Source organism: Mobula hypostoma, chromosome 9, assembly GCF_963921235.1.
Source record: "Mobula hypostoma chromosome 9, sMobHyp1.1, whole genome shotgun sequence".
Classification (NCBI taxonomy): Eukaryota; Metazoa; Chordata; class Chondrichthyes; order Myliobatiformes; family Myliobatidae; genus Mobula; species Mobula hypostoma.
The window spans coordinates 56,950,053-58,103,485 of NC_086105.1; the positions used below are offsets into that span (position 1 = coordinate 56,950,053).

The window sequence follows — 1,153,433 nt, forward strand, 5'->3', positions numbered from 1 at the left end:
GCAGGATAACCAAAACTGTACACAATACTCCAAGTATGGCTTTGCCAATGTCTTAGAAAACTGCAAAATAATTTCCCATCTCCTAGACTCGGTGGCCTGACAGATGAAGGCCTGTGTGCCAGTCACCTTTTTTACCATGGGTAGGTGGTAACTGCTATTATCAGACTCTTGAATGGAGCTCTTGTACAATAAGATGGGCCTTTGTCTCACAATCTACCTCATTATGATCTTGCACTGTATCATTACCTGCACTGCACTTTCTCTGTAGCTTTGAACTTCATTTTGCATTGTTATTGCTTTAACTTTGTTTTCCTCAATGTTACAATCTGTGATCTGATCTTTCAGAGGAAATTTCTCCTCAACCTGTGCCCTGAACTCAAAATTCAAAGTCCAATGTAAATTTATTATCAAAGTACATGTATGTTAGCACATACTACCGTGGGATTCACTTTCTTGTGGGCGTAGACAGGAAAACAGTGATACAATTGAATTAACAAAACAATCACACATAAACAGACAAAGGCTGATAAACAACTAGTGTACAAAAGAAACAAACTGTGCAGGTGACGAATAATACTGAGAACATGAGTCCTAAAGAGTCCCTGAAGTTGAGTGTGTAGGTCATAAAATCAGTTGAGAGAGTTGAAGTTATTCAGGTGAGTGAAGTTATCCACGTCGAATCGGGAGCCTGGTTGTAGGCTAATAGCTGTTCTTTGAACCTGTTGCAGTGGGATCTAAGGCTCCTGTGCCTCCTATTCAATGGTAGTAGAGAGAAGAGAGCGTGGCCTGGATGGAGGGGGTCTTTGACGCTGAATGCTGTTTCCTTGTGGCAGAGCTCCATGTAAATGTACTCAGTGGTCGGGGGGGGCTTTGCCGGGGATGGATTGGGCTGTGTCCATCACTTTCTGTAGACGTTTCCATCCTGGGTATAGGCGTTTCCATGCCAGGCTGGAATAAACAGCTGGGATACTTTCACTGTGTAACTTTCGAAGTTTGTCAAAGTTTTAGTTGGCATGTCAAATCTACTTAAACTTCTAAGAAAGTAGAGACACTGCTGTGCCTTCTTTGTGATGATGCGTAAGTGCTGATATGTGTGCCAAGGAGATTAAAGCCGTTGACTATCTCCAGGAGGGGAGGAGAAGATGGCGACGCGATGCAGCCACTCCAAAATGATATCGTATTTGTTAAGTAGGTACTGTGCACAATCCTGATTTGATGGAGACAGATGTGAGAAGCACGGAGGAACATCTGGAGAAACTTCTGAAATGCCCGGTTCACTGCCGCTGCTACTGTTTGATCGAGAATCTCTGGAGGGGAAGGCCCCAAATCCTCGGCTTTGCCTATTGCCTGTTGCCGGGGCTGGGGTCGAAGCGCTCGGCAGAGATGGCGCTCGGTGTTGGAGGGCTGGTCGGAGGCTCGAAGTTTTCGGACGGACTCAAGAGTCGGCTGTGGATGGGTGCTTCCAGGATGCTGCATCGGCAAGTTTGCGGCACTGGAGGTTCATGGCAGGAAGAGAGTTTTTTTCTTTCTTCTACCGTCTGCGTGAGATGATGGGACTTTTGAGAGACTTTGAGACTTTTTTTTACTGTGCCCATGCTCAGTTCTTTATCAAATTACGGTATTGCTTTGCACTGTTATAACTATATGTTATAATTTTGTGGTTTTTGTCAGTTTTTTTAGTCTTGGTTTGTCTTGTGTTTCTGTGATATCATTCTGGAGGAACATTGTATCATTTCTTAATGCATGCATTACTAAATGACAATAAAAGAGGACTGAGTGTCCTCGTAATCTAATCTAATCTCTGTTCTCCTGTTGTATTTATTTAGAGACACAGCATGGATTAGGGCCTTCTGGACTAACGAGCCACACTGCCCAGCAACTCACTTATTTTACCCTGTCCACACGACAAATCCATTTACAACGAACAATTCTGGGACCCCTTCTCTTTGTGATTTTTATAAATGACCTGGATGAAGAAGTGGAGGGATGGGTTAGTAAGTTTGCCGATGACACAAAGGTTGGAGGTGTTGTGGATAGTGTGGAGGGCTGTCACAGGTTACAACAGGACATTGATAGGATGCAAAACTGGGCTGAGAAGTAGCAGATGGAGTTCAACCCAGATAAGTGTGAGGTGGTCCATTTTGGTAGGTCAAATATGATGGCAGAATATGGTATTAATGGTAAGACTCTTGGCAGTGTGGAGGATCAGAGGGATCTTGGGGTCTGAGTCCACAGGACACTCAAAGCTGCTGCGCTGATTGACTCTGTGGTTAAGAAGGCATATGGTGTATTGGCCTTCATCAACTGTGGGATTGAGTTTAAGAGTTGAGAGGTAATGTTACAGTTATATAGGACCCTGGTCAGACCCCACTTGGAGTACTGTGCTCAGTTCTGGTCACCTCACTACAGGAAGGATATCAAAACTATAGAAAGGGTGCAGAGGAGATTTACAAGGATGTTGCCTGATTGGGGAGTATGCCTTATGAGAATAGGTTGAGTGAACTCAGCTTTTTCTCCTTGAAGCGTCAGAGGATGAGAGGTGACCTGATGGAGGTACATAAGATGATGAGAGGCATTGATCGTGTGGGTAGTCAGAGGCTTTTTCCCAGGGCTGAAATGGCTAACATGAGGGGCACACTTTTAAGGTGCTTGGAAGTAGGTACAGAGGAGATGTCAGGGGTAAGTTTTTTACACAGAGTGGTGAGTGCATGGAATGGGCTGCCAGTGACGGTAGTGGAGGTGGATACGATAGGGTCTTTTAAGAGATTCCTGGACAGGTACATAGAGTTCAGAAAAATAAAAGGCTATGGGTGATCCTAGGTAATTTCTAAAGTAAGTACATGCTCGACACAGCATTGTGGGCCGAAAGGACTGTATTGTGCTGTAGGTTTTTTACGTTTCTATAGTTCTAATTAACCTACTAACTGGTACATCTTTGGATTGCGGTGGAATCCGAAGTGCCTGGAGGTTTCCCCACACATGCACAGGGAGAATGTACAAGCTTCTTACTGATGACACTGGAATTGAACTCTGAACTCCAGAACGGCCCGACCTGTAACACCATGACGCTAACCACTATGCTACCGTGGCTCTCCAAGGAGGACTGGCTCATGGGCCTCCGGCTTCTTCCTCCTGTGGACTATAATCAGCTCTTCAGCTTTGCTGATGTTGAGTCAGAGGTTACCGCTGTGGCATCGCTCAACCAGATTTTCAATCTCCCTCCTCGACCAACGACAGTGATGGAGCTGGCTGAGCCCCACAACCCTCTGTAGCCTCTTGCGACACTGCACGCTGGAGCCTCCGTGCCAGGTGGAGATGCAGTACAGGAGTTCTGTGGTTGTAATCTTGAGTTACTCTCTGTGGTGGGCGTTAGTGAGACCAGAGATAGAAAGCTCATGGGTTGAAATCGTGGCTAAAGAGCTGGTGCAGGAAGGAGAGCTTCAGTTATCAAGAGCACTGGGCCCTTTTCAAAGGCAAGTGGACATGAAAGGGAAGAACAGATTGCACATTAAATGGAGAGACACAATATTTCTTGGAGAGAGTTTCTGTGCTGCTACTCTGGAGGAGTTAAACTAGTTTGGTAGCGGTTACGGGAACCAGAGTGCCAGGTCAGAAGCAGAGGGAATGAGAGGAAGGTAGTTTAAAGCTAAGTATGTTGGAAATGAAGATGTACAGGGCCTGATTGATGAATGTGGTGGGACTGAAGAGCTGAAATTTGTTTTAATGCAATGAGGGTTAGAGGCAGGGCAGGTGAACTTAGACCCTGGATCACTACATGGAACTATGATGTTGCGGCCGTTACAGAGACTTGGTTGAGAGAGGGATGGGACTGGTGGCTCAATATTCCAGGGATTTAGATTATGAGAACACGCAGTCCCCTTTTATTGTCATTTAGTAATGCATGCATTAAGAAATGATACAATATTCCTCCAGTGTGATATCACAGAAACACAGTACAGACCAACACTGAAAAACTGACAAAAACCACATAATTATAACATATAGTTACAACAGTGCAAGCAATACAGTAACTTGATGAAGAACAGGCCATGGGCACGGTAAAAAAAAAGTTCAAGGTCTCTCAAAAGTCCCATCATCTCACGCAGATGGGAGAAGGAAGAAAACTCTCTCTGTCATGAACTTCCAGCACCGCAAACTTGCCGATGCAGCATCCTGGAAGCACCTGACCACAGTCCGACTCTGAGTCGTCCGTAAACTTCCAGCCTCCGACCAGCCCTCTGACACCGAGCACCGAGCACCATCTCTGCCGAGTGCTTCGACCCCAGCCCCGGCCGCCAGCAACAGGAAAAGCCGAGGATTTGGGGCCTTCCCTCCGGAGATTCTCGATCGCACAGTAGCAGCGGCAGCAAACCGGGCATTTCAGAAGTTTCTCCAGATGTTCCTCCATGCTTCTGACGTCTGTCTCCATCTAATCAAAATTGTGCATAGCCCCTACTTAACAAATACGATATCATTTCACTGGAGAGGCCGCGCGCTGCGTCGCGCCGCCATCTTCTCCTCCAGCCAATTTCATGCTTCAGATATGATAGAGAAGGGATAAAAGAGCAGAAAGGTGGTATTACTGGTTAGGTAGAATGTCACATGTTTCTTAGCGAGGTCATCCTGGAGACCAAGGCTGTACGGGCAGAAATCAGGAATAAGAGAAGTGCAGTTGTGGGGTTATGGTATAGGCCTCCCAATAGCCTGCAGGAGACAGAGGAACAGATGTATAGGAAGATTATGGAAAATATAAAACCACGAGGTTTGTGGAGTGGGAGAATTTTAACTATCCATGTGATGTCTAGGACTTCCTTGGTGCAGGAGGCTTAGATGAGGCAAAATTTGTTAGGTGCATCCGAGAAAATTTCTTGAAGCACTGAATTGGTTTTGATTTATTATTGTCACATGTGCCAAGATGTAGTGAAAAACTTGTGTTGCCTATTGTTCATACAGATCAGATCATTACAAGGTGCACTGAGGCAGGACGAAGTAAAACAGTATCAATGCAGAATAAAATGGGCAACCTACAGGGAAAGTGCAGTGTTATCACTAACATATGTTGAGAAATACTAGTGGTAACAACAATAATAATAATAATAAGTACGTTATTGATTCTGAGTGTGAAATTCTTTTGTTACAGCAGCAAGGATAAGAAATGTCAAATAGTAGAGAGCATTAGTTTGAGGTGAGAAAGGGAAACTTTAAAGGCGGTTTACAAGGCAACACAGAGACCTGAAGGACAAATTGTTCACATGAAAGATGGTTTGTAGTTGGAATGAGCTGCCAGAGGAAGTGGTGGAGGCAGATACAATAGTGACACTCAAGAGGTATTTAGGCAAGTACAGGAAGAGGCAGGGAATGGAGAGATATGGACCAACTGCCGACAGATGCGATTAGTTAGATTAGCATCATGGATGGCACAGATACGATGGGCCGAAGGGACTGTTCTTGTGCTTTTCTATGTTCTACATTGATGAGCTATGGTGTGCTTTATATTACATGCAGCAATGTACAAAGTATTAAATAACCCTGTTTTGCATCATACAGTTTGTACTCCTAGTGTCAAAATATTATACTTGATATTTTAATTTACAACCAAGAAGTATTTACTTAAATTTACCATCAGGATCCCTTGGCACTATGTAATGATGCTAACAGTTTCATACTCGTTGCAATGAATTCAGTGTTGTACTTTCTACACTGTGGCTGTTCGTATTTGCCCTGTGTTTTGTGTTAAGGTATTCACACGTTGAAGGGATATTTTGCACAATGTACAATGCTGTAACGTGTGCTTAATTAAATCTTCTGTATGTGTTTATACCACTTAGTGTTCGCTTTGTATAAGATCAGATGTAAAGTTTCACATCAGTGCTGCAGTGTGAAATATACTGCGTTTTAATGGCTGCAAATGAACTATTTACAGAAGCATTGCAATTAAATACTCATGGTGTGTGGCATAATTTGAACATACTGATTGGGAGTAGGTTTCTATGTTCGTGTCTTCAGACTGCCACGCTGCTAAGCACAGACTTGAAACAAGTCCCACAGTTATTATGCCAGGCAGGGTCACAGGTAGGGAGAGGTAAGAATTTGGATTTGTTTCAGTTCCTTTTCAAACCCACGGTAAACACACTTCCATTCAGAAAAAGATTCCCTGATGCAGTTAAGAGTTTAAAACAAAACATGACCAGGGAAGGGATAATTAAATTCAAAGCAGTTAACGTAAAATTGTCATGGTGCTAGAGTCCCGGGTTCAAACCCACTGCCCTTTGTAAGGAGTTTGCTCATTCCCCCATGACCACATGAGTTTCCTCCGTGTGCTCTGGTTACCTCCCACGTTCCTGACATGTATGGGTTAGTAGCTTAATTGCTCGCACGGGCGTACTTGGGCAGTGTGGGCTCTTGAGAAAGAAGGGCATGTATCTCTAAATAATATAACGTAAAGTCTTCAAAGAAATTAACTCAACAGTGAATGAGTCATTAGTCCAACATTTTCTTGGAGAAACTATAATAAGGAAGATAATAGACATCCGGAAACCAGACTGATGCTGTGGGGTAGAATGAATAGTGATACCACTGTCACTCTAGCAGCATAAGTTTTAGAATCAGCGTCCATGCCAGGTTTCCTAGGTGCTGACAGGGAGTCAGGTTAAGGTTACAGTTGTTGCCATATAGGCTTTCTGTATGTGGAGCATGGCGTCCTGGGCAATCAGAAGACACCGGTTTGCCCCCTGAGGTGAAGAAGATCAGGGACAAATGCTCCCCGGCATCAAGTGCAGAACCTGGCCAGACCAGGGGAGGCAGCTAACGCAGCAAGTCAGAACGTGCTGCACTCTGACACAGTCCTCATGCAGTTTGCTGATTGCATGTAATAATGTGTGTTTGTGTGTTCCTAGATGTCATTTATCAAGACCCAGGACCAGGCCAAAGTGAGAAATGCGTCCACTTGATGAGCACTGAGGGATGTGTGGAGTGATACATTCTCAAAGGCTGAATCGGACTGAGAGTTCAGCTCCATCGTGGCCACTAGGCTCGCCATTGAGGACATCTTCAAAAAGTGAGAGCATCCATCGTGGAGACTCATCACTGGGGACATGCTCTTTTCTCAGTATTACCACCAGGGAGGAGGTGCAGGAGCCCAAAGATGCACACTGAACATTTTAGGAACAGTTTCTTCCCTCTACCATCAGATTTCTGAACAGTCCATGAACCCATCAACACTACCTCACTATCTTGTTCTCTTTTTGCATTATTTGTTTATTTTTAAACTCTTGTTGTAACATATAGTAATTCTAATGTATTGCACTGTACTGCTACCATAAAACAACAGATCTCTCAACATGCAACATGTCAGTGATAAGAAACCTGATTCTTGGTTTTGATTCTCTACCTCCTCCCTGATGGTAGTGATGAGAAAAGGGCAGGTCCCGGGTGCTGAGGATCCATTTTTATAGATGACACTGTCTTGATCTCAGTGCCTCAAGAGGGTGGCTTCCATCATTAAGGACCTTTACCATATGGGACATGTTCTCTTCTCGCTATTACAACCAGGGAGCAGGCGCAGGAAGCTGAAGACTCACACCCACTCTTTCAGAGGATCAGTTTCTTCCCCTCTGCTGTCAGACGTCAGAATGCTCTACAAACCCATGAACCTCATTATTCCTCATTTACACTACTATACTTACTTATTTGGTTTTAAGTTGTAACTTACAGCAACTTGTTATGCCTTGCCGCCACAAAACAACAAATTTCATGACTTATCGCAGTGACAGTAAGCCTGATTCTGATTAATTCAGAAAGGGCCAAGACTCTCGAACAGATGAGGATGATAATGGGTTGATTAAAATTACACGATGAAGATTACAGATTCAAAGTATATTAAGCCCCTTGCACTTTATCTATCTGCACTGCAGACTATAACGACCCTGAATTCTGTTTCTCCATTTGGGTCACCTCAAAGTCCTTATTTATGTAAAAATGTGTCTGGATGACATGCAGACAATAAGTTTTACTCTATATCTTGGCTCATGTGACAACAATAAGCCAATCACCAGTCACGTCACAGAATGAATGAGGTGAGGGGGAAATGAGGGGGAAACTTGGTCAAATAGTCAGGAAGGAATATTTATGGAAAGGAAGGAGGGGAGCAGGGGAAACTTTGAATGTGGTAGAGAGGCATAATTTCCTTGAGCACAGTGGCTGAAATTATGGCGGCGGGTGGAACAGGATGAGTGGGGTGGAAGAAGGAAGTCAGAGCTGGAGAGTGTGTGCAGAGTGATAGCAGAGGACAAGAAATGTACACAGAACATGCTGGGTATTCTCTAAAGGACAGGCAGTGTTTGCAGAGAAGGAAACAGTTTATGTCTCAGGTTGAAGACCTTTCCTCTTAGCTGAAAGGTGGGTGGCCAAGGCTTTACAGAGGATTTTGAAGGAGGAGAAGAGGAAACACAAGCAAGGAAATTCCACAGCTTGGTGGAGTGACCCATGAGGTAAGTGATGGCTATAACGGAGTGGCCAGTGGCCAATTATAAGCAAGCACTCACAAAACTGCATGATGCTGTCTGTAAGCAAGAAACAGCCCATCACAACGCATTTCATATTATAGTCGGTGACTTTAACCAGGCCTGTCTGAAGAAAACCCAGCCCAACACGTACCCAGCACGTACTCTGTTGCACCAGTGGTCCCAGCACACTAGACTGCTGCTCCACTATGATAAGGAATACATATAATTCTTTCCCGAGACCGCATTCTGGTAAGTCAGATCATTTGGCTGTACTCCTGCTACCTTCATACGAAGTGAAGGTTCCGCATTAGAGTGGAATCAACGAGGGATGTTTGACAGCTGTGGCGAGGGTTTGAATGCCACAGCCTCCTACAAACTAAACTTGCATCATAGGGGACAGCAGAGCTTTGCATCCAGGTGAGCTTAATGCCTTCTATGCTTATTTTGACCACCAGAACAGGGAGGAACTATCATGCATCCATGTGTCTTCTGATGATCCTTTGGTCTCAGTATCTGAAGATGACGTGCAGGCTGCCTTCAAGAAAGCGAATCCAAGGAAAGCATGCGGCCCGGGGGCATACCAGGCCCAGTACTGAAGAGCTGTGCTAACCAGCTGGCTGGTGTATTCACGGATATCTTCAATCTCTCACTCCAGCAGTGTGTGGTACTACCTGCTTCAAGCAGGCTTCAATGGTGCCGGTGCCCAAAAAGTGCGTGGTAACCTGCCTAAATGACTTCCGCCCAGTGGCACTTACATCCACAGTGATGAAGTGTTTTGAGAGGCTGGTATTAAAGTATATCAGCTCCTGTCTGAATGGTGACCTGTATCCACTCCAATTCACCTCCCGAAGCAACAGGGATGCCCTTTATTCATTACAGCTCTGCATTTAATACCATCATCCCCTCAAAACTAATCAGTAAACTCCAAGATCTGAGCCTCAATACCTCCTTTTGCAGTTGGATACTGGATTTCCTCACTTATAGACCCCAGTCAGTTCAGATTGATGAAAACACCTCCTCCACAATCTCCATCAGCACAGGAGCTCCACAGGGTTGTGTATTAGCCCCCTGTTCTACTCGCTTTATGCCTATGGCTGTGTGGCCAAGTACAGTTCCAACACCATACGCAAGTGATGCTGACAAAACCACTGTTCCGGGCCATATCAAAAGGAGTGGTGAATCAGCTTACGGGAAGGAGACTGAAAACTTGGCTAGGATGTGTAGTAACAACAACCTCTCACTCAAGGTCAATTAGACCTGGGAACTGATTGTTGACTTCCGGGGAGGGAAACTAGAGGTCTATGAGCTAGTAATCATCAGAGGATCAGAGGTGGAGAAGGTCTTTAAATTACAATATGCCACTATCTCAGAGGACTTGTCCTGGACCCATCATATAAGTATTATTGCGAAGAAAGCATGACAGTGCCTCTATTTCCTCAGGAGTCAGCGGACATTTGGCATGTATTGAAAACCTTGTCCGACTTCCACAGATGTCTGGTGGAAAGTGTGCTGACTGGCTGCATTACGGCCTGGTATGGGAACACCAATGCTTTTGAGTGGAATATCCTGCAAAAGGTAACGGATTTGGCCCAGTACATTGTGGGTAAAACCCTCTCAACCATTAAGCACATCTACATGAAACATTGCTGTAGAAAAGCAGCATCTATCATCAAAGGTCCTCACCACCCAGTCCATGCTCTTTTCCCACTGCTGCCATCAGGTAGAAGGTACAGGTGCCTCAGGACTCACACCAGCAGGTTCAAGAACAGTTACTACCCCTCAACCATCAGGCTTTTGAACAACAAGGGATAGTTACACTCATTTAAGGACTGTGCTATATTGTTATATTGATGGATGTTAAATTGTTATTTCATGCTCATTATTTATTGCTATTTATTTATAACTGCATTTGCAGTTTGTTTACAGTGAACAGTTCCTGATGTTTACCGTTTGCAGTTACTATTCTATAGACTTGCCAAGTATGCCCACGGATGAAAGAACATCGGGGTTGTATGTGGTGACATGTTTGTACACTGATAATAAATTTTACTTTGAACCTTGAACTTTGAGTATGAGGTTTTGAATTGAGCATACCATGGAGAAACAGGCTGGCGTTTCCCGTTAGTCACTTCATATATACAGCCTAGTGTCACTTTATGGGCATACAATCAATCAATGTATATAAGCTACCTTATGTATTTATATTTATGTTATGTGTTTTAGTATAGTGTTCTTTACCTTTTGTGTTTTTTTGTGTGGATACAGAGAAACAATTATTTTGTTCTCCTTATGCTTGTGTATGGGAAACGACATGAAACAATCATGAATCTTGAAATCTGGCAGCATCTGCGGAGAGAAAAGAGGGTTAATGTTTCAGTGAGATAGCAGTTTATCAGATTGAGGCAAAAATGGAAAATAGGCATGCTTTAATCGGTAATGGCATGGCTTTGGTTTTTTATCATCACTTGAGCCGAGATACACTGAAAAGCTTGTTTTGTATACTGTTACACAGAACAAATCATGTCATAGTGCATTGAAGCAGAGCAATAACAATGCAGTATAAAGTGGTCACTTTGGCCTTCACAATATCTAACTGGAGGAACCTTTTGTTTCTTAAGACTACAGTGGACTAATAGTGCACCATAGAAAGCATCCTATCTGGATTAATCACGGCTTTTTATGACAACTGCTCTGCCCAAGACAGCAAAAAACTGTAAAGAGTTTTGCAGAGAATCACAGAAACCTGTGGGCTCTGTCTACACTTCTCTTTGCATCAGTAAAGCAGCCAGCATGATCAAAGTCCCTAGTCATCCTGGGCATTCTCTCTTCTCCCTTCTCCCATTGGGCAGAAGATACAAAGCACATCCCATCAGGATCAAGGTCAGCTTCTATCCCGCTGTTATCAGACCCTCGAACAGACCTCCTGTACAATAAGATGGACTCTTCACCTCATCACCTACCACCTCATACTTTTACACCTTATTGTCTAGCTGCACTGCACTTGCTGTGTAACTGTCACACTTCATTTTGCACTCTGTTATTGCTTTTCCCTTAAACTACATCAATGTATTGATGTGGTGAAATTACCTTTACGAATGGCTTAAGGGAAAAAGCTTGTCACCATACTTTGGCACACGTGAAAATGATAAATCAATTTACTACTTTAGTGTAACACTTTTCAGGTAGAAGAGAGGTTTGCCAATGTCCTGCCGAAGGGTCTCGGCCCAAAGCGTCAACTGTACTTTTTCCATCGAAGCTGCCTGGCCTGCTGAGTTCTTTCAACATTTTGTGTGTGTTGCTTGTGTAACGGAGGTCACAAGGAATCAGGAGACCACCGGATAGGCTGGCTCATGTATCACTGGGGGAACAGAGTGTGGCCCCTACCATTTTGGGGAGCTATATCACTGCCTTTTACACCTGGGTTGGACTTGGTGCTTTTCATAAAGGGTTGGCAAATTAACTGAGTGTCATGAGGACATGACTAAATTTAGTGGGGGGAGAGTGCAACAACTTGGGAAAGGTTTCGCTGCTAATGTAATGGCTTTTCTGCAGAAGCAGTGTTTGGTTTCCGGCTAGAGATAACGGGGGCTTTGGAATATGCACTGTCCAATGAGGGGGAGTGTTTTTTCTTGTGTGTCTGAGACCGAGGTGATCTGGGTCTTTTGTTGGGTGGAAGATGAAGAGACAAAATGCCAGAAAGGAGAGGTCATAGACACCAGGATGGAGTGGACTTGGAGTAGGGCCATGAGTCAACGAAGCCTGGGGAAATCGATGGAGGACCAATGGGAGGGAAACCGTGAGCTCCAATGTGCACATTAGACTGTTTCATTAAAATGGCCCTTTTTGTTTCTTTTTACTTTACTAACCCTTTAGTCAAATTAAGAGTTATAAAGCTAAATCATTTAATTGTATATAGTCTACTGTTATTTCGTGGTGCTGATTTGTAACAGGGTAGCACATCATGCAGGATCCACACAAACAGGAGGCTTTGCACCTAAATCTCATACGTTTGGTGGGGCCAGAGACTGTTTTCGCTAGACTTACGCCGCCGGCCAAACCTGAGGGTTACAATTGTGGGGGCTCGTCCGGGATTGATTTCATTGAATGCTGTGTGATTGCCCTGATCATTGAACCATTAGGTTGTGCGTTTAAGTCTGTGCTAGTACGGATGCTGCTGGGGTAGAGCAGTGGTGGGCTGTCCGTACTTTCCGGGAGGAAGGGAGTGTAGCAGAGCAGGCCAAATTGCAAGTCAAGTATCCCGTAGCTGGGGGACGGCAGAGAGCTGCTGGTGGCCAAGGTTCCAGAAGAAGGGGAGCGGCCGGCAGTGTCTGTTATAACTGTGGTGAAGAGGGGCAATTCAGGTGGGAGTGTGAACGATGGAACACGCCTCAGAGGGTGAGCCCCCAGGTACCTAAACAGAGAGAGACATTGGGAAACTTAAGAGGAGACCCAGTGAGGGAACGGTCTTCGGGGGAACACATTCCCAGCAATATACCAAGGAACCCTTGAAAGTGAAAGACCCTATTCCTGAAAGCTTAGTGGGGCCAAGCTCTAGTGTTTTGCTATGGCTAGAGGGTGTTTATGCTAAAGCCATACTCAGCACAGGGTTGCAGGTCACTTTACTGTACCATTAATTTTACAACCAGTATCTGATGCATTTATCATTGATGCCACTCAGTGCACTAGAGATCTGGGGTCTTAGCACAGGTGAGTATCTGTATGATGGTTATTTGTCAGTGAGTCTGGAGTTTTTGGAGGCCGATGTGGGAGTGGCTGAGGTCTTTGGTACATTAATGCTGGTTTGTCTGTACCCCGTTGAGAAGGGCGGCGTTTCAATTCTGGTGGGGACCAACACCCCTCTTGTGAGGAGGCTGATGGGGGCCTGCGAGGAGAAGGCTGGCGAGAGCTTTCTGAGAACATTGTTCATTCACCCGGTGTTTTGTGCTGCTTTCGAGGAAGTGTGTGGCTGCATTAGGCTGGATGCCGAGTTTAGACGAAGGACTGTGTAGTTCACCCAATCAAAGCCAATTGCGTTACGTCCTGGGGAAATAGCAAGAGTGATGGGGACCCCCAATTTCCCAGAATGCCTGAGGGTGAGGCCCTTTTGTGGATGCACTGGAAGACCACAAGGAGGAGTTGGGATTACCTGTTGGGGTATTGGTGAGGCCCGAACTGCAGAAGCTCTCGGTTGTATAGGAGCACAGGATGGCAGTGAGTGAACACAGTGAAGAGGGAGGGCACCTTCAAGCTGGGGATGCCTCTGGTGCATCTTTTCCTGGTGACGGTAACGTCCAGTGTCCCTGTGAGACAAACCGGGGAGAAGCCCTCTGCAAAGGGGAGAAGTTGAGCGCTGAATCATTCAACTTCAGGGACTCCCCGATACCTGTGGGTTGGAAGAGGAGGTTGATAGAGAAGACGTTGAAATTGGAAGGTGTCTTTTCCACTGATGAGTTTGATGTGGGTTGTACCATGAGCACTTGTCACACTATCCGGGTGACCGAGGACACCCCGTTTAGAGAAAGGTCGCAGCGACTGGCTCCTGCAGGGGTGGAAGATGTTCGGCAGCATTTGTGTAAGTTGAAGGAAGCTGGGATCATCACCGAGTCCTGAAGCCCCTATGCATTCCCCAATGGTAGTGGCCAGGAAGAAGAATGGGAAGGTATGGATGTGTGTGGACTATCGGACCCTGAACAGGCGTTCCGTCCCCAACCAGTATATGGTCTGGAGGATCGAAGATGGGCTGGCCTGTCTGAGTGGTGTGAAGTGGTTCAGTGTGCTGGATTTGAGGAGTGGATATTACCAGATCCCCACGAGTGAGGCTGACAGAGAGAAGATGGAATTTATATATCCACTAAGATTCTACCAATTCGAAAGGACGCCCCAGGGCATATTGGGAGCCCCTGCAACCTTCCAGCAGGTCATGGAGAAAACAGTGGGGGATAGGAACTTGCTTGAGGTATTGCTGTATCTGGATGACCTCACAGTGTTTGGGTCCACCTTGGAGGAACATGAAGCGAGACTACTGAAGGTATTGGGTCGCCTGAAAGCTGAAGGGTTAAAACTTTCCCCAGAAAAGTGCCAGTTCTGCAAGACATCTGCCAGCTATTTTGGGCACATAAGTCTCAAGGGATGAAGCGGGGCTCAGCCAAGGGACAGAGGGGTCCGAGTTGCAGGAGGCCATGAGTGGTAGACCGGGGGAGGCCTCACCAGGTAGGCCAGAGGTATCCCCAGTAGTGTCGGAACATGAAGAATTAGATAGGCTGGCTTATGTATCACTGGGGGAACAGAGTGTGGCCCCTACCATTCTGGGGAGCTATGTCACTGCCTTTTACACCTGGGTTGGACTTGATGCTTTGTATGAAGGGTTGGCAAATTATCTGAATGTCATGAGGACATGACTAAATTTGGTGGGGGGAGAGTGCAACACCTTGGGAAAGGTTTCACTGCTAGTGTAATGGTTTTTCTGTAGAAGCAGTGTTTGGGTTCTGGCTAGAGATAACGGGGGCTTTGGAATGTGTGCTGTCCAATGAGGGGAATTTTTTTTGTGTGACTGAGACCGAGCTGATCTGGGTCTTTTGCTCGGCGAGAGATGGAGAGAGAAGGGGCTAGAAAGGAGTGGACTTGGAATGGGGCCGAGGGTTGACGAAGCCCGGGGAAATCGATGGAGGACCAGCGGAAGGGAAACCGTGAGCTCCAACTTGTGCACATCAGACTGTTTCATTAAATGGGTCCTTTTCGTTTTGTTTTACTATACTGACCCTTTAGTCAAATTAAGAATTATAAAGCTAAATCATTTAATTACATATGGTCTATTGTCTGTTATTTCATGGTCCTGATTTGAAACGGGGTAACACATCACGAAGGATCCACCTCAATCTCATACGTTCGGTGGGGCCAGAGACTGTCTTCCCTAAACTTATGCAGGTGGCAGAACCGAAGGGTCACACTTAGATTTCCAGAATCTGCAGATTCTCTCTTGTTTGTCAATGTTGCCTTGGTTATCAGTGCACCTATGGGAGACAATGGGATTTTGGGTGATGTTGCAAGGAGACAGGGTTTTGGTAACCAGTGGGAAGTTTCTGGGAAATGTCTATAAATGTGTCAGCAACTGCTATGATGCTGTCAGGATGAATAAGATGTATTCAAAAACAGTGCATTCTAGTTATCTTTCATTTAAATAATTTAAGTAAATTAATTCAGCTTTTAAAGTAGAAGGTGGAAAATCAGATTTACTAATACAAGGTGACAGGATGCAGAGCAGGACTGAGATGTGGCAGAGGGGGTTTAACTCAGAGAAGTGAGAAATGATTCACTTTGGAAGGTCGAACTTGAAAGCAGAATACAGGATTAGTGGCAAGATTCTTAGCAGTGTGGAAGAGCAGAGGGATCTCAGGGTCCACACCCATAGATTCCTCAAAGTTGCCTCATAATTTGGTAGGGTTGATAAGAAGGCGTATGGTGTGTTAGCCTTCCTTAGTCAGTGGATTGAGTTCAGGACCCACAAGGTAATATTGCAGTTCTATAAAACCCTGGTTAGACCACACTTGGAATATTGTGTTCAGTTCATTAAAGGAAGGATGTGAAAGTCTTAGAGAGAGTGCAGAGCAGAATTACCAGGATGCTGCATGGGTTGGAAAGCATGTCTTATGAAGAAAGTTTAAGTGAGCTAGGGCTTTTCTCTTTGGAGTGATGGAGGATGAGGCGTTACCGGAAAGAGGTGTACAGGATGATAAGAGGCATAGATCAAGTGTATAGCAGACACTTTTTCCCAAGGGGGAAATTTCTGATAGGAGGGGGCATAATTTTAAGGTGATTGGCGGAAAGTATAGGGAGAATGTCAGAGCGATGTTTTTTACACAGAGAGTGCTGAGTGTGTGGAACTCCCTGTCAGGGGTGCTAATAGAGGTGGATGCATCAGGGGCACTTAAGGAACTCATAGAAAGGGGCATGGACGATAGAAAAATGAAGTGTTATGTAGGAGGGAAGGGTTAGATTAATCTTAGTGTAGGTAAAAGCTCGGCACAACATTGTGGGTCGAGCGGTCTGAACTGTGTTGCTATGTTTATGTTCTGTGTTTTAATAGGTAAAGTTTACCACTATTATTTAAGTTACAGCCACCAAGTAGTTTTAAGATGGATGATGATTACTTGTGACACCTCTGACATTGAACGTAAAGGCCAGGAAGTCTGGTTTTATCATTTCTGTATCTCAGGTGCATTTTCCTCATTTCACATTAACTTTCCTTTGTCATTACCCCTAAGCCTGAGGTAGCAAATTCCAGATCGGAAAGCAGGAAGGTTGGAGGGAGTTAACATTCATAGTTTCCACATGACAACAGGAAAGCAGCTTTCACAGACTGATCCGAGCAGATGTTTCACTATAAATTACCCTGATTCTGTGTCTGGTCTTTTTGAAGCAGGCGGATATTGGGAAAATGGCTTCTGCATGTGACATCAAATGATTAACCACAATGATGCATACCTTAACTATAGCCTCTGATTTATCTTTTCAAGAGCATAAATCTGATTCTGAGTAGTGCTCATTTTGTTGTCTCTCATACAGCTGTGGCCAGAAATGTTTTAAATTCTGATCCCACCTGCACTGCTGAAAAGTGCCGCTGTGTTATCTGAATTCCTGGAATAGAAGTGTGGTCACAGTACGACCAACAAGGCACAGCTGGAGGATAGGATCTGCAGAGGGGTTACCTCCAGCAAAAGTCCTTCGCTACTTGTTTCCAGGGGTTGGCTGAGGGAAAGATTCAGCTAGGTGACAATTGCAAAAGTTAACCTGCATATTTTAATATGAATGTACTCTCAGTGACCAGTTTATTAGGTACGCCTGGGCCGTACTTCTTGTTAGATTATGAGGACACACAGTCCTCTTTTATTGTCATTTAGTAATGCATGCATTAAGAAATGATACAATATTTCCTATGGTGTGATATCACAAAACACAGGACAGACCAAGATTGAAAAAACTGACAAAACCACATAATTATAACATATAGTTACAACAGTGCAACAATACCATAACTTGATGAAGAACAGACCACAGTAAAAAAGTTCAAAGTCTCTCGAAAGTCCCACATCTCACACAGACGGGAGAAGGAAGAAAACTCTCCCTGCCATGCCCGACCACAGTCTGACTCTGAGTCGTCCGAAAACTTCGAGCTCCGATCAGCCTTCCGACAGCGAGTACCGAGCGCCATCTCTGTCCGATCGACTCGGCCTCAATCTTGGTCACCAACAGCAGGCAAAGCCGGGGATTTTGAGGCCTTCCCTCCAGAAGATTCCCAACTGCGCAGTAACGACAGCAGCGAACGAACGTTTCAGAAATTTCTCTAGCTGTTCCTTTGTGCTTTCACGTCCGTCTCCATCAAATCAGAATATCTAAGCAGCCAATCATGTGGCAACAACTAGTTGTATAAAAGCATGCAGACATGGTCAAGGATTCATTTTTCGTTCAGGCCAAACATCAGACTGGGGATGAAATGTGATCTAAGTGACTTTGACTGTGGAATTATTGTTGGTGCCAGAAAGGGTGGTTAGAGTATCTCAGAAACTGCTGATCTCCTGGATTTTCATGCACAACTGTCCAGAGTTTGCAGAAAATTTTGCAAAAATCCCCAAAAAACATCCAGTGAGCAGCAGTTCTGTGGGCAAAGACACCTTGTTGCTGAGAGAGGTGAGAGGAGACTGCTTCAAGCTGACAGGAAGGAAGCAGTAACTCAAATACCCACAAGTTACAACAGTGGTGTGCAGAAGAACATCTCTGAATGCACCACATGCTAAGCCTTGAAGTGGATGGGCTTTTACAGCAGAAGACCTAGAGCCACTGTATGAGGTAGAGGAGTGATACAGCACGGTCACAGGCCCCCCCTGGCCCAACACATTAACGTTCAAACAACAAGGACAAGATCTTCCTTCATTTTAAGAACTTTACTTTCTCCATTCATGTTTGGTACACAACACTGCCATTTCCTTACCCAACATCCCTCCCCACCAGCCTTGTGCGCATGCCCGTAACAGAGAAATTGTGCATCCCAACTAAATGCTTACATAACCCAAATGAACAGAACACAACAACCTCCCAATCTTTTTATGTGTGTAAAGAAAAAATGTCCATTGGTTTAAGCAACACACATCAAAGTTGCTGGTGAATGCAGCAGGCCAGGCAGCATCTCTAGGAAGAGGTACAGAAGACGTTTCAGGCCGAGACCCTTCGTCAGGACTAACTGAAGGAAGAGTTAGTAAGAGATTTGAAAGTTGGAGGGGGAGGGGGAGATACAAAATGATAGGAGAAGACAGGAGGGGGAGGGATAGAGCCAAGAGCTGGACAGGTGATTGGCAAAGGGTATAGGAGAGGATCATGGGACAGGAGGTCCGGGGAGAAAGAAAAGGGGGAGGGGGGAAAAAGCCCAGAGGATGGGCAAGGGGTATAGTCAGAGGGACAGAGGGAGAAAAAGGAGAGTGAGAGAAAGAATGTGTGTATAAAAATAAATAATGGATGGGGTATGAGGGGGAGGTGGGGCATTAGCGGAAGTTAGAGAAGTCGATGTTCATGCCATCAGGTTGGAGGCTACCCAGACGGAATATAAGGTGTTGTTCCTCCAACCTGAGTGTAGCTTCATCTTTACAGTAGAGGAGGCCGTGGATAGACATGTCAGAATGGGAATGGGACGTGGAATTAAAATGTGTGGCCACTGGGAAATCCTGCTTCCTCTGGCGGACAGAGCGTAGGTGTTCAGCAAAGCGGTCTCCCAGTCTGCGTCGGGTCTCGCCAATATATTGGTTTAGAGGTATTTCTTTTACCTATAGTTGTTAGGCCTAATAAATATTGTAAAATACCCTATACCCTCACTTATTGCCTTTAAAATACTAAAAATAAATTAAAATATATATATTAACTCAAATGTCCTTTCGGAATTGGGAATTAATTCCATCACGTGAATGCCCTTTAGCATATGGGGATTAGTTCTAACTCTTGATGTTGATATAGTTCTTAAGGTACCAAATGCCTTCACTTAATGCCTTCTGCAGACAGAGCTGGTGCTCCGTTCATTGTGAGACAGTCAGCTAGTTGTTCCTTTGCAGTTGATCATAACACGTGATGAATTTTCTATGTTTGGATGAGTTCCTTGATGCTGCTTATCTCTAGATGAAGCCTCTTCTTTGTAACTGACTTGGCGGCTTTGATGGCATCAGCTGAAGAGTAGTTGTCTGTGACACAAGTTACTTGTAGAGCGTTCTTCTTTGGGTCACCATGGACAAGCTCAGAATAGAGTGTGACCAAATAAATGGTATTGTCAACACCATCGGACATTGCAAGAACTTGTCTTGCCTGTGTCCTACGTACAGCTCTTCCGATCCTTTTTGATTGTCACAGAGACATGAATAATCAGTACAATAAAATGTCCCACTTGAGTACCTCCATCAGGGAAACTTCCAAGTGAGGTATCTCACTGAAGACAATGTGCCTCGGTGAGCATCCTTTCCCAAGCTGCTGAAACTTTAATTCTGTGCACTATCTTGTCTGCCTCATATAAAGTTCGTGCTGTGGCATGTTTTTGTGCTGGATGCCTAGTTGCAGGCATCAGGTCTTGGCACCCATAGAATCTGACCGATCTTTGACCTGAGTACCTCAGCTTCAGCTTCACTGAGGGGTGCATCCCGTTGTGCGGCACAGTAGGATTCCATGCGGATTGTCTGACGATTCCTGATGTAGCTTTCCTGGTGCGGTTGTACTGTTCTGTCAACAGCAAGGATGTCTATCCCTGCACAGCAGAATCTGTCCTATTCCTCCTGTCCAAGCAGAAAGACTGACTTTAGCTGAGGGGCAGCTGTTGGGGCAAAGTTTTGTGAGCTTCACCCTACGAAGTCATCTACATGACAGGCAAGTACTCCAATCGCATGACGTTCTGAATCTTGCTGGTAAAAAAATAGCTGGATCCACTTGTGACATCTTTCCACCTGCCTTCAACATCATTTCCTTGACTCTTTTATACCAGTAGAGTGATGCATCTGCCAGACCATACACACACTGAGTTTCCACAGTGTTCCTTCATCAGGCAGCATGGGGGGGGGGGCACAGGAATGTAAATGCCATGTGACAGCTCCATCCCCTGTAAGAATGTGGATTTTATGTCCATGGAATGGGGTTGCCAATGCTTTTGACATACAGCATCACTGTGAGAAGTAGTGAGAAACTTTGATGCACATGTTTGTGAGTCTTTTTGCAGTTCTTTTATGTTCAGTTTCTCAAAACCTCTAGCCACCAGATGTGCTTTTGGTGTAATTCCTGTTGGGGTTTCTTTCAGAGTACATACCCATCTTGCAGACACTATCTTTGACCAATGTCCCTGACTCCTTCAAGCACTTCATTATATCTCCAACTACTGATTTCATTCTGCCTTGCAGATTCAAATGATACCTCCTTAGTTACTAGGACATCTTCATCTTGACATCGCTGAGATGATCCAGCCTGACCTGTACTTAATTCAATGTGATGTCTATCTACATGTGTCACGTTGATTGACCCTGCAGTGCCAGTGACTGTGACTAGTTCTAGGTAATTCAAGTTGTACCAACTTCTATTTTTCCCAGTGGCTTTGCTTACTCATCCTAAGACTTCAGTTTTGTATGAGATGCCAGTGTCTTGGTCTACAAATCTCACAGTTTGTCCTGTTTTAAGACTGAAAGTTCCACATTGTCTTTGTACGTAGTAATTTCTGTTCAGACTAATCTGTTGAGTCCCTATTCTCACTCTCAATATCACAGTCTGTGCCACTGTTCAGCAACCCCGTTGGGTTCCCAGCTGCACGCACCTCATCCCCGTCTGTGTTATGTGGCACTGTATCAGGTAAGTGCTTTTCATTTTTTGTGTCATTCTCCACAGGGCCTTTCATAGATAAGTGGCCAAAACTGCTCACAATATTCCATGTGAAACCTCACCAGTGCTTTATAAAGCCTCAACATTATATCCTTACTTTTATATTCCAGTCCTCTTGAAATGAATGCTAACATTGCATTTGCCTTCCTCACCACTGATCAACCTGCAAGTTAACCTTTAGGGAATTCTGAATGAGGACTCCCAAGTTCCTTTACACCTCGGATTTTTGAATTTTCTTCCCATTCACAATATAGTCTACACTTTTATTTCTTCTACCAAGGTGCATGGCTGTACACTTCCTGACCTAAATTCCATCTACCACCTATTTGCCCATTCTCCAAATCTATCTAAGTCCTTCTGCTTCCTCAACACTGCCTGCCCCTCCATCTATTTCCATATTGTCCGCAAGCTTGGCCAAATAGCCATCCATTTTATCATCCAAATCATTGACATACAAAGCAAAGAAGTGGTCCCAAAACTGACCCCTGTGGAACACCACTAGTCACCGGCAACCTATCAGAAAAGGCTCCTTTTATTTCCACTCTTTGCCTCCTGCCAATCAGCCAGTGCTCTATCCATGCTAGTATCTTTCCTGTAATAGCATGAGGCCTTATCTTGTTAAGCAGCCTCATGTGCAGAACCTTGTCAAAGGCCTTCTGAAAATCCAAGAACACAACATCCACTGATTTTCCTTTGTCTATCCTGCTTGTTATTTCTTCAAAGAATTCCAACAGAATTGTTCGGCAAGATTTTCCTTAAGCAAGCCATACTGACCTTGTCTTATTTTATCATCTGCCTCCAAGTATCCCGAAACCCCATTCTTAATAATCGATTCCAATATCTTCCCAGCCACTGAGGTCAGGCTAACTGGCTTATCATTTCCTTTCTTCTGCACCCCCACCTCACTTATTGAAGAGTGGAGTGACATCTGCAATTTTTCATTTCTCTGGAACCATGCCAGAATCTATTGATTCTTGAAAGATCATTACTAATACCTCCACAATCTCTTTAGCTACCTCTTTCAGAACACTGGGGTGTGGTCTATCTGGTCCAGGTGACTTACCTACATTCAGATATTTTAGCTTCCCAAGCATCTTCTCCCTAGTAATAGCATGCATTCACTTCTTCCTCCTGACACTCCCAAACTTCTGGCATTCATGCTCGTGTCTTCTACAGTGAAGACTGATGCAAAATACTTATTTGGTTCATCCACATTTCATTGTCCCTATTACTACCTCTCCAGCATCATTTCCCAGTGGTCCGATAACTACTCTTGCCTCTCTTTTACACTTTAAATATCTGAAATATCTTTTGGTAATCTCTTTAATGTTATTGCCTAACTTAGCTTCATATTTCATCTTTTGCCTCTTCGTGGCTTTTTAGTTACATTCTGTTTGTTTTTAAAAGCTTTCCAATCCTCTTAACTTCCCACAATTATTTGCTCTATTATATGCCTTTTCTTTTGCTTTTTTATTAATCTTTTTATTGATTTAAAAGGAATATAAATACAAACAAGAGGAGAATTATCTCAAATATATATACATCAATAACAATACAGAGATTGAAATAGACATTATCAAAATCATTCATAGTGTTAAACTAGTGTATAATATATAATAAAAAAGAAAACAGCATTTCTCCTCTTATCAGTTCATGAAAAGGAAAGAAAAAACTTTGAATTTTAAATGAAGGAAAAAAACCCACTACACTATACAAAATAAAGGAGAGAAAAAGGGACTGGGGAGTCCATTCTGAGGATATGACCAGAAAAAAAAGACTTTCTGATCAAATCTAAAACTTCGAAAAAAAAATTGGAAGAGTAATAAATCAAATTAAATGAAAATATTGAATGAAAAGTCGTCAAATTTACTCAAATTTAAAGGATGTATCAAATGTCCGACTTCTTATTTTCTCTAAACTTAAACAGGACGTAATGGAGGAGAGCCAATGAGAGACAGTAGGTGGATTAAAATCCTTCCACTTCAGTAAAATGGCTCTCCTAGCCAATAAAGTTGAAAAGGCTATCATATATTGATCAGAAACAGGGATATTTCCTGGCTTCAATGGAGTAATCCCAAATATTCCCGTAAGTGAATTAGGTTGTAGGTCCAGATCCAAGACTTTTGATAATGTTTTAAAAACATCTCTCCAAAAATTGTCTAGCTTTATACAAGACCAAAACATATGAGTTAAAGTGGCCACCTCACTATTACATCTGTCACAGATAGGATTGATGTTGGAAACAATACGTGCTAGTTTATTCTTTGACATATGGGCCCGACGCACTACCTTGAACTGTATCAAGGAATGATGGGCACAAATAGATGAGTTATTAACCAAATGAAGAATTTTACTCCATTGATTATCTGAAAATGACTCTTGAACTTCCAATTCCCAAGCACGTTTAATTTTATCGTTAGATATCATTCGCAAATTCAATATCCATTTATAAATTATAGCTATCAACCCTTTTTGAAGTGGTTTAAGCTGAAAAAGATTCTTTTGCTTTCATGTTGGCTTTGCTTTCCTTTGCCAGCCACTGTTGCATCATCTTGCCACTAGAATACTTCCTCTTTGGGATGCATTTATCCTGTGCCTTTCAGATTTCTCCCAGAAACTCCAACCATTGCTGCTCTGCCGTTATCCCTGCTAATGTCCCCTTTCAATAAACTTTGGTCATCTCCTCACTGTAGTTCCCTTTATTCTGGTAAAATACTGATACATCTGATTTTAGCTTCTCCCTCTCAAACTGCAGGGTGAATTCTATCATATTATGATCATTGCCTCCTTAGGGTTCTTTTACCTGACGCTCGCTAAATAAATCTGGTTCATTACACAACACTCAATCTAGGATAGCTGATCCCCTAGAGCACTCCATCACAAGCTGCTCTAGAAAGCAATCTCATAGGCTTTACAAATTCTCTATCTTGGGATCCAGCGCCAACTTGATTTTCCCAACCTTACAGCATATTGAAATCCCTCATGATTATCACAACATTGCCCTTTTGACATGCCTTTTCTGTGTCTTATTGTAATTTGTAGCCTACATCCTGGCTACTGTTCAGGGACCTGTATATAACTCCCATTGGTCTTTTTATCCTTGCAGTTTCTTAACTCTACCCACTAGGAGTCTACATCTTCTGATCCTATCTCACCTCTTTCTGAGGATTTGATTTCACCCTTTTGCTAACAGTGCCAAGTAACCCTCTCCGCCTACCCACTTGTCCTTTCGACACAAAGATGTTAAGTTGCCAACTATAATCTTCTTTCAGCCACAACTCAATGATGCTCACAACATCATACTTGCAGTACAAGATCATCTATTATTCCGTATACTACATGCATTCAAATATAACACCTTCAGTCCTGTATTCATCAGCCTTTTCAGTTTCTTCCTGCTGTTACATTGCAATTCAACGCACAGGTCTTTACAATGTTGGTGGAAACTGGAGCAGCTGAGGACATCTATATGGTCACGGGGAGTTTGCACAAATACCTGACAGAAAGTGGCGGAATTGAACCGAGGTTGCTCACACTGCAAGAGGTTTACGCTACCTGCTATGCCATGTTGTTACCCCATGGATGGGTTTCATGAGATTCATGGGGAAAAAAACAGGCGCTTCTTCCCGTTACGTCATTAAATACTCATTTTTACCTCTTAATCAACACACATCCCCATCAACTGCTCCCAGATTCTACCACTCAGCTACACTCAAGAGGCAATTTGAACAATGAACCACCGACTGGCACAACTTTGGGGATGGGGATGAGCAGGTGCACCTGGGGAGATCCATGTAGTTACAGGAAGAAAATGCAAACTGCACACAGAGCTCAGCACTGAACACAAGTGTAATGAGCACTTCGGGCCTGTTCGGGGACCCAGAGAGCTTCGGGCTCGAAGTTATCGGAACACCTGCTACTATGTCGACTCAGGCCTAGGGGGCCAGCGTCGGGCGCGAAGACGGGCTCTCCACTTCTCCCTCTCCCTCATCAGTGTGTTCAGTTCATCTACATTAGCCGCGTCGCTGTCTTCTAGGAGCGTGTTGACCATAGTCTTGAGAGGGCGCCCAACGTACATCCTCCTGTGCTTGGGCTCCCATACGATGACTAGGCTGGCAGGTAGCTCGGGGTGGCGTAGACAGTGCCCCGCTAGTTGTAGTCTTCTCGCGATTTTAGTGGTGAGCATCAGTAGGTCGTTATAGAGCTCGATGTTCGTTATGTGCTGTTGCCAACTCAGGTCAAGAGCCATCCAGAGCAATCGTGTATAACAACCATCCAGAGACTTTCGCATCGTCTTGGTGAGTGTCCACGTCTCACATCCGTACCCGAGAATGGACTCTATGACTGCTACGAAGATCCTCTTTTTAAGCCCTCTGGTCAGGTTCGACTTCCAGATTTCCTTCATGTCGTCCATAGCCCTCCACGCCAGCGCCTTCCGTATCTTTATGGCCTTCTCTGAACTCATCATTCTTGACCCGAGGTACTTGTAGTCAAAGACTTTCTTAATGGTATCATTCTTTATGGTCTTGAGAGTACCTTCGTCGCAGTTAAACACCACGTACTCTGTCTTTTTAGCATTTAGGTGAAGTCCAACTTTATTGCACTTAATTTCCACTTTTGTCAGTAGCTGCTGTGCTTCCTCCATCTGGTCAGAGAGCAGGACTATGTCATCTGCAAAATTGAGATCTGTGAGTGTAACTGGTCTGACCCTTTTGGTTCGCCCTGGTTGTGTGGTAAAACCAAGCTTGTCATGCTTGGTAGCTTGACGCAGAGCGTAATCAAGGACGATTATAAAGATGTAGGGTGCCAGAGTGTCTCCTTGCAGCACACCAGCTAGGAGCTTGAACACTGCTGTTTCTCCGTCTGATGATACAACTTCCGCCACGGTTTTGTATAGCTGGACTCTATTGCTCTCAGTAGATGGTCTGGCACTCCGTAAGTTTTCAGGATCTTCAGCATTTTACCTCGGTGAATGGAGTCAAAAGCTCTGCGAAAATCGATGTAAGTAAGCACGGCTGGTAGGTTGCTCTTCTTGACTTCCTCGATGATCCTACGGAGAGCAAGTATTTGCATTACTGTTGTGCGCTTCTACTGAAAACCATTCTGATTGAATCTTAGCTTAGGGTCAATGGCGGTGCGAATCCTGTTCAAGATCATCCGATTGTATAACTTTGCTAAGATGCAGGTCAAGCTGATACCGCGGTAGTTACCTGTCTTCATGAGGGATCCAGACTTGGGGACTGGGATAATGTTTGAGAGTGACCATTGTTCAGGAACACCTGAAATGGTTAATACCTGTTTAATGGGAGTCATTAATCATTTAAATTTCCTTGTGTATTGCTTGAGCGACTAGCTCTTTGTAATGCGGCTTCCTGGTGCTCTCTGTTTATTTTGCTAGGCTCGGGGATTCCGTGAAACTTGTATTATTTAAGCGGACACCCAATTAGTGCTAATTCTAGTTTTGAGAATGTTACGCTTCGCGATGTCGCTCGGCCGAGACACTGATGTTCTGTTGGAATTCTTATGAATAAACTCTGGTTGCCATGTCTACATCAGAGTCTGTCTTTGGTTCAACATTGCCAATGCACATCGTGACAGTGGCTCTCTGGTGTTCTGAGTCAGGGTTGCTGCTGGTTGTGCTGTGCAGTTCTTAATAAACCAGGCAAATAATTGTAATCAGAATCGGAATCAGGTTTATTATCACAGGCATATGTCATAAAACTTGTAGTTTAGTGGCTGAAATCCAGAGCAAAATTATAAATGACAATAAAATTAAAATAAATATGTAGTGCAAAGGAGGACTAGCAAGGTTGTGTTCAGAGACCATTCAGAAATCTGATGGCAGAGGGGAAGAAGCTATCCCTGAAAGATTGAGTGTGGGTCTTCAAGCTCCTGTACCACTCCTCTGGTGGTGAAGGCATGTCCTGCATGATGGAAGCTCTTAATGATCGATGCTGCCTTCTTGAGGCCTTGCTTTTCGGAGATGTTCTCCATGGTGGGGTGTCCTGTGCCCGTGATGGCTTGTGGCTTGTTCTAGAAGCCTCTGCAGCCTCTTCTGATGCTGCACATGGGCTGAGTGCAGGTCGATGGGACGAGGTGAGAGTAAGAGTTCGGCACGGACTAGAAGGGCGAAGATGGCCTGTTTCCGTGCTGTAATTGTTATATGGTTATACGTTTGGTAACTCTATACCAGGCAGTGAAGCAACCAGTCATAATGCTCTCCACAGTAGATCTGTAGAAATTTGCTTTGTCTTTGATGACATACCAGACAATACCAAATACCAAAAGTTGCTGGTTAAACTGCAAAGGCATGATGCGCGGGCAGGAAGCTTCACTTGACAGATGGAACTGAGGAGGTGTAGACCTATGCCAAGTTTTAAAACTGTCATGTCTATGTTCTGTACAGCATCTCAGATTGCAGTATGGAATAAGAAAACATTTGCCCTGGTGGTAGTGGCCACACAGACAGAATTAACACGCAGGAAACATGTGGCAAGCCTTCACCATCCACCGTGGCAGACCTAGGGGTGAGTCAGTAGATTAAGGCAAACATCCAGACAAACCTTTTCTGCTCTCTCTGAGACAGAAACTGAATTCAGCCACAGTGACTGCAGACTCAGTTAGGATGGGATGTGGACAGCTTTGCCTATGGGTGTCAAGGTTGTCTTGGCTTGCAGTGCAGGAGAGAGAAGCAAGATTTGATGGCAGGAATTTCTCAGACTCAATGGTGGACTTGTCTTCCATCAGTGGAACTTTCCATGAGGTAGGGAAGGTACAGGGATGAGATGAAGCATGGATAACTTCCCCCAGAACTTCCTTTGTGCTGACTGTCTTCCAGAGACACTCACTATCCGGGATATGCTCTCTTCTCATTACACTGCAGTGTATTCAATATTTCAGTAATAATTAAGTAATATTGCAAATATATTGTTTGATTAAGCATTCTTTATTTACATAATTCATTGTGTTATATGAAAAAGTAAATAGATGGCATTCGTTATTACGCCACCACATAGTATGTGAGCGCTTCACTAAGGAAGAGGAAACAAAGTACACAAATATTCCTGTGTTTTTCTTTCAATTAGTTTCTGGGTTACCAAACATAACAGTGGTGACGAGGAAGTCTTAAAACAAAACCGAGATGACTACATACCTGTTGAAGTGCAGCGTGTTTCTTTTCTTCAGAAGGGGCGAGACGGGAAATACAAGTTTTCAAAAAAGCAAAGCACGTGTTCCTTCAGAAGGGGAGTGAGGCATTCAAGTTTAAAAAAAAGGCAGAAAACAGACAAAATTCATGGGTTCATAAACAGTGAATAATGGACAATAATAATATTAAATAAAGCAAAAGCAGACTGGCTACATCAGAATGATAGACATGTTCAGTTGCACAACAGATAACTGGATGATGTATACTGAACAAACTAAAGAGTATTTTGAAGCAAATAAAATAGCCAGTAAAAGGAGAGCACCTGTGTTACTCAGAGCATTAGGAGGAACAGACCATAATCTCATAGGCCAATTGGCCCATTGAGTATGCTCTGCTACTTCATTTTGGCTGATCCTTTTCTCTTTCAGCCCCACTCCTGCCTTCCCCCCATATCCGATCATGCCCTGACTAATTAAAAATTTATCCATCACTGCCTTAATTTCCTCTCAATCTCAGTTCTAAGTGGATGCCCTTCTATTCTGAGGTTGTGTTCTCTGATCTTGGACTCTCCCACCATAGGGAACATCCTCTATCGAGGCCCTTCACCATTTGTTCGGTTTCAATGAGGTCACCCCTCATTCTTCTGAGTTCCAGTGAGTACCATCCCAGAGCCATCAAACACTCCTCATATGATAAGCCTTTCAATCCCAGAATCATTTTCGTGATCCTCCTTTGAACCCTCACCAATGTCAACACATCCTTTCTTAGATAAGGGGCCCAAAACTGCTCTCAATACTCCAAGTGAGAGCTCACCAGCGCCTCATAAAGATTTAACATTACATACTTGCTTTTCTATTCTAATCCTCTTGAAATGAATGCTAACAATGGGGTTGCCTTCTTCACCACAGACTCAACCTGAAAATCAACCTTTAGGGAATCCTGCATGAAGACTCCCAAGTCTCTTTGCAACTCAGATTTTTCAATTTTCTCTCCATTTAAAAAATAGTCTATGCTTTTATTTCCTTTACCAAAGTACAACATTTGTACATGGTTTTACACTTCCCATTCGGTATTCCATCCGCCACTTCTTTGCCCATTCTCCTAATCTGTTTAAGTCCTTCTGTAGCCTCTCTGTTTCTTCAATACTTCCTGCCCTTCAACCATCATCCATAAATTTGGCCACAAAGCCATTAATTCTAAATAATTAACATATAATGTAAAAGGAAGTGGTCCTAACACAGACCCCTGTGGAACTGTGCAACAAGTTCATCTCTCTTATTCCGTCTACTCCGTGCATTCAAATATAAAACCTTTAGTCCTGTGTTCATCACCCTTTTCAATTTGTCCCTCTTTTACATTGCAATTCATCCCATTGACTGGAATTTTGCCCTATCAGCAGCCCGTCCTTGCCAGCAGTTGCATTGTTCACTGCCTCTGTTTGTAAACTAACTGCTTCATCCTCAGCCCTATCACTCCAGTTCCATCCCCTGACCAAATTAGTGCAACCCCTCCCAAACAGCTCTAGCAAACCTTCCTGCAAGATCACCCTTGGGTTCCGGTGCCCCCCGTCCCTTTTGTACAGGTCGTACCTTCCCCAGAAGAGATCCCAGTGATCCATAAATCTGATACTCTGCCCTTGCACCAGTTCCTTAGCCATGCATTCATCTACCAAATCATCCTGTTCCTACCCTCACCGGTGCATGATATGGGCAACAATTCAGAGATTACTACCTTGGAGGTCCTGCTTTTCAGCTTTCTACCTAGCTCTCCAAAATCTCTCTTCAGAACATCCTCACCTTTGCTACCCATGTCATTGTACCAAAACTTCTCACTGCTCACCTTTCCCCTTTAGAATGCCATGGACCTGATCTGAGACATCCTTGAGCTTGACACCTCAGAGGCAATGTACCTTCAAGATGCCTCCATCACACATAGAATCACGTCTCTATTCCTCTGACTATGGAATCTCCCATCACCCCTGCAGTCCTTTTCACCCCTTTCCTCCTCTGAGCCACAGCACCAGGCACAGTGCCAGAGACCCAGTCACTGTGGCTCCCCCCTGTAGGTTATCCCCCTCAACAGTATCCAAAATAGCCTACTTATTATTGAGGGAAACAGCCACAGGGTACTTTGTACTGGCTGCCCACTTCCCTTCCTTCTCTGACAGTCATCCAGTTAGCTGCTTCCTGCAACCTAGGTGTGACTACATCCCTTTAGCTCCTATCTATCACTTCCTCAGTCTCCTGAAAGAGCCTTAAGTCATCGAGGTGCAGCTTCAGTTCCTTAATATGTCTGAGGAGCTGTAGCTCGATGCACCTGGTGCAGATGCGGTTGTCCGGGTTGCTGGCGGTCTCCCAGAATTCCCGCATCTCACACACAGAACAAAACACTGCCCCTGGAGCCATTCTTACTGCACCAACTGCACTAACAGATGAATGAAGAATACAGAAGAAGAAAAAGAAAGAAACTTACCAAATATTTACCACACCCAAGCCTGATGAGCCAAAGCCACTCCAATACTCGCCCACTCACACAATAACCGCTTTTGCTTGCCCCTGCCTTATTTTTATTCACCCTTTCTAAAGATTCCTGTTCACTGGTTGGGTGCAGTCCAACTCTGAAAAACAGCCATGAAGCACTCCATTTTTAATGTTGAGCCACAAAGCTAAGTGAAAACCTGGTTTCTTCTCATGCTCATGCTCACTGATTGGGCCCAGTCCAACTCTAAGCACACAGTTTGCTTGGAGGTTTAACTGCTCCAACCTAAGCTGCAGAAATGAGCTTTACTGGTATTCTGTATGTAATGCAGGAACATTTAGAACCAAAACTATTTCTATTTGTAGAATGATTTAGGTTCCAGAAGTGGAATGAAAAAAGGGGTGCTCACTTAAGCTTATGTGCCTGAAGTGAAGAAATTGTCAGAGGATTGTCAGATCAGTGTTGGGCTTAATGATGCATGAAGACATTTTTCAGTTTCTGGGATCTTACAAGAAAGCATTCAAAAAGGGATCCAAACTGAAGTACAAGTCACCTTTAAAAGGGCAGTTGAAATTGTTGTATCAATGGAAACAGCAGTCGGAGATGCAATTCAGTTGCAGTCAGGAATGGAAGTGAGCATGAACAAAGTTGCAAGCAAAAGAAAATCTGCAGATGCTGGAAATCCAAGCAACACACACAAAATGCTGGAGGAACTCAACAGCCCAGGCAGCATCTATGGAAAATAAAACTGCAACATCTAAACAGAAATCTGCCGAGCCGAACAAATAGTGTTCCTGTTGTGGCAGGGGCTCACATACAGCAGACCAATTCAGGTTGAAAGTCGAAACTTGACGAACGTGCAACAAAGTAGGACAAATACTAAGAGCAGGTTGCACAAACAAAAATAAATGGGCAGCGCAGGAAAGGGAACAAGAGAAAAACCCAGGCTGCAGTTTCAACAAGAGCACTAATCTGCATGCTGTTGATGAAAAATCTGATAATGATATGAGGGGCATGGAACTGGGTAGCCTTGAGATTTATAATGTGAAAACTAACAGGAGACAAGCAATATGGCTTACACTAGAAGTAAATGTTAAATTAATTAAAATGGAATGGGACAATGTCTCGGCTGTTCCGGTCATTCCGCAAAATGAGTTTGAACAGCATCTTAGAGATACTGAACTGAAGCTGGCAGACACCAATTAAGAACTTATACTGGAGAAGAGATAATCCCTGTGAAATATAACAACGAAGAAGCCACATTGGGCTTCTATGTGGTAAAAGCAGGAGGGCCAGTGTTGTGAGGCCATGATTGGCTGAGACATCTACAAATTGATTGGAGATCCACCACCATTTGCATGCCACATCCCCTGCAATAGAGCCGACTGAAAACGAATGAACAAAGGCACTGAATGGTGCCACAGCAGTGTTCAATGATGGCATTGGAAAACTCAAAAATATCAAAGATGAAATAGTGTTAAATGAAAATGCCACACCCAATTTTTACAATGCCCTTCTAGTTCCTTATAGAATCTGTGGTAAAGTAGCCAGTGAACTAGATTGCATGGATGCTGAAGGAATTCTTTCCAAGGTTGAGTAGAGCCCATGGACAATGCCAGTAGTCCTATCAGCCAAAAGGATGGGTCTGTCAGGATCTGTGGTGATTTTAAGGTCATCATCAATCCAGTACTGAAAGTAGATTAATACCCTCTGCCTAGGATAGAGAATATCTTTTCAAATCTTTCTGGAAGAAACACTTGAGCAAAGTGGACTTAGCTGAGGCCTACTTACAGATGGAGATGGAAGAGCCCAAAGTGTTTCTCACCAGATGTTGGTTGTCTGTCATTTCCAATGATGTTGTTTTTTCTGGGCAGCTCATCAATTGTGCATTCTGAGGTGTCTCTGCAGTTCAATTCTACCACAAACATTCAGAAAGGGCTGTACTGCTAAGATAGGCCTATTTTTAGAGTAGAATCTGCTCCTGCACTCTGGCAGAAAGCCATGGACCAGGTGCTGTAAGGCTGCCCAGGCACGCAGTGTTATCAGGATGACATCATTGAGACTAGTGTGGTTGACAAGGAACACCTCCAAAATCTCAGTAGGGACCACGCACTGCAAAGCTGCCCAGGCACTCAGTGTTACCTGAATTATATCATTGTTACTGGTGAGGTTGACAAGAAACATCTTCAAAATCTCAATACAGTGTTAAAAAGATAAGAAAATTGTGGGCTCAGAGCATGACACAAGTGTGAATTCTTTAAACCAAGAGTCACTTACTGTGGTCACACCATTGATGCACAAGGCTTGCACAAGTGCACAGAAATTTCAAGCAGTGGTGGATGCCCCAAGGCCAAACGACGTGTCACAGTTGTGGTTCTTTTTAGGATTTGTCAATGACTATACAGGTTCCTGACAAATCTGGTACTGTGCCCTACGCCTTGAACTCATTACTACAGATCAGCAAGAAATGGCAATGGGCAAAGTAGTGTGAAGTGGCTTTCAAAAGGCAAAGAAAATGATGACATCAGACACAGTACTCACACACTTTGATCCACGTTGTCCGGTGAAGCTTGCCTGTGACGTTTGCCGTATAGTGTAGGTGCAGTCATGTCACATGTTATAAGTGATGCAAGTGAACACTCGATAGCCTTTACATCATGTTCCCTGATCAGTGCAGAGAACAGCTGTGTGTATTGACAGGAAGGCCTTATGTCTGATCCGGGATGTAGAACGTTCCAGCCAGTACTTGCATGTGAGAAAGTTTACCCTCATCACTGATCACCAACCGCTAATGTCCATTTTCAATCCACTGTAGGGTGTTCCACTAATACCAGCAACACAAATGCAGAGATGGGCTCTGTGTCTCAGAGGACACAATTACAAGATTGAACTTAAGAGGACAAATAATCTTGGAAGTGCTGATGGATTGTCCCATTTACCATTGGGAGAAGCAATACTTGAAAAATTTATGAAAGAGGACACTCCTCTTGACATATTTTCCACAGGGAAACCAGGAAAGACCCCACACTGTCTCAGGTCTACATGATCACTGAAAATGGCTAGAATGTGCAGCAGGACTTCCAGTTCCCTAAACTTTTACCAGCAGCTGGATGAATTTTCCTTGACGGAGATTGGCTTATGTAGGGATTGAGAGCTGTCGTACCATCCAAGCTGGGAACTGAGGTGTTGGAGAATGGCTTGCATTGCCCTGGCAGAGAATTCATGTGGATACTGCTGGAACATTTGTGGCACAAACTGCTTTGTAGTGTTGGATGTAGCTACAAAATGGCCATCAAAAGAGGTGGGAGGAGAAGATGGCGGCACGACGCAGCGCACGCAGCTGTCCGGTGAAATGATATCATATTTGTAAGTAGAATGCTGTGCACAATTCTGATCTGATGGAGGCAGACGTGAGAAGCAGAGGAACGTCTGGAGAAATTTCTGAAATGCCTGGTTCACTGCCGCTGCTACTGTGCGATCGAGAACCTCTGAAGGGAAGGCCCCAAAGTCCCCGGCTTTGCCTGCTGCTGGCGACCGAGGCTGAGGTCGAAGCGTTCGGCAGAGATGGTGCTTAGTACTCGGTGTCGGAGGGCTGGTCGGAGTTTCGAAGTTTTCAGACGACTCAGAGTCGGACTGTGGTCAGGCATGGCAGGGAGAGTTTTCTTCCTTCTCCTGTCTGTGTGAGATGTGGGACTTTCGAGAGACTTTGAACTTTTTTACTGTGCCATGGCCTGTTCTTCATCAAGTTATGGTATTGTTGCACTGTTGTAACTATATGTTATAATTATGTGGTTTTTGTTAGTTTTTCAGTCTTGGTCTGTCCTGTGCTGTGTTTCCATAATATAATACCGGAGGAATATTGTATCATTTCTTAATGCATGCATTACTAAATGACAATAAAAGAGGACTGCGTGTCCTCATAATCTAAAATGTTCCCAATAGCCCCCGCTATAGCCTTGATCACTGTTGATGTGTTCTTCTCAAGAACTGTGTTCCAGAACACTTAATTCAGTGACAATGGACCACAGTTTGTTGCAGAACAGCTTCAGTCATTCCTGAAAATGAATTGAAGAAGACATGTTACATTTGCACTTTACTACCCAGCTACAAATGACTTGGTGGAAAGGCTTGTACAGAGTCTAAAGAACGCACAGTGAGCAATGTTAGTAGAACACACTACACTAACACCGAATCAGAAGCTTGCCAATTCCTTCCTTGCTTATCACAATGCCGCACTCTCCACAAACCAACTGATCAGCTATGTTGTTCTTGGGCCGCTTGTTGTGCTCAGGCTGGTATCTCCTCAAACCCAGTCTCAGAATGAGTATGCAGGACCAACAGCTGAGACAAACTGAGGGTTCCTCAAACAAGAAGGTTTGATAGTTCACTCCTGGACAAGCAGTCCTGGCAAGGGATACAGGGGTGATCAGAAGTGGAGCGATTAAGGACAGAACTGGACCACTCTCCTACACAGTAGAGGTTGTGTCTGATATCATCCGGAGATGACACACCCATCAGTTGAGGAGAACAGATAGAGAGGAAAAATGTCCAGAACCATGAGGACCACTCCTGCAGTCCCAGAGTCAACTCCTACAACCACCACAGAGGAGGCCTCAAATCTGAGATAGTTTCACAGCCCAAGTCAACCAGAGTGATCCCTCTTGTCAGGAAGGACGTTATCCCCCAAGAGTAAGAAATCCCCCAGAGCGATTAAATCTTTAAGCTTGAATGGGACAACTTAAAATTTACTATGCTGTGAATGTCTATATATTGGTTGCATTAAGTAGTACACTGTGTACATCAGCAGTCTCCAACCACCGGGCCGCAAAGCACGTGATACCAGGCCGCGAGAAAACGATATGAGTCAGCTGCACCTTTCCTCATTCCGTGTCACGCACTGTTGAACTTGAACATAGGGTTACCTACTGTCCTGTGTTTGCCAGGACATCCCATATATTGGGCTAAATTGGTTTGCCCCATATGGGACCGTCCTTGTCCCATATTTCCCCCGCTAAGATAGAGAGTTCCTATGAAACCTTTCATGCCAAAATGGCATAAAACGAAGAAGCACTTACCATTAATTTATATGGGAAATATTTCTGAGCGTTCCCAGACCCAAAAAATAACCTACCAAAGCATACCAAATAACACAGAAAACCTAAAATAACACTAACATACAGTAAAAGCAGAAATGATATGATAAATACACAGCCTATATAAAGCAGAAATAATGTACGTACAGTATAGTTGGGAAGATGAAGGCAAAACCGATTTGTGGGGAAAAAAATCAGCACGTATGCGTATCACATACGCACACGTCACTCATGCGCACACAGGTGCCCGCGCAAGGCTTCATGGTCATGGTAGTCTTTCCTGGGGTAAAGTGTCCCGGGATTTGACTGCTACTTTTGTCCCTTATTTGGGAGTGAGAAAGTTGGCAACCCTAACTGTAAAAGACATGTTGAGGTGAGTTTAACCCTACTTGAACATCCCCCCCGCCCCCCCGGTCGGCCGGTCTGCAAGAATATTATTAATATTAAACCGGTCCGCGGTGTGAAAAAGGTTGGGGACCCCTGGTGTACATAGCTAAGGTGTATTTTATATTGAGTTGGAGTTTAATGCCAAGAAGGGAGGAGTGTTGTACATTCAATATTTTAGTAATATTTGAGTAATATTGTAAACACATTGTTTGATTGAGCATACACAATCCATTGTGGGTAAGAAGCTATGAACAGCATACACCATTATGCCATCAGTCATGCATGAGCACCTCACTAAAGAAATGAAACTAAGTACACAAGGATCCCCTGCTCCTGTGTTTTCCTTTTGATTAGTTTCTGGAGTTACCAAACATAACAACTACCATCAGGAGGTATGTACAGGAGCCTGAAGGCACACACTCAATGTCTTCCCCTCCTCCATCAAATTTCTGAATGGTTCATGTACCCAGGAACACTACTTCATTATTCCTCTTTTGCAATATTTATTTATTTATTTACGTTTGTATTTTGTAACCAATACAGTAGTAATGTTTCTGTCTTGCATTGTACTGCTAGCACAAAACAACAAATGTAACGGCAGTGATACTAAAGCAACACACATCAAAGTTGCTGGTGAACGCAGCAGGCCAGGCAGCATCTCTAGGAAGAGATACAGTTGACGTTTCAGGCCGAGACCCTTCGTCAGGACTAACTGAAGGAGGAACTAGTAAGAGATTTGAAAGTTGGAGGTGGAGGGGATGATCCAAAATGATAGGAGAAGACAGGAAGGGGAGGGATGGAGCCAAGAGCTGGACAGGTGATTGGCAAAAGGGATATGAGAGGATCATGGGACAGGAGGCCCAGAGAGAAGGAAAAGGGGGAGGGGGGGAAAGCCCAGAGGATGGGCAAGGGGTATAGTCAGAGGGACAGAGGGAGAAAAAGGAGAGAGAGAAAAAGAATGTGTGTATATAAATAAATAACGGATGGGGTACGAGGGGTTGGTGGGGCATTAGCGGAAGTTTGAGAAGTCAATGTTCATGCCATCCGGTTGGAGGCTACCCAGACAGAATATAAGGTGTTGTTCCTCCAGCCTGAGTGTGGCTTCATCTTTACAGTAGAGGAGGCCGTGGATAGACATATCAGAATGGGAATGCTACTAAACTTGATTTTGATTCTAATATGCTCCTTTCTTCCTAACTTCTCTTTCCTGGACCTCATCAATTTTCCTGTCTTGGTAACAATATGGCCCATGTCTTCAGGCTACCTTCCCTCTCAGAAAGCTTGGCTCATCTTTCCTGCAGGTTTGAATTCTCTGCAGGTCCTATAAATGGCTCAAGGTGCCACAGGCCGTGTTCCCTCATAGCCTACAGAGGCTGTGATGACCGAGCAGTCACTGTTGTAGTCTCCCACTCACTTTTTACAGGGTGGTACTGCCTACCAGTATGGGCTGGGTTTTTTTTGGTTCTGTGGTTTGAGGAGTCTGTGGGTGCAGGGGTCTCAGTAACATCGTCCATGATCCAGTGCTCTGAAAACCCTCTGATGTTACTCCTGTCTCATGCAGCAACAGGGCAGGAGGAGCAAACCGAGATCATTTCTTGCTGATAGACTTGGACAGATTAGGAGAACAGGTACAGAAGTGGCAGATGGAATACGGTGTAGGATTGTGCATGGTCATACACTTTGCAGAAGGAATAAAGGTACAGACTATTTTCTAAACTGGGAGCAAATTCAGAAATTAGAGGTGCAAAGGGATATGTGAGTCCCAGTTCTGGATCCCTTAAAGGTTAACTTGCAGGTTGAGTCGGTGGTGAGGAAGGCAAATTCAATGTTAGCACTCATTTCAAGGGGACTAGAATATAAAAGTAAGTATGTAATGCTGACATTTTATAAGGAATTGGTTAGACCACATTTCAAAATCAGAATCAGAATCAGGTTTATTATCACCGGCATGCGGCGTGAAATTTGTTAACTTAGCAGCAGCAGTTCAATGCAATACATAATCTAGCAGAGAGAGAAACATAAATGTAATAATAATAATAAATAAAATAAAACATAATAATAAATAAGCAAGTAAATCAATTACGTATATTGAATAGGTTATTAAAAAATGTGCAAAAACAGAAATACTATATATTTTAAAAGGTGAAGTCGTGTCCAAAGCTTCAATGTCCATTTAGGAATCGGATGGCAGAGGGGAAGAAGCTGTTCCTGAATCACTGAATGTGTGCCTCAGGCTTCTGTATCTCCCACCTGATGGTAACAGTGAGAAAAGGGCATGCCCTGCGTGCTGGAGGTCTTTAATAATGGACGCTGCCTTTCTGAGACACCGCTCCCTAAAGATGTCCTGGATACTTTGTAGGTCGTGCCCAAGATGAAGCTGACTAGATTTACAACCTTCTGCAGTTTCTTTTGGTCCCGTGCGGCAGCCCTTCCATACCAGACAGTGATGCAGCCTGTCAGAATGCTCTCCATGGTACAACTATAGAAGTTTTTGAGAGTATTTGTTGACATGCCAAATCTCTTCGAACTCCTAATAAAGTATAGCCGCTGTTTTGCTTCTTTATAACTACATCAATATGTTGGGACCAGGTTAGATCCTCAGAGATCTTGACACCCAGGAACTTGAAGCTGCTCACTCTCTCCACTTCTGATCCCTCTATGAGGATTGGCATGTGCTCCTTCGTCTTACCCTTCCTGAAGTTCACAATCAGCTCTTTCGTCTTACTGACGTTGAGTGCCAGGTTGTTGCTGTGGCACCACTCCACTAGCTGACATATCTCACTCCTGTACGCCCTCTCGTCACCACCTGAGAGTCTACCAACAATGGTTGTATCGTCAGCAAATTTGTAGATGGTATTTGAGCTATGCCTAGACACACAGTCATGTATATACAGAGAGTAGAGCAGTGGACTGAACACCCCCCACCTCCCCCGAGGTGCAACAGTGTTGATTGTCAGGAAGAGGATATGTTATCACCAATCGGCACAGACTGTGGTCTTCCGGTTAGTACTGTGAGCAGTTTTTGCAGCCCCCCGCCCCCATCTAAAACAAGGATGCGCTCGTGTTGGAGAGAGTCCAGAGGAGGTTCATGAGAATGATCCCACAGTTGCAAGGGTTAAAGTATGAGGAACTTTTAATGACTCTGGGCCTGTACTCGCTGGAATTTTGAAGATTGAGGGGGGATCTAATTGAAATCTACTAAATTTAAAGTGCCAAATAGTGTGGATGTGGAGAGGATATTTCATATAACCATATAACCATATAACAATGACAGCACGGAAACAGGCCATCTCGGCCCTTCTAGTCCGTGCCGAACTCTTACTCTCACCTAGTCCCACCGACCTGCACTCAGCCCATAACCCTCCATTCCTTTCCTGTCCATATATCTAAACAATTTAACTTTAAATGAGAACATCGAACCTGCTTCAACCACTTCTGCTGGAAGCTCATTCCACACAGCTACCACTCTCTGAGTAAAGAAGCTCCCCGTCATGTTACCCCTAAACTTTTGCACTTTAACTATCAACTCACATCCTCTTGTTTGAATCTCCCCCACTCTCAATGGAAAAAGCCTATCCATGTCAACTCCATCTATCCCCCTCATAATTTTAAATACCTCTATCAAGCCCCCCCCCCCAACCTTCTACGCTCCAAAGAATAAAGACCCAACTTGTTCAACCTTTCTCTGTAACTTAGGAGATGAAACCCAGGTAACATTCTAGTAAATCTTCTCCGTACTCTCTCAATTTTGTTGACATCCCATTTCCAGTAGTGGGAGAGTCTAGCACCAGACAGATGGAAGTGTGTCCTATTAGAACAGAGATGAGGAATTGCTTTAGCCAGAGGGTGATGAATCTGCGGAATTCATTACCACAGACGGCTGTACAATCAAGTCATTGGGTATATTCAAAGTGGCGGTTGATAAGTTCTTGATTAGTCAGGGCATCAAAGGTTATAAGGAGAAGGCAGGAGAATGGGGCTGAGAGGGATAACAGATCAGAGATGATCAATTGGAAGAGCAGACTCCACGGGCCAGATGATCCAATTCTGCTGTTATGTTTTATGGTCTTACTGTCTTATCTTGAGACCCACAGGCAATGCTGTCCATACCTTCTCTAATCATGACTGCAAGACTTGGCTGATGCCTTCCCCAAGTTAGGGCAGTCTAAAACTAGAGGGCATTGGTTTCGGATGAGAGGGAAAGACTTTAAGACAACCTGAAAATGACTCTTTCACACAGAGGGTGGAACAAGTTACCAGGGAAGTGGGTACAATTACAATATTTGAAATACATTTGGGTACGTACGTGGATAGGGAGGGCTTAGAGGAATATGGGCTAAATATAAGCAAATAAAATTAGCTTGGGAAGGTACAATGGTTGGCATGGATGAGTTGGGCCAAAGGGTCTGTTTGCGCACTGTATAATTCTGACTCTGTGACTCTAATAGTTGATATAATGAAGGATACAACACCTCCCCCCCCATACTGACAGCTTCCTGTTCACAAGCACAAATTGTCTCTGTAATCCCTACTTTTTCCAAAGTCATCAGGGGATGCCAATAGGCCTGTGTGAGAGAGAAAATGAGAGTGGTTGTTGGACATATAGGATCACTCGCTTGGGGGCCAGCATGGACCTGATGGGTTGATTGGCCTCTCTCTGTGCCATGGTAAGATTACTGCAACAATCCTACTAGTGACTCTAATAGAGTGTGGGGAAAAACACAATAAATGTAAATCTTTCAGTTATAAGGCAACACTTACTTTACCAAAACACAGATATTAGATGGACAATCTGTAAGGAGAAGATACTTGCAAACAAGCACTCTCCCCTCAGAAACAGTGCTCTGCTGAAGGACTTCCCTTCGTGTTGTTTAGATTGAATAAATGAATGAATGGTCAATGTGCTGAGGCAACAAAATTTACATCCTAGCTATTAATGGACTCGTTAATAAAATTTCCGTATGCTGGCATAAACATTCTTTCAAATTAGTGAACACAGGGCTCAGCGGGAACCCTGCTACAATCTGCACCCCCTTCGACCTGAAAAAGAATGTCATGCAGCTGTATGAGAAAGAGCCTTTGATAAATGACTGAGTAAAACCGACTGGATCTGGGAAATATCTGGCTTATCACTTAATCACAAGAAGCCAAGACAGACTCCCGGCACAGACCCAGTCACTTCGAACGATTCAGACAGCTTGTACAAGGTTAGCTTTCTTGAGACCAGCAATTCACTAATGAATTCCTACACATTAGAACCAGGATCAGGTTTGTTATTATTGACATATGTCATGATATATTTTTTGAGGCAGCAGTACAGTGCGAGATGTAAAAATTGCTGTGAGTTACAAAAAAAAAGATAAATAGCGCAAAAGAGGAAAAGTGAGGTAGTGTTCATGGGTTGATGAAATCTGATGGCAGAGGGGGTAGGAGCCGGTCCTAAAATGTGGAGTGTGTGTTCTGGCTTGTGTTCCTACTCCCTGTAGTAACGAGACGAGGGCTTATCTTGGATGGTGAAGTTCCTTAATAATGCTTAATGATGGATGACACCTTTTTTTGCTTGGAGATGCCCTCAGTGTTGGGGAGGCTTGTGCCAATAATGGAGGTAGCCTCTTGACAGAATCCTCAGCCTTCTTTGCTCCTGCACATTGGATGCTCCATTCCAGGTAGTGATGCAGGCACTGAGGGATGTTGCTCATCACACACCTGCAGAAATTTAGCACATAGAACAGTGCAGCACGGTATAGGCCCTTCGGCCCCATGTACAGTGCTGTGCAAAAGTCTTAAGCAGATGTATATAGCTCAGACTTTTGCATAGTACTTTAGTAATTTTATGTATTGCTGCAAAATAATGCATATTTTATGACATATGTGAGTGATAATAAACCTGATTCTGATAGGGGTCTGTGCTGTGGACTGGGGGTAGGAAGGGGACAGGGACAGGGAGAAGGGAATTATGATTGGGAAGAGAAGGATGGAGAGGGAAGGGAGCTTGAAGCACCAGAGAGGCATTCTAGTAATGATTAAAAACCAAGTGTTTGGAATCAAATGTCCTTCCCTGGTGTCTCAGGGCTGGATCCAGGTCACTCCCTGGTCCTGGCACAACTTCTCTGTCACCTGCCCTACACCCCTCCCGTGGCACTCCACCCTCGTCATTCCCAATCTCCATTGCTCCTGCCAAATTAACAAACTCACTCTCCACTTCACCTTAACAAATACAGTACTAGGCAAGAGTCTTCGGCACCCTAGCTATATATATGTGCCTAAGACTTTTGCACAGTACTGTACCTATGCTGACCCCTCCACCTTACCACACCAATCCTACTTGACCCCATTAGGACTATATCCTCACTTACCTTTCCTGTCCATCGGCTTTAGACTGGCTCAAATCATTCTTGAATGTCTATCTTGCATGGCTGGTGTTAGTGCTGTTTCTGTGCTGAGTTCACTTTGCTAGCGGGCCCTAATTTGTGTAATAGCACTGGCTATCAATGCTGGACATGTCAGCTGGTACACTGAGATCATGTCAGCATGCAGTGAAGGCTCCGTTATCCAGTTCATGTCATAGGAGACAAGAGGTGACGCATCAAGTGCAGCAGTTGCTCAGGAGATGTTGGGAGCACCCAGACACCTGATCCATTACTATCCCAGGGAACCCCCAACTAGACACACTCTGTCGGGAGTCCACCACAGGCCTTTTCCAGTGATGATCTGGGAGCTCCCAATCAGCTGTCCCATTAACTCTTAGGTACCGATCCCAGACCTGTCCAAATGTTGAGTCAGGAGCTTCCCCCACCTCCCCACCTTCACTCAATCCTTTCCCAGTATTGATCCAGAAACTCCTCCCGATCCTTTCTCAGTGCTGATCCAGAAACTCCCTTCAGTCCTTTCCGAGTGTTCATTTAGAAACTCTCCCCAATCCTTTCCCAGTGTTGATCCAGAAACTCCCCTCAGTCTTTTCCCTGTGTTGATCCAGAAACTCCCCCCAATCCTTTCCCTGTGTTGATCTGGAAACATTTCTCAATCTTTCCCAGTGTTGATCCAGAAACTTCCCCCAATCCTTTCCCAGTGTTGATCCAGAAACTCCCCCCAGTCCTTTCCCACTGTTGATCTGGAAACTTCTCTCAATCTTTCCCAGTGTTGATCCAGAAACTCTCCTCAGTCTTTTCTCAGTGTTGATCTGGAAACTCCCCCCAATCCTTTCCCAGTGTTGATCTGGAAACTCCCCCCGATCCTTTCCCAGTGTTGATCTGGAAACTCCTCCCGATTCTTTCCCAGTGTTGATCCAGAAACTTCTCTCAATCTTTCCCAGTGTTGATCCAGAAACTCCCCTCAGTCTTTTCCCAGTGTTGATCCAGAAACTCCCCCCAAACCTTTCCCAGTGTTGATCCAGAAACTCCCCTCAGTCTTTTCCCGGTGTTGATCCAGAAACTCCCCCAATCCTTTCCCTGTGTTGGTCCAGAAACTCCCCCCAAATCCTTTCCCAGTGTTGATCCAGAAGCTCCCCCCAATCCTTTCCTAATGTTGATCTGGAAACTTCTCTCAACCTTTCCCAGTGTTGATCCAGAAACTCCCCCCAATCCTTTCCCAGTATTGATCTGGAAACTTCTCTCAACCTTTCCCAGTGTTGATCCAGAAACTCCCCCCAATCCTTTCCCAGTGTTGATCCAGAAACTCCCCCCAATCCTTTCCCAGTGTTGATCTGGAAACTCCCCCCGATCCTTTCCCAGTGTTGATCTGGAAACTCCTCCCGATTCTTTCCCAGTGTTGATCTGGAAACTTCTCTCAATCTTTCCCAGTGTTGATCCAGAAACTCCTCCCAATCCTTTCCCAGTATTGATCTGGAAACTTCTCTCAATCTTTCCCAGTGTTGATCCAGAAACTCCCCTCAATTCTTTCCCAGTGTTGATCCAGAAACTCCCCCCAATCCTTTCCCAGTGTTGATCCAGAAACTCCCCCCAATCCTTTCCCAGTATTGATCTGGAAACTTCTCTCAACCTTTCCCAGTGTTGATCCAGAAACTCCCCCCAATCCTTTCCCAGTGTTGATCTGGAAACTCCCCCCGATCCTTTCCCAGTGTTGATCTGGAAACTCCCCCCGATCCTTTCCCAGTGTTGATCTGGAAACTTCTCTCAATCTTTCCCAGTGTTGATCCAGAAACTCCTCCCAATCCTTTCCCAGTATTGATCTGGAAACTTCTCTCAATCTTTCCCAGTGTTGATCCAGAAACTCCCCTCAATTCTTTCCCAGTGTTGATCCAGAAACTCCCCCCAATCCTTTCCCAGTGTTGATCCAGAAACTCCCCCCAATCCTTTCCCAGTATTGATCTGGAAACTTCTCTCAACCTTTCCCAGTGTTGATCCAGAAACTCCCCCCAATCCTTTCCCAGTGTTGATCTGGAAACTCCCCCCGATCCTTTCCCAGTGTTGATCTGGAAACTCCCCCCGATCCTTTCCCAGTGTTGATCTGGAAACTCCCCCCGATCCTTTCCCAGTGTTGATCTGGAAACTTCTCTCAATCTTTCCCAGTGTTGATCCAGAAACTCCTCCCAATCCTTTCCCAGTATTGATCTGGAAACTTCTCTCAATCTTTCCCAGTGTTGATCCAGAAACTCCCCTCAATTCTTTCCCAGTGTTGATCCAGAAACTCCCCCCAATCCTTTCCCAGTGTTGATCCAGAAACTCCCCCCAATCCTTTCCCAGTATTGATCTGGAAACTTCTCTCAACCTTTCCCAGTGTTGATCCAGAAACTCCCCCCAATCCTTTCCCAGTGTTGATCTGGAAACTCCCCCCGATCCTTTCCCAGTGTTGATCTGGAAACTCCCCCCGATCCTTTCCCAGTGTTGATCTGGAAACTTCTCTCAATCTTTCCCAGTGTTGATCCAGAAACTCCTCCCAATCCTTTCCCAGTATTGATCTGGAAACTTCTCTCAATCTTTCCCAGTGTTGATCCAGAAACTCCCCTCAATTCTTTCCCAGTGTTGATCCAGAAACTCCCCCCAATCCTTTCCCAGTGTTGATCCAGAAACTCCCCCCAATCCTTTCCCAGTATTGATCTGGAAACTTCTCTCAACCTTTCCCAGTGTTGATCCAGAAACTCCCCCCAATCCTTTCCCAGTGTTGATCTGGAAACTCCCCCCGATCCTTTCCCAGTGTTGATCTGGAAACTCCCCCCGATCCTTTCCCAGTGTTGATCTGGAAACTCCCCCCGATCCTTTCCCAGTGTTGATCTGGAAACTTCTCTCAATCTTTCCCAGTGTTGATCCAGAAACTCCTCCCAATCCTTTCCCAGTATTGATCTGGAAACTTCTCTCAATCTTTCCCAGTGTTGATCCAGAAACTCCCCTCAATTCTTTCCCAGTGTTGATCCAGAAACTCCCCCCAATCCTTTCCCAGTGTTGATCCAGACTTTTCTCTCAATTGTTTCCCAGTGTTGATCTGGTTCAGGGATCTCCCTGTGTCCCTTCCCAACATCAGCCTGGGTACCACTCACTTCAGTCCAGTGACTCCCTCTAAAACATTGCTGACTGGAGACAGATTGGAATGTGTCAGGTAGAGTGAGTTTCATTGCATTAGATGCTGCATAAAATACTAAACCCTTTAATACTGGTAGAAAGCTGGCTGCAGTGGGAGCTCTGTATGACCTCATTACTGGCTGACAATGACCCATTTTGGGTTTTTGTAAGAACTGATTTGAGGATTGGATTTGATGCAAAAATATTAGAGAATGACAATGTGTTGAACATAGAACACGGCCTAGCACAGCTCAGGAGCAAACCCTTCAGCCTATAGTGTCTCTGCTGACCACGATACTAATTTAAACAGCATATGGCCTACATCCCTCCACTTTCTGCCTTTCCTTAAACCTTTCTAAATGCATCTAAATCTCTGCTATTGTAACTGCTTCCAGCAACTCTCCTGGCAATGCATTCCAGGCATCTACTCTCTGTGTGAAAAAACTTCCCACATGAATCTCCTTTAAGTTTTTCCCCTCTCACCTTAAACCTCTTTTTTGCCTGGAGGCAACTGAAGTAAAGTGGTAGGCGCAACCCAAAGATTTCAGCAAAATATTCCAGACAAATTTTATTCCCTCTCCAGCTCAATAAGTTTCCTGTTGTTTCTTTTTCCCTCACTTCTGCACTCAAGGCTCACAGGCTGTAGCTCGAACTCCATAACCATGATGCGATATGTTTTTCCCTGACAACTAACAACTCCCTACATCTGGTTTTGAGGAGGTCCTCTCCCCACCCACAACTAGGAGTCCCACAGAGAACCTCACCAGGAGATTTTGACAGCTACCACACATGGTGGTTTCTAGTGCAACAGTAGGTCTCAGGCGAACACCCACAGCTTTCCTGGCCCCGCACCAGTTGGACAACTCTCTGCAGTCAGTTCCCTGACTTGGCTACACTGTCCAAAACAAACTTCCACCAAAGCAAAACAATGTCTGGAGCAAGATAGAGCTGTTATTTGGTATCCACCAAATGGTTTCTCTAACCCTTTCTTGTCCCAAAAGATCTTGTTGCTCCATCTTCACTGTTGTCCACCAGAGTATAACCCAGGCCACTCTTTCCAATCTCAAATACTAACCTTACAGAGATAGGTAGTAGAAGGTCCTCTAGTTTGACCCACAGAATCACAATTTTACACACTTAACACCCCGTCTAAAAGCCAATACAACACCCGGGGGAAGATGAACTGACAGGGAGTACAATATGGTAATTCCCTCTATAGCCAGCATTCCGGTTCCTAGACATTATTATTTCACAGTACGTCATGTGGGAGAACCATATCTCCTTCATTGACAAAAAGGCAATATATTTCTTGTGGCAGATGGTAAAATTCCCTCTTCTCCAGAACATACTGGTGCAATTCTACACTGCCATCATAGGGAGCATCCTCACGTCAGCCAGTATTGCCTGATTTGGAGTAGCAGCCTCTCACAGTATGCAAAAACTACAGTGAACAGTCAGGTCAGCAGATCAGCTCACTGGCTGCAGTCTACCATCAATGCAGGGCTTGCATGCATCCAGGACAAAGGAGTGAGCAAGGAAAATTATCGTGGACTCTACCCACCCTGCAAGCTGCCTTTTCCAAAAGCTCCCTCCTGGAAAGTTTTATAGAGCTATTAAAACAAACAAAAGAACATTTCACGCTATCTTAAACGTTTCTTCCCCCAGACAGTTATTCTGATCAACCACTCTAGTTACACTCCCAACCCTTCTATCACCCCAGTCACTACGCTGCACTGTAAACACTCTAAACCACTTTTTTCATGGTGTTTACTTTGCAGATACACACTAGTATTTATGTGTTTATACACATTTATTCCACATCCGTACTTTAACCTCTAACTTTAAGTTTATATCATTCTTTATTCTTATAATTGTTGAATGTTGTTGCTTTGTGTTGCATGAAATGCCTTGACCACTACTCCACTGCAAATTTGTGATGCATGCGGAGGCGAGGCAGGGTCGAGGCAGCAGGGCCAAGGTCCGGTTCCAAGAGCAAGGATTAGCCTGAGATTTGGCAGATTTAAGCACCAGGCCAGATTGGAATGGACGTGTTTTAAGGCTGGAGGTGAGGGACTGGCCGGTGTTCAGCTCTATGCCCAGCGAGATTTACTCATCTCTGCACGGAACTGAGGCCCTGGCCGGCAACTAACAGGCTCCTGGGTCAGCTGTGACTTGCTTCCTGGCTGGACTCACTTTCGTGAGCTTTAGTTCTGAATGTTATTTGCTTACCTTCATTGTTTGCACAATTTTTTTTCCTGCGCACTGGGTGTTTGACGGTCTTCTTATTTTCAATTGGTTCTAGTGGATTTCTTTGTTTCGTGGCTGCCTGTAAGGAGACGAATCTCAAGGTTGTATAACGTATACATACATGGATAATAAATGTACAAAGAAGAACTTTGAACATGCAAATGTACTGTATATGATGAATAAATTTGATCCTTAATCCCTGTAAGAAGCAGTTGGCCAGTAAGGCCTTTGTCCTGCTTCACCGCCCAATGAAACCGTGGCTGATCCAACTGTGCCTGTGGCAACACCACCCTATACTCTCCCCAGAACCTTTAATAGTTCATAGGCACATCAAAGCCTCTAGGTAATTAAAAACTAAACCAGGAGACCATCCCTCCTTAATCTGTATGCAATGGAGACAGGTCAATTATCTCCACCTTCAACAATTTCTAATCTGTCTCTCATCCCTGGTAAAGCCTTTTTTGCTATTAAGTTGTGATGTGTGGTGGTGATGGTTACTGCTGTGATCTCTAATTCTAGGTCATTGAGTGTATTTAAGGCAGAGGTCGATAGATTCGTGATAGGCCAGGGTGTGAAATGTTACAGGGTGAAGGCAGGAGAACAGGGTTAAGAGGGAAATGGGTCAGTCATGATCAAGTGGCAGAGCAGACTCAATGGGCCGAATGGCCCAGTTCTGCTTCAGTGTCCACAAGACCACATGACCATAAGACATAGGAGCAGAATTAGTCCATTCAGACTATCAAGTTCACACTGCCATTACGTCATGCCTGACCCAGCATCCCATTCAACCCCATACAACTGCCCACTCACTATATTCCTGATTAGGAACCTATCAGCTTCTGCTTTAAATGTATCCAAGGACTTGGCCTCCACCACAGTCTGTGGCAGAGCATTCCACAGATTCACCACTCTTCAGCTAAAAAGTTCCTCCTTACATCTGTTCTGAAAGGTCGCCCCTCAATCTTGACGGTGTGCCCTCTAGTTCTGGATACCCCCACCAGAGAAAACATCATCTCCATATCTACCTTATCTGGTGCTTTCAACGTTAAGTAGGTTTCATATTCTTCTAAATTCCAGTGAGTACAGGCCCAAAGTTGCCAAACACTCCTCATACATTAACCCCCTCATTCCTGGAATCATCCTTGTGAACCTCCTCTGGACTCTGTCCAATGAAAATGTATCATTTCTGAGATAAGAAGCCCAAAACTGTTGATAATCCTACAGCATTATCTCTTTGTTTTTATATTCTATTCTCCTGAAATAAATGGTGAAATTACATTTGCCTTATTTACTACAGACTCAACCTATGAATTAAACTTCTGGGAGTCTTGCACGGGGCCCCTTTGCACCTCTGATGTTTGAATTTTCTCCCCATTTAGATAATAGTCTGCACTATTATTCCTTTTATGAAAATGCATTATCATACATTTCCCAGCACTGTATTCCATCTGCCACTTTTTTGCCCAATCTTCCAATTTGTCTATGTCCAGCTGTAATCCCATTGCTTCCTGAGCTCAACCTACCCCTCCACCTATCTTCGTATCATCCGCAAAGTTTGCCATAAAGCCATTAATTTCACTATTTAAATCATTGATAAGCAATGTGAAAAGTAGCGGTCCCAATACTGACCCCTGAGGAACACCACTAGTTACTGGCAGCCAACCAGAAAAGGCCCCCTTTCTTCCCATTCGCCTCTTGCCTGCCAGCCATTCCTCTATCCATGCCAGTATATTTCCTGAAACATCATAGGATTTTATCTTTTCAAGCAGCCTCATGTGTGGTACCTTATCAATTGCTTCTGAAAATCTAAGTAAATGACATCCATAGCCTCTCCTTCGTCCATCCTGCTTGTTACTTCCATCGAAGAATTCTAATAGATTTGTCAGGCAAGATTTCCCTTTACAGAAACCATGCTGACTTTGACTTATTTTGTCATTAGTCTCCAAGTACCCCAAAACCTCGTCCTTAATAATGGATTCCAACACTTTCCCAACCACTGAGGTTAGGCTAACTGGCCTATAATTTTCTCTCTTTTGTCTTCCTCCCTTCTTAAAGAGTAGAATGACATTTCCAATATTCCAGTTCACCAAGACCATGCCAAAATCAAGTGATTCTTGAAAGATCATGACCAATGCATCTGCTTTCTCTTCAGCAACCTCTGTCAGGACTCTGGGATGTAGTCCATCTGACCCAGATGACTTATCCACCTTAAGACCTTTGAGTTTGCCTGGCACTTTTGCCTTTGTATTAACAATGGCCCTCACTCCTGTTCCCTGACACTCATAGACATCTGGCATACACCTAGTGTCTTCCATAGTAAAGACTGAAGCAAAGTACTTATTAAGTTCATCTGCCATTTCTTTGTCCCCCATTACTACCTCACCAACATCACTTTCCAGTGGTCCAATATTAATTCTCACCTCTCTTTTATTCTTTATATAACTAAAAAACTTTTAGTATCCTGCTTTATATTATCGGCTAGTTGCCCTTATATTTCATCTTTACCCTTCTTACAGTTTTTTTTTAGCTGCCTTTTATTGGATTTTAAAAGCTTCCGAATCATCCAACTTCCCACTCACTTTTGCTACCTTATATGCCCTTTCCTTAGCTTTTATGCAGTTACTTAACTTCGCTTGTTAGGCACAGTTGCCCTTCCCTGCCATTTGAGAACATCTTCTTCGGTGGACATATCTATACTGCGCCTCATGAACTATCCCCCAAAACTTCAGCCACCTCTGCTCTGCCATCATCCCCGCCAGTGCCCTCCTCAAATCCACCTGGGCAAGCTCCTCTCCCATGCCTCTGTAATTCCCTTTATTCCATTGGGATACTGATACATGTGACTTATGCTGCTCCCTCTCAAATTGCAGTATGAATTCAATCATATTACGATCACTGCCTCCTTAGGTTCCTTCACGTTAAGCTGACTAATAAAATCTGGGTTGTTACACAACACCCAATCTAAGACACCTTTCTCTCTAGTAGACGCAGGCACAAGCTGCTCTAAATAGCCAGCTTGTAGGAGCTCAACAAATTCCCTCTCTTCCGATCCAACACCAATCTGATTTTCCCAGTACCCGTGTATATTGAAGTCCCCATTACAATTGTGATATTACCCCTATTACATGCCTTTTCCAGCTTCCTTTTCAATCTCAACCCTACATCTTGGCTACTATTTGGAGGTTTGTATATGATTCCCATAATGGATTTTTCACCTTTGCAGTTTCTTAACTTCACCCACAAAGATTCAGCATTCTTTGACCCAATGTCACCTCTTCCTACAGATGTAATTCCATCTCTTACCAATAGACCCACACCACTGCCTATACCTTCCTGCATGTTCGTTCAATACAAAGTGTATCCTTTGACGTTAAGCTCCCAACTATGGCCTTCCTTCAGCCACGACTCAGTGATGCCCATGATGTCATACTGATCAATCTCTAATTGTGCCAAGAATACCAGTACAGGTCACATATGTCTGATGGTGTTATGGTCTTATGCATAGTACAATCAAGCAATTTTCTGTTAAAATGTTTAAAATGTTCTGTTTTCATCAAATAAACTGCAAATAATGTTGCATTTTCAGGAAGTGTCTCCCCCTTCTGACCCCAAACTCTGAACCGTTCACTCTTGTCTGAAGATCTTTCAGTGACTCTATCCCACCCCATATCCTCCTCTTTATAAATGGCCAAACTATACTTTCATTAACACTGATGATTTAAGTTGTTTTTTCCCCTTGACCATCACAGCAACAGGGCCAAGATTCAAAAGTGTAACTTGGTGGCTTGATTTTCCTGTCGGTGGAAGTGGTGGGTGCTTGGAATGTCCTGCCGGGGGTGTTGGTCGAGGCTGATACAATGGCCACATTGAAGAGACTCTCAGATAGGAACATGGATGTAAACAGAAAATGGAGGATTATGGGTTGTGTGGAAGGGAGGGGTTAGATTGATTAAGGAGTACCTTTATATAGGTTGGGACAACATCATGGGCCAAAGGGCCTTTATTGTGCTATATGGTTACACAGGGCATAGAAAAATAGAAGAATACTATCATAGTACAGGCCACTTGGCCCATTATGTTGTGCCAAACTTTTAACCTACTCCAAGATCAATCTAACCCTTCCCTCCTACTTAGCCCTCCATTTTTCTTTCATCTACGTACCAATCCGAGAATCTCTGAAATGTCCCTAAGGTGTCTGCCTCTATCACCATCCCTTGCAGACCATTCCTCACATCCACCACCATCTGTGTAAAATGAACTACCTCTGTCATCCCACCATACATTCTTCCAATCAGCTTAAAATTCTGCCCTCTCATATTAGGCATTGCTGCTTTGGGAAAAAGGTGTTGGCTGTCCACTCTTATCATTTTTTACACCTCTATCAAGTCACTTCTCATCTTCCTTCCTTCCACAGAGAAAGACCCTGGCTTACTAAACCTTTCCTCATAAGACTGGTTCTCTATTCCAGGCAGCTTCCTGGAAAATCTCCATGGCATACTCTATAAAGCTTTCATATCCTTCCTATAATGAAGTGACCAGAAATTAAAACAATACTCCAAAGTATGGTCTAATCAGGGTTTTACAGAACTGTAACATTATCTTGTGGCTCTTGAGCTCTATCCCCCAACACTGAAGACCTACACTAAAGTCCTTTTTAACCACTCGATTAAATTGTGCAACAACTTTGAATGATCTATGGACACGGATCCCAAGGTCCCTCTATTTCTCCACATTGCTGAGACTCCTGTCATTATTCCTGTACTCTGCCTTCAGGTTCAACCATCTAAAGTATATCACTTCACACTTTACTGAAGTGAACTTTTCCAAAGTGTATCACTGTGATATGTTCCATATTCTATGTATTCTGATTTAGATTATGAAGACGTGCAGTCCTCTTTTATTGTCATTTAGTAATGCATGCATTAAGAAATGATACATTATTTCCTCCGGCGTGATATCACAAAACACAGGACAGACCAAGACTGAAAAAACTGACAAAACCACATAATTATGACATATAGTTACAACAGTGCAACAATACCATAACTTGAAGAAGAAGTCCATGAGCACAGTACAGTGCAAAGTTTCTCAAATGTCCCACATCTCACGCAGACGGGAGAAGGAAGAAAAACTCTCCCTGCCATGCCGACCACAATCTGACTCTGAGTCATCCGAAAACTTCGAGCTCTGATCAGCTCTCCGAACACTGAGTACTGAGTGCCATCTGTGTCCGAATGATTCGACCTCCTACTCGGTCGCCAAAGCAGGCAAGGCCGGGGTATCTAAACCAAAGTTACAAATGAGATGCCGAACAGCTTTAAGTTCCTGGGCATACACATCACCGAGAGTCTCACGTGGTCTGTACATACTGGCTGTGTGGTGAAAAACCACAACAGCACCTCTTTCACCTCAGGTGGTTGAAGAGGTTTGACATGAGCCCCCAAATCCTAAGGACTTTCTACAGGGACACAATTGAGAGCATCCTGACTGGCTGCATCACTGCCTGGTATGGGAACTGTACCTCCCTCAATCGCAGGACTCTGCAGAGAGTGGTGCGGACAGCCCAGCGCATCTGTAGATGTGAACTTCCCACTATTCAGGACATTTACAGAGACAGGTGTGTAAAAAGGGCCTGAAGGATCTTTGGGAAGCTGAGTCACCCCAACCACAAACTGTTCCAGCTGCTATCATCCGAGAAATGGTACCGCAGCATAAAAGCCAGGACCAACAGGCTCCAGGACAGCTTCTTCCACCAGGCCATCAGACTGATTAATTCATGCTGACACAATTGTATTTCTATGCTATATTGACTGTCTTGTTGTACATGCTATTTATTACAAATGACTATAAATTGCACCTTGCACATTTAGATAGAGACGTAATGTAAAGACTTTTACTCCTCATGCATATGAAGGATGTAAGAAATAAAGTCAATTTAATTTAATTGATAGTTTGTCCTGAAGGTGATTCTGTATGGAATTCTATGTTACGATTTTATTACTTCCTGATCAGTCATTCCAAAGTTCTTACACTCTTTGTAGATCTGTGCTCATCCAAAGCCTTGAGGGTCATTCCTTAACTTGTGCCTCGCTCTGTGCTTGCTGATGCGTATTGACTCCTGATCCATTCTGTTAATTAGAAAATGCTCATCCTTGTGTTTAATTTCTTCCACAACTTCGTCCTTGCTGGAGATAACCTCCATATGACCCTTCGGGAATTTAGTGTGTCTCCAACTCTTGCCTCCCACTTTCCTTATCCTCGGGCATCATGTCTTCTTAGAGTCCTACGGCACAGAAATAGACCACCTGGTCCATGCCGACCAAGTTGCTCATCTAATCTAGTCCTATTGGTCTCTGTTTGGTCCATATCCCACTAACCCAGGGGCTCCCAAACTTTCTTATGCCATGGACCCCGAGCATAAAGCGGGGGATCTGTGGGTCCCAGGTTGGAAAACCCTGCTCTAAACCACCTTTCCTATCCATATACTTTTTAAATGTTTTGTCACTCATCCAAGTGTCTTTTATATGTTGCTACTGAACCTGCCTCAACCACTTCTTCTGGCAGCTCATTCCATATACTGTGCCTACCTCCCATTTGTGAAGAAGTTGTCCCTCAGCTCCTCTTTAAATCTTTCCCTTCTCACCTTAAACCTCTGACACCAGTTTTAGACTCCACAGCCTGTATAAAATCCTGGAACCATAACCTGAGCTACACCCCTCACCTACAGTCCCCATGCACCCCTCACCTGATCTACATCCCTCATCTACACCCCCCATGCACCCATCACCTGATCTACACCCCTCACCTACACCCCCCATGCACCCATCACCTGATCTACACCCCTCACCTACACCCCCCATACATCCCTCAACTGATCTACACCCGTCACCTACACCCCCCATACACCCCTCACCTGATCTACACCCCTCACCTACACCCCCCCATACACCCATCACCTGATCTACATCCCTCACCTGATCTACACCCCTCATCTACACCCCCACACACCCCTCACCTGATCTACACCCCTCACCTACACACCCCATACACCCTTCACCTACAGCCCCCATGTACCCCTCACCTGATCTACACCCCTCACCTACACCCCCATGCACCCCTCACCTGATCTACACCCCTCACCTACACCCCCCATACATCCCTCAACTGATCTACACCCGTCACCTACACCCCCCATATACCCCTCACCTGATCTACACCCCTCACCTACACCCCCCATACACCCATCACCTGATCTACATCCCTCACCTGATCTACACCCCTCATCTACACCCCCCATGCACCCATCACCTGATCTACACCCCTCATCTACACCCCCACACACCCCTCACCTGATCTACACCCCTCACCTACACCCCCCATGCACCCCCCACTGATCTACACCCCTCACCTACACCCCCCATACACCCATCACCTGATCTACATCCCTCACCTGATCTACACCCCTCATCTACACCCCCATGCACCCATCACCTGATCTACACCCCTCATCTACACCCCCCATGCACTCCACACCTGATCTACACCCCTCACCTACAGCCCCCATACACCCCACACTGATCTAAACCCCTCATCTACACCCCCATACACCCCTCACCTGATCTACACCCCTCACCTACAGCCCCCATACACCCCTCACCTACAGCCCCCATGCACCCCTCACCTACACCCCTACACACCCCTCACCTGATCTACACCCCTCACCTACACCCCCCATACACCCCACACCTGATCTACACCCCTCATGATTTGAGTTGAAGAGAGTTGTGGACACATCTCAGCACATGTTGGGAACATGCATGGTGTCTGTCTATACTTCATGCTGCTTAGGTAAAGAAGCTGGCATTATCAAAGACCTCACCCACACCGGACATTCTCTCTTCTCTCCTGTCTCATCAGACAGAAGGTACAAAAGCCTGAAAGAATACACCAGCCGGCCCAAGGAAAGCTTTGGCCCTGCTGTTATCAGACTCCTGAACAGACCTCTTGTATGATAAGATGAGCTCTTGACCTCACAATCTACCTTGTTATGTTCTTGCACTTCATTATTTACCTGCACTCCACTCTTTTGGTACCTTTTGCACATTATTCTGTATTGTTATTGCTTTACCTTGCTCTACTTCAATGCACTGTGTAAAGATGTGAGCTGTATGAAGAGTGAGCAAGGCAAGCTTTTCACTATATTACTTTACTTTATTGTCGCCAAACAATTGATACTAGAGCATATAATCATCACAGAGATACTTGATGCTGTGCTTCGTGCTTCCTGGATCACAAATCGATCGTAAATATTAAAAGTTTAAATTATAAATCATAAATAGAAAATAGAAAAGGGAAAGTAAGGTATTGCAAGAAAAAAAACAAAACCGAGAGGCAGGTCCGGATATTTGGAGGGTACGGCCCAGATCCGGGTCAGGATCCGTTCAGCAGTCTTATCACAGTTGGAAAGAAGCTGTTCCCAAATCTGGCCGTATGAGTCTTTAAGCTCCTGAGCCTTCTCCCAGAGGGAAGAGGGATGAAAAGTGTGTTGGCTGGGTGGGTCGTGTCCTTGCTTATCCTGGCAGCACTGTTCCGACAGCGTGCGGTGTAAAGTGAGTCCAAGGACGGAAGATTTTGGTACATGTGACATTAATAAACCAATATCAATACCAAACTTGTAGAAGGTCACCTCTATGCTTCCTACACTCCAGGGAAAAAAAATTCCCCAGTCCATCCAGCCTCTCCGTACAAACCTTTCAGACCCAATAACATTCTCCTGAATTTTTTTGCACCCTCTTCTGCTTAAAGATAGGATGACCAGAAGTGTACACAATACTCCAAAGGCCACTTTACCAGCTGTAACAGTTGTTAGATCTAGAGATGACGTTGTCCAGAAGGTTCTTCAGAAGTCTAGAATGAGGTGTAAATCTTGTGGTCACAGCCATTTTATCAGATGTTCATAACAAAGAAGTAATAGTAACCACACACTCTGTATCAGTAAAGACCAAAGGAAAAAGACAAAGAAAGAAGTTGTCATTGTCTGATACCGAAAACTAGCTCAAACCAGTCAGATTAGGAAATCCCTGACAGGAGCAGCCTACGAGACAGCTCAATTTATGGTGTGAAGTTGGCTGCAGACAAAGAAATTACAAAAATACAAAACCAGCTATACCACAAATTACTAAAAATCCATCGAATGTTTACAGACAAACAGGTAATTATTCAAACAAATAAGCAAGCAGAAGAAAGGTTAAGCTATAAGAAAAACGATAATTTAGGCCCTCATCTAACACATAACATAGTCACTCCTGTAATTGAAGTCAAGAATGCCAAACACCTTTTTCCCCACCCTGTCTCCCTACTTCACTACTTTGAAGAATAATGTGCCTATATTCCTTGGTCTTTCTACCTTACAACCTTCCCCATCATTTATATGTACCAGAGTTTTTACTTTCTGAGAAAGTTAAGGATACTCAGCTTGCTACCAAAAACTCCAACAAGCTTCCTTGGATTTACTGTTGAACCTGTCTTGACTGGTCCAAAGAGATTTTACAGGTATATTAAGAGTAAAAGGATCGCAAGAGATAAAATTGGTCCTCTTGAAGATCAGAGTGGTCGGCTCTGTACGGAACAAAAAGAAATGGGGGAGATTTTAATTGGGTTTTTTCGTCTGTATTTACTAAGGAAACTGGCATGAAGTCTATGGAATTAAGGGAAACAAGTAGTGAGATCATGGAAACTGTACAGATTGAAAAGGAGGAGGTGCTTGCTATCTTGAGGCAGATTAAAGTGGATAATTCCCCAGGACCTGACAGGGTATTCCCTCGGACCTTGAAGGAGACTAGTGTTGAAATTGCAGGGGCCCTGGCAGATATATTTAAAATGTCGCTGTCTACGGGTGAGGTGCCGGAGGATTGGAGAGTGGCTCATGTTGTTCCGTTGTTTAAAAAAGGATCGAAAAGTAATCCGGGAAATTATAGGCCAGCAAGTTTGACGTCGGTAGTGGGTAAGTTATTGGAGAGAGTACTAAGAGACAGAATCTACAAGCATTTAGATAGACAGAGACTTATTAGGGAGAGTCAACATGGCTTTGTGCATGGTAGGTCATGTTTGACCAATCTATTGGAGTTTTTCAAGGAGGTTACCAGGAAAGTGAATGAAGGGAAGGCAGAGGATGTTGTCTACATGGATTTCAGTAAGGCCTTTGACAAGGTCCCACATGGGATGTTAGTTAGGAAAATTCAGTCGCTAGGTATACATGGAGAGGTGGTAAATTGGATTAGACATTGGCTCAATGGAAGAAGCCAAAGAGTGGTAGTAGAGAATTGCTTGTCAGAGTGGAGGCCTGTGACTAGTGGTGTGCCACAGGGATCAGTGCTGGGTCCATTGTTATTTGTCATCTATATCAATGATCTGGATGATAATGTGGTAAATTGGATCAGCAAATTTGCTGATGATACAAAGATTGGAGGTGTAGTGGACAGTGAGGAAGGTTTTTCAGAGCCTGCAGAGGGACTTGGACCAGCTGGAAAAATGGGCTGAAAAATGGCAGATGGAGTTTAATACAGACAAGTGCGAGGTATTGCACTTTGGAAGGACAAACCAAGGTAGAACATACAGGGTAATTGGTAAGGCACTGAGGAGTGCAGTAGAACAGAGGGATCTGGGAATACAGATACAAAATTCCCTAAAAGTGGCGTCACAGGTAGATAGGGTCGTAAAGAGAGCTTTTGGTACATTGGCCTTTATTAATCAAAGTATTGAGTATAAGAGCTGGAATGTTATGATGAGGTTGTATAGGGCATTGGGGAGGCCAAATCTGCAGTATTGTGTTCAGTTTTGGTCACCAAATTACAGGAAGGATATAAATAAGGTTGAAAGAGTGCAGAGAAGGTTTACAAGGATGTTGCCAGGACTTGAGAAACTTAGTTACAGAGAAAGGTTGAATAGGTTAGGACTTTATTCTCTGGAGCGTAGAAGAATGAGGGAAGATTTGATAGAGGTATATAAAATTATGATGGGTATAGATAGAGTGAATGCAAGCAGACTTTTTCCACTGAGGCAAGGGGAGAAAAAAACCAGAGGACATGGGTTAAGGGTGAGGGGGGAAAGTTTAAAGGGAACATTGGGGGGGCTTCTTCACGCAGAGAGTGGTAGGAGTATGGAATGAGCTGCCAGATGAGGTGGTAAATGTGGGTTCTTTTTTAACATTTAAGAATAAATTGGACAGATACATGGATGAGAGGTGTATGGAGGGATATGGTCCGTGTGCAGGTCAGTGGGACTAGGCAGAAAATAGATTGGCACAGCCAAGAAGGGCCAAAGGGCCTGTTTCTGTGCTGTAGTTTCCCTATGGTTTCTATGGTGTATCGTTGGCTGGTATGGAAACTCAAAGGCACAGGAATGTAGACAGTTGCAGACAGTAGTGGGTTCAGGCCAATGCATCATTAGCACATCCCTCCCCACCACAGGAAATACCTCCAGGAGATACTGCCTCAAGAAAACAGCATTATCACCAAAGAACCCCACTGCGAGGCCATGCCATATTTTCACAGCTCCCACCAGGCAGGAGGTACAGAAACCTGAATTTCCACATCAGTAGGATCAGAAACAGCTACTTCCCTTCAGCTATTCAGTTCTTTAAGCAACCTGCACAATCGTAATCGCAGCCTCAGTATAGCAACACTATATTGTGATCTTTGATTTTGTTGCTCCGGTTGTGTTCTTCCTTGTACAATTTAGGCTCAGTTTGTGTTTTTCTTCTGAATGTTGTTTATCTGATGCAATGTGCCTGCTCTGCTGCTGCAAGTATGTTTTTCATAACACCTGTGCATATTCTGCCCTGGTTTGTCTTAAAAAAATGCAATCCCTTGTGTTAATCTGAATTAAACTCCACCTGCCATTTCTTGGCCCATTGACGCAGCAGATCAAGGTCCCATTGTAACCTTCAACAGCCTTCTTCAGTGTCTACTATACCACCAATTTTATCATCATCTACAAACTTAGTAATGATGCAACTACACTTGCATCTGTGTTTGGCCAAGTGTGTGAAATTAAAAGGCCAGTGAAGACAATATACTATGGATCTCCCCCCCCCCCCCCCATCATCTGATGCAGGACAAATTATAATTGGGAACATTGAAATAACAGAACAATTGAACACAAACTTCGACTCTTTCTTCATACTACAACACATTGTTCACATTGTTGACAGTAAAGGTTATCATGAATTAATGTGGGATCATGACCAGCTGGGTAACTGGGCAAATGGAGTTTAACTCAGGTAAGTGTGAGGTGTTTCATTTTGGGAAGTCAAACCAAGGTAGAGCTTTCACAGAAGACAGTGGGCCCTGGGATATGTTGTAGAACAGAGGAACCTTGGAGTACAAGCACATGGTTCTCTGAAGGTAGAGAGGGTGGATGAAGAAAACTCTTGAGACACTAATCCTGGTCAGTCAGGGCTGGAAGGTTATGTTGCAAATATACAGGATGCTGGCGAGGCTGCACTTGAGAGCATTATGTTCAGTTTTGATCACCTTGCAAAAGGAAAGATGTTACTAAACTGGAAACAATAAAGTAATGATTTATAAGGATCTTGTCAGAATTTGAGGGACTGAGTTATAGGGAGAGGTTGGAGAGGATAGGATTTTTTTCCTTGGATCTTTTATGGATGTATCAAATCATAGAGGTCTTAGACAGAAGGAATGCATGCAATCTTTTTCCCACTGTTGGGGCATAAAGAACAAAAGGTCATACAGTAGGTTTATGGTTAGAGGGGAGAGATTTGATAGGAACTTGAAAGGCAATTTTTTTCTGCCTAGAGCATGGAATACACACTCAGTGGCCACTTTATTAGGTACACCTGTACACCTGCTCTTTACTGCAAGTATCTAATCATCCGACCAGTTCAATGTACAAAAGCATGTAGACATGGTCAAGAGGTTACGTTGTTGTTCAGTCCAAACATCAGAATGAGGAAGAATTGAGACTTCAGTGACTTTGACAGTGTATCAGTAAAGCAGAAGTTAAGTGTGTAATCTGGGGGAAAAAATCAACCAAATGTGGCAAGAAAGATGGGACAGGGAGGGGAAAGGGAGGCATTTATATCAAATACAAAAGAGTGTTGCAGTTACTAGGGTAGGTAGTGGATACAGAAGAGAGGAGACTGTGTGGACTAGGTTAAGGCTGGGACACTGTGCATTAAACAAAACATTGAAAATGATAGGGAAACACCAGACAGAATTGTGTGAGGAATGTCAGGAAGAGGAGTCAGTAGAACGTGTGGTTCTGAGTTGCAGGAAGTAAGGGATACAGAGAGAGATGATGAGAATTAAACTAAGGGAATTGGGGGTGCAGGAATTCACATTAAAAGGGTTGCTGGGCATGGGTGAGAGAGCACAGGTCAGGGTGTTTTTTTTTAGCTTTCTTGAGGGATAAAGGGCTTTTTTATAGGATATGATGAATAAGCAGGAATAGATGGGAGGATAAAATGCAGGTTAAGGTATATATGTGTGTATGATTGGGTGAAGGAATTTGGAATGTAAGTCTATTGCACACTCTGGAGCAGAAGGAGGTGGTAATGCACCATTAAGCTGGGTGCCAACCACTGTAGAACAAGAAGAAGAAGAAGACTTTGACTGTGGGATCATTGGTGCCAGACAGGGTTTTTGCGTATCTCAGAAACTACTGATCTCCTGGGATTTTCATGCATAAGACTCTATAGAGTTTACAGAGAATGGTACAAAAAGCAAAAATAAAACTCCAGTGAGTGGCAGTTCTGTGGGAAAAAATGCCTTGCAAATGAGAGGTCGGAGGAGAGTGGCCAGCCTGGTTCAAGCTGACAGGAAGGTGGCAGTAACTCAAGTAACCATGCATTACAAAGATCAGTGTGTAGAAGAGCATCTCTGAATGCACAAGACACCGAATGTTGAAATGGATAGGCTACAGTAGCAGAAGACCATGAACATGTACTTAATAAAATGGCCACTGAGTGTAGATGGAATTAGCTGCCAGAGGAGATGGTTGACAGGGGTACATTGACAACATCTAGAGGACCGTTGGATCGGTACGTGGGTAGGACAGGTTTATGTTATGGGTCAAATGCAGGCAATGGGATGCATGTGGATGGGCTCCTTGGTTAGCAGTGGGTGGAAGGGCCTACTTCTGGGCTTAACCCTCTTTCACTCTACGACACAGATAATCTTCCAGGTACATTTGGGAACTCAGTCATATAATAGGGGGGTTGCTGTGCTGTGTTTGTGATCAAAGTCACTGGTGAGACACTGGAGTTATGGATATGAAAGTCTTTATTCAACACAATGAGCAGGCATCCTCGTGGAGACATGTGGTAGAATCCCACAAACTCATCATATTCTTATACCCTTAAGATCAAAGGCAACAGTATTTGATACAATTTGAGTAGTTACAATGACATTGTTTATTTCAATATTTTGCATTATTCTTTTGAGGTACATGTTTAGAGTGGAAGCACCTTATAATTGAAAAGGCACCTCTGAAGGTTCAAACACTTTTTCTGGGAGAAAACATTTTCACAGATATTCTAAAAACTTCTGATGATAGAGATCCAGACGCACAACTATTGATAGAGCTAAGTGATGGTATCAGCCTGGTCTGAAAGCTTTCTTGGACTTGCTTACAATGGTGCAAATTACTTAAGTCATAGTTGCCTACCTGGATTGATACGGACCAATTGACACAATGCCATTGCTTTAATGTTTGGCTGATGCATATGCAAACATCTCATGCTCACTATTTTGCCAACAATACCTTTTAATCTGTGCTTCACAGACAGTATTGTTTATTTGCAAAGTTGTGCTTCTAACTTCAAATTACTGATTGCAATCTAAAATTTACTTTAAGAACTAAAGACTGGTTTTGTTTGAATTAATATCTGCTATATTCACGTACTGTAACTCCAGAATACTCCCTAACACTGGGGGTAAGGTCTGAACAATCTCATGGATTTCATAACCTATACCCCAGAACATCATTGAAAGTGACCCTTGGCCCAGAAATAGTTAATACACTGTGGTCAACTTCCTAAACTCTTTGTTCTCTTGAACTATTCCTGTACACTGGGGTGCGGGATTACCAGGATGATTTCCAAGCACTTTAAACCATTGGTTTTGGTTGGTGTGTCATCGAGTCTGGTCAGAATTGGTCATGTCTATGCGAACTATTAATTTGTAGAACAGATGTGGATATGTACAGTGTGTCTTTTCCTGAAAAGAATGCTTGGCGAGTGCCTGAGGGAACTCCTGTATAAATCCTGAAAGACGTCTCCCAGAGCAACATAGAGGAAAAACAATCATACACTTCATGTGAAGACTGTCGCTCCTGCCTCTTTTGAACCAATTCCAATATAAAGTATTTGGGACGAGACTTCAAAATAGCTGGAACTATTCCATTGTGCAAATACTGGATTAGGTAAGTAGCTTTGGCATTAATTTCCCTCTGTTTGAAACCTCGAATAAAATCAGTAGCACATTCTGTTAATTGCCTTCTAGGGGGCCTTCCTGAACTCCCCCCTCCACTCAGCTGGAACCAAAATAGTAATGAAGTAGCAGCCCTGAGCTACTTCCAAGATTAAAGATTCAAGCTTGAAGATTAGATTTATCAGAGACATGTACATTGAGACATAGAGTAAAATGAGTTGTTTGCATTAACAACCAACACAATCTGAAGATGTTCTGCAGCAGCCAGCAAGTGTTGCCATGTCTCCCGTACTAACATAGCATGCCCGCAGTGTTCTTGCTGGATTAAGTCTAGCTTTGCTTGGTTGGTACAACAATGCAGGTCTGAAGGTGTCGTACATAGTCTGGGGTCCTTTGTAGATGGTTTACCGACGCAAAAGCATGCCTCCCTTCTTGGGCTGACAAGACAGATTCAATGTCATCGTTTGGAAATGCAAGGAATTGTTCCCCGTGTTCTAGTCTGTCTTTAACCTTCAACCAGCATTCACTGAAAATTGCCTGGTTATTAAGTCCATTGTTTTCAAAGAGCTCTTGCTGTTTGTAACTTGTGCTTCCTGCAGTGCATTCATTTGCTATGAAGCACTCTTGGACATTCTGAGACCCAAAGAATTCTTCTCATGTGAGCTCTCTTTATCTGTCAGTAGTATCTTCAGCTGAAATTGTAACTCAAGTATTTGATGCCTCTGAAACCCAATCTATTATATCTCACAGCTACCTAGACTACACCTGGCCCCACCCTACTACTTGGAAAAACGACATCCCCTATTCTCAATTCCTCTGTCTCCACTGCATCTGCTCTCAGGATGAGGCTTTTCATTGTAGAACAAAGGAGATGTCCTCTTTTTTCAAAGGAAGGGACTTCCCTTCCTCCACTATCAACACTGCCCTCAACCACATCTCTTCCATTTCATGCATGGCTGCTTTTACCCAATCTACCTGCCACCCTACCAGGGATAGGGTTCCTTTTATCCTCATCTACCACCCCACCAGCCTCTGCGTCCAACACATAATTCTTTAAAACTTCCGCCATCTCCAACGTGATCCCACCACCAAACACATCTTTCCCTCCCTACCCCCCACTTTCTGCTTTCTGCAGGGATCTCCCCCTACTCGACTTCCTTGTTCATTTGTCCCTCTCCACTGATCTTCCTCCTGGCACTTATCGTTACAAATGGAACAAGTGCTACACCTGCTCCTACACCTCCTCCCTCTCTACCATTCAGGGCCTAAACTGTACTTCCAGGTGAGACGACACTTCACCTTTGAGTCTGTTGGGAATCACATACTGTGTTCGGTGCTCCCGGCATGGCCTCCTGTATATCGGTGAGCCATGACATAGATAGGGAGACCTCTTCACCAAGCATCTACACTCCATCCACCAGAACAAGCGGGATCCCCCAGTGGCCACCCATTTTAATTCCACCTCCCATTCCCATTCCAATATGTCCATCCACGGCCTCTTCCATTGTTGTGATGAGGCTACACTTAGGTTGGAGGAACAACACCTAATATTCCATTTGGGTATCTTCCAACCTGATGGCGTGAACATTGATTTCTCAAACTTCCAATAATGCACCCAGCCTCCACCCCCCCTTCATTTCCCTCTCTCACCTCATCTCCCTGCCTGCCCATCGCCTCCCTCTGGCGCTTCTTCCCTCCTTTTTCTTTCTTCCACGGCCTTCTGTCTCTTTCACCAATTTATTTCCCAGATCTTACCTTCATCTCTCTCCCTTCAGGTTTCACCTATCACCTCATGGTTCTCTCTCCCCTCCCCCCACCTTTCAAATCTATTCCTCAGCTTTTCCTCCCCGGTCCTGCTGAAGGGTTTCGGCCCAAAACGTCGACTGTACTCTTTTCCATAGGTGCTGCCTGGCCTGCTGAGCTCCTCCAGCATTTTGTGTGTGTTGCTTGGATTTCCAGAATCTGTAGATTTTCTCTTGTTTGCTATTGTATCACATGGCAGTATCTTAAGTTAAGGTCATTGTCTGCAGTTTTCTATCACTGGAGGACAAAGAAGCAGGCAAGAAAAATTATTGTTGACACTACCCAGCCTGCAGTCTTTTCTTACAGCTATACATGAATGCTCCACATGGCTCTTGATGTGAGCTGGCAACAGCACATGACGAATGTCGAGCTCTATAACAACCTACCGATGCTCACCACTAAAATCGAGGCGAGAAGACTGCAACTAGCGGGGCACTGTCTATGCCACCCCGAGCTACCTGCCAGCCTAGTCATCATATGGGAGCCCAAGCACGGGAGGGTGAACCCTGGGCGCCCTCCCAAGACTATGGTCAACACGCTCCTAGAAGACAGCGGCCCGGCTAATGTAGATGAACTGAACACACTGATGAGGGAGAGGGAGAAGTGGAGAGTCCGTCATCGTGCCCGACGCCGGCCCCCTAGGCCTGAGTCGACGCAGTTGTAGTAACCGTTCTAGTTAGTTCCCCTCCTCAGCCTCCTCTATCTATTACTCCCATCACTGCACTGCACTGTAAACACTTTAAACCATTTTTATTATGCTGTTTACATTGTAAATACATGCTGGCATTGATGTATTTATGCACATTTTTTACATATCAATAACACTGGGGACACAGGAGACAGATAAGTGGTCACAGTCAGGAGGGGGAAGGGCAAGAGTCGGATACTAGAGAGTACCCCTGTGGCTGTCCCTCTTAACAATAAGTACTCCTGTTTGAGTACTGTTGGCAGGGACAGCCTATCTGGGGAAAGCAACAGTGGCCTTGCCTCTGGCACAGAGTCTGGCCTTGTGGCTCAGAAGGATCAGGAAAGGAAGAAGGCAGCAGTGATAGGGGACTCTATAGTTAGGGGGTCAAACAGGCAATTCTGTGGATGCAGGAAAGAAACACGGATGGTAGTTTGCCTCCCAGGTGCCAGGGTCCGGGATGTTTCTGATCGTGTCCACGATATCCTGAAGTGGGAAGGTGAACAGCCAGAGGTCTTGGTACATATTGGTACCAATGACAAAGGTAGGAAAAGGAAGGAGGTTGCTAAAACTGAGTATAGAGAATTAGGAAGGAAGCTGAGAAGCAGGACTTCAAAGGTAGCAATCTTGGGATTGCTGCCTGTGCAACGCGACAGTGAGTATAGGAATAACATGAGGTAGAAGATTAATGCATGGCTGAGGGGGCAGGCATTCAGATCTCTGGATCATTGGGACCTCTTTTGGGGCAGGCATGACCTGTACAAAAAGGACGGGTTGCACTTGAATCCGAGGGGGACCAATATCCTGGCAGGAAGGTTTGCTAGGCTAAAGCTACTGGGAAGAGTTTAAACTAGAATTGCTAGGGAGCGGGAACCGAACTGAAGAGACGGAGGAAGGGGTGGTTGGCTCACAAATAGAGAAAGCTTGGAGACAGTGCGAGAGGGAGGATAGGCAGGTGATAGAGAAAGGATACGCTCAGACCGATGGCTTGAGATGTGTCTATTTCAATGCAAGAAGCATCATGAACCAAGCAGATGAGCTTAGAGCATGGTTCAGTACTTGGAGCTATGATGTTGTGGCCATTACAGAGAACTGGTTGGCTCAGGGGCAGGAATGGTTACTTTGAGCACCAGGCTTTAGATGTTTCAGAAAGGATAGGAAGGGAGGCAAAAGAGGTGGGGGCATGGCACTATCGATCAGGGATAGTGTCATGGCTGCAGAAAAGGAGGAAGTCATGGAGGGGTTGTTCACTGAGTCTCTGCGGGTGGCAGTTAGGAACAGGAAGGGGTCAATAACTCTACTGGGTATTTTTTATAGACCACCCAATAGTAACAAGGACATTGATGAGCAGATAAGGAGACAGATTCTGAAAAGGTGTATTAATAACAGGGTTGTTGAGGTGGGAGGTGTTAGTTTCCCAAATATTGATTGGCATCTCTCTAGAGCAAGGGGTTTAGATGGGGTGGAGTTTGTTAGGTGTGTTCAGGAAGGTTTCCTGACACAATATGTAGATAAGCCTACAAGAGGAGAGGCTGTACTTGATCTGGTATTGGGAAATGAACCTGGTCAGATGTCAGGTCTCTCAGTGGGAGAGCATTTTGGAGATAATGATCACAATTCTATCCCCTTTACTGTAGCATTGGAAAGGGATAGGAACAGACAAGTTGGGAAAGCGTTTAATTGGAGTAAGGGGAAATATGAGGCTATCAGGCAGAAACTTGAAAGCATAAACTGAGAACAGATGTTCTCAGGGAAATGTGCAGCAGAAATGTGGCAAATGTTCAGGGGATACTTGAGTGGAGTTCCAATGACACAGGGAAAGGATGGTAGTGTACAGGAACCATGGTGTACAAAGACTGTTGTAAATCTAGTCAAGAAGAAAAGAAGAGCTCACGAAAGGTTCAAAAAAACTAGGTAATGATAGAGATCTAGAAGATTATAAGGCTAGCAGGAAGGAGCTTAAGAATGAAATTAGGAGAGCCAGAAGGGGCCATGAGAAGGCCTTGGTGAGCAGGATTAAGGAAAACTCCAAGGCATTCTACTGGTATGTGACGAGCAAGAGGATAAGATGCGAAAGAATAGAACCAATCAAGTGTGACAGTGGACAAGTGTGTATGGAACCGGAGGAAATAGCAGAGGTACTTAATGAATACTTTGCTTCAGTATTCACTATGGAAAAGGATATTGGCAATTGTAGGGATGAATTACAGCAGATTGAAAAGTTTGAGCATGTGGATATTAAGAAAGAGGATGTGCTGCAGCTTTTCAAAAGCATCAAGTTGGATAAGTCTCCAGGACTGGACGAGATGTACCCCAGGCCACTGTGGGAGGCGAGGGAGGAGATTGCTGAGCCTCTGGCAATGATCTTTGCATCATCAATGGGGATGGGAGAGGTTCCAGGGGATTGGAGGGTTGCGGATGTTGTTCCCTTATTCAAGAAAGGGAGTAGATATAACCCAGGAAATTATAGACCAGTGTGTCTTACTTCAGTGGTTGGTAAGTTGATGGAAAAGATCCTGAGAGGCAGGATTTATGAACATTTGGAGAGGCATAATATGATTAGGAATAGTCAATATAGTTTTGCCAAAGGCAGGTCATACCTTACAAGCCTGATTGAATTTTTTGAGGATGCAACTAAACACATTGGTGAAGGTAGAGCAGTAGATGTAGTGTATATGGATTTCAGCAAGGCATTTGATAAGGTACCCCATGCAAGGCTTATTGAGAAAGTAAGGAGGCATGGGATCCAAGGGGACATTGCTTTGTGGATCCAGAACTGGCTTGCCCACAGAAGACAAAGAGTGTTTGTAGATGGGTCATATCTTGCATGGAGGTCGGTCACCAGTGCTGTGCCTTAGGGATCTGTTCTGGGACCCCTACTCTTCATGATTTTTATAAATGACCTGGATGAGGAAGTGGAGGGTTGGGTTAGTAAATTTGCTGATGACCCAAAGGTTGGGGGTGTTGTGGACAGTGTGGAGGGCTGTCAGAGGCTACAGTGGGACATCAATAGGATACAAAACTGGAGTGAGAAGTGGCAGATGGAGTTCAACCCAGGTAAGTGTGAAGTGGTTCATTTTGGTAGGTCAAATATGATGGCAGAATATAGTATTAATGGTAAGACTCTTGGCAGTGTGGAGGGTCAAAGGGATCTTGGGGTCTGAGTCCATAGGCTCAAGGCTGCTGCACAGTTTGACTGTGCAGTTAAGAAGGCATACGGTGCATTGGCCTTCATCAACTGTGGGATTGCGTTTAAGATCCGAGAGGTAATGTTGCAGCTATATAGGACCCTGGTCAGACCCCACTTGGAGTACTGTGCTCAGCTTTGGTCGCCTCGCTACAGGAAGGACATGGAAACCGTAGAAAGGGTGCAGGGGAGATTTACAAGGATGTTGCCTGATTGGGGAGCATGCTTTATGAGAATAGGATGAGTGAACTCGGCCTCATTTCCTTGGAGCGATGGAGGATGAGAGGTGACCTGATAGAGGTGTATAAGATGATGAGAGGCATTGATCATGTGGATAGTCAGAAGCTTTTTCCCAGGGCTGAAATGGCTAGCACGTTAGAGCACAGTTTTAAGGTGCTTGGAAGCAGGTACAGAGGAGATGTCAGGGGTAAGCTTTTTACACAGAGACTGGTGAGTGCGTGGAATGGGCTGCCTGCAACAGTTGTGGAAGCAGGTACAATAGGATGTTTTAAGAGACTCCTGGATAGGTACATGGAGCTTAGAAAAATAGAGGGCTATGGGTAACTCTAGGTAATTTCTAAAGTAAGTACATATTCAGCACAGTATTGTGGGCCAATGGGCCTGTACTGTGCTGTAGGTTTTCTATGTTTCTATGTTTTAACCTGTGACTTTATATTTATATAACTCTTTATATTTTTAGAATTGTTGAATATTTGAGTTTTCGTTCCATGTTGCACACTGACCAACATACCACAGCACATTCCTAATAAAAGTAAATGTTTCTGGCCGATAAGTTTGATCTGTGATCCTTCAAGAGACAGTGTTTTTGTGAACCAAACTCATCCTGCCTAAACAAAGGTGCCCAGAGCCAAACACAGTGTACATTACAAGACTTTGGGTAATGGATATCCACCCCTATGTAATTCACAGATCATGAACAAAAAGTATGAGATACAGAATAAAAGACTGTCCTTATATATGAGGAAAAGTAAGCAAAATAAACATAAAATGCAAATGAAACAAACCGTGTCAATTTTTGTCAATTGTTTCTGCAATTAATAGTTATGATAAAGTGGGATTTCCAGGAATTGAACCCCTCTGTGGTGTGCTGATGTACTGTAAACTGCTGCACATTCGATCTAACCAGAATGCTTCTGCCATCCACCCTGAGGTAAAGACCAACATTCCATGAGACACTTAATCACTGCTTGAAATTTTCCACCAGTTTTTAGTGATCTCTGTGCTTGGATCCCTCAAACAGCTGAGAATGAAAAAATATGCTCTAGTTTTCTTGGTTCAAAGTGGACAATCTCACGTTTTCTTTCCTTCACAAGGTTTGGATGCTCATTTATTTTTCAGCTTCTCTTTACAACTTCCTATTCGTTGAAAACTGGTCTAGCACCAGTCCTAGTGAGTGGACAATGTGGTGATCATTCACTTGGTGCCCAAGAAAAGAACATCAGAATAGAGACTGGGAACCAATAGACAACACATATAAAAATTGCTGGTGAATGCAGCAGGCCAATGCATCTATAGGAAGAGGTACAGTCGACGTTTCGGGCCAAGACCCTTCATCAGGACACACATTAGCATGAAAACAATTGGAAAATTTGTCATTTTATCGATGAAGTGAAGTGAGGGACTATTTGGGGTCTTACGCCATTAGTCTGGGCAAGGCTTCTCCGCTTGAAGGTGGAACTTCAGGTTCAACAGTATGGAACTGAGGGATGACATAGTGAGGTCAGCCTGCAGCACCCTCCCTCCTGCTCTCTTGGTGCTGATCTATTCCCTCACCCTTAGCCTGATCAGCCTGCCCATCATTTTCACACTCCTTCCTCTGGTTCTCCACCTCCTTCCCTTCCTTCCATGGTCCACTGTCCTCTGCTATCAGATACCCTCTTCTCCAGCCCTTTGCTGAATCTGGTATGGAGGCACCACTGCAAAGGATAAGAAAAAAAATCTGCAGAAGGTTGTAAACTCTGCCAACACCACCATGGGCACAGCTCTCCCCACGATCAAAGTCATCTTCAAAAGGTGATGACTCAAAAGCAGCATCAGCATCATTAAGGACCTCCACCACCCAGCACATACCTTCTGCTTATTACCATCAGGGAGGCACTTTAGAACAGGTTTCCTCATGTTGCCATCAGAGTTATGAACAGACAATGAACCCATGAACTCTACCTCATTATTTTTGCTCTTTTGGCACGACCTATTTAATTTACACACACACACACACACACACACACACACACACGTGCGCGCATGCATATTTTTTATATACATAAAAAATATGTATATATAGGTTAATATAGGTTATATAGGTTAATTGGTCATTGTAAATTGTCCTGTGATCAGGTTTGAGTTCATTGGGTTTGTTGGGGATTGCTCGGGCAACATGGCTCTAGGGCCATAAGGGCCTATTCTGTGCTATATCGCCGAATAAATGACATATGTATATTTCCCATTGTGATTTATGGTATATTTTATGTACTAATCCTGAAAACTAACAAATTTATGTCAGTGATAATGATCCTGATTCTGATTTTCCCTCTGCCCCCTTCCCCACCTCCCAGCCTTCTGTCTCGTACTTGGTCATCCTCGCCCATTGGCTGGTGATCGTCCCTTCCCCGTACTCTCCTGTATGGGCTTTCTCCCCCTCCCCTTACTCTCCAGTCCAGATGAGGGGTCTCAGCCCGAAGCACTGACTGCCAATGCCAAGATGCTGCCTGACCTGCTGAGTTCCTCCAGCATTTTGTGCATGTTGATTCTTTTCAAATGTTTTGACATGAGAAAGGGCTTGGTGAATAGAAGGAAATTATGTCTTCTTGTCATGGGATTTCAAAGAGAAAGCAAGGCCATTTTAGAGTAAAATCAGAATAAATACATTTTTTCCAGACTGTTGCACAAGAGCCTGTGGGAGCTGAAACAATTGAAAAATTCAATACTAAAATAATCAGTATTTTTGCCAAATGAATGTATCATGGGAGATAAAGCAACTGTGCTTGGATGGAGTACAAGTCAGTCAAAGTGGGGCACTGTGCTCAGGGGCTGGATTGTCTGCTCGTTATTTCAGTGGTGGGGCTGTTGTAGCACGGAGTGAGTATAGAGACCCCACTGGTTAAGCAAATAAAAGATTAAACTATCCATCAAAGCTCACCAAGTGTGTTGAGGATGCCACACTAAGATGGCACAATGCTCTTGCATTGCCCATCAAAACTCCCAAGACTATCCCAATGGATGGTGGCTCTAGAAAGCAGAATTGCACAGAAGGGAAGGAGTAACATGTACTTTCCAGTCTTTGGTAGGCTTTTGCAGAGGTGCATAAAATGCCAAATTATAGCCTACATTATAAAACATTTGAACTTTTGGATGTCATTCCTCCTATATCCTATGCACAATAAATTAATATACTGATAAATTGTGCGGTAAATCATCTTCAAATTATTATAATTAGAAAATCAGTTTGTTACTGTAATGAGGAAATTAAATTCTGTTTCTTAACACTGAACAAATGCTGGAGGAACTCAACAGGTCAGGCAGCATCTTCGGATGAAAATGAACATGAAAAGACAACATTTCGAGCCAAGACGCTTTTTCAAGACTGCAGGGGAAGTGGGTGGAAGCCAGAGAAGGAAGTTGGGGGGAGGGAGGGGAAAGAGTAGAAACTTGCCGGTGACAGATGAGGGGGAAGGTGGATGGGTGGGGAGGAGGGATGTTGCAAGAAGTTGGGAGGTAATAGGCAGAAGAGTTTCAAGAAGGGATCTGACAAGAGAGGACAGTAGACCATGGAAGAAGAAACGGAAGGAGGAGGGGGCTAGAGGAAAGTGATGGATAATTATAAGTGCAGAGGAAAAGAGAAGAAGTGAGAAGAAAACCAGGGTCAGGAATGGAAAAAGAGAGAAGGGATAGGGAAAAAATAGGAGAGTGATTAAAGGAAGTTAGAGAAATCGATGGTCATGCCATTAGATTTAAGACTATCCAGATGAAGTATAAGGTATTGTCCCTCCAACATGAGCTTGGCCTGATTGTAGCAGTAGAGAAAGCCATGGATAGACATGTCAATATGGGAACAGGAAGCCAAATTGGAATGGGTAGCCACTGGAAGATCCTGCCTTTTGCTGAAGACAGTAAAGGTGTTTGATAAAGCGGTCCCCTCAATCTGCGTTAGGTCTCATCAATGTGGATTAATGCACCAGGAGCACATGACAGTGCCACCAGACCTAGAAGGACTGTTTGTGACTGGAAATGTCGGCTGTTCCACTTTCCCTCACTAGATGCTGCCTGACCTGCTGAAGTCTTCCAGCATTTAGTTGTGCTGTTCAAGACGAGTCTGAATGAATATGCCACTGTTGTCACCAGCTTCATCAAGATCTGTGTGAGTGAGTGTGTGCCTTTGAGAACATAGCAGACCTATCCAAACCAAAAGCCATGGATGACCCATGAGATTCATAGACTGCTGAGGACTAGGTCAATGGCATTTAAGACCGGTGATGAAGAGCAATACATAAAGTTCAGGTATGATCTACTAAGGGTGAGAAAGCAATTGCAATTAAGTTTAGGGATGGAATCGGAGGCACGTCAAATCTGGCAGGGTTTACAGCCCATTACTGCCTACAAAGTGAAACCTAACATTATGAATAGCAGAGATGCTTCACTCCCAGAGGAGCTCAATGCATTTTATGCACACTTTGAAAGGGAGAATAAAACTACACGTGCGTAAATAAATCACTGCAACATCTGGTGACCCTGTGATCTGGCCTGGAGGTCAACATCAGAACATCCTTCAAGAGGGTTAAACCTCATAAAGTGGCAGGCCCCCATGGTGTACCTGGAGAGGCTCTAAAAGGCTGTGCCAATCAGCTTTTGGAAGTGCTCAAGGACGTCTTCTATCTGTCACTGCTGCAGTTGGAGGTTCTCACCTGCCTTTAAAGGGCAATGATCATACCAGTGCCCAAGAGGAGCGGGATGAGCTGCCTGAATGACTGTCACCCAGTGGCACTCACATCCATTGCGATGAAGTGCTTTGAGAGGGTGGTCCTGGCAAGAATCAACTCCTGCCTAAGCAAGGACCTGGACTTGCTGCAATTTGCCTATCTCGACAATAGGTCTACATCAGGTGTGATCTCACTGCACTCCACTCGGCCTTAGATAACCTGGATTGTAGTAATACTTAGATAAAACTATTGTTTTTTGATGAGACAGCTCAGCGCTCAACACAATCATACTCTCGGTTCTAATCAACAAGCTCCAAAACCTGGGCCTCTGCAACTGGATCCTTGACTTCCTCACCAGGAGGCCACAGTCTGTGCAGATTGGAAATAACATCTCCTCCTAACTCACGGTCAATACCAGCACACCTACAGGATATGTGCTTAGCCCACTGCTCTACTCTCTCTACACCCATGACTGTGTGCCTAGGAACAGCTCAAACACCATCTAAAAGTTTGCTGATTTTACCAAATTACAGGAAGGATATAAATAAGGTTGAAAGAGTGCAGAGAAGGTTTACAAGGATGTTGCCGGGACTTGAGAAACTCAGTTACAGAGAAAGGTTGAATAGGTTAGGACTTTACTCCCTGAAGCGTAGAAGAATGAGGGGAGATTTGATAGAGGTATATAAAATTATGATGGGTATAGATAGAGTGAATGCAAGCAGGTTTTTTCCACTGAGGCAAGGGGAGAAAAAAAACAGAGGACATAGGTTAAGGGTGAGGGGGGAAAAGTTTAAAGGGAACATTAGGGGGGGGGCTTCTTCACACAGAGAGTGGTGGGAGTATGGAATGAGCTGCCAGACGAGGTGGTAAATGCGGGTTCTTTTTTAACATTTAAGAATAAATTGGACAGATACATGGATGGGAGGTGTATGGAGGGATACGGTCCATGTGCAGGTCAGTGGGACTAGGCAGAAAATGGTTCGGCACAGCCAAGAAGGGCCAAAAGGCCTGTTTCTGTGCTGTAGTTTTTCTATGGTTTCTTTTTCCTATGACTGTTGTCGGCAGGATTTCAGATGTGATGAGGAGGTGTACAAGAATGAGATAGATCAGCTAGCTGTGTGGTGTCACAGCAACAAGCTTGCAGCCAAAATCAGTAAGACCAAGGGATTGATTGTGGACTTCAGGAGGGGGAAGTCAAGGAAACATACATCAGTCCTCACCGAGGAAGCAGAAGTGGAAAGGATGAGCAGTTTCAAATTCCTGGGTGTCAACATCTCTGAAGGTCAAGCCTAGGCCCAAAATGTTGTTGCAATTGCAAGGGGGGCACAATGGTAGCTATATTTCACTAGGAATTTGAGGAGAATTGGTATGTCACCAACGTCACCCGCAAATTTCTACAGATCTACTGTGGGCAGCATTCTAACTGGTTGCATCACCAATGGGCCACTGCACAAGATCGGAAAAGTTGCAGAAAGTTGTAAACTCAGCCAGCTCCATCACGGGCACTAGCCTCCCCAGCATCCAGAATACCATCAAGACCTGCTGAGTTTTGTGTGTGGTCATCCAGTAGTGGGTATGATTTCCACGCAGGCACACAGCCAGTCCTCTATGGTCTGCCAGAGGATAAGTTACAAATCTTTATCTTCACAGGTCGAAGTTGCTTCACTCTCCTTGAATGTGCTCCAGCTCATACACTTCACGGAGATTTCGCTTCTGGAGCCCCACTTTAAGTTCAAAGTAAATTTATAATCACAGTATATAACTATATAACCATATAACCATTACAGCACAGAAACAGGCCATCTCGGCCCTTCTAGTCCATGCTGAACTCTTACTCTCACCTAGTCCCACTGACCCGCACTCAGCCCATAACCCTCCGCTCCTTTCCTGTCCATACAGCTGTCCAATTTAACTTTAAACGACAACATCGAACCTACCTCAACCACTTCTGCTGGAAGCTCGATCCACACAGCTACCACTCTCTGAGTAACGAAGTTCCCCCTCATGTTAACCCTAAACTTTTGCCCTTTAACTCTCAACTCATGTCCTCTTGTTTGAATCTCCCCCACTCTCAATGGAAAAAGCCTATCCCCCACGTCAACTCTATCTATCCCCCTCATAATTTTAAAAACCTCTATCAAGTCCCCCCTCAACCTTCTACATTCCAAAGAATAAAGACCATGGACATATATGTTACCATGGACTATCTTGAGATTCAATTCTTGCATTTATTTATTGAACAAGAGAAGTTTATGAAAAACTATACATAAATAAACAAAGTCTGACAAACAACCAGTGTGCAAAAGAAGACAAACTGTGCAATTAAAAATCATTCTAAGGATATGACTTGTAAAGAGTCCTTGTCAGTGAGTCTGTAGTCATAGAGTCAGTTCAGAGTCGTGGTGCTTGAAGTTATCCATGTTAGTTCAAGAGCCTGATGGTTGTAGGGTAATTAACTGTTCCTGAATCTGGTGGTGTGGGGTCCTTCCCAATGTCAGCAGCAAGAACAAGGCATGGACTCAATGGTTGGTGTATTTGATGAGGATGTTGCTTTCTTGTACCAGTGCACTTGTAAGTGTGCTCAATGGAGGGATGGGCTTTGCTTGTGATGCACTGGGTTGTATCCATCACTTGCTGGAGCTTTTTCAACTGTTTCCATTGTACAGTGTACACTACACACTGAACACTTACTCCCAGCTGGTGTCAGCTTCCAGTCTAATAAAGGGTTGTCTATAAATACGAGGAGCAGGACCAAATATTATCATCACTTGAAGAGTTCTGTTCTGTCCAGTCTGATCTCACACTCCTTGCAAAGCTGAGTACGGTCAGAATAGCCATGCCTTGTCACGTTCATTTTACGGTAATTATGAGTGACGAGTTGAAGAAATCTTGCCTCACGCATTGAACTGTATGTGAAAACAATTCGGTTGCATAAAATAATCTCTTGAGACATTGCTGACAAAGAGTTTGAGATTTGGACCATGAATCGTTGTGTCCAGCTGCTAAGATACAGCTGCCTCTAAACTGGTTTGTCACTTAACAGCCACAGGTCAGGTCTATCAAGATGATGTCTAAATTGGCACATCTTGAGGTTAGGTACTATGTGAATATCACAGCTGCTCATAGCTCCCAGACCAGGAAAAAATAGACTCATCTAATTTTTAAAAAGATTGCTTTCAGGATTATTGTAACAACTAAATGTTTCAAAGTTTACAGTGCACCAGAAGTAATTCCTGGAATGAGAGGATGTCCCGTGAGAGAAGTTTGAGCTGATTGTCAGATATTGCCTGGAGATGGAAAAGTGACGGTGCTCCTTTTGAAATGTGAGATCCAGGGTAAGGTTTAACAGGGCTGATGCTGTGAGAATGTTCCCTTCCTTTGATGTGACGATAAGCCTCTCATTGCAGGATGAAGGGGCACTTATATCAGGAGGGATTTCTTCTCTGATGGTTGGGAATCTGGGGAATCGTCTTCTCTAGAATACTGAGAAGGCAGAATTACTGAGTGCATTCAGGTGGGGGCAGGCATAGGAAACCAGAGGTGATAGGGTTCATGGTGGAAAGTGGAGCTGAGGTCAAGATCAGATCAGCTGTGCTCTTATAGTATGACAGAACAGACTTGAAGTGCTGAATGGCCTATTCCTGCTTGCTTTCTTTACGTCGTTACATTCTTTGCAAATGATGCAATGCCAAATGAAAGTGGTGTTAAATGGAGACGAATGATACTGCTGTCAACAATGGAAGTGGATCTGGAATTGGAATGGATTTATTATTGTCAATTGTACTGAGAAAGAGTGCAAAGGTTGCCTTGAATACTTTTCGTACAGATCAAATCATTATGCAGACCATTCAGGTAGAATAAAGTAAAACAATAACATTGCAGAATATAGTGTAACAGTTAGAGAGAAAGTGCAGAGCAGGTGAGTGATAAGAACGAAGACCATTACAGTAGAGATCGCTTGGAGACTTTCTGCATGTGAGGAAGGGCAGGAGGACAGCCTGGCATGTTGCTTGCTGGAGAAAGGCACAGAGACACTTCCAAATACAGAAGGGGATTTGTAGTCAGAGTGCAAGGGCTTTAGCTGCCAATGAGTGTCAGCAGAGATAGGGCTGGTGGATCAGCACAGCTGCCCATGCAATGGGCACGACCACAGCCATAGTTGAGCTGGTGGCTCGTGTTTCTGAAGGTTTACCTGATGGGTTGGTAACAGTTGGATGTCCTGATGAAAGGTCTTGGCCTGAAACGTTGGTTGTTTATTCCCTTCCAGCGATATAGCCCAACTTGCTAAGCTCCTCCAGCATTTTGTGTGTGCTGCTCACGTCTCCCAGCATCTGCAGAATCTCTGCTGTTTATGGTAACGATTGGAGAAGCTTGGCTAGAGGAGATGATTGCTTCAGTCCACTTGACAAGGGAATTACATTAAACAGTGACATTAATCTCAAACTTTCTGATTGCTCTAGCTCCTAGTTTGTTTCTACAGAACAAAGCTCTTCTCACATTCCTTATTGTGCTTTGTGCAGCTGCCGAACATCATAAACACAAGAGATTCTGCAGATGCTGGAAATTCAGAGTAACACAGACAAAATGCTCCAGGAACTCAGCAGGTCAGGCAGCGTCTATGGAAATGAATAACCAGTTTTGGGCGGACAGCTTCTTCAGAACTGGAATGGAAGCCAAAATGAGCTGGGGGAGAAGGTGAACAAGCTTGAATGTGATAGGTGAAGTCAGGTGAGGGGGAATCCCACACATCTACCTTCCCTCTCACCTGGCTTCACCTATCATCTTCTTGTTTGTAATCCTCCCCATCCCTCCACCTTCTTATTCTGGTTTCTTCCTCTTTCCTTTCTAGTGCTGATGAAGGGTCTCAACCTGAAGCAATTCTTCATTCCTCTCCGTAGATGCTGCCTGACCTGCTGAGTTCCTCCAGCATTTTGTGCATGAAGCCAAACTTGGGAATAGCCAAGTGAGTTTATGTTGAGGGCATTTTGCAGGTCTCTTTTTCCCTTTGTGAAAGTGATCAAAATGTCCAGACAGGCAGCAGTGTCCAGTTCTCTGGCATTACACATGAGAGTATTGGGAGTACATTGAAGACCAGCACTTCAGATCCCACACAGGTTTTACTAAACTTGCCTGAACACAAACATATTGTTGTCAGAGTTATACTGATGAAATATTTCAGCATGCAGCCTGATTCCAAAGCAATTTATCTTGTAAAGTGAAACCAGCAATTGCTTTTCCCCCAGCCTGGATGAAACACAATTAGTTGCAGTGTAACAGTGGTTCCAGTGCTGAGGCTGGTGTCTGATTTGTGCTTTTCAGGTTCAAGTGTTCCTTATTACCTCCAAGGGGGAAAATTCCAGGGAGGAACAGGATAGGTATTTTTGTTGGCAATATAATGCTGGCTACCATCAGAGTTAATTTCAATACCATATGATGCATCAAAGGCATACACAGGGTAGATGGTCAGACTCTTGCTCCTATGCGAGGGGTATCTAAAAAGCAGATTTAAGGTGAAAGGTAAGAGTTTTAAAGGGGATGTAATGGGTAAGCGTTTTTACACAGAGTGGTTAATGTGCTGCCAGGTATGTTGGAATCAAATACAATAACTATGTTTAAAGGCATTTAGAATTGTAATTAGGTCAGCAAGATACAGAGGGATATATTTAAGATGCAGGCGAACAGGATCAGTGTCGAGCAAAGGTGTCAGACTGAGCGTGGTGGGCCGAACGGCCTTTGGAAGTCACTGGCCAACAGTGAGGAATGGGAATCCCAGCTGGGTAGCCATCAAACCAATGGCATGAACATTGATTTCTCCTATTTTCAGTAATTACTCTCCTCTATCTACCTACCCCTAGGCCTTCTCTGTTTCTCCACACCCTCATTTGGGGCCCTCTCACCCATTCTCTTCTCCTCCCCACTTCTCATAACCTGCCCATCACTTCCCTCCGGTTCCTCACCCCCTCCCCGTTATTCTATGGTTCACTGTCTTCTCCTATCGGATTCCTTCTTCTTCAGCCCTTTACTTCCTCCCCACTCACCCATCTTCTCCCTCGCCTGGTCTCACCTATCACCTGATAATGTGCTCCACCCCTCCTCCCACCTTGCTATTTTGGCTTCTGTCCCCTTCCTTCCCAGTCCTGATGAAGGAGGATCTTGGCCCAAAACAGGGACTGTTTATTCCTTTCCACAGATGCTACCTCATTTGCTGAGATCCTCCAGCATTTTTGAGTGAGTTCTTCAAGATTTCCAGCATTTGCAGAATCTCCTGTGTCTCTGATTTTTACTCTCTCTCCAGGGTGTGTCCTGTGACTCAGCTATTGCCATCAATCCCATTCTATTCTCCCCACATTCCTGTCAGCTGCCCCAGATTCTCCCACTCACCCACACACAGAGCAATAGGCAGCAAACAATTAACCTCCTAAACCTTTGCGATGTGGGGAACCCAGAGAAACTGTGCGGTCGCAGGCAGAACATTTGCACTCCACACAGAGAGTACCGGAATGAGCGGAAGTCGAACTAACTCAACTCACTTTCTCCATGACAAGGATATGATTGGGATATACAACATTAAGATGGATATAAGCATCACAGACTGCAGGAAATCTCTTTCCTTAAGAGGGGGCAGAAACCTCTTCTCATCTTCATTAACTGTCAATAGAGGTGCAGCTCAGGGCTGCATGTTTAAACCCCTGCTCTACCCACTCCATACCTGTGGCTGTGTGACTGAGCATTTATCCAATGCTATCTACAAATTCGCAGATAACACCGTTGCTGGTGGCAGAATCACGGATGGTGATGAGTAGCTGTTCAGGAGTATGATGGGTCAGATAGTTGAGTAGTATTGTAATAACAACCTTGTGCTTAATATCAGCGAGACCAAGGAACTGATTTTGGACTTCAGGAAAGTGGGGCTTAGAAGAACACACACCAGCCTTCATTGAAGAGTCAATGGAGGAAAGGGTGAGCAGCTTCAACTTCCTGGATGGCAACATCTCAAGGATCTATCCCGGGTCTAATACATTGATATAGTTACAAAGAAGGCACGCCAGTAGCTATACTTCATTATGCGATTGAGGAGACAGAGTATGTCACCAAAGACTCCAGCAAATTTCTATGGGAGCAGAGCATTCTGACTGGTTGCATGATTGCCTAGTAAAGTTGCTCCAATGCACAGGATCAAAAGAAACTACAGAGGGTTGCAGACACAGACAGCTCCATCATGGGCGCATGGACACCATCTTCAACAAGCTTCAGGAAGTCGTCATCCATCATGAGGCCCCTCAACAGCTAGGATGTGCCCTCCTCATTATTACTATCACTGAGGAGGTACAGGAGCCTGAAGACACACATTCAACATTTTAAGAACAGCTTCTTCCACTCTGCCAGCAGCTTTCTGGAAGGTCCATGTACCCAGGAATATTACCTCACCATTCCTCCATTGCAATATATATTTATTTATGTGACTTGTTGGCATTGAGTGCTGTTGAGTCATCGTTGACTCATGGCCACCCTGTGGATAGCGTGGTTGTCCACAGGGTTTACATGGCAAGATATGGAAGGAGATTGCCTGGCCTTTCTTCTACACAGATAAATACTCTGGATAGATAGGCCAGATTTAAACTCAGGACCATCTGCCTCGAAGTCCAGTGCTGGTGCCACTACACCACCAGCTGGAACCTATGTAACTTAGAGTATATGTTATGTATTTCACTGTACCATTGCCACTAAGCAGCAATTTTCTCAAAATATATCTGTTTCAATGAACCAGATTCTGATTCTGATCATTTTGTATTTCCTTGTTTGAAAGTAATTACCACACAGAGGAAGACTACAGATCTGATAACTATATTTGCGTATCTTTGACAATGCTGTGCTACTCTCAACTTATGGAGACCAGAGGCACCGTACCAGCTGGGATAACTTCGACATGAAACTTAAATAGAGGTGGTGAAATACAAAGGTATTTGTACATGGATGAGAGAAATAATTTGGAAAATACAAAGGTGCAAGATCGCCATCTGTTGCTTGTGTCTGGAAGCGGCGATGGCTGGTTCCTCGCTGGTCTTCCCTGAACTCACCATTCCACAGCAGGGATGCAGAATCCTCTTCCTCGTTGATAAAAAAGCAGTGGATCATATGAAAAATGAGAGTGGTGACAGAAAGTATCAGTAACAGAACAAAAACTGCAAACATCAGCAGGAAATAGAGAGCAGCCTCTTCTGCGTTCCGTTTATTCTCTCCTCCGTATACTCAAGGGCTTTAGCATCCTGTTGATCCAGAAGTTGAGGGAGTTAACAGTTCTCTTTAAGGGAACATTACTGTTCACAAATCCCTTTGCCACCTGAGCAAATAAAGGGAAAGATGTGATGTTAATTACCTTTCAGAATGAAACTCTGTAAGGGTTGGGAGCTTCAACTTCCCAGGTGTGAACATTACCTGTCCTGGTCCAACCACGCTGATGTCATGGTCAAGAAAGATCACCAGCACCTCTACTTCTTCAGGAAGCTATAGAAATTCAACAAGACCCTGCCAACTCTTACCAATTTTTATCGACACACCATGGAAAGTATCCTGCCTCGATGTGTAACGACTTGGTGTGGCAACTGCTCTGCACGTGACTACAAGAAACTGCAGAGAGTTATGAACACAGCTCAGCACATCACGGTAACTAGCCTCCCCTCTGTGGACTTCTTGCTGACTCAGTGAAGCAACCAGCATATTCAAGGACCCCACTAACCCTGGATATTCTCTCTCCACTCCTCTCCCATCAGGAAGTAGATACAGAAGTCTGAAGCATGTACGCTGGGCTCAAGGCAGCTTCTATCCCATTGTTATCAGACCCTTGAATAGACCTCTTTTACGATAAGACGGACTCTTAGCTTCACAATCAACCTCGTTATGATCTTACCCTTTATTGTTTACTGGCAACGCACCTTATTCAGTAACTTTCACAGTTTATTCTGCATTGCTATAGTTTTATCTTATTCCAGCTCAATGCACTGTGTAATGATTTGACCTGTATGAACAGCGTGCAAGACAAGCTCTTCATTGTATTTTGGCCCATGTGACAATAGTAAATCAATACCAATGTCAATGCTAATAATGGTTTCTGCCTCTCCCAATTGACCATCAGGAGTGTGCGAGATTTAATCTTGTGTGTTGCTGGACCGTACAGCCGGCCACAGGTAGTTGATCATATACTCAGCTGATGCTTTCCAAGTGGGCCACTGCTCAGACTTACACTTCAGACAAGATGAGGTTCTTCTGCATATCTGCTGGAAATTCAGCATAAGACCATAAGACATAGGAGCAGAATTAGGCCAATCGACCCACCGTGTCTGCTCCAATGGTCATCCCGCCTGTTCGCTGTGGATCTTGAGTCATCAAGAGATATGCCACACAAACAGGCCCCTCAGTCTATCGATGGATCAGTAGATATCTGTTTACACCAGTCTCTACCAGCTCATCGTATTCTCCCCACATTCCCATTAAATCCTCTCAGTCACTCAACACTCCCCTCAGTGCTATGAAATCACTTCAGGGACTCTGCAGTGCATGTTCTGTGCATTATTTGTTTACCATTTTTTACTGTTTGTGTGATTTACTCTTTGCACATTGGATTTTTGATGGTCCTTGGTGTAGGGTTTTACATCGGTTCTATTGTGCTTCTTTGTTTGTGGCTGGCATCAATTCCGAAGGTGAAACTTGTAGAAAATGCAACGAAGTAGGACACATAAGAGGAGCATGTCAGGTAGACAAAAAAATTGGTCAAGTTACAGTTTCAAAAAGAGCTCTGATTCACAAGGCATCAATGAAAATTCTGATAATCGTGAGAAAGGCACTGGAGTGGGTAGCCTTGAGATTTACAATGTGAAACTAACAAAAGACCAGCAATATGGTTTATGCCAGAAGTGAACGGCAAATTAATTACAATGGAATAGGACACTGGTTCAGCTGTTTCAGTCATTCCACAAAATGAGTTTGAATGGCATTTCAAAGAGACTGAACTGAAGACTGTAGATATCCAGCTAGGAACTTATACTGGAGAAAAGATAACTCCTGTGGGAATGACATTCGTAACAGTAAAATACAACAACCAACAGCCCTAATTGTGCATGTATCTGGTATGAACAGGAGGACCAGCATGTGGGGATGTGAATGGATAAGACAAGTACAACTCGATTGGAGATCCATCCACCAGCTGCGTGCTGCATCCCTGCGACAGAGTCAACTGAGACCAAATTAAGAAAGGTACTGGATGATGCCACAGCAGTGTTCAAAGATAGCATTGGAAAACTCAAACATCTCAAGGGTAAAATAGTGTTGAAGGAAAATGCTGCACGCAAGTTTTACAAAGCCTGTCCAGTCCCTTATAGATTGCATGGAGGCTGAAGGATTTCTTCCCAAGGTTAAGTGGAGTCCATAGGCAATGCCAGTCACCCCAGTAGCCAAGAAGAATAGGTCTTTTAGGATCTGTGATGATTTTAACGTTATCATCAACCCAGTATTGAACGGAGATCAATGCCCTCTGCCAAGGATAGAGGATATCTTTGCAGACCTTTCTGGAGGAAAACACTGCAGCAAAGTGGACTTAGCTGATGCCAACCTACAGATGGAGGTAGAAAAAGAGTCTGAAGTGTTTCTCACCATAAACATTCACAAAAGACTTTATCGCTATAATAGGCTTATTTTTGGAGTGGCATCTGGACCTGCACTCTGGCAGAAAGCTATGAACCAGGTGCTGCAAGACTGTCCAGGCACTCTGCGTTACCTGGGTGACATCTTTGCTACCGGTAAAGATGACAAGAAATGTCTCCAAAGTCTGAAGACAGTGTTAAGAAGGTTGGAAAATTGTGGTTTCAGAGCATGATGAAACGAGTATGAATTCTTCAAACCACACATCACTTACTGCGGTCACAACCACTGACGCATGAGGATTACCTAAGCGAGCAGAGAAAATTCAAGCAGTGGTAGATGCCCAAGTCCAAGGGATGGGTCACAGTTGTGGTCCTTTTAAGGATCTGTCAATTACTAAAACAGCTTCCTGCCAAACCTGACTGCTGTTCTTCACCCGTCGAGCACATTACTATATATCGGGAAGTAATGGCAATGGACAAAGCAGTGTGAGGTGGCTTTCCAAAAGGTAAAGGAAATGGTGATGTCAGACACCATATTCACACATTATGATGTATATGATCCAGTGAAGCTTTCCTGTGACATCTTGCCTTGTGCAATAAGTGCAGTCATGTTATGAGTGATGGAAGTGAACACACAGCCTTTGCATCACTTTCCCTTACTGTGGCAGAGAAAAACTACGCACAGATTGACAGAGAGGCCTTGAGTCTGGTTTGGGGTGTAACACATTTCAACTAGAACTTGTATGAGAGAGAGTTTACCCTCAATACTGATCACCTGGTGAATATTTTCAATGCACAGAAGGGCGTTCCACAGACAGCAGCAGCATGAAAGCAGAGACGGGCTCTGTTTCTTAGAGGACACAAGTATAGGATTGAATTCAAAAGGATGACTAATGATGGAAATACTGATCAATTGCCCCTTTTACCATTGGAAAAGGAAATACCTGAAAAGTGTACAAAAGAGAACACTCCTCTTGCCATATTCTCCCTAATAAAAATGGAAAGTCATCCTATTATGCACGAGATGGTCTGCAGGGAAACCAGAAAAGATCACACACTGTCTCAAGTCTACATGGCAGCAAAAAATGGTTGGAATGTGCGTACAAATCCCAGTTCCCCCAGTGCCTGGATGAACTTGCCCTTGATGGAGATTGCTTTATGTGGGGATTGAGAGTTGTTCTATCCAAGCGGAGAGCCAAAGTATTGGAGGAGCTTCATGCCAGTCATCTAGATGTGGTCAAAATGAAAACATTGGCTTAAAGCCATGGGGTATATCAGCAGAGCAGGCAGCTTGCCGTGCACTGTTTTGGATGTCAACATGTCCAGAAGATGCAAAGAGCAGTGCCTTGCCGTCCCTAGGAATGGCCTGCATTGCCCTGGCTGAGTCAATTGTTAGAGAAGAAAGGTGTCCACAGCTGTCCTGCAGTCCCAGAGTCAACTGCTACAACCTCCATGGAGGAGGCCCCAGGACCAGGACCTGAGAGAGTTCTCACAACCACGAGTCTCACCTGCCAAGGAGAGTGATACCCCCGCCCCCCGGTCAGGAAAGACGTTATCCCCCAAGAGTAAGAAATCCTCCACAGCGACTAAATCTTTAGGCCTGATTGGCACAATTTAAAATTTACTATGCTGTGGAAGTCTATATATTAGTTGCATTATATAGTATAATGTAAATAATTTGAAATTAATTCTATATTGATTTGGAGTTTAATGCTGAAAAGCAGCACCTTTACAGTAGTAATCTCTGGATTTCTCACCACATAATGCACTTTGCTTGCATACCATCTCTCCATTCTCAGCCCTATCACTCCGGTTCCCATCTCCCTGCAAAATTAGTTTAAACCTTCCCCAGCTCGTCTTGGACAAGGTGTTGCACATGAAGTTGCTTAATAAGATAAGAGCCCCAGGTATTCCAGGAAAGATACTAACATGGATAGACGATTGGCTGATTGGCAGGAGGCAAAGTGTGAGTGTAAAGGAGGGCTGCCAACGACAACGTAACTGAAGGCTAGGAGCAGCTGGTTGAGGCTGGCTGGTTCGATTGGTGAACAAGGTTTGTGGATGAGAGCTGTGTTTGAATAGGCTGCAGGTGATGAGTTGTAAATGAGAGGCAGGTGACCCCTGTTAGCTGGGTGGAGACTGGGAGTTATGTGCCTGAACAGGTCTGCAAGGACACCTCCCGTCCCCACCCCCATGGCCAGCACCCGACAGCCCAGGATGATCCAGATGGGTCTGGTGGAACTCCTTGATGAATGATAGATCCAAGATGATACTGGGCAGTACTGAAGACCTCCCCTTCCCAGTCAACCAGGCACTGCAAACCCCGTCCACAACAATAAGCATCCATCAACAGCGACCCTTGTCCACTGGTCCAGCTTCCACCAACCTAGGTTCCAGAGATTCAGGCTCCTGAGCAGCGGACTTGAGGCAGGACATCTCATCTTCTTGATATTTATTGCTTATTTATTTATTACTATTATTTATTTTTTGTTTTGTATTTGCACAGCTTGTTGCCTTTTGCATGTTGGTTGTTTTCCTGCTCTGTTGGGCCTGGTCTCTCACTGAATCTGTTATGGTTCTTGGGTTCACTGGGTATGCCGCAAGAAAATGAGTCTCAGGGTTGTACATGGAACATATATGCACTTTGATAATAAATTTACATTGAACTTTGACATGTGGAAGGTAGCTGTGATCCTGACGGACAGTGGTAACTGCAGACAGTAAGTGACTGGATTGAAACAACAGGTGATAATTGAAGGAACTGATGAACCGGGGCAAGGTGTTCAGGGGTAGATCTCAGCTGGACAGCTGGACAAGGTCCCCAGTCTGGAGTCGTCTGGCTGGCCGGCACTGGCGGTTGGCCTAGTAGCAGTAGGCATGGTTGGCACCCAGAATGGCCATCCATGCAACACACTCAAGATGCTGATGGAACGCAGCAGGCCAGACAGCATCCATAGGAAGAAGCACAGTTGACGTTTCGGGCTGAGACCCTTCGTCAGAACTAACTAAAAGAAGAGATTGTAAGAGATTTGAAAGTGGGAGGGGGAGGGGGAGATCCGAAATGATAGGGGAAGACAGGAGGGGGAGGGATGGAGCTAAGAGCTGGAAAGTTGATTGGCAAAAGGGATGCAAAGCTGGAGAAGATCATGGGACAGGAGGACTAGGGAGCACCAGAGGAAGAGGGAGAGCAAGCAAGGTGTTATTGTGAGAGGGATAGAGAGAGAAAAAAGAGAGAGAGAAAAAAAGGAGGGGGGGAGGATAAATAAAAATAAATAAATAGATAGATAAATAAATAAATAAGGGATGTAGTAAGAACGGGAGGAGGGGCATTAACAGAAGTTAGAGAAGTCAATTTTCATGCCATCAGGTTGGAAGCTACCCAGATGGAATATAAGGTGTTATTCCTCCAACCTGAGTGTGGCTTCATCTTGACAGTAGAGGAGGCCATGTGTAGACATATCAGAATGGGAATGGGATGTGGAATTAAAATGTGTGGCCACTGAGAGATCCTGGCCATGCCTCTTCCAAGCATTCCAGCATTGGTGAACCGGGGCCATGATGGATGGGACCTCCAATGTTGGCTCCTCAATGGGGAACAATGGGGGTTGGTAGCCATGAAGCACTTCAAGGATGACATACATGTGGCAGAGAAGCTCTGTAGATTGTGGTACAGCTTGGCCCAAAGCAGACACTTCTTCAATGTGGAAGGGTTAGAGGCAGTGAAGTATCACAGAAACTTCTCCACTTGCTGATTGGCTCTCTATGACTGACCATTGGTCTGATAATGATAGCCGAAGTACAAACTCACTGAGGTGCAGGTAAGGGAGCAGAAGGCTCACCAATGTCCTGAAGGAAACTGTGGAGGTGAACTATATGTTGAAAAGCCAGGTCCACCTTGGAGAACCTCATGATCACCATGGCCCCATCAAAAGCTGTCAAACCCATGATGAAATCCGTGGTGATGTGGGACCATAGTTGTTGAGGGACCAGTAGGGGCTGCAGGAGCCCAGAGGGCCACTGGTTGGAGGAATTGGACTGGGCACATTGCGAGCAGACAATGATGAACAGATATACATCTGTGATCATGCTGGGCCACCAGAACTGGTGTCATAGAAAAGTTGTGCACCTAGATGACTGGAGAGGGGTGAGGAGTGGGCTTACTGGAATGCCTCAGAAGACACGGCCATTGGCGTGCCAATGCGGTTGCCAAATGGAGCAGCTCGTGTTGTAGGGCCTGGAAAACCTGTTTTTCAAGATTCCAGATGATCAAGGTGAGGATTTGCAAGGATGGAATGATAGGCTGAGGCTGAGTCTCCATTTCGGTTGGGCTTAAATGTTGTGAAAGGGCATCCACCTTAATGTCCTTGGGGCCAGCTCGGTAGGAGATGTTGAAGTTGAATTACTTGAAGATGAAGACCCTGCGAGCCAGACTTGGGTTGAGTTAGCGGGTCTGCTGAATAGATATGAAGTCATAATAGTCAGTCCAAATCAGGAAGGGCTTGGTATTTTCCAGTAGCAAGTAGCTCACTGTCTCCTTCTCCAAAACAGCATGGTGTAAAGTTGAACTTGTGTGAGAGGGAGGCAAGAGGGTGAGTCTTTCCATCCACTCCTTGCTGGGAGAGGATAGCCCCAGCACCCACATCAGATGGTAATGAACCACCAAGGCTTCTACATTCCAGCCATACTCTGTCGCAATGGTCCTGAATTCCATGGTGTAATCCAGCACCGACCATGAGCGGTGAAGTATCTAATTCACTGCATTCCTTCCACTTCCTGGATCGTCAAAACCCAGTGCATTTCAGCGGTGAATTCCTCCTGTTTATTGAAGATGGTGGTTTTATTGTCCCAGTTAGCAGCAGCCCAGGTCAGAGCTTGCCTAGTCAAGAGAGGGATATGACGAAGACAATCTTGGCTCAGTCAATAGAATACAGAAATGGCTGCAGCTCCAAGTTCAAGGTGCACTGGAACAGGAAGATGAGGCATCACGTTGGAGATCTGTCAATCCGGAATCCGGGGCCCCAAGTGAGGAGATTGTCTGACACTTGGTGGCTGTAATGAGATGGAGAGTTGGCTGAGAGTGCCGAGCAGATGGTCAATGATTTCCTGCTGTTTCTGGATCGTGTGTAGTACTCATGTCAGCGAATTACTTCCTTTAGGCAAGCAAACTCTGCTGGTTCAATCGCTGGTTCACCCATCCTGTCAGCAAATGTAACAGAGGCTTTACCCATGTGCAGAGCAGTGTAGACGTTTTAGCAATAAATAATGACTTTATTAATAAACTGCAAATAACAAACCATCAGGGGCCACAAAGCAAGAGAGAGTGGATACTTAACACAAGTCAACAAGAAAACTTGAAGTCTAGGAGCAACTGCTTGAGGCTGGCTGCTTCGATAGGTGAACAAGGACTATGAATGAGAACTGGGTTTAAATAGGCTGCAGGTGATGTGTTAGAAACAACTGTCAGGTGTCTCCTTTTAGCTGGGTGGGGAATGAGAGGGGCTTTGCTGTGCAGGCTTGACAGCTGGTGGTGTTGCACAAGAGTTGGTCTTGGGACCACCTCCTTTCATGTTCTACATCAATAATTTGGATGATGGAATTAGTGGTTTTGTGGCCAAATTTGCAGATGATGTGAACACAGGTGGAGAGTCAGATAACATTGAGCAAGCAGGGACTCTACAAAAGGACTGAGACATATTGGAAGAATGGAAAATTAAGCGGTAGATAGAATATAGTGCAGGGAAATAATTCGTCACGTACTTTGATAGAAGGAAAAATGTGTAGACTATTTTCTAAAAGGGAAGTAAATTCAAAAATAAGAGGTGCAAAGGGACCTGGGAGTCTAACACATGTGCTAGATTGGAGAAGGTCCAAAGGAGGTTCATGAGAATGATTTATGGAACGAAAGGGCTATTGTATGAGGAGCTCTTGGTCACTATGTGCCTGTACTCGATGGAGTTTAGAAGAACGAGGGTGGACCTTATTGAAATATATCAAATATTGAAAGATTTAGATGCAGTGGATTGTAGAGGATGTTTCCTATAGTGGGTGAGTCTATGACCAAATAACACAGCCTCAGCTTAGAGGGACATCTATTTAGAACAGAGATGAGAAGGAATTTCTTTAGCAAGAGGGTAGTGAATCTATGGAATTCATTGCCACAAATGGCTGTGGAGGACAAGTCACTGAGTATATTTAAAGTGGGGATTAATTAGCCAGGGCATCAAAAGTTATAGGGGGAAGGCAGGAAAATGGACTTTAGAGGAATAATAAATTAGCAATGATGGAATGGTGAGGCTGACTCGATGGGCCGAATGGCCTATTCCTTGGTGTTCACATTTCCGAGGATCTCACCTGGTCTCTGATCTCCTCCATCCTGATCAAAAAGGTGTAACAGCGCCTTTATTTCCTGCGGAGCATCAAGAAAGCTCACCTCTGTCCCAGGATACTGACGGACTTTTACCGCTGTACCATTGAGAGCATACTCACCAACTGCATCTCAGTGTGGTATGGCAATTGTCCCGTATCGGACCGCAAAGCACTCCAGCATGTGGTGAAAACTGCCCAGCAGATTATCGGCACCCAGTTGCCCACCATTGAGAACATCTACCATAAACGCTGTCTGGGTAGGGCGAAAAGCATTATCAAGGATGCATCTAACCCTAACCACGGACTTTTTACTCACCTCCCATCTGCTAGGCGCTACAGGAGCCTCCGCTCCCACACCAGCAGGCACAGGAAGAGCTTCTTCCCTGAGGCTGTGACCCTGCTGAACCTCACATCACAGTGCTAAGCAGTATTGCACCCATATTGTACTGTCTCAGTACTTTTATATTTGTGTGCTGTAGCACTTACTTTTTATTCACAGTTATTTTGCAAATAACACTATTCTTTGCGTTTCTGGTCAGATGCTAACTGCATTTCATTGGCTTTGTATCTGTACTCGGCACAATGACAATAAAGTTGAATCTAATCTAATCTAATCTAATTCTGATCCTAGAGTATGTGCTATGGTCTGTGTACTTAAAAGCATTAGTTATTTTTCTAAAGGAAAGCAAAAATGACTTTTAACAAAATAATCTTTATTCGCAATAAAAATTATGTACTACAATAAACCATGCAAAGCCTTTTCATTCCTGAAAATGTATTGAGTCAAGTTAGCATATTATTTCAAGCTGATAACACCATTGCTGCACATGGGGCACCCTGGGGTGGTATACCAATACAGTATTTTTGGGCCCTCCCCACCTGACTCAGCCCCTCGAGGAGCAAAGGACCCCTGGATTGTGGTCCTACCCCACCGAGTCCTCGCGGTGGTTGCACCGAGTTTCAGTGTGTCCCTCAGTACGTAGTCCTACAGCCTGGAATGTGCCCATTGGCAGCACTCCCTTACAAACTCCTCGATGTGCTTGGACACCAACAAGTTTCAGCCTGGAGTGCCAATTCCCCCTTGTCTCTAAGTTGGCAATGGCTGGAGTTAACATCACTCTGATGCAGGGTTTCAATCCTGAGAAGGTTGGAGCTGTGGATTCCTTGTTGATGCAATCTGTCTTAAAACAAAGCCATCATTCTCTCCGTCACGTACCCCATGACGAGTTAAAGAACCAGCAGAATTAGAAAACAGTTTGGAGTCTGGTATTGCCATTAACTAATGATATTTATTAGTAACTATGCAATACAGTAATATAAATGCAGATAAGTCAGACAGGTTAGCAATGATTCTATATAAGTAAGTGTAGAATATATATGAAAACCAAGCTTCTTCAAGTCTAGGGGTAAATAGATAGTCTTATGATAATGAGTAAAGTTCAGTTCAGTTCGTGGTATTGAATTAAGTAGTGATGGAGAGAGAGAGAGGGAGAGATTTGAGTCTTTAGGTGAGCTGACGCTGTCGATCTTCCTGTTGTCCGAAATCCTTTAAAAAAGTCACCGACTGTGACCACAACAAAGGGGATCGTTCCTCCGTGGTGGAGCTATCAACCCAGGTGAGGGTTGGACACACAAATAATTCCCCACCGGTCACACCCTGTTCACACTGCAAGAGCCACTGATCGATCCTCCAAAAACCCACTTTTTCTGTGGGCACATCAAATCTCATTCGGTGTCCAAAATCATGTGTCTCAGGTCTATCATCTGACCTTCTATTTATCTCACCGTACTGAGTACCAACTGTCATTCAAACAGCTCCTCCTTTCGCTGGCTGTGTAAGAATGTACAAGCAGGCCATGTCCTTGGGAAAGTATAAACAACTGTGAGCATTCTTCGTCTCTCTGCCTCTCTCTTTAAAACAAGATGTCGGTGTTAAATAACTCTGTCTTTCTCTTTTCAAAAGCACAGTTCATTGGGGTAATCGAGCACATTTATAGAGGTAATTCAGGACCCCGTCACATCTCTAATGGTAACAAGTAATTAATATAGCTGGAGCTACGTACCAGCAGGGCCAGATACGGCATTCTGCTGGAAGCCACAACCTTGGGATAGCTGCACTTTCCAAGTCCATACCTTGCATTATTTTTTATCTTCACTTCACACCTAAACACTTCTACCACTCCTGAATTTTGTTTATATTTATGGAGACCTTGCGTGGCCTGAAAAGATTTCATTCATTATTGTTTTGTTTCCTTTGGAATTGCTTTGCAGTTTTCATTAATTTAATTCAAATTCAGGTCTCTTACTTCAGATGGGAAGGGTGGGGCTTGAGACAAGCCTGGACAATGAACACAAGGAGATGCTTCAGCCTCACCAGCTCTCTCTCAGCACCCGAAGACTGTTCCAAGTTGTCCTCCTTGGATGTTAAAAATTAGGTGGCTGAAATCAGGGGTTCAAGTTTTAATGCTCAATGTTTTAGCAACAGCATCTTCACTTCTGCCATCAGATTTCTGACAGTCCATGAACTGATGAACACTACCTCACTGTTCCTCTTCGTTTTATTTATTTATTTTAGTTTTTTTTATTATAACTTGTAATTTTTTTAATGTATTGCATTGTACTGTTTCCACAAAACAACAAATTTCACAACATACAATACTGTGGAAAAGTCTTAAGGCTGATTTATACTTCTGCGTCAAATCAACGCCGTAGGTACGGCATAGCCGTGAACCCTATGCAGAGCCTACACAGATCCCTACGCTGTAGCCTGACACGCACCTCTCCCAAAATGTAACTACACATCGCGGCAACGCAGACCACAACAACTGTGAATGGTCGGCTTGGCGGCATCGTATTTCCTCCTACGCTGCAGTAGCTTCCCATTGAGTTACTGAAGGGCAAGGAAGGAACTCTGGCTGCAATGCTTTCCATAAAGCTTTACAGACCTCCGAAATTATGGAGGACACATTTCGCTTTTACGAAAAAAGGTGCTCGCTTTAAACTTGTTTACCCCAAGAAAGACTACCATGACCATGAAGCCTTGCACGGGCAGGTGTGTGCGCATGCACAACATGCCCGAATTGCAGAGTGACGCAGACATACCAATGCACAAGTATAAGTGCTCACAACATGCGCAGGCCACTTGCGTAGGCTACAGCTTCCATTGAACGCAGAAGTATAAATCAGCCTTTAGGCACAGGCATATGCGTGCACACACATACACACATATATATAGAGCTCAGATGTCTAAGACTTTTGCACAGTACTACAGTACTGTAGTAATTTTATATATTGCACTATACTGTTGCTCCAAATAAAACAAATTTCATGACGTGAGTGACGATAAACCTGCTTCTGATACGGGTCTCTATTGTGGACTGAGAATGAGAAGGAGACAGGAAGAGGGGAATCATGGTTGGGAAAAGGGGAGTCAGCAGGAAGCACCAGAGAGACATTCTGTAATGTATCAATAAACCAATTGTTTGCGATCAAATGACCTTGCCTTGTGTCTCAGGGCTGGGTGTGTCTGCATCCTCGTCACCCCCCTCCCCTGGCACTCCTTCTCTGCCACCTGTCCCACACCCCTCCCACAGCACTCCATCCTACACTACTCCCAACATCCTTTGCTCCCACCAGATTTACAAACGTGCTCTCTGCTCCATGTTGACAAATACAGTACTGTGCCAAAGTCTTAGTCACCCAAACTATATATATGTACCTAAGAATTTTGCATAGTACTGTATGTCAGTGACAATACGTCTGATTCTGATTCCGATTCTGAACTGGGATGGCTTGCGAACGTCCAGTCATTGGCTTCACAATTAGACTCAATGGAAGTGAATTAGGGGCCACTATGATGGATAAAAATATGTGGGTCGGTGGGGGAGGGAGTCGAGCATCTTTGATCTGTCACCCCCAAGCTTCTTACCTCATCCACCCTCCCCCACCCACCTCCCTTCCCCCTCACCTGTTCCCTGTCCGCTTGTAGTGCTCTCCATCCTCCTCCTCCCAACTTCTCATTCTGGCTTCTGCCCCCTTCCTTTCCAGTCTTAATGAGTGGCCTGGGCTCAAAATGTCAACTGTTTATTCTCCTCCATAGATGCTGCCTGACCTGCGAAGTTCCTCCAGCATGTTGTGTGTATTGGCACATTCAAATGCAGTCATGCACATGCTCATATGTGAGCCCCCATGCATGCATTCACATATTTGTACTTATGCATGGCCATGCGAATTGTGACTCATTTTTAAAACTATTCTGGGAAGTGAAGGATATGGGTTTAGCGCGGTAAGTGGAACTAAGGTAGATCGATCCACTACCTTTCTCTTCACATCTTAAAACAAGATTTGTCGGGTGGGGGGGAGTGAAAGATTCTCTCCTTTTCCTTTAATCTCTGTCAGGTGAGCAAGTTGCCTCACCCACAATTCAATTCAATTCAAATTTAATTGTCATTCAACCACACATGAGTACAGCCATGAGTACAGCCAAACGAGATAGCATTTCTCCAGGGCCAAGGCGCAAAACAGTAACAGTCACATATAACACATACAAGATAACAAACACATAAAAGGTACCAGTAAAATACAGCCATGCAAAAAAAAAAAATCCAGATACTGAGTCCATGAATGCAGCAGAAATCTGCAGTCGACACAATACAGCTTGTCTTCTGCTATGCAGATAGTGGGAAGGCAGTGGGGGCAGTACCAACTCCAACCTGGATGCCGGGCCACACCACCCCCGGTGGAGTGTACCAGCTTCGATGCCTCTCTCTTGACAGCTGTAAACAGGCGCACTGTGGCCTGAGGCCTGGTCCTCGCCATGGCTAAGGCCACACAGCTTCCACGCCATTCATCACTGAATTGAGCTTGCAGCATTCTACATTAACATGTGCAAAAGAGTCTTACGATCATGAGAAAAGCAACTTAGATGGAATGTTCCAACATATCCACACTCAATGATTCAGGGACCAATTCACCTTCAGATTACTGAATAGTCCGTGAACACCCACCTTGTAATTCCTTTTGCTTAGTGCCATATACTTATTTTTAAATTTATAATAACTTTATACCTTTGCACTAATCTGCTGCCACAATCCAAATTTGACATCATTTAATCCGGTGATAATAAATCTGATTCCGATCACCCTGATTCTGAGCTTTAGTTGGTTGGCTGGGACCTTTGGACGTGAGTTTACATGTTGCCAGTCTGTGGCAGTGTAGTTGTACTAACAGGCAGAACATTTACATTCACCAGGCATTCTCAGAGCAATCCAATTAGCAGGGATATTTTAGTTCATGCACAATTATACCCTGGGCTTATTTTTCTTCAATTACCAGGTAATGATTAATGGATCAGAGTTTTTCCATATTGGGGTGATTGCTTTAAGCACAATAAGGGCCATTTTGGCAAAAGGCAATACAGAGTGTCACACTGACTTTGAGATATTCCAACCTAAGCAAACACACTCTCAGCTTTGTGGACTGCCGCTCAGCATTGGGTAATCTGTCTTCAGTTTTAATAACCTTTCAAACTCGTGTGTGGAAATGATCAGAAGTCAAAAGAGTGTTTGAAACGTTTCCTGGTGCTGATGCCTGTGTCAGGCCTGAACGAGCCCATTCATTCTTTATCTTTCATCTTCAATGGTTACACACACCACCCTCCATTAGACTGGTGGTCATCAGAGCCAGGCTACAGCAGCAAAGGCTCACAGGCACACAGAGGAAACACCCTAACTACCTTGGAGACAAGGGGGCGATGGGACGCCAGCTCGCACAAGGAGACATGGGAAGTTTGTATTGGAGGGTAAGTGTGGAAAAAGGCATGGAGCAACTGGGAATTACTACAGAAATTCTGGTGGGACCCATCCTCCCTCACCTCCTTCCCTCTTTTCTCTTCTCTCATCCCTCCTGTATATTTTTCCATGGCCCTGCTCCCTCCTGTCAAGCAGGTCCCACGATCTTATTGTGCAGTTTGAAGTTTGCTGAGGTGCACGCTGCGTGTCTCTCATTGGTACATCATGGGCAACTGCAACTCCCACATGCTTCCCCCATACTAACTGGACAGTAGAAAGCCTCGAGCAGGTCAGGACAGTGGAGCAGAACCCAGAGTTACTCCCACTCACTACTGTCCTCTCTGTGCTGAGAGAGCTTGGAAAGCAGAAAGCAAACAGGTGTATCTGACACTAGCTGTCACTGTGTTTGTCCAATTCACTTTGTATCTCTATGTGTCTCTAATTGTGTGTGTCTGACTCTATATGTGCATCTATGTATATATCTAAATGTGTGTATCTGACTCTGTGTGCCTCTAACTGTATGTGTCCAAACCTCTGCGTGTGTCTAACTCTGAGTGTGTCCTACTTTGTGTGTGTGTGTGTGCGTCTGACTATGGGTGTGTCTAACTGTGTGTGTGTGTGTGTGTGTGTGTGTGTGTGTGTGTGTCTGACACATGGGCTGGTAGGTTAATTGACTGTAAATTGCCCCTAGTGTATAGGTGAGTGGGGAAATTCTGAGAACTGGGGGTTCATGAAGAGTTCTTCGTTATGTGGGGAGAGTAAAATATGACCGAAGTAGGACTGTAGATGGGAGGGTTGGTGAGGACTCAGTGGGCCAATAGGTCCACTCTGAGCTGGACGATTCCCTGGCTGTCACACCTCTGGGCCTGTACTCACTAGAATTCTGAAGAATGATTAGATTAGATTAGATTATGAAGACGCTCAGTCCTCGTTTATTGTCATTTAGAAATGCATGCATTAAAAATGATACAACATTCCTCCAGAAAGATATCACAGAAACACAGGACAAACCAAGACTAAAACTGACAAAACCACATAATTATAATATATAGTTACAACAGTGCAAAGCAATACCGTAATTTGATAAAGAGCAGACCATGGGCACAGTAAAAAAAAAAAATTCTCAAAGTCCCGATAGCCTCATCATCTCATGCAGGCAGCAGAAGGGAGGAACTCTTCCTGCCATGAACCTCCAAGCGCCGCTAACTCGCCGACGCAGCACCATTGGAAGCACCCGACCGCAGCAGACTCTGGGTCCATCCGAAAACTTCGAGCCTCCAACCAGCCCCTCCGACACAGCCTCTCCGAGCACCATCCTCAGCCGAGTGCTTCGACCCCGCCCCGGCCGCCGAGGACTCAGGGCCTTCTCCTCTGGAGATTCTGGACCACACAGTAGCAGCGGCAGTGAAGCAGGCATTTCAGGGGTTTTACTCGGTGTTCCTCCGTGCTCTCACGTCCGTCTCCATCAAATCAGGATTGTGCACGGCACCCTACTTGACAAATAACAGACATCACCATCGGAGTGGCCACTGCGAGCTGCGTCACGCCGCCATCTTCTCCTTCCGCCGAAGGGAGATCACATTGAAATCTATCGAACTTTGAAAGGCCTCGATAGAGTGGATATGGAGAGGATGCTTCCGATGGTGAAGGAGTCAAAGACCAGAAAACACAGACTCTGAATAGAAGGACGTCCATTTAGAACAGTGATGAGGAGGAATTTCCTTAGCCAGATAGTGGTGGATCTGTGGAATTCATTGCCACAGGCTTCTGGGAGGCCAAGTCATTGGGTTTATTTAAGGCAGAGGTTGTTCGATTCTTGATTAGTCAGGACATGAAGGGATATGGGGAGCTGGAGACTGGGGCTGAGGGAAATGGATCAGCCATGATGAAATGGTGGAGCAGACTCGATGGGCTAAATGGCCTAATTCTGCTCCTATATCTTATAGATAACAGCTACCAAGGTTCTCCCGGCCTGTGCAAGCGAGCTAGCTGGAGTGTTTGCTGACATCTTCAACTGCTCCTTGCTTCAGTCTAAGATCCCCTCATGTTTTAAGAAGGCAACGATAATCCCGGTGCCGAAGAAGAGCAAGGTGGCATGCCTGAATGACTATCGACCTGTGGCTCTGACATCAGTTGCTATGAAGTGCTTCGAGAGATTGGTTATGGCACACATCAACCACAGCCAACCGGTCAACCTCGACACTTTGCAATTCACCTACCAGAGCAACAAGTCAATGGCAGATGCCATCTCTCTGGCCCTACATTCCTCCTTAGAACACCTGGAGAATAAAGACGCATCCGTAAGGTTCTTTTTCATTGACTACAGCTCTGCCGTTAATACCATCATTCCAAATAAACTGATTCCTAAGCTCCGGAACCTGGGCCTTCCTTAGCACTCAGATCTGCAGCTGGATCTTCAACTTCCTCACAGACAGGACCCAGGCTGTAAAAATAGGGGACAAGCTCTCCTCTACAATCACTCTGAGCACTGGTGCCCCACAAGGCTGTGTACTCAGCCCCCTGCTGTACTCACTGTACACCCATGATTGTGTAGCAAAGTTTCCATCAAACTCAATATATAAGTTTGCTGATGACACAACAATTGTAGGCCGTATCTCGGGTAATGATGAGTTTGAGTACAGAGAGGAAATTAAGAACCTGGTGGCATGGTGCGAAGACAATAACCTATCCCTCAACGTCAGCAAGACGAAGGAATTGGTTGTTGACTTCAGAAGGAGTAGCGGACCACACGACCCAATTTACATCAGTGGTGCGCAAGTGGAACAGGTCAAAAGCTTTAAGTTCCTCAGGGTCAATATCACAAATGACCTGACTTGGTCCAACCGAGCAGAGTTCACTGCCAAGGAGGCCCACCAGCGCCTTTACTGTCATGGTCCGGATCAGGGTCCCTTTAAATTTACCTTGTTTATGTTACGATCCGGACCGTTGATTCCCTGTTTTCCCGTGTCCTTCGACTTTGGTGATTAGAGGCAATTAACGCTCGGCTGAACCGGTAGTTTATAGACTCCGGCTTTCAGCCATTCGGCGCAGGAGCATCTGCAAAGTCATCCAAGGTACGGTGTGCCGATGTCATCTGGCCGGAGCAAGCCTAGTCTCTGCCGAAGCGAGTGCCGGTAATTCGCCCTTCCTCACTGGAGCAACCCTGTCCAGTTACCTCGCCAAAGCGAGCCTGCAAAGTTTCCTCACCGAGGTGGGTCTGTCAGTTAACCCGCCGGAGGGAATCAAGAACCGTTGTCTACTGTTCCCGGGCCAAGTTGAGAGCTCGCCATTACCCGAAGGCTCCAAGTCAAGTCCTGGCTCCGGGGGCATTCAAGCACCAAGTCAAGTCCTGGCCCTGGCGGCATTCAAGCACCTAGTCAAGTCCTGGCTCTGGCAGCATTCAAGCACCAAGTCAAGTCCTGTCCCTGGCAGCAATCAAGCACCAAGTCAAGGCTCTGGCGGCTTCCCAGTTCTGAGTCAAGTTCTGGCCCTGGCGGTCTGTGATTCTTGTCCTACCCCCTTGTCTGAATCTCTTCTCTGCCCCTCTCGCCTCTAGCCCTCGTCTGCAGCCCCCGGCTGCACTTCGGTCTAGTTCCATCACCTGAGCTAGATAGGTACTGTCTGGTGTTCATTTGTGTTGGTCTTGTCTTGTCTGGTCCTCACCTCTGTGGGGGTAAGTCTGGCCGTCTTGCCGTTGCCCCACGGGGGCGGGAGGGGTCATGTTCTGTCTTGTCTTGTCCTTGCCTCCGTGGGGTAAGTCAGACCATCTTGCCATTGCCCCACGGAGGGTCATGAGTCCCAGCCCTATGTCCTGTACCCAAGGAGGGGTCCTGGCTCTCTGTTCTGTGTGTGAGTCCCGGCCCTATGTTCTGTACCCAAGGAGGGGTCCTGACTCTGTGTTCTGTGTATGTGTCCATGGTTCCAAGTACCTGCTCCCTGGACCTGGACCGAGGCTCTGTGTTCCCATGTTCCTCCTCTCCCTAGCCCATGTCATGTCCATGCCTGGTTCTGGGGTCCGAACCCGAGGCAAGACCCAGGTACTAGGTCCTTGCCCAGTCTCTGGCTCGGAGTCTATACCCAAGCCTTTTCACGTCTCCTCTAGTTCTGGGATCCAATTCCGAGTCCAAGCCCAGACCCTTGGTCCCAGCCTGGTCGTAGTCCTGAGTCCTTGTCCAGTTGGCTACTCCTACTCCTGCCTTGCTCTCCTGGTATCGAACAATAAACTAAATCTAAGTAACTTCACAAGATGTGTCTTGCATTTGTGTCCACCCTTGCTCCCTATGCCCCGCCTTTGTGATACTTACTTCCTGAGAAAACTAAAGAAATTTGGCCTGTCCCCTAAAACCGTCACTAATTTTTATAGATGCACCGTAGAAAGCATTCTTCTGGGGTGCATCACAACCTGGTATGGAATTTGTCCTGTCCAAGACCGAAAGAAGCTGCAGAAGATCGTGAACACAGCGCAGCACATCACACAAACCAATCTCCCGTCCGTCGACTCACTTTACACCGCACACTGTCGGAGCAGTGCTGCCAGGATAATCAAGGACACGACCCACCCAGCCAACACACTTTTCACCCCTCCGGGAGAAGGCTCAGGGGCTTGAAGACTCATACGGCCAGATTTGGGAACAGCTTCTTTCCAACTGTGATCAGACTGCTGAACGGATCCTGACCCGAATCTGGACCGTACACTCCAAATATCCGGACCTGCCTCTCGGTTTTTATGCACTACCTCACTTTCCATTTTTCTATTTTCTGTTTATGATTTATAATTTAAATGTTTAATATTTACTAATTTTACCATTTTTAATATATTTAATATTTAATATTTGTACTCCAGGGAGTGGGAAGCGCAGAATCAAATATCGCTGTGATGATTGTACATTCTAGTACCAATTGTTTGGCGACAATAAAGTATAAAGTACCAAGAAATTGTAGTGCAGGTAAACAATAAATTGCAAGATCATATTGAGATAGATTGTGATGTCAAGAGTCCCTGATTTCGTGCACAGGGCTGTTCAGGCCTCCAGTAACAGTGAGATAGAAGCTGCTATTGAGAGAGGTGGGATGTACTTTCAGACTTTTGTATCTTCTGCCCAATGGAGGAAGAGAGAACATTTGGGGTGGGTGGGGTCTTTCATTATGTTGGCTGCTTATTGAGGCAGTGAGATGCATAGACAGAGTGCGTGGAGGAGAGACTGGTTCTCATGATGTGTTGAGCTGTGTTCACAACTCTGCAGTTCCTTGGGGCCGTGTGCAGAGCAGTTGTCATGTCAAGTTGTCATGCATCCGGACCCGAATGCTTTCTATGGTGCATCGATAAAAATTGGTGAGGATTGACAGACTCATGCCAATTTCTTCAGACTCTTGTGGAGTCGAGGTGTTGGTGAGCTTCCTTTGCCATATCAGTATGGTTGGACCAGGTCAGGCTACTGTTGAAGTTGACTCCTAAGAACTTGTAGCTCTCAATCCTCTGAACCTCAACACCGCTAGTGTAGACAGGGCATATTCGCCAGCCCTCCTTCCTGTTGTCAGCGTCTGTCTCTTTTGGATTGAATAGTAGTGTTGGCGTGTGGCCAAGTGGTTAAGGTGTTCATCTAGTGACTTGAAGGTCGCTAGTTCGAGCCTTGGCTGAGGCAGCGTGTGTGTTCTTGAGCAAGGCACATAACCACACATTGCTCTGTGACGACACTGGTGCCAAACTGTATGAGTCCTAATGCCCTTCCCTTGGACAACATCGGTGGCATGGAGAGGGGAGACTTGCAGCATGGACAGCTGCTGGTCTTCCATACAACCTTGCCCAGGCCTGCGCCCTGGAAACCTTCCAAGGCGCAAAATCCATGGTCTCATGAGATTAATGGATGCCTAAAAAAAAAGTGGTGTTAGGTGTGATGTGGTAATTGCGGGGCTGGCAATTTGCCTCTTTCACCTGCGGCCGTAGTTGTCTGACCCAGCATAGCTGGGCAGCAGTTGGTTCCCACCTCACCCAGTTAAGGCCTGTCGATGAGGAGCCTCCTCAGCAAACTCGGCAATCCCTGGACCCTGTGTGCTGGAGAACCAGGGTGTCCTGCCAACTCGGGCAGTGGGATGCAAACGCGGCAGCAGGAGGGGTGTGTGGGCTCGGACACTTACCTCCCATGTGTGCGGTAGGGAAAGCCCAAGCATCAAGCAGCAGGGGCCGCTTGGTGGCTGTATCCCCCGTGGTTTTCATACGACAAAGAGTGGACTGGTTCTTCACAAATCCTTGTGCAAGTATCCTCACGAATTAACTGGATTCTTCAACTTGTACCCGTTTCCCAATCACACATTATTTACTTGTGCACAGGAGAACAGTTCAGCCCCTGTAACCCAGCTGTTCTGAATTTTCTGAAAGCTGCTCGGTTTTCCAAGTGTATATAAACATTGAGACAATTGAAACTTTTTGCCCTTTCTAATTCCATTATTTTTGTATATAAGTACCAATTGCACATATGTCTCAGCTGTTAATAACCAATACAATCCACGCGATAATGGACTATAATACTTTAGATTACGTAAAGATATTGTCCAATGGCTAGTGAGTGCCCTACAATCCATCAGAACCAGGTTTATTTCATGACACTTGTCATGCAATTTGTTATTTTGCAGCAACAGTGCAGAGCAGGCATAATAAATTACTATAAGTTACAATAAAAAAGTTAAATAATGCAAAAGAGAAAAAGCAAGTTCATGAATTTGTGGACTGTTCAGAAGTCTGATGGCAGTGGAGGACAAACTGTTTTAAAACATCGAGTGTGCATCTTTCGGCTCTTGTGCCTCTTCCCTGATGGTAGTGATGAGAAGAAGGCATGTCCTGAATAGTTAGAGCCCTTCATGATGGCTGCTGCCTTCTTGAAGCACCGATGTTTGAAGATATCCTCGATGGTGGGAAGGGTTGTGCCTGTAATAGATCGGTTTGAGACTATAGCCCTCTGAATCCTCTTACAATCCTGTATATTGGCACCTCCATAAGCAGGTGGCGATGCAACCAGTCAGAATGCAAATCACCGTACGTCTGTAAAAATTTGCTAGAGTCTTTGGTGACATAATAAGTCTCCTCAAACTCCTGATGAGGCATAGCTGCTGGTGTGCCTTTGTTAAGATTAGATTGCATCAATGTGCTGATATCTTTCATATGCTTTCTTATCTTGTCTCGGTACGCTTGGTGAACTTGGGGCCCAGGCTTGAACAAAGAGGCTGTGCAAATATTTTGTGTTAGATTCCCAAGGGCTACGTTCAGCCCAGGTGACTGTACAATGTCTACACACTGTCTCTGTCAGAATATCATATTAACCCTTGCCTTACTGAACTGTCCACTCAAGGCTTCCTTACGCTGACTGACCAGCTAATGCCAGAGAATCCACTACTCCCCTTCAGCAGTTTGCCCTTGGTCTGGCAAACAGATGTAAAAGTAAATTTATTTTTAAAGTAAGTACACAGTATATCACAATATACAACCTTTAGATTAATTTTCTTGCAGGCATTTACAGGAAAATAAAGAAATACAATAGAATTTGAAAAATATACATGCACACAAAGACTTAAAAAAAACAACCAATGTGTAAGAGAAGACAAACTGTGCCAGGTAAATAAAATATATAAATAAATACTGAGACTATGAGTTGCAGAAAGTGAGCCTGAGTCAGAATCAGTTCAGAGTAGTGGTGAGTGCTAGCATTGCAAGGTAATAACTGTGCCTGAGCCTGGTGGTGTGGGAGCAAAGGTGACTGTACCTCCTACCCGATGTATGAGCAAAAAGAGAGCACGGCCTGGATGGTGGATGCTGCTTCCCTGTGGCAGCACTCCTTGTGAGATGGGTCAGTGGTGGAGACAGCTTTGCCTGTGATGGACTGAGCCACATCCACCCGCTTTCTGTAAATGTTTCCATTCATGTGCCCTGGTGTTTCTATACCAACCCACGACATCATAGTGATGTCACAGTCGCCTTTCTCATTCACTACACTGAGCATTGACTAAGGGGTAACTCCACTTTCCCCAAAGCTCTGAACGTCCCCAATCAGAGCCTCATCACCAGTTGCAGTTTAGAGTCATACCCAGGACAAAACATATCCAGGTGCAGACTATAATAGTGACCATAACCCAGTAGTATGTCATGTAAAAGTAAAACTTAAAAAACTAAAGAAGCAAAAACCTGAACAATCCCTTGACTACTTGCAATTAATTAAAGAAGAAAACTTAAGACAAAAATTTACAATTGAAGTTAGGTATAGATTTCAAAGTCTAGAAATAGAATCTGTTGAAGATGATAGCAATAATATAGAAATGAAATTTAACTCTCTAAAGGATGCCTTGGTAGAATCAGCAAAGTCAGTGATTCCTAAAAAAGAAAAAAAGCACAAAGAATAACTGGATGACAGATGAATCAAAAATCCAATGGAAGAAAGGAGACGGAAGAAAGCAAATCCTATAGAATATAAGTCCTTAGATAAAAAAGTTAACAGCTTATGTCAAAAAGCCAAAGAAGAATAGTTAAACCAGGAATGTGAGCAAATAGAAAGAATCCCTATTACTGATCCAAAAAAGGTTACATCAACAAATCAAGAATATCACAGGTAAAAAGCTCCTCTGTTCTTCAGATGGATGTTTGAAAGCAAAGGACGATACCATTATCATGGAAAAAGATGAGATTATGAACAGATGGACTGAGTATATTCAGGAATTGTTTGAAGACGATCGAGGGGAAAAACCAGAAATTAAGAAACAATATTACAAAAAATAAGAGACGTCTTGGGAATCAAAGTTGGCGGTGAAACCATAAATAATTTCAGATATGCAGATAACACTGTGTTAATTGCAAGTACGGAGGAAGAACTACAAAACAATTGACATAATTGTTGAAGAAAGTTCAAAAATGGGTCTATCTATCAATTGCAAAAAGACAGAATGTATGGTGATATCCAAAAAGAAAGAGAATCCTATCTGCAGGCTGAGAATAAACGGGGAAGACATAAAACAAGTACAGAACTTTTGCTACTTAGGAAGCTGGATGACATCAGAGGGCAGGTGTGACATGGACATCAAAAGAAGAATAGAGATGGCAAAAGACACCTTTACAAAAACGAAGAGTGTACTGACCAATACTAAATTAGGCATGACAACCTGCCGCAGAGTACTGAAATGTTACGTTTATCCAGTTACGTTATATGGCTCAGAATGTTGGACAATATCTAGTAACATGAGGTAACAAATTGTAGCAGCAGAGATGTGGTTTTTGAGGAGGATGCAAAGAATATCATGGACAAAACGAATATCTAATGAGGATGTCATGAACAGAGCAAACACAAAAAGAGAAATAATGTATGAGATCATGAAAAGGCAACGTAACGTCATTGGACATGTGATTAGGAAAGAGGAGTTAGAATGCACAGTAATTATGGGAAAGATTGAAGGGAAGAAAGCAAAAGGAAGACAAAGACAAATGATGATGGAGACAGCAGCCAGAGAACTGGAAATGAATACCAATGAATTGATCCACTTGACCCAAAACAGGAGTGTGTGGGTGATGGCAGTCAAAGCTCAAACTGGGCATGGCACCTGATGATGATCATGATGATGATGACACTGAGCATTGGGTAGCAGTTAGAGCAATCGCTTTACGTGGAGATAGAAGCCTGGAATTTGCTGCCAGTGGCAAAAGTGGAGGCAGATTGGACAGTGCATTTTGAGGCTTTTTGAGAGGCACATGAATATGCAGGTAATGAAGGGGTACAGATCATGTGTACGGCACAGGGATCAGTTTAATTTTATATCCTGCTCAGCATAGACATGGTGGGCTGAAGAGCCTGCTCCTGTTCTGAACTGTTCTATGTCACACTGGCAAATCCTGACCTGTAGTCCGCCCTCTGAAGTAGGCAGTGGAAGCAGCGTGAGGCTGCTGGTGTGGGTGAGTGGTGATGTGCCCTCATCTCTGCTGCCTTGCTGCTGAGCCATCTTGATGTTCTATAGGAAAGGACCAGTGTTCAGAGGAGAGGAGGCTGCACAGTGAGAGATAGAACATAGAATATTACAGCACAGTACAGGCCCTTTGGCCCACAATGCTGTGCCAACCCTTAAACCCTGCCTCCCATATAACACCCACCTTAAATTTCTCCATATACCTGTCTAGTAGTCTCTTAAATTTCACTAGTGTATCTGTCTCCACCACTGACTCAGGCCATGCATTCCATGCACCAACCACTCTCTGAGTAAAAATCCTTCCTCTAATATCCCCCTTGAACTTCCCACCCCTTACCTCAAAGCCATGTCCTCTTGTATTGAGCAGTGGTGCCCTGGGGAAGAGGCGTTGGCTGTCCACTCTATCTATTCCTCTTAATATCTTGTATACCTCTATCATGTCTCCTCTCATCCTCCTTCTCTCCAAAGAGTAAAGCCCTAGCTCCCTCAATCTCTGATCATAATCCATACTCTCTAAACCAGGCAGCATCCTAGTAAATCTCCTCTGTACCCTTTCCAATGCTTCCACATCCTTCCTATAGTGAGGCGACCAGAACTGGACACAGTACTCCAAGTGTGGCCTAACCAGAGTTTTATAGAGCTGCATCATTACATTGCAACTCTTAAACTCTATCCGTCGACTTATGAAAGCTAACACTCCATAAGCTTTCTTAACTACCCTATCTACCTGTGAGGCAACTTTCAGGGCCCTGTGGACATGTACCCCCAGATCCCTCTGCTCCTCCACACTAGCAAGATGTTGGCGGACATTGTCAGCAGTCTGTGGCACAGAACGGATGTTGGGATGGGGGTGGGGTGCAAGGCGAATATGGAATCAAAGGGTTAATTTTTTATAACTCTGAGTCTGCACTCACTGGAGCTTAGAAGAATGAAGGGGATATCATTGAAACATATAGAATGGTGAAAGGTCTAGAGAGTATGGACATGGAGAGGACATTTCCTTTAGTTGGGGAGTCTAGGTCCAGAGGGCACAGCCTCAGAACACAAAGATGTCCCTTTATAGCAGAGATGTGAAGAACTTTCTTCAGCCAGAGGGTGGTGAATCTGTGGAATTCACTGCCACAGACAGCTGTGGAGAGCAAGTCATTGGGTATATTTAAAGTGAAGGCCAATAGACATCAAAGATAATGGGGAGAAGGCAGGAGAATGGGGTTGAGTTGGATAATAAATCAGCCATGATGGAATGGTGGAGCAGACTCGATGTGTCAAGTGGCTGGCCTAATTCTGATCCTATGTCTTATGAAAAGGAAAGGTAGGCTGCAACACATCATTGCCAGACTGAGCCCAACCACAACACACCTAGTCTCAAATAAGACACAGAAACTTCAGCAAACTATCAGTAAGTCAGGTAGAAAGAGAAACAGAGCTAATGTGTCTGGCCAGAGATTCTTCATCAGACTTTCAAGTGTCAACTTCAGTTATGTTCTGCATCTTCCCGCTGTGGGTCAGAATTTGCAGCTGCTGCACCCGTGGGTGTTCCCTGCCCGTCAGCTGCGAGTATGTTCCCATGGGTGTGGGTTATATAGCATGGAAATGGGGCCCTTTGGCCCAACTGGTCCATGTTGACCAAGCTGTCAACCCGAGCTGCTCCTACTTGCCCACATTGGCTTATATCTTTTTAACCCTTTCCTACCTATGTACTGCACCTGTCCAAATGCCTTTCAGACATTGTAACTGTAACCACCTCGGCCAGTTCGCTACATATTCATACCACCCTCTGTATGAAAAATTTGCCCCTCATACCCCCTTCAAATCGTTCCCCTCTCATCTTAAACTCATGTCCTCTAGGTTTAGAGTCTCCTACCTGGGGGGGGGTAGTCTGAAACCACTCACCTTATCCATACCCCTCATGATCTAGGAATTTGAATTAGTTTATTGCCACATGTATTGAGGTAATGAAAAGCTTATCTCGCATACCCTTCATACCGATCAAATCATCACACAGTGCCTTGAGGTAGTAGAAGGTAAAATGATAACAGAGTGCGGAATAAAGTGTAACAGCTTACAGAGAAAGTGCAGTGTCGGTAAACAATAAGGTGTAAGATCATAACAAGATAGACCGTGAAGTCAAGAGTTCATCTTATCATAAAAGAGCTTCTTTTAAGGCTCTGATAACATCAGGGTAGAAACTGTCATTCAGACTGGCCGTACGTGCTTTCAGGCTTTTGTATCTTCTGCCCAACGGAAGAGTGGTGAAGAAAGTCTGGGGTGGTTGGTGTATATGTTTTGTAACTTCAAAACATTAAACTAATTCAAAGAAGACACCAGAGTCTGAAATGTGGGTGTATCTCTGTCTCTACTTTAAGCCCCTGTATCACCTGGTAGTGGGATGACGTATGTAATTCATGGTATGTATACATATAACCCGTAATGAATTATTTAACCAAACAAGAATGCTTAATCAAACAATATACTGTATGTACTCAAATATTATTGAAATAATAAATACACAACATTCCTCCCTGCTTAACTATAAACTCTAACTCAATAGACTATGCATCTCAACTATATATACAGTATATTATACAATACAACTACTATATACAGACATCCATAGGAAAGTTAATGTTAAGTTGTCTCATTTAGGTTAAAGATGTAATTGCTATAAAGGATTCCTTACTCTTGTGGGATAATGTCTTTCCTGACAAGGGGGTCACTCGGTTTGGCAGGTGGGACTTATGGCTGTGAAACAATTTCAGGTTCTGGGACCTCCTCCATGATGGTTTTAGGAGTAGACTCTGAGACCTCAGGAAGTGGTTCTATAATGGTAGCCAACTTTCTTCTCTTTCAATTGACTCTGGTCTCCTCAACTGATCGATGTGTCATTTCCAGATGATATCAGACTCAATCTCCACTGTGTCGGAGAGTGGTCCAGTTCTGTCCTTAATCATTCCGAGTATCCACTTTTGATCATCTCTGTAATCCCTCATGAGGACAGTGTGTCCAGGAGTGAAACATTGAACCTCCTTGTTTGAGGAGCCTTCAATTTGTCTCAGCTGTTTGTCCTACATCCTCCTTCTGAGTGAGATTGGGTTTGAGGAGATCCAAGCGTGAACATAAGGGACGACCCAGGAACAGCATAGTTGGAGAATTGTTGGTTGTGGAGTGTACTGCATTTCGAAATGCAAGGAGGAAATTGGCGAGCTTTTGGTTCGGTGTTAGAGTAGTGTGTTCTGCTGACATTGCTCACAGTGCATTTTTTTAGACTTTGGGCAACCGTTTCTGCCAAGTCACTTACAGTTGCATGGCATGGTGCAGATGTAATATGTCTTATTCCATTCATTTTTAGGAATGATTAAACCTGTTCTGCCGCAAACTGTGGTCCATTGTCACTGACTATATGTTCTGGAACACCAGTCCCTGTGAAGAGGCTTCTCAATAGACCAACAATGTGCAAGCCTGAAGTGGAGGCTATTGGGAACACTCCTGGCTTCTTCGTAGCTGCACCCACTACCACCAAGAAATTTATGCCTATGAGTTGTCTGACAAAATCCACATGAATGCACTGCCAGGGCAATATCGGCCATTGCCAAGGATGAAGAGGCGCTGCTCTTGGCATGTTCTGAACATGTTGGCATCCTCTACAGTGCATAACAAGTTGCTTGATCTGCTGATCTACCCCAGGGCCCTAGACAAAGCTTTGAGTCAATGATTTTGTTTCAACCACAGCTACATGATTGGCATATTGCTCCTCCAACACTTTAACTCTCAGCTTGGATGGTACAACAACTCACAATCCCCACATAAGTCAAGCCCCATCAAGGGCAAGTTCATCCTGGCGCTGGTAAAAATGGGGGAAGTGGGATTTCTGTTGCACTTTCCAGCCATTTTGCGTGGCCATATAGACCTGAGACTGTGTGGTGTCTTTTCTGGTTTCCCGTTGGATAATTTCTGGCATAATAGGAAGACTTGAGATTTGCATTAGGGAGAATATGTCAAGAGGAGTGCCTTGGTTCCTTACGTTTGTTATAGCCAGGGTGGTAATGAGGATAAGCTCCCACTACATATTAAATGCTCCCAATGGCGTGCATCTCAAATAGCCTCTGACAACCAAGTCCAGCTCCTGGCCTTCAAGTGTGGCTTTGCTGCTATGCCCAGTGGAACTGTTTCTACTGACAGGAGTAGGGGCAAAGGCAGGTCACTGTTTCAGTCTCTGCCATTCCTTTGGATTCATCAGATGTGTGGAGAGGGGGAGCTTGCTACATGGGTAAAGACTGATTTATACTTCTGTGTCAACTTGACGCCGTAGGTACTGCATCACCACGAACCCTGCACAGAGCCTACGCGGATCCCTACGCTGTAGCCTGACACGCACCTCTCCCGAAATGTAACTGCGAGTCGCGGCAACGCAGACCGCAACAGCTGTGATTGGTCCGCTTGGTGGCATCGCTTTTTCTCCTAAGCTGCAATGGCTTCCCATTGGGTGACTGAAGGGCAGGGAAGGAACTCTGGCTGCAATGCTTTCTATAAAGCTTTACAGACCTCCGAGATTATGGAGGACACATTTCGCTTTTACAAAAAAAGACACTCGCTCCTTGTTTACCCCGAGAAAGACTACCATGACCGTGAAGCCTTGCGCGGGCAGGTGTGTGCACATGCGCGACATGCCCGAATTGCAGAGCGACGCAGACACACCAACGCACAAGTATAAATGCTCACAACGTGCGTAGGCCATTTGCGTAGGTTACGGTGTCAAGTTGACACAGAAGTATAAATCAGCCTTAACAGTACGCTCTTCATTTCGTAGGGCTCTGGCTTGCATATCTAAACAGCTAGAGCATAACATCTGAGGTCGACCCTGGATGATGGAGGCCTCATTGTCAGTGTCTTTTTCAGTAGATTTTTCTGGTTCTTCCTTTTCTAAGGGTAAACAGGACAATCCATCAGCATTTCCATGATTAGTTGTCCTCTTGAATTCAGTCTTGTAATTGTGTCCTCCAAGAAACAGAGCCCATCTCTGCATTTGTGCTGCTGCTGTTAGTGGAACACACCTCTGTGGACTGAAAATGAATATTTGTAGTTGCTGATCAATAATGAGGGTGAACTCTTTCCCATATAAGTACTGGTTGAAATGCTTTACACCCCAAACCAGACTCAAGGCCTCTCTGTCAATCTGTGCATAATTTTTCTCTGCAGCAGTAAGGGAACATGATGCAAATGCTATGGGATGTTCACTTCCATCACTCATAACATGTGACAACACTGCACCTGTACCATTAGACGGGACATCACAGGCAAGCTTCACTGGATGATGTGGATCATAATGTGTCAGTACAGTGTCTAACATCCTCATTTCCTTTATCTTTTTTTGAAAGCCTTCTCACACTGCTTTGTCCACTGCCATTTCTTCATGATCTGCTGTGATGAGTTCAAGGGGTGGAGCACAGTAGCCAGGGTTGGTAGGAACCTGTTCTAGTAGTTGACAAATTCTCAAAGGACCACAATTGTGACACATCCTTTGGCCTTGGCTATCCACCACTGCTTGAATCCTCTCAGTACACTTGTGTAATCCTTGTGACTCAATTGTGTGACCACAGTAAGTGTTGCTTGGTTTAAGTACTTCACATTTGTTGCATCGTGCTTTGAATGCATAATCTTCTAATCTTTTTAAAACTGTCTTGAGTTTTGGAGGTGTTTCTTGTCATCCTTACCAGTAACAATGATGTTATCCAGGTAACTCTGAGTACGTAGGCAGCCTTGGCAGCACCTGGTTCATAGCTTTTTGCCAGAGTGCAGGTGCAGATGCCACTCCAAAAATAAGCCTATTGTAGTGATAAAACCCTTGTGAGTGCTTATGGTGTGAAACACTTTGGACTCTTCTTCCACCTCCATTCGCAAGTAGGCCTCAGCTAGGTCCACTCTGAAATATTTTTCTACAGAAGGGTTTGCAAAGATATCCTCTTTCCTTGGTAGGGGGCTTTGATCTGCTTTCAGTACTAGGTTGATGATGACCTTAAAATTGCCACCGATCTCGACAGATCTATTCTTCTTGGCTACTGGGATGACTGGCATTGCCCAAGGACTCCACTCAACCTTGGAAAGAATTCCTTCAGCCTCCATGCTGATTTTGGCCTAATTTACCATGTGCCTTCAAGTACCAATAGACAATAGACAATAGGTGCAGGAGTAGGCCATTCGCCCTTCGAGCCAGCACCGCCATTCACTGTGATCATGGCTGATCATCCACAATCAGTATCCAGTTCCTGCCTTATCCCCATAGCCTTTGATTCCATTATCTTTAAGGGCTCTATCCATCTCTTCCTTGAAAGCATCCAGAGACTTGGCCTCCACAGCCTTCTGGGGCAGAGCATTCAATATATCCACCACTCTCTGAAACCTCATCTGTAATAATGGACTCCAACATCTTCCCAACCACTGAGGACTGGCTAATTGGCCTATAATTTCCTTTCTTCTTCCTCCCTCCCTTCTGGACACTTGCAATTTTCCAGTCCACTGGAACCATTCCAGATTCTCATAGACTCTGTAGACACTGAGGAAAGGAGTGAGGTTTTGATGTGGTTGATGAGGCAATGATAGCAACATTAACTGTCTGAGGGGGCGAGGAGCTGTATCTGCATCATAGTTGTGGAGGATGGCATCAAAAAATCTATTCATTGGCCTCAACCACATGTGAGGTCACTGATTGTTGATGTGTTGCCTGCAGATTACTGAAGGTGCTTACCTAGAACTGGCCTAGAGAGCTGTCTCTTTCATTCATTCAAAAATGAATGAATGCCAGTGTTTATTGTCCATGTCAAAAGGCCTGTTCTTGTGCTTTACTGTTCTACGTTCTGTAAGAAATTGTCAGATTATTTTATCATAAGGGTTCCAAAATGTGCTTGACACTACTTTCAAGTTCTAGACAAAATCAAAAACATAAAAACATAAACCTCTGAAATTTGAAGCTTGCACAAATTTTTACCAATATCTCCATATCAGAATTAGCTTTATGATCATTGCTATATGTTGTGAAATTCATTGTCCTATAGCAGTAGTACAATGCAAGACATAAAAATTGTATTAAGTTACAAAAATAGCGTAAATCATTTTAAAAAGTGTTCCAAACATACTGATTGTGCCAAAATTCCTGCACACATCAGAGGAGAGAACTTGGTTCACAAAGGGTGCAGAAATCAACTAAGACTTCTTTCAATATGATCAGTTCTGCTCAGGTGAACATTTTGTGTTCTGTAAAACTTCAGAGTGCTTTGAACTAGTCAAGTCCAAAGGAGTAAAGTCTATTTTGGTTGCACATATTATCATGAGAGTATAAATGGAGCAGTTAATTGGATACTTGTTTCAGACACTGCACTGATGTTACATAGAATATCATGGTGACCGAAGTTTGTGTAGGGAACACTTTGGATCTGACGATCATAATGCAGTTAGTTTCAAGATAATTATGGAAAAAGATAGGTCTGGTCCCCAGGATTCTAAATTGGACAAAGACCAATTTTGGTGGTATCTGAAAGGATCTGACAAGTGTGATTTGGGACAGGTTGTTTTCTGACAAAGGTGTGCTTGGTACGTGGGAGGCCTTCAAAAGTAAAATTTTAAGAGTACAGAGTTTGTATGTTCCTGTCAGAATGGAAGGCAAGGATGACAGATTTAGAGAACTTTGGTTTTTAGTAGATATTGAGGTCCTGATTAAGAAGATGCATAGCAGATACAGGCTGGAAGGAACAAATAAGGTATTTGAGGAGAATAAGAAATACAAGAGACTACTTAAGCAGGAAATGAGGAAGACTAAAAGCAGACACATGACGTTGCTCAAGCAGACAGGATGAAGGAGAATACCAAGGGCTTCTCTAGATATATTAAGCAAAAAGACAGCAATACCAAAATTGGTCCTCTGGTAGATCAGAGTGGTCATGTATGCATGGAGCCAAAAGAGATCAGAGAAATTTTAAACAGATTTTTGCATCTGTATTTATTTGGGAGATGGACACAGAATCAAAAGAAATGCAGCAAAACAGCAGTCAGGTCATAGACCGTATACAGGTTACAGAGAAAGAGGTGTTCGCTGTCTTGAGGCAAATTCGCTCCAGCTGGCGGACACTTTCCCTCCACGCCGCTCTGACATACTGGGAAATTATGTACTCGGCAGGATACAGCAGTGGTTTGCCTTTGCCTACTTCTGGGTGAGTTTAAAGAGATCACCACCTCTTGCAGTGGATGACCAGGTCGTCTAAGTGTCTTGTCGTGCTCAGCGCTCCACCAACACCTGCTGGCCTGCCTTCTTGACCGTTGGACCATTAATTGGCTTCTTCCGCTCAATCTGCCAGGGCCAGACTTCACACGCTGGGACAGGCAAATCCCCTACCTCACTGAGGGTGGAAGACCCGTCGGGTACCCTCACCTGGTTTGGCCCGTCTGCCGAGACGGTTTACCGGGGTGTGGCTGCTGTGTGTGCTACAGCTACTTGGAGCCACAGGTGAGAGCTGAGCGCCAGGTGGGGACCAAAGGTGGACAAGATGTCCTGAAAAAGGGCACGGCAGGCCCCCCACCAGAGGCAAATTAGGGTGGATAAATCTCCAACAGCCTGACAAGATGCTCCTTTGAACCTTGTGAGAGGTTAGTGCAGAAATTGCAGGGGCCCTAGAAGAGATGTTTAATATGTCCTTAGCAATGGGTGAGGTACCAGAGACTGGATGATAGCTCAAACACGAGGAAATCTGCAGATGATGGAATTTCAAGCAACACAAATAAAAGTTGCTGATGAACGCAGCAGGCCAAGCAGCATCTCTAGGAAGAGGTACAGTTGATGTTTTGGGCCGAGACCCTTCGTCAGGACTAACTGAAAGAAGACTATCTCTTCTTTCAGTTAGTCCTGACGAAGGGTCTCGGCCCGAAATGTCGACTGCACCTCTTCCTAGAGATGCCACTTGGCCTGCTGCATTCACCAGCAACTTTTATGTGTGTTGGATGATAGCTAATTTGTTCTATTGTTTAAAAAAGGCTCTAAGAATAAGCCAGAAAGTTACAGGTTGGTGCGCCTGATGTCAGTAGTGGGTAAGCTAAGGGATCAGATATGTAAGTATTTGGACAGACAGGGACTGATTAGGGGAAGTCAACATGGCTTTGTGTAAAGTTGGTTTGGTCTAACCAATCTTATAGTTTTTCGAGGAAGCTACCAGGAAAGTGAATGAAGGCAAGGTGGTGGATATTGTCTACATGGACCTCAGGAAGGCTTCTGATAAGGTCCCACATAGGAGGTTGGTCAAGAAGGTTCAGTCGCTTGACATTCAGGATGAGATAAAAAATTGGATTAGACATTAGCTTCACGGGAGAAGCCAGAGAGTGATAGTAAATGGTTACCTTTCTGACTGAAGGACAGTAATTAGTAGTGTGCCACAGGGATCGGGGCTAGGTTTGTTATTGTTTCTCTGTCATCTGCATCAATGATCTGGATGATAATGTAGTAAACGGAATCAGCAAACTTGAGAACGGGAGTTGGGATGTTATGTTGAAGTTGCACAAGGTATTGGTGAGGTCTAATTTGGAGTATTGTGCGCAGTACTGGTCGTGTATCTACAGGAAAGATATCAATAAGATTGAAAGAGTACAGAGGAAGTCTACAAGGAAGTTGATAGGGACTTGATGATCTGAGTTATAGGGAAAGGTTGAATAGGTTAGGACTTTGTTGCCTACAGTGTAGGAAAATCAGGGGAGATTTGATAGAGGAATACAAAATTATGAGGGGCATAGAAAGGGTAAATGCAAGCAACCTTTTTTCAATGAGGTTGGGTGAGATGAGAATTAGAGGTCATAGGTTAAGGGTGAAAGGTGAAAGGTAAAATGTTTAAAGAGAACTTAAGAGGGAACTTCTTCACTCCGAGGGTGGTGAGAGTGTGGAATGGGCTGTCAGCGGAAGTGGTAGATGCAGTTTGATTTCATCATTTAAGAGAAATTTAGGAAGGTACATGGATGGGAGGTGAATAGAGGACTATGGTCTGGGTGCAGGCTGATGGGAGTAGACAGAATAATAGTTTGGCATGGACTAGATGGGCTGAAGGACCTGTTTCCGTGCTGCAATACTCTGACTCTAGAAGTATGTGGAATATATTAAAATTAAAATATAGCAATCACTAAAATTAAAATATGCAACACCATCACTGTCAAGCCACGGACTGGAGTAATATTTGCCACCTTGCAGCTGTGAAATTATTTGCATAAGGTTTCTTTGCGGAGTTGTAGAGCACAGAAACAGGCCGTTTGGCCTACCACGTCCATGCTAACCTCTTTATCCATCTACTCTGATGCCAATTGCCTGCAATAGGATGGTGTACATCTCTGCCTTACCTGTGGAAGTGTCAACCATTAATACACGAACTAGAGAGCTCCGTAAAGTGTACGTATTCCTAACAAGGGAATTGGTTTGCTACATAATCATTGTATAAATGGTTGTAACTATACGTGGCAAAGACATCAACATTTGATTCAACCTATTGATTAAAATATCCCAAGGTGTCTGGGTGAGGCTGCTCTGGCAGCGGGTGGAATTATGCTCAGGGTGGGGGTGAGGAGGGAGATGGAGGGTGCTTGGATCGGGATGAGGAGGATTCCATGGAGCATTGGGAGGTATTGAGGGGGTCCCGGGGAGGGTATTGAGGAGAGTCTCAGGGAGTGTCAGCGGTACTGAAGAGTCACAGGGAGTGTCCAGCGAATTAAAGGGGGGGGTCTCTGGGTGTGTCAGATGTGGGGTGTTGAGGTGGGTCTTGCGGAGTGTCAGGGGAATTGAGGAGGCTTCTTTCTTCTTAAATTGCTCTTCATTGACTGTTGATGGGCCAACTAAAAAGGTGCATTACTGCCACCTACTGAACCAGAGTGTGAAGAGGATTCAGAAGAGTGATCCTAACACCTACCACCACCACTCCCAAGACGAAATAATACTAATAAGGATAATAAATAAATACATAAATATATAAACACATTTCAATAATTTAAATACTTGTTTATGCTTCCCTTGTGCTTCTTGCCCATACTCCACCAAACTACCCGAAGTATCAATATTGCTTCCTAGGGTCTACTTTCTCTCCCACTCAGCTGCCCTACATTCCCATGACTCGAGTGAAACTGTCTCTGGAATTTCACACTGTCCACATTCACCTGAAGTATGTTCACCCAGTCTGAACAATGCGGCATTTAAACCTGTACGGCCAAGTCTAAGATGAGTAATTGCAACTTCCTCCCTTCTGGGCCCTCCTGTCCTCCAGAGTGAAATAACCTTTTTTCTGAATTCCATATAATGTCTTCCCTTCAATTGCGTGTCCCACAGTCCCTGCCAGTTCGAGAGAACGTGGTCCTTAACTAAAACCTTTGCCTCCCCCTTACCTAGCAAGAATATCAACAGCACTGACCTTCATAGATTGTTCAGCCAGCTTACCGGCTACTTAATTTCCTTCCACCCCTACATGAGCTGGGATCCACAAAAAGCAGACATACTCTCCGAAATACTGCAGCCGTAATAACGTTTGTCTAACTTCCAACAAAACGTTTGGAGAACTGTTGGACACACCCACCTTAAGATGACACAATGGAGAAGGAATCAGGACAGACAACAATTAGGCTGTACATGCTCTATCCACTGCAATGCAAGAAGGGTTGCCACCATTTCAAGAGTATAAAATGAAGACTTATTAGATAACCTTTTCTAATTGACTCCGGAGATTCTGGGATAGAGACTGCTGCACCAGTGTTATGAAACACTTGGGTCTTTAGAATCTTCTGTAAACATTGGAACCATTGCATAATATTGATGATGCATATAGAGTTACCTCTTCAGATACACACTGGGCACGTTTGACAGCCTCTCCAAAAGAGTCAAATTTACCCTAGGAATAGGTGATAGCCAGGGAGGAATAATGTTTAAAGCCAAACTAGTAGCAAGGAGCTTAGGCCATATCAGAAAGAGCCACGTTCCCTGCTTCATCACTGCCTTCCCACCCAAAACTGCAAGTCTTGCGATCTTGATGTTCCCAATAATCTTTCAAAATATTCTTAGTTGGATGATTACCCTCATGACCACTGAGGTGTACCCCATAATTCATAGCCATCTGCAGTCTTCACAAATACAATGGTATCGGACCCATTTCCAGCTAGAGAGCAGAAACAAGAGACCCAACAGCCCCACAGCACAGACATAAAGCCTGGGCTTGATAACATCCAGTGATTTCAAAAGCAGACTCATATGCAACACAACCATTACCTAAGACGGCTCTGTTCAATGCATAGTACAAAGTAATCATAGACAGTCCTATTAGCCCCCCAGTCATATACCACTGAACACCGAAGCACATTAAGGACAGCCTTCCATCTCCCAAGTATTTTACTGACATGATGCTTCCACTTAAGATTCACATCCATCCACATACGGAGAAACCTGATCAGTGACACTTGTACCAACATCTGTCTGTGTAGTCTAAGGTCAACAGTGGGACTATTGATCCTGATGAAGGGTCTCGGACTGAAACATCAACAGTTTACTCTTTTCCATAGATGCTGCCTGACCTCCCGAGTTTCTCCAGCGCGTTGTGTGTGCTGGATTTTCCAGCTTCTGCAGATTTTCTCATGTTGGGGTCCATTGATCCGTTTAGTAAAACAAATTACCTGAGTTTTTGCTACTGAAACCACCCCCCCCCCACTGTTCAACAAATTTTTCCACTTCCTGAAGCTTCTTAATTACAAATTTAGGTTCCTGCCCCTTTTCTATACAGCCCATTATCAGCATACAAAGACTTAGGAATGCCAGGATCAACTTTCTAAAAAGAAAGTTCATTCATCTTAATATTGAACAAGAAAGGACTACAAACTGTCCTGGTGGAGTACAATTAGGATAAGCCTTAGTATGCTCCTTCCCCACCATGACCTGTATGGTCCTACGAAACTAAAAATCTTTAACCCAATTATACATTTGCTGTCAATCATAAGACTTTCCAGTTTTAACAGACCCTCCTTCGATATCAAAGAAGACTGCCACCACAAGCTGGGCCCTTCTAGTATCAGATTCCAAGCACAACACAGAGACTCGAGTTGAGTAGGATCTTGGAGAACTTTAGGAGGGTTCAGGGTTTGGTAGTAGTGAGGAGAGTCTGGGGATTTGAGGAGGAGGACTCGGGTAGGGTGGTATTGAGAAGAGCCCGGGGAGAGTCGGGGGATTTGAGGGAAAACTTGGGGTGAGGTGGTATTGAGAAGAGCCCGGGGAGAGTCGGGGGATTTGAGGGAGGACTCAGGGTGGGGTGGTATTGAGAAGAGCCCGGGGAGAGTCGGGGGATTTGAGGGAGGACTCAGGGTGGTGTGGTATGGATGGAAATTACAATGGACATTTATGAAATGGAGAAATAAAAGCATTTGTTAATCATAAGTTGGAACAGTTTGATTCATACTGGGGAAAATGGTTTAACTACATAACACCTCATAAGCCTGATTTTATTCTCACAAGTCAATATGTTGTAACAAAAAGATCACTCCCTACTCTGTACATAGCTTTCTTCTTTTGATTGTTCTTTCTTTCCTCGCCTTTCTATAAGTGTATACCTCAGATAAATATTATGTGGAGATTTGAGACAAATATGACTATATGATATATATGTACAGTATCTGACATACATCTTATGGAAAGTTTTGTTTGATGATGAACTCTAATAAAAAATAAATTACAAAAAAGAGAGAAGAGCCCGGGGAGAGTCGGGGGATTTGAGGGAAGACTCGGGGTGAACCCGTGGGGTGGGGTGGTACAGAGGAAAGTGCCACAGGGTGATGGGGGAGTCATTACGAGGACGGACCGGCGTCGGTGAACTGTGTGCACCGCCGCCGGAAATGAGGCAGACGGGGTCAGAGTTGAGCCGAGTGGCGCCGTGCCGGTGCGGTCCGATCGAGGTGGGGATAGTCGGTAGACAGACCGGGTCCGGGAGGGCCAGATCCTGGGTTTGGGGGAGCAGCGGGGCAGCTCCGGCTCCGCCTCCGCCTCCGCCTCCGGGATGAGCAGCGATGACGCCAACGCCGAGTTTTACGAGCAGCTTCGCCTGCAGCAGCTGCACGAAGGCGGCGGGGAGCATACGGCGGGCGGCGGCACGTATGTGGACGAGGACGGAACCGAGTTCGAATGGGACGAGGAGAGGAGGGCCTGGTTTCCCAAGGTGCGGAGACGGATGAGAACCGGGGCTGGCGAAGAGAGAGAACCGATGGCAGCTCCAGGGGGAGGGCGAGGGAGAGAACCGGGTGGAGCTCACTAGGGAGAGGGTTAGGGAGACTGGGGCGGGCGGGGGTAGGAAGTGTGGACCTGGGGCTGCTCACTGGGGTGGACGGGGAGAGAATCGGACCACTTCTTGGGGAGGAGAGTGGGGGACAGAACATGGGGGGGTAGCTCCCTGCGGGAGGGTTGGGGTGAGAACATGGGGTCAGCTCTCTGGGGAGGAGGAGGGTTGGGGAGAGAACCGGGGGGGGGGGGGTCGTGGCAGCTTTCTGGAGAGGGTGTGGAAGAACAGCTTGCAGCTCCCGGCGGAGGTGGGGAGCATAAGGCATTCTGCACACAAGCAGAGACTAAAGAACGTTTCCAGAGATAAGGGCGACAAAGAGGTGATTGCGGGAGGCAGAAGAACAGGCTTCAAATTTGTGGACAGAGTCGTGTTCAAGGACTCAGCGAAGAATCTGAATACACCAGGATTGTCACAGACTTTATAAAAACAGTCGTAGATGAGTGTGTCATTCAGTATCTTCCCCAGCCCTTGATGAAATGTGAGATGTACAATGTGCCGAGGGTCAGATCAGTGACATTCAGGCCCGGTGACCAATATGATACAAGAGGGCCACACTCGATCTCCAGAAAGCCATGTGAAATGGTAATGCTGAACCAAACTTGAATCACTGAAGGATGCTGCACAGCTGCGGCAGGAAATGAATGGAATCATCTCTTATAAACTGAGACCAAGGTGACAACAAGGCTTCACTCCCAGATGAGCTGAATGCCTTTTATGCTGCCTTTGACTGTCAAAACATGGAAGAACCTTCACAAATTCCCATAGCCCCTGATGAACCTGGGATTTCAGTCTTTGTGGGAGCATCCAGGGGGAGGGGTGGTGGTGGTGGTGAACTCATGGACAGCATCTGCCAGATGGGGTACCTGGCCAAGTACAGGTTTCCCCCGCCATCCGAAGGTAGAGCGTTCTTATGAAACGGTTCATGAGCTGGAATGTTGTAAAGTGAAGAAGCAATATAGGAAAAATTTGTGAGTGTTCACAGACCCAAAAATTGACCTACCAAATAACACATAAAACTTAAAATAACAGTAACATATAGTAAAAGCAGGAATGATATGATAAATACACAGCCTGTATAAAGTAAAAATACTTTTCTACTGCCGCACTGTCCACCGTAGCGAAAATCTCGCGCAAGCGCTCTCGACAGACACACTCTCTCCAGTAGCCTTTAAGCTATGAAGCTGCCAAATCATACCAAATAACACATAAAAATACACAGCCGATATAAAGTAGAAATAATGTATGTGCAGTGTAGTATCACTTACTGGAATCGGGAAGACAGCGCCGAGCACACTGATGATGGTGTGTTAGGCTGAGTCGTCGGAAGTTGGGGTGATGCAGTGTCCCCAACCTCCGGGCCATGGACTGATACCGATCCGCGAAGCATGCAGTGGTGCAGCAGTAGCTGGGACGCACCCAGCACATCTTTAAGAAAAAAGCGGAAATAAACAAGCTAATTAATTAGGTGCTGCCCGGCACGTAAATGTCAGTCCAGATCAGAGGCGATGCAGTTGGCAATCAGAGGTTGAAAGAGTGGAAATTTCTCAGTGTTATCAATTCGAAGGTTCTGCCCTGTGTCCTGCATTTACGTGTCAATACGAAGAAAGCATGGAAGTTCACAACGATTCAGCATGATATGTCAATTTTTGACAAACTTCTATAGATGTGTGGTGGAGATTATGTTGAGTGGTATGCCTCTGGTATGGAAACACCAATATCCTTGAATGAAAATTTCTGCTAAAAGTAGTGGATACGGCCCAGTCCATTATGGAGGGCTGTCACAAGCAAGCAGTATCCATCATCAAGGACCCACCACGACCTAGGCCTTGCTCTCTTATTGCTGAAGAAAGTGCAGGAACCTCACGACTCATATCACCAGGTTCAGGAACAATTATTACCCCTCAATCAACAGGCTCTTGAACCAAAGGGGGCTGGGTGTCTGGGACTAGCAGTGGGGTGGGGGGGGGTGGTCTTAGACTAATGGGAGATGTGTCTGGGACTGGCTAGGGGAGAGAGATCCGTTAGGTTGGGCTGGGGGTAGTTGTGAGGTACAGTGCGTCAGCCGGCACTCTGCCTGGGTGCTGCCTATGACACAACAGTTTTATTCTGTATTCCTGTGTAGTTGTAAGTGGTAAACTTCCCTGTCATTGCCATGTGTAGATCTCGCACAACTATTCAACTTCACCATTCAGTAGTGCCACGGTCATTCCGAAGTTTCTCAAGTCTGCCCGCTTATAGGAGGAACCGTTGTCTGAGTATTACTTTTGTAGTGCATGGCTCCATTGTAACCCTATCCTCGACCATGCTGTAAATAAATGCATTTCTATACATGTCTTAATACTTTAGATAACCGAAGACTTCCTGGCAACCTACCATGCAAGCTATGGATTTGTTGAAGAAACCTCTGCGAATTCTGGAGGTGACAACACTAACGCTAAGAAGACTGGAGTGGCAGAGAAGAATTCCGGAGTCAGTACATCGCAGAAAGATGCTAAAGGGGAAAAGAGGAAAGCTGATGCGGGTAACTTAGTTTTTCACTTGTCTTTATTTTTGACACATTTTCAATGCAGTTCTTTGAGATCACAATTATCTGCAGGATGTGAATTTTGCTCTTAAAGATGCACTGAGTGAAATGGCCATGGGGTGGGGGTAGATTTATGTTTTCTGTTCATAAACTAAATTGTGTACCTATCGTATGGCTGAAGCTTGCTCTGGGAAGTTTGCACACGAGCTTCAAATGTTTATTTTCTTCTGAAGTATGCTGAGTTTTCTTCCCTGGCTTGTCACTTTTCCTGCCTAATGATTCAAGTTGAAGTTTAATTGTCATTCAACCATAAATGAATGCCCATGAATACAGCCAAATGAAACAGCGTTACTCCAGGGCCAAGGTCAAAACACAGCACAGGGCACATACGGTGGGAGGGTGGGGGGAGATATCAGTGCTTCTGCTGCTTGTGCGTGGGAGGGGCGTTTGAGGTTCTGATGTTACTGTCATTCATTCTTGTGGATTTCTTGTTTTGTGGATGTCTCTGAAGAGTAAAAGTTTCAGGTTGTATACATTCTCTGATATTAAATTGAACCATTTAAACCATAAGATATCAGTTATATACAGTCACACAAAACAATATAGTCCAAGTCCCTCAGTCCATGAATGTTGCAGCAGTTTGTCTTGTGCCGATCAAACGCTGGAGAGCAGCACCAACTCCAGCTTGGACGCTGTGCCGTACCGCCCCGGCACTCTGTGGAGCTCGCTGGATCAACGCCTCTCTCCTGGACGGTGTGATGTAGGTTTAATAAGAAGTTGTTGGTGGTGTTTGATTGAAACGTCGAGACATGGCCTCCACTATTCAGTGACATCACTAGGATAGTTTTGGGGACATATAGGGGTCAGGTTAGGTTTAGAGTCAGTGATGTGGAGGAGCTAGTGGTCAGAATAGGGTTTAGAGACAATGAGGTGGAGGGGTTAGATGTCGTATCTTCGCTCTGCATTCGAAAGTCAGCAATGTGGACGTGGGATAAAGGACATCTGGAGTCTGTGCCTCCATTCTGTGCTGTAGATCAGTGACATGGATGGGTGACAAAGATTGTCAGGCTGTCCCGGGTTTGGTTGGGTCCCTGTGAGCTGGAGAGACAAAGGCCAGTCATTCGGCGTGCTCGGAGTTTGGGACCCTTGTTATCGGCTACTCTGGAGATTGTAAACAGATCGGAGTTCGAAGCCCGTTGGCTGGCGACTGGAGTTGGAGGAAGGAAAGGGGCTTGTCTTGCTGTTGTTACTTTGTTGCTTGTTCTGTTTTGTTGTGTTTGGTAACATTTGTGGGCTGCCCCCAACGCACACAAATGTGTATTTCATTGTATGTTTCCATGTACCTTTGATTAAAAACCGAACCTACTTGCCCAGAGTCCATTTCTCCACCTTGATTTCCTCAGTGTCCTTGAAACCCTGAACATAATTGGTCACTGAGCACTCACCAGACTCTGAGACAGAAAATTTTCCTGAGTCCGTACACTGGATGCTTCCACTAAAGGGTGCATCCTTTTGTCATCTGCAATGTCAAGCTCTGCTCAGAATAGCTAATTGATGTTTATAGTGTGTGATACACAAGTTGCACCTTCAGATCCCCAAGAGGCATCGCGGACTGAAAATGATAGGTCAACAATTCCTTTACTGTTTTGGTTTGTGACGATGATAAAACACCATCTAAGGAATAAATTTCCTTCTGACTTGCATTTGGAGGAAAAAGTCATCTTTGTAACGACATACTATAGATAATTGAATTCTTCTCAACAGCAAATATGGTGCCTGTATCAATGGCAATACTCCTACTGTAGGTTTAACTAAACACAATAAAATCTAGGCTAAGGAAGAGCTGCATTATTGGGGCATACTTCCTTTCAGATTAAGGTTCTGCCTGTGTGTGTAGACAGATGTGAGAGATACAATGTGTTACTTCAAAACAAAAGAAGGGAATTTTACTCCGTTTGCTGCCCAGTGTATGTTCCCCAACAAGAATTTCTGGTTATTACTGTGCTTGTCGAGGCGTCTTCTGGGTAAGTTGGCTCCCAGGCTTTCTACATTGCACTTGTAAGATAAATTAATCGAAGACAGTCCACCATCCAGGTCATGGTCTCTTCTTGCTGCTGCCGTCAGGAAGGAGGTACAGGAGCTTTAGGTTTCCACACCACCCGGTTCAGGAACAGTTATTACCTTTCAACCATCAGGCTGCTGAACCAGCGTGGATAACTTCACTCAGCTCAACACTGAACTGATTCCACAGCCTATAGACTCACTTTCAGGGACCCTGCAGCTTGCGTTCTCAGTATTATTTATTTATTTGTAGTTGCATAGTTGGTCATCTTTTGTGCATTGGTTGCTATGCAGTCTTCATCTGTAGTTTTCAGTGACTATTGAACAATTTGTTCTACTGTGAATATCTGCAAGAAAATGAATCTCGGGTGCATATGGTGACATATGATAATAAATTTACTTTGAACTTAGGTAGTCAGTGCGAGATTATTAGGGGAAGACATCTGACAAATTCAGATTGTTTGAAGAGGGACAGGGTGTATTGGTGAAGATTATGTAGTTGCTGCTGCCTATGTGGGTTTAAGTAGGGCACGTGGGGTCTATGAATGTTGGCAAAATTGGATCCAAACTTGGTTTTGTGATAGGGTGGTGGTGGAGGGTGTATTTGTGATTGTTTCCCTGTAATCCATGGTCTATCACAGACTTAACTGCTTTGTATAAATGTGAGTGAGTGAATATGTAGGACACACACTTATTAAGTTTGCAGATGACACCAGAACTGGTGATGGTGGTGTGGCGAGGGCCATCTTGGGCTCCAGGATGATACTGATGGATTGGTAGGATAAGCATGACAGTGACAGTGGAAGTTGCTCCCAGCACAGTGGGGCTTTTCTGTCCGTTTATAAGAACATAGAACAGTGTAGCACAGTACAGGCCCGTCATCCCACAGTGTTGTGGCAACCTACTCCATAATCAATCTAACCCTTCCCTCCTACACAGCCCATGACCCTGCATTTTTTTCTGACGTCCATGTACCTATCTAAGCTTCTTTAATGTCCCTAATCTGTCGACCTCCACCACTAATCCTGGCAGTGCGTTCTAGGCACCTGCCACTCTCTGCACTTAAAAAAAAAACTACCTTTGACATCTACTCTAAACTTTCATCCACTTAAAGAGATGTGCATTTGGTCAGAAGTCCTAGTGGTTTGGCATCTGGTGTGCCAGATGATAAATCCCAAGTTCCTTTTAAACTAATTGGGGTGTCAGGGGCATTTTAATTTCCACATATTTTAATTTTAATGGGTGTAATTTCCTGTTTTCTCCTTAAACTCACCTTGTTCACTGAAAAGAAATGTATTGCTGTGTCACTTCTAAAGAAACCTGAATTAAGAATTGTTTAGGGTATTAAGAAGTCATTCCAATAGTCCTGAAAATCTGTCAGTCTAGATTATCAGAATTATACTGTAAGTAAGGTGATGCTCTTAGGGAAGACTAGAAAGGTGTAAGGAGTTTTAAGGAATTCTTCATATTAGTCCAGAACAAATAGATAAGGTAGAAAATAAGACATATAGCAGGGGTGGTGAACTTATGGGACATGTTCTCAAAATGGCACACAGCAATTTTAGCATGCAGCATACAGTGCTGCCTCTCGATTCTTTAAACCCCTCCTATAATAAAAAGACATAATGATTATATTTACTGTGAAATGAAGTGCTGTATGAATTTTTTGCACCCGAGACCAGTGAAGTGTTTTCTGCCAGCTCAGCACTAGCGAGACCGTTGCGAGGTGATTGATATGTTTTGAAATCCTCGCTAATTTGGTTTACACATCAGAATCTGGATAGTAAGAGGTTGGGCCTGTTGGCATTGGCTTCGCTCTGCTTCCTTTCTTGTTGTTTCAGATTGAACCGTATTCAGTGATAGGAATGGTAAATACTCGATGTAGTTTTGCGTCTCTCGTGAATGTTCATGTGACTCATTGTTTTCACTGGTGAAGTGAACTTGGTCAAATCTAACTGTAGTAGACTCACTGGTGGAACCAGTGCTGCGTGCATAGCCCTCAAATCAACGAAAAACAAGGCAGGTGTAAAATATTTGTCATTATGCAGCAACAGCAGTCTCACTGAGAATGAAATGTGTTCATTTTCTTTTCCTTGATCTTTTATGAGTATATATTGAAGCTTAAAAGTTTACATCATATTCCTTGTGTTATAAGGTACAATAACAGTACTAGTTATTGCACAATTGTCTTTTTAAAAGATTAACATCAATAACTTTTCTAATGTGCTTCATTTATCTCAATCTGTCTTTGTACTTTCATTAACAGTAAGACAGTGAGTACATATATGCAAGCAATGGCACTTTAGAAGGATAACTTTTTCCTTGGTCCATAATTACTGCTACTAATTCATTAATTAATGATATTCTCAAAATTGCCAGGGCGCGCACAAGAATTTTTTGGTAGATTATTGCCAATTTGTGCCAACTCTCTCAAAAATGTTCACCATCCTTAGCATATAAGATGTCTTCATTAGCTGGGACAGAAAGCAGGGAGGATACGATCAAATATTTTTGGTAGGGTGCAGAGGGGATTCATCTAGATGTTGCAGGAGAGGGAGCAATTCAGTTAGGAGGGAAGCCTGGATGTCTTTTTACTCCCCTTAGAGGAGGCTGCGGGCAGGAACTGGCTGTGGTTTACGAAGTTTTGAGGGCAGTGACAAGATAGATAGTATGAAACTTCTCTGTGGCAGGCGTGTCTGAAGGTGCAGTAACGCTACCTCACTTTATGCTCCCTTTTGGCACTAATTTATTTTTTATGTATTTCTTATGGCAACATACAGTAATCTTTGTTTTGCACTGTACTATTGCCGCGAAGCAACACATTTCACTACATATGTCAGTGGTAGTAAACCTGATTTTGATTCAGAAGAGCAAAGGATTTTGTCTTCAGGTAGGGGATGTAAAACTAGGTGGGATCTGAAGAGGAATTTTGTCAATCAAGAGGCGGTTGGCCCGGAGAGGTGGGAAGGATGTGGTGGACTCGGTGCTTCCATAAGTAGGAAGGGAGTGGGGGAGATGTATAGCTGTCATTTATAGTCATTGCCTCTAATTATTTGATCTGCTAAACATATTAATTACCACATTACTTGGATTTTTTTCCCACACAGAGGATCTCTTTTTTTTTACCTTTTCCATTTTTTTTATATGTATGAAACTACAATTATTTATACATTCTTAAGTACACATTGAGATGATATAAAAGCAAAATAAACATTTAAATAGATAATTATGTACTGTGGTAAATCTAACCTATTAGGCTAAGTAATGAAATTAGTTGTTAAGAAAAATGGTAATAATAGTTTCCATACAACCCTTCTGGACCATTTCCACTGGTCCAAAATGTTGCATACAAGCCTATATACCAACCATTGTAGGTGTTTATATCCCAATTTGTTCGTGCTTGTTCCTGCCTGCAGACATAATTATCCAATCCCTATGTACTTATTTACTTAATTTTTTCATTTTTTTTTATCCCTTTCCCAAATCTTTCCCTTTACTTGTGTTAATTCTCTATTTTCCAAAAAAAAACAACAAACATTTAGACTAGGGGTGCTTACGTTAGCAATATTACTGTGTTGATGAGAAGAGCAATATAAATCATTAGGAGAGTCATCTAAAGTCTGCTCGCATTGGGGTTATATATTCAATCCATTTATTCCAGATTTGATAAAATGTTTCTTTTTGAGTTCTCAGGGAGTAGGTCAACTTTTCCATTTTAAATATTTCCAAGATAATTTCGTACCAATCTTCTAATGTAGGTGGTATTGGATTTAGCCATTTTCTAGTGATTGATTTCTTACTTGCCGCTAAGAGGGCCTGCAGCAACTTTATATCTTCCTTCTGTTCAAGGAACAATACATGCCCCAAATAGCTCGTCTCAAAGTTCAGAGGTATCTGGGACCTAAGTACCTTAACTAATGTTCTATGAATACCTTCCCAAAATAGACTTAATTTAGGGCAATCCCAGAAAATATGAAAATGATTTGCCTCCTTAGAGCCGCACCTTCTCCAACACATCACATTTGTATCTTTATATTTTTCCTGATATGGGGTCTTGAAGTATCTTATAATGTTTTTCCAACAATGTTCTCTCCAAGTCAAAGAATTAGTCGAGGACCATTGAAAGCTGCAGATTTTCCCCCAAGCCTCCTCTGAAAGTACCAACCCCGCTTCTTTCTCCCACTTCTCTTTAATATACAGTGTATTTACATTTTTAGCATGGGAGAGTGCATTATATAGGCGAGAAACTGATTTACTAGGTATTGAACTGCAAGCCGAATTCAGAATCTTGAAAAATTCTAATTCTACTGTTGATAGGTCTGTATATCTACAACTCTGGTTAACATAGTTTCGTATTTGAAGGTACCTAAAAAAGTCATTATGTTCCAGGCCATGTTTGTCCTGCAGGATTTGGAAACTTTGTAATACTCTTTTATCTATAAATGAGAGGTAGGTTGTAAGACCTTTCTTTATCCATAGCTCAAATCTTTTATCTCCTCTGTTGGGAAGGAATTCGGTATCATATGCACACCATCTAAAGATTTTTAGCATGTTATTAATTCCACATGAATTAACCACCTTCTGCCATACTTTTAATGTAAGATTTATCCAAGCATTATTAAATTTTTCCAACTGGGCCATCAATCCTTTGTCAGCTATTGAGGCCTGAAGAGGAAAACTGTCAACTAATCCAAATTCTATTTCCTTCCATCTAGCCTTATATTCCCTATTACACCAATATAACAGAGGGGTTATCTGTGAGGCATAAAAATAATTTCTCAGGCAAGGAAGAACCATACCTCCTCCTTCCTTCCCTAACTGTAAGGTGTTATATCGAATTCTAGGTTTCCTTCCTTGCCAAATGAAGCGGGAAATCCATTTGTCCCATTCCCTGAATTGATTATCATCCACCTCCACTGGTAAAGTACAGAAAAGATATAATAACCGAGGAAGAATATTCATTTTTATAGTATTTATCCTTGAATTTAAACTTAAAAAGGGGATAAGATTCCATCTATGCATATCTGCTTTTATCTCTGAGATTAATGACCCATAATTTACCTGTGACAGTGTTGAAAGATCCTTCGGCAGGGTTATTCCTAAATATTTTAATGATTTAGCTTCCCACTTAAGATCGTATGTATCCTGCAATTTTTTGGATGGTGTATAATTTAGGGACATAACCTGCGTTTTCTTTACATTTATTTTATAACCTGATATTTTCCCAAAGTCATCCAACAGTGTAAACAATCCTACAAATGATTTTTCTGGTTCACTCAGATAGACCAAAACATCATCTGCGAATAACGCCACTTTCTGTTCAATCCCTGCCACCTTGATACCTTTTACGATTTCGCTCTGTCTTATTAGTTGGGCAAGTGGTTCAATATATAGCGCAAAAAGGAGAGGAGAAATTGGGCATCCCTGTCTAGTGCCTCTCTCTAAAATGAAGGAGTCAGAGAGGTCCCCATTTATCTTAATTCGGGCTGTTGGGCTGTCATACAGAGTCTGAATTACTTTAATAAACCTTTCTTGAAAGCCGAATCTTCCTAACACTCTGTATAGGAATGCCCAACTAACCAAATCAAAAGCTTTCTCAGCATCCAATCCTACTACCATTGTCTCTGTCTCATTCTTATTAACCTGTTCTAATATGTGCAGAGTTCTCCTTATGTTGTCCTGTGTTTGTCTTTGTTGAATAAATCCAGTCTGGTCTAAATGGATTAGGCCAGGTAAAAGCTTTTCCAATCTGCGCGCTAATATAGATGTAAATAGTTTGTAATCTAAATTAAGAACACTAATTGGCCGATAATTGCCACATTCTAGTTTATCTTTACCCTCTTTAGGAATAACTGAAATAATCGCTTCTCTCCAGGAAGGTGGAGTTTCTCCTCTCTGCAAGATCCAATTAAAGGTGTTAAGTAGTAATGGGGCTAACTGTGTCTTCAGGGACTTGTACCACTCTGAGGTAAACCCATCAGAACCCGGGGACTTTCCAGCCTTTAACCTAGAGATGGCCACGTTCAGTTCTTTGACAGTTACTGGTTCTAATAAACTTTCATTTTGTAAATCTGTAAGTTTAGGTAGATCTAAAAAATTCAATACACTGTCTATATAGGGCTCATTGGGGGCCCGGGGTTGGGAGTACAGCTCTCGATAATACGTTTCAAAACTCTCTTGAATTTTCCCTATTGTACTCTCCACAAGCTTTGTCTTTGGATTCTTTATTTTATGAATTGTATTGTCTGCTTGTTGTTTTCGTAATTTATATGCTAATAATCTAGCTGATTTACCTCCTACTTCATAATTCTTTTGTCTCAGGTAAAGAAAATTTCTTTGAGTTTCCAATGTATAAATATCATCAATTTCACTTTGCAATTTCCTAATTTCCTGTTTTCGATTTGAATTACTTTTGCTGCTATCTCCAACTTGAAGTTGTTTTAATTTTCCTTGAAGGTCTGCTAATTTTTGTGCATTGATTTTTTTCATGTGAGTAGTAATGGAAGTAATTTTCCCTCTCAGTACAGCTTTCAATGTATCCCATAAAATCACTGGTGATGTTTCTCCCGTGTCATTAAGGTCTAGATATTCTTTGATTTCTCCCCTTAATCTCTCCATTACTTTTGGGTTATTAAGTATATGTGAGTTTAGCCTCCATAGTGTTTTCCTCATTTTCCTTTCCAGGATTAGAGACATAGAGACTGGGCTATGATCCGACAGATCAATTGTTGCAATATTACAGTTTTTTATCCTGAGTCTATCTGTATTAAAGATAAAGAAATAGTCTATCCTTGAATAGGCTGAATGAGGGAAAGAGTAATATGTATAATCTTTACTAGTAGGGTGTAATTCCCTCCAGACATCTATAATTCCCAACTCCTCCATCAATGAATTCACTTTCCGATTCAGAGGTTTATTCTGAGTAACTATTCTTGAAGAATCTAATATAGGATTTAATCTAATATTAAAATCCCCTCCACAAATTACTATCCCTCAAGAACTGACCATTAGGTCAAAAATGTGTCTATAAAATGACCATTCACTACCTGGAGGAGCATAAACATTCAGCAATGTTATTTCTGTACCTTCTATTCTTCCTGTGATTTTTACAAACCGTCCTTCTTTGTCTCTAGTCTCTGAAATATGTTCATAATTAAGAGTACTTGATATTAAAGTAGCTACCCCTCTTTTGTGACTCAATTTATATGATGAATAAAATACATGCTTAAAGCCCATTCTTTTTAATTTTCCATGTTCAGATTGGCTTATATGTGTTTCCTGGAGGAAAGCTATTTGTGCCCTCTCTTTTTTCAATTTAGACATAATCTTATTTCTTTTAATTGGATTCAAAACCCCATTAACATTATAGGAAATTATTTTTACCAATTCAGTTTGCATTTTTCTCTAGTAGAAAAAAAGCACTTTCCTTTTCTAACCAAACAGTAAGCAATCCCTTCTCAACAGTAAACCAAGACATATAACCACACCCTAGACATTTCTGAACGTATAACATTTGAAAATTTTCCCCGACTTCCCACAGTGAGGCCTGAGCACCGACCCGCCTCAGTTCAGAGGGATAACCTCTATCTTCACCCTGTGTTAGAGGGCCCTCAGCAGTTTGAATAATCATAGAGAATTTTCTCCTATTTATGTCTCGACCATATTGCTATCATTCAAGTTATTCCGCCTAGATTATTTTCAATTACCAGTTTTCATTTTACTTTTAAGTCCGATTTACTCTTTTCAGTCATTTCTCTTAATTAATCTGTATTCTCTGTACATTCGCGTCTGAATATTTGCAGCTTTTCCTTGTAGTTTGACACTCTGTTTCGAGTGGAGCGTCCTCGCCCCACTAACTGCCACGACTTCTGCCGAATCCTCTCCAGTAGCGACTCCGGTTGGGTGATAACTTTAATAGGTAGTCCCCGGTCCGCCAGGTCCGACGTTGCCTCCTCCACCGTAGCGTAAGTTTTTGTCCCTTCGTCGTAAAAGACTCTCAGCCGAGCTGGATACAGGGTCTAGAATCTGATGTTGTTTTCCTTCAGGACTCTCCGTGTTTCCGTATATTCCTTCCGTCTGGCAAGAATCCCCGGTGCGTAGTCGTGGTCTAAACTGATTTTACAGTTGTTCCACATGAAACCTTTCTTTTGCCATGCCCGTTTAAGCACCTCTTCCTTCGTTCTGTAACTGAGAAATCTGATCAGAATCGATCTGGGCTGGGCGCCTGTCGGAGGCTGTGGTGCCAACGCGCGGTGAGCCCTTTCTATCTGTAGGTCTTTTGCGGCCGGTATATCAAGGTTCTCTCTAAGCAGCTTCTCCACGAAGGGAATCATCAATCCGGATTTACCTTCGGTTCCTTCGGGAACTCCGTAGATCCTCACATTTTCCCTTCTCGAGCGGCCGCCTTGATCTATTAGTTTCCACTGGAGCTGGTCTTGTAGCTTCAGCATTTCTGCTATCACCTCCTCTGCATTTTGTAGCTTCTCTTCAATTCCAACAATCCTCGCTTCGGCTTCATCTATCCGCGAGTTAGTTTTTACTATTTCTCCTTTAATATCTTCCAGCTGTTTGCTGTTATCTTGTCGGAACTCGCGAATCTCTCCGAGAATCAAAGACAGAGTCACCGATTCCCCCTCATTATCTCCGTCCTGGCTTGCCGTGGGGGAGCTAGGCCCGTCGCCTTGCTGCATCTCTTTATGTTTATCAGCCTTCGAAGCGGACTTTTTATTCTTGTTCTTAGACATCATCCTTGCCCCTTTTATTAGTATAGTTATGCAATATTAAGTATTTGTCTAAATTCGATTTTGGGGCAGTTTACCTTCTTTCTTGTCGAGAGACCTTTTCCTTACGCCGCCATTCCCTTGATGTCCCGGAAGTCCCCCCAGAGGATCTCTTTTAAAGACAGTATAATGTGGCATCATTATGTTCACATGGATAAGTGAACACTATTGTCGTTCGGCACAGAGCCAAATCATGCTGATCTGTTTTTCTGGAAGTTTGTACTGTAGATCTATATTCATACTTAATATTGGTAAATATTTCTTTTACAGGCTGGATTGATGTTGAAGAACAGAAGAATACAAGTGTGTATGTCACTGGTAAGTACCAGATTGCAGAATTTACTAACAAAGTGAATTGTGCTGAGATTTTTGTGTCTGGCTTATTGTAGCTCAAATGCCTATCCATGCACAGTCAATGCTCTGTTCTTGTGAACTGGAGTATAGCCCAATATACTGGGCAGCAGACGTGTGTGTTCATATAACTGGATAGTCAGCTGAAATTTGATAGAGTAATACAACACAAAAGTAGGCCCTTCAGTCCAACTGGTCCAGGCCCACCACAGCAACCTCCCGGCTAGGCCCACTTGCCCATATTCGGCCCGTAACCCTGCAAGCCCCTCCCTTCCATGTGCTTATCTAAATGCCTCTTAAATGTTACATTTGTACCAGGTAGCAGCTCATTACAAGTACTCAATACCTTCTGTATAGAATAATTTACCTATCAGGTCTCTTAAATCTATCCCCTTTTACCTCATATCTGTGCCCTCTAGTTTTTGACTCCCAACCCTAGAGGGAAAATGATGATGGCTGCCTACCTTATCTATTCCATCATGATTTTATAAGCCTGTCACCCCTCACTCTGCTGCACTCCAGGGAATAAAGATGCAGTCTGACCAACCTCTCCCAGAACCCATGCCCTCTAGTCCAGACAGCATCCCCATAAATCTTTTCTGCACCCTCTAGCTTGACACTGTCTTTCCTAAAGCAGTGACCAGAACTGTACACAATACTCCCAAGTGCGGCATTAACAATGGCTTACATAAGTGCAAATGCTAAACGCCATGTCTGACTGTTGACAGCTTGCATGCTAAGCACCACCTTCGCCACCCTGTCTACTTGTGTGGCTACTTTCAGTAAACTGTGTTCTTGTACTTGCAGGTCCACAACACTCGTCAGTGCCCTCAACTCACTGCATAGGTCCTATTCTGGTTTGACTGATCAAAATCTGTCACCTCACAGTTACCCAAGTTGAAGTCCATTTGCCATTCCCCAGCCCATCTCTAACTGATCAAGGTCTCTTTGCAAGTCATTGTGACCTGCTTCACTGTCAACACGAGACCCTAATTTAGTGTCATCTGCAAACCTGGTAATTTTGTCATGTACGTTCACATCCAAATCATTTATATCAATAATGAATAACAGAAGTCCCAATGATAACCCCACTCGTCACAAACCTCCAGTCATGGAATCAACCTTCAGCCATCACCATCTGCCTCCCATCATCAAGCCAATTCTGAATCCTCCTCACTTGCTGTCCCTGAATCCCATGTGATCTAATCTTCCAGACCACCCTGCGTGGGGAACCTTGTCAGTGGCCTTACCAAAGTCCTTGTAGAAAATGTTCACTGCCCGACCTTCATTTGTCCCCTTGGTTACCTCTTCAAAAAATCTCTAAAATATTCATCAGACATGACCTCCCATGCACAAAACTGTACCTACTATTCCTGATCAGGTCTTGACTATCCAAGTGGCAGTAGATATCGTCTGACTAGTCTATAGTTCCCCAGTCTCTCCTTGTTACTCTTCTAAATGGTGGAAAGGTTCAAATTAGAGCTGCAGGAGAGTTGGGAACCAGTGCCTGGCTAGATCATGGAGAGGTTGTTGGGAAAGTAGATGTTAAGCCTACATATAAAGACAGGAACTGAAAGGTTGGGGTATGATGGGACTAATGTTCTGAGGTGCATGTGTTTCAGTGCAAGGGGTATTGCAAGTGTGGCAGATGAGCTCAGAACATGGACAGCACATGGCATTATGATATTGTAGCCGTTACTAAGGCTTGGTTACAGCTCACTTCTGTGTTTTAGGCATGATAGAGGATGGCATTACTAGTCAAGGAAAATGTCACAGCAGTGCTTAGACAGGACACACTGGTGAGCTCACCTACTGAGGTTGTATGGGGGGAACTGAGGAATAAGAAAGGGATGACCTCATTAATGGGATTATATTATATCCCAGCAAATAGTCAGTGGGATTAAGAAGAGCAAATTTATTGGGAGGTAGCAGGTGGTGATAGATGATTCCACATATTGGTTGGCACTCTCGTACTGTAAAAGGGCTGGATGGAATAGAGTTTGTCAAATTGTTCAGGAGTGTTTCCTTAATATATAGTAGTTCCAACTAGAGTGAGTGTGATTCTGGACTTCCTGTTAAGGAATGAGACAGGGCAGGTGATAGAAGTGTGTGCAGGGGAACACTTCGGATCTCGTGATCATAATTCCATTAGTTTCAAGATAATTATGAAGGATAGGACTGGTCCTGTGGTTGAGATTCTAAATTGGAGTGAGGCCAATTCTGATGGCATCAGAAAGAATCTGGCAGGTGAAGATTGGGACAAGTTGTTTTCTGACAAAGGGATGCTTGGTAAGGGAGAGGCCTTCTACACTGAAATACTGAGTATAGAGTTTGTATGTTCCTGTTAGAACAAGAGGCAAGGCTCACAGGTTTTGGGATACTTGGTTTTCGGGGGATATTGACGCCCTGTTTAGGAAGAAGTAGGAAGTGCAGAGCAGGTTGCCTTTGCCAGTGTACAGATAAAAGTTTGCAAAAAGCTTCAATGAAATTTGAGAAATTTTCAAAGACTCTTACAATTTTATAACAAATGTGTTAAAACTGTTGAATGGAAAGTTACAATGGCTTCTAGATAAACCAGTGACTTGCATCTGAAATATTACTCTGTGTACAGACAACTTGGATCAGATAGCCCCCTATTTTCTGTGCATACAACCCCCATTTCCAAATGAATAAACGCAAACAATGCAAGTGGCCCGGCTGGTATAGCTGCTGCCTCACAGTGCCAAGGACCCGGGTTCAATCCTGACCTTGGGTTCTGCCTCTGTGTGGAGCGTGCATGTTCTCCCTGTGACCCTGCGTGGGATTCCTCAGAATGCTCCCGTTTCCTCCCAACTTCCAAGGACGTGGGAGATGGTGGTTTAATTGTCCCAGTGCGTGGGTGAGTGGTAGAATTTGGGGAATTGAGCAGAATGTGGAAAGAATAAAAACAAGCGCAATTACTGTAGGATTGGGTGACTGATGTGTGCACTCTGTGCTGATGGATTTGTTCCTAGCATTTTTCCTGGTTTTTTTTGGCAACCTTTATAATGTTCAAGGACTGGAAATTTTAAAGTGGCATCCAGTGTTGTGTTACTCTAGTCTGATTGTCACTTCACAGGCTTTCCTGGCATTTAACTAACTCGTGTTTTCTGCTGCTCCTGTATGATTTAAAAGCCATCTTGTTGGAACTCTCGTGGGATCTAGCACCAAACTAATTTTCTCAATCTACCTGCACAGTGAAATCCCCCATGACTTATCACATTACCCTTTTACATGGCTTTTCTATATCCTGTTGAAATTTGTAGCCCACATCCTGGCTTCTGTTTATGTGCCTATATACAACTCCCATCAGGGTCTTTTTACCCTTGCAATATTTTTAACCCGACTCACAAGGATTCTACACGTTCTGATCCTATGTCACCTCTTTCTAATGAATTGATTTTTGTTTTACCACTTCTGCCTACCTGTCTATCGTTTCGATACAACGTGTATTCTTAGATATTAAGCTCCCAGCTATTATCTTCTTCCAGCCTCAACTCAGCGATGCCCACAACATCGTACCTACCAACTCTAACTGCACTACAAGAACAGCAACCTTATTCTGCATACTGAGTGCACTCAAATATAATACTTTCATTACCCCTTGTTACACTTTAACTCATCCTGCTAACTACAGTTTCATCTTCTCCGTCATTACACACTGCAGTTAGTTGTATACCAATTACTACATCCTCAACCCTATCAACCGTGATGGAATGGCAGAGGAGACTCAATGTACTGAATGACCTAACTCTGTTCCTACGTCTTACTGTTTTATAACCCAGTGATCCAGACTTTATGGAGTTTGATAGTAGTTCGGGGAAAACTGTATTATTGTAATTTTAAGCCCTCGTGCTGGATTTGCGATGGAGAACAGCAGCTGAGCAGGGGCTCGCTGAGTTTCTCGGCCTTTAAAGCTGCAAATCTGCTTTTGGATCTTCTGTTAGGTTGAGCCTGTGAGAAAACTCCTAATTTGTCTGAATGACATTAAACAGCTGTGCTCCTGAATCTGCTATAAATAGTATTTAAGTGCTGTCGAGTATGGTAGTTATTTCTCAGATAGCTGTAGCACATTCCTTAAGGTAATATGCCTATGAAATACTATGAAAAGTTAACTTGTAACTTGTAGGATATTGGGGTTATTTGCAAACTCCCATGATGTGACCAATGAGAAGCCTTTTACTTGTGCAGTGGATTTGGAAGATAGAATCCAATGCTTTCTCTAAGCAGTTTGTTTTTAAGATCCCCTGCTCAGCTCCAGAGTTGGTTTCTATCCTGATCCCCAGCACGTTCAGTGTGGAGTTTACAAGCACTCCTGGTGGCAGAGTGGGGTTTCCCTCATATCTTAGAGACCTGCTGACAGGTTCATTGGATCGGTAAATTGTTCTCATCGTAGAGCAGCAGCAAGAGGATTGTTGTGGGGAGTGGCTGGAGATGGGAAAACAGGATTGATTGCTGAGAGAGCCCATAGACATCAGAATCAGGTTTATCATAATGTGTTGTGAAATGTGTTTTCTGCAGTAGTACAGTGCAGACATAACAAAATTATGAGTCACAATGAAAGATAAATAGTGCAAAAGTGGTTTAAAGATGGATTGTTCTGAAATCTGATGGCAGAAGGAAAGAAGCTGTTGAGTGAGGGCATATATTTTCTGTATCTTCTCCCTGTTATTAGTAATGAGAAGAGGGCATGTCCAAGATGGTAAGGGTTCTTAATGATGGATGCCACCTTCTTGAGGCATCATGTTTGGAACATATGTGACAGAACTGGCTGAGGCTACAACTCTGAAGCGTGTCATTGGAGCTTTCATACTAGATTGTGATACAACCAGTCAAAAGGCTCTACATGGTGTAAATGTAGGAATTTGCTAGTCTTTGGTGACATAATGAAATATAGCTGCTGGTATGCCTTCATAATTACATCAATATGTTGTGCCCAAGTTAGATCTTCATAGATACCCAGGAGCTTGAATCTGCTCACCCTTTTCACTGCTGACCCCCTCGATGAGGACTGGTGATGTCTGTTCCCCAACCTCTCCTTCCCAAAGTACACAATTAATACTTTGGTCTTTCTGACATTGAGTACAAAGTTGGTGCTGTGACATCACTCAACCAGCCGACCTATCTCCTGTTTGCCTCCTTGTCGCTATCTGAGATTCTGTCAGAATCTTCGGCAAATTGATAGATGCCATTTGAGCTGTGCCTGACCACAGTCATGAATGTGGGTCTAATAGCTCCTGGAACTATGAATCTAATAAGAAACTGTGAGACTATCTTATTAACTCAAGGAATATGATGACGCTGTGATGAACCACAAGGCACTTGTTAGTGCTCATAATCATTTTATTTTTAATACAACTCAAAGATTTATATTCCTTGACTTAAAAGATGTTTTCCACTACTTTCATCCCTTTCTTGGGAATACCTACAAGGCGATTGAAATTTGCTATTGATGACTAATCATTAATAGAGGTGAAACAGACAGGAATACTTCTTAGAATTTTTAGTTAGTCACAATGATGCTGGATTGATAATTGCTTTGTTATTATACAGCTATGTTTTGAATGGGAAATGTTCAAATATGCTCAGTGGGTGACCACAGTAGTGTAGCAGTTAGATGCTGTTAAAGCTCGGAGCATGGGAGTTCAATTCCGATCTGTAAGGAGTCTATACATTCACCCCTTGCAATGTGCGGGTTTTCTCTCAGCGCTTTGATTTCCTCCCATGGTCTAAATATGTACCGGTCAGCAGATTAACTGGTCTTTGTAAATTGTTCTGTGATTAGATGTGGGTTAAGTCGGGAGTTGCTGGGCGACTTGGCTCAAAGGGCTAGAGGGGAATATTCCACACTGTGTCTCTAAATAAATAAATGTGTTATTTTCACTTTGTAGGATTACCTCCAGACATTACACCTGATGAATTCGTGGAGCTCATGTCAAAGTTTGGGATCATCATGCAAAACCCTGAAAGCCAAGAGTATAAAATTAAATTGTACAAGGACAAAGAAGGAAATCTCAAGGGAGATGGACTCTGTTCATACTTAAAGGTACACAACCAGTTCCTCATTACCTGCAAATTTGATTTATTGCCGCATTACAAGTTTTATTTAGCGAATTAATAGCAAGATTGATCAGGTTAATGTGTAGATTGGATAGATATTTAAGAACGTAAGAGATTGGAATAGGAGAAGGCCACCTGGCCCGTTGTGCCTGCTCTGTGTTCAATAAGGCCATAGTTGATCTGATCGTTGATTCAGCTGCACCCGCCTTCTTTTCCCCCAGAATTCTCAATTCCCCTGCTATACTGAGGTAGCCTCTGCTGCTTCCCTGAGTAAAGAGTTCCACAGATTCACTGTTATTAGTGTTCAGAAAGATTATGCTTGGTGGTGGCTTGTTGGACGTGAGAAGTGATCGACTGTAGTCCCCACTGTTCAAACTGCAGAAAACTGCTGAGCCCAAGCATCAGGTAGATAGGAAAAAGGTAAGACATTCCTGAAGCTTTTGACTGAAACTTGGTCAGCCGATAGATGTAGAGAAAGTGGGAAAGAAAGGAGTGTTCTGTTCCGAGAATAGAAGATGCCATTGCAGTGTCAGTGAAGATGTCCACTGGGTCTGCTTGCTGTAAAGCTGACAATATGCCCTCTTCTCATTGCCATAATGAGGCAGGAGCCACAGGACCCTCACTCTCACCCACATCCACACATGTTTCAGGAACACCTTCCACCTTCCCCTCTTCCATCAGATTTCTGAATGGTCCATGAACTATTCTTCTTTTGCATTATTTGTTTTGTTTTTACTGTAGCTTTATTGTCTTACACTGTACAGCTGCCACAAAACAACAAATTTCACAACATTTGTCGTTGATAAGAAACCTGACCCTGATTTGAAAATCTCAACTTATAAAGATAAATGGTGATGCCCAGATCCCTAAAAGTGAATGAGGAAGAAATCAAATAAGATTTTGTTAAAATTCTGCCAGGGTTTCAATAGCAAAGCTACCACTGACAACTCCTGTATCAAACTATGCTAAGTTGAATGATAGCTATCCTAAAACTACTCACCTGTTATAATATTTCCCTTATGAGATTTAATGTCATATTTTGTTTCTGGCTATACTGGCCAGTGTTAAATTCAGTAACGAATTTAATGTAGGTAATTATGAGGTCACATAAAAAGGAATTAAAAGTCAGATTGCCATTGAGGGAAGTTCAGAGGGATCATATTATTTTGGTGTATGAGACACAACATTTTAGGCAGATCCAACAGGCATGTTGGCTTTTACTGTGAAGGGTTTGGATTTTTAAAGTAGGTAGTTTTCTTTCACTTGTACAGGGTGATAGAACATACAGTACCGAGCAAAGCGACACACACAAGTTGCTAGAGGAACTCAGCAGGCCAGACAGAATCTGTGGAGAAGAGTAAACAGTTAACGTTTTGGGCCAAGACCCTTCTTCAGGACTGTGTAAAAGTCTTGGGTGGGTGTGTCTGTGTATATATATTTACTACAGTACTATGCAAACATCTTGGGCACCTTAGATACACTCACACGTGTGTGTCTATCTAGCCTAAGATGTTTGCATAGTACTGTAGTAATTTTATGTATTGCACTGTACTGATACTGCAAAAAAAAACATTTTCGTAGCATATGTGAGTGATAAGCCTGATTCTGATATGGTTCCCTATTGTGGACTGAGAGTGGGAATGGGGTAGAGAAAGGGGAAATAATGGTTAGGGGAAGGGAGAGGGGAGGGAGTGGGAAGCACCAGAGAGACATTCTGTAATGATCAGTAAAATAATTGTTTGGAATCAAATGATCTTGCCTGCTGTCTCAGGGCTGGGTGTGTCTGCACCTCTGCCACCGGTCCCACACCCCTCCGCAGTGCTTCCCCCTCACCATTCCCAATATCCTTTGCTCCTACCTGAATTTACAAGCTCGCTGTCCGCTCCAAGCAGACAAATACAGTACTGTGCAAAAGTCTTAGGCATTCTAGTTATATATATATGTGCCTAAGACTTTTTGCACAGTACTGTAGAAGATAGAACATTACGGCACAGTACAGGGCATTTGTGCGATATTAACCTTTTAACCTTTAAAACTGTGGTTTGTTTCAGCCAAAATCTTCTCTCATAGGGTACTATGGAAAATCTAACCCTTCCTTCCTGTATAGCCCTCCATGTTTCTATTATCTGTTAACTTGTCTAAGAATTTCTTAAATGTCCCTAATGTATTTGCCTCTACCTCCACCCCGGCAAGGTGTTCCACACACCCACCACTCTCTGTATAAAGGGCTTGGCTCTGACATCTCCCCTATATGTTCCTAGTGTGATTATGAGGCCACACCTGGAATAGTTTTCATCCTTTGGGTCTCCTGACCTCAGAAAGGGTGTAGTAGCATTGGATGCAGTCCCAACGAGATTCACGAAGTTCATCCCTGGGACAAGGCAGCTTGGGTCCGCATTCCTGGGAATGTAGTTTGTTAAAGATTTCCATATTCAAGCATATAACCTTGGTGGGAGCGTCGCAGACAAGGAGCATTGCTGCATTTAATACTGTCGTTTAAAACAGTGGTCTGTTTCAAACCATAATCTTTTATCATAAGGTAGTTAATCTCAGGAAATCTCTGCCCCGGGATGTGATGGAAGTGGAGATAATATTTGGAGGAATTGGCAGGTCGTGAGGATCCGGCACAGAAGAGTTGAGACTAAAATCAATCAGCCAGGATCATATTGATAGGCAGGGCTGCCTTGCAGAGCCAGGTAGCCCATTCTTGCTCCTATTTTCTTGTATCTTGTGTCCTACCTACCCTTTCATTATAAAAGTGATTTTCTGTTTGTGTTCCAGAAAGAATCCATCGACCTTGCAGTCAAATTTCTGGATGAAACTGAAGTGAGGGGATATAAGCTGCATGTAGAAGTTGCCAAGTTTGAAATGAAAGGGGAATTCGATGCCAGCAAAAAGAAGAAAAAAAGCAGAGATTATAAGAAGAAATTGCTCCTGCAAAAAAAGTATCCTAAAATTAAGTTCTGTTGATCCTTAATTTCATGTAATTGGCTTATTATTATTTTCATGTACTGAGATGCATTGAAAAACTTTGTTTTGCATGCCATCCGTACAGATGATTTCAAGACACAAGTACATCACTGTAGTACTGAGGGAAAAGCAATAATAATAGAATGCAGAATAAGGTGTTACAGTTACAAAAAAACTAGCAGGTAGACAATAATGTACAAGAGCTATGACAAGGTAGATTGTGAGGTCAAGATTTCATCTTTATCACTTTTTGAAGCAAATGACCATCTCTTTTCTTTTGCTGATGTTGAAGAAAAGGCTATTCTCCTGACACCACAAAGCTCTCTATCTTTTTCCTGTACTCTGCCTTGTAAGTATTTGAGCTCCAACCCACTGAACTGGGTATCTGCAAACTTTCAGATGGAGTGGACTTCAGCCAGACCATTGTGAGTGTATAGGGAGTAGAGCAGGGAGCTGAGGACTCAGATTTGAGGGACACCAATGTTGAGACAATCGTGGCGGAAGTGTTGCTGCCTGTCCTTACGGTTAATCGGGAATCAAGGAGCTGCTTGCAGAGGGATTTACAGAACTACAGTAAACACCTAGGCTTCAGGAGAAGCACCATCTGATGCTATTTTATGGCTAAGTGGAACATTATCCTAACATATATTCAATAACTAACTTGGATTAGTTTGAAGTAGAATTGTAATTGCATGTTGCCAATTCCACCAATAGTCTTCTGACTAACTTCACCAAATGCTGTTTCATGCAGTTAAAAACAGAAAATGTGGTAAGCACTCAACAGGACAGACAACATCTACGGAAGGGGAAAGAGGGTTAACTTTTTAGGTTTGAGACCTCATCAGTTCCACCCAAAATGTTATTTGATTCCCTTTCCACAGATGTTGCCTGATATTCTGAATACCTCCAGCATTTTCTATTTCAGATTTTTACTTGAGATCTGAAAAGGTTAATGACTCTTCACTCTTAACAGTGAAGAAATAAATAAAATGCTCCTGTTCTTAGAGATCATTACCCTTTAGTTTGCAATGGGCTGAACCTTGGGAGATACAGTAGCTTATTCATTGTCTTGACCTGCCTATGGATATAGAACTGTTGTGAGTTTTCAAATTAAGTTAAAACTTCATTTACAAAACTATTATTTTTTAACTTATTTTTGTAAGGCAGCTGGATTGGAGACCAGAGAAGAAATCTGGTGAATCTCGATTACGTTATGAAAGAGTTGTGATTCTTAAGCACATGTTTCATCCAAAGGATTTTGAGGTGGGTTGGAGTTCAAAGGTACAATTTAATATCAGAAAAATGTATGCAATATACATCCTGAAATGCTTTTTCTTTGTATCCATGCACGAAAACAGAGGAGTGCCTCAAAGAATGAATGACAGTTAAGTGTTAGAACCCCAGAGTCTCCCCCCCCCAGCTTCCCCCCTCTGCGTGTAAGCGGCAGTGAGTAGCAATCCCCCTCCCCCCACTGGCAAAAAAAAAAGCAAGAATCGGCAGTGCCGATGCACATGCAGGTTACTTTTTAATTCCCATTTGTTTTTGACCCGAAGAAAGTTTTTTTTCCTCTCAAACACTTCCTGTGATTATTTGTTTTGAACACTTGTATTTCCATTCAACCAACTCTGACTCAAGGAGCACAACCCTGGATCTTCAACTCTGCTCACGTTACTAATCCCTCATCCCAGAATTATTCCAGTAAATATTTCTCGCACCCTGTCTCAAGTTCTTGTTAAAGTTAGGGAGGGATGTGACAGGCAAATGGAGGAGCAAGGAGTGGAACTAGTGACAGAGGCTGCAATGCGATAGGTGGAGACAGCAAAAGTGCAGATGGTGGGCTCTGATAGAAGAGGAAAGTACAGCATAGAACCAGATAAAGGGCGATGAGGTGCCAAGGGGAACTGGTGTGTGGGTGACAGGCAGATGGACTGAGTGGAGGGAGAGAAAGTAAAGGAGGTGATCAGGGGCTGGTCGGGTGTATGTATAAGGAAATGAGCAATTCAGGTGGAGAGAGAAAAGAGACACGGGGTAGTGACGAGGGAAGTAATGGGTTACTTGAAGTCAAAGTAAACTTATTATCAAAATAGTTATGTCACATATACTGCCTTGAAATTCATTTTCTCGCAGACATTTATAGGAAAGTAAAGAAATACAATAGAATTTATGAAAAACTACATAACAGAGACTGACAAACAACCGATGTGCAAAAGAAGACGAATTATGTAAATAAAAGTATAATACTGAGAACATAATTGTAAAGTGACCCTCAGTCTGTAAGTTGTGGAGTTGGTTCAGAGTTGAAGAGAGTGAAGTTATCTATGCTGGTTCAGAAGCCTGATGGTGGATTCAGTGTTCATGTTGTTGAGTTGCAGGCCACCCAAGTGGGGTATGTGGTTCTGTTCCTCAAGTTTACATTTAGCCTCTCCTTGACAATAGAGGAGGTCCAGGGCAGACAGGTCTGTTTAAGAATGGGGAGGAAATCAAAATGGCTGGTAGCCAGAAACTCCAGGTGGCCAGTCGACAGAGCTCTCATCAGGTTGTCTAACTGTGCTGTGATATTTGCACGGGGATGGGATGGGAGAAGTGTCCAGCTCTATTCCAAGATGTTTCATGTTCCATATAAAAGCACTGCCTACCTGGCATAAAATGCTAAACATATTTAATACTTAAACTTTTTATAGGTTGATCCAATGATTTTGAATGAGATCCGGGATGACCTTCGACTGGAATGTGAAAAATTTGGCCAGGTCAAGAAAGTGCTTCTATTTGATGTGAGTATTCTTGCTGTTCAACGGTAAGAATTACTTGTGTAGTTTAATGGAAGTGCAACAGAGTTTTAACCCTGGGCCTGTACTTTCAGAGACACCCCGATGGAGTGGCCTCCGTGGCATTTAAAGAGCCAGAACAAGCTGATGAGTGTAAACTGGTCCTTAACGGAAGGTGGTTTGGTGGGCGCCAGATAACTGCTGAGACGTGGGATGGCGTCACTGATTACCAGGTATGAAAGGAAGTACAGGACAAAGTGACGTTACACATGTACTTTATCATCTTCGTATAATGGTGGGTTTAAAAAAAAAATTGGGGGCAGCTCAGCTAGTTGCTTAACTCGGTGAGTTCAGACGCGTCAGGCTGACTTTTCCATTCACACATTTCCCATAATCTTTTTGATTGAGCAATTACAAAGGTTAAAACCAAGATTCTGTAGATGATGGAAGTTTTGAGCAACACACACAAATGCTGGAGGAACGTAGCAAGCCAGCCAACACCCATGGAGGGAATAAACAGTCGGCATTTTGGGCCAAGACTCGTCATGGAGACTGAATTAAATTGTGTTACATTCTGCTGTACAAGATGAGCTCGTTTTCCAGGACTGCTTGAACTTGCTGGCCTGTAGTCTGAGCTGTACCTCTTCATGCATCCTCGCAGTCCCCCTCCCCTCTCATAGTTTGCTGTTGAGTTGCTGTTAGTCTACATGATCTGGTAAAGGTCAGGATTAGAGAGCTTCTTGTGGGCAGAGCTGTGCAGCATTCAGAATGTTGCTCCCCCCAGCCCACTCCATTACAAACATCTCTGCCCAGTCTTGAGATTAGAAGCTCTCTTCACCTTTCCCATGGGACAGGTGTTCAAGAGAACATGGTGTCCTGGTCCTTTCCTTTTTACCCTGCTGGCCTTTGCATCCAGCATCTCTCTCTTTGTCACTTCTGCCAGTTTCACCAGTCACCACTCCCTGCTCTTCGCAGGGACCACTCTCTTCATGAGTCATAGTCAACAAGCACTACAGCTCAGAAGCAGACCCTTTGCCCCATCTAGTTTGTGCTGAACCATTATTGCGCCCAGTGCCATGAATTTGCACCTGGACCATAGCCCTCCACACCCCTCCCATCCATGTACTTGTCCATATTTTTCTTAAATGTTGCAGTTGAACCTGCATCCACCATTTCCACTGACAACTTGTTCCAAACTCGCAACACCCTCTGAGCGAGGAAGTTTCCCCTAATGTTCCCCTTAAATATTTCACCTTTCACCTTTAACCCATGACCTCTACCAGCCCAACCTCAATGGAAAAGGCCTGCTTGAATTTACCTATCTATAACCCTCATTTTGTATCCCTCTTTCAAATCTCCCATTATTCTCCTATGCTTCAGAGAATAAAGTATGAACTCTATTCAATCTTTCCCTATAATTCAGGTCCTCATCCCGGCAACATCCTTGTAGATTTTCTCTGGTCTCTTTCAATCTTATTGATATTTTTCCTGTAGTTGGGTGACCAGAACTGCAGACAGTATTCCAAGTTTAGTGTCTCCAGTGTCTTGTACAAGTTCAATATAATATCCTCAACTCCTGTACTCAGTACTTTGATTTATGGAGGTCAATGTGCCAAATGCTCTCTTTATGATCCTAGCTACCTGTAACACCACTTTCAAGGAATTATGGATCTTACTCCTGAAGTTGCTCATCCCTCCCTGCTGCCTGCTGCTTTTCTCTGTAACAGTCAGGTGTATCACCTGCTCCAGCACCACCTCCCTCGCCATCATCCATTAACCTAAACAGACATTCCGAGTGAGGTGGAGATTGACTTGCACCCCCTCCACCCTTACCTTTTGCACTCTGAGCTCTCGCTGTGGCTTCCTGTATTGACAAGGCCATCATGAGCTCCTGTTTCCAAACCATTTGAACATCTGCGCCCCTTCCCCCGCCCCCAACCATCACACCCTTACCCACACTGGTCTGCCTGTCCTTGGCGCCGTGGCGCAGCGGAAGAGACGAGCTGAAACTGGAGGAGCAGCACCTCATATTCGGCCGGTTAATTACACCCAGTGGCATGAGCATTGAATTCTCCAGTTTCTGGTGAGCCACTCCCCCGCTGCTCCTTTCACCCTCTGGATTGAGCCAGGTTTTTCCACCAGTCCCTGCTTCCCCTCTTAACAATGCGCTCAGGCCCCAGTCCCAGTAACACTTTCTTCTCCTCCCCCCATTGGTTCTGTGCATCCATCATCCTTCCCCATTTCATTCCTTGCTAATTTATTACCTTTCTTTCTTATCAGATTCTGGAATCTGCTGCTCTTTGTTATTTCTGCTTGTCACCTTCTGGCCTCTTCCTCTACCACCCCTCTGCCGTGGCTTTATCTGCCTATCCTCCTCACCTGGCTTCTGTGGCCTGCCAGACCCACCTCTCCCCTGCCCCTCACCTCTTTATACCCTCAATTTTCCCCTTACACTTCGTCCCAATATCGAGTCTCTGCCTGAATCATGAGACCATACAAGAACAGGATTAGGCCATTTGTCCCATAGCATTCGCTCCACCACTTTATTATGTCTGATCCAAATTTCCTCTCTGCTCCAATCTCCTGCCTTCTCCCCATATCCCTTCGTGCCCTGACCAGTCAAGAATATATCAATCTTTGCCTTAAATATACATAAAGACTTGGTCTCCACAGCTGCTTGTTGCAAAGAATGCCACAGATTCACCTCTCTCTGGCTAAAGAAATTCCTCCTCATCTCTGTTCTAAAAAGGCACCCCTGTATTGTGAGGCTATGTCATCTGGTCTCAGACTCTTCCACCATAGGAGGCATCCTTTCCACATCCACTCTATCAAGGTCTTTTGACATATGATGGATTTCAGAGGTCAACCTTTATTCTTCTGAACTGTAGTGAAGATAGGCCCAGAGCCATCAAACGCTCTTCATATGATAAACCATTCTATCCTGGAATCATTTATGTGAACCTCCTTTGAACCCTGTCCAGTTTCAGTCCATGCTTTCTAAGATAAGTGGCCCAAACCTGGTCTGGGTACTCCAGTGAGGCCTCACCAGTGCTTTATAAAGTCTCAACATTATATCCTTGTTTTCATATTCTGGTCTCTTGAAATGAAATGAATGCTAACATCGTACTTGCCACTCAAACCTGCAAATTAATCTTTAGAGAATCCTGCATCAGGACTCCCAAGTCCCTCTGCACCCCATTTTTTTGTATTTTTTCTCCACGTAGAAAGTAGGCAAGATTTTCATTTCTACCAAAGTGCATGACCATACACTTCCCAACACTTTCTATCTGCCATTTCTTTGCCCATTCTCCTAATCTGTCTGACTCCAGTTGTAGCCTCTCTACTTCCTGACCCTCCACCTATCTTCATATCGTCTGCAAACTTTGCAACAAGGCCATTAATTCCATCGTCCAAATCATTGACATATAACATAAAAAGAATTAGTCCCAACACAGACCCCTGTGGAACCCCACTATCACTGGCAGCCAGTCAGAGAAGGCTCCCTTCATTCCCACTCTTTGCCTCCTGCCAGTCAGCTACTATTTTATCCATGCTAGAATCTTTCCTGTAATACCATGGGCTCGTAGCTTGGTTTAGGCAGAGGAGTCATCAACCACCACTCTGCCTGCACCAGGGCTGCTTGACCTGCTGAGTTCCTCCAGCTGTTTGTTTTATCATAAACCCTGTGTCTTGTATTATTATTACAAGGAAGAGTTTCAACCTGCAAGCGGTAAATCTGATCACTTGTCTGAGTGCTCTGGTACCATGTAACCCAGTGCTACCTGTCGCATGGTTGGGTGGCCGGCGACTAAACCGGCTCCCCCACCAGGCCTGCCTGGTGATGAGGGTGGCTAGACACCCTGCAGGGTGAAGAACAAGACCTGTCAAAGGGCGGATGTACCCTCTCGTAGGGTCAACGGCCATCTAGCAAACATGTGCCGTGAAGCACGGAAAGGGCATCCCTTGCACCGAAGCTTGGTCTGGCCATTCACTGCAACAGAACTTCCCCCAGCTGTCTCCGACCCCACCATGCCGCTGGATCCGGGAGGGGATGTCGAGAGGGTGGGTCTGGACCTGTGCAACCCCCTACTCACCTAAAATCCATTCACGCACACGCTGCCCACTAACTGACTGAAAGGAACCATCATCATCCTGTGGGATGGATAGCCGGAGAAATCTGATCAGCCATTCTAGTTAGCCACCTTTACCCTCTCTTGTCACTGCTGCACTGCACTTCAGAACACTTATTGTAAATACATGCTGGTATTTATGCACATTTTATTACATATCTGTACTTTTAAGTTTTCTTTTGATATAATTCTTATGATTGTCAAGCCTTGTTAATTTTGTTGCATGTCACAGCAAAAAATTCCAAATACCTGTAAATGTACATGGTGAATACAGTTGATCCTTAACTGTTTTGTAACAGCATCATAAAGCCACTGGACATAGTGCTTTGAAATGAGCATGTTTTATATAGTTTATGCAGGGCAAGTTAGCTTGTGTTCTGGGGTACTATCAACCAGATAGTGATTGTATTGTGGAATCAGTTGCTTAAACTGCCTGGAATGCGCTGCCTGGGATGGTGGTAGAGGCAAATACATTGGAGGCTTTTAAGAGATGTTTGGATAAGGACATGGAAATAAGGAAGATGGAGGGATATGAACATGGTGTAGGTAGGCCGGATTAATGCTTGGGTGGTTTTGATTTGCTTTTTAGCTGGTTCGGCACACATTGCAGGCTGAGTGGCCTCTTCCTGTTCTGTACTGTTATATGTTCTATGTTAACTTTGTTAATTTTCCCAGCCTGAGAGCTAAGGCCGTTAACTGGAGCAGAAGACAGCGACCCTTCACTTGTGACCCTTGATTACAATGGCAGTGTGGTAGCGTAGCGGTTAGCACAATGCTTTACAGTACCAGTGACCTGGGTTCAATTCCTGCCACTGTCTGTCTGGGTTTCCTCCAGGTGCTCTGATTTCCTCCCACAGCCCAAAGACGTACCGGTTGGTGGGTTAGTTGGTCATTGTCATTTCTCCTGTGATTAGGCTAGGGTTAAGTCGGGGGTTGCTGGGTGGTGCAGCTTGTAGGGCTGAACGGGCCTATACCCCACCATTTCTCAATAAATAAATATTTTCAGTCAGTTAAGTGTTCAACAAGCTGGCACTTCTCTGTGGATCTCCACAGTGGAAGATCCATCTGAATAAGTGTGGGACTGTCATATTTAACCAGTCAGCAAAAGTTTGATAAATATTGCTTTAAATTCTAGATTGAAGAGACTGTGAAGGAAAGAGAGTATCGACTTAAAACCTGGGAGACATTTTTGGAAGACAACCCATCTGCAGTTAAGTCTGATGACCAGAGGACAGCGCAGGCTCCTGTTGGATCGTCTGCTCCACAGGAGGATAGGACAACTTCAGGAGATGCCGAGGCTCCGTCAGTAGACTCTTCAGCACCTGGACAGGACTCTGGAGCTCCTTTAGTGGCCAGTTCGGCACCCTTGAAGGACTCCACGGCTCTGTCAGCAGACTGTTCACCACCATCAGAGAGCAGTAATCAGCAAGGTGTGATCACTCCTGAGGAGGCAGAAGAAAACCAGAATGAGGAGACCTTATCAACAGACAGCAGCATTGATGGAAGTGATAATGCGGATGAGGAGCCATGAATACTAAAAGGATTTTGCTTTCTGGCTGAAATTATTTGTAATTGGAAAATTATGAAAAACGAGGTCCCATTGTTCCAAGCATATGGTAATAACGGGCCATAAAAAATCACTAGTCCATCCAGACTGCTTCATGTGGTCATGGTGTTTTGCTGGTGACAAAATATATATACATACATCCAGTCACAAAACCTTCTGAAAGAGAGCACAACAAGACACTCATTTAAAACTCAGGCTGGTTAAAGAATGCTGTGGGGTAGAGATAAGGAATAGGCGAAAGGGGCTGCTTAATTAAAGTGAAATGACCATTGTTTCTAACCTGGAGATAGAATGTACAAAATATTTCTGAGGGGATGTTTTGGGATGTAGTTGATCTACAGTGGACACACTTTTCATTAGTTCCTTTGCAAGGTTTTATCTGGTAATATTTTTGTTAAGATAGGTGAACACCAAGAGAATTTTCTTCCTCGTTTTAACAAGGTTTTTAAAACAAACTATATACAACTGATTTCACAGCGCATCAGTTTCAACAGCAGTTGACTCCTGTTGCTCACTGGTCAGATCTACAGTCAGCTCCAGAAAGAAAAAAACTTGGCCCGTTCTCGATTTGATTACAGCTCCATACACATTAATACTGTTAAGTGTGCATCTTTGTGTTGAAATTGGAGAAGTATTAAGATCCAGGTTCTTTTTTTTTTGCATCCTTGGAAATTGCAGATATTTGCTTATTAGAGAGGTGTCAGCTTCAGTCACCTGAAAGGTGAGGTAAGCCCTATTCTGATAATTGTCTTCATGTTTTCATTAACAAAATGGTTTTGAAAGAGAAACAATCACTGCTCTGTGCGGCTAAATTATCCAATATTCCTGTTTGAGTGGGTACATATTTTGGAATAGTTTCCTACAGCTCCTCTGGAATTTGTAAGTGGTTGTTTATGTCCATGTAACATCTGTTTTATTCTGATTTTAAATTTCCACCCCATGTTTTGTTCTGCAGTGTATTTAATTTGTGTGTGATTTAATTCAAAGTGGTCTTCATAAACACTTGCATCAGCCTGTTGTGACGTGTTGTTAGGGACGTTAATGTGTTTCTGTTTTTAACTATGCTATTCGAGATGACAGGTGGAAGCAATTTGGTGTGCCTGTTACCACCCAGCCTCCATAAATTTCTTCAGAGATTCAGATATTGTTATGTGTGAATTTTAAAATGTTTTGATACAAAAGGAAATTTGAAAAGCAATTGAAAACTTTTAGAAATAAAAGTATTGGATGTCAATGCCAAATAATTATTGGTGATCTTTTGAATTTCTAAATGAAAGCTAAATATCAGGTATTCTGGTTCATTTTCAATGTGTTTCAGTCCAGACTCTTGGTAGATCATTATAAATCTGGAATGGTTGCATCACTGGCACCATGTTCCTACCAGAATGTTTGTGGTGTAGCACCTGGTGAGTATCTAGTACTGGCAACATATCTGAAACCCAACCTGTTGTGTTCTAATGCTGCAATGTAAATGGCTATTCTACCATAAAATAAATAAACAATAACCGTTGACTTTCAGGAACTGACTAACTAGAAAATTGACTGGCTGTTTTACTGATTGCTAGTTGCTCCACTAAAGTTTTCCTGTAATCCCACCTAATTTCTCCTATCCTACATCACTCCTCTTCCAAATAGCGCACCCCCCCCCAATCTTGCAGAAACAAGCGAGTTCAGCCCAGTTCATCACAGGCAAAGCCCCCTACCATTGAGTACACCTACAAGGACTACTGCCACAAGAAGGCAGCATCCATTATCAAAGACGCCCAGCATCAAGGCCATGCTTTCTTCTCGCTGCTGCCATTGGGAAGGAGGTATAGGAGCCTTAGGTTCCACACCACCAGGTTCAGGAACAGTTACAACCTTTAACCATCAGGCTTCTGAATTGCGTGGATAATTTCAGTCACCTCAACCCTGAACTGATACCGTATCCTATGGGCTCATTTTCAAGGACTCTGCAACTCATGTTCTTGGTATTTATATATTTATTTTGTGTTTTGTATTTTTGCAGATTTGTCATCTTTGGTTGTTTGTCAGTTTTTGTTTCTGTGTAGTTTTTCCTTGGTTCTATTCTTTGTTCTACTGTGAATGCCTGTAAGAAAATGAATTTCAGGGTAGTGTATGGTGACTCTGATATAACTTTACTTTCAACTTTGATTTAGGCATATTGGTTTAATCTAGTGATTTATTCTTTCCCTGGTCCTGAATGGCAAAACTTACTAACTTTCTATTTGTTTTTAATACTTTTAATCTTTAAACTTGTAAATCCTGGGATGAGCTGCAATCTTCACAGTGACTGCATTGGCGCTCAGTATTAGTAATCTCCGAAGTGTCCTCAGTAGCACTATGGCACCATAATTTCGATATTTTAAATAAATTTCTTGCTTCATCTCCTCCACAATCTCCAGCAGCACAGATGTATACCACAAGGCTGTGTGCTTAGCCCTCTGCTCTACTTGCGTTATACTTGCGGCTGTGAGGCTAACTGCAGTTCCAATTCCATAGTTAAGTTTGCTGACGACACCACTGTTGCTGGCCGAATAAATGGTGGCAGTGAATCAGCATATAGGAGGGAGATTGGAAATCTGGCTGAGTGGTGCCACAATAACAACCTCTCACTCAATGTTTGCAAGACCAAGGAGCTGATCAGGAGGAGGAAACTGGAAGTCCATGAGACAGTCCTCATCAGGAAATCAGAGGTGCAGAAACTTTAAATACAGCATGTCGTCTAAAACTTGGAAAAACTTCTATAGCTGTGTGGCAGAGAGTTTATTGACTGGTTGCATCATGACCTGCTATGGACAATACTCTTGAACAGGAAATCCTACAAAAAGTAGTGGATGCAGCCCAGTTCTTCACAGATAAAGCCCTCCTCACCATTGAACACATCGTCATGTAGTTCTGTCACAGAAAAGCAGCATCCATCATCAAGAACCCACACTGCTAGGGTCAGGAACAGTTACTACCCTTCAACCATCAAGCTCTTGAACTGGGGTGGGATAACTTCACTCGCCCCGTCTGTCTGTATCTTGTTTTACGGCGGTTGGCATCCAGCTTAATGGTGCATTACCGCCACCCTCTGCTCCAGAATATGCACTAGACATACATTCTAAATCCCTTCACCCAATCGCGCGTGCACACACACACACACACACACACACACACACACACACAAACCTACACTTCACCCTCCCATCTTTGACCATCCTAGTATCCTATTCCTGTTTATTCGTCATATTCTATAAAAAACCCCTGTGCCCCTTAAAAACGCTAAAAATACTCGGACTTGTGCTCTCTCACCCATGCCCAGCAACCCTTTTAATGTGAATTCCTGCATCCCCAACTCCCTTAATTTATTTCTCATCATCTCTCTCTGTATCCCATACTTCCTGCAACACAAAACTACATGTTCTACTGACTCCTCTTCCTGACATTCCTCACACAATCCTGTCTGGTGTTTCCCTATCATTTTCAATGTTTTGTTTAATGCACAATGCCCCAGCCTTAACCTAGTCCACACAGTTTCCTCTCTTCTGTTTCCATTACCTACCCTCGTAACTGCAACACTCTTTTGTATTTGATATAAATGCCTCCCTTTCCCCTCCCTGTCCCATCCTTCTTGCCACATTTGGTTGACTTTTTCCCAGATTACACACTTAACCTCTGCTTTACTGATACTAATGTGCACTTCCACGTTTTCTTTCTTTAACACCCTCTTTGCCAACTCATCCACCCTCTCATTCCCCTTCACCCCTACATGTGCTGGAACCCATAGAAATTTTACCTGACCTCCCTGATTTGCAATTCTTGTAACTAACTGAAGGACTTCATAAAGTACATCTTGCCGACTGTTTGTGTGAAAAGACCTTAAACTTGCTAGAACTGAGGATGAATCTGAACATATCAATGCTTTGGCTTGTCTGGCTTTCTGCACCCATTGCAACGCAACCAACACTGCCAGCATCTCCACTGTAAACACCCCTAACTTATTAGATGTTCTTCTGCTGATTCCAATTTCTTTTGCTGGTATTACCACCCCAAACCCTGTCACTCCTGTTTCAGGTTCCTTCTCACTATCTGTATAAATGTGAGTATAATCACTATACTTCTCCATCACATGACAGTTAAATGCATTTACCAAATCTGTTTTATATCTTTCTTTCCTTTTTACCTCTAACAAATGCCAGTCTATGTCAGGCCATACAAGCTTCCATGGAGCTACAACTGGATAAACTACTGAAGGACTTATCTTCAGATCAAACACTCCACATTCTTTCGCGATATCATTCCCTACCCGACTAAAGGTATCCCTCTGAAACCTCCCATTTTCCCAGCACTCCTGCAACACTCCTTTAGTAGGGTGAGAATCATCGTGCCCCTGCAAGTTAGCCCAGTAGTTTGCCATCAGTTGCATCCTTCTCAGTTCCAAAGGCATTATTCCCATTTCTACCTGTAGGGCTGACACTGGTGACGTTTTAAAAGCCCCACTGCACACTCTCAAGGCCTGAGCCTGGATCACATCCAGTTTCCTTATAAGAGACCTAGCTGCTGATCCATATACTATATTTCCATAATCCAATACAGATCTCACTAAAGCCACATACATTCTCTTCAAAGCTGAACAACTTGCTCCCCATTCCCTACCAGTCAAACATCTCATCACATTTATTACTTTTTTACATTTCTCCTCAACTTTCCTGATATGGTCTGCCCATGTTAATCGTGAATCAAATATAACTCCCAGAAATTTAAATGATGCAACCCTTTCTAATTCAACCCCATACATCCTTAACTTCTTCTCTACCTCAACCCTTTTCCTGGTAAACAAATACAGTTTGAGTTTTATCTACTGAAAATCTACATCCCCAATCATAACCCCACTCCACCACTTCATCAATTGCTTCTTGTAGTTTCCTGATTATATGCTCCATGTTCCTGCCTCTTTTCCACAAGGCCCCATCATCTGCAAACAGTGACCTACCTATATCCACTGGTACCTTTGTGAAGACATCATTGATCATAATGATGAAAAGTAACGGGCTAATCACACTACCTTGAGGTGTGCCATTTTCCACTATGTACTGTTTTGATAATTCTGATCCAATCCGAACTTGAATTTTTCTACCAAACAAAAAATCTTTAATCCAATTAAAAACTTGCCCACCAACCCCCATCTTGTGCAGTTTAATTAATAATCCTCCTTCCACATCATATCATAGGCTTTTTCAATGTCAAAGAACACTGCCACTACTGACTCTCCATTTGCCTGGGCCTTCCTTATTTTAGTCTCTAACATTATCACTCACCCCTATAACTGAACAGTATCCACAGCCTATTGACTCGCTCTCAAGGACTCTTCATCTCATGTTCTTGATATTAATTGCTTATTTTGTTTATTTTTGTATTTGCAAGGACTATAGATACTGTAGATCTGGCATCCTTAGTAAGGTTCATGAGGTAAAGCAATTTTAATGATTGTAGACCAATCTATCCAACAAATGTACCCATGTTCTCCCTCCTGATCTGGTGAATGGGGGGGGGGGGGACGGTGGGGGTAATATGGTGAGTGATGGTCCCCTCACCAGTGAGTGTAGCTCTTAAAATATGTGTTTTGTTTTCCAGTCTTCGGCCATTGTGAAGGTTCCCAGGATTATTCCTGGATCCCAGAGCCATTTCCTCTGGAGCATGCCTCCTTTTGCACACATTTCTGCACCTCTAAAGAACATCTAGGATCCCACTTTCTCAAAACTAATATTGGCCAGGTAGTATTTTGCCGCAATATTCGCTTCCCATGCATATGAAAAAGTGACAATGCAAAAAAACCCAAATAGGTAGAATCAGCATCGCTGCCTGGTGTGGAGGCTCCAATGCACAAGATCAAAACAGGCTTCAGAGGCTTGTAGACTCAGCCAGATCAATCAGGGACACAACACTCCCCGCTACTGAGGACATCATCTAAAGGCAGTGACTCAAGAGGTGGGGTCCTTCATCAAGGACCCTTGCCACCTGGGACATGTCCTATTTTCATTGCTACCATCGGGGAGGAGGTACAAGAGCCTGAAGATCCACAGTCAATGTTTTAAGAACAGCACCTTCCCTTCTGCCATCTGCATGGTCCATTCACACTGTCTCAGTGTTACTGTTTTGCACTATTTACTCTTTATTCTAACAGCAACTTTTTGTCTTGCACGGTACTGCTGCCACGAAGCAACATATTTGCTGACATATGTCTGTGATAGTAAACCTGATTCTTATTACATGAGAGTCTTAGACTTAGACCCCCACACTGTGTGTTATGTATGAGATAGTCACTCTGCACCACAGATTGTACATCGAAGCTGAGGTTCTCGTCATCATTCTGAGGATTTGTAAGGCACTTGAATGCATGCAGTGCATGAACTAAGGTAGATGAACTTGTAGCATGTATGATGTGGGCATCATTTAGTTGTGGCTGAAAGAAGATTATAGCTGGGAGCTAATGTCCAAGGATAGATATTGTATCAAAAGGACACACAGGTAGCCAAAGGGGGTAGCATGGCTCTTTTGGTTAAAAAAATGAATTCAAACCATTAGACATAGGATCAGAAGGTGTAGAATTGTTGTAGGTCGAGCTAAGAAACTAAAGGTAAAAAGACCCTGATGGAAGTTACATACATTCCTCCAAACAGTAGCAAAGATATGGTTTACAAATTACAAAAGGAGATAGAAAATGCATGTCAAAAGGACAGTGTTGTGATATGTCACAGGGGATTTCAATATGCAGGTAGATTGGGAAAATCAAGATGGTGCTGGATCTCAAGAGGCAGTTTGTATTCTGCCTATGAGATTTTTTTTTTTAGAGCAACTTGTACGGCCCAAGAGAGGGTCAGCTATTCTGGATTGGGTGTTGTACAACGAACCAGAATTGATTAGAGAGCTTTAAGGTGAAGGAACCCTTAGGAGTCATTGAACTCACCCTGCAATTTGAGAAAGAGAAGCTGAAGTCAGATATATCAGTATTACAGTGGAGTTGCACACAACATGCTGGAGGAACTCAGCAGGCCAGGCAGCATCTATGGAAAAGAGTAAAGGGCTGATGTTTCTGGCCGAGAGCCTTCATCAGGACTGGGGAAAAAAAGATGAAAAGTTAGAGCAAGAAGGGTAGTCGGGATAGGTAAAACTGGGAGAGGGGTGAAGTAAAGAGCTGGGAAGTTGATAGGTGAATGAGATAAAGGGCTGGAGAAAGGGGAATCTGATAGGAGAGGGTAGAAGACCATGGAAGAAAGGGAAGGGAGGAGTATCAAAGGGAGTGATGGGCAGGAAAGGAGGTGAGCTTAGAGAGGGGAATGGAAATGGTGGGGGTGGGAAAGGAATTAAGTTTGAGAAATCAGTGTTCATACCATTAGACTGGGGGCTACCCAGACAGAACATAGGGCAAAATTGCAGTCAACAGGATGAGTTGCTTTGTAAAAGGCAGACAAAATCGCAAAGGGTGAATACAGGACTGAAGGGGCTATATTTGAAAGTGCACAGTATACGGAATAAGGTAGATGAACTTGTAGCACAGTTGCAGATTGGCATGTATGATGTAGGCATCACTAAATAATGGCGGAAAGAAGATGATAGCTGCGAGCTTAATGTCCAAGGATACACATTGTATCAAAAGAGCAGGGAGGAAGGCAGTGGGGGTGATGTTGCTCTGGGATGAGAGAGGAGTTGGCCAAATGGATTGGATAAGAACACTAGCAGAGATGACAGCAGAGCAGCAATGGCTGGAATTTCTGGAACCAATTCAGAAGGCACAGGATATATACATCCCAACAAGGAAGAAGTACAGTGGTGCGAGAAAGTTTGTGAACCTCAGAATTGTCTGTATTTCTGCATAAATATGACCTAAAGTGTGATCAGATCTTGACGCATTTGCTAAAACTAGATATAGAGAAGCCAATTAAATAAATAACACAAAAGCGTTATACTTGTTCATTTATTTATTGAGAAAAATGATCCAGTATTGCATGTATTTGTTGGAAAATATATGTGAACCTCTGGGGAAATGCCTTCTAAGAAGCTATTTGGAGACAGGTGTTCCAATCAGTGAGATGAGATTGGAGGTGTGGGTTGTAGAGGTACCCTGCCCTATAACAAACACACACAAAGTCAGGTTACTGGCAGAGCCTACTCTTCTCAAGAAATAATCTGTTTACCTGCACCATGCCTCGATCAAAACAACTTTCAGAGGACCTCAGAGGAAGAATTGTAGAAATGCATGAGGTTGGAAAAGGCTACAAAAGCGTTTCTAAAGACTTGAGTGTTCATCAGTCCACAGGAAAAGAAATAGTTTATGAATGGAGGAAACTCAGTACTGTTGCTACTCTCCTGAGGAGTAAGCATCTTGCAAGTATCAGACCAAGAGCACAACGTGTGAAATACTGAAGGAGGTGAAAAAGAACCCAAGAGAAACAGGCGAGGGTGGATATCGGACCGGTGGAAAATGATGCTGGAGAGCTAGTAATGGGGGATGAACAGAATAAGAATTTTGCAGCCATCTTCACTGTGGAAGACACTTGCAGTGTGGTGGAAGTTCCAGGTGTCATGAAGTATGTGAAGTTACCATAACTAGTGAGAAGGTTCTATGGAAATTGAAAGGTCTGAAGGTAGATAAGTCACTTGGACCAGATGGTGTACACCCCGGGGTTTTGAAAGAGGTTGCTGAAGAGATCGTGGAGGAATTAGGCCTTTGACAAGCTGCTCAACAAGCCATGAGCACAGGGTATTACAGAAAAAGTTCTAGCGTGGATAAAACAGTGGCTGATTGGCCGGAGGCAAAGGGTGGAAATAAAGAGACCCTTTTTTGGTTGGCTGTCAGTGACTAATGGTGTTTCACAGGGGTCTGAGTTCAGACCGATTCTTTTTAAGTTTTATGTCAATGATTTGGATGATGGAATTACTGGCTTTGTTGCAAAGTTTGCAGATGATATGAATATAGGTGGAGGGGCAGGTAGTTTTGAGGAAGTAGAGAAGCTACAGAAGGACTTGGACAGATTAGGAGAATGGACAAAGGAGTGGCAGATGGAATTGCGTCAGGAAGAGTATGGTCATGCACTTTGTTAGAAGAAATGAAAGGCTTTTCTATTTTCTAAATGGAGTGAAAATACAAAAAGCTGAGGCACAAAGGGATGTGGGAGTCCTTGTGCAGAATTCCCTAAAGGTTATTTTGCAGGTTGAGTCTGTGGTAAGGAAGGCAAATGTGATGTTAGCATTCATTTCAAGAGGACTGGAACATAAAAGCAAGGATGTAATGCTAAGTCCTTACAAAACACTGGTGAGACCTCATTTGGAGTGTTATGAGCATTTTGGGCCTTTTAGAAAGAATAGGCTGAAACTGGAGAGGATTGAAAGGAGGTTCACAAAAAATATCCCAGGCTTGAATGGCATTTCAGATGAAGAGCGTTTGATGGCTCCGGGCCTGTTTTCACTGGAATTCAGAAGAATGAGGGGAAACCTATCGAATAGTGAAAGGCCTTGCTAGTATCTACGGGAAAGATACGAGCATGGATAAAGCAGTGGCTGATAGGCAGGAGACAACAAATGGGAATAAAGGGAGCCTTTTCTGGTTGGCTGCCGGTGACTAGTGGTGTTCCACAGGGGTCTGTGTTGGGACCACTTCATTTTACATTATATGTCAATGACTTGGATGAAGGAATTGATGGCTTTGTGGCCAAGTTTGCAGATGGGCAAAGATAGGCACAGGGGCATGTACTGTTGAGGAAGGAGAGAGGCTACAGAGGGACTTAGACAGATTTGGTGAATGGGCAAAGAAGTGAGATACAGTGATGGGAAGTGTATGGTCATGTACTTTGGCAGGAAGACCAAAGTGTTGAAGAATTTTAAGGCTTTATAAGCTCTGGTGAGGCCTCATCTGGGGTATTGTGAGCAGTTTTGGGCCACTTATGTAACAAAGGATGTGCTAACATTGGAGACGGTTCAAAGAAGGTATACAAAAATGATTCTGGGATTGAAAGGCTTATCATATGAGGAGTGTGTGGTGGCTCTAGGCCTGTACTCACTGGAATTCAGAAGAATGAGGGGGGATCACATTGAAACCTATTAAGTATTGAAAGGCCTCAATAGAGTAGATTTGGAAAGGATGTTTCTTATGGTGGGGGAGTCTAAGACCAGAGGGCACTGCTTCGGAATAGAGGGACGTCCATTTAGAACAGAGATAAGAAGGAATTTCTTTAACCAGAGAGTGGGGAATCTGTGGAATTCGTTGCCACAAGCGGCTGTGGTGGCCAAGTCATTGGGTGTATAGGTTCTTGATTAGTCAGGGCAGGAGGGAGTACAAGGAGAAATCAAGATACTAGGGTTGAGAAGGAGATGAATGAGTCATGACAAAATGGGGGACAGACTAGATTGGCCAAATGGCCTAATTCTGCTCCTATATCTTATGGTCAGACCACACTTGGAGTATTGTGAGCAGTTTTGGGCCCCTTAGCTAAGAAAAATGTGCTGGCATTGGAGGGGCTCCAAGGGATGTCAGGGGAATGTACCCGTGAATGACAAGTTTAGCACGATGCTATTACAGCTTGCAGCATCGAATTTCAGAGTTCAGCACCGCTTGCAAGTCTTCTGTGACCTCCAGGTACTCTGGTTTCCTCACTCAGTCCAAAGACTTACTGGTTAGTATGTTAACAGATCAATGTAAGTTGCGCTGTGATTAGGTGGGTTGCTGTGTGGTGTGGTTCATTGGGCCAGGAGGGCCTGTTTTGTACAGTGTCTCTAAATAAAATAAATGAAAATGAGTGTTTGCTGGCTCTGGGCTTGTACTGACTAGAGTTTAGAAGAATGAGGGGGGATCTCATTGAAGCCTATTGAATATTGAAAGGCCTAGATAGAGTGGATGTGGAGAGAATGCTTCCTATAGTAGATGAGTCTAGGATCAGCAGGCACAGCCTCAGAACAGTGTTTGTAGCCAGACAGAGGAAGGTGAATCTATAGAATTCATTGCCACAGAAAGCTGTGGAGGCTAAGTCATTGGGTATATGGTGGATTCTGTTAATTGTGGCATCGGTTAATCAGGGCAGCCACTTATATGGGATAACTCCTAAAGAACAAAAGCTAATTGAGAAAATAGCCAGGATTCCTTACATTTATTTGAGAAACTATGCTGCTTAACTGGAGCAGGAGCCTGTTGCTGAACAGTTTCTAACTAGCTTCAGACGCATGCATTTGTGTGGCTGTTAGACACTACAATGCACTTAGAGCGAGCACTTTTTAAATAGTGTCAGTTGCATACACTTGTGTTCAAAAAGCAGTGATTGCTGTCACTGATAGTTGGCGAAAAATAAGCAGGAAGACAATTAGGGACTATTTTGCTCATTGCAGTTTCAGGCATTCAGGCTTGGAGATGCCAAAAGTGGTCAGAAGTGAACATGAAATGATGTCGCAAAGAATTTGAAGGTATCAACGATCATCTTGAATGTTACAAATCTTCATGAAAATGAAGATTTGGAGAATGCAATCGTTGATAGCATTGTATAAAGGCTGTCCACTATATACACTAGGTGCAGCTGATTTTGTTCCTTTATAGTCAGTCAAAACAACACAGCAGCTTGCAGGTACACTGGATGAATTCCTTCATTGATAACAATTAGGAATTAATATGCAGTTTTATGGTACTGCAGTATCATTGAAGTTCTGATCTGTTCTGTACTTCATTTAAATATTTAATGATTACTCAGTTAAATGGTAGTTTGTTTTTTTTATACCTTCTTAGCTATATTCATAAAACTTCAGCTAATTGGAGCTTAATTGGGCCAAAACCCCATTCCTCTGCCTTCTCCCCATAAGCCTTTACACCCTTACATCAAGAACCTATCACCCTCTGAGTTAAGTACAGTGGATTACAGTTAATTGAGACAAATCAGGACCAAATAACTGTAATCCACTGTGCTTGACACAGAGGGTGATAGGTTCTTGTTTTAAAGGTGTAAGGGTTTATGGGGAGAAGGCAGGAGAATGGGGTTGAGAGAGATAATGGCCTAATTCTGCTCCTATGTCTTAGGGACATTCATCTGTTCTTTGTAGAGAACAGTTTGGTACCGATGTTGTGAAGGAAGTGTTGGCTGCACCAACACAGTGAGTCCACATGATGGTGCTCTTAGCACACGCAAATGGGGCATCCTTGCTAAATTTGGTGCCAAAGAACATGACTGCAAGCATTAAAGGCATCTCATGTGATTTATGATTTCTTCACAAGAATATCACAAAGTATAAGTGGTTCAAGAAAACTTTTAGGAAGCTTAGAAAATAGGAGTATACCTGTTCAGCCCTGAGAACTTGCTTTTTCACCATTTGCTTTCAACTGCATCCAATGGGAGACAATTCTTGTTTCACTACTCCCCAGAGCCTCTCTTCCCCTCTCCCATCTGACTTTTGAACAGTCCCTGAACACTATCTCACCAATAATTTTTGCATTACTTATATTTTTATTGTAAAAATATTAGAATGTTCTTTTTATATATCTTGTACTGTGCTGCTACCACAACACAACAAATTTCACGAAACGTGTAAGTTATAATAAACCTGATTCTGATTCTCTGAGAGAAGAAATTTCTCCTAATAGAGTCAGAGAGTCTTGGAGCACTACAGCATGGGAACAGTCCCTTTGTTCCATCTACTCCATGCTGAACTGTTATAGTGCCTGGTCCCATTGACTCTGATCTGGACCATAACCCTCCATCCCCTCCAAACTTCTCTTAAATATTGAGATCAATCCCCATCCACCACTTCTTCAGGCAGCTTATTCCACACTTTCACCATCCTCTGAATGAAGAAGTTCCCCCACATATTCCTCTTAAATATTTCACCTTTCACCCTCAATTTATGACCTCTAGTTCTCATTTCACCATTGTGGAAAAGGCCTGCTTGTATTTACCTTAACTACACCCCTCATAATTTTGTACACTTCTATCAAGTCTCCCTGCATTCTCCAATATTCTGGGGAATAATGTCCTAACCTATTCAACCATTCACTAAATCTCAGATCTTCAAGTCCCAGTAACATCTTGTAAATGTTCTCTGCAATCTTTCCATCTTATTGATATCTTTCCTGCAGGTAGGTAACCAGAATTGCACATGATATTCCAAGTTTGGTGTGTTACGAACACACAGGTTTTGTTTACTGTGGACTGTTACTTTAAGAGCGCCTAAGTGAGCCTGGGCTATGATGTCAGTCACAGGCTGCTGCGAACTTAAATTCATATACAGAGAGCGACCTTCAGTCGAGAGAGAGAGAGACTGGCGAAGCTGGTAGCTTCAGCTTGTCACAGCTGGGGCTTGGAACACTCTTATGCCCACATCAGCACGGAGTGCATAAAGAACATGTGTCTGTCACTTCGTATAATCCAAAGGAGTGGATTTTTCAGGATATCCTGTGGAGACCACTTATGTGTTAACTCTTACCTGGGTATGTTGTGTGGCAACCACTTGAAGATGATATCCCTGTGACAGGTCACTTTCGGTGATATGTCTTGTGGATTTGGAATAACACGATGGGCAAGATCTTCGACAACAATAGTTTCATTTACCTGTGGAATGTGACGTAACCACCTTTTCTCTATGTTTCACCCTGGTTTACAAATATCTCTCTCCTATCATTTATTCCGTGGATGACTGCACTTTCCCACTTTACCATTTCAAGACTCTGAGCCTTGTTTCCCAAAGCTCAACATAGTTTGGGAGCTATATTTACACACATATATACACATAACACTGTTAACATCTGTTTATCTTGGTTAAGTTATGATATTATAAGTAGATACTAATAAAGATAGTGGTTTTAACATTAAAACTCGACTGTGTGAAATCTCTTGCTGCTGGTTTATTTCTAAAACGTTACAGTTTGTAACAAATTGGGGGCTCATCCGGGATATGAACAAATTTTGGAGCTTATTGATTGATTATCGATCTCATTGGTTACTTCTCTTTTGATTTACTTGTGTGTGTGGAAATCAGCAGCAATGGATATTGATAAATTTCTGGAAGTGCCAGACCTTGGGGAATTTGGGGATGACAGAAAGGATGAATTGTTGGCCATTGCTAAGGAGCCGAAACTTACTGAGGTAAAACGGTCTATGAAAAAAGTTCAGATTCAGAGGATAATAGCTGAGCACTACATAGACAAGGAGGAATTTAAGAGGTGTGTCCCTAATGACATAAAGGTATATTTAGACAAAAAGGTTGCTGCCACTTTGCAGGAGTCTGCTAGATTAGCAGATGAATTTGCTTTAACCCACAAGGTTAAGTTTACCCCGAGTAAGAGCTTCTAAAAGAGTAGCATGTATAGTCGGGGTATACCAGAAATTAAATCTGGGACTAGTGACAAAAATAAGGATGAAGGGAAGCAAGTGAAGGAGAAAAATTCTGGTCTTACTTGTCACTATTATAAAACTGTAAGAAAACTGGTCACATTATAGCTAATTGTTCTATTCTAAAGAAGAAGAAGGAAAAAGAGGTGGTCCCAAATGCTTGTATTTGGTGTTGTGAAACACCAATAAACCCTTAGGGTTCTGCACATTCTGGTGAGGTCCAGTTAAGGACTGAGATGTCTGACTGAGTTAAGAAGGGATTTGATCATTTTATGTCAGATGGGTTTGCGTCAGTGAATGAAGGGTCAAACCCAGTAACAGTGAAAATTCTTGGAGATACTGGGGCTTCTCCGTCACTTATGTTGGACAGTTTTCTAAAGTTTAGTGAGGAGACTGACATTGGTGAGGTAAATCTTATTAAAGGCGTCAGAGGCAGCATTGTTTCTGTGCCACTGCACAAGGTAACTTTAGAGTCATCTTTAGGGACCTGTTAAGATAGGACTATGCTCCAGTTTACCGGTGGAAGATGTTTCTTTGTTGTTAGGGAGTGACCTAGCAGATGGTAAAGTTGTTCCTGCAGTGGAGCTGACAACTAAGCCAATCACTGATGATTCAAAGATGGATTCTACCATTTATCTCTCCTGTGCAGTAACTCGAAGTATGGCTAAGAAGGCAGCCAATGCAGATAGTTCTGTGCAGTATGATTCTGCTACCCATGATAGTCAAAATTGGGATTCAAGTATTGATGACTTGACAGGGACTTTTCTGCCTTCATTGTTTCACCAGGATCCAGGTATTAAATCTGATGAGAAGGACTTATCTCTGTCCAGGAAGGAGTTTATAGCAGAACAGAACAGAGACCCTGAGATTGAAGCTTTAAAAGAACAAGCTCTCTCAGATGATGAGATTAAGAAAGTGGCAGTTGGATATTATATTAAAGATGGAAGTGGAGACCACCTGCTATACCTGCAAGTGAGAAATGGGCAATTGTTCACCAAGTTGTGGTTCCTAAAGTCTATAGGAATGAGATTTTAACTTTGGCCCACAGTGTGCCCTTAGGTGGCCACCTTGGTGTAAATAAAACTGTAAACAAGGTTATGAAAGAATTTTTCTGGCCTAGTCTGAGGAAAGATGTTGTGACCTTTTGTTGGACTTGTTACACTTGTCAAGTTGTGGGTAAACCTAATCAGGTCACTCCAGTAGCCCCACTGCAGCCTATACCTACATTCAGTGAACCCTTTTCCAAAGTTATTGTGGGTTGTGTTGGCCCGTTGCCAAAGACTAAAGCTAGCCGTCAGTATTTGCTAACTTTCTTTTCCAATCTTTTTATTAATATCAAAATGTTAAACATAATATAGTATTAATACAAAGCTATATGGATTACATTGTTAATGATTAGTATATGTAAATATAAACTCAGTTATCACACAGATATTAAACCTCCCAAAATCTTACAAAATACGAATATAATATTTTTAAAAATGCTGAAGTAGCATGGAAAAAGAAAAAAAAAACCCCAAAAAAAGACTAATCTAAACAATACTAATCAACTAAACTAAAAAAAAAAAAGAAAAACACAAGGGCTGTTGTGTTACGTCAAATAGGACCATTGATGTTATTAACTCTGCTCCTCCCTCCATATATTTAAAAGTAATAGAATAGGTTTGGAAAAGGTCAAATTACATCATATGAAAGTGTTGTAAAAATGGCCTCTAAGTCTTTGTGAATTTAATAGAAGGATTATAAATAACACTTCCATTTTTTTCTAAATTTAAACACAACATAGTCTGAGAGAACCAATGAAATGTAGTGGGAGGATTAATCTCTTTCCAGTGTGGCAAAATGGATCTTCTAGCTATTAATGTAACAAATGCAATCATCCAACGAGCTGAAGAGGTTAAATGATTTGGTTCTATCATTGGTAAACCAAAAATTGCAGTAATAGGGTGAGGTTGTAAATCAATACTCAAAACAGTTGAAATGATATCAAAGATATCTTTCCAGTAATTTTTCAGAAAAGGACATGACCAAAACATATGAGTTAAAGAAGCTATCTGAGAGTGACATCTATCACATACAGGATTTATATGAGAATAATAATGAACTAATTTATCCTTAGACATATTGACCCTATGTACTACTTTAAACTGTATCAGCGTATGTTTAGCACATATAGAGGAAGAATTAACTAATTGAAGAATTTTTTTCCCATGTTTCAATAGGTAAAGGAAGCTTAAATCCCCTTTCCCAATCATTCTTAATTTTATTAGGTGAGTCTGGATGTATTTTCATAATTATATTATAAATAGTTGCTATTACACCTTTCTGAAAAGGATTTAAATCTAAATTTTTTCCAAAATATCTGTTGGATATAGGTTCAGAAATGTAGGAAGAACAGTATTTTAAAAGTTTCTAATCTGTAAAAATCTAAAGAAATGAGATCTAGGCAAATTATATTTATTAGATAATTGTTCAAAGGAAATGAAACAGCAATTGCTATTAGAAATTCACCTAATATTCTTGGTATTACCCGTGGGAATGAGATACTTAAGTTATCACTATATACAGATGATTTGTTATTATATATTTCCAATCCTGAGAAATCCATTCCTGCAATTTTATCCTTGTTGGCTCAGTTTAGTAATTTTTCTGCTTATAAATTGAACCTTAATAAGAGTGAGCACTTTCCGTTAAATATGCAGGTTCCAATTTATGGATGTTTACCATTCAAATTGGTTACCGACTCTTTTACTTATTTAGGGGTTAAAATAACTAAAAGCACAAGGATTTATTTAAGGCTTTTTTTTTTACCTTTAATTGATCAGATGAAACATCTGTTTACTAAATGGTCACCAATGTCTTTCTCATTGATAGGTCGGATCAATACTATCAAAGTGATTATTTTACCTAAATTCTTATATTTATTTCAAGCAGTGCCAATTTTTATTCTGAAATCCTTTTTTGATAATGTTGCTTCTAAAATTTCTTCACATATATGGCAGAATGAAAATCTTAGGTTAGGTAAAAGGTATTTACAGAAGTCTAAAAAGGGGGGTGGTCTGGCATTGCTGAACTTTAGATTCTATTATTGGGCAATTAATATTTGATATTTATAATTTTGCACATGGGAGTTGGACATAATTTCAAGTCCACATCGGGTAAATCTTGAATGTAAATCTGTACAAGGGTTTTCACTGGGTTCTATTTTAGGGACTTCGCTTCCCTTTACTCTTTCAAAGCTGCATAAACAAATGGATAATCCAATTGTTAAATATACTTTACGAATATGGTTTCAATTTTGAAAATTTTTTGGGTTGAATCAACTTATTCTGGCAAGCCCTATTATATCTAATTTTTTTTCAACCCTCTATTATGGATCAAGCCTACTTGGTTTGGAAAACCAAAGGTATATTACGATTTTGTGATGTATTTTTGGATAATTGTTTCATGTCCTTTGAACAGTATTTGCTAACTATTAGGTGCACAGCATCCAGATTTCCCTAGGCAATACCTCTCGGAAATATTAAGGCTAAAGCTGTGGCAAAGGCTCTTATAAAGTTTTTTTTTACTTTGTTTGGTTTGTCTAAAGAAATCCAGTCTGATCAAGGAAATAATTTTACATCTGGATTATTCCAGCAGGTAGTTTATGAATTGGGAGCTAAGCAGATTTTGTCATCTCCGTACCATCCAGAATCACTTCATTTCATTTTTAAATTTTTTATTGATATATAATCTTCTACAGCCATAAAATACAGAAATTCAACAAATTAGTATATATATATATATATATATATATATAAAATTAATAAAGCTGAATAAAAAAAATTCTGAGAAACCAGAACCCCAGCTAACTAAAAAAAAAACACCACTAACTATAAAAAAAAGAGGAAAACCCATTAGGAACCAACTCCCAGAGCAATACGTCTTACGATTATATATATATATACAAACCCCATTTCCAGAAAAGTTGGGATATTTTCCAAAATGCAATAAAAACAAAAATCTGTGATATGTTAATTCACGTGAACCTTTATTTAACTGGCAAAAGTACAAAGAAAAGATTTTCAGTAGTTTTACTGACCAACTTAATTGTATTTTGTAAATATGCACAAGTTTAGAATTTGATGGCTGCAACACACTCAACAAAAGTTGGGACAGAGGCATGTTTACCATTGTGTTACATCACCTTTCCTTTTAATAACACTTTTTAATTGATTTGGAACTGAGGATACTAATTGTAGTAGATTTGCAATTGGAAATTTTGTCCATTCTTGCTTGATATAAGACTTCAGCTGCTCAACAGTCCGTGGTCTCCGTTGTCTGATTCTCCTCTTCATGATGCGCCATACATTTTCAATAGGAGATAGATCTGGACTGGCAGCACGCCAGTCAAGCACACGCACTCTGTGTCTACAAAGCCACGCTGTTGTAGCCCGTGCAGAATGTGGTCTGGCATTGTCCTGCTGAAACAAGCATGGATGTCCCGGGAAGAGACGTCGCCTTGATGGCAACATATGTCTCTCTAAAATCCTAATATACGCCTCAGAGTCAATGGTACCTTCACATACATGCAACTCACCCATGTCGTGGGCACTGATGCACCCCCATATCATCACAGATGCTGGCTTTTGCACCTTTCGCTGATAACAATCTAGATGGTCGTTTTCATCTTTGGCACAGAGAACTCAACGCCCGTTTTTTCCGAAAACTAGCTGAAATGTGGACGCATCTGACCAGAGCACATGGTTCCACAGTCTTTCGGTCCATCTGAGATGAGCTCGGGCCCAGAGAACTCGCCAGTGTTTCTGCATAGAGTTGATGTATGGCTTCCTCCTTGCATAATACAGTTTCAAGTTGCATTTCTGGATGCAGCGACGGACTGTGTTGAGTGACAATGGTTTTCTGAAGTACTCCCGAGCCCAGGTGGCTATAATTGTCACAGTAGCATGACGGTTTCTTAGGCAGTGCCGCCTGAGGGCTCGAAGATCACGCGCATTCAACAGTGGTTTCCGACCTTGCCCTTTACGCACTGAGATATCTCTGAATTCTCTGAATCTTTTCACAATATTATGTACTGTAGATGTTGAAAGACCCAAATTCTCTGCAATCTTGTATGGAGAAATGTTCCTTTTGAACTGACTAACAATTCTCTCATGAATTTTGGCACAAAGGGGTGAGCCACTATCCACCCTTGCTTGCAAAGACTGAGCCTTTGATGGACGCTACTTTTATACCCAGTCATGATACCTCACCTGCCACCAATTAGCCTGCTTAATGTGGAGTCTTCCAAACCGGTGTTACTTGAATATTCTGTGCACTTTTCAATCTTATTTTAACTCTGTCCCAGCTTTTGTTGAGTGTGTTGCAGCCATCAAATTCTAAATTTGTGTATATTTACAAAATACGATTAAGTTGGTCAGTAAAACTGTTGAAAATCTTTTCTTTGTACTTTTGTCAGTTAAATAAAGGTTCACGTGAATTAACATATCACAGATTTTTGTTTTTATTGCATTTTGGAAAATATCCCAACTTTTCTGGAAATGGGGTTTGTGTGTGTATATATGTATGTATGTGTATATATGTATATACATACATACACATACACACACACAAACACACGCAAGAAGAAAAAGAACACAACATCCACCAACTCACATTTATATAACATAAATATTGAATGAAACCATGTAAATTAATTCAAAGTAAATGATAACATTTAGCAAAAGAGCCCCACCTTCTCTCAAAATCAAACTGGGGATCAAAAGTTCTACTTCTAATTTTTTCCAAACTACGACATAACATTACTTGGGAAAGCTATTGAATTAGTGTAGGAGCAGAGGTATCTTTCCACTTCAATAAAATAGCTCTTCTTGCCAACAATGTAACGAATGCAATTACATGTTGGTTTGAAAATGAAATACCCTGCATATGATGCGGAACTATTCCAAATAGAACAGTCAATGTATTAGGTTGTAAATTGATTTTCAAAGCTTTAGAAATTGTAGAAAGTAAAGATTTCCAAAAAGATTTCAATGAGGGACATGACCAGAACATATGTGACAAAGTAGCTATTTCGTTTTTGCACCTATCACAATAATTACCTATATTAGGAAATATTTTGGTTATCCTCTCCTTTGTTAAATTATAACGGTGAACAATTTTAAACTGAATTAAACAATGATTGGCACATATCGAAGAAGAATTAACCATTTTCAGAACTCGCAACCAATCTTCATTAACAAAAGTTGGATTAAGTTCTCTCTCCCAATTTTGTTTAATTGTTAGTGAGAGGTTATCTTTTTGTAGTAAAAATAAATTATAAATTCTACCAGTGGAGCCTCTCACTAAGGGACTCATATTGAAAATAATGTCCAACAAATCAGATTCTTGCATATATGGAAACATAGAAACATATTTTTGTAAAAAATGTCTAACCTGTAAATATTGCAAGAAATGTGTATGAGAGAGAGAATATTTGCTAGTTAACTCTTCAAAAGACATCAATCGACCATCACTAAATAAATCTGCAAAAGAACAAATCCCCTTATTTCTCCATAAAAGAAAGATGGGATCAGTAATTGAAGGTTTAAATAGCAAATTTTGAAATACAGAACTAGACGATTTAAATTGTTTGAAATTAAAGGAGTTGCAAAACTGAAACCAAATCCGTAAGGACTGCTTAATAACACGGTAGAAATTTAAATTGGAAATTTTAGAACGTTGTAAAGGTAATGGAGCTCCTAGTAGTGAAGTTAAATAAAATTGATTAATAGATTTAAATTCCAAATCAATCCAAGCTGGTCTTTGGTTCTTATCGGGCCAATATAACCAAAAACATAATTGTCGAATATTAACAGCCCAATAATAGTCTTAAATTAGGTAGTGCAAGTCCGCCATCTTTTTTTTAGATTTTTGTAAATGAAGCTTATTAACTCTTGGTTTTTTATTGTTCCAAATAAAGGACAAAACAGTAGAATCAATTTGATCAAAAATTTTTTGGTTAGAAAGATGGGTATATTTTGAAAAATATATAAACATCTAGGTAAAATCATCATTTTCATGGCATGAATACGACCTATTAAAGAAAGTCTAAGAGGATTCCATCTAGAAAATAATTTTTTCATAGAGCCCAATAAAGGAACTACATTACCTTTATAAAGATCCTTATTTTTTTTGTAATGATAATACCCAAATATTTAAAAGAATTCAGAATTCTAAAAGGAATATCCTTATATATAAAAACAGGAACATTTAAAGGGAACAATTCACTTTTATTTAAATTAAGTTTATATCCTGAAAATTTTCCAAAATCATTTAATAATTCCAAAAGATTAGGAATAGATTCTTCAGGATATGAGATATAAACCAAAAGATCATCTGCATAAAGAGAAATCTTATGTATGGTCCCATTTATAGAAATACCATGAATATTTTTAGCTTCGCGAATTGTTATAGCCAAAGGCTCCAATGCGAGATTAAATAATAAAGGATTTAATGGACACCCTTGTCGAGTACCATGTGAAAGTGAAAAAAGGGAGACTTAAGATTATTAATAATAATGGTAGCGATAGGGTTCTTATAGATCATTTGAATCCACTTATTAAAAATATAACCAAAGCCAAATTTCTCTAATACATTAAACAAATGTCCATTCAACTCTATCAAATGCCTTTTCTGCATCCAGAGAAATAACACATTGGGGTGTTTTGGATAACGGTGAATATATAATATTCATCAATCTCCGAACATTAGAAAAAGAGTAACGGCCTCTAATAAAGCCTGTTTGATCCATAGAGATAATTTTATCTAAAATGTTTTCCAAACAGTTAGCCATTATCTTGGAAATAATTTTAGCATCCACACTTAATAGCGAAATAGGTCTATAAGATGAGCATTCAGTAGGATCTTTATCTTTAAGGATTAAAGAAACAGAAGCTTCATAAAAAGAAGAGGGTAAATTACCTTTCTCAAAAGATTCATGAACTATTTCCAAAAGGTATGGAGAAAGTAATTTTTCAGATGTTTTGTAAAATCCTACCAAATAACCATCGAGTCCAGGAGCTTTACCTGATTGCATTGACCATACAGCTTTCTGAATTTCATGCTCAACAATTGGAGCATCAAGGGTCTGTTGATCTTCAGCAGTAATTTGAGGAAATTTAATCTCATAGAAAAAAGCTTTCATTTGAGAGGGAGCTGCTGGAAACTGAGATTTATAAAGATCAGAATAAAAACCCTGAAAGATATTATTCTTATCTTCATAATTACTTACTATATCTCCATTATCTTTACGAATCTTTAAAATTTGTCTTTTAGCTTTAGCAACCCTTAACTGGGAAGCTAATAGCCTATTATTTTTATCCCCAAAAATATAAAACTGACTTTTTAATTTAAGCAAATTTCCTTCAATAGGATAAGTTACTAATAAATTATATGGTGATTGTAGTTCCACTCTTCTTTTAAACAAATCAACGTTTGGAAAGATGGTGTTGATATTATCTAATTCTTTAATTTGTTTAGCAATTTTATCTAATTCTATTCTTGTCTGTTTCTTCAATTTAGCTAAATAAGAAATAATCTGACCTTGTAAATAAACTTTCAACGTATCCCAAATTACTAACTTTGAGACGTTTCCTATATTATTAAAGAGAAAAAAACTCTTTTATCTGAGTTTCAATAAACTCAACAAAATCTGAACTTTGTAACAAATGTTTTGGAAAATACCAAGGTGGTCTTGTAGAAACAACATCTTTCAAATCAAATATTAAATTTAAAGGAGCATGATCAGAAATAACAATTGCATTATATTCACATTTCTGAACATTAAATAAAAGTCGAGGGTCGGCTATGAAATAGTCGATTCTCGAATATTTATTATGAAAATGTGAAAGAAAGGAATATTCTCTATCAGTAGGATGTATATGTCTCCAGACTTCAATTAAACCATAATCAATTAAAAAGGAATTAGTAAGTGATGCAAAATGATTAGAGAGTTGATGTCTAGATGATGATTTATCTAACAAGGGATTTAAGCAAATATTAAAATCTCCACCCATTAATAACATATATTCATTTAAATCAGGTAATAGAGCAAAAATATCTTTAAAAATGAAGGATCATCAATATTTGGTCCATATATATTAACCAAAACCATTTTCTTATTGTAAATTGTTTCTTTAACAATCAAAAATCTACCATTAATATCAGATATAATATCCTCCTGATTAAAGGGAATATTGGAATCAATAAAAATGGAAACACCCCTAATTTTACTTTGAGAGTTTGCTGAGTCTGAGAGCCCTTCCAAAATTTAAAAAAAAAATGATTTTTATCACAAAACCTGACATGTGTCTCTTGTGCAAAGATTATAACAGGTTGGAATTGATTAATAATTTTAAATCTTTTCTTATGCTTAATAGGATGATTCCAACCACGGACATTCCAACTTAAAACATTTAACTGTTTAACTAACATCATGAAACTTTATATCTAAAGAAAACAATTAAACACATGTCAGGATAGTGAAATTTTGAATGGCGGTGATAAATAACAATGATAGCAATTTGTATATGCTCCAGAATTCCATAATGGGAATAAAAAACAGAAATAAAAAAAAGAAAAAACCCACCCAACCTACAAAGCCGAGAAATAAGTCGATATTAATCAATGCAAGCCCTAAGAAATGCATAGAAGCAATTCTGAACTCCACCTGCCTAAGTAAAAGGTACAAATAAATAAAGTAATCTGTCTCCCTCTCCCGGGTATACGACTCATTACAGTCGACATACAACCCCATTTCAATTAAATTAGAAAAAACAGTTAACAGAGACAGGCTTCAATTTAGAAAGTAACCTTCATAACATTAGATAAGAAAAAAAAACACTTCCAAAACAAATTCTTGAAATATTTGCACAGACGAGAAAACATCGCTATCTTTAAATTTTTACAACTATCTATAAAACGTAAAAAAAAAACGAATAGTAGTTAAAAGTTCCTAACAAAAACATACAAAACGAAAAGAAACAATTCATATATATAGCAAACAAAGAAATTCTAAATGGTTTAAAATTTCTACAGTCTTCCAATAGATCCCATAAAATATCTTCTAAAGTTAAAACCGTCCAGACCAGTCTATTTCAAAGATAAAGGTACTTTTTAATAGCAAGACTTTCTGTACTTGGTAATTCTTCCGATCTCATCATCCCTTATATCGCAAAACGATCGAATAATTGTAAGTCTTTTAAACTTCAGGCTTCGGACTCATCCAGGAAAGAATTAATAAAACGCAGTGCATCGGCTGGATCTTCAAAGACACGAACCCCCGAGTCTTAGCGAAAAGCCTTAATTTAGCTGCATAAAGGAGGAAGGGATGTATCTATTTTTGAAAGGCCATTCGCATTACGGTCGCGAATCCAGAACGTTGCTGAACAACTTTACGTGGAAAATCTTGAAAGGAACGAATCTCAGAGCCTTGAAATGTAAACAGTCTTTGTTTTCTTGTCAGTTTAATAATACGCTCTTTGTCTCGAATACAGAGGAAACTCATAATAACATGTGTTTTTACCTTGTCTTGGAGTTCCAACCCTCTGGGCTATTTCGATGTCGGGCGATTGTGAAAATGCCTCAGGAAATAGAGATTGAAACATTTTAGCGAAATAATCCAGTATGTCAGCAGATTCTGATTTCTCTTTCAACCTAACAATTCGAATATTATAACGATGAAAACGAGCTTCCAAATCAACAATCTGACGTTGTGCTTTTTCCAAACGAGAGGAAATATCAGCTGCATTACGAGTTACTTCTTTAAGATCCAAGCTCAAAGAATCAATTTTTTCCTCCAAAGGAAGAAGGCTTTCTTTTAGTTCAGTTAATTCAGTGACGATAGAGCTCATTTGAGTCTCTAATCTATTAACCCAGGCTGGCTCTTCAGAAGCTTCGTCAGTTTTTTTAGATTTACCATTACCTGTATCGGGATTTTTTTTAGTGCTTCTCAAGGTAGCCATAGTTATGTCACAATGGGGCGCTGGGAACGGACCCAAATGCGAGACACGGACACTGAAGTACAAGGAACAGGACTTGACTAGAGTAGGGACGTGACAGGATTCAGACCAGGAGCAGGGACAAGAACGCAGACCTGGGCTAGGGAAAGCGGGACCAGGACTAGGAACCATGGACTAGGAGACAAGGCTCAGACTCTGAGCCCAAGACTGGACAAGGACCCAGAACCTGGGTCTTGCCTCAGGCTCAGACTCCAGAACCAAGCAAGGACATGACATGGCTTCAGGTCACGACGTGGCTGAGGTCTAGATGCCTGAGCCTGGAGACAGGCTGGGGTCTCTGCTCTCGAGGCTTGAGGCTGGGGGCTTGGGTCTTGAGCTTGACTGTGGGTTCGTTGAGGCTTGGGTTCTTGGAGCTCAGAGACAGACTGGGAACTGAACATCAAGAAAGAGCCGGGACTTATCCTTCGACAAGCTGGGACTCATCTTTAACATGACACAAACATGAGACAGGACAGAACATAGACATAGAGCCGGGACTTATCCTAAGACAAGCCGGGACTCAACTTCATCTCCACACCAAGGTGGGACAGATCCCTCCGTCAGGTAATGGCAGAATGGCCGGACTTACCCAACAGAGGCGAGGACAAGACAAGACAGGTCCCCCCACAGGACAACAGCAAAACAGACTGCTTACCCCACGGAGGTGAGGACAAGACAAGACAGATCCCCCCACAGGGCAACAGCAAAATGGCCTGACTTACCCCACAGAGGCGAGGACAAGAAGAAACAAATACCAAAGAACAACAGACAGTTTCATTTCTGCTCCGGGGAAGCTCCAAGTCTCAGTTCAGCCCCCAACCTCAGCTGGCTATGGAAACAGCCAGATCCCTACCTAGCTCAGAGTAGCTGGCAGCCTCTCAGCTGGCCCAGGAAACAGCCGAATCCATACCGCAAAGACAGCTCCGACTACCAACAGCAAGGCTCCATGAAGCAATGGTTCTTCAACACAGCCTGAAGATGACAAGTGGCCGTTCTCGCCTTCCACCGGCAGGTTGCTCCCAGGGGAACTGACAAGACAAACCAACAGCCCACATTCAACCCCAAGGCTACCTATATTCCAAGCCCCAAGATGGGAATCAGGTGCCAATGCTTAACTCAATCAAATGACGGACAGCTGGAAGACCTGGAGTCCTACATCTGGAATGCAGACTTCATGGACCAGACCATGACAAGTTATAATTATCATTTTGAAAGATCCGACTGAATAAAGTTAAAATTTCAAAGTTTAAGTCAGGAAAGGGAGAAATTAAAGGCAGACAGAAAGACATTGTGTCTTACATGTCCACAGGCGGAAGGCGGAGTCCCCACCATCCAGAGTCACAAGGGACTTTAGAAAGATTCCATTCTACCCTCAAAATGATGATGAAGACATACTGTGTTGAAAATAAGAAGGATTGGGATGAGGGAGTTCCTTTGCTTTTATCCACAGTATAAGAATCAGACACATAAGTGGTCTCCACAGGATATCCCATAAAATCCACTCCTTTGGATTATATGAAGAGACAGACACACGTTCCTTATGCACTCCGTGCCGATGTTTAACCCATCCTTGTGGGTATAAAAGAGTTCCAAGCCCCAGCTGTGACAAGCTGAAGCTACTGGCTTCCCCAGTCAGTCTCAGTCTCTCTCTCTCTCTCTGTCTCAGTCTCTCTCTCTCTCTCCCCCTCTCTCTCTCTCCCCCTCTCTCTCTCTCCCCCTCTCCCCCTCTCCCCCTCTCCCCCTCTCCCCCTCTCCCCCTCTCCCCCTCCCCCTCTCCCTCCCCCTCTCCCTCCCCCTCTCCCTCCCCCTCTCCCTCCCCCTCTCCCTCTCCCTCTCCCTCTCCCTCTCCCTCTCCCTCTCCCTCCCTCTCCCCCTCTCTCCCTCTCCCCCTCTCTCCCTCTCCCCCTCTCCCCCTCTCCCCCTCCCTCCTGAAGGTTGCTCTGTATATGAGTTTAAGTTCGCAGCAGTCTGTGACTGATGTCGTAGTCCCGCCTCACTTAGGCACCCTTAAACTAACAATCCACAGTAAGCAAAACCTGTGTGTTCGTAAAAGGTGTCGCCAATGTCTTATACAACTTCAACATAATATCCCACCTCCTGTACCTATTACTTTGTTTTGTAAAGATAAATGTACCAAAAGGTCTCTTTATGACCATACCTACCTATGACATCACTTTCAGGGAATTATGGATCTGTATTCCCACATCTTTCTGTTCTACTGCATTCCTCAGTGTCCTACTGCTCATCCTACCCTGGTGTGTCCTCCCAAAGGGCAAGACCTCACACTTGTCTCCATGACATACCACCTGCCCTTTTCCAGCCCATTTTCCAGCTGTTCCAGATCCCGCTGCAAACTTTGATGGCCATAATCTCTGTCCACTTCGCCCCCAATCTCGGTGTCATCTGCAAATTTGCTGATCCAGTTTACTACATTATCTGGCTCAGCCTGCATAGTAAAGCGCCTCAAGGCATTTCCAGCAGCAAACATTCCCACAACACTGAGCCTGATCCGCAGTGGGACTTATCAGATGAGAACCAAGAGAATATAGAACTTAGAACAACAGGCCCTTCAGCCCACCATGGGATAGCTGGTGTGCTAGAATGACTGCTGGATGTTCTGGGGTTTAGATGTTGCAAAAGAGACAGGGACAGAGGTAAAAGAGGTGGGGGAGTGGCTTTGCAATCCAGAGATAGTATCACAGCTGCAGAAAGGGGGGACATCATGGAGGAGTTGTCTACTGAGTCAATCTGGGTTGAAGTCAGAAACAGGAAGGGAACAATCACTTTATCAGGAGTATTCTATACATGCCTTCAATAGACACCAAGGAGCAGATCAGGAACCAGATATTGGAAAGGTACAAAGATAACAGTGTTGTAGTCTTGGGGTCTTTAACTTCACCAGTATTGATTGGCAGTGTAAAAGGTTTAGACAGGGTGGAATTTGTTAGATGTGTTCTGACGAAATATGTATGCAGTCAGGCTGACTAGAGAAGTGGCTTTGATTTGGTGCTAGGCAATTAGATTATGAGGACACACAGTCCTCTTTTATTGTGATTTAGTAACGCATGCATTAAGAAATTATACAATATTCCTACGGTGTCATATCACAGAAACACAGGACAGACCAAGACTGAAAAACTAACAAAAACCACATAATTATAACATATAGGTACAACAGTGCAACAATACCATAACTTGATGAAGAACAGGCCATGGGCACAGTAAAAAAGTTCAAAGTCTCTCGAAAGTCCCACATCTCACGCAGACGGGAGAAGGAAGAAAACTCTCCCTGCTGTTCCCAACCACAGTCCGACTCTGAGTCGTCTGAAAACTTTGAGCCTCCAACCAGCCCTCCGACACCGAGTACTGAGCACCATCTCTGCTGAACGCTTCGACCCCAGCCTCGGCCGCCAGCAGCAGGCAAAGCCTGGGATTTTGGGGCCTTCCCTCCGGAGATTCTCGATCACACAATAGCAGCAGCAGCGAACCAGGCATTCCAGAAGTTTCTCCAGATGTTCCTCTGTGCTTCTCATGTCTGTCTCCATCAAATCAGAATTGTGCACGGCATCCTACTTACAAATACGATATAATTTCACCGGAGAGCTGCACGCGCTGTGTCGCGCCGCCATCTTCTCCTCCTGCCTCAGTGAACCAGATATTTCAGTGGAGAGCATTTCAGAAAAACTGTTATCACAACTCCCTGACATTCACTATAGTCTTGGAGAGGGATAGGAGCAGACAGCATGGAAAGTACTTAATTGTGGAAGGGGAAATGATGATGCTATTAGGCAGGAACTGGCAAACATAAATTGGAAACGGATATATTCAGAGAAATGCACAACAGAAATGTGAAGGTTAATTAGTGAGCACTTGGATGGGGTACTGGAGAGGTTTGTCCAATTGAGGCAGTGTCATAAGGAGGTGGCTAGGAACGGACCCCAGTGCAAGACACAGACATTGATGTACTAGGGACAGGACTAGGATACAGGGCAATGGCAAGGACATGGACAGGAAAACCAGGAACCTGGAACAGGACTGGACAAGAGAGCTAGGAGCCTGGGCTTGGACTCTGAGCCAGAGACTGGACAAGGACCCAGTACCTGGGTCTTGCCTCTGGCTCGGACCCCAGAACTTGGCAAGGATGAGGCTTGGCTGGCAGGCAGAATGAGGCTGTAGTCTTAGAGACTTAAGGCGAGGCTTGGCAGGAGGCAGGAGACTTGAGGCGAGGCAGGAGGCTAGAGACTAGGTAGGAGGCTGGAGTCTTCAGGCTTGTGGCTAGGCAGGAGGCTGGAGTCCTCAGGCTTGAGGCTAGGCAGGCTCCTCCTGCGCAGGGTGCAGTTCACCTGGGCAGGGCGCAGATCACCTGGGCTGGGTGTGGTACTCCTGGACAGGGCACGGTACTCCTGGGCAGGGCACGGATCACCACCTGACAGAGGCAAGGGACAGGAAGGGACAGAACGAACCACACGTAACGGTAAGATGGCCTGGCTTACCTGGGCGGAGGCAAGGGACAGGAAGGGAGCTAGGTACAGGGTGGCTCCAGGACAAGACTGCAGATGAGACGAGGCGAGTGTTACCAGCAAGACAAGACAAGACTTCAGGCAATGCAAGGCAAGACGAGAACTTCAGGCGAGGCAAGGGTTACCGGCAATACAAGGCAGGGCTTCAGGCGAGGAAACAGAAGGCAGGGGAAGGGATACAAGGAGTAAGGACAAGAACAATCCAGCATCCACGCCCTGGTCTCTGAAGGTATTTACGCAGCCAGCCCCAATGAGCATCAGCTGCCTCAATTAGAGTTCAACAAGAACAGAAACAGGGTAGACAGGAAAACCTGGATCAAGGGTTGATGGACCGGACCGTGAACTGGAATACAGACTTCACGGACCAGACCATGACAGGCAAGGAAATGCTGGCAGGGTGAATCAACCATAGTTGAAAAGAGAGGTGGAACATCTAGTCAAGAGGAAGAAGAAAATGTATTTGAGGTTTAGGAAGCAAGAATTAGGGTTCTAGCCAGGAAGGAAGTTAGAAGGGGGCATGAGTATTCCTTGGAGAGTATGATTAAGGAAAACCCCAAGGTATTCTACATATATCTGAATGACAGGAGGGTGGCCAGATTGAGGGCAGGACCAATTAGTGATAGTAGAGGATATATGTGCCTCGAGTCAGAGGAGGTAAGGTAAGTTCTTAATACTTTACTTCAGTATTCATCAGTGAATGGGACTGTCTGTGAGGAGAGCACAAAGTAGGCTGACATGCTTGGACATGTGGAGTTTAAGAAAGAGGATGAGCTGGAACTTTTGTAAAACATTAGGATAGAAATGTTCGTATGGACGGATGGGCTATCCTCCAGATTACTGCAGGGATCAAGGCAAGAGGTAGCAGTGTCTTTGATGACCTTTGAGTCCTCAATGGCCACAGGGGTAGTACCAGATGATTGGAGGATGGCAAATGTTATTCCTTTGGTCAAGAAGAAGAGTAGGGATAACTCTGGGAATTATAGGTCAATAGCCCTACTTCAGTGGAGAAGATTCTTAGAGTCAGGATTTACGAGCATTTCAATTTCAAGTTTAATTGTCATTCAACCTTGGACGTGAATACTGTCAAACAGCATTTGGAGAAGCATAGTCTGATTTGGGATAGTCAGCTTGGCTTTGTGAGTTGTATTGAATTCTTTGAGGATGTGACAAAGCACATTGATTCAGGTAGAGCAATAGATGTGGTGTATATAGATTTCAGTAAGGCATTTGATAAGATTCCCCATGGGATGCTCACTCAGAAAGTCAGGAGTCCTGGGATCCCGGTAAAGTTGGCTGTGTGGATACAGAGTTGGCAGTAGGTGGTAGTCGATGGAGTGTATTCTGCCGGGAGGTCAGTGACCTGTGGTGCACTGTAAGGATCAAGCCTGAGACTCCTGCTCTTTGTGGTTTTGATTGGATGAGGAAGGGTACGGGTGGGTTAGTAAGTTTGCAGATGACATGAAAGTTGGTGGATTTGTGGGTCCTGTGGAGGGTTGTTGTAGATTGTAGTGGGACATGGCTAGAATGCACAGCTGGGCTAAGAAGTAGCAAATGGAGTTCAACCTGGAAATGTGTGAAGTGATTGAATTTGAAAGCAGAATGCAGGGTTCTTGGCAGTGTGAAAGGACAGAGGCATCTTGGGATTCACGCTAATATGGTGGTTAAGAAGATGGACGGTGTGTTGGCTTTTATTAGTCAGGGGATTGAGTTCAAGAGCTGTGAGGTAATGTTGCAGTTTTATATAGATATATTTATATATATATAAAACCTGGGTTCAACCGCACTTGAAGTATAGTGTTGAGTTCTGGTTGCCTCATTATAGGAAAGATGTAGAGGCTTTGAAGAGGGTGAAGAAATTTACCAGAATGTGGTCTCAACTAGAGAGCATGTCTAATGAAGATAGTTTGTGTGAGCTAGAACTTTTCCCTTTGGAGCAAAGGAGGATGAGAGCAAAACAAGGTAAGAAGTATAAATTGAGTAGATAGTCAGATACTTTTTCCCAGATCGGAAATGGCTAATGTAAGGGGGCATAATTTTAAGGTCTTTGGAGGGATGTATTGGATGGATGACGGAGGTAAGTTCTATGCGTAGAGTAATGGGTGCATGGAATGCCCTGTCACTGAATGGTGCTCAAAGCATTAGGAATATTTAAGAAGCTCTTTGCTAGACACATGGATAATAGAAAAATGGAGGATGATGCAGGAAGGAAGCATTAGATTGGTCTTAGAGTAGGTTAAAAGTTCGGCACAGCATCGCAGGGCAAAAGGCCTGTACTGTGCTGTAATGTTCTATGTTCTATATTCTTCTGTACCTTCTATGTTGTGCCAAATTTGTAACCAAGATCTTATAACTGGCACCAAGATCTTATAACCTGCCCCAAGATCAATCTAACCCTTCCGTAAAGCCTTCTATTTTTCTTCCATCTATGTGCCTGTTTAAGTCTATTAAATGCTCCTGATACATCTGCACCTACCAGCACTCATGAAAGTGTTCCAAGAGCTCACCATTCTCTGTGGGGAGAAAAATTCTACCTTTGACGTCCTCCCTATAATTTCTTCCAATCACTTTAAAAGCCATTTCCGCCCTGGGAGAAAGGCACAGACTGTCCACTCTGTATGTGTATGCCTCCTATGCCACTGAGGGAATGGTCATAGTTTTCTGCTGCAGTATCCCATCCAGTTCACGGTTCGATGCATTGTGCACTCAGAAATGCTCTTCTGCACACCATTGTAGTATCTCGTGGTTACGTGAGTTACTGTCGCCTTCCCGTCAGCTTGGCCATTCTCCTTTCACCCTTCTGATTAATAAGGTAATTTTGCCCACAGAACTGCCGCACACTGGATTAAAAAAAAAAATTCACTCCATTCTCTGTAAACTCTAGAGACTGTCATGCATGAAAATTTTCAGGGTTCAGCAATTTCTGAGATACTCAAACCATGCCCTCCTCCCCGTCTGGCAACAACTATCATTCCAGGATCAAAGTCACATCGATCACATTTCTTTCCCATGCTGATGTTTGGTCTGAACAACTGAACCTCTTGGCCATGACTGCATGCTTTTATGCATTAAGTTGCTACCACATGATTGGCTGATTGGATATTTGCATGAACGAGCGGGCGTACCTAATAATTCATCTTACATGCCTCTATCGTTGCCTTTCACTACCAAAGAGAAAACCTGGTCAGACCTCAGCTGGAGTACTGTATGCAGTTCTGATCGCCACTCTACAGGAAGGATGTGTTAGCCCTGGAGAAGGTGCAGAAGAGATTCCCCAGGATGTTGCCTAGGATGAAGATGTTTAGTTGTGATGGGACAGGAGAGGATTCTACTGTTCTTCCTGGAGTGGAGAGGTTAAAAGGGTACATGATTGAGGATATAGATAACTATGAAGGGTATAGATAGGGTAGACTACAGGGAAACCTTTCCCTAGTGGAGGTAGATGTAACTAGGAGGACTCAGCTTTGGAGTAGGAGGAAGAGATATTGAGGGGATATGAGGATGATCTTTACATTGAGATCGTGAGTATCTGGAACACGTTGCCTGAGAAAGCAGATGAAGCAGGGTAACTGACAACATTTAAGAACTGTCTCTATGAACACACTAATCACTTTGTCACAGAGTTCTGAACACTGAGGGATGGATGTGATTATTACAGAAGGACCCCCCACTAGTTAGCATAGATGAGTTGGGCTGAATGGCCTGTTTTCACGCTGTACTATTGTAGGATTCTATGATTGCAGAGGCCATGTAGTCAGAGCATTGTGCTTTGGTTGAGAGTCGGATGAAATTCTGTTCTGAGAGCCTCATCTTTTCACACAGAGGGTGGTGAGTGTGTGGAATGCACTGCCGGTGATGGTGTCAGAGGTGGATACAATAGGGACTTTTAAGAGATCTTCTCAGATAGATGCATGGAGCTTAGAAAAATTGAGGGCTGTGCGGTAGGGAAGTTCTAGTTTCTAGAGTAGGTTACATGGTCGGCACAACACTGTGGGCCTGTAATGTGCTGTAGATTTCTACGTTCCATGTTCACATACTCATCCTCAGAAAACCAACTATTCCCTTGCACATAATGACAATGGCTGTGTGCGTCTGCATGCTGAATCTTTAAGCAAGGAAGAGAGAGAGATGTGGTAAGTATAGGGGCACTCTGACATTGAAGAGTGACAGGTTATTGGCAAGTGTCATTGGGGACGGACAACACCAGAAGAGTACCTGCTAACTGGACACTATCGCAGTCAGAGCAGTTGATGGTTTTCAATAGGATCTTGGAAAAACTGCAGAGGGGAAGATCCTACACAATATACCACTGTTGATTCATGACTCCCTCTGTAGGTATAGGCAGATCTTGGCCTCAATCTGCCTCACCATAACCTTGCACCTTATTGCTGACCTGTGCTCCATTTTCTATAGCTTCTACAAATTATTCTGTATACTTCAACTCCATTCTACCCCACGCCTTAATTCAGTCCCTTACCACCTTACACCTCTCATGCTCTCGATCTCCTCATTAACCTTCAACTCTTAGACCCTGACTGCCTCCTTTTCACCATGGATGTCCAGTCACTATAACTTCTCACCCCCATCAAGAAGGTACTTAAAGCTCTCTGCTTCTTCCTCAGTAAGTGCCCTTCCAACAACACCCTCCTCCATCTGGCAGAATTGGTCCTCACCCTCAACAATTTCTACTTCAGCTGCTCCCAGTTTCTCCAGACTTTGGGGGTAGCCATGGGCACCCAGATGGGCCCCAGATAAGCCTGCCTTTTCATTGACTACATAGAACAGGCCATGTTCCAAGCCTTACCGGTAATGCTCCCTGCTACGTTGATGACTGCATTGGTGCTGCTTCATGCACCCTTGCTGAGCTCGTCAATTTCATCAACTTTGCCTCCAACTTCCACCCTGCCCTTAAATTCACTTGGTCGATTTCTGACACCTTCCTCCCCTTTCTGATCTCTGTCTCCAGCTTTGGAGAGAACTTATCGACCGACATCTTTTATAAACCTACCGATTCGCACTGCTACCTTGACTAAACTGCATCCCACCCTGTCTCCTGTAAAAAATGCTATTCCCTTTTCACAATTCCTTCATCTCTGCCACAGCTGTTCCTAGGAGGAGGAACATCAGGGATGCCCTCTACCTTCAAAGAATGACCTTTCCCTTCCTCTACCATTGATGCTGCCCTCATTCGCATCTCCTTAATTTCCTGGACATCCACACTCAGCCCATCTTCCTGCTGCCTTTGCATTGATAGAGTTCCTCTTGTCCTTAGCTTCCACCCTGTCAGCCTCCACATCCAACGCATCACTCTCCACAACTTTCACCATCTCCAACAGGATCCTACCACTTCTTCATGCCCCCCTCTTCCTCAAACTTTCTGCTTTCCGCAAGAGATCTTTTCCTCTGTGATTCCCTTGACTATTTGTTCCTCTCCACTAATCTCCTTCCTAACACTTATCCCAGCGAGCGGCCAAAGTGCTACATCTACCCATTCACCCCCTTCCTTGGCTCTGTTCGGGGTCCCATACTATCCTTCCTGGTGAGGCAACACTTTACCTGTGTATCTGCTAGTGTCATCTCTTGTGTCCAGTGCCCCCGATGCAGTCTGCTCCACATTGGTGAGACCCTTCATAAATTGGAAGACCACTTTGTCCAGCACCTCTGCTCCATCCGCCTAAAGTGGAACTTCCTGGTGGCCAAACATTTTAACTCCCATTCCCATTCCCGTTCTGGCATGTCAGATCACGGCCCCCTCTTGTGTCCTGATGAGGCCACCCTCAAAGTGGGGGGCCAGAACCTGATATTCCGTCTGGGTGGCATGAATATCAAATTCTCGTCCATTAAAAAACAATTTCCTTCCCTGTACCCTCTTCTTCTGTTCACCACTCTGTCCTCTTACCTATTCTCACCTGCCTATCACCTCCCACTGGAGCCCCTCCTCCTTCCCTTTCTCCTATGGTCCACTCTCCTCTCCTTTCAGATTCCTTCCTCTCCATCCCTTTACCTTTCCCACCTCTGTGGCTTCACCTAACACCTTCCAGCTAGCCTCCCCCTCCGTCCAGCTTTTTATTCCGGTGCCTTCCTCCTCCCTTTCCAGTCCTGAAGAAGGATCTCGAACTGAAGTGTTGACTGATGGTTCATTTTCATAGATGCTGCTTGACCTGCTGAGTTCCTCCAGCATTTTGTGTGTGTTATTCCGCATTTTCCCTTGTTCTGCTTCAGTGCACTGTGTAATCATTTGATGTGTATAAACAGTATACAAGACAAGTTTTTCAATGTATCTCAGTACATGTGATAACAATAAACCATTTTTGCCACTTTAAACTTCCTTGTTTGGAGCAAGGGGGGGTGAAGAATTCAGGACTTATCAGGATCTAAGACTCTATCCATTTTGTTCTCATTGTTTAATTAGGAGGAGATGTGCTGGTTACTTGCTCCAGTCTGTGATGAATATGCAGACATTGTTAGCTGTTATTTAAACAGAGTTTGGGTCCGTAACCTAGGGCTGCTGAGACATCATAACGAGAAGAAGATGGTTTTCCTGGTGCACATTGGGATTTACGTAAGTTGGATTATTGATGGCTAGTTCGGACGTGGTCGTGTGTCTCCTTCTAGCTCTATGATTTGTATAGCAATAAATCATCATCCTCACGTGTAATCTTAGACAGAAGAGATTCTGCAGATGCTTTAAATCCAGAGCAACACACAGAAAATGCTGGAGGAGCTCAGCAGGCCAGGCAGTATCTATGGAGAGGAGTAAACAACATGTTTCAGAGTGAGGTCCTTCATCAGGACTGGAAAGGAAGGGAGCAAAATGGGATTTTGGGAGAAGGGAAAGGAGTTCAAGCTGGCAGCTGAGGCAAGTTCAGGGGGAAGATGTGCAGATAGGGGAGGGCAGCGATGATGTAAGAAGCTGGGAAGTGAAAGGTGGAAGAGGTAAAAAGCTGATAAAATGTATCTGATTGCAGAGGATTGTGGGCCGTGGAAGAAGTTTATGGGAAGGAGAAGAGAAGAGATGGGGTCGGGGGAGTAATTGCCACATATAAACATTTCTGATTTTAGGTTTTGGTCTCCATTCTTTAAACTCCAATGATTTCGGTCAAGCTGCCACTTCCTTCCATAACCTCAGAACTATGGGGCATGAAGAACAGTTGTCCCTGTTGATCTGTGGCCTTTAGAACTCCATTCAATAACCTCAGAACTAAATTACTTTACTGTCTCGTGTTTTCATCAACATTATGTTTCACCTCCTTGTCTACTTCACCAAAACTAGTATGTCCTTACAGTTCTGAACAGGAAGAAATTAAGGGAACTTACTGATGATAAAATGCAATTTACTTTAACAATTAAAAAAAACTTATGTGTTTTATCTAATGTAAAAAAATGTTATTGAAATACTGTCACTTTCGCTGGGTTGCCAACAAATTCAAATTTGGGTCTCAATGAACAATATATAACTTAAAGTATATTGGAATCCTGCAGACTGTTTTTGCCCAGCATCAGGTAATACTTATTCAATCATCATTCTGCTCATGTGAAATGTTGTAGCTGCGCTCTGAAATGATCAGTAGCATGCCTAATCCTACAGCGACCCAAACTGAGTCAGCTATTTGAGGTGGGATCTTCCTCAAATGCCCATTAAAAATGCTAGGTTTCAAGTGTTGGTGAATAGCAAGCAGCACACAAAATATGCTGGAGAAACTCAGCAGGTCAGGCAGCTTCTGTGGAGGGGAATAAACAGTCAATGTTTTGGACAGAGACTCTTCATCAGGACTGTAAAGGTAGGGGTAGAACACTGGGTAGCCCCAACCTGATGGCACAAACATCGATTTATCTAACTTCTGGAAATCATTCCCTCCCACTCTCCTTATCCATTCCCCTTTCAGGTTACCATTTCTCCCCTTCTCTTTTTACCTGTCCATCACCCCTCTCTGGTTGTCCTCTTCCTTCCCTTTCTTCCATAGTCCATTGTCCTCTACTATCCTTCTTCAGCACTTCCCCCTTTTCATCTATCATATTACATCTTCTAACACATATTACATAGTGTTGGTGCGTGGCCAAGTGGTTAAGGCGTTCGCCTAGTGATTTGAAGGTTGCTAGTTGGAGCCTTGGCTGAGGCAGCGTGTGTGTCCTTGAGCAAGGCACTTAACCACACATTGTTCTGCGATGACACTGGTACCAAGCTGTATGGGTCCTAATGCCCTTCCCTTGGACAACATCGGTGGCATGGAGAGGGGAGACTTGCAGCATGGGAGCTGCAGGTCTTCCATACAACCTTGCCCAGGCCTGCACCCTGGAAACCTTCCAAGGCACAAATCCATGGTCTCATGAGACTAATGGATGCCTATTAATTACATCTTCTTACTTCATCACCCCACCCCCATATAGACCCACCTGGTCTCATCTATAGCTCTCTTGTAGTTCTTCCCTCCACCCTCCTTATTCTGGCTTCTGGCCCATTCTTTTCCAGTTCTGGTGAAGGGACTTGGCCCAAAACTGTCCATTCCTCTATCTGTCCTCCAGCATTTTGTGTGTGTTGCTCAACATTTCCAGAAACTACAGAATCTCTTGTGTTTCTAGTGAACAGTGATTTGGGTAAACTCTGGCTGAAGTCTTCAGTTGATTTACAGAGATCTTTTAGTAGCCAGTCAGCTATTTTTCTTCAATTCATTTTTAATCAGAAAGTACGAGTTAGCAGTCCAATTTTTGGAAGTATCAAAGAAGGCACATTTTAAATTATCCACCTCAAGAGCAAAGGCCTTTTGAATTATTAACAAAGCATTAACATATTCACCTGTATGACCTGTTCAAAAATTGGCCCATCTACTCAGCCCAAAAGTTAACTCTTTGTAGGTACTGCGTGACCCATTGAGTTCCTCTGGCACTTTGTGTGTGTTGTTCAACATTTCCAACATCTATGAAATCTCGTGTTTTTTGGCCCAGATCTGCTCCAATCCTGCTGGCGAGAATGTGCAGGGGGATTTTGGCCAACTGGATACTGTTATATCATGTGATCAATGCCAAAGATCAGCTTCATTCACCATATACATTTTCACGTGTATTGCCACAACTTGCAACATGAATGCGACATAATGTAACATTCATCAACGATAATTTGTGAAGAATTATGTAGTAAATTATGTTAGAGATTAAAAAGATGGATATAGAATAAAATATGCATAAATACATATACACAAGCATGTATTTACAATGTAAGAAACAATATAAAAAGTGTTTTTTAATGTGTTTACAGTGCAGTGCATTGACTGAGGTAATAGATAGAGGTGGTGAGGGCTAACTAGAATGGTTGAACAGAGTAACTGCTGGGAGAAGAAATATTTGACATGGCATGACGTTTTTTTGTTTTAATAATCTAAAACCTCTTTCCAGAAGGGAGCTTTTAGAAAAGGCAGTCAAGCCAGGGACTCAACTTAAGTTGGCCCAGGAGAACCATATTTTATTGTACAAGAATGAATATCATTACAATTATATAGAGAGTCTGCTGCACCTTAGCATCAAAGCTCTGGGCTTCTAGCCTTGCAGATGCTGATGTACTGAGAGCAAAACCATAGTTTCCAACAAAGGACTGCCCAAAAGCTACAGCAACTATAGAGCAGTGTGGTTCTTAACATTAACATTGATAAATTCCACATGTAATTAGACAACACCTGGAATTTGTGTTCGGCCCTGGTCACCTCATTATAGGAAGGATGTAGAAGCTTTAGAGAAGATGCAGATGCAGCCTGGATTAGAGAGCATATCTCATGAGGATAGGCTGATGGAGCTGAGACTTTTCTCCTTGGAGGGAAGGAGGATAAGAGGTGACTGGGTGACTGATAGAGGTGTACCAGATGATAAGAGGCTTAGATCGACTGGATAGAAAGAGAGCATAGTGAGTGACCTTCATGATTGTCTTTTCTGTGCTGCGAGACTTTATGACTCTATTTATATAAATTGTCTTTTTGCGACTATTTTACACTTAGTGTCATAGGGTTGTTGGGAAATGGAGAGTAACTTCTAAGAAAGCAGCTTCATCATGAGCACTTGCGTCCCTGCCAATTAACACATCTTCAAAATGTAATGCTTCAAGAAGGCAGCAACCATCATTAATGACTCTCTCCACCCAGAGCATGCTGTCTTGTCATTGCTACCATTGGGGAAAAGGTATGGGACCCCAAAGACTCATACTCAATGTTTTAGAAACAGCTTCTTGCCCGCTCCCATCAGATTTCTGAATGGTCCCTGAACCCATGAACACTACCTCACTATTTTTGCACTCATTTGCACTATTTATTTACTTTATTTTATATGCTATATATACATGCACACCGCTCAGTGACCACTTTACAGTATTTGATACCTCCTGTACCTAATAAAGTGGCCACTGAGCGGATGTTCATGGTCTTCTGCTGCTGTGGCCAATCCATACAAAGTTCAACATGTTCTGGATTCAGAGATGCTCTTCTGCACACCTCTGTTGTAACGCATGTTTATTTGAGTTACTATCGCCTTCCTGTCAGCTTGAACTAGTCTGGCCATTCTCCTCTGACCTTTCACATTAACAAGGCATTTTCACTCACAGAATTGCCTTGTATTGGATGTTTTCTGTTCTCTGTAATCTCTACAGTCTGTTGTGTGTGAAAATCCCAGGAGATGGGCAGTTTCTGAGATGAACAACCACTGCGTCTGGCACCAACAATCATTCCAAGGTAAAAGTCACTTAGATCGCATTTCTATCTCATTCTGATATTTGGTCAAAACAGCAACTGAATCTCTTAACCATGTCCTATGCATTGAGTTGCTACCAGATGAATGGCTGATTAGCTAATTGTATTAACAAACAAATGTACTTAATAACATAGCCACTGAGTGGATTTTTCCCATTGTAACTTATAGTGTGTTTTATGTCTTGACTTCATGACGTATGATAACTTCTGTGATAATAAACCGGATCCTGATTCTGTGGACAGGGAATGGTGAAGGGAATGATTCCTTTGAACACTGGAATGAAGACCACAACACTGAATTGTACAAAGGTTGTTCTATAGGCACATCTGAGACTCTGGGGCAGCCTTTACACGCTCCGTAGTTTCAAGGAGACTTTAACAACAAAATGCACAATTTAGATTCTTAGATCGTTGCTGATAATTTGCTGAAATCAATTGCTATATTTTGGGCATAGATGATTTAAATCAAAGTGTTTCATTGACTGCACTGATTGATGTTTCTGTCCCAATCAAGGGTGGACTTTGTTGTTTCTGCTTTGAGGGAGGTTCTTGAACCAGATCCATCAGGAGTCATGTGTGAATTTTGATTGTTTTTTTGTTGTAATTTTGTTGGTCTGTTTAGAAATGTAAGACCCTGCTAAACAAAAACATATATAACATGAAACAAAGTTCATGATTTCTCCAGGAAGTAAAACAGCTGAAAATATTTCTGCAAGCCAAATACAATTCACGTGCATCATTGAATTTTAATTTTGCTTGTTAATTTGGACCAGATGCTAGGTCGTGAACATATTTCCCTTGGGCACAATGGATTTGTGCATGGCACATTAAGAATAAAATTTAATAAATGTCTCAAATGGCTAAGGCTACAGATGAAGTGCGGGTAAATAGGGTTAGTATAGCTGGACGTTCCCGGACATTTGGTGTTTCTATAGCAGGCTGTGATGCAACAGTTAGGATATTCTCCACCGTGCATCTGTAGAAGTTTGCTAAAGTTTTTGGTGATATGCTGAATTTATGCAAACTTCTAAGAAACTAGAGGCACTGTCATCTCTTCTTTGTGCTAACACTTATGTACCAGTTCCACACCAAGGAATTTAAACCAACGAGTTTTTTTCCCTGTAACTGCCTCCAAAAAGACGAATCTCAAGTTAGTATGTGGGGTAACATTGTGTATGTACTTTGAGAATAAACGTACAGTGATTTTGACTCTGACTTTGAAACATACATTGAACTACTACTACTACTACGTCGACTCAGGCCTAGGGGGCCAGTGTCGGGCACGATGACGGACTCTCCGCTTCTCCCTCTCCCTCATCAGTGTGTTCAGTTCATCCACATTAGCCGTACCACTGTCTTCTAGGAGCGTGTTGACCATAGTCTTGGGGGGGCGGGCGCCCAGGGTTCATCCTCCCGTGCTTGGGCTCCCATATGATGACTAGGCTGGCAGGTAGCTCGGGGTGGCATAGACAGAGCCCCGGTAGTTGCAGTCTTCTCGCCTTGATTTTAATGGTGAGCATCGGTAAGTTGTTATAGAGCTCAACGTTCGTCATGTGCAGTTGCCAACTCACGTCAAGAGCCATCCGGAGCAATTGTGTATAGCAACCATCTAGAAACTTCCGCATCGTCTTGGTGAGTGTCCACATCTCGCATCCGTATGTGAGAATGGACTCTATGACTGCTATGAAAATCCTCTTTTTAAGCCCTCTAGTCAGGTTCGACTTCCAGATTTCCTTCATGTCATTCATAGCCCTCCACGCCAGTGCCTTCCGTATCTTTATGTCCTCTGAACTCATCATTCTTGACCTGAGGTACTTGTAGTCAAAGACTTTCTTAATGGTATCATTCTCTACGGTGTTGAGAGTACCTTCGTCGCAGTGAAAGTAAACACAATTTCATCATTACCTGCTTTTATATTTGTATTACCCATTGGGCTGTATGGGTGTAGGGTTTACCCAGAGCACCTCTGATGAAGGGGGTTGTTGTGTCCATTCTGGAACAGCTCACCACTGGAAACTCAGCTCTCAGCTATGGCTCCAAGTGGCTGCTTGCAAGGGACAGTGGCCACACCCTGTTGCACTGTTTCAGCAGGAGGGCTAAACCAGGGGAGGGTAGCCGGAGGGCCTCAGACCCCGATGAGCCTCTCTCTCTGCAAAGTCAGCTCTGGAGGACTGGGTGAGGGAGGTCAACCTCTCTGCAACGTCAGCTTTGGAGGACTGGGTGAGGGAGGTCAACAACCAGGAAGGTGGTTCTGCAACACTTGGTGCAGAGCGAAGGGCATGATAAGGCACCGAAGGAATCATGCTCATCCAGAAGCCCCCAGTTTGTGTCAAGAAGGCCACTTGTAGCAGCGCTGGACCCAGACTTCCAATGTCAAGCCAGCGCAACAGCTTTTCCACTTCTACATTTTTGCTGCACAGATTTCACTGTGCAGTTCACATCATCTGAAGAACTGTTCAAACCCAACAGGCATTGTTGGATGCAGCAGACAGCCAGTCATTCGCCCACATTCTTTAAAGGCCAGGCTTTTAAATCCTTCCACACCATCAGGTCTTTGAACAGGCCTGCACAATCTTATCCCAGCCTCAGGAACAAAAGACTATGACTGCCTCTTGCACTACCATGAACTGGTATCTGATTGTGTTTTTTATTTTGCATAAACGTGTTGTTTTTTGTACAGTCTCGTTTTTCTCCCTCTTTACTGTTTTGTGTAATTGATGTATAATTTATGTTTTTTTTGTATGTAGTCTCTACCTAAGTGTGTGTGATGCTGCTGCAAATCTTTTCTATACCTATACCTAGAAGTAAACAAGATAGGAGACCATGATATTGCAGGAAAGACGCTGGCATGGATAGAAGATGTATTGACTGGTAGGAGAGATGAAGTGGGAATAAAGGGGATATTTTCTGGTTGGCTGCTTCAGTCTAGTGGTTTTCCAGCAGAGGTCAGTGCAGGACCACTTCTTTTCACATTATATAGCAATGATTTGGATGATGGATCTGCTGGCTTTGTGGCCACAGTTGTGGATGATACGAAGTAAGCAGAGGGGCAAGTAGTGCTGAGGCAGAGAGTCTGCAGAATGACTTAGATCAGAGAATGGGCAAAAAAATTGGCAGGCGGAATGTAGTGTGGGCAAGTAGATGGTCATGCATTTTGGTAAAAGGAATAAAGGTGTAGAATATTTTCCAAATGGGGAGCAAACTCAGAGATCTGAGGTGCAAAGAGACTTGGGAATCCTTGTACAGGATTCCCTGAAGATAGGTGGAAAAGGAGGCAAATGTAATGTTGGCATTCATTTTGAAGGGACTGGAATATGAAAGCAAGGATCCAATGCTGAGGCTTTATGAGGGATTGTTAGGCTGCATCTGTGAACAGTTTTGGGCCCCTTAGCTAAGAAAGAGTGTGCTGGCTTTGGAAAGAGTTCTGAAGAGCTTCACAAGAATGACTCTGGGAACGAAAGGGTTAATGTATGAGATGCATTTCATAGTTCTGGGTCTGTACTTGCTGAAGTTTCAATATATTGTGGCGGGGGGGGAGGTGGATCTCAGGGGATCTCCTTGAAGTCCCGATAGCCTCATCATCTCATGCAGACAGCAGAAGGGAGAAACTCTCCCTGCCATGAACCTCCAAGCACCGCAAACTTGCTGATGCATTGGAAGCACCCGACCCCAGCCGACTCTGAGTCTGTCCGAAAACTTCGAGCCTCCGACCAGCCCCCCGACACCGAGCACCGAGTGCCATCTCTGCCGAGTGCTTCGACCCCAGCCCGGCCGCCGAGCAACAAGCAAAGCCGAGGACTCGTGGCCTTCCCTTCCGGAGATTCTGGATCACACAGTAGCAGCGGCAGATGTTCCTCCGTGCTCTCCAGTCTGCCTCCATCAAATCAGGATTGTGTACAGCACCCTACTTGACAAATAACAGATATTCATCACCAGAGTGGCCGCTGCGCGCTGTGTCGCGACGCCATCTTCTCCTCTCCTCTTATTTTGGAAATGCAGAAAAATTCCTTGTGAATTCTACTGAGAACGGGCAGCTTTCCTCTGCAATTACTGGACTATGTACTGGGTTTGTTGATGCAAAGCTTCTAGCAGCTGACCTGTCCATCTCCACAAGCTGTGATTCCAATTGTAGTGCTCATGGCCTTTCCCATTATTGCTGTCTAAGGTCTAAAAGTGGAGTTTGCAAAGACTACAGATCCGTTGGAAGTGACTTTCCAAAATTTCCTTGATTCTGGACCAGTGCCAACAGATCTGGTGGGAGCAGAAAAATATGAAAAAGAACTGAAGGGCAATTGGTCTTACGGAGATAGTATTGGAACATCGGAAATTGTGACTTCACAAGGCAGAGCCAACGTGGCTCTGGAAGGGGGAACTTGGAATCAGCAAGATTAATATTAAGAATATGTTTAACAGGTTAGAGAGGTTGGGAGACAGTGGTGTAACATAATACTATGGTTAGAGAACCAGTTTCATCACTTTCAAGGACTCTACAACTTCATTTCTCAGTATTATTTATTTACTTTTTCTTATTATTTGAACGATTTATTTTCTTTTGCATATTACTTGTTTACCAGTCTTTGTTTATACAGTGGATTCCAGTTAATTAGGACACATCGGGACCAGTACATGTCGGCCAATTAAGCAGCTGCTCCAATTAGCTGAAGTTTCATGGAACTAGTTAAAAAGGTATAAAAAAGACAAAGTATCATTTAACTGAGTAACGAATTATGTACTTAAATGAAATACAGTACAAACTAGAACACTACCAGTGGTTGTCCGTCGTATCTGACGATCACAGGAAACCTGTGCGGGAGAGTTTTCAAAGTGGGAAAGCCATTGACTGCACAGGAGCAGTTCCATTCTCTCAACCTTGGAAGTCCGTGCCCAGTTGTACGAGTTTACGTCACGTCTGGGGTCTTCCTGGTTGCAGTGGGTGACCATGATTTCCTCTGTGCCTCGTCATGCCCTTCGCTCTCCACGTAGCTTTGCAGAACTGTCTTCCTGGTTGTTGAATCTCACTGTAGACCTCATCTACCCAGACCACCAGATCTGATTTTGCATGCTAGGATGGGCATGTTGCTGTCCTGAATTGAATTGACTTTATTACTTACATCCTTCATATACATGAGGAGTAAAAATCTTTACATTACATCTCCATCTAAACGTTCAATGTGTAGTAACTTATAATAAATAGTACGTACAGTAGTGTATCTTTTACCAGGGTGTGAGACTGATTTAGCCCAATTGTTGAAGTACAGTACCAGGGTGTGGCTACTCTCACATGTAAACAGCTACTTGAAGCCACAAGTGAGGGCTGAGTGTCCGGTGGGTACCAAAGTTTAATATTCAAGGTGATTGTTGATACCTTCAAATTCCTTGTAGTCCCTAACTTGTTGAAGTAGTGAAATGGTTTCATTTTCACTCCCGGCTATTTCTGGCATTTCCAAGTCTGAATGCTTAAAACCACATTGAGCAAAACATTTCTGAATTGTCTCAGTGCTTATCTGTCGCCAACTATCAGTGATAAAAATTGCTGCTTCTTGAACACAGGCACACACAACTGACACTATTTAAAAACTGTTCACACTAAGCACAGTGTAATGTCTAACAGCCAGACAAGCACACGTGACTGACACAAGTTAGAATCTGTTCGGAAACATTCCCCTGTTCCAATTAAGCAGTGTAGTGTCCCAAATAAATGAAGTGAATCCTGTCTATTTTCTCAATTAGTTTTGGTTCTTTATGAGTTGGCCCAAATAATTAACCACTGGCCCAATTAATCAGAATCCAATGTATATAGTTTTCATAAATTTTATTATATTTTTTCCTATAAATGCTTGCAAGGTCAAATAATTTCCAAGTAGAAAATAGTGATGTATAAATACTTTAATCATAAATTTATTTTGACTTTTACTCTGATGCACCATCCTCTCACAATATGCGAAAATACAGTGACTGTCGGGTCAAGTAAAGGTCAATGGATGCAGTGTATGATCAATGCAGGACTTGTGTGTGTCCGGGACAAAAAAGCAGGCAAGAAAAATTATTGTAGGCACTTTCCATCCTGCAAGTTGCCTTTTCCAAAAGCTCCCTTCTGTAAAGGGCATTCAGAAGAAAAACTTCATTGCTGTCTCAAAAGTGTCTTCCCCCAGCCAGTGAATCTGATCACCCATCTTAATTAGCCCCCATCCCCCTCTGTCCATTACCCCGTCACTGCTCAGCACTGTAAACCACTAGTTATAATGCTGTTTATATTGTAAATACATGCTCATATTTATGTATATTTTATTCCATATCCATACTTCAACCTCTAAGTTAATGTCTTATATTATTCTTTATTCTTATAGCTGTTGAAATTTGTTTTTGTTGCATGTCACGCCAACATACCATACCAAATTCCTGATACATGTAAATGTACATTCAGTGACCACTTTAGTACAGGAGTGGAACCCAGTGTATCCCTCTCCTACTGTAGCCCATCCACTTCAAAATTCTACATGTTGCGCATTCAGAGATGCTCTTCTGCACACCACAGTGTAATGTGTGGTTGCTCGAGTTACTGTCTCCTTCCTGTCAGCTTGAACCCATCTGACCATTCTCCTCTGACCTCTTTCATTATATTAATAATTTCACCCACAGAACTGCCGCTCACTGGATGCTTTTTTGTTTTGACACCATTCTCTGTAAACGCTAGAGAACGTTGTGCTTGAAAATCCCAGGAAATCAGCAGTTTCTGAGATACTCAAACCACCCCATCTGGCACCAACAATCATTCCATGGTCAACATCACTTAGATCACATTTCTTCCCCATTCTGATGTTTGGTCTGAACAGCTACAGAACCACTTGAAGATGTCTGCATGCTGTTATGTATTAAAGTTGCTGCACATGACAGGCTGATTAGATATTTGCATTAAAGTGGCCACTGAATGCGTATGGTGAACAAAGCTGATCCTTGATCCTAATTCATAACAGCATCCTAAATTCAATGGTGCTTTGAAATTAGCATCTTTTAAATAGTTCATGCAGGACATGTTTGCCTGTGCTCAGGACTGTGTTCACCAGTTTGGTTACAGTCAGATATGAATGTTGTTTTGAAATCAGTTGTTTGAACTTCATTAAGTAAATGCAGTGTATATATATGGTGAATCAGGTCAAATAGAAGTTGCAAACAGAGAAGCAGAAATAAATACAGAATGCAGGATTAATGGGAGAAATACTCATCTGTCAGGCAGCACCTGAGCTGGGAGAAGCAGTCGATATTTTAGATCGATTGCCTTTTGAAGGTGGAGTGAAAAGAAACAAATGGGTTTCATGTTGCAAGCAGGGAGTCAAGAGAGTTGGGAAAAAGCTGTGATGTATTCAGACCAGCGTTGTCACAGCAACCAATGATCATGACCTCCAGGAGCAAAATAAGTAGCCCGTTGGAAATCTGGAACAAAAGCAGAATGTCCAGCAGATCAGACAGCTTCTGTGGAGAGAGGAATGTGAGGCTATGTTGTGGGTGCTGCATCAAAACTGGCCGGATGTGGCACAATCTGGTTATCTGAAGTTGCTGAACTCAATGTTGAGTAAAAGTTCAAAGTAAATTTATTATTGAAGTATGTATATGTTACCGTATACTACCTTGAAATTCAATGTTTTGCAGGCATTTATACAAGGGGTGATTGATAAGTTCATAGCCTAAGGTAGAAGGAGTCAATTTTAGAAAACCTAGCACATTTATATTTCCTACATGTACACACTTAGACCAGCGGTCGTGGAGCATACGGATCCCTTCTTTGTAGAAGTCGGCATCTTGGACCTCCAGAAGTGGTACACAGCAGGTGTGGTTGATAAATTCGTGGCCTAAGGTAGAAGGAGATGAGTTATTAACTTCAAACTTCCTGCATTTTCACTCAAAGAGTTGAACTGCACGTGCATGTAACGAGAGCTGTATAACTCATCTCCTTCTACCTTAGGCCACAAACTTATCAATCACCCCTGCTGTGGACCACTTCTGGAGGTCCAAGATGCCGACTTCTACAAAGAAGGGATCCGTATGCTCCACGACTGCTGGACTAAGTGTATACATGTAGGAGGAGACTATGTCAAAAAATAAATGTGCTAGGTTTTCTAAAATTGGCTCCTTCTTCCTTAGGCCACGTACTTATCCATCACTCCTTGTAGAAAAAAATGAAATACAATAGAATTTCACGGAAAACTGTACATAAACAGTTCTGGTCATCTACCTAGAGGAAAGATATCAGTAAACTTAAATGAATGCAGAGAAGACTTACAAGGGTTTTGCCAGAATTAGAGGACCTGAGTTAAAGGGAAAGGCTGAACAGGTTACAGCTTTATTCACTAGAGCCCAGGAGAAATAAGTGAAGTCCTTATGGAGGTATACAAAATTATGTGGGTTATAGATACGGTGAATGCCTGCAAGCTTTTCCCCCTCGGGTTGGATGAGACTAGAACTAGAGGCCATAGGTGTAGGGAGAAAGATGAAATATTTAAAGGGAACGTGAAGGGGAAGCTTCACTCGGAGTGGTGTGAATATGGAGCAAGCTGCAAACGGAAGTAATAGATGCAACATCAATTGTAACATTGAAGAGGTTTGGATTGGTACCTGGATGAGGAGTCTATGGAGGGCTATGCTCCAAATGCAGGTATTAGGTCTAGGCAGATGACTAGGCTGGTATGGACTAGATGGGCTGAAAGGCTTGTTTGTGTGGTGTAGTGCTCTATCACAAGGGCACAACCGATGAAGCAAAATGTGGGAGTATCTGCGGTTGCACACGTCGTTGAAAAAACTAGAAAAGCATTTTACCGGCCAGCTGTTGAGGGTTTCTATTGTATTCAGTGTTCCTGGTACAGCCTCCTCTGCATTGGTGAAAAGCAATGTAAAATGCAGGACTGCTTTGTCAAGTGCCTTTGCTCAGACGCAAAAAGTGGAATCTCCTGGTGGCCAACCCCAACCATTGTAATTTCTGACATGTTAGTCCATGTCTTTCTCCTCTGCCACAATGAGGCCTCTCTCAGGGTGGAGGAGCAACACCTCATATTCTGTCTAGGTAGTCTCCAACAGCAGTTTCTCCTTCTGTTAATTTGTTTTCCTTTCCCCTTCCCCCTTCCCTCTTCTTCTATTCCCCATTCTAGCTTCCTAACCTCTTCTCTTCACCTGTTTATCACCCGCCCTGGTGCCCCTCCTTCTTCCCTTTCTCCCATGGTCCACTCTCCTCACCTATCAGATTCCTTTCTCTCCAGTCCTTTACCTCTCGCACCCACTTATCATCTTCCAGCTTGTCCTCCTTCCCCTACCCCCACTTTTTACTCTGGTGCCTTCCCCCTTCCTTTGCGGTCTTGAAGAAGGGTCTCAGCCTGAAACATCGACGGCTTATTCATTTTCATAGCTGCTTCCTGACCGGCTGAGTTCCTCCAGCATTTTGTGTGAGTTGCTCTAGAAACACTATAATTAAGCAGTAGGCAGCTGGTGACTTTCGGTTGTGTCATGTGTGAAGCGAATGAAGAGCAAAGGTTGAACTGCGGTGAGCCTTTTCTGTGACTCCAGTCTCGTGAGAAGGATCTACCTGCCCCAGGACGCTGTGACTGAGCATTGTGGACGGGAATTGGCTGATGTTGAGTGGACGGAGTGTATGTGTGGGTCTGCAGGATAGACAGTGTGATCCCTTCTCGCCTAGATCACTCAACTCCCACTCTGGAATCTACACTGGCCACTACCTTCTCTGGATTGTCACCCAGTCGGCCATCTGCAAGGCAAAGGTTTAATATGAGCTATTGAAGTCAAAGTTTGTGTATTAATTGACAACATTAAAAAAAACAAAGTTATGAGAAACATGTTAATTAAAACAGTTTTATTTGGGAATATTGCCATTTAAAGCCATTATTTTGACTTGAATCAGTACATTAGAGCATAATCATTGAAGTACAAGAGGAGATGCACAGTTATAGCACCAAACTCATTACAAGTGTTTCTTTCATGAGTAGCCGTAGAGCCGACACAATGCTACATGTCTCTTTGAAAGAGCTGCATGACCCACGATCAGGGTTTACCAATCCTTCTGTGCTCCATGCAGCCACGGCCAGCTGCTGAGTGACCCTTGTAAACACACTATGATAAAGTTGTCACAAACAAGAGAAAACCTGCAGATACCCTTTTCCATAGATGATGCCCGGGCTGCTGAGTTCCTCCAGCATTTTGTGTCTGATGATTAAGCTGTCATTATTTTCCTTTTATGTAGAGTATTAGCCCCCCAAAGTAGAATGAAGCACAGTGTAGCAGTTTTTTTTCAGAATGGAAGTTGTGACTTTAAGTGAGTCCTGGGATGTTTAAAAAAAAGGGCTGATATCTCATATTTTTTAAGTAGTCCCTGCACCAAGGTTGGAGAACTTATCATTATTTGGTAATGTGGGTAAATCATTAAAAACATTCAAAACTACTGAAATAAATGTTTACACTTATTTTTCTTCCTATGTGTATATAAAATATGTCTTCCTGAATATAGACAGTAAAGGCACTTACTGCATATCAAGAGCTCTGTCTGGCCTGTGGTGACTTATGTTTCCAAACATACTTCTCTTAGTGCCTGTGCCTTCGTTCTATCTTGTGTAGAGAGGCAGGTCAGCTGCTTTTAACCTTTGAATGGGTTTAACCTCATTGTGTGTTCCAATAGAACAGTGGGTAGCAATGGAAGATTGACAAGAGTTGTTGCAACAAAGATGTTAGACAAGTGACATCCGAGACTTTAAGGCAGGGTGAAGGGTCTCACTCTGAAATCTCAACTGTTCATTTCCCTCTATGGATGCTGCCCAACCTGCTGAGTTCCTGCAGCATTTTGTGTGTGTTGCAGCATCTGTAGAAACTGTTGTGTCAGCATTATTTTTGAACAGCCCAAGTTCCAGTACAATGATGGCAGCAGATTATTACAAGTACATTTCAAGAAGTTCTGAAATTATAAATAGGAACATATAATTTCAGAAATTCAGAGTTGCTCAGTTCTTTGCACGAACCCCCAACACCCTTCCAGCTGGGGCAGAACTGATGAACGGGACTGTTCCAGCCTCAGTCGCACGCAAAGGTTTCACATTGGCTGCTTGATGGCTGGTTTGCAGGTCATCAGCTTATTTACTGACAGGCGACAGGGTTGGTTTTGAACTGGACAATCACTAAGCCAATCCTGGCGCCCGTCAGTCTGATTTGCTCACAACATGCCATGGCTGCACCCAGTACGAATGGCTGGCAACAAGGATCTGGAAGGTGTGAACCACTTTTCTTTGCTGAAACCATCCCCTGCCCCCCACCCAAGGACAGACATCCTTGCTGAAACTCAGTACACCACCGCAGCCTTTAGGCACTCGAGTCATAGAGCACTACAGCATAGAAACAGGCCTTTCAGCCCATCTAGTCCATGCCAAACTATTATTCTGCCTTGTCACATAGAACTGCACCTGGACCATACCCTACCCAGCCATGTATTTATCCAAACTTCTCTTAAACGTTGAAATAGAACCCACAACCACTACTTCCACTGGAAGTTCGTTCCACACTCTCACCACCCTCTGAATGAATAAGTTCTCCCACACGTTCCCTTTAAATATTTCACCTTTCACTGTTAAACTATCACCTCTAGTTCTTGCCTCGAGGAAGGAGCATTCACAGATTTTCCCCTCAAACACTGAGTAAAACCTATTGTCCAGTGGACCATCCTCCTGTATGCATCAGAGACCTGGTCCACCTTCAAAGCCTGGAGTGATACCACTAACAATCCCTCAGGTTCGCTGGCAGATCGAGAAGCCCGTACTGGCTAACGACAATCAGTCAGTTACGAAAGGTGGGTCACATCTTCCACACCAATCCTGGATTCCCAAGCCAAACACTCTGCTTCAATCTACTTCACTGCAGAAGATTGAGAGGTAGGCAGAATAAATGGTTTAAAGTTATCCTGACAGATTCTTCACAGATATCTGATATCCAGAATGTCTGCTGGGAGTCCCTGGCCCATGAGTACTGCATGTGGGTTGGAGCTTGGGTGACTGGACTGAGAACGGAGGCCTAGCAGCACTGAGAGCACCAGCTCATGAATGATGCAAAACCCCACTTTCCCCACCCCCCATCACCCCTGGTCTACTGGTCCCATACTGACAAGGGTCACCTCAGATCCCACAGATTCAGAGTGGAAACAAGTCGCCCTCAACCTGCAGAGGCCTACCAAAGAGGAAACAACTGCAGCATGCCTGGCCATGCAAGGCGACAGGTCCACAACTTTTCCTGAGGCCAACGCCACTGAGGGAGCCGTTGAATTAAGGACTCACAGTGCATTGGTTTTGATTACAGTTGGAAAGGCACAACGTGACTTTCAGTTAAATTGCTCTCACGGCATCTGAATCTATACGGCTCAATGCTTTTCCAGTATGCATTTAAAAATAAGGTCGTGTTCAGTTGTATTTGGTGTTTAAAAATATACTCCAAATTACTGGACACAAAAACAGCCAAATGATTCATATTTGTACTGCTCTCCTTAGAGGCAAGTATGAGCCCAATTAAATAAATAATACCATAATTAAAATAACTGACTGAGATTGTCATGCAAAGATTAGATTCATTAGTTAATTGCCAAGCTATATCATAATTGCTGAAGAAATGCTGAATATGTTTTGCATGCCTGCGTCCTGAGCACTGTAACGAAGGTATAGCCAGACTACTACCTGATTCTATTCTGGGTATAACGTGCCAGGAGCCTTGCGAGAAGCAGCTTGTAATCAACAGCTCGTGTTTGCAGAAGTTTCACTTTCTCCAGGGCTTACAACACAGCCGGTGAATATCTGACATCTGGAATCGGTTTGATGAATAGCTGTCTGCCCTTTGCAGGGATGGGCTACGTACATGAGAGGTTGTAGATTATTAGTAGCCGTCAGCTCATCACAAGATACAGACCAGCAAAACAAATCCCCAGCACCTTCTGTCAGCCTAAGGAGCTCCAAAGCGAAACCCCTTTCTGCTAAGCAGACCTCGGGTGCTCAGCGCTCCGGCATTGGTCTAAGCCACGTACTGCTCGGGAGCTGTCAAATTGTCACGTGGGAGGCTGCAGATCAGCTGCACTTGAGGTAGGCTCGGCTCCAGTTGGTGTGGCCTTTGCTGAAGTACGGTCAATGAGGAGATGCTCAGATCTGGCTCTCTGGTGTTGCCTGTTTAAATAACCCGGACATATTAGCTGTCTTAATGTCCACTGGCTCTTAAGGTGTCTGTATCCCTCAAGGGATGGAACAACTAGGGCTTGAGTTTGTCTGTTGATTACGCAAACAATAGATAACAGTCGGTGTTTCAGAAGGCCACACAGAGAAGATATAAATCTGACTCCGTTTCATTTCTGACAAACAAACCCAGGGTCAGGCTGCATCTGTTGAGGCAGAGCGTTATGTGACATTTGATAGCACCTGATGCAGGGTCTTAACCCAAAACGTTGACCACCCCTTTCCCTCCACAGATGTCTCATGGTTCTTTCATGGTCCTCCACAAGAATGCCGGTGCCCCAGATTCCAGCATGGGCAGTGTCTTGACTTCAATTCCAGTTCAAGTTCACAAGCTGCTTCTTGAGGTGACAACCTACACACTGAAAGAATTTCCATGTACCTCCAGTCCCATAGTAAGATGGTCCACTGCCAATTTTACTCTGGTATAAAAATAGGCGGTCAGAATAGTGACAAAGGATGTAGTAAGTTCCAGCACAAAAATCCCAATAGAATCTCTCCATGTAAACAGGGAGGATACGCTGCTCTTTACAGGTTCAGTTTTGTCCTCACTGAGTGGTATCAATTAGAGGCTGTTTTTTTTCAGGTGTTTCTACAGTCGATTCCTATAGCTGATATAATCTCGGACCACTACATACCCATGTGAAAACAACTGCAGTGGTCACTAGCTAGCAGTAACAACAGGTACGTTGATATTCTGACCAGTTCAGCTTGTGTGTGTGAGAGAGTGTGTGTGTGTGTGTGCATTTCACGTTAGTCTGTGAAACTTACCTTGATGTAAAGAGGAGACACAGTATGTTGTCTCACCTAACGTTTGCAGAATGCATAGTAGTAAGTGTGATATACTGTGGTGTTCAGTTACAAAGCAGTGATGATCAGCGGAGGCAGCGAACCTGTGGTATATGTACCCAAGATGGCACATGCAAAATTATGTTGGCACAATGCATGCAATGCTGCCCGTCAATTCTTTAAACCCCACATTAATGCACCAAAGTTTATAATATCACATTCATGTTTCTTGTGTCATATATGAGGGACAATAACAATACTATTTAGAAATTACGTTATTTTACAATTGTATTTTTAAAATGTTAATATTAATAACTTTGAACAATTCTGAACATGCTTCAATTATTTAAATCTGTCTTTTATATTTTATGAATAATAAAACAATGAATACACATAAATAAGCAAAAGGATCCATCCTTTCTCCTTAAAAAAGTCCATAATTATTGCTATTAATTAATTAATCAAAGATAACTCTGCTCAAAACTATCATGATACATGCATGAATTGTTTAGAAGATTATCACCAGTTTGGGCACACACTCTGAAAAAGGTTCGCCACCCCTGTGATAAGGCATCCCTTCCTTTTCAACGCTGTGTTCACAAAATTCCATAATAACTATGTGGTGGGAGGACAGTAGTCCTTATCTGAGACTATTTCAGTAGTTAGAAGTGTACATACAAGATATCAAGTAATAAATACAACAGTGCATAAATATTTTACAACATAATAAAATATATCTCTTTTATACATCTTATGCTGAGAGGTAGCCAGTGTTCACTGTAGACTCTTGACAGCTTTGACATTCTCCTGGCAACTGCTTCACTGCAGGAGTTAAATGTTACTTTAGTGAAATAAAAACTTTAGACTGTTCCCAGGAGAGCATCGTCAGGTATTTAGTTTAAAACACAGGAGGTGATGTAACCCAGCAACTTCCAATATAATTAGTGTTTAAACTCTAAAGAAGTCACTTCCAACTAAATATGGAAAGGGTTTAGAGTGTGTGAATTTTCTGACAAAGAATATCTCAGTGTGTGTTTTTTTTAAATCCTTGAATCCTTCTGACTCTTCTCTGATGAAATAATGAAGAAATGTGGAGCCTTTGACAGGTCCCAACATCAGAAACATTGACCAGAGCCCCAAGTCTGTGAATCTCTGAAAATCTGCTGGGAAGTCAAAGCTCGGTGTCTGTGAGCCAAGTCCAAGCCCAAGTATACCGCAGGCTCGAGGCTGAGGAAGTCCTGGGGTTCGAGAACTGTGTATACCCTTAGGTGGGAGGGAAGTAAAGAAAGTTTTTTTTTGTTGTTTGTTGTGTTCTGTGCTGCTCTGCCAAGCATTGAAATATATTATGAACTTGCGGCTGCCCCCAGGTGTAAACGCAGATGCACACGTGATAAGTAAACTTGAATCTTGATCTGTAAACTGAACTGCAGAGGGAACCCAACAGATGTATCAACAGTGTACCAGCTAATGTCCTGCTGGTGTAGTGCACCCCAATTCCATTGCTTTCTCCCTCCAACTACAGGGCTTGTTTCCATCACAGGGAAAGGCAAATGTGAATTCAAATTCCCCTCTGAAGGGAATGAATGTCTTGTGCGGTGCAGAGTGGGTGGATGAAGAGATCTGGGAGAAGTGCAGCATTGACCACAGCCATCTCTTGTATTGTGAAAAGTTTGGATGTAAATACCTGGACCGCTTTAACCAAGTGTGAGCGTGTGTCTTCATAAACAGCGTGGCAGTCTTGGTCTGGTACACTGAGTGGCCAACAGTCCATAGATTCTGTGCATGCAAAGGCCTCTGGTAGGGATGATTTGCAAAGTGACAGGAATTGGGAAAAGCAAGTGTTACACATGTGCACTGGGTTTCCACTCCAAACATGCTGCAAAGTAATTATCCATTGGTATTGCTGCTGTGCCAGGCCACAATGGATGACCACTGGAAGGGAAGGAGATAATGTTACTGCTGGCTGATCTCAGACATGTTACAGATCTTTGCTGCACCTGACAATGCTGACATTTGGACACGCTGTCCACCCCATCATGGAGTCTGACTTCCACTGACAGCATCGGTCTTCTTGGTGTCGCTGCTGTCTCCTCTCGGCGCCTGGGCCTCACTGTACTTGCAGCCGAAGACCGGTGCTGGTTTGGGGGACACATTTTCCACAGTAACCTCCGCACTTCCCGGATATCTTAGTGCCGTCCTTTCAAAAAGAGAGAAAGATTGCCCATGTATGTCGTGTTCCTCACTCTCCCCAAAGACTCTTGTGAAGCACAGACATGGTTATATAAAGGGTGTGGATTCAGGAGAGGCTGTCCGAGGCAGGCCCTTCAACCCATTATGACCATGGTGAGCATCAAGAATCCATTCCTCTCACTTGCTCATCAAGACCCCACCTCAACCCTAATTCTTGAACTAACTCTACGAGGGGAAACTGAAGAATATCGTGTCGGGATGTTGCAGGAAACTGGGGAATCACGATAAGAGCTGACTGGGACTGGAGCTAACACCCAAGATTCTTTCCAGGTGGTGCCTCGCAATAGTTAGAACCAGCCATGAGCTGACAATGTGGAATGGAGGAGAATAAGGGGAAATCTTACACAGGGTATAAAATAAAGGTGGAACATAGATAAGCTGAATGATTTCTCCCCCTCACGTTGGGTGAGACTAGAACATAGGGTGAAAGGTGAAATATTTAAGGGGAATCTGAGGGGGAACTTCTTCGCTCAGAGGGTGGTTCGAGTGTGGAACATTGGATGGATGGATCTTCAAGAGTTGAGGTATCTTGCTGCAGTTATCCCTGGCTGGGGTGGTTTGGGGGGGGGGGGAGGATCAAGAATGAGGAACCACACTCAAAATGAGAAGTTAACTGAGACACAGAGAGTTCTTCACCCGGAGTTGTTCCTGAATTTGAGACTGGTGAAAGCTGTGGAGACTTAGTCACTGAGTGCACTCAAGATAGAGATCAGTAGATTCTTGGATATGAAGAATATCCAGGGATACAGGGTCAGTGGTGCTGGGGTAAAATATCACTCACAATCTCACTGAATGCCCCTTCACCTTATGATCCATTGACTCTTCCACCGACCTCTTGTCACTGTAGTGTGGTGGTTGGTATAATGCTCTTACAGTGCCAGTGACCCACGTTTGGTTCCACCACTGTCTCTAGGGAGTTTGACTCCCCTTGACCGAATGAGTTTCCTCAAGTGCTCCAGTTCCCTCCCACATTTCAAAAGCATATGGGTTAGTAGGTTAATTGGTCATAATTAACCAATTATGACCAAAGAGCTGCTCCAAAGAGCGCTTTATGAGGTCATTGTTACCCTCAGCCATTAGGGTTTATAATGAGTCAACTTACAGCCAGGGAAGTGATGATCTCCGACTGTTAGACTGTTTGCAGAAACTTACTTTTCATTCTTTCTACTTCTCTCCTAATATTTATATCTGTGTGCTTGTGATGCTACTGTGACAGTGTAATTTCCTTTCGGGATCAATAAAGTATCTAGCGATCTATCTATATGGGTGAACTTTGGTGGCATTAGCTCATTGCACTGGGAGGACATGCTACTGTGCTGAATCTCTAAATAAAATTAAATGGGATGGACTCTGGACCTCACATTCCAACCATGTTATAACTTGCACTTCATCTTTCATCTGTACTTTCACACTTTATCCTGCTTTGCTATTGTTTTACCTTGTTCTACCCCAATGCATTGTGTAATGACTTGATCTGGAGTAAATCTGTCCCATAGCTGCAGAGAGGAGGCCGTGGACAAAGCAATGCTTCTTCAACAGGAGGACATCTGACAATTCAGATGGTGTAGCTGGACTGCAGAGTCTGGTAAACACCTCTGTATTTTGGAAGGGTCAGTGAGGTTAGGACCTGCACCATGAATGGTAGGTTTCTTGGGAGTACTGAGGAACAGAGGGACCTTGGAATATCCAAAGATCCTTGAGGCGGCAGTGCTGGGCGATAAAGTGGTTAAGAATGCACATGAAATTCCATACTTCATTTGTCATCATTTTGAATACAAGGGCAAGGTTGGTAAGTTGAATGTTATAAGATGAAGGTTAAGACCACCGCTTGGAGTACTGCATGCAGTTCTGCACGGCATCTAGCAGGGATGTGATAACACTGGTGAGGGTGTAGAGGAGGTTCATCAGCAAGTTGCCTGGGTGGAGCATTTCAGTTATGAAGAGAGACTGTTGTCCCTGAACTGCAGGAGGACATGATGGAGGTATATGAAATTTTGAGGGGGTTAGAAAGGGTGGACTGCAGGAAACTTTACCACATATCAGAGGGAGAACAACTGAAGGGTATATATACAGGGTAAAGGGATAAGTAACTTAGAGGTGAACAGAAGGGATGAATTGTTTTTACCTAGAGTCTGGTGAATACTGAAATATATTGCTGGACTTATGAAAGCACAGGTGTTGACAGTGTCTAGTGAGCATTGGAAATGTCTAATCATAGAAGGCCATGGTCAAAGCAATGGAAGACGGGATTCGTAAGTTCACCTAGGTGGTATATTTTCGAGCCAACATGCTGTGTGATCCAGGATCATGGAAAACTGCCAGAGTAACTGAAAGGAGCTGCTGAGGTCAGAATCAGGGTTATTATCACTGATATACTGTATGTCATAAAGTACATTGTTTTGTGGCAGCAGACATAATGTTACAAAGTAAACGGTGCAAAACGGAAAGAGCAAGGTAGGATCCATGGGTTCACGGTCCTTTCAGAAATCTGGTGACAAAGGGGAAGAAGTTGTTTCTAAAATGTTGAGTGTGAGCCTTCAGACACCTGTACCCACTCCCTGATGGTAGGAATGAGAAGAGGGCATGTCCCAGATGGTGAGGCTCCTTAATGATACATGCTGCCTGCCTTCCTGAGGCTCCTCCTTTTGAAGATGTCCATGATGGAGCTTGCTGAGACTGTAATCCTCTGCAGATGTACCTCCTCTATAATCTGATTCCCCTTCCTGTCACTATATACAAACTGCACTCCAAGGACCATGGGTTCAGCCAATAAGTAGCAGAATCCATTGATCATGAAATCTGTAATTTCAGCTCTTTGTTGCCTCCACTCATGACCTCACAGTTAATGTCTCTATCTCCACTCTCCCTTCTCCCACTGGGCTCCACCTGATTATCAAACCCCTCCCCACACCTGCATCCACCTATCAGTTCCCAGCTCTTAGCCCATCCTTCCCTCTCATCTCTTTATTCTATCTATATCCCCTCTACTTCTCAGTCCAGATGAAGGGTCTCGACCTGGAATGTTGACTGTCCATTTCCTTCCGCAGATACTGCCTGACTCCTGAGTTCCTCCAGTACATCCTTTGCTGCAGATTCCTGCATCTGCAGTTTCTTGTGTCTCTGCATTAATCTTAACCGGTTTCCTCAAGAGATTAGAAGTGGCTTCAGCATTTCAAATTCAGATTTTCTGGCTTCTTATCCACTTCCTAATTATTTAATAAAATCTCAATGCACATCAAAAAGAAACAACTATCTCCACTCTGCTTTCGATTAAGTATAAAATATCCAGCTATTTCCAGTGCTTACCTGTGACCTCTGCACGTTGACTGTTGCGTAGTTTCCCTGTGCAATCCATTTTGAAGCTTCTGCTGCCTTCAGCCCGGTCCCACTTAAGTTAATGCTAAATCGGCCCTGAAAAACAATTCCTTAAGCTCAGTAACATGTTGGATGCACTGTACCTTTAACTAAGCATCTTATCGATAAACTTCAAAGGTCTATCAACTTAAAATTCCATCATCATTTTTCCAGGCAGTTCCATCACAATGAGGTGTCCTAAATATAGTCTATATTTCGGAGTAATTCCTTGGATATATGCCTCATTGTATCCTAGTTAGGAGCTTGTTTTCTGATGGGTTTCTTCTGATGAATTGTTCAGAATGGTCCTGAATGCCCAGCCGACAGACCAGTGTAGACGAAGACTGGTGGCTGCCCAGGGTCAGTGAGCTGTCGATCGGTTCCAGAGTTGTAGTTCCATGCAGACAGGCAGGAGGAATACAATCCGTGGTCCCGCTGGGTTTGAAAACCTGTCAGCCCAGGTTCAAGGCCTAGTGCTCAGAGTCCCGTCATCTGTGAGTCTAGGTGTTGAGGACCGGTGTTTGGTGATCGGTAAGCCTATGGTCGATGGCAAGAGCTGAGGTCTGAGGGTTGAACTGGAATTCCAAAAGTTGAGGCCCATGTCTGCGAATCTCTGCAAGTCCACTGAGGTGATGTCTGTGAGTCCATATCCGAATCCGAGTCTGAATCCGGGTCTACTGGGGGCTGAAGAATGCGGACTGCCTTAGGGGTTAGAGGGCTGCGAATGTGTGTAGGTGGGAGAGAGGAACTGGGTTTGTTTTGTTGTTGTTTCATTGCTTATAGTGTTCTGTGTTGTTCTGCGGAGCATTGTGCACATGCTACGTTGGCACCTGATGTGTGGCGGCATTTGCGGGCTGCCCGGGGCACATCCTCAGGTGTGGAGGTTGTTTACGCGAACAATGCATTTCCCTGTACGTGTTGATGTATACGTGATAAATAGATGTAAATCTTGATCTGGAATCTTGAGCCAGAACAAATAGCAGTAGCTCTGTATTTCCTCCTGTCTGAGTATACTAGAACTAATATGGTCTGAGAGAATTTTGGCATTAGGCAAGGCAGGTGAGTTTTATGGTTGGTCATTTTCATTCTTTTTGCCTGTTTTTTCATTGCTGAGTTATTGAATTTTGCGACTTTTCTGCACCAATAGATTTTCCTATTTAGATCTTCCCAACTTCATTGAATCTCACTTTGCAGATTTTGCTTTTCAAACATCTGTGATTTACAACAGGAAGTTGTTCTCCTGCTGACCGACCAACCTAGTGCTTTCTCCTATTTACCCATTTCTCAATTTCAGGGATGGTATTAACCATCCTCGTCAGAGAGGGAAGGCTGAAAGAAAACCAAATAAATATAAAATACATTTTAATTAAGGTTGTAATAGCCGGGGGTGGTAATGGGAACAAGCTCCCACTACTTACTAAATGTTCCCAATGGCATGCACCTCAAATAGCCTCTGACTAACCAAATCCAGCTCCTGGCCTTCACGTGTCACTTAGCTACTAAGCCCAGGGGAACCGTTTCTACTGACAGGAGAAGGGGCAAAGGTGGGTTACTGGCACCTTAAAACCAGTTGCTTCGGGCAGATGGGGCTTGTCAGCCATGGTTGGCAGCTCATCTAGGAGAAGGAAAGCTCTGATCTCAAACCTCCACTGCCTTGCGGCTATACCCACTCATGGGGAAGGCTTCGGGAGTAAATCCCGAGGGAAAAACCTGGAGCTGGAGCCCCTAAGGCAGTTCTACAGTGAGCTCAATGCTGACTGGCAACTCCTGCGATGCTGTATTAGCCTCTGCCGTTCCTTTGGGTTCATTAGATGCATAGAGAGGGGGAGGTTGCTACATGGGCAACAGCTTGCTCTCCCCACGCTTGCGTATCTAGACAGCTAGGACGCAGCACCCATGGTTGACTCTGACCGACGGAGGCCTCAGACTCAGAAGGATAAATCAGCATTGGACACACAGAGCCCAGAAACAGGCCCTTCAGCCTGTTCATGCTGACCTATCCCATTCAACAGATAACAGGACATGTCACTGAGACAGATCTCAATATTCATCCGTTTGAATGCCACTATGTCTTGGATTTCAGACACATGCCAAGTTCCACACTCACTGTGCGACCTGAAGCACAAGATCCAGGAGACCACTGATTGATGCAAAATGTCGACCCACCCTTTGCCTTCACAGATGCCACTGGACTCGTGAGGGACTTCAGAAGATTGATCTTTGTTCCTTTCCCAGTTATTTAGCTCTAGTCCAACAGTTTTAGTAGTGGGCTTTAAGGTAAATATTTTAATTTTAAATTTTCAATTGTATTATTTTTCTGGGTGACCTTGAATGTGAGTGAAGCATGGGTAAGGAGTCAGTGGGGGAACGATGGAGTCAGCTGGCATCACAGACTGTGTTCTGACAATGTGAGACAAATCCATGCGATGGGAGACTGCGGTTCCCAATTCGCACTGTCCAGTAAACCTCTCACCCACGATGTTCGTACTAGTGTCTGCTCCCCTCCCTCGCCACTGTTACAGAAACTGAGACCCTGGTCTTTGATTTCACACCCCCCCCCACTGTCACTGACTCTGGGACCCTGGTGTCTGAATCCCCGCCCCCCCCAACGGTCACTGACACTGAGACTCTGGTGTGTGTCCACTCCCCCCCCCCCCCCCACTGTTACTGACTCTGGGACCCTGGTGTCTGAATCCCCCCCGGTCACTGTCACTGGGACCTTGTTGTGTGACCCCCCCCCACACTGTCATTGATACTGGAACCGTGGTGTGACACCCCCCCCCCCCACTGTCACTGACTCTGGGGGGACCCTGGTGTGTGACCCCGCCCTCACTGTCGCTGACAGTGTGACCCTGGTCCGACCACCTGATAACCTTCCTGTTGTGGATGGGAAGAGGCCTTTGCAACACCACTTGGTTCAGAGTGGGTCACAAAGACAATATAGTGGTATGAGCGATGAGGTTTGGGGTGATAACTGGGGACTGAAGTGTGGGGCTCGAGACCAGCTCGGTGAGTGTGAATCACCATTGGTCCCTGTGTCGACAGATCACTAGGGTCTGTCTGGCTGACAGTCATGGACACCACTCAGCACATCACAGAACCAGCCTCCCCTTCATGGATCCAGATTACTTTTCTCGATGCCTTGGTAAAGCAGACAGAATAGTCAAAGACCTCATCTACCCCAGACATTTTCTCTACTTCTCCTCTCAATAGACAATAGGTGCAGGAGTAGGCCATTCAGCCCTTCGAGCCAGCACCGCCATTCACTGTGATCATGGCTGATCATCCACAATCTGTACCCTTTTCCTGCCTTCTCCCCATATCCCTTCACTCTGCTATCTTTAAGAGCTCTATCTAACTTTTTTTTTGAAAGAATCCAGAGAATTGGCCTCTACTGCCTTCTGAGGCAGAGCATTCCACAGAACCACAACCCTCTGTGTGAAAAAGTTTCTCCTCAACTCCGTTCTAAATTGTCTACCCCTTATTCTTAAACTGTGGCCTCTGGTTCTGGACTCCCCCAACATTGGGAACATGTTTCCTGCCTCTAGCGTGTCCAATCCCTTAATAATCTTATATGTTTCAATCAGAAAATCAAATCTCTCATTGGGCAGAAAATAGAATAGCCTGAAAGCACGTACCACCAGGCCCAAGGACAGCTTCTACAACTATTGAATGGTTCCCTAGTACAATAAGATAGATTCTTAACCTCACAATCTACTTCATTATGGCCTTGTACCTTATGTTTACCTACACTGCACTTTCTCTGTTGTGTTACACCTTATTCTGCATTGTTATTGTTTTACCATATTCCAGTTCAATGCACTGTGTAATGATTTGATCTGTGTGAACAGCATGCAAAACGAGCTTTTCACTGTATCTCCTTACATCTATCAATAATAAACTAGTTCCAGTCCCAGCTCCACATTTCTCCACATTGGGTGTGATGGAAGCTGCTGTCTGTTGCACTTTGCCCCACAGCTCTGATCTACAGGGTGGCAACTTGACCTGTGGGGATGGCCAACCACTGACTTCCCCAGTCTGGGATTGCTGTACAATTAGGCGTCAGCTTCTATTTGCCCAGTCCTGCTACAGTTTAAACTTTACTAATATGACAGAAAAACGTCTGATATCAAAAAGCAATAAAAAAGGTAGATGCTGAAACCTGCAATAAAAACAGATAATGCGAGATGTCCTCGTAAGACCAGTCAGCATCTGTGGTGCGAGATGCATGTTTCAAATTGATGATCTCTCATTAGAATTGTTGTTCCCATTTATTTGAATCACTTTTAAAACTGATACAATGATTCTTCATTGTCTGCTTTTCCGAGGTGTGAATCAGATGATGTGAATTTAGCTAGGGAGACTGCTACGCATGTACTGCTCAATAAAGCAGCACTCATCATGAAAGATCCCCACCATCTTGGCCGTGCCATCTTCTCACAGCTGCCAGCAGGCAGGAGCTACAGAACTCTGAAGTCCCACACCACCAGGTTCAGGAAATGTTACTTCTTTTCAATCATTCAGTTCTTGAACTGACTGGCACAAGGCTAATTACTATGACCATTTTTCTCTAAAACAGACATTTTTTTTGTCATTGTGTTCTTTCCTGTAAAAAAAATGGATATAATTGATGTTTAATTTATAATTTCTTCTGAACGCTGCCTATATGATGTATGTGCCTGTGATGATGCTGCAGGTCAGTTTTCATTGCACTTTCACACTCGTAGAGTCAGGGAATCATAGAGCTATAGAGCACCACAGCACAGAAACAGGCCCTTCAGCCCACCTAGTTCATGCCAAACTGTTATTCTGCCTAGTCCCATCGACAACAACCCTCCATACCTCTCCTGTTGTTATACTCATCCAAGCATCTCTTAAATGTTGAAATCAAACCCAAATCTATCACTTCCTCTGGCAGCTCGTTCAACACTTGGACCACCCTCTGAGTGAAGAAGTTCCTCCTTGGATTCCTTTAAGATATTTCACCTTTCACCCCTAAACCTGTGACCCCTGGTTCTAGTTTCTTGGATGTGTACTTGGACAAATGACAATAAACTCGACTTTTATAATTTATGGAAATGACAATCTGCCAACTGTAGATTTGTCTCACAGTGTCCAAGGGCTGTCAGGCATAAATGATTCCCTCTATTTGTGGACACTGCACACATGTGGATTCAGGAAATGGGCTTCCCAGCAATTAATTACCTCAAATTAAAAGCATAAGTCGCAGAATGGATGCAGTGGTACAAAGCCTCAATAATCATCATGAGGGATTAGGTATTTCAACTGGGGAGAGCGAATCAAATCCAGAAAATAAAACTCCCACATTAGGAGGAGGTAATTTGTAATATGCAATCATAAATTATTCCAGTATCTTGAGATAATTTCAGTTTGAAAGGGCTAGAATATAAAATTAAGGGTGTAATGCTCAGGCGTTGTAGGGCATCAGTCAGACTGCATTATAAGGATCAAGATCAACTTTAATTGCCGTAAACATTTGCAAGCATTAGGAATTTGATGTAGTGTATTGATAAGTGCAACCGAAAAAAAGTCAAGAATTATTAAAAAACTAGATAAAATATAAAGTTGGAGGTTGAAGTATTTCAGGTCATTTGGGGTATGTTGTGCAGTTTTGGGCCCCTTATCTAAGAAAAGATATGCTGGCATTGAAGAGGATCAGGATGAGATTATGAGAATATTCCTGGGAACGAAAGGGTTAACATATGAGGAGCATTGGATAGTTCTGCTCCTGTACTCGCTGGAGTTTATAAGAATGATGGGTAGGGGGATCTCATTCAAACCTGGCGAATATTGAAAGAGCTAGGTAGAGTGGACATTGAGAGTATTTTTCCAAAAGTGGGGAAGTCGAGCATAGACTCTGAATACAAGGATGTCCCTTTAGAACAGAAATAAGGAGGAATTTCTTTAGCCAGAGGGTGGTGAATCTGTGGAATTCATTGCCACAGATGGCTGTGAAGATGAAGTCATTGGGTATACTTATATATATTTAAATATTTAAAATGTCGCTGCCTACGGCTGAAGTGCCGGAGGATTGGAGAGTGGCTCATGTTGTTCCGTTGTTTAAAAAAGGATCGAAAAGTAATCCGGGAAATTATAGGCCGGTGAGTTTAACGTCAGTAGTAGGTAAGTTATTGGAGGGAGTACTAAGAGACAGAATCTACAAGCATTTGGATAGACAGGGGTTTATTAGGGAGAGTCAACATGGCTTTGTGCGTGGTAGGTCATGTTTGACCAATCTGTTGGAGTTTTTCGAGGAGGTTACCAGGAAAGTGGATGAAGGGAAGGCAGTGGATATTGTCTACATGGACTTCAGTAAGGCCTTTGACAAGGTCCCGCATGGGAGGTTAGTTAGGAAAATTCAGTCGCTAGGTATACATGGAGAGGTGGTAAATTGGATTAGACATTGGCTCGATGGAAGAAGCCAGAGTGGTGGTAGAGAATTGCTTCTCTGAGTGGAGGCTTGTGACTATTGGTGTGCCACAGGGATCAGTGCTGGGTCCATTGTTATTTGTCATCTATATCAATGATCTGGATGATAATGTGGTAAATTGGATCAGCAAGTTTGCTGATGATACAAAGATTGGAGGTGTAGTAGACAGTGAGGAAGGTTTTCAGAGCCTGCAGAGGGACTTGGACCAGCTGGAAAAATGGGCTGAAAAATGGCAGATGGAGTTTAATACTGACAAGTGTGAGGTATTGCACGTTGGAAGGACAAACCGACGTAGAACATACAGGGTTAATGGTAAGGCACCGAGGAGTGCAGTGGAACAGAGGGATCTGGGAATACAGATACAAAATTCCCTAAAAGTGTCGTCACAGGTAGATAGGGTCGTAAAGAGAGCTTTTGGTACATTGGCCTTTATTAATCAAAGTATTGAGTATAAGAGCTGGAATGTTATGATGAGGTTGTATAAGGCATTGATGAGGCCGAATCTGGAGTATTGTATTCAGTTTTGGTCACCAAATTACAGGAAGGATATAAATAAGGTTGAAAGAGTGCAGAGAAGGTTTACAAGGATGTTGCCGGGACTTGAGAAACTCAGTTACAGAGAAAGGTTGAATAGGTTAGGACTTTATTCCCTGGAGCGTAGAAGAATGAGGGGAGATTTGATAGAGGTATATAAAATTATGATGGGTATAGATAGAGTGAATGCAAGCAGGCTTTTTCCACTGAGGCAAAGGGAGAAAAAAACCAGAGGACATGGGTTAAGGGTGAGGGGAGAAAAGTTTAAAGGGAACATTAGGGGGTGATTCTTCACACAGAGAGTGGTGGGAGTATGGAATGAGCTGCCAAGATGAGGTGGTAAATGCAGGTTCTTTTTTAACATTTTAGAATAAATTGGACAGATACATGAATGGGAGGTGTATGGAGGGATATGGTCCGCATGCAGGTCAGTGGGACTAGGCAGAAAATGGTTCGGCACAGCCAAGAAGGGCCAAAGGGCCTGTTTCTGTGCTGTAGTTTCTATGGTTCTATGGTTCTATATTTAAAGCTGTGGTTCTTGATTAGCAGGGGCATGAAAGGTTACAGGGCGAGAACAAGAGAATGGGGTTGAGAGGGACAATAGATCAGCCATGATGGAATGGCAGAGCAGACTCGATGGGCCAAATGGCCCAATTCTGCTCCTATGTCACATGGTCTTATGGTACCAATACAGTGAGTAAGCCAGATAAGACACAGCATTTTTTCAGTATTCTTTACCAAACTGCCTGCCAGTAGTTAGTGTGGATACCTAAATGATTGTTTTGTTTTGCTGCTGTCCAGATCTGACAGTAGATATAATGTGGCCTGATCACCTGTACCACTGTGAAATGTTATGATTGGGAAAGGTGAGGAGTTAACTGGACAAAACCCATCGCTACAGAGATCCACAGCATTTTTACAGAAACCAGTGTTTATGTTTTCATTACCAAATCCAAGTTGCCTGCTGCGGTCAGGGTGAATATTCTGGGCTGTTTCAAGTATCTTTGTTAAATTAACTAACCCAGAACCAGCATCTGAAAAGATGACATTTAAAATCATTTCCTTCAGATTTCCACAAAAAAACTTCACATTTTTTTTTCACTTTTGTTCATTGAAAACTTCCTGCTCCCAACAATCATTAGTTGACCTTAGTTTGGCGGCGAGCGTTGTAACTGTTTATACTAAGCAGCTGCGTGATTTTATGCAACTATGATGAGAAAATGGTTAGAAATTCATTACTAGTACCTGTAACAAACTCTGCTTTTAACAGGGAGATTAAAACGCTCCCAAAGGTCTGGGTGTGAAGTCGTTAGTGAGGTGGGGGTATTTGTGATTGTCTGGGAAAATGCTCTGGAACGGAATTTCCCAGCAGTTTCCAGCTGGGGTCCTCAGACTAAAATCTAATTGCATTAGCAGAGATGGTTCATTCATCCCATTCAGAGCCAAGTCACTTTATTTTCAGGCTAGAAAATCCACAGCAGATTGTAAAACAAGATGACCAGTTAATAAATGTGTCACCAAGCCCCTTTGTCCCACGCCGTGCTAAATGCTGTACACCACCATCTTCCTAAAATGTGGAACTGGTACACATCCTCAGACGGGGGCCTAGAACAAATAAACTTCTAAAATATTATATTCTTCATTTCTTTTTGACTAGTGCTATCACAATAAGGGTATTTGCACAGCATTGCAGTTGTATTGTTTCTGGGAGCTGTATTTAATTGATGGGGATGTGAGTTCGCTGTGGGGGCTTTCAGCTGCTGACCTGGCATTACTTTAAAACCTCCTGCAGGTCAACCCCCGCAGGGAGTAAACTGGTCACCTCTAAAAGCTTTCCATTCATTAGAGCCTCAGCGGGTGTCTTCTCGCAAAGATAAAGACCAATTCCACCAGGCACCTCTTTTGTTATCTGTTTTATCAAATAAATAGCATTGTGGTTTGTGCTCCCTGCCGACTGCAACCACACTGCCCTCTGACATCTAATTCCATCATGCTGGGAACAGTCCTGAGTAAACTTTTAAAACCTAAGAGCGGATTCTCGTTTCCACGTACAGCATCCGGCAATTCACTGCTTCTGTTTTTGAACTGAATCGTAACCTAAGTGCCACCCTGCCTTAGAAGTGAGACCCACGCTCACATCTAAAACTTTACAGGATGATCCCATAATCCATTCCTGTTTGAACTACTCCCAATATAAATTGCACTAAAGTACAATGAATTAAAATTCATGGGTATTCCAGTAAACCCCAATTTATACTTCATTTGATTGTCTGAAAACCCACACTCAATGTTTTAGGAAAAGCTTCTTCCCGTCCACCAGCAGTTTTCTGAATGTTCCATAAACCCATGAACTATTCCTCATTATTTGTCCATCTTCTTTATCTATCTTTCTATTTATTTATAGTTTTCTTTTACATATTGCACTGGACTGCTGCCACAAAACAACAAGTTTGATGCCGTACCATATGTCAGTGACAATGAACTTGATTCTGATTATGATCTGGCTATTCTGCATTAAGGTTTTTCGACAAAGGAATGAAAGCAAAGCGTCAAGGCAGAAACAGGGAAATCTGCAGATGCTGGAATTTCAAGCAACACACACAAAAGTTGCTGGTGAACGCAGCAGGCCAGGCAGCATCGCCAGGAAGAGGTACAGTCGACGTTTCAGGCCGAGACCCTTCATCAGGACTAACTGAAAGAAGATTAACTGAAATCTCTTACTAGCTCTTCTTTCAGTTAGTCCTGACGAAGGGTCTCGGTCCAAAATATCATCTGTACCTCTTCCTAGAGATGCTGCCTGGCCTGCTGCGTTCACCAGCAACTTTTATGTGTGTTGCATCAAGGCAGAAGTAGGCCATTCTGCCCCCTTTGCCTGTTCTATCATTCACAAAGTTCACAGCAGATCTTCTACCTCAGCAATATTTTTCCACACCAACTTCATATTCCTGGATTCCCATAATACCCCAACATCGATTGTTCCCTGGAATATATTCAGTGAAAGAGCTTCTGCATCACCAGCCTGTGAGTGAAGACATTTATTCTATCCTCTTTAATGCATCTTGCGGCTCGGTGTGGGTCGGACAAGTGAAAAGAGGCCTGCTCGCTGACGGTCGCCCAGCCTGACTGTTGGCCACCATCCCCACAGATGGACTGGCCCTGGAGTTCATCAGGGAATAGGAATGACCAGACCTGATCTTGCAAGACTGTGACTGCACTTCTCCCTTGGTTTACATTTGTTCTTGAACCTTCAGCTGAGTACTCTAACCCCAGAAAGCCAATGATCAGTGGGTTGCTGACCTGAGGACACTTGGCTGCACTGTAACAGTCTCCCGCTGTTGCAAAAGGTACTGCTCTTCCGTGGACCGTCCGTGCGAACTGCAGGTCTGTAACTGGAGAAACAGAACGTTTCAGAAGCACATTTCACAGCTCAGGAATTAAAACCAAAGACGCTGCAAAAAATTAAAATCAGAAATCAGAATCAGGTTTATTGTCACTGATATATGCCATGATATTTGTTGTTTTGTGGCAGTACAGTGCAAGACATAAAAATGACTATAAGTTACAATAAGAAATATAAAAAATAAACAGAGCAAAAAGAGAACAAGATAGTAGGAAGTGTTCATGGATTCATGGACCATTCTGAACCTGATGATGGAGGGGAAAAAGCTGTTCTTAAAACACTGAGTCTGGGTTTTCAAACTCCAGTCCCTCCTCCCCAATGGTAGTAATAAGAAGAGAGCGTTTCCGGGGTGGGTGAGGTTCCTTAATGATGGATGCTGCCTTCTTGAGGCGACACCATCTGAAGATGTCCTCAATGGTGGGGAGGAAAGTGCCCATGAGGGAACGGGCTGAGTCTACAAGCCTCTGCAGATCTCTCTGATCCTGTGCTTCTGGGCCTCCACACCAGACAGAGATGCAGCCAGTCAGAATGCTCTCCACCGTACATCTGCAGAAATTTACTGAAACCTTTAATGACGTGCTAAGTCTCAATATCTTGGGCCCAGGATAGATCTTCTGAGATGTAGACACCCAGGAACTTGAAATCACTCTTCCCTCGATGATGACTGGTGTGTGTTCTCAGCAGTTCCTGGACTTCAGACAACATACATCTTTTCCCACAGATGCTGCCTGACCTGCTGAGTCTTCCCAACATTTCCTGTTTTTATTTTGAATTTCCAGCATCTGTAGATATTTATATTTCCGCAATGTATCTTTTTCTATTTCTTCACTGTGACTCTGGGAAGTTCTATCATGTTAGCCATAGAATCATAGAGTCTTCGAGTCATAGAGCATTGCAGCACAGAAACTTTGGTACCAAACTATTATTCTGCCTAGTCCCATCAACCTGCAACAAAACCATAACCTTCCATACCCCTCCCATTCATATACTTATCCAAACTTCTCTTAAATGTTGCAATTGAAACCACATCTACCATTTCCACTGGCAACTTGTTCCACACTTGCACCATCCTGTGAATGGAAAGGTTCTGCCTCTGGTTCCCCTTAAATGTTACAACGTTCTCCCTTAACTCAGGATCTTTAGATCCAGTCTCACCCAGCCTCAGTGAAGAGAGCCTGCTTGCACTCACTCTATCTGTGAACACAATTGGGTGCCCAGGTGGAGATACGTCTCTAACTCAGGAGGTAAGGTGCTCCTTGCTTCCGCTAGTCTTCAGGACACCCTTGGGAAAGGCGTAACACCTACCTAGCTCCCCCCACCCAACCCTGAGCACGATCACATGAAGCCATGGGAAGAGGTGGTGGATGGTTGTATGAGCAGCTGCTGCATATCTCAAGTCCTGGTTATGTGACCACTGATGCCAGGCAGACAATTTCTGAAGAGTACTGGTAACAGCTGGGGCCATTTGTCTTGAAAAGGCACTGCGCAGAATAGGGCAATGGCAAACCAATTCTGTAGAAATACTTGTCAAGAACAATCATGGGCATGAGACCATGATCACTCACCTCATATGTCATGGCACATAACGAATGAATGAATGAATGCACCCCATAATTTTGTACACTTCTATCAAATCTCCCCTCAATCTTCCATGTAATGGAATAAAGTCCTAACCTATTCAACCATTCCTTATAACTCCGATCCTCAAGTCCTGTCAACAACAATGTAAATTTTCTCTGAACTCTTTCAAGCACATTGATGTCTTGCCTGGAGAGAGATCAACAGAATTGCACACAATACTCCAAATTAGGCATCACAAACATCTTATACAACTTCAACATAACGTCCCAGCTCCTGTACTCAATGCTCTGATTATTGAAGGCCAATGTGCCAAAAGCTCTCTTTACAGCCCTATTTTTCTGCAATGCCACTTTACAGGAATTAGGAATTGGTGTTCACAGATCACTCTGTTCTACCACTTACTGTGTAAAATATTTTTTCTATTAGAACATACTTGGAGCACCGGTTATTGCTAAGGGGTGGGAGACAGCCAGGGTTAGCTCCTGGGTGGTGAATCTTATCTCTAGCCTTTCATTTCCAAACATGCCAAGAGGAGGAGGCCATTTTACTTGCTAGATCATTCAATTTGATCAGCGTTGATCATCCTTTCCTGCACCATTCACTATTTCTTCCTCAATCCATTGATCCCTTTGGCAAGAGGAAATATGTAGAACATAGAACATTACGGCACAGTACAGACCCTTTGGTCCATGATGTTATGTCAAACTTCTAACCTACTCTAAGATCAATCTAACCCCTCCTTCCTACATATCTCTCCATTTCCCTATCATCCCTGAGCCTATCTAAGAGTTTCTTAAATACCTCAAATGTACCATCCCTGGCAGGGCTTTCCATGAACTCACTACTCTCTAAGACTGCACAAGCACGTGGATGATAATAATACTCCTGCTTGATTACTGTTGAGGGGGATAGCCTACCTGGGGGAAGCAACAGTGGCCGAGCCTCTGGCACAGAGTCTGGCCCTGTGGCTCAGAAGGGTAGGGAAAGGAAGAGGATGGCAGCAGTGATAGGGGATTCTATAGTTAGAGGGCCAGAGAGGCAATTCTGTGGATATAGGAAAGAAATGCGGTTGCCTCCCAGGTGCCAGGGTCCAGGATATTTCTGATCGAGTCCACAATATCCTGAAGTGGGAAGGAGAACAGCCAGAGGTCGTGTTACATATTGGCACCAACGACATAGGCAGGAAAAGGGAGGAGGTCCTGAAAGCAGACTACAGGGAGTTAGGAAGGAAGTTGAGAAGCAGGACCACAAAGGTAGTAATCTCTGCATTACTGCCTGTGCCACATGACAGTGAGAATAGGAATAGAATGAGGTGGAGGATAAATGCGTGGCTGAGGGATTGCAGCAGGGAGCAGGGATTCAGATTTCTGGATCATTGGGACCTCTTTTGGGGCAGGTGTGACCTGTACAAAAAGGGAAGGTTGCACTTAAATCTGAGGGGGACCAATATCCTGGCAGGGAGGTTTGCTAGGGCTATTGGGGAAAGTTTAAACTAGAATTGCTGGGGGGTGGGAACCAAACTGAAGAGACAGAGGAAGAGGTGGTTTGCTCACAAATAGAGAAAGCTTGGAAATAATGCGAGAGGGAGGATAGGCAGAAGATAAAGAAGGGACACCCTCTCACATGAAGCCATGATGGTTTGAGATGTGTGTATTTTAATGCAAGGAGTATTATGAACAAAGCGGATGAGCTTAGAGCATGGATCAGTACTTGGAGCTACGATGTTGTGGTCATTACAGAGACTTGGATGGCTCAGAGGTAGGAATGGTTACTTGGAGTGCCAGGCTTTAGATGTTTCAGAAAGAACATGGAGGGAGGCAAAAGAGGTGGGGGCATGGCACTATTGATTAGGGATAGTGTCATGGCTGCAGAGAAGGAGGAAGACATGGAGGGATTGTCTATGGAGTTTCTGTGTTAGGAACAGGAAGGGGGTCAATAACTCTACTGGGTGTTTATATAGACCACCCAATAGTAACAGGGATATCAAGGAGCAGATAGGGAGACAGATTCTGGAAAGGTGTAATAATAGCAGGGTTGTTGTGGTGGGAGATTTTAATTTCCCAAATATCGATTGGCATGTCCCTAGAGCGAGGGGTTTAGATGGGGTGGAGTTTGTTAGGTGTGTTCAAGAAGGTTTCTTGACACAATATGTAGATAAGCCTACAAGAGGAGAGGCTGTTCTTGATCTGGTGTTGGGAAATGAACCTGGTCAGGTGTCAGGTCTCTCAGTTAGAGAGCGTTTTGGAGATAGTGATCACAATTCTAACTCCTTCACCATAGCATTGGAGAGGGATAGGAACAGACAAGTTAGGAAAACATATAATTGGAGTAAGGGGAAATATGAGGCTATCAGGCAAGAACTTGGAAGCATAAATTGGGAACAGATGTTCTCAGGGAAATGTACAGAAGAAATGTGGCAAATGTTCAGGGGATCTTTGCATGGAGTTCTGCATAGGTACATTCCAATGAGACAGGAAAAGGATGGTGGGGTACAGGAACTGTGGTGTACAAAAGCTGTTGTTAATCTAGTGAAGAAGAAAAGAAGAGCTTATGAAAGGTTCAAAAAACTAGGTAATGACAGAGATCTAGAAGATTTTAAGGCTAGCATGAAGGAGCTTAAGAAAGAAATTAGGAGAGCTAGAAGGGCCATGAGAAGGCCTTGGCGGACAGGATTAAGGAAAACCCCAAGGCATTCTATAAGTATGTGAAGAACAAAAGGATAAGACATGAGAGAATAGGACCAATCAAGTGTGACAGTAGAAAAGTGTGTATGGAACAGGAGAAGATAGCAGAGACACTTGATGAGTACTTTGCTTCAGTATTCACTATGGAAAAGGATCTTGGTAATTGTAGGGATGACTTACAGCGAACTGAAAAGCTTGAGCATGTAGATATTAAGAAAGAGGATGTGCTGGAGCTTTTGGAAAGCATCAAGGTGGGTAAGTCACCGGGACCGGATGAGATGTACTCCAGGCTACTGTGGGAGGTGAGGGAGGAGATTGCTGAGCCTCTTGTGATGATCTCTGCATCATCAATGGGGATGGGAGAGGTTCTGGAGGATTGGAGGTTTGCAGATGTTGTTCCATTATTTAAGAAAGGGAGTAGAGATAGCACAGGAAATTATAGACCAGTGAGTCTTACTTCAGTGGTTGGCAAGTTGGTGGAGAATATCCTGAGAGGCAGGACTTATGAACATTTGGAGAGGCATAATTTGATTAGGAATAGTCAGCATAGCTTTGTGAAAGGCAGGTCGTGCCTTACGAGTCTGATTCAATTTTTTGAGGATGTGACTAAACACATTGATGAAGGTAGAGCTGTAGATGTAGTTTGCATGGATTTTTAAGGCATTCAGAAGAACAATGGGTGACCTAATTGAAACCTAAATGCAAGGCATTTTTACAAGGCACCCCATGCAAGGCTTATTGAGAAAGTAAGGAAGCATGGGATCCAAGGGGACATTGCTTTGTGGATCCAGAACTGGCTTGCCCACAGAAGGCAAAGAGTGGTTGTAGACGGGTCACATTCTGTATGGAGGTTGGTGTGCCTCAGGGATCTGTTCTATGACCCCTACTCTTTGTGATTTTTATAAATGACTTGGATGAGGAAGTGGAGGGAAGGGTTAGAAAATTTGCTGATGACACAAAGGTTGGGGATGTTGTGGATAGTGTGGAGGGCTGTCAGAGGTTACAGTGTGACATTGATAGGATGCAAAACTGAGCTAAGAAGTGGCAGATGGAGTTCAACCCAGATAAGTGTGAGGTCGTTCATTTTGGTAGGTCAAAAATGATGGCAGAATATAGTATAAGACTCTTGGCAGTGTGGAGGATCAGAGGGATCTTGGAGTCCGAGTCCATAGGACACTCAAAACTGCTATGCAGGTTGACTCTGTAGTTAAGAAAGCATACGATGCATTGGCCTTCATCAATCGTGGGATTGAGTTTAGGAGCCGAGAGGTAATGTTGCAGCTATATAGGACCCTGGTCAGACCCCACTTGGAGAACTGTGCTCAATTCTGGTTGCCTCACTATAGGAAGAATGTGGAAACTATAGAAAGGGTGCAGAGGAGATTTACAAGGATGTTGCCTGGATTGGGATGCATGCCTTATGAGAATAGGATGAGTGAACTCAGCCTTTTCTCCTTGGAGCGACGGAGAATGAGAGGTGACCTGATAGAGATGTATAAGATGATGAGAGGAATTGATCATGTGGATAGTCAGAGGCTCTTTCCCGGGGCTGGAATGGCTAGCACGAGATGGCACAATTTTAAGGTGCTTGGAAGTAGGTAAAGAGGAGATGTCAGGGGTAAGTTTTTTACGCAGAGAGTGGTGAGTGCTTGGAACAGGCTGCCGATGATGGTGGTGGAGATGGATATGATAGGGCCTTTTAAGAGACTCCTGGACAGGTAGATGGAGCTCAGAAAAATAGAGGGCTATGGGTAACCCTAGGTAACCCTAGGATGTGGTTTCCGATGCCTCCGATGGCAAGCATTCCATATCTTCACCACCTTCTTCAGTTCTAAACAGCATATCCCCTTATCCTGACACTTTCAACCCAGCATCTGGACTCAATGGGTGTCAGGAACATCTCCCTGTAGGTTGCCTATCCAGTCCTGAAGGAACTTTCTGGGTTTTAGTGTTATCCCATAAGACCATAAGTTATAGGAGCAGAATTAAGCCATTTAACTCTTCGTCTGCTCTACCATTTCATCATGGCTGATCCATTTTTCGTCTCAGCCGCAATCTCCTGCCTACCCCCCTGTATCCCTCTTGCCCTGACCAATCAAAAATCTGTCAAACTCTGCCTTGCCTTAAATATACATAAAGACTTGACCTCCACAGCTGCCTGTGGCAACAAATTTCACAGATTCACCACTCTCTGGCTAAAGAAATGCCCCCCCATCACTGTTCTAAAAGGACGCCCCTCTATTTTGAGGCTGTGTCCTCTGGTCTTAGACACTCCCACCATAGGAAACATTCTCCCCACATCCATCCTATCAGGGCCTTTCACCATTCAATAGGTTTCAATTAGGTCACCCATTGTTCTTCTGAATTCCAGTGAATAAAGGGCCAGAGCCGTCAAACGCTTTTCATATGACAATCCATTCAATCCTGCAGTCGTTTTCGTGAACCCTCTCCAGTGTCAGCACAACCTTTCTAAGATAAGGGGCCAAAACTGCTCACAACACTCCAAGTGAGGCCTCACCAGTGCTTTATAATGTCTCAACACTACATCCTTGCTTTTATACTCTAGGCCTCTTGAAATGAGTGCTAACATCGCATTTGCCTCCCTTAACACAGACTCAACTTGCAAATTAACCTTTACGGAATCCTGCACAAAGACACTCAAATCCCTTTGTGCCTCAGATTTTTGTATTTTCTCTCCATTTAGAAAATAATCATTTCTTCTACCAAGTGCATGACCATACACTTCCCCTACACTCTATTCCATCTGTCACTTCTATGCCCATTCTCCTAATCTGTCTAAGTCCTTGTAGCCTCCCTATTTCCTCCAAAACTACCTGCCCCTCCATCCATCTTCGTATCATCTGCAAACTGTGCAACAAAGCCATCGATTCCATCATCCAAATCATTGACATATGATAAAAAGAATCGATCCCAAAACAATCTCCTGTGGAACACCACCAATCACTGGCAGCCAACCAGATAAAGCTCCACACAGAAAAGTTGCTGGTGAACGCAGCAGGCCAGGCAGCATCTCTAGGAAGAGGTACAGTCGACGTTTCGGGCCGAGAGCCTTCGTCAGGATAAAGCTCTCTTTATTCCCATTCTTTGCCTCCTGCCAATCGGCCTCTGCTTTACCCATGCTAGAATCTCTCCTGTAACACAATGGGTTTGTAGCTTGTTAAGTAGCCTCATGTGTGGCACCTTGTCAAAGGCCTCCTGAAAATCCAACAATACAACATCAACCCATTCTCCTTTGTCTATCCTGCTTGTTATTTCTTCAAAGAATTCCACCAGTTGTCAGGGCCAGATTTCCCTTGAAGAAACAATGCTGATTACAGTCTATTTTTTTCATATGCCTCCAAGTACTTCGAGACCACATCCTTAACATCTTCCCAACCACTGAGGTCCCACTAACTCTCCTATAATTTCCCTTCTTAAAGAATGGAGTGACATTTGCAATTTCCCAGTCTTCCAGAACCATTCCAGAATCTAATGATTCTTGAAAGATCATTAGTAATGCCGCCACGATCTCTTCAGCCACCTCTTTCAGAACTCTAGGGTGTACACCATCTGTTTCAGGCGACGTGTTTGACAGAGTTGGTATCATTGTCGAAGACGGAGTGAGCGATTTGGAAAGGAGTCGATGCAGAAGAGTTTTGATGCCTGTTCACCTGACCCGGGTGCGAGGTTGGATCACTCCAAGTACCGAGCCAATTTGGCGAGATCAAGAGTGGCTTTGTGCTAGGAAGCTCAAGCATATCGTGGCACCGGGTTCCAGGTCCTAGATCGAGGCATTACCTGGCGCTTGGATAATTTAAACACTAGCACAGATAGACTGGAAGCTCGATTGTCGGGTCTGGAGGCGAGAGCCGGGGTGATTTCACTCACTCTTCCACAAATGTTCATTTCTTTCTCCATGGTGCTAAGACTGTGAACTGATCCGGCTGTTGCATGCTTTTGCCCTGGAAATGAGGCTTGGGCCATCTCTAGCTGCTCCAGGAGGAGATCTGGCACTTGGTCTGCTTCAGAACGCTGTTGCCTTGCTTCTACTGTCTGCATGACCTACGTTTGTCCTCGCTTTGTGCAATGGTTTTTGCTCTTTGATTTTTTTAAAACTGGGTTATTCGGGTTTCTTGCAGGCAAATCTTAAGCTGTATAATTTATTTATTCTTTGATAATAAATGTCTTTTAAATGTTTGAATCTGTAATCTTCTGCGGAAATCCCACCTGTCATTGTCTCTGTTATTCCCATCCCTGCCCCATTTCTCACCCTGTCCCCATTTGTCCTCCTTACTGAAATTAGGAGAGTAGCAGTAGTACAGTCACTCAAGGCGAGTATGATGTTCTCCAAAGCAGTTGTCTACATGTCTGTTGGTTGTTTATTCTGGTGATATGACAGTGTGTTTGATCACAGCATCTTCTATGGGGTGAACCGGAGGTGTTATTTTCTTTTATAAATGTATTTGTTATAATCGCAAGACCATGCTGGATATCAAGAACTAAAGCACTGCAGATCTACCCCATCAGCAAGTTGCTTGTTGGTGGAGAGACTGAAGAAGATGGATCATACTGCTGCCTGCACCAGAGAGGTGTCAGAAAAGTCAGGGCGCAAAGGTGGTGTGCAGCAAGTGATCGTCTTAGTCGCTTTTCTTGTGATCGCAAGACCCTGTTGGACATTGTTAATGCAGAGCGCTGCAAGTCCGACCCACTGATTTACTGGCGGACAGAACAATGGACGGTGGGGGAGCTGTGTGGCCTCGGTCATAGTGAGGACTAGATCTCAAGCCACAGTGTTGCCTGTTTGCATCCACCCTGGAGAGAGGCGTCAGAGTTGGTGCACTCCACTAGAGGGGGGTGTGATGCAGCATGCATTGGTGCTTGCTTTGCAGAAGACAAACTGCAATGTATTCGACTGTAGACTGCTCCAACATTCACAGACTCAGGGACTTGGATGACTTTTTTTGTGTGACTGATGTCTTATATATGCTGCATGTGCCTTATGCTGTGTGTGACTGTTGGTGCTGTGTTTTGTACCTTGACCCCAAAGTAACACTGTTTCATTTGGCTGTATTCATGAGCATTCATGTATGCTTGATTGACAATTAAACTTGAACTTAAACTATTGGCAGATCCTCAAAAGGCTGTAAAGGCAAAGGCAGGATCTACATATTCTGGTGCTTTTGGGTGGATTTCCCTGATGGCGGACAGCTATGCATGACTTTGTTTAATGTGGGGATGCTGATTCATGGGCAGCCACTACATGGACCTTGACAGATTCAGGGTCAGCATCCAGTGGCAACTTAATGCAAGATGATTGGGGACCCTTCCCTGTTGCACCCTTCCTCCACCTTCAACTGCCATTGTGAAGGGTCATCACATTCCACCAGCTCTTTGTCTAGAGCCTCCCTCTTGACCTTACCACCATGGGTCACCCTACTAGGAGCTAGGCACCAGATGGCTAAACTGCAGGCGGTATCATTCTTAGGATCTCAGGAACTCACAAGCCTCTCCACTACGACAAGGGTGAAGATCCCCAGAAAAAGTTAGTAGAGACTCTCACATGGTCCTCAGCACTGGTTAACATTTTGTGTCTTTATCCCGGATGGACCTTTCAATTGACTACCTAGTTTGCTGTCACCAAACCAAAGTATCTTGGTTTTCACTGCACCCCTCTGCAGCTGTGTCCTGCACTGTTAACACCAGCCCTACTCCATTACTGATGCACTAACAAATACACTGATACTCCTAACTCTGAAAGAGTGAAGGGGGATTTCATGCAAACCTACTGAACACTGATAGGCCTGGATAGAGTGGATATAGAAAAGACGTTTCCATTATTGGGACAGTCTGAGGGCACAAACTCAGAATAAAGTAATGTCCCTTTGAAACTGAAGTGAGGAGGAACTTCTTCAGCGAGAGGGTGGACTTCATTGCTTCAGAGCCAGTTGGGTGTACTTAAGGCAAAGATTGACAGGTTCTTGATTGATTAATGGAGTTGAAGGTTACAGAGTGAAGGTGGGAGGAGGAGGTTAAAAAGAAGGATCAGCTATGATTGATTGGCGGTGTGGACCCGATGGGCCAAATAGCTTCATTCTGCTCCTATATCTGAAAGTTAATATATATCATTGACAAGGTGTCTGCTCACCTCTGTGTGTTTGCTACATTCCACATGCACCATTACACAGTCTCAGAGCAGAGTTCAGCACATGCATTTCCTCCCCAGCCTCTCACTAAGTGGAGAGGTTGTTTCTCTGTTTCTTAGTCTTTATTTGTGCATATTTTTCATGAATTCTATTGCATTTCTTTATATTCCTGTAAATGCCTGCAAGAAATGGAATGGTAACATACACTGTGAAAATAAATTTACTTTGACTTTCCTGCCAAGAACACTTACTTCATCACTCTGTTTTACGCTTTTTCAAAGTTTATCCATTTTCTGCTCTTGTGACATTATGTCTATGGAATCTCGTGAGGTATTCCACGTACTGACAGCTCTTAGTGTTTAAAACCAAATCCTCACGTCTCGCAGGACCTCACTGATCAGGGACCGCAAAGGAGAACCTGACACTAACCCAGTGGGACAGCTAAATGGAAGTAAGGACTTCAATATGTGAAAAAAGTTAGCTGTAGCTAATGTGAGTTCCTTACAGCCTTGAGGCAGGGGAAATGATACGCGGGAAGAAGGAGGAAATATCTTATGTTGATGCAGAAACCTCTACCATGTACAGTTCTGTATTGTTCGAGGAGCTGAAAATAAGTAGCATTCATAAAACAAGAGCGGTGCAAGAGATTATTAATGGTGATGCGCTGCGAGCTTTATAAAGAGCTTGGGTGCCTTTGGTTTCTTTCAGCGGGCTGCAATCAGCGCGGAACCAATAAAAGGAAGAGAGGTGTAAGCTGAGTGGCTCTTTTCTGAATGAACAGTGGTCAGGTTTTGGCTCAACAGACTTAGGTGAGAACAGGCTTGGGCAAGTGTAAGTGGAGGTCCTAAGTAAATTTCGAGAGAGATTTTTTCTGTAAGTGCGTAGCTAGTGCACATATGGGAAAATGAGGAGGTGACAGATAGGAGCTACAGGGAGGTAGTTGCAGGTGGAAGATCCCTGTCAGGAGAGAGAACGGGAAGAGGCAGGCAGTGCAGAGTAACCCTGTGGCCATTCCACTCAATAATAATATACTTATTATTGCTGCTTTGGATAATGTTGGGGGGGTGGGGAGAGGATATAATCTACCGGGGGAAGCTGTAGTAACCTCTCTGGCACTGAGACTGGCTCTGTGAATCAGAAGTGAAGGGGACAAGTGGAGTGCAGTAGTGATAGGGGATTCCATAATAAGAGGAGCAGACAGCAGATTCTGTGGACGAGAAGGAGACAACAAGATGGTATGTTGCCTCCCAGGTGCCAGAGTCAGGGATGTCTCGGATCAGGTCCGCGGCATTCTAAAGAGGGAGGATAAACAGCTGGAAGAAATGATACATATTGCTACCAACAACATAGATAGGAAAAGGAAAGAGGTCCTGAAGAGAGAATATAGGGAGTTAGGCAGAAAGCTGAAAAGCAAGGTCACCAGGGTAATAATGTCTGGATTGCTGCTTGTGCCACATGCCAGTGAAGGCAAGAATAGGATATTTGGCACATGAATATGTGGCTGGAGAGTTGGTGTAGGAGGCGGGCTTTCTGGTTTGGTTGTTATGTAATCACCCAGATATGATTGGGGAGCTTAAGGTAAAGAAACCTTTAGGAGATCATGATCATAATATGACAGAATTCATCCTGCAGTTTGAGAGGCAGAAACTAAAATCAGATGCATCAGTATTACAGTGGAATAAAGGGAATTTCAGAGGCATGAGAGAGAAGCTGTCCAAAGTTGATTGTAAGGGGACACTAGCAGGAGTTTCTGGGGAAATTTGGAAGGCACAGGAAAGATACATCCCAAAGATGAAGAAGCATTCTAAAGGGAGAATGAGGCAACAGTGGCAGACAAGGGAAGTCAAAGATCACATAAAAGCAAAAGAGAGGGCATATAATATAGCAAAAATTAGTGGGAAGGTAGGGCATTGTTTTTAAAAACTAACAGAAGGCAACTAAAATGCCATAAGCAGAGAAAAGATGAAATATCAAGGTAAACTAACCAATAATATAAAAGAGGACGGTAAAAGAATCTTTTAGATATATAAAGCGTAAAAGAGAGGTGAGTGGATATGGAACAGCTGGAAAATGATGCTGCGGAGGTAGTAATGGGAGACAAAGAAATGACAGACGAACTTAATAAGTATTTTGTGTCAGTTTTCACTGTGGAAGACACCAGCGGAATTACAGAAATGTGAGAGTGTCTGGGGACAGAAAAGATTGTTACTACTAATAAGGAGAAGAAGCTTAGGAAACGGAAAGGTCTGAAGGTAAATAAGTCACCTGGACCAGAACAGATACTGAAAGGTGTGAAGATAAATTAATCACCTGGACCAGAAAGGCTATACCCAGGATTCTAAAAGAGGTAGTTGAAGAGATTGTGGAGGCATTAGTAATGATATTTCAAACATCACTATATTCTGGGATGGTTTCAGAGAATGGAAAATTGCAAATGTCACTCCACTCTTTAAGAATGGAGACAGGCAGAAGAAAAGAAATTCTTGGCCAGTTAGCCTAACTTGAGTGGTTGTAAAGATGTTGGAGTATATTATTAAGGACGAGGCTTTGGGGTACTTGGAGGCATGTGGTAGAATTCGCCAAAGTCTGCATGGTTTCCTTAAGGGGAAATCTTGCCCAACAAATCTGTTGGAATTCTTTGAGGCAGGAAAAACATGGGAGAGTCAGTGGAAGCTGTTTATTGGAATTTTCAGAAGGCCTTTGACAAGGTGCCAACATGAGGCTGCTTAACAAGATAAGAGCCCATGGTATTACAGGAAAGGTGCTGGCATGGATAGAAGATTGGCTGATTGGCAGGAGGCAAAGAATAAGAATAAAAGAGGCTTTTCCTGGTTGGCTGTTGGTGACTAGTGGTGACTAGGGGTCACTGTCGGGACCTTTTCTTTTCATCTTATTTGTCAATGATCTGGACGAAGGGATTGACAGCTTTTTGGCCGGGTTTGCGGATGATACGAAGATAGGTGGAGGAGCAGCTACTGTTGAGGAAGCAGGGTGTCTGCACAAGGACTTATGCAGTTTGGGGAAATCACAAAGAAGTGATAGATGGAATATAGTGTAAGGAAGTGTAGAGGAACTTGGTAGGTTATCTCGCAGGTTGAGTCAGTGGTAAGGAAGGCAAATGCATTGTTCGCATTCATTTCAAGAGGACTAGAATACAAGAGCAAGGATGTAATGCTGAGGCTTTATAAGGCATTGGTCAGACCACATGGAGTATTGTGAGCAGTTTTGGGCCCCTTATCTAATAAAGGATGTGCTGGCATTGGAGAGGGTCCCAAGGAAGCTCAGGAGAATGATTCTGGGAAGGAAAGAGTTGATGTATGAAGAAGCGTATGATGACCCTGGGCCTGTGCTCACTGGAGTTCAGAACAATGAGCGGGGATCTCATTAAAACCTATCAAACATTGAAAGAACTAGATAGAGTTGTTGTGGAGCGTATGTTTCCTATAGTGGGGAAGACTAAAACCAAAAAGCACAGCCTTGGCGTAGAGGGATATCCATTTAGAACAGAAATGAGAGGAAATTTCTTTAGCCAGAGGGAGGTGAATCTGTGGAATTCATGGACCGTTGTGAAGGCCAAGTCACTGAGTATATTTAAAATGGAGTTTGATAAGTTCTTGATTAGTAAGGGTGGCAGGAAGTTTACAGGGAGAAGGCAGGAGAATGTGGTGTAGAGGGATAGTACATCAGCCATGGTGGAATGGTGAGCAGACTTGATGGGCTGAATGGCTTAATTCTCCTCCATGTTTTATGGTCGTTCTGTCCTTGATGGTGGGTAGACTAGTGCTGGTGAAGCTGTGGGCAGTTTTAACTAGTGGTTGGAATGCCCTCCTGTCCGTCACAGTGGGGTCACTGTTCATGGAGTCTATGATATTATATGGAAGTAATTAAAGATGGATAGAAGATTGGCTGACTGGCAGCATGCAACAAGTGGGAATAAAGTGAGTCTTTTCTGATCGGCTGCTGGTGACTAGTTGTGTTCTGCAGGGTTGTACTTGGGACCACTTCTTTTCATGTTATTTGTTAATGATTAGGATGATGGATTTGATGGCTTTGTGGCTAACTTTGCAGACAATATGAAGATAGATGAAAGGGAAGGTAGTGTTGAGGAAGCAAGGAGTCTGCAGGAGGAATTCAATAGACTAGGAGAATGGGCAAAGAAGTGGCAGATGGAGAACATTCAGAGAAATGTACAGTTAGTAACATCACGAAAGATAATACCCACCCTGTTCTGGACTGTTTGTCCCACTCAAATCATAGAAGAGGCTATGCAGCATCCACACCAGGACCACCAGAACTCAAACATCAGGTACTTTCCCCAAGCAGTAAGGCTGATCATCGCCTCCACCCATTAACGCATCTCACCACACCCTCTCCACCACCACTATTTTATCATTTCCTGTCAATCACCTTATGTATAGACACCCTTTTTTTGTGGAGGCCAAACCATTGGGTATGTTTTAAGTGGAGGTTAATAGATTCTTTATTGGTGTTTGATTAATATTTTATGCCCTATCAAATGTTACTTGGAGGGGAGAGGAGAATGGGGCCATAAATCAGCCATGAACAAATGGTGGAGTAGACTCAATGGGCCAAATGGCCTAAATCTAATTCTATTTTTTATGGTTTTATGACCTGATGGAATCGGATTTGGTTTGTTGGTGCCACATGTACCGAGATGCAGTGAAAAGTTTGTCTTGCAAACTGTCCAATCAGATCAATTCATTACCCAGTGCACTGAGGCAGAGCAAGGTAAAACAATAACGATGCAGAATAAAGTGTCACAGCTACAGAGAAAGTGCAGTGCAGGTAACAGTAAGGTGCAAGATCATAATGCTGTAGACAGTGAGGTCAAGGGTCCATCTGATCATACTCGGGAACCATTCAATAGTTTTATAACAGTGGGATAGAAGCTGTCCTTGAGCCCGGTGACACGTGATTACAGACTTTTGTAACTTCTACCTGATGGGAGAAGGGTAGAGAGAGTATACAGAGCGAGTGGGATCTTTTGTTACGCTGGCTGCTTGACTGAAATGCGGACAGAATCCATAGAGAGTAGGCTGGTTTCTGTGGTGTGCTGAGCTGTGTCCACAACTCTCTGCAGTTTCATGCCAACAGCAGCAAATGGGCCCCAAACACTGCTTCCAGGTGAGGTAAGTCTTCACCTGCAAATCGTTTGGGGTTGCCTACTGGATCTGGTGCTCCTGCTCCAGCCTCCTCTATATTGGTGAGAGCTGACGTAGACTGGGGGGGGGGGGAACCACTTTGTTGAGCACAATCCATCTGCCGCAAATTTCCCATTGGCCAACCATTTTAATTCCATCCCCACTCCCATTCTGAGCTGTCGGTCCGTGGCTTCCTCTACTGTCACGAGGAGCCCGCTTTCAGCTTAGAGGAACAACTCCTCATCTTCTGGTCTGGGTAGCCTTCAACCTGATTAACATTGATCTTTCTAACTTCCTATAATTTTCCCCCTCCCCCTCCCCTCTTCTATTCTCCACTCTGGTTCCCCTCTTACCTCCAATTCTCCTTATCTGCCCATCAGTTCCCCACAGTGCCACTCCTCATTCCCTTTCTCCCATGGTCCACTTCCTCTCCTATCAGATTCCTTCTTCTTCTTGTGCCCTTTACCTTTTCCACCTATCACCTCCCAGCTTCTCACTTCATCCCCCCCTCCGACCACCTATCTGACTTCACCTTTTACCTTCTAGTTTGTATTTCTTCCCCTCCCCCCCCCATCTTCTTGTTCTGCCTTCTTCTCCTTTCTTTTCCAGTCCTGATGAAAGGTCTTGCACCAAAACGTCAACTGTTTATTCCTTGACCTGTTGAGTTCCTCGAGCATTTTGTGTGTACTGCTGTAGATTTCCAGCGTCTGCAGTATCCCTTGTGTATATTATCCTATAATCATTCTGCAAGCTTATAGAGCTGCATGAATCTATAAGATTTTTTTGCCCTTTTTGAGGGAAATGCTTAATCTTTATTCTGCGAATTTAATTTGGTCAGATGAATGCCTCCTAATTAACAAAAAAAGCTGCTTTGGCTGGAAAATTACAGCGCAGTGCAGTTCTGAGCATCTGCGTAATCCCCGGACCATCTTGAAGCCATTATGTTGCAGAAGGGGCTGTAACACGTGAGCAGCATATTTTTTGCCGTGCTCCTGGACGCCGAGTGCTGGCAGACAAACACCGCGGCTACGACAGGAATGTCTGACAAGGGGCTGGTGTGAGCTGCTGCAAGGTCAGACCAACCAGTTGCCAGGCTTCCCCGAGGGAAGTTCGAATCCCGCGGCTCCAATAAAACAGAGTCAAAAAGCCCAGCCGAGAGAAATAGCGCAGGGTCTGAGCACTGCTGTGAACTCGAGTTTAACACAGCTAAAGATCTGCGCTTGTAGTAAACGGATTTATTCCCTGTGAACCTCCTCTATCATAAGTACACTGTTCCTCGGTATTGGGCTCAGTCTTACTGGTAACCCTGGCTTACACTCTCTCCCACCATACAGGAAACAGATGGAAGAATTAGCCCCACTAACCAGGGACATCCAGTCATGGATTCATAACACTACAGCACAGGAACTGGCCCTTCAGCCCATCTAGTCTGTGCTGAACTGCCTAACCCCCTCAACCTGCACTTGGACCATAGACGTCCATATCTCTCAGGTCCATGTACTTAAACTTCTCTTAAATGTTGACATCCTGGGCTTCCTCCATCCATGACAGTACCTCCAGGGGCACTCAGCAAGACTTCACCCCAATTCCCATACCCCCTGACTGACTCTGAGAAGTCAAATCTCCTACCATGAGCTTTTCCAGCTATAAAAGCCAAGAGGGGTCGCTGAGAGCAATTGGGGACATGAGAGACTCCTGATGCAGAAATCCGAAGCATGGTACAAACTGCTGAAGGGACAGCGGGCCAGGCATCATCTGTGATCGACCTTCCATGTAGGCCCTGCATCATCTGATCATCCTGCATTCAAAGTGTATTCAAATTATCTGCTTTCTTTTCAATTATTTAAAATTTTAAATTATTGAGGCTTGATTATGGCAATTGCTCTGCAGGTGACCACAAAAAACTGCAGAGGGTTGTGGACACAGCTCAGCACGCCACAGAAACCAACCTCTCCTCTATGGATTTTGTCTACACTTCCCACGGCCTCAGTAAAGCAGCCAATATAATCAAAGACCACACCCAGAAACATTCTTTAATCCCCCCTCTCCCATCGTGCAGAGGATTCAAACACCTGAAAGCACATACCACCAGGCTCAACGACAACTTCTATCCCACTGTTGTCAGACTCTTGATGGACTTGTACAAAGTAGACTCTTGGCCTCACAATCTATCCCGTTATGATCTTGCACTTCGTTTACCCGCACGGCACTTACTCTGTAGTTTTTGCATTTTACTCTGAGTTTACTGTTTTACCTTCCTCTGCCTCAATGCACTGTCTAATGATTTGATCTGTATGAACAGTAGTATGCAAGACAAGCTTTTCACGGTAAACACATACTAAATTGCTGGAGAATCTCAGACTGTTTATTCCTTTCCATGGATGATGTCCAACCTGCTGAGTTCCTTCAGCATTTTGTGTTTTCTTTTTCTGGATTTCCAGCACCTGCAGCATCTCCAGTGTTTTCACTGTACATGTGACAATAATAAAGCAAAACCAAAACCAAACTTAAAGAAGCAAAGTCAGAAATAATTGATAATATTTGCTTAATTCCAAATAGTTCCACAAAAGGAATTTGCACAGCCTGTTCTGTGCCTACAGCCCTCACCATCCCCAGTGACAAAGGTAGATTCTTGTATCCTCTGGGACCAAGCCCTAGGGTTAATTCCCCAGAGTTGACCCTCAGCAACATCCAGTCACACTGTAATTCTCACATAATTAGTGGTGGTGGTGGGTGGGATGCTTTCACAGCTGACAATATTAGACTCCTTCGATATTGGACTTGCTCTTTGGGGTGTCGATTTGCACAAGTACAAATTAATGTATTAATAGGCAATCTAAGTTTTAAATGTGGTTACTGCCAATGCAGCCTCCCTTCTCCCACTGGGGTTCTCTAAACCCAAAGGATGGCTAGATAGCTGTTTTGACCAACACCCAGGGAAAGGCTGGGATGGGCGATGACTTTAGTCCTGGTAACAGAAATGTTGGAAATCTCTCCTTCTTTCCCCTTCTTCAGTTCTCTCCGCCCATCGCCTTCATCTTAATCAACGAATAGTAAACAACACAATAGATAGATAAGCGGAGCGTTATTTATTTATTTTTTAATTGTGCGATGTGTCTTCTTTTGCACATTGCTTGTCAGTCTTTGATTATGTATAGTTTTGCATAAATTGAATTATATTTCTTTATTTCACTGTGAATGCCTCAAGAAAATGAATCTCAGGGATTTATTTGGTGACGTACATGTACCTTGATAATAAATTTGCTTTGACTTTGTCTCCCTCACTTCCTCTTCCTCCTCCAGCTTGCTGCTACCCTCCTCTCCCTTCTTGCCTCCTTACCCACTCTTTCACCTTCTGCTCTTGTACTCTCTCTCACTCTTTCCCTCGCCATTGTCCCTCATCCACCTCCCCACTCCCCCTCCCCAGCTCCATCGTGTAAACCAGGAACATCTGGGACAATATTCTAATGGCTACAAGAGATTACCCCAGAGCCCTGTTAAGTCAAATCACGTTTGCTGGCATTTTTCTATATACGTGTATACTGCCAAAGAAGACAATGTTTCCCTGAACCAGGATGTACAGCACAGTAGTAAACATAACACATAATAACGTAGGAAGGTAAGGGGGTAAGTGGGGGGGGGAGCCTCGCTTTCCTCAATCTCCTCAGGAAATTGAGGCACCAGTTGCCTTCTTTCTCAGGGAGGTGATATTGAGGGACCAGGCGAGGTTGTCTGTGAAGTGAACTCCCAGGAGCTTGGCACACTTAACTCTCTCTACGGAGGAGCCATGTATGCGCAAAAGGGGATGATTCATCCCATGTATGAACAAAAGGGGATGATTCATCTGCACTGTCCTGAAGTCCACAGTGATTCCTTAGTCTTTTCCACATTCAGGCTTAGGTTGTTCTTCTCACACCAGTCCACCAGCCACTCCACTTCCTCTCTGTACTCCGGCTCACCATCATTGTTGATGAGGCCAACCACCGTTGTGTCATCCGTAAGCCTGATGACACGGTTTGAGCTGGATCCTGTGACGCAGTCATGCTTCAACAGCGTGACAGCGGCGGGCTGAGCACGCAGCCCTGGAGAGTGCTACTGCTCAGAGCAATGGACTACAGATGTTGATGCCACGTGAACAGACCAGAAAGTATGGACCAGAAGGAGGTGAAAAGATGTGACATAGATGGTCAGGATGAATAAGCTGGAGGAGGTGATGAAAGACGGTACTTTATGGGGCACATGTGAAGTTTGGGAAAGGAATATGCGAGGGGGTCCCTAAACTGTTGGGATTTGATAGCTGTAGGTTCCGTTTGCAATCCTAGAATATGGATTGAACATGGAATTTTATTTTAATTTTCTCAGCCTCAGCACCGTTGTCAGCTGGAATGTGTTCTGTGTGGTGATACCACTTTTGTCTCAGTCTGTCCGTGCATTCTGGAGTCCTAAACGCACATCTGAGGTTCACTTGCCTGTGTGAAGCTGAGGAAGCATTGCAGATCCTTTCATGAATGGGACTGTTAACAATGAAATTGTGACATCCAGCAGCTGTGGCTCAACTGAGGGGAGATGAGACTCCAGTGAGATGTGAATTCTGGCTGTGGAACACCCTGTCCAGCTCCCCAAAAACTCCTCTTCCTTCTCGTAAGGGACTTTACGTCAAACATTAGAACATTAAAAAATGGAGCAGGAGGAGGCCATCTGAGCCATTGAGATTATTCCTCTATTCAAAGCATGTTGGCTGATCCAATCTTGGCCAAAACACCTCCCTCCTGATCTACCCCTCCTCCCTCCCCACCAAACCCGCAACTCCCTTGTATTTCAAATGTCCCTCGACCTCTATACGGAATAAGTTTAATGTTGCAGGCGCCACAGCTCTTTGGGGTACATGATTTGAACGATTCACCATCTGCTGAGAGAAGACATTCCTCTTCATCTCCGTTTAACATAGGTACCCATTATACTGACACCATGTTGCCCCTGTACCCCCCATTAGGATAAAAAAAACATCAGAATTCACCCTGTTATTCCCCCTCTGAATCTCATGTTTTGATAAGATGACCTCTTCTTCTTCTAATCTCCATCAGAGTCTGCATTACCTGGTCCACTTCTCTTCACACGTCAGTGCAGTGCAGGTAGGGGTCACCTGACTGATCCTGGGCCTAAGGAGTTGACGTGTGAGGCGGTTGAGCAGGTAATGGTGATTCGAAAATCTTCATCAAATATGAAATAAGAATATCAACCTGTCCCCAGTACTCCCAAGTGCAGTCTCACCTGCGTTAAAATTCTCCACTTTTACACTCCATTGTGTTTGAATCAATTCTAATGTTTCATTCCTCTTCCCAATGACCTGCATCTGAGTGCTGACCCATTGTGCTTCAGGTATGGAGACCTCTAGATCCTCTTGTACTGCAGCTTTTGCAGTCTTACTCTGCTTAATAATTTTTTTTTTGCTTTTTTTATTCTTCCTTCTGAATTTGATAACCACACGCCTTCCCACATCTGTCAACTTCTTGTCCTCCCACTCAGCCCATCTAGATCCCACTGCAGACTCTTTGCACCTTCTTCTCAGCTCTCTTAACTCTTTCCATCAACAGCAAAACTGGTTACTAAGCTGAGGAAGCTGGAGAGCATGGAGAGTCAAACCTTTTGAACAGCATATCAACTCTACCGTCAATTTGTTTGTTTTCAACTTCTGGGCAGGCCAACACAAAAGGCAGAAGCAATGGAAGAACATGGCTCTGCGTATCCTCAACATTTACTGACGCCAGTCACATTCAGACAAAGAAAAAGAGCTATTGACTACTGCTTTCCACCTTCCCTTGTCGAAGGAGCTGCCACTATTCCATCTTGACCGGAAATATCCATGAGAGCATGCCCCATAACACCTTGACCAGGTCCAAAGGTAACGTCCAGGTGTTGCGAAAAGACATGTGATGGCAAACCCAATGAGACCGTCTGTAGGGATATATGTAGCACTTGAAGACTAGCGACACATTCCCCAAGTCAATGTAGGTTCTATCAGTGAGAGCTCTTGTTCTCGCTGGTTCAAACACCTACCAAAGAGCTGAATTTCACAGGTACAGTAAGCTTGTAGGTGCCCACCCCTGTCAAGAGTTGGTACAAGGACAGCTTTCTCAGTTTTGTAGCAGAGAAACTGGGGTAACTCAACGTGTCAAGGAGCACCTATGGAGGCCGAGAGATGGTCAACATTTCGGGTCAAGACCTTGTCTCAGGGCTGTGTCTCCACTTTCCAGGTCTGCTGATGACAGAGGATGAGTGGTGAGGAGAACACAGAGAGCCTGCAGAGGGTGAATGAATGGGCAAGAAGTATTCCTGAAAAACCAACTAACTCAAAGTCAGAGGAAAAAGTTACCACTGGCTGGAGGGAAACTTGGAATGTATTCTAATCCTTCAGCTTCTAGAGGCTAATCCTCTCTGGCACAGTACACTGCCTTCAGGAGGGTGTCCAGCAATGACTTTCTTCCAAGATGGTAAAATTCCATCTTCCTCAGAATATACTTGGTGCAGTTCTACACTGCCATCTTAGAGCGCATCCTCACATCAGACATTACTGTCTGGTTTGGTTAAGCATCCTCTCACAATATGCAAAAAACTGCAGCGAACCGTCAGGGCAGCAGAACAGGTCTTTGTCTTTGCAGTCTACCAACTCTGCAGGACTTGTAAGTGTCCAGCACAAAGAAGTGAGCGAGAAAAATCATTGCAGACACTACCCACCCTGCAAGATGCCTTTTTCAAAAGCTCTCTTCTGGAACACACTATAAGGTTATAAAAGCAAACACTTAATACCAATTTCAAAGATTCTTCCCCCAGACTGTTATTCTGAGCAACCATTCTAGTTGGACCCTACCACCCTTTCTCTATCGCCCCATCACTGCACCGTGCTGTAAATACTTTAAATCATACTTTAGAATGCTGTTTACCTTGTAGATAATGTACATGCTGGCATTTATGTACAGTATTTATGCATATTTTATTCCACATCCATACTGTAACCTCTGACTTTATACTTCATGTGCTTTATGAATGTTGTTGTTTTATGTTGCCAGTCACGCCCTGACCAATACACCACAGCAAGTTCCTGATACGTGTAAGTGTATACAGCATATAAAGCTGATCCTCGATCCTTCCATTGGGAGCGAAGTTTGCTCATAATTTCACATTGTTTGGCTCCTCAGAGAAGGCCGCAGTTCTCTTCGGCACCCTATGACAGCTATGGTGGATGGATGGTGAGAAACAACTGGCTACACAAGTGGCAGGCACTGATCACCGATAACAATAGACAGGCAGAGAGTCTAACCACTTTGCTTGGCCAAGGTTAGAGAACCGAATGTCAAATTTCTGGGAGAAACCAACCCTGAGAAACAATCCAAGCTAGCAGGTATGCAGAGCCATTCAAAGAATGTGTGCTTCTCTTCTCCTCATTCCACAGAACGTTACCACCATCTATAAGTCAGGAGTATGACTGATTAACCTCCACTTGCTTGGACAAATGTAGCTTAAAAAAAACTCTAAAAGCCATACGACATTCAGACCCAAGGCAATCCCATTCTCCACTTGGATAATTCCGGTTATCAAACCTGAGGTAAGGTCTTTCAACTGAAATATTAGCTCTCTTTCTCTTCTCACTGGTCTGACCTACTGATTATTTCCAAGGTTGGTGAGGCCATATTAGGAGTTTTGTGTACAGTTCTAGTCACCTACCTACAAGAAAGATATCAATAAGCTTGAAAGAAAGCTGAGAAAATTGACACAGATCTTGCCAGGATGTGAGTACTTGAGTTGTAGGGAAAGACTGAATATGTTCGGACCTTTTTCCTTGTAGTGCAGGAGAATGAGTGGCGATCTTATTGAGACACACACACACACACACACACACACACACACACACACGCACGCACGCACGCACGCACACACACACACACACACACACACACACACACACACACACACACGCACGCACACACACACACACACACACTCACACACACACACACACACACACACACACACACACACACACACACACACACAATTATGAGGGGTATAGATAGGGTGAATGTATGCAGGCATTTTCTCCCCGGGTTGGCTGAGACTACAGTTAGAGGTTATAGACTTAGGGTGAAAATGGAGTATTCAAGGGAACACGAGGGAGAACATCTTCACTCAGAGGGCAGGATAGCTGTAGAACAAGCTGCCAGCATAAGTGGTGGATATGGATTTGAGTGTAACATTTGAGAGAAGTTTGGATAAGTACATGGATGCAAGGGTTATGGAGGGCAATGATCCAAGTGCAGGTAGGTTTATGCTGAAGACCAGGCTGGCACAGACTAGATGGGCTGAGGCTTTCTGTTCTATTGTGCTTTGTGATTCTATGAAAGAAATGTTAGGATAACACCTTCTTAATATCACGGAACTTCATTATTCCTTCATCATCTGTTGGTTTAGGTACTCGGCAAGATCTGCACCCTGGCGCTGTTCCCCACCTCCAACAACAACCACAGACTATGAGCAATTTCTTTAAACACTGAAACATGTTCTTATCATGTTGTGGTCTCCAGGATATGACCCAAATTGACAACATTATGTAAAGCAATGACTATATTATATGAGTTTATTGGCTGTAAAACATATTTGGTGTCACAAGGTCGTGTAATACACTTCCTAATTTCTGGTTGAAAGCAGCTGTAATCCTCGCAGCACCCACCACCTTTTACAGTACTCACACCGTTTTACCTCTCATTAACTCAGCAGAGGTGGCAAGCCATGTTTGTTATTAAAAACACTTCTACTAGATCTGTGACTATCAAAATGGCCACTCAGTCCCTCATGTTCATGTCAGCAGGACGAAACCATTCAGACTAATCCCACTCCCCAGCTCTCCATTTCTTCTCCCATTGCTTCCACAATATACAAATGACTTCCCTCACTCTTTAGCCGCTGAGTTACAAGGGGAGGCAATTATTTTTTGCACCACTACACCACCAATTATAGCACATAACGGAGAAGAATACAGGCCTTTCAGTCCACAACGTGGTGCTGCACTGATTAAACTGGTAACTAAATCCCATCTGCCTGCTGACGTCCACAATTCCTCTATCCTCTGCACATTGACAGCCAGAAACCTTTTCTCAGGGTGGAAGTGGATAATATGCGGGTATAATTTTAAGATGAATGGAGGAAAGTATAGAGGGGATGTCAGGGGTATATATTTTTAACACAGAGAGCGGTGTGTGTGTGTGGAATGCACTATTAGAGGCAGATACCTTAGGGATGTTTAAGAAACTCTCAGGTAGGTACATGGATGATGGAAAAATGGAGAACTATGTGAAAAGGAAAGGTCTGATTGATTTTAGGGATTGAAAGATCAGCACAACATTGTGGGCCAAAGAGCCTGAGCTGTGCTGTACCGTTCTATGTTCTGCCTTCTATTTATGTGCCGATTTCAGATCCTCTCGAACGCATTTACCGCATCTGCCTTCATCAACTCCTCCAGCAGCATATTTCAAGCATCCACCAGTCTCTGTGTAAAATGCCAATCTCCTTTGAACCTATCCCCATCTCAGCTGGTTATATTTTACACCATTTAATCAAATCTCCCTTCATGAAAAATAACATCTGCCTGTCATTTCAGAAATTATTTCTAATCCATTGCTTTCTGCTTGGTCTTTCCTCCACCCTGTAAAACATTAGATTTTCCAGCAAAATGTTTGATGAGCAAAGTACTTACTTATGACACGCATTGAGCTGATGTCAACCCGTATTCTGCGAAACACTGTGTATCCCGCTGCCAGGTAATCATTTCTGCAGGAGCAGTCCTCTCTTCTGTGTCCATTATAAGGACATTCATAAGGGTTTCTCAGCCTGAAGTAGAAACAACTGTTAGCAATCTTTCTCCCGCCCCACTGATGTCCTGGCCATCAGCTGACCTTTGCATTTGGAATTATTCAGGGCTTTTATAAATGACATAATCTGCCTCATGAGACAGCAGTAATGTGAGATATTCTTCAGATGCTCGATGTCTTGAGCAGCACAACAAAATGCTAGAGGAACTCAGCAGCTCAGGCAGCATCTATGGAAAGGAATAAACAGTCGATATTTCAGTCGGCTGTTAATTCCACTCCTTTTTTCTCAAAGTAAACTTTATTCATAATAACAATTATTTACAAGTATAAGCCATGTAATGCCTTTTCATTCTTTACATTGTTAGTCAATGCTTTCCGTACAGTTCTGTTACATTCCTACACCTCAATCACACTGCTGCCTCTCGTATGGCCCTCTGGGATGGTATACTATTACAATGACTAAGGCTCTTCCTCACCCACCCAGGCCATTTCACTCATGGTGAAGGGTCTTGACCTGGAACACTGTTTATTCCCCTCCATTGATGCTGCCCGACTTGCTAAGTTCCTCTAGCAATTCAGACTCAGTGCTTGCACACACACACACAGGTTTGTGCTCTCGAGCAATGATGGCGTGATAATGGCTCAGGCCAAACTCCCGATTATAATCTGTTAGATGAAAACAGTCACGCATGCCAATAGTATTATAGTAGGGTTACCAACGTCAAATGAAAGAAGAGCAGGTTCTTAACAATGAAGTTCTTTGGATGCCTGAGCCACCAACTTGCACACAACGACCACATGGTGTAGCAGTTAGCGCAACAGCGATACATCACTGGCAATCACCAGTCGAAGCTTGATTCCTGCCACTGTCTGTAAGGAGTTTTTGATTGTTTTCTCTGTGACTGCTCCAGTTTCCCTCCACGTTCCAAACACGTACTGTTAGTTAATAAGTTGTGGGCATGCTATGTTGGCGCCGGAATTGTGGTGGAAGGGAAGAAACTGTGCCAAAAGTGTTCAGTGTGTATCTTTGAGTTCCTGCACCTCTCCCCTGATGGCAGTAAAGCGAAGAGGGCATGGCCTGGGCAGTGAGAGTCCTTCAAGATGGATGCCGCCTTCCTGAGGCACTGCCTTTAGAAGATGCTTTTGATCGTGGGGAGGTCTGCGCCCGTGATGGATCTGGCTGAGTCTACAACCCTCCTCAGCCTCTTTCGATCCTGTGCAGTGGTGCCTCTGTACCAGGCACAAGATTCCAGGTTCAAAATCGAGATTCAAGTTTGTTTATCGCGTGTACATCGAAACATACAGTGAAATGTATTGTTTGCTTTAACTGGTTGTGATGCAACCAGTCAGAATGCTCTCCACAGAACATGTGTATTAATTTGCTGGAGTCTTTGGTGGCATAATAAATCTCCTCACACCCCTAATGAAGTATAGTTGTTGGTGTGCGTTCTTTGTGGTTGTCTCGATACCTTGGGCCCCAGATAGATGCACTTCGGTTTGTCTAAAACTTGTTGGTCTTGCAGTGTGAGGAGATGTTGGTCTTGCAGTGTGAGGAGAAGTCCACAAATGAATGCTGCCACCACATATTCCAGAGTTCAGCCACAGCAAAGGCTCCATCATCAGTATGTGGAATAGGGTCTTGCTGCCACAGAGCTCTGTGAGAGGGGCTGGGCCCTGTGTAACAGCTTCTCGGACCCTTCCCGGGGCAGTTGTTTAGGGAGTAAATATGAGTGGCATGGATACATTGTAGGAGAATGCATCAGACTGATGGACCGATGACAGCAGAGAAAGGATTTACTAATTCTATTACCTGTATACACTTGGAGGCCACTTTATTAGGTACACCTGCTTGTTACTGCAAGTATCTAATCAGCCAGTCATGTGGCAGCAGCTCCATGCAAAAAAGCATGCAGACATGGTCAAGAGGTTCAGTTGTTGTTCAGAATGGGGAGGAAATGTTACTCAGTGATGTTGACCGTGGAATGACTGTTGTAAGTGGATGGGATGGTTTGAGTATCTCAGAAATTGCTGATCTCCTGGGATTTTCATGCACAACAGACTCTACAGAGAATGGTGTGAAAAACAAACAAAAAAAAATCCACAGAGCAGCAGTTCTGTGGGCAAAAGTGCCTTGTTAATGAGAGAGGTCAGAGAAGAATGGTCAGACTGGTTCAGCAGACAGGAAGGTGACAGTAACTCAGATAACTACACTTTATAACAGAGTTGTGCAGAAGAGCATCTCTGAATGCACAACACATCATACCTTGAAGTGGAAGACCAGCAACAGAAGGCCGTGGACATGCACAAGAGCTACCTAATACGGTGGCCATTGAGGGTACTTCTCTATGACCCTAACCCCAAATATTTGGTGGCTACTGCCACACCATTAGATGACTGGAAGTCAGCAAACATAGATGTGATTTAAAGGCTTTTACAGATCTGGGCCTGTATTGATGGCTCTGGGTCCGTACTCGCCAGAGTCTAGAAGAATGAGGGGGATCTTATTAAAGCCTAACAAATATTGAAAGGCCTGGGTAGAGTAGAATTGAAGAGGATGCTTACAATGAAACCAGCGGTTACAACCTCAGAAAAGAAGTATCTCCCTTTAGAACAGAGATGAGGAGGAATTTCCTTAGCTGGAAGATGCTGAATGTGTGGAATTCATTGACACAGACGGCTGTGGATGTTGATAGATTCTTGATTAGCAAGGGAGTCAAAGGTTTTGGGGAGAAACTCGGAGAATGGAGATGAGAGGGAAAATAAACCAGTCATGATTAAACAGTGGAGCAGATGGCATAATTCTGCTCCTGTGTCTTACAGTTGTTTGTTTATAAAAGTTTGCAGAAATAATCCAGGTGATTACAAGCATGGATCAGTCAAAAATAGTTGGCATGGATATTTTAGGGGGACGTCCTATCTGGCCAATATAATGGAATGTTTCAAAGAAGTAAGGAAACGGTGTTTCTTGTCTACATGGACGTCTGTGAGACCCTGGTCATGACTGGAAAGTTAGAATCCAGGGTATCCAGGGCAGGCTGGAAAAAGGTACCCAAAGTTGGATTGTTGATAAAAGGCCAAGGGTGATGTTAGATAGTTATCTCTGTGATTGGAAACCTGTGACATAGGGATTGGTACTGGAGGAGACACAAGGGTCACAAGATATTGGAAATCCACGTCAACAGACACAAAAAGCTGGAGGAACTCAGCGGGTGTAGCAGCATCTATGGAGGGAAATGAACAGTCCATGTTTCAGGCTGAGACCCTTCAGCAGGACCAGAAACGAATAGAACAGAAGCCAGAATAAAAGGGTGGGAGGGAAACGGAAGACTGGCCAATCCTGGTGAAGCGTGTTGGCCCAAAATATCAACTATTCATTTTTCTCTATAGATGCATGCTGACCTTCTGAGTTCTTCCAATGTTTTGTATCTGTTGGTACTGGAGGAGATATGATTGTTAAGTATGCCATGACACAGTACTTGGCAGTATTTACAGTCAGCAAGTTCAAGGTGGGTTTCAAGTGAGATGGAAGGATCTGCAGAAGGAAGATGAAATCATGTGGCATACAAGTTAAAGGCTTGGCTCCTGATGGGGGAAACATTGACTTTCAAAGTGAGCAAAGAGCAGAGTTGATGCAGACACCTTATAAGAGACAAATCACAGAGGTGGGAACCCCTGGGACACTAGTGCAATTTGTAAATAAGCAAGGGGACTTTAAAATCAAAGGAATAACTAATGCTAGGACCTCAAAGAACTTTACACACACACACACACACACACACACACACACACACACAGGAGTGATGGGTGAAACATGATTAGAATGAGAATTATAGAATTGAAGACAAAGGAAGCAGGCCTTTCGGCCCATCTTGTCTATGCTAACCAGTGGGCACTATGTATTAAACTGAATTAAGCATAAGTTAGGATGATGGGGGCAGCAGTTCAGGTTGATCTGCACTTCCTGTGCTGTAGAATGAAGGAGGCTGCCACAGTGAACTCTGGAGACAGTAAAGTTATGGACAAGGGGATGTTGTGCTGTAGGAAGGCTGGCTTCCAGCTGACAGGCTGAAGGGAGGCCAGCACCACCTACGAGATGGTGCTCAGGACCAAACTCTGCAATTCAGTTCTCATATACAAACACACTGCTGGATTGCCGAACATGCATTCCTCAACAACGTCATTTATATCGTCTGGTGTCTGTTCTTGCTGTGGTCAAACAATGACATTAATATCAGATAATCAGAATTAGAATCAGAGTCAGCTTTACGATCACTGAAGCATGTCATAAAATCTGTTATTTCGTGGCAGCAGTACAATGAACTACAATAAGAAATGTATATACTGTGAGTTCTAGACACAGCAGACCAGCACATTTTGACCCAATTAAGAGAACATCCCAATTAACTCAATTTTCATGAGAATAGTTTAAAAGGTATAAAAAAAAGACAAGCTGAGTAACAAATTATGTATTTAAGGGAAACATGGAACAAATTAGAACACTACAAATAGTACTACAGAACTACATATAAAACTGTGTATTAGTTACTATTTGTTATTGATGGAGGAATTCATTCAGTGTATGCTGCCATGTTCTTTTGACTTACCATATATGAACAAAATCAGCAGCACCTAGTGCAGATAATGGACTGCCTTCATAAAATGCTATCGACAATTGCATCCTCCAAATCTTCATTTTCGTTGTAACATTCAAGGTGATTGTCGATACCTTCAAATTCTTCATAGTTCCTAACTTACTGAAGTAGTGGAATTGTTTCATTTTCACTTCAAGCCGTTTCTGGCATCTCCAAACGTGACTGCTTGAAACCGCAGCCAGCAAAACAGCTCTGAATTGCTTTACTGCCTATTTTCCTCCAACTGCCAGTGACAAAAATCATTGCTTTTGAAAGCAAAGACATGCTATTTCAAAACTGTTCACTTTAAGTACAGTGTAGTGTCTAATACAAGTGCGCGCAAATGACACTAGTTAGAAACTGTTCAGCAAGGCTGATGCCCCAATTGAGCGGCATATTATCCCAAATAAACAAAGGGAATCTTGGCAATTTTCTCAATTAGTTTTTGTTCTTTAAGAGTTGTCCCAAATGAGCAGCTGCACAATTAACTGGAATCTATTGTATTTAAATTAAAGAAATAGTGCATTAGGGTGCACTATGATCTCTTTAATGCACCGTTTCATTTTCTCTGTAAGTGTAACACTTTATTCTGCACTCTTGTCGTTTTTCTGTATTACGTTAATACAGTGTTTCAATGATTGGATCAGTATGAACACAATGCAGGACAATATTTTCACTGTACTTTGGTACATGTCTCAATAACTTGCATTTGTCTGTGATGCAAGAGGTGTATTTTAATGTTAGTTGGTAGTAAAGGGTTTGCATCATCCTACATAAGTGAAAGAAAGTACTGCAAATGCCTGTTTGCTTTTCCTTTGTCCCGACTGGGATGATATCCAAAACACTCAGATTACATGAACACAGAGTGAGGTGACATTTTGCCAGTAAATCAGTCAAAAACTTACCTGTATCCATAAACTTCAGAATAATTATCTGCCTCTCCGCTGGATAGTGTTACATATTCCCGAGGATAATCAGAATGCATTCCTGCACAGTATACCTGGAAGTCAAGGCATTAATATAATGACATTACAGTCCTGATTCTGAGTGAACAGTGATCAGTTTGTAGAGACTCATAAAGCATGGTAACAGGACATTCAGCCCTATTGGTCTCTGCCAGCCACAAAGCCCAACTATCTGGTCTCATCTACCAGTGTTTGGCCCACAGCCTTCTAAACACTTACTATCCACGTGCCCATCCGACTGTTATTATACTTGCCTCAACCATTTCTTCTGACACCTCATTCTATATATGACAACCCTCTGCGTGAGAATGTTGCCCCTCAAGATTCTATTTAAACTTTCCTGTCTCACCTTTAAACCTGTGCCTTCTAGCTCTGAAACACAAGATATTCTGCAGATGCTGGAAATATTGAGCAACACACACAAGATGCTGGAGGAACTCAGCAGATCGGACAGCATCTTTGAAGGAGAGTAAACAGTCGACACTTTGGGCTGTGGCTCTTCCTCAGAGCTCCTTCTAATTCTTGATACCCCAACCCTAGGAAAAAGACTGTGTGCATTCACACTATCTATGCTTCACATTCTGTACCCATCCAAGGAATGAAGTCTTAGCCTGTCCAACTTTTCCCTATAATTCAGTCCCTCATATCTTTGTAAGTCTTTTCTACATTGTTTCCAGTTTGATATCACCTTGCCTAGGGTGGGCAAAGAAAACCGAACACAACACTCTGAGTGTGGTCTCACTAATGTCATGTGCAACTGCACCATGACCTCCCAATCTTTATTCTGTACTCACTGCCTTGAATTGCAAAGGCCAGTGAGCTAAGAGGCTCTTCACCACCCTGTCTATCTCTGATGCTTCTTTCAGGGAACCATGCACTTTCACTCCATCCCTCTGTCCCACAACTCTCCCTCTCCCCAGGGCCCTGCCATTCACTAGAAGACACATTACCTTGATGAGTTTGCCTTCGATGTTTAGCAGGTACTCTCCATCCCTTTGCACTTCCTTTGTCTTCTGGATTTCACTGCAACTTGCTGAAACGCTGCCTTTAAAACATTAAAGTTTATACGTGTCATCCACAGGAACACTAGATCCAAGACCCAAGTTTATTTATCTCATGTACACCAAAACACACAGTGAAATGCATTGTTTGTGTTAACACCCAAAATACTTGAGTGTGCAGCATCAGGCATGGGACAATGTGTATCCACCTGGATGGGAGAAAAGGATGGTACTGGCACCTAAAGAAGGTGTTCTCAATGGTGGGGACTGGAGGCTAGTGCCCATGATGGAGCTGGCTGAGTTTACATCATCACCATGGTGTGTGTTGCAGGACATAATGACTAGCATACTCTTCTAATATATGGGAAAGTATTGCCAACAACTTATGGAGAAAGCCAAGCAGCTAAGAATTCCTGTCACACTCCCCTGTAATACGTAAGGACCTCTGGTATTTTTGTTTTCTGTGGGATTTAAGGAGAGTTCAAACTTTACACCCGAGACACATTTGTTATGTTTCTGTTCCGACATGAATTTTACGAAGTAAACATAGATGCCACTGCCTATAAAACTCACTACTGCTGTACCCTCCTTAGGATTTGTATACCTCTGTCAACCCTCACTAATTTTTATTGATTCTCCATGGAAAGCATCCTATCTGGATGCATAATGATTTGGTATGGCAACTGCTCTATATGTGACCACAAGAGACTGCGGAAAGTTGTAGGCACAGCTCAGCACATCACAGAAAACACATATCACCGAGCTCAAGGATAGCTTCTACACTGCTGTTAAAATAATATCAAATGATTCCCTGGTAAGTTATGACAGACTCTTGATCTCACAATCTAACTCATTATGATCTTGCACCTTATTGTTCATCTGCACTGCACTTTCTCTGTAGCTTTTACACATCATTCTGCGTTGTTACTGATTTACCTTTTCTACCTCAATACACTGTGTGATGATTTGATCTGTATGAATAGAATACAACATAAGATTTTCACTGTATCTTGGTACATGTGACAATAATAAACCAATTCCAGTTCCTTTCCTAATAATTTTATTAACAAAAGGTCTGTTGGTACACATTTCCTCATGAATAATATGTTCAGGGAGGCTGCCGGCTGTGGGAATTCATAAGCAGTGCATAGTTTATTGAACAATGAACTTGGTTTGAGCAGCCGTGTGGTCCTCATGTTTAGGACTTGTTCCAGCTCCGCTGCCTGTGAACCGAGACCACCAGCAGTCATTCTCTTATGGTATGGGCTATAGAGCAGCGAGAGGCTGCGACTGGCAGGGCTCCGATTGGACGGTCATTACCTCATCCTGCTGTGGTCACTGGCCGGCAGGTCAGTCCACTGCCCTCGCATTATGTATCGAGTTGGTTCTTTTGGCCAAGTACTTGTGTGGCAGGGAATCCGTGCTGGTGTTCTGTTCGAACACTGGAGGAGAGGGTGGGGGCAGGGACTGAATCAAACTCTTGCTCCCCCTCAAGCACAGCTTTGTGCAAAGCCCTCCCACAATGTGCGATTCAGTGACACGAAAACCTATAGCTTAGATGACTTCCTCGCAATTTAAAGGGTGGAATAAGAAACTTTCCAATTAGGTGGTGTACAAGCAATAAAAGTAATTAAAGACACGTATATAGCAACCATGCAGCAGCCAGATTTGGAACCAAACTACAGTAGAAAAGCATCCAGATTGCTGCTTCTTATTGTGCTTTTATTTCCTTCTAGTTTTAGCTTTCTTCATGCTTGCTTGTATGTTTAGTAACTTGTTGATTTGCTTCTAGCCCTAAATAATAGGTACTGCAGGAAACATACCAGCATAGATAGAAAATTAACTGACTGGCAGGAGGCAAAGAGTGGCAATAAAGGAGGCCTTTTCTGGTTGGCTGCCCATGACTAGTGGGGTTCTGCAAGAGGAGGTGTTGGGGTCACTTCTTTCATGTTATATGTTAATGACTTGGATGATAGAATTGATTGCGTTGTCCCCAAGTTTGTGGATGATAGGAAGGTTAGTGAAAGCCAGGTTATAGAGAGCCTGTAGAAGCACTCAGACAGATTCGAAGAATGAGCAAAGAAGTGGCGGATGAAATAGAGTGTGGGGAATTGTATGATCGTGCACTTTTGTAGGAGGAGTAAAGGTGCAGACTGTTTTCTAAGCTGGAAGAAGATTCAGATATCAGAGGTGCAAAAGGATTTGGAAGTCTTTGTGCAAGATTTCCCTAAAGATTAACTTACAGGTTGAGTCGATGGTACAGAAGGCAAATGCAATGTTAGCATTCATTTCAAGAAAACTAGATTATAAAAGCAAGGATATAATACTGAGGCTTTTTAAAGCATTGGTCAGACTGCACTTGGAATCATTGTGAGCAGCTTTAGGCCACTTATCGAAGAAAGGATGTACTGGTGTAGGTAAAGTGATTGGTGGAAATGTACACAATTAACAACCACCGATATTGAGCTGGGGTTCCTTTTAAGAGACTGGTCTAACATGACAATGTAATTACATAAAGTACTTTCACCACACTTTGTGTTCAGTGATGGAGTATAAAATTGAGTTGTTATGGTTTTTCTTAAACATAAAGTGTCTCACATTATTAAACCCGCTGATAAGGGGGGTGCTGTTGTAGTCTGGCGTACTGACCTCTACCTTGCCGAGGCACAGCGACAACTCGCGGATACCTCCTCTTATTTACCCCTCGATCGTGACCCCACTAAGGAGCACCAGGCCATTGTCTCCCACACTATCAACGACTTTATCCGCTCAGGGGATCTCCCATCCACTGCTACCAACCTTATAGTTCCCACACCCCGCACTTCCCGTTTCTACCTCCTACCCAAGATCCACAAACCTGCCTGTCCTGGCCGACCTATTGTCTCAGCTTGCTCCTGCCCCACCGAACTCGTTTCTGCATACCTCGACACTGTTTTATCACCCCTTGTTCAATCCCTTCCGACCTATGTTCGTGACACTTCTCACGCTCTTAAACTTTTCGATGATTTTAAGTTCCCTGGCCCCCACCGCTTTATTTTCACCTTGGATGTCCAGTCCTTATATACTTCCATCCCCCATCAGGAAGGTCTCAAAGCTCTACGCTTCTTTTTGGATTCCAGACCTAATCAGTTCCCCTCTACCACCACTCTGCTCCGTCTAGCAGAATTAGTCCTTACTCTTAATAATTTCTCCTTTTGCTCCTCCCATTTCCTCCAAACTAAAGGTGTAGCTATGGGCACCCGTATGGGTCCTAGCTATGCCTGCCTTTTTGTTGGGTTTGTGGAACAATCTATGTTCCGTGCCTATTCTGGTATCTGTCCCCCACTTTTCCTTCGCTACATCGACGACTGCATTGGCGCTGCTTCCTGCACGCATGCAGAACTCGTTGACTTTATTAACTTTGCCTCCAACTTTCACCCTGCCCTCAAGTTTACCTGGTCCATTTCTGACACCTCCCTCCCCTTTCTAGATCTTTCTGTCTCTGTCTCTGGAGACAGCTTATCCACTGATGTCTACTATAAGCCTACTGACTCTCACAACTATCTGGACTATTCCTCTTCTCACCCTGTCTCTTGCAAAAACGCCATCCCCTTCTCGCAATTCCTCCGTCTCCGCCGCATCTGCTCTCAGGATGAGGCTTTTCATTCTAGGACGAGGGAGATGTCTTCATTTTTTAAAGAAAGGGGCCTTCCTCCACTATCAACTCTGCTCTTAAACGCATCTCCCCCATTTCACGTACATCTGCTCTCACTCCATCCTCCCACCACCCCACTAGGAATAGGGTTCCCCTGGTCCTCACCTACCACCCCACCAGCCTCCGGGTCCAACATATTATTCTCCGTAACTTCCGCCACCTCCAACGGGATCCCACCACTAAGCATATCTTTCCCTCCTCGCCTCTCTCTGCATTCCGCAGGGATCGCTCCCTACACAACTCCCTTGTCCATTCGTCCCCCCCATCCCTCCCTACTGATCTCCCTCCTGGCACTTATCCGTGTAAGCGGAACAAGTGCTACACATGCCCTTACACTTCCTCCCTTACCACCATTCAGGGCCCCAAACAGTCCTTCCAGGTGAGGCATCACTTCACCTGTGAGTCGACTGGGGTGATATACTGCGTCCGGTGCTCCCGATGTGGCCTTTTATATATTGGTGAGACCCGACGCAGACTGGGAGACCGCTTTGCTGAACATCTACGCTCTGTCCGCCAGAGAAAGCAGGATCTCCCAGTGGCCACACATTTTAATTCCACATCCCATTCCCATTCTGACATGTCTATCCACGGCCTCCTCTACTGTAAAGATGAAGCCACACTCAGGTTGGAGGAACAACACCTTATATTCCGTCTGGGTAGCCTCCAACCTGATGGCATGAACATTGACTTCTCTAACTTCCGCTAGGCCCCACCTCCCCCTCGTACCCCATCTGTTACTCTTTTTAATGCACACATTCTTTCTCTCACTCTCCTTTTTCTCCCTCTGTCCCTCTGAATATACCTCTTGCCCATCCTCTGGGTCACCCCCCCCCCCGTCTTTCTTCCCGGACCTCCTGTCCCATGATCCTCTCGTATCCCCTTCTGCCTATCACCTGTCCAGCTCTCGGCTCCATCCCTCCCCCTCCTGTCTTCTCCTATCATTTTGCATCTCCCCCTCCCCCTCCAGCTTTCAAATCCCTTATTCACTCTTCCTTCAGTTAGTCCTGACGAAGGGTCTCGGCCTGAAACGTCGACTGCGCCTCTTCCTATAGATGCTGCCTGGCCTGCTGCGTTCACCAGCAACTCTGATGTATGTTGCTTGAATTTCCAGCATCTGCAGAATTCCTGTTGTTTTTGTCTCACATTGTTTTATTTATGAAAACCTACATTGGTGACCCTGAACACAAGCAAATCTGCAGATGCTACCTGGACTATTCCTCTTCCCACTCTGTCTCTTGCAAGAATGCCATCCCCTTCTCGCAATTCCTCCGTCTCCGCCGCATCTGCTCTCAGGATGAGGCTTTTCATTCCAAGACGAAGGAGATGTCCTCCGTTTTTAAAGAAAGGGGCTTCCCTTCCTCCACTATCAACTCTGCTCTCAAATGCATCTCTCCCATTTCACGCACATCTGTTCTCACCCCATCCTCCCGCCACCCCACTAGGAATAGGGTTCCCCTTGTCCTCACCTACCAGCCCACCAGCCTCCGGGTCCAACATATAATTCTCCGTAATTTCCACCACCTCCAACGGGATCCCACCACTAAGCATGTCTTTCCCTCCCCCCTCCCACTTTCCGCAAGGATCGCTCCCTACGCGATTCCCTTGTCCATTCGTCCCCCCATCCCTCCCCACTGATCTCCCTCCTGGCACTTATCCTTGTAAGTGGAACAAGTGCTGCACATGCCCTTACACTTCCTCCCTTACCACCATTCAGGGCCCCAGACAGTCCTTCCAGGTGAGGTGACACTTCACCTGTGAGTCGGCTGGGGTGATATACTGCGTCCGGTGCTCCCGATGTGGCCTTCTATATATTGGCGAGACCTGACGCAGACTGGGAGACCATTCCGCTGAAAACCTACGCTCTGTCTGCCAGAGAAAACAGGATCTCCCAGTGGCCACACGTTTTAATTCAAAGTCCCATTCCCATTCTGATATGTCTATCCACGGCCTCCTCTACTGTCAAGATGAAGCTGCACTCAGGTTGGAGGAACATCACCTTATATTCTGTCTGGATAGCCTCCAACCTGATGGCATGAATATTGACTTCTTCTAACTTCCATTAATGCCCCACCTCCCCCTCGTACCCCATCCGTTATTTATTTTTATACACACATTCTTTCTCTCTCTCTCCTTTTTCTCCCTCTGTCCCTCTGACTATACCCCTTGCCCATCCTCTGGGCTTCCCCTCTCCTCCTTTCTTTCCCTGGGCCTCCTGTCCCATGATCCTCTTATATCCTTTTTGCCAATTACCTGTCCAGCTTTTGGCTCCATCCCTCCCCCTCCTGTCTTCTCCTGTCATTTTCGATCTCCCCCTCCCCCTCCCACTTTCAAATCTCTTACTATCTCTTCTTTCAGTTAGTCCTGACGAAGGGTCTCGGCCCGAAACGTCAACTGTACCACTTCCTAGAGATGCTGCCTGGCCTGCTGCATTCATCAGCAATTTTTGTGTGTGTTGGTGACCCTGAAGCTCTAGGACGATTTCGGAGTTGTTCAACACGTTGGACAAAGCAGTCACTTTGAAACTGCCAGAGTTTTGGAGAAAAATGCCGTTGCTTGGTTTGTCCAAGCCGAGGCCCAATTCACACTATGAGAAATTATCGCCAACGACACCAGATTCTACTATGTGGTAGCATCACTAGAAACTCAACAGCTGCAAGAGTGGTGAGCCTACTGGAACACCCTCCTGAACACGATGAATACTGATCGCTGAAACCTCACCTTTTACAAGGAACTTGCTAAATTGGCTGGTAGTCTACACTCAGCGAGGCAGTGGTGCCTCATTCCTCTTCCTTTCTCTACCTCAATAAGCCCTGTCAGCAAATCCCCCAACATAAGGATGCCTGCAGCTGCAAAGCAGACAATGCCAGGTCTGTGTTTTTTCCATGCTTGCTTTGGTACAAGTGCTAGTAAGTGCTGACCACCTTGCAGCTTCAACAGCGCCAGTGGACTGGGACATCAGAGGTCTATGGGGACCATGGGTTCCAGCTGCCTGAGTCGTCTACTGTTGTTTAAAGACACCCTTTCTGGGCAACACTTCCTTTGTGACACGGGTCCTGCCAGCAACACCTATTGATGACAAGACAAAGAGCAACGAAACCTCACTGGAGGCTGTCAGTGGCAGCAGGAGCCAGATTTATGGGACAGAATGGGTGATGTCTGCTTTGGTGGGCAATGTTACACATGGCACTTTGTCCTGGCTAAAGTGGCTATACCTCTGCTCAGTGCAGATTTCCTGTGTGCCCAGGGACTATTAGTCTACCTTAAGAACTGTTGGCTTATGGCTGTCAAGGAGCTTGGGTTGTTACCCTGCTCCCCCAGTAAGTTCCCACAATGACTCTGTGTGTTTGTGAGTGTGTGAGAGAGTCTGTGTGAGTGTGTGAGAAAGTATGCATGTGAGTTTACTCGATTGCTGGGCGAATTTCCAGACCTTACCAAGTCCACGTTCTCCACTACAGTCATAAAACACCGGGTCGAGCGCCACATTTCTACAACTGGCCCATCAGCCCACACCCGTGTGTATAGACTAGACCCAGAAAAGCTGGCAACCTCAAAAACTGAGATTGCCAACAGGGCAAGACTTACCATTGTAGGCTGGTTGAATAGCCCCTGGGCTTCCCCCTCCGTATGGTCCCCAAGTCCGATGCTGGTCGCTGCCCCTGTGGCGATTACTGACACCTTAATGAAGTCACCACCCCTGGTTGTTACCCAGTCCCACACATCGAGACTTTTCCGCACGCTTAGCCAGAAAGTTAATTTTTTCCAAAGTCGATCTCGTTAGCGGTCACCATTAGGAGTCTGTGTGCTTGGAGGACTTTCCTGAAACAGCTGTGTAACCCGGTTTGGCCTTTTTGAGTTTCTGCGCATTCTGGCTGAACAATGCAGTACAGACTTTCCAACGGCTGATGGACTCTGTATCAAAAGACTTAGATTTTCTTTTCGTTATCTGGATGACATCCTTGTTGCCAATGTCTTGAAATCCGAACATGTATCTCGTCTCTGCACACTTTACGAGTGCTTAAGCCAACACTGGTTGATTATTAACCCTGCTAAAGGCCAGTTTGGGTTGTTAACCATTGACTTTCTCGGCTATTGCATCTCCACAGAAGGTTTGAAACCCCTCCTATCGAAGGTACCTATTATTATGGACTTCACTCTGCTCTACACTACTAAAAACTATAGGAGTTTTTAGGCATGGTGAATTTCTATCACCACTTCATTCCATGAGCTGCTGAACTTATGCTCCCCCTGTGTAGTGCCTTAAAGGCAATATCTCTAATCAAATGCTTGACCAGTCAGCGGACATGACCAGAGCATTTGACGATACCATACGAGCTCTTTCTAACGCAACCCTACTGGTGCATCCACTCCGCAACGCACCCATAGCTATTACTACTGATGCTTCAGACCATGCTGTGGGTGCTGTGCACAAGTAGTTGGGTTGAAGGTGTGTGGCAGCCCTCTTGACTTCTTCAGTGGCAGCTCCATTCCCACCCCCCGGAAGAAAAAGACAGCACGTTTGACTGTGAGCTTCTTGGTCTCTGTCTGGCTGTCCACCATTTTCATGTTCTTCTAGAGGGGTGCCATTTCACAGCTTCCGTTGACTACAAACCCCTTGTGCATGCAATATCCAAAATATCAGACCCTTGGTCTGCATGGCAGCAATGCCAACTGGCCTACATATCAGAATTCACAACTGATTTACGACATATTAAGGGGGAAAAATAATCCCGTGTCTGATTGCCTCTCACGGCCAGCCGTTGAAGCCATACACATAGGGGTTGACTACGGCTGAGCTGGCATACGGGCAGCCGTTACAAGTGCCAGGTGATTTTATTCCTGACCACGTACCCTTCTGGTTGGCCTCTCAGCAGCATTACACCCTCCTCAGTAAATTCAATTTCTTTGCACCTATTCCGACCCCCCATTACGGCGTGCAATGTTCTTGGGTTCCTGCTGACCTACATTCCACCTCCATGATGCACACTGACAGCCTCTTAGGCCCCCTTATGATAGCTCATTCCGCGTTATTGGAGCAGAGAGAAAAAAACTTTTAAGCAGAGATAAGTTGGGGCAGGGATCAACCTGAAAGTATTTCAGTAGATTGCCTTAAACTGGCCCATCGAGACTGGAGGACTCTGCTACCATGGCCCTGCCATCAAGACATGACCATGAGTATGTTAACACACCTTTGGACGAGCCAGAGGCCGCTGCTGTTCCTCGACCCCTGAAGCATAGAACCCGAGTGAGGCGGCTCGTTCAAGCTCTGGGCAGGCTCACAATGCCAGTTTTAGTAAATTCTGGGGATGCCTGTAATGGTGATGCAATTGATTGAAATGGACATAATTCAGAACCACCGACATTGAGTTGGGGTTTGCTTTAAGAGGCTGGTCTGACGTGGTTGTGATGTAATTATGTAGAGTACTTCTACCATGCATTGTGTTCAGTTTTGGAGTACAATAAATGAGCTGTTATGGTTTTTCTTAAACATAAAACACCTCACATCATATTATTTGTGGAAACCTGCACTGATATTGCAGAGGGTTCAAAGCAGGTTCATGAGAATGATCATGGAAATGAAAGGATCATCGCATGAGAGGCATTTAATGGCTCTGGGCCTGTACTCAGTAGGGTTTTCAGTGCGGGGGGGGGTATCTCATTGAAACCATTGAATATTAAAAAGTCCTGGAAAGAGTGGATGTGAAGGGGATGTTCTTTATGGTAGGTGAACTGGGACCAGAGGGCAGAGACTCAGACGAGAAGGGCAAATATGAGGAGGAATTTCTTTAGCCAGGCAGTAGTGAAACCATGGAATTCATCGACATGAACAGCTGTGGAGGTTGATAGGTTTGACAGATCATTGACCTGCACTTCTCTTTTTCGGCAGCTTTTACAATTTATTCAGCATTGTTATTGTTTTACCATGTTCTACCTCAGCGCGTTGTGTGATGATCAGATCTGTGTGAATAGTGTATAAGAGAGGCTTTTCCCCGTACCATGGCACCAATACCAGTCTCCAGATTCAACAACTACTTACAAGTGTCGGTGAAGCAGGGGGTGTGAAGCCGTGGCTTTTGGCTGAGTTTGCACAGTTCACTGGGCAGACCATCGTCAGTAAGGCATTGCACCTCCCTCTCCATTGTACCCACACCACAGGTCACAGTGCACTGAAATCATTTCAAAACAATTCAGTATGTGAGATAGACAAGTCACTGTTAAGTACCATGCCCAAAAAATATTATTTCATGTTGAGTCTTTTGATGCAATACATTATTGACTAATAATTCAAATTGTTCATTGGTAGGTAGCTACCAAGTAATCTTACAACTCTATGTTGTTAGTTTATCAGCTGTTAGCTTTCAGTACTGCTAGACTTGATTATAATATAAGGCATGAATATTAACACAAATTGAAGAGAAGAGTGTTTCCTTGCTGACTGAAGGATGTTATTAAATTAAATGTGGTCAGTTCCCGGATTGTGTTCCTGTGTCAGAGATGAGTGACAGCAAGTGTTGGGGAGAAGTTCACATGAACAGCAGAGATGGAGCAGCCTCAAATGAGTGAGGGAGTGCATCTGCTCGGTGGCTCCCGGCTCTGCTAGGCTTCACTCAGCCCCCCCCCCCCCCCCCCTGTTGTGGCTCCTTTGGGGGAGTTTATGGGAGAGAGGGAAGGTGGAAATGTTCCATTCACACCTGGCAGAAGATGCCTGGAGCTCCAGTGCGGCCGGCAATCCCACTCCCATCAACTGCATGGTTTCCGAAACGCTAGGTTATATGTATCTACGGGGTGTGCATAGATCAGCCGTTTCTAACTCAGGGGTTGGGGGTGGTGTGGGGGCTATAGTTGAAACATGAAAGGTCTGCCAGGTTAATGAGTTAACTTCAGGACCAGTTCACAATCTGAACGTCTATGAAGGCTCTCAGTCATCCAGGTATTGTGTATCAAGCAGCAGTAAATCAAGGACTTGCTGCGTTGTGTAGAAGACGTTTCGCCACTCCTCCGAGAGGCTTCTTCAGTTCTGATCCATGCCAAGGTAGAGATGTTAGGACTGCAATGTAAGTAGCTGATAGATGGTGTCATACCTCACCTATTTAACAAAGATGGTGTCATACCTCACCTATCGGACAAAGATGGTGTCATACCCCACCTATTTAACAAAGATGTTGTCATACCCCACCTATCAGACAAAGATGGTGTCATACCTCACCTATTTGACAAAGATGGTGTCATACCTCACCTATCGGACAAAGATGGTGTCATACTCCACCTATTTAACAAAGATGTTGTCATACCCCACCTATCGGACAAAGATGGTGTCATACCTCAGCTATTTGACAAAGCTGGTGTCATACCTCAGCTATTTGACAAAGATGGTGTCATACCTCACCTATCGGACAAAGATGGTGTCATACCCCACCTATCGGACAAAGATGGTGTCATACCTCAGCTATTTGACAAAGATGGTGTCGTACCCCACCTATTTGACAAAGATGTTGTCATACCCCACCTATCGGACAAAGATGGTGTCATACCTCAGCTATTTGACAAAGATGGTGTCATACCCCACCTATTTGACAAAGATGGTGTCATACCCCACCTATTTAACAAAGATGTTGTCATACCCCATCTATCGGACAAAGATGGTGTCATACCTCAGCTATTTGACAAAGATGGTGTCATACCCCCCTATTTGACAAAGATGGCTTCTTTAACCCCTCTTTCAAACCAACTGCCCTCCTGTCCAAAACAGAGGGGGTGGGGTATAACACCAGCTATCAGCTACTTACAGTGCAATCTTAACATCTCTACCCCGGCGTCTCCACAATAGTTCACACCTCCATTCATGCAAAGTTAAGTCTAATGTCTCTTTCATTACCTCGACGACTCCTAATGACCCTCCTGTGATTGCTTTTCCTTTAAGCAACTCACAGAGTTGATAAACTGGAAAAGCTACCCACCATGGATCAGAACTGAAGAAGCCCCTCGAATGAGTGGCGAAACGTCTTCTAGACAACACAGCAAGTCCAATTGCCTTGCTTTACTGCTCCTTAATAAACTAAATGGTCCTTACGGTATCATTCTGTAACAGGAATCTACTCGTTCTGGTCACCTCCCCACAGAAAAGATATCAATAAGCTTGAAAGTGTGCAAATATAATTTGCAAGGACGTTGCTAGAAAATGAGGACCTGAGTTATAAGGGAAAGGATGAACAGGTTTGGATTTTACTACCTGGAATGTAGGAGAATAAGGGGAGATTTGATAGAGGTATACAAAATTATGAGCGTATAGATAGGGTGAATGCATGCAGGCATTTCCCCCTCAGGTTGGATGCAACAAGAACTGGAGGTCAAAGGTTTAGGCTGAAAGGAAAAATATTTAAGGGAGAACTCAGAGGGTGATGTGAGTGTGGAACGAGCTGCCAGCAGAACTGGTGGATGCAGTTTGAATTGTGACATTTACAAGAAGTTTGGATAGGTTCATGGATGGGAAGGGTATGAAAGGCTATAGTCCGGATGTAGATAAATGGGACTAGGTACAAAACTAGGCTGTCATGGACTACGTGGGCCGAAGACCCTGCTTTTCTTTTTTTGTGCCATTGTGCTCCATGATTCCTGACTCAAATGGAGCAAGAGCACTGACTGTATGGTGGAAAGCAGAACTGAATCATTACAAACCAATGGTAACACAGTAGCACAGCATCATCTCCAAACACCCAGGTGTGTTCCTGACCTCCGCTGCTGCCTGAGTAGAGTTTGCATGCCACTGTGTGGGTTCACCACCTCGTCCCCGGACACTCCCGTTTCCTCCCACGTCCCAAGCATGTGCCTGCGTTTGGCTAACTGCAGGTGCTGAGTTGTTACTTCACAGCCCCAGCTGTGATGGGTGGTGGAGAATTGGGGTGACGGGGTTGTTTACAGGCATCTGTGGGAGAGCAGTTTAATAAGCTGGTACATATAATTGCTCTGGGAGCTGGCATACACTCAATGGGCTGAATAGCCTCCTTCTGCGTCATTGGTTTATGAATCTTGATTTTGCTCTGTGTCTACTTCTAAAATGTTTGACTTGGTCTCTGTCCAATTTCTATCCTTTCACTTCTCCTGAATACAATGACTCTTTGACAAATTCAGCTCCAGCTGTGGTCACAATGAATGACATTACCAATTTTTATCAATGCACCATAGAAAACGCTCTGCCTGTGTGTATCATTTATTTTTTATTTATTTATTGAGATGCAGCATGGAACAGGCCCTTCCGGCTCTTTGAGCCACACCGGCCAGCAATCCCCAGGTTTAATCCTAGCCTAATCATGGGACAAGTTACAATGACCAACTAACCTACCGACCCGTACGTCTTTGGACTCTGGGAGGAAACTGGAGCACCCAGAGGAAACCCATGCTGTTACAGGGAGAATGTACGAACTCCAGATAGTGGCGGGAATCGAACCTGGGTTGCTGGCACTGTAAAGTGCTGTGTAACCGCGACGCTGCCACGCTGCTCTGTATAATGTCTTGGTGTAGCAACTGCTCTGCATGCGACCACGAGAAACTGCAGAGAGTTATGGAAGAACTCAGCATATCACAGTGACCAGCTTCCCTTCTAAGGAATCTGTCGATACTTCTCACTGCCTCAGTAAAATCGAAAACCCAACTAACCCCAGACATTCTCTCTTCTCCTTTCCCTATCGAACAGAAGATGCAAAGGCCTGAAAGAGCAAACCGTCAGGCTCAAGCAGGACATCTCCTACCCCAGTGTTCTAAGACTCTTGAATGGGCCTCTTGTCTGATAAATTTAAGTCCTGGCCTCACAATCCACCTCATAATCATTGTGCAATTTATCGTTTACCTGCTCTGCACTTTCTCTTTGGCTTTTACACTTCATTCTGCATTTTCATTGTTTTACCTTACTCTAGCTCAATGCACTAGGTAGTGATTTGATCTGCATGAAACAATTTTCACTGTATCTTGGTGGTGACAATTATAAACAAGTATCTATTCCAATGAATGTCAGAAGCAGATTTGATCAGTGGGGGTGTGATTCTGACTTCTTCCTCTGAAAGGAGTCTTTCTAGCCTGGACCACTCGATAAGCAGCCAGCATAACCAAAAACCCCATATACCCTGGACGTTCTCTTTTCTCCCTTCCCTCGGGGATGTTGTCCAAGCCACCGGCGTGTCACCACAGAGTTGTTAAAAGTTTTCATGCAAACTTTGTCAGAATAATCACCTGACTAAATACAGTCATCTTCGCCATTTTACTGTACTGGAGAACTGAACAGCAAATGCCGAATGGATATTTGCATGGAAAATACCTTGCTCCAGGCTCCCAGCCTCCAGCTGGCTGAGGCATGACACTGCTGGACGTTGCACTCGTGAACACTGGGGGGCGGCGGCATTGGACAGCGGCTCGTTGAGGTTGTTGGCAGGCCGTATGAATAAAGATCTCGCCCAGAGTGGACCTCACTGCAGAAAACTATCCGACGTTGATACCCTGGCCCGCAGCTTGCCGAACACTGTGTGGTTAAATATCAAACACATCTTTAGTTTATAACACATGAATTATGAACACAAAAGAATCTTGAGCAACACAAACAAAATGCTGGAGGAACTCAGCAGGTCAGGCAGCACCTATGGAAGGAAATGGACAATTGACCATTCCTCAGGACTGAAAAGGAAGGGGGAAGAAGCCAGAATAAGACTTGGATTCGTCTATCACCCACCAGCTTGCACTGCGTCCCTCCCATCACCTTCTTTTCTTGGCTCCTTTGCCCTTCCGTTCCTGTCCTAGTGAAGGGTCTCAGCCTGAAACATCAACTGCTCATTACCCTCCATAGATGCTGCCTGAATTGTCGAGTTCCTCCATCACTTTGTGAGTAATACACAAAGTGGAATTCATTTTTGGACTTGGTTTTGTTAGCAGGCTAAAATAGAAAAATAAACTGAATAAAAACTGAAAAGCAAAATGCTACAGATGCTGGAAATCTGAAATAAAAATAGAAGATATGAGGCCAACTGTTGATCAGGCTCCATATCCACGATATGGGTGTAGAATAGTCCCATACTTTGCAATGCTCATCATTCAAAGGACCAAAGGAGGATAGTGTAAATGGTTATAGACCCGGTCAGCTATCCCAACATTCAATTGTCAACTGGCCAACTATCATCCTTTGCCACGATAACATCAATTTTTTCTAAACTCTTTCAAACCCAAAACGTATAACAGGTCCTGTGCCACAAAATGGTGGCATCAAAGGTGGCAGAACAACCCAGAGTAGGACTTACACAAAGAATGATAGGGTACTGGCACGTGCGGTAGAGCAAAGGAATCTGGGAATTCCCTTGAATGTGGCCTCATGGGCAGACAGGGTCATGAAGAGAGCATTTGGCATGTTGGCTTTCATAAATCAATGCATTAAGTACAGGAGTTGACATGTTGAAGTTGTAAAAGGTGTTGTTAAGGCCAGATTTGCAGTATTGTATGCAGTTCTGGCTACCTACCTACAGGAAAGATATCAATAGGATTGAAAGAGTGCAGAGACATTTTTCACAGATATTTCTGGGACTTGAGACATAGGGAAAGGTTGAATAAGTTCGGACTTTATTCCCAGAAGCACAGGAGAATGAGAGGAAGTCTTCTAGAGGTGTATGCAATTGTGAGGAGTACAGAAAGGATGTATGCATGCAAGCTTTTTCCGCTCAGGTTGGGCGAGACTAGAGCGAGGGCACACGGATTCAGGGTGAAAGGCAAAATATTGAAGGAGACTCTGAGGAGGGAGTTCTTCACTCAGAGGGTGGAGCGAGTGTGGAAGAGGTAGATATGAATTCAATTGTAAAATTTCAGAGAAATTTGGGTAGATACATGGGTGGGAGAGTGATGGAGGGAGGTTGCAGGTAGATAGGACTAGGCTGGCATGGACAGTTGGCCTGAAGGGACCTTCTTCTATGTTGTAGTGCTCGATGACTCTGTGTAGTGTGACCCACCAGGGTCACTGTCATGGGAACTTGGAGAACCTGACTGCCCGCACAGTGTTACAGACATCTGCAGCCTTACCTGTGACCATTCCCCTGCAATCCAGATGTGTTCACAAGGTGCAGCGGAGCAGCTTTGTATGGCAGGGGGCTTGGACATGCGGTCACAGTACTCGTCCTCCATCTGCCCGTGGGTGCGGCTGACACATTGAACGCGCCGCTTTCGCACCCCTTCGCCGCACGACACAGAGCACTTGGAACAAGCAGAAGCACAGTCTTAGTGGTGTGCGCAAACGGCCAAGGAAGCGCCAGGCCAGCCACAGATAGAACGAGATTGGGAATCTAAATGCCAACTCTACTGATCACCCGCCTGCCCGATTCAGTCACAGAACTACCTCACTGAATGGATGGTGATACTGTAGATGCAACACCAGTCTAGTTGCTGGATGTACATTTCGCCAGAAAAAGAGTGTTTGCTGTATGGTCTAACATCTGACATGGATGCTGTCACAAGAAAGCAGCATCCATGATCAAAGACTCTCACCATCCAGGCCATGTCTTCTTCCTGCTACTACCATGGGGCAGAGATACAGAAGCCTTAGGTCCAACACCTCCAGGCTCAGGGACAGTTATTACAGCTATTACCTTACAACCACCATACTCCTGACCAGCTTGGATATATTCCATCACCACTACTCTCAACTGATTGCACAACCTCCAGACTCATTACAATTCTTATTCTCAGTATTATTTTTATTTGCCCAGCTTGTCTAATTTGCACATTGTTTTTTGTCAGTCTTGGTCTGCTAATGTAAAGCCTTTTTTTGTAAAATTCTATTGTATTTCTTTTTTCCTTGTAAATGCCTGCAAGGAAATTAATCTCAAAGTAGTATATAGACAAATATAGATACTTTGATAATAAATTTACTTTGAACTTGAACTTTGAACATCTTTTCTTCAGGCTAAATTCACATTGGCCATTGCTGCCTCAGAAAATTACGTCTGACACAGATTTGCATTGGCCAAGGTCACTATGACTTTGCTATAAACTATCTTCAGTTTTGTTTACCATTATATACCCTCTTTGGGCCCTCTATGTGCAATAATATGTCCACTTACTTCAAAGACAATAAACTGTGCGAAGAATGTGTGTTGTGACAGAAAAAGTTGTGACTTGATGCAAGGGGTATTTATGATTTCTGCTGGAGGTCAGATGACAAATGTAAACTGTGTCAAGAAACGAGCTGAGCAGAGATGGATAAATCTGACAAGCCATATTCTTCACCAAAGCTTTCCTCATCCAACTAGAAGCAAATTAGTTTTACTTACATTAACTAGTTCTCAAGACCAATACTTTACTCAAAGAGACCTTGAGCAGATGTGCTGGTAATTTCCTTCAATTATTCTTGGCTAAATCATTGTGGTTCTTTCTGTATTCATCTTCTCTGGACCATTCCTTCACAGAAACCTTTCTGACCAAACCTTTATTGTTTGTGCTCACACCTCCTCAAAATGTGGAATTGGATATGGTACCATAATGTTCCTATGACTAGTCCTGAGATGAGTCATTGCATTCAGGATGCTTTGTAAAGTTAGAACACAGAACAGTACAACACAGAAACAGGCTCCTCAGCCCACAGTGTTGTGCTGACCAAATAAATTAGTGATTTAGTGATCAGTTAGCCAACTAAACAAATCACTGATGCCTACACATGTCAATATCCCCCCCCCCCATTTTTCTCACATTTGTATGCCTATCTAAACATCTGTTAAGGGTCCTTAATGTACCTGCCTCTACCGCTACCTGAGGCAGTGCATTCCAGGCACCTTCCAGTCTTTGTTTAAAAACTTGCAGCCCTGACATCTCCTTTGAAATTACCAAATGCATGTCCTCTGGTATTAGACATTTCAACCCTGAGGAAAAGATACTGTCTGTCTACTCTGTATGCCTCTCATTATCTTATAACGCTCTATCAGGTCTCCTCTCAGCCTCCGCTGCTCCAGAGAAAACAACCCAAGTTTGCCCAACCTCTCGTTATAGCACATGCCCTCTAATCCAGGCAGCATCCTAGTAAACTTCTCCTGCACCATGTCAAAATTCTCGACATCATTCCTAGAATGGGGTGATCAGAATGGTATGCAATATTCCAGATGCAGCCTAAGTGGAGTTTTATAAAGCTGAAACATAATTTCCTGACTTTGAACTCAGTGCCTCAACTAATAAATGCAAGCATGCCATATGCCTTCTGAACCATCCTATCAACCTGTGTAGCCACTTTCAGAGAACTATGAACCTGCACCCCAAGATCCCTCTGCTCATCAACACTGCTTGAATCAATAAGGATACTTGACAGTTGTATCAGGTCTTGATACTATCACCTCTTATAAAGTAAAATCAAGCGACATAGATCTTTGCTTCCAGGTGAGCTCAATGCCCTTGATGCTTGCTTTGACCTTCAACTGAGGGAACAATCATAAATTCTCACAGACACCGATAATCCTGTAAATTCTGACTCTGAGGCTGATATGCAACATCTTTCAGGAGGGTGAACCCACAGAAATCATATAACCCAGGTGAGGTACCTGGCCAAGTACTAAAGTCCTGTGCCAATCGACTGGCTGGAGTGTTCACTGACATCTTTAGCCTTTCACTTCAGCAGTCTGAGGTGCCCGCCTGCTTCAAGCAGTTTCACATATCCCGGTGCCTATGAAGAACATAGTAACCTGCCCCAATGACTATTATCCAGTAACACTTACATCCACAGTGATGAAATGTTTTGACAGACTGGTGATGAAACATATCAACTCCTGCCTGAGAAGTGACTCGGTAATTTGCCTACCGAAGCAACAGGTGTCCGCAGCAGATGCCAACGCACCAGCTCTTCACTCAACCCTGGAACATCTGAACAGCAAAGATGCATACATCAGGATGCTCCTTATCAACTACAGATTGGCATTTAATACTATCAAACCTAATTAATAATCTTCAAGACTTTGGCCACAATACCTCCTTGCACAATTGGATCCTTGATATCCTCTCGTGCACACCACAGTCAGTTCAGATTGACGACATCTCCTCCTCAATTTTAATTAGTACGGGTGCACCACAAGGCTGTGTGCTTAGCTCCCTGCTCTACTCACTTTATGCTTATGATAGTGAAGCTAAGCACAGCTCCAATGCCATATTCCATTTTGCCAATGATACCACAATAGTAGGTTGAATTAAAAGTGGTGTTGAATTAGCAAATAGGAGGGAAATTAAAAATTTGGCTGAGTGGTGCCATAACAATAACCTATTACTCAATATCGGAAAGACCAAGAAGCTATTATTGACTTCAAGAGGAGGAAACTAGAGATCCATGAGCTAGTCCTCATCGGTGAATCAGAGATGGAGAGGATCAGCAGTTTTAAATTCCTTGGTATAATCATTTCAGGGGACCTGTACTGGACCCAACACATAAATGCAATTATGAAGAAAGCACGTCAGTGCCTCTACTTCCTTAGGAGATTGTGAAGATTCAGCAGGACGTCTTAAACTTTGACAAACTTCTATAAATGTGGAGTGGGGAGTATATTGACTGGCTGTATCACAGCCTGGCATGGAAACACCAATGCCCTTGATTGGAAAATTCTACAAAAATTAATGGATACAACCCAGTCCACCACAGGTAAAGCCCTCCTAACTATTGAGCATATATACATGAAATGCTGTCACAGGAAAGCGGCATCCAACATCAGGGACCCCCACCACACAGGACATGCTTTATCCTCGCTGCTGTCATTAGGACGAAGGTACAGGAGCCTCAGGACTCACACCACTAGGTTCAAGAACGGTTATTACTCCTCAACCATCAGGTTCATGAACCAAAGGGGATAACTTCACTCAACTTCACTTGCCCCATCATTGAGATGTTCCCACAACATATGGCCTCACTTTCAAGGACTCTTCGTCTCACGTCCTCGCTATTTATTGCTTATACGTTTATTATTATTATTTACTTCTTTCTGTATTTGTCCAGTTTGTTGTCTTCTGCACTCAGGTTGAAAGCCTCATTTGCTCAACTTTTCCCCATGCTCTCTTATCCAGGCAGCATCCTGGTAAATCTTCTCTGCACCCTCTTTAGAGATTCCACACCCTAATGAGGCAATCAGAACTGAACACAATATTCCGAGCGTGGTCCAACCAGAATTTTCTCGCGGCTCTTTAAACCAATTTCCTGACTAATGATGCCCAATATACCATAGGTCTTCTTAACAACCCTATCAACCTGTGCATGGATCTATGGGATCTATGGATGTAAGCACCCAATCCTTATTGGCTTTCATTGATTCCCTTAATTTCCAAAAAGTCTATGCCCCAAATGTGCTCAACACTGAGTCCCTTGAAGGTTGAGAATTCTGAAGATTCAGCAACCTCTGTTGACTGAAGTTCCCCTCTCAGTTCTGAGAGGGTGACTGCTGACTTGTGGCAATGCAAATATCACCATCAGGGCTCATGAGAGTCTTGAATAATTCAATGAGTCTGAAATCAAGAGATTATGATAGTGCAGCAGTCAGTGCAATTCTTTACAGCGCTACCCGTATACAATTGGGGTTCAATTCCCACCGGTGTCTGTGAGGATTTTGTACATTCGCCCTGTGACTCTGTGGGTTTACTGCAGGTGCTGAGGGGACAAGGGAAGGTGCCGTTGGAAGGAGAATCCCCATTGCAAGAAGTGCTTTGTGCAGATGAATGGCTCCATGGAGGAAGGGCCAATACTCATGAGACAGAGCCAGTTTGTTCGAGATGGACTTCAAGGGAAGTTCGGAATGTGGCGGGTGCTTTCATGCAGACTGTGGGTCCAGCGTGTGAGAAAGAGATACATCCCCTGAATACTCCAGTGTGAGCTCCAATGGTTATGTCACTTTGGACTGGTTTAACTCTAATGGCCCTTTTATGTTTTTTTTTCTTTTCTTTTTCCTATTAACTGTTTGATAAAGCTGAAGTTGGCAAATATACTTCCTTTATAATTTTATGCTGGTGTATGATCTATTATTTCTTGCCACTGACAATCGTGTATGGGTGGCAGTTACACAACACTTGCTCAAATCGAGGTTTCTTTAATTGGAACAACACGACGTTCCTGTTTGGTTGAACCCCAAATCATACTGACCCTAGATGTATATTGCTTATGAAAGGTGGCCGTCTCACCATTGAGTCACATGGCTGTTAGCAGAGTTAGCTAAGGAGCTGAGTTTGTAAACATGCCCCGGTGAGAGGGCTTCACCTGAAACAATGTACATGTAACAAATAAAGCTCATCTTTGTATCTTCACAACTCCAATCTTCTTAGTCTCTGCTCACAGTACAAACCTCCATTCCAAGGATCAGTCAGGTGAACTCTCACAGTACGATCAATAACGAGGCCAAATGGCTGCCCCTTTGAGCTCATCTGTGACAACTAAAATTCCTTCCTTTAACGTCTCTTTCCCCCTTTTCAAGGTGGCTGGGGTTTTATGGAGGTCCCTGATCTGCAACAGCACTCAAACTGCAGTTCCCATTCTTGGAGCTCACTGTCTGACCGGCCGTTTTCCGACATTCTCCAGGCGTGGCATAGAAGGCGCCAGGGTGCAGACTGATTCTGGGCCAGTGCTGCCAACTGAGGCATTCCGAGAGAAGGAAGATCGGGATTTCATGGCGACACAAGCTGCTGACGGAGGTCTCAGTCGGCAAGCGACGGCTCCCTCTCTCTCTCCCTCTCTCACTTTCCCTGGACAGTAGGGAGAGTTTACTGCCGATTCTCGAGTTGAAGGATCTCAGAATAGAAGGCGACATGGCAGTCTGTAACACCATAGCAGTGACTGTTTGGTGGTCTCCCCTTTTGCTGTGAAATGGGTGACATCTCTCTGTTCCTTGTTAGTGAGAGAGAGCCTGCGGAATGCTGAATCTTCGGGTAAACAATTGTTTTTGTTGATTGCAGATCATGGGCTCTCTTTGGGGGCTTTGCTGTTGCTTGGCGGGTGGTGGGCACTGACACTTTCAGCTGAAATGGGTGTGGGATGTGGGAGGTTGATGCTTTGCTGCTGCTTGTGCGTGGGAAGGGGGATGGGACCTTGGGGTTCTAACGTTCTTCTGTTGTTCACTCTTTTGGGGTTCTTTTGTTTTATTGTGGAGAGTAAGAGTTTCAGGTTGTATGCTATTACATTCCCTGACATTAAATGGAACCATTGAACCATTTGAACATTTAGGGTGGAGCAGCAACACCTCATATCCCCTCTCGGTAGCCTCCAGCCTGCCAGCATGGACATTGATTTCTCTACTTCCAGTAATAACTCTCCCTCCCTCTTCTCTCTTTACTATTCCCCATCCCGGCCTCCCCCTTACCCCTTCTCTTCTCCTCACCTGCCTGTTACCTCCTTACGATGCCCCACCTCCTTCCCTTTCTTCCACGGTCCATTCTGCTCTCCTATCAGATTCCTTCTTATTCAGTCCTTTACCTTTTCCACCTATCAGCTTCCAGCTTCTCGCTTCATCCTCCTTCCCTCCTCACTTTTTACCTGCGAGCTTAGCTCCGTCTATTCTCCCACATTCTGGCTTCCGCCTCTTCCTTTCCAGTTCTGATTAAGGGTTTCGGCCCAAAACATCGACTGTTTATTCATCTCCATGGAGGAATAATGGTCTGACCTGCTGAGTTCCTTCAGCATTTTTTGTGTATTACATACAATCACTGATTTCCTGATCGCTGGTATTGACATTAGTTTTAATCTCTGGATGTATCTCATTATTTAAATTTAAGTTGCCCAGTTTCTGTGAAAGGAATTGGGATTATTATAAACTGATACCCTATCAGAATTGGTGTTTATTATTCAGTGCACAATGTTTATGAAAGCATGTCACATTGTCTAATATCCTCCCGCATCTGCAGCAGATTAACCCTGTCTGTGTAAAATGGTGTGGAAATGTACTAATAGCTTAAACTCAGATTGTGTACTGGTATTCTTTCCACCAAATCTTACTGTACCCAGCAATACTCCATCACAGTTTGACATCTGAGCCTGTAACATGGTAATTAATGTTAAGAGTGTTCGGGGATTGAATGAGTACAGTGAATGTGCCTACAATGGCCCATAAATACATGACTACTTTATACAGCAGGGGATCTGTCTTCAGCTCTAATTGCATGCATTAAATCATCTGGGATATGCATAAGATTTCCAATCTGGGTTTAAGAAGTTCCAGTAACACTAGACATCTGAAAAAAAAAACCTTTGCGAAGATTTCTAAGAGTATTGAAAAGAGAAATTGAATCACTAGTACATTCATGATGCTAATACACACTTATAGAGTCTGATGCACAAAACACTTTAAAATAACTGGTCTCCAGAAACTGAACAGCTTAAATGGCCTTTCTTTCATTTAAAAACGAGAGCTTGAACAGTGGTAAATTAGAGTCCATGCCGAACTCCTGTGTGGAATTGCTGGCTAAATAAAGAAAGGTGTATTGTGTTCTGCATGGGATTGAATTCTCCTGTGATACAGAAGCATTCGGCACATCATCCAGGCGTCGCTGGGTGGCTGGGACACGGAATCATCAGGAAGACTTTATGGAGATGGAAGAGCCTGGCCTGGAGTGTGCACACACCATAAACCTTGAGGGAAACTTCCCACAGTGGTTTTATAATCTCTGTGGTGTAGATTTCTTCCCTTCTCTGATGTCATTCATCAATTTAAAGGGATCTCTGATGAGCAGAAACTGCACTGACATGAAACAGTCAGCCACACAGAAAAATTATCATGGACACCCAGCCAGGAGGAAAAATGCGCACTTCTTAACCATTTCAGACATATTACAAACAGAATATAGAAAATAGAATATATACATAAGATTAAGGTGGGGATATTTAAAATTTTAAAAAATGTTTTAAAATCCGGTGGTTTTTCAAAAATTTTTCTGGAGAAATCATAATCCACATATTTAACCACACTGGGCCCAGTGTTTTTGAAGAGTAGCAATTATGGCTTCTCTTGCAACAAAGCAAAACATTTTCTGGGAAAATTACATGGATGTTGCTTCATATTTACCTGAGGCATTTTGTTACTTCAAAGATTTTCTTTTTTTGCACTGAGTTTTCAAACCAGTGCAGTTGAGATACTGACAGAATCTTTGCCTGTGGAGAGACCTCAGAGCTGCTGTCATTTTCAGTCATAGAGTCATTGAGTCATAAAATGCTACAGCACAAAAACAGGTCCTGCAGTCCATCTGGACTGTGTCGTCTTGATCTTCTGCCTAGTCCCATCTACTTGCACCCGCACCATAGTCCTCCACACCCCTCCATAAGACCATAAGATGTAGGAGCAGAATTAGGCCATTTGACCTAACGAGTCTGTTTCACCATTTTTCATGACTGCTCCATTTTCCCTCTCAGCCCCAGTCTCCTGCCTTCTCCCCGTATCTCTTCATGTATCTCTCCAATGACTTGGCCTCCATAGCTGCCTGTGGCAACAAATTCTAAGATTCTGTAGTTAAAGAAATCCCTCCTCATCTCCATTCTAAAAGGACACCCCTCAATTCTGAAGCTGTTTCCTCTGATGTTAGACTCCCCCACCATAGGAAACACCCTCTTCACATTCAATTTACTGAGGCCTTTCAACATTCAATAGGTTTCAATGAGGTCACCCCTCATTCTTCTGAATTCCAGTGAGTAGAGGCTCAGAGCCCTCAAACACTCCTCATATGACAATCCTTTCAATTCTGGAATCATATTTCTGAACCTCCTCTGAACCCTCTCCAATATCAGCACATCCTTTCTTATATAAGGGGCCCAAAACTGCTCACAATACTCCAAGTGAGGTTTCAGCAGCATTTTATAAAGACTCAACATTACATTCTTTCTTTCATATTCTTGTCTTCCAGAAATGAATGCTAACATTACATTTGCCTTCTTCACCTCTGACTCAACCTACAAATTAACCTTTAGCGAATCCTGCAAGGAAATCTCCAAGTCTCTGCATCTCAGATTTTTGAAGTTTCTCTCCATTTAAAATATAGTCTATGCTTTTATTTCTTCTACCAAAGTGCATAACCATACACTTCTGGACACTGTATTCCATCTGCCACATCTTTGTCCATCCTTTCCGTCTAAGTCCTTCTGTAGTCGCTCTACTTCCTCAAAACTAACTGGCCCACTACCTATTTTCATATCATCTGCAAACTTGGCCACAAAGCCATCAATTTCATTATCCATGTTACTGACATATAATGTAAAAGGAAGCAGACCCAGCACAGACCCCTGTGGAGCACCACTAGTCACTGGCAGCCAATCAGAAAAGACTCCTTTTATTCCCACTCTTCATCACCTGCTAATCAGCCAATGCTTTATCCATGCTAGTACCTTTCCTGTAATACCATGGGCTCTTAACTTGTTAAGCAGCCTCATATGTCGCACCCTTCTCAAAGGCTTTTTGAAAATCCAAATACACAACATCCAACGATTCTACTTTGTCTATCCTGTTTGTTAGTTCTTCAAAGAATTCCAGCAGATTTGTCAGACAAGATTTTCCCATAAGGAAGTCACACTGACTATGGCCTATTTTATTGTGTACCTCCAGTACCCCAAAACTACGTCCTTAACAATCGACTAACATCTTCCCAACCATTGAGGTCAGACTAACGGGCCTATGATTTCCTTTCTTCTACCTCTTTCCCTTCTTGAAGAGTGGAGTGACATTTGCAATTTTCCATTCCTCTAGAACCATGCCCGAATCCATTGATTCTTGAATTACTAATGCCTCCACAATCTCTTCAGCCACCTCTTTCAGAACCCTTGGGTTACACCATCTGGTCCAGGTGAATTATTTACCTTCAGACCTGTCAGTTTCCCAAGAAACTGGTAATGGCAGTTCTCTCTAGTTATGGCAACTTCACACACCTCTGCCCCTGACACTCTCGATCTCGTGGCATAATACTCGTGTCTTCCACAGTGAAGACCGATGCAAAATATTTATTCTGTTCATCGACTATTGCTTTGTCCCCCAATCTGGCATCATTTTCCAGCGGTCCGATATCTACTCTCACCTCTTTTTTTACACTTTATATATCTGAAGCATCCTCTTTAATATTATTGGCTGGCTTACCTTCATGTTGCAATTTTATGACTTTTTAGTTGCCTTCTGTTGGTTTTTAAAAGCTTCCCAATCCTCTAACTTCCCATTAATTTTTACTCTATTATATACCCTCTCCTTGGCTTTTATGTTGGCTTTGATTCCCTTGTCAGCCACTGTTGTTTCATCCTGCTTTTAGAATACTTCTTTCTCTTTGGGATATTTATATCCTGCACCTTCCAAACTGGTCCCAGAAATTCCAGCTGTTGCTGCTCTACCATCATCCCTGCCAGTGAGTTTATCCAAACCTCTCTGAAAGGGTACACTTCCACTGCCAGCTTGTTCCATACTCACATCACCCTCTGAATGAAGAAGTTCCGCATAAACATAACACCTTCCACCCCAGCCCATCGTTCTAGTCCCATCAATACTGGAGAAAACGCCTGTGTGCATTCACCCTATCAATTCCCCACATCATTTTGCATGCCTCTGTAAGATCTCTCCTCATTTTCTGGTGTTTCTCACCTATTCAACTTTTTCCTATAGCACATGCCAAATCTACATCCTTGCAAACTTTCTATAGTTCTGATACACTGTGCGGTAAAATTCCAACAATCCACTTCGATATCCTGATGGTTCACGTGGAATGGTTGTCGCATTCCCTTCCTTCTCACTGGGGAGCAGTTCCACACAACCTTTCCACACATCAGGGTGGCTGTACTGCACCTTCCGCTGACCTACTGTGCCCTGGTTTCGGCACTCGCGTTCACTCCTATCTGAGAGGTGGTGAGGGTGGGGGTTGTGGAGTCACAAAGGGTAGGTCATACACCATAAATGGTAGTGGTAAATGAAGTTATTCACACCGGTTGGAGCCTAATGGTTGTACGGTAGTAACTATTTCTGGATCTGGTGGTGTGGGGTCTAAGGCTCCTGTACTTCCTGCCCAATGGAAGCAGCGAGAAGAGGGCATGACCTGGATGGCAGCAGTCTATGATGGATCAAGCCCTGCTACCATCACGTTCCTGAATTGAGTAACTTCATTCACCACTACGAACTGATTCCGCAACCATCAGACTCACTCTACGAATTTCGTTCTCAGTTCTCAGCTGTTGTTCTCAATACTTTTTTATTTGCTTAGTTTGTCTTCTTTTGAACAATGTTTTTTTTGTCAGTCTTTGTTTATGTATCACTTTGTGAAAAATTATTTTTCCCTGTAAATGCCTGGAAGGACATGAATTTCAGTTAGTATATGGCAACATACACATACTTTGATAATAAATTTACCTTGACCTTTGGTAATGTCCGTGAGAGCACTGAGGAACAGAGGGACTTTGGTGCACAATCCATATGCGCCTGGAGGTGGCAGCGGAGGGGAAACTGGAGATGGAGGCAGGTGAGAGGCGGTGAAATGAGAGATGGCAGAGGCTGGAACCTGGAGCAGCATTACCCACTCTCAAAATTTTAGGAACAGCTTCTTCCCCTCCACATCAGATCTCTGAACAATCCATGAACCCACGACTATTCTCCATCTGTAGTATTTATTTTATTTATGTGTAACTGACAGCAGTTTTTTTATGTTTTGCACTGTACTGCTGCCACAGAACAATGAATTTCACAATATATGTCTGTCATAATAATTGTGATTCTGATACTCAGCACACAAAGGAGCTCAGTGGTCAGACAGCACCTACAACAGCTTCTATCCCACTCTAATCAGACTCCTAAAGGGACCTCTTGCACAAAAGGACGTATCTCACAATTTACCTTGTTTGATCTTGCACTTTATCATTTACCTGCACTGCACTCTCTCTGCAGCCTCTACACATCGTTCTGCATTGGTTTTGTTTTTCCTTGTTCTATCTGTAATAATCTGTATGAAGAATACGCAGGACAAGCGCTTTACTGTATCTTGGTCCGAGTGACAATAGTAAACAAAGACCAATGCATACGGAGGGAGATGGACAGCTGACGGGTTGGATAGGGACACTTTGTCTAGGCTGGAAAGGAAGACGGGAGTCAGCTGGTATCAAAAGGTGGGGGGGAGGGGGGAGCAAGAGCTTGTGGGATCGAGGCGAGCGGGTTGATAATGGGGAGGAGGAGGTGAAAGTGGCAATGCTGTCAGAGGCTGAGAGGTTATGGATTCAAGCAGCAAAGGGCTGAAGGAGGGGACAGTTGACCATGGAATAAAGGGATGAGGGTGGGGAGGGAGATGCTGGGAAGAGTGTGGTCATGATGGGCAGAAGGAGAGTGTGGAGAAGGGTCTGAGAAGGAGCAGTGGGGGCTGGTGGAATCAGGAGGGTAAAAAGATGTTGCAGAGAGGGAAGGGACAGAGGGCAGTAGTTACCATAAGTTAAAGAAATAGATGCTGGTGCTATCAGGTTGCAGGCTATTAAGGTGGAATACGAGCTGCTGTTCCTCTAATTTGTATCTCGCATTATCTAGCTAGTGGAGGAGGCTGTGGATAGTCCCGTCAGCATGGGAATTCAATAACACATGAGATTGTACAGGTGATGGAAATCTTGAGCAACATACACAAAATTCCTGAGGAACTCAGCAAATCTGACAGCATCTATGGAGGGGAATAAACAGTCGATGTCTCAGGAAAAAGCCAGAAGAAGCTCCCCACTCCCTCATTCTGATTACCCTCTCACCACTTCTCTTCTCCATGCCTGCCCATCAACTCCCTCTGGTTCCCTTCCCCTTTTCTGTTGTGCCATACGCCACTATCCTCTCCTATTAGATTCCTATTCTACCTCTTCCACCTATCACCTCCCAGCTTCCTACATCATTTTCACCTCTGCCCACTCTCAGCCATACCATCCCTTCACCTGGTTTCGCCTATCACCTACAACTTAGTACTCCTCTCCCTCCCCTACCTTCTTATTCTGGCTTCTTTTCCCTTCCTCTGCAGTACTGACGAAGGTCTCAGCCCAGAACTTCAATGTTTATTCTTCTCCCCACAGACGCTGGCTGACCTGCTGGCTCCCCCAGAGTTTTACGTGTGCATGTCAGTTTGGAAAGAGATGCGCAATTACAATGGCCAGCCTCTGGGAGAACCCTCTTGGTGGGTAGATGAGTAAAGGTGTTGAGTGAAGTTGTCCCCCAATCTGCATTTGTGTATCACCAACACAGAAGAAGTTGGAACAGGAGCACAAGAGGCAAAAAATAATGCCAATGAATTCAATTGTGGGGGACTGACTTACCTGGAAGAACTGTTCAGAGCTACCTTCATTAGCCCAAACATAGAATATATGGACAAGAAGGTCTTGATGCAATGTTATAAAACGGTGGCAAGACCACAGCTGAAGTGCTGTGTGCAGCTCACGTTGTTGCATGCTAGGAAGTATTGTAGAAGGTCTGGAAGAGATGCCTCTGATTGTTGCCTGGTTGGGATATTTCAGTTGTGAGGAGATGCTGCAAAGGCTGGGTTTGTTAGTGGAAAGATTGAAGAATGCTTTGAAAGATCTGTACAGTTTATGAGGGGGCATATAGAGTGAATAGTGAGAAACACATCCTCATTACAGCGTTGTTTAAAATGAGAGGGCACAGGATCAAGGTGAGGAGAAGGTAGTGAGAGGAAATCTAAAGGAACCTCTATGTTTGTGAGTCTCTGTCTCCACCACCCACTCAGGCAGCGCATTCCAGATTCTAACCTTCTAACCACCCCCTGGGTCACCAAACTCCTCCACAGGTTCCCTCTGAATCTCCTCCCCCTTATCTTGAACCTGTATCCTCTGGCTGTATAGTACTGGGCAAATGTCTTAGGCACTTTCACTACATATATGTGCCAAAGACTTTCGCACAGTGCTGTAGGTGTCACTGCCACAGGGAAATATTTATGACTACCCACCCTACCTATTGCTCTTATAATATTGTATACCTTTATCAGCTCTCCTCACTGCCTCTTTTGTTCCAATAAACCCAGCCTATTAAGACTCTCCACAAAGCTGGAATTCTCTATCCCTAGCTACGTCCTGGCAAATCTCCTCTGAACCCCGCTTCTCCCGTGAATTCACATTGTTCCTCCTACAAACAATGCCCCAGCTGTGGCCTAACTAGTCTTACTATATCCCCTATGCTCTCATTCTCCAATGAAGGGTCTTGGCCAGAAACATTGACTGTTTACTCTTTTCCATCGATGTTGCCTGTCCTGCTGAGTTTCTCCAGCACTTGTGTGTTGCTTCTCATACTCTATACCCAGGTAAATGAAAGCAAGTACCTTAATCATTTTATCCTTCAAAGATCCTTAGACAGGCAAGGCATGATCTCCCTGTTCCTCGGAAATTCGTATGAAGCTACCATTCATTATGTATGCAACACACATCAAAGTTGCTGGTGAACGCAGCAGGCCAGGCAGCATCTCTAGGAAGAGGTACAGTCGACGTTTCAGGCCGAGACCCTTCATCAGGACTAACTGAAGGAAGGGAAGAGAGGATTTACACACATCAAAGTTGCTGGTGGTCCTGACGAAGGGTCTCGGCCTGAAACGTCGACTGTACCTCTTCCTAGAGATGCTGCCTGGCCTGCTGCGTTCACCAGCAACTTTGATGTGCGTTGCTTGAATTTCCAGCATCTGCAGAATTCCTGTTGTTTGCATTTTTAAATTCATTATGTATGCCTTTTTTTCCCTAGTTAATCCTTCCTAAATGAATCATTTTTTGACTGAATACCATCTACTGTCTCTCCTCTTTTCATTTCACATTTCCAGCATGTGCACTATTTTGCTTTGGTATATTTAGGAGCTTTACAGAGAAAAGTAAATGTGAGGGGTAGGGAGGTGGTTTGAAAGAATCAGGGGCTGGATTTGGTGAGGCACTGATGTATCTTACCCAGGACAATGGGGTGACAGTGAAATTGTATGTCATTATTAAGAAAGTATTAAATGTGATTAAATGACCAGGGCTTAAAATGTTAGTCCTGACGAAGGGTCTTGGCCTGAAACGTCGACTGCACCTCTTCCTACAGATGCTGCCTGGCCTGCTGCGTTCACCAGCAACTTTGATGTGTGTTGCTTGAATTTCCAGCATCTGCAGAATTCCTGTTGTTAGGGTTTAAAGGGAGATGTCTTTGGATGCTTCAAGAGGCAAGGGGGTACATAACCTGGGCTTGACAAAGATTCTCGGGCACTGGTGAGTTGCTAGGTGACTGGCGGGAAACAAATGAATCAGAATGAGAATCTGAAACAGGTTTACTGTTACAGACATGTATGTTGTGAAGAGGGTTCCCCTTGTCCTTACCTAACACCTCACGAGCGTATCCAGTACATCTTTCTCCATAACTTGGTCACCTACAACTGGATTCTGCCATTAAGGGTACCTTTTCCAGACCTCCCACTCCCCACCCCATCTGTTTTCTGTAGGGGTTGCTTTCTGCATGACTGCCTTGACCATCCATCCTTTCCCACTGTTCTTATAATGAACTCTTTGGGTTTGTGCAGGGAGCCAGAGAGCACTGGGCTCCAAGGTTTTTAACAGCACCTGAATTGGTTAATAGTTGATTAACAGGAGTCGTTAATCGTTTAGAGTTCCTTGTGTTTTCTCTCAACGGACTCACTTTTTGTCATGTGGTCTCCTGGTGCTTTCTGCTGAAACTTGTTAAGTTTATTTTGATAGGCTTGGGGATTCTGTGTTACTTGTATTATTTCAGTGGACGCCTGATTAGTGCTAGTCATGGGGTCCTAGTTTTGGGAATGTTACGTCTCGTGGTGTCATTCTGCCGAGCCACCGACATTCTGTTGGAACTCTTATAATTAAACTCTGGTCACTGTCTCGACATTAGAATCTGTCTTTCCTCTGCACTTGGGCTCTGACATTGCCAGCGCACATTGTGACAGTCCTCCCTCCTGGCACTCATCCCTACAAGCGGGACAAGTCCTACACTTGCTCCTATACTTCCCCCCTTATCGCTATTCAGGGCCCCGAACTGATCTTCCAGGTGAGGTGACACTTCACCCATGAGTCTACTAGGATCATCTACTGTGCCTGGTGCTCCCTCTACATCATGAGACTAGTGTAGCATGGCTTTGTTAAGGGAGGAGGACCTGTTGAACCAATTTGACTGAATTTTTCAGTAAGATAACAAAATGGATAGAAAATGATAGCATGGTTGGAGTAAGGAAATGGGCAGAATGTTAAAGCTTATTGGGTCTAGAGCAATTGGCAAATTGGTCCTAAATGTAGGGAGGGAGAGGGAAAGTGTGGAGGGTGTTTTTTGTGACTGGAAGCCTGAGACCAACAGTACACAAACAAGAGAAAATCTACGGATGTTGTAAATGCAAGCAAAGCACACAAAATGCTGGAGGAACTCAGCAGGCCAGGCAGCGTCTATGGAAAAAGAGTACAGTCAATGTTTTGAGCCGAAACCCTTTGGAAGGATAGTGACCAATAGTACACCACAGGTATCAGGCACTTACTGTTTCACATAAACATTGACAATTTTGATATGAATATAGAGGATATAATTAGTAATTTTGCACATGACATGGAAAAAAGATGGGGTAGCTGATAGTAAGAAGGCTTCTCTAATGGTATAGGATGATACTGACCAGCTGGTAAACTGACCATGGCAATAGCAGATGGAATTTAATCCTGAAAAGTGTGAGGCGTTGTGCTTTGGGGGACTTATAAAGGTAAGATGTAAATTATGTCCTTGCAAGTATGAAGGAGCAAAGGTACATTGGTGAACAGAAGAGATTTTGCAGATGCTGGAAATCCAGAGCAACACACACAAAATGCTGGAGGAACTCAGCAGGCTAGGCACCATCTAAGAAAAAGAAAAAAACAGTTGATGTTTTGGGCCAAGTCCCTTCACCCAGGGCTGGAAAGAAAAGGGGAAGAAGCTAGAATAATAAGGTGAAGAGGGGGGAAGTACAAGCTGGCGGGTGATCGGTGAAGGGGACAGTGGATGGGTGGGGGGGGTGGCAATGAAGTGAGAAGTTGGTAGGTGATAAGTGGGAAAGGTAAATGGTTGAAGAAGGAATCTGATAGGAGAAGACTGTGGACCATGAGGGGGAGGGTATCAGAGGGAGATGATAGGTAGGTGAGGAGAAGGGAAAGGGTAAAATGGGAGCCAGAATGGGGAATGACAAAAAGAGAGAAGAAGGAGGGGGGAGGCATTACCAGAAGTTTTTACACATTCAAAGACTCCTGAAGGTGGCAGCACAGGTAAACAAGGCAGTGAAGGAGATTTCAGGATGCTTGCCTTCAGTAATAGGGTATTGAATATAAGACAGGTTTGGTGCGACTTTTACAAGTGTTGGCTAGGTGACAGTTGGAATATTGTGACGGCTCTGGTCTCCAAGTGGTAGGAAGGATGTGGTTACACTAGAGGGGGTGCAGAGGGGATTCATTGGGATCCTGGCCACAAAACCTCATGGCACTCTGTTGTTGCAATGAGGTGTTTCTGTAATGTTAATGCTGCCGTATCTCAGATATACCATTACACCAGTATCCTGCTAGTTGTGGGCAAACTATATCAACGCTGGAGATATGCCAGGTTCACAATTTATAAAAGAATTTCTTCTTCCACATACAAGCAATGTTTTCACTTCTCAGCCACAATTGGTTTTCACCTGATTATTCCATTGAATTTTGGAGTCTGTGCCTTTTACTGTTGGTCTGTCATCAACTGCAGTAGAAGCTTCTCTGAGTAATTTTTGATATGATGCGCAGTGTGTGCCTTTTGTGGAGAAATGAAGCAATCTGAGCTTAGACTTTCCTGAGATTGGAAGAACGAGGACTGATATCATTGAAACATATTAAAAGCTTCAGTTGTCTTGAAAAATAGACAATGGCAGATTACTGGCTGTGCTGGGATGTTTCATTTAGGAAGAGAGGCTAAAGAGGCTGGGCTTGATTTGTTTGGTGTAGAGGAAGCAGGGTCTCAGTGTAGGGTGTGGGGGTGGGGGTACTGGGTAAGAGTCTTAGGCACATTTATATAGCTGGGGTGCCTAAGACTTTGTATTGTATTTGTCAACATGGAGCAGAGAGTGAGTCTGTAAATCTGGAGGGAGCAAAGGAAGTTGGCAATAGTGATGATGGAGCAGCAGGGGAGGGGTGTGGGGCAGGTGGCAGAGAAGGAGTGCTAGGGGGTGGCATGGATGCAGATACCCCCAGCCTGAGATATTTGATTTCAATCAATTGGTTTATTGATTACAGAATATCTCTTCGGTGCTTCCTGCTCCCTCCCCTCCCCTTTCCCCTTTTCCCAACCGTGATTCCCTTCTCCCTGGCCCCTTCCCACTCTCAATCCACAACAGAAACCCGTATCAGAATCAGGTTTATCATCACTCACGTATGTCATGAAATCTGTTTTGTCCTGTGGCAGCGGTACAGTGCAATGCATAAAATTACTACAGTACTGTGCTAAAGCCTTAAGCACCTAGCTACATATATGTGCCTAAGACTTTTGCATAGTACTGCACAAAATTATTAGAGCTATAAAGGGCAGATAATAAGAACATAAAACATTACCACACAGAACAGACCCGTCAGTTTACAATGTTGACCCAGCTTTTTAATCTACTCTAAGATCAATCTAATCCTTCCCCCCTATATAGTCAGCATTTTTCATTTATCCCTGTGCTTATCTTAGAGTTTCTTAAAGACCCCTAATATATCTGCCTCTGCCACGGCCTCTGGCAGGATATTTCACTCTCTGTATAAAAAACTTATCTCTAACACCCCTCCCCCCACCATACTTTCCTCCATGTCCTCAAAATATTGTCCTCTTGATTTAAACATTTCTGCCCTGGGAGAGAGTCTTAGGCTATCCACTCGACCTATGCCTCTTATACACCGCTTTCTACCTCCACAAGAAACTCACCTCCATGGCAAAAGTGTCTATGACTAAGCGCATGTTTGCAGAGAAGAGTGAAACATGTAGATGGGATCCGAGAAAGATAATTTCCCTCATGGGAAGAGCTTAATCCAGACTGGTAGGGGGATGGGAAGCTGAGAATAGCTTCAGAAAAGATAAAGAATAAAACTACAATAGTAAATGAGTTCAAGCATTTGGAAGGCAGGAAAAATAAAGGCTGGACTAGATACAGTAAATAAACTATCAGTCTGGCTGTACTCAATGGCAGGTGATGAAACGCAAGGAGCATCATAAATTGACGATAGAGATAATGGCACCTCAGTTCCTACTGGAACCTGGCTTAAAGTGGGGTAAGTCTGGCAGGTGGTGATTGGTTTCTCAGAAGAGCTCGAGAAGGAACATAAAGGAAGCTGCTGATTTTAGTTACAGAATCAATTACAGGTGTGTGCAATGACATCAAAGATTAAAGATTAAAGATTAGCTTTGTTTGTCACATGTACATCAAAACATACAGTGAAATACAATCTTTGCATCAAATCAGTGATGATTGTGCTAGGCAGCCTGTGAGTGCTGCCACAGTTCCCTTGCCAACATAGTATACCCACAACTCACTAACCCTATCCAATCACATTTGGTAAGTGGGAGGAAACCGAGGACCCCGGGGGAAACCCGTGCGTGCGTGGGGAGAATGTACAAACTCCTCACACACAGTGGTGGGAAGCAAACTCTGATGCAGACTAATGAAGGGTCTCAGCCCGAAATGTCGACTCTTTATTTCTCTCCATAGATGTTGTCAGACCTGCTGAGTTTCTCCAGCATTTTGTGTGTGTGACTTGGAAATACTGGCTTTTGCGCTGTCGGTGCCATGCCTCAGTATAGGGGCTGTGGCTTTGGTTTGTGAGGTTCGAGAGGAGGTTTAGCAGAGGAATGGATAAGAGCAAATTAGGGTTTCCTCAGAATGACTTTCCCTTTTAGGGTAGCTGGGAAGGCAGCTCATGCAGTGGTGTATTGCCTCTGCCGGATGTATGCGATCAGGGATATTGCCAGTATCGAAAATGACTTCATCTGGAGGAAGTGCTCCCAGCTGAAGCTCCGGACTGACTCCATGAAGGAATTGGAGCTGGAGATGGAGGGATTTGGGAATATCTGGGATGCTAACAGCAACACAGACAAGAGCTTTAATGGGGCTGTTACTCCCAATGTACAGATCGTTGGGAGTTGACTGACCATCAGGAATAACAAAGAGAGCAAAAGTTCAAAGCCTTTCTTCTCCTTTCATTTCCTGTCCTGATGAAGGTTTTCTGTCTGAAATGTCGACTGTATATTCCTCTCCATAGCTGCTGCCTGATTGCTGAGTTACTCCAGCATTTTGTGTGTGTTTCTTGGATAACAAAGGGCAAACTTATTTCAGAAACCAAGTGTTGTAAACCTATAGTTACAGCTACAAACACAAATGGATTGAAAATGCAGGAGTGAAATAAAACTCAAATTATACAAACAATGTGAGGAGTTGAAAAAATAATGACAAGTAAAACCAAAGAACATCCAAAGATGTTTTTTTTCTGCATAATGAGCAAGAGAGACTAAGTAAGACTAAGGGCAGGGCCTATTGAGGACCAAAAGGGGAGTCTGTGTGTGTAGGCAGAGGAAAGGGCAAATAAGAACTATGTCAGTTGTATTAAAAAGGATCAAGGATCAGCTTTATTCACCATATACATTTACATTAGGAATTTGCTGTGGTGTGTTGGTGCAACATGCAACAAAAGACAACACCTTTCAACAATTATAAAGCATAGAATTTAGTGTCATAAGGAGCGGACCCAAATGCAAGACACAGACACTGAAGTACTAGGAACAGGACCAGGACGAGAGTTAGGGATATGACTGGATGCAGACTAGGAGCTGGGACAAGAACATAGACTTAGGCTCGGACTATGGCAAGAAAAGCGGGACCAGGACAAGGAACTGGGAACTAGAAGCCTGGGATAGGACTCCGAGCCAGAGACTGGGCAAGGACCCAGAACCCAGGTCTTGACTCAGGCTCAGACTCCAGAACTTGGTGAAGACATGACGTGGTCTTGGGAGACAGGAACCTTGGAGCCTTGGATGAGGACTGGATGCTCGGAGCCTTGGACTTGAGAGACAGGAATGCAGAACAGAGCCTTGGTCTAGAGCACGGGTACACAGGGACATGGAACACAGAGCCGGGAGCCCTCCTTGGGAACAGGACTTGGGGCCGGGGCTCTAACAGAATGCTGAACACGTCAAGACTGTTCCCAACACTAGGTAGCAGCAAACAGCCAGACCTACTTAGTGAAGGCATGGACACAGAGACAGTTCCCAACACTAGGTAGCGGCAAACAGCCAGACCTACCTAACGAAGGCATGGACACAGAGACGGTTCCCAACACTAGGTAGCGGCAAACGGCCGGACCTACCTAGCAAAGGCATGGACACAGAGACAGTTCCAGCTCAACAATAGACAGTTCCTTATCTTGACGGAGCAAGGCTCCGGTCTCACTCCAGTGGTAGAACTTGACACAATTTGCAGGGCAAGGCTCCGGGCACAAGTTACAGGCAAAGGCTTCAAGCAGAAGGGGAAAGGAAGGGAACAGTCTAGCAACTGAAGCTCAACCCAGGAGCTGTTTATGTAGCCAGCCCAAAATCAGAATCATGTGCCTCAACTAAGGCGCACAACAGGACAAGAGAAAAACGGTAAACCTGGAATACGGATCGATGGACCGGACTGTGAACTGGAATGCGGACTTCACAGACCGGACCATGACATTTAGAGGTTAAAGTACTGATATGTATTAAGATGTGCATAAATACAGAATACCAGCATGTGTTTACTGTGTATGCAGCATTATAAAAAGTTTCAAGTGTTTACAGTGCAGTGTAGTGAATGGGATGATAGACAGAAGGGGTGAGATGAGTCTAACTAGAATGGATGAACAGATTAATTTTCTAGGGGGAGAAACTTTTAAGATGGTGTAAAGTTTTTTGAATAGCCCTATAGCACTTTCAGAAGGGAGACTTTGGAAAAGGCTGTTTGCAGGGTGGGTAGTGTCCATAACGCCCATACCTGTTTCTTTGTCCTGGTGATGGTAAACTGCAGCTAATGACTTTTTCTGCTGACCTGAGATTTCACTCTAGTTTCTGTATATTGTGAGCTGAGGCTGCACCAATGGTAAATATAATGTGGGTATAAATATGGTAAGAGAGGAAATTCTAAGAGGTTTAGCTTCTTTGGAAGTAGATAAATAGTCTGAGTCAGATAAAATATTCCCCAGCTGTAAAGGGGGCAAAAAAGATAACAGTGCGGGTCCAACATTTTTCTTGTCTCCCTGGTGAAAGGGGACTCTTCACGCTGTCAAGTAAAGGACTGAATGGACAATTCAAGAAAATACATGCCCATAAATTGCAGGATTCAATTCTGAAACACTTGCATTTAGAAAGGTCCTGTTTGACTGAGGAACTTTTATTTTGAGGAGGTAACACAAAGATTTATTCTACTTTGAGGGTGAGTTAAATGCATTTGATGTAATGTACAGGGATAGTAGGATAGACTGGTGAAAAATGATTTGCCCCATGGAATCCGGAAAAATGCGGCAAAATGCATTGAAAGTAGGCCCAGTGACAGGAAGTAGAGTGTAGTGATTGACTGGTGTTTCTTCAACCAGACAGCATTTACCATAGGATTCATTTCGACCCAGTATTCAGTCTGTTGTTTTCAGTGACACCCATGAACACAGGTGTCCCCTGCTTTTCGAACGTTCGCTTTACGAAACCTCACTGTTACGAAATACCTACATTAGTACCCTGTTTTCGCTTTCAGAAGGTGTTTTCACTGTTACGAAAAAAATTCAGCGCGCGATAAAAAATTCAGCGCGCGATAAAAAATTCAACGCGCGAAAAAAATCAGCGCGCGATTAAAAGCAGCGCGCGCCCCGATCAGCTGTTCTCCCCGGATTCGGAACAGCATTCTCGCCAGCATTGTTTTAACACGAGCCTGTGAGCAGTCATTTGCAAGATGAGTTCTATGGTGTCGGAAAAGCCTGAAAGAGCTCGTAAGGGTGTTACACTAAGCGTAAAACTAGACATAACTAAGCATTTCGATCGTGGTGAACGAAGCAAGGACAAAATGAGTTTGGCTTGTGGAAGCTGATGAAGATGATGTTGAAGAGGTTTTGGCATCCCATGACCAAGAACTGATAGATGAAGAGCTGATGCAATTGGAAGAGGAAAGGATAACAATCAAAACCGAATGAGTAATGATAAAGTACGACTTTAATTTTGAAAGGGTACGTAGGTTTGGGGGATGTTTGCAGAATGGTTTGAGTCCTTACAAAGAACTGTATGATAGATAAATGCGCGAGGCTCAGCAGTCAAGCAAGCCTTCCACATCAGCCACAGCAGACGACGAACCTCGACCTTCGACATCGAGGCGGGCAGTCATAGGAGAAGATGAGCTACCTGCCCTGATCGATGATGAGATGACACCCCCGTGTCCCACCACCCCAACACCTGGGCCCCGGACAGATACTGTACCGATTCGCGGAGAATGCAGCAGTAGCCGGGAGGCACACAGCACATCTTTAAGAAAAAAGCTAAAATAAACATGCTAATTAATTAGGTGCCACCCCACACGTAATTAATTAGCATGTTTTTTTCGGCTTTTTTCTTAAAGATGCGCTGGGTGTGTCCCGGCTACCGCTGGACCCCTGCGTGCTTCATGGCAATGTATTGGTTGGTGGCTCAGAGGGTGGGGGCCACTGCACCACCCAGCCTGCGATGACTCAGCCTAACACACCATCATCAGTGTGCTCTGTGCTGTCCCGATTCCAGTAAGTGATATTACACTGTACATACATTATTTCTACTTTATATCGGCTCTGTATTTTTACGTGTTATTTGGTATGATTTGGCAGCTTCATAGTTTAAAGGTTACTGGAGAGAGTGTTTTTGCCAACAGCACTTGCGTGAGATTTTCTGCCGACGGCGCTTGCGTGAGATTTTCGCTACGGAGATCTGTGCCGGCAATGATTGTGGAAAAGTATTTCTACTTTATATAGGCTGTGTATTTATCATATCACTCCTGCTTTTACTATATGTTACTGTTATTTTAGGTTTTATGTATTATTTGGCATGATTTGGTAGGTTATTTTTGGGTCTGTGAACGCTCACAAAATTTTCCCAGATAAATAAATGGTAATTGCTTCTTCGCTTTAAGACATTTCGGCTTACGAACTGTTTCATAGGAACGCTCTACCTTCGGATGGCGGGGGAAACCTGTAATCTGAAAATATATGTCTGAGTGTATAATAGGGGCATCTACAGCTGATATAAAAACGTGTTCGGCAGTGAAGAGGTGGGCTTCACACTACAGGAAGATACAGGTAGTCAGTTGGTCAGAGAAATGGCAAAAGGAGGACTTGGGGACATCAAGGCAACAGAACGTACTGTACAACAGTAGGAGAAATGGAGGTCAAAAGGATTTTGCACCTACACTCGAGTGAACTACAGGTGAAAAGAAATTCAATCAGATTGGTGAGGTTGCACTTGGAGTACTGAGAATAATTTTGGTCAACCTGCTATAGGAAAGACATGGTTAAACTGGAAAGAGCGTAGGGAAGAATTATAATGATGTTTCAAGGACCAGAGGTTCAGAGTTATAGTGAGAGGTTGGCCAGGTTAGGCCTTTATTAACTGGAATGTAAGAGAATCAAGAACATTCTTTCCAGACTGTTTAAAATTATAAGGCATATAGACAAAGTAGATAGTAATGTTTATAGAGTCACGAGCACTACAGCCCAGAAGAAGGTCCTTTGGCCCATCTAGTTCACGCCAACCTGTTTTATTGCCTAGTCAATGGTTCAATTGTTCCATTTAATATCAGAGAATGCATACAATATACAAACTGAAATTCTTACTCTTCACAGACATCCTCAAAACAGAAGAAAAACCCCAAAGGATGAATGACAGAAAAACGTTAGAAGCCCAAAGCCCCCCTCCCCCTCCCACACACAAGTAGCAGCAAGGCAGGAACACACACCCCCTCCCCCTCCTCCCGCCTGCTTCAGGAAAAGCATCAGCAACCCCCCCACGACCCGCCATACAATCAATGTCAAAACCCCCAAAGAGGCCATGATCTAGAGTCCATCAAAAACACACTCTTCATCCTAACACTTCGACATCCACAGGCTCTCTCACGAACGAGGGAGAGAGCGGTATTTCTCCTGTCACAGCGAAAGGGAGACCAACGACTCGCAGTTTCGATGTGACAATCTGCAGCATTGACAGCAGCGTACACTGCTGTCTTGATGTTCTGATCTCCTGCAATGCTTCATTCGGTGACACCGGCGAGCAGTCGGGTCATCGTCGAGATCCAATCTACCTGCACCCAGTTCATAGCCCTTCATACCCCGTGCACACCTGTACCTTTCCAAACTCCTCGTAGCTGCATTTATTTATTTATTTCATGTTAACAGTAGACCCTTCAAGCCACACCACCCAAGCAAGCCCTGACAAACCTGATTAACCCTAAGCTAATCACAGGGCAATTTACGATGACCAGTTAATCTACCTGGTATGTCTTTGGACAATGGGAAGAAACCAGAGGACCCTGAGGAAACCCACGCATTCCATGGGGAGTACGTACACAGACCCCTTACGGACAGCATCCAAACTGAACTCTGATCTCTGGGGTGTCCCGAGCTATGATAGTGTCACACTAACCACTACGCTGCCCTGGTGCCCAGTGTTACAGCTGAACAAATGTTACCATTGATCCCTTATCTACTACTTACATTGGCAGCTCATTCCACACACATCACATTCTCAGTGAAATAGTTTCCCTTAATATTTCACCTTTCACCCTTAACCTCTACACTCTAGTTCTAGTCTCACCCAATGTGCAGGGAAAACGCCTACTTGCATTTACCCTATCTATACCCCTCATAATGTTGGATACCTTGATGACATCTCCCCTCATCCTAATCTCCAGGGAATAAGTCCTAACTTTTCCCTATCTCCTTATATCCTTTACCCCAGGGTATGGGAGTGCAAACTAGGGGTGCATGTTTAGGGTAAGAGGAGAAAAGACTTAAAAGGGATCTAAGGGTAACTTTAGAGGGTGGTGAATATATGAAATCAGCTGCCAGAGGAAGTGGCAATAGTATCATTTAAGAAGCACTTGGATAGGTACATGGAGTGGATGGACTTGTGCTGGGAATGTGGGTTGAACGTAACAAATTGTGGCTGGCTGTGTGAGCACCGTGGTTGGCAGGACTAGTTGGGCCGAAGGGCCTGTAGCTGTGCTGTAATCCTCTTTCAACATTAGCTTGATTTGTCACGTGTGTACGGAAACATGAAACATTTGCAATGAGTCCAATCATCAAGGATTGTGCTGGGCAGCCCACAAACGTTGCCACACTTCTGGCATCAACACTGAACTGTAGGAGGAAACCAGAATGCCTGGAGGTAAACCATGCAGTTACAGGGAGAACGTACAAACACCTAATAGATAGCAACAGGAATCGAACCCCGATCAGTGATCGCTGGCTGGTGCTGTAAAGTGATTTGCTAACCGCGACACTGAACGTGAAGGGGCCACGACTCTTCCATGACTCCAGTTTAGAGTGAAGTAGTAGTCTGTATACTCCTCTTTGGTGCACAAACCCAGAAGTACCAAGGAGCTTCCAGCACTGATTCCAAGATGCTCCATCCAATGTGGCTTTGATGAGCCTCACTGACTGGACACTATGCTGTTGATCTTTCATGTACTGTATAATTTCTGATTTAACCACCACTGAAACTATTGTGCCTTGTTGAATGAGATGGAATGGCTCACCATTAGAAATTGCACTGAAGAATCTTATTGATTCTGTAAAACAAAGTGTGGAGTTGAGTTCCCCCTCGAAAGAGAAATCAGAATTCCATGGATTTAAAATTTCATAGCAGTTCTGATTATTCAGCTTCCACCTGTACGTCCCAGCTCTTATTTCTCAGCAAGTTATTCTGAGTGGCTGTAAAAGTCTGGAGTTCATTAACCAAGTTCTTCAGATGTATGATGATGCCCAGGAAATCAATCCACCATTACAAGCAAGTATGATGTGCCTTTGACTTGGTATTGTCATACAGAAATAGAGTGTACTGTACTGATTCAACAATGTATTTGATCAGCATGCTTATGAAACACTGACACCCAGCAAGGTGCTCCTCACTGAACAATTTCCACCATGAAGAGTGAGGTGAAAAGTGGTCATGTCCAAATCAAATTACAATGGAATGACCTAATCTCATATCTAAACGGAGCTGGTGAACCTGTGGCACCTGCAAAAATTTTGTTGGCACGCGGCATGCAGTGCTGCCCCTCGATTCTTTAAATCTCACCCAAATTAAAAAATATACACAGTGGTTATCTCCACTGCCACATGAAGCAATGAATAACATTTTTCAACCTGAGAGCAGTGAAATGCTTTCACAGGAAACGTCTCATGCCAGCTTGGCACCAGCTAGATGGTTGCGGGAACAAATGACTTCGGATGATGCATTTTGAAATCCTCACAGGCCTGATGTACACATCAGTGTTTTGATATTAAATGGTTAAAACAGCAATTATAATTAGAAATTATGTTATTTTTCAATTGTTTTTTTTCAAATATTATTATTAATCATTTTAAACAGGTTTTCTAAAATGCTTCATTCATTTCAGTCTGTTTCTGTTATACTTTAAATAATAGTAAAATAATGAATAACCAGAAATAAGCACCAGGCTTCATCCTTTTGCCATTAAAAATCCATAATTATTGTTACTAATTTATTAGTTGGTGATAATCTCTGCTCAAAATTACCACATCATATGAAAGATTTTTTTTTAGATTATTTCCAATTTGGGCACGTGTTCTCGAAACGATTCACCAGCCCTGTTGTAGAAGATTTCCTTTAGATATTAAATATTGTTAATCAAATTAATACTGTTAAATTGATCACCTGAAATGTAAAAGAGGATGATATCTACATTCTGTAACAGGGGCATTTATAGCAGCTACTATATAGATTGATTGCTGTCCAAACCATTTCTCTCTCCAAGTGGTTAATGGTCAGAACAGATTTTAATTGATTAACAAGATTATTGGAAGTATTTGTGATGCTAATTTGGAGCTGACTGAAATATAAAGCTTGGAGCATGGCACCAGTGGGACTCTCAGAATGGAACACAAAGGGCCACATTACGGGGTTAAAATTCTGTGACCAAAATGAAAGGCATATTTAACAATACTGTCTGGAGTTTTGGAGACACAGTTTGCAGCTTCCTTTTGAGTGCATATCTGGTTTGGAACCTGGTCAAATAACTTTAGGCACTATTTATGCCAGAACATGCAAACATTTATATGAACTCCCTACTAAGGAGGAAACACCACAAAAGAAATCCGTCTGTCTTTTCTGACGTTAACTTTTTCATCTTATCAGGCTATACTCACTTCTTGCCATTCCTGCGCGAGCCATTCATAGTGCAGGCAGTCGGGAAGTCTGCATTGCTGAGTGGCGGCTGGGCGAGAGGATGGATAGCACACTTCTTCGCTGACCCGACCGAAACCCTTCAACCTGCAGTAGACATCCCTTCGCTGAAACCCAGCTCCACAGGTCACTGAGCACTGGCACCAAGAAAAGGCCAGAGAAAGACAGGTAAAAACTGAATTAGCAACTAACGTCAAAAAATTATTCACGTACGCTCCAATATCATGTACAGGTTTCTTTAAATGCTTTTTAAGGCTTCTTTGTGTTTAAAGTAATGATCGTCTCATTCTGCTGTGTATATTTGAAATACCTGTGTGGATTTGTAGATTTGAGAACATTTACAAAGATGTCGCCCAGACCCGAGGCAAATGAGTAACAGACAAAGAATGAGTAGGTTAGGACTTAATTCCCTGGAGTGCATGAGAATGAGGAGAGTCTTAAAGAGGTATACACATTTATGGGGAGGTATAAATAGGGTAAGTATGTGCAGGCTTTTCCCCTCAGGTTAGGTGAGACTAAAACTGGAGATTGTAGGTGAAGAGTGAAAATCTCCCTCTTTCTTTCCAATCCCGATGAAGGGTTTCAGCCCAAAATGTTGACGGTCTATTTCCCTCCATAGGTGCTGCCTGACCTGCTGAGTTCCTCCAGAGAAGAGCCAATTGCCAGAGACCCTCAGTGTTAGCATGTTCTCCATGACCTGTGCGTTGAGGAATTTTTCAGGAAGGCTATCATTAAGTATTGTTTGGATATTCCGCTGAATTTGCGGAGTCTGATGCCGTTCCCCCCCACCCCCCGGGTCAGTGGCTCCTTGTATCAGCACCTTAATGTTGATTTCACTGCCAATGTTCCACTAATGTTGGTGATAAGATCAGTTACCTCTCACATTCCAAAAGACATATAGGTTTGCGGATGGAGATAGGGGGACTGTGGGGAAGCAGGCAAAGACACTCTTGATGTGGAATGAACAGGCATGTGATGCATCAGGGGAAGAGGCACATTTTCTGTTGAGTAGTTCAAAAATCTAGCAAACTTTTACTACAGCGTACACCTCACCCATCAAAAGTCCGCTGTCTTGGGTCAGTTACACTTTCAGTCACTTTTAAGAACGGTGAAACAACTCACATCTTTAAAATGACCCAGTCAACCTTCTCAGGTAGGTGACCATTAGCAAATATTCCTAACGTTCCCCACTGTTTGCCTTTCAAGAGCAATAAAACTTTCAAAGGACCAACGTTGATCTTTCAAGCAGATGGACCTGATGGACATTACTGAGACCTACTGAAAGTTATTGGAAATGGATTGAATCAGGGAAATCATTATTGAGATTGGCAGGCCTATAAAGCACAATCCCTTCCTTAGGACTGTTTTTACAAGTGCCGGTTTCATGAATAGCTCAACTAAAGAAAAGCTTTCAGGAAAATTAGAAAATCATGCACAACTTAGAAACTCAATTGATTTAAGCAGCTCATAAAAAGTGGATTAACTTGACTATATGTAACAAAGGAAGATCCCCAATATATCAGACATTGATCCGTAAGGTTTAGGAACATATAACACCCCATCATTGAAGTGTATCTATCCAGTTCAAAATGAAAAACGTCCCAAGAGTCCAAGATTGAACAGTAGGCAAGAACAAATTAATCAATACTTAGTACAAGACATACCTTGTGGGAAAGCTGGCAGTGAGACAGATTTAATGTATCTTTCCGCACTAATTCAGGTTAACATCTATCTGCAGGCCAGGCAGCATCCATAGAAAAAAGTACAGTCGACGTTTTGGGCCGAAACTAAAAGAACTACTGCAGTAAATGTACTTTACAACTCTACAGTCAATCAATCCAGGCCATGCTACCACCATCGATCAGGAGGTAGAGAAGTGTTTGGTCCCACACCATCAGGTTTAGGAACAGTTATTACCATTCAACCGTCAGGTACTGAACTGACATGGATAACTTTACTCACCTCAACAGTAAACTGGTTCCACAACTTAGTGTACAGACTCACATTCAAGGACTTTACAACTCATATACTCAGTATTATTTATATATACTATGTATTATTCACAAAATTTGTCTCCTGTTGCATATTGGCTGTTTGTCAGTCTTTATTTATGTATGTTTTTCATAAATTCCATTCTATTTCTTTATTTTCCTGTAAATGCCCGCAAAGAAATGAATCTCAAGGTAGTATACGTTTGAGGCCTGAAATGTTTCGGCCCAAAACGTCGACTGTACTTTTTTCTATGGATGCTGCCTGGCCTGCAGAGTTCCTCCAGCATTTTGTGTGTGTTGCTGGGATTTCCAGCATTTGGCAATTTTCTCTTGTTCCAGGTAGTATATGGTGACGTTTATGTACTTTGACATTAAATTCAATGTGACTTTGAATTTACTTCGACTCAATTATGAACTGATTTTGTTTTGGAACCATTTTCCAAGCAGTTACCCAAGGGTGATGTCAGACACATGCAGATGATAATCTATTGATGAACTTGGTGAATATTGATTATTTCCGGGAGTAACAGCAGACTATTTATACTCTCCTCTTCAGTGTTGTTTTTAGGACCAGTTATCCAGCAATTTGCCAAACTAATCTTGGCACGTCTTAAAACTGAACACCCCATTTGACAGTAAATTATTCGGATACTATCCTGGATATAACTTATTCCATTGGGAAATATCCCACACTACACTCTGCACTGATCAACTTGATCAGTTGACAAAAATTGAGAGGTACTTTAGTTAACACACATAAAATGCTGAAGGGATTCAGCATGTCAGGCAGTATCTATGGAAGGGAGTAAACAGGTGAAATTTTGAGCTGAGATGATTTGTCAGGACTGGAAGGGAAGGGGGCTCAGGTCAGAATCAGAATGTGGGTGGAAGTGGGAGGTGTACAAGCTGGCAGGTGATAGGTGAGACCAGGTAAGGGGGAAGGTGTGTGGGGGAGCGTCAGGGGAAATGAAGTAAGAAGCTGGCAGGTGATAGATGGAGGAGGTAAAGGACAGAGAAGAAGGAATCTAATGGAAGAAGACAGTGTGCCATGGAACAAAGGGAAGGAGGTGAGGAACCAGAGAAAGATGATGGACAGGTGTGGAGAAGAAGGGGTGAGAGCACAGCCAAAATAGTGAATGGAGTAAGAAGGGGGAGTGGGGAGTAATTAACCAGAAGTTACAGAAAACGATATTCATGCCATAGGGTTATCCGGAGAGGATATGAGGTTCTCTTCTTTCAACGTGAACGTGGTCTCATTGTGGCAGTAGAGTTGGTCATGAAGTAACATGTCGGAACGGGAATGAGAAGTCAAATTGAAGTGAGTAGATCCTGCCATTTGCAGCAGGCAGAGCAAAGGTGCTTGACAAAGTGTTCCCCCCGTTTACTTTATTCATACCACATTTTCCCAGCTAAACCTTTAGATCAGTGTTTCCTTTACACAGTGTTCCAAAGTTCATAAAACATCATGCCTCTCCCCTATGAGGTTAGCTGACAGGTCATACAAATGTCAGCGTTGCACTGTACGAACGCCAGCATCCCGATTTAATGAAATTAGGAATGGTAGCTTTCCAAAGGTTGAGGAAACAGGTAATTTTAGATCAGAAGGAGAATCACTTTGAATTCATTAAATGGATTAAAGTACATCCAGGTAGCCAAATGGATTCAAATTCTGCTTATTGAAAATGGATGGATGTTAATTCTATATCATCTTTGTAATATATCAGCTATTAAATTAATTTTAGATTCATTTCTTCATGTTTCAGTTGGCAACCATTGCAGTTAAAATCCCAAACACATGGAATGGATTCCCAGAATCACAGAACAGCACAGCATGGGAGGCCTTTCAGTCCATCGTGTCTCTGCAAGCTCTCTACCACAAAACTCCCTAGTTACATGCGTTACTCTTTCGCTGTAAACTTCCAAACTTTTCTTCACCACATATTCACCCAGTTCCCCCTTGAAGACCACAGTGAAACCTCCAAACAAACAAAGGATTTCAGATTCTGACCACATTATGTAACAAAGTATTTGCTAAATCATTTTCTTAATTTTCTGGCCCTTCATTTTTATGCTGTGACGTTTAGACCTGAAACCTGCCATCAACATAACTAATCTCCCATTGCCTGTTCTGTCTACAGCCTTTATCATGTTATGCCCTGCTATCATATCTTCCCACAGCCTACTGTAAGGAAAGCAATCACAACCCTTCAAAAGACTAAATGATTAAAGATTTGCTTTATTGTCGCATGTACTTTGAAACTTGCAGTAACATGTGTTACTTTTGCTTTAGTGACCAACACTGTCTGAAGATTGAGCTGGGGCAGCCCGTAAGTGTTGCCATGTTTCTAGCACCAACGTATCATGCCCACAACTCACTAACCCTAATCCTAACCGTAGGTTTTTGTAATGTAGGAGGAAACGCACATGGTCACGCGGTGAGCGTGCAAACTCCTTGCACTGTCAGCCTGTATATATCCTGCTGCAATTCATCCCTGTTCTCAGTTTACAGCAGTACCAAATGCTGTGTTAGCAACTGTGAATGGCACCCCCAAACCTCAGTCTCACTATAGGTCGAAAAAGCAACTGACCCCAACTCTGGTCTCTGGGTGCGTCACTATTCATCTTCGCCCAGTTTGAAAACAGTGCTTGGTAACCTGCTAAAATGTTCCTTTGATCCTCTATCGGCTGGTAATCCTTTATGGAGCACCTGATCAAAGGTTTTAGAATCATAGAGCACTACAGCATATCTTAAGCGCCCCTAGTTGGTGCTGGCCGAGTCCCAACTAGACCATAGCCCTCTCATCCATGTACCTACCCAAACTTCTCATTAATGTTACAATTGACCTTGCATCTACCACTTTTGCTGGCAGCTTGTTCCACATTCACACTACCCTCTGAGCGAAAGAGGGTAAGTTTAAGTTAAGTTTTCCCCTTAAGTTTTCTTACTTTGACCCTAAACATATGACCTCTAATACTAGTCTCACCTAATCTCAGTGGAAAAACCTGATTGAAATTATCCTATCTATAGCCTTCATAATTTCGTTTACCTCTGTCAAATCACTCGTCTCTTACACTCCAGGGAGTAAAGCCCTAACCTATTCAATCTTTCCCTATAACTCAGGTCCTCCAGTCCTGCCAATGTCCTTGTAATTTTTTTTTCTGTACTCTTTCAATCACTTGGTATTTGAATCTTCTAGGTTCCATTTTACCACACAACATTCCAATGGGCAGAACAGTGGCATACTTGGTAGAGCCACTGATTTTTTTTTACCCCTTTTCTTATTGTTAATATGTGCGATTTTGGTTGGGTCAGACTGGTTCTGCAGTCTGCAGTTAGTGAATGGCACAGTGCTAAAATGAACTGAACTGAACTGAACTAAACTGAACGTTCCTAAACTGTTTCTATTAGTCCCTGGTTTGATGCTTTATATTCTGTTTATTTGGTCTTTTTTTTGCTGTTTGCACAATTTGTTCTTTTTTTTGTGCGTTGGGTGATAATGCTTTTATTGAACAGGTTCCATGGAGTTTCTTTGTTTTGTGGCTGTCTGTGGGAAGGCAAATCTCAGGGTTGAAAACTGCATGCATACTTTGATAGTAAACGTACTTTGAATCTTTGAATCTTCTGCCTCACAGCTTCAGAGACGTGGGTTCACTCCTGACCCCGGGTACTGTCTGTGTGATGTTTGTCTGTTCTCTCTGTTACAATGTGGCCTCCACTGGGTGCTCCAGTTTCCTCCCCCATCACAAAGACGTGAGGGATGTTAGGTCACCTGACCACTGTAAATCACCCAATGGATAGTGAGAGGTAGAATCTGGGGGATGGGGGGCGCGCGAGGGATGGGTGAGTTGATGGGAATAAGGTGAGAATAGCATGCGAGTAACACAGGATTAATGAAGGTTTGGTGTAAATGGGTGGTTGATGGACAGCACGGACTCAATGCGCTGAAGGACCTGTTTCTGTGCTGGATCTCTCTGTGTTTCTCTATGACTGTCCCAATGCTGGGCAGTTCAAGAGATTAATTGGCTCCATAGCGTGTAAGTACATGGTAGAATCTGGGGGAGTTAAGGCAAACTAGCGTCTATACTTCATTTGGAGTTTGAGGTGATTTGTATGCCTCCAAAGACCCTATCAAATTTCTACAGATGTACTGTGGACAGCGTGCTGACTGGTTGCTTTGCCGTCTATAATGGGGGCACCAATGCACAGGATCAAAGAAAGCTGCAGACAGTTGCAGACTCAACCAGCTCCATCACGGGCTCAGCCCTCCCCAGTATCAAAGACATCTTCAAAAGGCAATGCCTCAAAGACCAGGCACCCAGCGTTAAGGATCCTTCACCCAGGACATGCCCTCCTCTCATTACTACCATCGGGGACGAGGCACAGGAGCCTGGAGCTCCACACTCAACATTTCTGGAACAGCTTCTTCCCCTCTGCCATCAGATTCCTGACCGGTTCATGAACTCATGAACACCAGCTCACTATTTCTCCTTTGGATTATTTATTTATTTTATATTTTGTTGTAACTTCTCGTATTTATTTTATTCCTGGCTGTGTATATCACTGATTGTGATTCCAATTCTGATTCTGAGTCAGAGAACATGGGAAGTGTCTGCCACTGGAAAACAATTGGGAAGGTGATGTTGTGGAAGGGCTGAAATAGACCCCGTTATCTTAAGGAAATATGGCACATGGCAACATAAGAAAACTGAGATGCAGGCTTGAAAAGTACAGGAGGGACAAGCAGAGCGGCCATTGCCAGGAGTAGGTCAGTGACGAGAGTAGAAGCGTCAGGCTTTGGCGTTGGCTCTGGGTAGGCCTCTGTTAAGGTTTTCTTTTTGTTTTTCTCTTACTCTGCCTGGTATAGCAAATGGCGGTTGTGTGTTCTTCGTGCCGGATGTTGGAGTCCTGGGAGAACCAGAGTCTCCCAGGGAACTACATCTGCATGAAGTGCATTCGGCTGCCGCTCCTGTTCGGGATCTGGAGCAGCAGATGGATGATCTTCAGCTTGTATGGGAGAGTGAGGAGATAGTTCACCAGAGTTACAGGGAAGCAGTCACCCTGAAGCTGCATGAGGTGAGTAGCTGGGTGACTGTCAGGAGGAATGGAAATATAAATAGGCAATTGGAGCAGAGCATACCTGTGGCCAGTCTCCTCAAAATTCAGTATACGGCTTTGGATAATTTTGTGGGGGATGACCTCCTGGGAAAATGCCATGGTGTTCGGGTTACAGACACTGAGCATGCATCCGTGGTGCAGAAGGGAAAGAGGGAGAAGAAGGGAGCAGTAGTGAGAGGGGACTCAATAGTGAGGGGAACAGACAGGAGATTCTGCGGACATGAACAGGACACCCGGATGATATGTTGCCTCCCAGGTGCCAGGGTCAGGGACATCTCAGATCACGTCCACAACATTTTGCAGGGGGAGGGAGAGCAGCCAGATGTCTTGGTACGTATTGCTACCAATGACATAGGAGGGAAAAACAAAGAGATCCTGTAAAGAGATTTTAGATAGCCAAGTAGAAAGCTGAGAAGCAGGACCTCCAGGGTAGTACTTTCTGGATTGCTACCTGTGTCACACGCCAGTGAGGGTAGAAACAGGATAATTTGGCAGATAAATGCGTGGCAGAGAAGCTGGTGCAGGGGGCAGGGTTTTCAGATCCTTAGATCATTGGGATCTCTTCTGGGGGAGGTATGACCTGTTCAAAAGTGACGGGTTACACCTGAACCCGAGGGGAACCGATACTCTCACAGGCAGGTTTATTAGAACTGTTGGGGAGGATTTAAACTAATTTGGTTGCGGGGTGGGGGGGGGGGGGAAACCGGAGTGATGGGACTCAGGATATGATGGATGGTAAGAAAGAAAAGATAGCGTGCAGTCAGGCTATCAGGAAGGACAGGCAGGTGATGGGGCATAGTTGCAGCCAACAGAGTGAATATTAGTACATTAGGGATGCAAAATCAAAAAGGGTGGCAAACACGGTACTCAAAGTGTTGCATCTCAATGCACGGAGTATAAGAAATAACTAGTTGATTATGTTGCACTATTACAAATTGCCAGGTATGATGTTGTGGCCATCACTAAATCGTGACTGAAGGATGGTTGTAGTTGGGAGCTGAATGTCCAAGGTTACATGTTATATCAGAGGGATGGGAAGGTAGGCAGAGGGTGTGGCGTGGCTCTACTGGTAAAGAATGGCATCAAATCAGTGGAAAGGTGTGACATAGGATCGGAAGATGTTGAACCCTTGTGGGTTGAGTTAGAAATTGAAAGGGTGAAAGGACCCTGATGGCAGTTATATACAGGCCTCTCAACAGTTGCTGGGAGGTGGACCACAGATTACAATAGGAAACAGAAAAGGCATGTCAAAAGGACAATGTTATGATAGTTATGGGAGATTTTAACATGCAGGTTGATTGGGAAAATCAGATTGGTAATGGATCTCAAGAGAGTGAGTTTGTTGAATGCCTATGAGATGGCTTTTTAGAGCAGTTTGTCATTGATCCTACTAGGGGATCAGCTATACCGGATTGGATATTATGTAATGAACTGGAGGCGATTAGGGAGCTTAAGGTCAAAGAACCCTTAGGAACCAATGATCACAATATCATTGAGTTCAACTTAAAATCTGATAGAGAGAAAGTGAAGTCTGACGTCACTGTATTTCAGTGGAGTAAGGGAAATTACAGTGGTATGAGAGAGGAGTTGGCCAAAGTAAATTGGAAGGAGCTGCTGGCAGGGATGTCAGCAGAGCAGCAGTGGTGTGAGTTTCTGGGGAAAATGAGGAAGGTGCAAGACATATGTATTCCAAAACAAGGAATGCTCAAATGAAAAAAATAGTACAACCATGGCTGACAAGGGAAGTTAAAGCTAATGTAAAATCAATAGAAAGGGCATACCAACAAAGCAAAAATTAGTGGGAAGATAGAGGATTGGGAACGTTTTAAAAACCTACAGAAAGCAACTAATAGAAGCATTAGAAGGGAAAAGATGAAATATGAAAGCAAGCTAGCAAATAATATCAAAGTGGATAGTAAAAGCTTTTTCAAGTATGTAAAAAATAAGAGAGATGAGAGTAGATATAGGACCACGAGAAAATGAGGCAGGAGAAATAATAACGGGGGACAAGAAGATGGCAGATGAACTAAATGAGTATATTGCATCAGTCCTCACTGTGGAAGACACTAGCAGTGTGCCAGGTGTTGAAGGGTGTGAGGGAAGAGAAGTGGGTGCAGTTACTTTTACAAGGGAGAAGGTGCTCAAAAAGCTGAAAGACCTAAAGGTACATAAGTTACCCAGGTACTGAACGAGGTAGCATTATAGATTGTGGCGGCATTAGCAATGATCAAAAATCATTGGACTCTGGCATGGTGCCAGAGGACTGGAAAATTGCAAATGTCACTCCACTCTTTAAGAAAGGAGAAAGGCAGCAGAAAGGAAGCTATAGACCAGTTAGCCTGCCCTCAATGGTTGGGAAGATATTAAAGTCAAATGTTAAGGATGGAGTACTTGGCGACACAGGACAAGATAGGACAAAGTCAGCATGCTTTCCTTAAGGGAACATCCTCCTGACGAACACGTTGGAATTCTTTGAGGAGATTACAAGTAGGATAGATAAAGGGTAGCAGTGGATGGTATATATTTGGACTTTTAGAAGGCTTTTGACAAGGTGCCACACATGAGGCTGCTTACCAAGTTAGGATCCCGTGGTATTACAGGAAAGTTACTAAGATGATTAGAGCATTGGCTGATTGGAAGGAGGCAGCGAGTGGGAATAAAAGAATCATTGTCTCGTTGGCTATCAGTGACTAGTGGTGTTCCGCAGGGGTCGGTGTCGGGACCACTTCGTTTTCTGTTGTATGTAAATGATTTAGATGATAAGACAGATGGCTTTGTTGTCAAGTTTGCAGATGATACAAAGATTGCTGGAGGGGCAGGTAGCGTTGAGGAAGCAGGTGGGATGCAGGATTTAGATTAGGAGAAAGGGCAAGAAATTGGCAAATGAAATGTAATGTTGGGAAATGCATGGTTATGTACTTTGGTAGTAGAAATAAATGTGGACTTTTTTCTAAATGGGGAGAGAAAATCCAAAAATGTGAAATGCAAAGGGACTTGGGAGTCCTTGTGCAGAACACCCTAACGGTTAACTTGGAGGTTGAGTAGGTAGTGAGGAAGGCAAATGCAATGTTAACATTCATTTCAAGAGGTCTAGAATACAAGAGCAGGGATGTAATGCTGAGGCTTTATAAGGCACTGGAGACTCACCTTGTGTACAGTTTTGGGCTCCTCATATTAGAAGAGATGTGCTGGTATTGGAGACGGTTCAGAGGAGGTTCACAAGGATGATTCCAGAATTGAAGGTGTTATCATACAAGGAACGTTTGATGGCTCTGGGTCTGTTCCCATTGGAATTTAAAAGGATGAGGGGAATCTCATTGAAACCTTTCGAATTTTGAAAGGACTAGACAGAGTAGATGTGGAAAGGATGTTTGCCATGGTGGGAGAGTCTAGGACAAGAGGGCACAGCCTCAGGATAGAGGGGCACCCTTTCAAAACAGAGATGCGGAGAAATTTCTTTCACCAGAAGGTGGTGAATTTATGGAATATGTTGCCACATGCAGCTGTGGAGGCCAGGTTGTTGGGTGTATTTAAGACAGAGATTGATATGTTCTTGATTGGACATGGCATCAAAGGTTACGAGGAGAAGGCAGGGAAATGGGGTTGAGGAGGAGGAAAAAAAAGGATCAGCCATGATTGAATGGCGGAGCAGACATGATGGGCCAAATAGCCTAATTCTGCTCCTATGTCTTATGGTCTTATGAATTAAACCTAAAAGCTCCTTGTTTTTCAGTACAATAAAGAACCACATCAGGTCTTACCTCCCTCCACGGGGTGGCCCTCCAGCTGGGGCAACGACCTGCTCGGCACCGCTTGTAAACTCGAGGCTTCTTCAGATGCTCACAGTGCTTGTGGTCCACGGCTACCTGCTCCATGTCAATGCAGGCAACTTCCCGGCGCTTGGTCCCTTTCCCACAGGACACAGAACACTAGGAGCAAAGCACAGGAGCTGAAGGTGAACCATTCATTGCAACTCACTCCGTCAGGGAGATCTCGGTAAATTCTGTTTTAAATGGAGGATATTTAGCAAAATGTCAACAGACAGGAGGCCAGAAACAATAACCAATATACTGATACTCTGGATATTTGTAGCAAAGGCACAAAATACAGAAAGAAACTCCATTAATCCAGCATACTTGGAGATTTAGTGGCAGTAAATGAGAAGATCATACAAACAACCAAATGTTATTCAACACTTTTAGTTCACAGTTCGTTGATAGAACATACAACAGTGCAGTAAAGGTCCTTCAGCCGACAATGTTCTGCCAACATTTTAACATACTCCAAGATCAATCTAACCCTTCCCTCACACATAGACTTCCATTTTTTCTTCCATCCATTTGCCTATCTAGAATTCTCTTAAATGTCCATAAAGCATCTGCCTTTACCACCACTGCTAGTAGTGTGCTCCATGCACCAACCATTCTCAGTGTAAACAAAAACCTACCCCTGTCATCTCCCCCTATGTTTTTCTCCACTCAGATTGAAAGGATGTCCTCTGCTGTTAGCCACTGCCACCTTAGGAAAGTGATGCCAACTGTCCGCTCTATCTATGCCTCTTGTCATCTTATACAGTAAAAAAGTAGAATTTCCAGTGAACCCAAAACCTTCAGTGGGGGTGTGGGTAATTGAATCTGGCAATTTCCAGGGAAACTTGGCAACAGAGGCAGGTGGAGTTGAAGGGAGTGAGGGAAACATGAGTTTAACGCGAGTGAAGGAACTGTGAGGCTAAGGAGATGTGGGGGCATGTGTTTAAAGGGTAAAGGAACTGTGAGGGTAAAGGGATGTGGGGGCCATGTATACAAAGGGACTGAAGGAACTGTGAGGGTAAAGGGATGTGGGGTCATGTGTTCAAAGGGACTGAAGGAACTGTGATGGTAAAGGGTTGTGGGGGCCATGTGTTTAAAGAGTGAAGGAACTGTGAGGGTAAAGGGATGTGGGGGCCATGTGTTCAAAGGGTAAAGGAACTGTGAGGGTAAAGGGATGTGGGGTCATGTCTTTAAAGGGACTGAAGGAACTGTGAGGGTAAAGGGATGTGGGGGTCATGTGGGAATTATAGGCCGGTTAGCCTAACGTCGGTGGTGGGGAAACTGCTGGAGTCAGTTATCAAGGATGTGATAACAGCACATTTGGAAAGCGGTGAAATGATCGGACAAAGTCAGCATGGATTTGCGAAAGGAAAATCATGTCTGACGAATCTCATAGAATTTTGAGAGGGTGTAACTAGTAGAGTGGATAGGGGAGAACCAGTGGATGTGGTATATTTGGATTTTCAAAAGGCTTTTGACAAGGTCCCACACAGGAGATTAGTGTGCAAACTTAAAGCACACGGTATTGGGGGTAAGGTATTGGTGTGGGTGGAGAATTGGTTAGCAGACAGGAAGCAAAGAGTGGGAATAAACGGGACCTTTTCAGAATGGCAGGCGGTGACTAGTGGGGTACCGCAAGGCTCAGTGCTGGGACCCCAGTTGTTTACAATATATATTAATGACTTGGATGAGGGAATTAAATGCAGCATCTCCAAGTTTGCGGATGACACGAAGCTGGGTGGCAGTGTTAGCAGTGAGGAGGATGCTAAGAGGATGCAGGGTGACTTGGATAGATTGGGTGAGTGGGCAAATTCATGGCAGATGCAATTTAATGTGGATAAATGTGAAATTATCCACTTTGGTGGCAAAAATAGGAAAACAGATTATTATCTGAATGGTGGCCGATTAGGAAAAGGGGAGGTGCAACGAGACCTGGGTGTCATTATACACCAGTCATTGAAAGTGGGCATGCAGGTACAGCAGGCGGTGAAAAAGGCGAATGGTATGCTGGCATTTATAGCGAGAGGATTCGAGTACAGGAGCAGGGACGTACTACTGCAGTTGTACAAGGCCTTGGTGAGACCACACCTGGAGTATTGTGTGCAGTTTTGGTCCCCTAATCTGAGGAAAGACATCTTTGCCATAGAGGGAGTACAAAGAAGGTTCACCAGATTGATTCCTGGGATGGCAGGACTTTCATATGAAGAAAGACTGGATGAACTGGGCTTGTACTCGTTGGAATTTAGAAGATTGAGGGGGGATCTGATTGAAACGTATAAGATCCTAAAGGGATTGGACAGGCTAGATGCAGGAAGATTGCTCCCGATGTTGGGGAAGTCCAGAACGAGGGGTCACAGTTTGAGGATAGAGGGGAAGCCTTTTAGGACCGAGATTAGGAAAAATTTCTTCACACAGAGAGTGGTGAATCTGTGGAATTCTCTGCCACAGGAAACAGTTGAGGCCAGTTCATTGGCTATATTTAAGAGGGAGTTAGATATGGCCCTTGTGGCTACGGGGGTCAGGGGGTATGGAGGGAAGGCTGGGGCGGGGTTCTGAGTTGGATGATCAGCCATGATCATAATAAATGGCGGTGCAGGCTCGAAGGGCCGAATGGCCTACTCCTGCACCTATTTTCTATGTTTCTATGTTTAAAGGGACTGAAGGAACTGTGAGGGTAAAGGGATGTGAGGGTCATGGGTTTAAAGGGTGAAGGAACTGTGCAGATAAAGGGATGTGTGGGTCATGTGTTTAAAGGGACTGAAGGAACTGTGAGGGTAAAGGGATGTGGGGTCATGTGTTTAAAGGGACTGAAGGAACTGTGAGGGTAAAGGGATGTGGGGCCATGTGTTTAAAGGGACTGAAGGAACTGTGAGGGTAAAGGGATGTGGGGCCATGTGTTTAAAGGGTGAAGGAACTGTGAGGGTAAAGGGATGTGGGGGTCATGTGTTTAAAGGGACTGAAGGAACTGTGGGGGTAAAGGGATGTGGAGGTCATGTGTTTAAAGGGACTGAAGGAACTGTGAGGGTAAAGGGATATGTGGGTCATGTGTTCAAAGGGACTGAAGGAACTGTGAGGGTAAAGGGATGTGGGGTCATGTGTTTAAAGGGACTGAAGGAACTGTGAGGGTAAAGGGATGTGGGGTCATGTGTTTAAAGGGACTGAAGGAACTGTGAGGGTAAAGGAATGTGGGGTCGTGTTTAAAGGGACTGAAGGAACTGTGAGGGTAAAGGGATGTGGGGTCATGTGTTTAAAGGGACTGAAGGAACTGTGAGGGTAAAGGGATGTGGGGGTCATGTGTTTAAAGGGACTGAAGGAACTATGGGGGTAAAGTGATGTGGAGGTCATGTGTTTAAAGGGACTGCAGGAACTGTGAGGGTAAAGGGTGTATGTGGGTCATGTGTTCAAAGGGACTGAAGGAACTGTGAGGCTAAGGAGATGTGGGGGTCATGTGTTTAAAGGGTGAAGGAACTGTGAGGGTAAAGGGATGTGGGGGTCATGTGTTTAAAGGGACTGAAGGGACTGTGAGGTTAATGGGATATGTGGGTCATGTGTTTAAAGGGACTGAAGGAACTGTGAGGGTAAAGGGATGTGGGGGTCATGTGTGTAAAGGGACTGAAGGAACTGTGAGGGTAAAGGGATGTGGGGGTCATGTGTTTAAAGGGACTGAAGGAACTGTGGGGGTAAAGGGATGTGGAGGTCATGTGTTTAAAGGGACTGAAGGAACTGTGAGGGTAAAGGGATGTGGGGTCATGTTTTTAAAGGGACTGAAGGAACTGTGAGGGTAAAGGGATGTGGGGTCATGTGTTTAAAGGGACTGAAGGAACTGTGAGGGTAAAGGGATGTGGGGCCATGTGTTTAAAGGGACTGAAGGAACTGTGAGGGTAAAGGGATGTGGGGCCATGTGTTTAAAGGGACTGAAGGAACTGTGAGGGTAAAGGGATGTGAGGGCCATGTGATCAAAGGAAATATTGGAACTGGGGTTCAAACGAGTGATGATGAACACTGGAACGTCGGCTGCTGAGCCAGATGCAGAAACATCTGGGACTTCGAATAGTTGGATCATGGCTTGTTGGAGTCTATTGTATTTAGTGTTGAGTTGTATATACCCATCTGCCGGCACTTTATAATGTTAGTACACACATTGTCAATTGCAAGTCTCTAACGAGTGATACATACAAATCTCTTGTGTTTATGAAAATCTATCACTGTCTGTCAGTATGTGACTAGGAAGGAGTGTGGAAGAAAAGGCTACAACCATTCTGCTCAACACATGTAAAAAACCCAGAGGAGCTTAGCAGGTCAAGCTGGTACATCTGACTACACATAGTCAGTATTTCCCAATTCCCTCCCTATTTGTGCACCTATCTAAACACCTTTTTGATGTTGCTCTTTCATCTGGAACAACCGATTGGATTGGCTGAAGCTTAATGGCCTGGGTAGAATAAACAGTCAGCATGTCAGGCCAGGACCCTTTATCTAGGCCTGAAACGTCAACTGTTCTTTCTTCTCCATAGATGCAGCCCGACATGCTGAGTTCCTCCGGCATTATGTGCATGTAGCTCCAGATTTCCCGTATCCCACAGAACCTCTTGTGTTTATAACCATCTCTGCCAAAAGTAATAAGTGCATCAGTCATTAGCTACTCCACCTAATCCAATCTGATCGGTAGAAAGCAGATGTAAAAGCAAAATCTAGCAGGCGTTTGGATAGTTTCACAAATAGGGAGAGAATAAGGGTGTGGACCACGTGCAGACAGATGAACAGTTTAAAATGCATTGTGTTTGACACAGATGTCATGGGCTGTTCCTGTACTCTAATGTTCTATGCGTTATTATTCTCTGATTCAGGAGCTGAGTCTTCTTAATATAGAACATAGAACATAGAAATCTACAGCACATTACAGGCCCTTCAGCCCACAATGTTGTGCTAACCATGTAACCTACCCTAGAAACTGCCTAGAATTTCCCTACTGCATAGCTCCTTATTTTTCTAAGCTCCATGTACCTATCTAAGAGTATCTTAAAAGACCCTATTGTATGGTGGAATTGTCCTCGCAACACTCCAGTGGAAAATGTAAACTCAAACCATTTTTGTACACACTGGTAAAAAAAACCTGACCAAGAGGGAAGTTATTAATGGACAATCCCAGGAGCTAGCATGAGCCCAATGGTTTGAATAGCCTCCATTGTAATGGTTTCCCAGATCCTTCCCTATATTTCATGGTTCACTGTCCTCTCCTGTCAGATTCCTTCTTCTTTAGCACTTTACCTCCTCTACCTATCACCTTGCAGCTTCTTATTTCATCCCCCTTTCCCCACCCACCTATCCACTTTCCCCCTCACCTGGCTTCACCTATCACCTGCCAGCTTGTACTCATATAACCGTATAACAATTACAGCACGGAAACAGGCCATCTCGGCGCCTCTAGTCCGTGCCGAACTCCTTCCCCTCTCTCCATCTTCTTACTCTGGTGTCTTCCTTCCCAGTCCTGATGGAGGCTCTTGGACTGAAATGTTGACTATTAATTCCCTTCCATGGATGCTGCGTTCATCTAGCATTTTGTTGGTGTTTCTCTGCATTTCCATAATCTACTGAATCTCTTATTCTATAAGTTGTGGGACATTTTCTAGTATATGTGCAGCATTCAATTCCATTTGCAGTTTGTCATATAATGAAGCCGTGCTGTCAACAACAGGACATGCAGGATACCCAGTAGTATAAATGACAAGGAATCTTGCATGTGTTCCCAGAACAAGAAGTCAGGAGAACACACATCAATCCTGACTGAAGGGCCAGCAGTGGAAAGAATGAACAATTTCAAGTTCCTCTGCAGCTCGGAGGATCTATTCTGGACCCAATATATTGATGCAATCATGGCTAAGGTATGCCTATGACTATACTTCATCGGGAATTTGGGGAGATTTGGTTGTGGTATGCCACCAAAGGCTAGCAAATTTCTACAGATGTCCAGTGGAGAACAACATCCTGGTAACTCTCCTCTGCACTCTCTCTAAAGTTTCCACCTCCTTCCTATAATGAGGCAAGCAGAGCTGAGCATAGCATTTTATATTTTTCTGTCCAAAAAGAAAATAAACACCACAAACTGACACAAGCAAGTGCTCGCATACAAAGGCAGGTAGCTTCTTTCTCAGAACCAGTGTAGATTTTTAACAGAAAATCTATGAATCGGTGGTTTTAAATTCCATATTAATGCAGTTGTGATCTTTGTGAAATCGGATAGCGGACAAGAAGAAGCCATTACAAGATTAGCAGCCAATGGTTTAAAATGTAGAGGGTACAGGAACTTGTAGCGGAGAGTGGTGAATTGCTGGAACTCTTTACCCCAGAGGGTTGCTAGATCATTGTGGGGTAGAGGGGTGGGGATGGATAAAGAATAAGTAGGTAACGTGTTTGAAAGATTGGAGAACAGGCACAGAAAGAAATATGAGGCAGATCAGCCATGGTCATATTGACTGCAGGACAGGTTTGAGGGGCTGAATGGCCTACTCTTGTTCCTATTTCCTTAGGCTGTTAATTAACCAAACTTAAATTCTCCAGGTTTGATCTGAGCTTACAAGATTGCTTGGACCACTGGGTTACTGGTTCAGTAACATAACCGCTTTGTAGTACATTGATAGATGATTCAGGCTTGACTAATTCTACAGCCAGTGGATGTTAGTAGATCATTCTGCTATTTACAGATCCCTTTGTTCTGCTAATAATCTACCAATAATGTCACTGAGACATGTTCCACAATCCAAAACTCTTAACGACTGATTTGTCAAAGCACAGTTTCATTTTGGCATCTACTATCATCCCTTTCAATATGCTGCTGACACTAATGTGTAACTGACGAATGTGCATTTTAACTCTCTTGTGTAGCTGACTAATAGAATCACAGGACGTTACTGCACAGAAGCAGTATCCATTTGCTCCATCTGTTCTGTGCTGGCCTGCTCTTCTGCCTGTTCTCAACTACCTGTAGCCCTCTGTGCCCTCACCCATCCATATACCTATTCAAATCTCTTAAACGTTACATCTGAACCTACATCTCTACTACATTTATTGGCAATTTGTGCCACACTTGCACCAGACTCTGAAGTTCCCCTTCAGGGGACATAGCCTCAAGATTTGGGGGAGTAGATTTAGGATGGAGATGAGGAGGAACTGTTTTTCCCAGAGAGTAGTGAATCAGTGGAATTCTCTGCCCAATGAAGCAGTGGAGGTTACCTCAGCAAATATATTTAAGACAAGGTAGGATGGATTTTTGCATTGTAGGAGAACGAAGGGTTATGGGGAAAAGGCAGGTAGGTGGAGATGAGTCCATGGCCAGATCAGCCATGATCTTATTGAATGGTGGAGCAGGCTTGAAGGGCCAGATGGCCAACTCCTGCTCCTATTTCTTATGTTCTAGGTACCCCTTAAATATTTCGCTTTCCACCATCATTGTGATATTCTGAAGTTGCTCTACTGAAGCAAGTGTTCTTTACTGAAAGTCACTAAAGGTTGGTCAATGATTCACTACACCATGTGGATTTTAAAGAGCCCACAATACTTTTTAAACAGAAGTAATTTTGGGTTTCTGATCAATACCTGAAGAAAAAGAGAATGCCATGTATCTTGAGATCACAATGTGGTCGTACTTCTGAATTACTTCCCAAGTAGAGTCAGAGACTGATATAGAATGCAATCAGGCCCTTCAGCACAACTGGTCCATACTGACCACAGCATCCTCCCTGCTACTCACATTTACCCACATTTGACCCAAAACCCTCCAAGCCCTTCCCCTCTATATACCTATCCAAATGCCCCTTCAATGTTGCAGTTCTACCTGCCCTGACCACTTGCTTTAGCAACTCATTCCAGGTACTCGTCACCCTCTATGCAAAGGAGTTACTGTTCCTCTCAGATTTAGCTAAAGAAGCAAACTCTTTCCTACCTCTGACCTCTATAGTTTTGGACTCTCCAACCCTGGGGAATATACTACGGCTGTCTCTCTTATCCACACCTCACAATTTTATAAATTTCTTTGAGGTCACCTTGCATTATTCTATGCTCCAAGGAATAAAGATCCAGTGTGGCCAAACTCTCCCCATATAACAACACACACAGAATGCTGGAGGAACTGAGCTGCCAGGCAGCATTTATGGGAAAGAGAAAACAGTCGACGTTTCGGGCCAAGACCCTTCTTTCAGCCCAAAATGTCAACTGTTTATTCTTTTCCATAAATGCTGTTTAGCCTGCTGAGTTCCTTCAGCATTTTGTGTGTGTTGCTTTGGATTTCCAGCATCAAATGGTCAAATGGTGCATGCTGAATCATCTGCAGCTCAACATCAGTAAGACAAAGGAGATGGTGATGGACTTTAGGAAGGCTAAGCCTGCACAGCTCCCTGTTACTGTTGATGGTGAGGAATGGATCCGGTGAGGGACTACAAGTACCTATGGTTGCACTTGGATGACAGACTTGAGTAGAGCACCAACACAAGAGGCTGTGTAGAAGAAGGACTAGAGTCGTCTTTACTTCATGAGGAGACTGAGGTTCTTTGGAGTATGCAGGTCTCCCCTTCACATGTTCTACCAGTCTGTTGTCACCAGTACAATCTTCTAAGCAGTGGTGATCTGGGGCAATGGCATCAATACAGGCAATGCCAACAGGCTCTGAAAGGCTGGCTCTGTTATAGCTGTCAAATTGGCCACACAGGAGGCTGTGGTAGGACAAAGGATCCTACGGAAAATTCTGGCAATTTCGGACAAAGTTTCTCACCCTCTGCATGCCACCTTGGCTGAATAGAGAAGCACTTTTGTAATAGGCTAAGACAACTGTGCTGCTCCAAAGACTGTTATATGAGGTCATTCTTACCCTCTGCCACTAGGCTCTATAATGAGTCAACCTATAGCCGGGGAAGTGATGACCCCCCCCCCCACCACGTTAGACTGTTTGAGGTAACTTATTTTTTATTCTTTCTTACTTCTCTTCTAATATTTGTGTAATTGTATATCTGTGCACTTGTAATGCTACTGTGACACTGTAATTTCCTTTGGGATCAATAAAGTATCTACCTATCTATCTGCAGATTTTAAAATATAGAACATAGAAAATCTACAGCACATTACAGGCCCTGCGGCCCACAATGTTGTACTGACCATGCAACCCACTCTAGAAGCTGCCTATAATTTCCCTACCACATAACCATCTATTTTTCTAAGCTCCATGTACCCATCTAAGAGTCTCTTAAAAGACCCTATTGTATCCGCCTCTACCACCTTCGCTGGCAGCCCATTCCACATTCCCACCACTCTCGTGTTTGTGGTTCTCCTCATATAAAAAGATCCTTGGAGATTATCCAGGGTCATGAAAGGCAATGCACTGGACAACGATAAATTAAAATAAATGTGACATTTCCCTTGCTGATTACTTAAATATAAGGGTAAGGAATATCAATGGATGTGAAAGCTTCTTATCTGGAGTCATTGCGTTACGGGGTGTTTGAACTGGTGCAATCTGAGCTAATGCATGCAAAGGTGCACTCCGCAGAATCAAAAACTTTCCCCAAGCAGTAACATTGGCTTAACGCCTCTACCATTACTTTATTATTTCCTGTCAGTCATCTTACGTACAGCCTAGCATCATTTCCGGTCATAGAATCAATTTATAAACTATCTCATGTATTATATTCATTGTGTTTTTATTATTATTGCGTTCTTTATCTTTTGTATTTCTTTTTGTGCTGCGTCAGATCAGGAATAACAATTATTTCATTCTCCTTTACACTTGTGTCATGGAAGTGACATTAAGCAAACTTGAATCTTGAATCTGATGCCAGATGATTACTTGTGTTGAGTCCAAGATATTGAAAGAAAATTCCGCTCAAACCATTTACGTGCAGAGAAACTGAAAAACCCAGTGATTAGGTTAACAGCATCAAAGCCCAATTCTTTGTCACATCTGAGCTCAATTTGTCTTTATAAAGCATTTTTTTTTGCAGAATTATTCAAGCTGGAATTGAAGTTTTGAACGGTTCATTAGAAGGCCACTGCTTTGATCACAGCATTTCGCAGATCATATAATCTGTTCTGAAATATCATATACATACAAACTATCTATTAACTTCAAAATAAGTAATTCCACACTATAAGAATGTTAATTATGGAGGGATAGGGAGGCCAAAGATTCTGAGGTATCCATGACAAAGTTCCAGCCACATCATTTGTCAGTGGCAGTCATAGATCACCTTTACTCAGTTTCTCTTCAGCATGGTGTAAACTAGCTGTGTCTGCTCATTTACAAACGTACAATAAGATTCAATAGATTCTTAGTTCTCATCATTGAAGGAGGAATTCCTATATCTCAGGAAGTTTTAAAACTAGCCTAGTGTTCTAAAGTTACATTGAGTCAATTGGAAACTCTGGAGTGGCCCTCAACAAAACACTGTTCACTAGTACACTGCCGTGATTACTGTCCTGTATTTGCAAGCTAAAGCTTCCATAAACACAGTAATTACATAGGCATTTCAAAGGCAGGGTGAGCTGTCAGCAGACAAGGAGTTCAAAGCATTCTGAGAAAATCTTTGCTGGAACGGTCCACTATCTCAATGTCTGCTCAGTCATAATGAGTGTTTTGGTTTGAAGAGCTTTTATGTACTTTGAAGGTAGACTTTGCAGCAGAAAACCCTAAATATGTAAGAAAGTGATTTCTTATCTCAGTAAATTGTTTCTTCGGTCCAGCTAACCATGCCTCCTACATTACGTCATCAACCACAGCATATGTTACATAACAGTGTGGTATATCACATCCATATGGAAGCATACTGCTCCCGTCCACAGAGTCCATCCACTGGGAAAGAGTTAATCAACGTTGTTAATCCTTCCAGGGAAAGAGCAGCTCTCTGTCTGTCTGTCTGTCTGTCTCTCTCTCTCTCTGTCTGTCTGTCTCTCTCTCTCTCTCTCTCTCTCTCACACACACACACACACACACTTCCTCTGCATTCCTCTCTCTGATGTATTTACAGTATCACAAGACCGTCAAAGAGCTGTACTGTTTGCCTTCACACTGCGAATACTCCATGCGTCACCACAGAGGAAAAAAACATCAGGTAGGTTCAAGTTTCTTTGTTGATTTTCTGTACTCTAGTATTACAGTAAATGTAAAAGGGTGTGTTTATAAGCAGAGGGAAACAAAAGCTATAACTTTCTGTTTCCTAACTTATGGCTGAAAGTTATTGAACATTGTCATTAATCTGAAAATGAATTTTAGAAATGGAAAATGACTGTAAGTTTTAAAATGCTCTGAGAAATACACCCTAAATTGAACACTCCTCAAAAATGGTAATTGCATAAATCTAGTTCATGGCAGTAATCATGCTTTCACCATAACAAATTGCACGGAAAGTAACATTTGTTAGGATTTCACTAACAACCATCTATGAGCTTTCAACTAGCACACCAGCAAAACGTACAGGAAGAGAAACATTCAGAATGTCAAATCTTGTTCCTAGGAGTTTGAGAAAAAATAATCTTAATCTGATCTCCATTCTGAAAACGCTTTTGGCAATTTCCCTTTTTCGAATGTCCTCAGCTTTTGAAGCTTAACAGATACACCTGGGAGGCCGTAATGTGTAATTCTGGATGACCTCAGGTGACATGATGAACAGCGTGAACTTAATCTCATGCAATCTGCCATTATCTGGCTTTAGATCAAGTTACAATCTAGTCATTCTCAGGTAATCATTATCACGTTTGCTATTTGATTTTCCGCATTGTAGCATTCTTTCAAGCGCGTGGCGGTAAATTGAAATAGTGTAGAAATGGAGCTAAGCAGTTTATCTCAGTGAAAGTTGAAGGATAATCATTGCACGTGGGGGGACCTTTGACAAACGTCTTGCCTCTGCAATATGCACTGTTCCGTATCAGAATCAGAATCAGCTTTATTATTACCAACATATGTGGTCTTACACCAAGTGAAATTTAATCTAATTATAGTGAAATTACTCTAGGAATAGAATCTCTCCTTCTCATTACTATCATCAGGAAGGAGATACAGGAGCTTGAAGACACACACAGAATGTCTTAGAAACAGCTTCTTCCCTCCTTCAATCATATTTCTGAACAGTCTGTGAACCCAAGAACACTACCTCATTATTTTGCTCTTTTAGTTCTACATATTTAATTTTTCTTGCTTATTGAAATTTATAGTATATTTTATGTACTGCCCTGGACCGCTGCCACAAAACAACAAATTTCACGACATATCTCAGTGATAATGAACATGATTCTGATTCTGGTTCATAGGTGCAGTGTGATCACTTGAGTCAAGCACTGTGTTCTCCTCAGGGATTGTCTTTTGGTGGGTCCTTAGATGGCTGTGGAGGCTGATATGAGATCCACATATTCTGCTGCAGTATGGACAACATTAAATGGTGGGTGTGTTCAGTGGTTTGGACTTTTAGTTATTTGGTCTCTCCTTTCACAGAGGTCACTCACTTATTGTGGCACAGTGGAGATCATTCTCACATGGAGCTCCCTCTCGGAAAGATCTCCTCCAGGTTCACCTCCTGAGTGAAATGCCTTCCCAGATTTCAGATGTAATGTTGACTTTCTTCAGGCTAATTTTGATGTTATCTGTGAAGGATTTCCTTTGTCCAGCAGGGCCTCACTGACCTGGGAGTAAAGGGTCTGTCTGGGGGGATGTGAGTTACGCATATGGATGACATGACCTCTCTATTGGAGCTGACTTTGCTTTATCATGGCGGAGAAGCTGTAAATGTTGGCCCGCTCCCATAGGCTAGTGTTTGTGCATTTGTCCTTCCAGCTGATCCTCAAAAACTTTGGTAAGACTCATTGGTGGTATGGTTCCAGGGATTTCAGATGCCTGCTGTAGGCAGTCCATGATGCAGCTCCACACAATAGTGTAGGAAGGATGCCTGCTCAATAGACCCAAAAGTTTTGTTTGGACCTGTAGGTACTCAAGAGACACTTTTCCTTAATGATGGGGAGGCTCTTCAAGTACTACTCAGCAGTGGTTAATCTCTGAGTCATGGCAATGCGAGTACTGACCTTGTTCTTGGCCTTGAACTTGTTCAGGTTGAAAAGCTTGCTGTCCACTATATCACAATTGGGATTCTGTGTGGCAGGTCTTGGCCATTGAGGTGGAAGGATGGGGGCAATAAAGATGGGAAATGATATAGGTGCAATGACACAGCCTTGTTTGAAGGGTTTTGATTCGGTGCTGCGATTTCCATGACTGACATGCCATCAAGCAGTAGCCTCTGTATTCATAAGTACTTGTCAGGACAGCCATGGCCTGATAGTATATGCCAGAGAGCCTGGTGCTCTACTGTATCAAGTACATTTGTCAATCTAGGAAAGCCAAGTGAAAAGGTTGCCTTTGTCGTTGGCATTTTCTTGTACTTGCCATGCTGTGAAGATCAGGTCTGTGGTACCTCTAAGTGGATGGAAACCACACTGTGGTTCAGGAAGTATTTCTTCAGATAGCAGAATGAGTAGGTTGGCAAGGATAGTAGCAGGCTCTTTGCCTGTTGTTGACAGGGGGAGGGAGATGCTTCTATAATTGCCACAAACTGCAATGTCTCCCATCATGAATATGGTCACTATTAGAGCATCCCTGAGCTCTGAGGGCAGTCATTCCTTTCCCCAGTCCTTCAGCAGCAGAGTGTGTATGTGGTGTAGGAGCACTGGTCCACCTTCCTCGTGGATCTCTGCTGAGATTCCGTCAGAACAAGTGGCTTTGTGACTTTTCAGACCCCTGATGGTATCATGGGCCTCTTTCATACTGGGAGGTTCCCCAGTGTCCTCTCTCGCAGGTTTCTGGAGGATTTGGTTCGTGATCTCTGGTTCAGCAATGCTGTCGGTGTTACGAAGTTCTTTGAAACGCTCTCTGCATCAATTGTTAATATCTTTCTGATCTTTTAGCAAGTTCTTCTTGCCGTTTGGGTGCAGGGGGTTTAATCTACAGTAGCTTGGACCATAGACTTCTTTGGTGGCATTGAAGAAGCCTCTCATATCACCAGAGTCTGCCAGTTTCTGGATTTCCAGGGCTTTTCCAGTCTGCTAAGATTTCTTTAGCTCCCTCACCCTGCCCTGGTTGTTTGCTTTGGCTCTGGAGTAGATATTCATAAGTACACAGACATAGACATTTTGACATAGAGATTAGAATGATAGCACAAAAATAGGCACATTTCGTTTACCTGCACTGCATTTTCTCTGCAGCTGTTACACTTTATTCTGCATTCTGTTACTGTTTTACCTTGTACTACTTCAATGGATTGTATAATGATTTGATCTGCATGAACAGTAAGCAAGACAAACTTTCCATTTGTCACAATCATAAACCAAACCAAACAGGCCCGTTGTCCCAGCAACCATCTCAAGCATCAAGCACCAACCTTACATCAATCCTATACTGATCATATTTCATTCCCTCAATTCCAACAGTCTACAGTACCCAATCAACCCACCGGCCTACATCTCATTGGGATGTGGGAGGTAGCAGCAGACCCGGGGGCAACCTATGCAGACACAGGGAGAACATGCAAACTCCACACAGACAGTACCCGAAGTCGGGATTGATAAAAATAAGATAAGCTTTATTTGTTACAAGTACAGTACATTGATTGAACCTGCGTCTCTGGAGCTTTGAGGCAGTGGCTAAGCCACTGTGTTCCCCATTAGTTAGCATTGCTAAACAAAGTTCACAGAAATCAAAAAGTACTATGTATTACAATAGAGTGTAACTCTTGACAAAATCTTAAACATAAGACTGATTTCTTGCAATAGAGGTATAGCAGCTTTCTCAGTTTACAAAGTCTCGCAAGAACAGAAAATACAGAGGCAATTTGGATTGGTTGAGGAAGCTAGAGTTTTTCCCTTTGGAGCAATGGAAGATGAGAGGCGACTTGATAAGATCAGTAAAATGGCAGCACATTCGGCCACATTGGCTTCTACGGGGCCAACCAAAGGTGTATTGTCTTCTTTAGAAGTATCTTTTACAATCGCAAGACTGGTCAGGGAGCTCCTGAATTAATGCTACATTTTCCCACAGGCCAACTCAGTGATGTGAAAGGCTTTGTACAATCGGGTCTAAGGCACTTATTCACAAGCCAGAGTAGGTGACGGTTAAACTCAGCGGTTAGCCCTGAACAACAGGAATTCTGCAGATGCTGGAAATTCAAGCAACACACATCAAAGTTGCTGGTGAATGCAGCAGGCCAGGCAGCATCTCTAGTAAGAGGTGCAGTCGACGTTTCAGGCTGAGACCCTTCGTCAGGACTAACTGAAGGAAGAGTGAGTAAGGGATTTGAAAGTTGGAGGGGGAGGGGGAGATCCAAAATGATAGGAGAAGACAGGAGGGGGAGGGATGGAGCCAAGAGCTGGACAGGTGATTGGCAAAAGGGATACGAGAGGATCATGGGACAGGAGGTCCGGGAAGAAAGACAAGGAGGGGTGGGGAACCCAGAGGATGGGCAAGGGGTATATTCAAAGGGACAGAGGGAGAAAAAGGAGAGTGAGAGAAAAAATGTGTGTATAAAAATAAGTAACAGATGGGGTACGAGGGGGAGGTGGGGCATTAGCGGAAGTTAGAGAAGTCGATGTTCATGCCATCAGGTTGGAGGCTACCCAGACGGAATAGCCCTGAGCCCCTAGATGAAGGCTCCATGCATGATGATTGCTCAATGTTCCCCTCTGGGGGATGGCTGGAGCATAGATGACCCTGCTGAGATGTTTCAGTGACAATAAAAGAGGACTGTGTATCCTCATAAGCTATAATCTAGCTATACCTTACACCTGATGCCCTCTTCCGGATGCTAATGCCATGGAAGTATGAGGGAAGGACAGACTCTGGAAGGCAGCAGGGTTGGCTCTGATACAAGAAATTCTGCAGACTCTGGAAACCTTGAGCAACGCACACAAAATGCTGGAGGAAGTCAGCATGTCAGGCAGCATCTATGACCGGCAATAAACAGGCATTGTTTAGGGCAGAAGCATGTCATCAGTACCTACAAAGTTCTGATGAAGGCTGTCAATCTGAAATGTCAGCTATTCAGAGCCCTTCACAGAGCTACCTGAACTTTAGCATCTTGCACGTATTGTTCATGATTTGTAACATTTGCAGAACCTCTTGAGACAATGTAGGTGATAGGTGAGTCGAGGTGAGGGGAGAGGTGGGGGTTGGGGAGAGGGGATGAAAGTGAATGATGTGAAACGCTGGCTCCAAGTTAGAAAATGCTAGGGCCAGCAGCAACATCTCAATGATGAATAGGTTTGCAATTGGATATGGGAAACCATGACGACAAAGTGCCAGGGAGATACTGGTTCAAAGAAGTTAATGTCCCACATGCTGGTTATATCTGTTTTGAGGAAAGTTAACAAAGTATAATCGACCTCAGGAAATATCAACTTCCAATTCACACAGGGGATAGAGAATTGTGGTAGTGTGATGATGTGATGGTGATGTGGTGATCAGGGGGCAGTTATGTGTTTCTCAGAGTTGGTGTTGTGATGATTTGGTCACTGTCTTCCTACCCTGTTCCTCACAAATTCCATTCACTCTCTTTACCACTCTTCCGTGACCTCCTCCCTATCACAACCGCTGCCATTACAGTTTTCCGGACACACATTCCCCTCTGTCTCCCTGCCCCTCACACAGCACCCTCCTCCTCAATGCCTCTCCTCCTCATAGACTCCCTTCTCACACCCTGACCCTCAGATATTCTCTCCACATTGCCTGGTGACCTCATATAATTCTGATGTAACCAGCCCCTGAAGCTGTGTTCCACTCTCGCTGCTGTGTAACATGGAAAAGACAAATTACTTTGCCCCCTGGGGAAATCGGTCCAGTCCAAAATGCAATCAGCCACAAATACTTCTGCGTATCTGGACATGCTTTTGCAACTTCTCTCAATAAACCCCCTCCAAACACTGCCTCTGAATGGGAGTCGGGCTCAGAGAGATACCAGAGAAGTCAGAACACTCTTTCCACATCTGCTTTCCTTTATTCAGTCTGTACTATCTTAAGTTTTTGCAAGGTGAGCCGGCTTTGTAATTCCATCTAGAGACTGGACCGAGCCAGTGATTGTTTGTTGTCTCATGATATAGCAATGCTGATTTTGTTCTGAAGCTCAAGAGTCAATTATCAGATATAAAATTACAGGACGGGTAGATAGGGGAACCAGCCAATTGTGTTAACTCCTTCACTCCATCTTCCTCTGCACTCCCCTGTGTGGGTATGGCCCATGTCCAGGCAGTAGGGATGAGGTGCCATTTGTTTCTTGAGTTTGGCACAATATTGTGATTGTCACCACTTTCTGAATCAAGTTTTCCCTAAATTCCCTGTTGCATTTCTTGTCTACTATATGTTTGTAACCCTTATTTCATCCCTCTGTGGAAACATGCTCCCCTCGTCCATCCCGTTTTGAAAGTCATCTCCTCAGCCTTCTCCTTTCTCCAACTTTCTATTACTTGCTCAGCTTGGCATCGTAGACAGAAGTCATTCTGCAGATGCTGTTCATCCTGAACAAAATCAGGGCCTTGGCCTGAAACATGGACCATTTATTCCCCTCCATAGATGCTGCCTGGTCTGCTGAGTGAGTTCTTCCAGGTGTGTGTGTGTGTGTGTGTGTGTGTGTGTGTGTGTGTTGGGGGTAATCACTGAGTCTGCTTTATTTGCTTTTCACTCGTTTCCTCCTTGTCTCTCCAGTGGTCATTCTCTATCAGCACCCCCTCCAGCGGTGCCACCGTGTGATATGACTCAATGCTCCAGAATTCCTTCCCTCAGCATCCCCACCAGATTTCCCGATCTCTTCCCGCCTCTCTCCTGCAGTGGCTAGACGTTTGAGAGTGCTGTGTGGGAGCCTCCAGCTCGCTAGAAGCTGTGTGAGTGTAGGTTGCCGATGGTATAGCTGGAGCTGCCGGCTATGGAAGTGCTGGGGGGTGGGGGGGGGGCAGCAGGGTGCAGAAGTTGCCAGGCTGAGTGACACTGGAAGGCCACCTATACTTGTCTCTGTGAAATCCCCCAAATCTACTAGCAGGATGAGAGAACTGTTTGCCAGAGTCCTGTCCCATCCAACATCCCAGCACTGCTGATTGTATTCCCCTTGGATGGACAGACTACGTTGGGAACACACTTCTGTAAGCTCGGCTGCGGGAATTCCAGGATGACAGAGCTGTAGACTCATTCGGCTCCATCACGGGCACACCCCTCCCCATCATCTTGGACATGTTCAAATAGCAGTGCCTCAAGAAGGAGGCGTTCATCATGAAGGATCCTCACCATCCAGAACGTGCCCCCTTCTCTTTCCTACCACTAGGGAGGAGGCACTAGACCCCGAGGACAGACACTCAAAGTTTTAGGAACAGCTTTTTCCCCTCCAACGTCAGAGTTCTGAATGACCCATAAGCCAATGGACACAACCTCACTATTCCTCTTTTGCACTATTTATTAATTTATTTGTATTGTGACTCATAGCATCTTTTTAAATGTCCTGCACTGCAGTCTTGCCACAAAACAACAAATTTCATGACTAATGTCAGCGACTGTAAGCCTGATTTGGATTCTGAAAGTTCTGGCACACGTTTCACCTTGCCAGTGGTGAGTGGCTGAGGGCACGTGTTGGGGATTCTCTCAGCTGTCCTATCAATCGATCTGCCCTCTGTGAGGGCTCATTGCATCTTTAGTGCTCTGAACGGGAAAGCCGGGCTTCGGCCAAACACTACGGCTTCGAGTGCTCCCTGCTAAAAGGCTGTAGTTGAGAATAATGACCAAAAAGGAATGACTGCAGATGTGTTTGAGGAATCTCATCACCATGATTAAAACCAATAAAAATAACAAGCTATAAGACCCTGGAAGCTAAGGGTGATGCAGGTTCCACACAGATTGATTAGCTTCTCTCGGGAAGCTTATCTGCAGGGAATCCGGACTTGTTAAAGTAATTCACCGAGATACTTCCAGTTATTAATTCCACATCATCCGGCTGAGCACAAAGGAGTGAAAAAACGTTTTGTTCAGTCAAGTACCAGTCTGATGAGTAACGAGTTACCAGCTCCATTGATTGGAGCAGAAAAGCGGTATAGTTCCTATAAAGATGAAATGCACCAACAAGAAGATGAGTTGTCAGAAGGAAAAGGTCCACTGAGATCTCCATAAGACCATAAGACATAGGATCAGAATTAGACTACTTGGCTCATCGACTTTGCTTCACCATTCCATCATGGCTCATTTATTGTCCATTTCAACCCCCATTCTCCTGCCTTCTCCCTGTAACCTTTGATGCCCTGACTAATCAAGAATCTATCAACCTCCACTTTAAATATACTTAATAACCTGGCACCCATAGCCATCTGTGGCAATGAATTCTGCAGATTTACCACCTTCCAACTGAAGTAATTCCTCCTCATCTCCCTTCAAAAGGAAAGCCCTAATGTTCTGAGGCTCTACCCTCTGGTCATATACTCCCCTACTATAGGAGATATCCTCTCCATGCCAGTCTCTCTAGGCCTTTCAATATTCTGCCAAGGCCCAGAGCCATCAAACGCTCCTCGCATAAACCCTTTCATTCCCAGAATCATTCTCGTGGACATCCTTTGGACTCTCCTCAATGCCAACACATCATTTCTGAGATAAGGGACACAAAACTGCTCACAATCCTCCAAGTGCAGTCTGACAAATGCCTTACAAAGTCTCAGCATTACATCCTTGCTTTTATATTCTGTTCCTCTTGAAATCAATGCTAACATTGCATTTGCCTCCTTACCGCTGACTCAACCTGCAAGTGAACCTTCAGGGAATCCTGCACGAGGACCTCCAAAGTCTCCAGAGTTCACCTCCCACCATCAGGTAGCTGCAGGGTACAACAATCATCAAGTTGGGCCAGAAGGCCCTGTTACTGTGCTGTATCTCTAAATAAAAATAAAAATAAATAAAAGCCCCTACTGGCCTCCCTGTCTCAGGAACTCAGATGTCCAGTTAACTTTTCTAACTGTGTTCCCTCTCCTCCCTCCTGTGACGACCTACCTCTGGGTACTGCAATTAAATATGCATCCGCTCGTCAAATTAGCACAAGTTGGCACCCACGACTCATTCGAAGGGGCACCGGAGACCATGCAATATCGCACGGGCTCACGTTTAGGTACAGTACTGTGCAAAGGTTTCAAGGCACGTATGTATGTATAGCTAGGGTACCTAAGACTTTTGCACAGCACTGGGTTTGTCAACATGGAGCAGAGAGCAAGTTTGTAAATCTAGTGGAAGCAAAGAATGGCGAGGGTGAAGTGCCATGGGAGAAGTGTGTGACAGGTGGCAGAGGAGTGCCAAGGGCGGGGAGTGGCACAGGTACAGACACAGCCAGCCCTGAGACACCAGGCAAAGTCATTTGGTTCCAAACAATTGGTTTATTGATTATTAGAGAATGCCTCTCTGGTGCTTTCTGATCCTTCCCCTTTTCCCAACCATGATTCACATCTCCTGGCCCGTTCCTACTCTCAGTCCACAATAGAGACCCATATCAGAATCGGTGCAGTTTGTAAAATTACTACAGTACTCTGCAAACACGAGGAAATCTGCAGCTGCTGGAATTTCAAGCAACACACATAAAAGTCACTGGTGAATGTCCTGACGAAGGGTCTCGGCCCGAAACGTCGACTGTACCTCTTCCTAGAGATGCTGCCTGGCCTGCTGTGTTCACCAGCAACTTTTATGGGTGTTACAGTACTGTGCAAATGTCTTAGGCACCCTAGCTCTATATACATGTGCCTAAGACTTCTGCATTCTGTTCAGAGATAAAACTTATCAAGAGAGGAGAAATGTTAATAAATTCCCTTCACTCAGACACATATTTAACAGGTGCTTAAGTAAATAGAGTCCTTGGTCTGATTAAAGATGAAAGATTTGCTTTATTTGTGAAACATACAATGAAATGTGCCATTAGTATTAAAGACCGACACAGTACGAGGATGTGTTAGGGGAAGCTCACAAGCACCGCATGCTAACCCTAACCCGAATGTCTTTGAAATGCGGGAGGAATCTGGAGCTCCCAGAGGAAACCCACGCTGTCACAGGGAGAACATACAATCTTCTTATGGACAGCAATGGGAATTGAAACACAAACTTCTGATCATTGGCGTTGTAGAGCATTTTGCTAACCGTTATGTTACCATGCCACCTCTAAAATGTTCAGTTGTGTTTGGGATGGGGTACGTTCAGGGTTGCTCTGGGAGTCGCTGGGCAAGTACCGATTCACACCTGGCTCCCAACAGTCCACCTCTAATCTAATTATAACCTCTACTTGATTGTGAGACTCAGTTATTAGTTATTAATGACATATGTACTGAGATACAGTGACCCAAGAGATTTTGCAAGTGCTGGAAATCTAGAGCAACACATACAGAGTGCAGAAGGAACTCAGCGTACGAAACAGTTGCCGTTTCGGGCCGAGGCCCTTCATCAGCACTGGAAAGAAAGGGGGCAGAGGACCAGAATAAGGAGGTGAAGGGAGGGGTAAGGGTACAAGCTGGCAGGTGATACGAGGGACCAGGTGAGGGGGAAGGTAGGTTGGTGGGGGATATGGAATGAGTTGAGAAGATGGGAGGGAATAGATAGTAAGGGTAAAGTGCTGAAGAAGAAGGAATCTAACAAGAGAAGACTATGGATCATGGATGAAAGGGAAGGAAGAGGGGCACCAGGGAAGGTGATGGACAGTGTGGATAAGAGAAGGGGTGAGAGGGGTACCAGAATGGGAGATGGAAAAAGTGGGGAATTATGGAGGAGGGAGTAATTACCAGATGCTAGAGAAGTTGATGTTGATGCTGTCATTTCAGAGAATGCCAAGGCGAGATATGAGGTGTTCGCTCCACCAGTCTACGATTGGACAGACATGTCAGAATAAGATTGGGAAGTCAAATTGAAAAGGGTGACCACTAGAGATCTTGCCTTTTGTGGCAGACAAAGGAAAAGTGCTTGATGAAGCACAAGGTACAGTGAAAAGTTCTTGTTTCTGTGTCATTTGGTCATTTGGTGCCACTGTGCACATCTTACAATTGGAGAGCTGGTTGCTTTTCCAGTAGACTTCCATTGTCACCAGCAGGTCAGGAAACACAAATCCATCAATGTGTCTACTTAGGCCATCCTGGGGTAGAGAAAAATAAACATGCTGCCACTGTGACCACAGTGGTACATTTGAAAGTTGAGCTCCCCAAAGGAACTTGCTTTGAGTGTCGAGTAATACTTCAAGCTGAGAACCAGGCGCAATCCTTGGCTTTTAGTAGCAGCACTCTTGCCTGTGCATCTCAAACTCAGAACCTGAGGGTCTGGGGCACCTTCTGGATGGGACAGTGAACCAGAGCCCGGCTTTCCCTAAGGATCCAAAGGACCACTCCAAAGAAGAATAGAGGAGATCTCGCCCTGTGTCCTGGTCACCCTTTAGCCATCAAGCACCATCAGTAAATCAAATTACCCAGCAATATCCTTGTGATCTTGTACTGTTTTAAGGGAAGTTCTGGCAGTACTCTGCATTTTTCACATCTCTGATACAAACACACTGTTCCTTACTGCACAACAGTCAGCCCTTATAACTTTGTTCTCATCCAGTCTGCTGAACGGCTAATTGATATTGATATATACTGTACAATTCAGGCTTCTTTATGAATCTTTTTATTATCGTAAAGAATTGTAAAAACTTTATGAACAAAGTTCAAAAGAAATTATTGCAAAAGATTGCAACATAAAGTATAACCAAGGATAAGTTTAAACCTGAACTTGGAACTCCATGTTAGGGAAAATCGTAAAATGGCACTTCCTGCAGGATATTTGAGTGATAAAAATGTGTTTCACTTTGACTGGATTATCACTGGTCTTTATGAGCAGAATCTGTGCCATTGTTATGTACTGTTACCAGAACAATCCAGCTCTCTAATATGTAGACATTAGAACATCTGCGGACTTCTGACAACACAAGTACTGCCTTTCCTACTGTGACACTGTGAACTGCAGTTGGCATTTTTTTTATTGTCACATGTACTGGGTGAAAATTTGTCTTGCATACTATTCAGCCAAATTAAATCACTACTAAGTACATTGAGTAGGAATAACATAATAAAATAATAATGCAGAATTAAGTGTAACAGCTGCAAAGAAAGTGCAGATAATCAATAATGCGCAAGATTATAACAAAGTAGATTATGAGATCAAAACCCTGACTTATATATGACACTAAGACCATAAAACATAGAAGCAGAGTTAGGCAATTCGGCTCATCGAGTCTGCTCTACCATTCCATCATGGCTGATTTATTTTCCCTCTCAACTTTGTTCTCCTGCCTTCTCCGCAAAACCTTTGACACCCTTATTAATCAAGGACCTCTCAACCTCTGCTTTAAATATGCCGAATGACTTGGCCTCCACAGATATCTGTGGCAATGGATCCTTCTGGTCCTAGACTCTTCCACTATTGAAACATCTTCTCCACATCCACTCTGTCTAGGGCTTTCAGTATTCAGTAAGTTTCAATGAAGTCTACCACCCCCCCCCCACCCCGATTCTTCTTAGCTCCACTATCGTACTAGGCATCAACTTCATTATTCTATGGCAGTGATATACCTGTCCTTGAGCTTGTGGTATGTGCTTTCAGGCTTTTGAAGGTTCTGCCTTAAGGAAGAGGGCAGAAGGCAGAATGTGAGGGGTGGCTGGGGTCTTTGATTATGCTGGCTGCTATAACTGGAACTGTAGACAGAGTCAATAGATGGAAGGTTGGTTTTCCTGAGATGCTGAGCACCATTCACAACTCTCTGCACCTTCTTGCATTCATGTGCCATGGCAAGTTATTATACATCCAGGTAGGATGCATTTCATGGTGCCTTGATAAAACTTGGGAAGGGTCAGTGGAGAAATGCCATTCATAAGCAATCTGTTCAAGAACTAAATCTTCCACAACGTCCAGCCACCTGAATTTGTATTGAGGGAGAGCTTGACACCAGCATGACCATGAGGGTGAATGGAATTACTCCGAGGAATATTTGTGGGAAAAAATCTGACACTTTATTGTGATATTCCATGTGCTCTACATCAAACAAAGGCTTCAATGATTTTATAACTTTTTGTGTTTCTTCATATACAAACGTACATGGATTATATAACAGAGGGTTTTATAATGGTTTTCACTGAGGATTTGTGGTTATCATAATATCCTTACCAGATTAACTCTTTAGAAAAACGACCACTTCATCCAAAGCATGCAGCAGGTTGCAGAGAAATCTCTCTCAGTCTCGGACAAAAAAAGTATATACAGTATATCCTGAGTTGCCTAAACAAAGGATCAGTTGTTATTTGTACCAGATGTTTGACTTCTGAACACAGAAGAACAAAATAAACTGCTGTGAATAACCTGGAATTCATTAGTTTTCTTTGGGATTCAGTTGTTGCTATGGCAACTGGGCTCATCCGATTACCTTGGTAAGCGGGTTAAGATGGTGAGCTCTTTACATTACCATCCTTTGAAGACTATTGATGTTTAAGCAACTGACAGAACCTCTTGGGGTCTGAGTATTGAATAAACGGTTTCTTGTTACATAAGGTCTGGACATTCTGAAGATGTCACCCAAAGACCTTCGACAAAAGCCTTGCATTTCTCATTGACATCAGTCATAGAGTCAATTGTCTGAGATTGTTATCAGATTAATCTAAAGTTTAAGGCCCAGTAAAAAGTGGTTCAGCAGGAAAATAACAGTGTCTTAACTATACCTAGGCTGGGGGAAAGAAATCTGCTTCTGCTTTATTGTTCACTCCAGCTGTAAATGCAAGCGTTGTAAGTGACAAATTACTGGTGACATTCCAATGCAGCCTCTACTGACAATGACCATCACTGAACTACATCTCCTGCCGACAAGAATGAATCTTCTTATACATTGGAATCGAAAACAGAGCCATAAAGATGGATAATCATACAGCACAGGAACACATTCCTAGGCCCACCATATACATATCTTAAATGCAACATCATCAGCTTCAGGGACAGTTATAACCCTTCAACCAACGGGCTCCTGAAGCAGTGTGGATATCTTCAACACTGAACTGATTCCACAACTTGTACACACACTTTCAAGGACACTATAACTCATGGTTTCAAATCAATTAGGCAATCACTCAATCAAATAAATAAATGCATTTATGTATTTATTTATGAATCTTTCTATCCCTATGTCTATTTATTTATCTATCTCTTTATTTGTTCATTATTTATTTATTATTGTATTTGCTCAGTTTGTCTTCTTTTGCAGATTGGTTGTTTGTCAGTCTTTGAGTGAATTTTTCATTGACTCTATTGTATTTCTTTGTTCTACATTGAATGCCTGCAAAAAGCGAATTTCAAGTTTGTATCTGGTGACAAGTACGTACTTTGATAATAAATTTATTTTGAAGTTTGAACCAACCATCTCATATCTATCTCCACTAATCCCATTCCCTGTCACTTCGCCCATAGACTCTTGTACTTTGAGTGATGCAAGTTCTTGTACAGATACTTTGTAAATATCATGATTGACTCTTATCCACCACCCCCTCGGGCAGTGTGTTCCAGAGGGCAGCCATGCTCTGGGAGAAAAAAAAATCCTAATTTCCCCTCTAATCTTTGTAATCTTACCTGAAACCTACGTGCACTGTTTCTACTTACCTCTGTTTTGTGCATCCATTCTATCATGCTCGTCATAATTTTGAATTAGAATTGGTTTACTATTGTCACCTGTAGCAAGATACAGTGAAAAGCTTGTCTTGCCTACTGTTCATGCAGATCAAGAATTACACGGAGCATTGCGGTAGAACAAGGTAGATAATGACAATGGAGAAGGAAGTGTAAAAGCTGTGGAGAAACTGCAGTGCCTGTGAACAATGAGGCGTAAGATCATAATGAGGTAGACTGTGACATCACAGTGACTGTCCATATGATCATACTAGGAAATTATCTGATAGTCTCACAGTACTGTACAAAGTCTTGGGCACATATACAGCTAGGATGCCTATGACTTTCACACATACTCTATTTGTCACCATGGCATGGGGAGTGAGTTTGTAAATCTGGCGGAAATAAAGGGTGTTCGGCATTGCCAGAGGCCAGGGCCGTTGGTGGGGGTTGGGGAGATGTAGGTGCAGGCACCCCCAGCCCTGAGACACCAGGCAAGGCCACTTGATTGCAAACAACTGGCTTACTTATCATTACAAAATGTCTCTCTGGTGTTTCCTGTTCCTCCCTTCTCCCTTCCCCTTTTCCCAACCGTGATTCCCATCTCACTGCACCACTCCCACTCTCAGTCCGCAATAGAGACCCATATCAGAATCAGGTTTATCATCACTCACATATGTCATGAAATTTGTTTTTTTTTGTGGCAGTAGTACAGTGCAATACATAAAATTATTACAGTACTGTGGAGATGTCTTAGGCACCCTAGCTATATACTTACGTGCCTAGGGCTTTTGCACAGTTCTGTATGACAGTGGGGTAGAAGCTGACTTTGAGCACAGTGGCACGTGCTTTTGGGGCTTTGTATCTTCTGACCGATGGAAGAGGTGGAAGAGAGATTGCTCGAGGTTTGTCGGGTATTTGATAATGCTGGCTGCTTCACTGAAGTGGTGAACAATACAGACAGAGTCCAAGAGGGGAGGTTGGTTTAGGAGATGTTCTGAGCTGTGTCCGTTACTCTCTGCAGTTCCTTACAGTCACGTGCAGAGCAACTGCCATGCCAATCTGCAATGCATCTGCACAGGATGCTTTTTATGGTGTATTGACAAAGGTAAAGGATGGCAGGGACATGCCAAATTTTTTAGCCTCCCGAGGAAGTAGAAGCATTGGTGAGTTTTCTTGGACATGGTGTTTATGTGTTTGGACCAGGACAGGCTTTTGATGGTGTTTACTTCTTGGAACCTGAAGCTCTGAATTCTGTAAACCACAGCCTGATTGATGCACGTGCACCACCCCTCTTCCTGAAATCAATGACCATATATTTTGTTTTGTTGACATAGAACGTCAGCCAGCACAGAATCAGGTCCTCCTCAGTAAAATATAACAGCTGTGAATGTGAAACTGAGACCGTTGTGTATTATAATGTGTAATCATTATGTGTAATGAGTGCTGTTCCAAAATCATTCTGTGTATGTTGCAATCCTTTTCTATTTAAAGACTGTTTATTTTTAGGACTGTGAGATAAACTCATTCCTGGCTAATTCAATCCTTGATTTAATTAACCTTCTACCTATCTTTTTGCTCTTGATTTCAACATCTACCACCCCATGTGCCATCTGATCTGAATTATCTTCATAACCCGTGGGAGTAAATGGAATATACATTAACAAGTTAAGGAATTGACTAATTTCCCCAAAGTTCTCTTCCTGTTCCTTCCTCAGACATAGAACAGTACAGCACAGCACTGGCCCTTTGGTCCACGATGTAGTGCTGACCTTTTAACCTACTCCAAGATCAATCTATCACTTTCATCCCAATAACCCTCCATTGTTCTGTCATCCATCTGCCTATCTAAGGGTCTCTTAAGTGGCTCTAATGTATTTGCCTCTAGCATTACTCCAGCTGTTCACTCTTGATCCCCATACAATCTGACAGAGCTTGAGCAGTTTTGTAAAGAAGAATGGGGGAAATTGCAGTGTCCAGATGTGCAAAGCTGATAGAGGCCTACCCACACAGACTTAAGGCTGTAATTGCTGCCAAAGGTGCATCTACTAAATACTGACTTGAAGGGGGTGAGTAATTACGTAATCAATATTTTTGTATTTAATAATTATATTACATTTAGACCGTTTTGTCAAAAATTGTTTTCACTTTGACATGAATGAGTCTTTTCTGTTGATCAGTGTCAAGAAAGCCAAATTAAATCCATTGTGAATCAATGTTGTAAAACAATAAAACATGAAAACTTTCAAGGGGGTGAATACTTCTTATGGCACTGTATATTTCAACATAACATCCTGACTCTGTACTGAATACGTGGCTGTTGAAGGTTAATGTGCCAAAAGCTCTGTTCAATAGTTTAATAGTTCCACTTAATATCAAATAGATGTTACGACCCTATCTACCTATGATGCCACTTTCAAGGAATTATGGATCTGTATTTCCATGTCCCATTGTTCTACCACACTTCCCAGTGCCCTACCATTCACTGTGTATGTTCTACTGTGGTTTGTCTTCCCAAAGTGCAGCACCTCACACTTACTTGCATTAAGTTTCACCTGCTATTTTTCAGCCCACTTCTCCAGCCGGTCAAGATCCTGCTGCAAGTTTTGATAGGCTTCCTTGTTGTTCACTATGCCCCCAATCTTAGGTGATCCACAAATTTTCTGATCCAGTTCACCACATTATCACCCAGATGACAAACAGCAATGGACCTAGCACTGACCCCTGTGGCACACCATTAGTCACAGACCTCCAGTCAGAGAGGCAACCATCTACTACCACTCTGTGATTTCCCATGCGAAGCCTCTGTCAAGCCAGTTAACTAATTCATCCTGAATGGCAAGTGACCTGACCTTCTGGACCAGCCTTCCAGCAGGACTTTGGCAAAGTCTTTGCTAAAATCCATGTAGACAACATCCACTGCCTTTCCGTCAGCAGTTTTCCTGGTAACCACTCTGAAACACTCTACACGATTGGTAAGACATGACCTACCACACACAAAGCAATATTGACTGCCCCTAATTAGGCCCTGTCAATCCAAATATTTATATATCCTATCCCTTAGAATACTTTCCAGTAATTTAGTCACTACTGATGTCAGGCTCACCAGCCTATAATTTCCTGTCTTATTCTTAGAGTCTTTCTTAAACAATGGAACAATCCCCCAGCACCTCACCCATGGATAAGGACATTGTAAATACCCCTATTAGGGCCTCTGTAATTTCTGCCCTAGACTCCCACAAGGACTGAGGGGATACCTTGCCAGGACCTTGGGACTTATTCACCCGAATCTGTCACAAGACAACAAGCACCTCATCTTCTGTTATCCAGATATGGTCCATCACCTCACTGCTGTTTTGCCTCAGTCTATAACCTATGTGCCCATCTCCCAAGTCATCAGAGATGCAAAAAATCCATTTAAGATTTCTCCATCTCTTTCAGCTCCATGAATACTGTAGATATGGACTAATTTTTGTCACTTGCTATCCTTTTGCTCTTAATATATCTCTAGAAGCCCTTAGGATTCTCCTTCACATTTTCTGCTAGAGGAACCTCCAAGGCTATGCTAACTGTCAGGGGGTTGTGGTCACCCACCAAGAGATCTGACACTTGCCCTGATTCCTTGCCTTGTACTTGATTCAGTGTGGCCTCTCTGCCAGTCAGCCTGTCCACATATATTGTCAGGAATCCATCCTTGACATACCTAACAACTGCTGCTTCATCTAAAACCTTGGCACGAAGGAGGTGCCCATCAATGTTCAGAAAATTAAAATCACTCATGACAACAACACTGTTATTTTTGCATCTTTTCAACATCTGCATCCTGATCTACTCCTCATTGTTTCTGTTGCTATTGGGGCGGGGTGGGGATGCATCTGTGGAATACTCCCAAGCGAGAGATTGTTCCCTTCCTGTTTATGACTTCCACCCACATTGACTCAGTAGACAACCCCTCCACAATGTCTTTCCTTTCTGCAGTTGTGATACTATTATCGCTGATTGGCAATGCCACTCCCTCACTTCATATGCCTGCAATTCTGTCCCTTTTGAGACATCTAAACCCTATAACATCCAGCAGCCATTCTTGTCCTTGTGACAGGCAAGCCTCTGTCATGGTCACAATGTCACAGCTCCAAGTACTTTGTACTTCTTGTGTTAAAGTAAACTTATTTCATCCATCCAACTGACTGTATTTAAGCCCTACCCTCACAGTCTCTCTATGTGCTGCATCTACCTCTACTCAATTTTCCATCCTCTGACCAATCTTTCTGATTCCCATTCCCCTGCAAAATCAGTATAAATCCTCTCCAATAGCTCTGGCAAACCTTCCCACAAGGACATTTGTCTTTTTGAGTTTAGATGCAACCTTTTCTTTTTGTACAGGTCATACCTTCCCCCAAGGAGATCCCAATGACTCACAAACCTGAATCCCTGCTCCCTACACCAGTTTCATAGGCATCCATTCACCTGCCAGATCATCCTGTTCTTACCCTCACTGGTGTGTGGCACAGGTATCAATCCCAAGATTGCTACCCTTGACCTCCTGCCTTTCAGCTTCCTACCTAGCTTCTTATATTCCCTCTTCCGGACCTCATCCGTTTTTTATATGTGTCATTGGCACCAAAATGTATCAAGACTTCTGGCTGCTCACCCTTCCCCTTTAGAATTCTGTGGACCAATCTGAGATGTCCCTGACAGTGGCACCTAGGAAGCAACATACCAACTGGGAGTGTTTTGAATCCCCTAACACCACTGCCTTTGCCGTCTCCCCACTTCCCTTCTGAGCCACAAAGCCAGACTAAGTGCCAGGGACCTGGTCACTGCAGCTTTCTCGTGGTAGGTCACCCCCACCCCCCAACAGTATCCAAAGCAACATACTTGTTATTGAGGGGAACAGCCACAGGGGTACTCTGTACTGTCTGGCTATCCCCTTTCCTTCTCCCGACATGCAAGAGGAACCTGCCTCCTCCTGTAGGTGCGACTTCCTCCCTGTTCCTCCAATCAATCAGCCCCTCAGTCTTACGAATGTACCGCAGCTCATCCAGCTCCAGTGATCTAACGTGGTCTGTAAGGAACAATTCTTGCTGGTGTAATCTTGAGGGACACTGGATATCTCGCTGACTTCCCACATTGAGGGAGAGGAGCAGCCTGCTACCCTGGGATTCATCCCATTGAGCTGCCTGAGTGTGGGTTTCCTCTGGGTGCTCTAGTTTCCTCCCACATTCCAAAGACGTATGGGTTAGGGTTAATGAGTTCTGGGCATTTCATATTGGTATTGGAACCATGATGAGATCTGTGGGCTGCCCAGTATAATTCTCACTGATTTGATTTGACACAGATGATGCACTTCACTATATGTTTCAACGTACCTGTGACAAACGTATGTGTGAGCACGTGGCCAAGTGGTTAAGGCATTGGACTAGCGATCTGAAGTTCGTGAGTTCGATCACCAGCCGAGGCAGCATGTTGTGTCTTTGAGCAAGGCACTTAAACACACAGTGCTCTGCGACGACACTGGTGCCAAGCTGCATTGGCTCTTGCCCTTCCCTTGGAGAAGGGAGACTTGCAGCTTGGGCAACTGCCAGTCTTCCATACAATAAGGCCTGTGCCCTGGAGAGTGAAGACTTTCCAGGCGCAGATCCATGGTCTCGCAAGGCTAACAGATGTCTTAAAAAACATGTGACAAATTAAGCTAATCTTTATCATTCTTGCTGCTTTACATATGTAATATTAAGGATAGAGAGAAATACTTGACAGAGCCTCTGTCTCTTCTTCTCACACCCCTGTGCACACAAAGGCATTTTTCTGTGAAGATTCCATACTCTAGGCCAGAGACTGGATCTCCCACGAACACCCACAGAATTCCTCCCTTAATGTTGATCAATTCAGCAGCAGCCAGAGGTTGCAAGTTACAAAACAATCACATGTAGTCATAATTCTCTCAACATTGTAGGAACAGTTTCTTCCACTCCACCATCAGATTCCTGAACATATGAACCTTTATTCAGGGTTTATTATCTCTGCCATATGTCATAAAATTTGTTGTTTTGCAGCAGCGGTATAGTGCAATACATAAATATACTATACATTTAAAAATACATTGATAAAACGGGTGGTGGGATGGAGATATGCCTCTAACAAAGGAGGTGTAAGGTTCTCCTTTCCTCTGCTAGCTTGCAGGTCACCTTTGGGCAAGATGTAGCATTTGCTTAGACCTCCTAGTGATCAGGGTCATGTGAGCAGGTGGTGGATGGTCAGATGAGCAGTTGGTCGATGGTCACATGAGCAGTTGGTCCTGGTTATGTGACCTCTGACACCAGGCAGACAATCTCTGAAGAGCATTGATAATGGCTGGGGTCGCCCATCTCGTAAAGAGACTGCCCAGAAGAAGGCAATGGCAAATCACTTCTTTAGGGACATTTCCCAAGACAAACATGTCATTGATAGAGAAAAGAATAAGAACAACAGGGTGAAGGGGATGGGGAATAGAGAAGGATGGGGTGGGGGGCATTAAAGGAAGCTTGAGAAATCGATATTCTTGCTGTCAGGCTGGAGGCTACCCAAACGGAACAAAAGGTGTTACTCCTCCACCTGAGTGTGGCCTCATCCTGACAGTGGAGGAGGCCATGGATGGACCTGTTGGAATGGGAATAGGAAGTGGAATTAAGATGGGTGCCATCTTAAGTGGATCCCGCTTTTTCTGCAGACGGGGTGTAGGTACTCGGCAAAGTGGTCTCTCAAACTACGTCGGGTCTCACCGATATACAGGAGGCCACACCGGGAGCACCAGATACAATAGATGACCCTAACGGACTCACAGGCGAAGTGTTGCCTCATCTGGAAGGAGTGTTTAGGGCTATGAATTGTAGTGAGGGAGGAGGTGTAGGGGCAGGTGTAGCGCTTGTTCCACTTGCAAGGATAAGTGCCAGGAGGGAGATCAGTGGCAAGGGGTCGCATAGGGAGTGATCCCTGCTGAAAGCAGAAAGTGGGGGGGGGTGGGGGGTGGAGGGAAAGATGTGCATGGTGGTGGGATTCCGTTGGAGATAGCAAGTTCTCCCAACCCCTATCCTGAAACATTGACTGTGTGTCTTCAGGCTCCTGTGCCTCCCCCTGGATGGTAGTGCCGAGAAGAGGGCATGTCCTGGGTGGTGAGGGTGCTTAATGATGGATGCCAATTTATTGAGTCATCACCTTTCAAAGATTACCCCGATCTTCCTTTTTTGCATTATTTATTTATTTTGTACCTTATAATAACTTTTACGCCTTGCACTATATTGCTGCCTCATAACAAATTCCACAATATATATCAGTGATAAGAAATCAGATTCTGAATTACAATGTAAAACAGTTATGGTTGCTGACTGTAGCATTACGATTCATTTATTTAAGTTTGAGAAACTGGTAGAAATGCCAGAAACGTGTGCTCTAGAAGCCAGAGCATCCTCTGATTAAAACTAGTCATCAGAATTCAGGAGCAATATTAAATCTGTTCAAGCAAGATGATAATCAGTTAAATAACAACTTTCACCAGGAGCCTGAAGGGAGTAAAACGCCTGACTGTGTGCTTATAACACTTACTCAACCCACACACGGACCTTGGAGGGAAATGTAAAAGGGTAATGCATTTCACACCTAAGGGTGTAAATCTCACTGTCGTCTGGGAACTAAACCTTACTCACTATAGTTGCGGCTGTCAGCATTAGATCTGGAAATGTTGATAATTATTTTTGTTAAGCACAGCCCAGAAGTGAGTCCAGCTTTCAAATCCCTTACTCACTCTTCCTTCAGTTAGTCCTGACGAAGGGTCTCGGCCTGAAACGTCGACTGCGCCTCTTCCTATAGATGCTGCTTGGCCTGCTGCATTCACCAGCAACTTTGATGTATGTTGCTTGAATTTCCAGCATCTGCAGAATTCCTGTTGTTTGCGTTTAAATTCACTACTGCGAAGCCTCTTCCGGTGATGCCTACACCGAAGAAGTTTAGATCCTCTCTTCGACGGGAGTTCAGTGAAACCATCTCTCACTGCTCCCCATCTGTGATTTCTTCGGCTCTTCAACTTTTCGACCAGACTTTGACTCAAACTCGCTATCACAGCCATGTATCCTTTCTTGGAACGTGCCTCCGTCGCCAACTTACTCCAGTTGGCTTTAGGATTCGTTTCCAAGCCTCTCAATTTGGACCTTCTGAGGATCCCAGGTACTCACATTTCATTGACTCTGCCTCTCGCCGCTTCTCCCGTCAAGCTCTGAAGGCGACGCTCTCCGCCATGAGGAGGTACTTGGTGTCCCTATCCCAGACCCTTCCACACCTTCGGGACACTTTCTTCGCCGTCTGTAATGGTCCTACCCGCTATTTCATCCTCCGTCGGATCCACGCCTGCAATCGCCGTTTTTTTGACTTTGTCATGTTAGGCAAAGATCGCAAGATCTTACATCTACGGACTCCAGAGCCTGCCGGCCCCGACGCTAGCAGGCATGAACTTTCAATTGCGGCCCCTGCCATTGATCTCGGCGGCTCCAACACCTCAGGACATATTCAAAACCCGGACTCCAGCAACGGCCATGGAGACATTCAAAGCGATCGCACAACCACCAACTGCGACTCCAGCCTTGAACTCCAGGCCGGGTCTTTATGTGCTGCTGTTGTGACTCCCGTCTCCCCTTCCCCCACCACCACTCCGCAGCCCCGTCTTCCTCAGATCCCACCGTCAACTCCTGGGCCCTCAGAGGCTCCATCTTCCTCTCACCCCAACCCTCCCCTCTCCACTGACACCACCAGCCTCCCCCCTCCTGCCTCTGATCCCAGCTCTTATCCGTGCCGGGTCTTCACCATCCCCTCCGACCTTCAACTGTCGGAGGCAGAACGCTCTGTTCTCAGTAAGGGCCTCACGTTTGTCCCCCTTCGCCCACACCTCAGCGAGTTCCGTGTTCGCCACGATGCGGAACTTTTCTTCCGCCATCTCCGTCTCCGAGCCTACTTCTTCGGCAAGGACTCTTCCACCCCCACCGATGACCCCTTCTCCCGTCTTCAACCCTCGTCTTCTTCATGGACACCCCGCTCTGGTCTTCTGCCTGCTCTGGATCTCTTTATTGCCAACTGCCGACGGGACATCAACCGTCTCGACTTCACCGCACCTTGTCCCCATTCCAACCTCACTCCTTCGGAACGCTCTGCTCTCCACTCCCTCCGCACTAATCCTAACATTATTATTAAACCCGCTGATAAAGGGGGTGCTGTTGTAGTCTGGCGTACTGACCTCTACCTTGCCGAGGCACAGCGACAACTCGCGGATACCTCCTCTTATTTACCCCTCGATCGTGACCCCACTAAGGAGCACCAGGCCATTGTCTCCCACACTATCAACGACTTTATCCGCTCAGGGGATCTCCCATCCACTGCTACCAACCTTATAGTTCCCACACCCCGCACTTCCCGTTTCTACCTCCTACCCAAGATCCACAAACCTGCCTGTCCTGGCCGACCTATTGTCTCAGCTTGCTCCTGCCCCACCGAACTCGTTTCTGCATACCTTGACACTGTTTTATCACCCCTTGTTCAATCCCTTCCGACCTATGTTCGTGACACTTCTCACGCTCTTAAACTTTTCGATGATTTTAAGTTCCCTGGCCCCCACCGCTTTATTTTCACCATGGATGTCCAGTCCCTATATACTTCCATCCCCCATCAGGAAGGTCTCAAAGCTCTACGCTTCTTTTTGGATTCCAGACCTAATCCGTTCCCCTCTACCACCACTCTGCTCCGTCTAGCAGAATTAGTCCTTACTCTTAATAATTTCTCCTTTTGCTCCTCCCATTTCCTCCAAACTAAAGGTGTAGCTATGGGCACCCGTATGGGTCCTAGCTATGCCTGCCTTTTTGTTGGGTTTGTGGAACAATCTATGTTCCGTGCCTATTCTGGTATCTGTCCCCCACTTTTCCTTCGCTACATTGACGACTGCATTGGCGCTGCTTCCTGCACGCATGCAGAGCTCGTTGACTTTATTAACTTTGCCTCCAACTTTCACCCTGCCCTCAAGTTTACCTGGTCCATTTCCGACACCTCCCTCCCCTTTCTAGATCTTTCTTTCTCTGTCTCTGGAGACAGCTTATCCACTGATGTCTACTATAAGCCTACTGACTCTCACAGCTATCTGGACTATTCCTCTTCTCACCCTGTCTCTTGCAAAAACGCCATCCCCTTCTCGCAATTCCTCCGTCTCCACCGCATCTGCTCTCAGGATGAGGCTTTTCATTCTAGGAGGGAGATGTCTTCATTTTTTAAAGAAAGGGGCTTCCCTTCCTCCACTATCAACTCTGCTCTTAAACGCATCTCCCCCATTTCACGTACATCTGCTCTCACTCCATCCTCCCACCACCCCACTAGGAATAGGGTTCCCCTGGTCCTCACCTACCACCCCACCAGCCTCCGGGTCCAACATATTATTCTCCGTAACTTCCGCCACCTCCAACGGGATCCCACCACCAAGCATATCTTTCCCTCCCCCCTTCTCTCTGCATTCCGCAGGGATCGCTCCCTACACAACTCCCTTGTCCATTCGTCCCCCCATCCCTCCCCACTGATCTCCCTCCTGGCACTTATCCGTGTAAGCGGAACAAGTGCTACACATGCCCTTACACTTCCTCCCTTACCACCATTCAGGGCCCCAAACAGTCCTTCCAGGTGAGGCATCACTTCACCTGTGAGTCGACTGGGGTGATATACTGCGTCCGGTGCTCCCGATGTGGCCTTTTATATATTGGTGAGACCCGACGCAGACTGGGAGACCGCTTTGCTGAACATCTACGCTCTGTCCGCCAGAGAAAGCAGGATCTCCCAGTGGCCACACATTTTAATTCCACATCCCATTCCCATTCTGACATGTCTATCCACGGCCTCCTCTACTGTAAAGATGAAGCCACACTCAGGTTGGTGGAACAACACCTTATATTCCGTATGGGTAGCCTCCAACCTGATGGCATGAACATTGACTTCTCTAACTTCCGCTAGGCCCCACCTCCCCCTCGTACCCCATCTGTTACTCTTTTTAATGCACACATTCTTTCTCTCACTCTCCTTTTTCTCCCTCTGTCCCTCTGAATATACCTCTTGCCCATCCTCTGGGTCACCCCCCCCCCTTTTCTTTCTCCCCGGACCTCCTGTCCCATGATCCTCTCGTATCCCTTTTGCCTATCACCTGTCCAGCTCTTGGCTCCATCCCTCCCCCTCCTGTCTTCTCCTATCATTTTGGATCTCCCCCTCCCCCTCCAACTTTCAAATCCCTTACTCACTCTTCCTTCAGTTAGTCCTGACGAAGGGTCTCGGCCTGAAACGTCGACTGCGCCTCTTCCTATAGATGCTGCTTGGCCTGCTGCGTTCACCAGCAACTTTGATGTATGTTGCAGATCTTTTGAAGTTTTTCTTAATTTCACGTGTAATGTTGTGCTCTGTAGCTCATCTTAGCCTGGGAGAATTTGATGGGCAGGCATTGTCTGCCTTCAAGCAGCTGTTAGCAGCTTGGCTCACATCTCTGTGGACAAGCAGCCCAAGCAGCAACTCACCTTCTGAATTCCACCTCCCACTCTGTGGGCAAAAAAAACTCGTCCTTTACTCGGCAGATCTCACTTGTGACAAACGCAACCCCCAGCCTCCTCTTCCCAATGCACATACTTGCTCCCACCTGCACGCACAGTCTCATATACACGCAAGCACCCACTCGCACACATGTACACTCTTCCAAGCACACGTGTGGACCCTCGCACATGTACTCTCTCACACGCACATACAAACACAAGCACAAGAGATTCTGCAGATGCTGGAAATCCAGAGCAGCCCACACAAGCTGCTGGAGAAAGTCAGCAGGTCAGACAGCATTGATGCAGAGTTGCCATTCCAGACCAAGACCCTCCATCAGGACTGCGAAGGATGGGAGAAGAAGTCAGAATAACGAGGTAGGAACTGCATGTGCTGAACTCTGCTCTGAAGCTGTACAATGACACACGGGGAAAGCAGTGTACACACGCAGGCAAACGGACGCAAAATGAATGGTCCCATGAAGACCATAATATATAGGAGCAGAATGAGGCTATTTGGCCCATTAAGTCTTCTCTGGCACTGAATCACGCCTGATCTTTTTATAGCTAACTTCTCCCACCTTCTTCCTGTAACCCTCCACCTGCTTAACCAAGTGTAGCCAAGTGTTCTAAGGTGCTGCAATTATCCTTCAGTCTCCACGGAGGCATGGGTCTGAACTGGGGTGGTACAGTGGCGTAGTGGTTAGCTATTGCTAGCATAGTGCCAGCGGCCTGGGTTCAATTCTGCCACTGTCTGTAAGGGATTTTTATGTTCTCCCCATGTCTCCAGGTGCTCTGGTTTTCTCCCGCATTTCAAAGACGTATGGGTTAGGTGGTTAATTGGTCACCCTGATGTAGATGAGCAGCTCGGACTCATTGGGCTGAAGGGCTTGTTACCATGCTGTATCTCTAAATATGAATAGTAAAGGATCTGTCAATCTCTGCTTTAAATACAAACACACACACACACACACACACACACACACACACATACACTCACTCTCACATTGATAGATACACACCATTATACAAGCATATAATCTCTCTCTCTCTCTCCCACACACACAAACACTCTCATAGGGGAGATTCTTATCTGTTTCAATAAATGCACAAATCACTGCTTAAGCCTCTGGTAGTAGGCCATCAATTTATGACAGGAAGCTCTATGCAATCTGCAATCAATAATGTTTCTGAAATTGTCTGAATTTGGCTGGAACAAACAATGTGCAAAAACCCCCCACATTGTTCTCAAACGTCCCAAGTGGCAGAATGTATGCTGAGCCTGGCAAGAGTTGGACAGATGCACTGAGAGGTTGTAAACCACTCTACCTGTTGACAATTAATTTACAATACAAAATTAAAAACATCTCACTATTTTGAAAAGAAAATAATCAGCTGCAGGGAAAATGCAGGCACTGACCAGCTAAAGTAGCTCGCAAGGTAAGCAGCGTACTTTCAATCAACACTTTTAATCTTCTCATGGGAGCACGACCTTTCCTCCAGATGTGTTCTATTTAGTCTGTATCCAAGGCCAAGTATTTGCTGGCATAATCAGCTGAGCACAATACTAGGGAAATGTTGATGAAGTGTGGAGGGGAGCACTCCTTCCACCTCCTTGTAGTGGTACTGGAAACCCAGCGGCCTCTCTCCTGTGCACGGTTAATCGCATTTCAGCACCGTAACCAAATGATTCCTGAACTCATACCCACACTTTCTCAGCAAGACTGAGCCGCGCCTGCTGCTGTAAAAGATGCTTTTTACAGACTACCTCCAAAGGCAAAGAAGTGATTGTGTAATGCGTTTTCGCGGTGAAGACAATGCTTCATCCAGGTAAGCCGAACACAGCCGACCATTATCACCCTTTTTAACTCTATCATGCATTCATAGAAATAATGATTATTGTTGTGGCTCGACAAAAACCTCAGGACGATGATTTTATGTAAAAAACATAGAACAGCACAGCACAGCACAGGCTCCTCAGTTCACAATATTGGGCCAACCTTTTAGTCAATCTAATTCTTCCCTCCCACTGTTGTGAGAAACATCAGAGTCTACCCTATTGTTTCCCTGACATATTTTTTCCTTATCTGAAGATCAATTGGTTGTCACCACCCTCAAGAAGAGAAATGTGCAGCTGTGTCTCTCAAAACTTGGAGAAGGCCTTTCAGTTTGAGTGACTTTTTTAAAAAAAGTGGATCAAAATATTGCACAACTGCAGGAAATCTTTCTCCTTGAAAAGGGGCTTCAGTCATTCATTGCAATCAGTACACCCTGTGCAAATGAAGTTGTGCCCAAGAAACCATACAGGAGATAATGGTCAGCCCGCAGTGAGATTCAAAGTGATAATTCAGTGGAATTATCCAATGAAGTCAAACAGGGAGACTGTAGAAGGACTCACAGCAAGGACTGGTCTCTAAGTGACTGCAATAATGTTCACAGCCTGCAGCAGTGTTTTCTTTTCATATCATTTGTTCCCAACTTTAGTTGTTTTAGAGTGTGAGCTAGGTTCGTGGGTAAATGCCATGGTTGATAACAGTGTGAAAAAATCTACCTCCAATATCCACCCTACACTTTCCTCAAATCACCTCAGAATTATGCTCCCAGTATGAGCAATTTCCACCTTGGGAAAAAGTCTCTGGCTGTCCACTCTACCTATGCCTCTTATCATCTTCTACACCTCTATCAAGTCATCTCTCATCCTTCTTTGGTCTAAAGAGAAAAGCCCCAGCTCACTCAAACTTTCCTCATAAGACATGCTCTCTAATCCAGGCAGCATCCTGGTAAATCTCCTCTGCACCCTCTCTAAAGCCTCCCTTTAATGAAGCGATCAGAACTACATAATATGCAAAGTGTAGTAGATGTAATTTTTTAAATTAGTTCATTAAACGATATGGGGATGGCTGGACAGCTGATGTGTTACAATTGTAATGTATGGCAACTGACACACCCCACTCCAGTTCATGAGTCCACATTTGCAGAAAGAGGTGGCTAATTGAGAAGCTTAATCTGAGTTTTGATGAGCTGGAGTCTTAGTTTCAAACTCAGAGGAAAGTGTACCCAGGCCTTGTTTGACGAGGCAGCCCACATCTCATAGGTCATTCTCCTCAAGTTTGATCAGTAGTTAGAGTCGGGAGGGTGTGACTCCAAAAGAGGCAGGTAAGGACCCTGCACTTCCCTTTGTCAATGAGAAATCTTGCTCCCTGTTCGAATGGGGCTGCAGACTCTTGGGAGGACGCCCAATCTGTCCATAGCACCAGGACAGAGTCATTCCATAACAGCATACGACACTGCAGCAGAATTCGGCCATTTGTACAAGTTTAAGTTTATTGTCATCTGATTAAACATGTTTACAACCAAACGAAACAACGTTCCTCCGGACCAGGGAGCAGCCACAAAACATATTACACACGGCACATAAAACAAAATATTACCACAAATAAGTTAATAAAATATAATTCAAAGTGCATGTGGTGCACAGCCCAAGCAAACAGTAAAGAGTTCATTGTCTTGGTGATGAGATGCTGGTGGTGGCAGGGTATTCATTAGTTCACAGCCTGAGGGAAGCAGGTTTTATCCAGTCTGGCAGCCCTAATCCTGATGCTCCTACACGTCCTTTTACGTGCTAGTGGGTCAAAGAGATTGTGTGATGGGAGCTGGGGAGGGGGGTGGAGGTATGTGGTCACTGATGATCCTCTTGGTGGTCTTTATTATCCCCTGTCGGGTCTTGCAGTCCGATGCCTTGCAGCTTCTGTACTACACCATGATGTAGCCAGACAGGACACTCTCAATGGTGCTCCTGTGGAAAGTTGATCGAACGGTTAGGGAAGCCTCAGTCTTCTCAGAAAGTGTAGACGCTGCTGTGCCTTCTTGACCAATGAGGAGGTGTTGTGGGTCCAGATTAGATCATTTGTTTTGTGCTCTTCACTCTCTTCTCGGCAGAGCCATTGATGTGTAACAGCGAGTGTTTGACCCGAAGTCCACAGTCATCTCTTTTGTATTGTCCACGTTGAGACTCAAGTTGTTGTCCTCACACTATTTGATAGGACTCCCTACCTCCTCTCTGGATGCAAATTCATCAATGATGCTGATGAGGCCAACCACTGTTGTACCATCAGCAAACTTGCTGATGTGATTTAAGCTGGATCTGGTGGTGCAGTTGTGAGTTAGCAGCGTGAACAGCAGCGGGCTGAGCGCACAGCCCTGGGGTGGGTGGTGGGGGGGGGCACCACTGCTCACTTGATAGAGTTTGAGATGCTGCTGTCAACTTGCACTGACTGGGGTCTTTCCTTCAAGAAGCCCAAGATCTAGTTACTGAGAGAGGTATTGAGTTCCAACGAGGACAGTACACCCACCAGCCTCTGAGGGATGATCATGTTAGGTGACGAGCTGAAGTCAATGAACAACAACCTGTTGAATAAGGCATCATTTTCTAGATGGGACAGGACAGAGTGCAGGGCTGAGGATAAGGCATCATCAGTGCACTGGGTTTTAGTGGTAGGAGAACTGGAAAGGGTACAATGTCCAATGGAAGGTGGGATTTTATACAATCCATTACCGGCCACTCAAAGCACCTCATGCTTGTTGTGGTCAGTACTACAAGGGCGTAATCACTAAGTCCGGTTACCATTGCTCTCTTGTGATCAGAACAAAGGTGGCTGTATTGAAGCCTGCCGGTATAGTGGACAATTTCAGAGAGATACTAAAGATGTCCGTTAAGACCTTTGTTAGCTGGGCCACACAGTCCTTTAGCACCTGACCAGTTGTTGTCCAGTCCCACAGCTTTGAACAATTTTATCTTGACTGTGGCCAGAAAGGGCGCCTGTTCCCCGGGGGAGAGGGGGCCTTTCCTTGGTGTCACGCTGTTTCTTACATCAGATCATGCAAAGAAGGCATTCAGTCTATCAGGAAGGGAGCCATCGCTGTCATTGATGCAAACTGACACTTGCAACTTTCCAGTCCTCTGGAACCATTCCAGAATATAGTAATTCTTGAATCATCACTACTAAGGTCCCCGCAGTCTCTTCAGCTACAGAATCCTTTCAGAATTCCCTAGTGTTGTCCATCTGGTCCAGGTGACTTATCTACCCTGTACCTTAGAAGCTTTCAGCTTCCCGTGTACTTTCTCCATAGTAATGTCATCAAACTCACTTCTACTCCTTGACAGTCTTGAATCTCTAGAACATCGCTGGTGTCTTCCACAGTGAAAGGTGATACAAATACTTATTGAGTTCATCTGCTATTTCTTTGTCTCCTGCATCATTTTCCAGCAGTTTGATATCCATTCTCACCCCTCTTTTACTTCTTATATATCTAAAAAAAAAATTCCAGTATCCTCTTGTATATTATAGAAAACATAGAAAACCTATACCACAATACAGGCCCTTTGGCCCACGAAGCTGTGCCAAACAAGTCCTTAACTTAGAACTACCTAGGCTTACCCATAGCCCTCTATTTTCCTAAGTTCCATGTATCCATCCAGGAGATTCTTAAAAGACCCTATCATTTCCACCTCCACCCCGGCAGCCCATTTCACGCACTCACCACTCTCCGCTTAAAAAACTTACCCCTGATACCTCCTCTGTGCCTACGTCCAAGCACCTTAAAACTATGCCCTCTCATGCTAGCCATTTCAGCCCTGGGAAAAAGCCTCTGACTATCCACACGATCAATGCCTCTCATTATCTTGTACACCTCTATCAGGTCACCTCTCATCTTCTGTCGCTTCAAGGAGAAAAGGCTGAGTTCACTGTATCTATTCTCATAAAGCATGCTCCCCAATCCAGGCAACGTCCTTGTAAATCTCCTCTGCACCCTTTCTATAGTTTCCCTGTCCTTCCTCTAGTGAGGCGACCAGAACTGAGCACAGTACTCCAAGTGGGGTCATTATGGGTGATTATTAGCTAGTGTCAGAGAAGAAAAGTAATGTAGTGGTCACAGGGGATAGATAGAGGATCCATAGAGGTGCAAAAAACAAAGGAAGGGGCAAGGTCAGAAGCTCTGCTGTGGAATTATGAGCATTTTGAGACAAAGTTGAAAAGCATGGTGACAAGAAGGATAATATTTTGATTATTTCTGAGCCATGTACAAATTGGCTGAGGGAAAATAAGATCAGAGGGAAAAATGTGGCTCATAGACTGCTATGGGAGACTTAGTTCCAATAGTGGGGCACTGTACCAGTAATGGGGGAAGAGGAAGAGCTTGACTTGAACCAGGCTGAGATCAGTGCCCTGGTCAGTATGGAATCAGAGATTAACATTGTCTGGGGACGGGGGTTCTATTGATGGAAAGTTGAAGTAAGAGGAAGGCAATATGGAACAGTGATGGGGAAAATGAAAATCAATGACACAAAGTCAAAGGTGTGTAAGAGGATGTAAATTCAGAGCAAAGTTAACAACTCTTTAAGGTCTTTTCTCTGAGTACACGGAGCCGCCTAAATGAATTTCTGTTTCTGTATCTTGCTAACCTGATGAAGGTGCTGAAGGAGATCAATAATAGTAGAGTGATGGATGCTCTCTGCATGGATATTAGTAAGGTGTTCGACAAGGTCCCTCATGGCAGCATCATCTGGAAGATTAAGCTGCATCAGATCCACAGTAACTTGGTAGTTTGCATTCAAACTAGCTTGGCCACAGAAGACAGATGGTAGTGATTGAATGGACTTATACTGGCTGGAGGTCTGTGACTGCAGGTGATCTGAAGGGTACCATACTGGGACCTCCGCTGTTTGTAACATAAACAAATTACTCATGAAAAACCAGATGACTGCGGTTAGTAAATTTGCAGATGGCACGAGGATTGGTGGCATTATCAAAAGTAAAGGGATTGTTAACAGCATGACCTTTGTAGAGCTGATGCACAGATGGACCTTTGGGTCTAAGTCCATATTCCCCTTTTGCTAGGGTTGACAGGGTGGTAAATAATACATATGGAATGCTCGCCTTTATTAGTCGAGGAACTGAGTTCAAGTGTCAGGAAGTTATGTCGCAACTACTGTATATAAAACTCTGGTTAGGCCATATTGTGAACATAGTATTCATTTCTGGTTGCCACATTATAGGAAGGAACTGGATCATTATGGGTGATTAAAGAAGAAATTGATACATTCTTAAAAGATCATTGACTTGAGGGATGTGGGAAATCAGCAGAGATGAGGAAAGGAGGCTAAAGACAGATCAGCAATGATCTTATAAAAGGGCGTAACAGGATTGAGGGGCCAAGTGGCCTACTGTTGCCCCTGTTTTCTTGTGCACCTAGTAAATGCCAAGCTACCTTTCATGGATTCATTTTGGGTAGGGAAATGCTTTAACAATGAGGAAGTAAGGTATTGACGTAACAAGATCGCTGGATAACAATGGAAAGCCAAATGACTCGTGTTTGTCATTAATTCATCCTTTCCATAGCTTGTTTGACTTTCCTTCTGATAAGCTTTTTCTTTCAGCCTTCACAATATCATTTTATACAGCTTAGTGTTCATGTAAAATACTTCCAGTGGGAACCTGTGTTTGGTAGAATTCTTCAATGAAATACTCTGATTTTACAAGGAAGTTAAGATTCAGAAACAAATGCTACCAACTATGTAACTTTACATTTATATCACTAGCTAACACATTAATATATCAATAGGCCTTGGATGCAATGTGTTATGACTGAAGTGTAGAGTTGGTTATGTACACAGATTTGGCAGCCACTGAGAACAGCAGGCATAAGACTAAAAGACCATATAACATAGGAACAGAATTAGTTCATTTGAGTTTACTCCCCTCTTTCATCATGGCTTATTTATTATCCTTCTCACCCTATTCTCATGCCTTCTCTCCATAACATTTGATGTGCTTACTAATTAAGAAGCTGTCAATCTCCACTTTAAATATACCCAATGGCTTGACATCCACAGTAGTCTGTGACAATGAATTCTACAGATTCACCACACTCTGGCTAAAGAAATTCCTCCTCATTTCTCTTCTAAAGGGTGCCTCACTATTCTGAGGCTGTTCCCTCCAGTCCTAAACTCCCTCACTTTAGGAAACATCCTCTTCACATCCACTCTATCTAGGCTTTTCAATATTTCATAGCTTTCAATGAGACCACCCCACCCTTATTCTTTTAAACCCCAGAAAGTACAGGCCCAGAGTAATCAGACTCTCCTCATACGCTAACCCTTTCATCTAATGAACAGCACAGAAATGAGCGACTAATCTCTGCTGATCTTGTTTACAGGAATATATCATGCATTCCCAACAAATCCTGAAGTGCATCAGAGCCAAGGAAGTACCTCAGGCTTTCTGATATGCAGCAAACGTGGGACTCAACATTCTGCCTGGGAAAGTCAGGAACAACAAGGTAAATGATCAGAGATTTGGCTTAAGTAATATTTGGTGAGGGATTAGTGTTATCTATGGGGAATTTGCTGCCTGTCTCCCAAAACATATGCTTATCCTTTCAGAAATTCTGAAGCAGGACATAAACGGCACTGATCTCTGCTCTTGGGTATCCCCTCTTACCTTCCATTGGGTCATGAAACTACCAATGATCATTAGACTGCTGTCTCCTGGATTGTTACCAATCTCAGCACATCAGGAGATCTCCCCTCCATAGCTTCCCATTGGATGGAGCTCCAAACTTGTACTGCTCCTTCTTTCTCTCCACCCCCCCCCTCCCCATCGGGACCCTCCACTTCCTTAAGGACTAAAGACCCAATGTGTTCCCCTCTACTACCTCTCTTGTCCACCTGGCAGAACTTGGCTTTACCCTCCATGACCTTTCTTTAAATTCCTCCCATTTTCCTCAAGTCAAAGGTGCAGCCATGGGCATCGACCTGGTCCTCAGCTGCACGGCTCTTTTTGCTGGCAAAATGGAGCAGTCCTTGTTCCAAGCCTACTCTGGAACATCTCCCCCTACAATAGTTTCTTGACTACACAACGACTACATCAGACTGCTTCTGGCAATTGTGTAGAACTCATAGGTTTTGTCACCTTAGCCACCAGCCTTGATCCTGCTCTCAAATTCATGCACTGTTTTTGACATTCTCTTCCTTTTCTAGTCTCTGCAGCTAATCAGGCACACCTTCTCCTAAGTAATACACTCACTACTGCCCCCTGACACTCTCAGAAATTTCTGGCAAACCGCTAGTGTCTTCCACAGTGAAGACTGATGAAAAATGCTTATTAAGTTCATCTGCCATTCATTGTCCCCCATTACTAACTCTCCAGCATCATTTTCCAGTGGTCCAATGTCTACTCTCGCATCTTTTACTCTTTATATATCTGAAAAAAACTTTTGGTATCCTCTTTTATATTATTGGCTAGCTCAGCTTCATATTTAATCTTTTCTCTCCTTATGGCTTTTTCAGTTGCCTTCTGCTGGCTTTAAAAAGCTTTCCAATCCTCTAACAAATAGGTTGAGTGAACTCAGCCTTTTTTCCTTGGAGTGACGGAGGATGATAGGTGACCTGATAGAGGTGTATAAGTTGATGAGAGGCATTGATAGTCAAAGGCTTTTTCCCAGGGCTGAAATGGCTAGCACGAGAGGGCACAGTTTTAAGGTGCTTGGAAGTAGGTACAGAGGAGATGTCAGGGGTAAGTTTTTTAACGTAGAGGGTGGTGAGTGCTTGGAATGGGCTGCTGGTGATGGTGGTGAAGGCGGATACAATAGGGTCTTTTAAAATACTCCTGGACAGGCATATAGAGCTCAGAAAAATAGGGGGCTATGGGTAACCCTGGGTAATTTCTAAGGTAAGGACATATTCCGCACAGTTTTGTGGGCCGAAGGCCTGTATTGTGCTGTAGGTTTTCTATGTTTCTAACCCACAAATTTTTGCTATATTATTTGCCCTCTCTTTTATTCACCCTTCTCAACTTTGCTCACATGTTGCACTTCAACTTATCACCCTGACTGCAATCTTGCCGTCATTTGTCCGTCCTTCCCCACAGTTTCACTATACACTGTATCTACTAGTACACCAAACAGCCCCACTCTCTGTCCTATCGCTCCAGTTCCCATCCCCCTGTCCATTTAGTTTAAACCCTCCCCATAGTGTCACATGGAACAGACAGCAATCCAGGGAATACTACCCTGGGGGTCCCCTTTGCAGCTTTCTCCCTGACTCCCTATATCCTGTCTTCAGGACCTCATCCATTTTCTTACCTATGTTGTTGGTACTAATGTACCGTATACTGTGCCACGACTTACGGCTGCTCACTCTCCCCCTTTAGAATGCTGCGTACCTCCGAAACCTCCCTGACCCTGGCTCCTGGGAGGAAACATACCATCTATGTATCTTTTTCATCTCCACAGAACTGCCTGCCTGCTCCTCTGACTATGGAATCCCCTATCACTCCTGCATTTCTCTTCTTCCCACTCTGCCCTGAAGCACACAGCCAGACTTAGTGCCAGAGACCTGACTGCTGCAGCTTTCCTCCGCTTGGTCATCCTCCAGCAGAATCCAAAGCGGTATACCTGCTGTTGATGGGAATGTCCACAGGGCTACTCTGCACTGATTGCCTATCCCCTTTCCCGCTCTTGATCCGCTCACCCAGTGACCAGTATCCCTCACCTTGTCCCTCACATCATCCAGTTCCAGCTCCAACTCCTTAACGTGGTCTGAAAGAAGCTGCAGCTGGATACACTTCTTGCAGGTGTAGTCATCAGGAACACTGGCGTTCTCCCTGCCTTCCCACATCCTGCAATAATAGTATTCCACTATCCTGCCTGGCATCCCCACTGCTCTAACTGTGCAATAAAAAAGAAAGAAAGAAAAATTTAAACAAAGAAAATCTACCTTCTGCTTTTATTTCTCCTTGCTGAAGTATGTATGAGGTAAAGTCAGAGCTCCCCACTCTAACGTAGACAATAGCCGCTCCCACAATGGCCACTTAAAGCTAACTGCTTTTTATTAGCCCTTGCCAAGCGCCTAGTTATGCACAATCCAACATCTCCTCGGGAAAGTGGTGTGCAGAATTTCCCAACTGCCCACTTGCTTCTTTCAAACTGCCTCTCCTGCTATACAGTCCAATGTCTCCTTGGGGACTGTGGCATGCAGAATAAAGATATGTCCAACACCACATTTAACAATTGATGCAAATTAATTTAGTTCAAGGACTTGCAAAGATAGCTTATCGAGAAATCCAAATCCAACTTCAGTTCTATGCAATCACATAATGGCTGCGGGAATTTCTAATTAGAAGTTTGTCAGATCATAAGCCAACAACCGTGCACTATCCAACTTATTTGCTGAGTTACAAGTGACAGCTGAGGTTTCTCAGTTTACACAAGGAGAGGACATTCTGCCCATTGCCAATGTCAGCTGCCAGAGTATTCCCCTCAAGCCCATTCCATTGCCTATGGTTCACCAGCTTCCTCATGATCTTGCCATCAAAATCAGAATCAGGTGGATTATCACTGACATGTCATGAAAGTTGTTGGTTTGTGGAAGCAGTACAGTGCAAGACATTAAAAATTCACTTTGAGCTGCAATAAAAAATAAAATAAATAAATAGTGCAAAAGAAATATAGCGAGGTAGTGTTCATGGGTTCATTGGCCATTCAGAGATCTGATGGCAGATGGAAAGAAGCTGTTCCTGAATCACTGAGTGTGGGTCTTTAGTTTCCTGTACCTCCTCGCTGATGAGAAGAGGGGATATCCCAGTCGGTGAAGTCCTTTAGTAATGGATCTGCTTTCTCGAGGCATTGCCTTTTGAGGATGCCTTTTGAGGGTGGGGAGGCTTGTGCCTGTGATGGGGCTGGCTGAGTTTACAATGCTTTGCAGCCTCTTTTGACCCTGTGCATTGCAGCCCCCATGCCAGAGGGCGATGCATCCAGTCAGAATGTTCTCCACTGTACATCTGTGTAAATCTGCTACGAGTTGCTCATCTGCTTAGGCAAGGGCACTTACAGTGGGAAATTGAACTACTACGGGGCATTTAGGAGAACTGCGACCATTTCAGTTACTACTAACCAACATATGGCGTCATTTTGAAAAATCTTAATTTTCTAACAATTAATTTGAACAGTCATAGAAACAGAACACTAGATGTCCTTCAGCCCACTACTGTATGTATATGCTGTCTCTTAAGTACTTTTCAATATTAATTCCACTTCTCAGCACGTCGCCTGCAAGTACTTGTCCAGGTACTTTGTAATGTGGAGGGTGTCAGTCGCTTCACCTTCTCAGGCAGTGCATTCCAAACTACAACCACCTTCTTGGAGAAAAGAAATCCCTCCTCAGATCTCCACTCAGCCTTTCCCTTTCCACTTTAATCCAGTAACCTCTGGTCTTTCACATACTCGTTATGGGGGGGGGAGAAGCCCCACACCAATTCACTCCACTTATGCCCCCACCGATCAAATTAGTTCAACAAAATTTCTAAGTGCAGATTACTCCTGTGCTTTAGATATATTTTTCCAGTAGCTCGCCTACTATTGAGTTAGACATCTTCCTGCTGTCAGTCTTGAATAAAGGAGCCAACACATTTTCTCTCCTTCAGCCGTCTGGCACCTCACCAATGGCCAGTGAAGATTTAAGTATCTTTACCAGGTCTCCAGCAGTCTCTTGCCTTGGTTCCCATAGCAACTGGGGTTACATCTCATGGGGATTTATCCATCTTTATCCCTACCATGTATGCTAGTTGTAGTCCCACACGAAATACGTCTGGCTTCCATTTTTAGATAAACGTCTTCTCGAATTTCACTGCCTGCCTGGAATTCTCCGACTGTTTAGTGAAGTTTAAAGCTCATCCACATCCTCTGGCTCCCACATGGATTGCCTTCTTGGTCCCTAATGGGCCCCACATTTTCCCTGATTACCCTTTACCTCTTATCATTGATAAATAATGCCCTGGGATTTTCTTTAATCTCGTCTGTCAGTGATATTTCGTGGCCCGTCTTTGCCATCCTAATTTCTTTAGTAAGTACCATCCCCACACATTCGACATTCCTGAAAGACTTCACCTGCTTGCAGTTATACCTGTCATATATTACCTTCTTGTCTTTATCAAGCCCTTGATGACTCTTGACATTCAGGGTGACCTTTTGCCAGGTTCTGTCTGGAAGAATATAGAACACAGAACAGTACAACACAGGAACAGTCTCTTGGGCCAACCATTGTACTAATGTAAATGAATCCCACCTGCCTGCACAGGGCCTCTGTCCCTCCATTCCCTGCCTGTTCAAGTGTCTGTATAACTACCTCGAAAATGTTCCCATCAGATCTGCTTCCACTACCTATGTTCCAGGCTCCTCTCCATGCGCAACTCTCCATGCAAAAATCTTCTTTGAGCTTCCCCTTCTCACTTTAAACATTTAATATATAACATTTCCACCTTGGGAACGAGACCCGGACTATCTACCTTATCTTATGTACAAAAGTATTTCTCTCATAATTTTAGGAAACTCTCAGATCTCTCCTCAGCCTCTGACACTCCAGGCAAAACAATCCCAGTTTGTACAACTTTTCCTTATAGACAATACTCGGTAATCCAGACAACATCCTGGTGAACCTCTTAGAATCATAGTTATAGCATTGCAGCCCTTTGGCCCATCTTGTCCATGCTGACCTGTTTTTTTTCCTGCTTAGTCTCCTCTACTCAAACCCAGACAACAGCACAATATGCATCTGCCACCCACTTAACTATCCAAACTTCTCTGAAATGTTGCAATTGAAACTGCATCCACCTTCTCTGCTGGTGCTTGTTCAACACTCGCACCACCCTGTGAGTAAAGAGTAAAGAAACCCTCTTTGGTTTCCCCTTAAATACAAGTGGGGAGCTGGGGATGGGGGCTTTGGGGTTCTAACATTTAACTGTCATTCATTCTTTGGGGCACTCTTCTGTTTTTGTGGATGTTTGCAAAGAAAAACAATTTCAGAATGTAATTGTATGCATTTCTCTGACATCAAGTGCACCTATTGACTGAATATTTCACCCTTCACCCTAAACCTATGACCTATAGTTCTAGTCTTACCCAACCTCAGGAGAAAAAACCTGTCTGTGTTTACCCTATCTATTTCCCTCATAATTCTGTATCCATCTACATGGTATTCTCCTCTTCATCCTCTCCAAAGTCTTCAGATATTTCTGTAATGGGGTGAACAGAACTTCACACAAATCTCCAGAAAAGGCCTAAATAAAGATTTGTACAGCTGCAACCATCCTATCTAAATGTGTTGCCACTTCTATGGAGTTATGAACTTGCATCCCTAAAGACATCAGTTCTCCTAAGGGCTCTGCCATGTAATGTAGATTTTCCAATTATATTTGACCTCCATAAAGCAGTGCCTGATACTTGTATGGATAACATTGTGAGGAAAAGGGACTAGCTTAGATGAGTATCTTGTTGGCAATGGCCAGTTGTGCTGAAGGTCCTGTTTCTATGCTATATCACTCTATGATTTTTAACAGATTTACTACTTCTCCACCCATATTTCCAGCTGCATCCTTTGACAACCTTCATCATTATCCGCAATTTCATTAATTTTTTTGTATCTTCTGTAAACTTCCAAGTCAGCCCACCTACAACTTTGCCCAAAGCAGTTACATATAAACAACATAAGTTCCAGCACTGTTTTTTTTATGGAACACAATGTTCAACTCATTTCTTTCACAAACAACGCATGTCACAGCACTGATCCTTGTGAAACATCACTAGTCACAGACCTCCAGTCAGGATAACACCCCTCCACCGCTCTGTCTTCAATGGCCACGCCAATTTTGATTTTGATCTACTGTGTCTCTGAGGATCCCATGTGTTTTAATCTACTGGATCATCCTAACATGAAGGAACCTTGTCAAATTCCATGTAGACAACATTCTCTGCCCTACCCCATTAGTCATTTTTGTCACCTCCTCAAAAATCTCAAATGTTTGTTATTGACATCAGTCTTTTCCCAATTTAGGAGCTTAATTTCTGGACCATTCCTTATCTTTTCCATAATTATCTTTGACCTTACAAAGTTATGGTCGCGATCCCACTGACATTTCAATGACTTGCCCATGTCAGATGATTTCCAGCACTAACCCTTCTCTACCTATCTTCTGGCCCAAAGCACTCTGTGCACACTTTAAAAATTCCATTATTCCAGCCGTTTCCTCACTACTATGATCATATTCCTCTTGCAACTCTCTCCAGCTTGACAACATATCTCCTCCCTTCATCTCCCACTGACTGCAAGAAAGCCTATAGTACACCCCAGAAAACTGATCGACCTTTTCTGATTAATAAACTCTATTTACTGTACATGACCTCATTGGAAGAACCTTATGTGAATGCTCTTCTATTACTACAGTCTCCTTCATCAATACTGAATGCACCTTCATTTTATATCACCCTCATCATGCTAAAAACGCTAAAAAGACAGAGTACATGGTGTTTAACTGCGACGAAGGTACTCTCACGACCATAGAGAATGATACCATTAAGAAAGTCTTTGACTACAAGTACCTTGGGTCAAGAATGATGAGTTCGGAGAAGGACATAAAGATACGGAAGGCGCTGGCGTGGAGGGCTATGAACGACATGAAGGAAATTTGGAAGTCGAACCTGACCAGAGGGCTTAAAAAGAGGATTTTCATAGCTGTCATAGACTCCATTCTTACGTACAGATGCGCAACGTGGACACTCACCAAGACGATGCGAAAGTCTCTAGATGGTTGCTATACACGAATGCTCCGGATGGCTCTTGACGTGAGTTGGCAACAGCACATGACGAACGTTGAGCTCTATAACAACCTACCGATGCTCTCTACTAAAATCAAGGCGAGAAGACTGCAACTAGCGGGGCACTGTCTACGCCACCCCGAGCTACCTGCCAGCCTAGTCATCATATGGGAGACCAAGCACGGGAGGATGAACCCTGGGCGCCCCCCCAAGACTATGGTCAACACACTCCTAGAAGACAGTGGTACGGCTAATGTGGATGAACTGAACACACTGATGAGGGAGAGGGAGAAGCGGAGAGTCCGTCATCGTGCCTGACGCTGCCCCCCTAGGCCTGAGTCGACGTAGTAGTAGTACTCCTTATCATGCCTGAAACTTCAACACCCAAGGACAATGTGTTGTCAGTCCTGCCTTTCTTTCAACCTTGCAGCAATCTCATACTTCCACACACTGACCCATTCTCTGTTCTTTTGCCTACTTGACTCTATGATCATTCAAAGCAGACACCACGACACACATCTGTAATAACACACACACAACGCTGGAGGAACTCAGTAGGTCTGGCAGCATCTATGGAGAGGAATAAACATTCAACGTTTCAGGACAAGATCCTTCGTCGAGGCTAATCCCTTTTACTGTCCATACCCCTCATCAGGCTCAGTTTTCCTCTGCTCAATAGGGGTCTGAATAATTTATTAACTATCTCTTCCTCATGTTAACTATCTCCTGATGCTTCTGGTCACACCTACCACTTACAAACCTGAAGACTCATCACTCCAGCAGCCGAAACTGTGACAAACCTAATTATGTTCTGTGCAAGGAAAGGAAAGAACAGGGGAACACATACAGAATGCTGGAGGAAATCAGCAGGTCAGGTAGCAGCCATGGAGGGAATAAATAGTCGATATTTCGAGCCGAGATACTTCATCATGACTGGAAAGGAAGGGGAATAAAGAATAAGAAGATGGGGGAGAGGAGAAGGAGTACAAACTGGATTATGTAGGTGAGACTAGGTGAAAGGGAAGGTAGGGGGTGAAGAAATGAACACACGAGGAGGTAACAACATAGTTACAGAAGGAAGCATTGTCAGGAAGGACAGGTATGAGCAAATATGCGAGGCTGGGGTAGTAAAACGTTTTACTGCATTATTCTGAACAGGTTGTAATCACAAAAAGGCAATGCTCCAAATCACTGTATACTTCACTTGGCACCACATAACTTGCTATAGAACACAAATATTAACACTAATCAACAATGTAACACAAAGGATTGAAATCAAAAAGTGTGGTTATACAGTAATTACAAGTAATTAAATATTACTTTTGAATATTCATGAGATTGGATATTCAAGCTCTTTACTGCTGTGATGTTGTCTGAAGTAAATTTATTATCAAAATTATATATAGTACATTTCAACCTTGAGATATACAACCCTGAGACTCACTTGAGGGCACCATACAAGAAGCAGCATAAAATCAATGAATGGCTACAAAAAAATCCCAAACTGTGCAAATACAAAATGAAGAAGAAGAAAAAAGAAATAATAATAATGATGATGATGATAATATTAATAATAATAATAAAACAAATAAGCAATAAATATATTGAACATGAGATGAAGAGAGTCCATATGTTGAGGGAACAGTTCAGTGATGGATCAAGTGAAGCTACCACTCTACTGAAGAGCCTGTTAGTTGAGGGATAACAACTATTCCTGAACCTGCTCATGTGAATCCTGAGGCTCCTGTGCCTTCTTCTTGATGGCAGCAGAGAGAGCTCATGGCCTGGATGGTGGGTGACCTCGATGATGGATGCTACTCTCCTACAATAATGCTCCGTATAGATGTGCTCATTGGTAAGGAGGGCTTTACCCTTGATAGCCTGGGCCATATCCACTACTTTTTGTTGGTTTTTGCTTATGCGAGCATTGGTGTTTCCATACCAGGCCATGGTGCAAACAATCAATATAATCTCCCCCACACACCTATAGAAGTTTATCAAAGACTTAGATGACACATTTCACAAACTTCACTAACTTTCTAAGAAAATAGAGGCACTGCTGTGATTTCTTCATAATAGCACATATGTGTTGGACCCAGGCCAACTCCCCTTGCAACTCAGATTTTTGAATTCTCTCTCCATTTAGAAAACACTCTACACTTTATTCCTTCTAGCAAAGTGCATGACCATATACTTCCTGACACTGTATTCCATCTGCCACTTCTTTTCTCCTAATCTGTCCTTCTGCAGTCACCCTGCTTCCTCAACACTACCTGCCCTCCACTTATCTTCTAATCATCCCCATACCTGGCCACAAAACCATCAATTCCACCATCCAACTCATTGACATACAATGTAAAAAGAATCGGTCCCAACACTGATCCCTACAGAACACCACTAGTCTCCAAATGCAAATCAGAAAAGACTCCTTTTATTTCCGCTCTTTGTCTCCTGCCATTCAGCCGATGCTCTATTCATGCTAGTATCTTTCCTGTAATACCATGTGCTTTTATCTCGTTAAGCAGCCTCATGTGTGGCACCTTGTCAAAGGCCTTCTGAAAATCCATGTAGACAACATCCACTGATTCTCCTTTGCCTATCCTGCTTGTTTATTTCCTCAAAGATTTGCAACAGATTTGTCAGGCAAGATTTCCCCTTAAAGAAACCATGCTGACTTTGGCCTACTTTATCATGTGTTTCTGAGTAAGGTGGTGCAGGCTGGAAGGGCCGAATGGCCTACTCCTGCACCTATTTTCTATGTTTCTATGTTTCTATGAATACCTCAAAACCTTATCCTTAACACTCGGCTCCAACATCTTCCCAGCCACCATGGTCAGGCTAAATGGCCTATAATTTCCTTTCTTCCGCCTCCCTTTTTGAAGAGTGGAATGACATTTGTAATTTTCCATTCCTCCAGAACCGTTCCAGAATATAGTGATTTTTGATAGATCATTACTGATGTCTCCACAACCTCTTCAGCAACCTCTTTCAGAGTGCTCAGTTGTAGTCTATCAGGTGCAAGTGACTTGTCTGTTCAGTTTCCTGAACACTTTCTCCCTAGCATTAGCAGCTGCATCTTTAAGTTCCTGTCGGTATCTCAGAGCATCTATCCTGGGCCCGACACATGGATGAAATCATGAAGAAGGCATGCCAGCAGCTGTACTTCATTAGGTGCTTGAGGAGATTTGGCATGTCACTAAGGGCTCCAGGAAATTTCTAACGATGTAATGTGGAGAGCATTTTGAATGGTTGCGTCATCACCTTGTGTGCACAGGATTGAAAGAGGCTTCAGATTGTGCTAGACAACAAGCTGCATTATGGTCACAGGCCTCCCCACCATCAAGGACATCTTCAAAAGCTGGTTCCTCTAGAAGGCAGCATCCAACTTTAAAGATACTCACCTCCTAGAACATGTCCTCTTCTTGTTACTACCATCAGGGAGGAGGCAGGGGAGCATGTAGAACCACAGTCAAAACTTTAGAAATAGCTTCTTCCCCTCCAGCTTCTGAATGGTATATGAACCCATGAACACTACCTCACTATACAGGTTTTGCACTTTTTATTTCTTTCATTGTAACAGAGTAATTGTTTAATATCTCAAACTGCACTGCTATGGTAAACAGCAGATCTCACGGCAATAAGCCTGATTCAGACTCATCACATTTTCTTCATTAGCCCTTTCCAGCTGAATGACCTCCACATTGAGAAGGCCAAGGTACCTGTGTACTACCATTGTTGGGTTTGAATACTGGAATTCCCGAGCACTATAGCTACAAGGCGATCAGTTGTTCAATGGCAATACTTCACCACCGTCTAAATATAAAACTGTGGACAACAAACACATTTGTACCTGAAATGGTTTCAGAGTGAACACAAAGTCAGAACAGTTTAATGCATGTACTGTATGTTAATGATCTCCAGGTCTGCAATTACATTGACTACATACAAAACAACTTAAGCAGACAACACTTTAATGGAAATACATAACACTTCAATACAAATATATCATTTGTTAATTGTTAAACACCCACGAGGCAGATTATTAGACCAGCACATTTACATCTGACTGAACTGTGATGAGGTGTTTCTAAGGCAAGGCTTATCTCCTGGATATTGCCGTAGGAACTTAGTGCTCAGTTCCTAACTTCTGGAGTTAATCTTTGACAATGGAAGTTGCTGGCAAGCGCGCTTACTATCTATTCTCTCAACATCTGCAAAGATATACCCTTCAGTCAGTCTTTGATGAACGGCATTATTGCTGGGTCAGAGCAGAGGGCAGTTACAGGTTAACAATCTGGTGTAATGTGAGTTCTAGATTAGCTCCAGATGCAGGCTTCCTTGCCTTATGAAATGTGTAAAGGATTCTCATGAGATAGGCCATTCAACTCACTGGATCTGCCAGTAATCTGTTCAATCCCATGTAGTCACTGAATTCTTTTTCTGCAGCATATACAGTCTCATATGCCCATCTACCGTTGCCCCACCACACCACCCCTCCCTCCTGATTCTCCCACTGCTCTCCTACACACTACAACCAATTAACCCACCAACACATGTCTTTGGGACTTGGGAGGAAAGCAAAACACACAGAGGAAACGCCTAGGGTCACAGGCAGAGTGTGCACACTCCACACAGATAGTGCCTGAGGCCAAGACTGAACCCAGGTCAATGATGCTGTGAGACAGAGGCTTCAGCTCTGTACCACCTAAACGTTGGTTGTTCAAGGTCAAGTGTATTCAAATTCAACTTTATTGTCATGGGTGGACATGCCCAGGATGTAAGTGCCATGAAAATGAGCATTTTGCAGCAGTAACACAATACACTGCAGATGTGACTAACATACATACATAAACTTAAAGTAACATAAATTATACAAAACTCACATGCTGCAATAAGCAAAAAGAACAAACTTTAGGAGAGGTTCAGAGAAAAATATTCTGATGTTGAATTAGCGTTTTTCATGCGAGTTCAGGAACCTATTGGTAGTGAGAAGGATGCTGTGGTTGAATGGTTGAGATTGCAGCTTCAGGCTCCTGTACTTCCTGTCTGATGGTAACAAAGAGAAGAGGCAGTGGCCCAGATGGTAGGGGGACCCAGATGATGGATTTTGCCTTTCTTGTAGATGGAGAGAGCTGTCCTCGTGATGAGTCCACTACTCTGTAGCCTCTCACTTTCCCGTGCATTACAGCCTCCATACCAACCAGGCAGAATGCTTTCCATTGTACTTCTGAAGAAGTTTGTCGGAGTCTTCATTCATAACAAAATCACAGGCTTCTCGGCTGTTTTTACAGGTGCGGCTTTTTAATTTCCTGATTAGAAATAGTAAATTTAAATTTCAACTGTTCTCTGGTGGGGTTTGCTGTTCACTGGCCTTCAAAAGTAAATTCGGTTCAGTTACATCTGATAACAAACAAACTATCTAGGAAACCAGGACTCGGCATGTAATGTACGAAGTCCGATGAACAGCAAGACTTCTTGTTTTGAACATGTGACTGACATGTAGAATAATTTGCCTATAATGAATAAAGTGTATAGACCTGGCACTATTGATATTAGAGGGGAAGAGGAAGAGGAATGGTACTCAGAACATTGTGTTAATCTTCATTGCAGAGTTAGGAATTGCAGAAATATGTTACATTCTTGAATTTGGATGTGCCAACCAGAGGCTGAGAAATGGCATCCCTTCAGCACTTGATTCTCCAACTGTCCTTTGCAGGGGATCTCACTGAAACCAGACAAACATTGGAAGTCCTAGATAGAGCGGCTGTGGAGAGGATGATTCCAATTAGATTATTAGATTAGATTAGATTATGAGGACATTAGATAATGGGGGAGTCTAGGATCAGAGGGCACAGGCTCAGAATAGAAGGACATCCCTTTAGAACAGAAACAAGGAAGAGTTTCTTCAGCCACAGGGTGGTGAATCTGTGGAATTCGTTGGTACCGATGGCTGTGTAGGATCATTTTGTATATTTAAACTGGAAGTTGATAGCTTCTTGATTAGTAAAAGATTTAAAGGTTACGGGAAGAAGGCAGGAGAATGGGATTGAGAGGGATAATAAATCAGCCATGATGGAATGGCAGAGCAGACTCAATGAGCCAAATGGCTTAATCCTGCACCTACATCTTATAGGAGCAGCGGACGGAAGTCCGTCGGCTTGTACAGGAGATGAGGAGATCATCGATCGGAGTTACAGGGAAGTTGCAGGAGGTGGGTAGCAGGTGACTGTCAGGAGAAGGAATGGGATGGTGTATATGCAGTTAGCACAGAGCACCATTCCCTTCAATAATGTACACTGTTTTGGATACTATTGTGGGGGTGACCTCCCAGGAGAATGCTACGGAGACCAGGTTACTGACACCGAGCATGGATCTGTGGTGCATGAGGGAAAGAGGGAGAAGAGGGGAGTTGTAGTGATAGGGAACTCAATAGTCAAGAGAATTGGCAGGAGATTTTGTGGACGTGAACATGACACCCGAATGGTATGTTGCCTCCCAGGTGCCAGGGTCAGGTACAAAAGGGACATGTTGCACTTGAACCAAAGGGGGACCAATATTCTCATGAGCAGGTTTGTTAGAACTGTTGGGGAGGGTTTAAACTAATATGGCAGGGACATGGGAACTGGAGTGAAGGGACTCAGGATGGGATGGATGGTAAAAAAGCAAAGATAGTGTGCAGTCAGACTGTCAGGAAGGGCAGACAGATGACAGGACAAAATTGCAGCCAGCAGAGTGAGTATCAGGGTATTAGGGATGCAGAGTCAAAAAGAGTGGCAAATACGGTACTCAGAGTGTTATATCTCAATGCATAGAGTATAAGAAATAAGGTGGATGATCTTGATGCACTTTTACAGAGTGTCGGGCATGATGCTGTGGCCATCACTGAATCATGGCTGAAGGATGGTTGCAGTTGGGAGCTGAATGTCCAAGGTTACACATTGTTTTGAAGGGATAGGAAGGTAGGCAGAGGGGTTGGTGTGGCTCTGCTGGTAAAGAATGACATCAAATTGTTACAAAGATGTGATATAGGGTTGGAAGGTGTTGAATCCTTGTGGGTTGATTTGAGAAACTGCGAGGGTAAAAGGACCCTGTTGGCAGTCATATACAGGCCTCCCAACAGTAGCTGGGATAAGGACCACATATTGCAACAGGAAATAGAAAAAGCATGTCAAAAGTCAATGCTATGATAGTCATGGGAGATTTCAGCATACGGGTAGATTGGGAAAATCAGGTTGGTAATGGATCTCAAGACAGTGAATTTGTTGACTGCCTAAGAGATGGTTTTTTAGAGCAGTTTGTCATTGAGCCTATTATGGGATCAACTATACCGGATTGAGTGCTATGTTATGAACCAGAGGCGATTAGGGAGCTTAGTAAAGTAACCCTTAGGAGGCAGTGATCACAATATGATTGAGTTCAACTTGAAATTTGATAGGGAGAAAGTAAAGTTGGATGTAGCAGTATTTTAGTGGAGTAAAGGAAATTACAGTGGTATGAGAGAGGAGTTGACCAAAGTAAATTGGAAGGAGATGCCTGGCAGAGATGACAACAGAGCAGCAAGGGCTTGAGTTTCTGGGAAAAATGAGGAAGGTGCAGGATGGAAGTATTCCAAAAACAAAGAAATACTAAAAAGGCAAAAATAGTACAACTGTGGCTGACAAGGGAAGTCAGAGCGAATGTAAAAGTAAAAGAGAGGACATTCAACAAAGCAAAAATTAGCAGGAAGATAGAGGATTGGGAAGCTTTTAAAATGTACAGAAAATAACTAAACGAATCATTAGGAGGGAAAAGATGAAATAGGAAAGCAAACTAGCAAACCATATCAAGGTGGACAGAAAAAACTTTTTCAAGTATATAAAAAAAAGAGAGATAAGGATAGGTATAGGACTACTGGAAAATGAGGCCAGAGAAATAATAAAAGGGGACAAGGAGATGGAGGATGAACTAAATGAGTATTTTGCGTCAGTCTTCACTGTGGAAGACACTAGCAGTGTGCCAGGTGTTGAAGGGTGTGAGGGAAGAGAAATGAGTGCAGTTGTTATTACAAGGGAGAAGTTGCTCTAAAAGCTGAAAGACCTAAAGGTACATAAGTCATCCAGACCAAATGAACTGCAATCTAGTGTTCTGAAAGAGGTAGCGGTACAGATTATGAAGGGATTAGTAATGATTTTTCAAGAACCATTGGACTCTGGCATGGTTCCGGAAGACTGGAAAATTGCAAGTGCCACTTCACTCTTTAAGAAAGGAGGAAGGCAGCAGAAAGGAAATTATAGAGCAGGTAGCCTGACCTCAGTGGGTGGGAAGATGTTGGAGTCAATTGTTACGGATGACGTAATGAAGTACTTGGTGACACAGGACAAGATAGGACAAAGTCAGAATGGTTTCCTTAAGGGAAAATCTTGCCTGACGAACCTGATGGAATTCTTTGAGGAGATTTACAAGTAGGATAGATAAATGGGATGCAGTGGATGTTGTATATTTGGATTTTCAGAAGGCCTTTGACAAGGTGCCACACATCAGGCTATGTATCAAGTTACAATCCCATCGTATTATAGGGAAGTTACTAGCATAGTTAGAACATTGGCCGATTAGTAGGAGGCAGCGAGCGAGAATAAAAGGATTCTTTTCTGGTTGGCTGCCAGTACCTAGTGGTGTTCCACAGGGGCCGCTTTGGGACTGTTTCTTTTTTTGTTGTATATAAATGATTTGGATGATGATACAGATGTCTTTGTTGCCAAGTTTGCAGATGGTGGAGGGGCAGGTACTGTTGAGGAAAGAGGAAGGTTGCAGAGAGCTTAGACAGATTAGGAGAATGGGCAAGAAAGTGGCAAGTAAAATAGATGTGCAGATTAGTTTCTAAATGGGGAAAATCAAAAAATCTGAGACGCAAAGGGAATTGAGAGTCCTTGTGCAAAACACCCTAAAAGTTAACTTGCAGGTTGAGCCGTTGGTGAGGAAGACAAATGCAATGCTAGCATTCATTTCAGGAGGTCTAGTATATAAGAATAGGAATGTAATGCTGAGGCTTTATAAGGCACTGGTGAGGCCACACCTTGAGTACTCTGAACAGTTTTGGGTTCCTTATCTAAGGAAAGATGTGCTGGCATTGGAGGGGGTTCAGAGCAGGTTTACAAAGATGATTCCGGATATGAAAGGGTTATCATATGAGGAATGTTTGATGACTCTGGCTCTGTACTCACTGGAGTTTAAAAGGCATAGACGAGTAGATGTGGAAAGGATGTTTCCCATGGTGAGAGAGTCTAGGACAAGCGGGCACAGCCTCAGGATAGAGGGGCGCCCTTTCAAAACAAAGATGCGGAGAAAGTTCTTTAGCCAAAGGGTGGTGAATTTGTGGAATTTGTTACCACAGGCAGCTGTGGAGGCCAAGTCATTGGGTTTATTTAAGGCAGAGATTTATAGGTTCTTGATTGGACATGGCATCCAAGGTTACGGGGAAAAGGCCAGGGAGTGGGCTTGAGGAGGAGAAAAAAAAATGATCAGCCATGATAGAATGGCAGAGCAGACTCGATGGACCAAATGACCTAATTCTGCTCCTATGTCTTATAGTCTTAATGTCTTAAGGTGTTTATTCATATGTTTTAGTAGCAGCTTCCTGCTTTGTGATTTTAGGCACTTGGTAACTTAGCACTGACTGTGCTGAAGAGCGAGGGTGGAGAACAAACTTCTGAGAGGAAAACCAATTTCAGAAAATGCAACATGGCCCCACACTGCTGAACAACTTGGTATAGGCTGAGATTGACAAACATGGTAAATTGGTTTATTACTGCTATATGTACTGAGGCACAGTAAAAAACTTTATTTGCATGCCATCCATACAGATCATTTCATCACTTCAGTGCATCGAGGTAGTACAAGAGAAATCAATAACAGAATGCAGAATAAAACCATAAACCACAGGAGCTGGATTAGGCCATTTGGCCTACTGAGTTTGCCCCAGCATTCTATCACGGCTGATTTATTATCTCTCTCAACCCCTTACTAATCAAGAACCTATCTACTCCTGCTTTAAATATATCCAATGACTCGGCCTCCACAGCTGTATGTGGTAATGAATTCCAGAGGTTCACCACAGTCTGTCTGAAGTAATTCCTGCTCATTGTTGTTTTAAAACAGGGGTTCCCACCCTTTTTTATGCCATGGTCCCCTACCACTAACCAAGGGGTCTGTGGGCCCCAAGGTGGGAACCCCTGCTATAGGAGCTGTCCTTGTATTCTGAGGCTGTGCCTTCTGGTCCTACACTAGGAAATGTCCTCTCCGTGTCTACTCTTTCTAGGCCATTCAATATTCGATAGTTTTCAACGACTTACTTGTCATTGTTCTATTACAGTGTTAAGGTTATAGACAGATAATAATATGTAAACTTGTCTATCAAAATTGTTCTGGTTTTTAATTCCTTCCTGGTCATCCCTTCAGTATATGGAGCCTTTTGGAAATACCTCACCTACCAACAGCCTAATGACTTGGATGAAGAAATGTGTGATTGATTATTGTTTGCAGATGGCACAAAATTGGAGGTGTTGGGGATATCGAAAAAGCTTGGCTAAATCTATAGATCAAATGAGTGATGGACAGAGAACATGCAGATGGAATTTTATCCTGGTAAGTGCAAAATGTTGGACCTTCAGAAGTCAAGCAGCCAGCATAATCAAAGATACCACAAACCTCAGACATAATCATTTCAAAGTTGCTGCGCAAGTTCAGAATCAGAATCAGAAACAGGTTTATTATCATCAGCATGTGACGTGAAATTTGTTAACTTAGCAGCAACAGTTCAATGCAATTCATAATCTAGCAGAGACAGAAAAAAAAAAATAAATAAACAAGTAAATCAATTACGTATATTGAAAAGATTTTTTTTAAATGTACAAAAACAAAAATACTGTATATTAAAAAAAGTGAGGTAGTGTCTAAAGCTTCAATGTCCATTTAGGAATCAGATGGCAGAGGGGAAGAAGCTGTTCCTGAATCGCTGAGTGTGTGCCTTCAGGCTTCTGTACCTTCTACTTGATGGTAACAGTGAGAAAAGGGCATGCCCTGGGTGCTGGAGGTCCTTAATAATGGACGCTGCCTTTCTGAGACACCGCTCCCTAAAGATGTCCTGGGTACTTTGTAGGCTAGTACCCAAGATGGAGCTGACTAGATTTACAACTTTCTGCAGCTTCTTTTGGTCCTGTGCAGTAGCCCCTCCATACCAGACAGTGATGCAGCCTGTCAGAATGCTCTCCACAGTACAATTATAGAAGTATTTGAGTGTATTTGTTGACATGCCAAATCTCTTCAAACTCCTAATAAAGTACAGCAGCTCTCTTGTTGATAGTGTTTTTAAGAAGGTGCAAGGTGTGTTGGTCTTCATTAGTTAGGAGGTTAAGTTCAAGAGCCATGGGATAATGGTGTAGCTCTATCAAACCCTGGTTAGACCACATTTGGTGTATTGCATTCAGTTCTGGCTGCCTTATTATGGGAATGATGTGGAATTTTTAGAGGGAGTTCAGAGGAGATTTATTACTATGCTGCCTGGATTAGATAGCTTGTCTCATGAGGGAAGGGTGAGCAAGCTAAAGCTTTTCTCTTTTGAGTGAGGGGGAATAAGAGGTGATTTAATAAAAATGTGTATAAAATTATGAGAGAGTGTGGATAACTAATACCTTCCTCCCAAAGTTGCAATGGCCACTACCAGAGGAGATACTTTCTAAAGTGAGTGGAGGAAAGTTTCATAGGGGGCTATCAGAGGTAGTTTTGTTCATTCAGGGGGTCGTAAGTGCATAGAACACACTGCTAGGATGGAGTTGGAGGCATATATATATTAGGGACATTTAAGAGACATTTGTATAGTCACATAAAAAGAAAGAAAAATGCAGGGCTATGTGGGGGGAATGGTTAAGATTAACCTTGCAGTAGGTTAAAAGGTCAGCACAACATCATGGGCCAAAAGTCTGTTAGCAGTACAACAGTCTGGTGTACTGTTCTATTTTTCATTTTCTATGTTCTACGTTTGATTCTGCATACGTCTTTGGCCATAGAGTTGGCATGACCACACTGGAGAAAGTGTGGAGGAACCTCACAGCGACTCTGTCAGATGGATTACCTCAGAGTGAGCAGAGACTGGGTAGACTGACTTTCTTTTGTCTGAAACCGAGAAGACTGAGGAGGACTTGGAGTTATATAATATTATAAAGAACAGAGAGGCAGAAGACCAGTGAACTTTTGTCTGAAGCAGAGAAATCTCAGTCAAGCAGAAGTAGGTTCCATAAAGAAGACGTGGTTGAGACATAAAATCACTGCTAAATGGAGCTGAATTAGACATGGATTTATACTTTGTGGATGTTCAGGTACAAACTACTTTCATGTTTGTAAAGGATGTGAAGAGAAGTAGTTTTATGTCCTACCAGGAGACATGGACGTGAGTTATCTTAATGATCCATTTCAATATTACAGCTAGTCTAGATATTAGAAACACTGATTACCCACTTAAAGAACTAAACACAAGAGATTCTGCAGATGCTGGAACTCCAGAGCAACACGCACAAAATGCTAGAGGAGCTCAGCAAATCAGGCTGATTCTGAGACCTTTCATCTCGGTCCAAAACAATGACTGTTTATTCCTAGAGGTTGCCTGACCTGCTGAGTTCCTCCAGTATTTTGAGCGTCACTTAAAGAATTAATGTGCACAGTTAGTAAAAATTCATATTATCTTATTCTGTATGCAGCACAACCTTATTGAGGCTTACAGCTTGCTTGAATTCTGCACATTTGGTTCTTGGGATCAACATATTTATCTGAGGTATCAGTTCCCTGTAATTTGGGCTGTCTCTTAAGTATCAGAACCAATACAAGATCTTTATGCGAGTGTTTCGACAATCTGTCTGCAACGATTTAAAGATACAATGCGATTGGCCATTGCAGTCATCCATAATGAAATATAATGGGCATATTGTGGAGGGGAGAATTATCACCAGAGCTGGAAACAGTCCATTTCTTCCTTTTCTCTGGAAGCCGTGGCAACAGATCCCACATGAAATAAATGCCCACACATGTGCGGTTTGGCAACAGTGTCAGAACTCTAATCAAGAACAGGGAAACTGTCGCTTTCCACCCATCTCCACTTCTTCTGGCCCAGGGGTGTTGAAGGTCACCGCTGCATACGTGCCAAGTCATGAAGCCATCCAGCATACAAAACAGGCCCTTCAGCCCCACTGGTTTACACGGACCATCGATGTCCCAATCTATACTTACCCAAACTTCCAAGTCATGGCAATCCAAGTGCCCTTTGGCATGTCGGGAGTTCAGGGGCCACCATCCGAAGGTCAGAGGCCTGGAGGCCGCCTGTCCTCGGGTTGGAGGCCCTTATGTGTGCGTGTGTGGGTGCAGGAAAGGGATTTGTTTTGCTGTTGCTTGTTGTATGTTGGCTGCGTGTTGTTCTGACGAACCTTGCCTGCTTGCAATGTTGTCGCCTGAATATGCAGTGACATCTGTGGCTGCCCTCAGCCCATCCTTGGATTAGGTTAGCACAAATGATGCATTTCGTGTATGCCCTTGATACACATGTGACCAATAAATAAATCTAATCTAATCCCATTATTTCTTCAACATCTATGCCTCCTCAGCTAGGGTGTTCCAGATTATTACCATCCTCTGGGTGGAAAAGAAGTATTTTTTAGATTCCCTCTGGACCTCCTACCCCTTACCCTAAACACATGCCCTCTTGTTTCAGATACCTCTGCTCTGGGGTAAGATTTCTCACCATCCGCCCTTTCTATACCTCTCATAACTGTGTATCAGGTTCACTCCTCCAGGCTCCTCCAAGGAAAACAAACCCTGCCCTTTCCATCTTTCCTGGTAAATGAAGCATTCATCCCAGGCAAAATAAACACAGGATATGCTGGAAAGAACCCAGCAGATCAGGCAGTGTCTGTGAAAGGGGAAACAATAAACATTTTCAGTCTGTGACCCTTTCCTTTAGGAAACTACCAGTATGTGTCAGAAACATGACAGAAACATTATGGAGAGCTGTAAAACCTTCCCTCGTAGCAAGTTCTGAAAGTTATCAGGACTAATAACTGGAGGATATATCCCAGTCCATCAGAGGAAAATCCCTCCCCACCACTGAGCACACCTACAGGGAGTACTGCCACAAGAAAGCTACATCCACCATCAAGGACCCCATCATCCAAACCATGCTGTCTTCTGTACAGAAGCCCTAGGTCCTAGACCTATTACCCTTCAATCGTCAAGCTCCAGAATCAAAGTGGGTAACTTCACTCACCATAACCAACAGACTCACTTTCGAGGACTCTACAACTCATATTCTCAGCATTATTTTTAAAATTTTAAATTACACAATTTGTCTTTTTTTTACACATTGGATATTTGTCAGTCTTAGCATTTTTTAACGTTGGGTGAGTGGGCAAATTCATGGCAGATGCAATTTAATGTGGATAAATGTGAAGTTATCCACTTTGGTGGCAAAAATAGGAAAACAGATTATTATCTGAATGGTGGCCGATTAGGAAAAGGGGAGGTGCAACGAGACCTGGGTGTCATTATAGACCAGTCATTGAAAGTGGGCGTGCAGGTACAGCAGGTGGTGAAAAAGGCGAATGGTATGCTGGCATTTATAGCGAGAGGATTCGAGTACAGGAGCAGGGAGGTACTACTGCAGTTGTACAAGGCCTTGGTGAGACCACACCTGGAGTATTGTGTGCAGTTTTGGTCCCCTAATCTGAGGAAAGACATCCTTGCCATAGAGGGAGTACAAAGAAGGTTCACCCAATCTGGATCAATCTATTCCTGGGATGGCAGGACTTTCATATGAAGAAAGACTGGATGAACTGGGCTTGTACTCGTTGGAATTTAGAAGATTGAGGGGTGATCTGATTGAAACGTATAAAATCCTAAAGGGATTGGACAGGCTGGATGCAGGAAGATTGTTCCCGATGTTGGGGAAGTCCAGAACGAGGGGTCACAGTTTGAGAATAAAGGGGAAGCCTTTTAGGACCGAGATTAGGAAAAACTTCTTCACACAGAGAGTGGTGAATCTGTGGAATTCTCTGCCACAGGAAACAGTTGAGGCCAGTTCATTGACTATATTTAAGAGGGAGTTAGATATGGCCCTTGTGGCTACGGGGATCAGGGGGTATGGAGGGAAGGCTGGGGCGGGGTTCTGAGTTGGATGATCAGCCATGATCATGATAAATGGCGGTGCAGGCTCGAAGGGCCGAATGGCCTACTCCTGCACCTATTTTCTATGTTTCTATGTTTCTATATATGTGCCTTGATAATAAATTTGATTTGACTGTGATGTTTTGGTCACTAACTCAGCAAGTAGGCCCGGCAGCGATGATCACACCACAGCTGCCAGTGCTGTGGGTTGCACTCGGGTCAGAGGATGACAGGACACTGGAGCACTAGCTTGCCATAATTAGCAGCTCTGAGGAGGCTCTTGGCTCTTCCACGAAGAAGTTTCAAGGAGCGGTTTGAGGGGCGGCAAGGTAGGGCAGTGGTTAGTGCAATGCTGCAAGGCAGCCAGGGGATCAATTCCCACCACTGCCAGTAAAGAGTTTGTACATTCTGTCTGTGACGGTGTGGGTTTCCTTCCACATTCCAAAGACATGCGTGAGTGAGTTGTGGGCATGCTATATAGGCTCCAGAAGTGTGGCAACACTCGCGGGCTACGCCCAGCACAATCCTCACCGATTTGATTTGACACCAGGAACATGTGCTTCGAAGTTGTGACAAATAAAACTAACCTTTATTTTTTATCTTTAGAATGACAAGGAGACTGACGGCAGGAAACGTAAGGTGCCTGATGAGCTGAAAGCTCTGCCTTTCCTCATGGGAAAAGAACAGCTTTATTGGCATCAGATGTCTGAGGCCCCCACAGAAATCCTGGGGTGTAAAGAAAGAACGGTGGGGTGGGGAGGGTGCAGCACACTCGGTTCAGCCCAGCAGAAGCCATCTAACACCCAAACACTGACTGCCCACTGGGAGCAAGGACAGGGTAACCTCACCAGTGATGGAGCACTGTCAGCTCCCACTGGAAGGGGCATAAAGAAGCCTCCACCAGCGCAGCTCTGCATCTGGGCGTGAGAGCCTATGACGCTGTCCCATAGAATCCTGCTCAGTCCAACCTCATCCCCGCTCCCGAACAACATAAAAGGCCATAAGCCAGGTAGAAGACTGCAGGCAGCAAACCCAGCCAAAGCTCAGTGAGGAGGAGCTTCAGTCACTGTCCACACACGCTGTCATGGTGAAACAATCTGACTGTTGAACTCAATTGCCGCGGCGTTGCATCACACTTTCAGCAAACTTCCCGCAAGGGTGGAGCTGATCCCCCCCGTGCTGAGGGAACAGCCGGTGTCTGCAGAGAGGACAGTGTGTGCACTCAGCATCTGCTCAACCCACACTGAACAACGTGGCCCCCAACAATAAAGCGGATGCTGAAATTCTCTATAGCAGGGGCTTCCAACCTTTTTTATGCCATGGATCCTTCCCAATAACCGAGAGGTCCATGGACCCCAGTCTGGGAAGCCCTGCTCTAGAGTGAGGACAATATTCTCTGTCTCAGAGACCACCTCTCAGTAAAGACAGACCGTGCTTGGTGAGATCCATCAGCCATTTCAGTGTACCATATTCAGTCGATTGAGGAAAATGGTATCTGAATATCAAGGCTCAGAACAAGTGCCTACAGAGGGTGGGGGTAGGGGGAGGAGGTGGGTGCGGCAGCAGTGGACATAGAACGTACAATAATACAACGTAAGAACATGCCCATCAGTCCAAACTACTACTGATTAAATGATGAACTAAACTAATCCATTCTGCCTACATAATGTCCACACTCTGTTTTCTCTGCATTTCCACCCTCCTATCTAAGAGTTTTTGAAATGCCTCTGTTGTACCTACCTCCTCCTCCATCTCTAACAGCACTTTCCAAGCACCCACCACTCTTCCTATTGAAAAAAACTTGTCTCGCACATCTCCTTTGAACTTACCCACTCTCACCGTAAATGCATGTCCTCTGGTATTAGACATTTCGACCCTGGGAAAAAGATACTGGCTGGTAACTCGATCTGAGCATCTCCTAATCTTGTCAATGGAGCCCTGTCCTCCTGGAGGCTTTGCGATATATTGACGTGTACAGTAGTGCAGGAGTGCACAGCAAGGGTGCTTCTGCCTGTCAGCTCGTGCTTCATCCTGCTCCCCGTGATGGGTGGAATCTGGACAAGAGCTGATGAACGTAAGAAAGTCAAGTGATTACAGGGACAAAAATGGGGGTTGGGGGTGGGGTCCATGAGGTTGCTCTGGGAGCTGGCATGGACACGACAGTTGAATGGCCTCCTTCATAACAGAATATCATTAGAATCAGAATCAGGAACAGATTTACTGTCACTGACATAAATTCTGAAATTTGTTAACAGTAAAAGTAAACAGATAAATGAATAGTGCAAGCAAGGAACGGTAAGGGTCCGGCGAGGAATGATGGTGGTTAAGGTGAGATTCTGGTAAGTTCCTCTTTCTTTCATTATTATTGCACTGATGGAGCAGCGAGAATGGATCCTAGGGTAGTAGAGAGCTACTCTACTCTTCACAATGTGGGCTGTCTGGGAAACCTCCAGTGTCCCTGATGTTTACAACTGCAAGAAGTGCATCCGGCCACATCTCTTTATAGGCTGGTTTGGGGAACCAGATGACCTACAGATCATTTGGAGGAATGAGGAGTTGATAGGTAGGCGCTACAGGACGCAGGTAACTGGATTACCATCAGGAGAGGGAACGGGATTAGGCAGACGGTGCAGAGTACTCCTGTGGCTGTTCCCCTCAGTAAGCTTTGGATACTGTTGAGTTGGACGACCTACCAGGGTAAGCACTGAGTCTGGCCCAGTGGCTGAGAAGGGAAGGGGCTGGGGGAAGAGGAAAACAGCAGTGACAGGGGATTTAAAAGTTAGGTAGACAGACAGTAGATTCTGTGGTTGTGATAGAGATTCCCAGATGGTATGTTGCCTCTCGGATGCCGAGATCATGGATGTCACAGATGGAGTCCACAACATTCTGAAAGGGGAGGGTGAATAGCCAGGGGTCATGGGACCTATTGATGACATATAGAAGATAGGGAAAGGGATGAGGTCCTGAAGAGAGAATATAGGGAGCTAGGGAGCTGGTTAGGAAGCTAAAAAGCAGGACCTCAATGATAATAATCTCTAGAGTATGACTTACACCATTGTGATGCGCAACATAGGCGAGGATGGTTAGGACCCAGGTGGTGGAGTATCCGAGACTAGAATTGAAACATGATACGAGACTAAAATGAGGGCAGGGTTCTAAATTAGGCGCTAGACAAGAATCCAAAGTTGAGCTGTCTATTGAGCTCCAAACCTCAGTTCAGGTGCTCTTTGAAGTCCTGCTGCCAAAACATGGCCTCCAATTAGCGAGGCGAGCCTCAATCTGCACCAGTTATCCATATTCCGGAGAGTCAGAGCGTCGAAATCTCGAAACATGGCACGGTGGGGTGTGGATCGTAGCAGTAAGGTTAAAAACAGGATAATATGACAGATGAAAGTATGGCTGAAGAATTGATGCAAGGGGTAGTGTTTCTGATTTATGGTAGGTAAAGACAAGGTGAAACTCTATCCCTGTTATGGTGGCAGGAAGATGGGGTGAGGGCAGATGTACAGGAAATTGGGGAGTGAAAGAAGGCAGCAACAACATAGTGGAAGGGAAACTCCATGCTTTAAAGAAGACGGACATCTCAAATGTTCTGGGAAAGAGAGCCTCATTCTGAGAACAGATGCAGCAAAGCCACAGCAACTGAGAAAAGGAAGTAGCATTTTCATAATTGACAAGGTGAAAAACATTATAGTGAAGATAGCTGTGAGGGTCAGTAGTTTTGTTCAATATATTCGTAGATGGTCTGCCTCCAGAGGTGGACACAGATGAAGAAAGGGGTAACGGGTGTCAGAGATGGACAAAATAAATTTGAGGGCAGAAAGTAAATTTGAAGCAAGGTTGATGAAACTGCGAGCTCAGCATGGATGCTGTATCCGGTATCCCTGTGAGGTCTCCTCGATATCAGTGAGACACGTCGTCAATTGGGAACAACTTCATCACGCACCTTCACTCCGTCCACCACAAAGATATGATTTCCCATTGCCACCCATTTCAAATTGACTTCCCATTCCTATTTCGACATGTCTATCCATGCCCTCCTCCACTGCCATAATGAGGCCACTCACAGATCAAAGGAGCAACATTTTATATTGCATCTGGGTGGCTTCCAATCTGGTGGCATGAACATCTGTCCTAACTTCTGGTAATTTCCTCCCCCTTCTATTTTTCCATTCACCATTTTGGCTCCCCTCTTACACCTTCTCCTCTCCTCACCTGCCCATTACCTCCCTCAGGTTCCCCTCCTCCTTCTCTTTCTTTTATACTCCACTGTCCTCTCCTATCAGATTTCAGCTCCTCACCACTTACACAAATCACCTCTCAGCTTCTTAATACATTCCCCCTTCCCCACCCACCCAACTTGCCCTTCACCTGGTCTCACATCACCTGGCAGCCTGTACACCACCCAGGCCAAACTTATCCCATTGTTCAGGAAAGGTACTAGGGATAATCCTGTGAACTATAGACCAGTGAGTCTTACATCAGTGGTAGGCAAGCTATTGAAGAGGATTCTTAGAGACCAGATCATAAGCATTTGGAGAAGCGTAGTCTGATGATTGGGGAAAGCGAGCATATCTTTGAGAGGGGCAGGTCATGTCTCATAAGCCTCCAAGGAAGTGACAAAACAAATTGAAGGTAGAGCAGTGGATGTGGTCATGGATTTCAGTAAGGCATTCAACATGGTCCCCAATGATAGACTCATTCATAACGTTATAAGGAATGGGATCTAGGCAAATTTGGGTATGTGGATATTGGCTTGCCCACAGAAGACAGAAGGTGGTAGTGAATGGAACGTATTCTACCTGGAGGTCACCGAGTGTGCTCAATCTTGGGACCCCTGCTATTAGAATGACTTAGATGAGGAAGTGGAAAGGTGGATTGGTAAGTTTGCAGGTGGTAGGAAGGTTGCTGGTGTTGTGGATAGTGTTGTGGGTTGTCGCAGGTTGCAATAGAAGAATTGTAGGATGCAGAGCTGGGTTGAAAAGTGACAGGAGGAGCTCAATCTGGAAAAGTGTGGCATGATTCATTTTGGAAGGTAATTTTCACGTGGTTTGAGGTGAGTGAGTGCGACATTAAAAAAAGCGAGGAGGGCCTTATGGAAATTTTCGGCAGATTTGAAATCTTGTGTTTCATTATGCTCTTGGCAAAGACCTATTCAAAGAAAAGAGGTTTAAGTGGAGCGACCATTGTGGCAGCTGCCATGGTGTAAGTGGGCGTGCTGGAATGGAGAGGCTTCAGTGAGGAGAGACAAACACTTAGGTAAATTCCTGGTAACTTTCCTTCTTTCTTTGTCTATTAGTGCCTACCTAGAGTAGTGAGAAGGGATCCAGTGTCAGTGGTGTATTCTTCCTGTGAGATATAAGAGTTCCAGTCTCCCTGATAACCACATCTGCATGAAGTGCATCCAGCTGCAGCTCTTCACAGACCACGTTAGTGAACTGGAGCTGCAGCTGGATGACCTATGGCTCATTTGAGAGAGTGAAGGGGTGATCGATAAGAGCAACAGAAAGGTAGTCACCCCCCAAGTTCCAGGAGGCAGGCGATTAGGTGACTGTCAGGAAAGGGAAAGGGAATAAGTAGACCGTGCAGTATACTCCTGTGGCCATTCCCTTCAATAACAGGTATACCACAATGCTGTATCTCAATAACGGGTATACCACTTGATGCCTGCTGCTAGGGGTGCTGAGTGAGCTACCAAGGAAAATCCACAGCGACCTGGTCCATGGTGCTAAGTCGGGCACAGGTAGGAAAAATGAGAAGAGGAGTGCACTGGTAATAGGGGATCTATTAGTTAAGGAAGCAGACAGGAGACATTTTTGAAGATGAAAAGACACCCAGATGGTATGTTTCCTCCCAGATGCCAAGGTCAGGGATGTCTCAAATTGGATCCACAGAATTCTAAAGTGGGAGAGTGAGCAGCCAGAAATGGTATATATTGGAACAATAACACACGTAGCAAAAGGGATCAACTATTTTAAGAAAATAATTAGGGGGTCAGGTGGAAATCTAAAAAGCCTCAAGGGTAGTAATTTCAGAATTGTTGCCTACGCATCAGTGAGGGTAAGAAAAGGATGATTTGTCAGATGAATTTGTGGCTGAGGAATTGGTGCAGCAAGCAGGGTTTCGGGTTTGTGGATCATTGAGATTGACTCTGGGGAAAGTATGACCTGTACAAAAGGGATGGGTTACACTTGAACTTGAAGAGGACCAAAGTCCTTGTGGGCAGAATTGCTAGAGTTTTTGGGGAGGGTTTAAACAAGTTTGGTGTGGGGGGAACTAGGATGAAAGCTCAGAGCTTGGGGCTATTAGTATACTGGCAGAAGCAGTGTCTAGTGAATGTGAGGAATGATAGGCAGTTGATAGGCAAAATTAAAATCAGTGGGAGGGGTTAAATTCTGTCTACTGTCAGAAGAGCAGGAATGGCTGCTGGATGTTCCAGGGTTTAAATATTTCAAAAGGAACAGAGAGGGGTAAGGGAGGCGGGGGAGTGGAATTGCTAATCAAAGATAGTATTACAGCTGCATAAAGGGAGGATATCATGGAGGGATTTCCACCAAATCAGAGTGGGTGAAAGTCAGAAAGCGGAAGGGAGCAGCACTCTATTGGGGTATATATGAAACCCCTCCCATAGCAACAGAGACAGTGAGGAGCAGATAAGGAAGCAGATTTTGGAAAGGTGCAAAATTAACAGGGTTGTTGTCATGGGGGACTTCAACCTCCCGAATATTGTTTGGGACCTCCTTGGTGCAAAAGGATGAGACAGGATGTAATTGGTTAGGTGCTAAATGTGTGGATAAGCCAACTAGAGTAGAGTTCATATTGGATCTGTTGCTAGACAATGAACCAGGTCAGGTGTCAGATCTCTTGGTGGTTGAGCATTTGGAGACAGTGACCACAAAGTCCTTGACTTTTAGCGTAGTCTTGCAGAGGGAAAGTATTTAATTGGGGGAGGGGGAATTATGATGCTATTAGGCAGGAAATTGGGAATGAATGTACTCAGAGAAAACCACAATGGAAACGTGGACATTGTTTTCAGAGCTCTTGCATGTGATTATGGATCGACTTATCCCATTGAGGCAGGGAAAGGAGAGTATTGTGAAGGAACCATGGTTGACAAGAGATGTAGAACATCTAGTCAAGGAGAAGAAAGAAACTTACTTAAGGTTTAGAAAGCAAGACTCAGACAAGGCTCTAGAGATTTACAAGTTAGCCAGGAAGGAGCTTAAATATATACTTTGGAGAGATGGAAGGGGCTATGAAAAGTCCTTGGTGAGCAGGATGAAGGAAAATCCGAGATCTTCTACATATATGTGAAGAACAGGAGGATGACTAGAGTGAGGTAGGACCGATCAGATATAGAAAAGGAAACAAGTGCCTGGAACCTAAGGAGGTAGAGGAGGTACTTAATGAATTCTTTGTTTCACTATTCACCAGTATGAGGGACCTTGAAGTTTGTGAATAGAGCATAAAACAGACTAATATGATAGAATATGTCAACCTTAAGCAAGAGGATGCACTGGAACGTTTGAAAAAATATTAGGATAGATATGTTCCATGTCAGATGGGATATTCTCCAGATCATTACAGGAGAAACAGAGTATGAATAATGCTGGGAAATATAGGCCAGTAAGTCTTACTTCAGTCATGGACAAATTATTGGAGAAGCTACTTGGAGACAGGATTTATGAGCTCTTGAGAAGCATTGTCTGCCTAGGGATAGTCAGCATGGCTTTGTGAGGGGCAAGTCATACCTTATGACCTGAACTGAATTCATTGCGGATGTGACAAAACACATTGATGAAAGTACAGCAGTGGGTGTGGTGTATATGGATTTTAATACGGGTTTATAAGGCTCCCCATGGTTGGCTTATTCGGAAAGTCAAGAGGAACGGGATCCTGGGAAACTTGACTGTGTGGATTTGTAATTGGCTTGTTCATAGAAGGTAGAGGGTGGTTGTAGATGAATCGTATTGTGCCTGGAGGTCAGTGACCAGCAATGTCCGGCAGGGATCTGTTCTGCAACCTCTGCTCTTTTTGATTTTTGTAAGTGACTTGTATGAGGAAGTGGAAGAGTGCGTTAATAAGTTTGCAGATTATACAAAGGTTGGCAGAGTTGTGGATAATATATAAGGTTATTGCAGGTTACAAGGGGACATTAGCAGGATGTAGAGCTGGACTGAAAAGTGGCAGATGGAGTTCGACCTGGAACAGTGTGAAGTGATTCACTTCGGAAGGTCAAATTTGAAGGTAGAATACAGGGGTAGTGGCAAATCCTTAGCAGTTTGGAGCAGCAGAGGGATCTTGGGGTCCAAGTCAATAGATCCCTTAAGTTTGTTAAGTATTGGTGTGTTGCCCTTTTTAGTTGTGGTATTGAATTCAAGAGTCATGAGGTAATGTTGCAGCTATATAAAACTGTGGTTAGACCACATTTGGGGCATTGTGTTCAGCTCTAAAACCTCATTATAGGAAGGCTGTGGAAACTTTTGAGAGAGTGCAGGGGAAACTTACCAGAATGCTGCTTTGACTAGAGTGTATATCTAATACGGATAAGTTTATTGAGCTAGGGCTTTTCATTTGATGTAAAGGGGGAGAACAAATGACTTGATAAAGGTATACAAGATGACAAGAGGCATAGATAGGGAGTATAGCCAGCGACTTTTTTTGCAGAGCGGAAATGGCTAATATGAGAAGGTTTAGTTTTAAGGTGATTGTAGGAAAGTATAGAGGGGATGCCAGAGGTAGGATTTTTTTTACACAGAAGGGGTATGTGCATGCAACGCTCTGTCAAATGTGTTGGTGTAGGTAGATACATTAGGAACATTTAAGAGACTCTGAGTTAGGCACATGGATTAAAGGAAAATGGAGGCCCGTACAGTTCAATGTTCTACCTTCATCATTTCATGAACTGTTGAAGAGAACTGATGGCTGAGAAGAAGAAGCTGTTCCTCGGGATCCTGCAGCTCCTCCCTGATGGTGGTAATGGTCATTACCTTCTGAAAGTGGAGCAGTGCACATACCCCTGTCCGTGTCAATCGTGTGGAGGTTGTTGAAGGTTGAGAGCTTTAGGTCCCTCGGTGTGAACGAACATCACGAGCCTGTCCTAATCTAACCACATTGATGTAATTGCCAAGAAAGCTCACCAATGCCTCTACTCCCTCAGGAAGCTGACGATATTTGGTATGTCCCCGTTAACTGTTGCCAGTTTTTAGCGATGCACCGTCGGAAGCTTTCAACCTGGATGTATCACAACTTGTATGGCAACTGCTCTGGAAGTGATGTAACCACAAGAAATGCACCGCTGTGGACACAGCACAGGTACCAGCATCCCCTCAGTGCACTCTGTACTCTGACTATACCTCAGTAAAGCATCCAGCATAATCAAAGACCCATCCACCGTGGACATCCTCTCGTTTCCCCTCTCTCATTGGGCAGAAAAGTCTGAGCGTACATACTACCAGGCTCAAGGACAGCTTCCATCCCACTGCTAGTGTTCCTTCTCTGCCTGGATTAGAGGGTACCAGCTTTCAGGAGAGGCTGGTTAACCTGGGTTGTTTCCTTTGGAGTGATGGAGGGTGAAGGGAGAAGTGATAAAAGTTTATAACATTATGAGCAGCATAGATAGGGTAGACAGTCAGAGTCATTTTCCAGTGAAATATCATGTACTGGATGGCATTCATTTAAGGTGAGAGGGGGAAAGTTCAAAGAAGATATGCTGGCCAAGTTTTTTTATTACACAGAGACAGGTGAGTGTCTGCAATGAGTTGCCAGGAGTAGTGATGGAGGCAGATATGCTGTAGGTGTCTTAGACCCACAGCCACAGAATGGAGCAATATGGCAGAAGAGAATTAGTTTAATTCAGCATTGTTCAGAATCAGAATCAGGTTTATTATCACAGACATACATTGTGATTTTTTTATTTTGCAGCAACAGTACAATGCAAGACATTAAAATTACTATTTATATATATGTGAGTGTGTGTGTATATATGTATATATATAATTAAGCTTATATAATTATATAAGTAGTGGAAAAAGAAAGTAAAAGAATGAGGTAGTGTTCCTGGTTTCACTGTCCATAAAGAAATCTAATGGGAGGAAGAAACTTCCCTAAAGTAGTTTTTGGTGTAGAATTTTTTTGTATTTTTTTATTTGTTGAGATACAGCATGGAATAGCCCTTCTAGAGCTTTGAGCTGCGTTGCCCAGCAATCTCCTGATTTAATCTTAGCCTAATCATGGGATTACCTAATTACCTACCAACTGGTATGTCTTTGGACTGTGTGAGGAAACTGGAGCACAAGGGGGAAAGCCCACACATTCTAACTCCAGATAGGCAGGGGTGGGAATTGAACCCTGGTCTCCTGCACTGTGCTAACCACTACATTACCGTGTCTGTTCCTGCGCTGTGCTGTTGGGTATTCTATGTTAAATAAAGACATTCAACTCACCAAAGTCCAATAAACATCTCCAAAATGACTCAAAGGTCTGGTTTCCTCCCTAAACTCTGCAGAATGGGACATTATAAAAGACAGGTGGGACCCTCGTTGGTTAAGATGACTTGCTTTAGGGACCTCGTCCTATTTGAATCCTATGTGCTTCTGTAGCAATCCCTCAGCTCAGTTCAGCACCTCTGAAGAATCCTGCATGCTCATGCCCAGTCTCCCTGTGTGTGCAACATGAATTATCCAAGGGACTGACTAAGCAGAACTAGTGCCTGCTAGCTGCCTAAAACAACATCCGTGCGACTGTAAATCCTTTCATCACCATTGCTATGAAACTGCACCCTGTTATCATTCACATCCCCGCGGATCTACCCGCTCTGACAATGTCTTCCTGCAAATCAAAATCGCAAAACGGTGGATGCTGGAAATCTGAAGTAAGAACAGGAAAAGCTGAAAACATTTCAGCAGGTGAGGCAGCATATGCTACAAGAGAAAGGGAGTTATATTTTTAGGTCAATAATCCTTCATCAGAACAGAGAGTCCGAGACCTAAAAGAGACTCTGTTTCTGTTCCCATGGATGCTTCTGTGTGATTGACGTCATGTGCTGTAGGGAGCAGTGTGCCAAGAGCACCTGTGAGTAGGAACCACCCAAGTCTTCCATTTTCCCAAAATAACCACACCTCGTCACACCGCGCACAAAATACTGGAAGGAATCAACGATCAGTGTTTTCGACTGAGATAATAGCTGGCTGACTTGTGTTCCTCCAGCTCTTCGTGTGTGTTGTTTAAGAGTTCAAAAATCTGCACAATCTCTGTGTCTACAATCTCATCCAAATGTATACTCTATTCCTTTATTAGATTTACATATTTAATTGGACTAACCAAAATTTATCAACTATCATATTTCTTACAGATTAAAACAAAACAACAAATTAATTAAAATGGGATCTAACATTTGTCTTAAAGATGGACAGCAGTACAACTCTTGGAACTGGAATTGGTTTATTATTGTCACATGAACTGAGATACAGTGAAAAGCAAATCAAATCATTACATTGCAATAGAACAAGGTAAAGCAGTAACGATGCAGAATAAAGTGCAACGGTTATAGGGAAAGTGCAGTGCAGGTAAACAACAAGGTGCAAGATCATAATTGTGTGGTCATCTTATTGTACCACGAATACACTTAATAATTTTACAACAGTGGGATAGCAGGTGTTCTTGAGGCTGTTGGCACATGGTTTCAGTCTTCTTCCCAAATGGAATGGGGGAGAACAGCAAGTGTCCAGGGTAGGAAGAGCCTTTAATTAAGCTGGCTGTTTTACTGAGCCAGCATATAGACAGAGTCCCTGGAGGATAGGCTGGTTTCAGTGACGTGCTGACTGCATCCACAACTCTCTTCCAGTTTCTTGCTGAGCAGATGCCATACCAAGCTGTTTGCATCCAGGTAGGATGCTTTATATAGTGCATCGATAAAAATCAACCGTCGACACGGACATACCTAATTTCTTTATCTTCCTGAGGTAACAGAGGCGTTGATACACTTGACCATGACATCTTCAAACCACAGACAAGCTGTCAGTTTTGAATTATAATGACTTACGTTGGTTTATAGAATCTCTGAGGTAGCTTTGTGCACTGTTATCTGCTGCCAAGATAGCCCTATCAACTTGTCATGCAGATCATCATTTGTCTTTCAGTTATAAACTACAGCATTCTGTCCAATTATTCATCATGTTCCTTGATTTATTATTTCATTGATAGCCCAGATAACTGGTTTTAATAAGTGACTATGTTTACTACTACGTAACCACCTTTTGAAGCTCTCCATACACAACCCTTCCTGTACAGCTAAAAGCAATTTTCTCAATATTTTCAACTCCCGTTTCACCACCACTTTGCATATCCATGAAAGGCCACAGAATGGGTGTTCGAGGACATTGTCCAGACAGTTTGTGAAGGGCAAGCACTCCTGAAGACCGAAGGCATCAGGAATTTGCCAGCTTGTAGAGGCAAACTCAAACCTCTTCACTTTTGTACCTAACTCAATAAGAGCAGAAGAAATGCAAAATCAATTTTCCATGTGCAGTGAGGGGCAGTCAAAGTTTATATGAGGAAGAATAGGTGAATACTTTTGGTCTTGAACTTTTGACAAGATTTTTATTTCAGATTTTCCCCCATTTGATGTATTCTCTTGATTATTGTTCCGTCATCAGTCAGCACCCTGATCTGGTCGGCCTCAGACCCTTTGACTGTATCATGAAAGCTCACGAGTATATCAGAACTCAAGAGATGGGAAATGGAGTAGGCCTTCTGGTCCATCGAACCTGCTCCATAATTCAAGAAGACCATGGCTGATCTGGTGTGGACTTAGCTACACCTACCTGCTGCTTCTTCTCCTTCTTAAGCCCATCACCCCTACTGGGCCAGAGTCCTTTGTCTTGGGCCAGTCTTTCAAGTTGTTCCCAGGTGTAGCCCATCTTCTTGGTGTAGCCTTCCTCTCCTAGGGATGAGGGGTTTGGAGCTCCTGTTGGCATTTCTGTACTACTGGGGTTCCTCATTTTGTAGTCGGTTTGGAATCATCTACGGCAGAATTCCATCTACCTGCCTATTCCCCATAATAAGGAGAACATGCCTGAAGGTAGATAAGTCAACTCGACTATGCTCCAGGTTTTTAAAGACATTGGTAGTAATTTTCAAGTATTAATCAGATTCTGAAATGGTTCTGGCAGACTAGAAAATTGCAAATGTCATTCCACTCTTTAAGAAGAGAGGGAGGCAAAAGACAGAAATTATAGGAGAGTTAGCCGGACTTCAGTGGTTGGTAAAGTGTTGGAGCCCATTACTAAGGATGAAGTTGCAGGGTACTTGGAGGTACATGCCAAAATAGGTCGAAGTCAGCATAGTTTCCTGAAGGGGAAATCTTGTCTGAAAAATCTATTGGAATTCTTTGATGAAATGACAGACAGGATAGACAAAGGAGAGTCAATGGATGTTGTTTACTTGGATTTTTAGATGGCCTTTGACAAGGTGCCACACGTGAGGCTGCTAAACATGATAAGACCCAATGGTACTACAGGAAATATACCAGCATGGATAGACAATTGGCTGAGTGGCTGGAGGCCTTTTCTGTTTGGCTGCTGGTGACTAGTGGTTTTCTGCAGCAGTCAGTGTTGGGACTGCATCTTTTCACATTACAGTATGTCAGTGATTTCGATGAAGGTATTGATGGCTTTGTGGCGAAGTTTGTAGACAATTCAAAGATAGGTGGAGGGGAAGGAGGTGCTGAGGAAGCAAAGAGTCTGTAGAAGGACTTTGACTGATTAGGAAAATGTGCAAAGTGGTAGATGGAATTTGGTGTAGGGAAGTGTATGGTCATACACTTTGGTAGAAGGAATAAAGGTGCAGTCTATTTTCTAAATGGGGAGAATTTCAGAAATCAGAGGATCAAAGGGATTTGGGAATCCTCGTGCAGATTTTCTAAAGTTTAACTTGCAGATGGAGTCATTGATACAGAAGGCATATGCAAAATTAGCATTCATTTCAAGAGGACTAGGACAGAGGAGCAACAATATAATGGGGTCACTTTAGAAGAAATTACTCAGACCACACTTGGAGTATTGTGAGCAGTTTGGGGTCTCTTATTTGTGAAAGGGTGTACTGGCATTGGAGAGGGTCTGGAGGAGGTTCATGAGAGATCATTGGGACATTTAAAGCGAAGGATGATATGTTCTTGATTAGTAAGGGAGAAGGCAGGAGAATGGGTTTAAGAAGGCTAACAGATCAACCATGGTGGAATGGCAGAGCAGATTTGATGTGCCAAATGACCTAGGTCTGTTCCTATGTCTTATATTTTATGAGGTCTAATGAGGTAGTCTCTGTTGCTTCCTTTGGCAGAGAATTCCACAGAATCACCACACAGTGTGAAAAGCAGTTTCTTCTAATTTTCATCATAAGTTTATTCCTTGAACCTTGAGCTATGTTCCCTTGTTCTGTTCTCACTTACCAGTGTGACCCCTTCACTTTTACCAGGTAACACATGGGCATGGTTTAAAGTTAAGCTGGCTGACCCAAAAGAGTGAATCAATCTTTTTTCTGTAATGAGTACTGTACTGCAGTGAGCAGGCCTCTGCATGTTACAATTCATTGGTTGAGCACGGGTAAAGATGCCAAAGGCTGTGTTTGCTGAAATTTATTCATAAGACATGTGTTAGTTTGTTGCTGCCTTCCCAGACTGAAGCAGCAAAGGAATGTGGGTAGTTTGATTGAGGGAGCAAAGAACTGGTACGTGAAGGATAGTGTGGAAAATGGGACAGAAGATTTTATCCTAACGGTGAGAAAATACGAGTTCTGAAGTGCAGAACTATCCAGGTGACCCAGCGCCGACTCACAGTCAACTAGAATGTAGTTGCAGCAAGTAGCTTGGAAAGGTGTCAGAATGTTATCTTTTATTTCTGCACGACTAAAGATAAATGCCATGCTTCATTTATATAGGTTTTTCGGTGAAGTATGGATAATGTTATGCATTATCTGTGTATGATGTGAACCACCATGTACCTTCTCTACTGATCTCATCTACCAGTGGTAGGCACCTAGCCTACAATCCTCTGGTGAGTCAAGTGCTCATTCAGGTATTGTTCAGATGTTATGAGATTACCTGCCTCCTGAGCCAGATCGCCACCTTCCTCTGTGGGGAAAACAATTTTTCGCAGGTCTTCTCTAACCTCCTCCCCCTCCCTTTAAGCCTCTAGCTTCAGTTGTCTCCTTTATGAGGAAGAGTTCCGAACACTCCACTCTATCTACACTCCTCACAATGCTGTGTTCCTCTGACCCGCTCCTGAGCCTACACTGCTCCAAGGAAAACAAACACAGCCTCCCTAGGATATTTGCATGTTGCCCAAGGGCAGCAAAATGTGAGCCACACACAGGAAATACTGGAAGAATGCAGCAGGTCAGACAGCATCTATGCAGGGGAGCCAAGATTCTTCATCAGGATTGGAAAGGAAGAGGGTTAGAAGCCAGAATAAGAAGGTGGGGGGTGGGGGGTGGGGGGTGGGAGGGTGAATGAGTTCAAGCTGGCAGGTGATAGGTGGATCAAGGTGAGGCTGGAGGAGGAGATGATGTTGTGAGAAGCTGGGAGGTGATAGGTGGAAAAGGTAAAGGGCTGAAGAAGGAGGAATCTGAGAGATGACAGTGGACAATGAAAGAAAAGAGAGAACTCTGGGGAAGAGGGGGAGATGATGGGCAGGTGAGGAGAAGACAAGGGTGAGAGAAGCCAGAATGGGGAATGTGGAAAGAGAAGAGGAGAGGGGACAGTAATTATTGGAAATCAGAGAAATTAAAGTTCATGCCATTAGATTGAAGGCTATTCAGATGGAATATGAGGTGTTGCTTCTCCAACCTGAGTTGTAAGACAGTTTTGGAAATGGTCATTACCTTGGGCAACATACAGATAGGAAGGTGGAAAATTCAGCATCGAGGCTTCCCAATGCAACAAAACCTACTGGGATGGAGGGGGGTGCAGCTGAAGGTTAGATTGTGTTTGACTTGAATATATAATCCATGGGGATCAATAAATGAATCTGAATCTGAGTAATTGTTTATGTTCAGTGCGCCAGCCCAGAAGGTAATCTCAGCTTCTTCACTTGAAATTTAAGTAGGATTTTAGAAGGGGAGATGATCAGAGAGACTGGAAATCCTTCGCAAAGCCTACAGACACAGTCTGCTTCTGTCAGCAGCAGGCAGCCTTTGGCAGGAAGAATTGTGCCTCTCCTGAGCACACACTTTCCCAACAGTCTCCCTTAATGTATTCTCCGCTGAACAGATTGTTACATCCTCTCTCATTTTCATCTGACTGTGGTACCATGATAAATTCATTACTGCAGCTTCCGACATCTATGAATGGTCCTGCACCCCAACTCAGTATGTGTGGGACAACCAAATCTGAGATACGCAAGCCTGCTGCACATCTGGGTGAAGAATGAGAGAAATGAATGTCATTTCCTGAGGTGTTTCCACAATGAAACATTTAAATCATACTGCATGCACCATTTTGATTCTGCTCACTGTTACGGGGAAGCAGCTGGAGTCCTTTCACGATTAACTCTAAATCCATATTGCAATGCATACAATCTGAAATTGTATCCCTGCTTCTCATTAATTAACCACTGGATAGTTGAGGATTAAAAGGTTCAAAGTTCAAAGTAAATTTTATTATCAAAGTACATAACAGTTCACCATATGCAACCGCGAGATTCATCTTTCTGTCGGCATATTCAGCAAATCTATAGAATAGTAATTATAACAAGATAAATGAAAGATCAACCAGAAGACAACAAAATGTGCAATTGCAAATATAAATAAATAGGAATAAATAACGAGAACATGAAATAACACGATAGAGAGTCATTGAAATGAGTTTATTGTTTGTGTGAACATCTCAATGGATGGGCAAGTGAGTGTTGTTACTCCTTTTGTTCCACAGCCTGATGGTTGAGGGGTAGTAACCTTTCCTGATCTTGGTGGTGTGAGTCCTGAGGCTCTTGCACCTTCTACCTGATGACAGCAATGAGAAACGAGCATGGACTGGGTGGTGAGGATTGAGGATCTCTGATGATGTATGCTGCTTTCCTATGACAGAGTTTCATATAGACATGCTCAATGTTTGGGAGGGCTTTACCCATGGTGTACTGGGTCAAATCCACTACTTTTTGTAGGATTTTCCATTCAAAGGCATTGGTGTTTCCATACCACGCTGTGATGCAGCCAGTTAATACATTCTCCACTACACATCTATAAAAGTTTGTCAGAGTTTTTGATGACACGCCAATCTCCACAGGCTCCAAAGGGAACAGAAATGCTCCAATGGTTAGAGGGATCTTCACAAATAACACATTTCAGAGCTTGAAGTGCAGAAGTGTGCCTATTTCTACCTAAAATCACATCATTTTGAGATGAATTTTCTCAAGAGTAATGGTAATTATAAAGTCTGAAAAACAGGTTAATTAAAACCAGTACCGCTTCAGCAGGAAAGTTTAGGGCATTTATTGTTTTCTCAGCTCAGCACTGAAGGTGGAAACAAGAGCGGAGTAATTTCTCATGCTGACCTTGTGAACATTTATGACCTTATTTAGGTCAAATGGTCTATTTTCAAACCGATGATTCAGGAAATAAAATTATTGGATTTATTCTCAGGTGTACATGACCCTCAAGAATGCAACCTAGCTGGACCCTAAAGGCCTAAGTAATAAAGCAACCATACCTCAACAATTTTGCACAACCTAATGAGCAGAGAGAAGGACTAAAATGTTTGTTCACCCAACTGCAGAGAATAGAAGTTCAACTGAAAGAAAAGACTTCAGAATCAGAATGAGGTTTATTGTCACTGGCATAAGTTGTGAAATTTGTTGTTTTATGGCAGCAGTATAGGTTTAATAAATGACAGTAGGTTATGACAAGTAAGTATTGCAAAACAGGAATAGTCAGGTAGTGTTCACAAGTTCATGGACCATTTGGAGATCTGATGGCAGCAACTGTTCCCAAAACATGGAATGTGTTGTTCCTCCTTCCTGTTGGTATTAATGAGAAGATGTCCTGCATGGTGAGAGTCCGAGTGATGGCTGTCGTCTCCTTTAGAAGATCCCCTCGATGGTGGGGATTTTTGCACTCGTGATGGAGCTAACTGAATCTAGAACCATCTGAAGCTTCTTATGACAGTGGGCATTGACGCCTCCATACCAGAGGGCAATGCAACCAGTCAGAAAGCTTTCCACAGTACATCTGTAGAAATTTGTTAGAGTCTTTGGTGCCATATCAAATCTTCTCACACTCTTAAGGAAGTAGAGCTGCTGGCATAGGTTCATTCAGATTGCAAAAATATGTTGGGCCCTGCATAGATAGGCTGAGATGCTGGGACCCAGGAATTTAAAAATGCACACCCTTTCCCCTGCTGACACCCTCATTGAGGATTGGATCTGGCTTTCCTGTCTTCCACTACCTGAAGTCTACAATCAATTTTTTGGTCTTGCAGATGTTGAGTGTGAGATTGTCATTGTGACGCCACTAAAACGTCGGATCTGTTGCAGCGGAAATGGTGTTAATCATTCAGTTCTTTTTGCCTTGATTCGCATTTACATTCTGAATGGGATGGCTGGAGAAGGGCTGCACAAGTTTGTTCCCTCCATAGCAGAGCAGCCGCAGAGGAGATTTAAGAAACAGCATTGGCATTAAGTTTGCAGTTGACACTAAAATAGGTGATGTCATAAATGTTATAAAAATCAGAGGAGTTTCTTGATCAGCAGGCTAAGTGAGGCATTGAGTGGCGAATATCTTTCAATTCAGACAAGTGCTAAGTGGTGCACAGTTGGAAGTGATAGCAGGGTAGGACTTGTACAGCAGATGGTCAAGCCCTTGGGAGTGCTGTGGAGCAGCGAACCGAGGAGTACAAGTACATTGTTTGCTTTATAGTGGCATGACAACTAGACATACTGATGAAGAAATTGTTTGTTATGTTGGCCTTCATCATTCAGGGCTCTGAGTATAGGAACTGAGAGCCAATGCTGCAATTAGACCATAGAACAGAGAACATCAAAGAGTACAGCACAGGACACAAGTCCATGGGGTTGTGCAGAATTTATTAAGCTAATGACACTGAATCCCTCTGCCTGCAAGTTGTTCATATCCCTCCATTCTCTTCATATCTGTTGTGTCTGTGCACAACTACATATCGATTAAATAGAAGCATGGACACGGGAGATGGCTTCAACTGGTGTATTCACATTGCAGCAAGGGACAGAGAACCATGCACATGCATAGACAACAGATCAATATTTAGTGCTGGGATGCCATTGGTCTAAAAGAAATAGATCCGTACATCACACCTCCTCCCCCTTTAGATGAACGCAACATAAAACTGTATATGTACAAAACATTCAGTTTTCCTTTCATAAACCCATATTCCAAGTAAAAACACACTTTCACAATAACAGTCCAGAACTAACTTCACTGTTCTAAAGGGTCAGTGTTTTGGGTGGCGCTATGTTTCTTTCAGGACAGCACCTCTAGACTTGTGGAGTGGCATCAGGTTTGGCATGTGTCTTGTCAACAGTAACGATCTCATCATGCCTCTGGACCTGTGGAGCAGCGTAAGGTTTGGTAGGTGTCTGGACCAAGATTACTTGGTTTCCGGCGTCATGTTGCTGTCAGTGACATAATCACTGAGAGTTAAGTCCGGTGACAGTAATGTGTCCATCCTGTTGCATGCATTCGACTCAGGTGTGTTCTTTGATGGAGAATTCAGTATCTGGTCCACACGATGTCTCCATGTCTGATCTCCAACATCCACATCAGTGGTCCAGTTCTCCTAGCTATCCTGCAGGGTCTCCACTTGTCTTCTCGATAATCACGCACTAGGACTTCCTGTCCAATGTCAAAGCTCCTTCCTGCTTCACTTGGCAACTGGCTGAACTTTTTATTCTGTACTTTCCTCTGCAGGTCTGATTTTAGGAGGTCTATGTGAGATCTCAGATCCCTGCTCATGAACAGCACTGCAGGTGTTTGATTTGTTGTCGCATGAGCAGAGTTCTGATACACATAAAGGAAGGTGTCCACCTTGTGCTGTAGAGAAATGTCCTCCTTGCCCATCACTTTAATGAACTTCTTAAAGATTTGGATAAGCTTTCAGCTAACCCATTCATTGCTGGCTGGTGAGGCGCTGACATGAAATGCCATTTTTTGATGCTATTTTTCTTCGTGAACAGTCAGAATTCTTCTGATGTGTATTGTGATCCATTATCACTCACAATTTGTTCGGGTAAGCCATTTCTGGTGAAGATAGTCCTCCGTCCAGACAGTCCTTGCTGAGGTGGTTGTCTTCATTGGTGTAGTCTCTGGCCTCTTCAAATAAGCATCCACAGCAATCAGAAGCAAGGAGTCCATGAATGACCCAATAGAGTTAATATGTACTTTTTGCCATGGTGAAGATGGCCACTCCCATGGGTGTAATTGTGTTTGTGGGTGTGTATTTTGAACCTTTTGGCACCCCAGACAGGTTTTGGCCAAGTTTATCTATTCCCTTCTCAAGCACCTTCTGATTAGCATTAAGCAGCTGTGACAGCCTTTGGTTAGTGCTACGATTTGGGCTGCTATTGCCTGTTAATACCACACTGAGAGCTTTGATTGAGTGCCGGTCTAGTTGGATTTTTCTCAACCATTCACGCTCAAAAGGTGCTGGCCCTCCACTTTTCAATACATAAAACTCTAACTGTTGTGTTTGGTCTCCATACATCACATTTTCCCTCAGTTTGCCTTTAGGAGACACTTTTTCATCTGTGTAAGTCTTTAGCATCACTTCTCTGATGGTAGGTTAGAAAACAGTCTGTTGTAGTCAGCCTCTAATTATAAACGAAGCTGACCCTGTGTCTAGTTCCATTTTCAGTTTTACACCAGATGCATCTATTGTGATCCATATGATTTTGTGATCTGCTTCAGTAATATTATGCAATTCTAGCCATGAAAACACACTTTCATCAAACTCTTGTTGTCTGTTTCACATTTGGTCACTTTATGCATTTGCTGAGTTTTGTATGCGAAACTCTTCTCTCGGGATGAATTTTTTGTTTGATTGTGCTTTTTGTCTGCCTTGCACATTCTATGTGACCTTGTTTGTGACACTTTCTACAGACTTTTTCTTTGAACCAACAGTTATTTGCATCATGGGAGAATTTGCCACATCAATAACATCTTTGGCTTTTTGCACCATTCAGGGATATTTTGTGCATTTCACATTCTAAACTCCTTTTTCTGTGGTTCTGTTGCATCCTTTTTTCTTCAGTCTCTAATGATGTTTCAATGGTCAATGCCTGTTCTAAGGTTAAGTCTCTTTCAGACGGTAGACTCTCTTGAGTGCTTTGACTATGCAGGACACAGACAAGTCTGTCCCTTACTCCATCAGAAAGTCCATCTCTAAAGTCACAGTACTGGGAAAGTTTACACTGCATTCAGAAATGTTTTCATATTTTGTCTTGTTCCTTTTGTAAAATCTAAATCTCACAGCTAATACCAGCAGTTTAGAGTTCAAGTGATTTTGTAAAATTGTAGCAGTTTCATTGAAGATCTTGCTTGCTGGCTTTGTAGGAGTTACTAAGCTGTGTAAGAGACTGTACATTCTTGCACCTATTAAGCTATAAGCTAACAAGTATAGTAGCTTTCTTGTGCTCCTCCATGTTGTTCGTGTTACAATACAGTTCAATCCTCTTGATATATGACTCCCAGCCTTCATTAACGCTATCAAATTCATCAACTCTCCTGACAGAAGCCATCACCATGTTATTTTCACTTTAAATGCAGCACGTCTTTCACTGTTCATGTCCCTTTATTAGAGTCCATGACAGATTTCTCATGCAGTTTTAGCTCTCGCTGTTTCATCCCGTAACTGTCAGGGCAGTTCGTGATATTTACTGGCATTTAGATTTGTACTCATCGCCAATTTGTTATGTCCGTGCACAACTACATATCGATGAAGTAAAACCATGCTCGGGGGAGTTGGCTTTAACTGGTGTATTCACATTGCAGCGAAGGAGAGAACAATGTGCATGCGTAGACAACAGCACATGAGCAGAAGACAGATCAATACGTAGTTCCAAGGGGGGGGGGGTCATTGTTCTAAAAGAAATAGATCCATCCATTACAATATTCATGTGCCTATCTAAGAGCTTCCTAAGTGTCACTATCATATCTCCCTCCACCACTGCCACTGGAGCACATTCCAAGCCCCTACCATTTCTCTCTGCAAATAATCTCACAGATTCATAGTCATAGTTACGCAGCTTCAACATGGGCCTTTCACTCCTATTGGGCCATGCAACCAAGGTTCCTATCTAAGCCAGTCTCCTTTGCCTGCATTTGGCCTATATACCTCTCAACATAATTATCCATGTACCTGTCCAAGTAGTTTTAAATTTTGTTAAACTGCCTGCTTCAGTCACTTTTCCTGACAGCTCATTGCATATGCTGACCACTCGCTGGGTGAAAAGGATGCCCCTCAGATTCTTATTAAGTATCTCCCTTCTCACCTTAAACTTACATCCTCTAATTCTTGAATCCACAACCCAGGGGAAAAGACTGTGCGCATTGACTCTATCAGTGCGTCTCGTAGTTTTATGTAGCTCAATAAGGTCACCTCCGATGCTCCAATGAAAAAGATAGCAACCTTCCCATCATTTCTCCTTAAAACAGGCCCTCAGATCCCAGCAACATCTTGTAAGTCTCCTTGCACTCTTCCCAGTTTAATAGCATCTTCCTATATCAGGAGGTTCAAAACCGAACACAATATTCCCAACTCAGCCTCACCAGGGTCTTGTACAACTACAATATAACATTCCAACTTCTATTCTTGAAGTCTTCATCAGTAATGGCATTGAGAATAGAAGTTGGAATGTTATATTGTAGTTGTACAAGACCCTGGTGAGGCTGAGTTGGGAATATTGTGTTCGGTTTTGAACCTCCTGATATAGGAAGATGCTATTAAACTGGGAAGAGTGCAAGGAGACTTACAAGATGTTGCTGGGATCTGAGGGCCTGTTCTAAGGAGAAATGATGGGAAGGTTGCTATCTTTTTCATTGGTCCCTTCTAGGTCTCCCTGTTCTACAACACTACCCAGGGCCCGACAACCTACTGCGAAGGTCCTACTGTCATATTTATCTTTCCTTATATGCCATTCCTCAGCCTAATTCCTTAACTGATCAAGATTCCTTTGTAAGTCATTACTATTGGTTTACCTCACTAATCATGCCTTGCACATTCTCATCTACAACATTGCTATCGATGACAAATAACAATAAGCCTAGCACTGACACATGGAGAGAACCTCTAGTCATTTGTCTCCAGTCCAACCACCAACACCCCCATTATCCTCCATATGCTACCATCAAGATAACCGTGTATCACATTGGCTAGCTCTTGTTAGATCCCACGTGACATTTCTTTAGCCAGAAAGTGGTGAATGTATGGAATTCTTTGCAACAGGCAGCTGTGGAGGCCAAGTCTTTGTGTATATTTGAGTCAGAGGTTGATAGATTCTTGATTGGTTCGGACGTGAAGGGATACAGGGAGAAGGCAGGAGTTTGGGGACAAGAGGAAAATTGGATCAGCCATGATGAAATAGCGGAGCAGACTCGATGGGTCAAATGGTCTAGTTCTGTTCCTATATCTTATGGTCTTATGGACATAACTTTCCATAGCATTCTACCATGTAGACCTTTAGCAAGGGCCTTAATGAAGTCTATAAATGGTGGGTATTCTCCTGTCCTCATTAACCTTTCAACTTCTTCAAATTTTCAGTCAAATTCATGAGGCATGTTTTCCATGCACAAGCCTGGGTTAACTGTCCCTAATCAACGTCAGTCTTTCTAAATACATGTATATCTTCTCCATCAGGATCACCCTACTTCCGTAAGTGATAACTTCCCTACCACAGATGCTAGGCTTATTGATCTATCATTCACAGGCTTTTCTTTGCAGCCCTTCCCAAATAAAGACACAACATTCTCCATCGTCTAATCTTCCTGCATTTCATCCGTCACCAATAATGATGCACATATCTCAGCCAGTGGTCTTCCAATTTCTTCTCTAGCTTTCCACGGTGTTTTTAGATTTACCTGATCAACCCCCGGAGATTTATCTACCTTCTTGCATTTTAAAGATATCCAGTATGTCCTTTGCTGTACTGCAGCTATCCCAAGACATCCCCATTAACTATCTCAAGTTCTGAAGTCTCTGTTGAATTTACCTCTTCTGACATTAGAAGCAGGCCCTCCTGTATCTGACATTTCAAACCTGGGGAAAAAAGTATCCAGCTGTCTGTGAATGTCTCTCATAATCATGTAAACTTCTATGAAATCTCTTCTCAGCCTCCACCGCTCCAGAGAAAATAATCCAAGTTTGTATGACCTCTCCTCATAGCACATGCCCTCTGAACCAGGCAGCATCCTGTAAAACCTGCTCTTCAATCTCTCCAAAGATTCCACTTGTAGGGACACCAGAAATGAAAGGAATACTCCAGATGCATCCTAACTAGAGTCAAACCCAATGCCCAGATAATAAGGTAAGCATGCCATACACCTTCTTTACCACCCGATGAATGTATGCTGCCACTTTCGGGGAGCTATGGTCTTGGAACCCAAGCACCCTCTGTACACCAACACTGCTGAGTGTCCTGTCATTAACTGTGAACTTTCCCTTTACATTTGATCTCCTAAATTTCAGCACTTCACACTTGGCTGCATTAACGTCCTCCTGTTATTTCTCCATTCATATCTGCAACTGATCTATTTCCTGTCTATCCTTTGCCAGTCTTCTAAACCATCCACAATGTCCCCAATTTTTGTGTCACCAGAAAATTTACTAACCCTTCCATCCGTGTTTTCATCCTAGTCATTTATATATAATTACAAACAGTACATGTCCCAGTACAGATCCCTGCAGAACACCACTGGTTACAAACCTTCAGTCAGGATAAGTACCATTGACCACTACCCTTTGTGTTCTTTGGGAAATCCAATTCACCATGGATCTCATCTGCTGGATGAACCCACCATGAGAGATCTCGTCAAGTTGTACAAGTTGTTAGTGAGGCCACACCTGGTGTATCATGTACAACTTTGGTCACCCCATTTTAGGAAGGACATCATTAAACTGGAAAAAGTACAGACCAGATTTAAAGGGATGCTACCAGGACCTGAAGGCAGAGTTATTGGAAGAGGTTAACTAGGCAAGTACTTTATTCTTTGGAATGTAGGAGACTGAGGGGCAATCTTAGAGAGGTTTATAAAATCATGAGAGACATAGACATGGTCAATGCACATAATTTTTCCCCAAGGAAGGGGAGCTAAAAGCTCAAGGGTGTAGGTTTAAGATGAGAGGGTTAAGATTTAAAATAGACTCAAAGGGCAACTTCTTCAAGCAGAGTGTTGTACAGATTTGTCAGAGAAAGTGGCTGAAGCAGGTGCATTAGCAACATTCACAAGACATTTGGATAAGTACCTGGATAGGAGTGGTCTGGAGGGACATGAGCCATTGTGACAGCATGGTTGGCCGACAGCTCTTTCTCCATGCCATATAATGAGGCAGCACGATAGTGTAGAGGTTAGTAAACTGCTATTGTAGTGTCAGTGACGCAGGTTCAATTCCCGCTGCCCTCTGTAACATCTCTCATGACTGCATGGGTTTACGGGTTAGCAGGTCAATTGGTCACATGGGTGTAAGTGGGCAGCGTGGGCTCGTTGGACCAGAAGGGTTTGTTATCATACTGTATCTCTCAGTAACAAAATAAATAAATGACCCCACGGCTCTATTATTAAAGGCCTGAATTATGTGAATAGGAATGACAGTCATGACTGAATGTCAGAGCAGACTTGATTGTCTGAATGTCCTAATTCTACTCCTATGTCTTGTGGTCTTATCAATAGAAATGGGGCATAGATGTAGAGTGTGATGCTGAAGGGAAGACTGATGTGTGACTCGCCGGTCTATCCCTATTTCCCTTCATGCACTACAGAGCAATATTAACTATTCACCAGTCCTCTAGGACCTTGCCTGCGGCCAGTGAGATTTTGGTCAAGGTATCATCAAGCTCATGTCTGCATTGCCTCAATAACCTGTGGCATATCAATATCAGGCCCTGGAAGCTATCCACCATAATGCTCTTAAAGACATCCAACACCACCTCTTTATTTATCTCAAAATGCTTCGGTATATTGTCATGCTCCACAATGATCTCACTATCCCATATGTCCTTGACGGAAGAAATAACGACTAACAAATGTGGTTGAACAGATAGAATTGATTAGTAAAAGGTCTACTTCGCCATGCATCATTCCTTACCTACTTTGGTTCTTCTACCATGTTTCTGGCAATGCTGTCTCTTACCACCCATATGTACATTCCTTATTCTTCAGTCTTTTACCTTATCCACCTATCACCTCCCAGCTTCTCACTACATTCTTCTCCCCCACCTGCCTACGTTCCCCCATTCACCTATCACCTGTCATCTTGTACTCCTTCCCTTCCCCCCCACCGTCTTAATGTAGTTTCTGCCCACCTTTCCTTTCCAGTCCCAATGAAGGGTGGGCACGTGGCCACGTGGTTAAGGCGTTCGTCTAGTGATCTCAAGGTCGCTAGTTTGAGCCTCAGCTGTGGCAGTGTGTTTGTGTCCTTGAGCAAGGCACTTAATCACACATTGCTCCAGTGTCTGTGCGAGGGGTGGCGCCCCACACAGACTTCCAATCTGCGCCCTTGTAAGGCACGAAAATGCCCGACGCAGGCCTCTCATTTTCTGAGTCGACGTTCCCCCCTACCCCCAATGAAGGGTCCACAATGCTGCCTGACATGCTGAGTTCCTCCAACATTTTGTGTGTGATCCTAGTCTGATTGACTACTGTAAATTGCTCCTGCTCTGTTGGAGAATGATAGAATCTGGTTGGGGGGACACAGAACCTAATAAAAATGTGGGGAGAATGAAGTGGTTTAAAAATGAGATGGTCCTCCCTCTGTCATGTCTCCATGACTCAAGCACTCCAAAGATAAGCTCTGTAGAAGCAGAGGAGCTCTTAGAAAAGGTATCTGGAGAGACAGAGGATTGAAGAGCAGGAGGCCGAGAGTGTAGGGCTGAGGTAGTGGAGTACGGACGGCACGGTAGTGGTTAGTGTAACGCTACTACAGTGCCAGTGACCTGGGTTCAATTCCCGCGTCTGTCCGCATCCAGTTTGTACATTCCCTCTGTGAGCTCTTGGGTTTCCTGTCGGGTGCACCGGTTTCCTCCCATGTTCCAAAGATGTAGAGGTTAATAGGTTAATTGGTCACATGGGTGAAATTGGGCAGCGTGGGCTCATGGGCCAGAAAGGCCTGCTACTGTGATGTATCTCTCATTAAAATAAATAAATAAGATATAACATTCCCTGCAGGAATGACATGAATTATGCCTCCGAAATGAAAGATTAAAGGGCATTGTCCCCAATTAAACAATTGCCTAGTGCAAGGCTCAAAGCCAAGAGGGATTCCCTTGTGTCAGTTAGATAAGGGAAGAAACCTGTCTCACATCATGTCAGTGACTCTCAGCGTCAGGAATCATTAGCAGCTGCTGAATATGTGGCATGTCAAGTTCTGAACGGTAGGTTTATCTTGACAGTTCCTCCATCAGGAGTAACAATGAGTGTTTACAGCAGAGTGCAGCAGGTTCGCATTCCAATGGGCTGCAGTGACTCTGCAAATGCTAACACCTGGAAGAGGGACCATTTACAGACAATGCATGGCTGATGCAGACTCTACCCACTTTACGGTGAAATCCAATCAGTTTGCATTCCGAGCTCCAGAGATAACAGGGCAGAAATCACAGGTCTATATCAGATAACGAGGTTGAATATTTATTTATTTTTTAAAAACCTCCTGAGGCTCCGGGTTCTTGCAGGTGGGACCAGCAGAAGTCAGCATTGTGCAGAAGGAAACAACTGTAAGATTTCTGAGCATTTCATATGTGTTGCTGCTGCAAAACAACACATTTGTCAGTGTATAGCAATGATAACAAACTTGATTATGATTCTATCATAGGACTACCTGTTTCAAATTTCTTTTCAGGTAGGGTATTCCAGATTGGATCTTCCTTCTGGGTGAACAACATCTTCCACAGATCCCTTTTAAATCTCTTTCCCTTCATCGCAACCTATACCCCCCTGACTTGGACACTTCAACCATGGAGGGAAATTTCTTACTATTAGCTCAATCTCAGCCTCTCACAATTTTTTTACACCTCCATTCAGTCCCTCTCTGCCTCTTTTGTGCCAAGGCAAACAAGACCAGCACATCCAGTCTCTCCTCATAACTGGAACTTCCTGCCCCAAGCAGCATTGTGGCAGATCTCATCAGCAGCCTGTCCCATGCAGCCACATACTCTCTGTCGTAAGGTAACCAGAAATGTACAAAATATTCCAGCTGTGCATTAGCCAATATTTCATAAAGATGTACTCAGAGTAGAACTTCCTTCTCTTATATTCAATATTAAATTGGTTAATTAGTTTAATATCTCACTTTAAAGTGAATAGTTTTGTTAGTCACATGCACATATAAACATTGAAACTTACAGTGAAATGTATCATTTGTGTCACATATGCACTGGGCACAGCCTGCAGGTCTCTCCATGCTGCCGGTGGCAACATAGCTAACTAACCCTAAACAATACATCTTCTTGGAATGTGGGAGCAAAACTGGAGCACTTGGAGGAAACCCACGTGGTCACCAGGGAGAACGTACAAACTCCTTACGGACTGCATTAGAATTGAAACACTGATGCTGTGGTTGTGACTGTGCTGCTTTCCTTGTGCCCAGTAAAAGTGAAAACCATTTTGTTTTACATGACATTCATGCGGATGGTTTCACAACAACAGTACATTGAGGTGGTACAAGGAAAACACAGTAACAGAATGCAGAGCAAAATGTTAAAGTGCAGTGCAGACAGACAATAAGATACCAGGGCATAATTAGGTAGACTTTAAGCACAACAGTTTATCTTATCATACTTGGGGATCATTTAATAGTTTTATAACAAAGGGGCAGAGGTGTGCTTGAGCCTGGAGTGTTTTCAGGCTTTGCATCTTCTGCCCAGTGGAAGAATGTTCAGGGTGGGTGGGGTCTTTGACTATTTTGATTGCTTTACTGAGACAGCAAGAAATGTAGACATGAAGTGGAAACTGTGAAGGCAAACACCCTATATGTGTCTTCCTAACTACCACAATTAAACGTGCTGCTACCTTCAGAGGTGCTTGGACTTGTACAGTTATGTCCCATTGTTCCTCAATCCTCCTTAGGCACCTACCATTCACGGGGTAAATGCTACCCTGACATAAGGCCCCACCAAATGTATCACCTCACAGAATTGCTTTCAGTGGGATGAGGTGAACATGGGGGCAAAATCGAAAAGCATGATGATGAAAAAGGATCTAGTTCTTTCCTGACACACATGACACATAAATTCTTGTTGGGGTTCCAGCCAGGTCCAGGTGTCCATTTTGACTGATGTTTCGATGACAAACTCCGCCACCTTCATGAAGGTGGAAGAGTTTGTCATTGAAATGTCAGTTCAAATCAATATCTTGACCCAGCTGGAAGCCCAAGAAGAGTTTATGAGGACTGAAGATATTGTATTTGAATGCACACAGTTTAGGGAATAAGACAGATGATCTTGTAGCCTAGTTAAAGGTTGGCAGCTATGACATTATGGGCATCACTGAGACATGAATGCAAGAAGATTATACTTGGAAGCTTAACAACCAGGAATACACCTTGTATCGAAGGGATAGGCAGGTAGGCAGAGGGGTTTTGGTGGCTCTGTTTGTAAAAAATTATTTCAAATCCTTAGAAAGAGGAAACATAGGATCGGAAGACGTAGAATCCTTGTGGGTAGAATTAAGAAAATGCAAGGGTAAAAGGACACTGATGGGAGTCACATTCAAGTCCCCGAAAAGTAGTCAGGATGTGGAGTATAAATTTCAATGGGAAATAGAAAAGGCATGTAATAAGGGCAATGCTATGACAGAGATAGGTGATTTCAATATGCAGGTAGACTGGGAAAATTAGGTTGGTGCTGGATCCCAGCAAAGGGCATTCGTGGAATGCTTACAAGTTGGCTTTTTAGAGCAGCTTGTGGTTGAGCCCACTAGGGGATAGTCAATTCTGGATTGGGTGTTGTGTAATGAACCAGATTTGATTAGAGAGCTTAAGGTAAAGGAAGGCAGTGATCACAATATGATAGAATTTACCCTGCAGTTTGAGAGAAAGACGATAAAGTCAGATGTATCAGTTTTATGGCTGGATAAAGGGAATTATAGAGACATGTCTTATGGGCTCACATTTACCAGGATTAAATTACATCTGCTACCACTAACCAACTCGCTGGCTGACCAATATTATTCTTTATCCTCCTCACTATCAACAACAGTCCATTTTTACGTCATCTGCAAACTTATTATATATACATACTACTTTGATAGTAGTAAGAGTCCCACTACCAATCCTGTAGTACACCACTGGTCACAAGGCTTACAAATAGAAGGGCAATCTCATTGGCAGCAGGGTAGCGTTACTGTTAGCACAATGCACTTCAGCGCCAGTGATCAGTAATTGGAGTTCAATTCCCATCTTGTCTGCAAGGAGTTTGTACGTTCTCCCTGTGACTGTGTGGGTTTCCTCCGGATGCTCTGGTTTCCTCCCACATTCCAAATCGATGTACAGTGCATGCCCATGGAGTTCTGATGAAGGGTCGTATTCTGAACTGTTTATTCCCCTCCATAGATGCTGCCCGACCTGCAGACTTCCTCCAGCAATTTGTGTATGATGCTCTGTTGGCACTGGAAGCATGATGACATTTGTGGGCTGCCCCCAGTAGATCTCAGACTGTGCTGGTCACTGACATAAGCAACAAATTTCATTGTATGTTTTGGTGTTTCGATGTACACGTGACAAATAAAGCTAATCTTTAATCTTTAATAAAGTTAATCTTCCATCTTTAATATTTTTTTATCAATCAGGTCATTTATTTCTTTATAAATGACCTGGATGAGGAAGTGGAGGGATGGGTTAGTAAGTTTGTTGATGACACAAAGGTTTGGGGTGTTGTCAATAGTGTGGAGGGCTGTCAGAGGTTGAAGCGGGACATTGATAGGATGCAAAACTGGGCTGAGAAGTAGCAGATGGAGTTCAACCCAGATAAACGTGAAGTGGTTCATTTTGGTAGGTCAAATATGATGGCAGAATATAGTATTAATGGTAAGACTCTTGGCAGTGTGGCTGTGCTGGTTGACTCTGTGGTTAAGAAGGCGTACAGTGTATTAGCCTTCAGCAATCGTGGAATTAAATTAAGGAGCCGAGTGGTAATGTTGCAGCTATAAAGGGCACTGGGCAGACCACACTTTGTGTTCTGTGCTCAGTTCTGGTCGCCTCACTACAGGAAGGATGTGGAAGCCATAGAAAGGGTGCAGAGGAGATTTACAAGGATGTTGCCTGGATTGGGGAGCATTATGCGAATAGCTTGAGTGATCTTGGTCTTTTCTCCTTGGAGCGATGAGGAATGAGAGGTGACCTGATGGAGGTGTAAAAGATGATGAGAGGCATTGATCGTGTGGATAGTCAGAGGCTTTTTCCTAGGGCCAAAATAGTTGCCACAAGAGGACACAGGTTTAAGGTGCTGGGGAGTAGGTACAGAAGAGATGTCAGGGGTAGGTTTTTTACTTAGAGAGTGGTGAGTGCGTGGAATGGGCTGCCGGCAATGGTGGTGGAGGTGGATATGATAGGGTCTTTTAAGAGACTTTTGGATAGGTACATGGAGCTTAGAAAAATAGAGGGTGATAGGTAAGCCTAGTAATCTCTAAGGTAGGGACATGTTCGGCACAACTTTGTGGGCCAAAAGGCCTGTATTGTGCTGTAGGTTTTCTATGTTTCTATGCACTGTCAACAACTGTCTCATATCAACAAGCCAATTTCAACTTGAGAGACTAACTCTCTTTTCCCATGGATGCTGCATGACATGCCAAGTGTTTCCACTATTTCAGAATTGCTCCATCTGTGGTTTTTATTTTGATTTTCCATATGTTTGCTGAATGCTTTCAGTGTGAGAAGCTGGAGTAACTGAGATGTTGTACACTACATCCACATCAACCACTCCTCTCAGCATCCTTCATACCCAATGCACTGCCACTTTGTGTTTACACTCTTCACACCTCACAGTCTTGCTTCATTTACATACAATCAGTTTATGTGCAGTACACCAGCTAATGTATATGGAGCCACACTCAGTTGTTTGACATTGTGCTTTATAGGATTGCTTTATATTCATATTTATTATGTTCTTTATGCTTATTCTGTTTTTTACTGCAGCATCGGATCTAGAGTGACAATCGTTTTGATCTCCTTTACCCTCATAGGGTGGTATAGTAGCATAGTGATTAGCGCATAGCTTTACAGCACCAACTATAAAATCAGGGTTCAATTCCCGCTACTGTCCGTTCTCCCGATAACCATGTGGGTTTCTTCTGGGTGCTCCAGTCTCCTCCTATTTCAAAGACGTATAATTAGGATCAGAGAGTTGTGGGCATGCTATGTTGGTACTGGAAGCACGGTGACACATTCCTTGCTGATTTGATTTGGTGCCAATCACGTCTATTACTTACTATATGTTTTGATGTATGTGACAAATAAAGCTAATCTTACTCTCATGTACTGAAGACAGACAATAAACAATCTTAAATTTTCAGTGCACAGTCTGCAGTGCAACCCACATGTCCATGACCCAACAGTGTTCCTGCACTTAAACCTTCAAAAGGTAATCTGTAAATTTAAACAAATTTAACTTATTGCTGATTTTAATCCATTGCTGCTTATGATCTTATTTGAAATCAGACACCCTGAAAACTACAAACTATCCTCCCGCATTTTCAAATAAATTCGTCCCATTGGATAAGGTCATAAGGTCATCAGAAGTTTAAGGAATAAGTTGGAACATCACTGAATCATGGAGAGTACTAGGAGAGCATGCTCGACGATCATTCTGAAAGAGATTAACGTGAAAAATTACCATTAAATGCATGGCTTTAGAATACCATTTAACATGGAATGGTTATCAAATTTTTCATGCATTGCACATAATGGCTTTGTAAAATATATGCCTGCATTCACATAAACTATGTAATTGGAGTGTGGGGGAGAACTATACTGTCTTGAGAAATATCTCTACTCTGGCACTAAGCTTCCACACTCCCTTTGGAACATGGCTCTCTTGGCTGGGAAACAATTGTCGACCAGGTTTCAGCTGATGCAGCTGTTGAGCCATATGATAGAGTCAGTCCAAAAGAATTTTCTTCAGGCTTTCACAGTTGTTCTCTGTCCATACTCCTGCGAGTGCCACCATTAGATTCAGATGTTAAATCAATATCCAATGGCTCTAAGAAAAAGACTATGTCTGAACTCTCCCTCTCATTAAGGCTAACATTCATGCATTTGTCTATCAACACCACTAAAGTGGATTATTACACTACTATTGGTACAGGGCCCCATAAATTTATTTCCTACATTACAAAAGTGTCTGCTTTTCAAATGTATTTCATGAGCTGTAAAATATTCAAGGATATCTTCATGTCATGAAAATCATTATTATAAATATATATCTTCTCCAAGTGTGAGATGCTCCACTTCGGGAGATCAAATGTAAAAAGACACTACAAGGTAGTGACAAGACCCTAACAGTGTGAATGCACAGAAGGATCTGGGATCCAAGTCCATAGCTCTCTGAAAGTGGCCGCTTAAGTCAACATGTTTGTAAAGAAGACGAATAGCATGCTTGTCCTTATTGCATTGAGCTTAAGAGTCAGAAAGCTATGTTGCGGCTTTATAAAACCCTGGTTAGGACATTGTAGGAAGGATGTGGGGGATTGGAACAGGGTGCTGAAGATGGTGCTGCCTGGATTAGAGGGAGTGCAATACACAGAGAGGTTAGAAAAAACTTAGGTTGCTTTCTTTGGAGCTGCAGAGACTGAAGGAAGACCTAACTTAAGTTAATAAGATATGACAGGCTCAGAAAAACTACATGGCCAGTATCTTTTTCCAAGGGCCTGAATAAGTCCATTAGACCATAAGATATAGGTGCAGAATTCAGCCATTTGGCCCATCCAGTCTGCTCCATCATTTCATCATGGCTGATCTGTTTACCCTCTTAGCCCCAATATCCTGCCCATAAACTTCCTCACCAGTTCTCCTGTTCTATATCAAGCTCTCATCTAAGCTTTAGTGCTTTGTTGCTGCCACGTTCCCTTGGGTGTCGATAACGAATGTTTACAAAGTGTTCTGCAGGTAGTTACCCAAGTTGTGGATACAGGAACGTATGCCAGATTTCATTCTGATGGAGGAGGCTACCTACCCAAGCACTGAAGAGTGCACATGTCGGTACTATGGGGAAGGTAATGTGAAAGGGAACAGATCCCTGCTCCTTGAAATTATTTGCTTTGTTGCTCACTTTCACATCACCTGGAAGAACTTCTGAAAGTCCTTTACTATACTCCTTCCTTTGACTCCATTCGAGTTGAGCACACAGTGGGAAAAGTGCAATCCCAGAACAAATCCTATAAAATTGTACTCAATATAGGAGGTAAATAGTGGTGCCTTAATGAGGTTGTCACAGGAGATTAGCACAAGCACTTCACCTCTCTAAGGAAGGACTGTAGAACCAAACCCACATGATGAAAGTCTCCTCCCTATATCACATTCTTCCTCTCCAATTCCTTACCTTTCTTACCCATCTGGTTTCACCTATCAACTTTTAGCTAGCCTCCTTCCCTTCTCCTCACCTTTTTATTCTGGTGTCTCCCCCCTTCCTTTCAAGCCCTGAAGGAGGGTCTCTGCCAAAACATTGACTGTTTCTTCATTTCCATAGATGCTGCCTGACCTGCTGAGTTTCTCCAGCATTTTGAGTTTTACTTTGGATTTCCAGTATAAGCAGAATTTCTTGTGATTACGACAAAAGTATATCCATTGTTTGGAACGTAGAATATAGAACAGAATAGCATAGTATGGGTTTTTTTGCTTATGGTATTCTGGTGACTTACCTCCATGATCAATCTAACCCTTTCCTCCTGCACAGTCTATAACCTTCCATTTTCCTTACATCCATATGTCGATCGAAGTGTCTTTAAAATATCCCTATTGTATCTGCTTCTCCAATTTCCCAATGGTTTCCTAATTATTACATATATATATATATATTTATTTTTCTAATTGCTTTGAGGTGTAATTATATTGCTAATGATTGGTTACTTTCTAAAACAAGACTTCCTTAATTTTTTTTTAAGATTGATATGGAGCACAGTGTAGAATCTTATGTTAGAGGCCCAGTTTCCCCTCTATCTCTTGAAAGAAAATTTTTATTTTATTTTATTTAGAGATAAAGTGCAAAACAGGCTCCTCTAGTCCAATGGAGCATGACATCCAGCAACTCACCTACGTAACACTAGCCTAATCACAGGGCATTCTTGGAAATTCCCAAAAGTGGCAGAAAACAGACATAGAAAGCAGAGCTGGGACCACTTATAGATGGGACCTTTGCAATAGAGACGGCCACTCTCACATTGGCCTTGTCAGCTAGAGATGGCACTGCACCAACAACATAGATAGCTAGGTCACAACATCCATGGTCAACCTCAGCCAATGGAGAGCCACATCAATCATAGGAAAAAGCTGCAGAGTGTTTTAACTTAGCCCGCTCCATGATAGTCTCTGTCCACCCATCATCGAAGACATCTTCAAAAGGCAATGCCTCAAAAAGGCAGCATCCATCATTTAGAACCACTCCATACAGAACATGCCCTCTTCTCATTACCATCATCAGGAAAGATGTTCAGGAGTCTGAAGACCCACACTCAATGTTTCAGCAACAGCTTCTTCCTAACCACCATCAGATTACTGAATGGTCCAGGAACCCATGAATGCTATCTCAGTATTTTTGCTCTCTATATTTTGTAATACTTAATGTATACTTCTTATTGAGATTGATGGTCTAATTTCATGACTTGCAGTGTACTTCTGCCACAAAACACCAAATTTCATGACATATTTCAGTAACAATAAACCAGACTCTGAACATCACTAAACTATGAAAAGTCACGTTTCACATTGTGCACCTGTGGTTAATGGAGTGCATAGTGCAGGTGATCACTTGGACCATAACGTCAGTAATGACTCACTGCTTTCCTGGTGCTGTTATAAATTGTGTTATTGATGAGCCAAAGGTGTGCCTTACTCCGTAGAGCCCCATTCTGTTTCGTTTTCCACTCATTTGGCCTAATCTCTGTTCGTTAAATACTGATTGCTGTGCTGAATCCATGATTTTCATTGGATGGGACTCAGAAGGCGATTTACAGTAGCCCAGGATCAAGTTGAAAGAGTCAATTCATTTTACAGTTTGGCTGCATTTTAATTCAGACTTGACGACCAGGATTCGTTTTACTTATTGATCCTAGCTGCAGATTGCAACTGCTACAGGCACTTTGAAACAGACCTTACCAAACAGAAGAGAAGTATTAGTAGACCAATCTACAGAGGATCAAGGATCAACTTTATTCACCATATACTGCATATTTACATCTATTAGAAATTTGCTGTGGTGTGTTGCTGATGACATACAACAAAAACAAGATTCAACAATTATGAGGAATAAAGAATTATAGAAGAAAATAATTGTCTACCTGTGCTGCAATTTGTCTGTATCATTATTCACATTCTATTACTGGTTTTCCTTGCTCTATCTCAATGCACGATGTAGCAAACTGATCTGTATGAACAGTATGCAAGACAAGTTTTTCACTGTACCTCAATACATGTGACAATAAGCCAATTCCAATTCCAGTGAGACAAAGTATGTTCAGATCCAATACTCTTCGTGCAAGTTAAAATTGAAAGGAATCTGATTAATATCTTAAGGGGACGGTTTGATAACTCATCCCAGTGCTTAAGCAATATTAGCACTTGCTGCTCAGTTCCCTGAATCAAACCAAAGTCACCCAGTGTACTTATATATGCTTATATATGGATTTATATGCATGTATACGTAGTTATATGTGGGTTCAATAAATTGATATCAACTTCCTACCAGTTCAGGTACTTGAATATTGCACTCACTATATAGTCAGTCAGGTACTGATGAATATACACTCACTGGCCACTTTATTACTCTCCACCTGTACCTAATGAGGTGGCCACTGAGTGTATGTTTGTGGATTTCTGCTGCCGCACCTATTCACTTCAAGGTTTGGTGTGTTTTGTGTTCAGAAATGCTCTTCCGCACACCGCTCTTGCAACATGTGGCTATTTGACTTACTGTTAGCTTGAACCAGTCTGGTCATTATCCTCCAACCTCTCTCATTAACCAAGGTGTTTTTGCCAGTGAACTGGTATTCACTGGATGTTTTTTTTGTTTTTTTTTGCACCATGCTCTGTAAATTCTAAAGACTATTGTGTGTGAAAATCCTAGGAGATCAGTAGCTTCCAAAATACTCAAGCCACCCTGTCAGGCACCAACAATCATTCCACGGACAAAGTCACTTAAATCACATTCTGCCTCCATTCTGATGTTTGGTCAGAAAAACAACTGAACCTCTTGACCATGTCAGCATGCTTTAATGCATTGAGTTGCTGCCACATGATTGGCTGATTGGATATTTGCATTAACGAGCAGGTGTATAGGTGGTCACTGAGGGTACTTCCTACAAAAGTCTCAAAACTTATTACAGTCCACAGCTACAAGTGAGACCTAGTGATTGCGAAATCCAGTGCATGTCATATTCCATAGGTGAATCATTGCCACAGAGAACTGTGGAGGCCAAGTCATTGTATACATCTAAAGTGGAGGTTGATAGGTTCTTCATTAGTAAGGGTGCCAATGGTTATGGGGAGGAGACAGGAGAATGGAGGTGAGAGGGATAATAAATCAGCCAATGGCAGAGCAGAGTTGATGGGCCAAATAGTCTAATTCTGGTCCTATGTTTATGGAATACATATTGATAACATAGAAGTCTTAACCCAAGATGCTGAAATCAGAGACTAATCATAAAAATTGCTTCCAACAACTTGCTCAGTAACAGTCCACACTCTAGGAAGAAATTTTTAGCTAACTATATAGAGCTTACACCATACTAAAAGCACCAGACGGATTTGACAATATTGTGCTCTTTAATATTTTACAATATGAAATTAGGTTTGTGAACAAGGTTATTATTTTCCATATGTCACTTAAAATAAATATCACAATGAATGCAAAAATAAATACATTTTAAACAAAGGATCATAAAGTACTGATGGTGCAGATGCAATCCATTCATTAAGTTAATTCAGTGGGAAAATGTTGGCACTTGTTCAGAATACGCAAAGTAAATCATGTATCATAAACTGTGCGAAAGTCAAGTGTATTAAATAGTAGAACGGCCCAACAGATAAGTGTATCATGATCACAAGAATGATAGCAAATAGAAAGAAACAGGATTACAATGATTGACCAAAAAGACACAGATTTAAAAAAACTGAAAATGCAAAGCATACTTGTTGAGACAACAGAAAGGTATTTTTGGTCAGGGAGAAAGTGTTGGCTGATCATTACGACATTATACATGGTGGGAAACATACCTTCAGTGGAATAAGACCTCAAATCACACTGAATTGCAGCAAAGCATTTTCAGTTAAGCTACCATTAATTTTTGGGTTTAGAGCGGAGTAGGGGAGGAGACCTTCACATCACTTGCATCATAAACAAACAAAAAATAATTGATACAGTAATGCAGCCTATCGTCATGCATGATAGTGGATCATTAAGAACCATTCACAGGTTTAGTGTTAATTACAGCTTTTTTTTCTTAATAAGCAATCTTTAGCATTTCACAGCACTTTGACCAGATTTTTTGTCACCTCAGTATGAAGATAATTCAGATTTTGGATAGTTATACAGGCCCCTATGACACCAGCCAAAGGTTTATGTGAGAAGCATATTGCATTCACCCAGTTTAAAATTACTGCCAACTTCCCCTAAGATTTTTACAATTTCTTGAAGATTTCCAAACTAAAACCCAAGGTCATTCTTCTTTCTTTATTCAGTTGCCATAAAAGCCTTTGTCTGTGAGTTTCCTGGGCACTCTATATTGGCTTATGATATGGAAATAAAGGCGTTAGATCCTTAGTGAACCACAGACCTTCCCACACAATGACTGGCCAGTTAATTTCAATTAAAGCTTTAATTGTTTGGTCAAGTTGAAAGAAAAACACATTACTGAGGTAAATAACAAGTACACCCTCAGTTCTGGTGGGGAATCTTGAACCTGAAATATTAACACTATCTCAGTCTCGCTCTCTTTCCACCGATGATGCCTGACTGCCTGAGCATTTTCATAAGTCTCTGCTTTTATTTCACATTGGTCAGCTTTTGAGACAAAATAACATCTACTGCCACACATTAAACGGGGCCACATTTAAATTCTTCAAAGAGTGAAAGCTCATTTCAAATGGGCATGTCTTCAAGAGCACTGTGATTGGGTCCAGCCCATGTTGAATGTTGGACAATCAAATGGCCATAAAGGAACATGAAAGGATGCTGTGAAAGGTGACAATCATACCCAGAATTGTGTAAAAACAGGAAATGATAATGAGCCAACTAAAACCCTGAACTCACAATATCTTTGTTTTAAACGTCTATTTTGGTTAATTGTGTGGGCACGTGGCCAAGTAGTTAAGGCATTGGACTAGCTACCTGAAGGTCATGAGTTCGAGCCCCAGCCAAGGGAACATGTTGTGTCCTTGAGCAAGGCACTTAATCACACATTGCTCTGTGACGACACTGGTGCCAAGCTGCATGGGTCCTAATGCCCTTCCCTTGGACAACATTGGTGTCGTGGAGAGGGGAGACTTGCAGCATGGGCAACTGCCGGTCTTCCATACAACCTTGCCCAGGCCTGCACCCTGGAGAGTGAAGACTTTCCAGGCGCAGATCCATGGTCTCGCAAGACTAATGGATGCCTTTATTTTGGTTAATTATTGAAACACAGTCAGCTATAAATAGAGTAAGGCTGAAGCATGTTTTAAAGCAATTTATTTGACCACATTTAAAGTGATAGTGCCACACTCGCCAAGGTTTCATGTTGAATTGCCAGTGAGAGAATTCTAGAGTATGAGATAGCCAAGGCTCAGATGAATTTTACTGACATACCAACATAAACCAGACTACAGATCACAGCCTACAAAACTGCTTGCCAAGAAGCACAGATTTTCACATTGTGTGAACAAGTGAAGGTCTGAGAGTGAGCTGCATCATCAGGGATGACTGGAGCTATTTTGCTTTCCACTTTGTTCAACTGGAGCAGCATGTCGAGAGATAATAAACTGTTCGATACTGGAAAACCTATAACCACGGTTAAACTCACAGTCAGTAAGTCATTTGCCCTGTGGGGAATGAAACCCTATAGCACTGAACTGATTCTCTTCAATTAAATGTAGTCTGAAGCAGCCTATTCAAAAGCCAGAAGCCAAGATCTACAAACAGTAGCTTGACTGCGTTCTGCAAGGACTTTCATAATTTTTGCCTTTATTGTGTCAGACAGTTGTATCTCGGCCTTTGATCCGACTGGAACATCAGCTGTGACTGGAGATTACCAACAAGGAGCAAGACCAAAGAACAGAGACTACCTCCCATGTGACATCTTCCAGCTGAAGGTGTGTTCATTAATAAAGTGAGAAACATCTTAAAACCATCCACTAATTTTTCATGTTTAAAGTTAAGTTCTTCTGAAATAAATTTCAGATATCCATACACCAACTGCATTTATAACACAATACATTAGATTGCAAAATAAGAATGGGGGTTATCACGGCTAACCCATGACATTCCCATTGTGCATCTTTTGTTCAGACTGTAGCCAGCACCGATCAGTAAAATCACATGAAAATGTGCATCAGTAAAAGAGTTTCCTCATTGCATTCATGATTTAAACAAACATTGAAGATACATTCTGTACAAAATTACACATTCTATCATACAGTTTATCTAGTTTTCACTTATTGGTGTATTGAAGCATTGCAATAAAAAAAGACTCCCTATGGACAAATTTACAAATTATTGATGGTGAAACCAATAGAAGACGAGTTATACATTGCCAATATTTTTTTCTGACATAAATTGTTTCCCTTGTATATCTAAAAGTTCTGTCACGAAGGTTACATTGCACTGAAAGCTATATTCTTCAAAGGCTTTAAATTACTGAGTTTTAACTGTTTTTTTGTACATCTTTAAGCACCATTTTAATCTGTTGACCTTTACACGGGCCAGCTACATGGAATGTATCCCTGATAAATGTTTGAATTCTAACCTCTCCCTTATCTTCATAAAAAAAATACATTGTTTGCATGGTTATTGCTAATGTTACATTCAAGATCAAAATAATTACAGCTCCCTGAAATTAATCACAAATGACTCTGAGTGAGTACACACAAAATGCTAGAGAAATAGTGAAAGAGTATGCTATCGTACCGAGTTCCAAGGTCCGCGATGCCACGAGACACTGCCGGGGCAAGGTTGCATGTTGCACTGTTCCCTGTCCAGAGGCTTCTCCAAGATGTCACAGCTTTGGTCACTCAGCTGTTGGCCTTGTGGGAGCTGGCAGATAACCAGCCTTGTCCTTGTTCCACTGTTACATGGTCGCGTACACTGTGCAAGGTCCAGAAACCACAATGAGAGCCGACATAACAATATTATCTCAGTTTGGCTTCTGCAAGAGACCTGATGAGTTGTACAGAATCTCTCCACGGGGCAAAGCCCAACAGGTTAGCAATGCGGTCTCCAATACATTTCAATCAGCCATTAATGAAATATACTGAAAATCTATCTGGTACTTATCGGCTATCTGCTGTTCGAATTTTACTGAGGTGTGAACAACTTTATAGCTCTGCTGCTTTGTTAGCAGCGTATTATAATGTCAAATGTGGTCATGAAGAAAGTGTTAAAGGATTAATGATCAAGGATCAACTTTATTCTCCATATACATTTAGATATATTAGGAATTTACTGCGGTGTGTTGGTCTGGATGTGGCATGCAACAGGAAACAGCACCATTCAACAATTATAGAGAATACAGAATTATATGAAAAATCAAGTTATAAGTTAATGTACGGATCTGGAATAAGATTTGCATAAAACATAAACACAAGCATGTACTTGCAATGTAAATAGGATTATAAAAAGTGATTTACCGTGGTTACAGTTCAGTGTAGTGTGAGGGGTACTAGATAGAGGGAGGGGGTGTACTAACTAGAATGCTTGATCAAAATATCTGCCCAGTAAAAGAAACTTTTAGGATGGCATGAAGTTTTGTTTAATTTAACAGCCATATAGCGCTTTCCAGAATGGAGCTTTTGGCAAAGGCAGTTTGCTGGGTGGGTAGTGTCCACAAAGATCATTGTCAGATTTCACATCTGTTTCAGGGACAACACGGGCTGCCACCCCAGCAGCTGTACTTAGGGAATGAAGAGCCATATGACCACGTGAACCTTGACTCAAAGGAGACGTGAGAGCTGATGAGCAGGACCTCATTGCAGAGAGGCATATGGAGTAAGACAGGGTCCAGGGAGGGGAAAATGCATTTTCACAGAACGGTGAAAAACATTGCAGAAGTGACAAAATTATTTACCTTCATAATGCAGAGGAAAAGTGGTGACAAATAAGCATATAGGACGGAGATTAAAAATCAGGCTGAGCGGTGCCACAACATCAACCTCTCACTCAACTTCAGCAAACCAAAAAGCTGATTATCGAGTACACCAAGGAGCCTGTGGTCCATGAGCCAGGCCTCATTTGGGGATCGGAGGTGGAAAGGGTTGGATTACTATATCAGATGATCTGTTCTGGGACCGGTACCTAAGTGCCGTGACAAAGAAGGCATGAGAATGCCTTTACTTTGTTAGAATTTTACACAGATTCATCATGTCATCTGAAACTTTGACAAACTTCTGTAGATGCACACTGGAGAGTACCTGAACTGGTTGCTCTGTGGCCTAGTATAGGAACAGCAATGACCAAGAACAGAAAAGTCTACAGAAAGTGGTGGATACAGACCAGTCCGTCACAGGTGAAACACTCCTATCAGTGAGCATATTTGCAAAGAGCGCTGTCACTAGAAAGCAGCAACCATCATCAAGAAACCCCACCATCCAGGCCATGCTCTCTTCTTGTTCCAGGCATTAGGAAGGAGTACAGGAGCCTTAAGTCTCACACCACAAGGTACAGGAACAGTTATAACCCTTCAACGATCAGGCTCCTGAACTGGTGTGGATAACTTTACTCAACTCAACTCTGAACTGATTCCACAACATACAGACTCACTTTCAAAGGCTCTACAACTCATGTTCTCGGTATTATTTATGTTTATAATTATTTACACAATTTGTCTTCTTTTGCATATTGGTTGTTTGCCAGTCTTTATTCATGTATAGATTTTTTTCATATATTTTAATATATTTCTTTATTTTCCCGTGAATGTCTGCCAGCCAGTGGTGTAGTGGCATTAGCACTGGACTTCAAGGCTGACTGGTCCTGAGTTCAAATCCAGCCGGGTCCCAACCTGGGCAGCAGCAGTATCTGCATGGAAGAAAGGCCTGGCAATCTACTTCTGTATCTTGCCACAAAAACCCAATGGACAACTACTCTATCTAGAGGGTTGCCATAGTCGACATCAGCTCGATGGCACTCAACAACAACAAATGCCTGCAAGAAATGCATCTCAGTGTAGTATATGGTGATATATACTTATTTTGATAATAAATGTATTTTCACTTTGGATATTTGATAGAATAAAGGGAGCTCACTGCTGCAGAATTAATATCAATGCCAGAGTTCTGGATACCTGGGTTCAATCCTAACCTCTGGTGCTGTCTGTGTGGAGTTTGCATGTTTCCTCTGTGGCGGTGTGTAAGCTGGTTAAATAGCTGCAGTGAAGTGCCCCTTGGCATAGCTGTACAGTGGTGAAATTGGGAGGAATCAGAAGGTCTGTGAAAGAACAGATTCTCGGCAATGAATTATGGAATGGGATTGATGTGAATTCCTGAAGCATAGACAATGGGCTGAATGGCCTTCTAAAAGGTTATGAGAAATACGACAAATATTCATTGCAGGCTGCTTTTGTATCACCAGCAGTACAGGTTATTAGGAGATGTTACTGCAGGGAGTTTTAGATAGCGTTAATGGGATGGAGATTCCGCAAAAAAACACTTTCAAAAGCTTTGGTGAGTGACTTCATGGAGTGGAATGTCGAACACGAAGGTTATTGGTGGGTGTAGATAGTGTTGAAGGTTGCTGTAGGTTATAACGGAACACTGACAGGATACAGAGCTGGGCTGAGAAGTTGCAGATGGAGTTAATTCCAGAAAAGTATGAAGTGTTACGCTTTGGAAGGTCAAACATGAATGTAGAGTACAGGATCAACAGCAGTGTGAAGAAACCTCCTCAGCAGTAGGCTCCAAGTCCAGAGCTCCTTCGAAGTTTCCAGGCGAGATGCTAGGGTGGTTAAGAAATTGTATGATGCGTTTGCCATCATTAGTCAGGGGATTGAGTTCAGGAGCTGCAAGTTAATGTTGCAGCTCTATGAAATTTTGGTTAGCCCACACTCGGAGTAACATTTTCAGTTCTGGCTGCCTCATTGTAAAAGAATGTGGAAACTTTAGAGGAGAATTAGTGTGAAGATGACCTGGACGAGAGAATATGTCTTATGAGGAAAGGCTGAGCAAACTTGGGCTTTCCTCTTTGGAAATGAAGGAGGATGAGAAGAGACTTGATAGAAGAATACATGATAAGAAGCGTAGATAGTTGTATAGCAGTGCTTTCTTTTCCCAGGACAGCAATGCATACTTTTAAGGTGTTTGGAGGAAAGTATAGGGCAATGTCAGAAGTAGGTTTTTTACAGAGGTTCGTAGGTGCATGGAACATGCAGCCATGGGTGACGGTAGAGGCAGATACATTAGGGACCTTTAACAGCCTCTTCGATGGGCACAAGGATGAAAGAAAAATGGATGGCTGTGGGAGTGTTAGATTGATCTTTGACCATGTTAAAAGGTTGTGGGCTGGAAAACCTATACTGTGCTGTACTGTTCTATGTTTTATGTTCTGTGTTGACATTGCAAATGGTCATTGGGTGTCAAATTTACAGAGGGAGATGCCTGCCTTTTGGAATTGGAATTGTTTTATTATTCTCACATGCAGTGAGATACAGTGAAAAACTGTTTTGCATACTGTTCATACAGATCAGGTCATTACACAGTTCATTGAGGTAGAACAAGGTAAAACAATGACATTGCAGAACAAAGTGCAACAGCTACAGAGAAAATGCAGTGCAAGTAAACAATGTGCAAAATCATAATGAGGTAGAATGTTAAGTCAAGAGTCCGTAAGACCATAAGACCATAAGACATAGGAGCAGAATTAGGCCATCTGGCCCATTGGGTCTGCTCCACCATTCAATCATGGCTGATCCTTTTTTCTTCTCCTCCTCAACCCCAGTTCTCAACCTTCTCCCCATAATCTTTGATGCCATGTCCAATCAAGAACCTAACAATCTCTGCCTTAAATACACCCAATGACCTGGCCTTCTCAGATGCATATGGTAACAAATTCCATAAATCCACCACCCTTTGCCTAAAGAAATTTCTCTGCATCTGTTTTGAAAGGGTGCCCCTCTATCCTGAGGATGTGCCCTCTTGTCCTAGACTCTCCCACCATGGGAAACATCCTTTCCACATCTACTCTGTCTAGGCCTTTCATCATTGGAAAGGTTTTAATGAGATCTCCCCTCATCCTTCTGAACTCCAGCGAGTACAGACCCAGAGCCATCAAACATTCCTCGTATGATAACCCTTTCATTCCTGGAATCATCCTTGTGAACCTCCTCTGGACCATCTCCAATGCCAGCACATCTTTTCTAAGATGAGGGGCTCAAAACTGTTCGCAATACTCAAGGTGACGCCTCACCAGTGCCTTATAAAGCCTCAACATCACATTCTTGCTCTTGTATCCTAGACCTCTTGAAATGAATGCTAGCATTGCATTTGCCTTCCTCACCACCGACTCTACCTGCAAGTTAATCTTTAGGGTGTTCTGTACAAGGACTCCCAAGTCCCTTTGCATCTCAGATTTTTGGATTTTCTCTCCATTTAGAAAATAGTCTGCACATTTATTTCTACTACCTAAGTGCAAGAAGACGCATTTTCCAACATTGTATTTCATTTGCCACTTTCTTGCCCATTCTTCTACTCTGTCTAAGTCCTTCTGCATCCTACCTGCTTCCTCAACACTACCTGCCCCTCCACCAGTATTCTTATCCTCTGCAAACTTGGCAACAAAGCCATCTAAATTCCATCATCTAAATTATTTATATACAGTATAAAAAGAAGTGGTCCAAATACCAGCCCCTGCGGAACACCACTAGTCACTGGCAGCCAACCAGACAAGGATTCTTTTATTCCCACTCGTGGCCTTCTACCAATCAGCCAATGCTCTAATCATGTTAGCAATTTTCCTGTAGTCCAAACCGCACTGTCACTAATACAAGGGCAAATGAGAGAAATAAAATGTGGGCAGGCAATATTTAGAATAACTGAGTGGACACTGAGGTCAGTTGGAATTAAATTACCATCCATAAAAATTAATCTACCAGGATTGTTGATAACTTGGAGTCCAATGGACTCAACTTTTGATCTAGTCAACCCTCTTTGAGGAACCCAAATACTCACCTCGCCCCAGTTGCCGTAGTTCCAGTGAGGACAGGCACCAGCGTCGCAGTGTCTGGTTTCAGCAGGCTTCACTCTCTCATCGCAGGAGTCAACACCTCGTCCTTCCACATCCTGACAGACTACGACCCGACGCTGGAATCCTCCTGTGCAAGTGCTCGAGCACTGAAACATTTGGTTAGTTAGTAAGCAACTCGGTGAAAGCATTTATGTCTCAGGGTTCAAAATCAAGGGCTGAGTTCTCCTGAGACAGTCTGCATCAATTATCAACTCGAGATTCCTGACCTGAAGCTTTTGAAACATGAAATGGACTTTCTTGTTTGTCAGCTGACAGAGGGAGTGTTAATCTGTAGACCTACAAGGGAACTTCAGTGTGCATTAATCACAACTTTCTAGAGCTGGAATACCAGGCCAACATCAAGCTATTTAATGGCAAGTCTTGAACACATGCTGTGTCCCAACAAGGAGGGCGAGGACAGCAGGCAGAGAAAACTCCACTGCCTGCAGGTTCTCCTGCAAGTCCCTCACAAATCTTTCCCACTTAGAAATATATTCCCAGCATTGAGGACACCTTCAAAAGACAATGCCTCAGAAAGTCAGCATCCATCATTAAGCACCTCTTTCACTCAGGATGTGGTCTCTTCTTATTCCTACCATCGTAGAGGAGATACAAGAGCCTGAAGGCACATACTCAATGTTTTAAAAACAGCTTCTTCTTCCCCTTTGCCATCAGGTTTCTGAACTGAACACTACCTCTCTATTTTTGCTCTCTTTTTGCACTCTTTGCTGATTTTTTAATATATATTTCTTACTATAATTTATAGTATGTTTTATGTATTGCACACAACATTTTAGGGACAGCTTCTTCCCCTCTACCATCAGATTTTTGAACAGACAATGAACTAACCCATGAAGACTACCTCATTATTTTGCTCTGTTTTTGCACTACTTAAATAATTTAAAAATTTCATACATTTCCTATTACCATTTATAGTATTTTACTGTATGTTGCAACAAAACAATAGGTTTTGTGATATACAGTATGTCAGTGATAATAAACCTGATTCAGATTCTCCTTCATTTCACACGAGTGTGAATCCTGGTGCTCCCTCTCCAGTCGTGTTCAGACTCAGATTCAGATTTAGTTATCACACGTTCATTGACAATTACAGTGAAATGTGTTTTCATTAAATACAATCACGTACAGAGATATGCTGAGAACAGCCTGCAAATGTCACCACACATTTCGGTGAGGTAGAATAATACAGACCACAACAAAACAGAACATACCAAGCAAAAAAAAAAACAACGATAGCAAAACAATAAGGGTTTCGGCCTGAAACAACGACTACTTTTTTTCCATAGATGCTGCCTGTCTTCCTGAGTTCCTCCAGCATTTTGTGTGTGTTGCTCGGATTTCCAGCACCTGCAGATTTTCTCTTGTTTCCCATTCCTCCCTCCTTCCTTCCTGCCCACCCATACACATACTCAGTCCTCTAACCCCAGGACAGGCTGCCTTTGGCCTCCAGCCTTGAGCAGACTCGTGGGCTCACAGAGACTGAGCCCCAACTTTCCCAGTGGACTCATAGATTTGGGGCTCCGGCCATCGGACCTCAACTTCTGGCTTTCAGATAGAGTTTTAAGCTTCAATCTTTGGTATTGACCCAGGACTCGCTGATGATGAAGAATGAAGGCCCTAGATGAAGACCTAAATTCTAGGCCTCAAATTCCAGACTCACCGATGATGGGACTCCAAATACTAGGCCTTGAACTCCAGACTTGGTAATTTGTGTACTTAAGTTGTGGAATGCATTCCCCAGAAGGACTGTAACATTGCAATTGGCAACAGATGATGGCCTTGCCAGGAACAGCTGCATCCCAAAGAAAGGAAGACTCAGCGTCTCCAATTTCCATATATCTAGCCCGGTGAAGCTCTCCACATTACTCAATTCTTGTCAGTACTAGTGTGAATATTGTCTCTTCATCAGTAAGGTTCGTTTTACTATAAAGTGCTCTTGGGAGATGGAGAAGAATATTTGGTATATTCCTTGCGAGCTTTGGACAGCTGGTCAATATATGGCAGGTTGGAAACAAGAACTAATCGAAGAATTTAGTTGAGGGTTTCTCAGGAACATTATCTTCCTTTGGCTCAGACTGGCTCCTATATGGAAGCAGGGGTCCAGGAACCCATACGATTAAATACTAACCTCCAGAATTGGCTGATCATGCCAGACGTCAGGATTTGCTTTTTCACCTACAATATCATGTGACTGATAACATTTATAGAAATATTATCAAACCTGTCCACTGACCAGAGACAGAAATTAAGTGAAATATAATCGGTTGGGAGGCTGGACAAAGGAAGATAATGTACCTGGGAAGCCCGGGTCTGACCTCTCCCATTCTTGGCTTGACTCACGTGGTTTTGTTCTCAGAAACTTGCCCCTCTTGCTCAGAAACTGAGATGGCAGCATGAGCTGAGGTTACATCTTTGAGCCTTCGGGAGGGGATCCTGAACCTAAATCCGTTGATTCAACGATGCAAGTGTTCCCATTGAACCAGAGTATGTTCCAGCATTGAACGAACTTAGGGCCAATGTTAAATTTTCTCTTGTAACTTATTTTGTGGGGCATTACATTACTTGAAAATGAATCCTTTCATACCGACTGAAGACCTACCACATGATAAAACAGCTTGTGAAGGAATGCTGCATTACTGCGGAACTAAAGCATTATAAATTACTAGCCCCAAATCAAAATATGCTGAATATTTCTGCTAATTCTAAAATGTAAAGAATCCTAGAGGACTCGTAAACTTAAAGTTACATCAAAGGTACAGATTAGTGATAACATCTCCTCACTGACAATCAACACCTGTGCACCTCAAGGATGCGTGCTTAGCCCACTGCCCTACACTGATAAATTGTGTGGAACAGCTCAATCATCATTCACTGATGACACTGCCGCTGTTGGCAGAATCTCAAATGGTGACGAGGAGGCATACAAGGGTGAGATAGATCGGCAGATTGAGTGGTGTTATAACAACAACTTCACACTCAACGTCATCAAGACCAAGTCACTAATTGTGGACTTCAGGAAGGGGATGTCGGAGGAACACATGTGAGTCCTTATTGAGAGGCCAGTGATGGAAAGGGTGAGCAGCTTCAAGTTCCTGGATGTGAACATCTCAGAGGATTGATTGTAGACCCAACACAGTGATGAAATCATGAAGGTGGCACAATAGCGACTGTACCTCATTGGAAGTTTAAGGAGATTTGGTCTGTCACCAAAGACTTCAGCAAATATCTACAGATGTATAGTGGAGATCATTCTGATTGGTTGCATCATCATCTGGTATGGAGGCACCAATGCACGGGATCACAAGAGGATGAAGAGTTCAAGGGCATCAAGGGGCAGAGCCTCAAGAAGGTGGCATCCATAAATAAAGACCTACGCCACCCAAGGCATGCCCTCTTCTCATTACTACCAATGGGGAAGAAGTACAAGGACTGGAGACCCACACTCAACTTTTTAGGAACTGCTTCTCCCTCTTCACCATCACATTTCTGAATGTTCCATGAACCCATGAATGCTACCTCAACCTTCTTACTCTTTCTTCTCCCCTTCTTCTCCAGTCCTGAAGAAGGGTCTCGGTCCAAAACGTCGACTGTTTACTCTTGTCCTTGACCTGCTGACTTCCTCCAACATTTTGCTTTGCTTTTGTGTTGCCTTGGATTTCCAGTATTTGCAGATTCTCTCGCGTTTGGAATTCTACCTCATTATTTGTGTTCTGCACAATTTATTTATTTTGTAACAGTATAGTATTTTTTATGTATTGCACTGTTTATCTACTACAAAACCAACAAATTTCATGATGTACATCAGTGATAATAAACTTGATTCTGATTCTGAAAACCCAAATTAAGCCCACGGCCATCTTCATCAGTTTGCTGGTTATCTCCCCAACGTCTTCATTTTCATTTGTGATGGTTTAGTTCCCTCTGTATCAACATGTCAGCTCTGTTCCGTTAAATATTGCTCAGACTCCTAGAGCTATACCATACCGCATGAGACAGGCCTGTTTGCCTACCACATCCCTGTTGATGTGTTAACCCACCTGCACTAATGTCTCCTGATTAAAGAGTATTAAATTGAGAATAGACACAGCAACACAGCATAGAAAGGTGTAAACTTCACTTACTGCTCCCCAAGGTCCTGTCCTCCACTGACTTGTCCCTGACGGATTGCTCCACCTGTTTTGACTGACTGTGTCATGGGAAGGGTAGTCCGCAGGGGGTGGTGTGTGGTCGCGCTGCGCGGAGCGGGCAGGGTAGTCGTGAAGGGGGTAGACGCGGGGGCATGAGGCCAAGCTGCACCCCTGCTCCTCGGCGGGTCTCTCCATGGCGTCGCAGTCGCTCTCAGCCGCCAGCTGATGTTGAAAGGTGACGCAGACAACTTGGCGAGTGGCCGTCCCAGGACCACAGGTGGCAGAGCACTGTATGCCAGAGAAATAAGCCAGCAGTTGATGGTGTTAGTGAGGAGAGATCAGCTCCTGCAACAACCTCCTACAAGAGCTACACACACAGAATGCTGGAGGAACTCAGTCATGTCAGGTAGCACCTATGAAGGGAAATAAATCGTTGACTTCCATCTCTGAGATCTCTCTCTCCTTTGCTGATCTCTCTTTCCTCCTTCTCCAGAGACTGATTAGCCAAAAGTGTCTTCTGCAAACTCACTTCTTTTCCTGTGTTCAATTTGCTTTGTGGGCTTGTTAGAGATGTCAGTCGCAATTCTTCCACCAGAGATGGAGACAGAGAGATTAAGAAAGGGCATAGAGGTGTCATAGATGAAATAGGCTGCCAGACTTGATGAGTTCCTCTAGGTTTCTGTGTGTTGCTCAGAATTTCCAACATCTGCAGAATTCTGTGAACCTTGTGCAAGAGTTTGGCCCATGTTTTGTTTGGAAAATCATGCTATTATGAAGTATGGGAGGCAGAATTGACATCGACTTTCACCAGAACCACACAGAAAATCATAAACAGGCTATTTGCTGATGTCTCCGACTCAACAGGCGAAAGTGTGGGGTGATTGGGATGTTGAGATGGAGTCAACAAACAGCTTAGCAATGTTTCAGCATCAACCGTCAGCCAATGCCCTGCACGGCGTTCCCTCTATAAAGGCTGAAGAAAGGGAATCAGTCAACAGGGTAATTGACTATTCTGCCAAGACAATGATGCCAAAGACAGAGGAAATTATTCCCCATTGAGCAGCCTCCATCCACTCCCAACTAAATCTAAATTTTCATCAGAGACCTCCACCCTCCAGGCCATGCTTTCTTCCCAGACTACATTCAGGCAGGAGGTAGTGAAACCTTAGGCCACACACTACCAGGTATAGGAACAGTTATTACTCTCCAATCATCATGCTCCCAACCCGGTGTGAATAACTTCATTCACCACTACTCTGAACTGATTCACTTTCAAGGACTCTTTACAATCATGTTCTCAGTATTATTTTTAATTGCAGTTTGCCTTCTTTTGCACATTGGTTGTTTGTCAGTCCTTACCTGTTTATGTATTGTTTTGAAAACTCTATTGTGTTTCCAGACATCCCACCCTGCAAAAACTCATTTCAAGGAGGTAGCAGCCCCGCCCCCTGCAACCCCATATCCCACCCCGCCACCCGGTCGACCTCCAAGGGTGTATGTAATACTTTGTTTACTGATTTTGTCTAATCTGTAAACCAAGTTGGGTATATGCAGAAAATATGATATTAAAATATGTACATATATTATATTATATATTATATTATCATGTTTATTCTATTACAACTTTAAGCAAGTCTACAGGGAGTTTGGCGTCATCATGTAGGACATCAATAGAGTAGCTCCTCAGCAGCTGGCCAGCTAGTTTAAATAACGTTGGCTACGCTAATGAACGAATGACACCTGTTAAACTTACCTCAACATGTCTTTTACATTTTAACCCACCATGAGCAATAGAAAAGTCACTGTTGCAAACAGTGCAGCGAGAAACACTGTCATTATTTTTGAGGTGGACTGTAAAGCCCGCCCACAGAGAAGACTGATAGGTCTACTTAGCATGAAGAGAGACCAATCAGGATGCTCCCTCTCCCAAAAATTGATTTGCAGGATATTGTATATAATTTCCAGGCATCAGGGAGCCACTATCAATATGCGGGAGACTCCCAGAACTTCCGGGAGAGGTGCGATGTCTGTGTTTCTTTTTCCTGTAAATGTCTGCAAGAAAATGAATTTCATGTAGTACATGCTAACACATCCATACTTTAATAATAAATTGACTTTGAGCTTTTGAACTTGTGTGTATCTTGAATCATCTCTGTTGCCACTGTGGTTATATGTTCTAGCTGGCCAACAATAAAACGTCACAACTTTTCCATCGCTGACGTCCCAGAGTAATGGATGCTGGAGTACTTACTGGTGACCATTCGCCAGCATGCCATCTCCCGCAGGGACTGTAGCACATCGCTGCTTCAGGGGGGCGAGGCAAGTGTGCGCAGAACATTTCATCAGCCACTCCACCCTGAGCGTCCCTGCAGCTGACGTAGCGGGCACGCGCTCCTTCACCACAGCTGACCGAGCACTGCAACGAAAAGGCGTCAAGGGTCAAACACTGCAGAGGATTTCACCCTCCGAGCTTGCCACGATAGCAAACATTGAGGAAGCAACAAAATCTGTGTCGAGGAAACTTACACAGATGTTGGCAGGACTTTGGAACTTTGGACCAGAGTGACAGTGTTAGGTTGAATAGGAACTTTTTTGTGAGAGTGTGGCAATAATCTTCTGAAAAATTCTCTCACATGAATTTTGGGCAGAGATTATCATTGATTTGTTAACTTAAACAATAATTATGGATGTTTTATGGAAAATGTTTAACCCCTTTGCTTATTTACATGTATTCATTGTTTTGTTATTGCTAGAAGTATAACAGAGACAGACTGAAACTAATGAAGTGTTTTAGAAAACCTGATCAAGAATTATTAATATTAATCCTTTTAAAAGACAACTGAAAAATAAATGTTCATGTAGTCCCTGTACTACATTCAGTAATTTACTATTATCACTGAATATCCAGTGTTCACTCACAAACAGAAGGAAAGTCATGAGCAGAGCGAAACCAATGCCAACTGGCCCAAATGTTTACTATCCAAACACTGCTGTGTACACCAGGACTGCGAGGATTTAAAAACGTACCACCCACCGTCACGCGTTTTCGCAACCATCTAGCTGGTGTGGAGCATTTCCTGTGAAAACAACTCACAATAACTCGGGTTATAAAAACTCATTGGTGGCTTCAATTGGGAGTAAAGATAATCACTATGCATCTATTTATTATGGGGGGGGTGCTTAAAGATTGAGGGATATCAATCCATACCACATACCAACAAAATTATTTTGGATGCCATCTTGGGAAAGGAATACAATACGTTTACTACTCTAGGTTAGGACTTTATTGCTTGGAGTGCAGGAAAATGAGGGGAGATTTTACAGAGGTATACAAAGTTACGTTAGTTATGGACAGGGTGAATGCAAACAGGCTTTTTCCCCTCAGGTTGGCTGAGACTACAAGTAGAGGTCATGGGTTTAGGGTGAAAGGTGAAATATTTAACAAGAGTCTGAGGGGGAGCTTCTTCACTTCAAGGGTGGTGCAAGTGTGGAATGAGCTGCCAGTGGTGGATGCCAATTCCATTGCAACATAAGGGGAATTTGGATAAGTACACGGATAAGAAGGATATGGAGAGCTATGGACTAGGTGCAGGAGATAGAAGGCTAGGCTGGCACAGACTAGATGACAAAGGCCCTGTTCGTGTTTTGTAGTTAATAACTCAGTAACTATCTTAATCAGTACATTTATGCTCTCACAAAATATCATGGAAAGGGTCCTATAAACTTCTTAGCAACTCCCGTAAACTTCTCAGCAACTCGTAAATTTCACTGACTGTATAATATATCAGCTCAATGTTTGCAGGAAGTTCCTGCTCCAGTGACACTGCAGGGCTCCACTGAAATACAACACTAACAAGACTAGAAGATACAAATCACTTTGCTTCGTGGCCCATCAGTTGTACTGCCGATGCTTTTGGCAATCAGTGGTTGATGGCTGGATCACTCCTGGAGGGGCAGGACATGCTGGAAAGCTGTCAACAGCAGTAGTGACTGCAGAGTATGTTGAATTAATTGCCAGTTTTGTACATCTCTGGGCAGTGGACAACGATTAAATGGAAAAATATGCGCACATATGACAAACCAATCTTAATGCTGCCGATAACCTTGATTGTCACTAGTAATGCTTACACTGCTCTACTAAGCTCTTTATTCAAGATCGTCTATTGTCCTTCTTCAGTACATAAATGCAAAGGAAAACAAGATGAATCTAATACGGTATTAAAAAAGCACAATAAGCATAAAGAACACAATTAAAACATTAAATATAAATACATAACATTAGCTTATATACATTTTCTGATTGTACAGTACATACATAAAGTGAAGCTAGTTACAGGCAACGTTGCCTCGAATTTTTAGTAGTCAGTGTGTGCAAAAATCTTATGTTGTGCAAATTTTTTTCCTGTGACAAAAGTATGTGAGCACTGAATGCACACATGGCACAGTTTATGTAGGTTTACAAAATATTCGACATAAAACTACACAGAATAACAACAAAATAACATACATATTTAAGTCACTCAGTTATTTTTCCTTTCTCCTGTCTTTGGCATTTACCCATTCTTTGTAAACTATCTAGACTAATAGAACTTCCATCCAATTGATAGCTTTTGATTCTCATTAACATATCCAAATGACATTCACCTAAACGGTTTCTCAGCTTGTTTTTGAGTTGATTCATTAGGCTAAAACCTTGCTCACAGTCTGCACTGGATGCAAGAAAGGTTCCCCCAATGTCCATCAACTGCGCAAGGTCGCAAAATTGTTCATTTTGAAGCACAAATGCCACCATTTGAGCAAAGTTTTAAATCAGTTTGGATTTAATTTTTTCTTGCACGGAAAATTTGAAATCATTAAACTGACTGTTACAGTATTTTCAGATAGAAAATAATGATATTTTAGACATAAGGCATTAACTTGTTCATCACCAAATGTGAAGTCACAATCTGCAATTGTGAAGAAATCAAAAGCTGACCATTCTTGTACCTCATCCTGTAATGGGTAATGATGGGTTCTGTTGCCTGAGCTTTTGCAAACGGTCCAAATGCGATTCACTTGCCAAATGACATTTCAAAAAGTCAAGTTTCCAAATATCATCCCACTTCTTTCCACTAGCAAATTCTCTAGCAACTTTTGCATCACTACAATACAAACAGTTAACTCCAGTTTCTGAATCATACATAAATATTTCTCGTAGCTGAACATTCATGACCTCATGAGCTTTCGGTGTAGCAGTTTCTACTATTTTGTTAAGCCTTTCAACTTTAAACAAATGTGCAGTTCTTTTGCGCTTCACGCCCTTCGTTTCTTTTGAATTTGACATAGTGAATCAATATTTTTTTCAATAAAAACTTAGTAAGCTATCTACAGAATTTGAAACAGATCTTTGTAAACTTTACGATATGAACACTGTCCGCCAAAGATGGCTGCCGCCGTGATGCAGTTGTACATACCGGAACAGGAAAGGTGAGGTGACGTAAATTAGTGACGTGCATTGTGGTATTTGAAAAACCGACTAACTAGTTAACAGAAACATTTAGCTAAAAGATTTTTTTCGATGAGTATAATTATTAATTACTGCATTATTTTAGGTAACTACCCTTTTGTGCGCATATTAATTTGCTTTGTGTGCTGGTTGAAAAACGTGTGTGCGCGCGCACATGCACAAAGTTGTAGAGGGAACATAGGTTACAGGAGTATCTGTATATATGGTGACTCTGACAGGAAATGATAAAGAAGTGGTGGTGACATTGTGGTGAGGTGGATTAGTGAGTGGAGGTGTTGATCAGCTTGATGACTTGAAGGAAATACTATAACTGTATTTGAGTCTGCTGGTCCAGGCATGGATGCTCTGTAGCCTCTTTCCTGATGGGAGAGGGACAAACAGCCCATAAGCGGTGTGGATTGGATCCTTCATGACATTCCCATGTCATAAGGAGGTGGCTAGGAACGGACCCAAGTGCAAGACACAGACACTGAAGTACGAGGGACAGGACTAGGATACAGAGTGAGGGCAAGGACATGGACACAAAACCGGGAACCAGGAACAGGACTGGACAAGAGAGGTAGGAGCCCAGGCTTGGACTCTGAGCCAGAGACTGGACAAGGACCCAGTACCTGGGTCTTGCCTCTGGCTCGGACCCCAGAACTAGGCAAGGATGAGGTTTGGCTCAGGCAGAACGAGGCTGGAGTCTTCAGGCTTGAGGCTAGAGACTAGAGGTGAGGCTTGGCAGGAGGCAGGAGGCTGAAGTCTTCAGGCTTGAGGCTAGAGACCCAGGGCGAGGCTTGGCAGGAGGCAGGAGACTAGAGGCTTGGCTGGAGGCCGGAGGCTCCTCCTGAGCAGGGCACGGATCACCACCCGATGGAGGCAAGGGACAGGAAGGGACAGAACCAACTGCAGGTAATGGCAAGATGGCCTGGCTTACCCGACAGCGGCAAGGGTTAGGAAGGGACAGAACCAACCGTAGGTAATGGTAATACGGTCTGGCTTACCGGACGGACGCTAGGGACAGGAAGGGACAGAACCAGCCGCAGGGTAACGGCAAGACAGCCTGACTTACCCGGCAGAGGCAAGGGACAAGAAGGGAGCTAGGTACGGGGTGGCTCCAGGACAAGACTGAAGGCGAGATGAGGTGAGAGTTACCAGCAAGACCAGACAAGGCTTCAGGCAATGCAAGGTAAGACGAGAACGTCAGGTAAGGCGAGAATTACCATCAAGACAAGGCAAGGCTTCAGGCGAGGAAACAGAAGGCAGGGGAAGGGATACAAGGAGTAAGGACAAGAACAATCTAGCAGCCATGCCCTAGTCTCTGAAGGTATTTATGCAGCCAGCCCCAACAAGCATCAGCTGCCTCAATTAGAGCTCAACAAGAACAGAAACAGGGTAGACAGGAAAACCTGGAGCAAGGGTCGATGGACCAGACCGGGAACCAGAATACGGACTTCACGGACCGGACCATGACATCCCAACCTTCTTCCAGCACTTTTCTGTATGTATGTCCTTGATGGTGGGCCAGCGGGTGTCAGTGATGCACTGGTTAGTTTTACCTATCCGCTGAAGGGCCCTCCAGTCTGCCTCAGTGCGGTTTCCATAGCACACAGAGATGCAACATGTTAAGAGGCTCTCAATTGTGCATCTGTAAAAGGTCGTGAGTATTGTTGTGCATCGTACAGCTCTCTGCAGGCTCCTCAGAAAACAGAGGCATTGATGGGCTTGGTTGACTGTGGAAGTGGTCCTGTGGGACGGTGAGATATTGTGCAAGCAGTGCACTCTCAGGAGTTTGAAACTGCTCACAATTTCCACAGAAGCAGTTCCATCAGCCTAACCCCACCTATACTAACATAAAACACATAACAAAGAACAGCACAGCCCTTCAACCCATAACGCTGTGCCAAACTCAATACATTACTCATCTATTTCCCAACTAAACTAATTCCTTGTGCCTACACAATGTCCACATACTTACATTTCCTGCCCATTCATGTGTCTCTTTAAGTGCCCCTTGAATGTTCCTATCATATCTGCCTCCAGCACCAAACCTGGTAGAGCATTCCAGGCACCCACAACTCTCTGTATAGGTGACTCCCGCCACCCAGCATATACCTTCTTCTCATTATTACAGGAGCCTGAAGGCACACACTCAATGTTTTAGAAACAGCTTCTTCCCTTCTACCACCAGATTTCAGAGCAGTCCAGAAACTCACGGTTCTTGTTTTGGCTACTCATTTACATATTTGTTTGTTTGTTTGTTTGTCTGTCTGTGTGTGTACTTATTTATTTATCTTGCACTTCTCCGTGGATTGTCACCTTGTCGTGGTGGAGAAGCTTGTGTGGTCCTGTGATCCCGAGAGCAATGACGTCTGGAGCTCTGTTGCTGGTAGGGTCACCCATGGCGGTAAGGTCGAGGGTGAGGTCCCTGACAAAGAACAATCCAACCAAGACCTCAACGGTGGAACAGACGGACAAAGTTACTTCGAACTCAACGTCTGTGAAGGCAGATGAAGGCTGCAACAAATCCATCAGCTCCAATCGTCGTGGTTTCCATGCCATTGGAATCAGTTGGTTGATTTGTGAAGTATCGTGTGCTTCTTGGAGTGCAACATCAAGTACACGTTAAACAAATACACGTACAGCCATCTTCGCTCTTCAAGGTTGGACTCATAAGCCACTTGACAGCCTATAAATAGATCAATGGAATGAAGACCATCATCCTCGACCTCGAGGGATAGTCATGATCTTGCAATAGACCGCTGCCACAAAGCTATAAATTTCACAATGTATGTCAGTGACAATAAACCTGATTCTGCTTCTGGGTCTGAGTAGAGTTGACAGGCAGCTGTGAGAGGGACTAAGTAGCCGGCACGCATGCATATACACAATCGTCTAACCCCAAGACAGGCAGACTTCTTCGGCCTGCAGCCTCCAGTGGACGCAGAAGCACAGATATTGCACCTTCAGCTACCTCAGCAGACTCAGAGATTCCGAATACCTGTTCAGTTCACCAGCCTTTTCCCTCAGCTGGATTTCTTTATTCCTGAACTGTGATAGAGACCATTTGTTTTTGAGAATCTGGTCACTTACTTGAGTCCAGGATCCGAATCTCCACTGGGCCATTGCCTCCTTCTGAGTGGCTGGACTCGGACTTGAGGCCATCTGAGGAAGTTCTAAACAGGAAGGCATCTCACAATCCTGTACAGAAATGAAAATTTGTTAAAAACAATTAGTGATTCAGTCGGAAGATGGCATAAATCAAACAGTCTGATTCCTACAACAGGGGCTTAAGATCTGAGGAAGGGAATGGTGTTAATCTGTAAATTCAGTCCTACAGCTGAAAATTTAGCCTCCGTGTTTAAAAGTACAATAGATTGTACCACAGCCACGGGTGAAGAAGCATCTCTGTACCTGGTTATCCCTTGGACGGCTTGCAGCATTGCATTCCCTGTCGTCGATAATTGCACCAAACGTCCCAGCCACACACCTCACTGCTCGCAACCGATATCCATGGCCACAGGTGACAGCACACTGGGGGGAGTAGTCAGGAGGAGGGATTACTAGCTGTGTGAAGCCATCTCATCAAAACTGAAGCACTGGATACATGCTGTAAGTCCTTTCATACATGCAATCACATGAGAACACCCCCACTGGTCCAGTGGCAGTTATCATTTTCCCTGGGCCACTCAGGCAGGTATATCATGAGCAGAGCCCAGCTACTGAATTACTACCCTTTGACACCTGGTGCCTTCCTCAGTCCCAGCTCTCCACTATCCACGCTTGGGGAAGATGGTTTCATGACTCACTGGCAATGGGGTCATTACTCAGCTCATTAGAAATATTAGATGAATTTGAGGCCTTCCAATGTGGTCAACTGTTTCTGGTAATCCCACACAAGACAGAGCATAAAAACCCACAGCGGATCAGGCAGGGTTTGAGGAGATTTAGTATGTAATCAAACTTTCTCGCAGGTTTCTCCAGATGCATGGCAGCGAGCATTCTGACTGGTTGCATTACGGTCTGGCACGCAGCCTCCAATGCTCAGGGTTACAAGAGGCTGCAGAGAAGCTCAGCCGGTTGTATCATGGGCGAAACAATCTCTGCCCTCAAGGACTTCCTCAAGAGGCAGTGCCTCATGAAGGTGGGATCCTCCAATCAAAACCTTCACGATTCAGGATGTGCCCTCTTCACATTACTGCCATCAGCGAGGAGGCACAGGAGCTTAAAGAGCCGCTGTCGACCGCTTCTTCCCCTCCACCATCGGATTCCTGAATGGTCCATGAACCAACGAACACTACCTCATTATTCATCTTTTGCGCTATTTATGCACTTCGGTAACATAGTAATTTTTTGCCTTGCAGTGTACTGCTGCCACAAAACCACAAGTGTTGTGACGTACAGTATGGTTTATTATAACGTACAATAGATAACAAACCTGATTCTGATTCCGTGCCCAGGTAATGTCATTCCGATTAAGTGAAAGCAAATATCCATTCTTACCTGCCCCCAGGCTCCGACCTGCCACGAGGCACACTCCTGGAGCTCACAGTTGTCTGTGCTCTCTGGCTTCGTACTTGGATTGCAAAATTCATCCTGCAGCTGTTCGTTATTCAGCAGACAGGAAACTTGCCGATGCCTTGTGCCCTTCCCACATGTGACAAGACACTGAAATGACATGTGTGGTCATTTAGTTAAGAACGAAACTTCAAGCCAAACGGGAAATGCAACTAGCCTGGTAATGTAGCGGTTAGCACAATGGCTTCACAGTGCCAGTGATCGGAGTTCAATTCCCACCTCTGTCTGTAAGCAGTTCGTACATTCTTCCTGTGACTATGTAGGTTTCCTCCCGGTACTCCTGTTTCCTCCCATCTTCCAAAGACACATGGGTTAGTAAGGGTTAATAAGTTGTGGGCATGTGATATTGGTGCCAGAAGCATGGCAGCACTTGCCAGCTGCCCCCAGCGCATCCTCAGACTGCATTAGAGTCTGATTCATGATGCATTTCACTGTGTGTTTCAATGTACCTGTGACAAATAGAGATAATCTTTAACATTTAAATTGATGTTATTTTCGTATTAGGATAGAGAAATAAACCAGCGTGTGCTATAAAGTGTTCTTTGCATCCCTAGACCAGTCTGGCTGCGGAAGTCTATTTGGTGATTACAGTATTACATTATTTCAATATGATGGTGTTATAGAGTCACACAGTACTACAGCATGCAAGCAGGCCCTTTCACCATGCCAGCTTGTTTTTACGACTCGTCCCACCTACCTGCACCTGGACCATAGCTTTCCATACCTCTCTCATCCATGTATCTATCCAAACTTCTCTTAAATGTTGATGTTGAACCCATGTCCACCATTTCTGCTGGGAACTCATTCCACACTTGCAACACCACAAGTGAAGTTGTTCCCCCTCAGACTCCCTTAAATATTTCAACTTCCACCCTTAACCTAGTTCTAGTCTCACCTACTCAGGTTAAAACCTGTATGCATTCACCCCTCAGCTGCACCATTCACACTACTTACAGTTAATAGTTTTCGATTATAACAGCATGCTCTCGATTCAGAAGGCACTCAACCCTCTTTTACTCCCAGCGGTCCCAGGAATCCCCCATTGCAGCCATCTCCAGACACACCCTAGCACCGGTCTTGAAGATACCCCCCTCCCTGGATTTCCCACCTGCTTTCCGGATTTCATTCCCAGAGGAAACAGTACTTGGTTATCCACCTTATCGAGCCCAGAATGAGTTTACAGACCCCACACAGCGGGTCAGACTGCCAGACTCTCAAGATTTCAGTTCACCATTTTAAAACTGGCTTGCCATCCTCTGGGTATAGACTGCCATCGATTGCTCTTAGTTTAAAACCAAAGGAGTTACTGCTCCTACATTTCGCCACAGACCAGAAGGTGCTGGGTGACCTATAGGTCTCTTTGTTGATTTTGGTCAGGAAGCGTTTAGGTGCTGGAGTAGGTTTTGGGATCCGTCGCCTGTAGGAGAGTGGAAACCAAGTCTGATTTAGCTCAGCTCCAATAAACTCTGGGTGCTCCCTGCTCAAGGTCATGGGTCAGACAGCAGAGCGTAAACGTGCAAGAAAGGAAGGATGGTTTAGAATTCATATGGTATGGTATGCAATACTGGGGACCAAGCTTTGGGAAGTGTATCCAAAGATGTGGAGGACATTGCCCGCTTCGCATTATTACCATCAAGGAGGAGATACAGGATTATTAAGACCCACAATCAACATTTTAAGAACAGCTTACTCCCTTCCTCATCAGATTTCTGAACAGTCCATGAACCCATGAAAACTAACTCAATATTTGTCTTTTGTGCTGTTTATTTATTTTATTTGTCATTGCAACTTTTAGCAATCTTTTTACATCTTGCACTGCACTGCTGCCACAGACAACAAACTTCACAGCATGCAGTACGTCAGCGGTAATAAATCTGATTTGGACTCTGATTCTGAGCAGAACATTGCAATAAGCATGCACCTCAGTTGTGTGGGGAGATTAATCACATCACAGAGTCTGAGGGAGATACTGCACAGAAACAGGCCCTTTGACCCAGTCAGCCTGCACTGACCGTTAACCACCATTTACACCAAGCCTCATCCAATCCCATTTTATCCTCCCCACATTCCAATCAACACCCCCTGAGCTGACCTCTCACTTATACACTACAGGCAATTTACAACAGCTAATTCACCTTCTAACCTGCACAGCTCTGGGATGTTGGGAGGGAGCTGGAATACCGAGAGCATCTTGTGGGGTCACAGGAGAACACACACACTCCACACAGACACTAACACAGGACAGACTTGAACCAGGGTCACTGGTGCCGTGAGTCACGGTGCTGGAAATTCTCCCCTTGGAGCAGGGAAGGCATAAGAGGAGAGCTAAAGAAACAAACTATGGGAGGAACTCCAGTGAATCAGTATGAGTATAGCTGCTGTCGTGCTTTCACCATGATTGCATCAATATGGTGGGTCCAGGATAGATCCCCTGAGGTGTTGATGTAAACGTTCAGTGGATTTTCTGTAATTTGTCGTAGAGCAGGTTCTGTAATTTTGTAGTTTTTTTCATCTGCAGTCTGTGTCATGCCACACATAAGCCGAAATGTCTCATAGGTTGCGCTATCAATCAAGTTTGAGCTAGCTTTCAGGATAAGACAACCATAGAATCATCGAGTCATAGAACACCACAAAACAGAAGCAGGCCCTTTGGCCCATGTAGTCCGTGCTGAACTAATATTCTGCCTTGACATGCACTTGGACCATAGACCTCCACACCCCTTCCATCCATTACCTACCCACATTTCTCTTACATATTCAATCCCCCACTTCTGCTGGCAGCTTATTCCGTGCTCACACTGCATTCTGAGTCTTCAAGTCCAAGCAAGATCCTTAAAAATTTTCTCTGTATAGAAAGATATATGGCAGATACACTAGTGAAGTTTAAGAGACCACTAGACAGGTATATGGAGGAATCTAAGGTGGGGGCTTATATGGGAGGCAGGATTTGAGGGTCGGCACAACATTGTGGGCTGAAGGGCCTGTACTGTGCTGTACTATTCTATCTATAAAAGATATTTTTCCTCATGGCAGGTGACCAGAACAGCATATAATATCCAAATTAGGCCTCATCAACATCTTATACAACTTCAACTTAACCTCCTAATTCCTGTACTCAGTGCTTTGATTTATGAAGACCAATGCGCCAAAAGTTCGCTTTACAACCATACCGACCTGTAACCTCACTATCAAGGAATTAAGGATCAGTATTCCCAGATCTGTCTGTTCTATTAAACTCCTCAGAGCCTGCTGCTCACTGTATAAGTTCTACCCTGGTTTGTCTTCCCAAAGTGCAACACCTTGTCTGCAGTAAATTCTATCTGCCATTAAAAAGGTTCTGAACTTAAAGAGGGGTAACTTTGAAGGTATGAGATGTGAATTAGCTAAGATAGACTGGCAAATGACACTTAAAGGATTGACGGTGAATATGCAATGGCAAGCATTTAAAAGTTGCATGGATGAACTACAACAATTGTTCATCCCAGTTTGGCAAAAGAATAAATCAAGGAAGGTAGTGCACCCGTGGCTGACAAGAGAAATTAGAGATAGTATCAATTCCAAAGAAGAAGCATTCAAATTAGCCAGAGAAAGTGGCTCACCTGAGGACTGGGAGAAATTCAGAGTTCATCATTGTTCCCGATGTTGGGGAAGTCCAGAACGAGGGGCCACAGTTTGAGGATAGAGGGGAAGCCTTTTAGGACCAAGATTAGGAAAAACTTCTTCACACAGGGAGTGGTGAATCTGTGGAATTCTCTGCCACAGGAAACAGTTGAGGCCAGTTCATTGGCTATATTTAAGAGGGAGTTAGATATGGCCCTTGTGGCTACGGGGGTCAGGGGGTATGGAGGGAAGGCTGGGGCGGGGTTCTGAGTTGGATGATCAGCCATGATCATAATAAATGGCGGTGCAGGCTCGAAGGGCCGAATGGCCTACTCCTGCACCTATTTTCTATGTTTCTATGTTTCTATTACTCAATCCATTTTTCCAGCTGGTCTAGATCCACTGCAGGCTTTGATAGTCTTCCTCACCACCTGCTATGTTGTGAGTCTTAGTGACTTCCTTGTCCTTTGTTCTTTCTTTGTCATCTCTCTTTGGTTCACACTGATGGTAGAGTGAGTTTGTTACTGTCATGAGTACCAAATGAAACTTGTAACCACAAGGGTTACGCCTCAGTCTTGACTTCTGAAGAACCTTCTGGGCAACATTATCTCCAGATCCAACATCAGTTATTAATTTAAGCATTACTTTCTGAAAATCCGTTAGTTCCTTTTATAGTCTCCCCTCCTGATCCTGCAGCATAATACAGCCTAGGGACACACCAGTAGCAAGCTCCTAGATTGCAGTCAAAGCTACTCCTCATTCAGTAAGTACATGAGATCACCCTCTTTATCTGTACCCTCTCTATCAGATACAGTGCCTGGTGATCCAAAACACAAGCTATCCCATCCCGTTAAAAGCAGATGCCACGCATAATGTCTTACATATCTCATCACAGTCGCATTTGTGAGGCAGACTTTGCACAATGGTTTTAATTCTTTAAAGTTCACTCACTTCACTCCACTGGCTGGCTGTCCATTCAGGGCAGGGGAATTCACTGCACGGCTGAGATGTAACACTCTGATGCTCGTTGCACTCTCGGTCTACAAGGCGTCTCCCGAGGTTGTTCATGCAGTAGGCTTCCCGCGTCGTTACTCCCCCACCACAGCTCTTGGAACACTGAGGAGAACAGAGGACGGCTGATGAGACAGTGTGAGCAGGACCACGCAACTGGGGTCTACATATGAGCCAGAATTTCAGCGTCCTGGAGTTTGAAGTGAGTGGGTAAGGAGCAGCAGGACCACAATATACAGTCACGATTAAATATGGGAAAACCTGAAAACTATATGTTTTGTTGGTCTTTTCATCCCCAGAGCGACATTTAATGTCATAGATTCATAGAACCAGCACTACAGCCCATCTAGTCTACGCTGAACCACAATTCCGCCTAGTCCCATCAATCTGCACCTGAACCATAGCACTCCATACCCCTCCCATCCATGTACCTATCCAAATTTCTTTTAAATGTTGAAATCAAACCCATATCTACCACTTCCACTGGCAGCTCGTTCCACACTCTCTCCACCCTCTGAGTGAGGAAGCTCCCCCCAGGTTAGCCTTAAATATTTCACTTTTCACCCTTAACCTATAATATCTAGTTCTAATCTCACCCAACCTCAATGGAAAAGGCTTTTTGCATTTACCCTATCTATACCCTTCATAATTTTGTGTACCTCTATCAAATCTCACCTCATTCTCCATTGCTTCAGGGAGTAAGTCCTAACACACTCCGTAGGCCTAAAAATTTAAATTTTATATGAGTATATGAGCATGGAGTATAGGAGTTGGGATGTAATGTTAAAATTGTACAAGGCATTGGTAAGGCCAAATTTGGAGTATAGTGTACAGTTCTGGTCACCGAGTTATAGGAAAGATGTCAACAAGATAGAGAGAGTACAGAGAAGATCTACTAGAATGTTACCTGGATTTCAGCACCTAAGTTACAGAGAAAGATTGAACAAGTTGGGTCTTTATTCTTTGGAGTGTAGAAGGTTGAGGGGGGACTTAATAGAGGATTTAAAATTATGGGCGGGATAGATAGAGTTGACGTGGATAGGCATTTTCCATTGGAAGTAGGGGAGATTCAAACAAGAGGTCATGAGTTGAGAGTTAGGGGGCAAAAGTTTAGGGGTAACATGAGGGGGAACTTCTTTACTCAGAGAGTGGTAGCTGTGTGGAATGAGCTTCCAGCAGAAGTGGTAGAGGCAGGTTCCATATTGTCATTTAAAGTAAAATTGGATAGGTATATGGACAGGAAAGGAATGGAGGGTTATGGGCTGAGTGCAGGTGGTGGGACTAGGTGAGAGTAAGAGTTCAGCATGGACTAGAAGGGCCGAGATGGCCTGTTTCCATGCTGTAATTGTTATATGGTTATATAAAGGTGACCCACATCGTTCTAGATGTTTTCAGCTGATACAGTTTTTCAATAAATGATTACTTAAACTTCCACATTATTCTCAATTGTACATTCAGTAAGTCCCAGTATTTATTTTGCATTTGCTTTAGGAAAAGTCTTCAGCAAGAAGGTTCTGTGCTTAGTGCCCTCACTGTTGCAGTTTACTGGGGATACCTGCAAACAGACAAACACCAGAAACTGGCAGACAGGAGGAATTTGCACCGCAAATGTTTTGAACAGATCGGGTTTAAGAGCCAACTCCGGTTAGACCACACTTGGAATATTGTGTTCAGTTCTGGAGTCTCATTATAGGAAATAGGTGAAATATTTAGAGAGGGTGAGAAGAAGATTTACCAGGATGCTGCCTGGATTAGAGAGCATGTCTTATGAAAATAGGTTGTGCCAGCTAGAGCTTTTCTCTCTGAAATGGAGGATGGGAGGTGGCTTGACAGAAGCGTACAAGATGAAAAGAGACACAGATCAAATGCATAGCCTGACATTTTTCTGCCTGGGACAGAAAAGGCTAATACCCCAGCTAGGGATGGTGGTAGAGATACACTTGGGGAATTAAAAAAAAATCCTAGATGGGCATGTAGCCGATAGTAAAATGGAGGGCTATGTAGGAGGGAAGGGTTAAATTGATCTTAGAGTATATTAAAACGTCAGCACAACTTTGTGGGCTGAAGGGCCTGTACAGTGCTGTAATCCTCAATGTTCCATGTGGATCTTAGTGAGGGCTTCTCCCAAGATCAGTGGTGGCTACCTGGGTCTGGTCCTGATTTCTGATTAATATTCTGTAATACTTGTATTAAAATAATTGGAAAACGGCGGAGTTCAGAGTTCGGAGGCCATGTCATTGGCTCGTCTGGGGGTCATACTGAAGATCAAAGCCCGAAGGTCGATTGGAAGTCCAGAAGTCGAAGCTCAATGGAGAACTGAGGAGAATGAAGACTGGAGGCCCTGAGACCTGCCTGGGCTTGGAAGGCTGTCAGTGAGTGTGGGGGGAGCGGGGGAGAGGGGAAGGTAATGGGCTTGCTATGCAGTTGTTGTATACTGTGTGATATATGGGGAGTCAGGGAGGGGTAGCATCTCTGGTGGGGGAACACGTCGTGTCCTTTTCAAGGTGGTTAGTCTACCTTTGGTCCCCACCTGGCACTCATCTCTCACCTGTGGTTCCCCGTAGCTCTTTGCATGTGACAGAGGCCACACCCCGGGCAACGGTTTTGACAAGCTGGCTAAACCAGGTGAGGGTAGCCAATGGGTCTCAAACCCTCGGTGAGATAGGGAGTTGTCTATCCCAGCATGTGAAGACAGACTCCGGCGGATTGAGTGGACGAGACCTATGGAAGGTCTCTGCAAGCGTCGTGGAACGTGTAGAGCAGGACAAGACACAGGAGACGTCCTGGTCATCCACTGTGCCTAGTCCCATCTCTAGCCATCTCGACTCTGTCTTGCCACTGGACCCAGATGGGAATTGGAAAGAGAGAGTGAGGCTGATGCTGCGCAATTCTCCCTCACTTAAATCCAAATCACGCGCTAGTCTCGACACCATCATAATGGTGTCGAGGTCCTTATCAACATCGACAATGGACGAACACCATACTGTGATGTTATATTAAGCATCTTGGGACTGCTAAGTTGGTGCCAGAATGTGTGGCAACACTTGAGGGCGACCCCCAGCAAATCCTTAAGTTGCATTGTTTGCTAAAGCATATGACGCATTTTACTGCATGTTTCAATGTACATGTAATAAATGTGAACCTGAATCTGCATATGAAAATATTCTGCCTAGGCGTTACTATAAGCATCAGCACAACACTGACGACACAATCTGGGCTTGGTCGACAATGCGACTCACTGAAAGTTTACCTGTGACCAGGACGTATAATGCCAGCTGGTCCTGAGGCAATCACCATGGCAGGCTTCTCGGCTGGGAGGCTTCGGTTGATCGGCACAATACCTGTCGTCCATGGACTCGCTCAGTCCTTTCCCGTGGATGTACCTCATGCAGTGAATATCCTGTGTTCGATGCCCTGGTCCACACTGTGCCGTACATTCACTCTTCCCTAAGACTTGCCACCTGGAAACACAGCAGAACTGCTCGTAGGTCAAAGCCAACTACTTTCAATTTCCATGAGCATTTTACATTGATTGGAATGGCTAATAAGGACATGGTCAATGCTTTCTCTACTTAGGTAAATTAGTAAATTGTTCATTATTGTCTCATGACTGAGGTACAGTATAAAGCTTTGTTTTGTACGCCTAACTAAGGGCGATGATGTGGTAAACTAGTTCAAAGTTCACGTAAATTCATTATCAAAGTACATTTTTGTCACCATATACAACCCAGAGATTCATTTTCCTGTGGCCATACTCAATAAATCCACAACAGAATAATATTAGAATCAATTAAAGATCGCACTAACTTTGGCATTCAACCAGTGTGCAAATACTAAAAGAAAAAAATGATAATAAATAAGCAATAAATATCGAGAACATGAGATGAAGAGTTATTGAAAGTGAGTCTAGGTTGTGAGAACATTTCAACAACGGGGCAAGTGACGGTGAGTGAAGTTATACTTTTTGGTTCAAGAGCCTGATAGTTGAGGAGTAATCACTGTTCTTGAATCTGGTGGTGTGAGTCCTGAGGCTCCTGTACCTTCTTCCGTGAGGCAGCAGCAAGATGAGAGAATGTCCTGTGTTGTAGGCGCCCTGATGATTGGGGAAGCTGAAGGGAAGGAGATTTTTGCCTTCTGCTCAACATGTATAGAAATCAGTTGGAGAGATTAGTGCTCCTGAGTGAAACCTGAAAATGAATCAGGCCACAGGTTGTAAGGGGTAGGAGTTGGGTGGCTGGGTAATCTTCCTGCCCAGCAATTTCCAACCTCTGCCTGCTAATGTTTCCCACTGGAGACGGCTTGCAGGTTGATGTGGTACGTAAGCCCAAAACAGCTCAACTTCAATGCACCAGCCTCACGTTACCGTTCCCTAGACCAGAAACACCGCCATTTAAACCTGGACCTGCCACTGGCTGCGGGCCTGTTGGCTTGAGGTTCCAGCTGAGTGGGACTGAGGCTGTGATGAATGGCTGATTTATTATACCTATCAACGTTGTTCTTCTCCTTCTCCCCTAACCTTTGACACCTTTACTAATCATACCTAACAACTTGGCCTCTACAGCCTTCTCATCTCTGTTCTAAAGGGACATCCTTCTATTCTGAGGCTGTGCCCTCTGGTTCTAACCTCTCCCACTATTGGAAACATCCCCTGGATGTCCAGTCTATCTAGGCCTTGCAATACTTGATAGGTTGCAATGTGATTTCTCTCTCATTCTTCTGAACTCCAGCAAGTACAGGCTCAGAGCCATCAAATGTTCCTCATATGTTGACCCTTTCATTCCTGGGATCATTCGTGTGAACTTCTTCTGGGCTCTCTTCAATGCCAGCACACTCTTTCTTAGATAAGTGTCTAAGGTATTGGCAAATGGTGAAGGTAGATGGAAAAGCAGGAGTCCAAGTGGTTGGAGACCTGAAAGCGAGGGAGATAGGCAGATGTTTCTGTAAGCTTTGACATGAATGCCCATACAGTGTTAACTCCCTGGTGCTGGGATCAATAATGTCACTGAACAGATGCAGGGCATTAATAAAGGGGGAGCACAATATTGATTCCAGGAATAAAAGGGTTACCATATGAGGAATGTCTGGCAGCTCTTCGGCTGTATTCTCTGGAGTTCAGGAGAATGAGGGGGGATCTCAAAGAAACATTCCCAATGTTAAAACGCCTGAACAGATTAGATATGGCAAAATTATTTCCCATGGTAGGGGAGTCTAGGACAAGAGCGCACGACTTCAGGATTGAAGGAACAGAGATGCGAAGAAATTACTTTAGTCAGAGTGTGGTAAATCTGTGGAACTTGTTGCAATGAGCAGACATGGAGGTCAAGTCATTTGGTGCGTTTAAGGCAGAGATAGATAGGTTCTTGATGAGCCAGGGCATCAAAGGGTATGGGGAGAAGGCAGGGGAGTGAGGAGGACTGGAAGAATTGGATCAGCCCATGATTGAATGGCAGAGCAGACTCAAAGGACCAAATGGCCTACTTCTGCTCCTATGTCTTAAGGTCTTATGGTCGTATAACACACAGAGGTCATGGTCTATGTTGGCACTAACTGCATTTACAGTAAGATGGTGGCACGCTGAGTCACAGTAGCCCCTCTGGGTTCAAACAAAGATGTAATTGTCCGTGCTTTGCATCTTTTGTGTGATCGCCAGACCCTGCTGAATAATGAGAACATCAAGTACCAAGGGTCTACCCCACAGTGAGTTGCTTGATAATGGTGGAGCTGGCCTTGTTGTGCACTGTGTTGCCGATGGCTACAGCTGCCCAAGGAGGGTGGTGTCAGAGGTGGTGGGTGGAGGCAGCGTGAAGTCCAACGAGCAGTGGAAGTGATTGGTTGGGACATTTTTCTTGTGATCACAAAGCCCTGTTGGACATTGGTAAGGTAGAACACTGTGAGTCCACTTCAGTGGTTCAATGGCGGGGGAGCCGCGTGGTCTCAGTTGTTATGCTACCAGGCCCTCATGCCACGGGGTCGCCTATTGTAGCTGCCCAGAGAAAGAGGTGACAGAGCCAATGTGTGAGAGAGCTGGAGCTCATGCTGGGTTGGGGCTGGCCCCTCCCATCTAGTGCTCGCTTGGGGGAAAATGAGTTGCACTGTGTTCACACTAGCGTGTGATGTGGGCTGCTGTGGGCTGGCTCCAGGAAACATCCCATGCACCATCAATCTATAGGCCATGACACACAGGATCTAGGCTACTTTTTTGTCTGACTGCATGTTTTCCTTCTATTGTAACTATATATGCATTATGTGCCGTGTGTGACTATTGGTACTGCGATTTGCACCTTAGGCCTGGAGCAATGCTGTTTCATCTGGAGTTATCCATGTATATGAGTGACAATTAAACTTGAATTTGAACTTGAAGGGGACAAAAGGGCACGTCATCCCGCAATGTAAATTTAAGGAGCTGGGTTGTGAATTAAAGTGTAGAGAAAGCTTTACATTTCTGGATCGCTGGGACAGTTTCTGGGAAAGGCGGGATCTGTACCATCTGGTTCTGAACTGGAACAGGTCCAAAATCCTTGTGCTCGGTTCTGTTAGTGCTGTTGTGGAGGATTAAACTAATTGGACAGACAGAGGAATGGGACACAGAGTAATTGTATGGTGGGGAGGTAGGGGGTGTTGGGAGATGCAGTCAGATATAGGAGCCAAGTCAGTCAGACAGTAGGCAGAGGCATGTGCACAATTAAGGCACGGGGTGGAACTCAAGGCAAAATTGCATCTATTTTAATGCAAGGCATTTGTCTGTATAGCAGATGAACAGAGAGTGTGATGTGCACATTGGAATATAATGTGGCAGTCAGGGATATGGATGAAAGAAGGGCAGTACAGACAACACCACACTACAGGGTGTAGAAACAACAGTAGTGACAGTGGGGTGGTGGTGGGAGGTTCAGGAGCAATGTAAAATGGGAGGTGGCAATGCAATATTCATTAGGAGGTCTACAATGAGATAATGAGGGTGGATGTCCTTGAAGCTCTTCAATTAAGTGTTATATTTGGACAGCACACGTGCTTTCACTGAGTCTATATGGGGAGAATGTAAAAATAAGAAGGGTGCAATAACTCTGATGGGATTATAGGACAGACCCCTCTCTCAGTAGCTACTGTGATATGAAGAAGTGGACATGCAAGCAGGTTAGGGAAAAGTGTTAAAACAATAGGGTTTGTTGTGCTGAGTGTTCTCAACTTCCCTGGAGACAGTGGCCACTTCGTGGAAGAGGGTGAGATGAGGAAGAATTTGTTAAGAGTATCCAGGAAGGTTTTATAAATCTGTATCTAGATAGTGCAAAGAGATGAGGGCCATACTGGACACGGTGCGAGGTAATGAGATGGACAGGTGACAGACATTTCAGTGGGAGAACAGTTAGGGAACAGTGACCACGACTCCTAGTCTTAAGATAGCGATAAGGATAAGTATGGATTTTGTGGGAGTATTAAATTGGTGCAAGGCAAATTATTAGGCAGGAACTAGGGAGAGTTAATTGGGAACAGCTTTTGTGGGCAAGTCCACATCTGACATGTGGAGAGTGTTTAAAAACAAACTGCACAAAGTATATGACAGGTATCTTCCAGTAAGAAGGAAGGACAAGGGTGGCAAGATCAGGGGACCCTGGACATCAAGAGATATGGGCAATTTAGACAAGAAGAGAAAGGAAGGGCATGTAAGGTGTAAGAGGCTAAAATCAAACTGGGCCTTTGAAAGAGAGACAGGAAGGGCCATGAAAAGCCCTTGGCAAGAAAAACAGAAGGGAATCCCAAAGCATTCTATATATACATCAAAAGTGAGAGGATACCTAGAGGGCAGGTGGGACCATTCAGGGTGAAAGGGCGAAGGATGTGGAGCATAAGGACATCTTTATGAAGCATCCTAATATGCTAGGGTATTTTGAGATAAAGAAGGAGATAATGTTGGGTATCTTACATAACACTAAGATGGTTAAGTCCCCAGAGCCTAATGGGAGATATCCCAGGTTACTGAGAGAAGCAACAGATGAGATTGCTGGGTCCTTGACCAAGTCCTTCATGTCCACTTTCACTGCAGGTGAGGTACTGGAGCTTTGGCAAGTAGCAAGTGTTGTTCTTTTGTTCAAGTAGGGAAATAGGGATATTCCCAGAAACTATAGACTAGTGGGTCTCACACCAATGGTATAAAAGTTACTGTAGAGAATATTTCGGTACAGAATTGATGCACACTTGGGAAAAAGACTTGGCCTAATTAGCATCAGTCAGCTTTTCATAGACAGCGCAAGTCATGAAGGTGATAGATGAAGGCTGAGCTATTTGACAAGGTCCCTCATGGGAAGATCATCTAGAAGGTTAAGATGCATGGGATCAATGGTGAAATGGCTGTTTGAATTCAGAATAGGCTTGCTCGTAGAAGACAGATGACAGTGATCAACAAGATGTCATTTATATACATTGTATATATTGACCTGAATGAATACACATATGAATTGATTAGCAAATTTGCAAACGTTACGAGGATTGGTGGTAACGCACACAAAATGCTGGAGGAACTCAGCAAGCCAGGAAGCATCTATAGAAAAAAGTACAGTTGATATTTCAGACCGGGACACTTTGGCAGGACTGCTGGAGGGTTTTGGCACAAAACATCAACTATACTTTTTTTCCATAAATGCTGCCTGGCCTGTAGAATTCTTCCAGCATTTTGTGTCTGTTGCTTGGGTTTCCAGCATCTGCAGATTTTCTCTTGTTTGTGCAAAGATTAGTGATGTTGTGTGTAACATAGAAGATTGCCAAACAAAATAATAGATCATTTGCAGGTACGGGCAGAAGGATTGCAGATGGAGTTTAACAAAACCAACTGAGAAGTGCTGCACTGTTGGAGATGAAATGTAAAGAAACAGTACACTGTAAATGGCAAGATCCTTTGCACTGTTGATGTGTAGAGGGATTTTGAGTCCAAGACTATAGGTCCCTGAAAGTGACCATAGAGGTTGATAGGTGGCAAAAAAAGGCACATGAGATGCTTGTCTTTATGAGTTGAGGAACTGGGTTCAAGTGTCTGGAAGTTATGTTGCAGCTTTATGAAACCTTAACTGGGCCGAATCTGTTGTGGTACATTCAGTTCTGGTCGCTCCATTGTAGCAAGTATGCAGAGACTTTGGATAGGGTGCAGAAGATGTCTACCATGGTGCTGCCTAGATTAGAGAACGTGCTTTGAAGAGAGTTAGGACAAACCTGGGTTGTTTTCTCTGAAGCAGCAAAGGCCTGACAGAGGTTTACATGTTTATGAGAGGCATAGGTAGATAGCCAGTATCTTTTATCCCAGGGCTGAAATATCTAATACCAGAAGGCATGCATTTAAAGTGGGAGGGGGTAAGTTCAAAGGACATGTGTGGAGCTAGTTTTTTTTAACAGAGAGTGGTGAGTGCCTAGAATGCATTGCCTGAGATGGTGATGGAGGCAACTAGGACAGAGAAGCTCATCAATATGCAGAGAACGGAAGGATATAGGCTTTGTATAGGCAGAAGGTATTAGTTTAGTTGGGCATTGATTACGAATTTTAAAACGCAAACACGAGGAAATCTGCAGATGCTGGACTTTCAAGCAACACACATAAAAGTTGCTGGTGAACGCAGCAGGCCAGGCAGCATCTATAGGAAGAGGTACAGTCAACGTTTCGGGCCTAGACCCTTTGTCAGGACTAACTGAAAGAAGAGCTGGTAAGAGATTTGAAAGTGGGAACGGGAGGGGGAGATCCAAAATGATAGGAGAAGACAGGAGGGGGAGGGATGGAGCCAAGAGCTGGACAGGTGATTGGCAAAAGGGATATGAGAGGATCATGGGACAGGAGGCCCAGGGAGAAAGAAAAGGGGGAGGGGGGAAATCTCGCTCTCCTTTTTCTCCCTCTGTCCCTCTCACTATACTCCTTGCCCATCCTCTGGACTTGCCCCCCTCCCCCTTTTCTTTCCCCCTTTTCTTTCCCCCTAGGCCTCCTGTCCCATGATCCTCTCATATCCCTTTTGCCAATCAACTTTCCAGCTCTTGGCTCTATTCCTCCCCCTCCTGTCTTCTCCTATCATTTCGGATCTCCCCCTCCCGTTCCCACTTTCAAATTTCTTACTAGCTCTTCTTTCAGTTAGTCCTGATGAAGGGTCTAGGCCCGAAACGTTGACTGTACCTCTTCCTATAGATGCTGCCTGGCCTGCTGCGTTCATCAGTAACTTTTATGTATGTTGCTTGATTACGAATTTTGTTAGTTTGACCAAATACTGTGGGCTAACGGGTCTGTTCTTGTGTTGTGATATTCTATTTTCTATTTTCTAATCAGGTTATTAAGCATAGAGTTAGGGTATTATGCTGCAATTGTATAAATCATTGCTGATGCTGCACCTGGAGAATTGTCTACAGTTTCCGTCACCCTGTTATGGGAAAGATGTGGTTAAACTGGAAAGAGTGCTAAAAGGGTTCTGAGGACGTTGGCTGAACCAGAGAGCCTGAGTTATAGGGAGAGGCTGTTCAGAGTAGGTCTTTAATTCTTGAAACAGAGGAGAATGAGGGACAGCCTAAAGGAAATATTTAAAATTATTAAAGGCATAGAAAATGTGTGTATAACAGAAGTAGGGTAGGAGAATCCAAATTATGGATCTAGAATGAGAGGGGAGTAATTTGAAAGGGACCTGAGGGGCAACTTTTTCACACAGCGGGTGGTGAGTATTTAGAACAAGCTGCCAGGGGAAGTGGTTGAGGCAGGTACAACAGTATCACTTAAGAAACACTTGAATCGGTACCTGCATGGGTGGGACTTGGAGAGAAATGGGCTGAACACAGGAAACTGGAACTAGCTGGGTGGGCATGGGATGGTTGGGCCAAAGGCCTGTGTTGGTGCTGTATTGATTTATGACTCTGGGAATCTAAATGAAGTCACTGCAGGAGTGTCGACAAAAATCAACATGAGTATAATTACTTCCAATGTACACTTTATTCCCTTGTAAACAAATAGCAATATCATATATATATATATATATATATATATATATATATATATATATGAGAAAAACCCTGCCCTCGAAACATAATAGTGTACGACATAACATGTAACATACACAGCAAACTTAACCCTTAACAGACTGGGTGAATTCTGCCTAATGAAATTAAGGAGTCCGTACATCATATTCATAAAATGGAGCAATCACCTTGCAGGTGTGTGGCGAGGGAGGGTGGGGTGGTGGGATACAGTTCTCCTAACAATCAACGGCAGAGTGAGGACCAGATATGTAGACAAGCCAAAGAGAGGTTATAGTGGGAAGGGACTTCCTCGATCTTGGATGGGCATGCCTTAGTGTGAAAAGCTTAGTTATGGATAGGGATAAGGATGAACCAGACTTTCTGAAGTGGGGGAAAGCTGACCTCAGATTCATTTGGCAGGATCTGGCAAAAGTGGATTTGGGAGCAGTGACCTCCAAGTAGGTCTGTCTCTTATGAATGATAATCATTCGCAGGTGAAATAGAGGGAGTTCAGGATTGACACGCTCCTAGAGGGCGAAGTGTAAAGGGCAGCTTGTTCATGACACCCTGCATGTCAGGGGCTATTGAGGGATGGATTAAAAAAACAGTAGAAGTGTAACTAAAAGGGACAGATTTCCAGGGACTTGTTATGAATGGGGGTGGATGAAAAATATAAAGGGAGGCAAATAGTGGGTATAATATATCCTGGCAAACAGGTCTGAGGAACAGCATGAAGCATTTTATATATATTGGCATAATCAAAGACCCCACCTACCTCCGACATTCTCTCTTCTCCCCTCTCTCATCAGGCAGAAGTTGCAAAAGCCTACAAACATGTACCACCAGGCTCAGGACAGCTTCTATCCCTCTGTTAGTAGACTGTTGAATGGACCTTGTATGATAAGATAGACCCTTGGCCTCACAATCCACCTCATGATTTTGCACTTCATCGTTGTTCCTGCTTGTCACTGTATCTCGGTCCATGTGACAATAATAACCCAATACCAATATCAATATTAAGAGGAAGAGGGTTTCCAGGGAAAGAACGGAGCCCATTACGAACCAAAGGAGCATCTGTGTGTGGACCCAGAGAACTTTGGAGAGACATAGAATCATACAGCGCAGAAGCAGGTCATTTGACCCATCTGGTCGATGCTGGTCTAGTCATTTGCCTAGTCTTATCAATCTGCACCAAGACCATAGCCCTCCATACCCTTCTTATACATGTAGCTATCTAAACTTCTCTTAAATTGAATTTGCATCTGCCACTTCTGCTGTCATCTCACTAAACATTCACACTACCCGCTTAAATATTTCACCTTTCACTGTAAATGTATCACCTCTCATTATAGTCAACAACTCCAAGGGGAAAGGGGACTGCAAATGCTGAGTATATCTAACTCCTTGCAATTTTGTATACCTCTATAAAATCTCCTCTTAGACAGGCAATGGATGAAAGGAAACTGGAGGGCCGTGTGGGAAGGAAAGATTAGTTTGACTTCAGAGTAAGTTACAAGCTAGGCACCACATTGTGGGCTGAAGGGCCAGTACTGTGCTGTACTCTTCTACATCCTTTGTTCTCATTCTCCTACACTCCAGGGAATAAAGTTCTATCCTATTCACCTTTCCCCATAACACGGTTATTAAAGGAATGTTTCTCATCTGTCTTCACTGAGGGAAAAAAAAACACATTATAGTTGAAGAATTCAGGGAAAGGTCACCACAGAATTTTGTGTAGCTGGAACATACTTCCAGGGCTGCTGCTGTAGGCAGATACAATAGACGCGTTTAAGAAGCATTTTGGATAGGAGAATAAATGTGCAGAGAATGGAAGGATATGGAACACGTGCAGGCAGAAATGAGTTGGTCTCATTAGCTTAATTAGTTCAGACCAACATTGTGAGCCGAAGGGCCTGTTCCTGTACTGTACCTCTTTAGGCTCTATTTTGTGCAGAGCCAGAGAAGATGGGAGAGCTTTATAATTAATATTTCTCATCGGCTTTTTACAGTTTCTCAGCAGTGGAGAAAATAAGGGAAATGAGGGCAATAAACAATGATGACTTGGACCACATACAAGTTGCTTGAAGGAAGTACTGGAGGCCTTAAAGGACACAAAGGTCGATGATTCCCCAGGGCCTGACCAAGTGCATTCTCAGAACTTGTGGCAAGCTCAATAAGAAACTGAAGAGCCCCTTGCAGAGATTTTTCCTTCCTCTCTGGGCACAGGTGAGGTTCATAGGTTTGGAAAGTGACTACCTTGATAGCATCGTAAAAATGCAAATCAAAGATGAGCCTTGGTACAGGTCAGTGAGTCCGACATCGGTGGTGGATTAGTTACTGGAGCTGGATTTGAGGGACAGGATTTGATAGCATTTGGATAAACAAGGTCTAATTATGGATTGTCAGCACAGCTTTGTGCATGGGGAATCATGCCTGACAAATCTCTTGGGAGTTTTTCAGAGAGGTAGTCACTAGGATAGATGGGTCTAGGGCTTATATATTTGAACTTTAGAGGGGTGTTGAACAAGGTCCCAGGAGGCAGGCTCGTCTGGAAGCTGAGTCCTCATAGGACCCAGGGAAAGACAACTAATTGGATTAATACTTGTCTCAATGGTGGGAAACAGAGAGTCAAAGGTTATTTCTAAAACTGGAGGCCTTGATCAGGGTTGTGCTTGGACCTCTGTTGTTTTATTACTTATATTAACAATTTGGTTATGAATTAGCAAGGTAGGTTACTAAGTTTGTGTAAGATGCTAAAGTAGGTGGTATCACAGATGGTGAAGAAGGTTAGCAAAAATTACAGAGAGATCTTGATCAGCTGGGTACAGGGCCAAGGCGGTTTCAATTTAGCTAACTGCGCAGTGTTGCATTTTGGTAGGCCAAATCAGAGTAGGACTTCCATAGTGAATGGTCAGGCACTGGAGAGAGTAATCGAACAGAGGAACCTAAGAGTGCAAGTGCAGTGCTCATTGAAAGCAGTGTCACAGCTGGACAACGTGGTGAAAAAGGCATTTTGCACACTAGCATTCATCAGTCAGCGGATTGAGTATAGAGGTTAGGATACTATGTTATGGTTGTACAAGACATTTGTGAGACCACACTTGGAGTACTGCACATAGTCTTGATCACTGTCTTATAGGAAAGATGTCATTAAATCAGAAAGAGAGTGGAAAAGATTTGAGAGCATGCTCCAGGAGTTCAGGGCCTGAGTTACCAGCAGATCTGAATTTCATGCCTTGGAACCTAGGAGACTGAGGTGTCATCTGACCAAGGTATGTGAGATCATGAGGGGCAGGGGTGCTGTGCTAGCCGGAGCCCCCTGAAACGCGTTCGGCTCCTCTTTAAGAAAAAGGCTGAAATAAACAAGCTAATTAATTAGGTGTCGCCCAGGGTGATCTGAGTATCTCAGAAACTGCTGATCTCCTGGGATTTTTACGCACAACATGCTCTGGAGTTTACAAAGAATGGTGCCAAAAACAAAAAACATCTAGCGAGTGGCTGCTCCACGAGCAAAACCATCATGTTAAATCCACTCGCGAGATGTGTTTTTGTTTTTGGCACCATTCTTTATAAACTCCAGAGTATGTTGTGCGTAAAAATCCCAGGAGGTCAGCAGTTTCTGAGAGACTCCAATCACCGTGGGCGGCACCTAATTAATTAGCTTGTTTATTTCGGCTTTCTTCTTTAAGAGGTGCCGAACGGGTTTCAGAGCGCTCCGGCTAGCACTGCACTCCTGATGATGGGTACAGATGGGGTGAATGAACATAATCTTTTTTCCAGGGAGTGTTTAGGTTTAAGGTGAGAGGTGAAGGGTTCGAAAGGGACTGAGGAGAACTTTCTATTACAGAGGATAGTGAGGATATAGAATACACCACATGAGGAAGTGATTGAAGCAAGTACAGTAACACATTTAACAGGCATTTGGTTAAGTACATAGATAGGATGGATTTAGAGGGAGAATGAACCAAACACCGGTAGATAGGAATTGTGTTGTGGTCATCATAATTGGCATGGATGAGATGGACTGAAGGGCCTTTCTCCATTCTCATACAATCAAAGAGTTATACAGCATGAAAACTGGCCCTTCGGTCTCTCCGGTCTATGCTGATCAAGCTGCCCCTGCAAGCTAGATCCACTTGTACACCTTTGGCCCATGACCTTCAAAACCTTTTGTATCCATGTACCTGTCCAACTGTCTTTTAAAAGTTGTTATTTACCTGTCTTGACCACTTCATCTAACATGCTGTCCACTCTGTGTAAAAAAAAGTTGTCCCTCAAGCCCCTATTAAATCTTTCCCTTCTCACCTTAAACCTATGCTCTCGATTCTCCAATCTGGGAAAAAGACTGAACATATTCACCCTATCTCTGACCCTCATGATTTTATACACCTCAATAAGATCACCTTTCAACCTCCTGCACTTCAGAGTTGTGCTCTATGATATGCTATGACTCTAGAGCCAATGGGACATAGGAAAAGTTGGAAAATTGGTACCACAATGAATGGTGCCAGGAGGCAGAGAACTATTTTAAATTTGGATGTGAATATAGGATTTCTTTTTTGGATTTGGCTTTTGGCTTTTGTTTAGGTTTTATTGTCACAGGTCACATGATAAGAACACAGATATAGTGGATAGACAGAGATCTTTTCCCAGGGTGGAAATGGCTAATACAGGGGAGAATAACTTTAATGTGATTGGAGGAAGGTGCAGGGGCAATGTCAGTAGTAAATTCTTGACAGAGAGATTGGTGGGTGTATGGATGGAACACCCAGCCATGGGTGGTGGTTACATTACACATTAGGGATATTTAAGAAACTCTTAGAGGGCACATGGATAATTGGAAAATGTTTTGCTGGAAGGAAGGGTTAGATTGATTGTAGAGTAGGTTAAAAGGTCAGCATTACATTGTGGGCCAAAGGCCTGTACTGTTCTGTAATGTTCAATGTTCTATGTGCCAAGCTGCAGTGAAAAGCTTACTGTGCACAGTATTCATACATATCAGATAACTGCGCAGTGCGTTGAGGTGGAACAAGGTAAATCAATTAAAGAATTCAGAATAAAATGTAAAATCTACAGAGAAAGTGCAGTGAATCATAACTTAAGTGCAAAATCATGAGATAGGTTGCAAGGTCAAGAGTCCACCTTATCATGCAAGAGATCCTTTGAAGAGTCTGATAACAATGGGGCAGAGGCTGTCCTTTAGCTTGTTGATAGGTGCTTTCAGGCTTTTGCACCTCTGCCCAACAGGAGTGGGAAGAGGAGACAAAATTAGTAGGTTTATAGATGACCTGAAAATTGGTGATGCTGTTGAGAGTGAGGTAAAGAGTCCATTTTATTATTCAACAGTAATAGATAGAATAGAATCTGTCTTTGAGCCTGCTGGTATTCTTTCAGGTATCTGTAACTTTTGCTCAATGGGAGATGAAAGAAGGAACAAAATTAGTATGTCTGCAGATGATATGAAAAGTGGTGGTGTTATTGATGGTGAGGATGGCAATCTTAAGGTACAGAATGATACTTATCACTGTTGGCTATGTCAAGAGCAGTGTGCTAACACATCCTTCACCATCCTGTTAACCTCCAAGGCCACTTTCAGAGAACTATCTCCTTGTAAGGGCAGCTTAACTCTTCAGTCCCAGGTGATTGTTAAATGGAGGCAGGAAACAAGAACGGAATTGCTGAACATTCTGTCTTATAAAGATGCTGACCACAATCCTACTCATTACCTTAATTCACAGTCCATATTGCACAGCTCACTCTCTGCAGTCAGGTGAGCCAAGTGCTCGCATCGTTGATCAGAAACAACCAGCTGATCTGCTTTCCGCACACAGACCACCTTTCTCCTCCGTTCCCCTGTGTGCAACAGATGGAAGCACATCAATATTCACATCCTCATGGCTCTCACAGCAAATCTGTGTCCAACAGCAGCTCTGACCTTTCGGCAGGAGCTCTCTGAATGATATACTTATTCTTCATTTACTCTTTGATAGGAAATAAAACAGAACCATTTTACCAAGATGCACTGCAATGAAGTAATCGTCACTCCCCCTTCACATTAGGCAGGACTGCTTACAGGATGCAAACAGTGTTGCTGTGGTCACCTTAGAATTATACAACACAGCATTACCAAAGATAGTCAGAGCATTGCACTCTGAAATTTTAACTTTTGGACATTATACTTCCTGTATATCTGGAATTTAGAATATACTTTCCACATAAGTAAATTAAACACAGGGAATAGTTACATTGGTGAGTTATGGATTGAAAAAAGAGAACTGATCAGCTATCTGTGATGAGATGCCTGATCCTTACCTGTGTGAGGAAGGTTCAATTCAACAAATCGCCGCTCCTTTATGAAGAGGAAATCAGCCTGGATTTCTCCTTATCAAGGGCAAATGACAATTGAGTCACTTCTCAATCTCCAGTTACTCAAAGACAAGAGTTCCTCATGAACACCAAAGGAGATTGCCCAATTCTTTTGGAACTGTGGCCAGAGAACCATGAATACTTTCAAGAGAAATGCCAAAACTACTGGAGAACCTTATTCACAAAGCCTTCTCAGTAATATTGTTCGAAGGCATGTTCATAAACTCAAAATCTCTCCAGGGCCCTAATTGAATAAGGTGAAATAACTTTCCTTTCTGCCACCCCGTGGGTGGTATTGGTATCACAGTGATGCCGAGCTACCCTTTCCACCAAGCCTTCATGACAGGGAACAGTGTTTGTATTGCTCACATTAACTGTGGGTAAAGTCATACAGAAGATTCTACTTTGCCTTCAAAGTTCATAAACATGGGTCTGAAGTCAACTACTGGACTGAATTAGCAAGCGTAAAGAAGAATAGGCTTGTTAAGTGACTGGCATGCATTAAGCTCCTTAGGATGGTTAACTGAAACTGCAAAATTGTGAATAACATTCCCTGTAATTCTCAGATATGAAAACACACTTAGCACAATAGTCCTGGAATAAGTGATAGGATTCAAAAGAGATACGTGGAGCTCAGTGTTAGAGAGCAGTCAGTAGCCTAATCAGGGTGGCGAACCTAAGGCACACACAAATATTCTGCTGGCGTGCAATGCCACCCCTCAATTCTTTTTGCCCCCCCCGTCTACAATAAAAAGATACATAATGATTATCTTTACTGCCAAATGAAGCAGTCAATGATTTTTCCTTACAACCCAAGAGCAGTGAGATGTTCTCACAGGATTGGTGCCAGCTAGACAACTGTGAGAACACCTAAAGTTGGGTGATACGTTTTGAAATCTTCCCGGACTTGATGTACACATCAGCATTTAGACAGTAAATTGTTACCATAACAAAAACATTTAGAAATACTTTGTCTTTATAGAAGGTTCATATTAATATTTTTGAACAGGTTTCTAAAATGCTTCATTTATTTCAATCTATCTCTATTATACCTTCATAACAAGTAAAAATGAATACACAAAAATAAAGAACAGGACTCATCCTTTTCCCCTTAAAAAATCCATAATTTTTGTTACTAATTTCTTAATCAATGATCATCTCTGCTCAAAATTACCATGGCACACGAGAGAATTTTTTAGCTTACTGCCAATTTGGGCACACGCTCTCAAAAAGGTTCGCCACCCTTAGGTCCTAGGTAAATGATATAGGGTGTGGGAGTCATTTTGAAAATAACAGCTACACATCTTTTTTTTTAATATTGAATGAAAGTTTGAAAGCTTGAATGTAAATAACTGATTGGATTTTACCTTGGCACGGTCTATTGCACTCTTGCCATGAACCATACGGGTCCCAAACAAACAATCCCAGCTGATCCTCTATTGGTATATTAAAGGAGTAACGCACATCAGGGTTGTACAAATTTCCAACAGACAAAACCTAGCAGTATTTAAAGAGAAAAAAATTGTGAACGTCCCAAACTAATGCTAATTCAAGTGGAACTAAACAGCTTCAAGGTAACTGTCAGAAAAAGTGATAAAGCCATGGGGATTGCTCAGAAGGAGATGGATTTCCTCACTGGGAAAAGGTTACCTATGATAAATATAAAAGTGCAGAAGTCCTTACCTGAAGAATCAACTCTTCTTCAATTCGGCCTGTACAGTTAATCCGTTCCACATCACTGTCTGAGCCACTGTATTCGATTGTGGTTCCCTGTAGATTTACCTCTCGCTTAAACATGCTCACCACAAAGTTTCCATTCAGGATGAAATTGCCTTGACTGTCAGATAACGCTGAGAGAGAGACCAGAAACACTGTTAGGGCAGTAGCGCTAAGGTAAATAGGGCATAAATTTCCTTTTCCCCAACTCCCCCTCTGACATTAAATGATAAATCACCCTGTTTTTAATGGATCTTTAGTATTGAAAGAGCTGGGCCTGGTCATTCAAATATTGAGCTGTTTTAGTGGAGGGGCCAGTTCCAGGCATGTATGGGTAGAATCATGAACAATGTGACAGAGAACTGGGTATTAATTGTGTTTAAGTGAGCATGTACGGCATGCACTGAGGAAGAATCCACTCAGCTGTGTTCAATGCTTATGGACTTGGCTGAGATGTACAAAATGTTCATCTTATGGGAACATGATCACTGGCTTGTCCCTTGGACCCACCTCCACCCCAGACTTGAATTAAAGTACTCTGAGAGACAACCTGGAAAAAAAAAATCAAAATATTCCTCTACAATGGAAAAAACAATTACTATTTTGCAAGATGATCTAGATCCACTTTTCCCTGTCGTGAGGCCAGAGTTGAATTATTCAGTGTACATCATGGAAAATCAGAGGCCTCTAGGTTCAAAGGGCTTTTTTTTCGTGTAGAATGAAACAAACAGAAGTTGATGAGCCAAAAACACCCAGCAGATGTTAGAACTCTGAAATAAAACCAAAGAGAGCCAGAGTGCATTCCAGAGTGCATTTTCATCAGCTTGGAAAATTCTGTTTTAATTATGAGTTGTCTATGAAAGGGGTCCCCAACCTTTTTTGCACCGCGGACCAGTTTAATATTGACAATATTCTTGCGGACCGGCCGACCCGGGGCGGGGGTGGGGGCGTTAATCACGACTGGAATATAGGTGGTAAGTCAACTATAAGTCACTTATAAGTGGCTAATACACTCAGTTTTGTTTCTAAGGCGGTTTATCTAACGAATTTAATGTTAAACGCACTGCGCATATTTTTCTTGCATGAATATAATGATAAGTCAATTATAGCAGTGGTCCCAAACCTCCAGGCCATGGACCGATTCATTGCCACACAGAATGCAGTGGTACAGCGGTAGTCCGAACGCACCCAGCACATCTTTAAGAAAAAAGTCGAAATAAACAAGCTAATTGATTAGGTGCCGCCTGGCACGTAAATGTCGGCCCAGATCAGAGGCGATGCATCGCACGTGCTTTGCGGCCCGGTGGTTGGGGACCACTGGTCTATGGTCCACTGCTCTCTGAAGATGCATCTGCATTGCAGTTTGCAAATGGAAGAATACATGCAGCTTGTACTGGACAATGGAGGAAATCATGACTGCATTGTTTGAGCAGGTATGGTTGATGTATAGGAGTTGGCAGAACAGTTAAATGTAAAGTGGATTATATTACACACTCTGTGCAGCAGAGTGTTGCAAGCAGTGAGCAGGGGAACCACCATATACTCAAGATGCTTACCAAGGTAATTGTCATCTTCTGGTTTCCCTGAGTAACTGTGCTGCCGTACCTCAATGTTTGTTGCTCCTGAAGGTATTCGTACGACAACATTATACCCTTTAAGTAAATCGATAGTTTTAGAACATGCATTGGAAGGAAATATCCATTAATATTCAGAACAGAAGCTAAGATCTGACCTCTGAGTCTAACTCTTGACTGGGCTTGTTTTTTAAGTCTTGGCTAAGTCATCATTCATCTCTCATCTCTACCAACAACAAATTGTACAAAAGATTAGATAGAAAGAAGCTACAAATCTTTTGGGTCCCATTACAGCTACAGAACTAAACATGGTGTAAGCATTTTAACCTAGGATAAACAGCAATGAATTTACAAAAAGAAAATTCAAAGTCAAAGTGAATTTATTATCGAAGTATGTATATGTCACCATATACCAAAGTGACATTTTTTTCTAGCCGACCTTTACAGAAAAACAAAATAAATATGACAGAATTTATGAAAAACTATGCATAAGGAAAGATTGACAAACAACAAATTGAGAAGAGATTACAAACTGAGCAAATAACATTTTTAAAGCATAATGCAATCAGTTCAGAGTTGTATGGGTGAAGTTATCAACACCGGTTCAAAAGCCTGATGTTTATAGGGTAATAACAGCTCCTGAACTTGGTGGGGTGGGACCTAAGGCTCCTGTACCTCCTGAACCTTGTGCCAATAGCAGTAGTGAGAAGAGATTGTGTAATCTAAAAGCATAAGAAAAACACGATGCTGGAAATCTGAACTGCGCACAGAAAAGGACACAGACACTCAGCAGGTCAGGTAGCATCTGTGGAGATGAAATAGTTAATGTTGTAAGTCAACGAATTTTCACCAGATCTGAATTGTGATTAATGTGTGTCCAAGTAATCACTGATTCTCATGGATTGATTTTGCAGGTATTTACTAGGCTGAATGCATGACCAAAATCATAAAACCATTCCATTCAGATATAATTCTAATGATTACATCTTTAGAAATTGCATCAGAGCAAGCTCCTGTACTGGTTTGCATGGAGTCTTGCCATATTACCCCTGGGTAAAGCACTTTAATGTGCTGTCAGTGTACTATTCTTGAATGAAGCCCATTTTTCTGAGGTGGAATGCTGCAAAGATCGGCCAACTGTCATTCCATTTTCTGAATATGCTAAGCACAGCTCTCAACACTTTCAGCAATCCTGATGCACTTTTATTCTGGCCAACTGCACCTAATCAGCATTAGTGCTGACCTTTCTATAACCCGCCACATGTTCTCAGAGTGCAGATGGAAATAAGAGCTGGATTCTGCTCATATCCACGGGTAATAGCTCTGATTACACTTAAGTGCCTCACACATGATTGGATTCTACGCATGGGAATCCAGGCATAAATTGTTTATACAACCCTATAGTTGTGTACAAAAGCTGTGGATAAAATCAACTCACATTATCTCAGTGTATCCACACACAATGAAGCATACTCAGAGTGACAAAAAAAAACACAGCTAACAGTTACCATTTAGTTCAATAGAACCCACTCTCCTGGCGGACTAGGCTCTTTCCGGCGTGGATTTTTCTATTCTACAGACATCAGATAAGTAAGATGAGGATTTGGTGAGAGCAGGCCTGAGCGGGAAGGCCACAAATCTCACACCCAGCCCCACATAGCATACACTCAGGTGTGTTTTCCAGGAACACATCCTTCAGAAATCTGGCATGTCCCAATTGATCCTTACCAATTTTTATGAACCACAGAAAGCATCCTATCCAGAGACATCATGATAGAAGATGTTTCTCATAGTGAGGTTGTCGAGGACCAGAGGGCACAGCCTCAGAATACAAGATGATGATGATGCTGACGACATCGATTCAGGCCTGAGAGGCCGGTGTCGGGCATTTTCATGCCTTACAAGGTGCAGATCGGAAGGCTGTGTGGGGCGCCACTACTCGCACAGATATTTCGCAGTATTTTTCTTTATTTTACGAGGTCGAGTTGAGAGCTCAACACTTAACCTGGCACGGATGGAAAGCATACTCGGGAGCAGCCCCGACTGGATTCAAACCCGGGAACCTCCGTTCCGGAGTCCGGCGCTGATGTCACTGCACCACCAGCCGACCTGATACAAGGATGTCCCTTTAGAACTGAGATGATGAGGAATTTCTTCAGCCAGAAGGTGGGCAATCTGTGGAATTCAGTGCCACAGACAGCTCTGGAGGACAAGTCATTTGATATATTTAAAGCAGAGCTTGATAGGTTCTTGATTAGTAATGGCGTCAAAAGTTACGAGGAAAAGGCAGGAGATTGGGATTGAGGGAGATAATGAATCAGCTATGATGAAATGACAGAGCAGACTTGATGGGCCAGATGGTCTAATTCTGCTCCTATGTCTTACGGTGTTATTGTCTTCTGTTGGCTTGGTATGGCAACAGTTCTGCACATGACTGCAAGAAGCTGCAGAGAGCTGCGGACACAGCTCAGCACATCATGGAAGCCAGCCCTCCATCCATGGGCTTTGTCTATATTTCATGCCGCCTCAGTAAAGCAGCCAGTATAGTGAAAGACCCCGTCCATATTGGACAACCTCTCTTCTCCCTTCCATTGTGCAGAAGATACAAAAACCTGAAGGCATGTATCAGCAGGCTCAAGATCAGCATTGACAGCACTGTTTTAAGGCTATTGAACAATTCCCTATTATAAGATAGACTCTTGATCTTACAATCTATCTAGTTATGAGTTTGCTTTTTATTGACAACCTGCACTGCATTTTTCTGCAACAGTTTCACTTTACTTGGAATTATTACTGTTTTAACTATTTCAATAACCTTATGTTATTGTGTTACTTCAATGCAGAAAGTAGATTTGATCTGTGTGACAGTATAGAAACTTCTCACTATATCCTGGTGCATCTGACAATAATAAACCAATTCTGATTCCAGTTCCATTTTCGCTTGAGACAGGGCCTTGTGCTGGGCTTGGAGTTTTTCTTTATAGTGACCCACTCCCAGTTGGATCCCGCAACAGGCAACACTTTCAGATTTGGTTACATACAAGGCTGGACCTCTAAACTTTGATGTCAAACTGCAGCTGAAGTGTCTTAACAGGCAGAATCTACCTTATCAACCTTCAATATTTAAAGAAAAGGGGCCATAGGTCAACTATTTAGCCAAGCCACATGCAAGGCTCTCAGCAACAAGTTTCGTCAGGTCCCTGGTACTGGCATACAGGGTACACAATGCCCAAGAACATGATGCAGATTACAGGTAAGATATGGCTACTTCTCAGCCCTCTTTGGGGGAAGCTGTAGAAGAACTAGATAGGTCCACTCAGCAAAGTGCTCTCTACTCTTTGCTCCTGGACCTCTCTAACAATCTGTATCACTCACTGTTGACATTGTTTAGTTCAATTTGGGCGAGTTTTCCAAAGAACTACCATGCTCAAAACTGACCAAGTTATTAGCTCAGGTTAACTTACCACTGTGGAAGTGAGTGGTGTGGATCTGGGGGTAGCTAGTGGAAAATTGGGAAGAATAGTAGGATGAGTGTAAATGACTGGCAGCAACTCAGTGGGCCTGTTTCCTATCTGCACATTTCTGTGACTCTGAGACCAATGCACAAAAATGGGAGTCTCCTGGGAAACAACGAAGGCTCTCAGGTGACTAGCCTGTGCTCACTTCCCTGAGTGCTGACCCTTCCCAGGTGGCTGCCATTCTGAGGGACTACTGCCGGGGAAACCAGTGAGTGCAAAGGTTCAAAGTACAGTTATTATCAAAGTATATACACAGTATAAAACTCTGAGATTCTTCTTCTCCAGACGGCGATGAAGCAAAGAAAAACCACGGAAATCAGTTCAGAGAGAAGCAGCAAACCCATCATAATCATCAACCCAGACCCAAACATCCCTCCCGCGGCAGAAAACACATCAACCCACACAACAAACACCACTCCCCATGCACAAAACACAACAACACACCCCCAAACACCCCTCCCCATGCACAAAACACAACAACCCACACCACAAACACCCCTCCCCATGCACAAAACACAACAACCCACACCCAAACACCCCTCCCCTGCACAAAACACAACGACCCTTCCCCAAACACCCCTCCTCTGCACAAAACACAACGACCCACCCCCAAACACGCCTCCCCTGCACAAAACACAACAACCCACCCCCAAACACCCCTCCCCTGCACAAAACACAACAACCCACACCCAAACATCCCTCCCCTGCACAAAACACAACAACCCAGCCCCAAACACCCTTCCCCATGCACAAAACACAACAATCCACCCCAAAACACCCATCCCCTGCACAAAACACAACAACCCACCACCAAACATCCGTCCCGCTGCACAAAACACAACAACCCACCCCCAAACACCCCTCCCCTGCACAAAACACAACAACCCACCCCCAAACACCCCTCCCCTGCACAAAACACAACAACCCACCCCCAAACACCCCTCCCCTGCACAAAACACAACAACCCACCCCCAAACACCCCTCCCCATGCACAAAACACAACACACCCCCAAAAACCCCTCCCCTGCACAAAACACAACAAACCACACCCAAACACCTCTCCCCCTGCACAAAACACAACAAACCACACCCAAACACCTCTCCCCCTGCACAAAACACAACAACCCACCCCCAAAAACCCCTCTCACTGCACAAAACACAACCCACCCCCAAACACCCCTCCCCATGCACAAAACACAACAACCCACCCCCAAACACCCCTCCCCATGCACAAAACAAAACAACACACCCCCAAACACCCCTCCCCTGCACAAAACACAACACACCCCCCAAAACCCATCCCACTGCACAAAACACATCAACCCACCCCCAAACACCCCCCCGCACAAAACACAACCCACCACCAAAAACCCCTCCCCCTGCACAAAACAGATCAACCCACCCCCAAACACCCCTCCCCCTGCACAAAACACATCAACCCACCCCCAAACACCCCTCCCCTGCACAAAACACAACAACCCACCCCCAAACATCCCTCCCCTGCACAAAACACAACAACCCACCCCCAAACACCCCTCCCCATGCACAAAACACAACAACCCACCCCCAAACACCCCTCCCCTGCACAAAACACAACAACCCACACGACAAACACCCCTCCCCTGCACAAAACACAACAACCCACCCCCAAACACGCCTCCCCATGCACAAAACACAACAACCCACCCCCAAACACCCCTCCCCCTGCACAAAACACAACAACCCACCCCCAAACACCCCTCCCCCTGCACAAAACACAACAACCCACCCCCAAACACCCCTCCCCATGCACAAAACACATCAACCAACCCCCAAACACCCCTCCGCTGCACAAAACACATCAACCAACCCCAAAACACCACCCCCTGCACAAAATACAACAACCCACCCCGAAACACCCCTCCCGCTGCACAAAACACAAGAACACTCTCCCCCAAACACCCCTCCCCTGCACAAAATGCAACAACCCACCTCCAAACACCCCTCCCCTGCACAAAACACAACACACCCCCTAAAACCCATCCCCCTGCACAAAACACAACAAACCACACCCAAACACCTCTCCCCCTGCACAAAACACAAGAATATTTTCCCCCAAACACCCCTCCCCTGCACAAAATACAAGAATATTTTCCCCAAACACCCCTCCCCCTGCACAAAAAACAACAACCCACCCCCAAACACCCCTCCCCCTGCACAAAACACATCAACCCACCCCCAAACACCCCTCCCCTGCACAAAACACAACAACCCACCCCCAAACAGCCCTCCCCATGCACAAAACACAACACACCACACTCAAACACCTCTCCCCTGCACAAAACAAGAATATTTTCCCCCACACACCCCTCCCCCTGCACAAAACACAAGAACCCACCCCCAAACACCCCTCCCCTGCACAAAACACAACAACCCACCCCCAAACACCCCTCCCCATACACTAAACACAACCCACCCCCAAAAACCCATCCCCCTGCACAAACCAGAACAAACCACACCCAAACACCTCTCCCCCTGCACAAAACACAACAACCCACCCGCAAACACTCCTCCCACTGCACAAAACACAACCCACCCCCAAACACCCCTCCCCTGCACAAAACACATCAACCCACCCCCAAACACCAATCCCCTGCACTAAACACATCAACCCACCCCCAAACACCCCCCCGCACAAAACAAAACAACCCACCCCAAAACACCCCTCCCCTGCACAAAACACAACACACCCCCAAAAACCCATCCCCTGCACAGAACACAACAAACCACACCCAAACACCTCTCCCCCTGCACTAAAGACAACAACCCACACCCAAACACCACTCCCCTGCACTAAACACAACAACCCAACCCCAAAAACCCCTCTCACTGCACAAAACACAACAACACACCCCGAAACACCCCTCCCCTGCAAAAAACACAACACACCCCCAAAAACCCATCCCCCTGCACAAAACACAACAACCCACCCCCAAACACCCCTCCCCCTGCACAAAACACAAGAATACTCTCCCCCAAACACCCCTCCCCTGCACAAAATGCAAAAACCCACCTCCAAACACCACTCCCCTGCACAAAAAACAACAACCCACCCCCAAACACGCCTCTCCCTGCACAAAACACATCAACCCACCCCCAAACACCCCTCCCCTGCACAAAACACAACAACCCACCCCCAAACACCCCTCCCCTGCACAAAACACAACAACCACCCTGAAACACCCCTCCCCTGCACAAAACACAAGAATACTCTCCCCCAAACACCCCTCCCCTGCACAAAATGCAACAACCCACCCCCAAACACCCCTCCTCCTGCACAAAACACAACAACCCACCCCTAAACACCCCTCCCCATACACTAAACACAACCCACCCCCAAAAACCCATCCCTCTGCACAAACCAGAACAAACCACACCCAAACACCTCTCCCCCTGCACAAAACACAACAACCCACCCCCAAACACCCCTCCCCCTGCACAAAACACAACAAACCACACCCAAACACCTCTCCCCCTGCACAAAACACAACAACCCACCCCCAAACACCCCTCCCCTGCACAAAACACAACCCACCACCAAAAACCCCTCCCCTGCACAAAACACATCAACCCACCCCCAAACACCAATCCCCTGCACAAAACACATCAACCCACCCCCAAACACCCCTCCCCATGCACAAAACACAACAACCCACCCCCAAACACCCCTCCCCTGCACAAAACACAACACACCCCCAAAAACCCATCCCCTGCACAGAACACAACAAACCACACCCAAACACCTCTCCCCCTGCACTAAAGACAACAACCCACACCCAAACACCACTCCCCTGCACTAAACACAACAACCCAACCCCAAAAACCCCTCTCACTGCACAAAACACAACCCACCCCCAAACACCCCTCCCCCTGCACAAAACACAACAAACCACCCAAAACCCATCCCACTGCACAAAACACATCAACCCACCCCCAAACACCCCCCCGCACAAAACACAACCCACCACCAAAAACCCCTCCCCCTGCACAAAACACATCAACCCACCCCCAAACACCCCTCCCCCTGCACAAAACACAACAACCCACCCCCAAACACCCCTCCCCTGCACAAAACACATCAACCCACCCCCAAACACCCCTCCCCTGCACAAAACACAACAACCCACCCCAAAACACCCCTCCCCATGCACAAAACACAACAACCCACCCCAAAACACCCCTCCCCTGCACAAAACACAACAAACCACACCCAAACACCCCTCCCCCTGCACAAAACACAACAACCCACCCCCAAACACCCCTCCCCATGCACAAAACACAACAACCCACCCCCAAACACCCCTCCCCCTGCACAAAACACAACAACCCACCCCCAAAAACCCCTCCCCCTGCACAAAACACAACAACCCACCCCCAAACACCCCTCCCCCTGCACAAAACACATCAACCAACCCCAAAACACCACTCCCCTGCACAAAACACATCAACCAACACCAAAACACCACTCCCCTGCACAAAATACAACAACCCACCCCGAAACACCCCTCCCGCTGCACAAAGCACAAGAACACTCTCCCCCAAACACCCCTCCCCTGCACAAAATGCAAAAACCCACCTCCAAACACCCCTCCCCTGCACAAAAAACAACAACCCACCCCCAAACACGCCTCCCCCTGCACAAAACACAACAAACCACACCCAAACACCTCTCCCCCTGCACAAAACACAAGAATAATTTCCCCCAAACACCCCTCCCCTGCACAAAATACAAGAATATTTTCCCCAAACACCCCTCCCCCTGCACAAAATACAAGAACCCACCCCCAAACACCCCTCCCCTGCACAAAACACATCAACCCACCCCCAAACACCCCTCCCCTGCACAAAACACAACAACCCACCCCCAAACACCCCTCCCCATGCACAAAACACAACACACCACACTCAAACACCTCTCCCCTGCACAAAACAAGAATATTTTCCCCCACACACCCCTCCCCCTGCACAAAATACAAGAACCCACCCCCAAACACCCCTCCCCTGCATAAAACACAACAACCCACCCCTAAACACCCCTCCCCATACACTAAACACAACCCACCCCCAAAAACCCATCCCTCTGCACAAACCAGAACAAACCACACCCAAACACCTCTCCCCCTGCACAAAACACAACAACCCACCCGCAAACACTCCTCCCTCTGCACAAAACACAACCCACCACCAAAAACCCCTCCCCTGCACAAAACACATCAACCCACCCCCAAACACCAATCCCCTGCACTAAACACATCAACCCACCCCCAAACACCCCCCCGCACAAAACAAAACAACCCACCCCAAAACACCCCTCCCCTGCACAAAACACAACACACCCCCAAAAACCCATCCCCTGCACAGAACACAACAAACCACACCCAAACACCTCTCCCCCTGCACTAAAGACAACAACCCACACCCAAACACCACTCCCCTGCACTAAACACAACAACCCAACCCCAAAAACCCCTCTCACTGCACAAAACACAACAACACACCCCGAAACACCCCTCCCCTGCAAAAAACACAACACACCCCCTAAAACCCATCCCCCTGCACAAAACACAACAAACCACACCCAAACACCTCTCCCCCTGCACAAAACACAAGAATAATTTCCCCCAAACACCCCTCCCCTGCACAAAATACAAGAACCCACCCCCAAACACCCCTCCCCCAGCACAAAATACAACAACCCACCCCCAAACACCCCTCCCCTGCACAAAACACATCAACCCACCCCCAAACACCCATTCCCTGCACAAAACACAACAACCCACCCCCAAACACCCCTCCCCATGCACAAAACACAACACACCACACTCAAACACCTCTCCCCTGCACAAAACAAGAATATTTTCCCCCACACACCCCTCCCCTGCACAAAATACAAGAACCCACCCCCAAACACCCCTCCCCTGCATAAAACACAACAACCCACCCCTAAACACCCCTCCCCATACACTAAACACAACCCACCCCCAAAAACCCATCCCTCTGCACAAACCAGAACAAACCACACCCAAACACCTCTCCCCCTGCACAAAACACAACAACCCACCCCCAAAAACCCATCCCCCTGCACAAAACACAACAAACCACACCCAAACACCTCTCCCCCTGCACAAAACACAACAACCCACCCACAAACACTCCTCCCTCTGCACAAAACACAACCCACCACCAAAAACCCCTCCCCTGCACAAAACACATCAACCCACCCCCAAATACCAATCCCCTGCACAAAACACATCAACCCACCCCCAAACACCCCCCGCACAAAACACAACAACCCACCCCAAAACACCCCTCCCCTGCACAAAACACAACACACCCCCAAAAACCCATCCCCTGCACAGAACACAACAAACCACACCCAAACACCTCTCCCCCTGCACTAAAGACAACAACCCACACCCAAACACCACTCCCCTGCACTAAACACAACAACCCAACCCCAAAAACCCCTCTCACTGCACAAAACACAACCCACCCCCAAACACCCCTCCCCCTGCACAAAACACAACAAACCACCCCCAAACACCCCTCCCCATGCACAAAACACAACACACCCCCCAAAACCCATCCCACTGCACAAAACACATCAACCCACCCCCAAACACCCCCCCGCACAAAACACAACCCACCACCAAAAACCCCTCCCCCTGCACAAAACAGATCAACCCACCCCCAAACACCCATCCCCCTGCACAAAACACATCAACCCACCCCCAAACACCCCCCCGCACAAAAAACATCAACCCACCCCCAAACACCCCCCCGCACAAAAAACAAAAACCCACCCCAAAACACCCCTCCCCTGCACAAATCACAACAACACACCCCCAAAAACCCATCCCCTGCACAGAACACAACAAACCACACCCAAACACCTCTCCCCCTGCACTAAATACAACAACCCACCCCCAAACACCACTCCCCTGCACTAAACACAACAACCCACCCCCAAACACTCCTCCCCCTGCACAAAACACAACCCACCCCCAAAAACCCCTCCCCCTGCACAAAACACATCAACCCACCCCCAAACACCCCTCCCCTGCACAAAACACATCAACCAACCCCAAAACACCACTCCCCTGCACAAAACACATCAACCAACACCAAAACACCACTCCCCTGCACAAAATACAACAACCCACCCCGAAACACACCTCCCCCTGCACAAAGCAGAAGAACACTCTCCACCAAACACCCCTCCCCTGCACAAAATGAAACAACACACCTCCAAACACCCCTCCCCTGCACAAAAAACAACCCACCCCCAAACACCCCTCCCCTGCACAAAACACAACAACCCACCACCAAACACCCCTCCCCTGCACAAAACACAACAACCCACCCCCAAACACTCCTCCCCTGCACAAAACACAACCCACCCCCAAAAACGCCTCCCCTGCAAAAAACACATCAACCAACCCCAAAACACCACACCCCTGCACAAAATACAACAACCCACCCTGAAACACCCCTCCCCTGCACAAAACACATCAACCCACCCCCAAACACCTCTCCCTCAGCACAAAACACATCAACCCCCCAAACACCCCTCCCCTGCACAAAACACATCAACCAACCCCAAAACACCCCTCCCCCTGCACAAAACACAAGAACACTCTCCCCCAAACACCCCTCCCCTGCACAAAATGCAACAACCCACCTCAAAACACCCTCCCCTGCACAAAAAACAACCCACCCCCAAACACTCCTCCCCCTGCACAAAACACATCAACCCACCCCCAAACACCCCTCCCTCTGAACAAAACACAAGAACACTCTCCCCCAAACACCCCTCCCCTGCACAAAATGCAACAACCCACCTCCAAACACCCCTCCCCTGCACAAAAAACAACAATCCACCCCCAAACACGCCTCCCCCTGCACAAAACACATCAACCCACCCCCAAACACCCCTCCCCTACACAAAACACATCAACCCACCCCCAAACACCCCTCCCCTGCACAAAACACAGCACCCCACCACCAAAAACCCCTCCCCTGCACAAAACACAACCCACCCCCAAACACTCCTCCCAGTGCAGAAAACACAACCCACCCCCAAAAACACCTCCCCTGCAAAAAACACATCAACCCACCATCAAACACCCATCCCCCTGCAGAAAATACAACAACCCACCCCGAAACACCCCTCCCCTGCACAAAACACAAGAATACTCTCCCCCAAACACCCCTCCCCTGCACAAAATGCAACAACCCACCTCCAAACATCCCTCCCCCTGCACAAAAAACAACAACCCACCCCTAAACACGCCTCTCCCTGCACAAAACACATCAACCCACCCCCAAACACCCCTCCCCTACACGAAACACATCAACCCACCGCCAAACACCCCTCCCCTGCACAAAACACAACAACCAAACCCCAAACACCCCACACCCCAAACAACCCCTCCCCTGCACAAAACACAACCCAACCCCAAAAAACCCCTCCCCCCGAAAAAAACACATCAACCACCCCAAACACCCCTCCCCCTGCACAAAACACAACAACCCACCCCCAAACACCCCTCCCCCTGCACAAAACAAAACATCCCTCCCCCAAACACCCCTCCCCCTGCACAAAACAAAACAACCCACCCCCAAACACCCCTCCCCGGCACAAAACACACAACCCACCCCCAAACACCGCTCCCCCTGCACAAAACAAAACAACCCACCCCCAAACACCCCTCCCGCTGCATAAAGCACATCACCCCACACCCCAAACACCCCCTCCCTGCACAAAACACAACCCAACCCCAAAACACTCCTCCCCCGAACAAAACACATCAACCACCCCAAACACCCCTCCCCCTGCCCAAAACTCAACAACCCACCCCCAAACACCCCTCTCCCTGCACAAAACACATCAACCCACCCCCAAACACACCACCCCTGCACAAAACATAAACCCACCTCCCAAACACCCCTCCCCTGCACAAAACACATCAACCCACCCCCCCAAACACCCCTCCCCTGTACAAAACAACAACCAACACACAAACACCCCTCCCACTGCAGAAAGCACAACAACCCACCCCCAAAACACCCTTCCCCTGCACAAAACACAACAACCCACCACCAAACACCCCTCCCCTGCACAAAAAACAACAACCCACCCCCAAACACTCCTCCCCTGCACAAAACACAACCCACCCCCAAACACCCCTCCCCTGCACAAAACACATAAACCCACCTACAAACACCCCTCCCGCTGCACAAAACACAACCCACCCCCAAACACCGCTCCCGCTGCATAAAGCACATCACCCCACACCCCAAACACCCCCTCCCTGTGCAAAACACAACCCACCCCCAAACACTCCTCCCCTGCACAAAACACAACCCACCACCAAACACCCCTCCCCTGCATAAAACACACAACCAACCCCCAAACACCCCTCCCCCTGCACAAAACACATCAACTCACCCCCAAACACCCCTCCCCCTGCACAAAACACAAGAATACTCTCCCCCAAACACACCTCCCCCTGCACAAAACACAACAACTCACCCCCAAACACCCCTCCCCTGCACAAAACACATCAACCCACACCCCAAACACCCCTCCCCTGCACAAAACACAACAACCCACCCCCCAAAAACACCCTTCCCCCTGCACAAAACACAAGAATACTCTCCCCGAAACACACCTCCCCCTGCACAAAATACAAGAACCCATCCCCAAGCACCCCTCCCCCTGCGAAAAACACATCAACCCACCCCGAAGCACCCATCCCCCTGCACAAAACACATCAACCCACCCCCAAACACCTCCCGCACAAAACACAACAACCACCCCCAAACACCCCTCCCCTGCACAAAACACAACACACCCCCAAAAACTCATCACCCTGCACAAAACACATCAACCCACCCCCAAACACCCCTCCCCATGCACAAAACACAACAACACAACCCCAAACACCCATCCCCCTGCACAAAACACAACAAACCACACCCAAACACCTCTCCCCCTGCACTAAACAGAACAACCCACCCCCAAACACCTCTCCCCTGCACAAAAAACAACCCACCCCCAAACACCCCTCCCCCTGCACAAAACACAACACCCCACCACCAAAAACCCCTCCCCTGCACAAAACACAACCCACCCCCAAACACTCCTCCCAGTGCACAAAACACAACCCACCACCAAAAACCCCTCCCCTGCAAAAAACACATCAACCCACCATCAAACACCCATCCCCCTGCAGAAAATACAACAACCCACCCCGAAACACCCCTCCCCCTGCACAAAACACAAGAATACTCTCCCCCAAACACCCCTCCCCTGCACAAAATGCAACAACCCACCTCCAAACATCCCTCCCCTGCACAAAAAACAACAACCCACCCCTAAACACGCCTCTCCCTGCACAAAACACATCAACCCACCCCCAAACACCCCTCCCCCTATACAAAGCACAACAACCAACCCCCAAACACCCCTCCTCTGCACAAAACACATCACCCCACACCCCAAACACCCCCTCCCCTGCACAAAACACAACCCAACCCCAAAAAACCCCTCCCCCTGAAAAAAACACATCAACCACCCCAAACACCCCTCCCCCTGCACAAAACACAACAACCCACCCCCAAACACCCCTCCCCCTGCACAAAACAAAACATCCCACCCCCAAACACCACTCCCCCTGCACAAAACAAAACAACCCACCCCCAAACACCCCTCCCCGGCACAAAACACACAACCCACCCCCAAACACCGCTCCCCCTGCACAAAACACAACAACCCACCCACAAACACCCCTCCCGCTGCATAAAGCACATCACCCCACACCCCAAACACCCCCTCCCTGCACAAAACACAACACACCCCCAAAAACTCATCACCCTGCACAAAACACATCAACCCACCCCCAAACACCCCTCCCCATGCACAAAACACAACAACACAACCCCAAAAACCCATCCCCCTGCACAAAACACAACAAACCACACCCAAACACCTCTCCCCCTGCACAAAACACAACCCACCCCCAAACACCCCTCCCCCTGCACAAAACTCAAGAATATTTTCCCCCAAACACCCCTCCCCCTGCACAAAACACAACACCCCACCACCAAAAACCCCTCCCCTGCACAAAACACAACCCACCCCCAAACACTCCTCCCAGTGCACAAAACACAACCCACCCCCAAAAACCCCTCCCCTGCAAAAAACACATCAACCCACCATCAAACACCCATCCCCCTGCAGAAAATACAACAACCCACCCCGAAACACCCCTCCCCTGCACAAAACACAAGAATACTCTCCCCCAAACACCCCTCCCCTGCACAAAATGCAACAATCCACCTCCAAACATCCCTCCCCTGCACAAGAAACAACAACCCACCCCTAAACACGCCTCTCCCTGCACAAAACACATCAACCCACCCCAAACACCCCTCCCCCTATACAAAGCACAACAAAACACCCCCAAACACCTCTCCCCCTGCACAAAACAAAACATCCCACCCCCAAACACCACTCCCCCTGCACAAAACAAAACAACCCACCCCCAAACACCCCTCCCCGGCACAAAACACACAACCCACCCCCAAACACCGCTCCCCCTGCACAAAACACAACAACCCACCCACAAACACCCCTCCCGCTGCATAAAGCACATCACCCCACACCCCAAACACCCCCTCCCTGCACAAAACACAACCCAACCCCAAAACACTCCTCCCCCTGAACAAAACACATCAACCACCCCAAACACCCCTCCCGCTGCACAAAACTCAACAACCCACCCCCAAACACCCCTCTCCCTGCACAAAACACATCAACCCACCCCCAAACACACCTCCCCCTGCACAAAACATAAACCCACCTCCCAAACACCCCTCCCCTGCACAAAACACATCAACCCACCCCCCCAAACACCCCTCCCCCTGTACAAAACAACAACTAACACACAAACACCCCTCCCACTGCAGAAAGCACAACCCACCCCCAAAACACCCTTCCCCCTGCACAAAACACAACAACCCAGCCCCAAACACCCCTCTCCCTGCACAAAACACATAAACCCACCCCCAAACACCCCTCCCCTGCACAAAACACATAAACCCACCTACAAACACCCCTCCCGTTGCACAAAACACAACAACCCACCCCCAAACACCCCTCCCCTGCACAAAACACAACAACCCACCTCCAAACACCCCTCCCCTGCACAAAAAACAACCCACCCCCAAACACCCCTCCCACACACAAAACACAACAACCCACCCCCAAACACCCCTCTCCCTGCACAAAACACAGCAACCCACCCCCAAACACACCTCCCCCTGCACAAAACATAAACCCACCTCCCAAACACCCCTCCCCTGCACAAAACACATCAACCCACCCCCCCAAACACCCCTCCCCTGCACAAAACAACAACCAACACACAAACACCCCTCCCACTGCAGAAAGCACAACAACCCACCCCAAAAACACCCTTCCCCCTGCACAAAACACAACAACCCAGCCCCAAACACCACTCTCCCTGCACAAAACACATCAACCCACCCCCAAACACCCCTCCCCTGCACAAAACACATAAACCCACCTACAAACACCCCTCCCGCTGCACAAAACACATAAACCCACCTACAAACACCCCTCCCGCTGCACAAAACACAACAACCCACCCCGAAACACCCCTCCCGCTGCATAAAGCACATCACCCCACACCCCAAACACCCCCTCCCTGTGCAAAACACATCAACCCACCGCTAAACACCCCTCCCCTGCACAAAACACAGCAACTCACCCCCAAACACCCCTGCCCCCGCAGAAAACACAACAACCCACCACCAAACACCCCTCCCCTGCATTAAACACACAACCAACCCCCAAACACCCCTCCCCCTGCACAAAACACATCAACTCACCCCCAAACACACCTCACCCTGCACAAAACACATCAACAAACCCCCAAACACCCCTCCACTGCACAAAACACATCAACCCACCCCCAAAAACCTCTCCCCTGCACAAAACACATCAACCCACCGCCAAACACCCCTCCCCCTGCACAAAACACAAGAATACTCTCCCCCAAACACCCCTCCCCTGCACAAAACACATCAACCCACACCCCAAACACCCCTCCCCTGCACAAAACACAACAACCCACCCCCAAAACACCCTTCCCCCTGCACAAAACACAATAATACTCTCCCCCAAACACACCTCCCCCTGCACAAAATACAAGAACCCACCCTCAAGCACCCCTCCCCCTGCGAAAAACACATCAACCCACCCCCAAGCACCCATCCCCCTGCACAAAACACATCAACTCACCCCCAAACACCTCCCGCACAAAACACAACAACCCACCCCAAACACAACTCCCCTGCACTAAACACAACAACCCACCCCCAAACACCCCTCCCCTGCACAAAACACAACACCCCCCCAAAAACCCATCACCCTGCACAAAACACATCAACCCACCACCAAACACCCCTCCCCATGCACAAAACACAGCAACTCACCCCCAAACACCCCTGCCCCCGCAGAAAACACAACAACCCACCACCAAACACCCCTCCCCTGCATAAAACACACAACCAACCCCCAAACACCCCTCCCCCTGCACAAAACACATCAACTCACCCCCAAACACACCTCACCCTGCACAAAACACATCAACAAACCCCCAAACACCCCTCCACTGCACAAAACACATCAACCCACCCCCAAAAACCTCTCCCCTGCACAAAACACATCAACCCACCGCCAAACACCCCTCCCCCTGCACAAAACACACAACTAACACCCAAACACCCCTCCCCCTGCACAAAACACAAGAATACTCTCCCCCAAACACTCCACCCCTGCACAAAACAGACAACTAACACCCAAAAACCACTCCACTGCACAAAACACATCAACCCACCCCCAAAAACCTCTCCCAGGCACAAAACACATCAACCCACCGCCAAACACCCCTCCCCCTGCACAAAACACACAACTAACACCCAAACACCCCTCCCCCTGCACAAAACACAAGAATACTCTCCCCCAAACACTCCACCCCTGCACAAAACAGACAACTAACACCCAAAAACCACTCCACTGCACAAAACACATCAACCCACCCCCAAAAACCTGTCCCCCTGCACAAAACACATCAACCCACCGCCAAACACCCCTCCCCCTGCACAAAACACAACAACCCACCCCCAAACACCCCTCCTCTGCACAAAACACATCAACCCACACCACAAACACCCCTCCCCTGCACAAAACACATCAACCCACCCCCCAAACACCCCTCCCCTGCACAAAACAACAAGCAACACACAAACACCCCTCCCACTGCAGAAAGCACAACCCACCCCCAAAACACCCTTCCCCCTGCACAAAACACAACAACCCACCCCCAAACACCCCTCCCCCTTCACAAAACACAACAACCCACCCCCAAACACCCTTCCCCATGCACAAAACAAAACAACACACCCCCAAACACCCCTCCCCTGCACAAAACACAAGAATACCCCCCAAAACCCATCCCCCTGCACAAAACACAACAAACCACACCCAAACACCTCTCCCCCTGCACAAAACACAACCCACCACCAAACACTCCTCCCCCTGCACAAAACACAACCCACCGCCGAACACCCCTCCCCCTGCACAAAACACATTAACCCACCCCCAAACACCCATCCCCCTGCACAAAACACAACCCACCACCAAAAACCCCTCCCCTGCACAAAACACATCAACCCACCCCCAAACACCCCCCCGCACAAAACACAACAACCCACCCCAAAACACCCCTCCCCTGCACTAAACACAACACACCCCCAAAAACCCATCCCCTGCACAGAACACAACAAACCACACCCAAACACCACTCCCCTGCACTAAACACAACAACCCACCCCCAAACACCCCTCTCCCTGCACTAAACACAACAACCCAACCCCAAACACCCATCCCCCTGCACAAAACACATCAACCACCACCAAAACACCACTCCCCTGCACAAAATACAACAACCCACCCCGAAACACACCTCCCCCTGCACAAAGCACAAGAACACTCTCCCCCAAACACCCCTCCCCTGCACAAAATGCAACAACCCACCTCCAAACACCCCTCCCCCGCACAAAAAACAACAACCCACCACCAAACACCCCTCCACCGCACAAAACACAACAACCCACCACCAAACACCCCTCCCCTGCCCAAAAAACAACAACCCACCCCCAAACACTCCTCCCCCTGCACAAAACACAACCCACCCCCAAAAACGCCTCCCCTGCACAAAACACATCAACCAACCCCAAAACACCCCTCCCCCTGCACAAAACGCAACAACGCACCCCCAAACACCCCTCCCCTGCACAAAACACAACAACCCACCCACAAACACCCCTCCCCTGCAAAAAACACACAACACCCAAACACCCCTCCCCTGCACAAAACACATCAACCCACCCCCAAACACCTCTCCTCCTGCACAAAACACATCAACCCACCGCGAAACAACCCTCCCCCTGCACAAAACACAACAACCCACCCTGCAAACACCCCTCCCCCTGCACAAAACACAGGAATACTCTCCCCCAAACACACCTCCCACTGCACAAAACACAACCCACCCCAAACACCCCTCCCGCTGCATAAAACACATCACCCCACCCCCAAACACCCCTCCCCTGCACAAAACACAATTATCCGCCCCCAAACACTCCACCCCTGCACAAAACAGACAACTAACACCCAAACACCCCTCCACTGCACAAAACACAACAACCCACCCCCAAACACCTCTCCTCTGCACAAAACACATCAACCCACACCCCAAACACCCCTCCCCTGCACAAAACACATCAACCCACCCCCCAAACACCCCTCCCCTGCACAAAACAACAAGCAACACACAAACACTCCTCCCACTGCAGAAAGCACAACCCACCCCCAAAACACCCTTCCCCCTGCACAAAACACAACAACCCACCCCCAAACACCCCTCCCCCTGCACAAAACACAACAACCCACCCCCAAACACCCCTCCCCATGCACAAAACACAACACACCCCCAAACACCCCTCCCCTGCACAAAACACAACAACACACCCCCCAAAACCCATCCCCCTGCACAAAACACAACAAACCACACCCAAACACCTCTCCCCCTGCACAAAACACAACCCACCACCAAACACTCCTCCCCCTGCACAAAACACAACCCACCCCCAAAAACCCCTCCCCTGCACAAAACACAACAACCCACCGCCGAACACCCCTCCCCCTGCACAAAACACATCAACCCACCCCCAAACACCCCTCCCCCTGCACAAAACACATCAACCCACCCCCAAACACCCATCCCCCTGCACAAAACACATCAACCCACCCCCAAACACCCCCCCGCACAAAACACAACAACCCACCCCAAAACACCCCTCCCCTGCACAAAACACAACACACCCCCAAAAACCCATCCCCTGCACAGAACACAACAAACCACACCCAAACACCTCTCCCCCTGCACAAAACACAACAACCCACCCCCAAACACCCATCCCCCTGCACAAAACACATCAACCAACACCAAAACACCCCTCCCCTGCACAAAATGCAACAACCCACCTCCAAACACCCCTCCCCCGCACAAAACACAACCCACCACCAAACACCCCTCCCCTGCACAAAAAACAACAACCCACCCCCCAAACACTCCTCCCCCGGCACAAAACACAACCCACCCCCAAAAACGCCTCCCCTGCACAAAACACATCAACCACCCCAAACACCCCTCCCCCTGCACAAAATACAACAACCCACCCTGAAACACCACTCCCCTGCACAAAACTCAACAACCCACCCTGAAACACCCCTCCCCCAGCACAAAACTCAACAACCCACCCCCAAACACCCCTCTCACTGCACAAAACACATCAACCCACCACCAAACACACCTCCCCCTGCACAAAACATAAACCCACCTCCCAAACACCCCTCCCCTGCACAAAACACATCAACCCACCCCCCAAACACGCCTCCCCCTGCACAAAACAACAACCAACCCCAAAACACCAATCCCCTGCACAAAATACAACAACCCACCCTGAAACACCACTCCCCTGCACAAAACACATCAACCCACCCCCAAACACCCCTCCCCCTGCACAAAACACATCAACCCACCGCGAAACAACCCTCCCCCTGCACAAAACACAACAACCCACCAAACACCCCTCCCCCTGCACAAAACACAGGAATACTCTCCCCCAAACACACCTCCCACTGCACAAAACACAACCCACCCCAAACACCCCTCCCGCTGCATAAAACACATCACCCCACCCCCAAACACCCCTCCCCTGCACAAAACACAATAACCCGCCCCCAAACACTCCACCCCTGCACAAAACAGACAACTAACACCCAAACACCCCTCCACCGCACAAAACACATCAACCCACCGCCAAACACCCCTCCCCCTGCACAAAACACAACAACCCACCCCCAAACACCCCTCCTCCTGCACAAAACACATCAACCCACACCCCAAACACCCCTCCCCCTGCACAAAACACATCAACCCACCCCCCAAACACCCCTCCCCCTGCACAAAACAACAAGCAACACACAAACACCCCTCCCACTGCAGAAAGCACAACCCACCCCCAAAACACCCTTCCCCCTGCACAAAACACAACAACCCACCCCCAAACACCCCTCCCCCTGCACAAAACACAACAACCCACCCCCAAACACCCCTCCCCATGCACAAAACACAACACACCCCCAAACACCCCTCCCCTGCACAAAACACAACAACCCACCCCCAAACACCTCTCCCCCTGCACAAAACACAACAAACCACACCCAAACACCTCTCCCCCTGCACAAAACACAACCCACCACCAAACACTCCTCCCCCTGCACAAAACACAACCCACCCCCAAAAACCCCTCCCCTGCACAAAACACAACAACCCACCGCCAAACACCCCTCCCCCTGCACAAAACACAACAACCCACCCCCAAACACCCATCCCCCTGCACAAAACACAACAACCCACCCCCAAACACCCCTCCCCAGGCACAAAACACAACAACCCACCCCCAAACACCCCTCCCCATGCACAAAACACAACAACCCACCCCAAAAACCCATCCCCCTGCACAGAACACAACCAACCACACCCAAACACCTCTCCCCCTGCACAAAACACAACAACCCACCCCCAAACACACCTCCCCCTGCACAAAACATAAACCCACCTCCCAAACACCCCTCCCCTGCACAAAACACATCAACCCACCCCCCAAACACGCCTCCCCCTGCACAAAACAACAACCAACCCCAAAACACCACTCCCCTGCACAAAATACAACAACCCACCCTGAAACACCACTCCCCTGCACAAAACACATCAACCCACCCCCAAACACCTCACCCTCTCCACAAAACACATCAACCAACACCAAAACACCACTCCCCTGCACAAAACACAACAACCCACCAAACACCCCTCCCCCTGCACAAAATGCAACAACCCACCTCAAAACACCCTCCCCTGCACAAAAAACAACCCACCCCCAAACACTCCTCCCCCTGCACAAAACACATCAACCCACCCCCAAACACCCCTCCCTCTGCACAAAACACAAGAACACTCTCCCCCAAACACCCCTCCCCTGCACAAAATGCAACAACCCACCTCCAAACACCCCTCCCCTGCACAAAAAACAACAATCCACCCCCAAACACGCCTTCCCCTACACAAAACACATCAACCCACACCCAAACACCGCTCCCCCTGCACAAAACACAACAACCAACCACCAAAAACCCACCACCAAAAACCCCTCCCCTGCACAAAACACATCCCACCCCCAAACACTCCTCCCAGTGCACAAAACAAAACCCACCCCCAAAAACCCCTCCCCTGCAAAAAACACATCAACCCACCATCAAACACCCCTCCCCCTGCAGAAAATACAACAACCCACCCCGAAACACCCCTCCCCGGCACAAAACACAAGAATACTCTCCCCCAAACACCCCTCCCCTGCACAAAATGCTATAACCCACCTCCAAACATCCCTCCCCCTGCACAAAAAACAACAACCCACCCCTAAACACGCCTCTCCCGGCACAAAACACATCAACCAACCCCAAACACCCCTCCCCCTGTACAAAACACAACAAAACACCCCCAAACACCTCTACCCTGCACAAAACACATCAACCCACCGCCAAACACCCCTCCCCGGCACAAAACACAACAACCCACCCCCAAACACCCCTCCTCTACACAAAACACATCAAACCACACCCCAAACTCCCCTCCCCTGCACAAAACACAACCCACCCCCAAAACACCCTTCCCCCTGCACAAAACACAACCCACCCCCAAACACCCCTCCCCCTGCACAAAACACAACAACCCACCCCCAAACACCCCTCCCCCTGCACAAAACAAAACATCCCACCCTCAAACACCCCTCCCCCTGCACAAAACAAAACAACCCACCCCCAAACACCCCTCCCCGGCACAAAACACACAACCCACCCCCAAACACCGCTCCCCCTGCACAAAACACAACAACCCACCCCCAAACACCCCTCCCGCTGCATAAAGCATATCACCCCACACCCCAAACACCCCCTCCCTGCACAAAACACAACCCAACCCCAAAACACCTCTCCCCCTGAAAAAAACACATCAACCACCCCAAACACCCCTCCCCCTGCACAAAACTCAACAACCCACCCCCAAACACCCCTCTCCCTGCACAAAACACATCAACCCACCCCCAAACACACCTCCCCCTGCACAAAACATAAACCCACCTACCAAACACCCCTCCCCTGCACAAAACACATCAACCCACCCCCCAAACACCCCTCCCCTGCACAAAACAACAACCAACACACAAACACCCCTCCCACTGCAGAAAGCACAACAACCCACCCCCAAAACACCCTTCCCCCGCACAAAACACAACAACCCACCACCAAACACCCCTCCCCTGCACAAAAAACAACAACCCACCCTGAAACACCTCTCCCCTGCACAAAACACATCAACCCACCCCCAAACACCTCTCCCTCTGCACAAAACACATCAACCCCCCAAACACCCCTCCCCCTGCACAAAACACATCAACCAACCCCAAAACACCCCTCCCCCTGCACAAAACACAAGAACACTCTCCCCCAAACACCCCTCCCCTGCATAAAATGCAACAACCCACCTCCAAACACCCCTCCCCTGCACAAAACACAAGAACACTCTCCCCCAAACACTCCTCCCCTGCACAAAACACAACAACCCACCCCCAAAACACCCTTCCCCCTGCACAAAACACAACAACCCACCCCCAAACACCCCTCCCCCTGCACAAAACAAAACAACCCACCCCCAAACACCCCTCCCCGCCACAAAACACACAACCCACCCCCAAACACCGCTCCCCCTGCACAAAACACAACAACCCACCCCCAAACACCCCTCCCGCTGCATAAAGCACATCACCCCACACCCCAAACACCCCCTCCCTGCACATAACACAACCCAACCCCAAAACACCCCTCCCCCAAAAAAAACACATCAACCACCCCAAACACCTCTCCCCTGCACAAAACTCAACAACCCACCCCCAAACACCCCTCTCCCTGCACAAAACACATCAACCCACCCCCAAACACACCTCCCCCTGCACAAAACATAAACCCACCTCCCAAACACCCCTCCCCTGCACAAAACACATCAACCCACCCCCCAAACACCCCTCCCCTGCACAAAAAACAACCAACACACAAACACCCCGCCCACTGCAGAAAGCACAACACACCCCCAAAACACCCTTCCCCTGCACAAAAACACCCCTCTCCCTGCACAAAACACATCAACCCACCCCCAAACACCAACCCCCTGCAAAAAACACATCAACCCACCATCAAACACCCCTCCCCTGCACAAAATACAACAACCCACCCCGAAACACCCATCCCCTGCACAAAACACAAGAATACTCTCCCCCAAACACCCCTCCCCTGCACAAAATGCAACAACCCACCTCCAAACATCCCTCCCCCTGCACAAAAAACAACAACCCACCCCTAAACACGCCTCTCCCTGCACAAAACACATCAACCAACCCCAAACACCCCTCCCCCTGTACAAAACACAACAAAACACCCCCAAACACCTCTCCCCCTGCACAAAACACATCAACCCACCGCCAAACACCCTTCCCCCTGCACAAAACACAACAAACCACCCCAAAACACCCCTCCTCTGCACAAAACACATCAACCCACACCCCAAACTCCCCTCCCCTGCACAAAACACAACCCATCCCCAAAACACCCTTCCCCATACACAAAACACAACAACCCACCCCCAAACACCCCTCCCCCTGCTCAAAACAAAACATCCCACCCCCAAACACCCCTACCCCTGCGCAAAACAAAACAACCCACCCCCAAACACCCCTCCCCGGCACAAAACACACAACCCACCCCCAAACACTGCTCCCCCTGCACAAAACACAACAACCCACCCCCAAACACCCCTCCCGCTGCATAAAGCACATCACCCCACACCCCAAACACCCCCTCCCTGCACAAAACACAACCCAACCCCAAAACACCCCTCCCCCGAACAAAACACATCAACCACCCCAAACACCCCTCCCCCTGCACAAAACTCAACAACCCACCACCAAACACCCCTCTCCCTGCACAAAACACATCAACCCACCCCCAAACACACCTCCCCCTGCACAAAACATAAACCCACCTCCCAAACACCCCTCCCCTGCACAAAACACATCAACCCACCCCCCAAACACCCCTCCCCTGCACAAAAGAACAACCAACACACAAACACCCCTCCCACTGCAGAAAGCACAACACACCCCCAAAACACCCTTCCCCTGCACAAAAACACCCCTCTCGCTGCACAAAACACATCAACCCACCCCCAAACACCCCTCCCCTGCAAAAAACACATCAACCCACCATCAAACACCCCTCCCTTGCACAAAATACAACAACCCACCCCGAAACACCCATCCCCTGCACAAAACACATCAACCCACACACCAAACTCCCCTCCCCAAACTCCCCTCCCCTGCACAAAACACAACCCATCCCCAAAACACCCTTCCCCATGCACAAAACACAACAACCCACCCCCAAACACTCCTCCCCCTGCACAAAACAAAACATCCCACCCCCAAACACCCCTCCCCCTGCGCAAAACAAAACAACCCACCCCCAAACACCCCTCCCCGGCACAAAACACACAACCCACCCCCAAACACCGCTCCCCCTGCACAAAACACAACAACACACCCCCAAACACCCCTCCCGCTGCATAATGCACATCACCCCACACCCCAAACACCCCATCCCTGCACAAAACACAACCCAACCCCAAAACACCCCTCCCCCGAACAAAACACATCAACCACCCCAAACACCCCTCCCCCTGCACAAAACTCAACAACCCACCCCCAAACACCCCTCTCCCTGCACAAAACACATCAACCCACCCCCAAACACACCTCCCCCTGCACAAAACATAAACCCACCTCCCAAACACCCCTCCCCTGCACAAAACACATCAACCCACCCCCCAAACACCCCTCCCCCTGCACAAAACAACAACCAACACACAAACACCCCTCCCACTGCAGAAAGCACAACAACCCACCCCCAAAACACCCTTCCCCCTGCACAAAACACAACAACACAGCCCCAAACACCCCTCTCCCTGCACAAAACACATCAACCCACCATCAAACACCCCTCCCCTGCACAAAATACAACAACCCACCCCGAAACACCCATCCCCTGCACAAAACACAAGAATACTCTCCCCCAAACACCCCTCCCCTGCACAAAATGCAACAACCCACCTCCAAACATCCCTCCCCCTGCACAAAAAACAACAACCCACCCCTAAACACGCCTCTCCCTGCACAAAACACATCAACCAACCCCAAACACCCCTCCCCCTGTACAAAACACAACAAAACACCCCCAAACACCTCTCCCCCTGCACAAAACACATCAACCCACCGCCAAACACCCCTCCCCCTGCACAAAACACAACAAACCACCCCAAAACAGCCCTCCTCTGCACAAAACACATCAACCCACACCCCAAACTCCCCTCCCCTGCACAAAACACAACCCATCCCCAAAACACCCTTCCCCATGCACAAAACACAACAACCCACCCCCAAACACCCCTCCCCCTGCTCAAAACAAAACATCCCACCCCCAAACACCCCTCCCCCTGCGCAAAACAAAACAACCCACCCCCAAACACCCCTCCCCGGCACAAAACACACAACCCACCCCCAAACACCGCTCCCCCTGCACAAAACACAACAACCCACCCCCAAACACCCCTCCCGCTGCATAAAGCACATCACCCCACACCCCAAACACCCCCTCCCTGCACAAAACACAACCCAACCCCAAAACACCCCTCCCCCGAACAAAACACATCAACCACCCCAAACACCCCTCCCCCTGCACAAAACTCAACAACCCACCACCAAACACCCCTCTCCCTGCACAAAACACATCAACCCACCCCCAAACACACCTCCCCCTGCACAAAACATAAACCCACCTCCCAAACACCCCTCCCCTGCACAAAACACATCAACCCACCCCCCAAACACCCCTCCCCTGCACAAAAGAACAACCAACACACAAACACCCCTCCCACTGCAGAAAGCACAACACACCCCCAAAACACCCTTCCCCTGCACAAAAACACCCCTCTCGCTGCACAAAACACATCAACCCACCCCCAAACACCCCTCCCCTGCAAAAAACACATCAACCCACCATCAAACACCCCTCCCCTGCACAAAATACAACAACCCACCCCGAAACACCCATCCCCTGCACAAAACACATCAACCCACACACCAAACTCCCCTCCCCAAACTCCCCTCCCCTGCACAAAACACAACCCATCCCCAAAACACCCTTCCCCATGCACAAAACACAACAACCCACCCCCAAACACTCCTCCCCCTGCACAAAACAAAACATCCCACCCCCAAACACCCCTCCCCCTGCGCAAAACAAAACAACCCACCCCCAAACACCCCTCCCTGGCACAAAACACACAACCCACCCCCAAACACCGCTCCCCCTGCACAAAACACAACAACACACCCCCAAACACCCCTCCCCTGCAAAAAACACATCAACCCACCATCAAACACCCCTCCCCTGCACAAAATACAACAACCCACCCCGAAACACCCATCCCCCTGCACAAAACACAAGAATACTCTCCCCCAAACACCCCCCCCTGCACAAAATGCAACAACCCACCTCCAAACATCCCTCCCCCTGCACAAAAAACAACAACCCACCCCTAAACACGCCTCTCCCTGCACAAAACACATCAACCAACCCCAAACACCCCTCCCCCTGTACAAAACACAACAAAACACCCCCAAACACCTCTCCCCCTGCACAAAACACATCAACCCACCGCCAAACACCCCTCCCCCTGCACAAAACACAACAAACCACCCCCAAACAGCCCTCCTCTGCACAAAACACATCAACCCACACACCAAACTCCCCTCCCCAAACTCCCCTCCCCTGCACAAAACACAACCCATCCCCAAAACACCCTTCCCCATGCACAAAACACAACAACCCACCCCCAAACACTCCTCCCCCTGCACAAAACAAAACATCCCACCCCCAAACACCCCTCCCCCTGCGCAAAACAAAACAACCCACCCCCAAACACCCCTCCCCGGCACAAAACACACAACCCACCCCCAAACACCGCTCCCCCTGCACAAAACACAACAACACACCCCCAAACACCCCTCCCGCTGCATAAAGCACATCACCCCACACCCCAAACACCCCCTCCCTGCACAAAACACAACCCAACCCCAAAACACCCCTCCCCCGAACAAAACACATCAACCACCCCAAACACCCCTCCCCTGCACAAAACTCAACAACCCACCCCCAAACACCCCTCTCCCTGCACAAAACACATCAACCCACCCCCAAACACACCTCCCCCTGCACAAAACATAAACCCACCTCCCAAACACCCCTCCCCTGCACAAAACACATCAACCCACCCCCCAAACACCCCTCCCCCTGCACAAAACAACAACCAACACACAAACACCCCTCCCACTGCAGAAAGCACAACAACCCACCCCCAAAACACCCTTCCCCCTGCACAAAACACAACAACACAGCCCCAAACACCCCTCTCCCTGCACAAAACACATCAACCCATCCCCAAACACCCCTCCCCTGCACAAAACACATAAACCCACCTACAAACACCGCTCCCGCTGTACAAAACACAACAACCCAACCACAAACACCCCTCCCGCTGCATAAAGCACATCACCCCACACCTCAAACACCCCCTCCCTGCACAAAACACATCAACCCACCGCCAAACACCCCTCCCCTGCACAAAACACAGCAACTCACTCCCAAACACCCCTGCCCCCGCAGAAAACACAACAACCCACCACCAAACACCCCTCCCCTGCATAAAACACACAACCAACCCCCAAACACCCCTCCCCTGCACAAAAAACATCAACTCACCCCCAAACACACCTCACCCTGCACAAAACACATCAACAAACCACCAAACACCCCTCCACTGCACAAAACACATCAACCCATCCCCAAAAACCTCTCCCCTGCACAAAACACATCAACCCACCGCCAAACACCCCTCCCCCTGCACAAAACACACAACTAACACCCAAACACCCCACCCCCTGCACAAAACACAAGAATACTCTCCCCCAAACACACCTCCCCCTGCACAAAACACAACAACTCACCCCCAAACACCCCTCCCCTGCACAAAACACAACAACCCACCCCCAAAACACCCTTCCCCCTGCACAAAACACAAGAATATTCTCCCCCAAACACACCTCCCCCTGCACAAAATACAAGAACCCACCCACAAGCACCCCTCCCCCTGCGAAAAACACATCAACCCACCCCCAAGCACCCATCCCCCTGCACAAAACACATCAACCCACCCCCAAACACCCCTCCCCATGCACAAAACACAACCCCAAAAACCCATCCCCCTGCACAAAACACAACAAACCACACCCAAACACCTCTCCCCCTGCACTAAACACAACAACGCACCCCCAAACACCTCTCCGTCTGCACAAAACACATCAACCCCCCCAAACACCCCTCCCCCTGCACAAAACACAAGAATATTCTGCCCCAAACACCCTCCCCTGGACAAATTACAAACCCACCCCCAAACACCCCTCCCCCTACATAAAATACATCAACCCAAACCCAAACCCCAGAAACCCTTCCCCTGCACAAAACACATCAACCCACCCCCCAAACACCCCTCCCCTGCACAAAACAGAACAACCCACACCCAAACACCCCTCCCCTGCACAAAACACAACAACCCACCCCCAAACACCCCTCCCCTGCACAAAACACAACAACGCACCCCCAAACACCGCTCCCCCTGCACAAAACACAACAACACACCCCCAAACACCCCTCCCCTGCACAAAACACAACAACGCACCCTGCAAACACACATCCCCCTAAACTAAACACAACAACCCACCCCCAAACATACCTCCCCTGCAAAAAACACATCAACCCACAACCCAAACACCCCCCCACTGCACAAAACACAACAACCCACACCCAAACACCCCTGCCGCTGCACAAAACACATCAACCCACACCCCAAACACCCCTCCCCTGCACAAAACAAAACATCCCACCCCCAAACACCCCTCCCCTGCACAAAACACAACAAAACACCCCCAAACACCTCTCCCCCTGCACAAAACACATCAACCCACCGCCAAGCACCACTCCCCTGCACAAAACACAACAACCCCCCAAACACCCCTCCCCCTGCACAAAACACATCAACCAACCCCAAAACACCCCTCCCCCTGCACAAAACACAAGAACACTCTCCCCCAAACACCCCTCCCCTGCATAAAATGCAACAACCCACCTCCAAACACCCCTCCCCTGCACAAAACACAAGAACACTCTCCCCCAAACACTCCTCCCCTGCACAAAACACAACAACCCACCCCCAAAACACCCTTCCCCCTGCACAAAACACAACAACCCACCCCCAAACACCCCTCCCCCTGCACAAAACAAAACAACCCACCCCCAAACACCCCTCCCCGGCACAAAACACACAACCCACCCCCAAACACCGCTCCCCCTGCACAAAACACAACAACCCACCCCCAAACACCCCTCCCGCTGCATAAAGCACATCACCCCACACCCCAAACACCCCCTCCCTGCACATAACACAACCCAACCCCAAAACACCCCTCCCCCAAAAAAAACACATCAACCACCCCAAACACCTCTCCCCTGCACAAAACTCAACAACCCACCCCCAAACACCCCTCTCCCTGCACAAAACACATCAACCCACCCCCAAACACACCTCCCCCTGCACAAAACATAAACCCACCTCCCAAACACCCCTCCCCTGCACAAAACACATCAACCCACCCCCCAAACACCCCTCCCCTGCACAAAAAACAACCAACACACAAACACCCCGCCCACTGCAGAAAGCACAACACACCCCCAAAACACCCTTCCCCTGCACAAAAACACCCCTCTCCCTGCACAAAACACATCAACCCACCCCCAAACACCAACCCCCTGCAAAAAACACATCAACCCACCATCAAACACCCCTCCCCTGCACAAAATACAACAACCCACCCCGAAACACCCATCCCCTGCACAAAACACAAGAATACTCTCCCCCAAACACCCCTCCCCTGCACAAAATGCAACAACCCACCTCCAAACATCCCTCCCCCTGCACAAAAAACAACAACCCACCCCTAAACACGCCTCTCCCTGCACAAAACACATCAACCAACCCCAAACACCCCTCCCCCTGTACAAAACACAACAAAACACCCCCAAACACCTCTCCCCCTGCACAAAACACATCAACCCACCGCCAAACACCCTTCCCCCTGCACAAAACACAACAAACCACCCCAAAACACCCCTCCTCTGCACAAAACACATCAACCCACACCCCAAACTCCCCTCCCCTGCACAAAACACAACCCATCCCCAAAACACCCTTCCCCATACACAAAACACAACAACCCACCCCCAAACACCCCTCCCCCTGCTCAAAACAAAACATCCCACCCCCAAACACCCCTCCCCCTGCGCAAAACAAAACAACCCACCCCCAAACACCCCTCCCCGGCACAAAACACACAACCCACCCCCAAACACTGCTCCCCCTGCACAAAACACAACAACCCACCCCCAAACACCCCTCCCGCTGCATAAAGCACATCACCCCACACCCCAAACACCCCCTCCCTGCACAAAACACAACCCAACCCCAAAACACCCCTCCCCCGAACAAAACACATCAACCACCCCAAACACCCCTCCCCCTGCACAAAACTCAACAACCCACCACCAAACACCCCTCTCCCTGCACAAAACACATCAACCCACCCCCAAACACACCTCCCCCTGCACAAAACATAAACCCACCTCCCAAACACCCCTCCCCTGCACAAAACACATCAACCCACCCCCCAAACACCCCTCCCCTGCACAAAAGAACAACCAACACACAAACACCCCTCCCACTGCAGAAAGCACAACACACCCCCAAAACACCCTTCCCCTGCACAAAAACACCCCTCTCGCTGCACAAAACACATCAACCCACCCCCAAACACCCCTCCCCTGCAAAAAACACATCAACCCACCATCAAACACCCCTCCCTTGCACAAAATACAACAACCCACCCCGAAACACCCATCCCCTGCACAAAACACATCAACCCACACACCAAACTCCCCTCCCCAAACTCCCCTCCCCTGCACAAAACACAACCCATCCCCAAAACACCCTTCCCCATGCACAAAACACAACAACCCACCCCCAAACACTCCTCCCCCTGCACAAAACAAAACATCCCACCCCCAAACACCCCTCCCCCTGCGCAAAACAAAACAACCCACCCCCAAACACCCCTCCCCGGCACAAAACACACAACCCACCCCCAAACACCGCTCCCCCTGCACAAAACACAACAACACACCCCCAAACACCCCTCCCGCTGCATAAAGCACATCACCCCACACCCCAAACACCCCATCCCTGCACAAAACACAACCCAACCCCAAAACACCCCTCCCCCGAACAAAACACATCAACCACCCCAAACACCCCTCCCCCTGCACAAAACTCAACAACCCACCCCCAAACACCCCTCTCCCTGCACAAAACACATCAACCCACCCCCAAACACACCTCCCCCTGCACAAAACATAAACCCACCTCCCAAACACCCCTCCCCTGCACAAAACACATCAACCCACCCCCCAAACACCCCTCCCCCTGCACAAAACAACAACCAACACACAAACACCCCTCCCACTGCAGAAAGCACAACAACCCACCCCCAAAACACCCTTCCCCCTGCACAAAACACAACAACACAGCCCCAAACACCCCTCTCCCTGCACAAAACACATCAACCCACCATCAAACACCCCTCCCCTGCACAAAATACAACAACCCACCCCGAAACACCCATCCCCTGCACAAAACACAAGAATACTCTCCCCCAAACACCCCTCCCCTGCACAAAATGCAACAACCCACCTCCAAACATCCCTCCCCCTGCACAAAAAACAACAACCCACCCCTAAACACGCCTCTCCCTGCACAAAACACATCAACCAACCCCAAACACCCCTCCCCCTGTACAAAACACAACAAAACACCCCCAAACACCTCTCCCCCTGCACAAAACACATCAACCCACCGCCAAACACCCCTCCCCCTGCACAAAACACAACAAACCACCCCAAAACAGCCCTCCTCTGCACAAAACACATCAACCCACACCCCAAACTCCCCTCCCCTGCACAAAACACAACCCATCCCCAAAACACCCTTCCCCATGCACAAAACACAACAACCCACCCCCAAACACCCCTCCCCCTGCTCAAAACAAAACATCCCACCCCCAAACACCCCTCCCCCTGCGCAAAACAAAACAACCCACCCCCAAACACCCCTCCCCGGCACAAAACACACAACCCACCCCCAAACACCGCTCCCCCTGCACAAAACACAACAACCCACCCCCAAACACCCCTCCCGCTGCATAAAGCACATCACCCCACACCCCAAACACCCCCTCCCTGCACAAAACACAACCCAACCCCAAAACACCCCTCCCCCGAACAAAACACATCAACCACCCCAAACACCCCTCCCCCTGCACAAAACTCAACAACCCACCACCAAACACCCCTCTCCCTGCACAAAACACATCAACCCACCCCCAAACACACCTCCCCCTGCACAAAACATAAACCCACCTCCCAAACACCCCTCCCCTGCACAAAACACATCAACCCACCCCCCAAACACCCCTCCCCTGCACAAAAGAACAACCAACACACAAACACCCCTCCCACTGCAGAAAGCACAACACACCCCCAAAACACCCTTCCCCTGCACAAAAACACCCCTCTCGCTGCACAAAACACATCAACCCACCCCCAAACACCCCTCCCCTGCAAAAAACACATCAACCCACCATCAAACACCCCTCCCCTGCACAAAATACAACAACCCACCCCGAAACACCCATCCCCTGCACAAAACACATCAACCCACACACCAAACTCCCCTCCCCAAACTCCCCTCCCCTGCACAAAACACAACCCATCCCCAAAACACCCTTCCCCATGCACAAAACACAACAACCCACCCCGAAACACTCCTCCCCCTGCACAAAACAAAACATCCCACCCCCAAACACCCCTCCCCCTGCGCAAAACAAAACAACCCACCCCCAAACACCCCTCCCCGGCACAAAACACACAACCCACCCCCAAACACCGCTCCCCCTGCACAAAACACAACAACACACCCCCAAACACCCCTCCCCTGCAAAAAACACATCAACCCACCATCAAACACCCCTCCCCTTGCACAAAATACAACAACCCACCCCGAAACACCCATCCCCCTGCACAAAACACAAGAATACTCTCCCCCAAACACCCCCCCCTGCACAAAATGCAACAACCCACCTCCAAACATCCCTCCCCCTGCACAAAAAACAACAACCCACCCCTAAACACGCCTCTCCCTGCACAAAACACATCAACCCACCCCAAACACCCCTCCCCCTGTACAAAACACAACAAAACACCCCCAAACACCTCTCCCCCTGCACAAAACACATCAACCCACCGCCAAACACCCCTCCCCCTGCACAAAACACAACAAACCACCCCCAAACAGCCCTCCTCTGCACAAAACACATCAACCCACACACCAAACTCCCCTCCCCAAACTCCCCTCCCCTGCACAAAACACAACCCATCCCCAAAACACCCTTCCCCATGCACAAAACACAACAACCCACCCCCAAACACTCCTCCCCCTGCACAAAACAAAACATCCCACCCCCAAACACCCCTCCCCCTGCGCAAAACAAAACAACCCACCCCCAAACACCCCTCCCCGGCACAAAACACACAACCCACCCCCAAACACCGCTCCCCCTGCACAAAACACAACAACACACCCCCAAACACCCCTCCCGCTGCATAAAGCACATCACCCCACACCCCAAACACCCCCTCCCTGCACAAAACACAACCCAACCCCAAAACACCCCTCCCCCGAACAAAACACATCAACCACCCCAAACACCCCTCCCCTGCACAAAACTCAACAACCCACCCCCAAACACCCCTCTCCCTGCACAAAACACATCAACCCACCCCCAAACACACCTCCCCCTGCACAAAACATAAACCCACCTCCCAAACACCCCTCCCCTGCACAAAACACATCAACCCACCCCCCAAACACCCCTCCCCCTGCACAAAACAACAACCAACACACAAACACCCCTCCCACTGCAGAAAGCACAACAACCCACCCCCAAAACACCCTTCCCCCTGCACAAAACACAACAACACAGCCCCAAACACCCCTCTCCCTGCACAAAACACATCAACCCATCCCCAAACACCCCTCCCCTGCACAAAACACATAAACCCACCTACAAACACCGCTCCCGCTGTACAAAACACAACAACCCAACCACAAACACCCCTCCCGCTGCATAAAGCACATCACCCCACACCTCAAACACCCCCTCCCTGCACAAAACACATCAACCCACCGCCAAACACCCCTCCCCTGCACAAAACACAGCAACTCACTCCCAAACACCCCTGCCCCCGCAGAAAACACAACAACCCACCACCAAACACCCCTCCCCTGCATAAAACACACAACCAACCCCCAAACACCCCTCCCCTGCACAAAAAACATCAACTCACCCCCAAACACACCTCACCCTGCACAAAACACATCAACAAACCACCAAACACCCCTCCACTGCACAAAACACATCAACCCATCCCCAAAAACCTCTCCCCTGCACAAAACACATCAACCCACCGCCAAACACCCCTCCCCCTGCACAAAACACACAACTAACACCCAAACACCCCACCCCCTGCACAAAACACAAGAATACTCTCCCCCAAACACACCTCCCCCTGCACAAAACACAACAACTCACCCCCAAACACCCCTCCCCTGCACAAAACACAACAACCCACCCCCAAAACACCCTTCCCCCTGCACAAAACACAAGAATATTCTCCCCCAAACACACCTCCCCCTGCACAAAATACAAGAACCCACCCACAAGCACCCCTCCCCCTGCGAAAAACACATCAACCCACCCCAAGCACCCATCCCCCTGCACAAAACACATCAACCCACCCCCAAACACCCCTCCCCATGCACAAAACACAACCCCAAAAACCCATCCCCCTGCACAAAACACAACAAACCACACCCAAACACCTCTCCCCCTGCACTAAACACAACAACGCACCCCCAAACACCTCTCCGTCTGCACAAAACACATCAACCCCCCCAAACACCCCTCCCCCTGCACAAAACACAAGAATATTCTGCCCCAAACACCCTCCCCTGGACAAATTACAAACCCACCCCCAAACACCCCTCCCCCTACATAAAATACATCAACCCAAACCCAAACCCCAGAAACCCTTCCCCTGCACAAAACACATCAACCCACCCCCCAAACACCCCTCCCCTGCACAAAACAGAACAACCCACACCCAAACACCCCTCCCCTGCACAAAACACAACAACCCACCCCCAAACACCCCTCCCCTGCACAAAACACAACAACGCACCCCCAAACACCGCTCCCCCTGCACAAAACACAACAACACACCCCCAAACACCCCTCCCCTGCACAAAACACAACAACGCACCCTGCAAACACACATCCCCCTAAACTAAACACAACAACCCACCCCCAAACATACCTCCCCTGCAAAAAACACATCAACCCACAACCCAAACACCCCCCCACTGCACAAAACACAACAACCCACACCCAAACACCCCTGCCGCTGCACAAAACACATCAACCCACACCCCAAACACCCCTCCCCTGCACAAAACAAAACATCCCACCCCCAAACACCCCTCCCCTGCACAAAACACAACAAAACACCCCCAAACACCTCTCCCCCTGCACAAAACACATCAACCCACCGCCAAGCACCACTCCCCTGCACAAAACACAACAACCCCCCAAACACCCCTCCCCCTGCACAAAACACATCAACCAACCCCAAAACACCCCTCCCCCTGCACAAAACACAAGAACACTCTCCCCCAAACACCCCTCCCCTGCATAAAATGCAACAACCCACCTCCAAACACCCCTCCCCTGCACAAAACACAAGAACACTCTCCCCCAAACACTCCTCCCCTGCACAAAACACAACAACCCCCCCCCAAAACACCCTTCCCCCTGCACAAAACACAACAACCCACCCCCCAAACACCCCTCCCCCTGCACAAAACAAATCAACCCACCCCCAAACACCCCTCCCCGGCACAAAACACACAACCCACCCCCAAACTCCCCTCTCCCTGCACAAAACACAACAACCCACCCCCAAACACCCCTCCCGCTGCATAAAGCACATCACCCCACACCCCAAACACCCCCTCCCTGCACATAACACAACCCAACCCCAAAACACCCCTCCCCCAAAAAAAACACATCAACCACCCCAAACACCCCTCCCCTGCACAAAACACAACAACCCACCCCCAAAACACCCTTCCCCCTGCACAAAACACAAGAATATTCTCCCCCAAACACACCTCCCCCTGCACAAAATACAAGAACCCACCCACAAGCACCCCTCCCCCTGCGAAAAACACATCAACCCACCCCCAAGCACCCATCCCCCTGCACAAAACACATCAACCCACCCCCAAACACCCCTCCCCATGCACAAAACACAACCCCAAAAACCCATCCCCCTGCACAAAACACAACAAACCACACCCAAACACCTCTCCCCCTGCACTAAACACAACAACGCACCCCCAAACACCTCTCCGTCTGCACAAAACACATCAACCCCCCCAAACACCCCTCCCCCTGCACAAAACACAAGAATATTCTGCCCCAAACACCCTCCCCTGGACAAATTACAAACCCACCCCCAAACACCCCTCCCCCTACATAAAATACATCAACCCAAACCCAAACCCCAGAAACCCTTCCCCTGCACAAAACACATCAACCCACCCCCCAAACACCCCTCCCCTGCACAAAACAGAACAACCCACACCCAAACACCCCTCCCCTGCACAAAACACAACAACCCACCCCCAAACACCCCTCCCCTGCACAAAACACAACAACGCACCCCCAAACACCGCTCCCCCTGCACAAAACACAACAACACACCCCCAAACACCCCTCCCCTGCACAAAACACAACAACGCACCCTGCAAACACACATCCCCCTAAACTAAACACAACAACCCACCCCCAAACATACCTCCCCTGCAAAAAACACATCAACCCACAACCCAAACACCCCCCCACTGCACAAAACACAACAACCCACACCCAAACACCCCTGCCGCTGCACAAAACACATCAACCCACACCCCAAACACCCCTCCCCTGCACAAAACAAAACATCCCACCCCCAAACACCCCTCCCCTGCACAAAACACAACAAAACACCCCCAAACACCTCTCCCCCTGCACAAAACACATCAACCCACCGCCAAGCACCACTCCCCTGCACAAAACACAACAACCCACCCCCAAACACCCCTCCTCTGCACAAACCACAACAACCCACCCCCAAACACCCCTCCCCGGCACAAAACACACAACCCACCCCCAAACACCGCTCCCCCTGCACAAAACAGAACAACCCACCCCCAAACACCCCTGCCCCCGCAGAAAACACAACAACCCACCACCAAACACCCCTCCCCTGCATAAAACACACAACCAACCCCCAAACACCCCTCCCCTGCACAAAACACATCAACAAACCCCCAAAAACCGCTCCACTGCACAAAACACATCAACCCACCCCCAAAGACCTCTCCCCCTGCACAAAACACATCAACCCACCGCCAAACACCCCTCCCCCTGCACAAAGCACACAACTAACACCCAAAAACCCCTCCCCCTGCACAAAACACAAGAATACTCTCCCCCAAACACACCTCCCCCTGCACAAAACACAACAACTCACCCCCAAACACCCCTCCCCTGCACAAAACACATCAACCCACACCCCAAACACCCCTCCCCTGCACAAAACACAACAACCCACCCCCAAAACACCGTTCCCCCTGCACAAAACACAAGAATACTCTCCCCCAAACACACCTCCCCTGCACAAAATACAAGAACCCACCCCAAGCACCCCTCCCCCTGCGAAAAACACATCAACCCACCCCCAAGCACCCATCCCCCTGCACAAAACACATCAACTCACCCCCAAACACCTCCCGCACAAAACACAACAACCCACCCCCAAACACCCCTCCCCTGCACAAAACACAACACACCCCCAAAAACCCATCACCCTGCACAAAACACATCAACCCACCCCCAAACACCCCTCCCCATGCACAAAACACAACAACAAAACCCCAAAAACCCATCCCCCTGCACAAAACACAACAAACCACACCCAAACACCTCTCCCCCTGCACTAAACACAACAACCAACCCCCAAACACCTCTCCCTCTGCACAAAACACATCAACCCCCCCAAACACCCCTCCCCCTGCACAAAACACAAGAATATTCTCCCCCAAACACACTCCCCTGGACAAATTACAAACCAACCCCCAAACACACCTCCCCCTGTACAAAATACGTCAACCCAACCCCCAAACACCCCTGCCGCTGCACAAAACACATCAACCCACACCCCAAACTCCCCTCCCCTGCACAAAACACAACCCACCCCCAAAACACCCTTCCCCCTGCACAAAACACAACAACCCACCCACAAACACCCCTCCCCCTGCACAAAACAAAACATCCCACCCCCAAACACCCTCCCCCTGCACAAAACAAAACAACCCACCCCCAAACACCCCTCCCCGGCACAAAACACACAACCCACCCCCAAACACCGCTCCCCCTGCACAAAACACAACAACCCACCCCCAAACACCCCTCCCGCTGCATAAAGCACATCACCCCACACCCCAAACACCCCCTCCCTGCACAAAACACAACCCAACCCCAAAACACCCCTCCCCCGAACAAAACACATCACCCACCCCAAACACCGCTCCCCCTGCACAAAACTCAACAACCCACCCCCAAACACCCCTCTCCCTGCACAAAACACATCAACTCACCCCCAAACACACCTCCCCCTGCACAAAACATAAACCCACCACCCAAACACCCCTCCCCTGCACAAAACAACAACACACAAACACCCCTCCCACTGCAGAAAGCACAACAACCCAGCCCCAAACACCCCTCTCCCTGCACAAAACACATCAACACACCCCCAAACACCCCTCCCGCTGCACAAAATACAACAACCCAACTCCAAAAACCCCTCCCCTGCACAAAACACATCAACCCACCCCCAAACACCTCCCCCCTGCACAAAACACATCAACCCACCGCCAAACACCCCTCCCCCTGCACAACACACAAGAATATTCTTCCCCAAACACCCTTCCCCTTGCAAAAAATACAAGAACCCACCCCCAAACACCCCTCTCCTGCACAAAATACAATAACCCACACCCAAACACCCCTCCCGCTGCAGAAAACACATCAATCCACACCCCAAACACCCCTCCCCCGCACAAAACACAACAACCCTCCCCCAAAACACCCTTCTCCCTGCACGAAACACAACAACCCACCCCCAAACACCCCTCCCGCTGCATAAAACACATCACCCCACCCCCAAACACCCCTCCCCTGCACAAAACACAAAACAGACAAGTAACACCCAAACACCCCTCCACTGCACAAAACACATCAACCCACACCCAAAAACCTGTCCCCCTGCACAAAACACATCAACCCACCGCCAAACACCCCTCCCCCTGTACAAAAAATACAACTAACACCCAAACACCCCTCCGCCTGCACAAAACACAACAACTCACCCCCAAACACCCCTCCCCGGCACAAAACACACAACCCACCCCCAAACACCGCTCCCCGGCACAAAACACAGCAACCCACCCCCAAACACCCCTCCCCGGCACAAAACACACAACCCACCCCCAAACACCGCTCCCCATGCACAAAACAAAACACACCCCCAAACACCCCTCCCCTGCACAAAACACAACACCCCCCCCAAAACCCATCCCCCTGCACAAAACACAACAAACCACACCCAAACACCTCTCCCCCTGCACAAAACACAACCCACCACCAAACACTCCTCCCCCTGCACAAAACACAACCCACCCCCAAAAACCCCTCCCCTGCACAAAACACAACAACCCACCGCCGAACACCCCTCCCCCTGCACAAAACACATCAACCCACCCCCAAACACCCATCCCCCTGCACAAAACACATCAACCCACCCCCAAACACCCATCCCCCTGCACAAAACACATCAACCCACCCCCAAACACCCCCCCGCACAAAACACAACAACCCACCCCAAAAACCCATCCCCTGCACAGAACACAACCAACCACACCCAAACACCTCTCCCCCTGCACAAAACACAACAACCCACCCCCAAACACACCTCCCCCTGCACAAAACATAAACCCACCTCCCAAACACCCCTCCCCTGCACAAAACACATCAACCCACCCCCCAAACACGCCTCCCCCTGCACAAAACAACAACCAACCCCAAAACACCACTCCCCTGCACAAAATACAACAACCCACCCTGAAACACCACTCCCCTGCACAAAACACATCAACCCACCCCCAAACACCTCACCCTCTCCACAAAACACATCAACCAACACCAAAACACCACTCCCCTGCACAAAACACAACAACCCACCAAACACCCCTCCCCCTGCACAAAATGCAACAACCCACCTCAAAACACCCTCCCCTGCACAAAAAACAACCCACCCCCAAACACTCCTCCCCCTGCACAAAACACATCAACCCACCCCCAAACACCCCTCCCTCTGCACAAAGCACAAGAACACTCTCCCCCAAACACCCCTCCCCTGCACAAAATGCAAAAACCCACCTCCAAACACCACTCCCCTGCACAAAAAACAACAACCCACCCCCAAACACGCCTCCCCTGCACAAAACACAACAACCCACCTCCAAACACCCCTCCCCCTGCACAAAACACAACAACCAACCACCAAAAACCCACCACCAAAAACCCCTCCCCTGCACAAAACACATCCCACCCCCAAACACTCCTCCCAGTGCACAAAACAAAACCCACCCCCAAAAACCCCTCCCCTGCAAAAAACACATCAACCCACCATCAAACACCCCTCCCCCTGCAGAAAATACAACAACCCACCCCGAAACACCCCTCCCCGGCACAAAACACAAGAATACTCTCCCCCAAACACCCCTCCCCTGCACAAAATGCTATAACCCACCTCCAAACATCCCTCCCCCTGCACAAAAAACAACAACCCACCCCTAAACACGCCTCTCCCGGCACAAAACACATCAACCAACCCCAAACACCCCTCCCCCTGTACAAAACACAACAAAACACCCCCAAACACCTCTACCCTGCACAAAACACATCAACCCACCGCCAAACACCCCTCCCCTGCACAAAACACAACAACCCACCCCCAAACACCCCTCCTCTACACAAAACACATCAAACCACACCCCAAACTCCCCTCCCCTGCACAAAACACAACCCACCCCCAAAACACCCTTCCCCCTGCACAAAACACAACAACCCACCCCCAAACACCCCTCCCCCTGCACAAAACAAAACATCCCACCCTCAAACACCCCTCCCCCTGCACAAAACAAAACAACCCACCCCCAAACACCCCTCCCCGGCACAAAACACACAACCCACCCCCAAACACCCCTCCCGCTGCATAAAGCATATCACCCCACACCCCAAACACCCCCTCCCTGCACAAAACACAACACAACCCCAAAACACCTCTCCCCCTGAAAAAAACACATCAACCACCCCAAACACCCCTCCCCCTGCACAAAACTCAACAACCCACCCCCAAACACCCCTCTCCCTGCACAAAACACATCAACCCACCCCCAAACACACCTCCCCCTGCACAAAACATAAACCCACCTACCAAACACCCCTCCCCTGCACAAAACACATCAACCCACCCCCCAAACACCCCTCCCCTGCACAAAACAACAACCAACACACAAACACCCCTCCCACTGCAGAAAGCACAACAACCCACCCCCAAAACACCCTTCCCCCGCACAAAACACAACAACCCACCACCAAACACCCCTCCCCTGCACAAAAAACAACAACCCACCCTGAAACACCTCTCCCCTGCACAAAACACATCAACCCACCCCCAAACACCTCTCCCTCTGCACAAAACACATCAACCCCCCAAACACCCCTCCCCCTGCACAAAACACATCAACCAACCCCAAAACACCCCTCCCCCTGCACAAAACACAAGAACACTCTCCCCCAAACACCCCTCCCCTGCATAAAATGCAACAACCCACCTCCAAACACCCCTCCCCTGCACAAAACACAAGAACACTCTCCCCCAAACACTCCTCCCCTGCACAAAACACAACAACCCACCCCCAAAACACCCTTCCCCCTGCACAAAACACAACAACCCACCCCCAAACACCCCTCCCCCTGCACAAAACAAAACAACCCACCCCCAAACACCCCTCCCCGGCACAAAACACACAACCCACCCCCAAACACCGCTCCCCCTGCACAAAACACAACAACCCACCCCCAAACACCCCTCCCGCTGCATAAAGCACATCACCCCACACCCCAAACACCCCCTCCCTGCACATAACACAACCCAACCCCAAAACACCCCTCCCCCAAAAAAAACACATCAACCACCCCAAACACCTCTCCCCTGCACAAAACTCAACAACCCACCCCCAAACACCCCTCTCCCTGCACAAAACACATCAACCCACCCCCAAACACACCTCCCCCTGCACAAAACATAAACCCACCTCCCAAACACCCCTCCCCTGCACAAAACACATCAACCCACCCCCCAAACACCCCTCCCCTGCACAAAAAACAACCAACACACAAACACCCCGCCCACTGCAGAAAGCACAACACACCCCCAAAACACCCTTCCCCTGCACAAAAACACCCCTCTCCCTGCACAAAACACATCAACCCACCCCCAAACACCAACCCCCTGCAAAAAACACATCAACCCACCATCAAACACCCCTCCCCTGCACAAAATACAACAACCCACCCCGAAACACCCATCCCCTGCACAAAACACAAGAATACTCTCCCCCAAACACCCCTCCCCTGCACAAAATGCAACAACCCACCTCCAAACATCCCTCCCCCTGCACAAAAAACAACAACCCACCCCTAAACACGCCTCTCCCTGCACAAAACACATCAACCAACCCCAAACACCCCTCCCCCTGTACAAAACACAACAAAACACCCCCAAACACCTCTCCCCCTGCACAAAACACATCAACCCACCGCCAAACACCCTTCCCCCTGCACAAAACACAACAAACCACCCCAAAACACCCCTCCTCTGCACAAAACACATCAACCCACACCCCAAACTCCCCTCCCCTGCACAAAACACAACCCATCCCCAAAACACCCTTCCCCATACACAAAACACAACAACCCACCCCCAAACACCCCTCCCCCTGCTCAAAACAAAACATCCCACCCCCAAACACCCCTCCCCCTGCGCAAAACAAAACAACCCACCCCCAAACACCCCTCCCCGGCACAAAACACACAACCCACCCCCAAACACTGCTCCCCCTGCACAAAACACAACAACCCACCCCCAAACACCCCTCCCGCTGCATAAAGCACATCACCCCACACCCCAAACACCCCCTCCCTGCACAAAACACAACCCAACCCCAAAACACCCCTCCCCCGAACAAAACACATCAACCACCCCAAACACCCCTCCCCCTGCACAAAACTCAACAACCCACCACCAAACACCCCTCTCCCTGCACAAAACACATCAACCCACCCCCAAACACACCTCCCCCTGCACAAAACATAAACCCACCTCCCAAACACCCCTCCCCTGCACAAAACACATCAACCCACCCCCCAAACACCCCTCCCCTGCACAAAAGAACAACCAACACACAAACACCCCTCCCACTGCAGAAAGCACAACACACCCCCAAAACACCCTTCCCCTGCACAAAAACACCCCTCTCGCTGCACAAAACACATCAACCCACCCCCAAACACCCCTCCCCTGCAAAAAACACATCAACCCACCATCAAACACCCCTCCCTTGCACAAAATACAACAACCCACCCCGAAACACCCATCCCCTGCACAAAACACATCAACCCACACACCAAACTCCCCTCCCCAAACTCCCCTCCCCTGCACAAAACACAACCCATCCCCAAAACACCCTTCCCCATGCACAAAACACAACAACCCACCCCCAAACACTCCTCCCCCTGCACAAAACAAAACATCCCACCCCCAAACACCCCTCCCCCTGCGCAAAACAAAACAACCCACCCCCAAACACCCCTCCCCGGCACAAAACACACAACCCACCCCCAAACACCGCTCCCCCTGCACAAAACACAACAACACACCCCCAAACACCCCTCCCGCTGCATAAAGCACATCACCCCACACCCCAAACACCCCATCCCTGCACAAAACACAACCCAACCCCAAAACACCCCTCCCCCGAACAAAACACATCAACCACCCCAAACACCCCTCCCCCTGCACAAAACTCAACAACCCACCCCCAAACACCCCTCTCCCTGCACAAAACACATCAACCCACCCCCAAACACACCTCCCCCTGCACAAAACATAAACCCACCTCCCAAACACCCCTCCCCTGCACAAAACACATCAACCCACCCCCCAAACACCCCTCCCCCTGCACAAAACAACAACCAACACACAAACACCCCTCCCACTGCAGAAAGCACAACAACCCACCCCCAAAACACCCTTCCCCCTGCACAAAACACAACAACACAGCCCCAAACACCCCTCTCCCTGCACAAAACACATCAACCCACCATCAAACACCCCTCCCCTGCACAAAATACAACAACCCACCCCGAAACACCCATCCCCTGCACAAAACACAAGAATACTCTCCCCCAAACACCCCTCCCCTGCACAAAATGCAACAACCCACCTCCAAACATCCCTCCCCCTGCACAAAAAACAACAACCCACCCCTAAACACGCCTCTCCCTGCACAAAACACATCAACCAACCCCAAACACCCCTCCCCCTGTACAAAACACAACAAAACACCCCCAAACACCTCTCCCCCTGCACAAAACACATCAACCCACCGCCAAACACCCCTCCCCCTGCACAAAACACAACAAACCACCCCAAAACAGCCCTCCTCTGCACAAAACACATCAACCCACACCCCAAACTCCCCTCCCCTGCACAAAACACAACCCATCCCCAAAACACCCTTCCCCATGCACAAAACACAACAACCCACCCCCAAACACCCCTCCCCCTGCTCAAAACAAAACATCCCACCCCCAAACACCCCTCCCCCTGCGCAAAACAAAACAACCCACCCCCAAACACCCCTCCCCGGCACAAAACACACAACCCACCCCCAAACACCGCTCCCCCTGCACAAAACACAACAACCCACCCGCAAACACCCCTCCCGCTGCATAAAGCACATCACCCCACACCCCAAACACCCCCTCCCTGCACAAAACACAACCCAACCCCAAAACACCCCTCCCCCGAACAAAACACATCAACCACCCCAAACACCCCTCCCCCTGCACAAAACTCAACAACCCACCACCAAACACCCCTCTCCCTGCACAAAACACATCAACCCACCCCCAAACACACCTCCCCCTGCACAAAACATAAACCCACCTCCCAAACACCCCTCCCCTGCACAAAACACATCAACCCACCCCCCAAACACCCCTCCCCTGCACAAAAGAACAACCAACACACAAACACCCCTCCCACTGCAGAAAGCACAACACCCCCCCAAAACACCCTTCCCCTGCACAAAAACACCCCTCTCGCTGCACAAAACACATCAACCCACCCCCAAACACCCCTCCCCTGCAAAAAACACATCAACCCACCATCAAACACCCCTCCCCTGCACAAAATACAACAACCCACCCCGAAACACCCATCCCCTGCACAAAACACATCAACCCACACACCAAACTCCCCTCCCCAAACTCCCCTCCCCTGCACAAAACACAACCCATCCCCAAAACACCCTTCCCCATGCACAAAACACAACAACCCACCCCCAAACACTCCTCCCCCTGCACAAAACAAAACATCCCACCCCCAAACACCCCTCCCCCTGCGCAAAACAAAACAACCCACCCCCAAACACCCCTCCCCGGCACAAAACACACAACCCACCCCCAAACACCGCTCCCCCTGCACAAAACACAACAACACACCCCCAAACACCCCTCCCCTGCAAAAAACACATCAACCCACCATCAAACACCCCTCCCCTGCACAAAATACAACAACCCACCCCGAAACACCCATCCCCCTGCACAAAACACAAGAATACTCTCCCCCAAACACCCCCCCCTGCACAAAATGCAACAACCCACCTCCAAACATCCCTCCCCCTGCACAAAAAACAACAACCCACCCCTAAACACGCCTCTCCCTGCACAAAACACATCAACCAACCCCAAACACCCCTCCCCCTGTACAAAACACAACAAAACACCCCCAAACACCTCTCCCCCTGCACAAAACACATCAACCCACCGCCAAACACCCCTCCCCCTGCACAAAACACAACAAACCACCCCCAAACAGCCCTCCTCTGCACAAAACACATCAACCCACACACCAAACTCCCCTCCCCAAACTCCCCTCCCCTGCACAAAACACAACCCATCCCCAAAACACCCTTCCCCATGCACAAAACACAACAACCCACCCCCAAACACTCCTCCCCCTGCACAAAACAAAACATCCCACCCCCAAACACCCCTCCCCCTGCGCAAAACAAAACAACCCACCCCCAAACACCCCTCCCCGGCACAAAACACACAACCCACCCCCAAACACCGCTCCCCCTGCACAAAACACAACAACACACCCCCAAACACCCCTCCCGCTGCATAAAGCACATCACCCCACACCCCAAACACCCCCTCCCTGCACAAAACACAACCCAACCCCAAAACACCCCTCCCCCGAACAAAACACATCAACCACCCCAAACACCCCTCCCCTGCACAAAACTCAACAACCCACCCCCAAACACCCCTCTCCCTGCACAAAACACATCAACCCACCCCCAAACACACCTCCCCCTGCACAAAACATAAACCCACCTCCCAAACACCCCTCCCCTGCACAAAACACATCAACCCACCCCCCAAACACCCCTCCCCCTGCACAAAACAACAACCAACACACAAACACCCCTCCCACTGCAGAAAGCACAACAACCCACCCCCAAAACACCCTTCCCCCTGCACAAAACACAACAACACAGCCCCAAACACCCCTCTCCCTGCACAAAACACATCAACCCATCCCCAAACACCCCTCCCCTGCACAAAACACATAAACCCACCTACAAACACCGCTCCCGCTGTACAAAACACAACAACCCACCCACAAACACCCCTCCCGCTGCATAAAGCACATCACCCCACACCCCAAACACCCCTCCCCTGCACAAAACACATCAACCCACCGCCAAACACCCCTCCCCTGCACAAAACACAGCAACTCACTCCCAAACACCCCTGCCCCCGCACAAAACACAACAACCCACCACCAAACACCCCTCCCCTGCATAAAACACACAACCAACCCCCAAACACCCCTCCCCTGCACAAAACACATCAACTCACCCCCAAACACACCTCACCCTGCACAAAACACATCAACAAACCACCAAACACCCCTCCACTGCACAAAACACATCAACCCATCCCCAAAAACCTCTCCCCTGCACAAAACACATCAACCCACCGCCAAACACCCCTCCCCCTGCACAAAACACACAACACCCAAACACCCCACCCCCTGCACAAAACACAAGAATACTCTCCCCCAAACACACCTCCCCCTGCACAAAACACAACAACTCACCCCCAAACACCCCTCCCCTGCACAAAACACAACAACCCACCCCCAAAACACCCTTCCCCCTGCACAAAACACAAGAATATTCTCCCCCAAACACACCTCCCCCTGCACAAAATACAAGAACCCACCCACAAGCACCCCTCCCCCTGCGAAAAACACAACAACCCACCCCCAAAAACGCCTCCCCCTGCACAAAACACATCAACCCACCCCCAAACACCCCTCCCCATGCACTAAACACAACACACCCCCAAAAACCCATCCCCCTGCACAAAACACAACAAACCACACCCAAACACCTCTCCCCCTGCACAAACACAACAACCCACCCCCAAACACCTCTCCGTCTGCACAAAACACATCAACCCCCCCAAACACCCCTCCCCCTGCACAAAACACAAGAATATTCTGCCCCAAACACCCTCCCCTGGACAAATTACAAACCCACCCCCAAACACCCCTCCCCCTACATAAAATACATCAACCCAAACCCAAACCCCAGAAACCCTTCCCCTGCACAAAACACATCAACCCACCCCCCAAACACCCCTCCCCTGCACAAAACAGAACAACCCACACCCAAACACCCCTCCCCTGCACAAAACACAACAACCCACCCCCAAACACCCCTCCCCTGCACAAAACACAACAACGCACCCCCAAACACCGCTCCCCCTGCACAAAACACAACAACACACCCCCAAACACCCCTCCCCTGCACAAAACACAACAACGCACCCTGCAAACACACATCCCCCTAAACTAAACACAACAACCCACCCCCAAACATACCTCCCCTGCAAAAAACACATCAACCCACAACCCAAACACCCCCCCACTGCACAAAACACAACAACCCACACCCAAACACCCCTGCCGCTGCACAAAACACATCAACCCACACCCCAAACACCCCTCCCCTGCACAAAACAAAACATCCCACCCCCAAACACCCCTCCCCTGCACAAAACACAACAAAACACCCCCAAACACCTCTCCCCCTGCACAAAACACATCAACCCACCGCCAAGCACCACTCCCCTGCACAAAACACAACAACCCACCCCCAAACACCCCTCCTCTGCACAAAACACAACAACCCACCCCCAAACACCCCTCCCCGGCACAAAACACACAACCCACCCCCAAACACCGCTCCCCCTGCACAAAACAAAACAACCCACCCCCAAACACCCCTCCCCTGCACAAAACACAACAACCCACCACCAAACACCCCTCCCCTGCACAAAACACAACAACCCACCCCCAAACACCCCTCCCCTGCACAAAACACATCAACAAACCCCCAAAAACCCCTCCACTGCACAAAACACATCAACCCACCCCCAAACACCGCTCCCCCTGCACAAAACACATCAACCCACCGCCAAACACCCCTCCCCCTGCACAAAACACACAACTAACACCCAAACACCCCTCCCCCTGCACAAAACACAAGAATACTCTCCCCCAAACACACCTCCCCCTGCACAAAACACAACAACTCACCCCCAAACACCCCTCCCCTGCACAAAACACATCAACCCACACCCCAAACACCCCTCCCCTGCACAAAACACAACAACCCACCCCCAAACACACCGTTCCCCCTGCACAAAACACAAGAATACTCTCCCCCAAACACACCTCCCCTGCACAAAATACAAGAACCCACCCCAAGCACCCCTCCCCCTGCACAAAACACATCAACCCACCCCCAAACACCCATCCCCCTGCACAAAACACATCAACTCACCCCCAAACACCCCTCCCGCACAAAACACAACAACCCACCCCCAAACACCCCTCCCCTGCACAAAACACAACACACCCCCAAAAACCCATCACCCTGCACAAAACACATCAACCCACCCCCAAACACCCCTCCCCATGCACAAAACACAACAACAAAACCCCAAAAACCCATCCCCCTGCACAAAACACAACAAACCACACCCAAACACCTCTCCCCCTGCACTAAACACAACAACCAACACCCAAACACCTCTCCCTCTGCACAAAACACATCAACCCCCCCAAACACCCCTCCCCCTGCACAAAACACAAGAATATTCTCCCCCAAACACACTCCCCTGGACAAATTACAAACCAACCCCCAAACACACCTCCCCCTGTACAAAATACGTCAACCCAACCCCCAAACACCCCTGCCGCTGCACAAAACACATCAACCCACACCCCAAACACCCCTCCCCTGCACAAAACACAACCCACCCCCAAAACACCCCTCCCCACGCACAAAACACAACAACCCACCCCCAAACACTCCTCCCCCTGCACAAAACACAACCCACCCCCAAAAACCCCACCCCCTGCACAAAACACAACAACCCACCCCCAAACACCCCTCCCCTGCACAAAACACAACAACCCACCCCCAAACACCGCTCCCCCTGCACAAAACACAACAACCCACCCCCAAACACCCCTCCCGCTGCATAAAGCACATCACCCCACACCCCAAACACCCCCTCCCTGCACAAAACACAACCCAACCCCAAAACACCCCTCCCCCGAACAAAACACATCACCCACCCCAAACACCGCTCCCCCTGCACAAAACACAACAACCCACCCCCAAACACCCCTCCCCCTGCACAAAACACAACACACCCCCAAACACACCTCCCCTGCACAAAACACAACTCACCCCCAAATACCCCTACCCCTGCACAAAACACAACAACCCACCCCCAAACACCCCTCCCACTGCACAAAACACAACAACCCACCCCCAAACACCCCTCCCCCTGCACAAAACACAACAACACACACCCCCAAACACCCCTCCCGCTGCACAAAATACAACAACCCAACTCCAAAAACCCCTCCCCTGCACAAAACACATCAACCCACCCCCAAACACCCCTCCCCATGCACAAAACACAACACACCCCCAAAAACCCCTCCCCCTGCACAAAACACAACAAACCACACCCAAACACCTCTCCCCCTGCACAAAACACAACAACCCACCCCCAAACACCTCTCCCCCTGCACAAAACACAACCCACCCCCAAACACCCCTCCCCCTGCACAAAACACAAGAATATTCTGCCCCAAACACCCTCCCCTGGACAAATTACAAACCCACCCCCAAACACCCCTCCCCCTACATAAAATACATCAACCCAAACCCAAACCCCAGAAACCCTTCCCCTGCACAAAACACATCAACCCACCCCCCAAACACCCCTCCCCTGCACAAAACAGAACAACCCACACCCAAACACCCCTCCCCTGCACAAAACACAACAACCCACCCCCAAACACCCCTCCCCTGCACAAAACACAACAACCCACCCCCAAACACCCCTCCCCCTGCACAAAACACAACAACACACCCCCAAACACCCCTCCCCTGCACAAAACACAACAACCCACCCTGCAAACACCCCTCCCCCTGCACAAAACACAACAACCCACCCCCAAACACCCCTCCCCTGCACAAAACACATCAACCCACCCCCAAACACCCCTCCCCTGCACAAAACACAACAACCCACACCCAAACACCCCTCCCCTGCACAAAACACATCAACCCACACCCCAAACACCCCTCCCCTGCACAAAACACAACAACCCACCCCCAAACACCCCTCCCCTGCACAAAACACAACAAAACACCCCCAAACACCTCTCCCCCTGCACAAAACACATCAACCCACCCCCAAACACCCCTCCCCTGCACAAAACACAACAACCCACCCCCAAACACCCCTCCCCTGCACAAACCACAACAACCCACCCCCAAACACCCCTCCCCTGCACAAAACACAACAACCCACCCCCAAACACCGCTCCCCCTGCACAAAACACAACAACCCACCCCCAAACACCCCTCCCCCTGCACAAAACACAACAACCCACCACCAAACACCCCTCCCCTGCATAAAACACACAACCAACCCCCAAACACCCCTCCCCTGCACAAAACACATCAACAAACCCCCAAAAACCGCTCCACTGCACAAAACACATCAACCCACCCCCAAAGACCTCTCCCCCTGCACAAAACACATCAACCCACCGCCAAACACCCCTCCCCCTGCACAAAACACACAACACCCAAACACCCCTCCCCCTGCACAGAACACAACAACCCACCCCCAAACACCCCTCCCCCTGCACAAAACACAACAACCCACCCCCAAACACCCCTCCCCTGCACAAAACACATCAACCCACACCCCAAACACCCCTCCCCTGCACAAAACACAACAACCCACCCCCAAAACACCGTTCCCCCTGCACAAAACACAAGAATATTCTCCCCCAAACACCCCTCCCCTGCACAAAATACAACAACCCACCCCAAACACCCCTCCCCCTGCACAAAACACATCAACCCACCCCCAAACACCCATCCCCCTGCACAAAACACAACAACCCACCAAAAACACCCCTCCCCTGCACAAAACACAACAACCCACCCCCAAACACCCCTCCCCTGCACAAAACACAACCCACCCCCAAAAACCCATCCCCCTGCACAAAACACATCAACCCACCGCCAAACACCCCTCCCCATGCACAAAACACAACAACAAAACCCCAAAAACCCATCCCCCTGCACAAAACACAACAAACCACACCCAAACACCTCTCCCCCTGCACTAAACACAACAACCAACCCCCAAACACCTCTCCCTCTGCACAAAACACATCAACCCCCCCAAACACCCCTCCCCCTGCACAAAACACAAGAATATTCTCCCCCAAACACACTCCCCTGGACAAATTACAAACCAACCCCCAAACACACCTCCCCCTGTACAAAATACGTCAACCCAACCCCCAAACACCCCTGCCGCTGCACAAAACACATCAACCCACACCCCAAACTCCCCTCCCCTGCACAAAACACAACAACCCACCCCCAAAACACCCCTCCCCCTGCACAAAACACAACAACCCACCCCCAAACACCCCTCCCCCTGCACAAAACAAAACAACCCACCCCCAAACACCCCTCCCCTGCACAAAACACAACAACCCACCCCCAAACACCCCTCCCCGGCACAAAACACACAACCCACCCCCAAACACCCCTCCCCCTGCACAAAACACAACAACCCACCCCCAAACACCCCTCCCACTGCATAAAGCACATCACCCCACACCCCAAACACCCCCTCCCTGCACAAAACACAACCCAACCCCAAAACACCCCTCCCCCGAACAAAACACATCAACCCACCCCCAAACACCGCTCCCCCTGCACAAAACACAACAACCCACCCCCAAACACCCCTCTCCCTGCACAAAACACATCAACTCACCCCCAAACACACCTCCCCCTGCACAAAACATAAACCCACCACCCAAACACCCCTCCCCTGCACAAAACAACAACCCACACCCAAACACCCCTCCCACTGCAGAAAGCACAACAACCCAGCCCCAAACACCCCTCTCCCTGCACAAAACACATCAACCCACCCCCAAACACCCCTCCCCCTGCACAAAATACAACAACCCATCCCCAAACACCCCTCCCCTGCACAAAACACATCAACCCACCCCCAAACACCCCTCCCCCTGCACAAAACACATCAACCCACCGCCAAACACCCCTCCCCCTGCACAACACACAAGAATATTCTTCCCCAAACACCCTTCCCCCTGCACAAAATACATCAACCCACCCCCAAACACCCCTCCCCTGCACAAAACACAATAACCCACCCCCAAACACCCCTCCCGCTGCACAAAACACATCAACCCACCCCCAAACACCCCTCCCCTGCACAAAACACAACAACCCACCCCCAAACACCCCACCCCCTGCACAAAAAACAACAACCCACCCCCAAACACCCCTCCCCCTGCACAAAACACATCACCCCACCCCCAAACACCCCTCCCCTGCACAAAACACAAAACAGACAAGTAACACCCAAACACCCCTCCACTGCACAAAACACATCAACCCACACCCAAAAACCTGTCCCCCTGCACAAAACACATCAACCCACCCCCAAACACCCCTCCCCCTGCACAAAACACACAACCCACCCCCAAACACCCCTCCGCCTGCACAAAACACAACAACCCACCCCCAAACACCCCTCCCCTGCACAAAACACAACAACCCACCCCCAAACACCCCTCCCCTGCACAAAACACAGCAACCCACCCCCAAACACCCCTCCCCCTGCACAAAACACAACAACCCACCCCCAAACACCCCTCCCCCTGCACAAAACACAACAACCCACCCCCAAACACCCCTCCCGCTGCATAAAGCACATCACCCCACACCCCAAACACCCCCTCCCTGCACAAAACACAACAACCCACCCCAAAACACCCCTCCCCCTGCACAAAACACATCACCCACCCCCAAACACCCCTCCCCCTGCACAAAACACAACAACCCACCCCCAAACACCCCTCCCCCTGCACAAAACATAAACCCACCACCCAAACACCCCTCCCCTGCACAAAACAACAACCAACACACAAACACCCCTCCCACTGCACAAAACACAACAACCCACCCCAAACACCCCTCCCCCTGCACAAAACACAACAACCCACCCCCAAACACCCCTCTCCCTGCACAAAACACATCAACCCACCCCCAAACACCCCTCCCCTGCACAAAACACATAAACCCACTTACAAACACCCCTCCCGCTGCACAAAACACATCAACCCACCCTCAAACATCACTCCCCTGCAGAAACCACATCAAGTCAGCCCCAAACACCCCTCCCGCTGCACAAAATACAACAACCCAACTCCAAAAACCCCTCCCCTGCACAAAACAGAACAACCCACCGCCAAAAACCCCTCCCCCTGCACAAAACACAAGAATATTTTCCCCCAAACACCCCTCCCCCTGCACAAAATACAAGAACCCACCCCCAAACACCCCTCCCCTGCACAAAATACAACAACCCACCCCCAAACACCCCTCCCCTGCACAAAACACATCAACCCACACCCCAAACACCCCTCCCCTGCACAAAACACATCAATCCACACCCCAAACACCCCTCCCCTGCACAAAACACAACAACCCACCCCCAAACACCCCTCTCCCTGCACAAAACACAACAACCCACCCCCAAACACCCCTCCCCTGCACAAAAAACAAACAACCCACCCCCAAACACCCCTCCCCTGCACAAAACACAACAACCCACCCCCAAACACCCCTCCCCTGCAAAAAACACACAACTAACACCCAAACACCCCTCCCCTGCACAAAACACATCAACCCACCCCCAAACACCTCTCCCCCTGCACAAAACACAACAACCCACCCCCAAACACCCCTCCCCCTGCACAAAACACAACAACCCACCCTGCAAACACCCCTCCCCCTGCACAAAACACAAGAATACTCTCCCCCAAACACCCCTCCCCTGCACAAAACACATCAACCCACCCCCAAACACCCCTCCCCTGCACAAAACACAACAACCCACCCCCAAACACCCCTCCCCTGCACAAAACACATCAACCCACCCCCAAACACCCCTCCCCTGCACAAAACACAACAACCCACCCCCAAACACCCCTCCCCTGCACAAAACACATCAACCCACCCCCAAAAACTCCCCTCCCCTGCACAAAACGCTTCAACCCACCCCCAAACACCCCTCTCCCTGCACAAAACACAACAACCCACCCCCAAACACCCCTCCCCCTGCACAAAACAAAACATCCCATCCCCAAACACCCCTCCCCCTGCACAAAACACATCAACCCACCCCCAAACACCCCTCCCCTGCACAAAACACAACAACCCACCCCCAAACACCCCTCCCCTGCACAAAACACAACAATACTCTCCCCCAAACACCCCTCCCCCTGCACAAAACACAACAACCCACCCCCAAACACCCCTCCCCCTGCACAAAACACATCAACCCACCCCCAAACACTCCTCCCCCTGCACAAAACACAACAACCCACCCCCAAACACCCCTCCCCTGCACAAAACACATCAACCCACCCCCAAACACCCATCCCCCTGCACAAAACACATCAACCCACCCCCAAACACACATCCCCATGCACAAAACACAACAACCCACCCCCAAACACACCTCCCCTGCACAAAACACAACAACCCACCCCCAAACACCCCTCCCCCTGCACAAAACACAACAACCCACCCCCAAACACCCCTCCCCTGCACAAAACACAACAAACCACCCCCAAACACACCTCCCCCTGCACAAAACACAACAACCCACCCCCAAACACCCCTCCCCCTGCACAAAACACAACAACCCACCCCCAAACACCCCTCCCCTGCACAAAACACATCAACCCACCCCCAAACACCCCTCCCCTGCACAAAACACAACAACCCACCCCCAAACACCCCTCCCCCTGCACAAAACACATCAACCCACCCCCAAACACCCCTCCCCTGCACAAAACACAACAACCCACCCCCAAACACCCCTCCCCTGCACAAAACACAACAACCCACCCCAAACACCCCTCCCCTGCACAAAACACAACAACCCACCCCCAAACACCCCTCCCCTGCACAAAACACAACAACCCACCCCCAAACACCCCTCCCCCTGCACAAAACACAACAACCCACCCCCAAACACCCCTCCCCTGCACAAAACACATCAACCCACCCCCAAACACCCCTCCCCTGCACAAAACACATCAACCCACCACCAAACACCCCTCCCCTGCACAAAATACAACAACCCACCCTGAAACACCACTCCCCTGCACAAAACACATCAACTAACCCCCAATCACCTCTCCCTCTGCACAAAACACATCAACCCCCCAAACACCCCTCCCCCTGCACAAAACACATCAACCCACCCCCAAACACCCCTCCCTCTGCACAAAACACAAGAACACTCTCCCCCAAACACCCCTCCCCTGCACAAAATGCAACAACCCACCTCCAAACACCCCTCCCCTGCACAAAAAACAACAATCCACCCCAAACAAGCCTCCCTATGCACAAAACACATCAACCCACCCCCAAACACCCCTCCCCGACACAAAACACATCAACCCACACCCAAACACCGCTCCCCCTGCACAAAACACAACAACCCACCACCAAAAACCCCTCCCCTGCACAAAACACATCCCACCCCCAAACACTCCTCCCAGTGCACAAAACACAACCCACCCCCAAAAACCCCTCCCCTGAAAAAAACACATCAACCCACCATCAAACACCCCTCCCCCTGCAGAAAATACAACAACCCACCCCGAAACACCCCTCCCCTGCACAAAACACAAGAATACTCTCCCCCAAACACCCCTCCCCTGCACAAAATGCAACAACCCAGCTCCAAACATCCCTCCCCCTGCACAAAAAACAACAACCCACCCCTAAACACGCCTCTCCCTGCACAAAACACATCAACCAACCCCAAACACCCCTCCCCCTGTACAAAACACAACAAAACACCCCCAAACACCTCTCCCTTGCACAAAACACATTAACCCACCGCCAAACACCCCTCCCCCTGCACAAAACACAACAACCCACCCCCAAACACCCCTCCTCTACACAAAACACATCAACCCACACCCCAAACTCCCCTCCCCTGCACAAAACACAACCCACCCCCAAAACACCCTTCCCCCTGCACAAAACACAACAACCCACCCCCAAACACCCCTCCCCCTGCACAAAACAAAACATCCCATCCCCAAACACCCCTCCCCCTGCACAAAACAAAACAACCCACCCCCAAACACCCCTCCCCGGCACAAAACACAACCCAACCCCAAAACACCCCTCCCCCTGAAAAAAACACATCAACCACCCCAAACACCCGTCCCCCTGCACAAAACTCAACAACCCACCCCCAAACACCCCTCTCACTGCACAAAACACATCAACCCACCCCCAAACACACCTCCCCCTGCACAAAACACAACAACCCACCCCCAAACACCCCTCCCCTGCACAAAACACATCAACCCACCCCCCAAACACGCCTCCCCCTGCACAAAACAACAACCAACCCCAAAACACCACTCCCCTGCACAAAATACAACAACCCACCCTGAAACACCACTCCCCTGCACAAAACACATCAACCCACCCCCAAACACCTCTCCCTCTGCACAAAACACATCAACCCCCCAAACACCCCTCCCCTGCACAAAACACATCAACCAACCCCAAAACACACCTCCCCCTGCACAAAACACAAGAACACTCCCCCAAACACCCCTCCCCTGCACAAAATGCAACAACCCACCTCAAAACACCCTCCCCTGCACAAAAAACAACCCACCCCCAAACACTCCTCCCCTGCACAAAACACATCAACCCACCCCCAAACACCCCTCCCTCTGCACAAAACACATCAACCCACCCCCAAACACCCCTCCCTCTGCACAAAACACAAGAACACTCTCCCCCAAACACCCCTCCCCTGCACAAAATGCAACAACCCACCTCCAAACACCCCTCCCCTGCACAAAAAACAGCAATGCACCCCCAAACACGCCTTCCCCTACACAAAACACATCAACCCACACCCAAACACCGCTCCCCCTGCACAAAACACAACAACCCACCACCAAAAACCCCTCCCCTGCACAAAACACATCCCACCCCCAAACACTCCTCCCAGTGCACAAAACACAACCCACCCCCAAAAACCCCTCCCCTGCAAAAAACACATCAACCCACCATCAAACACCCCTCCCCCTGCAGAAAATACAACAACCCACCCCGAAACACCCCTCCCCTGCAAAAAACACAAGAATACTCTCCCCCAAACACCCCTCCCCTGCACAAAATGCAACAACCCACCTCCAAACATCCCTCTCCCTGCACAAAACACATCAACCAACCCCAAACACCCCTCCCCTGTACAAAACACAACAAAACACCCCCAATCACCTCTCCCCTGCACAAAACACATCAACCCACCGCCAAACACCCCTCCCCCTGCACAAAACACAACAACCCACCCCCAAACACCCCTCCTCTACACAAAACACATCAACCCACACCCCAAACTCCCCTCCCCTGCACAAAACACAACCCACCCCCAAAACACCCTTCCCCCTGCACAAAACACAACAACCCACCCCCAAACACCCCTCCCCCTGCACAAAACAAAACATCCCACCCCCAAACACCCCTCCCCCTGCACAAAACACAACAACCCACCCCCAAACACCCCTCCCCGGCACAAAACACAACAACCCACCCCCAAACACCGCTCCCCCTGCACAAAACACAACAACCCACCCCCAAACACCCCTCCCGCTGCATAAAGCACATCACCCCACACCCCAAACACCCCCTCCCTGCACAAAACACAACCCAACCCCAAAACACCCCTCCCCCTGAAAAAAACACATCAACCACCCCAAACACCCCTCCCCCTGCACAAAACACAACAACCCACCCCCAAACACCCCTCTCCCTGCACAAAACACATCAACCCACCCCCAAACACACCTCCCCCTGCACAAAACATAAACCCACCTACCAAACACCCCTCCCCTGCACAAAACACATCAACCCACCCCCAAACACCCCTCCCCCTGCACAAAACAACAACCAACACACAAACACCCCTCCCACTGCAGAAAGCACAACAACCCACCCCCAAAACACCTTTCCCCTGCACAAAACACAACAACCCACCACCAAACACCCCTCCCCTGCACAAAATACAACAACCCACCCCGAAACACCCATCCCCTGCACAAAACACATCAACCCACACACCAAACTCCCCTCCCCAAACTCCCCTCCCCTGCACAAAACACATCAACCCCCCAAACACCCCTCCCCCTGCACAAAACACATCAACCAACTCCAAAACACCCCTCCCCCTGCACAAAACACAAGAACACTCTCCCCCAAACACCCCTCCCATGCACAAAATGCAACAACCCACCTCAAAACACCCTCCGCTGCACAAAAAACAAACCACCCCCAAACACTCCTCCCCTGCACAAAACACAACCCACCCCCAAACACTCCTCCCAGTGCACAAAACACAACCCACCCCCAAAAACCCCTCCCCTGCAAATAACACATCAACCCACCATCAAGCACCCCTCCCCCTGCAGAAAATACAACAACCCACCCCGAAACACCCCTCCCCTGCACAAAACACAAGAATACTCTCCCCCAAACACCCCTCCCCTGCACAAAATGCAACAACCCACCGCCAAACATCCCTCCCCCTGCACAGAAAACAACAACCCACCCCTAAACATGCCTCTCCCTGCACAAAACACATCAACCATCCCCAAACACCCCTCCCCCTGTACAAAACACAAAACACCCCCAAACACCTCTCCCCCTGCACAAAACACATCAACCCACCGCCAAACACCCCTCCCCCTGCACAAAACACAACAACCCACCCCCAAACACCCCTCCTCTGCACAAAACACATCAACCCACACCCCAAACTCCCCTCCCCTGCACAAAACACAACCCACCCCCAAAACACCCTTCCCCCTGCACAAAACACAACAACCCACCCCCAAACACCCCTCCCCCTGCACAAAACAAAACATCCCACCCCCAAACACCCCTCCCCCTGCACAAAACAAAACAACCCACCCTCAAACACCCCTCCCCGGCACAAAACACACAACCCACCCCCAAACACCCCTCCCCCTGCACAAAACACAACAACCCACCCCCAAACACCCCTCCCGCTGCATAAAGCACATCACCCCACACCCCAAACACCCCCTCCCTGCACATAACACAACCCAACCCCAAAACACCCCTCCCCCAAAAAAACACATCAACCACCCCAAACACCCCTCCCCCTGCACAAAACTCAACAACCCACCCCCAAACACCCCTCTCCCTGCACAAAACACATCAACCCACCCCCAAACACACCTCCCCCTGCACAAAACATAAACCCACCTACCAAACACCCCTCCCCTGCACAAAACACATCAACCCACCCCCCAAACACCCCTCCCCCTGCACAAAACAACAACCAACACACAAACACCCCTCCCACTGCAGAAAGCACAACAACCCACCCCCAAAACACCTTTCCCCTGCACAAAACACAACAACCCACCACCAAACACCCCTCCCCTGCACAAAATACAACAACCCACCCTGAAACACCTCTCCCCTGCACAAAACACATCAACCCACCCCCAAACACCTCTCCCTCTGCACAAAACACATCAACCCCCCAAACACCCCTCCCCCTGCACAAAACACATCAACCAACTCCAAAACACCCCTCCCCCTGCACAAAACACAAGAACACTCTCCCCCAAACACCCCTCCCATGCACAAAATGCAACAACCCACCTCAAAACACCCTCCGCTGCACAAAAAACAAACCACCCCCAAACACTCCTCCCCTGCACAAAACACAACCCCACCCCCAAACACTCCTCCCAGTGCACAAAACACAACCCACCCCCAAAAACCCCTCCCCTGCAAATAACACATCAACCCACCATCAAGCACCCCTCCCCCTGCAGAAAATACAACAACCCACCCCCAAACACCCCTCCCCCTGCACAAAACACAAGAATACTCTCCCCCAAACACCCCTCCCCTGCACAAAATGCAACAACCCACCGCCAAACATCCCTCCCCCTGCACAGAAAACAACAACCCACCCCTAAACATGCCTCTCCCTGCACAAAACACATCAACCATCCCCAAACACCCCTCCCCCTGTACAAAACACAAAACACCCCCAAACACCTCTCCCCATGCACAAAACACATCAACCCACCGCCAAACACCCCTCCCCTGCACAAAACACAACAACCCACCCCCAAACACCCCTCCTCTGCACAAAACACATCAACCCACACCCCAAACTCCCCTCCCCTGCACAAAACACAACCCACCCCCAAAACACCCTTCCCCCTGCACAAAACACAACCCACCCCCAAACACCCCTCCCCCTGCACAAAACAAAACATCCCACCCCCAAACACCCCTCCCGCTGCACAAAACAAAACAACCCACCCCCAAACACCCCTCCCCGGCACAAAACACACAACCCACCCCCAAACACCGCTCCCCCTGCACAAAACACAACAACCCACCCCCAAACACCCCTCCCGCTGCATAAAGCACATCACCCCACACCCCAAACACCCCCTCCCTGCACATAACACAACCCAACCCCAAAACACCCCTCCCCCAAAAAAACACATCAACCCACCCCAAACACCCCTCCCCCTGCACAAAACACAACAACCCACCCCCAAACACCCCTCTCCCTGCACAAAACACATCAACCCACCCCCAAACACACCTCCCCCTGCACAAAACATAAACCCACCTCCCAAACACCCCTCCCCTGCACAAAACACATCAACCCACCCCCCAAACACCCCTCCCCTGCACAAAAGAACAACCAACACACAAACACCCCTCCCACTGCAGAAAGCACAACACACCCCCAAAACACCCTTCCCCTGCACAAAAACACCCCTCTCCCTGCACAAAACACATCAACCCACCCCCAAAAACCCCTCCCCTGCAAAAAACACATCAACCCACCATCAAACACCCCTCCCCTGCACAAAATACAACAACCCACCCCGAAACACCCATCCCCCTGCACAAAACACAAGAATACTCTCCCCCAAACACCCCTCCCCTGCACAAAATGCAACAACCCACCTCCAAACATCCCTCCCCCTGCACAAAAAACAACAACCCACCCCTAAACACGCCTCTCCCTGCACAAAACACATCAACCAACCCCAAACACCCCTCCCCCTGTACAAAACACAACAAAACACCCCCAAACACCTCTCCCCCTGCACAAAACACATCAACCCACTGCCAAACACCCCTCCCCCTGCACAAAACACAACAAACCACCCCCAAACAGCCCTCCTCTGCACAAAACACATCAACCCACACCCCAAACTCCCCTCCCCTGCACAAAACACAACCCATCCCCAAAACACCCTTCCCCATGCACAAAACACAACAACCCACCCCCAAACACCCCTCCCCCTGCACAAAACAAAACATCCCACCCCCAAACACCCCTCCCCCTGCACAAAACAAAACAACCCACCCCCAAACACCCCTCCCTGGCACAAAACACACAACCCACCCCCAAACACCGCTCCCCCTGCACAAAACACAACAACCCACCCCCAAACACCCCTCCCGCTGCATAAAGCACATCACCCCACACCCCAAACACCCCCTCCCTGCACAAAACACAACCCAACCCCAAAACACCCCTCCCCCGAACAAAACACATCAACCACCCCAAACACCCCTCCCCCTGCACAAAACTCAACAACCCACCCCCAAACACCCCTCTCCCTGCACAAAACACATCAACCCACCCCCAAACACACCTCCCCCTGCACAAAACATAAACCCACCTCCCAAACACCCCTCCCCTGCACAAAACACATCAACCCACCCCCCAAACACCCCACCCCCTGCACAAAACAACAACCAACACACAAACACCCCTCCCACTGCAGAAAGCACAACCCACCCCCAAAACACCCTTCCCCCTGCACAAAACACAACAACCCAGCCCCAAACACCCCTCTCACTGCACAAAACACATCAACCCATCCCCAAACACCCCTCCCCTGCACAAAACACATAAACCCACCTACAAACACCGCTCCCGCTGTACAAAACACAACAACCCACCCACAAACACCCCTCCCGCTGCATAAAGCACATCACCCCACACCTCAAACACCCCCTCCCTGCACAAAACACATCACCCACCGCCAAACACTCCTCCCCTGCACAAAACACAGCAACTCACCCCCAAACACCCCTGCCCCCGCAGAAAACACAACAACCCACCACCAATCACCCCTCCCCTGCATAAAACACACAACCAACCCCCAAACACCCCTCCCCCTGCACAAAAAACATCAACTCACCCCCAAACACACCTCACCCTGCACAAAACACATCAACAAACCCCCAAACACCCCTCCACTGCACAAAACACATCAACCCACCCCCAAACACCCCTCCCCCTGCACAAAACACAAGAATACTCTCCCCCAAACACACCTCCCCTGCACAAAACACAACAACTCACCCCCAAACACCCCTCCCCTGCACAAAACACATCAACCCACACCCCAAACACCCCTCCCCTGCACAAAACACAACAACCCACCCCCAAAACACCCTTCCCCCTGCACAAAACACAAGAATACTCTCCCCCAAACACAACTCCCCCTGCACAAAATACAAGAACCCACCCCCAAGCACCCCTCCCCCTGCGAAAAACACATCAACCCACCCCCAAGCACCCATCCCCCTGCACAAAACACATCAACCCACCCCCAAACACCCCTCCCCCTGCACAAAACACAACAACCCACCCCCAAACACCCCTCCCCTGCACAAAACACAACACACCCCCAAAAACCCATCACCCTGCACAAAACACATCAACCCACCCCCAAACACCCCTCCCCATGCACAAAACACAACCCCAAAAACCCATCCCCCTGCACAAAACACAAGAAACCACACCCAAACACCTCTCCCCCTGCACTAAACACAACAACGCACCCCCAAACACCTCTCCATCTGCACAAAACACATCAACCCCGCCAAACACCCCTCCCCTTGCACAAAACTCAAGAATATTCTGCCCCAAACACCCTCCCCTGGACAAATTACAAACCCACCCCCAAACACCCCTCCCCATACATAAAATACATCAACCCAAACCCAAACCCCAGAAACCCTTCCCCTGCACAAAACACATCAACCCACCCCCCAAACACCCCTCCCCTGCACAAAACAGAACAACCCACACCCAAACACCCCTCCCCTGCACAAAACACAACAACCCACCCCCAAACACCCCTCCCCCTGCACAAAACACAACAACGCACCCTGCAAACACACATCCCCCTAAACTAAACACAACAACCCACCCCCAAACACACCTCCCCTGCAAAAAACACATCAACCCACAACCCAAACACCCCCCCACTGCACAAAACACAACAACCCACACCCAAACACCCCGCCGCTGCACAAAACACATCAACCCACACCCCAAACTCCCCTCCCCTGCACAAAACACAACCCACCCCCAAAACACCCTTCCCCTGCACAAAACACAACAACCCACCCCCAAACACCCCTCCCCTGCACAAAACAAAACATCCCACCCCCAAACACCCCTCCCCTGCACAAAACACAACAAAACACCCCCAAACACCTCTCCCCCTGCACAAAACACATCAACCCACCGCCAAGCACCACTCCCCTGCACAAAACACAACAACCCACCCCCAAACACCCCTCCTCTGCACAAAACACAACAACCCACCCCCAAACACCCCTCCCCGGCACAAAACACACAACCCACCCCCAAACACCGCTCCCCCTGCACAAAACACAACAACCCACCCCCAAACACCCCTGCCCCCGCAGAAAACACAACAACCCACCACCAAACACCCCTCCCCTGCATAAAACACACAACCAACCCCCAAACACCCCTCCCCTGCACAAAAAACATCAACTCACCCCCAAACACACCTCACCCTGCACAAAACACATCAACAAACCCCCAAACACCGCTCCACTGCACAAAACACATCAACCCACCCCCAAAGACATCTCCCCCTGCACAAAACACATCAACCCACCGCCAAACACCCCTCCCCTGCACAAAGCACACAACTAACAACCAAACACCCCTCCCCCTGCACAAAACACAAGAATACTCTCCCCCAAACACACCTCCCCCTGCACAAAACACAACAACTCACCCCCAAACACCCCTCCCCTGCACAAAACACATCAACCCACACCCCAAACACCCCTCCCCTGCACAAAACACAACAGCCCACCCCCAAAACACCGTTCCCCCTGCACAAAACACAAGAATACTCTCCCCCAAACACACCTCCCCTGCACAAAATACAAGAACCCACCCCCAAGCACCCCTCCCCCTGCGAAAAACACATCAACCCACCCCCAAGCACCCATCCCCCTGCACAAAACACATCAACCCACCCCCAAACACCTCCCGCACAAAACACAACAACCCACCCCCAAACACCCCTCCCCTGCACAAAACACAACACACCCCCAAAAACCCATCACCCTGCACAAAACACATCAACCCACCCCCAAACACCCCTCCCCATGCACAAAACACAACAACAAAACCCCAAAAACCCATCCCCCTGCACAAAACACAACAAACCACACCCAAACACCTCTCCCCCTGCACTAAACACAACAACCCACCCCCAAACACCTCTCCCTCTGCACAAAACACAACAACCCACCCCCAAACACTCCTCCCCCTGCACAAAACAGAAGAATATTCTCCCCCAAACACCCTCCCCTGGACAAATTACAAACCCACCCCCAAACACCCCTCCCCCTGTACAAAATACGTCAACCCACCCCCAAACACCCCTCCCCTGCACAAAACACATCAACCCACCCCCAAACACCCCTCCCCTGCACAAAACACATAAACCCACCTACAAACGCCCCTCCCGCTGCACAAAACACATCAACCCACCCTCAAACATCACTCCCCTGCACAAACCACATCAAGTCAGCCCCAAACACCCCTCCCGCTGCACAAAATACAACAACCCAACTCCAAAAACCCCTCCCCTGTACAAAACACATCAACCCACCCCCAAACACCTCCCCCCTGCACAAAACACATCAACCCACCGCCAAACACCCCTCCCCCTGCACAACACACAAGAATATTTTTTCCCCAAACACCCTTCCCCTTGCACAAAATACAAGAACCCACCCCCAAACACCCCTCTCCTGCACCAAATACAATAACCCACCCCCAAACACCCCTCCCCTGCACAAAACACATCAACACACACCCAAACACACCTCCCGCTGCAGAAAACACATCAATCCACACCCCAAACACCCCTCCCCTGCACAAAACACAACAACCCACCCCCAAAACACACTTCTCCCTGCACGAAACACAACAACCCACCCCCAAACACCCCTCCCCTGCACAAAAAGCAACAACCCACCCCCAAACACCCCTCCCCTGCACAAAACACAACAACCCACCCACAAACACCCCTCCCCTGCAAAAAACACACAACTAACACCCAAACACCCCTCCCCTGCACAAAACACATCAACCCACCCCCAAACACCTCTCCCCCTGCACAAAACACAGGAATACTCTCCCCCAAACACACCTCCCACTGCACAAAACACAACCCACCCCAAACACCCCTCCCGCTGCATAAAACACATCACCCCACCCCCAAACACCCCTCCCCTGCACAAAACACAATAACCCGCCCCCAAACACTCCACCCCTGCACAAAACAGACAACTAACACCCAAACACCCCTCCACTGCACAAAACACATCAACCCACACCCAAAAACCTGTCCCCCTGCACAAAACACATCAACCCACCGCCAAACACCCCTCCCCCTGCACAAAACAAACAACTAACACCCAAACACCCCTCCGCCTGCACAAAACACAACAACTCACCCCCAAACACCCCTCCCCGGCACAAAACACACAACCCACCCCCAAACACCGCTCCCCCTGCACAAAACTCAACAACCCACCCCCAAGCACCCCTCTGCCTGCACAAAACACATGAACCCACCCCCAAACACACCTCCCCCTGCACAAAACATAAACCCACCACCCAAACACCCCTCCCCTGCACAAAACAACCAACACACAAACACCCCTCCCACTGCAGACAGCACAACAACCCACCCCAAAAACACCCTTCCCCCTGCACAAAACACAACAACCCAGCCCCAAACACCCCTCTCCCTGCACAAAACACATCAACCCACCCCCAAACACCCCTCCCCTGCACAAAACACATAAACCCACTTACAAACACCCCTCCCGCTGCACAAAACACATCAACCCACCCTCAAACATCACTCCCCTGCAGAAACCACATCAAGTCAGCCCCAAACACCCCTCCCGCTGCACAAAATACAACAACCCAACTCCAAAAACCCCTCCCCTGCACAAAACACATCAACCCACCCCCAAACACCTCCCCCTGCACAAAACACATCAACCCACCGCCAAACACCCCTCCCCCTGCACAACACACAATATTCTTCCCCAAACACCCTTCCCCTTGCACAAAATACGAGAACCCACCCCCAAACACCCCTCTCCTGCACAAAATACAATAACCCACACCCAAACACCCCTCCCGCTGCAGAAAACACATCAATCCACACCCCAAACACCCCTCCCCTGCACAAAACACAACAACCCACCCCCAAAACACCCTTCTCCCTGCACGAAACACAACAACCCACCCCCAAACACCCCTCCCCTGCACAAAAAGCAACAACCCACCCCCAAACGCCCCTTCTCTGCACAAAACACAACAACCCACCCACAAACACCCCTCCCCTGCAAAAAACACACAACTAACACCCAAACACCCCTCCCCTGCACAAAACACATCAACCCACCCCCAAACACCTCTCCCCCTGCACAAAACACATCAACCCACCGCGAAACACCCCTCCCCTGCACAAAACACAACAACCCACCCTGCAAACACCCCTCCCCCTGCACAAAACACAGGAATACTCTCCCCCAAACACACCTCCAACTGCACAAAACACAACCCACCCCAAACACCCCTCCCGCTGCATAAAACACATCACCCCACCCCCAAACACCCCTCCCCGGCACAAAGCACACAACCCACCCCCAAACACCCCTCCTCTGCACAAAACACATCAACCCACACCCCAAACACCCCTCCCCTGCACAAAACACATCAACCCACCCCCCAAACACCCCTCCCCTGCACAAAACAACCAACACACAAACACCCCTCCCACTGCAGAAAGCACAACCCACCCCCAAAACACCCTTCCCCTGCACAAAACACAACAACCCAGCCCCAAACACCCCTCTCCCTGCACAAAACACAACAACCCAGCCCCAAACACCCCTCTCCCTGCACAAAACATATCAACCCACCCCCAAACAACCCTCCCCTGCACAAAACACATACACCCACCTACAAACACCCCTCCCGCTGCACAAAACACATCAACCCACCCTCAAACATCACTCCCCTGCACAAACCACATCAAGTCAGCCCCAAACACCCCTCCCGCTGCACAAAATACAACAACCCAACTCCAAAAACCCCTCCCCTGCACAAAACACATCAACCCACCCCCAAACACCTCCCCCCTGCACAAAACACATCAACCCACCGCCAAACACCCCTCCCCCTGCACAACACACAAGAATATTCTTCCCCAAACACCCTTCCCCTTGCACAAAATACAAGAACCCACCCCCAAACACCCCTCTCCTGCACAAAATACAATAACCCACCCCCAAACACCCCTCCCCTGCACAAAACACATCAACCCACCCCCAAACACCTCCCGCACAAAACACAACAACCCACCCCCAAACACCCCTCCCCTGCACAAAACACAACACACCCCCAAAAACCCATCACCCTGCACAAAACACATCAACCCACCCCCAAACACCCCTCCCCATGCACAAAACACAACAACACAACCCCAAAAACCCATCCCCCTGCACAAAACACAACAAACCACACCCAAACACCTCTCCCCCTGCACTAAACACAACAACCCACCCCCAAACACCTCTCCGTCTGCACAAAACACATCAACCCACCCAAACACCCCTCCCCCTGCACAAAACAGAAGAATATTCTCCCCCAAACACCCTCCCCTGGACAAATTACAAACCCACCCCCAAACACCCCTCCCCCTGTACAAAATACGTCAACCCAACCCCCAAACACCCCTCCCCTGCATAAAATACATCAACCCAAACCCAAACCCCAGACACCCTTCCCCTGCACAAAACACATCAACCCACCCCCCAAACACCCCTCCCCTGCACAAAACAGAACAACCCACCCGCAAGCACCCCTCCCCTGCACAAAACACAAAAACCCACCCCCAACCACCCCTCCCCCTGCACAAAACAGAACAACCCACCCGCAAGCACCCCTCCCCTGCAGAAAACACATCAACCCAACCCCCAGACACCCTTGCAATGCACAAAACACAAAAACCCAACCCCCAAACACCCCTCCCCTGCACAAAACACATCAACCCACCCCCAAACACCCCTCCCCCTGCACAAAACACATCAAACCACCACCAAACACCCCTCCCGCTGCAGAAAACACAACAACCCACCACCCAAACTCCCCTCCCCTGCACAAAACAGAACAACCCACACCCCAACACCCCTCCCCCTGCACAAAACACATCAAACCACCACCAAACACCCCTCTCCCTGCAGAAAACACATCAACCCACCCCCAAACACCCCTCCCCATGCACAAAACACAACAACAAAACCCCAAAAACCCATCCCCCTGCACAAAACACAACAACCCACCCCCAAACACCTCTCCCTCTGCACAAAACACAACAACCCACCCCCAAACACTCCTCCCCCTGCACAAAACAGAAGAATATTCTCCCCCAAACACCCTCTCCTGGACAAATTACAAACCCACCCCCAAACACCCCTCCCCCTGTACAAAATACGTCAACCCACCCCCAAACACCCCTCCCCTGCACAAAACACATCAACCCACCCCCAAACACCCCTCCCCTGCACAAAACACATAAACCCACCTACAAACGCCCCTCCCGCTGCACAAAACACATCAACCCACCCTCAAACATCACTCCCCTGCACAAACCACATCAAGTCAGCCCCAAACACCCCTCCCGCTGCACAAAATACAACAACCCAACTCCAAAAACCCCTCCCCTGCACAAAACACATCAACCCACCCCCAAACACCTCCCCCCTGCACAAAACACATCAACCCACCGCCAAACACCCCTCCCCCTGCACAACACACAAGAATATTTTTTCCCCAAACACCCTTCCCCTTGCACAAAATACAAGAACCCACCCCTAAACACCCCTCTCCTGCACAAAATACAATAACCCAACCCCAAACACCCCTCCCCTGCACAAAACACATCAACACACACCCAAACACACCTCCCGCTGCAGAAAACACATCAATCCACACCCCAAACACCCCTCCCCTGCACAAAACACAACAACCCACCCCCAAAACACACTTCTCCCTGCACGAAACACAACAACCCACCCCCAAACACCCCTCCCCTGCACAAAAAGCAACAACCCACCCCCAAACACCCCTCCCCTGCACAAAACACAACAACCCACCCACAAACACCCCTCCCCTGCAAAAAACACACAACTAACACCCAAACACCCCTCCCCTGCACAAAACACATCAACCCACCCCCAAACACCTCTCCCCCTGCACAAAACACAGGAATACTCTCCCCCAAACACACCTCCCACTGCACAAAACACAACCCACCCCAAACACCCCTCCCGCTGCATAAAACACAACACCCCACCCCCAAACACCCCTCCCCTGCACAAAACACAATAACCCGCCCCCAAACACTCCACCCCTGCACAAAACAGACAACTAACACCCAAACACCCCTCCACTGCACAAAACACATCAACCCACACCCAAAAACCTGTCCCCCTGCACAAAACACATCAACCCACCGCCAAACACCCCTCCCCCTGCACAAAACACACAACTAACACCCAAACACCCCTCCGCCTGCACAAAACACAACAACTCACCCCCAAACACCCCTCCCCGGCACAAAACACACAACCCACCCCCAAACACCGCTCCCCCTGCACAAAACACAACAACCCACCCCCAAACACCCCTCCCGCTGCATAAAGCACATCACCCCACACCCCAAACACCCCCTCCCTGCACAAAACACATCAACCCACCCCCAAACACCCCTCCCCGGCACAAAACACACAACCCACCCCCAAACACCGCTCCCCCTGCACAAAACACAACAACCCACCCCCAAACACCCCTCCCGCTGCATAAAGCACATCACCCCACACCCCAAACACCCCCTCGCTGCACAAAACACAACCCAACCCCAAAACACCCCTCCCCCAGAACAAAACACATCACCCACCCCAAACACCGCTCCCCCTGCACAAAACTCAACAACCCACCCCCAAGCACCCCTCTGCCTGCACAAAACACATGAACCCACCCCCAAACACACCTCCCCCTGCACAAAACATAAACCCACCACCCAAACACCCCTCCCCTGCACAAAACAACCAACACACAAACACCCCTCCCACTGCAGACAGCACAACAACCCACCCCAAAAACACCCTTCCCCCTGCACAAAACACAACAACCCAGCCCCAAACACCCCTCTCCCTGCACAAAACACATCAACCCACCCTCAAACATCACTCCCCTGCACAAACCACATCAAGTCAGCCCCAAACACCCCTCCCGCTGCACAAAATACAACAACCCAACTCCAAAAACCCCTCCCCTGCACAAAACACATCAACCCACCCCCAAACACCTCCCCCTGCACAAAACACATCAACCCACCGCCAAAAACCCCTCCCCCTGCAAAACACACAAGAATATTCTTCCCCAAACACCCTTCCCCTTGCACAAAATACGAGAACCCACCCCCAAACACCCCTCTCCTGCACAAAATACAATAACCCACACCCAAACACCCCTCCCGCTGCAGAAAACACATCAATCCACACCCCAAACACCCCTCCCCTGCACAAAACACAACAACCCACCCCCAAAACACCCTTCTCCCTGCACGAAACACAACAACCCACCCCCAAACACCCCTCCCCTGCACAAAAAGCAACAACCCACCCCCAAACACCCCTCCTCTGCACAAAACACAACAACCCACCCACAAACACCCCTCCCCTGCAAAAAACACACAACTAACACCCAAACACCCCTCCCCTGCACAAAACACATCAACCCACCCCCAAACACCCATCCCCCTGCACAAAACACATCAACCCACCGCGAAACACCCCTCCCCCTGCACAAAACACAACAACCCACCCTGCAAACACCCCTCCCCCTGCACAAAACACAGGAATACTCTCCCCCAAACACACCTCCAACTGCACAAAACACAACCCACCCCAAACACCCCTCCCGCTGCATAAAACACATCACCCCACCCCCAAACACCCCTCCCCTGCACAAAACACAATAACCCACCCCCAAACACTCCACCCCTGCACAAAACAGACAACTAACACCCAAACACCCCTCCACCGCACAAAACACATCAACGCACCCCCAAAAACCTGTCCCCCTGCACAAAACACATCAACCCACCGCCAAACACCCCTCCCCCTGCACAAAACACACAACTAACACCCAAACACCCCTCCGCCTGCACAAAACACAACTCACCCCCAAACACCCCTCCCCGGCACAAAACACACAACCCACCCCCAAACACCCCTCCCCTGCACAAAACACATCAACCCACACCCCAAACACCCCTCCCCTGCACAAAACACATCAACCCACCCCCCAAACACCCCTCCCCCTGCACAAAACAACAACCAACACACAAACACCCCTCCCACTGCAGAAAGCACAACAACCCACCCCCAAAAGACCCTTCCCCTGCACAAAACACAACAACCCAGCCCCAAACACCCCTCTCCCTGCACAAAACACAACAACCCAGCCCCAAACACCCCTCTCCCTGCACAAAACATATCAACCCACCCCCAAACAACCCTCCCCTGCACAAAACACATACACCCACCTACAAACACCCCTCCCGCTGCACAAAACACATCAACCCACCCTCAAACATCACTCCTCTGCACAAACCACATCAAGTCAGCCCCAAACACCCCTCCCCTGCACAAAATACAACAACCCAACTCCAAAAACCCCTCCCTTGCACAAAACACATCAACCCACCCCCAAACACCTCCCCCCTGCACAAAACACATCAACCCACCGCCAAACACCCCTCCCCCTGCACAACACACAAGAATATTCTTCCCCAAACACCCTTCCCCCTGCACAAAATACAAGAACCCACCCCCAAACACCCCTCTCCTGCACAAAATACAATAACCCACCCCCAAACACCCCTCCCCTGCACAAAACACATCAACCCACCCCCAAACACCTCCCGCACAAAACACAACAACCCACCCCCAAACACCCCTCCCCTGCACAAAACACAACACACCCCCAAAAACCCATCACCCTGCACAAAACACATCAACCCACCCCCAAACACCCCTCCCCATGCACAAAACACAACAACACAACCCCAAAAACCCATCCCCCTGCACAAAACACAACAAACCACACCCAAACACCTCTCCCCCTGCACTAAACACAACAACCCACCCCCAAACACCTCTCCTTCTGCACAAAACACATCAACCCACCCAAACACCCCTCCCCCTGCACAAAACAGAAGAATATTCTCCCCCAAACACCCTCCCCTGGACAAATTACAAACCCACCCCCAAACACCCCTCCCCCTGTACAAAATACGTCAACCCAACCCCCAAACACCCCTCCCCTGCATAAAATACATCAACCCAAACCCAAACCCCAGACACCCTTCCCCTGCACAAAACACATCAACCCACCCCCCAAACACCCCTCCCCTGCACAAAACAGAACAACCCACCCGCAAGCACCCCTCCCCTGCACAAAACACAAAAACCCACCCCCAACCACCCCTCCCCCTGCACAAAACAGAACAACCCACCCGCAAGCACCCCTCCCCTGCAGAAAACACATCAACCCAACCCCCAGACACCCTTGCAATGCACAAAACACAAAAACCCAACCCCCAAACACCCCTCCCCTGCACAAAACACATCAACCCACCCCCAAACACCCCTCCCCCTGCACAAAACACATCAAACCACCACCAAACACCCCTCCCGCTGCAGAAAACACAACAACCCACCACCCAAACTCCCCTCCCCTGCACAAAACAGAACAACCCACACCCAAACACCCCTCCCCCTGCACAAAACACATCAAACCACCACCAAACACCCCTCTCCCTGCAGAAAACACATCAACCCACCCGCAAACACCCCTCCCCTGCACAAAACACAACAACCCACCCCCAAACACCCTCCCCTGCACAAAACACATCAACCCACACCCCAAACACCCCTCCCCTGCACAAAACACAACAACCCACACCCCAAACACCCCTCCCCCTGCACAAAACTGAACAACCCACACCCAAACACCCCTCCCGCTGCAGAAAACACAACAACCCACCACCCAAACACCCATCCCCTGCACAAAACACAACAACCCACCCCCAAACACCCCGACCCAGCAAAAAACACATCAACCCACACCCCAAACACCCCCCCTCCTGCACAGAACACAAAACCCACCCCCAAAAACCCCTCCCGCTGCATAAAACACATCAACCCACACCCCAAACACTCCCTCCCTGCACAAAACAGAACCCACCCCCAAAACACCCTTCCCCCTGCAGAAAACACAACAACCCGCCCCCAAACACCCCACCCCTGCACAAAACACACAACTAACACCCAAACACCCCTCCCCTGCACAAAACAGAACAACTCACCCCCAAACACCCCTCCCCTGCACAAAACAATACAACCCACCCCCAAACACCCATCCCGCTGCATAAAGCACATCACCCCACACCCCAAACATTCCCTCCCTGCACAAAACACAACCCACCCCCAAAACACCCTTCCCCCTGCACAAAACACAACAACCCACCCCCAAACACCCCTCACCCTGCACAAAACTGAACAACGCACACCCAAACACCCATCCCGCTGCAGAAAACACAACAAACCACCACCCAAACACCACTCCCCTCCACAAAACACAACAACCCACCCCCAAAACACCCTTCTCCCTGCACGAAACACAACAAACCACCCCCAAACACCCCTCCCGCTGCAGAAAACACAACAACCCACCACCCAAACTCCCCTCCCCTGCACAAAACAGAACAACCCACACCCAAACACCCCTCCCCTGCACAAAACAGAACAACCCACCCCCAAACACCCCTCCCCTGCACAAAACAGAACAACCCACCCCCAAGCACCCCTCCCCTGCAGAAAACACATCAACCCAACCCCAGACACCCTTGCAATGCACAAAACACAAAAACCCACCCCCCAAACACCCCTCCCCTGCACAAAACACATCAACCCACACCCCAAACACCCCTCCCCTGCACAAAACACAACAACCCACCCCCAAACACCCCTCCCCTGCACAAAACACATCAACCCACACCCCAAACACCCCTCCCCTGCACAAAACACATCAACCCACCCCCAAACATCCCTCCCCCTGCACAAAACAACCAACACACAAACACCCCTCCCCCTGCACAAAACTGAACAACCCACACCCAAACACCCATCCCGCTGCAGAAAACACAACAACCCACCACCCAAACACCCATCCCCTGCACAAAACACAACAACCCACCCCCAAACACCCCTCCCCCGCAAAAAACACATCAACCCACACCCCAAACACCCCCCCTCCTGCACAGAACACAACAACCCACCCCCAAACACCCCTCCCGCTGCATAAAACACATCAACCCACACCCCAAACACTCCCTCCCTGCACAAAACAGAACCCACCCCCAAAACACCCTTCCCCCTGCAGAAAACACAACAACCCGCCCCCAAACACCCCACCCCTGCACAAAACACACCCTCCCCTGCACAAAACTAACACCCAAACACCCCTCCCCTGCACAAAACACAACAACTCACCCCCAAACACCCCTCCCCTGCACAAACAATACAACCCACCCCCAAACACCCCTCCCCGGAACAAAACACACAACCCACCCCCAAACATCTCTCCCCCTGCGCAAAACACAACAACCCACCCCCAAACACCCATCCCGCTGCATAAAGCACATCACCCCACACCCCAAACATTCCCTCCCTGCACAAAACACAACCCCCCCAAAACACACTTCCCCCTGCACAAAACACAACAACCCACCCCCAAACACCCCTGCCCCCGCAGAAAACACAACAACCCACCACCAAACACCCCTCCCCTGAACGAAACACGTCAACCCAACCCCCAAACACCCCTTCCCTTGCACAAAATACATCAACCCAACCCCAAACCCCAGACACCCTTCCCCTGCACAAAATACATCAACCCACCCCCCAAACACCCCTCACCCTGCACAAAACTGAACAACCCACACCCAAACACCCATCCCGCTGCAGAAAACACAACAACCCACCACCCAAACACCACTCCCCTCCACAAAACACAACAACCCACCCCCAAAACACCCTTCTCCCTGCACGAAACACAACAACCCACCCCCAAACACCCCTCCCGCTGCAGAAAACACAGCAACCCACCACCCAAACACCCCTCCCCTGCACAAAACAGAACCCACCCCCAAGCACCCCTCCCCTGCAGAAAACACATCAACCCAACCCCAAACCCCAGACACCCTTGCAATGCACAAAACACAAAAACCCACCCCCCAAACACCCCGCCCCTGCACAAAACACATCAACCAACGCCCAAACACCCCTCCCGCTGCATAAAACACATCAACCCACCCCCAAACACCCCTCCCCTTGCACAAAACACATCAACCCACCCAAACACCCCTCCCCCTGCACAAAACAGAAGAATATTCTCCCCCAAACACCCTCCCCTGGACAAATTACAAACCCACCCCCAAACACCCCTCCCCCTGTACAAAATACGTCAACCCAACCCCCAAACACCCCTCCCCTGCATAAAATACATCAACCCAAACCCAAACCCCAGACACCCTTCCCCTGCACAAAACACATCAACCCACCCCCCAAACACCCCTCCCCTGCACAAAACAGAACAACCCACCCGCAAGCACCCCTCCCCTGCACAAAACACAAAAACCCACCCCCAACCACCCCTCCCCCTGCACAAAACAGAACAACCCACCCGCAAGCACCCCTCCCCTGCAGAAAACACATCAACCCAACCCCAAACACCCTTGCAATGCACAAAACACAAAAACCCAACCCCCAAACACCCCTCCCCTGCACAAAACACATCAACCAACGCCCAAACACCCATCGCCCTGCACAAAACACATCAACCCACCCCCAAACACCCCTCCCCCTGCACAAAACACATCAAACCACCACCAAACACCCCTCCCGCTGCAGAAAACACAACAACCCACCACCCAAACTCCCCTCCCCTGCACAAAACAGAACAACCCACACCCAAACACCCCTCCCCCTGCACAAAACACATCAAACCACCACCAAACACCCCTCTCCCTGCAGAAAACACATCAACCCACCCGCAAACACCCCTCCCCTGCACAAAACACAACAACCCACCCCCAAACACCCTCCCCTGCACAAAACACATCAACCCACACCCCAAACACCCCTCCCCTGCACAAAACACAACAACCCACACCCCAAACACCCCTCCCCCTGCACAAAACTGAACAACCCACACCCAAACACCCCTCCCGCTGCAGAAAACACAACAACCCACCACCCAAACACCCATCCCCTGCACAAAACACAACAACCCACCCCCAAACACCCCTACCCTGCAAAAAACACATCAACCCACACCCCAAACACCCCCCCTCCTGCACAGAACACAAAACCCACCCCCAAAAACCCCTCCCGCTGCATAAAACACATCAACCCACACCCCAAACACTCCCTCCCTGCACAAAACAGAACCCACCCCCAAAACACCCTTCCCCCTGCAGAAAACACAACAACCCGCCCCCAAACACCCCACCCCTGCACAAAACACACAACTAACACCCAAACACCCCTCCCCTGCACAAAACAGAACAACTCACCCCCAAACACCCCTCCCCTGCCCAAAACAAAACAACCCCCCCCCAAACACCCATCCCGCTGCATAAAGCACATCACCCCACACCCCAAACATTCCCTCCCTGCACAAAACACAACCCACCCCCAAAACACCCTTCCCCCTGCACAAAACACAACCCACCCCCAAACACCCCTCACCCTGCACAAAACTGAACAACGCACACCCAAACACCCATCCCGCTGCAGAAAACACAACAAACCACCACCCAAACACCACTCCCCTCCACAAAACACAACAACCCACCCCCAAAACACCCTTCTCCCTGCACGAAACACAACAAACCACCCCCAAACACCCCTCCCGCTGCAGAAAACACAACAACCCACCACCCAAACTCCCCTCCCCTGCACAAAACAGAACAACCCACACCCAAACACCCCTCCCCTGCACAAAACAGAACAACCCACCCCCAAACACCCCTCCCCTGCACAAAACAGAACAACCCACCCCCAAGCACCCCTCCCCTGCAGAAAACACATCAACCCAACCGCAGACACCCTTGCAATGCACAAAACACAAAAACCCACCCCCCAAACACCCCTCCCCTGCACAAAACACATCAACCAACGCCCAAACACCCATCCCCCTGCACAAAACACATCAAACCACCACCAAACACCCCTCTCCCTGCAGAAAACACATCAACCCACCCGCAAACACCCCTCCCCTGCACAAAACACAACAACCCAGCCCCAAACACCCCTCCCCTGCACAAAACAGAACAACTGACACCCAAACACCCCTCCCCTGCACAAAACACAACAACCCACCCCCAAACACCCCTCCCCTGCACAAAACACATCAACCCACACCCCAAACACCCCTCCCCTGCACAAAACACATCAACCCACCCCCAAACATCCCTCCCCCTGCACAAAACAACCAACACACAAACACCCCTCCCCCTGCACAAAACTGAACAACCCACACCCAAACACCCATCCCGCTGCAGAAAACACAACAACCCACCACCCAAACACCCATCCCCTGCACAAAACACAACAACCCACCCCCAAACACCCCTCCCCCGCAAAAAACACATCAACCCACACCCCAAACACCCCCCCTCCTGCACAGAACACAACAACCCACCCCCAAACACCCCTCCCGCTGCATAAAACACATCAACCCACACCCCAAACACTCCCTCCCTGCACAAAACAGAACCCACCCCCAAAACACCCTTCCCCCTGCAGAAAACACAACAACCCGCCCCCAAACACCCCACCCCTGCACAAAACACACAACTAACACCCAAACACCCCTCCCCTGCACAAAACACAACAACTCACCCCCAAACACCCCTCCCCTGCACAAAACAATACAACCCACCCCCAAACACCCCTCCCCGGAACAAAACACACAACCCACCCCCAAACATCTCTCCCCCTGCTCAAAACACAACAACCCACCCCCAAACACCCATCCCGCTGCATAAAGCACATCACCCCACACCCCAAACATTCCCTCCCTGCACAAAACACAACCCCCCCCAAAACACACTTCCCCCTGCACAAAACACAACAACCCACCCCCAAACACCCCTGCCCCCGCAGAAAACACAACAACCCACCACCAAACACCCCTCCCCTGAACGAAACACGTCAACCCAACCCCCAAACACCCCTTCCCTTGCACAAAATACATCAACCCAACCCCAAACCCCAGACACCCTTCCCCTGCACAAAATACATCAACCCACCCCCCAAACACCCCTCACCCTGCACAAAACTGAACAACCCACACCCAAACACCCATCCCGCTGCAGAAAATACAACAACCCACCACCCAAACACCACTCCCCTCCACAAAACACAACAACCCACCCCCAAAACACCCTTCTCCCTGCACGAAACACAACAACCCACCCCCAAACCCCCCTCCCGCTGCAGAAAACACAGCAACCCACCACCCAAACACCCCTCCCCTGCACAAAACAGAACCCACCCCCAAGCACCCCTCCCCTGCAGAAAACACATCAACCCAACCCCAAACCCCAGACACCCTTGCAATGCACAAAACACAAAAACCCACCCCCCAAACACCCCTCCCCTGCACAAAACACATCAACCAACGCCCAAACACCCCTCCCGCTGCATAAAACACATCAACCCACCCCCAAACACCCCTCCCCTGCACAAAACACATCAAACCACCACCAAACAACCCTCCTGCTGCAGAAAACACAACAACCCACCACCCAAACTCCCCTCCCCTGCACAAAACGGAACAACAACCCACACCCAAACACCCCTCCCCTGCACAAAACAGAACAACCCACCCCCAAACACCCCTCCCCTGCACAAAACACAAAAACACACCCCCAACCACCCCTCCCCTGCACAAAACAGAACAACCCACCCCCAAGCACCCCTCCCCTGCAGAAAACACATCAACCCAACCCCAAACCCCAGACACCCTTGCAATGCACAAAACACAAAAACCCACCCCCCAAACACCCCTCCCGCTGCAGAAAACACAACAACCCACCACCCAAACTCCCCTCCCCTGCACAAAACAGAACAACCCACACCCAAACACCCCTCCCCTGCACAAAACAGAACAACCCACCCCCAAACACCCCTCCCCTGCACAAAACAGAACAACCCACCCCCAAGCACCCCTCCCCTGCAGAAAACACATCAACCCAACCCCAAACCCCAGACACCCTTGCAATGCACAAAACACAAAAACCCACCCCCCAAACACCCCTCCCCTGCACAAAACACATCAACCAACGCCCAAACACCCATCCCCCTGCACAAAACACATCAAACCACCACCAAACACCCCTCTCCCTGCAGAAAACACATCAACCCACCCGCAAACACCCCTCCCCTGCACAAAACACAACAACCCAGCCCCAAACACCCCTCCCCTGCACAAAACACAACAACTGACACCCAAACACCCCTCCCCTGCACAAAACACAACAACCCACCCCCAAACACCCCTCCCCTGCACAAAACACATCAACCCACACCCCAAACACCCCTCCCCTGCACAAAACACATCAACCCACCCCCAAACATCCCTCCCCCTGCACAAAACAACCCACGCCCAAACACCCCTCCCCCTGCACAAAACACATCAACCCACCCCCAAACACCCCTCCCCCTGCACAAAACACATCAAACCACCACCAAACACACCTCCCGCTGCAGAAAACACAACAACCCACCACCCAAACTCCCCTCCCCTGCACAAAACAGAACAACCCACACCCAAACACCCCTCCCCTGCACAAAACAGAACAACCCACCCCCAAACACCCCTCCCCTGCACAAAACACAAAAACCCACCCCCAACCACCCCTCCCCTGCACAAAACAGAACAACCCACCCCCAAGCACCCCTCCCCTGCAGAAAACACATCAACCCAACCCCAAACCCCAGACACCCTTGCAATGCACAAAACACAAAAACCCACCCCCCAAACACCCCTCCCCTGCACAAAACACATCAACCCACCCCCAAACACCCCTCCCCCTGCACAAAACACATCAAACCACCACCAAACACCCCTCTCCCTGCAGAAAACACATCAACCCACCCGCAAACACCCCTCCCCTGCACAAAACACAACAACCCACCCCCAAACACCCTCCCCTGCACAAAACACATCAACCCACACCCCAAACACCCCTCCGCTGCACAAAACACAACAACCCACACCCCAAACACCCCTCCCCTGCACAAAACTGAACAACCCATACCCAAACACCCCTCCCGCTGCAGAAAACACAACAACCCACCACCCAAACACCCATCCCCTGCACAAAACACAACAACCCACCCCCAAACACCCCTCCCCTGCAAAAAACACATCAACCCACACCCCAAACACCCCCCTCCTGCACAGAACACAACAACCCACCCCCAAACACCCCTCCCGCTGCATAAAACACATCAACCCACACCCCAAACACTCCCTCCCTGCACAAAACAGAACCCACCCCCAAAACACCCTTCCCCCTGCAGAAAACACAACAACCCGCCCCCAAACACCCCACCCCTGCACAAAACACACAACTAACACCCAAACACCCCTCCCCTGCACAAAACAATACAACCCACCCCCAAACACCCCTCCCCGGAACAAAACACACAACCTACCCCCAAACATCTCTCCCCCTGCGCAAAACACAACAACCCACCCCCAAACACCCATCCCGCTGCATAAAGCACATCACCCCACACCCCAAACATTCCCTCCCTGCACAAAACACAACTCACCCCCAAAACACCCTTCCCCCTGCACAAAACACAACAACCCACCCCCAAACACCCCTCACCCTGCACAAAACTGAACAACCCACAGCCAAACACCCATCCCGCTGCAGAAAACACAACAAACCACCACCCAAACACCACTCCCCTCCACAAAACACAACAACCCACCCCCAAAACACCCTTCTCCCTGCACGAAACACAACAACCCACCCCCAAACACACCTCCCGCTGCAGAAAACACAGCAACCCACCACCCAAACACCCCTCCCCTGCACAAAATACAACAACCCACCCCCAAACACACCTCCCGCTGCAGAAAACACAACAACCCACCACCCAAACTCCCCTCCCCTGCACAAAACAGAACAACCCACACCCAAACACCCCTCCCCTGCACAAAACAGAACAACCCACCCCCAAGCACCCCTCCCCTGCAGAAAACACATCAACCCAACCCCAAACCCCAGACACCCTTGCAATGCACAAAACACAAAAACCCACCCCCCAAACACCCCTCCCCTGCACAAAACACATCAACCAACGCCCAAACACCCATCCCCCTGCACAAAACACATCAACCCACCCCCAAACACCCCTCCCCCTGCACAAAACACATCAAACCACCACCAAACACCCCTCTCCCTGCAGAAAACACATCAACCCACCCGCAAACACCCCTCCCCTGCACAAAACACAACAACCCACCCCCAAACACCCCTCCCCTGCAGAAAACACAACAACCCGCCCCCAAACACCCCACCCCTGCACAAAACACACAACTAACACCCAAACACCCCTCCCCTGCACAAAACAATACAACCCACCCCCAAACACCCCTCCCCGGAACAAAACACACAACCTACCCCCAAACATCTCTCCCCCTGCGCAAAACACAACAACCCACCCCCAAACACCCATCCCGCTGCATAAAGCACATCACCCCACACCCCAAACATTCCCTCCCTGCACAAAACACAACTCACCCCCAAAACACCCTTCCCCCTGCACAAAACACAACAACCCACCCCCAAACACCCCTCACCCTGCACAAAACTGAACAACCCACAGCCAAACACCCATCCCGCTGCAGAAAACACAACAAACCACCACCCAAACACCACTCCCCTCCACAAAACACAACAACCCACCCCCAAAACACCCTTCTCCCTGCACGAAAAACAACCCACCCCCAAACACACCTCCCGCTGCAGAAAACACAGCAACCCACCACCCAAACACCCCTCCCCTGCACAAAATACAACAACCCACCCCCAAACACACCTCCCGCTGCAGAAAACACAACAACCCACCACCCAAACTCCCCTCCCCTGCACAAAACAGAACAACCCACACCCAAACACCCCTCCCCTGCACAAAACAGAACAACCCACCCCCAAGCACCCCTCCCCTGCAGAAAACACATCAACCCAACCCCAAACCCCAGACACCCTTGCAATGCACAAAACACAAAAACCCACCCCCCAAACACCCCTCCCCTGCACAAAACACATCAACCAACGCCCAAACACCCATCCCCCTGCACAAAACACATCAACCCACCCCCAAACACCCCTCCCCCTGCACAAAACACATCAAACCACCACCAAACACCCCTCTCCCTGCAGAAAACACATCAACCCACCCGCAAACACCCCTCCCCTGCACAAAACACAACAACCCACCCCCAAACACCCCTCCCCTGCAGAAAACACAACAACCCGCCCCCAAACACCCCACCCCTGCACAAAACACACAACTAACACCCAAACACCCCTCCCCTGCACAAAACAATACAACCCACCCCCAAACACCCCTCCCCGGAACAAAACACACAACCTACCCCCAAACATCTCTCCCCCTGCGCAAAACACAACAACCCACCCCCAAACACCCATCCCGCTGCATAAAGCACATCACCCCACACCCCAAACATTCCCTCCCTGCACAAAACACAACTCACCCCCAAAACACCCTTCCCCCGGCACAAAACACAACAACCCACCCCCAAACACCCCTCACCCTGCACAAAACTGAACAACCCACAGCCAAACACCCATCCCGCTGCAGAAAACACAACAAACCACCACCCAAACACCACTCCCCTCCACAAAACACAACAACCCACCCCCAAAACACCCTTCTCCCTGCACGAAACACAACAACCCACCCCCAAACACACCTCCCGCTGCAGAAAACACAGCAACCCACCACCCAAACACCCCTCCCCTGCACAAAATACAACAACCCACCCCCAAACACACCTCCCGCTGCAGAAAACACAATAACCCACCACCCAAACTCCCCTCCCCTGCACAAAACAGAACAACCCACACCCAAACACCCCTCCCCTGCACAAAACAGAACAACCCACCCCCAAACACCCCTCCCCTGCACAAAACAGAACAACCCACCCCCAAGCACCCCTCCCCTGCAGAAAACACATCAACCCAACCCCAAACCCCAGACACCCTTGCAATGCACAAAACACAAAAACCCACCCCCCAAACACCCCTCCCCTGCACAAAACACATCAACCAACGCCCAAACACCCATCCCCCTGCACAAAACACATCAAACCACCACCAAACACCCCTCTCCCTGCAGAAAACACATCAACCCACCCGCAAACACCCCTCCCCTGCACAAAACACAACAACCCACCCCCAAACACCCCTCCCCTGCACAAAACAGATCAACCCACCCCCAAACACCCCTCCCCTGCACAAAACACAACAACCAACCCCAAAACACTACTCCCCTGCACAAAACACAAGAATACTCTCCCCCAAACACACCTCCCCTGCACAAAACACATCAACCAACGCCCAAACACCCCTCCCCCTGCAGAAAACACATAAACCCACCTCCCAAACACCCCTCCCCTGCACAAAACACATCAACCCAACCCCCAAACACCCCTCCCCCTGCACAAAACACATCAACCAACGCCCAAACACCCCTCCCCCTGCACAAAACACATCAACCGACACCCAAACACCCCTCCCCCTGCACAGAACACATCAACCCACCCCCAAAACACCCCGCCCCATGCACAAAATACATCAACCCATGCCCAAACACCCCTCCCCTGCACAAAACACTGCAACCCCCCCCAAACACCCCTCTCCCTGCACAAAACTCAATAACCAACCCCAAACACCCCTCCCCCTGCAGAAAACACAACAACCCAACCCCCAAACACCCCTCCCCCTGCACAAAACACAACAACCCACCCGCAAACACCCCTCCCGCTGCACAAAACACATCAACCCACCCCCAAACACCCCTCTCCCTGCATAAAACACAACAACCCACCCCCAAACACCCCTCCCGCTGCACAAAACACATCAACCCACCACCCAAACACCCCTCTCCCTGCACAAAACACAACAACCCACCACCAAACACCCCTCCCCTGCACAAAACACATCAACCCACCCCCAAACACCCCTCCCCTGCACTAAACACATCAACCCACCCCCAAACACCCCTCCTCCTGCACAAAACACAAGAATACTCTCCCCCAAACACACCTCCCCCTGCACAAAACACATCAACCCACCCCCCAAACACCCCTCCCCCTGCACAAAACACAAGAATACTCTCCCCCAAATGTTCCTTCCCCCACCCGCTCAAAAACAACAAGAATTATGCCCCCCAAAATCTTTCTTCCTCCACCCGCACAAAAACAAGAAGGACTGATAAATACAAATAACAGGAATTCTGCAGATGCTGGAAATTCAAGCAACACACATCAAAGTTGCTGGTGAACGCAGCAGGCCAAGCAGCATCTATAGGAAGAGGCACAGTCGACGTTTCAGGCCGAGACCCTTCGTCAGGACTAACTGAAGGAAGAGTGAGTAAGGGATTTGAAAGCTGGAGGGGGAGGGGGAGATGCAAAATGATAGGAGAAGACCGGAGGGGGAGGGATGGAGCCGAGAGCTGGACAGGTGATAGGCAAAAGGGATATGAGAGGATCATGGGACAGGAGGTCCGGGAAGAAAGACGGGGGGGGGGTGACCCAGAGGATGGGCAAGAGGTATATTCAGAGGGACAGAGGGAGAAAAAGGAGAGTGAGAGAAAGAATGTGTGCATAAAAAAGAGTAACAGATGGGGTACGAGGGGGAGGTGGGGCCTAGCGGAAGTTAGAGAAGTCAATGTTCATGCCATCAGGTTGGAGGCTACCCAGACGGAATATAAGGTGTTGTTCCTCCAACCTGAGTGTGGCTTCATCTTTACAGTAGAGGAGGCCGTGGATAGACATGTCAGAATGGGAATGGGATGTGGAATTAAAATGTGTGGCCACTGGGAGATCCTGCTTTCTCTGGCGGACAGAGCGTAGATGTTCAGCAAAGCGGTCTCCCAGTCTGCGTCGGGTCTCACCAATATATAAAAGGCCACATCGGGAGCACTGGACGCAGTATATCACCCCAGTCGACTCACAGGTGAAGTGATGCCTCACCTGGAAGGACTGTTTGGGGCCCTGAATGGTGGTAAGGGAGGAAGTGTAAGGGCATGTGTAGCACTTGTTCCGCTTACACGGATAAGTGCCAGGAGGGAGATCAGTGGGGAGGGATGGGGGGGACGAATGGACAAGGGAGTTGTGTAGGGAGCGATCCCTGAGGAATGCAGAGAGAGGGGGGGAGGGAAAGATATGCTTAGTGGTGGGATCCCGTTGGAGGTGGCGGAAGTTACGGAGAATAATATGTTGGACCCGGAGGCTGGTGGGGTGGTAGGTGAGGACCAGGGGAACCCTATTCCTAGTGGGGTGGTGGGAGGATGGAGTGAGAGCAGATGTACGTGAAATGGGGGAGATGCGTTTAAGAGCAGAGTTGATAGTGGAGGAAGGGAAGCCCCTTTCTTTAAAAAATGAAGACATCTCCCTCGTCCTAGAATGAAAAGCCTCATCCTGAGAGCAGATGTGGCGGAGACGGAGGAATTGCGAGAAGGGGATGGCGTTTTTGCAAGAGACAGGGTGAGAAGAGGAATAGTCCAGATAGCTGTGAGAGTCAGTAGGCTTATAGTAGACATCAGTGGATAAGCTGTCTCCAGAGACAGAGACAGAAAGATCTAGAAAGGGGAGGGAGATAAATAGTCCATACTCCAAAAGCCATATGCAGAAATGACACAGTGACAGGGCCACACAGGCTTCCCCTTTCCCCTTCCCCTTCCCCTTCCCCTTCGGCAGCTGAGTAATCCCAGCAGTGACAGAAAGCAGGCAGTTGGTGCTCCCCCTCTGCATTCACCTCGATCGCCACCATCTTCCTCGTTGCTTTAATCGGCGAATAGTGCAAGCTTTAATTGGTGAAATGTTGTTGGACATAGGCTCGCACCCCGCCTTATAGTTTCTTCACCTCGAGGTTCATGCTCGCTGCTTCCTGGAATCTTCTCGGAGACAGCAAAGCACTGGATTGCTCAATCAGTCTCCAAACTGGAAATCACAGGCTCTTACACTTCCAGAAACGCATTCAAGATGAAAAACAGAGGTAAAAGGAGTAAAGGAAGAGTTGAAGAAGTCACTGCTTGCTGCTGAGATGATGAGCAAGTTAATCAATAAAGAATTTAAAAATGCAGCGAACAATGAGAAGGATTTCCAGACAAATTACGTTAGGAATTGTGTTTCAGAATACAGGGAGCCACAGGCCAAAAGGGATTCAGTGATGGTTGGAGTGGAAAGGGAACAGGGAAAGGAGAGGGAACAGATACGGGAAACAGGGTGTGGTCTGGGGAGAAGGACACCCAGTTGCTTTGCAAGGTGACACTGACAGCATCTTCCACCATCACCATCAAGGAGAACAAGGGCAGGGAGCACCACCACCTCAAACCACACACCATTCCGACTTGGAAACATTTCATTGCTCCTTCATTGTCACTGCGTCTAAATCCCTCCCCAATAGCGCCTTCACCAGAGGGTATAGGAATTAATTTATAATTGGCACATGTACCGAGATACAGTTGAGTGAAAAGCTTGTCTTGCATACAATGATTGCACAGTGCATTGAGTAGAGCACGGTAAAATATAATTGCAGAATAAAATGTAAAAGCTTCCAGAAAGTGCAGTGGTGGTAAATGATAAAGTGCAAAATTATAATGAGGTAGATTATGAGTCCAAGAGTCCACCTTATCCTGCAAGATACACATTCAAGAGTCTGATAACAATGGGATAGAAGCTGTCCTTAAGCTTGGTGGTATGTAATTTCAGGGTTTTGTATCTGCTGCCCCATGGGAGAGGGGAGAAGAGAGGATGTCCGGGATGGGTGGGCTATTTGATTATGTTGGCATCTTTACTGAGGCAGCGAGAAGTATAGACTAAGTCCATAGAGAGGAGGCAGGCTTTCATGCCTCCACAACTCTCTCCAGCTTCTTGCAGTCACATGCAGAGCACTAACTATATCAATCCATTATGCACCAGACAGAATGTTTTCTACAGTGCAGCAATAAAAATTGGTGAGAGTCGACTGGGACATACTGAATTTATTTAGCCTCCAGAAGACCATAATAAGGCATAGGAGCAAGATTAGATTATTAGAATGCTCCTGCTTTCTCCCCGTAACCTTTGATGCCCTGACTAATCAAGAACCTATCAACCTCTTTAAATATATGACTTAACCTCCACAGCCATCTGCGGCAATGAGTTCCACAGATTCACCACTGTCTAGCTAAAGAAATGCCTCCTCAGCTCTGATCTAAAGGGATTTCCTTGTATTGTTATGCTGTGCTCTCTGGTCCTAGACTCTCCTACTATTGGAAACATCCTTTCCATATGCACTCTGTCTAGGTCTTTCAATATTCGATAGATTTCAATTAGATCACCCCTCATTCTTCTGAGCTCCAGCAGGTATAGGCCCAAAGCCATCAAATGCTTCTCATATCTTTTATTACCAGGGTCATTCTCGTTTATCTCCTCTGGACCCTTTCCAATGCCAGCATAATCTTTTTACGTAGGTAGCCCAAAACCGCTCATAATATTCCAAGTGCCATCTGACCAATATCTTATAAAGCCTCATCATTACCTCCTAGCTTTTGTATTCTAGTCTTCTCAAAATGAATGTAAACAATCACTTTTTCCTTCCTTTTCACCGACTTGATCTGCAAGTTAATCTTTAGGGAATCCTGCACAAGAACTTCCAAATCCCTTTGCATCTCTGATTACTGAATTTTCTTCCCATTTAGAAAATAGCCTACATCGTTATTCCTTCTACCAAAGTGCGTGACCATACCCTTTCCTACAATATATTCCATCTGCCAATTCTTTAATCATTCTCTGTGTCCGTCTAAGTCCTGCAGATTCCCTGCTTGCTCAACACTGCATGCCCATCCGTTTATCTTCCTATCACCCACAAACTTGGTCACAAAGCCATTAATCTGCATTTGCTCCGGAGGAAGTAGAGGATTGGTGAACTTCCTTGGGTGTGACAGGCTATTGTTGACATTCACACCTAGGAACTTAAAACTGTAAACCCACTGGACCTCAGCACTGTTGAGGTGAACAGAAGCATGTGCACAACCCATACCCTCCACTTCTGAATTCAACGACCAGCCCCTTTTTTTTTGTTTTATCTTTTCGTCTGCAACACCTCACCACCATCATCTCAAGGAGAGGAGCAGTAAATTAATATATCTATCAATTATGGGCAGAAAAATGGCAGATAGAGTTTAATGTGTGAATGTGTGAAGTTTGGGAAGTTCATCATGACGGGACAGTACATAGTTAAAGGCAGGACCCTGAACAGAGCTGATGTGCGGGGAATGTTGAGCTCCAGGTGTACAGATCCCTGAATGTGTTCACTTGATTGATGGTGAACAGTGCGCTTGCTTTCATTGATTTGGATATTGGGTATTAAAGTTAGGATGTCATGATGCAGTTGTATAAAAGTTTGATTAGATACACTTGGAGTACGGTGGGTAGTTCTGGTTGTTGCATTATAGGAAGGATGTGGAGATAATGGAAAGTGTGCAGAAGTGGTTTACCAGGACGCCACCTCAGTTAGAAGGTGTTAGCTACAAGAACAGCTTGGTCAGTTGAATTGGTTCCTCAGCCAGAGGCTAAGGGGTTTCCTGGTAAAGGTTTCTAAGATTGTGAGATGCATCTAAAAAGTCAGAATGATTTACCTGTGGGAAAGTTTAAAGAAGATGTGTCAATATGGAGAATAGTGGGAGCCAGGAATGTGCTGCCAGGGTGGTGATGGAAGCCGATATAATAGTGGAATACACGAGGCTTTTGGTCAGGCAAATGCTTATGCAGGGAATGGAGGGAGGTGGACCATGTGCAGGCAGATTAGTTTAAATTGCCAGCATGCTTGGCACAGACATCATAGGTTAAAGGGCCTTACATGCACTGGGCACTTCTACGCGCTGTGTCAGAATTAGAATCAGAATCAGAAATCAGAATGGGGTTTATTGTCATTGGCATGAGTCATAAAATTTGTAGTTTAGTGACAGTAATACAATGCAGGTTACAAATAAATCCAGAAATAAATACTACAAAAGGAGACCAGTGAGGTGGAGTTTATGGTTCAAGGACAATTCAGAAATCTTTTAGTGGAGAGTGTGGGTCTTTAGGCTCCTGTACCTCCTTCCTGATGGCGGTAATGAGAAGTGGGTATGTCCCATGGTGTGGGTCATGAATGACAGATGTAGCCCTCTTGTGCCACTGCCTTTGTCAGATTTATATGCCAGACTGGAACCAGATAATTAATAATTACAAAAAAGTATAAGGGTGGATGATAGGGAGAATTCTGACCCGTAGTCAGCTTAAGCTGGTAGGTAGTAGGAAAACTGACCCAATGGAGCTGGTGGGCATTTTGCTGCAGAAATTCTGGATTAACACAGGTTGATGAGGTCTGGGCTTAATGCCCTTTACAAAGAGAATGGAATAGTGCAGCACAGGACAGACCCTTTGACCCACAATGTTGTGCTGAACTAATTAAACACCTAACTAAACTACTCCCTTCTGCGTACACAGTCTCCATATCCCAATATTCCCTGAACATTTATGTACCTGCCTAAGACCCGATGAAACACCTCTATCACATTTGCCTCTACCACCACCCCAGACAGCTGACTCCAGGCACCCACCACTGTTTGTAAAATGCTTACCCTACACGTCCCCTTTGAACTTACTCTCTGACCTTAAATGCACACCTTCGGGTATTAAACATTTCGACCTTGGGAAAAAGATACAAGTGGATAATCATAATCATATAAACTTCTATCAGGTCCCTCCTCAGACTCTGCTACTACGGAGAAAACAGTACAAGTTTGTATAACCTCTCCTCATTGCTTATGCCCTCTAATTCAGACAGCATCCTGTAAAACTCTTCTGTAGCCTCTTCAAACCCTTAACATCCTTCCTGTAATGGGGAGACCAGAAATGAATGCAATACTCCAGTTACAGCCTAACTCAGAGTCTTATAAACCCATAACATAACCTTCCTACTCTTGCACACGGTAGCTCATATGATAAAAGTAAACACACCACATGACTTCTTTACCACTCTATTGACCATGTAGCCGCTTTCAAGGTGTTATGGACTTGGACCCCGAGATTCCTTTGTACACCAATGCTCTTAAGGATTTAACAGCATTAACTGTGCACTATCCCTTTACATTTGATTTCCCAAAGTGTAACAACTCACACTTGGCCACATTAAACTCATCCACAATTACTCCACCCATATCTAGAACTGATCTGTACCAGACTGTATCCTTTGGCAATCATCTACTGTCATGGTCTCCACTGAACAATGGCAGGCATCCAAGTTTCTGCGCTCCAGTTCCCCAGAGTATGGTTAGCTGCCATTATCCCTTTAAGACTCAGACTGGCAATTATTGCCTGCCACATTCCTTCATGGAAAATCTGCACTGAAAGGCCCCATGCTGAGTATTCAGTGCTTAATAAGTCATGTCATCTGCAGAAATTCTCTGATGACTCTGCAATAGTTGGGTGTATAAAGGGAGGATAGCAGGCTGAACAAAGGACCAGAGGGTGAAATAAGAAAAGCTCAAGTAAATAAAGAGACAGTGGTTGCAGTTTTTTTTGATGTTGAGAAAGCTTATGATATGTTATGGAAAGAGGGGCTCCTAATCAAGCTACATTTAATGGGAATTGGAGGGGGGGCAATATGCAATTGGGTTAAGGACTTTTTAAATGGGAGACCTATTCAGGTGAGGATAGGATCAGAGCTAATAAGCCAGTGTGTTGTAGAAAATGGGATGCCTCGGAGGTATAGTGAGTCTGACTTTATTCTCCATTTTGATAAATGATATATCTGTAAATATTCCAATGGAAGTGGGGAGGTCATTGTTTGCAGATGACAGGGCTTTGTAGAAAAGGAGAAATATTGAACATATAGTTCAACCTGGAGAGAGTTGAATGTTTTCAGTTTTTGGGAGTGTACTGTGACTTGAGATTAATATGGAGAGAATATGTTGGATATGTAGTTAGTAAATATAAAAATATGATAAATGTCATGAGGTGTCTTGCTGGATTGGAATGGGGTACTGATTTTGCATCACTGAAGTATATTTATATAGCATTAATAAGATCAAGATTAGATTATGGAAATATTGTATATGGGTCAGTAGCTAAATCTGTGCTGGCAGAACTGGATATTATGCAAGCTGGGGCTCTAAGGGTGTGCTTGGGAGTGGTTAGAACTTCCCCAGTGTGTGTACTCCAAGTTGAAGCAAATGAAATGCCATTGGGGCTGTGGTGTAAACAGCTGGAGGCCAATTACTGGATTAATTTAAGGGGGCATGGTGATAGCCATCCTACAAAAATCGATTGCATGACATTCTGAAGTGGGAGAGTGATCAGCCAGATGTCGTAGTGCATGTTGGTACCAATGACATAGCAAGGAAGAGTGAGGAGGTCCTGGAGAGTGAGTATAGAGAGCTTGGTAGGAAGTTGAAAAGCAGGACCTTGAGGGTGGTAATCTCAGGATTGCTACCTGTGCTATGTGCCAGTGAGGGTAGGAATAGGATGCTCTGGAGGATGAACAAGTGGCTGAGGAACTGGTGTAGGGAGCAGGGTTTCAGATTTCAGGATTATTGGGACCTCTTCTGGGGCAGGTGGGACCTGTACAAGAGAGATGGGTTACACTTGAACTACAGGGGGACCAATATCCTTTCAAGGAGGTTTGTTAGTGCTATTGGGGAGGCTTTAAACTAGATTTGCAGGGGGATGGGAACCAGAGTGCCAGAGCTGACAGTGTGGCTGGGGTGAAAATAAATGATGTTAAAAGTTCAAGTAAATCTGCTGATAGAAAGGTTGTGAGTGGTGGTAAAAATCTTCTGAGGTGTATATATTTCAATGCTAGGAGTATTGCGGGGAAGGTGGGTGAGTTGAGGGCATGGATTGACACGTGGAATTATGATGTTATAGCAATTAGTGAAACTTGGCTACAGGAGGGGCAGGATTGGCAGCTTAATATTCCAGGGTTCCGATGTTTCAGATGTGATCGAGGCAGAGGAATGAAAGGTGGGGGAGTACCATTGCTTGTTAGGGAAAATATTACAGTAGTGCTCAGGCAGGACAGATTAGAGGGCTTGTCTACTGAGTCCTTATGGGTGGAGCTGAGAAACAGGAAAGGTATGGCCACATTAGTGGGATTGTATTACAGACCACCCAATAGTCAATGAGAATTGGAAGAGCAAATCTGCAGAGAGATAGCAGGCAACTGCAGGAAACATAAAGTTGTGGTGGTAGGGGATTTTAATTTTCCATGTATTGATTGGGTCTCCCATACTGTTAGGGGTCTAGATGGTTTAGAGTTTGTAAAATGTGTTCAGGAAAGTTTTCTAAATCAATATATAGAGGGACCAACTAGAGGGGATGCAATATTGGATCTGCAGTTAGGAAACTAGTTAGGACAAGTGACAGAAGTCTGTGTAGGGGAGCACTTTGGTTCCAGTGATCATAACACCATTAGTTTCAACTTGATCATGGACAAGGATTGCTCTGGTCCTAGGGTTGAGGTTCTTAACTGGAAGAAGGCCAAATTTGAAAAAATGAGAAAAGATCTAAAAAGCGTGGATTGGGACAGGTTGTTCTCTGGCAAGGATGTGATCGGTAGGTGGGAAGCCTTCAAAGGGGAAATTTTGAGAGTGCAGAGTTTGTATGTTCCTGTCAGGATTAAAGGCAAAGTGAATAGGAATAAGGAACCTTGGTTCTCAAGGGATATTGCAACTCTGATAAAGAAGAGGGAGTTGCATGACATGTATAGGAAACAGGGGGTAAATCAGGTGCTTGAGGAGTATAAGAAGTGCAAGAAAGTACTTAAGAAAGAAATCAGGAGGGCTAAAAGAAGACATGAGGTTACCTTGGCAGTCAAAGTGAAGGATAATCCAAAGAGCTTTTACAGGTATATTAAGAGCAAAAGGATTGTAAGGGATAAAATTGGTCCTCTTGAAGATCAGAGTGGTCGGCTATGTGCGGAACCAAAGGAAATGGGGGAGATCTTAAATAGGTTTTTTGTGTCTGTATTTACTAAGGAAACTGGCATGAAGTCTGTGGAATTAAGGGAAACAAGTAGTGAGATCATGGAAACTGTACAGATTGAAAAGGAGGTGGTCCTTGCTGTCCTGAGGAAAATTAAAGTGGATAAATCCCCGGAACCTGACAGGGTGTTCCCTCAGACCTTGAAGGAGACTAGTGTTGAAATAGTGTTGAAACTAGTGCAGAAAATGGTTTGGCACAGCCAAGAAGGGCCAAAAGGCCTGTTTCTGTGCTGTAGTTTCTATGGTTCTATGGTGTTGCAAACATGCTGGGAGAAGGAGAGGACACAAAAGGAATTTTTTTGGCTGAACAGGAGAGCAAACAGCAAAAGATATGGGTGTATAATATGATAGAATTTTTTCCAGGTGTGGTGTGGCCTGTCAGACCTTTCTGGGTATTAGAAAATCCGTCTGTAGATTTGGAATTGCTTAAGATTAAATGCAGTAATAAAACAGCTGATACACTCAGTGAATATCATAGTTATAAGGAATGTAAATATAAAGACGTACTGATTTTTATGGATGGATCAAAGGATCCAGAAACAGCTCTGCAATTGTTGTGCTAAGTTATCAAGTGGAAATTAGCAAGAGAACACCTGATTGCTTGAGTGTATATGCAGTTGAAATGTTTGCCATATTGTTAGCACTAGAATGGAGTGAGCAGGTTGATTGTAATATTGTGATATGTAGCAATTCTGCCTTGGCCCTTGCAAGCATTAAGGTGGGTACAGTTAGGGGTCACCAGGATCTGCTTTATGAAATCCTGTTTGCAAATTCAAGACTGGCTAGAGAAGGCAAAAATCTCACATTCATGTGGGTTCCAGCACATTTGGGTGTTATGGGAAATGAGACAGCAGATAAGCTGGCAAAAGCAGCAGTCAAAAAAGGATCGATAGAGGTCAGTATTAAACTATCAAAATCAGAGGGGAAGAGCATAGTGTGGAGAAGGATAAATCAGCAGTGGCAGCAGCATTGGGATAGAGCAATAAAAGGAAGACATTTACATTCAATTCAGAACAGAGTAGATATGGGAAGAAGTAGGGGAGTAAAGCGGAAGGAACAAGTAATAAGTAGACTTGAGAATTGGGCACAACAACCTTAATGGTACTCTGGCCATCATAAATAAACATGCAACAGGTTTTTGCGATCTATGGTAGGAGACTGAAACAGTAGAGCATATGCTTATTTCATGCAGGAAATTTGCACAGGAAAGACAACAAATGTTGCAACAATTATGCAAAATAGGACTGGTAGAGAACAGTGTTAAAGGTTTATTGGAATGTGGGGAGAGTGATCAGGGGAGGAAATGGTTGTTTAGTTATTTAAGGGCGACGGGACTGGAAAGACAGCTTTAAAGTGAATGGACAATGAGGGACAATAAATCCTGAAGATGACAGCAATGCAACAGTGCGGATGCCAACTGCCATAAGAAGACGAGGAAGAAGAAGAGGCCCTACTTTGTCGAATGGTGCAAACTGAATGATCTGCAGCTCAGCATCAGTAAGACAAAGGGGATGGTGATGGACTTCAGGAAAGCTAAGCCTGCACTGCTCCCTGTTGCTACTGATGGTGAGAATATTGATGTGGTGAGGACCTGCAGGTACCTGGGGGTGCACCTGGATGACAGACTTGCCTGGAGCACCAACACAGAGTCTGTGTACAAGAAGGGTCAGAGTCACCTCTACTTCCTGAGGAGACTGAGGTCCTTTGTTGCCAGTACAATCTTCTATGTGGTGGTGTGCTGGGGCAATGGCATCAACATGGGTGATGCCAACAGGCTCAATAAATTGATTAGAAAGGCTGGCTCTGTTATAGGAGTCAAACTGGACACACTGGAGACTTTGAGGGGAACAAAGGGCCCTATGGAAAATCCTGGCAATTCTGGACAATGTCTCACCCTCTGCATGCCACCCTGGCTAAAGACAGGAGCACTTATAGTCATCGACTTAAAGTAACACAACTATGCTCCTCCAAAGAGCTCTATGAGGTCATTCTTGCCCTTGGCCATTAGGCTCTATGATGAGTCAACTGGAAATGATGACCTCCTGCTCCTGTTAGTGTTTTGGGTAACTTATTTTAGGTAAGTGCTTACTTCTCTTCTTAATATTTGTATATCTGTGCACTTGTAATGCTACTGTGACACTGATATTTCCTTTGGGACCAATGAAGTATCTATCTATCTGTCATTTGGATTCTGTTTGTGTTGTCTGAGTTTACCACCATCCATAGCTCTCTTACAGCACGACTGAGCCATCATGAACCCAACAGAGTACGAATGTCTGCAAATTGCATTCGCCTACCAGGAAGCAGCTGCAGGCAGACATGACTGCACTCTTCAGGGGATAATCACACTTTTCTCGAAATTCTGACTCTGATCGGCAGGATCTGAGTTTGTCCAGAGTGGCTTCCAGTTCTGGGCATGTTCAAGCTGGAGACTCCAATACTCGCGAGGGATTGCTGCATTTACTGGCTCCTGAGCGATACGATCATAACCCCGAAGCGTGACGAGGTATCTTGGTGCAATGCTATTTGGTCTTTGAGATACAGCCATCCAAATTTGCATCAGAATGCAGTATGGTAGCTCATATCATCTCACTCCTTACTGGAAAAGCCCTTGCCCGGGCTACTGCTCTCTGGGAGAATGAGTTACCCGTCTGTGCTCGTACAGACCTCTTTAGAGAGGACCTGGGAATTCGACTCAATAACCCAGTAACAGAAAGGAGAAGGGTTGGATGAAGGGGATTATTTTGAAAAGACTCTTCCCACTGATTATCCTCCATCCTCTCCTATTCCCCAGAATAGGACCCCTCAACTGCTGCCAATTTTGGCCTCCAAGAAGCCTGTGCAAAATTGCCAGGAAACTCGTGGGACTGTGCAGTGCAGGGAGGGCTGTGATGGTTGCTAGCCTTGCTCACGGTTTAACTCCTTCCAAAGTGGTGCTCCCCGTGTCACTTTCATGGGGAAACCTAAAATATTCCCTAGACACCTTACACACTTGGACAAAGAGGGATGCTTATGTGAGCACAACAGCGTCTCTTTCACCTCAGATGGTTGAAGTTTGGTATGGGCTCCCAAATCCTAAGAATTTTCTATAGGGGCACAATTGAGAGCATCTTGACTGGCTGCATCACTGCCTGGTATGGGAACTGTACTTCCCTCAATTGCAGGACTCTGCAGAGAGTGGTGTGGACAGCCCAGCGCATCTGTAGATGTGAACTTCCCACTATTCAGGACATTTACAAAGACAGGTGTGTAAAAAGGGCCTGAAGGATCATTGGGGACCCAAGTCACCCCAACCACAAACTGTTCCAGCTGCTACCATCTGGGAAATGGTACCGCAGCATAAAAGCCAGGACCAACAGGCTCCGGGACAGCTTCTTCCATCAGGACATCAGACTGCTTAATTCATGCTGATGCAACTGTATTTATATGTGACATTGACTATCCTGTTGTACATAATATTTATTTTAAATTACTATAAATTCCACATTGCACATTTAGATGGAGATGTAACGTAAAGATCTTTACTCAAGTATATGAGGGATGTTAGTAATGAAGCCAATTCAATTCAATACGGACTTTAGTGCAGCAGAGAGTATCTTGTATTGGCCAGAGGGTTGATAACCCCCCTTTTCAGAGTCTCGACCATAGGAGACCATTGGTGCTGGGACAGATCAACCACCAAACATTTCCACTCAAGCTTAAGATTGGCCGACATGTGGAATCAAGCAAGCTCCATCTCATTTGGTCCCCAGAAATACCATTCATTCCAGGTCACCTTTGCCTGTCATCCCACAACCTGAGTGTCAATTGGACTACTAGCATCATTCTGGGCTGATCAAATCAGGGCAAAAAGAATTGGCTCCTAAAGGGGCCCAAGACACCTTCCAAGTTCCCTCCCAAACTATCTCCTGAGCTTACTTCTGAGACAACTTCCAACATGTCTCCTGAATTACATGAACCTTTGTCCTCTAACCTCAGTGTATCTGATTTGTCTAGACTACCTCCAGAATATTCAGACCTGCTGGAAGCCTTCAGGAAGAAAAGGGCCATCACTTTACCACATCACAGGGACTATGACTGCACCTTCGATCTGCTATCCCATATATTTCCTCCTCAGGGACAGCTCAACTCTTTGTAGGCCCCACAGAGAGAAGCCATGGGGGATCACATCCAAGAAGCTCTGGTGTCTGGGTTTATTCAACTGTCCACATCTCGTACTGAGGCCAGGTTTTTCTTTGTCACCAAGAAGGATGGTGAGCATAGACGATAGGAGGTAAAATACTACCACAGTTTAAAAACTGGTACTCTCTCCCTTTCATGAGCACAGTCTTTGAGATTCTCCCAGGAACTACAGTATTTACTAAATTGGATCACCACAGTGCCGACAACATAATCTGCATTCATGATGGAGCCGAATTGAAAACTGCATTCAAAAAACGAATGGGCCACTACAAATGCAGTCATGCCTTGCACGTTGGCAAACACTCCAGCAGTATTTCAAGCCTTCATCAGTGAGTGTTCCAGAAGATGCGATACCACTTTATTTTTGTCTACCTAGACGATGTACTCATTTTGTCCTTGTCCACTCAAGAACACCTTTAGCATGTCTGGCAGGTTCTACAATAGCTTCTGAAGAACCAACTATTCATCAAGTTGAAGAAGAGCAAATTCCATGTATCCATAGTCTCTTTCCTTGAGTTTGTTACGTCTAATGGCAATCTACAAATGGACCCCCCCCCACCCCCCGATAAGACCCAGGCTGTGTAGAACTGGCTGCAACCCACCTCCATGAAACAACTCCTATCAGTTTCTAAGTTTTGTCAACTTTTATAGGTAGTTCATCCGCAATTTCAGTTTGGTGACAGCGCCACTCTACAACCCCACCAAAAAATCTACTAGGCCTGTCTGCTGGACCCCAGGGGTTGAGGTGGCTTTTGTGGAGTTAAAACAAAAGTTCATATCTGCACCTATATCAGTTCCATCGGACCCGGACTTGCTTTTCGTGGTGGAGGTCAACAAAAGTAGAAGAGTAAGGGCCATCTTGTCCTAAAGTCCTGCTCAGACCACAAACTGCATCGTTGTGCCTTCTACTCAAGACAACTTTCTCCCATGGAGGCAAACTATGACATTGGGAATAGTTGGCCAATAAACTGGCACTGGAGGAGTGGAGGCACTGTTTGGATGGGTCCAAATATCCGTTTATGGACTGACCACAAGAAAGCTAGCTTACATCCAAGATGCAAAAGGGGTGAATTTCAGGAAACACATCAAAGTTGCTGGTGAACGCAGCAGGCCAGGCAGCATCTCTAGGAAGAGGTACAGTCGACGTTTCAGGCTGAGACCCTTCGTCAGGACTAACTGAAGGAAGAGTTAGTAAGAGATTTGAAAGTGGGAGGGGGAGATCCAAAATGATAGGAGAAGACAGGAGCGGGAGGGATGGAGCCAAGAGCTGGACAGGTGATTGGCACTCCCACTTTCAAATCTCTTACTAACTCTTCCTTCAGTTAGTCCTGACGAAGGGTCTCAGCCTGAAACATCGACTGTACCTCTTCCTAGAGATATTTTGCCTGGCCTGCTGCGTTCACCAGCAACTTTGATGTGTGTTGCTTGAATTTCCAGCATCTGCAGAATTCCTGTTTGAATTTCAGGAAGGCATTTTGGTCCCTATTCTCTAATAGGTTCATATTCCTTATTATTTACCGCCCAGGATCAAAAAGTCAAAAACAAGACACCCTCTCCCAACAGGGGAAGAGAACCATTCAACCATGATTCCCATCTTTAGTGTGTTGGCACCCATCTGCTGGAACATAAACTTGATAGTGCACTGAGCCCTAGAGCAAAATGGGGCACATCCCGGGAATGGTCCTTCCGGATGTACCTTTGTTCCTGAACTTGTTCATTTAGAGGTGCCCAACTGGGGGCACTCTTTGAATTTTGCTGGGCATCCAGGGGTGTCTTGCACCCAAGAGTTAATCAAGACACATTACTGGTCACCACTCCTGAAATATGTCCTAGCACATGATGTCCGTGCACAAAGTAAAGAACCCCAAGCACAGCTTCAAGGTCTGCTTCAGCCTCTCCCCATTCCTGCTCACTCTTGATTGATCCCACATTTCTACAAAATTAGCCAGAAAAAGTGGCTCACCTGAGGACTGGGAGAAATTCAGAGTTCAGCAGAGGAGGACAAAGGGCTTAATTAGGAAGGGGAAAAAAGATTGAGAGAAAACTGGCAGGGAACATAAAAACTGACTGTAAAAGCTTTTATAGATATGTAAAAAGGAAAAGACTGGTAAAGACAAATGTAGGTCCCCTACAGACAGAAACAGGTGAATTGATTATGGGGAGCAAGGACATGGCAGACCAATTGAATAATTACTTTGGTTCTGTCTTCACTAAGGAGGACATAAATAATCTTCCAGATATAGTAGGGGACAGAGGGTCCAGTGAGATGGAGGAACTGAGCGAAATACATGTTAGTAGGGAAGTGGTGTTAGGTAAATTGAAGAGATTGAAGGCAGATAAATCCCCAGCGCCAGATGGTCTGCATCCCAGAGTGCTTAAGGAAGTAGCCCAAGAAATAGTGGATGCATTAGTGATGATTTTTCAAAACTCGTTAGATTCTGGACTAGTTCCTGAGGATTGGAGGGTGGCTAATGTAACCCCACTTTTTGAAAAAGGAGGGAGAGAGAAACCGGGGAATTATAGACTGGTTAGCCTAACGTCGGTGGTGGGAAAACTGCTGCAGTCAGTTATCAAAGATGTGATAACAGCACATTTGGAAAGCAGTGAAATCATTGGACAAAGTCAGCATGGATTTGTGAAAGGAAAATCATGTCTGATGAATCTCATAGAATTTTTTGAGGATGTAACTAGTAGAGTGGATAGGGGAGAGCCAGTGGATGTGGTATATTTGGATTTTCAAAAGGCTTTTGACAAGGTCCCACACAGGAGATTAGTGTGCAAACTTAAAGCACACGGTATTGGGGGTAAGGTATTGATGTGGATAGAGAATTGGTTAGCAGACAGGAAGCAAAGAGTGGGAATAAACGGGACCTTTTCAGAATGGCAGGCGGTGACTAGTGGGGTACCGCAAGGCTCAGTGCTGGGACCCCAGTTGTTTACAATATATATTAATGACTTGGATGAGGGAATTAAATGCAGCATCTCCAAGTTTGCGGATGACACGAAGCTGGGTGGCAGTGTTACCTGTGAGGAGGATGCTAAGAGGATGCAGAGTGACTTGGATAGGTTGGGTGAGTGGGCAAATTCATGGCAGATGCAATTTAATGTGGATAAATGTGAAGTTATCCACTTTGGTGGCAAAAATAGGAAAACAGATTATTATCTGAATGGTGGCCGATTAGGAAAAGGGGAGGTGCAACGAGACCTGGGTGTCATTATACACCAGTCATTGAAAGTGGGCATGCAGGTACAGCAGGCGGTGAAAATGGCAAATGGTATGCTGGCATTTATAGCGAGAGGATTTGAGTACAGGAGCAGGGAGGTACTACTGCAATTGTACAAGGCCTTGGTGAGACCACACCTGGAGTATTGTGTGCAGTTTTGGTCCCCTAATCTGAGGAAAGACATCCTTGCCATAGAGGGAGTACAAAGAAGGTTCACCAGATTGATTCCTGGGATGGCAGGACTTTCATATGAAGAAAGACTGGATGAACTGGGCTTGAACTTGTCGGAATTTAGAAGATTGAGGGGGGGATCTGATTGAAACGTATAAAATCCTAAAGGGATTGGACAGGCTAGATGCAGGAAGATTGTTCCCGATGTTGGGGAAGTCCAGAACGAGGGGTCACAGTTTGAGGATAAAGGGGAAGCCTTTTAGGACTGAGATTAGGATAAACTTCTTCACACAGAGAGTGGTGAATCTGGAATTCTCTGCCACAGGAAACAGTTGAAGCCAGTTCATTGGCTATATTTAAGAGGGAGTTAGATGTGGCCCTTGTGGCTACGAGGATCAGGGGGTATGGAGGGAAGGCTGGGGCGGGGTTCTGAGTTGGATGATCAGCCATGATCATAATAAATGGCGGTGCAGGCTCGAAGGGCCGAATGCCCTACTCCTGCACCTATTTTCTATGTTTCTATGGACTTTGTCACTGGTTGTCTGGCATCTCAGGGTAATAATACAGTAACCATGGTGGTCGTGCTCTGATTCTCCAAGGCCTGTCGTTTCGTATCCCTTCTCAAACTACCATCAGCTTCAGAGAGCTCCAGGCTCATTTTTAAAGCGTGTCTTCAGAGTTCACAGTTTTCTCCAGGATATAGTCTCTGGTCATGGCCCCCAGTTTGCCTCAAGATTGTGGAAGGCCTTTTGTGAGCTCATTGGGGCCTCAGCCGGTCTGTCATCTGGGTTCTAACAGCAAACCAATGGCAAGAGTCAACCAAAGACCAAAAAGAACTCTCAGATGTCTAGCCTCGGGGAACCTTACCACCTGGAGTGACAACCTGATCTGTGTGGAGCCTGCGCACAACACACTTCACTGTTTGTCTATTTGGGCATCCGCTTTCAAATGCCAATTTGAGCACCGTCTTCTGCTCTTCCTGGAACAAGAAGTGGAGGTGGGATTCCGTCAACAGACCAACTGGTCCAGTGATGTCACCAGAAATGGTTAAGGTGAGAGCGACATTTTTGGCTACAACAAGATGAAGCCAACCTCCAGAGAAGACAGGGACCAACATTTTTTCCTAGTTAGTGGGTTCTGGCTGTCAACTACAGATCTCCAAGTGCAGGTTGAATCTGGAGAACTGGCCTCTTATTAAATTGGTCTATTCAAAATTCTGTGACGCATCATCCCAGTTACATCGTTTCCAATTTCCAAGCACCATGCAGATTTACCCGACATTCCATGTATTCTGCCTCAAACACTCGAGTGCCAGTTCCCAAACCTCTTCCACCTCTCAGAATTGTTGAGTAGCAACCCACCTACATAGTTTGCTAACTTTTTGGACATTGGACATTGTTCAAGGTAAAAAGCAGTTCTTCATTGACTGGGAGGGATATGGCCCAGAGAAAAGGAGCTGGATTCCTTCTTGGGACATCCTGGACTCTACCTTGATGGAAGACTTTCACCAGCACCATCCTGTTGACCCTGGGAAGTCAGGAGTTGGACATAGGAGCGGGGGGTGGGGGAATGCTGTCATGGTCCTGACTGAACAGCAGCAGGCATCCAAGTTTTGACTCTCCATTTCCCTGGAGCATGGTTAAACTGCTGCTGTCCCTTTAAGGCTTTAAGGCCATGCAAAGCATTAGCACTCAATGTAGGGGTTTCATTTCTAGTATTTTTGTGATTTCACCTTTGGATTTCATTTGTGTTGCCTTGTTACTTTGTGCCTGTTAATTTTAGACTCCACTCTCCTCCTGGGTTCACCACCATCCATAGCTGTCTCATTACATCTACACTATCCCCAATGCCAGCAATCCATGTATTGCCTGAAAACTTACTAACCCGTTCATCCACATTTTTATCCATCATTTATATTTATACTGTAAACACCAAAGGTCCCAGTATAGATCCCTGTGAACATCACTATTCACAGGGGTCATGTTGTGGTCTGTGCCTGGTTATCTGTGCTTTCAGACTTTCTGACCAATGGGAGAAAGGAGAAAAGCGAACATCCAGAGTAGGTGGGGACTCTGAATGTACCGTCTGCTTTACCAAGGCAGTCAGAAATATAGAGCCTACAGAGCGGAGGCTGTTTCCTGTGATATGCTGGGCTGTGTCCACAACTCTCTGCCGTTTCTTGCAGTCATGTGCAGCATAGTTATCATACCAAGCTGATATACATCTGGATAGGATTGCCTCTATGGAGCTTTGATAAAAATTGGTAAGGGTTGATGACACATGCCAAATTCTTTCCCTCAGAAAGGATGCACTTGCCTTGGAGGAAGTTTCACAGAGGTTCACCAGATCAAGAATGGCAGTTTCGTGATATGTGGAGAGTTAGACCGTGGATTTTAAAATCTGCTAAGGGCTTGACAGGCTGAATGGAGGGAAGATGTTTCTCCAGGTGGGAAGTCAAAGACAGAATATGAGGATGAGGGCTAAAATGAGGAATTTCTACTGCAGTTCTGATGCAAGAGTTCAAACCAAATCATAGAACATAGAATAGTACAGCTCAGAACAGGCCCTTCAGCCCACAAAGTTGTGCCAAACTTTTAATACAGTCCGTGATCAAATTAACCCTTTCCTCACACACAGCCCATTAGCCTCCATTTTTCTTCCATCCACGTGTCAAATATCAACAATTCCTTTCATTGCATAGGCACTGCTCGATCTGCTCAGTTCCTTCAGCAGACTTTGTTGCTGAAGTTTGTGTGGACTTGAGTATTTGATGCCTAATGGCTGAGTACGGTAACTGCTTTGCCTGTGTCCGCAAGAAGCAACAAAGTGTAGTGGACACAGCTCAGCCCATCGTGGAAAACAGACTCCCCGCCACAGATCCTGATGACGCTTCTTGCTGCCTCAGTAAAGCAACCAGCATAATCACAGATCCCACCCACCCCAAACATTCTCACTTTTCCCCCCTCCCACTGGCCAGAAGATACAAAAGCCTGAAAGTACATACCACCGGGTTCAAGGACAGCTTCTATCCCTTTATTATCAGACTGTTTGAGATCATAAGTTATAGGAACTGAATCAGGCTATTTGGCCCTTCAAGTATGCGCAACCATTTCATCAAGGCCGATCCAATTTTCCTTTCAGCCCCAGTCTCCTGCCTTCTTCCCATATCCCTTCCTGTCCTGACCAGTCAAGAATCTATCAACCTCTGCCTTAAATATACATAAAGACTTGGCCTCCGGGACTGCTTGAACAATAAAATGGGCTCTCGATCTCACAATCTATCTCTTTCTGATCTTGCTCTCTACCATTTACATACACTACACTATTTCAGTAGCTTTTACTGTCATGGTCCGGTCCGTGAAGTCCGTATTCCGGTTCACGGTCCGGTCCATCGACCCTTGCTCCAGGTTTTCCTATCTACTCTGTTTCTGTTCTTGTTGAGCTAATTGAGGCAGCTGATGCTCGTTGGGGCTGGCTGCATAAATACCTTCAGAGACCCAGGTGTGGTTGCTGGATTGTTCTTGTCCTTACTCCTTGTATCCTTTCCCCTGCCTTCTGTTTCCTCACCTGAAGCCCTGCCTTGTCTTGCCGGTAACTCTCGCCTCGCCTGAAGTTCTGTCTCACCTTGCATTGCCTGAAGCCTTGTCTTTCTGGTAACTCTCGCCTCACCTGAAGTTCTGTCTCACCTTGCATTGCCTGAAGCCTTGTCTTTCTGGTAACTCTCGCCTCGTCTCGCAGTCTTGTCCTGGAGCCACCTTGTACCTAGCTCTCTTCCTGTCCCTTGCCTCTGCCCAGGTAAGCCAGGCCGTATTGCCCTTACCTGGGTTTGGTTCTGTCCCTTCCTATCCCTTGCCTCCACTCAGGTAAGCCAGGCAGTCTTGCCGTTACCTGGGGTTGGTTCTGTCCCTTCCTGTCCCATGCCTCTGTCGGATGGTGATCTGCACCCTGCCCAGGAGTACCGTGCCCTGCCCAGGAGGAGCCTGCCTAGCCTCAAGCCTGAAGACTGCAGCCTCCTGCCTAGTCTCTGGCCTCTAGCCTCCAGCCTCACGTCCCCAGCCTCCTGCCTCGCCTCACCTCACGTCTCTAAGACTCCAGCCTCATCCTGCCTGCCTGCCTGCCTGCCAAGCCTCATCCTTGCCCAGTTCTGGGGTCCGAGCCAAAGGCAAGTTCCAGGTACTGGGTCCTTGTCCAGTCTCTGGCTCGGAGTCCAAGCCCGAGCTCCTAGCTCTCTTGTTCAGTCCTGTTCTAGGTTCCTGGTTTCCCTGTCCACGTCCTTGCCATCGCCCTGTATCCTAGTCCTGTCCCTAGTACTTCAGTGTCTGTGTCTTGCACTTGGGTCCGTTCCCAGCCATTGCCCTTATGACATTTACAGCTTATTCTGTATTTTAATTGTTTTCACTTTGACATGAAAGAGTCTTGCTCTACCTCAATGCACTGTGTGCTGATTGAATCTTTATGAACAGTACGTAAGACAAGCTTTTTGCTGTATCTTGGTGCATGTGACAATAATAAACCAATATCAATACTTGTCTGAATTCAGTTCAGCAGGACACCAGACTGGAACTACATCTGACCTGAAGAGGAATTGTATTGGGAATTATTGTACTTTGCAACTGATAGATATTCATCATAGAAGCACGGTGCCTATCCCCATGCAATCTGACAGAGTTTGAGCAGTTTTGCAAAGAAGAATGAGGAAAGATTGCAGTGTCTAGATATGCAAAGCTGGTAGAGACCTATCCACACAGACTCAAGGCTGTAATTGCTGCTGAAGGTGGATCTACTAAATACTGAATTGAAGGGGGTGAATACCTATGCAATCAATTATTTTGTGTTTTATATTTGTAATTAACTTAGATCACTTTGTAGAGATCTGTTCTCACTTTGACATGAAAGAGTCTTTTACCATTGATAGTGTCAAAAAAAGACAAATTAAATGCACTGTAATTCAATGTTGTAAAACAATAAAGCACAAAAACTTCTGGGGAAGGGGGTGGGGTGGTGTACAATTTTTGTAGGCACTGTACGTGCAAAAGTTCTTCATTTGTTGAGGTGTTATGATGCAATTGTACATGATATGATCATTGGCAAATTTATGATGGAAGGAAGATGACTGATGGGTCAAAGGCACTACCTGCAGAAATTCTGCCAGGATCTCCAGGGGTTAATGTATTTCCACAACGTTTCAAAAGTAGCTTCTTATATTGGTGTGCAGATTAATTATAGTGTGTGCTGGTTTATGTTGTTAAATAGGATATTTTAGAACTTAAATCAGGATTTTAGGATTTAAATTTTAGGATTTTACATTATTATATCAAATTGTAATAATATTTGGAGCCACTTGGGGCAGCAGTCTATTTACACTCAAAACTCCAACAAGACCAAGTGAAAGCTTTCAGAACTGGCTACTTACAACATTGAAACAAAATAATACTTTGCAAAACTCTAGAAATTCAGAAGAGCAAGATTGCAACAAAATGAGATCATTGATAAATACTTGAAGACTATCATCATTGGAATAGTTCCAGCAATACTAAGGCTATGGTAACATAGGGTAAGGCATGATGATGGTAGTGTAGAAGGTAGTCATAGATTACAACAGGACACATAAAAGAATGTAGAGCTGGGCTGAGAAGTGGCGGATGGAGCTCAGTCTTAACAGTGAAGTGATACACTTTAGAAAGTTGCACTTGAAGGCAAAATACAAGGGTACTGGTCAGATTCTTAGCACTGTGGAGAAACAGATCGATCTTGGGGTCCAAGCCCATAAATCCTTCAATGTTGCCATGGAAGTTAATAGGGTGATTAAAAAGGCATATGGTGTATTGGTCTATATTAGTTGAGGGGTTGAGATCAGGAGCCAAGAAGGAAATGATGCAGTACCTGGTTAGACCACACTTGGAGTACTTGGAGTACTGGGTTCAGTTCTGATCACCTCATTATAGGAAGGATATGGAAACTTTAGAAAGAGTGTACAGGAGATTTACCAGAATGCTGCTGGATTAGAGAACATGCACAATAAAGAAAGGTTGAATGAACTAGGGTTTTTCTCTGTGGAGTGAAGGAGAATGAGGGGTGACCTGATAGAGGTGCATGCATAAGCTTATGAAAAGTATAGATAGAGTGGGAATCCGGCACCTTGTTCCTAGAGTAACAATGACCGGTATCAGAGGACATCTTTTTAAGCTGAGTGGAGGTTGTTTTTTTTTTTACACAGAGAATGGTAACTCTGTATAACACACTGACAGGGGTGGTGGTTGAGATACATACACACACACTCATACACACGTGCACACGTAACAGACGCACAGATATACCACACACGCACATATATGCATATGTAAAGACACATTCATACACCTGTGCATGTGCATGCACATACATGTGGACGATGGTGGAGCCACCAAAATACATCACACACAGCACATAAAACAAAACATTACCACAAATAAGTTAATAAAGCATAACTCAAAGTGCATGTAGTGCGCTGCACAGGTAAACAGTATAGTAAACAACACGCTGCCCTCGTGACAAGACCTCAGTGGTGACAGGGGCTCATAGCCCATTAGTCTCACAGCCTGAGGGAAGGGGCTGTTATCTCATCTGGCAGTGCTAGTTCTCATACACACCCAGACATTTTCCAGATTTAGAAGGTTTAGCTCAGGTTAGATGAATTTCTGAATTGTTTAGGAACCCATTTCCAAACCTTTGTCTAAATGCAGACCATAATTCTGTGATCCTCACTGAGAAGTGTGAGGTCCCAGTTCACCATAATGTTTATTTCTCCCTCTTACTGTCAAAGTGAATTAAAGTTAACATATAGGTCAAATACTACAAACTTTTCATGCAGTACCATAGAGGAAAGGTCAATGAGCTACAAAAAGTCCACACAAAGTTTTTCTGTTATGAACAATGGTGGGCAAGCTACTTCAGGGAATTTACATATGGTTCCTCAATCTACCAGGACTAGGTTTGGACTGCACAGGGAAGTACTGCCATACAGAAGTACACTCTTCATACAAACCTGGGGGAAGTAAAACAGGGCTGGTTTTCAATTAGTTTGTTGAGTTGGCTCATTCCCACCAACAGGGAAATGTAGACCTGTAGATTTATGCACTACAGCCACAGCTGTCTGCACTTCTGTGCAAGGTATTAAGGCAAACTATAAGACCAAACATGAGCTCCCATGAGGTAAATTGGCAAAACAGTGAATAATCTCTGGAGATCAAGAAATTGCACTCTACTGTGGCTTTGGTGATAACAGGCTGGTAATTCCAGGTCATAGATAATTGGTTGAATGATTATGAGCAAGTTAAGAAACTTCAGTCTACAAGTGAGCAGGAGTGCGTGAAGTGCCCAGAACTCAGTCTGAAAAGGGACTGAAGACAGTCTGGAGGCAGCAATGTACAGCATTGAAATTTGCTGACGACTCCACTTGTTGATCGAATCAAAGGTGGGAGATTGAAAATCGAACTGAATGGTACCACAACAACAACCTCTCACTCAATGTCAGCAAACCCAAAGAGCTGGCTGTTGACTGGAGAAGGAGGACACCAGGTCCATGAGCCAGTCCTCATTAAGGTATCAGTGGTGGAAAGGGTCAGCAATTTTAAGTTCCTCGGCATTATCATTTCAGAGGTTCTGGCCCAGACCCAGCACATAATTGCCGTTATAAAGCAGGTGTGGCGGTGCCTTTCCTTTCATAGAAGCTTGCACAGATCTGGCATGTCATCTAGACCTTTGACAAACTTCTACAGGTGCATTGTGTATGGTATACTGACTGGTTGCATCATGGCCTGGTGTGGGAAAACCAATGCCCTTCAATGGAAAAGCCCACAAAACGTGGTGAATACAGCCCTCCCCACCACTGAGTTCATTTGTAGGAAGAGCCGTTGCAGGAAAGCAGCATCCATCATCTAGGGCCCTCACCGTGCTCTCTTCTCACTGCTGCCGTCAGGAAGAAGGTACAGGGGGCCTCAAGCCTCATACCTCCCCGTTCAGGAACAGTTATTACCTGTCAGCCATCAGGCTCTTGAACCAGCGGGGATAACTTCACTCACCCCAACACTGAACTGATTCTACAATGTATGGACTCACTCTTAAGGACTTTACAACTTATGTCTCAATATTTATCACTTTATTTATCTATTTATTTGTTTTCCTCTTTTCGTGTATTTGCTCACTTTGTCTTTTGCACTTTTTTTTCTGTATACCAGGTGTCCCTCGCTTTTCGAACGTTCACTTTACGAAACCTCACTGTTACGTAAGACCTACATTAGTACCCTGTTTTCGCTTTCAGAAGGTGTTTTCACTGTTACGAAAAAAAAGCAGCGTGGGAAAAAAATCAGCGCGAGCCCCGATCAGCCGCTCTTCCCCGGATTCGGAACTGCATTCTCGCCGGCATTGATTAAACATGTGCCTGTTAGCAGCTGTTTACAAGATGAGTTCTAAGGTATAGGAAAAGCCTAAAAGAGCTCGTAAGGGTGTTACACTTAGCGTAAAACTAGACATAATTAAGCATTTCGATCGTGGTGAACGAAGTAAGGACTAAGTCAGTTTGGCTTGTGGAAACTGACAAACATGATGTTGAAGAGGTTTTGGCATCCCATGACCAAGAACTGATAGATGAAGAGCTGATGCAATTGGAAGAGGAAAGGATAACAATTGAAACTGAATACAGTAGCGAACAGACCGAAAGTGAAGTCGTCCAGGAACTGAACGTGAAGCAACTGCGTGAGATTTTCGCTGCAATGATAAAGTACGACTTTAACTTTGAAAGGGTATATAGGTTTAGGGGATACTTGCAGGATGGTTTGAGTCCTTAGAAAGAACTGTATGATAGAAAAATGTGCGAGGCTCAGCAGTCAAGCAAGCCTTCCGCATCAGCCACAGCAGACGACGAACCTCGACCTTCGACATCGAGGCAGGCAGTCATAGGAGAAGATGAGTTGCCTGCTCTAATGGAAACAGATGATGATGAGATGACACCCCAGTATCCCACCACCCCGATATTCATGGAGAATGCAGCGGTAGCCAGGAGGCACACAGCACATCTTTAAGAAAAAAGCCGAAATAAACATGCCAATTAATTAGGTGCCGCCCGACACGTAATTAATTAGCATGTTTATTTTGGCTTTTTTCTTAAAGATGTGCTGGATGCCTCCCGGCTACCGCTGTACCCCTGCATGCTTTGCGGTTCGGTATCTGTCGGCAGCCTGGACCGTGGGGCCACTGCACCACCCAACCTGTGATGTCTCAGTCTAACACAGCATCACCAGTGTGCTCGGTGCTGAACCAATTCCGGTAAGTGATACTACACTGTACATACATTATTTCTACTTTATATCGGCTGTGTATTTTTATGTGTTATTTGGTATGATTTGGCAGCTTCATAGTTTAAAGGTTACTGAAGAGCGCTTGCGCCGTGTTTTTGCCGACAGTGCTTGCGTGAGATTTTCTGCGGACGGCGCTTGCGCGAGATTTTCGCTACGGAGAACAGTGCAGTAATGATTGTGGAAAAGTATTTCTACTTTATATAGGCTGTGTATTTATCATATCATTCCTGCTTTTACTATATGTTACTGTTATTTTAGGTTTTATGTGTTATTTGGATGATTTGGTAGGTTATTTTTGGGTCTGTGAACGCTCACAAATTTTTCCCATATAAATAAATGGTAGTTGCATCTTCGCTTTACAACATTTCGGCTTACAAACCGTTTCATAGGAAAGCTCTACCTTTGGATGGTGGGGGAAACCTGTATGTCGTGTGCAGATTTTCATTGATTCCGTTGTGTTTTATTCTATCTACTGTGAATGCCTACAATAAATTGAATCAGGGTAGTATACAGTGTAAGGTGAACCTCCGCAAGGTGTCAGAGCCTGATGGTTTACTTGGCAGGGGTATGGAAACCCAGTGCCAACCTGCTGGTGAGAGTGTTCAAGGACATCTTTAGTCTTTCACTGCTGCAGTCGGAGGTTCCCATCTGCTTCAAAAGGGCAATGATCACATCAGTGCCCAAGAAGAGCCGGGTGAGCTGACTCAATGACAGTAGACCTATTGTGGTGATATGCAAATTACAGTGGGTCCTTGGTTAGATGTGTCGTTGGCCCACCTCAAGGATATGAACTTGCACTCACATCTACTGCGATGAAGTGTTTAGAGGTTGATCATGGCCAGAATCAGCTCCTGCCTAAGCAAGGGCCTAGACACACTGCAAGGTGCCTATCACTACAGTAGGTCTACAGCAGCTGTAATCTCATTGGCTCTCCACTCAGCCTTGGATGACCTGGACAACAACAATACCAACATCAGGCTGCTGTTTATTGATTATAACTCAGGGTTCAATGCCATCATACCTTCAGTACTAATCAGCAAGCTCCAGAACCTGGACCTCTGTTCCTCCATCTGCAAATGGATCCTTGACTTGCTCATCAGCAGAGCAAAGTCAGTGCAGGTTGGAAATGAAAACTCCTCCTCACTGGCCATCTCAAGGATATGTGCTTAGCCCACTGCTCTACTATCTCTGCACACACACAACTGTGTGGCTCGGCACTGTTCAACTATAAATTTGCCGATGATACAATTATTGTTGGCAGAATTTCAGATGGCGATGAGGAGGTGTACAGGAGTGAGATAGATCAGCTGGTTGACGGTGGTGCAACAACAACCTTGCATTCAACTTCAGTAAGACCAAGGAATTAATTGTGGACTTCAGAATGGAGGTTACAAGGGAACACACACTAGCCCTTATCAAGGGATCAGCAGAGGAAAGGGTGAGCAGTTTCAAGTTTGTGGGTGTCAATATCTTTGAAGATCTAGCCTGGGGCCAACATACTGATGCAATTACAAAGAAGGCACAACAGCCTTTACATTTCATTGGGAGTTTGGGGAGACTTGACATGTCACCCAAGGCTCACACAAATTTCTATTGATGCTCCGTGCAGAGCTTTCTTACTGGCTGTATCACCACTTGGAATGGAGGGGCCATAGCACAGGATCGTAAAAACAGCAGGAAGTTGAAACCTCAGCCAGCTCCATCACGGGCATTAGCCTCCTCAGCATCGAACGCACCTTCAAAAGGAGATGCCACAGAAAGGCGGCATCCACCATTAAGGACCCCCATCACCCAGGACATGTCCTCTTCTCACTGCTACCATCAAAGAGGAGGTATAAGCACCTGAAGACACACACTCAACTTTTTAATATCAGCATTTTACCCTCTGCCATCAGATTTCTGAATGGATAATTAACTACATTTTTGCTCTCTTTTTGCAATACTTAATTAATTTAATTTTAATATATATTTCTTGTAATTTATAGATTAATTTTACAATTACATATTTCAATCTTCTACAATTAAGAAGATCTACTTGCTGCCTACCTTCAAGTCAGATGGATCTGAGAAAGATCCCCAAATGCGCTCACTTTTGGACTTCCCTCCCTGAATGCCTTCACCTCTGTTAGTTCTCCTATTTTGACCATGCATTTGGACACTTATTCCAATGACTAAGGATGTCCTGAGAAAGGCTGCCATATAGATGGCAGCAGTTAAGCAGCTCCTTCGGTCCTCAGAGCTTACATGAAACATCAAGCATGAAACATTGACTTTACCTTCAACTGAAGTAACAAGGCAGTAGGTCTATGATCTGCACTGAGAACATTGATAGAACAGCACAGTGCAGTACAGGCCCTCAGTCCAAGATGTTGCGCCTACCTATTCAAACATATGACACCGACAATCCTCTTACGCAGCCTATGAGCCTCCATTTTCTTTCATCCGTGCGCCTACCTCAGAACTCCGAAATGTCCCTATTGTTTCATCCTCTACCATCATCCTGGACAAATGCATTCCAGGCACCTACCAGTCTCTATATAAAAAAACACCTACCTCTGACATATCCCCTAAATATTTCCTCCACTCACGTTAAATGGATGTCCGTTGGTATTGGCTACTGTCACCCTAAGAAAAAAGCACTAGCTCTCCACTCTGTCTCTGCCTTTCATAATCTTACATACCTCTCACATTCCTTCACTCTGAAGAGAAAAACCCTAACTCACTCAACCTTTCCAGGCAGCATCCTGGTATATCTCCTCTGCACTCTCCTAAAGTTTCCACATCCTTCCTATAATGAGATTTATAGAGCTGCAACATTTTCTTCTGGCTCCTGCACTCAGTCACCTGACTAATCAAGGCCAACACACCATACGCTTTCTTAACTACTCTATCAACCTGTCTGGTATCTTTGAGGGATCTATGGGCATGGACCCCAAGATCTCTCTGTTCCTCCACACAACAAAGAATCTTGCCATTAACCTTGTACTCCAGCCTTCAACTTTGACCTTCCAAAGTGTATCACTTCATGCTGTATCATTTGTTCAAAGGTTATATAAGTTCAAGTTATTGGCTGTCTGACAAATTCAAGAAAGACCATAAATTCCCCTGCATTTAATTTATGAGTATACAAGTCACGATTGTAGAAGACGCCAGTGCTTTACGGCCTCTCTGGAAGTATAAGTACCTCCAAGCAGCTCTGTGTCAAGCCCGCCTGAAGGCGAGACAAGGACACTCTCCCCTCTGACATGAAGTCAGCTATGCAGGTCTACTTAAAATTAATGCTATTATAAAAGAAACTAGAAATATAGTAAAAATACTTTTCAGAGCAGTTGTCAGTGTTGTTGTTTCCATCACACACATTGTTGAATTAAAATTCCCATCTCTGTTCTCGTGCAATTAAGAAATATCTCAAGCAAAATAAAACATAAACAGGAGCAGAATTAGGCCATTCAGCCCAACGAGTCTGCTCCTCCATTCCGTCATGGCTGATTTATTTTCCCTCTCAATCCCATAAGGCCATAAGACAGAGGAACAGAGTTATGCCATTGAGCTCATCAAGTCTGCTCTGCCACTCCATCATGGCTGATTTATTATCTCTCTCAACCTCATAAAGCCATACAACATAGGAACAGAATTAAGCCATTCAGTCCATCAAATCTGCTCTGCCATTCCATCATGGCAGATTCATTATTCCCTCTCAGCCCCATTCTCCTACCTTCTCCTCATAACCTTACTAATCAAGGACCTTTCAACTTCCGCTTTAAATATACCCAGTGACTTGGCCTGCACAGCTATCTGTGGCAATGAATTTCACAGATTTACCGAACTCTGGCCAAGGAAATTCCTCCTCATCCCTATTCTAAAGAGTCATCCCTCTATTCTGATACGGTGCATTCTGGTCCTAATATAGGACCCACAAGAGGAAGCATCCTCTCTATATATCCAATCTGTCTAGGCCTTTCAATATTCAGTAAGTTTCAAGGAAATATGCCCTCATTCCTCTGAACTCCTCTAAACATGGCATCATTTGGTGAAGAGTCAGACCAATTTCAAATCATTGCTGTTATCTCCAGCTTGGTAATTGCATTTGTCCATTGATGCTGGATCCCCAGTAAGTGCCCAATGTCAGAGGTACAGGCCTTCAGCTGAAAAGGTACAACTGGTAAATTCTAATGGACATACAATATGACAGTGATAGACAGAAGGAGATTGTCTCCACCAGTACTCATCCTTCAACCAATAATAGAATCATAAAGAAAGCTTTTGGCACATTGGCCTTCATAAATCAAAGTATTGAGTACAGTAGATGGGATGTTATGTTGATAAGACATTAGTGAGGTCTAATTTGGATTATTGAGTCCAGTTTTGGTCCCTTACCTACAGTAAGATGTAAATCAGGTTGAAAGAGTACAGAGAAAATTTACAAGGATGGTGTTGGGTCTGGAAGACCTGAGTTATAAGGAAGGATTGAATGGGTTAGGACTTTAGAGAAGATTGAATGGGGGTATACAAAATTATGAGAAGTATACATAAGGTAAATGCAAGGAGGCTTTTTCCACTGAGGTTGGGTGGGACTACAACTAGAGGTCATGCGTGAAGGGTGAAAGGTGAAAAGTTTAAGGGGAACATTTAACTCTCAGATGGTTGTGAGTGTGGGAACGAGCTGCCAGCACAAGTGCTGTATGCAGGCTCGATCTTAACATTTCAGAGAAGTTTGGATGGGTACATGGATGGTAGGGGTTTGAAGGGTTATGGCCCTGGTGCAAGTCAATGGGAATAGGCAGTTCGGCATAGACTAGATGGGCTGAAGGGCTTGCTCATGTGCTGTACTTTTCTATGACTCTAACTATAACATTCAGCCAACGATGTGTGTGTGCTTTATTTGCTCCTTCTGTGGGGAAACTGATACACTGCCATCTGTGAAATACTTTATAATAATGGTACTGCAAAACTTCTGAAACACCGTAAATCTTGAGAATAAAAAGAAAAACACGTATGTTGGAAATCTGTAGAGAAAACATCGAGTGAAGGAGGATGAGAGGTAGGAGCATATAAGATTAGGAGAGGTATAAATAGAATGGGCAGCCAGACTCTTTTTCCCAGTGTGGCAATGTGTAATAGCAAGGGGCATCCTTTTACGGTGAGTGGGGGAAAATTGGAAGATTAAAGATTAGCTTTATTTGTCACGTGCATCGAAACAGCGAGGATTGTGCAGGGCAGTCTGCAAGTGCTTCCAGCATCAACATAGCATGCCCACAACTTACTACCCCGAACCCATGTCTTTGGAACGTGGGAGGAAATCCACATGGTCATGGGGAGAAGGTACAAACGTCCACAGACAGCAGTGGGAATGAAGCTGTGATCTTGAGCTTATGGCTACGCTACCATGCCTCCCCCATGTACCATGGAAAAAACTGGAACGTGGCAGTGAACAGTCACAGCCAGCTCTTTAACACTTAAGGGATACATCAAAGGAAGGATTTTTATACAAAGACTGGTCAGTGCCTGGAACACACTGTTGGGAGTGATAGCACAGGCTGGTACATTTGGGGCCTTACAAATTCTTTAATAGGCAAATGGATGAAAGAAAAAATGGAGGGTCATAGGCTGGAAAACAACGATGGGTTAGATTGATCTTGGAGTACGTTAAAAAGTCGACACAACATTGTGGGCCAAAAGGCCTGCACTGAGCTGTACCATTCTATGTTGTTCAATGGCTGTTAGAACAAATTATGCTGGGAACACTCATCACCTAATGACTTGTGACACTGTGAACACCATTCCCTCTACTCTGGGCAAACCCAAGAACAGTCTGGGTGACAGCTTTGCAGAACAACTGCATTCAATCCTTGGGAACAGAATGGAGTCTCTCATTACCTCTCACTTTAATTCCCACTCTCATCTCTCCACCCGTGACTTCCTGCACTGTTAGTGTAATCCTGACCAACGAAATGTCGTCTTCCATCTGGACACACTGCAACCTTCTGGGCTCCATTTTACATTGTACAGTTCCACAGGAAACTATGTTTTTTCCCTTGTTCTGTCTCTGACCTGGCCACATCATCAATGACATCGGCTTAGTTTTTCTCTAGTACAGTCTGATCTGCTGTGATGGCTTCCAACCCTGCATTTCACAACTGTTACATTCTATTCTCACTTGTTCCATGGCTTTTACCAAACAAGGACCTCGCTCCATTCTCCCATTAACCCATCAACCAATTTGATCCCACGACAACTCTGCCCTCACCCTCAAGTCTTCATAACTGTGTTTTACTCTCCACAGTTGCTGCCTGACTCGCTAGTATCATAGTCATGGTGTTTTCAGGCCCAACTACCTACGACGACCAAGATTCCTTTCTGATCTAATCACATTCACCTGAATTTGATACATATCCCTCTAAAGTTTATGCCATGGACCAATACCATTAAGAAAAGTGTCTGTGCACTGCAGGTTGAGAAACCCCTGTTCTGAACTAATCCTATCTATGGCCTTTCCAAATCCCTTTCAAACGTTGGGAATTGTACCCACCTCTTCCACTTCCTCTGGCAGCTTGTTACATATATCCATCAGACCCTGTGTGAAAAATTTCCCCTTTAAGTTATTCTCCTCGCTTAAACACTTCAAATCAACACACACGAAATGCTGGAGGAACTCAGCTGGTCAGGCAGCATCTATGAAATGAATAAACAGTCAATGTTTCGGCCTGAGGCTCTCCTTCAGGACTGAGAAGGACGGGAGAAGATGCCAGAATAAAATGGTCGGGCGGGAGGGGAAGGGTGCTACCTCGAAGGTGATAGGTGAAACCAGGTGAGTGGGAAAGGTCAAGGGCTGGAGAAGAAGGAATCTGATAGGAGCCGAGAGTGGACCATAGGGGAAAGGGAAGGAGGAGGGAACCCAGGGTGAGTTGATAGGTAAGTGAGAAGAGGTAGAAGGTTAGAGTGGGGAATAGAGGAGGGAAGTAGCAATTTTTACTAAGAAGGAGGAATCAATATTCATGCCATCATGTTGGAGGCTACCCAGATGGAATATAATTTGTTACTCCTCTGCCCTGAGGGTGTTCGCATCTTGGTCTCAGCAGAGGCCATGGGGAAACTTGGCAAAATAGGAATAGGAATTTGGAATTGAAATGTGTGGGCACTGTGAAGTTCAGCGTGTGGCAGATGGAGCGGAGGTGCTCGACAAAGCGGTCCCCGAATTAACGAACAGTCTTAGCAATGAAGAGGAGGCCACGTCAGGAGTACTGGAGACAGTAGAATTATAGTCACTGTTCCCAAAGTGCTCCACCACTGAAATGTCAACCATTTTCCCAGCCTCGTATCTCAAGAGGAGCTCCAGTGTTGCCCTTCTCTAGTTGGATCATCTTTATATTGCTTGATAAAACTTACCTGGACATACATACCAAATTCAGCCCCATCTAATCCAGTATAAAAAATGTCAAAAATACACAATATAAGACCATTAAATTCAAGATGATAAATGCAAAAATGGCAAGAGAAACAAGAAATAATCCAGTACTTTACATGATCTTGCAGCAGTTTAACTCAATCTGATTACTTACACAGGTACAATAAAATGGCAAACATCATTCACCAAAATCTTGTTTTAAAATGCACGCTCATAGGAGACACCAGACTTTATTACACGTACAAGCTTGATCTATTTTTTGAGTCAATGTCCTACCAATTATATTTACAACCAATCCATCAGTACAGGTGAAGCAATCCATAACAACTATCCAGATATATATTATCACAGAACGAACAAGCAAGAACAACTTACTTAATAAACATAGCCATTCCAAGCACACATAATATACAGAAATCAATAAGTAAAAAAATCAGAAATATGCTAAATTAAAAGAGGAAATTGAAAGATTATGGAACAGGAACAGGGTATATATTGTCCCAATAGTAATATCTACAACTGATACCATCCTAAAGTCACTACATTATAGGCTTACACAGCAAAATTTTTGTAAAATTTTACACAGAGCCATAATACCGAGTACCACGAGAATAGTCTGAAAATTGCCAGGTTATTTTCACACAGCCAATGTAGTACAAAGTGCTTTACGATGGCATAAAGAACAAACAATAAAATAAAAGTCAAAAAGCAGTTAGTTAAAAGCAAGGTTGATTATAGCTCAGCGTTTAACTCAATCATTCCTGCCGTTCCGTTGAAAAGTTCTAAAACCTGGGCCTCTGTATCTCCCTCTTCCACTGGATCCTTGACTTCCTAACCAGAAGACCACAATCTGTGTGGATCTGAAATAACATCTCCACCTCGATGACAATCACATTGGCTCACCTCAGAGGTGTGTGCTTAGCCCATTGCTCTACTCTCTCTACACCCAGCTCAAATGCCATCTATAAATTTAGGGACCACAGAACTATTGTTGGCAGAATTTCAGATGGTGACAAGAGGGTGTACAGGAGCACGATATATCAGCCAGTTTAGTGGTGTCGCAGCAACAACGTTGTATTCAACATCAGTAAGACCAAAGAACTGATTGTAGACTTCAGAAAGGGTAAGTTAAGGGAACACACACCAGTCCTTATAGACGGATCAGAAGTGGAAAGAGTGAGCAATTTTTGATTCCTGGGTGTCAACATCTCCGAGAAACTATTCTGGACCCAACATATCGATGCAGTTACAACTCGGCCTCGTAAAATAAACACTGCGCTGTGAGAAAGACGTGGGGGACCACTCACAGAATCTTTCCTCCAAGACAACCACTTGAAAAGTGGTCGCCAAGGCTCTGGCAGAGTATGGCACACAAAAAAAAATAATTTAACATAGATATGCTTACTGTAATTCTCAGTCTTTGTTTCTCTATTATTAGTATTGCATTGTACTGCTGCTGCAAAGACAACAGATTTCATGACCTATGTCGGTGATATTAAACCTGATACTGATTCTGGTTAAATAAATATGTTTTGAGCTGGCACTTAAAAATGTCAGCTGAGTCTGTATCCCTTATAGTTTTAGGAATTGAATTCCACAGTTTAGGAGTGTAGTTCAAAAAAGATGACTTGCCAATTATCTTTTGAGGGAGGTTGTTTAAATTTAAGAGACTGACAGAAGAAGACCCAAGAGTTCAGGCAGGATTATAAAACAAAATTGATTCTGTGATGTACTAATAGTCCAGACTTTTAAGAACTCTAAAATCAATTCTAATATATACAGGAAGCAAATGGGATTGTTATGCTCCCTCATCCTGATTTTGGTTCAAAGCCTAGCAGCATTGTTTTGAATGAGCCGAAGTTTGTCAATAGATTGCTTTGGAAGTCCAGTGAAAAGTATATTGCAGCAATCTAGTCTATTGATGTCAAGGTGTGAATTAGTTTTTCTGAATCATTACACGACAGAAACAAACATACCTTCACAATATTTTTTAAGTATAGAAATGGTGCTCTAGTCACTTTCTTCGTGTGGGATTTAAAATTCAAATCAGAATCAAGGCTTGTTACTTGTGATTTTACAAAGGGAGCCAAGCTCCCAAGTTTATCAGGTTTATCTCTTTCGCCTTTGGGACCAACCCAAAGTTTTATCTTCATTTAGTTTCAGGAAATTATTGCTCATTCATTTGTTTATTGTAGCCATTCCAGAAGTCAGAGAAGATAGGATGTTATCACCAACAGACTCAACTGAGATATACAGCTGTGTGTTATTTGCACAACTGAGGAAATCAAGTTTATACTCTCTAAAGATGTCTTATATGAGGAGAATGTATAGGCATGGTAGGTTCATTCCAAAAGTTACGAGGCATGGGATCCAGGGAAACCTGGCTGTGTGGATTCAGAATTGGCTTGCCCACAGAATGCAGAGGGTGGCAGTAAATGAAATATATTCTGCCTGGAGGTCCATGACTAGTGATGCACAGGGATCTGTTCTTTGTAAGTTTTGTAAATGACTTCGGTGAGGAAGTGGTAGGGTGGGTTAGTAAGGATTAAGATGACACGAAGGTTGCTGGAGTTGTCAATAGCATAGAAGGTTTTACTGGAACAGTGACAGAATGTAGATCTGGGCAGAGAAGTGGCAGATGGCGCTCAGCTTAGTAAAGTGTAAGGTGATACACTTTAGAATGGCAAACTTGGAAGCAGAATTCTTTGCAGCGTGGACGAAGAGTAGGATCATGGGGTCTACATAGATCCTTCAGAGTTTCCGTGGAAGTTGATAGGGTGGTTAAGAAGCTGCATAGTGTGTTCCCTTTATTAGTCGGGGGATTGAGTTCAAGAAGTGGGAGGTAATGTTGCAGCTCTGTGAAACTCTGTATAGGCCATACTTGGAATATTGTGTCCATTTGTGGCCACTTCATCATAGGAAGAAGGTGGAAGCTTTAGAGAGGGTGCAGAGGAGATCAGGATGCTGTCACAATTAAAAAGCATAATTTATGAACAGAGGCTGATCCTGTCACATATAAACTCCAGCCTTCCAGATAACCTCAACCACTACAGCTTTCCTACTGTTGAAGCAGGTTTAACTTCTGGCCCTACACTCATTCCTGTAGCATCTGGACATTAGACTATTGCTTATTGACTGCTACTCTGCCTTCAACATAATAATTCCAAACAAACTAATTTCCAAACTCCTACAACTAGGACTCAGCACCTCCTTCTGCAACTGGATCCTTGAATTCCTGACTAACTGACCATAATCTGTAAGACCAGCAGCAACTTCTCCACCAGGATTATCCTCAACACCAGTGTTCTGCTAGGCTACATCTCATTGCCTACCCTACTGCCTGCACATTCATGACTGTATAAGCAGAGTCTGCTTTGACCCAATCTACAAGTTTGCAGATGACAAGACTTTAGAGGGCTGGATCTCAGTCAATGATGAGATAGAGTACAGGAAGGAGATAGACAGCCTAGTGACATGGTGTCAAGACATCACCTGTTCCTTCAATATCAGCAAAGAGAAGGATCTGGTCACAGTATCAATGACATTGAGTTTGCTTGTTGAGAGATTCAAGCCCTCAGGGAAGAACCCCACCAATAATCTGTCCCAGTGGAACCACGTTGACACCACAGTCAAGCACAGCAGCACCTTGGCTTCATCAGGAGGCTAAGGAATTTCAGCATATTTCCCTCAGCAAATTTTATCAATGCAACATAGAAAACACCCTCTCCAGAATCATCAGAGCTTGGTATGGCAATTGTGCTATGCAGGACTGCAAGTGTATGCAGAGAGTTGTGAACACAACTCAGCAGATCACAGAAACCTGCTTGCCCTCTCTGGACTCCATCTACACTTTTTCCTGCCTCAGGATGGCAAATAACATGATGAAAGACCCTCCTACCTTGTACCTTCTCTCTTCCCGCCACACCGCCCACCCACCCCCCCCCCCGCCAATTCCATAGGACAGAAGATACAAATGCAAGAGAACAGACACCTGGGCCAAATTGCAGCTTCTAGAAGACACTTGAAAAGAGCTCTTAGACTATAAAGATGAATTCTTGACCTCACACTCTACTTCATCATGGCCCTTCCACTTTATTTGTCCGACTGTAACTTTCCCTGTAACTGCAATGTTATTCTATATTCCATTTATTTCCTTTTGTCCTAGTTCAATGTATGTATGGAATGATCTGTCTAAATAGCATGTAAACAAAAGCATTTCACTGTATCTCAATACATGTGACAATAATTAGCTATTGCAATTACTGAACTTCTTTACCTTCCTTATTCACCTCATTTTGTTTATCTTCCAGCCCACTGTTAGATCGGTTTAAACCCTTCTGATTCACTTCAGCAAATTTCCTCATGATACTTTTGGTTCCTCCCTCTAGTTTGGGTGCATAAAGGCCAGGACCAACAGGCTCTGGGGCAGCTTCTTTCACCGGACCATCAGATTTATCAGTACACATTGATCTGATTGCATATCTGACTGTACACAAATGTATACAAAATAATTACGTGTACAATCTTAGTGTTTGGGCAATGTCCTCCCACAATTCCCCTCTTACTTGCTTGAACATTGCGACGGAGATGCAACAGAAGATTTTTACTCCCTTGGATGTAAGAAATAATAAATACAAATACAAAAAAAAATTATTCCTCTTTTAGAGGTCAGCTTTGCCTTGGAAAACATCCCAATGGTCCATGAAACTGAATCCCTCCCTCCTCTTCCGCCACACATTCACCTGTCCCGTCTTCCTATTCCCACCCTTACTGCCGAATGCTTCCAGTATTCCTGACTCGGCCTTGGTACTGACTGGTTGCCTTTATGATATGGATACCTGGGAACTAAGCTGAAATTTATTAATTGAGTGAGAGTTAGAGCTTGGACATTGATGAAATTATACTCAAACCTCAAATGGACAGATAGAAACACACAAATGTAGGCACATACGGTTTTAAACTTCTACAGGGAGAGATTATTCCGAAGTCCTAATAAAGCCTGATTACCGGACTTGCAAAAGGATTAATTCCTTTATTCCAAAATAAGTAGCCAAGGAAAATCTTTGGGTATTACAGAAGGGAATTAGCCAGAATCACATCAGAGTGAAACCGACAGCCAGGCACAGAGGGAGTCCAGCTCCTGGTTTGCAGTTTAAAGAGTTTAAAGAGCAAAGGGCTCTACAGAAAGTTTTAAAGAAACTAATGGCACGATTTGAACTCTGATCAGTAAGGACAATCCTCCAACCATAGGCTGAATTTTTCATGTGGCTTTTGTACTATGTTATTTTATCTAGTTAGGAAACAGTTCAACACTTACCAATTTGTTCTTCATATTTGCAAAGGAAAATCTGAAAAATCAGTCCACTTCCCATTCTTATTCTGATGTCTGCCCTTCACCTCTTCTACTACTGCCACAATGAGGCCATACTCAGGTTGGAGGAACAATACCTCATATTCCATTTGGGTAGCCTCCAACCTGAAGGCTTGAAAATTGATTTCTCTAACTTACTCCTCCTTCCCCTTCTTCTCTTTTTCCATTCCCCATTCCGGCTAGCCTCTCACCCCTTCTCTTCTCTTCACCTGCCCATTACGTCCTTCTGGTTCCCCTAGTAATTCTCTTTTTTCCATGGTCCACACTCCTCTCCTATCAGATTCCTTCTTATTCAGCCCTTTGCCTTTTCTACCTATCACCTCCCAGCTTCTGACATTATCTCACTTCCCTCAACCATCCACCTTGTCCCTCACCTGGTTTAGCCTGTCACCTGCCAGCTTGTGCTTCTCCCCATCCCACTACTTTATTCTGGCTACAGCCCTCTTCCTTTCCAGTCCTGATGAAGGGCCTCAGCCTGAAATGTTGAGTGTTTATTCCCCTCCATAGATGCTGCCTGACCTGCTGAGTTCCTCCAGCATTTTGCATGTGTTGCTTAAGATTCGAGCATCTGCAGAATCTCTGGTGTTTGAAAAGCAAAGCTGTGTTTTATTTTAATCGGTTGATGTTTTAAAAACACAGCTTCTTTAAAATAAGAATAGACTAGTGCTAGTGGAAGGTTGTTTCCTGGACTGGAAGCCTGTGACCAGTCCTGTGCCTCAGGAGTCAGTCAGGGGCCCATTGTTGTTTGATATCTGTATCAAGGATGAAAATGTTAATGCATTTGTAGAAGACGCTAATACAGATGATGTATGGGCAGTAAAGGAACATCAAAAATTACAGGACGCTTTTTGATCACCTGGGTTGGTGGAGTGAGGATGGCAAATGGAGTTTAGTTCAGATAAGTGCATATTGTTGCATCTTTGAAAGTCAAATCAAAGTCATGTTTGGACTTTCACAGTGAATGGCAGGGCCCTGGCACAGGATAGTAAAGAAACATTTTAGCATGCTGATCTTCATCTGTCAGGGTATAGAAATTGGGAGTTTATTTTGATATGAATGAGGCCACATTTTGAATATTGTGATCAGTTTTGGATGTGCTGCTATAGGAAAATAAAAATATTAAGATGGAAAGTGTGCAGAGGAGATTTACGAAGGTGTTGCCAGGACTTCAGGACTGAGCAATGGAGGTGGGGGGGAAGGCTTGACAGACTTTGCAGCATTTTACCTTGGAGCATAGAAGACTGAGAGGTGATCTCGATGTGTTAAAATATCATGAGCAGCAAGGTTAAGGTGAATACACTCAGTCTTTTTCCCAGTTTGGGAATCAAGAAACATTATTATGACTTTGAGGAGACTTAGTGTGTCTTCAAAGATTGTAGCATGTGTTCACAGATGTATAATGGAGAGCATCGCTGCTGTGTATGGGGGCTCCAATATAGAAGATCTAAAGAGGCTTCAAAGAATATTACCTCAGCAAGAACCATCACAGGCACAGTTGTCCCCACCATTGAGCATATAAGACCATTAAGACAGAAGCAGAATTAGGCCATTCAAAGGCAGTGCCTCAAGAAGGCAGCATCCATCACTAAAGACCCTCGCCACCCAGGACATGCCCTTTTCTCATTATTAGCTTCAGGGTGGAGGTACTGGAGCCTGAAGACCCACACTCACCATTTTAAGGAACAGTTTCTTCCCTTCTGCTATCACATTTCATGAACCCATGAACGCTACTACGCTATTCCACTTTGGCACCATTTACTTTATTTATCTTTATTGTAATTTTTAATGATTTAACACTGTACTCTGCCACATACAACAAAATGCATGACATACATATGTCAGTGATAATAATCATGATTCTGATTGTTGGTCTGAATGAGAAAGCATAAATTTCAGGTGAGAGGGGACAGACTTAATAGGAACTTGAAGGGAAACCTTTTTACACCGAGGGTGGTCCATATATGAAATGAGTGGATGAGCTGTCAGGACATGATTGAGGTGGGTAAAAACAACTTTTAAAAGAAAGTTGGACAGATGTATGGATTGGAAAAGTTTAGAACAGGGGTTTCCAAACTGGGTTCCATAGACCCTTTGGTTAATGGTGGAGGTCCATGGTGTAAAAATGGTTGGGAACCCCTGGTTTAGAAGGATATTTTCCAAGTACATGCAAGTGGGAATGACTGAGGTAGGCATCTTGGTCAACATGGACCATTTGGGTGAAGGGTTAGTTTTCCTACTCCATGACTCTCACGTTGAATTAGTCATTTTTTCTGTTTGCTGTTCGTGCACTCAGTGTACAGAACTTACCATACTGTGCATTGTTAAAAGTACCAGCCAGGGTCCGACAAGAGGAATTATCTCCTCCACACACTCCACATTTGTCCCGCCTTGCTTTGGAATTCAACACGTGATCACATCCCGCCTGCTGTAAAACAAGTACTGGAGGTTAAAGGTTAAGTCCTGGTTAATGTACAAGAAACACTATATGCTATTTCCTGACACATATGCTATCATTAATAGAGATAGAGGGTAAACTTGTCAAAGATCATCCAACCAGTTTTATCTGATAATGATAACCAACTGCAAAGGACTGGGGTGATATCAGTTGCAGACCCTTGCAAGTTGTATGTTTGGCCTTTGATAATTGGACAATACAGTCAACATCTACTTTAGTATTGAAATCCATTGTTCCCATCCCCACAGTGTCAGTCCCCATTCACAACTTCTTTTCCCTAGGGAGGGATGACCTCCAACTCAATTCCCACACAAGTTCTGCAACCAAAGGCTGAGAACAAGCCAGGAGTCATGTGGAGAGGCTGAGGTCACTACACCCCATGGTGCCCGTGATTCAGGACTGCCAGTCTGTGAGGACGTGTGTGGGCATCAGGGAAGCATTTGCACCCTTGTGTGAGGAGCCAACTTTGCAGCTAGCTTGGTGGGGGGTGCATTAGCTGAGAGATCTGCACGCAATAAAATCACCATCAGCCTGTCCTAGTCCAACCAGATTGATATCACATCAAGAAAGCTCACTAATGCTTCTACTTCTTCAGGAGGTTAAAAAAATTGGGCATACTTCTGTCAATCAACTTTCATTGCTGCACCATAGAAAACATTCTCTCTTGATGTGTAATGGATTGATATGGGAACTGCTCTGCACATGAACACAAGACACCTTGCAGAGCTCAGCAGGTCACAGCAACTAGCCTCTCCTCTATGGATTCTGTCTATACATCTCGATGCCTCAGTAAAGCAGCCAATATAAGTGAGGACCACACCCAGCCTGGACCTTCTCTCTTCTCCTCTCTCCCCTCAGGCAGAAGATACAAAAGTCTGAAAGCATGTACCACAGGGCTCAAGGACACTTTCATCCCACTGTTATCAGAATCTTGAAAGGACTTCTTAGATAAGATGGAGTCTTGGCCTCACAATCTACCTTGTTCTGATCTTACACTTTATTGTTTGATCTTGCACTTCATTGTTTACCTGCACTGCACTTTTTCGGTAGCTTTTACACTTTATTCTGCATTGTTACTGTTTTATCTTATTCTAGCTCAATGCACTGTGTAATGATCTGATCTGTATGAACAGTATGCAAGACAAGCTTTTCACTGTATATGGGTACATGTGACAACAGTAAGCCAACACCAACGCCAATACCAGTAAGAAACGCTGGAGGAACTCAGCAGGTCAAGCAGCATCTGTGGAGGGAAATAACCAGTTGATGTTTCAGGCCAAGACCTTTCATCAGGACTGGATAGGAAGAGGTGGAAGCCAGAGTAAGAAGGTGGGGGAAGGGAAGGACTACAAGCTGGTAGATATAGGTGAGGCAGCTGAGGGGAAGGTGTGTGAGCATGGGGGTTGGGGGATGAAGTAAGAAGCTGGGAAGCGATAGGGGGAAAGCTTAAGGGCTGAGTTTGACAGAAGGCGATAAGAGAGGATAATAGCCCACAGGAGCAAGGAGAGGAGGAGGGGCACCAGAGGAAGGTGGGAGAGATGAAGGAGTGCAGTCTGGCAGGTGACAGGTTCAACCAGGTGAAGAGGAAGGCAGCTGGGTTGGAGAGGGAGGATGATGTGAGAAGTTGGGAGGTGATAGGTGGAAAAGGTTAAGGGCTGAAGAGGGGTGAATCTAATAGGAGAGGACAGCAGAACATGGGAGGTAGGGAAGCAGATCCGACAGTCTGTACAGATGCTTCCTGGCTGCGGGGCCAGCACCACCCCATGAAATGCTCACTCTCTTCCAAAATGCTTCCCCCATCAACTCCAAGTTGCAGATGCCTCCGATGTATTTCTTGCCCAGGACCTGCATAGTGATAGTTCCCTCCAAAGTGTTTTCAGGTGTCATGGGGAGGAGCTGACACACAGATCCAAAGAAACACTCCCCCTCCCTCCCCAGTTTCAACAATGTGCTGCTTCATAACTTACTCTGCACAAGCCTTGCACACAGATGTCGTTGGTGTCAGGGCCGCAGGTGGTGCCGTCGGTGACGCGATCCTTGAGCTGGTAGTATGCAGTCGTCCCAGCCACACGGCAAAAAAGCTTGCAGCGATCCTTCATCAGAACTGACGCAGAGACAGACGTATGAAATTGACTCCAGATTACAGTGAATTTTGGCCAACTGCACCACAGAACGGCTCGGAATACTTACTGCCACTGTACTTCGGAAGCCAACGCACGTTTGCTGGCAACCCGTTGATGTTAAAATGCTTCCCATCGAACTCTGAACACTGCTCTTCCCTGAAATCCTTTCTGCCCTTTGGGCACGGCTCGGTGTTACAGGATCGGAACTTCATTCTACGACCCACACAATACTTCCCGCCATTCCTGGGCCTAGCCGGGACAGGAAACAGTAAAATAAACTTATGGGGCAGTAAAAAACATCATGTTTCAGCTTCAAGGTCAAGCTTAATATATGATTACCCAGGAATACAGTCAAATGAAACAGCATTACTCTGGGGTTAGAGTGCAAAACACAGTATCAACAGTCGTACAAGGGACACATAACACATATAAGATAGCAGTAAAATACAATCACAAAAATAAGAATATATTCCAAGTCCCTAAGTTCATGGAAGTTACAGCAGTCGAAAAAATGCAGCTTGTTTTCTGCTGAGTGAACGCTGGAGAGCAGCACTGATGCCAGCTTGGATGCTGTGCCACACTGCCTCTAGCTCCAATTCTGACGCCCCTCTCCTGGGTGACTACAGTTAGGCAGCAAAGTGGCTTGAGGCCTAGTCTTGCACCGAGTGAACACTGAAGAGCAGCACCAATGCCAGCATGGATGCTGTGCCACACTGCCTCCGATACCTTTCTTCTGAACAGCTGCAAACTGTGGCTCGTTCTCACGATGACCAAGGCCACACAGCTCCCTGCTGGTGGATCCGCCAATAAACTAGTGAACTGGACTTGCAGTATTCCACATTACCAATGCCCAATAGGGTGTTGTGATCACAAGAAAAGGGACTAGGAGAATCATTTGCTGCATGCACCAACTCAGACACCTCTCTCTTGCAGACAGCAGAATTTTCCGCACCAAGTCCAACTCCTTCAGTTTCTTCACCAATGAGAAACTCTCTGATGGGAAACTTAAGCAAATTAAGGCTAACAATGCAGGGTCAAAACAATGGCTTAAACTGAACACGAAAAAGGTCAGAAGGGAAAACTTCACATGTACAATGCAGAGTAGCAAAAGTGACAACACTGAGAAGTAACTCTTTTTCAACAATTCTTCTAGCCTGAAACAAAATTACAGAATTATTAATATATCACTAGCTGAAAACAGGTTTATTTTTGTTAATTTGTTCAGCTTTCAGGATCTTGGTGCTTCAGACCTATAATGTCCATCACTTTGAGGAGATTTAGTATACAGTGCCGTGTTAAAGTATTCAGCCCCGGTCCTTTGTTCACATAAATGAGGATAACAATCAATTTAACTGAAATTTTTAATATGTGAATCTAATGCTCCTTTTCTCATAGTAGAATCCAAAATACAGGAAAAATTGTAAAACATTAAAAACTAAAAATTCAAAACCTGAAATATTGATCCCCACTTTCTCAGTACTTAGTTGAACCACCTCACACAGCAATTACAGCCAGTGGTCTTTTTGGATAAGTCTCTATTAGCCTTGCGCAGCCTGATGGAGCAAGAGTTGCCCATTCCTCCTTGTAAAACTGCTCAAGCTGTGCTAAGTTAGTTGGGGAGGCTGTGGACAGCAGTCCTGCGGTCTTGCCAGAGATGTTCATCTGGGTTAAAGTCAGGACTCTGACCGGGCCACTCAAGGACATCAATTTTCTTCATTTGAAGCAACTCCATAGTTGCTCTGGCAGTGCGCTTTTGGTTGTTGAAGATGAACTTCCTCCCCAGTTGAAACTTTCTGTCAGAGGCGAGTATGTTTTTATCCAGCATCTCTCTGTATTTAGCAGTATTCATCTTCCCATCAGTCCTGGACAGATTTTCAGTCCCTGCTGCTGAAAAGCATCCACATAGTATGATGCTACTTCCACTGTACTTTACATTAGGGATGGTGTTACCTGGCTGATGTGAAGTATTAAATGTTCACCACATGTACAGCTTAGTGTTGAGACAATAAATTTTCATTTCAATCTCATCCAACCACAATACCTTCTTCCACATATCTACAGTATCTTCTAAGTGACACTTTGCAAAGTCTTTACAGGCAAGTGTAGGCTTTTTCTTCAGCCAAGGCTTCTTCATTGCTGCTCTTCCATATATATTCTTTTTGTGCAAGGCCTTAGAGATTGTGGAGCTATGAACTTCATGTCCAGTTTGTAGCCACTGTCTTCTGCAGTTCAGTCAGAGTGACTATTGGCATCTCAGTAGCCTCTTTTACAAGTGCCATTCTTCTCTCACAACTAAGTCTAGAGGAACGGCCTGACCTAGGCAATGTGGTTGTGGTTTCATATTTTTTCCACAGTTTCACGACGGACTGCACTGGTATGTTCAAGGTATGTTTAGGGCCTTTGAGATGGTCTTGTATCCTTTCCCAGATTTGTGCTACTTAGTTACCAGTTCCCTGACTTGTCTCAAATGCTCTTTTGTCTTATTTTGATTTGGTTTGTTGAAAATCTACCATACTGTTGGACTTTATAGAGCAAGGGGGTATTTATGCAGATAATTTCATCGAAAGCAGGTGATCCTCCAATTTTTTACATCAACAGATTGGGTGAGATGCTAAGGTAATGTACTGAGGAAAGTTAGTGTAGTAATTACAAAGGGGATGAATACGTTTTCAGCCTCACAAATTTTGGTTTTTAATATTTAGTTAATTGTTGACAAGTTTTGGAATTTTCCTTTTGACTTGACATGATGCATAATGTTTTGTAGATTAACTCAAAAATATCCTACTTTAATATACAGTATGTTAAATTTCAAAAATGGGACAGTAAAATGTGAAAATATTTGTGGGAGCTCAATACTATGAGTTCACCACTCAGTCTCCTATATTCTGCGGAATAAAAGCCCACCTTGTGCAACCCTTCCCTTGAACATAGTCCCTCAAGTCCTGGAAACATTCTTATAAACAGTTTTTCACACTCTTTTCAATTTAATGCATTGATCCTGTAACAGGGTAACCTAAACTGAACACAATACTCTAAGTATGCCCTCACCAACATCTTCTACAATGCAACATATCTTCCTAGCTTCCATATTCAATGACCTGACTGATGAAGGTCCATGTACCAAAAGCTTCATCTCTGCACTATCTACCTGGGGCTCCACATTAAGGGAACCATGCACGTATTCTTTGAGGTCCCTCTGGTCTATAACAAGACCCAGGACCCTTTTGTTCAATGTAGAAGTCCTACTTTGATTTGTCCTTGCAAAACGTAACACTTCACACTTATCTGAAATAAATTCCATTTGCCATTCCTCAGTCCAGCTGTCTAGATAATCAAGATTCCACTGCAATTCTGGGTACTCCTCCACTGTCTACAACACCATCTCCGTTAGTGTCATTAACAAGGTTACTAGTATTTCCTCCAATATTCCCATCCATTTCATTAATATAGAAGACAAATAACAATGAGTCCAGCACTAACTGCTGGGTCACACCGCTAGTCACAGTCCTCCAGTCTAAGAAACATCTTTTTACTTTCACCTCTGTACCCTACCATCCTGTCAATGTTGTATCCTGTTTGCTAGCTCTCCTTGGTTGCCAGTAGCAACAGTTTTTTACGGGGCTGGTCCAGCTTATTTCTGATCAGTTGTGGTCCTCAGGATGTTGATGTTGGGAACATTGAACTGGAAATAATGCTGAATGTCAAGAATAGGTGGCTTGATCTTGCCTTGCTGGAGGTGAACACTGCTTGGTGTGAATCTTGTCAATCAAACCTGAATGTTATCTGGGGCTTGCTGTGTGCAGTTGTGATAGGTTTCTTTCTCTGTTGAGTTGCAGGCAGAACAAGTCCATTGAAATGTTAGGAATTGGAAATATTTTATATTTTCAACAGTTTAAGAGAGAAAGGAGGCAAAATTCTTTCTTACAGGTTGTGGTTTGTGCAATTTGCTCTTTATTCAAGCATTAGGGTTTGATGCTTTCTTCAACGGGTTCCATCATGTTTTCTTTGTTTTGGGGCTGCCTGCGGGAAGATGAATCTCAGGTTGTATTCTGTATGCATACTTTGATATTAAATGTACATTGAATCTTTGAAACTTGTCTCTTCCACAAACTGTGATGGAAGAAGAATTTTAGAGGAACACACACGAAATGCTGGAGGAACTCAGCAGGCCAGGCAGCATCTATGGAAAAGAGTAAAAAGTCCACTTTCAGGCCAAGTCCTGAAGAAGGGTCTCGGCCTGAAGCGACGACTGTTTACTCATTTCCATAGATGCTGTCTGACCTGCTGATTTCCTGCGGAATTTTGTGTGTGTTGCTTTGGATTTTCCAACAACTGCAGATTTTCTCATGTTTGAAAATTTTTTCAGTAATTTTACCATTGAAGTGGAATGCTGGCAGGTAGGTTAAGGAAGGTTGCAAGCAGTGGGTAAAAGCTGTGGAGCTGAAATTACAAACCGATCAGCTGATTGTAGGGCAGGGTAGAGGGGCCGAAGGGCCAGAGGGAATGATTCCTGCTCCAAGTTCCCCCTTTCAAATGTATGTCCATGTGAACAGAAACAGAACGTTGGCTTTAAACTGGATGAACTATAACTACATCGACCACCTGCTTGACAAATCCATGCCAACACGGGGAATGCAAAGTGATCGTATTTTCAATTCTGTAAGAGAAACAACAGCTGAAAAGAAAAATGGGAAGTTTCTGTCAATGCGAGCGGGACTTTCCCTGCTTTTTCCCAGCCCAGTGCATGGCTTGTTTCTCTATGCGAAGGTTGAATGAGAAGGAAGTCACCATTTCTGCTTAGAACAGTTCGTCAGCCATCCTGTTCATTTGCAAAACTTACAGTTACAGTCGTAATATACTTTTAGCACATTGGCTTACATAAATCAGGACAACAAGTACAGGAGTTGGAATGTTACATTGAAGGTCTATGACATGTTGGAGAGGCCAAATTTGGAATATTGTATGCAGTTCTGGTCATCTACCAGCAGGACAAATTTCAATAAGAATGAAAGATTGTGGAGAAAATCGGCAAAGCTGTTGCCGGGACTGGAGAACCTCTGTTATCGGGAAAGGTTAAATAGGTTGGGATTTCATTTTCTGGAGCACAGGAAAATAAAGGGTGATCTTGTAGAGGTATACCAAATTATGAAGTTTATCGGTAAGGCAAATGCATGCAGACTTTTTCCCCTGAGGCTAGGTGAGGCAAGAACTAAAGGCCATAGGTTAAGGGTGAAAGGTGAAATATTTAGCAACATAGAAAACCTACAGCACAATACAGGCCCTTTACCCCACAATGCTGTGCCGAACATGTACTTACCTTAGAAATTACCAAGGGTTACCCATAGCCCTCAATTTTTCTAACCTCCATGTACTTATCCAGGAGTCTCTTAAAAGACCCTATCATATCCATCTCCACCTCCATTGCCGGCAGCCCATTCCACGCACTCACCACTATCTTCGTAAAAAACTTACCCCTGACATCTCCTCTGTACCTACTTCCAAGCACCTTAAAACTGAGCCCTCTCGTGCTATCCACTTCAGCCCTGGGAAAAAGCCTCTGCCTATCCACACAATCAATGCCTCTCATCATCTTATACAACTCTATCAGGTCACCTCTCATCCTTTGTCGCTCCAAGGAGAAAAGGCCAAGTTCACTCAACCTATTTTCATGAGGCATGCTCCCCAATCCAGGCAACTTCTTGTAAATCTCCCCTGCACCCTTTCTGTGGTTTCCACATCCTTCCTGTAGTGAGGCAACCAGAAATGAGCAGAGAACTCCAAGTGGGGTCTGACCAGGGTCCTATATAGCTGCAACATTACCTCTCTGCTCCTAAATTCAATCCCATGGTTGATGAAGGCCAGGGCACTGTATGCCTTCTGAACCACAGAGTCAACCTGTGCAGTAGCTTTGAGTGTCCTATGGACTCGGACCCCAAGATCCTGCTGATCCTCCACACTGCCAAGAGTCTTACCATTAATGCTATATTCTTCCATTATATTTGACCTACCAAAATGAACCACTTCACACTTACCTGGGTTGAACTCCATCTGCCACTTCTCAGCCCAGTTTTGAATCCTATCAATAATGCTGTAACCTCTGACAGCCCTCCACACTATCCACAACACCTCCAACCTTTGTGTCATCAGCAAATTTACTAGCCCCTCCCTCCACTTCCTCATCCAGGTCATTTATAAAAATCATGAAGAGTAGGGGTCCCAGAATAGATCCCTGAAGCACTCTACTGGTCACTGACCTCCTTGCAGAATATGACCTGTCTACAACCACTCTTTGCCTTCTGTGGGCAAGCCAGTTCTGGATCCACAAATCAATGTCCCCTTGGATCCCATGCCTCCTTACTTTCTCAATAAGCCCTGCATGAGGTACCTTATCAAATGCCTTGCTGAAATCCATATACACTATATCTACTGCTCCACCTCCATCAATGTGTTTAGTCACATCCTCAAAAATTCAATCAGGCTCGTAAGGCACGACCTGCCTTTGTCAAAGCCATGCTAACTATTCCTAATCATATTATGCCTCTCCAAATGTTCATAAATCCTGCCTCTCAGGATCTTTTCCATCAACTTACCAACCATTGAAGTAAGACTCGCTGGTCTATAATTTCCTGGGCTATCTCTACTTCCTTTCTTGAATAAGGGAACAACATTCACAACCCGCCAATCCTCTGGAACCTCTCCCATCCCCATTGATGATGCAAAGATCACCGCCAGAGACTCAGCAATCTCCTCCCTTGCCTCCCACAGTAGTCTGGGCTACAGCTCGTCCGGTCCCGGTGACTTATCCAACTTGATGCTTTCCAAAAGCTCCAGCACATCCACTTTCTTAATATCTACATACTCAAGCTTTTCAGTCTGCTGCAAGCCAACACTACAATCACCAAGATCCTTTTCCTTAGTGAATACTGAAGCAAAGTACTTATTAAGTACCTCTGCTATTTCCTCCGGTTCCATACACACTTTTCCACTGTCACACTTGATTTGTCATATTCTCTCATGCCTTATCCTCTTGCTCTTTACATACTTGTAGAATGCCTTGGGATTTTCCTTAATCTTGTCCTCCAAGGCCTTCTCATAGCCCCTTCTGGCTCTCCTAATTTCATTCTTATGGTCCTTCCTGCTAGCCTTATCATTTTCTAGATGCCTATCATTACCCAGTTTTTGAACCTTTCGTAAGCTCTTCTTTTCTTCTTGACTAGATTTACAATAGCCTTTGTACACCTCGGATCTTGTACCCTACCACCCTTTCCCTGTCTCATTGGAATGTACCTATACAGAAGTCCATGCAAATATCTCCTGAACATTTGCCACATTTCTTCCGTACACTTCCCTGAGGACATCTGTTCCCAATTTATGCTTCCAAGTTCCTGCCTGATAGCCTCATATTTCCCCTTACTCCAATTAAACGCATTCCTAACTTATCTGTTCCTATCCCTCTCCATTGCTATGGTAAAGAAGATAGAATTATGATCACTATCTCCAAAATGATCTCCCACTAAGAGATCTGACACCTGACCAGGTTCATTTTTTAAGAGACACGTAAGGGGGTACTTCTTCACTTAGAGGGAGGTGCGAGTGTGGAACAAGCTGCCGGGGGAGGTGGTTGATGTGGTTTTGATTGTAACATTCAGGAGGAGTTTAGATGGGTGAGTTTGGAACAGAAGGATATGGAGGGCCATGAACCTGGTGCTGGAGGTCAAGTTGGCATGGACTGAATGGGCCAAATGGCCTGTTTCTATGTTGTAGTGCTCTATAATTCTATGACTTTACATGGATGAGAGGGGTTTGGAGGGCTACGCTCCATGTGCAGATAGATGGGATCAGGCAGAGATCAGTTTAGCATAAAATAAATGAACCAAGTGGCCTGTTACTGTTCTCCAGAGCTCTCTGACTTAAAGAACATGCCAGCCCAATCATAACAAGTCGGCAGAAAGGACTCTGCCACGATAGGCAATTGAGGAAAGGACAACTGTGTCCGTCATCATGGAGGCTAGAGCACTGTGTGATCTGAAACCCGGACCCTCTCCAGCGAGCACCAGTGGTTAGTGAGCTGGAATAATTCTTCGGAATAGAGTAGTACATCTGCCTGCATGCACTCTCTCCACAGGCTAATCCCAAGTCTGTTCACGGGTGTAAGCTGGCGCAGGGGAACACTCGAAAGCGCTAGACGGCAGCTTACTCCGGCTTGTTGCAGTCTCTCACTGCGTTTCTGATGCCTCCCCCGCACGGCCTGGAGCACGCTCCGTACGGTCCCCAGGGCCCCCACGCTCCGTCCACTGGCCTTGCCGCCATCTCCTTGTTCACGCAGAGCCCGTGCCAACAATGCTGCCATCACACAAAACAATAGAAAAACAAGAAATGTGTTTAACAAAAGGGGTGGAGCACCACAGCAATCACACAACAGTACGCACAACAGATTCTGCAGATGCTGGAAATCTCCAGCAACACAAACAAAATGCTGAAACAACTCAGCAGGTTAGGCAGCATCAGGACCTCAGCCCTCTGTCAATCAGAATTGACCATGGATATTGTGTCCTATCTGCCTAGATACCCAAGCCTGGGCAGTGTGATATGGAGGGCAAGCTGTTGCCCATGTAGCAAGCTCCTCCTCTCCATGCATCTGATGAACCCAAAGGGACGGCACAGACCCATACTGTTTGGTACCAGCGGCATCACAAGAATTGCCAGTCAACATTGAACTCAATGTAGGACTGCCTTAGGGACCCCAGTTCTGGATTTTTCCCTCGGGGTTTGCTCCCAAAGCCCTCCTCATGAGTGGGTATAGCAACAAAGCAGCGGTGGTTTGAGATCAGAGTTTTCTTTCTCTTGGATGAGCTGCCAACCGCAGCTGATGGCTGACAAGCCCTATCTGCTTGAAGTGATTGGTTTTAAGGCACAAAGACCCATCTTTTCCCCTTCTCCTGAAGCGTCTATGAAGGGGAATAAACAATTAACATTTTGATCAGAGATCCTTCAACCCACCCCCTTCAACCTTTTTGTTTTCTCTCATTCCTGTGCCCCACTCACTCCTTCACTCCCCCTTCCCTACTCAAACCATCTGCCCATCACCTCCCACCAGCTCCATCATGGGCTCAACCCTCCTCACCAACGAGGGCATCTTCAAGAGGCCGTGTCTCATGAGGGGTGGCAGACTTCGTTACGGATCGTCATCATCTGGGACAAGCCCTTTTCTCATCACTACCAACAGGGAGAAGGAACAGAAGCCTGAAGACCCACGCCTAACATTTTAGGAACACCTTCATTCCCTCTGCTGTCAGATTTCTGAATGCCTGTGAACACTACCTTGCTATTCCACTTTGCAATATTAATTTTTTATTGTAACTTACAGTAATTTTTGATGTCTTGCACTGTACTGCTGCCACAAAAACAACAAATTTCTTTACACTGGTCAGTGATAATAAACCTGTTTCAAATTCCCTTTCTGTCACGTTCCACTCTCCTATTAGGTTCCCTCTTCTTCAGCCCTTTACCTCGTCCCATTATCCCCTCCCAGCTTCCCCAATCAATGCACCTCCCCCCACCCACCCATATTGCCCCACACCAGGTTTTACCTATCACCTGACAACTCATCTCACTTCTCCCTCCCTCTTTCTTATTCTGGCTTTTTTCCCACTTCCTTTCTGTCCTGATGGAGGGTCTTGGCTTAGAATGTTGATTGTTTATTCTCCTCCATAGATGCAGTCTGACCTGCTGAGTTCCTACAGCCCTTTGGGGGGTGATACACCATGGTACAGAACAGCAACTGACCCATTGGAAAAGCAGGACATGACCACTGACCCAATGTGAGATCAAGCTCAGAATCTGCTGCTCTGACAGGAAATAGCACCTAGGAGAATGAACTGGTCATAATTTTGACAGATCTATTCCTTGTACACATGTCTCGAGCAAACTGGATGCTTCCTTACAGTTATAGTAGATTTGGCAAGTCAGAGTAGATATATAGATAGGTTTTGAAATTCCAACCATTGCAGGCTCTCTCATGACCTACAGCCACTTGGCAGAAGTCCCAGATTGTTCCTGCCCCATGGAGTTCATGTGGTGGCAGTAAAAGCTCTTCCCCTCTCTCAGCTGGGGTCCTGCCCCTGTGTGAACCAGGGAGAATTCCATTTCTATGCTTTGTATACACTTGCTTTCGAACTTTGTACTTACTGTAGAATTCAAACAAAATGATCATGACGGGGGCTCTACGGACTCATGTGAACTTTGCCTTTTTAGTTGCTTTGCTCCCAGGAACTGAGAAATTTTTTGAGGAAGATAGATCCCACTATTCCCACCAGTGAGAAGAAACACAAAATGCAACTTAGCTTCAGGTTGGGAATGTTGAGCCCTGCGGTCATCTGTTCACTTGCTGTGCACTACATTTATCAGTCACAGGCCAAGAGTCCACTGGAGTACAGGTGGTCCAACCTACCAGCTAACAGTTGGGAAGGATCTCATATGAAGTCTCTTACTCTTTGTTGACCTGCCTCACTGGTCTCCCCCCACTTGCTGGTTCCTGGTCCCACGGCAGGCAGTGTGTGACCTCCCGCTTTGACCTGCAATGGTGGCTGCTGACCTTCTGCTCAGCACAGCTGGATCACTGACTGATCGGAGGTCTCTGACTGAGCATGGTCCCAAGATGGCATGGGGTCTTCAACTTATTCTGAGACTCTGGTGGTGGTGCAAGGGTGTGGGGAGTCAGATTTACTACTGCAACATTACAGCACTATGCCTGATAATTAATATTTTAGCAGAATCCAATTTTCATCTTGGAATTGCTACACAGTGACAGGCATGTAGACAAGAGTGAGTATAATATGCTAGCCCTCCAGTCCTTCCTCTTCTTCTGTTTGCCAGAAGATGCAGATTGTCCAAACCAGGAGAAACCAGAGACGAGAAAGGTGGTGAAATTTCCAAACAGTCATAGATTCTAACGGGTCTTTTGGCCCAACTAGTTCATGCTGACCAACATGACATCTTAGTTGCCTGGATTGGCTCATACTCCTCTGGACCTTTCCAATACGTGTACCTGTCCACTGTCATTTAATTCCCAATATCATACATGCCTCAACCACTTCCTCTGGCAGTCCATTCCACATACTGATACCCTCAGATGAAAAGTTACCCTTTGAGTTCCTATTAAATCACTCCCATCTGACATTAAACCTGAGCCCTCTAGTTCTTGATTCCCCAGCTCTGGGTAGAAATGCATTCATCCTATCTACGCCCCTCAAGAGTTTATACAGCTCTAGAAGATTACCTCTTGGCCTCCCAAGAAAAATTATGGCCTCCTTTATCTAGCCAGACTCTCCCTAATCCACTCAGTTGAATCCTTGCTCAACAGAATTTATCTCTCACATTAAGATGTCCTGACAGATGATAATTCGTGACATTTGTCTTGATGACCTTTTTGAGCTGGAAGTGAGTAAGGTGTCAAGTTGAGGTGAATGGGAGAGGGAGGCTGGTTCAGGACTTTATTATAAGGTCTGGCATCACAGAAAGCCCAACAATGCATGTAATATCCCAGTACTCTGCTTGCTGGTGCTATTTATCACATTTTATTCGGTGCATCTTTCAAAGTGGCTTCAAAACTCCCCACAGTTTTAAGAGCACCACTTTACTGAGAAGTGTTCAGCTTTGGTCACCTCATTATAAGAAGGATGTGGAAGCTTTAGAGAGGGTGTAGAAGAGATTTACCAGGATGCTGCCTGGAGAAGAGAACATGTCTTATGAGAGCAGGTTGAGCAAGCTAAGGCTTTTCTCCTTGGGGTGAGAGAGGAAGAGAAGTCACTTGATAGAGGTGTATGAGATGATAAAAGGCATAATAGAGTGAACAGTCAAAGACTTTTTCCCTGGGCGGTCATGGCTAATATGACAGGATATACTTTTAAGGTGATTGGAGGAAAGTATAGCAGGGATGTCATTGATAAGTTTTTCGCACAGAAACTGGCAAATGCACAAAATGCATTGCCAAGAGGTAGTGGTAGAGAAAGGTACATTAGGCACATCAGTGAAAGAAAATGGAGGGTTAGATGGGAGGGGACAGTTAGATTGGTTTGGGATTAGGTTTAAAAGTCAATGCAAAATTGTGAGCCAAATTTTTTTTTACTGTGCTATCTTCTTGTATGTCAATTCTATATTAACTCTGGTGAAAGACTGAACAGATTAATTTTAACAGCAAATATCATTAAAAAAGAATTGGATTTAGGTTGAGGTTTTATAATATGATCACATTAAATTCCTGGGTTCAAAACTATTGTGCGGTAATCTGTGCATTATTAAGATTCACAGTGTGAGGAATTTGTTATTCCCGCACTGTTCAACAAGAAAAGAAGTTCAGGTGTCAAGCTGACAAACAGATTTAAAGCTAGCATCAGCTGTGCACTCAAGAGCTGCACATAGTAACTCACACACGCAGGATTTGATTTTCATCAGAGAGAGAAAGAGACTAAGAGATTCCGTGGGAACTTCAGCAGGGTCGATGAGGTTTGCTGAATTGTGGTTGTTACTGGAGGATGAGGGGCAAGCATGTCAGATGTTGTGATCCTTCATGCAATGATAAGGACACTTGCTGATCTGCCGTCTGATAATTAACACAGTAGTGTGATTGAGGGTGCAGTTTCCTCAGCTGAACAAAAATAAAATCACCTCATAACATCATAAGATTAGCTTTATCTGTCTCATGTATGTTGAAACATACAGTGAAATGCATCAAATCAAAGCAGCAAAGTTTGTACTAGGGAGAGCCCGCAAGTGTCACCTCACTTCCAGTGCCATCATGCTATGCCCACACCTCCCTAACCCTCACCATACATTCTTGGAATATGGGAGGAAACCAGAGCACCCAGAAGAAATCTTTATGGTCACGGGGAGAACGTACAGACTCCTTACAGATAGTGGCAGGAATCGAACCCTGATTTCCCAGCTGGTGCTGCCGAGTGTTGTGTTGATCGCTATGCTACGTGCTGCCCAATGCCCTTGAACCTTCTGAGCACATGCAAGGAGTCAGGGACTGTCCATCTTAACTGCTCTCAGTTCATTACTGCTCATGAAGCTGCTGTTTGTTCACTGTTGAAGTAATTACAGCCATGGATCAGTCTGCTGATGTGTGAAGTTGCATAGAGCAATAACCACCGTCAACACCCTTCAGAATCCACTGGAAGAATGGTTTCCTCAGAGTGAAAATCCCTCCTCACGATCCCACTTCAATATGTTAGGAAAGTTTTTGAAGCAGGGTTAATAAGGTTTTCACCTACACAGCTGTTGTGGGCTGCAACTCCAAAGAGCATTGAGATGTTTCACTAACTGAATTGTTAAGCAATGAGTAGGTTAATTCATCCCATCTTCCCACAAGATCCCGACTCAATGGGAGTACAGGTTAGAAGGACAGGGTTGTAAAGCTGCCATCTGAACTCGCCAGGTTATGGGAAATGTGTCTGCAGCTGAACTTAGTCCTTCACTTTTTGGAATTCTCTGATTGTGAATCACAATCAGTGACATAGTGTCATGACAACAACCTTTCTCTCAATGTGGGAGAAAAAAAAAGAGCTGGTTATTGACTTCTGGAAGTGGGGTGTGTGGTAGTGCATCTGCTCCTATCTACATCAGCCTCAGAGTCACCAATAGCCTGTCCTGATCCAACCAAATTAAAGTCATGGCCAAGAAACTCACAAAGGTGTCTACTTCCTCAGGAGGGTAAATAATTTGGTATGAACCCGTCAACCCTTAACAATTCCTATAGAAATCATTCTATCTGGATGCATTATGACGTGGTGGGGCCATTGCTTTTCTCATGGCTGCGAGAAACTGCAGAGAGATGTGGCATATCACAGCAACCACCCTCCCCTCCATGGCCTCTGTCTGTACTTCTTGCTGCTTCAGTAAAGCAAAACCCACCCACGCTGGATATTCTGTCTTCCTCCTCCTCATCAGACACAAAAGCCTGAAAGCTCTTGCCACTAGGCTGAAGGACAATTTCTACTCCACTGTTGTAAGACTATTAAATAATTCCCTAGTCCAATAAAATGGACTTTTGACCTTATAATCCATCTTGTTATGATCTTATGTTTTATTGCACTGCACTTTCTCTGTAGCAGTTACACGTTATTCTACATTGTTATAGTCCTACTTTAATCTACCTCGATGTACAGTAGTGATCTGAACTGTACGAACAGTATGTGAGACAACTTTACACTCTAGCTCAGTACATGTGACTATAATAAACCAATAACAACACTCCCATAAAATGCAGAAAAACTCATTCTGGACTGGTCTAAGAGGCATTCAATTCTGCTGTACTAGTGTGTGGAATGTGTGGAGACATTTGACAGATGAGAAATGTCAATTACACTGCACACTAGATGCGTTTGTAGTTATTAAGTTAGGGAATCAGTGCTCACAGTCTGGTATAGTGGAATGGCTAGTAGACCTGTTGTCTCACAGCACCACAGAACCAGGTTCAATCTTGACACCTGGCACTGTCTATCTGGAGTTTGCACCTTCTCCCTGTAACCACATCGGCTTACCACAGGTTCACAGGTTTATTCTGAAACCCTAAAGATCCCTGACTTGAGGTTAATTGGGCACAATAAGTTGTCCCTAGTCTGTAGGTGAGTGGTTGGATCTGAATTCTGCTGACAATAACGTGGTGAGAATAAAAATAGGGATTAATATATGCATGGAATTGGTAGACGGCAGAGCCTGTTTCTCTGACTATGTGACTAAGAGAAGCCCAAAGTCAGCGTGCTAAATGAAGCAAAAACAACAAGCATTGAAGCCTACGTCATCAAGAACCAACTAAGATGGAGTGGTCATGTTGTTCGGATGAAAGATGAACGTCTGCCGAAACAAATCTTCTACTCCCAGCTTAAAAAAGGCAAACGTAAAAGAGATGGACAACAGAAGAGATTCAAAGACGTCTTAAAAGTCAATGTGAAGAAATATAAGATCGACATCAACAATTGGGAAACCAGCGCCAAGATCAGGAAACTCTGGCAGGCCATCATCCGAGAAGGAACAGCAACTTTCAAAGCCAACAGATGTGCAGAATTAGAAGAAAAGAGAAGAAAGTGGAAAGACAGGCAGCAACAACCAAAGCCCGATCTGCCATCTGGAACTACCTGTCCTGAATGCGGAAGAACTTTCAAAGCCAAGCTTGGACTCATAAGCCACTTGAAAGCCCATAAATAGATCAACAGAATGAAGACCATCATCCTCGACCTTGAGGGATAGCCACCACGATATCCCAATGTAACTTGGGTGGATTTTCCTCAGAAAAGATCAATCATTTTGTAAGCTTGCTTTCACTGAATCAGGTCTCCAATAGAACTAAAAATCCAAAAAGCTGGAAGCCTGAAATAAATACAAAATACTGAAAACATTCAGCAGGTCAGGCAGATTCTGTGGAGAGGTTTAATATCTTAACTCAGTTTCTCTTTCTTTAAAAAGATTGGCATAGAAAATATGGAGGCAGGTGACTATTTAAGAGATTGTGCTATTTGTATCATGTAATAAAAGATTTGAGAAGACAAACTCCAGCAACTATTTTTAATTGACAGTTAACATAGTCTTGATGGGTTCAAGTAGCCTGTTCCAATGTTGTATTTACCTGTGAGTCAGTGGGTAACTGTAACTGACAGTGCAGATACGTTATCTCTGTAAGAAGTCAAGATATGCAAACAAGCTGATGGATTTCATGATTTGCATTCCTTTCTATGCATCTTTGCAGGAATGTGATGACAACCCATAGTACAGTAGCGCTGTACTTTGTAAGTTACTCAGTATGGAGGTCACAGATAACTTTGCACAGTGATGTTTATCAGGGACCAAATCATTTTTACAACAGGTTTGACTATAAACTGCCTTAATGAATACAAGACACAAATTGGGAATGAAACACAATCAATAACAACTCTCAGACTACAAATACACAAACACACACACATACACAAAAAAACTCTCCGATTCTCTTCACCATTTACACTTCGGACTTCAACTACTGCACAGAGTCTTGTCATCTTCATCTTCTACAAATAAACACACACACACACACACAAAACAACTACATTCAGAGGTCATGGAGAATCCTGCTAGTGGTTCACAACCTAACTTTATGCCATGGACCAATACCATTAAGCAAGGGATCTGTGGACCCCAGGTTGGGAACTCTGATAACTTTGATCACTTTACATTAAAATGAAGTTTTTGTTTTTTTTATTGCAAAATACTGTATTGTTTATGTTTAATTTATATTTACCTTGTGAAACATAGAAACATAGAAAATAGGTGCAGGAGTAGGCCATTCGGCCCTTCGAGCCTGCACCGCCATTTATTATGATCATGGCTGATCATCCAACTCAGAACCCCACTCCAGCCTTCCCTCCATACCCCCTGACCCCCGTAGCCACAAGGGCCATATCTAACTCCCTCTTAAATATAGCCAATGAACTGGCCTCAACAGTTTCCTGTGGCAGAGAATTCCACAGATTCACCACTCTCTGTGTGAAGAAGTTTTTCCTAATCTCAGTCCTAAAAGGCTTCCTCTCTATCCTCAAACTGTGGCCCCTCGTTCTGGACTTCCCCAACATCGGGAACAATCTTCCTGCATCTAGCCTGTCCAATCCCTTCAGGATCTTATACGTTTCAATCAGATCCCCCCTCAATCTTCTAAATTCCAACGAGTACAAGCCCAGTTCATCCAGTCTTTCTTCATATGAAAGTCCTGCCATCCCAGGAATCAATCTGGTGAACCTTCTTTGTACTCCCTCTATGGCAAAGATGTCTTTCCTCAGATTAGGGGACCAAAACTGCACACAATACTCCAGCTGTGGTCTCACCAAGGCCTTGTACAACTGCAGTAGTACCTCCCGGCTCCTGTACTCGAATCCTCTCGCTATAAATGCCAGCAAACCATTCGCCTTTTTCACCGCCTGCTGTACCTGCATGCCCACTTTCAATGACTGGTGTATAATGACACCCAGGTCTCGTTGCACCTCCCCTTTTCCTAATCGGCCACCATTCAGATATAAATGGTGGGGTTACATTAGCCACCCTCCAATCCTCAGGAACTAGTCCAGAATCTAACGAGTTTTGAAAAATTATCACTAATGCGTCCACTATTTCTTGGGCTACTTCCTTAAGCACTCTAGGATGCAGACCATCTGGCCCTGGGGATTTATCTGCCTTCAATCCCTTCAAATTACCTAACACCACTTCCCTACTAACATGTATTTCGCTCAGTTCCTCCATCTCACTGGACCCTCTGTCCCTTACTATTTCTGGAAGATTATTTATGTCCTCCTTAGTGAAGACAGAACCAAAGTAATTATTCAATTGGTCTGCCATGTCCTTGCTCCCCATAATCAATTCACTTGTTTCTGTCTGCAGGGGACCTACATTTGTCTTTACCAGTCTTTTCCTTTTTACATATCTATAAAAGCTTTTACAGTCCGTTTTTATGTTCCCTGCCAGTTTTCTCTCATAATCTTTTCTCCCCTTCCTAATTAAGCCCTTTGTCCTCCTCTGCTGAACTCTGAATTTCTCCCAGTCCTCAGGTGAGCCACTTTCTCTGGCTAATTTGTATGCTTCTTCTTTGGAATTGATACTATCCCTAATTTCTCTTGTCAGCCACGGGTGCACTACCTTCCTTGATTTATTCTTTTGCCAAACTGGGATGAACAATTGTTGTAGTTCATCCATGCAACCTTTAAATGCTTGCCATTGCATATCCACTGTCAATCCTTTAAGTGTCATTTGCCAGTCTATCTTAGCTAATTCACGTCTCATACCTTCAAAGTTACCCCTCTTTAAGTTCAGAACCTTTGTTTCTGAATTAACTATGTCACTCTCCATGTTAATGAAGAATTCCACCATATTATGGTCACTCTTACCCAAGGGGCCTCTCACGCCAAGATCGCTAATTAACCCTTCCTCATTGCTCAAAACCCAGTCCAGAATAGCCTGCTCTCTAGTTGGTTCCTCGACATGTTGGTTCAAAAAACCATCCCGCATACATTCCAAGAAATCCTCTTCCTCAGCACCTTTACCAATTTGGTTCACCCAGTCTACATGTAGATTGAAGTCACCCATTATAACTGCTGTTCCTTTATTGCACACATTTCTAATTTCCTGTTTAATACCATCTCCGACCTCACTACTACTGTTAGGTGGCCTGTACACAACTCCCACCAGCGTCTTCTGCCCCTTAGTGTTACACAGCTCTACCCATATCGATTCCACATCTTCCCGGCTTATGTCCGTTAAGATGTGAATGTTGCTTATATGATGCTATGTACCTGTGATGCTGCTGCAAGTTAAGTTTGTCCTTCCATCTGTGCATGCATGTACATGCACAGAAGACAATAAACTTGACTTTGACTTTGATTGTTTATGAGAAGTCAAATGAAGACTTGAAAAGTTTACTATTTGGAGCAACCTGGATTTCTACTGCAAAATTATTCTAAAACTAAAAGAGGACATAGCATGAAATTGAAGGCAGCATTTGAGATTTCATCTTGCCTGATGCTCCTGTGTAACAACTTTACTTCACTGAATGCACGAGGTTATTAGTTGACTTCTAAATCTTTGTGTGCTGGTGTGGAAATGTACTCCATGGCTCTCAAGCAGGCTCTCCACGTCAAAAGGAGAGGCAAAAAGGTTAAATTACAGAAGTGACCCCATTCTGGTGGCTGGGACATTTGTTACCAGCCAGATATTGATCACTTCTGCCTGATGCACATCCTGGCAGGAACCAAGATATACAAGTACACAATTTCAGATCAACAAATTATTTGGAGCAAATGCTTAAGATTTACATTTGAGAACTGAAGCTACTTAAGTCCATAAGACCATGAGATAGAGAAGCAGAATTAGGCCATTCAATTCATTGGGTCTGCTCCACCATTTTATCATGTTGATTTGTTGTCCCTTTCAACCCCATTCTTCTGCTTTTTCCCTGTAACCTTTGACACCCTGACTAATCAAGAACTTATCAATCTCCACTTTAACTATACCCAATAACTTGGCCTCCACAGCCCTCTGTAGCAATGAATTCCACAGATTCACCACCCTCTGGTTAAAGAAATTCCCCCTCATCTCTCTTCTGAAGGGATTTCCTTCCATCCTGAGACTCTGCCTTCTGGCCTTAGACTCCCCAACGTTAGGAAACATCCTCTCCGTGTTCACTCTATCTAGACCTGTCAATATTCGATAGGTTTCAATGAAATTCCCCTTCAGTCTTCTCAGCTTCAGTGAATACAGACCCAAGGCTATCAAACACTTCACAAATATTAGCCCTTTTATTACTGTGATCATTCTCATGAACTTCCTCTTGACCCTCTCCAATGCTAGCACGTTCTTCCTTAGATAAGGGGCCCAAAACTGCTCTCAGTACTCCGTGTGGTCTGACCAATGGTTTATAAAGCTACAGCATTATATCCTTGCTTTTATATCCTAGTCCATTCTGAGATAATGATGATTCTTGGGTATCATGTTATTCAGGGTGAGAGAAGAAGTGCATAAAATCATGTAGAGCATAGATAGAGTGAATTTATATAGCTCCCCCCCCCCCATGGAAAACGAAGGAACATAGGTTTAAGGTCAGAAGTGATAGATTTACCTGAGGGACAACTTCTTTGTGGAGAGGGTGGTGCAGATATGGAATGATCTACTAGAGAAAGTGGTAGAGGCAGGAGCAATAACAGCATTTAAAAGACACTTAGATAAATAATGGGTTCGAGGGGTTTGGAGGGATATGGGCTGGGCATGGGCTAATGGGTCTAGCTTGCTGGGCACCATGGTTGGCATAGGCAAGTTGAGCCAAAGGTCCTGTTTCCATGCTGCATTACTTTATATGACTTTAATTCCCTCTTCCTCATACCTACCACTTCCACCCTCCCCCAGAGATGCAGCTTGACCCATTGAAGTCCTCCAGCAGTTTGTTTATTGCTCCAGATTCCAACATTACGTCCCCATGCTTAGTAAAGTGCCCGTAGCGGCCACCAGTGTCAAAATTAGGCTGTTCTAATCACAGAATGCATCCGCCAGTGTAAATCTTCAGAACATAGAACATGCAACAGTACAGGCCCTTCAGCCCACAGTGTTGTACCGACCTTACGATCTACTCCAAGATCATTCTAATCCTTCTTTCCCAGATAGCTCTGCATTTTTCTTTCATCTACGTGCCTATCTACGAATCTTTTAAATGTCCATAATGTATCAGCTTCAACCACCACCCCCAGTAATGCATTCAAGGCATTTACCACTCTCTGCATTAAAAACCTACCTCTGACATCACCCCTATACTTTGCTTGAGTCACATTAATTGGGATGTCCTCTGGTATTAGCCATTGTCACCCTGGGGAAAAGGTGCTGGCTGTCCAATCTACTGTATCTATGGCTCTCATAATCTTATACTCCATTAATCATGAGCAGGATTTATCTTCACCAATCTCAAGTACAACTGTGTCCAGTTATGGCAGTCATATGAAAAGGGGGATTCAGAATGTGTTGGTGAAGGAGGCAGACTCAGTTGTGGCATTTGAAAAGGAATTGGGTAAGTGTTGAAAGAGTTTGTAATGGTGTGAGGAGTGGGTAGGGGTGAGACTGGCTGGATTCCTCTTTCATAGAACCAGTTCAAACTTAGGAAACCAAATGGCTTCCTTCCATCTGGTCACTGCTCTCCATTCAAGATCTTTGTGTGTTTTTTGACCACATGATCTCCATGGCATCCTCTCAAACAGGATTACAAAACAGTGACTGAAGATGGCAGCAGATTTCTAAACACTGGTTTGTCCTTCTCCTCATTCCGAAAGTCCTGCCAACTGACGACTGATGAAATGGGAAGTAAAAACCTCAGTGTGTCAAATAGCTTGTAGAAAATTATAACTACTGCAGGGCTGAGACTGACTGCACTCACCTCATTTGTCTGCTTACTCAGGTGACCTTGGTCCAATCAAGAGAGTTTCCCTTGAAGCCAAAACAAATAACTTCAATTTTGCATAACCTCTTCGAATTGAATGAACGGTGCCCAGACATTAAAGGATAGCTTCTCAATGCATAATTGCTATTGAAGATTGGTCTGTAATAACAAAGGGGGCCTTAAAGGCATGCAAATTCCCTATGCTTTAACTCAGCGGTCCCCAATCACCGGGCCGTGGACCGGTGCTGGGCCGCAAAGCATGTGCTACCAGGCCACGAGGAAACAATATGATTGGGTGATAGGAGCCAGCTGCACCTTTCCTCATTCCCTGTCACAGCCACTGTTGAGCTTGAACGAACGTGAGGTCATTACCCGTGTGTCATCCATGTCAGCGCGGGAAGAAGATCAACCCCTCGTGCTTGCAGATGACAGCGGGCTGAAAAGTATGTTTGACATAACATTTCTGCCGGCATTCTGGATCAAAGTCAAGGCTAAATATCCTGAGATAGTCATGAAAGCACTGAAAACGTTGCTTCCGTTTCCAACATATCCCTGCAATGAATGCAACGAAAACTAAATTGCGGAATAGACTGGACATAAGGAACCCCCTTCGAGTATCGCTGTCTCCCATCACCCCTCGATAGGACCGTCTTGTTACAGGAAAACAAGCCCAGGGCTCCCACTGATTCAGCGATATTGATGTGTTGCAATGATTTTATATGTCCATATGGGGAAAGTATGTGCTGTGTGTTTAATATCCATACGTCACTTAAAATGTTATGATGCTATTGACTTATAAGTAACTTATATAACCATATAACAAATACAGCATGGAAACAGGCCATCTCTGCCCTTCTTGTCCGTGCTGAATGTTACTCTCACCTGGTCCCACCGACCTGCACTCAGCGCATAACCCTGCATTCCTTTCCTGTCCATATACCTATCCAATTTTTCTTTAAGTGATAATATCGAACCTGCCTCTACCACTTCTACTGGAAGTTCGTTCAACACTTACTTCAAACTCCCCTGTCCTCCCCTGAAACTTGACTTATCACTATATTCATGTGAGGAAAATATGCGCTGTGTGTTTAATATTAAATTCGTTAGATAAACCCTTTTAGAAATGAAACTGAGTGTATTAGCAACTTATCACCTATATTCCAGTCGTGATTAACACCCCCCCCCACAGAACAGAATCATCAAAAACGATATGTAGAAAAAAAATCGACACGTACACGCATATGCACTGGTGCCCGCGCAAAGCTTCATGGTCATTGTAGTCTTTCTTGGGGTAAACACAATGGATCTGACTGCCATTCTTGTCCGTTGGCAACCCTACCCCACCCCCGCCCCCGGGTCAGCCGGTTCGCAAGAATATTGTCCATAATAAACGGGTCCGCAGTGCAAAAAAGGTTGGGGAGCCCTGCTTTAACTGCAGGCTCTAATCAGTCATGGAAAATAGCTATAAGGAAAATCAGGTACATAATGACTGAAGAACTGTCTTGACTGCAATCATTTAATGCCCCGTGTGCCTGGTGTAAGCACAATTAATGACACCTCAAGGTGTACAATGTTGGGACCAGGCTGCTGGAACAATATTGACATACTACCATCACTCCTTCAATTGAGCTGGGAATTTAATGTTGGATTCTCTATTGACTCTGTGACATGCTGTGGGAATGAGATTTTTCCAACAAATCTATGAGGCCAGGTGTCTCCCTTCCCTCCACTGTCAGGCTCCAGCTGGAACCCAGCAGCAGGCTCTAATCCCACATGTTATGATGGCTATCACTACTGAGAACCCCAGCTAGCCTGACCTAGTGCAGAACACAAAACCCCATCATGCCAATTGGGCTTGTAGAGTCATAGAGCTGTACAACACAGAAACAGGCCCTTCAGCCAACCATTTCTATGCCAGCCTTGACTTTTTCATGGGAAAATCACGGTCTGTGTGGACCAGTAATAACACCTCCTCCTCACTGACAATCAACACAGGTGCACCTTAAGTGTGCAGGCTTAGCCCACTGCTCTACTCTCTCTACACTCATGAATGTTGTTAGCCACATCTCAAACTCAATCTATAAATTCACAAAAAACATAGAATCTCAGATGGTGATGAACAGGCGTGAGATAGATTGGCTGGTTGATTGGTGTCATAAGAGCAACCTTGCTCTCAACCAAGGAATACTGACTGCTTGCAGCTCCATCTGGTTTGGAGGCACAGATGTACTGGATTGAAAGAGGCTGCACAGGGTTGTAGACTCAGCCAGCTCTGTCAAAAGGTATGCCTCAAGAAGGACACTCCTCGTCCAGCACATGCCCTCTTCTCATGACTACAATCAAAGAGGTGCAGGAGCTGGAAGACAGACACTCAGTGTTTCAGGAACAGTTTGTTCCTCTCTGCTATCAGATATCTAAACGGTCCATGAACTCTTAACACCACCTCACCATTCCAATATTTTTTATATTGTAACCATAGTAATCTGCATTGCATGCACTGTACGGCTGCCACAAAATAACAAATTTCACGACTAATGTCAACGACAATAATCCTGATTTTTGTTCGGATTCTGACATTGCAACCTATGAGATTGTCAGTCTTTTCAACACTTCCCACACCTGCAAGGAGAGAGAGTCCCAAAGTAGTGTGATCTACCGAACGAAGGCCTCTCTCAGGTCAGGTTAAGCTGCAAACCACCCAGCAGTACATGCCATAGTCATACTCCATCTCACATGAAGAGGTTTGACCTGGTACTAAACCATTAATGTGGTCGGGTAGTTGTGAACCATTCTGACTGTGGATGCTCACACTGATTCAGAATCAGAATCAGGTTTAATATCACTGACAGATCGTATTGGGGATCTTAATGTAAGGGAACCATAAGGCAACAGTGATCATAAAATGATTGAATTCATGCTGCAATTTAGAGAAGAAGCATAACTCACATGTACCAGTATTGCAATGGAAAAAAGGGAATTACAGATGCATGAGAGAGGAGCTTGCCCAGGTTGATTGGAGGAGAATACTGCTGGAGGTTACAGCAGAGCAGGCGTGGCTGAAGTTTCTGGGAATTTTTCACAAGGCACAGGATAGATATGTCCCACAAAAGAAGCTGCTCTCAAATGACAGGGGTAGGCAACCATGGCTCACAAGGGAAGTTAAGGACTGCATAAAAGCCAAGGGAAGGGTATATAAGGTAGCAAAAGTGAGTGGGAAGCTGGATGATTGGGAAGCTTTTAAAATTCAACAAAAGGGAACTGACAAAACTATAAGAAGGGAAAAAGTAAAATGTGAGGTTAGACTAGCCAATATTATAAAGCAGGAAATCAAACGTTTTTTCAGTTATATAAAAAGGGAGGAGAGAGATGATATTGGACCACTGGAAAATGATGCTGAGGGTGAGGTAGTAACGGGCGACAAAGAAATGGCAGATGAACTTAATGGGTACTTTGCATCTGTTTTCACAGTGGAAGACACTAGCAATGTGCCAGAGGTCCATGAATGTCAGGCAGCAGAGTGCCATTACTAAAGCAAATGAAAAAATGCTAGGCAAACAAAAAGATAATGGTCGCTGAAGAGATAACGGATGCATTGGTCGTGATCTTTCAAGAATCACTTGATTCTGGCATGGTCCCAGAGGACTGGAAGATTCCAAATGTCACTCCACTCTTTAAAAATGGAGGAAGGCAAAACAAAGGAAATTATAGGCCAGGCAGCCTAACCTCAGTGGTTGGGAAAGTGTTGGAGTCTATTATTAAGGATGAGGTTTCGACGTACTTGGGAGACTAATCATAAAATAAGTCAAAGTCAGCATAGTTTCTGTGAAGGAAAATCCTGCCTGACAAATCTGTTAGAGTTCTTCGAGGAAGTAACAAGCAATTTGGACAAAGAAGAGGCAGTGGATGTCATTTTCAGAAGGCATTTGATAAGGTGCCACACTGAAGCTGCTTAACAAGATAAAATCCTGTGGCATTTCAGGAAAGATACTGGGATGGGTAGTGGAATGGCTGACAGGCAGGAGGCAGCGATGGGAATAAAAGGGGCCTTTTCTGGTTGGTTGCTGGTGACTAGTGGTGTTCCTCAGGGGTCAATATTGGGACCGTTACTTTTCACATTGTTTGGCAATGAATTAGATAATGGAATTGATGGCTTTGTGGCAAAGTTTGCAGATGATATGAAAATAGGTAGAGGGGTAGATAGTACTGATGTGATTGGAGCAAGATTTAGACAAACTGGAAGAATGGGCAAAAGAGTGTCAGATGGAATAGTGTTGGGAAATGTATAATTATGCATTTTGGTAAAAGGAACAATAGTGCGGACCATTATCTAAATGGGCAGAAGGTTCAAACATCAGAGGTGCAAGGGACTCAGTACTTCACATGCAAGACTGCCAGAAGGTTAATTTACAGGTTGAGTCTGTGGTAAAGAAGGCAAGTGCAATGCTGGCATTTATTTCAAGGGGAATAGAATATAAAAGCAAGAGATATTGTTGAGCCTTTATAAAACACTAGTCTGGCTACACGGAATATTGTTAACAGTTTTGGGCTCCGTATCTCAGAAAGGATGTGCTGTCATTGGAGAGAGTTCAGAGAAGGTTCACGAGGAGGACTCCAGCAATGAAGCGGTTAACATATGAGGAGTGTTTGGCAGCTTTGGGCAAACTGGAATTTAGAAGAATGTGGGGGGATCTCATTGAAACTTACTAAATATTGGAAGGACTAGATAGGGTGGATGTGGAGAGGATGATTCTTATGCTGGGGGTATCTAGAACTAGAGGGTACAGCCTCAAAATTGAGGGGCAACCCTTTAGAACAGAGGTAAGGAGGATTTGTTGTAGCCAGAGAGTTGTGACTCTGTTCTGCCACAGACTGCACTGGAGGCCAAGTCCATGCGTATATTTAAGGCGGATGTTGATCGTTTCCTGATCGGTCAGAGCATCAAAGGATATGGCAAGAAGGTAGGTGCTTGAGGTTGAGTGGGATCTGGATTAGCCATGGTGGAATGGTGGAGCAAACTCAATGGGCTGAATGGCCTAATTCTGCTCTGATGTCTTATGGCCTTATGGACACATGTCGAAAAAATTGTTGTATTACAGGAGTAGTACATAAAAAATATTTTTGTACATAAAATAACATATATAATACTATTTTTACAATTAAAAATTACAATAAAATGTATATATATAGTGCAAAAATAGTGAGGAATTCTTCGTGGGTTGTTTCATTGTCTGTTCAGATGGTGGTGGCAGAGAAGAAGCTGTACCTAATATGTTGAGTGTATGTCTTCAGGCCCCTATACCTCCTCCCTGATGGTTATTAAAAGCTGTGTCCTGAGTGATAGGGGTCTTTAATGGTGGATAATGATCCATTGTTAAATGATGATTTACTCTAGCTGACTTATGTCATAAAATTTGTTGTTTTGCAAGAGTACATTGCAAGACATAAGTAATCGCACAAATGAAATGTTGGCTGTTGTCCGGATCAGCAATGCTGGGATGGGTTATTTGTGTCTCATTCCTAATTTTAAGGCTATCTATTCTAACCAAGCCTCGAGGCATTCATGTCTCTGAAGGCAGACTTGAATCTAAAATCTTTTGGCAGAGCAGTGAATGCAAGTTGATATATAAATTCTAATAGATGACTAAACCTCATATAATTTGCACCTTATGCCAGTCAACCACTCATATCAAGAGGCATTTTGTCATATTCTTCCTGTGTGCATAAACAACCTTATAAAACATAAAACATCAGGACAAATGTCTGATATGGAATGACACTTAAATTGATTTTACAAAATTCACCAATCAAGGCTCTTACAAATTCATGATGAACTAAACGACTAATTGTTAATGCTCTAAGCAATGGCTTTCTGTGATGATCCCATGGAGTCAGGTTAGCACAGATCCAGTCAGATGACAGAAGATACTGTATGAACAGTATGCAAGAGGAGCTTTTCTCTGTATCTAGGAACATGTGACAATCATAAACCACACCAAACCAAACCAACACGATCATTCAACACCATGGTGTGAGTCAGCTTTTCGACATGCACAGATTGCTCTCCTTGTGGCAGGCATGCAGACAACCTCAGCAGGTCCTGAATCAATCTCAGTTACCTGGCTGGCGTCAGGGCCTCTATTTCCATGCATTTCTCATTTTAAGGGATCTATCAAATGTACTTATCCATGAGAACTTTGATTCTTGGAGTTCATCTCCTGCACTGCCTCGATCCTCTCCATAGCTAGAACATAGATTAGTACAGCACAGTACAGCTCCTTTGGCCCACAACCCTCAAACCCTGCCTCCCATATAACCCCCCACCTTAAATTCCTCCATATACCTGTCTAGTAGTCTCTTAAATTTCACTGGTGTATCTGCCTCCACCACTGACTCAGGCAGTGCATTCCACGCACCAACCACTCTCTGAGTAAAAAACCTTCCTCTAATATCCCCCTTGAACTTCCCACTCCTTACCTTAAAGCCATGTCCTCTTGTATTGAGCAGTGGTGCCCTGGGGAAAAGGCGTTGGCTATCCACTCTATCTACTTGTTCTTGATCTTCTCCCACCCTTGCCCAACAGTCCCCAACATTTCTCCAAATGTGGATTCCCTTGCCCCCATTTTATATAAACCAGCCCCCCTCCCCAGGTTCAGGTTCCCTCACCCACCTCACACTCTACCAATTTAGATTTCAAAATAATCTCCCTAGATTTCAATATCTTCTGCAATTATCCCAACCCAGATTCCCATCCAAGTCCTAACCTCCAGCATTTCTTAAACACCTGTGTAACCTGCCTCCTCCATTATTTCCCTGGAAACTATTCCCTCACACATGCCCATTAACATCCCACACCTCCTACTCTGGCTTCTGTTTTTCCCCTCCATAGCTACTGCCAGCCTTGCTGAGTTTCTCCAGGATTTTGGCAGTGAAATGCTTCTCTGTCCTACATCCGTACAGGTCAGATTATCACACAGCGCAGAGGGAGAACAAGGCAAAACAAAAACAGAATGCAGAATAAAGTGTATCAGCTGCAGAGAAAGTGCATTGCAGGTAGGCAATAAGGTACAAAATCATAACGAGGTAGATTGCGAGCTCAAGGCTCCATCTTATCTTAGTAGGGAACCATTCAATTATTTTATAACAGGTGGATAGAAGCTGTCCTTGATCCTAGTAGTACGCACTTTTAGGCTTTTTTAAGTTCTGCCTGATGGAAGAGGGTGAAGAGAGAATGCCCAGGATAGGTGGGATCTTTGATTATGCTGCCTGCATTACTGAGGCAGTGAGAAATGCAGAGTCCATAGGGGGGAGGTTGGGTGCCATGAAGGGCTGAGCTGTGTGCACAACTCTCTGCAGTTCCTGGCAGCAACATGCAGAAAATTTAAAATAGTATTTAAAAGAGCATGGATTAATATACTGTCCTATCTATACTTAATAATTAATTATCATTCAGAATGTCTCCTTTTTAATCCAGAATCTGATAAATTGCTGAAGGCCCGGTAAAAATTTAGTGTTTTGGGATGAGGGAGAGTGAGTGAATTGAACCTCCCTTGGAGCTGCAGACAGACACTTTCAATGGACAGCTCTGTGCTCTGCTCCTCACCCTGAGCACAAATGTGTGCCATTTATCCTCGATCACTCTTCTGAGAATAATCAGAGCCCTTTAGGACAACTCTAAGCTGAATGCCTCATTGTGGACTTTGTAATACAGACCCTGTACTTTGGAAAATGAAGGTTTACAACTGAACCACTTTGTTTGCGTTTGCTTTAAGCGCTTAACGATTTGGATATTCACACCATCGAAGCTTACACTCTAGTCGACATTTGAGTACATTAACATTTATAGGGAGAACAGAGGCCATGCTTGTTTTACACACCTTATTAAACCCTCCCCTTATACAGATGAATGGAGGAAATTACCATGCCTTGTGTAGAAGAAAACCTGAGATTTGTGAAAGACGTCCACTCAGATGCACTAAACAGGACATCATCACTTTGGCTTGTAGGTATGTGAACTAATGTATTCCAGACCAAGGATCACATTCATGGGAACAATAACAATGAAATCCTATTATATATTCCAGCTAAACTCAAACTGTGAATACCATTACTACAAACGTACGTAGATGCCTTCTCTACTGTGGTCTCTATAATCAGAGATACAACACATAAGCCTACTGATTCTAGCTCACCCCTCCACACTACCACCGCCATTAACGTAGTGAAACACAAGCACAGTCTGTAGCAAGGACTTCAGCCTGCCTGAAGTTTGAGTGTGATGTTTCCCTCAGTCACTGCTGTCAGAGTGCAGAGTGAGAGACTGGGGAAGAGGAGCTTGCAGCTAGACTGCAAGACCATAGACCATGAGACTTAGTGGCAGAATTAGGCCATTTGGCCCATCGAGTCTCCTCCGCCATTCCATCGTGGCTGATTTATTATGTCTCTCAAGGCCATTCTCCTGCCTTCTCACCATAACCTATGATGCCCTGACTGATCAAGAAACTATCAACCTCTGCTTTAAATATACTCAATGACCTGACCCCCACAACCATCTATAGCAATAAATTCCACAGATTCACCACCATCTGGCTAAATAAATTCCTCCTCATCTTTGTTCTAAAGGGAGGTTCTTGTATTCTGAGACTGTGCCCTCTGGCCTTAGGCTCCCCACTATAAAAAAAAATCCTCTCCACGTCCACTCTATCTAGAAGATTCAATACTCAATAGATTTCAATGAGATTCACCTCTTCTTCCAAACTCCAGTGAGTACAGACCTAGAGCCATCAAATGCTCCTCATAAATTAACCCAATTCATTCCTGGAATCATTCTCATGAATCTCCTCTGGACCTTCTCCGATGTCAGCACCATTTCTTAGATAAAGGACCCAAAACGACTCCCAGTACTGCTCCAAATATGGTCTGACCAATGCCTTATAAAGCCTCATCATTACATTCTTCTTTTCTCATCCGAGTCCTCTCCTTACCACTGACTCAACCTGCAAGCTAACCATTACAGAATCCTGCACAGTGGCTCCCAAGTCCCTTTGGCACATCTGATTTTAGATTTTTTTTCAACATTTAGAAAATAGTCAATGCCAGGGTTCCCAACCTAGGGTCCAGGACCCCTCAGTTAATGGCAGTGGTCCGTAGCATTAAAAACGTTGGGAACCCTTAGTCTGCACCTTTATTCCTTCTGCCAAAGTGCATGAACATACACTTCCCTACACTATATTCCATCTGCCAATTCTTTGCCCATTCTCCAAATCCATGTAAGTCTTTCTGCTGATTTCGCTGTTTCCTCAACACTTGACTCTCCATCTATCTTGTATTGTCCGCAAACTTGGACACAAAGTCATCAGTTCCATCATCCAAATCATGTACATATAATGTGAAAAGAAGTTGTCCCAACACCGAACCCTGCAGATCACCACTAGTCACTGGCAGCCAACCAGAAAAGGTTCCCTTTATTTATTTATTCCCAAAACTACAGAGGTTTACTCACACAAAAATACACAAAATACAGTCATTAAATATTTACGAGACAGTGAATAAATTCATATTAAAATATGATTAATACTGTCTATAAAACAGTTTTGGGGGTCCACTGTTACTAGAAGTACCTCACTGTGCCCATGGTGACCACATATTCCCTCTCCAAGGTCACCTGGGCACAAATGTATCCCCAGAAGAGGGGCAGGCAGTTCACCCGGACAGAGTCCTTGACTGCCCACTGCCTGGACCCATGAATCACCATCTTTGCCAGGTCCAGAAGCAAGCCCAGCAGAAGATCTTCTGAGCGACCCACCCTCCTCCATACTGGGTGCCCATGTACCAGAAGTGTGGAGCTGAAGAGCAATCAAAACCTGAAGAGCAACCCCTTCAAATTGGGGCTGCAACCTGTCACACCCCATATAAACGTGGTACACTGATTCCTTCCAGCCACAGGATGGACAGGTGGATGGGGACAAGGCCCCTTTTCTTACCACACTTTGCCTCCTGCCAGTCAGTCAATTTTCTATCCATACTTTCCTGTAATACCATGGGCTGATATTGTATCTAGCTAACAGCCTCATGTGCAGCACCTTGTCAAAGGCCTTCAGAAAATCCAAGTAAACAGCATTCACTGAATCTTCTTGGTCTACCTTCCTTGATTTTTTCAAAATCTTTCCCTTAGAATTCCGACAGATTTGTCAGGTGAGATTTCCCTTAGGAAAGCATGCTGCTTAAGGCTTATTTTATCATGTGCCTCTAAGTACCCTGAATCCCCATCCTTAATAATGGTCTCCAACATCTTCCCAACCACTGGTCAGTCTAACTGGCCTATAGTATCCCTTCTTCTGTCTGCCTTCCTTCTTAAGGAGTGGAGTGACATTTGTAACGTTTCAGTCCTCCAGAATGGTGTGTTTTGCAACGTTTCAGTCCTCCAGAATGGTGTGTTTTGCAGTGTTTCAGTCCTGATGGAATGATCTGGTGCTTTGCTGTGTCTGAGGGAGCGTGCAGCATGAAGGCCTGGAGGCCTGAAGAAGGCGTGAGACTGTGATCGACTCTAATGCTTTTGAATGCTTTTCTCTGATTGAGGCATTGAGCAAGGTTGATGTCGATGAGGATGGGAGCAGAGGTTGGGCGGGTGCTCGCTGCTTTCTGCCTGTGTCTAACTGGTCACGCACTCCCTTTCTCTAGCTGCTATCGAAGGAAAGTGCAAGAATCTTGGGATCCATGTTGCATGGATTGATTGGAGAGGCTGTGAATTGTTTTGGGGAACTTTAGGGTCCATGTTGCTTGTGCTTCTGGATTCTTGTTACTCTTATTTTTTCTGTTTTTGATCGGGGCGATTGATGCAGTCTGGGGCACTTCGGTGAAGAATGCTTTGCCTTGCGGCCCACAGTGGGCTAGTGGTTCAACACTGAATTGAACTAAACTGAATACCGTTGGACTCCTGGTTTGATGTCGGTTTTCTATGTTTGCTGTTTGCATTTTAACATTTACGCAGTTTGTTCTTTCTTCACACATTGGATGTTTGATGTTTTCTTGAATTGGTTCCATGGTATTTCATTTTCACAAGGCTACCCACAGGAGGATGACTCTCAGAGTTGTATTCTGTATACATTCTTTGATTATAAATGTACTTTGAATCTTTGAATCTAGTGATTCTTGAAAGATCATTACATTGGCTTGATCTGGCAAATGCATATGGTTCTGTTCCCCATGTCCTGATTGAGTTTGGGATGGAATTCCTATGGATTCCTGCTAAGGTGAGGAACTTTGTTATGCAGTACTACAACAATTTCCGGATGAGGTTTTCCACTCAGCAGTTTACAACTAGGTAGCAGAGCTTGGATGTTGGAATCCCAATGGGATGTGCAATTTCAGCCATCCTTTTTGTTTTAGCCATGGAGGTTATTGTGAGGGCTGCAGAATCAGTGGGATGTCACACTTGATGGCGGAGAAGAGTTACCACCAATACGAGCGTTCATGAATGACCTTACCTTTTTGCGTCCCAGCACGGAGGCAGTGGAAAATGTACTATCTAGTGTTACGTACCCCGTAACTGGGTTGCCAAACCAACAGAAATGGACCACTCAGTTGGAGTCTGGATTACTGGAACTAAGAAAGATTTATTAAAGAAATAAGCAACACAGTACTCTAATAGTAAGGATATAAATGCAACAGGTTAGCAATGAATAAACACACATGTACACAGAACTAGGATAATAGGGTCAATCAAGCTCTATCGCAGTCTAGGGGTAAGATGATCAATCACAAGTGACAGAGTTCAGTTTAGTTCAGTTCGCAGTAATCGCTGTCGTGCCGTTGGAGAGAGAGAGAGAACGAATGAATATGCAAATCGGATTCCAAACAGACCTTCGATATTCCTCGCAGTCAGCTTTCGGGTGAGCCCTTTGTAATGTCTTCTGAGGTCACCGACTGTGACCCCTCCATTCCAGACACGATTGTTCTTCAGCGGTGAACCGGCACCCAGGCAAGTGTGGACACACACACCAGGTTCCCGCCGACCGTATCTTCCCACCCTGTACTGGTCCCGCGACCAGACCTCCAAAACTCCCACCGACTTGTGGGGGCGCACCGCTTCCAGGGTCTCGTTACCTCGTGGTGTCGTGTGTATTGTCTGAGCGAACCTGCCCCCTTTTATCCCCCTGCTGGGGTATCGCCTGTCCATCACACTTCAAACAGTTCAGGGTTCAAAAGGAGCCGGTCTTGACAATACTCAGACCGGTGTCTCCTTCCGTTAAACTCTCTCGTCTCTTCATTAACATTTCCAAATGCTGCTCCATTGTCTTACTTATCTCTCTCTTCTGAAGACAGGTGGCAGATCAACTGTTGATCCCACTGGTGCTAGCACAGGACAGTTAACATCTTAGTCTATGTGTACTTTTGTAACCCTCTTTCGTCATACTAGACTCGAGGAGCTAATGGATTGGGGAAGAATGAAGTTCAGGACCAAGAAGTCAAGGAGCCTTGTTCTTAGGAGAGGAAAGCTGGTTGACTTTCATTTCACTCTTTGTGGAGAGGAGATTCCATCCATTCAGGACCAACCAGTTAAGAGCCTCGGGCGGTGGTACACAGAGGAGCTGAGAGACACCAAAAGGGTTCAAGAGACAGGAGAACAGATCAGCAGAGGTCTGATGTCTGTTGACAAGTGTGGCTTGCCTGGCAAGTTGAAGTTGTGGTGCTTGCAGTACGGACTGATGCCACGGATAACGTGGCCACTAACTGTCTATGAAGTGGCAATGTCCCACGTTGAGGCAATGGAACAGATGATCAACAAGTACGTGAAGAAGTGGCTTGGAGTACCGAGCAGCCTCACCAATGTTGCAATCCACAGTAGCCAGACAAAGCTTACCATCCCAGTGCAATCCCTTGTTGAAGAGGTCAAGGTAGACAAAGTAAGATCATTCTTGATGCTTCAAGACTCAAAAGACCCTGATGTCAAGAGCACCCAGCTGGATGTGAGATCAGGCAGGAAGTGGTCAGCCCATGTAGCAGAGTCCAGATTGAAGCACAAGGAGACGGTTGGGGCTATCCAGCTAGGCCGCCAGGGTCTTGGATGGACAACCCACAAGTGGTGGCCATCTTCTACAGGTAAGGAGCGCCGTGAGCTTGTAACACAAGAAATATGAGAGGTAGAAGAGGAGAAGAGGTTAACTAAAACAGCTGGCCTGGCCAAACAAGGGGCTTGGACCCAGTGGAAAGTGTTGAACAACGGCATCTATCTTGGAGTGTTCTGTGGCAGATGGAACTGCTCCGCATTTCGTTTTTATGCAGAGCAGCGTACGACCTGCTCCCAACACCTACCAACCTCAGCACCTGGTATGAAGACAAGACAGACAGGTGTGCTGCTTGTGGCGAGAAGGGAACACTTCAACATATCTTGAGTGCATGCAGAGTCAATCTTTCCAGCAGCATGTACACTTGGAGACATAACAACGTTCTCTAAGTTGTAACAGAAGCGGTTGAACAGAGAGTACTGCAGCACAACTTATCTCATGCCCCATGCTGCACAGAACATCGCATATCATTTGTGAAAGAAGGCTCCAAGTCAAGGGTGTACAGCATAGGCTCACAATCAAGCATACTTTCTTCAGCCAATGATTGGTGTGTCAAGGCTGACCTGGACGGGAACGGCAGTTTTCCGGAGCAAATAGCTTTCACAACATTGCATCCAGATATAATCGTATGGTCTGACACCAGTAGAGAAGCGGTTATTGGTGAACTCACAGTCCCCTAGGAAGACAACATCGATGAAGCCCATGAGCGCAAGTTAACCAAGTACGCAGAGTTAAGATCAGAGTGTAGAGACAGAGGGTGGAAGGTCTCATGCTATCCATTCGAAGTAGGCTGCTGTGGGTTTATTGCGTTCACTTTCCAGAAGTGGCTGCGTGACCTTGGCTTCACTAGAAGAGAGATCAAGTCAACCAGCAGGTCTGTAGCTGAGGCAGCAGAGAAAGGATCAGCATGGGTGTGACCAAGTATGTCCAGAGGGGCAGATAGGCAGACAGTGTATACATATCTTGCAAACTCCTCAGTAGTTGCATCGACACCTGAAGAGTAGACTATCTGTTGGATGGAAGTGACCAACAACTCTGATAGAGGCAGATGCCAAGTTTTAAGCTCACCAGTGGGAGGTGGGGCTTTAGCACTGCTGGCCCACCACCTCGAGGGAGTCTTGATCATAAGCGGGCTGAAACTCCTGAAGTCAGGTGGCAGATCAACTGATGATCCCACTGGTGACAGCACAGGACAGTTAACATCTTGGTCCACCTGTATTTTGTAACTCTGCCTCCGCAATCTCTTCAGCTACCTCCTTCAGAAGCCTGGGGTGTAGTTCACTTAGCCCATGTGACTTACCTACCTTCAGACCTTTCACCTTCCCAAGCACCTTCTCCTTAGTAATAGCAACAGCACACCCTTGAATTTATGACATACTGTTACTGTCTTCCATAGTGAACACTGACACAAAATACTTATTAAATTTGTCTGCCATTTTTCTGTCCCCCATTACTACCTCTGCAGTGTCAACTTCCAGTGGTCCAATATCCACTTTCGCCTCTCTTTTACTCTTTATATATCTGAAAAAAACTTTTGGTATCCTCTTTTACATTAATTGCTCGCTTCACTTTTTATTTCATCTTTTCTCTCCTTATCGCTTTTTTTTTTAGTTTTCTTCTGTTGGTTTTTAAAAGCTTCCCAACCCTCTGACTTTGCACTAATTTTTGCTATATTGTACAGTATGCCCTCTGTTTTGCTCTTACGTTGTCTTTGACTTCCCTTTACACGCACAGATGCCTCTTCCTCCCTTTAGAGTACTTCTTCATCTATTCATCTATTCTGCACTTTCCGAATTGCCCCCGGAAACTTCAGCCATTGCTGTTCTGCTATCATCCCTGCTAGTGTCCCCTTCCAATCAACTTTAACCATCTCCTCTCTCATGCCTCTGTAATTCCCTTTATTGCACTGTAATACAAGTACATCTAACTCTATCTTCTTCTCCTTAACCGCTGGGTAAATTCTATCATATTATAATCACTGCTTCCTAAGGGTTCCTTTACCTTAAGCTCCCTAAACAAATTTGGTTCATTACGCAGCACCGAATCCAGCCCTTATTGGACTCAACCTCAAACTGCTCTAAAATTCATCTCATCGGCATTCTACAAATTCCCACTCCTGGGATCCAACACCGACCTTATTTTCCCTATCTACCTGAATATTGAAATTTACCATAACTATCATAACAATGGCCTTTTTAAATGTCTTTTCTATCACCTGTTGTAATTTGTATTCCACATCTTGGCTACCATTTGGAGGCCTGTATATAACTCCCATCAGGGATTTTTTGACCCTTATAGTTTCTTAACTCTGTCCACAAAGATTCTATATCTTCCAAACTGATGTCACCTCCTTCTAAAAATTTGAGTTATTTTTTTACAAACAGGGTTAACCCACCCCCATGGCCTACCTTCCTGTCCTTTCAATACAAAGTGTAGAGGATGACATGTGTTTCCATTGGGATGGTTGGTCCATGGGAGAGAGACGGTCACAAGTATAGATGGTCACTGGGAGAAATGGTGACTGGAGAAAGTCACTGAGGGAGATGGTCACTGGAAGGATCCTCATGGAAAGATGGTCACTGGGAGAGACAGTGAGAGGAGAGAGTCACGGGGAGGGAGGGGCAGTCACTCCCTGTCTAGATTTTTGGGTGGACACCTGCTCTTCTAAATGGAGTCAGGGGGTCATATGTCACTTTCTCACCTGAGGTGCTGAGTGAAGTCCCCAGATTTGGTTGTCACTGTGGATTGGAGCACATTTAATTCTAGGGCCGCCACTCCCTGACTTACGAATCAATTACGTTCCTAACCTCTGCATTAGGTTTTTGTTGAGCTACATTCCCCAAGTACCTCTTTGGGTTCACCTCCCGGTCTCCCTATCTGCTGTCAGTCTCCCTCCCTCCAAATGGCCACGTTCCTTCAAAGCACTCTGATGCTCACTATTGCTCACCTGTGACCTCAGTGCCCAGGATCACTGACATTTGACCCCGGTATCTGGAGTCACTGACTTCTAAATTCAGCGCCAGTGTCACCATCTCCTAGTGCCCAGGGTTACTGACCTGTGACCTCAGTGCAAAGAGTCACCAACTCTAAGTGCCCTAGTCACTGACCTGCGACCTCAGTGTCCAGGGTTATCAACTCCCCGTGCTCTATGTCACTAACGTGTGACTTCAGTGGGCAGGACTGCCATTTCCCAGTGCTCAGTGTTACTGACCTGTGACCCCAATGCCTGGAATCACTGACCTGTGACCTCAGTGAAATGTCTGCAACAAATGCAGTCTGACATAGCAGAGACTTTGCTCAGCCATTTTGATTTGTTTGTTTAAAACTGTGAGCTCAAACCTCAGTGTGAACGACAGCGTAAAGGAACTGCTGAGGCATGCTTGACTGGCTGGACACAACAAGGATTCTGTTTCTGTTTTCACTGGCCTAACTTTGGCTGGATGTAGAACTGTTGAGGCAGAATGTTAAAATGTGCGAGGGTAAAGATTAAAGGGGGTCTGTAAAGACAGCTTCTTCACAGGGAGGGTGGCCCATATTCCAAACGATCTGCTGCAGAAAGTTGTTAAGTTATTGGACATTTGGACGGGTACGTCTATAGACAAGAGGGGTTCGGAGGAATACGGGCCAAGTGAAAAGTGGGCATTGTGGTCCGCATTAATGATACAAGCTAAAGGGACGGTTTTCATGACGTGTTACTCTATGACTGTATGAAAATTACTCTAAATCTGCTTGCAAAGTACATCAGTGGCACAAGGTAAGCACAAGCCCAGTCATTTGTGTTGCCTGAACATGTCCATCCTCTGTGAGGTTAACTTCTTAAACCACCATGTGCAACTAGTCAACCATAAAGTAAAAGGATTTCTATTTATATTCACTTAATGTACTGGCAACAGCTGACTGTACTTTCCAGCACCATTGGCTTGAATTTCTGCATCTTCTATACACCATAGTTTGTTTCTTCTTCACCAATCAGAAGACGTCTGTACACTGCCAAACACATTCCCCTTCTCCCCAGTAAACAAAATGCATGAGGCACAATCGCAGTGTGCACAGCTGAGGCAAGACGTGGGACAATGCAGCTAATAAAAGGAGCCCTCAGCCGTCAGCTGCAGCACGGAATCTGAGCCACCTCACTGACTTTGCTCATTCTCTGGGCCCCATGAAATCATCACACAGGGAACTTCCACCCACCTTACTTTCTCGAAACTTTGGATTTGATCAGAAAGTTTCTCTTTTTCTTGCTTTTACTCTCAGTATGGGCTGCCCAGTCTCTTTTTTTTCCCTTTTTAAAATTTTTTTGTTTTGTTTATGAAGAATAGTGTTTTTTTATGTATATAAAAATTATAAAAGTTTCTTTATCTTTTTATGAAATGATAAGAGGAGAATTGATTATCTTATTTTTAATTATATACTATTAGATTAATACTATGTATGATCTTGGCTATGTTTATTTTACCTTTTATATGTATTGTTATCAATGTAGATATTTGAGATAATTCTCCTCTTGATTGCATACATGTACTTCTTTAAAATTAATAAAAAGTTTGATAAAGGAAAGTGAACTTCTTCCACCCAGTTGACACAATGTTACTGACGTCAACCTTCCACTGTTGCATTGTTGCTCTATACAACTCTGGTTAGACCACAGTTGGAGTATGGTGTTCAGTTCTGGTCTCCTCATTGTCAGGAGGATGTGGAAGCTTCCCAGAGTGTGTAATAGAGATATACCAGGAAGTTGCCTGGACTGGGGAGCAGGTCTCATAAAGATAGGTTGAGTCAGCCAGGAGCAAAGGAAGATGAGAAGCAAATTGACAGAGGAGTACAAAATAATAAGAGGTGCAGATCGAATGGATAGCCAGAGAATTTCTCCCAAGGTGGAAATGGCAGAATTTTAGGATGATTGAAGGAAAGTATGGCAAGGATGTCAGAACTATATTTTTAGACAGAGAGTGGTAGGTGCCTGAAACACCCAGCTGTGGTGGAGTTAAAGGCAGATACATTAGGGGCATTAGAAGTTCTTAGTGGGGAACATTGATGATAGGAAAATGGACTGCTATTCAGGAGGGAAAAGTAAATTGATCTTTGATTAAGCTAAAGGGTCGGCACAATGTTGTGAGTGGAAGGACCTGTACCTTGCTGTCACGTTAAATGTTTTATGTTCTATCAGTAAAATGTAACAAAATACTTCAATTCTTTCCCCAGAAGATCACCATAGCAGAGCTTACCATTCCATGGCCACAGTCTGTCCCGTCAGCCAGAGGCATATGCTGTGTACGGCAACCCCTGTGTACTCCTTCTGCACTCGTACACCACAGCCGCTTGCATTGTCTCTGTGTGAACAGCAGACTTGGTTATTATATGTCAAATCTCAATTACCATGTAATAACGATGAAAATATACTCGGCCAAATCAACTTACTTAGTTTTCAACTTATTAAATAAAATCATATTATTATTCATTGTGACCACATAGTAAAAGGAATAAAGGGAAGATAAAATGAATATCACCACTGATTATCCCATTTTCTTCTGAAGTTACACTTACTTGTATCAAGCTGATCTGGTCACATGACCAAATAATTCCAAATCATATTTTAAAAGATAACTTTTTTTTTCTTTTTTCGGCAAATGACTCTTGTCCATTATCCCAGCAAAACACATTTACTTTGAGGCTCCTGACATTTAGAGAATGTGCCATCAGAACAAGGGGAGTAACAGGATTGCTGCATGGGCCAGCAGGTACTTGATGGGCCAAACATCCTCTTTCTATATCATAAGGTAGCATGAGATAATATAATATAAAACCGGTCATCATACTTCAACATTAACTCTTTTGCACCTCTCTCTCTCTTTCTCTCTTTTCTCTCTCTTTCTCTCTTTTCAGATACTGACTTGCTGAGTATTTCTGGTGGGTTTTTATGCTAATTTCAAATTTCCAACACTTTAATTTGATTCTATTTGTTTCAACTTTATTCCTCTCCAAAACGTGACGGACATTATTCAAACCAGGAATATGGCCCTACATTTAAGTGCAATGAATTTCAGGCAGGCTTGGTATTTTCAGGAGCTAGAAAGCTGCTTGATGCTAAGCCGTTTGCATCCTTTAGGATAGTCTCACGTAGATTCAATGTGTTTAATTTGGCACAGACTTTGTGAGCCAAACATCCTGCTCCTATTCAAGGATGTACTGTGTAAATTCACAGAGAAACAGCAGAAACTCTAGGCTGTTCCACGTGCTGTACAAGGCATCACACTCACTGGGGGGGGGGAAGGTTGCTAATTAGCTCACCATGTAGGGGCACACTTGTGATCCTGCTCCGAACATCAGTTCACACTGCTTGTTTGCGTTGTAGATTTGACCAGGTAGCTGGGCTGGCAAGTCATAGCTCCGCGCTACAGGCTCATCAAGTAGGCATTCTCCATAACCCGTGCTAGAAGGACACAGGAAAGATCCGTTAAGTCACAACCTGAGTGCTGACAGAGAGAAAGCTTGGAGTGGATGCCGGGTTACCATTCGCAGCTAGTCCCCAATGAAGCCTTCTTTCCGCAGAACCCAGTGGATGATTGGAGGATAGGACAATCATCAACACTTTGTGCAGTAGAAGACCCCATACAGCCTAGGTTGAAGAACCCACTGTAAAATTCTGCTAAATGGCTGATTGATGCATGCCAGCCTCTAATGAACTTACATGCGACTATTAACTCCTGACAGTATCCAAAGAAGACAACCTGCTGTACAAACAATTCCCACTAATATAAGTGAAATCACGATTTTGGGAGCTTCCACCCTTTTTTCAATAAAAAAAAGTCTAAATCAGTTTGAACATAGAACATACGACACTACAGCACAATACAGGTTCTTTGGCCCACAATGTTGTGCCAACCTCTTAACCAACTCCAAGATCGATCTAACCCTTCCCTCACATAATCCTTCATTTTTCTTTCATCCCTATGCCTATCTAAGAGTCTCTTAAATGTCCCTAATGTATCGGCCTCTACCACCACCCCCAATAGTGTGTTCCATGTACTTACCATTCTCTGTATAAAAAACCTACCTCTGACACCCCAAAACCTTCCTCCAATCATGATGTTGTAACTACTCTAAGATCAATCTAACCCTTCCCTCTCACATAGACCATAACCCTCCATTTTTCTTTCACCCATGTGCCTATCTAAGAGTTTCTTAAATGCCCTAATGTATCTGCCTCTGCCACTATCCCTGGCAATGCATTCCATGCACTCACCACTCCCCATGTTAAAATCCTACCTCTGACATCCACCTATACTGTCCTCTAATCTCCTTAAGAACATGTCCTGTCATATCAGCCATTGCCACCCTATGAAAAAGGCACTCTATTTAAGCCTCTCATCATTTTGTACACCTCTCTCAAGTTGCCTCTGATCCTCCGTCAATCCAAAGAGAAAAGCTCTAGCTTGTTCTTGAGAAGATGCAGTGGATCTTCTTGAACAGAAGTTGTACTTGGTGAAGATACTCCCATGGAACTACATGCTCAGGGGGGTTCCAGCACAATAAGTTTGCAGAGAGGCTGATACATCTCCTGGCTGAGGAGAGGGTGCAGATGGTAGACCAGCAGGGCACTGCCAGCTGGGGAAGCCCAAATGGTTGGGACTTCTCAGCCCAAAGTCACTACAATCTATTGCAGATAAACACAAGATAGATAGATACTTCATTGGTCCCAAAGGAAATTACAGTGTCACAGTGGCGTTACAAATGCACAGATATACAAATATTAGAAAAGCAGTAAGGAAGAATAAAAAATAATTTACCTCAAACAGTCTAACAGGATGGAGGGGTCATCACTTCCCCAGCTATAGGTTGACTCATTATAGAGCCTAATGGTTGAGGTAAGGATAACCTCATATAGTACTCTTTGGAGCAACACAGTTGTCTTAGTCTAAGTCTGTTACTGAAAATGCTCCTCTGTTTTGCCAAGGTGCATGCAGAGGGAGAGAAACATTTCCCAGAATTGCCAGCATTTTCCGTAGCATCCTTTGTTCTACCACAGCCTCCAGTGTGTCCAGTTTGACTCCTCTAACAGAACCTGCCTTTCTATTCAGTTTATTGAGCTAGTTGGCATCATCTGTGTTGATGCCACTGCCCCAGTACACCAACAAGATTGTACTGGTGACAACAGACTGGTAGAACATGTGAAGGAGAGGCCTGCATACTCCAAACGACCTCAGTCTCCTCAGGAAGTAGTGGCGACTCTGGCCCTTGTACACAGCCTCTGTGTTGGTGCTCTACTCAAGTCTGTCATCCAGGTACACCCCCGGGTACTTATAGGTCCTCAGTACATCCATGTCCTCACCAAGAAATTCTGCAGATGCTAGAAATCCAGAACAACACACACAAAATGCTGGAGTTACTCAGCAGGTCAGGCAGAATCTATGGAAATGAATAAACAACATTTCAGGTCGAGATCCTTCATCAGGACCAGAAAGGAAGGAAGAAGATGCGAGAATAGGAAGGGGTACAAGCTAGAAGGTGAAACCAGGTGGGTGGGGGAGGGGGAGATGAAGTAAGGAGCTGGGAGGTGATGGGTGGAAAGGGAAAGGACCTGAGAAGAAGGAATCTGATAGGAGAGGTTAGTGATCCATGGGAGAACGGGAAAGTCGGACACAAGGGGAGGTAATAGGCAGGTGAGGAGAAGAAGTAAAGGGGAGCTACAGTAGGGAAAAGAAGAGGGAAGGGGAAGGGGAAAATGATTTGAAGTTGGCAAAACTGATGTCATGCCATCAAGATACCTGGATGGAATAAAAGTTGTTGCTCATCCAACCTGAGAGTGTCCTCATTGTGGCAGAAAAGGAGGCCATGAACTGACATGTTGGAATGGAAATGGGAATAGGAATTATAATGTTTGGCCATCAGGAAATTCTGCTTTTTCCAGATGGAGTGAATGTGCTCAACAAATCAGTGACCTAATCTATGTCAGGTCTCACCAGTTTGGCGGATGTCACATAGAGAGCATTGGATACAGTAGATGAGCCCAACGGATTTGCAAGTGAAGTGTTGCCTCACCTGAAAGGACCATTTGGGGCCTCAAATGGAGGTGAGGGAGGAGGCGAATGGGTAGGTGCAACACTTCTATTGCTTGCAGGGAGGGAGATTAGTGGAGAGGACGAGTGGACAAGGGAATCATAGTGGGTGATCCCTATGGAAAGTGGATAGTAGGGGAAAGGTTGGTGGTAGGGTCCCACTGAAGATGGCGGAAGTTGTGGAGAATGATGTGTTGGACGCGGAAACTCATGGGGTGGTAGGTAAGGACAAGAGGAACTCGATCACTGTTGTGGCAGGAAGATGGGGTGAGCACAAATGACCGGGAAATGGAAGGGAGTCAGGTGAGGGCAGTTTCAATGGTGGAGGAAGGGTAACCCTATTTTTCTGAAGAAGGAAAACATCTCTGATGTTCTGGAAAGGGAAGCCTCAATCTGGGAATTGATGTAGTGGAGATGAATGACCTGAGAAAAGGTGATGGCATTTTTACAGGAAACAGAGTGGGAAGAGGTATAGTCAGGATTGCTGTGAGAACTGGTATGTTTATAAAAGATATTAGTAGACAATTTGTATCTGCACAGTAGACACCCTCCACACCACAAGTAGTGTCCCTTGGAAGTTAGTCACCCCAAGTATGGTGATGGCAGCTTCAAGTCTGTGTCTGATCATCCATTGTCTTTCATTAGAATTTCTATTTCTTTTGACCTCCCTGCTAACTCCTCACAGGCCACCTTACATTTTATGCAACTGAGAATTACCTGCCTAAGATAAAGTTCCACAGGAATGAATGGAACATCCTGCACTCTCCTGAAATGGTTAATATTAGTGGGAAGTCAGGGCAATCTGTGGAAAACGTCGCAGTAGAGTTTAAAAAAAAAGCCCTTCAGACCATACCTGTCCATGCCAACCAAGAGTTTATTCAAACTAATCCATTTTCCACATATCCCTAATCTCTTATCATTCATATATCTGCCCACATACTTTTTGAATATATTAGCCAGTTTCTCTGGCAGCTAGTTCCTTACATCTACCACTCACTGTGTAAAAATCTTGCCTTCAAGTTATAATCAAACCTCTAACCTTGAAACAATGTCTTCTAGTTTTGTTTCCCTATCCCTGGGAAAAAAAGACTGAGTGTATTCACCCTATGCCCATATGTCTCTGTTGATTGTATACACCTCTGTGAGATCACCTCTCAGTCTCCTATGTTCCAAGGAGTAAAGGCCACCTTGACCAAACTCTCCCAGCAACTCAGTCCCGCAATTCAAACACAATACTTCAAGTATTTTTTGAGGATGTAACCAGTAGAGTGGATAGGGGAGAACCAGTGGATGTGGTATATTTGGATTTTCAAAAGGCTTTTGACAAGGTCCCACACAGGAGATTAGTGTGCAAACTTAAAGCACACGCTATTGGAGGTAAGGTATTGATGTGGATAGAGAATTGGTTAGCAGACAGGAAGCAAAGAGTGGGAATAAACGGGACCTTTTCAAAATGGCAGGCAGTGACTAGTGGGGTACCGCAAGGCTCAGTGCTGGGACCCCAGTTGTTTACAATATATATTAATGACTTGGATGAGGGAATTAAATGCTGCATCTCCAAGTTTGCGGATGACACGAAGCTGGGCGGCAGTGTTAGCTGTGAGGAGGATGCTAAGAGGATGCAGGGTGACTTGGATAGGTTGGGTGAGTGGGCAAATTCATGACAGATGCAATTTAATGTGGATAAATGTGAAGTTATCCACTTTGGTGGCAAAAATAGGAAAACAGATTATTATCTGAATGGTGGCCGATTAGGAAAAGGGGAGGTGCAACGAGACCTGGGTGTCATTATACACCAGTCATTGAAAGTGGGCATGCAGGTACAGCAGGCGGTGAAAAAGGCGAATGGTATGCTGGCATTTATAGCGAGAGGATTCGAGTACAGGAGCAGGGAGGTACTGCTGCAGTTGTACAAGGCCTTGGTGAGACCACACCTGGAGTATTGTGTGCAGTTTTGGTCCCCTAATCTGAGGAAAGACATCCTTGCCATAGAGGGAGTACAAAGAAGGTTCACCAGATTGATTCCTGGGATGGCAGGACTTTCATATGAAGAGAGACTGGATGAACTGGGCTTGTACTTGTTGGAATTTAGAAGATTGAGGGGAGATCTGATTGAAACGTATAAAATCCTAAAGGGATTGGACAGGCTAGATGCAGGAAGATTGTTCCTGATGTTGGGGAAGTCCAGAACGAGAGGTCACAGTTTGAGGATAAAGGGGAAGCCTTTTAGGACTGAGATTAGGAAAAACTTCTTCACACAGAGAGTGGTGAATCTGTGGAATTCTCTGCCACAGGAAACAGTTGAGGCCAGTTCTTTGGCTATATTTAAGAGCGAGTTAGATATGGCCCTTGTGGCTACGGGGGTCAGGGGGTATAGAGGGAAGGCTGGTGCAGGGTTCTGAGTTGGATGATCAGCCATGATCATAATAAATGGCGGTGCAGGCTCGAAGGGCCGAATGGCCTACTCCTGCACCTATTTTCTATGTTTCTATTTTTCTATAAGTGTGACCTCTCCAACATTTTATACAATCATAATATAACTTCCCAACTTCTATAGTCAACATCCTGATTAATGAATGCCCGAGTGCCTAAAGTTTTCTCCATCACCCTGTCTACCTTTTAAGGAAACAATGCACCAGTACTCTGAGGTCCTTCTGTTCTACAACAGGACCTTGGACCGTCTGTTCAACGTAAAAATCCTAACTTGATTCATCGTTACAAGTTGTAACTGTTGGCATTGGTCTGAATTAAACTCCATTTACTGTTCCTCAGTTCGCTGACCCAAATGATCAAGATCTCACTGTAATTCTTGATAACTTTCTTCTCTATCTACGATATTGTATTTTAGTGCTGTCTGCAAACCTACTGGCTGTGATTGGTCTGTACCAACGTGCCTGTACTGCTGCATTTTCATTGTACTCATAGCTCAGTACATTTTGGTACATGATACTGACCTTGACAAGACATGAAACACCTGACCAAAGCATAAGGAAGAATGGTTGCTGTGTGTGTAACCCAGCCCACGCAGTCGCTCACCACTCACTATAGAGAGGTCGAGGAGCACACAGCAGCATTCTCAGATTTGAGGTTTGGGAGGTTAGATGTTGGGAGTTAACATAAACATAGGGTGGGTAGAGCTGGGGCACAGCATGTCAAGAGTACCCTGAGGCACAACAGCAGCATGGTACGGCCCCAGAGTTCCTTGTCAGTCCACGCCTTCCACCGAGATAGAGCGAGAAGTTGACGATTGCAGGTTATCTGATTCCCCACACTCAAGAGCAGTCATTCCTACATTGGCATTGCCCAGCCTCACACTCACTCCATGAGAGGTGCAGTATGCCAGAAGGGTACCACCCCTTACCCCTTTCACAAACTGGTGCCACCTCCTGCAACACTGCTGCAGAGCACCATAGCTGACAGGCAGCCGGCTCAGTGGTTGGCTCACAACATTTTCCTCCCATCTGATTTTCTTTACTGAACTTCAAATACTCACTTCAGTTCTTGTGTAGCTGAAGTGCCACAAAGCAGCCCGGCACTGACCTGACAGGAATGAAATGATGCTGGGTTCCACTCATTCACATGGAGTGCTTTTGTAAAAGGTTCACAACTGACAGAGCTTAGGGAAAGGATCAAAGGGTCACGTCTGAGGAAAATCTAATTACAAATGACATTTCCCATCCTGAAAAGAAGCTTTCAAAGATGGGTGGTGCTCACCAATCTGCCTCATAGCAACCAAAGTTCACCATGTTGCCTACGATACTTTCTTTCTCTGAAAAAACATGCAGCAGAAATGACTTTGTCAGTATTAAATCCATTGCTTGCTGATAAGTGAAACCCCCGAGGCAGTGCCAGGTACTGCTGACAACAAATGGTTAAACAACGGGGTCCTAATTTTTCATGGAGATATTGAGAACTCCATTGCTCTGTCCACCCCTTGCCAGAAAGTGGAGCTGGTGTTCGCTTTGAGGGTCTAGAGGCAAGCCTGCCAGTCACCATTGGCTTCTGGCAACTCAAAATTAGAGAAGGAGGTACTGGAATCGCAAGTCCAACACCCCCCAATCTCTCCATAACACCAAACACCTCCTGGCTCACCATGGGCAGAGGCTGCAGGTTCCAAGGGCCATCTCACCAGCCACCTCCGAGCCCCCAGAACTGCAGCGTAAGCACTTTCCCTTGAACCTGAGTTTGCTGCATTTGCTCAGGTCTGCCTTAAACAATACCTTGTCTGGTCCAACACTCACGCATAGGAAGGTGCGGGAAGTCAACAAAATAAACTTACTCTAGAAACTCAGTGATGTACTTGCGGCTGCACTTTGACCACGTCCAGGGGTTGGTGTGGTAGTTCAAGGCTGGAGCCATAACATGATACTGATGCTTCACTCCAGCCTCTTTGCATTTGATGCTGTCATCATGAGGCATGTTGAACCTGAAATTTCAACAATTCATTGCATGTCAAACAGGTTGAACAATGGGAGAAACGGTTAACATACTTAGGGTAAGCATGCACATATTTCATTAAATGCTAAAATATAGACCAGTACAAATAACTTTAATTGTTATTCTAGTCGGAAAGTGCTAATCCAGGTTCAAGGACCTCTTCTGTCCTACTGTTATAAGTCTTTTGAACAGACCTTTTGTACAATAAAATGCACTCTTGACCTCACAATCTACCTCTCCATAATCTTGCACCTTATTGTTCACTTTCACTGCACTTTCTCTGTAGCTGTTACACTTTATTCTGCATTTTGCTATTGTTTTACCTCGTTCAATCAATGCACTGTGCAATGATTTTGATCTGTATGAACAGTATGCAAGGCAAGCTTTTCATTGTATCTTCGTATATTTGAGAATCTTAAACCAATACCAATCTTTATAAGGGTAGGAATGATAAGCATATTTCTGATGCAATTATTTTATTCTGTCTAGCCTCTAAAAAGTCCAGAGGTAGAAATTCATTTTAGATTAGGGTATATTTGAAACTGCCAAATTTTGGCAAAACACACAAAATGTTGAAGGAACTAAACAGGTCAGGAACTTCTTCACCAATGCCTCCATTCTCAGGTTGCCTCTGTTACCGTTGACCAATGAAAAGATATTCTGTACAGGTGCCTCTGAAATCTCTTCATGAACAATGACATTCATTCAACCGCACAAGGCAGAATTTGTGACCACATCTCATCTGTTTCCTGCTCATCTGCTCTGAACTCCTGGACAGAGCAAATACTGTGTTCCCCCCCTCCTCACCTTCCATCCTTCAAGCCTCCACTTTCAATGGATCATCACTCACAGTCTTTATCATCTCCAACAAGATCCCACCATCTGGCATGGCTTCCCCTCCACTTCCAGCATTTCTTTGCAATTCCTTGGTTCAATACCACTTGCTGCCTTATGGTCATGGAGGAGATGCATCACCTGTCTATTCACCTATTCCCTTGCCACCATCCAGGGAACAGACTTTCTATGGCAAGCAGCCATTCACTTGCACTTCTTCTGATCCACTGAACTGCAGTCAGAATTCCCCTCTTCAAAGTCAAAGTAACTTTATTATCAAAGTTTGCATATGTTACCATATATTACCTTGAGATTCATTTTCTAACAGGTATTTACAGGAAAATAAAGAAATACAACACAATTTATGAAAAACTATACAAAAACAAAGACTGACAAACAACCCACACAAAATGGTGGAGGAACTCAGCAAGCTCAAAATGTTTTCCATAGATGCTGCCTGACCTGCTGAGTTCCTCCAGCATTTTGTGTTTGTTGCTTTGGACTTCCAGTATCTGCAGAATTTCTTGTGTTTCTGACAAACAACCAATGTGCAAAAGATATTTGCATACAATATATTTGAGGAGGAGAAGATGGCGGCGCGACGGCAGAGCGTGCGGCCTCTCCGGTGAATGATATCTGTAATCTGTCAAGTAGGGGACCGTACACAATTCTGATTTGATTGAGACGGATGTGAGAGTACAGAGGAACATCTAGAAAACTTCTGAAATGCCAGCTTCGCTGACGCTGCTACTGTGTGGTAACCAGAATCTCCGGAGCAGAAGGCCCCGAATCCTCAGCTTTGCTTGTTTCAGCGGCCAGGGCTAGGTCGAAGGCGCTCAGCAGAGGATGGCGCTTGGGAGGCTGTATCGGAGGGGCTGGTTGGAGGCTCGAAGTTTCGGACGGACGGACTTAGTGTCGGCTGTGGTCGGCTGCTTCTAAGGCATCAGCAAGTTGACGGTGCCTGGAGGTTTATGGCAGGGAGTTTCTCCCTTTTGGACTCGGGAGTCGATCGACTCGGGGACTTTGAGACTTTTTTTTACCGTGCTCATGGTTTGTTCTTCATCAAATTATGGTATTGCTTTGCACTGCTGTAACTATATGTTATAATTATGTGGTCTGTCAGTGTTAGTCTTTAGTTTGTCCTGTTTTCTGGGATATCACTCCGGAGAAACATGGTATCATTTCTTAATGCATGTATGCATTTCTAAATGACAATAAAAGAGGACTGAGTGTTCTCATAATCTAAAAAAAAAATCTAGATTTGAGTTGTGGAATTATTGAAAGTGAGTCTGTAAGTATCCACACAGTTTCATGACCCTGAATTTTGTAGGGAAATCATAGTCATGCCAAAGGGTTTTGGCCTGAAACGTCGACTGTACTTTTTTCCATGGATGCTGCCTGGCCTACTGAGTTCCTCCAGTATTTTACGTGTGTTGTTCAGATTTCCAGCATCTGCAGATTTTCTCTTGTTAGGGAAATCACTGCTCCTGATTCTTGCGATATGGACCCGATGGTAGTAATAATAAGTGAGTATGGTCTGGATGTTTGGGGGGGGGGCTGTCCTTGATGATGGATACTGCTTTCTCGTGGGAGTGCTGATGTATGTGCTTAATGGTGGGGATGTCCTTGCTTTTGATAGACTAGGGTCTATGCTTTCTTTTCCATCCCATTCTTGAGTGTGGGGATTCCATATCTGGCCATGATGCAACCAGTTTGGATACTTTCAACTGTAGAAATTTGTCAAAATTGTAGGTGATATTTTGAACCTATGCAAACTTCTACAAAAGTGGAGGCACTGTCATACCTGCTTTTCAATCCAATTTGTGGATCATTTATTTTCAGGTCAGTGGGGTACCTCTGAGCCTCAAGTTCCCTGTTACTTTAGTTTGCAATCCACTCCCATTCTGCCCATTCTCTCTGTGACCTCCTGCAATGCACTGCAATGAGGCCCAGTGCAAGCTTTGAACAACACCTCATCTCCATCTGGGAATATTGAGGCCCAATGCAAGCTCAGAATAACACCTCATCTTCATCTGGGAATATTGAGGCCCAATGCAAGCTTGGGACAACACCTCATCTTCATCTGGGAATATTGAGGCCCAATGCAAGCTCAGAACAACACCTCATCTTCATCTGGGAATATTGAGGCCCAATGCAAGCTCAGAACAACACCTCATCTTCATCTGGGAATATTGAGGCCCAATGCAAGCTCGGGACAACACCTCATCTTCATCTGGGAACATTGAGGCCCAATGCAAGCTTGGGACAACACCTCATCTTCATCTGGGAACATTGAGGCCCAATGCAAGCTTGGGACAACACCTCATCTTCATCTGGGAACATTGAGGCCCAATGCAAGCTTGGGACAACACCTCATCTCCATCTGGGAACATTGAGGCCCAATGCAAGCTTGGGACAACACCTCATCTTCATCTGGGAACATTGAGGCCCAATGCAAGCTTGGGACAACACCTCATCTCCATCTGGGAACATTGAGGCCCAATGCAAGCTTGGGACAACACCTCATCTTCATCTGGGAACATTGAGGCCCAATGCAAGCTTGGGACAACACCTCATCTCCATCTGAGAACACTGCAGCCTTATGGACTCAATATTTAAATACTCACCTTGAGGCAATTCACCCTTTCTGTGCATATTGGAGCTGGACATTTCTGCCCATCTCCACTTTGGCTCAGATTTTACTTTTCAGTTTGCATTGACTTGTCTTTACTAGTAGCAACACCTTACACATCAAAAGAAGCATTATTTACTTATTTATTATGGAGATAGAGTGTGGAATAGGCTCTTCCAGCTGCACTGCCCAGCAGTCTCCCAATTTAACCCTTGCCTAATCATGGGACAATTTATAATGACGAATTAATCCACCAACTGGTGCGACTTTGGACTGTGAAAGGGAACTGGAGCACATGGAGGAAACACACATGGTCACAGGGAGAATGTACAGAGTTCTTATGGGCAATGGCAAGAATGAAACCCGGTTCTGTAAAGCATTGTGTGAACCACTTAATCAGCTACCATCACAGTGCTTAGCACAATGCAAATGAATCTCACCCAGTGAGATGGTAGACTCGTACAGAAGGTCTGGAGGCACGGGATCCAGAGAAACTTGGCTGCATGGATTCAAAATTAGCTTGCCCATGGAAGGCAGAGGGTAGTTCTGCGGGGATTGTTCTGGAACTCCTGTTCTTTGTGATTTTTATGTGTCAGACGGAAGAGCGGGTAAGTCAGTTTGAGGATGACACGAAGTTTGGTGTTGTTGTTGTCATACATTTCAAACGGGCACTGATATGTTATGATGAAGAACTGGGGTGAGAAGTGGAAGATGGAGTTTAATCCAGAAAAATGTGAAGTCATACACTCTGGAAGGTCAAACTTAAAGGCAGTGCACAGGGTTAATGGCAGGATTTTTGGCAGTGTGGAGGAGGAAGGATCCTGGGGTCCTGGTCCAGAGATCCCTCTAAGCTGCCAGGTAAGAAGATGAATATTGTCCTGGCCTTGAGTTTAGGAGCCACGAGGTAATGTTGCAGCTCTGTAAAACCTCGGTTAGACCACACTTGGAATATTGTGTTCAGCTTGCAATGATGTGGAAGCTTTATAAAGGGTACAGAGAAGGTTTATCAAGATACTACCTGGATTAGAGAGCATCTCTTATGAGGTTAGGTTGAGGGAATCAGGAACAAAGGAAGATGACAGGTGACTTGACAGAGGCATAGACGGAGTGGTCAGCCAGCAAATTTTTCCCAGGCAGAAATGGATAACACAAGAGCACGATATTTTAAGATGTTTGGAGGAAGGTGTCAGTGAATTCATGAGTGTTCTGGAGGCTGGGAAATGAAGCTGGCCTGTCCTGGGATTGGGTGACTGTGTATGTGTGTGGGTGTTTGCATGTGTTTCGGAAGGAAGAGACCTTGCTTCACTTCTGTTGCCTTGTTGCTTGGTATGATCTGTTTAGCTATGTTCTGTGTTCTGCTGAGTATTGTGGGCACGAGATGTTGGCAGTATCTAAAAGTTCACAAAAATAAGACCAATACATTCCAAGTTAAACAGAGAAGATCAAAAGGTTATGAACCTGGAATCTGGCAGATGTGCATGTTCAGGATTAGAATAAATCCAGGCATCCATAGAAAACCAGGCTCAAAGAAATGTTATTTCGAGGAACCGAATATCATGTCAGAAAATTGCCCAGATCAGATTCAGCTGTGGGATTCCAGTATCTGATCACTGGCTCTCGTCCTGATGAGGAACAGTGCTCCATACTTACACGTGCCCAAGCTCATGTGCTATAGTGAAAGCTGTGCTCAGTCCATTCTCCTCACTGATGGAGCAACTGCGATATGGATCACACATTGTGCCAAGTTCTGCTAATCCTGGAAAGAACAGAAGCGCACAGTTTAAAGTCTGTAAAACAGTAGGCTGATTCTTATATTTCACACAGAGCACAGGCAATTAAACTTTCCTCCTGCCTTCAATTGCAATCTTTCTGTTCTCAGAAAAAGCTGAACCTGAAGGTGCACTGCTTTCCTTCCATCTTAGTGCAACGTGCCAAACCTGGCAGGGTGGGCCATGCTTAATGTTAAATAAAAGTCATTCCAAAATTGTGGGAGTAAGACTGAGGTTGACCTAGAATGTTCCTTCTTTGCAGGAAGCAATGTCGTACTTTTTTCTGCTACCGCATGGCAGAGTACAGTGGGGCTGGCTTGAAACCTGCCCACCAGAGAGCAGTAGAAGTGAGAATCTTTACTTTGGTGACTTCTAGGGGTATCACTCACTGGTTGCTCTCACCTCCTGCCTATTCTCTTTGAGTGAAACCCTCAATTAATTTTCTCACACCCTTTTCACCTGAGTGGCCAGAGATGAATATCTTCTCCTGGGTTTACATACCAGAGTCTAGAAAGAAGGGGTTGTGCAAGACAGCATGGATATATCTGGAGGAGTGATAAATGGATAGAAGGAGAGTGGATTCTCTAAAATTGGAGATTTTATGGTACTATAGTATATTGCAGCTGACCATGTTAACATAGGAGGTGCTGTTCCTCTAGTTTGTCCTCTGCTTCGGCTTGGCAGTAGAGGAGGTCGAGGACCAACATGTTGTTGTGGGTATCAGAAGGGGAGCTGAAATTGCTGGCAACACACAAAATGCTGGAGGAACTCAGCAAGTTAGGCAGAATCTATGGAGGAGAAAGAAGAGGCAATGTCTCAGCCGTGGATGCTGCCTGACCTGCTGAGCTCCTCAAGCATTTTGTGTGTCTTACTCTACATTTCCAGCATCTGCAGAAAATCTTGCATTTATGAAATAGCTGGCAACCATGTGCTTCTGGTGGCTATTGTGGACAGAAGGTAGATGCCTGTCAAAGCGGCAAGCAGTCTGTGTTTGGTCTTACCGATGTAAAGCAGGTTACACTAAGAGCACTCAGTGTAGTGGAAAGGTTTGGAAGAGGTGCAGGCAAACCTTTGGAAGGACAGTTTAAGTCCCTGGATGACAGTGAGGGAGGAGGTGCAGACAAGAGTGCCTGGGGTCAGGGACGTGTGGGAAGGGATGAGCAGACCAGGAAATTGCAGAGGGGGTTCCCTGTGGAAAGCAGAAAGGGATGGGGAAGGGGCTGGTGGTGGGATTGTGTTAAAATAATGAAGGATGATACGCTGCATGTGGTGTTTGGGAATGAGCAAAGGAACTCTATTGCTATCCTGTCTGGAAGAAGTGGAGCAAGAAAAGAAGGATGTAATATAGAGATATAGGTTAGGCCCCCATCAACAACATTCAGAGGAATCCCCATTTCCAAACAACGGAATATATTTCATATGTCCTGGAATGGCATTGCCCATCTTGAGAACAGGTGGGACAGAGACAGAGAAACTGAGCAAAAGGGAAGATGTCCTTTAAAGGAGGTCGGATGGGAGGAGGTGTAATTGTTGTCAATGTCAATAGATTGTCTTCTGAAACATGGAGACAGAGATGTCCCGGAATGCCCTGAAAGAGAAGGCCTGATCTCGAGAGCAAATGTGGAAGGGAAAGAAACTTGAAGATTGACACCTTGTGTTTTGATCTGGTTTAAGCTGAAGTATGAACAATGAATTTTGAAACTTCATATCATCCACAACCAGTCCCGCATGCCTTCTTTGTCATTCACTTAGGTCCTTTTAACATCCTTTTTACATGCTCCTTCTATTCCACCCCCCATTATCCAATTCTTTTACTCACCAACAACCACCCCCAACCATCTGGTTCTAGTTGCCCATCAGCTCTGCCTTATCCAGAGTTCCATGCTCCAAAGGCTCCTGGACTCTGGCATTTACACCTCTTGTTACTGACCCCCCCACTCTCTGTCTCCATCTTCACCCAACCCTCCCCCCACTATTCCCACATCCCCCGTCCTCAATGTTCCCCCAGATCTCACTGCTGTTTATCCTCACCACTACCCTGTCCTCTCCATTCTCCTCTCAGAGTAGGACTGCGCCTTAGCAGTGAGCATTAGCACGAAAAGAAGAGGTGAATTAATTTAGGTTTGCAGCTGAAGATTAAAAAAGACAGCACTTCACGGAGATTTGGGGAGTCGGACTGCCACCCCCTATCAGTGAGCGGCAGCATGAGAAAAAGTGGTGATTTCATTTAGGTCCACAGCTAAAATTTAATAAAGCAGCACTTTGCAGCAGTTTTCAGAGTTGGAATGTGCCCAATCAGTGAGTGGAATTCATTAGAAGGGGCAAATAAAGATAAGGCAGGGGCAAGTGGACCGGCCACTGTGTGAGCGGGTCAGTGCTGGAGTGGCTTTTGCTCATCAGGCTTAGGCAAGTTAGGCTTGGGGTGAGGTAAATATCTAGTTAGATTCTTCTTCTACTTCTTTATTCTTCATTTCTCATCTGTTAGGGCACACTTAGTGCAGCGAGAATGGCTCCAGGGGCAGTATTTTGTTCTATGTGTGAGATGTGGGAATTCTGGGAGACCGTCAGCCTCACACATAACCACATCCGCACCAGGAGCACCGAGTTGCAGCTCCTCAGGGAATGTGTTGAGGAACTGGAGCTGCAGCCCAGTGACCTTCGGCTCATATGAGAGACTGAGGAAATGATAAATAGGAGCTACAGGGAGGTTGTCACCCCTAGGTTGCAGGAGGCAGGTAACTGGGTGATTGTCAGGAGAAGGGAGGGAAATGGTTAACTAGTTCCTGTGGTTGTTCCCATCAATCATAAGAATACCACTTCAGATACCGTTGAGGGGGACGACCTACGGGGGGGGGGCATTAACCGGGTCTCTGGCACTGAGTCTGCAGCTGCTGCTTAAAAGAGAAGAGAGGTGAAGAGGACGCAGTAGTGATAGGAGATTCCGTAATGAGAGGAATGGAGATGAGATTCCATGAATGTGATAGAGCCACCCAGATGGTATGTTGCCTCTCAGGTGCAGAGTCAGGGACATCTCTGATCAGGCCCACAGCATTCTAAAGGGCGAGGGTGAGCAGCCGGAAGTCTTGGTGCATAGCGGCACCAGTGACATAGGTAGGAAAGGTGAAGAGGTCCTGAAAAAATATTTTAGGGGGCTAGGTAGAAAGCTGAAAAGCCGGACTTGCAGGGTAGTAATTTCTGGACTTCTCTCTGTGCCACACGCTAGTGAGGGAAAGAATAGGAAGATTTGACAGATGAATGTTTGGCTAAGGAATAGGCGCAGAGGGACAGGGGTTCAGACTTCTGGACCATTAGGATCTCTTCTGGGGAAGGTAGGACATGCACGAAAGGGAAGGGTTACACTTGAACCCGACAGGGGAACAACACTTTTGTGGTCAGGTTTACTTGAGCTGCTTGAGAAGATTTAAACTAATTAGGCAGGTGGTTGGGAACTGGACTGATAGTGCTAAGGATGGGTAGTTAGTTTATAAATGCAGGCAGTATGTAATGAGACTTCTATTAAGGAGAGGCTGATAACAGGTCAAGCTGCAGTCAACAGGATGTGTTGCAATGTAAAAGGGGGACAAAATCAAAAAAAGTAATATATACAGGACTGAAGGTTATATTTGAGTGCACACAATGCATTTGCAGATTGCAGTAAAGTTAGAGATTGGCATGTGTGACATTGTAGGCATTACTGAATCATGGCGGGAGGAGAAGATGGCAGCGCACCGCGCATGCACAGCTCTCCGGTGAAAAATTATGTCGTATCTGTTAAATAGGGGCCGTGGACAATTCTGATTTGATGGAGAATGGACGTGAAAGCACAGAGGAACATCTGGAGAAATTTCTGAAACACTCGTTTGCTGCTGTCGTTACTGTGTGTTCGGGAATCTTTCGGAGGGTAGGCCTCAAAATCCCCGGCCTTGCCTGCTTTTGGCGACCGAGAAGGAGGTCGAATCGTTTGGCAGAGATGCCGCTCAGTACTCAGTGTTCGGAGAGCTGATCAGAGCTCGAAGTTTTTGGATGACTCAGAGTCGGATTGTGGTCGGCATGGCAAGGAGAATTTTTCTTCCTTCCCTCTCCCGTCTGCGTTGGATGTGGGACATTTGAGAAACTTCGAACTTTACTGTGCTCATGGACTTCTTCAACAAGTTATGGTATTGTTACACTGTTTGTGACTATATGTATAATTATGTGGTTTTGTCAGTTTTTTCAGTCTTGGTTTGTCCTGTGTTTTGTGATATCACACCGGAGGAAATAATGTATCACTTCTTAATGCATGCATTACTAAATGACAATGAAAGGGGACTACGTGTCTTCATAATCTAAAAGAAGATTATAGCTGATGTTCAAGTGCATACATCATAGTGAAAGGACAAGCAGGTAGACAGAGAGCTTGGTGTGCCTCTGTTGGTAAAAAATGAAATTGTATAATTAGAAAGAGGTGACATAGAACCTGAATGTGTAGAATCAATGTGGGTAGAGCAAAAAATACTGCAAGGATAGAAAGACCCTGATGGGAGTTACAGTGCCTATAAAAAGTATTCACTTGCCTTGAAAGTTCAAATGTTTTAATGTTTTGCAACATTGAATCACAGTGGATTTAATTTGTTTTTTTTTGACACTGATCTACAGAAAATGGTTGATGAATGGCCGCATTTGTAAGCTCCACCGTGCGCTTTTGACTTTTCTCTTAAAATGGGCCCTTTTTCTTTTTATTTTCTTTACTAACCCTTTACTATATTCAGATTAAGATTTATAAAGCTCAATCATTTAATTGCATATGGTGTACTGTCTGATATTTTGCGGCGCGGGTTTGTAACCGGGCAGCCTATCACGCGGGATCCACGTGAACGAGATTTCTCAGTTTGGCGGGGCCAGGAGTTTCCTTCCCCCAGACGAACACGTGCTGGCTGAGCCTGAGGCTTACAGACTCTTTCGTGTCAAAGTGAAAACAGATCTCTACAAAGTGATCTAAGTTAATCACAAATATATAGCACAAAAAAAAATGATTGCTGAAGTATTCACCCTCCTCCCCCTTAATATGATACACCAAATCATTACTGGTGCAGCCAATTGGTTTTAGAAGTCACATAATTAGTTAAATGGAGATCTGTTTTTGGAGACCTGTGTGCAGTCAATGTGTTTCAATAGATTGTGGTAAAAATACACCTGTACCTGGAAGGTCCAACTGCTGGTGAGTCAGTGCCCTGGCAAAAACTACACCACGAAAACAAAGGAGCACTCGAAGCAGCTCCACGAAAAGGTTATTGAAAAGCACAAGTCAGAAGATGGATAAAAGAAAATTTCCAAGTCACTAAATATCCTTTGAGGTACAGTTAAGTTAATCAAGAAATGGAAAGGATATGGCACAGCTGTAGGGCAGGACATCCTCAAAAACTGAGTGACCGTGCAAGAAGGAGACTAGTGAGGGAGGTCAACTCTGGAGGAGTTACAAGCTTCGGTGGCTGAGATGGGAGAGACTGCGCATACAAAAACTGTTGCCCAGGTGCTTCACTAGTCGTAGCTTTATGGGAGAGTGATAAAGAGAAGGCCACTGTTGAAAAAAACCTCACATGAAATTTCAGCTAGAGTTTGCTGGAAGGCCTGTGGGAGAGACTAATGCCAGCAGAAAAAGGTCTGATGAAACCAAGATTGAGCTTTTTGGCCATCAGACTAAACGTTATGCTTGGCGTAAGCCAAACACTGCACATCATCAAAAACACATCATCCCTACCATGAAGCATGGTGGTGAGGGCAAGACGCTGTGGGGATACTTCACTGCAGCAGGCCTGGAAGGCTTGTAAATGTAGAGGGTAAAATGAATGCAGCAAAATACAGGGAAATCTGATGCAGTCTGCAAGAGAACTGTGACTTGGGAGAAGGTTTGTTTTCCAGCAAGGCAATGACCTCAAGTATAAAGCCAAAACTACACAGAAATGGTTTAAAAACAACAAAGTTAATGTCATGGAGTGGCCAAATCAGAGTCCAAACCTCAATCCAATTGAGAATTTGTGGACTTGAAAAGGGCTGTTCACTCATGGTCCCCATGCAATCTGACAGAGCTTGATCAACTTTGTAAAGAAACATGGGGAAAATTTGCAGTGTCCAGATGTACAAAGCTGATAGAGACCTATCCACATAGACTCAAGGCTGTAATTGCTGCCAAAGGTGCATCTACTAAATACTGACATGAAGGGGGTGAGTAATTATGCAATCAATTATTTTGTGTTTTATATTTGTAATTCATTTAGATCACTTTGTAGAGATCTGTTTTCACATTAACACGAAAATATCTTTTTCTGTTGATCAGTGTCAAAAAAAGCCAAATTAGATCCACTGTGATTTAATGTTGTAAAAATATAAAACATGAAAACTTCTAAGGGGGAGTGAAAACTTTTTATGGGCACTATATGTACAGATCTCCAAACAGTATCAAATATGTGGTCTACAAATTACAACGTGAGATAGAAAACGCATGTCATAAGGCCAATGTAACAATGGTTATGGGGTTTTCAATGTGCAGGTAGATTGGAAAAAAAAACGGGTTGGTGCTGGATCCCAAGAGGGGGAATATGCAGAATGCCTATGAGATGGCTTGATAGAACAGCTTGTGGTTGAGTCCACCAGGGGGAATACTATTCTGGATTGGGTGTTGTACATTGAACTGGAGTTAATTAGAGAGCTTAAAGTAAAGGAACACTTAGGAGACAGTGATCATAATATGATAGAATTCACCCTGCAATTTGAAAGGGAGAAGCTAAAGTCAGATGTATCAATATTACAGTGGAGTAAAGGGAATTGCAGAGACATGAGAAAGGGGCTGGCCAAAATGGACTGGAAGGGAACACCTAGCAGGGATGGAGCAGCAATGGCTGGAATTTCTGGGAGCAATTCCGAAAGCCCAGGATAGATGCATACCAAAGAAGAAGTATTTTAAAGGCAGGATGACATAACTGTGGCTATAAAGAGAAGTCAAATCCATCATAAAAACCAAAGAGTGGGCATATATTAGAGCAAACAACAGGAATTCTGCAGATGCTGGAAATTCAAGCAACATACATCAAAGTTGCTGGTGAACGCAGCGGGCCAAGCAGCATCTATAGGAAGAGGCGCAGTCGACTGCGCCTCTTCCTATAGATGCTGCTTGGCCTGCTGCGTTCACCGGCAACTTTGATGTATGTTGCATATATTAGAGCAACATTAGCAGGAAGTTAGAGGATGGGGAAGCTTTTGAAAATCAACAGAAGACAATGAAGAAAATCATTAAGATTGTAAAGAAGGAATACAAAAGTTAGCTAACCAATAATATTAAAGAGAACACTAAAATTTCTTCAGATTTATAAAGTGTAAAAGAGAAGCAAGAGTAGATATTGGACCACTGGAAAATGATGGTGGTAATGGGTGACAAGGAAATGGCAGATGAACTGAATAATTATTTTGTATTAGTCTTCTCTGTGGAAGATACTAACAGTATGTTGGAAGTTCAAGACTGACAGGGGGTAGAAGTCAGTGAAGTTCCCATTACTAGGGAGGAGGTGCTTGCCAAACTGAAGTTAGGGAAGTCACCTGAATCAGCTGCTGTACACTCCAGGGCTTTGAAGGAGGTCGCTGAAGATATTGAAGGCAATAGTAATGATCCTTCAAGAATCAATGGATTCTGGCATGGTTTCAGAGGACTGGAAATTTGAAGAATGGAGACAGGCAGGACAAAGGAGATTATAGGCCAGTTATTCTTATCTCAGAGGTTGGGAAGATGTTGGAGTCGATCATTATAGATGTGGTTCTGGGGTACTTGGAGGCAGATGTTAAAATGGGCTGAAGTCAGCATGCTTTCCTTGTGTGAAAACTTTTCCTGACAAATCTGTAGGGATTCTTTGATGAAATACCAAGCAGGATAAACAAAGAAAATCAGTTGATGTTGTACTTGGCGTTTCAGAAGGTCTTTGACAAGGCGCCACATATGAGGCTGCTTATCAAGTTACAGGAAAGATATTAACATGGATAGAGCATTGTCTGATTGGTAGATGGCAAAGAATGTGAATAAAGGGAGCCTTTTCTGGTTGGCTGCTTGTGACTCGTGGTGTTCCACAGGGGTCTGTGTAGGGACTGCTTCTTTTTATGTTTTATGTCAATAATTTAGATGATGGCTTTATGGTCAAGTTTGTTAATGATATGAAGATAGGTGGAGGGCAGGTAGTTTTGAGGAAGCAAAGAGGCTACAAAAGGACTTAGACAGATTAGCAGAATGGGCAAAGAAGGTAGCAGATGGAAGACAATGTCATGCACTTCAGTAGAAGAAATAAAAGCATGGATTATTTTCTAAATGAGAGAAAATTCAAAATTGCAGTGCAAAGGGACTTGGGAGTCATCGTGCAGGATTCCCTGAAGGTTAATTTGCAGATTGAGTTGGTGGTGAGGAAGGTAAATACTATGTTTGCATTCATTTTGAGAGGACTAGAATATAAAAGCAAAACTGTAATGTTGTGGTTTTATAAGGCATTGGTGAGCCCTCACTTGGAGTATTGTGAGTAGTTTTAAACCCCTTATCTAAGAAAGGTTGTGCTGACATTGGAGAGGATTCAAAGGAGGTTCACAAAAATTATTCCAGGATTGAACGGCTTATCATATGAGGTATGTTTGATAGCTCTGGGCCTGTGCCCACTGGAATTCAGAAGAATGAGGGGGATCTCATTAACACCTATCGAATGCTGGAAGTCCTTGATAGAGTGAATATGGAGAGGATGTTTCCTATGGTGGGGGTGTCCAAGACCAGAAGACACAGCCTCAGAATCAAGGGATGTCCATTTGAATGGAGATAAGGAGGAATTTTTTTAACCAAAGAGTGGTGAATCTGTAGAATTCATCGTCATATGCTGCCGTGGAGTCCAAGTCATTGGGTAGATTTAAGGCAGATTTTGACAGATTCTTGATTAGTCAAGGTGTGGAGGAATACGGGGAGAAAGCAGCAGATTGGAGCAGAGAGGGAAATGGATCAGCCATAATGAAAGGGCAGAGCAGACTTGATGAGCCAGATGGCCTTATTCTGCATTATATCTTATGGTTCCATGGTCAACTTTGCCCCCCACCCTATCCTCACCATTCCTCTGTTCTTCACAGCTCACTCTCTCAACACCATTACCCCTTCTTCACTGCACCCCAATCACTTCCCACATCCTCAACATTCCCTCCATCTTCACTGTGTCCCCCTTCTTCACAATTCACCACCTCATCACCATTACCCCCTCACTGTCCCCCGTCAACAATCCCCCCCATCCTCACCATTCCACCATCCTCCTCAATGACCCCCTTCTCCTCACTACTCCCCCTCCTCAATTTCCCTACTGTAACCTCCTCCCTCACTGTCTTCCCATCTTCACTGTTTCCTGCCTCACCATTACCCTCCCCCCACACGGTTCCCCCATCCTCACCCTTCCTTCTCCTCCCCCTTCTCTACTAACCAACCTTTTCCACTCCACTTCTGCACCATCACCCTCTCCTTAGTTTGCCCCTCTGCTCTTTTTCCTGTCTACCTGAGCACTAGGCTCTCAGTCCTGATGTGAGGTCACAATACAAAATGTCAACCATTCCTTTTCTTTTGCAGGTACTGCCAACCCATTGAGTTCCTTGTGTAGTTTGTCTTTTTTTGGGTCCATTTTGCCTTCTCATGTGTCTCCAGAGTGAAAGTGAAAATCCCAGATTTCATGGAGCCAAGAACAGCAGTCAAGGAATTCAAATACTACAAAGAAATTCAATCTATGTGCATTCTGACTGAAGAAAACAGGGACAGAACTTAATCACTACAAATGCAGTAGTTGTTGCTGGGTAGAAGTGATCGATTCCCCGTGAAATAGTCCTAGTCTTGATAATCATGCACTATGGATGATCAACATGCACTTAACATTAATGCTTCAGAAAGTCAGTGAGAAACGTAAAGAAAATCACAGAGAGCAAAGTGAAGTCAGGACAATTACAAACACTGGGTAGAAACACAGCCACAGACATTCCTTCAATACGGTAATGGTAAATGAACAAGCAGCAAAGGGATTACAAAATGGGCTATTTATCTACTAACTGGAAAGGGAATTTTGTTTGCCATTTTATCCTCACTCCCCAGTTTCCTGACCATTTCTGGTATCTCCCTCGTTGTGCAAATTTAACAATTTACTCCATCTCCAATGGCACTGCTAACCAAACTCCTTTCATTTGCAATGATAGACCACAAGGTTTCTAGACACTTCCGTCATTCTGATGGTGATTATGCATATAGCTGAATTGATTTCAGAGATTAATCTACATGGTGAATTCACAAAATGGTTCAGGGTCAGCCTTGTTTCCACAAACTAGCCTGTGAAGAGGGAATGGGGGAGTGGTCAGAGGAATGGAGAGTGCTCAGGAGTTTAAAGTAGTGCAAAGGATTACAGAGGAAGGTAAGTGTAAGGACATTGGGGTTTAGGGTGGGTTAACATAGATCATTACAGCACAGTACAGGCCCATTGGCCCATATGTTCCGCCAAACTAATGGGCCAAACAACTCTATGACCAGTTTGACCCTTCTCTCTTACATTGCCCTCCATTTTTTTCATCCATGTGCCTATCTATCCCTGTCTGTACCACTGCCTATTGCAGTGTGCTCCACACACCCACCACTCTATATGAAAAAACCTTCTCCTGACATTCTCTCTTATACTTTCTTCCAATCAACTTAGTAGTATGTCCTCTCATATTAGCCATTGCTACTGGGGTAAAAGTGCAAGGTGTTCACTCTATCAACGTCTCTTATCATCTTGTACATCTCTATTATATCACCTCCTATCGCTCCAAAAAGAGAAGCCCCGGCTTTCACAAACTTTCCTCATAAGACCCATTCACTAATCCAGACATCATCCTGGCAAATCTCCTCTGCACCCTCTATAAAGCTTTCACATCTTCCTACAATACATGATCAGAACTGAACACAATATTCTAAGTGTGGTCTAAACAGAATTTTATAGAGCTGCAACATTACCTCATGGCTCTTGAACTCTAACCCCTATCTAATGAAAGACAACACACCACACACCTTCTTAACCACCCTATAAACTTAGCTGGCAACCTTGAGGGATCTAGGACGTGGATCCCCAAGATCCTTTTGTTCCTCCACACCGAAAAGAATCCTTGTACCTGCCTTCAAGATCAACCTTCCAAGGTGTATCACTTCACACTTTTCTGGGCTGAACACCATCTGCCATTTCCCAGCACATCTCTGCATCCTGGCAGTGCCCTGCTGTAACCTGCAACAGACTTCTACACTGTCCACAAGGTCACGGTGACTAGTGGGGTACCGCAAGGCTCAGTGCTGGGACCCCAGTTGTTTACAATATATATTAATGACTTGGATGAGGGAATTAAATGCAGCATCTCCAAGTTTGCGGATGACACGAAGCTGGGTGGCAGTGTTAGCAGTGAGGAGGATGCTAAGAGGATGCAGGGTGACTTGGATAGGTTGGGTGAGTGGGCAAACTCATGGCAGATGCAATTTAATGTGGATAAATGTGAAGTTATCCACTTTGGTGGCAAAAATAGGAAAACAGATTATTATCTGAATGGTGGCCGATTAGGAAAAGGGGAGGTGCAACGAGACCTGGGTGTCATTATACATCAGTCATTGAAAGTGGGCATGCAGGTACAGCAGGCGGTGAAAAAGGCGAATGGTATGCTGGCATTTATAGCGAGAGGATTCGAGTACAGGAGCAGGGAGGTACTACTGCAGTTGTACAAGGCCTTGGTGAGACCACAGCTGGAGTATTGTGTGCAGTTTTGGTCCCCTAATCTGAGGAAAGACATCTTTGCCATAGAGGGAGTACAAAGAAGGTTCACCAGATTGATTCCTGGGATGGCAGGTCTTTCATATGAAGAAAGACTGGATGAACTGGGCTTGTACTCGTTGGAATTTAGAAGATTGAGGGGGGATCTGATTGAAACGTATAAGATCCTAAAGGGATTGGACAGGCTAGATGCGGGAAGATTGTTCCCGATGTTGGGGAGGTCCAGAACAAGGGGTCACAGTTTGAGGATAGAGGGGAAGCCTTTTAGGACCGAGATTAGGAAAAACTTCACACAGAGAGTGGTGAATCTGTGGAATTCTCTGCCACAGCAAACTGTTGAGGCCAGTTCATTGGCTATGTTTAAGAGGGAGTTAGATATGGCCCTTGTGGCTACAGGGGTCAGGGGGTATGGAGGGAAGGCTGGGTTCTGAGTTGGATGATCAGCCATGATCATAATAAATGGCGGTGCAGGCTCGAAGGGCCGAATGGCCTACTCCTGCACCTATTTTCTATGTTTCTATGTTTCTATGAACATTTGTGTTATCTGCAACCTTACTAACCACTCTTCTACTTCCTCACTCTTCTGTTCTTCGTTAAATTGTAGAATGCCTTGGGTTTTTCCTTAATCCTACTCTCCATGGGCTTCAGATGTCCCCTTCTACTCTCCTAAGTCCCTTCTTAAGCTCGTTCCTGGCGACCTCATAACTCTCAAGATACCTGTCTGAATCTTCCTTCCTTAACCTTAAGTATACTTCCTTCTTCCTCTTACGTGAATAGTCAACTTCACTTGTCATTCATGGGTCTTTCCCACAACCATCCTTTCTCTACCTTACTGAGACAAGCCTTTCAGGAACACTAATGCAAGTGCTCCCTAAGCAGCCTCCACATTTCTGCTGTACATTTACATTCCCAAGACCCTGCCTAATAGCGTCATAGCTCGCCATCTCCAAATTAAATACTTTCCCATACTCTTTACTCCTGTTCATTCCAAAGGTCACCCATCAAGAGGGCTGTCAGCTGACCAGGTTTACTGCCTAGCTCTAGATCTAGTATGGACTTTCATCTAGTCAGCCTGTCCACATACAGTATTGGGTCAGAAATCCTTCTTCAGTGCACCTAACAATTCTGCCTCATCTAAACCTTTTGCCAAACAATATTTGTGAAGTTGAAATCACCCATGATAACAATCCTGTTACTTATGCATCATTCTAAAATCTCCCTCCTGATACGCTCCAGAGTGTCTTTTGCTATTGGATGAGTCTATAGAATTCTTTGCAATACAATGATTGCTCCCTTCCTGTTTCTGACTTCCACCCACACTGACTCTGGGTTGCTGAAGAGAAAAGATTAGGTGGGCAAAGTGGGTCATGTGATGACGCTGTCAAGAACAAAGAGAATCCTAAAGCCTTGTATTATATTAAAGCTAGAGGGTCCGCGAGTCCTGGGGTCAATACCCAGAAGTCAAGAAAGTCCACAGGGCAAAGCTGAAGGTCAAAGTCCAGAGCTTGGCAAGCCCTGAGGTAAAAAAACTGAAACATTGAAGAGCAAAATTGGTGAGTCCAGAAGTAGAGTGCAAATCCAGGCCAGTGACGGGAGGATGGGGGTTGGATATTTACAGATCTGGGAGTCTGGGCCAGTGACTGGAGGGTGGAGGTCTGATATTTACAGATCTGTGAGTCTGGGCCAGTGACTGGAGGTTGGGGGTCTGATATTTACAGATCTGGGAGTCTGGGCCTGTGACAGGAGGGTGGGGGTCTGATATTTACAGATCTGGGAGTCTGGGCCAGTGACTGGAGGGTGGAGGTCAGATATTTACAGATCTGGGAGTCCGGGCCAGTGACTGGAGGATGGGGGTCTGATATTTACAGATCTGGGAGTCTGGGCCAGTGACTGGAGGATGGGGGTCTGATATTTACAGATCTGGAGTCCGGGCCAGTGACTGGAGGGTGGGGGTCTGATATTTACAGATCTGGGCGTCTGGGCCAGTGACAGGAGGATGGGGGTCTGATATTTACAGATCTGGGAGTCCGGGCCAGTGACTGGAGGGTGGGGGTCTGATATTTACAGATCTGGGAGTCCGGGCCAGTGACTGGAGGGTGGAGGTCAGATATTTACAGATCTAGGAGTCCGGGCCAGTGACTGGAGGGTGGAGACCCGCAGCCTGTGAGTTTGAGAGATTGGGACCAAGGACTATAGGCTTGGAATCAATCTGTCATGGGGTTGGGGGTCAGTGTGTGGGGTGAGAAGGTGAGAAAGGGCTTGTTTTGATGTTCCAGACTTGTTCTGTTCAATTGCTTCTATTTCTTTGGCACAGTTCAAAACTGTGCACATGCAATATTGATGGTGGAATCAGTGACAACACTTGTGAGCTACCCATAGCTCATCCTCAGTTTAAGGAGAACAGCACATTTCACCGAATGTTTTGATGTATACGCAATCAATAAATCTAAATCTGAATCTGAATTGTTGAATAGTTAATAGTCTGCCGTAAATCCCCCCCATAGTGTAGCCGAATGGTAAATGGAATCAAATGTGCATAGATGAACTTGCCAGAGAATTCTACAGTTGGAGGACTACAGGAGGAATGACATTGTTATACTGGGAGCTGGAAAACACCAAATAATCTGAGCCATAATTGGTAAGTACATATAACCTCAGGGATGATGCTGCTGAGCACATACAGTGACTACAATCTATACTCCCCAGTCCATTATAAAGATCAGAGATTCTGCAGATGCTGGAAATCTTTAGCAACACACATAAAATGCTCAAGGAACTCAACAGGTTAGGCAGCATCTTTGGAGGGGAATAAACAGTTGATATTTTAGGCTAAGACCCTTTATCAGAACTAGAAAGAAAGATGGGGACAAAACAGAATAAGAAGGGGGGGAGGGGAGGAGTACAAGCTAGCAGGTGAGGGGGAAAGGGGGTGGGTGGGAGAGGGGCGATGGAGTAACAAGCTGGGAGGTGATAGGTGGATGAGGTAAAGATCTGAAGAAGAAGAAGGAATCGGATAATGTCGATAGTGGACCATGGAGGAAAGGGAAGGAGGAGGGGAACCAAAGTGTACTGATGATCAGGTGAGAAGAAGACACGGGGTGAGAGAGTAATCAGAATGGAGAATGAAAGAGAGAAGGCAGAGGGGGAATTAATTACTGGAAGTTAAGGACATCAATATTCATGCTATCCAGTCCCCAGTCCATTTCTTCAGATATAATGTATTTTGTTAACTAATTACAAGCCTGTGATAGACCCCGATTTTGTATTATTTTCTGATATCTTACCTTTGGTTTTTATTTTTTCCTCACACTGTATATAGTATTATGTACAGTGTGCAGAAGAGGTTTAGCTAAATTTATTGCTCCTGCGAGATGTGATCCGTATGTAGGTTAATAAACAACTATCACTCCAACACAATTCCATTAGCTAGCATAATGTAACACAAAATAGTTGATAATAGAGTAATTTTAAACATTCAAAGTATCTGCAGACTGGATAATCCTGTTATTTTAAATTTATAATCTTCAACTCAGAAAAAAACCAATGGATATATGTGTGTGTGTGTCTGCGTGAGTGTATTCAGTATGTGGGTGTGTACGTGTATGTATGTCTGTGTGTCTGTCTGAGAGACAGTGACAGAGATAGAGGCAGAGAGAAACAAAGAGAGAGGAATAGCTACAGAGAGGTGCCAATACTGCAGAGATGAACAGGTAAAGCAAGAGTCTAGTTTTAAATCAAGCAAGAATGCTTTCTGCAAAGATAAGGTCAAGAACCCTGTAATTCATTTGAAATGGTGCATTTGACAATGTCTCAGAATTTACACTTTCTAATCACAGAAATACTCAGACATATTGTAAAGCACACTGAAAGCAAATCGTTGTAATAAAACATCAAAGTTTCATATAACATTCAGGCGAGCAATTTGGTGAAACATCCAACCCTTTCATCAGAAGTGCATCGCAGTGTATTGTTTTACAGTTCCGAATAAGCAAGGTCAGATCAATGGTTTTATGCTGAAACAATAATGAATAATTTGAATCTCATTACATTCTACGTCTCAATAGCATGAATCATGTACAGTATGCCCATTCTGCAAAGTTAACTGTGAAAGTTGGTCTGTTTCACTTACCCAAAGTATCACACTTGTTTCTAGCTCTACAAATGTCTTCCCTAAAATCAAACAAATTAAACTAAGTAAGAATTTTTAATACAGATTGAAAATCTGTTCAGTCCCAACAGAGGAAATTGAAGTACAGCATTAGTGGAGGGTAAAGTTAGAGAACAACACATTCATCAACCTTTATTAAGAACTAAGAGTGATCTGGGCTGGGAAGCTACTGGATCCAGAAGTTCATAGGGAAGGTGTCCAAGTCACAGACAGACAGGTGAAGAAAGATCTCTTCCCCTCTTGTCAGAGCTGCCCTAATTTGGAATCCAGCATGTCCAGAACTTAAGTTGAATACATGAATATTATGCTATGGTTAATCTGGATTCTCACTGCTAGTTGAAATTTGAAAAACATTTCCTTTCAACCACAGTGTTAGTTCTCCAGGTCATTCCCCACAATCTATTGATGACACTGATCATTACCTTTAGGTTAACAGTACTCAGCCCATGCATTAAACTAGAAATTCCGAAGGAAATTCTATCCAATGGAGAAACCTTCTCTATTTTATGCACCGATACACAATATACTTCCAAATATATGTAGGAGGGGTGATTGATAAATTTGTGGCCTAAGGTAGAAGGGTTGATAAGTTCATGGCCTAAGGTAGAAGGAGTCGATTTTAGAAAACCTAGCATGTTTATTTTTCAACATAGTCCCCTCCTACATTTACACACTTAGTCCAGCGGTCGTGGAGCATATGGATCTTGTACCTCCAGAATGTGTCCACAGCAGGGGTGATTGATAAGTTCGTGGCCTAAGGTAGAAGGAGATCAGTTATACAGCTCTCATCACATGCACATGCAGTTCATCTCTTTGAGTGATTATGCGGAAAGTTTGAAGTTAATAACTCATCAGTTAATAATTCATCAGGGGTGATTGATAAGTTCGTGGCCTGAGGTAGAAGAAGATGAGTTATTAACTTCAAACTTTCTGCATACTCACTCAAAGAGTTGATCTGCACGTGCATGTGACGAGAGGTGTGTAACTCATCAGCTTCTACCTTAGGCCATGAACTTATCAATCACCCATCTGTGGACGCTTTCTGGAGGTCCAAGATCCGTACGCTCCTCGACCGCTGGACTAAATGTGTAAATGTAGCAGGGGACTATGTTGAAAAATAAATGTGCTAGGTTTTCTACAAATGACTCCTTCTACCTTAGGCCACGAACTTTTCAATCACCGCTCGTATATTATGACGTGCTAATCTTAGAAACTGTCATATAAAAATTGATATAACAATTTAGAATAGTATGGGTTCCCTCTCTAAGGGTCACCTTATTGCAGGAAGATTCTGGAAGCTTTAGAGAGGGTGCAGAGGAGATTTACCAGGATGCTGCCTAGGCTAGCGGACATGTCTTATGATGATAGGCTGCGTGAGCTTGAACTTTTTTCTTTGGAGTGAAGGAGAATGGGAGGTGACTTGATAGAGTTGTATGATGGTAAGAGGCCCAGATCAAGTGGATAGACAGAAATTGTTTTCCCAGGGAAGATATGGCTGATATGAGCGGGCATAATTTTAAGGTGATTGGATGAAAGTAGAGGGGATATGTCAGAGGTAAGTTTTCATTTTATACAGAGATTGATGGGTGTGTGGAATGTCTTACCAGGGGTGGTGGTAGTGGTAGATACAGTAGGGACATTTAAGAAACTCTTAAATAGGGACGTAGGTGATAGGATAAATAGAGGGTGTTCTAGGAAGGAAGGGTTAAATTGATCTTAGGGCAGATTAAAAGGTCGGTACAGCATAGTGGGCTGAAGGGCCTGTACTGAACTGTAATGCTTTATGTTCTGTGTTCTGTGTCTGGAAAGCAATGCTCTGAAAGATGATGACTCTATTGTGCCACAGTTACCTGGTCATTAGGACTGCAGTATCATGGTGAGACGGGTGATTATCATCCAAGGTGTTCTGACTCTGCTGCCACACACAGAAGTTATGAAGTGTTGTAGCTGCGTTAAAACTGATGGATGGGCCTTCCTGAATAAGCGAGGGGAAAAAAGGCATTAAAAATGTGGAGCAGGGTTTTATTTTTCCGGTTTGAATAATACATAAATTTCTGCAGCAATTCACATGGAGAGTTAGCATTTGGGGCCAAAAATCTATTTGTCTGGGACCTTTGTCCTTACTTCAGCTGGATCAAGCAGGTCTTGGTCTCTACCTCCCAATTCATATGTCAAGTACCAACACTTCAAAGTTCAAAGCTCAATATTCAAAATAAATTTATTATCCAATTACATATATGTCACCATATACTACCCAGAGATAAATTTTCTTGCAACATTCACAGTAGAACATCCTAGTGAAAATCAAACGGGCACTTGAAGAACTTAAGGGTAGCAGGAAAGAGGGGATTGCGAAGGCTGAAAGGGTCCGCAAGATGTCCTTTGGCAAGTAGAATTAAAGAGAATCTGAAGGAATTTTACATCCACATGCAAAACAAGAGTACAACTCGGGAGATGGTAGGACTACCCAAGGATAAAGAAATGAAGTTATGCTTTGAGTCAGGAATTATGGGTGGATACTTTGCATCGGTATTCACCAAGGAGAAGGATATGGAGGATAGAGAGATCAGTATGCAGTGTGATAACGTGTTATTGCATATTAAGAACAAGAAAGAGAAAAGAGTTGGTGCAGAGACACTTGAAGAGCATGAGGTGGATAAGGCCTTAGGCCCTGATGGGACATATCCTAGATTATTGAAAGAGGCAAGGGCACGATACTATTACAACTCGGGGCATCAGAGTTCAGAGTTTAATTTTGATGTCATCTGTAAGGAGTTTGTACATCCACTCATGGAATGCATGGGTTTTCTCCAGGTATTCTGGTGTCCTCCTACGGTCCAAAGATGTACCAGTTAGTAGACTAATTGGTCATTGTAAATTGTCCGGTGATTAGGCTAGGGTTGAAATTGGCAGTGCCCCTCGAAGGGTAGGAAGAGTCTGTTCTGAGCTGTATCTCAATAAATAAATAATAGGATAGAGATTGCTGGGCCATAACCAAGATCATTGCTTCCTCACTAGCAACAGGTAATGTCCCAGCGGACTGGAGAGCAACCAATGAAAGAAACAGCAATATAGCAGAAAATTACAGGTTGGAAGTGTCACATCAGTAGTAGGAAAGCTACTGGACAGCATTCTTAGGGATAAGAAAATTTAGAAAATTGTAGTCAGTATGGCTTTGTGCAGGACAATTCACGTCTTACTAACTTAATTGAGTTTTCTGAGGAGATGACAAAAGTGATTGATGAAGATAGAGCCGTGGATGTTGGCCGCATGTATCTTACTAAGGCTTTTGACACGGTCCCACATGGTAGGTTGAACCAGAATATTAAGAAGCATTGGATCTTAATATTTTATCTGAGTGTGAAGTGTCGCACTTTGGAAAGTGCTATCAAGGTAGGATTTTCACAGTGAATGGAAGGACCCTATGAAGAGTTGCAGTACAGAGGAATTTTGAAATCCTCTGTTCTTGAACCATTCTAGTTACCCCCATCACTCCATGACCCTGTAATACTTTAAACAATTTTTATATTGCTCTTTACGTGCTGGTATTTATGTATTTATGAATATTTTATACCATATCCATACTTTACCTTTAACTTTATTCTTATGTAATTCTCTAACCTTTATAACTGTTGAATGTTAATATTGTTTTTTCTGTATGTCATGCCTGACCAATATACCAGAGATAATGTAAATGTACAGCATCTGGTGAATAAAGTTGATTCTTGACCCTTTATGAGAGGACTCATAAGGATAGGACATTTATGCTGAATGACAGACAACATCTGGGAACAGAAGGAGCTTGCTATTGCTACTCTCATAATTTAATAAGTACCTAGACTTGTGAAGACACAGAGAGATACGAATCAAAGGATACTTGGTAGTGGGAGTAGGGTGCCATAGTAGCAAGCGGTTAGCCCGACGCTATTACAGCTCAGGGCATTGGAGTTCAGAGTTCAATTCCGGTGTCCTCTGTAAGAAAGTTTGTATATTCTCCTGTGTGCAGTGGGGTTTCCTCCGGGTGCTCCGGTTTCCTCCCACATTCCAAGGACGTACCAGTTAGTAGGTTAATTGGTGTTGTAAATTGTTCTGTGATTCGGCTCGGGGTATATAGGAGGATTGCTGGGTGGCACGGCTCATCAGGCTGGAAGGACCTGTTCCACACAGTATCTCAAAATAGATAGAAGATAAACAAATAAACAGATAAAAACGGCAAGGTTGGTTAATGTTGGCCTTTATGGGCACAAGGAGCTTAGGTATGAATGATCCTGTAAAGATTAAGAGTATGAGTACTATCACTCTAAACTTTGGCATGTGAGGTGTAGCAAACGGCAAAATCAGCTGCATTTAGAATATATATTACAACATTGCACAAATCTAATGGGTGTAGTAGCTCAGAAACACAACAGGCCCTCACTGCTGGGTTGAATCCAAGAATTCTTGAACCCTTGACAGCTGTGGAATCAAGGTCACAACAAATTTTGTATGAATTCAAGGGAATATTCTGTTCAAGAATCTGAAAAAATAGTGCAATGGGCCCCAGATGCCCATTAACACACACTAAGCAAAAGTTGACCAAAGAATATATTGCACATTTAAGGCTGGGTATCTTCTTGCACAGACTTCTAAATAATCCACATTACATCTATGCAAACCCTTTTGGATTACACTCATTAACAATAACATTCTGGTAGAGACTTTAACAAAATCTTTGACTTACTTGCTCATTGTGAATCACAACTAACTTGACAACGACAATGTTGATCAGGTTTCCCACACTTGAATCTCGGTAGATTGTAGCCACCTAAAACAAGCACAGATTAAAGAGTCGGGTGGTATTGTAAAAACCATTATACAGGAAGGTTAACATTTAATGGAGACTGTGAATTGACATTCCCACAGTTAAACACACAAATCTGGCTTTCAAAGTGATTACTATGAATTGGAGTCAAGTGAAAGAGGCTTGCTAATATGAAAAATGATTCATCTCTAAATGTCAGGTAGACCGAACTACTGCACAATCTTCCAAAAAGAAAGCCCTGGTCCAATATTGTTGCTTATACTTTATTTCTCCATTCTTTTCATGATTAATGTTTGAGTATTGCTGTGACAGATGTTATTTACTACAACGTCTCTACTTTGGTAACAGCAACGTTCAATGTGAGCAAGTGGGTTTAACTGCGGAGCAACAGAAAGGTGATGGAACCAAATGGTCCAATCCCAAATAACACAATAATTGCTCGATTTAATCTATCAGAGATACCCCTCACAAATGTCCCTGCAGTTCAACAAGTGTCTTATCTTTCTTCTCCAGTTTTGGTGAGGAGTCCTCAACCTGAAAAAATAACTCTCGCTCTCTTTCCCCAAAAGCATCTTGATCCATTAAGTATCCATGGCAGCTTCTGTTCTTCAGTAACATAATAAGCAGCTATAATGCATGAGTGAAGGAGACGGATAGAATAAAAACCTCCTTTCACACTTTCTGTGCCGTCTCTCCACACTCTATTGTCTGGCCTATACAAGAGCAGCCATTTTATTATTTCACTTAAATGCCAACACTAAGCTTTGGGGCGTTAGACTGAGCTTGCAGGGTTTAGAATTAGAATTTGTTTTATTTTCACTGACCTGTCATGGCTTTTGTTGTCTTTTGGCAGTACAGGCATAACAAACTACTATAAGTGCAAAAGTAGAATAGAGAGATAGTGTCCGTATGTTCATGAACCATTCGGATATGTGATGGAAGACAGGAAAAAGCTGTTCATAAAACAGTGAGTGTGGATCTTCAGGCTTCTGGCCTCCTCCCTGATGGTAGTAATGAGACGAGATCATATCCTGGATGGTGAGGGTCCTTAAAGATGGATGCCATCTTATTGAGGTGGGGAGGCTTGTGCCTGTGATGGACTGGCTGTGCCTACAACCTTCTGAAGCCGCCTACAATCCTGTGCATTGGAGCCTTCATACCAGACAGAATGCTCTCCTCCATACACCTGTAGAAGTTTGCAGGAGTCTTTGGTGACATACCCTAGCAAATCTGTATGCAGTTCTGGCTCCTCACTGGCTGCACTGGAGAGGTTGCCGATGAAATTCACCAGGACGTTGTCAGGATTGGAGAACTTTTGTTATGGGAAGAGACTACAGAGAGTGCTTTTGATTTTCCTGGAGCAAAAGAGTGACCTGATAGAAGTACAGGAGATGAAAATCAAAAAAAGAAAAATTCAGATGCTGGAAATCTGAAATAAAGTAGCACCAATAATTAAGGAAACAGTAGGTTAGGCAGCATCCCTGGGAAAAGACATAGATTCAAAATTTCGAGTCAAACATCCTTCATTAGAATGGGTATTATGAGGGGCATAGATAGGGTAGATCATCAAAATCTTCTTCTCGTGCTAGGGTAATTAAAACCAAATGAGCACAGGTTGAAGGTGAGAGTAGAGGGCATTAAAGGGGATCTGAGGGGAAAGTTTTTTTTACCTGACATTGCTGACACAGGTGGAGGTAAAATCAAATGCAGTCAGTATGTTTAAGAGGCATCTTAATACCCATAAATAGAAGCAGACACTGTACTGCACTTTCTGCACTTTATTCTGTATTGTTATTATTTTACGTTCTTCTACCTCTATTCTGTATAATGATTTCAATCTGCATGAGCAGTATGCAAGACAAACTTTTTCTGTATCTTGGTAGATGTGACAATTATAAACACCAGTACCAAGAAGGTGGGCAAAAGGAAATGAGTGAACATGAAGCTTGGCATGGATACTGAGGGCAGAAGGGCCCATTTATGTTCTGTATATGTAAAGATAAAAATTCACCCACTTCAACCATCAGAATCAAAATCATCCTCGGCAGTAACCCAGCAAGATCAACAGACATCAGTCAAGAGATGGGACATTTGCTGAAGTCCCCTTCCTCTCTGCAGTCAAGAGGTTGGTTGTTCTTGGTGAGTGTCCCAACAGCCAGAGTCAAATCTACTAGTCACCAAGGCCCATGTCCCAAACAACATTTTGGTCATATGGCAACTGCATTACAGGTTGTGATAGAAAATGGAATATTACAGCACAGTACAGGCCATTTGGCCCACAATGTTGTGCCAACCCTTTATCCTACTCCAAGATTAATCAAACCCTTCTCTACCACATAACGCTCCATTTTTTCTTTTATCCATGTGCATAAGAGTCTCTTAAATCTCCCGAATGTATCTGCCTCTGCCATCACACCTGGCAGTGTGTACCATGCACTTACCATTCCATATAAAGATTTATCTCCGACCCGCTTTCTTCCAATCACTTTAAAATTATAGAAACATAGAAACACAGAAAACCTACAACACAATACAGGCCCTTTGGCCCACAAAGTTGTTCCAAACATGTCCCTACCTTAGAAATTACTAGGCTTATCCATAGCCCTCTATTTTTCTAAGCTCCATGTACCTATCCAAAAGTCTCTTAAAAGACACTATCGTATCCACCTCCACCACCGTTGCCGGCAGCCCGTTCCACGCACTGACCACTCTCTGAGCAGAAAACTTACCCCTGACATCTCTTCTGTACCTACTCCCCAGCACCTTAAACCTGTCCTCTTGTGGCAGCCATTTCAGCTTCGGAAAAAGCCTCTGACTATCCACACGATCAATGCCTCTCATATGCCTTATCATAAAAGCCATTGCTAGCCTGGGAATAAGGCACTGGCTGTCCACTCTATCAATTTGAAAAAAATGCTGAGAAATGGTTTGGGAAAACATGAAATCCTGACTGTTGCTGAAATCAGGCTCATTTCCCTGGTATATTAAAAAGCTGCACAACAGTGGCTGGCTGATGAATTGGGAGCCACAGCCGATGAAATTCCCTGGGGGCCCTCAGAATGCTGGATGTCCAGTCACACATGGTGGAGATCACAAAACTCCTTACAGGAAGGACAGCCTCAGTTTTGTCAGATTCCTCCCACCTCACCCCTCCACAGGACACCACAACTACATTCCTCCAACCTGCTATGGACTAAAGCAGCTCATAACACAGGTTGAAAGAACAACACCTCTTATTCCATCTGGGTAGCCTCCAACCTGATGAGATGAACATTGATTTCTGTAATATCTGGTAACCATGTCCCCCTCGTTCCTCACACTCAACTACTTGTTTTCTCTCACTCTGGTGGTTCTCTCACCCCTTCTCTATTCCTCATCTCTCCAACACTTCCCTCTGGCTGTCCACCTCCTTTCCTTTATTCCATGGTCCACTCTCCTATCCAGTCAAATTCTTTCTTCTTTAGCCCTTTAACTGGTCTACCTATCACATCCCAGCTTCTCACATCATCCTGCCCTCTCCCACCCACCCTGCCCCCCTGATCTCACCTATCACCTGCCAGCTTGTATTCCTTCACTTCCTGCACCTTCTTATTCTGGCACCTGCCCCCTCCTTTCCAGTCCAGTTGGAGGGTCTCAACCTGAAATATCAACGGCTCATTTCTCTCCATTGATGCTGCCTGGGCTGCTGAGTTCCTCAGCAATTTGTGTCTGCTGCTTTGGATTTCCAGCATCTGCAGATTCTCTGTTGCTTATATTGGACTGGGGAGATTAGATCTCAGTTGTAGTATGTGCACAGCACATCCCTGCTGTTATATTTACCCATTATGGCGCAAACTGCTTAGGTGTTTCCAGTTCTCAGCGGAACAATCTCACTCTCTCTGTAGTCTCTGTATTCTCTCTGAAAAGTTCATCTTCTTCCATTTGATTTCCCCCCTTTCTCTTTTCCATTCCCCATTCTGGCCCCACTCTTATCCCTTCCCTTCTCTTTACCTGCTCATCACCTCCTCCTGGTCCCCCTCCTCCTTCCCTTTTTCCCATACTCTTCTCTCCTATCAGATTCCTTGTTCTTCAGCCATTTACCTTTAACTCCTATCAAAGTTCAAAGTAAATGTATTATCAAAGTACATGTATGTCGCCATATACAACACTGAGGTTCATTTTCTGGTGCGCACACTCAATAAATCCATAGTAGAATAATAACAATAATGGAATTAGTGAAAAACTGCACCAATTTGGGCATTCAACCAGTTTGCAAAAGACAACAAAATGTGCAAATATAAAGCAAGGAAAGTAATAATAAATAAATAAGCAATAAATATTGAGAACATGAGGTGAAGAGTCCTTGAAAGAGAGTCCATAGGCTGTGAGAATATTTCAATGATGGGGCAAGTGAAGTTGTGTGAAATTAACCCCTTTGGTTCCAGAGCCTGAGGGTGGAGGGGTAACAACTGTTCCAGAACCTGGAGGTGTGAGTCCTGAGCCTATACCTTCTTCCTGCTGGCAGCAGTGGGAAGAAAGCACGCTACTCCCCATTTCTTATTTAAACACCCTCGCCCACCCACTTACCTGGCCTCACCTATCACTTGCCAGCTTGTACTCTTCCCACTCCCCATAACTTCTTACTCTGGCTTCTTTCCCCTTCCTTTCCAGTCCTGTTGAATGGTCTCGGCCTGAAGTTTCAGCTGTTTATCCCTCTCTCATGATGCTGCCTGTCCTATTGATTTCCTCCAGCATTCCGTGTTTTCCCCTTTGTTTCTGATTACCAATAATTTACACGACGGGGTATTGTGTGTGCTTCTCCTACAACAATGCTGCCTACTCATTGACATTCAATGGCAAGATATGTAACTCTGTGCTCAAAACTGTGGTAATTGTTCAAGTATAATTCAGGGGAGTCTTATCTTGGCACAGACCATGTTGCATTTATCAGATTTGCCCTCATTTCAGGAAGGCAACAACTGACCTCTTCAGTCTGCGATACATCTGATCATTCTCGCATTGCCTGTCCGCTGGAGGTTGCAGCACTGCACTTGGAATGGACTAGACTGGCTGCGGAGTCACTAGGTCAATGCTAGTCTTTCTGCTGCAATGGAAATTAGTGCTGGCTGAACAGGGGCGTCATCAACTTGCCTGAACTTGGCAGCCTGCAAAATGACAACTTATACTGAAACGTTTTAACTGAGCACCTGTATCAACAAAGCCTGGTAGGCTGGTAAATGGGGCTGGCATTGATCGGTGGCTGATGCCAGCATGGACCTGGTGGACTGTTTCTCAGCTACATTTCTCGGGTTGGTTGCTGGTGACTATTGGTGTTCCGCTGTGGGGGACGGGGGAGGGGTGGTTTCATGCTGACACACATAATTAGCATGGATGGTGGAGCAGACTTGATGACCAAATGGCCTGATTCTTCTCCCGTGTCTTATTGTATGTGGTCTAATGATTTGTGTTGGCGCGTGGCCAAGTGGTTAAGGTGTTCGTCCAGTAATTTGAAGGTCGCTAGTTCAAGCCTTGGCTGAGGCAGTGTGTGTGTCCTTGAGCAAGGCACTTAATCACACATTGCTCTGTGACAACACCGGTGCCAAGCTGCATGGGTCCTAATGCCCTTCCCTTGGACAACATCGGTGGTGTGGAGAGGGGAGACTTTCAGCATGGGCAACTGCTAGTCTTACATACAACCTTGCCCAGGCCTGCGCCCTGGAAACCTTCCAAGGCGCAAATCCATGGCCTCATGAGACTAACAGATGCCTATTCCTATTCTAATGATTCCAATTATTTAACACATGGAAGGCTGACACGATTTGAGAATTAAACTGGAGCAATAACAATGTACAAGGATGTGCCAGCAATCCACAGAAAGTTTAATGCTGAGGCTAATCTTTACCATTGACAGCAAACTGCTTGTTTTCCTTCCAGAGGCCTCCAGGCTTCCAAAAGAAGAAAGCCCTTAAGGCATTTTTTTAAAAAGGGCTTTGAAAGAAGGTCAATTGGCATCAAACTCCAGCTACAGAATATGCCCACTGTCTAAACTGTCCAAGATATCCTGAAGTGGGAGGGTGAAGAGCCAGAGGTCCTGGTACATATAGGTACCAATGACATAGGTAGGAAAAGGGATGAGGTCCTGAAAGAAGAATATAGGGAGCTAGGAAGGGAGTTGAGAAAAAGGACCGCAAAGGTAGTAATCTCGGGATTACTGCCTGTGCCACGCGACAGTGAGAGTAGGAATGCGATGAGGTGGAGGATAAATGCGTGGCTGAGGGATTGGAGCAGGGGGCAGGGATTCAAGTTTTTGGATCATTGGGACCTCTTTTGGCGCAGGTGTGACCTGTACAAAAAGGACGGGTTACACTTAAATCCTCGGGGGACCAATATCCTGGCAGGGAGATTAGCGGGGGCTACTGAGGTGACTTTAAACTAGAATGGTTGGGGGGTGGGAATCAAATTAAAGCGGCTAGGTGTGAGGAGGTTAGTTCACAACAGAGGGATGGGAACCAGTGCAGAGAGACAGAGGGGTGTAAAGTGAGCGTAGAAGCAAAAAGTACAAAGGGGAAAAGTAAAAGTGGCAGGCCGACAAATCCAGGGCAAGCATTAAAAAGGGCTAAGAGAGTTGTAAAAGAGTGCCTGAAGGCTTTATGTGTCAATGCAAGGAGCATTCGTAATAAGGTGGATGAATTGAAAGTGCAGATTGTTATTAATGATTATGATATAGTTGGGATCACAGAGACATGGCTCCAGGGTGACCAGGGATGGGAGCTCAACGTTCAGGGATATTCAATATTCAGGAGGGATAGACACGAAGGAAGGGGAGGTGGGGTGGCGTTGCTGGTTAAAAAAGAGATTAACGCAATAGAAAGGAAGGACATAAGCCGGGAAGATGTGGAATCGATATGGGTAGAGCTGCGTAACACTAAGGGGCAGAAGACGCTGGTGGGAGTTGTGTACAGGCCACCTAACAGTAGTAGTGAGGTCGGAGATGGTATTAAACAGGAAATTAGAAATGTGTGCAATAAAGGAACAGCAGTTATAATGGGTGACTTCAATCTACATGTAGACTGGGTGAACCAAATTGGTAAAGGTGCTGAGGAAGAGGATTTCTTGGAATGTATGCGGGATGGTTTTTTGAACCAACATGTCGAGGAACCGACTAGAGAGCAGGCTATTCTGGACTGGGTTTTGAGCAATGAGGAAGGGTTAATTAGCGATCTTGTCGTGAGAGGCCCCTTGGGTAAGAGTGACCATAATATGGTGGAATTCTTCATTAACATGGAGAGTGACGTAGTTAATTCAGAAACAAAGGTTCTGAACTTAAAGAGGGGTAACTTTGAAGGTATGAGACATGAATTAGCTAAGATAGACTGGCAAATGACACTTCAAGGATTGACGGTGGATATGCAATGGCAGGCATTTAAAGGTTGCATGGATGAACTACAACAATTGTTCATCCCAGTTTGGCAAAAGAATAAATCAAGGAAGGTAGTGCACCCGTGGCTGACAAGAGAAATTAGGGATAGTATCAATTCCAAAGAAGTAGCATACAAATTAGCCAGAGAAAGTGGCTCACCTGAGGACTGGGAGAAATTCAGAGTTCAGCAGAGGAGGACAAAGGGCTTAATTAGGAAGGGGAAAAAAGATTATGAGAGAAAACTGGCAGAGAACATAAAAACGGACTGTAAAAGCTTTTATAGATATGTAAAAAGGAAAAGACTGATAAAGACAAATGTAGGTCCCCTGCAAACAGAAACAGGTGAATTGATTATGGGGAGCAAGGACATGGCAGACCAATTGAATAATTACTTTGGTTCTGTCTTCACTAAGGAGGACATAAATAATCTTCCAGAAATAGTAAGGGACAGAGGGTCCAGTGAGATGGAGGAACTGAGCGAAATACATGTTAGTAGGGAAGTGGTGTTAGGTAAATTGAAGGGATTGAAGGCAGATAAATCCCCAGGGCCAGATGGTCTGCATCCCAGAGTGCTTAAGGAAGTGGCCCAAGAAATAGTGGATGCATTAGTGATAATTTTTCAAAACTCGTTAGATTCTGGACTAGTTCCTGAGGATTGGAGGGTGGCTAATGTAACCCCACTTTTTAAAAAAGGAGGGAGAGAGAAACCGGGGAATTATAGGCCGGTTAGCCTAACGTCGGTGGTGGGGAAACTGCTGGAGTCAGTTATCAAGGATGTGATAACAGCACATTTGGAAAGTGGTGAAATGATCGGACAAAGTCAGCATGGATTTGTGAAAGGAAAATCATGTCTGACGAATCTCATAGAATTTTTTGAGGATGTAACTAGTAGAGTGGATAGGGGAGAACCAGTGGATGTGGTATATTTGGATTTTCAAAAGGCTTTTGACAAGGTCCCACATAGGAGATTAGTGTGCAAACTTAAAGCACACGGTATTGGGGGTAAGGTATTGGTGTGGGTGGAGAATTGGTTAGCAGACAGGAAGCAAAGAGTGGGAATAAACGGGACCTTTTCAGAATGGCAGGCGGTGACTAGTGGGGTACCGCAAGGCTCAGTGCTGGGACCCCAGTTGTTTACAATATATATTAATGACTTGGATGAGGGAATTAAATGCAGCATCTCCAAGTTTGCGGATGACACGAAGCTGGGTGGCAGTGTTAGCAGTGAGGAGGATGCTAAGAGGATGCAGGGTGACTTGGATAGGTTGGGTGAGTGGGCAAACTCATGGCAGATGCAATTTAATGTGGATAAATGTGAAGTTATCCACTTTGGTGGCAAAAATAGGAAAACAGATTATTATCTGAATGGTGGCCGATTAGGAAAAGGGGAGGTGCAACGAGACCTGGGTGTCATTATACACCAGTCATTGAAAGTGGGCATGCAGGTACAGCAGGCGGTGAAAAAGGCGAACGGTATGCTGGCATTTATAGCGAGAGGATTCGAGTACAGGAGCAGGGAGGTACTACTGCAGTTGTACAAGGCCTTGGTGAGACCACACCTGGAGTATTGTGTGCAGTTTTGGTCCCCTAATCTGAGGAAAGACATCTTTGCCATAGAGGGAGTACAAAGAAGGTTCACCAGATTGATTCCTGGGATGGCAGGTCTTTCATATGAAGAAAGACTGGATGAACTGGGCTTGTACTCGTTGGAATTTAGAAGATTGAGGGGGGATCTGATTGAAACGTATAAGATCCTAAAGGGATTGGACAGGCTAGATGCAGGAAGATTGTTCCCGATGTTGGGGAGGTCTAGAACGAGGGGTCACAGTTTGAGGATAGAGGGGAAGCCTTTTAGGACCGAGGTTAGGAAAAACTTCTTCACACAGAGAGTGGTGAATCTGTGGAATTCTCTGCCACAGCAAACTGTTGAGGCCAGTTCATTAGCTATGTTTAAAAGGAAGTTAGATATGGCCCTTGTGGCTACAGGGGTCAGGGGGTATGGAGGGAAGGCTGGGTTCTGAGTTGGATGATCAGCCATGATCATAATAAATGGCGGTGCAGGCTCGAAGGGCCGAATGGCCTACTCCTGCACCTATTTTCTATGTTTCTATGTTTCTAAACAAGAGCCTGAAAAAAGCTCCTCAGATATCCTCACCACCAGGCCTCAGTGAACACACCTCAGGCTACAGCTCACCGAGTGGTTTTTATCAAGAGAAGATTACATTGGAATGAGTGCAGGTGCACACTCCTCCTCGTCAGTGGTCCTGACATACAATGTTTGCCTTTATTTAATCTGTTCCCAGGGCTTCAGATAACTGGAGTTCAGCAGCAGAAAGAATTTAAATGCAGATTTTTTTCAGTAAAAGAATATTAATGTTTCATGCAAAAACTTGTTGGAGAATTTCATTCAAACTATTATCTACAAATAAATTAAAATCATTTTAATGCTGTGGTGCCTTGCAGTAAATGGTTCAGAAAGCACATTATATTTTGATGACTGCATTGGTTCTGTGGTATGCATTTAAACACTAAAATTGATGTTCCAAACTATTTGCTGTAAGGCACCTCAACATAAGCCATTTCAAACTTTTCTTCTTCAGCAAATCTGAGTTACTAATTTGAGGAAAATGGTCAGAATTAATCTGAAAATTGGATTAATCTGGAGCTTACTTCTATCATAGCCAGCCCACTATGGGGACAACCCTTCTCATCAGCAATGGTGTCATCAAGAGCTGGTGCTCAAATTGGCGGCACCCATCATTAAAGACTCTCATCATCCAGGGCAAGCATTCGTCTCGTTGCTACCATCGGGGAGGATGTACGGGAGACTGAAGACCCAGTTTTTAAGAACAGCTTCTTCCCCTCTACCATCCATGAGCACTATATCTTTATTTGTCTTTCACAAGATTTATTTTTGTATCTTATAGTACTTTTTATGTATTGCACTGTACTGCTGGCATTAAAATAACAAATTTCATGGTGAAAATTAGTAGGAATAAACCTGATTCATTTCTAGATATTGTTCAGGTATTTCTTTGCCATCTTGCTGTCAGTGGGGACAATGGTACAGGAACGAGGCTGGTTAACCTCCATTCAGGAGCCTCCTTGTTGTCCTGTTCCATCTCATAAAGGAAAACCACACACACTCCAAACTGTCTGCCTCAGATTACAGCTTACATTCAATATTGTTCTGGTAATGTTCACACTTTATCTGCAAAAGGAGTTCAATGGAGCCTTATTCTAAGTTTTCCTGCCCAAGCCAGGAACAGTGGACTTACTGTTGTTTCTCAGGTTTTTTGTTCATCTACACTGAAGCTTTGATGTGACTTGGAACTTCCCCAATTGTACGAGGGAACACAGTAGGAAACAGGGAGACACTTTGGTGTGGGTCATATGCATTCCTATGGAAATGCTCCCAAGTTACTATGGCATTGAGCTGCATTGGCCAATATGTGGTTACATCTGAAAGAAGATGTTCTTTCCAAGCTATCTGAAAAACTTTCAGTGGAGGCCCAGAGACTTTAGAGAGCATATGTTCTACATAGCTGTCCTTGTACTGATGAACATTTTGGCAGCAACCGCCCACTGTTGCTATAGTCCAGGTTTGTTCAGCTGTCGCCTTTTGTTGGAAAATATACAAGCAACTAAGAAAAGCAGAACTGGGCAGAACTTTAACTGAACTTCCTCCTCCATGGATTCCCTTCCTACATACTAGTGAAAGATCTTTTCAGTCAGATTGGCTGACTTAATTAACAAAATAACTAAAAAAAAAGCATTTGGAGTTTGCAAAATTTGATGGAATTTTGTCCTCAACTTCTCAAATACAACTCTATGGATTAAATATTGCTCTAGATTAAATATGACAGAGTCAATAATTTAAGAAATTAGTTGCTGCTGTAATTACAGGGCTTACTTTGAGGAAAACTTCAGATTGTGTTTCTCAACTATTTTCTTAAATTATTGACTGTCAGAAAGTATAATCAGAAAATTGCAAAAAGATGAATTTGAAAGGAAATAACTTTAAGCATACTGGGTGGTAAACCGTTCTGGGAGACAGCACTCTGAAATTAGTTTGTTATTCTCACATGTACCAAGATATAGTGAAAAGCTTGTCTTGAATACTATTCATATACATTATATCATTACACAGTGCATTGAGATAGGACAAGTTGAGCTGGACCCGTCCCATCTGTCTGTGTCAGACCCATCTCCCTCTCTTGTCACTACTACCATCAGATGCGAGGTACAGGAGTCTTTACCGGCTGCACTCGCCTCAGCACTGAACTGGCTCTGTGGCTCTAGACTCACTTTCAGGGACTCTGCAGTTCAAGTTCGGTATGTTACTTGTTTAATTTTTATTATTTGCTCAATTTGTTCTTTTTTCACACAATCAATGTTTGTTGGTCTTTGTTGTGTGTGGTTTTTCATGGATTCTGCTGTGTTTCGCTGTTTTGTGGCTGCCTGTAAGAAGGTGAATCTCAAGGTTGTAAATGGTAAAAATTGAACTTTGAACAAGGTAAAAAAAAAGTAACAATGCAGAATAAAGTGTAAAATCTACCAGAAAAGTACAATGCAGGTAAAAGGTAAAATGCAAGATTTTAACGGGGTAGATTGGGAGGCCAAGAGTCCAATTTATTATACAGGAGGTCCATTCATGTGGCTGATAACTTTGGATAGAAGCTGTCCTTGAGCTTGATGGTACATGCTTTCAGACCTTTGTATCTTTTGTCCGATGGCAGAGGGGAGAAGACAGAATGTCCAGGGCGAGTGGAGTTTTTGATTATGCTGGCTGTTTTACTGAGGCAACAAGAAGTATAGAGTCCACAAAGGAGATGCTGCTTCCTGTGATGTGCTGAGTTGCAGCCACAACTTCTCTTCATCTTCTTGGAGTCACGTGCAGAGTAGTTGCCATGCCAAGCTATTAGACATCCAGAAGGCTCCCCTCCCCCCTTCTCTTTCTCTCCAGGCCTCCCGTCCCATGATCCTCTCATATCCCTTTTACCAATCAACTTTCCAGCTCTTAGATCCACCCCTCCCCCTCCTGTCTTCTCCTATCATTTCGGATCTCCCCCTCCCCCTCCCACTTTCAAATCTCTTACTATCTCTTCTTTCAGTTAGTCCTGACGAAGGGTCCCAGCCAGAAACGTCGACTGCACCTCTTCCTGTAGATGTTGCCTCGCCTGCTGCGTTAACCAGCATTTTTTGTGTGTGTTGATACATCCAGATGAGATGCTTTTTGTGGTGCAGCAATAAAAATTAGTGAAGGTTTGTAACACACTGTAAGGTTTCACTGCGAAGGCTAATGTAATGGTTTCTATGTAATGTTCCACTGTCAAGGTAATGCTTTCTCTCTAGCAGCAATGTTTGGGTTATGACTAGAGATAACGGGGCTTTGGAATGTACGTTATCCAATGGGAGGAATATTGTTCATTCTTGTGCGTCTGGAACAGAGATTTTCACGGTCTTTCGTCAGTGAGCGATGGAGAGAGAGGACACAAATCGAGAGAGTCGGAAGACCACCGGTCGGAATGGACTGAGGAGCGAGGGTCCGAGGGCCGGCTACGCTTGGAGGTCGACGGGAATAAATGAATGAACAGCGAGCTCCAACAATGCACAATAGACCTTTTCCTTAAAATGGGCCCTTATACTTTTTATTTTCTTTACTAACCCTCTATGCAGATTAAGATTTATAAAGTTCATTCATTTAATTGCATATGGTGTACTGTCCGATATTTTGCAGTGCGGATTTGTAACCGGGCAACACATCATGCAGCATTCACACAAACGAGATTTCTCTGTTTGGCGGGGCCAGAAGTTGTCTTCCCCTAGATGAACACGTGCTGGCCGAGCCTGAGGGTGACAGGTTGAAAGGGCCAAGCCAAATTTCCTCAGCCTCCTCAGGACTTGGGTTCAGACCTAACTCAGAATGAAAAGGAACATTACTTCATCTTCCCTGATGAAGATGAGGAGTTTGTCATCAAAAGGTTGGTTATAATCGATACCTGTACCTGGCTGGAAGCCCGAGAAAAGTTTATTCGTCATACACGCTAGGTAAGCACTAGATCCTTTATTAACTCCTCTTCTTTGAAACCTGGATCAGCAAAGCATCTCAGCAGTCAGAGCTGCTGCCACACAACCTGAGGACCTGGGCTTAGTTCTGACCTCCAGTGCTTCCACCTTTTGTGGATCCCACCTCCATTTAGTATTGGTGCTCCAACAGTAGGAAGGCCTTCCTCAATTACTACTATCCAGTAGCACCTACATCAACCATATTGAAGTGCTTTGAGAGATTGGCTCTGGCAAAAGCCATACTCCTACCATGGAGACTACCTGGATCCACTTCAACTTATCTGCTGCCACAAAAGGTCAACAGCAGGCACAACTTTACTGGCTCTGCACTCTCTTCAGGACCATCTGGGAACAGAATCTCATACATGGGGCCGCTGTTCAGCGACGACAAAGTAGTGTTCAATATAATCATCGCATCAAAGCTAAATCAACAGGCTAATAAAATAGGGCCTCTGTAGCTCCCTCTGCAATTGGATAGTTGACTTTCTCATCGGCAGACCTCATTCTGTTCAGTATCATTAACATCTCCTCCTCACAGTGACCATTAACATCGTTGAACCTCAAGACAGTTGGCTTCGTCCCTGTTCTACTCTCTTTGCACAATCGACTGTGTGACAAAATACAGCTTCAATGTCATCGACAAATTCACCTTTCCTGTTGGCTGAATCACACCTTGTGTTGAGCTACACAACACCTGGATGAGCGGTGTCATGACAACTACCACTTCCTCAGCATCAGAGAAACCAAGCAACTGATCTCTAACTTCAGAAAAGTCAAGAGAGATTGGGGATCAGAGGGAGTTCGCAGTTTCAAATTCCTGGACATTAACATCTTGGATGATCTGTTCTGGGCACAGCACATAGATGCAATCATGAAGAAGGACTCCAACCAACTTCAGCACATACAGTATAGAGTTCAAAGTTCAAAGTAGCTTTATTATCAAAGTATGCATATGTCACCATATATAATCCTGAGATTATATATAATTCTTCCAGATATACACAGTAAATCCAAGAAACCCAACAGACTCATTGAAAGACCGCACCCAATATACAAACAACCTATGTGAAAAAGACAACAGACAGTGCAAATACAAAAGGAAAAAACATAGTAATAATTAAATATGCAATGAACATCGAGAACATGAGATGAAGGGTCCTTGAAAGTGAGTTAATAGATTGTGTGAACAGTTCAGAGATGGGGCGAGTGAAGTTGAGTGAAATTATCCCCTTTGGTTCAAGAACCTGATGGTTAAGGGGTAATAATTGTTTCTGTACCTGGTGTGAGAGTCCTGATGTTCCTGTAGCTTCTTCCTGATGGCAGCAGTGACAAAAGAGTATGGACTGGGTGGTGGCAGTCCTTGATGGTGGATGCTGTTTACCTGCAATAGCACTCCATGTAGATGTACTCAATGGTGGGGAGGGCTTTACCCGTGATGGACTGAACCGTATCCACTACTTTTGTGGAATTTTCCGTTCAAGGGCATTGGTGCTTCCATACCAGACTGTGGTGTAGTCAGCCAATATACTCACGCCACACATCTATAAAAGTTTATCAAAGTTTTATATGACGTGCCTAATCTTTGCAAACTTCTAAGGAAGTAAAGACACTGTTGTGCTTTCTTTATAATAGCACCTATGTGCTGGGTCCAGGACAATTTCTCTGTAATAATAACACCTAGGAATTGAAAGTTGCTGACACTGTCTACCTCTGATCCTCCAATGAGAACTGGCTCATGGACCTCTGGTTTACTCATTCTGGAGTCAAGGATCAGCTCCTTGATCTTGCTGACATTGAGTAAGAGGTTGTTGCTGTGGCACCACTCAGTCAGATTTCAATCTCCCTCCTATATGCGAGTTAGCTAACAATAGTGGTTTCATTAGCAACTTAAATGTCACATTGGAACTGTGCATAACCTCACAATCATAAGGGTAAACTGAGTAGAGCAGGGGGCTAAGCACACAGCCTTGTGGTGCAGCTGTGCTGATGAAGATTGTGGAAGAGATGGTGTTACCAATCTGGGGTGAGCGAGTGAGCAAATCAAGGATCCAAATACACAAGGATCTTTTGAGGCCAAGTTCTTGATTAACTTTGATGGAGTGATAATATTAGATGCTGAGCTGTAGACCATCCTGTAGTCCAGGTATTCCAACGCTGAATGAAAAGGCAATGAAATGGCATCTGTGGTAGACAAATTGGAGAGGATCCAAGTTACTTCTTAGGCAGGAGTTGATATATTTCATCACTAGCCTCTCAAAGTATTTCATCACAGTGGATATAAGTGATACTGGGTGATAGTCATTGAGCCAGATAACCATGTTCTCCTTTGGCACCGTTATAAATTAAGCCTTCTTAAAGCAGGTAGGTACATCAAACTGCTGAAGCAATAGGTTAAATATAGCCAGTATATCAACACAGGCTTTTAGAACTCATCCAGGTACCCAACTGGTCCAGATGCCTGCTGACTGATCCAGACTGGCACTCACATTGGCCTTAAAGACTGAAATCACAGGGTCATAGGGGGCTGTGGGAGAAGTGAAGATTCATCCATGTTTTGATGGTTAAAGCAAGCACAGAAGGAACTGAGCTGATTCACGGAGCAAAGTGTTGTTTGCACCCATGTTGCTTGGTTTCACTTTGTAAGAAGTAATATTATTCAAGCCTTGCCACTGTTCAGCATCCTTCAGTGATTAAAGTTCAGTCCGGAATTGCCTCTTGGCATCTGAGATAGCTTTTTGGAGATCATGCCTGGACCTCTTGTATCTTACTTGTTCATCAGACCTGAATGCCAGTGATTTGGCCCTCAGCAGACTGCATATCTCATGTTTCATCAAGAGTTTGTGGTTGGGGAAGACACTGAATGATTTTGTGGGGAAACACTCATCTATATCTGTTTTTAAAAAGTCTGTGATCAACATAGTGTATTCATTCAGATCCACAGATGAGTCCTTAAACACGGCCCAGTCCACTGACTTGAAACATTCCCATCGTTGCTCCTCTGCCTCCCACGACCAACAGTTTGCTGTCCTTATCTCGGGAGCCTTGCTCTTTAGCTTTTGCCTGAATGCAGGTTAGCGAAGGATGGTAGGCATTCCTAATTGTAGCTTAGCAGTGTTGAGTATGTTGAGACACCAGGTGCTAAGGTTATATGCAGATGATAATTAAGCAGAGATTTCTTCAAGAAAGCCTGACTAAAGTCCCCAACTATGATCTAAATTACGTTGGGGTGGGCTGTTTCTTGTTTGGTGATGGCAGCATTCAATATCTTGAGTGCCTGGTTAACATTGACTTTTGATGGTATGTAAACTGCAGTCAGAATCACAGAGCAGAATTGTTTTGGTAGAATAGTTAGCACTTAATCATTAGATGTTCCAGGTCAGAGGAAGAAGAGTGTGACAAAACCACTATGTCTGACCACCACAGAAAGTATTCTGACTAATTGAATGTCTATTCTGATTAATTGGCCTGGTGCAGCAATTCCAATACAAAAACCTGCAGAGAGTAGTGAACCCAGCCAGGCCCATCATGGGTACTGCCCTCCTCAGCACCGAGAGCATCCACAGGAGGCATTGCCTTAAGGAGGTTGCATCTATCATCAAGGATCCCACCATCTGGACCATGTCCTGTTCTTGCTTCCGCCATCATTCAAAAGGTACAAAAGCCTGAATTCCCACTACACCAGGATCAGGAACAGCTACTTCCTGCAACCATCAGGTTCAGGAACCAACCTGCACATCCATAACACTAGCTCAGATACAAAACAGTGCAGACCACCTCTTGCACTTCTAGGCACATGCTTCTAACATTAATGTCTTATTTTGCACAATCTTTTCCTTCACTATGGTATCATATATGTAGAGTTTATATTTGCTGTGTTGTCCAAATCTACATGTGTCAGGAAATGTAATGGAGGCTTTATCCAAAGCAAACAGCAGAGATAGTTTAGTGGTGAACAATAACTTTAATAATAAACTACAAAATATCAAGCCACAAGTGACCACAAATCAAGACAGAACTAAGCACAACAAGGCAACAAGGTACTGAAGCCAATTGTTTGAGGCTGGTTGGTTCAATGGGTGAACAAGGATTGTGGATGAGAGCTGGGTTTAAATAGGCTGCAGGTGATGAGCTAGAAACGAATGGCAGGTGACTCCTATTAGCTGGATGGAGACTGGAAGGAGTCTACATGCACAGTATAGGCCTGACAACATGCCAGTGATGCTGCCGTAACAAGTCCTTCATTGTGCCAATACTTCACCACATTTGTGCACATGACAATAAATTCAAATTAGATCATTTGGATATGGGATGAGAAGTTCAGCTCAAACAGAATTCAGTGCTAAAGTTAGAACTATCTAATTCCTCTAGGATAGTCGGCAAGGAAGACAGGGCAAATACTGCTAGTCCAGAGACCAAACAGCTCTTGGTGGAGGCTGTGAATATTCAGAATCGGAATCAGAATCAGGTTTATTATCACTGACATATGTTGTGAAATTTGTTGTACAGTGCAATACATTATAAAATCAGTGTAAGTTATAATAAGGAATAAGATACATATATAGTGCAAAAGGAGAAAAAGTAGATTTCATGGATTCAGGGACCAATCTTAAATCTCATGGCAGAGGGGAAGAAGCTATTCCTTTGTGCATTTTCCTGTGCTTCCTCCCTGATGGTAGTAATGAGAAAAAGGTAAGTCTCCGATGGTGACTGATATAACGATGGATGCCATCTTCTTGAAGATGTCCACAATGGAGTTGATGGAGTTGGCTGAGTTTACAGCCCTCTGCAGCCTCTTTTGATTCGAAGCCTGGAAAGCCTGGCCATGGCTCACCAAATACTTCATTCTGACATCATGAGCTTCATGTCTTCAAGGATATTTGGTAGAAATGGGGATGGGATAAGGAGCCAACCTCCACAGTGAAACTGTGTAAGAAAGTAAGTGCTAGCAAGGGTACCTGGGGAGATGCCTGAATGGGTCAGAGCAAGAGGGGAAGGAATGGGTGGAATGGGCAGAGACCCAGGAGATAACTGCACAGCAGGGACAGCAGGGTAGCTTAAAAATGTGTTAGGTCTTCAATAAGATCCAACTATCGCTGGTGGTTCCTAAACTGCAGCTGTAGATGTTTGGCTCTCAAAGAGGTTGCAAAAGAGCTTGATACATGGGTGCCCCAGGTAAAAAATTTATTTTATTTAGAGATACAGCATAGTTGCAGACACCTCTGGCCAAAGGATCTTGTGCTGCCTTATTACACCAACTAACCTACTAATCCACACGTCTTTGGAATGTGGGAGAAAACCAGAGCATCTGAGGGAAACCCATGCAGTTATCAAAAGGAACGTACAAAATCCTTACAGATATTGACCCCAGCTCACTGGCACTTTAATAGGGTTGCACTAGCCACTACACAACCATACTGACCAAAGAAGTTATTTGTAACTGCCTAGCTAGGAATTGATAACACAGGAGCAGAAAGCCACAAAACACAACTTGTTGAGACACCAAGACATGGTAACCAAAGAAGCAGTGTGATAGAAGAACTCAATAACTCTGTAGTTAGCACTGCTTCAGTATTCAGGTTCCTGAGCATAATTATTTCTCAGGAACTCATGTGGAAAGACCATATCTCCTTCATTAACACAAATAGTTCAGCTGAAGATGTATTTCTTGTGGCAGTTGTTAAAATTCCATCTTCTCCGGAACACTCTGGTGCAATTCTATACTGCCATCATAGAGAGCATCCTCACAGCCTCTCACGATATATGAAAACTGCAGCGAACTGTGAAGATAGTACCAAAGGTCATTGGCTGCAATCTGCAATCACTGCAGGACTTGTATGTGTCCAAGAAAAAATAATTGCAGATACTAACCACCCAGACCACTGGCTTTTCCAAAAGATCCCTTCTGGAAGGCACTAAAAGGGTATAAAAACAAACAAAACTTCACACCATCTCCACCCAGGCAGTTGATCTAATCAGCCACTCTGGTTTGCCACCTCTGTCTACTACCTCAGTCACTGCAATACACTGAAAACACTTTTAAACCACTCTTTAAAAAGCTGTTTACATTGTCAATGCATGCTGGCATTTATGTAGCTATGCATATTTTAATATCTAAATTCATTGTTATATAATTATTTATTCTTTATAATTGTTGAACATCATTGTTTCTTGTTGTTGTTGAATCCTAACCAACCAACCACAGAAAAATCCAAATACATGTATGGTGATTAAAATTAAAATTGATACTGCACGGACTGGTGGCTGAGAAACTGTAACCTCAAGGATAATGTCAAGTGGAGCAGATAGGGGTATATATAAATATAAAAGCAATCTTCTAGTTAAGATGGTATTACTGACCGCATGTGACAATTCACTGGTAGTTCAAACGGCAAGGAATTCGACTAAAACTTCACTAAAAGCACCTTTTCTGAGGTAAAATATGATAAATTATCGCCGTGAACAGTGAGGGGGCAAGCAATGGTGAAGCAAGATTGGGGGAATGAGCCGGGATGGTGTGTTGCAGAATCGAAGCGGATGGAGTGAACCATTCGGAGAGGAGAAGTTGAGGACGGGACAGAGGAGTTCTGATGTCTGTACAACTGGCCCTGGTGTGAGGTTCGATCGCTCTGGGCTCTGAGCTGACTTGAAGAGTCTGGGAGCATCCTTGGGCTGGGCAGCGAAATCTGGACCTGGAGCGAGTCACTGGGCAGCATGATCTAAACCCCAAGTACTTTGCAGCGGCCGGGTCCTAGTGCGAGGCACAATCCACTGTTTAGACAATTTAAACACCGGCTCAGTACAGAGGTGAGAGCCAACTGCACTTGCTCTCTGCGATCTTCACTCCTCCCTGCAGGGAGCCAGAGCCTGTCGCTGTTCCACTGTTTGGTCAATTTGAATGCAGGCCCAGGTAGACTAAAAATATGGGGTGTTGGGATCCAAGGCAAGAGCCGATGCTGCTCGCTCTCCGCGATAGTCGCTCCTCTCTCCATGACGCCGAGGCCATGAAGAGTGCTCCAGCAGATCAGGAACTGAGAAGCGAGGCTTTGAGCCTACTCCAGTCTACCCCGGGGTTCAGACCTGAGGACTCATTTTGGTTCAGAACGCTGTTGCTCACTTCGATTATTTGCATGATTCATGTTTTTATATCCCTTTCTCTTGCGCATTGGGGGTTGGTCTTTTATTTTTTATACATTAATTTGGATTTCTAACTTTGTGGCCACCTGTAAGCAAACAAATCTCAAGGCTGTATAATTTATACCTTCTTTGATAATAGAGTGTACTTTGAATCTTTGACTAACACAATGTACAAGTAACTGTCATATACATAGCGTGATTGTATATACTGTATATAAAGTGACTGTACTGGGGCTTTTATATAGGCACATGAACATGCAGAGAATGGAGAGATGTGGATTGTATATAAACATGTAGCCCCCACCCCCCCCCAGCCACCCTCAGGGTCGCTCGGCTCGCTGTCATCTAGGGAAACAGCCCTCAGCCCCACCAAACTGGGTAATTAGTTTGTGTGGATGCTGTGTGCTGTACCCCACCCCACCCAAATAACAGACGATACACCAGATACGATTAAATGATTTACTGTTTATAGATATTACTGGAACTATATAATTAATAGAGAATAAAATATAAAAGGAAAATAAAAGGCGCCACACTTATCAAAGTTCAATCTCTTCGTGCACAAAACAGTTGGAGCTCTAGAACCTTCTTCTTCACCTTGCGACCCCTCGGACCACCTCGACCGGCCGCCTGGGACCAACAACAGTGGTCGACCAGACGCTCCACACGAGTCCATCTCCGTCTCCTCGCCGAATGCCTTCCTCGGGGTCTGACCCCGTTAGCGGACATCACAGCACCTGGTCCATCCTCTGTCTCGCTCTCCCGCCTTCTGCCCCAAAACCTCACGCATACAAATCTTCCAGATACACCAACATCATAACAACTATCCCAATTGGTTCATAACATCCTCTTATTACTCCCTAAACCCACAACAAGCTGTTAGCGCAAAGCTTTCTCAGTGTTTAACATAACAAAGAAGCATTCCCGATTATAACATAACAAAGAAGCCATTTTAATTAGCCTCCGCAGTAAAATAAAAGATGAAACCCCCTTACAAACAAAAGAGGTAAGTTTAAAAAGGCATTTAATTACTAGTGTAACTAGTTTAGCACAATATGATGGGCTGAAGGGCCTGTTCCTGTGCTGTACTTTTCCATGGTTTATGTTCCAAATGAAACACGGTGAGCTGTTCAAAGAATACGGAGGAGAAAACGAGAGATGATGTTGGTGGCTTTCCCAAGGTTTTGTGGATAAAACAGATTGCATAAATTATAAAAGGAAGTCAGCCGTTATGTGAGAACCTTAAAAACAATGTTCCATCCCAAGTCACAATGTCAGTGCATTGGCCACAAAGGGTCCTGGAATTAAATGTGGTACAGGTAAGATTAAAGATAAATGTGGAACTCAGGCTTCATTAGGAGTTGTTGATCTGCTACCCGATACTACAAGAATTGTAATAGAGGGCTAAGCAAAACAGGAAGGCTATTAATCCAGCTAACCCCTGCAGCCTAAATTCAGCAGAGCTAATGACACTGACAGATATCTGATCTGCTCAGACAATGAGCCACATTTTGTGTGTTTCCTTCTCCAGAGACGATTAACAAATTGATGATCATATCATTACAAGAGAAGACTGGATCTTCCCGTATCTTGGCTGACATTTTTCTAACTCCCTCCCAAAACATAAACCAGTTAATGTCCCCAACACTACATTGCACTGTGCATAGTCCTGCTACCAGGGAGCTGGTTTATAAATTCCTACGTCTCAGCTGTGACAGATTCTTAACAATAGCTGCTATGGGATATCAAGAGCACAGTAAAAATTCAAACTCCTCCATTAAAGTCAAAGTTAAAATACATTTTCAAAATCAAAGCAGATTTATTATCGAAGTATATATATCAGCATACACTACATGGAGAATTATTTTCTTACGGGCATTTTGAGGAAAATAAAGAAATAGAACAGAATTTGTGAAAAGCTCTACATAAACAAAGACTGACAAACAACCAATGCGCAAAAAAAGACTAACTGTGCAAATAAAAATATATAAACAAACACTACTGAGAACTTGAGGTGTGGAGTCCTTGAAGGTGATTCTGTAGGCTGTGGAATCAGTTCAGAAATAAGGTGATTGATTTTATCCATACTGATTCCATAGCCTGAATGGTTGTAGGATCATAACTGTTCCTGAACCTGGTTGTGTGGGAGCTACGGCTCCTGTACCTCCTGCCCAATGGTAGTGGTCCGTGGAGGGCGAGCCTGGATCTCTATTTGGATCTCTGCTGGTTTCTACTTAGAATAGATGGTTCTTTCTTTTAAAGAAGAGGACATCATTCCACTTGGAAGCAATTGAGAAGGCCGTTGGTGTTACATCTTGTGTAATGTGATGGATACCCATCATGAACGAGGTAAATCAAACCCACCTATAAAGCAGCTGTGAGAGTCATGACCTCTGATAGAGCAGTCGTGAAACTGAAACTGAACAAAACCTATGGAAATGCAACTGGAATTCAAATTGGTTTATCAGTGTTGCATATACAGTGAGAAGCTTGTTTTGCGTACTGTTCCTACAGGTCAGATCATTACACATTGATTTGAAGTAGAACAATGACAATGTAGAATAAAGTGTAACAGCTTCCGAGAAAGAGTAGTACATGTGCAAGATCAGAATGAGGTAGATTAGGAAGTCCAACTTACTGTATTTAAGAAATATTTAATAATTTTATTAAAGTAGGGTAGAACCTATCTTTGAGCCTGGTGGTATGCACATTCAGGCACTTGTATCTTCTACTGGATGGGTGAGAGTCCAAGAGAGAATGTCTGGAGTGGGAAGGGTCTTTGATTCTGGTGACTGCTTCACCATGGCAGCAGGAATCATAGACAGAGTCCACAAAGGGGAGGCTGCTTTCCGTGATGTGCTGAGCTAAATCAACAATCTGCTGGAGGAGCAGCATCTGTGTTGGAATGGGGTTGCTGACTGAGAGAGGAGGCCGAAGATATCCATTATGTACATTTATTGTGCACAGTTCTGGTCACCGAATTATAGGACAGATGTCAATAAAATTGAGAATACAGAGGAGATTTACTGGAATGTTACCTGGTTTTCATCTCCTAAGTTACAGAGAAAGGTTGAACAAGTTAGGTCTTTATTGTTTGGAGCGTAGAAGGTTGAGGGGAGACTTGATAGAGGTATTTAAAATTATGAGGGGGATAGATGGAGTTGACGTGGGGGATAGGCTTTTTCCATTGTGAGTAGGGGAGATTCAAACAAAAGGACATGAGTTGAGAGTTAAAGGGCAAAAGTTTAGGGGTAACATGAGGGGGAACTTCTTTACTCAGAGAGTGGTAGCTGTGTGGAGCAAGCATCCAGCAGAAGTGGTTGAGGTAGGTTCGATGTTGTCATTTAAAGTTAACTTGGATAGATATATGGACAGGAAAGGAGCGGAGGGTTATGGGCTGAGTGCAGGTCGGTGGGACTAGGTGAGAGTAAGAGTTCGGCATGGACTAGAAGGGCCGAGATGGCCTGTTTCTGTGCTGTAATTGTTATATGGTTATATGGTTATATCCAGTATGGAGGAGAGGGGACAAAGATGATTGGTGTCTGAAGAGGGGTAAAGGATTATGGACAGGTCAACCACCAACCTTCAAATGCCACTTTATGGCTTTTACATTCATGTATTTTCATGAATTATTAAAGTAAAAAAATGAGAACATTGTATAAATTTCAAAAGATACAGTACAAAAGCACTGATAGCCATTTTAAAGTATTAAATATATTTAAATTATCTCAATATAAAAATGTTTGAATTATTAATCTGTTCTTTTCTTCCTTACAGACAAGCTGTTTCATTCTAATGAATGGAGCTACTATGACTCAGGTACAGGTTCACTGGGCATGTTTCCAAGCATGTGTGCAAGGAAAACAAAGCACTTTCCTGCTCCACACTAGATCCCTAGTGCTGGCAAGTCCAGGACTACCCACAATTTCCCTGAATTTGGATGCTGCCTGCTGTTTAGATGAATGCACTGAAAGTATGTGCTGTGTTATTACTCCATATTACTGCATTATCACTACTCTATATTGATTTTCTGTGGATGCAATAAACTGAGCTGTAGCATTTCTAAACTCAGTTACTAACGTGAGAGGTATGTATAAGGCTTCTCAAAAGATTTGCTGCTGACCTGTTTTGTAATTTATATGGTGGTGAGAGATGAGAACCATTTCACTCTGGCCCATAGTTTGGTGCTATCTGTAAAAACTTAAAGAGCCTCTTGTCAGAAGCGAGTTGCAGACAAGGAGACAGAGGTGACCAATCTATTTTTGGTGCATCTTCTTACGGAGGCCAAGCTCAGATGTGGGAACACTGCTTGGTCAGTATTCTGCATCGGTAGGAAATCTCTGAATCCCTGCATGTGGCATTGAAAATGTTCACTGGCTGATGTAAGGGCCGGGCCAGATTGAAAAGGCCAGAGTGTCGAGGCCGAAAGAGAGGGACGGGCCAGCGTTTGGCTCGCTGCTCCATGAGTCTTATTGTCTCTGCGCTGAAGTGAGGCTGTGGTCTGCAACTAATAGGCTCCTGGTCCAGCTGCAGTGATAACTGGCTTCTTGGCTCTGGACTCACTTCTGTGAACTTCAGTTTTAAATGTTACTTACTTACTGTTATCGTTTGCACAATTTGCTTTTTTTTCCTGCGTATTGGGTGTTTGACAGTCTTCTTGTTTTAACGGGATCTCTTTGGGTTTCTTTGTTTTGAGGCTGCCTGTGAGGAGACAAGTCTCAAGGTTGCATATAGTATACATACTTTGATGATAAATGTACTTCAAACTTTTGTCAGCTCATTTTAATTGCAACTAGCTAATGGCTGGGAATCAGAATCAGGTTGATTACCACTGATATATGTTGTGAAATTTGTTGTTTTGTGGGAGTGGTACATAAAAACTTACTGCAAGTTCCAAAAATGAAATAAATAGCGAAAAATGGGAATACCAAGATAATATTCATGAAAACAGTTCAGAAATCTGGCGGCAGAGGCAAAGAAGCTGTTCCCAAAACATCGAGTATGGGTCTTCAGGCTCCTGAAGTTCCTCGCCAGTGGTAGTAATGAGAAGAGGGCATGTCTCAGGTGGTGAACGTCCTTAATAATGGATGCCGCTTTCTTGAGGCGCTGTTTTTTGAAGATGCCCTCGATGGTGGAGAGGCTTGTACCGCGATGGAGATGGCTGAGTCTACAATGCTCTGCGACCTCATACGATCCTGTGCATTGGACCTTCCATACCGGACAGTGATACAACCAGTCAGAATGCTCTCCATGGTACGTCTGTAGAAATTTGCTCATCTTTGGTGCCAGGAGAGACTTTTTTACTGATGCAGAATGCAATGTACTGGCAGAGTTTACATCAGCCTTCCAAACGAGGATGCATCAAGCATTTGTAACTGAACATGCAAATTAGGTTGGGAATTTGTAACTGAAATTCCTCTTTACTGACTTTTACAAATTCTGATCCCAAATTGTCTTGTCTTTCTTTTGGCATATGGCATTATTAATTTCTTGCTGGTCTAGAGTACTGCATTCATTTCTGTTCACCCCATTGCTGGAAGGTAGTGAAGGCTTTGGAGAGGGTGCAGAGGAGGTTTACCAGGAAGCTGCCTGGATTGGAGAATAAATGCTATGAGGAGAGATTGGATAAACTGGGGCTGTTTTCTCTAGAGCATTGGAAGCTGAGGTGAAATTTGATAGAAATGTATAAAATTATGTGAGGCATGGATTGTTAGGTGGTAGCATTGACTGTATTACTATAAAAATAAAGATATTTAAAATTATAACTTGTACAATTTAACAAAATATGTTGGTGTTAATAAACTTGATTTTGATTCCGATTTTGAAATGAAGGTTGTGAAACAGATTAATGCAGGTACAAATAATTCAATATCCACTGAGCAAAGAACTATCTATTCAAGGCTGCAGTGGTCCTGTGCTGAGTTCTGTAGCCCCTCTTGCTCTGGTATCCTTTAATCTGAGAGGCACCATGGTAACCTGCGTCGATCACCAATCCTCTGGCCCATGAAATCTATTTTGAAGGATGATCCTTTATCTAAAGATCAGAGATAACTCTTCTCAGCACAGCTTCAGGCACATGATCAACTCATTGGTCACAGCTGGATGCCCACTGTAAATACCTGACTTAACAAGTCAACAACGTTGTTTATTTTGCAAAATAAGCACCACAGGCTGTATTTATGTACACCTCCAAGAGCTTAAAGTGTGAAAGCTTATTGCTCACTCAACACATTCAACTAACAGCTAGAAATGTGCAAAACTTCAGAAATCAAAATCAGAATCAGGTTCACTACAACTGACATGATGAAATTTGTTGTTTTGCGGCAAGAGTAGAGCACAAGACACGAACATTGCTATAAGTTGCAATAAAAAAATAAATAATGCGAGAAAGGAATAGTGAGATAGTGTTGATGGGTTCATGGACCATTCAGAAATCTGATGGCAGAGAGGAAGAAGCCGTTCCTAAAAAATGAGTGTAGGTCTTCAGATTCCTGTTGGCAATAATGACAAGAGAGTAAATCCTGGGTGGAAAGGGTCTTTAATAATGAAGGGCGCTTTCTTAAGCCACCACCTCTTGAAGATGTCCTTGATGATGGGGAGGCTTTTGCCTGTGATGGAGCTGGCTGAGTCTACAACCATCACAAGATCAGAAAGGCACTGTGACACCCTTGGGTCCTATGAGGTGTCTGTATATTAGAGGAATCAGGAAATGAAAATGTGTTTTTACAGAATAGTTGTTGCTTTGGTGGAAGCAGTTGACAGTTCTGTGGGGAAGGATCGTTGTCTAGGCTCTTTCTGATACTGCAAGTAGTGGGGTTGGAGTTTGGTGGGGAAGCACCTCAAACAATGAAAGGACATAATGTGATGGAAATTGTGCCTAGTTTGTGTCTTTTTATCCTCTGTCCTTTTAATCTGCTGACCAAGAATGTAAAGGTTTTCTGAATTCTTTCTTCTATTTGCGTAGATTTTTAAAAATCATGAATAGAGGCTATTCTTGCAGTATAAAAGACAACGTGGGCTAGCGCTGTGACCTCCACCATCACAAAGCTGGCTGGCCTATAGATGGCCAACAGCTTTAGAGAAGGAACATTCTGGCTGCCAACTATAGTGCAACTGAACATCAGCCAAGGTCAGCTTCAGTGGGTCACCCAACACATTAACAGGAGGGCAGGACTGAATCCAAACAACCTCAGCAGTGAGGCAGAGCCCCACCAGTAGCGCCACCTGGACTGCAAAATAACAGCAAAGGAAGAAATTTCATGTTTTTTTAATATATATTCTTTCAAGAAATCTGGGATTCATAGGCTAAGCCAGCAATTAATTGCCCATCACTCGTTGCCCTTGAGGAGATGTTAATGAGCTGCCTTGTTGACCTGCTGCAGTCATTGAGAAGTGGATGAGCTCACAATGCAGTTAGGGAGGGAGTTCCAAGTGTTTGACCCGGTGACTGTGAAGTAACAGTGATATGTTTCCAAGTCAGGATGGTAACTTCCAAATGGAAGTGTTTCCTATGTTTTGCTGTCTTTGTAGCGGTGCATTTGGAAAGTGCTATCCAAGGAGTGCATCCTAAAAAACTACTGCTAGTTCGCATTGGTGGTGGAGTGAGTATCCTTTAAACCATTAACAAGTGGTGACATCCATAGTTCCCAGGTAGAGTTGTGAGTGCAAATTCACTCCCTTCTCTTTTAGATTAGATTAGATTAGATTCAACTTTATTGTCATTGTGCCGAGTACAGATACAAAGCCAATGAAATGCAGTTAGCATCTGACCAGAAACGCAAAGAATAGTGTTATTTGCAAAATAACTGTGAATAAAAAGTAAGTGCTACAGCACACAAATATAAAAGTACTGAGACAGTACAATATGGATGCAATATTGCTTAGCGCTGTGATGAGAGGTTCAGCAGGGTCACAGCCTCAGGGAAGAAGCTCTTCCTGTGCCTGCTGGTGCGGGAGCGGAGGCTCCTGTAGCGCCTACCGGATGGGAGGTGAGTAAAAAGTCCGTGGTTAGAGTGAGATGCATCCCTGATAATGCTTTTCGCCTTGCCCAGAGAGCGTTTATGGTAGATATTCTCAATAGTGGCCATTGGGTGCCAATAATCCGCTGGGCAGTTTTCACCGCATGCTGGAGTGCTTTTCAACTCTTTCCCACCAGTCAGGAAATATCTGAAAACATGTACCAGCAGGGTCAAGGACAGTTTCAATGCCCACATTATCAAACTCTTGAATGGACCTCTTGTATAAAATGGGCTCTTGATCTTACAATCTGCCTCATTTTGATCTTCCACTTTATCTTTAGCTTTGACATTCTATTCGGCATTCTGTTATTGTTTTACTTTGTTCTACCTCAATACACTGTATAATGAGGTTATCTGTATAAACATGTGCAAAAAAAATCTTTTCACTGTATTTAGTATATGTGACAATAATGAATCACTACCAATACAGTACTCCCTCATGGTGTGCACACAGTTTAGGATGATCAGAGATTACTACATGACGAGAGATTGACATCTCTTAAAGGAGATATTTCACTGAAGCCCTAATTGGCCCACCCACCCACCAGACATAAAACCTCCTGTGACAGCAAACAGCTGAGAGTTCATGGTAAACATCTCACAGGTTCTCAAGGTAGGTGTGTTGTGGATAGTGTTATTCATCCCGGCAGCTCTGTGCTAGATTTCTCTCAGAGCAGCCCACTTCCTCCTTCCCTGGCCCTCTCTCCACCACTCCGCCATTCTGTCCCCAATTCCCCACTAAAATCTGCTTCAAACCTTGCCAGTACATTCCAGAGCCGAACCACCTGCTGAGTGAATGCATGGCTGAGCTGGGATTGATCTCTATGCAACAAGTAGCTTCTTACGAGTTCTATTTAAAACTCAGGAACCATTTAGAGCAGACAAATGAAGACTGCTCCCTTTGGCAGAGAGGTTAGGAATAGCGAGGTTGACTGGCAAAAGAAGCAAAAGTGAATTGTTTTCCCTCAGGAGGTGGTTCATCTTTGCTTCCTGGGCATGACATCTAAAACTTTGACTAACTGCTATAGTTGTGAATATGGCCCGGTTCATCGCGGTAAAGCCTTCCCCTCCACTGAACACATCCACATGAAGCACTGTCACAGGAAAGCAACATCCATTATCAGGGATTTCCCGCACCCGCCCCCCCCCCGCCCCACCACCACACAGGCCATGCTCTGTTCTCACTGCTGCCATCGGGAAGAAGGTACAGGAGCCTCAGGACTCGCACCACCAGGCTCGGGAACAGTTATTACACCTCAACCATCAGGCTCTTGAACCAAAGATTACAACTTCACTCAACTTCACATGCTCCATCTCTGAAATATTTGCACAACATCTGGATTCACTTTCAAGCACTCTTCATCTCATGTTCTCGATATTTTATTGCTTATTTATATATTATCACAATTTCCTTCTCTTTGAATTTGCACAGTTTCTTGTCTGTTACACACTGGTCGAATGCTCAAGTTGGTGCAGTCATTCATTGATTCTATTATGGATACTATTCTATCGTGGATTTATTGAGTATGCCCACAAGAAAATGAACCTCAGGGTTGCATACAGTGACATATATGTATTTTGATAGTAAATTTTCTTCGAACTCTGAACTTTGAGCTCCTATCCTCTCTGACAAAGGGAGCAGCTTTCATTGTTTACTCTATATGGGGAGGAGAAGATGGTGACGCGACGCAGCACGCGCGTCCGCTCCGGAATGAAATTGGTATTTGTTAAATAGGATGCCATGCACAATCCTGATTTGATGGAGACAGACGTGAGAAAAACAGAGGAACATCTGGAGAAACTTCTGAAATGCCCGCTTCGCTGCCGCTGCTACTGTGTGATTGAGAATCTCCGGAGGGGAAGGCCCCAAATCCTCGGCCTTGCCTATTGCCTATTGCTCCTATTTGTTTGTGTTGCTGTCAATTTCAACATTTATGTTGTCATAGGGAGGTGGTTTCTGAAATACGAGAAGCAGGAGGAGAAGATGGAGGCGCAACACAGCTCGCAGCAGCCACTCCGGTGGTGATATCTGTTATCTGTCAAGTAGGGTGCCGTGCACAATCCTGATTTGATGGAGACAGACGTGAGAAAAACAGAGGAACATCTGGAGAAACTTCTGAAATGCCCGCTTCGCTGCCGCTGCTACTGTGCGATTGAGAATCTCTGGAGGGGAAGGTCCCAAATTCTCAGCTTTTCCTGTTGCTGGCGGTCGGGGCTGGGGTTGAAGCACTCGACAGAGATGGTGCTCGGTGCTCAGTGTCGAAGGGCTGGTCGGAGGCTCGAAGTTTTCGGAAGTACTCAAGAGTCGACTGTGGTTAGGTGCTTCCAGGGTGCTGCATCGGCAAGTTTGCAGCGATGGAAGCTCATGGCAGGGAGAGTTTTTCTTCCTTCTACCGTCTGTGTGAGATGATGGGACTTTCGAGAGACTTTGAGACTTTTTTTTACGGTGCCCATGGTCTGTTCTTTAACAAATTACGGTATTGCTTTGCACTGTTGTAACTATATGTTATAATTATGTGGTTTTTGTCAGTTTTCTCAGTCTTGGTTTGCCTTGTGTTTCTGTGATATCATTCTGGAGGAACATTGTATCATTTCTTAATGCATGCATTACTAAATGACGATAAAAGAGGACTGCGTGTCCTCATAATCTAATCTATATGGGTCTGGAGTTTTAATTAGATCTCCTGACAATCTGCTTTGTTCCATGGAGAACAATCCCAGCTCTGCCATGCTATTCCAGCTGTTGAATCATTCTGGTGTATCCATTCTGCAATGCTCCAAAAGCATTCAAACCTTTTCAAAAGCATGGTGTCCTGAACTAGGCAATGAATCCACCTGTGTATAACAGCTCAGCATAGAACCTAGAACACAGGCCCTACAGCCCATGACGTTGTGCTGTGCTAATTAACCATAGAACATAGAACACTGAGCAGTACAGCACAGAAACAGGCCCTTTGGCCCACAATGCTGAGCCTAGCCAATTAAATTACTAATCAAATGGCTAACTAAGATAACGTCTTCCGTCTACACAATGTATAGAACATAATGTAGCATAGCGGTTAGCGCAATGCTTTACAATACAGGCGACCTGGGATCAGTTCCTGTCTCTGCCTATAAGGAGTTTGTACATTCTCCCCATGACAGCATGGGTTTCCTCCGGGTGCTCTGGTTTCCTCCCATAGTCCAACAATATACCATTTGGTAGGTCAATTGGTCATCGTAAATTGTTCTGTAATTAGGGTAGGATTTAATCGGGGGTGGCATGGCTCGAAGTGCTGGCAGGGCCTGCTCTGCGCTGTATCTCAATAAATAAATGTCTCACTGAACTAACCCCTTCTGCCCACACTGCATACATATTCCTCCATTTTCTGCACATTCATATGCCTATATTAGAGCCTCTCAATATCCTTCCTGTGGCAAGGCATCCAGAGCTGCACACAGTGTTGCAGGTGTAGTCTGTGGAAGGTTTTGTATAGCCGCAGCATAGTCACAGGAATTCAGGTGAGTAAGAGGGGATCATTCGAAACATACACAATTGTGACAGGGATAAATAAAATTGAGGCAGTAACGTTGTACCCGCCGATAGGTAAGAATAGAGCTAGGGGACATAGCCTCGAGGTTCAGGGAAATGCAGTGCACTGAGGACAAACTGCTTTTCCAAAGAGTAGTGAATCTGTGCAATTCTCTACCCAGGGAAGCAGTGGAGGCAACTTCATTAAAAATATTTTAGATGCAGTTAGACAGAATTTTGCATAGTAGGGAATCATGTGTTCTGGGGAAAGGGCAGGTCGGTGGAGCTGAGTCCACAGCCAGGTCAGCCATGATCTTTTTGAATGGTAGAGCAGGCTTGATGGGCCAGATGGCCAGCTCCTGTTGCTATTTCTTCTGTTCTTATGTTCTCAAACACCTCTATCGTATTTGCCTCCACTACTGTTACTGGGCACTCTAGGCACTACCACACCCACTGTAAAAAATTAACGCATAAATCTCCCTTGAGCATCCCCTCTCACTTTAAGTGGATACCCTATCATATTACAGATCTGAAACCTGGGAAAAAGATGATACCAGCTGCCTACTCTTTCTTTGCCTCTCATAATCTTGTAAGCTTCCGTCAGGTCTCACCTCAGCCTGTGTCATTCTGGAGGAAACAACCCCAGTTTCTCCAACCTCTCCTGATAGCACATGCCATTCAATGTAATGACTAGTGTGTGTAAAAACCTCGTGCTGTACAATTTTTTGCGTAGTGACAACAACATGTGCGCACTGAATTTTATATATTGGGTTATTTATTTAACAGCAAGCAAAACTGTCAATAAGAACTTTGATCTCCTCTGTGTTTGATCCTTTTCACTCTCGTTCACCTGCACTCTCACAAAACATACATAGCAGGCCTATAGTGGGTAATGAAGGATTTTCTCGCTGGAGTTTTGCAGACCATCCATATGTGGTTTGCTTGCTAAATGACTTTAAAAAGTCATGTTTCCAAGTATCACTCTGCATATTCCCACTTGCAAATTCTCCAGCAACTTTTGAATTGTGATCATACATGCAGGTAGTTTCTGTATTGTATATAAATATTCCTCGTAGCTGCACGTTCCTGATCTCATGAGCTTTCAGTGTAGCAGTTTCCACTGTTTATTTAAGCCATTTTGCTTTAAATGAACAAGCTGTTCTTTTGCATTTCACGGCCTTTGCTTCTTTGGAATTTGACATAGGGAATCAATAATTTCTTCTATAAAAACAGAATAAATATGCAATTGCTATCCGAGACTCACTTAACATTTTTGGTATTACCCGTGGGAATGAAATACATAAGTTATCATTATACGCAGGTGATTTGTTATTATACATTTCTAATCCTGGGAAATCCATTCCCGTTATTTTATCTTTGTTGGCTCAGTTTAGTAAGTTATCTGGTTATAATTTGAACCTTAATAAGAGCGAACTATTTCCCCTAAATATGTAGGTTCCAATTTATGGTTGTTTACCATTTAAATTGGTTACTGACTTTTTTACATATTTAGGGGTTAAAATTATGAAAAAGTATAAGGATCCATTTAAGGCTAATTTTTACATTTAATTGATCAGATTAAACTTTTGTTTACTAAATGGTCACCAATGTCTCTGTCATTGATCGGTCAGATCAATGTTATCAAGATGATTATTTTGCCTAAATTTTTATATTTATTTCAAGTGGTGCCAATTTTTATTCCAAAATCCTTTTTTGATAATGTTGATTCCAAAATTTCTTCATATATATGGCAGAACAAAAATCCTAGGTTAGGTAAAAGACACTTACAGAAATCTAAAAAGGAGGGGTTTTGGCTTTGCCGAATTTTAGATTTTACTATTGGGCAATTAATATTCGATATTTAAAATTTTGGTTATGGGACTTGGACGTAACTTCAAGTCCACATTGGGTAAATCTTGAATGTACAGTAATTCTTTACAAGGATTTTCATTGGGTTCTATTTTAGGGACTTCGCTTCCCTTTACTCTTTCTAAATTGTATAAAAAAATTGATAACCCAATAGTAAAACATACTTTACGTATATGGTTTCAATTTCAAAAATTTTTTTGGTTGAATGAATTTATTTTAGCAAGTCTTATTATATCTAATTTCTTCTTTCAACTGTCTATTATGGATCAAGCATATTTGGCTTGGAAAACTGAAGGTATAGAAAGTTTTTGTGATCTATTTTTGGACAATTGTTTCGTGTCTTTGAACAATTATCTAATAAATATAACTTGCCTAGATCCCATTTTTTTTTAGCTATTTACAGATTAGAAACCTTTTAAAGACCGTCCTTCCTACCTTCTTGAATTTATATTCAACAGATATTTTGGAAAAAAATTTAGATTTAAATCCTTTTCAGAAAGGTGTAATAGCAACTATTTATAATATAATTATGAAAATACATCCAGACGTATTTAACAAAGTAAAGACTGATTGGGAAAGGGAACTTAAGATTACTTTACCGATTGAAAAATGAGAAAAATTCTTCAATTAGTTAACTCATCCTCTATATGTGCTAAACATGCGTTGATACAGTTTAAATTAGTGCATAGGGCTCATATGTCTAAGGATAAATAAGCTCGTTATTATTCTCATGTAAATTCTGTATGTGATAGATGTCACTCTCAGATAGCTTCTTTAACTCATATGTTTTGGTCATGTCCTTTTTTGAAAAATATTGGAAAGATATTTTTGATATTATTTCAACTGTTCTGAATATTGCTTTACAGCCTTACCCTATTACTGCAATTTTTGGGTTACTACTGATAGAATCAAGTCAGTTAACCTCTTCAGCTCGTCGGATGATTGCATTTGTTACATTAATGGCTAGAAGATCCATTTTGCTGAATTGGAAAGAGATTAATCCTCCCACAACATTTCATTGGTTCTCTCAAACTATGTTATGTTTAAACTTAGAAAAAATTATGTGTTATTTATGATCCCTCTATTAAGTTTGAAAAGATTTGGAGGCCATTTATTCAACACTTCCATATGATGTAATTTGATCTTTTCCAAACTTATTCTATTTCTTTTTAATATATGTCGAGAGGAGCAGAGTCGACAACACTAATGGTTCTTTTTCCTTTGATGTTATATAACAGCCCATGTCTGTTTCTTTTTGGTTTAGTTGGTTAACATTGTTTAGGTTTGTTTTTCTTTTGAGGTATATTTTAAAAAAAGAAAAAGTAAAAAAAAATTTAAAAAATAAAAAAAAACGGTATAAATAAGCCAGTTCTATAACCTGCAGACAAATCATTGCAAACTTCACATTATCAACACCATCCACATCAGAAACAGGAAAAGGAAATGTGATTGTGTACAATTGTGAAATATACTTCACATGCCAATGAGGTATATGGTGACAACCTTTTGTGCGCAGTTTAAGTTCCTTTGTGCACTAGGAACAAAAGATATGTGCGCATGCACATGCACACATCTTAGAAGGAATATTGATGCCATCTATTCTAGACAGCATCCTGGTAAACCTCCTTTGCACCCTCTCTAAAACCTCCATATCTTTCCTATAAACCCACACAAAATGCTTGAGGAACTCAGCAGGCCAGGCAGTATATATGGAAAAGAGTAGAGTCTACGTTTTGGGCTGAGACCCTTCAGCAGGGGTCTCGGCTAAAATGTCGACAGTACTCTTTTCCATAGATTTTGCCTGGCCTGCTGAGTTCCTTTAGCATTTTGTGTGTGTTGCTTGGATTTCCAGCATCTGCAGATTTTCTCTAGGTGTGATATCCTTCCCATAATGGGGCGACAAGAACTGAATATAATACTCAAGAGCTGCCTAACTGGAGCTTTACGAAGATGCATCATATCTTCTGACTCTTGAATTCAATGCCTCAACCAATAAAGGCAAAAATGCCATAAGTCTTTACTGCTCTATCAAACTGCAAAGCCACTTTCAGGGACATATGAATTTGGACACCAATCCCCTATACATCAACTCTGTTAGATGTATAACATTTATCATTTAAATTTGATTGCTCAAAGGACAGCATCTCAAATGTGGTCACATTTAATTTCCTGTACCATCCTGTCCTATAATACTATCCTGTGCTCTGTTCCATTGGTCTTTAAAAACACCCCTCATGTCAGATGAGGACTTGCACAAAAATTTCCCAATTAACTCTACCTTGTTCCTCCCTAATACTTCTGTATTTTGCCCTTCCCCAATTTAGTATACGATTTCAAGGTCCATGCTTAATCCTTATTTCTAACTACCTTAAAACTTAAGGAGTTGTTACCTAAATGTTCTTCCACTAAAAGGTCAGTCACCTGGCCAGGCTCTCAGGTTCTCTGTGAATATTGGAGGGGGAGGTGGCTCTAGTATAAGCCCATCAGAGTGATTGGACCTTTCTTATTTTTGAACGCTACGCATCTCGTCTCAGTGAATGAGCCTCCCTTTATGTCCCCTATGAGTGCACTTGTGATAACGTCTTAGATTAAAGAGACTCTATCCCCACACATCTCTTTTTTTCTCATCCCTCTCCATCGTTCTTAAAATATTGAAACCCAGGAACATTAAACATTCAATCCAGTCCTTCTCTCAACCAAGGCTCAGTAATGGCCACAACATTATAGATCCAAGTACTGATTTTGCTCTAGGTTTATCACCTTTACAATTAGCATCAAAATAATCACACTTCAACCTGCCTGTCCTGTTATGTCTATTACTTTGTCCCTGCCCATCCTTCCTTACAGACCTGCTGGTCATGACATCTACCTTCCTTTCAATCCCTATGCTTTCTGACCTGCTGCTCTGGTTGCCATCCCCTGTCAAACTAATTTAAACTTTCTCGACTTCCTTGCTCTTCTATGCTGTTTAAAGCCCTGGATTCCATAGAGATCGTGACCTGAAAGGTCATCTGTTTATTCCTCTCCATGGATTCTGCCCGTGTTGCTCAGGATTTCTAGCATCTGCAGAATCCCTTGTGTTTAGATCTTTTAACCACTTTCTCAGTTTGAACAAACGTATGCAATGAACCCCAGATCTCCCTCTTCTTGAATCCTTTTGGAAGCATCGCCTCCAGATTGCATCACTCATTTCATGCCACCTACCAAAACGTAACACATTTCTCTGTATTAGTAATCAGGTACCACTGTAGGCTGTTCTACTGCTGTCCACATTTTCATGGATCTATTACCCATTTTCTCCACTGTTCACCAAACTTCCACTTACCCCTCAACCATTAATTTACCCAAAGCTAGACACTAAATTTGATTCCACCAGCTTCTCTGGCAGTTTCCCTTTAAAATATCTTCTTTTCACTTTAAAGATATGCCCCCTTGTTTAACAATTCACCTACTATGAGAAAAAGACTTAAAGTATCTGCCTTATCTGTACCCATCATAATCTTACATACTGTCACCAGGTCACTCCTCAGACTCATTCACTCCAGGGAAACAAGCCAACACCGTCTAATCTCACTCCATAATTAAAGTGATGCAATCCGGATGAGAATCAGAATCAGGTTTAATGTCACTGGTACTTGTCATAAAAGTTGTTGTTCTGCGGCAGCAGTAACATTGCAATACATAGTAATAATAATATAAATTACATGATCAGAATCAGGTTTATTATCACCGGTATGCGTCATGAAATTTGTTAACTTAGCAGCAGTAGTTCAATGCAATGCGTAATATAGAAGAAGGAAAAAAATAATAAAATAATAATAATAGTAATAAGTAAATCAATTACAGTATACGTATATTGAATTGATTAAAATTTGTGCAAAAATCCAGAAATAGTATATATTAAAACAGTGAGATAGTGTTTACGGGTTCAATGTTCATTTAGGAATCAGATGGCAGAGGGGAAGAAGATGTTCCTGAATCGCTGAGTGTATGCCTTCGGGATTCTAGGGCATGCCCTGGGTGCTGGAGGTCCTTAATAATGGACGCTGCCTTTCTGAGACACCGCTCCTTGAAGATGTCCTGGGTACTTTGTAGGCTAGTACCCAAGATGGAGCCGACTAAATTTACAACCCTCTGCAGCTTCATTTGGTGCTGGGCAGTAGCTTCCCCTCCCATGCCAGACAGTGATGTAGCCTGCCAGAATGCTCTCCAAGGTACATCTATAGACGTTTTTGAGTGTATTTGTTGACATACCAAATCTCTTCAAACTCCTAATGAAGTATAGTTACTGTCTTGCCTTCTTTATAATTGCGTTGATATGTTGGGACCAGGTTAGATCCTCAGAGATCTTGACACCCAGGAACTTGAAACTGCTCACTCTCTCCACTGCTGATCCCTCTATGAGGATTGGTATGTGTTCCTTCGTCTTACCCTTCCTGAAGTCCACAATCAGCTCTTTCATCTTGCTGATGTTGAGTGCAGTTATTGCTGCGACACCACTTCACTAGTTGGCATATTTTGCTCCTGACGTCCTCTAGTCTCCATCTGAGACTTTACCAACAACAGTTGTATCATCAGCAAATTTATAGACGGTATTTGAGCTATGATTTATATATAAATATTAAATTAAATAAATAGGCAAAAAGAGAGAGTAAGAAGAGAGGGTTTATTGGTTAATTGTCCATTCAGAAATCTGATGGCAGAAGAGAAGAAGCTCTTCCCAAAATGCTGAGTGTGTGTTTTCACACTGCTGTACCTCCTCCTTGATGGTAACAATAGGTAGAGGGCATGTCCTGGGTGATGGGGGTCCTTAATGATGGTTGCCACCCTTTTGAGCATTGCCTTTTGGAGTTGTCCTCAATTCTGGGGAGGCTAGTGGCCCTGATGGAGCTGGCTGAGTTTGCAACTTTCTGTAGCTTTTTTCAATCCTGTGCAGTGGCCCCTCCATTCCAATCCAGGCAACATCTTGGCCAATCTCCTCTACACTCCAATGCAATCACATCTTTCCCAAAGTGTGGTGACCAGAAGTGCACACAACAGTGCAAGTATGTCCTTGGTGTTGTTTTGTGAAATTGTAACATAACCTCTTAAATCTTAGGTCTAAAGCCCAACCTATGAAGGCAAGCATGCCATATGCCTTCATCCCAGCTGTCTGGCTTGTATTGCTATTCTTAGGGTTTCCTGGTTCATTTGTGCTGGAGGACTCAGGTCATGCACTCTCTTGGATGGTGTAAAATGGGTGATGTGCTGCCCGAGTATCATCTGTTTGGCTGCTGCAAATTTTGCTTTCAAACAAAACGTGTGGCTCTTTGTGACGATGTTTTGTTTCCCGACCTGCTGTAATCAGTGACAGATCCCACAAACCTTTGATACTTGGAGGAACCTCATCACACCTCAGTGAAGCTGATTATACAATGTTACTGCAAGCACTGGGATTAATAACTGACAGGCTACATCCTCAGAGCCAGAACCGGTGCCTTTGTGAATTTTATTTCCTCTTGTTTTTGATTCAGAACCAGAATCAGGTTTATTGTCCTTGATAAAGTCATTAATGTCCTGTTTTATGGCAGTAGTACAGTGTAAGAAATAAAAATATTACTATAAAAGCAGAATAGTGACGTCTTGTTCATGTATTCATAAACCATTCAGAAATCAGATGATAGAGGCGAAGATCCTGAGAGGGGAAGATCCTGTACCTAAAACAATGAGTGTGCATCTTCAGGATCATGTGCCTCATTTCTGATGGTGGTTCTGTGAAGGTGGCATGTTCTGGATGGTGAGGGTCCTTCATGATGAATGCCACATTTCTGACGTGCTGGCTTTTGAAGATGTCCTCAATGGAGGGGAGCCTTGTGTTCATAATGCGGTTGGTTGAGTCCACAACCCTCTTCAGCCTCTTTCAACCCTGTGCATCCATATCAGGTAGTGATGCAACCAGTCAGAATGCTCTCCATGGTACATCTGCGGAAAGTTGCTAGTCTTTGGAGAAGCACCAAATCTCCTCAAACTCCTGAAGAACTATAGCCACTGGTGATCTTCATGATCACATCAATATTTTGGGCCCACGATCCTCTGAGATGTTTATCTCGGAAATTAATACCAACATCCAGAGAGGAAGTTGGTGTTCAATTTCAAAACCTATTTTTTTCCTTGGGGGAGGGTCTGTGCCAGTTATGTTTACAATTTTGAAGAACAATCCTTTCAGTGAAGTTCAAGAATTGCCTGACAGCTCAATCATTCATCCTCCAGTCTTCCTTATCACTTTTCAGCAAGGACACTGGCCCACCCACTGGCGTCTTTTTTTCCGAGTGAACAAACTTTGCAAAGTTGAGTATGTCTCATTGGTAGCATATAATGAGTTTGCTGCCCTGGGATTTAACATTTCAGAAAACAGTCAATGTGCCTGATTGGCCAGCTCCTAGCTTGTGTTGACAATGGGAAGAGATCAAACTCAAATTTGAACTGAGCATGTGGACATTTACTGTGTTATTTTTCACATGCAGATATATGTCAGTGTGCTCTTGTGCTTACAGAAACTTCTGAATCCTCCCCACATTACAAGATAAATACAAGCTGTTACAGATGCCTAACACTACGGTATGAATTTTAATGCTTTCATCAATTATAAACTACTGTTTGCTTGTTCGTTAGTGGAGTGTTTCTGTTTCCCTGACACCTTTTTCCCCCTGAAGCTTTAATTAGTTTATCGTGAGCTGTCTAGGCCATATACCCTTCACCTCTACAAGTGTACAAATGAAATGTGATTTGTTGAAAAGCCAATTCTAATTGGAAAACGCTGGTGTTGAATTACTAACATTTTTGTTGATATAGTGCAGGAACATGGCAACAGGTTAACACTTTAAACACCAGGCCCTACTTGTAAAAATGGGTCATGAGTGTGTCAGGAGGTAGCATTATAATTTTACTCCTCATTGGGATGAACTGCTTTTAAACAGTTTTAGTTTTAATTTTAGGAGCCTCAGAAATCTAAGTACAAATCTTCTTCTTGGTGAATGAAGAAATCTCAGGATAAACTTTTAAACAATTTTAGTTTTAATCTGAGGAGCCACAGAAAGCTAAGAGCAAATCTCTTCTGTGAATGAAGAAATCTCGGACTGGCTCTAATAATTAATACAGGCTGTTCTCATCTCAGGTCTGCAGTAAATCATTGGTAATTTAATGACTTATAAAGGCGTTATCTAGTCAGGCAGTATCATTGGAGAGGAATAAACAGTCAATGTCTTGGGCTGAGATGCTTAATCAGGACTCATTTTTAGCCAAAACACCAACTGTTTATTCCTTTCCGTAGATGCAATCTGACCTGCTGAGATCCTCCAGCAATGTCTGTGTGATGCTCTGGATTTGCAGCATTTGCAGGATCTCCTAGGTCTATGGCAGTATCTAGTGTTAGCATTATCCTCAAACTCCATATGCTAAGATTCAAGGTGGCTTAATTGCACATCCTGTACACAAGTGCAATGAGAACAAAAAAATTGTTACTCCAGATCCGATGCAGCACGAGAAAACACAAAAGATAAACAACACAATAATAATAGTAATAAATAACACACACAATAAATATAAATACATGATAGCTTATGTACATGGATTGATTGTATGTCCATAAAGTGATGCTAGGCTGCACTAAAGGTGGGAGATAATAAAATAGTGGTGAGTTAGTGGGTGGAGATGTTGATCAGTCTTACTGCTTGGGGAAAGTAATTGTTTTTGAGTCTAGTGTTCCTGGCATGGATGTTACTTCGCATCTTCCTTGATGGGAGTGAGACAAGCATGAGCAGGGTGTGTGGGATCCTTCATGATAGAACTGGCCCCTTTCCTGCACCTTTCTGTATTTATGTCCTTGATGGCAGGTAGAGTAATTTCAGTGATGCACTGGACAGTTTTGACTACCCATTGCAGAGTCTTCCTATCTGCCACAGTACAGTTTCAGTACCAAGCAATGATGCAGCTTGTTAGGATGCTCCTTACTGCGCAACTGTAGAATGATGTGAGTGTGGATGTGCAAAATCCAGCTCTCTTCAGCATCCTCAGAAAGTAGAGGCATTGGTGAGCTTTCCTAACTGTGTAGGGTGTGTTCTGGGACCATGAGAGGTTGTGCGAGATATGCACTTCCAGGAATCTAAAACTGCTTGCACTTTCCACTGCCTTGCCACCAATGTAGAGGGGAGTGTGAGTGGTGCGATTTCTCCTGAAGTTGATAACCATTTCCTTTGTCTTGTTGACATTAAGGAATAGGTTGCTTGACTGGCACCGGGCCTCCAGCTCTTCCACCTCATTGTTGTTGGTGATGAGCCCCACCACTGTTGTGTCATCAACGAAATTGAAAATGTGATTACTCTGGTGTTTGGCCATGCAGTCGTGTGTGAGCAGAGTGTATACAGCAATGTGTCCAGCACACAGCCTGGGGGTGGGGGGCACCCGTGTAGAGGATGATGGGGAGAGAGGATTGGTTGTGCATCCTGACTGTCTGAGATCTATTGGTTAGGAAGTCCCACACCCAGTTGAACGGTAGTGTATTTAGTTCAAGGAGTAGGAGCTTGTTCACCAGCATCTGTGGACAATAGTGTTGATAGCCAAACTGAAATCCAGAAACAGCATTTTGATGTATGTGTCCTTGTTTCTAGCTGTGTCAGGGCAGGGTGAATGATAGATGCTTTGGCATCTGTTATAGATCGGTTAAGCATATTGCTGAGTCGTAAACAGGTAAGTCTCTGCATTCACGGATTTCAAGATACCTCTGATAATATCCTCTAAGAATTATTGTACACAGCATGAGATAACTAAAACACAGTGTAATACCATTTTGTGTTCAGAATTCTTAAAAATCTGAGCAGTAAAGTAGCCCATGAGGCAAAACATTCTGATGATACTTCACTCAGGGGAAGGAAATTGTAGCCACATTGTGGCCAAGTTGTGTGTTTTGGATGCAAACATTTTCACTCCAGTTTTTATCTACAAACAAGGTGGTTGAAGCATTGGCCCGGAGCAAGAATCTGAGGTGGTGGTCTTGGCACAGATCAGCAGCCTTGCTGGGCCTTGCTCAATGGTAGCTCATAAAAAGGAAAGTTAATTACAGAAATTCTCACAGTGCTGCAATTGTTGAACAGAGGGAGGTGCAGATTGCGGCGTAGAAACTAATTTCCACGGCATGGAATTAATGTGTTGGTGATATCTTTGCTGAATTTTGATAGAGGAAGAATGGACAAGCAGATTGCATAGATGGCAGCAGTGCGTTGTTGAAGGAATGGAAATGATGGAATGATGTGGATTTGTCCTCAGCCAGTGACAGCAGGAAGATGTTATAAAGTACATTCCGTGGCCTCAAGTTACCTCAAGAGGTATAATATTGACGAACTATTAATGAAACACTTGAAGACAGTAAGCTCACGCTGATGATAACGCCTCAGTAACTAAGTTATATGATGTTGATTAAGGCATACTGTAAATGTAGATCAGGGCACTGGAGATAGCAACTGCGCTCTGCCTTGAAATGTATTCCTTCCACTTGATAAGATCTCATCCAAAAGATAACACTTTTAACAATACTGATCTTTGAATAGATTTTGTTCTTCATTCTATCAGGTAGGACACAAGCTATTTTCATGGGTCAAGACAAAACTGTTACTAATCGTGCTCAGTAATCCCTCACTAATAAATTCAAGAGACAACCCATCTAAAAATAGCCTTGGGTACAAGTCATCCCATCTACTGCTAGATCAAGAAACTAGCTGCTGAAGGAACTCATTGGGTTGGGCAGCATCTATGGAGTTGTAAAGATGCTCAATGTTTTGGGCTGAGCCGTGCATCAGGATTATCACCCTATGCCTGTAGAGATACTGCTTGACCTACTGAGTTACTCCAGCAGTTCGTTATCTTTTTCCAGATAGCAGCAACCTGCAGTCTGTGGGGTCTCCAACCCAGAAGTCATTGATTTGGGTCCCTGTCAGTTCGGAGATCTCCTTGCTCTTCGACTGAGGGTACTGCATTTCTGGAGTACTGATGAAGAGTCTTTTCCCAAAGTGTTGGCCGTTCACTCTCCTCCATAGGTACTACGTGACCTGCTGAACTCCTTCAGCATTTTGTGTGTATAGCTCAAGGCACTGGGCCCCAGCTTCTCCAGTGGACTTGCAGACATCTGCAGAATCGGGCCAGGCTTGTTAGATAATCTGCAGTTCCTCTTGATTGACAGAGTAAGAGTCTTTTGCCAGGTGTCGTATTGTGGTTGGTGTTCCTCCTTGCTTTCCTTTAGTGTTGCTGCTCAATGAAGATCACTCCCCGCATTGTGACTCAAGAAGTTCAAGTTTATTATCATTCTCTCATACATGTGTACCACCAAACGAAACAACATCCCTCCACAACAAGGTGTATACCACAATACATACAACTCACACTCAGCCCCTAAAGTAATATTACCACAAGTAAGTTAACAAATAATAAAATATATTTCAGAAGATTGACATTCAGCATAAGGTACCTTTACAACACAAGTTAAAATGTAAACAGTATAACACTTCCGGTGTTTCCTACATAATGAGTCTTGGGTTGTCCCAGAGAGTTCAGTTATCTCACGGCCCAGGGGAAGAAGCTGCTTCCCATTCTGACAGTCCTTGACCTAATGCTACTGTACCTCCTGCCTGTTGGTGGGATGGGGGTGGTAGTGGTGGTGTTGGATGGTCAAAGAGTTTGTGAGGTGGATGGAAGGGACCCATCAAAATGCTAAGGGTCTTGCGTACACAATGCTCCTGATATTTATGGGTGGAAGAGAAACTCCAATGGTTCACTCAGCAGACATCGCAATCCTTTGTAGGGTTTTGTGGTCAGGTGCCTTTTAATTCCCGTACCCAGACAGTGATACAGCTGTTCAGGACTCTCTCAATGGTGCTGCTGTAAAGATTGGTTAGAATGCAGTGGGGGGTGAGGGCGGGGGGAGGAAAATCCTTGCTTGCCTCCATCTCCTCAGGAAGTGGAGATGCTGCTGTGCTTTCTTGACTAAAGAGGTAGTGCTGAAGGACTAAGTGAGATTGCCCAATAGGCACACTTGGTGCTTCTAACTCTCAGCACAGTCAGAGAAACAGTGAGAATGTCCACTATGGTGAGAAGCAGGCAGAGTTGCTGTGGGGTCAGCGAGTCACCACGCTGCAGAGCCATTTTTCAAAATTCAGAAGGTGATCGTGAGCATCGTGTCTCTGACATCTTCTGGCCTGTGTCCTTCTCTTCTGAAAACTGTGTGGCGATGTGATGAATTTATGACTGATATTTCTCCTCACCATGCAAAAAATCATTAACAGGGTGGTAACTCTGGTAGGTTAATGTGGGATGGAATCAAGGGCAACCATATGTTTAATCTGATGGGTTTTTCAGAGTTTATCCTCTAGGACCTGGTAAATTCACCTTTATTCTTGGTTCTCAGATGGGTGGGACCTGTTGGGCAGGTGGCAGGTGGAAGGGGTCAGTGTTCTTTATCAGTATCTCAGAGGACCATTCCTGAGCCCAACACGTTACTGCCATCATGAAGAAGGCAGGCCAGCAGTTAAACTTCATTAGGAGTTTAAGGAGTTTCGGTATGTCACCCAAGCCTCTTGCAAATTTCTACAGGTGTACTGTGGAGGTCATTCTGGCTGGCTGCATCACCACCTGGTATGGAGGCACAGAGCTCTATCGTAGGAGGTGGCAGACAGTTGTAAACTCAGCTGGCTCCATCACGGCACAAGCCTCCTCACCATCGAGGCCATCTTCAAAAGCAGTGCCTCAAGAAGGCAGCATTTGTCATTAAAAACCCTCCCCATCCGGGCACATACCCTTGTCTCACTGAAACCGTCAGGGAGGAGGTACGGGGCCTAAAGACCCACACTCATTGTTTCAGGAATGGCTTCTTCCCTCCGCCATCAGATTTCTGAATCGTCCACAAACCAACGAACACAACTCCATTATTCCTCTTCCAAATTACTTACTTGTTATTGTAACTTATCATCATCTTTATGTCTTGCACAGTACTACTAGCACAAAAAACAAACCATGCAATATATCTGTGATTATAAACCTGATTTTGAATGTCTGAATGTTATAGAAGCAGCATCCTTGCCTATTAGAGAATTCAACACACATGCAGATGATAGACCACAAGACCATAAGAAACAAAATTAGCCTAGTCAGCCCATTGAGTCTGCTCTGCCATTCCATCATGACTGATCCCGGATCCCACTCAACCTGACACACCTGACTTCTCGCCATATCCTTTAATGCCCTGACTGATCAGGAAACTATCAACTTCCGCCTTAAATATACCACCGGACTTGGCTCTACCACAGTCTGTGGCAGAGCACTCCACAGATTTACTACTCTCTGGCTAAAAAAAAATGCTCCTTATCTCTGTCTAAAAGGTCACCCCTCAGTTTTGAAGCTGTGTCCTCTAGTTCTGGATACCCCCATCACAGGAAACATCCTCTCCACATCTACCCTAACTAGTCCTTTCAACGTTCAGTCGATTTCAATGAGATCTCCCCACACTTTTCTAAATTCCAGTGAGTACAGGCCCAAAGCTGCCAAACTTTTCTCATATTTTAGTCTATTATAAACCAAGTTTACCTGTATGTACACAGGTATACCTCATTGTATATAGTTCACAATTATTTGCACTATTGTTTTGTTTGCTTTTTGATTCTGTACAGCGAGAGCTCAGAGAAACCGGCATCAAATTACCTGTATGTGTCCACATATTTGACGATAATAAAGGGTTCTGATTCTGATTCTGATATGTTAACCCCTTCATTCCCGGGACCAACCTCGTGAACCTCCTCTGGCCTCTGTGACAAAATACCAAGTTATCAGAAGATTGAGGCCGATAAGAAAGACAATGGGGGAACATTCAGAAATGTTAATGGGAGACGAGAGAGATTACGGAAGGAGACTCAGTTCCGAGTATTGTCAGAGACCGGTTGCTTTGAACCTGAACTGTTTGAAGTTTGATGGACAGGCGATACCCCAGCAGGGGGATAAAAGGAACAGGTTCGCTAAGGCAACAGACACACCACGACACCACGAGATAACGAAACCCTGGAAAAGCGATGTGCCCCCACAAGTTGGTAGGGGTTTTGGAGGTCTGGTCGCAGGACCAACCATAGATGCACAGGGTGAGAAGGTACGATCGGCGGGAACCTGGTGTGTGTGTCCACCCTTGCCTGGGTGCCGGGTTCACCGCAGAAGAACGATCGTATCCGGAACGGAGTGGTCACAGTCGGTGACCTCAGAAGACATTACAAAGGGCTCGCCCGAAAGCTAACTGCGAGGAACATCAAGGTCTGTTTGAATCGAGAATTTGCATATTCATTCTCTCTCTCCACAATGGCACAACAGCGATTACTGCGAACTGAACTAAATTGAACTGAACTCTGAGTCACTTGAGACTGATCATTTTACCCCTAGACTGCGATAGAGCTTGATTGATCCTATTATCCTAGTTCTGTGTACATGTGTGTTTTATCATTGCTAACCCGTTGCATTTATATCCTTATGTTTAGAGTACTGTGTTACTTATTCCGTTAATAAAACTTTCTTAGTTCCAGTAATCCAGACTCCAACTAAGTGGTCCATTTCTGCTGGTTTAGCAACCCAGTTACGGGGTACGTAACACCTCTCTTCAATGATAACATATCCTTTCTGAGATATGGGGCCCAAAACTGTTAACAACACTCCAAGTGTGGCCTGACTAGTGTTTTATAAAACTTCAGCATTACCTCCTTGCTTTTATATTCTTTTCTCCTTGAAATAAATGCCAACATTGGATTTTCCTTCTTTATCACAGACTCAACCTGTAAATTAACTTTCTGGGAGTCTTATATGAGGACCCCTAAGTCTGTCTGCGCCTCTGAAGTTTGAATTTCCTCCCCTATTTAGATAATAGTCTACAGTATTGTTCCTTTTACTGAAATACATTATCATACATTTCCAAACACTGTATTCCATCTGCCACTTTTTTGCCCATTCTTCCATTTTGTCTAAGTCCTGCTGCAATTTCATTGATTCCTCACCACAACCTACTCCTCCACCTATCTTTGTATCATCTGCAAACTTTACCATAAAGCCAACAATTCCATTATCTAAATTATTGACAAACAATGTGAAAAGCGGTGGTCCCAATACTGACCCCTGAAGAACACCACTAGTCACTGGCAGCCAACCAGAAAAGGCCCCTTTATTCCCACTGGCTGCTTTGTGCCTGTCAGCCGTTCTGCTATCCATGCCAGGGTACTTTCTGTAACACCATAACATTTTATCTTGTTAAGCAGCCTCAGTGTGGCACCTTGCCAAATGCCTTCTGAAAATCCAAGTGAGTGACATCCACTGCCTCTCCTTTCTCCAACCTGCTTGTTACTTCCTCAAAGAACTCTAGCAGATTTGTCAGCAAAGATTTCCCTTGACAGAAACCATGCTGACTTTGACTTATTTTTGAAGTCTCCAAGTACTTTGAAACTTCATTCTTAATAAAAGACTCAAACACTTCCCAACCATTCAGCTGAGGCTAACTGGCCTACAATTTCCTTTCTTTTGCCTTCCTCCCTTCTTAAAGAGTGAAGTGGCATTTGCAATCTTCCAGTCCTCAGGGACCATGCCAGGATCAAGTGGTCCTTGCAAGATCATGACCAATGCATCTGTTAACTCTTCAGCAACCTCTCTCAGGACTCTGGGATGTAGTCCATCTGATCCAGGTGACTTATCTACCTTAAGACCTTCGAGTTGGCCTAGCACTTTTTCCTTTGTAATAGCAATGGCCCTCACTCCTACTCCCCGACACTCATCGACCTCTGGCACAATGCTAGTGTCTTCCATAGTGAAGATCAACTTAAGGTACCCATTAAGTTCATCTCCCATTACTATCTCACCAGCATCATTTTCCAGTGGTCCAATATCAACTCCCACATCCGTTTTACTCTTTATATAACTGAAAAAAAACTTTGGTATCTTGCTTTATATTATTGGTTAGTTAGCCCTCATAATTCATCTTTTCTCTTCTTACAGCTTTTTATTTGTTTTTTGTTGGAATTTTAAAAGCTTTCCGATCATTCAACTTCCCACTTAATTTTGCTATCTTATATGCAATTTCCTTGGTTTTTATGCAGCCCTTAACTTCCCAGATCAGCCCTGCCATTTGAGAATTTCTGTGGGACATATCTATCCTGCGCCTTGTGAACTTCTCCCAGAATCTTCAGCCATCTTCGCTCTGCTGTCATCCCTGCTAGTATCCTCCTCCAATCCACCTGGGCAAGCTCCTCTCTCATGCCTCTGTAATTCTTTTTATTCCACTGTGATATTGGTACATGTGACTATTGCTTCTCGTAAGCACAAAATAATCTGCAGATGCTGGAGTCAAAGCAACACTCACAACACACTGGAGGAACTCAGCAGGTCGGGCAGCATCTGTGGAAAAGATCGGTCGACGTATCGGGCCAGAACCCTTCATCAGGACGGTTCTGGCCCGATACATCGACCAATCTTTTCCACGGATGCTGCCCAACCTGCTGAATTTCTCCAGCATGTTGTGAGTGTTGCTTTGACTATTGCTCATGTTGTCCAAGCCTTGCTGCAAATAGGCACACTTTGGCATTTTTGCTGATGATCTGTGAGTAGCAAGGAACATCGTCCATTTGTCACCGTACAACAAGACATTAGGATGGAGATAGGTCACTGAAGAAGCTGCGAGGATGCTTGGACCTTTGAGCTCCAGACGCAGTGTCAGCCTGGTACCACCAGTTGGTAACCAGCACCGGCAGAAACGTTGCTGGTGTCAGACCAACGCGAGCTAAACCACGCCACACCATGGCCAGCGTACGTGTCCCATGGCTGCTGCCTTTCCAAGAGCTTCACCAAGAATCATTTGAGGTGAAGCGGACAGTTTGCAAAAAAAAAAAATCTGCAGAAGCAGGACCAGCCCAGAGGAAGGCCAATCCCATGCAAGGCCTTGTGTGCCAATGCTGCTACCCGCTCCTCTAATTATTGTTTGCATCAGACTGACACAGACCTCCTCCCTGAAACTAGATCATCAGCCTTCCTTGTACTTACAGAACAAGAGATATTGCACTCTGTCAGATTGGAAACGCGGCTGTCTTTGCTTTGGTTTGGTTTATTGTTGTCACAGGTACCAAAACGTTGCAAAAAGCTTGTGCTGCATATTGTTTCTGCAAATCAAATCACTACACAGTGCATTGAGCTGGAATAGGGTAAAACAATAAGCTGGAATAGGGTAAGACAATGAACTGGAATACGGTAAGACAATAAACTGGAATAGGGTAAGACAATAAGCTGGAATAGGGTAAGGCAATAAACTGGAATAGGGTAAGACAATAAGCTGGAATAGGGTAAAACAATAAACTGGAATAGGGTAAGACAATAAGCTGGAATAGGGTAAAACAATAAGCTGGAATAGGGTAAGACAATAAACTGGAATAGGGTAAGACAATAAGCTGGAATAGGGTAAGGCAATAAACTGGAATAGGGTAAGACAATAAACTGGAATGGGGTAAGACAATAAGCTGGCATAGGGTAAGACAATAACCGTGCAGAATAAAGTATAAAAGCTGTTGAAGAAGAGCAGTGCAGGTGAACAATAAAGTACAAGACGATAATCTAGTAGATTGTGAGCCCAAGAGTTCATTTTATCCAACAAGAGGTTTGTTCCCGAGTCTGATAACAGTAGGATAGGAGTTATCCTTGAACCTGGTGGTACCTGTACATGCTTTCAGACATTTGTTTCTTTTGCCTGATTGGTGGGAGAGGAAGAGAGAGTGCCCAGAGTGGGTGGGGTCTTTGATTGTGGTGGTTGCTTTAATAAGACAGAAAAAAATGTCGACAGTCCATTGAGTGAAGGCTGGTTATTTGCATTACTTGTGTAAATTCACCTGCTTGTTGTTAACTGAACCAATAAAAATATTTGCTAGTCAATACAGATTTTCTCTGTGCCTTACTGATCGTTATTGTTTTGGGATGATACCTATAACAAGGAGGGTGCCCCTTTAGAACAGAGATGAGGAGGAATTCCTTTAGCCAGAGTGTGGTGAATCTTTGAAGTTCATTACCACAGTCAGCTGCGAAGGCCAAGCCACTGGGTATATAAGTGGAGGCTGATAGATTCTTGAATAGTAAGGGTGCCAAAGGTCACTGGGAGAAATTGGGAGAATCATGTTGAGAGCAAGAATAAACCCACTGTGATCAAATGATGGAGTGGACTTGATGGACTAAATGGACTAATTCTGATCCTATGTCTTAAATCAAGTTTCGGTCAATGCTTTAGTATCATTTACTGAATCCTAAAATTGCTCACATGTGAAGCACCCCTAAGATAAACCTTAGAGCCCAGCTCGGTGACCAAATTCCGACTAGGTAGCTTACAACATTTCATTCATATAGTACAAGCTACCGTTAACACTTCAGCATGTTGTAGTGACAAGTGGTCAAGGTCGAGGAGGGCTGCTTTGTGAACTGGCCTTGGCCACGTTTGCTCCTGGGAGATATGGTCACACTATCCTCTTAACGTCAGACCTACTGCATCCTAAATTTATATCTGTTTGTGCAGTTCTGTGAAATAAGTTTCCCAACTGAGGGAAGTTATTGGACTCCTTCTGGGAAGCAGTGAGATGTTGCCTTTGATGTCAGAAGCTCAGGTTGTCGATTTGCCTCGGGTCAGTGTTCCTGTTTATCCTGGCCAATTACACTGGAGGCTTCACACTGGCTACGAGCAAGACGGCAGGTGAGCAAGTGATTTAGCATGACAGCTGCGGAATAAGTCTCCTGCTGGAGGCAGTAATGTGAGAAAGGATGGGGAGAAATGAAGGCAGAAGGTGTCACTTTCTTGTTCGTCTGATTGCTACATTGAAGACATGAATGACTAATTCACCTTAAATTGGCAGATAAATCGGGTTGTGTAAAGAATCAGGATTGGATTTACTATCGCTGACTTACGTCATGAAATTTGCTGCTTTGTGGTAGCAGTATAGTGCATGACTTAAAATAAATTCCTATTAAGATACAATAAGTAAGTGAATAAATGAATAAATAAACATATAAATGAATGAATGAATGAATGACTGGATAGATAGCAAGGCAATTTTCAAGGATCATTTCGATATCTGATGGCATAGGGGAAGGGACTGTTCCGAAAACACTGAGTGGGGCTCGTCAGGCCCCTGTACCTCATTCCTCAAGATATTGATGAGAAGGGAGAAAATAAAGCATGGAGCCCAAACCAAATGTGCTGTACACGTTATGTTACCCACCTTCAAGAAACAGAGAGGTAGCGTTTGTGGATCATTGAGAAATCTGATGGTGGTAGGGAAGAGGCGGTTTCTAAAACATTGAGTGAGTGAGGGTCTTCAGTCTCCTGTCCTCCTCCCTGGTGGTCGTAACAAGAATCTGAGGATCCTGGATTCTGAGGATCCCTCACGAGTGACTCCCGGTGCTTGAGGCTCTGCCTTTTGAAGATATCCCGATGGTGGGGAGGCTAGAGCCGGTGATGGAGCTGTTTGAATCTACAACCTCTGCAAACTCCTGGGGGCTGCATTTCATAAGCTACATGCATATGACTCACAAAACCCATTGTACAAAGAGCTTTGAATGACATCCCAAGAAGCCTCAAACGTACAAATTCAGCTGAAACGACAGACAGCCCCATTTTAAAGATTTCCTTGAAACAGATGCAAGGCAAAGACATAATTAGATTTCAGAAAGTTATCTTAGACCTTACAGCCTACAATGCTTAAGGTGTGACAGGCTGCCTGTTTGGAAAGCATGAAATCAAGAAGTCAAGCATCAGAAGAAAATGAAGAGAAATTTACTGTTGGTAACTTCCGGAGGTTTTTAAGAAACACAGAAAGTTTGAAAAAAAGATGGGAACCTAAAAAAATATAACTGATGTTTATTACATACAATAACTTCTGAAAATTCTCAGCAGGTCAGGCAGCATTAGTGAAAAGTGTAACAGAGGTACCATTTTCAGTCAAACATCAGCTCTGTTGCTCTGACCTGACATGTGTTTCTTCATTTGCTGTTACTATTTCACAGTTACAGCATTACAAAGTTTGCTTCTCTTGAAAGTCAGTGCAATGAAATCTGCCTTCACCTGACAATCCCAAACCAAGCGGAGACAGGAACTGGACAGGGGGTGTGATCCCTGGGGCGTCACCTTTCCAAGGCATTGGGAAGCACGGATAATGCATTCAAGTGGGACCAGCTCAGGGGGAAGAGAAGTGACTTTATCAGCACTGCCTCCCTGCTGGAAGACTACCCCCACCCCAAACAACTCAGAAAACCCGATGGACCTGCTGCTCCAAGGCAGACCATCTGTTTAGGTTAGAGATCAGCCTCCAGAGGAGATTGCCATCTGATCCTGAGCTACGGCATGGAACCTGGGTTTTAGATAGAATCGGCCTGGTTTGACAACCTTCTTTGCAGAGCCCCACTACACAACAGAAAGTTAATCTTGTTGTACAAGCCAAATTATGGGATGGGATTTTCTTAAATTTGTGCTGCATCTGAAATATCATCTGCTCCCACACTCCCCTCCAGTATCAGCTACTGCCAGAGATGGACATCCACTGAGATGGCCAATGTGTTCACACTTATTGTGTGCAGTTTTGGGCTCCTTATTTTAAAAAGGATATACTCATTGGAGAGAGTTCAGAGAAGATTCACAAGAATTATTCCAGGAATGAAAGGGTTACCGTATGAGGAATGCTTGGCAGCTCTTGGGCTATATTCTCTGGCATTCAAGAGAATAAGAGGGGATCTCATAGAAACATTCCAAGTGTTAAAAAGCCTGAACAGATTAGAAATGGCAAAGTTATTTCCCATGGTAGGGGAGTCTAGGACAAGAGTACACAACTTCAGGATTGAAGGACGTCCATTTAGAACAGAGGTGCGGAGAAATTACTTTAATCAGAGGGTGGTAAATCTGTGGAATTTTTTGCCATGAGCAGCAGTGGTAGCCAAGTCATTAGGTGTATTTAAGGCAGAGATAGATAGGTTCTTGATTAGCCAGGGCATCAGAGGGTATGGGGAGAAGGCAGGGGAGTGGGGATGACTAGATGAATTGGATCAACCCATGATTGAATGGTGGAGCAGACTCAATGGGTTGAATGGCCTACTTCTGCTCCTAAATCTTATAGTCTTATGGTCTTATTTAATAACTCACTACATCTTCCAACAATATCACACAAGTTCTTGACACCATAGAAAGCATCTTAGCTGAATGCATCATGGGTTGGTATGACAACTGCTCTGCATGTAACAGCAAGAAACTGCAGAGCGTTATAGCAGACATCCCACCTCTCCCGGAACTTCCGGGAGTCTCCCGCATATTAATAGTGGCTCTCTGATGCCCGCAAATTATATATAATATCACGGAAATAATTTTTTTTTAGAGCGAGCAAGAGAGAAAGCAAGCAAGAGAGCGAGAGAGAGCAAGCGAGTGAGAGAGGGAGAGAGAGCGAAAGCAAGCAAGAGAGGGAGAGAGAGCGAGCAAGAGAGGGAGAGAGAGCGAGCGAGAGCGCTTGAGAGCGCGCCATTGCAGAATGTTCCAAAAAAATATAAAACGTGCGTCACTAAAGTGTACCCCTGCCTAATAGGGGTCAAAATAATGACAGTGTTGCTCGCTGCACTGTTTGCAACAGTGACTTTTCTATTGCCCATGGTGGGTTAAGACTGTAAAAGACATGTTGAGGTGAGTTTAACAGGTGTCATTCGTTCATTAGCGTAGCTAACGTTATTTAAACTAAATTTAGCTGGCCAGCTGCTAAGGAGCTACTCTATTGCAGACATCCCACCTGTCCCGGAAGTCTCCAGCAAATTGATGGTGCTACCTCCCTGAAGTGAGTTTTTGCAGGGCGGGATGTCTGTTATAGACACAGCTCAGTACCAGCTACCACTCTATGGTCTCTGTCTACATTTCTCACCACCTCAGTAAAGCAGCCGACATAGTCAAATATCCCACCCACCCTGGACATTCTCTTTTCATCCCTCTCTCCATTGAGATACAAAAGCCAAAAGTGTGTACCGCCAAGCTCAGAAACAGTTTCTACCCCACTGGTTTAAGACTACTGAATGATTCCTTAGTTTCAATGAGATGTTCTCTTGACCTCACAATCTACCTCATTGTGACCTTGCACCTTATTTGTCTGTACTGCACTTTCTCTGTAACTGTTACACTTCATTCTGCTTTGTTATTGTTTTATCTTGTTCTGTCTCAATGCAGTGTGTAATGAATTGATCTGAATGAACAGTATGCAAGACAAACCTTTCACTGTTTCATGGTGCATGTGACAATATAAACGAACTTCAATTCCAATCACAAATTTGGTGAAGTATTTGACCATGTACAGAACTCAGATCCAAGCACTCACATACAGTAATGACAGGAATTCCACTTCATCCTTACAAACCAACTCAAGGCATTTGTAGGGCATTCTACGGGTCAGCAACTCAAAAGTTAACCCAGGTATACACCATTACATGTGGAAGCTTTAATTTCAGCAGTAGTTTTGTTTGATATACAGTACGTCTGTTTTACACAATATTCAGGGAAATAACTGCATTATTGCTACGTTTGGTGATATTGTGGTGGACAATGGGAGAGGGAAGTTCATCAGGAGGAAGGGTTTGAGTGAAAGAGTGGGGAGGAGGCAAGGTAAAAGAAGGGAATGGAGAAAGGAATGGGAAAATCAGCAGTTACAAACAAAACACTGGTATAAATCACATCATTTCACTTCACTATTTCTCCCACATTGACACAACACACAAAGTCAATTGTTGAGGCTTACTTACTATTGACATAAGTGTTAGAATGTAGTGCTGTAAATTCCTCCCGTGATGATAGACCATTTTGCTGTCAGCGGTGACCATGACCTCCACAAATCTTGGATAAGACAAAAAGCGCTTTTGCCGTATATGATGCTGTGTTTTGTTGCCCACTTCAGGTTCCATGGTTGGTAAACGTGTCGGTTTAATTACCTTTTGTAAACTAGTGAGGTGTTCTCTGATACTGCCAGCATTGTGCATCTTTAAGTGTTTTTTCCTCGTTTTATGATTCTGATCTGCAAGATGGACAAAAACAGGCAAAGTTAAGCAATGGGATACTGCTTGGCATTCATATCATGGTCCTTCTGACATGGAGGGCTGTGATTTTTGCCACAACTGCTCCATGTCAGGTTTCTGCCCTCAAGACCCCACAAAGAATCTGATTATTCACTTGTTTTTTTGAACTATCTTTCAAATACATTCTTTTTTTCATTCAGTCTCCTGTTTGCTGATCAGTTATCTCCTAGCTATCAATCAGCTGATTGGTTGCCATTTCGGAAACTCGATTGTGATGTTTGCACGTAGTTCACCACACAACCAATCAGTGAAGAGATTTACTCTCCACATCATAATTGGGTTTCAGAAGTGGTGACTAATCAACTGATTGATAAGTATATAAAGGCCAAGAATTCAGAAGAGGAGAAGAAGAAGAAGAAGAAGAAGAAGAAGAAGAAGAAGAAGAAGAAGAAGAAGAAGAAGAAGAAGACGACACACCACCATCAACAGCGCACTGACGATGTCTCCTCGTCTGGTGATGAAACGTTTGTAAGTAAATTGCCAAGATCGGAGAACCATTATAGGTCATGATATGAAAACATAATTTTTAATTCCATGAACTAATTCATCCTGGATATAATCAGTATTCAGGGCAAGAAAAGAATTCCCAACAGTTTTTAAATGTCTTTGATTTCAAAACTATTCAAATAAATTTAAATAACCTCATAAAATTAAATTGAACTGAAAGCTGACGAAAGCATCAGCATGAAAATATACAACAGGACTTCAGAATCAATGTCAGAATCAGGAGTAGTATCACTCTCATATGTCGTGAGACGTGTTGTTTTATGGTAGCATTGCAGTGCAAGACAAATTTACAATAAGTTACAAAATCAAAGTGCAGAAGATAAATAATGAGGTACAGTTCATGGGGACATGCACTGTTCAGATATCTGATGGTGGAGGGAAGGAAGTTGTTCCAAAAATGTTGAGCTTTGGTCTTCAGGCTCCCTTATCGGCCCTCCTGACTGTCTTCATGAGAAGAAGACATATTCCATGTGATGGATGCTGCCTTCTCGAAGCTGCTCCTTTTTCAGCCAACCCTGGCATGAATACAGATGTCAGTGGTTCAGTTCAAATCGATGGGTGACAGACAGCTAGTTTCTCCATTGACTGGAGTCAGGCAGGGTTGTCCACACTCTCATCTTGTTAGTGCGCTCCGTAGAATCCACTGGGAAGGACAAATGCCTAAGAGGGCTTTTGTTGTCAGGCAGTGGAGGCACCTAGGTCACAACTATGTCATGGTCTCTGCTCAGATTCACAGTCATTTTGCAGACTGATCAGCACATGAGAGCATTTTGAATTGACATCTGGGGACATGGTCAACTGCAGAAAGAGCGAGACGATGTTCTTCAATAACTGTCCCAGCCAACTCAATGTTCCCTTCACCATCAGACCCGACTTCTTGAAAATATTGGAGATCTAGGTCAGAGGGACCAAGGTATACTATAAGAATTGAGGATTGGGCAGGTCCAACAAAAAGTGGTACTGTGGAAGTGATCTTTTCTGTAATTGGGAAGAACCAGGTTATCTCAGAGCTGCTATCCTAGTTGCAGGCGTAACCAGTCCCTTGCTCCTCCCCCTTGGAAATCACCCAGGCTGTCTTCCCACTCACCTAGTGATCTGCTCAGATCCATGGTCAGTGGTCAGATTGACAAGCATCTGAAAACAGTTTCAGCTGGCCTTGAGATATTAGTCAAAGTAAACTGCAGGAAAAGTGAGGTTATGCTCCTTGGCAACTGACCGATGGTGCTACAGATCTGGTTCAGAGAAGTCCACACTGTAACAATACAGCTCTATAAAACCCTGGTTAGATCACACTTGAAGTATTATATACAGTTTTTCTTGCCTCATTATGGAAACAATGTAGAAGTTTTCGAGAGGGTGCGGAGGAGATTTACCAGGATTCTTCCTGGATTAGAGAGCATGTCTTAGGAGGAAAGGTTTAGCAAGCTTTGGCTTTTCTTTTTGGAGTGGAGGAGGATGAGCAATCATTTGATAGAGGTGTATAAGATGGTAAGAGCCATAAGTAGACAGCCAGCACCTTTTTCCCAGCTTGGCAATGACTAATGTAAAAGGATAGACCTTTAAGATGGGTGAAGGAAGTTGAGAGGAAATATCAGAAGTAGTATTTTACATAGGAAATGGTAAGTGTGTGAATCAAGCTCCTAGTGTGTTGGTGAGGCTGATAGATTAGGGACATTTAAGAGAATCTTAGATAGGCACATGAATGATAGAGAAATAGAGGGTTACGGTCTATGGAAGATGAAAAGTTCAGATTGATTGCGAAGTAGGTTAAAAGGTTACTAAAACATCATGGGCTGAAGGGCCCATACGGTGTGGTACTGTTCAATGTTCTATGTTTGTACAGCAAAAACCATCTGGAGTGGATAGGCAACATCTGGAAAAAGCTGGGACTATGGGGACAGCATTCTCTTGCCATGGTGGGCAGGGAATCTGCTCATGAGGTGCAAGGTGCTTTCAATGCTGCTGTAACCCCACAGTAGGCTGCTGCACTGTGGCCTCCGGATCCATCTTCGGTTCACCTGGAGAACAGAGGTGGAGCATGTCCCATAGGTCCCCAGAGAAAGAGGACAAATGCACCTAACCCTAACGCTTGACCTTATGGCCTCCTTGTGTGTGGCTGGATCAGGCAATTTGTAGAACTGAACTATACATACCCAAGTCTTGGAGACTCGCTCCATATCTAGTGCTGCAGAAGGATGGGCCTAGCCTTGTTAATGCACGATGTTCCACTCAGTCAGACTTTGCTGCACTACCTATCATTTGTGACTTGGATCTCATGGCCTTTTGGACCAATTTTCCATCTAGGACACCACCAATGGCCTTACTCCATGTCGATTAAATCAACTGCACTCCCCGTGTCAGCACGTTAGATTATCTCATTGAAAAATTCTGCCAAATTAGGCAGGATCTCCCCCTAATGTTCTTTGATCACCCCCTACCACTGAAAGTGCAGATCAGTCCTGCTCCACGGAATATTTGCCCAGTAATTCTCCATCAGCTGAGATTGGATTGATAGGCCTGTGATCACCCTGCTGCCCTTCTTTAATAAAGGTACCACATTTGTTGTTCTCTCACTGGTTGCCAGGGAAAATTTAAGAATCACTCTCATGACCATGACAGTATCCAGATACTGTATCTGCCAAATCAGCCTGAGGTACATTTTTTATTCAATTCTATGGAGACACCTAATGTAGTCAAACAATCATAGAGCACTACAACACAGAAACAAGCCCTTCAGCCCATCTAGCCTGTGCCGAACTATTCCGTCTAGTCCCATTGACCTGCACCTGCACCACAGCTCTTTACATGTCTTCCTATCCATGTATTTATCCAAACCTCATCCTGTTCTATCTACAATGAATTCTTCAACTACTATGTCTTTCTTATTAATAAATAGAGATGAGAAGAATTCATTGAAGACTTGGTATGGTTATAAATAGACTACGTTGGTCTTAAATTCATGAATACAAATGAGAAGTATCCATTGATGAAAGCCATATTCATTATAAATAAGTTCAAAGTAAATTTATTATCCAAGTATATATATGTCAGCAAATACTACCCTCAGAATAAAAGGAAACACAATGAAAAACTCCACAACAAAGATGGGCAAACTAATGTACAAAAGACAATAAACTGTGCAACTATAAAAAGAGACAAACAGAACCCAGAATGAGGGTGTGGTGTGGATGGTGGGCGGGGGGGGGGGGCCCATGATGATGGATGCTGTTGTCCTGTAACAGCACTCCTTATAGATGTGCTCAATGGTGGCCCTACTCTTTCCCTGGTCACCCACTTACCCTCCAAAGATATTAAATTCTTTTGGATTTTTCTTGATGTACTATCCTGCATTCCTCTTGAAGTATCCCCCTACACCTGAAGCTCCTCCCTTTCTTCAGTGACCACCATACGGCAACTGCTCTGCCCATAACCACAGAAAAATTGCAGAGTGTTGTGGATACAGGCCGGTCTACTGCAAAAGCCAGCTCCAGTCCATTGTCTCTGTTCGTAGCTTCTGCCTCCTCGGGAAAGCATTATCAATATTATCAGAAACCCTTCCCACACTGGACATTCTTGCTTTCTAATGAAATGGACTGATGAACTTGCAATCTACCTTAGTATGGCCTTTCACCTTGTCTTCCTGCACAGTGCTTTCCTTGTAACTATAACATTTTATTCTACATCCTGTTTTTGTTTCCCCTTGGACGACCTCAATGCGCTGTTGTAATGAAATAATCTGCACAGATGCTATGGAAAGCAATGTTTTTCCACTGTACCTCGATGCACCATAGAAAACATCCTATCTGGATGCATCACAGCTTGGTATGGCAACTGCTCTGCCCATGACTGCAGGAAAAAAACAGCAGAGACGTGTGTACACAGCTCAACACATAACAGAAACCAACCACCACCCCCCGCCCCAGATTGTCTACACTTCTTACTGCCATGGCAAAGCAGCTAACATAACCAAAGATCCTATCTGAACCCTCTCTTCAGGCAGAAAATACAAGAACTTGAAGACAAATACCACCAGGCTCAAGGATAAATTCTGTCTATTGTAATAAGACTCTTGAATGGAACTCCTTAATGATAAAGATGAACTCTTAATCTCTTAATCATTCACACTACATCTTGTGCCCCTTGCACCTGTTGGCACTGCACTTCCCTTGTAAATGTAACACATTATCCAGCCCTGTTATTTCATTTTCCCTTGTACTACTTCAGTCTACTTGTGGTTGGAATGATCTGTCAAGGTGACATGGTAAACCTCTTTTTCCCTTATTAGGGAGAGATCGAGCCTGTGGTATGTGGAATTACCGGGTGAATGAGTAGGCTTTCAGCTACTGCAAGTCTGTGTCTTTATTGATGCTTTGCTGCACGCTTGAGTGTTCGGTGGGGGGGGGGGGCGCCGATGCTTTTTTTTTGCTGGTGGGTGGGGGGGAATCATTGCCTTGCTGCTGCTTATGTGTGGGTGGGGGAGCTGGGGGGGGTACTTTGGGGTTCTAAGATTTAACTGTCATTCAATCTTTGGGGCACTCCTCAGTTTTTATGGATGGTTGAGAAGAAAAAGAATTTCAGGATGTATATTGTATACATTTCTCTGACATTAAATGTACCTTTGAAAACAAAGTTTTCACAGCATCGTGGTACATGGGACAACAATAGGCCAATTACCAAGCTGCAAACTCAGCCAGCTGCACCATGGTCACTTGCCTCCTAAGCGTCGAGGACACCTTCAAAAGATAATGCTTCAAAAAGGTGGTATCCATCAGTAAGGAACCCCATCACTCAGAGCATGCCCTCTTCTCACTGCTACCATCAAGGAGAAGGTACAGGAGCCCGAAGACACACTCAATGCTTTAGAAACAGCTTCCTCCCCACCACCATCAGGCACTTGAATAGACAATAAACCTACGTACAATACCTCAGTTTTTTTTCTTTCTTTACTCTCTTTTTGCCTTACTAATTTAATTTATACATATATATCTCTTATTGTAATTTGTAGTTAAAAAATATATGTATTGCCATGTACTGCTGCCTCAAAACAACATATTTCATGACACAAACAACAGGAAATCTGCAGATACTGGAAATTCAAGCAACACACATCAAAGTTGCTGGTGAACGCAGCAGGCCTGGCAGCATCTCTAGGAAGAGGTACAGTTGACCTTTCAGGCCGAGACCCTTCGTCAGGACATATGCCATCGATATTAAACCTGATTCTGATTCTAATACACGCCTTTAAGGCCAGGGCTCCTTTGACTTGCTGTCACTATCTTCCCCCCACCCACTTATGGGAACACTTTGGCTCTAATCTCTCATTATTTCATTTTAATTAGTAGGTGCTTCAAGGTCCTGAAATATGGCGTCAAAATCAGATTCTCACTCTAATTCAGAATTAATTTCCAGAACATTCTCTTCCTTTCCCCAACCTCCTTGAGATGCATAGAGATATTCCGTTGCCTCCAAATTTTGCTCCCGTTTGGCTACAATCCCTAAGCTCCGGGACAATACTGACTATCCGCACCTCAAACAGTTCACCTGGATACACTTTAAAAACAGTAAATGTAGAAATTTCTCAGGACTGTGTCTGAGGCTCAAACATCTTCATCTGTTTCATCAATGACCTATGGTCCATTTGGGGATGTTTCTGATGAGTGCAACTTGTTTAGCTCCATTTGTAAACTCAGAGCGATGAAGCAGTCAACACCTGCATGCATTTGGACCTAAAATGTGTCTGCTCTAGCTGCATCACTGTCTGGTATGGAAGGGCCACTGCACAGAATCAGAAAAAGCTCCAGACGGTTGTAGACTCAGCCAGCTTCAACATGGGCACTAACCTCCCTGCCATCGAGGACAACCTTGAATGTGATGCTTCAAAAATGGGGCATCCATCATTCAGGAGCCACACCACCCAGGATATGCAGTGTGCATCATCAGCAAAGTGCAAGGCAGTTTCACGCCAAAGGTGTTCCAACATTGCACCCCTCAAACTCATGATCTCTACATCAAGTGACAGCAACCTGAGCTTGTTAGATGTTTATTTACTTGTTCTGGACCCAATCCCTGCTAGCCCCTCCCAAACAACAAGCTCCTTCACCAGGATAGTTCACATTACTTAAGGACAATAGGGACAGGTAATCTTGACTGAGAAATAAACAAGGACTATACATCACGATCTGAAAGATAAACACGCCTCTGTTTATATATAATATATGATTTATGATCATGAGATCTTCCCATGCACTTTATAAGCTAGTAAAATATTCTTAATGTCTTATTGTTCTGACATGGAAGTCATTAACTCCTGACGTATTTTCATCAGCTACTTCCCAAACACTCTCTAGAATTCCTTGTTCGTGCCCTGTAAGAGGCACACGTGGTTTCTGAGCAGCTGTACTAAACCGGTGCCAAATTAGATCCTGGCAGCTTCAGTAACACTAAAGGTGAGTTTTGGATCACATATCTTATTAATATACTGATCTCATTAAAATCCACCTCTTCCCTTTCATGTCCTCCATGGTTTTAGGTTTTGTGCATTTCAACACTGCTCTGTAAGTAAGGTTTGAGGGGCAAGGCCTAAAATTCCACACTTGCCGATTGCAGTTTAATCATTTAGGACACTAGCCCATGGAGGGCAGTCAGCTGCATAGAATTTCACAGCTACTGTGCTTGTGCAAACCTGAGGTCTAATACTTAACAATGACACAGAGGGAGACCTCTGAGATCCTCCCTGAGTGCACTGATTCATGAAAGATGTCCCCTAGTACAATAAGGTGGTCTCTTGACCGCATAATCGAATTGCTATGATTTTGCATTTCACAGTTTACCTGAATTGCACTTTCTCTGTAGATGTTTCACTTCATTCTGCGTTGGTATTGTTTTACCTTGTTCTACCTCAATTCACTAGGTAATGATCTGTATGCTTTGCACGTTATCTTGGTACAAATGACAAAAATAAACCTATTCCAATCCCAATACTAGTAAAAGGTACCTGGCTGAGGAGCTGATGCACCAAGGCATAGAATGCTGCAGCCCCAGATGTGTAGAGAGTGGATATGTATGTGATTGTTACACTGATGTGCTGAAGGGTAATGAGAGTCTACATTTCTATGTGGTTTGACTCAATGTTATCACAGAGTCTTCTTCATTATTTGATCTAAATCCTGGAATTCAGTGTCCCATACAGGCCACAGCCATCCAAAGCAGGAGCTCACCTTGGCTTTCTCCGAGGTAATTTGGGATAATCATCAAATATTGACTTTGCCAGGAATGACCATGTTCAAGGGCAGAATTGAACAAAAACTATTTTGAACTTCATGATAGGCGGGAGCTACAGTACTTTTGTACCTTGCCTGGAAGATCATTCTGTGAATGTGAGCTGTACAGGAAGCAGTAGCAGGCCATTTAACCAACCGGACCATCACAGCCAAGTTTAATCCTTCCTTATTGTCCATCCAAGGGAAGGTGATGTTTGATATTTTGAAATAATGCAGAATGCTCGTGATTTTTCCCTTCTCTAATCCTAGGGCATTGGGACTAAGGATAATGTCTTTAACTTTCTGCAACTATGAATGATTAATACAGCATTGGGAAGGAACAAGTCTTCAAGATTCAGATTCAGTTACTTTGAAACGTACAGTGAAATGTGTCATTTGTGTCAATAACCAACAAAGCCAAGGGCACCCCACATGTGTCACCACACATTCTGGCACAATATAGCAGGTTCACGACGTTTGGCAGAACAATGCAGAACACAACAAAACTGAACAAACCAAGCTACAAAGCAACAACAGTAAAGCAAGCCTCATTTCTCCCTCCCTCACACCCATCCATATACACAGACCTCTAATCCCAGGACAGGCTGTCTTCTTCAGCCTCCAGTGGACTAATGGATTCACAGACACTGGGTCCCAACTTCCCCAACGGACTCGCAGAGATCCACAGACTTGAGGCTCCCCCACTGAGCCTTAACTTCTGGAATTTCTTGGCTATGGTTCTGCCTGCTATATTATAATTTCAAGCAAACTCATTTCCAAACTCCTAGACTTAGGACTCAGAAACTCCGTTTGCAACTGAATCCTTGACTTCCTGACCAACAGACCACAATCCTAAGGATAGGCAACAACACCACCGCCATGATTATCCTCAACACTGGTGCCCCACAAGATTGTGTCCTTAGGTTCCTACTACGCCCCTTGCACACTCACAACTCTGCAGTTAGACTCTGCTCTAACTCCATCCACACATATGTAGATGACTCCACTGCAGTGAGCCAGATCTCAAGCAGTGGTGAGTTGGAGTACAGGAAAGGGTTAGAAAGTCTAGGGTTGGTGTCATGACAACAACCTTGATGTCATCAAAACAAAAGAGCTGGTCATCCACCTCATGAAGCAGGGTGGAGCACATGACCCTCTCTGCATCAATGGTGAGAGGTGGCGATGGCTGAGAGCTTCAGTGTAAATATCACCAATAGCTTGTCCTGCTCCGACTATGCACGTATTATGCCAAAAAAGCACACTAGTGCCTCAGGTTTCCACGTTGATCCTTACCAAATTTTACAGATGGACCATAGAAAGCATCCAATTTGAGCTTGGTGTGGTAACTGCACTGTCCAAGACTACAAGTATTTGCAGAATTGCGAACACTGCCTAGCACATCATAAAAGCCATCCTCCCCTCCATGGTCTCTGTCTACACTTCCCAAAGCTTCAGTAAAACAGCCAACATAATGAAAAACCCCACCCTGGTTATTACCTCCCCACCCCACCCCTTAAAACAGGTATACAGCCCCAAGTGCAGTTTCTATCCTGCTGTGAGAATACTCCTGAATGGACCACTTTAACACTAAGGGTGGACCCTTGTTCTCTCATTCTACCTCATCCTGGTGTTTAGATCACATTTGTCTCCTTGAACTTCACTTTCTCTGTATCTATGTTATGCAGTTTGTTATTGCTTTTTTCATTACCTTGATGAAATTATGTCTGGAATGATCTGTATGAATGGCATAAAAATCAAAGGTTTTGCCCATATATCAGTACATTTGCCAATACTATACTGGTTACTAAAACTGCTTAGTTGATATCGTACCTTTAAAGGGCCAAATTTAATAAGTTATCAGACTGATATTTGTCATACTGTCTCTTAAAACTATTTAGAACATGCTAGTGGTAAGTAGTGGTATAGTATTGCTAAGCAGGGTCCCAGTGCAAGGTATGATATACTGTTTAGACAATTTAAATTCCAACCCAGATTGGAAGTGAGAGCTGATTTCGCTTGCTCTCCACAATCTTCACTCCTCTCTCCAGGGCGCTGGAACCTTTTGCAGTACGTTTGTTTGGTCGATTTAAATGCCGGCCCAGGTAGTCTGAAAAGACAGTGTTGGTCGGGACTGGAGCCAATTTTGCTCATTCTCCACGAAGGTCATCTCCATGGGGCTGAGGCTATGAACACTGCCCTGGCTGTGCTGCATGGCCGCTAATGTGATGAACTGATAAGCGAGGCTTTGAGCCTTTGATCTGAGGGTTCAGAGTGTTGTTGCTCACTTCAATTGTTCGCATGATTTATATATTCCCTATCTCTTGCGCATCTCTTGGTCTTTTATTTTAATTTTAATATTTTTTTCTTTAACTGGGTTTTTTCAGGAATCTTGCTGTGGCTATCTGTGAGCAAGCAAATGTCAGGGTTGTCTAAATTATACATTCCATGGTAATAAATGTACTTGAATCTTGAATTAACTTAGCTCCAGTATTCATTGGGGAAAGGTTCTAGGCCCAGTGATCCATTTGACAAATGACTTGCCTTCCTTTAAAAGATCAGAAATGCGGTGCTCACTTTAACATAAATTCAGGCACAGTATATATTTAGGTGGTTCTAAGGAGAAATTGGGGATGATTTTAAATGAGTTAGGACAATTAAAGATGTATGAAGAGAGCAAAATCCTCAAAGCTTTTGCAGGGGCTTAGAACTCAGACCACAAACATCCAATCCTGAGACTGATTGGAATAGACCAAGAACTCTCAGAAAAAATTTAGAGGAAGATGCCTGCTTCAGCTTGGAGACAAAAACAGCCAGCAGTTCAATGCCTAATATGGACAATGAGATGTACAAAGAGATGAACACCACACTGGCACTGGTCACTTACTAAATGGGACAGCTAAAAAGCCAATTTGCTCTGATACTGTAGAAGTCTACCAGTTTCATAACTTCTCCTTCCTTCGAAGCACCATTTCCCCATTTGCAAGGTACTCATTCGGACCTTAACTGAGCCCTCAGCACCCATGTGCAAGTTCCTATTTTTGCTTTTCATCAATCCTATCCTTGTATAATAGATATGCTTTTGGCATATTTTTGGATTCTTGATTATGTTGGCAGCCGATCTATCCTCATGGACTCTGTTTTCCTCTCTTATTTTAGTTTTCAATTCCCTTCCAATTCTGTAGCCCTTGCCCATCAACACAGATATACAGCTGTGTGGCTCAGTGTTTGCCCTACAAATGGTTTGAATTAAGTGCAAGGGTCAGCCAGCTCAAGAGCAAAGTGACCTGTCTTTGAAGAACAGCTGTAATGATTCAGCCAGGTAATATTATAATTAAAGCCGAACTTCTGGCAGCTAAATGAAATTGACAGACTGAGTGTTTTTAATTCATGAGAGAAAAATGTAAATAGAAGTTTTTGGCTAATTTCGCATACTTTCAATAAGAACAAGTGGATTTACAAATAAATATACAGAAACTTCCTTTTACAAAGTACTTTTAACACAGATAAACCATCCCAGGGGCTTCACATGAACAGTGGTCAAACTAAAAGTTTGGCATAGTTTATCAGATTCAAAGTCAAAGTAAGTTTATTATCAAAGTAAGCATATGTCACTACATACTACTGCAAGCCTCATTTTCTTGCAGGTATTTACAGGAAAACAAAGAAATCCAATGGAATTTATGAAAACTACATGTAAACAAAGACAAACAAACAACCAGTATGCAAAAGAAGACAAACAAATACAGCACTAAAACATATGGTGGTATAAGAACAGGCGACCAATTTTGTTTAAAGATTTAGACAATATCTTATACAGAAGAAAGACTGACAAGTGAGGGGGGATCTATTTATTCAGTCGTTATTCTCTTTGTTAAGAGAATTTGTCAAACAAAATCACAAGCAAGGCAATAAAAGGAATACCGTGCATTTGCCATTTAAGCTTTTTATCCAGAGATATCTAATCTAGAGATTAAATTCTTTCAGCCCATCATCACTGAGTATTTTTTTCATATTTATGGGATCTGAATCTCTGGATTGTGTGTTCACTATTATCAGGCAGTGAACTGGGACTTATTTGCTTAGAGAAAATAAGATGGGGAGTGTGAGAGTGAACTATATAAATAACAGATTAAAAGCTTTTGCTGAAAATTTTAAAAGAAGAAAGCAGCTGAAATAAATGATGCTATTTCAGGGAATGAGACCAAGACATTACTACTGGGGAACAGAGAAGTGATGGGAATTCAAAATACTCGGTTTGGATTGGATTTTATAGTAGACGTCACAGGAAAGTATCCATTTAACAATGGATAATAAAAGAGATTGTAGGGAGGTAGAAAGCTAATATTCAACAAGGTGCACAGCACAAGATAAGATCAAGTTAATATAGTTAATGAGAACTATAAGATTTCTATAATAAACAATAATGCTTCATGAGAAGCTATATAGGCAGGCTAATATAGTTCACAAGAATGATCTTAGGAATTAAAGGGTTAATGTACGTGGAGCGTTTGATTGCTGTATCGCTGATGTGACAAGAATACACATAGATTAAGATGTTAGCTGGCCTGGACTGGCACCAGTGGGATCAGCAGTTGGTCTGCCACCTGTCTTCAGGAGAGAGAGAGATAAGGAAAACAATGGAGCAGCAGTTGGAGATGTTAATGAAGGAAGGAGAGCTGTCAAGAGCGGCTCCCCCTTTGGACCCTGAACTGTTTGAAGTGATGGACAGGCGATACCCCAGCAGGGGGATAAAAAGGGACAGGTTCGCTAAGGCAGGACACACACATGACACCCAAGGTAACAAGACCCTGGAAGCAGTGCGTCTCTCACAAGTCGGTGGGAAGTACCGGGCCATAAACGCATAGGGTGGAAAGGCACGATCGGCGGGAACCTGGTGTGTGTCCACCCTTGCCTGGGTGCCAGGTTCAGCGCAGGGAAACGATCGTATCTGGAAACGGAGGGGGTCACGGTCGGTGACCTCAGATGACATCACAAAGGACTCGCCCGAAAGCTGACTGCGAAGGTCTGTCTGGAAACCTTGAATATTCATTCATTTTGCTCTCTCTCTCCCTCCCCCCCACTGTCCATCGCCACAGCAGTGATTACTGCGAACTGAACTGAACTAAATTGAACTGAACTTTGCGTCACTTTGAAACTGGTCATTTACCCCTAGACAACGATAAAACTTGATTGATCCTGTTAGCTTAATTCTGTGTACATGTATGTTTATCATTGCTGAACTGTTGCATTCATTATCCTTTTGATTAGAGTACTGTGTTGCTTGTTTCTTTAATAAAACTTTCTTAGTTCTAGTAATCCAGACTCCAACTGAGTGATCCATTTCTGCTGGTTTGGCAACCCAGTTACAGGGTACGTAACACTGAACACGCTGGAGTTTAGAAGAATAAAAGGAAGATCTTATTGAACCTTATCAAATATTGAATGACCTAGATAAATTAGACTTGGAGAGGACATTTCCTAAAGTGGGGAAGTCTAAGAGTGGAGGGCAGAACCTCAAAATACAAGAATGTACATTTAGAACAGAGATGATGAGGAATTTCTTTAGCCTGAGGGTGGTAAATCTGTGGAACTCATTGCCATAGGTGGCTGTGGAGGCAATGTGATTGGATATTTAAGGTGGAAATTGATAGTTCTTTGATTAAAAAAACAACAAAGATTACAGGAAAAAGGTAGGAGAATGACGTTGAGACAGAAAATAAATCAGCCATGAGGGAAAAGTGCAGTAAACTTGATGGGCCAAATGGCCTAATTCTGCTCCTATGTCTTATGGTCTCATGGTCGTATATCAGCATGGACAGGGAATTGACCATCTCCGCGGAAATGGAGTTGGGTTAAAACATTTTTGTTTAGTTTGTGCAGTCAGGATCTAGTGAAATGCCACAAGGATTAGCGCTGGAGCTCAAACGTTTACAATCAATGACTTGGGTGAAGGAGCCATGTATACTGTAGACAACTTTGTTGACGCTACAAATTCTGCTGAATTATTAATTTGTGAGGACCAAAAAAGCCTGAAAAAGGATATGAACAGGTCAAGTGATGGAGTATAATGTGGAAACAGTTGACTTTGGAAGGACAAATTAAAAAGCAGATAATTATTTAAATGGAGTGAGATGTCATGGCATGCTGCCACATCTTGAGGGCCTGAGTTAAAGGGTAAGGTTGAACAGGTTAGGGCTTTGTTCCCTGAAGCCTAGGAGAGCGAGGGGAGATTAGATAGAGGTGTACAAGATCATGAGGAGCATAGATAGGGTAAATACAAGCAGGCTTTTTTCCACTGAGGATGGGTGAGACGAGGAGTACAGGTCATAGGTTAAGGGTGAAATGTTAAATGTGGAAGAGCAGCATAAGGGGAACATTCTTCACTCAGCTGGCAATGAGAATGTGAGCTGCCAGCAAAAGTGGTAGGTGGTGATGGGGCGGGGTGGTTCAATTCCAGCACATAAGAGAAGTTTGGATAGGTACATGGAAGGGAAGGATGTGAAGAGCTATGGAACAGCTGTAGGGCAATGGGACTGGGCAGAATAATAACTTGCAGAGGCTAGATGGGCTGAAGGGCCTGCTTCTGTGCTGTAGTGCTTTATGATTCTGCGAACAGATGTTGGGCAATGGAAGGTCCAAGGGCAGGAAACAGAAAGGGATAAAAGGAGATACTGAGTGTCATTTGACAAAATTATTGCAAGAATTATGGAAATTAAGCTGGGAAATATTGATGCAGTTGCTCATGGTGCTGGTGAAACTTACATCCAGCTTTGGTCTCTATACTGAAGGATGTGTGCACTCTGGATGAAGAACAGGTGAGATCCAAAATGTTGATTCCTGGATAAGGGAATGTTGGGCAGTTTGAGCCTGGACTCACTGGAGATTAGAAGAGGGAGTGGCAAAAGATTCTGGCATGTTGATTGCTGAGAGAGTGTGTCCCCAAATGGAAAATTTTATAACTGGGGGCAAAGTTTCTGAATAACAGAGTGGCCATAAGTTTCTTCTCTCAGACACTCATGGATCTTTGGAATTCTGAATGCAGGGGTTCATGGGTGAGGAGTCATGGAGTGTACTCAGAGAGAGAAAGACATTTAATTTACAAGAGTTTCAAGGGGTATGTGGAGAGAACAAGAGGGAGTGTTCAAAACTGAAAATTCGAAGTTGAGTTTATTGTCTCATGCACAAGTACATGTATGCACAGGTGCAATGAAAAACAACCGCAGCAGCATTACAAGTGGGTTAGCATTATATAAACAGCATTCTTAAGAAAAACATAAATTAAACAGAGATTATACACAATTTTACAAGAAAGAATACAATTACTAGAACACAGTCAGAACAAAATGAAGGACCATTTTAGTACCAACTAATCAAAGTGGTTTATCATGTTGCTAAACTGTGGAAAATAGGGTTAAGACCTTAAGACATAGGAGCAGAAATAGGCCATTCAGCCGATCGAGTCCGCCATTTGAATATGGCTGATCTATTTCCCTTTCAACCCCATTCTTCTGTTTTCTCCCCATAAATTTTCATGCCCTGATATCAAAAATTTATCTACCTCTGCCTTAAATACTTCCTATGACCTGGCCACCACAGCTGCCTATGCCAACAAATTCCACAGATTCACCTCCCTCTGGTTAAAAAAATTCCTCATCATCACCATTCTAAATGGATATTCCTCTATTCTGAGATTGTGCCCTTTGGTCCTAACTCCCCCACTATAAGAAACATCCTCTCCGCATCCACTCTGTCTAGGCCTATCAACATTCAATAAGTTTCAATAAGACCCCCCCCCATTCTTCCAAATTCCATTGAGTACAGGCCTAGAGTCATCAAATGCTCCTCATATGATAAGCATTTCACTCCCAGAATCATTTTCGTGAATCTCCTTTGAACACTCTCCAATGTCAGCACATCCTTTCGAAGATAAGGGGCCCAAAACTGCTCGCAATATTCCAAGTGAGGCCTCACCAGTGCATTACAAAGCCTCAGCATTACATTCTTGTTTGTATATTACAGTTCTCTCAAAATGAATGCTAACGTTGCATTTGCCTTCCTCACCAGTAACTCAATCTGCAAGTTAACCTTTAGGGAACCCTACACAAGGACTCTCAAATCTCTTTGCACTTGGATTTTTGAATTTTCTCCCCATTTAGAGAACTGTTTTGCTTTTATATTTTTTTTTACCAAAGTGCATGACTATACACTTCCTGGCATTGCCTTCCATCTGTCACTTCTTTTACCATTGTCCTAATTGTCTCAGTCCTTCTGCTGCTTCCCTGCTTCCTCAGCACTGCCTGCCACTCCACCTGTCTTTGTATCATCCGCACAATGGCCACAAAGCCATTAATTAAGTCATCCAAATCATTGACAACAACGTAAAGAGAATTAATCCCAATGCCAACCATTGCAGAACACTATTCACCAGCAGCCAACCAGTAAAGGCTCCCTTTACTTCCATTCTTTGCCTCCTACCAATCAGCCAAAGCTCTATCCATGTAATAACTTTCCGGTAATACTATGGGCTTGTAGCATATCAAGCAGCTTCATTTGCAGCACCTTCTCAAAGGCCTTCTGAAAATCCAAGTACACTGATTCTCCTTTGTCCACAAAGAATTCCAACAGATTTGTCAGGCAAGGTTTTACCTTAAGGAAACCATGCTGACTTCTGTCTATTTTATCATAGAAACATAGAAACATAGAAAGTAGGTGCAGGAGTAGGCCATTCGGCCCTTCGAGCCTGCACCGCCATTTATTATGATCATGGCTGATCATCCAACTCAGAACCCCGCCCCAGCCTTCCCTCCATACCCCCTGACCCCCGTAGCCACAAGGGCCATATCTAACTCCCTCTTAAACATAGCCAATGAACTGGCCTCAACAGTTTGCTGTGGCAGAGAATTCCACAGATTCACCACTCTCTGTGTGAAGAAGTTTTTCCTAATCTCAGTCCTAAAAGGCTTCCCCTCTATCCTCAAACTGTGACCCCTCGTTCTGGACTTCCCCAACATCGGGAACAATCTTCCTGCATCTAGCCTGTCCAATCCCTTTAGGCTCTTATATGTTTCAATCAGATCCCCCCTCAATCTTCTAAATTCCAACGAGTACAAGCCCAGTTCATCCAGTCTTTCTTCATATGAAAGTCCTGCCATCCCAGGAATCAATCTGGTGAACCTTCTTTGTACTCCCTCTATGGCAAAGATGTCTTTCCTCAGATTAGGGGACCAAAACTGCACACAGTACTCCAGGTGTGGTCTCACCAAGGCCTTGTACAACTGCAGCAGTACCTCCCTGCTCCTGTACTCGAATCCTCTCGCTATAAATGCCAGCATACCATTCGCCTTTTTCACCGCCTGCTGTACCTGCATGCCCACTTTCAATGACTGGTGTATAATGACACCCAGGTCTCGTTGCACCTCCCCTTTTCCTAATCGGCCACCATTCAGATAATAATCTGTTTTCCTATTTTTGCCACCAAAGTGGATAACTTCACATTTATCCACATTAAATTGCATCTGCCATGAGTTTGCCCACTCACCCAACCTATCCAAGTCACCCTGCATCCTCTTAGCATCCTCCTCACTGCTAACACTGCCACCCAGCTTCGTGTCATCCGCAAACTTGGAGATGCTGCATTTAATTCCCTCATCCAAGTCATTAATATATATTGTAAACAACTGGGGTCCCAGCACTGAGCCTTGCGGTACCCCACTAGTCACCGCCCGCCATTCTGAAAAGGTCCCGTTTATTCCCACTCTTTGCTTCCTGTCTGCTAACCAATTCTCCACCCACACCAATACCTTACCCTCAATACCATGTGCTTTAAGTTTGCACACTAATCTCCTGTGTGGGACCTTGTCAAAAGCCTTTTGAAAATCCAAATATACCACATCCACTGGTTCTCCCCTATCCACTCTACTAGTTACATCCTCAAAAAATTCTGTGAGATTCGTCAGACATGATTTTCCTTTCACAAATCCATGCTGACTTTGTCCGATCATTTCACCGCTTTCCAAATGTGCTGTTATCACATCCTTGATAACTGACTCCAGCAGTTTCCCCACCACCGACGTTAGGCTAACCGGTCTATAATTCCCTGGTTTCTCTCTCCCTCCTTTTTTAAAAAGTGGGGTTACATTAGCCACCCTCCAATCCTCAGGAACTCGTCCAGAATCTAACGAGTTTTGAAAAATTATCACTAATGCATCCACTATTTCTTGGGCTACTTCCTTAAGCACTCTAGGATGCAGACCATCTGGCCCTGGGGATTTATCTGCCTTCAATCCCTTCAATTTACCTAACACCACTTCCCTACTAACATGTATTTCACTCAGTTCCTCCATCTCACTGGACCCTCTGTCCCTTACTATTTCTGGAAGATTATTTATGTCCTCCTTAGTGAAGACAGAACCATGTGCTTCCAAGTACCCTGAAACCTCATGCTAAACAATTGCCTCCAATATTTTCCCAGCCACTGAGGTCAGGCTGACCGGCCTATAAGTTCCTTCCTTCTGCCTCCTTCCCTTCTTGAAGAGTGGAGTAAAATTTGAAATTTTCCAGTCCTCCAGAACTATGCAAAAATCTAGTGATTCTTGAAAGATCATTACTAAAGCCTCCACTTTTCAGCTACTTCTTTCAGAACTCTGTGGTGTAGTCCACCTGGTCCAAGTAACGTATCCAGCTTTAGAACTCAAGGCTTCCTAAGCAGCTTCCCCCTAACTATGTTGGTTGCTTCAAGAGCTGCCCACTTGAAGGGAAGCAGTCGTTCTTGAAGCTGCTGGTGTGCAACTTTAGTTCTTTTGTGAACCAGGGTTGGTTCAACCATGCAACACACACAAAATGCTGAAGGAACTCAGCAGGCCAGGCAGCATCTATTGGAAAGTGTGTAGTCAACGTATAGTCTAGGGTAATTTCCCATCTTCATTCTATTTTCAGAACGTAGCCCTGACTAAAGTGATGGTTGCTTTTTGCTTAGTTTATGCCCCACTAAAATCACCAGTTAGGAATTTCCCCCCTCAGTGTACATTTGCCAAATATCACCGGAAGCATTGTTTACAGAACATTACAACAGGAGGAAGCCAGTCAGCTCTTCAGGCCTGCCCCTGAGGAAGGGTCTGGGCCTGAAGAATCGACTGTACTCTTTTCCAGAGATGCTGCCTGGTCTGCTGAGTTCCTTCAGCATTTTGTGTGTGTTGCTGGATTTCCAGCAGCCTGAGATCATCTCTTGCTTGTGATTGGTTCAACCATGATTTTATTGGATGCGGGAGCAGGCCTGAGGCTATGTTCTGTCAACAGTCTTTTTGGTGTACACTGAGGGGTGAGATTCCTAACTGCTAATTTTAGTGGTGAAAAAAACTAAGCAAAAAGCAAACCATCACTTTAGTCTCAGTACTACATTTTGAAAATGAAACTACCCTGGAATACAGTCCAAACTAAAGAGTGAAATGGAAAAAGGTGTAGAGTGTAAATCAAGCCAGTCCATTAGTGCAGACTGAGACAGTTTAGGGACCACGGAAAAGGCTGGAGGGTCAGCTGCATTTACCTCAATGCAGAGAGCCTCACAGATAAGTCATCTGGAAATGGTCATTAAGGGAAGGGCAGAACTAGCAGTTAAATACTCCACGGCAGCACATCACAAAACATTGTAGAAACTCAGCAGGTCAGACAGCAACTGTGAAGAGAAATAAACATTGGGCATTACAGTCCAAGATCGTTTCTCAGGACTAGAGAGAAAATGGGAAGTAGCTACAATACGGATGTATGGGAGGCGAAGGAATACAAGCTGGCAGGCAATAGGTGAGAACAGGTGCGAGGGAGGGTGGTGGATGTCTGGGCTGTTGAAGTGAAAAACTGAGAGGTGATAGGTGGGAAAGGTAAAGGACTGAAAAGAAGGAACCTGATAGAAGAGGAGAGTGGACTATAGGAAAAAGGAAAGGAGGAGGGCCACCAGTGGGGTGCAGGTGAGAAGAAAAGGGGTCAGACCAGAGTTAAAATGGGAATGGAATAAGAAAGAAGCTGGAGAGGCAGAAATTACTGGAAGTTGGAGAAATTGATGTTCATGTCAACAAGATGGAGGCTACCCAGACGTGATGTTGCTCCTCCAACCTTAATACTCTGAGGTGCAGAAGTGGGACAGACGGGTGTACAACATAATAGGAGGAGTCACATTACTGATAAGGGAGAATTTAACACCAGGGTCAAGACAAGCTATCCTGGAGTGATCATCCATTGAGACCATAAGAGTAGAATTCAGGAGTAAGGGTGATCAGTTTACTGCTGTAACTCCTGATGAAGTTCAAAGTTCATTTTATTATTAAAGTATGTATGCAGAATACAACTCTGAGATTTGTCTTCTCCAGATAGCCATAAAATACAGAAAACTAGAGAAGTAGCTCTGGTCAAAATGGCACCAGCGAACAACAATACCTTGGGTGATATCTTCCAGATAGTCAATCATTTCAGTTTTTCTATGCTTTCTACTTATTCTTTTTATCTTGATTTTGTTTTTGAAACTGTTGAAGTCTGTGATTTACAGTCTGTAGTTCAATTGAGTGAGTTGGCACTCTGCTGTCCCTGCGAAAACGCCAGGAGAGAAATGCAAGCACGATCTACCGCAAGGAGAAGCTTAGAGACGAAACAAGGAGCCACGATCGACTACACTTCTCACCGATTAAAGCACTGAGGAAGATTGAAATGTCAAAGCAAATGGGGAGGAGAGAGAGCGGTTCTCAGAGAGGCCGCTGGTTCATGTTGTTGTCCTCGGAGTGGATGCTGCTTCAAGTCACTTCCTTCAGAGAGGCCACTAGTTCATATTGCTGTTCTCTGAGTGGCTGCTGGCTCGTGTCACTGCCATTGGTTCATGTCACTTCCCTTGCAAACAGTGTAGACACTAGAGTGCCTTCTTTGTGATTGCATCAATATGGTAGGCCCAGGAAAGATCTTTTGGGAAGTTGATGTTCCAGAATTTGAAGCTGTTCATGCTTTTGTGAGCATACACACCTTCTAAGAACTCACAGACAGCCAGTGTGTGGCAGGAAATATCATCCAAGTATTAATACATCTCGGGGACAGAATACATGTGATTTATTGGCAGTAGCTGCATGTTGAGCAAATGATGGTTAGAGAACAACCATTTTGCTGTTAGTTGAGGAGAAACAGTCCCATCACTCGTAGGAGCCTGGAATTACAAGTGAAGAGCAAATGGGAAACTGCAGCAGAGCTCAGGGACTGAATAGCGAATATGTGCAGCTAACAACGGGGCAGGCCTGGTCCCTGCATCAGAGATTCACAGCAAAGGGCCTGTTTCCATCCTCATTCGATCTATGTAGCATGTCCTTGGGTCATGGGAGGCCTCAGGAGGAACCCGTGCAGTCACAAGGAGAATGGGTAAACTCTACACAGACAGCCCCGGCGGTCAGGTTTGATCCCAGTCATCCCAGTCAGTGGAGCTGTGAGGTAACTGTTCTAATACTTGCGCCACTGTGTCACCCCCACAGACGTAAAACTGCCACCTGCAATGGAACCATCTAACCAGCTTATTGTCATGAAACGCTGTCTCGTTCCCTAATGTTCTTGTGAAGTCACAGTCCTCTCTTTGGAGTATGGATGGTTCGCAGACTAAGAAGGTTATTTAAATATCTAATAGGAGTTGGATGCTTCAGGAATATCCTACTTGAAAGAATGGTGGAACATTTAGACAGACACTTGAATAAACCAGGCACAGAAGGTTACAGTCTCATGGCAGGCAAAGGGGATTAGTATAGCTGGCATGGTTGGATATTTGATCAGGGTTCAGCCAGAAGTCCTTTGAAAGGACCAGCCATTGCAGCTCCTGTCTTCAGCAGCTGGATTCAATCTATGCTCTGTCGAGAGACAGCTGAGAATGCTGGCTAGGGATCAGGTTGTGAAAACCAGCCTGAAGAAAACCAAAATTACATCTAAAACCCGGGAAGACATTGCACTCAATAGACAGACATGGAGGAGACCTGTTCAAGAGGGAGCTGTGCTACATGAGAATTTTCTCTGCTTTGTCACAGAGAACAGGCGGCAGAGGCAAAAGGAGAAACTGTACAATTCTAAGACCCAACTACGAACCACAGCCACCACCTACTCTTGCCCACACTTCACCAGAATATGTGGATCCTGCATCAGCTTCCATAGCTACATGAGGACTCACCAATAGACAACCCCTTATGAGAACATCACACGTGACTCGAATGATCACACTACTCCTGATACAAAGTGTGGGAGATGTGTGCCTCAGAACCATCTGCTCCTCTGAACAAACATTTCCAGTACAGCTGCAAACTCTGGCATTTGGCCAACCATGTGGAAAATTGCCTGTGCATTAAAGGTGGAATGGATTAAATGCCAAGGATCCCTCAAGCAGTACTTCCCCAACCCCGTTCATTTCAGTCTCAGGACATAGCTACGTGATTTTCTCAGGGCAGGACCCCAGGCTGATATTTCCAGCTCTGTTATCAGTGAGCTTCCTCAGTCCTACTGGAACTGCGAAGTTTGATGCTAACGGTACTCAGTTCCTCAGGTGCAGAGGCCTGAACTGGAGTAGGCGAGAGGAGCGAAGCTGGAAGCCAGGAGCAGATGGGCGGTGATTTGGCCAGCACTGCTGGCCCACCAACTGGAGAGTGTCGTGGTTAAGGGTTCAAACACTCGGTGAAGGTTGGGAACCACCTGATGACATCTGCTCCTGGCTGAAGGCTATGGTTACCTTATAAGGTAACTGGAGAACTCACCCTAACAGGTGTATGTAACAAGTAATCTCTGGTTTGTACCAGTGGCTTCCAGGAAAGACTGGATGGCAACCGAGGAAGGTTGGTGACACCAGAGAGACAACTGACCTCCAGGAAAGACTGGCACGGGCTCACAAGGCCAGCAACCTTACAACATTGGAAAGAGCTTAATGCTCCAACTACCTTTTTTTGGTTTTCTCAGACGATTTTATGTTTGAATTTGGAGAAAATTAGAAGTAACCTTTATGATTCTTCATTTAAATTTGAACAGATTTGGGGACCTTTTATTCGATATTTTCATTTAATGTAATATTTACCCTTCTTGTTTTTTTTTCACTGTTTTTAATGGAGGTCGGGATTGAGGACGTGATTTTAAGTTTAACTCTGTTTGGTTTCAAGTTAGTCCATTGCTTTGCTTTGCTTTTAGTTAGCTGCACGGTGGGTTTTTTTTTGGGGTTTTTTTTTTCTTTTTTTTTCCATTGATATATATAAAATTTAGTATACTATTATGTTATCTTGGTTTCTTATGTTTAAATTACATTGTTTGTAGTAATTTCTTTTTGGTATTGATATCTTTTGGAATTTTATTATACTTTAACATTGTATTAATGTTTATATGGCTTACCTTTTTTGTATACTTACTCAATAAAAAGATTTAAAAAGAAAAGAAGGCTAGCAACCTTGTGGGCAGCACTCGCTAGAGGGCATCACTCAAGCTACGACTGAACACGAAGAGCAATACCCCCAGAATCTCCCGAGAGGGGGGGAGGATGAGACACTCAACAGGACGGTCATACCGGCAACGGCCAGTACAGGAAACACGACTACGAGGAAGCTAAAGCAAACAACACTGACCGGAGAGGAATTCACGGTAAGGTGTCATTGCGGGAGAGTCCACAAAAACATCAGAGGGCTCAAGACACACCAGAGCAGGTCCAGATGTGGATCAAAGGTGACCCAAGTGCAGCGCATGGACTTAGTGTCCAGTGAGACGAAGGAGAATTCCAGCCAGGAAGCACCTCACAGAGCTGAAGATCTCTCCACACTTGAGTCGCCTCAGCACCGAACAACAGACCTAGTGGGTTCCTCTTCGGCTACCCCAATCCATTCATCAAGGAAAGACAGGATCAAATGGCCTAGATCACCAGACAACATCGCCTGGATGCAACTCGATGATGATCTAGATGGCATCCTGGAAGTTGCCTTAGCAGGTCCAGTACACAGAGAGATAGACTCACTCACAGCCATAATATACAATCTAGCTAAGGAATGATTTGGCCTAATGGAGTGGAGAGGCCAGCCGGAGTTACCACGGCAACCAAACAGGAGGGAAACGGAGATTCGTTGTTTAAGAGGCCAATTAAAGGCACTCAACAAGGGGTTTAAAACCAGCTCACTGGCCGAAAAAGAAGGTATCAAGGACTTAACCAGTATGCTGCGGAAAAAGCTGTGCAAACTCCGGAGGGCGGAACATCTGCGACAGAAAAGAAGGAAGAAAGAGAAAAGGCGAGCGCAGTTTGTGAGAGATCCATTCAGCTTCACCAGGACTCTTCTCAGCCAACAAAAATCTGATCTACTATCCAGCTCGAAGCCAGAGGTAGAGGAGTTCCTGCGGGAGGCACACAGCGACCCACGGAGGGGTCAGGGACGAGGAACCAATCGGGCTGTGCGTAGACCAGAAAATCCATCAATTGAGCTGTATGTGAAGGAGCCTACATGGCAGGAAATCCAGGACATCATCCGGAAAGCTAAAGCATCAGCTGCCCCAGGCCCAAGCGGCATACCTTATAAGGTGTATAAGAAATGCCCAAAACTTCTTCGGAGGCTGTGGAAGGTCATGAGAAAGATCTGGGCCAAAGGTACTATTCCATCAAGTTGGAAATTGGCAGAGGGATGCTTTATTCCAAAGGAAGAGGAGGTTTCTTCCACAATGGCCCAGTTTAGGACAATTTCTCTCCTGGATGTAGAATGAAAGATTTTCTTTTCTGTGCTCGCAAGAAGGCATCATTCTTACATGACGCAGAACCGCTATATCAACACATCCATCCAGAGAGGCGGTATTCCAGGCTTTTCGGGGTGTCTGGAACACACCTCAATGATCAGCCATTTGATCCGTGAGGCCAAGCAGAAAAAGGGCAACCTACCAGTTGTCTGGTTAGACCTCGCGAACGCTTACAGGTCTATTCCACATGACCTCATCCCAGAAGGACTCGACCACTACTACATCCCAGTGGCTATTCGAGACATGATCACCAGCTACCTAAAAGGATTCAAACTCAGATTTACATCAGCCCATTTCACAACTAGTTGGCAGGACCTCCAGAAGGGGATTCCAACAGGGTGCACCATCTCCCCCATCCTATTTATTATGGGAATGAACCTCCTATTATCAGCAGCAGAAGATGTAACCTGCGGCCCAGCGCTGGAGTCGGGCATTGTTCAGCCGGCTCTACGAGGAATCATGGACGACATCACTATAACAACTGTGTCACATGTCCAAGCAAGATGGGTATTGGAAACCCCGGGTAATGTAGCCACTTGGGCGAGGACGTCCTTCAAGGCCAAGAAGTCCAGGTGCATGGTGATCAGAAAGGGCAAAGTTACTAGCAAATTTAGCCTCCAAGTTCAGGGTGAGGTCATCCCTTCCATCGAAGATAACCCGATAAAATGTTTGAGGAAGTGGTTTAATGTGTCACTGACAGATGGGGCCAATATCACCAACACAGTGAAGCAGAAAGACGAATGGCTGAAGAAGATCGACAAATCCAGACTTCCAGGTAAATTCAAGACCTACGGATCCGTGAGGAAGGGAAGCGGATTTCAAAAGCAGTGGAACAAGGGTCCCAGTGTGCCTGGACAAAATGGGATCTGCCTAAGTGCAAGATCTCATGGGCAGGGTTATGGAGACTGGAGCCCTTCCATATTTCCTTCCTCTTGCGATCCGCGTATGACACCCTTCCTTCACCATTACATCTGTACTCATGGGAGATGAGAGAGGACCCGAACTGTAAGCTCTGTGGTCAAAAGGGGACACTGGCTCATATACCCTCCGGGTGTAAAACAGCTCTAACTCAAGGATGGTATTGGTGGCGCCATAATAAGGTGCTTCCGGCTCTTGCTGACACACTAGAGCGGGAGAGATGCAAGAAGAGGACGGCTGGCACAGATTTGAGGAAGGTCATCACCTTCATCAAAGAGGGCGCCAGTCCTCTCGTAACCAAACAACCAAAGCCCAATCTGCTGCTAACGGCCAGGTCCTGGGAGATGAGGGTCGACATGGGAAGGAGGTTGCAGTTCCCGGATGTGATGCACACAACCCAACGCCTGGACATTGTACTGTGGTCAACTGAAGACAAGAAAATAATTCTGGTTGAACTGACTGTGCCGTGGGAGGGGGGATGGGAAGAGGCCCACAAGAGAAAGACCTTGAAGTACCAGCCCTTCGTGCAGGGGTGTACAGACAAGGGATGGCAGGCATGGTTGTTCCCTGTGGAGACCGGCTGCAGAGATATCCCAGCCAAATCAGTATGGTGGTTGTCGTCAGATCTGGGCCTGGACAAAAGGAGCAAAAAACAAGCAGCTCGTAGGATGGGGGAAGAGGCAGAACGAGTCTCTTGTTGGATTTGGAGTAGGCGAGAGGAGGGAAGCTGGAAGCCAGGAGCAGATGGGCAGTGATTTGGCCACCACTGCCAGCCCACCAACTGGAGAGTGTCGTGGTTAAGGGTCCAAACACTCGGTGAAGGTTGAGAACCACCTGATGACATCTGCTCCTGGCTGAAGGCTACAGTTACCTTATAAGGTAACTGGGAATGCACCCTAACAGGTGTATGTAACAAGCAACATTAAGGAACTGGCTGATAACTGGCAGGCAATAGGTACAATTTAATACATATAAAAATATATAACTATAATAAATTGCAATACATAACTTACATGATTATAAGGCAAAAACCACCTCTCGTCAGAGTCACACCATTTACCTTAAACAGTTGCTATTTATCCTGCTGACAAAACCTTGGGGATTTCCTTTGACCAGAACTGCCTCATAACCACGAGAGTAGGTGATGAACTGGGTACTTTGCTCTTAGTTCTCTAACACTTCCCACCATCCACACAGTACAAGTTAGGAGGATAACGAGATGCTCACCAAAGGGTTGAACAGTGTTGTGCCTATACTCTCAAATCAGTGCCAGTGCCTGCAGATGTTTAGTTCCCACTTTGAAAGCCTGGGGTCTTAAATTGTTTAATAAGTAAGTAGGAACCCAGGGACGAGAATCACTAATGTTGACAGTGAAAGAACTGAATCTTCTGCAAAGAAAATTTGCTGTGTTCCTGTTGCTTAGTCCACTAATGACTGCAGACCCACAGTGAACAGGCCAGTTGTTGTGGGGTGGACCGTAAATGCTGTGTGTGTAAGGAAAGCTCAGATCTGATGATGTTGATTTTAAAAAGGACATCAACACTTAATCAGGTCAACTCCTCTCCAAAATGAGCTCACTTTTTTTTTACCGTGCCCATGGTCTGTTCTTTATCAAATTACGGTATTGCTTTGCACTGTTGTAACTATATGTTATGATTATGTGGTTTTTGTCAGCTTTTCAGTCTTAATTGTCTTGTGTTTCTGTGATATCATTCTGGAGGAACATTGTATCACTTCTTAATGCATGCATTACTAAATGACAATAAAAGAGGACTGCGTGTCCTCGTAATCTAATCTAACCTAATAATCTAATCTAATGTTATCCTACTTCATCCTACCTTAAACACTTCTCCACGCACCAACTCACCAAGGCATCTTCAACAGCCTGTAAGCTCTACCACGTGAAAGAACACATTCAGGAGGGAAACACTGACAGCCCTGTCTACTAGCTCTCTTCCAAGTCATAGAGTGCTTCCCCTTGGAGATGCATGTGTCTTTGCCATTGCAAGTGGGAGAACCGAGGGAGTGCATTCACCTCCAGAACAGGGATAATTAATGAAGATGCTTGAAATACCATTTTCTCAAGGGCAAAGAGGTGTGGGAAATAAGTGCTCCTCCTCTCCAGTGGGCAGCATATTCTTTGACATAAATGAAACAATAATATTGGTAGATGGGTTAATTGGTTGTTGTAAGCTATCCCTAGTGTGTTGGTGGGTGGTAGAATCTGAGGGGGAGTTGATTGGAATTTTGGGGGAGGGGAATAAATGGGTGTTGGTAAGATCAATGCTCGGGGGTGGGGGTATGGAGCCGCTCAGCTGAAGTTCCTGTTTCTCACTGTGCGATGGCATGACTCGAGGATTCTCAGTGTCAGATTCAGGATCAGCCGGCAAGCTGTATGCTGTGAAGTGTGTTGTTTTCCGGTAGCAGAACAGTACAATACTACAGTAATGTTAGAAAACGGATCGCACAAAAAAAAGCAACATAGTGAGGTGTTGCTCATGAGTTCATCGACTGTTCAGAAATCGGACTGCAGAGGTGAAGAAGCCGTTCCTCAAATAACGAGCGTTGGTCTTCAGGCTTCTGATGCTAGAAATGAAAAGAGGGCATGTGCTGGATAGTGAAGGTTCACAATGATGGACACCACCTTCAGAAGGCAGCGCCTTTGGAAGGTGCCGTCGATGGTAGGGAGGTTACTACCTATGATGGGTCTGCAACCATCGGCAATCCTTTTTCAATCTTGAAATTCTGTTTAATCAAAAAGCCCTGCAGCTAGGATTGGATATAATGTCATGGCTCCAGTCATTTACCTTGGTCTTCAAAACCATCCAACAACACGGTCACCCCTGTACTCACATTTCCTGGAGGCTCTGACTGCTATGTAAACATATAATGCAATGTCTAACGATATCTCAGTTTGAAAGTTTTTGTCTTTCTTTTCAAATGCCACTTAACCTTGTGTCTTCCTGTTCATAACCTCCTGCAGTTGTGCAGTACTCCAGGATTTCATATCTCCTCTAAACTAGGCCTCTGGTGCAAAATCCTGGCTTCATTTGGACTATGTCTGCCCCACATAACCACTCTGTTTCTATTGGGCTCTTTTGAGGTTCAGTCCTTTATTGAAGACTCTGGACACCAGACCGGGTATGGTCCCGCCTTATGGTTTATTTAGTAAGGTCTTATGGCATTGATTACTGTATTTTATGAGTAAATGAGAAAATTTCAGATTATTTTGTAGCAGTGACGTTATACAATTTACATGACTGAATGTCATTAGCATCTCCCAGGGTAATTAACCTCAGCAAGGGTTTCGTCCCATGTTGGCTTATTCACAGGAGTTTATAACTTTGGTTCTGGAAAGGTGAGGAACTAACAACAGGACCACCTACCTTCCCCCCTCAACTGGTGTCGCCATTCACCTGCCATCTTGTTCTCCTCCCACCCCCCCCCACCCATACTGTTAGTTAATATTGTTAATCCTATCCCACTCCATTAGCCACTCCGACATGGGAGGAGTTCACATTCTGTACAAGTAGAGTTATCAGTAACGTTTTGATGGGTATCCTGCATGCTGGTGTCCTGGTATGCTCTGCACTATCCCTCAATAACGAACGCGACATGGTGTCAGAAGTGGTTCATCAATGATCTCTGAAAGATAGCTCAGTCACGTTGAGAGATTTAGGATTGCAATCAATCTCACTCAGGCTTTAGAAGAACATCAACTAAACACACTGATATACAGCAAGGGTGACAAAGCAGATTACATCATGGTTCAATTAGGACTGACGGTGCAGGACAAATTCAAAGAATATTTCACAGGAAAGTGAATTTTGATATATGAGAGGGCAAAGTTCAAGCCCAGAAAACAGGAACTAGATGAACGTGTAAATGACTTCATCACAGCATTGTATGTCCTGTCAGACAACTGTGCACATGGAAATCTGAGAGATGATGTCATTAGAGACAGGATTGTTGTTGTGCTGCTAGACGTCAAATTGTGATTGAGACTTCAATTGCAGGCAAATCTCACACTGGAGAAAGCTATTACTATGGTCAGGCAGAGTGAGAATGCTTGTCAGCAACAGGCAGAACTCAGGCATAAAAATGACGCTGGCATAAAGCTAGAAGCTATACAAAAAGAAGGGTACAATAAAGGTGTAATCAGAAAGACTACAGAGAGAGGCAACAGCAGAGCTCAGCTCAAACAAAACAGACAAGCAAAACACTACTACTACTAAGTCGACTCAGGCCTTGGGTTTCGGCGTCAGGCAAACAAAACAAAGAGCAGGTAAAATGTCCAGCTGCGAGAGGTGTGGCAAGTCCCCAATCCACATCAACGAGCTCTGTCCAGCAAAAGAAGTGAAATATCACCAATGCAATAGAGCTGGCCGTTATAAAAACCAGTGTCACTCAAAAACAGTTCTTCAGGAGATCAAATATGACCATGATTCTGATGAACAGAGAGCTTTCCTTGGGGTTTTAGATAAATAGACAAGGCTGGTATACTACGATTCAGTTGCAAAATAAAGCATTGGTGTTCAAAATGGACACTGGGGCAGATGTCACAGCCATCTGTGAATGTCTGTTCACAAACCCAGTGAAGAAAACAAGCATTACACTAAACCCAACAAAGAAAGTACTCACAGGACCAGGGAAACAGATGCTCAGTGTGAAAGAAATGCTTACTGCTTCCATCCGTAAAAATGAGAAACAGTTAAAAGAGGATGTCTATGTTGTTCAGAATCTCCTCTCACCGCTATTGAGGTGATGTGTCATCGAGGAGCTGAACCTTATTGCAAGGTTGGATTCGCTAAACAATCTTCAGTGGCAGGAGAAGTACCCGGAGATATTTACAGACCTGGGGTACTGAAAGTAGAGTACCTTATCCACCTGAGGCCGGGAGTGATGCCCTACACTCGAACCACAGCAAGGCAGGTGCCAGTCTTATTGATGAACAAAGTCAAAGCTGAACTTGAGAGAATGGAAGTGCTTGACATCATAACTAGAGTGAATGGACATACTGACTGGTGTGCAGGCATTGTTTCTGTTCCCAAGCCAGATGGCACAGTGATAATCTCTGTTGGATGAACAAAATTAAATAAAGCAGTGAGGCAGCAGTTTATTCTTCCCTCTACTGAACACACATTTGGTACGCAACGTTCTTCACCAACCTAGATGCAAACTTAGGGTTCTGGCAGATCCATTTAGCTCCTGAGTCACAGAAGATGACAAACTTTATCACACCATATAGATACTATGCTTTCAAAAGACTCCTTTTTGGCATCTTATCAGCCCCTGAACTTTTTCAGATGAGGAGGAACCAGATTTTGGAGGGAATGGAAGAAACAGTCTGCTACATGGACTATATACTCATCTTCAAAGACTCAAGTGAAGAATATGACAAAAGAGTGGAAGATGTCTTGGAGAAACTGAAGTAGACTGGACCCTGAACACAAAGAAATGCGAAGCTGCAAAATTGGAGGTGAAGTTCTTCGGCCACCAACTGTCCTCGGAGAGAGTACGACCAGATTCAGACAAACTGGCAGGATTTCAGAACACTGAACAACCTACAAATGTATCAGAGATCTGCGGTTTCCTTGCCATGGTAAAGCAGCTGGGTAAATTCATTCCATACTTGGCAGAGAAAACAGAGCCACTATGTGACGTCCTGTCTCAGAGAAACATTTTGACCTGGGATGCACCACAGGAGAAGTCATTCTCATCACTTAGAAGATTTGGTGTTCTTTGATCCTAACAAAGCAACCAAGGTCTCAGCAGATGCCTCTTCTTTTGGCCAAGGGGAGTGCTCATGCAATACTGCAGTGGTGTATGAAAGACAATGGCATTTGCATCAAAATCACTGACTCCTACTGAACAGCATTGCACCCTACTCGAAAAGAAGATACTGGCTCTCGTGTGAGGTTGTGAACGCTTCAGTTACTAGTTCATAGGCACTAAATTCCTACTTCAAACAGACCACAAGCCACTTGTCAGCCTCCTCAGTTCAAAGCACTTGCATGACTTACCTCCATGTCTGCAAAGATTCAGAATGAGGCTTATGCAATACTACTATGACATTGAAAATGTCCCCTGCAAATCTTTCACAGCACCAGACACTCTGTTGAGGATGCCATGCAAAAGTGAATGGACAGAAGCTGACTCCGCCCTCATGGAAGGTACCAACATCAGTGTAGCTCAGGTACATTAAGAGTTCTCCTGCATCACAGAGTAAACTGGATGAAATTTGTGGTGAGTTAAAAAGGACCAAATCTGCAGCAACGTTATGCAATTCTGTGAGCATGGATGGCCAGCTGTTCCAAAAGAAGCAGACAAACTCAGACCTTACTGGCTTGAAAGAGACATACTCATCATTCCTGATGGTTTGCTGTTAGAGGGCCTCAGACTCTTCAATGCTGCTTTCATGCATGTTAAAATCTTCAGTCAAATCCACCTAGGACATCAAGGCATCGAACAGTGCTGCCTTAGAGCAAGGCAATCTGTGTGGTGGCCTGGTCTGAGCACACAGCTGGTAGGTCATGTAAAGCAATGTGAAGCATGCAGAAAACTGCACAAAAATCATGCTGAACCTCCCTGTCCCACAGAATTCGCAGACTTTCCATGGCAAATTGCAGGCGCAAACATTTTCAAGCTGAAAAGAGACAAATATGTTCTGAGTGTGGATTACTACTCATGGAATGTTGAGGTGTCCAAGCTGTCAACATCCTCAGCGGCAGTCACACAGCACCTGAAAGTTGTATTCACTCACCTTTCTGGAATACTAGACCCTTCTGTTAGACAACGGTCCACAATTCAACTGCTCAGAATTCAAAGCCTTTGCTAGGGACAATGAGTTCAAGCACCAGACAAGCAGTTCACAGTACCCACAGACAAACTGAGAAGTGGAAAGATCAGTGCAAGCTGTTAAGTGTCTCCTACTGAAGGCAAATGAACCCTATAATGCATTGCTCACCTATCACTCCACAACTCTTGTGAATGAGAACTGTCAATGGGCTGGAGACTGAGAACAATCCTGCCTGTTCTTCATTCCCTTCTCTAACCTCACCACCAGACTTAGACAAAGTGAGAAATTTTGAGACTCAACACAGCACGAGAAAACAAAGAGCATGCATGATCTCTGATACAGAGTGAAATCTTTGTCACCACTCAGGAGTGGAGAAACTGTCTGGGTTTGAGATCAATTCACCAAAGGAACAATAGTCTGGCAGCAAGCAGCACGATCATTTGTGATCAGAACATCACAAGGTGAAATCAGGCTCAACATGCATGTACTTGAGCATCTTCAAAGTCCATGAAAGGCAAAGAAAGAAATAGGGTGGCCTGATCCTTATGACGAGCACCACTACCTGAGGTGGACACATCTGTTCAAGAATCTCTATCTGCTCCAACACTTCCAGGAACCTATATCATATCGGGTCATTATCCATCCCACTACAGAGATATAACCCCTAGCCTAATAGCTTAGGGCAAGTGATTAAAGAGGCAGAATAATCCTTTCACTTTGCCGAAGTGTTCAGGTAGTCTACCCTAACCTCCATTAGATTTAGTGTTTTTTTTTAAAAAGTTCCAATGTTGAAAACATTTCACAAGGTAAGACTGTTTTTTAAAAAAAGGAATTGAAGAAAAAAGGAGGAAAACAAAGACAGAGAGAGAGAGACCATTAAAAACAAAGAGAAAGGCAGTTATAATGTTGGCAATTCCTTTTATATACGGAGTGTGAGAGACTGTAAAAACTAAGAGAAAGACAGGTATAATGTTGGCAATACTTTACATTTTTTAAGGAGCATAAGTTGTGTGCTATGGCTAAAGTGAACTGAATCACTCAATTTCAGTGACTATAATTTCAATGCCATTCCATGGAGAAGATGTACATCCTTAGTTTTTTTTCAAGAAGGGGAGATTTAGTGGTAGTTAATAGTGTCACTCAGTTAGCCAGTCCCACATGGGAAGTGTTCATATACCATACAAGCAGGGTTGTCAAGAAAGTTCAGTTGTGTATCCTGCATGCTAGTGTTCTGGTGTGCTCTGTACTGTCCTTTAATAACAAACAGAACACTCTTCTGCCATCTTGTTATTCTGGTACTTCCAGCAATTCCCTGTCCATCTCCCCTTCTCTCTTTTTCCATTCCCCATTCTGGTTCCCCTTTCACCTCTTCTTTTCTCCTTACTTGCCCATCATCTCCCTTTGGTGCTCTTCCTCCTTTTCTTTCTTCCATGGCCCACTGTGTTCTCCCTTCAGATACTTTCTTCTTCAGCCCTTTATCTCTTCCGCTTATCCCCTGCCAGCTTCACATATCATCCCCCTCCTCCGGTCTAATGCATCACCTGCCAGCTTGTACTCTTTCTCCTCCTGCACCTTCTTATTCTTGTTTCTATTCCTTTCTTTTTCAGTCCTGATGAAGCCTCTCAAACTGATACATCTATATCTTCCTGTATAGATGTTGTCTGACCAGCTGAGTTACTCCAGCATTCTGTGTGTGTTGCTCAAGATCTGCAGGGTCCCTTTTGTTTGGAAACATGAACTGCTGTGTTTAGTGGAGATGGGACGAGCGTATGGCATTCCAATTTTATCACCTCACAGTGCACTGAAAACAATGGAGTCAGGGAGGATGCGGCATAGTATATTGCCAGCTTGAATTAGCCCATGTTTAAACCCAGTCCAGTGCAACATTCCCTTTATGTCATTATATATTTGAAGCAACAGATCAGTGCTGCTCAGACCTTCCAAACACTCACAATAAACTCTGCAACAAGCAACACAGCTATCTCACAGCTCAGCCCATGACAGCAATCTACATAACCTACAGTCTGGGTGCCGCCTGTATTTTACACAGACCAATACCTGGAAATAATGTTTGACTTGCTGCAGTCATCCATAGATCACACACATATCAGAAAATACTTCAATTAACTTCATGTAAAATGAGGAAATGGTACAAGAAGTTAAATTTCTAAGTTAAAGTTATAATCGTAGAGTTATATGAAGAGAAGATGGCGACATGATGCAGCGCGCAGCGGCCACTCCGGAATGAATATCTGTTATTTGTTAAGTAGGATGCCGTGCACAATTCTGATTTGATGGGAACAGACGTGAGAAGCACGGAGGAATATCTGGAGAAACTTCTGAAATGCCTGTTTCGCTGCCGCTGCTACTATGTGACCCAGAATCTCCGGAGTGGAAGGCCCCAAGTCCTCAGCTTTGCCTGTTGCTTGGCGGTCGGGGCTGGGGTCGAAGCACTCGGCAGAGATGGCGCTCGGTGCACTGTGTCGGAGGGCTGGTTGGAGGCTTGAAGTTTTTGGAGAGATTCTGAGTCGGCTGTGGTCGGGTGCTTCCAGGGTGCTGCATTGGCAAGTTTGCGGTGCTGGAGATTCATGGCAGGGAGAGTTTTTCTTCCTTCTACCGTCTGCATGAGATGATGGGGCTATCGGGACTTTGAGACTTTTTTTTTCCCGTGCCCATGGTCTGCTCTTTATCAAATTACGATATTGTTTTGCACTGTTGTAACTATATGTTATAATTATGTGGTTTTTGTCAGTTTTAGTCTTGGTCTGTCTTGTGTTTCTGTGATATCATAGTGGAGGAACATTGTATTATTTCTTAATGCATGCATTACTAAATGAAAATAAACGAGGACTGAGTGTACTCATAATCGAATCTAATCTAATCTAAGTTCCAAAGAGCAGAGATGAGCAGAGACCAGGTTGCTGGACTGAGCATGGGTCTGTGGTGCAGAAGGGAAAGAGGGAGAAGAGGGGAGTGGTAGTGATAGGGGACTCAATAGTCAGAGGAACAGACAGGAGACTCTGTGGACGTGAACAGGACACCCAGGTGGCATGTTGTCTCCCAGGTGCCAGGGTCAGCAGTGTCTCAGATCGTGTCCAAAGAATTTTGGAGCGGGAGGGAGAGCAGCCTGATGTCTTGGTACATAGTGGTACCAATGACATAGGAAGGAAAAGCAAAGAGGTCCTGAAGAGAGAATCTGGAGAGCTAGGCAGAAAGCTGAGAAGTAGGACCTCCAGGATAGTAATTTCTGGATTGCTGCCTGTGCCATGTGCCAGTGAGGGTAGAAACAGGATTATATGGCAGATAAATGTGTGGCTGAGAAGCTGGTGCAGGAGGAAGGGCTTCAGGCCAAGATGGAGCTGACTAGATTTACATAAAACTTTCTGCAGCTTCTTTCGGTCCTGTGCAATAACCCTTCCCCTATACCAGACAGTGATGCAGCCTGTCAGAATGCTCTCCACAGTACAACTATAGAAGTGTATGAGTGTATTTGTTGACATGCCAAATCTCTTCAAATTCCTAATGAAGTATAGCCGCTGTCTTGCCTTCTTTGTAACTACATCGATATGTTGGGACCAGGTTAGATCCTCAGAGACCTTGACACCCAAGAACTTGAAACTGCTCACTCTCTCCACTTCTGATCCCTCTATGAGGATTGGTTATGTGTTCCTTCGTCTTATCCTTCCTGAAGTCCACAATCAGCTCTTGACCTGATACCAAGTAATGTCACTGAAATAGTTTGGAATTCATCTTTCATAATAAAGATAAAACAAAGAGGCAAGAATCTGAAAATTCAGCCCACTATTTCATATATAAAGTACACGTAAAAGTTTAAGTGCACAGTACCCATCCAGAAACCACTCAGTCTGACTACTCAATTACTTGTAGCTGATGGATAAAATCAGAGCTGAGGGCATTATTGCCTTGTCAGAACTGTGCCACATCCCTGATCAAGCTCGTCTACTCGTCCCACTCTGTCACCGTAATCACCATTACTCTGCTCTCCCTTCCTCCACTAGTGTATACTTACAGAATGTAATTCCTTCTGATTCTGGGCTAGTCCCACACAACTTACCATTTGTTCCCTTCATAACTTAGTCCAAGCTTTGTTTTGTCATTTCATACATCAAGCCATTAACGTAGTAAGAAAAACCATATTTTGTCAGTTTGCTAATCTGATATATGATTAATACTACCAAAGATTGATTGATGCTGCATCATGCAAAATAGAATACAGGAACTGAATACCCATGCTCAGCAGTTTAGCAACAATTTCCTCACCTCCACCATCATTCTTCATAGCTTTTGAATCCTTGTACCCTACCACACTGATTCTTCTTTTGCACTATTTACATATTTTATTTTTATTATAGCATAGTCATTTGTTTTATATCTTGTACTGTATTGGTGCTGTAAGAGAACAACTTTCATGACATGTTGAACGTCAGTGATAATAAACATGATCCTGCTTTTGAAGTTGAAGACACATCAATAAAATGGAATGAATTTATTGCCCTTCAGATGGCTTTAAATGAATGCAGTTTTCTTGCAGAATGCCGAGGAAAGACCTGATGGACATTTTTTTTTAATATTTGAGAGGCATTGATGGGGAGACGGAATCCATTTCCCAGGGTAGAAATGTCAAACACCAGAGGACATGCTTTCATGGTTAGAAGAGGAAAGTTTAAAGGGAACGTGAGGGACAATTTTTTTACACAGCTAGCGTAGATACTTCAAATGGCAGAAGCAGAGAAGGGTAGAATTGGAAGCAGGAAGTTTGGTGGATGGACACATGATTATGAAGAAATTAGAGGGTTATGTTTTACATACATGAAGAGGACATTTAGTGTAGCCGGGCATTAAGAACACAACATCCTGGGTCAAATGACCTGTCCAATGTAGTACTGCTCTACAGTATGTTCTAATTCTAACATGAATTTGGCCCCCATTTCATCTCAGCCTTTTCATAGCTACTTTTGTGATCAGCATTAGCAATTCTCTGACTTTCACACAGAGTATTCTCATCGCAAAGCGAGATAAAACTCAAGATTAATAACATATATGCGAGCTATCAATGCAAGCCTATAGCTTGAACGCCCCCTCCTCAGCCATCACCAAAAAACTGTCATTAGGCTTAGAACAGATTACTAAAAGATCTCCCATCAGTAAGAATGCTGATCTGCAAATCCCCCTTCACAGTCCAGTTAGCATACATTTATATACAAAGAATATCGTGCACTCACACCTTCAATTTGAAGAGCTTAAAAATGAAGTAATGGAATGGCTTGGAATGCTCATTCAGTGCCCAACTTTCTTATAGCACCCAGGGCATTAGATCATATAAACTTGCTTATTTGTAAGAACTCATAATAGAAAGAAGAATTTTAAGGTAACGTATGCATCCTGATGCTAAAACAATGAAGAAATATATTGAATATTTTGTTTAAAACTGTTGTGAGTTTCACCACATGTATAATAAATCTATATTAAATTTCTGTGCCACGTTATTGGAAGAAGTATAGTTTTATTAACATACTCAGAAGGAATTATACACAAATTCATTTCTTATCTCTTCACCCAATACCTAAATTTAAAGAAGATACTAAGATGTTTTAATATTGTATAAATCTTGTAATTAAGTATACTATTTTGGGAATTTCAACAGCAAAGCACAAAGTAAATAATACCAGTTTTCTCTCATCTCCTCAGCCTTCTTCACAGAGGTTAGGAGATTCAAACTTTTCATGATAAGGGTTCTTCCAGTCACTATGACCTCACTGCTGCACATACCTACCTGATAATATTTCATTCTGAAAATTTCTGCTTCTTTCTCAGGCTTATTTTTACTCCTTAAACACACAGATGGCAAGTGCTAAAGGAAAAGCAGCATTGCAATTAAGAACGGTTAGACGCACCTGGTCACACCACCCCACATAGTGATGACATTGTGGGAACTCCACTTTGTGTTGAAGGAGATTGGTATCTATTTGGACCGGTGGTTTATAGCGGGACTTTCTCAGAGCAGTACTTGTGTGGTCCTCAACATATGAGGGCAGTTAACATTACTTCCACATGGCTTGGTATGATAAACCACTTAGCACAGCAATTTCATATCTTGTGCCTCACCCAATATGAAAATGTACTTCTATCTCTGTCAATCTGAAATTATCTGTAATTTTAAACGGGAGGTGGCAATACTACGTTAACAGAAAGCTAAGGCTCTTTGTGGATTCCAACTCATATTTTATGAACTACCAGTTGAAGCTAATTAGAGTAAATGACATATTCTTTTTTTTTATATCCTAATTCCAGCATAAGGGAATTACACTAAGCTCCTGGCTTCAAAGCTGCTTAATATCACTCTCTGCCGTTTAGGCCACAGTAATAAGTACTCAGGGACACTCTGCAAAAATTGCTATGCTGGCAAAAGAACTGCAATGTCCAGCCAGCCCTGGATTGTAGGACTACAATAACTAATACTAAGAAGACATGCTCGGCAGGGCAGTGGTGCACCCGGAGACAAAGGAATGGCGTGCAAAATATCCTCTGAGTTCCGGCGTACATTCTGATGACATCATAGATTGGCAGAATGCTCAGTAATCCCTGTTGCACAGTGGGAAGAAAATATCTGAGTAGTTATGTAACGATCTTCAGAGGAGCGCAGCCAGGTGTGGAGTAAACTCAGGACTTAATAGTAGAAATTAACGATGAGGATTTATTTGCAGAATAATACAGGGAATAGTCAAACTAAGAGCTCACTTACTTGGTAACACTCATAGTACGCTGAGTTCCTCCAACGTACTGTGAGTGTTGCTTTGATCCCAGCATTTGCAGATTATTTTGTGTTCACTTTTTGTGTTCAGATTGGTTCAGCAGCCTGATGGTTAAACAGTCATCAATGTTCTGAATCTGGTGGTGTTGGACCTAAGGCTCCTGTACCTCATTTCCAATGGCTGCAGTGTGAAGGGAGTATGGATGGTGGGGTCCTTGATGATGGATGCTGCCTTCTTGTGGCAGCACTCCTTGTAGATGTGCTCAGTGTTGGGGAGGACTTTTTCCTGTGCTGGACTGGGCTGTATCCACCACTTGTTTGTAGGTTTTTCCATTCATTGGCATTGATTTTTCCATATCAAGCTTCTCCTCACCTGCCCATTAACTCCCTCTGGTGCTCCTCTTCCTTCCTTTTCTTCGATACTTCACAGCCACTCCTCTCAGATTCCCTCTTCATCCCTTTACCAATTCCACCTATTCCCTTCCAGCTTCTTATTTCATTAACCCCCCCCCCAGCAAAACCACCTACCTTCACCCTCAACTAGGGCTATCACCTACCAGCACGTACTCCTCTCCTTCTCCCCAGCTTTTGATTCTGCCTTCTGCCGTCTTCCTTTCCAACCTTGATGAAGGGTCTGAGCTTGAAATGTCAACTTTTTATTCCCCTCTATAGATGCTGCCTACTTACTGAGATCTTCCAGTGTTGTGTGGGTGTTACTTAAGATTTCCAGCAGCTGCAAGACCTCTGTGCCTTGACTAATATTAAGCTGTTCCAGTGGCCCAGGACAGATTCAGTGTACGTGGCAGTTCTTACAGATCCTCTGGAGGGTGATCTTCACAGAAGCTCAATTTCCAGCTGCATTACCACTCCCCTTGACCCATTTATGACCGATCACTGCTGGCTGAAGATCTTTCTAGTGAGTGAATGAGAACCAATGGCAGACTGAGTGTGTACAGAAAAGTTGACTCCCCAGAAACGAGTAACACTGTCTCAAGTGCACAGTGTTTTGCTGATATTCTGTTCATGCACCCTTACAATCAGATTCATGGACAGAAAGTGTAAAAGATTAAAAAAAAAAGAACCTACAGAGAAACGTAAATAAACTACTGTAAAATTTAGCATTACTGCTCAATTTTGTCTCTAACGTTACCCCAGTCTTGATAATTAGGCTAGAAAACCAAGAACTGCCCATTTAATTAATTATGTATCAAACTTACAAAGTTCAAAGTAAATTTATTATCAAAATACATTTAGGTCACCCTAAACAACCCTAGATTAATTTCCTTGTGGACATTCACAGTAAGCACAAGGAACACAACAGAATCAATTAAAGGCCACCCCCAACAGGACAGACAACCAATTTGCAAAACAGAACAAAGTACAAATAGAAAATGAGAATAATAACAATAATAATAAATAAGTAAGCAATAAATATAGAAAAAATGGGTTGTTAAGTCCTTGAAAGTGAGTCCATGGTTTGTGAGAAGAGTTCAGTGATGGGACGAATGAAGTCAAATGAAGTACACTCTGGATCAAGAACTTGATGGTTGTGGGGTAATAATTGTTCCTAACCTGTTGTTGTGGGTTCTGAAGCTCCTGTACCTTGTTCCTGATGACTGCAATGAAAGGAAAGCATGACCTGGATGGTGAAGGTCTTTGATGATGGACGCTGCTTTCCTGCAATAGCGATCCATGTAGATGTGCTCAATTGCTGGAGAGGGTTTACCTGTGAAGGACTGGGCTGTATCCATTAATTCTTCTAGGCTTTTCTGGTCCAGGCTATCGCTGTTTCCTTACCAGGCTGTGATGCAACCAGTCAATACTCTCTGTACTGCACAATTAAAGAAGCTTGTCAAAGTTTTAGATGATATGCCAAATCTTCACAAACTTCTAAGAAAGTAGAGGTACTGTCGTGTGTTCTTCATTATGGCACTTACGTGCTAGACATGGGATAGATCCTCTGAAATGCTAACACTGCGGAGTTTAAATTTGCTGACCCTCTCCACCTCTGACTCCCCCAGTGAGGACTGGCTCATGGACTTCCATTTCCCTCCTCTTGAAGTCAAGAATCAGCTCCTTCGTCTTGCTGACGTTGAGTGAGAGATTGCTGTTGTGGCATCACACAGCCAAATTTTCAATCTCTTTCTTTGATGCTGATCCATCACCACCTTTGATTTGGCCACAAACTTAAATATGGCATTTGAGCTGTGTTTAGCACAGTCATGAGTGTAAAGCAAGTAGAAATGAGGTGTAAAAAACAGTGGCAAAATCCTACTGAAGGAGTGGAAGATGTGAAGAAAATGCTGTACAGGTTCTTCAGTCAATGGCTCAAATCCATGTGTATAAAGACTACAGACTGCTAAAAGTGCTGCAACCAACTGGATAGTGAAGGAATCCCCACTGCCTGTGCATCCAGTGCCCCATCATGGAGTTCAATGCTGGGATAAGGTGCTGATAAAGATTTTACTTTGCTTGTTATAGCTATATTGAAACATGCAGTGAAATGCATTGTTTATGCCAACAAGCAGCAATGTACAAGGATTGTACTGAGGGCTGCTTACAAGTGTCACCGTGCTTCCAGTACCAACACAGCATGTCAGTCCTTACTGACCCTTCCTAACCGGTATGTCTTTGGAATGTGGGAGGAAACCAGAGCACCTGGAGGAAACTGATGCTGTCATGGGGAGAGCGTAGTGTGTGTACATACTCCTTACACACAGCATTAGAAATTAAACTCTGATCGCTTTGTAGAGCATTATGCTAACAGCTACACTATTGTGGCTGATGGTCTAGATTTCAGTGAACTATCAAATTTCCATTTATCTAAACTGGGGGATTAGCATTGCACAAATATTTAATGCAGATGCCATGTCTTTGGTTCTTCACTCAGCCCTGGAAAATCTCACAGCTCCAGAGACCCGGGTGATTGGGTGATCATGCACAAAGCTCCTGTGTTCAGTCTGCAGGAATGACCCTGGCTTTTCTGTTAACTGCCACTTTAATCCCTTATTCCACTCCCTCCTGGACCTCTCCATCTATAGCCTCCAGTGCTGTTACAGGAGGATCAACATCTCGCCCTCAGGACTCAATGTTCCTCCAATGGTAACAATTCTGCAGTATGTCAGCCAGCTGTGATATTGGCTTAAGACCCACCTTCCCCCTTGCCTGGATTCAGATATCACCCACCATCTTGTACTCCTTCCCTCCACACACTTTCTTAGTCTGGCTTCTTCCTCTTTCCATTCCAGTCCTAATGAACGGCCTCAGCCTTATTCCTCTCCATAGATGCTGCCTGACTTGCTGAGTTCCTCCAGCATTTTGTGTGTGCTATTTTGGCTTAGCTCTTCCTTCTCTAGTACATTATGACTTACTGTGTATTTTATTATTTATACACACAATAGATAAAGAAGTATAATCACTCCAGGAGCTAATTGGCCTCCAAGTATCACAAATGTTCCTTTGCCCTATCCAGGCCTTCCTCAAGATATTTCTGCAACAGATTTTGTTCCTCTCCTTTCAAGTTCTTACAATGGTGATTTGCCCTGAAATGCTAACTGTGTTTCTTTTTTTCATTTGCTGTCTAACTTGCTGTTTTCATTATTTTTGAATTTTATTTCATATTTCCAGCACACATGTCTTTGACTTCCATTAATTCTAGAATAATTCTAGAATGCAAAGGAGGTAGAAAGGTGCTTACCAAATACTGAGCAGAGTCAGAAAGTTGTAGCCAATGGAATATAAAGGGTAAGATTATCTGACTCATTAAAAAGTCTTTGACAAAGACACTCTTCTTTCCCAGCTGTCCCTTGGGATCAGGGATGACTTCCTTTCACTTTGCTAATGTGGTCAATATGAAAACCACAGATTCTTCCACAGATGGTACAGCACAGAAAAAGGCCCTTTGGCCAACATGTCCATGCCAAGCTATCTGTCCATCTGCACAGATCCCATTTGCCTGCTTTAGGACCATATCATTCAATGACTTGACTAGTTAAGCCTGTCTAAATACCCCTTAAACATGTTGATTTCACCAACTCCTCTAGCAGTTTCTTCCAGTTATCAACCACTGTATGTAAAATAGCTCTCTCCTTAAATTCACTTCAAAATTCCTTCTTCTCATCTTAAACCTATGACTTCTTGTTTTTGAGACCGCTGCAAGAAAAATGATTTTGATTATCTGCTGACCTTTGCCTCTCATAATTTGATTTACTTCTATCAGGTCACACCTCAGCATCCATTACTCCAGGGAAAACAACCTCTGCCTATCCTATCACTCCTCATATCTGAAGTCCTCCTCTCCAGGCAATAGCTTGGTGAACCTCCTCTGGACTCCCTCCTGCAAAATCACATCCTTCCTGTCATGTGCAGACCAGAAATGCACACAATACTCCAAGTGTAGGCTAATCAGTGTTTTGCGAAGTTGAAGAATACTGCCTCAACTTGTAGATTCTATGTCTGGACCTATGAGAGAAGAGTGCCAAATGATTTCTTCACAACCTTATCCATTTTCTACTTTTAGGGAACTATGGTTATTTTGTTCATCATCAATTCTTGTGCCCGACTATTTATTGTATATGTCCTACTTCTCTTTGATTTGCCAAAATGAAATCCCTCCACTTGTAAGGATTAAGTTCGACCTGCTAACACTTTCCATCTGATCTTTGTCCTGACGTAGCTTTAGACACCTTCATCATCATCAACAGCACCTCAGATCTTTGTGTTGTGCATACATTTACTAATCATACCTGTAATGCCCTGGTGAAGATTTCTACTGCTATGCCGTCAGGTAGTTTCTATCAGCAGTTTTCTGTAAAAGCAGTGTGCCACGCTGGAAAGTGAGATTTTAGTTTTGGTTAGGATAAGAATCTCTGTTGTTCAACTTAGGAATGGTGTGTCAGTCAGTCATGATGGTGACATCTGGAAGAAGTTCCAGGGAGATTTGTGATGAATGGTAGTCTCGTTTGGTGGGAGCTCCAGAGCGGGACAGTAGGGAAGAAGCCACAGAATGGCCGTGGGAAGGAGAGTCCCCATTGCAAGAGGTGCTTTGTGCACATGAATGACTTCAAGAAGAAGAGGGCCAATACTCCTGAGAGAGACTCATTTTGTTTGAGATGGACTTCAAGGAAAGTTCAGATTGTGGCTGGTGCTTTCACGCAGACCGTGGGTTCAGTGCTATAATGGTTATACCCAGCTTTTGGAAAAGATGAGCTCCAATGGTCATGAGCACATTTAGTCTGGCCTAACTGTAATGGTCCCTTTAATTTTTTTTTCTTTTCTTTCTCTTAATAACTATTTCCTAAAACTTAAATTAATAAATATACTTCCTTTTTAATTGTATGTGGTGTTATTTCTTGCCAATTGTTACTTCCTTTGACATCTTCTCAAATAATTCAATCAAATCCATGGGACAGGATTTCCCCACACGAAGCCTTGCTAATTATCACTAATTGACCTCTGCCTTTCCAAATTTGCATCTTGGAGTATTCTCCTGTGCTTTCACCACTGACTTTAGAGTCACCAGCCTGCACTTATTTGACCTATTCCTGCCACCCTTCTTAAATAAAGAATCAATATTAGCTCTGCTTCAGTCCTCAGACACCTCACTCGTGGCCAACAAAGATGAACATCTTTGTCAGGGCCTCATTAATCACATCCCTTGTTTTCCATAGCACTTTGGGACAGATCTCATCCCATCCCCTCTTAATCCACTTATATGTGTCTCAGGACATCCAAACCTTCCACTTTCTTAATACAGATCAATAAATCCCTCCAAGCAATCTTAATGACTGACTTCCTTTTCTTGTTGTACGTAGATGTGAAATATTCTTTTCGGATGTGGCCTATGCACCCTGGCTCATCACATAAATTACCTCTTTGAGTCAAAGGGGTACAAAGAGATCATGTGGAAACAGGCCCTTACACCTCTTACATCTACCCCAATGTCCCCTCCCATATAGATATACTCATTGCACTTTCAAAATGCTAGAGGAACTCAGCAGGCCAGGCAGCATCTTTTGAAAAGAATAGAGTGATGTTTCAGGCCGAGACCCTCCAGCAGGACTTCCTCCAGCATTTTGTGTGTGTTGCTTGGATTTCCAGCACCTGCAGATTTTCTCTTGTTCATTCCACTTTGTTTATTCTCAACATTTTCTAATTAAATCCCTCCAGATTCTGCCTCTCTCACACATACAATGAAAAATTTACAGTGGATAATTAACCCATGTCTTTGGGCCGTGAGAGGAAATCGGAACTCCCGGGGATGTGAGGACAGTGTGGAAGCTCCACATAGACAGCACCAGAGTTTGGGATAGAGCCTGGCTGTCTGGCGCTGTAAGACAGCGACTCAAGCCATTGAGCCACCTTGTGACACCCACCCTCTACTCAACTCCCCTCTTGCTTCTGATATAAAATGACTTGTGAGTCTCCTTGGTCAAGAATTTGTCATCATCTGGTTATGCCCTCCTAATGTCCTCCTCGCCTGAAAGGATTCATTTGATTGTAGTCACCAACACCTGAATATTTCTCATCCCTGATTAAGTGTTCATTAATGGTGGCTGAGAGAAAGGAATGTGGTTGTTTGCTTGTGAGGAGGGGCAACAGCTCGATCCTTCACCAGACTTCTGTGTGCTCCTGATGCAAGGACAAATGATTCCCAGTTCCATCCCTAGTGCTACGTAACCACTTCGAGTGGCCATGGGATCCACTAGATACTGGGGGTGTTGCATATCTTTGTGGAAATCTTCTTTTCTTTTCGTCTGTCTAACTGTTTACCTCTTCCCAGGACAGAGCTGGGAAAAGGCTGCAAATTTTGGGCCTGCGGTGTTCTTCCTGTGAACAATGTGGCCACTGAGGGTAGGTGGGAAGACAGGCCAGGGAAAAGGCACAAATTGTGCTTTCTTCCTCCTCAAAGTGGAGGTGGAAGATTCTACACAGACACTAGTGGAAATGTGTGTGGCCCTGGAGGACAGTGAGATTCAATCCCACATTGTCCTGTAGCCCTCCCCTAGCACTGACCCACCCCAGTCCATACCAATAAACCCCAGTATCCAACCCCCACACTGAACCACTGCAATCTACAGAGCCCCATATTGAAAGTAGAGTCCCCACAACTCCCACACTGGGGCCCGCCCCAGAGCCCAACCCCTCAACACTGAAACATCGCAGTCCTCGCACCCACACTAGCCCACTTCAATCCATTCCCCACCTCCCACACTGATCCCTCCAGTCCCCACTCCTCAAACGAACCACCCCAGTCCCTCAAAATAAGGCATGAGCCATTCAGGGCATTGTTTTTAGTTGCAGAAGGTTTAGAGGAGATGCAGGCTATTTTTCACCCAGATGGTGGGTGAAGCATGGGGTGAACTCCTGGAGAGGTAGTGGAATGGTCCTCTCAGAACACGTGTGATGCACTGATATGCTTACAGTAGATGTGCACTTGCAAGACTATGGCACAGACCGGTGCTAGGTGCCTTGCACAGATATGGCACAACAAGAGAGTAGTGAATCTTTGGAAACCTCCCATCGTGAGGGCTGCAGGCTTTATTCATCTAAACTCAACACATGGCCTGATGTCTCCTCGTGTGACGTAGGCCATAACCCAGGGATCAATCCTAAGGGATTGTTTGGAATAAAGAGGCTTGCTGATGTACTCACCACAAATGAAGAGCATTGTGATTACAAGTGTAAGCTCAAATACAGTGTGTTTTTCTTAACATCTCTTGCATTTTAAATAGACACAATTATTCATTGTCAAAGGCAGTGATGGTATTCTGTTCTTTATCAGCATGACGGTACCTCTCATCTTGATTACTCCTATGCCACAAATTGAATGGGTGAGGCAAAGATTACATCAGTTAGTCTGATTACACTATCTTATTATACAAAACAGGATCAGTGTGGAAACCTTTGAAATCCATAAGACATGGAACTTTTAGGCCATTCAGCGCATTGTGTCCACATCGCCATTCCATTATGGATGATTTATTGTCCCCCTCAAACCCATTCTCCTGCCTTTATTAAACAAGAACTGATCAAACTCCACTTTAAATGTACCTAATGACTTGGCCTCCAAAGTCATCTGTGGCAATGAATTCCACAAATTCACCATCCGCTGGTTAAAGAAATTTCTCCTCATCTTCTGTTCTAAAATGATGTCCTTCTATTCTTACAGCGCGCCCCCTGGTCCTAGACTACCCCACAAAAAGGAAACATCATCTCAATATTTGCAAGATTTCAATGAGATCCCCTCTCATTCTTCTAAACTCCAGTGAGTACAGGGCCAGAAGCACAAAACCAGCTCTGAAGTATTAACAGATGCTCTGCTATGACTCCAAGCCTGCTGTTGTGATGATCGCTCTGCTTCCAGCACAAACTGAATTTCAGTTACGACAACACAGACAAAATGCTGGAGGAGCTCAGCAGGCCAGGCAGCATCTATGGAAAAGAGCACAGCCAATGTTTTGGGCCGAAACTCTTCAGCAAGGACAGGGGAAAAATGCTGAGGAGTAGATTTGAAAGGTAAGGGGAGGTAAGGGAGAAACACCAGGTGATGGGCGAAACTTGGAGAGGGAGGGATGAAACAAACAGCTAGGGAGTTAATTGGTGAAAGAGACAAAAGGCCATGGAAGAAAGAAAAAAAGGGGTGGTGGGGGGAGGAGCACCAGAGGGAGGCAATGGGCAGGCAAGGAGATAACATGGGGGAGAGAAAAGAGGATGGGAAATGGTGAAGGGGGTGGGGCATTACTGGAAGTTTGAGAAATTGATGTTCAGGTTGGAGGCTACCCAAACAGAATATAAGGTGTCATTCCTCCAACCTAAGTGTGGCCCTATCACACCAGTGGAAGAGGTCATGGATGAACATATAGAAATGGGAATGGGGAGTGGAATTAAAGTGGGTGGCCACTGAAAGATCCCACTTGTTCTGGTGGATGGAACTAGATGGTCGGCGAAGCGGTTTCCCAATATACTTCAGGTCTCACCGATATACAGAAGGCCACACTGGGAGCACTGAACACAACAGACTCACAGGTGAAGTGTCGGCTCACCTGGAAGGATTGCTTGGGGCCCTGAATGGTAGTGAGGGAGGAGGTGTAAGGGCAGGTGTAGCACTTGTTCCGCTTGCAAGGATAAGTGCCAGGAGGAAGACCAGTGGGGAGAGAATCATGTAGGGAGTGATCCCTGCGGAAAGCAGTAAGTGGGGAGGGGGGAGGGAAAGGTGTTTGGTGGTGGGATCTAGTTAGAGATGGTGGAAGTCCATCTATGGTCTCCTCCTCTGCCGGGATAAAACCATACTTAGGTTAGAGGAACAACACCTTATATTCTGTTTGGGTAGCCTCCAACCTGAAGGCATGATTATCGATTTCTCAAACTTCCTGTAATGCCTCTACACCCACTCCTGCCCCCCCCCACCCTTCACCATTTCCCACCCTCTATTCCCCCTCTCATGTTATTTCTTTGCCCACCCATCACCTCCCTCTAGTGCTCCTCCCCTTTTTTCTTTTTTCCATGGCCTTCTGCCTCCTTCGCCAATCAACTTCCTAGATCTTTGCTTCATCCCTCCCCCTCCAAGTTTTATCCATCGCCTGGTGTTTCTTTCTCCCCTCACCCCCTTTTCAAATCTACTCCTCAGCTTTTTTTCTCCAGTCCTGCCAAAGAGCTTCGGCCGAAACGTCAGCTGTACTTTTTCTATAGATGCTGCTGAGCTCCTACAGCATTTTGTGTGTGTTGCTCGGATTTCCAGCATCTGCAGATTTTCTCTTGTTTCAGTTGTGACAAACTATTGCACTTGTAAACCTTGGTCCTGTTTCTCTTTCACTAGACACTGCCTCATCTGCAGAAAGTATCCAGTATTTTATTGTAATTTTCCATTTTTTACTTTAATTTCAGATGTTTCTTGTCAAAATTTACAAAGAGAGCAGTTTTTACATACTGAAGAGCGAAATGCCTATGAATCAATACACTGACAGGATTTTAATGCAACCCTTTTTACTGAATATTGTCTCCAGTTGGAAGCCAAATAATAAACCACTGGCCTGGCAGAAGTGAAACAAGTTGCAGGGGTCAGGGATGGAGGTGAGGCTGGGGGGAGGGTGGTGTGGGTTTTTGGCTTGTAATCAAAGATAATGTGAGTCTTTATGAGGCTTTAGACAAGATTACTAGGCAGTTACTGAAGAAACTCCTTGCCCAATTAAACTTAACTGGGCTCAACCTGTTTCCTTTGATGGCTGGGACCTTGACATTGGAGGCAGGACACAGAAAGAACATAAGAACATAAGAAATAGGAGCAGGAGTCGGCCATCTGTCCCGTCGAGCCCACTCTGCCATTCAATAAGTTCATGGCTGATCTGACTGTGGACTCATCTCCACCTGCTTGCCTTTTCCCCATAACCCTTAATTCCTTACTACACAAAAAGCTATCCAACCTTTCCTTAAGTATATTTACTGAGGTAGCTTCCACTGCTTCATTGGCAAAGTATTCCACAGATACACCACTCTTTGGGAAAAACATTTCCTCTTCATCTCCATCCTAAATTTATTCTCCCGAATCTTGAGGCTATGTCCCCTAGTTCTAGTCTCGTCTCACCTACCAGCAAAAACAACTTTCCTGCTTATATCTTATCTATCGGCTTTCATAATTTTATGTTTCTATAAGATCTCTTATGCTTCTGAATTCCAGCGAGTACAGTCCCAGCAACTCAATCTCTCCTCATAGTCTAACCCCCTCATCTCTGGAATCAACCTGGTGATCCTCCTCTGCACCGCCTCCAAAGCCCGTATATCCTTCCTTAAATAAGGAGACCAGATGCGGTTTCACCAGTACCCTGTACAGTTGCAACATAACCTCCTTACTCTTATATTCAATCCCTCTGGCAACGAAGGCCAACATTCTACTTGCCTTCTTGATAGCCTGCTGCACCTGCTAACACCATCTACAAATTTGCTGATGATACAACCATCGTTGGTCGAATCTCAGGTGGTGACGAGAGGGCGTACAGGAGTGAGATATGCAAACTAGTGGAGTGGTGCTGCAGCAACAACCTGGCACTCAATGTCAGTAAGACAAAAGAGCTGATTGTGGACTTCGGGAAGGGTAAGATGAAGGAGCACATGCCAATCCTCATAGAGGGATCAGAAGTAGAGAGAGTGAGCAGCTTCAAGTTCCTGGGTGTCAAGATCTCTGAGGATCTAACCTGGTCCCAGCATATTGATGTAGTGATAAAGGAGGCAAGACAGCCGCTAAACTTTATTAGGAGTTTGAAGCGATTTGGCATGTCAACAAATACGCTCAAAAACTTCTATAGTTGCACCGTGGAGAGCATTCTGACAGGCTGCATCACTGTCTGGTTTAGGGGGCTACTGCACAGGACCGAAAGAAGCTGCAGACTTTATTAACTTTGTCTCCAACTTTCACCCTGCCCTCAAGTTTACCTGGTCCATTTCCGACACCTCCCTCCCCTTTCTAGATCTTTCTGTCTCTGTCTCTGGAGACAGCTTATCCACTGATGTCTACTATAAGCCTACTGACTCTCACAGCTATCTGGACTATTCCTCTTCTCACCCTGTCTCTTGCAAAAACGCCATCCCCTTCTCGCAATTCCTCCGTCTCCGCCGCATCTGCTCTCAGGATGAGGCTTTTCATTCTAGGAAGAGGGAGATGTCTTCCTTTTTTAAAGAAAGGGGCTTCCCTTCCTCCACTATCAACTCTGCTCTTAAACGCATCTACCCCATTTCACGTACATCTGCTCTCACTCCATCCTCCCGCCACCCCACTAGGAATAGGGTTCCCCTGGTCCTCACTTACCACCCTACCAGCCTCCGGGTCCAACATATTATTCTCCGTAACTTCCGCCACCTCCAACGGGATCCCACCACTAAGCACATCTTTCCCTCCCCCCCTCTCTCTGCATTCCGCAGGGATCGCTCCCTACACAACTCCCTTGTCCATTCGTCCCCCCCATCCCTCCCCACTGATCTCCCTCCTGGCACTTATCCGTGTAAGCGGAACAAGTGCTACACATGCCCTTACACTTCCTCCCTTACCACCATTCAGGGCCCCAAACAGTCCTTCCAGGTGAGGCAACACTTCACCTGTGAGTCGACTGGGGTGATATACTGCGTCCGGTGCTCCCGATGTGGCCTTTTATATATTGGCGAGACCCGACGCAGACTGGGAAACCACTTTGCTGAACATCTATGCTCTGTCCGCCAGAGAAAGCAGGATCTCCCAGTGGCCACACATTTTAATTCCACATCCCATTCCCATTCTGACATGTCTATGCACGGCCTCCTCTACTGTAAAGATGAAGCCACACTCAGGTTGGAGGAACAATACCTTATATTCCGTCTGGGTAGCCTCCAACCTGATGGCATGAACATCGACTTCTCTAACTTCCGCTAAGGCCCCACCTCCCCCTCGTACCCCATCTGTTACTTATTTTTATGCACACATTCTTTCTCTCACTCTCCTTTTTCTCTCTCTGTCCCTCTGAATATACCTCTTGCCCATCCTCTGGGTCACCCCCCCCCGTCTTTCTTCCCGGACCTCCTGTCCCATGATCCTCTCGTATCCCCTTTTGCCAATCACCTGTCCAGCTCTTGGCTCCATCCCTCCCCCTCCTGTCTTCTCCTATCATTTTGGATCTCCCCCTCCCCCTCCAGCTTTCAAATCCCTTACTCACTCTTCCTTCAGTTAGTCCTGACGAAGGGTCTCGGCCTGAAACGTCGACTACACCTCTTCCTACAGATGGTGTTTGGCCTGCTGCGTTCACCAGCAACTTTGATGTGTGTTGCAAGAAGATATGAGGCTGCTTTGGCAAGAAAGGCGAAAATAAATCCAAAGTGTTTCTACAGTTATATTAATAGCAAAAGGATAGTGAGGGATAAAATTGGTCCCTTAGAGAATCAAAGTGGATGGCTATGTGCGGAGCCAAAAGAGATGGGGGAGATTTTGAACAATTTCTTTTCTTCAGTGTTCACTAAGGAGAAGGATATTGAATTGTGTAAGGCAAGGGAAACAAGAAGGTTAGTTATGGAAAGCATGATGATTAAAGAAGAGGAAGTACTGGCGCTTTTAAGGAATATAAAAGTGGATAAGTCTCTGGGTCCAGACAGGATATTCCCTAGGATATTGAGGAAAGTTAGTGTGGAAATAGCAGGGACTCTGACAGAAATATTTCAAATGTCATTAGAAACGGGGACGGTGCCGGAGGATTGGCATATTGCTCATGTTGCTCCATTGTTTAAAAGGGGTTCTAAGAGTAAACCTAGCAATTATCGGCCTGTGAGTTTGACGTCAGTGGTGGGTAAATTGATGGAAAGTATTCTTAGAGACGGTATATATAATTATCTGGATAGACAGGGCCTGATTAGGAACAGTCAACATGGATTTGTGCGTGGAAGGTCATGTTTGACAAATCTTATTGAATTTTTTGATGAGGTTACTAGGAAAGTTGACGAGGGTAAAGCGGTGGATGTTGTTTATATGGACTTCAGTGAGGCCTTTGACATGGTTCCACACGAAAGTTTAGTTCGGAATGTTCAATCATTAGGCATTAATATCGAAGTAGTAAAATGGATTCAGCAGTGGCTGGATAGAAGATGCCAGAGCGTAGTGGTGGATAACTGTGTATTAGATTGGAGACAGTGTCTAGTGGTGTGCCTCAGGGATCTGTACTGGGTCCAATGTTGTTTCTCATATATATTAATGATCTGGATGATGGGGTGGTAAATTGGATTCGTAAGTATGCAGATGATACTACGATAGGTGGAGTTGTGGATAATGAAGTAGGTTTTCAAAGCTTGCAGAGAGATTTAGACCACTTAGAAGAGTGGGCTGAAAGATGGCAGATGGGGTTTAATGCTGATAAATGTGAGGTGCTACATTTTGGTAGGACTAATCAAAATAGGACATACATGGTAAATGGTAGGGCATTGAAGAATGCTGTAGAACAGAGGGATCTAGGAATAATGGTGCATAGTTCCCTGAAGGTGGAATCTCATGTGGATAGGGTGGTGAAGAAAGCTTTTGGTATGCTGGCCTTTATAAATCAGAGCATTGAGTATAAGAGTTGGGATGTAATGTTGAAATTGTATAAGGCATTGGTAAGGCCATATTTGGAGTACTGTGTACAGTTCAGGTCACCGAATTATAGGAAAGATGTCAATAAAATTGAGAGAGTACAGAGGAGATTTACTAAAATGTTGCCTCGGTTTCATCCCCTAAGTTACTTAGAAAGGTTGAACAAGTTGGGTCTTTATTCTTTGGAGCGTAGAAGGTTGGGGGGGACTTGATAGAGGTATTTAAAATTATGAGGGGGATAGATAGAGTTGACGTGGATAGGCTTTTTTCATTGAGAGTGGGGGAGATTCAAACAAGAGGACATGAGTTGAGAGTTAATGGGTAAAAGTTTAGGGGTAACATGAGGGGGAACTTCTTTACTCAGAGAGTGGTAGCTGTGTGGAACGAGCTTCCAGTAGCAGTGGCTGAGGTAGGTTCGATGTTGTCATTTAAGGTTAAATTGGATAGATATACAGACAGGAAAGGAATGGAGGGTTATGGGCTGAGTTCAGGTCGGTGGGACTAGGTGAGAGTAAGAGCTTGGCATGGACTAGAAGGGCCGAGATGGCCTGTTTCCGTGCTGTAATTGTTATATGGTTATATAGCCTACAAAGTATCCAGGACATCTTTAGGAAGTGGTGTCTCAGAAAGGCAGTGTCCATTATGAAGGATCTCCAGCACCCAGGGCAGGCCCTTTTCTCACTGTTACCATCAGGCAGGAGATACAGAAGCCTGAAGGCACACACTCAGTGATTCAGGAACAGCTTCTTCCCCTCTGCCATCCAATTCCTAAATGGACTTTGAAGCTTTGGACACTACCTCACTTTTTTTTTAAATATACGGTATTTCTGTTTTTGCACATTTTTTAATAATCTATTCAATATATGTAATTGATTTACTTGTTTATTCATTATGTTTTTTTTCTCTGTCTGCTAGATTATGTATTGCATTGAACTGCTGCTGCTAAGTTAACAAATTTCACGTCACATGATGGTGATAATAAACCTGATTCTGATTCTAACCTTTTGCGATTCATGCACAAGCACTCCCAAGTCCTCCTGCACAACAGCATGCTCAATATCAATTCCCCTTTTTTGTCTTCCAGGGGAACTATGTTAAATTTAGCCATCCTTTCCTGCTTTACATAATTATAAAATCTTTTACTATCTGTTTTTATACTTTGTGCTAGTTTATTTTCATACTATCTTCCCTTTATTGCTCGCTTAGTAGTTCTTTGTTGTTTTTTTTAAAGTGTTCCTAATCTTCCAGTTTCCCACTACTCTTGATGACTTTGTAAGCATGAACATTTAGTTTGATGCCTTCATTTATTTTCTTAGTTACCTATGGTTGGCTCCCCCCTCACTTACTGTCCTTGCTGTTAACTGGAATATACTTTTGTTCAGCACCATGAAAAATCTCTTTGAAAGTCTTCCACTGTTCCTCAATCGTCCCACCATATAGCCTGTGTTCCCAGTCTACCCTATATATCTCTTCCCTCATCCCATTGTAGTCTCCCTTATTTAGGCATAATACACTGGTTTTATATCAAACTATTGCACCCCCCCCCCCATTTGTATGAGAAACTTATTCATACTGTGATCACGTTTTCCAAGAGGATCCCTAACTACAAGATTGCTAATTTTACATCTCTTGTTGCACAGGACCAGATCTAAGATAATACATTCTCTTGTAGGTTCAGTAACATGCTGTTCAAGAAATCCATCACAGATGCATTCTATGAAGTCGTCCTCAACACTGCCTTGACCAACTTGATTCACCCAATCTATGTGCAAGTTAATGTCCATCACAATGTGAATAAAATCATGAGGGACAAACAGTAAGTAGGGTGAATATGTACAGTAATTTTCCAGGGTTGTGAAATCAAGAAGGCATAGGCTTAAGGTAAGAGGAAAAAGAGGCAATTAGGATCCTCTGTGACTCTATGACTGTGTCCATGCAATCATACTGAGAAACCAAGAGTTTAGTCCCCTGCAGGATATGTTTTATACAACAATTGTCCAGCAAGCTATTTGAATTAGTACAAAATTAACAAATAAAGCCCTGATACACAGTACAGTCCTTTCAGTCCATGATGTTGTACCCACTTTTTACCTACTCCAAAATCAATCTAACCCTACTGTCCTGCAGAGCCCATTACCCTCTATTTTTCATTCATCTTTGTGCCCATCAACGAGACTTCTAAATGTCCCTAATATATCAGACTCTACTGCCACCCTCAGCAGTGCAGTGTCACCCTCAGCCACTTTCTGTGTAAAAACTTACCCCTGACATCTTCTCTGCACTTTCCTCCAATCACTTTAAAACTATATCCTCTTATATTAGCCATTGCCACCCTGAGAAAAGGGCACTGGTTGTCCACTCTGTCTATGCCTCTTATCATCTTGTATTCGTATTACCTATCAAGTCACTTCCCATCCACTCAGTCCCATAAGAAAAGCCCAAGCCCGCTCAAGCTACTTTCATAAGACATGCTCTCTAATCCAGGCAGCATCTGGGTAAAACTCTTCGACACCCTCTCTAAAGCTTCCACATTCTTCAAGAATGAGGCAACCAGAACTGAACACAATATTCTAAGTGTGGTCAAACTGGATATTATAGAGCTGCAACATTACCTCATGGCTCTTGAACTCAATCCCCTGACTGATGAAGGCCAACATACTACATGTCTTCTTACCACCCTATGAAGACTAAGGGTAATTTCAGATTCCGATTCATTTATTTGTCACATGTACATCAAGAGTGAAAAATGTCATTTGCTTTAACAACTAATGCATCCTACGGATGTACAAGGAGGGAGCCCACAACTGTCACACATTCTGGCACCAACAAAGCATTGTCACAACCAGACACTGCCGTGGGTTCTGCACACTCTCACAGGCAGGCTGCAGAACAGGTTCACTCCCTTCCTCTCATGTCAGTCTTGTCGAAACTCGACCAAAAGCAGGGCAATGATAAGCAGAGCAACGTTCCCTGCTAACCGCTGTCCTGGTTCTGGTAAGTAAGACTAGCATTTAGAGTGACGTTGTTGAGGAGTGGTATTTATTAAGTAATAAGCTCCTTCTTCCAAGACGCTGTATTCATGTAACTCTCATTTGATAATTCTAGTTAGCAGCCCAGTTGTCTGAGCATTTATTAGTTTTTGTGTGTTTCTGCCCAGTTCCTATTAAAAGTCAGCGAACTGTGGATCCATGTTTATGTTGCTCTCTCTGCACTTGCGCTGTAACCGTAAATCCGTCAAGCATGCCAACAACGTTCAGCAGAATAACACAATCAACAACAACAAAATATGCACATGCGCCCGTGCGCGCACATATACACACACACACACACACCTCCAAGCCCAAGACAGGACACCTCTGGACCTTCAGTCTCAGTCCCTGGCCCAGATCCTCAGATTTGCACACTGGGACTCCGACTTCCATATAGGCTGAGTCCAGGGCTTTGACCATCAAGCCTCAACTTCTGGACTTGTTGACTTTGAGCTTTAGGTTTTGACCTTCTTCTGAAGGACTCCAAGACTCTAAGATCATAGGACTTTAAACCCTGGTCCTCAAACTCCAGATTTGCTCAGGCCTTTGACCCTGGGACTCAATGACCTGGGGTGGTTATCCCTGGATCAGACGCGTAGACTTGCAGACATCAGGCCTCCAATTCCAAACATGCCGACCCAGAGAATTTGATGATGAGGCCAAACTGCTGGACTCACTGACTTTGGTTTTCAGCCTTTGGGCTTCGATCTGTGGTATCAATCTCAGGCCTTGTCAATCATGGGACTTTGAACTCCAAACTCGCACATATCTCAGGTCCCCAGGGCTCATCCACCTGGAGTTGATCAATGGCTCTTGTGCCTCTTTGCCCACATGAATCTCTGACCCCAGGACTTGCTGGCCTTGGGGAACTGCTAACCTGGGGATCGCTAATGGTCCTCAGTGCCTGCCCACCCAACATCCACCCACGGGGATCTCTGGCCTTCCACTGTAGAGAATTCTGAACTGGACTCTGCTTGTGCCCGACTCTTCATTTACTGCCCTGATCTCTAACTCCCCCTGATCCCTGCCTCTAAACCCTAACCCATCCCCTAACCATCAAGACCCATTTCCTATCCCTTCTGTAACCTTCTCTGTCTTGGTGATTCAACCGTGTTCCCGTAGACATCACACAAACCTCTGCAATTTTCTACAGTGTCAAATATAACAAATTTGTGTTGAAAATGTGCATTTAATTAAAATAAGGGATAATGACTTTGAACAAAAGGCAGAATCAGGTCATTGTACCCAATATTCTGTTTCAATGAGGACAGTCTAATGGGATCTCAGAACTGATACACAGTGGAGCATTTAAACAAATGGTATCCCAAAAGGAAAATTTCACCAACAACTTCGCTGCACTGTAATGCAGTTATGCTGAAATAATTCAAGGGTTTGGATTGAATGTAACAGGAGAAAGGACTTCCACTGCCAATTCAGTCAGCCAATACTATACTTGCTGGAGCTTAGAAGAACGAATGGTGATCTCATTGAAATCTATCGAATATGTAAAGCCTAGATAGAGTAGATGTGGAGAGGACATTTCCTATAGTGGGGGAGCCTAGGTCCAAAGGGCACAGCCTCAGAATAGAAGAACATCCCTTCAGAGCAGAGATGAGGAGGAATTTCTTTAGCTAACGGGTGCTGAACCTGTGGAATTCATCACCACGGATGGCTGTGGAGGCCAAGTCATTGGGTATATTTAAAGTGGAGGTTGATTGGTTCTTGATTAGTAAAGACATCAAGGATTAAATGAAGAAGGCAGGAAAATGAATTTGAGAGGGTTAATAAATCAGCCATGATGGAATTGAGAAGCAGGCTCATTGGGCTAAACAGAATAATTCTGCTCCTATGTTTTATAGTCTTATGGTCATGAAGATAATTTTCAAAAAATTCCAACAGACAAAGGAAGATTTTTTTCCCTTTATGCAGTGTTATCATGAAGTACTTTGCAGAGTATTGTTGGAAAAGGGGCTGGGAATGTTTGAGTTAATATTTATGAAACTTCTGGAAAAGCAATTCAATCATCAAATGATAGAAGGTTACAGACCAAGGGATGGGAAATGAGACTTGATGGTCGGAATGATGATGGTGGGCCGAAGGGTCACAATTATAAATGGAAGCTATATGAATATTTGAAAGGGATAACCATCCTAGACTACAGGGAAATGGGACTGTAACTTAGGGCTGGTGTGGTCCAGGTGACCTTCTTCTGTACTGTGTTGATGAGGGAGTAAGCTGTAATTTCAGTGCAGTTTAGATAAGGTTTCATCACGTTTCCAGCATTACTTATAGGGGCTTTCTATATCCTGAGGAAGAGAGCTGACTAACAGGATCATATCTATTACAGTTAGTTCTAAGTTGCTGCTTATGAACTCAGAATCAACAGTGCTTGCTGACACTTTTTTATTGTCAACAGAGTACTGACCTGCACCCCTATGTGCAAGGGGTGGTTATGCAGCAGAAACACACCAACAGCTTCCGGCTGTCTCAAAAATAAAGTTTGCAGTTCAGGGTTTGCATTTTCTGTAACTCAGTCACTGATCACAAAAGCTATCTTCATCATCACAGTGACAGATCAGAGTTGTGTTTGGACGTACGGAGTCTAGAGGAATGCTGATTACATCCTGTTCAGAAAATCTCACGTAAGGAAACATTGAGGCAAAGTTCCCAATTTCACCAGGCTAACTGCACATCTACTGAGGCTGCGGAATGTAAAGCAGTCATACTTCAGGGAAGACTCTGAATTATTTCCAGAGGTTTTCACTGTTCCACCATAATCAGAGGAAAGTTATGTCAATGTGCTGAACACGCCACAAATGAAACTTACTATTAACTTCTAATCTGTCTCTCAAACTGACGCTTGTATTGGGAAGAAGTATTGTGTTGAACAAATAATTGGTAAGAAGGAATGTGCAAGGCAACAGAAATGCAGAAAGCAAGCTGGTATTCATGTGAGACTGAAGGCAAAACCCTGCAGTCCCGCTCTCCCACAAATTTTACTTTCAGACATAGACTCGCAGGAAAATGAACGAGATTATCTTCGTCAGCATAAGATGAAGGATTGCTACGTGCTCATCCTGATGGAAACATGGCACCAGGGTACCACCCCTGAAGCGGACATCCAGCTAGAAGGATTCATCTCTTTTCGGGTGGGTAGACATACTACGACCTCTGGTAGGATCCGCAGATGAGAGCTGTGTATCTATGTTAATAAGTACTGGTGTGTGAATGCTTCAGCAGTGACAACTCACTCTTCACCTCTGCTAGAGTTTTTTAATGGTGAAGTGCAGACCCTCCATTTACCAAGGGATTTCATTGTCCTTGTGTTTGTGTCTGTATACATTGCCCCTGTGCTAATGTTGGGGAGGTGCTGGGTGAGCTCTATGGCACCATCAGTGACCTCCAGTCACACTCCCCAGTGGTTTCATTGTTGCTGGTGACTTTAATCATGCTAACTTCAATCCTGTCCAAGTTCTATCAGCATGCTGAATTTGCTACCATAGGTAAGAACACATTACACCTGGTTTATACCTACATCTGTGATGCTTATAAGTCTGCACTCCTCCCCCATCAGATGTATTCTCTGGCCGCTAATCTATTATGCTAATTTATGCATACAGACCACTGAATAAATGAATCAAACCAGTTCAAAAGGAGGTAATGAACTGTCCGGAAGGAATAACCTCAGCCTTACAGAACCATTTTGAAAACACAGATTGGAACAAGTTCAGAAAGGCGGCTACTATGACCATCACATTAACATGGATAAATATGTGGGTCTGTGGCTGGCTATATAGCAAAGTGCATTGAGGATGTCACCGTAATTAAACACATCTCTGTGAGGGCAAATCAGAAGTTCAGCTTGGGGAATATGACGACTCTTAAACCAGCAAGAGCTGCGCTTTCCCATTAGGAAGGCAAAATGGGATTATTCACAGAAAATTTACAGCCACGCCAGAGACACGAGGCAAAAGTTGCCGGGTATTCAGACCATAATGGACGAAAAGTCCACCTTGCACATCAGTGACAGTGATTTCTCTCTTCCCGATAGGCTGAATGTCTTTTATGCATGCTTTGTTGCATGGAATAATGTGCCAGCAATGAAGGCCCCTCTCTCCCGGATTGGGCAGTTGGGGGGGGGTGGAATATCAGAGTTAATTTTTTTACATAGAGATTGTTGTGTGCATAGAGCACACTGCCAGGGTGGTGGTAGAGACAAATACCTTTGGTTCATTTAAGACAGGCACATGAATGAAAAGAAAATGGAGGGCTAAGTGGGAAGGTAGGTTAGATTGATTTTGGAGTAGGTTAAAACGTCAGCATAACATCGTGTGCCAAATGGCCTGCAACGTACTGTACTTTTGTATGTTCTAGATGTCACTATATTGTTGCGATTGTAAAGAGGTCTGATGGGTAAGGAAGATAATCTATGCTTGATGACATTGTTACAATCACAACAATATGGTTGAAGGAGGGGACGGACTGACAACTCAACATTCCATGGTACTGAATCTTATCATCATAGTCTTCATTTGGGACTTTAGGTACAAAGGCCAGCCTGTGTTTCAGTCATAGGAAGCCTAGCTATATATTAGGGCAACACATCTGCAGTGTGTCCTGAATTTAAAGACCAAGGTGGAAATTGTGTACATCAGTCCCATGTTTTCTTTTCTCTAGCTACTTCCAACTACCAACTACCAACACTTTGTTTCTTCCAAGTGGCATCAAATTTGCTGTGGAAAGCGGGAGAGGTTGAGGGGGCTAGAGTTGAAATTTGCCTGAAAGTGTTGTTACTGCCTATTGGTAAATTCATAAATCGGTTTCCTACTGCCATGTGTACAGAGCTATGGTGAAGAACGTTGCTTTGCATGCCATTTATACAGACCATTTCATCACATCAGTACATTGGGGTAGTGCAAGGATAAATGTTAACAGAATAGAAAGTTAAGTGTTACATTTAGATAGAAAAGAGCTGTGCAAATAGACAATACACTGCAAGGCCGCAGCAAAATTGGTTGTGAGGTCAAGGGTCCATCTTAACATGATAAATGACCATTCAATATCTTTTAACAGTGCAGTACATCTAGTCCTTGAGTGTGGTGGTACCTCCGCTCAGGCTTTCGTATCTTCTGCCCAATTGATGAGGAAAGAAGAGAGAACAAGGTGGGTGGGGTTTTGATTACAATAGATGTTTAATTGAGGCAGTGGGAAGTACAGACAGTATTTAAAGGGGCATTTGGTTTCCATGGTGTGATGAGCTGTGTCTACAAGTCAGCAGTTTTTGTGGTCACAGGCAGAGAAGTTGCCATACCAAGCCTTTATGCATCTAGATAGGATACTTCCTATGGTGGATTTATAAAAAATTACTGGTTAAAGTGGATATGCCAACTTTCTCCAGCCTCCCGAGGAAAGAGATTTGCTGGTGCCTCTCAGTGTCTGGTATAATGTGCATTATTAAGGGCCTTTCAGTGACATTTCCATATTTCAATCACTCTATTGTAAAATATTATTTCAATTGATCGTCAAACTTCCCCAAAAGAAGTGTGGAATATCAGCAGTCTGCAATACCAACAGATCACTAAAGTTAACATTGTCTATCCAACATTTCGGTGCAGGGTAAAACTATGTATGTTGCAATACAGACAAAGTTTCCGTGATTCTTTAGTGGGTGATGTTATTTTGACATCCAAGCAATACTGGGTGCTCATTCTAGGCTTGCAACTGAGAAAGGACCTGAGCTGTACTTGCAGACAGTATGTTTCTGTTCTGCACCTGCATCAGCTTTGATTTATCAGCTAATCCCTGAACTAAACAACCAGTGAAAACATAACAACGTTAATTCAAGAGTCTAGCATTTAGAGGAAATCAGCTACGTAAAACGTCCTTCAGTTGCTTTTTGGACCACTCAGTAATATGTAATGGACTCAAGTGGAGTATAGAACATAGAACATTACAGCTAAGTACAGGCCCTTTGGCTCATGATTTTGTGCCAATGTTTTAAGGTACTCCAAGATCATTGTAACCCTCCTTTATGGCCTTCCATTTTTTATATGATTTGTGTGCTTTTCTAAGAGTTTCTTAAATGCCCCTAATGTATCTGCTTCTACCACCACCAATGGCAGGACACATTGCAGATGCATTTCCTTAATATATAGCTCGGCTTCCTATGACTGAAACATAGGTCTGAGGTCCCAATGATGACGATAATGATGATTCAGTCCAGAGAGAAAAGTCCTTGCCACTCAACTATTCTCATAAGAGATGCTGTCCAATCTAGAATATACAGACATCCCACCTCTCCCGGAAGTTCCGGGAGTCTCCCACATATCGATAGTGGCTCCCTGACACCCGGAAATTGTATACAATATCCCGGAAATAGATTTTTTTTGAGAGGGAGAGCGAGCATCCTGATTGGTCTCTCTTCGTGCTAAGAGTGGTCCCCAACCACCGGGTCGCGAGGAAACAATATGATTTGGCGATATGAGTCAGCTGCACCTTTCCTCATTCCCTGTCACGCACTGTTGAATTGCAATGCATGCGAGGTCATCAGTGACACAAGTCATGCAAAGGAATGGGTCCGTGATGTCCCCGGTGAATCATCCATGTCAGCGCGGGAAAAAGATCAACTCCTGGAGCTTGCAGATGACGGCAGGCTGAAAAGTATGTTTGACATAACATCTCTGCCAGCATTCTGGATCAAAGTCAAGGCTGAATATCCTGAGATAGCCACGAAAGCACTGAAAACGTTGCTTCCATTTCCAACATATTTCTGTGAAGTGGAGTTTTCTGCGATGAATGCAACGAAAACTAAATTGCGGAATAGACTGGACATAAGGAACCCCCTTTGAGTATCACTGTCTCCCATCACCCCTCGATGGGACCGTCTTGTTGCAGGAAAACAAGCCCAGGGCTCCCACTGATTCAGCGATATTGGTGTGTTGCAATGATTTTATATGTTCATACGAGGAAAATATGCACTGTGTGTTTAATATCCAAATGTTACTTAAAATGTTATTATGCTATTGACTTATAAGTGACTTATAATTCAGTGGTCCCCAACCTCCGGGCTGCGAAGAATACAGTGATGGCCGGAATGCACCCAGCACATCTTCAAGAAAAAAGCTGAAATAAACCAGCTAATTAATTAGGTGCCGCCCGACACGTAAATGTCGGTCCAGATCAGGGGCGATTGTCGATTGCATCGTCTCTGATCTGGGCTGACATTTACGTGCTGGGCGGCACCTAATCAATTAGCTTGTTTATTTCGGCTTTTTTCTTAAAGATGTGCTGGGTGTGTTCTGGTTACCGCTGTACCGCTGCATTCTTCACGGCCCGGAGGTTGGGGACCACTGTTATAATTAACTTATCACTACATTCATGCAAGGAAAACATGTGCTGTGTGTTTAATATTAAATTCGTTAGATAAACCCCTTTAGAAATGAAATTGAGTGGATTAGCCACTTACAAGTCTTTATAGTTGACTTATCACCTATATTCCGGTTGCGTTTAACACCCACCCCCCGATTGTCAATATTAAACCAGTCCGCAGTGCAGAAAAGGTTGGGGACCCTCGATTTAAACTAGTTGCGTCGCTGCCAAGGAGCTACACTATTGATGGCCTACGTGATGAGGCCAAACTCCCTGTAGACTTGCTTAAAGTTGTAATAGAATAAACATGATAATATAAGTACATATTTTAATATCACATTTGCTGCATACACCCAACTTGGTTTACAGATTAGACAAAATCACTAAACAAAGTATTACGTACACCCTTGGAGGTCGACGAGGGTTGATATGGGGTTGCGGAGGGCGGGGGTGCTATCTCCCTGAAATGAGTTTTTGCAGGGTGGGATGTCTGAATATAGGACATAGTGAATTAATCAGGCTCTTCTACCCTCCCAACAGCTCTCAATGTCAACTGTTGCCTAGCTCCAGTCCAGGAGTTTCCACAGTTTGTCAATTATAGGTCTGCCCCATTTGCCTTTTGATTTGTTTACAGAATTTGGCCAATGCTGGTTCGACTCATGTTTAAGTACATGTTTCACCCAACCAATAGTTATGGATATTTATTTCTAGGAGTGAGGGGCAATTATGGCTATTTACTTCCAATTTTGTATAGCACTGATGAAAGTTCATTGCTTGGTAGGACCAGCAGTTCTGATTAGTTACTATCCAACTTTCAGTAAGAGTTTCAGGAGATCTGGTATGTCACCAAAGACTAGCAAATTTTTACTAATATACGACGGGAAGCATTCTGAATGATTGCATCTCCGCCTGGTATGGAGGCTGTATGGCACAGGATCAAAAGAGGCTGCAGAGATTTGTAGATGCAGCTAGCTCCCTCAGGGATACAGCTCTCCCCACCATTGAGGACATCTTCCAAAAGTGGTGTCTCAGGAAGTGACGTCCATCATGAAGCACTCTCACCATCTAGGACATGCCCTCCATGAAGCACTCTCACCGTCTAGGACATGCCTTCCTCATTACTACCATTGGGGAGGAAGTACCCAGTCTGAAGACCCATACTTAATGCTTTAGCAACAGCTTCTTTCCCTCTGCCATCAGATTTCCGGACAGTCCATGAACCTTTGAACACACTACCTCACTATTTCTCTTTTGCATTATTTACTTATTTTATATTTTTTGTAACCTGGTGATTTTGCTGTCTTCCACTGCACCGCTACCACAAAACAATACACTTCACAACATATGTCAGTGAAAACACACCTGATTCTGATCTTGATTCCAATTATGTTCCTGGATTGAAAGACTGATTCACAGAGCAGTCAATAATTGAAGTGTCTTGACCACAACCACCTTCCCATCTGCTCAGATGACCTAACCAGTTTATCTCAGTCCGAATAGGGTCAACACACTTGGAGCTATTGCCCTTTTAAAAAGAGCCTTTGTGACAGAAGCTATTTCACTTTTGCAGTCAGTGTACATGGTCATACAGCTCAGAAACAGCCCGACTAGTCCACACTGACCCAAATTCCCATCAAAGTTAGTTCAATTTGCCCATGTTTGGCCCATATTTTCCTAATCCGTTCTGAAATGGGTGTGTTGGGTATTTAATTTTTACATCCGATCTTGAAGAGGAGCTTGGATGCGTTTCATGTTCCTGTATGACTGGAAGATGGTGGGAGCTTTTCTGATGTGAGTATTAAATTCTTTATCCTGCATACATTTGGTGGTCATTGTGGAACCTACATAGCTGAACTTTTGAACCACTTCTAAGTGGTTCTCATTTAGAGTGATTAATGGATTGTGTGAAACTCTGCATGCCATACAACTGTTTTCTATATGCTGGCAGTGAAAGCAAATGTCTGACAAGTTCCTGAAAGGTATTCAGTAAGTTGTTGTAGCAGATCATCATCATGGGTTATTAAGGAAGAATCAGAGTATAACAACTCATTAAAAACCACTTGAGTGTTCACCGTGAGTCTTGGCAGGAAATGAATTACCCTTCCAAATTTATATTTAGGCAATTAGCATCATCCACCTCCTTCAAATCTGTGTTTTGGAGTACTGAGGAAAAGATCCCAGAGACTGGGGGGCAAGAATACAACCTTTCTGCACACCACGCTTCAACCCCTATACTTTTTACAATATAACACAGTGAATGCAGTTTTGCAGCACCAATACAGTATAGTAAATAATATTTCCATAAGTTACAAAATAAATAGGTAATACCATGGGACAGCACGATAGTGTAGTGGTTAGTGTAATGCTATTAATGCACCAGTGGCCTGATTCAGTTACTTCGCTCTCTATAGGGAGTTCTTACGTTTTCTACATGACTGCTTGGGTTTTTTCCCCAGGTGCTCCAGTTTCCTCCGATATTTGAAAGATGTATGGTTAGGTAGGTGAGTGCCATGGGTCTCGTTGCGCCAGATGGTCCTGATATGATGCTGCGTTTCCAAGAAAATAAATAAATAGTGCAACAAGAAAAGGGAATAATGAGGCAGAGAGGAAATTCAAATGTAGTTAGCTGGCAGTAAAGTATTTATGCATGTCCTTACATATGGAAGATTTTTTTTATTTTTGCATGAACACCTCTGTGCATTATCGGTTGGCATCAGACTGCACTCATGTGTACAAGTATAGAATGAGACATGGAGATGTAAGATCAGTCTGTGCCAGACAACACTCACTTCCTTTGTGTTGGTGCTAATCTGTGCATCTATGCTTTTTTTCTGAATCAAGCCCCATCCTAGCTTGCATTGTGTGTTCTGTCAACAAAAATAGAAACGTGTGAATACTCCTACTATTACCAAGTCTGCATTGCCACTGAAATCACAGGTGGCCCGCTGAAATGCGCTGCCAAAGATATACAGTAACTATCTTCTGTGAGCTATTGTTCAGATCAAAGGAGAAAACACACCTTGCACTTCAAAGGTTGGCAGATACCCTACCTTACCATGCACATAACTGTGCTATAAAGGGAAAAGATTTGCAGTGGACAGTGTGTAGAGGAGATTCATGGGGGTGTTGCCAGGACTTATGGCAACACGTCAATCAGGTTGGAACTTTATTTGCAGGCACCCAGGGGAGTGAGAGGGGATCTTATAGAGGTGTTTAAAATGATGAGGGCCATAGATAGGCTCACAAGCTTTTTCTCAGGGTTGGGGAAATCAAGAGCTAGAGAATGACAGTTTAGGGTGAAAGGGGAGAGATTTAACAGGAATCTGGGGAGCAACCTTTTCACTGAGAGGGTAGTCACTATATGGAAAGAGCAACAAGAACTGGTTAAGGCGGGTGCAATACCAGAAATTAAGAGGCTCTTGGACAGATACGTGGATAGCAAAGGCTTAGAGCTAAATGCATCAAACACAGACAAATAGGATTTTTTACTTATTCATTTACGGGATGTGGGCATCGCCAGCTAAGCCAGCATTTACTGCCCATCCCTTGTTGCCCTTGAGAAGGTGGTGATGAGCTGTCTTCTTGAACCACTGCAGTTGTTGAGGTGTAGGTACACCCACGGTGCTGTTAGGGAGGGAATTCCATGATTTTACCCCAATGACAATGAAGGAACGGCGATATGTTTTCCAAGTCAACATGGTGAGTGACTTGGAGGGGGATTTCCATGTGGTGGGGTTTGCAGGTATTTGCTGTTCTCATCCTTCAAGATTGTAGTGGTTTTGGGTCTGGAAGGAACTTTGGAACTTTGGTATGTTGTTGCAGTATATCTTGTAGATAGTATGCACAGCTGCAACTGTTTGCCAATGTTGGAAGGATTGAATGCTTGTGGAAGGGATACCAATCAATTAGACTGCCTTGTACTGGATGGTGTCAAGCTTCATGAGTGTTGATGGAGCTGCATTCATCCAGGCGAGTGGTGAGTATTCCGTTACACTCCTGACCTGAGCCTTGTAGATGGTGGACAGGATTTGGGGAGTCAGGAGGTGAGTTACATGCCACAGAATTCCTAGTCTTTGACCTGCTCTGGTAGCCATGGTGTTTATATGGCTAGACCAATTCAGTTTCCTGTCAATAGTAATCCCCCAGGATGTTGATAGTAGGGGGATTCAGTGATGGTGATGCCACTGAATGTCAAGGGAAGATGGTTAGAGCCTCTCTTTTTGGAGATGGCCATTGCCTGGCACTTACCTGGCTCGAATGTTACTTGCCACTTGTCAGCCCAAGCCCGGATATTGTCCAGAATGAGCTCAGATGGCAATCTTGGTCCTTTTGGATCAGTTTCAATGAATGGCCTATTTCTATACTGTATGACCGCACAATCATGCAAAGTGAGTAAGAATTTAGTTTCCCATAAAGGATATGTATTAGACAACAATTGAGCAAAAAATTCAAAAGTAAAGAACATTGAAAAATGAGATCTGCTCCAGAGAACTTCCAACTTGAAGAAAAGGTTATACTGACTAATACTCTAATTTCTAAATTCGAAACAATTGGTTTCTACGTACACAGATGTACTGCCCAGTTATTGATCTGCCTTTTTCTATCTTTCTCTTGAAAGTTCATAGAACATGGAACAGTACAGATAGGAGCCAGCCCTTCTGCTCATAGTGTCTGTGCTGATGATGATACCAAGTTAAACTAATCCTATCTGATTGCACACGTTCCTCTATTTCCTTAATGTTCATGTGCTTGTCTAGCTGTCATTTAAATACTCCTATCAAATGTGCATCCACCACTTACTCTGGGAAACCATTCCAGTCACCCACCACTCTCTGTGTAAAGAAAATGTCCTATATACCTCCTTTAAAATTTCCCTCTTCTCCAAGAAAGTAATACTCTTTATTATTTGATGTTTATAGCCTGGAAAAAAAAGACTCTGACTTCTATGAGGTCTCCCCTCAACAACCAACACCTCAGAGAAAACAAACAAGAGAAAATCTGCAGATACTGGAAATCCAAGCAACACACACAAAATGCTGAAGGAGCTAGGCAGGCCAGGCCACATCTATGGAAAAAAGTACTGTCGACATTTCAGGCTGAGACCCTTCGGCAAGACTGGAAATAAGAAGATAAGGAGTAAAAAATAAATTACAAAAAAAAGATGAGGAGTAGATTTAAAAGGTGGGGGGGGGGAAGAGGGAGAGAGAAACACGAGGTGATAGGTGAAACCAGGAGGAGGAGGAGGGATAAAGTAAAGAGCTGGGAAGTTGATTGGTGTAAGAGATACAGGGCTGGAGAAGGGGGAGTCTGATAGGAGAGGACAGAAGGCCATGGAAGAAACACAACAGACTCACAGGTGTAGTGTCGCCTCACCTGGAAAGACTGTTTGAGTCTGTTGGGTCATACACTGTATCTGGTGCTCCCAGTGTGGATTTCTGTATATCAGAGAGACCTGACATAGATTGGGAGACTGCTTTGCCGAGCACCTACGCTCTGTCCGCCGGAAGAAACGGGATCTCTCAGTGGCCACCCATTTTAATTTCACTTCCCATTCCCATTCTACCCATGGCCTCCTCTACTGCTGCAATGAGATCACACTCAGGTTGGAGGTACACCTTATATTCTGTCTGGGTAGCCTCCAACCTGATGGCATGAACATCGATTTCTTGAACTTTCAGTAATGCCCCCCGACCCCCTTCACCATTCCACATCACCTTTTTCCTTTCTCCTTGCCTGCCCATCGCCTCCCTCTTGTGCTCCTTCCCCCTTTTCTTTTTTCTGTGACCTTCTATCCTCTCCTATCAGACTCCTGCTTCTCCAGCCCTGTATCTCTTTCACTAATCAACTTCCCAGCTCTTTACTTCAACCCTCCGGCTCCTGGTTTCACCTATCACCTGGTGTTTCTCTCTCCCTTCCTCCCACCTTTTAAATCTACTCCTCATCTTTTTTTCTCCAGTCCCGCTGAAGGGTTTTGGCCCGAAATGTCAACTGTACTTTTTTCCATTGATGCTGCCTGGCCTGCTGAGTTCCTCCAGCATTTTCTGTGTGTTGCTCCAGAGAAAACAACCAAAGTTTGTGTAACCTTACAGTTCATACTCTCTAATCCACGCAACATTCTAGTGAACGTTTTCTCCTCTCTCCAAAGCCTCTACGCACTTCTTGTTATGGGCTGACTAGAACTGCACACAATACTCCAAAATATGGGCTAACCAAAGTTTTATACAGCTGCAATGTAACTTTCTGATCCTTCTGCTCAATGCCCCATGTTTTAGTATTGCAAAATCTAAACCTCATTATCATATTTATCTGAATATTTTCATCTATCTTTTCTATAAATGCTTTTCAGGAAAATATTGAAACCAAAGTACAGCATGATGAAGCATTGCCCACTGCATTAGCTCGATATCCCACATTGTTACATACCTGTTATTGTGTATTTGAATACTGTGTCGTACCAGCATCCTGCTGCAGGTAGGCAGCTCGTATTAATCAACTCAGTTTAAAGGATCATTGACAGAACAGCCCTAAATTTCTAACAATGTTTATAATGCCCATCTGGAAGAGATAACCCTCGAGAAAACTTGCAGCTTATGGTGTTAAAACATAGAACATAAACAACAGAGCACAGTATGTTGTGCCTACTTTTCATCCATGTGCCTATCTATGATTCTCTTAAATGTCCCTGATTTCAGCTTCTACCATCAGCCTGAAAGTGCATTTCAGATACGTACCACTGGTTGTATCTTTGTAGCTACATCTTCAGCGATCTATTCTGCATTGCACGTTCTCTCAGCAACCTCCTGAGCCACTGCTGAATCCTGGCCTGCCTCACAAAGCAAAACTTTCGGTTATTTATATACAGTAATAAGATGTGAATGTCACTGCTAATCTCCACTTTCTCTAACTTAGTCTCAAAATGGATCTGATGGAATGTGTTCCTGAGCAATTAACTGGATTTCAGAAGTTTTTTTTATTAATAAGATTTATATTTACAGTCTCTGCTGAGAGCAATGAGAGATTCACAAGTCCTGCTAAGCGTACTGGCCTGAACCCATGGGATTCCCTGACACAGACACACATATGAACTTACAGCCTGCTCTCAGGATGAATTAGGTTCTACCACTCCAGCTGATCTCACACCGATGGAATGGCGCCAGGAAATACGTAAAGTCAAACCTAAGCTCTCTGACAATACAAATGAAAAAGGATGGGAAAGATAAAAGAACCAATGACAAAACATTAGTTCCCCTTCTTTTCTATCTAAATGAGCATTATCTTAGCCTGGTAAAAGTGTACAACTGCTGCTTTCATGCAGATATTCTTGACAATTTTGCAACTCCATCTGACGATCCTCAGTAGATGTTGGCAATCTGGGTTTGAGTCACACTCATGTCAGCTACAGCATATTGCCCTTAGTCTGACCAGAAGTCTGGTGTCAGATGGTCACTCATGGGGCCTCATCTCTCTGAATTCTGTGAACTTCTGAATTAAACTACCTTTTTGTTTTAAATTGCAGTTTTGTGGATGTGCATCCTTTTATCAAATGTTATAGCTAGGTTTAAGATGCTATTGTTGTACACATCTGCCCATAGGATAGACAAAGGAGAATCAGTTGGTGTTGTGTACTTGGATATTCAGAAGGCCTTTGACAAGGTGCTACACATGAGGCTACTTAATAGGCTATGAGCCCATGGTACCACAGGAAAGATTCTAGCATGGATAAAGCAGTGACTGATTGGCAGGGGGCAAAAGGTCAGAATAAAGGGAGCCTTTTCTGGCTGGCTGCCAGTGATTAGTGGTGTTTCTCAGAGGTCTGTATTGGGACCGATTCTTTTTATGTTATATTTCAATGATGTAGATGTTGGAATTGATGGCTTTTTTGCAAAGTTTCTGGATGATTTGATGACAGGTGGAAGGGCAGAAAGCTTAGAGGAAGTAGAGAGGCTACAGAAGGACTTAGACACAGTAGGAGAATGGGCAAAGAAATGGCAAGTGGAATACAGTGTTGGGAAATGTATGATCATGCACTTTGGTAAAAGAAATGAAAGAGTTGACTATTTTCTAAATGGAGAGAAAATACAAAAAACTGAGGTGCAAAGGGCCCTGGGAGTCCTTGAGCAGGATTCCCTAAAGGTTAGTTTGTGGGTTGAGTCTGTAGTGAGGAAGGCAAATGCAATGTTAACATTCACTTCAAGAGGACTCGGATATAAAAGCAAGAATGTAATGTTGAAACTTTATAAGGCACTGGTGAGGCCTCACTTGCAGTTTTATGAGCTGATCTGGGCCCCTTATCTTAGAAAGGCTGTGCTGAAACTGAAAAGATTTGCAAAAAGGTTCATGAAAATGATTCCAGGAATGACTGGCTTATCATATGAAGAGCGTTTGATAGCTCTGGGCCTGTATTCACTGAAGTTCAGAAGAACCTCATTGAAACTTATGGAATGGTGAAAGGCCTTGATAGAGAGGTTGTGAAGAGGATGTTTCCTACGGTGGGAGACTCTAAGACCAGAGAACATTGCTGCAGAATAGAGGGGTGTCCTTTTAGAACTGAGATGAGGAGGAATTTCTTTAGTCAGAGTGTGGTGAATCTGTAGAATTCTTTGCCACAGGCAGCAGTGAAAGCCAAGTTTTTTATTTATATTTAAGGCAGAGGTTGATAGATTCTTGATTGGTCAGGGCATGAAGGGCAGGAGATTGGGACGGAGAGGAAAATTGGATCAGCCATGATGAAATAGCAGAGCAGACTCAATAGGCCAAATGGTTTAATTCTGCTCCTATATCTTATGGTCTTCTGGTGCAAATGCTAAAATCCAGAGCAACACACACAAAATGCTGGGAGAACTCAGCAGGGCAGGAAGCATCGATGGAGAGGAATTTCAGTGCTGATAAAGGGTTCCAGCCCGAGATGTCAGCTGTTTATTCCTCTCTATAGATGCAGACAGACCTGCTGAGTTCTTCCAGCATTTTGTGTGTGATGACCATACTGCTGATATACTTAATCCAATTTCATTAGCAGAATGAGATCCTACCGAATGCAATGGATTTTCCAGATTTAATCATCGGGAAGCTTGAGCTATATGATCACCCAGATTTCAGTGGCAGCAATGGAAGCAGTACTCTTCCAGCACCAGCATTCAAGTGTGGAATGATTTTATTTTGTGATGCCTTGGGAAGCAGCTGTCCCAAGTACACGGGATAATTGTGTTGATGCATGGAAAACAGGCACAGAGGCTAGCTGCTCAGATTCAATATGATCACGGCTGCACATTCAAAGTCAGTATCCAAATTCAATACTTACTCCAAAGACTGGATCACAAATTCAAGGTATAATCCTGAATGTCCATCCAAAGTGGCATTAACATAAAGTCACTGATCATAATTAAATACCGTGGTGTTTTCCCAAAACAGAATTCTAACAGTAGCTTAGTGATTAGCATAAAGTTTTACAGTACCAGCGACCTGGGTTCATTTCCTGCCACTGTCTCTAAGGAGTTTATACATTCTCCCTGTGACCACGTGGGTTTCCTCTGGGTGCTCCGGTTTCCTCCCACAGTCTAAAGATGTACTGATTGAGAAGTTAGTTAGTCACTGTAAATTGTCCCATGATTAGGCTAGGGTTAAATTGGGGGTTGCTGGTAGCATGGCTCAAAGAGCTGGGAGGACCCATTCCATGCTGTATTTCAATCAATCAATCAATCAATCAATAAATAAATAAATAAAGGGAAAGACATTCATTTTTGTTCGCAACCCAAGACCACATGTGCTGAATATTTATGTAGCACAGGAACCTGTGGTGACCTCACCTTGCAACTTCTCCCATACGCTCCTGACTGAATTCACTCTGCAGAACAGGCACTAGGTAACGTGCAATAAACACCACTGGCAAGACCAAACCTGGCCTCTTAAAGCGAAAGTAAATATAAATGACAACTCTTTCAAAACTATGAAGGAAATTGAATCCATCAGAGCAATACTCAGAGAAAAAAATGCAAACAAACTCCTCCAAGACAGAGTGTTACTTTTATCCTGACAGCGTGGCATTGCCAACTTTTTGTTTTAAAACTTATAGTAGAACTCTCAAGCCAGGCAGATCACAAAAACATTAATTTTCAGCCCTGAGTATTTAGAAAGACACGGTACATCAATAAAAACCCCTCACACCCTCTCCATGAACTGTTTGTTCTTCTGCCATCAGGCAAACATTACAGCAGCATCAAAACTAAAACCACAAGGCTACTAAACAGCTTCCTCCCACAGGCAGTCAGACTGCTAAATAGCTGCTCTACCTGACTCTGCCTTGGACACTTTTAACTTGCACTGGACACTTATAACTTGATTTTAACTTACATGTGGCTATTGTGTTTTTACTATTTATTGTTATGTTTATTATTTAGTGTTGCATTTGTTATGTTATGAATGCACTGCTCCTGGGAAACGCTGTCTCATTCTGCCCTGCAGAGCTGATGTACAGTTAGAATGACAATAAAGTTTTTTTGAATCTTGAATCTTAATCTCTAGATATTCTGCATTTAGTTTGGTATTATTCCATGTGTGTGAGCAACATTGCACATTGAGTTCACAAAGAATTGAATTGATTTATAAGTTGTTGTTCCTCTAATTACATACTTGTTTCAACGTTATAAACTACCTTCTGAAAGTTTCAGACAGAGATTGGAGCCTGGGTTAGGATAAAAACAAATCATTGCCAAGGCCCGATTTGAAATGGATTCTCTGCAGGTGCTTCAGTGTAGCAACTTCAACCAAGGATGTCTGACTAAACTCAAACAGCAGCTATGAACTTAATGCTCAGAACAGTGCTGATTTAAAGTTGCTCATTCACACAAACATTTGAGACGTACAAACTCACATAATTCATGGATCATTACAGTATTCCTTTTCAAGAATACGATATTGACATTAAAGAGGCAATTAGCCGCTGAGTGATTGCAGAGTTCATATTGCCCTAACTTTGATTTCAGAAGATAATAATACAGGAGGACACTGGCTTTTGCCTCAGACCGGGCAGGGGTGTCACAAGTAACAATGGACGACCCAGTGAGCCAGTAGCCCTTAAATAGGATCTGCATTCAGAATTTGCAAGCAGGTTTTTGCACTCAAATATAACTGAGACCAGAGCCAATTCTGAGAATAGAACATAGAACAGTACAGCACAGTGTAGGCACTTTGGCCCACAATGTCGTGCTGACCATTTAACCTATTCCAAAATGAATTTAACCTTCCCTCCTACATAGCCCTCCATTTTTCTATCATCCATGTGCCTATCTAACTCTTAAATACCTCTTAATGTATCTGCCTCTACCACCCCCCTTGGCAACATGTTTCACACACCCAAAACTTTCTGTGTACAGAACCTACCTCTGACATACCCACAATAAATTCCTCCAATCACCTACAGAACTGTGCAAAAGTCTTAGGCACCCTAGATTTTTTTTAAATATAAACTTCATTTTAGATGTTTATTTTCTGTCTTCTGATTAGCGTGTCAGTAGAAAAGAGCAAATTTTAGATTTCCAAACTTTCATTTTCCAAAAGATTAAATGTTACAGAGAATTTTTTGTATTTCATTAAAGAAAGTAACATGTTAAGTAATAGTGACACACACAAAATGCTGGAGGAACTCAGCAGTCCAGGCAGCATCTAGGAAGAGAGTACAGTCAATGTTTCAGGCTGAAACCCTTTGACAGGACCCTGCCAGTCAACAGTCCTGCCAAAGGGTTTGGGCCAAAATGTCGACTGTACTCTTTTCCTAGATGCTGCCTGGCCTGCTGAGTTCATCCAGCATTTTGTGTGTGTCGCTTGGATTTCCAGCATCCGCAAATTTTCCCTTGTTTGTGCTTTTAAGTAACAGGCCACTTTACAAATGAAATCTTGATTACTTTGTAAGTATATAGCCCAGAGCATGATTAAACAAAGATAATAAATAGGATCAACACACACATCAAAGTTGCTGGTGAACGCAGCAGAGTGAGGTAGCATCTCTAGGAAGAGGTGCAGTCGAATTTCAGGCCGAGAACTGAAGGAAGAGTTAGTAAGGGATTTGAAAATGGGAGGGGGAGATCCAAAATGACAGGAGAAGACAAGAGGGGGAGGGATGGAGCCAAGAGCTGGACAGGTGATTGGCAAAGGGGATATGAGAGGATCACGGGACAGGAGGCCCAGGGAGAAGGAAAAGAGGGAGGGGGGGAACCAGAGGATGGGCAAGGGGTATAGTCAGAGGGACAGAGGGAGAAAAAGGAGAGTGAGAGAAAGAATATGTGTATAAAAATAAATAACGGATGGGGTACGAGGGGGAGGTGGGGCATTAGCGGAAGTTAGAGAAGTCAATGTTTATGCCATCAGGTTGGAGGTGACCCAGATGGAATATAAGGTGTTGTTCCTCCAACCTGAGTGTGGCTTCATCTTTACAGTAGAGGAGGCCGTGCATAGACATGTCAGAATGGGAATGGGATGTGGAATTAAAATGTGTGGCCACTGGGAGATCCTGCTTTCTCTGGCGGACAGAGCATAGGTGTTCAGCAAAGCGGTCTCCCAGTCTGTGTCGGGTCTCGCCAATATATAGAAGGCCACATCGGGAGCACCGTACGCAGTATATCACCCCAGCCGACTCACAGGTGAAGTGTCGCCTCACCTGGAAGGACTGTTTGGGGCCCTGAATGGTGGTAAGGGAGGAAGTGTAAGGGCATGTGTAGCACTTGTTCCGCTTACAAGGATAAGTGCCAGGAGGGAGATCAGTGGGGAGGGATGGGGGGGGACGAATGGACAAGGGAGTCGCGTAGGGAGCTATCCCTGCAGAAAGCAGAGAGAGGTGGGGAGGGAAAGATGTGCTTAGTGGTGGGATCCCGTTGGAGGTGGCAGAAGTTACGGAGAATAATATGTTGGACCCGGAGGCTGGTGGGATGGTAAGTGAGGACCAGGGGAACCCCATTCCTCGTGGGGTGGCGGGAGTATGGAATGAGAGCAGATGTGCGTGAAATGGGGGAGATGCGTTTGAAAGCAGAGTTGATAGTGGAGGAAGGGAAGCCCCTTTCTTTAAAAAAGGAGGACACCGCCCTCGTCCTGGAATGAAAAGCCTCATCCTGAGAACAGATGTGGCGGAGACGGAGGAATTGCGAGAAGGGGATGGCATTTTTGCAAGAGACAGGGTGAGAAGAGGAATAGTCCAGATAGCTGTGAGAGTCAGTAGGTTTATAGTAGACATCAGTGGATAAGCTGTCTCCAGGGAAAGAGACAGAAAGATCTAGAAAGGGGAGAGAGGTGTCGGAAATGGACCAGGTAAACTTGAGGGCAGGGTGAAAGTTGGAGGCAAAGTTAATAAAGTCAACGAGTTCTGCATGCGTGCAGGAAGCAGCGCCAATGCAGTCGTCGATGTAGCAAAGGAAAAGTGGGGGACAGATACCAGAATAGGCATGGAACATAGATTGTTCCACAAAGCCAACAAAAAGGCAGGCATAGCTAGGACCCATACGGGTGCCCATAGCTACACCTTTAGTTTGGAGGAAATGGGAGGAGCCAAAGGAGAAATTATTAAGAGTAAGGACTAATTCCACTAGACGGAGCAGAGTGGTGGTAGAGGGGAACTGATTAGGTCTGGAATCCAAAAAGAAGCGGAGAGCTTTGAGACCTTCCTGATGGGGGATGGAAGTATATAGGGACTGGACATCCATGGTGAAAATAAAGCGGTGGGGGCCAGGGAACTTAAAATCATCGAAAAGTTTAAGAGCGTGAGAAGTGTCACGAACATAGGTAGGAAGGGATTGAACAAGGGGGGATAAAACCGTGTCGAGGTATGCAGAAACGAGTTCGGTGGGGCAGGAGCAAGCTGAGACAATAGGTCAGCCAGGACAGGCAGGTTTGTGGATCTTGGGTAGGAGGTAGAAACAGGAAGTGCGAGGTGTGGGAACTATAAGGTTGGTAGCAGTGGATGGGAGATCCCCTGAACGGATAAAGTCGGTGATGGTGTGGGAGACAATGGCCTGGTGCTCCTTAGTGGGGTCACGATCAAGGGGTAAATAACAGGAGGTATCTGCGAGTTGTCGCTGTGCCTCGGCAAGGTAGAGGTCAGTTCACCAGACTACAACAACACCCCCTTATCGGCAGGTTTAATAATAAGGTTTGGATTAGTGCGGAGGGAGTGGAGAGCAGAGCATTCCGAAGGAGTGAGGTTGGAATGGTGACAAGGTGCGGTGAAGTCGAGACGGTTGATGTCCCGTCGGCAGTTAGCAATAAAGAGATCCAGAGCAGGCAGAAGACCAGAGCGGGGTGTCCATGAAGAAGAGGAAGGTTGAAGACGGGAGAAGGGGTCATCGGTGGGGGTGGAAGAGTCCTTACCAAAGAAGTAGGCTTGGAGACAGAGACGGTGGAAGAAAAGTTTCGCATCAAGGCGAACACGGAACTCGCTGAGGTGTGGGCGAAGGGGGACAAAGGTGAGGCCCTTACTGAGGACAGAGCATTCTGCCTCCGACAGTTGAAGGTCGGAGGGGATGGTAAAGACCCGGCACGAATGAGAGCTGGGATCAGAGGGGGGAGGGGGGAGGCTGGGGGTGCCAGTGGAGAGGGGAGGGTTGGGGTGAGAGGAAGATGGAGCCTCTGAGGGCCCAGGAGCTGACAATGGGATCTGAGGGAGACGGAATTTCAGAGTATTGGTGGGGGAAGGGATGGTAATGATCAATGACATAATGAGTTGAAGGAATTGAATGGATTAACTGAAACAGAAATGGGTGTAGAAGAAATCAAACTGGGCTAAGAACAACCAAAGTAAAAGGTGAGGGTGTTCAGATGTGATGGTTTAACCTTCAAATCATTAATTCTTACGCCATGGCAAGAGTAAACATTGCAACAAGACATAAGGTGCTTCAGTGTAGCAACTTCAACCTGTATCTGCAAGATCTCTCCCAAGCAGAAATTTCATGGCAGACTGGAGTTTCAAGCTGTGCTTTCCAAGTTCTTTTGAAGAAGCGCAAAGAACTGGGCAAGGTTGAGGATCAGAAATGCACAGTGGTGGGCCATGAAAACTGAGTGCAGCAGGCGAGAGGTACATCAAACTGATGTCCCTTTTAAATTGGCAGAAGTCCAGCACTGCTATCAGCTCTGAACTCACAGAGACCACTGGATCCCAAGTACACCCCTCTACGGTCCAGAAGTCTTGTCAGAAGTGGTCTTCATGAAAGTTGCTGCCAAAAAGCCAATCGTCTGAAGTGAAAACATATTCAAGAGACTCACTTACGCACAAAAACTGAGAAGCTGAGCAAGTGCTCAGGACTGACAAGTCGAACTTTGACATTTTTGGCTCAAACAGAAGGCAGTTTGTCTGTAGAAGAACTGGAGAGTGTTACATGGATGATTCTCTGCAGCCAACAGTGAAGCAGGGAGGATATTCCTTACAAGTTTGGGCTGCATTTCTGCAAAAGGAATTGGTGATCTGGTCAGAATTAATGGAATCCTCAATATTGAGAAGTACAAGCAGATTTTCATCCATCATGTAACACCATCAGGGAGAACCTGATCAGTCTGAACTTCATTCTGCAACAGGGCAATAACTCCAAACACACAGCCAAAGTCATATCTTCACCGAAAAGAAGAACAAGGACTTCTGCAACAGATGGTATGGCCTCCACAGAGCCCTGATCTTAACTTCATCGAGGTTGTCTGGGATTACCTAGGGAGACAGAAGCAAGTGAAACTACCGAAGACTGCAGAAGAACTGTGCCAAATTCTCCAGATGCTTAGAACAACCTAGCAGATGATTTCCTTATAAAACTGCACAATAGCATATCAAAGAGAAATGATGCAGTTTTAAATGCAAAGTCACACCAAATATTGACTTGATTTAGTTTTTTCCAGTTTACTGCACTTTACAGTAAATGTGTTAATATTTAGTAACTTCTATTTAATTATTTTTGAAAGTGTCTATGCCTTACAGAATTTTTTTGTATGTGCCTAAGACTTTTGCAAGGTACTGTAAAATTAATCCCTCTTGAAGCCACTTTTTCCTTGGGAAAAAGTCACTGGCTGTCCATTCCATCTATGCTCCTTACCTTCTACACTTCTATCAGGTCACCTCTCACTCTTTTATGCTCTGAGAGAAAAGCCCTGGCTCACTCAACCTATCCCCATAAGACACGCTCTCTAATCCAGGCAGCAGCCCAGTAAATCTCCTCTGCACACTTTCTAAAGCTTCCACATCTTTCCTGTAATGAGGTGACTAGGAATGAATACAGCTGAGCAGATAATAGATTCTTTATGAAAAGAGTCATAAAGCACTAAAGCACAGAACAGGCCTTTCACCATACTAGTCCATAAGGAAATATTATTCTTCCTCGTCCCACCAACCTGCACCTGAATCACACCCCTACTACTCATCTCATCCATGACAACTATGGGTGCTTTGAAAGTCACGGACAGATTGCAGTGACCTGAGATCAGAAGAACTTTGCGGAAGAGTTCAGTCAACAGTTCTAGCCCAAATTGTTCTTAAATGCTTAAAATAAACATGCATCCCCCATTTCTGCTGGAAACTCATTCCACAATCTCACTACCTTTTGCATGAAGAAGATCCCCCTCATATTGCTCTTAAATAACCTTTTACCCTTAACCTATGACCCCTAGTTCAAGTTTCCCACAACCTCAGTGGAAAGAAGACCCACAGTTGAAGTCAGAAGTTTACATACACCTTAGCCAAATACATTTAAACTCCGTTTTTCACAATTTCTGACATTTAATTCTAGAAAACATTCCCTATCTTAGGTCAGTTAGGATCACTACTTTATTGTAAGAATGTGAAATGTCAGAATAATAGTAGAGAGAATGATTTATTTCAGCTTTTATTTCTTTCATCACTTTCCCGGTGGGTCAGAAGTTTATATACATTTTGTTAGTATTTGGTAGTATTGCCTTTGAATTGTTTATCTTGGATCAAACATTTTGGGTGGCCTTCCACAAGCTTCTCACAGTAAGTTGCTGGAATTTTGTTCCATTCCTCCAGACAGAACTGGTGTAACTGAATCAGGTTTATAGGCCTCCTTGCTCACACATGCTTTTTCAGTTCTGCCCACAAATTTTCTATCTATATTTGGCTAAGGTGTATGTAAACTTCTGACTTCAACTGTATCTGCAATTCCCCTATCTATACCCCTCATATTTTTATATACCTCTATCAAGACTCCATTGTCTTACACTCCTAACTGATTTAATCTTACACGATAACTCAGGTCCTTAAGTCCTGGCAACTTTCTTGTAAACTTTCTCTGTAGTCTTTCAGTCTTTCCTGTAGGTAGGCAACCAGGGGCTGTACAAAACACTCCAAATTAGGCCTCACTAATGTCTTATACAATTTCAATACATCCTGCAAAATGTATTTTCACAAACAAGAGAGTGAGTTAAATCAGTTCTAAAAGGGGGATCTCACAATGTTATAGAGAGAGAACTTAAAAACGCAAACACGAGGAAATCTGCAGATGCTGGAATTTCAAGCAACACACATAAAAGTTGCTGGTGAACACAGCAGGCCAGGCAGCATCTCTAGGAAGGGGTACAGTTGACGTTTCAGGCCGAATCCTGACGAAGGGTGTCGGCCCGAAACATCGACTGTACCTCTTACTATAGATGCTGCCTGGCCTGCTGCATTCACCAGCAACTTTTATGTGTGTTGCTTATAGAGAGAGAGATGTTTTACTGATGTGCTGGGACCCTCTGCAGCAAGATTCAGTGCTTCACTGAGAACAAATGGCCCCACAACTCATAATGGAGATGCTCGCTGTGAGGACGGGTGCTGGGGCTGGCGATGAGCATGGTGCTGAGTTGTGAGTTTCAGGGAGAGTGGTCACTGCCAAGGATGGGCAATACTGCCTGAGTCCTACCGTCTGCCTCATCACCTGCTGGATGCATTTGAAGCTGCTGTCTGACTCCACAGCTCTGCCCAGTCCAGAGGTAGCCAGTGACTGCTGCTGAGTCTGTTACCACGGAGACAGTTCTCTGCTGGGGAGGACTGGGCAGCTGCTGGAGAGGTGGGAAGGCAGTAGCTTCCATCACTTCTGGCAGGAGGTGATGAGGAGTACCTGCACGAACTGAGGCAAGCTGGGACAGACACATCGAGCAGGTGCAGCCAATACCTGCAGTGACCCTCACCCCACTGTGCAGGATGGACAGCAGCCCTGAACCCCAAATCTCAGTGCAGAGCAACTGTCCCTCCTAGCCAGCTGACCAAAGTCAGGCGACACAGGGGGTCCTCCGCAACGACTGGAGGTGGGGAAGGGATTCAAGCTCGAGTCCCCAGCCCCTGCAGGAGCAGCCCGAGTGGATCTCTTCTTTAAAGTACAATAGGATACGGGCCTGTCAGTAGACTGTGGACGAAAGGAGCTGGAGCACAGCAGCATTTGAGAAGACAGGGAGCCTTCCCTACTGAGAGACTTGTCTTAGTGACAATGAATGAGATACGTGTCAAGAGCAAGAGGTTAACAAGAGTGAGGGTAGGACAACTCAAGCACTAAGGAGGAAACATGTGGATGGATGTCAGCAAAGTATTAAATGATAAACACAAGAGATTCTGCAGATGATGAAAATCCAAAGCAACACACACAAAATGCCTGAGAAACTCAGCAGGTCAGGCAGTATCTATGGAAATGAACAAACAGATGACATGTTGGGCTAAGACCGTTCTTCCGCACTGGCTATATGAGTATTTTGTGCTAGTATTTACCAGGAAGAAGGATGTGGAGGATCAGAAGATCAGTGCAGAACATGTTAATAAGCTAGGGCATTTTGACATAAGGAAGGAGGGCCACTTGAAGAATTTTAGGATGTGTGAGTATCCAGGATGTGTTGGGATATAGTCCAGGTTACTGACAGAGGCAAGACTTGAGAATACTGGTGCCTGAACTAAGATCTTCATGTCTTCTATAGTCACAGGCAAGTTTAAAAACTTACCCCTGACATCTCCTCTGTACCTACTTTCAAGCACCTTAAAACTATGCCCTCTCAAGCTAGCCATTTCAGCCCTGGGGAAAAGCCTCTGACTATCCACATGATCAATGCCTCTCATTACCTTGTACACTTCTATCGGGTCACCTCTCATCCTCCATCGCTCCAAGGAGAAAAGGCCGAGAACACTCAACCTATTCTCATAAGGCATGCTCCCCAATCCAGGCAACATCCTTGTAAATTTCCTCTGCACCCTTTCTATGGTTTCCATGTCCTTCCTGTAGTGAGGCGACCAGAACTGAGCACAGTACTCCAAGTGGGGTCTCACCAGGTTCCTATATAGCTGCAACATTACCTCTCAGCTCTTAAACTCAATCCCATGATTTATGAAGGCCAATGCTCCGTATGTCTTCTTAACCACAGAGTCAACCTGCACAGCAGCTTTGAGTGTCCAATGGGCTCGGACAGCAAGGTCTCGCTGATCCTCCACACTGCCAAGAATCTTACCATTAATGCTATATTCGCCATCATATTTGACCGACCAAAATGAACCACCTCACTCTTATCTGGGTTGAACTCCATCTGCCACTTCACAGCCCAGTTTTACATCCTATCAATGTCCCGTTGTAATCTCAGACAGCCCTCCACACAATCCACAACACTCCCAACATTTGTGTCATCAGCAAATTTACTAACCCATCCCTCCACTTCCTCATCCAGGTCATTTATAAAAATCACAAAGGGCAGGGGTCCCAGAACAGATCTCTGAGGTACACCACTGGTCACCGGCCTCCATGCAGAATATGACCCATCTACAACCACTCTTTGCCTTCTGTGGGCAAGTCAGTTCTAGATCCACAAAGCAATGTCCCCTTGGATCCCATGCCTCCTTACTTTCTTAATAAGCCTTGCATGGAGTACCTTATCAAATGCCTTGCTAAAATCCATATACACTACATCTACGGCTCTACCTTCATCAACGTGTTTAGTTACATCCTCAATAAATTCAGTCAGGCTTGTAAGGCACCACCTGCCTTTGACAAAACCATGCTGACTATTCCTAATCATATTATGCCTCTCCAAATGTTCGTAAATCCTGCCTCTCAAGATCTTCTCCATCAACTTACCAACCACTGAAATAAGACTCACTGGCCTATAATTTCCTGGGCTATCCCTACTCACTTTTTTGAATAAGGGAACGACATCAGCAACCCTCCAATCCTCCGGAATCTCTCCCATCCTCAATGATGATGCAAAGATCATTGCCAAAGGCTCAGCAATCACCTTCCTCGCTTCCCACAGTAGCCTGGGGTACATCCCATCCGGTCCCAGTGAATTATCCAACTTGATGCTTTCCAAAATCTCCAGCATATCCTCTTCCTTAATATCTGCATGCTCAAGCTTTTCAGTTCACTGCAAGTCATCCCTACAATCGCCAAGATCCTTTTTCGTAGTGAATACTGAAGCAAAGTATTTATTAAGTACCTCCGCTATTTCCTCCGGTTCCATACATACTTTTCCACTTTCACACTTGATAGGTCCTATTCTCTCACGTCTTATCCTCTTGCTCTTCACGTACTTGTAGAATGCCTTGGGATTTTCCTTAATCCTGTCTGCCAAGGCCTTCTCATGGCCCCTTCTGACTCTTCTAATTTCGTTCTTATGCTCCTTCCTGCTAGCCTTATAATCTCCTAGATTCCTATCATTACCTATTTTTTTAACCTTTCGTAAGCTCTTCTTCTCTTCTTGACTAGATTTACAACAGCTTTTGTACACCCTGTATCTTGGACCCTACCATCCTTTCCATGTCTCATTGGAACAGAACCCCACGAAAATATCCCCTGAAAATTTGCCACGTTTCTTCCATGCATTTCCCTGAGAACATCTGTTTCCAATTTATGCTTCCAAGTTCCTGCCTGATAGTCTCATATTTCCCCTTATTCCAATTAAACATTTCCCTAGCTTGTCTGTTCCTATCCCTCTCCAATACTATGGTAAAGGAGATAGAATTGTGATCACTATCTCCAAAATGCTCTCCCGTTGAGAGACCTGCAACCTGACCAAGTTCATTTCCCAATACCAGATCAAGTACAGCCTCTCCTCTTATCGGCTTATCTACATATTGTGTCAAGAAATCTTCCTGAACACATCTAACAAACTCCACCCTATCTCAACCACTCACTCTAGGGAGATGCCAATCAATATTTGGGAAATTAAATCTCCCACCACAACAACCCTGTTATTATTACACCTTTCCAGAATCTGTCTCCCTATCTGCTCGTCAATGTCCCTGTTGCTATTGGGTGGTCTATAAAAAACAATCAGTAGAGTTATTGACCCTTTCCTATTCCTAACTTCCACCCACAGAGACTCTGTAGATAACCCCTCCATGACTTCCTCCTTTTCTGCAGCCGTGACATCATCTCTGATCAACAGTGCCACACCCCTGCCTCTTTTGCCTCCCTCCCTATCCTTTCTGAAACATCTAAAGCCTGGCACTTGAAGTAGCCATTCCTGCCTCTGCACCATCCAAGTCTCTGTAATGGCCACAACATCATAGCTCCAAGTGCTGATCCACACTCTAAGCTCATCCACTTTATTCATAATAGTCCTTGCATTAAAATAGACACATCTCAAGCCATTGGTCTGAGAGCGTCCCTTCTCTATCACCTGCCTACCCTCCCTCTCGCACTCTTTCCAAGCTTTCTCTCTTTGTGAGCCAACCTCCCTTTCCTCCGTCACTTGAGTTCCGTTCCCACCCCCCAGCAGTTCTAGTTTAAACTCTCCTCAATAGCCTTAGCAAACCTTCCCACCAGGATATCGGTCCCCCTCAGATTCAAGAGCAATTCATCCTTTTTGTCCAGGTCACACCTGCCCCAGAAGAGGTCCCAATGATCCAGAAATCTGAATCTCTGCCCCCTGCTCCAATCCCTCAGCCACGCATTTATCCTCCACCTCACTATTCCTATACTCACTGTCTTGTGACACAGGCAGTAATTCCAAGATTACCACCTTTGAGGTCCTGCTTCTCAACTTTTTTCCTAACTACCTGTAGTCCGTTTTCAGGACCTCCTCCCTTTTCTATGTTTCTATGTTTCTAAGATCAGAAAAGTGACCAAGTAATGATTGGGTCTGACTCTGAAATTTGACAACAGACAGGAACACTAACTACAAAGTGGCCTTTATACATCACCTCCTTTGCTGCAAAACATTACAAGGAGTGTAATCAGAAAAAAAAATCGAACAGAAACTAAGGAGCAGGAATAAAGAATTTGTCCAAAGGGGTACATTTTTAATCAGCATTTGGTGGTTTCCAACACCAGACAAAAACAAAAACAGGTGATGTAGGAGGTGCAGGAATGAATCTCAAGTAAGCATAAAGATGGGAAAAGACACAGAACTGAGAGTGTAGTGATTTGGACTGACACATGAACAATGCTTATTTGGCAAAGTTCCAGAAGATTTTCCCAGAAATATATAGGCAAGAAGAAAACAGAAAAGCAAGTCGCCTCCTTGTAATATAGAGTCGAGGGGTCATATGGTACAAAAATAGGCCCTTCAGCCCGACTGGTTCATGCTAACAAAGATTCCCATCTCAGCTAGTCCCATTTGCCCATATTTAGCTAATTTCCTTCTAAACCTTTCCCATCCATGTACCTTTTAATGCTGTTAATGCATCTGCCTCAGACATTTCCTTTAGCAGCTCAGACCATATATAGACCTGAAGTTGCCTCTCAGGTTCCCATTAAATCTCTCTTTTCTCACCTTAAGCCTATACCCTCTAGTTTTTGAATCTACAACCCTGAGAAAGGGACTGTGCTCATTCACCCTATCTATGCACCTCATGAGCTATAAGGTCACCTCTGATTCTCCTTGCTCCAGTGAATAAAGTACCAGCTTACTCAACCTCTCTCCATAATTCAGTTCTTTGAGTTCTGGCAAAAGAGTTTCTTCTGTACTCTTTCTACCTTTTCTAGAGTAGGATGACCCAACCTGAAAACAATGTTCCAAATGCTGCCTCACCAACATCTTGTACAACCGTAACCTAACATCCTAACTTCTATGCTCAATGTCTGATTGTTGAACGCAGACATGGCAAAAGCCTTCTTCAACACCCTGTCTACTGTGATACCACCTTCAGAGAATCAGGCGCTGGCACTCCTAGATCCTCCTGTTCTATGACGCTCCCCAGGGCTCTACCTTTCACTGCGGAATTCCTACCCTCATTTGTCTTTCCAAAATGCAACACTTCACACTTAATGAGTTAAACTCCATTTGCCATTCTTTGGACTACATTAAACTGATCAGCATCCCTCTGTAAATCCTCATAACCATCTTCACTGTCAATGACACCATCTCTTTGGTGTTTTCTGCAAACATACTAACTTTTCCTCGTATATTCTCATCCAAGTAATTGTTATAGATGACAAATAGCAAAATAACTTTTCCTCGTATATTCTCATCCAAGTAATTGTTATAGATGACAAATAGCAATAGGCCTTGCTCCAACACCCGAGAAACACTAGCCACAGGACTCCACTCCAAGAAATAAACTTCCACCATCAATCTCTGATTCAATCATCAAGCAAACTGTGTATCCGATTAGCCAGGTCTCCTTCGATCCCACACTATCTAACTTTCCAGAGCAGCATCTAATTCAGAACCGTACCAAAGGCCTTACTGTATTCCATACAGACTACGTGCTGTCCTCATTGATTTACTGAAAAGACTCAATTAAATTAGTGAGCCATGCACAGACTGACCATCCCTAATCAATCCCAAATGCATGTACATCTTCAGAATCCCTGTATAACTTACCTGGCATGGACATTAGGCTTACTATTCTATATTTCCCATATATTTTGTTGCAGCTCTTCTCAAATAAAGGCACAACATTATTCCAATCTTCCCACACTTTACCCTTTGGATATACATGATCTCAGCCAGGGCTCCCACAATTTCTTTAGACTGTCACAGTGTTCTTGGATGTACCTGATCAGGCCTTGTGATATATCTACAGTATTGTGCAAAAGTCTTAGGCACATATATATCTCTTGGGTGCCTAATACTTTTACATAGTACTATAATAATTTTATGTATTGCACTGTACTGTTACTGAAAAAAAAATAAATTTTACAGTTGTGAGTAATGAGAAACCTGATTCTGATATAGATTTCTATTGTGGACTGAGGGTGGGAAGGGGGCAGGGAAAGGGGAATCATGGTTGGGAAAAAAGGGGAAAAAAATGAGAAGGGAGAGGGGAGGGGACGGAGTGGGAAGCACCAGAGAGACATTCTATAATGATCAATAAACAAATTGTTTGGAATTAACTGACCTTGCCTGGTGTCTGAGGGCTGGGTGTGTCTGCACCCCCCCCCCCCCGGCACTCCTTCTCTGTCACCTGTCCCATACCAGTCTCACAGTGCTCGACCCTCATCATTCCTAACATCCTTTGCCAGATACAAACTCACTCTCTGCTCCACATTGACAAATACAGTACTGTGCAAAAGTCTTAGGCACCTTAGCTATACACCTGTACAGTATTGTACCTTTATATGCTATAAAACATTCAGTGCCTCCTCTACTGTAATGTAGACTATCCCCAAGACATCCCCATTAACTATCACAGGTTCCGAAGTTATTCTATCCTCATGGTAAAAACAAGGGAAAATATCCTGTGAGAATCTCACCCATCTCCTTTCACTCAACCCGTAGTTGTCCACTTTAGACTTTGAGGGATCCTATTCTATCTCTATTGACCCTTGATATATTTAAAATCTCTCAAGATTCTCCTTAATTTTCTCTGCCAAAGCTATGTGATGCCCTGTTTTTGCTTTCTTATATTTTTCTTGAGTACACACCTGCATACTCTATACTTCTCCAGGGATTCACTTCATCCCAGCTCCCTGCACCTGACACATACCTCCTTCAGTTTCCTACAAAGTGCCTTAATACCCTTCATCATCCAGGATTCCCTATGCCTGTCAACCTTGTCCTTCTCTCTAACAGGAACATGCAGACTTCAAACTCTTGACATCTCACTCTTGAAAGCTTCCCACCTGCTAATCGTCCCTTTGCCTGCAAACAAGCAATCAACTTTTGCAACTTACATATCGTTCAATTAGATCTGGTTAAAGGACGCGACAATCAGAAAGAATTCCCCTGATGGAAAGTGAATGTGGCTGCAAGGGCTGCAACCCTCACTGGGATAGTTTGACTGGGACATAGAGTCACAAAGAGATATTGTGATGTAACAGACCCTTTGGCCCATTGAGTCCATGCTGATCATCACCACAATTTTGTTCCATTTTGAAATAGAGACTGATGATTAATAAAAGGCTGTAAATAGAAGATCAGGAATTTTCCATGTCATCTTGTGAAAATCTTTCAATGTAAATTAGCTGACAAATTGAGAACAAGATCAAATCAAAGCCAAAGGGAGCATGATGTCAACTACCACCAGATGCAAAGACTCTCTTCAGCTCTGCGAAGTAGACCTGGTCATCAAATGATGTTAGTCACAGAGAATATCTCAGGTCGTGAATGCTTCTTCAAGTTACTGCTACAGTCCACTGGCTTCTAATTAAGAACTGTTTGAGCAAAGGAGGTAGACAGATTTACAGCTTCCTGCAACACCCACTTCCCTGTTAGGTAAACACTAATATGTAGTGGGGCCAATTCTGATATACATGACAACTCTTTTATCAGTCTCTGAACCCTGTCTCTCCCTCCCAATTTGTCAATAACATGGTACAGTTCACTGGACAATTAACGTGTTTCTCCATAGCAGAGTGGAGTTGAAGATAGTTGCAATTTAAAGGATGATGTTCAGAAAAAAAACTACTGCATATGACTGCTGGAAACAAGTTATAATTTTAACTGTGATAAACCATCAACTAAATTGTCAACTTCTCTCTTTGATGTAGTGGGAATGGTGAAAATGAGACACATCGTTGATTTGACAAACTCCTCTACTTGCATTGGAGAACTGGGGGTATGAGCCGGCATGCACACACAATGACATTCACACAAAGTATTATTTTATTGTTTCAAAATGTTATGGTTAATAGTCAGTATTGAAGTTGCCAGGGTGAGCATTTGTATGGCAAGTCACTGAATGCTCAGGACCATGTGCTGGTGAGATTGGTATTGATGGGCTCTTGATGGCTGCCATGGAGACAATGAGCAAGAGGACCTGTTTCTCTGTTGTATGACACCATGACTCAAATAAGACTCAAGGATGTTCAAAAAAACTATGCAAACATACTTAAAAAGGGTTTTTGTTGTAATATTATATTCAGCCATATGCAAATAAGTTACATTGGATGGAGGCTTATTGCTAGGGATTATTTCAGAGTTATGAGATTATCGACAGTATAATAAAAGATTAATTGAAATGAGAACATCCATTTCCTCAGGAGGATACAGAATGCTGGCATATCCCTGTCGACTTTCACCATTTGTTTTTTACCAATGTACCATAGAAAGCATTCTACCAGGATACAAAATGGTCTGGTACGGCAACAGTTCTGCACATGACTGCAAGAAACTGCAGAGAGTTGTGGACACAGCCCAGCATATCACAATAAACATTCTTGACTATTTTTCTCACCGCCTCAGTAAAGCAGCCAGCATAATCAAAGACCCTACCTACTCTGGACATTTTCTCTTCTCCCCTCTCCCATCAGGCAGAAGCATGTGCTAACAGGTTTAAGAAGTTTCTGTCCCGCTCTTCTCAGACTCCTGAATGGACCTCTGTTATGCTTGTAACTCTAAAACGTAAAAACTAATGGAAATAAAAACAAAGGAGTTTGGAATAACATATCTAACTTTGTTTACTTTAAGCGAGGCACGTGGTAGCATCTTGACATATGCAATTCACTTATTTTTACATACGAATTATTTAATTTAACAAGAATGCTTAATCAAATAATATATTTACAATATTACTCAATTACTACTGAAATATTAAATACACAAGAATCTCTTATATAAGATTGACACATTATACCTTGTTATGATTTCGTACTTCATTGTTTCCCTGCACTGCACTTTAGCAGTTTTTACTGCATTGTTATTGTTTTACCTTATTCGAGCTCAATGCACTCTGTAATGATTTGACCTACAGGTATACGAAGAGTATGCAAGACCAGCTTTTCACTGTGTTTTGGCATAGGTGACAAGAATAATGCAACACCAATACAAATTCAGGAAATAAAACCTGTTCACAACTGTAATTCTAATTGATACTCTGTAGCTGGTGAAGATTTGTGGGGTGTTTTGATATTCCCATGGAAGGGAAAACAATAGGTGAAAGACATTGTTATTCAGTGATCATTGAAAAAATCAGAATGAGATCAGTGAAGACTTAACATGGCCATCTCCTTTGTAATTGCATTGATAAAGGTGTAGCCCTGCCATGTGCTATTCAGTTCAAGTCTGTTTTTTCACTTAACATCCTGGTTAGTAATAGGTCCACGGATCCATCCCACAACAATGAAACCAAAGAGGTATATTTTAGGTGTCAGGAGTTTGTGCTCAGTGTTAGGGAGATTTCTGAAGTTATGTAAATACAGCAATTCACTCATCAGGGTGGCTGTCCTCCACATGGTTCAAGTCAGCCACCATTATCCCTGTACCAAAGAACTCTAGACCTTGAGAGTATAACGTTTACCACCCAGTGACACTGACACCACCATCATGACGTGCTTTAAATGGCTAGTAATTTCACATATCACAAGCTCCATCCTTGTCACATTGGACACTCATTAATATGCTTACTGACAGAATCACTCTACGACAGATGCCACAGCATCTGTCATGGACCTGGCCCTGACACACCTAGAAAACAAGGACACTAATGTCAGAATGCTGTTTCTGGATTTCAGTTCTGCATTCAGCACTATTGTCCCACACACAATGGTGAAGAAACTTCTACTCCTCGGTCTAAATACACCAGTGTGCAAATGGACTTCCTAACCAACAGACCTCAGATAGTCGGGATGCGCAATCACTCCTCGCTCTCCATCATCCTCAACGTGGGTGAGTCCCAGTGCCGTGTGCTGAGCCCTCTGCTGTACACTCTACTCTGTCATGACTGCATAACCAAGCACACAAGCAATCACATTGTTGAGTTCACTGATGACACAACAGTGGTGGGGCTCATCACCAACAATGATGAAATGGCCTACAGAAAGGAGGTGGAAGAACTTGAGGCCCAGATGCCAGGCAAATAACCTCTTCCTTCATGTCAGCAAGACAAAGGAGATAGTTATTGACTTCAGTAGAATTCACATCACTCACACTACCCCCACTTTACATCGGTGGCACAGTAATGGAGACTACAAGCATTTCAAACACCTGCAAGTGCACATCACACACAACCTCTGAAGGTCCCAGACCACATCCTACACCATCAAGAAAGCTCACCAATGCCTCCGCTTTCTGAGGATGCTGAAGAGAGCTGGACTTTGCACATCCATACTCACATCATTCCACAGTTGCACAGTGGAGAGCCTCGTAACAAGTTGCATCATTGATTGGTACGGAAACTGCACTACAGCAGACAGGAAGGTTCTATAAAGGATAGTCAAAGCTGTCCAATACATCACTGGCACCAGCCTACCCACCACCAATGACATATACACAGAAAAATGCGCGAAAAGAAACCGTAATGTTATGAAGGTTCCCACCCAATGTGCTCATGGACCATTCGTCTCACTCCCATCAGAGAGGATGCTAAGTAACATCCACACCAGGACCACCAGACCCAAAACAGTTACTTTCCCCATGCAGTAAGAATGATCAACAACTTCCCCACCTACTTAAGTATTTCCTATCAGTCACCTTATGTACAGCTCAACATCACTTTATGCACATACAATTAGTGTATTTAAGCTATATTGTGTATGTATATGTGTAGCATATTTTTTTTCATTATTATTGTGTTCTTTACCTTTTGTGTTTTTATGTGCTGCATTAGATCTGGAGTAACAATTATTTAATTCTCCTTACACTTATGTGCAGAAAATTACATTAAACAATCTTGAATATTAATTCAAACAAGAACCAATCTCCAGTTCTTAGTGCAAATTGTAAATTGCAAGCAGCTATAAGAGATATGGTTTGCAAAATAGTGACAATGAAATGTTTGCTTCTGCATTAGCCAAATGTTAAGACAATGGGGCTGTTTTAATTGGCCTTCATGAATCCAGACAGTTAAGGGTTTTGTCTGGATCTCTGTCATCAGAAGTTTTCAGAATATCCGTGTTAATTAGTTTTCCCAACAAAAAGCATTTGATCCTTCAGACATAAAATTGCTGGTGAATGCAGCAGGCCAGGCAGTATCTCTAGGAAAAGGTACAGTCGATGTTTCGGGCCAAGACCCTTTGTCAGGACAGCCCGAAACGTCGACTGCACCTCTTCCTAGAGATGCTGCCTGGCCTGCTGCGTTCACCAGCAAGTTTTATGTGTGTTGCTTGAAATTCCAGCATCTGCAGATTTCCTCGTGTTTGATCCTTCAGAGGTGTCTTATCAATTAAAATGTGCATTCACTGAAAACATATACATCAAAGGAACCATTTATCAACACAAAGTATTGAAGTAAACAATCTTTGTAACTATTGAAATTGTATTGAATCACCAACTGTGACTTTTGATCTTAAGGATATAAAAATATGATGTACATTTGGATTCAGAAGGCTCTACTGAGAGGGCCTCTATGCAAATGTTTGTTGGGATTAAAAACTGTCATTTCCACAAATTCTCTGGTTTCCTCAGTGACGTAGTCACAGTCACAACATTTGGGGGCTCGTCTGAATACACTCATGACCCAGTTACATGGTCAGCAGCCTCAGCAATCTAAGGAGGGTGAGTATTTCTGACTGTGATATCCTCATGCTTTTATTTGCTAAGACCAATTACAATGAGGTCACGAAGTGTCAAAGAGCACAGCAGAGAGCTGAAGAGGTAGATGTGAAAGTATAGTGTTGTGTGTGTGTGTGTGTGTTTGTGTGTGTGTGTGTGTTTTCTGCAAGGACCAGCTTCCAGACAACACTGGTAGTCTGTTGAGACAGATCCGCCGTTATGAAAGGGATTTACTGACCATATGGAACACCAGAAAATGTCCATTTGTTCAGTGGGCAATGGATTAAGTGTTGCATGGCTCTCGAGAACATTTGGGTATTGTGGAAGATATTGGGATGCCAGAGTCGATACTCATTCGAATGAGTATATACCCATTCAGGGAATTGTTTATGCGTGCGGAAAAACCTGAGATGGGCAATAGAGCAGAAATATTTAGCTTTCTGTTTAAAAGAGTTACTGCAATACATGGGCTCAATTATGAAAGAGGGTAAACTCACAGAGTATACTCCATAAACATGAGGAGGTTGAATAGGGAATGGACAAAGACAGATGGGTTAAGACCTGAAGCTGGAGGAACATTGGCAGTGGAGGAAAAGCCAATCAAAGAAGAAGGGAGATAAAGCAGTAATCGATCTATGTCACGTGTACCTGCCAGAGAAACAAAGTGTCAGGAATCACGTAATGTACAAATAGTAGAGCTACAGAAGGAAAGGGATGAATACAGAGAACACTGAGACAGTGTACAAGTAGAGCTGGACAGATTGAAGTAACAGAACACCTTCTGGCAAAGCAAGACATGTGCATGAAAAACAGGCAGAACATTGAGAACAATAAAAGAATGAATTAATCAGGATCTAGGCAGATGGAGAGGTAAATAGGATAAGGCCCAGCAGGTGAGTGCTCGCCAGGCAGCAGCCATGGAAATAACTGCTGAGGGAAGGAGATGAGGTAAATTGGGAAGTGTTAGACCAGGAAGTTGTCAAGTGGGCAAGTGCCCACAAATTGGAGAGGGCACTCCTCCATTTCCCGAATATCCGCGCTCACCCCATCTTCTCACTGCTTTAATAGAGTTCCTCTTGTCTTTAACTACCACTCTATGAGCATCTGCATCCAAAACAACATCATCCACCATCTCCAAAGAGATCCTACCACCAAACATATCTTTACCTCCCTCCTCTCTTCGCTTTCAGCAGGGATTGCTCCTTCTGTGACTCCCTTGTCCATTAGTCCTTCCCCACCAATCTTCCTCTTGGCACTTTTCCCTGCAAGCAGCTAAAGTACTACACCTGCCCATTCACCTCCTCCCTCACCTCTATTCAGGGCCCCAAACAGTCCTTCCAGGTGAGGCAACACCTTATATTCTGTCTGGGTAACCTCCGACCTGATGGAGATTTCCTTACCCCTCCCCTTTTCTTCTATTCCACTCAGACTTTTTACCTCTTCACACCTCCCCATTACCTCCCCCCGGGTCCTCTCCTCTTCCCTTTCTCCTATGGTCCACTCTCCTGTTCCATCAGACTCCTTCCTTTCCAACCCTTTGTCTTTCCTCCGACCTGGCTTCACCTAGCACCTTCTGGCTATCCACCTTCCCCTACCCCCACCTCTCTATTCTGGCATCTTCTCCCTTCCTTCCCAGTCGTGAAGAAGGGACTTGGCCCAAAACATCAACTGTTTGTTCATTTCCATAGATGCTGCCTGTCCAGCTGCGTTCCTCTAGTATTGTGTGTGTGTTGCTTTGGATTTCCAGCATCTGCAGACATTCTTGGGTTTATGTTTTGAGACTGTACTCAGTACTGCCTGTTAGAATGGCACCTATAGAGACTAGGCAACAGCAGGGTCAGGACCTAATGATTCCAGCCAGCCACTCACACTCAACACCACTCTTCACAAACCCTTCACCCCATGGGGAAATCAGAGAATTCCATCTGAACCTCCCTCACATAGAGTTGCATGACAATGCAGAATTTTAGCATAGGTTAGAAAGACCACCAGACGTACCACAAAAACATACACGTGTTTGTTACATCTAAATGCCTGAGGAATTCATGGGTCAGTATGAGCCCAGGGGTACAGGATGGATACGAATGGGAATGCCAGTAATGACGAGAGGTATCAGAATTTTAAGGAAGAAGTGAGGCAGTCACTGGGAGGAGGTGAGAGTAACTAGGGAATGATAAGGCCAATGAACCTACTATGGACTCTGCAGAAGAAAAACACCGGGCTTATGAGGAATACTCAGGGCTGGGCAATCCGGGGAAGGATGATCCAGTCACCATGAAAATGCTCAAGGAACGGCTGGGCTCAGCCTACCAAGAAGTTTTAGACTTGGGGATAACTGTGGCATCCATCTACTCACAATAGTTTCATAAGCCAGGGAAACAGACCGAAAGAGAGAGAAAGAGAGAGAGGAGGGGTAGTAATGTGGCTGTAGTGGATATTACTGCTGCAATGACACAGAGGACTTGCTTTGTGTGCCAGCATCAGGGTACCTAGCAAAGGACTTCCAAAGCAGAATAGAAGGATAAAGTCCATGGTTTGTTATAGCTGTAGCTTCTCAGGCCATGGTCCGAAGCAATGTCACAAGAAGGAACAAAGATGTGACCATCACCCACCAAGACAGGCAGAAGACCCAGCAGAATTTTCTCTACCCATACTGACCACTGACCAGATTATAGAACTAGTAAAGACAGTATCCTGTCAGACAATGAGCTATCAGCAGCTCCCATTGTCACCCTTAATGTGCACAAGAGGTTTAACAGGAGACCAGCAATGCAATATGTTGTGAACAGAGGAACTTCAGTATCTGCAACTCACTTTTCTTTGCCCATAATTGTAGAGGCTATTTATCTCACGGGTGTAGGTGGCAAAACAATGAGGGCAGAAACAAGTGGCCCTCAAGTACTTGAGATAGAAGGAATGCGTTTTCCAGTGGAATTCTGGGTGTGCCCAAACGATGAGGCCACAGTTGTGGGGATAGATGCACGTAGTAAAGCAGGTGTTGTCGTAGACTCAGTGAAGGGACAGATTACATGGACACAGTAGCACCGATGAACAGGGACCAGAGCCAGGATGGTGTATCTAGATTATGTCAGGAGATCCCAGGGTATCGGTTGAACACAAACAAGATTGTGAAACAGTCAGAGTAGACCCAATTAGAACAGAAGGAAAATCCCCATGCAAAGTGGAAGCAAAAGCCTGAACTAAAGGAGGCTGCTCCGCCATTTAATCATGGCTGATCCATTTCCCTTTCACCCCATTCTCCTGTCTTCTCCACGTAACCTTTCACGCCCTGACATAAAAAATCTGAACTATAGCTCAGATTGGCTATTTGGAAGTTTAGTTGGTCACCGAGCTTGGTAAAATGTTTGCAGACATTTTGGCTCCAATCAAAAAGCCATCGTCAATGTACAGTTGAGGGTGTTGTCTCCTCAGAATCCCATTTTATATACTCCTCTGGGGTCCAAATAGGCGTTGATTAGATAATCCGGTTGGCTAGTTAAAAATACAGTGGAAGATTCTGATTGGTTAGCTTCAAGGGAGGTCCATTGGAAGTGTTTGCTTGGCTGTCCAGATCCCGAGATTACTGGCAATTCATTAATTGTTGACATCATTGTTTCTGTTTTCTCTGTAAGGGTTCATATTCCAGATCTATATCTTTTCCCTCCAGGAGAAGGCTCAGGAGTTTGAAGACTCGTACGGCCAAATTTGGGAACAGCTTCTTTCCAACTGTGATAAGACTGCTGAACAGATCCTGACCCGAATCTGGACCGTACACTCCAAATATCCGGACCTGCTTCTCAGTTGTTTTGCACTAACTAACTTCACATTTTTCTATTTTCTATTTATGATTTTTAATTTAAATTTTTAATATTTCCTAATTTTAACTATTTTTATATTTATAATATTTAATATTTGTAATCCAGGGAGTGTGAAGTGCAGAATCAAATATCGCTGTGATGATTGTACGTTCTAGTACCAATTGTTTGGCGACAATAAAGTATAGAAGTATAAAGTATGTGTTTGTTGATGGATCCTTCAGTAGAGAACCAAACTTTGAGAAATTCTCATTCCTTTCTTGTTTTTGCTTGACTCAAGACTCTGGCTGTCGTCCAGTTGAAATGGTGTCCTTCTTCATCTTCATGAGCTGATACTAGCAACAGTGCATCGTGCATCTGCTTGCTAGCTGATGTTCATGTCACCTGGTCAATAATTTTCTTCCTGTTTGACCAACGCAGTACTTGTCACAGTCACTATGCTGGATTTTGTGGATAACACTAGTTCTATCAGTCACATTTTCTTGCACTTTGAGCTTTGATAGGTTCCTTCTCAAAGTTGCAGTCTGTTTGTGAGCATCTGTGATGTTGTGTTGCTGAAGCAGTCTTGCTGTCATTTCTGAGACATTCTTTATGTACGGCAATACAATTCATTTATTCATCATTCTGGTTTCTGACCTTGAGGCACCTTCGGATGAAGCTAATTGGATTTCCGTTCTGTTGAAAGGTCTTGAAGAGGCTCTTTTCTTCTTCCAGTTTTGTATCTCTGATGATTCAATGGGACTCAATCCTCTTTAATAAGGTCTTCACACAGCTTTGTTTGTGAAACTTTGAGTGATTGCGATTGAAGTTCAGAATTTGATCAGTGTGTGTTGCTTTCCTGGAGACTGACATCTGTAATTGACCAGCGGTAGTTCTCTTGATAGGATTTTTTAATTTAAAAAACTATTAGCCAATGTTTTAAATACACTAAACGACCTGGCCTCCACAGACAGATGTGGCAACGAATTCCACAGGTATAAATGGCCTTCTCTCTAATCTGAAGTTATGCCTTTTGATTCTAGACTCCCCTACTCTAGGGCTATGTCCACACTACGCCGGATAATTTTGAAAACGTCGGTTTCGAGTAAACACGATAGGCGTCCACACTAAACATTTTTCAAAATATCTCTGTCCACATTAAATGGATATTTGGGCAAATCTCCTCCTACTGGGCACACGCAGGACACACAGAAAACAAGCGAAGAGGAAACAATATACTTGGTGCGCGTTTGTCCAGTTAGAAAGTAGAAAAACTTAAAAGGAATTGCTCTTGGCTCTCGCGCAGGAGGACTTAAAAAACTAAAAAAAACAAATACTTTTGCGTATGGAGGCAACCGACAGGGAGTTCACAGACAGTATGACCCGGCTGACGACGAACATTGAAAAACTGACTAACTCTGTTGCATTAATAAAGCACCTTGTTAAATGTATAAAACATGTCTGCATCAGTGTTATCTTGTATTTCCATACAATGTTACATTAGGCTGTTACATATCTATTGTCAGAGAAGTACTTGCATAAATAGGTAAACCACCTTCATACAAACAAGGACAGAAAACAGGGCAAAGTGAGTATACTTATTTATTCAGTAAGCTATGGGTCAAAGCATTTGGTGAGTACATTTCTAACTCTTCTGGCTTCAGTCTCGTTGCCGTCTGTTCTGAAATTGTTAGGTTCTGCGAACGCGCAGAATCAAATATCGCTGTGATGATTGTACGCTCTAGTATCAATTGTTTGGCAACAATAAAGTAGAAATAATAATAATAAGAAGAAGAAAACAATGAAATGCTGGGCTGCCGCCATCTGTTCCGGCACGTCATGACAGCGGTTTTAAAAAGCTGGGGTTACCCCGTACACGCTGCAACGGATATTAGACGTTTTCAGATCTATTCACTCTGGAGACCGTTTCTGAAAATCTCCGTTTTCGGGGGCTGAAAACGCCGTTTCAGTGTGGGCGTAAGGTCAAAACAAAGAGAAAAAGCTTTGTTTTCAAAACTATCCGGCGTAGTGTGGACATAGCCTAGGAAATATCCTCTCCACATCCAGTCTATCTAGGCTGTTCAATATTTGGTAGGTTTCAATGAGATTCTGCATTCCCCTCCCCCAACATTCCTCTAAATTCCAGCAAGTACAGGTCCAGAGCCATCAAAAGCTCCTTATGTGATAAGTGTTTCATTCCTGGAATCATTTTCTTGAGCCTCCTTTGAACCTTCTCCAATATCAGCACATCCTTTCTTAGATAGGAGTCCAAAACTGCTTAGAATATTCCAATGCTTCTCATCTGTCTAAGTCCTTCTGCCGCTTCCTTGTTTCCTCAACGCGATCTGCCCCTCCACCTATCTTTGTATCATCTGCAAACTTAGCCTGGAAGTCATCAATTCCGTCATCCAAATCATTGACATAAAATTTGAAAAGAAGTGATCCCAACAATAACCTCTGAGGAACATCACTCGTCACTGGCCGCCGAGCTTGCTAAGCAGCCTCATGTGCAGCACCTTGTTAAAGGCCTTCTGAAAATCCAAGTTCCCAAAATCCACTGACTCTCTTTTATCTCTCTTGCTTGTTATTTCCTCAAATAATTCCAACAGATTTGTCAGGCAAGATTTTCCCTCAAGGAAACCATGATAACTTTGGCCCACTTTATCACACGCCTCCAAGTACCCTGAAAACTTATCCTCAACAATCAATTCCAACATTTTCCCAACCACTGAGGTCAGTCGAAATGGCCTATAATTTTCTTTTGTCTCCTTCTCTCCCTTCTTGAAGAGTGACATTTGCAATTTGCCAGTCCTCCGGAACCATGTCAGAATCTAGTGATTCTTGAAAGATCATCACTAATGCTTCCACAATCTCTTCAGCTACCTATTTCAGAACCATGGGGTGTAGTCCATCTGGCTCACTAATTTACCGTTCAATCGTTCAGCTTCCCAAGCACACACCTTCTCCCTTGTAATTCCACTCACATCTGCCCCCTGACACTCTTGAATCTCCAGCATATTGTAAGTGTCTTCCACAGCAAAGACTGATGCAAAGTAGTTACTCAGTTCATCTGCCATTTCCTTGAACCCCATTATTATCTCTCCAACATCATTTTCCAGTGGTCCAATATCTACTCTTGCCTCTCTTTTACTCTTTATATATCTGAAAACAACATCGGTATCTTCTGCAATATTACTGGCTAGCTTACCTTCATATTTCATCTTTTCCTTCCTTATGGCTTTTTGAGTTGCCATCTGTTGGTTTTTAAGAGCTTCCCAATCCTCGAATTTTCTACTAATTTTTGCTTTATTACTTGCCCTCTCTTTTGCTTTTATGTTACCTTTGACGTTTCTAATTAACTATGGTTGTGTCATCCTGCCTTTAGAATACTTAATCTTCTTTGGGATGTGTCTATCCTGCACCTTCCAAATTGCTCGCTGAAACTCCAACCATTACTGGTCTGCTGTTATCCCTGCTGGTGTCCCTTAGCAATCAATTTTGGCCAGCTCCTCGCTCATGCCTCCGTAATTCCCTTTTCTCCACTGTAGTACTGATGCATCTGACTTGAGCATATCCCTCTCAAACTGCAGCCTGAATTCTATCATATTATGATTACTTCTCCTAATGTTTCCTCTACCTTAAGCTCCAGAATCAAATCCAGTTCATTACACAAAACCCAGTCCAGAATATCTGTTCTCTTGTGGGCTCAACAACATGCTGCTCTAAAAAGCCATCTTGTTGGCGTTCTGCAAACTCTCTCTCAAGATCAAAATTTAGCACCAACCTGATTTTCGCAATCTAACTGCATATTGAATTCCACCATGTCTATCATAATATTGCCCTTTGGACATGCATTTTCTATCTCCCATTGTAATTTGTAGCCCACATCCTGGCTACTGTTTGGAGATCTGTATATAACTTCTATCAGGTCTTTTTACCTTTGCAGTACCCCTACGCTTCACTCTACCTACCACAACCCTAAGTTTTTCATCCCATGCCATGTCTTTCTAAGGAATAGATTTTGTTTTTTTTACCATCAGAGCCATGCCACCCCCTCTACATACCTGCCTGTCCTTTTGGTACAAAGTGTATCCTTGGCTGTTAAAACTCCCAACTATAATCTACTTTCAACCGCAACCCAGTGATGCCCACAACATCATACGTGCCAATCTCTAACTGTACTACAATATCATTTACCTTATTCCATACACTGTGTACATTCAATTATAACACCTTCAGTCTTGTATTTGTCACCCTATTCAATTTTGTCCCCCTGTTTAGACTGCAACTCATCCCACTGATTCCAATTTTGCCCTATTGTCTGCCTGTCCATCCTGACAGCGTCACTACACACCGCCTCTGCTTGTGTACTAATTGCCTCATCGTCTGCCTTATCACTCAGTTTCCCCCTGCCAAATTAGTTTAAACCCTCCCAAAAGATTTACCGAACCCACTTGCAAAGATATTGGTCCCCAGGTGTAACCTGTCCCTTTTGTACAAGTCATACCTTTCCCAGAAGAGATCCCAATGATCCAGAAATCTGAAACCCTGCCCCCCTGCATCAGTTTCTCAGCCACACATTCATCTGCCAAATCATCCTATTCTTACCCTCACTCTGGCCTGTGGCAGAGTACCTCATTCCTACTATTGAAACTCTTGTCAATCATTTATTGTTATTTTTCTGTGTAAAGGGTTCAAAACATTGTGTCAGGAGAGTGGGATTTTCTTGAGCTCTCTGTCCTGCAGGTTTGCTGTGTAAATAAAGATTTTTATATTTCCCTGTCACAGCTTTTGTGTGGCTCAGATTTGGTCAGTCACAACACTTACAATCAAGTTATTGAACTTTCCACTTCTATTTACTGTCTCGAGCATTTTGCAGTTACACCCATGCTGAGAGAAGTCTTCAAATCAGCACCAACCCTTTGTCACTCCACCAGCATCTTCAACGAAAGGTCAGCAAAACTGAAAGCATTCTGTTTGATCCACAAACCCACCCCTATGACTGCACCCCTCAGACAGATCAAACTTCCACCTGAATTCTGTCGGAACCCATTGTTAGAGTGTCCCACATTCTGAGTTGGGTTTTAAATCTATTTCTATTGTTAAATTTTTGCTGCACTTCCGCCCTTTTGAAGACCTGCTTTGATTTTTTTCAATGTCTTTCCACTCAAGCTCTAACCAGGGCAGATCCTGACTTACACAGATATTTGCTATTTTTGTTCTATCCCAAGCAAAGTATTGTACCCATCACTCAACAATAGGGAATAAGGACAAGAGTTGGCCAATGGCCACATGGGTTTGCTCTATCATTCAGTAAGATTAAAACTATTCTGATCTGGGGCTGGCACAGCCCATCTCCACAAGATATAACATACCCCAGTTCTAAACAACTGAGACCAGCGCAGATCCCAAAACAACCCAGCTCCAGGACTTCCAGAACATCTGTGCAGACCAGAAACAACTGGAGACATTAGCAGTCATAGAGATCCAGCTTGGTCTCCAAGGCAACGCCAGCAGATTCACCACAAGGGCCCAGAGCCTGTAGGAGAATAGTGTCCATATCTCAGCACAAAAACAACATGGCATGTGGGCTCAGGACAAATGACAGTAATCTAACTTTGAATATCAGGCCCTCGGTCTGTGGATATGAAAGCTGATTTAACGTGTATGGCGTGAAAGGCACTGAACAGTGTTTGCTCACCTTGGAATACCTGGCAAAGTTTAGGGTGGTCTGATGTTTCTGTGAGTGTGACCTACCACCCCTCCACAATAATCGGTCATTAGAATTAGAATTTTATTTCTTACATCCATCTCACAACATGAGAGAGCAAAAATCTTCATGTTGTATCTCCGCTGCTAAGTACAAGCAGTAAGGAAGGGAAATATGGGACGATATTGCCCAAACACTATGGTTGTAAATAAAATTGTTTTGTATAGATATATGTACAGTCAGATATGCAATCAGATCAATGTGTATTGATAAATGTGATGGCCTGGTGAAAGAAGCTGTCCCAGAGTCTGTTGGTCCTGGCCTGAATGCTGCCATACTGTTTGCCTGATGGAAGCAGCTGAAACAGTTTGTGGTTGGGGTGGCTAGAGTCCTTCTGCACCCGTTTTAGTCACTGCTGCTGTAAATGTCCCGAATAATGGTGGTCTCACGGATTCTCAACATGGTCGGGGACAACTGGTGTTATGTCCCCAGTCTGAGCGTTGTGCTGTGGGGAGACAACTTCACCATCACTGAAGTCACAAACATGGCTGGTGGTGTTTCACCTTGTGGTGAATATAACATTTCAGAAACACTGCACTCCTGCTCCAACTAACCAGTGTATACCCTAAGAGCATAAGATATAGGAGCAGAATTAGACCATTTTGCCAATCAAGTCTGCTCTGCTATTTCCATACATTCCAACTGTGGCTGCCATTTGACAACTCCCACCACTAGGAGGGGCATGTGGAAATTAAGTTTTCAGCTGTGATCCAGAGAACATTGAGGAAATATAGAGGGATTACACAGCATGGAAAACCATGAAGATCCTCTTTGACTCCCTGAAGCACTGGTGAAAAGCATTTAAGTAGAGCATCAGGGAGACCCAAGAGAATGGAGATGCTGGAATCTGGATGCCAGAGGCACCCAGCAGGCCAGGCGGCATCTGTGGAAGAAAAGGGCAGTCGAAACTTTGGATGAGACCCTTCATCTAGATGCTTGTTTGTTGTAAGGTGAACTTCCAGAGGTTCTTCTTTCTCAACGGTGTCCCGAAAGCAAGATGGATCCAAAGAATATTGAACCATCTGCAGAAAAGCGTGCAGAGTGTGTTCCTACTGCAGTCAAAGGTGGAACTTAGAGGTATGGAATCAACCTCTTTGCCTCAGAATCTTCCGAGATGGCCTGCCTCTCCAACGCTTCATGGGTATATTGTTTAAGGTGGAAAGAGGTTCAGGTTCAGATTTATTGCATGTACTGTATATCAAAACATACAGTTAAAATTGTCATTTGCTTTAAGAACCAATACATCCAAGGATGTGCTGGGAGCAGCTTACCAGACATACCAGCGCCAACATAGTATGCCCACAATGCTTGGCAGAACAAACACAGTAAAACAGAACAAACCAAGTAACAAAGCAACAATAGCAAGACAAGCCCCATTCCACCCCACCTCATATGCAAACACACAGTCCTCTAACCCCTGGACAGACCTCCAGCAGGCTTCTGGATTCACAGACACTGGCATATGACTTCCCCAGTGGACTTATGGAGTTTCACAGGCTTCGGCTCCAGCTCAATCAAATGAACTTCTGATTGATTGTTAGGCTTTGATCCAGTCCTCCAATCAGCCTTTAGGCTTCAATCCCGTCCTCCAATCAGCCTTTAGGCTTCGATCCAGTCCTCCAATCAGCCTTTAGACTTTGAACCTGTCCTCCGATTGGCTTTTGTGCTCCGATCCAGAACTCTAATAAAACTTCGGACTTCGCTCCGGTCCTCCAATTGACTTTCAGGCTTTGATCTTCAGTATCGATTCTGGTCTTGCAGATGATGATGATTGAGGACCTTGGATGAGGACTCTAGCAATAGGCCTTGAACGCATTGACACATTGTAAAACAATGCATTGATTTGGTGGGACCATTAATTTAAAGAAAGGCATGCATTGATTGCACTTTGTGTATGTAATGGAATAAATATTGAAATAAAACATACCTCTCAGAATTCTGCATGTTTCAATCAAATCACATGTGTTTCTCTAAATGCATAGTTCCACCAAATCAAATATTGTTTTACTGCAGTCACATTATTCTGAACATCTGGTCTGGTTAATTGCTTTCAAGACAAGTGTATTCCTCCTTAACTCGAGTAACCAATCTGTACACCATGCTCTGGGTGTGGTCTCACTAAAACTCAACCTGCTTGGAGAAAGGCATCCCTACCTTGAAGCTCCATCCATTAGACAGTCTGTCTCAAGAGACAGAGACAGAGGGATTAAGAAAGAGGAGAGAGGTGTCAAAGATTGACCAGATAAATTTGAGGGCAGGGTGGAAGTTGGAGGCAAGGTTGATTAATTTGATAAACTCAGAATGGGAGCAATGATGCAGTTGTCAATGTAGCTCAGAAAGATTTGGGGAGCACTCCCCGTGAAACATGGACTGTTTAATTGGCCAACTAAAGGACAGACATAAGTAGGGCCCATGTGAGTGCCCATAGCTACACTTTTGACTTGGAGAAGGTGGAAGGAGTCAAAACAGAAGTTACTGAGTGTGAGGGCCAGGTCTGCCAGATGGAGGAGCGTGGTGGTGGAGGAGAGCTGATTAGATATGTTATCTAGAAGGAAGCAAAGAGTTTTAGTACCTTCCGGATGGAGGAGAGACGTGTATAGGGACTGAACATAATGAAAATGAGGCAATCAGGGGCAGAGAACTGAAAATGATTGATGAGATCGAGAACATGTGAAGTGTCGTGGATGTGGCTGGGAAGGGACTGAACCAAGGGGGACAAAATGGAGTTGAGGTGTTCATGCACAAGTTATGTGGGTCAGGAACAGGCAGAAACATAGGGCCTACCTGGACAGTCAGGTTTATGGATTTTGGGTTGGAGACAAAAATGAGCAGTGTGAGATAAGGAAACTGAGGATGGTGGCAGTGAATGGGTGATCTCCAGCTGATGAGGTTGTTGATGGTATTGGAGACAAGTGGCATGATGCCCCAAAGTAGGGTTCTGTTCAAGGGGTATGAAAGAGGAGGTGTCTGATTGCTGCCGCCTGGCCTTAGCAAGGTTGAGGTCAGTCCGCCAGAATACAACAGCACCCCCTTGTCTGCAGGTTTGATGGAAAGTGGATCACTTTGCTGGGATGGTACTATAGGCCTTTCAACATTTAAAGGAGATGGGGTGAAGACAAATCACTGAAGAGAGACTGAATAGACTGAACTTGTGTTCCTGAAGCAGAGATGCATGGAGAGAGGATCATGAAAGGGGTACACAGGACATTGTTGCAATAGATAGTAAAATTCTTTCCACACAACAGAAGTGTCAAAAGCTACATGTTTTAGGATAGCAGGCAAAAGGTTTACTTGGGACCTTAGGAAGTTCTTTGTCACCCAAGGAGCGATTAGAATCTGGAATGCACTGCCTGAGTAGATGGTGGATGCAGAGACTCTCGTAACATTCAATGAGTGTCTGGACAAGCACTTTAATCACTGAGGTAAAGAAGACGATGGATGGCCCACGTGCTGGAAAATGGGCTTAGTTTGATGGGTATTTGACGGTCAGCTTAGATATGGTGGGCCAAATGGCCTGTTTCTGTGCTGTATGGCTCTGCCCTTCAAAGCTAATTAATGAAATTAATTATTACTTACAAATTAATGGTTTATCAATAAAACTGTTTAGAATAAAAGGAACCTTGGAACATGTTACTTACAATTTGTCTCACTAAAGTGTACTGTATGTGGGTAGGCATGAAACACTTTGTTATCTCCTTCAGTTTACATCATGCTCATTATTTAGTTTTCTATAAATAATGGGGAATAGAGGAACCTCATCTTCAGACAAACATCATTATACAGACAAAGTCAGATAGTCAGGTGGATTGCATAATCACATCCTACAAAACAAGGCCTAGAAAGTCTTTTTTTTAACTGCAAAGAGAGGAGACCTTTCCTTTACATTTCAAAGCTATATTGCATCTTGCCACTTTACCTCGAAGTTGATGAATGAAAAATGACCCTTTGAAAAATGGTCTGGATCCACTGATGCAGAACATCTACTTTGGTAATTGGAGCTCATTTTGTGTAAAATTTGTTCTTTGATTGTGGCTTCAGGTGTTCTGTCTGTCACCCTATTTACAACAAGCATATCCTCCTCGTTGACACACCGGCACACCTCAGGGGTGTGTGCTCAGCCCAGTGATCTACTCTCTATATACACATGACTGTGAGGCTAGGCATAGCTCAAATACCATCTATAAATTTGCTGATGATACAACCACTGTTGGTAGAATCTCAGGTGGTGACGAGAAGGCGTACAGGAGTGAGATATGCCAACAGTGGGGTGGTGCCACAGCAACAACCTGGCACTCAATGTCAGTAAGACGAAAGAGCTGATTGTGGACTCCAGGAAGGGTAAGTTGAAGTAACACATACCAATCCTCATAGAGGGGTGAGGTGTGGCGAGAATGAGCAGCTTCAAGTCCCGGGGTGTCAAGGTCTCTAAGGAACTAACATGGTCCCAATATATCGACATAGTTATAAAGAAGGCAAGACAGTGGCTATTCTTCATTAGGAGTTTGAAGAGATTTGGCATGTCAACAAATACACTCAAAAACTTCTATAGTTGTACCATGGAGAGCATTCTGACAGGCTGCATCACTGTCTGGTATGGGGAGGCTACTGCACAGGACCAAAAGAAACTGCAGAAAGTTGTAAATCTAGTCAGCTCCATCTTGGGCACTAGCTTACAAAGTACCCAGGACATCTTTAGGGAGCGGTGTCTCGGAAAGGTAGCGTCCATTATTAAGGACCTCCAGCACCCAGGGCATGCCCTTTTCACACTGCTACCATCAGGTAGGAGGTACAGAAGCCTGAAGGCACACACTCAGTAATTCAGGAACAGCTTCTGCCCTCTCCATCTGATTCCTAAATGGACATTGAACCCTTGGACACTACCTCACTTTTTTTGATATATAGTATTTCTGTTTTCTTGCACATTTTTTAAATCTATTCAATATATGTATACTGTAATTGATTTATTTGTTTATTTATTATTATTATCATTATTTTATTTATATTTTTTCTCTTCTAGGTTATGTATTGCATTGAACTGCTTGCTAAGTTAATAAATTTTACATCACATGCTGGCGATAATAAACCTGATTCTAATTCTGATTCAAAGCATACTAAAGGACCAATAAACCAGTTGTGTCTGTCTAGTCATCGATCCCTCTGCCCTTTGTTAGCTCTGTTAAACAGCATCCTTCTCTTTGACTGCCATATCTCATATGGTTAGTACAAATCAGAGATGGCAATAACTTGCTGGAATTCTTTTAAACCCCCCACAGACTGATGCTGATTGAAGGTAAAGGAAAGAATTGATGTCATGCTGATGTAAAGTGAATCTGGAATGAGTTATCCCAGAGTGCCATGTACAATATGAATGAATATAACATGTCTGCACTATTAGCAGTTACTTATAAATGTGTAATAATATATATTTACAAATTATATTACTTAACTGTTCGATGTGGGGAAAAAATCAGTTGCCAACAATTAGAGTTGTTGTCAACCAAAACTTGTATTTATATATCGCCCTTCAGAGCAATGTTATCTGAAAGAAAACTATCAACAAATCAATTCTGCATGGCATCATAGTTGTTAGTGTAACATTATTACAGTACCAGCAATGCGGCTTCAATTCCCGCTGCTGCCTGTAAGGAGTTTGTATGTTCTCCCCGTGACCACATCAGTATCCTCCAGGTGCTAGTTTCCTCCCACATTCCAAAAGTGCATGGGATAGAAGGTAATTGGTCACATGGCATCACAGGCTCATAGGCCCAGTATAAGGCCTTCAGACCGTGAGACATTGGAGCAGAATTAAGCCATTTGATCCATCGAGTCTGCTCTGCCATTCAATCATGACTGATTTATTACCTCTCTCAACCCTATTCTCCTCCCTTCTTCCTGTAACCTTTGATGCCCTTACTAATCAAGATCCAAAGATTCAAAGTACATTTATTATCAAGGATTGTGTAAATTATACAAGTTTGTTCACCATGCGCCTTGTTTGCTTACAGACAGCCACAAACCAAGAAACCTGAAGAACCCAATTTAAAAAAACCATAACCACTGCACTGAAAAAGAGGAAAAAAACACACATCATGTACACAATAGAAGAAAATGACAGCATTCCAAACCAGGTTAAGTCCTTAGATCCACCGCCTAGAGCAGCCTATAAAGCTCAGCATTAAATATACCCAATGAGTTGGCCTACAAAGCCAATTGTGGCAACAATTTCCACAGATTCACCACACTCTGGCTATAGAAATTCCTCCTCATCTCTGTTCTAAAGGGATGTCCTTCTATTCTGAGGCTGTGTCCTCTGGTCCTAGATCTCTAAATAAATCTCCGTCTCTATTATCTTGATATGGGCATACCCAATACACAAGACTCTCTTTTTGAGTGGTGTGGAAGAATTGCCAGTCCCTATGGATTGGTTTCTAGTTTATTGTTGTATGTGATCAGCAGAGACAGCCTCAGAAGAAAACTTTCTGAAACACAGCTACAGTTACTCATCAGATTGTCCCTCCTCTCAGCACAAAATGTTCACTGCCAGGTGTGCCTAAGCTCAGTGCTTGAGCGTCAGTAGCTTGTTGTGCATCTCCTCCAACTTCACATTCCATTCCTTGTAACTGAATGGATACAAGATACTGTCAGGGATATCTGCTCAAGATTTGTCAGTGGATCAGTATATCAATATATTTCCTGTGGCAGGACTGTTGGAGAGTCCATGCATTTCGTTGTGATGGCAATTTTCCAGACTCCTGCAAAAGATTAGACTGCTTTTGCAAAAAGTTCAATGTCACATTGAATTTGTGATACTAGATCTCCCAATAGGGAATGAGACAGGGTAGGTGACAGAAGTTTATGTAGGGGAACACTTTGCATCTAGAGTCATAGAAAAATACAACACAGAACAGGCCCTTTGGCCGATCCAGTTCATACTGAACCATTTAATAAACTGCCTAGTCCTATCGACCTGCACACCCTTCCCATCTATGTACCTATCCAAACTTCTCTTAAATGTTGAAACCAAGCTCACATGCACCACTTGCACTAGCAGCTCGTTCCACATTTTCATGACCCTCTGGGTGAAAAAATTTCCCTCATGTTCCCCTTAAACACTGTACTGTTTACTCTTAACCCAAGACCCGTAGTTGTAGTCCCACCCAACCTCATTGGAAAAAGCCTGATTGCATTTGCCCTATCTGTACCCTTCATAATTTTGTATACCTCTAACAAATCTCCCCTGAATCTTTTACATTCCAAGGAATAAGGTTCTAACTTATTTGACTCAGGCCTTCCAAACCCGGCAACATAGTTATGAACTTTCTCTGTACTCTTTCAACTTTGTTACATCTTTCTTGAAGGCAGGTGACCAAAACTGCACACAATACTCCAAATTAGGCTTCCCCAACGTCCTATAGAACTTCAACATAACTGCTGATTATAATGCCATTAGTTTCAAGGTAATTATGGAAAAAGATAAGTCTGGTCCTCAGGTTGAGATTCTAAATTGGAGTAAGGCCAAATTTGATGGTATCAGAAAGATCTGGCAATTGTAATTAGGGACAGGTGCTTTCTGGCAAATGGGAGGCCTTCAAATGTGAAATTTTGAGAGTACAGTGTTTGTATGTTCTTGTCAGAATAGAAGGCAAGCATAACAGGTTCAGGGAACGTTGGTTTTCAAGAAATATTGAGGTGCTTGTTAAGAAGAAGTAGCAGGTGCAGAGCAGGTATAGGCTGGCAAGAACAAATGAGGTACTTGAGGAGTATAAGGAGTGCAAGAAAACTTAAGAAGGAAATCTGGAGAGCTAAAAGAAGACAAGAGGTTGCTCTAGCAGACAAGGTAAAAGAGAATCCTTAGACTTCTACTGGTATATTAAAAGCAAAAGGACAGCAAGGAACAAAATTGGTCCTCTGAAAGATCAGAGTGTTAATTTTGTGTGAAGCTGCAAAAGATGGGGGAGATCTTAAATGGACTTTTTGTTGTATTCACTCAGAGTCAATAGATGTGAGGCAATGCTGCAGCAACATAATAGACCCTATACAGATTGCAAAGGAGGAGGTGCTTGCTGTCTTAAGGCAAATTAGGATGGATAAATCCCCAGGGCCTGACAAGGTGTTCCCTCGGAGAGTGTGGAAGTCTGGTTCAGAAACTGCAGGGGCAGTAACAGAGATATTTAAAGCATAATAAGCCACCGGTAAGGTTCCAGAGAATTGGAGGATAGCTAACATTGTTTTGTTGTTTAAGAATAAGCCAGGAAATTATTGACTGGTGAGCTTGGCATCAGTGGTGGGGAAGTTATTGCAAGGTATTTTAACGGACCATATATAACCATATAACCATATAATATTGCAAGGTATTCTAACAGACAATATTTGTAAGAATTTGGATAGATAGGCACTGATTCGTGATAGTCAACATGGCTTTAATGTGTGGAAGTCATGACTAACCAATCTTATACAGTTTTTTGAGGAAGATACCAGGCAAGTTGATGAAAGCAAGGCAGTGGATGTTGTCTTTAGTAATGCCCTTGACAAGGTCCCACATGGGGCATTGGTCAAGAAGGTTCAGTCGCTTGCCATTCAAGATAAGGTAGTAAGTTGGATTAGACATTGGCATTATAGAAGAAGACAAAGTATGGTTGTAGATAGTTGCCTCTTTGACTGGAGGTTTGTGACTAGTGGTGTGCTGCAGTGATCGGTGCTGGGTCCATTGTTGTTTGTCATCTGTATCAATGACCTAGATGATAATGTGGTAAATTGGGTTGGCAAATTTGCGGATGAAACAAAGATTGGAGGTGTAGAATACAGCAAGGAAGACTATCAAAACTTGCAGCAGGATCAGGACCAGCTGGTCTAATGGGCTGAAAAACTGCAGATGAAGTTTAATGCAGACAAATGTGAGATGTTGCACTTTGGGAGGACCAAACAAGGTGGGTCATCCACCGTGAGTGGTAGACCACTGAGGAGTGTGGTAGAAAAGAGGGACCTGGGGATACAGATTCATAATTTCTTGAAAGTGCCATCACAGATAGATATGGTTGTAAATAAAACTTGCTTTGATAGACCTGAGGCCATGTGCACAGGAGCTGGCATGCCATGCTGAAGCTGTTCAAAACATTGGTTAGATCACACTTGAAGTATTATGTACATGTATGGAAACCAGACTATAGGAAGGGTGTGGTAACAATGGAGAGAATGCAGAAGAGATTCAAAAGGATGCTCCCTGGAATGGAGGACTCTAATCATAAGGAGACATTGAATAGCTTGTGATTATTTTCACTGGAACATAGGAGCTAAGGAGATAAATGGGGTGCATAGATAGGCTAGTCATAGAACAGTACCATATAATAATGTGCACAATGTTGTACCAAACTAATTAAATTAGTAGTCAAATTTTCAACTAAGCTAATCTCTTCTGCCTACACAATGTCCATATCCTTCCATTTCCTGCACATCCATTGCTTATCGAAGAGCCTCTTGAATGCCCCTGTTATATTGCCTCCACCACCCCAGGCAGCACATTCCAGATCCTCACTTCTAACTGAGTAAAAAAACTTGCCCTGAAAATCTCCTTTGAAATGACCTCTTCTCACCTTAAATGCACGCCCTTTGTAATTAGACATTTCAACCCTGGGGAGAAAAAAATATATTGGCTGCCTAATCTATGCCTCTCTTAATCTTATAAACCTCTGCCACTCAAGAAAAAACAACCAAAGTTTGTCCAAACTTTCCTCTTAGTACAGGCCCTCTAATGCAGTCAGCATCCTGGAGGCCTTTCAATCCAGTCAGCATCCTTCTTCACCTTTCCCAAAGCCTTCACATCCTTCCTGGAATGTGATGACCAGAATTGAATGAAGTGCTCCAGATGCAGCCTAACCAAAGATTTATAAAGCGGGACGATAACTTCTTGACTCAAACTCAATTCCATGCCTAATAAAAGCAAATACGTTGCATGCCCTCTTTACCAGCCTTTCACCCTGTGTAGCCACATTCAGAGAGTATTTTTCATGCATTGGGTGGGGGGGAGGCAGTGCTATTGAAAGGCCTAGAGGTTAAGGAGAGGATGTTTCCTATGATGGGAGTCTGGGATGAGAATAGAAGGATATCCATTTAGAACAGAGATTAGGAGAAATTTCTTCAGCCAGGCAGTGGTAAAACTGTGGAATTCCTTGCCACAGATGTTAGGTATATTTAAAGCAGAGGTTAATAGGTTCTTGATTAGTAAGGGTGTCAAATGTTACAGGGAGAAGGCAGAAATAGGGTTGAGAGGGATAATAAATCACAATCAGAATCAGGTTTAATTTCACCGTCATATGTTCCGAACTTTATTAACTTAGTGGCAGCAGTACAATGCAATAATGATAAGTTTTTTTTTAATGAATTATAATGACTATATATAAAAAAGTTAAATTAAATATAGTAGTGCAAAAACAGAAATAATTAAAATGTTAGGCAGTGTTCAAGGTTCAATGTCCATTTATAAATTGGGTGGCAGAGGGGAAGAAGCTGTTCCTGAATCACTGAATGTGTGCCTTCAGGCTTCTGTACCTCCTTCCTGATGATAACAATAAGAAGGGGGATTATGGACGTCAACTTTCTGAGGCACCACTCATTGAAGATGTCTTAGATACAACTGCGGTTAGTATGATGGAGCTGACTAATTTTACAACTTTCTGTTGCTTCTTTTGATCCTGTGCAGTAACCGCACCCCCCACCCATAGCAGATGGTGATGCAGCCTATTAAAATGCTCTCCACAGCACATCTGTAGAAGGTTTTGAGTGTTTTCGGTGACAAACTAAATCTCCTCAAACTCCTAATGAAATATAGTCGCTGCCTTGCCTTCTTTGTAGCTGCATCGATATGTTGGGACCAGATTAGATCCTCAGAGATATTGACACCCAGGAACTTGAAACTGCGCCTCTCCGCACCTCTGATCCCTCTATAAGGATGGTTTGTGTTCTCTCGTCTTACTTTTTCCAAAGTCCACAATCAACTCTTTCGTCTTACTGACCTTGAGTGCAAGGTTGCTGTTGTGACACCACTCAACTAGCTGGCATGTCTCACTCCTGTACTCCCTCTCACCTCCGTCTGAGGTTCTACCAATGATGGTGGTATCATCAGCAAATTTATAGATGGAATTTGAGCTATGCCTAACCACACAGTCATGGGTATAGAGAGAGTACAGCAGTAGACTAAGCACAGACCCCTGAGGGGCACCAGAACTGATTGTCAGTGAGGAGGAGATGTTATTACCAATCCACACAGATTGTGGTCCAGTTAGGAAGTCGAGGATCCATTGGCAGAAGGAGGTACAGAGGCCCAGGTTCTGTAGCTTTTTGACTGGGAGTGTAGGAATGATGGTGTTAAATGGTGAGGTATAGTCAATGAACAGTTTCCTGACATAAATGTTTGTATTATCCAGGTGATCTAAGGTCGTATGAAATGCCATTGAGATTTGTCTGCCGTAGGCATATTGTAATGATAGGCAAACTGCAGTGGGTTCAGGTCCATACTGAGGTAGAAGTTGATTTTAGCCATAACCAGCCTCAGACATGATGGAATGGCAGAACAAACCAGATGGGCCTAATGGCTTAATTCTGCTCCTATGTCTTATGGTCTTATGATTTCAACGGATATGGGCCTAATGTGGGCAAATGGGATTAAAGTGATAGGTATCATGCATAGTTTGGGTAAGATGGACTACACTGCCTGTTTTTGGGACGTAAGATTCAAGGACAGATGACTAAAACTGTCATTTGAAATGTGCAGACAATCTTACCTGCAGCAGATCAGGAACCCAGGAAAATCCTTTAAAACTCACTAATGAGCGGAACATGAAGTGTTCCATCTTAAATCCAGTAGTTTGCAGCTGCAATCATACTACTGCCCTGAAAGTTGAATCAGTATATTTCCCCACCCAGAGGATTTCTGCAGGCTAGTTTAAAAGGCATAGATTGAGCGGATAGACAGATATTTTCCCAGGGTAGAAATGGTTAATACAACATAGCATAACGTTAAGGTGATTGGAGGAAAGTATAGAGGGGATGGCTGAGATAATGTCTTTACACAGAGAGTAGTGAATGACCGGAGCATCCTGCGACAGGTGGTGGTATTGGACGATACATAAGGGGCATTTAAGAAACTCTTAATAGGTACATGGATGGTAGGAAAATGGAGAACTATGTAGGAGGAATGGGTTAGTTTGATATTACCAAGGGTTGAATGGTTAGCACAACAATTTGGGCTGAAGGGCCTGTACTGTGTTGTAATGTTCTGTGTTCTAGTTTCATCAGTTGGCTTTTCTCATTCCTTGTGCATGGAGACATTAGCTGATGTTTTTGACTCATGTGTTTGATGCAATTTTTTATTGGCCCTCTTACTGCTTGCAATTCAGTATTTGCTCCAAAACCAAATGAGTTCACAAGTTGAAAAAAGCGACGAAACAGACTTTTAACATTGTCAACCAGCAGTTTGTTGTTATGTTTCCTGCTTGCTGTGAAAATGGGGGACACCTCCCTCTCCCTTGCCATGGAAAGGGAGAACCTGTGGTTTGTCGAGTGTCGGGTGAAATGCGAAGACTTTGGTCTGTGTCTTTCCTATTGTTTAGCACATGCTTGGGCTCGGTGACGGTATCGAAGCGCAATATTTTTGCTGGTGGGGGGAGCTGGGGAGGAACTCACATTTAACTGTTGTTCACTCTTTGGGGCACTTCTCTGTTTTTGTGGATGTTTGTGAAGAAAAGGCATTTCAGGATGTATATTGTATATATTTCTCCGAAGTTAAGTTGGACCTTTAAAACTTTGAACCTTTGAAGTCACTCTAAGTTGAAGAAATTAACCGATTTAAAAGGATTTAAACCAATTATAATTATGTTTTTTGTATCCTTCACAACTGCATAGAATTTTATATTGTTTAACAATGAGTCACAGTTTCCTCAGATACCATAGACATAACTTTGTATCTATTGATCTGAAATGTAAAATTATTTCACAGTATCAAAGAGAAGACACTTACCATAGTTTGTTGGATGGTTTTTCAACACTCTGCTGTCCTGGCAAAGCACATTGCAGGTTTCTCTCCTTAGCTGCTCTTGAAAATGCTGACAGTCTTTGATCTCAGTCCAAGTGCTCCTCCAGTTCAATGCTTCCATACAATTGTTTCATTGGCAACTCACGAATTTCCATTCATTCTTTCCCTGATATCATCATGCCTTCTCCATCAGGAGTTTCAGAGATTGTCTGACTACTTTTACAATTTACACTGATCACTTCAGTCAGGGAGGTTGCTTGAAACTTTCTACTGTGCTCACTTCTTGATGCTCACAAAGGGGCAAAGAATCATTTGCGCACAGAATGTGACCAGTGTGCTCAGTTTTACTATGAATGATATTCTATGTTTGGTGAAATCCAGATTGGCAGATTTTTGTTATCCTGCCTGAAGGTACTTAAATCCCATCAATAAAATTGTTCTCATTTGAAATATAACCACAAAAACGCATCAATCATTTGTGTATGCTTCTTTATACACTTATTCTAATGTTTCCTCATGTACAGTACTGTGCAAAAGACTTGGGCATATGTATATAGCTAGCGTGCCTGAGACCTTGACACAGTACTGTATTTATCAATGTGGAGCGGAGAGCGAATATGTAAATCTGGTGGAAGCAAAGGATTTTAGGAATGGTGAGGATGAATCGCCACAGGAAGGGTGTGGGACAGTGGCAGAGGACTGTTAGGATCAGGGGCTGGCACGGATGCAGACACACCCAGCCCTGAGATGCCATGCAAGGTCATTTGATTCCAAACAATTGGTTTATTGATCATTACAGAAAGTCTCTCAGGTGCTTCCTGCTCCCCCCTCTCTTCCTCCTCTTTCCCTTCTCCTTTTCCCAACCATGGTTTCCCTCCCTCTGCCCCCTTCCCATTCTCAATCTAGAGTGGAGGCCCATATCAGAATCTGGTTTATCACAAGACCATGACATAGGAGCAGAATTAGGCAATTTGGTCCATCGAATCTGCTCTGTCATTCCATCATGGCAGATCCCGGATCCCAATCAACCCCATATACCTGCCTTCTTGCCATATCCTTTGATGCCCTGACTGATCAGGAAACTATCAACTTCCGCCTTAAATATACCCACGAACTGTGGCAGAGCATTCCACAGATTTACTACTCTCTGGCTAAAAAAATTCCTCCTTACCTCTCTTCTAAAAGGTCACCCCTTCAATTCTGAGGCTGTGGCCTCTAGCTCTGGATATCCCCACCATAGGAAACATCCTCTCCACATCCACCCTATCTAGTCCTTTCAACGTTCAGTAGGTTACATCACTCAACGTTTCATGAAATTTGTTTTTGTTTTGAAGCAGCAGTACAGTGCAATATATCAAATTATTAGAGTACTGAAGTCTTAGGCACCCTAGCTATATATATGTGCCTACAACTTTTGCGCAGTACTGTATACTCAGGGAGGGTATTTGACATTTACAACTAAAACACAACTGTTCTTAATACTAATTAATCAAACTCCAACAGCAAAATATCTTGCTTGAAGTATATTGTTCACTGTAGCATTGACAAATGTCTTACTAAATAACAATACTTGAGGCCATTCAGCTGATTTGGCTCCATGCTGGCTTCATAGTCATAGTCATAGTCATACTTTATTGATCCCAAGGGAAATTGGGTTTCGTTACAGTTGCACCAACCAAGAATAGAGTATAGATATAGCAGTATAAAACCATAAATAATTAAATAATAATATGTAAATTATGCCAGGAAATAAGTCCAGGACCAGCCTATTGGCTCAGGGTGTCTGACCCTCCAAGGGAGGAGTTGTAAAGTTTGATAGCCACAGGCAGGAATGACTTCCTATGACGCTCTGTGCTGCATCTCGGTGGAATGAGTCTCTGTCTGAATGTACTCCTGTGCCCAACCAGTACATTATGCTCCACCAAAGCAATCTCATCAGCCCCATTACTCTCTTCCAATATTCCTGTAATCTACTTTCTTCCACATTCCCTCATATTTCTTTTGACTCCTCTCCCAACTAACCACATGAAGAAGTGATTTGTAATAATTGTTTAACCTACCATTACATCTTTGAAAAGAGGAGGGAACTGCAGTGCCCAGTAAAAGCCCTCACAGTCACAGGAAGAATGTGGAAACTCCGTGGCAACTGCTCCCAAGTACAGGATCAAAGCATGATTCTTGAAGCAGTGGTACCAACATCTGAAGCATTGCTCACAGTGTGGTTTCACTGCCATCCCATTCAAAACCCATCGAGATATATACTTGTGGGTCATGTTTACAGTCAAACAGAACATACATCAAACACATAACTCAGCATTTGCAGGTTAGTACAATTCCAAAGCCAAAGTCAATAAATAACTGTCCATAAATACTCTGTACCTGCTCAGTGTAATCTGTTAGTAGATTAAATTTAAAAGGCTGTTCAATTATTACATAGGTCTGTGATCTCTCTCTGAAGAGAAAAACTCACCTGCATCCAAGCCACCTGTAAATATGTCTGAGATAACCAACGTTACATACTGTCCTCTCATGCCAAGGCGCAGCTTGGGACAAGGGATCAAACACTTAGCAAGAAACAAGTCTCATACGCTATTCAGACAGAAGCCAGCATTTACTTTAACAAACCATTCTCACACTCAGAATAACACTGATAAGTATTCTTAACATCATGCATGACGAGGAGACCTATATATACTGGGTATAACAATTGTGGAGTGAGGTGCAGGCTAGCACTGGCAAACCTTTTTAAGAGCTGTGTGCCCAAATTGGTGATCATTTTCCAAAAAATTCCCTCATATGCCATGGTAAATTTGAGCAGGGATTATCATTGATTAGTGAATTAGTAATAATAATTATCGACATTTTTAATGAAGAACCTTCAGTCCTGTTGCTTATTTATGTATATTCATTATTTTATTATTAATAAAATTATAATAGAGACAGATTGAAACAAATGATTCATCTTAGAAAACCTGTTCAAAAATTACTAATATTAATCTTTTAAAAACAGTTGAAAAATAGCATCATTTTAATATAGTATTGTTATTGTAACTGTTTACTATATACTGATGTGTGCACCAGATCTGCCAGAGTTTCAAAACTACCATCCAACAACATGTACTTGCAACCATCTAGCTGGCATGACATGTTTCTTGTGAAAACACCTCACTGCTCTCAGGTTGTAAAAAAAATCATTCGCTACGTCATTTGGCAGTAAAGTTGATCTTTATATACCTTTTTATTATAGGTGGTGCTTAAAGAATCAAGGGATGGCACTGCATGCCACATCCCAGCAAAAGTTTTGCATGTGGCATCTTTCTTGGGCACACCACATATGTCATGGTTTTGCCACCTCTGAAACTGTGGACAATCCCACTGAATCAAACGGTGAAGTTACAAAGACGGAGGCCCTCAGACTGTAATCAGCTGGGAGCACAGAACTCAGCCAATGTCTCAGTCAGGAAGTGTTTAGAGTCTCCAAGGCAGACCCTTCTGCTTGCTCACAAGAGTGACTCCAAGGTGAAATGTGACTAAACATGCCCACATTCTTCCTTTCTCATAGGAGGTCTATTCAATGATTACAGTATCACAGGATTAGAATGGTACAGTGCTTCGTGACATGATCTATTTACAGTATCAAATTATAATCTGAAAGTCTCTAACCAGAATGCACCCAAGGCCCTGTTTCACCCACCAGTCCTGGAAATCCCTCGTTGTACCCGTGGACACTTAATGCTTCTTCTCCAGGAACATACCAGCATGGACGTTACCCCAGCCGGCTTGGACAGAGCCCTCAACTTCCCTCCTGTCAGAGCCATGAATGACAACCTTGGCCAGGCCCAGGAGCAAACTGACCAGGAGAGTCACAATTTACAAGGATGTTGCCAGGAGTTGAACTGGAGTTAGAGGGAAGTATTGAATAGGTTTGGACTTTACTCCATGGCACATTGGAGAAAGAGAGGAGATTTGATAGAGGTATACAAAATCATGAGTGGTATAGATAGGGTAAATGCAAGCAGGCTTTTTCCACTGAGGTAGGGTGGGTCTAGAATGAGAGGTTATGAGAGGTAGAAGGTGAAATATTTCAGGGGAGTATGAAGGCGAACATCTTCAATCAGCGGGTTGTGCAAATGTGAAATGAGCTGCAGCAGAACTAATGGATGCAGGTTGGACTGGAACATTTCAGAGAAGTTTGGATAAGTACATGGGTAGAAGAGGTATGGAGGGCAATGGTCCAGGTGCAAGGCAATGGGACTAGGCAGAATAAGAGTATGGCACAGACTAGATGGGCCAAATGGCCTATTTTTATGATGCAGTGCTCCATGACTCATTGTTTATAGTTTTAAATTCTAACATGACCATCTCCATCCAGAATGTATTGCAGGTCCTGTGGTGTCCACCATTGCTGGAAATTCCCCTCTCTACCCATAGACACAGTGTGCTCCTCCTCCAAAGGTCACACGGGTGCATATGTAACCCGAGAAGAGGGGAAGGCAATCAGCTTTGGCAGAATCTTCAACTGCCCTCCTGCCTGGACATGTGAATGACCACTTTGGCCAGGCCCAACAGCAAACAAACTAGGGGATTTCCGCCCCCTCTCCCATCACCTTCCCAAAGGGTGACCAAAGATCAGGAGCTGGAGGCTGAGGTGCAGCCAGAACTTGAGGAACAGCCTCTTCAGATCTTCAGATAGAAGGCAACATGACCATATTAGCAAGGATACAGAGTGACCAGGCAACACCCAAATGTCCAAATACAGAAAAACTAGAGAAATAACATGAAACACATACATTTCTTCTTACATTAAAGTATATGAAATTATTCCTCACTTACCTAAAGATGCACAAGGATGAGAAGATTTCCTCAGGGGGTTATTATCCAGTGGTTCATGCTGGTAAATGAGATGGGGTTTATTGTGCTCGTCTTCATACTGGTCTCCATCTGGCTTCAGGAGAGGTTCCAAAAAATATTGTCCATTGGCAGTTTGAAAAGTGCCCATCTGTCACAGACAGCAATAAGAATTAACATTTAAAACCAATCATGGATCATTAAAATTGCTGAGTATATATTAGATTATGAAGACACACAGTCCTCTTCTATTGTCATTTAGTAATGCATGCATTAAGAAGTGATACAATATTTCCTCCGGTGTGATATTACAAAACACAGGACAGACCAAGACTGAAAAAAAACTAACAAAACCACATAATTATAACATACAGTTACAACAGTGCAACAATACCATAACTTGATGAAGAAGTCCATGAGCACAGTAAAGCTCAAAGTCACTCAAATGTCCCACATCTCACGCAGACGGAGAGAAGGAAGAAAAACTCTCCCTGCCATACCCGACCATGGTCCGACTCTGAGTCATCCGAAAACTTCGACCTCTGATCAGCTCTCCGACACCGAGTACTGAGCGCCACCTCCATCTGAACGATTCGACCTCCTTCTCGGTCGTCAACAGCAGGCAAAGCCAGGGATTTTGAGGCCTACCCTCCGAAAGATTCCCGACCGTGCAGTAATGATAGCAGCGAAGGAGCGTTTCAGAAATTTTTCCAGATGTGGTTTCACGTCTATCTTCATCAAATCAGAATTGTCCACGGACCCTATTTAACAGTTTATGATATCATTTTTCATCGGAGGGCTGCGCACGCGCAATGCGCTGCTTCTCTTCTCCTCCCGCCTTATCTGAGGAAGTCAACAAGTTAGTGTTATCTGGTGCAGCTCACACTGGGAAACAACAGCGAATGACCGAGAAACAGTCACTGCAATGGAATGATGATGGGGCTAAGATCGATTCACTGCACTTTAAACTGGGGAAGGAGAGAAGAAATGCATCTGGGAGGCAGAGCCAGATCTGATTACAGATACCAGTCAAGATCAGAGCACCCAGATCATGCTGAGCAGTCAGCCATCACATACTGATGTTCTTCCTGTCCCCAATATCGCCAAGGAAGGGCCTGTCCAAGTTTGTACATTCTCCCCATGAACATGTGGGTTTCCTCCAGGTGCTCCAGTTTCTTTCGACAGTCTGAAGATACACTGGTTGGTAGGTTAATTGGTCATTGTAAATTGTCTTGTGATTAGGCTAGGATTAAATCAGAACATTGCTGGGCGGCATGGCTCGAAGGGCCGGAAAGGGCTTATTCTGCATTGTAGTACAATAAATAAAACAATAAAACAAAATCATTCAGGCAATCTCTGCACGTAAAGTCACAAGGACCTCTGGGAACATGTCACAGTAGATTATGTTCATTGCCTGTGCAAGTCACTTAGCAGAAATCCTCATCACAAAATCAGTGCCGCCTGTAAGGAGTTTGTACGTTCTCCCCGTGACCACACAGATTTCCTCTGGGTGCTCCAGCTTGCTCCCACAGACCAAAGATGTACCGGTTGATCGGTTAGTTGGCCATTGTAAATTGTCCCGTGATTAGGCTTAGATTAAATCGAGGGATTGCTGGGCAGCGTGTCTTGAAGGGCCGGGAGAACCTATTCCGCGCTATATCTCTATAAATAAAAAAATAAAAAAAACTATTCAAACAAGGACCAAGACCTTGCTAGGCTGGTGCTGAGGACTCTCACTGAACTAACGATATTCCCACTACAAACTCCAGTCAGTAGGATCTCTCAGTAAATTGGTTCCATTCCCACTTTCACCCAGATGATCACTATCTCACTATCCCATTTTTGTGCTGTTTATTTATCCATCTATTCATCGAGTCTTATTTATTTACTTACTTACATATGTTCTTACTTATGTAGTTTATAGTCATTTTTACCTCTTGCAGTGTACTGCTGGCACAAAACAATAAATTTCACAACCTATGTGAGTGATGATATACCAGACTCTGATCCATTCTGTATGTAGGACATCAAATTCATTCCTGTACTTCCACTTAGAAAACAAAGGCAGTGACAGTTACTTGATTAACACTGCAAGTTTTTAAACAACCCACGACAAAGCATTCATTCCTTTAAGTTCAATACTTCAATGTGCTTTGTGTGGTTTTCTCCTAATTGCTTCTGGAAAACTGGTAACAAACAATTTAAAGGTTAAATCATTTAATCATACAGTGTTTTTGTCTAAGAAAGCCAGCCAAAACTAATAAAGTTCATTTCTAAGCTGCAGGAAAATGCAACATATCATCTCTAAACAGATTGAAGTATTTCTGGGTTTCAGAAATATTTTTATACAGGACTGGCTGAAATACTTCAAGTGATTACACCAGGGAAGGTGCAGAGGATGTTGCCTAGGAAGGAACAATTCAGTTATGAGGAGAGACTGAGTTTGTTTTCCTTGGAACCTTAATTAGATCTATAATATCATGAGGGGCCCAGACAGGAAAGTGCAAGGAACACTCACCTTTTCCTTCAGACATGGTATCTCTAATGAGAGGTTTAATGTAAGAGGAGGAGATTTGTAATTAATTACTGAAGTTCTGAGATCCACAACATACCGCTTGAGGAAGAGATTATCTCACAATTATCGACATGGACACATTAAAATCCCTAGAGGCAGAGTATAAAGTGAGGTTAGTGTAGATAGTTACAGTGGCCAGGATGGACACAATGGATTGGAGAGCTTGTTCCCTTGCTGTGTGACTCTGTAGTCCACAACCTCAGAAGCGTGAAGAATGCGCCACAAACTTCAGGGTCAGTAATTACGTCAACTTCTATAGAGGTGCAATATGTTATTTTTCAGGTTGCGAAATTACTTGACAAGTAGCATTTTCGAACTCCAGCAGACATTCAACACTTCTTTAAGTTCTAGAAATGGAAATCACACGGTCTCTTCCTCCCTGTTCTCTACTCTATATGTTACCAAATTATAACTGCACACAGATAACTTCAAGCAGCTTCAAGTTCCTAGGTGTCAACATCTCAGAGAGTCTATTCTGGGCCTTACATCCCAATGATGTCATCTTGAAGAAGGAACACAGTGGCTATACCTCATTAGGAGTTTGAGGATTTTTGGAATGTCACCAAAGACTCTTGCAGGTGTCTGCAGATTTATGGTGACTGATTGAATCATCACCTGGTATTGAGTCTTTTTTGTGTGGGATGACAAGAGGCGGCAGAGGGCTATGGACTCAGCCAGCTCCATCAGAGTGTCAATTTCCCATGCCTTTGAGGCAGTGCATCAGGAAGGCAGCATCCAGTATTAAGGACCCTCACCATCCGTCTTCTCAAGGAAGAGGTACAGGAACATCAAGATATACACAGTGTGTTAGGAATAACTTCTACCTTCTGCCATCAGATTTCTGAAAGGTCCGTGAACCCATGATCATGACCACTTTTGCACTATTAATTTTATTTATTTCTTGTAACATGTAGTAAATTTCATACCTTGCACAGTAGCCTTACTGCAAAACAACACATTTCACAACACGTATCAGTGATAATAAGCCTGGTACTGATCAGCTGAAAAAGATGCTGCTTTGTTTTAAACCCTTATGTGGCTGGTACATTTAAAGCCACAAGAGAAAGGAGCAGAATGAGGTCGATCAGCCCATTGAGTCTACTCTACCATTCCATTATGGCTGATTTATTATCCCTCTCAAGCCCCTTCTCCTGCCTTCTCCCCGTAACTTTGACATCCTTACTAATCAAGAAACGATCAAGCTCCACTTTAAATATACCCAATGACTTTGCCTCCACGGATCATAGAAGCATAGAAAACCTACAGCACAATGCAGGCCTTTTGGGCCACAATGCTGTGCCAAAGATGTACTTACTTCAGAAATTACCTAGGGTTGCCCATAGCCCTCTATTTTTCTAAGCTCTGTGTACCTATCCAAGAGTCTCTTAAAAGACACTAGTGTGTCCACCTCCACCATGGTCGCTGGCAGCCCATTCCACGCACCCACCACTCTCTGTGTAAAAAAACTTACCCCAACATCTCCTCTGTACCTACTTCCAAACACCTTAAAACTGTGCTCTCCCGTGATAGCCATTTCAGCCCTGGGAAAAAGCCTCTGACTATCCCCATGATCAAGGCCTCTCATAATCTAATACATCTCTATCAGGCCACCTCTCATCTGTCACTGCTCCAAGGAGAAAAGGCCAAGTTCACTCAATCTATTCTCATAAGGCATGCTCCTCAATCCAGGCAACATCCTGGTAAATCTCCTCTGCATCCTTTCTATAGTTTCAATATTCTCCCTGTAGTGAAGTGACCAAAAATGAGCACAATACTCCAAGTGGGGTCTGACCAGGGTTCTAAATAGCTGTAACATTACCTCTCGGCTCTTGAACTCAATCCCACAGTTGATGAAAGCCAACACATCATATGCCTTCTTAACCACAGAGTCAACCTGCACAGCAGCTTTGGGTGTTCTGTGGACTCGGACCCCAAGATCCCTCTGATCCTCACTGCCAAGAGTCTTAGCATTAATATTGCATTCTGCCATCATATTTGACCTATCAAGATGAAACACCTCACACTTATCTGGGTTAAGCGCCATCAGCCACTTCTCAGCCCAGTTTTGCATCCTATCGATGTCCTGGTGTAACCTTCGACAGTCCTCCACAACACCCCCAACCTTTGTGTCATCAGCAAATTTACTAACCCATCTCTCCACCTTCCCATCCAGGTCATTTATTAGAATCACGAAGAGTAGGGTTCCCAGAACAGATTCCTGAGGCACACCACTGGTCACCGACCTCCATGCAGAATATGACCTGTCTACTCACACAAAACACAAAACACAACCCATCTACTACTGCTCTTTGCTTTCTGTGGGCAAGCTAATTCTGGTAGCACAAAGCAAGGTCACCTTGGATCCCATTCCTCCTTACTTTCTCAATAAGCCTCGCATGGGGTACTTTATCAAATGCCTTGCTGAAATCCATATACACTACATCTACTACTCTACCTTCATCAATGTGTTTAGTCACATCCTCAAATAATTCAGTCAGGCTCGTATGGCACGACCTGCCTTTGACAAGGCCATGCTGACTATTCCTAATCATATTATGCCTCTCCAAATGTTCATAAATCCTGCCTCTCAGGATCTTCTCCATCAACTTATCAACCATTGAAGTAAGACTCACTGTCTATAATTTCCTGGGCTATCTCTACTTTCTTTCTTGAATAAGGGAACAACATCTCCAACCCTCCAATCCTCCGGAACCTCTTGTCCCCATTGATGATGCAAAGATCATTGCCAGAGGCTCAGTAATCTCCTCCCTCGCCTCCCACAGTAGCCTGGGGTATATCTCGTCCGGTCCCGGTGACTTATCAAACTTGATGTTTTCCAAAAGTTCCAGCACATCTTCTTTCTTAATGTCTATATGCTCAAGTTTTTCAGTCCACTGCTGCGGCAATGAACTCCACAGATTCACCACCCTCTGGCTAAAGAAATTCCTTCTCATCTCCATTTTAAAGAGACAAACTTCTATTCTGAGGCTGTGCCCTCAGGCCCTAGACTCCCCCACTATAGGAAACATCCTTTCCACCTCCACTCCTTCTTCGGCCTTCCTCCCCCCCATCCCCCATTCTTCTAATCTCCAGCAAATACATGCCTAGAGCTATCAAATGCTCCTCTGCATACGCCCTGCTTCCTCAGCACAACCTGCTCCTCCAGCTATCTTGATCAACACCCAGGCAATACGACACACACCAGGAGATTCAGACTGCTGTTTCTGCTTTCTTTGTGAAAGGGATAGATCCACGTTGTCAGGAAGAAGTAATTAGCAACACAAAAGAGCTCTGCCTGGCATCACAAAGACAGAGAGGAAACATTTCAAGAGAATAATAAGCAAGAATTAATCAGTGGTCTGCAATGCAGAAGTAAAAGGGCAGATAAGCTTACATTATTCATGACTGCATTTTGCATTTGCCTTCTTGGACAACAATAGTACAAGACATTGGTGAGACCACACTTGCAGTGGTGTGTTCTATTTGGTCATCCCATTAAAAGAAAGATGTGATTAAACTGGAAAGAGCACACAAAAGATTCACAAGTACATTACCCTGGCCTGCCTCTCCTCCATTTCACGCATGCCTGTCCTTATCCTCCCGCCACCCCAGCAGGGTTCCTCTTGCCCTCACCTATAACCTCACCAGACACAACATCCAGTGCATAATTCTCCATAACTTCCGCCATCTCCAACGGGATCCCACCACCAAGCACATCTTTCTCTAAACGCCCCCCCCCCGTTTCTGCTTTCCACAGGGATCGCTCCTTACACAACTCCCTTGTCCATTCATCCCTCCCCACTGATCTTTCTCCAGCCACTTATGCTTACAAGCAGAACATGTGCTACGCCTGCCCCTACACCTCCTCCCTCACTACCTTTCAGGGCCCCAAACAGTCCTTCCAGTTTAGGTGACACTTCATCTGTGAGTCTGTTGGCGTCATCTGGTTCTTCCGGTGCGGCCTTCTTTGTATCGGTGAGACCTGGCATAGATAGGAAAACCACTTCACTGAGCACTTATACTCCATCTGCCAGAAAAAGTGGGATCTCCTAGAGGCCACCCATCTTTACTCTACTTCCCACTCCCAATCCCATTCCAACATGTCAGAGACCCATGGCCTTCTCTACTGCCGTGGAGCTGACACTCAGGTTGGAGGAGCAACACCTTATACTCTGTCTGGGTAGCCTCCAACCTGATGGCATGAGCATCAATTTCTCGAACTTCCAGTAATGACCCCCCCCCCAACTGCACTATTTTCCATTCCCATTTCCCTATCTCACCTTATCTCCTTACCTGCCCGTAATCTCCCTCTGTGTTGCTCCTCCCCCTTCCCTTTTTTCCATGGCCTTCTGTCCTCTCCTATCGGATTCCTCTTCTCCAGCCTTGATGTCTTTCACCAATTTACTTCCCAGCTCTCTACTTCATCCCTCCTCCTCTCCCGATTTCACCTATCACCCATACCTTGTAATTCTTCCTCCCCTCCCCCCACCTTCTTACTCTAACTTCTCATTTTTTTTTCTCCAGTCCTGATGAAGGATCTTGGCCCAAAATGTCGATGGTTAACTCTTTTCCATAGATGCAACCTGGCTTGCTGAGCTCCTCCAGCATTTTGTGTGTGTTACAATGATGTTGCCAGAATTCGAGGGACTGAGTTATGGGGAGAGGTCAGACAGTGTGAGCCTTTGTTACCTGGAGAGCAGGAGACTGAGCATGATCTCAAAAAGGCATATAATACCATGAGGGCATAGACAAGGCAAATACATGATTGTGGAATCAAAGATTAGAGAGCATAATTTTAAGACACAAAACTCTCTCTACACTCATGTATGGCTAGGTACAACTCAAAAGCCATTTATAAATTTGCTGATGACACAACAATGGTTGGCAGAATTTTAGATGGTGACAAGGAGGCATACAGGAGTAAGATAGATCAGCTGGTTGAGTGGAATCGTATATATATCGTATAATTTACAGTTTTTTTATTATAAGACCATATGATAAAGGAGCAGTATTAGGCCATTTGGGCCATTGTGTCTGCTCTGCCATTTCATCATGGCTGATCCAATTATCCAATTTTCCCCTCATTATTATGTACTGGAATGTACTGTTGCCACATTACAACAATTCAATGACATACGCCAGTGCTTTTAAACCTGATTCTGATTCTGATTCCTTGTCGAGAGATCAGCAGTGCAAAGAGTGAACAGTTTCAAGTTCCTGGACATCAACATATCTAAAGATCCGTTCTGGGCCCAACATATTGAGGCAATTACAAAGAAGGCACAACAGCAGGTATATTTCATTAGGAGTTTGAAGAGATTTGTTATGTCACCAAAGACTCTAATAAATTTCTAAAGATGTACCATGGAGAGCCTTCTAACTTGTTACAGCGCTGTCCGGTATGGAGGGGCTTCTGCACAGGATCAGAAAAAACAGCAGAAAGTTATCAATTCACCCAGCTCCATCATGGGCACGAGTCTCCCCAGAATTGAGGACAACTTCAAAAGATGGTGCCTAGAGAATTTTGTGTCTGTTGACATAATTTTAGGTTTTGTAGTGAAAAGCTTAATAGGAAACAGGTGGCAGCTATATGGAAACAGCAGTGGCCAGAGGGAGTGTTGATATGGGTACCTTAGATACGTTTCATTACCATGTGGTCAGGTCTGTGAATGACAACAGTACATCTTGGTCAATATAGAAGACATATGAACTCTAGGGCCTTTTCCATTTTGTACAATTCTGACTCTGTGACTTCCATGGCCTATTCATTCCTATAATCTCAGTTTATGACAAGTCATCTCTATCTCTCATATTCATACTCTCCTTTCTAATTTGATTTGTGTCCTTCGCCGATTAAAATACTCTTCCACAAGTCAAGTGTACTTTTGTACTCCTAGGCTTCGGTTACTCTGCAAAACAGTTCTTTGTGTATTACTTTTCTCACCTATTTTTTTTTACCTCAAGTTCATTCCACAGCACAATCCCATCTTTCTCACCAATCTTGGCTCATCTCAAAGTACAGATCCCGTCTTTGTTCCCCAGATCTTTTCTGTCCAAACAGACAGGCACTCGGATCAACCTAATGAGTAAGGATTACCTTTTGCATATGTCCACACTTGCAGCATCTCAATCCTTACTCTCCTGCCTTTCCACCTTGGTACTCGGATTAGAATTAGAATTGGTTTATTATTGTCACATGTACCAAGATACAGTGAAAAGCTTGTCTTGCAATTGTTCATACAGATCGAATCGCGACTCAGGGCATTGAGGTAGAACAAGGTGAAACAATAACAATGCAGAATTAAGTGTAAAAGCTACTGAAAAAGAGCAGTGCAGGTAAATAATAAAGTGCATGACCATGACGAGGTAGATCATATAGTGAAGAATCAATCTTATTTTACTTTGGAATGCGTTAACATTCTTATTATAGTGGGGCAGAGGTTGTCCTTGAACCTGGTGGTACATGCCTTCAGGCTTATGTTTCTTCTGCCCATTGGGGGAGGGGAGAAGCAAGAATGTCTGAGTGAGTGGGGTCTTGGATAATGCTAGCTGACATTGAGAAGTGTGGACAGAGTCTGCAGAGGGGAGGATGGCTTCTGTAATGTACTGAGTTGTGTCCACAACTCTCTGCAGTTTCTTATGATCACGTGGATAGCGGTTGCCATATCAAGCCATTAGAGGCATCCAGTTCGGATGCTTCCAACAGTGCATCAATAAAAATTGGTAAGGGTCAACAGACACCTCCCCCTCCAATAAACTTGATCCCATAAATTCTTTAGTAATTAAAGGAGATAATCCTTTCATTTGCATTTCCCCCTTTCCCTCCCTTATATTCTTCACCTTCCTGCTCTGGGACCATGTCTATCAGAAGCAGAAAAGACACATATCCACCCTCCAACTGGAGACTCATTAGATTAGAACAAAATTGATTGAACTGACTGTGTATTTTGCAAAGTCAGCACCATCAAAGGGACTAGTAGTCCACTGTTAACTGCCTTTGAAAGGAATTTCTCAATGTTATCAATTAATCAGGAAAGTGACTGATAAGTGAGGTTTAATTTTAGATAAAACAGTAAGTGAGATATCTCCCTTCATCCGCTTTGATGCAGATTGCAAGAGCAAGTTGCATATGATGGAATAAGGCCTATTAGGTGCTTGTTAGTTCACAGTGAGAAAACTTAGTACACAGCACTGTAAAACTTTACCACAATGCTAGATGGGTGTAGAGGAAAGTTACAAACATCCTGAAAGGAACGATAAATTTATAAGGTACAAACAGATGAAGCAGAGTGATGATTTAGTCAAGGTGTCAAGGGAGGAGCCAGCAGCGTTTAAAATCTTGTTTTCGGGTACAAAAGGGAGGCTGGCTCTAGCAGGGAGGCCATCCTAGAGTGGCTGAAGTCTGAGATGAAATCACTGAAAGATCGTCCAGTGTGGTTTTATTGGTTGAGAGGAGAAATCAGAAGGGGATGCTCACCATGTTGGTTTTGTACTATAGTCCCCCGGACAGTCAACTGGAATTAGAAGAACACATGGCAGGGAGATTGCAGGAATAATAGGATCATCACAGAAAAGGGCGTTAACTTTCCTAATATAAACTGTGGCCTAGGTTTAAATGGGATGGAACTTGTTGAGTGTGTTCGGGAAGGTTTCTTCAGGCACTATAAAGGAGGCTTTCTAGGGAGAGGGCATGGTTTGACCTACCCTTAGGAAATGAGGCAGGATAAGTGATTAAGGTCTCAGTGGGGGAGCACTTTGGTACCAGTGAACATAGACCTACTAGTTTTTAATGAGTATTAGAATGTGGCAGACCTGGTCCACAAATTCAAGTTCTAAATTGTGCCAAGGCAAATTTTGACGGTATGAGACAGGAATTTACCAAGGTTGATTGGTGTATGTTGTCTAGTAAGTGAGAGCTTTTTAAAAGTAAGATACTAACAGAACATGATCCGGATGTTCCTCTTAAAGTGAAGGACAAGGCTGGAACACAGGATGATAAGAAATGTTGAGGCACTGGTCAGGATGAATGAGGTGGTATAGGTCCAGGCAGCTGGGATCAAGTGAATCCCTGCAGGAGTAAAGGGGATGCAGGAGTGTACTCAAGAAGGAAATCAGAAGGCTGAAAAGGGACATGAGATATATTTGGCAAAGAGGATTGAGGAGAATCCAACAAGGTTATATAAGTATTGTAGTCACGCTGATACGCAACGAGTGAAAGCAACACACTGAGTTGAGCAGGGTCTGGTTGAACTGTTTACCGTTTCAATCCGCATACATTTAAGTGCCCGCTCCCAGCATCCCCCTCTCTTTGCGGGGCGGAAGTGACGTCGGCTTCCGGGCCGAGGTCTGCCCCGCACTCAGAGCCCTCTCTGTTGCCGCTGGCTGCGGACTCGCCCGCGACTGTTGGAGCTGGTTCGCTTGCTGCGTGGGCCACGGTATATTAAAGAAAAAGGAGTATCTGGAAGGAGAATAGGGCCCTGCAAGGACCAAAGTGGACATCCTTCTGTGGAGTCTCAGTGTTGGGTGGAGTCTTCAATTAATATTTCTCCTTTGTTTTGATCATTGAGAATGACATGAAGATTTCAGAACTCAAGATTGTTAATGGGGATATTATGTGGCTAGTCCACATTACAGCAGAGGGTATGCCAGATGTGTTAAAATGTATGAAGGTAGCTGCATCTCCAAGGCCAATTCAGGTATTTTCACTAACACTGTGGGAAGGTTGAGAAGAAATTGTGGGATTCCTGAACTCATCCTTAGCAAAGCGGAAGTGCCAGATGTTTGGAGGGTGGTGAACGTTATGCCTTTATTTGAAAATAGGTTGCAAAGATTAAAAAAACTGGATACTATGGACAATTAAACTTAAAATCTGTACTAGGTAAATTACTGAAGAGGATTTGGTGGAAAAAATATATGTGCATATGGAAAGATGGGTTGATTAGGAACAGTCAGCATGGTTTTATGTGTGGGAGATCATGTCTCACAAACTTGACTGAGAAATTTTGATCAGGTCACTAGGTTTCAATGAAGTTAGGAAGGTTGACGTGTCCATATGGACCTTAGTAAGCCTTTGCATGGTAGGTTGCTATGGAGAGTTGGATTGCATGGGTTCTGGGGAGAGCTAGTTAAACTCATTAGAAGGCCTGGATCCGTCCTTGGCTACAATCTGGACTCTTTTGAGTTTGTGGTGGAGAGGAGGTCACTAAACAAACTGTTATTCATTATGGACAATCAGGCATATCCTCTCCATGACCTACTGAATAAGTAGAGGAGCACCTTTTCAAACAGACTCATTCAGCTCTGCTGTCACAAGGATCGTTACAGAAAATCTTTCCTACCAAATGCAATAAACATTTACAACAGTTCATCTCTGTACGACAGGAGAAAACACATCATAGTACAATAGTCTCTGTTTTATGATTTCAAACATTATTATTGCACATTGAAAAGTTATTATTGTGTGTATTATTATTCTGTACTTTATTGTTCATTAATGTTATTATTATATTTATTATTATTGTTAAGTGTGTTTTTAAACATTGATGCTGTAACAAAATAGTTTCCCACTCGGGATCAATAAGGTACTTATTATTATTATTAATTGGTTTCACAATTAGCTTGATGGAAGAAAGCAGAAGGTGAGAGTGGAACGTTGTTTTACAGACTGGAGGACAGTGACTAGTGATGTTCCCAGTGCTCAGTGCTGGGACCATAACGATTTATCAGCTATATCAACGATTTAGATGAGGTTATTCAAGCCATGGTTAATAAGTCTGCGGATGACACTAATATAGGTGGTGCCATTGACAGTGAAGATGGTTACCAGGATTTAAAAAAAGAATCTTGATCAGCTGGATAAGTGGATGGAGGAATAGCAAATGAGGAAAGACAAATCAGAGTAATACTTTCACAGTGAATAATAGGGTCTTGGGAAGTGTTGTAGAATGGAAGTACCTAGAAGTACACATCTTCATCAGTTGGGGCACTGAATATAGAAGTTGGAATGTTATATTGCAGTTGCACAAGACCCTGGTGAGCCTGAATTTTGAATATTACTGCATGTTCAGCTTTTGTCATCTGATTTAGGAAGATGCCATTAAACTGGAAAGAGCGCGAAGGAGATTTACGTGACATTGCTGGAACATCAGAGACTGAATTATGGAGAAATGATAGGCAGATTGAAAATCTTTTCATTGGATTATAGGAGAATGAGAGGTGATCTTACTGAGGTTTTTAAAAACATTATTGGCATAACTAGAGTCAAAACATACAATCTTTTTCCCAGTGTTGGGTAATCAAGAACTAAACTACATGGGATTAAGGTGAGAGGAGAGAGTTTTAATAAGAACTGGAGGGCAACTTTTTTCACTGAGAGGGTAGGCAGATTTGAAATGAGCTGCCAGAGGGCATGGTTGAGGCAGGTGCTTTAACGGTATTTAAAGTATCTGGACAGGTACACAGATAGGAAAGGTTGGGCTAAATGCAGGCAAATGGCGCTAGATTAGTTGGCAATCTTGTTTGTCAAGGGATCATTTGGGTTGAAGGGCCCAACTCTGTAGTGTGTGACTCTATGTTCCTTTGTATAAAATTATAAGAGGACTCAAAAAGTTAATGTTGCATAATGCTGGACCATTGTGTCTATCATTATGACTATCTATACTAAAATCACTTGCCTGCATTGATTCCATATCTCTCTATCCCTTGCACACCTGTCTGGGTGTCTGTGTTAAAACATTATGCCGCAGATTTCATTTAAGTAAGAAGTGGTAGGTCAAATGTGATGGCAGAATACAGTATTCATGGTAAGACTCTTGGCAGTGTGGAGGATCAGAGGTATCTTGGGGTCCGAGTCCATAGGACGCTTAAAGCAACTGCGCAGGTCGACTCTGTGGTTAAGAAGTCGTACAATGTATTGGCCTTCATCAATCGTGGAACTGAATTTAGGAGCCGAGAGATAATGTTGCAGCTATATAGGATCCTGGTCAGACCCCACTTGGAGTACTGTGCTCAGTTCTGGTTGCCTCACTACAGGAAGGATGTGGAAACCATAGAAGGGGTGCAGAGGAGATTTACAAGGATGTTGCCTGGAGTGGGGAGTATGCCTTATGAGAATAGGTTGAATGAACTCGGCCATTTCTCCTTGGAGCGACGGAGGATGAGTGGTGACCTGATAGAAGTGTATAAAATGATGAGAGGCATTGATCGTGTGGACAGTCAGAGGCTTTATCCCAGGGCTGGAATGGCTGCCACAAGAGGGCACAGGTATAAGGTGCTGGGGAGCAGGTACAGAGGAGTCGTCAAGGGTAAGTTTTTTACGCAGAGAGTGGTGAGTGCGTGGGATGGGCTGCCAGCGACGTTGGTGGAGGCGGATACGATAGGGTCTTTTAAGAGACTTTTGGATAGGTACATGGAGCTTAGAAAAATAGAGGGCTATGGGTAATCCTAGTAATTTCTAAGGTAGGGACATGTTCGGCACAACTTTGTGGGCTGAAGGGCCTGTATTGTACTGTAGGTTTTCTGTGTTTCTATGTTTCTAAGTCTCCTCCCTCTCACCCTAAACCTATGCCTTCTAATTTTAGACATAATTACTATAGGAAAAAGACTCTGACTATCTACCTTATATATGGCCCTCATTGTTTGATAAACCTCTGTCACATCACCCTTTGGCCTCATTCAGACTAGAAGAAACAGAATGAGCCTACCCAATCTCTCCTGATAATTCAAGGCCTCTGATGCCGGTAACATTCTCTCTAACTTAACCATGCATTTCCTGTACTGTGTGACTAGAATTGCACACAATTCTCCAGCTGAAGCCCAACCAAAGTTTCATACATCTGTAATTGGGACATCCCAACGCTTATATTCAGTGCTGCAGGTGATGAAGGCAATGCACCATACCCTTTCCTCACCATCTGTCAACCTGTGTTCCAGTTTTCATGAAATAATCTACCTGTAACCCAAGTGTTCTCTATTCAACAGCACCCTTCAGAACCCTGACGTTCACTGTATAATTCCTGCCCTGGATTAACTTCCCAAAATGAATCACGCAGATAACTTCTTCACTGTCCACTGCAGAACCAATTTTAGTGTCATCATTTTGGACCCTCATCATCCAGGACATGCCCCTTCTCATTGTTACTGCCAGGAAGGAGGTACAGAAGCCTGAAGACTGCAGTGACTCAGGAACAACTTCTTCCCCTTGGCCATCCAGTTTCTAAATGGACATTGATCGCATGAACACTTCCTCATTTTTTGTTATTATTTATGTTTTGACAACTATTCTTAATTTAATATACATACATATACTTAGTGTAAATCTTTTTTTTCGATATTTATCATGTATTGCATGTAGTGCTGCCGCTAATTTAACTAATTTCATGACGTATGCCAGTGATACTAAACCAGATTCTGATCTGCAAATTGAAATAAAGTTAATTGGAAAGATTTTTCAGATGCAATGATAACATTTAGCAGATACAATTATGTTTAAAAAGGCATTTAGAAAGATCAGGAAAGGCATAAAGGGATCTGGGCTTAATGCAGCAAATGGAGTTAGTGTGGACAGGCATCAATGTTCAAAGTTCAAAGTAAATTTATTATTGGGATACATATATGTTGCCGTATACTGCCTTGAGGTCCATTTTCTTGCAAATATTTACAGGAAAAAAGAAACAAAATAGAATTTTACAAGAAAGTATACATAAACAGACAAAGACTGACAAACAACCAATAAGGAAAAGAAGACAAATAGTTCAAATAAATATAATACCGAGAATACGAATCGTAAAGAGTCATTGGAAGCGAGTCTGTAGATTCTAGGATCAATCCAGAGTAGTGGTGTATAAAGTTGCCAACCCCAGTACAGGAGCCTCATACACAAATTGCTGGAGGAACTCAACAGGTCGTGCAACATCTATGAAGGGAAATAAGCAGTTGATGTTTCAGGCCAACACCCTTCAGTAGGACGAGAAAGGAAAGGAACAGAAGCCAACATAAGAAGGTAGAGTGAGGAAAAAGATGACGAGCCGGTTGGTGACAGGTGAACCCAGGTGAGGGGGAAGGTGGGTGGGTGGGGGAGGGGGAATGAAGTAAGAAGATGGTAGGTGATAGGTGGAAGAGGTAAAGGGCAGAAGAAGAAGAAATCTGAGGAGAGGAGAATGGATCATTGAGGAAAGGGCAGGAGGAGGAGAACTAGAGGGAGATAATAGGCATGTGAGAAAAGAGGGATGAGAGGGTAACCAGAATGGGAAATAGAAAAATGATAAGAGGGAGTGGTAGAAATTTACTGTAAGATTGAGAAATCAATGTTCATGTCATCAGATTGCTCCTTCAACCTGTGTTTGGGTTTATCGTGACAGTAGATGAGGCCATGACGAATTCAGAAGCCTGATGGTTGTAGGGTGGTAACTGTTTCTGTACCAGGAGTTGTGGGACTTAAAGCCCCGCTATTTCCTGCTCGATGGTCGTAGCTAACTGTAATATGTTGATCACATTCAGCATGTTTGAGGTGTTCCATAACATCAAAGTTCTGTGCAGTATAATCCTATAATGTGAATACAGACCTATTTCTCTTAACAAAAAAGCGATTAATGAAGAGACATATTTTACATAATACCTCCAGCACCCAGGGCATGCACTTTTCTCACTGTTACCATCAGCTAGGAGGTACAGAAACCTGAAGGCACACACTCAGTGATTCAGAAACAGCTTCTTCCCCTCTGCCATCCGACTCCTAAATGGACATTGAAACCTTAGTCACTACCTCACTTTTTAAATATATATCATTTTTGTTTTTTGCACAATTTTTAATCCATTCAATATATGTGTACTGTATTAAGTATACGGAATAAGATTTACTTACTTATTTATTATTATTATTATTATTATTATTATATTTTTTTCCTTCTATATTATGTTCTGCATTGAACTGCTGCTACTAAGTAAACAAATTTCACATCACATGCTGGTGAAAATAAACCTGATTCTGATTCTGATTAGAACGGAATCGGGGAAAATTGTCTTTGCCTGAATAGTGGGTGAGATCTGGAACAGTGCATTATAGATTGGGAGAAACACCTCCCCTGCTTTAATGTCTATCTAGCTAAAAATGGATGTGTCAAAACCATCATGTATGTGGATTGAGAGTTGGGTAGCGGGAGCTTCGGATATTCCTTGTATTGCTGGATGGACACATTGAGCTAAGTAGATTATAGAACTTTAATCTTCCTTTTTGCCATAATTTTCTATGTCTAAGACACAAGAAATTTTGTGGATACTGGAAATCTCGAGCAACACGCACAAAATCCTGGAGGAACTCAGTAGGTTAGGTGGCGTCAATGGATGGGAATAAACAGTCGACATTCCAGGCTGAGGCCATTCATCCAGAGTGGAAAGGAAGGGGAATAACTAGAAGAAATGTCAGGAGGAGTACAAGCTGGCAGGTGATAGATATGTCTAAGTGTGGGAAGGTGGGTGAGTGGGGAAGGGGGGAATGAGGGGGAGTGATGTAAGAAGCTTGGAGGTGATAGGTGGAAGAGAAGGAATCTGTTTGGACTAACCTATCACTGCCAGCTTGAACTTCTCCCACTCCCTCAGCTTGTTATTCTAGCTTCTGCCCCTTCCTTTTCTGTCCAAAACATCGAGCATGTATTTCCCTCCATAGATGCTGCTGACCAGCTCGTTGTGAATGTCTTTCTATCTGTGATAGCTCTTAATGCAGAGCTGGAATATTTAATGTGCCCCATGGTACTGGCCTATCATAGACAATCCTTAACAACATATGAGAGGATGTAGAACTACCATGTGTGAAGGATTGCCCACGTGGCATGGGACAGTGGTGTGGTCACTTTTTCCATATGTAGCATCATCATTTATTTGACTAAAAGACAGAGTATGCTTCCTTGCATTAGGTCCATCACTTGACAATTCAATGAAGTTGCAAGACTGTGTCAGAAATACTAGAACCTCCAGATGCAACCCGACTTGGTGCTCATTTAAGTTGGCACCCAATAAATCATTTAACAGAGTGCCATATCCTTATCATTTCTATATTTATTCCTGTCAGCATCTACAAAACAATTTTAGAGGTGCTTTCCATAAAGACCATAAGACCATAAGTCAAAGGAACATAAGTCGGCCATTCAGCCCATCAAGTCTGCACCGCCATTTTATCATGAGCTGATCCATTCTCCCATTTAGTCCCACTCCCCCCCCCACCTTCTCACCATAACCTTTGATGCCCTGGCTACACAGATACCTATCAATCTCTGCCTTAAATACACTCAATGACCTGGCATCCGCTGCCGCCCGCGGCAACAAATTCCATAGATTCATCACCCTCTGACTAAAAAAATTTCTTCGCATTTCTGTTCTGAATGTGCGCCCTTCAATCCTTAAGTCATGCCCTCTCATACTAGACTGCACCATCATGGGAAACAACTTTGCCACATCTACTCTGTCCATGCCTTTCAACATTCGAAATGTTTCTATGAGGTCCCCCTTCATTCTTCTGAACTCCAAGGAATCCTCGGCTTTGCCTACTGCCTGTTGCCGGGGCCAGGGTCGAAGCGCTCGGCAGAGATGATGCTCGATGCTTGGTGTCGGAGTGCTGGTCGGAGGCTTGAAGTTTTCGGATGGACTCAAGAGTCGGCTGTGGTCAGGTGCTTCCAGGGTGCTGCATCAGCAAGTTTGCGGTGCTGGAAGCTCATGGCAGGGAGAGTTTTTCTTCCTTCTACCATCTGCGTGAGATGATGGGACTTTCAAGAGACTTTGAGACTTTTTTTACCATGCCCATGGTCTGTTCTTTATCAAATTACAGTACTGCTTTGCATTGTTGTAACTATATGTTATAATTATGTGGTTTTTATCAGATTTTCAGGTCTTGGTTTGTCTTGTGTTTCTGTGATATCGTTCTGGAGGAACATTGTATCATTTCTTAATGCATGCATTACTAAATGACAATGAAAGAGGACTGCGTGTCCTCATAATCTAATCTAATCTAATCTAATACAGTCCAAGAGTGGACAAACGTTCCTCATATGTTAACCCTCTCATTCCCGGAATCATTCTAGTGAATCTTCTCTGTACACTCTCCAACGTCAGCACATCCTTTCTTAAATAAGGAGCCCAAAACTGCCCACAGTACTCCAAGTGAGTTCTTACCAGCACCTTGTAGAGCCTCAACATCACATCCCTGCTCCTATACTCTATTCCTCTGGAAATGAATGCCAACATTGCATTCGCCTTCTTCACCACCGACTCAACCTGGAGGTTAAGCTTAAGGGCAACCTGCACGAAGACTCCCAAGTCCCGTTGCATCTCAGAACTTTGAATTCTCTCCCCATTTAAATAATAGTCTGCCTGGTTATTTCTTCCACCACAGTGCATAACCATACATTTTCCAACATTGTATTTCATTTGCCACTTCGTTGCCCATTTTTCTAATCTATCCAAGTCTCTCTGAAGACTCTCTGTTTCCACAGCACTACCGGCCCCTCCACCTATCTTTGTATCATCAGCAAACTTAGCCACAAAGCCATCTATTCCATAATCTAAATCGTTGATGTACAAAGTAAAAGGAAGCGGCCCCAATACGGACCCCTGTGGAACACCACTGGTAACCGGCAGCCAACCAGAATAGGATCCCTTTACTCACACTCCCTGTTTCCTGCCAATCAGCCAACACCCTATCCAAGTATGTAACTCTCCCGTAATTCCATGGGCTCTTATCTTATTAAGCAGCCTCATGTGTGGCACCTTGTCAAAGGCCTTCTGAAAGCACAAAGTAAATCAACCGACTGATATTACTACATGACATTAATGGCAGACCATATTGTGTCTTGAGATTGTTTTATCAGTTTGGCAATGGTTAAAAACATACTAATCAATGTCCAATATTTGATCAGCATAAAATCCTTTCACTGCTTCAAACGGCCCAATGAATCTTTGCTGCTCTATGGAAAGTACACTCACCAAAGCTCTGTTATTGCAGGTCAACTTCTTTATTCCTGTATTCAAATGTCACCAACTTGTTATAAAATTGAATGTTAGTACATGCAAAAATAACCGGTGTCTCAGATACACTGTATGCATCAATTAGATCTATGTACAAGAAATGCCAGAGTACACTGACAGCAAGATCAACTCCACACATTAGGAAAGGATTGGCTATCTACGAAGTTTAAAAACATTTGAGACTGATGGATTTGTAATGAAAGCTGCAGTAACTTCACAGTCTTTTATTGGAAAGCATAGTAACTTTACAGGTTTGTTAGATATATTGTTAGATTTGCCATTTCAGATCAGATAGACTGAGGCCAATAGACCATAAGACATACCAGCATAATTAGGCCATTCAGCCCATCAAATCTGCTCCACCATCATAGTTGATTTATTATCCTTCTCAACCCATTCTTCTGCTTTCTCCCTGCAACCTTTAATACTCTTACTAATCAAGAATGCGTCAACCTCCACTCTAAATATTATTAGTTATATATTGGGCCTTCTCGGTTGAGGATAAATGACCCATGGCATTAATCGCACACAAAAGGAGGAGCTACCCAACTTCAGTATATTAGAGTCATCAAAGGCAAATTGGCTGCTGCTGTTTCCACACAATGAAAATCACCACATTTTCAATGCACTTAATTGCTTTGAGATCAGTTGGGGTCATCCGAAGGTCATGGATAGAGCCACATAAACTGATAAATGTATTGGTTTATTATTGTCACATGTACCCAGATGTAGTAAAAAGCTTGCCTTAAAGACTGTTCATGCAGATCAAATCGTTACCCGGGTGCAGTGAGATAAAACTATTACAATGCAGAATAAAGTATAGAAGTTACCAAAAAAATGTTGAGCAGGTAAACGGGTTAGATTGTGTGCAGAAGAGATCCATTAAAGACACTGATAACAGTGGGATCAAAGAAGTGGGATAGCATGCAAATCTAGCTTTCAGAATTTGGCAACATTACATTCAGGCAGACATATGACTGACCACAACACCATACGACTATAACACATGGGAGCAGAATGAGTCCAATCGTCCGATTGAGTCTGCTCTACCACTTCATCACAGCTGATTTACTGTCACTTTCAACCCCTTTCTTCCACCTTGTCTCCATAACCTTTGATAACTTTACTAGTCACAAAACTATCAACTCTGCCTTAATTATATGTAATGACGACCTTCACAGCCATCTGTGGCAATGAATTCCACTAATTTACCACCCTCTGCCTAAAGAAATTCCTCCTCATCACTGTTCTAAAGAAATGTCCTTGTATTCTGAGGCTGTGCCTCTGGTCCTAGACCCCCCACTAAAGGAAACATCTACTCTACATCTACTCTGTCTAGGCCTTTCAATATTCAAGAGATTTCAATGAGATCTGCCCCTCATTTTTCTGAACTCCAGCAAGTACTGGCCCAGAGTCATCAAATGCTCCTCATACGTTAACCCTTTCATTCCCAGGATCATACTCATGAACCTCCTCTGGAACTTCCCCAATGCCAGCACATCTTTTTTTTAGATAAGGGGCCCAAAACTGGTCAAGGTCTGAACAATGACTTATGAAGCCTCAGTATTACCTCCTTACTTTTATATTCTAGTCGTCTCAAAATGCTCAACTCTGAAGCTTCTTCTTCACCAGCTAAGCGTATGGACAAGGAAACACCTATCATCAGGCTGAGCAAAGGAATGGCACCCTGGTCATCTCTGTTATCATTAAGAAGACCAAATTGTGCTTTAATATTCAACTCATTACAAGTGACAATGAGAACTCCATTCAGAAAGTTCCCCTTTGTTATTAAGCTGAAAATCAGGAAAAAAGTGGCACACTGGCACAGTGAGTAGAGTCCACAGCTGCGGAGACCTGGGTTCGATCCTGACACCAGGTGCTGCCGGTGTTGCCAGGATTCGAGGACATCTGCTATGAGGAGATTTTGGACAATCTGGGCCAACTTTCTCTAGGGAGGTGGACCTGAGGGGAGATTTGATAGAATGTTATAAAATTACGTGAGGCATAAAGAGGTAGTTGGTAGGATTCTGACTGGCTGCATCACCAGCTGGTATGGAGGCTCCAATGCACAGGATTGAAAGAGGATACAGAGGGTTGTAGACTTAGGCAGCTCCATCACGGGCACAACCCTCTCAACCATAGAGAATATCTTGAGGATATTTTCAAAAGGCAATGGTTCAAGAAGGAAACATCCTTCATTAAAGACCCTCACTATCTGGGACATGCCCTCTTCGCATTGCTACCATCAGGAAGGTGGTCCAGGAGTCTGAACGTACACACTCATTGTTTTAGGAACAGCTGCTTCCTCTCCCACCAATAAAAGCATGGAATGATTTTTGTTAACATTTTGGGTTGAAACACTTCATCTGGACTCCTGTCCAAATGAAAATATTTGACTTGAAACAATTGACTGTTTACCTCCCTCCACAGATGCTGCCTGACCTTTGTGTTCATCCTCCAATTCATTTTCTTTTCGTCCATGATAATCTGGGCTCTTAGTAGGGCGAGTCTTTGGGCGCAGGTACACAGATAGTCTTGACAGTACTGAAGAATTGTGCATACTCTATATCCACATAGAGAAAAGTAAATGTAACCTTCCACACCAACATCAAGGTACAGACCACCATCAGCCAGCTCTAATTGACAGGCCACAATACTCACATATCCAGCAAGCTACTCCCAAAACAGACCAAGTCTTGTCAAGACCAGAGATTATTCAGTGGACCACATAAATGATTGAAAAACATTCTCAAGGGTCTGCTTGATAAAATGTAACATGCTGAGTCTTGAGAATCTCTGACCCATGCGCACTTACAATGGAGAAATAACTTTTTGTCATTGAAAGCCACAAATTGCAGAGTCGGTGTAATGGGAAGTAATCACGACCTGCACACCCATCACTCTATAAATGGCAGAGTCGGTGTAATGGGAAGTAATCACGACCTGCACACCCATCACTCTACAAATGGCAGAGTCGGTGTGATGGGAAGTAATCACGACCTGCACACCCATCACTCTACAAATGGCAGAGTCGGTGTGATGGGAAGTAATCACGACCTGCACACCCATCACTCTACAAGTAGGTTCTTTGTTCCCTACACCAGCCTTATCCTCCATCTCAAACTCTGCTGAAATGAATTGGAAACAAGGCAGCCTTGATCACGTAGACTGCCTGAACAAAAGATGAACGATCGGAAGATAGTGATAGGTGAGAATAAAAGTACAACTCTATTACCCTACAATAAATTACACTTACATGTAACACAGAAAATGCTGTAGGAACTCATCATCAACATCTCATATTTCAGGAGGAGGCCAAACTCGGGTTGGAGAAGCAGCACATCATATTCCATCTAGGAAGGATCCAACCTGATGGACTGAACATCGATTTCTCTAACTTAGAGTAACTTATACCTGACCCCTTCACTCTTTTTCCAATCTCTATTATGGTTACCTACTCACCCCTTCTCTTCTCTTCTCTTCATCTGCCTATTGCCTCCCTCTGGTTCCCCTTCTCCTTCCCTTTTGTCCATGGTTCACTGTCCTTTCCTACTAAATGCTTTCTTCTTCAGCCTTTTACCTCTTCCATCTATCACCTCTTAGCTTCTCACTTCATCCCCTCTACCCCAGCCATTCACCTTCCCCCTCACCTGGTCTCACTTCTCCCCTGTTAGCTTGTACTACATCCCTCCTCTCACTTTCTTATTCTGGTTTCTGCCCCCTTCCTTTCCAGTACTGATGAAGCATCTCTGCCTCGAATCCTTGACTGTTTGCTCCCCTTTGTAGATGCTGTCTGACCTGCTGAGATCCTCAAGCTTTCTGTATGTGTTTCTCTAGATTTCCAGCAGCTGCAGAATCGCGTGTATTTATAAATTACAATTGCATCATTTCTTTACAAATCTAGGAGCTTTATACAAGCACAAATTGGCAAAAAATATACATCTCTAAAAATTTACTGTTGTTTCCTTTTTGCTTGGAATTTAAGTTCAATCAAAGCAGATCTCTGGACTGATACCAGGAAATTATTTGGCCAAAGGTTGCTGGAAGTGAATGCCTATTACACATTAACCATATAATTTCCTGATACTAGTGCAGAGATCGGCTTTGTTTGAACTTGTCACTTTTTTACTAATATGGGTTCCAATAAATTTCTAAACTTAGCTTTCTCACCAAAGTCACCTCTCAGATGTTCATCCTATCTTTCAGAAGAGACAGAAGCAAAAGACAGGAAATTATAGGACAGTTAGCCTGTTTCAGTGCTTGGGAAGATGTTGGAGTCCTTTATTAAGGATGAGATTTTGGAGTAATTGGAGGCACATGATAAAATAGGCCAAAGTCAGAGTTTCTTTAAGGGGGAATATTGCCTAACAAATCTGTTGGAATTCTTTGAGGAAATAACAGGCAGGATAGACGAAGGAAAGTCAGTAGATGTTGTGTACCTGGATTTTCAGAAGGCCTTTGACAGGGTGTTGCACATGAGGCTGCTTAACAAGATAAGAGCCCATGGAATTACAGGAACGATATAGACATGCATGGATAGAAGATTGGCTGTCTGGCAAAAGGCAAAGCCTGGGAATAAAGGGGACCTATTCTGGTTGGCAGCTGGTGACTAGTGGTGTTGGTATTCGGACCAGTTCTTTTCACATTATATGTTAATGATTTAGATGACAGAATTGATGGCTTAGTGCCCAAGTTGTTAGGTGATACAAAGATAGGTGAAATGGCAAGTACTGTTGAGGAAGCAGGAAGTCTGCGGAAGAATTTAGACAATTGGGAGAACGGGCAAAGAAGAGGTAGATGTAATAAAGTATAGGAAAGTGTATGGACTTTGGTAGAAGGAATGAAGGCATAGTTAATTTTCTAAATGGAGAGAAAATTCAAAAATCAGAGGCACAAAGGGATTTTGGAGTCCTTGTGCCGGATTTCCTAAAGGTGAATTTGCAAGTTGAGTTAGTGGTAAGGAAGGCAAATGCAATGTTAACATTCACTTTGAGAGAACTAGAATATAAAAGCAAGAATGTAATGTTAAGGATTTATAAAGGATTAGTTATACAACATGTAGTTTTGGGCCCCTTATCAAAGAAAGGATGTGCTGGCATGAGAGAAGATCCAAAGGAGGATCATGGGAATGAACGCATGAATGAAAGGGTTAACATCTGAGAAGCATTTGATAGATCTAGACCTGCACTCACTGGAGTTTAGAAGAATGAGGGAGGATCTCATTGAAACCTATTGAATATTGAAAGGCCTAAGTAGAGTGGATGTGCAGAGGATGTTTCCTGTAGTGGAGGAGTCTAGGGCCAGAAGGCACAACCTCAGAATAGAAGGACATTCTTTTAGAACAGAGATGAGGAGGAACTTCTTTAACCAGAGGGTGGTGAATCTGTGGAATTCATTGCCACGGGCGCCTGTGGAGGCCAACTTATTGGATATATATAAAACAGAGGGTGATATGTTGTTGATTAGTAAGGGCATCAAAGGTTATGGAGGGAAGGCAGACGAATGGGGTTGAGAGGGATAATAAATCTGTCACAATGGAATAGCAGGGCAGACTTGATGGGCCAGTAGACCATAAGATCATTGGATACAGGAGCAGATTTAAGCCTTTCAATATAACCCTGTCCATCAGGGAAAAAGCCCTTTCAGCACATCTAAAAGGATCGCTGCCAGAAGAAAGCAACATCCATCATCAAGGACCCACATCATACAGGCCATGCTCCCTTCTTACTACTGCCATTGGGAAGGAGTTACATCAGCCTTAGGTGGCACACTACCAAGTTCAGTTACAGTTATTAGCCCTCAACCATCAGGCTCCTGATCCAGCATAGATAACTTGACTCACCACAACATTAAAATGAATCCACTGCTTATGGACTCACTTTCACAGTATCCGCAACACGTTTCAAATACTATTTCCTACAATATATTTTTTTTTTGTATTTGCACAGTGTTATTTAGCACATAGGTTGTTGTTCCACATTTGATTGTGTGTCATTTTTCATTGATTCCGTTGTACTTCTCTGTGAATACCTGTGAGAAAATGAATCTCAGGTATGGTGGGATATATGTACTTTGATAATAAATTTACTTTGAACTTGCATTGGCAATGAGTTCCTCAGTGTCTCCATCTCCCCAAATCAGCCTGGATCTTCTTGCCATCTTTCTCAGGAGTCATCCTCCTACCAATAGTTGTGTCATCCCCCTATTTTTCTCACAGAGCTTTAAACAACCATATTAAGTTTTGCAATCCATTATTGTTCAGTGATCTTATACATTTTGTCTTATTAACATTTGGTATTTCTATTTTATTATTATTAATAAATATTATTAATAATAGATAACATTTGGTATATCTACAGCCACACCTAATTTGAGTGGCTGGACAATGTTTTTGGAATCCAGGGTAAACATTAATAAGTCTAGTCTAAATTTCTGAATTTTCCCTCCCTCACTCTAATAGCCATTCTCTAATCAATTCCTCATCAGTTCCCCAAATCTAACCCCAATGTCTGTAATTTTGAATTTAATTAATCACGCCGATGCGCTGGAACTTGATGTTTAAGATACTACTCTCAACCACAGGTTGGTCAGGCAGGATTCAAGTTCTCTGTGATAAGTTTGGTTACTGGAGAATGGAAAATACTCAAATTTTACCCTGATAAGGGAATCCCTTACCAGTTTGGTGGACATTGTCAACTGAATGGATCCTTCAGACACTACTTTGTGCAACTCGGGACCCACCACTGCATCAGTACCAGCTACCAGCACAGAGAAACCACAGACTCAGTGGTACACCAATATTATCCCATCACACATTACCCAGCTGCTGCAGAGGTTCACAATATCTTCCCCACTTCAACCCGTATTGCCCAGGGTCAGTTGGTGTACTGTTAGACATTATTAGTGGGGATTAATGGTGGGAACAGGAAGCAGGGGTAAACAGAGGGAGGTTAATAAAGACAGCAGCATGCAAATACACTTAGGTAATAATTTCAGATTTACTTAAGGTCACCGAACTAACATCTCCACCAAAGCCATAGCATACAGTTCCGTGGATCACATAAACTTCCAGAAATGCTCCATCTAGAATTGTCAGCCTTACTTACTGCATCTGTATTGAGGAATATCATCCTTATTCATGTTCCAAACCAATCTATCTTCCCAGTAGCCCGTGACAATAGCTATCCCATACTATTATATTACCATGTTGTGACGTTGTTAATGGTACTAATGGAGATCTTTTGAACTATGTTTCCAAATCACTTCTAGTGTAAACAAAGAAAACTGCGTTAAGAATGTTGATTCTGTAGACTCTTTTATTCAGCATAATTGAGTCTATTGACAGACAGCATAAAGACGCACTCTCCACGCAATCCTGCCCAGTTGCCCTGTTGCCCTGTTGAATATTGTGGCCATGTGCCAGGATTTAATTGATCGCTTAACATATCAAGCTCACTCCAATCTGATTCACTTTAACTCTCATTCAATCCTTAACACACAGCTGACACATCTTCTATTTTCCCTGCCTCCTTTAGTACAGCTGTCCTCATCAGAGTATTCATTAGTTACACTTGAACTTAACGGCCTCTTTTAGATGGAACACCCCCATAGAGTAGGATATGAAAGCCCCTTGTTCTGTGATATTTGTGACTGAATCATCCAATTTAAATTTACAAGTATTTCCACCTACAACTCTCATCCAAATTCACAACTTCAGTTTTTGTTTGCTACTAATTTAGGAGAGCAGGCCATGCAAGATGCCTTTTCCACCTTCTGCTGTAACAGAATGGTGACATTTGAATTAATTGGTGAAGAGAATTGACATATGATGTCATTCTGATATAGAGAGGAACAGAAGATTCTATTTGCATAGTGTGGACATTCAGCCAACTTCCTGGCACACAAGTAACACAGCTACCATTCATCAAAACAGCATTGAAAACTGGCTGGAAAATGTTATCCAAGTTCAGAAATCCATACTTCTCCTTTAACTTAACGTAGAGCACAGCAATTGCAAAAACTTGGGAAATTTCATCATGACCTAAAACCACAGAGACAATTTTTACATCCAGAAGGTGGTCAGTATGTGGAATGAGCTGCCGGAGGAAGTTGACAAGGCAGATACATTTAACATTTAATTGGTAGTTGGACACATACATGGACATGACAGGGGTATGTATGGGGCAAATGCGGTCAAGTAGGACTAGCTTAGGTGGGCATCCTTTTCAGCATGGATCGGTTGGGCTGAAGGGCCTGTGTCCATGCTTTATGACTTTGAGACATGTTGCTGGTGCCAGAAACCTCTTTATCAGCTCCTTTTGTCTTGCACAATTATCACTGCTTTTATCTGATCACTCCGACCCTGAACCCTATCATAGGTCTCTAAGTTTCTAACCTTTCCTATGAAGACGTTTGCCCTCATTTATTTTTTTAATAATTTTTTTTCAGGCTGGAAATTCTCCCGTTCTGTTTTGTGACCTCTTCTCATTGCTTCCATCAGAGAGAAGGTACAGGAGCCTGAAGACCCACACTCAACATTTTTGAAACAGCTTCTTCCCCTCTGCCATCAGATTTCTGAATGTTCTAAACTTCCACATCATTCCTCTTCTGCACTATTTATTTATTTATTTACTTACTTATTTTTATTTTTCATTGTAACTTAACTCCCCAAGGAGTTTGAGTGCAGACAGGAATTGCTGCTATAATGGGAGAGATGTGTTCTGCAGTCTGAGGGAAGACGACAAAAGTTTTTTTTTGATGCCTGGAGGAGCTTATTAGACAATAGACAATAGGTGCAGGAGTAGGCCATTCGGCCCTTCGAGCTAGCACCGCCATTCACTGTGATCACAGTTGATCATCCACAATCAGTATCCAGTTCCTGCCTTATCCCAATAACCTTTGATTCCGCTATCTTTAAGAGCTCTATCCATCTCTTTCTTGAAAACATCCAGAGACTTGGCCTCCACAGCCTTCTGGGGCAGAACATTCCACATATCCACCACTCTCTGGGTGAAAAAGGTTTTCCTCAACTCTGTTCTAAATGGCCTACCCCTTATTCTTAAACTGTGGCCTCTCGTTCTGGACTCACTCATCAGCGGGAACATGCTTCCTGCCTCCAGGATGTCCAATCCCTTAATAATCTTATATGTTTCAATCAGATCCCCTCTCATCCTTCTAAATTCCAGTGCTTCCTTGCCCATAGAACTAAAAAGGAAACATAAGATTTACCTGTTGTAACAACACTCAACTCCTGGTAGGCTTCGATGGAGAGATAATTAGACTCTGGCATCTTCCAGCTCGAAGCTTGTAGTTAAATATAGGGCACCGATAATGTCACGGGTCACTACCAGCCCATATCAAGGTGGAAAGATCTTTTTTCCTTTTTGTGGGTGCCTTGCACACCATATGAAAGAACAGGTTAACATTAGAACATGGCAGAAAAGAAACAGCAGAACCCAAAAGGGAGGGTAATTACCCAGGGTTGTTTTAGCAGCACCCCAGCCGCACACCATTTGCTGCCCGGTTTCTGTCAGATGAGTGTAGTTGGCATTGGAGCATTATTATCCCTCCACAGGTGTTTGCTGATGTCTCCAAACCTCCTCAAGCTTCTAATGAAATATAAATGTTCCTGTGCTTTTGTCATGATTGCATCAATATGGTGGGCCAGGCACAGATCCTCTGAGACGTTCATGCCCAAGAACGGGAAACTGCTCACTCTTTTCACTGCTGACCCCTCAATCAGAACTGATATGTATTCTCCCAACTTCTCCTTCCTGAAGTCCATAATCAATTCCTTGGTCTTGCTGGTGTTCAGTGCAAGGTTATTGTTCTGGCATCACTTGATCAGCTGATCTATTTTGTTCTTTTCCCCTCCTTGTCATCATCTTGAGATTCTGTCAACAACAGTGGGGTCATCGCTGATTTAATAGATGCTTGTTGGCCGCACAGTCATGAATGTCGAGAGAATAGAACAAAAGTTAGGTGCTAAGCGAACTTTACTCTCTGCATTCCCATCAATACCTCCTGCAGTCACCAACACTGAAAGGCATTTTACAATGGTCAATGAACCAAAACAAAACTGGAGCATCTGGAAGAAACTTTCACAATCAGAAGGAGAACATGCAAACTCTACACAGGCAGTTCCTGAGGTCTGCAGCAGTGCGGTCATGGCTCTACCAGCTCTGTCACAAATGTTTATATGTCCCAAAATGCCTCAAAAGACTCCATTATTGAAAGGGAGTGGACAAAGTGACAAAGACAGATCAGACATGGACACACAGAAGATGCAGACTTTCAACGGTACAAATTCAATACTGAGTGGGAGGAAGAGACATCAAATACTCACAGCAACTAATGTAAACTCATTGCCATGTGTACGTCAAATTGTGCTGCAGTGTTCACGTGCAGAAAGTCAGAGCATGCATTTGTTTCTATGTTACCACAAACTAACAAGCGGATGCACATAACAGAAACTAAGATATGGCAGAGCATATTGACATCAACACTTGATAGATGCAAGTTCAATTATAACACTTAAGAAAAGTTTGGATAGGTACTGTACTTGGAAAGGAAAGGTATGTAGAGCTATGGTCTGGATGCAGGCGTAAGGAACTGGGCAAATCAGGTTGGCTTCTGTTTCTGTGCTGTGTGCTTGGTGACTCCATGACTTCATTTGTTTTTGGACTGCCGGAGTGTCTGAACAGATATGACTGCAGTAGAATTGTTTGTCTCAAATCTCTCCATCTCCTGAGCTGGACAGTAGGAGACATTCAACAATGGTGGATTGGGATAAGGTGAAATATTCCAAAGCCTAAGTGTCCTTGTGCACCAGTTACTGAAGGAACCAGAGAGAGCATCAGGTATTTATGGAAGCATATAATATGCTGGTCTTTGTTGTGCAAAGTTGGAGTACAAGAGCAACACTGTCCTGCTGCAATTCTGTAGGATCATGGTGAGATCTCAACCTAAATGTCGTGTGCAGTTCTGGTCCCTTTATTTGAGCTGGGCAGCAAGTGCAGCAAATACTCTCCAGACTAACCTCTGGGATGGCAGGGCTGACGCGAGAAGGGATGTTGTGCTAATCAAACTCTGGAGTTTGAAAGACTGCATGAGAATCTTCTAGAATCCTACAAAATTCTCAAAGGTCCATGAGGACGTGATACGGAAAGGAAGTTAATGACGACTAGAGAGCCCAGGATCAAGAGGAAGTCAGTTAAGGCTGAAATGAGGAAGATATTTCTTTCAGAGAACAGTGAATCTGCGAAATTCTGTCATGGAAAGCAATGGAAGTCAGAGCATTAACCATATCTGAGAAGATGGTAGATATTTCTCTTAGGACTGAAAGGAATAAGAGATATGAGAGAACACTGGAACAAGAGAGTGGATTTGGATGATCGATTGTGACCATATTAAATTGTACAGCCAGCTCAGAAGGTTGAATGGCTTTCTCCTACTCATATTTCCTGTGCATCAATCACACGGATGATAGATAAACTGAGGGTTGTGTTGGGGGATAGGTCAGATTCTGCCAACAAGAAGTTAGTTTGAGAGTAGGTTCAAAGGTCAGCACAAAATCATGGGCTAAAGGTGCTGTACTGATCTGTGTTTTATGTTCTATGTTGTAACTCTAAAGCAAGCAAAAGGAGAGGGAATTGGGCAGTGTCAACAAAAGGACGAAGGGGTTTTAACAAGGAGAAGGTAATAAGAGATGTATGAGTAAAACATCAGAACAGAGGGTTAAGTCAATGTATGTAGCCTAAGTACTTAGTCTTAATACAAATATAAGAGACAAAATTAAATGATTTCCAGGCACAAATCCCACTGCGGATGTAGAAGAGATTGTCATTGATAGAACATGGCAAAGCCAAAGCCATATTTATTGTCATATGCATAAGTACATGTATGAACACCTACAATGATTTGTAGAAACATCACAGGCACATAGCATCAGATAAGCAACATTAAGATTGACAAGAAACAAGTGTACCAGAATATAAAACCAATAAAGAAAATAGGGAAGTGATAGAAGTGAAGGAACAGATTGGATTGGCAAATATCAGTTGAATAAAACTGAACTGAATTGACTTTATTACTTATTTCCTTCATATACATGAGGAGTAAAATTCTTTACGTTACATCTCTGTCTAAATGTGCAATGTGCAATTATAGTAATTTATAATAAATATTATGTACAATAGGATAGTCAATATAACATAGAAATACAGTTGCATCCACATGAATTAAGCAGTCTGACGTCCTGGACCCTGGTGATCCTGGTTTTTATGCTGCGGTACCGTTTCCCAGTTGGTAGCAGCTGGAACAGTTTGTGGTTGGGGTGACTAATGATCCTTCGGGCCCTTTTTACACACCTGTCTTTGTAAGTATCCTGAATAGTGAGAAGTTCACATCTACAGATGCACTGGGCTGTCCGCACCACTCTCTACAGAGTCCTGCGCTTGAGGGAAGTACAGTTCTCATACCAGGCAGTGATGCAGCCAGTCAGGATATTCTCAATCATGCCCCTGTAGAAAGTTCTTAGAATTTGGGGGGCCATACCAAACTTCTTCAACCATCTTCAGTACAAGAGGATTTTGTTATTGGTCAGGCAGTGGAGACTTTATGGGTAGAATTTAGGAATGGTGAAGTGGAAGATTGTATATCAAGGCTTTAGGCAGTAAGGAACAAAGGAGAAGAGTTTATTTTCGGGCTTTTGAAGTTTTATATCGACCAGAAGAACCAGAACAGGCATCGTCTTAAAATGTGTTCAAGATGGGTTTCTGCATAAACATGCCTTATAACCAAGAGATCAGATGTGTTTAGCAGCTCACTAGCATTCATCAATGTAGCATCTGCACTGGAGAAAGTGGAAAATGTCAAAGGTTTGAGGTTAAGGTTGACTTGGATGTAGTGAAACATGCACTGTTGCAGTAAGCCGGAGAACCATATCATTGTTCAATGATGAGCTCATAGGCCTTAAAGGCAAGAGTCCCGCTTGCCAAAAATATAGCTATGGATGTCAAGAGGAAAGCGACCCCAGGGAAACTGAAGCATCAACACACTTGTTAACTCAGATAGATACAAAGAACAGTGAATGATCAAAAGCATGGGCATATGAAAAGGGATATGATCTCATAAATGTCTCCAGTTACATGGGGAAGAGAGATGAGAAGTAACATCAGCTCCCTCAGACCTGACAAAACTGATACTATGAATGGACTTAAGGATGGCATGCAGAGTAACGAGGCCCTTTGGCCTGGATTTACAGAGAGAAAGAGCCAGAGCTCTGAAGGCACTAATATTGAACGTGGGATGGACAGAAACCAAACTAAATAATTGTAAGGAGTTTGGACGTTCTCCCTGTGACCACACAGGTTTCCTGTGGTGCTCTAGTTTCCTCCCACTGTCCAAAGATGTACCGGATGATAGGTTAAGTGGTCATCGTAAATTGTCCAGTGATTAAGCTAAGATTAAATCATGGGATTGTTGGGCAGCATGGCTCGAAGAGCTGAAAGAGCCTATTCCGTACTGTATCTCAATAAATAAACAAACAAACAAATAAATAAATACAGTCATTGAATAATGACAGATCTGAAGGACCAAAGTATTTCCATTCTGGCATTTTACAATCATTGTGTGAAGCTGTTGAAGAGTCTTAAATGTTCATGGTTCTCTTGATTTTGTAGTAAGGAACAAAAGAGGAGAGTTTATTTTCAGACTTTTGAAGTTTTATATTGACCGGAAGAACCAGAACAGGCCTCATCTTAAAGTGTGCTCAAGATGGGATTCTGCATAAACATGCCTTATAACCAAGGGATCAGATGTGGTTAGCAGTTCACTAGCATTCATCAAAAGCCACTAGCTAAAAAGGATTGCTTACAGATTCATGGAGTCATAGAACACTGTGATACAGAAACAGACTTATTGGCCCATCTAGTCCGTGCCGAATTGTTAGTCTGCCTAGTCCCATCAAACTGCACCCTGGCCATACCCTTTGAAACTCTTCCCATCCATGTACCTATCCAAGCTTCTCTTAAATGTTACGATCTAAACCACATTCACCACTTCTGCTGGCAGCTTATTTGGCACTTGTACCGTCCTCTGACTGAAGACGTTCACCCTCATGTTCCCCTGAAACACCTTTCACCCTCAAAGTATGATCTCTAGTTCTACTCACCCAACTCAGTTGAAGAAATCTGCTTGCATTTACCCTATCTATACCACTCTTAATTTTGTAATTTTGATTATCTCTCTGTAACTTGTGGGGATTACTTCCTAAGGCAAAATCTAAAAGCATAATTGGCAGTAATACTTCAGTCCCAATAAACACAATGCCTTTTATCCACACTTTGAAAGGGAGAATAAAATAACACATGTACAAATCTCCACACCATCTGCTTACCCTGTGATCTCTGTCTCAGAAGCTGCCACTATAACATCCTTCAAGAGGGTAAACCCTCGCAAGGCATCAGGCCCTGTCAGAGCACTGAAAATCTGTGCCAGCCAACTGTTCAAGGTCATCTTCAACCTGTCACTGCTGTAGTCAGAGGTTCTCAGCCACTTCAGAAAGGCATCAACCATAACAGTTCCAAAGAAGAGCAAGGTGAACTACCTTAATGACTGTTGCCCGTTAGCCCACAAAACTACTTCGATGAAGCACTTTAAGAAGTTAGTCATAATTAGTACTCAATTCCTTTTCAAGGACCTGGGTTAACTGCAATTTGCCTACCTTCACAATTATTCTACAGGGGATGTAATCTCTTTCATACTCCATTCAACCTTGGACCCCCGGACAACAGCATTACCTATGTCAACCTGCTGGTTATTGATTACAGTACAGCATTGAACACCATTGTTCCCTTAGTAACAATCAACAAGCCTCGAGCTTCAATCTGGGCCTTTGTTCCACTTGGCCACTGCAACTGGATCCTTGACTTCCTCATCGGGACACTACAATCACTGTGGATCAGAACTAACATCTCCTCCTCACTAACACTCAACGCAGGCGCACCTCAAGGATGCATGCTTAGCCTGCTGCTCTACTCTCTACACCCATGGCCATGCAGCTAAGCACAGGTCAAACGTCACCTATAAATTTGCCGATGACGCCACCATCATTGGCAGAGTCTCAGATGGTGATGAAGAGGGGCACAAGAGCAAAATAGTTAGGCTGGTCAATGCATGTTACAACAACAACCTTGCACTCAAAGTTAGCAAGACCAAAGAACTGATTTTGAACTTTAGGAACTTTAGGAAGCGTTTCCATAGAGGGCTTCCCGACCGTTCGAGCTGACTGGAATTGCACTGAGAGCAGTAAGTGTAAAGGAGGGGGGCTTGCGGTTCTTGTAAACAACAGATGGTGCAATCCTGGTCATATTACAATCAAGGAACATGTTTGTAGCCCGGATATTGAACTTTTTGCTGTTGGACTCCGGCCATATTATTTGTCAAGGGAAATCTCGCATCCAATTGTGGTTGTTGTGTACATCCCTCCCTCTGCCAACCCGATGTCGGCGTGTAACATCATTTAGACCGTCATAGCCAGATTACAAACCCAGCACCTGAGTGCCCTCATTACCATCTTGGGTGACTTCAACCATGTTACCATGGTTAGAAACCTGCCCAACTTCACGCAGTATGTGAGCTGTACAACCAGAGGGGAGAGGACTCTGGATTTGATGTACGCTAACGTAAAGGATGCATACAGCTCCTCTCCCCTCCCCCCATTGGGAAGGTCTGATCACAATCTGGTGCATCTACAACCCTGCTACATGCCTCTGGTGAAGAGTAAACCCGCTTCCTCGAGGACAGTAAGGAAATGATCGGAGGAGGCTTATGAGGTGCTCCAGGGTCGTTTTGAGGTGACAGACATGGAGAGGATATTGATGGGCTCACAGAATGCATCACTGATTACATCAAGTTCTGTGTGGACTGTAATGTTCCGACAAGAACTGTCCTTTGTTATTCAAATAACAAGCCATGGGTGACAAAGGACATTAAGGATATCCTGAATGCTAAAAAGAGGGTGTTTAGAGATGGAAACAGGGAGGAGCTGAGGGCAATACAGAGGGACCTGAAAGCCAGGATCAGGGAGGCTAAAGACAGGTACAGGAGGAAACTTGAGTGGAAACTCCAGCAGAACAACATGAGAGAGGTCTGGAGTGGGATGAGGACCATCACTGGGTTCCGGCAAACTACCAACAGAGGAGCTGAGGGCAGTGTGGACAGGGCCAATGAACTTAACCTGTTCTTTAACAGATTTGACATTGTGGCCCCTGCCCATCCCCCACATGAGTCATCTGTTGTCGGCCCCCAACCAACACATATTCCACTCTCCTCTCCTACCCCTCCTCACAGTCCCCCACCCTGCTCTCATGACTATACTCCTTCCCCACACGAAACCACCGCGGTGGGCTTCACAGCTGAACAGGTGAGAAGACAACTGAAACGTCTGAACCCAAGCAAGGCTGCAGGACTGGATGGTGTCAGTTCCAGGTTGCTCAAAGCCTGTGCCCCTCAGGTATGTGGAGTACTTCACCATGTCTTCAACCCGAGCCTGAGGCTCCGGAGGGTTCCTGTGCTGTGGAAGACGTCCTGCCTCATCCCTGTGCTGAAGACGCCACGCCCCAGCGGCCTCAATGACTACAGACCGGTGGCATTGACCTCCCACATCATGAAGACCCTAGAGAGACTTGCTCTGGAGCTGCTCCAGCCTATGGTTAGGCCACACTTAGATCCCCTCCAGTTCGCCTACCAGCCCTGACTAGGAGTTGAGGATGCCATCGTCTACCTGCTGAACCGTGTCTACGCCCACATGGACAAGCCAGCCAGCACTGTGAGGGTCATGTTTTTTGACTTCTCCAGTGCGCTCAACACCATCCGCCCTGCTCCGCTGGGGGAGAAGCTGACAGCGATGCAGGTGGATGCTTTCCTGGTGTCATGGATTCTTGATTACCTGACTGGCAGACCACAGTACGTGTGCTTGCAACACTGTGTGTCCGACAGAGTGATCAGCAGCACTGGGGCTCCACAGGGGACTGTCTTGTCTCCCTTTCTCTTCACCATTTACACCTCGGACTTCAACTACTGCACAGAGTCTTGTCATCTTCAGAAGTTTTCTGATGACTCTGCCATAGTTGGATGCATCAGCAAGGGAGATGAGGCTGAGTACAGGGCTACGGTAGGAAACTTTGTCACATGGTGTGAGCAGAATTATCTGCAGCTTAATGTGAAAAAGACTAAGGAGCTGGTGGTAGACCTGAGGAGAGCTAAGGTACCGGTGACCCCTGTTTCCATCCAGGGGGTCAGTGTGGACATGGTGGAGGATTACAAATACCTGGGGATACGAATTGACAATAAACTGGACTGGTCTAAGAACACTGAGGCTGTCTACAAGAAGGGTCAGAGCTGTCTCTATTTCCTGAGGAGACTGAGGTCCTTTAACATCTGCCGGATGATGCTGAGGATGTTCTATGAGTCTGTGGTGGCCAGTGCGATCACGTTTGCTGTTGTGTGCTGGGGCAGCAGGCTGAGGGCAGCAGACACCAACAGAATCAACAAACTCATTCGTAAGGCCAGTGACGTTGTGGGGGTGGGGATGGAACTGGACTCTCTCATGGTGGTGTCTGAAAAGAGGATGCTGTCTAAGTTGCATGCCATCTTGGACAATGTCTCCCATCCACTACATAATGTACTGGTTGGGCACAGGAGTACATTCAGTCAGAGACTCATTCCACCGAGATGCAACACAGAGCATCATAGGAAGTCATTCCTGCCTGTGGCCATCAAACTTTACAACTCCTCCCTTGGAGGGTCAGACACCCTGAGCCAATAGGCTGGTCCTGGACTTATTTCCTGGTGTAATTTACATATTACTATTTAACTATTTATGGTTTTATTACTATTTCATTATTTATGGTGCAACTGTGACGAAAACCAATTTCCCCCGGGAATAATAAAGTATGACTATGACTATGACTACACCCATGGCCGTGCAGCTAAGCACAGATCAAACGTCATCTATAAATTTGCCAATGACGCCACCATCATTGGCAGGGTCTCGGATGGTGATGAAGAGGGGCACAGGAGCAAAATAGTTAGGCTGGTCAACGCATGTTACAACAACAACCTTGCACTCAAAGTTAGCAAGACCAAAGAACTGATTTTGAACTTTAGGAAGGGGGAGCCAGAAAGAAATACACACATGTCCTAGGAGTCAACATCTCAGAGGTTCTCTCCTGAGCCCAGCCGTTGAAACAATCATAACAAAGACATGCCAGCAGCAATACTTCATTAGGAGTTTGAGGTGATTTGCATGTCACCAAAGGCTCATGCAAATTTCTACAGATGTACTGTAGCGAGCATTCTGACCAGATGCATCACCGTCGGGTATGGTATGGAGGCACCAATGCATAGGATTGTGCTGGGCTACAGAGGGCCACCTCCATTATGGGCACAATCCTCTGTACCTCTGAGCACATCTTCAAAAAGCAGTGTTTCAAGAAGGTGGCGTCCATCATTAAGGGCCCTCATCACCTATAACATTCCCTCATCTCATTATTACCATTGGGAAAAAGGTTCAGAAGCCTGAAGAGCCATATTCAACATTTTAGGAATGCCTGCTTTCCCTACGCCATCAGATTTCTGAATGGTCATTCTGAACTCATGAATTCCACCTCACTAGTTTTCTTTTGCACTATTTATTCATTGTTGTAACTTGATTTGTCTGCATTGTACTGCTACCACAAAACAACAAATTTCACAACTTGTGTGACAATAAACCTGATTCTGATTCTGAAACAAGGGAAATAGAGTCATAGTGTCATAGTGTCCTAAAGCATGGAAGTTGGCCCTTTGACTCAATCAGTCCACATTCAGCAAGATGCCCATCCAGTCTACTGACATACTATTACTGAAATGTATTATCACAGACCAGTGGTCTGAAACGGGTTCAAAGAGAATCAAAGACAGGTAAAGATTAGGCCATGTCTGTTGAACGCAAATAAGTTGCTTGAAGAAATAAATTACCACAAGACGACATATTGGTGGAAAATACTTGTTGGAAAGTATGAACTGCTCTGCATCAGTCAGCTTTTACTGAACCTGTGTCGTCCCACCTCACTCTTCCACACCTGCCCTCCTAAAATGTCAATAAGCTTGAGATGCTGGCATAAACATGGATGCTGAGCCAATGGTTCCTGCATACCTTCAGCCACTGATAATGGACCTTGAATTTGCGGCCGTTATTGAGAGCTCATTTAGTGGAGGTGGGGGTGGTGTGAGCACAGATCTGCACACTGATCTGGTTACTGATGGTGCTGGAATAACAAGAAACATTTCTCATCCAATGAGCAATCTGCCTGAGAACACAGAAAAGGGCAAGCAGACGCAGATTTCCTTTAAATGAGATTGCTTTAGTGTCTAGAATACTTTTAGAATGTTGTTTATCAATTACTATTAACTTAAAGAGAGAAAAATGAATTTTAATATTCAAAAACCAAGCAAAATCTTCATTATTTTTGGATCTTTTCCTGCAAGTCTTTTCCAGGCCAGATTGCAAGACTTGGAGTGTGGTTTTGCCATCTCCTTTCATCTGTAGAACAATGCCAGGTTTCAGAAACATTTTGGAAGGTAACTGATTGTTGTATTTACCATTTTCTATTTTGTAAACTACAAGCTGTAATCTTACTGATAGCTTGGCCAAGCAGGATACTCATGTCACACCGTTGGGGAACTCCTACACACGAGGATATCTGCAGATGCTGGAATTTCAAGCAACACACACAAAAAATTGCTGGTGAACACAGCAGGTCAGGCAGCATCCCTAGGAAGAGGTACAGTCGACATCTCGGGCCGAGACCCTTCGTCACAACTAACTGAAAGAAGAGATAGTAAGAGATTTGAAAGTGGGAGGGGGAGGGGGAGATCTGAAATGATAGGAGAAGACAGGAGGGGGAGGGATGGAGCTAAGAGCTGGAAAATTGATTGGTGAAGGGGATATGACCCTGGAGAAGGGAGAGGATCATGGGACGGGAGGCCTAGGCAGAAAGAAAGGGGGGTGGGGGGGAAGCCCAGAGGATGGGCAAGGAGTATAGTGAGAGGGACAGAGGGAGAAAAAGGAGAGAAAAAAAAAAATAATAATAATAAATAAATAACAGATGGGGTACAAAGGGGAGATGGGGCATTAATGGAAGCTAGAGGAGTCAACGTTCATGCCATCAGGTTGGAGGCTACCCAGACGGAATATGAGGTGTTGTTCCTCCAACCTGAGTGTGGCTTTATCTTGACAGTAGAGGAGGCCATGGATAGACATATCAGAATCGGAATGGGACGTGGAATTAAAATGTATGGCCACTGGGAGATCCTGCTTTTTCTAGCAGACAGAGTGTAATGGTCTCCCAGCCTGCTTTGGGTCTCGCCAATATATAGAAGGCCGCATCAGGAGCACCGGACGCAGTATATCACCCCAGCCGACTCACAGGTGAAGTGTTGCCTCACCTGGAAGGACTGTCTAGGGCCCTGAATGGTGGTGAGAGAGGAAGTGTTCCGCTTACAAGGGTAAGTGCCGGGAGGGAGATCGGTAGGGAGGGATGGCGGGGGAACGAATGGACAAGGGAGTCGCGTAGGAAGTGATCCTTGCGGAAAGTGGGGGGGGGGAGAGGGAAAGATGTACTTAGTGGTGGGATCCCGTTGGAGGTGGTGGAAGTTACGGAGAATTATATGTTGGACCTGGAGGCTGGTGAGGTGGTGTGTGAGGACAAAGGGAACCCTATTCCTAGTGGGGTGGCGGGAAGATGGGGTGAGAGCAGATGTGTGTGAAATGGGAGAGATGCGTTTGAGAGCAGAGTTGATGGTGGAGGAAGGGAAGCCTCTTTCTTTAAAAAAGGAAGCCATCTCCTTCATCCTGGAATGATAAGCCTCATCCTGAGAGCAGATGCAGCGGAGACGGAGGAATTGCGAGAAAGGGATGTCATTTTTGCAAGAGACAGGATGGGAAGAGGAATAGTAAAGATTAACCTCCAGGTTGAGTCGGTGGTGAAGAAGGCGAATGGAATGTTGGCATTAATTTCTAGAGGTATAGAATATAAGAGCAGGGACATGATGTTGAGGCTCTATAAAGCACTCGTGAGGCCACACAGAGTATTGTGTACAGCTTTGAGCTCCTTATTTTAGAAAAGATATACTGTACTGACATCGGAGAGGGTTCAGAGAAGATTCACAAGAATGATTCCAGGAATGAAAGGGTTACCGTATGAGGAATGTCTGGCAGCTCTTGGGCTGTATTCCCTGGAGATCAGGAGAATGAGGGGGGAATCCCATAGAAACATTCTAAATGTTAAAAGGTCTGAAGGGATTAAATATGGCAAAGTTATTTCCCATGCTAGGGGAGTCTAGGACAAGACAGTACAACTTCAGGATTAAAGGACATCCATTTAGAACGGAGAAATTACTTTAGTCAGAAGGTAGTAAATCTGTGGAATTTGTTGCCATGAGTGGCTGTGGAGGTTAAGTCATTAGGTCTGTTTAAGGCCAAGATATATAGGTTCTTGATTAGCCAGGGCATCAAAGAGTTTGGGGAGAAGGCAGGGGAGTGGGGATGACTGGAAGAACTGGATCAGCCCATGATTGAATGGCAGAGCAGACTCAGTGGGCCAAATGGCCTACTTCTGCTCCTATATCTTGTGGTGTTATGGTCATATGTGCAGGAATGTCTCCGGCTCCAATTTAAATGCCAAACTCAGTACAGAAATGGTGCATCCTTCAAGCTGAGAACAGCATAGGCAGCAGGTTGAGAGGGGTGGTCCAATCACAGTTTTCAGTGGTTCTAGGAAGTTTGTGAACCCTGTACAGTTTTCTCTATTTCTGCATATATGTGATCTAAAATGTGATCAGATCTTCAAGCAAGTCCTAAAACTAGATAGAGAACTCAATTAAATAAATACCATAAAAACATGATACCTGTTCATTTATTTATTGTGAAAAATGATCCATTATTACATGTATTTGTTGGAAAAAGTATGTGAACCTTTAGTAACTGGTGTGACCCCTTGTACAGCAATAACTTCAACCAAACGATTCCAGTAACTGTTATTCAGTCATACACATTGGTTTAAAGGAATTTTAGGTCATTCCTCCTTACAAAGCTGCTTCAACTCTGGGATGTTTGTGGGTTTCTTTGCATGAACTGCTTGCTTTAGGTCCTTCCATAACATTTCTATAGGATTAAGGTCAGGATTTAGTCTTATCTTTTGGATGATTGTCTTGTTGCATTATCCAAATTCTATTAAAGCTTCAGGTGATGGACTACTGCCCTGACATTCTCCTGTAAAATGTCATGATACAATTTTGATTTCATTGTTCCCTCAACAATTGCAAGCTGTCCAGGCCCTGAGGCAGTAAAGCAGCCCCAAACCATGGTGCTCCTTCCACCATGCTTCACAGTTGGGATGAGGTTTTGGTGTTGGTGTGCAGTGCTATTTTTTATCTTCAGACATAGCAATGTGCATTTCTGCCAAAAACTTCAACATTTGTCTCATCCGTCCACAGAACATTGTCCTAGAATCTCTGTAGAACATCTAGGTGGTCTTTTGCAAACTTGAGACAGGCTGCAATTTTTTTTTAAAAGAGCAGTAGTTTCTTCCAGAGTTGCCTTCGTGAACACCATTCTTGTTCAGTGTTTCTCTTATAGCGAACACATGAACAGAGACATTAGCAAGTTCTCGAGATTTCTGCAGGACTTTTGCTGTTACCTTTGGGTTCTTTTCCACCTCCTTCAGTATTGCATGTTGTGCTCTTGGCATGATCTTTGCAGGACACCCCTCCCAGGGAGAGTGGCAACATTACTGAGTTTCCTCCATTTGTAGACAATTTCTCTTACTGTGGACTGATGAACACTCGGATCTTTAGATATGACTTTGTAGCCTTTTCCAGATTCATGCATCTCTACAATTCTTCTTCTAAGGTCCTCTGAAAATTGTTTTAATTGAGGCATGGTGCACATAAACAGATCTTCCTTGAGAAGTGCAGTTTCTGTCAGTAACCTGATTTTGTGTGTCTTTTTTTTATAGGGCAGGGCACCTCTACAACCCACACCTCCAATCTCATCTCATTAATTGGAACACCTGACTCCATACAGCTTTTGTAGAAGGCATTACCCCAGAGGTTCACATACTTTTTCCAACAAATACATGTAATATTGGATCATTTTTCTCAATAAATAAATGAACAAATATGTTTTTTTGTTATTTATTTAATTGGGTTCTCTTTCACTTTAGGACTTAAGTGAAGATCTGATCACATTTTAGGTCATATTTATGCAGAAATAGAAAATATTCTACAGGGTTCACAGACTTTTTAGCACCACCATAACTGCATGCAGACAGACAGGCAATAGGTGACTACAGGGCAGATCGGGAGGGGCAGGTATCCTCTTACTCCAATTCAGTTACAGATATTCTTATGCAAAGTCAAAGCAAATTTATTATCACAATATGTATATGTTACCATATGCTACATAAGATATGTTTTCTTGTAGGCATTTAAGGAAAAATAAAGAAATACAATAGAATTTATGAAAAAATATACATAAAGAAAGTGACAAACAATTGAAGTGTAAAAGTAGACTAAATGCGCAAATAGAAAAATAAGTAAATGCTATTGAGAGCATGAATGTTAAAGCCCTTGGAAATGGGTCTGTAGCTTGTAGGTCAGTTCATTGTTGAGGTGAGTGAAGATATCCATGCTAGTTCAGTAGGCTGAGGACTGCAGGGTAATAACATTTCCTGTACCTTGTGGTTTGGGACCTAAGGCTCTGGTATCCCATTTGATAGTAGTAGTGAGAAGAGAGCATGGCCTGGGTGGTGAGGGTCAATGATGATGGATGCTGCTTTTGGGTGACAGCACCCCTTGAGAATATGCTCACTGGTAGGAAGGTCTTTGTCTGTCATGGACTGGTTTGTATCCACCACTTTCTGTAAACTTTCCTATTCCTCGATAGTGGTGTTCCATACCCTGACGAGTGATGCAACCAGTCAGGGTACTCTCCATTGTATATCTATAGAAGATTATCAAAGTTTTGGATGATATGCTGAATCTAGGCAAACTTCCAAGAAAGGAGAATCCCTGTTGTTGCTTCTTTGTGATGGCATGAACATGCTGGTCCCAGGAGAGACCCTTGGCTCCCAAAGTGAGTGCAGCCTGAGACCATAAGACAGTAAGCTCATAATAAATAGGAGTAGAATTAGGCCATTTTGGCCCATCGAGTCTGCTCCACCATTCTACCATGACTGATTTATTATCCCTCTCAACCCCATTTTCCTGCCTTCTCCTCTTCTTCTTCTTCTTGTTTTATGGTGGTTGGCACCCAGTTTAGTGGTGCATTACCACCACCTTCTGCTCCGGAGTGTGCAATAAACTTAGATTCTAAATCCCTTCACCCAATCACACACACACACATACCCTAACCTACATTTTATCCTCCCATCTTTGGCCATCCTAGTACCCTATTCCTGCTTATTCATCATATCCTATAAAAAACCCCTGTACCCCTTAAGAAAGCTAAAAATACCCTGACTTGTGCTCTCTCACCCATGCCCAGTAATCCTTTTAATGTGAATTCCTGCACCCCCAATTCCCTTAGATTAATTCTCATCACCTCTCACAGTATCCCATACTTCCTGCAACTCAGAACTATATATTCCACTGACTCCTCTTCCTGACATTCTTCACACAATCTTGTCTGGTGTTTCTCTATCATTTTCAATGTTTTGTTTAACGCACAGTGCCCCAGCCTTAACCTAGTCCAGGCAACACACATCAAAGTTGCTGGTGAACGCAGCAGGCCAGGCAGCATCTCTAGGAAGAGGTACAGTCGACGTTTCAGGCTGAGACCCTTCGTCAGAACCCTTCGTCTTAACCTAGTCCACGCAGTTTCCTCTCTTCTGTATCCACTACCCACCCTAGTACCTGCTACACTTTTTTGTATTTGATATAAATGCCTCCCTTTCCCCTCCCTGTCCCATCTTTCTTACCACATTTGGTTGATTTTTTTCCTAGATTACACACTTTACCTCTGCTTTACTGATATTAATGTGCATTTCTATATTTTCTTTCTTTAACGTCCTGTTTAGCCACAGGCAAAATTCTGGAGGACCAGTGGGCTGATAATATTCTTCCATTGTTTACAATGGTGCAGTGCTAGCCGTCCCGCACATCTTTAAGAAAAAAGCCAAAATAAACAAGCTAATTAATTAGGTGCCCCCAGGGTGTTTTGAGTATCGTAGAAACTGCTGATCTCCTGGGATTTTTACGCACAACATACTCTGGAGTTTACAAAGAATGGTGCAAAAAACAAAAAAAAATCCAGCGAGTGGATTTAACACGATGTTTTCGCTCACCGCTCACGGAGCAGCCACTAGCTGGATGACTTTTTTTGTATGTTGCTCCCATATACTCCAGCTAGCACTGCACCACTGATTATTTAAGAAGGGATATAAGGAAAATCCTGGTAACTATAGGCCAGTGAGTCTCACGTCAGTGGTAAGGAAACTATTGGAGAATATTCCCAGGGATAGGATACATGAGCATTTGGGAAACCATGGCCTATTTATGGACAGTCAGCATGTGGCTCCATATAGTGAGCATTCAAATATAACACATTCAGGCCTGTAATAAGGACCCTTCTTTCAATTTAGTCTCCATGTTGCCTGCAGTTAAATTCTTATCTTTTTCTGAACTTTTTGTCTTATTCTTTATTCTGGAGACTTCAGGAACCTCTCCTGCACACCACTTTCCTTTTACTTTATCCATACTTTTCCAAGTTGTTGTACCACCCGTATTATTTAGTGTAAATCCCTATCCACAGCTCTTAGATGGCTGAGCAATGCTGATGGGACTTGGTTCTGACAAGTGTGAGAGATACATTTTGAGAGGACTAATAACACAGGCCAACTAAGAATTTGCTTCCTGAATGCTTTTGAGTGTGTCTTATGGATTTTGGGCTCCTGATCATGAAAATCATCATGAAATTTCCCTATAACGCATCATTTTTTTGAAATTGTTTATATTTGTTATTTCACTTCATAATTCAAGTCAATTAAAATGCTGCCGACAATGTAAGAAAAGTTTTCTATCTCGTTCAGGCATGCGACTTAGGCAGGGTAGATATTGCATGGCAGGTCAGGTTTTAGAAAGGCTATAAAAGCATCATGCACACACCATTCTATGCACTGACTTACATGTATATCTGTTTGCGATCATGTAGATGCGCATGCTCTATATGCATAACATCGTATGTACTAATTGTGATAAAGTAATTGTATTTTCAGAAATATTTGTGGTAACAAAATATTTTTCCATTGTTGCATCAGCCACAATACTTCTGTTTGTGGCGAATATACACTTAAATTTAAAAGACAGAGCATGACTCCTCTTATTTCAAAAGCCTATGCGCTCTACCCTGGGCGTAAAATTGATGACCAAGCCAAAGCCTTGGCTCCTCACATTTGTTGTTGAACATACACTGTCGATCCTAGAGCCTGAGTCAGAGGTACTCAGAAGTCAATGCCATTCACTGTCCTGATGATATGGCAAGAGCAGAAGGATAATATATGCAGACTACTTCTACTCTCTAATCAATGTGTCAGGTTTCTCTGCTAAAAACAAGACATCTATTGAATACCCCAATCTTTCTTCAGCCTTGAGGCCGCTGACAAATGATGATAGTCTTCTAGTACTGAAGCCACCAGAGACACGGAGTCCAGAGGAGGCAGATGAAGCTGCCATGATGCCCCAGTCAAGAATGGAAAACAACACTCATGCTGATACAGATTTTTAATCCTTTATGTCGAGTGAGCCTTGTCTCTAACTCAATCTGAGTTAAATGACCTGGTCAAAGACTTGGCTTTGTCAAAGGCAAAAGCAGAATTACTGCATTCAAGACTGCAAGGATGGAGTCTGCTGTCACCGGGCACAAAAATTTCCGTGAAGGGTTTTGATATTTGAGACAGATGTTTCTCGGAATAACTGATTCCAAGATTAAGGAAGACATTTTGTTGGTCCACAAATCAATCAGGTCATCAATGACAGGCAATTCAAAGAACTTCTAGTGGAACTGGAGAAAACTATATGGAAGGCATGTAGTCTGAAGGCACAGGTATTGATGGAAATTTTCTTGGCAACTACAGAGCACCAAACTACATGCAGCTGATTGACAACATGCTTCAAGCATACAAAACCATGAAGTGCAACATGTCACTAAAGATTCATTATCTGCATTCTCATTAAGACTTCTTCCCTGCAAATCACAGCACTGTCAGTGATGACCATAGTGAGAGTTTTCACCAGGACATTGCGATCATGGAGGAACGGTATCAGGGCAACTGGATTCCATCAATGCTGGCTGATTATTGTTGGACACTTAAGCGAGAAGTCTCAGACACTGAGTACAAATGAAAATCATTAACAAAACATCTTTAGCTTAGTTGAACTATTGCAAAACATCAGCACTGTTATGCAATTAAAAGCATTATATTCAATAAAAGTTAATTTCTTGTTTCTCCACATTCCTATGTGATACAAGTAGCAGGAAATTATGATTGTGTTCAGCTTCAAGCGGTCTGCCATAAACAAAAATAATTCTGAGGAAGCAAAAATTTCAAAAAAATTTGTCGTCCGCTGTAGTAAGTGTAGCATTAATGGTCAGACCCAGCTGAGGAACAAAGAAGCTCTAGTGAACACATCCATCAATCCTGAAATGAACCACACTTAAGGTGGTTGAGAAGGTTTACTAAATCAATTGCCTTCATTGGCTAAGGATAAAATAACTGAGCAAGGAGCGTCAGTGCAACTATATGTTGTTATTTAGGTCACAAATAGAGCAGTGTGGGCAATTCTGGTTGCCCTTTTAGAGGAACAATAAAATTACACTTGGCCAGATTCACCAGGATACTCAGAGGTGACCGTTTGAGATATACAGAATGTCTAGGGGCATCAATGAAGTAAATCGTGTGGAATGTTTCCCCTTAGCAAAAGTGTCTCAGACTAGAAAGCATGTGTTTAATGTTGGTGTAAGAGTTTTAGAGGGGTTTTAGGGAAAACTGTTTCCACTGATGGAAACCGGCATAAGCCCCGGCCTGATGGGCCACAAGGCTCGTGACAGATTTTAGTCTTTCCACTGACAACGTGGGTGGAATCTGAAAGCACTGCCTGAGGTGATGGTGCAAGCAGGTACCTTTAGTCTTTGCATGACCACTTGAAATAGTAAGACATAAAAGGCAATGGTATGAATACTGGGAAACTGGATTCACATCAGGATCAAGGATCAACTTTATTCACCATATGCATTTGCATGTATTCTGAATTTGCTGTGGTGCATTTGTCTGGGCGCGACATGCAACTAAAACAAATTTCAAAAATTATAAAGAATACAGTGCTGTATAAGATAAAGTTAGAGGTTAAAGTATGGATATAGAGTAAAATATGCATAAATACAGAAATACCAGAATGTAATTACAATGCAAATAGCATTATAATAACTAGTTTACAGAGGATAATAGATAGAGGGGTTGTGGAGCTAATGAGAATGGTTGATCAGATTAACTGCCTGGGGGAAGAAACTTCTAAAATTGTGTAAATTTTTTGTTTTAGTAAGCCTATGGCACTTTCTAGATGATGGCTTTTGGAAGGGAGCGTGGCTACGTATTTGACGACTGTCAGAGACACTTTAGGGCAAATGGCACATCTTCAATCTGTGCTTCCATGAATATGATTCAATAAATATAGACTATGGTCTGGTTTTCTGTTCTGTTATAGCTATATCATTGAATAAACTTGTAAACATTCAGAAAATCAAAATTTGGTCAACAATCTGTACCGAGGTAATAGATTACAGCTGGCTCAAGTTAATCTCAAATTGATGAGAGTTGAAGCCAACCTGCTTTGGGTTCACTTGATAGATCTGTAAGACTTTTGAGATCCCATGGTCATGTCTCACCAAGTGGAAGGATATCCTTCAGATGATGCATCTGCCTCAAACAGTCACTGTATTTCAAATCACTTTTCTGCAACCTGTATATATAGTGTAATTAGGTCCTTTAAAGAGGATTAAGTCACTAGGGAGCAATCTCATAACCTCAAAAGGATGTTTTTAAATAATTGTAAAGCTAAAGTGGATGATTTAGTTATCTGGACTTCAGTTCACAGCCAGGCTAAAGAAACCTATAACACCAGCTGCCCACAAAACATCTCAACCTGTTACCCACAATGAGGATCAGTGAACAGGCCTGTACTCACTGCAGCCATGCCACCAACCACACAGCCAGCTTCTGTAGACAAAAGAGATTCTGCCAATGCTGGAAATCTTGAGCAACACACAAACGTTGCTGGGGAAAGTCAGCAGGTCAGACAGAGTTTATTCAGTCGATATTCTGAACCTCTACCCTTCATCAAGACTGGGAAGGATGGGAGCAGAAGCTGGCCTAAGAAGTTGAGGGAGAAGGGGGAGAAGTGCAAGCTGGCAGATGATAGGTGAGACCATGCGAGGGGGAAGTTGAGTGTGTGGGGGAGGGGTAATGATATAAGAAACTGGGTGGTGATAGGTGGAAGAGGTAATAGTTGAAGAAGAAGGAATCTTATAGAAGAAGATACAGCACTGTGGAAGAAAGGAGGAAGGGATCCAGAATGGGGAATGGAAAAAGTGAGAAGGAGAATGGGGAAGTGTTTACCAGAAGCTAGAGAAATTGATGATCATGCCATGAGGTTGGAGTACACCCAGATGGAATATGAGGTGCTGCTCGCCCAACCTGAATTTGGACTCACTGCAGCAGTAGAGGAAGCCATGGACCAACTGACAGATATAGGAATGGAAGCTGAATTGAAGTGGAAGTTGGTTGAATCAGACTTTTCTATGATAACATAATTGATGCACATGGGCTTCTTCCAAGAATCTTTGATAGTTTGCCTAGTCTGAAACATAAAATACTTCTGTCTTTTTCTGCAAAGTTCAAATTATATCAAGGTTTACAGGAAATAGCTATCTTAACAGCTTGGCTAAAGTTGTCCTTGTTTCAGGTTAGAAGGATGAGGTCCAAGCTTTTTAGAATGATAAATGTTGCTAAGGTAGTCACGGAAACAAATGATTCCCTCTAAAGAGGGAATTCCAAGCCAAGGGTTGTAACCTTACAACTGCAGATACACTATTTGGCAGCAAAGTTAGAGAATACTTCTACCCGTGAGAGGTTGTAGATACTTGGAAATATCTGACCAAATCCCATGGCATTAAGTAGATAGAAATCTTCAGCACCAAGATTGATGAGTTTCTATTAGACAAAAAAGACAGAAGGGATAAAGCTTAAGTTACAATAAATACATTTTCTAAAAGAAAAGTAGAGGCTCGAGGAGTTGGATAGTCAGTCCCTGGCCGAGCATGAAAAAAATATCTGCAATAACATAATTCTCCTACTATCATTCTGAAATAAAAAGTATAATATTGAAACACTCAGCAGGTCAGGTGCCATGGTGGGGAGAGCAACAAAGTGAATATTTCAGGTCAGACACTGTTGATAAGAATCATTTCTGCACTAGAAAAAAAACAGAACATAGTCTGTGTGACCAGAGCCAGAGCCAACTTTACTATCACTTACATATGTCATGAAGTTTGATGTTTTGCAGCAGCAGTATAATGCAGAACATAAAAATTACTGTAGGTTACTAATGAAATAAAAAGTGCAAATGGAACTAATGAGGTAGTGTTCATGGGTTCATTTACCTCTCAGAGCACCTGTTCCCTGTCACTATACAGAGACACAAGAGATTGTGTAGATGCTGCAAATCTTAAACAACATGCACAAAAGGCTAGAGGAACTCAGCAGGTAAGGCAGCATCTATGGAGGGAAATAAATGGTCCATATTTTTGGCAAAGACCCTTCATTAGGACTGACCATTAGGTTTCAGCCCAAAATGTTAACTGTTTATGTCCCTTTATAGAAGCTGAGTTCCTCCAGCATTTTGTGCGTGTGTGTGGTGCAGCTGTCACTATAATTCATTGTCCCACTCCCATGCTGACTTATCTAGCTCTAGCTTCCTGCATTGTTTCAATGAGACCCCAATATAAGATTGAAGTACAGCTCCTCGTCCTCCATCTGGACTTACTGCAACCTTTAGGGCTCAATATTGAATTCAACAATTTCAGCTAATTCACTTTCTCTGTCTGTATCAGAACTGGCTAATTCTGCAGAAGATTATCCCTCTGTAATTCTCAACAGCGTGGAGAAATAGAGGGATCTTGTAGTCCAAGTCCATAGATCCCTCAAAGTTGCTGCACAATTAGATAGGGTGATTAAGAAGGCATATGTGTGTTGACTCACATTAATCGGGGGATTGAGCGCGAGCCACAAGGTAATGTTGCAGCTCTATAAAATGCTTGTTAGAAGATACTTGGGTATTGTGCTCGGTTTTGGGTATCACTTTATATGATTAGAGATAGTGCAGAGGAGTTTTACCAGGATGCTGTCTGAATTAGAGAGAATGTCTTATGACAAGTATCTGATAGCTCATGGGCCTGTGCTCAATGACGCTTAGAAGGATTGTGGGGGGCGGGGGGAATCTAAATGAAATTTATGGAATATTGAAAGGCCTAGATAGAGTGGACATGGAGAGGATGTTTCCTATGGTGGGAGAGTATAGGATGAGTAAAATAAAAGTATAAAAGAATAAAAGAAAAAATAAAAGAATAAAAGGATGTGACTAGGGCAAATAGCGAGGGAAGCCAGGTTATTGGATATATTTAAAGTGGAGGTTGATATGTTCTTGATTAGTAGGGGTGCCAAAGCTTACAGAGAATGATGTACTCTTATGAATGTACTTGGACAGCATATTGAGTTCAACAAGTTAGCACATAAATGGAAGGACAGGATAGAAAGGGCTCATACAAGTAACTAAGGAATCTATTCCTGCAGAAAATTCTCCCCAGTCCCTGCACCAAGGAGGAAGCAGGACTGATGTCAAGTTATCAATCTATCATAACTTCATACAGCACATGATAATAGGTTAAGCATAAGCTATAAACATGAGAAGTTCTGTGGATGCTGGAAATCCAAAGCAGTGCACACAAAATGCTGGAGCAACTCAGCAGCTTAGGCAGCATCTATGAACATTAATGAACAATTGTTCTCTCGAGCTGAGACTTTTCTTCAGGACCATAAAAGAAGGAGGAAGATGGGGGAGGGGTGAAGCCAGGTGGGTAGGAAAGAGAAAGAGCAGGAGATAAGATCATTAGACCATAAGATTTAGGAGCAGAATTAGGTCATTTGGCCCATTGAGTCTGCTCCGCCATTTCATCATGGCTGATCCAATTATCCTCTCAGCCCTTATCTCCTGCCTTCCCCCCTTATCCCTTCATGACCTGACTAATCAAAATTCAACTTCTTCCTCAAATACACATAAAGATAAGCCATTCAATATTAGAATAATTTTCATGAACCCCCTTTGAACTCTATCCAGTTTCAGCACATTTTTTCTAAGGGGCCCAAACCTGCTTACAATACTCCAAATGAGGCCTCACAAGTGCTTTATGAAGTTTCAGCATTACATCCTCGCATTTCCTCTTGAAATGAATGCTAACATTGCATTTGCCTTCTTCACCAAAGACTCAACCTGAAAATTTACCTTTAGCGAATCCTGCACAAGGACTGCCACCCCATTTGCACCTCAGCTTTTTGTATTTTCTCTCCATTTAGAAAATATTTAAGCTTTCTATTTCTTCTACCAAACCGCATGACCATACACTTCCCGAGATGGTATTCCATCTGCCAGTTATTTGCCCATTTTCCTAATCTGTCTAAGTCTTTCTGTAGCCTCTCTGTTTCCTCAAAACTACCTGCCCCCAACCTACCTTCATATCATCTGCAACCTTTGCAACAACACCATCAATTCCATCATCCAAATCATTGACATAAAACTTAAAAAGAATTGATCCCAACACAGACCCCTGTAGAACACCACGTGCCACTGGCAGCCAGCCAGAAAAGGCTCCATTTATTCCCACCCTTTGCCTCCTGCCAATCAGCCACTGCTTTATCCATGCTAGCGTCTTTCCTGTAATACCATGGGCTCATAGCTCGTTAAGCAGCCTCATGTGTGGTACCCTGTCAAAGGCCTGCTGAAAATCCACGTACACAACATCAACTGATTCTCCTTTGTCTGTTTTGCTTGTTATTTCTTCAAAGAATTCCAACAGATTTGTCAGGCAAGAATTTACCTTGAGGAAACAATGCTGACTACAGTCTATCTTATCATGTGCCTCCATCCAACTTCTTCCTAACCGCTGAAGTCAGAATAACTGGCCTATAATTTCTTTTCTTCTGCCTCTCTCCTTTCTTGATGAGCGGCATGACATTTTCAATTTCCCCGTCTTCCAGTACCATTCCAGAATCTAGAGATTCTTGAAAGATCATTACTAATACCTCCATGATCTCTTCAGCCACCTCTTTCAGAACTCTGTGATGGACACCATCTGGTCCAGATGACTTACCTACCTTTAGACCTTTCAGTTTCCCAACAGCCTTCTCACTATGTATGGTAATTTCACACACTTCATTTCCAGTGAAACCTGGAACTTCTAGCATACCTCTAGTGTCTTCTACAGTGAAGACTGATACAAAATACTTAATCAGTTCATCCACTATATCGTTATCTCCCATTACTACCTCTCTAACATCATCTTCTAGCAGTCTGATATCCACTCTCGCTTCTCTTTTACACTTTATGTATCTGAAGACACTTTTAGTATCCTCTTTAATATTATTGGCCAGCTTCCTTTTGTATTCCATCTTTACTTTTTTAATGACTTTTTAGATCCCTTCAGCTGATTTTTAAACCTTCCCAATCCTCTTACTTCCCACTAATTTTCACCTATTATATGCTCTTTCTTTGGCTTTTATGTTGACTGAAGGAATCTGATTGGAGAGGAGAATGTACCATAGAGAGAGAGGGAGGATAAAAATTACCTGAAGGAAAAGTCTATATTCATTCCATCAGGTTGAAAGCTACCCAGACGGAACATAAGGTGTGGCTCCTCCACCGTGAGCGCCGCATCATCGTGGCACAAGAAGAGGCCATGAACGATATGTCAAAACAGGAATGGGAATTGGAATTAAAATGTTTGGCCATCTGGATTTCCGCTTTTGGCGGATGAAGTGGAGGTGCTCAACGAAACGGTCCCCTAATTTAAAACAGATCTCACCAATGTAGAAGGGGCCCCACCGGGAGCACCGGAAACAATAGACAACCCAAGCAGATTCGCAGGGACCTGTTGCCTGGCCTGCTCGGGCCCAGAATGGAGGTGAATGGCAGGTGTGGCACTTTGACCACTGGCAGGGAGAAGTGCGGGGAGGGAGATAAAAGGGGAGAGACGAATGGTTAAGGTATTGAAGGAAGGAGCGATCTCTGCGGAAAGCGAGGTGGGGGCGGAGGTAGAGGTAAAGGTATGTTTGGTGGTCGGATTCCTTTGGAGATGGTGGAGGTTCGGAGAATGACGTGTTGGATGCGGAGGCTCATAGGATAGTAGGTAAGGGCGAGGAATTCTATGGTTGTTCAGGCGGTGCGAAGATGGGGTGAACACGGATATTCGGGAGCAGCATCAATGGTGGAGGAAGAGGAACGCCGTTTCTACAGGAGAGGGGAGGGATGGGGTGTTCAGGGAAGGTGGGGTGGCAGGAAGATGGAAGCTCCGAGGACCCAGGAGGTGACGGTGGAACCTGAGAGATCCGGTGTTGGTGAGTGGTGGATGGGAGCCCGGAGGCCTATCGTCTGCGAGGAAGGTCAAGGCCTGGAGGTGCATAAACTATGTTCTTTGATGTGCTTGTAATCTTCTGCCCTCTAATATGCTTGCGTTTGTGATGCACATCCGCTGTCAAGTAATTCAGGTATGGCTATAGACACTCTTTGTTATGTTCCTCTATAAAATGGAAGTCAGTCCTGTCCCAAATGCGCCTGGTTATGAAGATCACGTTGTACACAGCCACACTCGTGGAAAAAGCTCCTTCCACTCACCAAGTATTTGCTCAAAATACAATTTTCGGATGAAAATCATTAGTGTGATGAGAAATTCTACCCGCACTTAGAGAATACCATTGGATCGATTCTTTAAATTAGCCAAAGCCACGAGACGGAAGTCTCCTGGTCAGGGGCACTGACAGATGCGGCTCAGCTCCTCGGCCAGCACTTCCATGCCCCATGTTTTGAGATGCAGCACAGCAGCGGTAGAGTTTCAAACCGTGTAACACGTTTAATTTAGAACAGGCAAAGCGACATCTGAGAAGGCTGAGAATATCACTGCTATAATTACTGTGTGAATTGCCGTGAAAATTTGATTTTTGGCTCGCATAATCAGGAGAAACAGGGCTGCGAAAGAGGGGGACAACAGTCTTCAGACGTTCGCTTTAGTTGACTCTGACCTCTTTCCGAATTGCAGGAGGTTGACATCTGTACCAGTCGATTCCCGCCCTCCACCGTTTCCCTGGAACTATCGCTGCCTCAGAGTTCGCGGCGTCAGATTGTCCCGATACACTTCACCTCAGTAGTTCACTTTGCTTCCCTGGACCGCAGTGACGAGTGTTCCGGCGCTCTCCCCTCAGCTGATAACTTCTATTCAACCTAAGTTTCCTGCCTACGTGACCAACCCACCAACCCTTCGTTTTAAAGGCAGCGGGCACGGGTCAAAGACAGTCATCCAGCAACCGACACCTCATCTCGCTTTGTGACAGACTCCCTCAGCGGCAATCCCCGGGGTGACATTTCCCCTCGCGCCTTCTCTCCACAACGCTCACTCTCACTTCAACCTGCTAAGCTGCCAACCTAAGGATGTCATCGGACGATCTGCTCTCCCTCCCGACCCCAACCGGGAATATACTCACAAGGCCAGTGCAGACGCTGACGACGGCAGTGTGCTCAGTCTGAGAGTTGACGTGCCCTGCATAGAAACAGTGCTTCAGGTCCGAGTGCGGCTCCCCGTGCTCGGCGCTGCCCAGGTGACTGACGCGGAAGGTTGGTGCGATAAAGCCGGACTCGGCGCTAAGGTTCAGGTGGTAGAGGTGTCCGAAAGCGCTGATCTGGTAGTGAGCCCGGGTTGTCCACAGCTCCAGCCCAGAGCTCCGTTTTTTCCTCCTGAAGTGAAGGGCGTGAGGAAAGACCTCTCCGAAATCGTTCACCCGCGTCGGCGTAATTATTTCGTAAGATCTTAGCTGCTTTATGAAGTTCTCTGCAGCGATAAGGAAAGTTTGGTTACCCTGCGAGTCCCGCAATGTCACGGGTTATTTCTGTCATACAAAGTCAGAACTGTTCACTTCTATAGTTCTATAGTTTAACAATATTGTGTTGTATAGTATTATAGTTCTATAGCTATATATGATTTACTACATAATACATATATCGCATATAGAAAACTATCTGAACAGACAAGCAAACTACAATTTTGCACATATAAACTTGTTCTAAACAATGATGAGTAAGGAGTGCATAGACGTATCCAGATGAATAAACCTATTTCTCAGACGTCCACACACAGTAACCTCTCTAATATATACTTTTATATATTAGAGAGGTTGCTGTGTGTAGACGTCTGAGGCGTCTCTCTCTCAAATTCACATCTATTCCAGGCATCTACATGTGCATAATCTGCACCCGCAAAGTTTCAACGTGCCAGCACTGTACCTTGTTTTGGATGTAAACGCAATCCCCGACATGAAGTTAGAAATACAAACAGTTGACACAGGAGCCCTTCCACCCAGATCACCGAGTGCATGGTTCCCCCTGAGTGAAACAGCCGAGTTTTTCCCTCCTAGGCGTAGCAGGCATTCAAATCGTCACCAGCTCCTCTGGTATAACACAAAACACCCTCGGCTCAGGCTTGCCAGCAGCAGAGGGAGAAGCTGAAGAGGTTGGGGGGAGAGGCTGCGGGTTACGTAAATGCTCTGTGCAGTAATATTCAGAGGCAGGGAAAAATCTGCACAAATACCCCGAGCGCCCATTGCCGCCTGAGCTCATCTCACCAAGTGCCGGCTGGGGCAGGCGCTCGCCATTCCCAGTCATTCGAACCCAGGCTGAAGGCGGCGGCGGCAGACAGACCCGGCAGGGGACGGTGCGAGCTCCGCTCCATTGATCCTTTCGGCCATCCGACATCAAACGGACGGAACACGCCTCTTGCCTCGCGACCTAACCAATCCGTCTGTCTGTCGGGAGAGGCAGGCGCTGCTCTGGCTTCCAACAGTACTTTAACCCCTTTCGAGCTGCAAGGGGGTCCGATCCGCTCTGCATTGGGAGACACCGCAACGACAGTCCCTTTACCACCCCCAAAGCATCGCGACGCGGCCACTGAACGGACGCGAACTCCCTTTACACTGGATTTAGTGTCATCACTTTTAGTTCAGTTCCCCGATCAGCTTCCTTGGTGAGTTTGTCACGTTGTCCGTGTTCCGGAGGCAAAGGCAGCGCATCATCCCGTTACCCTTTCTCCGGGGACCCTTAGTGGCTCTTTCCCCTCGCTGGGCGACGGCCCCGCCGGTCGAAAGTTTCAAAAACGTGCATTCCAATCGCGCCTGCTTCGGAACATCCCGGGAAGCTGGTCTTTGCAATAATGTAGAAAATACAGCGGACAATTGGTTCGGAACAGCTGCCCAAAGTCCACAGGTCGGCGACTTCTGCAGGAGAAAATATGCAGTCCAATGCACCTGAAACTGAACCAACCCCACCCCAACTGTAATGACCTTGGAAGCCGTGCGTTCAAAAGCATGGATTTTATGAAATCTTCTGGTGGATGGGGAAGTTTTAGTTACACCACGAGATCCCAAAATATCATGGGTTATTTTCCACATCCAATGTCCCAATCATCATTACTACCGTTTCACAATATTATGACTACCCAGTGTATCTAATGCGCTTGTACTGGAACATTTATTCTCGGAATGACCATAAGACACGGAAGCAGAATTAGGCTATTCGGCCCATCGAGCCTGCTCCACTATTCTATGGTGGCTATTTATTATCCCTCTCAACCCCATTCCTCCTTCCTTCACCCCATAACCTTTGACACCCATACTAATCAAAAACCTATCAAGCCCTGCTTTCAACATACCCAATATACTCATCAGTACTCTGTGGCAATAAATCCTACAGATTTACTGCGCTCTGGCTAAAGAAATTCATCCTCATTTCTGTTCTAAAGGGACATCCTTTTTATTCTGAGGCCTTGCTTTCTGCTCCTAGACTTTCCCCACTATAGGAAACAGTCTCTCTACTTCCAGTCTACCTTCATCAAAGTAAAGAGATCTGACAATACATAGGGTAAATGCAAGCTGCCTTTTCCGCTGAGGTTGGGTCGGACTATAGTGGCCATAGGTTACGGATGAAGGATGAAAAGTTTAATGGGGGACATAAGAGGATATTTCTTCACTCAAAGGATCATGATAGTGTGGAACAAGCTGCCAGCTCAAGTGGTTCATACAAGCTCGATTTCAGCACTTGGGAGAAGTTTGGATAGGTACACAGTTGGCCAGGTATAGAGGACTATAGTCCACGTGCAGGTTGATGGGGGCTGGCAGGTTAAATTGTTGCCATGGACTAAATGGCCTGAAGGGCCTGTTTCTGTACTGTATGTTTCTATCACTTGTATGACTGGGAGAAAGCTGGAATGCAGACAGTTGAACTGGAGAAGGCAGGCTTGACTTTCCTGTCACATTTCTGGGCCTTTCCACGTTGGTCTTAAGTTTTATGGCTGGAGACTGCACTGACATTCATGTTGAAAGTGCCTCAGTGATTGGCTGAGCTAGCCCCCCTTCTGGCTGGAGAAGAAAGAGCTCTAGAAGACGGAGTTGTTCATATAAACTTCCAGGAGAGTTGGGACTGCCATGCATACATTTGTGATTTCAATCTGAATTTTTGTTTTCTATTTGTTCTTTAAGATCAAATGTAGAGGGAAAATGCACAGTTAATGGCAGGACCCTTAACAGTGTCAATGTACAAAGGGATCTTGGGATCCAAGTCCATAGCTCCATGAAAGTAGTTGGAAAGGTTGATAGGGTAGTAAGGAAGGTATTAAGAAGTGTGTGCCTTTATTACTGGTAGCACTGAGTTCAAGAGTCAGGACTTTAGCTTTCAGTTTCATAAGACTCTGGTTATGTTAAATCTGGTGTATTACATTCAGTTCTGGTCTTCCTATTACACAACGGATGTGGAGGCTTTGGAGAGGGTACAGAAGAAGCTTACCAGGCTGATGCCTGGATTAGATGGCATGTGCTATAAAGCAAGGTTGGACAAACTTGGGTAGTTTTCTCTGGAACAGCAGAGGCTGAGGGGTGATCCGACAGAAACTTATAAGATTACACAAGATAGAATAGACAGTCTGCATCTTTTTTTTCCCAGCATCAAAATATCTAATACTAGAGGGTGTGCAATTATGCTGAGGGCGTAAACCTCAAAGGAGATATGCAGGGCAAGATTTTTTTTACACAGAGTAGTGGGTGCCTGATATACACTACCAGGAGTGGCAGTGGAGGCAGGTACAATAGAAGCATTTAAGAAGCACTTAGATAGACACGATATGGACTAAGGGGTTAGTTGAATTAGGTGCCACTAGCTTAAATAGCATGGAACAGATATCACGGGCTGAAGGGTATGTCCCTGTACTGCTCCATTCTATGATATATGATCTACTGTTTTTACTGGATTGTGATCTGAAAGAGAATTTGATCTACAGACAAAATGGTCTCATTGTCTTCAAACAGCTGCACTATATCGAGGATATGGAAGATACATTCTAACTTCAAGTTCTCAATTTTTCATAATGTTGTAACTAAATTCTGATCACTTTTTCTCTTAGTGAATATCACTTCAGAATCTTGAAATAATCAGACATTGCAGATTATTTAGTGTGACGTATCATGGCTCAATTACTCATCAAACTTCAAGAGACTTGTTGATAAAGAGTTGATGATGCTCTGTGCTGTAACATGGTTTTCTATCTTCAGAAAATGAGCTGAATTCAATCAACTGTTTGGACCGGAGCACAACTTTCGCAGAGTTTGTTTTAATTGTATCAATGAAGTCTGTCTGCAGAATTGAATTAGATATAAATGCCAACAACTAACAGTGAGTGCAGATATTCAGCATCCAAGTATACAAGTTATCCTGCAAAATAATAATACCATTGTCTATCCATTGGGCTTCAAACCTCCCTAATAAATAGTGAACTCAGAGGCCAAGACCACAAAACACATCTAGTACTTGAATTCACCAATTTGGATCCAAAAACTAGGCTGTGGATGAGATAATCCAGGAATATATCATTATATCCACAAGGATGACGACTACTTACAAACAAATTGCCAACTAGTGACTGCCAGAAGTAATTTACTGGTGTTGAAATCAGCAGGAAAGAAATGGGGTCAATAGCAGAGTTTTAAATGTAAAGACAGACAGATTCTGGGTAAGCAAGGGGTGAAAGACAGCCATGGGTTAGTGAAAGTTGAAGTCATAATCATATCAGTTTATTTCACATTCATCCTTGAACTTCAAGCTTTCTTAGTTTTTTTATAAACAGGTATATAATTAATTTTTATTTTCATATGATTCTGTATTCTTTACAATTGTTGAATATTATTATTTTTCGTTGCATGCTGCACCATGACCAACACACCACAGCAAATCCTTAATGCATGTAAATGTATAGGGCAAATAAGGTTGATCTTTGATCATTAATCCTTAAATGATAGAGCAGGTTTGAGATACAATATGATCTTTAGAATATGGTTTTGCAGATCAACTACTGAGTGGGACTTCATTTTCATAGAATCATAGACACCTACAGAACATTACAGGCCCTTCGGCCCACAATGCTGTGCCGACCATGTAACCTGCTCTAGAAACTGCCGAGATTTACCCTACCACATGCCCTCCATTTTTCTAAGCTCCATGCACCTATCTGCAAGTTTCTTAAAAGACCCTATTGAATCCATCTCTACCACTGTTGCTGGCAGTGCATTCCACGCACTCACCACTCTCTGTGAGAAAAACTTACCCCTGACATCCCCCTTGTACCTATTTCCAGGCACTCTATTTTTCTCCCAAATGTAGAAGGCAGATTGAGGAGCATAGTTGTTCCTTAGGATCAGGAGTTTGCTAGTTCTGACATGGGCTAAATGAATTATTCAGGTGAATGGAATGATGGGTGCTCATAGTATTTCACCTGAGTATGCCTGAGATCATCAAACTGTATGCGACCAGCTGGGATTAAAGACCGACAGATGGACGCCAGCATTTTATTCACCAGTGTGAAGAACAGGACCTTCATTCACCAAATACAGACTAAAGATCAACTCTAGTATCTACATTATTCAGCATATACATTTATGTGCATTAGGAATTTGCTGTGGTGTGTTGGTCAGGGTGTGACATGCAATAAAAACAATGTTCAATAATTATAAAGTATAATGAATGATATAAAAATAATTTTAGTTTTTACAGTACGGATACAGAATAAAATATACATAAAAATATAAATACCAACATATATTTACAATGTAAACAGCATTATAAAAATGGTTTAGGTGTCTACAATGCAATGATGGGGTAATAGGTACAGGGCAGTAGGGGAGTCTATGGTTGATCAAATTAACTGCCTCAAGGAAGAATCTTCTAAGGTGGCGTGAAGTTTTAGTTTTAATAGACCAAGAGCACTTTCCAGAAGGGAGCATTTGGAAAGGCAGTTTTCAAGGTGGGGAGTGTCCATAATGATTTTACCCTCCCCGTCTCTTCTTCGTGGGCACATATAAGTTCTGTAGTGATGGTAGACTGCATCCAATTATTTTTTCTCTTGACAAAGAGAAAACAATAACACAAATGAGACAAGTAAGTACAGGTTTGGTTAGATATTCAAATATCATCACTTGAGCACTTGATGTAGACAGCAGCGACAAAGGAAGTAATTTCACTTTGCTCACACACAGCACAGCCATTGTCTTGACTAAGCAGGTCAGTGAGGTATTTAAGGAACTTAAGTACCTACTTAAAGGAAAACAAACTACAGCAAGATCAGAAAAAGAATGAGGTTTATTATCACTGACAAATGTTGAGAATTTTTGTATTTTGCAGCCGCTGTGCAAGGTAAGACACAAAAAATACTATAAGTTACAATTCAAGGAGGTAGCATCCATCATTAAGGACCCCAACTATCTGGGATAGGCCTGTTTTACATTAATACCATCAGAGAAGAGGTCCAGGAGCCTGAAGACCCACACTCAAAATTTTAGGAACAGCTTCTTCCCTTGTTCCATCAGATTTCCGAATGGTGTATGAATTATGAACAATACCTCACTATTGCTGATCATGCCCATATAATGGATTGTTCCCACTAAAGTCTCAAAGAATTTGCACTCTTATTTTTGTTTCCTAAAAGTTATTCACATTTAAATTTCTTTAAAGTTACCTCTCATTTATGCTGTAATATATAATGCTCTCGGTAAGGCCAGCGATTAAGTACAGGGATGTAATTCTTCTTTCAGTGGTTTATATTCCTTCAGTTTTATAATGTATTATTTTTACAAAGGGAATCATAAACAAGGTGAATAGTTGCCATTGCTGCAGGCCGGTTCACCAGATGTCATGGAAAATGTGTAAGGTGATGTTAGATCTCCTATGAGCAGTGAAACTGAGGGGAGAAGTTAAGAATGATTAAATGAATTCACACTTCCCCATAGTCAGAATAGAATTACAGCTTCACACCAAGGGTTAAATCAGTATAAGATTCTTCACATCAGAGAGTCCTTTGCACTACTTTATTTTATTTTTGCACTATATTTATCTACAGTATCTTTATTTACTGAAATCAGAATCAGGTTTAATACCATTGTAAAATATTGTGAAATTTGTTATTTTGTGGCAGCAGTACATTGCAATACATAGTACTAAAACACAATAAATTACAGTAAGTATATATACAGTGTATATGTAATAAGTAGTACAAGAAAAGAGGAAAAATAGTATTATAGTGTTCATGGGTTCATTGCCCATTCATAAATTTGATGGTGGAAGGGAAGAAACTGTTGACTGTGTGCCAGCAGACTCCTGTACCTGCTTCTTGATGGTAGCAATCAGGAAAGGGCACCCCTTGGGTAACTGGGGTCCTCAGTGATGGGTACCACATTTTGAGGCATTGCGTTTTGAATATGTCCTAGTGGCCATGATGAAGATGGCCGGATTTACTACTTCCTGCAGCTTTTTCCCATCGTGTATGGTGGTCCCTTCATACCAGATGTTGATGCAACTAGTTAAAATGATCTCAATAATATATCAGTATTTGGAGACATACCAAGTCTCCACAAACTCCTAATGAAATATAGCTGCCGCCATTCCTTTGTCTAAGTATTGGACCCAGGATAGATCTTCAGAGACGTTGACATCCAGGGTGTTATGGTAGCATAACGGTTAGCCCAATGCTATTACAACTCAGTGCTTTCCAGAGTTCAGAGTTAAATTCTGGCACTGTTCTGTAAGGAGTTTCTGTTGTCACCATGGAATGCATGTGTTTCCTCCGAGGTGCTGCCATGCTTTCTTTGTAATGGCATTTTCAAGACAGGTCCACTGAAATGACAATTCCAGAGAACTTAAAGCTGCTGACCCTGTCCGCCTTTTATCCCCCGATGACAGCTGGCTCACAGACTTTGTTTTCCTCCTCCTGGTCAATAATCAACTCCTTGGTCTTACTGACATTGAGTGAGAGGTCATTGTTTAGGTACCACTCAGCCAGATTTTCAGTCTCCCTCCTATATACTGATTTGTCATCACAGTGACAACAACAGTGGTGTCATCAGCAAAATTAAATATGGCATCGTGGCTATACTTAGCCTCAGGAGGCGGAGCTTAGGAGGGTTAATGGCGCCTAACGGCAACTCCTTTGCTTGCATCTTCGAAAGCAGCTCTATTTCCATCTTTAATATCTCTATTTTTCCCTTTCAGAGTGCTTTTGAAGACCCTGATATGGAGTTACATGCTGACTGCGGTTCTTCGCGGGAATGGAACCCGCTCTCGGGGTTTCACAACTGACCATTGTTCAACACACCAAGGGCTTGGCCTAAGAGTTCGGCTCGCCTTTAGAGGACTAGGATCTTGGGGCTCTGGAGACGGGTGGATCAAAGGTCAGGCGGACCAAAGTTTGGTGTCACAGCAGGAGATCCGTGTGTCATTGGGGGAGTTGGAAGATCTACAGCTGTGTGCCCAGAGACCTGAGATCGTTGGGTACAGAGCTTGAGAAAAAGCGATGCAGCGGATTTTTAACATCGTAAACCAGTGAGTTGTTTGCTATGTCTCCCCTCTCGCTGTGAAACGGAGAAACCCCTTTCTCCCGTATTAGGGTGAGAGAAGGAGCCTATGGTATGTTGAATACCGGGTGAACAATGTAGTCTTTGAGGTACTGCAAGTCTGTGTCTTTATTGTTGCCTTGCTCACACTTGTGTGTTCGGTGGTGGGTGCTGATGCTTTTTTTTGCCATTGGGGGGAGGGGGGTTGTTGCTTGCTGCCCGTTACATGAGGGAGGGAGGGGAGCTGGGGGGACTTTGGGGTTTTAATATTTAACTATCATTCATTCTTTGGGGCACTCCTCTGTTTTCATGGATGGTTGCGAAGAAAAAGCATTTCAGGATGTGTATTGTATACATTTCTCCTACGTTAAATGTACCTCTGAAACCTTTGAAAAAATCATAAGTGGAAAGCATGCAGAGCAGTGAGATAAGCACACAGTCTTTTAGGGCACTTTTGCTGATGGAAATTGTGGAGCAGATGTTGCCAATCCAAACTGACTGATGTCTGCAAGTGAGGAATTAGAGGATCCAATTGCACAACGAGATTTTGAGGCCAAGGTCTTGAAGCTTTATTGATTAGTTTTGGGGGGATGATAGTACTGAATGCCGAGCTGTAGTCAACTCAATGTATAAAAGCATGTAAACATGGTCAGACGTTTAGTTGTTTTTCAGACCAAACATCAGAATGGGGAAGAAATTTGATCTAAGTGAATGACTGTGGAATAATTGTTAGCGCCAGACGGAGTTAGTTTGAGTATCTTAGAAACTGCTGATCTACTGGGATTTACATACACAACAGTCTCTCAAGATTACAGAGTACGATGCGAGAAACAAAATACATCCTGTGAGTGGCAGTTTTGAGCGCAACACCGTCTTTTTATTGCGAGAGATCAGAAGAGATTGGCCATACTGGTTCAAGATGACAGGAAGGTGAGAGTAACTCAAATAGCCATCTGTAACAGCAGTGGTGTGCTGAAAAGCATCTCTGAATACACAACACACCGAACTCTGAAGTGGGTGGATTGCACCAGCAAAAGACCCCAAACATACACTCAGTGGCAACTGAGTTCAACATTCAAAGTAAAGTTTATTATCAGAGTACATACATGTCACCACATACAACCGGGAGACTCTTTTTTTGTGGGCACTCTTAGTAAATCTGTAGAAAAGCAACTGTAAGCATCAGGAACTGTAAACTGTAAACAAACTGTGCAAATGCAGATAATAAATAAATAGCAATAAATAACGAACATGAATTAACAAGATAGAAGAGTTCTGAAATTAGGTTTGTTGTCTGCTTTTGTTCAAGAGCCTGATGGTTGAGGGGTAGTAACTGTTCTTGAAGCTGGTGGTGTGAGTCCTGAGGCACCTGTACCTTCTACCTGATGGCAGCAGCAGGAAAAGAGCATGGCCTGGGTGGTGAGGATCTTTGATGATGGATGCTGCTTTTCTATTGGCAATGTTTCATGTGGATGTGCTCAACGGTTGGGAGGGTTTTACCCACGATGTACTGGAATGAATCCACTACCTTTTGTAGGATTTTCCACTCACAGGCATTGGTGCTCCCATACCAGGCTGTAATGCAACCAGTCAGCACACTTTCCACCAGACATATATAGAAGTTTGCCAAGGTTTTACATCATATGCCAAATCTCTGCTGACTCCTGAGGAAATAGAGGTGCTGTCATGCTTTCTTCACAATTATATTTATATGATAGATTATATTTATAGAGTGGGCTCTAGTACAGTAGGTACCTCATAAATTAGCTGCTGAGTATGTATAGATAATTATATATAATTTTATATAATTGTAACACGCTGTAAGGTTTCACTGCTAATGTAATGGTTTCTCTGTAGCAGCAATATTTGGGTCACGACTAGAGATAACGGGGCTTTGGAATGTGGGGGCTATCCAGTGAGAGAATGTTGTTCTTTCTTGTGAGTCTGGAAGAGAGATTTTCGCGGTCTTTGGTCGGCGAGAGGAGAAGAAGGAAGACACGTGTGGAAAGAGCTGGTAGACCACCGGATGGAGTGGACTGGGAGCGAGGGTTTGAAGCTCGGTGAAGCTCGGAGGAGATCGATGGTTGATGAATGGCCGTGTCAGTGAGCTCCAACATGCACTTTTGACTTTTTCCTTAAAATGAGCCCTTTTTCTTTTTATTTTCTTTGCTAATCCTATATCCAGATTAAGATCTATAAATTTCAATCATCCAATTGCATATGGCGTACTGTCTGATATTTTGTGGTGCGGATTTGTAACCGGGCAACACATCACGCAACATCCACAGAAACGAGATTTCTCAGTTTGGCAGAAGACGTCTTCCCCTGGACGAACATGTGCTGGCCAAACCTGAAGTTTACATAATGTTATATGTATATAAATTTATATATACTGTATATTTATCATTTTTATTATTATTATTTAGTATTTGGACACTTTGCTTCATTTACACATTAGTTGATTGTCAGTCTTTGTGTGTAGTTTTTCATTGATTCCATTGCATATTTTTGTTCTGTGAATGCCTGTAAAAAATGAGTCGCAAGGTAGTATAATGTGACATATGAGTAGTTTGATAATAAACTGACTTTGAACTTTGGACTTCGGTTTCGGTGGGATTTGAACAAGTAATATCTATTAGGAATGTTGTGTATTTCTGCACAAATACAGAATATGTGCAGCCACGGTATGTAGAAAAATTCTTTAATTGATTACATTTGGTACATTAATAATTCAGTGTTAGTGTGAGACAGGTGAATTTAATTGGCACTCACTTGCCGCAAGAAAATATTTTTTCTAGCATCTCCCAGAACCATAGGACATCAAAAGGTGCTCATAACTGATGAAGTACTCTCGAAGTGTAGTTAGTAAGGTGATGTAGTGACAGGTGAAAAGTTTGCACTTAGGAAGGTCCCAAGTGCAGTTTTGCAACCGATAATTACATATTCAACTGCCCTCACAGTGCATGTGTACAAAGGCAGGCAGGGAGTTAAACATTTTCTCAAAAATCACCTGAGCTGGAAGCTTTTTTCAGGGTTTTTAATGAGAAAAATTTGTGAAACTGCAGAAACATGATTTAGATTCAATACAGAATCATTGTGCTCCTAAATATACTAATATTATTGTTTATTCTCATGTTCTGTGTTAAACAAGGTAATATACACATGCAACATTCTATAGCTTTGCTGTGGACTTGAGTGAACTTGTGGCACGATAGCTTATTAGTAATGAACAATAAATGTAATATTTCCTTCAAGCTACATCTAATAAATTTTCACCAATATTAAGAAACTCAATACTCTCAGATATTGCTGTTTCATGGGCAAATAATGGGTGGGTGGAGAAGGATGTCTTTCCACCACATGTGCTTCAAGCTGAAGTCCAAATTAACCTTTGCCGGAAAAGATGTAAAAATAAAACAGCTTATCAACAGAAGCTAGAGAAAATCTGCAGATACTGGAAATCCGAGCAACACACACGAAATGCTGGAAGAACTCAGCAGGCAAGGTAGCATCTATGGAAAAAATGTAGTTGATTTTTTTGGGCCAAACCCTTCTGTACAGAAATTAATGTTTTACAAAATGAACTGCATACGAAATGAACAGCACCTTTCGAGGCGGAACACTCCCTGCTTGACATCCACAATGTCAAACTTGATGTCAAAGTTAACTACCGAAACTAAAAGTCAACTGATCATTTCATTATGCCCTTGACAAAAAATAGACAGTCTCAGAGATTAGTTTTGAAACAGACTTCCTGCACAGTCTTAACCATTTTCACTTTGAAAAGGTCGTCCTTGATGACAGACTTGCTCATGGTAATATCTGATGAGAGGACCGGTGACATGGTGCTCCCAAAATGATGATTGGGTGAGGTACCTCTGAAGTAAGTTGTGCTTTCTTAATACATCTTCCAACTTGCAGCAGCCCCTCAGAGTCAAGAAAGGGACAGAGTTCACCAAGGTAACTTTGGATTGGAAGAGTTTCCTGCTTTGTGATACACTGCACTTCCTCCAAATACACCTGACTTCACACACAAAGATTCTAACCTTTGCCTAACTCAGTTGCTCTGTACTGAGAAGTTGTTTACGGATGTGGCAACCACTGCAAAGACTGTCTTTGGCTACTGCTACAATCTTCATATAGATAGTACTCCCACAGGGTCTGAAATGACTTGGTCTCCCATTCTTCAGGATATAAGTCTAAAATGCACTGACAGTGCAATGATGAGCATCCACTATTAGGCATAGGCAGGCTTCATCTGCTATGATCCACTCCAGGTTCAGTCGTTGGGCACAAGGTGCATCATATCTTATGTGCACGGATGGTGTCTCTGCCAAGCAACAGGAGAATCTCAGCAGAAGAGTCGAATGAAGGGATCTTGTCAGTTATGTCCTTAAGGTGTGAATGACAGTGCGCCACTTCAGGAATTGAGATTTCATCCCTGTTGTTGGGAATATGGTCAAGTCAATATAAGAGTTGGCAGGGGTAAGCAGATCTCCCCTCCTATTGATTCCATGACAAATCCACCAGATCTGCTTCCAGTAACTTCTGTTGTTCCAGAACATGACTTTAGAGTGTCAGGGGAAGTAGCCACATCTGGTGGATGCTCAGCTTGCTTCCCACCGTGCTCTGCTGCAGATGTGCTGGAACTAGTAGCCCAAAGCGCAGGCTCTGAACTTACAGCTGTATCTGGGTCTAATTCTTCTGAAGTGTCAATAGGTTCAATGGTGTCAATGGTGTTTGCTGCAGTGTGCGTCCATCTGTGTTCTGCAATATATTGTAAGAGTGGGTTTCCTCACTTCTGCCCCTCAACACAGAAGCCCCTCAGGGCTATGTCCTAAGCCCCCTCCTTTACTCTCTGTATACCCATGACTGTGTCACCATCCATAGCTCCAATCTGCTAATTAAATTTGCTGGCGATACTATAATGATTGACCTTATCTCAAATAATAACAAGGCAGCCTACAGAGAAAAAGTCATCACCTTGACACAATGGTGTTAAGAAAACAAAGAAAGCCCCTCAATGTCGCAAAAACAAAGGATCTGGTTGTGGATTACAGGAGGAATGGAGACAGGCTAACCCCTATTGACATCAATGGATCTGGGGTTGAGAGGATGAACAGCTTTAAGTTCCTCGGTATACACATCACCGAGGATCTGACGTGGTCTGTACATACTGGCTGTGTGGTGAAAAAAGCACAATAGTGCCTCTTTAACTGCAGACAGTTGAAGAAGTTTGGCATGAACCCCCAAACCCTAAGGACTTTCTACAGGGGCACAATTGAGAGCATCCTGACTAGCTGCATCACTGCTTGGTATGGGAACTGTACGTCCTTCAATCGCAGCACCCTGCAAAGAGTGATGCAGACAGCCCAGTACATCTATCGATGTCCGCCACAACAGACAGTATCTCCCGGTAGCCACCCACTTCAACTCTGCTTCCCATTCCCATTCAGATATGTCCATACATGGCCTCCTCTACTGCCATGATGAGGCTAAACTCAGGTTGGAGGAGCAACACCTCATATACCGTCTAGGTAGTCTCCAGCCCCTTGGTATGAACATAGAATTCTCCAACTTCCGGTAATTCCCTCCCCCTCCCTTCCTCTATCCCTATTTCACTCTGCCCCCTCCCCCAGCTGCCTATAATGTCCATCATGGTTCCGCTTCCTTCTTCTACTACCCATTGTTTTCCTGCCTATGATGTCGATGCTTCCCCTTCCCCACCCCTTTGTCTTTCAAATTATTGGTCTTTCAACCAAACCTACAAGCATTCTTCAAATCCTTCCCCCTCCTTCATTCTTCAGTCCTGACGAAGGGTTCTGGCCCGAAACGTCGACTCATCATTTCCACTGATGCTGCCTGACCTGCTGAGTTCCTCCAGCGTTCTGTAAGTGTTGATGTGAACTTCCCACTATTCAGCACATTTACAGAGACAGGTGTGTAAAAAGGGTCCAAAGGATCATTGGAAATCTGAATCACCCCAACCACACACTGTTCCAGTTGCTACCATCCGAGAAATGGTACCGCAGCATTAAAGCCAGGACCAACAGGCTCTGGGACGGATTCTTCCACCATCAGACCGATTAATTCAAGCTGATACAATTGCATTTCTATGCTATATTGACTGGTTTATTATAAATTACTATAAATTGCACATTGCACATTTAGACCAAAACATAACATAAAGATTTTACTCCTTACGTATGTGAAGGATGTAAGAAATAAAGCCAATCAGGGGGTATGGAGGGAAGGCTGGCTCAGGGTTCTGAGTTGGATGATCAGCCATGATCATACTGAATGGTGGTGCAGGCTCGAAGGGTTGAATGGCTTACTCCTGCACCTATTTTCTATGTTTCTATGTTAATTCAATTCAATACTCTTTCTCCACTACCCTGCCCAGATTCTCCACCACTATCCTGATGACTGTCTTGTCCACATTCAGACTGACTCTGTTTTAGGGCTTCTCGAGCCAGACTCAGCATCTCACTCAAACTATCGCCCAGTGGTGATTTATTGCAGTGAGCGAGGGCTGTGCAGTCAGTTGTTTCCGTGGTAAGTGGTTGACATTGGGCACTCGCAATTTGTACCTTAAATGAGGGGTTCATCTTTCTTTGGAGCAGAGGATGCAAGTTCAGGAGGAGGACTGGGTAAAAATTTGGTGTGTTGCATGACAAGAAGCTGGTTCCTCTCTTCCTCTGTTGCTTTGATTTCATCTTCTGTTGAGCAACCGCGTCAGATTAGGGGACTTGTACCGATGGTCGGTTCTTCAGTCGCCTTCCTAGAGACGGTCATCAGTAAGTCAGCTGCTATTTCATACACCTTTGTCCGTGCTAAGGCAGTCTCAGCTTCACACTCCTTCGTCAGCACACTCAATGTAACTTCTACGCGAGCTTTCTCCATGTTTACACGAGCTTTTTTTAATTAGCATTTCAGCGTCGCGCTTCGCACACGCTGCTCTTTTTCTTGCCACTTTCAGCTCTGGCGTGGGCTGATGCTACAGCTATGTTAAGTGCGGTTTTTCCTGAGCGTCGCGAAGACACGATTGATGCGCCAGATTCTGACCTGACTTCCAGGAATCGGCGATTGGCGTTATTGGAGTCAGAAGCTGACTTTGTACGTTCGCCGCTCATCCACGTCTCCGATCCGCGTGAATACCTTTGAAGATGAGTAATCTTTTCACTCTCTTGTCCTCATAATGCGTTGCATACCAAGCTAGGTAGGGAGTCAGCACCTTCTAAAAAATACCGTAAGCTTTCTTCAGGGTTTAAAGCAAAACTTTGTGAAACTGCAGAACATTCAGTCAAACACGTATTTGATTCAATACAGAATCGACGCATACCTGAATATACTAACATTATCGATTATTCGTACGAAGGGTGTAAGACAAGGTAATACACACATGCAAAATTCTATAGCTATGTCTTGGACTAGAGTGTACTCGTGGCGCAACAACAGTTTAAAAGCGATGAACGATAAGCATTAATACTTCCTGCAAGGTACATCTACTAAAGGTTTACCAATATTAGGAAGCTCAAGACTCACAGTCTTGAGCTTCCTAATATTGGTAAACCTTTAGTTTCAAGGGCAAATACAGAGTGGACGGAGACAGATGTCTTTCTGCTCTATGTGCTACAAGTCCAAATCCTAATTAACCCATCCAGGAAAAGATTTGTAAAAAAAAACAGCTTACGAACAGGAAGTTATGTTTGAGCAAAACGAACTGCACACAAAATGATCAGCACCTCTGTAGACAGAGCACATACTTAGTACAGTGCTTCTAAATTCAATTTTATTCAATTCTCGATTTGGTTTACTTTAAATACTTTTCCAGTACGTTGCAACTTCAGTCACTGCAAACTGTATCTAGAGAACGGCTCCCCCGTTACAGGAAAGGTATCCTTAAACTGGAAGCAGTACAAAGATCACTGACAAAAAAAAAGGTTGCCGGCACTCAAGGGGCTGAGTTCTATCAAGATGCTAGGTAAGGACTTCATTCTTTGTAATACAGGAATCTGGTGAGTGACCTTATAGAGGTATGAATCATGAGGGACGTGGATAGGTTAAACACACTCATTGTTCTTCAGCATGAAAGGGAATAAAATCTAGAGGGCACAGGGTTAAGTTGAGAAGAAACTGAGGGGCAACTTTTTCCACTCTGACAGTGGTCAGTATATTGGATGAATTGTCTGAAGCAGGTATAATAACAACATTTAAAAGATTTTTGGACAGGAACATTGGAGAGGAATGATTTAGAGGGTTTATGGACTAAATGCAGGCAAATGGGACAAGCTAAGATGGGCATCTAAGTCGGGCATGGACAGCTGGGCTGAATGGCCTGTTTCTGTGCTGTATCACTCTATTACGTGAAATGGGTGGTAGCTGAATTACTTCGGTAACGATGGGGTGACACAGTTGCTCTGATCATTTTGAAATGCATTTCATAGAACATTCATAAAGTTAGAGTTACCCATTAAGAAACAGGCCCTTTAGCCTGACAATTCTCTGTCCTCTATTGTTGTCAACATAGAGTATAAATGGTCATTTTCTTGTGGTGTAGCTTCCTTTATGTTTGCTTCTATATTTGCATAATCACCTCTTTGGCTGTTCCGTGGATTTTTAGCAATTTGTAGTATAGATGGTTCTGTATTTTTTTGTAGTTACCTTGTCTGCAGCCTGTGCCATGCCATAAATTGAATTGTCTCATAGGCTGTCTTACAAGGGATTTCCCTATCTATTTAGTGCGAGTTAGTCTTCAATATCATACAGTGACAACTTCTTTGCTTGTTGTCTATTGTCTTCTTCCTTCAGGTCTTCAGTGAGTTGGTGGCTGTTATTTCTTTGTTATGAGCAGCTAATAAAGTAGTTGCAAACACAAGATATACACCTTATTCCTGCCTCCCATAGAACAATCATCACCTCCAGATCCAACACCACGAAGCACATTTTCATATTAACCCAACACAAATCCGTTCCTTTTTGTTCTCCCTGCATTTAATCAGCTCCTTTAGATTCCACCACTCATTTACACATGAGAGACAAAATAGAGTGGGCAATTAACCTACTAGCCTGCCCGTGTTTGTGATGCGGTGGGAAACCCAGAACACTGGGGGTAAACCCATAGGGTCACAGGATGAATGTGCAAACACCACGCAGACAGCTGCCAGGGTAGGGACTGAATTTGGCTTCGACCTCTGTGAGGCAGCAGTCGCCCACACAGTGCTGACTCCAACTCAGAGTCTAAAGAAGGTTTCTGCTCAACAACTCAACAAAGGGACGCAACTCCAGCTTGGTGCTGCACTAGACTATGAGCCGAAACACAGGCCTACAACAGAGTGGAGTTCAGTTACTGACAGCAGGTGAGAACACAGGAAAAGATACTCCACAGAAGCATTGGTAGCATGTTCATCAGGAAAATTACTAGCTGGGCATTAATTTGTAATTTTCTCAATAATTAATACTTCAGCCTTTCATACAATGCCTGTATTTCTCACTGACCCAGTAAAGCAGCAAGCATAACCTAAGACCTCGCAACCATCTTGGACATTCTCTATTCTCTCCTCTTCCTTCAGGCAGAAGACACAAAGTCTGAAGGCACAGGCTCACAGAGAGCTTCTATCCCACTGTTATAAGGTTATTAGGTACACTTAGTGGACACTTTATTAGATACTTCCTGTACCTGATAAAGTGGCCACTCAGTATATGTTCGTGGTCTTCTCATGCCGTAGGTCACTCACTTCAAAGTTTGACATGTTGTGCCTTCAGAGATGCTCTTCTGACCACCATTTTTGTAATACATAGTCTGTTTGAGTTACTGTTACCTTCCTGGAAGCTTGAATCTGGTCATTCTCCTCTGACCTCTCTCATTAACAAGGTGTTTTCCCCCACAGAATTGACATTCACTGGATGTTGTTTGCTTTTACACCATTTTCTGTAAACTGTTCGGTATGACAATTCCAGGAGATCCACGGTTTCTGAGATACTCAAACCATGCCGTCTGGCCAACAATCTTTGCACGATCAGGTCACTAAGATCACATTTGTTCTACATTCTGATGTTTGGTCTGATGAACAACTGACCCTCTTGACCATGTCTGCATGCTTTTATGCATGGAGCTTCTGCAATATGATGGGTTGATTAGATATTTGTATTTACAAGCAGATGTACAGGTGTGTCTAATAAAGAGGCCATAAAGTGGTGTATCTAATGAAGTGTAGTTCCTTGTTATGATAAGTTGGATTCTTGACCACAGAATCTACCTTAATGATTTTTCTCTATATTCTTTACCTGCACTACAATTTCTCTGTAGTTGTTACTCTTTATTCAGTATTCTGTTATTGTTTTACCTTGTTCTACCTCAATAAACTTTTTAATGATCTCTGATCTATACAAGCAGTATGCAAGACAAACTTTTCACTGCAGCTTGTTACATCTGATAATAATAAACTGGTTCCAATGTCAGTTTTTCTGAGATTGAGCACTGTATCAGATACGACCCTGCATCTTCAGAATAAAGTGGCCAGCTCTGTAAAGGAGATTGTTTATATGAAGGAGACAATAATATGGAGCCTATACCTTCAAAGGCAGTGAATAACCTGACAGCTTTCTTCCTTCTCACTCTTTAGTTCTAGCAAGTCTGATGGAGATAACCACAGTAGTGTAGCAGTTAGTGCTATACTATTACAGTTTGGGGCTTTGGAGTTTGGGATTCAATTCTGGTGCTGTCTGTAAGTAGTCTCTGTGCATCCTCCCCATGGGATGCATGAGATTTCTACAGGTCTCAGGAGGTAAAGTTTAGTAGATTAATTGGTCACATGGGTGTAATTCCCTCCAAGAGGACCGCAACCTTGTCGTATAGTTTGGAAGCTTGCTTACCAGGTAGGTTAATTGGTCATTCATTGTAAATTGTCCTGTGACTAGGTTATGTTAAATCAGGGTCGATGGGATTTGCTGGCTGGTGCAGCTCGAGGGGCCAAAAGGGCTTATTCTACTCTGTATCTCTAAATAAATGAATAAAAATGAATAAATAAAATCAAAATTAAGAAAAATGTGAAAAAAAATTATCTGAGTCTGCTTAATTGCTGGTAATTGAGGTGCTGTCTGGCGGGATCTGTGACTGGATATATGAGACAAGAAGAAGGAATCAGTCAGGCCCCATGTTTGGTCGGAGGTCTTATTGAAATCACATCACCCCCAGTCCTGCTATAAAATCATCTTGGTGTCATTAGCCGATGACAGCTTTATATGCCACGTAGGAAACATTTCCTCTTTATACCTGATGCAATGAAATTTTATACTTGTTTATAAAGAACAACTTGCTACAGTTGATAAATGGAGGAAATCTGTTACCTGTTACTACATAAGTATAAAACATTTGCACATTCGTACCAAAAGCCTCCCAGTATAGCTGTTTTTTAAAGCGTTCTTTGTAAGTTACTTGCCAACTAATTGCTACAGACTATTGCCTATCCCAGAATTGTTCAAACGTCTTTACCTCAGCCCACAGGAGCCCTTAGCAGGTGAGGAAGGACTGCTAGGAGGACACAGAGTAGGATGAGCGGTTGTTAGAGAGAGAGCGACAGGAGCTTGCAGAACAATCTAATCAGGTTTATTATTATCAGAATCAGAATCAGGTTTATTATCACTGGCATGTGACGTGAAATTCGTTAACAGCAGCAGCAGTTCAATGCAATACATAATCTAGCAGAGAAAAATAACAACAATAATAAAAAAATAATAAAAATAATAAATAAACAAGTCAATTATATATATTGAATAGATTTAAAATGTGCAAAAACAGAAATACTGTATATTTAAAAAAATGAGCTAGTGTCACAAGATTCAATGTCCATTTATGAATCGGATATAGAGGGGAAGAAGCTGTTCCTGAATCACTGAGTGCAGACCTTCAGGCTTCTGCACCTCCATGGAGGCCGCCTTTCTGAGACACCGCCCCCTGAACATGTCGTGGGTACTTTGTAGGCTAGTACCCAAGGTGGAGCTGACTAGATTTACAATCTTCTGCAGCTTCTTTCAGTCCTGTGCAGTAGCCTCTCCATACCAGACAGTGATGCAGCCTGTCAGAATGCTCTCCACAGTACAACTGTAGAAGTTTTTGGGTGTATTTGTTGACCTGCCAAATCTCTTCAAACTCCTAATAAAGTATAGCTGTTGTCTTGCCTTCTTTATAACTACATCTATATGTTGGGACCAGGTTAGATCCTCAGATATAGAAACATAGAAACATAGAAAATAGGTGCAGGAGTAGGCCATTCGGCCCTTCGAGCCTGCACCGCCATTTATTATGATCATGGCTGATCATCCAACTCAGAACCCAGCCTTCCCTCCATACCCCCTGACCCCTGTAGCCACAAGGGCCATATCTAACTTCCTTTTAAACATAGCTAATGAACTGGCCTCAACAGTTTGCTGTGGCAGAGAATTCCACAGATTCACCACTCTCTGTGTGAAGAAATCTTGACACCCAGGAAATTGAAGCTGCTCACTCTCACCACTTCTGATCCTTCTATGAGAATTGGTATGTGTTCCTTTGTCTTATACTTCCTGAAGTCCACAATCAGCTCTTTTGACTTAATAATACATTATTAATATATGTTGTGAAATTTGTTGTTTTGTGACTGCAGTACAGACTACACATAAGAAGTTACAAAAGTACAATAGTGGGGCTCTTTTCATGGGTTCACAGACCAATCAAAGATATGATGATAGAGGGGAAGAAGCTGTTCTTAAAATATGGATTTTCAGGGTCCTGTACCTGCTCTTTGATGGTAGTAATGAGAAGATGAGAAGAGGACATTCCTGAATGGTGATGTCCTTAGTGATGAATACCAACTTCTTGAAACTCAGTCTTATGACAATGTCACCATTGAAGGGTTATGCCATGGTAGTGTAGCTGTTAGTGTAACAGTATTATAAATCTGGGCATCAGAGTTTGGAGTTCAATTCCAGTGGCATCTGCAATGAGTTTGTATGTTCTCTCCATGGCTGAGTAGGTTTCCACTGGGTGTGCTGGTTTCCTACCACAATCCAGAAATGTACCGGTTAGTAAGTTAATTGGTAACTGAAAATTGTCCTGCCATTAGGCTAACGTTAAATCGTAGGTTTGCTTGGCATGCAGCTTGTTGTGCCAGAAGGGCCTGTTAAATGCTGTATCTTTAAATAAGTAAAAATGAAATAACTGATAGAGCTGGCTAAGTCTGCAACCCTTTGCAGCCTATTCCAGTCCTTTGTTCTGGAACCTCCATACCAGACAGGAATGCAACCAGTCAGAATGCTCCCCATGGCACATTGTAGAGATTTGCCAGAGTCTTTGATGACATACAAATCTGTTCAAACTCCTAATGAAGTTCTTCCTGATTGCATCAATTTGTTAGGGCCAGGATAGATCATGGGAGATGTTGACTCCCAGGAACATGAAGCTACTCCCATTTTCCACGACTGACCCCTCAATGATGACTGGTGTGTGTTCTCCTGACTTTTCTTTCTTGAAGTCTACAATCAATTCCTTGGTCTTACTGATGTTGAGTTCAACATTGCTGTTGTGACAGCACTCAACTGATCGATCTATCTCACATCTCTGCACCTCCTCGTCACTATCTGAGATTCTAGCAACAACAGTTATGTCATTGGCAAATTGATAGATGGTGCCTAGCCATGCTGTCTTGAGTGTAGGAAGTAGAGCAGCAGGTTAAGCACTCATCCTTGAGGTGCACTGACGTTGATTGTTAGCAAGGAGGAGATGTTATTTCCAACCTGTACTGACAGTGGTCTCCCAATGAGGAAGTCGAGGATCCATTTGCAGAGGCACAGTTTTGAAGTTTGTTGATTAGTACTGTGGGGATAAACTGTAATCAATGAACAGCAGCCTGATGTTGGTACTGCTGCTATCCAGGTGGTCCTAGGCTGAGTGGAGAGACAATGAGATTGCACCCGCTGTAGACCCATTGTGGCGGTAGGCAAATTGCAATGGGCCCAGATCCTTGCTCATGCAGGATGTAATTCTAGCTATAACCACCTTCTCAAAGTACTTCATCACAGGAAATGTGAGTGCTACTAGGTGGTAGTCATTGAGACAGCTCACCCTGCTCTTCTTTGGCAATATGATTGATGCCTTTTTGAAGCAGGTGACAACCTCCAACCGCAGCAATGGAAGTTTGAAGATGTCCTTGAACACTGTCACTAGCTGGGTGGTGCAGCTTTTCAGCACCCTTCCAGGTACACCATCAGGACATGTTGCCTTGTGAGGGTTCACCCTCTTGAAGGATGTTCAGATGTCAGCCTTGGAGACAGAGATCCCAGGATCTCCAGATAATATGGGAATTTCGCACTGGTGTACTTTTATCCTCCACTTCAAAGTGTGCATAAAGGCATTCAGCTACAACTGCCCAAGGCTCTCCTGAATGGGCACAATAGTATCTGGAACACATAAAATGCTGGAGGAACTCAGCAGGTCAGGCAGCATCTATGAGAGGAATAAACAGTCAACGTTTCTGGCTGAGACCCTTCATCAGGACTGGAAAGCAAGGGGGAAGAAGCCAGAATGTGGGGGGAGGGAACTTTACAAAATCTTCAGTCACTAAAAACATTACCTAGAGAACAGTTATCCTGTTACAGGAAAGAATATTGATACGAATTGTGCCAGGACTGGAGGGCCTGAGTTATATCAAAAAGCTGAACAGCTTAGATGCCGATTTATGTGCGCACCTAATTGCTAAAAACTTACACAGAACACAGAACAGTACAGCACTGGACAGGGTATATTGCGCTGACCTTGATTCCATTTTATGTGAGATATCCTCTTCCTGTGTATCATCCACATCCCTCCATTTCCTTCATATTCAAATACCTATGGAAAATTCTCTTTAACTACACCCTTGATAATCTATCCAGGCACATACTAATCTCTATGTAAACTTTCCCCTCATGTCACCTTCAAATTTCCCCCTTCTAAACTTAAAAGCATATCCTCTGTTACTCGGCATTTCTACGCTAAGGAAAAGCCTCTGACTTATCTACCCTATCTATGTCTTTCATAATAATGTTTAAACTTATGTCAGGTCTCCTCTCAACCTCCAACACAACCCAAGTTATCCAACCGTTCCCTATAGCTCGTACCTTCTAATCCAGTCAGTATCCTGGTAAACATTTTCTGAACACTCTCTACTGTCTCCACATCTTTACCGCAATGGAGTGACCAGAACTTCAAGTGTGGTGTGATTGAAGTTTTATATTCTGCAGCATGATTTCAGACAAATAGGAGGGAATCATTTAAACATACAAAATTGTGAAAAGGATAAATACCAAAGAGATAGGAAAACTGTTTCCACAAAGTTCAATGTTCAAAGTTCAAATTAAATTTTATTATCAAAGTACACATATGTCAGCATATACAACCCTGAGATTCATTTTCTTGTGGGCATACTCAGCAAATCTATAGAATAGTAACAATAACAGGATCAATGAAAGATCAACCAGAGTACAAACGACAACAAACTGTACAAGTACAAATATAAACACATAGCAATGAATATCAAGAACATGAGATTAAGAGTCTTTATAAGTGAGATCTTTGATTGTGGGAACATTTCAATGTTGTGACAAATGAGTGTATTTATCCCCTTTAATTCAAGAGTCTGATGGTTGAGGGGTAGTAACGGTGCATAGGTGAGAAGAGAACTAGGGGCCATAGACTCAAGATTCAGGGGAATAGATTTATGACAGAAATGGGGGGGGGGGTTCCATTCTTAGAGAGTAATGAATCTATGGCATTCTCTTTCCATTGAACCAGTAAAAAATATATTTAGTATATATAATTAGAACACAGTTAGATAGATTTTTGCCTAGTAGGAAATTAAGGGTTATGGGTAAAAGGCAGGTAGGTGGAGCTGAGTCCATGGCCAGATCAGCCATGACCTCATTGACGGCAGAGCAGGCTCCATGGGCCAGATGTCCACCACCTGCTCCTATTTCTTATGTTCTTATACTCAACACCCTACCAATGCCATATGCCTTCTTTACCACCTTATCCACCCACTTGCTACATTTTCATACCTCCCTAGCTCTTCCTGCAGCATTCCAGCCTCACCTACTTTAATAATGTCAGATCCTCCTCCAGTCTAGGGGAACTTCTGTCAGCCGGTCTAGTCTCAGCAATGCTGTCCAGTGCCTGCAGCGACTTCTGGTGGTAAAGATTTAGCTCATCCTTTGTATCCAGTTACATCAGCGACCTCCAACTACTTCAGTGCTTTCATCTGTTTGGTGAATTACCTGTGTTGTTTGAAGTTATGGTGCACTGCTTTCTCACCAGCCAGCTGCATATTGATTCTGCTCTTTGGTGTAATGCTGCACATCTCTGTCATTAACATACATCATAACAAGTAGTGATTCTAACTTTGTTAAGTCAGCTTTGTTTACATTAAACATTGTAACCTTAACTTCTGTATTACTTCCTGTCTAATGCAGCAAAAATGGTAATAACTCCACAGAGTTTAAGAAGCTTCCTTTATTTTTTTTTACTTTGCTATTGCTGGCTCCACTTTATGCTTACTCCTTCAAGCTTTGACAATGACAGACTTCTGATCCACTTTGGCAATGCTTTCCTTGCCTGCATCAACATTCAGCTAGCGTTTCCCTCCACGCTGGTAACAGGTTTCATTTACCTTCTGAGACTGATGCTCAGCTTCCTCGGAACAGTGTGTGTTGCCATATCTCCCACTTACCCACTGTTACATCAAACAGCATTCTCACTGGCATGTCTGTACTTGCCAACAACACAGCTAGGGCAATTTGTAGTCACTCTCAAAGAGCTGGATTTACTTCTGCTAACAACCACCTCTGAATCCAGACATCGCTGCTTCTGCACTCTAACCTCTTCCTTATCATCAGAGAGCATTGCCATAATTATAGCTGCAAGATAATTTCCTCAGTTTGGCTATAGGTTCCATTGCTGTTTCGTAAAGTTTGCTTAACAGCGAATCAGACTTAAGCCCTTGCACACTCCTGCTAGGCTTTGGGTTAACATGAAGCCACAAATTCCCTTACTGTTTAAAAACATGACTTCTTTAAGATCAGAAGGTTGTTACAGTCTCCAAACTCATCAGGATGTGTTCATCATCAGCAATATTGTTGGCAGCACCAGATAATCTTTGGAACGTTCCAACCATTTCTGGACAAGACAGTGAAATTTGGCAAACTACTCTTGTGGCCATCTTCCTTTATGTTTGGATAGTCAACAAACCAGCAGAATGAACAACCAATCTAACTTCTGGTAACTGCTCTCTTTCTGTCCCTTTTCTCTCTTATCTCTTCTTGATCAAACTAGCAGCCATCAGCATAACTTTTTCTTCTCCTTCACTCCCTCCATCTGCCTATCTCCCACACACTTTTCCCACCAGTTTTCATTCTCACTTCCCTTCCTTTATTCCATGGTCCACTCTCCTCTCCTATCAGATTCCATCATATTTAGTCCTTTGTCACTACCACCTATCATCTCCCAGCCTCTGTCGCTATTCCCATTCTCCCTCTCTTTTCCAACGAACTATCATCCCCTCAGTTGGATCCACCCATCACCTGCCAGCTCTTGCTCTACCCCTTCCCTCCACTTTATACTGGCCACCTCCCCATTAGCTTTCTGTCCAGATGAAATGTCCCAGCCCCAAACACCAACCATCCATTTACAACCATACAAGCTGCCTAACCTACGAGTATTTTGTGTGTTGCTCTAGATTTCCAGCATCTACAGTCTTTTGTGTCTTCTTTCCTTATTTTAAAAGCAGAATGGTTAGACATTCTTTCTCTTCCTTCTCTATTTTTTAGTAAAAGTTTCTCTTTAATGTTCCCTGACTGAGAAAGGTTTTCATTGCAGCCAATATTTTATAAGTTACCATACAAAAAGAGGTGAGGATTGCGTTTCATCCTTTATGAATTTCATTGACTTTCTTCAAACCTTATGAATGTATTGTGCATACAGCCCTGCACCGACACAGAAAAACCAAAATGACAGATGCCTAAGACAGGAACACATGTCCATGCCAAAAAGAATAATAACCTCTGCTGGCCCAGAGAACAACAGTAACCCGAGCAACAGAAGTCATTGGTTACCTACTCAATGAAACTGCATTTATTTCAATGCTCGAGGACTGACAGGTAAGCGGAGAAACTCAGTGCATGAGGAACATACACAAAATGCTGGAAGAACTCAGCAGGTCAAATAGCATCCATGGAGCAGAATAAACAGTCGATGTTTCAGGAGAAGATATTTATCTCTTTCCTTTTTCAACTCAGCACGAATATCGTCTGGTTTACTCTATGATGCAGAGAAATTTTCATGTACCTGAGCTAAGTAGATGTTGGTATCTTCCATAGGGGCGGAATCAATTTCCATCCACTCGCTTCTGCATGGCATTCTCAACAGAGTGTCTGGTGCTGGAGACATGTTCAATTTCATAGGAATATCGCATCAGCCTCATTCTCAATCTTTGCAGATGTGCACGTAAGTCATACAAGTTTTCGAGTTGAGGAGGCTGATTAGTGGCTTGTGCACTGTTTCTAGTAGGAATTTAGTATCTATCAAGTAGCAGATGAAGGGTTCACAAGCCTACATGAGAGCCAGTATCTACTTTTCAATGTGGGCATAATGTTGCTCAAGGAGTCGTGCTACCGATGCATATGCCACTGGTTTCCAAGTGCCACTGAGCACTCCCCACTAGACCAAAGGAAGAGGCAAATGCTGAGACCTTGTTTGCTTTGTTCGGATCAAAGAACGCCAATGTCAGCTCTGCTTTAACTGATGTGGTGCAGATAAAGTCCAAACGTTTCGCTGAGAGTGGAGGTTTTGTAGTGGCTTTGTTTTCTCTGCCAAATCTGGACTGAACTTTCCCAGCTAGTTTACCATGCCAAGGAAACTACAGATCTTTGATACATTTGTAGGCTGCCCCATTTTCTGAACTCCTGCCAGTTTGTCTGAATCTGGTTGCACTCCCTCTGAGGACAGTTGCTGGCCTTAGAACTTCACCTCCAACTTTGCATATTCACATTTATTTTTGTTCAGGCCGATTCCAGCCTGTTTCAGTTTCTCCAAGGCAGCTTCCGCTCTTCTGTCATATTCCTCACTTGAGCCTCCGAAAGACGAGTATATCATCCATGTGACAGACTACTCCTTCCAGTGTCTCTAAAATCTGGGCCATCCTCATCTGAAAGAGTTCAGGGGCTGATGAAATGCCAAAAGGGAGTCTCTTGAATGCATAGCATACATATGATATGATAAAGTTTGTGATCTTCTGTGACTCAGGAGCTAAACAGATCTGCCAGAACCCTGAGATTGCACCTAGTTTGGTGAAGAACTTCGCTTTACCCAGCATACGAAATGTGTGCTCAGTAGAGGACAGAATAAGCTTCTCCTACTTCACTGCATTATTCAATTTTGTTAGATCAATGCAGGTCCTCACTGCGGCATCTGACTTGGGAACAGAAACAATGCCCACACACCAGTCACTAGGTTCATTCACTCTAGTTATGATGTCAAGTACTTCCATTCTTTCAGGTATACGCCTCGCTGTGGTCAGAGAGTAGGGCATCACTCCTGCTCTCGGCTGCATACAGTTCTCTTCCTTCAGAACCCCTGGACGAGTGAACAACTCTGGGTATTTCTACTGCCGCTGAAGAAAGTTTAGCGAATCCAACTTTACAATGAGGTCCAGCTTTTCAATGTCATCCCGGAAGAGGTGAGAGGAGATTCTGAACAACATAGACATCCTCTTTTAACTGTTTCTCACTTTTACACATGGAAGTAGTAAGCATTCCATTCAGACTGAGCCGACACTTCCCTGGCCCCGTGAGCACTTTCCTTGTTGGGTTTAGCAGAATGGCTGTTTACTTCACCAGTTTTGTGAACTGACATTCAGGAAAGCCTATGACATCGGCCCCAATGTCCATTTTGAACATCACTGCCTCATTTTGCAACTGAACAATGGTACACCAGCCCAGTCTATTCGAATGTAGAGCTCCTTCATTTAAATCATGGTCTTCTTTGATCTCCTGAAGAACTGTTTTTAAGTGACACTCGCTTTTATGTATGTTGGCCAACTCTATTGCATTGCTGGCATCTAATTTCATTTGCTGGACAGAGCTCTTTTAGGTGAAATGGAGACTTGCTGCATCTCCTGCAGTTGGACTTTTTACCTGCTCTTTGTTTCACTTCACTGTTTTGTTTGATTGAGCTGAGCTCTACTGTCTCCTTTTTCTGTAGTCTTTCCGACTGCATTTGTTTCCTCTTATACATGGCATTTCTTTTTCCTGTGTTTGTCCTGCACTGTTTTTTATTCCTTTTACTGAGCATCATCAGTCCAAATCCACCTATTAAGTCCCTTACAATATCCACCATGCAGTATATCAGTGTGCTTGCTTGATGATCTTTTAAAGCCTGAGTGAATTTGCTTACAACCCTAAATCTCTCAAAGTGTCTGAGCCATCTCTGAAAGACCCTGGTTTAGAGAAATCAAATGCTGTGGGGGCTTTATTAGGTAAATAGATGTAGGTACTGCAGGTGTTTGCTCTATTTTCCTGTTTGTTTGTTCATTAATTTTATTTATTTCGACTACAACAGTCTTCTTTTCTCCCTCTGCGAGTTTGACTGATTTCTCTGACTTATCTGCTGTATCTGTGTCTGTATGCACTTCCCCAGGCTAGTGGCCCAGAGGTTATTACAATGCATCCACTTTTGAGTGTAGCTAGAAGGCATTTCCTGACAGTATGTGAATTCCACCCATGTGGGATAGGATTAACCCATTAATTACCACAACAAAGCCGACCTGAATTGGCATTAGAGGACTGTGTATGTACATATGTGAGTGGGTGGAAGGGAGAAACAGGGCTTGCTTTGCTGTTGTTTGTCACTTGCTGGGTTTTGTTGTGTTCTGTTCTATTCTGCTGAGCATTATGTGGAAAATGTGGTGACACTTACAGGCTGCCCCAGCATATTGTTGTGTGTGCTGGCTGTTAACACAAATGTCACAGTTCTCTGCACTGTACGTGATAAATTAATCTGAATCTGAATTTGAATGAATAAACACAGAGATCAATAATCTAATTAGTACATTCGGCCTTTGCATTAATTACAGAGTGAGCACTGTTCATGCATTGTAAAGATAATCTTCTAATTTCTTATCTTTGTTTAGTTTTGCTCAAGTGAAAGTGGGTTTCCTTTCCTCCATCATCTAAATACTTACTCCACTGGATCACAGAATTCCCTAGATGCAAAATGCTATCTAAAACCCTTAACAAAACATTGTTGAAAATATCCGAAACATGAGTTTTAGGGAAAGGTTGAATAGGTTAGTACTTTATTCACAGAAGTGTAAGAGAATAAGGGGAGATTTGATAAAGGTATACAAAATTGTGAGGGGTGTAGATAGGGAAAATGCAAGCAGGCTTTTTCTTCTAAGGTTGGGTGAGGCTAGAACTAGAGGTCAAAAGTTCAGGGTGAAAAGTGAAATATTTAAGTGGAAACTTCTTCACTCAGTGGGTAGTATGAGATTGGAAGAGCTACCAGCAGAAGTGCTGGATATGAATTCAATTATATAATTTAAGAGATTTTAGGATAGATAGATACATAGATGAGAAGGAGGGCTATAGTCTGTGTGCAGATAGATGGGATTTGGCAGAAAAACATTTCAGAATGGACTAGATGGGCCAAAGATCCTGTTTCTCTGCAGCAATGCCTAATGACTCTATGTCATTGTTTGTGCTCTACAAGTAGGTAAAATGCGAAAGACCGAATGAGTGCTTGATACTGATCTGGATGGCTCTGTTTCCCTCAGTGTCGACGTGCTCTAAATTCTTGACATTGCAACATTGTCTTCAATTTTTTTACATTCAAGGTACACATATTATAAAACATCCACTCGAGCCAGGTTAGGGCAAAAGGTGATAAATCACCAACAGATGCACAGCTATCGGTAACTAGCAGATCTCAAACCACTAAAATAAAGGAGAAAATCATTCTACATGTGGTGTTGCAATTAAAAGTTTTGCTCTAAACATTGGGCCTACTATACATGTCTTCAACAGATGAGTTTGAGCTGGTGATGTGAATTCCATTCTCAAAAGCGTAATTTCTTTTTCATTTACCCACTCAAATGGGAACAACTTTTTCAAAGTTCAGAGGATTGTACAAGATTTTACAATGCAAGATAAGTTATGAAACTTTTAGCTAGAACTCTGCCCCTGAGGAGGTAACACTACTTCCCTCAAGCAGGACAGCAGAGTAACTCAAGTTTGTTACTAAATTCTAATAAACAGCAAGCTATGTTACAGAGAAGGAAAAAGGCATGCACTTCTGATGCCCTCTTCTCTCTGTCAGAGCATTCCAAAGGGATTTGTCAGAAATGTGGTATGCTTGAAGGAGAATTATTGTTGTAATGGAGGTAAAGGTAATAGCCACAAGGGATTCTGCAGATATTGGAAATATAGAGCATCAAAATGCTGGAGAAACTCAGCAAGTCAGGCAGTATCGCTGAATTTAAGAGTTTATGCATGAAGACAGATGGAGGAACAGCCACTAAAAATGGACCTATCAAGTTCAAAGATATTCAAGAGTAGGGGTGCAGAAATTTCAGGAGACTGTGTGGCTGAAGAAGTTATAGATGTAGGGAAAGGTAGGACTAGAGTTTAGATATAACGTATAAACTGGACAGGCTGGGCTTGTTGACTGTGGAGTGTAATGAAGTAAAGTGGATGAGGAGAAATTGTTTTTTCCCAAAGACTTGCAAGTCTGTGGAATTTCTGTCCAGGGAAAGAGTAGGTGCTACCCCATTAACTATATTTATGTCACAGTTAGATGGATTTTTGCATAGCAGGGAAATTAAGGGTTATAGGGAAAAGCTAGGTGGTGAGCTGAGTCCTTGGCCAGATCAGCTGTGATTTTATATCAGGTCAAAAGGGCAAAGTTACAATAGTCATGACGGATTTCAATATGCAGGTAGATTGGGAAAATCAGGTTAATGCTGGATCCCAAGAGGAAGAATTTCTAGAATGCCTATGAAATGGCTTTTTTAAGCAGCTTAAGGTTTTCTAGATTGGGTGTAGAGCAATGAACCGAATTGAGCTTAAGGTGAAGGAGTGCTTAGAGGACAATGATCATAATATGATAGAATTCACCTTACAATTTGAGAAGGAGAAGCTAAAGTCAACTGTATCAGTATTACAGTGGAGTAAAGGGAATTACAGAGCCATCAGAGAGGAGCTGGCCAAAATTGATTGGAAAAGAACACCGGCAGGGATGACAGAAGAACAACAATGGCTGGAATTTCTAGAAGCAATTCAGAGGGTGCAGAATATATACATCCCAAAGCAGAAAATGTATGCTAAAGGAATGATGACACAACTGTGGCTGACAAGAGAAGTTAAAACCAAAAATAAAAGCCAAATTGAGGGCATATAATAGAGAAAGGTTAGTGGGAAATTAGAGGGTTGGGAAGCTTTTAAAAACCTAACTTAAAAACTTAAAAAGTCATCAGGGAGGAAAAGATGGAATACAAAGTTAAGTAAGCCAATAACATACTTTATACTTTATACTTTATTGTCACCAAACAATTGGTACTAGAATGTACAATCATCACAACGATATTTGATTCTGCGCTTCACACTCCCTGGATTACAAATATTAAACATTAAAAATATCAAAAATAGTTAAAGTTAGTAAATATTAAAATTTTAAATTATAAATCATAAATAGAAAATAGAAAAATGGGAAGTAAGGTAGTGCAAATAAAACCGAGAGGCAGGTCTGGATATTTTGAGGGTACGGCCCAGATCCGGGTCAGGATCCGTTCAGCAGTCTTATCACAGTTGGAAAGAAGCTGTTCCCAAATCTGGCCATACAAGTCTTCAAGCTCCTGAACCTTCTCCCAGAGGGAAGAGGGACGAAAAGTGTGTTGGCTGGGTGGGTCGTGTCCTTGATTATCCTGGCAACACTGCTCTGACAGCATGTGATGTAAAGTGAGTCCACGGACGAGAGATTGGTTTGTGTGATGTGCTGCACCGTGTTCACGATCTTCTGCAGCTTCTTTCAGTCTTGGACAGGACAACTTCCATACCAGGTTGTGATGCACCCTAGAAGAATGCTTTCTACAGTGCATCTAGGTTTTAGGGGACAGGCCAAATTTCTTTAGTTTTCTCAGGAAGTAAAGGCGCTGGTGGGCCTTCTTGGCAGTGAACTCTGCTTGGTTGGACCAAGTCAGGTCAATTGTGATATTGACCCTAAGGAACTTAAAGCTTTTGACCTGTTCCACTTGCGCACCACCGATGTAAATTGGGTCGTGTGGTCTGCTACTCCTTCTGAAGTCAACAACCAATTCCTTCGTCTTGCTGACGTTGAGGGATAGGTTATTGTCTTCGCACCATGCCACCAGGTTCTTAATTTCCTTTCTGTACTCAAACTCATCATTACCCGAGATTATTATCATTAATACTAAAGAGGATACCAAAAGTTCCTTCAGATGTATAAAAAGTGTAAAAGAAAGTTGAGAGTAGATACCAGACTGCTGGAAAATGATTGAGTTGAGTCGGTGGTAAGAAAGCCAAATGTAATGTTAGTGTTAGTTTCAAGAGAACTAGAATATAAAAGCAAGGATGCAATATCGAGCCTTTACGAAGCACTGGTGAGGCCTCACTTGGAGTATTGTGAGCAGTTTTGAACTTATTCTTTCAGAAAGGATGTGCTGATATGGGAAAGGATGTTCACAAAATTGATTCCGGGTTTGTCATACGAAGAGCATGGTTTTGGGTCTCTACTCACTGGAATTCAGAAGAATGAGCGGTGACCTCAAGGTCGAGACCATCTGTAGAAGAATCATTTCATCTACTGGGTGTGTGGAAGATAGAGAGCTCTGCCTGAGTGTGGTGAGAACAGAGACCCTCACAACATTCAATACATATGCAAGTTTATTTATATGGCACTCGAGTCTTCAAGGTATAAAACCTATGCACCAAGTGGTGGCAAATGTGATTAATATAGATGAGTATCTGATTGTGGGTCACAGGGCATAATTAAGACCATTATATCACAAGGCATAGGAGCAGAATTAGGCTATTTGGCACATCGAGTCTGCTTCACTATTCACATTGGTTGATTTATTATCCCTCTCAAACCCATTCTCCCGCCATCTACCCATAATCTTTAATGCTTTTACTGAGCAAGAATCTAAGTATACCCAATCACTTGGCCTCCACAGCCATTAGTGGTAATAATGAATCCCACAGATTCAACAACTTCTAACTAAAGAAATTCCTCTTCATCTCTGCTCTAATAGGATATTCATTTGTTCTCAGGCTGTTCCCTCTGGTTCTAAATATTCCCAATACTGTATAGGAAGCATCCACACTATCTAGGACATTCAATATTCAATAGGCTTCAATGAGGTCCTGCTCATTCAACCTTTTAAACACTGATGAGTACAGGCCCAGAGCCATCAAATGCTCTTCATGCTTTAACCCTGTCATTTCCAGAATCATCTTCATGAGCCTTCTCTGGACCCTCTCCAATGCCAACATTTCTCTTCCTAGATAAAGGGCCCAAACTGCACACAATTATCCACGTGTGTTCTGACCAGTGCTTTAAAATGCTGTAACACTACATTATTTAATATTCTAGTCCTCTCAAAATAAATATTAGCATTGCATTTGTCTTCCTGACTATCAACTCATTCCTCAAGTTAACCTTTTGGGAATCCTGCATGAGGACACCCAAGACCCTTTACACCTTGGATTTTGTTATGTTCTCCCTGTTTAGAAAACAGACTTCACTTTTATTCCTTCTACCAAAGTGCACGACTATACGCTTCCCTCACTATATTCCATCTGCCACTTCTTTGCCCATTCTCCTAATCTGTCAAAGTCCTTCTGCAGCCTCCCAGCTTCCTCAACACTACCTGCTACTCCACCTACATTTGCATCATTTACAAACTTGGCCACAAAACTATAAATTCCATTATCCAAATACATGACAGAAATGTGAAAACAAGTGGTCACAACACCAAACCCTGGGGAACACCAGTAGTCACCAGAGGGCAACCATAAAAAGTCCTCTTTATTCTTATTCTTTGTTTTCTGCCAGTCAGACAATCTTCTATCCATGCTAATATCTATCCTGTAATACCATGGACTCTCATTTTGTATAGCAGCCTCATGTGTGCTCCTTGTCAAAAGCCTTTTGAAAATGCAAGTAAACAATATTCACTGACTCTCCTTTGTCTATGCTGCCTGATATTTCCTCAAAGGAGTCTAACAGATTTGTAAGGCAAGACTTCCCCTTAAGGAAACCATGCTGCCTTTGGCCTCCATGTCCCTCCAAGTACCCCTTAACAATCAATTCCAGCATCTTCCTAACCACTGAGGTCAGAATAACTGGCCTATAACTTTCTTTCTTCTGTCTCCCTCCCTTCATAAAGATTGGAGTGACATTTGCAATTACCCAATCCTCTAGAACCATTCTCAATCTAGTGATTCTTGGAAGATCACTACTAATGCTTGTACAATCTTTTCAGCTATCTCTTTCAGTATAGTCCATCTAGTCCAGAGTACTTATCTACCTTCAGATCTTACAGCTTCCCAAGTACCTTCTCCTTAGTAATAGGAACTATGCTCACTGCTATCCCTGGCACTCTCAAATTTCTAGCATGCTTCTGGTGTCTTTCAACAGAAAATACTTACTAACTTATTGCACCATTTCTTTGTTTCCAATTACTGCCTCTCCAGTGTCATTTTCCAGAAGTCCAATATCCACTTTCACCTCTTTTTAAATCTTAATATATGCACTTTGATAATAAAATATACTTTGAACTTCTTTGCTTGTATGACCATGTATCTCTGTGGCTGTAACCGCCTGTTGAAAATATATTACACACTCATTCTATAGCAGTGAGATCATTCTAGATCTTCATAAATTCCAAATATTTTGCCCTTTTGGACTTCATGCAGATGCTAAGATGCTCTATGCTTAATACAAGGGGATAAAAATTAGTGTTTAACACGCTCAAAAATTTCTGTGTATTTGTTAACACCACTCCAGTGTGAGGCATACCAGTGAGGGCAGGCTATAAATCATTACTGAGAACTGCTGAGGCACAGTTTCAAATGTCATCTCAGTTGCTGGCCCTGCCATTAGAAATGCTGCTTATATCCTGCACCACTCAAGTACGTGATTCGTCTCAAAGGCATCCATAGTCTGTTTTAGGAACCTATTAAGTCAGACTACATTATCATGTTCCCTTTCCCTGGCATTTCAGTGTTGTAGGAGTGCTGATTGCTAACACACAAGAGAGTATTTCCAGATTTCATTTGCAGCCTGAAAGAGCAATTTCAGTCAGTGGCAAGCACTTTAGTGTTCAACACTGTGAATGTTTTGGGAAAGAAAAATTAAATCTTAAGGAAAAAAATGGTTGGAAAGTAACGTACTTGCGTACTGCGGTCAATTATCAACCAGGATGATACAAGGCAATAAATGCCCAAATATAAAAGTAACCGTATAGCAGAGGGTGATGGGATTTGCCTTGTAATGCTGTGCACAATCAACAAACAAGAAATAGCACTTTATTAAAAGTTGTAAATTGTACCTAAGTAATGAATTGATTAAAAACACAGACTCACTTTGATGATGAGAGAAATGTATAACTCAAGGCAAGGTGGAATGGAAAGCAAGCATACCTCATCAGTGTACCTCATCAAAAAAATGGTACCACAGAGGAATAAGAAATAATAATTTCTTTAAACAAAATCAGTTATTTAAATAACTGTTATTTAAACAAAATTCAGTACAAATAATTCCATAAGTCAGAATCAGTTTTAAATTCCATCTGCCATTTTTGTCCCATCTTTTCCAGCTGCTTCAGATCCCTCTGCAAGCCATGATCGCTGTCCTCAAAATGTCTACAACATCCTGAATCTTGGTCTCATCCACAAATTTACTGACCCAATTAACCACATTATCATCCAGATCAGTGTAGATGACAAACAACAAAGGAGCTGGCACCGATCCCCGCGGTCCACCACTAGTCACAGGCCACCAGTCAGAGAGGCAACCAACTACTCCCATTCTCTGGCTTCTCCCACAAAGCCAATGTCTAATCCAATTTACCACCTCATCCTGAATGCCAAGCAACTGAACCTTCTTGACCAGCCTCCCATGTAGGACTTTGCCAAATGCATTGCTAAAGTTGTGTCATCAGCAAATTTATAGATGGCATTTCAGCTGTATTTAGCCACACAGTGTGAATGTAGAGAGTGCAGAGTCGTGGGCTAAGCACACATCCTTGTTGTGTGCCAGTGTTGTCAGTGTTGAGTAACACTAATTATTTTCAAATGCAATGGCTTTTTACACACAATGATCTCACAAGGAATATAAGGTTAGCTAATCAGTCCTGATGAAGGGTCTCCGCCCAAAATGTCCATAGATGCTGCTTGAGCTGCTGAGGTTCTCCAGCATTTTGTGTGTGCTGCTCTGGATTTTCAGCATCTGAGTCTCTTATGTTTATGTTAGTGAATCAGTGTGTTTGCCAGGACACCAGCAGTGCTTCAACTAATCCCACGGCATCTACAAATATGAAACTTAATAGACAGTAAGGATCTGAGTTTAAAATTTCACCAACAAGCAAGCACCTCTTAAAACTCAACACATTTTCCGTGCTGTGCCAGAATGTCAGGCCAGAATAATAAGTGAAGCCCACAGACATTGGACACAATAGCTATATTTATGAATCTATTCTATGACTATGCATGCTGTGTTTCCTTTTCTCCATTTAAATGCTGATGATGAATTTCTTGGACCATGGCTTGGCCTTATTCAGCAACCCACAGAAGAAAGAATACTCCTGTGTTGAAGCACACAAGGTTTTCCTGTGCATTTCAATTTAACAAACATCCCGCCGCTATCAGTAAAGATTTTGTACATTCTCCCCGTGACACCCTGGGTTTCCTTCGGGTGTCCAGTTTCCTCAGACATTCCAAAGACATACAAGTTAGTGTTAGTAAGTTGTAGGTAGCAACAGAAGTGAGACAACAGATGTGGGTTGTCCCCAGCACATCCTCAGAATGCATTGGTTGTTGACGCAAATGACACATTTAAAAGTATGTTTCTGTGTTTCGATGTACAAGTGACAAATAAAACTAATCATTCTTATCCAATCAGGATCATTTCCCAAGGAACAAACATTCACCTTAAAGTAGAAGTCTTGCTCAAACCCTTGCCTGCCTCTCCTTCATCTGAATGCATTTTTTCCAGACTCAAGCCCTTCTTTGGGAATATAATATGTTCTGGCTGCATGTTTTAATGGTATTACTGATAATTATTTTTCATACTTTGTTGCCTTTATTTTTAGCACAGTGAAGGGTCTTTCTGAACTGCTACAATCTTTGTGATGGGGGAGTTCAGCAATTCGATCAGCAATGCCTTTTGATTTTATGTTGATTAACTCACAAGAAATGGGTAGACAATTTTATATTGTCTATTCAACTCACTTTCAGTTTTAGAGAACACAGCCCTCAGCATGCAGATTAGTAAACTTTAACTGAAAATAATGTGATCTCTCAGATAAGATCAAGCGTATAATTGACCAAAGAATGCCTAATGAAAACAATGCAACAGCGAAACCCACACTACAGGTCAGGCATCAAATGTGGAAGAGAATAAACAGCTGACATTTCAGTCTGAGACCATTAAAAGGATTTGTAACATTTTTTTAATTTTCTTGATAAGTATGGATTAGTATCAGTTACATTTTATAGGAACAAGTCTTTATTGTGTGGTTATGATCAGATGTCATCAATGCCTGCCCTGAAGAATGATTATGCCAGAGGTGAGAATTTTGTTAGCTAAGATGAATTGTCTAATCGTTTATTCCAACAGCCTGCCTGATGTGTTACAGATCCACTCTCTGATCAGACCCAGGATGAAGTGAAAATGGCCCAAACCTACTGACTACTTTGTGAACCTTGCCTTTAATGCTTGGCAGATGCTTGATTAGAAGTGGAAAAGTTGGCTGCAGTCTGCAAAGTTTTCAGACTCCCACAAGGTTGAAGAAATCCTTGGAAAATTCACAGACAACATTTTACTTACATTGAAGTACCTATGGAATTATATAGCTGGAAAACAGATCAAGCCCATTTGCCCACACTCATGCATACTTTTCCAATTCTATCATTTTATTTTGCATCATCTACTTCCACTGCTTTTTTGTACCAGAAGAGCTACTTCCAGACCTACTTACCTCTGCCTTCCACTTTCTTTCCCCCCTCGACACTGAAGAAATCACTCTGTACATGGTAATTTGTGCACTTGTACCTCCCCATTGATCTCTATCTTGGCATTTATCCATGTAAGTGGGGTAAGTATTCCACCTGCCCTTGCACCTCTTTGTCACCGCCATTCAGGCCCCAAACAGTTCTTCCATTTGGGACAACACTTCACCTGCGTGTCTGTTGGGATCATCCATTTTGTTCAGTGCTCTCAGTATGGCCTCCTGTGTATCGGTGGGCCCAACACAAGTTTGTTGATCCTCTTCACTCCGTCTGCTGCAACAGCCAGGATCTTTTGGTGGCTACACACTTCAATTTGACTTCCCATTCTGACATGTTTGTCTGTGGTCTCCTTTACTTCCATGATGAGGCTGAGCACACGTTGCAAAGGTGGCAATCTGATGGCATAAACATCAGTTTCTCTAACTTCTGGTAATTACTCCCCAGTCCCTCCTCCTCTCTTTTTTTATTCCCCATTCTGTTACTTTCTCACCCCTTCTCTTCTCCTCATCTGCCCCGACCTTCCCTGGTGCACAGTCCTGTCCTATAAGATTGCTTCTTCTTCAGCCCTTTCCCTCTTCCACCCAAGCCCTCCCAGCCTTCTTACTTCACTCTCCACTCACCACTTACGTGTCATCCCCCTCAGCTGGTCTCACCCATCACTTGTCAGCTTGTACTCTCATCCCCCTATCTCCTTATTCTGGTTTCTGCCCCCTTCCTTCCTAGTCTTGATGAATTTCTTCAGCCCAAAAATGTTGACTGTTTATTCCTCTCCATAGATGCTGCCTGACCTGCCAAGTTCCTCCAGCCTTTTGAGTGTGCTGTTCCCTTACCTCACCATGTCCCAACTGAAACGGTGCAATTTGGTAAATCGTTAATTAGCTCAAAGCCAATGTTATACACAGTGCAATTAAAATTTTTCTTGCACATTGCATCTGATACTCGCTATCATGGAAAACATCTGATGGTCTCCTCACTGCAGAGACACTAAAAGTGGTTTAATTGTTTTCTGGAACACTTCCACTCAGTCCACACTGTGACCCTAAACTCTCAGCCTCCTGACAGTTGATTCTACATCAAGCTCCTGTTCTGACCTCTCCATTCAACCTCCTAATATGCCTCAATCACGCTCAAAGTAGGCTCAGGCTATATCCACACTACGCCGGATAATTTTGAAAACGCCGGTTTCGAGTAAAAACGACAGGCGTGCACATTAAGCGTTTTTCGAAATATCTCTGTCCACATTATGCGGGTATTTGGCCGAATCTCATCCTACTGGGCATGCGTAGGACTCACAGAAAACAAGCGAAGAGGAATCGGTATACTTGGTGCACGTATGTCCAGTTACAGAGTAGAAAAAACTTCAAAGGAATTGCTCTTGGCTGTCGCGCAGGAGGACTTAAAACTAAAAAAAACTGGAGTGTATGGAGGCAACCGACAGGGAGTTCACGGACAGCTGACGACGAACATTGAAAAACTGACTAACTCTGTTGCATTAATAAAGCACCTTGTTAACTGTATAAAACATGTCTGCATCAGTGTTATCTTGTATTTCTATACAATGTTACATTAGGCTGTTACACATCTATTGTCAAAGAAGTACTTGCATAAATAGGTAAACCACCTTCATACAAGCAAGGACAGAAAACAGGGCAAAGTGAGTATACTTATTTATTCAGTAAGCTATAGGTCAAAGTATTTGGTGAGTACATTTCTAACTCTTCTGGCTACAGTCTCGTTGTCGTCTGTTCTGAAATTGTTAGGTTATGTGGGTGGTTGCGTTCAAGAAAACAACGAAATGCCACACTGCGGCTATCTGTTCTGGTGTGTCATGACAGCGTTTTTACACAGTCAAAAAAGCTCACTTTACAATTTAACTCTCACACCGTTCACACCGACTGCACGTTATAACAGCCGTACGGCAGTGTTTGCTCAGTACCAAGCAGAAGCAGAAAAAGCATTGTTGTTGTGGTGTTGTCATGACAGCATTTTTAAATCTCTCCGGTTACCCCGTACACATTACAACGGATATTAGGCGTTTTCAGATTTATTCACTCTGGAAATCGTTTCTGAAAATCTCCATTTTTGGGGGATGAAAACGCCGTTTCGGTGTGGACAGAAGGTCAAAGTGAAGAGAAAAAGCTGCATTTCCAAAATTATCCGGTGTAGTGTGGACGTACCCTCAGAGAACAACAAATTCATCTGTCACCTGGTGACCTGGAAGCCCTCAGGGCATAATTGAATTTAACACTCACAAGTAATTTACAAAACATGGAACAGTACAGCATAGGAATAAGACACTTGGCCCAAAATATGGAGCTGATTGATTGAAACTAGTAATTCGGTGGGGTCGCGGTTGCCAACACACATCAAGGATCATTGTGTTGCCCTTAAGGCATTAATTTGACCTTGCTGGGTCTACGCTTTAAATAATTTGTTTGTAACTATTTTCTAGTTAAAGTTAAAGGTTGATAACTACGTTACAGCTTAACAAAGGTAAATTCATTGTCTATGGTATATTGCGGCATGTGATGACATCCCCTCTGGTTTCGCCGCGTCTTGGGTGTAACTTCCGGTTCAGAGAAGGTGGAAAGATGGGTGCCATGCGTGCAGCATGATCATGAAGAGCTCCGTTTCTACCCACAAAGAAACATTATATGTAGCGCCCCCGGCAAGTCTCAGGGTCGCTCGGCTCACTGTCGTCTGGGGAAACAGCCCCCGGCCCCACCAAACTGGGTAATTAGTTTGTGTGGGTGCTGTGTGATGTTCCCCACCCTGCCCAAATAACAGACAATACACCACATATGATTAAATGAATGACAGTTTATAGATATTACTAGAACTATATAATTAATAGAGAATAAAATATAAAAGGTGCCACACTTATCAAAGTTCAATCTCTTCGTGCACACACAGTTGGAACTTGGGATCCTCCTTCTTCACCCTGCGATCCCCTCAGACCACCTTGACCTGCCGCCTGGGACCAGCAGCGGTGGTCGACCAGACGCTCCACACGAGTCCGTCTCCGTCTCCTCTCCTCGCCAAACACCCTGGACCTCGGACTCCTGATGGGGGTCCGACCCCGTTTGCCAACTCACAGCACCTTTTCTATCCTCATTCTCTCTCTCTCGCATCTTCTGCCCAGAACCTGCGCATCACAATATCTTACAGATACACAGAAAGAATAACATCTATCCCAATTGGTTCGTTACCCTCTTATTAGTAACCTAATACAAACAAACTGCTAGCGGGAGGACTTTCTCAGCAGTTAACATAACAAAGAAGCCATTTTAATTAGCTTATGCATTAACATAAAAGAAGAACCCCCTTACATATAGAAGCAACGCCGTAAGTTCATAAGCAAGTATTTGAAGTAAAAATATGAATGTGGTTTCTGTTAAAGGAAGTGACGGTTGGAGCGGTGCGCGTGTTGGCTTTTCAATTTCAAATGCGGGGTGGGCTCGGGCCCGGCGGTGGTTTGACGGGACCCCCTCGCTCCTTATTGGGGCGGCTGGAGACACTCGCTAAAAGAAGAGAGCACTGGTGGTCTCCAGAATAAAACAGATGCTGTATATGTTTGTATTTTTTTATCAACAGTTTTCACCATACGATGTTAATGTGGAAGAGTGAACTGTAAATGGTTAACTTTACTACGACTCTGTCTTCATTGGCTCCGGTTTAACTTGGTGTTTAGTCAGAGCTTCAACACACTGCACGAGAACACTACAGTGAAAAGGTGGAATCATTAGATGTTTCGACAAGTGGTACGATGGCTTCGCGATCAAGCATCAAGTCGCTTGCACTCAGCGCCAAGAGCAGTAGGATGTCGACAAGTGTGGCTGCCCTTGCAAGAGCTAAAGCAGAAGCCGCCAAGGTGCGAGCGTCATACACTAACCAAGAAGCAAAACTGGAAATGGAAAAAGCTGCCAGTGAAGCGGAAAACCAGAAGGAAAAGGCAAGGATAGATAAAGAGTTAGAAGTGCTGACACTACAACGAGAAGCTGATGTGGCCACGGTGGAAGCACAAGTGTTGGAAAACGCTGAAGAAATGCATGTTCTAGACGAAGCAGGAAAATCTATGTCAGAAAGGGCCAAATTGGAACGCACCAGCGAATATGTCCAATCTCAGATTGACCTGCAGATTCATTCTCCCTCTCCATACTTGCCTGATGGCATCCCATCTCGTGTGGAATCACAGGGAAGCTTCGTTGCATCGTGTCCACCTGGGGAAGACAACTCACAACTGCACTCTTGCCACAAACTCAAGTATGAAAGGGCTGACTACGAATACTTCCCGACACCAAGCTTACCAGATCCGGTGAGATCAGAGACAAAGGCTGAAGTCAGAACATCAAATCCCATCATGAACGTACACACTCAGTCATATGTTCCCCAACATATTCCCCCAGCTAGCATGCCACCCGCAGCAGAACCCCTGGCACAGTATTTAGCGTGACGAGACCTTGTCAATTCGGGACTGTACCAGTTTGACGATAAGCCTGAAAATTACCGTGCGTGGTACTCCTCATTCACCAGTGCCACCGGCGGAGTCCAGCTCACAGCAACCCAAGAGTTGGACCTTATGACTAAATGGCTGGGAAAGGAATCAAGTGAAGTGAAATGCATACACTCAGCGTACGTCAGCAACCCCAAGCTAGCCTTACACAAAGCATGGGAGAGACTTCGGGACTGCTATGCGGCCCCTGAAATTATTGAGAGGGCGCTATTTCAACGGCTGGTTAATTTTCCTAGGGTGTTAGCCAAGGACCACACTAAATTACGAGAACTTGGAGATTTACTCATGGAGATTCAAGGTGCTAAAGAAGACGGCTATTTAACTGGCCTGTCATATCTGGATACTTCACGCGGAGATGGACCAACTGTGAACAAACTTCCATTTGGGCTGCAGGAAAGATGGGTGTCTATTGGCTCAGGGTACAAGGAAGAGAATGGTGGTCGATTCCCTTCCTTTGAGTATTTTAGTAGGTTTGTGTGCAAGAAGGTAAAGAGGTGAAATGACCCTAGCTTCATGAATCAAGGCAGCACCACAACTCATACCAAGCCAGTCAAACCCATTTTGAACAATTTTCTCATCAATAAACCCGTCTCAGTGCGTAAAACCGAAGTCTCCGCAATCAACGATCACCCTAGCAAGGATTGTCCATTGCATGCCAAACCCCACTCCCTCAAAAAATGCAGAATGTTTCGAAACAAACCCTTTGACGAAAGAAAGGCACTTCTCAAGGAAAAAAGAATATGTTTTAAGTGCTATTCCTCTACTTCCCACCTCGCTAAAGAGTGTGCGTTTCCCGTAAAGTGCTCAGAATGCAACAGCACTAATCATGATGGGGCCATGCATCCCGGCCCGTCACCGCAAACTGCCAAGGCTCCTCCGCTCCCACAAGAGGACGGCGGGGAGGGAGAGGATTGCTCTGATACAACTATTGTCAGCTCGAGCTGCACAGAAGTTTGCGGTCCAGGTCAGTCGAGCCGTTCGTGCTCAAAGATCTGCCTCACTAAGGTATACCCTAAGGGAGCCAAAGACAAGGCCATCAAAGCCTATGTAATTCTGGACGTCCAGAGCAACCGCTCCCTAGTGAGACCAGAGTTCTTTGAGTTATTCAGCGTAAAGGGTAATCCATTCCCATACTACCTCAGAACTTGCTCTGGCATTGCAGAAACATATGGCAGGAAGGCAGAAGGCTTCCAGCTCGAGTCACTGGATGGGAAAGTTGTCATCAGTCTCCCTCAACTCTTAGAGTGCAATGAGATCTTAAGTAACCGATCCGAGATTCCGACACCAAGCGCAGTGCTACACCAGCCCCATCTCCACCAAACAACAGGAATTCTGCAGATGCTGGAAATTCAAGCAACACACATAAAAGTTGCTGGTGAACGCAGCAGGCCAGGCAGCATCTCTAGGAAGAGGTACAGTCAACGTTTCAGGCCTAGACCCTTCGTCAGGACTAACTGAAGGAAGAGTGAGTAAGGGATTTGAAAGTTGGAGGGGGAGTGGGAGATCCAAAATGATAGGAGAAGACAGGAGGGGGAGGGATGGAGCCAAGAGCTGGACAGGTGATAGGCAAAAGGGATACAAGAGGATCATGGGACAGGAGGTCCGGGAAGAAAGACAAGGAGGTGGGGGGGGGGAACCAGAGGATGGGCAAGGGGTATATTCAGAGGGACAGAGGGAGAAAAAGGAGAGTGAGAGAAAGAATGTGTGTATAAAAATAAGTAACAGATGGGGTACGAGGGGGAGATGGGGCATTATTTTTATACACACATTCTTTCTCTCACTCTCCTTTTTCTCCCTCTGTCCCTCTGAATATACCCCTTGCCCATCCTCTGGGTCCCCCCCCCCCACCTCCTTGTCTTTCTTCCCGGTCCTGCTGTCCCATGATCCTCTCGTATCCCTTTTGCCTATCACCTGTCCAGCTCTTGGCTCCATCCCTCCCCCTCCTGTCTTCTCCTATCATTTTCGATCTCCCCCTCCCCCTCCAACTTTCAAATCCCTTACTCACTCTTCCTTCCGTTAGTCCTGACGAAGGGTTTCGGCCTGAAACGTCGACTGTACCTCTTCCTAGAGATGCTGCCTGGCCTGCTGCGTTCACCAGCAACCTTTATGTGTGTTCCCATCTCCACCACATTGCCCAAGCACGTCCCAGAACTGGATCCAGAAGCAGAAATACTCCTGCTACTCGGAAGAGAAATTCTTAGGGTGCACAAAGTCAGGCAGCAGATCAATGGATCACACAACGCCCCCTTTGCCCAACATCTGGATCTGGGCTGGGTGGTGATAGGGGAGGTGTGCCCTGGCAACGTACACAAACCGACGGTTAACATGCTCAAGACTAACATGCTAGAGAGTGGCCACCGTTCAACTTCTCAGCCCTCCACAAGTGTTGCGTGTATCAAGGAAGCACAACAAAGGCACGAGAATAGTAAAGTAACTGAGAAGACACTGGGACAGTCAGTCTTCGCTCAAACTAAGCACGATAATAAACTTGCTCCATCGGTGGAAGATGCCATATTCTTAAAAATAATGAACACAAAGGTCTTTAGAGATGAAGCGAACAAATGGGTCACCCCACTACGGTTCAGAGAACCATGCCAGTGCTTACCAAACAACAAAGAGCAGGCAGTCAACCGGTTCACATCTTTACAACAAACCCTGAAAAAGAAACCTGCGATGCAGCAACAGTACGTAGAATTCATGGAGAAGATCTTCGCTAAGGGGCATACTGAGGTAGTGCCGCTGCTGAGAGAAGATGAGGAGTGCTGGTTCCTCCCAACGTTTGGGGTATACCACCCACAAAAGCCCAACCAGATCAGAGTGGTCTTTGACTCTAATGCCCAGTACTCTCTCATCTCCCTCAATGATGTGCTCCTCACAGGCCCCGACCTTAATAATGCCCTCCTTGGGTTCTGCTGCGCTTCCGGAAAGAGAAGGTTGCGTTCCTAGCAGACATCCAGCAGATGTTCCATTGTTTCTTAGTGCAGGAAGACCATCGCAACTTCCTCCGTTTTTTATGGCACAAGGACGATGACACCAACAAAGAAGTCACCGAGTACCGGGTGAAGGTCCATGTTTTTGGCAATAGTCTATCTCCTGCTGTGGCCATCTACGGGCTGCGAAAAGCCATCAGAGAGGGCGCACAGGAGCATGGCAATGACACCGTTAAGTTTGTTGAAAGACACTTCCATGTCAATGACGGCTTGATATTGGTACAGAAAGAAGCTGAAGCAACCGATCTGCTCTGACGAACACGGACCTCACTTGCTGAGCCAAACCTCCGCTTGCACAAGTTCGCATCAAACTGTCGGGCAGTCAGGGAGGCCTTCCCACCTGATGACTAATCTCCAACAATCAAAGACCTAGATCTAGGTGGAGAAACCTTACCCACACAAAGGAGTTTGGGTCTCCTTTGGGAGATCACAACCGACACATTCACATTCTCTGTGCTGATCACGAACAAACTATTCACCCGCTGTGGAGTTCTCTCCACTGTCAACAGTGTTTTTGATCCCCTAGGTCTGCTGGCGCCAGTTACGATCCAGGGAAGAGTCCTCCTCAGAGAACTTACCGCTGAGCTCTCCGACTGGACATTCCTCAAGCTAAACAGATGGGAAGCTGGGAGGGGTTCACTTCAAGACCTAAAACAGCTTCATGTCCTACGTAGGTACACTGTATCCTCACTCACTGAGGCCACGCACAGAGAATTGTGCGTGTTCTCAGATGCGTCAACCAAGGCAATCGGTGCTGTGGCCTACCTGAAAGTAGTTCGGAAAGGTGGTCAAGTTGAAGGATTTGTAACTGGCAAGGCGAAGCTAGCACCTCAGTCCGAGCCTACAATCCCAAGGCTTGAACTGTGCACAGCTGTCCTAGCTGTGGAAATGGCAGATCTTATCCGGGATGAGCTAGTCCTAGAACTGGATGCCACCAAGTTCTACACAGACAGCAAAGTAGTGCTCGGCTATATCTATAATGAATCAAAACGTTTCTATGTGTACGTTCACAATAGAGTTCAACGCATCTGCCTGTCCTCAAAGCTCGAACAATGGCAATACGTACATACAGAGGAAAACCCTGCAGACCACGCATCGAGATCCTTACCTGCATCCTGTTTGGCGCAAACTTCCTGGTTCACCAGACCCTCCTTCCTGCATCACCCACCAGCAGAAAAGACACAAACAAGCGAGACATCTGAGCTGATCAAACCCGAAAGAGACTCGGAAATCCGGCCGCAGAAACAAACCTGTGCCACCTACCTGGAAGAATCAATACATACCACAGTCTGCTTTCAGTGGTTCTCCACCTTGAACTCCCTAGTGAGAGGAATTGCATTCCTCATCCACATCGTCAGATCCCACAAACACCCACCCCAAAATAACAAATGCAAAGGATGGTACAAATGTGGGTTACCTCGCACTCCGGATGAATTGGCCCAGGCAAAGGATGTCATCCTTAAAGCAACTCAAATGGTAGCCTTTGCAAAGGAACTTTTAGCCCTCCAAACTAATAAACCAATACCAAAGAACAGCCCTTTGAGGAAACTCAGCCCGATCCTAGAGAACGATCTCATTTGCATTGAAGGTCGATTAGCATACTCTCACCAGCAATGCTCCTTGCGCAAAAAGCAGGAGTTCCCCCTCCACCTGGAGACTTCTCGGACAAGGAATTGTACACGAACCAATGGAGACAGGTTCAGGCTCTTGCAAATCAGTTCTGGACCCGTTGGAGCCACAAATACCTACCTTTGTTGCAACACAGACTGAAGTGGACAGCACCTTGCAGGAACCTTCAAGTTGGGGATCTAGTCCTGCTCAGGGACAAGCAGATCACCCGTAACTGCTGGCCAATGGCCAGAATCACTGCCACATTCCCTGGAAAGGATGGACATGTCAGGAAGGTTGAGTGAAAAACTACTGACCAGGGTGAAGTGAAAACTTCCCTGAGACCAGTTACAGAGGTCGTTCTACTTCTACTTAAAGACTGATCTAGAAACTAAAGTTCTATATCATGTTTATAGTGACCTTACAAAGGTCGGGGGGGGGGGTGTGTTGCCCTTAAGGCATTTATTTGACCTTGTTGGGTCTACACTTTAAATAATTTGTTTGTAACTATTTTAGAAACATAGAAACATAGAAAATAGGTGCAGGAGTAGGCCATTCGGCCCTTCGAGCCTGCACCGCCATTTATTATGATCATGGCTGATCATCCAACTCAGAACCCCGCCCCAGCCTTCCCTCCATACCCCCTGACCCCCGTAGCCACAAGGGCCATATCTAACTCCCTCTTAAACATAGCCAATGAACTGGCCTCAACAGCTTCCTGTGGCAGAGAATTCCACAGATTCACCACTCTCTGTGTGAAGAAGTTTTTCCTAATCTCGGTCCTAAAAGGCTTCCCCTCTATCCTCAAACTGTGACCCCTCGTTCTGGACTTCCCCAACATCGGGAACAATCTTCCTGCATCTAGCCTGTCCAATCCCTTTAGGATCTTATACGTTTCAATCAGATCCCCCCTCAACCTTCTAAATTCCAACGAGTACAAGCCCAGTTCATCCAGTCTTTCTTCATATGAAAGTCCTGCCATCCCAGGAATCAATCTGGTGAACCTTCTTTGTACTCCCTCTATGGCAAAGATGTCTTTCCTCAGATTAGGGGACCAAAACTGCACACAATACTCCAGGTGTGGTCTCACCAAGGCCTTGTACAACTGCAGTAGTACCTCCCTGCTCCTGTACTCAAATCCTCTTGCTATAAATGCCAGCATACCATTCGCCTTTTTCACCGCCTGCTGTACCTGCATGCCCACTTTCAATGGTGTATAATGACACCCAGGTCTCGTTGCACCTCCCCTTTTCCTAATCGGCCACCATTCAGATAATAATCTGTTTTCCTATTTTTGCCACCAAAGTGGATTTTCTAGTTAAAGTTAAAGGTTGATAACTATGTTACTGTTTAACAAAGGTAAATTCATTGTCTATGGTATATTGCGGCATGTGATGACGTCACCTCTGGTTTCACCGAGTCTTGGGTGTAACTTCCGGTTCGGAGAAGGTGGGAAGGTGGGTGCCATGCGTGCAGCATGATCATGAAGAGCTCCGTTTCTACCCACAAAGAAACATTATAGAAGCAACGCCGTAAGTTCATAAGACAGAATTTGAAGTAAAAATATTAACGTGGCTTCTGTTAAGGGAAGCGGTGCGCGTGTCGGCTTTTCAACTTCAAACGCGGGGTGGGCTCGGGCCTGGCGGCGGTTTGACGGGACCCCCTCGCTCCCTACTCAGGGTGGCTGGAGACACTCGCTAAAAGAAGAGAGCATGGGTGGTCTCCAGAATGAAACAGATGCTGTATATGTTTGTATTTTTTATCAACAGTTTTCACCATACGATGTTAATGTGGAAGAGTGAACAGTAAATGGTTAGTCTTACTACAACTCTGTCTTCATTGGCTCCGGTTTAACTTGGTGTTTAGTCAGACTTTCAACACACTGCACAAGAACACTGCAATTATTGAGGTGTATCCGTTTCAGTTACCTGCAGAAATTGGTGGTAACAGAACATTGCATACACAATGATCACAGGATTGACCTTGGCAGCAGAGAACTACAATACCACACCAGTGGCTTTTGGGACCACCTGGAGAAGGGAACCATTAAAATAAGACTGGAAAATAAGAATATCAACAAGGACAAACGTCTCCTTCTAAGTAAGAACTGGAATACAATTTTAAACAAGGTGAGACAGTGGAAACCTGATTGGTTGAGGACTAACCAACCAGGAGGGATTGATGATGGGAGCTGAATATATATACTACTGGACTAGACATGCCTAGACATCACCCCTGATGAAGATGGCAGAGTTTGTTATTGAAACGTCGGTTAAAATCGATACCTGGACCCAGCTGGAAGCCCGAGAAGAGTTTATGCATCATATATTCTGGAAAAAAACACTAGAATCTATTTTTAGTAATTAAACACATAAATAAATTAATCCCTTCAACATACATAATTATCTATACCCCTTCATTATCTGCAAATTAATGTGCCTAACCTAAGAGCTTCTTAAACCTCACTATCTTCACTCCTTCTCTTCCCCTCCCTCACATATCTCACCCTTTTAACCTGTAGATCACCTCACTCATGGTCCACTGTCCTCTTCTATCAGAATCCTTCTTCTTCAGACCTTTACCTCTTCCACCCTATCACCTCCCAGTTTTTCACGTTATCCCCCTCCCCTGCCAGTTTGCACTCCTCAGCCTTCCCACAAATTCTTATTTTGGCTTCAGACCCTTCCTTTCCAGTAGTTATGAAGGTTCTCAGTCCAAAACGTCGTCTGTTTATTCCCCTCCATAGATGCTGCCTGATCTGCTGAGTTCCGCCACCAATTTTTTTGTTTGTTGCTCAAAATTCCCAGCATTTGCAGAGTCTGTTGTGTCCCTATGGACACTGGCTCTGCTTCTCTGATGCCGCCTGACCAGCCGAGTGCTTCCCGCAGTTTCTGTTTCTGGTTTGGATTTCCAGCATCAGAGGCTGTGCAGTTGTGAAACTTTTCACACAGTTAACCCTGACATGGAGGCCGCTAACAGTCCGTCTCAATTTCAGACTGTTTAATGGAGAGGATGGATCTGGCAGCACAGGAACAGTGTTTGCAAAGAACATGAGACACTAGCTTAGGTCATCCTCATGTTTAAAGGAAGAGGAGGCAAAGAGGAATGGAATAGATTGGCTGGTCAACTGTTGTCATAACAACAACCTTGCACTCAATGTTCGCAAGGCCAAGGAACTGATAGTGGATTTCAGGAAGGGGAAGTCAGGAGAACAAACATTGGTCCTCAATGAGGGGTCAGCAATGGAAAGGATGAGCAGCTTAAAATTCCTGGATGTCAACATCTCTGAAAATCTATCCTCAGCCCACTATATTGATGCAGTCATGATGAGGAAATGCCAGAGGCTATACTTCATTCGAAGTTTGAGGAGATTTGGTATGTCACCAAATAATCTTGCAAATTTCTACAAATACGATCAAAAACGTCTATAGTTGCACCGTGGACAACATTCTGACAGGCTGCATCACTGTCTGGTATGGAGATGCTACTGCACAGGGCTGAAAGAAGCTGCAGATGTTTGTAAATCTAGTCAGCTCCGTCTTGGGCACTAGCCTACAAAGTATCCAGGACATCTTTAGGAAGCGGTGTCTCAGAAAGGCAGCATCCATTATTAAAGACCTCCAGCACCCAGGGCATGCCCTTTTCTCACTGTTACCGTCAGGTAGGAGATACAGAAGCCGGAAGGAACACACTCAGCAATTCAGAAACAGCTTCTTCCCTTCTGCCATCCGATTCCTAAATGGACATTGAAGCTTCGGACACTACCTCACTTTTTTTTAATATATAGTATTTCTGTTTTTGCACATCTTAAAAATAATCTATTCAATATATGTAATTGATTTACTTGTTTATTTATTATGTTTTATTTTATTTATTATTTTCTTCTCTCTCTCTCTCTCTCTCTCTCTCTCTCTCTCTCTCTCTCTCTCTCTCTCTCTCTCTCTCTCTCTCTCTCTCTCTCTCTCTCTCTCTCTCTCTCTCTCTCTCTCTCTCTCTCTCTCTCTCTCTCTCTCTCTCTCTCTCTCTCTCTCTCTCCTCTCTCTCTCTCCTCTCCTAGATTATGTATTGCATTGAACTGCTGCTGCTAAATTAACAAATTTCACATCACATGCCGGTGATAATAAACCTGATTCTGATTCTGATTTACCATGAAGAGTATCGGGGCTGTTTGCATCACCATCTGGTATGAAGGGGCCATTGGACTGGACCGTAAGAGGTTTCAAAGTGTCATAGACTCAGCTAACTCCATCACGGACACAAGCCTCCACACCAATGAGGACATCTTCAAAAGGTAATACCTCAAGAAGGCAACATCCATAATTAAGGGCTCTCAGCAACTGGGACATGCTGTCCCCTCATTTCTACCATCTGTGAGAGGTACAGGAGGCTGAAGATCTACACTGAATGTTTTAGGAACAGCTTCGTTCTCTCTGCCATCTGATTTCTGAATAGTCTGTGAACCCATGAATACTATTTCACTATTCCTCTTTTATACTATCTATCTGTTTGTTTGTTTGTTTGTTTATTTATTTCAGAACTTATTTTCATTTGTTATGCCCACATGATACTACCACACCAAAACAACAAATTTCATGACTTATGTCAGTGACAATAATCCTGACTCTGATTCTAGTGCTGAAGATACAGCTCCTGCTTATCTATTTGCGAATGCATTCAAATAGTCCATTGGTTTAGAGAGGATTAAAGTCAAGCGAGTTAGTAAGGAGGTTGAGCATCAACTCTGATTTATTGATTGCACTGTAATACAGTCTTCCTTCATCATTTCATCACAGACTTTTTATTCGTTCTCTCTACGCTCATTCCCCTCTGAGTGACACTTATAACATTTGTGTTTTCAGAATTTTCCTAGTTCTGATGAAAGGTCATCAGGCTGAAATATTGACTCTGCCTAATCCAAGTGCATACAGTATTACCTGTCTTTATTTTATTTCTCCAGCATATCCTGCTCAATATGTATCCCTCAAAAGGCATCAGTGAGAAGAGTTATTTGGCCAATTGTCCACTGTAAGACTTTGATATGTGCGGTGTATGTAGTAGGTTTATTCCCTCCTTTACCTGTGACCACAGTCCAGAAGTACTTCAACGTGCTTTGCTATTCTGAGTTTGTGGAAGATACTTTAAAGTTCCAGGCAGCCAGAGGTTAAGTGCAAAAAGTACGGAGTGTTGCAGCATTATTTTTTAGGATAGGATAACTCCAGGGATAAAGACAGAATATTGTATAAAATACGACCAGTGCCACAAGAAGCAGCTGAGTTCCTACGTAGATCCTGCCTATCCTTCCCAGTGGGAGAGTGGTCTGGAACAACTTGTGTCACTGTCTGCAGAGATTGTGCGATTATGTCATTGTGCTGAACAAGCAGCCTTGTTATTGAAAAATGTAAAGATCAGCCTGATCTGTGGGGATTTCAAAGCTTGCTTTGACTATGCAGCCATGCAGGAGACACTAATTGCAGGCATGCCGCCTGCACGTTTCAATTTAGTTTCAAAAAAGAAACATTTTACAAGCAGCCAACATCAAAAAGAAGTTGATCTCAAGGAAAGATTAAACAGTACAGCGCGAGGCGTGACTTGAAAAAATGCAGGGAAACAGCATTAAAATTAACATTTTTAAGCCTTATCAATACAGAATCTTTGAAAACATCTTCTCCGCAGTTCCTCAATAGTTAAGGATGACACCCGTAGAAAAGGATTTAAAGATCACTTTATTGAGCAGCTTTACAAAAGGGATTGGTTACCTGGCTGTTATTGCTTCTTGCTTTTCCGGACCAATGCTGTGCTAGCCGGATCTGCAGCTGTGAAAGTTTGTCCTTTGTGACACGGGATTTAGAGCACAGAAGTTAAGAGATGGAGCTGGAACTTTCCGAACCACTGGCGACCCTGAATCTGTAGGAGTACATACAGCTCTGGTTTTCATATTTAAGAAAGGGCTTGCCTCTGGAGATCAAGGTGTTGACATGAAGAACAGTTGATACTCACTGCAATTTGGAAGAATGAGAGGCGAACTTTTTGAAACACACGAGCTTCGAAGTGGCTGAAATAAATGACACCAGGAAGAAGATTCCATATGTACAAATAGTTCTGGTATAATGTAATAATTTACTCTCCACAGAAACCTCACATCACTGCAGAACAGGTTGTAGTTGGTTTCAAAGCACAAACTTTAGCAGTTTTTTCCCTGGTTAGTAGGGCAAAGTCAGCATGATTTCCGTAAGGGGAAATCTTGACTGACAAATTTGTTGGAATTCTTTGAGCAGACAGGATAGACAAAGGAGGATCAGTAGATGCTGTGTTCTTAGATTTTCTGAAGGTCTTTGGTAAGGTGCTGCACATGAGGCTGCTTAACAAGATAAGAGCCTGTGGTATTGCTGGAAAGATACTGGCTGTCTGGCAGGAGGCAAAGAGGGGTAATAAAGGATGTCTATTCTGGTTGGTTGTCTTAATTTTGAGTGGACTAGAATATAAGAGCAAGAACGTAGTGCAGAGGCTATATAGACATTCATCAGACTGCATGGATGATTGTGAAGAGTTTGGGGCCTATTATTAAAGAAGAGTTGTGCTAGCATTGGAGAGAGTCCAGAGGAGGTTCACCAGAATTATTCCAGTAATGAAAGGGTTAATGTACGAGGAGCAATTGATGGCTCTGGGCCTGTAATTGTTGGAGTTTAGAAGAATGATGAGACATCTCACTGAAACTTATCAAATATTGAAAGACCTAGATAAGGTGGATGTGGAGAAGACATTTCCTAAAATGGGTAGGTCTAGGACCAGAGGGCATGGCCTCAGAATAGAGGAACATCCAATTAGAACATAAATGGGGAGGAATCTTTTTAGCCAAAGGGTGTTGGATCTGTGGAATTCACTACCACAGATGGCCGTGGAGGCCAAACCATTGAGTATGTTTAAAGCGGAAATTGATAGGTTCTTGTCAAGTCAGGGGGTCAAAGGTTACAGGGAAAAGGCAGGAGAATGTGGTTGAGAGGGATAATAAATCAGCCATGATGGAATGGCAGAGCAGATTCAATGGGCCAAATGGCCTACTTCTGCTTCTATGCCTTTTTCTTATGATTGCGTTGTAATAAATCTGGTGCACATAAGACCATAAGACCATAAGACAAAGGAGCAGAAGTCAGCCATTCGGCCCATTGAGTCTGCTCCGCCATTTTATCATGAGATGATCCATTCTCCCATTTAGTCCCACTCCCCCGCCTTCTCACCATAACCTTTGATGCCTTGGCTACTCAGATACCTATCAATCACTGCCTTAAATACAGCCAATGACTTGGCCTCCACTGCCAGACGTGGCAACAAATTCCATAGATTCACCACCCTCTGGCTAAAAAAATTTCTTCACATCTCTGTTCTGAATGGGCGCCCTTCAATCCTTAAGTCATGCCCTCTCGTACTAGACTCCCCCATTATGGGAAACAACTTTGCCACATCCACTCTGTCCATGTCTTTCAACATTCAAAATGTGTCTATGAGGTTCTTCCGCATTCTTCTAAACTCCAAGGAATACAGTCCAAGAGCAGACAAATGTTCCTCATATGTTAACCCTTTCATTCTCGGAATCATTTTAGTGAATCTTCTCTGTACCCTCTTCAATGTCAGCACATCCTTTCTTAAAAAAGGAGCCCAAAACTGCCCACAGTACTCCAAGTGTGGTCTTACCAGTGCCTTCTAGAGCCTCAACATCACATCCCTGCTCCTATACTCTATTCCTCTAGAAATGAATGCCAACATTGCATTCGCCTTCTTCACCACCAACTCAACCTGGAGGTTAACCTTAAGGGTATCCTGCACGAGGACTCCCAAATCCCATTGCATCTCTGAACTTTGAATTCTTTCTCCATTTAAATAATAGTCTGCCCATTTATTTCTTCTGCCAAAATGCATAACCATACATTTTCCAACATTGTATTTCATTTGCCACTTCTTTGGCCATTCTTCCAATCTATCCAAGTCTCCCTGCAGACTCTCTGTTTCCTCAGCACTACCGGCCCCTCCACCTATCTTTGTATCAGCAGCAAACTTAGCCACAAAGCCACCTATTCCATAATCCAAATCATTGATGTACAATGTAAAAAGAAGCGGCCCCAACACAGACCCCTGTGGAGCACCACTGGTAACCGGCAACCAACCAGAACAGGATCCCTTTATTCCCACTCTCTGTTTCCTGTCAATCAGCCAACACCCTATCCACGTATGAAACTTTACCGTAATTCCATGGGCTCTTGTCTTGTTAAGCAGCCTCATGTGTGGCACCTTGTCAAAGGCCTTCTGAAAATCCAAATATACAACATCCACTGCATCTCCCTTGTCTAGCCTACTTATAATTTCCTCAAAAAATTTGTAATAGGTTTGTCAGGCAGGACTTTCCTTGAAGGAAACCACACTGAGTTCTGCATATCTTGTCATATGCCTCCAGGTACTCTGTAACCTCATCCTTGACAATCGACTCCAACAACTTCCCAACCACCGATGTCAAGCTAACAGGTCTATCATTTCCTTTTTGCTTCCTTGCCGCCTTCTTAAATAGCAGAGTGACATTTGCAATTTTCCAGTCCTCCGGAACCATGCCAGAATTTTTATCGACTTTTGAAAGATCATTGCTAATGCCTCCGCAATCTCCACAGCTACTTCCTTCAGAACACGCGGGTACATTCCATCTGGTCCGGGAGATTTATCTACCTTTAGACTATTCAGCTTCCTGAGTACTTTCTCTGTCGTAAATGTGACTGCGCACACTTCTCTTCCCTGCCACCCCTGAGTGTCCAGTATACTGCTGATGTCTTCCTCAGTGAAGACTGATGCAAAATACTCGCTCAATTCCTCTGCCATCTCCTTATCTCCCATTACAATTTCTCCAGCATCATTTTCTATCGGTCCTATATCTACTCTCAGCTCTCTTTTACTCTTTATATACTTGAAAAAGCTTCTAGTATCCTCTTTGATATTATTTACTAGCTTCCTTTCATAGTTCATCTTTTCCCTCTTAATGACCTTCTTAGTTTCCTTTTGTAAGCTTTTAAAAACTTCCCAATCCTCTGTCTTCCCACTAAATTTTGCTTCCTTGTATGCCCCCTCCTTTGCTTTAACTTTGGCTTTGACTTCTCTTGTCAGCCACAGTTGCATCCTTTTGCCATTTGAAAGTTTATTCTTTTTTGGAATATATCTGTCTTGCACCTTCCTCACTTCTCGCATAAATTCCAGCCACTGCTGCTCTGCCGTCCTTCCCACTAGTGTCCCTTTCCAGTCAACTCTGGGCAGTTCCTCTCTCATGCCACTGTAATTTCCTTTACTCCACTGAAATACCGACACATCAGATTTCAGCTTCTCTTCTTCAAATTTCACAGTGAACTCAATCATGTTATGATCACTGTCTCCTGAGGATTCCTTCACCTCAATCTCTCTAATCACCTCTGGTTCATTACACAATACCCAATCCAGTACAGTCGATCCCCTAGTGGGCTCAACAACGAGCTGTTCTAAAAAGCCATCTCGCAGACATTCTATAAATTCTCTCTCTTGAGATCCAGTGCTGACCTAATTTTCCCAATCCACTCGCATGTTAAAATCCCCCACAATTATCATAACACTGCCCTTCTGACAAGCCTTTTCTATTTCCTGTTGTAATTTGTAGTCCACATCCCTGCAGCTGTTTGGGGGCCTGTATATAACTGCCATCAGGGTCCTTTTACTCCTGCGATTTCTTAGCTCAACCCATGAAGATTCTGCACCTTCCAATCCTATACCACCTCTTTCTAATGATTTAATATCATTTCTTACCAATAAAGCCACGCCACTCTCTCTGCCTACCTGCCTATCCTTCCAATACACCATGTATTCTTGGACGTTCAGCTCCCAGAAACATGCATCTTTTAGCCACGTCTCAGTGATGGCCACAATATCATACCTGCCAATCTATAGCTGTACGACAAGATCATCCACCTTATTCCTTATGCTGTGTGCATTTAAGCATAACACCTTAATAACACATAATGCATCCTTAATAACAAATAACACATAATGCAAATACTGATCCCTAATCAATCATATACCGTACTTTATAACCAATGCAACCCGTGGTCCCTAATCCAGGGATGGTGAACCTATAACATATGTGCCCAGGATGGCATGAACAAAAATTTTGTTGGCAGGAGGTGTGCAATGCTGCTCACCCCACAATTCGGAGGGAGGAGAAGATGGCAGCGCGACGCAGCGCGCGCGGCCATTCCGAATGAATATTAATTATGTGTAACTAGGGGGCCGTGCACAATCCGGATTTGATGGAGACAGCCATGATAAGTGCAGAGGAACATCTGGAGTAATTTCTGAAATGCCTGCTTTGCTGCTGCTGTTACTGTGCGATCGAGAATCTCCGGAGACGAAGGCCCCAAATCCTCGGCTTTGCGTATCGCCCGTTGCCGGGGCCGGGGTCGAGCGCTCGGCAGAGATGGTGCTCGGTGCTCGGTGTCGAAGAGGTGGTCGGAGGCTCGGAGTTTTCGGTCAGACTCGGAGTCGGACTGTGGTCGGATGCTTCCAGGATGCTGCATCGACGAGTTGGCGGTGCTGGAGGTTTACCGTCTGCGTGAGATGATGGGACTTTCGAGAGACTTTGAGACTTTTGCTGTGCCATGGTCTGTTCTTATCAAATTATGGTATTACTTTGCACTGTTGTAACTATATGTTATAATTATGTGGTTTTTGTTCGTTTTTAAGTCAGTTTGTCATGTGTTTTCATGACATCATTCTGGAAAAAACATTTTATCATTTCTTAATGCATGCATTACTAAATGACAATAAAAGGGGACTGTGTGTCCTCATGATCATAATCATAATCATTCTTTACACACCAACCATAATAAGACAAACATTACTGCCGAATGATGTAGCAAATGATTTTTCACAGCCTGAGAGCAGGGAGATGCTTTAACAGGAAACGTTTCATGCAAGCTTGGTGCATGCTAGATGGTTGTAAGAATCTGTAACATTGAATGATACCATTTGAAATCCATGCAGACCTAACCAGTATTGGGATAATAATTTGGCCATTTGAAATTGGCTTTCCTCTGCTTATATTTTTTCTTGTGTCATTTGAGACAGAATGCTTGATATTCTGTGATTTTTTTAAAGTTGTTTTAGAGATACAGCACGGTTACAGCCCTTCTGGCTTAACAAGGCTGCCTCACCTAATTACACCCATGTGCCAATTAACCTACTAACACAGTTGTCCTTGTGGTGATCAGACGTGGCAGTTTTCTCAAACACTTGATCTCCCAAAAGTGGAACATCTAACGATTAAGATTTGTATTGTATTTGCCAAGAGAGTTCTCCTCCTTGTTCCTGACCGCAGATTCCATTCCGCCAACAGCTGACATTAATCAGGCAGTCACAATACTGTATGCTGCCGTCATCAAACAACAATCTGCCCACCCTGACGCATTTCAAATCATGATCAGGGGCTTCAATCAGGCTTGTTTCAAGAAATCTCTTTCCAATTATCATCAGCATTCTGTGCGCAGCACCGGTTGTCCTAACACATTCAACCACTGCTATACTACAATAAAGAATGCCTACCATGTCATGCCTAGACTGCATTTTGGGAAATCTGATCATTTGGCTATCCTACCTGCCAACAGGCGGAAGCTAAATAGCAAGGCTCTAGAGATACGGACAACAAGGAAGTGATTGCAGGAGGCACAGTAGCTGCAAAGGGGTTGCTCCAAGACAATGGATTGGGCATTGTACAAGGACTCATCGAAGATGATTTGTCGTCAGGGACTTATAAAGACAATCGTAGATTACTATCTACTCACAAAATCATTCAGTGTCTTCCCCAACCAGAAGTACTGGATGAAACATGAGATCCACAATCTGCTGAGGGCCAGATCACTGGCACTCAGATCTGGTGACCAAGTAAGAAACAAGAGATCCAGGTATGATCTCCAGCCATGTTGTGTTAAGGTCAAGATTAGGTCTATTCTGGTCATATTGAATAGAGCCACAGATGTGGCCAACATACAAGGAAAGTCTGCAGATGCTGGAAATCCAAAGCAATGCACTCTATTTATCTTCTGCACTTAATAACCAAACATACAACATTCACATGGTCTCCTTGTTTAGCAATCCATGCCTCTAGTGTCCCCATTTCCAGCATCAGTGGTTCACATGAGAGAAGAAAACACCACCAACTCCTATTGTAATACCAACTACACTTTAAAGTTTACACATTAAAACCTCATTATTGGAAATGTCTTTCACAAGGTCTAAATGCTGGTGCACATTGAGGTCAAGTTCTTGGGGACCTAGTTGAGATTATTTTAGCTCAGATACGTTTGCATTTAGCATTCTTCACAAGCCATTAAGTATCTTCTGAATTGCAGCTACCATTTTAATGAAATACCTGTTTTGAGGTTTGAGGTGCTTGTTTTAATACTGTCATGTAACCAAGGAGAGAGTGCACATGGAATGCTGTGTCTTTTTTTGGGTCCCCTCCCTCTAAAAGAGTCTCTTGAGGAGTTTCAGCTTGTCCCAGGGCCAGCAGGCCTGCTGTACGAGTAGGCTGGGACTGCATTTCAAAACTTAGAGGAATATAAGCAAATCTTATTGCAAAATACAGAATTCTTGAAGGCCTTAGATTATTAGGTTATTAGATTATGAGGACACGCAGTCCTCTTTTATTGTCATTTAGTAATGCATGCATTAACAACTGATACAATATTCCTCCGGTGTGATGTCACAAAACACAGGACAGACCAAGACTGAAAAACTGACAAAAAACATGTAATTATAACATATAGTTACAAGAGTGCAACAGTACCATAACTTAATGAAGAACAGGCCATGGCACAGTAAAAAAGTTCAAAGTCTCTCGAAGGTCCCACATCTCACGCAGACGGGAGAAGGAAGAAAACTCTCCCTGCCATGCCCAACCACAGTCCGACTCTGAGTCGTCCGAAAACTTGGAGCTCAGATCAACCCTCCGACACCGAGTACTGAGCACCATCTCTATCCAAACGCTTCGACCTCAGCCTCGGTCGCCAGCAGCAGGCAAAGCTGAGGATTTTGGGGCCTTCCCTCCGGAGATTCTTGATCGCACAGTAGCAGCGGCAGCGAACCGGGCATTTCAGAAATTTCTCCAGATGTTCCTCTGTGCTTTCACGTCTGTCTCCATCAAATCAGAATTGTCCATGGCCCCTATTTAACTGATACAATATCATTTCACCGGAGAGCTGCGAGCGCTGCGTCGTCTCCTCCCGCCATATGCCAAAAGGCACTGGCAGTGGAAGTAAGGATGTTTCCTCTGCTATGGGAGTCTCGGAGCAGGTGGCCCTGTTTGAGACTAAGGAGTAAGCAGTTTAGTAACATGAGAAGGCTTAGTCATTGATTCCATTCAATAGATTTCAGTAGATTGAGGGAATCGATTATTTACGTTAGAATTCGACACTCAAGTAGAGGACCGACAATGACTTGGATGAATGACGGTTGGCTAATTCTGCTTATTTGCTCAGTTTCTTGCACTTCTCTCAGGGAGATGAGATCTGTCAACTGAAATGAGTATTTTCAACTGTACTACAGTCACCCAGGAATGGAATAGAGTATTAGAATCAGAATCAGATTTATTCTCACTTCTCATGAACTTTGTTGTTTTACAGCAGTAGTAACATAAAATAAACAAAAAAGATCACAAAATCAATAACGAGTATAAAAGAGAACGAAGAATGAGATCCTGTTGATGGGTTCATGGTCCAATCAGAGATATGATGATGGAGGAGAAGCCATTCCTGAATTGTGGAGCCCGAACACGTGACTCCAAGGGACCAGAGAGCACCGTGAATATTGACAAGTCATTGAAGGGCATGGGTCTATTGTGTAGTAAGAACAGAAAGTGAAGATAAGCCTTCCAGAAGTACGAGGAGACCATGAGTGAGTACACTAAATATCATGTAAAGTATGCCTGCTCCTGTTGTTCTTTGAGGTGCAGAGAACAGCCATACTCTGATGAACAGTGAAAGACATTTATCATATGTGCAACCTATTAATCCAGTGAATTGATTGTCTCACCTTCTTTATTCTTGGCTCATTGACTTCAGGAGGAGGAAACTGGAGGTCCATATCAGGCATCAGAGGTGGAGGAAGTCAGCAACTTTAGATGATCATTTCAGAGGATCTGTCCTGGGCCCAGCACGCATGTTCTGTTGCAAAGAAAGCACTGTAGCGCTTAAGAAGTATGCAAAGATTCATCATGACATCTAAAACTTTCTCAAACCTCTATTGATATGTGGTGCAGTGTATATTGATTGTTGCATCACAGCCTGGTATGGAAACACCGATGACATTGAACAGAAAAACCCTTCAGAAACAGTGGATACAGCCCAGCACATCACAGATAAAGCCCCCTCAACCATCAGTCTCTTCAAGCAATGGCGATAATTTCTCTCAACTTCACTCTCCCCATCACTGAACTGTTCCCACAACCTATGGAATCAATTTGAAGGACTCGTCATCTCACGTTCTCGATATCTAATGCTTATTTGTTAATATTTTTCTCTGCTTTATTTGCAGAGTTTGGTTTTGCAGATTGATTGTTTGTCTGTCCTGTTGGCTGCAGACTGTCACTGATTCTGTTATAGTTCTTGGATTACTGTATGACTGTAAGAAAACAAATCTCAGAGTTGTATATGATGACATATATGTACTTTGATAATAAATCTGCTTTGAATTTTGATTGTCTCCATCTACTGGCAGTCATGAAAGTGCAAATGTACAGTGTCACAGCAACCGATCACTTCATGGTGCTCCGTTGCTGGACCTCTGAATTAAATTAAGACTGTTCACCTTCAATACAACATGTCACAGATTTAAAGCGTTTTTATCTTTCAGTCAGGAAATAAAATCATCTTTAGTTTCTGATGCATTTGACTTCCAATCACTTAATTTGGATTCATGGTCTTTCAAGACTGGGGGAGAGAAAAGGGAGCAAGGGAGAGATAGAACCAAAGGAAGTGATTGAGACAGGTACAATAATTACATTTAAAAGACACCTGGATAAGTACATGCATAGGCAAGTTTAAGAGGGCTTCAACTAAATGCAGGAAAATGAGATTATCTGAGGTGGGCACCATGGCCAGCATGAAGGAGTTGGACTAAATGCTCTCCTTCTGTGCCGAATGACTTAATGAATAAGACTTCCGAGCTGAATTTAAATCAAAGGATTCTAGCAGATCCCTAAATATCCACATCACCCCAAAAGGTCCATGGGAGCTGTTGCTGGTTGTTTAAAAGCTTTAAAACTGTAGCAAAGCAGTATTGTGGGAATTCTTTGCATGTATTTAACAAACAGACAGTATATCATTGAAAATTTCTTTTTTCCTCTCTCTGAAGTTTACTGATCAAATTTTGGACAATTAATTATTTAGGAGTACTGCCAACCAAAGGAGGACAGGTCATCATGACATTCCATTTGAGCTGAGCATAGTTTCACTACCTGAGCTTTTTTATAAAACTACTAAAAGGAGGAAACTATGGTTCTGGATGTTATCTGCATAACCTATGCCTTCTCTGTGAGATAGAACTCTTTCATTACTGACATGCTTTTCATGATAAAAATATGTTTCTCCTCAGAAGCTGTAGCTGGTTTATAGTCCTTTGGCCTAGTTTGTAAGGCAACCTTTTTTGACAGTTGAGCTCCTCAAGTAATTAAGTGTCACAATAATTGCAGGCCACAAGTTATCACATACCCAGAGCAGTATAACCCTGTTAGAGTGAAGGGAACCTTGTCTAATAAGAGATATTGAAGCTCTGGTCAAGAAAAAAGGAAGCATAAATGGGATTTAGGAGATCAGAGAACAGTGAATCTCTTGATGACTATAGAAAAAGAATAAGAACACTCTTAAGAGGGATAACAGGAAGGGAAAGAGCAACACTCAACACCTATTCCTTCTTAACCTCTCCTGCCTATCACCACCCTGCTTCCCTTCCTCCACCCCTTGATCTTTCCCCTTACTGGTTTTTCACCTGGCTTCTCCTTCCCACCCTCCCCCCACCTTCTTTATAGGGCCTCTGCCCCTTCCCTCTACAGTCCTGATGAAGGGTTCCAGCCCGAAACGTTGACTGATCGTTTCCACCGTTGCTGCCCGGCCTGCTGAGTTCCTCCAGCATGTTGTAAGTGTTGCTTTGGCCCCAGCATCTGCAGGGTATTTTGTGTTTAGGAAGGGAAAGAGAGTATGAGATGGATCTGGTAGATAACATTAAGAAAATTCTCAAAAGGCTCTATAGCTGTATTGAGTAAAAGGGTGGCTTGGGACAGAGTAGATCCCCTCATCAGGGTTGTATTTGTTTTCGGCACAGGAAAGGGGTAGGACTTCTCATGAATATTTCTCCCTGGTGTTTACTGATGAAAAAAATGGTTGTTCAAAGAATAATGGGAACATGTTGAGATGTTTTCATATTACCAGGATGGAGATACAGTACTTGTAACTTAAAGCTCATTAAGGTGGATAAAATCCCTAGAGCCTGGCCGGGTGATCCCTGGGCTCTGTGTAAGGCAAAAGAGGAAACTGTGGAGGCACCTGCTGAGATACTTGCTTCATTATTAGCCACTGCTCTGGCTCCCAAAGACTGATGTGGTAAATTTGATTTGCTGTTTAAGAAGGGTAGCAAGGACACTTTTGATCATTCTAATATCACTGGTTACTGGAAATTATTCTGGGGGAACAGAATCTACAAGCACTTGGTTAGACAGAGTCTGATTAAGAGTATGGTTTTCTGCATGGAAATTTGCATTTGACAGAATTTTTTTGGTGATTCTTGAAGATGTAACTAGAAGTGTAGATGTGGGTAGGACAGTGTCTATTTGGTCTTCACCAAGACCTTTAACAAGGTCCCACATGGTAGAAAGGTCTGGAAGATTAGTTACCATAGAATCCAAGAAGAGCTATTTAAGTGTATTCAAAATTGGATCAGTGAAAAGAAGCAGATGGTGATGATGAAGGTTGTTTTCTCGAAATGGAGACTGGTGATGAGTCGTGCGTCATTTTGGTCAGTGTTGGGATCGTTATTACTCATTATTTACAGAAACAATTTGGATACGAATACACAAGGCTTGATCAGTAAATTTTCAGATGATATGAAAGTAGGAGTTGTTGATAGTGAAAAAGGTTATAATAGATTACAGGGGATCTTGATCAGTTAGTGAATGGGATGAAGGAATGGTAATTAGATTTCAAGACAGATATGTGTAAAGATGCACTTTGGAAAGTCAAACCAGCATAAGATTTTTACTATAAATGGTAGGGAACTGTGGAGTGTAAAGGAACAGAGGGATACAGGAGTACAAGTGCATAGTTTGTTGAAAGCAGTGTCACAGGTAGATAGGGTGATGAAGAAGGCATTTATAATGACAGCATTCAACCAGGGCACCTTGTTTTGGAGTTGGGACATTATGTTACAGTTATGTAAGTTGTTGCTGAACATACACTGAGAGTATTGTTTATAGTTTTAGTTACCCTGTTAAAGGAAAGAATTAGTTAAACTGGAAAGAGTGAGAAAAGATTTATGAGGATGCTGCCAGCCAATGATATCTGCTGTATATTAACAATCTTATAAAAGTTTGTTATACTTGATCTAGGTGAAGCATTTATTGCTCTAGACTTCGTCACCCTGTTCCAAAAATCTATTGGACTGTTTTCATATGCCCTCACATTGCAAATTAAAACCAGTAATGCTCAGGGAGCTGGATTTGGTTCCAATCTCTGGTGCTGTCTGCCTGGGCTTTGTAGAACCCCACTATCCCTGTGTGGGTTTCCCAACATTTTTGCTTCCTCCCACATTCCAATGATATTGATGAGTTGATTCATTGGCTGCTATAAACTGCCTGTGGAGTAGGAGGGAGGCAGGAGCGAAGGGCAGGGAGTGTGGGTGTCGTTGAAAGGAATGCAGCAGTTAAATTGGGGTTGGTGTAGATGGGTACTCAGTATGAACATGGTGTGTTGATATGTCTATGTTCTATGTTCTATGATATAAAATATTTATGGGTGGAATCCAGGAACTGCAAAGATAAAAAGACTCTGATAGGAAATAACTATAGGCATGTGAATAGTAGTCAGGATATAGAGAGCAAAATACACACAGAGATTGAAAAAGCATGTGAGAAAGGCAAAGTTACAGTGAGCATAGGACTTTAATGCAGGTAGACTGGAAATCAGGTTGGTAGTGGACCCCAAGAAAAGGAATTTATGGAATGTCTACATGATGGTTTTTAGAGCAGTTTGAGGAAAAGCCCACTAGGGAATAGAAATTTCTGGGTTGGTATTACATAAAGAGGCAGACTTGATCAGGGAACTTAAGGTGAAGGAAACCAAAGGAAACAGTGACCACAATATGATGGAATTCACCCTACTGTTTGAGAGAGAGAAGAGAGTGAAGATCAATATCCTCATCACAGTTTTGCTAGAGCTGTTGGAGAGTGTTTAACTAATTTGCCGGGGGGTGGGAACTGGAAAGATAGGTTTGAGGATGAAGCAGTTGATACCCAAGTAGATGCAGTATATAGTGAGACTGAGAGGAAGGACAGGCAGATGATACGGAAGAATTGCAGTCAGACAGATGAGTTGAATTGCAACATGGGGACAAATCATAAAGGGTTATGAATACAGGACTGATGGTACTAGATCTGAATGCACACAGTCTATGGAATAAGGTCGATGATCTTGTACTGCAGTTAGAGATTGACAGGTAGGAACTTATGGGCATTACTGAGTCCTGGCTGAAAAAAGATCATAGTTGGGAGCTTAGCATTCAAGGATACAATTGTATTGAAAGGATGGGCAGATCAGCAGAAGATAGGGCATCTCTATTGGTAAAAAGAGTGAAATAAAATCCTGAGAAAGAGGTGACATTGCGTAGGAAGAAGTAAAATTCTCGTGGGTAGAGTTAAGAAACTGCAAGGATAAAAAGACCCTGGTAGAAGTTATATGTAGGCTTCCAAACAGTCAGTATTACAATGGAGTAAGAGGAATTACAGAGGCATGAAAGAAGAAGTGTTCAAAGTTGATTGGAAGGAGCCACTCACAGGGGTGATGGCAGAATGACAAAGGCTGGGGTTTCTGGGAGGAATTCAGAAGGCTTAGGACAGATACATTCCAAAGAGGAAGATCTATTCTAAGGGCAAGATGAGGCAACTGTGGCTGATGAGGAAATACAAAGCCAGCATAAAAGCAAAAGAGTTGGTATATAATTTGGCAAAAAAAAATTGGGAAGTTAGAGGAATGCAAAGGCAACTAAAAAAACCTTAAGGAGAGAAAAGAATAAATATAGTCAGTCATACTTTATTGATCCCGGGGCAAAATGGTTTTCATTACAGTTGCACCATAAATAATAAATAGTAATAGAACCATAAATAGTTAAATAGTAATATGTACTATTTGAAATATGAAGGTAAGTGAGCCAATAATATAAGAAACAAATATGTATAGAATAAAAGAGAGGTGAGAGTAGATATTGGACCAATGGAAACTGACACTGGAGTGGTTGTAATGGGGACAAAGAAATGGCAGATGAACTTAAGAAGAATCGTACATCATTCTTCACTGTGGAAGATACTAGCAGAAATTTGAGAATGTTGGGAGCAGAAGTAAGCGTAGTTGATATTATTAAAAAGAAAGTGCTAGGAAAGCTGAAAAGTCTGAAGGTCGATAAGTCAACTGGAGAAGGTGGATTACACCCAACATTTTGAAAGAGGAAGCTGAAGAGATTATGGAGGTATTAGTGAATGATCTTTCTGTAGGAGAGGAAAATTGCAAATGTCACCCACTCCTTACGAAGGGAGAGAGGAAGAAGAAAGTAAATTATAGGCTAGCTAGCCTGATTTCAGTAGTTGGAGAGGTGTTGGAGTCCTTTATTAAGGATGATGTTTAGGGGTACTTGGAGGTTCATGAGAAAATAGTTGCAACACTATCTGGTATGGAGGGGCCACTATACAGGATTGGAAAGTTGCAAATTCAACCAGCTCCATCATGGGTACTAGCCTCCCCAGCATCAAGAACACCTTGAAAAGGTGATACCTCAAGAAGGCTTCATCCATCATTAAGGACACCCATCAGCCAGAACATACCCTTTTCTTACTACTGACATCAGGAAGGAGGTACAGGAGCATGAGACACACACTCAATGTTTCAGAAACAACTTCTATCCCTCCAGTTTATGAATGGACAGTAAACCTATGAGCACAATTTAACTTTTTCCTTCCTCTCATTTGCCCTACTTACTGACTTAATTTAATTTTTTTATATAGATTTCTTATTGTAATTTATATTTTTTAATGCATTGCAATGTATGGCTGCTGCAAAACAACAAATTTCATTACATATGCCAGTGATATTAAACCCAATTTTGATTCTGAAGGAACCGATGCTTTGCTGTCAAGTTTTGCAGAAGTTTCTGAGAGATGTGGAGAGACGGATAGTGTTTCAGAGGCAGAGAGTCTACAGAAATATTTGGACAGCTTGGGAGAGTGGGCGAAAAAGTGGTAGATTGAGTACAGTGTAGGAAGTGTGGAACATGCACTTTGGTAGGCAGAACAAGGGTGTAGGCTGTTTATTAACCGTGAAGAAAATTCAGAAATCAGATGTGCAAAGGAACTTGAAAGTCTCAGTTCAGCATTACTTTCAGGTTAACTTGCAGATTGAGTTTGTAGTAAAGAAAGGAAGTAACCCCAGGAATGAAAAGCCTGATGTAACACAAGTGTTTGATGTCCCTGTGCCATGTACTAAATGAAGTTCAGAACGATGAGGGAACCGACAGGATACTGAATGGGCTGGACAGAAAGGAACTGGAGCGAACATTTCAATTCAGCAGGAGAGTCTACGATCCAGAATAATTTGATGCTCCTTTAGTGCTGAGATGAGGAGACCAGCAGGTGGTGAATTGTGGAATGTATTGCCTTGGATGGCAGTGAAAGCCAAGTCATTAGGCAGAGATTGATAGATTGTTGATTGCTACATGTGTTAACAGTTACTTGGAGCAGGCAGGACAGCATAGGGCATAGAGAACTACAGTACACAAACAGGCCCTTCGGCCCACCCTGATCTTCTAGCTAAACCTATGTATCTCTGTAACCCTCTGACCCATATACGGTACCTATCCAAACTTTTCTTAAATGTTACAATTAAGCCCCATCCACCACTTCCACACTCACACCATTCTCTGAGCCCTTTCAGACTCCTCTTAAGTATTTCACCTTTTACCCCAAACCAATGACCTCCAGTCTAATCGTAGCCAATCAATTTTTTTTACGGGGGCGAGCTTCCTTGCATTCACTCTACCTACACCCCTCATAATTTTGGATACCTCCACAAGATACTCCTCATTCTCCTATGCTCCACTGAATAAAGTCCTATCCTGTTCAGCCGTTCCCGATAAATCAGGTCCTCAAGCCCTAGTGACATTCTTGTAAATTTTCTCTGCACTCTTTCAAGCTTATTGATATCTTTCCTGTAGGTAGGCAACCAAACTGCACACAATACTCCAAATTCAACCTTAAAATATTTTATAATACTTCAACATAACAACCCAATGTCACAAGGAACCAAATTTGCATAGTTGTTAAGTGGGGCAGAAGACACTAATTGCGAGTAAGCACCTTAACCATTTATTTACAAACATCTAAGCCGCCCTAAGTTCCTTAAAACTATGACCTTAAAATGTTCCTTAAAACATTTACTAATACTTTTACTCAAAATGCATTTCCTTAAATCTCCCCAAGTTACACAATTACAAAGCCAAACATTCAACAAAATGGTACTTACCTGCAGCAGACTTTCCCAATGGCTCTCCAGCACAGGTTGTGATCTGAAGAGAACCCCTAGTGAAAAGGACCAAGTCTCTCATGTGTGCTTTTCTTTTCCCTCTGGGGCACCTGGAACCAGAACCCTGGGTTGAGGCGCAAATGCCAGCCAATGGGAGAGGAGTGTTACATACTTCAAATGACTGGCCTGGCAGAAATGGCTTTTAACTGGCAATTATTTTTCACCCCTGAAAGATGCAACATCAAGACGATTCAGCCCTCAGGCTATTATAACCACTGCACTTGTCCCACTAAACAACGTATAAAGCACAAAACTACAATGCTCAGCACTGTAAGCCCAATAGTGACAACTCAGTGTACAATAGTAGTCCACCAACTTCCTAGCACCCTAAAAAGCCATCAGGTTCACCCTGGAGTGTAATGGCTATGGAACTGGTCACACGCTTTCTTAATCTTATCTGCCGTCTCTCGGATGTGATTAACTAGGTGAGTGATGACTTGTCGGGAAGGTAAGTGCAGCATTCTTGATGCTCAATAACAGCACAGTTTCATTTCAGCCGATACTCAGGTCAGCACATCCTCCATGTGCTCGAGAGCTATGGCTCTCTCATTAGCCAGTGTCTCCATCATAAAGGTCGTATGTATCAATTTCAGGTACAGTCTAGCCATAGCGTACTGGGGGAAAGGTCAGCATCTAAAACCTTTCTGCCCCTGTGATAGCCCTCTTACAGCACCAATCAACATGGGCAGGGTGATCATCCAGGGCACTGGGGTGGTTTACGTACAGCACCACATACCCAAGATAGCAGCAGCTGTACCACTCCATGAGGAGTCATGGGTAGGCCCAGGAACCATGTATTCACTAAGCGCCTTTCAGTGTCCAGGAAGTGCCCGCTAACACAGCAGCATTTGGTGCAGATAGTCATCGCGGCATACAGTTGCTGCTCACACTTGCTTTGTCCCACCGACTGGTTGGATCCTTTCCCGTCACCTGCCCTGTCGGCTGGGGAATCACTTTCCAAGCCAGGGTTAAACAAGGTATATGGAGGGAGAAATCTGCCCTTAAAGCACTTACTCCTCTAGGAGTCAGTAAGGCTGAATCTCAGGGTTGTATCTGGTGACATCTATGTACTTTGATAATATATTTACTTTTAACTTTGAGTTCAGGTGGTTCACTGCTTACTGCAGAACACCAGACACCACTGAAGGATTTGCAAAGAGCCAATTGCTTTATCTGTTGCTTCAGCTACACATTCATGCTTTCAATTCACCCCACCACTTGCAGGTACAATGGGATGTGAAACACTTACAAAATGCTGGACTCTGCGACTCAGTCTGGGACCTGAGCTCCCATAAAATGCAGTTCAATTTAATTTTAATTGTCATTTAACCGTACATGAATACAGCCAAATGAGACAATTTTACTCTGAGGCCAAGGTGCAAAACACGGTACAAACGGCCATACATAGCACAAGTTACACATACCACATGCAAGATAGCAAGCACATAAAGGCATTAGTAAGATACCACAACACAAAAAAAAGTCCAGACTTGAGCGATCGATGCTGCAGAAATCTGCAGTCGACCACAATACAGCCTGTCGTTTGCCAGGTGAATACTGGTTGGGGGGTTGCTGGCGTATGTGAGCAGCAGCGACTCCAGTATAGACACTGCTCCACACTGCCCCAGGTGGAGCACACCGGCTCTGACATCTCTCTCCTGGCCGCTGTAAACAGGCGATACCGTGGCTTGAGGCCCCGAGTCTATTGAGTGCTGGAGAAATCTGCAGTGGACCACAATACAGCTTGTCTTTTGCTGGGTGAACGCTGAGGAGGCAGTACCGACTCCTGCCTGGATGCCAAGTAACACCAAACCCCATGGAGTGCACTGGCTTCAGCGCCTCTTTCCTGGTGGCTGCTTGAGGTCTAGTCCTTGTTAAGGTCAAGGCCACGCATCTCCCCCCGTCATCCACCCCTGCTCTCAGCTAATAAATCAGTGAATGGAACTTGTGGCATTCTAAACTAATAATGTCCAAAGGGGTCTTGTGAGTACAAGAAAAACAAAATGTGAACCACTGTCTCATTGAACTTCCCAGGGAATCCCATACATGGATAACATTTTTAATCATTTTAATGTGTTTACTTGGTCAGCATGATCACACAGCAATATCACCAAGGTTTCAGAACATGTATCAACCATGGAAAGCACATACTGCTTTTTATTTTGTCACAGCAGAGGCCCAATATAATCTATGTGTCAGATCTGACCATCTCCCGTTCCCCTCTGGATATCTCCTGAAGAACCTGCCGGCCATCACCTGGGCTGAACATTTTGGCCTCATTATCAGTTAACACCACCCCTAGAGCCTCCCATTTCCCTGTTACAGCTACCCGAAGTGTCCACTTTTGAGAAATCACCTCCCAATTTAGCTCATGCCACTGAGACATCCATGCCACTATGCTAATTGGCTACTGCTTGGGATTTGGAATAGACTCCAAAAGACACTGTTGCTTCTCAGAGGGGTACAGTCATAGACACCAACTCAGCTAGTTGGCTGGAGACCCCCTCTCTCCACTGTGTGATGAGCTTATCAAGTCTCCCCAGGTTTCACATCTACAGAACTATACATTCAACAAACAGGTACTCACAGTACCTGAGTGAGCAAGCTGCAGCACACTTTCCTAATGGCTCTTTAGCACTTGTCACAATCTTACTCTAAAATGAGGCCCTAGAGAAAAAGGTAGAGTGTTTTGCAAGTGCAATTGTTCTTACCCTGTGGTACACAGAAATGGAAGCTGGTACACTGACATGAAAGCCAGCCAATCAATGACCGGCACAATGGAAACAGCTTTCAACCAAAGTAAGTTAACCCTTCATGTTACACCCACCTCCTGTACACATTACTATGATTTATCAAGGCCAATGTGCCACAAGCTGTTTTTATGACCCTATCTACCTGTGATTCCAAATTCGAGGAATTATAGATCTATATGCGCAGGTCCCTTTGTTCTGCTAAACTCCTCTGTGCCCTACCATCTACACTGTAAATCCTCCCAAATTACAATAGCTCACACTTGCATGCATTGAAAGTAGGATTGAGAAAAGAAAAAAAATGCTATGATTGAATGGTAGAACAGACTTGGTAGGTAGGTTGGTACATCGCATCCAGAGTTTCTCTGGTTAGCGGACGATTTCCCTCCACGCCTCTCTGACGTAGTGGGGAATTGCATACGAGGCAAGTTACAGCAGTGGTTTGCCATTGCCTTCTGCTGGGTGAATTTCCAAAGAGATCACCAGCTCATATCCCAGCATGGATGGAAAGCGTGCAGGGGAGCCGGCTGGCTGGATTTGAACCTGGGACCTTTTGTCCCGAAGTCCGACGCTGATGCCACTAGGCCACCAGAGCAGACTTGATGGGCAAAATAATTTACTTCGACTCCTTTATCTGATGTCTAGCCTCAGCCTGATGTTTGCCTGCCTTGGACATCCATTCACGCACAACAGTTTCCAGTGAATCCAGTGAGCGGCAGCTTTTTGGGTGAAAACACCTTGGTAATGACAGAGGTCAGAGCAGAATAACAAGACTGGTTCAAGCTGACTGAATGGTGACAGTAACTCAAATAACCATGCGTTAAAACAGTGATGTGCGGAAGAGCATCTCCTAACACACAGTGTGTCAAATCTTGAAGTGGATGGGCTACAGCAGCAGAAAACCATGAACATACACTCTGTGTCCAATGTAATAGACACAGGAGGTACCTAATAAATGCCGCTGTGTGCATTTCCCACCTTTCTTGTCCATTCTTTTGCTGTCAGATTTAACAAGCCAACTGATAACCCCACTTTTGGCCAAATATGACCAGCCTGGGAGGAACGCTCTGCCAGGTTGATGTAAAGAAGGATATATTAGGGACATCTTAAGAGACTCAGGTAGGTGCGTGGATGAAAGAAAAATGGAGGGCTATGTGAGAGGGAAATATTGGATTGATCTTTGAGTAGGTTCACAGCTTGGGCTGAAGGGACTATTATACAATATGTTCTATATACAGTACAAACATATCCTTCCTTAATTAGGGAGACCAAACCCAAGAACAATATTCCAGATGCAGAATCTCTTATGCTCTATATAATTGGCACAAGATGCTCTATGCTTGTAGCCAAATCTTTTTCCAATAAAAACCAGCATACTGTTACCTTCCTAAATCCTTGCAGGAGCCGCACATTCACTTTAAGTAATGTGCGTGCAAAAAATTCTGTTCACCTAGAACAACAACATCTTTCAATAACCCACCACTTAAAACGTATTCTGCCTTACTTTTTCGTTATTCATGGATTAACTCATATCTGTCCCCACTCACCTTATCTCTGCCCGTCAGATCAAAGCTGGCCGACTCACAGCACCTAGAGATGCTGCCTCACAGCGCAAGACCTAGGTTTAATCTCCCGGTACTATCATGTTTTTCCCTCTGTTTTGTGAATTTCGCTCACATACCAAAGATGTGCTGTTGGTAGTTTGGTGACTGGACACCGTAAATTGTCTCCAACCTGGAGAATTTGATTGGAGTGAGGATTAGTGGATGGTTGGTGGTCTGCATGGGCTGGGCAGATGCTGAAGGGCCTATTTCTGTCCCACAGCCCATATCATCAATAGTTTTGCTTCATTGGCAGCATTGGTCATACTGTATGTAAGTAACTGAAAGGGCCATAAGACGTTAGAGCAGAAATAGGCCTTTTGACTCATTAAGTCCATCATGGTTGAGTTACCTTCCCTCTTAATGCCATTCTTCTGCCTTCTCCCTGTGACCTTTGACTAATCAAGAAATTATCAACCTCCTCTTTAAATATACCCTATGATGGCCTTGACATGAATTCACCTCTCCCTGGTGAAAGATGTTCTTCCTCTTTTCTATTTTAAAGGAACATCTTTCTCCCTGCGGCTGTGTCCTATAGTCCTAGAATATTTCAAAGGTTTCAAAGGTGCAATTTAATGTCAGAGAAATGTATACAAAATACATTCTGAAATGATTTTTCTTCGCAACCATCCAAGAAAACAGAGGAGTGCCCCAAAGAATGAACGACAGTAAAATGTTCGAGTCCCAAAGCCCCCCCCCAGCTCCCCTCCCTCCTGCACGTAAGCGGCAGCAAGGAACAATCCCCCCTGCCCCCACCGGCAAAAAGAAAGCATTGGTACCCGCCACCAAGCACTCAAGCGTGAGCAAAGCAACAGCAAAGACACAGACTTGCAGTACCCCAGACTACTTGCTCACCTGGTACTTGACATACCAAGGGTTCTTTCCCTCCCTAGTAAGGGAGAAGGAGACGCCTCCGTTTCACAGAGAGAGGGGAGACATAACAAACAACTCGCTGGTTTACCATGTTAAAAGTTCGCTGCATCGCTTTTTTTCGAGCTCTGTGCCCAAAGATCTCAAGTCTGTGGGCACACAGCCAAAGATGTTCCAGCTCCCACGACCACCAGTCCGGGACACCGACCTTCGATCCGCCCATCTCCAGAGCCCCAAGATCCTTTCACCCTCCTTCAATGGTAGGTTATATTTACCACCTTCTAATCTGTGGCAGCCATCCTAGAATCTCTGAAAATTTGCAAGATGACTACCCATGTGCACACTACAAATCATTCTTCTTCAGAACCTGGGATGTAGGTCATTAGACCCCTGATTTTATAACTTATCTACTCCTCTATTTTTTCCTTTACTGATCTTATTTTGATTTCTTTGACTTTCTCATTCACTAGAATACCTGTAATCCTTCACCATCTCTGGGATGTTGTAAATTGTCCCATAATTAAACTAGGATTAAATTGGAGGATTGCTGTGTGGCATGACTGAAAGGGCCAGAATGGTCTATTATGTGCTATATCTCATTTTAAAACAGTGTTCCTATTTGTGATCTTTATTTGTTTCGCTTATTTAAAAAATGTGATCTACATCAGAAGAATTTTGTTGCTGTACTCTTGTTGGCAATTTTAGCTGAATCATAATCTTCATTCCACAAAGATCTACATAGAACTGTTTTCAGTAAACTGGATCTTTGCACTTAATAATGGCTTTGGATGATGTGCTATGAGTGAAATGCAACCTTAAGACAATATTTCTATTATATGTGTTTTGAAAAGGCAATGTTCTTCTAGCCACACCAACACAAGAAGTAAACTCAGATTTTCCAGTAAGACAACTAAAAATGTAAACAATTATATTTATTCATTATGCTCTTGTTGGTGTTCATTTTGCTGCAGGAACAGCCAAAGCAGTCAGATGTTGTACTTTACACCTGGTTCACCGCACTGTTTATCTACATTTCCGGTTTCAATCTGTTCCGGACAAAGGCACTTAAAGTTGTAGTATTAGAACCACAGGATGCACATATTTAGTGACATGGGGCAGCAATTTTCAAAATTAATATTCAAATAAAGCATTACCCTTATAATTTAAGACAAATGAAACCCACAAAAATAAAATAATGTTAATACAATGTTGCAAATAAAACATTAACATAATTAAAATATATTTAAAAATAGATGCTTGTGTTCAAAATGAAAGGTAGCATCTTTCCCCTAAGCATAATAGAGATCAGATAAGTTGGTGTAAGCAGAGTGCAGATAAATAGAAAAGATTCTGCCGGAAATCCAGAGTAACAAGCACAATAAAATTGGAGGAACTCAGCAGGTCAGAAAGCATCTATGGAGAGGAATGAACAGTTGACATTTTGGGATGAGACTCTTCATCAGGAATAGAAATGGAGGGGGAGGGGCCATAATAAGAAGTTGGGGAGAGTGGAAGGAGTAGACGCTAGAAGGGGAAGAGGTGATAGGCAAAACCAGGTGAAGGAGCGGTGGGATGGGAAATGGGATGAACAGAGAAGCTGGGATGTGATAAGAGGAAGAAGAAAGAATTTGATAAGGGAGGAGAGTTGACCATGGGAAAAAGGGAAGGAGGAGGGCATCAGAGGGAGATGATAGGCACGTGAGTAGAAGAGAAGAGTTAAGAGGGGAGACAGAATAGGGAATGGATAAAGAGAAAAGGGAGAGGTGAGAGAAGTTACTGGACATTAGAGAAATAAATGTTTATGTTGTCAGGTTGGAGACTACTCACTTGGAATGCGAGGTATTCCTCCTCCAGCCTGAGAGTGGCCTCATCATGTTAGTGGAGGAGGCCACGGAACAACGTGTCGAAATGGGAATGCTAAGTTTAATTAAAATGGAGAGAGCCCACCTTTCATGGCGGACGGAGCAAAGGTGCACAGTGTCATGGAATATCACACCAATCAGCAAACAGATCGAGTCATCATAACCTGTATCCACAAAGCACTAGATAATTACTATGAATGGTGTACTAGTATACAGCGTCATGGAACGCTACTTAAAATCTTGAGGACTAAAGACTCGAAAAAGGACAAGAAGAACGCAAATTACACAGAGGGAACCATTTATGCAGATTGTACCATCATTTTAGAAGTTGCTTGAAGCCAAATGTTCAGCCACTTTTTTCATTAAAAACATCATCCTGTCAAATATCAGTTTTACAAGAGTTGGCAAGAATATACACAAGGAAGACAAAGCCAGATGGAAGTAAATTGGCAACTTGATTCAGCGTGCACATCTTTTGTTTGGTTTCTCATCTCCCTTGGGCCCCAAAATTACATCCTGGGATAGTCTTAAACTCTTCCTTCCGTATCTTTAGCTTTGGCATTAATGGATTTCTGAAACTACAAAAATGGCATTGACAGGCATTTGAAATACTTAATTATCTAGTGCTTCATTTCTTCATAATAGGTCCACAATCAAATCACATTGATGCAGTTTAAACAAAAAAAAAATCCAATTCACTCTAATAACAGAGAATTGAAATAAATTGCCAGTGAAGTATATCACAGTAGAGATTTCCCCTGACATCCAGGTACTCTTCCCCATCCAGCATCTGCCCAATAATGTATACGCTGTGGGAGGGAGGTGATATAAATTGTATGTATGCATCCTCATCCTCTGCATCCATTTTTGCAGATAAAGTATTGACTTAATTGTACCCAGATGTAAATTTTAAACAGGAGAGGAAAAAAAGAATTAGACAGCACTTGGGTTCCATGATGAAAGTTGACTCCTTATGTAGAGTCCTAAAATAGAATCACACATAAGGCAGGGATTGGCAATCAGTTACGGAAAAAAAAGATTCAATAAGAAGGGCTCCAAGAACATAATACAGCTCATTTAGGCACTAGTATGGTAATATACACAGTTTTTAATTGTAAGGACCATAAGGCAAAGAAGCAGAATTATGCCATTCAGACCATCAAGTCAGCTCCACCATTCAATCATGGCTGACTTATTTTCCCTCTCAGCAGTGGGCAGTGCAATGTCTTTGGCAAGTAGAATTAAAGAGAATTCGAAAGCATTCTGCATATACCTCAGCAGCAAGAGGATGACTAGAGAGGTATCGGATTCTGCAAGGCTAAATGGGGGAATATGTGCTTAGAGGCAGAAAATGTGGGTAAGATCCTAAAAAAGTACCTTGTGTCAGTATTTATCGAGGACATGAAGGACAATGAGATCTGTGTGGAGTATACAAATATGCTAGTGTATTTTGAGATAAATATAGGGGTAGTTTTGGGTCTCTTAAAGAACAATATGGGAGAGAACGTCCTCAGGGTCCAATAGGAATTGCCCCAGCTTATTGAGAAAGGCATGAGATGAGATTGTTGTGCCCTTGACCAAAGTCTTCATATCCTCTCTGGCCACAGGGGAGGTCTCAGAGGACAGGTGAGTAGCTAAAGTCATTCCTTTATTCAGGAAAAGTGTCATATATGCACGTGTTGGCATCTCCCAGTCTCTACCTAGCTAATTGGAGTGACTTGCTGCTCATTTTGAATTCATCACCTGCAGCCTATAAAACCCCAGTTCTCATACACAGTCCTTGTTCACTCATCGAACCTGCTAGACATAACCAGTTGCTGTTAGCCTCCAGATGCCTCATTGCCTGTTGTGTTTACTATCTGTTCTCTCTTGTTTTGTGGCCACTCATGGCTTGTTATTTTGCAGTCTATCATTAAAATTATCACTCACTGCTAAACCGCCTTCGCTGCTCTGCTTTTGGATCAAGCCTCCTCTGCAGTTCCTGGCAGGTTGAGTGAGTGATCAATTGTTGAGCAGAGTATGCTCCCCAAAAGGAAGTCATCCATCGACATGAGTACATGATTCAGAAATGCATGAAACCATTGACCATCTGCTCACCACTCTCTTCCAACTCTCCATCTCGGTCATTCTCAAACCCATCAGTCAATCTCCTGCCTCGGATCCACAGACTCCACTGCCCGAACACTTCAATGGATCCCCTACATGATGCCTCATCTTCCTGTCCCTTTGCATCTTACACTTTGAGCTCCAGCTATCTCTATATTCTATGGGCCGAGCCAAGGTTACCCTCCTCATCGCTACTTTGAGTGGGCAAGCTCTAACCTGTGCCTCTGCTAGATGGGACGATAAAGTCACCATTTGCAACAAAGATCAGGATTTAACTGCAGAGGTGTGCTGGATTTTCGAACATTCGTGAAACGGAAGGGAGGCTGCATTTTGGATATTTTGCCTATGTCAAGGCTCAAGCTCGGTGCTGGATTACACCATGGAATTCAGGACCATCGCTACAGAATGTGGCTGGAATGCTGAAGCACTGCTGGCCCAGAGCCATCATAGTCTCTCAGAGCACTTGGAAGATGACCTGTCTTCCTGGGATATGCCCACCACAGCCAAAAGCATCATCAATTAAGTCCCCCATATTGAGGTGGCTTATGTAATAACCTTCATGGTCATCAGCAAGAACCCTCAGTTCCATTCCCTAACCTATATCAGGTTGCAGGACCTTCATCATACTTTTGTCAGTGCACAGCAAGATTATCGTCAAAGTCATTGTCCAATAGATTACAGATGCTGTCGATGTGTACAACCATTGTTGGTGGAATCTCAGGTAGTGACGAGAGGGCACACAGGAATGAGACATGCGAACTAGTGGAGTGGTGCTGCAGCAACAACCTGGCACTCAACATCAGTAAAATGAAAGAGCTGATTGTGTACTTCAGGAAGGGTAAGACAAAGGAACACATACGAATTCTCATAGAGGGATCAGAAGTGGAGATAGTGAGCAGCTTCAAGTTCTCGGTGTCAAGATCTCTGAGGATCTTACCTGGTCCCAACATATCGATGTAGTTATAATGAAGGCAAGACAGCGTCAATACTTTATTAGGAGTTTGAAGAGATTTGGCATGTCAACAAATACACTCCAAAACTTCTATATTTGTACAGTGGAGAGCATTCTGACAGGCTGCATTACCATCTGGTATGGAGGGGCTACCGCACAGGAACAAAAGAAGCTGCAAGAGGTTGTAAATCTAGTCAGCTCCATCTTGGGTATTAGCCTACAATGTACCCAGGACATCTTTAGGGAGCGGTGTCTCAGAAAGGCGGCGTCCATTATTAAGGACGTCCAGCACCCAGGGCACGCCCTTTTCTCACTGTTACCTTCAGGTAGGAGGTACAGAAGCCTGAGGCACACACTCAACAATTCAGGAACAGCTTCTTCCCCTCTGCCATCCAATTCCTAAATGGACATTGAATCTTTGGACACCACCTCACTTTTATTTGCTCTTTTTAAAAATCTATTCAATATACATAATTGATTTAGTTGTTTATTTTTTTCTCTCTGCTGGATTATGTATTGCATTGAACTGCTGCTGCTAAATTAACAAATTTCACGTCACACGCCGGTGATAATAAACCTGATTCTGTACTTGAGGAAAGAGCAAGCTGGCTTCAGGAAGATCAGAGGATCTTTACACTGCATAACATCTCAGAGTGGCAGAGACAACTTATGTAAATTTTGTGTACATTGATAAAGCTTTTGATAGCATCCACAGGAAGAGCCTCTGGAAAATTCTCAGCGTGTAAGGGATGCCACCCAAAATTGTGCAAATTATCTAGTGTCTCTATATAAATTTTACCTGCACAGTTGGGGACTTCAGTTTGAGCTTTGAAGTCAACACAGGAGTCAGGCAAGGCTATGTGATGTCAATGATATTGTTTAACCTAGTGATTAACTGGGTTATGAAGCAAACTGAAGATAAGCAAAGAGGTATTAGGTGAACTTTATAAGACCTTGACTTTGTGGTTGACCTCACATTACTGTCACATACACACCAGCACATGCAAGAAAAAAACTCAGCATCTGTGTACCTGTGGTGGTCAGTTTGGACTCAGAGTCAGCCAGGGAAAGACTGCGACCATGATGCTCAAAGTAGAGTCTCCTCCTACCGTCGAGGCATACTTTGTTGATTTGCCAACACCGACCCATTCACCAACCTGGGCAGCATCACTCGGCAGGTCGGTGGGACCAAGGACGACATCGAGTGCAGACTTCAGATCAATGAGCAACGTATGGGGATCAACCACGTACAGCGTCCACGCAAAGATGAAGCTGGACCAGAGCTGTGTTCATTCCAGACTCTTGTATGGGTCAGAACGCTGGCGCATGACACAGAGTGACCTTGCCAAGCTGTGCTGGGCGGTCTTGAATATATACATATATATATATTTGAGTGCATATTTACATATATGTGTGTGTGTCTGTGTCTGTGCATCTGCACACGCACGCATAGGTGTGTGTATGTATATGTATGTATGTATATATATACTTTTACTGATATTCTGTATAGGTTTGTTGACTTGCATACATCAAGCTGCGGTGTCGCACAGGGATAGGGGGTTGTGGGCCTCAGGACTCTCATTAGGTGATTGTGATCTTGTGTGTGCTTACTGTGTGTGACAGTTGGTGGTGTATCTTTGCACCTTGACCCCGTAGTAATTCTGTCTCGTTTGGCTCTATTCATGAGTATTCATATATGGTTAGATGACAATTAAACTTGAATTGAGTTGGTCTCTGGAAGATTCTCCATATTTGCTGGCCAGGAAAGATCTCCAACTATGCCCTACTCCTTCAGTGTTATCAAGAGGACATGACCACAATCGTGATGATGAAATGTTGGAGATGGATTGGGCACGTGATGAGAGAAGATCATCAAGACAGCGTTTCATTAGACCCCTGAAAGGGGGAAGAAATGCAAGAGACCAAAGACAATTTGGTGCCATACTGTAGAGGTGAAATGAGGAACATGAACTACACCTGACACACAATAGCAAGGACAAGTGAAGACAGAGATGGAGGACTTTCACTGCTGCCCTAAATGCCTGCATATCAGTATATTGAAGCCTCTCCTAGGGAGTGAACAGGACTGAAGACTGAGATGTTAATAGGTGAATATTTTGGGATCAGTAATCATTGATCTATTAGTATTAAATTAGTTTTAGAAAGAGACAGGTTAAAGATCTGAATTTGGGCCAGACAAATTTTAATGATATTAGACAGGAACTTGAAAAAGTTGATTGGAGTAGGTTGCTTGTGGCAAAGGGACCACAGGCAAGTGTGAGGCATCTAATAGTGAGATATTGAGAGTTCAGGTTCTATACGTTCACGTTAGAGTGAAGGAAAAGGCTGGCAGGGATAGGAAACCCTGGATGAGGATGATTCTTAAGACTTAAGTCAAGAAAAATCAGGAAGCATAAGTCAAGTACTGGCAGCTGGGATCAAATGAGTTCCTGGAGGAGTATAAGGGAGGTATACTCAAGAAGGAAATCAGAAGGGCAAAAACAGAGATGAAATAATGTTGGCAGAGATGGTTCAGGAGAATTCAAAGAGATTTTATAAGTTTATTAAGGGAAAAAATTGGGAGAAAATAGGGACTATCAAAGCCCGAAGTGGATATTTTGTGTGTCCGCAGTCCCAATGTATAGGACCCAAGGAGTAGGATATGGATATGGACATTACATGCAGAAGGGTACTAAGACTTAAGACAATTAATGGGGATGTCTTGGGGATAGTTGTCATAAGAGCAGAGGAGTTACTCGATGTCTTGAAACATATAAAGATACATGAATCTCCAGTGTCTGTTCAGGTATATCTAAGGACACTTTGGGAAGCTTGAAGAAATTGTCGGAGCCCAGGCTGAGATACATGCATCACCCTTAGCAAAGGGGACGTGATGGAGGGTGGCAAATGTTGTGGATTCATTTATGTTACTGAAGAGGATTCTGAAAAATGAGACATACAAGGTAAAAAGACAAAGATTGATTACTGAATGGCAGCAGGGCTTTGTTCATAGGAAATCACATCTTACAAATCCAACCATTGAAGAATTAACCAAGAAGTGGATGAGGGTTAAAAAAAGTGCTGATGAAAATTTTTTTTTGTCAAGTTTATTGATCAGGAATCTGTGTTTTGGAGCAATAAACAAGATGATGGATGTACTAATGGAGTCAGGCTGGTCTCCTGTGGAAAATAAGTGCAGTTATTGTCTCAGAATGAGTCTTTTCATGTAGGCTTTTTCACCTCTATGACTTCCCTCCACAGGTGTTTCCTAACCTGATGTGCCTTTGGCATCTTGTGTGTTGCTCCAGTTTCCAGCATCTGCCGTCTCCTTTTAAGGAGTCTTACCTTTTTGTAGATGAAGATACAATAAAAATTTCAAATTTTACCATAAGTAATTCTAGAAAACTGCTGTTTTATGCAATAGAATGTGTCCTATGAAAGATGCTGTAAACACTTTTGGAAATAGTATAATATCAGAAAAGTCTCTTTATTTAGTCTAGTATAGCCAAAGGTGTATTGTGATAGAAATCTACCTGATTCCTGATATGGAAGCCCTCTGGAGAAGGCCATGTAGATATGAGCTTCACCCAGACCACAATAGATAGGAATGTTGTGCACAAAACATTGGTATATCCATACCCAAACTTTCTGCTTACAAGAAGCATAATTTTGATGTTACTTTTGCCTCCTGAACATAATGACATTTCCTAGAACATCTTTTGGGACAAGAAGAGGGTCCACAGGAGGTTCACAAGGATGATTCCAGAAATGAAAGGGTTATCATACAAGGAATGTTTGATGGCTCTGGATCTGTACTCGCTGGAATTCAGAAGGATGAGAGGGATCTCATTGAAACATTTGGAATCTTGAAAAGCCTAGACAGGGTAGATGTGAAAAGGATATTTCCCATGATGGAAGAGTCGAGGACAAGAGGACACAGCTTCAAGATAGAGAGGCTCCCTTTCAAAACAGAGATGCGGAGACATTTTTTTAGCCACAGGGTGGTGAATTTGTGGAATTTTTGCCACATGCAGTTGTTGGGCCAGGTTGTTGGATACATTTAAGGGAGAGATTGATAGGTTCTTGATTGGACATGGCATCAAAGGTTACGGGGAGAAGGCCGGGAACTGGGGTTCAGGAGGAGATAGAAAAAAGGATCAGCCATGATTGAATGGCGGAGCAGACTCGATGGGCCAGATGGCCTAATTCTGCTCCTATGTCTTATCATCTTATGGTCTAAGAAGGAAATCAAGCATTGAACAATCTGCATCAGGATTTTCAAGACAAAATGTATGGGTAATTCCTTTGTTTAATCAGATTGTTTATTATTTCCGAAAGTGCAGGAATTCATAGTCATACTTTACATGGTATAACCCCATCCAGTGGCCTTTTTGTAGCAACTTCCTACTTTTAGAGGCTTCTGATTTCTTACATATCCTCTCCATCAGGCTATCACGCCTTTCCACTCTCAGCTCTGATGCAGAGATTCGACCTGAAATGTGAATAATTCCTTTTCCACTACAGATGCTGCTCGATCCCTTGAGTTCATCCAGTCTGTTGCTCCAGGTTCTAGCATCTGTTGTCTCATGTATCTCTATCAGAAGTTAAATGCCTTTTCTACAGAGTTCTTTAAACTTTAGCGGAAACCCAAGCAAAATGCCAAAGAACCTTCTTAGTGCAGAGCGATTGAAGTGATGGCTGTACATTTCAGCCATTCCTTTCTCTGACATTCATCTGTAATAATGTATTTCCAGTCTTCAGACTCCTTCAGTCCTTTATCACTTACACTTATCACTTCCAGTTTCTCACATAATTCCTGGTCATCCACCCACCCACCTTCCCCCTCACGTGGTCCCACATATCATCTACCATCTTGCTATCGTCCGTTTCCTATCCCTTGTTCTTTATCTGGTTTCTGCCTCCTTCATTTCAGTCCTGATGATGGATCATGGCCCAAAAAGTTGACTGTTTAATACCCTCCATTGAAGCTGCCTGACTTGTTGGGCTCCTCTGGCATTTTGCTTGAGTTGTCCAAGTTTTGCAGCAACTACAGAATATCTTGTATTAAATCCCAGACTTAATTGATCTTCCCTTCCTACTGCTTCAATGTTACAGTGCGTGAACTGGCATGATAGGTAACTGTTAATCTGTGAGCAATACACTACCATCAGGGAAACCACAAACTAGTTCATTGCTTTTATACTCAAAAGGAAAAGTGCTTCAATTTAATACAGATAAACGACTAACAGCTTAGAAATTTGCACTGCCTTTTCCTGGCTCCCTTAATTCCCTCAGGAGGAGGAGGTTGGTGTTCCATCTGCCAAGGCGTTCATCCGCTGTTGTCAGTGGACACAGAGGTGCACTCGCTCTGCCCTTCTCCGTGCCTCTGCTAGGTTCAGGCGTCAAGCTGACCACCATCATGCCAAGGCCCACGTTACCGCCATGGACAGCATGTGTGGCATTCAACCCGAGACCTGCCCCTCACGATGGATTCCCACAAGCTCATTGGCCCCTTTCCCATCGCTAAAGTCATCAGCCCTGCTGCCATCTGTTTCAAGCTCCCCTCCACTCTCCGCTGCATTCATCCCACTTTCTGTGTCCCACATGTGTCCTGTCTCCAAACCACCACCACCCCTCCACGGCTCATCGATGGGGCAGAGGCTTTCACGGTGTGTCGACTGCTGGACGTTTGTCGCCGGGGCCATGGCCTCCAGTATCTTGTGGACTGGGAGGGCTACGGTGCTGAGGAGAGGTGCTGGATCCCCACCTGTAACATTCTGGATCCCTCTCTCATCAGGGACTTTCATTGCCACCACACAGCTCTACCTGCCATGATGCCAGGAGGTGTCTGTGGGGGGGGGGCGGGGGGGGGTACTGTCAGTACCTTCAGTTGAACTTTGTCTCTTTGTGTGTTTTTCCCCCAACTGTCAGCCTGTGGTTTTGTATTGCCATGTGCTCCAGTCCCCACTCCTGCTGTAATCCGGCCCCTGTATTACTGAGTACTCCATCTCTCACCTGTTTCTCATTATTACCTGTACTGCTGCCACCTGTGTCTCATTGTGCTCCACCTATCATCTGCCTCTGTGTATTGCTCAGTGTATTTCAGTCCTGTGTTTTCACCTGTTTGTTGCCAGATTGTTCCAATGAATTTTCCCGAGCCTTTTCAGCATTCATATCTGTACTCTGTCCATCTGAATATCGACTCTGCCTGTTTCCCGATTCTGGTTTTTGGATTTCTCTGGATATTTTGATCTCTGCCTGAACTTTGACGCTGACTTTGTTTGCACCTCGGGATTTGTTACTCAATTAATATCACAGTGTGCACAGTACTATTAATATATATGGATTTCAGCAAGGCATTTGACAACGTACCCCATGCAAGACTTATTGAGAAAGTAAGGAGACATGGGCTCCAAGGGGATATTGCTTTGTGCATCCAGATCTGGCTTGCCCAAAGAAGGCAAATATTGGTTGTAGATGGGTCATATTCTGCATGGAGGTCGGTGACAGTTGGTGTGCATCAGGGATCTGTTCTGGGACCCTTGCTCTTCGTGATTTTTATAAATGAACTGGATGAGGAGGTGGAGGGAAGGGTTAGTAAGTTTGCTGATGACACAATGGTTGGAGGTGTTGTGGATAGTGTGGAGGGCTGTCAGAGGTTACAGCGGGACGTTGATAGGATGCAAAACTGGGCTGAGAAGTGGTAGATGGAGTTCAACCCAGATAAGTGTGAAGTGGTTCATTTTTTGTAGGTCAAATATGATAGCAGAATATGGTATTAATGGTAGGACTCTTGGCAGTGTGGAGGATCAGAGGGATCTTGGGGTCCGAGTCCATAGGACGCTCAAAGCAGCTGTGCAGGTTGACTATGTGGTTAAGGAGGCATATGGTGTATTGGCCTTCATTAATCCTGGAATTGAATTTAGGAGCCGAGAGGTAATGTTGCAGCTATATAGGACCCTGGTCAGACCCCACTTGAAGTACTGTGCTCAGTTCTGGTCGCCTCACTACAGGAAGGATGTGGAAGCCACAGAAAGGGTGCAGAGGAGAGTTACAAGAATGTGGCCTGGATTGGGGAGCATGCCTTATGAAAACAAGTTGAGTAAACTCGGCCTTTTCTCCTTGGAGAGACGGAGGATGAGTGGTGACCTGATAGAGGTGTGTAAGGTGATGAAAGGCATTGATCATGTGGATAGTCAGAGGCTTTTTCCCAGAGCTGAAATGATTGCTACAAGAGGACACAGATTTAAGGTGCTGGGGAGTAGGTACAGAGGAGATGTCGGGGTAAATTTTTTACGCAGAGATTGGTGAGCGCATGGAATAGGCTGCCAGCAACAGTGGTGGGGGCAGATACGATAGGGTCTTTTAAGAGACTTTTGGATAGGTACATGGAGCTTGCAATCATAGAGGGCTATTAGTAATCCTAGTAATTTCTAAGGTAGGGACATGTTCGGTATGACTCTGTGGGCCGAAGGGCCTGTATTGTGCTGTAGGTTTTCTGCTGCTAGTGGTTTGTGATTGGATCCCTTCTCCAGCGTCCTGACACTTGGCTTCCTCAAGGTGTGTTTTGATTTAGTCTTTTACACCTTATACGCAATTCCTTTTCTTTCGTGTCTAAATTCACTACCCCTCTCAAAATTCCATATTACCTTATCTTGCCGCTTTGGCCTTCCTTCTCACTGTAAGCATACCTGCCTTGTCCGCTGTGTGGTTGGTTTTTAACAACTTTCAAATGTCAGGCCTGGACTCCTCTTAAAAACAGCTGTTACAACTTAACTCGCCCTAGTTCTTGCCTAATTCTCTCATAATTTTCCCTGCTCCAATTTTATACTATCATACAAGGTTCATATTTATCCTTACTCTTTCATATCTTATAACTTAGAGTCATGATCACTATTCCCTAAATGTTATCCCAAAGAAAGATTAGTTACTTATCAGTATCAAGTCTAGTTTGGTCCCTCAGCTCATTGAAATATCTATATATTGATTTAAGAACTTCCTTGATGCTCCTAACAAATTCCTCCTCATCTCAAACCCTTGCACAAAGAGGTCTCAGTCTGCTGTATATTAGGGAAGTTGAGGTCACTCACTACAACAATCACATTGATTTACATTTTTCCATAACCTGTGTAGTGTATTTGTTTCTATGCACCCCTTTAACTATGGCAGGGGAGTGGGGTGGTAATTGAGTGGTATAGCCTGTAGTATAATCCCATCAGAGTGATTGCATATTTCTTATTTTTTAATTTGTAGGATGGTCAAGATTCAGTATCCACTGCAGTCTGCACTCTTGCTGACACAGTCTCTGAAGGTGAATTAGTCTATTTGTAGTTCATGCTCATTGTGTCATAATTTACATTACCATTTCTCTCTCTAGAAGGCTGATATAGATTTCCAGTGATATTTTGGCATGTCTGCACTGCACAACACGTAGTGGTGCACTGTCTAAAACAGCACACAAATCTTCAGCTTTGTTCTAACCAGACACTTACGCAGCTGCAACAAATCTTGTATCCTTCAGGTTTGCCTTTGCACTTATTTCCTGTATCAACTCATGATTCAGGAAAACTCTTTTAGTTGGGGATACTCAGGATATTGGTGGTCTGCACAAATAGAAATTTTTTGGAGTATCGATGTTATTCTATGAGTATTTCATTCTATGTTTAATTCACTTTTTCTTTGTGTTAATAATGAATGTTCCAGTAAAGCACAAATTTAAAGAGGACACTGGTAAAGGAACCAGGGAGTTTAAAGAGCAGTGGAACTGGGGCTCTGAGCAGTGAGGGTGCCAAGCAACCAGGGTACTGCTAAGTGGAGGGGAGTGTGGCACCTCGTGAACTTGTCTTCACAAATTTTTACAAATTTTGGCTTTGAGATTATTTTATCAGGTTAAAGTCCATGATTGTCTCTTTACCTACAAAAGGACCATAACCTTCTTGTGGCTTGGAGGCCTGCATGCCTCGATGACTTGGAGAGGTATGTTGGCTGGACTCAGGACTTTATACTTTGGTTCTTGGTAGAACCACACATGCCTGAGAGGTCAAAGGGTAGAGGCCAGACTAAGTGTGCTCCACTAATCCTCCAGGTTCCTGGGTTATTTCAGGGCTTACTACACTGACTGATAAAATAAAGTTGTTATAGAAACAGCAATGAAGAATCCTTCTACATCTGAGAGCATTGGCATTCCGGAGTCTCCAGCCAGGACTTGCATGACAGACAGTGATGAAAACTAAGAGGAAGGTACTGACATGATGAAGGAAGCCCAAAACATGACCAGAGATGGAGGAACTTCATTGCAGCTGTAAATGCCAGTGGTTAATGGGCAGTAAGTTATCTGTTTAGCAGTTCCATTGGAGGATGGATTTTTCACCCCAGAGATTTAACTCACTGTCAATAGAAGCAGAACTGCTCATCATATTTAAAATGTGTTCCTGCAGGGCTCCAGACTCCCCAGTGCTAGAAGATGAGATAATTATAGGTAGTCTTGTTGTTGACTGACGTGAACATAATGAGTCAAATAACTCTTCATGCATCATTAGTTGTCTATTAATCTATAATCAGAAACAGATTGTTATTTTCATGTTTTACTAAGTAAAATACCAACCCAGAATATAGCCCTGGGTAGCTAAATGACAAAGGATTTTACTTGTACTTAGCTGTATGGATAAAGTAGACATATTTGATCTACTTCCATTCAAATTCTCATCCATAACTGTAATAAGCAGGCTTCAAATACTAAACACTCTGCTGGAGGAACACAGCAGGTCGAGTAATGTCTGTGGTGGTGGGGGGGAGTGGGGAAGGAATTTTGTCTGTTTTTGGGTTGAAACCCTATGGAGGCTTGCAGAACATGACCCAGTTCAGTGTTTACGTAGAATGAGACAAAAAAAAATCCTTTCCATTCCTGGACTAAATGTTTAACACTGAGTTAACAGGCTTCCTTAGACTGAGAAATTTAAAATTTTAAATCTATGCCTTTAATTATGCCTTTTGAAAATAACTTGTCATTTTTTGGTTTCTAACTACCTCTCTTCATTTGAAGAAGCTTAATAGCTAGCTACATCTTTATTGCTCTAAATACCACAGTAAAGTTTGAAACTTCCTGATGAACCGTGTCAGCCTGAAATGCTGACTGTTCATTTCTCCATATAGCTGCTCCCTGAACAGTTGATTTCCTCCAGTATTTGTACATTGCTCAAAGATCCCAGCATTTGCAGAATCTCTTGTGTCAAAGTCTGAAACTTACTGTACCAACCTCATATCCCTGCAAAACAAAAGGATCAACGTGTAATCAAGGTGAACAACCATGGCAAGTGCTTTCTGCTTATTTTACAGGGATGTCATGGAGATTGTGTCAAGTTGAGGAGAACAGCAGCTAAAAATGGTCTGGCACCTTTGTTAAGACAGTCCAAGTGCTTATAACTACCTGTAAAGGCAAACACTATTAAGTTTACCAGTGCAATTACTCACTCAGTTGGATGAGAATGCATACCCAGGAACTTTGACTTTCTTGTCATTGATGAACTCTATCTTCAGCTGGAGAAACTGTGAAGATTGCCCTAGCAATAAGCATTCTCTGTTTTCAACAACTTCAGTCTCACTCTAGGTGTAGCAAGGCTATCTACAGGACTGCGGTGAGAATGCCTTTCCTTTCCTGGGAGCTCCCTGAGAGAACACAGCGTAAGATTGAAGCATTATCTGAGTTTATGAGTGATGTTGGGAAATGTCCTGATGAAAGATTATCAACACTCCATCTCTCCATTGATGCTGACTGGGCCATTTTGCTTTCATTTTAGTCCACATAAAATTCCATAACTTTCATTTTGCAGTGGTTTTAATGCAGGCGTGTCATAAATTGATTCCCAGTGGAACAGAATAAAATGAAATTTGTATTAAACAAAGCTTGGTCAAATGCCTCTATCCGATCTCTACTCAGCCTTTGCCACTCCATTATTTTGTTCAACCTCTCCTTGTAGCACATGCTATCTAATCTGAGCAGCATCCTGGCAAACCTCTTTGGCACTCTCTCCAATGCCTCCACATCCTTACGACAATAGGTTGACCAGAAACAAATGCAATAGTGGAGATGTGGAATATCCAGATTCTTATAAAGTTGCAATATAATGTCCTGACTCTTGAACTCAATACCTCAACTAATAAAAGCATCATACCATAAAAGCCTTCTTACACCATATCAACCATTTTCGGTGAGCAATTGAACTGGACCCCCAAGTCCCTCTGAACTAGAACAGACATCCCTAATAAACCACTAACCCTATTAAATGGTGCAACACCTCACACTTTACTGGATTGAACTCCAGAATCAGAAGATCAGATTATCAGAGATAATACTCTGTCTGATATGGCATGAAATTTCTTGTTTTGCATCATTAGAATTCTATAACCTACTAAGATCAACAAATTAGGCAAAGAGAAGGAATAATGAGGTAGTGTTCATGGTATTGTGGATGTTCAGAAACATGAGGACAGAGAAGAAATGGCTGTTCTTCAATAATTATATGTGGGTCTTCAGATGCCTGTACCTCTTCCTGACAGTAGAAAAGTGAAGAGGGCATGTCCCAGATGGTGAGGATCCTTAGTGCCTTTTTGAGGCTCTGTGTTTGGGCTGCTCTTTTGCCTAACTTGATCATGCTGATTGACTGTGTTGCTAAGAGGACTAGTCCCATCTGTCTTCATTTGGTCCACAGCCCTCTAAACCTCCTATATTCATGTACGAAAACAACACACACAAAAATACGAGAGAAACACAACATTTCATGCAGCATCAATGGAGTGCAATGACCAGTTGACATATTGAGCCAAGCCCCTTGATCAAGTCCAGAAAGAAATGGGGCAAAAGCCAAATGAGAAGGTGAGGGCTGGAGAAGAAGTAGAAGCTGGAAGGTGATAGGTGAAACAAGGTGAGGGGGAAGTTGGGTGGGTAGCAGAGGGGAGATAATGTGAGAAGCTGGGTGGTGATGTTAGAAGAGGTAAGGGGCTGAAGAAGAAGGAATCTTATTGGAGAGGACAGCAGAACAAAGGGGACAGGATGAGGAATCAGGGGGAAGTAATGGGTAGGTCATGAGGTTAATGGAGTGAAGAGGCCAGAGATGTGGAAGAAAAAGTAGGGTTACAAGAATTTGAATAAATCGATATTGATGCCATCAGGTTGGAGAGTACCACGATGGCTTATGAGATGTTGCTTCTCCAATCTGCAGCTGGCCTCAACATAATCGAGGAACTCATGGTCAGTCATATTGGTGTGGGAATGGGAATGTGAATTGATATGGGTGGCCACCACGTAACAGTCCACCAATCCATGTTAGGTCACATCAGTGTAGACCAAGCTGCACCGGCAGCTTTGGATACAATAGATGACCCCAAAAGACACACAGGTAAAATGCTGCTTCACCTAGAAGGACTGTGAAGGGCCCTAAATGGTGGGGAGGTGGTGGGGGGAGAGGTGTAGGGTCAGTTGTAGTACCTGTCACAGTTGCAGGGGCGAGTACCTGGATTGGGAAGGGATGAGCATGGAAGGAAATCTCAGAAAGAGTGATCACTGTGGAGAGCAGAGAATGGAGGGGAAGAGGCTCGTGTGGTAGTATGTATGTCGGGGGGGCAGGTGGGATTGGGTGAGGGAAATCATGTAGGAAATGGGAAGAGATACAGGTGAGAACTGGATTAGAGCTAAAGGAACACACATAAAAGTTGCTGGTGAACACAGCAGGCCAGGCAGCATCTCTAGGAAGAGGTACAGTTGACGTTTCGGGCCCAGACATTCCAGCATCTGCAGATTTCCTCGTGCTTGCATTAGAGCTGAAGGAAATGGGAGAGGGAATAGCATCCTTTCAAGCAATAAAGTGTGAAGAGATGTAGACAATGTAATTGTGAGATTCAATGGGTTTGTAAAAGATGTCAGAAGATAACCTATCTTTACAGATCAAGGCAGAGAGTCCAAGAATGCAAAGAGAGGTATTGGAGATGGACCAAGTATGTTTGCAGGCAGGATGGAAGTAGGAGGCAAAGATGATGAGACTTTACTATGCTTACCTATCACTGATTTGAGTTTAATTAAAAATCAAGTAGGAAATGCATGATACAATACAAAGAAAAAGGTGGAATTAATAGAAAAACATTGATAGATTGAACATGTAAAACTGTGTTTCAAATTGTTACTTACAATTTACTTAAAAAAGTATAAAGTACCACGTGTAAAATTAAATTTTCAGGGATAGTTTGGTGATCACTAATAGAACATGGGACACAGAACAGGACAACACAGAATTAGGCCCTTTGTTTCTGACTGACCAGGCTGCAGATTTAAATTGCACATCTCCTTATATGATGCATATCCCCTCACTCTTTGCCTGTTCGTGAGGGTACTCAAATGCCTCTTAAATGTTGCAAATCATACTTGTTTCCAGCACTTGCCTTGGTCACATGTTCCAGGCTCCTACCACTTTATGTAATAAAAGTTGCCTCATAAATCTCTTTTAAGCTTATTCCATCTCATATTTTAAGCTGTTTAAAAATTACAGCTGGTAATAGGACTTGCAGTACCTACCCTATCTTTACCTCCCATAACTTCATATTTTGTAAGATTGCCCCCCAGCCTGCAATCTTCTGGAGAAAACAACACATTTGTCCAATCCCTTCATATAGCTAATACTTTCTATCCAGTACCAGACTGACAATGCTCATCTGTATTTCACCAAAGCCTCCACATCTTTCTTGTAACGCAGTGACCAAAATTGCACACAGTACTCCAAATTCAGCTCTGTAAGAGTTTTATACGTTTACACTTTCATTTCCTGACCTTTATTTTCAACACCTCAATATGCCATATGGATTAAAGATTCATCCTTGTTGGAAATAGAAGATCCATGACTTTTAAACTCTAATCCTTGCATTTTAACGCAATAAATCGTGAAATTACTGCAATTCTCAACTAATTTATGGACTTCACTGTTCATACTGTGGGCAGGGTCACCACATATAGTGATAGAATCGGACAGCTTCCCCTCACTACTGAAGGAAAAAAATCAAGCTGACACCCTGCCCAAACTTCTGCACAATTTCTGAAATTGCTGCCGCATATGTTGGAGCTAGAAGTGGCTGTATTTGGAGGAGCCAATGTCAGGGCTCAGATGGGTAGTAAACAAGTCTGAAAAGTTCTATGTGAACCACTATAGTTCACAAGTCTGGCTGCCATTACATGGCCTCAAACAAGCAATGAACAACCACCCAAATTACTCATTTATTTTTAAGGTTGACATCAACTAATCCTCCAATGACAAAGCATTTTATCAAAGCCACTCAATCCTTAAATGTTCATAAACTCAAAAGGTTCTGCATATGCTGGAAATTTGAAGCAACATGCACAAAATTGTGCAGCCTGTCTTGCTGGGTTCCTCTGGCATTTTTTGTGTGTTCCTCAAATGTTCAGTGAATGTTGCATCATCAGTATCATCACCTTTAACTCACACAAACATTATTGCCTGTGGCACTTCCACTGTTCTATCTGAAGCTGATGCATGATGCTCTAACAGCTTGCAATCACAGGTGTGGAATGCAGCTTGTTTGCTTCTCTTAAGTACCAGAATTCCCCTTTTCAGTGTAAGACCTACTTAAAACAATTTACCATTTTCTTTTATTGACAGATAAGCAATGAAGGACAAACTTTTATGTATCTAGTTGGTGTCAAAGTTTATGTATTTAGTCCTGAGAGACGAAGGCCTTAGTGCTGGCAGTGATTTGTGTGTTTGCTATACAGACAGGAACATATGTACATCTCCATATGACCATAAGACATGGGAGCAGAATTGAGCCAGTCCGTCCATTGGGTCAATCTTCTCTGATGTATCTTCCCTTGCAAACACATTCTCGTGCTTTCTCTCCACATACTGTCACACCCTTACTAATTAAGTGCATATCAGCCTCTGCTTTAACTATACCCAATGACTTGGCCTTCATAGCCATCTTTTGCAATGAATTACACAGATTCTCCACCCTCTAGCAAAAGAAATTCCTCCTCATCTCTGTTCTAAAGGGACATCCATATATTTTGAAGCTGTGCCCTCTGGTCCTAGTCTACCCGACTAAAAGAAACATCCTTTCCATATCCACTCTATCTAGGCATTTCAATATTCAGTGTTTCACTGAGATCTCCGTCATTCTTTTAAACTCCAGCAAGTACAGGTGCAGAGCCATCAAATGTTCCTCGTACATTAACCTTTTCATTCCTGGGATCATTTTCGTGCACCCCTGTGGATCACCTCTAATGCCAGCACATCCTTTCTTAGAAATGAGGCCCAAAAATGCTCACAATACCCCAAATGTGGTCTGACTAATGGTATATAAAGCCTTAGTTTTACATCCTTGAAATTAATGCTAATATTGCATTTACCTTCCATACTACTGACTCAAACAGCAAGTTAACTTTTATGGAATCCTGCACTAGTATTCCCAAGTCCCTTTCAACTTCTGATTTCTGAATTTGCTCCTCTTTTATAAAATAATGTGTTTTTTTTTACTTCTACCAAAGTGCATAACTATGCACTTTGCACCATTATATTCCGTTTGCCATTGGCTTTCAGGGAACTTCACTGATAATTCTGTTGTCTGAAAAGACAGTTTGATCTTATCAATGTAGTTTCAGATTAGATCAAACTCCTTCACCTTCTGTCTTGAACTGCAGTCCTTCCTTCAGAGTCACAAGTGTTTCAGGTATCATTCTGGGTATGGTATATGGGCATTGAAATTGGAGCCCCATAACAGACTGCCATGGAATGGCCGGGGTATTGGGGCTGGAGGAGATGGAAGACAGTTAAGAGGATGGAACATGACAACAATCCACCTGCATGCATCTTCTCCTGCTGTGGAAAGGAAGGGGAATTGGCTAATTCACCAACATAAATTGGGATCCCATGTCATAAATTGATGCTTGATGCTGTGACTGTGAAAAAAGACATTGAAGCTAGTGGATATGGAAGTCTTTATTTAGCAAAATGAGCAAGCATCATTCTCTCGGAAGGAGAGGCCTCCTGACCCAATACTACATCACATTTTTATACACTAAAGATCAAAGGTAACAGCAGGACAATTCTATAGTTATAAAATACCATATCTACAATGCTTCCTTTGACTTACATACAGTTTTCAAACACCTCCATCTTCACACCCACACTTTAGACACGCAAAATGAATGTTAATTCCCACTGACTCTAGGCCATATTCATACATATGCAAATATCTATGGTCAAATGGAGTGTTTCTTTGTTTATCCCAAAATACAGCTCCAGAAAGCCCATAACTCAGAGATGTATTTTAAATTCAATCTACAATTCACAATCAGGTCTGAAGACTGCCTAATGTTGAAATTAGTGTTTGCTATATAACATAACTCCAGAATACGCCCTAACGGTCCCTCCTCTTTTCTCTCCTGGACAAAAATAATTTTGATCCAGCAAAGGCCAGACCTTAAGGGAGAATCTAATCAAGTAGAGCAGCAAAAAATGCCCTGTACTTTGGATTGCTTTCCACAATTATCTATCATATCCCAATGTTCATCTCTATCTATGCTATCATCCCTAATGGCTACATACAAAATTTTAAGCAGAGGTTGTTCCAGAAATTTGACCTTCTTCTTCTTTTTCATGTGCCTTGCGTGTTACACGCTTGGGCAATCATGGCTCTCCACATCGAACGATCCCTCGCAGCATCAGTGATAACTCGCACACTTAGATCTGTTAGTTCTTTCGCAGTGTCCATATATTTTCTTCTTTGCCTTCCTCTTCCGCGTTTCCTGGGCATATGGCCTTGTAATGTAAAGCATTCTGTTTCTCCCTTTCTGATGACATGGCCCAGGAATTTAAGTTTCCTCTCATTTAATGTTCTCATTAAAGATCTCTTTTGTATGGGCACGTTGGAGTACTCTCTCATTAGTTACCCTATCTCTATATGATATTTTCAGCATTCTTCTAAGAAACCACATTTCTGTTGCTTTTAAATTTCTTTGGAGTTCTGGTGTTATAGTCCATGTTTAGGAAGCATACAGCGAGATTGACCAGATGTAACATTTTAGTAGCCTAAGCCTTGTTGTTATAGAAATGTGTCTGTTGGTAAAAATGGGTTTCATATTTTTGGAAGTTGGTTTTGGCAATGGCAATTCTTCTTTTTATTTCTACTTTACTTCTAGCATCTTGTGATATAAAACTACTAAGGTAATTAAAGCTGGTCTTTTATTCAATCTCTTGGTTACCGATGTACAATTGGCAGTTGGGAGTACTCTGCTGTTTTGATATTACCATACATTTCATTTTTTTTACAGTTGATGGTTAGATCAAAATCTGCACTTGTTTGTACTACTTTGTCTAGGAGGATTTGTAGGTCTTCTGCAGCAGTTGCTATTAGGGTGGTATCGTCTGCATATCTTATATTGTTGATGTTAACACCTCCAATTTTTATCCCATCTAGGTCTTCTATTTCTCTGAGAATCATTTTGCTATAGATATTAAATGATTCCGGTGAGGCAACGCATCCCTGTCTAACTCCTCTTTGAATCTTAGTCCAATTGCTTATATTATCATCAATTTTTACCGCCATCGTTTGATTTCAATATAAATTTTGAAGCAGTTGTTGGTCCCTTCCGTCAATGTTTAGCTTAGCGAGAATTTGAAATAATTTTTCATGTTGCACTTTGTCGAATGCTTTAGTGAAATCAATAAAACATAAAAAGACATCATTTTGATATTCAATTGCCCTTTCTGAAAGTATTCACAGTATGAAAATTGCATTCCTAGTTCCTCTATCCTCAATAAACCCATATTGCAGTTTAGAAGTTAACTTATTTTTAATTTGACCAGAACAATTCTCAGCAAAATCTTTATTATGTGACTCATAAGACTGATTGTTCTATAATTTTCACAGTCAATCGTTCCAGGAATTTTTGGCAGAGTTATAAATACCGATTTGATGATATCGTCAGGCAGTACACAAGAATCATATATGCCATTAAACAGTTCAAAATGAATATCTTTGCCCAGATCTCTAGGGCTTGTATCATTTCCACTGAAATTTCATCAGGTCCTGTGGCTTTACCATGTTTCATGCTTTTCAATGCTTTAGTTATTTTTTCTTTGGTAATAGGTGGGCCAGAATTAGGGTGTTTAATATCTGGGGATTCCCCTGTATTATCTTCAAAAAGCTGCTATATACACTGAATCCACCTCTCACATACTTTATCTGGATCTGTTGGTATAGATCCGTCTGCTGATCTTATACATCCTGCAGAGCAGGTTGTCTTAATTCTAGTAATTTCCTTAATTTTCTTGTGCATTTCGTTGCTTTTGTTAATATGGCCTTCTACTTCCTTGCATTTTTGATGCAAACATTCTTCCTCTGCAATATTGCACAATTGTCTGGTCTGTCTGTCTAGCTCTCTGTATTGCACTTTATTATTCTTCACTAACCTTCTTTGTTCCATCAGATCTAAAATTTGACCAACAGTTTTAAAATGCAGCTTTGTCATTTGTATGCCCTGTTGCCTCCTTCCGTGTTGTCTGATTGCAGTTTAATCACATCCTTTACCTTCACCCCTTCATTCTCTGATAGCTGAAACTCAGCAGTGGCTATCAGTGGTTATTTTCTAGTTGGGGCATCAGCAAGGTAAATGTATCAGGTTCACATGCAACAGTTCACACTCTATGCTATGACAAAAGATTGTCAGAAAGATTAGATGAACAAGTCTGTCAGACCCTTTCACCAATGTAGGAGGGGTTGGTGTGGTCTCTACTTGAATGGCTGCAAGGACCTCACCCCAGTGACACTCCCTTAAAGATTATCCATTCAATCACTGGACCAACCACTGGAAGGGCCCAGTTCATTTGCATTCACTCCCCATTCTGATTAGGGTGACTGCCTTCGGGCGCTGTGTGTAATTTCTTCTCTTTCTCAGTCTGCCATGCCATTGAAGTTGTGGAACCTGATGTCTCTGCTGTAACTTGGATCCCTTCCCATCTATTTTCCTCAACATCTTTCTACTCTGAGTTATACAACCAATCACCCACCTTCAGCAACTAGCCTTTATTACAGGGTACAGTTACTGTTATACATTAACATACTTTCCACGGTTTGCTATCGTGCCTTCTTGGTGTCCTCTGCCTCTGCATTTGCTGTGGGTCTGATTCTATCGGTTGGTCAGAACTGATGCAGTCCTCTGATGTTCAGTACTTTTCTCTGCAAAGACACTTGCTCTGTCTGTGAGGGTGACAAGAAGATGGGTCATATGGTTTAACCGGAATCCAGTGTTCCCACTGGCTGTAATCTGAATCCAGTGTTTCCACTGGCTGCCTCGTCGAGACTGCACACCAACGCAGGTGTCATTCAACCACAGCACCATCCATGCTTCTACCCACCTGTCTTTTCAACCAGCTCCCTTACCATGTGTTAGGGTGAGTTTTTGGGTAGATGATTCATTTACACTTAAATGACTCTGGCCACCAGTCTTCTGTTTGACAAAGTACTGTGGATTGAGTTCACTACAATGCATTTCCTAAAAGCTGTGAATATCAGGATACTAGCCGGAAGCTGTGGATGGAAGCGTGAAGTTTACAGGTAGTTTTGAAGACAGTATTATCTATACTTTTATGATATCAATTGTCCTCTACGTTAGCACATAAAATACCAAATAAATGTATTGTGGATTTGACTTGCACTCCTAAAGGCTGTGAGTACCAACCCAGACACGTTGGCATCAGGAGGAAAGGATGAAGTCAGAAGGTGTAGTGTTTGTAGGTTGCTTCTAAAGGAAGCATTGTCTTTGCATTGTCTATAACCTTTTAAATAGCGATTGCCCTTTGTGTTTAGCATATAAATATGGAGCCCACATTGGGCTAGCAGACCTTCCTACCGAAAGCATCTCCATCCGTAGATGCCTGCTGTGCCTTGTTGTGTCGAATAAAGAAGCTGCTTTGTATCTACCAGTGACTCTGTCTCTCCAGTGATTTCATCCACGCTGCAACACCATGGCTTGGTCACTTGGCTGTGGGAGGACTATCTTCTCTCCCTCTTGTTCTGTCTGATCTACAACGTGTTGCTGCTGTTTTGCTTGATCCCTCACTGAGTTACACTAGTTACAGTGCTCCTTCACATCTCCATGTAGTCTTACTAATTTACCATTTGTAGTGTTTTTCTGTACACTTGTAATTTCTGTTGCTTCTTGTTCTTCCATTACCCTCCTCTCACTGATGTCTGCCCGTTCCTTCCCTTTCTGCTCCTTACTATCACCTTTCTGGTGAACCTTTACTTCAATCACCGCTACCTCCTCAGCACCTGCATTATTTCTAACAACTCCTGGTTGTGCTTGGCTCCTTTCTTTGTGACCTCCTGACATGATTCCCACATATTGCCGGCCCCCTAATGAACCTTGGGAAGATCTGCGGATGACCACCATTGGCAATAGAGGCTGCCGTCATCTGTTTGTCTGACCTCACCAGCTCTGTAATCTGGTCAGCAGTCAAATCAGAAAGAAGGGCGCTGCTGCAGATTCAGCCTGCTGTGGTGAGTGATTCTCAAACTTCCCCTCTTTTCAGGATGCTGCCTCGAACCATGGCCTGAGAGGCCACAGCTGTAACAAATCATCTCCTTGATCCTCCCAGATCTCTTCTAGCAGTTCCTTGCTATGTGCCCCAGCTGCTGGCGCACAAAGCAAGTCCTCTGTTATGTCACAGCAGCTACATCCACTGTAGTAGCTACTTTATGAATTCCATTCCCCCTCCTCTGGTCTATCTCACCGGCCCATGATACTATCGTGGAGTAGGTCAATCCCACCGCTATCCCCAACTATAAAACTTCCAGGTGAGCTGAGTTCAGGCCTTCCTTTGATATTTTCAGGAAGACTGGGTCATCCCTCCCTGGAATATCCAACCCTGAATACTCCTCATATGCTTGATAGTTACGCTCTGCATAATCTATGGCTGACCCATCAACTCTCCGAACCACTGACATCATTATTCCTCAGTTATTCTCACTTTTCCCTTAAAGAAGCAATATCTCTCTTCATTGCTGGCATTCCGGTAGTTACCCATGTACCACCGTCCATTCCCTGAGCCATACTGTCCCACATATTCCTCGGGCATTTCACTTTCACCAACATCCGTTTGTATATCTTTAGTGTGCACCTGGTGAATTTCAATCACTTCCTCGAGCTTGCGCCAGAATTCTGCATTTCTGCAGATGACCTTAAGTGAGGGCAACTCTGACAAAATGCTTTGCTTCTCCCTGAAGGTGAAGAGTTTATGGACAGTCATAATCAAGGTCAAGGGCTGCCTTGGGTCGTCAGGGTTCTCGACTTGACATTGCCAGACCTTAAAAGTGCCATCCTGACAGATATATCTGGGTATAGCCTCTCCCTCAAATATCTCCACAAAAATTCCTGCAATATGCAAAATATAAATGGTGGTTAAAAATTAAACTGTACATTCATAAAACATAGTACATAGTTTGCAAACTACTACTTATGTATGCCTGAACTCATAATGCCTGTTGTATTGCGTAGCAAGTAAAACTGTTATACCAAAGTTACCAGTTTATTCTTAAAACACTCACAAGTGCATCTGCTACCACAGTTCCCTGAATGCATAAACATGCATCCTGCTGGTCAGTAACCACCCTTCACAACTGGTGTCTGTCTCACTAAATTAATGCAAAATGCCTAGACTCTTACTTAAGACATTCTCTCTCTCTCTCTCTCTCTCTCTCTCTCTCTCTCTCTCACACACACACACACACACACCACTTTTATATCTACCAGTTCCCCTCTCCATCCTCCCTGATAGTTTGTGATCCAATGATCACAGAGCTGAGCAGATCCACGTGTGAGTATTAATCTTAAAAAAAGACACTGTCTATGACACGGCACATAATCATGATGATGATGATCCTGTTTATAAAGGTGATAATGAATTTTGCTGCTTTTCATTTTCATAACCTTGTTTCATTTAGTTTTTATTTAAAGATAGAGCACAGTGACAGGTCCTTCTGGCCCAATGAGCCATGCCATCCCATTACACCCATCTGACCGATCAACCAACTAACCCGTCCATCTTCAGAATGTGGGAGGAAACTGGAGCACCTGGAGGAAACCGACACTATCATGGGAAGAAAGCACAAACTCCTTAAAGTGACAAAAACTGAACCTGAGTCCTACCGCTGTAATAACATTATGCTGGGTGCCGCCCAGTGCACTGGTTTCAATGCTGAATTCAAGTGCTGTCTCTGCATAATATGCATACTCCCCCTGTACCCATGTGCGGTTCCTCTGTATGTCTCATTTTCTCCCAAATCCTAACAACGCATTAGCTGGTCCTCTAATGCAAGCTCAGGCAAAAGGAAACTTATGGCAGATGATGGACGCACAAATTAAACTCAAACTTGTACTACATGAGGGAGAATGAGTGGAAGGGCTACAAGGAAAGGAGAGGAATGAGAATGGGATTACTCCCCAGGACCATGGAAAGGACACAAGGAACAAAATGACAACCTTCTTTGATCTATGAGCAACACAAATCTATGCATTTAGAATTGCAGAGATGATATAAAACACCTGACTGGCCTCTCTAGAACTGGTTCATCAGAAGAGACGGGCAGTGAAGCGGATCGGATGGGCACCCCTCTGCCTGAGTCGGAATCCAGCAGCAGTGCTGTAGTCAGTTCACCATTTGCATTGGAAAAACCATAATAAACAACTTGCTTCAGTTCCTTTCTTAACAATTCTTCCCTCAGTAAACTATTACTGTCTTCATCAACAATGTAACATTGTTGGTAAATTGTGAAGTTGGTTTATTATTGTCACATGTACTGAAGTACATTGAAAATCTTTGTTGTGCATGCCATCCACACAGGTAATTTCATTACAGCAGTGCTTTGAAGTAGAACATAGGAAACCAATACGAAATGAAGAATAATGTTTTACAATTACAGAGAAAGTGCAGTGTGAACAATAAGCTGGAAGATCATAATAAGGCGTATTCTAATATTATCTTAGATTTACTTTGTATGCCCATCGAAATACACAGCACCATTATTTGGGAAATAATTATTTGGGAAATGTACTTAACATTTATTGCTTATTTATTATTATTATTTCTTTGTTTTTTTTCTTTTGTATTTACACAGTACAGTTTGTTGTATTTTGTACATTGGCTGTCTTTTTGTCTTGTTGGGTGTGGTCTTTCATTAATCCTATTACGTTTCTTGGATTTACTGAGCATGCCTGCAATAAAAGGAATCTCAGGGTTGTATGTGATGCATATAGGTACTTTGATAAGTTTACTTTGAAATTTGAAATCTTGTCTCGCTGACGTGCCTTTGAAAAACAATGCTATAGCTCCCCCTATGGTACAGTTGATGAATTCGCCATTAATGAGGAGAGACTGCATTCACTTTTTAGTCTATGTTAAACTAATTATTCCCAGTTGGGATTAGTTGGGACACAAGATCATAACAATGTAAATTATGAGGTCAAGAGTTCATCTCATGATATTAGAGGACCATTCACTATCTAATTACAGCAGGATGGAGGCTGTCTCTGAGCCTGGTGGGACATGCATTCAGACTGTTATAACATCTGCTTGATTTTGGGGGCGGGGGGCACAGGGAGAAGTGAAAACGTACGGGGTGGGTAGGGTGCTTGATTATGTAGGCTGCTCTACTGAAGCAGCAATATGTGTAGACAGAGTCTAGGGTAAGCAGACTGGTTTTCACGATCTGCTAAGCTGTGGCCACTACACTGCAGTTTTTTCACATCATGGGCAGTGCGGTTCCGATATGAAGTTGTTGTTAATATACTCTGACTTCTCTGATCCCAAGGCGGCAGTCTACTCTGGAGTGGAATGTGACCTAAAATTGTGTGTTCTAATAACCTGCTCGTTACTTTACAATGCATGGCCATCAAACCACACTACACCCATTGTACCTCATGCATGCCTTTGAAGAACAATGCTATAGCTCCCCCTATGTACAGTTAATAAAGCTGCTGTCACTGACGAGAGACTGCATTAAGGTCTGTCTGTTAATTGAATTGTTCCCAATTAGAATTAGTTATGACACAAACACCAGGACAGAATTCTCCAGCTGTTCATTCGATTACCTAACAGCGCTGAAACTGAAGAAATATTCCAGACAAAAGGGCTTTTCTACCTGCCTGCCTCAATATACAAGAACATATGTTGACAAGATATAGGAGTAGAATCAGGCCATTGAGCCCATTGAGTCTCACCCAGCATTCAATCTGAGCTGATTATTTTCAACCCCACCTTCTTGCAGTAAGCCTTAACCCCTTTACCAATCAAGAGCTTCTCAATCTCTGCCTTAAATACAGCCAATGTCTCGGCCTCCACAGCCCTGACAACAATTAATTCCACAAATTTTTCATGCTCTAGCTGAAGACATAAATTCCTTGTCACCTTTCATGAAAATGAATGTCCCTTTGTTATTGCAAAACAGCCACAAAATATTCTCTATAATCTGTTCCAACTTCAAAATATCACCCCCACCACACTGCCAATAAAAGTCCACAATGAGAGCCTACAAAACATTTTCTTAGCTTGAGAGCCAGCTCTCAAGGAACACGAAGATCCTTGATGGTAATCCATGTGGAGCAGCACTGTCTCTGGCTGTTTGTGGCACAGAGCAACCAGATACCAAACCAGGCACAAAGCTCATCATGCCCTGGCCAGATGAGACCCCCATTCTCCCAAACACTTCAGAAACTTGAACTATTCAGAGCAGACAGGCTAAGGTATGGAGAGGCACCACCTTCTCCTCAACACCCTTCATATCTGTGGGGAGAATAAGTGAACCAGAGTTTGCACCATCTCCCAGTTCAATGTCACCATCACTCTTGCCACTAATTATACTGGAATGGTGCAGAACCATCATTTACATGTCTAGCAGCATAATTGCATTAAGGGCGCAATTCATTACACACTATTGGAATCTGGTTGAATATCTCTGTAAAAATTGTGACACTTTTTGGCAGCAGTATGGTGCCAGATGCAACAAGTTACTGTAAGTTACAATTAAAATAAAATAAATAAAGATTGCAAAAGAAGAATAGTGAGGTAGTGTTTATGAACTATTGACAAATCTGACAGAGAAGAATAAGCTGTTCCTAAAATGATGTGTGGGTCTTCAGGCTCCTGTACCTCCTCCCTGATGGTACTAATGAGAAGAGGGCATGCTCTGGGTGGTGAGGCTCTTTAATTACGGATGCAGTCTTTCCGAGACATCGTCTTTTGAAGTTGTCATCGATGATGGAGAGGTTTGTGCCATGATGAAGATGTCCGAGCTCACAACAATTGCTGCCTCTTAAATTCCATACAATGGCACCTCTGTACTCAGTGATGCAACCAGCTATAGTGCTGTCCAGTTCCATCTGCAGAAAGATGCTGGAGTTTTTGGTGATACACCAAATCTCCTCAAACTCCCAATGAATTATAGCCACTGGTGTGCCTCCTTCACGATTGCATCAAAGAGTTGGGCCCAGAACAACATCTCTGAGATGTTGACATCCATGAACTCGAACTTGCTCAACTTATCCACTGCTGCCACCCCTGATCAGGACCGGTGTACGTTCTGCCAATTTCTCCGCTTGAAATCCATGATCATTCTTCAGACATTAAGTGCAAGGTTGTTGCTGTAACACCACTTAATCAGTGTAAGTTATTAATCTAAAATCATTCTATCTATATGAACACTTTTTAGATGTTTTGATATTTAACAGCAGCAGAGATCTCTCAGGTGTACTACATACAGCACAGAACAGGAATAAGATCTCGCTGTTCAACCCATTTTGTGCCAGACTAATTAATCTGGTAATTAAAACCTTGTAGCCGCACTGATACGCGATGAGTGAAAACAACACACTGACTCAAGTAGGGTCAGGTTGAACCGTTTACTGTTTGAATTGGCGCGCTTAAGTGCCTGCTCCCAGCAACCCCTGCTCTTTGTGGGGCGGAAGCGATGTCGGCTTCCGGGCCGAGGTCTGTCCCGCACTCAGAGTCCTCTTGGTTGCCGTCGGCTGCAGACTCACCGGCGACTGCTGGAGCCGGTTTGCTTGCGGCATGGCGAGCCACCACATGAACCCCCCAGAACCGGCGCTAGGGGGTGCAGGGTCCGCAGCCTGCACACACTCAGTTCTTTTAGCTGGCTGGCCTTAACGTCATGGGGGTGGTACCGCAACCGGGCGTTCAAGGTCCAGATGCGCCGGTTTGAGACAGTCAATGGTAAAAGTCTCATCCCGACCGCCACTGACGAGAACACAGGTCACTCCATTATGGCGCACCACCTTGTAGGGTCCCTCGTATGGTCGCTGTAGGGGTGGTCTGTGCACGCCTTGGCGGACGAAAACATACTTGCTCTGTTGTAGGTCCCTGGGCACGAAAGAGGGTGTTGTTCCGTGATGGGATGTCGGGACTGGGGCAAGTGTTCCAAGCCGCTCCCGGAGTTTAGTTAGGACCCCAGCAGGTGTGTCCTCCCGGCCACGGGTTGCTGGCGCAAACTCACCGGGAACCATGAGCGGGGCACCGTAAACCAGTTCGGCTGATGATGCGGCCGGGTCCTCCTTGGGTGCCGTGCGGATGCCAAACAGCACCCAGGGAAATTTGTCCACCCAGTCTGGCTCTTGGAGGCGTGCCATCAGGGCTGACTTCAAGTGCCTGTGGAAACGTTCCACCAGGCCGTTAGACTGCGGGTGGTAAGCAGTCGTTCGGTGGAGCTGGGTTCCGAGGAGTTGTGCCAGTGCAGACCACAAAGCCGATGTGAACTGCACACCCGTCTGAAGTGATGTGGGCTGGGAGTCCGAACTGTGCCACCCAGGTGGTAATCAGGGCACTGGCACATGTCTCCGTGGCCATGTCAACGAGTGGGACAGCTTCCAGCCACCTCGTGAACCTGTCCACCATGGTGAACAGGTATCTCGCTCCTCTCGAAACTGGCAGTGGGCCGATGATGTCCATGTGGACATGTTCAAACCTCCTATGTGTCGGCTGGAAGGGTTGCAGTGGGGCCCTCACGTGTCTCTGGATTTTGGAGGTTTGCCAGTGCGTGCATGTCCTGGTCCAGTGACCGACCTCCTTGTGTAGGCTGTGCCACACAAACCTGTCTGCGATCAGCCGGATGGTCGCCCGGATGGAAGGGTGGACTAAACTGTGCAAGGTGTCAAAAACGCGGTGCCTGCAAGCGGTCGGAAAAATGGGCTGAGGTTGCCTGGTGGACACATCGCAAAGGAGCTTCTTACCTTCGGGCCCAATGGTTATGTCTTCGAGGCGGAGTCCTGAGACTGCGGTTCGGTACGCCAGCATCTCTCCATCCAGCCGTTGCGCCTCAGCTAACACCACATATTCCACCCCCCCGGAGACAGAGAGTACACTGATTGGACTGAGGTTCGTGACAGTGCGTCTGCCACACGTTGTTCTTCCCGGAGATGTGCTTGATCGTGGTGGTAAACTCCGAGATGTACGACAGATGGCATTGTTGGCGGCCCGACCATGGGTCCGACACTTTGGCAAACGCGAAAGTGAGGGGCTTGTGGTCTGTGAAGACCGTGAACTCCCTCCCCTCCAGGAAGTACCTGAAGTGCCGGATGGCAAGGTACAGGGCCAGCAGCTCCCTGTCGAAAGCGCTGTACTTAAGATCTGGGGGTCGTATGTGCCGGCTGAAGAAGGCGAGCGGCTTCCACTGCCTTCGATGAGCTGCTCGAGCACGCCCCCAGCTGCCACGTCGGAAGCATCCACAGTGAGGGCAGTGGGGGGTGGACTAGGAGTGTGGTGTTTGCTAGCGCGTTCTTGGCTTGTTCGAAAGCTGCCTTTGCCTCCTCTGTCCAGGTGACCTCTTTGACCTTGCCGGACAGCAATCCAAAAAGGGGCCGCATGATCCGGGCCGCTGAGGGCAGGAACCGGTGGTAAAAGTTAACCATCCCAACAAACTCCTGCAGGCCTTTAACAGTGCTGGGCCTGGCGAATTGGCGGATGGCCTCGACTTTCGCCGGCAGGGGCACAGCTCCATGGCGGTCGATCAGGTGTCCCAAGAAGTCAATGGCGGGTAGGCCGAACTGGCACTTGGCGGGGTTGATAGCCAGGCCGTAGTTGCTCAGGCGGCGGCAGAGCAGGGGTAACTGTGCTAGATGATCCTGGCGGGAGTGGCTGGCGATAAGGATGGCATCCAGGCAGATGAACAGAAAGTCAATGGCTTTGTGTTTTGCATTCTATGTCTTTCACTTTTTTTTGATGTTTGGGTGGTTTGATCAGTTTTTTGCTCATTGGTGTTTGCTGTTTTTCTTTGAATGTGTTCCATGGTTTGTGTCTCGTGGCAGTCTGTGGGAAGATGAATCTCAGGGATGTATACTACATACAAAATGAGATAATAAATCTACTTTGAATCTTTTAATTTATGTCAATTACCTGTAGAGAATAAAGTTGGTAAATACTCTAGAGTGTATCATGCTTTTAAGATCTGAACAAGGGAAAACAAGATGCAAACGAACATTAACTTTAGCATAAAATCATCAGCATTTAATTAACATTAGCATAAAATCAAGCATTTGGCCAGTGTTAAACGATAAATTGAATATTTCGTCAGTATAGTTCATTTGAGAACAAAGCAGCAGAATTAGGTGACCACTTAAGCAAACCGTTGAATTGTCACAATCGAGGCAGAGAGCAGTACAGCTTTGGTACAGGCCCTTTTGCCAAAAGAGTCCATGCTTACCAGATTGTCCATCACCCCAGTCCCAATAGCCTGTGTTCAGCTCATTTCCCTCCAGGCCCTAAATGATGCTATCATCTCTGCTTCTCCCACTTCCTCTGGCAGAACATTCCATTTACTCACCAGTGTCTACCTGAAAATATTGCCCTTTGAGGGCCTTTCAGAATCATTTCCCTCCCATCCTAAATCGACGCTCCTTTTTGGACTCCCCTATCCTGGGGAAAATATTGTTGCCAACCACCTCATCTAATCTCTCAGAATTTTAAACACATCTCTAAGTTCATCTCTTAGTCTCCTAAATTCCAAAGAGTGAAGACCTAGCCCAGCCAACCTCCATAACTCCGGGCCTCTGGAGCAATATACAATGTATTAGTTCATAACAGATCACCCAACTAGATTGAGAACATTTCTTAAACTCTCAAAAGAAAGTAGATTACCCGATATAATTGAAGTGAACTAACACCTCACAGAGAAGTGACACCTCTCTGCCCATTTTGAAGGAGAGAGCGAGCCTGCAGTATGTCAAATTGTCCGGTGAAAATATTTTTTTCAGCTGCTGATCATGATCTTTCTTTTTTTTTAATATAATTTTTATTGAGTTTTCAAGTGATACATGAGGGAAAAAAATATCTACCCTCCCCCCTCCCCTTAACTCTCCCCCCCCGATATATACTCCTACCTAAAAAGAAAAGAAAAAAAAAGAAAAAAAAGGAACGGCCTGAATATTGGAAGGTTTGCACATGCTCCATGGGATAAAAATAAATTTTATATATATTTGTTACTTTCCCCCAAGGAACCCAGATCTTCATCATCGGAGCTATAAATAAGGGCTCCAAAATATTCAAAAATGTTACATATTTATCTCTTAAATTCTAAAACATTACTTAGCTTCTCAACTCTCATAGTTCCCTGGGGAATCTCTTTGAACTTCACCATGTTGCTATGTGTTTCCCTCCCAATCATCCAGGCAAAAAGAAAAAAAAAATAGATAGATACAAAAAAAGAAAAAACAAAATACCCCCCTACTAATGTTGTGAATGAAAAGATACACAACACTACCCCCCTCCATTGTGCGGGTCGTGGCTATTGCCACGCTTGCACACATGAATAACGTAGCGATTGGACAGTGTTTCTTCCAGCTCCCCCGTAACAAAAAATTATATATATATAGAAAAAAAAATTAATGTTATTATTCCCAGCTAATATTCCTCAAATTGTAACCTTTCTTCCCCTCCCTCATATAATTAATAATATATTTATATATTCATCTGCCTAAAAATTCAACAGGCCTAATCCTTAATCCAGTCTTCATCTTCAATCCATCTCGCTCCCCTAAGTTTGTTCTTGTATGTGGTGAATATTCAAGGAACCTCGCACAAACTCCTCTGCTTTCCGGTAATCGTCAAAAAATCTTTTTTCTCCACCAGACAAGAGAATCTTCAAGGTTGCAGGATAACGCAATATAAATTGATAACCGTGATCCCATAGGGCTTTCTTCACTGGATTGAACTTCTTCCTTCTTTTCAAAAGTTCATAACTTATGTCAGGGTAGAAAAAAATTTTCTTCCCTTCTATCACCAGTGGCCCTTTTCTCTTCTTGGCAGCTTGGGCAGTCACCTGTAGAATCCTTTCTTTGTCTTGAAATCCTAAGAATTTGATTAAAATTGATCGTGGATATTGGTCATCTTGTGGTTTTGGGCTCAGAGCTCTATGTATCCGCTCAATTTCAATTGATCGGTCTTCCTCTTTCATTTGCAAGGTTTTCGGGATCCATCTTTGAAAAAATTCTATTGGATTATCTCCCTCTATACCTTCTTTGAGACCAACAATTTTAATGTTATTACGTCTAAAATTTTCCAACACGTCCACTTTCTCCAAGAGTCGATTTCTTTCCGTGTTCCAGACAAGCACATTATTTTCTGTTTTTTCCACTCTATCGTTAATATGCTCCATTGTTCTTTCCATCTTCTGAAGTTTCTTATCCATTTTATCCTGTCTTTTCATAGCTTTATCATAGCACATCTTCACGTCTCTAAGCTCTGTTCTTAATTTTCTTAATTCAGCCGTTAACTGCAATAAAGCCTCTCTTATGTCTCCATCGTCTCCTTTACTTCCAATCTCTTCCAGTTCTTCCTCCTCTTCTTCATCTGTATTCTCTGCGCTATCCAATTCTGACTCTGATTCACTTTCAGTTGCAGTGGCCGTCAGTTCTTGTAGTTTAAATTGTGTCGATTTGCGCATGCGCAATTCCGGCATCTTCTTCCGAGAGACCGCTACCACCGTCATTGCTCCCTGTACTTCTACGCCGGAGATAAAATGCGTCTCCCCTGAAGGAGATCCAACCTGAATCCGAGGTTCCATCACTGCAGTAGGCTCTTTTATCTTCCCATCTCGCGGCGACTTCACAACAACAGACTTCTTCTGTTGCGGTTTACGAGGCATATCATAGAGTAGGCTTACGAAGTTTATAAGTAGTTTTCGGAAAGTATTTATTAACTTTACTTTGTTTAAACGGTACTTTGCTGATTTTTTACGGGAGAGCTAGATTTACATGTCTCAATCCTACGTCATCACGTGACGCCCCCCCCCACCCCGATCATGATCTTTCCAGGGGCCTCTGCTATTGCTTGCTTGATGGGTGGAGGGTGGTGATGATTTTTGCTGAAGTAAATGGGGGAGGGTGATGCTCAATGTATTGCAGCTGCTTGTGCATGTGGGGGACTTCGGGGTATGAACACTTTTACCGTCACTGATTCTTTGGGGTGCTCTTCTGTTTTCTTGGATGTCCGTGAAGAACAAAAACTTCAGGTTATATATTCCATACGTTCTCTGACATTAAATATAACTATTGAACTTGTTTGTTTTTTCGATCTGAGGTTTACTTATTTGTCATGTGCACTATGAAATATCAAAAAATACAGTGTGTGTTATTTGCAACAATGACCAACAGAGTCCAAGGATGTGCTGGAGGTTGCCCAGCCAGTGTCACCATACTTCCAATGCCAGAATAACATGCCCACAACTCACTAAACTAAGCTCACATCTTTGGAATGTTGGAGGAAACATGAGCACCCAAAGGAAACTCATGCCATCGAGGGGAGAATGTACTTACAGTGATGGGAATTGAACCCAGGTTACTGGCACTGTAAAGCATTATGCTAAATGTTGTGTGACCATACTGCCCAATATACCAGGACAAACGTACTGAGCAATAAATACATTCTGGTGTTTGGTCCCTATTGATCAGGTGGTACTTGAAATACACAGTACAAGACAGTTAGTGTATAGGACAATGCTATTTGTTTTAATTTTGACCTAAATGAAATTGCCAAATTGGTGTGGCAACAACGGAGCTGAATTGATGTGATTCTGGGAATTTAACAATTAGCACCTTCAGTTTTAAAGGAAACAAGGTATGCTTCCTGCAACAGTTTGATCAGGAGGAGCCACGGAATAGAAAGGTTGAAAAAATATTTACCTGTACAAATATGATTTATTGAGGCTTGAACAGTTTATAATATAGTATTAGTAACAATGAAATTAAGGGAAGAAACAGAATCTTATTTTGTTCACAACTGGTAAAGATTTTAAGACTCCTTTTCACAAAGCACGCTAATCCTGTTGAGGTGGCAAGGAAGATAGATGAAATAATCAATAAAGTATGATAATGTTGTCAAACTAGAGAAATCACTGTATATTGTGTGCACAATACCTGTTAATTGTTTGATAGGATATTTCCATCATACTCACACTCATTATTTCCAACATAAAACATTAAAGAGAGTCAGCTAGAACATCTTATCATTGGGCCTTTTACTCTGCTGTGTGACTCAATGTCTCCCCCCCCCCCCACTCCCACCCAATGTCTATGATGACCATCAAATACTTATCTATCCTGTTACCACTTACCAGCACTTGGACTGTAGCCTTTGAAGCTTAACCAATTCATGTGTTCTTCTTTTGCAAATATTGTGGTATCTCCACTAAGTTCTCAGGCAGCCATCCTCTCAGCGATATTCCTTTTTCCCCTTGGTTCCTTTCTTAGTGGTCAGCTGAAACCCCTCCAATCCACCTTTAAATTCCTTCCCCTCCCCTTGTTCGACTTGGCTTAGACCCAACCATGAAAAATGACTATGTACCATATCTATGCCTTTGATAATTTATATACCTCCCTCAAGCCATCCTTCAACCACTTTTTCATTGGAAAGAAGGATTTGTTGAATCAACTGGAGAAAGTTTGTTCTTCCATTTTAAAGCCCTTAATTGATATACAATATATACAGTAATTTGAAGCTTTAATTGTGTCAGACAAAGGAGTACAATTATCCATCAGTTGGCTGTGAAAAGATGGTGTTTAAATAGAAACAAATGATTCACAAACAGGATGATAATCAGCCCAGCACATTATCCACTCTGAATCGGGTCGATCAGGGTCGTGAACTGCAGGAACAGCGTGTGACACGGACCTGGCCCAGTGTCAGTGGAATGGAGAGCGTGTTAAAGGAGAGGGAGGTGCGGGAAAACCAGGCATGTTAGGCAGAACGAGGCAGTGGATTGCTTGGCCCTCGTCAGAACTGGGTGTGTTTTATAATAAGAGTCAGAGGATATTTCACAATATCTTTCAGCTGCTCCCTAAAAAGCGTCTGGGTCACAGCGTAAAGAGCCGTATTCGTGCAGCAGCTAAGGAGCTGCAGCATGTAGGCCACCTCCTGCATTGAATAAGGTGGAAATTCTGTCCCCTGCATAAGCTGAATCAATTGGACCCATATATAATTTGCTGTAAACAATGCCCATAATGAAATGAAGTTCCCCGAAATTGCCAGCAATAGGATGAGGGATTTTCTGCGACTTTCCATCTCTGTGTCTCTGGGAGTTTCCCCAGTGCCGGGACCTCGGAGTCTCTTGCGGGCTCTGCTGGCCACCAAAATGTGTCTGATGGTCACTGCGTTGAGCAGCAGTACCAGGAGAAACGGGACCACAGGGGTGAGCAGGTAATGAAGGATAGCAATTGTTCCCCAGACTGGAGAGCCCAGAACACCATTCCTTGTACCGCAAAATCTGGGGTTATCATCAACAAAATACACACCTGTGAGAATAATATACCAGAAAATATTCTTTGAACAGCTCACAGCAGTCACTGTCCCCATGACTACTGCCGCCATTCTCTCAGTGCAATATTTATTCCTCAGTCTCTGGTAACAAATGGCCACACATCGATCAAATGTGAAAGCGACAGTAAACCAGACCGAGCAGTCTGTGGCTGCGTAAATCATGGCTGCTTGGATGTTACACATGCGGAGCGAAAACAGGAACCTGAAGTACTTCGAATAAACAACCGGAATCTGCCTCAAAATCAGGTCGAGAAAAACGACCAGAAGATCTGCCGCTGCCATGGCAACCAGGTAGTGAGTGACAACTTTGGAGAGTCCGCACTTCCCCCGGGATAGAATCGCAATCGTCACAATGTTCACTATGGGGGCGGGGGAATAAACAGGTGGATTATGTATGAGGCCAAAGAATAAGATAACAGATTCATTGAGAACGTTTAGTAGTGAAACCACCTGGTTTCCTTGGCTGCGTGAGTCTGGGGAAAACACTCTCCGGTCCTGCCTTATACCCTGGTATGTGTGCATGCTGTGTAATTTGCTACCCGGTTACAAATTGGTTCCAGGAAATAATGGACTGTACACTGCATACGATGAAACGAATTATCGGTTCTCCCCAGCGTCTTCTCAATCCATCTCCCGCTGAACAAAAAAACCCAAGACTAACCTTATTGTCCCTCACCAAGAAAACCTCCCCCAGATTGGATGGCACATTTTCCACATCAACCTGCAGCTTCAACAGGCTAAACGCAGAAAAGACTGCTTTCCCAGAGCTGCTAAATGAAATACCTATAGCATAACAGTAAAGATGTGCACCCTGCATTATAATTGTGTAACTGTGGTTATAAATAGCAACGAGGATATCAACATAAGTTGCCGCTTACAAGCATGCACAAATACCCTCGGCTGATGTCGAAGTAGGAGTGCTTGTTCCAGCTCTTGAGCATTACCCAAACTCCTTGGAAAAATGTGAGGGACTTAGTCCAGTTTTGTGTTCCTGATTATTTAACAAAAGCAATGGACGCAAGGAGAAAAAATGTCTGCTTCTTCTTTTGGCCTTTACCCAGAGATCCTGGGTCACTGGGGGAGTGTGGAGAGGCGGCCTGCGCATGATGTGGGAGGTTAAGTCAGAAGAAATATTCCAGGTATATTCAGGTCTAAGAAATAGACAGGTATATTCCAAAAAAGAAGAAATTTTCGAGTGGAAAAAGGATGCAACCATGGTTGACAAGAGAAGTCAAAGCCAAAGTTAAAGCTAAGGAGAGGGCATACAAGGAAGCAGAAATGATTGGGAAGACAGAGGATTGGGAAGTCTTTAAAACCTTACAAAAGGAAACCAAGAAGGTCATTAAGAGAGAAAAGATGAACTATGAAAGGAAACTAGCAAATAATATCAAAGAGGATACTAAAAGCTTTTTCAAGTATATAAAGAGTAAAAGACAGGTGAGAGTAGATATAGGACCGATAGAAAATGATACTGGAGAAATTGTAATGGGAGATGAGGAGATGGCAGAGGAACTGAACAAGTATTTTGCATCAGTCTTCACTGAGGAAGACAGCAGGATACCGGACACTCAAGGGTGGCAGGGAAGAGATGTGTGCGCAGTCACAATTACGACAGAGAAAGTACTCAGGAAGCTGAATAGGCTAAAGGTCGATAAATCTCCTGGACCAGATGGAATGCACCCTCGTGTTCTGAAGGAAGTAGCTGTGGAGATTGCGGAGGCATTAGTGATGATCTTTCAAAAGTCGATAGATTCTGGCATGGTTCCGGAAGAATGGAAGATTGCAAATGTCACTCCGCTATTTAAGAAGGGGGCAAGGAAGCAAAAAGGAAATTATAGACCTGTTAGCTTGACATCGGTGGTTGGGAAGTCGTTGGAGTCGATTGTCAAGGATGAGGTTACAGAGTACCTGGAGGCATATGACAAGATAGGCAGAACTCAGCATGGATTCCTTAAAGGAAAATCCTGCCTGACAAACCTATTACAATTTTTTGAGGAAATTACCAGTAGGCTAGACAAGGGAGATGCAGTGGATGTTGTATATTTGGATTTTCAGAAGGCCTTTGACAAGGTGCCACACATGAGGCTGCTTAACAAGATAAGAGCCCATGGAATTACAGGAAAGTTACATACGTGGTGTTACGAGAATACACATAAAATTAAGATGTTTGCTGGCCTGGGCTAGCATCAGTGGCATCAGCAGTTGGTCTGCCACCTGCCCTCAGGGGAAGGAGAGATAAGGAACAATGGAGCAGCGTCTGGAGATGTGTAATGAAGGGACGTGGGAGAGAGAGCTGTCTGGAGCGGCTCCCCCTTTGAACCCTGAACTGTTTGAAGTGGTGGACAGGCGATACCCCAGCAGGGGGATAAAAAGGGACAGGTTTGCTAACACAGACACACACGCCACCCGAGGTAACGAGACCCTGGAAGCGGTGCGCCTCTCACGAGTGGGTGAGAAGCACCAGACAACGACAAGGGTGGAAAGGTACGATCAGCGGGAACCCGGTGTGTGTCCGCCCTTGCCTGGGTGCCGGGTTCACTGCAGAGGATCGACCGCATCTGGAGGAGGGGTCACAGTCGGTGACCTCAGGTGACATCACCAAGGACCCGCCCAAATGCTGTTTGTGAGCCATCTCGCTGGTCTGTGAGCCATCTCGCTGGTCTGTGAGTGAAGCAGTGTTCTGAATGATCAGTTGTTCCTATTCTATCTCTCTCTCCCCCCACGTTGTCCCTCGCCATGGCAACGATTACTGCGAACTGAACTGGACTGGACTTTGAGTCATTTTGAAATTTGGTCATTTACCCCCTAGACAACGATAGAGCTTGATTGATGCTGTTATCTTAATTCTGTGCACATGTGCGTTTATCATCGCTGAACTGTTGCATTTATTATCCTTTCGATTACTGTGTTGCTTGTTTCTTTAATAAAACTTTCTTAGTTCTAGTACTCCAGACTCCAACTGAGTGATCCATTTCTGCTGGTTTGGCAACCCAGTTACGGGGTACGTAACAGTGGATAGAGCGTTGGCTGATTGGCAGGAAACAGAGAGTGGGAATAAAGGGATCCTATTCTGGTTGGCTGCCGGTTACCAGTAGTTTTCCGCAGGGATCAGTGTTGGGGCCGCTTCTTTTTACATTGTACATTAACGATTTGGATTATGGAATAGATGGCTTTGTGGCTAAGTTTACTGATGATACGAAGATAGGTGGAGGGGCCGGTAGTGCTGAGGAAATGGAGAGTCTGCAGAGAGACTTGGATAGATTGGAAGAATGGGCAGAGAAGTGGCAAATGAAGTACAATGTTGGAAAGTGTATGGTTATGCACTTTGGCAGAAAAAATAAACGGGCAGACTATTATTTAAATGGGGAAAGAATTCAAAGTTCTGAGATGCAACGGGACTTGGGAGTCCTCGTACAGGATTCCCTTAGAGTTAACCTCCAGGTTGAGCCGGTAGTGAAGAAAGCGAATGCAATGTTGGCATTCATTTCTAGAGGAATAGAGTATAGGAGCAGGGATGTGATGTTGAGGCTCTATAAGGCGCTGGTGAGACCTCACTTGGAGTACTGTGGGCAGTTTTGGTCTCCTTATTTAAGAAAGGATGTGCTGACGTTGGAGAGGGTACAGAGAAGATTCACTAGAATGATTCCGGGAATGAGAGGGTTAACATATGAGGAACGTTTGTCTGCTCTTGGACTGTATTCCTTGGAGTTTAGAAGAATGAGGGGAGACCTCATAGAAACATTTCGAATGTTAAAAGGCATGGACAGAGTGGATGTGGCAAAGTTGTTTCCCATGATGGGGGAGTCTAGTACGAGAGGGCATGACTTCAGGATTGAAGGGTGCCCTTTCAGAACAGAAATGCGAAAAAATTTTTTTAGTCAGAGGGTGGTGAATCTATGGAATTTGTTGCCATGGGCAGCAGTGGAGGCCAAGTCATTGGGTGTATTTAAGGCAGAGATTGATAGGTATCTGAATAGCCAGGGCATCAAAGGTTATGGTGAGAAGGTGGGGCAGTGGGACTAAATAGGATAAAATGGATCAGCTCATGATAAAATGGCGGAGCAGAGTCGATGGGCCGAATGGCCTTCTTCTGCTCCTTTGTCTTATGGTCTTATGGAAATCTTTACTGCTGTTTGTTGTGCACTAAACCAGTGTGTGTGGTGTTGTCGGATCAAGCTGCTGCCATTATACATTGCCAGTGACCTTGGGATACTCCAATGGAATAACCAATCTACACTCTAATCATTAGCTAATGACCCAGTGACCATGAGGTGGTTTCAACCCCCGCGGTAAGTGTGGGGGAAATTACTTGGTCCCTGCTACTGATTATTCCTTCGTGAGCTTGGGTTACGTTGACAGAATCATCCAGGATCCTTCAATTAGTTATTTTGAACTGACCCTGATTGGGGTGGACAATCAATTCAAATTCCTGCTCCTGATAGTTTCCCAATAACTCTGATTTTGATTGGACAACAGGCCAGGCACCTTGGCCTTTACTCCATTGTCCCTGGATTAATATAAGGAAATCAATCCAGTTTCTGCTCCAGTCTATTGCCCCTGTGCTAGCGTGGGGATGACAGCTCCATTTCCAGGTCCCAATGGTTACAGAATGAACTTGGCATTGTTGGTGAAAAAGCTCAATTCTCATCTGTTGATCATTACATTGTGTGGGCGAGTCAGCCATGTTCTACGTCATTGCATGGTGAACCTTGGACTTGGACCCCACCTCCACTGACTGTGTTCCTCCTCTTTACCGTTTAAAAGACCAGGTCACCATTTGACCTGTCATCTCCTTAACATTCACTGATTTTGATTGCCATCTTTGACTCCACCTTGTACACTTTAACAGATTGCTCATTCTTCAATCCTTCTCTCCCATATTCATCCACAGGTTAGTAAATATGAGCTACCTGTTCTTATGCCAGTTAATGAACCTATAACAAAGACAGTTCTCCTTTCCCACATTGCTGCAGACAAATCTGCAGATCCAATTCTTTCCAACATTTTCTGCTTTATTTCATAAAATTTAGATTAGGGCCCATTTGGAGTATTTCATTCAGTTCTGGTCATCCCATAGTAGAAATGGCGTAGAAAGTGCAGAAGAGGCTTACCAGGATGTTGTCTGGACTAACGGCCAACACAATTCCGAAATGGATGGACAGACTTGGGGTTGTTCTCTCTAAAGTGGTTGAGGCCAAGGGGAGATCTAATAGAAATTTACTTGATTATAAGAGGCATTGATAGAGTAGATAATGTGCATCGTTCGCCCAGGCTCAAAATGTCTCATACTCAAGGGCATGCAAATCAAGTGAGGGAGTTAGCTTAAAGGAGATGTGTGGGCGTTTTTTTTTACAAAGAGTGGTGGGTGCCTGGAATGCGCTGCTAGGAGTGACAGTGGAAACAAATATGATAGAACAGAGGCATTTAAGAGACTATTAGAGATTAGAATGTATGAGATTAGATGGATATGGATGTTTTGTAGACAGATTGGATTAATTTGGTTAGACATTTACTTTCCAGTTTAATGAGTTTGGCAAAATATAGTGGGCCATGGGACCTGTTTCTGTGTTATTTGTTTCCATTTTCTTTTTTTTTGAATTCCATCTTTCATGCAAAAACAATCCCTTGTCAACAGATTCACATATTGGCATTAGAAAGTAAATGCCAGAAATTATTTTTTTCAAGACAGTGAACACTGGTTTGACTGCTGCATCCATTTCAGAGCCAAGGACAGTGACAGTCACATCAAACACTCCGAGAAACTGCAGGGGAAAATGAACAAGAGGGACCAGTGATTTTATAAGGGATGAAGAACTTTGTTATTCCTCTTGCGACGGGGTCCTGAATTACCCCTATAAATGGTGCTCGATTACCCCTATGAACTGTGCTTTTGAAAAGAGAGAGAGAGTTATTTAACACAAACACCTTTAAAAGAGAAAGAGAGAGAGACGAAGACTGCTCAAAGGTTGTTTATACTTTCTCCGAGGACATTGCCTGCTTGTACAGACAGAGAAGGGAGGTGTTATTTGAGAGACAGTTGGTACTCCCTACGGTGAGATAAATAGTAGGTCAGATGACAGATCTGAGACACATGATTTTGGACACTGAATGAGCTTTGTTGTGCCCACAGAAAAAAATGGATTTTGGAGGATTGATCAGTGGCTCTCGCAGTGTGAACAGGGTATGACCAGTGGGGAGTTATTCATGTTGTCAACCCCCGTCTGGGTTGACAGCTCCACCACAGAAGAACTGTGCCCTTTGTTGTGGTCACAGTCGGTGACTTTTAAAGGATTTCGGAGGACAACGGGAAGATTGACAGTCAGCTCACCTGAAGACTCAAATCTCTCCCTCTCGCTCTCTCCATCACTACTCAACTCAATACCATGAACTGAACTGAACTTTACTCATCATCGTAAGTCTGTCTCTATTTACCTCTAGACTTGAAGAAGCTTGGTTTTCATATAGTTCCACACTTACTGATATACTTACTTACATATAATCATTGCTAATCTGTTTGATTTATCTGCATTTATTTCACTGTATTGCATAGTTACTAATAAATACCATTAGTTAATAACAATACTGGACTCCAAAGTGTTTTCCATTTCTGCTGGTTCTTTAACCCGTCACGGGGTACATGACAAAATTGGAGGCTCGTCTGGGATATGAACAAGTTGGTCGGGAGGCTTGTTTGAATTGATTGGGGAAAATCTCCTTTGATTTGCTTGTGTGGAATGTCAGCAGAAATGGAGTTTGAGGTTAGTAAGTTTATGGCAGAACCAACACCTGAGGAGTTGGATGATGCTAAAAGTGATGTGCTGTTGGCAATTGCTCAAAAATTAAGACTAAAGGTGACAGTAACATGAGGAGAGCTCAGATACAGACGGTAATAGCCCAGCATTATATAACTAAGGGAAAGTTTGCTGAGGAGGTGTTAGAGTTATTCGTTGAAGGTAAGGTACTTACTGAGGCTGACGTTCAGTTGCAATTGAAATTGAAATTAAAACAGCTCGAGGCTGATGAAGCAGAAAAGCAGAGGGTTCATGAGGCTAGAGAGGCAGACAAACAGAGAGAAGAGGCAGAAAGACAGAGACAGTTTGAGTTGGAGTTGGTGCAGCAAAGGGTTCCAGTGCCGAGCCGTAGTAGGGAGCTGGCTGTACTGTTTAATATTAGTCAAGAAATTAAGTTGGTACCTCCATTTGAGGAAACAGAAGTCGATAGGTATTTCCTACAATTTGTAAAAGTGGCCATAAGTCAGAACTGGCGGAGAGATCAGTGGGCTGTTCTGTTACAAAGTGTGATTAAGGGGAAGGCCCAACGAGTGTATTTGGCATGGTCTGTAGCAGACGCAAATGACTATAATGTAGTGAAAGGTGCTGTACTTAAAGTTTACGAGTTGGTCCTGGAGGCATACAGACAAAGGTTCCGAAATTTGAGGAAGCCTTGGGATCGCACATATTTAGAGTTTGCCCGTCAGATGCAGATGTACTTTGATTGCTGGTGTACCTTGAAAGGGGCAAGTGAAGATATTGATAACCTGAAAGAGTTGATATTGATTGAACAGTTTAAAGGTTGCGTTCCTGATGGTATAAGGACGTATTTAGATGAGAAAGAGGCAGCAACACTGTCAGAGTCTGCTGGATTAGCAGATGAGTATGCCTTGATTCATAAGGTCACGTTTCTTCCGAATAGGATTTCTCAAAAGGGTAATAGATATAATTCACCGGCTAAACCAGAAAGTAAGCTGGGGACTAGTGACAAAAGTGAGGAGGAAGGAAAGCAGTTGGCGGAAAAATTTCCCAGTTTCAAGTGTTACTTTGTGGGAAACCTGGTCATGTGGCGTCCAATTGTTTTGCTATGAAAAGGGAAAAAGGAAAAGAGAAAGAGAAAACCCCAAATGCCTGTGTTCAGAAGTTAAAACACCGCTGATGTAGGCGGAGTCTGACCGAGTTCAAGAGGGACTCGCGAGATTTATTTCAAATGTGTTTGTGTCTGTGAAGGAGGAGTCAACCTCAGTTCCAGCGAGAATCTGGAGAGATACTGGAGCTTTTCAGTCACCGATATTAAAGAGTGTTTTGGTTGGTGCTGAGACGGAGACTGATGAAGTAAACATTATCAAAGGCATTGGACAGGGAACTGAGGCCATGCCTTTGCACAAGATAATTTTGGAATGCGACTTGGTATCCAGACCAGTCACGATAGGTGTATGATCTGAACTACCGATAGACAATGTTGATGTCTTACTCGGTAGTGACCTTGCAGGTGGAGGTGTTTACCCAGCAGTTCAGCTTACAAGTAAGCCTGCTGCTGCTGAGGACCCGCCCATAGATGCTGATGTGTATCCCACATGCGCAGTGACCCGAAGCATGTCCAGAAAAGCTGCTGATGCTAATGTTGATTTATCCCAGGCTTTCCTACTGTCCCTATACCAGCAGCACTTAGAGAGTAGTGCGGCTGAGGAGAGCAAGGAGGAAGGAAAAGACTTGTCCTTTTCAAGGAAGGAATTTGTAGAGGAACAGAATAAAGATCCTGAAATTGTGGCTTTAAAAGAGACAGCTCTCTCTGAGGATGAAATTCAGAAAAAGACAGTGGGATATTACCTTAAAGCTGGGGTGTTGATGAGGAAGTGGAGACCAGCCACTGTGCCTACAAGTGAGGATTGGGCTATTGTGCATCAAGTGGTGGTCCCAAAGGTTTACAGGGCTGAAATTTTAAACCTGGCCCACAAAATGTCTTTAGGGGGACACTTTGGAGTAAAGAAGACAGTGCACAGGATTATGAGGGAATTTTATTGGCCTAATGTGAGGAAAGATATTGTTAATTACTGCAGAGGGTGTCATATGTGCCAGGTGGTGGGAAAACCTAACCAGGCCATCCCAAAGGCACTACTTTGGCCGATACCTGCTTTTGGTGAACCTTTTTCTAGGGTCATAGTGGATTGCGTAGGCCCATTGCTGGTCATCAGTACTTGTTAATAATTGTGTGCTGCATCTAAGTTCCCTGAAGTCGTGCCTCTCAGAAACATCCAGGCCAAGACTGTGGTAAAGGCACTCAGCAAGTTTTTCGCACTGGTAAGTTTACGTAAAGAAATTCAATCTTTACTTCAAGAACATTCCAGCAAATAGTTTCTGAGCTGGGGGCTAAACAAATTGTGTCATCTGCCTACCACCTGGAGTCTCAAGGGCCTTTGGAGCGGTTTCATTCCACTTTAAAGACCATGATTAAAACCTACTGTTATGAGAATGACAGGGACTGGGACGAAGGAATACACTTATTACTTTTTGCCGTGAGAGACACCATTCAAGAGTCCCTGGGGTTCAGCCCGTTTGAGCATATTTTCAGCCATAGGCCCAAAGGACCTCTGACCTTGCTCAGGGAGCAATGGTCTAACCCAAAAGTATGTGTCAGCATGGTAGATTATGTTTTAAAATTTCATGAAAGACTTAACAAGGCTTGTGACCTTGCCAAGAAGAATCTGCAAGACTCCCAAATTAAAATGAAACTGTGATTTGATAAAAGAACGAGAGAGCAGGTGTTTGAGGTTGGAAATAAGGTCTGGTGCTGTTCCCTCTTGTGACCAGTCCCGTCCAAGCACAATTCCATGGACCATACCACATAATTAAGAAAATTGGTTCTTTGAATTATGTTATCGAAACTCCTGACAGAAGGAAGAAGACCCAATTAGTACACTTGAATATGCTGAAGCCTTATCATGATTCTGAGATGGTACCAATAAGTACGGTTATGAAAACAAGTGGGCTGAGGAATTTGATAATGAGAGGCAAAATCATTTTACCAAACTGAATATTGTATCAAGACTTGAGAATTCCACTATTTTGAAAGACCTTACTGATAAAGTTTGTCATCTAGAGTCTGCACAGAGAGAGCAATTGGAGAAACTAATTAACAAGCATAAAGATTTATTTCCTGACATTCCAAGACAGTGCACAGGTGCAGTGCATGACGTCATTGTAAATTCAACCCAGCCCATAAAACAACATCCTTACAGAATGAACTTCCAGAAAAGCAAAGGGGTTGAAAAAGAAATTAGCTACATGCTAGCAACTGGTATCATTAGGCAATCTACCTCAGACTGGGCGTCACCCTGCGTCCTTGTTCCTAAGCTGAACGGTAGCATGAGGTTTTGTACTGACTACAGGAAAATTAATGCAATAACCAAGACATGTGCTTATCCTAGCCCAAGAGTGGATGACTGTATTGATAAAAGTGGGAAAGGTTAAGTACCTCACAAAAATTGATCTGTTAAAAGGATATTGGTGTGTTCCTTTGACCGACAGGGCCAGAGAAATCTCAGCATTTGTCACACCCTTCGGGGCTGTATGAATATAATGTTTTACCCTTCGGGATGAAAAATGCTCCAGGGACATTTCAAAGAATGATCAATTCTGTGATTAGAGGTTTAGAAAACACAGGGGCTTATATCAATGATTTAGTGATCTGGAATGAAACGTAGGAAGAGCATATTGCAGCCGTAGCAAAACTGTTTGACAGACTTCCCAAGGCCAATCTTACTGTGAACCTCGCTAAAAGTGAGTTTGGCCTTGCCACCATTACATATCTGGACTATGTGGTTGGCCAGGATCAACTGGCTCCTGTAGAGGCCAAGGTTCAAGCTATTTGTGAGGTTCCTGTTCCAACCGGCAAGAAAGCTTTGAGAAGGTTTTTAGGAATGGTTGGGTATTATCGTAAGTTTTGTAAGAACTTTGCTGAGATCACTCTCCTCCTCACTAAACTCCTAGGGAAGAGTGAAAGATTTGTATGGAGTGATCTTTGTCAGGAGGCATTTGAACGACTGAAAAACATCCTGTGTTATCATCCTGTGCTCAAAGCACTTGATTTTTCCAAGCCATTTTCTATAGCAACAGACGGAAGTGACGAAGCTGCTGGGGCAGTACTGTTACAGAAGGGAGTGGACGACATTAAACACCCAGTAGCTTATTTCTCAAAGAAATTTAAAGTGCACCAGAAAAATTATTCAACTGTTGAAAAGGAATTACTAGCACTTATTCTGGCTTTACAACATTTTGAAGTCTATGTTTGTCCTGCCCAGAGACCACTTGTGGTTTACACAGATCATAATCCGTTGGTGTTTCTAACTAAGATGAAGGATAAGAATAGAAGGTTGTTAAATTGGAGTCTGATATTGCAAGAATATGACTTAAAAATCAAACGTAAAAGGTACTGACAACATTATAGCTGATTGTTTATCCAGATGTTAAGTTGGAAATTGTACACGTTTTGCTCTGTCATCTGACGATTATATATGTATTGTTTCAAACTCTGAAATTTCCAGTTAAACGAAAAATTTCGCCTTCATCAAAATTTTTTTTGAAGGAAAGGGGTGTGACGGGGTCCTGAATTACCCTTATAAACTGTGCTCGATTACCCCTATGAACTGTGCTTTTGAAGAGAGAGAGAGAGAGAGAGTTATTTAACACAAACGCCTTGTTTAAAAGAGAGAGAGAGAGACGAAGACTGCTCGCAGGTTGTTTTATACTTTCTCCAAGGACATTGCCTGCTTGTACATTCTTACACAGACAGAGAAGGGAGGAGTTATTTGAGAGACAGTTGGTATTCAGTACGGTGAGATAAATAGAATGTCAGATGATAGACCTGGGACACATGATTTTGGACACTGAATGAGCTTTGTTGTGGCCACAGATAAAGTGGGTTTTGGGGGATCGATCAGTGGCTCTTGCAGTGTGAACAGGGCGTGACCGGTGCGGAGTTATTCATGTTGTCACCCTTGCCTGGGTTGACAGCTCCACCACAGAAGAATGGACCCCTTTGTTGTGGTCACAGTCGATGACTTTTGAAGGATTTCGAAGGACAACGGGAAGATTGACAGCGTCAGCTCACCTGAAGACTCAAATCTCTCCCTCTCTCTCTCTCCATCACTACTCAACTCAATACCACGAACTGAACTGAACTTTACTCATTATTGTAAGATTGTATCTATTTACCCCTAGACTTGAAGAAGCTTGGTTTTCATATATTTCCACACTTACTGATATACTTACTTATATATAATCATTGCTAATCTGTTTGATTTATCTGCATTTATTTCACTGTATTGCGTAGTTACTAATAAATGCCATTAGTTAATAACAATACTGGACTCCAAAGTGTTTTCCATTTCTGCTGGTTCTTTAACCCGTCACGGGGTACGTGACACTCTGTTCAGAGAGTAGTAATGATATTTTATGCAGTTACAGTTCAAAAGGGCTTTTGGTGTAATCTGTCAAGTTGATTTCTTGGCAGAGATGGATATTGGAGACCAAAAGACATTAGAACAGAAGAGAGAGACAGAGAGAGAGAGAGAGATCCTGAAGAGATAGCTCTTTCTACTCAATGCCAGTTAAAAATATAGCTGTGTGCCTTTCCCTGCTGTGTGTTATCCTCTTTTTAGTCTGACTGAGGGAGGTGAGAGAGTGATGGAGCAGGGAGCAATGAGGAACAGAGGGAGGAAGGGAGTGAGAGATATGGAGAAAGGTGAAAGAGAAAAAGAGATAGATACAGAGGGAGAGATTGAGAGATTGAAGAAGGCAGGACATTTACAAAGCTGTAGTGAACATACAGGGAAATAGGTCTCTCTGAAAGGATGAGTTTATTTCTTAATGTGTCTATTAATTATCTATTTAAATGTTTATTTTGCTTTTATATCATCTCAATGTGTACTTAAGAATGTATAAATAATTGTAGTTTTATACATATAAAAAATGGAAAAGGTTATATGTGTGAAAAAAGTACATGATAATTGTGAACTCCTTATCCAAATAAAAATAAAATTAAAAAAAAAAAGAATGATAAAATTGATCAAAAAGAGTTAATGACACTGGATTGAAATTTGTAAAAAGCAGCAGATTCTGGGAAGAGATCTAGCTTGTCAAAGCTCTTAACAAGAGATGCCAGGGGAAAATGATGGCATAATGGTGAGGTTCAGTACACATGTCCAGAATGGAGTGGGATGGCTGCCAGAGTTGTTGGTAATGTAGACAACGTGAAATGGCTAAATTTCTAGAAGAAAAATGAGTGACAAAACAGTCTCCTTCAGTGACAGATCCTTTCTCTTCGTCTTGTTTTATGGCAGTTGGCACCCAGCTTAATGGTGCATTACCACCACCTTCTGCTGCAATAGACTTACATTCTAAATCCCTTCACCCAATCATAGACACACACACACACACACACACACACACACACACACACACACACACACACACATACACTTACCCTCATCTACACTTTATCCTCCCATCTTTGGCCATCCTAGTACCCTATTCCTGCTTATCCATCATATCCTATTAAAAAAAACCCTGTACCCTTCAGAAAGCTAAAAGTACCCTAACCTGTGCTCTCTCACCCATGCCCAGCAACTCTTTTAATGTGAATTCCTGCACCCCCAAATCTCTTAGATTAATTCTCATCATCTCTCTCTGTATCCCATTCTTCCTGCAACTCAGAACTACATGTTCTACTGACTCCTCTTCCTGACATTCCTCACACAATCCTGTCTGGTGTTTCCCTATCGTTTTCAATGTTTTATTTAATGCACAGTGTCACAGCCTTAACCTAGTCCACACAGTCTCCTCTCTTCTGTATCCACTACCTGCCCCAGAATCTGCAATGCTTTTTTGTATTTGATATAAATGCCTTCCTTTCTCCTTCCTGTCCCATCTTTCTTGCCACATTTGATTGATTTTTTTCCCCAGATTACACACTTAACCCCTGCTTTACTAATACTAATGTGCATTTCTATATTTTCTTTCTTTAACGCCCTCTTTGCCAACTCATCCACCCTCTCATTCCCCTTCACCCCTACATGTGCCGGAACCCAGACAAATTTTACCTGACCTCCCTGATTTGCAATTCTTGTGACCGACTGAAGACTTCATAAAGTACATCTTGCCGAATGTTTGAGTGAAAAGACCTTAAACTTGTTAGAACTGAGGATGAATCAGAGCATATCGACACTTTGATTTGTCTAGCTTTCTCCACCCATTGCAATGCAACTAACACTGCCAGCATCTCCACTGTAAACACCCCTAACTTATTAGATGTTCTTCTGCTGATTCCAATTTCTTTTGCTGGTATAGCCACTCCAAACCCTGTTTCAGGTCCCTAAGCACCATCCGTATAAATCTGAGTATACTCACTATACTTTTCCATCACATGACAGTTAAATGCACTTACCAAATCAGGTTTATATTTTCCTTTCCTTTTAACCCCTAACAAATGCCAATCTATGTCAGGCCATACAAGCTTCCATGGAGCTACAACCAGATAAACTACTGAAGGACTTATCCTTAGATCAAGCACTCCACACTCTTCAGCAATATCATTCCCTACCCGACTAAAGTTATCCTTCTGAAACTTCCCATTTTCCCAGCACTCCTGCAACACTCCTTCAGCAGGGTGAGAATCATCGTGCCCCTGCAAATTAGCCCAGTAGTTTGCCATCAATTGCATCCTTCTTAGTTCCAAAGGCATTACTCCCATTTCTACCTGTAGGGCTGATACTGGTGATGTTTTAAAAGCCCCACTGCACACTCTCAAAGCCTGAGCCTGAATCACATCCAGTTTCCTTATAAGAGACCTAGCTGCTGATCCGTACACTATATTTCCATAGTTCAACACAGAACTTACTAAAGCCACATATATTCTCTTCAACGCTGAATAGCTTGCTCCCATTCCCTTCCAGTCAAACATCTCATCACATTTATTACTTTTTTACATTTCTCCTCAACTTTCCTGATATGATCTGCCCATGTTAATCGTGAATCAAATATAACTCCCAGAAATTTAAATGATCCAACCGTTTCTAATTCAATCCCATACATGCTCAACTTCTTCCCTCCCTCAATTCTTTTCCTGGTGAAAAATATAGTCTGAGTTTTTTCTGCTGAAAATCTACATCCCCAATCATAAACCCACTCCACCACCTCATTAATTGCTCCTTCTAGTTTCCTTATTATATGCTCCACGTTCCTGCCTTTTTCCAAAAGGCCCCATCCCAGAGAGTGGAGTTACTGAACAGGAATTAAGAGGTTTTACTCTGATAAAAGTTCACAAACTTCCAAATATTGAAAAGACAGTAACTAAAACACAACAGAAATCTACAGTTGCAATAACTGGAAATGGTGACTTCATTGAAACGCCCACACCCAAAGTAGCAATGTTGAGTAAGTAACTTAGAAGGACCGCAAGGGTTTTCTTAATTAACACCTGTAACACCAAGTACGAAGGGAGAATACCCCTCGGGAAGAGTGAGGCATTTAAGCGCATCTTGGAATTAGTCAATGAATTGAGAGACTCACCAGGAACAGCAACAATAGCAAGGATGGGAAGGTAAATTTGTTGAATAGTCACCAGTGCATAGTAGATCCGGTCATCCAGTGTCAGCCAGTCCGCATCTGCAAATATATAGTGAGCTGCCCAGAATACAGTTCTCCCCATTCCTGGAATATTCGACACATCTGTTCCCATATTCCGATGGATCTCTTTCCTGTTCCACTCTGCTGTTCACAGAGTTCACCTTCCCTCCTTCATGTGCTACTGATTTCTGCTGGTGCTAGAGGAACTGCTGTTGCAAACAGGTATGGAATGAAACCCTCTTTAATACAGGAGACAGACACATCAGTGACACAATCCAGCTCCATGGAGACCGACTTTAATTGCAGCTAATGAACAAATAGGTGAATCCTTTTCCGTCTAGAAAGCTTTCGCAACAGGAGCAGAGAGCAGTCAGCCTCTCTATCCAGAGGGTTAATCATTCAGTCATTGTCAGCAGGACTGATGATATCAAGACTTCATAATCAAAATTCCATTGCACCTAAATTGTTCCCAGTATCTACAAATCAGCTATCAGTGCATATGTTCACGCGGTATCTCAATAATAAAATAAATATATAGAATGCAAGTGTCTCAGCACAATTTAATATCAGAGAGTGACGTCATTGAAACTTAGTCAAGCTTGACTGGCTTTGCTAATTGGGAAAAAATAGATTCTGTTGTGAAAGAATCTGTAACAGTAAATTATGGTGACAAAGTGGATTTGGGTTGATTCAATAAGGATTTATGAAACAGAGCTACTATCGACAAACTGTTTGCTGGTGTTTTGATGATGCAGCTTGCAGCACATCTAAGGGTGAAACAGTGGCTACGACTAAATAAACTTCGGGAAGACCTTCAACATGTTTCCACATTGGAGATTATCAAAAGAAACTGGAACTCACTGTATTCGGAGAGTATTGCGATGCGATGAAATGAGAGAAAATTGAGTTGGAAATAATGGATCATTTAGTTTTGTGAGATAGTTCTTTGTACAGATTTGTGCAACAAGTTCACTGACCTTGTTTTGAATACTACGGGCATTCAAATAGTGTCCTAACACTTACTGTGCTTTTATCTGGGCAGCAGGCTGAGGGTGGCAGACACCAACAGAATCAACAAACTTATTCGAAAGGCCAGTGATGTTGTGGGGATGGAACTGGACTCTCTCACGACGGTGTCTGAAAAGAGGATGCTGTCTAAGCTGCTTGCCATCTTGGTCAAGGTCTCCCATCCACTACATAATGTACTGGGTGGGCACAGGAGTACATTCAGCCAGAGACTCATTCCTCCAAGATACAGCACAGAGCGTCATAGGAAATCATTCCTGCCTGTGGCCATCAAACTTTACAACTCCTCCCTTGGAGGGTCAGACACCCTGTGCCAATAGGCTGGTCCTGGACTTACTTCATAATTTACCGGCATAATTTACATATTACTATTTAACGATTTATGGTTCTATTACTATTTATTATTTATGGTGCAACTGTAACGAAAACCAATTTCCCCCTGGGATCAATAAAGTATGACTATGACTAAGAAAATCTTGTAATTTTTTACTATTATGCGCTGCACTTTTCTTCACTCCAATCTTACTTTTCTGTTCCTATCTTTTGCTTTTTCTTTATCCACACTTTCTTTTTTTAGTTTATCCATACTTCTCCAATCTGTTCAACCCACCCCCACCCTGCTATTTAGATTAAAGCGCTACTCACAGCCCTAGTTATGCACTTCATTCGGATCCAGGTCCCATCATGGTTCAGGTGGTGCCTGTCCCATTGGTACAGCTCCCTCGTTTCCCTATACTGGTGCCAATTTACCATCAATTCAAATCCACTTCTCCCACGGCAATCCCTGAGCCATGAACTTAACTCTCTAATCTCCTTGACCCTATGCCAATTTGCACGTGGCTCATGTAGTAACCCATAAATTACCACTTTTTTGGTTCTGCTTTTTAATTTAGTCCCTAACTGCTCAAATTCCCTCAGCAGAACGCTTTCCTCTTTCCACCTATGTCATTGATACCCACATGGACCACGTCATCTGGATCTTTCCCCTCCCACTACAAATTCCTCAGCAGGTCAGGTAAGATGTCCCAAAACCAGGCACAAGGCAGGCAACACAGCCTTCAGGACACTTTATGCTCGTGACAGAGAAGTCTGGTCCATTCTGCTGACTATACTATCCCCAATTACTACCACATTTCTTTTCTTCCCCCCTCTTGAATGTCTCCCTGAATTACTGTGCCACAGTTAGGTTGCTCATCCTTCCTACAACCCTCACTCTCATCTACACAGGGAGCAAGAATCTCAGACCTGTTGGACAAGCTCAAGAAATGAGGCTCCTCCAGCACTGTCTCTGGCATCCCAGTACTCGCAATCACACCGTCCTATCCCTGACCACTGACCGAATTTGAGACAGCTAATCTAATGGGTGTGACTACCTCCTGAAACAGAGAATCCAGGTAACTATACCCCTCTATAATGTGCCATAGTGTTCGAAGCTCAGATTAGAGGTCATCAACTTTGAGCCTGAGATCCTCGAGTAGTCAACACTTGCTGCACACAGAGACAACTTTTAAAATGATGAAGAATACAGGACTGAAGGTGTTGTATTTCAAAGTGCATTGCATTTGGAATAAGCTGGGCGAACTCATGGTGCATTACGGGATTGGTCGGTATGATGTTGTGGGCATCACTGAATCAAGGTTGAAAGAAAGCGATAGTTGGGAGTTTAACATCAAAGGATATACTTTGTATCTAAAGGACTGGCAGGAAGGCATAGGCAGTGGTGTGGCTCTGTTGGTAAGACATGGAATTACATCTTTAGAAAGAGGTGACTGACAGGGTCAGAGAATGTTGAATCTTTGCGGGTGGAGTTAAGAAACTGCAAGGGTACAAAAAAATATTTTCTGTATCATATATAGGCCTCCAAATAGTAGCCAGGATGTGGAGTTAAGATTGCAAAGGGAACTGGAAAAGGCATGTAATAAGGGTAATGTCACAATTGTAATGGGGGACTTCAATATTCAAGGGGATTGGAAAAATTGGGTTGGTGTCGAATTGCCAGAGGAAATTTGTTGTATGCCTTCGAGGTGGCTTTTTTCTCAGTAGCTTGCACTTGGGTCTACTTTGGGAAAGGCTATCTAAGATTGGGTGTTGTGTAATAACCCAGATCTTATTAGGAAGTTTAATGTAAAGGAACCTTTAGAAGGCATTTGTCATAATTTGATTTGAATTCATACTACAATTTGAGAGGGAGAAGCTGAAGTCACATGTATCAGTATCACAATGGAATAAAGGTAATTACAGATGCATGAGAGAGGAGCTTGCCCAGGTGGATTGGAAGAGAATACTGGTGGGGATTACGGCAGACCAGACATGGCTGAAGTCTCTGGGAATTGTTCACAAGCCACAGGATAGATATGTCCCACAGAAGACGCTGCTCTCAAATGGCAGGGGTAGGCAACCATGGCTCACAAGGGAAGATAAGGACTGCAAAAAAGCCAAGGAAAGGGTATATAAGGTAGCAAAAGTGAGTGGGAAGTTGGATGATTAGGAGGCTTGTAAAATCCAACATGATCTAAATGGGATAAGGTTCCATCATCAGAGGTGCAGAGGGACAGGAGTCCTCATGCAAGACTCCCAGAAGTTTAATTTACAGGTTGAGTCTGAGGTAAAGAAGGAAAATGCAATGTTGACATTTATTTCAAGGGGAATAGAATATAAAAGCAAGAGATAATGCTGAGACTTTATAAAGCAGTAGTCAGGCCGCACTTGGAGTATTGTCAATGGTTTTGGGCCCCACTTCAGAAAGGATGTGTTGCCATTGGACAGAGTCCAGAGAAACTCCATGAGGCTGATTCTGGGAGTGAAGGGGTTAACATATGATGAGTGTTTGGCTGCTTTGGGCCTGTACTGATTGGAATTGAAAAGAATGCAAGGGTATCTCACTGAAACCTACGGAATGTTGAAAGGACTAGATAGGGTGGATGTGGAGAGGAACTAAAGAGCACAGGCTCAAATTTGAGGAGCGACCTTTAGTGCATCTGTGGAATGCTCTGCCACACACTGCGGTGGAGGTGAAGTCTGTATGTATATTTAAGGCGGACGTTGATAGTTTACTGATTGGTCAGGGCATCAAAGGATATGGCGAGAATGCAGATGTATGGGATTGAGTGCGATCCAGCATCAACCATGATAGAATGACAGAGCAGACTCAATGTGCTGAATGGCCTAATTCTGCTCCTATGTCTCATTGTCTTATGGTCCAAAACAGATTAAAATCTGCCCTTTGACCCAGTCAAAATACTTGCCGGCCAGACGTCTCAGCTGCAGCTTCCAGAGGATTTGCAGAGTACGGTGTAACCCTCCCTGCGTAAGATTGATATACAAATGTGGTAAGTAAATAAGCCATATATTGAACCAAACCCAATATTTGCTGTTAGAAGACCACATCAGTATAGGAAAGACACAAGACAGAGTAAAACTCTGATGAGGAAGCCAGTTACATCTGATGAATCTGATTGGTGCTCATTATTGAAGATTGTGCCACAATTCATTCACTTCATCTTTTTCTTTCAAATGTGGTTTTGCTACTATTGGAGCCTGTGATCTACATTCTTGTGGTGTGTTTTCAGGCTGATCAAGCAATCTGGAGCTTTGCTGTCCCTGAGGGAGTTCAGTGAGGTTTCAAGTGAAGTGTATGGCCTGGAGGCCAAGAAGCCCGTTGATGAGACATGAGCACATGATTGACGCCATTTCTTGCCGATATCCCTGATTAAAACATTGAGGAAGATTGAAATCAATTTGGACAAGAGTGGAAGGTGCCTGCACATTAATGGATGTTCTCTCCCTCTTGCTTGATGCTGCTGGAGTCCTGGGTCTTGGGCAAGGTTTAGTTGAGGTGGTTTGTGGATTTGTGAATCAGAATCAGGTTTATTATCACCGGGATGTGATGTGAAATTTGTTAACATAGCAGCAGCAGTTCAATGCAATACGTAATCTACCAGAGAGAGAAAAAATTATAATAATAAATAAAATAAAACATAGTAATAAATAAACAAGTATATCAATTACATATGTTGAATAGATTTTTAAAAATATGCAAAAACAGAAATACTGTATATTAAAAAAAATTGAGGTGGTGTCCAAAGCTTCAATGTCCATTTAGGAATTGGATGGCAGGAGGGAAGAAGCTGTTCCTGAATCGCTGAAAATCAGACAAGCAAAGCGAGCATTTTGGAGACAGCATTGTAACAAAATTGGAAGAAAAACTTAACTGTCCGAAATATGGGGCATGATAAGGAAAATGAATGGTATAAGAAGTAGTAAAGAGATTCCTGTGCTAAAAAGTAAGGATAAAATGGCAATTAACAATGTAGAAAAAGCAACAATATTGGCAAAAACTTCTGTAAACTTACATAGCTCGAAGAATTTGACGGTCGAGGCTAGACAGGAAAGGAAGGAGAGACTTAAGCAAAATTCAGGAATTCTGGACAAAAGAGCAACATCAGAAGAAGTGCTAGATACACCTATTAGTATAACAGAAATAGAAAGAGCCATTATGAATGCACGGCCAACTTCTCCTGGGAAGGATCAAGTATGGGGTATAATGCTGAAGCATTTACCAAGAAGTGCACTTCTAGTTCTACAGAGACTGTTTAATAAGATATGGGAAACAGGTAAACTACCAACTGCATGGAAACTTTCTGTTATTGTTCCAGTATTAAAATCTGGTAGATTCATCAGACCCAACAAATTATAGACCAATTGCACTAACTTCACAGCGAGGTAAACTTATGGAACAGATAATGACTGATAGGCTTACGTATTTTCGAGAAAAAAGAAATCTTATTTCTCCCTACTAAAGCAGTTTTCGTAAAGGAAGAACTACAGTAGATTCAATACTTAGCATGGAATCTGAAATAAGGAAGGCTCAAACAAATAAGGAAATGGTCCTGGCGACATTTTTTGACATAGAAAAGGCATATGATATGCTCTGGAAAGAGGGAGTGTTAATTAAATTGAAAGAATTAGGGGTGGAAGGAAAATTATATAATTGGGTTCTAGACTTTCTTTTTGGCCGAACAATTCAAGTCAATGCGGAAACAGGGTACTCCAGGACATATCTGGTTGAAAATGGAACACCATAAGGTAGTGTCTGCAGTCCATTACTATTTTCAATAGTGATAAATGACATATTTGCGCAAGTTGAACATAGTGTGGGGAAATCCTTATATGCAGATGACGGGGCTTTATGGGTGAGGGGAAGAAATTTAAATTTATACATAAAGGAAAATGCACGATACAAGAAATAAAGTGGAGGAGTGGGCAAATAAATGGGGTTTCAAATTGTCTACAAATAAGTCGCATGTTTCTCAAGCAGTCACAAAGGAGTTTCCATGAAATTATATGAACAAAATTTAGAGCAGGTAAAGGTAATTTGGTTCCTTGGCTTGTTATTTGATGAGAAACTTACATGGAAAAATCAAATTGTGAAAATTTCAAACAAGTGTAGAAAAATAATTAACTTATTGAAAGGTCTTGCCGGACAGGACTGGGGTGCAAGCAGGATATCGCTATTAAATACTTATCAAACTTTAATGAGGGCTCCACTGGATGATGGAAGTGTAGCTTACATGTCAGCTGCAGAAAGTAATTTAAAAATGCTGGATGTTGAGCAAGCTCAGGCCCTCAGGATATGTACTGGTGCATTCAGAACTTCACCTATATCAGCTCGTCAAGTCAAAATGGGGGAAATGCCGTAAAGACTTAGAAGAATAAAGCTAATGCTAAATTACTGGGTTAACATCATGGGACATAACTACTGATTCCAGCTAAAGCCGTGCTGGGAACATAATAATTCAAGTTATAATAAGATTGGATGGATTGGGGATGAAGCAGCACAAAAATATGGTCTACACGAAAATGGAATATGGCCCTACAGTTCCAATATCTGATGTTCCTCCATGGCTCTTTACAAAGCATACAGTAGATAAAAACCTGCAACAACTTTTAAAAAAGAAGTCTAACTATGGAATCAAACAGATAGTACAAAAATATATAGACTCGCATGTTAGAAATGAACTTGTAATATTTACGGATGGATCAAAAGACTCTGGATCTGGCCACACAGGTATTGCACTCTACATTCCTCAGTGCAAAACTAGTATCAGGAAAAGAACATCAAACCATTTATCAGTGTATACAACAGAATTAATGGCAATATTGAGTGCATTATCTTGGATAGAAGAAAATAATATCAAAAAGGCTGTAATCTGTTCAGACAGTTTATCTGCATTAACCTCAATCATATCAAGAAAATCAGAAAGTAGACAGGATATTTTATTGGAGATTCTATGCAAGTTATATACACTGACCAAAAATGGGGTAGAAGTAAGCTTTCTCTGGGTTCCTGCTCATTGTGCAGTGGAGGGTAATGAAAAAGTGTATAGTATAGCTAAACAATCGCTCAAATCGTCTATTATAAAGGTCCAGATCCCTCTTAGCAAAGCGGAAGTCAAGAGCATTATAAAAACACGTATTGAGGAGACATGGCAGAAGCATTGGGATGAGAGTGAAACAGGGAGACAACTGTACAAAATACAGAGGCAAGTCAGATACAAAAGATTGTCAAGTGGATATAGAAAGACAGAAGTGATCAGTAGTCGTTTGAGAATTGGACACACTAATCTTAACTGCACATAACACGAAATAGGGAAACATTCAACTGGGTTGTGTGAATACTGCAATCAACCAGAAACAGTTGAACATGTACTGATAAAATGTGAGAAGTATCAAAAAGAAAGAGTGAAGATGATAGGAGCTCTAAAGATAAAAAAAAACTGATGTTTGTATAGAAGACATTTTAAGAGGGAATTCAAGAGAAATACAGATCCGTATCATGAAGTATATGAAAGACTCAGGTTTATTATATAGAATATAGGGAATGCAATTCTTTTCCCTTCTCCTGTTTATCCAACGATCCACACTACAGTCTATCAGGTGGCGGTAATGCACCTAAAAGCTGGTTTGCCAACCGCCACAAAACAACACAAGAAGAAGTAAACCAGGCATGTTAGGCAGAACGAGGCAGTGGATTGCTTGGCCCTCGTCGGAACTGGGTGTGTTTTATAATGAGAGTCAGAGGATATTTCACAATATCTTTCAGCTGCTCCCTAAAAAGCGTCTGGGTCATAGCGTAAAGAGCCGTATTCGTGCAGCAGCTAAGGAGCTGCAGCATATAGTCCACGTCCTACAAGGAATAAGGTGGAAATTCTTCCCCCTGCATAAGCTGAATAAGTTGGACCCATATATAATTTGTTGTAAGCAATGGCCATAGTGAAATAAGTTCCCCGAAATTGCCAGCAATAGGATGAGGGATTTTCCGCGACCCTCCATCTCTGGGTCTCTGGACGTTTCCCCAGCGCCGGGACCTCGGAGTCTTTTGCAGCTGATCTGGCCATCAAAATGTGTCTGATGGTCACTGCGTTGAGCAGCAGAACCAGGAGAAACGGGACCACAGGGGTGAGCAGGTAATGGAGGATAGCAATTGTTCCCCAGACTGGAGAACCCAGAACACTATTTCTTGTCCTGCAAAATCTGCGGTTATCATCAACAAAATGCACACCTGTGAGTATAAAATACCAGAAAATATTCTTTGAACAGCTCACAGCTGTCACTGTCTGCACGACCACTGCCGCCATTCTCTCAATGCAGTATTTATTCTTCAGCCTCGTAACAAATGGCCACACATCAATCAAATGTGAAAGCGTTGGTAAACCAGAATCTGCCTCAAAATCAGGTCGTGAAAAACGACCAGAAGGCCTGCGGCTGCCATGGCAACCAGGTAGTGAGTGACAACTTTGGAGAGTCCGCACTTCCCCCGGGATAGAATCGCAATCGTCACAATGTTCACTATGGAGAGGGAAATAAGCAGGAGGATTATGTATGAGGCCGAAGAATAAGGTATCAGATTCATTGAGAACGTTTAGTAGTGAAACCACCTCATTTCCTTGGCTGTGTAAGACTGGGGAAAACACGATCCAGCTCTGCCTCATACCCCTGTATGTGTGGTTGCTGTGTTATTTACTCCCTGTTACAAATTGGTGCCATTAAATAACGGGCAGTACACTGCTTACGAGCAGCACTGCATGTGACACCCCAGCGTCTTCTCTCTCCATCTCGGGCTGAACAAAAAAACCTTATTGTCCCTCACCAAGAAAACCTCCCCCAGTCAGATGGCACACATTCCACATCATCCCTTATCTTCAACAATAACCCAAACAGACTGAACGCAGAACAGACTGCTCTCACAGAGCTGCTAAATGAAATACCCAGAGCATAACAGTAAAGATGTGAACCAGGGCATTATAATAGTGTAATTGTGGTTGTAAATAACAACGAGGCAATCAGCATAAGTTGCCGCTGACAATCATCCGCATGTACCCTCCGCTGATGTCAAAGCAGGAGTACTCCTTCCAGCTCTTGAGCATCACCCAAATACCTTGGGCAAATACGAAGGACATAGTCCATTTTTGTGTTCCTGATTAATTAACAAAAGCTATGGATGGTTGAGAAAAAATGTCTGCTTCATCTTTTCACCTTTACACAGAGATCCTGGGTCACTGGGGGATGGTGTGGAGGCTGCCTGCATATGATGTAGGGGGTTAAATCAGGCCAAATCCTTTCTGGTCGCTGCTCTGCACCAAACCAGACTGTGTGTGGTGTTGTTGGATCAAGCTTATGCTATTATACATTGCCAGTAGCCTTGGGACTCTCCAATGAAATAACCAATCTACACCCTGATCATTAGCTATTGACCCAGTGACTATGAGGTGGTTTCAACCCCAGGGTAAGTGTGAGGGAAATTATCAGCTCCCTGCTACTGGTGATTCCCTAGTGACCTTGAGTTCCGATGACAGAATCATACAGGATCATTCTATTAGTTATTATGCACTGACCCTAATTGGGGTGAACAATCAATTCAAATTCCGGCTCCTGATTGTTTCCCAAAGACTCTGAATTTGATTGGATAACAGGCCAGGCACCTTGGCCTTTCCTCCAGTGTCCCTGGATTAATATGAGGAAATCAATCCAGTTTCTGCTCCAGTCTGTTGCCCATGTGCTAGCGTGGGGATGACAGCTCCATTTCTGTGTCCCAGCGGTTAGAGAATGAATTAGGCAATGTGGGTGAAAAAGGTCAATTCTCATCTCTTGATAATCACCTGGTGTGGGCGAGTCTGCCATGTTCCACGTCATTGCATGGTGACCCTTGGACTGGGACCCCACCTCCACTGATTGTGTTCCTCCTCTTTACCGTGTAAGTGATGTGAACGTGAGGCAAGTGCAATGATCACTGCTGTTCTATCTACAGAAAGTGGTGAATACTGCCCAGTCCATCACAGGCAAAGTCATCCACACCATTGAGCACACTGACAAGGAGTGTTGCCACAAGAAGGCAGCACCCATACTATCTACAGACTCACTTTGATGGACTCTACAACTCATTCGCAGTATTATTTAAGTCTCTTTTCTTTTTTCTGCAATTTTCTTCCTTTGCACATCATTATGTTGTGATCTTTTTGAAATATAGTGTTCATAGTGCTTTATTTCCTATTTTTCCTGTAAATTACTGCAAGAAAATGAATCTCAAGTTAGTATATGTTGACATCCACATGTGTTGATAATAAATTGACTTTGACTGTTCAGTAGACAAACTTTGACCTGGTATCTCTGTCCTGCTGGATTTTAATACCTCTCTCCACTATGATCTCCCTCCTCAGATTCTGATGCTCATCCTATCAAACTCCTCATCAGTTTCACCAGGTCACCATTTGACCTGTCATCTCCTTAACATTCACTGATTTTGATTGCCATCTTTGACTCCACCTTGTACACCTTAACAGATTGCTCATTCTTCAATCCTTCTCTCCCATATTCATCCATAGGTTAGTAAATATGAGCTACCTGTTCTTATGGCAGTTAATGAACCTGTAACAAAGAGAGTTATTCTTTCCCACACTGTTGCAGACAAGTCGACAGATCCAATTCCTTCCAACATTTTCTGCTTTATTTCATAAAACTCTCATTAGGGCCCATTTGGAGTTTGCATTCGGATCTGGTCACCCCACAATAGGAGTCATGTGAAATGGTGTAGGAGGTGCAGAAGAGGCTTAGCAGGATGCTGTCTGGATTAAACGGCCTACACCATTACGAAATGGATGGACAGATTCGGGTTGTGCTCTCTAGAGTTGTTGAAGCCAAAGGGAGATCTAATGGAAATTTACTGGAGTATAAGAGGCATAGATAGAGTAGAAAATGTGCATCGTTCTCCCAGGCTCAAAATGTCTCATAGTCAGAAGGCCAATGGATGTCAGCCTTTCTATCCAGAGAGTTAAACATTCAGTCACAGTCAGCAGGACTGATGATATCAAGACTTCATAATCAAAATTCCATTGCATCTAAATGGTTCCCAGTACCTGCAAATCAGATATCTGACCATACATTCACGCGGTATCTCAATAATAAAATAATTAAATAGAATGCAAGTGTCTCAGCACAATTTAATATCAGAGAGTGAAGCCATTGAAACTTAGTCAACCTTGACTGTCTTTGCTAATTGGGAAAAACTAGATTCTGTTGTGAAAGAATCTGTAACAGTAAATTATGGTGATAAAAGTGGATTTGGGTTGATTCAACAGGGATTTATGAAACTGAGCTACTATCGACAAACTCTTTGCTGGTGTTTTGACGCTGTAGCTTGCAGCACATCTAAGGGTGAAACAGTGGCTACGACTAAATAAACTTCAGGAAGAATTTCAACATATTTCCACACAGGACGTTATCAGAAGAAACTGGAACTCACTATATTCAGAGAGTATTAACGGTGTGGTGAAATGAGAGAAAATTGAGTTGGAAATAATGGATCATTTAGTTTTGTGAGAAACCCCTTTGTACTGATTTGTGCCATAAGTTCACTGACCTTCTTTTGAATACCTCTGGCATTCAAATAGTTTCCTTACACTCACCGTGCTTTTAAAATCTTGTAATCTATTACTCTTATGCACTTCACTTTTCTTCATTCTTACTCTTCTCTTTCTATCTTTTGCTTTTTCTTTATCCACACTTTCCTTTTTTTACTTTATCCATACTTCTGCAATCTACTGAAACCTCCCCCCCCCGTCCCGCAACTATTTAGTTTAAAGCCCTTTTCACAGCCCTAGTTATGCAATTCTCTAGGATCCAGGTCCCATCATGGTTCAGGTGGAACCTGTCCCATTGGTATAGCTCCGTCCTTCCCCAATACTGGTGCCAATTTCCCATGAATTCAAATCCACCACTCCCACACCAGTCCTTGACCCACACATTTAACTCTCTAATCTTCTTGATCCCATGCCAATTTGCACATGGCTCACCTTTTTGGTTCTGCTTTTAATTTGGTCTATACCTGCTCAAATTCATCCAGCAGAACCTCTTTCCTCGTTCTACCTATGTCGTTGGTACCCACATGGACCATGACAACTGGATCTTTCCCCTCCCACTCCAAATTCCTCTGCAGGTCACCTAAGATGTCCTGAGCCAGGCACCAGGCAGGCAATACAGCCTTCGGGGCACTTTATGCTCGTGACAGAGAAGCCTGCTCCCTCTGCTAACTATACTATCCCCAATTACCAATACATTCCTCTTCTTTCTCCCCTCTAGAATGGCCTCAGACCTGTTGGACAAGCTCAAGGGATGAGGCTCCTCCAGCACTGTCTCTTGTATCCCACGCCTCGGCTTACTTGCAGTCACACCTTCTTGTCCCTGACCACGGACTGAACTTTCAGGCAGCTAATCTAATGTGTGTGATTACCTCCTAAAACAGAGAATCCAGGTAACTATACCCCTCCCTAATGTGCCACAGTGTTTGAAGCTCAGATTCCAGGTAATCACATTTCAGCCTGAGTTCCTCAAGTAGTCAACACTTGCTGCACACAGAGGCAACTTTTAAATGTTTGAAGAATACAGAACTGAAGATGTTGTATTTAAATGTGCATTGCATTTGGAATAAGGTGGGCAAACTCCTGGTGCATTTAGAGATTGCTCGGTATGATGTTGTGGGCATCACTGAGTTATGGTTGAAAGAAAACCATAGTTGGGAGATAACATCAAGGGATATACCTTGTATCGAAAGGACTGGCAGGAAGGCATAGGCAGTGGTATGGTTGTGTTGGTAACAGATGGAATTACATTCTTAGAAAGAAGTGAGATAGGGTCAGAGAATGTTGAATATTTGTGGGTGGATTTAAGAAACTGCTAGAGTACAGAAAAACATTTCCTGATTCATATACAGCCCTCCAAATAGTAGCCAGGAGGTGGAGTTGAGATTGCAAAGGGAACTGGAAAAGGCATTTAATAAGCGTAAAGTCACAATTGCAATGGGGGACTTCAATATGCAAAGGGATCAGGTTGGTATCGAATTGCAAGAGGAAATTTGTTTTATACTGTCCCTATGAGGTGGCTTTTTCTCAGTACTTTGCACTTGAGCCTACTTGGGGAAAGGTTATCTTAGAGTGGGTGTTGTGTAATAACCCAGATCTTATCAGGGAGCGTAACGTAAAGGAACCCTTAGGAGTCAGTGATCATAATATGATTGAATTCATGCTACAATTTGAGAGGAGAAGCATAACTCACATGTATCAATACCGCAATGAAATAAGTGGAATTACAGATGCATGAGAGAGGAGTTTGCCCAGGTGGATTGGAGGAGAATACTGGTGGAGATTACAGCAGAGCAGACGTGCCTGAAGTTTCTGGGGATTGTTCACAAGGCACAGGACAAATATGTCCCAGAGAAGAAGCTGCTGTCAAATGGCAGTGTTAGGCAACCATGGCTCACAAGGGAAGTTAAGGACTGCATAAAAGTCAAGGAAAAGGTATATAAGGTAGCAAAAGTGAATGGGAATTCGGATGATTAGGAAGCTTGTAAAATCCAACATTATCTAAATGGAATAAGGTTCCATCATCAGAGGTGCAGAGGGACAGGAGTCCTCATGCAAGACTCCCAGAAGGTTAATTTATAGGTTGAGTCTGAGGTAAAGAAAGAAAATGCAATGTTGACATTTATTTGAAGGGGAATAGAATATAAAAGCAAGGAGATAAGGCTGAGGCTTTATAAAGCAGTAGTCAGGCCGCACTTGGAGTATTGTCAATGGCTTTGGGCCCCATCTCAGAAAGGATGTGTTGCCATTGGAGAGAGTCCAGAGAAGATCCACGAGGGTGATTCTGGGAATGAAAGGGTTAATATATGATGAGTGTTCGACAGCTTTGGGCCTGTACTCATTGGAATTGAAAAGAATGCAAGGGGATCTCACTGAAACCTACTGAATGTTGAAAGGACTAGATAGGGTGGATGTTTCTTATGGTGGGGGTATCCAGAACCAGAGAGCACAGCCTGAAATTTCGTAAGGAGGATTTTTTTTTTGCCAGAGAGCAGTGAATCTGTGGAATGCTCTGCCACAGACTGCGATGGAGGCCAAGTCTGCAGGGATATTGAAGGTGGAAGTTGATACTTTACTGATCGGTCAGGGCATCAAAGGATATGGCAAGAATGCAGATATATGGGATTGAGTGGGATCCAGAATCAGCCATGATAGAATGACAGAGCAGACTCAATATGCTGAATGGCCTAATTCTGCTCCTATGTCTCATTGTCTTATGGCCCAAAACAGATTAAAATCTGCCCTTTGACACAGTCAAAATACTTGCGGGCCAGACGTCTCAGCTGCAACTTCCAGAGGACTTGCAGAGTACGGTGTAATGCTTCCTGCATAAGATCCATATACAAATGTGGTAAATAAATAAGCCATATACTGAACCAAACCCAATATTTGCTGTTAGAAGACCACATCAGGATATAACGACCCAAGACAGAGTTAAACTCTGATGAGGAAGTCAGTTACATCCGATGAATCTGATTGGTGCTCATTAATGAAGATGGTGCCTCACTTCATTTACTTCACCTTTTTCATTCCAAATGGTTTTGCTACTATTGGAACATGTGATCTGTATTTTGGTGGTGTGTTTTCAAGCTGATCAAGCAATCTGGTGCTTTGCTGCCCCGAGGAAGTTCAGTGAGGTTTTAAGTGAAGTGTATGGCCTGGAGGCCAAGAAGCTTGGTGACAAGGGATGAGCCCATGGTTGATGCCATTTCTTGCCGATCTCACTGATTAAAACATTGAGGAAGATTGAAATCAATGAGGACAAGAGTGCAAGGTGCCTGCACATGAATGGATGTTCTCTTCCTCTTGCTTGATGCTGCTGGAGTCCTGGGTTTTGGGCAAGGTTTAGTTGAGGTGGTTTGTGGATTTGTGAATCAGAATCAGGTTTATTATCACCGGCATGTGACATGAAATTTGTTAACTTAGCAGCAGCAGTTCAATGCAATATATAATCTACCACAGAGAGAAAACATTAATAATAAATAAAATAAAACAAAATAATAAATAAACAAGTAAATCAATTCCATATATTGAATAGATTTTTTTTTAAATGTGCAAAAGCAGAAATACTGTACATTATAAAAGTGATGTTGTGTCCATATCTTCAATATCCATTTAGGAATCGGATGGCAGAGGGGAAGAAACTGTTCCTGAATCGCTGAGTGTGTGCCTTCAGGCTTCTGTTTCTCCTACTGGTGGTAACAGTGAGAAAAGGGCATGCCCTGGGTGCTGGAGGTCCTTCATAAAGAATGCTGCCTTTCTTAGACACCGCTTCCTAAGGATGTCCTTGGAACTTGTAGGCTAGTGCTCAAGATGGAGCTGACTGTATTTAAAACCTTCTGCAGGTTCTGTGCTGTAGCCCCTCCATACCAGACAGTGATGCAGCCGGTCAGAATGCTCTCCGCTGTACAACTATAGAAGTTTTTGAGTGTATTTTTTGACATGCCAAATCTCTTCAAACTCCTGATAAAGTATAGCCACTGTCTTTATGACTACATTGATATGTTGGGACCAGGTTAGATCCTCAGAAATCTTGACACCCAGGAACTTACAGCTGCTCACTCGCTCCACTTCTGATCCCTCTATGACGATTGCTATGTGTTCCTTCATCTCACCTTCCCTGAAGTATACAATCAGCACTTTCATTGTACTGACATTGAGTGGCAGGTTGTTGCTGTGGCACCATTCCACTTGTTGGCATATCACACTCCTGTACACGGTCTCGTCACCACATGAGGTTCTACCAACAATGATTGTATTGTCAGCAAATTTGGAGATGGCATTTGAGCTATTCCTAGCCACACTTTCATGTGCATACAGAGAGTAGAGCAGTGGACTAAGCACACACCCGAGGTGCGCCAGTGTTGATTGTCAGCGAGGTAGCTATGTTATCATTAATCTGCACAGACTGTAGTATTCCGGTTAACTAGTAAAGGATCCAATTGCACAGGGGGGCACAGAAGCCCAGGTTCTGTAACTTCTCAATCAGGATTGTGGGAATGATGGTATTAAATGCTGAGCTGTAGTCGATGAACAGCATCCTGGTGTCAGTGTTTGTGTTGTCTAGGTGGTCTAAAGCCTCGTGGAGAGCCATTGAGATTGCGTCTGCCTCTGACCTATTGTGGTGACAGGCAAATTGCAATGGGTCCAGGTCCTTGTTGAGGCAGGAGTTCAGTCCAGCCATAACCAATGTCTCAAAGCATTTCATTGCTCTCGATGTGAGTGTTACCGGGCAATAGTCTTTAAGGCAGCCCACGTTATTCTTCTTAGGCACTGACATAATTGTTGCCTTTTTGAAGCAAGTGGTAACTCCTGCCCGTAGTAGTGAGAGGTTCAAAATGTCCTTGAATACTCCCGCTAGTTGGTTGGCACAGATTTTCAGAGCCTTACCAGGTACACCATTGGGACCTTCTGTCTTGGAAGGGTTCACTCTCTTCAAAGACAGTCTAACATCAGCATCTGAGACAGAGATCACAGTGTCATCAGGTGCAGCAGGGATCTTCACAGCTGTAGTTGTGTTCTCCCTTTCAAAGCGTGCACAGAAGGCGTTGAGTTCATCTGATAGTGAAGCATCGCTGCCATTCATACTATTGGGTTTTGCTTTGTAGGAAGTAATGTCTTGCAGACCCAGTAAATTCCCAGTAAGAAACATACATTTAGGCCGTCTTCATGGACTAGCAATTTTCCGATATCCTGAAGGACTCGTCGTACTCGACTCTGAAGTTTACTTATTTGTCACATGCAGTATCAAATATCAAAATATACATTGTGTGCTATTTGCATTAATGACCAACAGAGTCCGACGATGTGCTGGCGGTAGCCCAGCCAGTGTCACCGTACTTCCAATGCGAAAATAACATGCCCACAACTCACTAACCCTAACCCTACATCTTCGAATGTTGGAGGAAACATAAGCACCCAAAGGAAACCCATGCCATCAAGGGGAGAATGTACTTACGGTGATCGGAATGAACTGAGATTACTGGCACTGTAAAGCATTATGCTAAATGTTATGCTACAAAACTTCCCAATATTCCAGGACAATTGTACTGAGCATAAATACATTCTGGTGTTTGGTCCCTATTGATCAGGTGGTACTTGAAATACACAGTACAAGACAGTTAGGGCAGAGGAGAATGCTAATTGTTTTAATTTTGACCAAAATGAAACTTCCAAATTGGTGTGGCAACAACCCAGCTAAATTGATGTGATTTTTAGAAGTGAAAGCTTAGCACCTTCAGTTTGAACGGAAACATGCTATGCTTCCTGCAACAGTTTGATCAGAAGGAGAAACGGAATAGAAGAGGTTGAAAAATGATTTACCTGTACAAATATGATTTACTGAGGCTTGAACAGTTTATAATATAGTAGTTTTAGTAGCAATCTAATTAAGGGTAGAAACAGAATCTAATTTTGTTCACAATTGGAAAACATTTTGTAAGACTCCATTTTGCAAATCTTGCCAATCGTGTTGAGATGGCAAGGACGATAGATGAAATAATCAATAAAGTACGATAAAGTTGTCAAACCAGACAAAGCAATGTATAATGTGTGCACAATACCTGTTAATTGTTTGATAGGTTATACCCGTCATACTCACATTCATTATTTCCAGTATACAACATTAAAGAGAGTCAGCTGGACCATCTTATCAAAGGGCCTTTTACACTGCTGTGTGACTCAATGTCTCCCCCCGCCCCATGTTCATGATGACCGTCAAATACTTATCTATCCTATTACCACATACCAGCACTTGGACTGTAGCTTTCGAAGCTTAACCGGTTCATGTGTTCTTCTTTTGTAAATGTTGTGCTGCCTCCACGAAGTTCTCAGGCAACCATCCTCGCAGCGATGTTCCATTTTCTCCTTGGTTCCTTCCTTAGTGGTCAGCTGAAACCCCTCCAATCCCCTTTTAAATTCCTTCCCCTCACCTTGCTCTACTTGGCTCAGACCCAACCATGAAAAAAGACAATGTACCACATCTATGCCTTTGATAATTTATATACCTCCCTCAAGTCATCCTTCAACCACTTTTTCGTTGGAAAGAATGAATTGTTGAATCAACGGGAGAAAGTTTGTTGTTCTTCCATTTTAAAGCCCTTTATTAATCTACAATATGTACAATAATTTGAAGCTTTAATTGTGTTAGCCAGAGGTGTACAATTGTCCATCAGTTGGCTGTGAAAAGATGGCGTTTAAATAGAAACAAATGACTCACAAACAGGCTGATCAGCAGCCCAGCACATTATCCACTCTGAATCAGCTCGATGAGGGTCATGAACTGCAGGAACAGCATGTGACACAGACCTTGCCAAGTATCAGTGGAACGGAGAGCGTCTTAAAGGAGAGGGAGGTGCGGGAAAACCAGGCATGTTAGGCAGAACGAGGCAGTGGATTGCTTGGATCTGGTTGGAACTGGGTGTGTTTTATAATGAGAGTCAGAGGATATTTCACAGTATCTTTCAGCTGCTCCCTAAAAAACATCTGGGTCATAGTATAAAGAGCCGTATTCGTGCAGCAGCTAAGGAGCTGCAGCATGTAGGCCACCTCCTGCATTGAATAAGGTGGAAATTCTGTCCCCCCGCACCAGGTAATACAGTTGGACCCATATATAATTTGCTGTAAACAATGCCCATAATGAAATGAACTTCCCTGAAATTGCCAGCAAAAGGATGACGGATTTTCTGCGGCTCTCCATCGCTGGGTCTCTGGGAGTTTCCCCAGTGCCGGGACCTCGGAGTCTCTTGCGGGCTCTGCTGGCCACGAAAACGTGTCTGATGGTCACTGCGTTGAGCAGCAGAACCAGAATAAATGGGACCACAGGGGTGAGCAGGTAATGGAGGATAGCAATTGTTCCCCAGACTGGAGAACCCAGAACACCATTTCTTGCCCCAGAAAATCTGGGGTTATCAGCAATAAAATACATACCTGTGGGGATAAAATACCAGAAAATATTCTTTGAACAGCTCACAGCGGTCACTATCCCCAGGACCCCTGCCGCCATGCTCTCAGTGCAGTATTTATTCTTCAGCAACACACATCAAAGATGCTGGTGAATGCAGCAGGCCAGGCAGCATCTCTATGAAGAGGAACAGTCGATGTTTCGGGGCGAGACCCTTCATCAGGTCTAACTGAAAGAAGATATAGTAAGAGATTTGAAAGTGGGAGGGGGGAGATCCAAAATGATAGGAGAAGACAGGAGTGGGAGGGATGGAGCCAAGAGCTGGACAGGTGATTGGCAAAAGGGATATGAGAGGATCATGGGACAGGAGGCCGAGAGAGAAGGAAAAGGGGGAGGGGGGAAAACCCAGAGGATGAGCAAGGGGTATAGTGAGAGGGACAGAGGGAGAAAAAGGAGAGAGAAAAAGAATGTGTGTAAATAAATAACGGATGGGGTACAAGGGGGAGGTGGGGCATTAGCGGAAGTTTGAGAAGTCAATGTTCATGCCAGCAGGTGGGAGGCTACTGATATTTGTATGATCTGTGAATTTAATAACCCACACACCATGTATTCGTCCAATTCATTTATATCTGTCACAGACAGGAGTTGTCTGTAATGTATGTAAATGTGGAACACGACAGGTCACAGCCCTCTCGCCATTTATGTGAGTAAGCCAATTTTAGCTTCTTAACCCTTATATATATAGGCTTTCACTTCTTGATGAAAGGCACAACCTCTGTTTGCAGCAAGTTTGCTTTACCTTCCCATCCTCGTCCTTCCTCCTTACTGGAACATGTCAGTTCCCAAACCTGAGCAGTTGGTATTCAAATGGCTCCCACCTGTCAGATGAGGACTTGCCGATAACAAATGCTGCTTATTTACTTTGTCTAGTTCCTGTCTAATAACACTGTCATTGCCCTCCAAAAGTCCAGAATTACCCTTATTTGTAACTACCTAGAAGCCTAAGGAGCTTTGAACACTGTTCCTAAAATGCTATCCCAGTGAATTCCAATCACTTGGCAAGGATAATTTCCCAAACAAGGCCTAATATAGCTTCTCCTGTTGGACTAGCTATTTACTGTTTATGAGTATACCTTGGTCAATGCTCTCCAGTGTGCAACAATCCTCCGAGTGAAGAAAATTCTTCCTCAGATACTCTCAAATTCTCCAAATCCTCACCTTAACCTGATTCACATCCCGATATTGAGGGATACAATCATTTCAGATGGAAACTGCCCTTTGGCACAACTAATCCATGCTGACCTTAACCCTGATCCAAGTTCCTCCTATTTCCCAGTGTTTAATGTATATCCTTCTAAATATTGCCATTCCAACTGACTTTTAGAAGTGTTGAAGGGCAACAAAGCAGAAAGGATCCAATATGGCCATCCATAGTTTCCTCCTCTGCCAGGACAAGGCCACACTAAGGTTGGAGGAACAACATTTTATAGTCCCTTTGGGTAGCCTCCAACCGGATGGCATGAATATCAATTTCTCAAACTTCCAAATAACGCCTCCACGATGCACCCCCTCACTTCATCATTTTCCATCCCCTTGTCCCTTTCTCATGTTACCTCCTTGCCCACCCATCACTTCCCTCTGGTGCTCCTCCCCCACCCACCTTTCTTCTTTCTTCCATGGCCTTCTGTCTCTTTAACCAATCAACTTCCTAGCTTTTTTTTCCACCAGACCTGCCGGAAGGATTCAGCCCGAAATATTAACTGTACATTTTTACATAGATGCTGCCTGGCCTGCTGAGTTCTTCCAGTATTTTGTGTGTGTCTTTTGAAAGCATTATTACTCCCTTTCTCAGACAGCTCCTTCCCCTTATATACCACTGTTTGCTGAAAATTATTGTTCTTCGAGTTCTTTTGAAAGCTTTTCCCTCTTCCTTTAAACCCATGCCTTTTAAATTCCTGATTTCCCAACCTTGTGAAAAGGACAGAGTGCCTTCACTCTATGCCCTTCATGATTGTTTAGACATCTATAATATCTCCTGTCATTCTCCTACACTCCAAGGAATCCTAATGTCTCCAACCTCTCCCTATATCCCAGCCCCAATCTTTCCAAAACCTCAAATAAGTAAGACCACTCCACCCTATCAAAGGCTTTCTCTGCATCAAGAGAAACAACACCTTCAGATTCTTCAGATGGAGAAGAGTGAATAATGTTTAATAATCTTCCAGTGTTAAAATGTGAATATCTATTTTTAATAAATCCAGGTTGGTCATTGGAAATAACAGTAGGTAAAATACTCTCACGTCTATTTGCTAAGACCTTAGAAAGAATTTTGAAATCCACATTCAATAGAGAAACTGGTCTACAAGAAGTGCATTCAGATAAATCTTTATCTTTTTTTAGGAATTAAGGAGATTGAAGCTTCATAAAAAGTTTTCGGGAGAGTCCCAAAGGTTATAGAATCAGTGAAAATTTGACATAAATGAGGTATAAGTGTATCAGTAAATGTCTTATAAAATTCCACTGTATATGCATCCGGTCCTGGAGACTTAGCTAATTGGAAAGGGGATATAGCTAGCAGGGAAATGGTAGATGGAGGTCAAACCGGAAATGTGTGAAATATTTCACTTTGGAAGGTTGGATATGAAGGCAGTCTGTAGGGTTCATGACAGGGTTCCTGGTTGTTTGGAGGAACTGAGGGATCTTGTAGACCATATCCATAGATCCCGTAATGTTGCCTTGTAAGTTGAAGGGGTTTTCAAAAAGTGTTTGGTGTGTTGGCCTTCATCAGTTGGGGAATTAAGCTCATGGGCCACGACGTAACCAAATAAAACCCTGGTTAGAGCACAATTGGAGTATTGTGTACATTCTTGATCTCCTCATTTTAGAAGGATGTGGAAGCTTTAGAGAGTGCACAGAGATTTACCATGACATTACACAACATAACATACAAGGAAAAGTTGATTGAGCTATGGCTTCTCTCTTTGGAGAGTAGTTCCAGAGGTGTTTCGATAGAGGTGCACAAGATAATAAGAGGCATCGATCAAATGGATAGTCAGAGATTTTTCCCCCCCAGAGTGGCAATAAATAATACAAGGTGGCACAATTTTAAGGCAATTGGAAGAAAGTATATGGTGGCTAAGAGGTGAGATTTATCTTTACCTCTTTACCGTGGGCTATCAAGGCCACGTTTTATGTACTCTGATGTCAGTTACATTATGTCATGTGGTGTACAGCTACTTCTGTAAAGTTTGATGAGCCTTTATGTATCCCACACTATCGGGCTTTTCCAGTCCATTTATCTTACATTCACTAAAGCAGAATCCTCTTTTAGCAAGCTCGCCATTTCTTAACATGCATTTCAACTTCCCACCTGCTTCAGAAGGGCATCTATTGCATTGTTGGCAAAGAAAAGCATCGTGACCTGCTCATGACTAGGATGAGCAGCTCCATTCATGACCTGCTCCATTCCCATCTAACACACTGTTTACAAAGCGTTCATTTTATACATAAGAATGAGATGAGGTTACTATATCCAGTGAGCTCTGTCCTTCTGGTACCTTGTTGCCGTCTGTCATCTGCAGTTGACACACCTCTCCTGCTTCCTTATTTTTCCTTCATGCTGAAGAAATTTACTGAATACTGTTTCCCTTTCATTTACCCTCCCTAAGTGCACCATTGTCTGGATTATTTGTCTGGCACTTCCCTTCCCGTATTGGTATTGACCGTAATCCCACTGATTGTTAATGTACACCACTGGTCACAGACTTTTAGCCAGAATTAATGCCTTCTCGCACTAATTTGTTTCTTTGGTAAAGTTACAATGACTATTCCTGATCACTCCCAACTTTTGCAATAGCTCAAAAACCCTGTCACTTAAAATCATTTGTTACGTAACCGGCAAGAATGAATATCAATTGAGTCAGGTTATATAAAGACAACCAAACATTTATTAAACACTGATAAACAATATAAGAAAACAAACGAAAACCTTAACCGGAAATTGACCGCTACGCGGCCATTCAACAAACCGTCACTCAGTAGTAGTTCTTAAAGCAATAAATGAAAAAAGTTCTTAAAGCGGTAAAGTCAAACACAGTTCTTAAAATGGTAAATTCGAAAGTCCAAGAGATTTATACAGTCAATTAGGAGAGACTTCTCTGGAGAAGAATTTCTTCATAGACGCGACGCTCCTGCTGGTTCTGTCCAAACGATTCACAACGAAGGAAATAGGCGGCTTAAAAGCAACTGAGCTTTCTTCTGGCCAGAAAATCCTGCATGAACGACCTTGCTCTTTAGCTGGAGTTATCTTCGATGCATGTTGCTACTTTTTCAACGATGACTCAATAAGGTTGATCCTTTATTAAACTGCCGAACGATACCAAATTCTCTTAATCCTTCAGATCCTGTACTTCGATAAAGTCTTCCCTCTCCAATACTACTGAAAAGGTAAATAAACAAATCTGGCAGAAATGGGTAAACTGCCAGTTCAAAACTGTTGTACCTTACAATAGAACGTAAAACCCTGTTTTAAAAATGAAGCTGCGTCACTAAAAAAAACGCAACGGAGCGGAGTCTCTGGCTAACGTTCCAGCTGGAAAACTAAACTGTGTCACTGGGGTCTCCCTTTTATATACCAGTTGAGAAAAGGTCATCATGTGACTTCACATCGGCGCGAAAATTACATTAGGTGACCTCCAACAAAAAAAAAACCATTACATCAATAGACAACAGACAATAGGTGCAGAAGAAGACCATTCAGCCCTTCGAGCCTGCACCGCCATTCTGAAATCGTGGCTGATCATCTACTATTAATACCCGGTTCCTGCCTTGTCCCCATAACCCTTGATTCCCCTATCCATAAGATACCTTACTAGCTCCTTCTTGAAAGTATCCAGAGAATTGCCCTCCACTGCCTTCTGAGGCAGCACGTTCCACACCTCCACAACTCTCTGGGAGAAGAAGTTCCTCCTCAACTCTGTCCTAAATGACCTACCCCTTGTTCTTAAACCATGCCCTCTGGTACTGGACTCTCCCAGCATCTGGAACATATTTCTTGCCTCTATCTTGTCCAATCCCTTAATAATCTTATATGTCTCAATCAGATCCCCCCTCAATCTCCTTAATTCCAGCGTGTATAAGCCCAGTGTCCCTAACCTCTCTGCATAAGACAGTCCAGACATTCCAGGAATTAACCTAGTGAACCTAGGCTGCACCTCCTGCACAGCCGGGATGTCCTTCCTTAACCCTGGAGACCAAAACTGCACACAATACTCCAGGTGTGGTCTCACCAGGGCCCCGTACAAATGCAAAAGGATTTCCTTGCTCGTGTACTCAATTCCCTTTGTAATAAAGGCCAACATTCCATTAGCCTTCTTCACTGCCTGCTGCACTTGCTCATTCACCTTCAGAGACTGCTGAACAAGTACTCCTAGATCTCTTTGTATTTCTCCCTTACCTAACTCCACACCGTTCAGATAATAATCTGCCTTCCTGTTCTTGCTCCCAAAGTGAATAACCTCACACTTATTCACATTAAATGCCATCTGCCAAGTTTCTGCCCACTTACTCAGCCTATCCAAGTCACCTTGAATTCTCCCAACATCCTCAACACATGGCACTCTGCCACCCAGCTTAGTATCATCAGCAAACTTGTTGATGTTATTCACAATGCCTTCCTCTAAATCATTGACGTAAATCGTAAACAGCTGTGGTCCCAATACCGAGCCCTGTGGCACCCCACTAGTCACCACCTGCCATTCCGAGAAACACCCATTCACTGCTACCCTTTGCTTTCTATCTGCCAACCAGTTTTCTATCCATGTCAATATCCGCCCCCCATGCCATGAGCTCTGATTTTACCCATCAATCTCCTATGTGGTACCTTATCAAATGCCTTCTGAAAGTCAAGGTACACCACATCCACTGGATCTCCCATGTCTATCTTCCTGGTTACATCCTCGAAAAACTCCAATAGATTAGTCAAGCATGATTTGCCCTTGGTAAATCCATGCTGGCTCGGCCCAATCCTATTACTGCTATCAAGATATGCCGCTATTTCATCTTTAATAATGGACTCTAGCATCTTCCCCACTACTGATGCTAGGCTAACAGGGCGATAGTTCTCTGTTTTCTCCCTCCCTCCTTTCTTAAAAAGTGGGATAACATTGGCCATTCGCCAATCCTCAGGAACTGATCCTGAATCTAAGGAACATTGGAAAATGATCACCAATGCATCCGCAATTTCCAGAGCCACCTCCTTTAGTACCTTAGGATGCAGACCAGCTGGACCTGGGGATTTGTTAGCCTTCAGTCCCATCAGTCTACTCATCACCGTTTCCTTCCTTTCTTTTTAAATCTTTTTATTGAATAAGTATACAAAAAGGTAAGCCATATAAGCACTAATACACTGTTAGAATATAATAAAATTACAGGAGATAGTAATACAAAAAACGTGATACAAACAATGTAATTTAAACATAACATACTAAGGTAACGTAATAGTATACAAATTTATATATATATATATATATCAATAGAGAAAAAGAGAAACAAAAAACCCCAAAAAACCACCGTGCAACTAACTAAAAGCAAAGCAAAGCAATGGGCTAACTTGGAACCAAGCAGAGTTAAAAAAAACTTAAAATCACGTCCTCAATCCCGACCTCCATTAAAAACAGTAAAAAAAAAACAAGAAGGGTATATAAATATGGAGTAAAAAAAGAGGAAAAAAATTACATTAAATGAAAATATTGAATAAAAGATCTCCAGGTCTGTTCAAATTTAAGTGAGGAATCATAAAGATTGCTTCTAATTTTCTCCAAATTCAAGCATAATATCATCTGAGAAAACCAAAAAAAGGTAGTTGGAGCATTAAGCTCTTTCCAATGTTGTAAGATACATCTTTTCGCCATTAAAGTAAGAAATGCAATCATTCTACGGGCTGAAGGAGAGAGATTACAGGAAATTTTAGGTAGTCCAAAGATAGCAGTAATAGGGTGAGGAGAGATATCTATATTCAATACCTTGGAGATAATATTAAAAATGTCTCTCCAAAAAGTTTCCAGAGTAGGACAAGACCAAAACATATGAGTTAAAGAGGCTATCTGCCCCGGACATCTATCACAAAAAGGATTAATATGAGAATAAAAGCGAGCTAATTTATCTTTGGACATATGTGCTCTATGAACAACTTTAAATTGAATTAGGGAATGTTTAGCACATATAGAGGAAGTATTGACTAATTGTAAAATCTGCCCCCAGTCATCCACGGAAATGATAGACCCCAATTCCTGTTCCCAATCTACCCTAATCTTATCAAATGGAGCTTTCCTAAGTTTCATAATAATATTATAAATCATAGCCGATGCACCTTTCTGACATGGATTAAGGTTAATTATAGTATCTAAAATGTATGTAGGAGGAAGCATAGGAAAAGAAGAAAGTATAGTACTTAGGAAATTTCTAACTTGTAGATATCTAAAAAAATGTATTCTTGATAAATTATATTTATTAGATAATTGTTCAAAAGACATAAGGGAACCATCTAAAAATAAATCCAAAAACCGTGAAATACCCTTAGTCTTCCAAATTTGAAAAGCACGATCCATAAAAGAGGGAGGAAAAAATATATTACCTAAAATAGGAATCGCTAGCCCAAATTGGTTAAGATCAAAAAATTTTCTGAATTGAAACCAAATACGTAAGGTATATTTAACTATCGGGTTAGATACCTGTTTGAGGCGTTTCAAATCAAAAGGAAGAGAGGAACCTAAAATAGAGCCAAGTGTATAACCCTGAACAGATTGTAATTCCAATGCTACCCATTTAGGTATAGATAGTATATCCTGATCAAGTAACCAAAATTTCATATGTCGAATATTAATTGCCCAATAATAGAATCTAAAGTTAGGTAATGCTAAACCTCCATCTCTCTTAGCTTTCTGTAAATGTATTTTACCCAGCCTCGGGTTTTTATTTTGCCAAATAAATGAAGAAATTTTTGAGTCAACTTTATCAAAAAAAGATTTTGGGACAAAGATTGGTAATGCCTGAAATATATATAGAAATTTTGGCAAAAAAATATCTTAACTGCATTAATATGACCAATCAAAGTTAAATATAAAGGAAACCATTTAGATGAAAGTTGAATAATATGGTCAATTAAGGGTAAAAAGTTCATCTTAAATAAATCTTTGTATTTACAAGTAATTTTAATCCTAAGATATGAAAAATAATTATTAATCAATTTAAATGGAAAGTTATGATATAAGGGAAGTGGTTTATTAATCAGGAAAAGTTCACTCTTACTAAGATGTAATTTATAACTTGAAAAGAGACTAAATTGTGCTAATAATTCTAAAACAGCAGGGATGGATTTTTGAGGATTAGAAATATATAAAAGTAGGTCATCAGCATAGAGTGATATTTTATGGGACTTTAAGCCCCGAGTTATCCCAGTAATATTTGGAGATCCTCGAATGGCAATTGCAAGAGGTTCTAATGCAATATCAAATAATAAAGGACTAAGAGGAGAACCTTGTCGAGTACCTCGAAAAAGAGGTAAAAAAAGTAAGCTTAGAGAGTTAGTACGGACCGAGGCCACAGGAGAATGATATAACAGTTTGATCCAGGATATAAATTTCGAGCTAAAATTAAACATTTCAAGCACCTTAAATAAGTAAGGCCATTCTACTCTATCAAAAGCTTTCTCAGCATCTAAAGAGATAACACATTCAGGAACATTTTGTGAGGGGGTATAAACAATAATTAACAGTGTGCGAGTGATATTTTATGGGACTTTAAGCCCCGAGTTATCCCAGTAATATTTGGAGATCCTCGAATGGCAATTGCAAGAGGTTCTAATGCAATATCAAATAATAAAGGACTAAGAGGAGAACCTTGTCGAGTATAATAAAACCCGTTTGGTCTTCCGAAATAATAAAAGGAAGTACTTTTTCTAATCTGTTTGCTAATAACTTAGAAAACACTTTAGAATCAACATTTAATAAAGATATTGGTCTATAAGATGCACATTGAGCAGGATCTTTATCCTTCTTTAATATTAGAGAAATTGACGCTCTATTGAAAGATTCGGGAAGTTTACCAAGTTTTAATGAAGCCTCAAACACCCTACAGAACCAAGGGATTAATGAAGGTGCAAAACATTTATAAAATTCTACGGTAAACCCATCAGGGCCAGGAGCTTTCCCCAAGTTCATAGAGGAAATAACATTCTTAATCTCGTCAGTGGTAATGGGAGTATCTAGCATAGAAGACATATCCTGTGAAATTTCAGGGAAATCTAGGTTATCTAAAAAATCATTCATATATTTAGAGTCTCGAGGAGACTCTGATTGATATAAGGAAGAATAAGAGTCACAGAAGGTTTGATTAATCCCCGCATGATCAAGTATCAGTCGGTCATTTTGGTTATAAATCTGATTAATTTGAGATTTAGCATAATTAGACTTCAATTGATTAGCCAGCAGTTTACCAATTTTATCACTGTGTACATAAAATTCACTTCTTGTTTTCTTTAATTGGTTTACAATCGAAGACGAAAGTAATAAACTGTGTTCCATTTGAAGTTCAGTTCTTTGTTTATATAACTCCTCAGAGGGAGCTGTAACATATTTCTTATCAATTTCCTTAATCTTGTCCACAATTACCAACTCCTCCTGCTTCAGCTTCTTCCTCAAAGCAGCAGAATACGAGATAATCTGACCACGAATATAAGCTTTAAAAGTATCCCAAAGAATGTTCACAGAAATATCCTCTGTATAGTTGATTGTAAAAAAAATCAATCTGTTCATTCATAAAGTTAACAAAGTCCAAGTCCTGAACCAACAGCGAATTAAAACACCATTGTCTATTATTTTGTGTATTGGCCTGAATTTTAATAGAAAGCTTAAGTGGAGCATGATCCGAAATGGTTATAGAGTCACAATCACATTTAATCACTGAAGAAATAAGACGAGAGTCAATAAAGAAATAATCAATTCTTGAATAGGAATGGTGAACATGTGAAAAAAAAGAAAAATCTTTTTCCTGAGGATGCAAAAAACGCCAAATGTCCGTCGACCCAGAATCAGCGAGGAATGAATTAATCAAAGTTGCAGATTGATTAGGTAAAGTCCGCAGAGGAGCCGAACGGTCCAAAGCTGGAGATAAACAGGTATTAAGATCTCCGCCCCAGATCAATGAAAACTCATTCAAATTCAGGAACTGATTAAATAATCATTTATAAAATTCCGAACAGTCCATATTAGGAGCATAAACATTAACCAAAACTACCTTTTTATTAAATAGTAAACCACTAACCAGTAGAAATCTACCATTCGGATCAGAAATAATATCATGTTGTATAAAAGTAACTGAGGAGTCTATAAAGGTAGAGACGCCTCGAATCTTAGCGTTGGAGTTCGAATGAAACTGTTGTTCCTTCCAGAATTTAAAAAAACGTAGTCTGTCCCCCCTCCGCACATGGGTCTCTTGTAAGAATAAAATTTGTGCTTTAAGTCTCCGGAGCACTTTAAAAACTTTTTTCCTTTTAATAGGATGATTAAGACCATTAGTATTCCAGGAGACAAAATTAATAATAGACTCCATAAACCCTAAAGTCAACCGCAACAAGGAGGATTGACGATAGGCTCGACCCATGAACCCGGAAAGGGAACAGAACAAATAAGAGATACCGGGAAGGAGAACGCGACCAATACTTCAATAGTGTACATAGCCCAAGAAGAAAGAAACTAAAACGTGAAGCCCCACCCCAGGAGCCCAAGGCTAAATCTAACACAGACCAGCAAGAAAGAAGCAAGCACTAAAACTACGCCCATGACTTCCGGTATACGCTCCCTGAAAAAAGTGTATATATAAAAAAGATCAGCTAATTATAAAACAGTAAAAAAAATAAAAAAAAGGTAAATCAATTAAAACAAACACTTAATATAACAGAGAAAAAGCCAGAAACTATAAAAAAAACCGCAACAAACCCCAGACCCTATGAGTAAACAAAAAAAAGAAAAGAGATTATTAACATAAACTAGTTATGAAAGCCTACAAAAAGTAGATTTAAAAACTACAAAATTTAAGGCCTCAAAGGAAATATGTTGAATGACGGTGAGGGAATAACCACCCAGAATCCCCTGGGAAAAAGAAAGGAATGACGCAGATAAAAAGAAAGTTTAGCAACCATATTAATTAATCAAAAATAAACTTTTCTGCCCATATAAGGCAAAAAAAATTAAAAGTGACAAATTCACAACCTCCGATCAAACGGAGATAGTTAAAAATTACGATTAAGATGTTGAAGGTGAAAATTGATCCAGATAACTCTGGGCATCCGATGGAGAATCAAAAAAACGGAGGGCTCCATCCGACGTACGAATCCTTAGACGTGCAGGGTAAAGCAGTGCTGGTTTTAAATCCATCTTGTAGAGTTCTGACATCACAGATCTGTAACGAACTCGTTGATCCCGAATTGGTTTACTGAAATCCTCCACGAATCGGAACTTAAGATCCAAAAAATCAATGTAACCTTTAGATCGAACGAAACGAAACAGTTTCTCCTTGTCTTGAAAGTAATGAAAATGTAATATAACATGTCGCGGTTTATCTGACTTAGGCGAGTATGATGGAACTCTGTGAACACGATCCAATAACGGTGGTTGGTCAGGAAATACAGTAGGAAATGCCTCTTTTAAAAGTTGAGAAAAATACTTCATAGGGTTATCAGATTCCACAGCTTCACACACCCCAATCATTCGGGGATTCTGCCGTCACATTCTGGATTCTAAGTCAGAGTTTTTAAAGGTCAGAAAGTCAAGTTTCTTTTTCATTACATTAATTGTTTCTTCGATTTTCTCCATCTTGAGCTCACTTTGTTGCGTAGATTTTTGAAGATCAGATATAGCCGACTGATGTTCCGTAGCAGATGTTTGAATCTTATCGATTGAATTGGCAATTTTCTGGAAATTAATTGAAATTTCCGCACGAATCAGCTCCGTAACAGAGGTTGAAATTTCCCTTTGAATTAGCTCCGATATAGCTTTCAAAGTCACCGGTGGTTCAGTCGGAGGAAAATCGGTACCTTTCGGTCTAACCGGAGGTTTGCCGTCCTTCCCGTTTTTTCCATTCTTAGACCTAGCAGATCTTAAACGCATCCGATTATCAAAGAGCCCAATTTATTTCAAAATATTGTAAAATTCGATACCTTAATGGTTAATTAAAATATAGCTGATCATAAGAAGGAAAACTCAGAGGTAACGGAGCGAGTCAAGAACAGGACTTCACTCCATGAGCTCTACCGGAAGTCCCACCGTTTCCTTCCTAATGTCAATCTGTTTCAGTTCCTCTGTTACCCTATGTCCTTGGCCCATCCATACATCTGGGAGATTGCTTGTGTCTTCCCGAGTGAAGACAGATCCAAAGTACTTATTAAATTTGTCTGCCATTTCTCTGTTTCCCATAACAATTTCTCGCAATTCATTCTTCCAGGGCCCAACATGGTTCTTAACTATCTTCCTTCTCTTCACATACCTAAAAAAACTTTTGCTATCCTCCTTTATATTCCTATCTAGCTTGCGTTCATACCTCATTTTTTCTCCCCGTATAGCCTTTTTAGTTAAGTTCTGTTGCTTCTCCTTATAATTTCCCAATCATCCGTCTTCCCACTCCCCTTAGCTCTGTTATACTTCTTTTTTAATGCTATGCTATCTCTGACTTCCTTTGTCAACCACTGTGGCCACTTTCCCCCCTTTGAATCCTTCCTTCTCCAGGGGATGAACTGATTTTGCACCTTGTGCATTATTCCCAAGAATACCTGGCATTGCTGTTCCACTGTCTTTTCTGCTAGGATATCCGACCAGTCAACTTTGGCCAGCTCCTCCCTCATGGCTCCGTAGTCTCCTTTGTTCAACCGCAATACTGACACTTCTGATCTGCCCTTATCCCTCTCAACTTGCAGATAAAAACTTATCATATTATGGTCACTACCTCCTAATGGCTTCTTTACTTCAAGATCACTTATCAAATCCTGTTCATTGCACAACACTAAATCCAGAATAGCCTTATCCTTGGTCGGCTCTCGTACAAGCTGCTCCAAAAATGCATCCTGTGGGCACTCTACAAACTCCCTATCCTGGGGTCCAGTACCAACCTGATTTTCCCAGTTCACCTGCATGTTGAAATCCCCCATAACTACTGCGACATTTCCTTTGCTACATGCCATTGTTAACTCCCTATTCAACTTGCACCCAATATCCATGCTACTGTTTGGGGGCCTGTAGATAACACCTATTAGGGTCTTTTTGCCCTTACCTGTTCCTCAGTTCTATCCACACTGACTCTACTTCTCCTGATTCTATGTCCCCACTTGCAAGGGACTGAATCTCATTCCTCACCAACAGGGCCACCCCACCCCCTCTGCCCACCTTTCTGTCCCTTCGATAGCACATATACCCTTGTACATTCAATTCCCAGGTCTGATCCCCCTGCAGCCATGTCTCCGTTATCCCAACAACATCATAGTTACCCATTCGCACCTGAGCTTCAAGCTCATCCGCCTTATTTCTGACACTTCGTGCATACAGATATAGAATTTTATCCCATTTCTCCTCTCTCTCTTTAAATCGCTGCCTATTGTGCATAACCCAGCGCCCCAAACTCTCACCGGGCTATACGCCCCTTGAATTTTGTTGTCCTTCTTAAATTTACTTACTCTTTCTGCACATTTAACTCCATGCTCCGTCAGACCATCCCTCTGCATATGTATCCTCCTTATCACTCGTTCCACCTCACCTTTCTCTACTTCACACTTAATATTCCAGAACTGTGTAGTCCCCACCTGTCCTTTACACTTCATCTCGCTATCCTCTCTCACATTCTGGATCCCTGCCCCCTGCAAATTTAGTTTAAACTCCCCCAAGCAGCACTAGCAAACTTTCCTGCAAGAATGCTAGTACCCCTCCAGTTTAGGTGTAAACGGTCCCGTCGGAACAGATCCCACCTTCCCTGGAACAAAGCCCAATTATCTAAAAACCTGAAGCCCTCCCTCCTGCAGCATCCTCTCAGCCATGTATTGATCTGTATAATCCTTCTGTTCCTCGCCTCACTCGTACGTGGCACAGGTAGCAATCCTGAGATTGTTACCCTGGAGGTCCTGCCCTTCAGCTCCGCACCTAACTCCCTGAACTCACTACGCAGGACCCCCTCACTCTTCCTACCCATGTCGTTGGTCCCTACATGGACCATAACATCTGGATTCTTGCCCTGCCTCTCGAGAATAACCTGCACCCGATCTGAGATGTCCTGGACCCCGGCACCAGGGAGGCAACATACCATCCGAGACTCCCGATCACCCCCACAAAATCTCCTATCCGCCCCCCGACTATAGAATCCCCTATCACTACCGCTGTCCTCTCTTCCCTCCTCCCCTTCTGAGTCGAGGGTCCAACCTCAGTACTAGAGACAGGACCACTGCAACTTGTTCCTGGTAGGTCACCCCACCAACAGTCTCCAAAACGGTATACTTATTGTTGATGGGAATGGACACAGGGGTGCTCTGCTCTCTATGCCTGCTCCCCCTCCATCATGGTCATAAGACAGTCACAAGATATCCATTTGGTATGTAACACTTCCCTCCCCAAAAAAAATTTTTGGTCTTTTAAGAACAAAATTTTTACAATTAACTATTTACAAAAAAAACAAAGGTATACAATTCACAACATACACAATATACACAGTATTATCTTTCAGCACTTTACAAATTAATATACAGTAGGAGGGTTACAAATGTTAAAATACCACTCCATAAAAAATTTACAATGTACATTTAACATCTAGATACACAATCAGCAATCACATTATCTTTACCTTTAATATGAGTGATCAAAATATTATACTCTTGCAATATTAAACTCCAATTTAATAATCTTCTATTTTTGTTTTTCATTTTACTCAAAAACACTAACGGATTAGGATCAGTATAAACTGTGAGTGGTTTATGAGTAGTACTAATATACACTTCAAAATATTGTAAAGCCAAAACAAGAGATAATAATTCCTTTTCTATTGTTGAATAATTTCTTTGATGGGCATGATCAACTTCATCACTCTCATCTCCTTGAAGTAACACTGCTCCTGCAGCTTCATCACTAGCATCTACAGCTAACGAAAATGGTTTTTCAAAGTCAGGAGATTTGAGCACAGGTTGACTACATATTAGAGTTTTCAATTTATCAAATGCTTCTTGACAAGGCTCTGTCCAAACAAACTTTTTGCTTTTCTTCAAGAGATTAGTTAATGGAAGAGCAATGTTTGCAAAATTCTTACAAAATTTTCTGTAATATCCTACCATACCCAAGAATCTTCTGAGGGTTGTCTTACTAGTTGAAGTGGGTACTTCTAAAATTGCCTGAACTTTTGCTTGAACAGGAGCTATTTTTTCTTGACCCACAACATAACCAAGGTAAGTCACAGTGGTATGTCCAAATTCACTTTTAGCTCAGTTAATAGTTAAGTTAGCTTTTGAAGGTCTCTCAAATAATTTCTCCACCGCAGTAATATGTGCTTTCCACATATTATTTCCTGTAACTAAATCATCAATATAGGCATCTGTATCTTTTAATCCATGAATCACACTATTAATCATCCTCTGAAAAGTACCTGGTGCATTCTTCATCCCAAATGGAAGAACATTATTTTCATATAACCCAGATGGAGTTACAAATGCAGAAATCTCTCTACCTCTATCCGTCAAAGGAAAACACCAATACCTTTTAACAACTCAAACTTTGTAAGGAATTTAGCTTGTCCAACTTTATCTACACTATCATCTACCCCCTAGGGATTGGATATGCATCAGTTTTTGTCATAGCATTCACCTTCCTATAATCTGTACAGAACATAATACTATTGTGTGGCTTACGCACTATGACACAAGGTGAGCTCCCATTCGAATCAGAAGGTCTAATAATATCATTCTCTAACATATACTTAATTTCTTGTTCAGCAAGTTCACATTTTCCCCTGTTCATGCGTTACGGATGTTGTTTTATGAGTTTTGCATCTCCAAAATCTACAGCATGTGAAGCTACAGTGGTTCTTCTAGGAATGTCTGGAAATATATCCTTATATTTAAAAATTAATTGTTTCATCTGCTCACTCTGCTCTGGCTGAAAATGAGGTAATTTCTCACCAATATTTTCTAGAATTTTTGAATTTGGTCACCTAACTGAAATAATGTTGGGTTTAAAATGAGTTTCAGACAAATCATCCATTAAGTTTTTAGAAAGATTAGACTCATTATTGACCACAATAGTCATAGTAGCAGCTTCTCTTACATAATACAGTTTTATCATATTTATATGACACAGTTGTGTTGGCTTTCTTCGATCTGGGATTTTTATCACGTAATCCACATCATGTACTTTAGATTTAATCTCATATGGACCATGAAATTTAGCTATTAACGGGCTACAGATGTCTTTAGATGTCTACCAGCGCGAGATGAGATTCTCTCTCTCTCCCGCTCATCCACTGCTCCTGGAGGAAGGAACTTGCGGGTGAATGATCTCTTTCTCACTCTCACTTGATGTTGCTGGAATTGTTGGTCTTTAGCAAGGTGTAATCAAAGTGATTTGTGGATTGCACTCCAGCTCACGTTAGATGCGTCCTGATTTCACGTCACTCCCGTTTTCTGTGCAATGTTGATCAGGGTGGACAGGGCCTGTAGCCCACAGAGAGTGAGATTGAACTGTACTGAGTATGCCTCCACTGATGACTAGATGCTGGTACTGGATGCGTCCTATAATGAGAGTGAGAGGATATTTCACAATATCTTTCAGCTGCTTCCTAAAATTCGTCTGGGTTATCACGTAAAGAAGGGGTCCTCAACCTTTTTAGCACCGCAGACCTGTTTGATATTGACAATATTCTTGTGGACTGGCCGACCGCGGGGCCGTGGGTGGGGTGGGGGTGGTAGGGTTGCCAACTTTCTCACTGTGTTACCCCGAGAAAGACTACCATGACCATAAAGCCTTGCATGGGCATCTGTGTGCTCATGCGTGCCATGCGCATACATTCTGTGCGTGAGTGTGTATGTGCCGAATTCATTTTTGGCGATTCTGCTCAGTGAAACTACATTGTACATACATTATTTCTACTTTATATAGGCTGTGAATGTATCATATCATTCCTTTTACTATATGTTAGTGTTATTTTATGTTTTATGTGTTACTTGGTATGATTTGGTAGGTTATTTTTGGGTCTGGGGACGCTCAGAAATCTTTCCCATATAAATTAATAGTATTTGCTTCTTCACTTTATGCCATTTTGGCATGAAAGGTTTCATAGGAATCCTCTACCTTAGCAGGGGAAATACGGGACAAGGGCAGACTTGTATGGGACAAACCAATTTAACCCAATGTACTGGATGTCCCGGCTAATACGGGACAGTTGGCAACCCAATATTGCTGAATCAGTGGGAGCCCTGGGCCTGTTTCACTGCAACAAGACAGTCCCATCGAGGGGTGATTGGAGACAGCAATACTCAAAGGGGGTTTCTTATGTCCAGTCTATTCCGCAAATTTAGTTTTCATTGCATTCATTGCAGAAAATTCCACTTCACAAAGATATGATGTTGGAAATGGAAGCAACGTTTTCAGTACTTTTGTGGCTATCTCAGGGTATTCAGCCTTGACTTTGATACAGAATGCCGGCAGAGATGTGATGCCAAACATACTTCTCAGCCCACCGTCACTAGCAAGCTCGAGGAGTTGATCTTCTTCCTGCGCTGACATGGATGATTCACAGGGGACATTCACAAATGGGTCACGGACCCATTCCTTTGCACGTCTTGGGTCACTTGGGGTTGGGAAGTAACGCTCGAATTCTGTCGACAGCGAGATTAGGTGATCGCGCACCAGGTTTGAGAAAGACGGTGCAGCCTCAGTCTCTCCCAAAATCCCAGCTAATGTTGGGAACATGTCAAATATGCCCCTGTCCACTCGCCGTCCCCGCAGTTCCAGTTTGGCTTTGAAAGCAGACACTTTATCTGCCAACTTGAAGACGGTTGTCATTCTCCCCTGAAGTGACAAATTGAGTTCATTGAACAGGTTGAAGATGTCACACAGATAACTGAGTTTTGCTATCCACTCCTTGCCACTGAAGTGTGCTGCCAGTGGTGACTTTTTTCCTGAAAGAAATCTCTGTAGCTGCTCTCTCAACTATATATATCGAAATATATATCGCACACAAACCAGCAGCATTGCCTTGCTGTCGACATCGGCAGTCTCATCCACCTGGATAGCATACCATGGTGACTTGTTAAGCTGTTCCAACAGCTGATCTTTGATGTCCTCCGCTATGTCATTGATTCTCCTTCAAACTGTGGTAGCTGGAAGTGAAACCAGTGCCATCTTGATAGCTGCAGCTTCTCCCAACAGTTCACAGCACATGGCTTTGGCAGCAGGCAGAATCAATTCTTCACCAATGGTGAAAGGCTTCTTTGCAATACAGCTCGCCAGTAAGTACGATGCTGTCAGCGTGGCAGAATTTGCACAGGCGGTGGCTCTCAGCACTTGCTTGCTCATGTTTTTTCTGCTCAAAAAACTCAACGGGTTTACCTTTAAGTGCAGGGTGCTTGGACTCAAGGTGCTGAAGCAGTTTTCATTAAACAGCTTGTCTCCACACATCACACACAGGGGGTTTGGAGCGTGCGAGTCACTGGTCACAATAAAGCCATATTTTATGTACAACTCATCGTATTTTCTGTTGAAGGAAGCTTTCTTTTCTTTTGTCGTCTCTGCCTCAGCTGTCTCTGTGTTATCATCATCGTTAGACCTTGTATGTCCTCTCCCAAAGAAATTCTCAAGCGACGTTTGTTTTTTACTCATACTGGCTGATGACATCCAGCGTGGGTGATGTCCGCATGGGTAATGAGCACGCGTGCGTTGGAGCTCAACAGTTCACATGACAGGAAATGAGGAAAGGTGCAGCTGACCCATATCGCTTCACATCGCCCGGCAGCACATGCTTTGCGGCCTGGTACCGGTCCGCGGCCCGGTGGTTGGGGACCACTGGCATAAAGAGCCGCAGCCGTGCAGCCGCTAAGAAGCTGCAGCATGTAAGCCAGCTCTTGCAATGAATAAGGTGGAATTTCTGTCCTCTGCACTGAATAACCCAGTCGACACCATATAAAATTTACTGCAAGCCAGGTCCGTAATCTTTTTAAAATCTGAAGTTCGTAATGCAATAAATAAGACGAAGATAGGAAAGATTATGGAATTGAAAAACTTACTGATTTAATCAATGACATTTATGAGACTGGAATAATACCAGAAGAGATGAAAAATCAGTACTTATCACTCTTCCTAAGAAACCTGGAGCAATAGAATGTGAATTACATAGGATCATAAGCTTAATGAGTCATATTACTAAGACACTTCTAAGAATTTTGATGACAGCACTAAAAGTAAGATACAAGCTGAAATAGGTAAACAACAATGTGATTTTGTGGAGGACCAAGGTACAAGAAACACGATGTCGATGCTGAGGATACTTTCAGAACAAGCTATTCAAGTGCAAAAACATTTGTTTGTTTTATCGACGACACAAAAGCATTTGATAACGTGAAGCACAATAAGTTATTTGAAATATTACAGGAAACTCTAGATCGAGATCCAAAAGACCACCGCCTAATCAGAAATCTGTACTGGGAACAAACAGCCGCTGTAAGAATAGATGGAGAAGTGAGTCAGTTCACGAAAATCAAGAGAGGCGTTAGACAAGGGTATGTTTTCTCCCCTGATTTAATGTGTACAGTGAAACAATATTACAAAAAATTACAGACAGCTTGGGAATCAAAGTTGGCGGTGAAAACATCAATATTTTAGATATGCGGATGACTTTATGTACTTTATTGTTGCCAAACAATTGGTATTAGAACGTACAATCATCACAGCGATATTTGATTCCACGCTTCACACTCCCTGAATTACAAATATTAAATATTTAAAAATATTTACAACAGGTAAAATTAGGAAATATTAAAAATTTAAATTATAAATCATACATAGAAAATAGAAAAATGGAAAGCAAGATAGTCCAACAATTGGAGAGGCAGGTCTGGATATTTGGAGGGTATGGCCCAGATCCGGGTCAAGATCTGTTCAGCAGTCTTATCACAGTTAGAAAGAAGCTGTTCCCAAATCTGGCCGTACCAGTCTTCAAGCTCCTGAACCTTCTCCCGGAGGGAAGAGGGACGAAAAGCGTGTTGGCTGGGTGGGTCGTGTCCTTGATTATCCTGGCAGCACTGCTCTGACAGCATGCGGTGTAAAGTGAGTCCACGGACGGGAGATTGGTTTGTGTGATGTGCTGCGCCGTGTTCACGATCTTCTGCAGTTTCTTTCGGTCTCGGACAGGACAACTTCCATACCAGGTTGTGATGCACCCTAGAAGAATGCTTTCTATGGTGCATCTATAAAAATTAGTGAGGGTTTTAGGGGACAGGCCAAATTTCCTTAGTTTTCTTAGGAAGTAAAGGCACTGGTGGGCCTTCTTGGCAGTGATCTCTGCTTGGTTGGACCAAGTCAGGTCATTTGTGATATTGACCCCAAGGAACTGAAAGCTTTTGACCTGTTCCACTTGCGCACCACTGACGTAAATTGGGTCGTGCAGTCCACTACTCCTTCTGAAGTCAACAACCAATTCCTTCGTCTTGTTGATGTTGAGGGATAGGTTATTGCCTTTCCACCATGCCACCAGGTTCTTAATTTCCTCTCTGTACTCAAACTCATCATTACCCAAGATACGACCTACAATTGTTGTGTCATCAGCAAACGTAAATATTGAATTTGATGGAACCTTGGCTACACAATCATGGGTGTGCAGTGAGTACAGCAGGGGGCTGAGTACACAGTCTTGTAGGGCACCGGTGCTCAGAGTGATTGCAGAGGAGAGCTTGTCCCCTATTTTAACAGCCTGAGTCCTGTCTGTGAAGAAGTTGAAGATCCAGCTGCAGATCTGAGTGCTAAGGAAGGCCCAGGTTCCAGAGCTTAGGAATCAGTTTATTTGGAATGATGGTATTAACGGCAGAGCTGTAGTCAATGAAAAGGAGCCTTACGTATGCATCTTTATTCTCCAGGTGTTCTAAGGAGGAATATAGGGCCAGAGAGGTGGCATCTGCCGTTGACCTGTTGGTCCGGTAGGTGAATTGCAAAGCGTCGAGGTTGACCGGTTGGCTGTGCTTGATGTGTGCCATAACCAATCTCTCGAAATACTTCATAGCAATTGATGTCAGAGCCACAGGTCGATAGTCATTCAGGCAGACCACCTTGCTCTTCTTCGGTACTGGGATTATCGTTGTCTTCTTAAAACATGAGGAGATCTGAGACTGAAAGAGGAGCACTTGAAGATATCAGCAGACACTCCAGCTAGCTCGCTTGCACAGGCCCGGATAACCCGTCCTGGGACGCTATTTGGTCCCGTCGCCTTCCTTGGATTTATCTTCATGAAGGCCCTTCTAACATCCTCCTTGATGACGATGAATCTCCATGCCATCAGGTCTGGTTCATCCGGAGGGAGCGGGACGTTCCGCTTCTGTTCAAATCTTGTGTAGAATACATTAAGTTCATCAGGAAGAGAAGCGTGACAGTTATTGATATTCCCAGCCTTTTCTCTGCGCCCAGTGATCTCATTTAGACCCTGCCATAGTCTACTGGCATCCCTTCGGTTAGCCTGGGCTTCCAACTTGGCTCGATATTGCCTCTTGGTGTCCTTAATGGCTTTCCGGAGTTCACGCTTGGACTCCCTGTAGCGACTGGTATCCTCAGATCTAAATGCCGCAACTCTAGCCTTTAAAAGGGACTTGACCTCATAATTCATCCAAGGTTTCCAGTTAGGGAATACCCAGATCGTCTTGCGAGACACACGGTCCTCCATGCATTTCCCAATAAAGTCCGTGACAGCTGAGGCATACTCATCGAGGTTAGCTGCCGAGTCCTTGAATACTTACCAGTCAACTGATTCAAAGCAGTCACAGAGGACCTCATCCGTCTCCTCCGTTCAACGCGACACTACTTTTGACACCATGACCTCCTGCTTCAGTTTCTGTTTGTAATCCGGGAGGAGGAGTACGGCCTGATGGTCCGATTTTGCGAAGTGAGGTGTGAGACGGAATGGTAGGCATCCTTGACTGTTGTGTAGCAGTGGTCCAGTATATTCGGGCCTCTAGTGGGGCAAGAGACATGTTGGTATAACTTTGGCATCGCCTTTCTGAGGTTGGCCTGGTTAAAGACTCCGGCTGTAATGAGCAAAGCCTCTGGATACCTAGTCTCAAGTTCACTGATGTTGGCATACAGTATGTTCAGAGCACACTCCACGTCCGCCTGGGGGGGAATGTAGACCACCGTCAGTATGACCGAGGTGAATTCCCGTGGCAGATAGCAGGGACGACACTTCACCGACAGGTGTTCCAGATCCGGGCTGCAGGAGCTTTTCACTGCCACTGTGTCCGAGCACCACACAGTGTTGATTAGTAGGCAGACACCACCTCCCCTCGTCTTGGCCGAAGACATCGTGCGGACCATCCACTGGATCGAAAATCCCTCCGGTCGGATAGCACAGTCGGGGGTGGCAGGGGAGACCCAGGTCTCGGTGAAACAGAATACACAGCAGTTCTGTATCTCCCTGCAGTAGGTGCGTCTCCATTTATGATCATCCACCTTGTTATCGATGGTTTGCACATTAGCTAGTAGATTGGTGGGCATAGGGGCCCTGAAGCCCCTCAGCTTCAATCTGACCAGCAGCCCAGCTCTTTTCCCAAGCTTCCTCGGTAAGTCGTGCATCTTTCCAGGTCAGGGCTCGATTTCCGAGGTCGGCGGCGGTGGCCTCACTTCCGGCAGGTGTGCATAGCCACCAACGGGGCTTTACGGTGGTCGCCCCAGGGAAGCGTCTGGGGTACCTTGAGGTCTCCAGCGTCACTTCGGTGTGGTCGTCTGCTCCGGAGAAGTGCTGGTCAGAATGGGCCGTGTCTCCAAGCGCTCCGGCACAGTAGCAGACCGGGGGTCTCCGGGAACATAGTGGGCCTCGTTGGTCGGATCCAGTTGCGGTCCGGAGTTTAAGAAGCAGTTCTGCCGCGGTGGCCACCAGCTGGGTCAGTAGCTTCGGCAGGGTGTTGTTGATCTTCATCTTGCTAAATTGGAGGTTTAGAAGGGTTTCTCGGGTATAGGATGGTGGAGAGGGCAGTTTGCTCGGGAGAGCACGCGCGAAGTCGCCAGTTACCGGCACCGTCTTTATATATGAAGATACTGTGTTAATTGCAGGTACGGAGAAAGAACGACAAAACTTAATTGATACAGTTGTGGAAGAAACTGGAAAAATGGGTCTCTCTATCAATTTCATAAAGAATGTATGGTGTATCATGGGCCGGATCGGGTTCCCTTTAAATTTACTTCCTTTGTGTTACGATCCGGACCGTTGAATCCCTGGATCCCTTTGGTTCCCAGTTTTCCCGTGTCGCTCGGGCTTGGTGATTGGAGGCAATTTAAACTCGGCTGCACCGGCAGTTTATAAATCGCCGGCTTTCAGCTGGTTGGCGTGAGAGTGGTAACAAAATCAGTGGAGGTACTGTGAGCCAATATCATCTGGCCGGAGTAAGGCTCGTCTCCTTCCGAAGCAGATGCCAGTAAGCTGCCTTCACTTGTCAGTACGGGTCAGTCAAAGTTAACCGGCTGGGATGAGTCAAGAGCTCGCCGCGGTTTGGAGCGTATTTGAGCCCAGTTATAGTTCTGGTTATCGTTGTGTAGTCTCCGTATTCAAGTCGTGCGTCGAAAAGGGGTGCCGGCCCTGCAGCCTGGTCGGGTTTTGACCCTGTGTCAAGAAGAGTCCCAACTCCATCCTGTGTTTGAAGACGATTCCCGACGGCTCCTGGCAGCTGGGTGCCGGGCCCCGGCGGCTCCTGGCAGCGGGTTGCCGGGCCCCGGCGGCTCCTGGCAGCGGGTTGCCGGGCCCCGGCGGCTCCTGGCAGCGGGTTGCCGGGCCCCGGCGGCTCCTGGCAGCGGGTTGCCGGGCCCCGGCGGCTCCTGGCAGCGGGTTGCCGGGCCCCGGCGGCTCCTGGCAGCGGGTTGCCGGGCCCCGGCGGCTCCTGGCAGCGGGTTGCCGGGCCCCGGCGGCTCCTGGCAGCGGGTTGCCGGGCCCCGGCGGCTCCTGGCAGCGGGTTGCCGGGCCCCGGCGGCTCCTGGCAGCGGGTTGCCGGGCCCCGGCGGCTCCTGGCAGCGGGTTGCCGGGCCCCGGCGGCTCCTGGCAGCGGGTTGCCGGGCCCCGGCGGCTCCTGGCAGCGGGTTGCCGGGCCCCGGCGGCTCCTGGCAGCGGGTTGCCGGGCCCCGGCGGCTCCTGGCAGCGGGTTGCCGGGCCCCGGCGGCTCCTGGCAGCGGGTTGCCGGGCCCCGGCGGCTCCTGGCAGCGGGTTGCCGGGCCCCGGCGGCTCCTGGCAGCGGGTGCCGGGCCCCGGCGTCCTGGCAGCGGGTTGCCGGGCCCCGGCGGCTCCTGGCAGCGGGTTGCCGGGCCCCGGCGGCTCCTGGCAGCGGGTTGCCGGGCCCCGGCGGCTCCTGGCAGCGGGTTGCCGGGCCCCGGCGGCTCCTGGCAGCGGGTTGCCGGGCCCCGGCGGCTCCTGGCAGCGGGTTGCCGGGCCCCGGCGGCTCCTGGCAGCGGGTTGCCGGGCCCCGGCGGCTCCTGGCAGCGGGTTGCCGGGCCCCGGCGGCTCCTGGCAGCGGGTTGCCGGGCCCCGGCGGCTCCTGGCAGCGGGTTGCCGGGCCCCGGCGGCTCCTGGCAGCGGGTTGCCGGGCCCCGGCGGCTCCTGGCAGCGGGTTGCCGGGCCCCGGCGGCTCCTGGCAGCGGGTTGCCGGGCCCCGGCGGCTCCTGGCAGCGGGTTGCCGGGCCCCGGCGGCTCCTGGCAGCGGGTTGCCGGGCCCCGGCGGCTCCTGGCAGCGGGTTGCCGGGCCCCGGCGGCTCCTGGCAGCGGGTTGCCGGGCCCCGGCGGCTCCTGGCAGCGGGTTGCCGGGCCCCGGCGGCTCCTGGCAGCGGGTTGCCGGGCCCCGGCGGCTCCTGGCAGCGGGTTGCCGGGCCCCGGCGGCTCCTGGCAGCGGGTTGCCGGGCCCCGGCGGCTCCTGGCAGCGGGTTGCCGGGCCCCGGCGGCTCCTGGCAGCGGGTTGCCGGGCCCCGGCGGCTCCTGGCAGCGGGTTGCCGGGCCCCGGCGGCTCCTGGCAGCGGGTTGCCGGGCCCCAAGGCCGGGATCTCGGAGCCTCTGGCCGGTCTGCTGGACACCAAAACGTTTCTGATGGTAACTGTCTTCAGCACCAGATCCAGGACAAACGGGACCACAGGAGTGAGCAGGTAATAGAGGGTAGCAATTGCTCCCTGGATTGGAGAATCCAGAACACCTTTTCTTGCACCGCAAAATCTGGGGTTATCAGCAGTAAAATACATTCCTGTCCGAATTAAATACCAGAAAATATTCTTTGAACAGCTCACTGCGGTCATTGTCCCCAGGATCACTCCCGCCGTTCTCTCGGTGCGGTATTTATTCTTCAGCCTCTGGCAACAAATGGCCACACATCCATGAAATGTGAAAGCGACGGTAAACCAGATCGACCAGTCGGTGGCTGCGTAAATCATAGCCGCCTGGATGTTACTCGACGCAGCGAAACCAGTAAACTGAAGTATTTCGAATAAACAATCGGAATCTGCCTCATAATCATCTTGAGGAAGATGACCAGTAGAACGGCCGCTGTCATGGCAACCAGCCAGCGAGTGCCAACTTTGGAGAGTCCGCACTGCCCCCGCGACAGAATCGCAATCGTCACAATGTTTAATCCGGGGTGGGGAAAAAACAGGAGGATTACACACGAAGCCGAAGAACAAGATAACAGATTCACTGAGAACGATTAGTAGTGAAACCACCTGGTTTCCTAGGCGGTGTAAATCTGGGGAAAACACCTTCCGGTCCTGCCAGTGAGACTGAAACGGCTCTCCCGTCCCAAAGCCAGGCTTTTGTGGACGCTGTGTAATTTGTTACTCTGTTACAAATTGGTGCCATGAAATAACCGATAGTGCACTGCATACGATTAAAGCAATTATATTTATGAATCTGAATTTAAGGGTTAGTAAAGACAAGTAAAAAGAAAAGTGCCCATTCTAATTAAACAGTCAAGTATGCCCAAGTTGGAGCTCATCTTGAACTTCTCCGTCATTCACACGCTGAGCAGCGTGAAAGCACACACCACCTTCCGACGTCGCTCGCAATCCATCTCGAACAAACGGGTCTCCCACCAAGTCGTATCTTATGAGCGGTTCTCCCCAGAATATTCTCTCTCCATCTCCCGCTGAACACAAAACCCAAGACCAACCTTATTGTCCCTCACCAAGAAAACCTCCCCCAGATTGGATAGCACATTTTCCACATCAACCCGCATCTTCAACAGGCGAAAGGCAGAACAGACTGCTTTCCCAGTGCTGCTGAATGAAATACCTATTGCATAACAGTAAAATGTGAACCAGGGTAGAAGGATGGTGCAACTGTGATTATGAATAGCAACGAGGCAATCAGCTTAAGTTACCGCTGACAAGCATGCGCAAGTACGCTCCTTTGGTGTCAAAGTAGGAGTAATTGTTCCAGCTCTTGAGCATCACCCAAAGACCTTGGGCAAATATGAGGGATTAGTCCAGTTTTGTGTTCCTGATTATTTAACAAAAGCAATGGATGCGAGGAGAAAAATGTCTGCTTCATCTTTTGACCTTTACGCACAGATTTGGGTCAATGGGGGAGTGTGGGGAGGCAGCCTGCCTATGATGTGAGGGGTTAAATCAGTCCAAATCCTTTCTGCTCTTTGCTGTGCAGGAAACCAGAGAGTGTGTGGTGCAGCTGGACCCAAAATGTCGATAACTCCTCCCCCCCCCCGCCCCCAACAGATGCTGCTCAAACCGCCGAGTTTCTCCAGCAAATTGCTTGTTGCTCCAGATTCCAGTATCTGCAGTTTCTTGTGTCTCCATATGGAGGAGAAGAGGATAAAGAAGTAAGTTGAGAAGTTTAGGTAAGAAAAGATGGAGGCTCAAGTGGAGTGTAAACACTGGCATAGATCAGTTGGGCTAAATGGCCTGTGCTACATATCCTATGTGATCTAATAAATTATGCTCTGCTTTGTGCTGCGAGTTTACAGTCTTCAACTCAACACATCACAGGCTACTTCTCTAGGCTATCTCAATCACCATCTCAATAGGGATCTAAGAATTTTGTCCCCACACACTGCAACACACTATGTCTGAAGTGTGAGTTAAATTGAGCAATTCAAATCCTGAAATGAAACCACAGATCCAGGGTGGAATTAATAGTCCAGATGTGTAGAATGAGACCAATGTAAGCTCTGAGGAGCATAAATATTTCTGTGCAGTTGGGCTAACAGGAGTATCGTTTGTTAGAAGGGTTGTCCACTGCAACAAAAATGAGACTTTTGTTTCATAGCACTTTTTGCTTCTGAATGTGTCCTAAACAAATCCAGTCACTGACGTAATATAGTCAGTGTGAGCACAAAAATCTCCCGCAAACAGAAATGTGATAATGTTCAAATTATCTGGTTCAGTATTGTTTATGGAGATTTAATCATGGGCCAGCACCACTGGCAGATCCCCTGCCCTTTGTCATATTGTATCTAATGATCCTTTAGGTCTATCGAAGAACACTTTGGTTTAACATGTCTTTCTAATGGTGCAGCACTGTCTCAGCTTTGCTCGTAAAGCATAGTAACAATTCCTCAGTATTGCACTGAAGCATCAACTGAAATTCCTGTGCTTGAATCTGAGGACCGGGACTTGAACCCACAAGCTGCTCACTTAGAGGTGGGAGCACTGCCACTGGGCACTGGTGTAGATGTAAGCAAGAGGGTAGTTGTAAGTTGTGGAGATCCAACCATCTGCAACCCTGTGAAGAGGAAAGCATTGCATTTGGTTTCCTTCAAATCACATCACTGACTATATTACATCAGTGTAATTATTTTATTTTTTTATTCTATTTATTTATTTATTTTTTACAAAGAGTGGTGGGTCCCTGGGCTACGCTGTAATGAGTGACAGTGGAAATAAATATGGTAGAACAGAGGTATTTAAGAGACTATTGGACAGACACATGAATGTACGAGATTGGATGCATATGGATGTTGTGTCGACAGTGGATTAGTATGGTTAGACACTTACTTTATACTTTAATTAGTTTGGCACAGTATAGTAGGCAATGGGACCTGTTTCTGTGCTATTTGTCTCCTGTTTTGATTTTTGAATTCCATCTTTAATGCAAAACCAGTCCCTTGTCATTAGATTCACGTACTGGCATTTGGAAGTAAATGCCAGGAATTATTTTTTTAAGCCTTTGACACTGGTTTGACTGCTGCATCCGTTTCAGAGCGAAGGACAGTGACAGTCACATCAAACACTCTGAGAAAATGCAGAGGAAAATGAACAAGATGGACCAGTGATTTTATAATGGATGAAGAAATTTATTCCTCTGTGCAGAGAACAGTAATGATATTTTAAGCAGTTCCAGTTCATAAGGGCTTTTGATGTAATCTGTCAAGTGGATTTCTTGGCAGAATCAGATATTGGAGACCAGAAGACTTTAGGATGGGAGAGAGAGATGCTGAAGAGATAGCTGTTTTTACTCAATACCAGTTAAAATATAGCTATGTGCCTTTCTCTGCTGTGTGTTATCCTCTTTAGTCTGACTGAAGGAGGGAGTGAGTGATGGAGGAGGGAGCAATGAGGGACAGAAAGAGCAAGGGCTGGAGGGAGGGACAGATTCAGATCTGGAGAAAGGTGAAAGGGAAGTAGACAGATAGAGGGAGAGGTTGAGAGATGGAGGCAGGCAGGAAATTTACAAAGCTGTCGTGAACATGTAGGGAAATGGGTCTCTCTGAAAGGCTAAGTTCATTTCTTTCTTTTCCAGTCTTATTAATTTTTAAATGGTGAGCAAAACAATAATATTAATGAATGGAGAATGGGATTACATTATTGATAGCTACCATTAGCAAATATAAGATTGCTAATAATACAAATAGATCTCCCCAACTCCAAATACAATTCAACATGGTAAAGAATAAATGGAAAAAAAAACTCTTAAAAAAAGAAACCCCCAAACTAAAAAAGGAAAAAAGAAGCATTTAATGATGCTATGCAAAACTGAACAGAACTAAAACACAGTCGGGCTAACATATTACATTGGATACAATCATTAATGTCGTTAACTCCACTCCTCTATCTGTATATCTTTAGTTTAAAAAAAAAATAGGATTCAAAAAGGTCAAACTACGTCATATGAAAATGTTGAATAAATGGTCTCCACATTTCTTAAAATTTAACCGAGGGATCAGAGGTTCCACTTCTAATTTTCTCTGAATTTAAACAAGATATAGTTTAAGAAAACAGTTGAAATGTAGGAGGATTGACCTCTTTCCAATTCAATAAGATAGATATTCTCAGCTTTAATGTGAGAAATGCAATCATCCGACAGGCTGAAGGGGATAGGTAACTATCTTCAATCATCGGTAACCCAAAAATTGCAGTAATGGGGTGAGGTTGTAAACATAGAAACATAGAAAATAGGTGCAGGAGTAGGCCATTCGGCCCTTTGAGCCTGCACCGCCATTTATTATGATCATGGCTGATCATCCAACTCAGAACCCCGCCCCAGTCTTCCCTCCATACCCCCTGACCCCTGTAGCCACAAGGGCCATATCGAACTCCCTCTTAAACACAGCCAATGAACTGGCCTCAACTGTTTCCTGTGACAGAGAATTCCACAGATTCACCACTCTCTGTGTGAAGAAGTTTTTCTTAATCTCGGTCCTAAAAGACTTCCCCTCTATCCTCAAACTGTGGCCCCTCGTTCTGGACTTCCCCAACATCGGGAACAATCTTCCTGCATCCAGCCTGTCCAATCCCTTTAGGATTTTATACATTTCAATCAGATCCCCCCTCAATCTTCTAAATTCCAACGAGTACAAGCCCAGTTCATCCAGTCTTTCTTCATATGAAAGTCCTGCCATCACAGAAATCAATCTGGTGAACCACCTTCGTACTCCCTCTATGGCAAGGATGTCTTTCCTCAGATTAGGGGACCAAAACTGCACACAATACTCCAGGTGTGGTCTCACCAAGGCCTTGTACAACTGCAGTAGTACCTCCCTGCTCCTGTACTCGAATCCTCTCGCTATAAATGCCAGCATACCATTTGCCTTTTTCACCGCCTGCTGTACCTGCATGCCCACTTTCAATGACTGGTGTATAATGACACCCAGGTCTCATTGCACCTCCCCTTTTCCTAATCGGCCACCATTCAGATAATAATCTGTTTTCCTATTTTTGCCACCAAAGTGGATAACTTCACATTTATCCACATTAAATTGCATCTGCCATGAATTTGCCCACTCACCCAACCTATCCAAGTCACCCTGCATCCTCTTAGCATCCTCCTCACAGCTAACACTGCCACCCAGCTTCGTGTCATCCGCAAACTTGGAGATGCTGCATTTAATTCCCTCATCCAAGTCATTAATATATATTGTAAACAACTGGGGTCCCAGCACTGAGCCATGCGGTACCCCACTAGTCACTGCCTGCCATTCTGAAAAGGTCCCGTTTATTCCCACTCTTTGTTTCCTGTCTGCTAACCAATTCTCCACCCACACCAATACCTTACCCCCAATACCAATAAATCAATACACAAAACTGTAGAGATAATATTGAAAATATCTTTCCAATATATTCCAAAAAGGAACAAGACCAGAACATGTGAGTGAAAGAAGCAACTTCAGAATGACCTCTGTCACTAATAGGGTTGATATGAGAATAAAAATGAGCTAATTTATCTTTAGACATATGAGCCCTGCACCACATTAAATTGTATCAATGTATGTTTTGTGCATAAAGAAGACAGATTAACTAATTGAAAAATCTGTACAAGGGTTTTCTGACTTCCATTTTAGGGACTTCCATTTGCTCTTTCTAAATTAAATAAATGATTAATCCAATAATTAAACATACACTATGAATATGGTTTCAATTTCGTAAATATTTTGGTTTCAACCAATTTATTTTATCGAGTCCGATTACATCGAACTTTTTGATTCAACCATCCCTATTAGACCAACCTTTTTTGGTATGGAAAATGAAGGGTATATTAAGCTTTCGTGATTTACTTTTGGAGCTGTTTTATGTCTTTTGAACAGTTATCTAATAAATATAATTTGCCTAGATCTCAGTTTTTCAGATATTTACAAATTAGGAATTTTTTTTAAATACTAGGCTACCTACATTCCCAGCTTCATATCCATTTGATATTACGGAAAAAAATTTAGGTTTAAATCCTTACCAGAAGGGTTTAATAGCAATCATTTATGAAAAGAAATTCAGGTATATCTGATAAAATTAAGACTGAATGGAAAAGGGAACTTCAACTTTATTTATCTACAGAAAAATGGGAAACAATTTTCAATGAGTTCATTTCTTAATATGCTAAGAATGATAAAATTGATAAAAAGGGGTTAATGACACTGGAGCGACATTTGTAAAACGCAGCAGATTCTGGGAAGAGTTCTTGTTTGTCAAACCTCTTAACAAAAGATGCCAGAGGAAGATGATGGCATAATGGAAAGTTCAATTCACATATCCAGAAAGGAGTGTGATGGCTGTCAGGGTTGTTGGTAATGCAGATAATATGAAATGGCTAAATTTCCAGACGAAAAATGAGTGACAAAACAGTCTCCTTCAATGACAGATATTGTCCAGTAGAGAGTGCAGTTAGTGAACAGAAATTTAGAATTTATACCCTGAAAATAGTCCACAAACTTCCAAATATTGAAAATACAGTAACTAAAACACAATAGAAATTCACAGGTGTGATAACTGGAAATGGTGACTTCATTGAAACACCCACACCCAAAGTAGCAGTGTTGAGTAAGTTACTTAGAAGAAGTGCAAAGCTTTTCTTAATTAACACCAGTAACACCAAGTACGAAGGGAGAATATCCCTCGGCAAGAGTAAGGCATTTAAGCGCATCTTGGAATTAGACAATGAATTGAGAGACTCACCAGGAACAGCAACAATAGCAAGGATGGGAAGGTAAATTTGTTGAATAGTCATGAGCGCAAAGTAGATCTGGTCATCCAGTGTCAGCCAGTCTGCATCTGCAAATATATAGTGAGCTGCCCAGAATACATTTCCCCCGATTCCTGGAATATTCGACACATCTGTTCCCATATTCTGATGGATCTCTTTCCTCTTCCACCCGACTGTTCACAGAGTTCACCCTCCCTCCTTCATGTGCTACTAATTTCTGCTGGTGCGAGAAGAACTGCTGTTGCAAACAGGTATGGAATGAAACCCTCTTTAATACAGGAGGGAAACACATCAGTGACACAATCCAGCTCCATGGAGACCAACTTTAATTGCAGCTAATGAACAAATCGGCGAATCCCTTTCTGTCTAGAAAGCTTTCACAACAGGAGCAGAGAGCAGTCAGCAGGCCAATGGATATCAGCCTTTCTAGCCAGAGAGTTAAACATTCAGTCACAGTCAGCAGGACTGATGACATCAAGACCTCGTAATCAAAATTCCATTGGATCTGAATGGTTCCCAGTACCTGCAAATCAGATATCTGTACAAACGTTCATATGGTATCGCAATAATAAAATTAATAAATAGAATACAATGTCTGAGCACAACTTAATATCAGAGAGCGAAGCCATTGAAACTTATTCTAGCTTGACTGGCTTCACTAATTGGGAAAAAATAGATTTTGTTGTGAAAGAATCTGTAACAGTAAATTATGGTGATAAAAGTGGATTTTTTGTTGATTCAACAGGGATTTATGAAAAGGAGCTACTATCGAGAAACTGTTTTACTGGTGTTTTAATGCTGTGGCTTGCAGCAGATCTAAGGATGAAACAGTGGCTATGACTAAGTAAACTTTAGGAAGACCTTCAACATATTTCCTCACAGGAGATTATCAAAAGAAACTGGAACTCACTATATTTGCATAGTATTTCGAATTGGTGAAATGAGAGAAAATTGAGTTCGAAATAATGGATCCTTTAGACTTGTAAGATACCCCTTTGTACTGTTTTGTGCCACAAGTTCACTGACCTTGTTTTGAATACCACGGACATTGAAATAGTGTCCTAACACTCACCGTGCTTTTAAAAACTTCCAATATTTTAATCTGATGCTCTTCACTTTTCTGCACTCCACTCTTACTTTTCTCTTTCTACCTTTTGCTTTTTCTTTATCCACACTTTTTGTTTTTTACTTCATCTATACTTCTCCAACCTGCTGAAACCCACCACCACAACCACTATTTAGATTAAAGCACTATTCACAGTCCTAGTTATGCCATTCACTCGGATCCTGGACCCATCATGCTTCAGGTGGAGCCCATCCCATTAGTGCAGTTGAGATGGCAAAGGGAACTGGAGAAGGCATGTAATAAGCATAATGTCACAATTGCAATGGGGATCAGGTTGGTGTTAAATTCCAAGAGGAAATTTGTTGTATACCGATGAGGTGGCTTTATTTCAGTAGCTTGCACTTGAGTCTACTTATGGAAAGGCTGTCTTAGATTGAATGTTGTGTAATAATCCAGATCTTATTAGGGAGTGCAATGTAAACTAACCCTTAGGAGGCAGTGAACATAATATGATTGAACTCATACTAACAGTTGAGAGGGAGAAGCTTAAGTCACATATATCAGTATCATAATGGAATAAAGGGAACTACAGATGTATGAGAGAGGAGCTTGCCCAGATGGATTGGAAGAGAATACTGGTGGGGATTACGGCAGAGCAGACATGGCTGAAATTTCTGTGAATTGTTCACAAGCCACAGGATAGATATATCCCACAGAAGAAGCTGCTCTCAAATGGCAGGGGTAGGCAGCAATGGCTCACAAGGGAAGTTAAGGACTGCATAAAAGCCAAGGAAAGGGTATATAAGGTAGCAAAAGTGAGTGGGAATTTGGATGATTAGGAGGCTTGTAAAATCCAACATTAACTAAATGGGGATAAGGTTCCATCATCAGAGGTGCAGAGGGACAGGAGTCCTCATGCAAGACTCCCAGAAGGTTAATTTACAGGTTGAGTCTGAGGTAAAGAAGGAAAATGCAATGTTGACATTTATATCAAGGGAAATAGAATATAAAAGCACTGAGATAATGCTGAGGCTATATAAAGCTTTATAAGCACTAGTCAGGCTGCACTTGGAGTATTGTTGATGGTTTTGGGCCCCACCTCAGAAAGGATGTGTTGCCATTGGAGAGAGTCCAGACAACTCCACGAGGATGATTCTGGGAATGAAAGGGATAACATGTGATGAGCGTTTGGCAGCTTTGGGCCTGTACTCAATGGAATTGAAAAGAAAGGAAGGGAATCTCACTGAAACCGACTGAATATTGAAATGACTAGATAGGGTGGATATGGAGAGGATGTTTGCTATGGTGGGGTTATCCAGAACTAGAGAACACAGCCTCAGATTTGAGGAGCGACCTTTTAGAACGGAGGTAAGGAGGATTTTTTTTTGCCAGAGAGTAGTGAATCTGTGGTATTTCTGCCACAGACTGCGTGGAGGTGAAGTCTGTATTTAAGGCGGAAGTTGATAGTTTACTCATCGGTCAGGGCATCAAAGGACATGATGAAAATGCAGTATTGAACCAACCCAATATTTGCTGTTAGAAGACCATCAGTATATAAAGACCCAAGACAGAGTAAACTCTGATGAGGAAGCCAGTACATCCGATAAATCTGATTGGTGCTCATTATTGAAGATCATGCCTCACTTCATTTACTTCATCTTTTTCTTTCAAATGTCATTTTGCTACTATTGGAGCCTGTGATCTACATTTTGGTGGTGTGTTTTCAGGCTGAACAAGCGATCTGGTGCTTTGCTGTTCCCGAGGGAGTTCAGTGAGGTTTCAACTGAAGTGTATGGCCTGGAGGCCAAGAAGCCTGGTGATGAGGCATGAGCACAATGATTGATGCTCGTTCTTGCCGATCTGACTGATTAAAACATTGAGGAAGATTGAAATCAATAAGAATAAGAGTGGAAGGTGCCTGCACATTAATGGATGTTTACTCCCTCTTGTCCCTCTTGCTTGATGCTGCTGGAGTCCGAGGTCTTGGGCAAGGTTTAGTTGACGTGGTTTGCGGATTTGTGAATCAGAATCAGGTTTATTATCACTGGGATGTGATATGAAATTTGTTAACTTAGCAGCAACAGTTCAATGCAATACATAATATACCAGAGAGGGGGGGAATAAATAATAATAAAATAAATCATAATAAATAAACAAGTAAATCAATGACGCATACTGAATAGATTTTTAAGAATGTGCAAAAACAGAAATACTGTACATTTTTAAAAAAGTGAGGTCGTGCCCAGAGATTCAATGTCGACTTAAGAATTGGATAGCAAAGGGGAAGAAGCTGTCCCTGAACTGCTGAGTGCATGTCGTCAGGCTTCTGTATCTCCTACTGATGGTAACAGTGAGAAAAGGGCATCCCCTGGGTGCTGGATGTCCTTAATAAAGAATGCTGCCTTTCTAAGACACCACTCCCTAAAGATGTCCTCGGTACTTTGTAGGCTAGTGCTCAAGATGGAGCTGACTAGATTTACAACCTTCTGCAGCTTCTTTCGGTTCTGTGCAGTAAGCCCCTCCATACTAGACAGTGATGCAGCCTGTCAGAATGCTCTCCACTGGACAACTGTAGAAGTTTTTGAGTGTATTTGTTGACATGCCAAATCTCTTCAAAGTCCTGATAAAATATCGCCACTGTCTTTATGACTACATTGATATGTTGGGACCAGGTTAGATCCTCAGAGATCTTGTCACAGATGAACTTGAATCTACTCACTGTCTCCACTTCTGATCCCTCTATGAGGATTGGTATGTGTTCTTTCATCTTACTTTTCTTGAAGTCCACAATCATGTCTTTCATCTTACTGATGTTGAGTGCCAGGTTGTTGCTGCGGCACCATTTCTGGAGTTGGCATATCTCACTCCTGTACGCCCTCTCATCACCACCTGAGATTCTACCAACAGTGGTTGTATCATCGGCACATTTTTAGATGGCATTTGAACTATGCCTAGCCACACAGTCATGTGTATATAGAGAGTAGAGCAGTCAGCTAAGCACACACCCTGGAGATATGCCAGTGTTGATCGTGAGCGAGGAGGATATATTTCATCAATCAGCACAGACTATAGCCTTCCGGGAAGTAAATAAAGGATCCATTTGCAGGTGGATGTACAGGGGCTCAGGTTCTGTAACTTCTCAATTGTGCGAATGATGGTATTAAATGCTGAACTGTAGTCGATGAACAGCATCCTGATGTAGGTGTTTGTGTTGTCTAGGTGGTCTAAAGCCTTGTGGAGAGGCATTGAGATTGCATCTGCCAATGACCTATAGTGGTGATAGGCAAATTCCAATGGGTCCAGGTCCTTGCTGAGGCAGGAGTTCAGTCCAGTCATAACCAATATCTCAAAGCATTTCATTGCTCTCGATGTGAGTGCCATCAGGTAATAGTCATTAAGGCACCCACATTATTCTTCTTAGGCACTTATGTAATTGTTACCTTTTTGAAGCAAGTGGTAACTCCTGCCCATAGCAGTGAGAGGTTCAAAATGTCCTGAATACTCCTGATAGTTGGTCAGCACAGGTTTTCAGAGCCTTACCAGGTACAACATCGGGACCTTCTGCCTTGCGAGGGTTCATTCTGTTTAATGACAGTCTAACATCGGCCTCTGAGACAGAGATCACAGTGTCATCAGGTGCAGCAGGGATCATCACCGCTGTAGTTGTGTTCTCCCTTTTGAAGCGTGCATAGAAGGCGTTGAGTTCATCTGGTAGTGAAGCATTGCTGCCATTCATACTATTGGGTTTCGCTTTGTAGGAAGTAACGTCTTGCAGACCCTGCAGGGTTGCCGTGCATCTGATATCACCTCCAACCTCTTTCAAAGTTGTCTGTTCGCCCTTGAAATAGCCCTCCACAAATCATCAAAGTTGCTGGTGAACGCAGCAGGCCAGGCAGCATTTCTAGGAAGAGGTACAGTCGACGTTTCAGGCCGAGACCCTTCGTCAGGACTAACTGAAGGAAGGGTGAGTAAGAGATTTGAAGGTTGGACGGGGAGGGGGAGATCCCAAATGATAGGAGAAGACAGGACGGGGAGGGATGGAGCCAAGAGCTGGACAGGTGATTGGCAAAAGGGATACGAGAGGATCATGGGACAGGAGGTCTGGGAAGAAAGACAAGGAGGGGGAGGGGGAACCCAGAGGATTCACAAGGGGTATATTCAGAGGGACAGAGGGAGAGAAAGGAGAGTGAGAGAAAGAATGTGTGTGTAAAAATAAATAACAGATGGGGTACGGGGGGAGGTGGGGCATTAGCGGAAGTTAGAGAAGTCGATGTTCATGCCATCAGGTTGGAGGCTACCCAGACGGAATATAAGGTGTTGTTCCTCCAACCTGAGTATGGCTTCATCTTTACAGTAGAGGAGGCCATGGATAGACATGTCAGAATGGGAATGGGATGTGGAATTAAAATGTGTGGCCACTGGGAGATCCTGTTTTCCGTACCCCATCTGTTATTTATTTTTATACACACATTCTTTCTCTCACTCTCCTTTTTCTCCCTCTGTCCCTCTGAATATACCCCTTGTCCATCCTCTGGGTTCCCCCTCCCCCTCAGCTGGTTTTCAAATGACTCCCACATGTCAGATGTGCACTTGCTGATAACAAATGCTCCTTATTTACTTTGTCCAGTTCCTGTCTAATAACACTGTCATTGCCCTCAAAGTCCAGACTTACCCTTATGCATAACTATCTAAAAACCCGAGGAGTTTTGATGACTGTTCCTAAAATGCTATCCTACTGACTCCAATCACTTGGCAAGGATAATTTTCCAAACAAGGCCTAATATAGCTTCTCTTGTTTGTCTAGCTATTTACTGTTTCTTGAACAGATATTGTCCCATCTAAGCCTCTGACACAAAGAAAGACCCAGTCAATCTTAGAGTAGTTAAATTTACCCCTTACTACAGCTCCTTTATTTTTACATTATTCCATAATCGACCAATATCTCTATTCCTCTGACTTGAAGAGGTTTTTAGAAGGCATACAGTACAGTCAAATCCCATCACAGTTATCCTACTTTTACTATTTTGAGCTCAGCCCATTCTGCTTCAGTGGATGAGTCCTCTCGTATATTCTTTGTGAGTTCAGCTGGTGATATTTTCCCTCTCTTACCTCCCTTTTATCACATTGGAAACATCAAAATCCTGGAACAGTGTTGTCCCTCTCACCACCCAAGCCTCAGTGACTCTGATCCTAGACTGGTGAAGTGGAGAGGGCCAAAGTTTCTGTTCTTGATGGTCATGTAGTTTACCAGTGTAACTCTGTGGCTATAAATAGCAACTTCACATAATCAGTATAGGTTTCCACTGACAAGCATGTGCAAGTACTCTTGGCTGGTGTCAAAGTAGGAATACTTGTTCCAGCTCTTGAGCATCACCCAAAGACCTTGGGCAAATGTGAGGGACTCAGTCCAGCTTTGTGTTCCCAATTATTCTATGAAAGTTATGGGCTTGTGAGGAGAAAAGTGGCTTGCTTCATCTTTTGACCTTTATCCAGTGACCCTGGGTCACCAGTCTGAGTGTGGGGAGGAGGCCTGGGAATAATGTAGGGAGTGGGAGAAATCAGTCCAAATCTTTCTTGCTCTTTGTTGTGCGTTAAACCTGAGTGTGTTGGTGCTGTCAGATCAAGCTTATGCCATTATACATTGCCACTGACCATGGTATACTCATATCAAATAACTAGTCTTGACCCTGGTCATTAGCTGATGACCCAGTGACATCATCAGTTTCACCAGGTCACTCTTTGACCTGTCACGTCTTTAACATTCACTAGTTTTGAATGCCATCTTTGACTTCACCTTGTACACTTTAACAGATTTCTCATTCTTGAATCCTTCTCTCCCATATTCATCCATGCCTTAGTAAATGTGATCTCCTGTTCTGCTGCCAGTTCATGAACCTGTAACAAAGACAGTGGGTCTTTCCCACACCACTTCAGAAAAACCTGCTGCTCCAATCCTTTCCAACCTTTTCTGTTTTATTTCATAAAACTCTGATTAGGCCCCACCTGGAGTACTGAATTCAGTCAACAGGAATTCTGCAGATGCTGGAAATTCAAGCAACACAAATCAAAGTTGCTGGTGAACGCAGCAGGCCAGGCAGCATCTTTAGGAAGAGGTACAGTCGATGTTTCAGGCCGAGACCCTTCATCAGGGTCCTGACGGAGGGTCTCGGCCTGAAACGTCAACTGTACCTCTTCCTAGAGATGCTGCCTGGCCTGCTGCGTTCACCGGCAACTTTGATGTTTACTGAATTCAGTTCTGGTCACCTCATAATAGGAAGCACGTGGAACTGTGCAAGAGATGCAGAAGAGGCTTACCAGGGTGCTGTATGGATTAGAGGGCCTGTACTATCAGAAGAAGCATCGACAAACTTGGCTTGTTCTCTCTGGAGTGGTTGAGGCTAAGGGGAGATCTGACAGAAATTTACGAGAGTATAAGAGGCATAGATCGAGTTATATGAGATGCATTTGAGAGACTATTAGATAGATACATGAATCTACAACATTAGAGTCATATAGATGTTGTGCAGAGAGATGGGATCACTTTAGTTGGACATTTTAGATTAGATTTAGTTTAGTTAGACCTCTTAGTTTAATTAGTTTGGCACAACATAGTGGCCCAGGGGACCTGTTTCTTTGTTGTTTGGTTCCATGTTATATTTTCGAATTACATCCTTAATGCAAAAACAATCCCTGCGACATAAAATTCACCTTCTGGCATCAAGAAGTAAATGCCAGGAATGATTTGTTTTTAAGCTAGTGAGCACTGTTTGACTGGTGTATCCATTTCAGAGCCAAGGACATTGGCAGTCACATCAAACACTGAGAGAAGATGCAGAAAGGATGAACAAGAGGGACAAGTGATTTAATATTGAATGAAGAACTTTGCTTTTCCTCTGTTCAGAGAAGGGCAATGATATTTAATGCAGATTTCCAGCTCAAAAGGGCTTTTGTTGTAATCATTTAAGTTGATTCCTTGGCAAAGACTGATACCGGAGATCGAAGACATTGAAACAGGAGCGAGAGCGATACTAAAGAGATGGTTCTTTCTATTCAATAGCTGTTTAAAAAGTAGCTTTCTCCGCTCTGTGTTATCCTCTTTTCACTCTGACTGAGGGAGGCAGCGAGGGAGGGAGATTGCTAGGGAAGGAGAGATATAGAGAAAGATGATAGAGAAAGAGAGGTTGAGAGAGAGAGAGAATACAGGGAAACAGCACATTTTTGAAGTTGTAGTGAACATTATACGGAATAGTGTCTCTCTGAAAGGTTGAGTCCATTTTGCAAGATGCTCAAAATCAAACAATTGATAATAAATGTAAACAACCACTGGATAGAAGTTTGTAAAACGCAGCAGTTTCTGGGTGGAGTTCTTGTTTATCAGCTATCTCAACAAGAGCTGCCAGGGGAAGATGATAGCATAATGGAACATTTCAATGCACATGTCCAGAATGGAATGGGATGGTTGTTGCTAATGTAAACAATGTGTAATGGCTAAATTTCCAGAAGAAATTTGAATGCAAAACAGTTTCCTTCAGTCACAGGAGAGAATGGAGTTAGTGGACAGGAATCATAGAAACATAGAAAATAGGTGCACGAGTAGGCCATTCGGCCCTTCGAGCCTGCACCGCCATTTATTATGATCATGGCTGATCATCCAACCCAGAACCCCGCCCCAGCCTTCCCTCCATACCCCCTGATCCCCGTAGCCACAAGGGCCATATCTAACTCCCTCTGAAATATAGCCAATGAACTGGCCTCAACTGTTTCCTGTGGCAGAGAATTCCACAGATAATCAAGAGTGTATACCTTGAAAATAGTCCACAAGTTCCAAATATTGAAATGAGAGACACCAAAACACAGTTGAAATTTACTGTTGAAAGAACTTAATTAAGTCACCCAAACGTAGCAGTGGTGTGTAAGTAACTGCAAGAGTTTACTTTATTAATACCTGTAACACCGATAAGGAAGGGAGAATAATCTTCATGAAGACTGAGCTAGTTAGGCACATCTTGGAGTTAGTAGATGGATCGAGAGACTCACCAGGAACAGCAACAGTAGCAAGAACAGGAAGGTAAATTTGTTGAATTGTCACAAGTGCAAAGTAGATCCAGTCATCCAGTGTCAGCCAATCAGCATCTGCAAAAATATAGTGAGCCACCCAGAATACATTTCTCCCCATTCCTGGAATATTCCACACTTCTGTTCTCATATTCTGATGAATCTCTTTCCTGTTCCACTCTACTGTTCACAAAGTTCACCCTCTCTGCTTCATCTGCAGGTTCTAGAGACTGACTTTAATTGCAGGTAATGAACAAATAGCTGAATACTTCACATGCAGAAGGCTTTAGCAAAAGGAGCATAGAGCAGTCAGCAGGACTATTGGATGTCAGCCTTTCTATCCAGAGAGAAGAATATTCAGGCGCAGTCAGCAGGACTGATCATATCAAGACTTCATAATCAAAATTCCATTGCTTCCAAATGGTTCCCAGTTCCTGCAAATCAGAAATCTGTATGTTCTCCCTTGAAAGCAGTGGTTTCCACTGGGTGCGCTGAGTTAATTTCCTCCCGCAGTCTGAAGACATATGGGTTAGCGGTTTAACTGGTCATTGTAAATTGTCCGATGATTAGAGTTAAACAGGTGGTTGTGGGCAGCACAAGGGCTGGAATATCCTGTTTCACTTTGTGTCTCAATAATGCAATGAGTAAATAGAATGCAAATGTCTCAACACAAGTTAATGTCAGAGAGCGAAGCCATTGAAACTTAGTCAAGCTTTACTGGCTTCACTAATTGGGAAAAAATAGGTACTGTCAAGAAAGAATCTGTAACTATAAACTAAGGTGACTAAAGTGGATTTGGGTTGATTCAACAGGGATTTATGAAACTGAGCTACTATCGACAAACTGCTTGCTGGTGTTTTGATAATGCAGCTTGCAGCCCATCTAAGGGTGAAACAGTGGCTACGACTAAATCAACTTTAGGAAGACCTTCAACATATTTCTGCACGGGAGATTATCAGAAGAAACTGGAACTCGCTATATTCGGATAGTATTGCAATGTGGTGAAATAAGAGAAAGTCGACTTGGAAATAATGGATCATTTAGTCTTGTGAGATTGTGATTTGTAATGTGCTTAAGCCGTTTATGCCCATGACTTGATTCAGAAGATCAGTACAACCCAGTTTCTTGAGATACATTCTCTAGGTTTGCATGAATGGGACCGCAAGGGGGATGCTGAAAGCCTTTGTGAAGTATACCTAACACAGCTGGTGACAGTGTGGTAGATGGCAGAGTAGGTGGATAAATGTTGATCACCCATATTGACTTTGAAAAGAGACTTCAGTTTAATATACCACTGTGGTAACATGCAATAGCCTTGTTTACAGAGGAAGCTGTGTGCCTGTATATACCTGTCTCAGAAAGTCTATACAGAGATCCAGCATATAATAGGTAATGTATAGTTAATTTTGGCTCAGTTGCAGGAAGATTTCAGGATATAAACTGAGATTTCACCAATACATTTAGTCCAAGTATGTCGAGTCACAGAGTTACACAGCACAGGAACAGGCCCTTTGATGCATTATGTCTTTGCCAACCATCAAATGCACATCCACACTAATCCTATGTACCTGAACTCAGCCGACATGCACCAGTGGTTCAAGTATTTCTAAAGATGCTTCTTCACCGTTGTGAGAGAACCTGCCTCAGCCACCCCACAGGTAATGCCCTCCAGTGTGTAACAATCCTCTGAGTGAAGAAAACTCTTCCTCAGATACTCTCAAATTCTCAAATCCTCACCTTAACCTGATACCTGATTCACATCCCGATATTGAGCGTACAATCATTTTAGATGGAAACTGACCTTTGGCACAAATAACCCATGCTGACCTTAATCCTGACCCTAGTTCCTCCTATTTGCCAGTGTTTAATGTATATCCTTCTAAATATTGCCATTCCAACTGACTTTTGAAAGTGTTGGAGGGCAGCAAAACAGAAAGGATCCGATATGACCATCCATGGTCTCCTCCTTTGCCGGGATAAGGCCACACTTAGGTTGGAGGAACAAAACCTTATATTCCGTTTGGGTAGCATCCAACCTGATGGCATGAATATTAATTTCTCAAACTTCCAAGTAACGTCTCCACGATCCACACCCCCCACCACTTCACCATTTTCCATCCCCTTGTCCCTCTCTCATGTTACCTCCTTGCCTACCCATCACCTCTCTCTGGTGCTCCTCCCCCACCCACCTTTCTTCTTTCTTCCATGGCCTTCTGTCTCTTTCATCAATCTACTTAATAGCTTTTTTTTCTCTAGTCCTGGCGAAGGGATTAGGACCAAAACATCAACTGTACTTTTTTTCATAGATGCCGCCTGGCCTGCTGAGTTCTTCCAGCATTTTGTGTGTGTCTTTTAAGAGCATTATTACTCCCTTTCTCAGACAGCTCCTTCCCCATATATACCACAGTTTGTTGAAAATTATTGTTCTTCGAGTTCTTAAGAAATCCTTCTTCCCTTAAACCTATGCCCTTTAAATTCCTGATTTCCCAACCTTGTGAAAAGGACAGAGTGCCTTCACTCTCTGCCCCTCATGATTGTTTACACATCTACAATATCACCTGTCATTCTCCTACACTCCAAGGAATCCTAATGTCTCCAACCTCTCCCTATATCCCAGCCCCTCAAGTTCTGGAAACATGCTTGTAAGTAATTTCTATGCACTTTCCAGTTCAATAAAATCTTTCCCAGGTGACCAGAGCTGAGCAAGATACTCTAAGTGTGGCATCTCCAGAGTCCTGTACATGATGCCCAAATTTTGTACCAATGCCCTGAATTATGACGGCCAGCTTGCTAAAAGACTTCTTCACCAAGATGACTACTTCTGATTCCACTTTCAGCAAAACACATACTTGCACACCAAAGCTGCTTTTTTCTGCAACTCTCTGCAGATTGCTGCCATTCACTGTAAAATTCTTCCTGGGTTTTACTTTCCAAAAATGTTACAGTTTGCACATTTGATTTAAACTCCATTTACCTGTGTCGATGGGTGGGATCTTGATCTGCTGAAGATGTTTATGACCTTAAACTCTAACAATGCCCCTTATAACGTTGTATGCCTCAGTCAGAACCCTCATCAGCTTTCCTCCCATTAAAGAAAATAAGCACAGCTTGTCCAGTCTATCCTCATAACTGAAATTGTTATTTTTCATGCAAAAGGCAAAACAGCACCTCTTTCACCTCAGACGTTTGAAGAAGTTTGGTATGGGTACCCAAATCCTAAGAATTTTCCACAGGGGCACAACTGAGAGCATCCTGACAGGCTGTATCACAGGCTTGTATGGGAACTGTACTTCCCTCAATCGCAGGATCCTGCAGAGAGTGGTGTGGACAGCCCAGCACATCTGTAGATATGAACTTCCCACTAATCAGGACGTTTACAAAGACAGGTGTGTAAAAAAAGGCCCGAAGGATCATCAGGGACTCGAGTCACCCCAACTACAAACGGTTCCAGGTGAATCCAGAGAAGTGTGAGGTGGTACACTTTGGAAGGACAAACTCCAAGGCAGAGTACAAAGTAAATGGCAAGATACTTGGTAGTGTGGAGGAGCAGAGGGATCTGGGGTACATGTCCACAGGTCCCTGAAAGTTGCCTCACAGGTTGATAAGGTAGTTAAGAAAGCTTATGTGGTGTTAGCTTTCATAAGTCGCGGGATAGAGTTTAAGAGTCACGATGTAATGATGCAGCGCTATAAAACTCTGGTTAGGCCACACTTGGAGTACTGTGTCCAGTTCTGGTCGCCTCACTATAGGAAGGATGTGGAAGCATTGGAAAGGGTACAGAGGAGATTTACCAGGATGCTGCCTGGTTTAGAGAGTATGCATTATGATCAGAGATTAAGGGAGCTGGGGCTTTACTCTTTGGGGATAAGGAGGATGAGGGGAGACATGATAGAGGTGTACAAGATAATAAGAGGAGTAGATAGAATGGATAGCCAGCGCCTCTTCCCAGGGCACCACTGCTCAATACCAGAGGACATGGCTTTAATGTAAGGGGTGGGAAGTTCAAGGGGGATATTAGAGGAAGGTTTTTTACTCAGAGTGGTTGGTGCGTGGAATGCACTGCCTGAGGCAGATACACTTGTGAAGTTAAAGAGACTACCAGACAGGTATATGGTGGGGGGTTATATGGGAGGCAGTGTTTGAGGGTCGGCACAACATTACGGGCCGAAAGGCCTGTACTGTGCTGTACTATTCTATGTTCTATCAACTGGGAAGCGTTAGCACAACATAAAAGCCAGTACCAACAGGCTCTGGGACAGCTTCTTCCACCAGGCCATCAGACTGATTAATTCATGCTAACATAACTGTATTTCTATGTTATATTGTTGTACAGACCATTTATTGTAAATTACTATAAATTTCACATTGCTCATTTAGACGGAAATGTAATGTAAAGATTTTTACACCTCAGGTACATGAAAAATGTATGTAGTAAATTCAAAATCAATTCAGTTCAATTCAATACATGCATTGACAATACAATGAACCTTTGAACCTCTTTGATCCTTTATAATGGCACCCTCTGCTGCGCAAGCATACCCTCCCTTTAATGTAGAAACTGGAACTACACAAAATATTCCTGCTATGACCACATCCTTTATGAATTTGTACCATGATCTCCCTCCAGTAATAGTATCTATGCTTTGGCTGATGATGACACACATTCCCCTTGCTTCCTCAGTATCCTACTAGTGCACGACAGGGAAGTCCAGCAGACAGAGTAACAGTTCACATCACCAGTGGCCCAGGTTCAATTTCTGCCTCTGGATGCAAGGAGTTTGTTCATTCTCCTCAATAAGAGTGTGTGTTCTTCCTGGATATTCCGGTTTCCTCCCACATTCCAAAGGTGCACTGTTATGGTTATTGATTGTGGGGATGCTACTTTGGAGCTGAAATCACAGCAACACTTTCCCAGGATGGTGTTCTGCTCTCATTCTTCAGGATCAGGGATTTGTCAGTGTGGCTAAAGAATGTTCTTAAGAACATTAAAGAATGCAGCCAGAGTTTGTGGTACACGTTGGAATCGATGACAGAAATAGAAAAAGGGATTAGATTAGATTGAGGACACGCAGTCCTCTTTTATTGTCATTTACTAATTCATGCATTAAGAAATGATACAATGTTTCTCCAGAATGATATCACAGAAACATATGACAAACCGACTGGAAAAACTGACAGAAACCACATAATTATAACATATAGTTATAACAGTACAAAGCAATACTGTAATTTGATAGAGAACAAACCATGGGCACGGTAAAAAATCTCAAAGTCTCTCGAAAGTCCTATCATCTCACGCAGACGGTGAATCTCCAGCACCGCAGACTTGCCGATGCAACATCTTGGTCCGATTCACAGTCCGACTCTGGGTTTGTCTGAAAACTCCGAGCCTCGGACCCCGAGTACCGAGCACCATCTCTGCTGAGCGCTTTAACCCCTACCCCAGCAAGAGGAAATAAACAAAGCCAAGGATTTCGGGCCTTCTCCTCCGGAGATTCTTGATCACGCAGTAGCAGCGGCAGTGAAGCGGGCATTTCAGAAGTTTCTCCAGGTGTTCCTCCGTGCTTCTCACAGCTGTCTCCATCAAATTTGAATTGTGCACAGCCGTAGTTACACATACAATATCATTCAGAACGACCGCGGGCGCTGTGTCGTGCCACCATCTTCTCCTCCCTCCTCCTCCATGTGAATACATGGAGTTAACAGAGAAATGGACTCACTTTACACCGCATGCTGTCGGAGCAGTGCTGCCAGGATAATCAAGGACATGACCCACCCAGCCAACAGACTTTTCATCCCTCTTCCCTCCGGGAGAATATTCAGGAGCTTGAACACTTGTACGGCCAGATTTGGGAACAGCTTCTTTCCAACAATGATAAGACTGCGGAACGGATCCTGACCCGGATCTGGGCTGTACCCTCCAAATATCCGGACCTGCCTCTTGGTTTTTTTTTGTAGTACCTTCCTTCCCATTTTACTATTTTCTATTTATGATTTATAATTTAAATTTTTAATATTTACTAATTTTAACTATTTTTAATATTTACAATATCTAATATTTGTAATCCAGGGAGTGTGAAGCGCAGAATCAAATATCGCTGTGATAATTGTACGTTCTAGTACCAAATGTTCGGTGACAATAGTGTATAAAGTATAAAGAAGAGGACCTGATGCAGTAATCTCTGGATTACTCTCAGTGTCAAGTGCAGTTCAGGTTGGGAACAGAACTTTAGAGCCATTGGATTTGTGGATGAGGAGCTGGTGCTGTGGACAGGGTTTCAGGATTCTGTGCCATGGAATTTCTTCTTAGATAGGCGTGGGCTGGACAAGAGGGATGGACTGGAGGAGGACCAAAATCCAGGCAGTGAGGCTCCCTGCTGCTATGCGGGAGGTTAAAACTACATTAGCAGGAGGCAGGAAGCATAACAGTAAATTAAAGGATTGAACCTAAAACTTCTTCAGGGTCAGCAGTTAGATGATGAGAGCAGCAATACTGTAAGGAAGGATAGAGAGAAAGAAAAAACTATTTTAAGGTTCAGAAAGCAAGGATCAGACAAGACTCTACAGATTAACAAAGTAGCCAACAAGGAGCTGAAGAACAGGTTTAGGAGAGCAAGAAGGTGCCACAAGAAGCCTTTGTGAGAAGGATTAAGACACGTCCCAATGCACTCTACACTTACATGAAGAACAGGAGAATGAAGAGAAGACATCTGCCCGTAGTTAGAGGAGGTAGCATGGTTCTTAATAAATTATTTTCTCCATATTCTCTAAAGTGAGGGATCTTGTTATTTGCCATTACCGCGTAAAACAGGCTGATAGAATATGTCAACTTTAAGAAAGGGGATGTGCTGGAAGGTTTGAAAAAGATTAGGGTAGATATGTCACGGAGACCAGATTGTCTATACTCCAGCTTACTGCAGGTAGTGAGGGAAGAGATTGCTACACCTTTGGTAATGATCTGTGCATCATCACTAGACACAGCAGTAGTACCAAATGATTGGAGAGAGACAGATGTTATTGCTTTTTTCAAGAAAGGGAGTAGGGATAACCCAGGAAATTATTAACCAGTGGGTCTTACTTCAGTTTTGGGCAAATTATTGGAGGAGATTCTTAGAGATAGAACATATGAATATTTGGAGAAGCATAGGGATATTCAGTCTGGCTTTGTGATGGATAGATCTTGTCTCATGAACCTGTTTGAATACTTTGAGGATACAACAAAGCACACTTATACAGGTAGAGCAGTGGATGTGGTGTATATGGTTTTCAGTGAGGCACTTGATACGGTTCGCCATGGTAGGCTGATTCAGAATGTCAGGTGACAGGGGTTCCAAGGAAATCTGGCTGCACGGATGCAGAATTTGCTTGTCCAGAGAAGGTAGAGTGTGGTAGCAGATGTAGTGTATGCTGCCTTGAGGTTGCTGACCAGCTGGGTTCCTGCAGGCATCTGGTCTGGGATCCCTGCTATTTGTGATATCTATAAATGACTTGGATGAGGAGGTGAAGGAATGTGTAAGCAAGCTTGAAAATGAGACAAAGGTTGGTGGAGTTGTGAACAGTGCAGAAGGTTGTCACAGGTAACAATGAGGCAGGGACAGAATGCAGAGCTTTCTTCTTTACTTAGTTGATCTTTTTGTTGATTTAAAAGGAACATAAATACAAACAAGTGGAGAATTATCTCGAGTGTATATATATATATATCAATAACAATACAAACCGAGATTGAGATAGACATTATCAAAATCATACATAGTCTTAAGGTAGTATATAGTATACAACAAAAAAAAAACAGCAATTTTCCTCTGATCAGTTGATAAAGCAGAAAACATTCATTTTATACATAAGAATGAGATGAGGTTACTATATCCGGCGAGCTCAGTCCTTCTGGTACCTTTGTTGTCATCTGCCATCTGCAGTTGACACACTTCTCCTGCTTCCTTATATTTCCTTAATGCTAAAGAAATTTACTGAATACTGTTTCCCTTTCATTTACCCACCCTAAGTGCACACTTGTCTGGATTATTGTCTGGCACTTCCCTTCCCGTATTGGTATTGACTGTAATCCCACTGATTGTTAATGAACACCACTGGTCACAGACCTGTAGCCAGAGTTAATGCCTTCTCCCACTAATTTGTTTCTTTTGTAAAGCTACAATGACTATTCCTGATCACTCCCAACTTTTGCAATAGCTCAAAAACCCTGTCACTCAAAATCATTAATGTGAATTTGATCTTGGAGTCATCTGAACTTTGCAGTCACTTTCCAGAATCTATGGACAAGATCCCCCACAAAATAAGCTATTCCTGTATTTTAATTTCTTCAGGGCAACTTTCTCTGAGTTTCAGTAGTTGCTCAATGTGAAAAAGGTGAAAAGATTAAGACATTAAAGATGGAAGTACATTCATTAAGCTGTTACCAACAAGTTCCATCAATTAAAGGTAGGTGAGGGACAGTGACTGGTCTGTTGATAATTTGTTTCTTTAAGTTTCATCTTAATACATGACAGAGAAGGACTATATCTTTTATCCCCACAGAAGACAGATGAAAATTTGTCCTTTGAGCCATTCACAATCCTTGAGGGCCTCGAGTCACAGTTCTAGCTTCCAGAGGACTTGCAGAGTATGGTGTGTGAGACACCCTGCACGAGACCAAATATACAAATGTTGCAAGGAAATAAGCCATATATTTAACCAACCCACGTAAGCATATAAAGACTCAAGAAAGAATGAAACTCTTGCACCTGTCTTTAAGAAATAATAAAAGGATGGTGAGGAAGACAGTTACATCCGGTGAAGCCGATTGGTGTTCGTCACTGAAGATGGTACCAGCGAACAACGCATCCAAGGGCAACATCCGTCAAGCAGTTCATGAAACTATTTCTTTCACTATGGTTACTTAATCTTTTTCTTTCAAACGTCATTCTGCTATGATTGGAGCCGGTGATCTACATTATGGTGGTGTGTTTTTGGGCCGATTGAACGAACAGGTACTTTGCTGTTCCCGAGGGGGATCAGTGAGGTTTCGAGCAGAGTGTATGGCCTGCAGACTGGGCGCGACCCCTTGCCTGACTCTATTCCTTGCTGATCTCACCAATTACACCTTCAAGGAAGATTGAAATCGTTAACAAGAGCAGAAGGCAGGTGCGTGTTCAATGATGTCTACCAGCACGAGATGAGATTCTCTCTTTCTCCCGCTCATCCACTGCTCCTGGAGGAAGGATCCTGCGGGTGAATGGTCTCTTTCTCACTCTCACTTGATATTGCTGGACTCCTTGGTCTTGAGCAAGGTGTAATCAAAGTTGTTAGTGGATTGGACTCCAGTTCACATTAGATGTGTCCTGATTTCTGGTCACTCCCCTATTTTTGTGAAATGTTGATCATGGTGGACAGGCCCTGTGGCCTACAGACAGTGAGATTGAACTGAACTGAATACGCCTCCACTGCTGACTTTCTGATTAGGTGTTTTGTGCTCTGTTTATTTTACGCATTGTTTTTTGCGGCTTGTGTAATTTGTTCAGTTTTTTTTTGCGTGTTGGCTGTTTGATATTTTCCATGGTTTTCTTGGTCTCATGGCTGTCCGTGACAATATGAATCTCGGGGCTCTCTGCTGCATGCATACTTAAATAATAAATGTAATTTGAATCTTTGCATTTATGTCGTTTAGCTGTGGAGTATGATGTTGGTAAATACTCCAGAATGCATCATGCTAGAGAATGCAGGATGCAGAAGGAAATAAGCTTTGGTGCAAGTGTTGTTAAATGACAAAATGAATATTTTGTCTTAGAACAGACAGAGAAAATGCTAGAGGAACTCAGCAGGCCAGGCAGCATCTTTGGGGAATAAAGCGCAGTTGACGTTTCAGGCCAAAACCCTTTGGCAGGACTCCAGCATCTGCAGATTTTGTCTTATTTGTATTTTGACTGTGTAGTTCATTTGAAAACAAAGCAGTGAAAATAAGTGTTAGTTGAAGTAAACCATCGAATTGTCACAACAGAACGAGCCGGCGATACAGCACAGACACAGGCCCTTTAGCCTAAGAAGTCCATGCCTACTATATTGCCAATCAGGCCAGCCCCAGTAGCCTGTGTTTAGTGCATTTCCCTCCAAGATCTCATCCTCCATATAACTATTCTGTGCTTCTTCAATGATGCTATCATACACACTTCACTCACTTCCTCTGGCAGAATATTCCATTTACTCACCACCCTCCACATGAAAAAGTAGCCCCTGAGTGCCTTTTAAAATCATTCACCTCACATCCTAAACCTATGCTCCTTTTTGGATTCCCCTATCCTGGGGAAAATACTGTTGCCTCCATAACTTCTCATAATTTTAAACACATCAATAAGGTTGCCTTTCAGACTCCCATGTTCCCAGGAGTGAAGACCCAGCCGGGCCAACCGCTATAACTCAGGGCCTCTGGAGCAACACACAATGTATTGGCTCATACCAGTTTATCCAACTCGATTGAGAACAATTTTTAAACTGTCAAAAATTAGTAATTAGCACATCTAATTTAAGTGAAGTCACAGCTCATAGAGAAGTGACTCTTCCCCTTTATTAGGGAGAGAGAGAGAACCTGTGGTATGTCAAATTGTTGGGTGAATGATTACTTTTTGTCATACTGCAGATCATGGTCTCTCTCGTGGGGCTTTGCTGTTGCTTACTTGGTGGTTGGAGGCTGTTGATGCTTTTTTGCTAAAGCATGTGGGACAAGGGTAGGGTCGATGCTTTGCTGCTGTTCCTGTGTGTGTGTGTGTGTGTGTGTGTGTGTGTGTGTGTGTGTGTGTGTGTGGCTTTAGGGTTCTAACTTTTTAACTGTCACTCATTCTTTGGGGCACACTTCTGCTTTAATGGATGTCTGTGAAGAAAAATAATTTCAGGTTGTATATTCTATACATTCTCTGTTAATAAATGAACTACTGAACTAATTTGATTTTTTAATCTGAGGTTTATTTATTTGTCATATGCACAATGAAACATCAAAACAAGCGGTGAGTGTTGTTTGCATCAATGACCAACACAGTCCAAGGATGCGCTGGAGGTAGCCCAGCCAGTGTCACCGTGTTTCCAGTGCCGAAATAAGATGCCCACAACTCATGAACCCTAACTCCACATCTTTGGAATGTGGGAGGAAACATAAGCTCCCAAAGGAAACCTATGTAATCAAGGGTAAAATGTACTGACAGAGTCTGTTTCGAATTGATCAGGTGGTACTTGATATACACAGTGAAAGATATTTATACTACAAGACAATGCTGTTCAGTTTAATTTTGACAAAGTGAAACTGCCAAGTTTGTGTGGCAACCGGGGGTGGGAGGTAAATGGACAAGATTCTGGGCAATGAGAGATTACGAACTTCAGTTTGAAAGGAGAGATTATATGCTTCCTGCAACATTTTGATCAAAGTGGAATGGAATAGGTTTGAGAATGATTTATTAATATGATTTATTGATGTTTGAACAGTTTATAATAGAGTAGTTTTAGTAACAATGAACAATGAAATAAAGGGCAGAAACAGAATCTTATTTTGTTCACAACTGGTGAAGATTTTATAAAACTCCTTTTGGAAAAACCCACCAATCCTGTGCTTGAGAAGGTGAAGAAAATAAATCAAATAATAAAGGAAGATCAAGTTGTCAAAACTGAGAAGGTATGTATGATGTGTGCACGTTAACTATTATTTGATAGAATATACCTATCATACTCTGACATATTATTTTAATCATACAACATTAAAGATAGTCAGATGGACCATCTTATCAGAGGGCCTTTTTCGCTGCTGTGTTACTCAATGTTCCCCAGCCCCTCATGTGTAGGATGACCATCAAATACTCAGCTATGTTATTGTCACTTACCAGCATTTGAACTTTACCCTTGATGCGCAAGTGATGATGTGTTCTTCTTACCTAAATGTTTTGGTGTATCCCCAAAGTCCTCAGGCAACTGTCCTCTTCTGTAATTTTTTTCCCTTAGTCATCATCTGAAACCCCTCCAATCCCCTTTTGAATTATTTCCCTGATGCTCTACTTGTTTCAGACCCTACCATGAAAAAAGACTATGTACCAAATTCGTGCCTTTTAGAATTTGAACATCTCTATCAAATCATCCCTCAGCCATCAGAATGAATGAACCGTTCAGTTAGTTGGAGGAGGTTTGTGGTACTTTCATTATTAATGTGCAATAACATGTTGCATTAATTGAGTCAGAGAGAGGAATATAATTGGCTGTGAAAAGAGAGTGTTTAAATAGAAACATAATGTCTACAAGCAGGATGATTAGCAGCCCAGCATACTATCCACTCTGAATCTGGTAGATATCTGTAGGAACAGAGGGTGACATGGACCTGGCGAAGTATCAGTGGAACAAAGCACGTGATGAAGGGGAGGGGAGGGTGCTGGTTGTGGTAAGTCACGCATGTTAGGCAGAAAGGGACAGTAGATTACTTGGCGCTCGTAGGTACTGGGTGCCTGGGTGCTGTAATGACAGTGAGAGGATATTTGACAATATCTTTCAGCTGCTTCCTAAAATTCATCTGGGTTATCGCGTAAAGAGCTGCGTTGGTGCAGCAGCTCAGAAACTGCAGCATGTCGGCCTGCACTTGCAATGAAAATGGTGGAATTTCTGTCCCCCACAACAAGTAACCGAGGTGAGCCCATATAAAATTTACTGCAAGCATTGCTCATAATCTTTTTTCAAATCTGAAGTTCATAATGCAATAAATAAGATGAAGATAGCAAAAGTTATGGAATTGAAAAACTTACTGATTTAATCAATGACATTTATAAGACTGGGATAATATCAGAAGAGATGAAAAATCAGTATTTATCACCCTTCCTAAGTAACCTGGAGCAATAGAATATGAATTACATTGGATCATGTTTAATGAGTAATATCACTAAGATACTTATAAGAATTTTGATGACGAGAGCTAAAAGTAAGATACAAGCTGAAATAGGTAAAGAGCAATGTCGTTTTGTCAAAGACGAAGGTACAAGAAACACAATATTGATGTTAAGGATACTTTCAGAACGAGCTATTCAAGTGCAAAAACATATGTTTGTTTGTTTTACCGACTGCACGAAAGCATTTGATAAAGTGAGGCACACTAAGTTATTTGAATTATTACAGGAAGCTCTAGATCTGGATTTGAAAGACCTCCGCCAAATCATAAATCTGTACTGGGAACAAAAGCTGCTGTAAGAATAGATGGAGAAGTGAGTCAGTTCACCAAAATCAAAAGAGGCATTGGACAAGGGTGTGTTTTCTCCCCTGATTTGTTTAGTGTGTGCAGTGAAACCATATTACAAAAAATAAGAGACATCTTGGGAATCAAAGTTGGCGGTGAAAACATCAATAATTTTAGATATGCGGATGACACTGTTAATTGCAAGTACGGAGGGAGAACTACAAAACTTAATTGATATAGTTGTGGAAGAAACTGGGAAAATGGGTCTATCCATCAATTTCAAAAAGACAATGTATGGGGATATCCAAAAAGAAGGAAAATCCTGTCTGAAGTTTTGGTCCCCTAATCTGAGGAAAGACATTCTTGCCATAGAGGGAGTACAAAGTAGGTTCACCAGATTGATTCCTGGGATGGCAGGACTTTCATATGATGAAAGACTGGATGAACTAGGCTTATACTCATTGGAATTTAGAAGATTGAGGGGGGATCTGATTGAAACATATAAAATCCTAAAGGAATTGGACAGGCTGGATGCAGGAAAATTGTTCCCAATGTTGGGGAAGTCCAGAACGAGGAGTCACAGTTTGAGGATATAGGGAAAGCCTTTTAGGACTGAGATTAGGAAAAGCTTCTTCACACAGAGAGTGGTGAATCTGTGGAATTCTCTGCCACAGGAAACAGTTGAGGCCAGTTCATTGGCTATATTTAAGAGGGAGTTAGATATGGCCCTTATGGCCAAAGGGATCAGGGGGTATGGAGGGAAGGCTGGTACAGGGTTCTGAGTTGGATGATCGCCATGATCATACCGAATGGTGATGCAGGCTAGAAGGGCCAAATGGCCTACTCCTGCACCTATTTTCTATGATTCTATGTTTCTATGAAGGCTGAATATAAACCGGGAAGACATAAAATAAGTACAGAACTTTTGATATTTGGGAAGCTGGGTGACATCAGATGGCAGATCTGACATTGACATCAAAAGAAGAACAGTAATGGAAAAAGACATCTTTTCGAGAGTGAAGAGTATACTGACCAACACTAAACTCGGCATGACAACTCGCCTCAGAGTACCGAAATGTTACGTTTATCCAGTTATGTTATATGGATCAGAATGTTGGACAATATCTAGTAACATGAGGAAACGAATTTGCGCAGCAGAGATGTGGTTTTTGAGGAGGATGCAAAGAATATCATGGACGAAATATCTGACGAGGATGTCATGAACAGAGCAAGCACAAAAAGAGAAATAATGTATGAGATCATGAAAAGGCGACGTAACTTCATTGGACATGTGATTAGGAAAGAGGAGTTAGATTGCATGATAATTATGGGAAAGACTGAAGGGAAGAGTGCAAGAGGAAGGCAAAGACAAATGATGATGAAGACAGCAGCCAGAGAACTGGAAATGAATACCAATTAATTGATCCACTTGAACCAAAACAGGAGTGTATGGGCCATGGCAGTCAAAGCTGAAACTGGGCATGGCACCTGAAGATGACGATGAGTGCCCATAAGGAAATGAAGTTCCCAAAAATGACCAGCAATAGAATGAGGGATTTTCTGCGGCTCTCCATCTCTGGGTCTCTGGGAGTTTCCCCAGTGCCGGGACCTCGGAGTCTCTTGAGTGCTCTGCTAGACACCAAAACATGTCTGATAGTCACTGCGTTGAGCAGCAGAACCAGGACAAACGGGACCACAGGAGTGATCAGGTAATGGAGGGTAGCAATTGTTCCCTAGACTGGAGAACCCAGAACACCTTTTCTTGCACCGCAAAATCTGAGGCTATCAGCAATAAAATACATACCTGTGAGAATGAAATACCAGAAAATATTCTTTGAACAGCTCACAGCGGTCACTGCCCCCAGGATCACTGTCGCCATTCTCTCGGTGCAGTATTTAATCTTCAGCCTCTGGTAACAAATGGCCACACATCGATCAAATGTGAAAGCGACGGTAAACCAAACCGAACAGTCAGTGGCTGCGTAAATCAGGCCGCCTGGATGTTACACAACGCAGCGAAACCAGTAAACTGAAGTACTGCAAATAAACAATCGGAATTTGCCTCAAAATCGGCTCGAGAAAAATGACCAGTAGAACAGCCGCTGTCAAGAGAACCAGCTAGCGAGTGACAACTTTGGAGAGTCCGCACTGCCCCCGGGACAGAATCGCAATCGTCACAATGTTCACTACGGGGAGGGGAAAAAATAAGAGGATTACGCATGAGGCCAAAGAACAAGATAACAGATTCACTGAGAAGGATTAGTAGTGAAACCACCTGGTTTCCTAGGCTGTGTTAATCTGGGGAAAACACTTTCCGGTCTTGGCAGTGAGACGGAGACGGCTCTCCCGTCCCAAAGCCAGGCTTCTGTGGACGCTGTGTAATTTGCTACTCTGTTACAAACTGGTGCCATGAAATAACCGATAGTGCACTGCATACGGTTAAAGGAATTATATTTATGAATCTCAACTTTAGGGTTAGTAAAGAATACCAAAAACAAAGAGCCCATTCTAATTAAACAGTCAAGTATGCACAAGTTGGAGCTCATCTTGAACTTCTCCGTCATTCACACGCTGAGCAGCGTGAAAGCACACACCACCTTCCGACGTCGCTCGCAATCCATCTCGAACAAACGGGTCTCCCACCAAGTCGTATCCTCTGAGCGGTTCTCCCCAGAATATTCTCTCTCCATCTCCCGCTGAACAGAAAACCCAAGACCAACCTTATTGTCCCTCATCAAGAAAACCTCCCCCAGATTGGATAGCACATTTTCCACATCACCCCGCATCTTCAACAGGCTAAACGCAGAACAGACTGCTTTCCCAGAGCTGCTGAATGAAATACCTATAGCATAACAGTAAAGATGTGAACCAGGGTAGAATGATGGTGCAACTGTGATTTTGAATAGCAACGAGGCAATCAGCTTAAGTTGCCACTGACAAGCATACGTAAGTACGCTCCTTTGGTGTCAGAGAAGGAGTATTTGTTCCAGATCTTCAGCATCACCCAAAGACCTTGGGCAAATATGAGGGATTAGTCCAGTTTTGTGTTCCTGATTATTTAACAAAAGCAATGGACGTGAGAAGAAAAAATGTCTGCTTCATCGTTTGACCTTTACCCAGAGATCCTGGGTCACTGGGGGAGTGTTGGGGGTGGGCCTGGTATGATGTGGGGTTTAAATCAGCCCAATTCCATTGCCAGTGACCTTGGGATACTCCAATGGAAAATCCAATCTACACTCTGATCATTAGCTAATGAACCCGTGACCATGAGGGGGTTTCAACCCCATGGTAAGTGTGAGGTAAATTACCAGGTCCCTGCTACTGGTTATTCCCTGGTGACCTTGGGTTATGATGACAGAATCACCCAGGATCCTTCTACTAGTTTTTGTGCACTGACCCTGATTGGGGTGGGGCAATCAATTCAAATTCCGGCTCCTGATTGTTTCCCAATGACTCTGAATTTGATTGGATAACAGGACAGGCACCTTGGCCTTTCTTCCAGTGTCCCTGGATTAATATGAGGAAATCAATCCAGTTTCTGCTCCAGTCTATTACCCATGTGCTAGCGTGGGGATGACAGTCCCATTTCCATGTCCCAATGGTTACAGAATGAACTTGGCATTGTTGGTGAAAAAGCTCAATTCTCATCTGTTGATCATTACATTGTGTGGGCGAGTCAGCCATGTTCTACGTCATTGCATGGTGACCCTTGGACTTGGACCCCACCTCCACTGATTGTGTTCCTTCTTTTCGCCATTTTTGACTCCACCTTGTACACTTTAACAGATTGCTCATTCTTCAATCCTTCTCTCCCATGTTCATCAATACCTTCATAAATATGATGTACCTGTTCTGATGCCAGATCATGAACCTATAACAGAGACAGTTCTTCTTTCCCACATTGCTGCAGACAAATTTGCAGAACAAATTCTTTCCAACATTTTCTGCTTTACTTCATAAAACTCTGATTAGGGCCCATTGGGAGTTTTGCATTCGGATCTGGTCACCCCACAATAGGACGCATGTGCAAAGGTGTAGGAGGTGCAGAAGAGGCTTAGCAGGATGCTGTCTGGATTAAACGGCCTACACCATTACAAAATGGATGGACAGACTTGGGTTGTTCTCTCTAGAGTTGTTGAGGCCAAGGGGAGATCTAATAGAAATACAAGAATTACAAGAGGCATAGATAGAGTAGATAATGTGCATCGTTCTCCCAGGCTCAAAATGTGCCATACCCAAGGGCATGCAAATCAGGTGAGGGAGTTAGCTTAAAGGCGATTAGTGGGCACATTTTTTTTTACAAAGTGATGGGTGCCTGGAACATGCTGCTCGGAGTGACAATGGAAACAAATTTGGTAGAACAGAGGCATTTAAAAGACTATTCGATAGATACATGTATGTACAAGATTAGATAGATATGCATGTTGTGTCGACAGATTGGGTTAGTTTGGTTAGACATATACTTTCTGATTTAATTAGTTTGGCACAATATAGTAGGACATGGGACCTGTTTCTGTGCTATTTGTTTCCATTTTCTATTCTTGAATTCATTGTGGAGTGGAGTGATTGAACAGGAATTAAGAGTTTATACCGTGAAAATAATCCACACACTTCCAAATATTGAAAAGATAGTAACTAAAATACAACAGAAATTTACAGTTGTGATAACTGGAATTGGTGAATTCATTGAAACACCCACACCCAAAGTAGCAGTGTTGAGTAAGTAAATTACAATTACCGCAAGGGTTTTCTTAATTAACACCTGTAACACCAAGAAGGGAGAATACCCCTCAGGGCATTCAAGAACATCTTGGAATTAGTCAATGAACTGAGAGACTCACCAGGAACAGCAACAATAGCAAGGATGGGAAGGTAAATTTGTTGAATAGTCACGAGTGCATAGTAGATCCAGTCATCCAGTGTCAGCCAGTCCACATCTGCAAATATATAGTGAGCTGCCCAGAATACATTTCTCCCCATTCCTGGAATATTCCACACATTTGTTCCCATATTCTGATGGATCTCTTTCTTCTTCCACTCTACTATTCACAGAGTTCACCCTCCCCTCCTTCATGTGCTACTAATTTCTGCTGGTGCGAGAGGAACTGCTGTTGCAAACAGGTATGGAATGAAACCCTCATTAATGCAGGAGAGAGACCCATCAGTGATATAATCTACCTCCATGGAACCTGACTTTAATTGCAGCTAATGAACAAATAGGCAAATCCCTTTCTCTCTAGAAGGCATTCACAACAGGAGCAGAGAGCAGTCAGCAGGCCAATGGATGTCAGCCTTTCTATCCAGAGAGTTAAACATTCAGTCAGTCAGCAGGACTGGATGATATCAAGACTTCATAATCTAAACTCCATTGTATCTAACTGGTTCCCAGTACCTGCAAATCAGATATCTGTACATACGTTCATGCGGTATCTCAATAATAAAATAAATAAATAGAATGCAAATGTCTCAGCACAATTTAATATCAGAGAATGAAGCCATTGATACTTAGTCAAGCTCAATTGGTTTCGCTAATTGGGAAAAATAGATTCTGTCGTGAAAGAATCTCTAACAGTAAATTCTGGTGATAAAATTGGATTTGGGTTGATTGAACAGGGATTTATGAGTCTGAGCTACTATCGATATATTGCTTGCTGGTGCTTTGATGTTGTAGCTTGCAGCACTTCTAATGGTGAAACAGTGTTTATAACTAAATAAACTTCAGGAAGACATTCAACGTATTTCCATACAGGAGATTATCAAAAGAAACTGGAACTCACTATATTCGGAGAGTATTACATTGTGGTGAAATGAGAGAGAGTTGGAAATAAAAGATCATTTAGTTCTGGGAGATACCCCTTTGTACTGATTTGTGCCACAGGTTCACTGACCTTGTTTTGAATACTACGGGCATTCAAATTCTGTCCCTACACTCACGGTACTTTTAAAATATTGTATTGCTTTACTCTTATGCACTTCACTCTTCTTAACTCCACTCTTACTTTTTTCTTCTATCTTTTGCTTTTTCTTTATCCACACATTTCTTTTTTACTTTATCCATAATTCTCCAATCATTGAACCCACTCACCGACCCCTACTATTTAGATTAAAGCACTATTCGCAGACCTAGTTATGCAATTCACTCGGATCCAGGTCCCATCATGGTTCACGTGGAGCCCGTCCCATTGGTACAGCTGCCTCCTTCCCCAATACTGGTGCCAATTTCCCATCAGTTCAAATCCACCTCTGCCACGCCAATCCTTGAGCCACACATTTAACTCTCTAATCTTCTGGACCCTATGCAATTTGCATGTGGCTCATGTAGTAACCCAGAAAGCACCACCTTTTTGGTTCTACTTTTTAACTTCGTCCCTCACTGCTCGAATTCCCTCAGCAGAACCTCTTTCCTCGTTCTACCTATGCCATTGGTTCCCACATGGACCATGATAATTGGATCTTTCCCCTCCCACTCCAAACACTTCTGCAGGTCAGATAAGATGTCCCGAACCCAGGCACAAGGCAGGCAACAGGGCCTTCAGGACAATTTATGCTCGTGACAGAGAAGTCTGGTCCATTCTGCTGACTATACTATCCCTAATTTACCACCACATTTCTTTTCTTCCCCCCTCTTGAATGTCTCCCTGAACTACAGTGCCACAGTTAGGATGCTCATCCTTCCGACAGCCCTCTCTCTCATCCACACAGGGAGCAAGAATCTCAGACCTGTTGGACAAGCTGAAGGATTGAGGATCCTCCAGCACTATGTCTTGGATTCCACTACTCGCAATCACACCGTCTGGTCCATGACCACAGACCGAATTTGAGGCAGCTAATCTAATGGGTGGCACTACCTCCTGAAACAGAGAATCCAGGTAACTATCCCCCTCCCTAATGTGCCACAGTGTGTGAAGCTCAGATTCCAGGTCATCAGCTTTAAGCCCGAGTTCCTCAAGTCGTCAACACTTGCTGCACGCAGAGGCAAATTTTAAACTGATGAAGACTACAGGACTGAATTTGTTGTATTTAATAGTGCATTGCATTTGGAATAAGCTGGGCGAACTCATGATGCATATAGAGATTGGTCGGTATGATGTTGTGGGCATCACTGAGCCATGATTGAAAGAAAACCATAGTTGGGAGTTTAATATCAAAAGATATAGTTTGTACCATAAGGACAGGCAGGAAGGCATAGGCAGTGCTGTGGCTATGTTGGTAAGAGATGGAATTACATCCTTAGAAAGAGGTGACAAAGGGTCAGAGAATTTTGAATCTTTGTGGGTGGAGTTACGAAACTGCAAGGGTACAAAAAACATTTTCTAAATCATGTATAGGCCTCCAAATAGTAGCCAGGATGTGGAGTTGAGATTGGAAAGGGAACTGGAAAAGGAATGTAGTAAGGTTAATTCACAATTGTAATGAGGGACATCAATATGCAATGGGATTGGATAAATCAGGTTGGTGTCGAGTTGTGAGAAGAAATTTGTTGTATACCTACCAGGTGGCTTTTCTTCGGTAGCTTGCACTCAAGTCTACTTGGGGAAGGACTATCTTAGATTGGGTGTTGTGTAATAACCCAGATCTTATTAAGGAGTGTAATGTAAAGGAACCCTTCGGAGGCAGTGATCATAATATGATTGAATTCATACTACAATTTGAGAGGGAGGAGCTTTAGTCACATGTATCAGTATCACAATAGAATAAAGAGAATTACAGATGCATGAGAGAGGAGCTTGCCTAAGTTGATTGGAGGAGAATACTGGTGGGGATTATGGCAGAGCAGACATGGCTGAAGTTTCTGGGAATTGTTCACAAGGCACAGGATAGATATGTCCCACAGAAGAAGCTGCTGTCAAATGGCAGGGGTAGGCAACCATGGCTCACAAGGGAAGTTAAGGACTGCATAAATGCCAAGGAAACTGTATACAAGGTAGCAAAAGTCAATGGTATGTTGGATGATTAGGAAGCTTGTAAAATCCAACATTATCTAAAGGGGGATAAGGTTCCATCATTGGAGGTGCAGAGGGACTTGGGATTCCTCATGCAAGACTCCCAGAAGGTTAATTTACAGATTGAGTCTGAGGTAAAGAAAGAAAATGCAATGTTGACATTTACTCCAAGGGGAATAGAATATAAAAGCAAGGAGATAATGCTGAGGCTTTATAAAGTAGTAGTCAGGCCGCACTTGGAGCATAGTTAATGGTTTTGGGCCCCACCTCAGAAAGGATGTGTTGCCATTGGAGAGAGTCCGGAGAAGATCCACGAGGATGATTCTGGGAGTGAATTGGTTAACATATGGTGAGTGTTCGGCAGCTTTGGGCCTGTACTCATTGGAATTGAAAAGAATACAAGGGGATCACACTGATACATACTGACTGTTGAAAGGACTAGATAGGGTGGATGTGGAGAGGAACTAAAGAGCACTCAAATTTGAGGAGTGACCTTTAAGAAGAGGTCAGGAGGATTTTTATTTGCCAGAGAGTAGTGAATCTGTGGAATGCTCTGCCACACACTGCGATGGAGAACAAGTCTGTATGTATATTTAAGGTGGAATTGATAGTTTACTGATTGGTCAGGGCATCAAAGGATATGGCAAGAATGCAGATGTATGGGATTGAGTGGGATCCAGAGTCAGCAATGATGGAATGACAGAGCACGCTCAACGTGCTGAATGGCCTAATTCTGCTCCAAAGTCTCATTGTCTTATGGCCCAAAACAGATTAAAATCTGCCCTTTGACCCATTCAAAATATTTGAGGGCCAGATGTCTCAGCTGCAGCTTCCAGAGGACTTAGCATATAACCATATAATTATATAACAATTACAGCATGGAAACAGGCCATCTCAGCTCCTCTAGTCCATGCTGAACTCTTACTCTCTCCTAGTCCCACCGACCTGCACTCAGCCCATAACCCTCTATTCCTTTCCTGTCCATATATCTGTCCAATTTAACTTTAAACGAGAACATCGAACCTGCCTCAACCACTTCTGCTGGAAGCTCGTTCCACACAGATACCACTCTCTGAGTAAAGAAGTTCCCCCTCATGTTACCTCTAAACTTTTGTCCTTTAACTCTCAACTTAAGTCCTCTTGTTTGAATCTTCCCCACTCTCAATGGAAAAAGCTGATCCATGTCAACTCTACCTATCCCCCTCATAATTTTAAATACCTCTATCAAGTTCCCCCCTCAACCTTCTACGCTCCAAAGAATAAAGACCTAACTTGTTCAACCTTTCTCTGTAACTTAGGTGATGAAACCCAGGCAACATTTTAGTAAACTTCCTCTACTTTCTCAATTTTATTGACATCTTTCCTATAATTTGGTGACCAGAACTGTACACAATACTCCAAATTTGGCCTTACCAATGCCTTATACAATTTCAACATTACATCCCAACTCCTATACTCAATGCTCTGATTAATAAAGGCCAGCATACCAAAAGCTTTCTTCACCATCCTATCCACATGAGATTCCACCTTCAGGGAACCATGCACCATTATTCCTAGATCCCTCTGTTCTTCAGCATTCTTCAATGCCCTATCATTTACCATGTATGTCCTATTTTGATTAGTCTTACCAAAATGTAGCACCTAACATTTTTCAGCATTAAACTCCATCTATCATCTTTCAGCCCACTCTTCTAACTGGCCTAAATCTCAGAGTATGGGCTTGCAGAGTATGGTGCAACACTCTCTACATAACATCGATATAAGACCACATCAGTATATAAATACACAAGACAGAGTAAAACTCTGATGAGGAAGCCAGTTACATCTGATGAATCTGATTGGTGCTCATTATTGAAGATTTTGCCACAATTCATTCACTTCATCTTTTTCTTTCAAATGTAGTTTTGCTACAATTGGAGCCTGTGGTCTACATTTTGGTGGTGTGTTTTCAGGCTGAACAAGTGATCTGGTGCTTCCCTGTCCCTGAGGGAGTTCAGTGAGGTTTCAAGTGAAGTGTATGGCCTGGAGGCCAAGAAGCCTGGTGATGAGGCATGAGTCCATGACTGACGCCATCTTTAGCCGATCTCATTCATTAAAGCATTGAGAAAGTTTGAAATCAATGAAGACAAGAGTGGAAGGTGCCTGCGCATGAATGTATGTTTTCTCCCTCTTGTTTGATGCTGCTGGAGTCCGGGGTCTTGGGCAAGGTTTAGTTGAGGTGGTTTGTGGATTTGTGAATCAGAATGAGGTTTATTTTCACTGGCATGTGACGTGAAATTTATTAACTTAGCAGCAGCAGCAATCTACCAGAGAGAGGAAAAATAATTAAACTAGATTTGCAGGGGGATGGGAACCAGAGTGCCAGAGCTGACAGTGTGGCTGGGGTGAAAATAAATGATATTGAAAGTTTAAGCAAATCCGCTGATAGAAAGGTTGTGAGTGGTGGTAAAAATCTTCTGAGGTGTATATATTTCAATGCTAGGAGTATTGCGGGGAAGGCGGATGAGTTGAGGGCGTGGATTGACACGTGGAATTATGATGTTGTAGCAATTAGGGAAACTTGGCTACAGGAGGGGCAGGACTGGCAGCTTAATATTCCAGGGTTCGGATGTTTCAGATGTGATTGAGGCAGAGGAATGAAAGGTGGGGGAGTAGCATTGCTTGTTAGGGAAAATATTACAGCAGTGCTCAGGCAGGACAGATTAGAGGGCTTGTCTACTGAGTCCTTATGGGTGGTGCTGAGAAACAGGAAAGGTATGGCCACATTAGTGGGATTGTATTACAGACCACCCAATAGTCAACGAGACTTGGAAGAGCAAATCTGCAGAGAGATAGCAGGCAACTGCAGGAAACATAAAGTTGTGGTGGTAGGGGATTTTAATTTTCCATACGTTGATTGGGACTCCCATACTGTTAGGGGTCTAGATGGTTTAGAGTTTGTAAAATGTGTTCAGGAAAGTTTTCTAAATCAGTATATAGAGGACCAACTAGAGGGGATGCAATATTGGATCTCCTGTTAGGAAACAAATTAGGGCAAGTGACAGAAGTCTGTGCGGGGGAGCACTTTGGTTCCAGTGATCATAACACCATTAGTTTCAATTTGATCATGGACAAGGATAGATCTGGTCCTAGGGTTGAGGTTCTGAACTGGAAGAAGGCCAAATTTGAAGAAATGAGAAAGAATCTAAAAAGCGTGGATTGGGACAGGTTGTTCTCCGGCAAAGATGTGATTGGTAGGTGGGAAGCCTTCAAAGGGGAAATTTTGAGAGTGCAGCGTTTGTATGTTCCTGTCAGGATTAAAGGCAAATTGAATAGGAATAAGGAACCTTGGTTCTCAAGGGATATTGCAACTCTGATAAAGAAGAAGGGGGAGTTGTATGAAATGTATAGGAAACAGGGGGTAAATCAGGTGCTTGAGGAGTATAAGAAGTGCAAGAAAATACTTAAGAAAGAAATCAAGAGGGCAAAAAGAAGACATGAGGTTGCCTTGGCAGTCAAAGTGAAGGATAATCCAAAGAGCTTTTACAAGTATATTAAGAGCAAAAGGATTGTAAGGGATAAAATTGGACCTCTTGAAGATCAGAGTGGTCGGCTTTGTGCAGAACCAAAGGAAATGGGGGAGATCTTAAATAGGTTTTTTGCGTTTGTTATTACTAAGGAAGCTGGCATGAAATCTATGGAATTGAGGGAATCAAGTAGTGAGACCATGGAAACTGTACAGATTGAAAAGGAGGAGGTGCTTGCTGTCTTGAGGAAAATTAAAGTGGATAAATCCCCGGGACCTGACAGAGTTTTCCCTTGGACCTTGAAGGAGAGTAGTGTTGAAATTGCGGGGGCCCTGGCAGAAATATTTAAAATGTCGCTGTCTACGGGTGAAGTACCGGAGGATTGGAGAGTGGCTCATGTTGTTCTGTTGTTTAAAAAAGGATCGAAAAGTAATCCGGGAAATTATAGGCCGGTGAGTTTAACGTCAGTAGTAGGTAAGTTATTGGAGGGAGTACTAAGAGACAGAATCTACAAGCATTTGGATAGACAGGGGCTTATTAGGGAGAGTCAACATGGCTTTGTGCATGGTAGGTCATGTTTGACCAACCTGTTGGAGTTTTTCGAGGAGGTTACCAGGAAAGTGGATGAAGGGAAGGCAGTGGATATTGTCTACATGGACTTCAGTAAGGCCTTTGACAAGGTCCCGCATGGGAGGTTAGTTAGGAAAATTCAGTCGCTAGGTATACATGGAGAGGTGGTAAATTGGATTAGACATTGGCTCGATGGAAGAAGCCAGAGAGTGGTGGTAGAGAATTGCTTCTCTGAGTGGAGGCCTGTGACTAGTGGTGTGCCACAGGGATCAGTGCTGGGTCCATTGTTATTTGCCATCTATATCAATGATCTGGATGATAATGTGGTAAATTGGATCAGCAAGTTTGCTGATGATACAAAGATTGGAGGTGTAGTAGACAGTGAGGAAGGTTTTCAGAGCCTGCAGAGGGACTTGGACCAGCTGGAAAAATGGGCTGAAAAATGGCAGATGGAGTTTAATACTGACAAGTGTGAGGTATTGCACGTTGGAAGGACAAACCAACGTAGAACATACAGGGTTAATGGGAAGGCACTGAGGAGTGCAGTGGAACAGAGGGATCTGGGAATACAGATACAAAATTCCCTAAAAGTGTCGTCACAGGTAGATAGGGTCGTAAAGAGAGCTTTTGGTACATTGGCCTTTATTAATCGAAGTATTGAGTATAAGAGCTGGAATGTTATGATGAAGTTGTATAAGGCATTAGTGAGGCCGAATCTGGAGTATTGTGTTCAGTTTTGGTCACCAAATTACAAGAAGGATATAAATAAGGTTGAAAGAGTGCAGAGATGTTGCCAGGACTTGAGAAACTCAGTTACAGAGAAAGGTTGAATAGGTTAGGACTTTATTCCCTGGAGCGTAGAAGAATGAGGGGAGATTTGATAGAGGTATATAAAATTATGATGGGTATAGATAGAGTGAATGCAAGCAGGCTTTTTCCACTGAGGCAAGGGGAGAAAGAAAACCAGAGGACATGGGTTAAGGGTGAGGGGGGAAAAGTTTAAAGGGAACATTAGGGAGGGCTTCTTCACACAGAGCGTGGTGGGAGTATGGAATGAGCTGCCAGACGAGGTGGTAAATGCGGGTTCTTTTTTAAGATTTAAGAATAAATTGGACAGATACCTGGATGGGAGGTGTATGGAGGGATATGGTCCGTGTGCAGGTCAGTGGGACTAGGCAGAAAATGGTTCGGCACAGCCAAGAAGGGCCAAAGGACCTGTTTCTGTGCTGTAGTTTCTAAGGTTCTATGGTTCTAAATAACATAAAACATAATAATAAATAAACAAGTAAATCAATTACGTATATTGAATAGCATTTTAAAAATTGTGCAAAAACAGAAATACCGTAAATTAAAACAGTGAGGTAGTGTCCAAAGCTTCAATGTCCATTTAAGAATCGGATGGCAGAGGGGAAGAAGCTGTTCTTGAATGGCTGAGTGCATGTATTTAGGCTTCTGTATCTCCTACTGATGGTAACAGTGATAAAAGGTCATGCCCTGGGTGCTGGAGGTCCTCAATAAAGAATGCTACCTATCTAAGTTACCGCTCCCTAAAGATGTCCTTGATACTTTGTAGGCTCCTGTTCAAGATGGAGCTGAATAGATTTACAACCTTCTGCTGTCATAAATGGGGCACTGGGAGCACACCCAATGCAAGACACAGACACTGAAGAACTAGGAACAGGTCTAGGAGAGACAAGGAAGCAAGGGTAGAAGGGAAGAAATGACGCTGGACATTGACACAGGCCCTGGATGAGACAAGGATTCAGGGCCTGGGCTGGGACTCGACTAGGATAGCGGAACCAGGAAATGGAACTGGGAACTAGGAGCCTGGGCTTGGACTCCAAGCCAGAGACTGGGCAAGGACCCAGAACCTGGGTCTTGACTTGGGTTCGGACTCCAGAACTAGACGAGGATGAGACGTTGCTACAGGATGAGGAGTGGCAACAGGACTGCATGTGAGACTCCTGGACAGGACAAGGGAACCCCAGAACTGGGCTGGGCAAGGTAGTCCTGGGCTGGGCGAGGCAGATGGACAGGATGAGAACAGAAAGCCACTAGGTAGCGGCAAATGGCCGGACCTACCTAGCAAAGGCGTGGACACAGGGACAGTTCACAACAATGATAAACAGTTCCTTATCTTGTCCCTGTGGTTGAACTTGACAGCAGTGCAGGCAAAGGTTACAGGCAAGGCAAGGCGAGGGGAGGCTTGAGGCAAGACAAGGCTTCAGGTGGTGGTTGCAGACAGGGCTTCAGGAGCAAGGTGAAGGGAAGGGATTCACACAAGGGGTTTGGACAGGAACAAATAGCAGCCAGAGGCTGAATCCTGAAACTATTTACGAAGCCATCCCAAACGAGAATCAGCTGCCTCAACAGAAACTGGGGAAAACCAGAAAACCTGGAAAAAGGAACATGGACTGGATCGTGAACCGGAATGGGGATTGCACGGACCGGACCATGGCACCTGCAGCTTCTTTCGGTTCTGTGCAGTAATCTCCTCCATACTAGACAGTGATGCAGCCTGTCAGAATGCTCTCCACTGTACAACTATAGAAGTTTTTGAGTGTATTTGTTGATGTGCCAAATCTCTTCAAAGTCCTGATAGAGTATAGCCACTGTCTTTATGACGACATCGATATGATGGGACCAGGTTAGATACTCCGAGGTCTTGACATCGGGGAACTTGAAGCTGCTCACTCCCTCCACTTCTGATCCCTCTATGAGGATTGGTATGTGTTCCTTTTTCTTACCTTTCCTGAAGTTCACAATCAGCACTTTCATCTTACTGTGACGTTGAGTGGCAGGTTGTTGCTGCCGCACCATTCCACTTATTGGCAAATCATACTCCTGTACACCGTCTCATCACCACCTGAGATTCCAGCAACAATGGCTGTATCGTCAGCAAATTTGTAGATGGCAATTGAGCCTAGCCACACATTCATGTGTATACCGAGAGTAGAGCAGTGGGCTAAGCACACACCCCTGAGGTGTGCCAGTTTTTATCGTCAGCGGGGAGGATATGTTATTATCAATCAGCACAGACTGTAGTCTTCCGGTTAGGAAGCAAAGGATCCAATTCCATAGGGAGGCACAGAGGCCCAGGTTCAGTAATTTCTCAACCAGGATTGTGGGAATGATGGTATTAAATGCTGAGCTGTAGTCGATGAACAGCATCCTGATGTAGGTGTTTGTGTTGTCTCGGTGGTCTAAAGCCCTGTGGAGAGGCATTGAGATTGCGTCTGCCGCTGACCTATTGTGGCAATAGGCAAATTGCAATGGGTCCAGGTCCTTGCTGAGGCAGAAGTTCAGTCCACTCAAAACCAACCTCTCAAAGCATTTCGTCACTGTCGATGTGAGTGCGACCGGGCAAGAGTCATTAAGGCAGCCCGCATTATTCTTCTTAGGCACTGAAAAAGTTGTTGCTTTTTTAAAGTGGTAACTCCTGCCCATAGCAGTGAGAGCTTGAAACTGTCCTTGAATACTCCCGCCAGTTGGTTGGCACTGATTTTCAGAGCCTTACCAGGTACACAATCGGGACCTTCTGCCTTGCGAGGGTTCACTCTCTTTAAGGACAGTCTATCATCGGCCTCTGAGACAGAGATCACAGGGTCATCAGGTGCAGCAGGGATCTTCACAGCTGTAGTTGTGTTCTCCATTTCAAAGTGTGCATAGAAGGTGTTGAGTTCATCTGGTAGTGAAGAATTGCTGCCATTCATACTATTGGGTTTCACTTTGTAGGAAATAAACCTGCCAGAGTTGCTGTGCGTCTGATAGCGCCTCCAACCTCATTCAAAATTGTCTATTCACCCTTGAAGTAGCCCTCCGCAAATCATACCTGGTTTTCTAGTACAGGCCTGGGTTACCAGTCTTGAATGCCACTGTTTACATAGATCTACTGATGCTTCTGGACACATCTTTAGTGATGTTCCTGGAATCATCGGGTGTTTTGGGTCTTTCAACATCATACAACCTCCTCCAGGTGACCCAGCCGGGGCTGATCAGACCCCAGCTTGTCCAGATGGCTAGCGACTTCTGACTCCATGGCTCCCCTCTGTTCAGCCACAGCCATCTGGAGGCCCTCTCTGCCGCATCGGTGGTACTGCGGATGGCTCTCCTCTTCCTCTCTACCTTGATGCCCAAATTGCTGAAGGCTCTAGCTAAAGAACAGGCTGCAAATCCCCTACAACCAACCTCCACTGGGAGACACCTTGCTCTCCATCCAGCCTGCGGACATTTGCTGACCAGTCCTGCGTACTTGGAGAGCTTCCTTTCAAAGGCCTCTTCCAAGCGATCTTCCCATGGGACTGTCAGCTCCAGCAGCACCACTTGCTTAGTAGACTCAGACACAAGGACAATGTCTGGTCGCAGGGTGGTGGCTGCGATATGGTTGGGGAACTTCAGCTGCCGTTTGATGTCCATCAACAGCTGCCAGTCCCTTGCAGAGGTCAGAATGCCTGCAGATGCTCTTTTGGCGGGTATTGGCTGCTCCCCAGATCTGACAAAGGCAAATGGGTTGCTTGGAGGTTCGGGACTGCTTTGCCCACTCAACTCCGGTGCTGACGGCTTCAGCGATGGTCTTCAGGACCTGATCAAGCCTCCATCTGTACCGTCCCTCACCAAGTGCCCTTGTGCAGCCGCTGTGGACGTCCTCTAGGGTTCCTCTCTTGGAGCACAGTGAGCACGTAGATGACTCTGCTTTACCCCATTTGTGCACGTTTGATGGGCTTGGAAGCACATCGTACACTGCCTGGATCTGAAATTGGATGCGGTGTTGTTCGGCTTTCCAAAGATTTGTCCATGTGGCTTTCCTCTCAACCGCATTCTCCCGTCTTGCCCAAGCTCCCTGTTGCTTCATTCCCACCGCCTTGCAGGTTCTTGTCTCCTCCACTACTGCTCTCACCTCCTCCTGAACTAGACAACGCCTTTCCTTCCTTCTGGCGTCCATTTGGAAAGGATCCTAGCCCAGCTCGGCCTCGTTTGACCACTCCCACCAGCCTCCTGTGATGCAGCCTCGCCTCTGCTTCCTGAACAGCTTCCTCTGCCCTACACTTCCTGCCAGTCCTAACTTGGATCCCTGCTCCAGCCACCTTCAGGTCACTTGAGTCCCTATACTGTAGCACTTCTCTGGCTCTTGTTACCTTGAATTCTTCCTCCAAGGATTTGAAGGGCAGTTGCAGTTTGTTGTGTTGTCCATAGAGTGCGATGCTGCTCAGGCTCTTTGGCAGCCCCAGCCATCTCCTGAGGAGGTTGCTCACCCTCTTCTCTCAGGTTTTGACTGCCGAGAACAGAACTGCATGGAAGAGGAGAGGCCACAGGATTCTGGGAAGATTGCCATGCGAATACACCCAGGCTTTAAACTTCCCAAGTAGGCCAGATTTGTCCACAGATAGTCAGTCATAGATATTGAGAGATAAGGCACTGGACTGAATTGAACAGAATATGCTTGGATCAATGACTTTGTGTTTTGTATTTCGTGTTTATACTTTTTTTGATGTTTGTGTGGTTTGATCAGTTTTTTGCACATTGGTGTTTGCTGTTTTTCTTTGAATGTGTTCCATAGTTTGTGTCTCGTGGCAGTCTGTGGGAAGATGAATCTCAGGGCTGTATACTACATACAAAATGAGATAATAAATCTACTTTGAATCTTTTAATTTGTGTCAATTACCTGTAGAGAATAAAGATCGTAAATATTCCAGAATTTATCACGGTTCGAAGATCTAAACAAGATGCAAAAGAACATTAGCTTTGGTGCATAAAATGAAGCATTTTGCCATTGTTAAATGACAAAATAAATATTTTGACTGTATAGTTCATTTGAGAACAAAGCAGCAGAATTAAGTGTCCACTGAAGCAAACCATTGATTTGTCACAATAGAGGCAGAGAGCAACACAGCATTGGTACAGGCCCTTTTGCCAAAAGAGTCCATGCTAACCAGATTGTCCATCACCCAGTCCCAATACCCTGTGTTCAGCTCATTTCCCTCCAGGCCCTAAATGATGCTATCATCTCTGCTTCACCCACTTCCTCTGGCAGAACATTTCATCTAGTCACCAGTGTCTATATGAAAATGTTGCCCCTTGGGGGCCTTTCAGAATCATTTACCTCACATCCTAAATCGATGCTCCTTTTTGGACTCCCCTACCCTGGGGAAAATATTGTTGCCATCCACCTTATCTATGTCTCTCATCATTTTAAATACATCTATAAGGTCATCTCTTAGTCCTCTACGTTCCAAAAAGTGAAGACATAGCCCAGCCAATCTCCATAACTCAGGGTCTCTGGAGCAATACACAATGTATTAGTTCATAACAGATCACCCAACCAGATTGAGAACATTTATTAGACAGTGAAAAAAAATTAGATTAGCTAATCTAATTTAAGTGAACTAACGCCTCACAGAGAAATGACATCTCTCTGCCCCGGTGAGAGATAACCTCCGGTATGTCAAATTGTCAGGAGAACAATTAGTTTTTGTTCTACTGCAGATCATGGTCTTTCTTGGGGGTTTGCTATTGTTTGCTTGGTGGGTGTAGGGTGTTGATGTTTTCTTTGCTGAAGAAGATGGGGTAAGGGGATGGTCAATGTTTTGCTGCTGCTTGTGCATGTGTGGGACATTGGGGTTCTAACACTTTTGCCGTCACTCATTCTTTGGGGCACTCTTCTGTTTCCATGGATGTCCATGAAGAACAAGAATTTCAGGTTGTATATTGCATACATTCTCTGATATTAAGTATAACTATTGAACTAGATTATTTTTTTTATCTGAGGTTTACTTATTTGTCACATGCACTATGAAATATCAAAATATACTGTGTGTTTATGCATCAATGACCGGCAGAGGCCGAGGATGTGCTGTAGGTTGCCGAGCCAGTGTCACCATACTTCCAATGCCAAAATAACATGCCCACAACTCACTAACCCTAACCCTACATCTTTGGAATGTTGGAGGAAACATGAGCACCCAAAGGAAACCCATGCCATCAAGGGGAGAGTGTACTTACAGTGATGGGAATTGAACCCAGGTTACTGGCACTGTAAAGCATTATCCTAAATGTTATACTACCACACTGCCCAATATACCAGGACAAATGTACTGAGCAATAAATACATTCTGGTGTTTGGTCCCTATTGATCAGGTGGTACTTGAAATACACAGTAAAAGACAGTTAGTGTATAGGACAATGCTGTTTGTTTTAATTTTGACCAAAATGAAACTGCCAAATTGGTGTGGCAACAACGGAGCTAAATTGATGTGATTTTGGGAATTGAAAGTTTAGCACCCTTCAGTTTGAATGGAAACATGGTATGCTTCCTGCAACAGTTTGATCAGAAGGAGGAACGGAATAGAGAAGTTTGAAAAATGATTTACATGAACAAATATGATTTATTTGAGACTTGACCACTTTATAATAGAGTAATATTAGAAACAAAGAAATTAAGGGTAGAAACAAAATTCTGATTTTGATCACAACTAGTACAGATTTTATAACACTCCATTTTGCAAAGCTTGTCAATCTTGTTGAGATGGCAAGGAAGATAGATGAAATAATCAAAAAAGTACAATAAAGTTGTCCAACCAGAGAAAGCACTGCATAATGTGTGCGCAATACCTGTTAATTGTTTGATGGGATATATCCATCATACTCACACTCATTATTTCCAGCATACAACTTCTGGTGAGGCACAAGAGAAGATGGCAGCACAGCACTGAGCGCTGACATATAACCCTCCCTTTTCAAGTTCTTTCGGGCTCATAGATGGTCTTAATACAAGGTTGAGTTGGCGAAAGATCTAACTAAAGACACGACCTCAAAAAAGGTCCAAATCAACCAGGAAACAAGATACCAGCCGACGATACCAAGCTAGCGATTCATCCGAGGAAATAGCTATGCTGATTAAGCAAACAATGGCAACGGAGATGGAATCGCCGCAAGACACGGTAGCCCACATGCTAAAGGAGTCGCTGGAAAAGGTTCTCGACCCCATACAGAAGCATATGGCAGAGAATGGCAACATTCCCGGCCGTTAAAGGAGCAAGCGGACATTCACGCTAAAACATTTAACACGGTTTTCAATAAAGTAGACAACATTCAGGTTTGCTTACGCAAGAATGAGAAAGTTACTAACTCCTGTCTCGCGGAGATGACTAAGATATGGAAGAAGCTAAACGACTTGGAGGACAGATCCAGGAGAAACAATGTGCGGCTGGTCAACTTACCGACAGGTGCTGAGGGCGACGATCCAAGAAGATGCTGCCTGATTACCTCCAGAAGATGCTGCCTGATTGGATTCCAGCGCTCAATATCTCCCACAGGACTCCATTGAAGATCGATAGAGCACATAGGATCTTTTCCAACAACACCGCAAGACCGCGGACCATGGATTTTAGGCTTCTACGGTACACCGACCAGCAGGCTATCCTGGAGGGTGCGGGGAAAGCCAAACCAAAACCTACTCTCCCTGATGGCACCCAGCTGCAGTTCTTCGCCGACTACAGCCCCGGCACAATGCAGGAACGGCAGGGATACAAGGAGATCCGCGCTAAGCTTCGACAGAAGGGGATCGACTCGTTCCTCATATACCCGGTGATTTTGAGAGTGAATATCAAGGGCATGAAGATGTCGTTTAACTCGGCAGAGGAACCGAAAGAAGCTCTGAAATCATCGGTGCTGGGAGATATGGAAGAAGACCCTGGGCAAAGTCCACACGCCCCTCGGGAGGAGATGGACCTGCATTAAGAGGCTCGGACCAGCCTGTATGCGCAATCTAACAGACACGGGCACGTTAACGCTCTGGGTGTGAAGTTCTCTGATTATTCTTTTATTGGAAAGTCATTCGTTGCACTTTTGTATTTAGTTTATTAAGGGGACAATTTGTTTCTGAGTATTGGAGGTCAGAGTTTTAAGGTGATATTCAATATACCCAAATGTCACACTTCATCAAGAATGAAGCTGAAAAACAGCAGTTTGTTCTGAATAACTTTAGAACTTTATGTCTCCAGTAGACTCGTTTACGTTCCTGGGCACCAGATAAGACGTCCCGGGCGACATCGCTAAGCGACGGTCTATTAAGGCAACATCTTCTAGCAAAGATAGCTGTTGGGGTCTTAAATATGTGTTATTCTATATTTGAGACGGAAATGGTTTTAATTATATAGCTTAACGGGTTTATCCGGGTTTTTTTTCTTGTCTCTTTGATATGATTGTCCATGAGAGCTTCTTTGCCTTTCTAATTCGTTGGTGCTGGGTGGGGGGGGGGGCAGTTAATGTCAATGTTCAGTGTCTGACATTACTAAGTGACTCTCACAGATGTTACAAAGTAAAGGATTGAATGCGTGAAGTGATGGGGCGGGGTATGGTGGGAATGGGTTAACTCAGGGCTCTGCCACCAATTTACAACAGCAGATCCAGGGGAAGATGAACAATACAGATAAATTAGAAAATCTTACTATTGTGGCATTTAATGTTAGAGGATTAAACTCTCCCTACAACCGTTCGAAATTTTTAGATTTCTTACGCAGAAAGAAAATAGATACTGCGCTGTTACGGGAAACACATTGTAAATCTAATGCCATTCCCAGGGTTCAAAAACGCTTTTATAAACCTGTTGTGGCATCAGCTGATGGTACTCGTACGAAAGAATTATTATATTAATGAGACGTAATATTAATGTAGCAATTGAAAGGACTGGCGCCGACAATAAACATAGAAACATAGAAAATAGGTGCAGGAGTAGGCCATTCGGCCCTTCGAGCCTGCATCGCCATTCGGTATGATCATGGCTGATCATCCAACTCAGAACCCTGCACCAGCCTTCCCTCCATACCCCCTGACCCCCGTAGCCACAAGGGCCATATCTAACTCCCTCTTAAATATAGCCAATGAACTGGCCTCAACTGTTTCCTGTGGCAGAGAATTCCACAGATTCACCACTCTCTGTGTGAAGAAGTTTTTCCTAATCTCGGTCCTAAAAGGCTTCCCCTTTATCCTCAAACTGTGACCCCTCGTTCTGGACTTAGCCAACATCCGGAACAATCTTCCTGCATCTAGCCTGTCCAATCCCTTTAGGATTTTATACGTTTCAATCAGATCCCCCCTCAATCTTCTAAATTCCAACGAGTACAAGCCTAGTTCATCCAGTCTTTCTTCATATGAAAGTCCTGCCATCCCAGGAATCAATCTGGTGAACCTTCTTTGTACTCCCTCTATGGCAAGGATGTCTTTCCTCAGATTAGGGGACCAAAACTGCACACAATACTCCAGGTGTGGTCTCACCAAGACCTTGTACAACTGCAGTAGTACCTCCCTGCTCCCGTACTCGAATCCTCTCGCTGTAAATGCCAGCATAAAGTACATCTAGTTTTTTGCTGCACATCCATTCAGGGTAAAAATGTTACATTCATTAGCCTATATGCCCCAACTATATTCGAGGTTGATTTTTTTTCCCTCAATTACCTCACAATTACTGAAGTTAAGTGACGACCAACTATATGTTGGTTCGGACATGAATGCGTTTGTAAACATTAACCTCGATAAATCTTCCTCAACTATATCAAGCTCTCAAGAATCTACTTCCAAAGCACTTAACCTTTTTCTAACGAATTTAAATTTAACTGATGTGTGGAGGGTGCATAATCCATCTGCTAAAGACTATACCTTCTGCACAAGACAGTAGACCATAGACAATAGGTGAAGCAGTAGGCCATTCGGCCCCTCGAGACAGCACCACCATTCACTGTGATCATGGCTGATCATCCACAATCAGTATTCAGTTCCTGCCTTATCCCCATAACCTTTGATTCCTCTATCTTTAAGAGCTCTATCCATCTCTTTCTTGAAAGCATCCAGAGACTTGGCCTCCACGGCCTTCTGGGGCAGAGCATTCCATATATCCACCACTCTCTGGGTGAAAAAGTTTTTCCTCAACTCCAGTCTAAATGGCCTACCCCTTATTCTTAAACTGTGGCCTCTGGTTCTGGACTCACCCATCAGCGGGAACATGCTTCCTGCCTCCAGCGTGTCCAATCCCCTAATAATCTTATATGTTTCAATAAGATCCCCTCTCAGCCTTCTACATTCCAGAGTGTACAAGCCCAGTCGCTCCAATCTTTCAACATATGACAGTCCCGCCATCCTGGGAATTAACCTTGTGAACCTACACTGCACTCCCTCAATAGCAAGAATGTCCTTCCTCAAATTTGGAGACCAAAACTGCACACAGTACTCCAGGTGTGGTCTCACCAGGGCCCTGGACAGCTGCAGAAGGACCTCTTTGCTCTTATACTCAATTCCCCTTGTTATGAAGGCCAGCATGCCATTAGCTTTCTTCACGGCCTGCTGTACTTGCATGCTTGCTTTCAGTGACTGATGTACAAGAACACCTAGATCTCATTGTGCTTCTCCTTTTCCTAACTTGACTCCATTTAGATAATAATCTGCCTTCCTGTTCGTACCACCAAAGTGGATAACCTCACATTTATCCACATTAAACTGCATCTGCCATGCATCTGCCCTCTCATCCAGCCTGTCCAAGTCACCCTGTATCTCATAACATCCTCCTCACATTTCACACTGCCACCCAGCTTTGTGTCATCGGCAAATTTGCTAATGTTACTTTTAATTCCCTCATCTAAATCATTAATATATATTGTAAACAGCTGCAGTCCCAGCACTGAACCCTGCGGTACCCCACTAGTCACCGCCTGCCATTCCGAAAGGGACCTGTTAATCGCTACTCTTTGTTTTCTGTCAGCCAGCCAATTTTCAATCCAAGACATGAAACTTTCTCTCGGATTGATTACATTCTTATATCCTCTGGTCTGCTGCCTTTGGTACACTCAATAGAATTTTTGCCCAGACAGCTATCTGATCACAACCCAGTGATATCTACTTTTAATTATGGCAAAGTTAAAAATAAGGCTACTAGGTGGAGGTTCAACTCCACAGTTCTGAAAAATAACTATGGATTTCTATCACAACTGAGAACAGAATAGACAGAATTTATAAATTTAAATAAAAATAGTGTCTCAGATGTGACAGCGATTTAGGCCTCCATCAAGGGTTTCTTATGAAATAACGCCATATGGTTCAGTTCCCACCTTCATAAAAGCCGGCTCCAAAAGATTTCCACCCGAGAAGAAGATTGTAAGGTTTTGGAGAATGATCCCAAAAGGAGATAGACCATAACAAAAGAAAACGAGCTCAAAACAAAACGGGCAGAAGTAAATGATTTATTAGGAAGCAGGGCAGAATATATGATCCATATAAACAAACATGAGTATGATGCAGAAGGCAGCAGACCAAGCCATCTTTTAGCTCTAACGCTCAAACAACAGGAAGCTAAAAGGTCTATACCAGCGATTAGATGTGCTAAACGTGGAGTAGTATCTTCAACAGAGGAAATAAATGAGACATTCAAGAATTACTTTAAAGAGCTGTATACAAGTGAGTCAGTTCCTTCTGAGAATGACTTCACCGATTTTTTTTAGTGGATTAGACCTCCCTACGGTGTCATTAGAGGACACCAAAACTCTGGACTCTCCTATTACACTGGATGAGCTACTTAAAGCAGTCAAAGCTACAATAATGGCTGTACACCAGGCATAGATGGCAGGCCGATGGAACTTTACCGAGCACTTCAGGATATTCTTGTACCCCAGTATGGTTAGAAACATTAAATTATGCTTTTGGAAATGATGCTTTCCACAGAGGTCTAAACACAGCCCTGATCACAGTTATATCTAAGCCCGGTAAGGACCCTTGGAGTGTGCCAATTACCGTCCAATCTCCTTGATAAATGCCGACCTCAAGATATTTTCCAAAGTTTCGGCCAGTAGACTTGAGACAGTAGTTGGGAAAATAACTAGCCCAGATCAAACGGGCTTTATCAGGGGGCATCTTGCATCTGATAATCTTCGCCGGCTCTTACACATACTGAGTGCAACACATAAAATCCCGCCTGCCTGTGGCCTGCTATTTCTAGATGCTGAAAAAGCATTTGATCGCCTTGAATGGCCATACCTTTGCAGAGTTCTAAAAGAATTTAAGTTTGGCGATAAATTTATCAATATGATTCAAACACTGTATGCTAATCCTTCAGCCCGGGTATGTGTGGGAGGAGGATTATCAGAGCTATTTGACATAGGACAGGGCACACGATAAGGGGACCCGTTGTCTCGTTTAATTTTTACTATATCTATTGAACCGCTTGCACATTTAATTAGAAACTCTCCTCAGATCTCCCCTATTACAATAGGTACAACATCACATTCAATATCACTTTACGCAGCCGACACGCTAGTTTATATGGCAGATGTTCAACAAACTCTCCCCTATGTTTTAAAAACACTGGAGCAGTTTGGATTTCTTTCAGGATACAAAGTCAATTTGTCAAAATCAGCACTGATGCTGATTAATATGGATAAGAGTAAGATGTCTCTTCCTTCCCAGATTAAGGTTACAAATGAGGTCCTCTACTTGGGTATTAAAGTTAATACTTCCCTATCATCTGTGGCTAAAAAAATCACTCTTTAATTTTGGAAAAAATAGAAGAAGATATTAATAGACGGAGACACCTGCCAGCATCAGTCCCAGCCCGTATATCAGTCATTAAAATGAACATCTTGCCCCGCATTAGTTTTATCAGCTCAATGATCCACTTGCACCTCCAGCAGGATATTGGCAAAAACTGGACTCCCTACTACGATGCTATGATTGGAATGGTAAACGACCCAATATAAAATGGTCAGCGCTACAATTCAAAAAGTCGGAGGGAGGATTGGAATGTCCAAATTTTAAATTGTATCACTGGGCATTTGTACTAAAAAGTCTGAGCTATTGGATGGAGGAGGATAAAGTTTCATCATAGAAAAATATAGAACAAGAGCTAATAGCACCAATAAGGTTGAAGGACTTTCTCCTTATAGGTATGTCGACCAAAAAATCTGATTTGTATTACAGTCCAATTTTAACTTAAATGCTACAAGTATTTAGAGCGGCAGAGAAATTCCTAAAATTTAAAAGCGTATGGTGCAAATCATCTCCATTATGGAACAAAAATGGTTTTCTATCTGGGGGGGGAACCATTCACTAACAGAACTTGTGAGGATAAAGGTAGTACTACTCTTCAAGATATTAATGGGGCAAGTACTATCTTTAGCTTTCAAGAACTGATATCTCGATATAATATTGATAAACACTCTCCTTTTCTTCTACTTTCGAGTAAGATCAGCTTGTAAAGCCTACGGTGTTCCCTGGGGGTCAGATTTAAAGGACCATCCCATTTTGAGTTGTTGGATACAGACTGCTCCAGGACAGATAGTGTTATATACCAATGATAAATTAAACTCTCAGAAATATATGCCAACATCAGGAATGAAAGCCCGCGATAGGGACATATCTGAATTGGGACAAGACTTAGACTGGGATGCGATTTGGGATAATGCTGCCAGTGCTTCGAAAAACCCAAATCATCGGTATATACACTTGAAATTTTGTCATAGAGCATATTTAACACCAAGAATTAGACATCAAATGGGACTGGTTCCTGACCGTTATTGCTCATTTTGCCCCCATGGAATCATTGGCTCTTTTATACATGTTGTATGTGAATGTCCAGGGGTTTTTGGTTTGTGGGGGAAGGTTATCAGTACTCTTACAGAACTAACAGGGGTACAATTACCAATGGATCCCGCTGTACATCTTCTAAATGATGACTCTCACCTTTCCCTTAGAGAAAAAACACGCAAAATCTGGCTGGCAGGCCTGACTGCAGCTAAGAAGATTGTAGTCCAGCGTTGGAAACCTCCCGATGATATTTCGAATACTCACTGGCTTCAGAGCTTTTTGGACATTTCTTACCTGGAACTTTCATCAGCAAGAGTAAATGATGCACAGCCAAACACAATCTTAATGTGGACACATTTGATATCCAACTTAAAAGATCTTTTGTTAAAATAGGAATGCTTTGTCTGTGCATGCACTACTATTCAGTTGGTTGGCGGAGTGGAGAGGGGTGGAGGGGGATGGTGATGAAGATTGGGGGGTGGCTGGGTGAAACAGTCAAAATGTAATTGGCAATTGGTTGTATCGAATGTCATTTGTTGGTGTTGCAATAAAAAAAATTAAAAAATAGAGAGTCAGCTGGACCATCTTATCATATGGCATTTTACCCTGCTGTGTGACTCAATTCCCCCCACCCCCCAATGTCTATGATGACCACCAAATACTTATCTATCCTATTATCACTTTCCAGCACTTGGACTGCAGCCTTTGAAGCTTAACCAGTTCATGTGTTCTTCTTTTGTCAATGTTGTGCTGTCTCCACTAAGTTCTCAGGCAACCATCCTCTCAACGATGTTCCATTTTCTCTTCGGTTGCTTCCTTAGTGGTCAGCTGAAACCCCTCCAATTCCCTTTCAAATTCCTTCCCCTCACCTTGCTCTACCTGGCTCAGACCCAACCATGAAAAAAGACAATGTACCATATCTATGCCTTTGATAATTTATATACCTCCCTCAAGTCATCCTTCAACCACTTTTTCACTGGAAAGAAGGGATTGTTGAATTAACTGGAGAAGGTTTGTGGTTCTTCCATTTTAAAGTCCTTTATTGATCTACAATAATTTGAAGCTTTAATTGTGTTAGCCAGAGGAGTACAATTATCGATCAGTAGGCTGTGAAAAGATGGCATTTAAATAGAAACAAATGATTCACAAACAGGATGATAATCAGCCCAGCACATTAGCCACTCTGAATCAGGTCGATGAGGGTCATGAACTGCAGGAACTGCGTGTGACACGCACCTTGCCAAGTATCAGTGGAACGGAGAGCGTGTTAAAGGAGAGGGAGGTGCGGGAAAACCAGGCATGTTAGGCAGAACGAGGCAGTGGATTGCTTGGCCCTTGTCGGAACTGGGTGTGTTTTATAATGCGAGTCAGAGGATATTTCACAATATCTTTCAGCTGTTCTCTAAAAAGCGTCTGGGTCACAGCGTAAAGAGCTGTATTCGTGCAGCAGCTAAGGAGCTGCAGCATGTAGGCCACCTCCTGCATTGAATAAGGTGGAAATTTTGTCCCCCGCACCAGCTGATACAGTTTGACCCATATAAAATTTACAGCAAGCAATGCCCATAATGAAATAAAGTTCCCCGAAATTGCCAGCAATAGGATGGGGGATTTTCTGCGGCTCTCCATCTCTGGGTCTCTAGGAGTTTCCCCAGTGCCGGGACCTCGGAGTCTCTTGCGGGCTCTGCTGGCCATCAAAATGTGTCTGATGGTCACTGCGTTGAGCAGCAGAACCAGATTGAACGGGACCACAGGGGTGAGCAGGCAATGAAGGATAGCAATTACTCTCCAGACTGGAGAACCCAGAACACCATTCCCTGTATATGTGGATGCTGTGTAATTTGCTACCCTGTTACAAATTGGCGCCACTGAAGAACGGGCAGTACACTGCATACGATTAAAGGAATTATCGGTTCGCCCCAGCGTCTTCTCTCTGCATCACCGGCTGAACAAAAATCCCAAGACCAACCTTACTGTCCCTCACCAAGAAAACCTCCCCCGGTTGGATGGCACACATTCCACATCATCCCTTATCTTCAACAATAACCCAAACAGGGTGAACGCAGAACAGACTGCTCTCACAAAGCTGCTAAATGAGATACCCAGAGCATAACAGTAACATGCAATCAGGGCATTATAATATTTCAACAGTGGTTATCAACAGCAACGAGGCAATCTGCATAAGTTGCCGCTGATGAGCAGGTGCAAGTGCCCCCGCTCGTGTCAAAGTAGGAGGACTTGTTCCAGCTCTTGCGCATCACCCAAACACCTTGGGCAAGTGTGAGGGACTTAGCCCAGTTTTGTGTTCCTGATTATTTAACAAAAGCTGTGGATGCGAGGAGAAAAATGTCTGCTTCATCTTTTGACACTTAACCAGAGATCCTTGGTCACTGGGGGAGTGTGGGGCAGCGGCGTGCGTATGATGTGGGGGTTTATATCAGCCTAAATCTTTCCTGCTCTTTGCTGTGCACGAAACCAGAGAGTGTGTGTGGTGTTGTCTCATCAAGCTTATGTCATTATACATTGCCAGTGACCTTGGGATACTCCAATGGAATAACCAATCTACACTCTAATCATTAGCTAATGACCCAGTGACCATGAGGGGGTTTCAACCCCACTGTAAGTGTGAGGGAAATTACCAGGTCCCTGCTACTGGTTATTCCCTAGTGACCTTTGGTTATATTGACAGAATCATACAGGATCCTTCTATTAGTTATTATCCACTGACCCTGATTGGGGTTGGCCAATAAATTCAAATTCCTGCTCCTGATAGTTTCCCAATGACTCTGAATTTGATTGGACAACAGGCCAGGCACCTTGGCGTTTCCTCCAGTGTCCCTGGATTAATATGAGGAAATCAATCCAGTTTCTGCTCTGGCCTATTGCCCCTGTGCTAGCGTGGGGATGACAGCTCCATTTCCATGTCCCAACAGTTACAGAATGAACTTGGCAATGTTCATGAAAAAGCTCAGTTCTCACAATGGGAGGGGATCCAGGAGTGCCGCTATTAACTGTTTGGAGAGAGACATTTATCATTGATGGTTTGTTTGGAAAGGAGAGAGAGAGACGAAGATTAACAATTGGACTGTCACTTTAAGGCATTGGAAGTAACTTTGGATTTTTACTGAGTTTGGAGTTGGAGACAGCACCGAGCACTCGTAAGTTGCTATGGTGACTGAAGGCAGTGTTATTTAATGGACACTCGATGCTATGATATTCAGCACATTATTGATGTTACTTCCAAGGACTTGTTGCCTGCTTGTGCATTTCTTCACAGACAAAGGAGGAGGGACTCCTTGAATGACAGGTGATGCTCAGCACAGAGAAATAAATGGGAGGTCAGATGATACAGACCTCAGACACATGATCTGGACACTGAATGAGCATTGTTGTGCCCGCAGAGAAAGTGGGTTTTGGAGGATCAATCAGGCAGATTGATCCAAATTGCTATTCCAACGTAGGAGAAGGGGTTGACTGGTGGGGAGTTGTCTATGTGTCCACCCTTGCTGGGGTGATAGCTCCACCACAGGAAGACCGGTCCCCCTGGTTAAAGTCACAGTCGGTGACTTGTAAAGGATTTTGGAAGAAGACAAGAAGATTGACGGCATCAGCTCACCTGAAGACTCAACTCATAGAACATAGAACGTAGAATAATACAGCACAGTACAGGCCCTTCAGACCACAATATTGTGCCGACCCTCAAACCCTGCCTCCCATATAAGCCCTCACCTTAAATTCCTCCATATACCTGTCTGGTAGTCTCTTAAACTTCACTAGTGTATCTGCCTCCACCACTGACTCGGGCAGTGCATTCCACGCACCAACCACTCTCTGAGTAAAAAACCTTCCTCTAATATCCCCCTTGAACTTTCCACCCCTTACCTTAAAGCCATGTCCTGGGGAAGAGGTGCTGGCTATCCACTCTATCTATTCCTCTTATTATCTTGTACACATCTATCATGTCTCCTCTCATCCTCCTTATCTCCAAAGAGTAAAGCCCTAGCTCCCTCTCTCTCACTCTCTCTCTCCCCATCAACTAAATACCATGACCTGAACTGAACTCAACATTGTAAGACTGTATCTTTTTACCCCTAGACTTAAAGAAGCTTGGTTTTCATACATATATATTCCACACTTACTTTTATATATAATCATTGCTAACCTGTTTGATTTATCTACATTTATATTACTGTATTGCGTAGTTACTAATAAATATTATTAGTTTATAGCAATACTGGACTCCAAAGTGTTTTCTCTTTCTGCTGGTTCTTTATCCCTGTCACGGGGTCCGTGACAACAATCACCTGGTGTGAGCGAGTCTGCCATGTTCCACGTCATTGCATGGTGACCCTTGGACTTGGACCCCACCTCCACTGATTGTGTTCCTCCTCTTTACCGTGTAAGTGATGTGAACGTGAGGCAAGTGCAATGATCACTGCTGTTCTATCTACAGAAAGTGGTGAATACTGCCCAGTCCATCACAGGCAAAGTCATCCACACCATTGAGCACACTGACAAGGAGTGTTGCCACAAGAAGGCAGCACCCATACTATCTACAGACTCACTTTGAAGGACTCTACAATTCATATTCTCAGTATTATTTGTTTTTTTTTCTTTTTTCATGCAATTTTCCTCTTTTGCACATCATTATGTTGTGTTCATGTTGAAATATAGTGTTCATAGTGTTTCCTTATTTTCCTGTAAATTACTGCTAGAAAATGAATCTCAAGTTTGTAGCTGGTGACACCCACACACGTTGATAACAAATTTACTTTGACTGTTCAGTAGACATCTTGACCTAGTATGTCTGTCCCCCCGATTTGAATTGATCTTACCACAATGATCTCCCTCCTCATATTCTGAGGCTAGTCCTATCAAACTCATCATCAATTTGACCAGGTCACCATTTGACCTGTCATGTCCTTTACAATCAATAATTTTGATGGACATCTTTGACTCCACTTTGTACACTTTAACAGATTGCTCATTCTTCAATCCTCCTCTCCCATATTCATCCAGACGTTAGTGATTATGATTTACCTGTTCTGATGCCAGTTCATGAACCTGTAACAAAGAGAGTTCTTCTTTTCCACACTGTTGCAGACAAATCAGCAGATCCAATTCTTTCTAACATTTTCTGCTTTATCTCACAAATCTCAGATTAGAGTCCATTTGGAGTTTTGCATTCATTTCTGCTCAACCTACAATAGGAATCATGTGCAGTCGTGTAGGACGTGCAGAAGAGGCTTACCAGGATGCTGTCTGGATTAAACGGCCTACACCATTACGAAATGGATGGACAGACTTGGGTTGTTCTCTCTAGAGTGGTTGAGGCCAAGGGGAGATCTAATAGAAATTTACCAGATTATAAGAGGTATAGATAGAGTAGATAATGTGCATCGTTCGCCCAGGCTGAAAATGTCTGATACTCAAGGGCATGTAAAAATTATGTGAGAGGCTTAACTTAAAGGAGATTAGTGGTCATATTTTTTTTACAAAGAGTGGTGGGTTCCTGGAACATGCTGCTAGGAGTGACAGTGGAAACACATATGGTAGAGTAAAGCCATTTAAGAGACTATTAGATAGACACATGAATGTATGAGATTAGATGCATATGGATGTTGTGTCGACAGAGGGAATTAGTTTGGTTCGACATTTACTTTCCTGTTTAATCAGTTTGGCGTAATATAGTGGGCCATGGGACTTGTTTCTGTGCTATTTGTTTCCATTTTCATTTTTGAATTCCATCTTTAATGCAAGAACAATTCCTTGTCATTAGATTCACATACTGGCTTTTGGAAGTAAATGCCAGGAATCATTTTTTTAAGCCAGTGAACACTAGTTTGACTGCTGCATCCATTTCAGAGCCAAGGACAGTTGCAGTCATATCAAACACTCCGAGAAAATGCAGAGGAAAATGAACAAGAAGGACCAGTGATTTTATAGTGGATGAAGAATGTTGTTATTCCTCTGTTCAGTGAACAGTCATGATATTTTATGCAGTTCCAGTTCATAAGGGCTCCTGTTGTATTCTGTCAAGTTGATTTCTTGGAAACCAAAAGACATTAGAACAGAAGAGAGAGAGATCCTGAAGAGATAGCTTTTTCTACTCAATGCCAGTTAAAAATATAGCTGTGTGCCTTTCTCTGCTGTGTGTTATCCTCTTTTTAGTCTGACTGAGGGAGGTGAGAGAGTGATGGAGCAGGGAATAATGAGGAACAGAGGGAGGAAGGGAGTGAGAGGTATGGAGAAAGGTGAAAGAGAAAAAGAGATAGATACAGAGGGAGAGATTGAGAGATTGAAGAAGGCAGGACATTTACAAAGCTGTAGTGAACATACAGGGAAATAGGTCTCTCTGAAAGGATGAGTTTATTTCTTAATGTGTCTATTAATTATCTATTTAAATGTTTATTTTGCTTTTATATCATCTCAATGTGTACTTAAGAATGTATAAATAATTGTAGTTTTATACATATAAAAAATGGAAAAGGTTATATGTGTGAAAAAAGTACATGATAATTGTGAACTCCTTATCCAAATAAAAATAAAATTTAAAAAAAAGAATGATAAAATTGATCAAAAAGAGTTAATGACACTGGATTGAAATTTGTAAAAAGCAGCGGATTCTGGGAAGAGATCTTGTTTGTCAAAGCTCTTAACAAGAGATGCTAGGGGAAAATGATGGCATAATGCTGAGGTTCAGTACACATGTCCAGAATGGAGTGGGATGGCTGCCAGAGTTGTTGGTAATGTAGACAACATGAAATAGCTAAATTTCTAGAAGAAAAATTAGTGACAAAACAGTCTCCTTCAGTGACAGATATTGTACACTAGAGAGTGGAGTTCTCTCTTTCTCTTCGTCTTGTTTTATGGCAGTTGGCAGCCAGCTTAATGGTGGTGCATTACCATCACCTTCCGCTGCAATAGACTTACATTCTAAATCCCTTCACCCAATCATAGACACACACACACACACTTACCCTCATCTACACTTTATCCTCCCATCTTTGGCCATCCTAGTACCCTATTCCTGCTTATCCATCATACTATTAAAAAATCCCTGTACCCTTAAGAAAGCTAAAAATACCCTAACCTGTGCTCTCTCGCCCATGCCCAGCAACCCTTTTAATGTGAATTCCTGCACCCCCAAATCTCTTAGATTAATTCTCATCATCTCTCTCTGTATCCCATTCTTCCTGCAACTCAGAACCACATGTTCTACTGACTCCTCTTCCTGACATTCCTCACACAATCCTGTCTGGTGTTTCCCTATCATTTTCAATGTTTTATTTAATGCACAGTGTCCCAGCCTTAACCTAGTCCACACAGTCTCCTCTCTTCTGTTTCCACTACCTGCCCCAGAATCTGCAACGCTTTTTTGTATTTGATATAAATGCCTCCCTTTCTCCTCCCTGTCCCATCTTTCTTGCCACATTTGATTGATTTTTTTTCCCAGATTACACACTTAACCCCTGCTTTACTAATACTAATGTGCATTTCTATATTTTCATTCTTTAACGCCCTCTTTGCCAACTCATCCACCCTCTCATTCCCCTTCACCCCTACATGTTTTGGAACCCATACAAATTTTACCTGACCTCCCTGATTTGCAATTCTTTTGATTGACTGAAGGACTTCATAAAGTACATCTTGCCAAATGTTTGAGTGAAAAGATCTTAAACTTGTTAGAACTGAGGATGAATCTGAGCATATCGACACTTTGATTTGTCTAGCTTTCTCCACCCATTGCAATGCAACTAACACTGCCAGCATCTCCACTGTAAACACCCCTAACTTATTAGATGTTCTTCTGCTGATTCCAATTTCTTTTGCTGGTATAGTCACCCAAACCCTGTCACTCCTGTTTCAGGTCCCTAAGCACCATCCATATAAATCTGAGTATACTCACTATACTTCTCCATCACATAGCAGTTAAATGCACTTACCAAATCAGTTTTATATTTTCCTTTCCTTTTACCCCTAACAAATGCCAGTCTATGTCAGGCCATACAAGCTTCCATGGAGCTACAACCAGATAAACTACTGAAGGACTTATCCTTAGATCAAACACTACACACTCTTCAGCAATATCATTCCCTACCCGACTAAAGTTATCCTTCTGAAACCTCCCATTTTCCCAGCACTCCTGCAACACTCCTTCAGCAGGGTGAGAATCATTGTGCCCCTGCAAATTAGCCCAGTCGTTTGCCATCAATTGCATCCGTCTTAGTTCCAAAGGCATTACTTCCATTTCTACTTGTAGGGCTGATACTGGTGATGTTTTAAAAGCCCCACTGCACACTCTCAAAGCCTGAGCCTGAATCACATCCAGTTTCCTTATAAGAGACCTAGCTGCTGATCCATATGCTATATTTCCATAGTCCAACACAGAACTTACTAAAGCCACATATATTCTCTTCAACGCTGAACAGCTTGCTCCCATTCCCTTCCAGTCAAACATCTCACCACATTTATTACTTTTTTACATTTCTCCTCAACTTTCCTGATATGATCTGCCCATGTTAATCGTGAATCAAATATAACTCCCAGAAATTTAAATGATCCAACCGTTTCTAATTCAATCCCATACATGCTCAACTTCTTCCCTCCCTCAATTCTTTTCCTGGTGAAAAATACAGTCTGAGTTTTTTCTTCTGAAAATCTACATCCCCAATCATAACCCCACTCCACCACCTCACTAATTGCTCCTTCTAGTTTCCTTATTATATGCTCCATGTTCCTGCCTTCTTTCCAAAAGGCCCCATCCCAGAGAGTGGAGTTACTGAACAGGAATTAAGAGGTTTTACTCTGATAATAGTTCACAAACTTCCAAATATTGAAAAGACAGTAACTAAAACACAACAGAAATCTACAGCTGCAATAACTGGAAATGGTGACTTCATTGAAACACCCACACCTAAAGTAGCAGTGTTGAGTAAGTAACTGAGAAGAACCACAAGGGTTTTCTTCATTAACACCTGTAACACCAAGTACGAAGGGAGAATACCCCTCAGGAAGAGTGAGGCATTTAAGCACATCTTGGAATTAGTCAATGAATTGAGAGACTCTCCAGGAACAGCAACAATAGCAAGGATGGGAAGGTAAATTTGTTGAATAGTCACCAGTGCATAGTAGATCCGGTCATCCAGTGTCAGCCAGTCCGCATCTGCAAATATATAGTGAGCTGCCCAGAATACATTTCTCCCCATTCCTGGAATATTCGGCACATCTGTTCCCATATTCTGATGGATCTCTTTCCTGTTCCACTCTGCTGTTCACAGAGTTCACCTTCCCTCCTTCATGTGCTACTGATTTCTGCTGGTGCTAGAGGAATGGCTGTGCAAACAGGTATGGAATGATACCCTTATTAATACAGGAGAGAGACACATCAGTGACACAATCCAGCTCCATGGAGACCGACTTTAATTGCAGCTAATGAACAAATAGGTGAATCCTTTTCCGTCTAGAAAGCTTTCGCAACAGGAGCAGAGAGCAGTCAGCCTCTCTATCCAGAGGGTTAATCATTCAGTCATTGTCAGCAGGACTGATGATATCAAGACTTCATAATCAAAATTCCATTGCACCTAAATAGTTCCCAGTATCTGCAAATCAGCTATCAGTGCATATGTTCACGCGGTATCTCAATAATAAAATAAATAAATAGAATGCAAGTGTCTCAGCACAATTTAATATCAGAGAGTGAAGCCATTGAAACTTAGTCAAGCTTGACTGGCTTTGCTAATTGGGAAAAAATAGATTCTGTTGTGAAAGAATCTGTAACAGTAAATTATGGTGACAAAAGTGGATTTGGGTTGATTCAACAGGGATTTATGAAACTGAGCTACTATCGACAAACTGTTTGCTGGTGTTTTGATGATGCAGCTTGCAGCACATCTAAGGGTGAAACAGTGGCTACGACTAAATAAACTTCAGGAAGACCTTCAACATGTTTCCACATTGGAGATTATCAAAAGAAACTGGAACTCACTGTATTCGGAGAGTATTGCGATGCGATGAAATGAGAGAAAATTGAGTTGGAAATAATGGATCATTTAGTTTTGTGAGATAGCTCTTTGTACAGATTTGTGCAACAAGTTCACTGACCTTGTTTTGAATACTACGGGCATTCAAATAGTGTCCTAACACTCACTGTGCTTTTAACTGGGCAGCAGGCTGAGGGTGGCAGACACCAACAGAATCAACAAACTTATTCGAAAGGCCAGTGATGTTGTGGGGATGGAACTGGACTCTCTCACGGCAGTGTCTGAAAAGAGGATGCTGTCTAAGTTGCATGCCATCTTGGTCAATGTCTCCCATCCACTACATAATGTACTGGGTGGGCACAGGAGTACATTCAGCCAGAGACTCATTCCTCCAAGATGCAGCACAGAGCGTCATAGGAAATCATTCCCGCCTGTGGCCATCAACCTTTACAACTCCTCCCTTGGAGGGTCAGACACCCTGTGCCAATAGGCTGGTCCTGGACTTATTTCATAATTTACTGGCATAATTTACATATTACTATTTAACTATTTATGGTTCTATTACTATTTATTGTTTATGGTGCAACTGTAACGAAAAGCAATTTCCCCTGGGATCAATAAAGTACGACTATGACTATGAAAATCTTGTAATTTTTTACTATTATGTGCTGCACTTTTCTTCACTCCAATCTTACTTTTTTGTTCCTATCTTTTGCTTTTTCTTTATCCACACTTTCTTTTTTTACTTTATCCATACTTCTCCAATCTGTTCAACCCACCCCCACCCCGCTATTTAGATTAAAGCGCTACTCACAGCCCTAGTTATGCACTTCACTCGGATCCAAGTCCCAGCATGGTTCAGGTGGTACCTGTCCCATTGGTACAGCTCCCTCGTTTCCCTATACTGGTGCCAATTTACCATCAGTTCAAATCCACTTCTCCCACAGCAATCCCTGAGCCATGAACTTAACTCTCTAATCTCCTTGACCCTATGCCAATTTGCACGTGGCTCATGTAGTAACCCAGAAATTACCACTTTTTTGGTTCTGCTTTTTAATTTAATCCCTAACTGCTCAAATTCCCTCAGCAGAACGCTTTCCTCTTTCCACCTATGTCATTGGTACCCACATGGACCACGTCAACTGGATCTTTCCCCTCCCACTACAAATTCCTCAGCAGGTCAGATCAGATGTCCTGAAGCCAGGCACAAGGCAGGCAACACAGCCTTCAGGACACTTTATGCTCATGAAAGAGAAGTCTGGTACATTCTGCTGACTATACTATACCCAATTACCACCACATTTCTTTTCTTCCCCCCTCTTGAATGTCTCCCTGAACTACAGTTCCACAGTTAGGTTACTCATCCTTCCTACAACCCTCACTCTCATCCACACAGGGAGCAAGAATCTCAGACCTGTTGGACAAGCTCAAGAAATGAGGCTCCTCCAGCACTGGATGTGGAGAGGAACTAGAGAGCACAGGCTCAAATTTGAGGAGTGACCTTTTGTGCATCTGTGGAATGCTCTGCCACACACTGCAGTGGAGGTGAAGTCTGTAGGTATATTTAAGGCGGAAGTTGATAGTTTACTTATCGGTCAGGGCATCAAAGGATATCTCAAGAATGCAGATGTATGGGATTGAGTGGGATCCAGAATCAGCCATGATAGAATGACAGAGCACGCTCAATGTGCTGAATGGCCTAATTCTGCTCCTATGTCTCATTGTCTTATGGTCCAAAACAGATTAAAATCTGCCCTTTGACCCAGTCAAAATACTTGCGAGCCGGACGTCTCAGCTGCAGCTTCCAGAGGATTTGCAGGGTATGGTGTAACCCTCCCTGAGTAAGATCCATATACAAATGTGGTAAGTAAATAAGCCATATATTGAACCAACATAATATTTGCTGTTAGTAGACCATCAGTATAGGAAAGACACAGGACAGAGTAAAACTCTGATGAGGAAGCCAGTTACATCCGATGAATCTGATTGGTGCTCATTATTGAAGATTGTGCCACAATTCATTCACTTCATCTTTTTCTTTCAAATGTGGTTTTGCTACAATTGGAGCCTGTGATCTACATTTTTGTGGTGTGTTTTCAGGCTGAACAAGTGATCTGGTGCTTCCCTGTCCCTGAGGGAGTTCAGTGAGGTTTCAAGTGAAGTGTATGGCCTGGAGGCCAAGAAGCCCGTTGATGAGACATGAGCCAATGGTTGATGCCATTTCTTGCCGATCTCACTGATTAAAGCACTGAGGAAGATTGAAATCAATGAGGACAAGAGTGGAAGGTGCCTGCACATGAATGGACGTTTTCTCCCTCTTGCTTGATGCTGCTGGAGTCCTGGGTTTTGGGCAAGGTTTAGTTGAGGTGGTTTGTGGATTTGTGAATCAGAATCAGGTTTATTATCACCGGGATGTGATGTGAAATTTGTTAACGTAGCAGCAGCAGTTCAATGCAATGCATAATCTACCAGAGAGAGAAAAAAAATAATAAATAAAATAAAACATAATAATAAATAAACAAGTACATCAATTACATATGTTGAATAGATTTTTTTAAATGTGCAAAAACAGAAGTACTGTATATTCAAAAAAATTGAGGTGGTGTCCAAAGCTTCAATTTCCATTTAGGAATCGGATGGCAGGAGGGAAGAAGCTGTTCCTGAATCGCTGAGTCCGACCTTTCAGGCTTCTGTATCTCCTACTGATGGTAACAGCGATAAAAGGGCATGCCCTGGGTGCTGGAGGTCCTTAATAAAGAATGCTGCCTCTCTGAGACACCGCTCCCTAAAGATGTCCTCAGTACTTTGTAGGCCAGTGCTCAAGATGGAGCTGACTAGATTTTTACAACCTCCTGCAGATTCTGTGCAGTAGCCCCTCCATACCAGTGATACAGCCTGTCACTGCTCTCCACCGTACAACTATAGAAGTTTTTGAGAGTATTTGTTGACATGCCAAATCTCTTCAAACTCCTAATGAAGTAGAGTTGCTCTCTTTATGACCACATCGATATTTTGGGACAAGGTTAGATCCTCAGAGGTCTTGACACCTAGGAAATTGAAGCCGCTCCCTCTCTCCACTTCTGATCCCCAATGAGGATTGGTATGTGTTCCTTTGTCTTACCTTTCCCGAGCTCCACAATCAGCTTTGTCATCTTACTGACATTGAGTGCCAGGTTGTTGCTGTGGCATCATTCCACTTATTGGCGAATCTCACTCCTGTACGCCCTCTCGTCACCACCTGAGATTCCACCAACAATGGCTGTATTGTCAGCAAATTTGTAGATGGCATTTGAGCTGTGCCTAGCCACACAGTCATGTGTATACAGAGAGTAGAGTAGTGGACTAAGCACACACCCCGAGGTGCACCAGTGTTGATCGTCAGCGAGGTAGCTATGTTATCACCAATCTGCACAGACTGTAGTCTTCCAGTTAGGAAGTAAAGGATCCATTTGCAGAGCGAGGTACAGAGGCTCAGGTTCTGTAAGTTCTCAATCAGGTTTGTGGGAATGATGCTATTAAATGCTGAGCTGTAGTCGATGAACAGCATCCTGATGTAGGTGTTTGTGTTGATTAGGTGGTCTAAAGCCTTGTGGAGAGGCATTGAGATTGCGTCAGCCACTGACCTATTGTGGTGACAGGCAAATTGCAATGGGTCCAGGTCCTTGCTGAGGCAGAAGTTCAGTCCACTCATAACCAACCTCTTAAAGCATTTCATGACTGTTGATGTGAGTGCCAACGGGAGATAGTCATTAAGTCAGCCCTCATTATTCTTCTTAGGCTCTGATATAGTTGTTGCCTTTTTGAAGCAAGTGGTAACTCCTGCCCGTAGCAGTGAGAGATTCAAAATGTCTTTGAATACTCCCGCTAGTTAGCCGGCACAGGTTTTCAGAGCCTTACCAGTTACTTCACCATCTGTCTTGCAAACGTTGACTCTCCCTAAAGACAGTCTAACATCGGCCTCTGAGACGGCAATCACAGTGTCATCAGGTACAGCAGGGATCATCACAGCTGTAGTTGTGTTCTCCATTTCAAAGTGTGCAAAGAAGGCGTTGAGTTCATCTGGTAGTGAAGCATCGCTGCCATTCATACTATTGGTTTCGCTTTGTAGGAAGTAATGTTGCCGTGCATCTGATATTGCCTTCCAACCTCGTTCAAAATTGTCCCTTCACCCTTGAAATACCCTCCGCAAATCATTCCTGGTTTTCTGATCCAGGGCTGGGTTGCCAGACTTGAATGCCAGACATAGTCATAGATATTGAGAGACACAGCACTGGATTGAATTGAACAGAATATGCTTGGATCAGTGACTTTGTGTTTTGTATTCTGTATTTTTCACTTTCATTTATGTTTGTGTGAGTTGATAAGTTTTTTTGCACATTGGTGTTTGATGTTTTTCTTTGAATGGGTTCCATGGTTTTTGTCTCTTGCAAGTCTGTGGGAAGTTGAATCTCAGGGATGTATACTACATACAAAATTAGATAATAAATTTACTTTGAATCTTTTCATTTATGTCAAATACCTGTAGAGAATAAAGTTGGCAAATACTCTAGAATATATCATGCTTCTAAGGTGGAAGAAAGGGAAAACAAGATCCAAGAGAACATTAGTTTTGTGAATAAAATCAAGCATTTGGCCAGTTTAAAATGACAAAATAAATATTTTGTCTGTATACTGTAGTTCATTTGAGAACGAAGCAGCTGAATTAAGTGTCTACTTAAGCAAACCTTTGATTTGTCACAATCGAGGCAGAGAGCAATACAGCTTTGGTACAGGCCCTTTTGCCAAAATGGTAAGCCATGCTTACCAGATTGTCCATCAGCACAGTCCCAATAGCCTGTGTTCAACTCATTTCCCTCCAGGCCCTAAATGATGCCATCATCTATGTTTCACCCACTTCCTCTGGCAGAATATTCCATTTACTCACCGGTGTCTACATTAAAAAGTTGCCCCTTGAGGTCCTTTCAGAATCATTTCCCTCACGTCCTAAATTGATGCTCCTTTTAGGACTCCCCTACCTTGGGGAAAATATTGTTGCCATCCACCTTATCTATGTTTCTCATAATTTTCTATTTTTTATTTTTATTGAAGGAATGACACAATACAGAATATATAATGGATTACATTTCCTCCATTTTGCTTTAGTATCGTACCCCCAAAACAACCCTCCCCCCCACCCGCCCTCCCCGAACATATCATGGCAGCTAATATATTTACAACACAACAATTCACAAATACAAGTACGGACATTTTACAACCATACCCCCACACTACTTCAAGATGACAGCTCACACACATCTGCAACATGTCAGATGATCCAAAATACACTCATATTTACGATTCATCAACCACCCTGTGAGGTAAATTATAAGCGTGTTAAATGGGAGGCAACTTCCCAAGTACAATCAAATGCCCTCAACTAGTAGGTAATTCCTTAAGACTCCCAAAATATTATAAGAAAGGTCCCCATTTCGAATAGAACTTTTTCACAGACCCCCTCAAAGTGAATTTAATCTTTTCTAATTTCAGAAAAAACATTACATCTTCTAACCAAGCAGCAGTAGTTGGGGGAGTGGCAGATTTCCAAACCAGCAAAATTCTCCTACGGGCCAATAGCGATGTAAATGCAATGATATCCGACTGGCTTGCATTTAAACCCAAATCATCATCTGCCACACCAAATACAGCTATAAGCGGGCAAGGTCTCAGTGTCACCCCCAAAACCTCACTGATAATTTTAAAAACCAGTGCCCAATAGTCATCAAGCCGAGAGCATGACCAAAATGCATGTACTAAACCAGCCGGAGAGAAGGAACACCTGTCACAGCCAATGTCTGTCCCAGGGTATATGTCTGCCAGTCTGGCTTTACTTAAATGAATCCTGTGTAAAACTTTAAATTGTATGAGCCCCAGTCTAGCACATGATGATGAGAAATGAACTCTATTCAATACTTTTGCCCAATATTCCTCCGCCAGATCCATACTGAGTTCATCCTCCCACCTACTCTTAGTTTTGTTTAGATCTTGAACTCCCAAAGACATCAGCTGAGAGTATAGTTCAGAAATCAGCCCCTTATTGTTAATGCTAAGAGTGAATTTTTCCCATAACATAGCAGGTGGTAGAACAAGAAAAGAGAGAAATTTTTCCTTGACAAAGTGGCGAATCTGCAGGTATTTAAAAAAATGATTATGCGGAAGGCCATACTTACCACGCAGGTTATCAAATCTATCAAATATGTTATCAGTATACAAATCCTTAATGCGCATAAGACCGTTCAAACCCCATTGTCTAAAAGCTGAATCGAATGTGGAGGGAGGAAATAAATGGTTTTGATGAATGGGGCCCAAAACTGAAGCTGATATGAACTTACAGTGGCAGCAAAATTGATTAAAAATTTTGAGGGTGGAGAGCACGACCGGGTTAGATGTGAATTGAGAGGATTTCAATGGTAAGGAAGAATACACCAAAGCTGGGAGAGACGAGGAGTGGCAAGACCGTGACTCAAGCAGGCACCAGATTATATCTGGCCAGTGAAGCTAAAATAATACTTTTTGAATGTTCGATGCCCAGTAATAATGAATAAAGCTGGGAAGACCCATTCCACCTACGTCACGAACTCTTTGAAGAATGTGCTTATTAACCCTTGGGACCTTATTTTCCCAAATAAAGGAGGTTATAGCTTGATCGACTGATTTAAAAAATAACTTAGATAAGAAAACTGGCAAAGACTAAAACAAATAGAGAAATCTAGGAAGTATAGTCATTTTCACTGACTGAATTCTCCCAGCTATAGTAAGGGGTAAACTGCGCCATCTCTCGAAATCAGCCTTCATTTGGCTAACCTGAGGCCTGTAGTTAGCTTCAAACAGAGATGTGAAAGAGCGAGTAATATGTATTCCTGGGTATACAAAACCATCTTGAGATAAAGGAAAGGGCAAGGATTCCTGTCGGATCTGTAGGGCCAAGTTATTAATGGGAAAGCATTTGCTTTTTTGAAAGTTCAGTTTATAGCCAGAGAAGGCTCCAAATTGACCTAATAATGACACAATAGCAGGACTACTACCTATAGAGTCACTAACATAAAGTAAGAGGTCATCAGCATATAGGGAAACACGGTGTTCCATGTGCCCTCTTCTTACACCTTGAAATAATGTAGTTGACTTAATTTCAATAGAAAGAGGCTCAATTGCAATTGCAAAAAGAAGAGGGGACAGTGGGCAGCCTTGGCGAGTGCCACGTGTTAATGGGAAATAGTCAGATCAAAAATAATTTGTCGGTATACATGCTAAAGGCGAGTGGTATAGAAACATAGAAACATAGAAAATAGGTGCAGGAGTAGGCCATTCGGCCCTTCGAGCCTGCACCGCCATTTATTATGATCATGGCTGATCATCCAACTCAGAACCCAGCCTTCCCTCCATACCCCCTGACCCCTGTAGCCACAAGGGCCATATCTAACTTCCTTTTAAACATAGCTAATGAACTGGCCTCAACAGTTTGCTGTGGCAGAGAATTCCACAGATTCACCACTCTCTGTGTGAAGAAGTTTTTCCTAACCTCGGTCCTAAAAGGCTTCCCCTCTATCCTCAAACTGTGACCCCTCGTTCTAGACCTCCCCAACATCGGGAACAATCTTCCTGCATCTAGCCTGTCCAATCCCTTTAGGATCTTATACGTTTCAATCAGATCCCCCCTCAATCTTCTAAATTCCAACGAGTACAAGCCCAGTTCATCCAGTCTTTCTTCATATGAAAGACCTGCCATCCCAGGAATCAATCTGGTGAACCTTCTTTGTACTCCCTCTATGGCAAAGATGTCTTTCCTCAGATTAGGGGACCAAAACTGCACACAATACTCCAGGTGTGGTCTCACCAAGGCCTTGTACAACTGCAGTAGTACCTCCCTGCTCCTGTACTCGAATCCTCTCGCTATAAATGCCAGCATACCGTTCGCCTTTTTCACCGCCTGCTGTACCTGCATGCCCACTTTCAATGACTGGTGTATAATGACACCCAGGTCTCGTTGCACCTCCCCTTTTCCTAATCGGCCACCATTCAGATAATAATCTGTTTTCCTATTTTTGCCACCAAAGTGGATAACTTCACATTTATCCACATTAAATTGCATCTGCCATGAGTTTGCCCACTCACCCAACCTATCCAAGTCACCCTGCATCCTCTTAGCATCCTCCTCACTGCTAACACTGCCACCCAGCTTCGTGTCATCCGCAAACTTGGAGATGCTGCATTTAATTCCCTCATCCAAGTCATTAATATATATTGTAAACAACTGGGGTCCCAGCACTGAGCCTTGCGGTACCCCACTAGTCACCGCCTGCCATTCTGAAAAGGTCCCGTTTATTCCCACTCTTTGCTTCCTGTCTGCTAACCAATTCTCCACCCACACCAATACCTTACCCCCAATACCGTGTGCTTTAAGTTTGCACAGTAATCTCCTATGTGGGACCTTGTCAAAAGCCTTTTGAAAATCCAAATATACCACATCCACTGGTTCTCCCCTATCCACTCTACTAGTTACATCCTCAAAAAATTCTATGAGATTCGTCAGACATGATTTTCCTTTCACAAATCCATGCTGACTTTGTCCGATCATTTCACCGCTTTCCAAATGTGCTGTTATCACATCCTTGATAACTGACTCCAGCAGTTTCCCCACCACCGACGTTAGGCTAACCGGCCTATAATTCCCCGGTTTCTCTCTCCCTCCTTTTTTAAAAAGTGGGGTTACATTAGCCACCCTCCAATCCTCAGGAACTAGTCCAGAATCTAACGAGTTTTGAAAAATTATCACTAATGCATCCACTATTTCTTGGGCCACTTCCTTAAGCACTCTGGGATGCAGACCATCTGGCCCTGGGGATTTATCTGCCTTCAATCCCTTCAATTTACCTAACACCACTTCCCTACTAACATGTATTTCGCTCAGTTCCTCCATCTCACTGGACCCTCTGTCCCTTACTATTTCTGGAAGATTATTTATGTCCTCCTTAGTGAAGACAGAACCAAAGTAATTATTCAATTGGTCTGCCATGTCCTTGCTCCCCATAATCAATTCACCTGTTTCTGTTTGCAGGGGACCTACATTTGTCTTTATCAGTCTTTTCCTTTTTACATATCTATAAAAGCTTTTACAGTCCGTTTTTATGTTCTCTGCCAGTTTTCTCTCATAATCTTTTTTAACCTTCCTAATTAAGCCCTTTGTCCTCCTCTGCTGAACTCTGAATTTCTCCCAGTCCTCAGGTGAGCCACTTTCTCTGGCTAATTTGTATGCTACTTCTTTGGAATTGATACTATCCCTAATTTCTCTTGTCAGCCACGGGTGCACTACCTTCCTTGATTCATTCTTTTGCCAAACTGGGATGAACAATTGTTGTAGTTCATCCATGCAACCTTTAAATGCCTGCCATTGCATATCCACCGTCAATCCTTGAAGTGTCATTTGCCAGTCTATCTTAGCTAATTCATGTCTCATACCTTCAAAGTTACCCCTCTTTAAGTTCAGAACCTTTGTTTCTGAATTAACTACGTCACTCTCCATGTTAATGAAGAATTCCACCATATTATGGTCACTCTTACCCAAGGGGCCTCTCACGACAAGATCGCTAATTAACCCTTCCTCATTGCTCAAAACCCAGTCCAGAATAGCCTGCTCTCTAGTCGGTTCCTCGACATGTTGGTTCAAAAAACCATCCCGCATACATTCCAAGAAATCCTCTTCCTCAGCACCTTTACCAATTTGGTTCACCCAGTCTACATGTAGATTGAAGTCACCCATTATAACTGCCGTATAATAGCTTAACCCAAGCTATAAATATTCTGCCAAATCCAAATTTCTCCAAAACACTAAACAAGTATACACATTCCACTCTATCAAACGCCTTCTCCGTGTCCAAGGAGATAACAACCTCTGGACTTGGAGAATCACTGGGTGAATAAACCACATCAGCCAGTCGACAGATATTAAAAAAAGAATAGCGATTTTTAATAAAACCTGTTTGATCATCTGAAATTATCTTGGGAAGGGGACGTTCTAAACGACATGCAAGCACTTTAGCCAAAATTTTCACATCTACATTCAAAAGTGAGATGGTGCGATATGATCCACATTGAGTCGGGTCCTTGTCCTTTTTAAGAAGTAGCGAAATAGCTGCCTGTGAAAGAGAAGGGGGTAAGGAGCCATTCTCCAAAGATTCCTGAAACACTTCTAGAAGGACTGGTATGAGCTTATCCTTAAATTTCTTATAAAATTCTATTGGATAACCATCAGGACCTGGGGACTTACCACTCTGCATAGCCATAATGGCATTATTAATCTCTTTCTGCGCAAGAGCCCGATCTAGGTTCTCCACTTCCTCTGGTTCAAGAGTTGGTATTTCCAAATTATCTAAAAAACGTTCCATATTTGTTTTATCTGAGGGGTACCCTGAGGCATACAGAGAGGAATAAAAAGTTGCAAAGATGTTATTAATCTCTTTTGGGTTGCTTGTCAAGTTCTGGTGCATGTCTCTTATCTGGGGAATAAGTCGTGATGCAGCTTGACGTTTCAACTGATGAGCCATAAACTGGCTGGCCTTGTCAGCATATTCATAATAGAGGCCACGTGTCTTGAGAATTAATTGTTCTGATAGGTTTGTAGATAGAAGATTAAACTTCGCTTGCAAATTAACCCGGCTTTTTTATAATTCTGCAGTGGGTGCCTCAGAGTATTTTCTATCCAGGTCCCAAATAGATTGCAATAACACTTGCATTTCCTTCCTATGCTCTTTATTGGCATGTGAAGTATAAGATATTATTTGACCCCTCAAGTAAGCTTTTAAAGTTTCCCAAAGTAAAGAGTACGATACCGACTCAGTTTTGTTAGTCTCGAAGAATGTGTCAATGTTAGCCGATATATAACTACAAAATTTCTCATTAGAAAGCAAAAGGAGGTTAAGTCTCCACAGAGGCCATTCTCTAACGTTTAAAGGAAAACATAGGTCCAGTTTCATGGGCGAGTGATCAGATATAACTATAGCAGTGTATTCAATTTGTCTAATCATAGGTATCAAGGAATTATCTATAAGGAAATAGTCTAGGCTGGAATAGGAGTGGTGAACATGAGAGAAGAAAGAGAATTGCCTAACTGATGGATTCAAAAATCTCCAAGGATCCATATAACCATTTTGTTGCATAAACATCGAGAAGGCCTTTGCCATACCAGAAAATGTTCCCCTAGGGCAAGACCTATCAAGCAGTGGGTCAATAGGACTGTTCAAATCTCCGGAACAGATTAGCTTATGTGTATTCAGGTTAGGTATTAATGACAAAACCTTATTTGCAAATTGGACATTGTCCCAATTAGGAGCATAAACATTTACCAAAATAACAGGTATCTGAAAGAGAGAGCCAGAGACTATAATAAAGTGGCCGTTAGGGTCACTGATTACATCAGATGGTGTGAACTGCATTCTTTTGGTGATTAATATTGCCACCCCCCTGGACCTACTATTAAATCTGGAATGAAAAACCTGACTAATCCATGCTTTACGAAGTCTATTATGGTCCTCCACTCTTAAATGTGTCTCTTGTAGAAATAGTATATCTGCTTTTAATTGTTTCAGATGAGAGAAAATTTTAGCTCTTTTAACCGGACCGTTGAACCCCTTTACATTCCAAGAAATAAACCTCACAGGGTGGCCTCCATCAACAGCACTCATGTTAACCATATCAAAAGGCACACAGGGCCTACAATCCAAAACAGTGCGAGGGTATAAATTGCACACAATAATGCACAATGAAAAGAAAGTCTGATCAATCCGTAACACACAAAAGAATAAACTGCCATGGTAATCCCCCAAAACACTCCCCCACCCCTTTACACAAACAAAAAAACCCAATTAACCCCCGAAACCTAGATCTACCTCCCCAATTGAGGATGATCACAGGCAGAACCGAACAAAAAACTTCCAAGGTGTTCCCCATACAACCCAACTTTCAATCTAATCTAGGGTGGCTCCCCTCCTTAACATTTATCCTATCACTTATACTACCTTTAATATAACATATAGGCTAAAGATGACAGATCAAGCTAAGCATTAAAAACAAAAAAAAAACACTGAGCAACTTAAACGCCTGAGATATAAATCCCAAATATTTACATTTTGCTGGTTGAAAGTTTTTGTTAATCAATTTTGGCGGCATAGCAGTTCGACCCGATCGCGTTCCACAAATTAAACTGGAAAAAATGAACAAAGAAG

At 44.0% G+C, this 1,153,433-nt stretch overlaps 3 protein-coding genes and 1 long non-coding RNA gene across 7 annotated transcripts; 2 read left to right on the forward strand and 2 right to left on the reverse strand.

The window, feature by feature from the left end:
• The first annotated feature begins 121,077 nt into the window (after positions 1-121,077).
• On the forward strand, positions 121,078-154,129 carry htatsf1 (HIV-1 Tat specific factor 1). Its single transcript, XM_063059705.1, has 9 exons — positions 121,078-121,249; positions 123,716-123,890; positions 135,005-135,052; positions 140,995-141,149; positions 143,945-144,108; positions 145,297-145,396; positions 146,815-146,904; positions 146,994-147,131; positions 152,164-154,129. Exons 1-9 carry the CDS (start codon positions 121,091-121,093, stop codon positions 152,557-152,559), a joined length of 1,425 nt encoding a protein of 474 aa, XP_062915775.1. The 5' UTR covers positions 121,078-121,090; the 3' UTR covers positions 152,560-154,129.
• A 51,226-nt stretch (positions 154,130-205,355) lies between these two features.
• Positions 205,356-902,904, reverse strand: LOC134351744 (A disintegrin and metalloproteinase with thrombospondin motifs 20-like). 3 transcript variants are annotated; one of them, XM_063058346.1, is made up of 39 exons: positions 902,453-902,904; positions 901,657-902,000; positions 846,148-846,313; positions 725,111-725,379; positions 669,202-669,285; positions 666,332-666,456; positions 664,443-664,483; positions 648,388-648,493; positions 643,114-643,260; positions 636,067-636,208; positions 635,004-635,108; positions 603,977-604,122; positions 595,847-596,028; positions 595,624-595,760; positions 593,509-593,626; positions 464,619-464,714; positions 463,030-463,196; positions 462,714-462,843; positions 460,707-460,833; positions 447,260-447,470; positions 443,950-444,114; positions 439,324-439,488; positions 438,235-438,354; positions 437,914-438,021; positions 431,584-431,748; positions 429,327-429,620; positions 425,130-425,291; positions 419,884-420,060; positions 310,226-310,393; positions 299,321-299,494; positions 271,021-271,191; positions 269,282-269,482; positions 265,010-265,139; positions 255,231-255,325; positions 254,221-254,315; positions 248,570-248,703; positions 223,149-223,240; positions 212,819-212,923; positions 205,356-209,459 (listed from the first exon to the last, which is right to left on the reverse strand). In XM_063058346.1, exons 1-39 carry the CDS (start codon positions 902,541-902,543, stop codon positions 209,370-209,372), a joined length of 5,745 nt encoding a protein of 1,914 aa, XP_062914416.1. In that variant the 5' UTR covers positions 902,544-902,904; the 3' UTR covers positions 205,356-209,369. The 3 variants fall into 3 exon arrangements, with proteins under 3 accessions (XP_062914416.1, XP_062914417.1, XP_062914419.1); XM_063058347.1 differs by having other exon boundaries at positions 902,791-902,834; XM_063058349.1 differs by lacking the exons at positions 664,443-664,483; positions 669,202-669,285; positions 725,111-725,379; ... (1 more) ...; positions 901,657-902,000; positions 902,453-902,904 and having other exon boundaries at positions 666,332-666,399.
• Positions 299,403-373,938, forward strand: LOC134351745 (uncharacterized). Of its 2 annotated transcripts, none has more exons than XR_010019248.1 (3): positions 299,403-299,525; positions 355,739-355,861; positions 372,800-373,938. It is a non-coding gene; the product is annotated as an uncharacterized LOC134351745 (long non-coding RNA). The 2 variants fall into 2 exon arrangements; XR_010019249.1 differs by lacking the exon at positions 299,403-299,525 and adding an exon at positions 349,164-349,351.
• Positions 902,905-1,014,869: 111,965 nt separating the features above from the next.
• Positions 1,014,870-1,030,919, reverse strand: LOC134352244 (probable G-protein coupled receptor 139). Its single transcript, XM_063059535.1, has 2 exons — positions 1,030,751-1,030,919; positions 1,014,870-1,015,771 (listed from the first exon to the last, which is right to left on the reverse strand). The coding sequence occupies exons 1-2, from the start codon at positions 1,030,917-1,030,919 to the stop codon at positions 1,014,870-1,014,872; spliced, it is 1,071 nt and encodes a 356-aa protein (XP_062915605.1).
• Positions 1,030,920-1,153,433: the final 122,514 nt, after the last annotated feature.

Excerpts from the sequence above, each read along its gene's own strand:
- htatsf1 (XM_063059705.1), top strand. The coding sequence starts at position 121,091 with ATGAGCAGCGATGACGCCAACGCCGAGTTTTACGAGCAGCTTCGCCTG. Across the intron at positions 135,053-140,994 it reads TACAAGTGTGTATGTCACTG|GATTACCTCCAGACATTACA; the intron begins GTAAGTACCAGA and ends TTCACTTTGTAG. Across the intron at positions 141,150-143,944 it reads GACTCTGTTCATACTTAAAG|AAAGAATCCATCGACCTTGC; the intron begins GTACACAACCAG and ends TTTGTGTTCCAG.
- LOC134352244 (XM_063059535.1), bottom strand. The coding sequence starts at position 1,030,919 with ATGGGAACAGATGTGTCGAATATTCCAGGAATGGGGAGAACTGTATTC. Across the intron at positions 1,015,772-1,030,750 it reads TGCTATTGTTGCTGTTCCTG|TGAACATTGTGACGATTGCG; the intron begins GTGAGTCTCTCA and ends CCGCCCCCATAG.
- LOC134351744 (XM_063058346.1), bottom strand. The coding sequence starts at position 902,543 with ATGCACTCGGTGATCTGGGTGGAAGGGCTCCTGTGTCAACTGTTTGTA. Across the intron at positions 439,489-443,949 it reads CAGCCAGCCAGTGGAGTGAA|TGTCTTGTCACATGTGGGAA; the intron begins GTGAGTGAACTT and ends ATGTCATTTCAG. Across the intron at positions 212,924-223,148 it reads GTGCAGCCAAGTGTCCTCAG|GGCCGATTTAGCATTAACTT; the intron begins GTCAGCAACCCA and ends ATTGTTTTTCAG.